Here is a 1153433-nt window from a genome sequence, read left to right as displayed (position 1 = left end):
TTTTAGTACAAACTCATAAACAGGAAAAAGGAAGAGAGGAAGGAAGAAAATAACTCAAATTATTATGCAGTCGATGTGCCTGTGAAAATCAAAGCGATATGAATAATAAAAAATGAAACTAGGTTGCTTTTCCATTTGTGTACAGTAGGTTAAATATTTTGAAATGAGAAAGGCTACATTCAATTATTATAGTGGAACTGATGCTTAGCCATCTCCTTCTCACAGTTATCTGATACACAGATTTGTAATATATTTCTGTCATTTAAGAGTATTATTATTAATTTTTATTATTATCATAACAAATGAGATACCACTGTAACTTGCAAATATTTCTATCTTTTATTTTTTTTTTTTTTTTGCTTTTTAGGGACAAATGTGGGGCATATGGAAGTTCCCAGGCTAGGGACTGAATCCGTACTGCAGCTGCTGGCCTACATACACCACAGCCACAGCAAAGTGGGATCCAAGCCACATCCGCAAGGTCTTACCACTTAGCCACAACAGGAACTCCCACAACTGATTTTTAATCGATTGCATTATGGTCAACATAGCTTGAGTTTTTTTTTTGTTTTAACCAGTATGCTGAAGGCTATTGTGGTGATGATCCCTCTAGCTATAGATAAGACATCAATTACAATAATATAAAATATCACTATTTCAGGGGAACACTGTATGTGTTTTTCATGAAGATATTTATGTTGCAAATAATTGGACATTTGCATGGAAATTGGAATAAGGTGGTTACAATGACTTATTAGACTACAATTGGCTGCTGGACCACAATGAAGAAAAAATCAATTAAAAAGGATACATATCCTGTTTAATTTTTACTGCACCATTAAAGTATTTTCCTAGCCTTAGCATTCATTACATTTTACTCATCTATTTTTTCTATAGAGAGTCTAAGTGAAATGAAAGGCTCCGAGTAGAGTTTATGCCATGCACAAAATATCTGTGCTTATTGCCACTATGTAGCTGATGGACCATAAAGCATGATGCTTTTGAAAGGCCAAATATAAAACTGAGCCGTTAAAATGTATCACATCATTTTACAGATTAGGAGAGTGCTAAAATGCTATTTCAAAGATGTCACAACAATTAAGCAAAATGACCCCACCAAACATTTGTGACGTTTAAAAATGCAGCCCCTCATAATTTAAATCACTCATTTGACATTTTCCACAAAACCAGCAAAACCCCTCATTTTTATGGGGTAAAGAAACATAACTGACTTGCACTTTCCTTTCTTACTTCAGAAAAATCTGAGGAAGGAAGAGGAGTATAGTCTTGAAGCTTCAACAAGCCTAGCCTTAAATTCCTGACTTCCCAGAACCGACTAGCTCTGACATTTTCAAGGTCAACCATTTCTTTGGACATGAGCAGGAGCTGGTACGTCAACACAAATAGCATTGATATCAGGCTTTAAGATGGGAACCAGTGAAATTATTTTTTCTTCAAGCTCTCAGGACAACAATATAGGAATTGGAAAATTTTAGCAGATGCAACTGAGGGTGGCAAAATGATACGCCACATGTGAAAATGTTGTTTTGTTTTGTTTTGCAATAATTATGACAATTATGGAATTCTTAGATGTTTGTTTTTAGGCGTCTAAAAGTGAAACCGAATGCATTCAGATATTTGTCATTAATTAATGAAGTAAAAGAAAATATTTAAAATACCATAGCCATTATTAATTAATAAAATATACTCATATTACATTTTTTCCAATAAAATATTTTCACTTGTTTATTTCATGGTTTATAAATCAACTGCACATATTGTGAGGGACATTTTGCCTTTGATACATTTCACATCAGCCCCACTTGCCTTGCTTTCTATTTTCCAGATCCTGTCTTCATTCTGGGAGAGACCTAACTCCACATGGATGATAGACTCAGTAACATTCTCCCGTATCTTTTATTTCCACATTTTTAATGATTTTTCACAACATTCCAATTCAATCTCTCTTCCCACAGTCACTGTGTTACTTTCTTGGGGCTAATGTAGCCAGTTACCACAACATGAATGACTTAAAGCAACAGAGTTTTCTCTCTCAGTTCAAAATCAAGGTGTGGCAGGTCCTCCCTCCCGCCAGAGTCTCCTGAGGAAAACCCTTCCTTGCCAGGCTCCGGTGGCTCAAGCATCCCTTGCCTGGTGGCTGCCTGACTCCAATCTCTGCCTCTGTGTTCACAGGATCTTAACTCCTCTCTTGTCTACCCCCTTAAAAGGATATGGGAGATTGGATTTAGGATCCACCTGGATTAAACCAGGATGATTTCATCTTGAAATCTTGGATTACATCTGCCAAGACCCTTTTCCAAATAACATGGCATTCACAGGCATTAGGATATGGGTTTATTTTGGAGGGGCCTGCATTCTAGGCACTATCTTGTCACCATCTCCGCTTTCTCATTCGGCCACAGCCTTTCTCACTTGCAGCTCTTCTGGAGTTTGCTCCCATCTTAGGAACCCCAGTCATTTTTTCCCTAGATTCCTACAAAACTCTAAGATCCTTCCTTGATTCATTTTCCTTCCTAGAAAGCTCAAACCCTGTGACTCATCACATAAACTGTTTTCTTATAAATGTTCCTCTCATCATGACATTGCCAATATTCTGTGAAGCCCTGATCTTGAAGCAGGTCCATCAAGACTCTGATCGGCACACAGGATTTTCAGAGCCGTTGAGTTTGTGTGCACATGTGCACCCCCACCCGCTGGCATTCTTATAAATGCATGATAGCTAAGAAATCTGGGCCATGAGTACTCCTTGGCAGCCTATTTTGACTTTTTTTTTTTTTTTTTTGTCTTTTTTGCTATTTCTTTGGGCCGCTTCCATGGCATATGGAGGTTCCCAGGCTAGGGGTCGAGTCGGAGCTGTAGCCACCGGCCTACGCCAGAGCCACAGCAACGCGGGATCCGAGCCGCGTCTGCAACCTACACCACAGCTCACGGCAACGCCGGATCGTTAACCCACTGAGCAAGGGCAGGGACCGAACCCACAACCTCATGGTTCCTAGTCAGATTCGTTAACCACTGCGCCAGGACGGGAACTCCCTATTTTGACTTTTCTAATTAGATTTCTTAATCTATACAGATCATCTTTAACCTACTTCATTTTTTTTCCAAATATGTTTTTCTAAAATTTCCTCATTCCCTTTCATCAGGTAGCTATCCAAAACACTCTCAGTTTTCCCTAGAAAATCTGTATCTGTTCACCAGTTCCAGCACAAGAGGCCTTCTTCACCTTTTACCACCATCCGTGCCTTCCATCCCATGGTGTATCTGGGGTCCCTAAGACCACCCCAAGTTGCCATGATTCCCTGGACAGGCTCACAAGACTCAGTGTACACTTTACTCAGGGTCAGATCTGTTACAGAGGAGAGAACACAGAGCAAAATAAGCAAAGGGAAAAGGTGAATGAGGCAAATACAGTCCAGAGAAAACTGGGCACAGGCTTCCAAGAATCCCCGCTCAGTGGAGCTACGTGGCACACCCCAACCTCTTCTAACGAGGACTGCAGACGTGTGTGAAATGTTGTCTAATAGGAGATCTCCTTAGACAACATTAGGGTCTCAGTACCATTTGTTGGGGGCTGGTCACTTAGGCTGGCACCCTCTGCCTTCCACACACCGAAATCCCAGACTCCAGAAGGCAGGCAGATGTTCAGCATAAGACATGTATGTTTGCGCAGAGAATTCAAGCACAGGGAGCCCCTCTTATCAGTACTGAGAATGGTGGGAAATCTCCTGAAATCCACATTCTCAGATGTCAACCATGGGCCAACCTTGAAAGACCTCCACAAGGATTGCAACTGCGTGTCTTCTCTTGTCTGCATTTGCGGACTTCTGCTTTCCCTTTCTCAGGACCCTTACCCTTCATGTAGCATTCCCTTTGTTTCCTATACTCAACCTTTTATACACCTTGGTCCTCCCTGTTTGCACATTCTTGTCATTCTTAAAACAATCTCATATCTTAAAAAAATAAAATAAAAATCCCCAACTCATGTTTTCCTTCGCATACCACATCACATAGCAGTATTTTCACCTTCACATGCAACAATCTTGAAACGATTCTCAGTCATACACCTTTCATTTCTTCAGTTAGTTCTCATTCATCTAACCACTAACTCTCTCCTTAAAACCCTTCGCTATAACTGCTTTAGTGTAAATAACCCACTGACACTCTGTTTGCTAGATAAACGCAGCGTTCTGATGATTTTAATCTGTCAGCAGCAGGTGAACAGTTTGTTGACTCTCCATTCCTTTGAGAATGGTTTTGTATCATGACTCCCGGATCACCTCTCAGGCTTCTTTCCCTTTGTCCATCCTCTAAATCTTAGTTAGTGCAGGGATTTGCCAAAACCTGCTCTCTGCCTTATATAAATGACTGACCATTCTTTGTTGGCCATGTATAAGCTTTTAACTTCCCATTTACATGTGGGTGGACAGAATCTGATTGATTTAAAAAATAATATAACTAAGCTAAAATTTCTCAAATGATAAAAAAATACTCAAAATCTATTTAAAACATGTGATAAAGGGGTATTACCCTGATAGTAACAAAAACTGTGTCATAAGGTCATACATTCCCCAGCCAGATCCATTAGGTAAGTGCCATAGCAACTGGTTCCTGTCCATTTCTGGGATCTCATCCAGCCAACCGATCAATCAAGCTCCATGTGCCAGACTTTGCATTAGCCACTGGTGGCAAACACATTTAATTGCTCACATAGTATTCCTTTCCCTGTCCTCCTCACTAACAGTAGGGATGCCTGAGTTATTACGCAATTTCTATACTGCACAATTCCAAGAAGCATCATGTGCAAAATGAGGACACTGGGACAGGATCTTTATTCTGTTTAAGGAAGCAATACACCTAGCTCAAGACTTAAATAAGTGAACCCAGGAATCAACATTTTTAAAGCTCTCCTGATGATTCTAATGACTTGACAGAGTTGAGAACCACCGTCAAAACTAGGCACAAAAATACTGTTCCCCATTTTTTCAGAGTTCAGTATATGGGTGCATGACCAATTTGGACCAAGTTCAGATATAGGCTGTCTGAGTGGTGTTCTAGCAATCAGGCTGCTTTCCTGATAAAAATGCAAGACAAACTACTAGATCAACCTCTCCATTCATCCCTCTGACTTATTCGAAAGCTGATAGGATGTCTGAAATTGCAACTATCATTTTCAACCCATCAGGCAACAAGCATCATGACTCCAACCAACACATTACAGATGGCAGAGCAGAAAGATGAGTGAAGGCTATGTTCATGGTAAGGCTCTTAAACCACTGACCTACCTATTAACTCGTTTTGTATAAAAAACAGCAACTCTTTTCTTTGACCACCATTAATAATGATTTGTACTATTTCACAGCCTTGAAGTACCATGATTTTGTTCTTACACCAGGTTTCTTTGTCAGGTAGGTTGGGGTAAAGTAGAGAAACCTTTCGTTGGTTGATACTCATTCCTTAACAGTGCTATAGTCAGAAAAGTAACCATCAGTTGTGATCAGGTCACACAAGCAAGGACATTCTGAAAACATACATGGCATTTGATTATCCTTAGCAGAAAATGAGGCAAGCTCCTAACTGGTAATCTACAAAATATCCAGGGACTCCCACAAACAGGAGATTTAATAATAATAATTGTAGCCAGTATTTAGAGAGCACTTACATGTATCAGCTATGTCCTAAATACTCCACAGGCATTAGTTGAATCTAATCCTGACAATAATCTCTTTTATTATTTACCCCATTACAGAGATGAAGGAAAAAAAGGCACATAAAGAACAGTATTAATTTGCCCACTGTTTGACAGCTATTAAATGATGTGATCAGAATTTGAACTCAGACAATCTTGACTCATAGGCTACTAAGAAATTCAGCATCCAAACTTTTTCTGTAAATTCCAGAATATACAGCCATGTACTAGACACTGCCAATGAAAATCTCATAGAAGACAAAAGTAACATATATATAACCTTAAATCTGAGCTTCCTCTTATTTCAAAAAAAGGGTTTTATCATCTATACAGATGTCTCAACAAGAACTCTTTCTCTCACTCTGTATTTCTGCTTATTGACCCATCATATACAATCAGTCATAAAGTCACATAGATTACTGATTTCTTTTTTAAAAACATGACCCTATAATAAGTCATAAAATTATTTGGATAATAATCAGTATTTTCAAAATAAAATAGAACACCATCAATAACCACAGACTAAAAATAAAACCAATTCCACCAAATGATCATTTGACAGACATATATTCATGACAAAAACTCAGTAAACTAGGAATAGAGGGAAACTTCCTCAACTTGACAAAAGAAAATCTACAAAAACCTACAGCTTACATCATACTTTTTGGTGAGAAATTCAAAGCTTTCTCACTAAGAACAGGTAAAAAGCAGTATGTCCTCTCTCACTATTCCTTTTCAGCATCTTACTGGAAGTTTTAGCTAATGCAATAAAGCAAGCGCAGTATAAAAGAAAAAAGATAAAACAATCTCAGGTGACAAAATTGTCTACGTAGAAAACATGAAAATCTACCAAAAAACTTCTGTAACAAACAAATGATAGCTAAGGTTGCAGAATACAAGGTTAATACACAAAAATCCATTTCTAACCTAAAAACCACTAATAAACAAGGGAAATTTGAAATTAAAAAGCCAATAACATGTACATGAGCACCCTCCAAAATAAAATGTATACATCTGACAGAGTATGTACAAGATTTACATCAAAAAAACCATAAAACTGATGACAGAAATAAGAGAAAAACTAAATAAATGGAGAGATGTTCAATGCTCATGGATAGGAAGACAGTATTTCGAGATGTCAGTTCTTTCCAACTGGATCCATACACGTAATGCAATCTCAATCAAAATCCTGGCAAGTTATTTTATGAATACTGACAAGCTGATAACCATAAAAGCCAACACATTATTGAAGACGAATGTAGATTCAGAGGATCAATACTATCCAACGTCAAGACCTACTACAGAGCTATAATAATCAAGAGAGTGATACTGACAAGAGACAAGCTGATTAAGAGAACAGAATAGAGAAACCAGAAACAGAACTCCATATAAAGGCAACTGATCTTTGACAAAGCAGAGCAATGAAGCAGACAGTGTTTCCAACAAATGGTGCTGGAAAATTTGTGCATCCACGTGCAAAAAGGAAAAAAAAAGGAATAAAGTAGGGTCTATATTTTACACCCTTAACAAAGATTAACCCTCAGCGAATAACAGACCTAAATATGAAACATAAAATTACACAACTCAAGGAGGACAACAAAGGAGAAAACCTAGGTAATCATGTACAAGGTGGTAACTTTTTAGACACAAAATTACACAACTCATGGAGGACAACAAAGGAGAAAACCTAGGTAATCATGTACAAGGTGGTAACTTTTTAGATACAACATAAGAGGCGTGATTCATAAGAGACGTAATTGCTACAATGTCAAGAGACTGGGAAAAATATTTGCCAAAGACATATGTGATAAAGGACCATTATCCAAAATACACAAAGAACTAGGAAAAATACAATCCATTAAAAATGGGGGAAAGACCTTGACAGATACCCTAAAAGAAGATACATACATTGCAAATCAAAATACAAAAAGATGCTGTACATCGCATGACATTAAAGAAAGACAAATTACAATAACGATGTATCATTACACACCTATCCAAAACACTGACACCGCCAAATGCTGGCAAGGACATGGCATAATAACAACTCTCATTCACTACTGCTGAGGAGCAAAATGGTACAGCCACTTTGGAAGGAAGCCTGGGGTGTCTTACAAAACAAAACATACTCTTGCCATACCATCCAGCTGTCGCATTTATTTATAGTCACCCAGAGGAATTGAAAATATATGTCCACACGAAAACCTGTACACTGATGTGTATAGCAGGTTTCTTCAGCTGTAGTTGCCAAAACTTAGAAGCAACCGCACTGTCCTCCAGTAGGTGAATAGGTAAGTCAATTGTGGTAAGTTCACACAATGGGATATTACCCAACACTTTGAAAAAAGAAATAAAACTGAGCAATAAAACCATGAAAAGACATGGAAGAACTTTAAATGCATATCTCTGAGTGAAGGAAGCCAATCTAAAAAGACTACAAACTCTCTGACTCCAACTACATGGCTTTCTAGAAAAGGCAAAGCAGTGGAATAAAAAGACCACAGTTGCCAGGAGTTGTGAGGTATGATGGAAGAGGGGATAAACAGGTGGACCCAGAGGGTTTTTAGGGCAGTGAAATCGCTCTGTAGGAAACCCTAATAACGGCGTGTGTCAATAGACATTTGTCCAAATCCAGAGCATTTACTACACCAAAAGTGAACCAGAATGTCAGTTATGGACATTGGATGATTTTGATGTGTCAACATAGCTTCATCTCCTATAACAAATGTACCAACGGGTGGGGGATGCTGAAAATAGGGGAGACTAGGCCTTGTGGGGCAGGGATATATGGGAACTATCTGCCCCTTCCCCTCCATTTTGCTGTGAACATGAAACTACTCTAAAACCCTAAAATCTTAACTAAAAAAAAATCCGGCCCCCCCCCCAAAAAAAAGTCATTAATAAATACAAGATATTGGGAGTTCCCTTTGTGGCTCAGTAGTTAACAAACCCTGATTAGGATCCGTGAGGAAGTGGGTTCGATCCTTGGCCTCGCTCAGTGGGTTAAGGATCCAGCCTTGTCATGAGCTGTGATGTAGGTCACAGATGCAGCTCGGATCCTGCGTTGCTGTGGCTGTGGTGCAGGCTGGCGACTGTAGCTCCAATTCCACCCCTAGCCTGGGAACTTCCATATGCCTAAAAAGCAAATACATACATGCATACATACATATAAGATACTGATATAGATATATACATCATATGAGGTATATATGTACAAATTTGCGTATACATATGTAATTGATATATTTGGTTATTTGATGTATCACACACACAGCCTTACAGGCAGTTGCTAAGTCTCTGGAATAGTCTCTGTTCTTTGATTACAACTCACACTTCATGTTCAGAGAATGCATTCTGTCTTTTTGTATGCTTTTCCTGTGTGTATTTTTATTTTTACTTGTATCCCTTCTGGGGTGTGATGGCCTCTAGTGCTCCTTCCAAGCTCATGTGATGTATGAGATTTTTTTGAAAAAAAAATAAAAAAGATGTCCCATTATGTATTCACATATGGGCACATGACTTGAGGACTGAACAGCATCCTTAGGCAGGGAAGATACTTTACAAATTCCTCCCTCTGCTTCCCTCTCTTTCCTTCCCTCCCCTCTCTTCTCCCTCTCCTTCAGACACACACACACACACACACACACACTCCTGATGGCAGGCGGTCTTGACATGGTTACTGCCATGACCTGTGACTGCTTGTTTCCTTGTCTGTCTGCCTGATTAGATGCCAAGACCCTTGAGAAGACAAGTTTCATTAACCCTGTCCATCATCATATCACCTCTGACAAGCACAGTACAATGTAGACACTCACTCCTTCATTCAACAAATCCTAAGTGAGCACCTTCTATGTGCCAGTCAGTGTTCTAGGCACTGGGGAGTGTAAGAAAGAAGAAAATAGTCAGTATGTCTACTTTTAGAGAACTTATCTCCTCATGGAAGCTGTCAAGAAAAATGATAGTTTATATTACTCAAAATAAGGCTGATGGCTTAACTGACCCAAGAGGCATCAAGAAGCAGGTGAAGATTGGGTAATTTCCTGAGTCAAAGCATGTCTGAAGTTTTCCTGGGCAAGAATGAGAGAGTATGTTTCACTGTGGTTTGAATCAGGTTGCAGGGTTCCTTGTCTATAAGGGCTGGAAGTGTTCAGATTGCTTTGTGCCCCGGGCCTGGGATTTTTGGGAGAATCCCAAAACATTTCCTTTGAGAGGTGTTTGTGAAAGCCTTGCCGTTTGTCTTTTTCTCAAGGTTCAGGGAGGCTTACAAGTAGCCCCCCCCCCAAAAAAAAGGCTTGGGTTGTGTGAAAAAGGAGTGGGGGGCACACCTGTATCAGCCTATTTTCATTCTTTTACAAAAGATCACAATTAACCTATTTCCAGAGCGCTCAACAAAACACCGTATTTTCATGCTGAATGTGTTATAATATCTGCTCATTTAAAACGACCCTGTGAGGAGGGTTACAGAGGAGCAGACTCATACAGAGGTTAAGGAACTTGCCCAGCATGATGCATCTACAAAGTCGCAAAGCAGGTTCTGAAAGAATCTAAGCTTCAACTGGCTATGATTACCTAACTGTTCCTCAGTAAATAACTTCCGAATAAATGAGCAGTGAGCGTGTTGTCCTTAGAAGACAGAAGCAAACTTTCCCCGCAAATCCACAACACTCATCAGGTATTTTACTGCCAACCCGGTTTTCAGATTCAGTGCTGTGCTGAATCTACTTGGTATTCATGATTTGAGAACCGAGCCCAATCTCCCCAGGATTCCTCTCTAAAAGACTGTCTGAGGAATACTAATATAAATGAGAATGATCTGATATCTTACAGTTTAAAATGGAAAGCATAATACTATATAAATAAAATATTATAGACAGTACTTTATTAAACATAAAAGCGATTGTTCTTTTTTATTATATCATTAATAGACATTTAAACTTCCTGCTTGAAGAGAAAATGTTAAATGAAGGAGTGACATTTGAGTTTAATTGCAATGCAAAATATGCTTCCACATCAGTAAAATGCAAATTAATGAGCCTAGCTCTTTCTTCCCTCCTCTTAGGTGTCTACCTCGCGATGTTGGGGGCTTCTTCTTGGGCTGATAAAGAGATTGCGGAGAGATCACAAGCCGTCGTCAGGATTTGGTGGCGACAGCGCACATCCCCAAACTTATACACTGTAGTAGAAGGTGAGGAAAAATAATAATCTGGAAACCCAAACTCTAGGTTTCCTTCTGCTCTTTGCTCAGTGTCACTTAGGCAAGACACTTTATCTGTCCTGCTAATAAGAATAACTACTCTGCCAGTAGCTCAGGATGTAAAAAATCTTCCATAAGATATAAAAGAGCCTATATACTCTAATAAGCTATATCACTGCACACAATAAAATTATACACATACATATAAAATTACAAAACTGCACTTAGCTTTACTATGGGTGCATGATTTCAAAAATGTCTCCTAATCTCTCAGTACCTAGTGTGCTCATTTATAAAATAAACGCATCATCTAGTTACCACTAGATGGTCATTGAGGTTCTAGTGAACTCTAACGTCTTAGGTATACAAATAAGAAGAGCATAGAACCAAGTCACAGTGTTGAGCAAGTGAGAGGCTTGGTTCACTGGGCTCCTACCAGCCTCCACCTGCTGGTCTCATTAGTTCCCATCATGTTCCACAGTAATTTATACATCACATTTCTCATCACAGCATCTCTTCTTACGAACGTTGCAGTCATGAAAAATGCTTATCTGATAATATTAGTTCTCAAGTTCTTTTACAACCAAATTTTCAACTTTTCTCTAAAGAAAAGCTCAACTTCTTCACGAAGGCATCAAAGCCCCCCCCCCATATTATATCTGTATTTTTAGTGTCTTCTCCTACAATTTTGTCATCTTAGTGTTTGGAGTGAAACTTTGTAAGGCTTTATGGATGGTAGTAAAAAAAAAAAAATCCATTCAATTATGAGAGATGGGGAACAACTGAGAGGTTTTATTTCGAGAAGTAAAATTATTCTCAGTGTAACTTTAATAATCCCTTTATGACAACTGGAATGTTGAAAAAAATGAAATAATAAAAATCATACCAATTTATAATTGAGAGTATGGAGTTTTTTAGTTTGCACTAAGATAGTGGAAGAATATATGGAGATTGGACAGATTTGGGATATATTTTGAATATGTGACTTTAGCTTGAATGTAGGGTAATAAGTAGAGAACCATCTTGAGCATCTGAAAAGATGGTAAGGCCACTGGCACAGAGTAGGAAGATTAAGCTACTTCTAGACTGGCCATGTGAAGTTTGATGTGCCTGTGAAATGCAGAACAGAACTTTTAAGTAGGCAGTTTGAGTTCAGCCTCACGATCCAATGAAAGGTTGAAGATGGAGTGTCATCAGCGTATGGAATGTATTAAAGGCATGAAACATGATGCAATCCCCTAAGAAGAGCATGCAGAGGGTGAATAGATGAGGACTCAAGACCAAGCCCTGGGGTGCCCCCAAATTTATTTTAGGATGAGGAGACAGCAGAACTGACAAAGAGAACCTAAAAAGATTGATCAATGTGATAAAAAAATTCAGATTATTGGACGCCATTGTAACTGTATTACTGTCCTATTGGCACTGTAACAAGTTACTACAAATTTAGTGGCATTTAGTCACTTAATCAATTCTTTTACATTTCTGGACATCAGAAGTCTAAAACGGGTTGGTAGGCTACATCCTAAGGAAAAATCTGTTCCTTTTCTAGCACCTAGAGACTTCCCAAAGTCATGGCCTCAAGTCCTCACATCACTCTCTGTTGTCACAGCCTCCCAACTGTCCACACCTCTTACCTCTTCTAAGGACACTTATGTTAGTCCTACTCAGGTAATCTAAGATAAATTTCCTATCTCAAGAGCCTTACCCTAATCTCATAGCAACGTCTTATTTACCATGTGGGTTCATATGCCCACAAATCCCAGGATTGGGAAGTTCTTATCTTTGCGTAGGGCTGTTACCCAGCTTATCAGAGAAGCAAAGAGATCCAGTGTTTCATCAAGAAACACTGTCACCAATGATATTCAATACCATAGCATCAACAAGGGAAGCAAAGACAGCAGACTCACTCTTGGATTTGACAGTTTACAGGTCATTCCTAACTTTGACCATGACTCTTTCAACAAGAGGTTTGAATGGGTTAAAAAGTCATGGGGAAAAGAGAAAGTGAAGACGGTGAGTGTGGAAAATCATTTTGAGATGTTTTGTTCGAAACGGGAATACAGAAATAACAGTTGGAAGAAAAAGTAGAGTTCAAGAAAAGACTGGCTTCAAGTTACTAAATGTGTATTTTACAAAAGTTACTAAATGTATTTTATGCAAATATACAGGGTCTAATGAAGGTCAAAAAAGGTTCGTGATGTGAAAGAATACTAAGTGCAAAATGACATCCATGAGGAAAGAGAAGAGGGTAGAACTGGAGATGTAAACAATTAACATTCCCAATGGCTAGACAATAGGTCCTACTGGAGAGCACAAGGAACCATATCCAGTCTCCGAGATGGGCCACGATGGAAAATAATATTCAAAATAGTGTGCATGTGTGTATATATGTATATATATGCAAATATATAATGCATGTTATATATGCACACATATGATTGAGTCACTTTGCTATACAGCAGAAATTGGCACAATATTTCAAATCAACTATACTTCAATAAAAGCTTTTTTTAAACTGAACAGAATAAAAAAGGGAATTATTCAGCTGAAAAGGAGGTTAGAGCCAAATTTAAAATGTCACTTTTTTTAAGTTAATTGGTAATATTATACTATTATCACACTTTTCTAGATTTGCAACACTTTAAAAATACATGACAATCTTCTCAACCAGCAGAGTTTTTGTCTCTGGTTTGTACATGAACAGTTTCTTTTTTTTGTCTTTTTTTTTTTTTTTTTTTTTTTTTTTTGTCTTATTAGGGCCACACCAGTGGCATATGGAGGTTAACAGGCTAGAGGTCCATTCAGAGCTGTAGCTGCTGGCCTACACCACAGCCATTGCAATGCCAGATCCAAGCCGAATCTGCGACCTACACCACAGCTCACAGCAACACCGGATCATTGACCCACCGATCGAGGCCAGGGATTGAACCCCCAACCTCATGGTTCCTATTAAGATTTGTTTCCGCTGCACCATGGGGGAGCTCCTGTATAGGAATAGTTTCTGAATCTAAGTACCGTATTAAACAGTATACAATGATACTTTTGAACCACAAAATATCTGAAAAAAAAAAAAAAGAACAGATGTTGCTTAAAATTTTCAAGAAAAAAACTGATTTCATACTTAAATTGAGAAGATTCACAAATATTTTCACTATAAATAATTCAAAAGCACAGTTTTAATAGAAAATGATAAACCTTAATTAAATATATTTATATTGCCAATATCTAATTACCTATATATGTATCTGTGGATATATGTATCTATCCATATCATACTTGCATGCATGTTCGGGTATGTATACATATGCACACATATAACTGTATATGCATGTATGTGTAATGAGCATATATTTAGAGGTATGCTTGGGTTATTTATTCTTAACTGTTTTATGATTCATTTTGAAAGAAGCCTTGATAGTGGAAAGATTTTTGTGAGTATTTATTCTTTGTGCTTCTAAACACATCCATTTATTCTAAGTAATAGACTGTTTCTGATTTCCTAAGGAGACCATCTTCCAGCTCCTTTTCAAGGGGCTACACTGTCACTTCACTTCACATTCGCAGGGCACGTGCGCAGCGTCTCACGGATTCTAAGCAACTGGGCAGAGTCAACAGCAATGCTCTCCAGCATTCTGAAGTTCCTACTCGGCTCATCAGTATGTTTCTAAAATTGTAAGACTTCAGGTCACATCACCAAACGTCTTTGAAGTAACAATGCTTAAATGAAATATGACCAAATGGCTGCCTAATTAAAAGGACATGCCTATCTCTTTTAAATATTTGTTTTAATCTTACTGCTTTATTTTTAATTAACAACTCACGTGACCTCAGTAATGTCTGGAAAAAAAGGTGTCATAGAATTTCTTTTTTTTTTTCCTCAGTGAGGTTTTGATGTTTGGTTTGGGTTTTGAATTGACGCCTCATGGTCAGTGTTCAAGAGAAGGTTGACTTCCTATCAGAACTTCGGAGTAGGTATGCTATTGAGGGGTTGAAGTCTGGTTAATATGTGATCAAGATAGCAAAAAGACACGGGAGAAAAGGGGTATGGAAAGAAGAAAAGGGAGGAAAGAGGGAAGGGAGGGAGGGAGGAGGGGAGGAAAGGAGAGAAGAAGGGGGAAGAAAGGAAAGGAATTAACAGGTACACATTTCTAGATTATAATTTACAAAGATGTTAATTGTGATTTCTGTATTTTAGTCTTTAATTCACTAGTTCCTTTCCAAAAACTGCCAGTTGTTAAAGAGGTGATCCCTGACTCAAACAGCACAGATCGCCTTGGGAAGGAAAAGAAATCCACCTTTATCCTTGATACCTCAAACGGAGAGACTCTTCCTAGCACCGGTTCCCCATTTTATCACTAATTTCTCACTGTACGACCCCAAGTTCTGTGTAAGAAATTACTCCAAAATTTTGCACCTGAGGACAACAAATGTTTCTCTCACCGTTTCTGAGGGTCAGGAAATGTGGAGTGGCTTAGCAGGGAGTTAGGGCTTAGGGTCCCTTTTGAGGTTGTGGTCAAGCTGCTGACCAGCCCTGAGGTCACCTGAGGCTCGTCCGGGCCTGGAGGACGTGCTTTCAGCCTCTCACCTGTGGTTTCAGATCTTCCCCACATACCTTTCCACAGCTGTTAACCCTTTCCTCCAAAGAACTCACCCCAACTCAAGATGAGTAAAATAAGATCCCAGAGTTCCCGCTGTGGCTCAGGGGGTTAAGAACCTGACTCTCCATGAGGATGTGGGTTTGATCCCTGGCCTCACTCAGTGGGTTAAGGTTTGGGCATTGCTTCGAGCTGTGATATAGGTCACAGATGTGGCTCAGATCTGGCCTTGCTGTGCCTGTAGTATAGGCTGGCTGCCACAGCCCTGATGGCATCCCTAGCCTGGGAGCTTCCATATACCACTGGTGTGGCCCTAAAAAGCAAAATAAGTAAATGAAGTTCTGATTGCAACCAATCATGGATATAGGCACCAAGAGCTATATTGGAAAGATCATGTGCTGAAACTGGGGGTAGTTAGGGGTACTGTCGGGGTCTCAAAGAATCCATGCACGGGGAACTCTTCAAATGTGGATTCTGAGAAGGGCTGAGTTTTTCTGAGGCTTGAACCCTTCTGGATACATTCCCCCATTGCCTGTCTTCTTCTTGGCGCTCTAATCTTATCTATTACCCAGCTTCCCTTTTCCAAATTGATTAATTAAAGAATAAAAGATGTCACACAGCTTTGATTCTTTCTTTAATCACTTTTAGAAGAAAGCAGTCAGGAAGTTATGGTTCTGCTAAATTGTGGTATGGGGAGGGGGTATGGGCAGGGGGTGTAGGCTCTGCTTGCAGAAATCGCCAAGACAATAATGAAAAAACTATTCAAATTACCAGTTCCCCCAGCATTATGGATAAAAAAAGCCTTGGCTATTTTATTTTGCAGAATTAAATTAGGCTCTTAACAATATACCATCACCTTTTTGTTTTCTCTTGTTTTTCTTGAAGATTATCCAGTTTCCCACTCTGTTCATTCCAAATTTGGGGTTTCCAGCCTTTATCTGCCCCTTCAGTAAATGTCTTTCTTTCAGATAGAAGACAGAGATAGAATCTCCCATCTCCCATATGGATATATACCGCAGAAAGAGAGCATATAGATAGATACATCTAAATAATACAAGTAATTACAATGTATCTACATATAACTTGTAGGGGCTATAATGGAATGAATTAATAAGGAAACTGGTGAAGCAGCTACAGAAGAAGGAAAACGTTAAGGTGGCGTATCCATCTCTAAGCTCATTCATGCTTTTCCTGTGTGACAGCAGAAAGGCAAGAGATACGCATTCTCTTCTAACATCAGTAACTGTCTAAAAAGGTGTTAAATACATCATTTAAAGGAACAAACGTAACTACCGGAAGAATTTAAACAAACTATATACTTTCAAAGTAACAGAAGAAGATGAAAAATAGGAATACAGCATGTCAATTAAAGGAAAAACGAAAGAAATAAGGTGAGAGAATAAAGTCAAATACACTGTCGAAAATGTCACTCTAAACAAAACCAGCAACAAAAATCTGGCTTCATGTTATGTAACACAAATATGTATATCAAAGTTACATAGTAAGCTTAAGGAAAATCACCGAACAAACTTCCTCAAAAATGTTTTTAAAAGGTAGTGCATTCATATTAGGCAAAAAAAAATCAAAGCTAATAATCATTAAAATTGATAAAACTGATAAAGATTTTAAAATGATAAATTATAAATAGGAGGCCTTTCTGTTAAAATCCATCAATTTATCTTACATCAATGTTTGTAAACTGAAGATATATTTAAGACGAATTTTCTAAAAGTAACTAATAAAAAGTGTAGAACATTTTGTGGCTTAGAATGTAAAGTACTTTTTAAGCAAGGATCTGAGACGAGAAAACCTCAGGATATATTTAACCTAATCATGAAAAAATATTTTAAGTAGATCCAACTTTTTCAAGGACAATTTGCCATATTTGCCTTAGCAGTTTGGCCTCCTGAAATCCGCCCTGCAGCTCTGCTCACCTATGGTGTGCTTAATTATGATCCCCAAATATCAATTTCCTAATCCTGGGGCCTGTGAAGTTAATGTATATGGGAAAAGGGACTTGGTCGATGTGACCGGATAAAAGGATCTTTTCCCTTAAAAAAAAAGACCAAAAAAAAAAAAAAAAAAAAAAGAAAAAAAGGGGAGTCCCCGTTGTGGCTCAGTGGTAACAAACCCAACTAACATCCATGCGGATGCAAGTTCGATCCCTGGCCTTACTCAGTGGGTTAAGGATCTGGCCTTGCCATGAGCTGTGGTGTAGATGGCACAAGTGGCTTGGGTCTGATGCTGCTGTGGCTGTGGTGTAGGCCAGCAGCTGCAGCTCTGATTCAACCCCTAGCCTGGAAACTTCCATATGCCAGGGGTGAGGCACTCAAAAAAAAAATCTTGAGATGGAAGGTTTTCCTGGATTATCTGAATGGGCCCTAAATTTAATCCAACTATTATTATATGAGGGAGGTAGAGGGACAGGTGGCCAAAGAAGAGAAGACAAAGTGACTATGGAGACAGAGCTGGTGTGATGTGACCACACATCCTAGAAGGCGAGCAGCCACCAAAAGCTACAAGCGCAAACCGCAAATTCTCCCCAGAAGGAGCAAGGCTCTGCTGACACCTCCATACCAGCCCCAAAAGATGCAGTTCAGACCTCCTGGTTCTAGAGCTGCAAGAGAATAAATGCTTGTTGTTTCAAGCTATTCAATTTGGGGTAATTTGCTATGACAGCAATAGATAATAATACATCTTCTCAAACCTTAAAGATGTGCATGTAAAATTCCTTTTCTTATTGAGCCTTTTTCTAAATGTTTTTTTAATCCTAAAACAAATACCAATTGAGAGAAAAATCAAAGTAAAAATCAATGCGATGGGCAACCAAAAAATACAGAAAATCAAGGCAGTAAAAAGCTGACTTATTTAGAAGATGAATAAAATTCATTAAATTCTAGCCAGAAGGAATAGGGGGAAAAAGGGTACAAAACACAAACTACCAAATATTACAAATGAGAGAGGTGGTTTAATATTTCTATAGAACATACTGATATTAATGAATAAAATATTATGAAAAAATTATCACAGTAAATATAATTTAAGTAAAATGGGCCAATTTCTTTGAAAATAAGTATCAGAGCTTACTCAAAAACAAACTGATTCCTTGAATAGCAATGCATCTATTGACGTGATTGAAATTCTAGTAAACAACAAAAACCTTCCATAAAAGAAAACTGAGCACAGGTTACAGATGGTCCCACTGGTGAATTTTTCCAAACACTTAAGGCAAGTATAACAGCAATTTTACACAAACTCCTCTAAAAAATAAAAAACCTTCTTGAGTATTGTATCTGACACCCCAGGTATTAAGGCATCCCTTCCCTTAGGCTAATGCAAATGCAATCTCTTCCAAGCTGTAAGTGAGCTTTGGGAATTATCTGCCCTGCTGGGTCTTGATGATTCCCTCCCTCCCCTGCGGAGAGTTTCCCACCACAGATGTGCTGCTGAGGCTTCAGGCAGAAGCTTGAAGGACCCTTCTGCCCATCTCCAAAGATCTCTGCTTTTGCAGCACCCTCTTCCCCAAGCCAACCCTCCGATCTCTATGACCTTCCATCTCTGTCTCCCTAACTCATCAGGACTTCTGGACTTCTGTGTGAATTTCTCCTCCCTGCACTGTAACCTGAAAATTACCTGCAGCCAGGATGCAAGGGCAATCTGAGAGCTAACCTAGCTTGTCTCCCCTTTCCCACAGATCACTGCCGTCCAGGGTCCATTATCCAGGATCTGAAAAAGGGTTAATTTATTTTCTCTACTTTTCCGGTTGTTCCCATCAGGAGTTCAACTCTCAGAGCAGTTCAACTCCTTCATGGCTTAAAGAAGAAACCATGTGATGTTTTAAATTTTTAAAACTATGATAAAAGATGCCTGACTTTTCCATTAGGTGAGTATAGCTTTAAGAGCATAATTTTGAATGAGTACCTAGTCTCAACATACTAGAGAATGAGCATCACTGGTGAAACGGAAAGACCCCAGTAAATGCTCTGCTAACAATTATCCAAATGTCTCTAGATTATATACGCTCTGAATTTATTATTAAAATTTATAGGTAGGAACTTGTTATTAAAGCAGGACAAATGAATCATGTCCCAAGAAAATACCTATTTGTATTATACTAATGTTTCCTGCTTGCAAATACTTTTCCTTTTAAAATTATATATTGAACGAAAGCTTGATCAAAAGAACCCACCCAACAGGTATTTTCAGATATTATCTTACAGCCGGAGGCTCCATACAGTTGATTTTCACTGGGTTACAACTACTCTAAAATGTAAAGGACAAATAAAAAGCTTTTTAAGAGTCGTGTCTTTTTTTTTAAGCATGTGGCATCTTTCACACTGATTAAATGCGTTGTACCATTTCATGATTCAAAGCTCATGCAAGTTATATTCGACTTATCTCCCTGAGAATATTCTCTGTGAGAAACGTCTTTTGCACATGGACCTAACTTAGAAACAGTAGTTATAAATACTACCAGTCTCAAGAAACAGGACGAGCCTTTGTTTCCACAAGAATATGCCATCGTGGGACCCCCTTGCTCTTAGAGAACACAATTTTATGACACTTGGAAAAGTTCAGCAACATGACTCATTCTCTTCTATCCACATATCCACCTATGCATGGATCTATGTAGGTATTTATCTAATTGATTATTGTATTTATATACATCATTTTCCACTAGTAGTTCAAAGCGTACCCTGTATATACCAACCCTTTTTACCTACAAAAAAAATTTAGTGTGCATTTCTAACAGACACTTTAAAACATACACATCACAGTACCATTTTCATACTTGCCCAACAATAATGCCTTCAGATAACCTGATAATATATTTTCCCTAATTTTTAATTAAATGACTTTCAGTCTTTAAGTTATGACCAAAAAAATCACCACTTAGGGCATTTGTTGATATTTTCTCAAAATTCTTCATCTCTAACAGCTTCCCCTTTTAAAGATGCTTCTTTTTCGAAGAGACAGCTCTAGAGAATTCCCTCCATTCTGGTATTCTGGCACCCTCAGGATGAACCGGTTCTTCTATTGACATTTCCCCTAAACTGCTACGCTCCTATCAAAAAGCTTGATCAGATTCAGATCAACAACATCTTAACAATGTAACGAGTTTTAAAAATTGCTTTCAGATCATGACTCTAAAAGACACTCAATATTTGCCATATGATGAAATTCTGAGCACTGTGGGAGAAAACTAATGCTTGGGTAATTGGCTCTCTGTGTAACCTGGCATGGGAGATGCTGCTCCCACCCACCAGTCCAATAAGCAAAACCTCCTTTATCACACACTCCTCAGTGGGTGATATAGCATTGTTTGAACATATTTAAGTGAAAACTGTAGACGAATTGTGTGTTTTAGCTAGTACTCAACATGAAATAAAATAGTCTCATTCCTATCTCTAGACTCACATAATAGTCTTTTTTTTTTTTTTGTCTGTTAGCATGATGCTTTGACCATAATAATCAATACAGTTAGTAAAGATACGATTTTCTAATTCATGCTATAAAAAGAATTCTCGGTGTTAGTTGGATGACCAGGCTAGAATGAAGGGTATTCTTGGGAGCATAGAAATTTTCCTAGGACATAATAAAGCGAATAAACAGAAAAGGAGGAGTAAAAGACACAGAAATTAACCTTAATGCGGTAGTTACGACAGCTCTGACGGGAGTACTACCTGAAAATTTTCTCTCCACACACTTGTATATTAGAGAGTAGTCTCACTTATGTATTTTCAAGAAAAAAATCTTAAAATATTAATCTAAGGTTTTTTTTTTTTTTGGTATTAGAGTGAAGAGAATTAGCTTTGCTAGAGCAGCGAATTTAATAAGAAACAAAAGTATTCTCCTTTAGACTTCAAAATAAGTTCTTGAATTACATAAAGAAAAATTGTGAAAGTCATCTTATTTTGAAGAAGCAAGATATGATTGAGAAAATAATTTTCTTTAAAGAAGGGCAGTGCATAAATGTTTAATAAATTCGTACTGAGATTACTGAAAATCCAAGCTGACCTATGCTCTCCAGACTCCAAATTTCATGTGAGCAGGAAGTGAAGAGAAGGGACAAGGTATGAATGCAAAAGCCAGCTGGAGACTAAGAGGAGAAACTGCAACAGGGAGATCCTACTGGACAAGACTGAAGGCAATGCATCGGGACAGTGGTGGCCAGCAGAACCTGTGCAATGACGAGCTGTGCTCGTGTATTCAAATCAGCATTCAGGTGGGGCTGGAACCACTGCACCCAAGACCAGGCACCTAAATGGGGGCCAGCCAGTGCTGCCAGGGTCACTGCTAACATTCAAGCGACCACCCCACATCACCTGTGTGAACATTCACCATTCTCATTATCGTCTGATGGGATTTTGCTGCACTGTGCTGAGTATGACCAATGGACTGTCCTGCAGACATGACCTCTCAAGGGTAGAAACTTAGCTAGGATTAAGTGAACTGTTCCAAGCGGAAATCCCCTTCTCAATGTCCCTACAGCCTCACAAACATGTTCCATGCATCTCCAAGCGGTCGTGGTTGTGGTTGTGTGAAGAAAGATCCCCAGCAGCCCTACACTAGGTAATGCTAGACAGTGGTGAGACTCACTCCAGCTGCAAAGGCAGGTCAGTCACACATCACACCAGCCAGTCACTCTCCACCAACCCCTATGGATCCCCACTCACCTCTCCTATTCCACAGTGTACAAATCAACCCATCTGTTCTCTTCAACCTTAGGTACAGAAAGCTACCACTTCTGATAAAATGGTCATCTGAGAAATACTAGCATCACCTCTGATGCTCAGAATCCCACCCGTTCTCCCTGACCACCCCTTTACAACCTGGCCATCACAGGCACAGTAAGAATTGATACAATTTATTACAGGTCTAGGCTATTAACTGGGAATTGATAGAAACAGATAATGACGTACTAATCACAGGTCCAAAATCAAACAGAAGTTGTAGTTAAAATTCTGACATTGTTAGTATCTCTGTCTAATTGTTATTGCATATGAGAAGGCTGATTGATAATATTGTTTCAGACTATAAATTAAGGTTCAAGCTTTTTATATAATTCAATTTCCCACTCTCGGTGAGGGCGCACCTGGTGAACTAGAGCAGTAAAGTACCACCATCAAGATGTTTTCATCCTGGGAGATGGTGTGCCACACAGAATATTAATTATAGCACCTAAGGAGGGAAAGGCACGTGTCCATCAAACTCTCAGACTGGGAATAATTACCAGGATTGGCAGGTGCGGTGTCATGAGGAAAGGGTCCTAGAAGAATCTATCTTTTTATTTTCCTCCTCTCAACATAGGAAGAAGCCAGAGGAAACCTATTATTGGTCCTGCTATTTGCTGTTGCACCTAGAATTTCTGTAACAGAAAACTCAGTGATTACAGGGCACTTATGTTAATATAATTTTGCAAAATATTTAGGAACCCAGAATGTGGGGTTGGATAAAGCAAAGTTGGAAGTGGCTCTGCCAGTCTCTAACGATAAGCCCTGGAATGGGGCTTCTGTTTGCCTGTTGAACACACATCCCTTTTTCCTCGGTAAGGGAACCTGAACTCTACCGACATAACTCGGTGCTATGTTAGCCCCCATCCTCTAGAGGCAGAGCTTGAGAAAAAGATGAAACTGTGACAATTGGACAGGGGCTAAATAGGGAGGCAAGTGTAAGGACAAGAGAAAGTTCCAAAGACCACGAGCTCTGTAAAATTGTGTGAGTGGCAACGGCTGCCTCACAGGAAGCTGTGAAGGAACTCAACAGGTTGTTGAGCAAGGGCTTTGATCCCATTTCACGTCTTTGGCAAGGAGAAATCTTCTCCCAGCAGGTCAATGAAGGCAGAAGGAGGATGTGTCCAATTCTCTAAGTCACTTCTCTCATGACTCACTGAGTAGAGTTTATCTGAAGGAGAGTTCCTTCTGCCATGTCTTTGCTTTTTTTCCTGGGGCCCCTCAAGGGCAGCTCTGGGAGCCAGACCCCATGCTTCCTCATAACGTGGAAGTGGAGGAATGACATTGAGCCAAAGCCCAGCAAATGACTCAGGGGTAAATTAGGGTTGGTGCAAGTCATTCTTCATGGCTCTCTTTCCATTTGCTAGTGACTGATTTAGGAGGGGGTGAGTCTTTTGAACTGGCCTCTTTCAGGATGTCCTAGAAAAGTATTTTTCCTTTCCAATTTAAACAGAGATACAGAGCCGGGTGAATCCACGTTTTTCAGTCCTTGTCTTGAATACCAGTATGTGACCAAATACGGAGTCATTGAGAAGGCAGAGCGGCATCGCTGTTAAGAAACGTGAGATCTGGACTTGGGGTTCAGATCCTGGCTTTGTCACGTATTATGGCTTTGGACATTTGCTAGACCTAACTGCACCTCATTGCATTCATGTGTAAAATAACAGCGACAATAACAACATAGTCATGAAGATTCAGTGAGTTAAGTATTTTAGAATGCAGCGAGCAAAAAGAATTAGCTTCGTTATTATACAAATACGCTCTCAGAAACCCACATGTTTACAGGTCCAATTCATTTACCTCCTCGAGTACTGTGTCAATCACATCAACTGCTCACTTTGGACAACCTCAGGGTGGCTCAGCGTATGTGGTCCTGTGAGTGACACGATCTCAAAGGCTTGGGAAGCACTCATTCACCTCTAAGATCAAGCAGTGTAAAACCTGTGTTTTGGAAAGAGCAGGACCGTGATAGATAAAGCCATTGGAATCCCTCAGCAGAAAGAGCCCTTATAAAACCCAGTTTTTGTTGTTTTTTTTTTTTTGTTCCCCCTACTTCTTTGGCTCAGTTATCGGCTGGTTTGAAGCTTTTTGAAAAGTCGTCTGCTCCTGTCTGAATGTACATTTCCTCAGTACAATTCCCATCCTAAGGAAACATAGTGCTAATAGTCCCTCTCTGAATCATCCCATCATCCCTAACGTTAGTGTCCTATGTATCCGTATCAGATATTTCAGTATTTCAGTTGATTTATGTCTTAGCTGAGGTTCTTAGGAAGCATGTTCTTTTATTCATGGATTTATTCTCCCTCCAGCCTTCTGCCTTTTGCTCTCTGATGCCTCAATGTTATCAAAAATACAGCTTATTCATCTTTCAGCGTTTTCATGTAAATGCTTACATTCAACTTCATTTCATATTATAAAAGTGCAATTTAATAGTTGCTACTACATGCTTTGTTCTTTAATAAAAAAAATTTCACCTGTCCTCTTTTAAGGGCACAGATAGATATCGGTCTTCTCATACTGTCTCCTTTCATTTTCTTTTAATCCTAGGTGAAATGGATTCTGATAGCAGCTATCACTGTCACCATTTTTTTTTAAGAACTCCCTATTCATCCTGAGAGGATTCTTTCTTAAAAGAATACCTTGAATATTGCTTATTACCAAGACAGTGTGAGAAGCCACATATTTCCTCATGGGTTTTCTATTCAGACAACTTTTTTTTTTTTTTTCCAAGAGGCCCCTTCAATCTTTGAAAGGAAAAACTTCATCTGCAGAGTCAAGGTGTTTAAGCTTGTAGTAACACAAACATGTTTTGTGATGCTCAAGGTGATTAATTCTATGATGGCACCTTTCCAGAAGAAAGTTGGGTCTTGAGAGTTCACTTGACATTTTGTTTCATCTTAATAAAGAACAATGATTGCTCAGATTTCAGGAGAAGATGTTCAAGATTTAGTTGATTGTCTTGGTCGTGAAATGACCAAGCATTTGCTTCTGTACAAGTATGACTGAGCTCTTGTGCCTCATTATGCGTCCTGAACAACTCAAGTGAATGCTGAAAGGACTTCAGGGAACTTATCAGGAGGTATTGCAAAGTGCATTAGTACATGCAAGTAATGAGCACAGGGGGTGAGGAAGGCTTAAGAGGAAGAACTTCTTAGTGCATAGCGTCTAGTTCTACCAATTTTGCAGTCGACTTTGAGGCTTTTCAGAACATTTTTGCCTGGTCTTGCAAACTTATTCTATTCATTTCAGCCAATTCCTCCAGTGCAATTAATTATTCTCCTTGATAATTAATCCTTCCCGTTGCTGTAGGTGTCCCACAAAAGCTGCATTTTGCCCCACAGATTTTTGCAAAAGCCTTTATTCTAGCAGGCATTCCACTGTTCTTTGTTTAAAAAGCTACATTTCCTAGTGCTCAAAAGCAATAACTCTTTATCGTTACAGCACTAATTGTTATATGTGATATTTTAGAAATGCTTCTGAAAACGGCAGAACACCAGAACAAAATTATTCAAATAGGAAAGGCACTTATTTTCCTAAATGAAAATTCTAGAGGTATGTCCAATTTAAGATAAAACTGAATGAAGGGTCAAATGATTTGATTAAGGCATTATTATTTTGTCCCCCACCTCACCTTCTTTCATTCTCAAGTAGAGATGACGCTCAGGCTGACAAGAATCCAGGTTTAGTCCTAACCTGTGCAGGCTAACTCAGAGGCAATGAAAATCTTGCCTCTCAGTTTTTCAAACAAAACTCTGAGAATTACAATTCATTGAGTCTCATGAGGTTAAAATTTTCTTTGGTCGCTGTGGCCATGGGCGTGAAATATATTGATTAGTTTTAGCACAGGTCCAATGCCCTCTCTCGGAACACCCAGTTCAGTCACTTTAGTTTGTCAGGGTTCTTATTTGTAGGCAAAATAAAATAACTCTTGCTGGGTTAAACAGGAAGACTTTTTTTTAATTAGTGAGAAGCTTAAAAATTTTGGCCAAATCTAGGCTAAGCTTACAGAAATGACTTCAAGGAACTACAGTTCAAAATTATCTGAGCAGAGTATTAACACTGCTGACCATACTGAAACAAAGTTTCCTTTGCCTCAGTGAAGAACTGCCACCACCAGCTCACACCCAGACCTGCACATCCTTGGCTGTTAGCTGCACTGGTACAGGTACAGTGGTTTCCAGGCACATCCTCAGCTCCCCACATATCGTATCAATCTCAAGCAGGTACTTCTGACTGATGGCACCCGAGTTATACATCTGCCCTTTAGCATGCATGAGTAATGATAAAAGTAGCTGTTTGCTTCTACATGAGGAAAGAAGAATAAACACTAGAAAAGGTATCAACATATTCAGAAGCTGTTAAGAGATACAGCACAATTGATATTTGTGCATATATACCCCCTTTCAAATATGTGGATTGATATGAAGGAATGATGATACTATATAGACAGTGATATATTTTTCCTTTTTTTGTAACCAGTTTATGAATGGTAAGAAAAACTGTAGGCAAAAGTAGTAACAGTAATAATAAAAATAAAGTTCATTATCTTGACAAGAAATTAATATACAAGTAGTATCTATTATTTGAATGAATGAATAAATAATTCTTAAAATAAATTGCTCCTAGTTTATATGTAAAACACTCCTAGACATTGCCCCATCTGGCTTTAGAACACAGAATAAAAAATGAAGGAATGGCATATTGATAAAAACTCTTACCAAAGTGGGTAAGGAAAGAGGGAACGTACCTTAACATAATAAAAGCCATTTACGACAAATCCACAGCAAATAAAATACTCAATGGAGAAAAGCTGAAAGCCTTCCCAGTAAAATCTGGAACAAGACAAGGATGCGCACTCTCACCACTTTTATTCAATGTACTATTGGAAGTCTTAGCCACATCAATCAGACAAACAAAAGAAATAAAAGGTATCCGAATTGGAAGAGAAGAGGCAAAATTGTCACTGTATACAGATGGCATGATACCATATATAGAAAACCCTAAGGACTCAACCCAAAAACTACTCCAACTGTTCAACAAATTCAGCAAAGTAGCAGGATATAAGATCAACATCCAGAAGTCGGTCATATTTCTGTATACTAACAATGAAATATTTGAAAAGGAATACAAAAATACCTTTTAAAATTGCACCCAAAAAAATCAAATACCTGGGAATAAAACTGACCAAGGAGGTGAAACAGTTATATGCTGAGAACTATAAAACATTAATCAAGGAAATTAAAGAGGATGCAAATAGAGACAAAGATATTTCATGCTCCTGGGTGAGAAAAATTAATATTGTAAAAATGACCACACTACCCAAAGCAATCTACAGATTCAATGCAATCCCTATCAAATTAACCATGACATTTTTCACAGAACTAGAACAAGCAATCCAAAAATTTATATGGAACCCACAAAAGACCCAGAATTGCCAAAGCAATCCTGAGGAATAAAAACCAAGCAGGAGGCATAACTTTCCCAGAGTTCAGGCAATATTACAAAGCCACAGTAACCAAGACAGTGTGGTATTGGTATTGAAAGAGACATATAGACCAATGGAACAGAATAGAGAACCCAGAAGTAAACCCAGACACCTTTGGTCAATTAATCTTCAACAAAGGAAGCAAGGATATAAAATGGGAAAAAGACAATCTTTTCAGCAAATATTGCTGGGAAAACTGGACAGCTGCATGTAAATCAATGAAAGTGGAACACAGCCTCATGCCATGCACAAAAATAAACTCAAAATGGCTTGAAGGCTTAAATGTAAGATGAGACACTATCAAACTCCTAGAAGAGAACGTAGGCAAAACAGTCTCTGATATCAACTTTACAAATATTTTCTCAGGTCAGTCTCCTAAAGCAACAGAAATAAAGGCAAAAATAAACCAATGGGACCTAATCAAACTGACAAGATTTTGTGCAGCAAAAGAAAACCGTAAAAACAACCAAAAAGACAACCTACAGATGGGAGAAAATAGTTTCAAATGATGCAACTGACAAGGGCTTAATCTCTAAAATATACACACAACTTACACAACTCAACAGCAAAAAAGCCAACCACCCAATGGAAAAAAGGTCAAAAGACCTGAACAGACGTTTCTCCAAAGAAGATACACAGATGGCCAACAAGTTCATGAAAAAACGCTCAACATCCCTGATTATTAGAGAAATTCAAATCAAAACTACTATGAGATACCACCTCACACTTGTCAGAATGGCCATCATTAACAAGTCCACAAATAGCAAATGCTGGAACAGGTGTGGATAAAAGGGGATCCTCCTACACCATTGGTGGGAATGTAAGTTGGTACAGCCACTATGGAAAACAGTATGGAGGTTCCTTAGAAACTAAATACAGAACTACCATATGACCCAGTAGTCCACTCTTGGGCATACATCCAGACAAAACTTTCCCTGAAAAAGACACATGCACCTGTATGTTCACTGCAGCACCATTCACAACAGCCAAGACATGGAAACAACCCAAATACCATCGACAGATGAACGGATTAGGAAGAAGTGGTACATATACACAGTGGAATACTACTCAGCCATAAAAAGGAACAAAATAATGTCATTTGCAGCAACATGGATGGAACTAGAGACTATCATACTAAGTGAAGTCAGTCAGAAAGAGACAAATACCATATGATATCACTTATATCTGGAATCTAATATATGGCACAAATGAACCTTTCTACAGAAAAGAAAATTATGGACATGGAGAACAGACTTGTGGTTGCCAAGGGGGAGGAAGCAGGATGGACTGGGAATTTGGGTTTAATAGATGCAAACTATTGCCTTTGGAATGGATAAGCAATGAGATCCTGCTGTATAGCACTGGGAACTATATCTAGTCACTTGTGATGGAGTATGATAATGTGAGAAATAAGAATGTATACATGTATGTGTGACTAGGTCATCTTGCTGTACAGTAGAAAGTTGACAGAATGCTACAAACCAGCTATAACGTAAAAAATAAAAATTATAAAAAAATACAAAAATAATGAAGAAATGGCATTATCAACTAAATTGTGACAATATTGACATAGCACAGTAATAACTATTTTAAGCTATTATCGCATATTTAAACATGAAGTTTATATAGCATATTCAAACCAATAGATGCTTGTCGTAATAATTCAAAAACAATACAATTTAATATGAAATTCTTCCCAAGTCATTCAGTTGAGACAATAGCATATTTAATATAGGCAACTGAAATTATAGACAAGATCTGTAATGATGTACAATCACTTATTAAAGATTTGCCCTCAAGTATGGAGCTCAAATTTTGGTCACATTCTGACTTCTTGTTCTCCAAAATTATAGCACATTTCAAGCTTTAGCCTTTGAATTTACCCCCAGGAAGGAGAGTAATAATACTAATGACAAAGTGACATCTTCAGAAAGCAACACGGTTTGATAAAAGCTGGTGCTTAGTTTTCATGTCGTGGGAACTATTTTTTTTTTTGTTTAGCTTTAGGTCTGAGTAGTAACATCATGGGGTCCATGGGAAAAAAGGTATTGATGAAGGAAGAAGAGAAATGGTAAGATATACCATGATTATGGATTGGAAAAATTAATATTGTTAAAATGTCTATACTACCCAAAATGATCTATAGATTCAATACAATCCTAATTAAAATCCTAATGTCCTTCTTTAAAGAAACAGAAAAATTACAAATACTAAAATTCATATGAAATTAAAAAGCAATCTTGAGCAAGGAGAACAAACATGGAGACATCACAGTCTATGTTTCAAAACTTACTGCAAAGTACAGTAATCACAACAGGATGATGCAGGAATTAAAAACAGACATATGGATGAATGGAACAGAATAGAGGGACTGAAATAAATCCATGCAATTAGACTTAATTGAGCTTCAACAAGGGTGCCAAGAACACAAACCGGGGAAAGGACAATCTCAATAAATGGTGATGGAGAAACTGGACAACCACTGCAGAAGAATGAAATTGAAAGCTTATCTCACACCAAAAGAAAATAAACTCAAAATGGATCAAAGACTTAAAAAGATCTCACGTCATAAAACTCCTACAAAAAAACCATAGGAGAAAAGCTACCTGATACAGGTCCGGACAATGTGGGGGTTTTTTGTTTGTTTTTGTTTTTTTTAAGATATGACACCAAAACACAAGCAACAAAAGCAGAAATGACAAATCCAGTTACATCAAACTATAAAGCTTCTACACAACACAAAGAGAACTATTTATCCAGTCTCTTGGGATAGACCATGATGGAAAATGATATAAGAAAATGTGGGGTGTGTGTGTATATATGAATGACTGGGCCACTTTACTGTTCAGCAGAAATTAGCAAAACACTTTAAATCAACCATATTTTAAAAAATTAAAAAGCTTCTATACAACAAATGAAACAATCGACAGAGTGAAAAGACAAACTTTGGAACACAATATTTACAAACTACACTTCTGATAAAGGGTCACTATTCAAAATATATACATGAGTCATACAATTCAATAGAAAAAAAAATTTGAAAATTGCAAAAGGATCTGAATAGACAGCTCTTAAAAGAAAGCACCACAGGAGCTCCTTGTGGTGCAGCAGGCTAAGGTTCCAGCAGTGTCACTGCAGCAGTTTGGTTTGCCACTATAGTGAAGATTTGATCCCTGGCCCAGGAATTTTCATCTGCCATGGGCACAGCCAAAAAAATAATACATACAAATAAATGGCACATAGCTGGAAAGCTGGTGTACAGTGCTATGACTGCAGTTGACGATATTCTATTGTGTACATGAAATTTGTTAAGAGAGTAGATCTTGGGTGTACACGCCAAAAGAAAAGGGGGGGGGTGGGGAGGAAGAAAGAGGGAAGAGAAAGAAAAATGGTTTAGATGTGACGTCATGAATACGTTGCTCGGAAGGTATACGGATATCCTGCTCTCTGGTCATCAGGTCGCAAATCTCAAACGTCCACTATGTTTGATCGTCAGTTATCTGACAATTAAAGCTGAGGGAAGACAGACGAATGAAGTATTTTGCTTACGTGTGAAACTGGGGGCATACGAGAGAACACTTTTTTCCTCCTAGGATCCCATGATAGAGCTGTTCGAGGGATGGTTCTCACCTTCACAGACCAAGCAGCATCTAGCAGGGTTATTACTCTGGCAGTGAATGGAGGTGAGAATGGTTCACCGATGACATTTTTACTTTAGATGTTCGGAGAAAAATGTAACAGACATTTCTTCTATTTTTTTCTTTTAAGCGTTATTCTCCATACAACAAACAAGATACATGTTTTGAAACTCTACACAACTGAAATAAGCGTATTTTTTTTTTTTTTCTTGAGGAAAAAAAACAAAGGTCGCAGTAGGTATTTGAATAAGTATTTAGGTTCTAATCCTGGAAGGAAGATTTGGATGAAGACTGTCTTAAAAATGCCTTAGAAGTTTCCTCCCCTAAAAAAATTTCTATTTTCCTCTGAGCAAGACATGTAAGTCATGAGATTAAATTAGAAAGAAAAGGGTACTTATTCATCTTGTAACTAACTGAAGAATCACTTTCATTTTACTTTGACTTAGTAAGTTTCCAAAACTTCTCAACGGAAGTTCTACATTAAGATCATAAAGTGGCCTGCAAATCAAGTGTCCCATGGTTTATAAAAATTGGAGAAAAAGCACATAACCCATCTGCACAGACACAACCAATTCTGCACCTTAACTTCTGTTTGAAGTCCTGACAATAACAATATTACGTTTAAACAAATTATGAGGCTGTATTTCTGTCACATAAAAGCCTGGGTAAATCACTTTTTGTTCATCTAGCTTTACAAAATTCTTTCATTTAACATAATGTATTATGAATCTACAATGGGAAAGCTCAGTGACATAGTTAATGATAAAAAGCTTAATGGTTTTGTATATGCATTACGCATGCTTAGAAAAACAGCCACCTAGAAGTAAAATGCACTAAAATCCTATTTCCTCCCTTATATTTAATCATTGCGTCTATATCTTGCTATTGATAGTTTTACTTGGGTAAAGCAAATACTTGATAAATTATGTTTTTCATCGAAAGCTACTAGTTGTGGGCAATTATTAGGATTCCGTAGTTTAAACCCCTCGATTCTCGCAACTCTTACTTTGTTTTCAGGATAGGAGAGTAGGCTTTGATGTCATCACACACAGTTATGGTCACTTTTTTTTTTTTTTTGAAAAAAAAAATTCAAAGTATTTCTACTTGACAAAATAAACTTATCAGAAAGAAACCAATTAATCAAAACATTTTTTTTACCCTTTAAAATTCATTAATGGTTTTTTTCCCCAATAAGAATATTTCTTTAAAATTAATTTTGATTGAGTGATTCAAATCAAAATAATAAACACTCTGGCGGATATAGAAGCAGTGATACTGTGTACTAGCATTTTTCAAATTTAAATATAAAATCATAATAAGATTTAAAGTTTTCGATGATGCATTTAATATAACTTTAATAAGATGCTGGCAGTGTTTAACAGATGTCAATGAAGTCCCCAGGTCATATTTTAATATATAATAATAGCTATGTTTAAGTATTAGTTAAATGCATGTGAAGCCTTTAATGACTGTTAAAAAATTAGAGTTTGCGTATTATAGTCAATGGGATGCAAAACAGCACAGGAAGGAGACAAAAGGTGACTGACTTATCTTTGCTTTGATTAGTTCAGATGCCATCTTATTCTGGAGGAAGAGTATCAAATCATTCAAATAACTCCCACATTTCTGAATTAAAAAAATATCCACATTGTCACGTTTAAAGACAAATAGTCAAAATAGATACAGATTTCTGCTGACCACAGAACTTTTGAAATCCATTTTCACCCCTCTCAAGGCACTCTCAAAACTCCCTTCCATTGCACACCTGAGGCACTCAAGATAGGGCTCCTCTCTCTTTTGATGGCCTGGCTGGGCTGGATATGTTTTGTAGCATCAAATGTGCTTCGTCTTTTAAAATGTGCTCCAACCATGCATATTGCAAAGTAAATTGGATTAGAGAGGCTCTGTGGCTCAATATTCAACATCATAAATAATTCAGTAATTTGGTTCCATTGGAAAATACGCTATATGCTAAATGACACAAGTTTCACATTTTTGTCTAATTGATATGTAACAGTTTCGGAGTTCCCGTTGAGACTCAGCAGAAGCAAATCCGTCTAGGAACCACTGAGGTTGCAGGTCCGATCCCCGGCCTCGCTCAGTGGGTTAAGGATCTGGCATTGCCGTGCGCTGTGGTGTAGGTCAGGTTGCAGACGTGGCTCGGATTCTGCCTTGCTGTGGCTCTGATTCAACCCTTAGCCTGAGAACTTCTAGATGTCACAGGAGCAGTCCTAAAAAGAAAAAAAATGTGACAGTTTCATTTTCAGGAAGCCCCATATGACCACAGGAAGCCCCAGATTGATTGGTGGGTTAGGTGTTAAGTACATAGAATTGACAATGCAGTAACATCCTGAAGGACTCACATGTGCGTAAAACACAAGGAAGCTGCACCCCATCCCTGCACACGGAGACATAATTTACCAAGACAGTAATGACGGAACAGGCCATTCTTGGAGGTCCAGGCCTACCAAGCTTCTTTCAGCTGCTCCAGAAAGAAACATTTTTCTACCTCGTGCTCCCTAAATATGCTATTTCTTCTATTAGCCACATTTTCTTCATCTTATGTTGCTCTAAAACGCCCCCAATATAGCAGTTTTCACCTAAGGTTTCAGGTTGCTTACCATTGCTTCCAGAAAGCCTAGGAGGTTTACAGAGTTTGGGCACTCCCTAACACAGCTGTCACTGCTTTACATTTTAACAGCCTGCTTTTTGCTGGGTGCCCTACCACCGTGTCCTGGATACGAGGCTGTAAGCCTTAGAAAAGTTGGAGTCTTGAGTGCTATGTTCAAGGTGTATCCACATCTACTTTCATGCCAAATGAATGAACTCATGAATGATCAAAAGTGAACAGACGAGAAAGTCTGGGACTGAAATAGCAGAAGTACAACGGTGAGTGAGACCAAGATCTGTCTAATGCTGGGAGCTAATGGGAGCGCTAAGACTTTTTATAAGATGTATAAAATATTTTTTAATTTAGTGTAATCCCAATACCTTGAAAATGCTCATTAACTTTTGCACACAAAGAGACTCTGGATTATTCACAGTTTATAAGGTAAGAAAAAGTCACCTATTAAGGAGTAATAAGTGCCAGTATATGCACTCATGATAATGAGAATTTATGTGTGCCATTTCCTCAGTAGGCCACAAAAAGGTCAAGTGTTTTACAAAAAGTGATTCTTCTTTGTTTTTGTCTTGTTTTTTTTTTTTTAATACGCTAAGAGGACTATAAATCAACTTACAACAAATGAAAATATAAGGATGTGTAGGTTAGTATGTAAGTGTGTGTGGGGGGGATATATATATATATATCTCTGGAAATATTATTTTAAATTACACGAAAATACAGCTAATGTTGAAAAAACTGATCGTAGGGGGTTGAAGATTTAATATAGACACTTTTAGCTCTTTTTGGTGTATACTGACCATTGCTCTACATATCATTTCATGGTTGAGTTTGCTCTATTCAACCCATTAATAAGTGTTTAAATCTGCTAATTCTTGGTGCTTTCCACCCCTCTCCATATTCCTAATCAGCTTAATTTTAATTAAGTTAAAGACCTGAAATAACCAAAGTAATATTGAGAAAAAGAACAAAGCTGGGGGTGTCATGCTACCTGACTTCAGACTATACCATAAAGCTACAGGCATCAAAACAGTATGTTATTGACACAAAAACAGACATGTAAATTATTGGAACAGAAGAGGAAGCCTAGAAATAAACCCATGCATTTATGGTAAAATAATCTATTACAAAAGAGACGAAAATGTACAGTGGGAAAACAGACTCTTTGATAATCGTGTTGAGAAAACTGGAAAGCTACATCTTAAAAAATGAAATTAGAACATTTTTTCACTACATATATAGAAATAAACCAAAATGGATTAAAGATCTAAATGTACGACTGGAAACTTTAAGACTCCTAGAAAACATAGGCAGTACACTCTTTGACAAAAGTCTTAGTGAATTTTTTTTTTTTTTTTGGACCTGCCTCCTCAGGCAAGGGAAACGAAAGCAAAAATAAAACACTTGGGACCTAATTAAACTTAAAAGATTTTGCAGAGGGAAGGAAACTATCAACAAAACAAAAGGGCAATCTACTGAATGGGAGAAGGTATTTGCAAATGTTCTATCTGATCAGGTGTTAATATCCAAAATATGCAAAGAGCTCATCCAATTGAATATTAAAAACAAATACCCAGTTAATAAATGGGCAGAAGACCTGAATAGGCATTTTTCCAAAGGCAACATATAGATGGCAAATAGACACAGGAAAAGCTGCCCAACATTACTCATCATCAGGGAAATCCAAACCAAAGCCACAGTGAGATATCACCTCACACCTGTCAGAATGGCTATCCATAGAAAGACAAGAAAAAGCAAATGCTGGTGGGGATGTGGAAAATATACCACTGATGGGAATGTGAACTGATACAGCCATTACAGAAAACAGTATGGAGGTGCCTCAAAAAGCTGCAAAATAGAACCACTGTATGATCTAGCCACACCACTGCTGGGTATTTACCTGAAGAAAACAAAAACACTCATCAGAAAAGATATATGACTCTTTAGGTAGTGATACATACATTTACTAATTCGTAAGAAAAAAATTAAGAATAATAGTCCAGAATATAGTAAAAACATCAAGATAAAATCCCATTTCAAATTTTTGCTAACCACTTTGAGTATTTTTTTTTTATTCTTCTAAGCACAAAACATTTAATTACAGAGTTCATTTGAAATGCTATGTAAGCCTTGTGATATCTCTGTTCTAGTATCTCATAGTTAAACCATTATCTGGTAACCTGGCCTTTCATATCTATTGCACCTCTGGAGCTTCCTAACTGCAGTCTCTATAGAGGCAGAAATTGTTCCCTGTATTACTTACTGTAAACTAATAATTGTAGAATGGGTCAAAGATTAAGAAAAAAATTACAGAAACATGAACTCTGAAATTCAAAGCAGCATTATTTACAATATATATACATACAATGGAATACTACTCAGCCACGTAAAAGAATGAAATTTTGCCACTTGCAACAACAAGGATGGACCAGGAGGATCTGACATGTAAGTGAAGTCAGACAAAGACACACTTCCTAATTTCACTTATATGTGGAATCTAGAAAATGAAATAAATGGGATATAGCAAAACAGAAACAGATTTATAGACACAGAAAACAAACAAGTGAGGAGAAAGGTGGAACAGGCAAGATAGCAGAAGGAAACTATGAGGTACAAACTACCAGGAACAAAATGAGATACAGAAGTGGAACATACAGCACAGGGCATATAAGCAGTATTTTGCAATAACTTTAAGTGGAGTATAATCTACCAAAACACTGAATGTCTACATTGTACGCCTGAACCTAATAACACTGTATATCAACTACACTTCAATATTAAAAAAAATCTAATTTAATACTACTTTTCAATTCTATCTCTTGTATTTTTCTTTTCTGTTGGCATGTTTTTCTTCATTCATACTGTAGATTTTGTTTTTTTCTACAACAAAGACTAAAAGTCCCTATGAACTGCTTTAAAAGAGCTCACTAAAACCTAAGGGAAACAACTGAGTGTTAGCGTCCCCACAGTTACCTGGGGGGGGTGTCCATTATGCAGGACATATATTTTACATACGTTGACAGTGCTAAGATAAGTTTTAGAAGTTAACTTCTGGGATAATTTAGATGCTCTGACACTATTTTTTACATTTCAAATGATGGCAAATAACTAAATTCTAGCCATAGAAATAGTTGCATTTAAAAAAACCACATGGAAGTTACAATGACGATGAATAACATGGTACTTTTTTTTTTTTTTTTTTTTTTTAAACGAGGGGCCGCACCTGCAGCATATGGAAGCTCCCAGGCCAGGGGTCGAGCCACAGCCACCGCAGAAGCAACGCCAAGAGTTAGGCTGTGAGCCACACGGGAAGTCCAACAGGGTGCTTCTAAAATCCCCCCTTCAAGTCTGTCTTAATTACACAAAAAATGCACACAGACATTTTAACACCAACGGCAACAGTAAAAAAATGTTGTAATTGTAAAGAATATGATTTTGATCAGATATCAGAAAAATGTTCCATGACAATCATTATCAGAAGAAATATTATCCAAAAATTTAAGCAAATGTAGCACCGTTAAAACTAGGCTCCCCATAGTACTCACTCTTCATGATGAAAACACACACACACGCACACACAGGATTTTTTAATCTACAAAATAAAATTTTTTCTAGCATACTTCATATGTTCACTCTTTCCTAATACTGATTTGATTTCCCTGGAGATTTAAAAATATAAAGGTCCACTTTGGTTCATCACTATAAATCCATTGTAAGCACTCTCTTAGGTCAATTAACCTGCTTTTCATCCTCTTCGTAATCTCAATCATGACTAGCTAAGCCAACTGGCTATGCACCATTTCGCCTAATATCGGACAGGAAAGCAAAAATATTGAATATACTTTTGTGGCACAGCTGACTTTGTTCCTTTTACGTTAACATGCTCTGATTTCAAATTTGTAACTTTAAGATATACATAGTAAATAAGAGATCATTTCAATTTAATACAATTGCACCTTAAGGAGGGTTGTTTGGTTTTCACTAAAAAAAAAAAAAAAAAAAATGTGGAGAATCACTGAAGAGAGCATGAAATATCTATAACATTTTCAGATTATAGATGTCCTCGAAGTTATACAGAATCCATTTTAAAACACGTGCTGGTAGAGCAGTTGAAAATAGCAAGCTTCCTAAAATTTCCTGAAGGATGTGAAATCTGCATACAGATTTCTCATTCCTTACTTTTTTCTACAGTAATTTCAAAACCAACAGGTAAAATATTCCTAACCACTCCAAAGAGATTTCTATTCTCCAGTATCCACTTAGAGTTTCATCAAAGTTAAAATTAAATTTTACCAGAGTTCCTGTTGTGGCTCAGCGGTTAACAAACCCAACTAGGATCCCTGGCCTCTCTCAGAAGGTTAGGGACCCGGTGTTGATGTGAGCTGTGCTGTAGGTTGCAGACATGGCTCAGATCCTGTGTTGCTGTGGCTGCGGTGTAGGCTGGCAACTGCAGTTCTCATTCAACCCCTAGCCTGGGACCTTCCATATGCCACAGGTGTGGCCCTAAAAAAAGAAAAAAAAATATTTTTACCTATTAAGATCACTCTAAAACTATAAAGAAACATAATAGTGCCATGCCCAAAGGCCTTCTGAAATAAAAGTGGACATAAATATTTTATTACAGAGACAAGTCCTTTGCAAATTATACCAGAAAGTAGAGCATTCTATTTCTCCAGGTACTCAAGGCTAAAATTTAAACATGACTGCCATTTTACAAGGCTCCAGCAATTATCTCCAAGCAATACAAAGAAAGTAGGTAACAACAACAACAAAAAAAACCAAACAAGAAAACCTCTACTTTCCTTCCAGGGCAACTAGCAAATTGTACGTAAAATTATTTTAAAAGATCATTATCTAATACCCCATCGAATAACAGTTTAGTATCTAATAATCCCAGGGATTGTGCCAAACACTCAGGAGTCAGAGGTGAACACGACATTCAAAAACTTTAACAAGAATCAGAAGGCAAGACTTTTTATAATTTGTGTTTATACATATACACTCATATGTGTATAACACACATAAAATAGAGGGACCAACACTGGTCTGCAAGCCAAGGGCACAGGAACCATGAATGACGCAAAAATCCTCAAGAAAAAAACTGGTTCTCTTCAGGAGCTGAAATATGGTGAGTGGAACTGAAATCCCTAAACAATGGAAAAGGCATAAAAGAAAGTTTCAGAATGACATAGCAGTCATATCATGTCACGTTTGCTCAAGTTTGGTGGGGGATTTTTGTCTGTTTCTTTATTCTAAAGGTAATGACAAATCACTGAAGTGCATTTACCAGTGCCTAAGATGGGAAGCTTTATCTGGAATCTCTGGCGCACTGTGGTTTGAGATTGGGCTAAGAGTAAATGATCAAAGGCCAGCTCCCACGCACTTAATTTACAGTAATTTAGGGAATTGATAATGCCGTCTTGAAAGAATGAAGTAGCAGTACAGTGTCAGGAAACACAGATGCAGAATTAGTCGGATTAGTGATTTGGATCAACTGGATACACACATGCCGCTGGGGGTTTTCAAGATGACTTGCAGGTTTCTGGCAAGGGTCATTAGGGGTAGTTACTAAAGCAGAGGAAAATCATGGCATGATGCAATGAACTTTCTGCTGACTTTTACTCACAACAAAGGCACTGCAGAGTCTTGCCGTCCCGTAAGCATGAGCGATGAGCCCAACCGTGAATCTATTACCCAAATTGACAAAACTGTCTTTGCTTATTATCTGTAGTTAAAATTATAAGATAGTCTCACTGTTTTAAAATGGAAATCTTTCAGGTCAATTTGGGTATCAGGAAAGAGAAAGAAAGTAGAATAAGATTTCAAGATTTTCATCTTAGAAGCCATAGTTGATTATTAAGGTACAAGAGGAGTATACTAATGACTATCAAAGACGAGCTTAGTTTCCTACATTTCAAACTGTACACGTCCCAGTAAGAGCCAAGTGAAAATGTTGAGGATCAGGTCTGACGCAGGTCCCGGAGCCTGCAGGGCAGTTTTTTATATCTGCTTACAAGGGATTTTCCAAGCATGGATATGGGTAAGAAAACTCCTAAGAAGGCAGTGTGAGCACCAAGGAGAAACTTGCAACAATCCTCCGAAATACAACTGAGGTGAGCGAATTAACAGAGGCCCCATGAAGGAGAAAAGCCCTAAAGTTCCAAAAAGTACAGGCAACTCTGTCACTGGTAGACTGCTTGCAAAAACCATTTACAAATATATTCCTTTTAACACCAGCAAAGCTCATTAACAACTCCCAGGAAATAAAAATAGCGTAGGTTCACTGGCTCAGGGGTGATGTGTTCAGAGGCCACACACCCGGCCCTTCAAACTGGATCTCCTGGTGGGAAATGCCTGGGCCAACACCTCAGCTGGGGCAGGGGCGGAGGTTGTGCAGATGCTGAGCATAAGACTCCATCCAAGACGGCGGCTGCAGGTGGGCAGGATGCCTGAGATGCTGCACCTACACTGTCATCCATAGTCCGAGCAAAATGCCTCTGCCCCCCACAGGATCCTATAAAGTAGCCCCACTCCTGGCCTGTAGGGCTGAGTGTGTGCTCTAGAGCCAAGCTTGCACCTCTCTACTCTCTGATCCAAGAATAAAGCTTTCCTTTGCTTCAGAACCCAATTCAGTCTCATTCCGTTGGCTCGAATTGAATCACCTCCAGCGAGAGACACAAAAAGGTAACAGCTTCTATATCTACGGCCTTTTTCAATATAATTTTTGCAGCTCTTCCCATCTAGAGTGGATGCTTTCCTCCACTCCTTGAACCCATACTAGGCCTGTGACTTTCTTTGACCAGTAGAATAAAGGGAACCATCGCCATGCAATTCTGTACCCCGCCCTCAAGAAGCCTTGCTTGCTTCATCCCTTCTCTTCTGCTCTCCCAACAGGAACAAGTCAAGCCAACAAAGCCCCTCAAATCTGAAAGAGCCCGGACTGGCGCAAATGCCTCTAAATGTATGTTTGCATTAACTGGGTCACATAAGTTTATGATAAATAAATGAGCTGCTCTACAATTTGGCAAGTGATACGATCAAGTATTTCACTGAGCTTGAACAAGATGAGAAAGAATACTGACCATTTAAATTGCAGTTATCATTTCTGAGTTGTTTTATTATGGTGTTATAAACAGACGTCAGGTAGAAAATGGAGGTTGGGGAAATGGATATAGGACAAAATCTGGGTTCCTGGAACATTTCTTAGAGAATAAAGCTCAATTGTTGGAGATTGGGGAAGGATTTCCCAGCCATAATGAATTGTTCTCCAAGCGATTTGCAGTGAGCGACTCTAGGATTGCCTCTATTAATGGAATGGAAATGACAAACATGGTTTTATTTGGCTGAAAATAAAAATGTAACCTACAAAGGCAAGATGCAAAGACGACGTAGTCTCAGATGGTGAATGGCAAGCACTGTGTGATTGCTCTTCCATGTAGAATCTAAGAAAACCAAACACATGAACAAGCGTAACAAAACAGAGTGACAGACACAGAGAACAAACAGGTAACTGAGACAGAGAAGAGGTGAGGGAGAGGAAAGAAATTTAAAAGTTACAGTCTTGCAGTTGCAAAGAAGAGTCGCAGGTTCTGAAGCACAGGGTGGGGAATATAGTCAATAAGCATGTATTATCTTTGGTGGGATCTGTGATTCTGGTGATTAGTTTGAAATGTATACAATGATCCAATCATTGTGGCGTCTAACAGGAACTGACTTTGTGGTGTAGGTCAGTTATACTTCAAAAACAGATGACCTCACACAAAAAATCAGATTAGTGGTCATCAGACGTCGGGGAGTCGGGGGTGGGGTGAATTAGAGGGAGGCAGTCAAAACATACAAACGTCCAGTAATAACCAGTAATAAGACGAACAAGTACTAGGATCTAAGATAAGATAAATAAGGTAAAATGTAATTAGCACCACTGTATGTCATATACGAATGTTGTTAAGAGATTAAACGGAGTTATCCTAAGAAAACATTTTGTTCCTATGCGTTCAAGTTTATATATATGTATATATATACACACACATACATATATACATATTTATATGAAAGATGGATGTTGACTAAATTTGGCTTGTGATAATCACTTCCTGATACATGAAAATTAAATCATTACGCTGCACGCCATAGCTGTACACAGGGATGTAGGTCAATTAAGTCGCAATAAAACTCGAAGAGGAAAAAAAAAGGCAAATGTGACTTGCCAAGGCAAGAAGAAAAGAGAACCTATTAACCAAGAATAGATGCAAAAAGCAAAACTTAGCCTAAAGAAGGAAGGAAATTAGGTGATTGAGAATATTAATATGGTTCACAGTAACTGAAGAACAAAATAATAGTCCGTAACACAATAAATAGCTCCCAGCATAAATCTGGTAACAAGTACTTGTGAAACTATTCTGAATCAAGTATCCATATGGGATTACACATCCTGAAGTTGCTGGACTCACAATTCGTTGGCAAGTTTGGAATTCTACCCTCACCCTCCTCCAAGAGCCATGTTAATATCAACGGAGACTGATGTTCACTAAATGTTTGCTAAAATGAAGGCAGTACAAGACTGAGTTCACCCATCAACATTCCTTCTCTAAACCTTTTTTTGTTCTATTTTAAGAAACATTTTTAAGTCCATCTTTGCCCTTTTTAAAAGGAGTAGGGATGAGTAACCTTAATGAAAATGTATCAAAGCTCCTGTTTGTTCTTAACAGCCATGATAGTTCCATGGAAATATGGTCATTAACATGCAATTGCAGCTCAAGGTGAACCTTTATTTCTTTGGTTGACGAGAGTTTCAACTCATCAAATCTGAGTCTATTAATATCGATAGTTTTCAAAACCACACATATTAAAATGCTTTTGTTTTCCCTCTCTTCATTAGAAATTCCAGCTCTCATTGTCTTGAGTAGAGAGAACTGCGCAATGCAGGAGACTCTCGTCTGGAGTAGACGTGAGGTGACACTGCTGACGAGGGCAGAGGGGATGCTGAAGTCCTCCCTCCATCTGCATTTGACTCAGAGAATCTCAGGAGAGAGAAAGACGACCCTGACCCGGGGAAGGGTTCAGACTGATTGAATGGTTAGAATTAGTTTGTTGAACACGTCCTCCAGAGACATGTGATGTCATGAACCTGATGCCCAGAGTGACAAAAGGTACCCACTGCGTGCTTCTAGCTTTCAAGCTTGATGGCTGTTAAGCTTAATAATGAGTCTCTGATTTGCTCAAAGGTCCAAGAGAGGCTGCATGGCAGGGAACATGATGTATCATCCACTCCTCAAATGCAACTCCAGGGGAAAATGGGTGTGAAATTTGTAAACCTGAATTTTGTAAAAGTGATTTCAGTGGAAATATTTAGAGCCAAAGGTAAACCAAGGACATGATGTATCATCCACTCCTCAAATGCAACTCCAGGGGAAAATGGGTGTGAAATTTGTAAACCTGAATTTTGTAAAAGTGATTTCAGTGGAAATATTTAGAGCCAAAGGTAAACCAAGGACATCTGAGAGCAAATGCAAGTATCAAATGGTTACACAAAAATATTCAAAGAGAAATTGAAGTGTATGTATCAGCAAGTCTTCACTCCGATTCTTTTTTTTTTTTTTTTTTTTTTTTTTTTTTTTGGCTACACTTGTGGCGTGTGGAAATTCTTGGGCCAGGGATCAAACTCACGCCTCAGCATCAACCCCAGCTGCTGCAGTGAAAATGCTGGGTCCTTAATGCACTGCACCACAAGAGAACTCCTTCACTCTAGTTCTAATTATTGTATTTTTCTACATATAAATCTTATGTAGTTATCATATAATGTACATTTTTTCCTTAAAAAATAAACCCCAAAACTGGGGTTTTAGATATTCCAGGAAGAACTCTCTTCTACTTCAACATACCTTCGAGCATGTGATGCTTCTCAAAATCAATAGTTCGTAATATTTTTTTATTGTGTGAAAGTATGTCTGATACTTTCATACTCTTGTTGCCATTTAACAAAATTTTGTCTCAGATTTAAATTCTTAAACCTCACCGATGCATATAATCAATTGACAGTAGAATACAGGCAGATTTTTACAATTTTGCAGGTCTTTTTTAGCAACTATTGGTGGATATTCTATGATAAATAACACAATGCGTATGTATGTTACACCTTTATCTGTGAGATATATAATGCATAACAGCTCTGAGAATCATTTCATTAAAGAAACATTTATTTAATTTGCTTCACCACTCTTTCTCACATTACCTAATCATGAAAAATTCCACCTTCATCTCCTCCTCCCGTCACAATTAACTTCTTGAAGGCTGTTTGTCAGTATATTATTGTGAGAAAACCTACAGTATTATCACCCCTAGAAATAGTAGCTTTAATTGGGCAGAATACTTCCAAATTCAGTAAACAGAGAACCAATTGATAGCAATTGAGCCCCTGCTACATTCCAGCTGTTAGAACGAGCACCTTTTATGCTATAAAAGAATGGCACTTTCGATATTTTGATTCTGGCTTGGAAATCTAGCATGCAGGAAAGGGTGCTGTTCATATATTGATAAGAAAAAACCTAGAAAAACTCAAAACAACTTTCTTAAACTCATCAGAGAGCTGAAGGTGCAGGCATTCACCCTGCAACTTCAAAATAGGCAGTGAGGTGTATTTCACCTACAAGCAGGACTAGGACAAGGGTATGTACTTACCTCGGAAAGAAAGACATCATGGAACACCATAAAAGCTGGTAAGAAATTGCCAACGGTCTTTTCTGGGCTAGGGTAGGAGAGTAAGGCATCAGGGGCTATAGGAGGGAAGCTTCACAGTCCCTGGCAGGATTTTCCTAGGAAAACTCTACCAGGTGCTCACAGGAAAAATGAGAGAGCTTTCTGAAAATGCTTTCTCATGGTGCTGGCTAGAGGAGAGGAACAGCAGCCACTGCCAAAATCCTCCCAGACCTATCTCCCTGATTCCCTCTATAGAACGAAAGCCTTAATCTGAAGGGGGAAGGACAATACAAACTATCCTGAGAGCTCCAGGAGAAACTCCCTGTCTCTGGTAGAGCAAAGAACTTCAGGGGCTCAATCACTACTGTCTAGAGCAGAATCCCTAACTGTGAGGGAAGAACCAAGGTCAGGAGTTTATCTGGAGGCGAGGCAGAACACTGCGAAGGACTGCCAGAGATCCCTGAAGATGAAGGTTTTATTAGACCATCAGAGAATCCCCCAAGCTCACCCCGGGACCACACAAAGAAGCATCGAGGAAGACAACAGCAGAATACCTCTGGGAGGGCTGTACAAAGCACACTCTCCTATGAAGCAGTGCAAAGAGAAGATCAAAAGCCAAGTGGGGAGATTCAAAGCCAACAGGGATTAGACCCTGCGACAAACCCTGAATCATCAGCCCATGCTGTACATTCAAGCTGTCACCAGGGGGAAGTTGACACTTCTCAGGCACTGACAATAGCCAGAGCTATGACTTCAAACCCAGAAAAACTTGTGACTAGATTAACACAAATCCCCACATAAAAGGCCTTCCAAAAGGAAAAGCACCAGTGAACTTGCAGATAGGTCTGCAGAAATGTGATGAAGAGGAAAGGCAAACAGAAAAGTGCAACATATACACACAGAGAGACACTATTCTTTATGTAGTACCCTTACCAACTTGATTTTCATACTGAAAAAACGATCAGATACATCTAGAACCTGAAGTATTCTACAGGAAAATTCACACAGACCCTCCAACTATGTCAAAATCACAAAGAAGACATAGAATGGTCAGGGAACCACTCTAGATGAACAGATTAAACCACCAAAAGAATAAATGAATCTCGATGAATAGATCCTGGTCGAAAGATGAGAGACAGAAAAAGGGAGAAAGACCAAGAAGAAGAAAGAGAAAGAGGGAAGAAGGAACAAGAGACCCCAGTACCAAGGTGAAATTAACCAAATGCCAAACATTGCATGGATGTTCATTATATTCCTCTTTCAGCTTTTCTGTAGGGTTAAACAAATTTTTTAAGATTAAGTGAAAAGATAAACACGATAGTGGTTTCTTTTGCCTAGGCTTCTTTATATATAACTTCTAGCACCGTGTCTGTTTCCTAGTCCAATAAATAATTTCTACATGAGTATGTGACCATGTCAATAAATACTATAAAATGCCATTTTCTTCTGAGCTCCCATGCTAAAGAAGGAAAAACGTTTTACTGGATCAGGCTTCTCTATGCTATTAAAAAAGTAAAATGATTTTTGAGAACATGTTTTCAACTCATGCACAAATCTCCCCATTTCAAAAACCAAGTCACCTCAAAGGACGCACAGAGTTTTAAATCCAGCTACCCTTATTACTTTCTACTTTGCTCGTCCAGCTTTAAGTAAGAATAAGCAGGTATTAGCTAATCATCATCATCAGGATATTTTCATACCACAAACCTATGGAATGTGAATCACTTGGAAGTGAAGCACTGAACAGTGGTTCAGTAAGGCCAGGTTGGACTTGAGGAAAAATTATTTCCAGCAAAATGTATACAGAGCCAACGTGTTTAGAGATAGCTATATAAATTCTTCCTCTGGAAATGTAAACTAGTACTTTAGGAGAACCTGGGTAGTTTTAGGTATTGTTTGGAAGACAGCACAAACCAGACGTCAAGAGGGAGGGAGGGCAAGTTTGACAGTGTTGAGTAAGAGGTGGAGGAGAGTGGGAGGAACCCGGGAATGAGGAGAAGCAGCAAGTACTGTGAGCAGAGGAAAAGAGATTTGCAGAGCTGAAACAGTCTTGTTGCAAGAAAACCTCTTTAACATAATTATTATTGCTAAGAGGGTTACTACTTTGCAGAAAGTTATAAGGGTTTTCCAAATGGTTAAGTAACTTCACTGTAACAGATGAAACAATTTCAAGAGACTTCGTTTGATGCTATTCATTACATAAAAATTGTGCAAAGGTCAGCTTCTCACATATGGTTTAATACAGAAGAGAAATGCTCCAGTACCTGTTATTCATTTTTAAGCATGACTTTTTATTCCTTTCTTTTTTTTTGTAGCACCTTCTCCAAATAAGAGAAGGTGCTACAAAAAAAAGAACGGATTTTTTTTTTTTTTTTTTTTTTTGGTTTTGGGATGTGGTTTTTTGGTTTATTTTTGCGTTGCTGGTTGTTTTGTCTGATGGCGTAATTCATTACCTCTCATGTGAATCAATTCTTTACGCACAACTGTCATTCTACACCGAGAAAAGTATTGGGATGTCGAGGCAATCAAACTTTTTCAATATACTGAAATGGAATGGCCTAGAATATAATTTGCGCATATACATATTCATTCTGAGGAATTATTGCAACTAATTACCACTCACTTTGAGCTGCTATTTTTAATAGTACCAGTACTGATGCAGTAAGCATGTTTATTTTACTGTTTTGTTTTCCATGTGGAAGCAATTGATTTCGAGTTATCCTTTGTGCCAACATTCTCATAACACTTTATAAATACATGTGCTCTACCTGCAGCTTTTAATGAGGACTGATTCTGTTCACAGCAGCTACCTCCGAACATCAGTCCAAGGGAGTTTGTTCGGCACACCAAGCTGTTAAGTTTTCCTATCATTTATGTGTGTTTTTTAAGCACTGCCCGTGGCTTTACTGTTGATTATTAAAAGGAAAGCACTCTCAGAATTTCAATTGGTTTCTTCCGCCTGAATACCAATTAAAACCTGTTTCATACAACAGTGGAAATGCAGTCTAATTCATCACTTGTTTGTAACAGAATGTCTTGGTTCTAAGAAGTCTGTTCTTATGAACTAAAATAGGTATTTGAATATCTCTCAATTCTGTATAATTATATCAGATTCGGAGAAACAAATAATCACGCTATATGAATTAGCTGTCTCAACAGCAAAGAAGGAAGCTGGCATTAAGTCTAGCTTTGTCTTATTTAGAACTGTGTGAGGTAGCAGTGAGTCATAAACATGAGTCTAAAGAGACTGAGAAAAGGCGTTCATGTGTGATTCTTGGTTGAATAAGGGAGATAACAGGAAAGGCCCTGAAAAAAGGATTCCACGAGAACACACAACAACTGGCAATTAAAAGACAAAATAATAAAATTGCGATGAAAGAAATTTCACAAAAATGCTATTTGTCTTTAAAGGGCACATGAAGATGATTTTAGGACAACTTAAAAAATTATGCCTGGCTTATAACAGTGTAACATGAAAAATTACTGAAAACTTTACAGGCTCATTAATGCAACAGGAAAAGAGAAACTTACCCATGTTCAATACATCAACAAGGGTGATATCCCTGATATTTATGAATGAGATAAACACAAGTTTTAAATGATGGAGGAGCTGAAAAAATAATTTCAAAGGTATCAAAAACAGTACTGCACAGGACTTCTTTTTTAAATTTTTCTGAACTCATAAAACCTAAAACATTGGTACATATCAAATTAAATTATCCAAAAAATGATTTTGTAATTCCCACACAAAAACATTTATTCAGCAAATATAATTGTTGGATTTTTACAGAAAAATAAATGTTGCAGATATGCATGTGTATGTGTGTGTGTGTGTGTGTGTGTGTGTGTGTGTGTGTGTAGCCTTAATTACCCAGGAAAAATCTTTTAACCCTGACGTATCTGTGTTTTCACTTGAGAAATAAATGTACTCTTTGCTGAGAACAGAACACCTGGAGCAGACACAGGATGAGGAGCTGTCTGGAGGGGCATGACTATTTGTTTCACCCACATGATATTTCGTTAAACACACAAGATGTTCAGTAGGCCAGTGGATAATATGTAGAGCCCTGGGGAGTGCACGGCATTGAAGATGGCCAGGTGGGACTTACCAATAGGTAGTTGGAACTGGAAGCTTTGAGACGGGACTCTGCAGAGTAACAGAAGGGATAGAAATGAGACAATGACAGCCAGGGACTCCTCTCAGGGCTCTTACATCCACTTGGTAGGAAGGAGAGGGAGAGTCAGCAAAGGAAAGAGAACCAAGTAGGAAAGAGGAGCCTAACAAAACAAAACAAAACATAAGGAGGCTTTGAGCCCTAAGAAAGGACTAAGTTTCCTAAATGCTGTTAAAACTTTATCCTAAGGACAAAATCATAGCACACTGGATTTGGCAAAATGAAGTGGTGCTGACTTGACAGGACTCGTCCCTGCAGAGTTATGGGTGCTGAAGCCAAATTGGAATGATACAAAGAGAGAATGACGAGTGAGAAAATGCAGACTGTGAACGCACAAAACTCATTTGAATCATTTGCTTTAAAGAGCAGTAGGGCGGAGAAAAGGACAAAAGCTGGAGGAGTAACATAAAATAAATGGAGGATTATGTAAGAGATGAGATACTGGGGTGGATTTCGGTGCTAACAAGAATGTCCCAAATCCACAGGGCACAAGTTTTGGACATAAGAGCGAAGAGGGAGTTCATGAACATGGAAACACAAACTGCTCATCAGCAAACATTCAGGGGAGCTCCCCTTGTGGCTCAGTGGTTAACGAATCCGACTACGGACCATGAGGTTTTGGGTTCAATCCCTGGCCTTGCTCAGTGGGTTAAGGATCCGGTGTTGCTGTGAGCTGTGGTGTAGGTCACAGAATCGGCTTGGATCCCGCGTTGCTGTGGCTCTGGCGTAGGCCGGTGGCTACAGCTCCAATTCAACTCCTAGCCTGGGAGCCTCCATATGTCACAGGTGTGGCCCTAGAAAAGGCAAAAAGAAAAAAAAAAAAATCTGAGCCACGTAAAGCAGGTGATACTTTATAAAGATGACTCTTAACAATGAGATATTCCTTTGATATAAACCTTGCAACTAGTCAGCGTTGTTTAAAAAAATAAACAGCTTTACTTGAAATGGCTTGAATTCAGACTATTAGGGCTCAGAACTAAATTTTGACAATAGCTGTGAATGGCTTCTAACTATCATATGGAAAGAAAATGATTGTCTTACATGGTCAAGATAGATGGCACTCCAGCTATTCCTGGCTAACAGTTTCATCAAAATCTTGGGGAGATATTGCAATAAACTATACTTTTTACACTGCAGTTAGTTAACTGTATGCAACTTAGTATTTGCATTAATTCCAAGGATGGGTTCAGAGTGGGTCTCAATATTTCTTCTTCTACTGCTTTTTTAAATAAATCAAAGTAAAATAATTTATAAGGAAAGAAAAATCACCAGTAGCCATAATCCTTTTTCTTTTTTTGGTCATTTGTTTGTTTTTCCTATTTCTCCTCATTTCTGGAGGCTGGAATATATTGATCACCTCATTACAAATTTTCTTTGCATGTATAGAGTTTCTCAGTTAAGACAGGATCACAATGCAAGCCTAGTCCTGGACTTCCCTTTAACAATATTGGGAGCATGCTCCTCCTGCAATCAGAAATGTGGCAGAAAAATGAGCCTGGACACTTCCACACTGATGCAGGCATCACTTCAGAAGCTCGCTCCATCTTTCACTCACCAATCCCTTTGGTTCCACAGCGTATGTCCTTTCCATCTCACCTTGTCCTTGCCTTCTCCTCCTCCACGTAGCAATATAAATCTAGACATCTTTCTTATGGCTAGCAGGTACTTCCTTAGGTCATTCAAAGGAGCTAATCTTGAGTGAACTAGCAGGGCAAAAAAAGAGGTAGTGCAATAAACAAATTTTATTCTTTTTCTTCATTTGATTTTGCTCTTTTGCCAGTTCTTGACATTTGGCAAAGTACCACGACTTTTCAAGTCACCCTCAAGTATGAATAAGCATTCTTCCTTTTTAGGTATTCAATATTCATGTCCAGCTTAATAAAAATTCAAGTCCTAAGGACAACAGCAACTCATCCATGGAAAAGATATGGAGCAACAGGAATGCTCATTCATTGCTGGCGAGAATGCAAAAGCATACAGCCACTTTGTAAGACACTGGCAGTTTCTTTCAAAACAACACATACTCTCCCCATATAATATGGCAGTTGTCTTCCTTGGTATTTACCCAGATGAAAAGGTATCATGTATCTACACGAAAACCTAAGTCCACATATTCATAGCAGCTTTAGTCATAGTTGCCCAGGCTTGGAAGCAGCTCTGACACTGTTCAGTAAATGGATGGATAAATAAACTGTGGTACATCCAGCCAGTGAAACATTACTCAGCAGTAAAAAGAAACATGCTATCAAGTTATTAAAATTTGTAGAGGAAACACCTATTATTAAGGGAAAGAAAGCAGTCTGAAAATTCAACTATATGACATTCTGAAGAAGGCAAAACTATGGAGACAATCAAAGGCTCAGGCCAGGGGTTCATGGGAGGGTGGGACGCACGGAGAGGACGCACAAGATCATTAGGGCAGCGAGATGTCTGCTGGAGCAGTAGATACACGTCGTGATGCATTTGTTCACATCCACAGGAGAGGTAATGCCGAGAGTGAACCCTCATGTGAACCAGGGACTCCGGGTGATGACGATCTCAATGTCGGTTTGCTGGTTCTAACAAAGAGCGGGAGATGGTGAAGGCAGGAAAGCCATGCACATGCGGAGAGAGGGGTATATACGAACTCTATTTTCCACTCACTTTTGCTATGAACCTTCAACTGCTATAAACCCAGTCTATTTAAATATACACATACATATACCAGAAAATAATTGAAAGGCATCATATCCTGGTTATACGAAAATCATTTTTGATCAAACTATTGAAATAATTGTAAATGCACATGCAAGTGTAAGAAATACGACAGCAAGATCCCGTGTCTCCTCTACCCAGTTTCTCCCAAGGTCACATCTTGGAAAACCAGGACACTGATGTTGCTACGATAAATTCACAGAGCCTTTTTCCATCACAAAGATCTCTCATAGACGGTGACACACTAAGACTTTTGCTCGTAGCTTAGATGTGATGAACATCTTAAGGTGCTGGGTGACCTTTTAGAGGAGTCACTCCCACTCCCATCACCTCTTAGACCCTGGCAACTACTCATCTGCCATTTCAAGAATGTTGAATTGGTGGAATCATAAATCTGCCACCATTTGAGATACCTTCTATTTCCTCTCATCCCTTGAAATTTATCCAAGCTTTCTGTGCATCCATTACCAGCTTCTTCTTAGTATTCCATGGGATGAAGAGTATCTCATGGGATGAGAAGTGTCCTATGGGATGAGGTGTATTCCAGGCTGTGAAGAGTATCCAGGGTATGAAAAGTATCCCATGAGGTATGGAGTATTCTGGAATATGAGGATTATACCATGGGATAAGGACTATTCCATGGTAGGAGGACTATTCCACAGTATGAGTATTCTAGGGGAAGAGGAGTATTTCCCGGTATGGCTACACCAATGTTTGTTTAGTTATTCACCTGCTGAAGCCGTCTAGGTTTTTCCAGTTTAAGGCTCGGAAGAATACGGCGTGTGTGTGTGTGTGTGTGTGTGTGTGTATTAAAAATCAAGACCTCGGAAGAATACGGCATGTGTGTGTGTGTGTGTGTGTGTGTGTGTGTGTGTGTGTATTAAAAATCAAGACCTCGGAAGAATACGGCGTGTGTGTGTGTGTGTGTGTGTGTGTATTAAAAATCAAGACCTCGGAAGAATACGGCGTGTGTGTGTGTGTGTGTGTATTAAAAATCAAGACCTAAAGACATCTGTCTCATAGCTCAGGAAACCTGCAGTCGGCGGGGTGTGTTGCCAATTTCTACTCACTTTCCAGCTTTACTTCCTCTCCCACATAGGAGCAGACTCCTGGGTGGGAGCAACTAGAGAGGAGGTGATAGAACATTTAAGACACACTCCTACAAGCCACTTACGCCTGTCACCTGGTTTTGTACACTGTGTGGCAGATGCGGGGCTTCTTTACTGTGGGGGACCCTTGGTGATCCTTTAGAAACATCCCTAAGTGGGGATCCTGAACTTGGATGCCTCGTTCTTGTTTCTGACAGCAGATCATCTTTCAGAGATCCAAGTTCCCAGGGCACGCTGGCTCCGTCGTAGTGACAGCTCAGGGTGATTCCAGCCCAAGCAAATGATCTGATACTTGCTGTGGAGTATAGGGAAAAGGAGTTTTTCCTTCAAGAAACGAGAAAATAAAGCTACCTATCCACATAGTAAACCTCTCTGGTAACAAAACCAACTGCAGCCAGTCTGACCCTTGGTGGGTGAGAGATGTCCAAACATCATGTGCACCACCAGCTCCAGGGCCACACAGCAATGCTCCAAGGGATTTTCTTCTTTTTTTGGTCTATTTAGGGCCACACCTGTGGCTTATGGAAGTTCCCAGGTTAGGGGTCAAATCAGAGCTGCAGCTACCAGCCTATACCACAGCCGCAGCAATGCCAGGTCTGAATCACCTCTCCAACTTAACGCCACAGCTCACGGCAAGGCCAGATCTTTAACCCACAAAGCAAGGCCAGGAGTCAAACCCGCGTCCTCATGGATACTAGTCGGGTTTGTTACTACTAAGCCACAGTGGGAACTCCTCCAAGCGAGTCTTTGAAAGTCCAGGATCATCACTCAGCCCAGCTGGGCAGAAGAATCCCTATGCTGGGGAAACAAAGGATTCTAAGGAACCCTTAGAAGCAATTCTCCCTCAAAGACTGATTCTTCTGCTCTCGTGCTTATCTCATACACAGATGATTTGAGCAATGGGTTGGTTTTAGCAGAAATTGTTTAGGGTAACCAGTTTACATGTCCTCAGTAGATCTTGCGGAAACTCAGTTTTGTAGAATGCAGTGGTTGGCGACTATTATCCCCTGCTTGGTGGTCTCAGCTAGAGGTTTCGGGAAGCAAAGTTCCATTTAACAACCTATTCCATTAACATGCTTGATTTTGCTCCTTCACCATATAAACTAAAGTTACAGACAAATGCCATTTTCTAGAATTAGCACCTTGTTCAGGAGAAAGAGCTATTAGACATTTGCTATCTAATATACTGCATTATTTACAGCTTATTCTATTTTTTAAAGAAGTTACTGACTTCCCTTGTATATAATTATTTAGTAAAACATCATTTTGTTCACTTTTCTCCTTGGTAAAGTCATATCTAAAGCAAATACTTGTATATTTTGTCATGCTTTGCAAAAAAAAAAAAAAAAGGATTTGTTATAAAATGACTCAATTACGATATACTAAAAGATGACATGGACACAACTAAGATTTATAAATTTGTCTATTTTGATATAGTTATCAAAGAACATGGTTGTGCATACATAAAGACTTGCATTCATTTTTTTTTAATTTTTGAAATAATTTGTTAGGATTGACAGCTCATTAAAAATTGTGTAATATGAACTTGGGTACTGCTTGTATTTTCTATCCTAACAGTTTAGCTATTCTCATTAAACTAGTAGGACTCACAATTGCCTGAAAAATTATTATATGATATGAAAATTGTGAAAAGAGTACGGAAATTTCACTAGATGAGACACCAAGTAATTTCCTAAGGAGAGAGATTTTCTGAAAGGAATGAGTTATCAAATGGAGCACAGTACTTTTTCTTCTGAGTTAGGGCCATACCACAGATAATTTTTGTGTGTGTGACAAAGTAAATAGAATTTGACTATCACCTCCAATGACATACACTGATATTAAGCTGATTAAAAATAAGGAGAAATTGTTCTGTTTAGCCTATTAAAAGTTGCTTTGGAAAATAAAATGTCTTTATTTTTGTAAATGTAGACTGACTTTTTCACATAATAAGCTCCAATTTTCGACAGTTTATTTAAGATTGCTTCCTGCAGTATGGTGCTATCATGTGCTGCTTATCAAATCATCTATGTTGATAGTGCTACAGAAATAACAGAGGTTGCAGGGCTCTAATTTTATTGTTCTCCTTTCTGGAGTTACTCATCTGTGGAAAAATCAACACCTCTTCTTCTATATTGTGTTTGTTCTTTTCTTGTAAAAATCTCATACTGACAGACACATGTCGTCCTTACATTTTTCACTTGATTTGAAAACCTCTTCATCCTGTCTAGTTTGTTTAATGGCTCAGCACTTGAAAACAGCGTTAGCCTGAAAAACCTCAAGTGCAGATGTTGCACAAATATTGTACAAGACGGTTTCACAATAGGCAAAAAGGCTGCTGAACCTGTAACCAGCAACTGTACTCCTGAAAGAATATGCTTTTTCTATTTAGCAATTAAATACCTCTATCTACCATTTCCATCATCAAATTTGTTTTTCCAGAAATATTTCAGGAAAATACAGTAGTCTTCTTGTATTCATAACTACATCTCACAAAATGTTTAGAACAATATATATATATCAATATATAGCTTTTCAATTCCTAATTAGGACATGCGATATAGCACAGGCCCCTATACTCAATGTTCTATAAACACCTACATGGGAAAAGAATCTGAAAAAGAATGAGTATACATATCTGAAAAAGAGTACGTGTATCTGTATCACTTTGCTGTACAACAGAAATTCGCACAACATTTTCAATCAACTATATGCCAATAAAAATTTTTTTAATGAAAAATAAATGAAAGCCCTAATTAGGAATACACAAATATGCAGACACACACACATGCTCTAAGTATGTGACATGTCCAGTGAGGCGTAGAAATACCTGTACTGGTTTAAATAATAAGTCCAATAGTGGATGAGTACTCAAAACCCACAAGTGTGTTATCATAAGTAAATACTACGCAGTCACATAGTTAATCTGCTTAAATTGTAAATTAATCATGAAAGCAAAATTAATTTATCTAGGTAATAGAATTTCCAAGCCAAGAATGAAGGCTTGAGATTAGAACAAAGAAAAAGCTTATTAGCAAAATAAAATGAGGGTCATTACAACATGATAAAAAGTCAAGCTGTCACCAAGATAGTGTTGGGGCCACAGGTAGGCCACCCTAAAATGTGCCTCCATGGCACAAGGATTACTTTGAAATCAAATTGCTAAGAAACAGCCAATGCAAGAGGGACCTGCTGACTCTCCTTTCTGCTTCCCTGAAAGCAGAATACATCTCTCAGGTGAAAGGTGCATGCTTGCATCCTCAGGTAGAAGGTCACCCTTATCTTATCACCAAAGAAAGGGAATTGAGGGTTGAGAAACCTATATGGAAAAACCTTGTCACTTCTTTAATTTACTACCCAGCACACACTCTGTTGATTCTTCACTAACTGAGCACCCCCAAACCGAAGTTTCTTTGTCCTGCCAATTCCTCACAAAGTCTAAAAAGCGTAAAAGCTGCCTGCTTTGGCCATTTCCTAGGTCCTATTTCTATGGGACCTCCATGTGCGTGAATCAAAATTTGTTTCTTATTCTTCTGTTAATTTGTCTTGTGTCTGATTTCCTTTTTAGACAAACCCACAAGAACTCAAGAGAGGTAGAGGGGGAGATTTCTCTTTCTCCAGTAATAGAAACACTAGAAATGTGTATCCACTTACAGATACAACCTCAAGCATATGACCATAAATGACAGAAAGTAAGGTGAAAAGGAGACGTGCAGCCCAAAGCTCACTGCAGGACTATTTGCAAAAGCCACGGCACAGAAACAACCTGAATCTTCATTGACAGATGAATGGATAAAAAAGATATGGTGTGAATATACAATGGAATACTGCTCAGCCATAAAAAAAAAAAAGAATTCCATTTGCAGCAACATGGGTAGACCTAGAGATTATCATACTATGTCAAGAAAGCCACACAGAGAAAGATAAATATCATATGAGATTACTTATAGCTGAAATCTTAAAAAAAAGACACAAATGAACTGATGTACAAAACACAAACAGATTGATAGATTCACAGACAGAGGAAACAAACTTATAGTTACAAAAGGGAAAGGGGGGATAAATAAGAACCCGGGGATTAATATATACACCCTACTGTATGTGAAATCAGTAGTACAAGGACCTACTGCATAGCACAGGAAACAATATTTAATATCATGTAATAACCTATATGGAAAATTTTTGAAAAAGTAGATATACATGTATTTATAATTGTATCACTTTGCTATACACCTGAAACTAAAAACATTGTAAATCAACTATATATCAATTAAGAAAAAATAGATAAGGAGTTCCCGTCATGGTTCAGCAGTTAACGAACTCGACTAGTATCCATGAGGATGCGGGTTCCATCCCTGGCCTCGCTCAGAGGGTTAAGGATCCAGCATTGTCATAAGCTGTGGTGTAGACCAGTGGCTGTAGCTCCAGTTCTCTAGTTTGACCCCTAGCCTGGGAAATTCTCTCTGCCATGAGTGTGGCCCTAAAAAGACAAATGATAAAATAAAGAAGTAAACATAGACACTTTAGCAATGTAATCAATAAGCTTTCCGCAGTTCATGTTTAGAAGACTGCATCGAAAGTTTCAAGGTACAGATCATTTCAAGTCCATATAGAAAGTTTATTATTTTATTCCTTTAGGCTTTTGGGGGGTTGAGGTTTTTTTCATTTTTTAAAGTTTCATGGAAGTATGGTTGATTTTCAATGTTGTGATAATTACTGCTGTGCAATAAAGTGATTCAGTCACACATCTACACACATCCATTCTCTTTCACTTTCCTTTCCCACAGAGATGATGACACAATATTGTGCTTCCTGTGCTATACAGCAGGTTCCTGTCAGCCAGCTGTTCCATATACCACAGTGTGCAAATGCCAACCCCAAAGCCCCTGTTTCTCCCTCCTCCTCACTCGTCCCCTTTAGTAACCATAAATTTGTTTTCAAAGTCTGTGAGTCTTTCTGTTCTGCAAACAAATGCATTTGCTTCCTTATAAATTGTTTTATTTTTTTAATGTTTTTTTCTATGGCCACACCTGCATCATATGGAAATTCCCAGGCTAGGGTCAAATCAGAGCTGCTGGCCTATGCCACAGCTTCAGCAATGCCAGATCCAAGTGGCATCTACAACCTACACAGCAATTTGTGCCAATGCCAGATATGTAACACACTGAACAAGGCCAGAGATTGAACCTGCATCCTCACAGGCACTATGAAATGTTCTGAGCCACAATGGAAACTTCTGTAACCTTTTATTAGATTCCAAGTGTAAGTGATTTCATATAATGTTTGTCTTTTAACTGTCTTATTTCACTAAGTATGATAATCTCTAGGCCTATCCATGTTTCTGTAAATGGAATTATTTCATTATTTTTATGCCATAACCTGCAGCAATATCTTTACAGGTCTACCTCCTAGAGTAATGAAAATAAAAATGGAAATAACCTTAATTAAACTTAAAATGTTTTTGCATAGTAAAGAAAACCACAAACAAAACAAAAAGACAACCCACAGAATGGGAGCAAATATTTGCAAATGAACTGACCAACAAAGGATGAATCTCCAAAATATACAAAAAACTCATGTAGCTAAGTATCCAAAAACCAACCCAATCAAAAAATAGGCAGAAGATCTAAAAAGACATTTCTCCAAAGACATACCAATGGCAAAAAAACACATGAAAAGAGGCTTGACATCATTAATTATTAGATAAATGAAAATCAAAACTATTATGAGGTACCACCTTATACCAGCCATCATCAAAAGTTCGGGAGAAGGTGGGCAGGGAGGGGAAGGAACCCTCCTACACTGTTAGTTAGAATGTAAATTGGCGCAACCACTATAAAGCAAAGTATAGAGCTTACTTAAAAAACTAAATATAGAACTAACATGATCTAACAATCCCACTCCTGGGCATACATCCAGAAAAAACTATAATTAAAAAATATATATGCACTCCAATGTTCATTGCAGGACTATTTACAATAGCCAAGACACGGAAGCAACCTAAACGTCCCTCAACAGAGGAATGGATAAAGAGGATGTGGTATATACACATACATTGGTATATTACTCAGCCATAAAAATATAAAGTTTAACATATATTTTAGGGCCACACCCATGGCGTATGGAGGTTCCCAGGGCAGGGGTCAAATCAGCCACTGGCTGATGCCACAGCCACAGCAACACCAGATCCAAGTCATGTCTGCAACTTACACCACAGCTCACGGCCATACCGGATCCTTAATCCACTGAGTGAAGCCAGGTATCAAACATGCATCCTCATAGATACTCATCAGATTTGTTTCCACTGAGCCGTAACAGGAACTCCAGAAAGCTTATTTTTAAATGAACTCTACAGTAAGACTTTTGTTATTTAATATAGTATATTTATACCTGGTAAATTGTAACAAACAGTACTCTCAATGCTAAATATTCTATGTAAGAAAAGGAATTAAATTTTTGAAGCTCCTAGCCAGCATAATAAAACAAATTATTAAATTAGCACTGAGAAAAAATATGGTTATAAATGTATAATAATTTTCTATGGTCTTCATAAAACCTATAAATAATTAAAAGAGATGAGCTTTCTAAAGCTGCTAATTGTCAGGCTACAAAATTAATACACAGAAATCAATTGCATTTCTATATACTGATAATGAAAGATCAGAAAAAGAAATCAGAGAAACCATCCCATTTACAATTGCATCAAAATGAATAACATACCTAGGAATAAACCTACCTAAAGAGACAAAAGACTTATGCCCTAGGAAAACCATAAAATGTTGAAAGACATCAAAGAAGACACAAACAGATGGGAAAGACATACCAAGCTCTTAGACTGAAGAATCAATACTGTCAAAATGACTATACCACCCAAGGCAACCTACAGATTCAATGAAATCCCTATCAAATTACCAAAGACAGACTTCACAGAACTAGAAAAGAATATTTTAAAATTTGCCTAGAAACACAAGAGACCCCAAATAACCAAAGTAATACTGAAAAAGAAAAATGAAAATGGAGGAATCAAGCTTCCTGACTTTAGACAATACTACAAAGCTACAGTCATGAAACAATACTGCACTGGAACAAAAACAGAAATATATATCAATGAAACAGGATAGAAAACCCCAATATAAACCCAAGTACCCATGGGCAACGAATCAATGACAAAGGAGGACAGAACATACTTTGGAAGAAAGATAGCCTCTTCAATAAATGGTGTTGGGAAAATTGGAAAGCTACATGTAAAAGAATTAAAGTAGAACACTATCTAATACCATATACAAAAAACAAACTGAAAATGGATTAAAGACCTAAATATAAGGCCAGACACTATAAAACTCCAATAGGAAAACATTGGCAGAACGCTCTTTGACATAAATCACAGTAACATCTTGTTTGATCCACCTTCCAGAATAATGATAATAAAGACACAAATAAACCAATGGGACCTAATCAAACTCAAAATCTTTTGCACAGCAAAGGAAACCACTAAAAAACTGAAAAGACAACCCACAGAATGGGAGAAAATCTTTGCCAATGATGCAACGGACAATGGCCTAATTTCCAAAATATATGAACAACACATGCAACTCAACGACAAAAAAACAAACAACCCAATTGAAAAATGGGCAGAAGACCTAAATAGACATTTCTCCAAAGATATATGGATGGCCAACAGGCATATGAAAAAATGCTCAATATCACTAATTATTAGAGAAATGCAAATCAAAACTATGATGGGGTACCACCTCACACCAGTCAGAAGGGCCATCATCAACAAGACAAACAAATAATAGATGCTGGAGAAGGTGTAGAGAAGAAGGTACCCTCCTCCACTATTGGTAGGGATGTAATTTGGTATAACCACTATGGAAAACCATATGGAGGTACCTCAGGAAACTAAACTTAGAGCTACCATACGATCCAGCAATTCCACTGCTAAGCTTATATACAGACAAAACTTTCACTGAAGAAAATACATGCACCCCTATGTTCATAGCAGCGCTATTCACAATAGTCAAGACATGGAAACAACCTAAATGTCCATCAACAGACGAATGGATTCCGAAGGTGTGGTACATTAAAAAAAAAAGACAAACTAATGCCATGAGCAGCAACATGGATAGAGTTTGAGACTCTCATGCTAAGTGAAGTAAGCCAGAAAGAGAAAGACAAAAACCCTATGATATCACTTATTTGTGGAATCTAAAATAGAGAACAGATGATCCTATCTGAAAATACCAAACGCACAAACAAAAACAAACAGAATGGCCAAGAAGAGCCGACTTAGGATTCTCAGGGGGGAAGGGGAGGAGTGGCAGGGATGGGTAATGTGGGGTTTGGTAGATATAAACTGTTTCATCTGGAATGGATGGGCAATGAGATTCTACTGTACGGCACAGGGAAATATGTGTGTTTGGGTCACTTTGTTGTACAACAACAGAACTTGAGGAAACATTGTAAATTAACTGTATTTAATGATAATAATTTAAAAAATAAAGCTGCTAATTGTAAAATCAATGTATAGAAACCGTATTAAATATAGCAACCACAAAGATTTTGAAATTAGAATTTTTAAATAGCGTTTATAATTCATCAAAAAATATTAAACACTTTTGACAAAATCCAACTGAAAAGAAGAAGTTTTCAAGGATATAAATGAACAAAACATGAAAGAAGAAATACACAGTGCTCATGGTTTGGAAGACTAAAACTTATAAATATGTAAATTTGCCTAACCGATCAAAAATTCTATGCGATGCCATTCCTATTTCCACCAAATCTCTTTTGCTTATTTTTGTATTTGGGAATTTGAAAAGGTTAAAAAACTGTATATAAAAGTATAAAAGTTCAAGTAAAGACCTGACACTCTTGACGACCAAGAAGGGAGAGGTGCCATCACATATCAAAAGACATCTTCAAAATTTAAAAATTTGACCTAGTGTAATACTGCCAACCAGATAACTAGAACAAGGGAACTGAATGGATATCCCGAAGCAGCCATGGATATTTCACATTAGATAAACGAGAACCCTTACAGTAGGCTACTGTTGAAAAAGTTAAGAATAGTAGGACAGCTGGTTTCTATGCTAAAAAAACATTTTTTTAAATACTTTTTGGGTTATTTTTCCATTTATAGCCTTATGACAGTACTCACCCCTTCTCTACTGCTTTCCCAGGAAAGCTGACTTTATGGACTGTATATGGGCTGCCTCTCTCTCTGGCTTCTGGTTGAGGGTAACCAGTGGCAGGTCAGAGGCCGTAGGAGAGAAAGACGAAGTATCTTTTTTCCTCCCCAGCATTACTGCCTCAACTACAGTCGTCTCTCTATGACCACAGCTCCTGTTGGATGGCCCATTTTTCATGTGCTGCAGCGAATTCCAGACTCCCTCAAACTTAGGGGTGGCAATGATGACACGAAAGGCTGAGAACTTGCAGGTCTAACCATTCATTATGTGTCTCTGACTCCGTTAGCACCTCTGGAACAAGGTTCTTAATCGCTTTGCCAAATGCAGATAGACTCTACTTTTCCTCCCTGGCTGGTTCCCTGGTTGATAAAGAATTATCCAAACGTGGTCTTGACTCTGTTGTTCCGTATTTGACTGCCGGCAGATTTTAATCGTCCCTTCTCCTTGAGTTCCTGGGAAAGCTGGTGAGAAGGCTGCCCCTTCTTTTTGTGCTGGCAGAAACTCCAAGCTGTACACCCTGTCCAAGTATAGGAATTCCTCGTCTAGCCAAATCCCCTAACCACAATAAAATCCCCATGATGGAAGATAATATAAAAGGAATGTATATACATATGTATGACTGAATCACTTTTCTGTTGAGCAGAAACAGGCACAACAATGTAAATCAAGTATAATCTAATAATTTTTTTTACTCCCTAAGCTAGTCTCCTTTCTCTACTTTCTCAAGACATTACAGACTGGCTTGAGAAGTACACCATGCTCTCCAGACAAACCTCAACCTCTAAACCAAGTTTTGAGTGGGATTCATCCTGATTCTGCAAGATAGTCCTAACAACTGGCTGATAAGCAAGAAAACTAAACACTCCAACCCATCCTGGGTCTTTGTTTTTTAGATTTGACTTGCTTACCAGCTCCACGGCTGGAAGGCATGTGTGCACTTGGGGTTATAGTCTGCTAGCTTGCTTGTCCTTTCAGCTGTACCCCTTGGGCTGCCTGGATAAGTCCTTCCGAGCCCCTGGTATTGAGGTAGCCAGCCTAAGTCAGAAAATTCTGTATTTGGCATTTATGGACAAGAGTATGTGATCAGAGCCCTCCTTAAAATGGCCCTGGGTCATGTGCCTCACCCAGGCCAACCTCTGTGTCTTGAAAACAAGTCTGTGACTGACAGTAGGCTCAGGAATAAAAGACTTGCCTGTGAGCCCTCAGGTTGTGTCTCATGCAGGTGTTGACCCTGACCTCTGTGTCCCACTGAGAGGAAGACCTTCCTGAGGGAGATACAGGTCCATCAAGTGGTCACTTATGCAAGAGAAGTCAGCAAAGAGGGAGGAGGGTGAGAGCGCCAAGAGGAAAACGTAGCAGTCGTTGTGTAACGTGCTAAGAACCACATTCCTCAGAGCAGATGGTGCACCAGGATCCACAAACATCTCCGCTGCTGTGGCTGCACCACCTCCTGCAACAGAGACCGTGAGCCTCTCTGTCAGGAGGAAAACAGCCATGGCACCCCTGTGCCACAGCAGAGGGAGGGACCGAAACTAGACACTGGGGTCACTGCATTCTATAAAATAACCATTTCCAGGGTTAAAAAAGAAAACTCAAGGCAATCTGAAGAGCTAATTGACTTTACTCAAAGATTTATGAATCAGGCAACAAGCCATCTAGCTACTACAAGGGCACAGCATGGTACAAAATGGGGAGTTTTTTCCATAGGCAGAAGGGTGGAACAGGAAGGATTTAGAGGGAAGAAGGGAGGAGTGTTTGAGGTCCAGCCCCATATTCTTTGGGGGAATGGGATCTGCAGGGGTCTTTATCATGCGGCTCTCCACACTCATGTGTCCAGATCACTAGTGCTGATCTGGACATTTCAAACTGTTTTAAAGTCACATTTCTAGAAAGAGTTAAAACTAGTTAAGACTTGGTTTAATGTCGTAGGGAGCAATTAACTCCATTTGGAGCCTGTCTTTCTTGAACACCATGGAGAAAATCTGTAACTAAGAGCATGACAGAGGTCCCTCCACCCAGAAATATACCCAGGGAACTTAATAAACAAAAATGTTAAATAGAAGAGAAAAAAAAAGAGAAAAAAAAGAGAAGGGAAGAGGAAATGAAGTTAGTACAGAAGGAAGGAAGAGAAATAATTAATGAATCTCAGATACAAGAGGGAAAACACAAGAAAAAAGCAAGAATGAAATAAAAGTCCACAGTATGATCCGACTGGCAATCTAGATTATTACAAGAATGTACAAAAAAAAAAAAAAAAAAAAACAGAAAAAGAATTTATCAGCTCTGAACTTCTCTACATAGGTTCTGATTTAACATCTACATCTGCCGAAGTATTATCAACTGGCAAACTTTATGGACTTAACACTGAGAATAGGATTACATATATATGGGGACCCCGCTACATTTTAACACGGTACTGCCTATCATCTTTGGGGACTTAACAACACGAAAAACAGAAGCAGCATAGGTATGCCTCATCTGAACGACTGTCTTGCCAAAATTCCCCAGGGTCATACACACATTACCCTTAAATATCCCGTAGTGGGTATGAACATGCTGACGCAATAAATAATAAAGTAAATTAAATTAAGTTTTTGCCTCTTCCAAACTGGCATGGCAGTACTGGAACCCAAGGACCACTCCTCCAATTAAAATAGTCAATATGGCCTAACAGGGCTTTCAAGATTGCACAAGAGATTTCAAGGATCTATTCTTAACGCACAAGGCTAGATAGAGAAGGAGTGGTTACCTCTCTGCTGCTTCTCCACTTAAACAGTGTAACTTGGCCTCTTCTTAAACTTGGAAATAATCAGTGGTGTGTCTCCCTCATGGTGAATTACCAAAATCTTAATGTCATGCTTCTATCTAGTAGGATCTCATAAACAATATTATTCAAATTACTGAATTATCCATTTGGCAACTGGTAAATATTTCTCTATTTTAAATTTGACCTACTTGTTTTATTGCATGTCTATTTCAACAGCCTCTCAGTCTCCGATTATTTGACCTTCAAAGGGGGCACAGTATCCTCTTACCTACGGCGAGCTTCGCCAGTCTTTCCACCGCACACAGTCTTTGCGAGCAAGACCTGAAGTGCATTCAGTTTTCTCCAGAAGCACAGATGCTGTACCACGTTAATGATGTCCTCCTCCAAGGACGTTCATTTGTCACACTGATTCTGGACAAACACATACAAAGGACCTCTAAAAAGAGGACGGGGTATTACCCCACACATATAGTCCAATGATTTCCATCCACCTTGGTTAAATTTCTGCAACTTATTTGGTGAACTGAGGGCTGCTCCATGCTGACAGTGTCAAGAAATAGCTATTATCCATTCAGCACCCATGATATTTAAACAGGCCCCCAAATTTTAGGTTTTTCTGGGGTCTAGAGGCAATAGGGTTCTCATTTAGACTATTATCTGAAAATTGGCCCACATTGAATGCCCACCCAACAATGGGGCTGAAGAACTTACTCAAAGTGCAATGTAACAAACCATCCTTCTAGTGCCTTTTAGAGACTCCTTCACTCCAGAGGCATAACAACTAGGGGGTCATGACTCTCAGACTCCGGATATCCACATTATGCTCCTAAGTTAGCCATGAATTTCTTATGCAAGAAACTTCCCTCATTAGCCCTGCATTATACCCCAATGGAATGGTAATATGGAAATAATGCCATTTGCAGAAGCATAGATGGACCTAGAAATTATCCTACTAAGTAAAGTTAGACAGTGAAAGTCAAACATCATATGCTCTCACTTATATGTGGAATGTAAAAAAATGATATGAATGAACTTATTAGCAGAACAGAAACAGACTCACAGACCCTGAATAACTTATGGTTACCAAGGGGGCCAGGTTGAGGACGACAGCAGGGACCTGAGGTTTGGGACTGATGTATGTACACTGAGGTATATGGAATGAGTTGCTGATGGGGACCTGGTATAGAGCATAGAGAACTCTCCTCCGTATTCTGTGATCATCTGTGTGGGAGAAGAATCTGAAAGAGAATGGATGTGTGTACATGTGTAACTCAGTCACTTTGTTGTACAGCAGAAATTACCACAACCTTATAGATCAATTACACTTAAATAAAACTTAAAAAGAAAAGCTGTTGGTCTCATATAGCAATGAGGTGGTAGAAGCACAGGCGCAAGTGGGAGTTCACTTGGTAGTTTAGCAGGTTAAGGGTCCTGCAATGTCACTGCTGCAGCACAGATTCACCCCTTGGCCTGGAACTTCTGCATTCCATGTGTGTGGCCAAAAAAAAGGAAAAAAAAAAGAAGAAACAGCAGCTCCAGTGCGTGCTGAACCTGATTCTTTTCATGAATGGATCACCATCATCCAGGACGCAATACACATTCCACATCCATCACCGTGGCACGGGGTACTACGTCTGCAAGACTCCATGAGGCTTGGAATTTAATGGACATTAAGAGTGGCCTAACTTACCACCAATGCCAGGGAGCAGCTCGTGGGATTTGTGTTTCCCATCCCTCTAACTCTGAACTCTGTAAATGCAGAGGACTTGGCGTGCAGAGGGCAAAACACTTGAATCTTCCCATGGACAGGATATAGAGACACTGTTGTATAAAGAGGGCAGGAGAGACTTAAGGAGGGTAAAGGGACCAGGGTATAGTTGTGTGGGTCCAGTCAGGAGACAGAAGCTACACAGTAGGTGAAACAGGTTAATATGTAGAAAAATTATGGATGACGAAAAAGTAAGAAACTTAAGGAAACATTATACAATATCCTAAGAGAAAGAGAACACGAGGAAAAAGATCAGAAAGGAGTTCTGGCCTCAAAGGAGAAGGCACGGTTCTATCCATCAGACTGCAGAATTACAGCTGGTTCAGCACGTTAGAGCTGGTCTGAGTCTTTGTGTAAGCAACAGCCTACTCTCCACAGGAGCAGACGGAGGAGGGGGGATTGGCCACATATAGAATCAATATTCAATGGAACTCCAGGCACTGGTGAGGCAGGAGACATTTCAAGCAAGCAGGCTACATGGGGGCTTGCAGAAGGTGTCTGGGTGTAGGCTTGGGTAGGAGGGCTTCAGAGCCTGTTAATAACACAGGGACTTTGTTTTCTGTGTCAAGAGAGCTGCAGGAGGTTTATCACCAGGCCAAGGCTGCAAGGTTGTCAAGGGACAATATTCTCGCTTATGACTAAGATGATATCTCTGTCTTCACTAAGCACTTACCAAGCACTATGGCTGTAACCCAGGTACTGGGATACCACACCAGTCTATCTGAAAATGAGATGGTTACTAGGTGATTAACAAGAAGGATAACTGGGCAAAGGAATGACTCATATCCTGGGCAGGACAGTGGATTAACAATAGACTTCATCGTTCTTTGTTACCGAATCTCCACTTAATATTTCTGGACTTTGGTTGACTTTGGGTAACAAAGCACAGAAAGAGACGCTAGGGTAAGGGGGACTGGTATACATACTGTGGAAGATCAAAATGGTGACTGTCAGAGTCATGAAACTGGCTAGTGTTGGGAGGTGACTATATTTTGTTCCATTAACTATATCCTTATAACCCCCACCAAGAACAGAGGGTCCCCCCAGAATCATGAAAAAGCTGTTCTCAAAAAATTACATGAGCCAAGGGGTGGACTGTAGCAGATGCTGTGGTGCTTAGCAAAATCCATCCCCTTCCCCTCATTGTCCCAGCTCGTGACAGTGGGATTGGCACCTCACACCTAAGATCGCCTCCATGGAGGAAAACCAGCTCATACAAGGTCATATCCCCTTCCCCGGTACAGCTCTCATCTGGTGACTGTTGATGAAAAGCTGAAAGTCCAGCCCAAATTTGGGTCAATGCTATTGGTCCATCCAGCTCCAAATTTCCCCAGTGGGTTGGCTGAGGCCTTTGTTTGAACTACACTGCAAGCTAACATCTCCCCCCACCTCATCTTGATTCTCTCCTTCAACACAAGTATATCTCCGCAACACAAGCCCTGTGTGCTAACCCACTTCAGAATCTTTCCTTACTGGAAATCAATTTAGGATAGCTGTTAAACCTCTCCAAATTAAAAACTGATCTATGTCAATTTCCTAAATGGAAAATGAAGAACTAAAAAATTGTTATACAACATGTTCTCCTAGATGTTATATAAAAAGAAAAAAGAAAAACACTATAGAAACTCCTTAAAAGTTTTTATTTGTTTGGCTTGGTTTTTCTGTTCGGGTTTGTTTCATTTTGTTTTGTTTTTTGTTTTGTTTGCTTTTTTAGGGCCACAACTGCAGCATAGGGATGTTCCCAGGATAGGGACCAAATCAGAGCTGCAGGTGCCAGCCTACACCACAGCCTCAGCAACACAGGATCCAACTGCATCTGCAACCTATGCCATAGCTCATGGCAACACCTGATCCTTAACCCACTGATCAAGACCAGGGATCAAACCTGCATCTTCATGGATATTAATCAGTTTTGTAACCTGCTGTGCCCAAACAGGAACTCTGAGAAACTTCTTAAAAGTTTTGACAACATGTATTAGAAATATGAAGTAGTATATATTTCAGGGTAAGAAGTCTGTATTCAATGAGATAATTCAAATGGACAGGCAGCCAAGAACTGGGGGGAAGAAACAAGCTTAACTTCCAGATGCCCCGCTCCCTGAAAAAAAGAATCTCCAAGTGCTAAATTACTATTACCTCTGCTGCTTCCCAAGTACTAGTAAAAGCGCTATTAAACCTTTATGCCTATGTTGTTGCTTTTTATCTCTCACATGCTCCCATGAATGAGATGTTTACGGAACCCTTTTGAAAACTGTAACATTTAATTGAAATATAATTTAGGTCACAAGGTGGCCATGTCTTTTCTGTACATGATCCACCACAGAGAGTGTTTTAGAATGCATTTTTTTTAAGTTTTTAGAATAGTCCATAAGACATCATTTAAACTATCAAAGTTCACCTGAGAAATGCACTTACTTAAAATCCACCAGAAAAAAATTGCAACCAAAACCTAAGCATTGCATGGTGAAAAAATCTAATACGCTGAGAAGCATGACTGTCACGTAAAAAGGCACGGTTTGATCTTCCTACCAACACCAAAGGAGGCAGTACCTGAGTTTTCTCCCCAGTTCTCCCAGATGAGGGACAGAAAGAAAAGGGGGAGAACTGGGGCTTCAAAGCTACCAGCAGTCCAATAGCAGCACTGGAATCATATTCTCATACTCCTCTCTATCAGCTAAGTGTCTTTATCAATCTTGCTTGAGTCTTTTCAGCATGTCCCCCTTTACCACGTTTACCAGCATAAAGTACTGCTGGTTTATATATGCTTTTCTTTTCTTTTCTTTTCTTTTTTTTTTTTTTTTTTTTTTTTTTTTTTTGGCTGTGCCTCAAGCATGTGGAAGTTCTAATCCACACCACAGCAGCAACCCAAGCCACTGCAACAATGCCAGATCCTTAACCCAATGTGCCACTAGGGGATTTTGCTGTTTTTCTTGTTCTTACTTTCTTTCTAACCTAAAACCAATCATTCCATCCAACAATATCAGACTTTCCTTCAACCTTGACTTTTCCTCCAATTCATTCTATCCTTTTCTAATGGAAAAACGTCCTGTGCTACATTTTCTTGAAAGCAACTTCATTAGTTCAAAAATAGGCACCTAACATTCACCTTCTGAGAAAAATTCTATAGGGCAATACATGCACCTATATTCCTAGGAAAATAACATCCTGATGAAAAAAAAAATTTATGGTTAGGAAAATGCAATTTGAAGAGGTACCCTAGACTCTAATAGTTCAGAATAAATAACCTCCAGATTTATCTGACTTCAATACATTCATGTGAGAGAATGTCAGGGAATATCAGATTCAAAGAAGGTATATGTTTTGTTACTGATAGACAACTATGAGTTTACCTTCAAGAGTAATTCTCTTCTGTGAATCTGTGCATAGATGGACCAAACCCAATTTAGAGTTCGATGCGCATACCATACAATTCCTTCTGAGCATCGAATTCCAAATAAGTTTTGAACTCCATACCTGTCAGTGCCCTTACTTGGGACTTTATGAGGTGCATTAGAATTTTACATCTGAAAAGCAATTCACAGAAGTGATTTTGAAGATGCTTTAATTGTAGGAAAAAATACTGAAAAAAATTTCCATCTTAGATTTTTTTTTATAATGTTTGGCTTAGGATAGTGATCAATTTATGTTTGTTTGCGGCTTTTGAATTACCCTTCCAATTAAATTAATCCTATATGACTCACAATAGTATCAGCAAAAACTTTACATGCATATATGCATGAATTAAAGACAGACTTCTAGCTATCATTTCCATAAGAAATACTACGTCTTTATAAAGTGAAATAATCCATTTCAATGCTAAGTTATGGATCCTAGTTAAGATTTATTTAAAAGAAGCCAAAGAAAGGCAATGTACACATGGCTATTACCTTCCTACGAGGATGTAAACTCCTTGAGGAAATTTTTTCTTGTTTGCCTGCTTCTCCTCGGCATCTAGATGGAGCACTGGCTTGACAACAGCTGGTATTCAATAAGCATTTACGGACTGATTAATGGAGAATGGATGTTGCAAAAATTAAATCATAATCCCCGTTACTAGAAACTGCAGAGGCATCCAGTCGCATCAAGTCTTGTGAAGTACGAGGTGAGGATACCTGCCATCCCTTCCTATTCAGAAATGAGCTATAGTTATGCTTTGGTTGCAAAGATATATCTGAAGCTATGTGTGGAAACGGGCTTGAACACCAAGTAAGGCTTAAAATTATTCCACTTAACATTTAAGAGTGGTGGAGTTCACATGTAGATGAAACCACCTGGGGTGGTACACAAATCGTGCGGTGCTAAGATGGTAGCAAGAGATCTGGGTCATTCAGTTTTTATGTCTATATGTCACACTATCATCTAATGTGTACGTACTGGGCATCTCCAGAATCTGTGACCTTGTACCGAAAGCTTCAGTACAGAAGCACACAGAAGTATGTAGTCTCACAACCACGGCCTTAACCATCTAGGCTAAGACATAAAATCTGTACAGAATTATAACACAAGGAAGAACAAAATTTCCACCTGTAGAGAGAAATCAGCATCCAAAATATAGATTTGTACTGAAGGAGTAAAATCGCAACAGTATTTTAAATGATGGAAAATGATTGTTTTAAGCTTTAATAACATGGTATGTTTTCCCTACATACCTTTGGAATTCATATTTGTACGAAAGAATGTTTTCCTATAACAGTATTTAATTTCTTAATTTAACTGACAAGTAGTTTAAATCTTTTCATTAATAAGGGAGGAAAAAAGTCTGTTTACTTGGACAGCGCAGAAGGATGTATTGTTCGTCATTTATAATGAATATACTCCACTTTTAACCACAAATACTGGATATTTACTCATCTAAAAATGAATGATATTAATGGAGTCTTCGATTTCTATGCTTAATATTGCCTACAGGAAAATAAACTAATTCCTTTTGAGAACTTTTAAGTCTCTATCCTTCCACCCTTAATGTTCCATGTCAATTTCCCATACCCTGCACGTATGCAACTCATCAAGGGAGTTCCCCAGTGGTCTACTGGTTAGGGCATGGTGCTTTCACTGCTGCAGCCTGTGCTCAATCCCTGGTTTGGGAACTGAAATTCCACACCAGGTTGCTGCAAGCCACTGTGGGGGAAAAAAAAAATCACTGTTATTAACTGCTAATCTCCAACATTTGATGTTTACACACTTGTGTATCCTTTTTGACATATGTTAGGCTCCACATAACCTGTAAACATCTTTATCCTTCTTAAAGCCTCATCAGATGCCCTGTAACCAAAGGAGCAAGTTCTAAGCCTTCCTTATAAAATCCGTCACTGTTCTTTTGACTTGTGTTATGTTAATGCTGCTAGACTAGGCCTGGGTGTCCTGGGTGATGGATGGTTTTATTATGTTTCTCCTTAAAAGCACAGATGGATTTTTATCCATATATGTAGCTCTAAATCGTTTCATTGAGCTCAATATATAATTGGTTTATTTAATTAATTTAAGTCACATGCACTTTTTAAAGGCAGCCATCCCTGTATCTAGTTGGTAAAGTAGCATGTCAGGAGGTCAGCCAGGCTGGCAGAGGGAGGTGCTCCTTGCTGTGCTCCTCGCGCTGGCAGGTGCTACAGGAGCTAGTTAAGACAATAAGGTAGAAATGAAAGAGTTAAGCATTTAATCCCTTACTGGGATGGTATACTAAGCACCAGTTTAAACTTCAGAAAACACCCATTCCCTCTGCTTCATTTTCCCTCATGGAATGTCGTGCCAAAGGCCAGGTGAACCAGGGAAGACGTGGGGTTCCCCTCCCTGTTGTGGGATCCCCAGACAGGTCTCTAACTTTTATCAACTATGAGGCTGGAGGAAGGGGTGAGGGGTTAGGGTTAGCACTGGAAAAGTCGTGGGCACTGATGATGAGTAGGAAAGAGGCTTCAGATTTCCTCTTCGTTCTCAACTCCAGTAAGGAGGCTGATCTTCCTCTGATGAAGACTTCTGTCCAAGGGCCTGGGTTAAAATCCCTAGAAATGAAGGCATCTGGGCTAGGAACCCAAGGTTGCTAAGAGCATGGACGGCCTGGGAGGGGCCTCTGAGACCTTGGACTGCAGACCCCGCAGGGCTCTAGCTGTGCACCAGTGCTCGTGTGGGAGGGTGACTTTCTCCCGTGGGCTTGCTTTCGTCATTGTCTGTGGTCGGGCCTCAAAAAAAAAAAAAATCGCAGAGGATTTTAACCAAGAGCCAGATTCCTTGCAACGCTATTAATAGTCTCTTAATACCATCCATGCTCACACCTGAAATTTTCAGTTTTCCTTATGTGATATGTCTCAATAAAAACTCAAAAAAAGTGTGTCATTATTAAGTGTGGATGAGGCGAACAGGAACAACAGGAACTTTCACACACTGCGGGTGGAACTATAAAGGTTCACTACCACTTTGGAAGACGTTTTGACACTGCTCACGAGAGCTGAAGAAATGCCTAGCTTGTAACATAGCAACTGTGCTCCCAAGTGTGTCACAGAATTATATGCACCTGCACATCAAAATATAAGCCCTCGGGGTTTATAATAGCATTATTAGAAAACAGCTCAAAACTGGAAACCCAGCCACTTATCGATCACAGGATACATAAATACATTATAGTACATTCATGCAACGGAATGTTTTAGGGCAACAACGATGAATGACCCACCATGGCATACAAAGTATGTCTGTAGACTAATTTCCAATAAAATAATGAGTCAAAAAAGACATAAGATAACATGTTATTACATTCCCGCGCATAAAAAGTTGTTAAAAGTACACTGTGATGCGTGCTGTTCAGCTTGGGGAAAGGGAGGAGAGTAGTTGAGAGAGGGCGTCAAGGTGGCTTCAGGTGCATTTATTGAGGGATGCTCCAACAGATGTGTTCACCCTTTGAGTATCCATTCAACAGTACGTTTATACACTAGATGCTTCTGTGTTTTTGAAAGAAAACAATGTTTTAAAGTACACAAATTGCCTTATGATTCTGCTCGTTTCTTATGTCCACTGTTCCAGCAAAAAGACTAAGCTGCCCGGTCAAGAGAAAAACCACACCGACATATTGACATAGTAAGAATACTCCTGTGAAAGCGATATTCTGTGAGAAGAAACAATGAGAAATATACAATAAATAAAAAAAGAAGAGAATCACAAGTGGCTACCGAAGAGGAAAACTCAGGGCAAGATTAGAAGCGGCCAGCACAGATAATGATTACCCTTGTTGGGAATGGGGACATGCTGATATAGAAAGCAACGGAGAAAGAATTTTACCACTGGCCATTTGCACCAATACAAAAATAGTACGTGGGGACTTGATGACTGTACAAGTATCTTTTTCAAAAAATAATTTACTTTTCCGTAATTACTTTAGAAACACAAAAATCACTCAACAGAAACAGCATTTTAAATTAATCGTTTAAACTATTGTTCAAAAAGAGTTGCTGCCACAGGCGCAGCCTCAGTCAATAAATAAATAAATGGTTGATATAATTCAGGCAAGTCGGTGGGAGAAAAATAAAAAACTTTCAAGAGTGTAGATGAGTAGTTGCTCAATATTAAAAAATTAAAACATTTTGGTTAAGATAGATGTATTTCAACATAGCATTTTCTGTGGTAATATTATTGAAATCATAGCTTATGCTTAACCTATTATTGGCTAAGTTGAGGTCGGTGTGAGGAAATGGAAAAGAAAGGGCCAAAAACTCATGTTCTTATACCCTTTGCCATGATGTCTCACCAGAGACTTTTCACAAATCCCAGCCCGAGAGGACAGCTTTTATTGAGAAAACTAAACGCACACTCCATGCTACGGAGCTGCGTGCTTCACTATAGCGTACGGTGATTGACAAACAGAAAATAAGGAGCAGAAAACCACTCAGTGAATGAACAGCTTAATGGCAGGTGCCCTCCTGAGCAAAGCCTTTTGGACAAAACGCTTTGACTCCAGAGGCCTCCTCCTGAACCCATACTTGGCTCATTTAGTCACTTCCAAGTGTGTCAACAGTACTCTCTTGCACAACCACTCCCTGTTTCAACGGAGAGCATAACTCACAAATCATTTAAGTAAGAGGCCAGAAAACAGCCGTAAAAGGGTCAAAAGTCTCTGACTCTTCCTGAAACATCTCATCCCACATCCTGTCATCAGCAATCAGACTGGTGAGGAAAGGCTATTAAATGGTCCAGTCTGGCTGTTTATTCTCGCAGGGAGGATCCAGCAGAGAAATCAAGCTGAAGTTGGGAAGTTCGTAACGTGCTGAGCAGAGCTCTGGGCGTAGTTAATCGTCACACATTTGTCGTGGAAGAGTTATTTCTTTAAGAATCACTTAGTTTATAATCGCAAACACGTTCAGCCACACGTGCGAGCCATCACTGGAAGGAAGTCGGCGCCACTGGAGGGGCAGTCAAGCCTCAGCATCGTGGCCACTTACCGCAGGAACAGTGGGAGTTCGCTACACAGGACCCTGGTGTTCTTAGAAAACCAGCGTGAGATGCACTGGGAGCAAACAACTGTCAGTCACCTCCTTTTACTAAAAAAAGGTCCATTTGTGAAATGTTGCTCTGAAGAAAGTCAATTTCATGAGACATGGCACAGTAATTGTCACCATTTTATGAGCCTATTTTCCTGGTTCTTACTCATCATTTTAGGGACACACTTTTCTATTTTTTTCTTTTTCTATTTACTTGATTCACATGAAAAATTACATGACATTTGAACAAAAATGGAAACCTGAAACCACGAAGTCTGCAGTCTCTATACTGATTAATGAACAGGTTGTCTGGAGTCTGTGATGCTCAAACACGCCACAGACGTACCCAAGCCCACACTCCTCCTGGAAGCCTGAGAGCGTGGGTTCTGCTCTCATTAAGCAGACAGAGCAGGCTTTCCAGTCCCCGCGCCTTCACTTTTCTTGCCTTTCCTCAGAAGAATCTCACCCTTCAGATCCTACCGTAGTCAACTGCAAACCACTGACGACAATAAGCATGAGGGCCTATAGGTTATCAACCTGCTGTCTGACTCTTGCCTCATTCTCACTTTTACATGTTGAACAGCTCTCTGCAGTTACTATTTTTCCATTCACCGTCTTTCTGGTAAGAATCTGAGCTGGTAACATTTTCATTATCCTACAGTCTTTTTTTTTTTTTTTTTTCTTAAAGCATACATTTTAAATTGTCTTATGTCTTAAAAGTATCTTGAGTTTTGTGTTTTTATCTTTAAAATTTTGGATTCTTTTTTTCACAATTGTATCTTCACTCTTGTATGTGTTTTACGTTTGGTCTTGGTTGAGATTAAATAGGAACAAAGTATCTGGTGACTTACCTTTCCTTCTATTTCTTACATATACTTTTGAGTAAGATTCATTTGCCTCATCTTAGAGTGTACTTAGTATCCTTTTCCCTTTTTAGAGACTTTGCTTATATTAACTGTCTTACTGTAACTATATTAATTTATTCCCCGTCTTTTTCTTTTCTTCTCAACCTATTTCTTTATCTTGTGCTTTAAGTACACATTTATTCAATACTAAATCTTTTTTTTTTTAATTTTACCTTTTGCTTATTCTAAAATATAGGCACTTAAGGACAAGTGATGATTCATTTCCTAGTCTAGGAAAAAAAGCGTTTTCTCCCTTTGATTCTTTACAGGATTTTCAGTGCTCTATTCCCACAGCACCAAAATCTTTATTTGAGATAATGAAATAAATTAATAAGATAGTATTCCTTTACAGATATTCTCCAGGGACGTTCATGTTCTAATTCTGGCATTTTTTTCCCCATAATAAATTAGTTTTTTGTACTCAAAAATCCATCATTACCGCCTTATTCAATTACGCAGTTAAATAAATCATGCAAATGGCATCTTATGTAAGAAGAGGGAGAATTGGCAGGAGGATATCTAGCAGAGGGAAGACCTCATTTCAACCCCCTATAGTTAATCTTAATGAAAAAGTAGGACATACAGGGAGTTCATGGTCAGCAAATCTGTCCCGAAAGAAAAATTTAAAAAAGTCCTTCAGAATTGTTATTGTGAATCAAGAAGACAACTGCTTATAACAACAGTGTATTGAATGATTATAGTGTATGGATAAATAAAATGAATGACTGAAATGTCCAAAGGGGAAGGAGGGAGCTGCTGAGAAAACTCTTTTAAGATACTTGTACTATACTTAAAGAAAAATAACTTATTTGAAGGAAAATTATTATCAGTTAATATATATATTTTATATATATTTATCATTAGTTAGTATTAGTTAACTATTATTATAGTAATAATATAATAAACTATATATACACATATATCTCAAATTGCAGGGAAAGTTCTAACAAATTTTCAAAGTATCAATGATATGATAAGAAAGAACCTAAAAGTGTTATTTTATGAAGTACCCAAAACAAAGAAGACAGAAAATGATAGAGGGGGAAAAAACAAATACAGATGAAATGCAAATAGCTCAAGACACAGTAGAAATTCTTCAACAAATGATGTAGGGAAATGTTTCCACATGCATAAGAATGAGGTTGGAACCTTACTTTATATGAGATACAGAAATTAACTCAAAATGGGGAGCTCCCATTGTGTTGCAGTGGAATTGAATCCAAGTTGTATCCATGAGGATGCAGGTTCAACCCCTGGCCTCAGTGTGTTGGGGATCCGGCCTTGCTGTGACCTCTGGTGTAGGTCATGGATGCAGCTCGGATCCTGGATCCTGCGTTGCCATGGCTGCGGTGTAGGCCAGCAGCTGTAGCTCCGATTCAACCTCTAGCTGGGGAACTTCCATATGCCATGGGTGCAGCACTTAAAAAAAATAAAAGATAACTCAAAATGGGTCTAAGATCTAAACATAATATGTAAAGCTTTAAAAGAAGACACAGGGAAAAAGCTTCCTGACATTTTATTTGGCAATAATTCCTTGGATATGACACTAAAGGCATAGGTAACAAAAAAATAGACTAATTGAACTTCAAAATTAAAACGTTTCATGCATCAAAGGGCACTATAAACCAAGTAAAATGGGAGTCCATAGAATGGGAAAAGTATTTTCAAATCATATATTGGATAAAGACACAGTATCTAGAATATATAGAGAAAACCTAAAATGCAGCAAAACACAACCCAGTTCAGAAACAGGCAAAGGATTTGAACAGACATGTCTCCAAAGAGATACACAAATGACCACCAAACATACTAATAGATGCTCAACATCACTAATCATAATGGAAATACTACTATCAACACTACAAATACCACCTCACACCCACTTGGATGGCTACTAACAAGGATTAGTGACTACGAGGAGAGTTTGGAACCCCTGTATGCAATTGGTGGGAATGTGAAATGGTGAAGCCACTGTGCAAAAGAGTAGGGCAATTTTTCAAAAAAATTACAAATGGAATTACCACATGATCCCAAAATTCCAGTTCTGCGCAAATATCCAAAAGAACTGAGAGCGGGGTCTCAGATATTTGTACATGCATAGTCATAGAAGCACTGTTCACAGTAGCCAAGACGTAGAAGGAACCCAAGAATCCTTTCATAGATGAATGAAAAAACAAAAATGGGGCATATACATACAGTGGAATGTTAATTAGCCTTTAAAAGGAAGGAAATTCTCGCAAATGCGGCAACATGGCTAACAGAGGAGATTATGCTAAGTGAAATAAATTCATCACGAGAAGATAAATACAGTATTTTTTCACTTATATGAGATATCTAGAGTCATCGAATCAATAGAAATACAAAGTAGAATGCTGGTTGCCAGGGTCTGGGTACAGTGGAGATGGACAGTATTGTTTGATGGATAGGAAGTTTCAGCTTTGGAAGATTAAGAAGTTCTAGAGAACTTTGCACAACAATGAGAATATATATAACACTACTAACCTATACACTTAAAAGGATTCAGATGTTCAAATTTTCTATAAGGTGCATTTTACTACAAGATTTTTTTTTTAAACATGCTAGCTATTAATCCAGCTTTATCAAAAATTACTTTAAATTAGAATGACCTACATAATACCCATTAAAAGACATTTCCAAAGTAGATTAAAAATATATAAAATACAAAACAAATACACAAGATAGAAATCAAATAAACAATACCCTGCTATATGTTCACAACAATAAATCCACTTTAAAGATTCAGGTTAACAGTAAAAAGATGGACAAAGATATACCATGTTGACAGTAACCCAAAGAAACTGGAGAAGTGATCTTAAATTCAGACAAAGCACACTCTAGATTAAAGAAAATATAGGAGACAAAAAATGATAGCTCTACAAGGAGAAATAGACAAATCCACCGTTCATGGTTGGCAATTTCATTATTTCTCTTATAGTAGTTGACAGATCAAACAGAAAATCAGTAGGATGCAATTGACCCGAATAGCACTACTAATCAACAAATACAATTGACGTTTATAGAATACTTTATCCAACAGCAGCACATTCCAATACATTCCTCTAAAAATCAGATGGAGTATTTACCAATTCAGTCCACACGAGGCCAAACACATTCAAACAAAATTTGAAGTGTAGAAATTACATAAAGTATCTCGTAAACCACAATAGAAATTAGTAATAAATTATATAAATAAATTATAAATAAATAAATTATAAAAATAAATAAATAAATAATAAATAAGAGAAAGATAGCTGAAAAGTCCCCAAATACTTGGAGATTAACTAGCTAGCTTACTCCTCAGTTACATATGGATCAAAAAATATTCTCCAAAATACATTAAAAATATATTAAATTAGTGAAAATGAAAATTCAATGTATGAAAATGTGTGGGGATACAGTAAGAACAGTCCTTAGAGGCAATTTATAACATTGAATGCATATCATAGAAAATAGTATCTAGAGGAGTCCCTGTTGCGGCTCAGCAGTAGCAAACGCAACTAGAATCCATGAAGATGCAGGCTCAATCCCTGGCCTTGCTCAGGGGGTTTAAGGATGCAAGGTTGCCATGAGCTGTGGTGTAGGTTGCAGACATGGCTCAGATCTGCTGTTCCTGGGGCTGTGGTGTAGACCAGCAGTTGCAACTCCACTTTGACCCCTAGCCTGTGAATTCTCATATGCCATGGTGCAGACCTAAACAAAAAGAAAAAAAAGAAAATAGGATCTAATTACTAATCTAAGCTAAAACTTCAAGAAACAAGAAATAAAAGAGCAATCAACACCCCAAGCAAATGAAGAAAAAAGTAAAGCAGAAATCAATTAATTGAAAACCAAAAAAAAGTAAGAAAACCAGAAGTCAGTTCCATAAAAAAGATTAATTGATAGAACTCTATCCAGACAAAACAGAGAGAGAGAGAAGATACAAATTATTGTCAGAAACAAAGAAGAAGTTACCACCCCTCACCCTACAAACATTAAAAGGATAGAAAATCAATACTGTGGTAATTCCATACCCACAAATTTGATAACAGATGGAATGGTCTAATTCCTTGACAGACAAACACTACAAAAATTCACTTAAGGAAAAAGAAGTAATATGAGTAAGACTTTTTATATTGAAGAAATTGAATCAACAATTACTAATCTTCCGAAGACAAGCACTAGGCCCATATGGTTACACTGGTGAATTCTACCAAACATTTAAAGAACAAATGATAACTATTTATGCCAATCTTTCAGAAAATAAAAGCAGAATGAGTGAGTTTCCATCGTGGATAAGTGTAAACAAATCTAATACCCATGAGGATGCAGGTTTGATCCTTGGCATTGCTCAGTGGGTTAAGGATCCATCATTGCCATGAGCTGTGGTCTAGATTGCAGATATGGCTCATATCTGGCATTCCTGTGGCTGTGGTGTAGGCTGACAGCTGCAGCTCTGATTTGACCCCTAGCCTGGGAACCTCCATATGCTTTGGGGCAGCCCTAGAAAGACAAAAACAATAACAATCCAGAAAGCAAAATGAATATATCCTCATTCTATGAGCCAGCATTACCTGCATTCCAAAACTAGCTTTAAGACTTGTAAAACACCAAAGACTAATACCTTCCCTGAACCTGCACGTAAAAATCCTCAAAAATTTATTTGCAAGTCAACTCCAAATGCATAAAAAATTATACACCACAACCAAATAAGATTAACTCCAAGAATATAAAGCTGATTCACTTATAAAGAAATTTTTTAAATTAATGTATTTTTACACATATTTACATCATCTAGTGTTCTACATTCCTTTTGTATTTGTAAATTTCCAACTGGTGTCATTTTCCTTTTATGCCTTAAAGAACTTCCTTTAATCATCATTGCAGCACATAAGTATCTGAAACTTGGGATCATGGGGTGGAAGAATCTTAGAAACTCAATGGCTATTATACTTTTTCTTGGAATAATCAGCATATCACATGAGACCAATTTCCAGTTTTACAAAATATTAATCTATATACCTTTGGACATTATATTTGATCTTCCGCCTATTATCAGCTAAGACTTACATAACCCCTCTTCTGAATGGTAATTGCCCATCATATATAGAATATTTTGAACTGTGTATTATTCTCTTGATATATAAAACTTTATTCCTTGGCCTGTTGTGCTATTCTTATTTAAATATTCTTTCTTTGGCAGTCATTTACTCAAAAATCTCTCATTAGAACTAGTTTCATCTTCCCACTCAAAGTACTCATCTATGCTTATCAGGTCAGCTCTGTAACATCTCTTTCTTGTCATAAGCTACATAGGCTGGCAAGGAAAGAACTGATAAACCTGGTTACAGTCTACTGCAAATATTTGCCCTCTCAATGTATTAGTTTTCATTTGCTCTGTGGTAAATTATCACCAACTCAGTGGCTTAAAGCAGCTTACATTTATTTTCTCATAATTTGATGGATCAGCTGTCTGAGTACGGCCTCACCGAGTCCTCTGCTAAGAGTCTCACAGGACTGCAACAAAGATGCTAGCCAGGACTGGGATCTCAACTGAAATTTAGAGTTCTCTTCCAAACTTACTTGGTTTGGATAGATTTATTCCCTTGAAATAATAAAATATATGATGGCTCATTTCTTCAAGGGTGAACTAAAAGATTTTTCTCAAACTCTAGGTTCTCTATTGAAGGGCTGACCTCATCTGTCAGGCCTACTTGGATCATCTTTTTTATTCCCTTAAGGTCAACTGATTACGGACCTTAATTACATCTGCAAAGAATTCATTTGTATCATATATACTAGTACACCAGTAGTTAGAACACAGGTACAGGTCCTACCCACACTCTTTGGGTGAGGATTTTAAAATTGTGTGGGTCAATGGGGGTTTTTCCTAGAATTCTTCCTAATGTATTCCAAAACAGAAACAAAAACCAAAAACCTGTATGAAACAGTTGGGTATTCAAGTTAATTTACAAAAGAGAACTGCATTAAATCATCATGTCAGAGACAGTCTATTTCAAGCCTAACTCTCAAAAAAAAAAAAAAGTTTCAGATAATCAAATCTTAACTGAAGGTTTAGAAACATTTTTCACAATAAATGTAACTGTCCTTTTTTCCTTCTTTAAAAAAAACAACACCCATCTGCAAAACTTCACCTTTTAAAAAATCTTGCTTCTGATATAATGTAGGTATCTTCACATTTTTTATTTTTCTCCAACTTTTCAGAATGACCCTCTCTGCATGGGTTAAGAATATAGCAATTAAAAATATAGGACTCTCAATTTATTAACAAATAAAAACGCCTTTCTATTTTCAAAAGACATGCAAAAATGATGACGTCAAAGCTATCCTCTTAGCAGACAAATAACATATTAGTTAACTGGACTTTAAACGCGTTGATGCAAAGAAATTGCAAGCAGTTAGGAAATGATAAGAAATGCACTCAGAATAAAATGGTAAGTAATACCATAAATACATTCAAGACATGAACCTGTAAGTTGGTACAAAACTTTTCTGATTTTGTTTGACTTTGAGATTCTTTCTAATACTCTTTACTTCATGGTGATGTGTGGTAGAACTAATGATTATTTACAGCATAAACTTAGAAAAAAGCAAGCAAGTTTACCAGTGTTTCTGATAAATACTTATAAATATTTATAATGATACTTGGTGGAATTAATTTTTGCGAAAATTTCTTGGCCAAAAACCTACTCTCACAAATCAAGTTGTCAATACTATCATACTGTGTGAATAAAATCTCTAAACTAAATAAACATTTATGTCAAATTAACATGACTAAATTAACATTTATGTCAAAAATAGTATTTGGAAATAAAATGGTATATAATTCAGTTGATTAAGAAAAACAAAATTCCTTTTTAAATTTTTTTTTTCTTCTAGGGCCACCACAGCATGTGGATATTCCCAGGCTAGGGAACCTGGGAACTGCAGCTGCAGTTCTACACCACAGCCACAGCAATGCAGGAGCCAAGCCACATCTGTGGCCTACACCATAGCTCATGGCAATGCCAGAGCCTCAACCCATTGGAGTGAGGTCAGGGATTGAACCTGCAACCTCATGGTTCCTAGTCGGATTCATTTCCACTGCACCACAACAGGAACTCCTTAAATAAGTTTTTTAAAGTAGAAAAGTAAAGACATGTTACAAAATTTATTAGCTAGAATATTTTCAAGAGTACCACATTAATAAGATTTGTAATACTAGTTGAAAAAGATTTAAATAGTAATTCAGAAAATGTAACTGCAGAGGAGTTTCCTCTGTGGCTCAGTAGGTTAAGAACTCAACTAGTGTCCATGAGGATGCAGGCTTGATCCTGGGCTCTGCTCATTATGTTAAGGATACAGCAGGCTGCAGTATAGGTTGCAGATGCAAACTGGATCTGGCATTGCTGTGGCTTTGGTGTAGGCCGGCAGCTGCAGCTCAGATTCTACCCCCAGCCTGGGAACTGCCATATGCTGCAGGTGTAGCCCTAAGGAGAAGGGGGAAAAAATTGACTATAACTACAGATATAATCACTGAAATTTTTTTTAATGGGAATTAAATGTTTTTTAAAAGTCAAGAAGAATGATAAAGGGATTATAATGATCTGATTTTTTCCCCATTTCTCATTTTAGTTTCAAAAAGGTCTAGAAATAATTAGAAGTCTGAAATACAGCATAAATAATAAAACCATCAGAACATTACTAGCTGCCTAAGGACAAGGGTTTCTATCTGTTTTGCTCACTGCTATTTCCCATGGGCTAGGGCTGTGATTTCAAAGATCTTTTTGTAGAAAGTAAAGCAGTCATCACGAATGCAGATTCATTCCTTAAAGTCATGAGATAAAAGTAAAGTAGAAGTTAACATAAGTCAATTATTTAAATTCATTAATTTCTTACTCAGTTTACAGTAATGAGTAATTTACATCTTTGGATTTTGGAAGCATTTGCACAAATCTCATAAATGTGGTATTAAGAACTCACCCAGTCAAGCCATTTATAGGGTGATTTAGTGCTGTTAACACCTAATAAGAGACTTCAGAAGCTGATGTACTCTTGCAGGACAAGATGTCAACATGGTCCAATCTGGACTGTCTCAACTACAGTGAAGGGTCCTTTCCAACCATGAGATTCATGAGGCCAAAGCCTCATACACCTCATTCTTTATTGTTCCCGGACACTGCATACTTAGGCATCCCCAGTGAGTCATTTTGTTTGTTCTATGGACACACCCATGGCATATGGAATCAAAACCAAGCTGCGGCCATGCCAGATCCTTTAACCCACTGCACCAGGCCAGGGATCAAACCTGTGCCTGCACAGCAATCTGAGCCACTGCCCTAACGTTCTTTATCCGCTGTGCCACAGCAGCAACTCCAAACAGTGAGTAGTGTTTTCAAATGAATAGTTTTACATTTGTTACTTTGAGAGGTAGTTGTGTTTCCACAGGACGGGCTGAAGCAGGATATACTTTTCCTTTCATGTATCCAACTCTTGATACATCCTCCTGAGATTCAACAGACACAGTAAAAGGATACCATAGGTTAATTATAGGAGCCTTTCATTCAGTGAATGTATTTATACAAAAACAGTTTATAACATTGTTGTGATGGAAGGGAAAAGAATGCTTATTTTTGAGAAAGAAATGTTTAGGCTTAACATTTAGGAGTGAAAACGATAAATCACTTAGTACTGAAATTGAAAATCTAGAATATAATCAATTATATCGAGACAGAAATTTTGTATTTGTTTAATATTCTTCAGTTTGTAGAAAAGTAATGACACACTCTAAAGTAGAAAGTGAATTAGGTATTTGGTTCAATATTAGAACTAAAATAAAGGAAGTGGAATCAGGCAGATATGAATTTAGATATCTATGATACAGAAAATCTTGGGTTATCTTTCTGAGTATCAGTAACTATCTCTCTGACCTTGGGCATGCCTTTTGCCACAGGTAATCTTCTGATCAATAACATTTTTGGCAGAGAGATAAGAAATATTTGTTTTTCCTCCACACAGATAATTGGATTTTTCTTAATGAGATTTCACAGCCCCTGAAATATCAGGTAAATAGGAAGCAGACAGGGATTTAACCTCTGAAAGGGATGTTTTGTTTATTAAATGAGGACAAAACTATTCACTGCTTCTGAAGCTTCCTCGTAATACTCAAAACTGGCTTGTAATAGCTCGATTACACTTGACTACTCTTAAAAATTCTAACATTAGTAGATGCAAACTATTGCCTTTGGAATGAATTAGCAATGAGATCCTTCTGTGTAGCACTGGGAACTATGTCTAGTCATTTACGATGGAGCATGATCATGTGAGAAAAAGGAATCTATGCATGTAGGTGGAACTGGGTCACCATGCTGTACAGTAGAAAATTGACAGAACACTGTAAACCAGCTATAATGGAAAAAAATAAAAGTCATTATATATATAAAAAATTCTAACCTTGCATGAACTATCTGGAAAACACATAAAGATGTTCACACACATGACCCAACTGCTGACTGAACATAAAGATTTCAGATGCTAGAAATTAGTTCATCTATTTGACTGAAAGGATCAAGCTGAAGTCAAACAATTGATGACCTCACCTATTTTCTAAAAGCTGAATATAAAGCAAGTGAAGTTATTACCCTGTGGCCATTTAATTCTATACTTAGAGACAAAGCACTTATATGCCAAATGACATATTAAAACATTTATTTTTAAGTGAAAACGAAGACATAAAGCAAAGAAGTATGCAGGAGTTAATGAACAATTTTGCTGAAGAGAAGGCAAGGCTGCCATAACCACAAAGAACGTGTGGCTTTGAATATATTGAATAATATTCAACCCACAGTATCAAGACATTTACTTTCCAACAATCCCTGAAGCCTATGATCTACATAGAGTAACTCTCGAATAGTTTCTAAAGTAGGAGGAAAAGGAAGAAGGTTAGGAATAAATCACCCCAGATCATCACCAGTCTCTATTAACATGAAATAATGTCAATTTCCTCTGCAAACACTGTTCTTTCAAGTCCAAACAGTGTGCAAAACTGTTTCCATTTTCTTTTTCAGGTTCATGGAAAACGTGGGATAATTTCTGCTTAATAAATGCAAGAAATCATACACTTTTAAACATGAGGTTAAAAAAATTACATTTGAATTCACATTTTCCAGCTATACACAAAAGACAAAACATAATCACAAAAAAATGCAACATCTATAGAGGTTACTACTTCAAGAAATTATTACTACTATGTGGAAAAAAAGACTGCTATTTGCGATTGGCTAGCAGAAAGTTGCAATAAAAATGTTGTCAAATTTGCCCCACATACTAGCCAACACTTAGAATTGCAGGTCTACTATAATTTTAGTCACTTCACTCAGTACTAGTAATAGCTTATTGTGAATCCAATTTGAATCTCCCTACTGAATTAAATTAGGAACATCCTTTCAGCTATTAGAGTTCTCTGTAGCTCACTTTGTGCCTTGTGTTCAAATATTTTGTTGATTTATGACTATGATGTTGGCCTATTACTGAATTATCAAAGTTTATCATATAATCAGACTCAAGTCCTTGGTCATGTATGTTTCAGATGTATGTGTTTTGCATTATTCTCTTATTGATGTCTCGAGAAATTTTAATTATGATGAATTCTAAGTTTTGTTTTTTAAGTTTCATGTTTTTGCATCTAATCTAAAAATCTCTGCCTCACCAAACGCCAAATTATTTTTCCATTCTATAATGTTTTGGATAAATTTTGTAGATTCTTTCCTATTTTCTAATGTAATAATTTGATGCTATATATTTCCTTCAAAATACTTATTTACCTACACTATCACATATTGATGTATTTTTGTATTCATTTTCATTGATTTATATTTTCTGATTTTTCTTACCTACCTTAAATTTTGTAATGTTTATAGATAGATGCCTGTTACTTGCTTTCAGTTTAATTCTGTTGTGCTAAAAGGAAATATTAAAAAAATTTTAATTGAAGTATAATTAATTTACAGTCGTTCAGGTGTACAAAGTGATTCACAAAGTGACTTTTTTTTTTCATTGTTCTATTGTAGGTTATTGTATCAAACATAGCTGCCTGTACTATAGGGTAGGTCTTCTTTATCTATTTCATACATGTTGGTAGGTGCCTATTAATCCCAAATACCACATTGATCCCCTTTCTCTTATCCCTTTAGTAACCATAATTTCTTTTTTTTTTTTTTTTTTTTTTTGTTGTTGTTGTTGCTATTTCTTGGGCCGCTCCCGCGGCATATGGAGGTTCCAAGGCTAGGGGTTGAATCGGAGCTGTAGCCACCGGCCTACGCCAGAGCCACAGCAACTCGGGATCCGAGCCGCGTCTGCAACCTACACCACAGCTCACGGCAACGCCGGATCGTTAACCCACTGAGCAAGGGCAGGGACCGAACCCGCAACCTCATGGTTCCTAGTCGGATTCGTTAACCACTGCGCCACGATGGGAACTCCACCATAATTTCTTTTCTACATCTCTGAGTTTATTTCTAAGTTCCTTTGTATTTTTTATAGTATTTTTTATAGTTTATTTCTAAGTTCCTATCCATTTTTTTATAGTCCACATATAAGTGATCGCAGATGGTATTTGTCTTAGTCTTTTTGGCTTCACTTAATATGATCATCTCTAGGTCCATCCATGTGGCTGCAAATGGCGTTATTTCATTCTTTTTTGCTGAGTAGGGTTGTACTGTGTATATATACCTGTATACACACACACAGGGATAGACATATACATAAACACACAACCACATCTTCTTATCTATCCATCTCTCAAAAGACATTTAGGTTGCCTGTAAGTCTTGGCTATTTTAAACGGTGCTGCAATGAACATTTGGGCGCATGTATCTTTTTGAATTCCCATTTTCTCCACATAGATGCCCAGGAGCGAGACTGCTGGATCATATGGCAACTCTACTTGTAGTTGTCTTAAGTAACCCCCCTCATGTTCTCCAAAGGAAATATTTTCACATTGAACTATTTTTCAGAGTACTCAGAATTTATACGATCTATTCGATAAGCCATATGGTCTGACAGATATTTCATGAGAACTTGTAAAGAATGAGTGTTCTTATGTTACCGATGAGTGGACTGTTAGGTGATGTTTTTGATAGTGTTGTTCAATCCTCAATCTTAATAAAGAGATAATATGTATATATTTACTTATTAAATTTTATGGTTGTACCCATGGCATATGGTATTTCCCAGGCCAAGGACTGAATCTGAGCCATGGCTGCCACCTATGCCACAGCTATGGCAACACTGGATCCTTTAATCCACTGCACTGGGCGGGGACCAAAGCTACAAATCTGGAGCAACTGGACCTGCTGCAGTTGGATTCTAAACCCAGGGCACCACAGCAGGAACTCCAAGAGAATATTTAAATTGCAACATTGATTTTAGATTTACCCATGTTTCTTGTCAAGTCTCAGATTTGACTTCATATAAGGCCGTCCATATTTAAGAAATATGAGATCTTTCTCTCTCTGACTTACTTCACTCAGGGTATACATGTATGAGCAACTGGGTCACCATGCTGTACAGTAGAAAAAATATATATAAATAATACAAAAAGAAATATGAGATCTGATAAAGATTCATGGCTTCTACCAATTTATTTCTGGGTCTATTAAATAGACATTGAGTTTCAAAAATAATGTTTAAAACATCTCACATTTTAAAAAGGTTTGTCTTTCATTATCTTCTTAGTCACTTTTTCACCTGATTTGTTTTTCTTGAATAATTTCCTCAGATAGTCCCTTTAATTCATAATTGATTTTCTTGATGCATTCAATCTGACATTTTACATGAAAATTTAATTCCCATGCTTAAGTATTTTTTTCTGTTCTAGTAAGTATTTTATTTTCAAAGCTGCTCATTGTGTTTAACTCTTGTATTTTTAGAGATTTAATATGTATTTGAACACTTTATCGGTTTATACATACTTATGTTTTATCCATTATCTAAATACACAAGAGTCTATTTCCAATGCTTTTAGTATCTGCTGTGTTTCACTCAATGTATTTTTCCAGTGTATTTTGCTATATATATTTTATTTTTTATTTTGACATCACCTCGAGGAGAGTTTTTCTGTGTGTTGGTGAACCCTGCGGCTTTCCATTCTCAAGTGTTCGCTCAAGGATTTGTTTTACATTGATTTGCCCATGGCAATTCAGAGCAGTTGCCACTTGAGACCAATTTTATGATAATTTATTGACAAGGTGGCTTCTGCTTTATACACTACAACACAAGTGGCATTTTGCATTGTGCCTTTTTTTTTCCCATCCAGAATTACAAAAGCTTCATCCTCTTCCCTTGGCTAGTGGCTGCATTTATCAGTCAATCTTACCCTGGAGTTACATTTTAAAAGTGCTCTGGATTTATGAAGGATTTTTACTGTTCACCTCCCCCCTTGTTTTGGCCTAAGGTCTCTGTCTGCTCTGGGATGACACCCAAGCTCCTGGCAGTTTTGCCAGCATTTCCAGGTGCTGCCATGAGGGAAGATTCTATGGCATGTGTCTCCCTTTTTGCTGAAGGAGAGTGATTATTCCCTTTTCCTCCCTTATTGGTTCATAAAGCTTTTAAAATGATTTTACTCCCGTTTATGTAACATTTCTCTTTCTCTGAAGTGGAGTCACTGCATAATAATAAAAACAAATACTCAAGAAGCTTGTCATTTAAATTTTCCTTCCTGGACATGGATACAGCACTGGAACAGACTGACATACTGAGGAAAATTTTATGAAGTAGACGGATGCAACCAGAGATTCTCATACTAAGTGAAGTAAATGAGAAGGACAGACACCCTCTGATATCACTTACATGTGGAATCTGAAATATGGAAAAAATGAACCTATCTATGAAACAGAAACAGACTCACAGGCACAGAGAACAGACTTGAGATGGCCAAGGGGCAGGGGAGGGAGTGGGATGGACTGGGAGTTTGGGGTTAGCAGATGCCAACTCTTACATTGAGAATGGATGAACAACAAGGTCCTATGATATAGCCAAGTACATCAAATCTCCTGGGAAAGACTACGATGGAAAAGAATGTAAAAAATAACACATATAATAGAATCACTTTGCTGTAGAGAAGAAATTGGCACAACATTGTAAATCAACTATACTTTAATTTTAAAATTTTATCAAGTAGAGATGAAGAGCATTTCAAATTTAGAGAATGAATTTAAAATATGTGTACAGTGAAGTATAATGTATTTTCACTACGTAGACATATTTGCTGCAGAACTGGTTACTTAAAAGACTTTGATGGTAGAATATAAAACTAGAAACTGAGATAAGCCAAATATGATCCAAAATGTTTTTCAACCAATAAGAATAAATTAAAATTTTGTTCATGCTATTATTTCATTGTGGTTGATAGTGGTTTTTTCAATAGAGGAATGGCATTTCTTAATTTGAAATTAAACCAAATCTATAAACAAGTCAACAAATCACTTTGTAGCCATGTACATGATGAGAGGGTCCCTGGGTGTCAGGGGGATGTGGAATCAAGCGAGGTTGGGTACTTTAAAACATTTTTTTACATTAGAGTATAGTTTATTTACCATGTCCTGCCTATTACTAGGTGGTTTCAAAGTTCTCAACACACCTGAAGGAAATAATTGCAACATTTGTACCAATCTTAGGATAATCTAATTTGGTTTTGCTTATTATTTTTTTTGTTTCAATATATGACATTGGACTTCACATGTTCACAACAAACATCTCCATTTCAGACTTGAATGCTTCCCAAAGTATTTAGAAACATCAACAACATAAACAATGCAGTTTTAAAAGTAAATGTATACTTAGTTAAGAGTGTAATTAAATAAGGGGAAAAAAAACACAAATCATTCTACTGTTCTTTTTATGATAAACCACATTAAAATCCCAGAAACATCTGGGGACCCTAATTCAAGCCGAAACTCAAAGGATAATTTCACTTTTATATAAGAATGTGGGTTTCTGATAGTCTAAAGGGATTCTCTGATATTTAGACAATTGGAATAAATTTTCTCTGGTGAATCTAAAGCTCAAACTTCGATTACCATGCTAAAATTGTCATGCAACTTTGTATCTTAAAATTGAGGGGAAAACACTTTCATGTTGTAAATTTCTTCCTCATGGAACATTCTAAGTTCAAATTTAGTTCATTCATACCAACTAATTAGGGGATTCAATCAGTTAAAATTAGTACCAAGTAATTAATCACCACATACCAAGAGCAATCTGGAGTCAGAATCCATTTGCCAAGGTGGGGTGAGACACATATTAGGAGACAAATAGGAATAAAACACTTGAATCAAGCTCAGGAGTCCACTAGATTTTGGGAACAGATTTTTCAACCAAAATCAAAATCAGGAACACATAAGCAACAACTTAACCATGACTCTGAGGACAGATCTAAGTACCTGTGGAGCGAGAAATGGCCGTTCAGATTTACAGAAGTGAATTAGCCACAAAGTTTATGAACAAAAATAAAAGACACAGAAGGACGAAAAAAGCCTGAAATTCCTATGTTAGGATTTGATCATTACTTTCTATCTTTTTTAATGAAAATTGTCCATGTGTCAATCCAATTAATCTCCTTTATAAATTCACTAAGCAAAACTTCTTGGTGCTTTGCAATGTGCTGGAAGGACCCAGAGCTGAGAATGAAGACCAGCACTCCTTTCTCACTCTGGCCTTCTTGACATTTCAACAGCATAGCTGCTTCACGTCTGCAAATTTCAAGACTTCTTAGGACTTTGATTTAAAAAAAAAAAAAAAAAAAAAAAAAGCTTTAATCAACTTGAAGTTCCTTTATCTCAGCTCACCATTGACATGAATCATGAACATGAAGCTCAGGTAAACTCTAGCAAATACAGATTTAAACACAAATAAAAATTATGTCATAAAGAAATACAGCTGATGTATGGGCAACTTTGGGATACACCCTTGGTATGCATCTTATTTAATTCAAAGATTAACTTTGGGTAACAAAATTTTGTCCAAGTTACCATTACTGCTGCTTGTGCAAGATGAGGGGCTGTCTGAATATACCATCTGCTCAGCTACTTTATCTCAGCTATGTATTTTCTATTATCTCACATTTACAGAGCCCCTAAGGAAGTCAAAGAAAGATAGGGATATTGCTTATATGTAGAATCTAAAGTAAGTCAAACCTGTAGAAGAAACAAACAAACCCCCAAAACAGTAAAGTGGTGGTTACCAGAGCATTGGAGGAAGAAGGGGATCACATTTGATGGTATTTAAGGGTATAAACCTCTTACAAGCAGTAAAAAAGCCAGAGCAATCTAATACACAGTATATAATGAATACAGAGAATGATATTGTGTTATACAGTAGCCCTCCCTTATCTGAAGCTTCACTTTGCCCAATTTCAGCTACCTGGAGTCAACTGCAGACTGAAAATGCTTAATGGAAAATTCCAGCAATAAACAATTCATGTGCTTTAAATTGCACACCACTCTGAGCAGTGTGATGAAATCTCATGCCAGCGTGCTCCATCTGCCTAGGATTCCCCCATCACCACCTTTATCTGCTCCTGATCTTTAACCATCAACATCACCATTGCTCAGTAATCCAGGATCACCCAAAGCAAATGATCCTCCTTCTGATGTATTATTAGGTGGATGGTAGCCTACTGCAATGTCATAGTACTTCCATCATTTACCTCACTTCATCTCACCACATTAGCATCTTATCAACTCCTATCATCTTGAGACAGGTGAGTACAGAACAGTAAGATATTTTGACAGAGAAACCACATTCATGTAACTTTTGCCACAGTGTATGGTTATAAATTTTCCATTATTAGTTATTATTAACTTTTCGTTGTGCCTAGTTTTTAAATTAAACATTATTATAGGTGTGTATGTAATAGGAAAAACAGTATGGGTAAGGTTCAGTATTACCCAGTTTCAGGCATCCACTCATTTCCTGTAACATATGGAAAAAGGGAGGTCTACTCTGATTTTGCAATGTGATAAATATTGCTACCATGACATCATATTACAATATATAAATGTATCAAAGTAAGATGTGTGTACTTTCAACGTTTACAATGTCACATGTCAAATTTATTCAATAAGAAAAAGAAATGGACAACACTAACCGTGCATGATAACACAATGCTTGCTGTGCATCAAACATGGTGCTAGAAACTTTAAATGCTTTAGCTCACTGAATTCTCATAATAAGCTCTATGGGAGATTGTTTTTCCAATTTTGCTAATGAAGATCCTGAGCCACAGAGAAATTAAACTCATTCAAAATGACCTGACTAGTAAGTGGCAAGCCTAAGAGTTGAGCCAGATGGCTTGGCCCCCAAATATGTCCACTTCCCCACTACAACCTACTCTGCTTACAGCAGTTTGGAATCTGGCCTGACACAGAAGCCTTATCTGATAGGAAACTATAATAAAAGCCTTACCAACAGCTACAGGAAATTAGTGTAACACACTCATTTATTCCTTTGTATCAGGACAAGTATTTTTATATCATATACCAGTTTGATTTATTATTTTGTAAATCCTTTTAAGCACCGTACTGGTCACACAGGCAACATTCCTTCAATAAACCTTTGCTGACTGTGTTGCCCCAAACATCTGAACGCATTATAGAGGCAGTATGGGGTGGCTCTGATCACAGACCCAGGATCTGCGGTGCCTGGCTTAAGTCCGGCTCTATCAGTTCTAAGCGCTGTGAACCTGGGCAAGGTACCCATCCTTTTGCTGCTTCAAATTATGACTAGTCTAATGGCGACAAAAATACTGGTCTCATGCCTTCATTGTTCTGAGTATTAAGTGGTAAATGCGTATGAAGTGTTGACGTCGATGGTTTTCATAGAGGGAAAGAGGGAACTGGATCAAACCTGAAAAAGGAAAAATGTGCTATAGACCATAAACCTCACCAATGCATATTTCACCATTCTTTAACATTTATTGTTGGTTTTTGAGTAGCCGTTTCTGCTGGAGTTTCTCAGGGAAGGTCCGTTCTTCCAGCACGGCGTTCTCATGCTCCACTGGTTCCTGACCTCTGTCCACTGTGCACCTTTTTTTATTCTTTATGCCTGTTATGTAACAGTGCTGTCCTTGCTCACAGTGGGACATGGTCTGTGAGTTACAGACTCAAGAAGGGGAAGAAAATTATCCTGTTCTTTAAGATCATTTCCTAGAAAATTACAAATCAACGCTCAAAGTCTTCAGATAACTCCGTTTGCCAGCTCTCTAGAAAACCCTTTTATACTAAGTGATAAGTCTAGCATCAGATATGCAACACAGAAAATACAAGAGGATCTGATTTTATGTAACTATTTAAAATGTTTTATTCTGATGGTAGCATTTAAAGTTATACACTACATATTTTCATGGTAAGTTCCATGATGTTAATGACATTAACTCAAGTGTTTCTGTTAGAACTGTACTTTTAATGTATTTTAAAATAATCTATCTTTCGAGCAGAAAGCTCACATGTTTCAAACATGTATAGACATGTTTCAATGGCACTTTCATAACTGCAGTATTGCTCTGTGAAAGTTTAACGGTTTTTTTTTTTTCTATTTACAAGGCCTTTAAAAACTTATTTTAGAAAACTTCAAGTATTGATACAGCAAAAAAAACTCATTTTCTTCAAAAAGAGATAATCTATATCTTTTTTATAAATCTCAATATCTAAGATATTTATACTTTATATACCTAAGCAAAATAAAGCTATCTAACAATTAATGTATTTAACTTGAACACAAGGAAAAAACTCTAACATAATAAACACAAACAATGTCCAGCTATTGCTTGCTCTTGAAGCAAAAGAAAAATGAGAACAGAGGGAAACAAGATACATTTTTCTCTGCATAATATATGCATTATCTATGTGCTAATGAGTAATAGTACATCCTTTATTTCTGGAAGCAGACCACATCTTTAGGATGGAAAACCATAAAATAATCCCATAGATTACGAAAAAATAATTGAGATTGCTAACCTGTTGGCCCTAAAATATGTAGCTTAGAAGTAGCAGAGAGCAACTCTTATTCCTAAACATTCTACAAGGCCAGTGTTTTCACTTAATTTATCTTAAAAAGGGACAACATACTGACCAATATTTTAAGATTAGATGATGTCATTTACTTTAAAATTCATAATTATTCCAATGACCATTTTCTCTTAGAAAAATACTGAATATATTTAAACAGAAAAGCAAATAAACAACTGACACCAAAAGAAATTCTAGAAAATATCTCCATTAAGTGTGACAGCATGCAAGAGACCAAGGGACATCCGGGGGTCTTACATCTCTTGTCCTGATAGGAAACTACTGGCATTCTACTCTGTTGTTTTTGCTACTGCAAAATTCTGTTAGAAAGAACTACAGCCCTTTAAGGGTGTGACATCCCTAATGAGGTCCTTCTAACGAACAGAGTATGGGAACGCATCCCAAAGTTTAACCTTGTGGTAGAGAAGTCTGGCGGACAGTATCTCAGCAAGGACCCCAAGCCCATCTCAATAGTCCTCAGTCATGCTGATTGTGCGCATCCCGTATGTGTGCTAAGGATGAAAACAGCACTTTGGCCATGGTCTTCCTCCCCACCTCCTGTTACTCCAACTATTACAAGAAAAACGGCAGATGCATCCCAGGGCAAGGACAGTGCAATGTCTGAAAAATATCCCTCCAAACGGTCAAGTTCATGGGCTACAAACAAAGTGTAGGAAACGGTCAGAGTCAGGAGGAACCCAAGGACCCCGACTGTAATGTGCTCACTGGATAGAACCCTGGAATAGAAAATAGAAGAAAGGAAGTAAGGTAAAACAGAGATATGAATAATAAAACTTCATGGAGTATAATGTACTGATATTGGTGCATTAAGTGTGACCAATGTACCACACTCGCGAAAGCTATTACTATGAGGGGAAACCAGATGTAGGATATATGGGATAACTCTACTCTTTTTGTCATTTTTCTGTAAATCCAGAACAGTTCTAAAAGCAAATGCTTATTAAAAGCAAAATGAAAAGGAACTCAAAAAAGCAGTGATTAAAATAAGGCTTTGCACATGCACACTACCATATAAAGGGGAGATAACTAACAGGGACTTACTGTATAGCAGAGGGATGTCCACTCAACATTCTGTAATAGGCCCCATGGGGAAAAAAGAATAGATATATGTATATACAACTGATTCACTTTGCTGTAAACCCAAAGCTAATGCAACATTACAAATCAACTACACCCCAATACAAAAGAAAAAAAAAAAATACAAAGTAACTTGTTCATATAGCTCTAAATGTTTCAGGAATCTAACAAACATGAATAAACCTCAAATTCCAATTTCCAAGACAGAGATCGTCAAAGTGACCTAAAGTAATCAAATAATATTCTGTCCTAAGATAAACACATAGAACAAAAATAAGCAATGTACAAATGACATAACAGAACAAGTAAATCTTATCAACTCTAAGCAAGACAGAGCTGGTTTGGCTGAATTAATAGCTGATAGATAAATGGATGTCACTGCAGTAAATATCTTTATGAATGAAGAAAATCATAACCAAGTGTTAACAGACTTATTTCACCATAGGAGTAAGAAATTGTGACTGCATATGCAACAAGAGTATGTGAATAAAAATTGAATGGTTTAGTATGAGAAAATGACAAATCACTATTGGTGTGATTTTAACATTGATTATTCAAACATCAAGCACAGTGTTAGACAAAAATGCAACCAAGGTAAGAGAAGATTTGAGTATCAAAAACCATTTAAGGGAGTTCCCATCGTGGCTCAGTGGTTCATGAATATGACTAGGAACCATGAGGTTGCGGGTTCGATCCCTGGCCTTGCTCAGTGGGTTAAGGATCTGGTGTTGTCGTGAGATGTGGTGTAGGTTGCAGATGCGGCTCGCATCCCGTGTTGCTGTGGCTGTGGTGTAGGCCAGTGGCAACAGCTGCGATTCAACCCCTAGCCTGGGAACCTCCATATGTCATGGGAGTGGCTCATGAAAAGGCAAAAGACAAAAAAAAAAAAAAAAAAAAAAAAGATTCAGTATCATAAAAGCGTGCTCAGTTAGAAATTCAGAAAACATACATATTATAAAGTTTAAAATATCTAAGTTAAATATTGGTCAAAGGAAAATCACGGATTTTTTTTTAAGACTTTTAAGTGCTGAACATTATAAAAAAACAAATGAAAACCACGTAGACAAGCTAGTACAGTGAAGCTTCTACGATGCTTCCCATAAAGTTATATACCTACGTAATTTGACGCGCAAGTAATACGAAAGGTTAAAAATGGTTAGCAAGAGTCAGAAAAGAGCAAAGGGAGAAAGGATATAATAAATCGAATCTTCAAATCGATGAAATAGCAAACAGAATTAGGAGCCAGTGTTTTATGCAATGATAGCCTTTAACAAGAAAGACCCTATTGGATTAATTCCCTGCAGAAAACAGGCATAAAACAGCTATGTAATACCAGAAAAAGCAAGCACAGGAAGCAAGGAACACGCGCAGGGAGGCTGGGGGATGTATGCCCAGAGAAGAACAGTAACTAGTTGTTGCTTTTGTTTTTATTTTCCTACCAGCTCTTAGCCTGGGGCTATATCCAGTTGGCAAATGCCAGATGGCAGCAGGGGAAAAACCAGTCTTTCTGACTAGAAAATGCCTAAATAATCCCATCATTTATTTTAAAAGAAAGAAAACAAATACATGCAAAGACTCTTAAATGTTTTTACAAAGATAGGGTTGACTAGCTCCAAGCAACACATCATCTCAATCTTATTAAACTCTTCTTAACACCAGGGTGAAAAATACTATTTCCAATGCAATAGAAAAATCCCTATCATTTCTTAATAAGTATTTTAAAATTCTAAACAAAGAATTAGCAAATAAAATGCAACTTGACCAAAGATACAAGATAAATGAGACTATGTATTTAGAATAAGATAAGAAAACACCTAATGGCAATTTATGACAAGAAAATGTTACAATACAAATTTAATTTGAGTCTCTCAATAGGCATTGAAACAAATGTATGGAACTCACTATGAATTTATCATAAATTAAGTACATTGGGAAAAGATAGCTACCTTATCCTGGCAAATTGTATCTATTAGAAAAGAGTCTACACAACATACTAGCTGTGTAAAAAACATTACTTTAAATCCCAAACAAGACAGGGTTATCGCTCTAAGTATTTTCCATTGTTGGAGCCACGCTGGTAAGAGAGAATAAGAAATTAAATACCTTCTAATTGAAAAACAGTTTTAAAAAAAACCACATTAATTTGCAAAGAAAAATTGCATTTTAGTAAAGCTACAAAGCATTAGAAAATATAGGAAGAAGATACAATAGGCAATAGCATAAAAAGGCAGTATCTAGAAATAAATCTTATACAAAACATGGAATTCTTTTACATGGAAAAGCTTAATTGTGAGTTTTTTTTTTAAATGAGTATCCAATACGATCGAGATGACAAAGTACACTTTTATGCCATGTTCCAAGTACAGAACATAAATTTCATAAGCCTAAAACCTGAAACAATTTTTCTCATTATTCCTTCTTTTTCTTGTTTGGGTGTGAAAAAAACCTGGCTTTTGGTTTACTGAGATGATAGAATGATGGTAAAACAAAGCTCACAGTCCTTGAAACACACTAATTATTATCTTAATTATTATAGTTAATCATTATCCTCATTATTCAATCCAACTCTTATACCATTACTGATATTAAAAAGAAATTATGAAGTTATGAAATAATATGCATATCTGTTATTCATGAAAAAAATGTAAGAAAATGGACTTTTTGGAAAGCTCAAAGCTGAGGGTCAAAACCATGTTTGAAAGTTTCTTGCTCAGTTATTTGCCTCGAGTTTCCAACTTAGTTATTTTTTGTCTTCTGTCCTTTTTAGGGCTGCACCCACAGCATATGGAGGTTCCCAGGCTAGGGGTCTAATCGGAGCTGTTGCTGCTGCTAGCCTACGCCACAGCCACGACAGATCCGAGCTGCATCTCATCACCACAGCTCATGGCAACCCAGATCCTTAACTGACTGAGCAAGGCCAGGGATGGAACCCACAACCTCATGGTTCCTAGTCAGATTTGTTTCTACTATGCCACAATGGAACTCCCTGAGTTTCTAATTTAAAAGGAAGATGTCTCTGCTGAATTTGGGGTTGTTTCAGGAACCAGGAGAGCCTACTGACCACAAGCATTTTTTAACGAAAGCCTATAGGTTTTTGTGAATGCCTAGACTTTGATGACAACACAGTGACAAGTGAGCTCCTCAGAGCCAGTGAGTCACTTCCTTGGTCAGTGTCACAGCAGCTGTGTGTCAGCATTTGGAACTATGAGAATGCAGGAAACTATGACATGCCACCTCCCTTCCTACTCAGTGCGGCCAGCTTACTCCCACTGTTTCCAAACTCTTGGCTAAAATATCAGTGACTTGATCTTATCCTATAGTGGGTGTGAATGTGTTTGATATCTCACTACAATATCTCCAATATTAAATGATACTAATGGACTATGAAATGATGCTTGGAAAATTACTGCAGGTCATACATGGTGTGGTAATTTTTAAAAACTTAAAATGTATGTGTTATCTTGGTGGTTTTATCAGGTAAGTCATTATGATACATAGTATTTAATTTAATTCAATTTTAATAGAATTAAGAAACGGTACACTTTTTTTTGAAAAAAAAAAAAAAAAAAAAAAAGACTGCTCCTTCAAAGACTCTTAAGAGTACATGAGGTAAATACTCTCAAAACAATAGAAGTGATTGCTGCAGTTTTATTTCTCACTGCTCTTTCCTGACAAGTTGAATAGCAAACTATCCCTCCTACAGTTGCTGATTTTCCTAGAAGAGCATGTGTCACGGCAGAGCTGTGGTTCTCTTCAAGGACTCTTGGAAAGAGCCAGGACACACAAGTGTCATTAACTGAGGAGGCCTGCTAAGTAACATTTTGGAGTAGATAATGCAAAACCACAGGAAGACGTTAAAGAAGAGAGTGATGTATATTTGTCTTCAAGAATAAGAATTTACCCTTTCAGGGATCTTTTGAAAACTCATACCCAAGAATTGTTCATTATCCAGTCTAGGGCATTTTTACTTTGTCAGTTATATTGGTGCCGGATGTAGAATCAAATGGTGATGCAGAGCAGCTCGTGATTCATCCTCTATCTCGGACCAGTTATCACGTCTCTCTGAGAGCAAGCACACAAAACTGTTCCCAGCCATCTTCACAGATGTTACATAAAGGGAGACTGCCTCGTTCGGGTCGGTTTTGCCGCAGCCATTTAAGGACACTAAGGAAATGAATGAAACGTCATTTAAAACTCCAGATGAGGTTTATGTATCAGAAGAGAACTTAAAAATGGCTCGGTGAAATGTTAGGCTATGCATAACGTCATTATCAAGATCTAAGCTAAAACTACCCTGATTCTATTGGAAGTGTGCACCCCTCTGCCCCAACCATTCCACAACATGTCGAAGTGATCCAGTGCTTATACGATTGCAACATGCCTTAGCAGTTTTTTGAAATAAGGGGAAAGACAACATCAACTTTTGATGGCATCCTTCAATGCATCTACAGCTCTAACAATAACACTAAATTTAAATATGTTCCACTCATACAGGGTATTCTTTTTTATAAGCTGGTTTTCATTATATTAGTCCATATAAAACGTCTTCAGTTCATTTCTCAAAATAAAATCATCAAGCTGTCAACAATGTATTTCCACATTAAGTTGATACAGTCTTTTAAAAATACCAGACTGAGGGCTGGATGGAGACGGTGGAATAGAAAGCTCCGTGGAACTCACCTCCTGCTACAAACACATCAAAAATACATCTATATGTAGAACAATCCCCTCAGAAGACATGCTGATTGATGGTCTAAGTTCTCATAGAAACAACTCATTACAAGAAAGATCACCAGTTAGGATTAGGATTAAAGAAAAAAGGGGAGACGGAGCTGAGACAGGACCTGTGCTGCTGGGAGGGGCTGTGAGAGAGGAAAGGTTCCCTCACCCTGGGAAGTCCCTTCATCAGTAGGGAAGCAGACTCTGCCCCAACAGGGCTGTGATAAGCAAAGAACAGAGACAAGGCCCCACTCAACACCCAACGCAAGCTCTGGTCACCATGGCAACCATCACATCCCTCTCAAGGGGATAATGACCAACACACACCGAAGGAAGATGTGGCAAGCATCCATACCAAAAACAGCCAAAAACACCATCAACATGCAAGCTACATAAGGATGTCCCCACATAAAATCAGCCCTTTAAGACCATAGTTTATAACGGTTTCTTCTAAACTCAGAGAGTCAGAGAAATCTAAGTCAAATGAAGATATGCAGGAGCCACTCCCAATTTAAGGATCAAGAGAATTCCTCTGCAAGAAGAAATAATGAAACAGACACCTGCAGTCTACCAGATCCCAAGTTCAAAAAGGACATAGTGTCAGTACCAATGAAATTAACAAAGGCTATTGACAGAAATGCAGATTACTGTAAATAGGAACCAGAAACTATGAAGAGGAGCCAATTAAAATTAGAAAACTCATTTGCCGAGACAAAACCTGAGCCAAAGCCAATCAAAAGTAAAAAGGATAATGCAGAAGAATGGATAAGTGATCTGGAAGATAAAATAATTGAAATCTCCCAATCAGAACAGGAGAAAGAAACAAAAAAATAAAAGCAATATACAAGAACCATAAAGCATGCCAATTTATGCCTAATGGAAATCTCAGCAAGATAAGAGGAGATCAAAAGTATTTGAAGAAATTATGGCTGAAAACTTCTCAGATCTTAAGAAGGAATAGATATCCAGGTACAGAAAGCACACAGGGTCCTACACAAGATGAACTCAAACAGACCTACAAGAAGACATATTTTAATTAAAATGGCAAAAGTTAACGAGGACTCTACAGGCAGCAAGAGTTAATTACAAGGGAACCCTCATAAGGCTGTCAGCTAATTTATCAACAGAAATGTTGCAGGCCAAAAGGGAGTGACAAGATATAGTCACAGTCCTAAAAGGGAAACGCCTTCCACCTAGGATACCCTACCCAGTAATATCATCATTTAGAATAGAAGTATAGGAATAATTTCTCAGACAAGCAAAAACTCAATGAATACAGCAATACTACACCTATCCTAAGAGAAATATTGATGGGTCTTCTCTAAATAGAAATGAATCAATAATCTGTAGAAAACAGAAAATCACAATGGGAAAATAAATCATGCCAGTACAGATTAAAAAAATAAATAAAAATTTTGTGAAAACAATGATAACTACAATGAACAGCAAAAATATACACATACAGATGTAAATGAGGACATCAAAATCGTAAAATGTAGTGGAGGAGAGTAATGAAATGAAGATTTTTTTTTCCAGAATGTGACTGTATGACTACTAGCCTAAAGCAAGGAGATAGAGGCATTGGTTAACAGACTTGAAAAACAAGTAACCACAAATTAAAAACACACAATAGATTCACACAAAAAAAGAAGAGAACACAAGCATAATGCAAAACAAAACCATTAACCCACAAAAGGAAAAACAAAAAGAGGAAGAAATACAAAATCATCGGAAAAACAAGGTTTATATGGCAATAAATAGATATGTATCAATAATTACCTAAATGATATTGGACTAAATGCTCCAATCAAAAGACGCAGAGTGGCAGATTGGGTTAAAAACAAACACAAAAAAGACATGAGCCTACAATATGCTGTCTGCAAGAGATTCACTTCAGGGTGAATGACCCACATTGATTGAAAATGAGAAAATGGAAAGTGCTATTTACTACAAATGGAAATGACAGGAAAGCAGAGGTAGTAATACTAATATCAGAAAAATAAAGGCCTTTAAAACAAGGGCCAGAGAGAAAGAAGTACACTATATAATGATAAAAGCATCAGTGCACGAAGAGGATATTACACTCATTAACATATACGCACCTAGTACAGGAGCATCTAAATACATAAAACGAATACCAACAGGCTCACGAAGAAGAGAGGGAACCCAAATAAACAAAACAAAAATGAAAGTGGAGAAATAGCAAATGATACACAGAAACTTAAAAAAACCCTAAAAGAATATTATGAACAGTTTACATGCCAACAAACTGCACAACCCAGAAGAATGGACAAGTTTCTAGAAACGTAAAGACCACCAAAACTGAATCAGTAAGAAAATAATTTGAATATACCAATTACTAGAAATAAGCTCCACTAAAAAAAAAATCCCTGCAAACATAAGTCCAGGACTAGATGATTTCATAAACTAATTCTACCAAACATACCAAGAAGGAACTTACACTGATTCTTCTCAAGCTCTTCCGAAAGAACAAAGAGGAGAAAACATTCCCAAAATAATTCTAGGAAGCCACCCTCACCCTAACAGCAAAACCAGACAAAGGCAATACCATAAAAGAAAACTGCAGGCCAATTTCTTTGATGAATACAGATGCAAAAAATCTTAAAAAGTATTAGCAATCCAAATTTAACAAATGAAAAATATCATAGTCCATAATCAAGTTAAATTCATCCCAGGGTCATAAGGATGCTTCAACATACACAAAATCAATGGAATACACCACACAAACAAAAGGCAAGGCAGAAACCACATCATCACCTCTATAGATGAAGAAAAAGCATTTGATAAAATTCAATATCCATTTGTGATAGAAATTCAAGAGGGTATTGAGGGAACATATATCGACATAATAACATACCCATACATACTGACAAACCCATAGCCAACGTCACACTCAACAGTGAAAACCTGAGCGCAATCCCACTGAAATCTGAAACAAGACAGGGATGCCCACTCTCACCACTTCTGTTCAATAGAGTATTGGTTTAAAAGGTAAAACTGCCATTATATGCAGATGAAATATTACTATATACAGAAAACCCTAAAAATTCCACACACACAAAGTGCTAGAATAGACACATTCAGCAAGGCAGCAGGATACAAATTAACATATGGAAATCTCTTGCATTTATTCTGAAAATGAAATATCAGAAAGGGAAAATAAAAACACATCCCCCCCCTTTATTTTGGCCATACCCCCGGCACATGGAAGTTCCCATGTTGGGGCACTTTTGATCTATGCCACAGCTGCACCAATGCCACATCCTTTACCTGCTGCCCCACATGAGAACTTCTAAAAAATAATCCTTTTTAAAATCACACCAAAAAAAAATAAATACTTAGGAATAAATGGACTAAGGAGATCCAAGAATTATATGCTTAAAACTATACAACACTGATTAAGGAAACTGAAGATGATTCAAAGACATGGAAAAAATCTTCTCATGCTCTTGGATTGGAAGAATTAATATTTTAAACCGTCCATACTACCCAAAGCAATCTACAGATTTAATGTGATCCCTATTAATTTACCTAGGACATTTTCCACAGAACTAGAACAAATAATCCCAACGTTTATATGAAACCATAGAAGACCCAGAATTGCCAAAGCAATTCTAAGGAAAAAATAAGTAAATAAAACTAGAGGCATAACTCTCCCAGACTTCAGACAATACTACAAATCTGGACTAATCAAAACAGCATGGTATTGGCACAAAATCAGACATCGGGATCAATGGAACAGAACAGAGCACTCAGAAATAAACCCACAGGCCTATGGTCAATTAATCTTTGACAAAGGAGTCAAGAATACACAGCGCAGAGAAGAGTCTCTTCAGCAAGCGGTCTTGGCAAAGTCGGACCCCCACGTGTAAATCACCCTGCACACAAAATTAAGACTTTAAGCCATTTTGGGTTTAGGTATGACATGATACCATAAAACTCCTAGAAGCGAACACAGACGAAATATTCTCTGACTTAAACTGCACCCATGTTTTCTTAGATAAGTCTCCCAAGGCAATAGAAATAGAAGTAAAATAAACAAAGGAGACCTCATCAAACTTAGAAGCTTTTGCACAGCCAAGAAAACCATGAACAAAATGAGAAGACAACCTATGGAATGAGAGAAAAGATTGGCCAACAGTAAGACCAAGCAGGACTTAATTTCCAAAATATACCAAAGCTCATAGAACTCAGTAACAAAAACAAACAACCCAATTCAAAATGGGCAGAAGACCTAAACAGATCTTTCTTCAAAAAAGACACAGTTGGCTAATAGGCACATGAAAAAATGCCCAACACTGTTCATTATTAGAAAAACGCAAATCAAAACTACAATGAGGTACTACCTCTCAATAGTCAGAATGGCCATCGTTAGAAAGACCACAAATAATAAATGCTGGAGAGGGTGTGGAGAAAAGGCAACCCTCTTACACTATGGGTAGGAATGTAAATTGATACAACCACTACGGAAAACAGTAAGGAGGCATTCCTTAAAAAAAAAAAAAAAAAAAAAAAAAAAGAGTTGCCATATGATACTGCAGTCCCACTCCTGGGCATCTATCTATCCAGAGAAAATGTGTGTGTGAGTGTGTGTGTGTGTGTGTGTGTGTATTAGGGCATTATAAGAAAAGTTGTCACTGACTGAAAAAGGAGGGTACAGACAGCTTCAGACAGGAAGATACAGCAGAGTCTCACAAGTTTCACTTCTTCGTACTTCTGCAACTCTAAAGTAAAAATATAAGAAATAGAAGGGAGAACTGAGAGTTAAATTGCATGCAGCAACCTCATCAGCGTTCGGTGTACCATAGGCAGAATTCGCTGTTTAAGACTTCCTTTTTCTAAGTAACAGCTTGACGTTCAAACATTCCTCAGCTCCGTTTTGTCTTGAACTGGAGACTTTCAAAAGAGAAAGTAACAGTAACGACAAGATAAGTAAAACACAGAAATGGTTATGCACATAAAAAGCATATGAGAATATTGAAAGAAATGTATTCTTACTGGAAGTCAGTTGATATTAGTGACCACAGTAGTTTTCAAAATAAATACCAATTGACTCCTGTCTTCAGCAAGTATTTCTTCATATGTACATGGACAGGGTGTGAGCAAAAATGGCACAGCCTATGCCTGTGGAGGTGTCCTTGGAGACAAGAGGGTCTTAGTGACACAAACACAGAGACATTAGTATCACCGGACAAGGGTCATGTACAAGAAATACAAGCTGCTATGAAAAAAACATAACATTTGGAGTTGTCGTCATGGCTCAGTGGAAACAAATCTGACTAGCATCCATGAGGATGCAGGTTCGATTCCTGGCCTCACTCAGTGGCTTAAGGATCCAGTGTTGCCATGAGCTGTGGTGAAGACGGCAGACGTGGCTCAGATCCCACAGTGCTGTGACTGTGGTGGAGGCCGGCAGCTATAGCTCTGATGCGACCCCTCGCCTGGGAACCTCCATAAGCCACGGATGTGGCCCTAGAAAAGACAAATAATACTAATATTAAACCCTGACTTAGATTGCAGAGAAGATTTCTTTGAGGACTTTTAGTCCTTAAACTGAAAATGAAAGGATAGTTAGGCAGAACATAAAGAAAATGGTAAAAGCCATTTGTGTCTCAAACTGGTAAAGAGCTATCACTGAGTATATACTCTTTAAAAAAAATACATTTCAGTGGAGATAAAGAATTTGCATTACTTTTATAAAAACCTTGTTTTGGGTCAATTTTATTTGCAACTCACTTGCTCAGTTCAACCCTCTCTTACATCGGCGCCTTCGAGAAGTTCTCCACTTGACAATCTGATAGATCTTTAATGGAAGACAACAGAAGGCGAACTATTAAATTCCTAAAGAGCCGAGAATGTTGCTAAACGCAAAGGAAATGATCCCTGAATTTACAGATTTCACACTTAGCGTGGGAGACAAGTGCAAATATGCAAGGGTGTGAAACACTGAAGGACCGATTACATATGGTCAGGAAAAAAGCTGTTGCAAGTGACGTTCTTGGTTAGCCAGGAAGTTCAGGGCTGAAGCTACACTTGAGAATGGCTGGTGCAGCTGGAAAAGGCCGGCAGCAGCGTTCCCCACGCCCCCCGCCCCCCAGTTCGCTGTATTAGGCAGAGACCAACTGTACAGCCCTTCCTAATCCCCTGGCCATGCTGAGGACGCCACCTCCTGGTGAAAACCCCATGTATCATCTCTTGGACTCAACTACAGATGATGAACACTTTTTCTGGCGAGCCTCATGGCAGGAAGCTGCGCTGCCCACCCCAGGCTGCATGCTCCGTTTCTGCGAAGGGGGCCGTCCAGGTCCAGGACCGAAGCCCCCTCAGCCAGTCCTCCTCTCACGGCCCCCTGCACGCCTCACCCCAGCATCTCCCTGCAGATGCCTCCTGATCAAGGGCCGAGGTCCTGCCCAGACCCCTCTGCTGAGACCTCCCCAGGGAAGGTAGGAGTGGGGGCTGCACCTCCGAGGTGCTTTGTGCTGCTCTCAGTGCCTCTCCTCGCCCCAAGGACCAGGGTCTGTAATAGGAGGCTTTTGGTGAGAGGTCCCTCAGCAGAGGCCGTCCCATCGGTGCAGAAGCAGCTCAGCCTCACCAGGTACATTCCGTGGGGCGAGGGAAGGATGAGTGGGAGAACGAGCGCTTTCTTCTTTGCTTCTGTCATCACAGGAAGTGATTCAAGGCTCCTGTGTTCCTTTTATTTTGGCTTGTGGTCTCAGCGGACAACCACCCCTACCCACTGCCTTCTCCCTCCAGGGAAGCTCAGCTGTTGATACATGGTATATATGCGTAATTAATCACTGTACTCCTTCGAGTGGGCTTTGGAAAAGGTCTCAAAACTCTAACCACTTCCTACTTTGGCAATGAGCTCTTTGAGGTGGGCACGCAATCAAAATTTATTCTGGATACGTGGAGTGAAAATGAGGTTAAGGGTAGGGTTCAAGAGCTTATTAATATTTAAATATTTTGGAACAGAACAATAGGCAGTGGGAAATGCCATCTTATTTCATGACTATGAACTTGCTGGCAAAGTAACTCCATGATCATTAGAAAACCTCAATTAATTAGTATCAATGCTAATGACTTTAAATATATGGAGGGGTTATTTCTTTTCTTTTTTTTTTTTTTTTTTTTTTTTTTTTTTGGTCTCTTTGCCTTTTCTAGGGCCGCTCCCGCAGCATATGGAGGTTCCCAGGCTAGGGGTCGAATCGGAGCTGTAGCCACTGGCCTACACCAGAGCCACAGCATCACGGGATCCGAGCCGCGTCTGAAACCTACACCACAGCTCACAGCAATGCTGGATCCCCCACCGCTGAGCGAGGCCAGGGATCGAACCCACAACCTCATGGTTCCCAGTCAGATTCGTCAATCACTGCAACACGACGGGAACTCCACAGATATACTTCTGAGATGCTAGAAGTTACCTTTTCTTTTTATTTTCATTTGTAAAATGAGGATAATAGCTTATTAACAGGACTATGTAAAAAATGAGCAATTACTTAAAACAGTGCATCCTTCATACATTTGTGGGTGTGTGTATATACATGTATATACGTGTGAGAGTGTATCAACTTATGTATCTGTAATACCTGCTATTTTCTTATGGTTGAAGAATACCATAGACTAAAGTTACACAAAATCATATGGCTGCATATTAATGGATGCCTTTGTGTTTTTAATTGAAGTTCCCAGGCTAGAGGTGGAATGAGAGCTGCAGCTGCCAGCCTGCACCACAGCAACGCAGGATCGGAGCCACGTCTGTGACCTACAGCACAGCTCACAGCAACACCAGACCCTTAACCCACTGAGGAAGGCCAGGGTTTGAACCTGCATTCTCATGAATGCCACTCTGGTTCGTTTCCGCTGAGCCACCATGGGAACTTCCTGTCTGCATAGTACAAGTAAGAAAGAGGTATTTAGTGAAAGGATTTGGCAGAGTTTCATAAACAAGGGCCTTTTGAGATAGCTTTGAAGGCAATGCTAATTCATACCTATCGACATCCTCAAAGAGCACAGCACTGACAGATGAGGGAACTCGAAGAGCAGAGGCAGAAATGCTTTTGGGAAGGTGGAATAACAGCATTGTTATTTGCTGCGTGCCTTGTTTTAAGGTGCTTTTTGGTTTTTAATTAAGTGATTTAAGTGCACTATTAAAATTGCCACATAATTCAATTCACATAAGTATCACATGTAACAATAACCTAGAATGACCTTACGTATCTATTCAATAAACTGGCGGAGGCAGCAACATGAAGACACATTGACGGTGTTACCAAAATAACGCCCATTATAGTATCTGTGAAAAACTTAACTTTAGCGCATGTATTTCTTTTAAAAGATGATTTTTGTAAATGAAAATTTGGAGGTGGGTGTTAGTATTATTTAAGGAATAAGGGATTGAACATTCATCATACAAATAATTATTAGACACCCATTTGTTTCCATGCTGTATCTGTTCCTTGCATGCTTGTTTTTTTATTATTTTTACTTTCTGTTACCAGGGGCGATTTATCATCTCATTATTCTAGGTCTTTAGTGACAAAATATTGAAATGAAATAGAAAAGTGTTTTTGTTTTTTTTTTTTTGGTTTTGGTTTGGTTTGGTTTCTAAATAAGAAACAGTTCTATTCATCCAGTTTGGGGAAAACCATAGTTACATGTAAACTATTGATTTGCTGCCCAATTGTTTATTTTTAAAACATCATTTCCTGCTGAGAAGTAATAGCTTTCATTAACATATACTTTACACTGCAACACACAATTTCAATATTCCAGGCAAATTGTATGTTAACAAAATATTTTCAAAATATATTCATATTGCTCAAACAAAATTGGCTGTTTGGAAAAAATGAACCATAGTATATTCCTTTAGAAAACAATCACCTTTCAGATAAGGCTCTGCCTTAAATGCATCGACAATACTCTCAGGGCACCATGTGTGGCACAGCACAGTTAAGCATGGTGTTTTAGGAAAAAAAACGAACGCCTGCATGCTGCATTTCCCAGATCTGTGTCATGTACACCTCAGAAGGGACCATCAGACAGAAGCAAAATGTTGGCTGATACACCACACAGTCAACACTTGCTTTTTACTCCCATCTTTAAGCAAGGTCACTCCTGGAGAGTGACGGGACCCATGGCCATCCTGAGATGGCCTCAAAAATCACCTCAAAAATCAAGTATCAATTCCCAGAGCGGGCTTAGAGACTACAGATAAAGCAGGAGCTCCATGGTGGCTCAGCAGGTTAAGGATCTGGCATTGTCACTGCACTGGCTCAGGTCACTGATGCAGCACAGGTTGGGCTGGGGAAGTTCTGCATGCTGTGGGTGTGGCAAAAAAAAAAAAGAGAAAAAGACAGAGGCTACAGATAAAACAAACAGGAGATGGGAAGCAAGGAGTTGATTATAGGATGGCACAAAGATAATTAAAGCGAAGATATTTTAAATTTTTTCCAGAGTTGTGTGTGCATTCTGTGTGTGTGTGTGTGTGTGTGTGTGTGTATGTAAAACTAAGTTAGACTCCTTCTCTGAATGAAGCCTTCCTCCTACCCCCGACTCTTCCCAGATGCTACTATTTGTTTCCATAGCACAGTGCCCTCTGGACCGCTTTCTCGTTTATCAGCTTAATTCGCCTATCTCTAGGAAAACCGCAAAGGGAGGGAAGAATTTTATTCCCTTCTTATTTCACCTCAGCCTCTACTGATTACTTTTCTAAGCAAGCTGCTGCCATGCTATCAGTGCAGGGGCAGTGCCCTTACACGTAGAAAACAAACAAGCATCGGCTTGGTAGGGTTTCCCAGGTCTGATGCCTTATTAGAACACCCAGCCTTCTCAGGATGTCAGATCAGCTCCACTCGCCTCCTCCGAGGCTCTTTTGCGTTGCCTTCTGGCTCCCTGCCACAAACCAGTTGCTTTTCATTCATCAAGCACTGCAGCCCAGTCCGCTAACTAGGCAACAGCTCCTCGTTCCTGCCCAAATCTCTTTATCATGGAATTGGGTTCCTTTCAAAAAGTTTATCATGTTGAAAAGGGCCTGCAATGCAAAAACAATGCCATTTATCAGCTTAGGCAAGGAGACTGTGAGAAAATGATGAATTTTCCATACATGGCTGTAGTTTATCACCAGTTTATTTTAACTTCTCCTTGCACTTGCTGGATACATCTCATGACAGGTAAACTTTAAGTGCCTCGTGCCCCTCTCTCCCCTGATGAATGTGCTTAATAATGCAGGTGTGCATTTATAAAGTTGTCTCCTACCAGCGAGCGTGCAGCAAAAGCCAACTGCAAGTAGTGTACAGTGTTTTAAAAATACAGGCTCTCAGGAACCGCTTCGTTCATGGCAGAACAAAAGGCAAAGAATAACATCCAAGGAGAAATGGCTTCCCCAAAATATTGTTTCATCACCAAATGAGCTGAAGTGGCAGAAGATGTTCAAAGTTCCTGGCATACACCAAGAACAGACAATATTTAGGGTCGTCAATGATCTGCTATTTGATTGCAAACAAGAGCCCCGCGCGCTCATAATGAGAAGGATTCCTTAGGAGATGTTGTGTGTAAGTTTCCAGGAACATGGGTGGAGCTGGAGAGGCAGGTTCTTCTATCAGATTCAGGTCCATTGCAGGGTGGTTCACCATGAGACATCACCAACACTCCCTCCAGGCACAGTCTCTCACTGTGACACTTCCGAGAACTACAGCTCCCCGAAAGTCTGGTGCCTCTGGGAGGGTTTCTGTGCGCTGCCTTCTTTATCCTGCATCATCAGCTTGTCTATTGAAGCTTTGGAGGGTCTACCTGGTACGTAAGACCTTGTCTAGCTGACTGGGCTGAGAGGCACTGAGGCTGCAGGGAGTTTCTAGATTCTATTTTGGGACACATGGATGCTCATGTGATAAAAAATTACTGCAACTAAATAGCTGGATTTAAAGGAAGCTTATGTGGGAGTTCCCATCGTAGAGCAGTGGTTAACAAATCCTATTAGGAACCATGAGGTTGCAGTTTGATCGCTGGCCTTGCTCAGTGGGTTAAGGATCTGGCGTTGCCGTGAGCTGTGGTGTAGGTTGCAGAGGCTGCTCAGATCCCGCATTGCTGTGGCTGTGGTATAGGCCGGTGGCTAGAGCTCCGATTCGATCCCTAGCCTGGGAAGCTCCGGAGCGGCCCTAGAAAAGGCAAGAAGACAAAAAATAAATAAAAAATAAAAATAAAATAAAGGAGGCTTGTGGTGCAACAACAGCAACAACATTAATGGTACTTCCTGGTTACAGTGTCCCAGGCACAAACCTTCATGTTCACCATTGTTTTCCTAATGACAACACTTCATCAAGACACCTAAACCATCCCATTTGTGTATTTCAGCTAAACCAGATCGTATCAGATTATCAAATAATAAATTCAATAGAAAAGGACCAGAATCCATTCCTCTTTGATGGCAACAGACACAACATCCTATGTTAAGAGATTTGTCCTAATGAGGCCCATTCCGAATGAAATACCATCTTAATCGAGCAGCCTGACTTACAAGGAGCTTGTACAATTCGGTTCAGAACTGATTCCTGACACTAAGTCAAAGTTCGATGCAAGCTCACCACCATTATTTATCTCCTAATAGAGTTCTCTTTGGAGTTGCTGCCTCTGACTGGGCTCTTAGAATTTTGCTTGATAACCTCTGCAATCTATCAAGCAATTAAATGGCATAAATTATTTTCCATAAAAGCTAGTGGGGGTCAATGTGTCTCAGAGGAAAATAAAGCTATTCTCTTTTCCAAACAAGACAAAAGGCACTTTGGGACTGTTGCAGAAAATGCTAGGACTCAGAAGAGTGCACATTTCAATTTGGGTTTTCACTAAAACCAAAACCTGAGGCAGCTTTATGTTTTGGGGCTTTTGCCAGGCCCTATGACTAAAGGGGCACCCTATTTGTTTACACTGTTAACTGAGATAAATTTAAGGCAAACCAAAGCCCTCCTGGGAATTTACATCTAGGGGAAGAGGTAGCAAACACAACATTAGTGTTGTACACTGTTGGATGCTGCCTGTGTTAGGGAGCTATTTCTAAGAACAAAAGGCTGTTAGAAAGCAGAAATGGAAGGGGATAGAAAGGCACTATAAATTTGGGTGCCTGATGGTTGCTAAAACCAGATTCTAGATTCAAAAGAGCCACAGAGGAGCCTGCAAAAGATACTGAGTGACAAAAATCCATTAAGAGGGTTTTTTCGGGGTTTCTATGTTGCTGTTCTTTCGTTTGGTCTATATGGCGGTACCCGCAGCATATGCCAGTTCCTGGGCCAGGGACTGAGTCTGAGCCAAAGCTGTAGCAATGGCAGACCCTCTAACCCACTGTGCCAGGCTGGGGAGGGAACCCATGCCACCCTAGGGACCCAAGCCGCTGCAGTCGGATTCTTAACCTACTGTATCACTGCAGGAACTCCCAGAAAGCCAGCAGGTGTTTTACACAAAAGTTCCTGACAAAACTTAAATTTTTTTTCCTACCTCAAGTTTTTTCATGTCCTAAGTATCATTGAGGGTGAGGGGGAAAAGATAAGGTGTGGGTATAACTGAGACGAAAGCAAGAGGAAAGAGAGGGCATGGCATGGCACAGTGAATAAACCCATCAGAAACTTGTCTGAAGAACCTTAGGATCTGTTAATATAACATGCAGCAACGATGAAAATTCACTAGATAAATAGCGTACTAACATTTTGTGGAAATTGTATTGCCAAATAAATTACAAAGCTGGATAGTAAATGATGTGCTAATAACACGGTTACTTCAAAATTAAAACCTCATCTCTTTTAAAAACACTGTTTAAAAAAAACGGGGGGGGGGTGGCAAGGAGTTGCCGTTGTGGCACAGCACAAATAGACCTGACTAGTATCCATGAGGATGCGGGGTTTGATCCCTGGCCTCACTGAGTGGATTGGGGATCCGGTGTTGCCGTGCATTGTGGTATAGGTGGCAGACGTGACTTGGCTCCCGTGCTGCTGTGACTGTGGCACAGACCAGCAGCTGCAGCTCCAATTCCACCCCTAGCCTAGGAAATTCCCTATGTCTCAGGGGTGACAAAGGAAGAAAGCAAAGAAAAGAAAAGAAAGGAAAGAAAAAGAAAGAAAGAAAAGTCACGCCACAGCTGGGAGGAAATATTTGTTATTCCTATCTGCTTCATATCTGATGGATGAATGATAGCCCTAATACAAAACTCACAACTTAGCAAAAATCAAGAATTCTACACCTCAATGGACAGGAGACTTGAACAAAAAGTTCAAAAAAGATGATAGCCACGTACACAGTAAGCATTCTAGATGTGCTCAAGGTCATTAGTTTCCAAGGCAAGTTTAAACCACACGAAGATACGTCTTACTAGAGTAGCTCCAATTGCAAAGCCTGACAAGACCAACTACTGCTGAGGTGAGCAGTAACTTGGAGCTTTTTCGGTTCTGGGGGAAATGGAGATGTCACATGGCATAGCCACTTCAGAAAACAACTTTATAGTTTTGTTCTTTCTTAAAGTGAAAAGTACCCTGAAGATCTGACCAAACACTTCCAGTCTTATGTATTTGTCAAAACAAAATTATACATTCAAACCAAGAGTTGTACACAAATACTCAAGGAGTTTTATTCCTTGCATTCAAAGAATGGAAGCAATCCTTATTTCCATCAACCACCCTTTGTCTATCCATCTTCTTCAGCAGTAAAAAAAGAAAAAAATCACTGATACAAGCTACTTCCATGGATGAAAGTAAAAAAACCTAACGATGCAAGAATGATGCCAGAGATGATTCAATTTACCGTAAATTCCAGAAATGATATTAATATTTAGTGACAAAAACTCTACCAGGGACTAACTCTCTGTGGAGTCAAGGGAGTTCTGGCTACAAAAATAGTCCAAGGAAATTCAGGGGGGTGAAGAGACAATTCTTTTTCTTGACTATGGTGTTGGCCACATAGGTATAAAAAAAAATAAAGTTCTTCTAACTACCATCAGATGGGTACATTTTACTGCATTTTTTGTTTTTTTTCCTTCTTCAGCTATACCGACACCATATGGAAGTTCCTGGGCCAGGGATTCAATCTGAGCCACAACCGCAACCTATACCACAGCTGCAGCAACATCAGATCCTTAAACCACTGTGCCCACCTGGGGATGGAACCCACAACACCAGAAATGAGCCGGATCATTCACCTACTGGGCTGCAGTGGGAACTCCTATTTTATTACATCTTTTAAAACTTATTACAAGTTTTCGAAAGTGTTGTATCCTCTGGATATTAAACCATCCTCAGGCCTCTCAACTTCGGCTGGAAGCATGCTGTGATTATTTACTATCCCTGAAAACGTCTAAGACAAATCTCCCAGAGAAATACAATCAGGGACGAAGAAGAAAAATAAAGCAATGCCCAGAGACCAGATTCAGGGCCTGTTTGAAGATTTTCTGCCCCATGAAGTAAGAGCCTTCACACTCTCTGCTCAGATTTCACAGTGACTTTGGATAAGTAAGTCTCTTTTTTCATCTAACATTCCTCCGTTTTTGACATGTTACACTCTCATGTACTGTGTTTGTGTGTGCGGAAAGTTAAGATCTGGTAAAGAGAACTTGTTACTAAGCTCATCAACGCAAGACCTGCCCCTGAGGTAGACAGAAGCACAGAGGCCAGAGCTCTCGGTCTTTGAGCAGAACGCGAGAACTGTATGGCTCTTTGGCTGCCGCCTTTGATGAGGGAAGAAGGTACATGACAAGAAGAGATGAACAGGTGAAAAGTTAATCTGTGGTAAAGAATAATGCCCACCCACCCCCACCCCCGCCTATGTCCTCTCTCTTTCATGGACACAAGGCTAAGGTATCCCTTATACCTTATGCACTGGGGCTTCAACACTGGGTTCTACTCAACAGAATGTTGGCAGAAGTCATATCCGCAAATTCCAGCTCTAATTTCAAAAACTCATTCAATGGTCTATGGATTGTCTTGACCCCTCTCTGCCCTATGTTGGCCCCAAGATGTCCTTGGGAGTCACTTATGCAAGAATGAAGAGACACAGGGCTGAAAAGTGAGTATCCCTGATTTATGTGCATGTTGTGGAAACCCTCAGGGGACAATGACATGGCAAAAAATCTTTTGTTAGGCTATGCAAGTTTTTCTTTGGTACAGCACTTAGCACTACTCATGCTGACAATGTCAGTGCTAAGTCACATGGAATCACACCAAAAAAGTTTATAAAAATTATAAAGTATTGCAGTATTTGAAACTTTCCATTCGAAATCCTTGAGAACCAAAAAAAAATTTTTTTTTTAACCTTTCAAATAAATTGCATTTCATAAGGGAATTTTCTGGAACTGCTCAAAAAGAACTTGAAGTACAATTAACCTTGGGTTGTAAAGCTGAGAAAGCTAAGTATCATTGAAAATCTGCATTATTGCAATGGCATTCACTAAATTCATGCCCTAAAAGGTTGGCCTAAGAATCTTTTCTCACTCTGGCTCTATTAGCCAAACCCAGGTCCTCATACTGAACAAAGGATTTAGTTTTACTTCCTTATTTTGAAGCAAAAACTATTTTAGATTAAGATTGAATAACATACCAATTGCCTCATTTATTTCTCATGCTCTTAGATTAGCATTTTCAGTGTTTGTTTTACTGCCTCAATAGATTTTTTTTTCAAATTTTTTTTTCTTTTTTTTTTTTTTTTAGGGCCACACCCTTGGCATATGGCAATTCCCAGTCTAGGGGTCAAATCTGTGCTGTAGCTGCTGGCCTACACACCCCAGCTCACAGCAAGGCTGGATCCTTAACCCACTGAGAGAGACCAAGGGTTGAATTCCTACTGCCTGAACATATTTCAATCCCAAGACCTTTTCGCATATCCAGACAGTAAGACAAGAGGGGGAGCTGGCTGAGGAGGGATCCCCACAGGGAACGCTAGTGCCGATTCACCTGACCTGAGCAGCCATGCAAGCTTCCCATCCTTTATACTCCACGCAAGTGCCTCCCCACTCATGTGCTCATTCAGGAAGTACCACCTTCCAGTAACGAGTGGGATGTCCTTCCGCCAAGCATACGTGATGGCATCATCCATGCCTCCCTTCTCCCTCAACAAGGATGTAAGTTGGCAGGTCCTTAAAAACAAGTGGAAATCCATGCTTATCCCAAACACAGTGCTCAGTCAACCTGATTTATGAGCTCCGTGTACACAGCTCATCACTTTCTTCTCTTGGGACTGTTTTCTTCCTTTGTCTCTGAGGACACTACTTCTGTTAAGAATTCTGTCTTTGTTCCCTCCTTCAACACCTCTTTTGCCGGGTTCCCTCCATACAGTTTTGACTGCTCCAAGGCTTCCCCTTGTACCTCTTCTTTTTCCCTATTTATCTTCACTTTCTAAACCAATTCGGTCTCATCCCATGAAATGCCTTGCATATGCTGATGAATTAAATTTGTATATTGAATCTAGAATCTGAAACTCAGACTCACTCATTTCAGTGTCTACTTCAACATACAGCTGGCATCTCAAGTTTACTATTGTCACAGGGGATGAGGGGAGATAAAAAAGACAAAAGCTTGTTGCTCTCAGAATCACCCTTATCTCCATGAATGGAATTTCTACTAATTGTTCAGAAGACAAACCGTGGGGGTCCTTGTTGCCTCTGATATTCCTTTCCTACCTGACACCCCATCTATCCAGTCCTTCTGTTGGTTCTATCTCCACACTGTATCCAAAGCCAGAGTAGTTCTCACTTCTTCCCTTGCCACCCCTCTGCGCCCAGTCGCCATCGTGTTCCACATGGGCTGTTACAACTGACTTTTGCTCTTACAACCATCTATCCTTTTTTCCAATCGGTTGGTAGAATTGTGAAGATAGAAGTTAGACCATGTCACTCCTCTACCTCCCAACTGTTCCCTGGCTTCTCATTTCATGAATAGTCAATTAAAAATTCTCAAGTTAGTACCAACGTCTTAACGGTTCTTTACTCTTTGTCCTTTTCACCCCATGGCCCATCTTGGACCTCATCTCCTTCTAAATAAACCACCTTCTCTCCAGTTGTAGCCATTCTGGCCTCCCTGCTCGTCCTCAAACTTGCCGAGCAAGCTCCTGCCCCAGGGGCGTGCCCCTTGGTTTTCCCTCTACCTGAAATACTCTCCTTTCATCTTACTCCCCCCACTTCTCTTACGTCTGTGCTCCAACATCCCTTCCTTATCAAGTCCTCCCAGGCTACTTTTTACAAGCTCGCTATCCCCACCTAAACTTGCTCACTTTTCTTCCCAACTTTTCCCCATAGCACACATCAACATTTAATGAAATGTTGATGTTTGCTCATTTATTTTATTCTGTCTCCAGCTATTAGAAGGTAATTTCCATTGGCCCAGGTATGCTTATCTTTTTTTCCATCTTGTTCAGTCACAGCAGCTGAAATATAAACTTGTCCTATGAGTGTGTAATCAATGTGTTTCTTGAAGGAAATCACAAGGTAACAATGGAAATAAAGAACCTCTTCTGTATCCTCTAGGATTTTCACACACACACATTCTCATAACATATCTATTGAACACATACACTCTAATAAATAGAGTTCATTGCACACAAGATGAAGAAGTACGGGAGCTGACAAAGCCCCTGCTCTATGTGGGTTTACCATCTACCAGGCAAAGGGACAACAAAAAACAAGAAAGTCAATTTTTACAGCATGTTTAAATGATAGTAATCCCTGTGGGAAAACAAAATGAAACATTAAATAGAATCCTGTGTTAGAGATGCCTGGGCTACCAGAAGCCATATTAGAAGCCTGTGAAGTGGCAGCCTCTTTGGTATTTGAAGAAATGATATTGAAACTGAGCCTTTAAGGATGTCAATGAGATAGCCCAGTAAAGGTATAACTGGAGTTCCCACCATGGTTCAACAGGATCGCTGATGTCTTGGCATCACCAGGATGCAGGGGGATCCAGGACCCTCCCTTGCCACAGCTGCTGCTTAGGTCACATCTGCAGCTCGGATCTGATCCCTGGCCCAGGAACTCCACATGTTTCAAGGCAGCCAAAAATGGGGGGGGGGGGAGATATCATTTTTGCAATGACTGCCAAACAAGGAACAAAAGAGCTCAGGACCCAAGAGAGCTCAGGGTGGAAGGACCTTGATGAGTGAGGGGAAAGCAATAACCAGGTTTAGGCAGGAAAGGGATCCAATTGATTAATATTGTCAAAGTTCATTCAGTGTGTTCCACAAAGAATGAATTATAGCGGAGCATAAATGGAAACTGGAAGGTGACAAGGAGACCACAATTCTATTCAAGGCTAAGGATGGATACTACTAGTCTGCATGATTAAGGCAGTGGTACTGCTGCTAACTAAGAAGGACAGAAATCTGAGACACATTTTGGAAGCAGAGTCTACAGTGCCTGCTGATGGATTTTTACAGGGATAAAGAAGGGACAGAAATAAATAAGTTCAATATTCAGGCTGGAGCAACTCTGAATTTTAGTTATTTCCTTCGGGGGAAAAAATCAAGAATTATATTCAGTATGCATTATGCTTGAAATATCTGTTAAACACCCTGGTGGAGATATAAGTGAGCAATTACAGGCACTTGGAAGTAAGATGAACATAGAATGATACCTGCTGGCAATGTTATTTGTTACTTTATCCCTACTGACTGGACCAGGGGCCTTGCACATCACTGAGGATCAAAAAATGTCTATTGAACCGAAGACTACTCCTCAATCCTCCAAATCTGCCTGGAGAAAATCTTATCTTTGTTTACAAAACAAAATGTTCCAAAGTATTTAGAGATTTCTAGCATTTCCAATGTTTTTCTTTGCTGTTAGCAATAAAGTGATTAAAATCTAAATCATTAGTTCTCAACTTTTTTTGTGAAATAACTGAAAATATTTTTCTAAAGTCATGATGAAATTATGCTATGTATGTCTCAACTAGTCTTTTCTCAAAGCAGACCATTTGCAAGCTTTAAAACTATGTTAATTAATGCATAGTTTCGATCTTTAAAAATCAGATCGCTCTTCTGAGACTTTTCTTTCCAGACAAATATTTGTGTTTTTCTCTCTTTTTATTGTTGTTGTTTTTATTTGGCTGGAGGTTTCACTCTTTTAAATATGATAAAAGTTTAGTATGAATGACAACACAGCACAAAACTTCTATTCTGCTTCGGGGTCTAAAATCCAATTATATTTTATTGTGAGAGTTGGAATAAAGTAATAGAAAAAAAAAAAGTAGGAAACACCAATACATCTTATAAGTAAAGGGAAGCAATTTCCCTAGAGACAAGAATAACATACATCACCCAACCTCATCCATCTCTGTATGCAGAGTGCTTTGTACTCAAGAGATTTTAAATAAAGCCAGTATGTTTATCTTTTTCTTCACAAATTATTAAAGCTTAATGGACTTCATTAAATATTCTCAAATGTATAAAATGAATTCCCACCCCGCCTTCAGATTAGATATGTATTTGAAATTGTCAAATAATTTCCCTTTCAAGGTACTATTTACTAGCTTTGGCTATGGTGGGCCATGTACTTTTAAATGTGCACATGTTTTGAGAAAGGCTTGTCTAACTGTCATAAGCATTCTCACACAGTGCCATGGTTAGATCATCAATGTGGAAAAAAAATAGACTGGTGAAGTAGAATCGATAAGATGAATGAAATGTACATACCTGTTTTGAGTGTGTTTTCTTCACTCTGTTATTGGAAATAATATACTGTTATTGTAAAATATTTTAAGGCTTCTAAGCATTGACGTTTTTAGAAATTTTAATAGGCTAGTGACAGAGGCAGCCTCCTATTGTATTATCCACTTTTACTACATTTTGATGAAATAAGCCAATCTGACAGGGTTTATTATATCATACATGCAAACCCCTATTTTAATTTACCATGAGACACAGGGAAGAGAATGTTCCTGGAATGTTACAAGAGCAAAACTATACAATTAGACAAAAATCATATGGTTGGATATAACAGAAAGCTGAATCAAAATTAAAAACATTCAATGGCCCAAGAAATTATTCAGTCATTCTAGTCTGTTTTGTCATATTTGAACGTAATCATGCGTTTGTGTCTGCAGTGAACATTGAAATACGTTGCAGAATCTTCTTAGATTCTTCTATTGCTTCTCTCTCTCACCTCCTCTTTCACCCCATTCCTAGTGAGCAGGAGCCCTGTTCTCCAAGAATAAGTATGCCTTTTCCTCTTCCTTTTCTATTTCAATCCTTCTGATCTGAGGGCGAGCAGAAATCCACTGGGGTCTGTCGTGCCTATTTCTTATTGACTCTCTTTTCAATCCGACGGCACACTATTTTCCTTATATCCTATTTTGCAAAAGAATCTTGGACTAAGCACAGACATAACGATTCCTGAACTCCTACCTTGACGGCTGCAGGCATTCATTGTCCTCCACAGACAGCATCGCTATACATGGATACCGTCAAGGGATCTGAGATTCAGATGGTTTATGAGGCATCCCACTAATTCAGCAATTTGAAGCCTTTCTCCCCCTTTGCCCTCAGTCAAACTCTACTTCCTAGAGCTAAACATTTATCGCTTCACTCTTCTATGAAGTCTTCGATAGAAGAAATACTGTATGATCCAACTTGAATTGTGCATGTGCTCAATGCGACAGAGAGGTCTTTGTCTACCTGTGTTTCAAAACATAGCTTCCTATCCTCTACCTGAGACGTCGGGTCATGTCCGATCAGCATACATAGGAACAGCTGTCTTTTCTTTTCTTTCTTCCTTCCTTCCTTTTGGCCGCGCCTGGGGCATATGAAAGTTTCCAGGCTAGGGGTCAAACCGGAGCTGCAGCTGCCAGCCTATGCCACAGCCATGTGGGAGCCAAGCCATGACTTCCACCTGCACCACCGGTCATGGCAGGACCAGATCCTTATCCCACTGAGCAAGTCCAGGAATCAAACCCGTCCTCACTGATACTAGTCTGGGTGGTACCAGCAACATATGTATTTCTTGCTTATGATGAACACTCTGCATCAACATAAAGGGCCAATAATTACATGAAACCTTTTGGCTGACCATCACACTGTCATTCAACTGTACTCAACTTTTAATCAGCTGAAATCGCAAAATATTCCTCATGTTTGGTGATACTTCACACTTAATCTCTTCATTCAATTACACAAGCACCTAACTCCATTGTCATCCTATCTTTATCCCAAAGAGATCAGTAGGGACTGTCAAACACTTTGCCCAAATCCAGACCAGTTGTATCCATGCAATTTTCTGGTTTACTAGGATAAGTACAATAGTCAGAAAGGTCTACAATATCCCTAAGAAATGTTCACTGCGTGACTGAATCAACGCCCTCCTCTTTTGGGGGTCTAGAGTTAATCCCTCAATTTCTTTGGTGACTGAGGGATTGATAGCATAATAGGACCAAATGCAGGAAGAAGCAGAGAATTTCACACATAACGTGCTTCTCTGTTCCTAGGTAACAGGCACCTTGACCTTAAGAGTTCATCACTGAAAAATCCCAATCTGGGATAGAGATTGTGTGGAGATTTTTCTCTCCTGGCCCAATGAAAAGTACTGCAAGGGGTATTTACAATACAAGATACCAATGCCTCGAGGTCTCCAAACGCATCTGAGATGTCCACGGACCTGTGAGTGGAGAATATCTCCTAGATGTACAACTAGATCCACTATTTTCTCAGGGATGCACTCCTGAGAGGCAGCAAGAAGGTGACATTCCTGGAGCTCATTTGTGGCGCAGTGGTAATGAACCAGCTTAGTATCCATGAGGATGCCATTTTCATTCCTGGCCCTGCCCAGTGGGTTAAGCATCTGGTGTTGCTGTGAGCTATGGTATATAGGTGACAGATGTGGCTAAGATCTGGCATTGCTGTGGATGTGCTGTAGGTCAGCTGCTGCAGCTCAGATTTGACCCCTAGCCTTGATACTTCCATATGCTATGGGTGCAACACAGAGAAAGAAAAGAGAGAGAGAGACCAAAAATACAAAGAAAGAAGGTTACATTACTTCAATACCCCGACAAGATGCAAAAATGAACATGGGAACAAAATCATGCTATGTTTTTTTTTCCCCCCACTATTTAATTCAAACACACATTTAATTATACACTTAAAAACCAAGCTCTCTTTTCAGATATCGCTGCTAAAATGAAAGATTAATGGTGAGGGTTGGAGGGTCATAGTATCCTCCTTTTTTATCTTCATAATGCTTTCACTTATGATCCAGTGATATTAGAGATCTGGTTCCCTACAAAGTTAAGTCCATTTATAGGATTTGATATGAGCATCTTAATTATCTCACTCTTTGTGACCTTACAAGAGAAATGATGTATTCTCCTTCAGAAAAAAAAAAAATTAAACACATGTAATTTATCACACTAGAACAGGTTCTCTACAGTTATTTTCTTAAGGCAGTTAGTTACTAAATATAATTTTCTAAGATTTTTTTTTCCATCTTAGAAAAGTGTGAAGTGCGAGACAGTGTTTGTTTTTTTTTTTTTTTTTTTTCCCCCAGGGAATCATATTTTAAAAGCCTCTATGTGGAAGGACTGGAGGGCAGAGCAAATGAAGAGCAGAACCATCATGAGTAGCAGACAACCAAAAAAATCCCTTTTAAAAATGGTCCCTCATAAAGGCAAGACTTTCTCCTCTCCAGTCATCAGACAAAGCGTGGTCCAAGGATGTGAAGGAACCGTATGCCTTAAGAAGTCCAGGGAGGCAGGAACCAGATCAACTCTTCTCTCTGAAGTGGACATTACCATGTATTATCCCAGCATACACATTTTTGTCCCATTAAGAACTGATATTCTCCGCGGATGATCATGCAAAGCCAGCACTCCTCCCTGCCTTCCAGTTTTTGACATTAAGCCACAGAGGAAGAGAGGCCAGTCTCCAAACAGAGGCAGAAACTCCCGTCGGAAGAGAGACCTTCTATCTCAAGTTTTGGAATTTCTATACTTTGGGGTGCACACTGGATTGAGTAAGGAGGAGTAAAGAAGAAAAAGACATAAAGAGATACTTAAAATGCCCATTTTTGTGTGCAAATTGAAGTCGGAGCTTCAGAAGTATTTAATTGCATCGTCTGCGAACTGCAAGGGCATATTAACTGCGTTTACCACAGTGATTATTGATTGTGTGCCTGTTTGTTTTAACTGCAATTTGAAGAAACCGAGGAAAAGATAAAGACAGGTAGTTCCCTTACTATCATTTTACATATATCCAAAGGATTCTTTTTTCTTTTGATAGCCACAACCGTGGTATATGGAAGTTCTTGGGCTAGGGGTCAAATTGGAGATGCAGCTGCCAGCCTACACCATAGGCACAGCAACACCGGATCCAAGCCATATCCGTGACCCATGCTGCTACTTGCAGCAACACCTTAAGGCACTGGGCAAGGCCAGGGATCAAACCTACATCCTTGAGGATATTATGTCGTGTTCTGCACCCACTGAGCCACAATCAGGACTCCCAGATGCTAATTTTTATATAGTTTTTAATCTTTTTCATAAGAAAAGTTATAAATGCTAAAATAGACAAATACAGAGAGAATGGATGAAATAAGTGCACAGAGGGGAGGAAGGAGCAAACTTTATAACCATGTTGGTCTTTTATTTATTGTGAAGAAAGTTTGTTTCTATCTGCAGTAACTGAAGTATTCTATGTAAAGAAAACAATTACGCAAACTCACAAAAAGGCAGCTCAGATAAAGCATGACTACTCTGGTTATCTGTGTTGCAGAGATCAATAAACAACAGGGCATTTAACTTTGCAAGTATTTAGAGATGTCGTGGTTTAAATGCCCTGTTTAAGGAAGCGAATTGGACCAAGGCAATACATGAAATGGCAAAAGCTGAGAAATGTTTTGAGAACTGCTGAATTCATACATTTGTGAAACTCAAATGATCCCTAACAGGGCAGAAAAACAAGAACCATAAAAACAGCATAAAGCTAAGGTTAAAACATCTAGTATTAAAACTGGCCTATACCAAAAGGAGAAAGAAAATCTTAAAACCAACTAGAGGAAAAACAAAGATAAAAAAATGAACTTCGGGAGTTCCCGTCGTGGCGCAGTGGTTAACGAATCCGACTAGGAACCATGAGGTTGCGGGTTCGGTCCCTGCCCTTGCTGTGAGCTGTGGTGTAGTTTGCAGACACGGCTCGGATCCCGCGTTGCTGTGGCTCTGGCGTAGGCCGGAGGCTACGGCTCCGATTCGACCCCTAGCCTGGGAACCTCCATATGCCGCGGGAGCGGCCCAAAGAAATAGCAAAAAGACCAAAAAAAAAAAAAAAATTAACTTCAAATTGGATCATCTTCCAAGGACTATCTTCAAAGGAGGGTCAATTAGTTTAACAACTGACCTATCTCAGGAGTTCCCGCTGTGGCTCCACAGTTAAAGAACCCAACTACTATCCATGAGGATGCGGGTTCAATCCCTAGCCTTGCTCAGTGAGTTAAGAATCTGGCATGGCCATGAGCTGTGGTGTAGGTCTCAGAGGCAGCTCGGATCTGGCATTGCTGTGGCTGAGGTATAGGCTGGCAGCTGCAGCTCTGATTCGACCCCTAGCCTGCGAACTTCTGTATGTTGCACATGCGGCCCTAAAAAGACAACAAAAAACAGAAAAAAGAAAAAAAAAATGACCTATCTCAACAATGAAAAGAAGAAAAAGGCACCAGGCCATTTTCAATATGCTGAAAGAAAGTAACTGTGAATCTAGAATTCTATTACCAGTGCAAATATATCTTAAGATACTTCTGTGCAAGAGAAAAACTCCAAGTGAGCAGCTTCATCACTAGACATACTTACATTAGAAGAAAATTATAAAGAATAGTCTAAGTAGAAAGGAATTCATCTTGTAGGGTAAACTAAGGTGAAAGATTAAAGATTTTAGAAGGTGGTAAATATGACCAAATATACTTTGATTCCATAGAGTAATAATGTCTATTGGTGTTAAACTGAGATAATTAAAATACATGGCAACAACAATACAATTTGAAACATAGTATATATTTTCAAAAGCCACCGCATAATCTTGAGAGGGTTATCAAGTATTAATTAGCTTTGGACAATAGTATCTGAAAAGTGTTCTACCTGTAATATTTTACAGTCACTTCCAAATGAAGAGAAACACAACAGGTCATTTATTGGTGGGTGTCATATCACCCCAGAAATCAACATTTCTGTTCAGACTAGTAGTTTCTTACTTCAGATCTCTGCCTGAGGCTTTTTCTGGCTAAAGAATCTGGCTCACTCAGTGACAAATGGAATAGTCAATAAACCAAACCTTATGCTTGCTGTTGGAAGACAAAACTCAAGTGCATTTTCTACAGTGTTTCGAAGAGGTTCCCACCGGGACTGAGCTCCAGTTGACCGTAGGAGTCTCGTGCTCGTAGTAACTCAGCCAAGTGAGCTTTCTCTGCTTCCTGGGCCACTTCTCTACTATCCACTGGTTTTCCCGTATTACCTCTACCATGAAATGCTAACACATCCGCCTCTTAAGGAAGGATTCTTAGAGAACCCAGCCTAGGACAACATTAGTCCTAATAGAGAGAATAATGGAATAAGAAATGCTCAAACACTGAAAGGTGGCAAGGTAAGAGAACAAAGTTCATAGACCTGCCTCGGGGTGGCAGCGGGGAGGGGAAGAAATAACGTGGCATGGTAGATGTCGCTCCAGTATATTGGTTAAACCTACCAGATGGAAACTGACTAAACCCCAGTCTACAGAAAATGTTACCAAAAACAGTAAGTAGATACACAGAAAATATAATGAACCCCATCAACCAATATTTGCTATTATACACTGGTTAATGCCTATAAAATACTGTACTCCAAAACAGATTTCAGGCCATATGCTGGGCTGTAAAATAAATGTCCTGAAAAATTTCAAGAGACTTAAATATTCTGGAGTATATTCTGTGACTCAAATATTATTAGAAATTAACAACAATGAGATCCTAGGAAAATCTCACTTATTTCAAATGAAACAACACATCTCTAAATAACCTAAAGGTCAAAGAAAAGGTAACAAAAGGAGTTAGAAAATATTTTGAACAGAATAACAGTGAAAATAAAGCACACTACTCTAGATGCTTACATGATAAAAGAAGATTTTCCAAGAATGATCAAACTATCTAATTGAAGATGGTAAAGAAAAAAGGGGAAATTAAACCCAAAATTGAAGGGAATAGTAAAAGTAAAAGGATCAGTGAAGTAACAAAAATAAATCCATGCAGAAATGGCACACAGCCAAAAGTTGATTAAAACCAGTAAACACTGAGCAGGAGAGTGAGAGAACACAAATCATACATACGAGGAATGTGTATTTCTATAGATTTTATAAACATTAAAATTATAATGAAGGAGTATTAGGAATGATTTCATGCTAATAATGTTGACACTTTGGATGAAAGAAGCAAACCTTTTATACAACTTATTTACTATCTATATATGACTTCAAAGTATTCAGGGTACATAAATAGCAGTGTGCTTAATAAATTCTCTCTCTCTCTCTTTTTTTTTTTTTTTTACCTTTTCTAGGGCTGCTCCCACAGCATATGGAGGTTCCCAGGCTAGGGGTCCAATCAGAGCTGTAGCCGCTGGCCTACACCAGAGCCACAGCAAGACGGGATCTGAGCCGCGTCTGCGACCTACACCACAGCTCACGGTAACGCCGGATCCTTAACCCACTGAGCAAGGCCAGGGATTGAACCCACAACCTCATGGTTCCCAGTCAGGTTCATTAATCACTGCACCATGATGGGAACTCCTCTATTAAATTCTTAATTAAAATCATTTCCAAAAGGAAAACTCAAAGTTCAGATGGCTTCACTAGTGAGTTCTGTCAATATTTAGGTAATTTAGGTATCAATAATACAAAAATTCCTGCTGAGGAATTCCTGTGAGGAGAAAACTTTCCAACTCATTTTAAGAGAACCATACAATATAGATACCAAAATCTAATAAAGACACTACCAAGAAAATTAAGTGATAAACCAATATAGCTCTTAAAACTAGAAATAAGAATCCTCCCATAATAGCAAAATAGATTGAACAATATATTACAAGTACAATATGCATGAACAAGTGGGGATAATCCAGAAACACAGTCAGTGTAAAATGCATCAACCAGTATAATTTAGCAATTAATGTAATTAAAGAGAACAAAGTATGATTATTTTAATAGAGTCAAAAAGTAGCAAAATTCTCTAACTATAAGCATTAATGTTAAAAATAAAAATAAATTATTACACTAGATACAAAAGGGAACTTTGCGAATCTGATCAATGACACCTATAAAGATCCAGAGTTACTATCACACTTTAGCGTGATACAGTAAATGTTAACTCCTTAAGATGAAAAGGCAAGGACATTCTCTTTCAGCATTTATATTTATCATACTGGAAATCTCAGCAAAGGTAATAAGACAGGAAAATAAAATCAAAAGAAATATATTAGAAAGAAAAATGCAAAGCTGTGATTTTTTTCATAGCAGATATTAACATCCATAAAGAAAATTCTAAAATAAGTCAATTTAGAAAGGGTTAGAGGATACAAGTTAATACACTGCATGGGTTCAGAACAGGGCTCTGTCCCCAAGATAAGCCACTTAGGCTGGTGGATTTTTTTGAGCAAAGGCATCTGAGTCCCTTGGGGGTCAAGAGAAACCACTGGCCCTAGCTTAACTATCTAGAATTTAAATTGGGAATTTTTCCCAGACAAAAAGTTACTATCAGAGCCAACTTATCTAAGAAGGACCAATATCTAATGACCCAACATGTGTTTTCTTCTTACTGTGCTGTGAATTACCTTCCTGTCCCTAAGAGCTCTCTATACTTCTTTTGACCTTTCTGTCTTTGAACCTCTCATGTATGTGAGATTCTTGTATATACAAAATAAAATTTCATTTTCCCCTGTTCAATCTGTCTCATGTCTATTTGATTACTAGACCAGCTAAAAGAACCTCAGCTAGTAGAGGAAAATTTTCTCCTACAACACAAATATCACGTACATTCTTTAGCACTTAAACACTTGAAAATAAGTTAAAAAAACTTTTTACAATAGAATCAACAATATGTAATAATTTAACCAAAGATGTTTAAGACTTATAAACTAATAATTATTATGGTTTGCTGTGAAAAGTATAACATGCACAAAGAATTTGAAAGATGTATTTTAATTCATGGATGAGAAAACTCAATATTGTTAAGACCTAAATTTGACCTATGATGGATCTATAGATTCTACTTTTTTAAAATCTCATTTTTTAATGTAAATTGGCAAGCTGATTTTGAAGTTCATACAGGTATTTTAAGCACATAGAATAGCCATTACCATCTTCAAAATGAACCAAATTGAAGGACTTCTATTTCTAAACTTATTCTAAAACTACAGTAATTATGACAGTGATTTGAAGGAAAAATGACCAAATTCTGTAGAACAGATTAGATTGTAGGATGGAGAAATTGTCAATTGCTTTTGACAAAGCTGCCGACTATTTACTCGCAGTTATAAAATGTTTGTTTTTTTCTAACTAACAGTGGTAATAAAACAGGACAAACATATGAGAAAAATATTCTTAGCCTCATACTAAACAACTCATTTAGGATAAATCATGGACCTAAACCTAAAAATATAATATATATATATATATATATATATATATACACACACATATATATACATATATTCTTTTCCATTTGAGTATGGAAAATTTCCTTTGAGAAGAAAAACATATTGAAAATTAGGTAATTTTTACTTCACCAAAATTAAATACTTCTGCTTACACAATACCATAAAGAAAAGGAGAACAAAATATAACCACAGACTGAAATATGTTTTTTCCATCTATCTCTATACTATCATGACAATACTTGTGTATAGAATACACGCTAATTCCCATACATCAATAACACCCTAAGTAAAAAATTAGGCAAAAGACTTAAAAACATTCTCAACAACAACAATAAAGACATACAAACTGCCAATGAACTCATTAGAAAATGCTAATAACATCATTAGTAATCAGGGAAATGTGAATCAAAGCAAAGCTTGGAAGCACGTAATGCTGATGTATGAATATAAAATGACTATCAATATTAAATATTGGTAAGCATGTAGGAATGTCCAAGAATACAACCATTTTGAAAAGTTTTTTTTTTTATTTTTCTCCTCAGAGTTAATATGGAACATCCCTAAGACTTGTCAATTTCACTCCCAGCAATTTACTTAAGAAAAATGAAACATTTATTCACAAAAGTAACTGTTCAATATTTGTACTGACATTTTTTCTAACATCACCAAAATGGAAACAAGTCAAATTGCTCAAAGGAAAATGTGTAAGTAAATTGTGGTATATCCATATAGCAGATTACAATTCAGCCAAAAATAAATAAATAAGCAACCATCAGATATGCAACAGTAAGAATGAACCTGAAAAATATTTGGAATGAAATAAGCCAGATGTAAAAAGTACACACTGCATGATTCTGTTACATGAAGTTAAATACAGGAACTCACCCATGGTTACAGAGATCAGAAAGTAGTTGCCTATGATATATGGATATTGCCTGGAAGGTGTTTTGTGTACTATGTGAGATGACAAAAATATGCTGCGGCTTGACTGGTGTGCTGATTTGTCAACTCTCACTGAATTGTATCTTGAGATTTTAGTGTTTTAACTGAGTCTCCACCTTAAAAATATTTTGTCAAGATTGAATCATAATTAACTTAGTCTTATTAGCTACTGAGGCATATAGAAATTTGGAATAAAGAATGTATTTCCCACACCCACAGTGACATGCCAGCATATGTGTGTGATAATTACCCCAGTTATATCACAGCCTTTAAGTAAATGTAAAACGTTTATCTTCTAATGAAGAAAAAAGTTGTTAAATGAAAGTGTATTTGTTGGTCTGTTCATACTTAGATTCGAGGAGCTACCCAATTTTCTCTCCAGCTTCTTAAGAAATACATCACAGTATTCATCGCAGTTTTTGGGACTACTAGGGATTCAGCAATAAATGTAAAGAATCAATGGCATTTTTCACAGAACTAGAACAAAAAGTTTCATTTGTATGGAAACACAGAATACCCTGAACAACCAAAGCAATCTTGAGAAAGAAAAACAGAACTGGAAGAATCAGGCTTTCAAAAAACAAACGACCCAATAAAAAAGTGGACAGAAGATGAAAACAGACCCTTTCTTAGAGAAAACATACAGCTGGCCCAGAGGCCATGAAAATATATTCAATTGTTAATTTTCAGAGAAATGCAAATCGAAATTACAATCAGGTACTACCTCCTACTAGTCAGAATAGCCATGAAAAGTCTACAAATACTAAATAATGGTGAGGATGTGGAGCAAAAGAAACCCGCTTACACAATTGGCAAGAATGTACATTGGTACAGTCACTATAGAAAACAGTATGGAGGTTTCTCATAAAACTGGATACAGAACTATTAATCCAGCAATCCCACTCCTAGGTATCTATTTGGAGCAAACTGTAATACTAAAAGATACATGCACCCCCCCCCCATTGTTCACCAGAGCACTATGAACAACAGCCAAGCCATAGAAGTAACCTAAATGTCCATCAACAGATGAATGGATAAAGAAGATGTATGTACACAATGGAATATTACTCAGCCATGAAGAATGAAAAATGCCATTTGCAGTAGCACAGATAGAGCTAGAGATTATCAAGTTAAGTAAGCTAGACAGAAAAAGACAATTATATGTTACTAATTATATGTGGAATCTAAAAAAAAATCCCACAAATAATACAAATGAACTAATGCAAAGAACAGAAATAGACCCACAGACACAGCAAAAAATTTAAGGTTTCCAAAGGGCAAAGGGAAGGATAAATCAGGAGTTTGGAATTAGCATATACACATAATTATATAAGGACCTACTGTATAGCACAAGGAATTCTGCTCAATGTCTTATAATAATCTATAAAAGAAAACTATCTGAAAAAGTATATGTTTGGGTGTGTGTGTATATGTATCAATCACTTTGCTATACATCTGAAAACCAAGACTTTGTAAATCAAGCATCTTTCAATAAAAATTTTAAAAAAAGACAAACAGCACAGCATTTTATACAATGTCCTGCCCTTGGACATGAAAAAAAAAAATCATTGACAAGTTCCACACTGTGGGGCAGTGTGTCAAGAATTTTTCTGCAGTGGCTTGGGTTGCTGCTGAGGGGAGGTGCAGGTTCGCTCCCCCACCCAGTCTAGGGGGTTAAAGGATGCCACGCTGCTGCAGCTGTGGCATGAATTCAATCCCCGACCTGAGGAATTCCATGGGAAATGGTGTGGGTGTGGCCAAAAAAAAAAGGAAAAAAGTAATTGGACTGTTACCACACCCAGAGCTTTGGTACTTTTTACATCATTAGAATTACTTCCAAATCTAAACACATTCCCATCCCAGTCACCATGAATTCTCCAAGATAAGTGAATGAGTTTTTGGTTTGAATTAAGTGCTGTGCCATGGTGGGTTGCATGCATGACTTCAATAATACTAATTTTTCTTTCCCTCTGAGGTCACATCTTTGTTTTGAAGAGATGTGGCAGTGGGCAAGAACAAGGGTAATATTAATAAATGCAAATGGGAACTCCATGAGTAATTAACATAAACCCCAAAAGTTTTAAGTTATTCTCTTCTCTTGCATTTATCATTGACATTTAAAAATTAGTTAGTAGGAGTTCCCATGTGGCACTGGGGAAACAAATCCAACCAGGAACCATGAGGTTGTAGGTTTGATCCCTGACCTCGATCAGTGGGTTAACAATCCAGCGCTGCTGTGGCTATGGTGTAGGTTGCAGACGAGGCTTGGATCTGGCATTACCGTGGCTCTGGTGTATGCCGGCAACTACAGCTCTAATTGGACCCCTACCCTGGGAACCTCCATATGCAGCAACTGCAGCCCTAAAAAGACAAAAAAAAAAAAAAATTACTTAGTAATTAGAAGTAAGGCAAAGTTAGGTAGCATATTCTGTCTTTTTAAATTTTCTCTGCGATGCTGTTTTCTTCCTGAACATTGCTCATGAAGCCTTTCCTCAATGCCTTCCAATTGGAACGTGCAATTTCATCATTTATGGCACCGCAGAAACCCAAGAGTATTTTTTGGTGTTTTTGTCTTTTTAGGGCCACACCTGTCGTGTATGTAAATTCCCAGGCTAGGGGTCCAATGGCAGCAGCAGCTGCCTGCTGGCCTACATCACAGCCACAGCAATGCGGGATCCGAGCTGCACCTGCGACCTGTATCACAGCTCATTGGAATGCTGGATCCTTAACCCACTGAGTGCAGCCAGGGATGGAACCCACAACCTCATGGATACTAGTCACGTTTTAATCTGTTGAGCTACAACAAGAACTCCCAAGAGTATTTTACGTATCCATGTAACTTTACTTAAGATGAACAACAGTGAAGTCAGATGGGTTAACATGCAGAGGAAGAGAATGGAGTCTACAAGTCTAGAAATATGGCAGATGACGGTTCATCTCGTCGTGTGGTTTCTCCTCCCCACTCTCTCAAACATCAGTAAGGTTAAACCCATTAAATACTTAAATCATTGGAGTTATCAAGCAACTTAGAGAATGTCTAAGTTCACAAAGGAAAAAGAACGAAACCACATTTACACTCAAGAATGTGGCTTCTGGGAGGCAGCATGTAGAACAGACTAACTTAAGGGAAACAAGAGTTTTTTTTTTTTTTTTTTTTTTTTTTTACTTTTCCTGGAAATGGTTATGAAACGTTGGCTCCAGGTGACATTTGGATTAAAAAGCGCAACACGCATGTTTGGGAAAAATCAAACAAATTACATATCAGTAACCCAATCTGAGAGTTCAGTATTAGTTTTACCAATTATTGGAGACACTTCAGGCCAAGTCTACAACTTGGGGGAGGTGGGATTCAGCCAACTGCTGTTGTGTTTCTCAACTCCATCTCCTCCCTTTCTCCTCCCCCTTGTCCTCATCTTGCTGCCTCACTCATTCAGAAGGAAGTACGTTTATCCCTTATCTGTGCCCTCGCAGGACGCTCTCTTCCTCCCCTCCCCACCTCCTTTTCTCTTCCTCTCAATGATGAATCCAATGCAGCCTCTTATTCTTAGAGTAAATGATAGGACCCTGGGAGAAGTTTAAGGTTTCTGTGCTGTAATCCTTTAGAAGATGATCTTGTATCCCCGGAGGGGAAGCGGGAAAGTGGTTGGGAATTCCCAGTGGCATTCACGTACAAGCTTCTCTCTGCCCTGCCACCAACGTCCTCCCCAGGCTCGCATTCTGTTCTAATTGTAAGCCCCCTGAAGGCAAGAACAGTGTTGTATTTATCGGGCTCTAGTTCTAGACAATGAGCTAGTTCTTACAACGGCTTAAAAACATTAATAATTAGGTTTCAGATGAACATGTGGGAACTGAGAGGAATTAAGTCCTTTTTTTTTTTTTTCTTTTTCTTAAATCATACTCTATGTTGGTGAGCTGGTGATTCCAGAGTTTGTGTATTCTTTATGCATCTTGCCCGAATTAGGGTCTTGAATGAAAAACATTCTCCATCCCAATAAATACCTTTTCCTTTTCTCTCAACGCATCCAAATCCTCCCCAAGTCTTCATTCCACAGCTCACTCTTCCAGCTCATGAGTCCCTCTCTTCCTGAGCTCCATGGGTCCTGCCTTTACACACAGTTGTGTCTTTTAGGGAGTTCTCAATTTTCTTCAGCCTCTGGTGATTCGCAAAGACACTGGTAAAACGTGTATCCAGTACTCAGAAAATGTTCTAATACCTACACATAAATACCCTGATATTCCAATACATTGATATTCCAATATATATTGTTGTATGGATCCTGTAGCATGTATCAGGATTGAGATACACAGGAATTACTAGATATTTCTGTAGTAAAATGTGACGAGCTGTCCAAAATTACTGCACATCATGATTTATCTGAGCAAATTATATGTGGTATAAAGTATGTAAATCTTCTGGTTCCAACTTCACATGCACAAACAATATTTAAAATTGGGCGTTCTGCCAACGTTTACTACTTGAGAATTTACTGTTGTAATAAATCTAAGAGCCAAACACTTTTTGGTTCCAAGAGCAAGCAGATCAACTTGTGCTATTTTTCTTTACTCCATCTATGTGCTTTGCTGCATAAGCAAAAAAAAAAAAAAAAAAAAAAAAAAAAGTCCCTATTTGGCTGTCAGAGAGAGAACATGAATAGAAAGCCATTAGCTATAGCTGCTCCAAACGTATAATAGGCTGGGATTATGAAACCAACCAAACATCTGTTTTTCCTGTGTGGCTCTGACAACGGAAACTCTAGTGGGGGTGGTCTGCCATTAGCTCCCATTAAAGCCTGAACTGACGACACATGCCATCTGTCATCATGAACTCATCATTTACTTCCATGCCCTTTCTAAATCATGCCCTTTCATGTTAACTTCACAACATTGTTCTAACACTTTAAAATACGGTGTATCCTCTATGCTTCTCACACAACAATAAGCTGTATTCGAGGGGAAATAAACGTAGCTTTTCTACCCACTCTCCTTTACCCTCTTGGCTTCTCCCACAGTCAACCCAAGATAGAACAATAGTCATCTGCTCTTAGCATCTCATCACAGTAATTGCTGACATGCTCATTTCTAACTGAAATGTTTGCCTCCTGACCTGCCCCGAGTCTAACCGTATCACGTCCACAGTAACTTCCTCTTTTCCTTCTTAAATACAGTCATATGTTTCATATCCCACTTCTCTTATGAAGTTGGAACATGACTCCTTTTACTGTAAATGTTTGTGAATTTTAAGTTTTATTCCTATATGGGTACAGAGACCACTGAAAGCCAGTGGCCAGCTTTCCCCCAAACGTACTGCCTTGTTCTAAGCATATGGTGAATAACAAAGGGTGATTTATAGAGAAAGTCAATTAAATCTAGGACACCATAATAGATTATAAAGTAATAAATGATTTGACTGAATACAGACATATGGAAATTGATAAGCCAATGTCAAGACTAACAGCATAGCAATCAACAAGATAAGATTTTCTGAAAAACATTTCACAGTGGAATGCTCCCTCTGCATTATTTTTCTAAGTCAACTCTACTCTGCTTAACAACATTGAGATACTAGATTTATTTTTATGATTCCTGAAAGTGCTCTAGAAAAGGCAAGAAAGCGAACAAATGACACAATAGATGTCAGCTGATTATTTTGATACGTGAACTTAATGACTTCACTGCTATAATGCTGGGTAGAACTGGTACCTCTATTTAAGTCACTGTTAACTTGCTCTCTTAAAAACAGTCGGAAGAAAACTTATGTTGTTTCCATAGCACAATGGATATCAATGCTTACAGCATCTTATTCATAAAATTACGTATCTGTCATAGAGAGAGGTTTGACCAAGAAAATGTGTGAAAGAATTGACAGTCCTGAGAGCAAGTTATTTGTTGTGATTCAGTGTATGTCACCTCCTGAGCTAAATAATGGCCTTCGAAGTTGAACTTCTTAGATGGAGAGTTTATATATAAACTCCTATCCCTCTAAGTAGAGCTTAAGTGGAGACGTTATATATACACACACACATATACACCATCCTCCTCTTTGTTATTAAAAAGCTATGTCAAGCTAATATTTTAAATAATTATACATTTTAACTGTTACTTGTTTTCTGTTAGAATAGTTTTCTGCCATTGCTTGTACTAAATAACTTTCTTTAACTGGTACTAAGTAACTTTAAGTGGTTAATCAATGAGGAAGGAATTGGACATTGATCCAAAGTATCAAAAATAATGCTTTGACAGAATTTTTAGATAAAAAAATTAGCACATATTTTCTCTTCCTACCATCTCTTGCCAATAAAATTAATATCATTAATTGTTCTGAAAACATCTACATCAAGAGTTATCATGACCTTCCATCTCTTACCACAACTGCTGAGCTCTCAACTAAAGAAGTCATTTGATGACATATTTCTGGAGGTTTAAAGAATTAATGGCATATTCTTATTAAATGGGAAGATAACTTACACAATTGCTGTCATTTTCCACAGTTTCTAAATGCAAACCTTAATCAAAACAATGCTCAATTTATTTAGCTTTCATACCCCTGGATGTCGCTCTCATTTTTCGAATTAAAAGTACATTCATAGAAGGCAGTAGATAAAAAGAACACAGGGAAGGGAGGTGGAGATTATCTCCCACTCACATTGGTCATTACTGATGAAAATGACCTCTGAGAACTCGGGATGAGATGAATTCTTCTTTCATCATTTACCAACTTCTTTACAACTCATCGTTCCTGCATGTGAGTTTGATTTATTTCTCACTCATTGTTATTCATTAATACATATTTAATTTCACTCTTACTTCCAGGCTAAGATACTTCTGTTCCTCCTTGACTTTTGGCTCTAAATCACAATAAAAGCAAACAATCTCTCTCTCTCACACACACACACACACACACACACACACACACACACAGCCAAAGCCCAGTACCAGCAGAAGATGACATTCTACAACAACTTTCAGAGTAGTGTATGCTGCTATTTCCAATGAAAGACACCCAGAAATTGGAGTTCCCGTTGTGGTGCAGCAGGAACGAATCCAACTAGGAACCATGGGGATTCAGGTTCGACCCCTGGCCTTGCTCAGTGCGTTAAGGATCTGACGTTTCCATGAGCCGTGGTGTAGGTCACAGACACAGCTAGGATCTGGCCTTGCTGTGGCAAAGACCGGCAGCTGTAGCTCCGATTTGACCCCTGGCCTGGGAACCTCCATATGCTGCAGGTGTGGCTCTAAAAAGTAAAAAGAAAAAGAAAAAAAGTAAAAAGACATCCGTAAATTGAGTCAGGTGTATTCTTTAAAAACATCTGCACTTTTGTATAGAGGTACTTAATTCCACAGTAAGAGAACTGCATAGTACATTGCCTTGTGATCATCAACTTAAGTAGATTTGGTTACTCAGTTTATGGAAAAAGAGTTAAATAAGACTCAGTAGCAGTAAAAACAACAACAACCCTATTAAAATGGATAATGTATTTGTCTAACTTGGCTGTGTCCATCGCTATGTTTCTAAGAGCAATTTCTAAAAGTTGACTTATTAAACCTTGATTCATTTATTTTTATTTCTGTTCTTTGAGATCCCACATTTCTTGTTATGAAAATATGTATTTGTGTATATGTACACATACACATGGGAATTTAACAAAAATTAAATACTTTGGATTATATACACCTAATTTGAGTTTTAAAAAAAGCCTTTATATAAAAGAGGAAAAATATTCAAAACAGGCCAATTATTTAAGTTTATTGCCAATTCTGGAAGATAAAAATTACATGTTATCTTTTGGCACTTAGGGATCTTGAGTTTATAGTTCATACATAGTTACAGTAACATGATGTATTAAAATTTCACAAAAGCCTTATAGATCACTGCCATTGTAGCATCTTCTGGTTTTACATGGTAAAACAATCTCAGAATCATACACTGGGTAATATTTGCCTAATACGTCTGTTGACCAAATTACATTAGACAGTGAATGTTGAAGAACACGATGAACTAAAGTCTTTAACGTTCATTCAATAAACTAAAAGAGAGATGGAACTAAAATTATTTGCTACAAGCCATGCAAAAAGTTTCGTTGTATAGTTTACTAACCCTAGTAAGTACATAGCCCTATAGATTTCCAAAATATTTGTTTCCATCTCTCCAATTTACAGAGAAAAATTAATGTAGAATTGCGCTCTCTTCCTTTTTTGCCATAATGCAACAAGTCCATACTGACCACTTTCTAAAACGTGTAAATACAGTGAGTCAGAGATCAGAAGTGATACAGAAGTCAGTCATTTCTTAGCTTCCTTCCTATATGCCATTTTTTTTTAATTTTTTTTTCCGTTTTTTGGCCACACCCACTGGCATATGGAAGTTCCTGGGCCAGAGATCCAATCTGAGCCACATCAAAGCTGCCCCAATACTGCCTCCTTTAACCCACTGCACGGGGCTGGGGATCAAACCAACACCAACACAGGGACACCTGATCATTAACCCACCGCACCACAGCGGGAACTCCTCTCTATGCGATTTGAGAATACATCCACATTCTCATTCGGTTCCCAAACGGTTTCACTGGGGAAAAATTAATTTCTATATAACAGGCTAAGATAAGAATAATTTTATAATCAAATTATTAAAAATAATTTTATAATCAAATTATTTTTTTTGAAACTCACTTTTATGCCATTAAATTACAACTGAGTTCAATTTTAGTTCAATACCCTAAATTTGGGGGAAAAATGGCTTAAATCTTACCTCATTAAGGAAATTTCATTTGTGACCCATTTAACGTCATACCTAAGCTATTGCTCCAATTTTCTGCTAATATTAAAAATTCATACCTCTGTTATTACTTTCATCCCAGTGATTGCTAGTACATTCTCCTAATACCAAAAGTAGAATTGACCCTACGGGCATGTGGGAAAATGCCCAATGACTACACTGGACTGTTACTTCATTGGAGATATTTTAGATGATCGAGCTCTAAATATATGTCTTATCATCGTTTCTATATTTCTCAATAACCTTCCTCATCAGCATGTTATTATTTCATTCCCCATGTGGTTTATTAGACAAATAAATTGTTCATTGGGCAATTCTACCCAAATTTGCTAACTTTTGAGAGTAACAATACATGTAAAAAGTTCAAATTAAAAAAATAGTCATTCTTGGTCAAAATACTATACTTTTCAAAATATTATCTAGCATAAATTATCCATGACAACAAAATTCTTAACTTGAGAAATATGCGCATCTTCAAGTCATTGTCAGATTTCAGTGACAGCCCTGTGTGGTCTTCCTTGCCCTTGTTTTGGCCAAGATCATCTGCTAAGTACGTAGGACAGGATGCTCAAGTTCAACATCAAGACTACTGTGCCGGTTTTCACGAGCCACATGGATTCCTCAGCTGGACGCATCTGGTGAGTGTGTGCTATTCCTTCCTGAGGCGTACACAATGAGGAGTTACAAGAGGAAGAAGCAAAGTGAACAATGAGCTAACATTTATCAAACATCTCCCGTTTGACATGCAATGTACAGGAGCATTCTGTGTCCCTCACCTCAATTATTCTGCCCAGTTAAGAATATGCCCTTTTTATTATTGTTGACATTATAACTTTTATAAATATAACAGATAATTAATAATAAGAATATGTATGAAACTGGCATTCCCATTCAGGAAGTTCTAGCTTGCTAGCACTGGGTAACAACATTATTACACACTGAGCATCCTGAAACAACATGTATTTATCATTTCACACTTGTGCTGATTTGGAGTAGGTGCCCAAAGTGGTAACCAAGGGGTTGACTGGTGCTGGGTTCTCATCTGAGGCTCCCCTGGGAAGCCATCTGCTTCCCAGCCTCATGTGGCCATGAGCAGCATTCAGTTCCTTGCGGGCTGCTTGGTGGGTGGCCTAAGTTTTGATGGACAGCCTCGGCTTCCTAGCAGCTGCCTCTGGGAGGCCTCTCATGGGCAGAGCAGCACTCCACTGGGCAACTGGCTTCCTCAAAGCCAGCGCATCTTCAAGAAAGAGAATTTCTTTGCAAGATGGGTTACAATCATGTAACCGAATTACAGACACATAATCACCATTGCCATAGTCTCTTGATGAGAAGGAAACCACAAGTCCTACTCACATTCAAAGGGCCGAGATCCCACCAAGCCCGTGAACCTAAGGAGGCGGAGGTCATGGCGGCCGGTCATGCTGTACCCCAAATCTTAAGTTATCCGCATGTTATAAAATATGTCACAACTGAGAGAATGCTATGCTCTAGTGGCGCAGAGGTCAAAGAGTGTCAGAGAGGAGCTGAAGTGACAGAAATAGTCCTCTTGGGGGGTATGTTTTATAAAACACAGATTTTTTTTTTTTTTTTTTTTTAGGGTCACACTGGTGGCATACGAAGTTTCCCAGGCTAGAGGTTGAATCGGATCTGTAGCCACTGGCCTATACCACAGCCACAACTAGATCTGAGCCGCATCTGCAACCTACACTACAGCACAGGGCAATACTGGACCCTTAACAAGGGCAGGGATGGAACCTGCTTCCTCATGGTTACTAGTCAAATTCGCCTCTGCTCAGTCATGACAGAATCTCCTATGCTTGTTTTCAATCAATGATAACATAAAATAGGCAAAACTCTAGCAAATAAATACACAGTAAAATATATAGAAGTTCAAAAGAGAAGAAACAGTTGAAGAAAATTCAGTGAAAGATGTATTTATTACAATATTTTTGGAAATGAATATTGCTTTAATGTTAGAAAATATCCAAACTCTCAGATAGAGACAGTCAATTTAGTTATTTACAAAAAGGGAGTCATGTAAAGTTAATTTTAATGGGAGTTAACAGAAAAGCTGAATTTTTTTTGAGGGTGGAAAGGAAATTTAGACTTACCAAAAAAAAGTGTGTCTACGCACATATATGTATGCAAATATATACATATATATGGTTCTGTAGCAGGAAAATAGCCTAATTGAAAGGTAACTTCCATCTCTTTGAGGGCAATGCGCTTTATCATATGAAAATGTGTATTTATTGTTTAAAAAAAAAAAAGACAAGAGGTAGAATACAACCAAGTTGTAATACCTGTAAAAGGTCACTATCATGTAAAGTAAGAACACCCAACTAATTTGGGGTTAAGTCCCCATTTTACTCTACCAGGAAGATAAAATCACTCAGGAGAACCAACTACAGAAGAAAAAGCAAAGAACTCAAAAATCATTCTCAAGAGAGAATTTGTTTTATTCAATTAGCTCTATGTAATCAAACTCCAAGCTCAAAACCAGGAATTTATCTTTGTCATTATGACATATTCAAACCCTATAAAACCATTATATATATCCAAAAGATATCTTTTGAATCTATATAGAGACTTGTCTCCTTCTAAGTGCTATGTTCTAGAATATTCTGGGAATGAGTAGACTTTACAGTTCACCTACCATTTAATCTCACAATTATAAGATTTGGTTAAGAGTTCCCACCATGGCACAGTGGGTTAAAATCTGACTGCAGCAGCTGGGGTCACTGCTAATGGTTCCATTCCAGCCAGGTGGGCAATGGGTTAGAGGGTCTGGCATTGGTACAGCTGTGGCATAGGTTGCAGCTGCAGCTCAGATTTGGATTTGATCCCTGGCCCAAGAATTCCTTATTGGTGTGGGTTTGGTCTTTATCCTTAAATACTTGTGCTTTCTAACAAAACAGATATAGATAAATGATTAATGTATATTAATATTAATCTATATTAATAAGCACATCTGAAAATTTGAATTTGCATTCTTCTTTCAAATTTGACATACATTTCTACTGCTTCTTTCCACTTTTTATTATTTCGATGCTTATTTCATTTTTTCTTTCTTTTAGGAGACTTTGCTTGCATGCAATGACATGGTTGAGCTGATTTTCAGAAAATACAAAACTGCTGTGGAAGCTAAAAAGGATTCTCAGCATGTTCTGCTGTGTTGTTTCTGCTGCTGTTGTTCCGTAGCTTTCATTTTTGGTAGTGATGTTCCTCAGTCTTTGAGTCAAATTCAAGATTATCAACAACTGCGCCCCATTTTCTCTGGACTCAACTAGAAAGGACCAGGTTTGTGAGGAGATCAGCTCTGCTCTAGACGACAAACTAAGGAGCTTTTCATGAAAAGAAGGATGTGGAAGACATCCATCAAGTCTTGAGAAGGCACTCCTAACTATTAATCCTCTTGGGTTAAAACGGAATGCTTCAGGATTTAAATAATGTTTGTGTTACTGGAATTTGGCAAATACTTATTCAGTGTTGCCGGAGCTTTTGTCATGCAGAACTGTTGAGTCTAGGAAAAAAAGCAAGCCTAGATCGCCCAGGGATCTGAAGGTAAGCTATGCATACAGCTATCTCCTAGTTAGAACTTCAGACAATATATAAACACACTGCATTAATTTTAATGTGCGCTTCAAAACCCTTTGATTGTATACACTTCGAGAATTTACTCCATGTTTTATGTTGGTACTAAGTCAGAAGCAACTTTAACAGCAAGAATTGGGCTCTAATCCAAGGATAAATCTCTGACAGTTATGATTAACTTTAGAATAATAATCCCAAAGTTCCTCAATCCAACAAACAACCTCTCTGGGGAAATCAAGATAAATCCAAGGATCAAAAAAAAAGGAGGACTAATTATACTTTAGTAAAGAATGTAAATGTATTATCAATGACAGAGTATGGCAGAATCATGAACATTCATGCATCCAGCTTGTAAGCTAACAGGTACAACCTTCATATTATGTCACATCGGACAATGTCCATTCATTTACTCCGATATCTGCTTTCTGTCCTGTGAGACAGAAGGCTGCCGCTATCCTGACTTTTCATGTTTATCTTTCGCCTTTGGAAAAAAGTCATTTGTTTCGTTCAAAATTGTACATTATTAAAATAGTTCCACAATGTGTGTAATTTAAGAAAACTTGTCTTTCACGTTGGGTATTCTGCTTCTGAGATTTGTTCGTGCCACATACAACTGATTACTTCATTTTTGCTGCTCTAAGAGAGTCTGTTTTGTGACTCTACAAAAACAGTCTTTTATTGATGGCTACCTATTGTTTTCAGTTAATTAACTATCACAAAAGATGCCGTTGGTGATACACTTGCAACATTTACAACAGGCAACGTTTTCTCTGTTATAAAGTGATCAAATCGTTTGGTAGTAGAATACTGACAGTTAAACAGATAATGCCAAATTGAGTGATATTAAAATCTTTGATTTCCATTTTCATTATATTTTCATGCCCTCTAATGAAATGATTTTCAAAATTTTTTCTTCAACTTTTTCTTTTATAGTGGTATTTTTTTGTCTTATTTAATAAATCCAAACCAATTCTAATGCATTTAGATATTCTCCTGTAGTAGCATCTAATACATTTAAAGAATTATTTCTTCTGGGAGTTCCCATTGTGGCTCAGCAAAAACAAACCCGACTAGTATCCATGAGGATGCAGGTTCCATCCCTGGCCCTGCTCAGTGGGTTAAGGATCTGGTGTTGTTCCAAGCTGTGGTGTAGGTCACAGATGCAGCTCAGATTGTGGTGGCTGTGGTGGAGGCTGGCAGCTGCAGGTGCGATTTGACCCCTCACCCTGGGAACTTCCATATGCCATGGGTGCAGCCCTAAAAAGACCAAAAAAAAAAAAAATGGAAGAAAGGTTTTATTTATTTAAGTATTTAATCATTAAGAATTGATTTTTGTATATGAAAATATTATCTGGGTATATTTTATACATGTAAGATGTGGTATTTTTTGAGGAAGTGTTTAACGAGTTTTTTTGGAGTAGCTGTTTTGTTTCCCAATACCTGTTAATGACAGTTCAGAGATGTGGGTCTGTTGTAGGATTTCTAGTTTGTTCCATTTATCAACCTACCTAGTGATACACCAATATTGCCAATTTCTGTAACTTCATAATAAGAATTTCTGGTAATTATTACCATTCCTCTTACTTCTAGTTTCTTTCAAGTTGACTTGGGTCTCTTTCTTTTCCTTCCACATTAAAGTTTGACAAAATATTGAAAAAGATTTTCAAGACAGGTACTCAGTTTTACTGAATTTTTTTTTTTTGTCTTTTGTCCTTTTAGGGCCACACCCATGGCATATGGAGGTTCCCAGGCCAGGGGTCTAATCAGAGCTGTAGCCACCGGCCTAAGCCACAGCCACAGCAATGCCAGATCTGAGCTGCTTCTGCAACCTACACCACAGCTCACGGCAACGCCAGATCCTTAACCCACTGAGCAAGGCCAGGGATCGAACCTGCATCTTAATGGTTCCTAATCAGATTCGTTTCTGCTGCGCCACAATGGGAACTCCAAAAAAAATTTTCTTTAGATTTAGAATAATTTAGGTGGTATTAATATATTCATGACATTGACTCTGACTTTTATGTTGTTTACTGTCATATAATGAAGTATCTAATGTTTTAAGTAACGCTTCGCAATACCTCTAACAAAACAGCTTAAACGTGTTTTTAGACGTGTGTACTTTGAAACATTTCTCTGGCTGTTGCTTACACCGAAACAACGAAATGTGCAAAGAACTGTCTTCAATCAATGGGCTGGGACTCGTGCAGAAGACTGAACTTCTAAAAAAAATTAGCTCAAGATGGTCAATGATCTAAACATCTATGCTAAGAGTGTCAAACTCAGAAATGGATGTAAATCATTATCTTTGGATTCGGCAATTGTTCTTTACTCCTGGTGCCGCAACAAAAGAAGATAAACAGAACATCGTCACAATTCAAACTCTTTTGCGTTAAAAGACACCATGAGCAAAGAGAAGGCACAGAATGGGAGAACGTCTCTCAGGTTTGCATCTGATAAGGGACTCTTATCTAGGATATGAAGGAGCACTCCAACTTCATAAAAAAACTAAAATTGTCCAAGTATCTAAATAGGCATTTAACCAGAGAAGGTATACAAATGATAATAAGCAAGTGAAAGGGTCAGTAACTGTGGCCAAGAGTAGGGGAATTTCTCAAATGAGTAACAGAGTTGGCCACGTGGTACTCCATTTCCACCCTACATTTATACCCAAGAGAAAACAAGAACATATTCACACAAAGGTTAGGATACAAACTCATTCACAGCCCCATTTTTCATTATAACCAAATTGTACCAGCAACCCAAGTGTCTATCAACTTATGAAGAGTGTAATAATACCTGACATAGCTAATTCATTATTATACAGCAGTAAAAAAAAAAGTACTGATATAAATTACAATGACACATTACAATGAAAGGTTAAATAATGCCAAGGAAAAAAAGCCATTAAGTCTTACACTTTAAAAGAGTGAATGGTATGAACTTTCAATTCTCTCTAAACAAAACTGTTTAAACTCTAGGTATACATATATACTTTATTGCATTGCTATTTTGAATGGCACTTCATTTTTAATTACATTCATGCTCGTTTAGAGAATGCACATATACTTCGCATACGGATTATATCCAGATTGTATCATGATTTGAATTATTATTGCAAGGATATACTTAGTCCTTCAATAGTGGAAGACACTACCTCTAGTACTTTAATAATGGAAGAAGAAATAGGTTTTACAGTAGGTAAGTATTTGTATCTCTTGTTTCACAATTTTGATACATCTGAAAAAAAAAAACAACAACTTTACATTCAAATTGCTTAGAGCAAAATTGCTACTTCACTGTGGACCAGTGAGAAAAGGAGATTCCCAAAGCACATCTCATAGTTGCCTATCATCCTGTAAATGGTGCTCATTTTGAAAGGCCACTAACTCTGGGGCTCTCCTTCCTCGTCAGCAGCCCACCCCCGTGGAGTCCCTACTCCTAGTTGTCTCTTTATCTCATTAGCTTCCAGGTCTATAGAATCCATCATGATCACCTATGAGCAAAACGTCATTAGGATCCCTCCTCTCAAGTCTCCCTTCGTGTTCCTGGTCCATCTCCAACGCCCATCTCCCTTCCATCTTTTCTGTTGGTTTTTCCCATAGCAGTGTATCCACAGATGGGGAGACACTCTCCCCCACTTACAGGAATTCTCAGACCCACCCTTCACCCCGTTCAAAGAGCTTCCAACTTTCATCTCCTGGGTCTCTGCCTCTGTAACACCGCTCACATCTTGATTTTTGACCACTGCGGTCTTCTCTGCATATCCTCATGGTACACTGACCTCTCAAGCTTTTGAAAACCATTCCTCTAATAAATGCTGTTTTTTCTCTCTGCCTCAGCCACTCATGCTTCCAGTTATCCCGAGTCTTACCATTATCATAAATGTGAGACTTCCCTTAATGCCACTGCAAGCATCACACGCTGAGCGCTGTGCCCACCCTTGCTGCCGACTCCCCTAGCGCTCCCGATCCATCAGCCTCTCTGCCTTGATGTCACTTCCCGCCAATTCACAACTGTCCCTCACCCTCCTGCCTTGACTTCCCGGGGGTCAACTGTCCTTCGGGTGTATCCCAGCTCCACGCCTTTGTCCTTTACCTTACACTTCCTTGACTGACCTGAACACAGTACACCTTACAGAAACGTTTGTTTTTAAAAAAAAAAAAAAAAAAAAAAAGAATCCCCTGAGAGTCATCAAGGATGTCCAGGTACCCAACGACTCCACAGCAGCATTAAAGATGTAGTTACCATCTCCCCCGTTTGCAACACTCTCATTTGGTTTTTTTGTTGTTGTTTCGTGAGTTTTGTTTGTTTGGTTTTGCTTTTTAGGGCCGCATCCACAGCACATGGAGGTTCCCAGGCTAGGGGTCTAATTGCAACTGTAGCTGCCTGCCTATACCACAGCAACACCAGTTCCGAGCTGCATCTGTGACCTACACCACAGGTCACCGCAACATTGGATCCTTAACCCACTGACCGAGGCCAGGGATCAAACCTGCAACCTCATGGTTCCTAGTTGGATTCATCTTTGCTGTGCCACGACGGGAACTCCAACACTCTCATTTGTTAAGTCAGTTTTTTACTCTGACCTTGACCTCAACAGCTCAGTTTTTAGCCCAAAGTCAAGTGAATCTCACAACGCCTAGATGTGCATTTATCCAAATCAGCGGCACTGACGACTTTCCTTTAACTAGGCCCTCTCATTTAGGTGCTAGAAATACAATGAACACAACCATTAAGTTTCAATGTCTTGAAGTCTAAATCCCAGGGCAAGGAGAAAATTTAAATCCAGTAGTAGAAGCTAGTTTAAAACGGTGATGAATACAACGAAGAAAAAAATCAAGGGGATGTAAATGAGAGAACTGGCTGGGAATTGTAATAGGCTCAAGAGTCAGGGACCACTTTTCTGGGCACTACAGATTTAAGCTGAAACTCCAAAGAAGTGAGGGAGCTCGACATACAGGCTACCTCTAAGTCCTGGGATTGGAGCAAAATTCACAGGCCGCAAAGACAAGCCTGACCACAGCAAGATGCAACCAGGGGAGAACGGCAGCAGTCATGAGGTTGTAGGTTGCTGCGGTTACTGTGTCAGTGAGATATAGTCAGAAAGATACACCTATGCATACAATTTTCTTCCGTTTCAAATGAGACTTGTCTTTCTATTCAAACCTGAGCTATAATTGTTCCCACTGAGCAAATAAATGAAATATCAGATTCCCCTCACTTTAAGCAATTTACCAAGCTCTTGGCCCGGTTTTCAAGTTCCCGTATGATCTTTTATTATCCTCCTGAGATTACCTATGGGTTATTCCCAGATATTGACAATATTCTTTCACATTATTTTCCTTTGATTAAAGTTTCTCTTTACACTTCTAATTGAGTTCTACCACTTCAAATATTGAATCTAACAAGCTTAATCTTTTATATTACTTTTTCCTAGGAAATAGCATGTCATTCCTCTTTTTTTCCATGACCCTTTATTTGGAAGCACTGGCTGAAGTATGATAGAAACTACCATTTCATTTGTCTTGTAAATCCAGGAATCTATCTTCCCCATATTTCTTGTTATTGAAAGCAATCTTGTCGCTTGTTTGGACAAGTGAGCTCTTATAGAAAGAAATGCAAGCAATGCAGAAACGTAACCAAGAAAGTCAACACCATACTCAATCACACTACGATGTGTTAACACAATGCCTGCTAGATATGTGTGTTTACATCGAAGAGAACGCGCTACACATGAAGTATGTTCACTCAACATGTGTTACAGGCGTATTTCCAAATCATTAGGTATAGAGTGCCACAACATTTTAACACCTATACACTGTAATTGTGGTAACTAAACTCCACATATAATCGGGCTGACGAAGCTCCATGTATATAATGTATCGTGTGTATCACCATGGTACGTTTCTACATGTTCTTTGACTGGTCAACATTAACTATTATACTGACGGTACACATTCACCCACAATGACCACTAGAATATTTCATTTGCACCTCAACGACAGCATGCTGAATGTAACTGAACTCTCTTCAAAATTTGGCTACTTAAACCTCTTTCATAGTTGTTTTCTTGCCAATTTCTAACATACAAACTATGTGTGAATTTTGTTCAGCATGCTTTTGATTACCAGTGAAGTTAAATGACTTTCCATGAATTGATCATATAGATTTTTTAATATCAATGTTTAATATCTTTGCCTGTTTTCAATTTCAATACTGGGAAAATTTTTATACATTCTTTCACATTGGGGTGTGCTTTATTCTCTTAATGTGATACAAATATTTTGCTAGTTTTTGTTGTGCCTTACAAAATTTTGTTTTATAATTTTAATATTAGCATTTAATAAAGTAGTTTTATCATGAATATACTTTTAAAGAATTTTGAAACTTACATGTATTACTTTGTCAACACTTTCTCTAATAAATTGCTTTATTTTTTGCATCCACATATTAAAATGAACTGAGACTTACTCTGACAGAAAAGGTGATCTTTGTCTCAAAAGCAGACCGAAGCATAAAAATTGCTTTCTATCAATCAAATTATTTCAATTATTGCGAGGAAATAAATTCACCCTTTTTAGAATCAAAATTCTAAGTCTCTTAGAATTTTTTAAAATATTGTGCTAACATCTAAAATAAAAGAGCTGTAATTCTCTTTAACTATGGTTCTATTTTTTCTATCTAATATAAAATTTCATCTTCAAAGCAAACCTCTGAGCTAAGTGGGTAGTTTTATTATCAATTTTGAAATCAAAAGCATCTCCTAAGGTCAAACCTGCAAAATGGTAGATAAAGACAGGAATCAGTATATTCTGTCTTCTTTCCCTGTATTCTGGTTCTGTTAAATTCTTTTATTTTAAAATATGTAATCTAAATAACCAAAAACAGCCCAGTTTTTACATGAAAGTCATTTCTTAATATCTAATTCTGACATTTCCTCCATGTTTTAGATAATCCATCCTTGAATTTAAATCAGCTAATTTATGATTTCAATCAAAGCTAAATCTTTGTAAATCCCACCTTGATTTCTCAGATGGGAATTATTAGTATTACTTTATCACTAAATGCTTATTAAGTGGTAGAGGTTTACCTTATTCAACCTACACAAAATTTTTTGAATAAAATCTAGTGCCATTTATAAAAGTGCCAAAAAAGGGTTCCAGTAAGAATGGCTTTTCAAACAACAATTATGTGAGTTTAAGCATCTATTGATCAGAGAGTTAAAATGTTCTCCCATCTGGCAGGTACTTGTGGAACATTTGTCAGATGGAACACCTGCTCAAATTGCCATTACAATGATACCACTTTCAATTCAGGATCTGAAACTGCCAGGTCAGTTTTTCCACCTTTAAATCCTGACCTTGAATGACCACTTTTCTTCAAGAAAAAAAAAAAAAAAATTACCTAGGTCCATTGAATGTGAGACAGCCTGTAAATGAGTTCGAGCTCCTCCATACAATTTTGATTTGATCTCACTTGTCGATTTTCCCCTCTTATCCTCCATCTAAAATCAGTATTCATCGTTTAAAGCCAATGTCTACCCTTCAGTCTTTGCTGTCGCCTTTTGAAATAGCCAATAGTTTATTCTCATTAGGAAAATAAAAGGTATCAATTTCTTGAGCACCTCCAACAAATATGGTTAATATAAAAAAGTCTGGGTCTGCTCCCTTTTTTCCGAAAACAGAAGTAATTTCCCTAGACTTAATATTAACATCCTAATATCCTATGATTAAAGTATTACAATTACCTGCACCGCTTATGAATTTGGATTTAACAGAGTATAAGCTAAAATAAACTAAATTTGCCCGCATTCATGAGCTATTTCTATAATGATCTCACTGAGCTGACAAATGACCATCTCTGAATAAGTGAAGTCTGATGTCTATGACCTCTGATTGCCTATAAACCTGGGGAAACGAGCTGCGAGGCGAGGCAATATATGCTCAACAGACATCCATGTCACTACTAGAAACTGCAGCGAGGCGCCTCTGGGACCAGAAAATCTTCAACAGAAAAGCTAAGGTGACAGTACAATAAAACCAAGTGTCATTTGGCTGCCAGCCACTAGACATGGAGCCAAACCCACTACGGAAGTAAGTGGTTGCCAAAGGGGAGAAGGAGGGAGTGGGATGGGCTGGCGGTTTGGGGTTAATAGATGCAAACTATTGCATTCAGAGCAGATAAGCCATGAGATCCCGCTGTATAGCGCAGGGAACTGTATCTAATCGCTGGTGATGGAACATGATGGAGGATCCTGTGAGCAAACGAATGGATATGTATGTCTAACTGGGTCACTGTGCTGTAGAGCAGACATTGACCCAACACTAAGTCAACCCTAACTCAAAAAATTAGAAAAAAAAAAAAAAAAAAAAAAGTGGATCATTCCTAAGTCAGCGGGCCCAACTGGTAACAACTCCAGCTCCATAGCTGTATGTTCTCTCAGGATTCCTTTCCGCTTCTCATCTCAGGGAGGCTGGTGTCCCCCAACTATGCTTCCCAAGCTTCCTCGCCTGCTGCCTTCTGGTTGTCAAAGGGAGGCACTGCTGTGAGTGGGAGCACAGAAGTGGCTCTTTTGCTGCTTCTGTCAGCTGATCCTCTAACTGGATGCAGACTTGGAAAACAGGATTCTCTGCCCATGTAGCATTATTCCAGCTCCTTGACCACGTCTCTGCCTCCTTCATTTCTATGACATCATCCGTTACTCTATCATTGTGCTACGCTGTGTCATGTGCCTATGTTCTTTGGCTACTTTTCAAGTTTTTGTTTGTTTTCAGCTGTTTGAAAACGATGTGTTCAGGTGTCATTTCTTTTGCCTTTATCCTGCTTCAGGTTCACTCAGCTTCTCGGATGACTCAGTTGCAGGTGTCCCAATGTTCAAAAATTCTCGGCCAGCGTCACTTTGGCTATTGTTTCCTACGTCACACATGGCCTCCTTTCCTTGTGGGACTGCAACTGCATGCCTATTAGACGAGCTGATATTGTCCTACAGATGCTATAAGGCCATTTCATTTCATTTCTTTCTTCTTTGCTATTTGTGATTCAGTTTGGATCATTTCTATGAACTGTCTATAAAATTCATTGATTCTTTGGTGTCTGCTTTCAGTGTATCTAAGGAATTTTTTTCTTTCTTACATTAAAGTGTCACTTTTAGCATTTGGTGTTCTTTTAAAAATATAATATCTATCTCTTCTAATGCAATTTCCTACATGCTAGTGTCCACCTGTTGGGTCTCTGCCTCAGACAAAAACAAAGAGAAATAGAATCTGGACTTTCTTGATCTTTTCTTTGTCTCCTGACACACTTTTATCATTTCCCATCCTTCCTTAGTGTCACATTTTCGTGATTTCCAGGATATCCTATAATTTTTTAAAGAAATCTTTATACCAGACATCATATTAAAAACTAGTATAGATCAGTGGTTGGAAAATTTCTGTAAATAATCAAATAATCAATACTTCTAGATTTTACAGGCCATAGAATTTCTATGAACTACTACTCAGATTTGCTATTTTCATGCAAAAGCAGCCAGAGGTAACATGCAAATGAGTGGTGACCTCCAAAAAAAAATCTTTACATAAAACTCAAATCTATGTCTATAAATTTCATCTCATAAGACGTTCTTTTTTTCTATTTTAAGTACGTAATGATGTAAAAATTCTTCTTAGCCAACAGGCAGTAACTAAAACTTTGCGCACAGGCATCCTTTATTGATCTCTAGCATACTTAAAAAATAGCCACACGGAGATGACATGTTCTTTCTTCCCTCAGGTTCCTCATGTGGGAACTGAATCGATTCAATGTTTGAACTGGATCTTGGCTTTGCTGCCTGTTTTGTACGCGTCCAAGAATACGACAGGTTTCCAACATTTTGAAGATGGTATCAGGATTTTTCCTTAAGCCATCTGGAATTCTACTACCAGTAAGACTTCAGAAACGCATTGTTTTTCAGCCTTGTTCTAACTATCCCATCTACAGGGTACTTTCTTTTCCTTATAGCACAGCCACAGGTCTTCGGGTTGTTGGGTGACTTCTCTACACTGTCCCTTTCTCTGTACCACAGTCGCCCTCCCAGGTTAGGGAGGGTCATCACAGTGCACCTGCTGAAGGCCCAGAATGCTGTGAGCAACGCCGTTTACTTTCCCCAGAGCCAACTCCAGCGTGAGGTTTTACCTCCCTCTTCATTTCAGTGGAGGCCTGCGATCAAGAGTGGATGAGCAAGTACCACAGACGGGGTGAGGTTGGAGGTGTTTGGGGCCCTAATGCATCATCGACAGCCATGTGCATTCATAAAAACTTGGTAACATGACTCAGTTTCCCCTTCATCCCTCATGTGTCTGTTCCTATTCTCCCCGTCAGCCCGGATGAAAGCCTTTACTGATCTCTTGTCCTTTGAGAAAGTTTGTTCATTACAAGAATGGTGTTAATTTAAGTCTCTAAATCTCTGATCTATTTTTTAAACTATGACTTTTCTCTTTCTTTTGTTCATTTATTCAGCTTCATTTCTAAAGGGGGCGTAATAATCTTTTGTAATTCTCTACATTGTAACAGTAAGTAGAAGTCCACATTTAATGGTTTTATAAGAATCAGACTTTCATTTTTCGTCAATACTGGTTAGAGTATAAACAAATAAGTAAGGAGGCACTGGATTTAACAGAGTCCAAAACTGTAGCAAAAGGGATGAGAAGAAATACATCACATATATATTCCTAATTATTCAGTTCCTATTAAACAATATACCATGTTTTTTTCAACAACAAAAATATTACAAAGCCTATTAAAAAGAAAAAAGTCTTATGAGACAAAGCAAGCATCAGAACCAGATTCACAAGCGACAGATTTTGCAATTATCATATGGGGAATTTTAAATATCTATAGTTAGTATTAAAGTCTCTACAATGAAAAAAATATGATATGCAAGAGTAGATATATAAGTGAAAAGATGGACACTCTAAGAAGTCAAAAGGAAATATTGGAAATCAAAAATACTAACATAAACGAAAAAAAAAAAAAAGAATGCCCTTGATTGCACTCATCTGTAGTAAACTGGACATGGTCAAGAAGAGAATTAGAGCTTAGAGACATGTCAAGAGAAACATCCAAAATTGCAAAAGGCAAAGGAATGACAAAGTTGAACAGGATATCGATAACTGTGCAACTATTACAGAAGTTGTAACATTCATAGGGCAAATATCAAAAGGAGAAAATAAAGAACTGAAGAAATATTGAAGTAGTAATGTCTAAGAATTTAAAGTATTTATGAAAATAAAAAAACACAGGCCTAGAAAGTTCAGCGAACGCGTAGCAGGATAAATGGCCAAAAAAAAAAAACTATAGGTAGGCATGTTTAAAGTGCACAAAACTCAAGACAAACACAATCTTGAAAGAAGCCTGAAGGATGAGGCGAGGCAGCCATGTCAATAGGAAAATCTTACTTTGTGGGGAACGAAAATAAGAATTATACTGGATGTATCAGAAGCCCAGTAAGCAAGAACAGACTGGGGTGAAACAGTTCAGGTATTGAATGAAAAAAATCTTAGCAACCACGAACTCTGTATCCAGTAAAGAAAGAAAAAGAATTTAGCAGACAAATACATCTTTGCATATGTGTCACCAGTAGCCCCACTTTATAAGAAATATTGAAATAAGTTTTTCAGAGAGAAGGAAAATGAGGCACTGGAGAAACTCAGATAATTAATTCCTCTGACATTCAGGAAAAGGCGGGTATTTTAGGGATAGAGAACAAATCAGTGGTTTCCAGTAGCTCAAGGCTAAGACACTAAGAAGGGATTGACCACAAAAAGGCCTTAAGGACACTTACAGGAGCTGGAAGTACTCTGTGTTGACTGCTGACATGGTTACATGACCACGTGCATTCTTCACCCTCTGTCTAGCGTGTAAAAGGCTGAACCGTGCATATCTCTAAGTATCTCAGTAAGCCTTACTCTAACGTCGGTTTTTGACTCTGATACTAAAATTTGAAGTGTTCCGGTTTTTCGAAAAAACCAATGATCTGGAATTCCCACAGTGGCTCAGGGTTAACAAACCTGATTACACTATCCACGAGGACACAAGTTCAATCCCTGGCCTCACTGAGTGGGTTAAGGATCTAGCATTGCCCTGAGCTGTGGTGTAGGTGGCTGATGCGGCTTGGATCCTGCATGGCTGTGGTTGGGTCATGGGACAGCAGCTGAAGCTCTGATTAGACCCCTATCCTGGGAACCTCCATATGCCTCAATATGCTCCATATGCAGCCCTAAAAAACAAAACAAAATTGATGATCTACCTATTAAGTAATAGAAAAGTCACTCCAAAATAAAAAGAAGGCCTTAAATGAGATCCAAATATATCAGTATTTATGGCTAACTCTTGTTTGTGGATAACACTTGTATTCTTCAAATATCCAATATAAGGAGTTAAAATGTCTTTCCGAAACCTAGGTGTTTTAACCATTAAGAATGAGATCCATTTTAACCAAGGCTTAAATTTATTTATTTACAAGACTGTTATTTTAAACCTATTTTTAGCTTGTTTAGAAATTTTTGCCATCAAATAGTTATGTCATACCACGTTTTCCTGTAAAAGTCACTAAATTTTAATCGTCTACCTCTTAATGCTTCACAAGTATTATTGAATTTTTTTCTGAATCATTAGGTTTAGCTTGAGTCCAGCTTGATCCTAACAAGTCCAACATCCTTACTCTTATGAATATTGATTAAACTGAAATGATTATTGCAGCAGAAGAAAAGGAATTTCTATCTCTTACTTCAACATATTACATATTTGGTCCAATATCTTCATCCGTTAATTCCAAATAGCTTGATAAATTGATGACAGTAAACACTAAAAAGACAAGTTAGTTTTTTTCCACCTAAAAACGAAGTGTTTACACTATGGATTATTGAAGATTTTGGTTAATTTAGTTTCCAAACATTTTCTACTTGATAGTCAACATTATAATTTAAAATTGTTTTATAGACAGTTTTGTTCACATTTGTTCAGAAAAAACCCCAAGGCAAGTAAGACTTATTACTCCATTTTATGGATTAGGAAATTTACCCAAGGCAGAAAAATGCCTCAAGTTCAATATTGATTCAGTGGCAGAATAAACTACTTAACTCGCGCCCTCAGGCACTGCTTCTTTCATTATGCAACAAAATCTCTATTTGCTTACATTTTGCACGGCGTAAATTTCGATAATGTATCCTGATATGTGTATATTAGTTTAAGGAAATATTGTTGGAATAAACCCTCATCACACTGTAATGTTTTAAAAATAAATAAATCAGTGTATTGAAATAGTTTATCAATAGGCAGATTGCTATAGGATTTGAGAAATTGTAGAGTTGCTCCCCGCACACTTTTTTTTTTTTAAGAGGGAGGGAAAACCTATTCCAAATTAAAACACCTGGGAACAGCAATGCCCAGAGTGAAATCCCACAGGAGTCTCTGACACAGCAGTTAACATAATTTTCTTTAATAATTACTACTTTGGATTAAGTAAACATTTAGTATTTAGAATTATAAGGAAAGATAGGTTATTATCTATACTGTTGTCATAAACCTTGTTAAAATGTTTTAAAATCCATTTTTAAGAAAATCCTTCGAAATGAATCAAGAACCAGGTAAGTTATATTAAAGAAACTCGGGTATCAGTTCTTAAAGCTCATCTTTGTCCATGTACTGTTATATGCCTCTAAAATTAAAGACAGACTGGGGCCAAAACCAAGTCTCTACCTGTGACTTGTGCAGGCTCGCAAGTTTCTTTAGAACCTGGGTACTTGTCCTTAGTCCCTTCTTTGTTGATTCTCCACAGTCTCTTTAAAACTTCATTTTCATCGATCCTCAAGGCAAACCCTCTCACCTCATCACACAGAGGACGGGAAGGTCCACCAGGATCTCTTTACCGTCCCAGGTTGGCAAACTCTATGTTAGCCATTGTAGCCTATGGTTCTATCTTGTTTTCTGCTCCAAAATGTGCATGCCCCAAATCCTTCCCCACTTAAGGCTTGGTTCTACCAATGCTTCCACAGGCTCCACTGTGTTGCCGTAGGGAGGAAAGTCTTCAGAATCTTCTGCTCTGGGCCAACACCATTTCCATGCATTAACTAAAAAACAATCAAAGGCAAGTGTCCCATCATTCTGCTGTCTCTGTATTTTCACCATCTCCTTCTTTCCCTTCAACTTCCTTTCTGATTTGTTTCAGAAAGCCTGTCTCTTGTTGTAAGCAACAGAGATGAATTCCAGTTCATTTCATGCAAAACTGAGAACTCTTAGCAAGAAACAGGGCCTTTCAGAATTGGGAAAACATGAAATCAATAGCAGAAATAATATGTCCAGAACACTAGCTCTGCTCCTCTCAGCCCTGGTTGAATGCTTCCTTCCTCTTGGTGAAAATGCATTTTCCAACACCGTGTCTTGGGTGTGATTTGCATTGGTTGCCTTGAATGGGGGCCGTGGTCATCCATGCCTTCACTGCCAGAAAAACACTCTCTCCTACCAGGCTCCAGCTGCTAGGAGCTGTATCATTACACTGAGTCTCCCTAACACTGCACATGCTGGGGATTCCTTCAGATATGAAGACAGGGCTTACCTGGCCTTTCATCAGCAAGTCTGCTTCCAGACTTCACACGTTCCTCACTCCTCAACACCGTGCCCCGTGGTTCTACCCTCCTAGCCTGCTCATGCTGTTCCCTTTGCTGTTGCCCATGACTTTGGAATTGCAAGATACCATGCACACCTCTCCGTTTGTACATCTGGCCTCTCTGCAGCCATTTGTTTGAAGTGACTGAAAGCCACCTGCTTCACACATCTTTCCTCTGGCTTCAATGATTTTCTTGATTTTTTCCCCCTCAACTTCTTCAACATTTCCTCAGAATTGAGGTTTTTCTCCACATACATCTTCCCTGCTCTGCTTCCTCAGTATTATGCCTTGGCTTTCTGTCCTCCTTTGTGTACTTTATATTCTTGGGTGGCTTTGTTCATTCTCAGAATTCCAGGAATATTGAATCACTTATCCAAACAATTCCCAGATGTATATGTATTACATCAATGATAAATATGTTATAGAAATGATATTCCCGAATTTTCTTTCTTCAATGGCATGAGCCTAATTCTTTAATTTCAGTCTTCAGCTTCAAGTTCATAACCTCAAAGAAACAGTTCCTTATGTCCTCATCTTAAGCTACTGAATTTCACATTTACTTCAATGCCTTTTTCACAATTTATTATGATACATAAATATTAATTAGATTCACTTATATTGTGTTCTAACACCATGTATGTGCTTATGAGAAATCTTTTATTTGAAAGAAAGAAAACCTGACCTGACAAATCATCTTTGAAGGAAACTGTGCCAATTTGTAACCAGAGCACTAAAAAGCTAGACAGTAAACAAAAGCAATAATAAAAGTAACAGATTTCAATCTCTGCTTGCATGCAGACTCAGCATTATACTTGATTCTTTGTAGCCTTAACCCTTGTGGCTCGAGTTTTTCTCCTTTGAGGCAGGCACTTGATGGCTTTTCTTCTCACTACACATCATTTTAATCAAATTAAAATCCAATTTAGGGTGGATCCAATTTAGGGTGACATCACTTTTTTTTTTAATACAGAAGAAAACAGTCTTAGAACTTCATCTGGGCTTCAGTGACAACTATACAAGCTACTGTTTACATTAAGGTAGGGAAGTTCTATGGGATTTTCAGTTGTTTTCTTCAGACTTCCTCTTAAGTTGTGAGACAGTACATCTGTGATCTCTTCCAACCATTAATAGAGGGGGAGGCTGAGTGTAAGAACCAACAATACTTTGCATTATATTAACATCATTCAACTGTATACCAATCTCACATGAGCTAAAGACACTAAAGGAACACCTTTCATACGGAGTAGCATATGCTGTTGTATCTCTCCCATTTGTCATCCCCACACAAGCAAGCAATTTATCTCCTTATTTCCCATTTTTTTTCGGTAGCTCATACAGTCCCTGGACCTCTGAGTAGCCTTTGCATTTAATATTAGGACATGAATTCAGTGCGTAAGTGAGCCTTGCACTCTGCTTCAGATAATGGTTTCTTTCTATTGGGCTCTACTTTGAACACACAAATGAATGTCAGAACTTGGAGCCCACAGTCCCATGGTAGCTTGGTCAGTAATCCCTTCGCTACCAGTTTAGTTCTTTTAAACCACATACCATATGATATCACATGTCTGGAATCTAACATATGGCACAAATGAACCTTTCCACAGCAGAGAAAATCATGGACTTGGAGAACAGATGTGTGGTTGTCGAGGGGGAGGGAGTGGGGTGGATGGGGAGCTTGAGGTTGATAGATGCAGACTATTGCCTTTGGAATGGATTAGCAATGAGATCCTGCTGTGTAGCACGGGGAACTATGTCTAGTCACTTATGATGGAGCATGAAAATGTGAGAAAAAAGAATGTATACATGTATGTGGAACTGGGTCGCCAGGCTGTACAGCAGAAAATTGACACAAGACTGTAAACTAGTTATAATGAAAAAAAAATAGAAACTTTAAAAAATAAAAAATAAATAAAACCACATTCCATTCAGCAGCCAGTGCTCCTTTAAAACCTCCAATCAGGTGGAGTTAAACTTGCTTAGAACTTCAAGGCCCCCTCTGTAGCTGCTGGGTGAAATAGGTATTTTCTGACTGCCGAGACACCCATCGCTGGGAGAGTGTCACTTCATGTCACTTCATGCTTCTCCGTGTTAGTTAATCCTCTGGCAAAAATTAAACGGAGCTTAGATTTGTGCATATACCCTGACAGTCTCCTCTCCTCTCCTAGACTTCATGAACTCCATTCCTACTCACTTTCAAGACCTTGACCAGGAAGCCTGCCCACACCATGCCTGTCCCAGCCAGAGCCCCTCAACTGTGTCAAAACATCCGGGCATACACCGGTCCTCATGATGTGTACCTCATACGATCGATAAGAGCATTTACCTAAGTGGGGTCTCCCATGATCAAACTATACCATATGCTATGTTTGTACTCTTATGTAAATGCATGACTCTCATACAGCCAGAGGACAGTGTTCAACAACAAACATGAATTAACGATACACGTTTTTAGAGTGTCCTGATGCTACATCTACAAGGTGCCCTTCTTTTACCCTCTCAAGTTCCAGATTCATATTCCCAATTGCTTCAAGGAATATCTACCAGTACCTCTCACTTCAAGGCCTGCGTTCTTACCGTCACTCATGCCATGTTTTTTCTCCCCTGCACACCCACAAAACTCCCTCCCTTCCTTCTCAACTCTGCTTACAATCATCTTCAGTATGATGGTCTTCCTTGCATCTCTACATAACACACCATTCTTCACCTCTCTCTATGCCTTTTAACTGGCTGTATTTTCTACGTAACAATCACTACCATTAATTATTTTTATTTATTATCTCTCTCTTCTCATTAGAATATAAGCTCCATGCAATTAAGAATTAATTTGGCTGGGAGAGGAATGGCATACACTAAAGTTTGTAAAAGCATAGCCTTAAATATTAAAAGAAAGGAGAAAGGGAACATACTTTCCTAGCCCTCTTTTACGCTAGACTTCGCATCAACTATCATCAGAATTTTGCAGGGAGATGTCGCCTATGTGCCCCATATGTAACACCCAATACTCAACAAAGGCATCCATCAGTGTGCCAAGGAGATCGCAAACTTAAGCAGGTCCAGAGTTTCATTAACTCCATTTTCTCCCCTCCTCACTTGCAAAGGAACCTCCCCTCTCATGCCATCCTTCTAATAAACATTCTTCTCCAAGGCACACACATGGAAACCGTGGAAAATGCCCATGGGAGTTGTTTCTCATCAGGATGGACATGTCATCTCTCAAGAAAACAATGGCACCCTGCACTTATCCATGGCTGAAAGATATTCATGATCCTTTTATCAAACAGGCTACTAGCTTTTTACAAGTGTGAGAAGAAGTGCTAGTCCTCCTACAAATAAATCACTTTAATTCTCTTTTAATGCATTGGGCTTAATCGTTCAACCTCAGGACAACCAATACATTGACCCTACTTCAGAAGAAGAGTCTGGCAGGGAATCCAAGTAGTCACTCTCTACCCCTTTTATAAGATGAACTTGATAATAACTACCACTATCCCTTTATCTTTTTCTTCTGGGAGTCGTGAGGAGCCCTCTTTTAGCTTTTCTAAGTATCTGAAATAGAACAGGCTATGAATGACCTTTAAAGCCACTATGCAACATCGACCCCAAAAGAAAGTCATCTTCTGTGCCAAATTATCTACCACACCTATCAAAATGTACACAGTGAGTCAAACTCAAATAGAAAGGCTGACCCAGATTTAAACACAAACCCTTTCCCATTATTCTATCCCCCAATGCACTATTTAAAAATCCAAAGAAATATTTGTTCCTTAAGTTCTTCTTCAGTTAACTCAAAGATAAATACTTCCCCATCCATTGCTCGGCAAAAGTGAAATTTTTTTCAGCAAACGAAGGGTAGAACGGTGGCCAGCACGTGGTAGATATTCAATCATTATTAGTCTACTACTAATCTATTGATGAATATGACATTTTACTTTTTCCAAGTTCTAAAACTCACTAGGGAACATAACAGAGTGCCATGATTGTATCAGTCAGAACAGAGAGAAGAGGTTAGATGGCAGTGATGAGTAAGCCTGGACCTCGGTGGCTGATACCAAGTATATCATATATTCATTACACATCCAACCTATGCGCCTCTGCTCCATGGTGTCTTCAGAACCTTTCCACAGGATGAAATATTCTAAGTCATAGTATCATCTCTCATAGCTCAAACTATGAAAATTAAATTCATACGTATTTTAAAAAGACAAAAGTGGAGCAAAGACACATCTTGATACAGACCAGCATCGGTGCTAAGTACTTGGTAGTTTCATCTTTAATCTTCACCTGTGGAGTAGCTAATATTCCTCTCCATCTTACACATGAGAAAACTGAACAGTTTATAGACAGTTTTATAATCTTACATATAGTACAAGATGTCTAAACAGAACCTCAGGGGATGAAATGCCACCAACTCACTCAATGCTGGTGCCATTGCAAACATGACTATAAAAGATGTGTAAATACAGATGCATATTTACCGTGTATTACCAATATCCTAAGATTCAATAACAACACTATTGAACTATTTCCATGAGGTGTTGTACATTTTTTTTCAAAAAATCAGATTATATACTCTTTCTCTCCTGTACTACTGCTTCCTCCTTTTGACTCTCTTTGTATCATGTCTGTTGAACTTCATCAGAAGATAAGCAGAAGCCAAGTTCTCTTTATCAAGGCTGAGAAGAGTAGAGAAGAGAGCCTGAGGTACCAGCAGGCAAGGAAGAGTCTAAGGTTTTAGGACACAGAGCTCCTCTGAGGACAGGGAGTTAAACTTTCAGGAATGGAAATCACAAAGTTTCAGCCATTCTGACACACAGATTTCAGCAAAATGGAATACTCATTGTCATTGGCCATGAGAGAAAGGCCCTCAGTGATCTCCTAAGAAAAAAATTAAATAGTAGTTCCTTCGTATGTTAGCTTTAAATTTTGGGTCATGGGATTTTCCAGCAAGGTATGCAAAAGCCTACCAAAAAACAGGAGGATTTGGGGGTTCCCACCATTTCAATGGAAATGAATCCAACTAGGAACCATCAGATCAGGGGTTCAATCCCTGGGCTCGGTCAGTGGCGTAAGGATCTGGCACTGCAGTGAGCTGTGGTGTAAGTTGCAGACGTGGTTCAGATCTGGCCTTGTTGTGGCTGTGGAATGGGTGGGTGGCTATAGCTTCAATTTGACCCCTAGCCTGGAAGCTTCCATATGCCATGGCTGTGGTTCCCAAAAGACAAAAGCAAACAAATGAACCAGGGGGATTTTGCCTTGTATTCTTTCAAATCTGACTTCCTGGTCTTCCAATGCTTTCCTTAGTACCCCGCCCCCATGATTCAATTTGTTCAAAAATATAGATATATATATGTATGTATTTTTCACAATGTATGTTTCACAATATGTTTCAAGTAAAATATTTTATTAGATTTTTATGCATTCTATGTACATTATCAAAGATTGCTAATGTTCATTGTGTAAATAAGCAAACTATCAAAGTCACAGTAATAGTGCTAGAAAAATGAAGGTCAATGTTGAGAGCTTAAATTTATGTGATGCCCAGTTCAGTTCCCTTTCCGATATAACCACTGAATCTTTTGAGTTGGTTCAAAATTAGAACAACCTAAATAGCTGATTATTACCTCAAATTAAAAGGTTTTCAGTTTTTACACAGTTTCTAAAAATTAACTATCAATTACAAAAAAGCTACATAACTATTTATTAAACGTCAATTAATTTCAAAGCTATCCACTGTCTTGACATTTCTGAACATATGCAATTTTATCATGTCATTTCTCATGATACTGTATATTTTGTTCTCAACGGTGTAAGTAAGCATACAGAATCATTCTTTTAATAGAATTTCAGTATCAGAGGACCAAAAAACTGTTGCTTGGCTGCTTGGTATTACACAAGTGTGTTTCTTTTTTCCATATTCCATTAAGGATTAGTTTTGATTTCCTTAAAAGAGCAACTTTTATGTCTGTGTTTGTTCTTGTTCCTTTTGTTGTTGCTTTTATACCAGAGTTTTTTTTTTTTTTTCTTTTTACCAGATTCCATGAAAGAATTACTTTCATTTCATAAAGAAATAGTTTTCTACTATAAACATGGCAGGGATGTTTTTGTTGTCGTCAATTCCATGGACTTTGAGTAGTACATCTGCTTTCATGCATAAATCCTAAGACTAAATCACAGTTTCCTCCCAAGTGAGATGAAATGGATTTGAATTGGACACTGGAAAAAAGAACCGCTGTGCTCTTTGGTACAGCTGGCCAACTTTGTTCAATTGAAGCAACAGGGAGGTGTAGAAAACCTGGCTGTTTCCACAAGGTCATTATCAAGCTTACGCGTGGAATTGCCAGTGGAAGATTTCAAAGGATTCTCCCATGGAGCATGGACGTTTCAGCACAACCACGGTAGCCATCATCTGTATAACCACAAGGAAGTATTGCCACCATTTGTTACCTGAAGGTGGTTTTCAGGATTTTGACCTAAGTTATGTTGGTTATAAATTTGAGATGGTTTTCTTTTAATTCTACTACTTATTGACAAAGCAATATGAAGGGAACTTTTTTTAATTATAAAGGAGCAAATCTGTCTGCAGATCGGTTTACTATCTGATAATCATTGGGAGGAAGCAAGGGAAGGCAGCAAGCATGAGTCAGTACAAAAAGTGAATGAGGTATTCAGAACTTCTTACTGCAAAGCTTTCATTATTGTGCCACCACAAAAGTTCACCTTTTCTCCATACTCACTGATATTTATTTTGTCCCCAAAACGAAAGTCATCGAAATGTCAGTTCACAATATAAACAAAGAATTTAGAAATTTCTAGGAAAATTACAGCCTGTTCATTTGGGTATGTCAACTCACATCCACTGTGTTCCATTGGAGAGATTTGACAGTCTCTTGACACTAACACTCCGTTAAGTGTCTTTATTATTGATTGTTTTGACCATATTCAAAGTTAGACACCACGTAGATCTAATACATGGTCCAAGGTCACATTTTTAAAAAATACAATCAAAAGGTCAATGTGTAAGAAATCAGTGGCTGTAATTAAATGAGCACGTTCATAAAGCCTCAACTCCAACATTCCAAGCAAAGCTTTATGGGCTGCGTCTACTTTATTGCTTTTTTGTAAATCCCTCCCAGCACATCTCTCTTTGCCTTTTTATTGCCTTTTAGGTCACTGTTTACAGTAACCAAGCAAGGAGGGAAAAATGGCATCTAGCACTGTGACCAGATGGCTCACACCGCAGCCTCATGTGACTCCTGCTAACAGACAAGTCTGCTCTGGACTACACGGTAAACAGCGTTTATCAGAGGTGGGATCATTAGCCCTTTAGCCCCTTTCATTAGCTCTTTGACCCCTACAGTTCAGCCCTAATGAAAGCGTAACTTCCCATTTCTGAGGCCTCTGTGCTATTCCAACAGCTCCCCAGTAATGGTGTGTGTGTTTACTGCAGCTCCATTACAGAGCCTTGTACTGCCTGCCCCTAGCATCGGCCCCACGCAGTTGTGGGTCTTTGACACACACACTGGTAAAGTTCTGCAATGAACTGTGCTTATTAAGCCCACTAGGAAGGCGAGCTTCCAAGTATAATTAGTTCCCCTGAGAACAATGGCTGCCTACACAGCTGGAAAAGCTAGAAGAAATGTATCCTCAAGTATGGGAAGCACTGAAAAGGCACCTGTAATTAAATTTCTCTTTATTTCTTCTTTTCACTTTCGTTTATATTTTACTTTTTTATTTTTATTTTTTGCTTTCACGCCCATCCTAAGTAGCCGAATGCAACTGCACAGCTTGTAAATACAACTACTATCTTGCAGAAGGTCATGACTTTAAGTGCTAGGACTTTAACTTCACTTCTTTCCTTTGGTGCAAGTTCAGCAGTTAAGTATTACATATACGCACACACATGTGACTTGTGAAAAAGCTCCATTGTTTAGACTCTTCACTATACAGACACAATTACCGAATGGCTTCTGCTTTTTATACACGGCAACTTCCTGCCATTTCCACTCAAGTATATAGCTTTGCTTTTGCTATGAGGTTGTTCTATTCTCCTTTCCCTCTGATATTTTCCTATCCCCCTCGCCTTTTTTTTTGCCTCTCCTCTCCGACTCCAGCCTTCCTGTTGATAGCTGACAGTCTGTTGACTTTTGTTATGAATATACCCATTATCATTTTAAGGGTTCTAACTTCTCCCCAGTGTTGGGGGAAGCGGTGTGAGCAACACATAGCAGGTGGCAACAACAGCGTATTAGTGCCAATGTGAATAACCCCAACCCAGTTGACCTGATGGCCTCAGACTACACCTCCCATTCATGTGGGGCAATGAACAGGGTCTTACACCCTTCACTCTAATGCGCGAGTATTTATCTTGTGTGCAGCCATCTCTTGATGCCCAACACTGGTTTATACATGGAACTGGGATTACAGTCAAGATCTAAGTAGCCCGAAGTTCATGCGTCCAGACGGGAGAAACATTTTTGAAGGTCGTTGGGGAACAGAAAGGTTAATAACTACGGTAATTAAGATTATCTTGCCGTTTCCAGAGTTCTTTTATCAACATCTTACTGAGTCGACTATTAAAACAAAAGAAGGCAGTCTGTTCAAACGGCTGACACTCTAGCCTCAGAATCTCTGAAGCTGGGATTTTTCTAAACATCTACAATAAAGTCAAGATTTTTTTTCTCTCATTTTCCTGCTCTGAGGCTCTATTTGCACAACACAATCAACCCTGCTGTTTCAATCAAGTCAGGGACGGGAAAAAAAGTCAGGAGAACCAGATGTTTGGCGTTTTGTATATGAAACAGCTGGTTGATGGTCTGAATTTTTCATTTTTGAACAATCTTGCTGTCACGATATAGAAACATCCTGAAAACTGATTTCTTTGCTTGTGAAATGCAAATAGCTTCCTTTAGAGGCATGCCATCAGTTTAGCTACCTTAGAATTAATGGGAGCTGGTTTAGATTGGCTAAGCTTGCAAGTATAGACAGTGACGAAGAGAACACAAATGTGTTCAAAGCGAACTAAGCTTCAATAGCACTGCTATAAATTTTATCTTCAGTTCTATTCAGCTGCAGTATCATTATTACAACAAACAATCAACGACTAACTGTTTTGGTTTTCAAAAGGAGGCTAAAATCATCTTTCCAGTTTTGGAGTTCATCATGATTCCAATTGCCAACTTTGACAATGAAATTTCAATTTAATTTTTAAGTCGCTATTCCTTTACTATTCTAATTCTTTATTAACACTGAATTCTTCATTTCCCAAGTAATTTTAGAGCATTGTACATTTAGCCCCTAACATAAAGCAATTCCACCACAAAGGAGGCCTTATTTTAGCAAATTACACACAAGTAAATATGTACATGAAAAAGACACATATAAGGTTAAGTAAATATTCTCACCAGTTTTTCCAACAGGCTTTTGTTAGTCTCTAAACACACAATGCATTTTTTTTTTTTTTGTCTTTTTAGGGATGCACCTGCAGCATATGGAGGTTCTCAGGCCAGGGGTCCAATGGGAGCTGTAGCTGCCGGCCTACACCACAGCCACAGCAACAACAGATCCGAGCCACATCTGCGAACTACACCGCAGCTCACAGCAACGGAGCAAGGCCAGGGGTCGAACCTCCCTCCTCATGGATACTAGTCCGACTCTTTTCTGCTGAGCCACGGTGGAACTCCTGCATTCTGACTCCTGAGTCTTTAATTATTACTTTTCTATTTGCCCTTCAGTATGTACCTGTGGCAAGTGACATAGTGAAATGAAACAATTCCCTGGCTATTTCATTGCAGAATTTTGCCTTCATCATTCAACGATTCGGCAATAAAATATTTCTTAAAAAATTCTTATACCCAGGTACTGTGCCAGTCACTTTTAGAATGCAAAGTGCAGTATCATCATGGCTGTTCAAGTAGCGATATGAGATATGACCTACAAAGTTAGCAATGCCAATGACAACACTGGTGATTTTTAGGGAACGATTACTCCATGTAGAGGCAAAAGGAAGATGTTTAGCTAATAAGCTAGGTTATTAAGAATGAGCAGAATTCTAAAAAGTGGTGATGAAGAGATGACATTCCATGTAAGCCCGAATGACAGGACCAAAGGCCCACTGAGCAGAGAGCACTGCAGAGGCGAGTGTCACATCGGTACCCAGCACCAGGAACACCAGTGACAGTCAGATATAGGATACAGGCTATTCACCACTCATTTCTGCACTCTAGAGTACATTTAGTAAGCAGATGCAATTTGGTGCAAAACAATTTTTGGTATAACCTACAGAAAAAATACAGTGAAATCAGAGTTCATCCTTGAAAAATTTGAGGGTTGGAGGTGTTAACTCCCCCACATCGAAAATCCTATCAAGTTGGCCCTCCCTATGCATCTTCCCTCAGACCCTATGTACATATTTACTGAACCAATTTGTGTGTAAGTGCACCCATGTTGTTCAAAGGTCAACTGTATACAGGAAGTTCTAATGTTTGTTTTGTCCCCTCACGGCCAATGGATCACCTTCAGGATGGATCCATCAAAAAATCTCCTCTCCAAAGAAGAAATACAGATGGCCAACAGGCACATGAAAAGATGCATTGCCAACATGCTTAATCATCACAGAAACACAGAACCACAAGGAGTTCTCATCCCACGCCCATCAGTGGCTATCATCAAAAAGAACCTAAGTAACACACACTGGTGAGAATCCAGAGCAAAGGGCATCTCACACACTGTCAGTGGGCATGTCAATTGGTGTAGCCGCTCTGGAAAACAGAATGGAGTTTTCTCAAATAAAGAAAAATAGGACTATCACATTACTCAACAATTCCACACCTAGGTATGTATCTGAAAAAAAAATGCAAACACTACTTTGAAAAGATACATGCATCTTCATGTTCACAGCAGCAGTATTTACAATGGCCAGTATATGGAAGCCACCTAAGTGTCTACTGACAGATGAATAAAGTTGTTACATACAAACAAAGGAATGCGATACTCAGCCATAAAAAAGAATGACATTTTGCCATCTGCAACAACATGAATGAAGTTGGAAAGCCTTATACAAAGTGAAAGAAGACAGAAAGACAAATACTGTATGATATCACTTATATGTGGCATCTGAAAAACATGTCAATAAAACAAAGAAATAGGGAGAACAAACTAGAGTTTACAAAGTAGAGAGAGGCAAGGGACAGAGGCAGGAGAGGGGGAGGGGATTAAGAAGTACCAACACTATGTATAAAATAAATAACCTACAAGGATACATTGTACAACACAAAGAACATAGCCAGTGATTTATATTAACTATATGAAATAACCTTCAAAAACCCAATCAGCATGCTGTATACCTGAAACTTATGCAATACTGTATATCAACTATATTCAAAGTTCAGCCAGGAACTGGCAAAATTTCAGTATTTTAAACTCTGTAGTTCACAATCCTATCGCCGTTACCTTTTGTTTGAATTTTTCAACCATCCATTGAAACATGTGTAGATCTTGAACTGGTTTGCAACAGGCTGGAAGCCAAGTTGGGGCTCTGGTTTACAGTAACTTCACAACCTCTGCCCTTGACTGTGACTACGTAGGGCTGGGGGAGATTCTGATTTTCCACATGGAACACCCCTAACACCCAGCATGGTGAAATTACTGCATAAGTAATACTGACGCATAGAACTCATAAATAAAAAGATACGCTTAGAAATGGCAACATTCCTTCTACTAAATCCAGGTATCGACGTCAACACGTTAGCAGGCATCTCTCATTTCAGAGCCCAACTCTAACATGAATCCTTAGAGAAAGATGGTCTAAGGTGGCCAAAATCACCTCGCATGGTCTCAATTGCCTTGCTTTAATTGTGCTCACCTCATTGGACCAGGCATTACTATTACAATGCAAGGATCTGGTTATGTCTTTGAAATGAGACCTGCATTACTTTTGCAGACAATAGTTCTTTAAGCTTCAGCTCCGATCATTTTACTACTTTCAATTAATGACGAGCTACATTAAAATCCACGCAAGAGTATGCTGCCAACGGGGTAATTTTTAATTTCAATGTTGGCCACAGGGGTGGCTTTCCTGTTTAAGACAGTGCTCAGTCTGCTTTTCCACACTGGTGTTGTGCTGTTAAGCAGTATTCCACCAGCAACTGGACGCCCATTTTACAATCAAGTTTTGGTTGTTTTTTTTGGTTTTGTTTTTTTTTTTTTTTTTTTTGCTTTTTGCTTTTTAGGGCCGCACCCCAGGGTAGGGTTCGAATCCAAGCTGCAACTGATGGGCTACGCCAGAGCCACCGCAATGCCAGATCCAAGCTGAGTCTGCGACCTACACCACAGCTCATGGCAACACCGGATCCTTAACCCACTGAGCGAAGCCAGGGATTGAACCTGTAGCTCACGGTTCCTAGTTGGATTTGTTTCCACTGCGCCGCAACGCGAACTCCTAAGTTATTTATTTTTGAAGAGTAGATTCTAGAAACGTTGAACTGTATATAACTTCATTACTGCAGAGAAGTATGAATAGTACCGCACTGTTTTTTTCAAAGAGGAAAGTGAATGTTGCTCCTTTGTTACGTGGGCAATGGAAGACATTTTTGTGCTACCTGAACAAGCAAACACTGCTTTTAAGGATATCAGAGGCTCATGACAGAACCACCTCCGTTCTCCTTTCACTCCATCTTCCCAGCTTCCTGCCAGAGACCGCTGTTGTTAGTATCTGTGTGATTTATAGGGGCCTGGGCGCTCTGTATTATGTGCTTGATATTCTTATTCGCTGTCACAACATCCTAGAATTTCAGACAGACTTTAGTAGCAAGGGGATTCATTTTTTGGCCAAGCATTATTTTAAATAAATGTCAAAAATCTGGTTGTGTGTATTTACAATGAAAATCACCGAGCTAGAGTTATGCACAGAATGGTTTGATATTCAGGCTGGACATCCATTTCCTTGGGTGCTACACCTCCTACTTGAAATTTCATCCAAATCAAGTTTTTTATTTACAAGAAATTATTGAAGGTGCATGGATACATGGATACTTACATCTATTTAATTGCCATACTTTTTTGAGCTTTTTACCTGCCATTATGTGTTCCCTATGTGGGACTCTCTACTGCAGTGGTTCCCAGACAGTGACCCCTGGAGCCAGAGCAGCGGCACCTGAGGACATGCTACCGATGCAGATTCTGGATCCTACCTCACCATCCACTGAGCTAGACATCTGGGGAGGGTCAATAATCTTTGCAATGCTAAGGCTTTTTTGTGATTCTGATGCATGCTCAAGTTTGAGGACTTCTGTCGCACAGGTGCCAAGGACATGACCTCTGAATTGCAGCTGCTACTGATTTCCCTCTCTGTGAACCTTGGCATTAAAACAAAAGCACTATCTACCGTCATGTCATCAACAACTTCTGTTTTGGAGGATCCCTCTGCACTGCACTCAAGATCCTGTAAGAGTGTTAGGGTACATTGTTCCCTTGCTATCATTTTCAAAAGTCTAAACATACAGTATTTAAAAAGCTTGTGGGAATGCAAGATACATTTTTCAGCCCCTGAATTATATGCCACAGTGGCTTGTTGGCTTAATGAGAAACAGGTGGTTCATTTTCCATTGCTACCATTTATTCCTTTGACATAAGCTTGCTTCCCTTCCTTTTCCATGACTCTTTAATTTGCTTGTTACAGTATTACTGTCTCTGAAGGTATAACTAGACATTTCCAGAATGGTTAGTGAGCTTTGCCTTGTTGTACATCTGTAACCAAATGTTCTCGATGCCACAGAAATGGAAATGGGCAGCTAAAATGGGACAATGAATTTCATATATATACACACCAAGGTAGAACTTGAGCAAAGGAAGCTGATGTATTTATTTTCATATGAAAAGTAGAAAAAGAATATGATTAGACTAACCCTAGTTCAATTTATCACAAATGGATATGAATGGCATTGTGCAGAAATGTTTATAAGCACGTCTGGGAAATTAAAATATAGAATGCCCATATCAAGATAAATTCAACTTTAATAATATTTACCTAACATAATTAATCACTAGCAATTTCAGGGTTGATTTTAATATACGGGCTGTGGCCATAAATCAACCATGAAGCCTTTCAAAAGAACAAGACAAATGAAGACAAATACAGCACCTTAACTGGACGAGATGTTCTCCTCATCATGATACTTTGGCATGCAAATTCAGACAAGGCCAGGGGCCACAGGAGAGGCAAACGTCATGCTTACAATCCAACCAAAGCCAGATTTTTAACAATTTTTATCAAGAAGCTGTTATGTTCCTAAAGAATAAGAGCAATATCTTACGTGTTTCTACAGTGCAATGCCTTTCACTACGTGGACAACTCTTTTACTGAACTTCCCCCCAACCCAGGTGCTGGGTAGAGAGACATAGAAGCCAACAGTGCTTGACTGCAAAGGCCTCACCTGGTTCACACAAGAAATAAATGATTTGTAAAGGACTTATTGTTTTGATGAATCAAATTAATTTCTTTGAAAAATGCATTACAAACAGGTTTTAGAGTACATTTCACCTACTGAGAAGAACTAAGTTGATGCTTACTGCAGATTTTCCATAATGGCTTCAGGAATAGATTTTAGCAGTGAAAACATCAACTTTGGAGCATGTTTTCCCTTATTTTTAATTCAAGTTTTTTTTTTTTCATCTGTCCTCCAAAAATAAGGGCAACCCCATCTGAAGGTTGTGGTAAAAAAGCCTTTCGATGACATCTAGGAGAACATCATCATGCTAGAGTTAGGTGTTATTTTTGATCTTAAGGGAAAAAAAAAAAAACCTAAGTCTAATAAAATCCACCTTTGGAAGAGGGGGAACCTTCAATTTCGCATAGGAAAAAAAACATGTAAGGCATTGAGTGAACAACTCTTCGACAGGCACACGATACCTTCTGTAACCTTGTAGATCAAGTTTTGTCTTTTGCACCTGTGCTGAAGCAGATCGCAAACTTGAGCATGCATCAGAATCACCAGAAAGCCTTAATGCAAAGATTGTTGACCCCCTCCCCAGATGTTTAGTTCAGAGCTATTAAGACTGCAATTGATGAGGAGTTCCCGTCATGGCTCAACGGTTAGTGAACCCGACTAGCGTCCCTGAGAATGCAGGTTTGATCCCTGGTTTCGCTCAGTGGGTTAAGGATCCCACATTGCTGTGGCTCGGGTGTAGGCCAGTGGCTACAGTTTCAATTGGACGCCTCACCTGAAAACCTCCATATGCCACAGGTGTGGCCCTAAAAAAGACCAAAAAACAAACAAGACTACAATTGATGGACCATAATTGCAACCATGTTCTCAGTGAACTAAGAAGAAGGGTGGTTAATTCAGAAGCTTGGGAAGAGGATTTTGATGATGGGTAGAGAGAGAAGGGAGGAGTCACCAGGCAGAATGGGAGGCTGGGAACAAACGTGGCATAGAGCTGACACCAGTGGTCGTTAAAGTGAGACCTGTGGGCATCTTCATGTATGTCTCCAGCAGGTGCAGGTGCCCAAGGCCATACACAGAGTAGACGGAGAGTTTCAGTGTTCAGTACTAACAGCGATAATTTAAGAGAGAAAGGGAGAGACCAAGAGTCGAGTGTCTGTCCTTGAGGTGCCTCTATGAAGGACCTTTGAATCAAACATGTATAAAGCATTTTTGAAGAGGGGTAAGAGCCACGTAGAAGCGATAGGGTTAGTGGATTATACCTGTTCAAGTGGATAGAAAACTAGGGAGTGCTTGTACTAACGGGGATGGCCCTGAAGGATGGGGGGCGATGTTAGGAAGGAAATACTTGGAACTGCACTGCGCTTAGGACGGATACAGCTATTACTGGAAATAAAAATGCCTATTCTATGACTTCCATACACTGCTGAGTTCAGATGAGTGAAGTAACACATCTAACTCCTCTTTCTCTGTGGAGAAATTATTTTAATTAAGGACCATAAAAACCAGAGAAGTAATGAAGAGGCAAAAATAATACAGTTTACGTATTTTTTTGATTCAACTTTCATGTACCATCACCAAATCTTTTAGAGCTGGTACAAGGGGTACTAAGGTGGGCACACACAATCCCCCATGACTGCCAACCACTAGGGACTTTCTCTTAAAAATCTATACATGTAGACAAGTCATCATGTGTGGGGGCCTGTGATGTACAGCTGGGGGCTCTCTTCATTAGGTCCCACATGGGTTAAAATGTTAAAGGAAACGAAAAAAAAAAGTGCTCATTTGAAGCAAAATGTAGGTTTTATTTTAGAATTCATTGGACTATGATTAGCATGTAGTCCATTAAAGATTTTTTTTTGACAGTCTATTAACACTGATGTTTAGAAATGCTGTCATATGGTGATAATTTCCTCAGTTTCAGTATTTTAAAAGCCTCCATGGATAATTCATCTCAATACCTGCGCCTGAGCTCAAAGCTCTCATCAAGCTTGTCTTACCAAAAAGCATTAACTCAAAAACGGGATTACTTGTTGGGGCAAATCACCGTGGGCAGGGTTTGAAATCCAGGATGGAGAGGACATTACTCAAGTGTCCCCAGAGATACTGTGACAAGCTCTACTGGGTGGTCTACCACCATGGCATGAGCTCCTAGACTGTGTGGGTTAAGGGAGAAAGGTGCCCTGTCTGGACATGGCAAGGATAGACTCTGGCTCCATCCTAAGGCCAGGTGGTTGGGACCAGAGAGTGACACAGGGAGGAGGTCACAGAGAAGGCAGTGACATCACAACAGAGCCAGGATCTGGCCTCCTTTCAGATGTACAGGATGGTGCTTGCCTGGATCCAGTTACCTAGGTTGTACAGAAAAGGCCTAATACAGCATGAAACAGGAGGTGAGTCTCTGATACCGGTCAACACTGTCACCTATAGCTCACCCCATAGGCGATTTTTAAAGACATCTCACCCAAAATAAGAGGTCAGTGTCTGGAACACTGGGAAGTATATCTACTCACTTATGATGGAGCATGACCATGTGAGAACAAGAATGTGTATGTGTATATATATATATATATATATATATATGACTAGTCACTTTGCTGTACGGTAGAAAGCTGACAGAACACCATAAACCAGCTATAATGGAAAAAATAAAAATCAAAAAAATAGAAGAAAAAAGATGTCTATGTGTACATATGTGGGGGGGGGGTTGATTACTAACATATGTATGGAAGCCATAGATGTAGGGACCTAAGAAGCAAAGTGATGGTTATTTGTTCTTTACTCAAGAAATACATTGCCCTTGTGCCTCTGTAGATGCAAAATACAACATCCAAAATCCTTAGTGTTATTTTCACAACTGGCAGTCTTAATCACATCCCAAGGCAGACAAAACTTGACTCTTCCTTTTTATAGATATGCAAGGACAGGTGATGAGTAAGATCTTCCTTGTAGAATATCACAATTAAGTTTTACTGGATTATGTCTCGGTCGTTTGACAGTGTATGACATTCAGGGTTCTGGGCTAAGTGCTTTGAATTGATGATCCGTGGTCCACCTTCCAACAACCCTTTGAGGATGATATATTATTAAGCCCCATTTGCAGACAAAAATCAACCTTGGGAACATCAAGTAAGTTGCCCAAGTTCTTAGGGCTGGCCAAGCGACAGAAGGGGTATTCAAATGTTTGCCATTTTACCTTAATAAGCAAAATCAAGGTAAAATTTCACACTAGTTTTCACTACTTCTCAACCATTAAATACTGAGTTCTACACCAGCAACATTTGCCAATTGTTCCATTCTGCACAGGAAAGCCCTCAGAGAAAGTGAATGGAGAGAAGAGTTACTATAAACCCCACTTTGATAAAACATCAACAAAAACCCAAAGATCAATTTAAAAAAACAAAAACAAAAACAAAAAAAGACAGGACTTCCCATTGTGGCTCAGCAGTAACGAATCCAGTGAGTACCCATGAGGATATGGCTTTGATCCCTGGCCTTTTCAGTGGGTTAAGGATCCACTGTTGCCGTGAGCTGTGGGGTCCATCACAGACGTGGCTTGGATCCTGCCATTGCTGTGGCTATGGGGTAGAAAGGAGGCTGCAGCTCTGACTTGATCCCTAGCCTGGGAAATTCCATATGCCACAAGTGTGTCCTAAACAGAAGAAAAAAAAAGACATACTCAGGATTCTTACTTAGATCTCCCATATTATCAAAATATTAAAGAATTTTTTTCTTACTAAGCATTCTATAACTCCAAGATATATCATTTACTATATTACGCAGAGAAAAAACTACTCATTTGCTCATTTCATACTTAAAACACTGTTTCTCCTACTTCATTCTCCCTCCCAAGACTGAGGTCTCAGAAAGTAAAGGCTCCAATGAAATCGTCTCCCTCCCTACTCTTTTTCAGCCAGCGATGGGTAACACCAAGTGATCTGTATTCAGATAAAACTCAACTGGATTCTAAAAAACAACGTTGGCGCTGAATTTAAAAATCTTTAGTCATCTCAGTGCAACAAAGTGATTCAAGAGGCTGAAACTCAGTTATCCTTTTGTCCAAGTTATTAAAACAACTTATAAATTTATAGACATACACTAGTTCATTGATCTCTGTGTGTGATGGGTGTGTGGGCCTCTATCTTCCATAGAATACTCTTGATGTTTAGGGTACAGACTCTCTAAAATCTATCATTTTATTCATATTTAAATGAAGACCTAGCAGAGTGCCTCATGAATAGTTGTTTAATATATAGTCACTTATTGAAATTTAAAAACTTTTGCCAAAAGCTAATTTGTGTTGTCATTCTATTGTAAACTCCATTTTACATGTGGTAGCATATGAAATAACAAAAGGGTACTACTAGTATATGTAGACACAGAATTAAAAATGGTACAATACACCCAGATAAAAAGTTGTATACAAATTTTCATAGTATTATTCATAACAGAAAAAAGGTGAAAACTCAAATGCCCGTCAAGCAATGAATGGATTAATAAAATGTAGCCTAGGCATACAATGAACTATCTCTTGACCATAACAATTTATAAAGTACTCAAATATGCTGCAACATGGATAAATCTTGAAAACACTATGCCAAGTCAAATAAGCCAGTCACAAAAGATGACATGTTACATGATTTCTTTTATATGAGATGGCCAGAAGAGGCAAACATACAGAGAAAGAAATAGATTAGTGGTTGCCTAAAATTAAGGGTGAGAATAGAGGCAATGGGTGAATGAACATGTCGTGAAGGCAAAGCTTTAGGTGACAGTGACTAAAACATCCTATCATTGTTTGGGATGATGGCCATCCAACTCTGAATGTAGTAAAGCCATTGAATTGTCCAATTTAGATGAATGAATTGTAGAATATATGAATTACATCTCAAAATTTTGCTACATGAAATTTCTTACATAAAAGGGTATCATCTCTTCCATCTACAGATTCCCTTCTTCTGTTGGCTTAGAGCAAGACACTTCTAGGATCAAGAGTTTCATCTATCAAACAGTGGACCTCCATCACCCATTTTACATTCTATGTAGCAAAAGTGCCAAGACAAAGCACAAATAGAGACAAAGGATAGAGGGAGCCTGGAAGCTAAGAAGAGGTTCCATTTTCATTCAGAAGTCATGGCAGACCACAGCCATGAGGGGAGGGGCCTCCAAGCTGAGGGTGTTACAACTACGGTTCATGTACACACCACAGCAGAACCACCCATGATGCAAAGAGGCTCAGTCAGACCCAAACTTTGACCCTTTTTCATAAAGAGTGAAGAATGGACAAATTAATTATAAAAATGACTATTTTTAAAGTTCAAAATGGTTTAAAGATCCAAATATAAGATCAGATACTGTAAAAATCTCAGAAGTCATCATAAAGAGAACATTCTCCAACATAAACCACAGCAGTGTCTTTTCAGATCCATGCCCTAGAGTAATGATGATAAAAACAATAAGTAGGACAAAATTAAACTTCAAAGTTTTTTGCACAGCAAAGTAAGCCATCAACAAAACAAGCCAACACAGAGAATGGGATAAAATCTTTGAAAATGAAGCAACTGACAAGGGATGAATCTCCTTAACATACCAACAACTCATACACCTCAGTATCAAAGACAACAAACAACCTGATTTAAAAATGGATGGGAAGGGAGCTGTTCAAAGATGGCAGAATAGAAGGACTGGAGCTCAACTTCTCTCCTAAAAACAACAAAATTCACAACTAAACACTGAACACTCTTCACCCAAACGGACTGGAAACCTTAAAAAAAGATATCCTACTCCAAAAGACAAAGAGGAGGACACAAAAAGAGGTAGGAGGGGGATGATTTCATGATATAAAAAACCCCATACCTCCCAGGTGGGAAGCTCCACAGACTGAAAACTAACTGGCTCACAGAGACTCACCTACAGGAGTTAGAGTTCGGAGCCCATATCAAACCCTCACGTGTGGGGATCTGGCACTGGGAGAAAGAACCCCTGGAGCATCTGGCATTGATGGCCAGTGAGGCTTGTGCACAGGAGCTCCATGGGACTGGGGGAAACCGAGACCCCATTCTTAAAAGGCGCACATGGATTTTCACATGCACTGGGTCCCAGGGCAGAGTGAGGGCTACACAGGAATCTGGGTCAAACCTGACCACAGTTCTTGGAGAACATCCTGAGAAAACAGGGGTGAACATGGCTTGTTGTGAGGGAAGGTCATTGGAAGCAAAGCTCTTAGGAATACTCAGCAGCCCTGCCTTTCTCTGGAGGTCGCCATTTTGGGAAAATCTGGCCCCACCCATCAGTCAGTGCTGAGAAGCCCCAGGGCAAACAACAATCCAGGTGGGATCACAGCCCCAACCCTCAGTAAATAGGCTCCCTAAAGACCCCTCAGGCACACAGCTGCCTCTAATCCCATCCAGAGACTAAGCCCCACCCACCAGAGGGATTAGAATCGGCTCCACCCACCAGTGGGCAGGCACCAGTCCCTCCCATCAGGAAGCCTACAGCAAGCCCCCATACTGACTTCAGCCACAAGGGGGGCAGACAGACACCAGAAGTAAGAGAGGCTACAACCCTATTATCTGTAAAAAAGGTCACCATACCATAAACTTATAAAAATGAAAAGACAGAACTATAACTCAGATAAGGGAGAAAGAAAAACCCCCAGAAAATCAGCCAAGTGATCAGGAGATTCTCAGCCTCCAGAAAAAAGACTTTAGACTGTTGATGCTGAAGATGATGCAAGACATTGGAAATAAACTGGAGGCAACGATGGATAACTTACAAGAAACACTGAGCAAAGAGATACTAGATATAAAACTTAAACAAGAAGAGATGCAAAATACAGTAAGTGAAATTAAAAATTCACTAGAAGCAGCTAACAGCAGAATACAGGAGGCAGAAGAACAAATAAGCAAGGTGGAGGACAGATTAGCATATATTATGAATGTGGAACAGAAAAGAGAAAAAAAGACTGAAAAGAAATGAAGAGAGTCTCAGAATTCTGGGACAACGTTAAACACACCAACATCCATATTATAGGGGTGCCAGAAGGAGAAGAGAGAATGGAGACAGAAAAAAAATTCCAAGAGATAATACCCAAAAACTTCCCTAACATGGGAAAGGAATCACTCACTCAAATCCAGGAAGGACAACGAGTACCATATAAAATAAACCAAGAAGCAACACCCTGAGACACCTATTAGTCAAACTGACTAAAATTAAAGACAAAGAGAAAATCTTGAAAGCAGCTAGGGAAAAGAAAAAATAACATACAAGGGGACCCCCAATAAGGTTACTGGAAGATTTTTCAACAGAAACTCTGCAGGCCAGAAGGGAGTGGCATGATATACTTAACGTGATGAAAGGGAAAAACCTCCAACCAAGATTACTCTACCCAGCAAGGCTCTCATTCAGATTTGAAGGGGAAATCAAAACCTTCACGGATAAGCAAAAGCTGAGAGAATTCAGCAACATTAAACCAGCCTTACAACAAATACTAAAGGAACTTCTATAGGTAGAAAAGAGGAGAAGCAGGAAAGAAAAAAGAGCAGCAAAAGCAAATCCAAGGCAGTTAATAAAATGGCAATAAGAACATACATATCAATAATTACCTTAAAGGTTAATGGAATAAACGCCCCAACCAAAAGACATAGACTGAATGGATACAAAAATAAGACCCGGAGTTCCTGTCATGGCACAGTGGGTAACGAATCCAACTAGGAACCATGAGGTTGCGGGTTCACTCCCTGCCCTTGCTCAGTGGGTTAACGATCTGGCGTTGCCGTGAACTGTGGTGTAGGTTGCAGACGTGGCTCGGATCCCATGTTGCTATGGCTCTGGCATAGGCCGGTGGCCACAGCTCCGATTGGGCCCCCTAGCCTGGGAACCTCCATATGCCACAGGAGCGGCCCAAGAAATAGTAAAAAGACAAAAAAAAAAAAAAAAACCCAAACAAGACCCATATATATGCTGTCTTCAAGAGACCCACTTCACTTCTAGGAACACATACAAATTAAAAGTGAGAGGATGGAAGAAAATATTTCACACAAACAGGGATCAAAAGAAAGCTGGAGTAGCAATACTCAGACAAAATAGACTTTAAAATGAAGAATATGTTAAGGGACAAGGAAGGACATTACATAATGATCAAAGGATCAATCCAAGAAGATGATATAACAATTTTAATTATCTACGCACCCAACTTAAGTTCACCACAGTATGTAAGACAATTGATAACAACCTTAAAAGGACAAATTGACAATAACACAATCATAGTGGGGGACTTTAACACCCCATTTACAGCAATGGACAGATCAACCAGACAGAAAATCAGTAAGGAAACACAGGCCCTGAAGGAAGCATTAAACCATTAAACATCCAAAAGCAACAGAATACACATTCTTCTCAAGTGCACATAGAACATTCTCTAAGATTGATCATATCCTGGGCTACAAATCCAACCTTGGTAACTTTAAGAAAGTTGAAATCATATCAAGCATCTTTTCCAACCACAACACTATATAACTGGAAACCAACAAAAAAAAACTGCAAACAAACACGTGGAAACTCAACAACATGCTACTAAACAACCAATGGATCACTGAAGAAATCAAAGAGGAAATTAAAAAATACCTACCAGCAAATGACAATGAAGATATAACACTCCAAAACCTATGGGATGCAGCAAAAGCTGTTCTAAGAGGAAAGTTTATAGCAATACAAGCCCACCTCAGGAAACAAGAAAAAGCTCAAATAAACAAGCTAATGTTACATTTAAAGCAGCTCGAGAGAGAAGAACAGACAAGACCTAAAGTTAGTAGAAGGAAGGAAATCATAAAGATCAGAGCAGAAATCAATGAAATAGAAACAAAGAAAACCATTGAAAAGATCAATGAAACGAAAAGCTGGTTCTTTGAAAAAGGTCAACAAAATTGATAAATCCCTAGCCAGACTTATCAAGCAAAAAAGAGAGAGGACTCAAATCAATAGAATTAGAAATGAAAAAGGAGAAGTAACAACAGACATAACAGAAATACAAAGGATCATAAGAGACTACTATATGCAACTATATGCCAATAAAATGGAAAACCTAGAAGAAATGGACAAATTCTTAGAAAAGTACAATCTTCCAAGACTAAACCAAGATGAAATAGAAAAGATGAACAGACCTATCACAAGAACTGAAATTGAAACTGTCATTAAAAAACTTCCAACAAACAAAAGTCCAGGGCCAGATGGCTTCACAGGCGAATTCTATCAAACATTTAAAGACCTAACACCTCTCCTTCTGAAACTATTCCAAAAAAACGTGGAGGAAGGGATACTCCCAAACTCATGCTATGAAGCCACAATCACCCTGATACCAAAACCAAAGATACCACAAATAAGAAAACTACAGTCCAATTTCACTGATGAACATCAATGCAAAAATCCTCAACAAAATACTAGCAAACCACATCCAGCAATACATTAAAAGGATTGTACATCATGATCAAATGGGATTTATCCCAGGGATGCAAGGGTTCTTCAATATCCACAAATCCATCAGTGTGATACACCACATTAACAAACTGAAGAATAAAAACCATATGATCGTCTCGATAGATGCAGAAAGCCTTTGACAAAATCCAACACCAATTTCTGATTAAAAAAACCCTTCAGAAAGTGGTCATAACGGGAACCTACCTCAACACGATAAAGACCATAGATGACAAACCCACAGCGAACATAATGCTCAACGGTGAAAAGCTAAAAGAATTCCTGCTGAGATCAGGAACAAGACAAGGATGTCCGCTCTTGCCACTACTCTTCAACACAGCTCTGGTAGTCCTAGCCAGGGCAATCAGAGAAGTAAAAGAAATAAAAGGAATCCAAATTGGAAAGGAAGAAGTAAAACTATCGCTATTTGCAGATGACATGATACTATACCTAGAGAATCGTAAAGACTCTGCCAGAAAACTGTTAGAGCTCATCCACGAATTTGGCAAAGTCGCAGGATACAAAATCAATATACAGAAATCGACGGTATTTCTATACACTAAATGAAAGAGCAGAAAAAGAAAGTAGGCAAGCAATCCCATTTACCATTGCATCCAAAAGAATAAAATACCTAGGAATAAACCTACCTAAAGAAACAAAAGATCTGTACTCTGAAAACTATTTGACACTGATGAAAGAAATCAAAGATGACACAAATAGATGGAAAGACATAACATGCTCATGGATTGGAAGAGTCAATATTGTCAAAATGACTATACTACCTAAAGCAATCTACAGATTCAATGCAATCCCTATCAAATTACCAAGGACATTTTTCACAGAACTTGAAAAAAATATTTTAAAGTTTGTTTGGAAGCACAAAAGACCCAGAATAGCCAAAGACATCCTGAAAAAGAAAAATGAAGCTGGACGAATCAGGCTCCCTGACTATACTACAAAGCAACCATCATCAAAACTGTATGGTACTGGCACAAAAACAGAAATATAGATCAGTGGAACAGGATAGAAAGCTCAGAATTAAACCCACACACCTACAGCCAACTCATCTATGACAAAGGAGGTGAAAATATACAATGGAGAAAGGACAGCTTGTTCAATAAGTGGTGCTGGGAAAACTGGACAGCCACATGGAAAAGAATGAAATTAGAACACTCCCTAACACCACTTACAAAGATAAACTCAAAATAGACTAAAGACCTAGATATAAGACCAGACACTATCAAACTCTAGAGGAAAACATAGGCCAAACACTCTCTGACATAAACGACAGCAACATCTTCTCAGATCCACCTATCAGAGCATTGACAATAAAAAGGAAAATAAACAAATGGAACCTAATCAAACGGAAAAGTTTCTGAACAGCAAAGCAAACTCTAAACAAAACGAAAAGACAACCCACAGAATGGGAGAAAATATTTGCAAATGAATCAACTGACAAGGGATTAATCTCCAAAATTTACAAACACCTTCTGCAGCTCCATACCAAAAAAAAAAAACCACCCCATCAAAAAATGGGCAGAAGATCTAAACAGACAATTCTCCAAAGAAGACATACAGATGGCCAAGAAACACATGAAAAGATGTTCAACATCACTCATTATTAGAGAAACACAAATCAAAACCACTCTGAGGTACTACCTTACACCAGCCAGAATGGCCATCATCTAAAAGTCTACAAACAGTAAGTGCTGGAGAGGGTGTGGAGAAAAAGGAACCCTAGTACACTGTTGGTGGGATTATAAATTGGTGCAACCACTGTGGAAAGCAGTATGGCGATTCCTCAGAAAACTAAAAATAGAACTACCATTTGATCCAGCAATCCCACCCCTGAGCATCTATGCAGAGAAAACCACAACTCGCAAAGACACATGTACTCCAATGTTCATTGCAGCACTATTTACAACAGCCAAGACATGGAAACAACCTAAATGTCCATCAACAGAAAAGTGGATCAAGAAGATGTGGTACATATACACAATGGAATATTACTCAGCCATTAAAAAGAACAAAATACCAGCATTCTTAGCAGCATGGATAGACCTAGAAACTATCATGCTAAATGAAGTCAGCCATACAATGAGACACCAACATCAAATGCTCTCACTGACATGTGAAATCTGAAAAAAGGACAGACTGAACTTTGCAGAACAGATGCTGACTCAAAGACATTGAAAAACATGATCTCAGGAGGAGACAGTTTGGGGGGTGGGGGGATGTGCTTGGGCTGTGTGATGGAAATCCTGTGAAATAAGATTGTTATGATCATTATACAACTACAGATGTGATAAATTCATTTGAGTAATTAAAAAAAGAAAAGAAAATGGACGGGAGGCATAAATAAGCATTATTCTAAAGAAGACAAAAACCCACAGATGAAAAGATGCTCAACATCGCTAATAGAGAAATCCAAATCACAACTACAATGAGGTATCACTCACACCAGTCAAATTAGCCATCAAAAATTTCACAAAAAATAAATCCTGGAAAGGATGTGGAGCAAAGGGAACCCTCCTACGTTGTTGGTGGCAGTGTCCATTGGTACAACCACTATGGAAAACAGTATAGAGATTACTTAAAACACCAAATATAGAACTGCCATATGATGTGGCAATCCCAGTCCTGGGCATCAATCTGGAGAAAACAATTTGAAAAGATACAGGCACCCCAATACTCATAGCAGCACTATTTACAATAGCCAAGTCATGGAAACAACCTAAATGTCTGTCCACAGATGAATGAATAAGTATCTGGTATGTATATACACAGATACATATATATACACATACATATACAATGGTGTATTACTCAGCCAGAAAAATGAATGAAAATCTGCCATTTGCAGCAAGACGGTGGACCTAGAAATCATACTACATCAAACAAGTCAGAGATAGACAAATACACAGTAGCACTTACATATACAATCTAAAATAAAGGATACAAATGAACTTATCTACAAAATATAAACAGACTTCACCTGGGGACAGGTGGAGGTGGGGAGTGATGGACTGGATGCTTGGGACTGGCATGTGCACGGTGTGGTACATGGAATGGGTGATCAATAGGGACCTGCTGTAGAGCACAGGAAACTCCACCCAGTATTCTGTGATAATCTGTGCGGGAAAAGAATCTGAAAGAAAATGGGTATGTGTGTATATATATATATAACTGTCACGTGATCGTACAGCAGAAATTATCACAACTTTGTAAATAAACTATACTTCAATAAACCTTTAAAAAATAAGTATTTTTTGAAATAAAAAATACTAATCACAATAAAAAAGAAATTTTAAAATAACTGATAAATAACAAGATCTATATAGATCCCAGGAAAGCCATAATGTTTTATTAATTGTCTGGCTCCTTTCCATATAAATTTTTCTGCATTTTTTGTGGCTTACTGTGGAAAACCTCAGGTGGTAATGATTCCCTCAAGAGTGAAAGGATTTTTATTGTTTTCTCTATATAACTTATCAAAAAAATCTTTTTTACTCTTCTATTAGAAAAGTCCCTTTTGGAGTTCCTGCTGTGGCTCAATAGCTTAAGAACCTGACACAGATGTGGCTCAGATTTGGCACTGCTGTGGCATAGGCCTGCAGCTGCAGCTCCAATTTGACCCCTAACCCAGGAACTTCCATATGCCACAGGTGCAACTGCAGAAAGGAAAGGGAAAAAAAAGTTTCATTTTTAAAGGAAGTACTATAGATATCATGCAAATATTTAGGATAATTGTCAAACTTGAAAACTTCTATAAAATTCTTTTTATATATGAGCTATAAAACCTCAGGGTATTTCCATTTTTCTTGTCATCGTAAAAATTCCTTGAACTGACAATAATTAGTTTGTCACAGATGTGGACTCACTTCAGTGCTGTGTTATCAGTTTTGTTATCTTCATTACCATCATTATTTTCATGTTAAATCAGCAGGAAATGAATTTTTTCCACATTCGATTCCAAACATTCTCTCCTTTTCATTAATTGCATTATCAAGCAACTTGATTCCATTCATTACTTCTTTTCAAAATATATCTTTTACAATGAAATACTGCTTTAGTGGGATATGATTTTCTTTTCCTTTTTGCTTCTTCCTGTCAAAATAATTTCAATTGATTTCATTACTCATTCCTATCACTTTCCTTTCCAAGACGAAATTTTTATCTTACATTTTTTATATAATGAATTTTTCAGCATGAGAGGGCTGTATGTACACTTCAAGATTCTGCAATTTCTCATTTGTCTTAATGAGATGTCACTACACATTTCACCTAAAGCTGATCAAGTTTTTTCAGTTTGTGTGTGCATTTGTAAAATATTACTCTTCCCATATTGCAAAAATGAACGTAACTGTCACCTTTTTTTTGGAATCTGGCTATAGGGAGGCTGAGTAGGTGTTACCTTGGTGTACATACATACATACTTTTTTCCACAGTTACCTCCGTGTATAGTCCAGGGATCTTAACTGTTTGGGTATAGGAATGGATTTCCAAGAACCTTCCTGCTGGATTGACACTGCTGGCCTCTTTAGTGATGGTAAAATAGTGTAAAGAAAAATGGTTTCCTACATATGTGTTCCGAGGCCTCACTATTGTCCCCTGGCAGGAGCAGGTATGTGAGAAGAATGGTGTGAAAAACCTGTGGTTAAAGTATCTTCCTTTTCATCAAATGGACATATTGTTAGGACCTGACCGAGGGCCTTACAAAGGGTTGCTCCCGTGAGAAGCCCTGATACTTCACTTTCATTCGCTGTGCGGTGAACCCAACACAGAACTGCAGGCCAGGGGAACTGGAGGCCACGGGAACTGGAGGCCAGGGGAACTGGAGGCCAGGGGAACTGGAGGCCAGGGGAACTGGAGGCCAGGGGAACTGGAGGCCAGGGGAACTGGAGGCCAGCGTCAGGACGTGCAGATTTGGAGGGAGATCCAGGAGAGGGGGAATCTTGTAAAACCTGACGAGAATTTTGGATTTGATACTCAGGTAGCCATTGGAGGATCCATAAAAGAGAAGTAACCTTATCTGGATTATTTATTAACAGAATTGCTTAGGCTTCATACTGGGGAGTAACCTGTTGGGGGTAAGGGGGAATTGTGGGGCCCAGTTAGGAAGCTCTTAATAGTTCAGGTGTGAGCTAAGGGTGGCTTAAACTAAGGTCTCAATAACAGTGCCAGAGGTTCAAAAAAAAAAAAAAAAAGCGCTTAAGATTGAGGCAACATAATGAAAGCAGCATTTGACGTTATTGATGGGTCACGTCAAAGAAATCAGGCATCCGTCAAGTCTGTCAACATCTTTGGTCTGAGAAAAGCGATGAGCCATTTCCAAAACTGCGAAGGATACCAAAGGTTTCAGGCATGTACATTTTGGAGTAACTGTGGCACATAGAAGTAGAGGAGAGTTTGAGCAGATAGCTATTTACATGAGTGAGGACATGGTGGAAAATTCAGGACTGGATCAAGAGATTTCGATGCCATCAGCTGTGTCAAAGCTTTGGAACTTGATGACATTCCCTAAAGAGGGGATACCGATAGAGAGGGTATGTGAGAACTGATCTGATCCCAGGACCCATCAATAAGTAGAAACGGGAAATGGGAGAAAGACGAGCTGGACAGGGAGTCCAGATGTTGTTCCAGAGGTCTCTTCAAATGTCCTCCATTTTTAAGTATTTTTGTTCAGCCTGGATGGCTTCCACTGCTATCTTCTGGTTCACCGATCCATTTCTCTGTATCATCTAGTGCACTGTGTGTAGTACAGTATAATATCGTATAGAGTGGAACAGTATCGTAATATATAGCGTCCTTTTACAGTATTTTGACATTTCATTTGTTGTATTCTTCAGCACTGTCGATATCTTCTTGTCTGTTGGCTGAACTTCTCACTAGACTCTGAGATGACAGACAATACAATGAACAGAAGCTTCCTCCTCCTCCTGCCAAGAACCCAGCCAACGAGAGACCATCACAGCTCAACGAATCAAAAGCCACTATGCTTCCAACTGTCACTTCCTCCCATGGACTCTTTTTTCACTATAGGCCTCAGCACTTGCTTTTCCTCCTCTATGCAAGAGTTCGCCTATCCACTTCTGTGGGAGAGTTACACTCATCTCTGCATAGCAGCAGCCCACAAGTAATGATTTGCTGTTGATTCCAAGTCAACTCTTTTGCTGGAGATGTGACTTGTCTATTTAAGATCACAAAACTGTCACTGAACCATATGAAGGTAAGTGGTGAAATTCATTGAAGAATGTAATTTTTGTTTTTTTTGTTGTTTTGGCTATTTGGGCCTCAAGTGGCATATGGAAGATTCCAGACTAGCCGTTGAATTGGAGCTGCAGCTGCTGGCTTACACCACAGCAACTTGGGATCCGAGCTGCTGTCTGCAACCTACACCACAGCTTACGGCAACACCAGATCCTCAACCCACTGAGCAAGGCCAGGGATAAAACCCACATCCTCATGGGTATTAGTCGGGTTTGTAACCTGCTGAGCCACAGTGGGAACTCAATTCAAGAATTTAAATTTTTAATGTTTTGATTGGAAAAGGCATTTAAATAGAAAACACACACTACAGAAGAGAAAATGTAAACGAAAAGATAAAATTTGTTATTTCAGTACCTTTAAAGTCACTTTTTTGCACAAAAAGCCCCCCATATTTTCATTTTTCAGAGCCTTCTACAACTTTTATGGCCAGCCCTAAAACGATGTCCAATGTTATTGACAGGTCCTTGTGAGATAGAAGTGAGAATTGAAAGATGTGTATTTATGTATTAGAGAAAGCTAGAGATATGCTTTGATATTGTTCACCTCTGTATTTCAAGCACCTCTAACAGTTCCAGCAAGAGAAGGTCTGTGATAAATTGGTGAGTGAATAAATCAGTGAATGCATCAATCAACGAAGTTTTGTTGAAATAAAACATGGGCTGTGACTCATAAAAAAGGAAAAAGCTCAATTAACAATTTTAATACTCACTGCATTAGATAGTGTCTTTTTTTAATTCTTGGAAAAGTTGCTTTTGAAACTTAAACTAGTAATAACACTTATTCTGACTGATAAAAGGCCTACATAGATAAAAATTCATGCTAACTTCTTTATGTGCTATCAGTTCCATGAGAGCAGGATGGGCAAAAAAATAGCAAACTTCTTTTACCATTTTTGTATTTTCCAGTTTAACATATGCAGATTTCCTGCTTTAGCTTTAACCAATAATTAGCTTAGAAGCCATCGCTCCTGTCAGTATAAAAAGCTGAACATACTAAAAATTAATGACTTCTCATGGATCCACTGGAGGACCCAGGTTCAGGACTAACTGCTACCCTGAGATGCAGAGACAGGTGAATCAGAGTCACAGCTGAGATGCACTCACTAGGAGCACAGCTTCGAACTAGCTACACCTTGTTTGTGCAAGTCTCCGTCTACTGATAGCAATGCTATTGTGCTCGAAATGCCTGAGGGCTCTTACCGCGGGTCCAGGTGAAATTCCCAGGGACATCTCTTTCCAAGCTCATGTTTACGACCAACCCCTGCGGTTCTTATTGTGACGCCAAGATCCCCTTCAGCAATTACCATGAGAAAACTGGGCCGAACAAGAATTCCAAGCTCCGGAATGTCCAAGGTATGGAGGGACATGGCAAGGTCCTGGGTAGATCCAGTCAACATGGGCCTGGGGTTCTGCTTTTACTGGAGCAGAAGCTCACTACTGAAGATTAAGAGGGAATGTGAAGCATGGGAAACGAGAAAAAAATGAAGCAAGCAGCCAGCTCCATAAGTGACTAGACATAGTTCCCAGTTCTACACAGCAGGATCTCACTGCTAATCCATTCCAAGGCAATAGCCCATATCTATTAACCCCAAGCTCCCAATCCACCCCCTCCCTCCTCTCCCCCTTGACAGCCTCAAGTCTATTCTCCAAGTCCATGATTTTCTTTTCTGTGGAAAGGTTCATTTGGGCCATCTATTAGGTTCCAGATATAAGTGTCATCATATGGTATTTGTCTTTGTATTTCTGATTTACTTCACTCAGTGTGAGAGTCTCTAGCTCCATCCATGTTGCTGCAAATGGCATTCTTTTGTTTTTTTTGTGGATGAGTAATATTCCATTGTGTATATATCCCCCACATCCTAATCTAATCATCTGTTGATGGACATATGTCTAGTCATTTATGATGAGGCATGATAATGTGAGAAAAAAGAATGTATACATGTATGTGTAACTGGGTCGCCATGCTGCACAGTAGAAAATTGACAGAACACTAAACCAGCTATAATGGAAAAAAATTTTCTGTTAAAAAAAAAGAAATAATCAGGCAGTAACTGAAATCCACCAGGATCCCTAAAACAAAGGCGTCTCAGGGTCTGAGGTTGGCAAGGTGTTCATTCTAGACAAGCTATATTGTGAGGCATCCACTTCAAGGCAGCTAAGCCAGAAACTTGCACTACCATAAAATAAAAAATAAAAAATAAAAGCCAATTATCTGGGCTCACACCACAGCACACTTAAACATAGAACTCATGGTCACACTCTATACTGTACTCTTACATTAAATGCGCCAAAGCATTGTGTATAAAAACAGAAGGTACATACCTTAATTTAAAAATACTTTATTGCTAAAAAAAAATGCTCACCATCACTCGAACCTTCAGTGAGTCATCTTTTTGTAACAGTAACATCAGAGATCACCGCGCATAGATCACCACAGCAAAAATAATGAAACATTTTGAAGTACTGTGTGAGTTACCCAAGGATGGCACAGAGTGAACCAATGCTGTTGGAAAAATGGTGCCGACAGACTTGCTCAACCCAGGGTGGACACAAGCCATCAGCTTATAAAAAACACTGAAGCACAATAAAGAGAAGCACAACAAACAAAGTATGCCTGTACTGTCTTAAGAAACCTACATGAAGCCCTATCTTATTAATTCAAATTGGACTTATTTTAATTAAAAATGTGTATTGGATGGAAACAACCTAATGTCCATCGACAAATGAATGGATTAAGAAAATGTGGTACACCTACACAATGGAATACTCACTCAGCCATAAGAAAGAACAAAATAATGTCATTTGCAGCAACATGGATCGAACTAGAGACTCTCATATGAAGTAAAGTCAGAAACAGAAAGACAAATACCATAGGATATCACTTATATCTGGAATCTAATATACGGCACAAATGAACCTTTCAACAGAAAACAAACACATAGACTTGGAGAACAGACTTGCGGTTGCCAAGGGAGAGAGGGAGGGAGCGGGATGGACTGGGAGTCTGGGGTCATTAGATGCAAACCACTGCATTTGAAGTGGATAAGCAATACGATCCTGCTGTAGAGCACAGGGAACTGTATCTAGTCATTTGTGAGGGAACAGGATGGAGGATAACGTTAGAAAAAGACTATGTTTGACTGGGTCCCTTTTCTGTACACTAGAAACTGCCCCAACACTGTAAATCAACTATCATGGAAAAAAATTAAAATCTCAAAGAAATATGTATTGGCAACTCAAGGGCAACTACTCAATGACCTTTTTAAAAGAAATGTAATTTATAGGCTAAAGGAGGAGATAATGTGGAGTTAAGTTTTGATTTTATATCAGACAAAGCAGAAAAACCAGGAAATCAATACAAATGCAGCTAATGTAACATAGTTAGAAATATGGTATATGTTAATCCAGTTGTATCACACATTCAATGTGTTAAAGTTACCAATGAAGACAGATGGTCAGCAGAACTAAAAAAGTGCCCAACTGTTTAAAGTGGGTTTCTTGTTGACAGCAAAGATTCTGCTATGATAGTTTTCTAAAAGGGGGAAAAGATGTTTTCCTAACCCTAATAGGGAAAAAAAAAAAAAGTTGGAATAACTTTTAATTAAGGTAAAATGGGCTTCAGAAAAAGGAACATTATGAAGAGGAAAGAGGGCCCAGCACATAATGGCAGAGTAAATTGTTCACGAAGACTCCACATTAAAAATGTTTTGACCTAAATGCAAGTATCTTTCAGATGCAGTGCAAACAGCGCTTAAAGGGAAACTTCTACCATGCAGTGTCTATGTTAGGAAAGAAGATCTACAGTAAATATTCTCAACTTGCATTTTAGGCCACACAGAAGGGAAGCAGTTTAAAACCAAAGCAAGTCGAAAAAAAAAAAAATAGAAAATCCAAACAGTAATAGAAAATTTATGACATCAGAAGCTGGGTCTTCAAAAACATGAGTAACATTTGGGAGGCCCTGCTGCAGTACAGCAGGTTAAGACTAACTGCCGTGGCTGAGGAGACATAGGTTTGATCCCCAGCCCAGAATAGATGGTTAAAGGATGTGGCATTGCTGCAGCCGTGACTCTGATTCAATTCCTGGCTGAGGAACTTCAATATGCCACGGGGTTGCGAGCGGAGGAGGGGATGAGGTGGCTATACAATTTCTTTTTAAGTAATAATTAAAAAATTTTAAGTCTCTGTCAGGACAAATTTTAAAGAGGCTGTTAAATAAAAATATGGTTTTTATTTTAACCATGATAAAGAAAAAGCCTTATTTTAAAAACACACTATTTTTTAACCAAAAGACTTGGTTAAGACTTTCTTTTGTGGCTGCACCCACAACATGTGGAAGGTCCTAGGGCAGGAACTGAACCTTCACTACAGCAGCAATCCGTACCGCTGCAGTGACAAGACCAGATCATCAACCTGCTGCACCCACAGAAGAACTCCACAAGTTTTTCTTGAACACTATTTTCTGAGGTTCATGAAACTATTTTTAAACACAAAAATCCACCTTGTTAGTCTATGTGCTTGGTATTTATTAAGCTATACATTGAAAGAGACCCATATATTTGGGAGAAGAGCTACTCAATTTACTTAATGAGCAAAGTAAAACTCAGTTTGTACCTTGAAATAGAGATGCTTAGAAAAGTCGGTTGCACAGTATCACTTGTGTGTTGATTAAAACACAATTTTTTTCCCATATAAACATTGTCCATGTTCAAATTAAAACTGAGTTGACAGAAATGATTAAATCCATAAATGGTTGAAATATTATTCATGGTTAAAATCTTTCACAATACTGTTTGATATGCATTCCAAGACAGTTTTTCAAAAAATATTTTTATGAATGCAACTACTCTAGAATTTTTTTAAAAAGCTTTACATAAGAGAACAACAGATAAAATTACTTGTGGAAATTCTAATCGCGTTTCTTGTGAATTTAAGGTTTTTAGCAATGAAAATTCTTACAGAACTGTCATTTCATCCTATCTAAATGGAATTTCAACACCCATGTCTTTTAAAAATGTCTTTTCCACATGCTTAGAAATATCCTCATACAACATAAGCCATATTTATTTCACACAGGAACTGAAAAGAGGGGCAAGAGTTTCCCAAAACATGTAACCATATACTGCAAGCACTGCACATGGCAGAGGAGCCTGGGAATCCTCTGAGCAATTACAGCTTGTAAAGAAAAGCCATTTAATCTAGCCAATTGTCCTAAGGACCACAGAAATGCTTAGGTTATCTTAGTAATTTCCCCAGAGAGCCTGTTAAGCATATCATATTGAAGACAGTGGACCCCTGGCTTATTTCTCCAAGATGACTTAAGGCAATGCTCATGTACACACAGATTCCAGAGGCAGATGAGCCTATATTTCAACTTGGGGTGGGGGGGGAAATAAGCAACAGCTCCCAAATCTGTTCTACTTTGATAGGCCAGTCAGGAGTCTGAGTTGCAAGCAACAGATTTCACTTTGAATTGTACAGGCAGAAAATAGTTTACTAACCAAGAGTAACTAGTTCTCATGTCTCAAAACTTTCGGACATGAGAACTAGCTAGATAGTATGTGCCTAGAACCCACATGCAACTGCATTTTGAGATGGATCTATTAAGGAAAAACATCCCCAGTATCAGGAAGATCTGGGACCTCCAGGGCCTCTGCTATTGCTGCTCTTCAAGAGCCTCCAACAAGCAGAGAGTTCTTCCACACTCAGCCCCCTAAACCAAGTTTCATGATGGTGCCATCTGCTTGGAGAAGCTGAGGACACAGTCCATGCCTGACGGCAAATGAGGATGGACTAAGGAAGACTTCCTTCTACCTTGGGAGGCACATCTCCAGGTGAAGCTGTAGTTGAAATCTGGAACAATGTTCAGACATGGCATGCAACCATTTATATGGTCCCTGTCTACCACACTTGGCTTGTTAGCTCCTTTCAGGTACACTCACTCACTTCACTTGCTAATGCTTTTATAAAATAACGTCTGGAAACCTCTCAACACCACAGCCACAATAGTCAATACCAAAAGTGTAAATATTGTCATTGGTCTACAACACTCCTCTACTTGTAGAAGCTTTAAATACTTATTATATCAAGTACAGCAAGTCCTGGTACCTGTCAATAAGACAATCACTGCTGAATGCTTAGCCTGATGCTAATAAACACTCAAATTACGTAACTGGTGTGTCTTATTCTAACTATATTACACATTCCCTGAGGCTTAGTAATTGAGATAAAAATCACCAAAGGACCCAACTAGCATGCTCAAATTCAAATGAGAGCTTTGTAACATAAAAATCTATTTTTGGCTTTGTAAGTTCTTTTCATTTCTGCACAGTCAGATATCCTGACTCTTGCATGGAGAGATCAAGCCCTCCTATCCACATACCAACACAGCTCTCAGGGCAGAAAAATGGCGATCTCAACTTGTGGTCAGTTTCGAGGGAAATTCTCGCTTTTTGAGACCCAGGGAAAAGGTGGTTTTCCTTACACAGATGCTTTTGTCCTAACTCATGGCATTTCTCATTAGCTCATGGCATCTTGTATCCTGAGACCACTCTAATCTCCAAGGGAATTTTACAAGTTGAAAATGGAAAGTAATGGAAACCAGGTTTTTCCCCCAATTATTATTCAAATTATTATTTGCGTTTCATCTCTAATGTACATTTCATAGGCTTAAAAGAAAATCTTTCAAACTGTCGGCGACTATTTAAAGTAAGTAGCTTCCTAAATAAATGCCTTGTCAGTTTGTATTAGAATTGCTTGCCTGATTAAAAAAGGCGACAGTAATTAAGTGTTGGCCTGTTAATCTGTTATTTACAAGTCATTAATGAAAATGGTTAATGGATTCAAGAGGCATTCCATATTTAAATTAATTCTGTTGCTATAAGCTGGACTAGATTTACACTATTTAAAATATTCTTGGGCGTGAAGTATTGAATTAGCACAGGCATCAAAGGCTGTATCTTTCAAAGTCATAGAGTTACTTTAAAGGAAAGCAAGCAAATCAAAACTATCTAACCATTACTGTTGGTTTGTTTTTGTTTAACAAATAAAATGAGATACTGTTGAAAGTATAAACAACATGAGAAAACGTTAACAACAGTCTTCCTTTTCCTGTTCTTGTCCTCAAGTTCACCTTTGAATTCTTTCACTGCAGTGAATTGCCCTTATGCTTTAGCTGAAGAATTTAACAATACTGCCATGAATGCTGTATTTTATCTAGAAAACCTAAGATCACTGAAGGTCGTTGAATGCCACAACTCTTAAACCAAGAGATTCTGGACATCAATAGTGCCAAAAATGCCCCTCCTTAATCTTTAGGAACCAGAAGATGTTTGAAAAAATACCAATATTTCATGGAATTAAAATCTAATCCATATGAGATGAAGAATTCAAGCAGTACAAGTTACTTCGATGCAACTCAGAGTAGCTTCTCCTGAGTTTCATCAATATTGATCCTTCCCTTGTTATCTCTAGGACCTAGTTTCATTCGCCTTGTATGTAATATGCAATTTTGTCGCTGGACAGTTTTTAGAAATACAAACACAACGTGTACATCTTCCCGTCCAGGCTAAATACTGCACAACTCTGGGACACATGTTTGTCCACAGGTCTAACATCGTCTTTAGTACCTGCTTCAGCGCTCGTCAATGCAAGTTTTGGTTGGCTGGCTGAACCTAACATTTCAAATTGATGGAAAATTGTAGTAAAAATTAGCATAGGTGGCAACTGCAACTCAGATCTGATCCCTGGCCCAGGAACTCCTTATGCCAAGTGTGGCACAAAAAGAACAAACGAAAAGGTTTTAATGTTCAACCAAGCCACAATGGCAGCCTGATCTCTAGATACTGCGATGGATAAAGAGATGTGGATGACAGATGGATTAAGACGAGGTGGTACTTACACACGACGGAATACTGCTCAGCCATGAAAAAGAAGAAAATAACGTCGTTTGCAGCAACATGGATGCAACCAGATTCTCTCACACTCAGTCAAGTCAGAAACACAAAGACAACATCTATCACTTATATTTGGAACCTAAATATGGCAAAAATGAACCTGTCTACAAGCCAGAAACTGACTCAAGGATATAGAAAACCGGCTTGTGGCTGCCGAGGGAGAAGGGGAGGCAGTGGAAATGGAAGGGAAGTTGGGAGTTTGCAGATGCAAACTATTGCATTTAAAATGGTTAAGCAGGAGTTCCCGTCGTGGCGCAGTGGTTAACGAATCCGACTAGGAACCATGAGGTTGCGGGTTCGATCCCTGCCCTTGCTCAGTGGGTTAACGATCCGGCGTTGCCGTGAGCTGTGGTGTAGGTTGCAGACGCGGCTCGGATCCCGCGTTGCTGTGGCTCTGGCGTAGGCCGGTGGCTACAGCTCCGATTCAACCCCTAGCCTGGGAACCTCCATATGCCGCGGGAGCGGCCCAAGAAATAGCAACAACAACAACAACAACAAAAGAAAAAAGACAAAAGACATAAAATGGTTAAGCAATAAGGTCCTACTGTACAGCACAGGGAACTACATCCAATATCATGGAGTAGAACATGATGGAAAATACTGTGAGAAAAACTATGTGTGTATATGTATGTATGTATGATAGGGTCACTATGCTGTACAGTAGAATTGGCACAACACTAAAATCAAATATACTTCAATTTAAAAGAATAAAAAATTTAAGTGACAAAAAAAAACAAGTAGAAAGAGCCTTGGAATAGAAGGCTGAACCTACATAAATCAGTAGGTCAAATGCAGGCTTGACAGGAAAAAAATAAAACATCAGACAAAATGACTCATGCTTAAAATTTGAGTAAGATGGTACAGTTTTATTTACTGGGATGATAGATATGAGATCCCCTCTAGACATGTTATTCCCAAATTTTATGTGAAATTATTGGATGTAAATACAGAGACAGCTGATCATATGGGATCTGAAAATTATCAAGGTTACCTGGAGTGATTAAGGTGCAAACAGACATTCTTTTGTTCGTTAAGTATTTGTAAAGCATTTATGTGCTAGGAGTACCATCCTGGCCATCCAAGTGCAGTGCTGACTGTGATACTATCATCTTGACTGAGACTCAAGTGGAGATGAAGAATCCACAGCTCAACCAAAGAGCAAGGCACTCAGACAGGTGCTGGTTAGCGCTATGACGGTAACACAGGCTATGCTGTTGAGAGTGACCTGCAGCAGCTGACTTCATATTTAGCGGTCATTTCACGTGAAGAAGCCCCTGGAGGAAGTATCTCACCCAGAAGGGACAGCACGGTGATTAAGGATGTGGATGCTTAAGTTCAAGACCCAGGTCCGTGTCTCAGCCACGCAACATGGTAACCGCGTGGATTTCCACGTCATTTAAACCTTCGTAACCTCACTTTCTTCAACTATAAAAAGGGGGTGATGATCAGAATGCTTCTTCATGGAGACGGGATGAAGTGAAATCATCCGAGTCATTAGCACAACTCCCATTTTGTAAGGAGGACACTCCTGAATACTGGGAATAAAAACCATAGCAATTACCTTATTAATTTACCCAGCTCGGCAGGCCAGGAGAACATTGTGGGTTCTCTTATCCACTGATTCCAAGTAGGCATTTTCCCACAGTGTTCCTACCTAGGCACTTCATCTGCAGAAGTACAAGGGTGGTAAAAAACTGGCTGAGAGCGATGCATCTAGAAATAGCAACCCGCAGGCTCACCTTTAAAGCACAAAGAGGGCATCAAGGATTGGGGACTTGCATCCTATTGTCTGTAAACTGGAACCCCCGTTACACATGAATCTACCCTTATTTTATTTTGTTGTTAAGTAAGCCTGAGTAAATATTTTGATGTGTTTTCTAATGACTTCGGTGGCAATTAGGCTTGTTATTCATTGCTTCTAAAGACCTTTGTGGTACTGGACAATGTGAACTGCTTCCTTATTCAGCAGGTTGATAATGACTTCATTTTCATTTTAAAAAATATTTACTGTTCTCTGCTTATAAACCAAGTATAAGCTTGGCTTTTATCCCAAGAGGGAGCACAAGGGCCTTTGATTGTCTAGGCATTGCTGCTTCAAATAGCAGGAAGAAAACGGAAGAAAGTATGTTTGAAGGAAAACATATTTAAGTCTAACATCTTACGGTAGTTGGGTGCATATGTGTATGTCTGTGAGCTATGTGTGTTTACACCCTGGTCAAAATACACATTTCTATTTTTGGCCCGTAAATATACAAACCCAAAAAATGTGAAGTCGTTCGAATGTCTTGCCACCTCAAGTAAAATCTCAGTTCATTGCAGTTGTGACGTAGGGAAAACTCAATTACGGCCACTGTATGTAGTTAATCCCACAGGAATCAAATCCATATCAAGTATGTATCCTTTTCAGTATAGGAATTTCTCTCATATTATCTCTATAGTATTTAGTCAATAGGCATGATTTAAACCGTTTCATAAAGGAAGCTTCAATTTTTCCTTAATATATGCAAGTACTGTCCTCCTAAGAAATAATGGAGTTCCCATCATGGCTCAGCAGAAACCCATCTGACCAGCATCCATGAGGACGCAAGTTTGATCCCTGGCCTTGCTCAGGGGTTCAGGATCCAGCATTGTCCCGAACTGTGGTGTAGGTCGCAGACGTGGCTCAGATCTGGTGTGGCTGTGGTTGTGGTGCAGGCCGGCAGCCGCAGCTCCAATTAGACCCCGAGTCTGGGAACCTCCGTATGTCAAAGGTGTGGCCCTTAAAAGCAAAAACAAAAAGACAAAAAAAGGAAGTACTTAGTATGTTGAAGTCCTGAGGGTCTCTTCTTGATCAAATTCATCTCTGACTCCAAGTGTAACAACTAGCCTGTTTCTAACTACTTGCATTTCTTTATAGCTTTAAGTAGGCATATTCATATACATATGTTTATATATTTAAGCGTATAGAGAAATGCAAAAGTTAAAATATGTTTATACGTTACATAAATTCTTTAGTTCTATACTTTTTATCATTTTTAAATCCATCATACTATTTATCTCACTTTTTGCTTAACTTTATGTCCTGTAGTTTATCCAGCTTCATTGGTGTATACTAATGATGCATCTGTGTAAATTCTACACAGATATAAAATATATGTAGGCATAAGCCATTATTTATCTTTACAAGTTGGTTCCAAGGTTTTCTTTTGCTTGCCGTTGCCAACAATGCTGGCAGGAACATTCTTATACTCGTCTCCAGCAAAGCTCTCTACGAGTGGATACTCTCGATCACAGGGTCTGTGCAGCATCGACTTGAATGAGTGACTTTTTGCTACTAGTTTTAACATCTCCACTCCCGTCATCAGGTTATTGTATTTCCCACTGGATCTCACTGTCATGTCTTAACACGGTTCCCCTGGTGTCCCTCTTGGAAAACCTTCTCTCTGAGAAGCATTTCCTTCTTTCCTCACAAGCTAACCATGCACTTTGTCATTATAAACATGTATGTTCACATATGCTAGCAGGGATATTTATTATAGATATATATCCTATATTCTACATACAGTGATACCTATAGTCCTACTACACTCATTTTATATAGAACAAAAAAACACAAAGGTCAATTAAGTGGGGTATTTTGTCTTGTATCTGCTCTGCCAGAATGTCCAAAGATGTACCAGATTTTCAACATGATATAGTTTTCCCCCAATTTTCAAGGAAACCTCTCTCCACTTTCTGTCACATTTCAGGTATTGCCTTTTATTTTCCTCTGTTTCATCAGCAAATTCATTAAAAGGAATCTCTCCAGTTTCACCTCCAAGCCTTCGCCATTCTCAAACTAGACCTAATTCACCATTAATCACTTCAAACAATTGCTCTGATGCCCATCAGGGTTCCTCCCTGTGACATTCAATAGCTATGCCAGCGTCTTTTCTTAACCCTGAGATGATATAATGACATGTACACACTGTGTTTATTCATACCTGTTTGAAATATACTTCTTCGTGTCTGTGAAACCATTTTCACATGTTTCTCCCCCCTACAAGGCTGAACACAACTTTTTATTTGCTGGCTTATCTTAACCAAGTAAGAAATACTAGTTTTCTTCAAGGCCAAGGTCAGAGTTCCTCTTCTGCCTTCATGCCCACTTGCCATTAATGCCATCCGTACATGCGGTTTGATTTCATAGCCATAAGCAGCTCATACATACATTTCTATGTTCAGACTTGCTTATCTTACATATCTCCTCAGAAGCGATTCCACGTACTCAGGAATAGTGTTTGAAATAAACCCACCTTCTTGTGTAAAAGATAAATCAATTTTTTTTTTTTTTTAGGGCTACACCTGTAGCATATGGAAGGTCCCAGGTTAGGAGTCCCATCAGAGCCACAGCTGCCCACCTAGCCCACCTACACCACAGCCTCAGACACGAATGACCTGAGCTACCTCTGCAACCTATACCACAGCTCATGGCAACAAGGGTGCTTAACCCGCTGAGCAAGTCTGGGAGGGGCCCACATACTCGTGGGTACTCGTCAGGTTCGTTACTGCTGAGCCACAATGGGAATTCCCTCAATTTTTTCCCCCCAACAAGCCTGTTACTCCCTGCTCTGTACCTCGGTATATGGCAGCAGTGCCATGCTGTCACCCACCAGCTCCGCAACGGTCTCTTTTGCTCCATCTCATACCAATCTCTCCTCTCCCACTGCTCCCACTTAAACAGCTCCGTGAGTCCCCTAACTTCCACGTGCATGCAGTCATTCCTTGCCTGTATTATCACAGTAAGGATGGAACCACCAATTTAAAACCCCCAATCCAAGTATGCTCCTCTATCCATACCTTGAATGATTTCCATGACTTCATATTGTTTGCAGAAAATAAACTTGCAAGGAGATGGTTAAGCTCTGCAGAGTCTGGACTCTACCAGTCTCATCTCATCACGCATTTGTGATGTGGCTCATTTTCCGTCCTCTAGTCTCAGTGACAGCCTTCAAACCCTCAGCACTCTTACCACCTCCAGGGCATTTAACATCTTCTCACCTGTGCATGGACACACCTGCTTCACATGTCACCTACCTAATGCCTGACTCTGCAGACTTTCGCTAAACTGCCTCATTTTCAGGGATACCGCCCTTGGTTTCCCCAACGTGCTATCAGCCCGTTTTATGCTCTAAGACAGCCAGCCATTCATATATACCATTGATAAGGCCTTTCCATTTTTTATTCAGTAATGCAGCTTCTAACTTCTCCAATATGCTAAGCTCACCATGCAGTCAGGGAGCTGGCATTATGCAGCCACAGTCCATGTCAGAGTAAATTCCCATCCCAGTGTGACCTGGTTTTTTCTTGCTCCCTCCTACCCCCACCTTCTCTCTTTATTCACTGTTTAGCCTTTCATCAATTAAGACTGGCCATCTCACTAAGGTTTTTTTTAGCAGTATCTCTTAATTCTATTCAGGTTTTTAACATCAATGAGATTAAAAGTCCATGTCTACAAAAATCAATTTGTCATACAGTAGGAATTTACAACAGCAATTTTTGTCTTCTGTTCTTCCTCCCAGAGCTTCTGTTTGTGTCTGAAGCAAACTGAATAGAAGATCATTAAAAATAAGTCATGCCACACCCATACATGCACTTGTATCATGACCTGGAAACTCACTGTCATTTGACCTGGTGTAAGAGAAATAATGGGCAGCAATTTCAAGCTGAGTCTATGAGCTACTGCCCAGCTCTACAGAACTAGACTATGGGACCTTTGTTTACTTATATTGCAATTTGTAACTGCAAGTGTCAGGACCTCATGTTCAATTTCTTTCTGGTGTTAAAAGCACTACCACGGTGCTCAAAGAGAAACCTAGGGTTCTGGCTCCAGAGTCTCTGTCATGACCCCTCACTGAGCTATGTGACCTGGAGCAAGGAACCTAGACTCTGCTTGCACCGTTTTATCTAACGGGAATGGAGTCATTGTGGCTCCTCAGATTTTAGTTTTAAGTTCTAAAACTAACACTTAAGAACAGTGAAGAGCACATACTAAGTAGCATGTAAGTTCGAGTTACAATGATTCAACTCTAGTTGGGCTGCCTTGTTTCTTCCGATTGAACAGTATTTATAAATTGCACCGTGTACAAAGTGATTTTATCACAGTGTTTCGAATTTCTTAAAGGTTTATTTTCCATACAGTAAGTCAGTCTTGAAAATTCAGTTCATTTGCGAGTCATTTGTTTTCATTTGGTTCTTTAACAAATGTTGACAAGTTTCTACATACTTTGTTAAATGAAGTTACAGTAATAATTTTTAGCTGTATTTTCCAATTTGGCATTTCCTTTCATGTTGAAAACGAACCTCAAGGAAGGGAATTTTTAATTTTCATCTCTTTGACTTCCATGTGAATTTGGGCCAGCAGGTAATTAAATTAGGAGCATGGTCTAGGCTATTTGAATTTTTTCTTCATTCCTTCTAAAACTAAAATCCAGGGTAGCTGCAAGAATTCTATCAAAAACCCACAGTGCCCTAATAATAGTTCGTGATTATAAAATATATTAAGTCATTGTATTGCCAACATTTTATTTCCCCATGTACTTGCCTTTCTGGTTCTTTAATAAAATCAGCCATTTTGATGCTATCTTTTAAGACTGAATTTCCTCCCCAAATGCAAGGATATCCATATTTCATGAATAATTTGACAAGAAACTTTGCATAATATTCTAGGTCAACCTGGCAGGATGAGTATGTATCGAGTAAATGTACTAGAGTGTGTTTTTAGCCTTTCTCTAAGTACCTCGCATCTCCCCCCAAGGAAGCTATTATATCTGCCATGTGCATAAGGCTACTTTATCCAGTCCCTGGATGTACTGCATCATGTCACTTACACTGACAATTGCATTCAAATGTTTTTTTCTTTTCTATCTGTGTGAAAGTTTATTTCAGGAAACAAATGCCAACATTTGTCTGTTGGATTCCATATTACATTTCCAATGTCCATGTTCGGTCTCTCTCACGATTGTAATAAAAATCAGTATTTTCAAGTCTCGTGGTCATTATGTGGTAAGTCATACACACTTAACCAAAGATTTGTTCACTTCTGTCTGGGAAAACCTGCTCTTTTTACTTAAGGTTTTGGAGGAAGACATGGGAAATGGTGAAGAAGTCCATGGCTGATGAGTTCAACTGAGCTTCAATTATCACGGCTATTTTCCACTTGTATCCGTTTTGTTATTTCACTTTGAATACAAAATGTGAAAACAATGATCTGAGGCATTCATTTTTATTGGCATAAAAGGATCTAGTAAAAACTTCCCCAATTTCCAAAGTGTTAAAATATTTTAACAATTTTGAATTGAACATATAACATTTCGTTTCATTCCAGAATATATTTTTTCTTTCTCTATTTTTATTCTTTACAGCCGCACGTGCAACATGTTTAACTTCCTGGGCTAAGGGTTGAATCAGAGCTGCAACTGCAGACCTACACCGCAGCCACAGCAACACAGGATCTGAGCCACATCTGCGACCTAAGCAGTAGTTGTGGCAACACCACATCCCTAACCCACTGATCAAGGCCAGGGATCAAAACCCACGTCTTCGTGGATGCTATATCTGGTTGTTAACTCAGCCGCAATAGGAACTCCCAAAAATAATTTTTAAGCTTTGAAACACTGGCAATTCCATTTAAACTACATCTGAAGAGTGTCAAGTTTGGGGCATAGTGTTCAATGTAAAATGGGAATGTGACCTCATTTAAGCTGCTGGAAATTATGCTTCCATTTCCCCTTTCTCAAAACCCACTATGCTAATATCCTGCTTACACGGAGCACTGTTAAAATAAAAAGGTTTTCAAATTAACTTTTCAGAGAACGATACTGCAATAGGCAAACATACTGACTCACATAGTAGCAGAATCTTCTGGAAAAGTGCCTTGATCAGCTTTCAGCCACTGAATAAGTTTATTTCACAAATTTAATTCAAGTTTTTAAAGTCTAATATACTTCAAATATGTGCTGGCTCCTAGAGAGGTCGAGCCCCTGCCTTCAGAGAGTACATTCAAATCCTGTCCTTCATAGGAAACTACTTGTTCCAATTGTAGAGCAGATCATTGCACACACCCGTTACTTGGGAATACTCCTGGAGTTTACGTTGTGGCTCAGCGGGTTAAGAACCCAACATCTCATCCCTAAGAATATGGGTTCAATCCCTGGCCTCCCTCGGTGGGTTCAGAACCTGGTGTCACCACTACCTGTGACTCAGATCTCATGTTGCTGTGATGTAGACCTGGGGCTGCAACTTCGACTTGACCCCTAGCCCAGGAACTTCTATGTGCCACAGGTGCGGCCATTAAAAAATTAATAAATAAATAAATTACTTCCTGAAGAGTCATCTCCCAAATGGAACTTAAGAGGAGCATTTACTAAGCAAAGCAGACCCTTGAGCAGAGCCATAGCCACCTTCTGTGTTATTTATATTCACGTCCATGAACTCTTCAAACAGAAAGATAGATGGAAGATAAGCCTGGGCTAAACCCATGTTCCTTAGAGTAGTTCAAGTTCATTTTTGTGTTTGTATTGTAAGGTTAGGGAAATGTGCAGAGAACATTTTGTGTGTGTTCAAAAATGAACAGGGTTTATTTTTTTAAGGAAAATAGGAGACATTAAGTCTTCAAATATGTCAAACTGCTCCTTTTGAGGTGTGGAGTCGATGGAGTCTGTTTTTCTTTACTCCCCTCCAAGCCAAGCTCTGGACTTAATGCTTGCGTTTATGCGGAAAGCAGTACCATACACATCTCCCCTCCAAGTGATGCAACCATGTCAAGACTGGGAGCCTGCAAAGGGCAGTGTTCTTATGGCCACACCTGGACAAAGTGCACTGCAACATGCACAGAGAAACTATCATTTGAGAAAATAAACTAATTAAGACAAAATTTTTTCTTTTGGCTGTACCCACAGCATGTGGAAGTTCCCTGGCCAGGGACTGAACACAAGCCACAGCAGGAACACCACTGGATCCTTAACCCACTACATCACCAGGGGACTCTGAATGTTTTTATGTATTTTTAAATTTGCATGTATGTATTTTATAACATGTGCTTTTATGCTTAACTGCTGTGGAAATTACAGTGAAATAAACAGCAAACGTTCCGTTGCTCTATTGGTAGAATTCGACTTTAGCTGCATGAAATACTGTCATGTCAAGTAGACAAGTGCAAAACAGTTGTCGCTCATTTCCCACCTACTGCATACGCAACAACTGAAATTCCATGCCTTTTACACAGCTTTATACTGCTCTTGTACAATCCTATTTAAACGAATGATAGGAAGCTTCAATTTATTTCTTACTGGCAGTATATTCTCCAGTATCAGATTGATAATGAAGGCGCTTAAAACAAACTGTCAAAAAAAAAAATCTGGACCCCTCCTCCCATCATGTCAGAAACACCCTGCTTACTTATAATCATCTGAGTGTAGCTATCGGACCAAGTACATCAGGACGACCTGGAGACATGCATTTCCTGAAGCCACGTCATGAAGCTACCGAGTCAGGTTATCTGATGAAGGTGTTCTGGACTCTCCATGGTATCAACATTTCCCTGATCTTTTTCGTCCATTCAGATTTGATTAGCCCTCACTTTTTATTTTGCATTCAAGTTTTCAAATTTCATGTGAAAACCCCAATACTCTAGCAAACACTCAAAGCATCATCATTACATCTGAAACCTTCATGAATGAATTTAGCCTTCTAAGTAGTCTTCCCAAGTTAGAGATCGAAGCCTGGAGCCATGAGAAAGTCATTACAAGTGGGGAAAAGAGACCGTATCAACCTTTAAAAAAAAAAAAAACTATTGGGGTAAACCTGATTTCTAATCCAGCTCTCAAAGTATCGGGCATCTAATTTACAACACCTCTCTTGACCAAAACTGCTCAACAAAGGCATTCACGTATGTCTGAAAAGGAGAAAACACAAGAAATAAGCCTTCTATGACAATGCTTTTCCCAGCTCAGGAACACAGCTTCTCCATTCATGCAGGATGAGCTCTCCTATTAGTCTGGTCTGAAAAGAGGAGCAACTGACATTAAGTGATGTCTATTTTACTCTTCAGAAAAAGCCTTAGAGCCCTTGGCATGGTACAGGGTAAAGCAGGGGTGCTCAAATTCACCTACATGACATCCATGGTGCAATCTGAGCTGCATTTACAAAGGAAAATTAGACAAGGCGGTGACGCTGACGTGCGAAGTCAATCACGGTTTTATTTGGTTTTCGTCGTGACAGTCCTGGTCCATGAGGCCAGGGTAGCCCACTCTCCATCTTTCAGGACTCGATTAGCATATTCGAACATTTGCATGCGGTGACTGGCTCGTACTCTTCCTTTATATATAATTAATTTTGTTTGTTCATCATTAAGTCTTTGAATTTTTCTTCCTTTAGAATTTACTTCCTATCCTCAATATTTTTGGCTTCAATTTTTAAATGCTCCCTATAAATACAAAACAGCAGCAACTTTTCACTTCCCGGTTTTAAATAGATAGTTCTGACAGCAGCATTTCATAGGAGTGGTTTCAAGAGCCGTAAGATATACTACGATTAGTTTTGCAGTAATTTCCAGGTTATTTCTATTCACTGATGGTTAACATCCAAGTTGAGATCCCAAGTTTAATTATCTGTAGAAGGACCTTTATTATTTGCAATTTTCTTTAACACTAGATGCCACATAAGTAAGAACAGAAGACCTTTTGTTTCCAGATTGTAACAAGCTCCAAGTCTGATGGAAGAAAGCCCAGACTCTGGCATCAGAGATCTTTCGCCCAGGTCTTCTCTCACTAGCTAAGAGGACACACCTGACCTGTAATATACCTCATCTCGGTTTCCCAATCTGTAAAATGGGCAAAGAGCTTTCATAGGGATAGCCAATAGCACCTACACCTCACAATGTTGTTATAAGATAAAACGTTACAATAATAAAATAGGAGTTCCACTGCGGCTCAGCAGTAACAAACCCAACTAGCATTTATGAGGATGCACATTCGATCTCTGGCCTCACACCGTGGGTTCAGGATCTGGCATTGCTGTGAATGTGGTGTAGGCTCATCAATGCAGCTTGGATTCTACCCCTAGCCTGGGAACTTCCATGTGCCACGGACGCAACTCTAAAGACAGTGACAGCGACAGTCATAAAGACTGTAGCCATCACAGACTATGCTGTGCACTTAGTGTTTGGTTAATGAAATAAAATTAGCCGCCCCCCAAAAGTAAGATTTGCCATCCACTATAGAAACACCTACAAGTACCTATATTAAGTAACACTGGTCCCCAAAGCACAATCCTAGCCTTGGCATCGTTTCATTTTGATGGTTAGTTAATTCACAGGAAGGATAACACTGCATTCATATTTCCATGGAATTAGACTCCATTTCTCTACTAAAGGTGGGAGGCAGTAGTACATGTTTCCTAAAAGAAGTCGTTTTTACACTGAAAATATCACGTTCACACGGAAAATGTAAGGGTGAAGTTAGCCAGGCACATACTGCAGAAGGAACAGCATGGGCCAACACTTGACACAAATATCCATGTGCATATTCACTTTTAAGTACCATGTATAGAGGTCAGTCTCAATATGGTGTGGAATTATTATAGGATGAATTCCCACACCTGTTTCAAGAATTGCAACCAGAGCATCACGAGTTGAAAGTCACTGAAGGCACATGTCAACCAGTATTTCTCAACTTTTTTCTAGCTTTAAAATATAATCGACATACTCCACTGCGCACGTTTAAAGTAGGCAAATTAATGATTTGACACATTCTAAAATTACCACAAAAAGCTTCATTAATACTCAGTATAATTAAAATGTGCGTGTGTGTGTTGGTAACTGCTAAGATCTTCTCTCTCAGCAACGTTTAGGATGTAATACAGCACTGACTATAGGCAGATATTAAGTCACCATCTAATCCATTGCTTGTCTTATGATGGGAATATTGTACCCTTTCAATATCTCTCCATTTCCCCAACATCAGGTCTCTGGCAACCACCCTTCTACTCTATTTCAATGATTACAGCTTTTTAAACATTCTAATTGAGACCTTCAAGTGCTCTTCTTTCCATATCTGACTTACTATACATTCTATAATGCCCACCAGATCCATTCACATTCACAGATGAAATAGTTCTTCATTTTGATGCTCAATAGTCATTAATTGTACATGCATACCTCATTTCCTTTTTGATGGACAAGGGTTGTTTCTGTTTGGGGCTTTTTTGGTCTATTTTAGGGCCCTACCCACGGCATACACAAGTTCCCAGGCTAAGGATCGCCACAGGAACTCACTGTTTTGAGGTCTGGCTATCATGAATAATGCCTCAATAAATCAGGAGTTCAGTGAGGTCCATGTATAATTGATAGGTTTTCATTTCTTTTGACTAACCCACAAGTGGAGTTGCTGGATCCCATGATAGTTCTTATTTCTAAATACCCAAGGACGCTCCATATGATTCTCTACAGTGGCTGAACCCCATCTGCATTCCAGGAACAGTGCATAAAGGTTCCCTTTCCTCCACATCCTCGCCAGCACTTGGTATGTCTTGTCCTATTGATACTCATCATTCATAACATGTATGTGGTGATAACTCACTGAGTTTGACTTGCACTGCCTGGATGGTTACTGAAGTCGAGCATTTTCGTACACCTGTTGATCACTGAGTCGTCTTTAGAAAACTGTCCATTCACTTCCTCTGCTCATTTTTGATTGAACTCTTTGTTGGTCTTTTCATTTTTTTGCTCTTGAGTTATATGAGTTCTTGTGTTTTTAAGTTATTAGCCTCTTATCAGATGTGGTTCCCAAACACCTTCTCTCATTCCAGATTGCCTCTGCATTCTGCTACGTGTTTCCTCTGCTGTGTAGAACCTTTTTTGTCTGACTGTAGTCTTATTTCTATTTTCGCCTGTACTTTGGTGTCCCATCTAAAAAACTGTTGCCAACACCAATATTGAGGAGCTTTTCCCCTGTGTTTCCTTCTAAGAGTTTTACAGTTTCAGGTCTCACATTAAAGACTAAGATGTATTTTGAGTTTACTTTTGTCAGCGCAAGATAAGGGGTTCAATTTCATTCTCTCACATATGAGTGTGTAGTTTTTGAAATGCCATTTATTGAGGAGACTATCCATTCCCACTGAGTATTCTTGGCTTCCTTGTCAAATACTATTTAGTCATACATGAATGAACTAATTTCCAGGCAATCAATTCTGTTGCATTAACCTATGTGTCTACTTTTATGCTAATGTATTACTGCGGTGTCAGTTGTAATGTCTCTTTTGCAACTTTTTTCAAGCACTCTCTGTATCTACTACAGAGTAGCTATTATGTATATTATATGTCCTCACATTGAACATGTAGCATTCTTACAAGCTTCTTGCCATGTATTTTAAGGATTTCTCAGTATCTACTGCAGAAGGTCTGTCACATCTATTCCCTGTAACCATGTTTCCTTTTTTTTGGGGGGGGGCAAATAGAGGACCTTTATTTTACATTTCTCAGGATACTAGAACAATGTATGCTCTCTTGACATAGAGTATGCTGTTTAGATATACCTTATAACCCTACAATTCCACTGCTGGGTATATACCAAAAAACAAAGCAACTCTTACGGACAAGGAAAGACTTGTACAAATATATTAAGTTTTAAACCTTTTCCCCCTCTTTTTCAGCTACACCCACGGCTTGTAGATGTTTCTGGGCCATGGATCAAATTCCAGCTGCAGCTGTGACCTACACCACAGCTGCAGCAATACCGGATCCTCACTCTCCTGCGCTGGGTCAATCAAACCCCAAACCCGCAGCACCGCAGAGAAAACACCAGCTCTTTTGCCTGCTGAGCCACAGTGGGAACTCCAGTTTTGAACTTAAATAGTATAGTAGAATGTGTACCGAAACTGTAGTACTATTTATCTGGGGGAATACTGCCTATCTGTAAGAGCCTAAGTCCACTGTTGAGTGCAACATGGATGAATCCCCCCAACATAATATTGAAGGCAAGTCACACACAAAGCAGAATCTACTATACAGCTCCATTTGCATGGAGACAGAAGACAACAGTCATAACTCATCTAGAGTGATAGTAGTCTGCAGAGTGGCACTACTTGGGAGTTACAGAAACATTTTCCATCTTAACCTGGTGACAGTGACATGAGCAACAGGTGTTAAGACTTGTGCAACAGGTAAGATTTATGCTCTTCACTGTCAGTTAAACCTAACTAAAAATAAAGATCAATGATTGTGAAGCAAAGTGTGTACACAGCAGGCAAGTCTAATTACCATTTTTCCAAGGCTGGTGTCTGAAATTAACCCTCGGCTGGCACCCTGGTACTTGCAAGTGTTATCATTCTCAGCAATGATGAGGGACTGAATGTGTTTCAACTGTTTTTACAAGCAGTACAGTTTATGCCAAACACCTGCTTTCCTTCTCGGAGTCTGGCATTTGTGTACATGCCAGATAGAGGCTGCCTATGGGACCAGCCCCCCATAAACACCCTGGGTGCTAAGTGGGTAATGGGCTTCTCTGGCATACATTATTCTTTTGTAATAAATCACTTCCAAAATTTTAACTGTGTTGAGTCCTAGGAGTCCTTCTAGTGGATTACAGAATCAGTGGTTGAAAACTCCACTGGCATAGGATGACAGCAAATTATTTAGCATAATTGGATTTTTTCTATTTCTCTTTCGCTTCCTATTTGGAATTTACTTCCCTTCCCTTGGAAAGTAAGAACCTGAGTTGGGAGAGAGGATGTCCCATATGTAAGGCCTTCCAGGAATGCATCTAGCAACCTGAATTGGGGGAGCAGGGCCCATGTAAGGCTCCAGAGATATTTTGTGGGATCCCCCCCTCAAATCCTTTTTCCATTTTCCATTATGTCAGACATCTTTTTTAAAATTTTATTTTAAGCATACTTTGCATATTGTAGTAATTAGGACATTGAAAGATGTGGACAGCAAATAATTTGTATCAACAAGAAAAGCACAAGAAGGTCTACTGCTGTTCGTTTTGAAACTCAACTGTCCAACTATACTCTTCCTTTGCTTGTATACCTTGACCACAAGCTATCAAAATGAAGAGTTTAAGTCTGATTTTGGTAAGTGATTTATTATAAAAATAAACCAAGAAATGGGAGGCACCCGCAGTTCTCAGTCTTGTTTCTAGGTCTGACTTCACCGATTTACCACAACTTGTTTTCCCCCTGAGCTTCGACTGAGCCTCAGAACCCTTGCTAACCCCAAGGTCCATGCAGTCCATGGTGAGCTGAGTTGGCATGTGTTGAAACCTCTAGGTCTCCACAGTGGAATGTCGCCGACCCCCGGACCTTACCAGGATGCAGTGATGCCCAGTAGGGTGGGATCCAAACGCTGTTGGGCTGTGCACCAGTTTCACCAGGCTGTGAGTGGGGGTGGAGCTCAGGGAGGCGGGGGTGCAAGGACCAAGCAATCGTTTTCAACTCAAGAAGTCAGAGGATGTTCAAGTGGGGGGCTGGCAGTGGCCCCCACCCCAGCTTGAGAAAGGTTCTCTACAGAGTGGGAGTTGGGGGAAGGATTGGTGTTCGTGCCCATGGGGAGAAGAGTGGTTCAACGTGGAGGTCTCATCCCAGCACTAGCATAGGAAGGATAAGGGGTTGTGGTTTTCTCACTATCAGATGTCAGTTACAGCTGTGGAGAGAATAGCTCAAAAGTTTTTACATGCACAAAATCTGTATTTGGTGATAGATGTTACTTTACTGTGGTTTACAGTATATACATGCTATCAAGCCATTACACTGTACACTTATCAATGTTATACAATTCTCATTTTTTCAAAACTTGCCAAGTATAAAAATGTAACATATACAAAAAGAACAAATGTACACCCTGTGTTACTGCATTACAACTGGGAGATGACAGTGTAACTTCATCATCTTCATTTCAGTTATGTACTATGAAAATAAGTGTAGCTACACACATCCCCTAAGTCTGTCTCCTGAATATCCAGAGACAAGTGACAGCTCAGTATCTTGTTGTCCCATTAATCCCTTTAGTTCCTTTATCTCCAACTTTCTGACCTGAATACCTTTGTCTGGAAAGGTTCTCTCTGTAATTCATCTATCTTCTACCTGTCCTTCTGTTCTCCCCCTCTTCCATTCCTCCCACCTTCTCCATATCCTCTGGCTTGGGCCCCTGGAATATATAAACATTTTCCACAACTGCAATTGACTCTACCTTCGTCATTGGTTTAGGAAATTCCAAAAATTTTGAGAACTTAACATGATTTATCTAATATTCCTCTTCATATTGCCTATTTCATGTCTTCTAATATGCCAGGTTACTTGATATAAAAGTGGCCAAATTAAGGCTTCCTATGCTGTGGTCATTATCCAAGAGCTAAATCCAAGTCAACAGAAGTTTTCAGAGCATCAACTTTTGACCATGCTCTTCAAATGAATACATACACATGTAGGTATATATGCACACAGTTGTTTATTATGTGTATATATGTTTAGTATGTCACACAGCATTTTTACTTTAATAGTAACCAAATATCTCAAAGAAAAATTGTAACTGCTTTATCAGAGACTTCCCAAGTGCCTAATCAGGTATGAGTAATTCACTTTGCTGACAGAGCAAAAAAGTTTTTTCTATTAAAAGATGGCAGATTGCAAATGGACAAGCTCTACCTGTAGTACAAGAAATGTTTGTTCCCTTTCCTAAATATACTGTGCACACAAAAAAATACACAAGTGGATTATGAAATAGGCTAAAAGAAATCTGAATAGAATGGAAATCATCTAACAAAGTAATTCCTGTACAAAGATTTTTATTTGCTTGAACAGCACTGCCATGCAATCACAAAATCATTTAAAAGAGGGTTTTTTAAAGACACTCGACTCTTTAAAATCAGAAAAGACTGCTCTAGGTATGTTAAAGAGATGTGTTATTAGCTTATTTTTTTATAAGCTACTTTTAAGGTAGCACAGCCCATCCTTCCTGGTCAACTCATCAACCTCTCCAAAAAAAAGAAAAGAAAAGAAAAAAACAGTCATTGATAATGCAATCTATCCAACTAAAATGGCTTAGAGCTTTACCACTGTCTTCTGAGGAGGGGGAAAAAAAAAGGCATTGCTTCAAGCAAGCATCAATCTCTCCCTTTGAACTTAGGTGGCAGGTTTATGAAGTAGGGTCTGAGACAACTTCCTGGGATTAATCTCCCTGAATGCCTCCATAATCACGTTTAACTCTTCGGAGGGTTCCTCTCTTCCCTAGAGCTCAGATAAAGTCATCATGACCTGCAAAGACCCACGGGAAGAAGTCCTCCAGCTCCACTGGCGTATCTTATCTATATAAAAAAAAGCTCCGCAGGAAAGACGGACTGTCACTGTGCTCAGAGGCACTTTCAAGTGGTGCGGATTGACACAGGGCTGTCAAAGTCATGGCCAAACAGCCGGATCCATCCTTCCTGAGGTGGACTTGGAAACTTCAGCTTTTGAGGAATTGCCATTGGTGCTGCACTTGGCTGGAAGGTCATATGCTAGCCCACTTATTTCTGCTTTCGCCAACTGTCCTGCTGTCCCCACTCACAGCAGGGTTATTTCAACTACATTAATAACCATCTTTTACTAGCAAAAACATGGTACATCTTACCTCCCACTTCTTCCACCAAAGAATGGTTTATCATTGTTATTTCTCATCACCTTCAAACTCGACTCCCAGTATGAACAGATTCTGGATTTCAGAATCCAGCAATGTGATTGACAGAATACACGCACAACTCCTGTCGTGAGTAATTTTTGGTCATCAAGTTTAAGTCAGTAATATGCTTTCAAGTTCTTAAGCCCTAAATTTAACACAAAAGTTTTGTTGCTTAGTTTTCTTAGAAGGATGGTGTAGGTACGAAAATAATTTAAATAACAGACATGGAAATCTGGCACTTAGACTTTGGAAGATGGTTCTAATGGCACTCCATTAACTTTGGGATGCAAAATTCTCAGCCAGTCACAATATAGACAGATAAACCCATGGAGATTTAGTCAACTGTCATCATCATTATTGATTTAAATCTAAGATAAAAAAATGTATCTATATATATAAGCTCCATTGAGTGGATTTAATGTGCATTAGGATAATACCTATTACAATATACATCCAACAATGGAATTTCAGTCTGTACCTTTCGATGGGTGTCTTCTACTAATATTTTGATACCAGGTGACCCAAGGGTATCTTGCATTTCCTAACTGGGAAAGTTTTTGAGGATAGGCTCTCTGGGAACTATTCTGAATCATATAAATATGACGGTACTTAATGTCTCTAAATGAAATTCAGGAGAAATTTATTGGGCCTTGCAAGAAAAGCTCTTAATTAAAAATTTAGAGCATCAGCCCCCTAGAGTTTAGCCACTCCAAAGGCTTGGATTGGATAAAACTTCATAAAGAACTAACTCATGCTCTCAGATAGTGAATCATTTGAAAATGTGAGCAATAAAGACATCATGCCAATTTGTAAAATTCATGTATCACTAAGCATAATTTTTGTGCATTGCTCATCAAATATCTGATTTAACCATTCGGCATGGGCACAATTTATTCAAAGGTCATTCCTCCAAGCAAATAACATACTGTCTTATTAAAAATTTACTCATTCTGGGTTTTTTTTTTCCCCATCATAATTCTGACAATTGCTTTGTCTTTTACAGTGGACCTACAGAATATGAGAGAGCTACAAACTTGCCCAGAGAAAGGTGTAAAAAGCAGTGGAGTTAATTAGAAATTTGCATGTTTGTTATGTTACTATTTTATAGCAACCAAAGGAGCAATTTTAAGTGCCAATACCCATCTACAGAAAAAATTCTCCTTTTTTGTCTTAAGACCCTCCTCCACTTCCTTAGGACACCTACCTGAAGAACAAATTTAATTCTTAGTTCTCTGTCTCTTTGAAATGTTTTTTTTTGTTTTTGTTTTTGTTTTTTTAAAAAAAATAAATAAATAATTAAAAAAAGCTACGTAAGCCTCTTGCCAGTGTGACAGAGCCAGGAGTATCTTTCTCAAGATCTGAAGTGCCAACCATCAAGGAAGATACTTCCCTAGCTCCCCAGTGTCTATAGGGGAGTAGCAAGGCTTGTTTTAAGTTACAAAACCACCACCTGCTTAACAATGATTTTTCTGTGGATAAAACCTTTTAGCAGACAGATGGTCCTCTCCACAACCAAGTGAACTGGGGATGGACTACATGTAACACATGGCCTCATCAAGGCTCCTTACTTAAGGACGAGGTCATTGTTGGCCTTGAGAAGGTGCATGTGATGGATTCTGTCTGCTTGACGATGTCCCAGTATGAGAGTTATTTCTGTCTCTTCCATCTCTGCTATCACATTCTTGTTTAATGCTTTTTCAATAATAAAACTCAAACTTTCCTCTGTCTAGCCTTGTAGAGAGGTTGTCCGAGTTGGGAGGCGATTGTTTTTCATTATACTTCCCCCAAACACTCTGCAAATAGCGTCCTGTCGTCATTAAAACTGTCAAGGTCATGAAAGTAAATGAAAGCTGACTAAATCAAAGACAAAAAGACAACAATTAAATGCTCATGAGAGTCTAGACTGGCTTCTTGTGAATGCAAACAAGTAATAGGCAGTGCTCAAACCTCAGCGGAGTTGAGGTATTAGATGGAAAATTAGCACCAATCCTTAATACTTGGAGTTCCCATTGTGGTTCAAACCCAACTAGTGTCCATGAGGATGCAGGTTCAATCCCTGGCCTCACCGAGTGGGTTAAGGATCTGGCGTTGCCCAGAGCTATGGTCTATATCGAACATACTGCTTGGATCCTGTGCTGCTGTGGTGTGGCGTAGGCCAGCTCCAATTCAACCCTTGGCCTGGGAACTTCTGCATGTCGCAGGTGCGGTTCTTTTAAACAAACAAACAAACAAAACACACAAACAAACACCAATACTAATTCTGATGGTTGCACTGAAGAATATGTTTGGATAAAATACTGACATAGTTATCATAGGATATAGTTTAAGAATTAAGTTCTTTGAACTGTACTTTTCTCTAAGTTTCAGATTTTCCAAAGTTGGTTGGGGGCAAGGAAAAAAAGACAGAAACAAACACCCACATACTCATCAAGAAAGATAAAATTTGTTACATTTCTCCTAGTTGTTTTTTTCTTTAAAACTTTTAAACTTCCATTCTGTGCTCCTTATTTTTCTTTTTCTAGACATAATTATTCTATAATGCATCTTTCCCACTCATGCTTATGTAATGTATGCTGTTGTTCTGTATTTTCAACTATGTAAGTGTTATCGTACATGCATATACTTTTATAACTTTTTTTAGCCTTGACTTTGAAACTTATACATTGTTTCTTACATCTTTTTACATCTTGCTAAGTTTTATTTTTAACAGTAGTGTTGTATAAGCCATATTCATCCATTCCCCTACTGAGAAATATGTTGCTTTTACTTTTCTTACTATTATAAATATTATTGTGGCATTATATACAGATTAAAACTATCTTTTTTCCAGGGAATAACTTGCATTTTTTTTCCTTAGTACTTGATGTTTGACTACAGGAGGTTTCAATTTTAATATTGGCATTATTTGTTGATTTTTTGTTGTTGTTGTCTTTTTAGGGCTGCACCAGCAGTATATGGAGGTTCCCAGGTTAGGAGTCAAATCAGAGCTCTAGCTGCTGGCCTGTACCACAGCCACTCCAACAGCAGATCTGAGTAGATTTTTTAATGGACACCACAGCTCATGGTAACGCTGGATCCTTAACCCAATTTTGAGTGACGCCAGACACCAAACTCACATCCTCATGGATACTAGTCAGGCTCAGTAACTACTGAGCCACAATGGAACGCCTGATTTTTGTTGTTGTTGTTGTTGTTATTTAAGATAAATTTTTTTGCGGGGTGGCACATGAAGTTCCAGGCCAGAGACTGAACCTATGCTAGAGCAACTATGCTGGCTCCTTCCCCTGCTGCACCACAAGTGGGCTCCTAGAGAAATTTACACTCATGCATTATAGCTATTTTTGTAAGTGCTTCAGAAAAGTGTAATGGATTTTTAGAAAAGCTTATCTTGAAAAATAAACAAGAATTTAACTCACTATGGGTTTGTATATTCGTGTATATATTCCTTTATCCAGATTGACAGGCCTAACTTCCAAAACCCCAGAATAACATTAAATGTTAAATAAGACGTTTGAAATTATTCATTTTCTAAGTTTGTGTTTGAGAAAACACTTAAGATAATCAAAGTTCTATTATTTGTCTTTAATGTTTGAGCATGTTATCTGAATCTACTTCTAAAAATCATCTATTTATTCATTAATTCATCCATGCCTTCATTTATTCAAACAGTTATTCTTCCACCCAATATCTACAGTCCAGTATTTACAAACAACACAACGTCTGTAGCCTTAGATTTTGCATTCTGGGGAGCCAAACAGGCAACTGACAAATGAATCAGTAGCTGCACCAAGATGGGTGGTCTAAGCGCTGCAGAGAACAAGAAAGCAACAGGGGTGGAGATAAGGAAGTAGCTGCTCTTGAAGATGAGACTTTTTAATGGACTGTTATTCTCTTTCATATGCACCAGTATTCATGACCAAGACACTTACTTTAATTTGCTAAACAGAGATGGAAAAAAAAAAACTGAAGTGTTGAATGCCAGGATGGCTGCCTATTCAAACTGTATCACTTGGCAAAACACTGAGGCTTATTATGAAATGAGACTTACCAACAGCATGTAGGAAGGAGATTTAGGATCTGAAAGGACTGGCTAGATGTAATAACAGGTCATCCAAGTCAGGGAAGGGTGTTTCTCAGTCTCTTCCCTTTATCTGTTGCTACTCCTACAAAAGACACCTTACAAGAGGAGAAAATGGTACCAAGAAAAAAAACTGAAAAGGTAGTTCCCTGTCCAGGAGCCCTTCTTAGCCATACTACCTGTCCATGTATCATATTCACTCAATGTCATTAAGGCTACTGATTACTGAACAGCAACACATTAACCAAATCAAGTGACTATTAAATATTCCACATTTACATGAAGGAATGGAATTTAGACATTTTCAAGTGTAGTCTCAGCAGAGACTGGTAAATCATCATTTAGACAGGTGCAGACTTAACCATCGAGGGCTAGGACAGGGGTTTTAGGGATCACAAAATGCAGTGGTTCTTTGTGTTGGCAACTACTCCCTCTGGCTTGAAACTTCTATGAGCAAATGTTCACATGTTAGTGTATTTGCTCTGGTGAGAAAAGTCAAGGCTTTGTCACATCTGTCTCAGCAGTTCCTCACCCACAAATGGAATCCTGTATGTTGTAGTAAGTGTGGTGGCAATACCAGTAACTTTAGTCTGTCGTAATGAGTATCAGCAAGAAACACCGAATGTAATGTCAGTGACACAGAAATAGCAGGTGCCATGGTGCGGATGCCGAGTGGCCCCATCCTGGATGTCTTAACTAACCTTGGTCTTGAGAAGCCAAGCAATAATAGAAGGAAATAACTAATCTGTCTAATTAAGTTGTTATTGAAATAAGAAGCCCCATGTATAGTAATTCCTATAGAAGAAGGTTCAAGTTTTGAAAGTGTTCTAAGATGAACCAGTTTGGACATGCAGATGCTGGGGGGGGGGGGGGGGCAGGATGCTATTAAAAATTCTAAATGTGGCTGAAGACATTTGGTGGCCAAGTAGCTTTTAGAGGATTTCCTGATTAGTATGGATATTATCACAGATTATATGCTGTCAACTAGGTCATGTTGCTTGTGCACTTTCCATGAACATACTGAGTTCACCTTGTTTTAATTGGCAATGATAAACAGAAACAGGCCTCCTTACATTAGGCATTAAGCAAAACTGAACTCCAGAAGCTAACAAGAGATCATTACACTGTTTAAGCAATTGGTTGACATGTAACTTTTGATTCCTACTTACTTGTAATAATCTGATTTCATTATTAAATAAAGAAAAATGTTCCCTAAAAGCCAACATACCTCAAAAACATTCTGGATTCTGGGTCCTTACTTTCTCAAGTTATTAGAGCCTCAAAGAACTTCTCTTTACATAGATAGTATTTATTGATATTAGAAATTACAACTAACTTTAAAATATTAATTCATTAAAACTAACTATTCTAAAATGTAGTGACATAAATGCCACTTTCCTTTTCGTGAGGGATGTCAGTAAGATGATAATTTAGGAAGACCTGCACATTTTTTCCCTCCACCAAACACCAATTCATCAACAAATCATCAACTAATCTATAATGGGGGTGGGCAAGTCACTACTCATTGTAGTATGAAAGTTAAAGACAGATATTAAAAATAATTTTAAATTATGATAAAAGTTACACAGTATGAATAGATCTACATTGTGACAACAGTAACATCGGGACAGGGGAAGAATTAAGTTTATAAAGACTGTACACTTATAAATTTACCATCACCTTACAATAGTGTCCTAATTGTCCATTACTATAAGCTCCAAGGTAACCCTAACAACTGGCAACAAAAATAGACCAAAATTCCACCAAGAGAAAGGAATCAAAGCCTCTCAAATTTCAAGCTAACACAAAAGACACCAAGAGGAAAAAAAGACTAAAGAACAGTCAAACTAACACTACTATGTATCAATAGGTGAAAGGACTTCTGTGTAGGACAAGGGAAATCTACTCAATACCGTGTAATAAATAATGTGACAAGAATCTGCTAAGGATGTATACATGTAACTGATTTCCTTCGCTGTGCACCAGAGACAGTACTAACAGCCAAGGTTATCGTGGTAAATGCTTCACTACAGGAGATCGTGGCATCCACTGCATTCCAGGCACACTTAAATGGTCTTTGTCCTCACGGTGGTATCAAGAGACGCACCCGTATTTAACAGAGGACATTAAAACCCATACACTTGTCACCCATCTTGACTCATGAGGCACAAGGGCAAGTGTCAGGGGTCAGAAATCAAATACGGGCCTCTCCAACATTTAAGCCCTAGGCTCCTTCCAACGCTGGAGCTGATGATAATGTTGATACTCATTTTAAAAGCTGATGTAAAAACTGGATCTCAGAGTTCTCATCATGGCTCAGCAGTTGACAAGCCTGACCAGCACCCATGAAGATGCAGGTTCAATCCCTGGCCTCACTCAGTGGGTTGAGAATCCAGTATTGGGGTGAGCTGTGGTATAAGTCACAGACACAGCTCGGATCTAGTGTTGCTGTGGCATAGGCTGGCAGCTGTAGCTCAGATCCAACTCCTAGCCTAGGAAGTTCCATGTGCCATAAGTGTGGGCCCAAAAAGCAATATATATATATATAAACATTTATATATAAACAAACATTTATTTATATATATATATATCAGAGTCTTTAACAGACACATAACTAGTATTGCAATTACATCAGTAATAAAAGATCCCCCAACAAAGAAAACCTCAGGTCCATGTGGTTTCATTGCTGCATTCCATGAAACATTTAAAGCATTAATATCCATACTTCTCCAGTTCTTCTGAAAATATAAGAAGGGAGAACCCCTTTTTTTGTTTTAGAGGGCCAGCATTACCTTAACAAAGCCAGTTAGAAACACAGACAAATAAAAAAAACAAGAAAAGTGAAAAGCAAGCAAAGGAAATAACAAGTATCATTGATGAAATACAAATAGCAAACCAGTATCACTGCTGAATATACCTTCAAAAATCCTCAAAAAAATGCTAGTAAACCAAACATCAACACATTTAAAAGAATCATACACCATGACTACATGGGATTTATCCCCAGGGATGCAAGAGTCAACATGCAATTCACCTAAATATGCAAATCAAGGTGATAGAGTACATTAACAGAAGGAAGGATACAAATTCATCATCTTAATAGATGTAAAAAAGGCATTTGACAAAATTCACCTTTTAATGATGAAAGCTCAGACCAGGAATATAAGGAAATTACCTGAACACAATAAAGGCCATGTAAGAAAATCCAATGACTAACACTCAACAACGAAAAAAATGGTAGCTTTTTCCTCTGCACTAAGTAACGGGGTAAGGATGCCATTGTCACCAGTTCTCCTCACCATCCAGCAAGTGCTAGCTCATTCAATTAGGCCAGAAAAAGTAAAAAGCCATTCAAGTCAAAAATGAAGACTGTCAAACTGTTCTTGTTTGAGGCTACTATGATCTTATATGTAGGAAACGACTATTCCAACTGAAAACTAGTAAACTTGCCTGCAAGATCATACAAAGTTTACAATATAGCCATCCGTTACATTTCTGAACATTATCAACTTTCTGAGATTGAAATTAGAAAAATAATTCTGTTTACAATTGCACCAAAAAGAATACTTCGGAAAAAACCTAATTAAGGAGATAAAAGACATGTACTGAGAACTATAAAACATTGATGAAAAATTAAACAAGACACAAAGGAAAGGACTTCCAAAGTTCATGAATTGACAGTTCTGTTGTTAAAATGTCCTCATTACTCAATGTCATCTACAGATTCAAAAATCAAAAAAACATTTTTAAATAGAGAATTTTAATTCATATGAAATCATAAATTGCCAAATCAACCGTGAGAAAGGAGAACAAAGCTGAAGCAGCACACTTTCTGACTTCCAAGTGTATTACAAAGCCACAGACATCAAAACAGTATGGAACTGGCACAACGACAGATCAACCAATGGAACAGAACACACAGAAATAAATCCATGCCTATGTGGTCAACTTATCTATCTTCCACAACAGTGCCAAAAACACATAGTGATGAAATAATACTCTCGCCAATGACTGGTATTAGGAAAACCGTGATTCCATAGTCAAAAGAATGCAACTGGATTCATACCATACACCAAAATCCAGTTTAAGTCATTAAGCCATTTTGAAAACTACCAAGAAAAGAAAATCAGGGACAACTTAATGTTGACCTTTGGCAAGGGTTTTACGAAATGACACCAAATTAAGATGCAACTGGGACTACAAACTAACCAAGTGAGATTCCATCTAACTAAAAGTCTGCACAGGATCAGATTAACTGGAAATAGAACCTAAAGAGTGGGAGGAAACATTTATAAACCATATACAATAAGGTGTTAATTTTTACTCTGCTGGGAACAATGTCAATGAGTATAGCCGCTATAAAAAACAGTATGTTGGCTACTCAAAGAATTAAAACTAGATCATATAATCTGGCAATCCCAGTAACAGGTATATGCCCAAAGGAAGTATTATCTCAAAACTATGTGCACTCCCATGTTTATTACAGCATTATCCACTAGAGCCGAGATGTGGCAACAACTTAAATGGCTGTCAACAGATGAATGACTACAGAAATGTGGAACATACGTATAAAAACCTTTAAAATAAAAGCCGCCTTCTGCAATATGGATGAGTCCTGAGGACATTATGGTAAGCAAGATACACCCATTACATATAGACCAATATGCTGCAGGATTTTGTTTCATAACTTAAATCAAATTCATAAAATCCAAGAGTAGAATGGAGGTTACCAGTGGCTAAGGGGAGGGTGGGGGAGGGGATGTTAACAGGCATCCAGTTTCAGATAAGGAAGCTAAGTACCGTCTGCAGACCTGCTGCCCAACATCATACCTGCTGTCAATATCCTGAACACCTGTTCATGAAGAGGATCATTCTCATGTTACCCGTTCTTTCCAAATAAGACCAAGAGTGTAGAGCCCTGAACCATTAAGAAAGCCTTGGAGCTATGATGTTTTGCACAACTTACCTAACAGCATGCACTCAATTTCTGTGGTTGAAATTCAAATATGGCAAGAGAACATAGGAAAAGGAAGCAACCTATGTAGTAAAAAATATGTTTTTAACTACTGCACTCGAGGCATAAGGTTCTCAGGCTAGGGGTTGAATCTGAGCTGCTACCGATGGTCTCCACCTCAGCCATAGCTGCGCTAGATCTGAGCCTTGTCTGGGACCTACACCACAGCTCATGGCAACACCAGATCCTTAACCCACTCAGAAGCCAGGGATCGAACCTGTGTCCTCTTGGATGCTAGTCAGATTCATTTTCCACTGAGCCACAACAGGAACTCTCAAAAATAATTCTTTTAAGAATAAAATGGTTGAGAATGGTGCCATTACTTTACCTGCCTACAACTATCCTTAATTTTTATCTTGAGAGAAAGAAGCTTAATTCTCATATCTGACGATACATTCAGTTTATTCTAGTGTGTTATTTCAGCTGAGACAGAATAAAATTCTGTCTCAAGAAATGTGTTATTGGAAAAGAAGAACCTTGATAATTTTTCAGGTAACTTCCTATTTTTTATTCTCAGCACAACCAACAAGGAGTAGCTTTCTAAAGATTACCTGAAATGCAGATTCTGAAACCACAGTGAATTTAGTCTTTGAACATCCATTTGCCTATCTTTTACTTTTAATGGATCTTTAGCCAGGAGTGACTTTTTTCATCCAAGTTGGTCGCCTGGCAATTAGTGGTTTACTCAGTTGTGCAGCTCTTCCATACGTTGCCACATTTTATTTTTATTAAATATCACACTTCAATACCCCTACTGGTATGTACAAGGCATACCTGAAGTGGGAAACAGTCTTTTCCCTGTTACAGCCCAACTGAAAACTATCAGTGGCATGTTAATGGATTTAGGTTAAAACTGTACCATCATGGGGCATCATCACCCTATCATTAGATGCCCAAGTTATCCATTATCCCATGGGTGATACTAGAAGGACATTCAACTGCAGAGTGGACAATACAGCAAACTTTACTTATAAATAGTAAGGAGTGTATATGACAATACACTGGACGAAAAATCCACAGAAGTCCACTGCCTATCTAAGCAAGCTGCTCTACTCCCCATGGAGACCATGAGAGCTTGCTTTCCACATGGATCACTCACTGTGCACATCCAAGCATTATACTCTCCCATCCCTCTGGTTCACTCATGCTCCATTCCTGCCATTCCCGACTGCTCCCCTACAGCACAAAGTCTGTGGGAAGCATTATGTTTCCCCCAGAGTGATTTCGACTTGGAGGTTTAGGGTACCAATTGGCCATCTCGTGCCACACTCAGTAGTTCAAGGTTGTGATAGTTTTCCAATACTGCAACTATTTCAGCCACATGTAATGGCAACAGGGTATGCTGTGGTTCAAAAAGCACTGATCTGCCTTGGTAAGCATATTGCAGTGTGAAAGCAGCTTGGGGCTATCATAACAAATATGCCTAGAGGCTTCTAATAATGAGGCAAAATTCTTATTGATCCAAAAAGGGACGGTAGAGGAAGCTATTTTCCAGTGACAAGCTGACACTGGAAACCAGCCAAAGGACAATACAATGCTAAATTAACAGAGAAATGAAATAATACGATAATACCACTAACAGAGAACCATCACCACCAGCACTGGTACAGCCAGGCTAGTACCCTCTCCCAGAAAGGGTTATTCGATATTCAGCATAAAACGAATGTGTAGGAAAACAAGGGTAACCTTATGCAATGACAGACGATCACGGGACAGAATGCCCTTTATTATGTCTTTTACTGACTCTAGTAGCATAGACTGGAAAAAAAATTCTTTCCTATGGTTCAAATGCTTAGAACCAAACAGAAAAAACCTGAGAAAAAACACAATGTCATCCTATGGATCAAAGAACTGAGATAGATGGGACGGAGAGCATTACAGAATGGCACCCATTAGAAGCCAATGTCTTAACTTACTATAAACTATGTATTACTATGTCCATAAGGCAGACGAAGTTCAGAGTTTACTGAAAAATGATCTCTCGTTAGCTCCTCAAGTCTCTGGGAGTATGAGGTATATAAGGAAATGTCACTTTTAATGGGACCCAAGAGGAAAGGACTGTAATTTCAAGCCAAGAAATGTTTCACCACACATGAGTATTTCTACCATTGTTACTTACTGTACCAAAACGATTATAGCTTCATTGACTTCACTAAATAAAACCAGGCTTATATAAATGATCATCTCGAAGAAGAGAATAATCTGGGAATTTAAGTTCCACATTGTTGGCATATGCAAACTCACTTGTACTTAAAAAGCAAACGGACTTTGGAAAAGTTTACTCAGTTAAAGGCCTTCAACAACACATACAGAATATTCAAGACTTGGAAACAAAATGGGAGTGCCCATCGTGGCTCAGTGGAAATGCAACTAATTAGCATCCATAAGGATTCGGGTTTGAGCCCTGGCCTCACTGAGTGGGTTAAGGATCAGTTGTTGCCCTCAGCCGTGGTGTAGGTCACAGGCTGTGGTGTAGGCGGGCAGCTACAGCTCTGATTCTACCCCTAGTCTGGAAACTTCCATTTGACCCCAGTGTGGCCATAAAAAGACAAAAAAAAAAAAAAAAAAAGCTACTTAGAGTACTTGAGCTGGTTAACAGACTTGCAAAGATCTACACCCGATTGAACCATGGTCATCAGTCTGATTGTCAGTAGGAAATGGTTTATGTAAACTTAATCTTGAAAACTATTACAATTAAGTGTCCACGTCAAAGGCAGCAACGAGCAAGCTGAAGACCACCGGGTGAAGGTACCATCACTTTAAAGGTATGCCAAGGTTATCTTCTCCGTCATTATCACAATCTCAACATTTTTAAAAGCTCAGTTCCATCAGTACTTTACTTTTTGACAATGAACAGGTTGCCGTAGGTATTTAATCACTTTATACCCAATGTCACGTGGAGGTCTTCAAATTTTATGGCATGTCACCTTACATAAAAACACCCACAATGAAGTCCTGCTATACAGGACCAGGAACTATAAGCAATCCCTTGTGATAAAACGTGATAGAAGCTAATGTGAGCCAAAGCCTGTGTATGAATTCCTGAGTCACTCTGCTGTATGGCAGAGATTGACCTAATGTTGCACAGTAATAAACTCTTAAAAAATCAGACTGACATACTGCAGATACAAGTATTTATAGATATTTTAAGCTTTTAACATGAACTTTAAAAAAATATCCGCAGTCTTTTATAGCCTCTTCATAACGTTAAAGCACTCAGTCTCTCTTGTCCATGTTCAACCTTGTCATTTTCGATGACAATATTGTCTTTTGCTAACAAAGCTACTTTGCTGCCAAGTGCTAGACCATCGAAAGTAATGAGCAAATTCAAGTAGAGACCAAAAAAGTTAATTAAAATGACCAAGTAGGAGTGCCTGTGGTAGCTCAGGGGTTAACGAACCTCACTAGCATCCATGAGGACCCCATTCCTGGCCTTCATCAGTGGGTTCGGGACCTGTCGGTGCCGTGAGCTGTGGTATGAGCTGCACACACGGCTCCGATTCTGTGTTGCTGTGCCTGTGGTGTAGGCCAGCAACTACAGCTACAATTCCAACCCTAGCCTGGGAACCTCCATATGCCATGGGTACGGCCCTAAGGAAAATCAAGTTACCAAGTAAATTTGACCATGTAGCTCTTCAACTATCTGTTGCATTGGTGACTAAGTCATTATAAACTAGCCATCTGTTGACAATAATTTAATAGAATGCTGCTGCTCCGAGAACAAAGACGCTGGGCTTCTGATGATAAATGTACATCATGTCCAATGGCAGGTGAATCTCACTCATATGATCTGTTTATATGAGACAAACTCAAGTTCATGTTTTCCTGGTAACTATATTCTCCATATAGATATTGTATTTTGCAAATTCTTATCTTTAAGCATATACTCAAGGTTTAAAATTAGGGAGACTTCATCGAGGCCTTTTTCCTTTGAAAAATTAAGTACATTCTATTACATACATAATGGTTTAAATGGTTATTCACTTCCTTAAACATTAACACTAATGAAAACATTATTAGAAAAGTACTTTTGAATAATTTTTGTATTGTCTTGAAGTAAAACATACTTAGAGCCCATCAATTGTTAATCGTATTGTTTAAAACAAATTCAATTTTCTAAGCATCCATTTCTTCCTGGTTAGAGTAAATAATTTGGTTTTGTTTTCCTATTAAGGGTTAAACATAGTATCCAACACCAAAAACATTCTAGGCATTCAATTATTTCTTGGCTATGGGCTTCTTTCTCAAGTTTACTATACTACATAAAATAATTAAATGAATTTGTCTGAGTGTGATTCTACACATTAAGTTTTTATTATAGTTGATTTACAATGTTCTGTCAATTTCTGCTGTACAGCAAAGTGACCCAGTCATACATAGATGTACATTCTTTTCCTCGCATTATCTTCCATCATGTTCTATCTCAAGGGATTGGCTATAGTTCCCTGTGCTGTACAGAACCTCATTGTTTATGCATTCTCAGTTTAACAATTTGCATCTACTAACTAGCTTTCCATCTCTTTATTACATCCAGAGATTGTAGGTGCCCAAATTGCGAGCATATTGTGTTCCACAAAAGAGGGAGATATGGCAGAAAAGGAGCTGAGTAAAGCTTCTATATGGGCACCGAATTGACAAGCTAACTCTCTTTACATCTCTTGGAAAGAAGTCATTTCCCAGAGATGTGATTCTGACCAGATTTATTGGTGGAAGTCAGCAATGAAGTGAAGCCGAACAGACATCCGGGAGCTTTAACTGAGACCAGTAGTTGCATCTAGAAATAGGTCCTCTGGTAAGATACTGGGAGCCAAGCTTCTCCATCTCCTCGGGGACAATGTTGAGATATCAGACAGACAACGCTCCATTTCCACTGGGTGATGATGGGGGCCCAGAGTGCGCTCATCAACTCCCCCATCAGAATTTTGTGCTCCATCTCAACTGAATGGCCATCAGCTACCAAAGATTTACTATTCTGCATCTCACTTAATAGCCTAACTGCCCAAGATACAATTTCAACAACACATGCATACCAAGAATCTGGACAACTTGAATGAGAAAAACAACAATGCCAATGAAATATCTCAGATGGAATTATCTGGTAGGGTGGAATTATCTGGTAGGGTGTTTAAAGCTAAAGAAGATATCAAAGAGAAACAAAGGAGACTTTTAGAACTGAAAAAATGAGACTAAATTTTAGTCATTTTCTTACTAGATAAGCTCAGAAGTAAGGTAGAAATGACAAGAGTCAACAATTCGTGAACTTGAGGACTGAACTTGAGGACTGATTTATAAAATTACCCAATCTGAACAAACCAGAAGAGTAACAAAGCAATCAGTTAAGGCATCTACGGTGTAGCAAGGAAAAAAACCCTAACATATGTATTCTCAGGGATTCAGAAGGAAAGGAGAAAGTGCACGAGTTCAACAACCTTTGAAGGAAGACGGGCTGCCAACTTTGACATCCTATTTTTATTCAAGATGTCACCATGGTAGGTTCAGTACATGGAGATTTGTCACTTCTGCCAACCCTGCTGTGTCTGTAATTACTACAGCAAGTACGTTTTAAACCACAGCAGTTATAGTATACACAAAGGTACAGAATGGATAGTAGACTTAGAAATAGCCCATCACTTTTTTATGTGTATTAAACATTTGTAAAGCATTTGTCAACAGGTAAGATGTATTTTTGGGGGGAAGTTTTTTTTTTTGCTTTTTAGGGCCGCACCTGAGGCATGTGGAGTTTCCCAGGCTAGGGGTCCAATCGGAGCTACAGTGGCCAGCCTACACCAAAGCCACAGCAATGCCAGATCTGAGCCACACGTGCAACCTACCCCACGCCAATCTTTAACCCACTGAGAGAGAGCAGCCAGAGATTGAACGCATTACCTTGTAGTTCCTAGTTAGATTCATTTCTGCTATGCCACTATGGGAACTCCAAGACTAAGTTCTTAATACCATGTTTCTCAAGTTGGTCACCTGTGACGGACAACGTTAGTAGTTTCGAAAGTGAGTATTCTGCTGCCTTCCCAAAGTACCATAGGTAACTGTCCAAAAAACTTGCAATGGTAATGGGTTCTTTGAGGACTACCTAGTAGCTTCTATAGCCAATGATGTCTCATAAACAGTTTTGTAAATGCTGCCTTAATACGTGAAAATTCAACAGAAATAACCATGATGTGAAAAATAGGCACATCTTATAAAGAGACAATATTTAGTACAACTTTCAAAATAGAGTTACTTGTCGATAAAGTATTGAATTAGAATGTTTTTAACTACATTGAAGTATTTTCATTTACCCAATTCTAAAAAAAAAAAAAAATTGAGTAAAATTTAGAACGAATAATTATAGTTCGTTTCATGATTTTAATGTTTAAAGTACAGAGCAAAAGCTACCATAGAGGAATTCCTGTCATGGTACAGCCGAAACGAATCTGACGAGGAACCATGAGGTTGCGGGTTCCATCCCTGGCCTCGCTCAGTGGGTAAGGATCCAGGGTTGCAGTGAGCTGTGGTGTGGGTCGCAGACACGGCTCAGATCTGGTGTTGCCGTTGCCGTAGGCTGGCAGCTACAGCTCCCATTAGACCCCCAGTCTGGGAACCTCCGTATGTGTGGGTGCGGCTCTAAAAGGACAAAGAAAAGGCAAATCTACGATAGAAAAGCAGTTTCACTTCAAAACACAACAATCAACAAGAATTATGGTGCAGCAGGAAAGATGATGCTAATCATGTCTCATTTGAATGAAACAGGAAATAACTGAAGAAGTTAGCGAATATCTGAACGAAGTCAGCTCTAATCTGGTTGGGAGTGCAGGAGGCAGGATCATCTGAATCAACTGATAAAAATATCAGGAGTTTACAGAACAGCCACTGCCCGTGAGTCTTAACTTCAGAGGGTAAACCAACCTCATTTGAAGTGGATGGACGTCCCAAAGTGTGTGCTGAGTCCCACGTCGCTAGGAGCTGCCAGTGCTGGCCTACACTGTGACTGACCCATACTGAAGATGGTTATGGTGACTGGTTAATACTGCGCTTTGAAGCTTCAAAGAATAGATTTTCACTGTTCTGCACACACACAAATTCCTTATGTGAAAGGGGTGTCCGCTAATTGTGGTTTAGTTCACAAGACATCAAATCTTCATCTTTTATATGCTAACTCACACGTCGTTTCAATTATACCTCAGCAAAATGGGGGGAATCAGTTCTAAAACAATCTTCAGCGAGAAACATGTGCCCAGAAATGTCTAAAATGGAAGATAGAAAGGTAGGCAAAGAAGAGTATTCAACATGTAGGTTGCACGAAACAAAAAATGTAATAGTAATAATGCTAACTTAAACACAACTAAAATACTGAATAATATAATTTTCTGACAAATGATGTGTTAAAATTATAACATGAGACAAACCTAAGTGTAATAAAAACTAAGGTTTTTGTCTAGAAAACTATACCAAGAATAAAAAATACTCTATTAAAAGACAGAATGAGCAAAAGATGACACAATTATTCATTGTGAGATTGCTGGGAGAAGTATTTCTCCAACATCCATCATAATGACCAAGTTTAAAAAACTCCACTTAAAAGACACAAAATTGAGAGTTCCCGTTGTGGCTCAGTGGAAAGGAACCTGAGTAACATCCATGACGACACAGGTTCTCTCCCTGGCCTTGCTCAGTGGGTTAAGGATCCTGCATTGTCATCACCTGTGGTATAGGCTGCACACCCGCCTCGGATCCCACATTGCTATAGTCGTGGTGTAGGCCAGCAGCTATAGCTCCGATTTGACCCCTAGCGTGGGAATTTCCATATGCTGTAGGTGTGGGTCTAAAAAAACAAAACAAAACGAGACAAAGTACTACTAGATGCATAGACAGAAAAGGGGAAAAATTTAAAAGGGAATAAAAAAAAAAAAAAAAGACTTAAATGAACTAAGAGTTGTTATTTCAAGTGAGAATAAGAGCATTTACCTTCAAATAGACTTCTCGGCCAAAAAAAAAAAAAAAAAGCTTTAAAACAGTCAAGAGAGCCAATACACATTGAAAAAGATAATCAGAAAACGAAGAATTCTAAATGGACTCACCTAATAATGAATATATACACCCCTGTTATGCCTGTGTATATATATACACGTTATGAAACATACATGTTATGCATGTGTACATATTTTATAACATATACAGCAAGTATTATACAGGACCAGGAAAAGAGATTCAGGAAAATTTAATGCATCCTTTAAGTGATAGCAGCATCGTGCATAACAAGGAGTAAAAGCAAAAATAGAAATAAAATAAACGATCTAATTGACCAAGGGATCAAGACAGAACACTGCATCCTGTAATTGAGTATTTTTGATGAACAGTGACAATGGCTATTCCGTAAAAATATACTTAACACTGAACTGTACATTTAAAATGGTTATAATTTTATTCCCTGTATATTTTACAATACAAAAATGAAAAAAGCTATCAAACCCTACGTCTACTCATTATTTGCTTCAATATCGGGGACTTTCCTCCATACACACACAAAATGTAGTTCAATTTAATCTACGAGATAGTTCAAGACATAATTCCAACACATGAAAAATTATTAGCAAGAAAGTGGGAAAAGGGATAGAGCACAACTCATTTTATGAGGTTAATATATCTTTAACTCCAAACTCTGACCAGCATCATTTAAGGAAAAAGTTCAGAGTCTGACCTCACATTAAAGCTGACCAAAATTTTTAGAATATTAATGAATTGAGTCCATCTATCTATATGAAAATATTTTCTCTGAATTCAATGATTCAATATTAGATAATCTAGACTCACCACATAAAAGCTGACAAAAAAAATACCAATTAGCTCAGTGGTAGGGAAAAAAATCATTTAGGCACATTGAAAACACTCATAATTGCGAGAGAAAATATTGTTTACATGGAAGAGGATGTCTACAGAAATTTCTTCAAATACTATTCCAGGTGGGGAGACATTTGGAAGCATTCCCTTTGCCAGCAATCTCAAGCCCTAAATCCCAAGTGCTATTCATGACCGAAGAACTTGCCAGAGAATTTCTCCCCCCAAAACAGAATGGAGCATTTAGTAATATAAAGGTAGAAACAAATTTAAGTGCTTTAAATGTAGAATTACGACTACAAAGACCAAATGATATAAGCTCAACATTAAAATTAGTTATGATTTGTATCAAGGTTGTTGATTACATATGATTAATTACCAATTCTATTTCTGGCTATTTGTGGAAGCCATTTAGGAAGAAATTTTCAAAGAATACTTTTCTAATAGCGATTACGTACTAAAATAAATCTAAGGCAAAAACAGAACCATGCATTTTCTGCTGGAATGAAGAAGAGTGAACACAAGAATCAAGAGATGATAGGCTCGTGGCAGAAATCAAGGACAAGCTTTTCTCATCTACCCCATTATTCCAAATAATCCATGTAATCCCCATGGGTAGGAGTTGGTGTAAATGTGCGCATGCGTGTAAATTCGGAATCTAATATTAATGCTACTTTTAAAAGTGATGAGCCAAAAACAAGAGCCAAGACAATTTTGAATTTACCATTAGGGCACTAGCCTGACCTGGACTCAAGGCTGTTCTAGATCGTACCCTTTCAGACAGTGGTGCAGGAATAAACAGACACCAGTTGCACAGAATACAGACCCAAGAAATCGTTCAGAGCACATTTGGGAATTTGGGGCATCTTTCCTGATAGCTAGATAAAAATCAGATACTCCGTAAATGAGGCAGAAACAATGAGGTTCATGGTTTATGTGGCTTTTCACATAAAAAAAAAAAAACAAGTTCAATCCATTCATCATAAAATATATAAAATTTACTCCAGGATTAAACATGGATGATTTAATACTTAAATTGCATATAAAGTGGGTTTTTTTGGTATGTGTGAAGAGACCTAGCTTTAAGACCTGTCTCAGCTCTCAGCACGCCTTCCTCAGTAAGATTCATCATTTTTATCTTCTGATTTCGAGGGAGACACATTTGGTTCTCATTACCTCAACACTTAACCACTGGAGGGTTCTTAGTTGGCCTAATTTCAACACCGTTTTGTCTCAAGCAACAGGGATGCACAAAGAGGGAGAGAGACAACTCCGAGCTATGAGTGAGGCAGTCACACAGAGCATTTATCTTTTAAGTTTCCTGTCTTATAGGGGCTTGAGTTGTGAGCCCCCCCCCCAAAACAATTACTATAGTAACATTCTAGATGACCACCTACTGTAACTAATGTAATAAAGAACAGGTTTTAAGTTTGCCAGCATTGAGCATCACCGAAATGTGACCTAGAGGACAGGAAGTGAGCAATTGCTGCTGGAAAAATGGCCCAGAGTTGCTCCACAGGGTTGCCACAAACCTTGTTGTAGAAATTTCAACACCCTGGAAGTAGTAAAGCCAAATGCAATACAACAAGGATGTCCATACATAAGCACGTGGCAAAACTACAAGAACCATGGTAAACAGACAGTATACTGTCCCTCAGGTCAACACTGGTGCTTTCCCTTCAGCAGTGTACCTCGTGTTTTCAGTGTTTTCTGTGTATGATTTTCTATTAATTTCCTATTGCTGTGTAGACACATTACCGCAAACTGGGCGCCTTAAGACAAAGCCACTTTCTTACAGCCCTGGAGGTTACAGTCCAAAATCAGCCAGGACTAACAAGTCCAAGGGTTAGCAGGGCTTCTCTCTTTTCCCAAGTTTCTAAGGGCGATTTTCCCTTTCTCAACTTTTTCAGCTTCCAGAGAGAGGCTGCCCACATGCCTGGGTTTATATGCCCTTCCTTCATCTTTAAAGCCTAAGCGGTGCCGTCTTTTCTTTGACCTCTGCTTCCACCCTTCCACCTGTTTTTGTGCTTCCTGGAAAGAGGAGTCCTATTGCTTGGTCTCTGCGACTCTCCTGCCCACCTCTTTCTAAGAGCCCTTGACATTTTATGAGACCCACCAGGATAATCCAGGCCATTTTTCCCATCACGAGACCCTTACTTACCACGTCAAGGTTAGGTCGTCACAGGTTCTGGGGAGTAGGATGCCGACGTCTCTGGGGGGGCCACTCATCAGCCAACCACAGGTACATCCCTTCAACTACACACGCAGTAAACACGGTTTCACGCTGTGCCACTTACAGTATAACAGCGTCCATTGGTCCACTTTCTCGGACGAAGCACAGGAGTCCAGGATCGCATATACTTTCTGGAGTTCAAGTTGGCAGTACCGTTTGAACCCTACGTGACCCGTATCCTTTGATCCAGTAATTCCGTTAGGAAGTGAGATAAATCCTTCTCCGGAACTTACATGTGATTTTAAGACCATGTTTTGTTTTTATTTCTTTTCCTCTGAACTTTTGCATTTTCTATTTTAATCATTTTATAATGAAAACCTTTATGAAAGGAGTATATGACAGAAGGCGATGTATAGCGGCCCCATCCTGCTGGCTTGGGTATCAAAAGCCATCCGGATGGAAGAGATGAAAGGAGGGGCTAAAATGTCATCAAAATTGAAACTTTCCCTTTAAACAAGGAGAAAAGTAGAACACCACATTAGAACTAGCCCAGAGATCAAGACGCAGTAACCTCTATTTCAAGTTGGAGCCAGAAAGAAACGTTACCAATTCCCTTCCCTAGAAACACATATCTTAGGCCAGCAGGGTGTTCCAGGGCACAGCTGGGCAGCAGGATCAAAGCAGCTGCACAGTAGAGGTGGGCAGAATGTGTCGAGTGCAGGTGGTTGCAGGACGTTTCTTGGCCTTACATCATCATATGGTCATGGGTTTTTTAATCTGATCTGTGGGATGTGATCCATGAACTTCGACTTAACCTCCACCTTCAGTATTTTGGGTTCCTAAGTGCTCTGGTGAAAGCCATTATTCTTAACACCACTTTTCATCACTTACATAGAGGATGGATTGTCCTTTAGGGGCCGTTTTGCCTCCCAAGAACTGGTGTGACCCAGGTGGAGATATCAGCAAGAAATAAAAAGATTTAGGAGATAGATTTAGCATTTATTTATTTAGGATTTATATACAGTTAAAGATAAAGAAGTTCTGCAGATTTTTTTCATTTCATTAACAGATATCAACCAATTGTTTTGCAATAGCACCCTTTGAGCCATCCTACCAGGGAGCCTGAGCCTCCCAAAATTCTTTGCTGATGGAGGAGGAATTCTGTTGATCCCTAGGAATTGCCAACTATTTAAGTTTTATTAATGAGTTTTCTTGTCCTACGTCCCCTTACTACATGCGCTCCTCCTGTGGCATATTTTTTCTTCAAATGTCAGCTGGAAAGAATTACAACTGAAATGTGCTTTGTTAATCATCTCTGTAGTGGTTTAAACACTCAAGATTGTTCGTGATAAAACACTCACCTTCCACCAGCTGAATATTTTGCCTGTTGCCTAGAGGGTAAGAGAGCTGGAGGCTGAAGCCACAGCTTTTTAGATGACTGATTCTCTCTCAGGCTGTTTTAAATGGTAGTTTTACACTATTTAGGAGAAAACCAGACAACTAATGTCAAACCCAACTCGGGTCACCGCACTGTCAACAAGTAATGGACGGCATTCATTTAGAAAACACTAACTACTGGCTACTTGAGTTCATTATATCGCTGCACAGATTTGCTATTATCAATACAGATTAAATCAAGGTAACCCAAAATGGAGTTTCACTTTAAAAGCTTTGTGATAGAAACAACTGCAGAAAACACGTGCCTTGTTAAGCCAATACCTCATGAATGCTACATGCATGTGCTACCGCCATGTATGTGTAGTGACATGCTTAGCAGTGATGCATTTATGTGGTTCTGATCATGTAGTTCCAGCCATTATGTAGTTCTGATTTTTTTCTGGGATTAGAAGGTACACACAGAAATACTCCTCTCCATCTTTCACCTTTTACTTCTCCCAAATATTCAAACAGAAAACCAAGGTTCAAAGTTGTTACACACAGAAGGATCAGGTTTCCGTGACATTTATGTTCACTATCCATCCACCATCATGTCCATACTCGCAAGAAGTGTGCGACTCCTGCCTGCCAAAGATTTGTATTTCCATCTTGCCAAAAATTATCAGGTGTGAAGATGCAATGTATTCATTTTTATGTAATGCAGCACTCATTCCCAAGGATAAAGTTTCTGGGTCAGGGTGAATATGTGACACGGAGGAACACAACATCTACCAATGATCCCTTATTAGGACAATTATACATAACCACCTTAAATAACATTGTATCAAACTAGCTGTTTTCCTTTCTTACTTAGTATTTAACATTATCTAGGCTCAACTTGCATTAAAAACATCAAGCATCACAGCAGTTTCTCTGAGGGTATACTCTTCGCTTCCATCTGCATTTTAAAATATACATATTGCTGTTTCCTAATGACGCTTTCATGAAAAAATGAAATCCGAAACCACACATATCCATTTAATTAACATTGAGATGTTTCCCAACCTACCCGGTATGAAAGCTGCTATCTTTTTGGCACATACAATTTGTTGCTTTTACATGTGAAAATTTAAAGGCTTGTTCACAATAAAATGTAGACCATTGCCATTGTAAACATTACCCTGAGCACGTTTTTTTTTTTTGGAATTATTTACATTGTTTCCACAAGCTGAATTTTCCCATTAGTGGTGTGTTGCGAGGTGTTTAAAACTGGCTCTGGCAGTGAGTGGGAGTTCAAACTCTGATTTGTACTAGTTTCCAATTTCCATGGGGTTAAGTACTCCCAAGGCAATTGGAAGTCAATGGTCTTGCAAATTTCCCGCAATTTTAACCGTAAGAACTTGGAACCAAAGGGAGCCAACCCCAGCACATCAATTGAAAAAAAAAAAAAAATACTCCCCATGTCCTTCTACCTGTAGGTTCAGTTCTTGGCCCCTCAGCACTTCAGCTGCTTCTCTAATCCGGGTCACTCCCGTCTCCATCTTTCCCTGCCTCCTTCGACTTAATGTCAATTCACTCACCATTATTGAAAACCTCTGAGTCCCCACCCAGGCTCGTTTTAACAAGAGCAATCTTCCTAATGTTGACATTGACAATATCCAACCTCATACTTAGCGTAGAACTCAAGTGAAAATTTTGTCCTAATGATTTACATCATTCAGTGCCAGGCCATTGCTAAATTTGAAGGTTCCCTTGTGGAGTTTTCCCCAGTTCATTTTATGAGACCAGGATGATCCTGACACCAAAACCCAAGACAGTATCCTAAATAGCAGAGGTACTAGGCAGGGTTGATTTAACTTTCGAAAAATCAAAGTCATTCATTGCAGCATGCAAAGAACCAAAAACATTTGAGAAAATACAATACTCATGATAAAAACTTTCAAAGTTAGAAAGGAATTACCTCAACTTAATAAAGATTAAAAAACAAAAAACAGAAAACAAAAAACAAACCAAAAAACCCCCAAGAACCGCTAAAAGCCAACATCTGGCTCAACAGCACAAGACTAAAAAGCTTTCTCTCTAAAACCAGAAACCAGGCAACAATGCATTCTCCTGACTCTCATTGAGTGTAATACTGGAAGTTCCAGCCACCATGACAGGCAAGAAAAAGCCATAGAAGAAACATAAATAGTGAAGAAAAAAGTAAGACTCTCTCTTTGCAAGATGTTTATGATTTTCTACGCAAGGCATCCCAAGAAACCAACAAACAAAACCCTCCCAAACCAGTAAGTGACCCCTGTGAGGTCAACCAGGAGGAGCACACAAAAAATCAATTTTTATCTCTACATATGAGCATCAAACAAGGAAAAAAAATAGAGTTCTCATATCTTAGCAATAGGTACTGATATATTCACAAATAAGATAAAAATTTCTGAAAGCCACTTCAAAAGGAGGACAGCTAAACATGTACACCCAGGAAGACTGGTCCTGAGTTGACCTTGAACTTGGCTGAAACACGGTTCTTGGCAAGCACTAACCTCTCTCATTCCGTGGTTCTCCCAGCGTGTGGGTCTCCTACCTGCAGGAGCGGCACTGACGCTCTCCCTCTCTCCGAACTTGCGAGACGATCCGAGGCTCCCCACCCCCCCAGCCTATTTATCCCCGCCCATTGCCCATTTACTCCAAATCAAAGGCCCTGCACCTGAGCTCCCTTTCCTCTCAGATTTAACAAGCCCTTCAGGTGATTCTGATCCACGCTAATGTTTCCAAACTGCCGCCTGTCAATCGCTCCCACCTGAAGACTGGTGGTTTTCGTTTTTAATCTTTTACCTCACCCAGAATACAATGGTGAAAAATAAGAAAACACCTATGCTGGGGTGTTTCACTGGCAAATTAGAATAACATTTGAAAACATGTAATTCTAATCTCAAACCCCTCCAGAGGACTCGAGGAGGGAATCTGTTCCCTAACTCAGTTTATGACACTAGGAAAAACTCTTAGCCCTGGAATTGAAAAAAATATATATATATATGAGAAAAGAAAGTATCAAAGCCAATCTCATTCATGAAACTAGATGCAATAATTGTCAGCAGGAATTAAGGAAACTGAATGCAGCAGTTTATACAAAAATAAACAGCAAAAAACCCTTCGGAAACTAAGTTGCATTCATCCTAGGAAAGCAAACTTGGTGAAACACTTGAAAAACAATAAACGGAAGGCAGCATGAAAGAGGTTTCTTTATTCCTAAAGCACTCTGTTTCTTGCTCCAAATGTTGGCCACCTGGGTATGCTTGATTTTAAAAATGCATTAAGGTATATGCTTATGATTGTTTCATTTTTCCAATTATGATAAACTTAAATGAAGGTTTTGAAAAAAAATCTTCAAAAACTTCACTGATTCTCAAAATTCTTGGCCATTATTATAATTGACAAAAATGGGAAACATAAGAAACTCTATTATCATCATACAATGAAAATGATAATAATTCTGCAACTTTTGATCCAGATAATCTTGAGATACTTTCATTTATTGAAACATGATTTTAAAAACCCCAAAACTTCAAGATTATTTTTTAATACTACAATAAGCAAATGTTTAACTGAGTAAATATAGCAATGATTAAAACCATTAGGCCTTTTAAACATCCTAACAAACTGGAAATTCTCATCCTCTCAGAATACAAAATCTTAACATAAATGATTTGATTTTTCCATGTAAACGCTGTTATAAATATAAGAGAATGAAATCACTTTTTGTTTGATGTTATAACACATCATTGGTTTGCAACTGCAGGAGTTTCCAGGGTGAGATCTGAAATGGCCCCGTGGCCGAGAAGCAGGGCAGAGAGAGACCAAAGAAAGAGGCAGTCACTCTAGACCGGCAGGTGCAGGTTTAATAAGCAGGGAACTTGCATTCGTGGCTTCGAGAGGAGAAGATCCCATGAGAATCTTAAAAGTTTAACTGGAATCTTAAATGGGGTTCAGTCCATCTACTGTCCAGATGGTCTCAGCAATACTTTGCTGTCTCAAGGCTGTGTCCTTGGAACAGGTCCTGGTGCGGGAACAGTGGGCAGAAGGTACATCGAATGACAGGGGAGGGGTGAGGAGCCTCCAACTGCCCCGTCCAGTTCAAGGGTCAACCTGCTGTCACATCTTCTCAATGACCTCCTCAAACAAGCACAATAAAAAAAAAAGTTCCTTCTATCATTTGACATACCTTTGGTCTCAAAGCTAAGAAAGATACAAAACGTCAATTAAAAAATAACTTAAAAATAATAATAAAAAATTGATTTAGCACCAAATTTTGATTTTCTTAAATTATCACACATCATCGCTACTGGAAAAAACTGAAGTTTGGCTTTATATGAGTAACAGTGCATGCATTTCATGCAATTGAATAAATTATATATAATTTAACAAAAGAGTAACCAAAAATGTGTGTTCAAAATAATATATTCATAATATGCCTGAGAATAATCAAATTATTTTTAATATCTATAGAGGATTAGATTACATATTGTCATGGAAAAATGTTGAAATGCCAAAAAAGTTTGCAAAATCCTGATATGTCGTCTACACTAGTGCCTCACTGTAAGAATCTTTGATATTCTTCAGAAATACAGAATACTTGTAATTGCTTGTGTCTTCATAAAAAGCATTTTTTTTTTTGTCTTTTTAGGGCCACACCTGTGGCATATGGAGGTTCCCAGGCTAGGGGTGGAATCGGAGCTGCAGCTGCCAGCCTACACCACAGCCACAGCAACGCCAGATCAGAGCCATGTCTTCGATCTGCACCACAGCTCATGGCAATGCCAGATCCCTAACCCACTGAGTGAGGCCAGGGATCACACCTGAGTCCTCATGCTGAGCCATGGTGGGAACGCCCACAAAAAGCATTTTTTAACCTGAATATATTCGAAGCATTTCTTTGATCACCCTCATTTTTATTAATATTTAAAAGAAGAGGAAAATAAATTAATCCAAGGAGATAATCAATATATACATATAACTTTCAGAGTGATTTCATCAGCATTACATACACACCTTTGATTCTATGTTGATGTTTGTGTGATGAAACAATTTCAAGACTGCAATGATCAAAAGAAATACAATAATGAGCAGGAACAGTATACACACCTCTTAGTGAAATGATTCATTATTTTTCCTTAACTAGACAAAATATAACCATTTTTAAAGGCTTTTGCATTCACTGTGTATGTAGGCTTTATCAAGGAAAATACATTTATTATCCAAACTCCTTAATTTCAACCTCTGACTTTTCATGCCAGCACTAATTGCATGTCTGCTGCTTCTATGTGTATATGTCTCATTATCACAGCTTTTACCGGGAGGCTTCTTAATACTAGTGACAATCCCACAAAGCATAATGGTGGTTGTTTATTAATTTGTCATCTAAAAATAATCATTCACTTAATTATAAAACACAGACTGTATGTGTTGTATGTTTCCCATTCAATTCTTATTTATATTCCTACAAAAATTACCCACGGTGAGTATATAATAGGTTTATAGAGACTGGCTCTGTAAAATTGCCATTTTTTGGTTTGCTTCCTTCATTTTCCTTTAAAACATCTGTGTGCAAGAGAAATAAATTGTCTAAAAGTTGGGTGACGCATATATATTGGTGAATGTGCTTATCAACACAAAGAGAACTTTTTCTATTTTTATGTCAATAGGAAATAAAGTTTAAGAATCCTTTATACATATATTAAATAAATGGACATGACAATATTTTCATAACCCACACTCTTTACACTCCTGAAACCTGCAGTCACTGGTCATTAAAATATTATCAACAAAGCAAGCATCCTTTAAAATGCTTTTATTTCTGAGATGGTAAAAATAATTTGGTTGCCTTTTGAAATGCAGACTGCAAAACTAGGAGTTGCCTCTTTTTAATCCTTAATACTTGCTGAATGTTTCAAGACTTTTTTTTCCCCAAAACTTACCCATGTTTTAGATAGGATTTTTTTCTCATCGTTTGTTGTAATAGAAAACCAGTTTAAATTAGAGCAATGGGAATTATTTAGATAATTCAAAAGAAAAAATTCCTAATTTATTAAAATTTTAATGTGTTAAGAAATCAAAATTTTAATCGGATTTAGGAAAACTTTGGAAAAAAATTATCTTTGATATAGGAGGGCCTGGCATTGCTGTATTCTTTGGGCTAGACGACTATACATTTCAAATGTTCTTAATTCAACTATTTATAAGAAATATGCAAAGAAATATCTTTTTCAAAGGACAACCTTTTTATTGTTTACAAAATGAACAGGTTTCCAGCGGCTTTTAAACTATATCATGTTATCCTCCACAGCTCGGTTCTCAGTCCTAAGCCTTAATTGCTGGTGACAAAGACCCCGTGCCACGCCTGGCTCAGGCAACAAGAACAAGGGACAGAATTTGGAAGGTAGTGACAATGCACATTCCAGACAAATCCTGAGATTCCTGAGGTTAATTTACAGCAATATTTCTTTGATTTAATGATTCAAGCCATTGGCTTATTTATTCATCCTTTAAAGAAGTAAAACCGAGCACCAACCATGTAACAGGAAGACGGCTTGGTGCCGGATGTGTAGGCAAATGAAGCTGAATGCCAGCCACCAGAAAACTTGAAATTCAGACAATGCACAAATACACATCATAAAATGTGAAAGGCTATGAAGGATGCAAACACAACTGCTGAGATGCAGAATAACAGGAGAGAGACGATTTGGTCAGGGGACGCGCCATGGAGAAAAGTATTTATGCTGATCTGATGGATGAGAAACCCTAGCCATGAGCAGTGCAGGGGGTGCCGGCTCACAGGTAGAGGAAATCATGTGTAAAGACCCTAAGTTAGTGAACGACCCGGGATATTCAGAATCTTAAAAAAGCTGAAAGGCAATGAGCCAAAGGGTGAATGGTACAAGATTGAATTGAAGTAATAGGGCCTGGCCATGCAGGACTGACCTGTCAGGAGTGTGGCAAAGATTGGTACAGTGAGAAGGCTTATAATGGCTTTTGCAATGGAGAAACATGATCTGAATTACTTTTTTTTTTTTTTTTAAGTCACTTTAGCTCCAGTGTGGAAAAAAAGATGGACAAGGAAGAAGCGGGGGATAAGAAAGTCATTGCTGTATTAGGGGAAAGGTGATAGGCTTGAAATACAGTTTAATGATGGAATCTACAAAATTCATGGAGTAAAGAGTGATCAAGCTCTAATCTAAAAAATTCATGGTGTAAAGAAGGAGAGGCAAGATTTGGGGTTTAAAAAGCTTCTTATGAACATATTAAAATAATCACAAACCAGACCATCGGCTCACATCTCTCTTAAGTGCATGTCATACTTTTCTCTTTCCTGCGTCATCTTTTTAAAATAATTCCATGTGCCCAGTGGCATGATTTTCTCATTTTTAATCATTAATTTCATACATGCCTGATGTTTCCCCATCTTTTACTAAAACTGACTTCTGTGTTGCTGGTAAGAGTGAGCGCCCTTATTGCCAGACTTGAAGAGAGTGTTTCCTGTCCTAATCAACCAGAAGCAGTTCTCAAAGACACTTGTTGCTCTGGAGCATTTTATTTTCAAGTTCTGATCATTTTTGGCTTTTTGGAAATATTCCCTCCTCGTCATGAAACTTTCCCCACTGTCCTAGTTTTCTGGCCCCCACGACTATTTATAAAATGTGGTCACTAAGACAATCATTTAGTGTATGCAGCTGGTCCCACCGCTGGACTGTGGCAGCCTGGGTTCCTCCTTTGCTCAGTACTCAAGAAGCCCCCTCATCAAAGTGTCATGAATTGAACCCATACCAGCCAATTTGTATACAAGTGACATCAGGAAAAGCGCCTAAAATTTCCTAATATGTAAAATGGGGACAATGAAAGAAAATGCCTCACAGAACTGTTCTGCTACTAGAATGCGATGAATGTCACGTTCAGACATAATTTACACTTTGTAAATGTTATTTTTTTCATGATTGTCATAGTTATCATTACAAGCATCCTGACATTGGTAATATGAGCAAATAAGCAGGGCCCTGGTATACTGTATATTATTTAATTAGTTCAAATGAAAAGTGAAAGAATATCACTGCAGTATAACACTCGTGGGCTGTGCCATGTTTAAATTTAACACTGTAAGGACTCCGTCATGTTTATGAACTATATGATGTAGTTAATTAATATACAGAATATTTATTAAGGCATAATATGGCTATGGGATGTGTAGTTAGTCGCTTAGTTGCCACTAAGCACATGTTTTTAAATAAATTATGGATCAACTGATGATGAATATTTTTTGGAGAGACAAGAGCAATAATGTTCATGGTCAAATGAAGTTTCTGTATAGATTCAGAAAGAATCCCACGAGATGGCACTTATCCTTATCAGTCACCCCTCCACCATAAAATAATGTTATAATTTCAGAAACAGTTTTATGTCATGTGATCTTTATGTATCATATAAATGCAAGTTCACCTTTGTTATATAATTACACATAAATTAGACTATTTAGAAAAGTCTTCATAGATGTACTTCTGGTTTTACTACCAATGTTAAAAAGAATCTCTTTAATAGCAAACCACCTTCACTGTCTATTAGACATCATATTAAACAGTAATTTTTTTCAGCGTCTACTTGAAAGTCAAATCATGGATAAAATTTTAATAACAAATTATTGTAACTATTTTTCTTATTGATTATTATACATACATATAATAGTAATATATACTAAATATAAATATGTATGCCTACCTTTGGTACCAACCCAACCCAGTAAACATGCATTTATTGATCATGATATATTCATAAATAAAATATACAGAGATCTCCTATTATATATGAAGTACTATTATCCATAACTATAGTATTTATTAAACATTAAGAGAAAAACGACACAGAATAGCTTTCACACACCAAGTAAAAGTGAATGCGGGATTGAGAAGCCATTTTCAAAGTTCACGGTTTTCCTCGTTAAAAGCAGCACCACGCCTCCGGTGGCCCCTTTAATGACATTCAACTAGAGCGCTGACTTCCAAACCAAGTTCAGGGTCAACAGATGCAAATTATTACCTTTAGAATCGACAGAGATCCTACCTATAGGATCTATCTTACTAAATAGGGTCTGTCCTACTATATAGGATACTCTATAGCACAGGGAAAAATATCCAATCTCCGGGATAAACCATAATGGAAAGAAACATAAAAAAGAAGGTATGTATGTATAGAAGAGTCACTTTGCTGCACTGCAGAAATTAATACTGTAAATAAACTGCACTTTAATAAAAAAAATAAAAAGAAAAAACTTCAAAAGCAAACAAAAAACCAAGAGTGACATAGTGTTACTTACAGTTTAGAAACGGAACAGTTGCCAAAATGTTGGATACTAGTTTAAATGAAAATGTGCGCCCTACGTAGGGAAAATGACAATAACACATTCATTTTAAGTTTAGCCCCTTTTTTGTTGAGGCTTTGATTGATAAGTTGCACCTTCAAGCCTGTAACAAAACTTAATGTGAACTTGGCAAAACCATAAACAGCAACATGAAAAGGAGGAAGAAATTTTGAAAATACTCATTCATCCATCCTCAAACAATTAATTTTCAGAGGACGTCATTAACATCAATCTCTTCAGCTAGACTCACCTGAGAATTAAATGCTAGTAATGCATATTTCATTATCTAGCGTTTGAGTTTTTCATCTTAGTCTAAAAAATCACCAAGAACATAAAAGCAATTAAAACATAGTTCTTGTTTAACAATTTCCTTTGCTAATTACCTTTACAAAGAATCAGTCTTTCCAACTGACATGCATTGTATATAAATTAATCTTAAAGGAACAAGAAAGTATACAGACCTAAAAAAGAAGTATTTTATGTTCTCAAAAAGAGTATCAATCACAAATTAAAGCATTAGCCTTAAGACTAACATTTTTCTCGGGTCCTATTTAGGAGTCAGAGGACATGGATTTATTTTGATGAAATATTAATCCTGCCATATTTTATAGACTTTTAGACAAATCACCCTTCCAGATGTAATTACCTCAATAAAGTTAATATTCCAAATGGTAACTTTTAGATGGTAGAAAGTTACATTTGAATCTTTAAAATCTACTTGAATATGTGTTTATTGTTATTTTTGCAATTTCTATCTTACCCGTTAAAATGTATTTTATCTTTATTATTGCTATTTGAGCTCACATGAACAATTTACCTAAACAGGAGCATATGCATAGGAGACAGACCTTTTAGTTACTAAGTTAATCATCAGTTATAGTAGGTAAAGTACTATAAGAAGCAAGCTATTGTAACAAATTCCAATTACAAAACTGTCCCCTCCCAGTAGAAGCCTCCTTTTCCACCTACAAGGGGCATGTTCCTGGTGAGGGGTTTTCTTTCCTCCAAACTGTTTCAGAAAGTCCAGTTTGGTTCAGTCTCATGACTTAGTCATTTAAATCTGTAACATTCACTTGTGTTCATTTTGAAATGAAGATGGATCCAGAAAATGTTAACTATTAACTAGCTGGAGTATAGATCCTTTAGCTGGTTTTCAATTAGCGGATTTCAGAGTGATGGGAAGTCAATTATTTATTTTGTTGACCAGGCTAAGGCATGGAATTGGAGAAGGCAGAAACAAACTAAACCTCTTCAGAGTGAGCTTTTCTATGAGCCGGAGTAACATAAAAATACCTCACCAGGAATACATGTGGCGTATGCGTGAAGACTATAATTCTACCACTGTCTCTTATCGCCTTTCTGTACCCCCCTTTTCTTTTCTCTTTGCGTTTTAGGGCTGCACCTGCAGCATATGGAAGCTCCCAGCCTAAGGGCTGAATCGGAGCTACAGCTGCTGCCCTACGCCACAGCCATAACAACACCAGAGTGAAGCCAGGGATCGAACCCACATCCTCATGGATGCTAGTGGGTTTGTTTCTGCTGAGCCCTGACGGGAACTCCCTGTCCTCTTTTAAGGGTGTACATTTAATAGATGATTTTGAAACCTCTTAGAGTACGTCAAACTGTAAGAGGAGATAAAACTCTAAAAATGATCATTTCCTTCCCTCAGAAATATCACAATTCAGTGGAAGCACACATTTTAAAAAACAATTATATGGACATATCTAAAACGCTACCGTCGAAGGATGCCTACAATTACAGGAGCCAGAAAGGGAAATAACAAAACCAGCCTGGGTAAAAGTTAAACGGTCTCCCCTAAAGAGTCAAGCTGTTTCAACATATACTCTACTCCAGTTCAACAAACATACCCTAAATCAATGCCCATCCTGAACCCTTTTTTACCGGTTCATAAAATGAATAAGACTCGGCCTGTGTTCTCAAGCGGCTCGCACTCTAGTGGAGAGGAAAGGCACAATGAGCAGACACATGAAACGTCTTTACAAGACGTGCATCTCAGGGTCTCTGAGTGACAGGAGACAAGCCTGAGGCTCAGCTGGGGTTGGTGACCAGCCCACAAAGCCAGGGCCCCTTAATCATCAATCAGACCGCCAATCATCCCCTGGGGAAGCTGTCATGACTACCTACCCCTACCAATACGAGATGAAGGGAATTCGGCATCCGCCTCTGGCTCTAGGAAAAACAGTAAAGGGAAGTAGGTCTCCTCTGAGAACCCTTTACACACTCATTCTAGTTTGGGACGGGAGCAGAAAACCAGCCTGCTCAATGGGCCCAAAACGTGCAAACCCAATGCTTTAGTTTAAAGTGATCTCAAGTTAGCTTCTCTTAGGCACCTGATGTGATCAAAGAAAATCCTCTTTGGAGCCAAGTCTCAACGACTTTTCAGTCTTTGAGGAAGACTTTTCAAGGAACATATTTCAAGGAACAGAGGTTAATAATTAAAAATTACAATCAATATTTTTTGATTGGTTGTAACCATTGGGAATTGGCTCTGGGGAAATGGCTATGGAAAATACGTAATTTTTGGTAAATAATCTTTTGAAAAATAAAAAATATGAATATCTTGGAAAATATTGTGAGCCAATAATCATTTTGGTAAACAAAAAAGAAGTGTAAGAGAATAACAGACAAAATTCACATACATGACGATCAAGTACCATCTAACAATGGATTTTCGGAGGGTAAAAATTGACAAAACAGAAGAGAAAGATATGTACAAAAGGAATGGCTGAGAATTTCCCAAAATAGATAGAAGGCACCAATCGGGGCAGGTGGGAAAGGGCTGCAATTCAGGGTGGCGCGTGCTCTCGGGTTCAGAGGACCCTTGGGGGTTGTGAAGAGAGGAAAGGGCCCCGGACCTTTGCCCTTCAACACTGAGTAGGCAACAGTCATGGGCTACCTACCCTTGCGAAAGGAGGGTGAGCCGGGTGAAGCAGCTCCCAAGGCCGAAGGCAGAGCCGCAGAGACAGAGGCCATCTGCAGCCAGCACCGTGGGTACACGAGGAAGGAGCGGCTCTGAAGGGGCAGTCGGGGCCTTGCCAGAGCATCCACCACAATTACACACACTCCCCCCACAGGAATGGCTCCACACAGGAAGTCGGGCTGAGTTACTGGTACGCTGCTCGTATGGCCGTTAGTGTCACTGACACCGCCCTGGGTCCAGACAGGTCCTCCTGTCCTCCTGCCGACCCAAGACTACACGGGGCGGGAAATCACTACTTTGTCATCAAGGGCTTTGTAGACAATAAACAGTGTTTAACAATCATTAGGACCAGGCGGCCTCCATACACTATTAGTCCCCAATGATGAAAACCTTTGCTGACATATTCCTGGCACGCAGTCCCAAACATGTCCCCACATGGCCAAGGTTACCTATAAATTTGTCCCAAGGGCCTCTTGTCGGTGCACAGTGCAGCTCTAAATGCTTCCAGATTGTTATCTGCCGGATCCCAGCCCGTGAGTAAGTCACCCTTTAACAAATGGGCCCCCTGATGACAGGAAGCTGCTTACTTTGTTTTTTGGCCTCGAGATACCGTGTCAGTCTGGTGGGCACTGTGCCTTCTCTGTCCCCCAACGCTGCTCCAAGTTAGAATAACACAATTGTTTTGATTCCCACACTTACTAGTGGGTAACAACTAAGACATTGTTTCCCATCCTGAAGTTTTAATAAGTGGGGTTGTAAAAATGTATGTGAAAAGGTAACACCTGCCATTCGCTTCCTTCTCCGCCTCCTTCCCTCTTGAATGGGCGTGACTCCTGCCGCCCACGGAGCATTAGGCCTGGTCCTTGGGAGGACGAAAGGGCTTACCATGCCTGTCTCAGTACTGGGGACAGCCAGCAAAACACGACCTTCATTTCTCCAGAGAGGAGACGGAGAGAGAACAAGGAGGAATCAGCTGGAGGGCGGTGGGACCTGGTTTGTAAGAATTTCATCATCAGGTGTGAGAGTTCCAGCTTCAGAGTCTCCTAAGTTGGCAACTCAGGGGAAGGACGTCGGGAAGGCCACGCGCAGGGGAGAAAAGCTCTAGTCTACACCTGGTCGTCAGGTTCAGAGACGTCGTACCCACATCCCTACTCCTCACCCACAGCCCTTTTTAATACACTTCCATCCCAAAGCCAGGAGAGCTCTTTGCACAGACCTATAAGACAGGTTTTCCTGTTCAACAACAGGGGAGGCAAAGAGAAAGCGGCTGGGTTACCTGAAGCCTGGATGGAAAGGCATGGAGAGCAGATAAGTTAACGTTTTAAAAATGATCATTAACGGGAGTTCCCACTGTGGCTCAGGAGTAGTGAATTTGACTAGGATCCACGAGGATGCGTGTTCAATCCCTGGAGCCTCACTCAGCGCGGTGGGGATGCGGCCTTGCCATGAGCTGTGGTGTAGGTCACAGGCATGGCTCGGATCTGGCGTTGTTGTGGCTGTGGCAAAGGCTGGCAGCTGTAGCACCCATTAGTCCCCTAGCCTGGGAACTTCCATATGCTGCGGGTGCAGCCCTAAAAAGCAAATTTATTTATATATATATAAAAAAACAAGTACCTCTCATAATCTTCTCCGATGGATCTGAGTTATGGACAAAGTGGTTGATTTTACCTTTGACGTTAAAATAACAGCTTTTGCTGGGTAACAAGTCATCCCAAACTCTGTAGCTTAAGGCGTCATTTTCTTTTTCCTCATGTTTTCATACTTGGTTGGGATTTTTGTCCGTTTCATCTGGGCTGACTTACGCTCTGCATTCAGTAAAGGCTCTGCTGGGCGAGCCGTTCTCCATGGCCGCAACTGCACGTCCTACCGCAGACACTGGCCATCGGGCTACCTCGACTCTCTTCGTGGGGGCTCTCCTGCTTCAGTCAACGCGTTCAGCCTCCTCATCGGGTGGATCCAATCCAGAACCTATAAGATCTCTTAAAACCCAGTTCCCACATTGGCTGTCATGTCTGCTGCATGGTGTGGACTAAACCCAGTCACAAAGCCAGGTTTAAGGAGACAGAAACAGGCTCCACTGCCTGATGGAAGGAGAGATGAAGCCACCTTGCAAAAGAACACAGGAGAAACTGATGCAGGTGTCTTGGAAACGGCTGATCAAAGCGGAAAGCCTAAGGAGGAGCTAAGAGATCCAGTGGGCTTTCATTGGTGCCCAGCATGAATTGAGCAAAGCCAGCAGCAGGGCAATGTCGTGTTGCAGTCCCAGTCTTGGGTGCTTACCAGCAAAAAAAGAGATGGAAGCATTTTGTAGAATGTGTATCTTCTCTTCAGCCATTGCTCTCTTTAAAATCTTTCAGGTTCCAAAGTCGGCCTGCACTAACGTCATTTCTCCTCGCATTCTGCATCAATGCCCTTAAGAGAGCTGAGTCTTTGGAGCCTAAATTGTTGTGACTAGGACAGTGTAAAGAGATACAGTTTCTAAGCACTTTCATACCTGGAGTTGGGGGGGGGAATGGAAAGGAATATATAAAAATCTCTGCTTCATTTTCTCAGTACAAATCTTTTCTTTTTCACGATTGTTAGGATTCTGAGGTTCTCAACTCTGAAATGTCAGTATTTGCAAAGACGATCAGCTTAGGATCAAAGGATAACCCAGATCTGACTCTTACTCCTGCCCCTGAGAGCTACCGTTCCATTTAAATTATTTTAGGCTGAGTTTGTGTTTCTTTCCAGAGAAACACCTTATAAGGCCTATCAATTGAATGATGGCTGTTAAATGCTAAGCATTTACTATAGATAATATAGAAGCTCTGCTCTGAAAGGGCCACTCCTGCAGATGAGGTTAACTGGCAAGTCCATAGATAGACAGATCTCACTATTACGTGCACAAAAGGAGCACCTGGTAGACTGGGACCACAACTGGTGAGCAGTTACTTCCACCTGGGGACACTGGGGGTGAAACAATCTTGAGAGACAGGAAACTAAATATGTGCCCATCTAGCGGTAAAGGAGAAAGAACCCCAGCAAAGGCGGAGGAGTATAAACCAGAATCTACTGCACATTTAGGAGACATCTGTGGTTGAACATGGGTTGAGGTTAGGGTGAAGGAAAAAACATGAGACTGACATGGGGGGCCGGGGGTGCTGAGTACCCTTAAAATGTTTCGAATGTATTCTCTGCGTTAAAGACACTACTAGCAGTGCTTATCAGAAGGAGTAAAATAATCAGATTTCAGTTTCGAAGCTGATTCTGGAGCAATGTGGGTGTGAGTTGTAGGAGAGATGAACTAGAGCTGGGAAATTAGTTACAAGACTCTTTCAGGAGAGACGTGAAAATGCTTACTATTCTCTTGAACTAAGAGAATAGTAGAGTAAATGATGCTACAGATGAAAAAGTGGTCGTGTATGATTACCTGCCTGGGGTATCAACTCACAAGTAACTTTTCATATCCAAACATTAAGCATTAATATTAAATGTTACTTAATGTTAAGTAATGTTAAATGACTTTCCAGAACCAGTGGCTCCTCGTGGTGTATTTTTGTTCCTAATATCTAAAGCTGGTTTTATGTTTTCCCCTAGTTAACAATGAAACATCTAGTACCCGGTCAAGAGAAAAACATTCCAAGTCTGATCTCATTTACACAGCATTTCACAGTTTCATAGAACTGAAGCATCCATGACAGCAAGAGATATGACTCTACACAATCCAAAACCTACAGAGACACTTGCTGACAAACAGTCACAACTTTCTCATTCTTTCGGAAACATGTAAAACCAAGCAGTGTGTATTACTGGAAAATGACAGGACTGCTTATTTTTACTGTCTAAACCTAAATGAATTATCTCAAACGGCCACCACGGTGTGAATAACTACTGCGTGGCTTCTCCATTTTGTCTTTTCTGAAGCTATTTTCCCACACAAGGGAATGAAAACTTGATATATCTAAAGCTCCAGATGGTGTCCAAAATGACCTGGTAGAGAATCAAAAATTTCGCAGACTTCTATCTTGCAATAAATTCTTTTCAAATAAGCAGAGTGCAAATTTACTTGTAATTGGATACAGACATCCACCCACACCCACACCCACAAAGACCTGTGAATACTTTTCAATGTTTTAGTTTACCTTAGGATGAAAATCAGGAAAAACCGATTCAAAGTTTACATAGCAATACAAGCAAATATCACAAAGAAGAATCTAACTAAATGTCAGAGATTTCAGAAGACAGACAGTCTGGTGACTTAGAATGATTACATTCTTTTAATTATACACATCATATATAATTATGATAATTATATTCTAATGTTATAATGATTTAACTAATTAGAATAAAATTTTTAAGAAAAGATAAAAATTGCTCTGTAAAAGCTATACAAGGAGGTCCCACCGTGGCTCAGCAGTAAAAAACCTGACTAGTATCCATGAGAATTTGATACGTGGCCTCGCTCAGTGGGTTAAGGGTCTGGCGCTGCCATGAACTGCAGTGAAGGCGACAGATGTGGCTTGGATCCTGTGTGGCTGTGGCGAAGGTGTAGGCTGGCAGCTGCAGCTCCCATTCAACCCCTAGCCTGGGAACTCCATCTGCCGCAGGTGGCAGGTGTGGCCATAAAAAAAAAAAAGCTCTACTGCAGCTGATTAAAGAAGAGAAGTGATAAATAATTCATGGCAGAAAGAACAGCTTCCGAAAAAGGACTTTAAGTAGGCTGGTGAAGGCAATGACGTGGATGGATAGAGAGGAAGAGAAGAAGTAAAGGGGACTTGGCTTGAGTATTAGGCTCCCCTGGCTGCTTCGGTAAGATTGACTGGTGGTCACTAGAGATCTGTCTACATGGGGATGCTTCATAACTCTTATGTCTCTTACGATGGGCAAAATGCAAGCGACATCCAAAGTACAGTATTTCTGTTTAGAAATTCTGTCTAAAACGTGACAGTGCTACAGATACACTGGTGCCATAAAGGACCGTTTGGTTACCAACAATAATGTAGGCATTGCTCTCAACAGACTGCAAAGCCCTCCTCAAGGACACTGACGCAGGTGTTTCTCACAGTAACTCTCTGAAGTGGGCAGGACTGTTTCACAGCCCTCATCATCAGAAAAGGAGAACCCATTTCTCAAGTTCACACAGTTCACAAGTTACACAGAACTCCTGCCCGGGCTTTCACAGAACAAACTTTCTGCCCCGTGTGAGGCCATGAATCTTAATAACTGACCAAAATTTAATAGAAAAATTGGAGAAATACAAATGAACATATTGGCTATTGAGGGATTAAGTGCTTTTCCATATACCAGTAATCAAAGTCCGTGGATACCTGTCGATGGCAGAAATCTCAGAAACTCGGGAGACAGGAAACCAAGTCAAGGTCGAGAACAAAAGTATTCAGATTTTCTGAATGGAGGAAATTTTAAAAATCTCTCAGCATTAAACACATATGAATAAATAAATCAGAAGTACATTAAAGCTAATATGTACTAACCTCTATTGTGCTTAATTTTCACAGTAAACATTTATTAGCCAGGTTACACTCTGCACTCAATGAGAAGTTACTGTGGTATATTATTTAACTACAGGGATAATTATGTAGCAGGTGTTTAATGTGATAAAACATATTTAATAGCACTTGATTAATAAAGTTTAAAATGATGTAACTAATATTCAGAAAATTTTAAATATTTGCCCCAAATCTCACAGTTGGGCTTTAAAATAACTCCGGCCTTGGAAGAGACTCAGAGCCAGGGAAGCCAGTAAAATCACATGCGGATTCCTGACCCACAGAAGCTGTGACTTAATAAAATGTCGTTTTAACTACCAAGTTTTGAAGTAATCTGCTACAAAGCAATGTATAACTAATACATAGGACAAAGCACAAGCTTCAATAACTTTTTACATCAGAAAGAATGTGTTCTAAGGTCAAAGTGGAAATAAAGCAGAAATTAGTAACAGAAAGAGAGCTAAAAGTCACCAAAAGTTTGGAAAACAAACACACAGCTAAATAATCCTCAAGTCAGAGTAGAAAAAACAATAAAGATTAGAAACACGTTAAAAAAATTAGGAGTTCCACTGTGGCTCAGCTGGCTCAGCGGTTAACGAACCCCACTAGCATCCATGTCCATGAGGACGTGGGTTTGATCCCTGATCCCGCTGAGTGGATTAAGGAGCCGGCATTGCCTGAGCTGTGGTGTAGGTTGCACACTGGGCTCGGACCCCAAGTTGCTGTGGCTGTGGTATAGGCCGCACCTTTGCTCTGATTCAACCCCTAGCCTGGGAACTTCCACATGCCCTGGGTACGGCCCTAAAAATAAGACCAAAAAAACCCACTGAAAACATTAAAGGCTTACATGGCATCAATGCATGAGACTTGGATGCCAAGCTTTGCCTGTATAAATGACAAAACTATACTGGTCTGTGCCTGCAAATACACACTAATAACACCTGGAATCTTGTGAAAAAAAAAAAAATCTGTTTTGAACTCTTGGAAGTGGGGCCGGGATCCAAGGGAAAGCATGTGTACACTCAGCCGGACCTCTCTTGTCCTCTTTTGAGGCAACCTAACTTTGATGTGGTGTGAATTTTATTGTCATGTACTGAATACTATCTCTTCTTTCTTTCCATTTACAAGGAGAAGCACAAGAATTAGGTACGTATAACTAAAAACAAGATTTAAAGACAGGTCACTACTACAGATACACAAAGATGTAAAAGCTATTGTTAGGATCCTATGCAAATTAAGCACTAGTTTAAAATGTTCCCACAAAGAAAACATCAGGCACAGATGGCTTTCAGGCTACGTCTACAAAACTTTCACAGAACAGATTGTTCCAATATTACAAACTCTTCCAATAAATAAGAAGAAAAGAAATATTCCCAAACTCATGTTGTGCTTAACTCAAGATCAGAACTAACAAAGACACCATAAGAATAAAAGTTAAAGGCTACTTAATATAGATATAAACATCTTTTAATAATCTGCAGACTAATAAGGTAAATAACGTGTGTCAGGGTATATGTGTATTTTATATATACGTATTTATGGATGAATGTAGTTCTAGTATTTTGCTTATACATGTATTTCCAACATCCTAGCTGGGGATACAAATTGAAAATATTTATTTCTAAATATCCACATTCGCCCATGTGCAGACTAAACATCTGTAGTCAAGTCATAACACACATACGTTTCTTGATATTAAGGAAGGTAGTTGGAGCCATTAAAAAGAAAAGAATAATACTGAGATTTATATTGTGCTACTGTGACTAGTGGTATAAATTCAAATTGTTTATAAATACATCTAAACATGCTTTAAATATACTTCATAAGACTTAAAAGCTATATTAAGACCAAAATTTTGAATAGAGTTTCAACATAATAATTACTAATGAAAAGCAGATATCATTAACAATGAAATCTATCAAACACTTAAGAAATCCAATATTTATTTTGCTCCATCTCTAGACTTTGTCTTTTTTTTTTTAGGGTTGCAGGTGTGGCATATGGAAGTTCCCAGGCTAGGGGTCCAGTCAGAGCTATAGCTGCCAGCCTACACCACAACCACAGCAACGTCGAATCTGAGCCACATCTGCGATCTATACCACAGCTCACGTAAACATCAGGTCCTTAACCAACCGATCGAGGCCAGGGATCGAACCCGCATCCTCATGGATGTCAGCCGGGTTTGTTTCTGCTGAGCCACAACGGAACTCCCTTGTCTCATTTATTTAATTGAGAACAGCTTTTGATAAGAATAATGGAATAACACTTTTCCAATACTACTAAAATGTCCATGTATGAGTTGAAAGTGCTTGCATAAAATCATGATAGTATTTTTTCTGAAATAATACTCCTATATTTCCAAAACAGAATATTAAAAGTCATCTTCGTATCATTGATATATATTGATAAATATTGATAAATAACATAATTACGATTAGAAAATAAGTATAATTGACAAATAATTTTTTGAAATTTTAATGAGTCAAAAATACGTACAGGCCTACCTTGGAGATATTGTAGGTTTAGTTCCAGACAGCAATAAAACAAATATTGCAATAAAGCAAGTCACATGAAAGTTTTGCCTTCCCAGGGCAGATACAAGCTATACTTACAGAAACTTAGTGTGCACAAGCATTGTGCCTTAAAAAAAGGACCTACTTTAAAGAATACTTTATTGCTATATAATGCCAAAAGAATTACAACAGTAACACCAACAATCACTGTTCACAAACAAAAAATACAAAAGTTTGAAATATTGCTAGAATGAACAAAATACAACACAGAGACACAAAGTGAGCAACTGCTGTTGGCAGCCCAATGCTGATAGACTTGCTCTATGCAGGATTGCCACAAACTTTAAATTTCTTAAGAAGGCAGTATCTGCAAAGCTCCAAGTGAGGCATGAATAAAGGAGGTTTGCCTGTCTGTGCTCATTCTCCTGCTGCAATTGCAGGGAGGAGGAGAGGCGTTCCTGCTCTACCGGGGAACAACGAGGGCCTGGCCTCTGTTCTTGAGGGCCTCCCAGTTTCACGGCGGTACCAGAGAGCACACAGCTCCGTCCCTCCACCGTCTCCCAGAAGGAAGGGAAGTTGACTTGGGCTTGGGAACATTTAAGGACTCGCGCTAGACCTTATTTTTAAAAGCCTCGTAGTTCTAAAAAGCCTACACAAGACAAATAAACCTCGCTTGCTCTTGGCTTCCTTCTGTTTGTCTTCCCCTTGATGTGATTTTTCTCAGACTTTCTTTTTTCCTCATTAGAATGGAGAGATACGGAGGACAGCACAGGAGTGAGAAATCGGAGAGCAGGCAGAAACGAACATGCTTGATCTGCTTTCGTTCTGGGCCTCGGGCCCATTTTCTAACCCTGAGCTAAAATGAAAACTGCCCTGGGTCACGAGTACTAACAGCTCCCTTCTCCCTTCCTGCAGCCTCGTCCTCGCACAGACACCCCTTTGGAGGGGCTCCCAAGTTTGCAGGCAGACAACACCTCAGGAGAGGATTCAAGGAGCAAGGGTTTTATGCCCAGAAACATCCCACTTCATCTCTTCATGCACTTCCATAGCAAAAGACAAATGTGGATGAGTAAAAACTGCCACGCAGAGGAAGAATGATATCCGAATAGACTACAAGATAAAGGGAGCCCAAGATGCTCTGCAGAATCCATCGGAAGCACCAAACGGAGCCACGAGACAGTAGCAGCCGACAAAACCCACCTGTAGGTAATGCATTTGGTCTACAGCCGAACAAAATACGACTTTACGGGATAATGTGGGGCTGGGGGGGGGGGGCAAAAGGAAGGCGGTAGAATTAGTGCGTGTGTGAGCGCATGCACACGTCAGTGTGTGTGTGCCTTTATGATGTTATTGAGTTAATTTGTCTCAATGCATTTTCTACAGTAAGACCTCATCTACCTGCTTCCGACATTATGAATGACTTTCATTGTCTCTCATACCGGATTCTGCTTCCCCCGTCCCCAGAACTCCTGCAAAGAGCTCAGGGAAAGCAGCTGTTTGCACTGCTACCCTTCCTGTCACCCCCTGAACCCGGCCAGCACCATCCCTCTCTCCCTAAAGCTTCTCCCACAAGAGCCATCAACAATGTCCATGCTGCCGAGTCTGATGGTAGGGTCTCAGTGTTCATTTCTCTCAATTCTTCAGCAGACTCTGACACAGTTGCTGGCTTCCTCTGGAAAAGGTATTCCCCACCCCCCCTTCCTATTTCTCCTCAATGCTGGGGCAACTCCCTCTCGGTCTCTTTTATCTCTGCAGTCATTCTGTTGATCTACCCACCCGAGTTGCAGGGCCTCAGACCCCACCTATACACTGACATTTCCCAAATTTAAGTTTTCCCCCGAGCTCTCTCCGAGGCCACTTTCATACTTGATATTTTTCATTGGATACTGAAATAGAAACCTGAGACAGGACACGTCAAAACTGCCCTCGATTTCTAGAACAGGACCTTCCGCAAGGAAACGCTGCTTGTCCAGTGTTCTTCACTTGGACAAAGAGCCCCACTGCTTACACACTGGCCAGGCCTAGAACCTTGACTTTCTTGACTGTTCTTCTTACCCGGATCCCTTATATATTCCCCATAAAACTCCACTGACTCCAGCTTCAAAATAGCTGAAAAACAGCCACCTCTTAGAAAGCCCACCACAGCCCTCTACTCAAAGCTTCGTTTCCTGGTTCACGGACCTCAAAACCCTCCAGAATGGTTTCCCTGTGTCTCTTCTTCCCATTCTACATACTTGCTCTCCGTGTTTGCTCTGGAGCTGATAAAAGTTACTGAAGAAAATGCATCTAGACAGAAACCTAACATCCTCCACAAAAAATAGGTCCAAGTACAATACAGGCCTAAATGGAGAAACAACACCGTATTTCACAATGAAATGCCTGTGCGGTAGGTTTGTGAACGACTCCTCTACTTTGCTATTTGATCCCTTTTCCTTAATTCCTTTTTCTTTCTGTTCCTTGAAAATGCATACATTTGATAGCTAATTTGGAAACTTCTTAGGGTGAGTAAAACTGGGAGCACGTGCTGTCTGATGCACTGGCACGAGTCTACGAAGAAGAGAAAGAGCAGTGAAGCAAAGAGTCCCTCGTGAATCCCTTCCTAGAGAAAGAGACAGTACATACCTACATTAACATGAAATACATATTATACATATAATACATTTTCGTCGTGAAAAAACCGTGGGGGATACGATGATATTGGACACTCCTTCAAACCAGGGAAACTCTATTGAGATGATCTGGGGTGGAGGCATGAAGGAAGGAAAGAGGAAACTCATGCAAACAGAAAGGCAACCGAATTCCAGGTAGAAAGAGCAGCAGAGGCAAGGGCCCCGAGGTGGGACAGGCTTGATGTGTTTCGAAAAGGCAGAGACTGGTGTAGCTCAAGAGGCACTGAAGCCAGAAGAGGTGGAAAAGGAGAGCTGAGCCTCGGGGTCCGACACAGCCGGGAGGGGGGGCACGCAGATTTTTCAGTGGGGCACCGACTGTGAGAGCTGTGAAACCAGAGAACATACCGGATCCATTACAGCAGGTGAGTATATGACTTCAACAGCCTTTTACCAAAATGAACAGGTTCTCCCTTGCAGAGCACTTCAGCTTTAGGGGAAAATCACCTGGAAGGTTCAGAGTTCCCGCCCCTTCTTACCACCTCGCATTAGCGTGGTACATTAGTTATAACTGATGAGTCAACACTGACAGATCAATATGAAGTTCAGAGTGCACTGGAGGATTCATTCTTGTGCTAAAAACTTTGTGGGCTTTGACAACGGACAAAGGCACATACCCGCCATTCTAATATCATACAAAATAGCTTCAGTGCCTCCACAGTCTTGGTCCCTCACCCCAAGTCCTGGTGGCCACCCATCACTTACCGTCTCCAATGTTCTGCCTTTGCCAGCAGGACGTGTCAGCATTATAGAGTGTGAAGCCTTTTTCGACTGGCTTCTTTCACTCATACTATGCATTTAAAGTTCCTCCATGGCTTTTTGTTGCTTTGTAGCTCATTTCTCCTTATCACTGAATAATGTCCCATTGTATAGCTGTATTATAATTTGCTAATCCATTCATATGCTATGGGACTATTCTGGCTGTTTCCAAGTTTGGGCAGCTATGAGTAAAGCTGCTCTTCATATCTGTGTGCAGACTTGTGGGTGGTCATAAGTGTTCAACTCACTTGAGTAAATATTAGGGAGTGAGATTCCTGCAACATATGAAAATAGCCAAACTATCCCCAGGTAGCTTTGCCAGGATCATCTCATTAGAGTCGCCTTGATTTAAAAGTGTCCAGGATAATTTTATTCCCCATCCATTTCATGTTTTCTTCGATGCTCATTTTAGGATCTTGCATTGCACATTCATCTGTGTATCCGTTGTCCATTTCACTAAGAAGGGATTTATGAAGAAAGACTGTTGTGTTCACTGCTCTAGCTCCACGTCATAGATTTGTGCCAGTCAGCCAGAGAGCAGGCCCTCCCTAAAATACTGGTAGAGGGAGTGATTAAAAGACCTGCAGGGAATCATTCTGAAATATTTTGAAAACTTCTATACATACACACAAGTTAAAAAGTACGACAAATCCCCATTTACCCACGACCAGGCTTGAAGAATTGTCCACATTTTGAAGAGAGTCATTAAATACAGGACATCTATTATTTTCATGACAGTTCATTTTATCAACTTCTTTTAATGTGAGCAAATGGTCTGTAGAAAAGACAAAAAAAAAAAAAATCATGTGGCAAAAAGGCATCCACTGCATCAATATAACAAACCCTATATAAACAGAATAACCTGAGTCATTATAAAGCCCCACATGGAAGGATATTAAAGCATTCTCACATTCTCCCGTGTCAACAACAAATAAAACAGCAGATTAGACACACAGTTCCAAAAAGTTCTCATGACTTGCTCTTCTTCATTTTACACATTTATTTATTCGACTTCCTTTAGGGCAGTGCTTTTATCTTCACCCTTTTCAATTTCTCATATCTCTGTGGTGTTCTGTTCAAAGGCTTCCTGCAACCTGAATCTTTGGCACTATTTCTGCCTAAACAGTTTGACCTTCGGTCCCAGCTTTTTTAGTTTATCTTATCAGCTAAGCTTGTGCCTCACTGAAACCCTTTCATAATTGGTCTAGAGACAATTTTCTACACTCGTGCCATCTCATGATTTAAAACATTACTGCAGCTTTAAAATATAATGCACAGAAAGAATATATAAATGGCACTCTTTCTACTTGTGTGGTCACGGAACTGTTTCAAGAATGAACTTAACCTTATTACCATGCCTTGCATTTGCTTACAAAATTACGTTGAAATCATGACTACAGACTTTAGTCAGACATCCCTACCCGTTCTTTCGGAATGATGTTTAACTCAGAGATCCTAATAATAACATGCTTTTGTCAACAAGCATTTACTGATTTTGTGTTTGTGCCAAGCATTCTTCTAAACAACAGACAGAGTAGCACAAGGTATGTGAGGTCCTTGCCTCATATCATCTTATATTCTAGTGGACTACTGTGAAGTTTCACCAAAGTTAAGTAATTAGTCTCAACAGCCTGCCCTCTTACCTAAAACACGAGCCATATAGTTCTTAAGATATTTTGTTTGGCCATTCAAGTGGGTGTGAATGAAAGAAACGGCAAGCTCATTCCTCTTTATCAAATTGCTACCATTTAGTGCAGGCTATAAAGGATTAATTTTAGGAAATCCACACCAAACTATTTGCTTTCATCTAAAACCCATTCAATTCGACTGGGGTTTAAGAACTTAAGTCTGCGTTAAAAAAAAAAAAAAAAAATTAAGTCATTGCAATAAGGCAAGCAAAAGAAACAAAAGCTATACAGGCTAGAAAGGAAAACTGAATGTTTCTATTTGCATATAAGATTGTGCTGATAGGAGTTCCCATTGTGGCTCAGCAGGTTACAAACCTGACTGGTATCCATGAGGATGCAGGTTTCATTCCTGGCTTTGCTCAGTGGGTTAAGGATCCAGCGTTACGGTGAGCTGTGGTGTCGGTCACAGACACAGCTTATTGCTGTGGCTGTGGTGTAGGCTGGCAGATACAGCTCTGATTCAACCCCTAGCCTAGGACATCCATATGCCACAGGTGTGGCCCTAGAAAGCAGGAAAAAAAAAAGATTGTGCTGATAAAGAGTCTTAAGGACCCCATAAAAAGTTATTAGAACTAATATGCAAATTTAAAGAGGTCAACAATTATAAAGTATACAAAAATCATGTCTATGTATTAATCAAAAACTGTTGACAATTAAAACGTAAAATGCCAAAAACATGAAATAATTACAAGTAGGTTTAACCAACTATATAGAGGCAAGACCCTAAAAAGCAGGAAAAAAAAAAAGAGTAGCCAAAACAACTCTTAAAAGAGCAGATTTTGAAAACTTTTACCACGTGATTCTAAAAGGACAGTAATCAAGCCAATACACTACCAGTGTAAAAAGAGGCATATGTATCACTGGCACAAAAGACAGCATCCAGATGTAGATCCAGTTGTTTTTTGGCAGGGATGCCAAGGCAATTCCATGGTAAAGAATTGGTCTCTTCCGTATTTTAAATGTTGCTGCAACAATAACATGAAAAAAACAACATGAAAAATAAACCTCAGCCCTCATCTTGACTTACACACAGATGTTATCCCCAAATAAATCATAGACCTAAATACAAAAGCTACAACTATAGAACTTCTAGAACAGGGGTTCTCATCTGGGGCCAGTTTTGCAAACACACACACACCCCCCACCCCTAGATATTTGACAGTGTCTAGAGAAAACCCCAACTTAGAATATCTGGCCCAAAATGTCGGTGAAGCTGAGAATCCCTGTTTGGAAAGAAAAATAATAGGAGAAAATACGTGTGAACTTAGGCATAGGAAATGACTGCTTAATATGACACACAGAACATGAATCATAATACAAAAAATAATGTATGAAATAATCAAAATCAAACACTCTGGTCTTTAACAGATACTGCTAAGAAAATGCAAAGATAAGTCAAACAAAATTCGAAGAAATCTTCATTCTAATATATCTATCAAAACTTATGTATCCTTAATATACAAATAACTTTTCGAGTCAATGGATATAAGATTTGAATAGGTATTTCAAAAACAAAACATATGAATGGTCAATGAGCATATTAAAGTGTGAAAGATAATATTAGCCATTAAAGAAATGTGAATGAAAATCATAATGCAGTATCACTAAACACACATCATAATATCTAAAATTTAAAAAAAAGACTGACCATATAAATTATTGGGAGGATATGTAGCAACCAGAAAACTCATACTTTGCTGATGGGATGCAAAATAATGCAGCCACTTTGTGAAACAGTGTATCATTAAAGTTTCTTATATATTTAAACAAACTTATTTTTACCACAAGACCCCCAGGTATTTATACAAGGCAAACAAAAACATATGCCCACACAAGCACCTGAACAGCAGCTTTATTCATAATAACTCAAAACTAGAAACAACCAAACTTGTCTATCAAAAGCAGAATGGATAAATAATTCTGGTATATGCTCCATATGATGACGCTATTCAGCAATAAAGGAAAAAAACTATTCATCAATGTATTAAAGGGGATGAATCTCAAAAACTCTCTGAGTAAATACACCAGTCTCAAAAGAGTGCACAGCATAGGAATGTGTTGACATAAAGTCCTAGGAAAAAAGGTAGGTCAGTACTTGCTTCGTGCAGGGTTTTGAAGGAGGTTACCCTTGGTAAGAGAAAACTTTTTTGGGGGTGATGGACATGGGTCCACAGTAGAAACAGATGTCACAGGCACTTATCAACATTTTTTGCATGTTAAATAGTTATGTTTTATTGTTTTTAAATAAGATTTCAGTAAAATTAATTTTGAGACTCCTAGACACTGAAGCTCAATCTTAGTTTTATGCATATTAGAACATTCTTTACTCTCACTCTTGAGGGAATCTACAAAATTGTCAGATAAAAAGATCTTGATCTGATGCATGATGCACAGTGGCTCTGCAGTAAATCTCAAATCATCTTTTCAAAAGGAGGAAATTATTTGCAAATCCCAAACCTAAAAAGTACCGTATTAAAAGAATACCACAAAAAGAATACAGAAGTGAGTGTAAATGGACAGCACCCTTACACGAGGCCTATTACTGCTTATTAGGAGATGCTTTCCGAGCTCTGCCTCATTGTCTGTAAACCGAAGAGCAGGGCACTAAATGCAACGCTATACTTGGGGCCAAAGTTACTGGCTTACTGATGTGATCCCTCAGCAGGAAGAACTCGGTATTCCAGACGCCTGTGGAAGCTCATGACTCTTGCTTTTACGGACTGTGAGTGGGGTACCTACTGCTTTTTCCTTAGAAACCATGGGGAAGGACCAACAGCAGGGCTGGTTTCAGGCAGACGCTCCCAAACAAAAGGAGAAAGTCAGTACTGACTGGAGTCAGGTCCTGGGCTTACAGGGACCTGGAAAACACCCGGTTTGGAAGGAACAAGTTAACTCCAGCGCAGGCGAAGGCAGACGTGGCGGAGGAATCCGAGTGAAGGGTCTGAGCCTTTGAGAAGGAAGTGCCTTCCCACACAAGCCTCCTGCCTTGGGGACAAACGGAGGGCAAATCCCTTTCAAACCTCACAGACAGACCGAACATAATCGCACAGTTGAGTTTTAAGTAGCTGTACTGAACTGAGGGTTACGATATGACTCTATAACGTGATGTACCTAATATCACAGATTTGTGATGTTAGGAAGACGGAGTCATAGGTGTTTACGATTTTATGGTCACAGAATCCTGAAAAATAATTCTGCTAGGATGAACTTAAGCATTATTCCTATTTAGATAAAAGATTTTAAGTATATTAGCGCATTCCTAAAAATCTGTATTGTTAATCTATAAGTATGCCTTGCTAGTTTTCAAATATCATCAGTTAAGTGTTGATTTTAATTGTATTCAAAATCTTTATAGAATTGCCTTATATAGCTCGTTTCTATTGCTCTTATTTTTATATTTTGTTAGCTATACAGTATAAATCGGTACTTTTCTCTAGCAATACGTCTAATCACAGCAGGAATGGAAGCAGCCTACTAAATATCATCAATCTCCATTAATGCAAATCATAAATACATTAGATATATGATGCTGCTTCCACAGCAAGCCAATTTTAGTATTTTTCAGAACTAGTTTATAAAATTGACCCATGTGTTTCATAATACACAGCATTACATATAGCTATCTGTCCATATGTACAGCAGGTCATTTAAAAATCACCTTACCTATAACCAATAATAGTCTTTATTTAGCAAGGCAATACCCTCTGGTCTTTATATTGATCACTTCACAAAAGAAGAGCAGAAAATGAAAATCAGATGGTAGAATTTCCAAGAATAAAACAGTATTGTTTTAGACTTGAATGCAAGCAGTATGTTAGACACAATTTAAACAGATAGACCGAGTGATTAAATAAGAGTTAGGGTTAGGGTCTATGGCTTTTAATTCCTAGTCCATTATTTCTCTATTAAATAAATTCCTATGGAATTTGTTTATGCATTCACTGATTTCTTCATCGTCCGTCCAGCAATTATTTTCTCAAGTTACATTTATTGAGTACCTTCTATTTTTTTTTTCCAGAAACTGTGTTGGGACCTTCATTAATCATCTATCAGAGGTGCCAAATAAGTACACAGTCAAGCACAACCGCTTCCACAAACAGGACTGTCGGGAACAGGCAGGGGACACCGCACCTACTCTGAGCGGTGCCCAGGATGGAGGTACTCTCCCTCTGGGGTGAGAGATGAAAACTGCCAGTGATGGCAAGGGAACAGCTTGCATCTGGGCATACAGAGAGGCAGGGCAAGTTGGGAAGCTTAGCACCCTGTAGGCAAAGATATATATTGCAATTTTAAAACCTACGCAGCTCACTATGGATGGAGTCTTGATGGACTTGAGGGATAAGGAAGGGTTATGTCTGAAAAATGTAAAAAGGAAAATAGATCAGGTGTTACTTAACTTTTATGTTTAGGTACATTGTAACATTTTGAAATGCGGAGTTCCCATCGTGGCTCAGTGATTAAAGAATCCGACTAGGAACTATGAGGTTTCGGGTTCGATCCCTGGCCTTGCTCAGTGGGATAAGGATCCGGCCTTGCCGTGAGCTGTCGTGTAGGTTGCGGATGCAGCTTGGATCCTGAGTTGCTGTGGCTCTGGCGTAGGCCGGAGGCTATAGCTCCGATTGGACCCGTAGTCTGGGAACCTCCGTGTGCCACAGGGGCAGCCCTAGAAAAGACAAAAAATAAAATGGATAAATAAATAAAAATAAATAATGCCAATCCATCTCACACATTTTTAAAAGGCTATCTAAAACTTTTCATCAAATTTTTAAAAATACAAAGCCAAACACTTCCAGAGTTTATATATGATGATATTTTGAAATAAAATGGTTACATATCAGTAGTACCTAATGTAATCTAAATACTAGGGAGAATCATCCATCATCATTTATTTAGAAAATACATGGACAAGCTCTATTTAATGGAAAGTTAGATTTCATTCTATTTTTCTCCTTAAAGTTATTTTTCAATTTTATACTTTGCAGATTTTCTGTTTAATATAATATTCTTCAAAGACATCTAATAATCATCTATCACATTTTTCTGAAATAAAAATGAAATCAATTAAGATTTTTTAAAATTATTTCTGTGATTATAATAAGACTACTATATGAAATACAGCTTTGGATTTATATAATTATCACACAATTTATGAAAATTATAATTATATTTAATTATATATCCAAATATAAATTATATTTATATTTAATTAAATATTAAATAAATATTACTTTCAAAAAATGACTAAAATTCTATTGAAATTATTTTCATGTGATGTTCAAATTTTTCCAATTCAACTTCTATAAATGAATTTTACTGAATACTAGAATAAGATGTAATAGCATCAATTTGACTAATCAATTAAGCTGGAAACAGGAGCATTTTGCATATTCTAACATTCAAAAATATGAAAGAATTAAGATTTTGTTAAATTTTAACACATATTCACCAATACAGTAATTGTTGATAAAATACCTTATCAGTTGCTTTAAGTGTAATTTTGTCAGCAACTTTGGAGTTGCATATTCAGTTCTTTCAACTTACATATAATGTCTGACATATAGATTAATTAGAAAAGCAGTCCCCCCGTAAATAAATGAGCCAAATAAGATTTCTGTCAGGAAAAACCTAACCTGGTTTTTAAATTCAAATACATGGCGCGTGTTCTCTGTAATATTCTAAAGTCAGTGAGAAGTAAACTATGAAACACCCTTTTAAGGATCTGCTGTAAAAATCAACCAAATCAAGGTTAAAGCAATATGAAGAAACATCAGTAATTCACTTTCTTTATAAGGAGCCATAATAATGTTTATTCTATATGCTACTTCCTTCTTTTGCCTTTTTTTTTCTTTTCTGGCCACCCTATGGGACACGGAGTTCCTGGGCCAGGGATTAGATCTGAGCTGCAGTTATGCCCTATGTCACAGCTGCAGGCATGCTGAATCCTTCATTCACTGTGCGGGGTTGGGGATCGAACCTGTGTCCCAGTGCTCCAGAGACAACACAAATGCTGTTCTGTCACAGCAGGAACTATTATGCTATTTCTTAGTGCTCATTTGCCCACAAAGCAGTGTAATATATAGCTAAAATCACGTTATTTAAAATGTGAGAAGTTTGACAAAAGGCATAGGATTCTTTCAGAAAAGTGTGAGTATACTGAATTCTATACATAATTTTAAAGAAAAATTAAATAAGAATCACATGATTCATAATTTTATTAATACTATTATCATGACTAAGCTTTTCTTGTATGCTTAATAGAACAGAAATGCATACACTCTTAAAAGCAACACATCCAACATCTAAAATATAATTTTAGTTTTGATAACAGGGGAAAGAAAACATTAACCAATTATTAAGGCTAACACAATGATGACTAGTACTAGAGCAAGAGTTCATGACATGCTGGATAAAACACGCTTTTGGTGACTACCAGTGAGGGTTCAATGAGAAAACTGAGGCTCTAGAAGTAATATCAGAAAGAGGAACTTACTGGAGGAATTAAACCTCACACAAGGAGTCCCCACTGTGGCTCCGTGGGCTAAGGCTCTGGCTCTGCTGCAGCATGGGTAAGCTGCGGCATGGGTTGCAGATGTGGCTTGGATCAGTTGTTGCCATAGCTGAGGCACAGGCCTGCAGCTGCAGCTACCATTCGATGCCTGGCCCAGGAACTTTCCTACACCACAGGTGTGGCTGTGAAAAAACAACAACAAAACCAAAACACCTTACATGAACATGGGCGTAGTTTGGAAAGTGAAGGTCCCTGAGAGTGGGATCAAGGTCAAGAAAACCGTCACTAGCCAGTCTTCCTGCGGCACTGAAGTAGGGAGACAGGTCCAAGCTTGCTTTTAAATCCAAGACCCCGAGACAGCTGATCGCCCCACTGATACGGTAAAGGGCAACCAATCGAAGCTTCCACAGAAGCTGCCAGGTCAAGAAGCTGTGGCCTCCGGGCAGTAGCTGCCTGTGGGCTGCCAGGTCCGGGCACCTTGGGGCCAGGCTGCTGGTGGTCAGCGGAGGCAGCAGTGGAGACGAAGAGCACAGGAGGACGAGGACGAGGTGAGGCTGCGGGCATCCCCGTGTCACCTTGTGGGACGGACAGTCCTCCAGGAGTGCACCTTAGGCGCTTCACTTCAGCCTTCAGAACGGTGTGTGGGTTCTTCTTTCGGCCACTCTTACCTTGAGACCCACTGTGAAGGGATTTGCTGAAAACGTGGTTCGCGGCATCGCCCAAGCAGGCGTTTCACAACTCGGCACACTGACCAGCTGTAAAATTCGCCGGGAGTCGGTAAGACACCACGTAACAATTTAGTCTGTAGATCTTCTCTGGTGTAACTTGAAATTTCTGGTAGCCCGTGAAAACATCTCAAGTTATTCTGAAATGTGTGTCAAAACAACGCACTTCTGGATCTGTTTGAAAGTGCCTTCCTTTCCAATTACAGCACGTCTTAGGGGCATGAATATATTCAAAATAAACTGCATCATATCATAGGTGGGAGAAAGGCAATTTTTTTCATTTAATCTTTCTGAAGCAAATACTCCTTTTTAACCTCTTCCCATAAGATCTCTGCCTTTCTGTAGAAAGTCAGTGGATGAAAGATGTGGGGACCCCTTAAAAAATAGGACCATCACCCTCCCTGCCCATAAGTACGCTAGTTCCAGAGTATCCACATACCTGCCAAAGCAGCTCATTTCTAAGCTCAGGCTGCATGAGTAACAAAAATGTTTGAGATACGACTGAAGCTTCTGATGGGAAAAAAAATCTTCCATTTTTAGGTGCCCTCAGGCATTTTATACAACCAAGGAGTACACATAATAAAATTTTAGATGAGTGAATTTTATGCTTTTTTTCTATAAAGTAGGGAAAGAGAAATCATGACAGGGTAGGTGAAAAAAAAAATTTATGTGAAGTTAGGAAAGAATACACATGGAATCTGAGGGTTAGGAAATTGATTCTTTCTATTAATGCCCACACACCTCTTGAAAATCACTTAAAAGACTCAGGAAGGAACTTCATTCTCCTACTAAAATCATTAAAGCACTAAAGGTTTTACTGGAAAGATCATTTGAAAAATTTTGGACTATGTCTTGGGACAATGGATTTGTACAGACCCATTAAACAAGGGATTGACAATTCTATTCCATGGTGGGGAGAATGAAGCAGAATGTTCAAATGCACGAGAATGGAGCGGGGGGATTTAATAAGACATTAATGAAATCCAAAATGAGAGATAACGGAGACGGGAAGTGGCAGAGGACAAAGAGTGGAGTGGGAACATGGCAGTGATGTGAAAACTCACAGAAGATCTGGTACTCGAGTTAATGTATAAATTAAGTGAAAGCATCATAGACAATTCCATGTTCCTGTTTTAGGCAACCGAACAAATAATGCCATCTACTCACACAGAAAAGAGAAAAATGAGCTAATGCCAACACAGAAACCACGGGGCTACGTGAAGGGGCACGTATTGGTTCCTGTCCTCCAGCCACATGACACTTCGAGGGGAAACACATGTTCCAGGCACAACACTGTAAAAATACGTTGAATAAAATGGTCGCCAAAGAAACGGTGAAACACAAGCATCATCGGAAACCCCAATGGGGTCTCTACGGATTTCTGTTGTCAGTAAGTTTGCCAGGGAAACCAGAAAACGCACCAGGGTATTTTCTAGGCACACCTTGGTGTGGACTCTACGGCACTGAGAGAACCATGCGAGCGAATTAAAGAGCTGGTACAGTTAAACCTTGCTTTCTGAGTCTTTGTTTTTTTAATGGGAATTCAGGGTGATCCAGCTTTGAGAAGACCTCTTAATATCGAGTGGAAATAAAGGCAGGGTTTTTTTCCAGCTCGGTCGTCCTGTCTCTCTTTGGATGGTCTGCGCTGAAATTCAAAGCATAATCCAGGTAGGCCAGCTTGGCCTGTTTTTTGGAAAGTGTTTCATTAAAAAGTCGTCGAGAGAATATTTATAAGGTCATAACCACACCACTACTTCACATTTACTACTTCAACATGAGTTTTGTTATAAATTGGTATACTTAACTGTCACTAAAGTTTAGGAAGGCTGCTGCTGTGATTCTTGTAAAAGATTATTGAGTCAAGTGCTATTGTGTCTTCTCTTACTGGCAAGGAGAGAAAAATCAGTGAAAACACATGTTCGGCCACACCCACCACAAGCGGAAGTTCCTGGGCCAAGGATCGAATCTGAGCTACAGCTGAGACCCACGCCACAGCTTCAGCAATACCAGGTCCTTTAACCCACTGCACTGGCCAGGGATTGGACCCGCACCGAGACAGAGGTAACGCCGGATCCTTAACCTGCAGCACCACAGTTGGAAGTGCTGCGCATTTTATGGTTAAGACCATAGATTATCTGGAAACTAGATTGAGGACTAGCGGAAAACAGCAAAAGCTAACCCATGGGGCCTTCTCGTGCTTAGACGATGCGATGGCCCAATGTTTCCAGCTCCGGCACAAAGAAAGTTCCCATGGCAGGCGATGTGGATCACTGCTCAAAGGAACGGGTAAATGCTTAGCTAATAAACACAACTGCATGGAATATGAAATCCTGGGATTACTGCAGACCGTGTCTGGGCTCCTCCAAAGTGCATGAGCTGAAAGCCGAACCCTGAAAGTAATGCTTGGCAGGTGATTATGTCCTGAGGATGGAGCCCTATAAACGGGACCCGTGCCCTCAGGGAAGAGACCCCAGAGACATCCCTTGCACCTTCTGCCAGGGGAGAACACAGTGAAAAGGTGAGAACACAGTGAAAAGGTGAGAACACAGTGAAAGGTCGCCATGTAGGAAGAGGGTCCTTCCCAGACACTCGTATCAGCACCTTGATCTCAGACTTCCCAGCCTCCAGAACTGGGAAAAATAAGTGCTGCTTGTAAGCCACCCAGTTTACATTTTTATTACAGCAGCTCATACAAACTAAGGCAGGCACCACAGGAGGAAGGAGCGGAGAAAGAGGGTCCAGAATGAAACTCTGAAGAGGATATACGCTTAAGACATGGGCAGGGGAGGTGTGCCCATGATATCCAGCTACGCGGGAGGAAGACGAGGAGAACATGATATTGAAAAAGGCCAACGAGAACGTTTTAATAAGGTTTGCCTAATTAAAAAAAAAAATCATCCATGTGTGATTGGACAGAGCAACAAAGCGTGATCTATGATCTATGGAGCATGTTCAGTGAAACGGGGAGGGTAAAACCAGACTTGAGGTTTTTGTTTTGTTTCGTTTGTTTTGAAGACGTAGAAAAGTAGAAGCAGGTAATGTGGACAACCCTGCAAAAATAGGTGCACCTTTACGCTAAGAAGGCATAGAGGCATACTTAACCTACAAATATATGGGCTGTGAGCGTTTGTTGAGGCAGCAGCATCGTCATTTGCTGCTACAGAAAGTAAGACTTGCGGTCTCTGAACACACGCTGGGGCAAAACAGCCGGTGAGGACAAAAGCACCGCACGGCCCGACGAGGAGGCGTGATGAATGGGTGCGTTTCCGAGGAGGAAAACAAATTTCGAGAGGATGTGATACTTGACCTGTCACGCGTGTGGCAGAGTGATGAGTTCTTCTCCGTGATCCCCTCTCCCTCTTTCTCTTCCCGAGTGTCTCCGCGGCTACCTTCCCCTTCTCCAGCCTGAAGCAGAAATAAACATCCAAAGTGCCACAGGCAAAAGGCTCTGGAGGCTGGCTTACGACGCGAGGGTTTTGTTTTTGTTTTTCCCGAGCTGCGACTTAGGATTGAGTCTGGAGGAAAGGAAAGGTAACCCAGACTTGAGAATATGTTTTATATGAGAATTTGGAGGCACTGAAGTGACTGAAAGGGAAAATAATAATAATCTTTGTTTCCCTTCTCACATTTCTGGGAAAGGAGTAGGAGAAATGTATTGCTTTTGAGTTGACATCCAACATGAAACAGGCTAAGCTGCCATCTGTGGGCCATCCACCACCCAACGTGCCTGGACACCTGGAAACTCACTGTCAGGGTCAGGGCAAGCTGTGGGAAAGCACAAGCAAGGACAAGTTCTGCCCTTGACCAAGAGGAAACTATTCAAAGTCAGGTGTGCTATGAGCTGTGGCAATGGTGAGACACACCATCACCCAAGAGGAGTGTCAAGCGAACAAGGTCCAGCCTGAGCGTGGAGAATGTGCTGGATCACAGAAGATGCCATAGGGCCCCGCAGAGTAGGGGCATGAGTATTTCTGACAGAATTGAATACTTCCAATAGGAACTAGAAGACTTTCTGCAGCACTGAGGGCCTCATCATGATTGAAGACCACGAAGATGCAAAGGACACGGAGAGTTGGCGGTGTATTAGTGGAGACAGGAAAGGCAGCGCGGGCCTGCTTCAGTGCAGTGATAACCACCCCTTGGCCTGACCCGAGTCAGCGCTGAGTAGACTAATTCAATCGCATGGCGCATTTTTCTGCTCAGAGGATGCATTCCTTAGAGGAGGTCAAAGACACAGGACGGTACGGAGGGGATGCAGAGAGCCTCTGGGCATCTGGGAAGGTTTCTTAATTTCTAAGGAGAGCCAAGAGAAACATGAGGCTTTTCTTCCTGCTGTCTTTCGCTGTGTCTGCAGGTGATCCCCAAAACCACGGCTGCTGTTTTGTGACTACAAGAATCTGCTGAGGGTGACAAAGAGAAAAGAAAAATGGGGCCCCGTCTTTGATGACATCAAGGAGCCACTAAATTAATCAACCCTTCAACCCCTCTGTCTTCTGCCAGAAGACTTGACTTGAGGTCATCAAGTCCTTAAGCCGCTGGGCTTTGCATTTTCTTGCAGAGGAAAACATCCCGGAGAAGTCGTTTTTCCAACATTTTAACAATTGTGGCTTCACAACCCTGTGACTAAAACACTACTATGTAAGGAGATGAAGAAACCATCTCCGTGGATGATTTAGGCACTCGATAGTTTTAGAGGACTTGACCGCGCATTTATTCGTGACTCTCCCCAACAGAGCTATGATAAGGTCAGCGTTTGTCGTCATTTTAACCTCAGGAGCCAAGAGGAAGAGCTAGAAGCGGGTGATGCCAAGCCGCTCAGCAAATGTGTGATGGCATTTCCTACCCCCAGGCAAGAAGGCTCAGAAGGAGCTGCGTCTCTTCTTCCTCCGCGGCTGCACCCCAGTGCTGCCGGCTGGGCCGCAGCCCGCGAGTCTCCTCCTTCGTACAGTTAGTAACTGGGGCTACAGTCAAAGAGGGGCTGAAATAACCTGTATAATTCAGTGTTGCTCCAGGCTGAACACGCCCGGGACTGAGCCGGCAGCACGGTTTTAGTGCGCTTCACGCCCCTACTGAACATTTATATAGGATTCTGATTCCTGGGGGAAAAAAAATACCACCACCAACCCTCAGGTCTGCTGACCATCGGACACGCGTTTAAGCAGTTCTGCGAGGGATCATTTCAGCTCCGATGAAACGACAAAGAATTCTGCTAATGGCAGAGGACTCCTCGCGTACTTTTAGCACTGTGTTCTCTTCATACGCTCAGGGCTTTCATTAACAAATAGAAATTCCCAAAGAGTAGTTACCACTGCATAAAAACAGGTTAAACAAGCCTAGCCTTAGATTATACTCGCAGGAGGTTAGGTTGTTTCTCTCTTTGTAGTTCCTCATATTTTGGTATTTATTTCCTTTGATGACATGGTCAATCCTAAGCGACTTTAAATGGATTCAGCTCATCTGAATACACAGCTTAAGTCCAAATTATAAAAATGCTATTAGACGTCCTGCTAGCTCATATTTATGTTCACCAATAAGCATTTAAAGGGAAAACAAATTATAAACATTTTAAAGTAAATTCCAGCAAAAAATTAAACATTATTTTTAACTAAGCAAATGGGACAGAGATGGTTCATTCTAAGAGCGACTGGGTTAAATATGTCAATTTAGTGCTGCAGAAACACAAATGCATCAAAAATATCTAAAAGGTAAGTGTACCAACTGACCTCTAAAGACTAAACTCGTTATCAGAAAAAAAACAGTGGAAGAGTTCATTGTTAATTTGAGCCCATATCTATATTTTAAAGAAAGCTGAACCCCAGCAACCCAGTAGACATTTTTTTCCTGAACTAATTCAGGTGATGATGATAAGATTCCACAAAATACCTGTGTCCTAGTTTCATTTCTTATCTTTATTTACTGGTAATAAAAATATCTCGAGCCAATCTGTAATTAATTATAATACACTATAACTATATATTATAAAATAAATCTATATTCATTAAATATACTAAATATGATGTTCTATATTATTTTAATATTATATTAAATATATATTATTAGAAAATAGTATTTTGATGAGTCATGTGCCTAAATCTCTAATTTCTTCTGTGATTTTAAATTTCAGTAGGATATTACTATATATTTTTATGATGTATTCTTCTGCAAATATTCTCTTTTTGAAAACAAGAGAATATAATCCCACAAGTATAGCTAAAACTGAATTTACAGATTGTTTTTTTAATAAGCATCACTGCACTATAATCATCATGTTTTCCTATAATCGTAAGTATAATTTGAGGACAGTTCTTGTAATGGTTTTTCTGCTTTTATAAACACAGACTCTAAGAGTTCCCGTCGTGGCTCAGTGGTTAAGGAATCCGACTAGGAACCATGAGATTGCGGGTCTGATCTCTGGACTCGATCAGTGGGTTAAGGATCCGGTGTTGCCATGGCTGTGGTGTAGGTCGCAGATGCAGCTGGGATCCTGCGTTGCTGTGGCTGTGGGGTAGGCCGGCAGCTGTAGCTCCGATTCGACCCCTAGCCTGGGAACCTCCATGTGCCGCGGGTGCAGCCCTAGAAAAGACAAAAAAACGAAAACAAAAAACACAGATTACAGTCCAATGTCTTCCACGAAGATGGTGCTTAATAAATGCGTATTGAATAAGTTCAACAATAATAATTACAGGGTTTTTTGATTAAATATGTGCACATCAGGAGGACTGGTTTTTGAACAGTAACACAGTGGACAGGGAGTGTGTTCTGAGTTGGGACGAGCCTTGGGAGGATCTTAGATCTGCCAGTTGTTACCTCCGTGGCCCCGGGCGAGGTCATGGCATCACCTCTGTGAACCCAGCGCCCTCGTGTATAAAATGGGGGTGCATAACTAACTCGTAGAGCTGTGAAAGCACTAAAGGCAGGCAGCGTACGGAAAAGCTTCCAACACGCGTCTAGAACACCTCATACGCTTGTTAAACGGTGTAGTTACTGCTTATTATGCGCACGTTTTAACTTTCTACAAACAGAGGATTTATGCTCTTCGAGGTTGATAGGGAACAAGGAAACGTCCATAGCAGGTGAAGTCAACTGTCAGCTCCTTGTCTCCTGCTTCACACCGTTTCTACCTCTCTCCGTTCCCCTGATGTGTGGCTACTCTAACCGGAAGGGGTTGTCCAGCCCCCACGCCAGAAGTTGTCCCACGAAGTCATATTCATGTTTCGTCTCCTCCCTCCTTTAAGATGGGTCCACATTCAAGAGGTGTTTGCATGTCTAAGGCATCACGAGGAAGCTGGGACATCTAATTCTTTGGTACATTTGAAACTCACAACAAATACAAGAACTCCCTTTACATTGCGTTCTGCTGCTGTAACCTAACTTTCCAAGAGTAATGGCCAGCAGGAGCCTGGCTGGGATGGACGTGTGTAGGTATGGAAAGAATCCTGAAAGAAAAGTTAGTAGTTCAAGTATATTAAACTCCCAAACATAAAAAGACACGGACTATTCCAACAGTAATGCTGATCTGTTGGTATTAGCTGAAGGAGCATTTTAGAAGGAAAAGGGGCTCCCACTGGTACAGGAACTAAAACCAGACTCGGATGCATCAGAGTCAAGTCAGGGAAGAACTCGGCAGTTTGAAGGGCTCGTCTATGCCACTGCTGCCTGCCAACCAAGGGCAACAATTAGGCCCCCACCATACCCGGACCAGGTGGCATCTGTCAGGTGAGGGACCGGTTTCCTCTAGCTCTGGAGCCAGAACAGGTCAGGAAAAAAAACAGAAGAAAAGCTCTTCCTGGAAACATAGTATATTACCTGGAAAAATGTGTCACTTTTTCTTGCTGGATTGCTCACCTATTACCTGCGGTGTTACAACCCAAAATTCAGCCGGGAAATTTGAAGATCTAATGGGCATCATTAAACGATTCTTGCATTAGAGAGCAGCCCGTCTAGCAAGGAGAAGGGCTCTGAGGGGCTATACAAAAACGGAAGGTGTTATAGGCAGAGGAGGGCGGGGCAAGAACGTATTAACAAAAGAAAAAGAGAGGGTGACTTCTTTTTTGGCAGGAAGGGACCCGCAAGGAGTTTATCAGGCGGATCGCCTCTTCCTTCTCTTGGGGGAATAAAGAGGCCCACATGCCGGATGAGATGACCTCACTGGTGTGGCCCAGAAAACTCCAGCCTGGTGATGCAAATTATATTTGTGGGAGTCCCCATTGCGGCTCAGCAGGTGAAGAACCTGACAGAGCATCTGTGAGGATGCGGCTTCGACCCCTGGCCCCGCTCAGTGAGTGAAGGATCCAACATTGCCGTGAGTGGTGCTGTAGGTCGCAGACCTGGATCCCGAGGGGCTCTGGCTGTGGTGTAGGCCAGCAGCTGTTGGCTCTGATTTGACCCCGAGCCTGGGAACTTCCACATGCCAAAGGTGTGGCCGTAAAAAAAAAGAAAAAAATTATATTTATGGAAGAGGTAGAAACTGCAATCAGATCAAGTATTAACTCTCGGTTCTACACCGTGGGCTTTAGCACACATGATGCCACTATGGGTCTGTGGTTTGCTTTTTGATAGTAGCTTGGTGAAGACCCACTGGCTGATGAGTGAATATTATGTACTTTGTTCTATTGGGGGTGCATATTACTGTTCAATCATACTTTTGCATGTGTGTTTTCTTAACAAAACTCTAAGAAAAAGTAATTCTAGAACCTCAAAAAGACACTCAAAGGCAAAAGTTAACACCAGAATTTAAGAAAATTATTTAATAAACCAACTACAAAGAAATTAGAACAGAATACTATATGTTTTTTACCCAGCTCTGATTTGTTTTTAAAAAAGGTGACAGACTGCCCTGTTGTAACATGAACCATGGATCATCAGCAAGCTTAGGAATCTAGACGGGAAAAAAAATGCAGAACCAGGAAGAAGAGTGGACATGATTTAGGACAGACAATGTAACAATAAAGCTAGCCTAAATTTCCCCAAAGAGTCTGATAAGAAGGAAGTATCTGAGTTCCATCAGAAGAGCAAACACAGACAAAGGGGTCTGAATACGAATCTATTACAGGAGCTATACCTGAAGCCATTGTGAGCGGGCACATCAATCTATGCAGGTTATTGTCTGTGGCTATGGCTCTAGGTCAGACAGACAGCAGTTAGGAAATTAAGTGGAAAGGCTGAGACTTGCAGGGACAAACCGGGTGCCCTGAGAAACCGACACAGACATGTTTATGTCTGTCTGTCACCACCTACCACCCTGATGCTACGGTGGCTGCAAGAGAGCAAGGCACCCTCGACCATGTCGGTGCTCTGTCCTTGGCCCGTAACTTAAGGAAACAGGAGACGTGGCGGGAGCGGAAGAAACTGAGGGTCCCCTGCTGTCCCCCTCCATCAAGGTGAGCCAGGAGGTCAGCAACGAGGTGAATGAGCTTCCACCATGTCTGGAGACGTACATCAATCTTCCCAGCTTAGGAGCTGCCTTCCAGATCTTACATAAAATAGCTTTCGGCCAATGCCTTACAGAGAAGGGAATTCTGGAAAATACCATTCCAGTTTGGGAGGGAGACAGAGGACAAAGTTACCACAGACAACTAACAGTAAAAAGTTACTTTAATTGTGAACTTGTGTAATTTATAAGTCATTTTGATTTACGTTTGTAAACGACGTGAAACTAGTTCATGTCATAATGTGCATAACAGCAGTGGCAGATGGTAGGAAAGCAAGGGATATGCCTAGGACGTGAGCAAAGTGGAGGGACCACAACTAATAATTCTGACCAAATCTGAAATAATTTGATATTTGTAAAAGTGGGACAAAATAAACATCTTGGAAGTTGCTATTGTTCTTTTATAGTTTGTTTTATGTTGAATTGTGTATCACTGGAATTGTGTATTACTAGCAGGTAAAGACACACCTCAATATTATCAGTTCTTAAGTTCTCCAAAAGGTTTGTGTGTGTGTGTGTGTGTGGTTTTTTTTTTTTTTTTTTTTTTTTTTTTGCTGCACCTGCAGCATGCAGAGGTCTCAGTAGAGTCCCTTCTCTAAGTGTGATGAATTCTATTTATCTAGTAGAACTAGTTATTTACTTTACGTCATCATTCAGGAACTAAACATATCAAGACCAACCTTCATATAGAAAATGCAAAGTCGGGAGTTCCCGTCGTGGCTCAGTGGAAATGAATCTAGCATCCAGGAAGACTGGGGTTTGATCCCTGGCCTTGCTCAGTGGGTTAAGGACCAGCGTTGCCATAAGCTGTGGTGCAGGTCACAGGCTTGGATCCTGCGTTGCTGTGGCTGTGGTGTAGGCCAGCAGCTGCAGCTCTGATTGCACCCATAGCCTGGAACCTCCATACGCCATGGATGCAGCCCTAAAAGGACAGACAGGAAGGAAGGAAGGAAGGAAGGAAGGAAGGAAGAAGGAAGAAGGAAGGAAGGAAGGAAGGAAGGAAGAAAGAAAGAAAGAAAGAAAGAAAGAAAGAAAGAGAAAGAAAAGAGGAAGTAAGTCAGTCCAAAGTCTACTGATATTTTTCAATTTATAAATAAACAAAACCAAGTGGTAAAGTGCACAACTGCATTCAGGCCCCATAAATTGATTTGTGAAAATTTAAACCGATTCCAAATCCCTTGTATAAATAAACTGAAAGCTCTGGGACTAAGGTTGTTAGACAAAATAAAGGACATCTAGCTCAATTTAAATTTCATATAACAACACTTTTTAGTATAAGCGTTGTAGGGACTTATTCATCCTAAAAAAAAATGTATATCTGCTCTCTGAAATTCAAATTGAACTGAGTGCCTTGTATTCTTTTACTTTTTTAGCAACTGTACCCCAAGCATATGGTAGCAAACTAGTATCAAAAATGTTCACCTGGGAGTTCCTGTCATAGCTCAGTGGTCAACAAATCCAACAAGGAACTATGAGGTTGCGGGTTCGATCCCTGGCCTTGCTCAGTGGGTTAAAAATCTGGTGTTGCTGTGAGCTGTGGTGTAGGTCGCAGATGCGGCTTGGATCCCGCGTTGCCGTGGCTGTGGTCTAGGCTGGTGGCTACAGCTCCAATTCGACCCCGAGCCTGGGAACCTCCATATGCCACGAGTGCAGCCCTAGAAAAGCAATAAAAAAAAAAAAAAAAAAAAAAAAATTCACCTGAATTGTATGAATGATTCCTATATGAGAATGTCAGAACAGCTATCAGAAGGCTAGAAAAATCTTCCTGGAGATCACACGCAAGGTGTCATGACGGGGAGGAGGTCTCCTGCCTCCTTCTCCCCACTTCCACTCCATCCCAGAGAAGAGGTTACCCTCCAGCCATTTTAGCCGGAGGGGCCTGCACCAGTCCCTGAAAATGAATTAGCTGGCGGTGTGTCTCCCCCAGTCCCCAAGGAAGTGTTTATCATCGTTGTCATCTTCCCCTTTCCTCTCAATGCTTCTTAGTAACAATCTCCGCTGCTAATGTCAAAAGGAACAAAAAAGATTCTGTTGTCAGAAAAGAGCCTCTAACATTGTTTATTACTCGCCATGGTGATATAACTAGCTTAAAAAGTAATCTTTCAAACCATCGCAAGAGGAAGGAAGGGCTGTTGAAACCCCAAAAAGACAAAAATAGAAAGAATGTTAAAACTACAACTGATACCATTCTGATGCTTGCAACAGCTTCTTTCCTCTTAAGAGTTCTGAGAGCTTAAGGTTTAAAGAAGTATCAGGGAGATGAATGGACAAAGGCTTACAAACAAAGAAAAGTCTAAACCTACAAAATGGATGAATAACAAGCAACAAACAAGCAACAAACAAGCAACAAACAAATGAGTTGCTTTTAAGCACTGTCCCCTCTCCAAGCCCCCCAAAATCATAAACTATTTAAAACAAAAGTAACCTGTCTTATTGCACAGGTTTGTTGTCAATGTTTTTTTTTTTTTAATGATTTTTTTCAACTAATTTGTGTTGACACCCCTAGTTTTATATAGCGAGATGATACTAGGAGATTTTAGGATAAAATAAGCACAGCGTAACTCTGGGGAGAGTAGCATTTATAATTAAGTAGCTTGAAATGAAACATGGATTCTGCTTCTTACTAGCTACAGGATGCTGATCAGATGAGCTATGTAGCCTTCTGAAGCCCTGGTTTGGTTTCCATCTGTAAACTGGTGTTATTAGCAGTACCTCTTTTCTAGGTGTCTGTTTAAGGATTAGGTAAGACAATGTTTGCAAAGTTCTTAGAAGAGGGTCCGCCAAATAATTCGCTCTAAAACAGGTGTTGCTCATGTTACAGCTCATTTTTCCTAATAATTTTATTGCATAAATTGTCAAAGAGAAGCATGCGAAGTTATATCCGAGTCTGGTGAGAAATCTTGAAAGAACACTGCTCTTAAGGGAAGGGAGCACAGCATTTATTCAGCAAAGTGGTACTGACAACAAAAGTATGTGTGGTACATGTTAAAATATTTCTGTATGTAATTCAACAAAATTATACTATGTACCAAGCACCATGGGCGATCAGGTTACAAAGCTGAATAAAGCATTCCCTGTCCTCAAAGACCACATAATCTAATAACGGAGGCAGCCAGGGCACAAGACACTTCAGTGTGTTCAGCTCAGTGATGCCAACAGCTCATAGGGTGGAAGGCACTTACCAACACCAAAGACCAACAGAGAGAGGCGGCATCCTTGAGCAAAAATGTCCTTGCTCGGTCTTGAAACATGTAGGTGAATGAGTCAGTTAAAGCAAGGAAGATAATTTAAAAGTGGATTTTATAACAGAACCATGGAGTGTAGTTTCCCTGTAAGCAGAGTACAGGATCTACAAGAGCTACAGGGAGCTACAAGATAATGTTTAAAATAGGACTGTCAGGATATTCATCTGGAGTGGAAGCCTCAGCCAGAGAGTAGAAGGTCCCACAGCGGAGAGTTAGGTGTTTAGATTTTATCATGAAAGCAAGGAGGGACCATGGGAGGATTTTAATCAAGGGAGAGATCTAATCAGACGTTTCCCATTTAAAACACGACTCTGAAGCCTGGGAAGATTATACTGGAGGGAGATGTGTACAGAAGCAAGGAGATCACATCTGCTGCAGTAAAATCAAGGTGAGATTTTGACTAAAACATGGAAATTGAAGCAGAGACAGAGATGAAGGAAAGGAATCCAGACACGTCGAGAAGAATGAGCAGGTCTGGAGTATGAGGAATGAGGGAGAGGACGAATCCCTGGTGATTCCCACACAGCTGCTTTAGGACACAGGTTAGAGTTAGGGGCTGCAAGAAGGACAAGGCCAAGCTTCTCGAGGTCAGTAAGTAACTGGCTACATCAGCCAAAGAACCTAATTGAAGGCACTGAACTGATATCAGAACCACACTATTTTAACATGTCGTCACCTGTTAGGCTTTTAATACTTTCCCCAAATCTAAAAGCAGTGTATTCAGATTTTAAAGTTCTTGGCAAATACAGGGCTTATATTCGACTGGCCCTTGTTCACTTCTAAGGAGAGTTTCGACTGCAAGTACATCCCTTCCTGTAGTAAAGAGCAGAAAATCAGGAGCAAGTGGTCAGGGGAAGGAGGCCCTTATTAAATTTTGCCTTTTGTGGACAGCAAGACCTATATCAAAAACCCATGCATATATGCATGGAGTTACTTGAAAGAAAGAAATACCTAGATATTTCTAAAGCATTTCACCTAAAAATGAAATGAAAGCAAGAATACCAGTAAAAGTTGATTTAAACATGAAATGGGGTCAAAACATACATGGGAAGAAAAAGCTGCATATGAAGAAGGTTAACAGTATACATCATAAAATATAAATGGAATCTAATGAATCTCCAAATGACTAGACCTAGGAGTCTTTTTCTCTGGGAAGTCTAACAGTTACCATATAAATGTTATAATAACATCAACATTACTTATTAGACTAAAGATTTTTATGAGACACTGGTAGAGTATATTGAAATGGCAGATTAATGCGAAGCCCCAATTTTCAGTTGCTTAGAACTTTGGCAGAACATTTCATTTCAAATGGAACTTGGCATGAGTTTACTCTGTCAGACTTTAGTCCTTGCCAAGCTTGACAAACATCCAGTTCAGCTGTTTTGGGGCTAATGCGAATGCCAAAGTAAAGACTTTTTTTTTTTTCTTCACACTCAATTCAACAACATTTTTCATTATAAAAAGCAAAAATGAGTAAATGAATGTTTATTGTCAGGCTCCTTAATTAATGTAAAACAATTCTCACACAAAGCAGAACTGCAAAGTGATTCAGTGAGCAAAGTAGTGGACTGGGGACTTCACAGGAGTAATTCCAGTTTTGCAGCGGATTCACTATATAAACTTGGAAAAGTAACTTCACCTCTGTGTCTCAGCTTATTCAACAGTAAAATTAGGAGATTAATACAAATCGGCACGGTCATAATGAAAATGACGGCAAAGCAGTTTTCAAGTTTAAACATATAATAACTCCTCTTTTCAATATGGCTTTATGATAGGGAATTTTATGGAGAAAAATAAATTTGTGCATGCAATGATGACCTATCTAAAGTTGTATAAAAAGCGAGTCTAGCAAAATATAAACTATACCCTGGGATTTAGTTAGGATCTTTGGGAAGCTATGTTTGGTCTTTTGAGTCACTGGATGTCATTTAGCAAATTAATGAGTTGGTTCACCATTTCGAAATTACTGCTTCATTACATAAAACAACACCCAGGTGGCTTGAAAAGGTTGGTGCGCTCTACTTCAAAACCATCTAGTTTTCCATTAAATTAAAGAGAGTTTGTGCAACAGACAAAAGACCCAACTCTCCTGATAGGTCCTTCCTATAGGTATTTTCTCGGCCACACTAAGGATCAGTACGTTCTTGAAAAGGGCACAGTCGGTTGACTGACAGCTTGAACTGCCTTTTAGGACCTCGCAAACAGGAGAGTAAGCCAATGATTTTGACGCCCCAGACATAGTAAAAGATCGTATCCAACAAATTTTCCACTCATTCACATTTGGTTTGCACAAGGCCACACAGTAAGGGAAAAAGGATATTTAATTATGTAACTATCCACAGCCGTCTAGGTATTCACTGCTGTGTAAGCATAAACTCAGAGACTGATGCCACCAAGATGGCAGAGGAGGTGCCCCCAGCCTCCATCACTGGCAAAGATCAACAATGAGCAATCAGATAGGCCACTGAGAACTATATCCAGTTACTTACGATGGAGCATGATAATGGGAGAAAAAAGAATGTATACATGTATGTGTAACTGGGTCACTATGCTGTACAGAGGGAAAAAAATTATGTTGAGGAAATAACAATAAAAGAAAAAAGAAATCAGACAGCTACCTACAAACTAAAACATCCCTGGGAGAACTGGAGTTAACATAAGAAACGTCAGCAATTCTGTGGAACAAAAACCGTGCAGATAAATCCACAAAAAGGGAAGGAAGAACAGCTTCGTTCTGCCTGCATCATCCCACCTCCCAAGACAACACTGCTCAGTGCTAACAGGGGACAACCCAGAAACAGGTCTCCTCGGAAAGAAAGGAAAAATGGGGTGAGTGACCAGCTGCCTCGGCCTCTTAGAGCAGGTCCTCCTTTGGTTTCACTCCTGCAAGAGATCAGCAAAACCGAGATATACACAAATGGCTGGAAGAAAAGCAAACAAAGCAATAAGAAAGGAGATTGTATCAATAATCAAAACCCTTCCAATAAAGGAAAGTTCAGGACCAGAGGGAATTTTACCAACCATTTAAAGAACTGATGCCAATTTTTCTCAAACTCGTCCAAAACACTGAAGAGGGTGGAACCCTTCCAAACTCCTTTTCTGAGCCTAGCGTTATCCTGATACAAAAAGTCAGTTTCGAGAGCACAAAAGGAAACTGTAACCCAATAATTCTGATAAATAAAGATGCAAAATTTCTCAACAAAATATGAGCAAACCTAATTTAACCATACATTAAAACGATCACTCCTCGTGACCACACAGAATTTATTCCTGGAATGCAAGGATGATTCAACATATGCAAATTAATACCTGATATACACCACATTAATAGAAAGAAAAACAAAATCATAAAGTCATCTCAGTGGATTCAGAAAAAAAAAATCATTTGACAAAATACAACATACTTTCATGGTAAAAACTCTCAACAAATTGGGTATAGAAGCAACATAAGTCAACACAGTAAATACTACATATGACAAATCCATAGCTAACATCTTGTACAATGGTGAAAAGTTGAAAACCTTCCTTCTAAGCAGAAACAAGAGAAAGATGTTCATTCTCATCAGTCTTATCCAATATAATATTGGAAGAAGGCCTAGCAAGAGCAATTAAGTCAGACAAAAACATACCAGGCATCCATGTCGGAAAGGAAGAAGTTTAAATGTCTCTGCTAGTGACATAATTTGGTTAAGCACAAAATTTAAAGGATTTCCCTCTAAAAATGATGGACCTAAAAGCAAATTCACTAAAGTTTCAAAATATGTGCATAAAAACAGACACAGAGACCAAAAGAATAGAATCAAAAGTCCAGAAATAAATCCACACATGCATGAACAATAAACATTTGATGAAAGGGCCAAAAATACTCAGTAGGGAAAGGCTATTGTCTACAATAACTGGTGCTAGGAAAACTGAACATTCACATGCCAAAAAATGAAACTGAAATTCTAACTTCCATCACTTAAAAAAAATTAACTCAAAATGGATTAAGGATTTAAACGGAAGACGAAACTGTAAAAAACTTACTGTAAAACTCTTAGAAGAAAACATAGTGAGGAGTTCCCCGGTGAACTAGCGGTTAAGTACTCAGCATGGTCACTGCTGTGGCTGGTGTACGATCCCTGGCCTGGAAACTCTGCACACCCTGGACACGGAAAGGAAAGGAGAGGGGTGGGGAGGGAGAGAAGGGAGGGAAGGGAAGAGGAGGGAGGGAAGAAAGAAAAGAAAGAGAAGAAGGAAGGAAGGAAGGAAGGAAGGAAAGAAAGAAAGAAAGGGAGAAAGAAAGAAAGAAAACATTGGAAAAAAATCTTTTATATACATCTTGACAATGATTTTTTTTGGATATGACACCAAAATCACAAGCAATAAAAAAAAATAATAATAATAAGTGGAACTAATTCAAACTAAAAAACTCCTGCACAGCAAAAGACACAATCAACAAAATAAATAGACAACCTACTAAACGGGAGAAAATATAGCCAAACCGTGTGTGTGTGTGTGTGTGTGTGTGTGCATAATATATACATATAAAATAAAGGGTTAAGATTTGACATATATAAGGAACTCATAAAACTCAATAGCAAAAATTAAACATTCAGACCTGTTAGAATGGTTATCATTAAAGAGAAAAGATAAATAGCTGGCTGGGATACAGAGAATTAGGATTAATGCAGTTCATCATGTGGTACAATGTAGGTATGAAAGAATATTAGCTTGATGCATTATTAACCTTCCCTGTTTCAAGGATATTTCTACATTGTCCAGTGGTGATTTGCAAAAGTAATCACACCCCAGTTTAGAGTAAAGAACACATTCGGGTGATAAGCATCTCATAATTTTGTTTTCCTTTTTTTCTAGTTTCTAGTATAGCTCCAACCTTACCTCAATTTTTCAGTAACCAATTTACTCCCATCGGCTACCACGCTTTTCTTTCTAGGGCCACAGCTGGAATACATGGAAGTTCCTGGGCTGGGGGTGGAATAAGAGATGCAACAGAGGCCTGCACCACAGCCACAGCCACATGATCCTTCCTCGCTGCGTCTGTGACCTACCCTGCAGCTTGCCGCGACTCTGGAGCTTTAACTCACTACATGAGGCCAGGGACTGAACCAGCATCCCATGAACACGAGTCAGGTTCTTAGTGCACTGAGCCACAACAGGAACTCCCCATCAGCTACCTCTTGAATAATTTTTGAGAATGGCAGAGACTCTCTCGGCATAAACATAGCATTTCTCAAGTTGCCTTTGTTGTTATTTTTATCGTATTCGTTTTATGTTGATTTTTCATCAAGTTCCATTACAGAAAATGGCTTTAACTCAGTTTACTCACAAAATCTGAAATTATATTTTGTTTTGAGCCAGTGGTTTTCTAATCACAGACTATGACGGTAAATGAAGTTTTTTGTACCTCTAAAGTCTCACTCTGCTTCGCCTGGAAACAGCATCTGAGGAAAGTTCACCTAAGCTATCTTGGAGGTGAGTAATACGATACCAACCATAGAAGACTGTCTGTGAAATCTCAATAGGTGTTTGAGGCATAAAAATGTTTCCTTTTTTATGTTATAAATGGTTTCCTGAAAGTGAAACTGATGCATAGGCAGGCAAATGCTTAGCACTGAAAGCAGAAATGAAAAAAGAAACAAAATTAATGATTGTGATGTTTACTGTTTCAACTTCAAATATCAGCCAGAGAGAAATTACTGGCCTTAAGGATAAATGTTAAATGGAGATGCATTTTCAAGCACCGCAGAGGTTGCAAATTGTCCCCTATAAAACATAACGAATTTGTAATATTTACATTATTAAGGGAAGGGAGGAAACTAAATCAGCAAAGCATAAATTAAGATATAAAATATAACCATATTAATAAAAAAATAAGTTAAACTCCTAGAGTTGGTAATCTAACAACAAAACATCTTGCCTAATTTTTATTTCTATCCCAAGAACAGAGTCAGCACCCTACAACAATTCAAAAGCCTTTAAACAAATCTTTTAGATTCTCAGCATTTAAATTTTGGACTCAACGTATTGCTACAAGGCTTTGCTGTTTATCTCTTAATCCTTTACTGTTTAATAATCTTTCTTCACAGATGGTGACACGTAAATTATATTTTCCCAATGTAAATAGCGCTGGGAACGCAGATTTAAACCTGAATAAATCAGATTTGTTTTAGGTGGCAATGACAATGAAGAGAAGGACACAGAGAGATGCCAAACAAACTTCTTGATTCATTCCACTCCTTATGGCCTTTTGGTTCCTAAGCAGATAGAAAATCATCCAAACAGATTGCATCTCAGTATTAACACAATCTTATCAACCGTTTACATTGAATTAGGAGTGGGTACTTGTCAAGTCACATAATTACTTGAAGATATCTATGCCTGCATTGCTGTGAGGGAAAGGAAAACTACCTGAGCTTTGCCGCAGTTAAATATGCTGTATTCAACAAAATCCTTCCTAATGAACCATCGGCTCCTTTCCTCTCCCAAGTGACGTAGGTAATTCTCTTCCCACCATAGTCTGGAATTCCTCCTCCTGAGTTATACATAATACTCTCATTTAATTCATGATCATATCCAAATTATGCACATAATATAAGGCTAGGATGCTAAGAATCTATTTAAAAAAGTAAGAAGTAAGAGGAGGGTTTGGCAAAGTCTTAGAACCAATGCTGCTACAAATATATATATATATATATATCACTCCTAAGAGCAGTTACTGTGTAAATATCCCAAACAGTATTAGAAAAGAACAGATTTGGCACTTCAGTCCACACTTCCACTCAACCGACTCTTTCAAATATGGTTTTGGCTTAATGAGCATTGGCAGGTAACTTTAAAGCTGATTTGGACACATGGTATGAGTTAGATGCCGAAAACTATCTCCCCTCAATTTCCCAAACATGTTTTCAGCATAATAACTGTGGTGCTTTTTCTCTACATTATTTTTGGTGTTCAAGAAACAAAGAGTAAATATAATTAGAGAAAGGTCTAGATAAAAGATTTGACGTCAGTTTTTGGGACAGTTTTACATTCAAAGACCTTGTTTTCTATAGAAACAGCAGGTGTCAAACCAGGAAAGCACCAGCAACATATCTTCAATAATTCCAGTTAGATGACCTAGGCAGGATAAGACCAGCAGGTATGAAGACTCAAAAATCAGTCATGGAGAAATAAGCAAAACCTGCTCAAGTGTGCAGGAGCTATAACGTAGTAATTGTCATGGAACTGGCAGAATGGCAGAAGTCAAAGAGAGAAAGGACAAATGCAGATCCACAGAACAGAGGAAAAAGATTTGACGTCAGATCAACATTCAAAGCCATGTTGCTAAAACCTCTCTTGGATTTCCTACATTTGGTTGTTTGAAAAGTACCAATTCTCTGACTTTGCCACTGTAGATTTTGATCGATTGTTTACAGCAGTATTGGGTTTGGTAATTTTTTTAAAAGCTCCCTGGGTGTTTTTAAATTGCAGCCCGGGCTAAGAAACATCTGTCTAAAAGAAGATACGTAACAAGAAAATCCGAATCAGAAAAACAGAACTGTTTACAGACTGGTTATGAGTTTAACATTAAAAGACACTGATGGATCCTTACTGAGAAATAGGGGATCTATTATGGCAATCTAGCTTGTTGGAATCGGTGATAATGTGATTTATCCTACATATCTGATCTTCATCCCCATTTCTGACAGAGAGCTCCTAAAACCCTGGGAATTTCCTTAGTGATGACAGAGAGAGAAAGATGCCTTTTGTTATTCATAACAAGCCCTTTCAACCACAGGAGGCCATAGGTGAAGTCTTGAAAGCCCCTAAAGGTGGAAGCTGGAAGCTGGCTGCCAGGGGAATAAACCCTGCAATACAATTTTCAGCCCCATTCTATTCCCACCAGATCGCTGGGAAAAAGAGGACTGAAGGATTAATGACTCATCAGTGGCTGATAACTTAATCAACCATGCCTATGCAATTGCACCTCCATAAAAACCCGAAGGAATGAGATTTGGGGTCTGGGGTCGGTGACCAGATCAGGCCCCAGGCTAAGGCTGTACTAGCACACCGCAACTTACAGTGGGGCTCTCCCAGAAAAGGGCGACTTCGGCCAACCGATCAGCACTTGCCTGCTCTGAACAAGTTACCTGACCCAGATCCAAGGCTTCCTTTTGCTCCATGTAAAAAAAGCAACCCTGCTTTCATCCAATCAGCAAATCCCGGCAAAGCTTCCTGCTCAGTTTGATCTACAAAAACCTCTTGCTCTGTAGCTTTCTGGAACTCCTTTCTCTCTGCTAGACTGGCTACTGGCCGGTTCATGAATTGCTGAATAAAAGCACACTAGATGAGTAAATGGTGGAGCTGGGAAGGAGAGGGCCTGGAGAGAGCACCAAGCTCTGTGCCCCTTCCCCTACCTCCCTATGCATTCCTTTCATCTGGCTGTTCCTGAGCTCCTTTTATAAGCCAGTAATCTAATGAGCAAACTGTTTTCCCGAGTTGTGCGAGCTGCCACAGCAAATTAATTATAAACACAAGGAGGGGGTTGTGGAACCTCCGATGTGTAGCCAGTCCAGACAACACCTGGGATTCTCGGTTGGCGTCTGAAGTGGTGGTGAGAGGGAGCAGGCTAGCGGCACTGAGCCTTGAACCTGCGGGGTCTGACACCACCTCCAAGTAGTGGATAATTCTAGGACACCCAGCTGGTGCCCAGAGAGTTGGATAATTTCTTGCCAAGGGAGAAAACTCACACACATCTGGTCAGAGGTATCAGACGTTAAGCTCCGAGAGTGGAGGTGGAACACAGCGTGTCTTTCCTTTACAAGGGTCTCTAAAATTACATCTCCCCCCCACCCCATTGCCACACCCCTCTTTCAGGGTCTCCCAGTGAGGCCCAGAAGAGGTAGGATGCACATAACCCAACCCAAAGTCCTCTTCAGGGGAGCTTTGGCCCGTCATTGCGGCTTGTGACTTCCTTAGGGACCCATTGAGCTTTTCTAGTATTTCAGCTGTATGAATTCGCTAAGGCTACCCCCCAGGGGACCTGATGTTTACTAATAAGACCGAATTTACATATGGTAAAAGTCGCAGGTGACTTTTTAATTCCACAGTTCAGAGAGATCTGAGGAAAGTACCAGAAATCACCAACACGATCCATATACAGACATTCCCATAATGTCAGATTTCATCACCTCCTTTCCTTCCATTAACCTGTTCCGCGGGCAACTCACTTCTTTCTGTTGCCACAGATTAGCTCTGCTTCTTCTTGCTGTCTGGATTCTTTCATTAACCTTCAGGTTTTTAAAAAATCGTCTTTATTGCTGTGTGTATCAGCAGTTCATTCAGGAACGAAGCAGTATTCCATTGAAGAAATACACCGCAATTTATTCCATTTTCTTTTGCATGGCCCTTGGACAAGTGTCTCATTTGGGGCTGTTATGAGTGACGTTACAAACATCAGTAAGTCATCCTGTGGACTTAAGTTGAAAATTCTCTTGGGTAAATGAAAAGTAATGAAATTAGTGTACACAGGTAGGTGAATATTTAACTAAATAAGACATTTCCCAAGAGTTTTCCAAGGGAATTGACCACTTTATACCCCAACAGTGGCAGAGAAGTGTCTCGGGTGCTCCAGCTCATCACCAACATTTGCTGTCAGTCTTTTCAATTTCAGCCACTTTAGTGGGTGAAAAGTTAGCTTTCCTTGATGACCAGTGATGAAGAGCAGAGCTTCTAGAAATGTAATTCCTGGATTAGCAGTATCATTATCACTAAGAAACTCATTAGAAAGGCAAAATTTATACTCCGCCCCCCACAGGCTTAATGAATCAAAAACTTTGAAGTTGGAGCTCAGAAATCTGTTTTAACAAAACCTCCAGCTGATTCTGATCTGTGATTAGATTCATTCACATGCTCAGGTGAGTCTGGGACTCAAATTCTACAACATAAAGTGTAGATAAAAGTTAAATATCCTAATTTTTTTTTTTTTTTTTTTTTTTTTTTTTTGCCGCCCTGCAGCCCATGGAGTTCCTGGAGCCGGCAATCAGATCCGAGATGCGATTATGACCTATGCCACCACTGTGCCAACGCAGGACCCTTTAACTCACTGTGCCCAGCCAGGTATAGAACTGTGTGTCCTAGTGCAACAGAGACACCACCAATGGGAACGCCTAACTTGTATTTAATAGGAAGGATTTTACACAATAGAAAACAGTTGTCCTTACATAAATAATCTCCTAGGTTACTCCTACAGAGCAAATTAGAACTCAACAATCTGAATCTCTTCAAAAATCTAATGCCTACACAGATTTCCTAAACATAAAGTTCAAATAATTCCTCTGAAGGATAAATGAAGGATGAGGATTTGCCTTGTGCTGCAGCAGGTTAAGGATCCAGCGTTGTCACTGCAGTGGCTCGAGTTGCTGTTATGAGGCGGGTTCCCTGGCTTGGGAACATCTGTGTGCCGTGACATAACCCGGGGGGGAAGGGGATGAAATTTTAAGAATATTACAGCATCTTAGACATCTAGGGCCCTGAAAATACTGTTACTCCTCCAATTTAATATCATTATCTTCAATTAAAACTCAATTGTTTTTATTAAACTATGATACACAATATGTATAAATTTTTCAATTAGCACCTACATTAACTTTCAAAGTGTCTGATATCTATGAGAATATGGCACAATCGTAGGCATATTACAATCTTGTCACTAATTTGAACCATAATAAATCAGTCATGTATCCATTTTCCCTTGTATTTTAAGATTTTAATAAAAGTTGGCAAAAGCCGTGTAATTCGTGTTTTGCAGAAAGCCAAATTTCTGCATGCTTTTCCCAAATTCATAAGGTTTTAGGGCCTTATTGTTTGAGGGTGTTCCATGTTATTTTATCACCTACTCTTGAATTAATTTCTGTTCCACGTCTCGTCCCTCCACTTAAACACAGGCCAATCTGTGCAGGGAATTCCATCACTGAACTCTGCTTTGCAGAAAACCACTGGCAGCTGGGACTTATACCTACGATAAGTTCCCGTGAAGGCCTGATCTCCCATCATGATAATGACTCCTCCTAGATAACAGACACTCTCATTCTGGAAAGTCGCACCCGTGCCAAAGCTGAAATTCCTTACCACCCATGATTCGCCACAATTCGCCAGTCTCCCATTTCATCGCAAGGCCTTTGCTTCCCTTTCTCATCTTTTCCAATAAACCTCCCACTCTAATTCTCTCATTTTCCTTCCCTGACTCTCCAACTTCTCATTATTCTTTACTATCATGATATTGCCATCTTTTTATTCCATTGTTCTGTCCAACGCATGCCTTTGAGGGTCGCCGATACCAACCCACGGAGCATATGAAAATATCAAACTACTTCATAAATCATCTTGAGAAGAAATCTTATACTGGCTATTAAAACTATATTTGTGGGAGTTCCCATTGGGGCTCAGCGGAAACAAATCTGACTGGTATCCATGAGGACACAAGTTTGATCCCTGGCCTCTAACTTAAGGATGAGGGCATTGCCGTGAGCTGTGGTGTAAGTCATAGACACGACTGGCATTGCTATGGCTGTGGTGTAGGACAGCACCTGCAGCTCTGATTTGACCCCTAGCCTGGGAATCTCCACATGCCACAGGTGTGGCCCTAAAAAGACAAAAAAAAAATTATATTTGTGTATCTACAGAATATATAATTTCCTCTACCATATATATATAAGTATGCGATGTGATACACCAGCAGCTTCTTTCTTGACAGAGAAGGAAACTAAGGATCAGAGTAGTAAAATGTAAAATAATGTGTCTTGGAGTTCCCATCATGGCACAGCGGAAACGAACCCGACTAGGAACCATGAGGTTGAGGGTTCGATCCCTGGCCTTGATCAGTGGGTTAACATCTGGTGTTGCCATGAGCTGTGATGTAGGTTGTAGATGCGGCTTGGATCTGGCGTGGCTGTGGTGTAGGCCAGCAGCAACAGCTCTGATTAGACCCCTAGCCTGAGGACCTCCATATGCTGTGGGTGTGGCCCGAAAAAGACGAAAAAGACAAAAAATAAAAAATAAAATAATGTGCCTAAATGATCATACAGGAAATAGCAAAGCCAGAATTTGTTTCTGAAATGTCCTATGCCGTCTCTATCATAGCAAAGTGTCCTGTAGATGATTGTGCTGAACAGCAAAACTAAAAACTGCCTCTCTGTCAACCACCAAACACACTCACCTGCAGGACAAGCTACATAACTTTCAAGGCTTAGTGCTAAACAAATGGAGGGCCCTTACCCGAAAATGCAGAATTACAAGGCAGCACCATCTGAGCCTCGAATGAAGTTCAAGGACCTTTTAAGCAAGTGGCCCTGCGCCCACATTATCTACTTGGGAATCCGCTCTTTTCCTCCTGTGGGATGTCACTCGGCCACGCACGCTTCACCTCCCCTCAGAGGTGTTCCGTGTCCTGATGTCAGTGTGTGGTGTGCACGAACTTTCTACATCTCCTCCTATTCGGTTCAGCACACAGCTCTGCTAACTGGATCTGGTTTCCTATCTTGTTTGCCTCAGGATTCCCCATACATTTTCCCTCTTTCTTCAAATAACCAAGTATCCGAGGGGCCCCCAGCACCTCAAGGAAGTAAATGCATCACCTTTGCTGTATTTTATGTAAGTGAACTAGGCCTGTCCAGCTCTGGGGCTGCTCTACAAGCTCTACTCTGTGCACATGGATCCACATACGACTGCATTAAAATGCAAACAGCGGTTTATCCCAAATTCCTGGTAATTCTATGGAGCATATCTTTCAATCACTTAACTCTAGATTTAATAATAGCTTTTGGGGGGAAGAAAACACTTTATTTTTTGGTTTCGGGAATGAGTAATTGTATACTTTTTAATCATATGATTATCTACTATTTTTACCTTTTACCATAACAGTAAAAGTTTAAAATTAAGACATTTTAACAGTTTAGAACCTAAGCATTCCAGTGACTCACCATGTGGCTCAGTGATTTTGCACTGCATAATTTGGCAAGCAGCTTTTCATTAAAGTGCACGCATGCTATTGGAATAGTTTAGCTGCTTTAGAATTGACTATGTAATTGTGAGGCATAAAAATACAAACAGGGTTTTTCCTACCTGGCTAAATTTATAGTCCCAGGCTTTTATTCTTCAATTAATTTACATTGCTGCAATTTATAAATCTATCAATAAATAGCATCATTTTCTCTGCCTGAGTTCTGACTCAAGATAACAGCAAAAAATTAATGCAACACAAAATAACCCCTTGGCCAGGCTGGAGCACGTGACATAGCATTCGGATAAAGTGACCCTCCCGAGTCCTAGATTCGTGCAGACGGCTGACACATCTCCGGGGGAGGCCCGTCATGGAGTGCCAGTTATCTAATGCTCTGTCAGAGTATTATCCCAAAACTTTGTAAAGTGAAACAATCAATTAGTATGGACACAGGAGACAGGTTTCGGTTCTTTTAATTCCATAGATCTATCCTATCCATCCAGGGTTGCAGCCTATACTCCCATCACCTGGGAAATGAGATTAACATCAGTTTCTTGCAAAGTCTTGTACCAACACTGTACCTAGTTCTCTAACGGCAATCACTTTTTCTTTGGGAATACTCGAGGGATTAATGATGGACAGATCAAATTTTCCACTGGAAGTCTCTGAAATAAGTCAGCATAGAGGTTTGTTTTTTTTGTTTTTTTTTTTTAAGAAAAGACAAAAATTGCAGCAACTCTATTTTATTACTTATCCACATTTTGATATTCCCTATAGTTAAATATAAGCTAGCATACATTTTGCAAAGAGATCAAATGGCAAGATAAAATTTCTTCAATAATAAAGAAGCGCTTGATAGAGATGGTCAGAATTTACATATAAGCCCTATACTACACAGCTACCATAATCAAAACAGTATGATACCGGCACAAAAACAGAAACAGATCAAGGAAACATGATAGAAGGCCCAGAAATAAGCCTACACACCTATGGTCAGTTAATCTGTGACAAGAGAGGCAAGACTATACAATGGAGAAAAGAGAGTCTCTTTTCAGTAAGCGACAGGGAAAATTAGACAGTTACATGTAAAAGGATGAAATTAGAATATTCTCTAACACCATACACAAAAATAAACTCAAAATGTACTAAAGACATACATAAAGATGGATACCATAAAACTCTTAGAGGAAAAATAGGCAGAACACTCTTTGACATAAATGGCAGCAGTATCTTTGGGGATCCACCTCCTAGAAAAATGAAAATAAAAACAAAAATAAACAAATGGGACCTAATTAAACTTAAAAGCTTTTTCACAGCAAAGGAAACCATTAATAAAATGAAAAGATGAGCTACAGAATGGGAGAAAATATTTGCATGTGATGTGACTGACAATGGATTAATATCCAAAATACACAAACAGCTCATATAGCTCAATGTCAGAATAAACAAACAACCCAACTTTAAAAAATGGGCAGAAAATCTAAATAGACATTTCTCCAAAAATAGACAGATGGCCAAAAAAGCACATGAAAAGATACTCAACATTACTAATTATCAGAGAGATGCAAACCAAAACTACAATGTGATATAATCTCAGACCAGCTAGAATGGTCATCATCAAAAAGTCTACAAATAATAAATGCTAGGAAGGGTGTGGTACAAAAGGAACTCTTCTGCACTGTTGTTGGGAATGTAATTTGGCACAGCCACTATGGAGAACAGTATGTGGATTACATAAAAACTGAATATAGGACTACCACTAGTATATATGTGACCCAGCAATCCCACTCCTGGGCATCTATCTGGAGAGAACCCTAACTCAAAAAGATACATGGACCCCAATGTTCACTGCACCACTATTCATAATAGTCAAGGCATGGAAGCAACTAAATGTCCATCAAGAAATGAAGGGATAAAGAAGATGCAGTACACATATGTGATGGAATATTACTCAGCCATAAAAAAGAATGAAATAACACCATTTGCAGCAACATGGATGGACCTAGAGCTTATCATACTAAGTGAAGTCAAGGACAAATGTACATCACTTAATATGTGAAATCTAATGAAACGATACAAATGAGTTATTTATAAAGTGGAAACAAATTCACAGACATAGAAAAACCAAAGTGGACAGGTCTGAGGGAGGGATAAATCAGGAATTTGGGAGTAACATATACACATTACTGTATATAAAATAAGCAAGGACCTGCTGAATAGCACAGGGAACTATACTCAGTATTTTATAACAACATACATGGGTAAAGAATCTGAAAAAGATCACACACACACACACATATGTATCAGTGAATCACTTTGCTGTATACCTAAAACTAACACAACATTGTCAATCAACTATACATCAATTTTAAAAAAGCTTTTTTATTAAAAAGTCTCCTATAAGCTTACTCCCATCATCGAATTCCCTTCTCTCTAACACTCACAACCTTGTCTGAGCCCTTACTCTCTCCTAGAGGCAGAGAAAGAAAAAGTCACAAATCAGACGTCTTTATATGGTGGAGGCTAAAATAATTAGCAACATCAAAATCTCTTTCACCCATGGGTTAAACGTCCAAGGAAATAAAAGCCAGAAATATCCTCTTCCATTTCACACTGGATTCTGTCTTAGCCAGAAGATTCTCAAATGTTTGTGTGGGCTCGTTAGGCTCTCACTGGAATAAGATTTATTATGAAAGTTTTATGGCCTCACAAATTGAATTAATTTCATGTCATGTTTCTGATGTACCTCACTTCTAAAGAACACTTAAAATGACAGCATTTGCAAAATTAATATAGAATTAGTCCCATATTCGACCAATTTAAAAGCGAGCCAACTCTTTTCCCAAAAGCAGTTCCTCAGGCTAAAACGCGATCCTATGACCGGGATCTAGTGCTGCCAAAGCCCAGGGGAGAAACGCGGCGGTTTCTGAGAGCAAGAGGCTTAGGAGCATCAGGCAGCAGCCCAGTCCGCGCGCCACGATGGTTTCCCACGACGATGCTCGCGAAGGCCAATGTGAGTGGGAGAAAGAGCCTAGCGGGATTTTAATTTTGCCAAAACGCAGTAACCATCTCTGGGAGGAAAACACCTAATGTGACATAATGTCTTCTAAGTGCCTCAGTGTTGCTGACTTCTTGCAAAGCTTAAAAATATAAAATAATAGCAGCCCTTGTCACCAGGTCTTATTAGATAAGTGAAAAACAAAAACAAAACAAAACAAAAAAATGCAGTTCCTGTGTCACTACACAACTTGAAAAGGTTTATACAGATGGACTCTAAGAGTGATTTTTAGGTGCTTAGTGTGGGAATCGCTATGTCACATGCAAGGGCTGCTGATTCACAGATGGAGAGCCAAGTTATGACCACAGGAGAGACTGTCTCCATGAACCGCCTACACACATACTTCCAGTAAATAATGTAATTGTTTATTTTCCTTGTTGTGTGTCTGTTCAGATTAGATTTATTGGCGCACATATATATTTTTGATTTGTTGAACAGAATCAAAATATTGAGTCTTGTATCTTATATGAATTGTCATTCAATTTTTTAAAAATAGTTTAATGTGTGTATTTTACAAAACTGTCCATCCAAGATGACTGTGTAGTTAAAGAAGAAAATAGGAACCAAAGCTAAACATTCGTTCACCAAAGCTAGTTTAGAAGCCCTGCCCAAGAGGCTGTGTGCGAATGAGCTGCCCTGAACCGAAAAAGCAACTCTGCTTCAGCTGTGCCTGTAAAGTTCCAGAGCAGCCGCGGCGCCTTGTCCTGTGAAGCTGTGTCCAAGTCGGACAGAAACTCTGCGTTCGCCCAGGCCTGCACCAGGCTGAGCACCTCCCGCCCTTGTGGTGAGCAGCCAGCTGAGACCCAGCCACTCCGGCCAAGGTCTGTCCCTGCCCTGCCCGACACCCTCCTGCCCTTCAAGCTTTAGCTGGAGCGGACGCACCCCAGGGGCGGTACTGAGAGTAAGGTCGCGTTTTCTGAGAAAGCTCTGTGTTCCTTGTCCTCGCATCTCCAAAGCCCACGCCCCACCCTATATGGGTGGTCCTACTTTGTTCTTTTTCTCTGACAAAAATGGGAGAAATCATGAAAGAATGTCTCCTTCCACCACGAATCCACAAACCCAATCTTATTTTTTCCTTTCCAGAAGGGATGGTCATTTTCCAAGGCCACTCTCGGTGCAGGTCCACAAATGGCATCCCTCTCCCGTCAGTCACATTTCATCAGACAGGGACGCCTTTTTCTCTTCCTCTTCAATTCCCCTCCTGCTACTGGAGGGATGACCGACTCGCTGTCAGGCTTCGCTCCTTCACGCAGCTCCTCTCTTCCTTGTTCTCCAGCTCGTGTCCCTTTCCCTGCTCTGCTTTCTCTAAAGCCAACTTAGACTCAGCTTTTCCCCCACCGTTCCAAAGCCTCTGCTTCTGTCAAGGTTACCAGTGGCCTTCCACCCAGTGCCCTGCTCTATCCTTGGCTCTCCTCGGACCTGCAAGACCACGCATTTCTTCTTTCTTGAAACACTTTCTTTTTTTGGAACTTGGGACGTGCCAGTGTCTCAGTGTGCATTCTACTCACTGACACCTCCTTTGTAAACTTCTTTGCCAGATTCTCTAGACTTCCTTCTAAATGCGGAACGGCCCAGAGTTCTGCCTTTGGCCCTGTTCTCTTCCCGAGCCGTGTACAATGCCCGCTGCACGCATCTGGTCCTGCACCTTTAAATATCCTCCACGTCTTGATGGCTCCTAAATTGAAATCGCCAGCACTGGCCTTCCTCCTAAAGTCCAGACCTGCGCATACTTAATTAACATCTCGACTTGAATGCTTTTAAGGATCTCACACTCGAGAGGCGTAAATTGAACACTTGGAACCCTACGCTCCCAAATCACTTGATCTCAGCCAGTGTGTCTCATTTAATTAAACGGTGCTGCAACTTGCCCAGCTTTTCTGGCCAACAATTTTGAAGTAACATTTGACGGACCTCTTTCTCTCACAACCTCGTCAAGTTTAGGCAGAAGCCACGAACAACATCTATAGATACGCCTGGATCATTCAGAGCAGCGAGAGGATTTTCCACACTCTCCCTACGGAGCCACGCTGCACTGAGGCCTTAGAGGGTCGCGGAGACAGCGGAAGGCGCCTGGATCTAAGACGCACCAACCTGAATGAAACGTCCCATGTGGATCACTCCATAAAACAAACATTAGGCTCTTGTGTGAGTGAAAAATGAACATGTGTTGGGTTAAACCAGTGAAATTTTGGAGTTGTCACAGCCATGGCCTGATCTTACTAACACAGAGGTTCCAACTTAGGATGGTATTACTTATCAACCAAACCAAAACTGATCTGGTGCTGCCCTTGGTTTGGTGGTTGGAGGCAGGAGGCAAGGGAACTTTAAAAAGCAAACTGGAAGGCTGGTGAGCCATGTTATTTTGTGAAGACACTTAGTAAAAAGTCACCTGCAATAACTTGAAATGAAGAACACATACTTACTGAGCCAATAATGTTAAGGAGCCTGGAAAGGAGTCAGGGTGACATCATCCACCAGCTGTCATGATTGGTTTTCGGAAGTCATTACAAGAATGGGAGATGCCCATCAAAGAAGCAGCTGACTTTCAGGGAAAACAGAGATTTCAAAGGGCCTGGACAAAGTCCACCAAATAAGGACATGATACATTTGGGAAAGCCAACGGCTAGGGATCGTAAGCAGTCAGAGATAAAACAAAAAGGAAAAGGAAAAAAAAAAAATAAAAGGGCCTTGAGATACAAAAGGTCAGGAAAGCTTTTAAATTAAACTAAGTGACTCTGTTTGGCAGGGAAAAAAATCAGATTAAGAATATTCCCAAGACTCTGAGTGTCTGTAGCCTCAAGGTAGCTGCAGTCCCACAGAAAGCATGTGGGTAGAGATAACAAAGGAGCAAGTCAAGCTTGGGAAATCGTTTTAGGTACAAATTTGTGTTTATTGCCACATGGAACTGTCTGGAAGCAAATAGATAAAAAGCTTCCTAAGTTTTTGAGGAAATTGTATTGCCAAAGAAACTGTAAGCCTAGTCTAAAAACAGTCTATGACTGCTTGTTGAGTCTTAAACCCTCTACTGAAACAACCCAGGGGTATTTGATGAGGCTCCGACAAGAGGCAGGTGCCACAGCGATGCTTCCCCAAAGAAGACATGCTCCCTCATCTGTGTTAGCTTTAGCCTCGGAGGAAAACCGACAAAAAAAGGACTCTCTAAAGAGCAGAGGAAGGGACCACGAAAACGTTGTTTAAGGGAGGGTTATTAGAGAACAAAATCAGTCTATAGGACCTTTTTCTCACAACCTCCCCCCGCCTCACCCCAGTGAGGAGGTTTTCATAATGCAGGCCCAGCAGATTCTCGTCACTGAAGCAGGGATTGCTCTGGATGCTCTATTCTGCCCTTTCTGGGCAACATTTATTGTAATCGTTGGGTCCTCGCTCTGTCATGATATAGTGAGTCCTGAGATGCATGTAACCTTTAATAATGTGTATTTTCAGTTCACACCACAAGCAACATCCAGACTGGAGAGAAATGAGTGCTTATTATCTGGAGACCAGGAGCAAGTGGCTCAACAGGGTTACTGGAGAGGACTTCTGAGTTACCTCGCTTAGGGAGGAGGTGATGGGTCCCATGCACGTAGGAGTGAAATGGGTACTTGCCGGCCAAACTGGCACAGAGTGTCAGAGACTGGCTAGATTGCAAATGCTTTGCCTCTTTCTCCCGGGCCCCTAACTTGACGGCACGCCACAGTTTTGCTGGCTGGAATAATGAGACTGTGGCCAATGGAACAGGGTGGAAGCAATGCACACACTCTCCGAGGCCATGAGACCCTCCTTTGTCTCTGTCCCTGGCAGGAGCTGCAAGCACAGGGTGCCGAGGTTCTCCGACAGAATCAAAAGATGAGGGAACTTAAAATACTACGTAACAAACAGAAACCAGAGAAGACAAGCTCTGTGTTCAGGAGACTGGCTTAGCCATAAACTGGGCTACCACTGGAATAAGAAATAGAATGTTATCACGCATCCCACCGAAATGCCGTCTTTGCGATATAGCAGCGCTCGTTCTCTGCTCATAGGGGAGGAGGTGTTGGTGTTATCACTATTTTATACGCCATTCATTGTATTTTTCAACCACCACACGACTCGCAGTTACTTGAGGGCAAGACGGAGGCTTAGTGCTTAGTCTGATGACTCATTAACCTTTCTTCCAAAACACATTCACGGGGACCTAACTCTTAAAGCAATAACATATTCTATTACACCAGAGTGGTAAGTTCAGAAGCATTAGAAGATTAAAGTCTGATATGAGAAAAGATTTATAGCTCTTCCTTATAGATTTTAGAATCAGGACTGCCTGTCCAATATTTGAGCAAAACTTGATAGCTTTTGATGTGACGGTGGGGAAAAAAAAAAAAATCTCAAGATCAAGGTGATGTCAGGTATAACAGAGATAAAGCCAATTTCAATTTATTTAATGGAAACGTCTAGCATAATTCTTACTCCGAGAAGCAACAAAAACATTAAATCCTACTGATAAATCCTGAACTTAGCTTTTAAGATTAATAATTAAGTTAAATTCTCCAATGATAGCTATTGCAGCAGCCCCTATTCTTCTTTGTGCTGCCACATGCAAGACAAATTCCTCTGGGTCAATTCATTCATAAGTATAATTCTAGTTAAATTACCTGATTCCTAGAAAAGCAGCCAATTGAAATTAACCTCTATGTTTAAAGAGCTTTCACATATTTTCTCAAACCTATTCCCCATTAAAATTTTGAATAATTTCTAAAATTATCTTCTATAAAAAATTTTTACACAATCTACATGTTTAGAATATGAGAAAAACGTGAATTTATTTCAAGTGATTTATCATTAATGACATATACTTTCATCTAAATGAGAAACCCGCCTAAAATATTTTATTGTAGTATAAATAAAGGCTTGAAAACAAATGAGAACTCCTGAGGCAATTATTATGAACTATACACTTTCTCTTTAATTGTGTTACAATTCCCCATTCAAATCAGAAGCATAGGATGAAATAACTTTCAAATGCTTTCATAACTTAAATTCCAAGAAGATGAGTTTTGGGGATACGGAATACAAGTGACCTGTGGTTTTAAGTTTTGTGTGAAAGAGACGTATCTAGAAATGCAGTGGGCAGATTCGGAAGGCAACAGAGATGCAGTCAGGTGGCCTCCGGAACCGTGAGTATTGTGAGTCCACCTGGGCCACGTGAGATCATGGCCCTCGGCCCACAGGTGACATCTAATTTTCACCCTGTTGGCTGGGACGTGCTAGCTTCATTCTAAGTGCACTTCCTTTAAGTCCCCTGAGCCCTTCTGAAAATCACCTTGGAAGTGGATAGAACCATTATTCTAAAAAGGAGAAAATGGCTGAAAACTATCAGTTTCAAGAAAGTCAAGTAGAATTATGGGCATAAACTTTCTCTTCAATGTTACTGAATCAATAAAGTCTGTAGCTACTCTGGAACCAGTGACTGGGAGGATTTTGTTCTTGCCACTGGTAGATAGCTTCATCCAAACCTGGTGTTAAAAACTACAAAAATAAAACATAAGTCAGATGTTGTTTAATCTAAGCAGGGACAGGGGGCGGGTCATCTCATCAGGACTGGATTCTGAGTGCAAAGACAGTCAGGGATCCAGGGGCTAATGCCAGACAACCAGAGGAGAAAACTAGGCTGGGATTTGTTCAGAGAACCAGGCACCCAGATGGGGGGAAGGAAGGGAGGGCCCGACAAGTCCTTTAGGTCAAAAGAGGACCTGGAACGGGACATGGCAATCAGCCCGGGGTGGAAACCGGGATGCTGAGAAAACATTAGCTGCAGATGATCAGAAGAAAAACAAGCCCAAACGCAACTCCTCGAGAGCAAGGCCCAGCGCTTCCTCATCTTTATGTATAAATTGCCAAGAGGCCTCTGAGGAATACGAAAAAGGACTGGCATCACAGAGGAAGGAGGCCAGAGAGGAGGATGCAGGGTGGGGCTTCTAGGGGCAACCTCACGCTGGCAGGAAGTCCACTGTGATCAGAAAATCTCTCCTGAGAGTGGAACTTCGGTTTCAACAGAGCAAACTCTGCATTTCATCCTCAGAAACCCAGTATTTCCTTACCACGCAGAAATGCACTTATCAAGGTCAAAAGAAATCCTCACCTTTCAAGGACAACTAAAGGAGGCCTGTAAGTTTTTGCACAAAGAGGAGACAAGGCTTGGGTAGTAACTACACAACAGATGCGCAGGATGAAGCAAAGCACTGGCTTTCGGTCCCTCTCTCCCTCTCGCAGCCTGTGCCTGTGTATGAACGTGTTTCTTTGTCGTTGCTGTTGTTGTACAAAGGGTGGGGGGAGAGAATAAAGCAAACTATTAGCTCAAGTGACAAAAAAAAGAGATGTGTTTGCTCAGGAGAACACAGCTGGAGTACTGTCTGGAGGTCAGTTTTCTTAAGAGAATCTACAAATAAATTACACTAACATTTTTGTTACACATGCATTTTTTTCTGGGGGGGGGACTAGGATTCTTGAAGGATATATAAGGATATATCAGGTAGAAAACAAGTAAGGGAGATAAATCAATTTTTAAAATCTTCATAATACATAAAAATTACATGATTTTATAATGTCTGATCTAGCATATTAAAGATAATACTAAATACATTTAAGTAAAATTGAAACTAATTTATAGACTCAAAATTACATCTACAAAAGCAAACGAAATACCTCCTATAATAAAATGTGTCCTTTGAAGAGTAAATTATGGGCATAGAATAGTAGCATATTACTACATGATATAAATTTTAAAAAGATTCATTAGTTGAACTTAAAGATTACTTAATTTACATTGGAATCAACCACGCAGAAAAGTGATAGACAGTAGAGTTTATCATTTAATTCATTATAAGGCCTACAGATAAAATAAATCCGTCTAATCTAACAATCATTACAAGGACTATTCTTTTTCCATATGCTCAATATTATTTAGGATCATCCTTTAAAAATATAATCCCAGAGCTCCCATCACGGATCAGAGGAAATGAATCTGATGAGCATCCGTAAGGATCTCGGTTCAATCCCTGGCCTCGTTCAGTGGGTTAAGAATCCAGTGTTGCCATGAGCTGTGGTGTAGGTCACAGACCCAGCTCGGATCTGGCATTGCTGTGGCTGTGGTGTAGACCAGCAGCCTGGGAACCTCCACATGCAGTGGGTGTGGCCCTAAAAAGACAAAAATGAAAAAATATACACATAATCCCTTACAAAAAAATCTGTGCCATTTTAATCATTTTTGAAATGAATGCTGCTGCCTAGCAGTCAAAGACTATGTAATGTATCACTTTCCAAAATCTTTTCAAACAAATGTCAAAGCAACTTCCTCAATTTCAATTAAAATTGAGAGAGTTTAAAGTTGCCTTTTATTTGTTCTTTGCTTAAGTTAAAGTAAAAAAAAAAATTAGCAGGTAAATTAAAGTTTATAAGAGTCACAAATAGTTGCTGAAGTATCACCTTACATTAGTAGCACTGAAAAATGCATGGACACGTCTAAGTTCAGAGCTAACAAATTAAATTGCTAAGTTTAACTTAACATTGCCCAATTCTTGCACATTTGCCTGGAGAAATACAATTCCCATCTTTTATTTGGAAACTTACAGTTTGCATAAGTGCAGACAAAACATCTGAATGAAGCGTAAAAAACACTATGCCCATCATCCATCTAGTCCAGTTGCATAAATCATAATACATATGGAAGTTCAGATATTTTTAAAGAAGCCAAGATAAATATAAGAATGTTCTAGATGTTTTAAGCTAGCTGCATGAAACATTTGCTTTTCAGATACCTAGATTTGTGGATTCCCAGGTGGAATTTCTCAGTTTTACCCAAATATTGAGATATTAGTCAAAACTTAATAATTCTGAAAAAGAGACAGCAAGGTAATATATAAAGTCAGAAAATTTTCCTCCCATTTGTTAGTGAAAGCTGCCTTACTCTGTAAAAGATACCTGTAATCCTTTATGTCTTTCAAAAAACATTCTAAATTTTTTAATTTGCTTGCTGTTTATTCAACAAATTCCCCTGGCTTCCATGATAGCATATTCTCTTTTCTCATCTACTGTTTCCCCTGTTCATTCTCAGGCATCTGCACTGCCTGTTTTTTCTCTGAATGCTTAACTTATTTTTTCAGCATTTTTCCCTTGGCCACATTGATTTGTCTCACTCTATGTCTTTCAGGCAGTTGTTCTCACTAAACATGGTACATTTTGTGAGTGTGTGTGTGTGTGTGTGTGTGTGTGTATGCTTTTTAGGGCCAAACCCATGGCATATGGAGCTTCCTAGGCTAAGCATCTAATCAGAGTTACAGCTGCCAGCCTACACCACAGCCACGGCAATGCCAGATCCAAGCTACATCTGTGACCTACACCACAGCTCATGGCAAGGCCGGACCCTTGAGCAAGGCCAGGGATCCAACCCGCAACCTCAGAGTTCCTAGTCGGAGTCTTTTCTGGTATGCCACGATGGGAACTCAACTCAACTCAAAATCTGTTGGGACATTATTTGTTGTCTCATAATGAGCAGCATGTTTATTGAGCAGCGACCAGGCGCGCTTGATGTCCTGCTGACCAAGGGAAGAAGGGCCTATGAAACAGGCCTGGAAAACTTTTAAAAAAAGCTTCACCAGACGTTCATGGTAGGACACTTGCTTAAATACCCTGCAGTGAGTATCTAACTTCAATCCACATAAAATCCAGCTGAGGTGTAGGCTAGGATACAACTGTAACTTCTTTTGCTGGGAATTTCAACAATCACCTAAAATACCTAAAGTCTCCTTCCTTTTCCTCTTTTGCTCCCTGCAATGCAATTCTGACACTAAACACATAGAGTTGGATCAAGCTTCACAGCAAAGAGCACAGCCCTCCATAAATCTGCCCTCACTGCAGACACCAGGGGGGGGTCCTAGGCTCCCGACCCTTCTGGCAAACTGGCAATAAACTTGGGGGTTCCCACTATCCTCGAGCTTCAGTAATTCACTGGAAAAACTGGCAGAATTCAGGAATGTGCTACACGTACAGGTTTTATTATAACAGAAAAGGATACAAACCAGGAGCCGCCAAAAACAGAGATGCTGAGGGTCAGGTCTGGGTGGGTCCCGAATGCTGACACCTGTCACAGGAGCTGTAACACTACACGCGGAGTGCTATGAACTGGAAGCTATCCAAGCCTCCACCTCTCAATTTTTCATTGGAATTTCATTACACAGGGACACGTGAAGGAATCAGTAGCCAGGTAGTTAACCAGGTCCTCCCCTGCCCTCACCCAGCCTTCTTCCCTGAAATCCGTCACACATCCAATGGTTCAAAGCCCTAACCACCCAAGGCTGGGTCTTTCTCCTGAGGCCAGCTCTTATCCAGAGTCATCTCATTAACATAAACGATGCCCCCGCCTCATTAGCATAAACTCCAGACCAGTCCTAAGGTTCTAGCAGGCAGAACAGGAGCACGCTGGTCATGCTTGAAATTCCAAGGATTTGGAAGCTCCCTCGCAGAAACCAGGGGCAAAGGCCAGACAATTCTTTGTTACACAATATTCTCTATTATCTTTCCTTACGTCAGTCTCTCCTCATCCTTCCAAAGTGTTGCATTTTCATCTACATTATGTTTCTACTTGCAGCGTGGTTGTGCTTCAGATCCGTGCGCTCCAATCCTGCCGGAGTCCTGAAGCTGAAGCGGTGAAACGCAACCCGGGTGACGTCAGTCCTCTGTGTAAAGTCCCTTAACAGCTCCCGGAAGTTAACAAGGAAACCCACGTTCCCTAGCGAAGCTACAGAGAGCATCACCGCTTAGATCTCGAGCCTTACGCACAGCTCCCATGCCTTATTTTTCCATTTAAAAAGCTTATCGAATTGTATATCCCTAAAAAGTAACTGACATTTCTCTCTCAGTGCCTTTGCTCATTCTACTTTCATTCTTAGAACCTTCCTCCCCCCCCTACTCCTAACTGAATGCGTAACTCACGACAAGACTCAGATAAGGTGAAATTAAATCTTTCTGGCTCCATTCACATGGGGTAAGTTTCCTTTTTTTGTGTGTTCTCCTGGCATTCTGTACATTTTTTGGCAAATCATTTATTTTCTATAAAAAATTATCTATGCAAAATGTCTAACCTGAGAAATTGCTCCTGTGGGTTTTTAGGAGAAACCCACATATTCAGGCAGCCATTATGGCTTCCAGCTCACATCATAAGTGGCCATGCCATGTGACTAAGTTCTGATCTAAGAGATATAAGAAGTGCTATATAAGACTTCCAAGAAGTGTCTTTAGGACCCATCCTGTCTACCTTCTTTTCTGCTTGCTAAAGTGAGAATATGCAGACTGGACCCAAATGGTACCAAAAGGTATTTATCATCTTTGGACTAACAACCCTGACATATATTTTCTCACAAGGGAGACACAAATGTCTCTCTCTTTTTTTTATCATTACTTTTTAGGGCTGCACCTGTGGCATATGGAGGTTCCCAGGCCAGGGGTAGAACTGGAGCTGCAGCTGCCGGATTACTCCATAGCCACAGCAATGCCGGATCTGAGACCTACACCACAGCTCATGGCAATGCCAGATCCTTAACCCACTGAGCGAGGCTAGGGATGGAACCCACATCCTCATGGATACTAGTCGGATTCATTCCCGCTGCATCACAATGGGAACTCCTAAACGTCTCTCTTTTAAAACAGCTATTATTTTGGTCACTCTGGCCAAGTCCAATACTGATTGCTATTCTTCTCACGAGTATAAGCTCTTATTATCTTCTTAATTTTCAGGAACAAGAACAGTAGCTAGAAGAGGATGTACTCTGTAACTAGTCACTGAGTTGAAATAAAATGTAGATAAAAACCAACTGACTTCTACTCATGAGGATATAATGAAGCATTGGTCCTAGAGTTTTTAATAGATTAAGTCCACTGAAATAGGTGTTTGGATAATGACAATTTTAGGATTCAAATATATATAAAGTAAGTACATGAAATTGGCCAAATGAGTAACTAGCTGTTAGATAAAAATCACATGTTTTAGAAAGCTGACCAAATACCCAAGTGGCAAGATGCATTGTAAAATTATACCATATTTGTATATTTAAGTGGTTTATTTACTTTCGTAATGGAAAGTTTAAGGTAAAAACAGCATCCATCAATATACAAACAAATGAAAAACATTTTGGTTTATTCTGTTGGCACTCAATGGGGTATGTCTTTGTCAAGATCAAATCTAATTTTTACTTCTTTTGGCTTCCGTTCTATCACTTCCTCCTTGTTTTCCTCCACTTCGCAGACCTTTTTCTCAGGCGCATTTGATGGTTCTGTTTCTGCTCAAACCCCAGGTGTCAGAGTACCCAAGGTCCTGTCTCCACTGCTGGGAGTCTCACGTGGGCACGTGGCTTTAGTTACCACCTACCTACATCTACCAAATCAGTATCTCCAACCCTGGACCTCTCCCTGAAACGTCGGATCTGTCTATCCAAACTTCCACTTTAAAAATCTCTATTTCCATACCCAGACTTACAATCTCAGACGTATCATGTTCAAAACAGAATTATGAAGTTCCCGCATAAACTAGCTCCCTCAAACAAACCTGCTTTTATACATCAGTCTCTTTTCAGATAGATACCTATTCCCTAGCTCATGCCAAAAACTATATCATGGTCTTGACTGTGCTTTATTCATCATATTCGTTTATACTTCATGCCAGATTTAACCCCCCAAAATATCTACATCTCTTGAATATGTCTGAGTCATTCCATCTAATCTACAACGACCCTAAACTGAGCCAACATCTCACTCACCGGGACCAACACAAGAGGCTCTTACATGGCCTCATCTTGCGACTCTTCTCTTGGGTTCCTGGTTCCCCTTACAAACCATTCTCCGTGTACCAGACAATATTATGGCTTGTAAGTGTATAAAGGAACGTGTCGTCTCTCTACTTAAAATCAGACATTTAACAAATATTCCAAAAGAATAAGTCGGGGTGGGAAAATAACTTCAGTGTACAAGATTGGATTGGGTCAGGTTTGGGCAAAATGCTATTTTGATATCACACAACCACACATTTTATGTCACAGAGCCACAGAAAAAGTTTATTATCGCTTTGAAATTTTGGTCTTTATTGGGTACACATGGTAGATATTCAATAAGTAATACTGAATAAATGTACCAACATCACACCTTCGAGAAAAAAACCATTCGCAGATCTCACAAAGTGTGAAAGATTAGCTTGGCTATAAAAATCAAATATATTATAATGTCTTACAGATAGAGTGATTATTCTAGTCTTGATAAAAGATGAGAAGAATTATAATACAGTTGTTTTAAAATATCAAAAATCCCTTATATATCATTCATATGTATTTATAACAGATTATTTCAACAGCAGCAGGAAAGTCATACAACTTTTAAATCAGTGGAGTGAGATGGTGAATGGCGGTACATTATGACACACAAAAGCAATCCATCAAATACAGGTTGTTATCAATAACAGGACAATAATACTCTCCAGCATATGGTAACAATGAATGAGACTGATGACTGGATTTCTTATTTATTGCTGCCTTATTAGTTTAACACAGTTCTCATTCAATTCTAGTACTAAAATTCACTACACTTGGATTTTTTTAATGAACTATTGCAATAAATATAAAGAATTTCTTAAATACAAAGCATTGGAAATTTTACTTTAATTTTGTTTCATACCAGGGATTGACTTCTCTAGAGGCAGTATGCTTCCTCTTCCCAAATTATCAGGTTATCCCTTGATTAATCAAAGAACATCAACAAAGAAAGTTACCTAGCCCTCTATTTCTATGTCAACTTATTATAGAAAATTCTTTTGTTTCCCACTATATTAGTGTCCATCTGCTACTATAGCACTTTTCCACAAATGTAAATGGCTTAGAACAACACAAATTTCTCATCTTAACATTCAGTAACTCAGACAATTAAAAAGGTCTTACTGAGCTAAAAACAAGGGGCCCACAGGGTGGCATTCCTTCTGGAAACAATAGGAGACGGTCTGTTTCCTTGCCGTTTCCTGCTCCACGGGCACCTGCTTCCCTTGGCTTCTGCCCTCTTTCTTCCATCATCACAGTCAGTGCCATCCGGCCAAATGCTTTTCATGCTGCCACCTCCCTGTTCTCTCTTCTGTCTCCATCTTTCACTTTTAAGGTCCTTTGTGATTATACTGACCCTGCCTTAGTCCATCTGGGCTACTCTAGCAAAACACCACAGACTGGGTGCTCATAATAACAGCAACTCATTTCTCACCATTCTGCACAGTGGGAAGTCCGAGATCAAGGCCCTGGCAGCTTGCCATCTTTCCACTGTTGCTTCACTTGGCAGAAAGGGCGAGGGGGTTCTCTTGGCCTCTTCGACAGGAGCACCAGTCCAAATTGTGAGGGCTCTGCCCTCATGCCCTAATCCCCTACCCAGAGCCCCCTTCAACACCTTCACAAGGAGCAATAAACCCAACATATGAATTTGGGGGAGAGGGGCACAAACGTTTGCTCCAACAGTTGAGCCAAGAGGATAAACCAAGATAATCTCCCTAATTTAAGGTCAGCTGAGTAGCAACCTTAACTCCATTGGCTACTAATTACCCTTTGCCACATAACCTAACATAGGCACAGAATATGAAATTGGGACTTGGTCATCTTTGAGGAGTCGTTACTCTACCTACCACAATCACCAACTAGTATACCACTCCCGTTGTGTAGTAGGGGGATGGGGAGGTATTTTTTAGAACGTAATTAATCTTAAAAAGTGTAAAAGGCATGTCAAAAACTAACTTTCCCATTCCCAGATGAAACCCATTTGTATTCATCTAACCAGTTAGTCACCAAAACATCTAGTAAGTACCTGCTGTACCCCAAACACTGAAGATTCCTTACAAAACAAGACAGATAGACGCTCACTTTGATGAAGTTCACAGTTCTTTGGAGGAAAAGGGATTCCAGAATTGGTGTGAATGCGACAGTTAGGCTCAACGTTATGGGATTGACTTGGAGTCCCCAAACAGCCGTGCAGTGGTGGGTTCATTAAAAGAGGTAGAAAATTATTTTAGCTAAAAGAATCATCTCCCCAAGGGTGAAATATTAGACAGAGACGAATGGAGATGTTATGTGGAACCTCCCAGTACAATTCAAATCCTATCATGTAAAAACTCAGTCTGGTCTTAGCACTTTTTGAGGGAAGACTCAGTGTCTTGAAAAATAACTGGAATGTTTGTTTTAACCATACCAGATAAACACTCAGATTGTTACACCAGTGATCAGGATGTTATAAGGCACAGGGAAGCCATGAAAAAAAAGAGTAATGGTGGTTTTTACTGCAAGAACAAAGCAGTATAGCGTAGAGCCAATCTAGAGAGCACATTAAGCTCTGTGGGAGCAGGGCTGGAGTATGAAGCCATTTTCTCTGTTACTATAGAAACAGCAAAATGTCAACTATTTTTAGAGCTTTGTTCCAAGATTCGGGCGGCCATGCTAGTTATCAGGATGTTGAAAGATGCCAGAAACATATGCCAAGTAATATAGCTAGAAATGTAAGTTTGTAAGGTAGTTTATTTCTTCTAGAACATTTTAATAATATTCACGGCCCTTACATTTAATGTTATTGATGCAATTAAATATCCATACTTTATGAGAAATTATATAAGCAAGCATTATTTTATAAACACATAGTTGATAAGTTACTTCTATGGATGGTTTTTTCAAGGGTGAGTATAACATTACACTGTTCGTAGCTATAAACACTATAATTAACTTGGTACACAGACACTCCATTAGTTGGCCTGTTATCACTCAGCTAATTTCTTTCACCTTCAACAAACAGCTACTGCAAGCCAGGCACCCCACTAGGTTCTAGAAATATAAGGATGACAAAAGTGCCATATTTTCCCCCAAGTACATATTTCTAAACGTGAGCTTGACCTTAAAACACACTACATTACAAAACCTGACAAAACTTTTAGGACAAACAAATGTTAATTAAAAAGACTGCCTCCAAAAATAAAACGCGGGTTCTTAATTTTTGCCAAGAAGCAAAAATGAAGAATGGATTCATATTTAGCTGCGTGATTTCCTTTGTGTTTGATGCTTAATGAAGCTCCTCTGGCAAACAGAAATCTAAAATCCATCTGTGCACTACACTTTACATGTCTGTATATAATGGAAAATTAGTAACTTTTATGATTTTATGGGCAAGATATAAACCATGCAATTAGCAAAAATGATGCAGTTACTGAAATTGTGCATTACCAGAAACGGTGTTCCGTCATTACCATGTATCTGTGTGAAATGTTTATTATTCACGACTTCCATCTCCTCCACGCACCTTTTGGGGTTTTACAGACAAATGTAATTACTGAAAGCAATTTGAGAAGAAAGTGATCTGGCAAAGTATTCTCACACACATTTACTTTCTTAGATTCCTACTGATGCTTCCTGAGCTCTATAGACAGAGACAACTAACTGAGAATAACACAGGCGGAAGACATTTTGCAAAAAAAAAAAAAAAATATACACTATCTTCTCATTTGGAGTGGCTTAGATACCACTGTTATAAAATCCTTACTGGCAAGTTAAAAGCCAAGTTATTAGGCAAATTTTTCTAATTTAAAATCAGTAAGTCAGCATGGACCACCAATGAACAACTTGGGGGGATTAATCCCCGTGTAATTTACAGTCAGTTCTCCCTATCCAGGGTTCCTCTGCATCTGCAGAGTCAACCAGCCAAGGATCGTGTGGTACTGTGGTGTTTATAACCGGAAAAATATCCATTTAGAATAGCGGACCTGTGCAGTTTGAATCCCCATTGTTCAAGGGTCAACTATATTTTGAAATCAGGATAACAAATCATTGTATTGATTAGTTCATTACAATTGATGTCCACTGGTAAAGAAGTGATAGGCAAGCCTTGACAACAACAACAACAACAACAACAAAAAAGTGTGTGTTGGACGGGGGCAGGAAGGAGTGGTAATGAAATGAGCTAAAGCTGCTATCTTTCTGAAATTGTAATACGCAAAAAAAAAAAAAAAAACATTTTATAGTATTTCGAACATACTCATACAGATACCTGTATATTTTAAAATGGCATGTGCTGGTACTTTAATGAGAGAGTCACATTACCTAACTGAAGTAAAAAGCTAATAGAATTATCCATATCATTGCACTTCAAATGACTTAGATATCTCCAGCAGAAAATAAACAAATAGGAGTTCCCGCCAGGGCTCAGCAGAAACGAATTCGACTAGTACCCATGAGCATGTGGGTTCGATCCCTGGCCTTGCTCAGTGGACGAAGGATCCATCATTGTCATGAGCTGTAGTGTAGGTCACAGATGTGGCTCGGATCTTGCGTGGCTGTGGCTGTGGCTGTGGCTGTGGCCAGCAGCTGTAGCCCCAATTTGACTCCTAGCCTGAGATCCTCCATATGCCACACGTGCAGCCCTAAAAGGACCAAGAAAAAAAAAAAAAGAAACAAATAAATGAATACATACATAAATAAATATAATTAAGTAAGTAAACGTTTTACTTTAATTTCCAATTCTTCTTTTCCCTTTGGGTTAGAAGATGTGTCTCTGTGTAGTCAGCTGATCCCTAAAGGTGAAAGCACAGAAGCACTACCCACTTCCCAGGCTGAGGGAACTATGGACTCTACCCGCTGGGGACCTGTCTCCTGTGGAAGGGAACCGGCCCGTCCCCAGCCACACGCACTCCTGGGGCAACGTGCTTCCAGTGATGCAGGATGTACAACACCTTAGTCCTCTCATCAATACCCTCCATTATTTCCCGTGGTACCTGATCGTGATTTACACGACCGTCCAGGGTCGAGGCTCCCTGAGGGGTCAACTGATGCCTCTGTTAAAATGAGCTGCTGTTCAGCCTCTCCCTCTGCTGAATCTCGGCCCCTCATGCCACTACAGGGGCTATCTTCTAGAACTCTCCCCCGTAAACTTTTACACGCAAATCTCCATCACGGCGTCTGTGTCCAGGGAACCGTAATAAATCCCTTCAAGCTGTTGGGAGGACTAGACATAAGCCATAGAGCAAAACAAGCAGAGGGCTGGAAAAAAGTAGGTTTTCCGCCCCTACCTGTTTACTCTCTTACTGTTGATTACCACCTGCAGGGCTCCCACACTGCCTGTCTTCCTTATTAAGGATCATCCACGAAGATGAGCGTGCTCTTTTGCACACTTGTTGCTATCAAAATAGGAAACGTGTAACCAACTTCATGCTCTTTAGAGCTTATTTTTCTGCACTGACCATCTACGCAGGTGACACCGTGGTACTGCCTTATTTATAGTGTTTCTTTTTTAAATTTATTTTTGTCATATTTGAAGTACACATAACAGAATTTGTACATTACGGAGCCAAGAATGTCCCTCAGGGAGTAATTCACATTTTTCCTTTAATAATCAAAAACCTGTCTATAAAATATGAGTTAAAGACGTACAAACTGTCCTTATTGTGCAACTGCTGTTATCCCCACTCTAAGAGACCATATGTTTCTACATCCTCCTACAGCTTCCCAGCACCTAGCACAAAGTACATTTAAAATACATGCCCTGATGGATAAAGGTTAGATGATTTTTACAATAACCGGCGAACAGGGTCCGTTAGTGTACACTAACATTTATGTATTACCTTCTCTGTGCTGTGTCTTACGGTAGAGAGTGGAGCAGGTTAGTGCCTAAGAAAGAATCTGACTGCAAGCTCAGATCAGGCTGAGTTCAAACCTCAACTTGGCTATTTACTGATGTGGCTTTGGCAAGGTATTGAGCCAGTTCGTTTATTTTCATCTTACTGGGCTTTTTGTCTTCATTTCTTTCTTATTCTCCTCCTTTCCGTCACCCCCTATTTCTTCTTTCCTTCCTTAACCAATGTTAAGTAAGATCCACGCACTGTATCAAACACCACGTGGGCACACAACCTAAGTTTTTATCATCGAATTTATCACTAATTGGACTAACAAACAAAAACAGAAAAGGGGGGTGTGATAGATTTTTCGCTCAATCTACACTTGTTTGGGGAAGACTTCCCAAGATAGACATTATCAAAGATAAGTTCAGAAATATGACGAATGGGTTATTTTGGCAAAATGTGGAGACAGAATCTGGAGCGGAAGGAGAGAAGTGTGCAGAGGTATGGAGGCAGGAGAACACAGCGTGATGGGAATGCTGTATATTTCAATTGTGGGAAGTACTTACTATGAGGAAAAGAAACTCAGGTCTAACAAAGAAAGAGAGATATGAAATCAATATCTAGGGGTGTCTAACAGAACCCAAGACAAGGAGGGCAGCCAGGCCCTATGAGGGACTAGAATCTACCACAGGCAAGCCGTCACGAGCTGCTTCTGTTTCTATTTTATCCCTGCTTCCTTCAGCATCTCTGTGTCAATCTTCCCTGCGATTTCTATTTGCTCTTTTCTCTTTTTTACATATTGTGGAACCACTGCTCTCCCAGCCCCACATCTACACCACTACTCACTTTAGAGACCAGCAGAATCTGACAAGAGGCCGTTTCCCCCAGTGCAGGTTACTGCCAGCGGAAACCCGCTGGGATCAGAGGCCCTTGTTAATCCAATCCTACTCGAAGCGAGATGGAAAGGGGTTATAGCTTGGACAGTGTGGCCAGACCTGAGAGCTTGTCTCTGCAGGAAGTGGTTATTCAGGGAGAATCACCTCTGTGACTAAAGCACAGAAAATGCCGGTGGGGTGGAGCAGGGAGTGGGATGGAGCAGGAGAAACAGAAAATATCCATTATCTTGTAAGTTTAGTAAGGACTTTGGACTTTATGTTATTGGTAAGGAAAAGAGTGATTTGAAAGGGACATGGTGAGAGTTTCATTTTTTTAGAATGTGTACCCTGCATGTCCAGCACAGTGTAGGGAGACCTGTGTGACCCAGGTGAAATACAACTCACATGTGGCAAAAGTTACATAGTTCATAGAGACTGGAAATAAAACCAGGTCGCAAAGAAAACTGCAAGGAGCCTAAAGGATTGACACTGTTCTCAGGGTTGCTATTAGGGTATTTATCAGAGTGGATCCAGGATTTGGGGACCCAAAGCACTGGTAATTTGGAGAGTCCCTTTAATGAAAAATACAGCATTATTTTTATATAAAAATAAAGAACTGCAGATATTTATTTAGATCAGAAAAGAGGTAAGAGTGAACTGAGATAAATGGCCAAATCAGCTTTCCCTTGGCCAGACCCATAAATGCTTGAGACAGGCCAGTGTCACCCAACAGGAGGGAAATCACGGCAGAGAAGTTCAAGTCAAAACACACGGGGGTCTCGCCTGAAGGCAGTAAAGACATTTGACCAGCACAACATTTAACCGACATATGACCATGTGAACGCATTGCTGCGGTCCCTTCTACAGGCAATGAAGGGTGAAGGATACTGAAGTTTAGGTTTCATTAAATTCACTGTGCATCCGGAGTTCCTGTCGTAGCGCAGTGGCTAACGAATCCAACTAAGAACCATGCAGTTGCGGGTTCGATCCCTGCCCTTGCTCAGTGGGTTAAGGATCCAGCGTTGTCCTGAGCTGTGCTGTAGGTCGTAGACGCAGCTCGGATCCTGCGTTGCTGTGGGTCTGGTGCAGGCCAGCAGCTACAGCTCCGATTAGATCCCTAGCCTGGGAACCTCCATATGCTGCAGGAGCGGCCCAAGAAATGGTAAAAAGACAAAAAAAAAAAAAAAAAAAAAAAAAATTCACTGTGCATCCATCTCCAATTACTAAACATCACAGATCACAATCTCCCAGGAAAGCTGAAAATGCCAATGTGCTTAGAAAAGCTAGAAATATGTTTGTTGGAATCAAGACAATCTATCAGGGAGTTCCCGACGTGGCTCAGTGGTTAACGAATCGAACTAAGAATCACGAGGTTGCAGGTTCGATCCCTGGCCTCGCTCAGTGGCTTGAGGATCTGGTGTTGCCGTGAGCTGTGATGTAGGTCACAGATGCAGCTCAGATCCCACATTGCTGTGACTCTGGCGTAGGCCAGTGGCTACAGCTCCGATTGGATCCCTAGCCTGGGAACCTCCATATGCCATGGGTGTGGCCCTAGAAAATACAAGAAAAAAAAAAGAAAGATAATCTATCAGGAAGAGAGCAATGTTACTCCACAAAAGCTTAGATGTAGCCTCAGAATTCATTTAAGGCTATACTCAATGACTTACTATTCTGTACGGAGCTAACAGAACTTTCTAAATGCCTAAATGTCTAGTGACCCATGCCCTGAAACTGGAGAAGGCATCGTCTCTCGGAACTATCCACTGTTTGAAAACCTTCAGGGCTCAGGTTTACTGAGAATAATCTATCTCGCTCTGAGGCACCTTTAACTTTTTTAATTTTTAATATCCTGAGTACACTTAGAGAATGAAATGCGCTCCTTCACTCACTGTAGTGGACTGAAAAGGAAGAGAGTCACATTCATTGGCTGCACGCATGCTCTCCAAAGGGGAAGAATCTACATTTAAGAATAACTATCCTAAGGCTTTTGCTGTCCTTTGAAAAGCACTGTTTAAGAGACACACCAGGAATTCTTATCTTACAAGAGTATTCAAAATAGGAAACTTTTGAAGACGAGTTCAAAGTTTATTTCCACTGAATGGATGACAAGGTCTTTGGGGTTAAATGAGGAAAAAAAGAGTCAAACGTCTTGAATTTTAAAATAGAGGCTGAAACAAACATTAGGACACAAGAACTTTAAAAATGGATAGACTGTATATCATCCCTGACTTTTTACCCATCCAGATATCGGAAAGTTTCCTGTTACACATTTCTGAGCAAAGTCATGTCATTACTTGGTATTTATAAAATACGTTCATGTAGAGCATATGTTTTTATTTTTTGTAATTTGGAGCATCGGATGCTTATGAAAAGTGTCAGACTGACATCCCTAGATACCAAAGTCCTCAATTTGTGCCCTAGATGAGGCTCGGGGAAGCACAGCCTTCTAAAAGATCCCAGCCAGCACAGTTACAATAGAGCAGTTTAAGCAACAACTGGAAGGCTCAGAGCTTGGCCTCTCTGCTGAATCTGTCAGCCAATGCACCAATTAACTCAACTACACTTTTTATGATGTGTACCAATTTCACTGAAAAGTGAATACAGGGCTATAGGTTTTGCAGTCGCCTCAAGAAACAAAGAACCTAAACTAATTGCAAAAGCTGTCACTACTGTCAATGAGCCACTGAGTTGAAAGGTTTACTGAGTGATCTTTTACGGTTTGCTTTGTACCTAAAATCATGATTTTACCTAAATTAGAGTATTTGCCTTGGAGCCACACATAAAACAAGGAGAAATTCATTAAATAATTATATAAATGCAGACCTTAAGTGTTTTATTTATAAGGCCATAAATTCTAGTGTAGCTGTTGAACAATTTCATTCTTCTCAGTTATAATGCTTAAGAAATTTACTGCTAAAACTCTTTCTTAAGCAACACTGTGACTTCGTAATGTAATTTTCATAATGTAGTTTTCAAAATGTATATGCATATTCTGTGTAAGATCTGTTTGGTAACTTTCTGATGATTCTTGAAAAGACTTCTTCATGGGCGACTGCCCTCTTTTGGTTATGAAAATCAGAGAGTCTGTTGGATCTGTGAAACTGATATAAAAATGAGAAACCTCTAAGAAAACAGAGCTGAGGCTGAGAGGCCATGTCCCTGCTCCTTCCTCACGTCCGTCCGGCCCTGGGTGGGTCATTGTCTACAAAACGGTCCCTGGAGTCAGAACAGCAACGGCCAATCAGATCAGGCTCGGATCAGAGACCCAACTGTCGACAATGAGAACTGATAAAACAGGCCTAGAAAGGCAACACGAAACTTGTCATACCTCATCCTCTCACAGGCTGGGCTGGAAGACTGTAACTTTGGAGTCAGAGATGTCTGGGAAAAACTACACCCAAGAAGACTGTAACTTTGGAGTCAGAGATGTCTGGGAAAAACTACACCCAAGAAGACTGTAACTTTGGAGTCAGAGATGTCTGGGAAAAAACTACACCCAAGAAGACTGTAACTTTGGAGTCAGAGATGTCTGGGAAAAAACTACACCCAAGAAGACTGTAACTTTGGAGTCAGAGATGTCTGGGAAAAAACTACACCCAAGAAGACTGTAACTTTGGAGTCAGAGATGTCTGGGAAAAACTACACCCAAGAAGACTGTAACTTTGGAGTCAGAGATGTCTGGGAAAAAACTACACCCAAGTATGAAGGCTGGAGACTATTTTGAAGGCAAGGTCACGTTCAATTGGTGGAAGAGGTCTCTTTGCCTTGAAGCTTTTTTTCTAAACTCTTCTCTTGCATTCCAGGAACAGCAACTAAAGCCAGACTTTTAGTCTCTCTCTCTCCTCCACAGCTATCTACGGGGAAATGGAGCTCATGGGTGGGGAAAAAAATAAGAAATTCAAGGAACAAAAATGCATATAAAACTGCAAACTGAATAGTTTACACTATATGAAACAGATTTTGGGTAACTGAAATACAAAAAAAAAAAAAAAAAAAGTAGGTCTAAAACACCCTGAAAGCATTAAAGGTAAATAATGGTAATAATAAGCAGAAACAGAACCATCTGTGGAATAGATGATATCTGAATTTAAGAAATTAGTAGCCTGGAGAAAGAGCCAAATATTCATAGTGGAAAATCTTAAGAAACTCCTCAAAAGAAAATAAAATGGATAAAAGTAACTGCCCATGCAAAAGAAAACGAAGACATGTGGACTTTAGTAGTAGGTTTATCAATATCCTTATATTTGAAGTTCTAGACACAGAAAAGTAGAGAAGGGAACAAAGTATTGAAAAAATAGTGACTGAGAAAATAGCCCAACAACACCATAACCTCAAAATCACTTTAAAATTAAAAAGTAAATGATTATATATAAAAAGTAAACTCTCAAAGCCTCCTAAGAAAGATATTATACATTCTGTAAACAAAAAACAGATAGACAAACAAAAAAACCCCATTAGAATGAAACTGACACTGAACCCCCTCAATACTACGTGAAAGAATCATATGAAAGTGTCAGTGGCGAGGTTCAAACTTAGTAGGTTTTTCCCAGCCCCAGTTCCACATAAACGGAATGGTGCAATGAATGGCCTGCTCTCCAGGGCTGCGCTGTCTATGGAGCTTTGCTCAATCATCACATGAGGATACTGGCTACCGTCTTGGAAAGAGCAGTCCTCTAACTTCTGTTCCACAAAAAAGACCATTTTCAAATTTATTCTCAGAAAAACAACTCAAGGAAGAAAATCACAAATCAAAGGGGATTCTCTGAGATATACCACAAGTATCAGTAATTTAGTAGTTTAATATAGCTTACTGACATAGAGAAAAATAAAAAACAACAACTGTAATGAGCATCTATCACAATCAGAACTAAATCACAGAGGAGTTCCCGAAGTGGCTCAGTGGTTAACGAACCCAACGAGCAATATGAGGATGCGGGTTCGATCCCTGGCCTCGCTCAGTGGGTTAAAGATCCAGTGTTGCCGTGAGCTGTGGTGTAGGTTGCAGACACGGCTCAGATCCTGAGTTGCCGTGGCCCTGGTGTGGGCTGGCAGCTACAGCTTCCATTGGAGCCCTAGTCTGGGAACCTCCATATGCCGTGGGTGCAGCACTAGGAAGACAAAAAAAAAAAAAAAAAAAAAAAAAAAAGAACTAAATCACAAATAACATCAACATAAATGGGTGAAGAAAGAAGAGAGTGAGGTATAAAGCGATAAGAGAGCACTGTATTCAGAGAAAAGACATAGGTATGTATGAGCTTATCAAATTAAAAAAGAGAAAGATAAAATATGTCTGCATATAAATGTAAAATGTAGAACTTTTAAAAAGCATAAAATGTTGATCCAGCGAATGTAAACCAAGAACAAGAGAAAAGGAAAAGAAAAAAAAAAGAAAAGATTTGCTTTACTTACACCTGAAAATAACACAACATTCTAAGTCATCTATTTGCCAATAAAATTTATTAAAAAAAAAAAGAAAAATGTGATACAAAGAAAATGTAAATTGCAAAAGTAAGTCCTAATATAACAGTACTGTCAAAGTAGTTGAATTGAACTCATAAATAAAAAACACAGGCTCTCAGATCACATTATAAAAAGCAATCCAACAATGTTTTATCTTGCGAGATAAATTAAGAGGACATGTGAGCGTTCAAAATTAGAAATAAAAAGAAAGGTTCAAAGAGAAGGAAATTAAATGATATTTGTTAAACAAAGAAAACGAGAGATGGCATCAAATAGGTACAAGAAACAACAAATGAAACAGATATAATAAACATAATAAAGAAATATAAAATAGTTGGACGGTAAGAAAAATAGTTATGTTAGTAAACTCTACTCTGAAATACGCATTTGAGAGACATATCAAACTGGCAGCAAAAATAACTAAAGGTACAGAAAACCTGAAGTCTATCACCAATTAACTTGAAATATGTGTGTATGCAGGTATACACATTTTTACATCTCAAAAAAATACATTCCTTTTGAGCATATTTGGAAAACAAACAAAACTGCGCCTCTATTATCCCAAAGGAAACTGCAACAAATTTGACAAAAATCAACAAACTTACAAGTTATGTCTGCTGATGAGATAAAAATGCAAATCACCAAATATAAGCATATATTTAAATTACACATAAATTACATAAAGGTAAAAGATAAATATATACTTATATGCTTATGTATATACTGTTATTAAATATGTATTGTTTCATAAATAATATTATAAAATGAGTCAAAAATACTTAGAACTAAATGAAAATGAAAACCCGACATTTTAAAAGCATAGGGTATAGATGATAAAGCAGGACTAAAAAGGAAATAATTTTATACATAAACTTAGGCAAAAGCAAGATAAGTTATAAAAGTTATTAAAATACTCAATTTAAAAAGTTGATGACAGATCACAAGAGCAAACCCAAGGGAGGCAGTGGGAAGAAAATAATAACTACAAGAGCTGAAGTCAGTAACAGAAACAACAATAACCAGGAGAAAAATCAATAGAAAAGATTAACCGAAAAGAGCAGTAACTCAGCCAAATCTCTGCAAGGAGTGATAAATAAAGGAGATCATGCAAATAAAATTCTGAATGTAAAAGAAATAAACTGACAACTCAACAGAAGATTTACTAGCTTAATGAAAGAACACAGTGAACAAATATACACTAATAAATTTGGAAACGTATGGAACTTAAGAGGAAACAAAGAGCCCCTTATAGTTTGATATTTTCTATTTTTCCACTTACTTTGACTTTATGTACCTCATGGTGCCTATTTTTAAGATTCACCTTAAAATCTTTATTTGAGAATTTGAGCATCTGGGATATCTTGCAGCTGACATCTTTTGGAAAATAACTTACATTTTCCTGGTTTTTCAACGGGGAGTGGTTTTGATTTTGACCTTGTACACACATCATACATATCCTGGGTTCAGGTATAAACTTCTGCAGGATATTGTGGGTTTTGTCTCAGAAAGTAATCAACACTGTTAGTCTTACCCTGGAAGTTCTGTGTTGCCTTTTATGTTGGCGAGAAGCAACTTCAGTTGAGTTCTCCAAGCCTTTGCCACACTGCTTTGAATCTGACCCGGGCACGTGGAGGTCAGAGGTTCGTCTGGAACTTGTGAGAGTTCATACACAGAACCGGGGATCTTCTTATGGGCTTCTTGCCGCTTTCATCATTTTTCAAGCTTTAGGGGCTCCCTTTCCTGGTTCCTACGGCCCAAAGGATGGCATGATTTTTGTGGGCACTGTACTCTGGTGGGGCATGGCTTCCTGACTGGGACCTATTTTTGACACACGCCCTTGGGAAAAACTAAAAAAAAAAAAAAAAAAAAAAAAAAAAAAGTGCTTTACACGTTCCTCCACAATCCACCTGCTTTTTGTTCTGTTCTCAAGCTCTCAGGCGTTGCTTTTGCAGTTTTGCAGAGTTGATCTTTGTAATCCGCAGAGGCTGGGCTGAAGGCCATCACTGGAGGAGACTGGGCTGGGTTTTACATTCAGATTTCTGGATATAAATAACTCAAAAGGATACTGGTCTCATCCCCACTTCAAATGCCTCTAAGTTTCTCAAGGGGAGGCCCCCAGGGGGCCCTTGGTGAGATGCAACTAGAATGAGGGCGATATGGGGGTCGTGCCATTACAGAGGCCCGTGGCACAAGGGGCATGTTGGAAATTATTTCTTTAGAGCACATGATTTCTCAGAGAAACCTCTTCGACTTAAGCGATTTGTTTACTTGATCTCAAGCGAGCTGGGAGGCAAATGCAGATAGAACGCGTTTATATAGGAGACATTAACACTGTGCGGCCCTGTCTGCTACCCACGTGGAAAAATACTGCTCTAGAAACTAAGAGGCACATGTGCAGACACCAGACGTGACTGACAAGGTTGATTTTATTTTGCGAAATCTCCAAAGAGAAGCTTTCATTCCTGCTCAAAAGGCATGTTTAAATCTCCAAGGATAACGACGATGAACAGAAGAGAAGATGGGAGAACCAGGAGCAATGATGAAGGAAGGGAACTCTGACTAAAACCCAATCTGAGAAACAAGTACCTGAACTGGATAAGCTTTAAGAAAGTAACATGTATGAAAAGTGCCTCGCAGAGAAACTCGCACCATAATGAGCTCCCACTCAAGCAACTGTAGTTTTATGAGTTTAAAACACAGCTACGGAGGCTATTCCTACAGTGTTCATTAGCATGTGAAAGACTGTTCTGAAACTAATGGTCTAGAAGCCAGAAAGCAAAGAGCTTTCCAAGGGAGACAGGAGTTACCCAGGTGTGCAGTTATCACCTGAGGATAACTTTCTTGTTCAACAAGTTCCCTCTTGCAAATAAAACACAATATTACCATTGGTGAAGTTGCACTTTCCCTACAAACGCAGGTGTGTATTTCCCTACAGATAGCCAGAATTTTCCCATGTAAGGGAGAAAAAACTGCCCACCCCAAAGTGTGTCTCTTCCGCAGGAGAATTTAGGCTGATAATGGTTAAGACAGAGAAGACTCGGGAAGTTTTTATTAACTCCCTCTCAGCTGCCTAAAAGAATTTCGATGGCAGGCCCTGTTCCTGGAAGAGAGCTAGTGCCGAAGATATCTGCAAAGAATACGGGCCAGCATGGCAGGGAAACTCAGAGGGGCTTGGGGATCAGAATCCACCCTGTGTCCTCTTGTCTCTGCAGGGCCCCGTCTGTTTACCAAGCATTTGCTTTTACGTCTCCGCATGAACTGTCTCCCTCCCCTTACAGTCCCAGACCACTATCCCTGGCAACCTGCTTTGTCCTCAGCTCAAGACAGTATCTTAAGGTGAAGGTTCTGGCCACTCTGGGTGTTATTCAGTTCCCCTGGTCTCCCCCATGTGCACATGATATTTTATTTTTCTGGGATCCCGTCGCGGCTCGGTGGTTAACGAATCTGATTGGTATCCATGAGGAGGCAGGTTTGATCCCTGGCCTCGCTCAGTGGGTTAAGGATCCAGAGTTACCATAAGCTGTGGTGTAGGCTGAGGACTTGGATCTGGCATGGCTGTGGCTGTGGCACAGGCCAGCAGCTACAGCTCCAAGTCAACCCCTAGCCTCAGAACTTCCATATGCCTCAAGTGCAGCCCTAAAAAGACATAAATAAATAAATAAAATTTTTTTTGATTGTATCCTTTTAATCGGTCTCATGCCAATATAATTTTTAAACCAGCCAGAAGAACACAGAAGGGCAGAGGAAAATTTCTTCCTCTACGACACCCATAACTTCCAGAAAACCAGCTCATGGATCAAAGCGAGACATATTTTCGCTATACTAACCCAAAGGTACTGCAGAAATTGCGCAGATGAAGAGAAGAGACACATTCTCACCTGTCAATATAACTGAATCTGTCTTCATCCTCTAACCCTTAATAATATAAATGCTGTGACTATTCAAGAGAATTCTGATCCAGTTGTTTTTATCACTGTGAGATGAAGAGTGGTTAAATGGAACTTCCTTTTATCTTGATTTCAATAAATGTACATTATACTTACAGTGATGAAATCCATAGGTATGTGAAAACAGCAATGGAGCATGAAAGTGCAGTTAAGCTGCTGAAGTCACTCTGTTACACACTCAGGTGTCTGCCAGTGAAGCACTGCCCTGCCACGAGGCATGCTAACGGACAGGCTGGCCAGAATGTTTCTATAATGGTGATATTTGCCGGCAAGTCTGTGCTAATGAAAAGCAAAACAAGCAAACGACAAATAACAGACCTTAACCCTGGTAATTACCAGCCTGCAACAATCTGAGCATGAACATATTTTAAGTCCCATGAATCAGATAGGAGTCCGGATTAGATGGCTCCTAGGGGTCCCTTCGACTCTAAGAAGCTATGATGCTGAAAGCTTTCCAATATTATGTACAAACTCCTCTCTGGCCCTTCAGAAAACTCTCATCCCCCAAATCCTGTCAAAATCTCACATTCAAGTTAAACAGAAATTGTTTTTCTCTCCAGATCTCATAAATGTGTACCCAATAAATCAGTTCCTTTATATTGACTGAGAACAAGGAAACTCTAATGAACGCTCCTTGAGGGGATCTTTGGATATTAACTCTCTACGATTATGACTTTTTAAAATTTCTTCAGCAGCCAACACAATATCTGACACATATTATCGATACTTGCACGTATTAATCATAGTACTAAATTACAACCAACGAAGACAAGCAAGCCCTGGCTGATTTACGCAAGAATGAAAAATACTGCGTGAGCTTTAAGTAGCTTACAGAATTTCTGGGAAAACTGGGAAGTTAGGGCACAAGAAAGGGAAGCTACGCAGCCAGAACCAGAGCCAGAATCATGCCAAAAGATATCAGACCTGGGTTGGCACGGCTGCCTGCTGCATCGCCACACACACAGGCACCTGAAGCAGGTGTCACTGACGCTGTTGGCACCAACTGCAGGATGCTTGCCCTGTGACTGCTGGCCCGGCCACCCACAGAGGTGGACACTGCTGCCTCTCTCATCATGTCCAGAAGCAATTCTTCACTGTATTTGTTTGAATTCAGTTCTTCAGATTCAAAATCTGAGGAGACACATCTAATCAGCCAGCCTCAGGTTAGGCAAACGTACCTCAGGTTCCAAGGTACAAAAGCCAAATGGGTGGCTTTCCTCCTGGCCAGGTAAGTTAAAGACTCTTCTCGGAAGTAGACAGCACGAGAATTACAAATGCCTACAATGAAACAGCCCCATGAACAGCTTCAGAAATGAACAGATGAATGAATGAGTAAACACAGCCAACTTGCACAAAAAAAAAAAAATACTTCAAATTAACAAAGATTTATGCTAGAGAGATGTGAGAAGTCTGTCATGAATAGTAAACTTTATTTTTTGTTAGTAAGAAGATACCTACAAGGAGCATCTTGCTCTACAATTTGAATAAAACCAGAGCAGCTAGTAGTGTGCTAAAGAGAAGGAAAGAGAAGAGAGACAAAGCTGCAGCATTACGAAAACTCCACTGCATCCACAGCCTCTTCTATTCCACTGCTTTAGAAGTTTAGACCAAGTAGAGACATAAAACTGCAATCACTGGCATTTACTAGCAAGGCTGGGTTAGGAGATGTCCCGCAGAGCAGGAGTCAAATGGACCTAATAACTCTTTACGGTCTCTGTGTAAGAAAGAAGAAAGAGAAGCAAATACCTCACGTAAAGGACATTTGCATAACTAAAACACAACTCACCTTACTTTTATAGAAAGGAGCAGGGAAAGAATATCACCTAAGGAAATCTCTTACAGAGTCAAGAAAAATTCATAAATAGGATTATCATTGATTAACCTTAAACTTTTACTATTAATACTAAGAATTAACCATGCCATCACTATTCCATATATGGGTTGAATTGTCTCCCCCCAAATTTAAATTCCTAACCCTTCAATATCTCAGAATAAGACCTTATTTGAAAATATGGCCATTGCAGATGTCATTAGTTAAGATGAAGTCATACTTGAAATAGGTTAGGCCCCTAAGTTAGTATGACAGATGTCCTTATAAAAAGGGGACATTGGGGGAGTTCCTGTTGTGGCGCAGTGGTTAACGAATCTGACTAGGAACCATGAGGCTGCAGGTTCGATCCCTGGCCTCGCTCAGTGGGTTGCCGTGAGCTGTGTTGTAGGTCGCAAATGCGGCTCGGATCCCGCGCTGCTGTGGCTCTGGCATAGGCCGGCGGCTACAGCTCCAATTAGACCCCTAGCCTGGGAAACTCCATGTGCCTCAGGAGAGGCCCTAGAAAAGACAGAAAGACAAAAACGGGGGCGGGGGGGACAATGGGATACAGGAGCACGCACAGAGAGAATGCCATGCAAAAAAGAAGGCAGAAATCTGGGTGATTCTTCTACACACCAAGGACAGCAAAGACAGCCAGCAGGCCACCAGAAGTCAGGGCACAGATGTGGAAAAGATTATTCCTCACAGCCCTCAAACAGAATCAGCCCTGCCAATACCCTGATCCCAGGCTTGCAGCTTCCAGAACTGCGTGAGAATAAACTTCTGCTGTTGGAGCCGCTTAGTTCGTGGTTCTCCATCATGGCAGACCTAGCAAGTTCACACACAGCTCTAGGGATACCAGCAAAGTCGGGACAGCCTGTCTCCACTGCCAATTACAACCACTGTGCCTTTGAAGGCTTAGCTTTGGTCCGAATGTCCTTCTTTCTACTTTCTATTTCACTCTTCAGGGCCAACCCCCTTCAAAGCGGGATATGCACTTACCGTCTCTACTCTTGTTTCGTACCGACGCCTCGAAATAGAGCCGTCTAAGCTGCCACTCACCTCTTCACCGAAACCGCCTCCCTGAAGGTCATGAGGGACTCCTAGCTTTAAAGTCATTACGGGATTTCAGAATGCTTTTTGAATGTTGCCTCTGGCGATTTTAGTGACTTCTAAAAATCTCGGTGGGCTCTTACGACAGGTTCTCCAGCAACCGCACTTGGCCTTTCTGGATGTGAAGACACAGCTTCCTTCTCCTTCCGGGAACCCACGCGGAGGTGAGCTGGCAGATCCCGCCTCCACCCCAACTGCATCAGCACCTACCTCTTCAACGGCGACAGCCCTTATGGGTTCCAGACACGAGCTTCCAAACTCTTGGTGAATCTCCCATCGACCTTCCTGGTCACATGCATCTCACTTAAGAATGAACTTACCACCTCAGCTGTTCCTCACAAACTCCTCCACAGATAATTCTGCCAGAATCTACCCCCAAGCCTAGGAGTCATCCTGACTCTTCCTTCCCATTCCACACCCAGCAAAGCCATCGAGGCGGGTAGACAATTTTTCTGCACAAATAAAATTTCAAACACTTTCATTATCAAACACATGATAGGCTTCAGCACATACAGCAACGTCTGACCCTCTCTTAAACATTCCGGGCTCGAGCAAACATATTCTTCAACCGATTCAAACTGAGCAAGCTTTCTTCGTCTGACTCATTTCACGTGTGTGTGTGTGTGCTTCCTGGATGTTCCTGTAGTAAGTATTCCGCCACAGACAGTAGTGAATTTTAAACTCTCTGTTCATTTTTCTATATGGTCCCTCGGTTGTGAGCTCCTCCAGAGTAAAACGTCTTAAATCTACGGCTCAACAAAGGAGCCAGTGACTGCAAGGTTGACCGACTACATCTGCGAAATAACTGAAAGCCACGAAAGCGTTTGGAAGCACCTGTTACTTCCAATGATGTCAGAGCCCTAAAGAGGAAGGGGGAGAGAGAGAGAGAGACCTTTCACATCAATGGACTGCACTTGAACTCTTCGGACTGTCAGAATTTCCCAGTGAGAAAAATATCACTGACAGAGGTAGAAAGTGTTCTAATTTATCCCTGGGCTTTGAGACATGAAGCAGCAATAACCTGGATGGTAGCATCTCTCTCTTTTATAAAGAACCCTATTCTGGAGTTCTCCTTCTCCATCTGTGTACATTACTGGAAACAAGGCAAGTTAAGTCCCCAAAAGGAAAGCTGAGTGTTGCTTAGGGCATATAGGTGATTTTAGCTTAGCAAAAAAAAAAAGCAAACAGAAATCCACCACATTCCTTCCATCTCACGAATTTGGCTTTTTACGAACAATTCCATTTTAACAAAGGTTTCTTTACACACACACACACACACACACACCACAGCCAGAGTAGGCAAATGCAAACTGTCATCAAAACCAAATTCCTGTGCAAGATGCACCATGAGGCCAAACAAACCAAGAGGGTGGAGTTTGGAGGAGAGAAAGGTTTGGTTTTGGTTTTGTTGTTTGTTTGTTTAGGAGACGGGGGGCCTTGCCTGAAGCAGGCAGAGGTTCCGGGCCAGGGATCAAACCAGCCCCACAGCCCTGGCAACACCACATCTTTAACCTGCTGACCCACAAGGAAACTTGCTAGAGAGAAAGGTTAGTGCAAGGGCCAAGCGAGGAGGACGAGTGGCTTGTGCTCAAAAGACTTAACGCCCTGATGGTTTTCATGGGTGAAATTTGGAGTGAAGGCTGCAGAGGGAGTGACTTTCTTCGGGCTGATGGGTGATGAGCTGACCGGGCGGTGCTTAGAATCCCGTGCTCAGCCTGAGGTTACCACCCTCCACCTGGGTGGGGCCTTAGTGCCTGCAGAAGAACTCAAAAGGTATTTCTTACCCGGGACCCTGTCCCATTGCTGCCCCAGGGTTTTGTGACTGCCTTTCCTTTGTTTCTGCATTCCCTCACTCCTCTAACTAGGAATTTTGGACTCTGACTTTTGGAACTCAAGGAAGGTCTAGGAGGCTGAAGTCTTTTTCCTGCAAACAAGACACTGGGACATGGAAGAAGGGCTTTTGTACCTGGAAGGGCCCCACAGGGTCCTGCTTGATTTCAAAATGATGAATGCAATATGTGGATGAAGAAATTCAGAATGCTGGTGAGGTCTGCACGACTCTGGCGAGGAAGGTGATGTGGCCAGTATAAAAAAATCACTCCTCAAAGTCCAACAAAAGATGTACAATTCTTCCTTGACAGGAAACTATAAGCTACCGAAATGGTAAACTGCTAAAACTGAAGTAACAACTAAAGTCACAAAGTGCAAAACATCAGATTACTGATGGTGCTAGTTCAGATTCCAGCTCCTTCTTGAACATCCTTAGAAAACACAGGCGTACAACGGAAACCAAGCAGGCCCCTGCTGCGTCCTCCCAGTGCCCTTTTCTTGTTTGTAGGAAAACGGCTTCAGCCTCCTAGACCTTCCTAAATACCTAAACACTTAAGGGAAGATTCAAGCAGTTTCCAATCAGGGACAGGAGGGAATGCAGAAGCAAAGGAGCGATCATGGAGCCAGAGTGCAGGTACCGGGTGGGGGCCTAGTTCTTCCCTGAAGAATATCAAAACCATATCCCTGAGCTCTTCCGCAGGAACCAAGGCCCCATCCAGGTGGAGCACACCAATTCCAGCCCCAGCGAAAGATTCCCGCAACACCGCCCTGCTGCCTCAGCACCAGCCCACCAGAAGAAAGGCCCACACCCCGCAGCCCTCACCCCAAATTTCACCTATAAAAACTTCTCCCGGAAAACCATCAAGTGTTTGGGGGGGGTTGAGTGTCAGCCACCCATTCTCCTTGCCGTGCCCTGCAATGAGCCTTTCTCTGCTCCAAACGCCGACGTTTTGGTTTGGGTGGCCTCACTGTGTGCTGGGTACACAAACGTGTTCAGTAACACAACGCCCGCTCTCCTGTCAAAAACCCACCTTCCTAAAAACCTCAGTGCTCTAATTGTGCTGAAACAGGAGACCCAAGACACCCCCGACTTTTGTAACAAAAAGATTAAAGGAAATATCAGAGTTTGGAGACACGTTTTGTCAGATGAGCACTGCTGGGGAGGAAGCAATTTTCCCTGTGCCTTGCGAAGTTCTTCCGGCGGACCTAAGAAATACCCTGATATGAGTCAGATGAACAGGAGAAAATCACACTGAAGTTTAATGACACGCATACATGAGAGGAAGTCACCCAAACCTCACTTTCACAACCATCCTCGGCTCAAGACAAAGGAGGGTGTTGTGGGTAGTCATTTGGGACCACAAAGGAGAGGAAGGCAGTTCACATGCGGCAAAGTTGGGAAAACAAATGCTGGCTGGGGCCCTGCAGACACAGGGGGCCAAAGAGCACTCTGCCCTCCAGGCTCTGCTGCCTTCCCCCAACATTCCCAGCCCATATTCCTTGCAAATGCCTCTGATGTCGACGCTGTTTCGGAAACAGGTCGTTTTAGGCAGCTAAGGGGAAGGAGACAAAAAAAAGAAAAGGGAAAAATAAAGGCTTCCTACATCTTCTGTTTTGTGAAAAATAATCAGCCTAAACAATCCTCCTACCAAAGAGACATATTTTGAGCTCCCCTACAGCCCCACAGCAGTGAAATCAGATGCTTTTAAGGAACATAATAAAAATGAATAAAAATGGGAAAGCATCAGTACTAGAAGTGACAGCCATTGGTAATTTCTACCAAAAAAAAAAAGGCTGATGAAAGATGTCAGGTTTTCTGAAATGATTTTTTAAGAGAAGCAATAAAAATACCTTCGATGTAAAATCTTCAATATTTAAATATTGATCCATTCTTTTATAACAGTGCAAGCAAAAACAAGTCTGCAGCTCTGCCTGCAGGCAGCCAGTTTGCCACCTCTGGTTTACAAAAGTCCTTGCTACTCTCCTTGATAACAAGAGAAACAATTTATGTTGGCTTTTTTTACACAGGGATTTTAATTCATTAAATAGCTTAGCTTTTCACATTATTTTGTAATGTTTTGTGGTCCCTCATGCGTGGGTCACTTCTCTCCAACTGCTGCCTCCTTGAGGGTAGAGATAAGCTTATATTTCTTTGTTTTCTCTCTCAGAAATAAATGCACAGTAGGTATTCAGTACCTCCTTGCTGGTGGGATAATATAATAAGCATCCTGAGAAGCCCAGTTTAGCCTGGCTCTTCTAAGCCCTTTGAACACATAACACGACTAGCAAAAATATTTCAAAAAATATCCTGCTGGATGCATGACTCAGCCTATCATCTGGCTTTTATATCAAAAGCAAAAATGGTAAACAAATCCCTCTCCAGCTCTACCTCTGTGTTTCATATTGAAAAGCTTAAACTGTGTTAAATGCAGGCTTAACCTGTTGATTAAATTCAATTTCACTGATTCACTGACTTGAATTGAATGTACTGAGTTCCTACTAAGTGTCAGACAAGTGCTGCAGATGAAGCATTTGATAAAGCAAAGCTCCTGCTTTTAAGTCAAGTACATTTTTCCAAGGGGTTGTGCAAATAATATGCTTTCAAGATCCCTTTTCACTGGTCTTTATTTTAATCTTAGAAAATAAAAGGATAAAATTTTTTGATTTATGCTCTCTTCTTAAATGAATAAAAGAAGTCCTCTTACAAACTTTTAAGTAATTATACTCAATAATTAAACGATCAAGAAAGATCCATCCTATTTTGTTTAAATGATTCAAAGGGAATTGAAAGTAATGGGCTATCTGGCAGAGTTGAGTGTAATTATTTTCCATTAATATTTGCAACAGACCAGAACTTAAGCTTGGAAATACACAGTGCTGTGGGGGATATTACAGAAGCGTCTAGAAACTAAGGAGGCTTGTATAATGTCGTTCTAAGTAGCATTTTATTGTTGCTATATAAAATAACATATTGCTGCTGCCATTAGTGCAGCTAGCCTGCAGATTCAGACCCTGGGGAATCAACCCTGATGGGGTGATCACTGACTGGGGTTAACATTCTGCTCTCAGCAACACATGCTTGCAAACAAAACAGCATATATTTGCTGTGACCTTGGGGAAACATCAGTTTCCTAAAGATAAACTGACCCACACATATCACAGGCACGGACTCCCAAACTAATCAAACATAAAACAGCTTAAATAACTGGCATTCGCGAAATGAGCCTAATAAAAAGGAGTGACGAATCATATCCTTATCTTGAATGCCTTTCACGAAAGTTGCAAATGTTGGAGGGATGGCTATTGCTTGCACAAGACCTTCAGTAGTTTATTCTTTATTTTTTTCCCTCAAGTTGTTCCAAGGCTCCAGGCCTCGCATGAAGCATCAAGTTCTACTGCCACTTCTTCTGATGCTGCCCTTCCATGCCTGTCTCCGGGTGAATGTGGGAAAGAAGGTCTATGGTGGAGCCAGGGCTTCTTGGGAAGCCTGATAAATGAACAGCAATTAGCAGAGTTTCCTGCAAGGCAAGACTCAAGCAGCAGTGGGTGACTTTTTGATCTCTAGCTCAGCGCGTGCTTCTCCCCACTGTAGCTCACCCACGGGCATAATCCTCCTGCTCCTAAAAGTGCCTTCCTGCTTTCCAGATCATCAACACCTTTGCAAACATGGTAGCCGTCGGTCAAACTTAATAAAACACCTTTGGATAATTTTTTTCCTTAATATTGATAAATTCATACAATTGGTAGATGTACTTTATCTTATATAGAGTGAGATAGGTCTTGAAAAGGAAAGGGCACAGCATGGGAAATAGATTTGTTTAAGATGTGACTTTTGGCTCTTTCATCTCCAAAATTACGATGAAGAATAATGCATATGTTGAGAAATTTGGTGATTAGTTCTGGGTCTGGCACTTAACAATCATCTCAAGAAATAAGTTCCCCCTTAGGCTCTGAGAACAGATTTTGTGTTTCACAGGCATTAATGGGGGAGACTGTCAAACAGAAATTGTTACAGGCTTCAAGTCCCCTTCAAGGAGATGAAACCCCAAAGCCTCTGGCCAGGTCTCATTGTAATGCCCCTTCCCCCACCTTGCCCAGCCCGGGCTGCTCACTCCCTGCAGGAGAAGGAATGTCCCCCATTCCTCACCTGGCCACCATGTAACCTGTTCCCCCTGCAAATAAGGTCTCCTGCCCAAGGCCAATCAGAAGATCAAACTGTGTCTCCACTCAGGTCCTTTTGTGGGATATAAGGACTACAGCAGAGTGAGTGGGGCCCCGCTTTTTAACCTGCAAGCACGTGAGTCCTCTCTCCCGCTCTGAAAATGTCCCCACGGCATAGGAAGATTCCCAGGCTAGGGGTCCAGTCAGAGCTGTAGCCACCATCCTACACCAGAGCCACAGCAACGCAGGATCTGAGCCCTGTCTGCGACCGACCCCATAGCTCACAGCAATGCTGGATCCTTAACCCACTGAGCGAGGTCATGGATGCTAGTCGGGTTCGCTAACCACTGAGCCATGATGGGAAATAATACCGAGAAAGCCTTGGAAGCCACCTATGCCAACCTGCTTAAATTTCCGAGAGAGAGAGAGAGAGAGAGAGAGAGAGAGAGAGAGAGAGAGGATCTTTTAGCCTTTCTGTGAAAACTAACTGTGAGATGCTCATTACTATAGTACTGCATAGTGCAGTCAGCTTTATTCAGCACAAAGTTCTGTGCAAAACCTGCATTTTGCAAATCCACCCATTGGTTAGAGTTCTGCCTGTGCCCTTTATTTATTCTTGGCTGTGCCTGTGGCATGAGGAAGTTTCGGGGCCAGGGACTGAACCTGTGCTACAGCAGCAACCCAAGCCACAACAGTGACACCACCGGATCCTTGGCCTACTGGGCCAGCAGAGAACTCCAGAGTTCCGCCCTCTAGAGTCATGAGGAGAAGCAGATTATGTCTCTATACGTAGATAAATTAACACACATTCCACATAGGGACTGTTTAGGGAATATGTAGTAAAAATTGAATGGGAAATTCATATGTGGGGACCTTAAGCTTGGAAGTACTGCAGGAGAAGTTCAGTCACGCAATGACATTTATTAAGCTCTGCACTACCCTGGGCACTGGAAAAACGTGTTAAACTGCATGAACAGCTTCTGAAGTACGCATTTGGCCGAAGCCCACACAATTCTTTCAAAGTTCACGCAGTTTTTACAAATGGTACATGCCAACTTGTATTTCTTTATAGTTTGTAATTGTATGACTGACGTCAAGAGCCCTCAACCTTCTCGAACCACACTTCCAGACCTACCTCCAGCTACTATCACCCACGCACTATTTGCTCCAGGGGACCTGAGCTGCTCACCCTTTTCCTAACCTTCATTTTGGTTCGACACATCTATGGTTCTAATTTCTTCCTCCTAACAGCTTCTTCTATCCTTTGGAGAGACCTGTTACAATTCTACTGCCATAACTCCTGGTGAAGCTGTCTCTTGACTATAGTCAGAGAAGAAACTTCATCGCAAATTTATAAACAAGTGACTTTCCATACTGCATCTTAAGTGCATCCCTAACAAATGCCATTTCTAAATAATGCTATCTTCTCATGGGGAACATATACACTGGGTGTATCCGGGTTATGCCTGGAGAAATGAGTGCATCTCATTCTAAAGGTCCTCCTAAAAGAAGCCCTGAGCTCAGCAGACCTATTGCTTGACAAAGGAGACACATGAAGAAAAGGGTCAAAATATATGCCACAAAAGAGGAGGCTGGAATGAAAACGGTGAGAGAGAAAAACATTTCAGAATGATAGAATGTATAAATAAGTCTTATCTCTGGTTAAAGCTCTTAACTTAGAAATATGTCAGGAAATTTTAGGTCAGGACTCAAGACTGGAATAGTGACAAAAACACTGGAATTTTTGTAACTATCACATGTATATCTTTTTATAAAATCTTTTAAAATTAAAAAAAGCAACTTTTTTAGTTAAGCAAGGCCTGTCGGTCAACAAGCGTCTATCACGCTCAGTTCTCACTCTCCTTCCCTTTCATTCCTCCTGACGCTCATCAAAAATGTTCTACTAATGAAGGATTTTGATTGAATTTGATCAATGGAAAAATCCCACTCTGGTTTTAGCCCTGATGACTGTCTCAGAATCTCATTCAATTGGCGACTCAGGACCCCTTGCCAAGTATGCACGTCAGAGAAGGTCGCGTGGCGAAGTTAACGGGGAGGGGTGGGCGTGTGGACGGGGGAGGCAGGGGCCTGGACTGCGTCGGAGAAACCCAAGGTCCGTGTACAGAGAAGGGAGGGGAGAGGCCTGCAAACACGCATAGCCTACGGAGTAAAAGGCAGACTCTCTAACTGGATGCCAAAGCTCATAGCTTCCCAATACCATAAGCTGCACCGAGTCAATACTGCTGCACGACTACAACAAACGCCTTGCTAGAAAGAGTTAAATAATTGATTTTGTTTTTAAACATTTAACTAAGATGACAAAAAAAAAAAAAAAAAAAAAAAAGGAAAAGGAATAGCCGTAGGGGTTTTGCGGGATTTAGTGCATCAAAAAAAGAAAACTATGACCACCAGGGGCAGTTACCACCCACGGTGTTGACTCGGTGGCGCACGGACAGGGCTGAACGAGCAGCAAGGCCTCACAGCATGAGACGGTCCAGAATGTAACAGTGAGAACCAGCACCCACAGGGTGAGGGCAAGGGGGTTCCCAAGAGAGTGGGGTCAGAGAGGAGGCTGGCAAGTCTAGGCCGTGTCACTGCAGCACAGCTGGGCGTCTCGGGGTCAGACTGCTCCAGAAGGGCAGCAGCAGAGGCCTGGGGTCTCCGTGCCCTGGGGCTGACTTACCTATTATTATAGCAGATGGCCAGTGAGATGCTGCAGGGTATGCAAAGCAGGCAGGCCCTCAGTGGCTAAAAATCTGCTTATCTGGGCTCTTTTTAAATAATTGGATTATAAACATCTGTGTTTGGCACTAGCAGTCTTTTGAGATCACAGGTCTCAGCCTGCAGTGAAGAAACAAACAACGTAGGGCCCAACACACAGGAGCCACCTTTGGCTTATTTATATGACAAGAGGAAATAGGGTAGCCTGCACCTCATTTCTGGAGACCATTTTAATAGGACACAGACACAGCATGAGATCCAGGAATGTGTAATATAAGACAAGAATGAAGAATAGAGGGATTGGGGGATCTGAGAAGCTAGCTGAAGGCTTAGAGTGGAAAAGCCTTAAAGTTTCCAATAAAACCCTGGAGTCAGCAGCACCCAACAGGAGCCAGTGACTCTCACCGAAGGGTAAATCCCCTGTGCTTTCCGAAGCCTTCTCCATTTCTTCTTACTCCAATCTCACAGGGAGAGTTCTTTTACAACAAAAGTAAATCAATCTCTTATCAGGTGAAAGCACTGTAATTTGTCTTCTTTACGATGTTTTAAGCACTTCTGCAGATGTCAACCTTTGTAACCGCTGACACGATGCTGCACGAGAGTTTAAGCATCATATTCTACCTAAAACAAAGTCTATGTTATTTTGTTCCTTAGATCCTAACTTTTAAAAGCATTTATTTAAAGTGCCTTGTGTTTCAGTTATGAACCAACCTTGGGAGCAAGGCTTGAGATCAAAGGTCCCATTTCTGGCCTCACAGAGCTTGTGTTCACGGGTCAGCTAGGACTCAGGTATGTCGCTAGACTATTTATACGCAGCTTGAGCAGATGAAATAATGCAGCACCGATGCATTCTGGGAGTGTTTTAGGGAAGTCCGCAATAAGTTAGTTCCTGTAGCAACTCCTATTGTCCAATGGCAATAATCTTTCTCTTACACACTTTGGGTGTCTTTGAGGGTTCCCCATGTCTGGAAGGAACGCAGTCTGGTCCAGGTTACTTCTATACGGGTAAGGTGACCACAAGAAAGAGGAAACTAAGTGTTGAGTGATGCTCTGCAAGGGGAGAATCTGGCCGAGCTCCTGGCTCCTACGGAGTCCATATGTGCCAAAGCAGTCTCTCCTTATGTTAGGAAATCACAGGGGGAAGTTAGCCACTGCCCAACGGAACCTTTCTGGAAGGTTTCACATTTAATTAGGATCTCTGAGTTAAAGATCTTGCAAATTTCCGTTGTGTCCTAAGGGTGTCGTTGAAGAGATTCAGGCTGTATGTTATCAGGGCCATTGATGCCTAATGACTGTTTCTTAAGCGTGGGGAGCCTCAGAAAAGGGGAAAGCGCTGTGGCTTCTTCCTAGGCCAGCAGGGGCTGCCTCCATGAATGACATCTTAGCAAAGTATTAGGTCTGTGCCCAGGAGGGTATGACTTTGCTAGGTCCACCATAAAAGCACCATGGACTGGGTATCGGCAAAAGAAATGTATTATTTCATGATTCTGAAGGATAAAAGTTCACGATCAAGGTAGGGCTGGCTTCTCCTGAGGCCTCCCCTCGATTTGTGGGTGACCTTTTTCTCTCCTCAGCTGTTACTTGGTCTTCTCTGTGTACGTCTGTGTCCTAAACTCTTTTTTCTTTTTCTTTTTCTCCTGTTACAGCTGTGCCTGCAGCATGTGGAAGTCACCAGCCTAGGGGTCGAACTGGAGCTGCAACTGCCAGCCTACGCCACAGCCACAGCAATGCCAGAAGATCCCAGCTACATCTGTGACCTACACCACAGCTTGTGGCAACACCAGATCCTTCACCCGCTGAGTGAGGCCAGGGATCGAGCCTCAAGGAAACCATCTCGGGTTAAGGACCAGAGGAGCCACAAGGGGAACTCCCAGAATGCTTTGTTTAAAGAGTCCAGTCATGTCGGATTAGGGCCCACCACTATACCCTCATTTAACCTCATGTTCAGGTGCTCGGGATGAGGAATTCAGCACATGAATTTAGAGGGGAAATAATTCAGTCCGTAACAAGGGTGGTAACGGAATCCTTCAATCCACTGATGCCACATTTGCTTAGTAAGAACACTGTGGATAACGTGCCTGAATCAAACTCAATACAGAAATCTCTTCATCTTGAATTCAATCACTGGTTTCAGTGTATTATTTATATCCAACCACTACATGAGAGACAAGAAAGCCTCAACAGCACTGAGTCATTGTTAGTTGGGGTGTCTGCTCTTTTACAAAATCATCAACCCTACTTTGAGTCACAACAATCTATTCTAAAGTAAATGGCACCCCTTCCTCTGGAGTCAGGGACGCTATCTTCTCTAAAGCCAAAGGGTACAAGTCTCCAAAAACTGATCTCCCAGAATCGTAAAGTGCTCTTCTGTGGCTGCTTATTCTACGCTATAATTACCAATGTCTCTCATTAAAGGAGAGAAAGTCACATACTTAACATCCGTCGGGGCCAACCCCCTGTATGCACACAATTCATATGCAGCTGAAGACAGGGGTAGGTACAGTCTATGCAGAGGACAGCAGCTACAAGAGGACAAGCAAAGAGAGGAGGCGGCTGACAAGAGACGACAGCATTCAGTATGAACGCAGGTTAGGGAAGGCGTGTCTGGTGGCAGAAGGTGAGATGGCAAGAAAGGGAAGGAAATTACAGTGGATACATGGGACATAAAGGCTAAGGAATTTCAAGTTTATTCTGAAAGCTTTTCCACTGTTCTTTTTTTTTTTAAAGAAAAATTTAGTTTTGTTCTTTCATAAATGATCCATTACTCACAGTATCTGCCTCTTTTGGAGTTACATGGAACAAGAGAAGTCACAGGTACTCACAGTCACTGTAATATACTTCAAGCTTTAAGTTTATGAAAATATATTATGTAGGTACTCTCAATGTGTGATGGATTACAATGCATTGAAAATTATTCAGCAATGTAACATATGCACTAGAGGGATTTGAGTTAAATGATTAAATTTTCATAAACAAGAAGACACTGAAAACAGAAATGATACTTAAAGCGTTATATAATTCTTAGCTTTAAAGGTCAAGTGAAGGTATAATTAATTGAGGGAAATTCTTACATGCTTTATTAAATTTATTTTAAATGAAAATTGCCTCTGAATCCATCTGGAAGACAGTATTGTCTATTTGGAAGATGTTTATCATACTGATAAATGAAAAACTCAAATTCAGACACCGAATCAAACTATGGGTGCTAACATCTATGCCTTTATAGAGTATTTATGGCACCACTTTATTCCTCATGAGTGACATGCTGCCAGTTGAGCTTTTACTCTTGGATTTAACTATGAGTTCTGGAGACAAGGCATATTCCGTAACAGGCCTGAGAACTCCTGGGGCTTGCTTTTTTACATCCTCACCCATGGCTTCATCCTCACTCCAATTATTTCAACACAATGCTGACATTTGTCTACTATTATTTTCGGGTTACCCCTCCCAGGCTTTTGCCCTTTTATCCTCCAGGCTGAAATGTCCTTTCCGTAAGTTGTCCTGTGTCATACGGAAAGTCTCTCTTCAGTGAAACACTCTTCTCCCCATAGTTTCTCCATATGGGCAGTTCTGAAACATGAGAGCGTCCTATCTGTCAACTTATCAACTTACTTCATCATCTGTCTTCTCTATTTTAATGAGAAAGTATTATATGATGCAAATAGTTGCATAAAATACTAAAGAAAATTTTTTTTCTGACACGTTAAAATGGTAAAGAACATTTCATTCAGAACTATTGCAACAGGTGTCAGTAAAGCAGAGGAGAGAGATGGAGCTCAATTCCAAATACAAGAAGTGGGGACTTACAGCCAATGAACAGAAGAAAGAGGATCAACGAAGGGAAAACCAGTAAGAGGAGATGCCAAGTGCAGGGGAATTCTTGCTAAACCCACTAAACGGGATCCTTGTCGAAGGCCAGCCAGAGTGATCAAGGCTGCGAAACGAAGAATCGGATCAGAAATCAAGGGCAATCAGATATCAAAGGTGAGGTCACTAAACTGACCAGGATTCTTGCTAAAATGGGGATAAGCAGGCTGAACAGAGGCCCAAAGACAAGGGCTAGTTGACCAGGCTCAGAGGAGACTGACCAAAGTTTGGTCAAGGAGAGAGTCTTTGTCAGCAACCTATAGCTAGTCTTCCTTTTTAGAGGAAATATGAGTTATCTCACCTTCTCCTCTTTCTCCCCCGCCCCCAGTCCACAGGCTCATCAAAGGGATATGTCAGCTAAATAATCAATGCCTTCTCTGGAAACTCTTCTTCAACTGCTGCAAAATAAAGTTAGGAACAGTAAACGTATGACATCTTACCCTGGATTCTGGTGAAAATTTCCCAACCCAATCTTTGCATATTCATCTTGAAGCATTTGTTTTCCACTTAAAAAATATAATATTCTTTTCCAAAATGTGTGTAAAAGGTTTTGTGACTCAAAACACTCATCTTACTCCTTCCATGCTGTCAAATTTTAATTCTTCTCCCATTTCACTATTCTTTTTGAACTCTTTCCAGGTTCTCTGACACATACATACATATCTGAACTACTCAGATGTGTCTGAGATTCACTGCTGACCCTTTTTTTATCTTCACTATTACCACAGACACATGTTATGTCTTTGAGAGGAGAGGCTTTTGGCACGAAATCCCGTAAAGAATTACACTGACGTCCCATCTTTATTTATCACGATATTTTAAGTTCTTTCCTCATTCCCCTTCCTAAACCTGTGACTAGTACTTTAAGCATAATATATTTGCCTTTTCCCTAGCAGTTTATTTTTCGAAACGTCTACTTTTGCATAATTAGAAGAAAAAAATCTTGACTCGCTTGACCAACAGTACATTCCTTCTGCAAAATCAGAAAAATTATCCTAAACTTCCTTCATATTTTTACTTATTTCTCCAAAGTTCAACACATAGCCTGCCATTTTCTGGCTTGTTGTGAAATATACCATTGCTTGACCTCTGACATTCTTGTCAACCTGTGTAGTCGTGCTTTTGTAAAAATTTCCTAAATCAATTCTGAATAATGTCAGAGGCTGCGTCCGGATGGCCTCCCGCTCCTCCTGCAAATGCCACAGTTAACACGCTGTGTATTTTGTGTCACTGTGCTGGTCATTTCATCCTCTCATACATCCCTAAATTAGCAGGGAAATTTTTTTTTCCCAAAAAGTCCTAAAAGTCTTTGTTCACAAGCAAGGTCATTAGATGAAGATGCATTTACTCCCTAAGAGCTTGAGTTAACCTTCAATTCTTCTCTGTCTACTAAAAAAAGATATTTCTTGTGTGTGTGTGTGTGTGTGTGTGTGTGTGTGTGTGTGTGTGTGTGTGTCTTTTGCCTCTTTAGGGCCGTACCCACAGCACATGGAGGTTCCCAGGCGAGGGGCTGAATCAAAGCTACAGCTGCCGGCCTAAACCATAGTCAGAGCAACACCCAATCCGAGCCGCGTCTGTGACCTACACCACAGCTCAAGGCAAGGCCGGATCCTTAACCCACTGAGCGAGACCAGGGATCAAACCCGCAACCTCACGGTTCCTAGTCGGATGCATTTCGGCTGAGCCAGGACAGCAACTCCCCGAAAAGGTGCTTCTTTATTTCTCGCAGCTTAACAGTCACCCACATAATTCCTCCTTCGTCTAACCTTCCTTCGCAGGCAACCATCCTGAAAAAGTAGTTGTTTTCTGTCCCATGTCCATTACTACAGTTGGCTGTGCACCGCGCAAATCATCCCAATGGAAACAACAAAACATATGAAGTAAAATTTTAAATTCTTGGAGTTCCTGCCATGGCATAGGGGGTTAGGAATCCACTCAGGTCACTGCGGAGGTGCAAGTTCAATCCCCAGCCTGGCGCAGTGAGCTAAAGGGGCTGGCATTGCCTCGACTCGGGCTCAGATTCAGTCCTTGGCCTAGGAACGTCCCTATACCCCAGGTGTGGCCATTAAATTAAAAAAAAAACTAAATTCTTATCATATGTGAGATCTGGGTGAAGCTCTCACATGATCTTCCATGAAGACAGGGACACAGAGAGATAAGCAAAGTGTTAACGTCAGCTTTCACCTTAAGAAAATTCAGTATGCACGAATCCCCCTGCTTGCTGAGTAACTTCTACAAGTATCTGCAGAGTTGCTCTTGATCAGGGCTGGATATTTGGTTGTAATCCGGACCTTCTCTGATCACAATCACAAGCCTTCCCATGGCCTCTGGTCCTGAAACCCCACGTGTGCAGCTTTCTATTCCAACAGCAGGTTTTCCATTGCATTTACTGCTTTAGGACTTTTGAATAATTCCCAGCTGCTTTCGCCACACCATCTACGAGAGGCATAGGAATCTGCGAAGTTGGGTCTAGTCTCCTTTCCCAACAGTTACTACTCTACCAATCCCACGGCGTTTGAACTTGGTACAACGCTAAACATGAGAATTTTCTGAGACGCTTCCAGGAGGAAGGAAGGCATGGAGGGAGGGAGGGAGGAAAATGAAAGGAGAGATTGCTCACGGTTTTAGATTGTCCCAAACCTATCTGGAGCCTCGGAGCCATGCTGTACCTCAGGTTTAGATTCCACGAGAGGAATACGAGAACTGCATCTTAAAAATTCTCTTCCTTGTTCTCTCCCTTCTGATGTTGTCCATCTCGTCCTCATCTTCGCGTTCTCTTCTGCACACCTCGCCGTGTGTTTAAACTGAACACTGAGTTTCTTTCTGCTGTGAGTGTCTCTGAAACATTCCCTGTTCAGACTGGAAGTAGCCAATCCTACAAGTCAACATTCACTCATTTATCAAATATATGTTAAGCATCTACCATCAGGCTTCAGACTATTCTAGAACCTTAGAACTGAGAAATAAATGAAATAGACAAGATCATTCCCCTAACACAGCTTACTTGCTAGACAGTGAAGACAGATAATACACAATTTTAAAACAATATAAATTAGAAAACAGCACGGATTTTAAGTGCTCTGCACATATTTAAACCAAGGTGGGGCGTTTCCATTGTAGCGCAGCGGAAATGAATCTGACTAGGAACCACAAGGTTGTGCGTTCGATTCCTGTCCTCACTCAATGAGTTAAGGATCCCGAGTTGCCGTGAGCTGTGGTGTAGGTCACAGACGCAGCTCAGATCCTGCGTTGCTGGTGTAGGCTGGCAGCTACAGCTCCGATTAGACCCCTAGCCTGAGAACCTCCATACGCCGCAGGTGTGGCCCTAAAAAAAAAAAAAAAGATAAAAGCCAAAAAATAAAAAATAAAGAAAAATAAAATAAACAAGGGTGGAAGAATAGAATAACAGAGTGGTAAATAAATTCATAGTAAATAAATATATAGTGGTAAATAAATATATAGTAATTACACCGTATTGAGGCATCAGGGAAGACTTCTTATAATGGTGCTATTAATCTGAGGCTTTAAACCTAAGAGGGAGCTAACCACATAAAGATAATGAAGACGAACAATCTAGGCAGAAAGAGAAAACTAAGGTGGTTGAGGTTTAATCAGCAAAGAGGAAAGTTTATTAAAATTTTGCAGCAGTCAGAACATACGCGGCTGTTCAGGGAAACACGTCTAATTCGTGGTGGAATGAAATCACGGGGAGACTGACATCTTAAAACACCGGCTTGGCTTGTGCCTAGAGGAGGGCTCCTTAAACACTCTGGTCTCAATTCTCCTTTAAACTGATACAAAGTTTTAAGGACCTCAAAGAGCTTTTGTTTACAAAGTGTGTATCCATTACTATTTACGGTAACAGCAGTTAAAATTCAGAAATACGGCAACATTTTTATTAATTCACTTAAAAATAACAAGCTCATTACATGTCAACAGAAATAAGATTTCTATTGAAAGTAACTATTTTTCGAAACCTAGAAAGAGAATGTTGCCAATGCTTTATAGTATTGAAAATAACTCTACTATGTCTTCATACAAGAGAGCTATCTATAATCTTATACCTGCTTCTGCATTAAAGCTATTGCAATATGCTTTGAGGTTAAATGTACGAAAAAACTGGGCCGCCCACAGATACATGCCTGGAAAAGGAGGGTGTGTTGTGATACTCGCAGATAACTGGGGATGTCCTATGAGACCCCACCAGAACTTCAGGAGTGAAGGTTTCTCACAAGTTAGTTGCAATGTGGAATCTGCAACTATTAGTGACCTTCCTATACTTGGTTATTGTATATCTTACTGATTCTCACATTTAGTAATAGACACACCCATACATGATTCGGTAAAGCAAATGTCATACGTTACTAAAAAGGGACATGATGGAGGATAATGTGAGAAAAAGCATGTGTATATATGTAAAACTGGATCACTCTGCCATACATCAGAAATTTACAGAACACTGTAAATCAACTATAATAGAAAAATTAAAAAAGAAAAACATCAGTTGCATGAGCTACTCATCTCTTCCTCATATGAACAGACTTCACTAAACAATTTTTTTTAAACCCCATTTGTTATGCTTATCACTCATCTCACCAGACAGGTGTTTAAATGTTGGAAACTTGTCAATCTCATAGTCGTAGATCCAGTGTTCTAAACTTCTCATTTTTCTCTCGTTAGCTCCATTTTTATCACTGGCAGGAAATACTGCCAGTTGTTCTCTTTGAAGTGACAATCCTGCTTCATTAACTTTTGAGAATGTCTGAATACCTTCCTATATCTGAATAACTTCAGGTTTCTGTCTATAATTCTTTCAAGTAAAAATGGTGTGCCATGAATAAGAAGCTGCTGGTGCATCTTCCAGCACACACAACGGCACAGGTGTTTTGCCTACAGAACCGTCTTGTCTCTGCACGGAGCAGTGCTTCGTGTGCACTTCTCATTTGGTCACACATACTTAAAAGTCATACGTTTATTAGTTGGTATGACACATTTAATTTTTTTCACTTTATCAAGGACAATTAGAAATTAAATTGACTTCTTTCCAGCTATGAGGGTGTGGTAGCGACAAATACAATAACTAGTGGTGGTTTTGTGTCACTGCTTCATTTGTACTAAGGCACCAGGTGTTTGCTATCACTTTTTTGCATCATCTGTGCAAGTGTTGACACAGTGAAAAATGCAAGTGGTATATTAGTGTTATTATAAGAACAGTTCTGACCTGAAGGACTCCCTGAGTCTAACCATCTCAGGGACCTCCTGGGGTCCGTAGACTTAACTTCAAGAACCACTAGGCTAACAAACAACTAGGGAAGACGGGAAAAACGGAAATAGCCAGGGAGTTCTTTGCAGTTTTCGAAGAGACAAACATGGAGCTTACGTTCAACGCGGAAGTAATGACACTATAAATAAGTGAATAAATTTAGGGTATGTTTTGGTGATAGAATCAACAGAGTGTGCTCCTGGATGTGCTGTGAAGATCGAAGTGAGCAAAGGCAGATCACGGGAAGATTCTGCTCCCAGGAAACAGAGACTCTCCAGAGACACTTACTATGATGACGAAGATGGGGGGGGGAGATTCAGAGTGAGAAGCTTACGAGTTTCGCTGCGGGAGTTCCAAGGAACCCTCTCCCACATCCTTGAAAACGTGGCTTTTTCTTTCTCCATCTAAAAGGCCTAGTGTCCAGTTAAAACCTGAACCTGAACAGTCCTTGTTTCAGGCATTTTCTTCCACCCTCACCCCCTTTCCCGTACGCTTAGTTGTCATGTCTAAATGACCAAGTAAATAAAACACCCCTCATTTCCTGATTCCCCTCCCAAAAAGAAAACTTTAATTTTTCCTACCTTTGTAGTACAACGTTAGGAAACAGTCCTCTAATCACCCTCGCTTCTGACATCCGTTGCAAGTTCAGGGGCTTCCAAGACCACGCTCACTTCTGAGACCAACTGCAGATTCAATAGGTCCCAATGCCACGCTTAGGGTTTTGTTTTTGTTTTTTTCTTTTTTTTTCTTTTTAGGGCCACACCTGCAGCATACGAAACCTCCTCGGCCAGGGGTCAAATCTGAGCTGAAGTTGCCAGCCTACACCCATAGCCACGGCAACACCAGATCTGAGCCTCATCTGCAGCAACATCAGATCCTTAACTCACGGAGCGAGGCCAGGGATCAAACTCGCATCCTCACAGAGACAAGGTGGGGTCCTTACCTGCTGAGCCACAATGAGAACTCCCCATGCTTACATTTGACACCAGTTGCAAGTTTCGGGGTCCTTCAGACTGTTCTCAGGTTTGACAACCCATTAGAAAGACTCAAAGAACTCACTGAAAGCTGTTATGTGCATGTGGACAGTTACAATTTACTACAGTAAAGGGAGAGAGATTAAAATCCACCCAGGGACGAAACACAGGGGACAGAGTGCAGGAAAGTGCCAAGCGTGGAGTTTCCAGTTGTCCTCTCCCAGGGGAACTGAAACAGAGCAGGGCCCTGTGGGGCTCCCGGGCAGAAAAGCCTTTGTGTGTCCCTCATTTCTTGTTTTTAGGAAATAGGCCTCATTCACCCTCCGTGACCTTCCCTGAGTTCCAAAGGGCAGGTTCAAACAATGGCTTGTTGGGGAAGGGAGAGGATGCTGAGAAGAGAGAGAGGAACAGTCAAGGAACAATAGCACAGCTTTGGGGAAGGGTCCCGGTTCCCCCTCAAGGAAGACACATAACAACATTTTTGAGTTCTTCTGCAGATCTACCCTCCCCCACCCCAAATGTAACATGTTAACTAGCTGATGAAGCTTTCTTCATACCAAAAAGAAGGAGTCCGGGGGCCACTAAACACTAACTCTGGGGACCTCCATAGGCCGCAGGTTCAGCCCAAAAAAGACACACAAAAAAAGAAAAAAGATTTTGCTACAGTCCTTGGCTAACATTTTGAGAATTTGCTCTGTGCTAGGTATTACAATTTTTTTGGCAGAGGCGGGGAGGCTGCACCTGTGGCACATGAAAGTTCCCAGGCCAGGGATCAAACCCTTGGGTCACCATGCAGTGACCCAAGCCACTGCAGTGACAACACTCCATCTTTAACCCTAGGTACTGCAATCTTAAGTTTCACAGTCTTATAAGCAGTATTCATATTCTAATTTTATAGATTAGGAAACTGAGGCTCAGAGATGTTAAGCCATTTGACACGTCACATCTAGGGAGTACGAGGCAGAGCCAACGCACAAATCCAAGGGTGACTCTTCTACTAGGTTGTAATCTCAAAAAAATGGGCGGTATGTGTCTGTCTTACAAGCATAATTATTTATAATCATGCTCAGTCCCTTCTCCTACACGCCTAAATTTATATAATGTCTCCTTCATCTAGACACAATTCACTTCTGAAGATTTTTATTCTATTTAATTCTGAGCACTTGACTTTCTTAGCAGTGCCTTCCATATTGTACGGCACTGTCTGTGACAATTTGCAGAGCTGAGAGAAGTTGCCATCACAAAAATTCAAGGTTACATAGCACTACCCCTCCTCTAAGTGTAAAAACCTCAGATACGCTTAATTTTTGCTCTCCTTGGCTACTACAGTCTACTGACTGCGTGTTACACTCTGGACGTGGAGACCTCCGTGACACACCCTTAGCTCTTTCCTCTATCACCCATCCTTTCTCTTTCTCTGCAAAAAGCACCTTGCAGGTGGTTCCCCCATCTCCCCTTGGCACAGCTGATGCCACCACATTTCCCCATCTAACTATGCCTTTCCCTGTACGACTTTCACTGAAATCACAGAATAACCACAGGACTCGGCGAAGCACTTCTATTACCAGGTCCCTCGCCCCACAGTTCAGTTTCAATGAGAATCATTATTAGCATCAATGTTCAGAGACAAAACCCCAGGAAAGACCTTGAAAAACATGTTGCCCTCGCCTTTCTATTTCTACCGTCTCCAAAACAAAGCCATCCTTGCAGCACATCTTGAGGGCGAACAGGCTTCCTTATTTCCGGTCATTTCACACCCAATACATCATCATCGGCTCTCCACGAAAGGAACTAAAAAGGTCTCCAAAATTATTTATCTCGGTACCTTCCCTACCTTCCTGTTCAGCTGTGCTCTCTTCCTTGCCTCTTCCCTGTTTGGTATTTTCCTTTATCAGGCCCTTCTGTCATCCCCACCTTCATTCTCTTATTACAGCCAGGATAACACTGGGGGGCCGGGGGGGGTGGCTTTTACTGTTTTCCACTATCCCTCCACTTAGAGTTTCCAAATGTATCTGAGAAGAGACGTTCTTGCTGTTCGTATCTGGAGCTGTAGATATGGTCAGAGTTGAGAACACGTCTCCCAATTTTGATACATCTGCTTCTGTTGCACTCACTTTACAGTGATTTCTTCACCGAGTTCTCTATCACTTGTAAACGCACTCGTTCGTTTGTTTTCTCTGGTGACAAATAAGACGATGCTATGTTGGTTCTGCATCACGATCATATCCTAACTCTACTTCTCTGGACTAACGTAACACCTAGTGTAACTGGTTCTTCTCTTTCTTTTTTTAAGCAAATGCTATTTGCACACCTAGGTAAAATTTGCTTTAATTTATAACACTAAGTTATCCCTTTGACAAAGGTTTAAAGAAGAAAAAGAAGTCAACTTCTCAAGGTCACGGAGTCAGAAAATGAAAGGCAAGCCTTGCAAATAAAGTTCTTTACTTAGAGAATTACATTACTTCTAAGTTCCAATATAATGCTATTATTTATGAAGATAGCATTAATATAACATTATAATGTTAATTATAACAAAGTCAATATATTGTATCAATATGGTATATTACACATTAATACACCATATTAATACAATACAGTATATTATAATAGTCTATTATACATTAATATACTATATTAGTGATATACTAAATGTTAGTTTTAAATCACAGCATAGTTATTTAAAAATCAAATCACCAAAACATGATTTTTATAAGGATTTAACCAAGGAAGATGCTATTTTTGCAAAATGCTTTATTGCAACTCAGCTATCATGATCTTTCCTTTTATATAAACTTTCCAAAAATTATTTTTGCCTTGGAACTTTTTGATGAGACAAACATAGGTTTTCTCTGGTGACAAATAAAATGATGCTATGTTGGTCCTTCATCACAATCATATCATCATAAAAGTGTTGGCACAATTAAGGTTTTCAGCGGAAGTCAATTTATAATGAATATTCATGTGATTTTTGATAAATTGCTGAAACACTTCCTATGAGTAGTAGATTTAATTCATAGGTAAATTCATTCAAAGCATGTAATTTTAACTTTCAGGACTTCGACTTACATTGCAGTTAAAATGGAATATTTAAGCCAATCTTTCTTAACATTATAAATAGAATCACTTACATCAACAAGCAGTTCCTATGTTAATTCTAGCACTACCAACTTCCGCTTCATTTAAATATATTTAAGAAGTATTTCACTGTAGAACTTTTAATAAGATGATAACGATAATTTCTTGTGAAAGCGAATTTAAAATTAAATATGAAAATTCCATTCTGAATTTTGAAGGATCTTAACTTATGGGTAGATCCCCTGATATTTTTCCCCACAAGATGTATCTGAAGATGTAACTGAGGCTTCCTTTTTGCATCATTCAGGAGGTTAAGTTACGGTAACAAGTAACTCCCAAATCTCAGTGACTGCAGCCTAACATGGTTTGTTTTTCAGCTTTACTATGTTCATTGAGGGGCACAATATGGGACTCAGCTCATTGTAATCACCCTAGGTCTCATCTCACCACGACTGGCCCCAGTATCTGAAAATACTGCCTGACCAACATTCACCTATCCTTCCCAACCTCCAAGAGAATTCAAATTTTTTTTTGAATCATTTTATTTTCTTTATTCTTTCTCATTCTTAATCTCATAGTTCCGTCAACTCCCAACTTAGAATTCGTTGATTTATTTGTGATCTCTCCTTTTTGAAGTTTCCAAATGCTGTTGATAATAGAGGCACACCATAACTTTGTCTGAAACTGGGAGGATACAGAAACTTCTGAAATGTGCTGAAACACCTATGCTGACTCCTAGAATGGCATATGTCACTTCTGCCCATAGCTCATTGGCTATAACTAGTTATTTGACTGTACCCAACATCAGTGAGCTAGGAAATACAATACTACTTTACGCCTGGAATGCAGAGAGACAGAAATAGTTAGTGAATGGAATTTATACCAGACAGTCTACTTTCTGCCCAACTACTTGGTTATTTTCACTTCCATGTCAACAGACATCTTCCCCGCTCCCAAAAGGAAGTAAATCCTAAGTCCCATAGAGTCAAGCCCTCAACTTCAAAGTCTAGGATCTCTTAGTGAAGAGTTCCGAAGAGATGAGTTCTCTAAGAAACTACAGCAAGTCTAATAGGACCCTCCCCTTATTCACAGATAGATCAGAAAATTGTGTGCTCCACCTCCAAAAAAAACCCGTAAGAACTGAACAAAAACCGTCAAAATTAGCATTCCCATGCACAAATGGCAAGAAAGGAAAGTGCACAGATATCACTGGTCCACAGCAATTCTGAAATCTCATGGGCGTTGCAGCTGTAAGTGCTTGTGGCAAATGTATCTCAATCAGGCCCAGATTCATGCTCAGGAAGTGTTAGTCTTTGGCCTCTTTGATCCTTGGCTCTGCCTCCTAACCTCCTCTCTTCCGTGTCTCCTGTGACCCTGGGACATCTGAAGGAGACAGGAAGCCTCTCGTGTCCTCAGGGGTTCATCAAATCTTTCAACCTGCTTCTTCTGTGTAGGAAGTTGAAGAACCAAGAGTTAAATTTCAAATCATCACAGGTGTTTGTAGCCCAGGTTCATGGTTCCTTTTGCAGTGTAACTCTCTCAGGAAGCTAGCTTCAAATCTATCTGACTCCAGCCAGTTCCAGGTGCCCTGAGCTACATTCTGTGTTTATTTTGAAATATGCCTCTCTCTTGACTCAGCTATATATGTACCTTGTTCCTCTTAGGCTTCATGGGAGAGTCATACCTGGAATTCTTCTCCCTGAGCCATTCTGTCCAGTCAAATGGATATGCATCCTATCACCTAAATCCATCAAGAGGTTTTACAATGCATGTAGCAGCCAAACCCCTGATTGCATTCTTGCTGCATGGCTGAGTTTTTAATCAACCTTTGTTGTTCAGAAAACTTCTCAATATTATCTTCTATTGGTCAGCATTAAGAAGCAACTGTTTTTTCCAACTGTACAATTTCTCACATTTTTAGACTCTCTAGGCTCTTTCATTTCTGCTGACAAGTTGGCCAATTATTTCTGAAACTATCTCTTCATCTTTGCATTTCCCAAATGCAGCCAACAGTAACCAACATTCTATTTTCCAAACACTTCCCCTAAAGTTACAGGGTCAGAAGATACATTATCTGCATTGTGAATAATCACATTTGACAGATTTATCATGTGTCTCTCCACTGTATAACACAGGTGAACCGCCTTCTATAGTCTCTAGTAAGTTTCCTCGCCACCTAAACAAACTTCTTAAAACAGCGTAAAATACATTGTTTGGTTATTATGGCATTTGGCTTCCAGTGCCAAGTTTGTATCAGTTAGGAAAGGCTACTTTAGGCAGTGGGTAAAGAAAGAGAAGAGAAAGGGAGGGTGGGAATGCATCAAGCCAGAATATGGAAGAGGAGGAAACTCCACCTCCCCGAGGTTAAAGAACTTGCCTTCGACCATACGAGGTGCTGGTAATACTGCCAGCATGTAACCTAGTTTGGCAGTGCTCCGTCCGCTGCATCAAGCTCTCTTCTGCGTATGCAGACTGCGCAGAATTGCCAGAGTGCTGGAAATCTGAAGTTGAATTTTTTTATGCTTGTTGAGTAATCATCATCTAGTTTTGTTTATTTATTTACTTATCAAATAGTTATTGTGTCACCTACCACATTTCCGTCATCAGCTTTGAAGTGAAAACTATACGAAGACACAAACCAGTATTTTTTTCATTAAGCCTATAGATAAATGTGAAGACTCTGCTGAAGTTTCATACTAAATAATAAAGACAATGACACAAGGACTTATTATCTCCCCAACACTGTGCTCTCCTTTCTTCTTAGTAAGTGAGCGCCTCTGTTCTGCAGCGACACGACTCTGTTGTGCCTGTGAGATGCAAGTGGAAGCCTTGCCATCTCTTGTTTAACAGTCAGACGTGACTCTAACTCATCTCTCTTCTGATGCCCCATCAGCACCGTCACAGAAAACAACGCCTGTGAAGATGATCTGCCCAATATCCTTGCCTCACAATCTCTTTCTTGGACTTATCAGCCCCTAAGATCTGTGTTTTCTACCTGCCCTCACCTTGTCACCCACATCCCTGGCTTGATTCATAGCCTGAGTTTATTTCTTAAGCTTTTTTCCCCACTTACTGTCCAAATGTGACACTCCTTCTTCCCTGTACCTTTCTCTCGCTAACGACTTGCCATGCTCACTGGGCCTTCCTGCTCCTGTCCTCTCTGCCTGGCTGCTCTTCTCCAGGCATGTGCATGGCTGGTTTCTTCTCAGTTTAAATACCCCTTTTTAAGAAAGGCAAGTGCCCTATCTCCCTGATTAAATCTCTAAACAATTTTCATTATATAAAATCATTTATGTGTTTACTCCCCATTTCTCTCTTTTTTTTTGGGGGGGGGGCTCTGTCATCTTTTTTTCTATTGATATATGCCAAGGACGGAGAATGGTGTCTTATAAGTATAAATGTAATAAATACTTATCAAACATACATTATTCTATGGTTTCATAATGTATCTATAGAAAAAAGCCCTGCCAGAAAGTTGTTAATTAAAGAACTAGTAATGGGCCAAAGAGGTGAGAAAGAGGGAGGCATTCCTTTTTGATATATTATAGCATAATTTCATAAAAATTTAAACATAAGTTTTAATAATGTTAAAAAGTTTGAAAGCATTACAGGGAAGGTATTTATTAAAAAACAATGTCTTTACTAACATAACTTTTTACTTATTACCTAACGATTTGTATTTTCATTAAATTTGAGAGAGTATTTTGTACTGCATAATTTATGTCACATATACAAATTCATTCTTTTTTTCTTTTTTTCTTTTTAGGGCCACACCTGCAGCACACATGGAAATTCCCAGGCCAGGGGTTGAATTAGAGCTGTAACTGAGACCTACGCCACAGCCACAGTAACACTGGATTCAAGCCACATCTGCGACCTATGCTGCATCTTGTGGCAACACTGGATCCTTACCCCACTGAGCAAGGCCAGGGATCAAACCTGCCTACCCATGGACACTTCGTCCAGGTTCTTAATCCGCTGAGCCCCAACGGGAACTCTACATATATAAATTCATTTTGCATAGACTTGAGTAGGCAATTATCTGTCATGTAAAATTAACACTGAGGTTGGATTTTTCATCAAATAACGAGGGCATTTGGGGTGGAACACCATGAAACATAAACCACACAGCACACATACATGTCATGACGGGTTCTGGAGGGCAATGCAGAGAGAGGAGCCAGAGCAGCTGCCTTGGAGACTCAAAGAGAGACTTTTGTAATTGCCGATTGGGACAGATGGACTGGACAAGCTCAGAAGCTGTGGACAAAAAAATGAACAGTGGTTTCGAGTAGAAGCTCCCAATCTGAAAGCAGGGGGCAAGTTCTTCTCACAGCAGGCGGGGCTGTTAACTGAACTCGACTCTGCGGACAGTCTGCAGAGGTGACCACAGGGAGAGAAGCAGCAGGCATGCATGGAACGATGCCCCTGCCGGCCCAGAGGATCACACAGTAGACAAAACGAAATAAAAAATGACTATTTAGATTTTTCATACAAATACGACTATGTGCAGCACTGCAACCCCTTAGGGAACAAGAGCCCCTCATAAAGTCAGTGTACAGCAGGTTGAAACCTGCCCACAAGGCCAGTGAAGGGGAACAGCGGTCTGGGCAGGACCGAGGCATCACTGAGGGAACCGTCCCAAGAACCGAGAGGGCGAAATGGCACTATGTCCATACAGAAAAGGAAGTTAAAAAATGATGCGACCGGGGAGTTCCCACTGTGGCTCCGCAGCTTAGGAACCCAGACAGAGTGTCACCAGGATGCAGGTGTGAACCTCTGCCTCGCTCAGGCGGGTGAGGATCTGGAGTTGCCACGAGCTGTGGCAGAGACCGCAGACGTGGCTTGGAGCCAGTGTTGCTGCAGCTGTGGTGCAGGCCTCCGCTGCAGCTCCCATTTGACCCCTAGTCTGGGAACGTCCATGTGGTGCAAGTGAGGCCCTAAAAAAAAAAGAGAAGGAAAAAAAAGCCAAGAAAACCCCTAAACAATGCAATGACTTTCTTACAAACTAAATGATGGTTGAAAAGGCCACAGTGTAGAAAGACTGAGAAAAAAGTTTTGGAAAAGGACCACAATCCCTACTCTCCAGCAAGAGAGGTGAGCTCTGTGACTTCCGCTAAGATTATACGACACACTGTAATACAAACATTAAAAATGATATAAAATTATATTTATTTACCTAGAAAGAGGTCTCTGGTAGAGCGCTAAGAGAAAACATTTATAGAAATGTATATAGTATACTCTTTCCTTAAAAGAGGGGGGGAAAAGGGAGCATATTCCAATATTAAAACCTGGTAACATGAAGTGAAAAAAATATGGGCGTTTTATTCACTTTTCATGTCGGAAACTTCTATTTTGCTTCAGACTAAATATATTAATTACATAATAAGTAATCACATACTCAGGACCACTGGTGTGGAATAAATCATTCAAATGATCTATTCATATGATTACTGAATATAAAATATACATTGAGACGCCCCAGATGAGAGGGATAGGTCAAGACAAAGCGTAAGGACCCCACTGAGGGTGTCAGTGTATCTGATAAAAAAGAACATCCACGGGGACCACCCTGAGCCATAAGGAAACGGCATTTTCATTTTGTACAGACTCCCAGAAAGATTCACGAGTACAACGACAAAACAGACGTTTTCCTAAAAGCATTCGGTAGTCATTTTTTTTCATGAAAGCAGAACATAGGTCTGATAGATCATAGTGTTTTAGCTTTTTATACCACCAGTTGTGAGAGAGAGTCTGCTTACTGTGAGGTATGTTTCATAGATGCCCTCAAAATCCAAAAAAAATTATACTAACATCCTGTTTTTACCTACTTAATCTTTACTTATATGCAGAAACAGTATATCCATCACTTTTTTCAACATGATTATTTACAGGCTACCTGGAATCTAGACTCTTACCGGGAAAGAGCATGGGAACAAGACAAGTGGATGAAATGTTACAGCCGGAATTGCTGACCTGGGCATGTCACTTGTGTAGTCACACAAGGTCCAGTGTTGGAAGTGTCCCGGCACTTGGTTTAATGCCCTCATGTTGCCATCTTGAAATTCTTCGTCAATTTTGACCAAAAAAAATTTTATTTTTCATTAGTCGCCACTAATTTTGGAGCTGGTCCTGCTTAGGTTATAGCCTGTGATCTTTAATTGTCTTGGGATGAGAAGGGAAAAGTCACACCATCAAACACAAAAGACTGAGTCACTGGATGTCAAATATACCTGTGTCACAAAACAGAGCCAAATGTCCATCTGGGTATTGCGTACAGGAAGTATTGGTTTGAAAGATACTGGGAAGCTTAGTTTTAAAAGGATTGTAAGTTAGGGTGTCTGGGCAAGTATTATCGCTTAAGATCTGTACACAGTCAAGCGGAAGAGCCATACCTATGTGTGCGGAGAACTGCTCTGAAAGTCGCTTTAATTAGTTCCTGATATAAACGAACTCTCTTGTGAAGGATGTAAATAACAAAATCAGGAAAGAAAGGAGAATTTCGTGAACTGGAAAGGTCAACGGAGCCTGACCTTGCCTAAGTCGGGATGTGTGGCCCTCAGGAGAGGACACTGGATGCTGTGAGCGTGCCAAGAAGCAGCTGAACAAGTTCACACTCATTCACTACAAAAAGGATTTTCCCTAGTTTGTTCTTGCTTTCTTCGGCATTTTGTACAAAAGGTTTGTAAAGGCAGGACATACGCCGGCAACGGCAGCTTTAAGGGAGAGGCTTTTTCTTGTTGTTGTTTGAAATGTGAAAAGAAGGTCCGAGGGAATAGATTCTGTTTTCCTAAAACAGCACAGCTTGGTGAATATGATACCTTCTCACAAACCCATAAAGAACTGAAAGTTTATGTGACTTTAAAGTACCTCAAGAGATGTTCGTGAATATCTTTTAATTCCAAGTCATTTAACTTGCATTTAAACATGCTAGTCTAGCAAAATCATATTGGTAATTTCATTGGTACAAATGAAATAGATCTGAATGGAGTGGGATTTGGGGGAAAGGAAGAAAATTAAAATGACTGCCTTTAGGAAAATAACACTTTTATAACATAGGAAAATTTTAATAACTTTATCTACCCAAAAAATATTTCTAAGAGTTTGATTTCAAGCAATTAGCTGAACTGGAGAGACTAGTGCGGGAATTCTCATTCCTTTGCTGAGAAGCCCACACAGGGCATGTTACGTAATCTCTCAGGACACTGCTCGTCTGAAAACCGGGGCGGATTGCAGCTTTTTTCTTTCACATTTGTTTGAAGATTAAATGTGGAAATACGTGCAAAGTGACGGGCATATTGTTGCTGCACAACGGATGCCACATCTCCCTCTTGCTCCCTATTTTTACTTAATAAAATCATACACACATACGCCGCATGTATAAGTGTTTGCCTAGTAGGTTTTTTTCATCTGTCTTTTCACGTGACATAAGAGAGAGGCCAGGATACCTCCCCCCACCCCGCACGCTGTCCGCCTCTCTGCCTCTCTCTCTCCTCCACTTTCCTCAGGATACCCCACGTCTCTTAACTCAGGACCCTTCCCGGGACCTCACCTGTTCTGCTTCTCAGCCTCTGGCCTAGGTCAGTTAGTCCCATGAGGTTCTGGAAGACACAGAGAGCTTCAAAGATTCCAGGTAAAAGAGGAAAGAGCAAAGACCACCTCTTCCCTGTGCAACTCCGAAATGTAACAGCCGCAGAGGAAACCCCCCCATAGGCGCAACCCAGACGGTCCCTTGCGGAGTGTTAACTCGGGTGTGCGACTGTGCTAAGAGGAGTCTTGTTTTCCTTGTCCAGCCATCCTTGAGGCTCCCTTCGGGGAGCCCCCTCACTGCTCCTCCCAGGTGGACGGGGCTATGGTTAGAAGCTGGAACAGGGTGGGGCCGGTTCGGAGGAAGAGATTAATCGTGGAGGTCAGGAGTTGCAGAAAAACAAGTGTAGAGAAGAAGGCGTCCATGTAAATATAGAGTATATTTCATGCCATCAGTCAGTTGACAGTTGAGACACACCCTGAACATTTAGGGATAAAAGGACTTAGCGGAAACGTCTGGATGGCTTGACCGCAGGAAGATGAATGAAGCAAAGCAAGCTTCAGAAGCACTGATCTGAGGGCAAGAGACACAGACACCACACAAGGGAAATCTCCATAGGCCCCCACCTCCCACTAAAAGGACAAATTACCTACACTGGAATATCAGACAAAACCCAGCAGGAAAATCTCATAAAAAGAACTGAGGCAGCCTGAACGACGCGGAAAAAGTGGAGTAGAAAAGAGTCGCTGGTGGTGCAGTAGTTCCCTCTTTTAATCGAAGCATGTAAACAGGAAGAAATATATTGGAGAAAAACTCTGCTCCCTCTGAAGTTTTAATTTGTCCAACATGAAAAAAAAAATGCAAGCAGTTGTACTGTGCTAAAAAAATTACTTGAACAGTTTAAAGAAGGTCAAGATGCTTTTGTCCTCAGGACAGTACAGCTCAGATCACGCATCAATGACACGCCTGGGAAACACTACGGCTCAGGGAGGTTCCTTTTCTTAAGGTCATGCCGGGCACAGCCATCGCAATCTGCACTTCTGTCTGTGTGCTGTTCACATTATTTTATATGTACTTCATATTTTAAAAAAACTATACTTGAACTGAGTCTATGTGGTGAATTGTCCTGAGATTCCTGAAAGACAAGTCTCTGTAAGGAAGCTCCTTCTCCCTCTTGTACATCTGGGATGGCGCTAAGCTACCTGGGCCTCGACAAGCTGGCAGCCCTCCATTCTCCATCTGAGCAACACCGGGTGTGTCTCTGAGTTCGCAGACTCAGACAGTAGCTTCCGCCGCACATCATGGGAATACAGAACATGTATGTCTTTCCTGGTCAAAGCCTGATGGTTAGTGAGCGCTCAGCACTTAATTGAGATAATAAAAAATAATATCTACTTAGAATCTCTTAAAACTGGGAGAAATGGCCAAAAAGTGCAGTATCTTCCGAAGTCCTAAGTGTGTACCTCTCTCGTAGACACACCCATTGACAAATACTCCAAAACCCTGTGTAAACGCACCGCAGATGCACAGTTAAGTGGACTAACATCTTTGTCCAGGAAGTTTACAGCAGCTACTTTAGATGTTAAATAGAACCGATCTGATCCAGCTAAACAGACTTCAGCTAACATGTTCAGCCTCATTCTAATTGATGTAGGTACGAATTCCCCATTAAATTATCTCCACCCCAGGAAATTACTCCATGTGGTTAACGCGCATGTTAAAAAATGCAGACGGGAAATACAGAGACAGTGACTGCCATCAAAAGAATTTGCATTTAAGATCACAAAGCAATAAACTGAACCTTCGTGAAACAGTTACAATGTAACAATGTTAAAGGGATTGTCTACAGACATTGGAAACACTGAGTTAAAGCGACTTGGTCCTATTCTTTCCAAATTATTCCTTTGTTTAAAAATCACTTTCAAGTCAATTACTCATTCATTAATTCTACAAAATTGCTGGCCTGTATCAATATTAAATTCTGTAATGGATGCTATACTGTCTAGAAATAAGGAATGTGTATGTTCTATCACTCATCTCCCTGGAGTGTATTCCCTGAGTGGGGCCAAACAGGATCACACTTAGAATGAACATCGTGGAACTGTCTAATTCTAGAATCTAAATCTAGAAGAGCACACTGTTACGATCCAGTAATTCCACCTCTGTGTACAGAGCCAAAGAAAATGAAATCAGTATCTTGAAGAGACAGCTGCACTCCTATGGTCACTGAAGCATTACTCACGGTAGCAAAGATACAGAAACAGCCACAGTGTCTGTCAGCGGACAAATGGAGAAGGAAGCTGTGGCATATACACACCATGGAATATTCGGCCCCGAGAAAGAAGGAGATCCTGCTCCTTGAAACAGTACGAACGGATCCTGAAGCCATGACACTAAGTGAGCTGAGTCACACAGAAAAGGACGGGCACTGTATGACATCGCTTACAGGTGGCATCTAAAAAAAGCTAAACTCATAGAAAGAGAGTAGAATAGCGGTTACGAGGGGACGGGGAGGAGAGGAAATGGAGAGATGCTGGTCAAATGACACAAACTTGGAGTTAGAAGATCAATAAGTCGTGGGCATCTAACAACAGCGTGGTGATTACAGTTAATACAGCTGTAGTGTATATGTGAAAGAGAGTAGATTTTACACGTTCTCAGCACGGAAAAGAAATGGTCGTTTTAAGACTGGATGGAGGTGCTGGTTAACGCCGTGGTGGTACTTGTTTCCCAACATACAGGCGTATTGAGTCAACACGCTGAACACCTTACGCCATGTTGTGTGTCAACTATACTTCAGTCGAGTTGGAACATAAATAAAATAGCACACGGTCATGACGAAATTTAAAAGGCAGACTGCGTTTGTTAGTTATTACGCTTAAGATTCCTTAATGCAGTGGTGCATCTTTACATTCTTAGCCAGTAGGTGACATCACGCTTGATAGAGACTGAGAAAATTCTGTAAATATGTTAAAATACGTACATTTCAGTCTACACTATAAAAACACTGTGATATACTTAGTCTTTCGCCAAGTTAAAATACGTTCAAAAGTAAGTTCAGTATGAATTAAATGACAATACAGAAACGAATGCATCTTTCTTTTGCTAAGTCCCAGATCTCTATGTGTGGGGCTGAGACCCATTCTTAAACCAGGTTCACAAAGCAGCTAAATTTTTGCTATTTTCCAGTTTAGGATAATGTTTACAATCTAAGACAATGGTCCAAAATGCAAATTGAAGGAGTTTACATTCTAAGAAAACCACTTTAAAGGACTTCCTTTAGAATAATAAAAGATAAACTGCCAGCATACCTGGTCAGTGAGATGTTCAAAGATTCCCCCTCTCCCTGTTTCTCCACCCCTCTCTCAAGTCTCCAGGCAGCCCCTGCCTCATTCTTCTCACCAGGGGCCACAGAATCAAATCTTCAGAGGCTGACAGCTCACCGGAATGTGTGCCGTCGGTGGGCCCCTCCTGCCCAGCTCCAAGTCTCCCCCGAACCCCCTGCAGCTGCAGAAGACAGTTTAGAGAATGCTGACAGCATCCCACTCAAACTGCATCTCTGCACGAGAGCTCATTCTAGCTCCACAAGAGCTTGCTGACGAAAGGCAGGAGCAGCTGAGGATCAGGGGAGCGACTGCTTGGAGGTGAAACCTTCCACCAGTGGGGTGTGTGAAGGGGTGGAAAGGGGTGAATAAACACCCAGGCTCCCCAGCCTCCCCTGGAACGCTTCAGAAGTACGCTCCACGTGTTTCTGAGGACGGCCAGTGGACTGAGCTCCAGTTGCCCAAAGAGAAACCCGCTTATTAACACACACCTCATTTGCTTTTCTGTCTGTCTCTTTTTCAGCACTTTTTCACCTGTGCGTCCCAGGATCATTTCTCAAGTAAAGGACCTGTTCCCAAGTCCCTGTTCCCAGGTCTGCTGAACCTAAAAGGAACGGTGTGCCCTGTGCTGATCTGCAGACTCCATGACCAACAGAAAAACATTTGATTTCTTTTGATTGGACCAAGGCAGGAGGAGAGGACACCAGAGGTGTAGCCCCAGATGAAGCTTTCTGACTCGGAATCACTCCAGGTTCCCTGCAGACATCATGGTCGCTCATCCTTCGGCGTCTGCTTCACGCTAGGTTTCTGAATGAAACGCCCTTGCCCAGCTTCTTCACGTGGACAACGTCTGATCTTCAATGAGCAGCTCAGATATTCCATTTGCGAAACCCACAAGCAAACTTCTGCCATCGCAACCAGCATGGCTTTCACCTCTAACCCCGAACACATCACATGCAGGTGATCTGCACACATCACTGCCGTGCAGGCTCTTTAAGAACAGGGCTCACAACTTACTCCTCTCTGAGGCTCCTGCAACAGTACCTGGGATGCTCGGCACTTCAAATAATAAGCGAATACTTTTTTTTTTTTTCCAGAAAGCTCTTAGAAGATGTCAGGCAATGTTTTAAGCCATTGAAGTAATGGCTTAGCTGTATTAACCCATTTAATCCTCAAGAAAACCTCTTCATGTCTGCACCATTATTACCATCATTTATAAATGAGCACATGGCAGCAGAGTGAGGCGAAGTGACCTGCAGGTGACACAGCTGGCAATGCGTGAGCTCAGGACAGATTTGGACTAGGATCTGTGTTCATCACAGCTACCCATCACTGTTTTAAAATGAATCCTCAAACTGTAACATCTAACCAAGAGAACATGATTTGCTATCACATTGCTGGAGACCTCAATATCTAATCCAGGCTAACCCCTGTTCTTGCCTCTGCCTAGTTTTCAAAGAAAGAAGCTAAAAGTCTCTCTCAGTTCAAAAAACATCATGTGAAAGAGTCAAATAAATTTCCATCACATGGAGCATGATCATGTGAGAAAAAAGAATGTGTATGTGTATGTGTGACTGGGTGACCTTGTTGTGCAGTAGAAAATTGACAGAACACTGCAAATCAGCTATAATGGAAAAAAAAATAAAAAATCATTATAAAAAAAGTTCCATTACAGCATTCCTAAATATCATATGATTTCTCACTTACAATGTAGATTTCCCTGTGTACTAGAAATATACTTTAAAAATGTATTTAACACCCCATGGAAAGTAATATGCTCTGCCTAAGTATTGCCAGTTCTCAGAGATTAATTAATATTAATATTCTTGTGAGAAAAGGTTCATGATTATTTACACGAAGTGAATGAGAAAGGATCCATTCTTAATACAGTGTTTAGCTATGTAAATAAAACACCACCACACTGTTTAGGCTCCTACTTACACAGGCTGTTAATGGCAGTGGCCCTGGTAAACCTCAGAGAACAAGCCTCAAGTGACTCTGCAGGTCATGTCTCACACTGTGTGCATCCTGTTTCCTGTCCACAGTGGCTATAATGGGCACATAAACTAAAATTCACGCCCTATTTAATCTGTAAACGCCCTGTATCCTTAGCCCGTAGCAATGGAAACATGCCAGGATCTTTTTCTTATATACTCTCTCTTCTCCATCGGATCTGAGGAAAATCCGAGGAAAATTTAACTATCGCAGAATCATAAATGGTTAATGTCATTTCTGCATGGCTAGGCTCTTGATAATCTTAAATCCAGATCAAGAGTTGTTTCAAAGTAAATTCATACCACAGTCATCCAAACAGAAAAGGCTGAAGGAAACATGCACAATATATCGGATTAAATGCAACTTCAGACACCTCATCCTAGTAAACCTGGGAGACGACTTAAAAATTTAGGAGTCCTTGGCCAAATCTTCACTGAGATAAAATTTCTAAAATAGTATCTAGTAAAATGAATAGGACAGGTGAAGAGATTTATTCTGTTAGCCAAACCATGTAATTAAATACTGACCTTTTCGATTTACTAATTTAAATTTCCCGGTCTCATTTAAGCCATCACTTTAGGTGTGTAATTCAGTCTGCAATGACTGTTTTAATAATTCTCAGTAAGGGAATTTTTCACAACATAATGACTGTTTACAATTTTAAATTCACTTATTTTTTCTAATATATATTCTAGTAAATGGCAGCCAGACCAAAAGCACAGAGCAGAAGAAAACAGAAAATTAAACGCAAAGCTAAGACAATCATGGTGCATTATTTGCCTGTTGGAACTGAGCTTTAGGTACCTCATCGCATGTCTTCTTTGTATTTTTGTAAAAGTTATTTTCCAATTACGTTTTCATAAAGCACAGTAACCTCTCCAGCATAGACAACTACTCAATGAAACAGCTTCTGGTTTTAGGTAGAGAATTTAATATTATTATAAATGCCTACAAAATAGTCTTCACTTGTACGGAACTCCAGTTTATCATAAACAGGCACTATATTTCTTCAAGGCTTAATTTAGAAGTAAATTTAAATATGTATGTGGTGCAAGAGCTTTTAGAATTTTTTCTAAGAGGCTGTGGGTTACATTATCAAGTCATATTTAAAGAGCCTATCTTAATTCTGTAAACTGAATGAGTAGAGACGGGGATGCAACATCAATTCACCTGCACATTTCTGTTTCAGAATTTTCAAACTTTCCCTTGCAGATCTAGGTCCGTGGGGTTTTTTTAACTGTCAAAAGCGAGACAACTGTATTTTACAGCGCCCTGAAATATCGGAACAAAACACTGTGCTGGTGATGGAGACCGAGGAGATGGATTTGAGAAGTTTCTGACTTTTAGGAAAGAGTTGCAATCTGGGTTTACCACAGATGTCTGAAGTGCAGACTTACTCCAAGGAGCCTGTGCACCTGAAGGGGGGAACAAGTGGTTTCCAGAAACTGTAAAAAGCAGAATATGGATTTACCTTTAGAGCTCCAGAAGGAACACAGCCCTGTTGATGCTGACTTTAGCCCATGGAGACACATCTTGAAATTCTGACCTCCAGAACTGTAAGAGAATAAATTTGTGTCATCTTAAGCTGTTAAGTTTGTGGTAATTTGGTACAGCAGCAATTGGAAACCGCTAAGAGTTTGCTAAGGTGTATGCTTTAATGAATACGTATATTTTCATGAACCTAGAAAGAACTCAGGTGAACTAGCAATGAATTAAGGTAGCCCTTTCCCAGCATAACTGCAGCATAATGACTCATGTCGTGAAGGTAAACATGGGAAGAGAGTCTTGCTTTTCCTCAGACAAGAGGATGGTGCGTGAGCAAAGGACTGTACCAAGAGGGTACAATCGAGGCCATTAGAGGTTCACCTGCACTCTGACTTGCTCATCGTGGCGCTGATTCATAGGGCAGATCAACCAATGAGATGACATGACCCATGGGCAACTGTGAGCAAACCCCAAAAAGAGCTGGGGACTTTGTGGGAGAAGAAATCCCTGCGGGATGGCATTAAGTTAGAAAGGAAATGAAGAATTTATTCTGGGAATGGCAGCAGAAACATCAGTAACTGTAATTTTGTTATTAAAACAATTACACACGAAGTTAAGAAAGGGCTAGTCACTTGCTCTGCATCTGAATGCATATCTCTGACCGTTTAAATCGAGAGGAAAAAAAAACCCACAAAAGAAACTTGGCGTTTTGGAAAAAAGAGAGCTCAGAGGGAGGTTGGCTGGTGACTGACAGAGCCTCTCAAGGTGACAGGCTAACTTCAGGCCATGACTGACACCTATTTTTCTCAGGAGACCAACTTTGACAGCAAAGTCCCAGGGGTGAGGCCCTAGAAGATGGACTTCCACAAGCTGCAAAAAGATAATAAACCAGGAATCTAGTTATGTGTTTAAAACCAGGGCACTTCCTCCCTGTGTGGAGCACTAGTTATGTGTTTAAAACCAAGAGCACTTCTAGCTCAGTGTCAAGGCAACTCAGGTGCTTAAGTGACCAAATTTGATGACGGGCACAGAAAAAGAGCAAAAAATGAGAGGGCCTGAAAGAAGATGGTATCCAGTCATTAAAAAAGCCAGAAGAACCATCTTGCTCAAAAACCTAGCTTTCCACTGAGTCCAACACTAATGTCACTTAAATACCATTTCTCTTAGTTTCTTGGACTTGGACAAAGCTGGAAGGAAAACGTCGAATTTTGGTCTTTTACTCATTTTTATAAACTTCCCATGAGCCATTTTTAAATACCTTACAAACAAGTGGTTTAAAAATACAAAATATAGGAGTTCCTGTCATGGCTCAGTGGTTGCCGTATCCGACTAGGAACCATGATGTTGCGGGTTCGGTCCCTGCCCTTGCTCAGTGGGTTAAGGATCTGGCATTGCCGTGAGCTGTGGTGTAGGTTGCAGACCAGCTCGGATCCCGCTTGCTGTGGCTCTGGCATAGGCTGGCGCTACAGCTCCGATTTGACCCCTAGCCTGGGAACCTCCATGTGCCATGGGGGTGGCCCTAGAAAAGGCAAAAAGACAAAAAAAAAAAAAAAAATACATAATTTATGTCTTGTATATTATTTTAGCTTTATTTCTGTTGTAGGATAAATTCTGGTCACCTAGAATTTGAGGGTCTCCTGCCTTCATTAGGAGTCCAGGGAGTTCCCATCCTGGCTCAGTGGTTAACGAATCCGTCTAGGAACCATGAGGTTGCAGGTTCCATCCCTGGCCTTGCTCAGTGGGTTAAGGATCCGGCGTTGCTAGGTTGCAGACGTGGTTCGGATCTTGTGTTGCTGTGGTTCTGGAGTAGGCTGGCAGCTACAGCTCCGATTCCACCCCTAGCCTGGGAACCTCCATAAGCCGCACAAGCGGCCCAAGAAAATGGCAAAAAGACCAAAAATAAAAATAAAAAGGAATCCAGTAAGCAATATCTTAGGCTGTATTTCTGATGACAAGTCTCTCTCTATCTCTCGCTCTAGACACACAAGCACTGTGTTCATCATTAGCTTCCTTCTCCATTTGACACCTGCTCTACATCCTAAGTACCCCTCATTGCAGCCGCCTATATTCTAGCATAGCAAACCAGCCAAGCGTTTTCGACCAACGCCCAGGGAACACGGGGTCGCAAGGTGCCAGGTGCAAACAGCAGGGTCAAACCAAAGGTTTCGCTACGCCTGCGTCTCAGAGGCGCCCTCCGCAGACTCGTTAAGGACGAGCTACGCCTCGCAGAAGGAAGCCTGGAGGCGGGGAGTCACGGGCTTTCAGCTGGTTCCGCGGAAAACCACGGACATGGGAACGCGCCACCCACACTGCCGCCGTCTTCACCTTTCCAAGGAGCAGCGCCGGGCGCAGGCAGGAAGCCGCGCGGGCCGAGACGCCGGGCTGCGCGCTCCCGCTCGCCCTCCCTCCGCCGCGGCGCGGGGCCCGGCGACCCCGACGTCGACCCCGACGCCTCCGCCGACCCCGACGTCGACCCCGACGTCGACCCGCCCTCGCCCGGGCGCCAGGTGTCCCGGCGGGACGCCCGGGCTGCAGGAGGGGCCCGGGGGCTGCAGGTGTCTCGGGAGGGCGCACGGGCTTCCCGACTCTGGACACGGAGAAGCTGCTGCCGGCTGCGCGGCCCGACTCCGGACGGAGGAGCCCCACGAGTTCTCGCTCCCGGAGCCCGCGGGACGGCGGCAGCGCTTCCGAGAGAGACCGGCGGGGCGCTGATGGAGCCTGCAGCGCGGCCCGGGGAGGACGGCGGGACAGCGGGGGAGACCCGGGGAGCGGCTCGGAGAAAAACTCGGGCTGGGTCCGAGACTGGACCACCCTCTCCCCGCAGAGGTCCTCTTGAGCCGCCCGAACCCCACCGCAGAACCCCACCGCAGCCCGAGCAACGGGAATGGTGGGAAGGAAGGGCGTGCTTTCTCTGCAGAATGCCTAAAGGGGTCTTGGTCTTTGTTTGGTTGGGCTTTTGTTTTTTCTCCTCTTCTGCTCTCTCATCTGCTGGCCGTGGGGTTGAGGGTCTCTCTCTCTCAAGGCGCCAGACATCCTCCACCAGCTCCTTTTGAGGAAGACTTGGAATCGGCTTCTTCATTGAGTGCGACTGACATGGGGTTTGCAGCACAGCTTCCCGAAGAAGCTGCCATCCTGGTCCTTGGGTGCCTGTGCCACTTCTGTCATTTCTTCTGTAAATGCCAGCGTTCCTAATTCAGTAAAGTAAAAATAAAACATTAAAAAAAAACACACACACAAAATGGTGTGAGTGAATATGGAGCATGTGGAGTTGAGAGGGAATTTCATTACAAAAACACTCCAGGACTCTGTGTGAAATGTTCAGGAAATTAAAAATAACAAAATTATGGGGACATTTCCAACAGAGATGCCTACAACTATAACATATACTTAATCATTACTGGCCTCCACTGATGGAGCCCCTCATTATAGTAAGTGGGAACCATGCGAGCCGGAAGAAACCGCAACATTTATAAGTGGATATTTTCAATGAAATAATAAAGATTTTAAGCCTCTGGGTTTCTCGTCATTCCTTTATATATTCCATTCACGTGAAAACATGCTTGTCTTGTTTACCCATGTCTTCACTCAAAACACCTTGCTGACAACCTATTCAGTTCATTCCCAGAGTAAAACACGCCAGGATGATACGGCCGTGGTCTCCCTGAAAGCTTTATTCTATAGAAGAGAGCGTCACACGCAGTTTCTCCTACAAAGAGACAATGGGAGATCCTAATTCAAGCTTCTCAGTGTCCTTGATTTGATCTCTTCTCTTGCCTTTGGGCTTTGTGAAGTATCCTTTCTCATAGATTCTGTAATTTATGGTTCTTCCGCTTTTATTGTACCTCAGCTCTGTTGGTGTGGTGGTGAGGCGGAGGGAAGAACATTCTGTGATCTTCCTGATTAAATCTCATTCATTGATAGTCCTCTCTTTTTGGAGGTATGACCTTCAAAAGTTTTTCTCCAGCCTTGTTGCTTCCGCCCCCTATTTTTTTGGCTGCAGGATTCCTAATGATTTCCTTGAAGCCCTGATCCTAAATGCTGGCTTCCCTTTAAGCCAGATAGGAAGGCTGAAGTGGGTGCCCTTCCTTAACCTGAATAAAGTTTTAGAGCTGGGGTCTGGCAAAGTCCTTACAACAGCAAAGGCGGCCTCTGTTACAGAGCCCTGCCTGTGTAATGCAGCCCTGCTTGTGTGATGAAGCCTTCATAAAAATCCCAAAGGAGAAGGTTATTTGGAGGGAGTGAACACCTGGAGAGGCATGGAAGTGGTACCCCATTCCCATACCTTATCTTAAGCATCTCTTCCCATCTGGCTAGTCCTGACTGATGTCCTTTTATAATAAACTAGAGATCTAATCTGTAAAATGTTTCTCGGAGTTCTGTGAGCTGCTCTAGCAACTTAAATCTGAGGAGAGTGTCATGGAACCTGTGATTTACAGCTCGTAGATCAAAAGGGCAAGTGACTGAAGTCCACGGCGGAGGTGATTGGACCCTCCAATCTACAGCTGGCCCATCAGAAGCCCATGGGCTTGTGATTGGCATCAGAAGGGGTCGGGGCAGTGTTGTAGGATTAAGCCCTCAACCTGTGGAATCTGATGCTGTCTCTGGGTAGATAGCATTAAATTAAGTTGAACTGTAGAACAACCAGCTGGAGTCCCAAGAACTGCTTGTTGGTGCGTGTAGGGGTCCTACCCCCTCCACACAGGCACATGCTGGAATTGGGTTCAGCAACACAAAAACCACGTCTAGCTACAAAATACGCTGGTACAGAAATTGAATGACATGAGCACAGGACTATTGACTGCAGCTTTATTTATGTTGGCAAGTGATTGGAAACCACCCAAAGGAACACTATGAGATTTTTATGCAAAATAATGGAAAAATAGATGAGGGAAATCTGCATGGAACAAATAAAGACCCACACATTTATAATGATACTGTAAAAGAGAGAGCAAGTAAGTACACACAAAATAGCCTAAGTGCTGTGGGAACACGGCATTACTGCTGAACAACTCATATTGTGGTAATTATAGGGGCCAAAATAAGCATTGCCCAGGTCCTTCAAATGAACTGTAGTTTGGAATAATCCAAAAGATCCTGGCAATAAGAAGTTCTTCTGTACAGAAAATCCCGGAAATTAAGTGGAAGGATTAGAATAGAAAATAGCATTTTGTAGTGATCCTTATTAAATGATCGATTTGAACACTGATCACCAATATATCCCGTAGACATTTGGTGAAGAGCTGATGAGAGACTCAATGTTTACCAGATGTCCATGTACCCCAAGCTCATCACAATGATACAATGTAGGACATGTTTTGCTACCACCTGAACCCACTGAATTATCTTAGCATCTCCATTCAGTCATCAAAGTTTTCTTGATGTGCTGCACTAAGACAGGAACCCCTCCATCAATGAGGTATTCGAACCAAAAAAATTGAAACTAAACACCATCAAGTCTTTAGTTCTAATTTTCAATTAAAAAAAAATACAACCAAGAGACACAAATCCATATGTGACCCATCTATTTCAACTGGCAAGTAAATGAAAAATTGATGGGGCGAGACAAGATATGTTCTACACCAGAAGTGGCTTAAGAGGTATAACTAACAATTGCAACGTGTGGACATATTTTTGGATGCTGATTAAAACAAACTATAGGAAGATATGTGTGAGCAATAAAAGAAATTTGAATATAGACTGGGTTTAGCGAAGATATCCAGGCATTTTTTACAGATGGTAATGCTGTTGTGGTTATCTAGAAAATATTCTTTGGGAGTTCCTGTTGCAGCTCAGCGGGTTACAAACCTGCCTAGTATCCAGGAGATGCAAATTCCAGCCCCAGCCTCGCTCAGAGGGTTAAGGATCCAGTGTTGCCATGAGCCTTGGTGTTAAGTTGCTGAAATGGCTGGGATCTGGTGTGGCTGTGGTGTAGGCTGGCAGCTGCTGCTCCCATTCAAGCCCTAGCCTGGGAACTTCCACATGGCATGGGTGTGGTCCTAAAAAAAATTTAATATTCTTTAGAAATATACTGAAATATTTAAAGCGACACTTTAGCATCTGGGATTTTTGTCTTCAAACACATAATCAGATTTCAAAAATTAATATGAAAAGGATAATAAAGTATGCCAAAACATTACTAATTTTAAAACTGAGTGTTAAAGTATAAAAGGATTACGATATTCTATCGACCTTCAAACTACAGTGAAAAGTGTATGATATTTTCCAAAGGTTTTTTTAATTGGCAAAAATCCACCACAGAAATTTAAGTTTTTTTGTCCTTGGGATTTGTTGATACCTAACAATGGTTTTTTTGCTTCCCACAGTGATAGTTGAGAAATTAAGTGCCTTTGACCTCTTAAAAGGCTTGTAGCAAGGAGCTAATTTGAAGTTGGAACAATTGAATAACAAAATAAATACTGCCATGACAGATTGTAACTCAAAAGATAAACATACTGACAACATAAATTATTGGATAAATAGAAGAAAAGAAAGAAAAAAATCTTCCTTACAAAAGGATTAAAAATAAATTGTGGTCATTACCGTTGTGGCTCAGTGGAAATGGATCTGACTAGTATCCATGAGCACGCAGGTTTGATCCCTGGCTTCACTCAGTGCGTTAAGGATCCCGTGTTGCTGCGGCTGTGGGGTAGGCCGGTGGCTGCAGCTCTGATTCGACCCCTGGCCTGAGAAGCTCCATGTGCCACAGGTGCAGCCCTAAAAAGACAAAATGATAATAATAATTTGTGTAGAGGCAAATTACAAAGTCCAGCCCACCCTGCAGAGCGAGGAGGGGAATCTAATCTTGCCCTCCTCACTCTTAAGTGTGGGCTGAACTTTGTGAGGTGCTTCCCAAGGATGGTGCATAAAAAGACCAGGAGGGGATCTCTGCAGTGGAGAACCTGGCCAACTTCACCTCTGCCAGGAGACAGGTCCGCGGTGCAGTGAGCTCCCGCTGATGTGATGTGATGAAGGAGTGCACCTCTTTGGTGTCTTCTCCCCAGTCCGTAACCTCCCTCAAAGTCATGATAAAAAATCCGACAAACCCAAATTGAGAAATCTTCTGTAAAATCCCTGACCAGTACTTCTTAGAACTGCCAAGGTCACAAACCACAGGGAAAGACGGAGACAGTGTCATGGACAGAGGCAACCAATGAGACATGAATAATAGATGCCATTCAGAATCCTCCACTAGAACCTGAGACAGAAAAGGGGCGTTAGTGGAAAACAATGAAATGCAAATAAAGTCCATTTAGCTCAGGGTAGGAAACCAGTGTTACCCTCTTGGTTTTGACAAAGGCACCAGGATTACATAAGATGTTAACAAGGATAAAAGCTATAGGCAAGAGTATCTGGCAACCGCTGGATTATCTCTGTTCACGTTTCTGTAAGTCTATAATCCTTCCAAAGTAAAAAGGTTTATTACAAATAAAATAAATTTCTGACCAAGTTTAAAAATTTACAATATAAGTATTATTTGAGTCCTAGCAAAAATAGCAAGTAAGCCTTAGAAAAGAAGCCTTTACAGGACCACAGGTGGGAAAGAACACCCCTGAAACGCATAATCATAGAACAGAGAGGGTGGGAAAAGCATCCAGGACCAGAGCTGGAGGACAGGCAGGCTGATGGTAGCTTTTGTCCACTTGCAGGATGAAGTCCCTGTGGGAGAGGAAAAGGAAACTCGTGGGAATCGGGTCACAACCAAAGAGATGGGTGCTCTACGTGGTGCATGAGCAGAGCATTTTCCCAGCCCGGAGCTTTTGGCCACTTGTAGATGAGCTTAGGGAAGGCCTGGAAGTTATAAAAACCAAATGCCAGTTTCAACTCTGCCATTAACATGCTGTAATTTTTTCATTCTGGATTCTCTCAACTATTGGTTGACATTCATCCACAGCTCTGATTCTATGAATTTATAAAGGCAAGTTTTTTAAATCCCTTGGGATATGTTGAAGGAAGTTTTATATTTGACAATGACATAAAAATTAAAATACATTGAATTATGAAAGGGAAATAAAAATAATTTCGGTCGAGATGTAAAGCTTGAAATTCTCATTTTGGCAAGGCATTGGATGTGCTAAAACTTTGTCATACAATTACAATGTACATAGGTTTGACACAGACAGTTATGCCTATAATTCCTGAAGTATTCATCACACCTGCTATAATGTTACCTGTAAGTATCATTCAGAGGCAAAGGAACATGTTGCACTGCACTGTGAATGTACGAAGGTCTAGAGGATGGGAAAAACTATTGTTTTTCAATAAATCGTAAGGAAAGAAAAGGATTGAGGAGGAACCTTTTGAAAGAGATTTAAAAGCCATATTGATTTTAAAAAGGGAAAGGGGAAATACAATATCAAATCATGAATATCTGGCTTAAAAAACTAAACACAAAGTGATCATTATGAAATTCAGGATAAGGGTTATCCATGAGGAAACAGAGGATTTGTAATTTTGGTGGACACAGGATGGGGCCTCTAGGTGATGTGCAAAGTATTACTTTCTAAGTGTGTTAGCATTTTAATAATTCTTTATGGCATGTGTTTGTTTCGTAGTTTTCACCATTTTTTTTTTTTTGGTATTACCCTATGTAATAAAAGTTCCCTGTGTTCCTGGCAGAATGCTGTGTGCTACATTTACAAAAGTGAAAGCGTTCTCTTGTGGTGCAGTGGGTTAAGGATCTGGCATTGTCACTGCAGTAGCTCAGGTCACTGATGTGGTGCAGATTCAATCCACATGCTATGGGCACGGTCAAAAAAAAAAAGAAACAAACAAACAAAGAAAAAAGAAAAAAGATTCCTAGAGTCAGAGGCTAAAATCAAGTAGAAAAAAAAAAAACAAAACAGGTGACCAAATGAACAACAGAATCTTGCCATTCTTATTATGAAATCATATGTTGCATACAGTGAACTACAGTGGATAAGGGTATATTCAGTTTTACCTAGTTAAGTTATAAACAGTTTTGAAGGCAAAACAATGCCATGCTTAAGCTTAATATTTAAAGGTTAATCACGGTTTCAAGTGGACAACAGGATAGAGCTATCTAGAAAGGAGGGGCCAACTATTTTGTTAAAAGGCATTTTTTAACATTTTATTGGCATATAGTTGATGTACAATGTTGTGTTAATTTCAGGCTTACAGCCAAAGAAATCAGTTATACCTACACACATATCCATTCCTTTTCAGATTCTTTCTCATGTAAGTTACTGAGTAAACGTCCCTGTACTAAACAGTAGATCTCTGTTACCTGTCTATTCTATGTACTGCAGGGTATCTCAGATATCTTAAATCATGACTCACCCAAATACAAAATAAATGCATGTCTAAGATTTTAACTGACTAGTTAATGAGAGAGTTAGTGCGATGGTATAGTTGGTTCAAAAAAGAATTCCACACACACACATATCGGCCATCGGGAAGGCTAAAATGACTTTACAAACAGATACAGCATTCATCCATACTCAGAGGGCAGTGGTCAAGTGCGTCTCCACTGAGTTCATCTGCGTTTGTGTGAACAAGAAGCATGGGCGTTACTATCAGCGTTCAGCAATTCACAGAACTGTAAAATACCTCCAGGACCATGAGAAGGGACGAGAACTCCAAAGGGCGATCTGGGCAGGACCCTCAGTAACCTTTTCCCCATTTCAAGGTCTCTAAATATTTCCCCTGACATGATGAAGACGAGGTGCGGGAAAATAGCCTGACCCATTGTATGACTGGATGGAATGCTGGGGTTGAAAGGGCAGAAGGGATGGGGTGAGAAAAGAGGCTGACAGGGTGGGCTTGAGGCATGTCACGAAGCTGAGTGAGGCCTTGTATCTTGCATGGCACTAGGGAATACGCAGAGAAAATTCTGGATGGCCCCAGTGGTCACTTCCTCTTCTTCTGTAGCTTAGGAATGATTCAGCATGGCAGTGGTGGGATAACTAGTGGAAGAGTAGTCAATTCTGGAGGTTCTCCCCTTCCAATAAGAGCACTGCCTCAACAAAGACACGTCCGCTGATACACAGATGCTATACTTCCTCCTTCCCTTATAACTATTCTGAGGGGCTGAGGGGAAACTGCGTTCTCCCCAGAAGTGTCCAGGGCACCTCTGCCCTGGAACAGTGCAGGTGTGGAAGACTGTGTGCTCTTGGCTGCTTTTCTGCTCGTGAGTTTCCTTAATAAACCGGATGTACTATTTTCATTGTGGAAACATTAAGAATGTGAGTCTCGGAGTTCCCGTCGTGGCGCAGTGGTTAACGAATCCGACTAGGAACCATGAGGTTGCAGGTTCGATCCCTGCCCTTGCTCAGTGGGTTAACGATCCGGCGCTGCCGTGAGCTGTGGTGTAGGCTGCAGACGTGGCTCGGATCCCGCGTTGCTGTGGCTCTGGCGTAGGCCGGTGGCTACAGCTCTGATTCGACCCCTAGCCTGGGAACCTCCATATGCCGCGGGAGCGGCGCGGGAGCGGCCCAAGAAATAGCAACAACAACAACAAAAAGACAAGAAGACAAAAAAAATTTAAAAAAATTAAAAAAAAAAAGAATATGTTAAGAATGTGAGTCTCTTTCCCCATCTTGCATTTGCGGTAGTTAACGAATTTATTTTCTGTTTAATTTTGTTTTATTATTATTACAAGTAATAGCAGTCATATTTTTATTTTCAAATTAGCATCCTCAGAATTTTGGAGCAACTATTGTGAGCCACTATTCACACTGCATTGCTATGTGGAAAAATAACCAAATTGCTCTGATTGGGAGTAGTCTGGAGAGGGAGACTTGGTGAGTTTTCTGGAATGTAAGTTCTTTTAGAGTTCCCTTTCCTCCTGTGGTTTATCTTCAAAATGACTAGTAAAATAGGACGTGATTTTGACTACTTGATTGGTAGTAGAACATGGCTTTTTCCTAGATAACATCAAACACTCAGACTTTAAGGTAGAACTAATTAGATGATTAGTCCTTTATTTGAGAAGATCTATTTGTCTTTATAGAGTTTTATTTTTCATTCAATGCACAGAGACAGCTCCATTCCCCTTTATTTCAATCTCCTTTTCCCTTCAATTTGGCAGCTGAAGAACCAGGCTCTAATTTCCCCCCGAGTCTGGATCTCACTTCTTGCACCGTCACGATGCAGTTTGATGTGTTTCTCTGTCCTCTGTCCTCTTTCATTCCTGCAGGGCCCCAGGCAGCTGGGTCCAGAGACTGGATCAAACTCAGATTTGATCTCTTTGGAAAACCATACATAGCATATGGCAAGGCTATAGGAAACATATAACGTCCGTCTGTCTCTCTTTTTATTCTCATAGCTGCCATAGAAGCTTAACGTCTGTATCTAATCACGTGTTGTTGGTTAAAAAGCTTGAGTTTTTGATGCTTTATTTCACTTTTATTTGTTTAGTAGAATACTTCAATAAAGACATATGTCCTCTCATCCACTGTATGGTTAATCCATGGCAGAGTTAGAAGAATGGCAGGATAAGTGTTTAATTTTTCCCTTTATTCAGCAGTCTTCATTTTATTGGGTTAAAATCTTCTTTTGTTGTTGTTTGTTTGTCTGGTGTTTGGTTGCAACAGTGGCATGCGGAAGTTCCCTGGCTAGGGATCAAACCCATGCCATAGCAGTGACCCGGGCTACATCAGTAACAAAGCTGGATCCCTAGCCCATTGAGCTACCAAGGAACTCCTAATGGGTTAATTTCTATAATCCTCTGAAGGTAGACAATTATTTTCAAATATCACTATGCACCCATAGATGTAACTAAATTTGACCTATTCAATCCATTCTAATTATTAAAATTATTGAAATTCAAGTGGCTCATTTTGGTTAGTGGAAGACTAGCAGAGTTGGCCTTTGAATAATTTTGAATTGACTCCAACAGCCTTTGATAGTGTACTTTCTAATTGATATGACAAGACTTGCCAGGCTCAGCTTGTGTATTTCCTGTCTCAGATCTCAGCAATGTCACCACTAAACCTAGGCTTCCTTTAGTGAGAACTGACATTTCAAGACCACAATCTGGATCTAATTACTAAAGCATTAGTCACTGCATATAAGACTTTACTGTGGAAAGAGGAAGGGAAAAAATATATCCTCGTTTTATCGAACACGAAAGATTAAAACAATAACCAACTCAGTAACAACTTCCTAAATGTATACCGATACAACCACACTTCAAGACTAAGGAGATTTTAATTAAACTCTTCCTATTGCATCCATATATCCCTTATTTCACACTAAAAATTCTGCTTCTCAAGGACACAGGGAATGATAAGAACATCCACTAATTATTCATTTTAAAAATTGTTCTTACACAATAATGCTGATATTACCACCAGTGTATTTACTGAAATTAAATAAAGTTAGGAAAGTTTTCTTGAATCCTGGCTCATTCTAAAAAATACAAGACAATTGATTTCTCATGAAAATTAACAGCAGAAATCTATCAAGTTCAAATTCCGTACAAAGTTATAAGAAGAAGAGACTTAGGAATATAATCACACAAATACACAGCATTCACAAAAGATAAGTCTAAAACTGAAACAGAGCCTCATTTTAGTGCTCTTAATTTTTCTTAATGCCAAGGAAAAGAAGACAAAGACTCCAACGATCAACTTTTTGTATTGAAATTATAAAACAGTATTAGGCTACAAAATAAATGAGAGTATAACAATTGGGAAAAGGTTGTTAAAACTAACAATATTTACAAAGATAATAAATAACAATATTTATAAAAAAATCTGTTGAGACACTTAGAAAAATTGAAAAACTCTGAGTAATTCTATGAGCAATAATAGCAACAATAGCATTCAATAAGATAATAGGATATATACATATGATAGGTATATTGTATGTGTGTGTGTGTGTGTGTGTAAAAGATGGGTTAACTTATACAACACAATTCTTGCCATAAACAACTTGAAAACTGGAAAAATATATAATACAACTTTTTTCAGACCCTGAAAATGGGCAACCTAGATCCGTGATTTATTTATTTATTTATTTATTTATTTATTTATTTGCTTTTTTTTAGAGTCGTACCCACGGAATATGGAGGTTCCCAGGCTAGGGGTCAAATCGAGACCTGTGATTCTTAACAGAAGAGTGACAGACAAAACGAGCCATACAACGTCCACCGCCTTCTTCAAAGACTTTAGTGCAGGAAGAAAATCTAAGTCTTATTCAGAGACTGAGATGTCTACGGAGGTACTCAAATAGAGCAAAAAGTACTCTTTGAAGTTGAGGAAAGTGATCTGCATTCAGTGAGAGCACGAGGGCTGAAGTCTGCAAGACAAACTACGAGGGAGAGAGAGAAAGAGAGAGAGAGCTCAAGAAATTCACATGAGGGTAGCTTTGAGTCTGGCTGAAGGCCAAGCAGCTGACACACAGGATGAAACTCCAGGAGTACAGACAAAGGCTGCCAGGCACGAGCTATGCATTAATTTTCAGACCCACACGGGGCTAAGGGACGTTCGAGTACTTAACACCCACAATAGAAAAGCTTTAATGAACGCCCTGAGAATTCCTGAGACTTTAGGAGTCTCTGCATCTTGGTAATTAAGGCTGTTCTCCGTCCCCATAACGAAGTTACATAACAGGCTTTAAAGACAAACCTGATACTCAAATAACTGCCGGCGAAGACCAACTCCATCCACCTTCATTAAAGGAAGACTTCCAAAGCCCCGAGACCTCACATCACAAAATTCAAAATGTTCAGTATCAATACATCATTAGCAGACATCTGAAAGAGGAGGAAGACGTGCCAACAGGAGAAAAATCAGTAAAAAAGCAGACCCCAAACCACGGAGATTAATTTTCAGAAAAGAACTTCAATCCAGGTTCTTTAAATATGTTCATATACTTAAAAAAAAATTGTGAAGAGAATAATGTCAAGGATAAAAAATGGAATTACTGTTTAAGAAAATTTCACAATAAGCCTGACAAAAATTAGACACTGAGGAAGAAAAAAAATCACTGAAAATTTCTATAAAGACAGAGCAATGTCAAATATCGAGGAAATGAGAGAAACGAGGCTGAAAAAATGGAATAGTTCCTAAAAGGGACCAGTGAGATAATGTCAAGGGTCAAATATACTTGGAATCAGAGTCTCTGAAAACGGAAAAAAAAAAAATGGTGACTCAAAATGTCAAAAAGTTTCCACCTCTGATGAAAACTACAAAACCGCATATCCAAGAAGCTCAATAAATCCCACGTAGGGTAAGTGCATATCTCTCACAGCTTAATGAAATTTTTAAAAATAAGAAACTTAAAAAACTGAAAAGTAACCACAGAAAAAAGACACATTAGAACATAAGAAATTTCATACAAATTACCGCTGATTTCTCATCAGGAATCATGGAGGTCAGGCGACCAAAATGCAAGGTCTAAATGTGCGGAAAGAAAAAGAAGCAACTGTCAACCTAGATTTCTATCCTATGAAAATACCCTTCAACCTAAAGGATCACTGAGTCCAAAAGGATGGACTGTTTGCTCTGAGTACCCTTGTAAACACGCTGACGTCGTCATGCAATGTCCACTCTGTTTTTCCCTCTCCTGCTGCCAACTGTCTGTGCACAAAGTCCGTGGGTAGTCCACTTCTCTTCCAGACTTTGGTACAGGCCTTGAATGCAATTTATTCATGTCTGTGTTTTCACAGTCTCTCTCTCCACAGTTCTCTCTGCCTGTGAATAGCACGTCTTGCACACGATTTCAGCAGATCTTATGAAAAATAGTAAATTCCTGTCTGTCGCTCCTCTGGATACAGTAATTCAAATATAGGCTTAGGGACTAGAAGACATCCTTGCTCCTGTTCTTGTGCTCATTTATCTTTACGCAATTAAACCTTATATATAAATAGTGAGGGCCAGCAAACACTAGAGGACTTTATGGCAGAAGCATAATCTGCATTATCAACATGTGTCTAGCCAGACGTGCCATAAAATGCCTTCATGCGTAATATTTTTAATAGTCAATTTTCAGCCAAGGAGTTCCTGTCATGGTGCAGTGGAAACAAATTCGACTAGGAACCATGAGGTTGTGGGTTCGATCTCTGACCTCACTCTGTGGGTTAAAGATCTGGCATTGCTATGAGCTGAGGTGTAGGTTGCAGACACGGCTCCGATCTGGCATTGCTATGGCTCTGGCATAGGGTGGCAGCTACAGCTCCGATTAGACCCCTAGCCTGGGAACCTCCATATGCCGCGGGTGTGGCTCTAAAAGGACAAAAGACAAAAAAAAAAATTCAGCCAAGGTGAACTTAAAAGAAGTATGTTCAAAGTAAAAGTTATAAAGTCAGGGCATGTATACATATATATATACACATAAGCACACACACATTTACACATATATATGTAATACATAGTCTTTAAATTCTCTAATATAGTCTTTAATTTGAATTCTGCACATATTGTGAGCTCCTAACTTGTATCCCTAAGAGGGATCCTTGTAAATCCCTAAGAATAACTGTTTTCTTAAAATCAATCATTCAAAAAGATTGAAAATAAATTTTCTTTTAGATTTTTTAACTTGTTTTTAATATAGACAATTTTAGAGGAATTAATGCATTCACTGCTAGAGATCAAAGACTTGAAAAGAGTCAATAATGCACTATGCTACTGGTGATCAAAGGCTCTGAGAATTCCAGATATTCTATCCTAGTGACCTCTGAGACTTTCTAAGAACAAATCACTCAATATCTCTCATCTCTGGCTTGGTTCTGGCACCGAGGTCAGCATGTCTTAGCTATTTGGGCTTCATGAAATTGTAAAAGTGGAGGCTCAACAGCTTGGAGTTGCCAATTCTTTTTTAATAAGAACATAAAATAAACATAGAAACTGCCACCTCTAATTAAAATATTTCATTAAAAACATTTTAACAATAAAAAAGGCAAAAGGGCAAATTCAAAATGTCAGTCCTCATAGTAAAAAAAAGTGTAAGAAAAAACATATTTTCCTTTTTCCCCATTTTGGACTGGTAAACATTTTATAAATGTCTAAAATCACTTATAACCTGTACTTCACTATTACTATTATTATTATTATTATTATTGCTTTTTAGGGCCACACCGGTGGCATCTGGAAGTTCCCAGGCCGGGGGTCAAATCCGAGCTGCAGCTGCTGGGCCTACACCACAGAATAGGCATAGCGTCCAAGCTACCTCTGTGACCTACACCACAGCTCAAGGCAATGCCGGATTCTTAACCCAGTGAGTGAGGCCAGGGATTGAACCCGCATCCTCATGGGTGCTAGTCAGGTTCATAACCTGCTGAGCCACAATGGGAGCTCCCCACTTGAAAATTACTGAATTAAATGCTTCTCACTCTCCCTATGGATGATGAGACTCTATGATCTCTCTCATTTGGACACAATAGGCAAATGTGATCAACATTACATAGCGTTATGTCCATTAAATGTAATTTACCTAATTCAAGGTAGTTTAATAAGTAAAAACACTTTTTTAAGAACAAGGCAAATTACCTCCTAATGATTACTGTAGCACTGTGCCGCAGCGCATTTTAACACACGCTACGCACGTTAAAGACCTTTTTCAAAAAGTTCCTGTGGGAAATGACAGTGTCATTTGGGTCTATTAAAGCATCATTCTAGTTGCACAAACTAGAAAGAGAAGTTGCACTGTGGTCATGCTGTCTTTATCTCAGAGACCAAGAGTCGTTTTGCAAATTTGTAGTATCATTTCCCTAAGCAACTCAGGACTGAACTATACTTTAGTTCCTCAGTTCTCTGTTTTTGCGGAGACAGAAACACAGCTCTGGTTTTTTTTGTTTTTTTTTTTTTTAAGTATTACTGACAGAGTTAAGAAACCTTTTTACCTCCACCATGTATAATCATGGAGTAGCATTAACAAGTGGAAGATGTAATAAATTAGACAACTCTTCACTTTAGAGAGAGAAGATGGATACACCCCTGCTTTTCTTTTCTCAATTAAATATGTGCGAACCAAAAGAAAAAACTTTTTTCAAGTTAATTCATGGTTCAGGAAAAGAAGAAACAAGCAAAGAAGCCAGAATCAGGTAAAAAATCATACTTTTTAAAATCAGCCTTATACCTTTAAAAACATGATGGATATTGTTGCACTTGTTTTTCAGATATCTGGCTGAAAACAGATGAGTGTACTGTCATAACTGAAAAAAAGTCTGTTTGTTAGGAGTGTAAATCTAAAGTGCTTTTTTTTTTAAGTGCAAGGATTTTAGCCACACAGAAGAACTAGGGGTAAAATTTATTGAAATATAATCTAAAATACTGTATAGTCACTAAGGAAAAAATAATATTTCACATATGCTATCTTAAGTCCCCCACAAACATAGTATTTAAATGAAATTCTTAAGAAAACCACTGTGAGTGTGTTAGGATGGCGGGGAGGGGTGGAGGGTACAGCTGAGAAAGGATGAGCAGGTGACAGCCAATCCCAAACCTGTTTGACTGTCAGAAGCCAGATCTAATTGTCATACAAACTGTCCTGAAGAGAATGCCTTTTCCTTACAGAGATAAGGAAAAAAGAAACAGGCTAAGTCTTCTCCTGCAGAAACCTGAGTTTCACGATGATACTCCCTCCAGTAGTTCTGAACACCTGGCCAAAAAAACAAGGTGAATACATTTTAATTATTCGGGGGGAGATTTTTGCTGATTCTATCATTAAGGGTTTAAAAAAGAGGAAATTACGGATTTCTGTTTTATTGGAAATTACACAGTAATATAAGGAAGGTTAAAGATCTCGTTTCAAAAAAAAAAAAAACTAGAAATATTCCATAAAATTAAACCACTTTAATAGCTTGAATTAAATAATCTCATAAAAATTTAAAGATGTACTTTTAAAGTTATATACCTGTCAATTTTAAATGATATATTTTCCTCCTTATAAACTGATGAAATACTCATTAATTTAAGAGTTTTCAAATATTGTCATTGAGAAGTGCTATTCATGTCTTTTCTTCAGTAGTTTGGAAAAAAATGCCCTATGTATAATATCAAGTAAAGCACTCACATACATACACAAAAAAACGGATGTTTTGTAATTTTTAGCCTCTGCTTTAGTTCAAACAGAAAATGGAATAAGCTTATATACTAGTAAAATACAAATTCTTCCAAATGTGAAATATGACCAATAAAAAGATCCACGACCAACATATTCAACGCTCTAAATTGTCAACATTTCTATAATAGCTGTTTTATTTAAAATGTTTTATCTTTCTTACCCTTTTAAAACTTCATTAGTCAAACTTCCTGCAGCTGTTAAAAAAAAAAAATTGCTGCATATTGTGGTAAGAGTTTCAAGGAAATTGCAGTTAAAAGAAGTTTGGCTGAAAGATAGTTTAGATTCTTCTACCTGCTGAATTAAGAAAGATAACTGACCTAATTTCTTTAGCCTAACACAGGATTACTTTTTTTCTTAAAAAATAAAGTAATGCATATACTCATGAGAAAACATTTAATGTAATCTTAACACATTGTTTGAGAGGTAAACTCCAAAAGAAAGTTGACCAATGTTTTTGTAATTTCCAATGTAAATATAATTTCCATCATATAATAATCAGAGGAGAAATCCTGTGAAATCTGACTGAACAGAGCAGTATCATAGCATACGTTAGAGCAGACTCATAATCAAACTTTTTGCACACTCCATTATAAAATATTTTGTTTCTTGAACAGAATCTCCCCTGAAGAAGCAATGATATGGGGTGAATCATTTGACAAACTGCTTTCCCAGAAAGGTTAGTGTGACTTTGCCCAAACATATTATTCCTTACTCGAAAATTATATGAAATATGTATGTAAATACACACAACAAGGGCTATCATGACATCTTAGTCTGGCTAATAGTTTCCAGCAACCTGAGCTTCTTTCTGATCTAGAGAAATAACCACACAATCGCCAACCGACGAAACGTACTTTTTCGTGTTCATATTTTACTACGGATTACTTACTGTGGATGGACTATTTCTTTGTGCTGGGTTCACAGTTTCAAATTTTCAGGGTTTATAATTTGTAAATGAGACCCTTGGCTGTGTGAAATCCCATATCATCCATGTTATTTTTATTGTCAAGGGACCAAACATCTAAAGCCGTCTTTTTGATGGCCCTTTAGGAAATCCTCATGGGCATATATAGTTTTAATTTTATAAATGCTTCACTCTTCATCTCAACCATCTGAATTTTACAGAGGCGTTGAGAGTCAGGTGGGCGCATAAGGTGGTGTCTGTCAGTGAGACGGGAGGTGAGGATAAATACTGAGTTCCTGTTCGTCTAACACGTTAGTTAAGCATGGGTTAGAGGGCAGGCTGCCTGGACTGCTACTCTTTAGAGTCAGCTTTTCGAAAGGCAGCAGCTGAGTAAGTTTGGGTTGTTTTGGTTTGTTTTGTTTTGTTTTCATTCTTTAATTCAGTCCATGATTTCTTCCAGAGAACAAAACCGACAGGGCGAACTGAGTGGGCCAGGGGGCTAAGCAACCCCAGGTTCACTGTCCACACTAAACCAGGCAGGGTCTGCTTAAGAAGCAAGACTTGATCCCTACCAAACAGCCACATGCTTCCTCTAGTCCACAGCTCTTATCCGCGTCTCCCTGTTTTGCTGTTCCTTTGCGCTGGCCCTTGGCGACTACCATTTACAGCATTGCTAGTGGTTCCTCGTCCTGGAAGCAGGGGCACCAGTTGCTGCTGGGCCAGCTGGGAGTGCAGTACTTGTAATTCAGTCTCAAGTACTGTGCATCTTCGGATGCAACCAACTTTTCTTATGTCTAAACGTCCTGTCTCTTCTTCCCAACTGTCCATCCCTCTAGAAGGTTTTGGTGACCAAGTCAGGTTCCCCTGACGTTACTGACAGAAGAATCCTATTTCGGCAGACTGTCTCTGAAGATGCTCCCTCTCCCATTGAAAAATAGAGTCTGCCTCTGAATTGTAATACTGACTCAGAGAAAGAAAAATAGAGTAATCAAGGCTTAAACGTAGTCAAGGATGCAATCAACGAACATGGAGGGTATAGTAAGAAAGGAAGTTTATACTGAAAAGAATGTAATATTATTCCATCCTCATGTTGTCTTCATACCCGCGTTCTCCCTGTTTTTGGAGAAGAATATAAACAGCTTCCTCAACTATTCACTTTCCTTCATTTCCAAGAGCCAGTTATCTCTTGACTTTTGTTAAAATTCTTGCCAAATGTATGTCACACCTGCCCCCATTCTCATTCTCGCCACCGCCACTGTCTTGGGTCAGGAATTTAATTACAACCACCTGTGTAAAATTTTCCTCCATAATTCATGCCCCCCATCAAATTCCTTCTGTTTTAATCTCCTCTTATTGCCAGCCTTTGGGCACAACTCAGGACTTTAGTCTCTTCACTGTTCAGAGCAAGGGGGAAAGACAGTGAAATTCATTTTTTTTTCCAATTTGACTGTTTATTATAAGGAAAGGAAATATGTCATCAAATCTGTGGATTCCCAAACCCGGCATATCACATGGCAACCATCAAATGCTGGAATAACATAACCAAATTCCTTGCTAGGAAAAAGTTAGTCCTGCGTCCCTTTGGACATTTGAGTTCTGGTTCTTTTCTGCAACACAATGGTTATATAATCTTATAGTTAGGCTTCCTAATCACTTTCACATAGAACTTCCTCAGCTGTAAATGGAGAGAGCCATGTCTTGAGTTCCAAGAGAAATGAATTTCTGTCAGGCTTAAATGAGATAATGAATAAGAAACTAATAACTGTTAGATTGAACACAAATGTGCATAGTTTCTGCTATAGGAAAAACAATTATCAACAATCAATTTAATACTCCTTTTCTGTTTTCCAGCCTACTCCCAGCTGTACAAACATTGCTTACAGGGTTAAAATACCATAGAAGTAAATATGTATGCTGGATGTTTTTCTTTAACCTAATCAATTGGTGTACAATAATTTCATCAGATGCTCATGTCTCATTCAGAGAGGACAAAGATTTAGCAAGATTAATTAGTCCTACAAAAAATCCTCCCTTGGCCATCTAAAACCATGTTGCTTTAAAAGTAGTCAAAACCAAATAAATGGGAAAAAGCAGAATCTGCTGCTCTCTTTGCTCTCTACTGGTGGCCAGATTAAAGATCTGTGACGCAGCCGCAATTTGAACCAAGAGGGGATGATGTGAACAACGAAAACCAGCACTGACCCACTTGGATATTATTGTCATCGCTCATGATCGAATGCTACTTAAATTATGCCGGAGTCACAAAAATTGTGTTGATCGCATTCTTTTAATCAATCCCCAAGGCCGATTATTCTAAAGTTTACATCTTACTGTAATATTAAATTACGAAGCTTAAAATAATCACCTAAAAGTATCTCAGGGCTGCAATGGTTAAATGTAGCTGATTTCTATTGACTTGACTCTAGAACAAAAAGAAAAAAAAAAAAGGGAACGGTCTTATTCTCACCTCGTGCACGCACACACAGTTCAAGACCTTGGTCTATCAGATTTTATAGAATTTTCTTTTCGTTACATGTGTAAGTTTCTCTGTGTGCCCTCTCTATATAAAGGAAGTTAAAACTGTATGAAATTTAGTCAAACGGGCAATTAAATGATAAGCCCAACAAAATCCCACAGAAATTTGAGTATTTGCCACAAATGGCTGATACTAAAACCACCGTAGAATAATTACCAGCATCTTTAGGAATGGAGCCTTAGAGTAGACGGTTCTTACGCTAGATTTGAGGGGATTAATAAAAATTCACTGGCGGGACAGAGAGAAAGAAATCGTCCAAGCAGAAAGCCAACATAGGCATGGGCATTAAGCACTGCGATTTCTTTAGTGAACTAAAGAGAAAGCAATTCTTCATTGAAAAACATAATTTGCAAAAGAAAGGGTGGCTTAGAGTGACAGATAACAGACAGATGAGACAAACAAAAAGAACAAGGTTTTTTCTGTGTTCCACTGAAACCAAAGAATCCAGGCAGTGTTTCGTTAACTCCACTATCACATTAACTTTTCATTCCTAAAATGTAGCTTCACTCTTTTAAAGTGAAAAAAAAAAAAAAGCACAGAAGATAAAAGCCAAGGAAATATAATCAAAGTAGGGACTGTAGTTAGTGATAATGTATCAGTATTCATTTATTAATTATAACATATGTACCTCCCCACTGTAAGATGTGATTATAGGAGGGCCCTGGAGGTGGGACTGGTGGAAGCTCTGTACTATCTTTATAGCATTTCTGTCTATCTAAACCTATTCTAAAATTGAATATTTTTAAAAATGAACTCAAACATGTTATGTGGTAAATTTAGCCGTGCAGTCCACCAATAATTATAATTCCCGTTGCTCATCTGTTTCTATGCAGCTATTAGGACACTTGTTTCTTGCCTTCCCTGTTTGTTGACAAATTTGTCTGAAATTGCAAAATGAATCAAAATCTATACTTTAAAACTGTGTGTGTATATATATATATATCAATAATATCTAAATGTTGTTTAATCAAAACAAAAAGAATAAATCAAAAACCAGGGGAGTTCCCATTAATGGTGCAGTGGAAACGAATCCAACTAGTCTCCATGACGATGCAGGTTCTATCCCTGGCCTCACTCAGTGGGTCAAGGACCCGGCACTGCCACAAGCTGTGATGTAGGTCACAGACGTGGCTGGTCCTGAGTTGCTGTGGCTGTGGTGTAGGCTGGCCGCTGCATCGCCGATTCAACCCCTAGCCTGGGAACGTCCATATGCCTTGGGTGCGGCCCTAAAAAGCAAAAAGCAAAAAAAACAAAAAACCAAAAAATAAACAAAAAAGGTACAAGGAGTTCTCTTGTGGTGTAGCAGGTTAAGGATCCGCTGTAGTCACTGCAGTGGCTGTGGTGCAGCTTCATTCCCAGGCCTGGGAATTTCCATGCCTTGGGTGTGGCAACAAAACAAAACAAAACAAAACCAGTAGCAGACTATATTTGTCACTTGTAATCATCAATTTCAAAGTTAGTCATCAGTCCTCCTAGTGACTGACTCTACAAAAATAAAGGTCAGCAGTGTGAACTTAGCAAATCAATTCATTCCAATCAAATACTGTATGTATATTATACTCACACACGTGTTTGTATACATATATGTATATGGTTCCGTGTAAGACAGCTTTGGAAGTAAAACAGTGCTGCGGAATAATACAGACTCTAGAAACCAGTTGACCAAGTAGTTTAAAAAAATGCCTATAGACCTTGCAATGTGTCACGTAGGCTTTAGAAAATAATTAAATGAGATTATGTAGATGTGTGCAAAATTCCACCAGTCAGAGGCAAAGGCTATTCCTGAGTCGGAAAAAAGGCAGGAAAAGTGCTAGAGAAATAAGCCATTTGGGGGTAACTTAGGAAAACAAGGAGGCCCCTTTCACCGACGCAAAGAGAAGTGAAGAGACACACTGGAAAATTAAGATAGGGACAGACTTGGAAGCGTGTGTTGGAAAGCTAACTCTGACGGATGGAAAGGCAGAATTCTCTGCACAGAGTGGGGACGACCTACAAAGCTGTTACAAATATAAAAGCTACCCTCCAGGGAAGGGCCAATTTGGAAAGAAAATGAATGGACGTGGTGACGGACTGAATGTGGATCTAAGTTTTACAGTGAGGCGATGAAAAAAATAGGAGATGAAGAAGAAGGATAAGGCAAAGATCCTTAGATGTTATTCCATATGCACAGGACGATAATGATGCCTTTTATAGATCAGAAAGGGAGGTGGAAGTTAAAGATGCGGAGAAAATAGAGGGTTAGAATTTGAACGCATGCAGTTGCTGGTAAACTTTATTCGAAGTTTTGCAGGGTGTAAGAGGCACACACCTAGAAGACGGAAGAGCGACTGATTATAGAAAGAGATTTCCTGGAGTTCCCACGGTGGCGCAGTGGTAAAGAACCCGATTTGTATCCATGAGGATGTGGGTTCCTACCCTGGCCTCGCTCAGTGAGTTAAGGATCTGGCATTGCCATGAGCTGTGACCCAAGTCACAGACACGTTGCTGTAGCTGGGGTGTAGGCTGGCAGCTTCAGCTCTGATTCAACCCCTAACCTGGGAACTTCCATATGCCAAGGGTGCGGCCCAAAAAAGACAAAAAAAGAAATGAAGAAAGTTTTTGTAACCATCTCAGAGTTGGTAACTGAAGGATTGAGAGAGAATGTTATTTCCCCAGAAGGGAGCCTCTGTCAATAAGAAGGTCGGCCAATGCCTGCACAACTCTGAATTTTCCTCTGCATCCTTTTTCTGCAGTCATCACAAACAATGCCAATAGTTTTAGCCCTTTTATTAACGACGATCTGTTTGGACTTTATGCACCCTAAGTTGTAGTTATACCAAGCTCAATTTTGAGAATAATTCATAATAGGTAAGATAAAGCCATCTATTTAAGCCATCTCACCCCCTTGATTTAACAATATGAACTGATCATACCTAGGAAGATACTTCTTACTGACTTTGAGTAAAGGCTGCCAGGAAACACGTACTTCTTTTTTGGGGAAGGAAATGAGCACTTCTCCTTAAACTTTTCACCTTGTGGCTTTTCAAGTTGCCCTTCCCAATTTTCAGTTACTAATTTTCTGCCAGATAAGGGCTCTAGGGTTCTGCCAAGCTAAATATCTGAACCTAGCTGACCCTCAACAAACACCCTATCACTTGATTTATTACAAGAATAAAAATAAGTAAAAATCCAGTCCAAATTATACATGGACCCCACAAATAAATCATGATTGCCAAAGGAACCGCCACATCCTGTGTCAGGTCAGACGTCAAACATCAAAGGAGAAGCCATGCAAGCGAGTCCTTAGGATATTACACTGTACTCGGCTTTCCAACTTCAGAGTTTCTTGACTTTTTGTTTCATTTCGTTTCTTGGCATCGGAAAAATACTCCAACAGATGCCAGAGTTTCAATTTAGAAACATGCAATTACAAGCATTTCATATTTGTATGACACACAGAGCCAGCTTCTTCCAGTGTGAATTCTAATCCCAGGTTCCATCAAGCGCTTTGGCAGCTGCTTTCACCACTGTTTCCTGCTAAAGGACTGTTGAGTAAGTTGCTGCCTCTGCGTGAGAAATGGCTCCACGGTGACCCGACTTAAGGCAGCTGCCCCCAGGAAGAGAAACAGGAGGTCACTAAAGGGCTGGGATAATCCTGCACAGCACGGCATATCATTTTTTAAAGAATCATTTACCTAAACTTTTAAATAAATGATGTACCTTCTCATTCATCATTGTTTCTTGAATCAGTGTCTCATTCCTTTTTTATTCCCATTATGCCAACAAACTCCATTCACTTGGATGAACTCGCCACGAGCGCTTGCAGCACATAGCGCTTCTCCTGACATTAAAGCTGTGACTTCCTTTCGAATGGCTGTATTAGGCTCACAACGAAGCATAGTGACAAAGGGCTTTTTGTGTGATATTCCAAAGCACGATGGCTGGTACAGAGTCAACACTCACTCATGTTTTCGGCTTTGTGAGTTAGCCAAGGATGGGAAGCAGCCTTTGATGTTATTTTCTGGAAGACTCGCATGGGAATCTTGAGCTGATTTTTCTGTGCTGCTCCAAACGGAATTAGTCACCCCTGCACCTGTCCCTCCTATGTCCTTTGTATCTGCATACATGTCAGTCTTGCCCATTGCTCTCTGTATTCAAGAGTAAAGATGGTTGTTTTACAGCAGCTTAGTGGTAAAGGTTCTATAATTGTAAAAAAAATAACCTGGACTCAAACCCCTGTGCTATCTTTTACCACGTGTAAGAGTCAGGGCAGCTTAACTCTCTGAATCTCAGCTTCTTCATCTGTATAAATGGTAGAATAGGACTTATTCCTTAAAATTCATGTGAAAATTAAATGAAACAGCCACCCAAAAGGCATCTGGCCATGTGTCAAGACCTTAACAAACACTCAAAATGTCTAACTATTGTATCGCATTTTCAGCATATGATATAGTCCTCAGGTTCATACTAGGTGTTTTGTTTGTTTGTTTGTTTGTTTGGTCTTTTGTCTTTTTGTTGTTGTTGTTGCTATTTCTTGGGCCGCTTCCGCGGCATATGGAGGTTCCCAGGCTAGGGGTCGAATCGGAACTGTAGCCACCAGCCTACGCCAGAGCCACAGCAACGCGGGATCCGAGCCGCGTCTGCAGCCTACACCACAGCTCACGGCAACGCCGGATCGTTAACCCACTGAGCAAGGGCAGGGACCGAACCCGCAACCTCATGGTTCCTAGTCGGATTCGTTAACCACTGCACCATGACGGGAACTCCCATACTAGGTGTTTTAATAGCTAAAAGACAAAGGAAATATTTTTTAATTTATTTATTTATTTTTGTCTTTTTGCCTTTTCTAGGGCCACCCCCACAGCACATGGAGGTTCCCAGGCTAGGGGTCTCTCAGAGCCATAGCCTCTAACCTACGCCGGAGCCACAGCAGCTCGGGATCTGAGCTGTGTCTGCGACCTACACCACAGCTCACAGCAACGCCGGATCCTTAACCCATTGAGCAAGGCCAGGGATGGAACCTGCCACCTCATGGTTCCTAGTTGGATTCGCTGACCACTGAGCCACGATGGGAAGTCCCAAGAAATTATTTTTAATGCATAACAATTTCAGTTGCCTGGCATGTGATGATCCTCTTTAGGTGTCAATTCAAAGACGCTTATTATAATTAAGATTTATTTACAAGATAAGTCATGGTCATATCCTCCTAGAAATTGTCATAACAATTTATCAACTTGCTTTAGGAATAATTTGGTCAAAAAAACGGGCCAGTCCATGTTTATATATGACATATGGAGAGAATAAAATGAAATGGAAAAAGCATTTCCCTTCACTGGGGTCAAAGGAACTTAATTCACAAACCCAACAAAACATATTCTTCTTTGCCTCTTTCCAGTTTAGACCTGACCTGGAACAGACTGTTCTGTTGTGAGAAAGCAGGCATTTCCTCTGCTGGCTCTGCTTTAATTTCCATCTAAATAGTAACAGAGGAACAAGTAAGAACAAGCTAAACATCTCTCATTGTGGGAGGGGAAGAGGCAAGACCTACGTCATGAACCCAGAGCTCTTCCATCCAGGGACGGGCTTTTTAATATCAGCAGAGAGCCCGTTTCCATGTGACTACTTTTGGTTTTTAATTAAACTTACCTGAAAATGGTCTCACAGTCATTCTGCTGTCTCTCTTCCAGTGGCTTCCTACTGTCTAGTTAAAGAATGGTCCTCAGAAATCTACTTCAGAGCAGCTCCCAAACCCATAAGCAATTTCAGAATTCTATTAAAAAATACCCCCAAAAATCTATCCGTTCTGAAGACAGTTATTAGGTGATAAGTGAAGAGCATGCATGTACCTATTTAGAATTCAGTCCAGTAAAAAGTGGATGATGTGTGGTAGCAACAAGGGTGAATATTTTAGAAGTTTGAAAGAGGAAGGAAACATGGGTGCTAAGCAGTGGTTTTCTATTTACACTAAAAATGCACCAGAGGGGGATTCTCAGTATTTTTTTTTTAAAGTTCTTGACAGAGCCTGGGGCATGACTACGTAACTGCCTCAAGTTTGGGTCAAGCTAACTGGCCAACAGATGGTTGTTTTGTTGTGGTTTTGCTTTTAGGCACCTAAACATAGCCCCCTTTTCAAATTCTACTTCAATTTCGAATTAGGGACGGAAAGGCCTCTTTTGCCTTAGTCTTCTTTTTCCTTCCAGGATCATTACAGAAGGAGAAGGAGGAGGAAAGAAAGAAAGAAAAAAAAGAAAAAGACAAAAAGTAAAACCAGAATTTATGCAAAAAAAAAATCATTATTCTAGTCGCATTAATAGAAAGGGACGAGGTTTTCAAGCTGTGGTCAGTCAGTAGCTAAATGATGCTGATTCAGCCTAGTTTCTAATGTCATCAGCCTGGGGCTCCGATTTTTCTGAAGTCTGGAGAGGATGCTGCTGGAATATCGTTTTCAAAAACGAAAGGATTGTAGGGTTCCCATTGTGTCTCAGCAGGTTAAGAACCTGAGGATGCAGGTTCAATCTGGGGCCTCACTCAGTGGGTTAAGGATCTGATGTTGCCACAAGCTCCAGTGTAGGTCTCAGATGTGGCTCAGATCCAGCATGGCTGTGGCTGTGGCTGTGGTGCAGGCCAGCGGCTGCAGCTCCTATGCGACCCCTATCCCGGGAACTTCCACATGTCACAGGTGCGGCTGTAAAAAGAAAAAAATAAAATAAAATAAAGGAATGCAATCTAGGTCAATAGTAATGACTCAAACTGCTCTTTTACAACTTCAGGTGCTGAGCCACATGGAGAGAAAGGAGAGTTAGGAGGGAAAATCAAATCAGAACCCACTAAGGAACAGCAATCCCCATGAGTGCTGGCGGGTTAACAAGCCAGGCGCCCCCCACACGGGTCTGACTCCCTGTTGTTCACTGTGGGAGCTATTTTGGCTTAAAATTAATAAAAACCGAGACAGATCATTAACTTCACTGAAATTTATCCGTTTTTAGGTATTTGGGGCAAATCTTCCATCTATCAAAATGCTTCAAAGAATCATTACCCATTTATATTTCCCTGTTGCATTCTGAGCAAAGCACCATACTCAGCATGAGAAGTAAATCTTGAAAATCAAACACTCACTGTGCTGGAGCAATAAGAAAAAGAGTGGTTCAATATCACCCACATTGATCATTCTTCCTTCCTCTCAGCAGCTACAATTTGTTGACTTATTCAGGAAGCACTTAGCATGAAGCCCTCCTTAGGACAGCTGTGTTTGACCAGGCGTTATCTTACCAGCACCTAAGCACTCTGGACAAGCTCTGGGTTGCACGTCAGTCCAACAACGCCTTCTTCAATTCTTGTTGAGACTGATCTCTACTTGCCGTCCTCATTTCTTCACTAAGATTTAGTCACCACCCTCCGGTGCTCAGGATCAATGACCCGAGGAAAAGAAATGGCAGAATCTCCCTTCACCCCAGGGAAAACCCCAAGGGAAGGAGCAGTGGGATAGAAGAGGCCCACGTGGCTCTTCCATCAAGGAAGTGGTTGGAGAGATTCCATATTCTGGCACTTAGGGAATGTCTCTAGGTTATGTCATTTTTGGCTACTGATTTCTTACGTTAAGTTCCTGGATCTCTAATAGAGTCAAAAAGTTGCTTTCAACATTAAAAAAAAAAAAAAACCAAGATGCTTCATGACAAAGAAGACAAGTTCTAGATACATAAGAAATAAAGGGTGGTATGTAAATCACATAATTTGGGATTGTATTAGTTTCCTCTTGCTGCTGTAACAAATTATGAAAACTTTAAGCACTTAAAATAACCCAGATATATTATCTTACAGTTCTGTAGATCAGAAGTGTAGTATGGATCTCAATAGAAAAAAATCAGGGCGTTAGAAGGCTGTCACCTTTTTTGGGAGGTCTAGGGCAGAATCCCTTTCCTACTCATTTGGGTTTTTTTTGCAGATTTCAGTCCTTTGAGTTTTGGATCAAGGTCTCCCTTCTCTTGCTGGCTCTAAATTAAGGCCAATCTCACCTTCTGGAAACCATGACATTCTTTGGCTCGTGACCATCTTCAAGGTCATGACATTTTCAAGGTCGCCAAGCGTCCTCCTCACCCTCATCTCCTGGACCCCCTCCTCTGCTTTCCTCTTCTGCTTTTAAGGACTATGATTAAAATTGGATCTTCCTGGATAATCCAGGATAATTTCCTTAATCAACGAAGCTTTTTCTCCATGTGAGGTGACATATTCACAGGTGCATGGACAACTGTGGAGGGCTGTTAGGGTGTGACAGAAAGAGCTGCCTTCATTTCTTAGTTTCCTCCCAGGGCCAGGGATTAAATCCCAGAGCAGTGACAATGCTGAATCCTTGATAACTAGGCCACCAGGGAACTCAACGTGCTACCTTCTTGGGAAAGAGTTACCTCTTCATTTCATTGTTTGTTTGAAAAGTGAAATCTGGGATGACTGTACTTATCTGCACCTCAGTTTCCTCATCTAGAAAAATGAATATAGGACACATTCCAGAAATCTGCTGTAAATACTAAATGTAGTAATGCATACACATAGCACTTAGCCCTCAAAACCTCTAAATATGTTATAAATGCAAAACCTCTCAGTTATTGCTATAATTCTACTAATAGAGACCCATTTTCCTTGCTTCATTCTACATGGACCTTATTATATTAGGGATCACAAACCATGAGGTATTGTTCTGTTTGCATGCATTTCAGTCCTATATGTGCCGTCAAGAAAAAAGCAAGAGCAAACCTAGGGCCCACTTTGTATGTTTCTCTTCTCACGTTGTTTCCAGATCTTGCTGCCAACTGCACTCTGTGAAAACTACTGTCTTGATATTTTTGTCCAACTTTATAGTTCTGTGTGGTCAGAGGGCAAATGCGGTTCTTGTTACTCTACCCTGGCCCTCCTCTTCTTTATAGTTTCGTTTTAATATTTCCATTTAAGATGGGACTCTGTAGATTAAACAGCAAATCAAGGACTTCCATGTACTGCTGGAATACCCAGGACATAGATCAGTGTCGGGGATCTAGTTAGTAACTATCTTTTAGGAAATGAATGAGTGGGGAATTCAGGATGAAAACAAACTTATTAATATAATAGCTGACCAAAGAATTAGGAGTATGCTTGAATAACCCATAGTGATATGCAAAAGGGAGCGGTGTCACGTCAGGAAAACTTGTCAGCTCATCTGAAGCCACATAGGCTGGCATTTCCCACAGACTCTAACCTGGCAGGTTGTGAAAATGCATGTCATCTTGTTAGCGGGCCTTAGGAGAAGGCTTACATTGGCGAAACTCAAGAGGCTGCTTTCCAACTTAATAATATAGATTCCAAAATAACACTGTCACGGGTGGCCAGCTCTCTCTTTTTGCATGCTCAAAGAAGCCAAATCACAATAAAATTTTTGCTTGACAAGCTTGAAATTAGAACATTTATTAAATGTTTAATGGCATCAGGCTAAGATAAGGATTTTGACTTCTTAAATGGACTACCGTATTATTAATTTCATTGGTGTCCGTATTTATAGCAGGCTAAGATTTTTTTTGCGTGCTTTTTTGTTTATTTATGGCCTCTTTATGCTTATAGGCTCTGACAATTTCTTTTTCAAATATTATAAAACTGATACTTCTTCAAATACACAAAACATTTCCTAGAGCTTCTGAATTTTGAATGAAATTTTATATTTTTTCTCATGTATTCAATTATTGGTCATTTCTTTGAGCAAGTAAGTACTGAGTGATTCCTTCATGTTGGGGATTTGGGGGGCAAGTTAGACAAGGGTCTCATCTCATGAATCTCAGTGTAGCCTGAGAAACAAAAGTGAGCAAGCCACTGCTGCAGAGTATTTTAAGTGTTACCCGGGGTACTAGGAAGTCATATGGGAGGGACGCCCAACCTATCCTTGAGAGATTGGTGAAGTCTTCATGATAAAATGATCTCTTGGAAATTCCCATTGTAACTCTGCCAGTGGTAATGAGCCTGACTAGTATCCATGAGGATGCAGGTTCGATCCCTGGCCTCGCTTAGTGGGTTAAGGATCTGGCATTGCCGTGAACTGTGGTGTGGGTTGTAGATGCAGCTCGGATCCCACGTTGCGATGGCTGGGGTGTAGTCAGCAGCTGTAGCTCCAATTAGACCCCTAGCCTCGGATCCATATGCCGCAAGTGTGGCCCTAAACTCAGCTTCAGAGGGAAGACGGCTGCCCTGCTCACATTCCCGGTTAGGCTTCAACAGCAAGGAGCGTGTTTCCTCAGTATCAACACTGTGTAGTCAAGATGTATCACCTCTTTTCTTGGTAGATGGACTGGAGACTTTTACCCGATTTCTTAAGACCGAATTCAGTGATGAGAACATTGCATTTTGGATAGCCTGTGAAGATTACAAGAAAAGCAAGGACCCTCAACAAATAATTCGGAAAGCGAAAGCAATATATGAGACGTTTATACAGACCGATGCTCCACAAGAGGTAAAGACGAATGGAACCCTTTACGTCTGTGTGAAAGTTTCTGAGGGGCATGTCTCCATCAAACTGGTACTGCCATACGTTCCACCACAAAGGTCAGAGGTGTGCTGAAGCCAAAAGGGGGGATGGTTTACAAGCAGACCTCGTTTTACTGCCTTCACTTTACTGCACGTCACAGATGTTATGTCTTTTTACAAACTGAAGGTTTGCGACAGCCTTGTCTTGACCAAGTCTATTGGTGCCGTTTTTTTTCAGCAGCATTGGTTCCCTTCTGTTTCTGTGACACCTTTTGGTAATTCTTGCAGTATTTCTCCCCTTTTCATTATTATTGTATCTGTTGTGATGTTCTGTGATTAGTAATCCTTGATGTCACTACCTCGGAAGGCTCAGACGATGGTTAGTATTTTTTAATTAAGGGATATCTATTGGTTTTAGTCATCATGATATTGCACACTTCATAGGCGATTGTGAAAACACAGCTTTTTTTTACTATTTTTTTAAAGCCACACCAGCGACACATGGAAGTTCCCAGGCTGAGAGTCGAATCTGAGCTGCAGCTGCAGGCCCACGCCACAGCCACAGTCACGCAGGATCCGAGCCACATCTGTGACCTATGCTGCAGCTTGCAGCCACACCAGATCCTTCACCAACTGGGCGAGGCCACATTCTCACAGAGACAACATCAAGTTCTTAGCCCACTGAGACACAATGGGAACTTCTAAAAATAACTTAAATGTGCTGGGAAACAAAAAAACCATTTTTGTGTGTGTATGTGTGACTCATTTTATTGTGACATCCATTTTCTGCGGTGGTCTGGAAAGGAACATGCAGTATCTCTGAGGCGGGAGGCCTGAATACAGACTTCGAAACACAGATAGCATATGCATCCTAAGATACTGCCATGAAAGGAAAGGTATAACTGAAGTCACTTCTCAGGGTATTTTTAGCCTAGACTAAGAGCAGATACAACTCACTGCAACATTTAGATTCATTCATTTATCATCTTAATCACCTTAGCATAAGCCATCTCTTATAGAACCGAAAACTGTTTACATGTGATGAAGGGAAACCAAGAAACCTGTAGTACAGACCATCTTAATGTTAGTTCACCTGCCTGTGCAAAGTTCTGTTTGCCCTGGAATCATTACCCCTGCCCCTTAAGACAGACTAAAAGAAAATTTCACAATAGAAAGATGAGATGAACCTAATCGAGCAATGGTTCAAGTGAAAAAATAATTATTTTCTTCGACTGCACGTTGAGTATGAAGTAATTTTGTGAAATAATTGGTCAAATGGCGATAAAACTAGCAAATTTTCTTGACTATCTTTGAACATGAATGAAAGAGAGTTCTATATTTTTATGATGTGTTCCATAAATAGTCTTTTCATTGAAGTATAGAACTGGTAGTATGCCACTGTTAAGAGTTCTGTTTGACTATAAACTGCTGTTGTCTACGAGGTCCTATTATCTCTATAAATATCTTTCCATATGAAATGACAGTTATTTTCCTTATTTCAGTATGTTTCAATCTGTTTTGTATTTGAAGGTATCATTTTGTCCTCCCCAAGGCTTGCCTTGCACATGGGTAAACAAAGGCAGCTGGGTATGTGGTATTTCCATTAGGGCAAAGGAAGAATTTACCTGAAAACAGAAAACTTACCACTATCAAAACCAAATATATCATCAGTGCTTTGATAAAAGCATGAAAGGATTTTAGGCATTCCCTGGTGGCTCAGTGGGTTAAGGATCTGGCATCACACTGTGTCTCAGGTCACTGGTGTGGCGAAGATTTGATCCCTGGTCACGGAACTTCCGCAGGAGTGGCAAAAAACAAAGAATGACAACAGCAACAACGCAAAAAAAAAAACAGATAAACCAAAGCCTTACATTGAAATCCCAAAGATGTCCCAAGCACACTGTTGCCCTCACACAATATAATTTAACTTCTACCAGGTTTAGTTTCCCTTTGAAAATGAGTTGACTCTAATGAACTCTAGGGTACTTAGCATCCCTCACCTTATTCTAATTAGCAGAGCATGAGTAAGATCAGGAGCATTTTGAGAGAAGAGCCAGATGCCATGCCGAGCCTGGAGTAAATCACTGGATTCCATGCCGGGAAAAGCACCAAACACGCCCCCTCCAACACGGAGCCGGTCCAGTACTTTTCTTTCTCCAAGGTGTTTCCTTAAGTCGATTGACCATAATCACGGTGTTCTTATTTTCTGTTGTCATTACTCAGGTTAACCTTGATTTTCACACCAAAGAAATCCTCGCCAAGAGCATCACGCAGCCTACCCTCCACAGCTTTGATGCTGCGCAGAGCAGAGTGTATCAGCTCATGGAACAAGACAGTTACACACGTTTTCTGAAATCCGACATCTATTTAGACTTGATAGAAGGAAGACCTCGGAGACGAACAAATCTGAGAAGGCGATCACGTTCCTTTACTTACAATGAATTCCAGGATGTAAAGTCAGATGTTGCCATTTGGTTATAAAGAGAATTAGGTCTGCGTGTTTTGCTGGGCAAGCCTGCACATCTGCTCCTAAGATACAGCGTGTTTATGTTAATAAATAGGGACGGGACAGCTTTTAAAGTACGTCATTTGAGATGATTTTAAAAATGTAAACCAAAATGTGTGTTCTAATAAGATACACTGTATCTGCTAATAGAGTCTGTAAAAGCTTCCGTCTGATTTCATTTCATTCATAGTCAGAAAAACACACTGCTTAATGGAAAGGCAGGAAAGAAGTTAATAACAATGTTGTATAAAATTGTAAAGTTAAAAGTTAAGATTTTGCAAAATTGTCAACAGTTTGGTCAAACCGCGAGTTTGGGGTTTTTTTGTTTTTTTTTCTAGATGTAAGCCATAGAATGCTCAGATATATGTATATTCGGACATTTTCTATAAGGCTGACGCTTCTTTCTGGCTCAGTTATAGAGCATGTGGAAGTGACCAGTTCCTACAATGGGAGGGGACAGGCACTGGTTCTTGGATTGCTAACCTGGGCTCGAGAAGAGTAAGCTCTCACTTCTAGGGATACAGCTAGCCAAAGGAGCATTTGGGATACGTTCAGCTCGACAGAACTTCCAGCCCAGGCAGAACCTGGGTTGATGACAGAATGGGCTCCACATTTGGGCTCCTTCCGAAGTGACCATGGACTTACCCAGCTCCAGGGAGCCTCCTCTGCCGGTCACAGAGACATAACCAGATGATGCATTGGCTCCAGGTTGGGAGACTGACTGGAGCATCTTCCCATCTGGGGGGAGAACTTGCAGCTAAACGAGTGGGCAGTCAGTCATTTGAACGATGACCAGAGGAGGTTTATTCCCGGAGTAACGAGCCTTCTTGTTAGGAATGAGAGGAAATAAAGAAGCAGTGCCCTGGAGACTCAGGCACCTGCCCCATCGGCTCAAATTCAGAAAGTTGCTCCTCCACTGATCTCACTGGATCACTTAATACTATGTTATTCAAATAAGATACATGTCTCTACTAACAAGTATATATCTCTGCTTTTAGGGAACTCTTTATTATTAGATGTATGTTGCATGGCTGGTAAATGTCTGTATTGAAAGATGCCATACATTTGGCTTCAGCAAATGTTACTTTAGTTGAAATGTAAAACATAAAACTGTAGATCCCCTATCGTAATAAATATTTTTAATTTCTTCATTTGTACAGTTAATGTTTACTTGGTCACTAAATGCTCTCACTGATTTTTATTTATTTATTTATTTATTTATTTATTTATTTATTTTTGGTCTCTTTAGGGCTGCATGTGTGGCATATGGAAGTTCCCAGGCTAGCGATCGAATTGGAGCTGGAGCTGCAGCCTATACCATGGCAATAGCAGCGCCAGATCCAAGCCGAATCTGTGAACTTATGCCATGCTCACAGCAACGCTGGATCCTTAACCCACTGGGCAAGGTCGGGGATTGAAACAGTATCCTCATGGATACTAGTTGGGCTTAATCCACTGAGCTGCAACGGGAACTACTCTCACTGACTACTGATTATTCTTCCTGTCATTAAAATAGACAAATAGTTTTTTTTTTCTTGTTAGTTTTCATTTTTAATATGATTTTTATTTTTTATATTTTAGCTGGTGTCCAGTGTTATGTCAATTTTCTCCTGTATAGCAAGGTGACCCAGTTACACATACATGTATACATTCTTTTTCTCCCATCATCAGGTTCCATCGTAAGTGACCAGACATGGTTCCCAGTGGTACACAGCAGGATCTCATTGCTAATCCATTCCAAAGGCAAGAGTTTGCATCTATTAACCACAAGCTCCCCATCCATCCCACTCCCTTCCCCTCCCCCTTGGCAACCACAAGTCTATTCTCCAAGTCCATGATTTTCGTTTCTGTGGAAAGGTTCATTTGTGCCATATATTAGATTCCAGATAAAAGTGATATCCTATGGTATTTGTCTTTCTTTTTTAGAATGATACTGGAGTAGAAAATATGAATTGAGGTATTTTGTCACGATCTTCTTGCTAAATCAGTTCCTGATATTGTTGTGAATATGAAAACAAGGTGTCACGCATTTCAAAGATCAACTAAGAAAGTGATTTTTTTTTTCCTTTGGCTGATCTGTATTTTCTTTTTTTGCAGCAGTCTCTTTTCAAATAGTTTGATTGCTTTATACACAGTTAAGACTTTATACAGGCTTTCTGATCTCATCAGAAAAAATCACGAGCTGATTTTAATAGCATTGTCCTAGGACCACAAAGAGCCAGTATGTAACGTTTTCATTTGTAATACTCTTCCGAAGGCATCCAATACCTTGTTTAAATTATAAAGTATTCAATGAGACCCTTTAAAAACATATCAGGACTTGTTGAGAAAGTTAATTTCTGACTTCAAGGAGTTTGGGTCTACAGGGGAGGTAAGTAGCCAAATACAGAAAACGAAAGAAGAAAAGAAACCAAATAAAAATCTGCAGACAGTCCCGAACACTGGCTGAAGAAATTAGAGGAATATAACGAAAGCCTAAAAGCCTCAATGCCTGGACTCCCTAATCAGATGTTTGATCCTTAGAAATTCATTTAATATTTAAGCATCCTTACTCCTCACATTTTTTTCAAGATTAGGGACTCAGGATTTCTGATTTCTAACTTTATTGTCCTCAAATTTATGGATTTTATTGATTTATTGACCTGACATTCTCCAAAGCACCTCCTGGTTGATGCCCAAACAAGAAAAGGAGGCAGATATGGAGTTCCCTGGTGGCACAGCAGGTTAAGAATGTGGTGTGGACATGGCTATGGCTTGGGTCACAGCTGTGGTGCAGGTTCAATCCATGGCCTGGGAGCTGCCTCATATTGCAGGCACAATCAAAAAAAGAAGAAGAAGGAGAAGAGAAAAAAAGAGGCAATTAGTTATGATTAATGAAGGAAACTCACATTAAAGGTTAACATGGGATATTGGCCTAAGAATAAGGAACAATTTTACGGCTTAGAAGTACATAAAAGGGAAACAAAATCCTAGGAAATAGAGCTTACATTTTTTTTTTTTTTGACCAGTCACATGTATAAAAACAGAATGTCTTTAAAAAGAAACTCAGGTTGAATTAGATAATTTGATGTTATGAAGCCCACAGACAAAAGTCAATACTCAGACTGTCATATTCTGTACAGAATAGAAGCTCAATAAATGACCCTGCAATCAAATAGCAGCACCAATAAGCACTATGAGGAAGGCAGTACAGCATCTTAGGAAAAAGTAAATGTGGCATATTTTTATTTGAATCCTGGCTCTGCCACTTATCAAGTGCAATATGTTGGCAAAGTTACTCAATATTATGAACTTCAATTTTTCATTCGTAATACTGGAATAAAACATTTACAGTATTCTTAAGTGATCAAATTTGAAAATATTTGTAAAGTACCAAGTATAGACTAATTGACTTTAGTGCATGGATGGATTATGAAAAGTATTCCCTGTATTGAAGTATCACATTTTAATTATAACATACATTTTCTAGTAATGTCTAGATTATAAACCAATATATCCTTTGAGAATAATGAGATTTCCTAAACAAAATATGGGGGCAGCTAATGCTCTCACCCAATCTTATAATTTTGCCCTGAAAACAAAAGTAAATAATGACATTTAGCTAAATGAAAAAAAAAGGAACATTAAAAACGTAATATTTTGTCTAAAGGCAAATCTGAAAAAGCTTCCCTTTTTTGTTATGTGCAGTGTAGCCCTTCTTTAGAAGAAAAAAACAGGACAAAGAATATTAAAGATCTAGAACCCCTGAAATGCTCACAGACTAAACTATAGCATTAACGGGATTCAAACAAATTATTTTCACTGTGTTATTATATTAACTGGCCTTATATTTAACTGCCATGCTCTTTAATTATCCTCTGTTCAATCATCAACCAAAACCAAACCCCTGATCATTTGACAAGCTTGTTCATCTCCATCACTGAAGCTTTTTCAACAAAGAAAGTAAGAGGTAAGATAATATACCCAGACCTGTTTTCTGTAACAGGTTCACTGAGCACCGTGTATCTCATTTATACTCTTAGCTGCTGGACATTCAGATGTGAGTCAAACAGGAGAGAAAGGGAGAGGAGAAGAGGGTAAACATTCTTCCTGGGATGTTCTCTGATGCAGTGTGCATTCTCCAACACGCAGCTGAAAGGCGTGTTTTAAATAAGACAATTCTTCATTCTTATCCCAAGTCTCAAATTCTTTTATGACTGGTGATGCCATCACCACCTATCTTTTGAAGCCAGCAGTTTGAAAATTTATTTAAAAGAAAATCAAGAGACCCACTAACTTGCACAATCCTTGCACATATTTAATGAAAGCAAAGCAAACTAAAAGCGTACACCCATAAACGTATCTTAATCAAGGTTACTATTATTTTTTTAATTAAGGGTTTTTGTTTGTTTGCTTTTTGGCTGCCCTATAGCCTATGGAGCTCCCAGGCCAGGTATCAGATCTGAGCCATAGCCGCCTAAGCCACAGCTATGGCAACACCAGAACCTTAACCCACTGGGCCGGGCCAGGGATTGAACCTATGTCTCAACATTCCCAAGACATCATCGATCCTATTGTGCCACAGTGGGAACTCCTAAGAAGGCTTTAAAAATTTATTTCGTATTCAGTCATTGATTTCTTGGCCTCACCCACAGCCTGTGGAAATTCCCAGGCCAGGGATCCAACCCAAGCCACAGCAGTGACCCAAGCTGCTCCAGTGACAAGACTGAGTCATTAACCCACTGCACCACAAGGGAACTCCTTCATTATTTTTTTGGTGTTAATTCCATTGTATTGTTTTTGCCTTATAAACAAACCAACTATAGAAAGGTCTTTCAAATGGTTAAACAACAACAATAAAACATAATTATGAGCAAAATTTTGTCACATCACTTGAGAATAGAGAACAATTTACAGCATAATGGTCAATTGTGCCATTTCGTAAAATAGCCAGTATCAACTGTAATTTTTAAATACAATATTATTTTACCGAAAATCCACACGTTTATGTGGAACTTAGTGTTCTAATTAAATTTTCTATAGTAGAAACACAACTCGTAGAAGTCATAACTAAAGAAAGTAATTTAAATATTATAGATTCAGTTAAAAAAATAACAACTTTCAGATAGTCTGTTTGCAGTCCCATCTCTGATAGTTTTGCCTATACACAGAAAATAAATCATAATTATGGGAAAAAGAAGACTAAAACGTTGTTATACTTGGAGCTACTAAAACTATCCAAATTACGTTTAACAGACTCTACTTACTAAAGCAAGGAAGTGAATAAAAAGCATTTGGGGAGTTCCCACTGTGGCTCAGCAGGTTAGGAATCCAACAGAATGGCTGTAAGGATGAAGGCTGGATCCCTGGCTTCCTTCAGTGGGTTAAGGATGTGGTGTCGCCGCAAGCGGCAGGGTAGGTCACAGATGAGGTTCGTGTCTGGTGTTGCTGTGGCTGTGGAGCAGTTCGGCAGCTGCAGTCTCATTCAGCCCCTCGCCTGGGAACCTCCACATGCCCCGATGTGGCTGTCAAAAGAAAAACATATATATCTTTTTGGAGAGATTGCCATCACTATGTGAAGCCCTCCAATCATTTTTCTGAACATCACCGTCACATGCAAAGAAACGAGGATATTTAAACATGAACTCAAGTGACGTCAACTCAGTATGAATGATATCAGTAATGCATGAGCTTAATTACCCATAGCTTGGAATACCTCATGCCTAATTATCCTTATTTAATCATACAGAGCCCCTGCAGTTCAGGAAACATTTGCTGTAGCTGCACCTCAGCTCCAGTCGCCCCATTGGATGGGAGGCCTGCAAAGATGAATAGCATAGTATAAAGTCTATCATTGAAGCTATCACACCCCACGGCCTTCCTATGGAGGCAAACACATAAAAGCAGCCGTTTCGATATAACATGCAAATCGTTCACATACATCCTGCCTCACCGAAGCAGGACAGTTTCACACAGGGTAGCAAAATACCAGAGTCACACCTTTGTGTCTTTGCAATATGTCTCCGTATATTTTATAGAATGACGTTAGGTACTGCCTTGCTATCTATCCTTTGAAATCTACTCTCAATGCCAAACTCTCCAAACCTGAACCAAGGTCGTGGAAGAGACAACAGATGTCATTCACATTATAACAGGATTCATTACAGACGCGAAGTAGGAGCTCCCGGAAATGCATTTAGGCCTTATTCACAGAAATCGACTTAACAAAGAGTCTTTGAAAGTCAATTGTTTGTAGAAAAGTGAAAAGCAGAGTGGTAAAGACACAGACAAATGAACATCAGCCAGGACGCCAGACACAAGACACATGAAATTACGAAATAAATTCACTGAAAAATCATGATTCGATCCATTGATTTTTTGTTGATCTCTATATGCACAAGCCTTTCTGTTGCGAAATATAACAGACATAGTCTCTAAAGAAAATCCCATGATCTTTAAACAGTAGCAATACCTGATGAGTCGACCAAATACACCATCCTGTTAAAAAGTCATCTTGTTTGTTCTACTGGAAATTAAACCTTAATCAAAACTGAACATGAAACTAGAGTCTTTGCTTCAAATTTATTTTTGTGGATATTAGAAATACCTGAACTAGTGACTATTCACACACACAGTCGTAGTTATTCAGAGAAATGCGAACTATGTTAAAGTCAATTACTTTAACTTTCCTTATAAAGTGCTAAAGATAGCACAATTTTAACTGAATGGTAATTTTCAAAGCAATGAAAAGTTGGCGAATTTTACTTTATGGAAGAAATGAAGTAAATTAATTCTGTTTATTGGCATAATATCTGAATTTGTTAGTCATAATTTTTAACTATATTAAAATTTTAGTCATTTTCTGACTTCCTGGCTTTGGGAAATACTGAGACACTTCATAATATTTCTCATATTAAAACTGTATATTTAATCTAATAACTACTCAACTGTAAAATACTAAGTTTAGGTACTTCTCTCTTTGACTTGAATACTTTGGATGTGTGTCACATATTAAATAAGCTAATCTCCTAAATTCACTTTTAAATAGAAGTACCTTAATTTTTAGATATTTGGTTGAACAGTTTTTATAAGTCCTAATTGGAACTGCTGATTTATCCTTGTGCTTTGTTTCAAAGACCTGATGATCTGTGGTTTCTTTTTACCATTTTACATATACTACACAGATTTCCTTCCAAGATTCCAATACGTCTACAGAACAAATCCTGGATAATATAAAAAGTGAAAGTTTAAATTGTAAACTTTGATCTCAGAGACTGGGTTTTTGCTTCCATGTTATGCTGAGTCTTCAGCAAAGACACACGATCAGGGGTCTGCTCAAGTCTCTACAAAGGATGATTCACACTGTTTAATTCATTCAAAGTAATGAGAAAAATAGACGTTTCAGACACCAAATGTAAAATCAAAATCATATATTTGAAAGTTTTCTATGAAAATAACCTTTTAAAAACCTCTAATCATGCTGCATAAAGTACAGGAACATTTCATAGTATAGCAATGAATCACGCAGAAGGAACAGTAAGCTTGGACAGAAATGGGAGGGTGGGGTTAGAAGTTCTGGGAGAAGCAGAGTTAATCTCTACGAAAACATCCTCAAATGAGAAAGATTTTGGACATCTATTAATTCATGATGTGTAACGAAATGATAAACTTTCTTAAACAATTATTCAATCAACTTACATACTTTGTTTCACAACCCCTGAAGTCAATAGCCTAACAGTCTTTCTACTTTATTATTATCTTTCTTCTACTTTTTAAAATTAAACTCTCTGAAAAATCAGTTGGGCCCCATGGGGTTTTATAGATTGGTTATTTTATTTCTTAGGCTTCCTCTTCCTAAACTAACTGTTGAGATCATTCGGAAATCTATAAACTCTCTTTATAGGCATGTTCCCTTTAAACCTGGCTTAAAAACCAAACTGTTCCTGGGTGCAAAAATAAACACCAATCCTTCTATTTTTGATTCCATGCATGATATTACATTCAAAAACACTTTAATATGAAAATTGAATCAGGATGTTTAGATAAAGGAAGTAAAGTCCATGCAATGTAATTTCAGAGTTTTCAAAAGAAGACGCAATGTGAATTTAAAATAAACGGTGCATGGGAAGCCCAAAGGTTTTTCTCCTGCTTCTTTAGTTTATAAGACATCAGTGCCACTAGGCATCCTAAGGTTACATTTGCGAATTTTAAGAGGCAGCTGAGATTTTGTGAACAGAAAATACACAACCTGCCGTTCTGTTTTCCTCAGAAATCATCAGAGATTAAAAAAACTACTCTACAACTATACTCCAATATAAAATAAAAATTAAATTTTCAAAAACTACTCTAAAAGTATTCTCAGATAAAACAGAAAATAGTCTATTATTTGTAACTACTACATGCAAAAACATATCTTATGTTTCTAGGTATTTAAGGTATTTTCTGCCTCTTAATATGTGGATGTATTTTGGAAGTACAAAATGAAGATTTTCAGATGCTTACAGAATCAAAATGTCTTTGTCAAAAGTCTTTGTATCAGGGATATCAAGGAGCCTGAGAAAAAAGGCAAATACACCAGAATATGGTATGAAAAGCACCCTCAAATCTTGAAAATACTAAGAGTTAATTATTGCAGACCCTTTTCTCTTTTCTGCTATATTCTAATATTTTAAACATTGACACATCATTTTATCCTGAGAAAAAATATTTGAATTTTTTACCAACTGTCTGGATTTTTATTTCATTATATAACAGGATTGATGACTTGGCATGCTGAAGGCTTTTCTGAAATTTCAACAACGTAGGGGAAGAAATATTTTCTGAAAGTGATTTTCCTAAGCAGATTCATTTTACAATTTAATTTCCTTCAACGAGGTAAAGGTCAGTGGGAGGCTATAAGAAAGTTAATTTGCATGAAGTATGCACGTGGAATATGAAAATAATATAATATGAAATATTCATAATTCTGGCTCTTAGACCAACCTCAGGGCTCAAAGAGTAATTACAATAGGAAATAGCTCAACAATTACAACAAACTTTTTTTGATGATGTCAACTAATACACTCTCCTCCTGAGATGCAGAATCCAGTACGCAGAATAACAATTTCTTGGAATTATCAGTCCTTTGTGTCGCCTTCTTTATGTGTTTGTTGGCTTTAGAAAATGCTTATCAATATGGGGCTGATTAACTCTTTGCACAATTCTCCACACAGTCCTACTAATCAAGCAATTTTAAGTCAGCTTTATGTTTATGCTGATTATCTCTTTGCATCTCATTGAACTCAACCCTGGTCTATTTTTAAAGTTTTATTGAAGCATAGCTTATTTACCATGTTGTGATAATTTCTTCTGTACAACAAAGTGATTCAGTTATAGATATACACACATTCATTCTTTTCCAGATTCTTTTCCCACATAGTTTATCACAGAATACTGGGTACAGTTTCCTGCTCTATACAGCAGGTCTCCATGGCCAGTCATTGAATATAGCACAGGGGGCCTATGCCAGTCCCAAACACCCAGCGCTTCCCATCCCCCAATCTGTCTCCTTTGGTAACCAGAAGTTTATTTTCAAAGTCTATGAGTCTGTTTCTATTCTACAAATAAGTTCATTTGTATCCTTTTTGTAGATTCCACATATAAGTGATACCACAAGATATTTGCCTTTCACTGTCTAACTTGACTTAGTATGCTAATCTCTAGGTTCATCCATGTTGATGCAAATGGCATAACTTCATTCTTTTTCATGGCTAAATAGCATTCCATTGTATATATGTACCACATCTTCTTTATCCACTCCTCCATCAATGGACAATTAGGTTGCTTCCATGTCTGTTGTAAATAGTGCTGCCATTTTTGCACATCAAAGGAAACCATAAACAAAATGAAAAGACAACCTATAGAATGGGAGAAAATATTTGCAAATGAAGCAACTGACAAGGAATTAATTCCTAAAATATACAAACAACTGATGCAGCTCAACATCAAGGACAACAACCCAGTCAAAAAACAGGAAGATCTAAATAGACACTAGTATTTTTTTTTTAACTATGGCAACCAACTCATGTTTCTTCAGTGGCTATGTCCTGTGTTTGTCTATTTCAACAGGATTCTTATTCATATTGCATTCTTTTGTTTTTTTGCTCTTTTTTTGAGGGGGGTGTTGGCCACCCCATGACATATGGGATTCCCAGGCCAGGGGTCAGACCAGAGCCACAGTTCCCACTCATGCCATAGCTGCAGCAATGCCAGATCCTTAAGCCACTGTGTCAGGCCAGGAATTGAGCCTGTAACCCAGGGCTCCAGGGACGCTGCCAATCCTGTTGTGCTACAGCAGGAACTCCTCAGACTGCATTCCTATTCTCACTAGTGTGGCCAACATCTGTTGATCTATTGCCCCTTTATCTTAAAATCAAACTATTTTAGTAAGAGTATCATAGCATTCCAATCGCTGTCAGGGTCACTCAACTGATTCCCACTCTGTTCCCTTCAAATCAAAATAATTACTTACTCTCTAGCATGCTTGATAAAGAAATATGATTTTCTTGAGCACGTAAGAGACATTTTTGACATTTTGTGAAGGATCCTACAAAATATTAATTTGGAGACATGCTCCTATGTCTCATGATTCTCTGCTGATCGGAGTGCTGTAATGCCTTAGAAAGGCATGTGGCCTGGCACAGCCAGCTCTCAGATTTCTTCCTGTAGCTTTGGGATGTGAAACCTCCTATAAGGTCTCTATGCCTCCTGCAGCTTCTTCTCTCCTTCCACAGCCATCGCCACCCGCAAGAGCATCCCTGCCATGCAGTCTGCATTGCTAGTGGTTTGTTGGAAGGAAAAATAAGTACTTGGGGGCAGAGGTCCTGGTGAAAAGAGAAGGAACGAAGACTCAGTAGTGTGGCTACCTAACAAGAGACCCTGGGGAACTGGGGAGGACACTGCCTGGATTTCCATCGGAAGAGCCAAGATTGAGCTTAGAGAGAAGCACAGCATCTTCTTGTATGATCTTAGTTAGCTTCTGTTCCATGCATCCGAGTCAGGATATGCCATTAAATGAAATCTGGGGTGCATGGTTTTCATCCACTGTCTTCTTTCTCAAATATAATGGAGATTTCACCCAGTGGTAGTTTATTTCTGCTTTGATTTTTACGGTCATTTTTAAGATCTTGTCTTTTTCCCCCTGAGTTTTCTTGGTCAATATAAGGAGAAGTTTTGGCAGCACTACAACAAATACGGTTCAACAGAAGTTACTTTGAATGAGAACTTCTTTCCCAATTTGCTTTTATACCCTCTGGGATGGGTACTATTCCAGCAGAGTTCTAACATAAAACAGTAACAACACTCGCTAAGCAAATGGATGTATTTCTGTTCCTTTGGTTTTTCTATGCCATTTTCTTTTCTAACGGTCCGAAATAATAATCGAATTAATAACTACATTTATGGAGGGTGCAACGGGTGTTAAGCACAATATTCTATCATTGCCCCTTACCAGTGCTTTGACTCTGACAAACAGCCTCATCTCTCTGTGACTGTCTTCCAACTCTAAAGGAGGCAATAATGATGTTACCTCCTCACAGTTTCCAGAGGACGAAATGAGTTAATGTGTCTAAAGGATTTAGACACATGTGTGACGTGGGATGGGCACTTGAAGCGTGGTAGCTCTTATTCCATGAAATGGGTCAGTTTCTAAATAGCGGAACTACAGGTGGAAAAGAACTGCCAATCCTCCTTCTTCATCCCCCTTCCTTAAAGGAAATAATATTAAAGAAACAGTAACAGTATTTAAAAGAGGATTTTCCTTGATCTTGCCTCTTGCCTCCATGGTACGTGCGTGTGCGTGTGTGCGTGTGTGTGCACCCTTGTGCATTGTGGAAGGCAGAATTCTAAGACGACCTGCAAGTTTCTCAAGATTCCGGGGTGCTCAGGAATGGGAGTGTCGCCTGTGCACATGATGGGAGAGTCACCCCTGTAGTTACATAACATGAGCCAATACCTCGATTTCAGCCATCGGACCGAGAGCTGAGGACTCCAGTGAGCGCTGCCCAGAGTCCTGACCCACTGCTAAACCTGCGGTGGTTTGTTAACACGACGACAAAAACATGAATCAATTTCTTTAGACCTCTAAACCCTTTATGAGCACACCTTCTATGGCATTTATATAGTCATCATCTTATTTTAGGTCAGGTATTAAATATGTATTGAACAACTATAATATATCATCAACATATAAGGAGTGCTGGGGATACGTAATATATAAACCAATAAATTAGACATGATCGACCACCTAATTTAAAGACGTTACACCCCCAATTGACCAAATACATCAGGTGATTCCACACCAGTGCAAAGTTCAATGGGACATCGATCTGACAGTAGACTTTGAGGCTGCCGAAGGAAGCAATAGATTTTTGGGGGCTATTTATTCAATGTTAGGTCATTTATTCCCACAGAGAAAATTCTTTTTGCAGTGACATTTTTAGAGAGGAGATCTGTTTCATTTTTCAGAGTTACTGTGAAACAGTACAAAGATATTAAAAAAGCACTTTAAGCCTCTTGAAGGAAGCATAACTTGCAAATGCTAAAGGAGGTTGCTATTAACAAAAGGCATTTGATTGACCTTATTTATAGACTCATCTGTAGCCAAATATATCTCTATGGTGTCCTATTTAAGAACAGACTTAAATTTTAGTTACTTCATCAGTTCAAATATCTTCCTCCATCTTTTAAAATATGTTAAGCAATGATTGTTGCTAGACATGAATATTAAATGACATTTAATAAGCATCTTATTAATCTTAATTTCAACAGGCATCAGGCTCACAGCTGATTATGGTTTCATAATTTCAAGTAGTATAGTTAATTACGTTACCATCTTAGTTTTGACGCTAACTTAAACATTCACATGTAGAATTCCCAAGACAGATGTCAGTTTGGAGTGATACCTAATCCCACCACTTTTTCACTGCTTTCCCACCTAGTCCTATAAGCCTCCAAAAGAGACAATGGGTGTACTTACAGATGTGATCAATTCATTTGAGTAATAAAAAAAAGTAAAAAAAAATAAAAAATAAAAATAAATAAATGATGATGTTAAGGAAAAAAGAGAGACAACAGGTATACTGAAATTCTAAATTCCAATTGCCCACTGTCACACTTAACTTCTCCGGGATGCACGGAATGAAGATGCAATTCGAGACAGAAGGAAACCACAACACATAAAAAAACAGACACACACCTTTTCCAAAAGTCCAAGGGCACCTGCCTATGATGTGATTTGAAAAAAGAACACTGGGGAAACACTTACTTTTCAGATCACACATATACACCCCATCTGTCTTTAGTTTGAAGCAGAAAAGTAAAATGTCAATTGGAAGCAGCTATTGGTGCTACAGAGTGAATCTAAACCAGAAAGCAGCTGACATTTCTAGAATCTACTGTAACTGTCATTTGGAGATTAACACATTCTAAAGACTGTTTTATAAGCAGCTTTCATGACACTAAGTATTTGAACTTCTGAACAAATCCTTAGTGTACACTAGAATCATTAACTTTGAAAATGATTCTATGACTTCTGAAAACAAATGTGCAAAAACAAAACAAAAACAAAAACAAAAAACCCAAAAACCAACCCAAGCAAACGTGAAGTTAGATAGGAAATATCTTTCCTGTAAAGGCCTTTTTTTTTTGTTTTTTTTTTTGGCCTTTTGGAACACTGCCTATCTTTATTCTGGGATCAGAATTTTGTCTCATTCTTTATCAGACACACACTCTAGGCGCATGAGAAGGGGGTGGAAAGGTGGGAGAAGAGCAAAAGAATTTTGCTAAGAACTAAGGTTAGTTCTTCAGAACACAGGAGCTTGCGAGAAAGAATAATACCTGGGGAAAAAGGGCTTATGAAACACTGCTCATAGTAATTACAGTAGTGATATCCTAGCCACCATCACTCTAGCTGTTTACTTGCCTGTTTCTCCATGAAACTCGAGTTTCTTAACGACGAACAGTTGGGCAAAATAGAAAAACAGAACTAGTATTGGAGTCGCTCATACCCATGCTTTGACCTAGGCTTTCACTTTCTACCTAATTAGATTATTTGTCAAAAATGAACAGTGGCTTCATTTTTTTTTCCTTTTTTTTTTATTTTATAGCTGTACCCATGACAAATGTAAGTTCCCAGGCCAAAGGTCAAATCTGAGCTGCAGCTGATGCCTATGCCACAGTCACAGCAATGCCAGATCCAAGCAGCATCCGTGACCTACGCTGCAGCTCACAGCAACACTGGATCCTTAACCCAATGATCAAGGTCAGGGATGAAATCTGCAGCCTCACAGAGCAATGTCAGATCCTTAACCCATTGAGCCACAAGGGGAACTCCCCAACTTGATTTTTTTGTTTTATGGTCTTGCCAAGGCTTGCAAAAGTTCCTGGGGTAGGGACTGAACCCCTGCCACTGCAGTAACCACGCTGGGTCCTTAACCACTAGGTAACCAAGGAACTCCCATTTTTCTGTCTTTATAAGTAAGCTAGGCTTGCTTTATAGTTTTGGTTTATTTACTTCTTTTTTAAAAAATTCTATTGACGTATAGTTGATTTGCAAGGTGGTGACAATTTCAGCTGTATAACAAAGTGATCCAGTTATACATACACACATATCCACTCTCGTTCAGATTCTTCTCCCACACAGATTATCACAGAATATTGGGTAGAGTTCCCTGTGCTGTACAGCAGGTCCCCACTGCCTTTGTTTCCATGGTTGCCACGGGCTACAGCAGCGGTAGACGGATGTCCACCCGCCCACCTGAAAGAGAATAAGGACGAAGGGAAGAGTGCAAAGGGCTTCCCCCCAGTGGACCACCCACCACCTCCTTTCCGGAAAGGCTCCCCGGCAAAGGACTTCTGTCTAATCACATCCGCTGTGTTCCCTGGTCACAGCAATACTGCAATTTCAAGTTGATGCTTTTCAAGTGAATGACATTTACATGATACATAGGAAAAGCCTGACGAAGTGCCTGTCCAATACTGACACCAAGTGAATATCAATTACATGAATGAATATATAGAATCTATTTATTGAGAAATTTGAAAATGTTCACTGAAGTGTGGAGGTTCCTTCCACATGGTCAAGGTGGGGGTGGCAGGATTGGATAGGTTGGTTTGTATTTCAGGATTTCATGTATATGCTGAGGGTTTAGACCGAAAAGAGATTTTCCCAGTCATACACTTTCCTGAGTAGCCTATTTAACACCAAAAAAAAAAAAAATGCATACTACTATTTAGCATAAAATATACTCGGACTACGTCAGCAGAATAATGTATGTGTTGTACTGAGTGATTGGTAACTGAGTCAAAACAAACCACATCCGGATTAGGACAGGGGTGTCTCGGGAGGTATGTATATTGAGATGCTTGTACATTCATTTATGAGAATATCTCATTCTTATACCATCTTTATAGATGGTATATACATATGTGCTTATATGTATTTAACCGTTTAAGTAGCAGTATATGTTTTTTTTTAACTTAAAATGTGGAGTCCATTCATCTCAGTTTATCCTTTTACTTTCTTTTGAAAACCAGGAGTCAGGATAAATGAATACGTTGATGATCTAACAGATCATCTAAGGAGAGACTGAACAGACCCATCAAGGAGAACTCTTGGCAGAATAAAGCCAATCATGAGTTAGCATTTTATTGCTATACAAGTTATTTCACTTCATGAAGACAGTCTGAAATTTGGGGGTATCAACGAAGACTTTGAATTACCTCCCTAGCTTCCTGTCCCTACCCCAGAGTTTAAGCATCAGGTGCCGTGGCACCCTTCGATCAGTGGGGTATCAAGTCTGCATCGAATCATTCTTATGGTAGATCCCAGGCTACTTAGATACCTTATTTCCCTCAATTGGGTTCTCCCCATTCTAGTTCTGCAGAGACTTGTATAGCTGTGAGCTTGTAAGTATGAGGGCATTTAAATGCCCTTCCTGGAATACACCGGCTATGAGCATAGAAACTGGAGTATTATGAAGCTGACTGTATTTCTTTTTCTTTTTCTTTTTCCTTTTTTTTTTTTTTTTTTGCTTTTTTAGGGCTGCACCCACAGCATAGGGAAGTTCCCAGACCAGGAGTCGAATCGGAGCTACAGCGGCTGGGCCTACGCCACACCCACAGCCATGCAGGATCTGAGCCACATCTGCAACCTACACCGCAGCTCACAGCAATGCCAGATCCTTAACCCGCTGAGCGAGGCCGGAGATCCAAGCCACATCCTCAAGGATCCTAGTGGGGTTCGTTAACTGCTGAGCCACGAAGGGAGCTCCAGGAAGCTGAATTTAAATCTCTGCTCCAAAACACACTCTCCTGTGGATTTGCCCAAGTTGCTAAATGCTGTTTACTCATAATTTTTCTCATCAGTAAAATGAAAATAATTATTCTACTTTATTTATTTTTAGACTTTTAATGATAATCGATTTACAATATTCTGTTAGTTTCAGGTGTAATATAGTGATTATTTTTATAAATTATACTCCACTTAAGGTTATTATAAAATGTTGGCCTTATTCTCTGTGCTTCACAGTATATCCCTGTATCTTATTTCATTTTATTATTATTATTTGTCTTTTTAGGGCCACACCCATGGCATAGGGAGGTTCCCAGGCTAGGGGTCAAATCAGAGCTGCAGCTGTGGGCCTGCACCACAGCCACAGCAGTGCTGGATCCGAGCCGTATCTGTGACCTCCGCCACAGGTCACAGCGACGCCGGATCGCCGGCCCACTGATCGAGGCCAGGAATCAAACCCACATCCTCAGCCACACAAGGAACTCCTTATTTTTTGTTTGGTTGGTTTTTGTTTGTTTGTTTGTTTGTCATCATCTTCTCTTATTTTTACTTATTCATTTTAGGAAATCCTTACTTATTTTATACGTAATAGTTTGTACCTGTTAATCTCCTACCCCAGTATTGATCTTCCCCCTTCCGCATCCCCACTGATAACTACGAGTTTGTTCTCTATATTTGCGGGTTTGTTTCTGTTTTGTCATTTACATTTTTGTGTGTTGTTTTTTAGATTTCGCATATGAGTGATAAGATGAAGCATCTGCCTTTCTCTGACTTATTTCACTAAGCATGAAATTATTCCAGCCCATCCATGTTGTTGCAAATGACAACTCATCATTCTTTTTTAAGGGCTAATATTCCATTATAGGTATATGCATGTGTGTGTGTGTGTGTGTGTGTATACACCTGTTCTTATCCATTCTTCTGTTGATGGGACACTTAGGTTACTTTCATATCTTAGCTACTGTAAATAATGCTCTTATGAACACTGAAGTGCATTATGTTTTTGAGTTTTGGGTTTTTTTGCCTTTTTAGGGTACATGCTGTATGGCAAAACCCATACATATTGGAGTTTGGGGACTAGGGGTCCAGTTGGAGCTACAGCTGTCAGCCTACACCATAACCACAACAAAGTTAGATCCGAGCCACCCCTGTGACCTACACCACAGCTCACGGCAACACTGGATCCTTAACCCACTGATCAGGGCCAGGGATTGAACCCACATCTTCATGGATACCAGTTGGATTTGTTACTGCTAAGCCTCAATGGGAACTCCTGAAGGTATGTTTTTCAATCAGTGTTTTTGTTTTCTTCTGCTATATACTCAGGAATAGAGTTGCTGGATCATATGGTAGTTCTGTTTTCAGTTTTTTTGAGGAAGATTCTTAATTCATTTAATTGCTTGGGGAACTAAGTGAGATAAGATATTTACTCAATTAACATTTGCTCAATACCCACTATGTTCAAGGTTCATAGTACTTAGAACAGAGAGGTTCTTTTATTTTATTGTTAAGAAAGCTTTTTCGCCTGGTCTCCTCAACATGTCTTGATTTTTATCTTTCTGTCTATTCATAGGACTCCTATTTGTTTCCAGACTTATCTCAACATGGCTCTCTACTAAATACTCCCTGATTCTGAACTGAAAATAGTGTAGCCCTCTGCACACACTCACTACTCTTAATTCTCCAAAGATGTGCTCACCTCATTCTCAGAGACTCCTCATATCCTTTCTTTGGTAGAAATATTAGACATTTATCAAGATAAACACAGGATCTCCCCTTCCCACATTTCCAGTCCCAACTGCTGGAAATGCTCTAAATGCTAAAAACCCAGAGATCACATCCTGATGCAACTATCCTCTCTATGGATTTATGATTATTTATATTACATTCTATTATCCTCCCAATATAGAAGTCTCGTTGAAGATTCTAACTGTGGCTTATTTATCTTTGTATCCAACATAGCATCTCGTGAGAGTAGAAACTAAAAAAGTTTCAATGAATGAATGAATGCATTCATAAGCAGAAAAGCAGAAATTGACTTTTTTAAGATTTTACAATAAAAATTGTTTTAAATATCCACTTCTGTCCTAACAACTAGAAGGTGAGAGGGGTTGAAATGGGATGAGACACCAGATGCAAACTCAGAGATTTTCCAATTACAAGATACCCTTCTCATTACTTTTCTAATCAAAACGACAAATGAGAAGTACAAAGATGGAAACACTGAGGAAACAATGATACCACCGAGGAAAGCGCTTACTTAGGTAAAATTTAAAGTGTTCATTTTATCTAAAACATTTTTAGTCTTCCATTAAATTAAGACTACCGAAGAAATATAAGCAGAACTTAAAACGAAAAAAAAAAAAAAAAAGGCAGAAAGAACAAAAACAGTAACAGGTAATTTCACATGCATGGTCATATATCAGACCCAACATATTTTGTTTTTGAAACTTTTATAACGTGGAGGTGTCTGGTATTCTCATTCGTATTCTGCCCAAACAGCTGCCATTCACCACCTGCTGTGCAAACCCACTCATACTTTTAAAAGCCTCTAGAATTATGTAAAAGAAACCTTGCTCCAAATCAGTGACGCAGTACTTCAAATGTCACCCACACCTTTGCTTGGCAGTCAAAAAAAAAAGTATCACAGTGAGAAAGTAAATAACACTAAGATTTACTTCTTACTCCCCTCCAAACCCACAAAATCCTTCACATGCTAGCACAATATATTTGGAATCCTGCTGAAGAGTTAGTGAGTGAAATGGGCACAGGAGAAAAACGTGGGCAAGAAGTTATCTGTATGTTTATGGCCATGTCTACCCCACACCAAGTTGTTCACCCATAGAAGACATTAAAAGAACCATAATTTGGGGACTGATGCCAGTTCTGAGGAGGAGACCCTGGTGCTGGCAGCTTCGCGATGCTTGCACGATCGGAGCCAAGCTTATACTCACGTTCACATTTAAGCTGAACTTGGCGATATCGTGGGTTCAGGTACAGACCATTGCCGTAAAGTGAATATTGCAATAAAGCGTGTCACGAGTTTTGGTTGTTTTCCAGTCATATAAAAGTTATATTTACACTATATTCTCGTCTATTAAGTGTGCAATAGCATTATGTCTAAAAAAACAGTGTACATACCTTAATTAAAATATGATGCTGCTGGGGAAACGGTGCTGGTAGGCTTGCTCAAGGCAGGGTTGCCACAAACCTTTCATTTGCAAAAAACAGCAACAACAAAAACAAACCACAATATCTGTGATGCCCAATAAAGCAAAAAAGCATGACAAAATGACTGCCTGTAAGTGCCTGGACACTTCTGAAAGGTCGGCTCCTCCAGGACAAGTCAGATAGCTTCCAACAACTATCTCAAAGCTGGTAGGAACGGGTTGTGCAGGCTCTGGGTTCAGCTTGGCTACTGTACTCTCCCCACAGGAATAGTGCATGTCTTTAGGAACCTAAAGCGACTCTTTCCTCGCTCATAGTTACGACACTGGCACCTCTTCGAGGGACAACAAAGACAAAAGGTGGTCCCGTCTAGAAGGGTCCGTGTGGAAGACACAGCGGCAATTTATCTGAACAACCACACGTCCACAGAGTTTGACATTTGTATTAAAACAAACTTTAAACCCACTGTTTCCCAGGGGGCAAGTGGCAGTGGGGGAGGAGCAAGATGGCACAACACACAGTGGCTGCCCTGAGCCAGTGTCACCACAAACCCATCAATTCTGTTCAGAGTTCCCACTGTGGCTCAGCAGGTTAAGGACCCAACATTGTCTCCGGGCGTATGCATGTTCCATCCCTGGCCTCACTCAATGGGTTGAGCATCTGGTGTTGCCACAAGCCATAGGTTGCAGATGCGGCTCAGAGCTGGCATTGCTGTGGCTGTGCCATGGGCCTGCAGCCAGCCTGAGAACTTCCTTATGCTGCAGGTGCAGCCCTGAAAAGGAAAAGGAAAAAGAAAAAGAATACTGTTCTGTCACTCTCTCTATGCACATGGCATCTCCTTTGCAATTTAGCGAGCTAATAGAAATACCCTTCCTGTCACACTGCACAATAAAATTGTAGCACTATATGAATAAGAAAGATAATGGAAGAAGATTTTTCCTGGAATTTCAATTTTCTGAACTTCATCTGTAATTTCTAAAGTTCTACTTGTGCAAACTTGACTCATCCCACCATGGAATTTTCATACAGTTGCCAAAGGTACTGGGAAGCACATTAAATCACTTAAATCCTGCCAGAGGGAAAAATAATAACCAGGAAGAGAGTTAATTCTGAAAAGTAATTTCTGAGCAAATAATCGAATTACCTTCTACAACAGCAAAAGAAGGAACACACTGTTTTCTTTCATTTCACATATGCTAATAGGTACAAACTACTGAAAAATAGAGATTTAATACTCTTTCAATCAAGGAAGATTTATTTTTAATCTAAGAGAAAGTTATTTTAGCCGTAAAATATGATAAGAATGACTAAATAAAGAATGCATAAAACACAGGGCCTGGGCATTTAGGAGGTTATTGTTCTAACAAAATTCAAGACGCACCCTCAACATATTGGGTCGCGTACATAACAAAGGTTGGGCCACATGAGCCTTGAGGACTTAGGAGGTGGCAATTTCTGCTTTGTTTCCGTCTTCTTTCATCCATGGACTATTTTCCATCAGTCTCTATTCTTACTGTTTACTATGTGCTTGGAGAGCAATTATATTCTATTTCCGCCATAAAAGGTTCAATATTTCAAAGCGAGGTGAAAGTGGAAAATCATTATAAGTTAAAACTACCAAAAGGCTAATATCATGCACAACAGAGGAGAGACAAGGAAAACTGATGAAAACAGGCAACTATGTTCAGTTTTCAGATAATCATTCCAGATATAAGGCTTTGGGGTTTTTTTTGTTGGTTTTTTTTGTTGTTTTTTTGTTGTTTTTTTTGTTGTTGTCTTTTTGCCATTTCTTGGGCTGCTCCCATGGCATAAGGAGGTTTCCAGGCTAGGGGTCCAATTGGAGCTGTAGCTGCCGGCCTACACCACAGCCACAGCAACACTGGATCCGAGCAGTGTCTGCAACCTACACCACAGCTCACGGCAACACCGGATCCTTCACCCACTGAGCGAGGCCAGGGATCGAACCCACAACCTCATGGTTCCTAGTCAGATTCATTAACCACTGAGCCACGACGGGAACTCCTAGATATAAGGCTTTGTGACAACAACGAAAAATAAAGGCGCAAGTTACTGTTGGGCAGAGGTAGGTTGTCGTTAAGTTGTCTGCCTTCCTTATTCTAGGTTTGCAATATCTGCCCTTGGAGTCTCTCTTTACTCTGGTAATCACAACTAATCCCTTGACACAGTAACATGAAAATCCTCTACAAGACAGTTGGACAAAGTGATATTTTAAAGATTATCTTGAACAGCCTCTAGATACTACGGTACAGCCATCAACGCATCATGGCTTGAATACCAAAAGTCAAGGAAACTTTCTTTCCAGACTGTTTCAAACGCAAGGCGACACTAAGACACATGTTCTCGAATGAGCACAATACATAGAGGAGAGAGATGGAGAGGGGCATTGCAGAGATGTGAGGAACGGATGGCTAAAGTCCAGATGTAGGAAAGTGCTTGTCCCATCCTGAAAGTGCCCAGTACTTCGGATCAAAGTGGTGCATGAAGCAAGAGATGGAGATGGGAATTGGCGAGCGGAGCTTTGTAGACGGTGTGGCTGGAAAGAGACTTAGGGGCAGATTGTAAATGGATGTGTTGTGGAAAGACCAGAACAACAGCCACCTGGTGAATGAATGGATCACCAGTGACATCTCACGCACAAAGGCCTAGCAGGTCCTCCGATGGGGCCAGAGCATTCATTACGTGGTACCAGAGCTTATCCAAGAATGTATTGAAAAGGATAATTTATATGGCTCTGAGAGTGAAGAGAAGAGACGGCTGGGGATATCCTGGCCCCTCAACCATAGAAATTCTACAACTTCCTTTTTTTTTTTTTTTTTTTTTTGCTTTTTGTTTTTTAGGGCTGCATCTATGGCATATGGAAGTTTCCACGCTAGGGGTTGAATCAGAGCTACAGCTGCTGGCCTACACCACAGCCACAGCAATGCGGGATCCAAGCTTCATCTGTGACCTATATCACAGCTCAAAGCAATGCAGGATCCCCAATCCACTGGGATCGAACCTGCATCCTTACGGATACTAGTCAGATGCTCTTCCACTGCACCACACTGGGAAATCCTACAGCATGGAATTCTGGACTTCCCTTTTGGGAATTTGAAACAACCTTGGTGTTCATGGCTGAGCGAAGAAACTGGGATCCACTTTTAACAAACCCACGCTTAAAGATTCAGGCATTTCTGCTGTGGTGCAGTGGGTTAAGAATTTGACAGCGAGAGTTCATGCTGCGGCTCAGTGGGTTAAGAACCCACCACGGTGTCTGTGAGGATGCAGGCTCAATCCTTGGCCTCAGGGGGCCAAGGATCCGGCATTGCCACAAGCTGCAGAGAGGGTCGCAAATGTGGCTCAGATCCAGTGTTGCCATGGCTGTGGTATAGACAGGCAGCTGCAGCTTCAATTTGATCCCTGTCTCAAGGAACTTCCATATGCCACAGATGCAGCCATTAAAAAAAAAAGAAAAGAAAAGAAAAGAAAAAAAACCCCAACCCCCCCCAAATACAAAAACAAAAAAAGTAAAAGAAAAAAAAAAAAAAGAATTTGACTCCAGTGGCTTGGGTCACTGTGGAGGTGTGGGTTTGATCCTCAGCCCAGCACAGTGGGTTAAAGGATCTGGTATTGCCATAACTGTGGCAAAGCTTGCAGCAGTGCAGCAATGGCTCAGATTTAATCCCTGGCAGAAGAACTTCCATGTGCTATGGGTGTGGCCATAAAATTTAAAAAAAAAAAAAAAGATGCTCAGATTCAACAGCAAAAAAAAGTCTTAGTGCTTCACAGTGGCTACAATGTGACTAGAATGACAGATGATCAGACTATTAATTATAATAAATTTGATCAATATATGATGCCAAGCCCACTGGCAATATATAGGCAGCTAATATTTAAGAATGTCAGGGACAAATTCCTGAGGAAGTAACATTTAAACTAAGAGTTGATGGATGAATCACAGTCCTGCAGAAAAAAGAGAATAAGGCTAGTATAAAAAGAGGTATATTCCAGGAATAAAAAAAGAAATTATTGCAAAAACAAAGAATAATTATTTTCTTCTTCTACTGTACACATACATGTATGCATTCTTTTTTGTCACATTATCATGCTCCATCATAGTTCCCAGTGCTATGTATTGGGGAAATAAAAATTATTTTAATTAATTAATTTTAAAAAGAATCATTATTGATGGGGATGAGGAGAAACTGAAACACTCCTGCACTGCTGAGGGAAACGTAAAATGATGAGTGGCCTTGGAAAAGTGCCTCAGCAGTTTTTTAAAAGATGAAATGTAGTTACCATGTGACGCGGCAATTCTACTAAAAATTATACATTCAAGAGAACAGAAAATATATGTCCCCACAAAAATATGCGCACAAATGTTCACAGCAGCACTGCTCATAATAGCTAAGAAGTAGAAACAAACCTAAGGCCATCAACTGATAAAGAGATAAACTGAAGTATTGCAATATCCATACAATGGAATGTTATTTGGCAGCAAAAAGAAATGAAGTATTTATTCAGGCCACACCATAGATGAATATTGAAACTATTATGTTAAGTGAAAGTACAGAGACACAAATCATGACTGTATGATTCCACGGAAGACACAGAAAGTAGATTAGTGGTTGCCTAGGGCTATGGAGGGTGGCCTGGACCAGAATGAGACAGACAATGACTGCTGATGGGTATGGGTCTTTTTTTTTAAGAGGGATGAAAATGTTCTAAAACTGGTTGCGTTGATGACTGCACAATTCTGTGGATACACGGACAGCCGCTGGATTGTACAATTTAAATGGGTGAAATGTATGGCATGTAAATTATATCTCAAAAAAAAAGTGCTGAAACTATGGCAGAGCCTAGGGCATAGGCAAAAGCATCAGTCCTTCAAGAAACAGGAGAATCCAGTAGAGTTAAAACTGGAGCATGCAGAGGAGACATCAACGAGGATTGGATATTTCTGGATTCACAAGCCGGGTTAAGAACTTTGGACTTTATGTTAACAGTGAAAGAAAACAATTAAGCGTTATGAACTAGGAGAAGGATACGACCATTTTTCTGTTTCCAAGAGAGGTCATTAAAGCATGAAAGAAAATAAATTAGAGAAAAATAAGAGGCTAAGCGATCATTAACAAGCTATGGGAGTAACACAGGAAAAATGATGGCGCATTGGTCTAATGTGCCGGCAATGGAGAAGGAAAGAAATGGATTAGCTGGAGAACAACTGAGAGTCAGATACAATGAGACTTGGTGATTCCTTAGAAGACAAAACAGATACAGACTATGCTTTGGTTGCTGGCTTGGCTAGTTGGGTATATATTGCTATAAATATATATATTTATACATCAAAAACACAGGCCAGCCAATTAAAAAATGGTCAGAAGATCTGCACAGACATTTCTCCAAAGACAGCCAGATGGCCAAAAAGCACATGAAGAGATGCTCAACATCACTAATCATTAGAGAAATGCAAATCGAAACTACAATGAAGTACCATCTCACCCCAGGCAGAATGGCCATCATCAAAAAGTCTAAAAATAATAAATGCTGGAGAGGGTGTGGAGAAAAGGGAACCCTCCTACACTGTCAGGAGGAATATAAGCTGGTGGAACCACTGTGTAGAACAGTATGTAGGGTCCTTAAAAAACTAAATATCAAACTACCACATGAACCAGCAATCCCACTCCTGAGCATATATCTGCAGAAAACCGTAATTTGAAAGGATACATGCACCCCAATGTTCACTGCAGCACTATTTGCAATAGCCAAGACATGGAAGCAACCAAAATATCCATCAACAGAGGAACGGCTAAAGACGATGTGGCACATATGTGCAATGGAATATTACTCAGCCCTTAAAAAGAACGAAAACCTGCCATTTGCAGCAACACAGATGGACCTAGAAATTATCATACTAGGTGAAATAATTTAGACAAAGAAAGACAAATATCATATGAGATCCCTAATATGTAGATTCTAATAGAAATGACACACTAGAACTTACAGAATAGAAACAGACTGAAACCAAACTTAGGTTTACCAAAGGGGAGACATGGCAGGGGGGTGGGATAAATTACAGAGTTGGGACTGATGTAAACATATATTATATACAGAATAGCTGGGTAATGGGGACCTGCTGCATTGGAAAGGGAAGTTTACTAAGAAGTACAGTGTGGTAGCTTATTTGGGAAAAGAATGTGAAAAAAGAATGGATATATGTACATGTACAACCGATTTACTTTGCTGTACACCTGAGATTAACACAACTTTGTGAGTCAACTATAATCCAAAAAAATTTTTAAAAAAGGAAATATACTGTAAGTACAATTTTTAAAATTATTTTTGTTGGGTAAACAATACTCTGTAAATCACATCTCAAGTTAACATCAACCTTCACCAACTAAGCAGAAGTAAACAGTCAATATTTGATATCCATGCACATCGTTAATACTGTCTGTTTTTCTATAAATCTGACATCTATCAAGATTCTTAGTAATATTAAATAATAGGAAAACCTTGTTTATTTCCACTTATTCAAGTAAAATATTAGGTGTAGAATCTGGCTGAGGTATATTGATAAAATTCTGACACATTAAGATCCCAGCCAACTATAAATAATGAAATAATAGTGGAAATTTTTTGCTAAGTTTAGATTTAAATTGTAAGGTATACTTGCTCTCTGAGCCGCTGCATCTGATATTCAAGTATTGGTTCTACTCTCCTGGTAGGTCCGGATAATCACTATGTAACATAGTATTTTAGAAAAGGAAGAGTCTGTGAATAAAACGAAGCTTTAAGAATGAGGGTTTTCTAGATACATCTACTCCAGTGTTCACTGTAGCTAGATACAATAGCCAAGACATGGGAGCAGCCTAAATGTCCACTGACAGAGGAGTGGATAAAGAAGATGGGGTACATACACACAATGGAATATTACTCAGCCATGAAAACAAATAATGCCACTTGCAGCAATATGGATGGACCTAGAAATTACCATGCTAAATGAAGTTAGGCTGTGAGACACCAATGTCATAATGCTATCACTTGTATGTATAGTCTAAAAAAATGGATACAATGGACTTTGCAGAATAGATACGGACCCACAGACTGAAAAATGTATGGTTTTCAAAAGGAGATGGGTTGGGGGTTGGGAGGATGGGCTGGGATTTGGGGATGGAAATGCTGGAAAATTGGGTTCTGATGATTATAAATGTCAGAAAATTCATTGAGTTAAAAAAAAGAATGAAGCTTTTCTATTAGATGACGGGCATTCAAATAAAAATGTAAAATGGATTATATTTTAAAAACAAAATTGATTGTATTAGATGATAGAAATTTGCTAAAATTAAGACAATATAAGTTTCAGTGCCAAATAAGTAGTAGAGGAGTTCCCGCTGCAGCTCAGCAGTAACAAACACGAGCATCCATGAGGCTGCAGGTTCGATCACTGACCTTGCTCATCGGGGTGAGAGTCCGGCGTTGCTGCGAGCTGGGGTGCAGGTCACAGATGTAGCTTGGATCAGTGTGGCTGTGGCTGTGGCGTAGGCTGGCGGCTGCAGCTCCGATTTGAACCCCAGCCTGGGAACTTCTACATGCTGTCAGTGCGGCCCTAAGAAGCAAAAAACAAACAAAACTAAATACGTAGTAGAAATTATAGAAATGACGGAGCCTCTGTTATATATCAGGAATTAAAGTAGATCATTTATGCATCTCTTACTGATCCTTGCAAGAACGCTGGAAGAAATGCACATTTTATGGCTGAGGAAAATGAGTTGGGGAAGAAGAGCCGAAGCATCAGGAGGAATGCACTTGAATCAAACAGCAACATTTACTCACTCCCTCTGCTTACTGAATTCCAGAAGATCGAGTCCTCCTCTACTGCAGGAAGATATTTCCAGGAAATCATGGAGCGTATTTCTTCCACGTAATTCAAGAGAGCGACTGTGGTTATAGCTCCACTGTTGAATATATGTTCTATGAACTTGAAATCATGGACTTTCTTCCATTCAAAGTCTTTGAGAATTTTCAATTATTATAATTTTACTGTCTTCGGTGGTGCTTAATATTCACATTTGAAGTGCCAACTTTTACCAAGCCCAATGTAAACTTTCCCGTCTTTCAATTATTAAAACTTCTTGTGTTTGTTTTGGGTAGGTGTGTGCATAAGTACCAGGGCAAAGATAGCTCTCTACTCAAAACTATCTCGAGACTCTATTTCATAATAGCGAAATAGTAAAATATTTTATCTTAAACTTGTTTACTGTTTGGATCACTCATATTTTCAATTCTTTCTTTTTCTTTTTTTTGGTCTGTAAGGGCCTTCTGTAACATGGAACTTAATGTTTCTATGCAAACATAAGCTGAGAAGCAGATAGAGTTCTCATTTTTCAAAAGTGTCTTTTAAAGTTGTTAAAAGGTTTTTATTTTAAAATGGCATAAGCATACTTACATACATATCTATCTATCTATCTATCTATCTATCTATCTATCTATCTATCATCTATCTATCATCTATCTTTTTAGGGCTGCACCTGCGGCACATGGAGGTTCCCAGGCTAGGCGTCTCATTGGAGATACAGCTGCTGGCTTACACCACAGCCAGAATATTGCAGCATCCGAGCCGTGTCTGCCACCTACACCACAGCTTATGGCGATGCCGGATCCTTAACCCACTGAGCGAGGCCAGGGATCAAACCTGCAACCACATGGTTTCTAGTCCATTCGTTTCCGCTGCAGCACGATGGGAACTCCCATTTATTTAATCTTATATTTAATTCTGAGGAGATGTTCCTTCTTTACCTGGTGGATTGCAAACATTTGAAAGAGAAACCAATACCAATTTTATTTTGATTTTCTGAATTTTCTTTTTTTTTTTTTTTACTTTGAGTTTTTTCATTCTTAGAAAGAAAAATATGTCCATTATAGAATAATAGTTGAGTAGGTAATTGAGAAAACCTCTGAAATCACTTAGAAAAGATAGAAATAGTACAAAAATCATGTATCTGAAGTCACAGAAAGACCTGACAAGGCAGTGAAATACGTGACTAAGATACATGAAAAAAAATTAATCTAGTGAGAGAGGCTTGATATTGGGGAGCTTTTCCTATGTGAATCCCAAGCCTGGTGTGATGCTCAAATACTAAGCAGCATTTTCCATAACTTTAAAGAGCTGTAGAGTCAATGGAATCTAGGACACTAAGGGCAAGAAATTCTTAATAAACAAACCAGTCTCACAATTTCTACCCTGCAGGCACATATGTAATAGTATGGGTGATCTAGAAATAAAGTGAATCCTAGCTTCTAGATGCCCCAGTCACAGAAACTGAATTAAGAACATCTGAGATGACTAGCCCTTTGGCCTTAGGCTAGAAGAAAATTCCTCTCTAGGGGCAGAAAACTTCCTCTTAATTCTTAAATTATCTTGACTATTTTGATATAAACTTCCATAACTCCATTAAAAATAACTGGACACCTGAAAAGTTGATACAATAACAGGATCAAGAGACAGCAGAAAAAAGTCAATAGACATAAACTAACCAATGACACAGAAAATTAAGATACTGGACACAAACTTCAATAATTATTTTCAAAATGCTCCAAAAGATAAAAAATTATAAGGGCAGAAAATTGAAAATTACAAATAGCAAATGGAAATTCTAGGGCTGAAAAAAAATAAATGGAAAAAAGTGAATATGCATGGGTAGATTTAACAGCAGATTAAACATGGAGGAAAACAAAATTATTAACCTGAAAGGTGAATCAGAGGAAAATATCAGATTGAAAGTTGAAGAGATGAAAGTAACGGAAATTTCAGCGACAACAAAAAAGTTGAGAGTACAGATTATGGTAACATGTTCTAATACTTTTTTTTTTTTTTTTTTGTCTTTTGTTGTTGTTGTTGCTATTTCTTGGGCCGCTCCTGCAGCATATGGAGGTTCCCAGGCTAGGGGTCCAATTGGAGCTGAAGCCACTGGCCTACACCAGAGCCACAGCAACGCGGGATCCGAGCCGCGTCTGCAACCTACACCACAGCTCACGGCCACGCCGGATCGTTAACCCACTGAGCAAGGGCAGGGGCCGAACCCGCAACCTCATGGTTCCTAGTCGGATTCGTTAACCACTGCGCCACGACGGGAACTCCTCTAATGCTTATTTTAATTGAATTACCAAAAGAAGGGGACAGAGGAAATCGGAGAGGAAAAATATATGAAGAGGTAACTGAGAATTTTCCAAAGCTAATGAAAAGTTGATCGACCTATATATCTCAACCAGAATCATTAAAAAAAAAAAATCAGCCTAATCTTGTCCTAGCAGAACTGTTGAAAGTCAAAGACAAAGAAAAAAATATAAAAAGGGTTGAAGTTTAAAAAAAAAGCGCCCGCATTTCCTTTAATAAAGCATCAGACCGACCATGAACTACTGAACAGAAATAAGGGAAGTAAGAAGTTAAAGAGGAGCAATATTCTCAAAGTCTTGAAGTAAAATAATTGCTCATGGAAAGCTATAGTCAGCAAAAAGAGTCATCAAGAATAAAAATGAGATACAAAGAGTTCCCTTGCGGCGCAGGGGGTGAAAGATCCAGTGTTCTCACTGCTGAGGCTCTGGTCACTGCTGTGTGGCAGGTTTGATCCCTGGTCTGGGAACTTCCACGTGTTGCAGGTATGGAAAAAAAAAAAAATGAAATACAAACATATTTGGGCAAAGAAAAACTGAGACAAACCAACAACGGCAAATCCATTGTAATACAAAAACTAATAAATATTCTTCAGAGAGATGAAGAGTGATCTCAAATACACCTTTCACAAAAAAGTATAGTTTTCTTTTTTTTGGTAGTATCTTTGTGTGGTTTTGAACAAAAAAGTAACTCAAAATGGATCACGGAACTAAATGTCAGATGCAAAACTATTAAATCCTAAAACACAAGGAAAAGTCTAGATGATCTTAAGATTGGCTGTGACTTTCAGACAGAACCCTAAAAGCATAATCCATGAAACAAATAATTGCCATAAATCATTCAAATTTAAAACTTTCACTCTGCAGGACACTGTCAAAGAAATGAAAAGACAAGGCACTGACCGAGAAGAAATGATTGCAAAAGACATTATCTGAGAAAGGGTTGTGACTCCAAACATGCAAATAAGTCATAAAACTCACCAGTAAAAAATGAATAATCCAGTTTATAAATGAGCACAAGTTCTCAACAGACAACTCACCAAATGTATATACTGACAAAGAAGCACAGAGAGAGATGTTAACATCACATTATCAAGGAATTACAAAGTAAAACAATGAGATACTACTGCACACTTATTAGAAAGGCTAAAGTCCAAGAAAAAAAAAAAATGCTGGTGAGAATGTGAAGCAAGAGAAAACATCATTCATTGTTGGTGGGAATGAAAAACGGTCTGCCACTTTGGAAGGCAAAATTTGTCAAGATCTTACAAAACAAAGCATACTCTTACCTACTATTCAGCAATGACACTCCTTGGTATTTATCCAAAGGAGAGGAATACTTACGTCCACACAAAAACCTATACACAGATGCTTATAGGATAGTAGGTAAATGAATAAATAAACTACGCTCTGTCCAGACAATGGAATTTTATTTAGTCCTAAAAAGCAATGAACTACAAAAGGACGTGGAGGAATCTTAAATTTGTACTGCCAAGTGGAAGAAGCCGATCTGAAAAGGCTACAATACATATATCATTCCAACGATACGATCTTCTGGAAAGGACAAAACTATACAGACTGGTGCTAAGGGCACCTTGGCTCCAGAAAGCAAATGCTGCCTATTCCTCACTGTCTGCCTTGCGCCCTCTGCTGACCAAGCTTAACATCACGTCAGCCTGCAAAGCCACATTTAAAAAAATCTGTCTCCCAGACCACGGAACAGGAAAAGTTACGTGCATTTGGAGCCAAGTGGCAAGGAATTGATAACCGGAAGCATCAACAATATTTGTAGGGAGGAAAGCAAAGAAAATGATAAATAAGTGAGTAACTATAAATCAATACTGACTATACAAATTATAATAATTATTAATTTTGAACTTCAAAAAGAACAAGAATAAAATAATGTGACTACAGTAGTATATGTGCTGCTAGGTCGGAAATATGATCCCAGAAGTCTGCTCACTAAGATATTAAGATGGTAAAGAAATATTTAATAACTATGACAATGAAAGTATAAAATAAAATTGTTAAAAAATATATTTCAAAGAAAAACACACAACAGGCAACACAAATTGAAAGTAAATAGCTTGGAGTTCCCACTGTGGCACAGCAGAAGGAAATTCGACTAGGCACCATGAGGTTGCGGGTTCGATCCCTGGCCTCACTCAGTGGGTTAAGGATCTGGCATTGCTGTGAGTTGTGGTGTAGGTCGCAGATGTGGCTCGGATCCGGAGTTACTGTGGCTCTGGTGTAGGCTGGCGGCTGTAGCTCTGATTAGACCCCTAGCCTGGGAACCACCATATGCCACGGGCGTGGCCCTAAAAGGACAAAAGACAATAAAATAAAATAAAATAAAACCATTCTCTAAAAAGAAGAAAGAAAGTAAATAGCTACATGGTAAATTTAAAACTAAATATATCAATAATTATGTTAAAGGTAAGTAAATGAGAAAAAGCTAAATATCGCGATGAAAAATGCTAGATTGTAATTTTTTGAAAAATTAAATAAATGCTGCTATTGAGAACACACCTTAAATATAAAGCAGAGAGGGTGAGGTGTAAAAGGATGGAAAACAAAAACCTGACAGAAGCAAACCAAAAGAAAGATACAGTAGCCATATTACTATTTCATAAAACAAGACTGCAAAGAAAAAACAGAACACAGAAAGATATTTTATAGGGTGAGAATTTTAATTCACCAGTACATTATAAAAATTGCAACATCTTATGCTATTAATAACAAAGCCTCAGAAAATATAAAAGAACAATGACTAAATAAAAGGGCTACAGAAAAAACACAATCAGTGAAATACTGTAATCTACCTCCCAAATAAGGATGAGTTATTATCTCTAAGAGTATGTAGGAATTTTTCTTTTTCTTTTCTTTTCATGGCTGCACCTGTGGCATATGGACGTCCCTGGGTCAGGGACTGAACCTGAGTCATGCTGCGGTAATGCCAGATCCTTTAATCTACTGCATGGGGCCAGGAATTGAACCCATGCATCTGTAGTGACCTGGGCACTGCAGTCAGATTCTTAGTCCACTGTACCACAGCGGGAACTCCCAAGGAATATTTCTGATACAACTTCAATACACAAAAATAAGTTTTTCTATATAGTAGAACCAATTGTTAGGAACGTAAAAATGTCGAAGTTGCAATTTAATAGCACATCCAAATGTCGAATATCTAGATATAAATCACTTGAAAAAAGTTCAGGACTTATATACTGAACTATAAAACACTGAGGGGAGAAACGGAAAAATCCTAGATAGAGCTGCATCATGTTTATGGATTACAAAATTGACTACTCTGAAAATATAATTTCTCCCCAAATTAGTTCAAAGGTTAAAAAACTCTCACAAGTGGAGTTCCCATGATGGTGTGACAGGATCAGCAGTGTCTCTGGAAACCTGGGACCCAAGTCCCATCCCTCGCCTGGCACAGTGGGTTAAAGATCTGGCGTGGCCATAGCTGCAAATGCAGCTCAGATGTGATCCCTGACCTGGGAATTCCATATGCCATGGGGTGGACAAAAAAGATTAAAAAAAAAAAAAAAGCACTCACAATTGAAGCCTCAGAAAAATATATTAATGATACAAGAGAGCTTCTAAACTTTGTATGGAAATACAATGAGCCAACAGCCAAAACACCCCTAAAGAAAACAAGTTAGATAGACAGCGTCTACTAGACACTAACTTCTTAAGGAGCTATAAGTAAATGATCAGGATATTAACAAGAGACAAGTAGTCCAATGTTACAGATGGAAAAGCCCAAAAAGGCCTTATTATTGAATATTCTTTTTTTTTAAAGTTAAGTCAAACATTCCACTATAAACAAAATTCATTCCAGGTTCACTATAGACTTGAAAGTGACAGATAAAACCATAAAGCTTCTAGACATAATACAGGAGAATATTTTCATGGGCTATTCCTTAGGATAAGGAAATATATTTAAGCATGACAGAAGCAGGATTAAAATCAAAGTAAATATTGATATATTGGTGAACATTAAAATTAAGATTCTGTTCATCATAAGAACCTATAAGAGCGTGAAAACAAAACAAAACAAAACAAAATATAGGGAAGAGCCTTTTGATACATAAAGGCTAACACTCTAACATCCAGAATATACCTTTTCCTTTTTTAAAGGAAAAGAATTCTATAAATCAGTACCACTAAAAATAAAATACAAAAAAAAAAAAAAATAGTAAGCATCACGAACATACCAACACGGTAGATGGTACCCAAATGACCAGGAGACATATTTTAAAAGTTCAGTCATTTGTCATCAGTAAAAGGGACATTCACATACAACGGCACATGCACCTACAATCTCAGATGCATGGATGCGTAGCTATGTGTGTGCGCGCATGCGTACCACCTAGGCATGCAGGCAGCCACCTGAAATACAGCTAAAAATAAAGGCGCAATAATGTAGGTAAAGAGCAATGGAAACTTTCACGTAAGTCCTGGTAAAAGTATACACGTGTAGCCTTTTAACAGACACTGAAATGAGAGGTGCCAAATGGACAAAGAAGCCCCATTTCAGAGAGAAATTTCCATCGATGAGCATGAGAAGTCGATCCGGCTTGTGAAATGCTGCTTAGTGCCGCATTCATTTCAGACAGGCCAGACCCCCAAGGAATGGGAGTAAAGCTCCCTGGAGGGTGTTTTATTTCCGATCGGCGGAGCATATAATGACCAGCAGCCACGGTCCGCAGAGCATCTGAGGACCACCAGCCGTGTTCCTACCACGATGCCAAAGGGTCTGATACAGGAAGAGCTGGCCCTGGTTTCTGTCTCGCAGATATTTCCTATTCTTTGATTGCAGTGTATTTGAATGTCTTCCTTCTTCTTTCCAGTTTATTTTCTTTCATTTAATTAGGTAATGAATTTTTGGATGGGAAAGGAATTTATTGGTGGAAATGAGGGGACAGCGCCCAGGCTCTCCTGTGTGTAGGGTGGGCCATTTGTCCAAACGGCCACCATTGGGGATGTATTTGATCCCACAACCATCCCAGAGGAGGCATTTTTCTGCTGCTATGTTTTGAAATCCATCTGCCTTAGACGTAGTAAACCCCCACCTCTTGGAAAGGTGGATTTTCTGACGGTCTGGGAGCTTGAACTTGGCCTGGGTAGGACCTGAATCACCTGCTCCTTATTCTGCACTTGGGGCGGATGGACATGATGACTTGGCCACTGTGCCCTGGGGCTTTCCAAGAGCACCACGCCTATCTGTCTGGAGCCTGGACTGGGGGCAGCACGCCAGACACGAATGTCCACTGGAAAGGGCTGCTCCAAGGTTCCCTAGAGCAATGCGTACAGGCAACAGGCTGCACACGTCACTGAGGACACTGCTGTTTGGGACCAAAGTACACTGACCCCTGCGGGGAGACGAGCATGGTCAGCTTGATTGGCTGCCAACGTTTAGAACTTTAAATCTTTGTGTGCACCATATACTCTTTAGAAAAAGTCATCAGATTGTCTTAATTTGTTAATAACTCAAAACTTAATAATGTAGAACATAAATTGTGTAAATACTTTTCAAAAAGGTGCATTTGATTATGTTTAATAATCCCCAGAACCTCATGAAAACAGTAATTGGACATTTCTAATTTCCTCCAGTAGTGAAAGCTACAAACTCTTCAAGTATCACCCATATTACTTTTCCTAATTATTAAGAAATTGATTAGATTTTTTTTGAGAAAAGCTCTGACCCCTTCAAAATGATGGCTTTGCACCCTAGTAATTCTATGAGAAAAGTATAGTTAGCTAGTTATAGTTCATTCTAGATTATTTCTTTTTAGCTTGAGAATTTGACAGTGCTAACAGAAGATGTTTCTTTTCACAGGTTAAAATAATTATTCCTTTGGGAACATTCTGTTAACTTCATTTATAGATATCTAGATGCCATCTAAGCAAAAGGGAAAAAATGTGATACATAAAAAACTCAAGTGGAAAAACAAGTACGTAGATGACTCTGCATCAAGTGGAAATAGACTGAAAAATCAAACGCCATCCCATAACTGTATTGACCGTCCCACTTTGTAGGCTGTGTGTGGAACTCAACTCGGTTGTCAGATGAAGGTGAACAGAATATGAGGTAAAGAAATACTGGAGTCTTTGCCTGGTACTCAAGGGACTGAAGCAAAGCAGAGAAAAATGTTCACAGTGTCAAACACTGCAAATACAGTGAGTAGCACTGAATACATAGAATAGAGTCAGGGTGTGTTTGGAGAATGCGAACAGCAGTGCTAGGGCATAAAACATGTGGCATGAAAACAAGGCTAAACTGCTTGTAGGATCTTTTCCACTGGTTCCCAAAACTCTTCTAACCACCTGGGGTGAATAAAAATTTATGTTCTCTCATTCAGATATCCTTACATATTTTTTCTTTTTATTACGGTATACTCGTTTTTAATCTAATTTAGAGTTATATAAATCATCTCTTGTGGTGTAATTTTTTCTTCTCAAGAAAATTTCTCAGGTATAGCTATTAATTTCTCCCTAGTGGAAAGTTATATGTCAGTTCTCTGGTAGACTGAGTGCTCCTTTTTCAATTTCAAAAACAGTGATCATATTTACAGATGTAAAGGGGGAATTTGCTGGAAGCAAACTGTCATTCCTAAAGATGATGTGGGGAAAGAAATGCTAAATTCAAGTATGGTAGTAATTCAAATTGTTCTCACATTTTATTTGCATCAAGAAAGTAGAAAAAGCAAAGCTTACCTGTTATTCTCTTATTTTGTTCAATAAAAATAATTTCATTTATGTATCTACTTGTTACTGTTACCAAAAAAAGATATCAGTAATATACAAAAGTACACTAGGGAGTTTCTGCTGTGGCTCAGTGGAAACGAATCTAACTAGTATCCATGAGGATGTGGGTTTGATCTCTGACCCTACTCAGTGGGTGAAGGATCTAGCGTTGCTGTGAGGTGCGGTGTAGGTCACAGATGTGGCTCAGATATGGTGGTGCCGCGGTTGTGGTGTAAGCCAGCAGCTGTAGCTCCGATTAGACCTCTAGCCTGGGGACTTCCATATGCTGCACCTGCGGCCCTTTAAAAAAAAAAAAGTACAATAAATTGTGAAGTTATTTTTATGAGAGTTGTGTGATTAAGTAAAGCAGATGGCATTGTGATTTTAAAAAAAAATTATAGATTCCCTTCATTCAAGGGGCCAGAAAAGTATCCACTGTTCTATCCTAGGAAACAACTTTTAAACAGATTTCTTGAGAGCAAGGCCTCTAGGTTTCTGGGTGTACTTGACAAGTTGCATGAAGATATTAGACACCATTTCATAAGCTTATCATCCTGAAAATAGGATTTAACAAGTAAAGTAGAATAATGAGGATGTCAACTTTTTTTTGAAACTTCACCCCTTTCCTTCCCTCTTTTAGTTATCAGCAATTCTCCTTTCTTTATTTTTCTTTTTCTTTCTTTCTTTCTCTTTCTTTCTTTCTTTCTTTCTTTCTTTCTTTCTTTCTTTCTTTCTTCCTTCCTTCCTTCCTTCCTTCCTTCCTTCCTTTCTTTCCTTCTTTCTTTCTCTTTTTGGGGGGGATTATATGACATCTTATTTTAGTCTTGGTTGCCCTAGAGACATAGGAGGTGAATGAGAAAACAATGAACATCCAATAACTTGGCAAAATATTTATAAACACGACTTCTGGTTTCCACTTCCATTCTCATAACAATAAAACCTGAGCAAACTGAAAATCAACAACTTGTCTTAGATCCATCCAAGGTGAGGTCACAGGGCAACCTGCTGCCCTGAAAACTAGACAGATGGACATAGACAGTCATAGCTTACCAGGAGGGGAAGGCCAGAAGCAGCAGCCCACAGCTGGAGCCAATATCAGTAAGCACATGTTAAACTGCAATTGACTGATGGCTGTAGGCCCAGTGCAGACTAACCTGAGAGTCGAAATCTCCAAGGGGGCCCAGGCTTAGTGGAGCTACACTTTACAAGGATCTTACTGTGAGATCACAGAGTCATTCCCTAGTGCTTCCCGCAGAAAGTGGGAAATGTAACCACTGTGAAATATGCCCAGAGCTTTCTGTTATCCTTTACAAGGTCTGTTGTAAAGGAAAGTATTCTACCAGAGCCTAGCCCACTGGCCTGGGGGTAGGAAAACACCCAATTCCAGCCCCCTCTAGCCTTCCACATGGAGGAAGAGAAACACCCAATTCATGCTTACTATATGACACAGACCTAATCATAGGACTATAAGGTGCTTTTCCTCTTCCCTCGCCATACCACCACACCAATAGAATTCCTAAAAAACTGCCAGCCTCGGATCTGACTTCAGAAGTCCCAAGGGACATCCCAAAGCAACAGGAGAAACACGAACAAAAATACAAGAGAAAATTTTAGCCTCTGGCACCAAGACTCCAACAAACCATAAAAACAGCCAAACTCCTAGTCAGGGAAAAATGAAAACTTCACACTCAGAGTCTGTCTTCATCAGTTACTTTCACCTGATACTGTTGCCAAAACTGAGCCTCTGTGCACCAAGACAGAATTGATTCTTGAAGACAGAGTTTTGGGTAAAGAAGAAAAGAATATCTTTATTGCTTTGCCTGGAACAGGAGAACATAGCAGGCTTATGCCTTCAAAAATTGTGTTTGAAGAGTTCCCACTGTGGCACTGTGGGTTAAGAATTTGACTACATCAGCTTAGGTGGCTTCAGAGGCATGGGTTCAATCCCCAGCCCAGCACAGTGTGTTAAGGGGTCCATTGTTGCAGTAGCTGCAGTATAAGTCACAGCTGTGGCTCAGATTCAATCCATGGCCCGGGAATTTCCATATGCCATGGGTGCGGCCATTAAAAAAAAAAAAATGTGTGTCCCAACTCAGGAGGATTTGATGAGAAGTTTTTTGTTTTTTGTTTTGTTTTGTTTTATTTTTTGTCTTTTTAGGGCCACACCCATGGTATATGGTGGTTTCCACGCTAGGGGTCCAGTCGGAGCTGTAACTGCCAGCCTACACCAAAGCAACAACAATGCCAGATCTGAGCTGTATCTGTGACCTACACCACAGCTCATGGCAATGCCAGATCCTTGACCCACAGATCGAAGCCAGGGATAGAACCTGTGTCCTCATTGTTACTAGTCAGATTCATTTCCACTGAGCCATGATGGGAACTCCATTTTGTGTGTGTGTGTGAAAAGTTTTATAGCAATGCTTCAAGGATGGGGTTGCTGATAAGGATCAGGCTATGTGTGTATTCCTTTAGTCAGACCTGATAGGGTCCTCCGATGAGCTTCTGTGGTTGTTGAGGTTATAAAACTGTGACCTTCTCTCTGGGATGAAGAAGACTTCTTCAGGAAGTTAACATCTCCCACTTGTTGGGGTTTAGTTCTGCAGAAGAACTTAGATACCATTCTGTGTATCACTTAAGGGGGAACCAGGACTCTGTCCCCAGGCTGTACTGTTGTTTCTTGACTGTTCCTCGCTTGTTTCTGTATCCTTTCCCTTCCCCGATTAGCAAATGTTTGAACCTGCCCTCAGAGAAGGTCACGGAGGCCAAAGTGTATTCCCTACAAGCAAGAAACAGGGGACACAAGAAGGCTTTCATGCCCAGGAGCCCCACAGGGTTCTGCTATGTTTCAATACATCATGCGTGGTTTCAACAAAATGTTACAAAGCATGCTAAAAGGCAAAACAAACAAACAAACAAAAGATCCCCACATAATCTGATGTTCATATATGAGTAAATTTCTAAATGTTTAGATGGAGAAATATGAATGTTCATAAATGGCAGAGAATTTAGAATTATCAGACTAGAAATTTAAAATAACTATGATTAACATGTTAAGGGCCGTAAAGGAGAGTAGACAACATGCAAAACCAGAAAGGTACTAGAACAATGGAAGCTCCAAGAATCAAAAGGAAATGTTAGAAATCAAAGACACTGTAACAGAAACGAAAAACAGAGCCAATGAGCTCATCTGGACACAGCCAAGGAAAGCATCAACGAGTATGCTACTGAAGGTGCATCAGTAGAAACTTCCAAACTTGAAAGGTAAATAGGAAGAAGAATGAAAAAGATGGAAGAGAATATCCAAAACCTGGAACAGTAAAACCAGGAGAAGAAAATAAAAAGGGAATAGACGTAACAGTTGGAGAAATAATAACTGAGAATTTTTCAGAATTAATGACAGCCACTAAACCACCGATCCAGGAGGCACAGAGAACCCAGGCGTAATAAATACTAAAAAACCTACACACAGGCATACCATAGTCTCACTGTAAGAAATCCAGACCAAGAGAAAATCTTGATGTAGAACAGCTGTGCCTCTGAGTCTTCTCAGATATTAACTATCTCGGACAAGGCCCTGGAAAGAATGATTCAATACCAAATATAAAGTATCTGACATATGGACTACGAAGAGGTTATCAAGGTATAACATGGTTGGGACCCAAGAGGAAAAAAAATAAATAAAAAAGCACATTAGGAGAACATAGACTCAGAGAAATGGAGTATATAGCCATGGTCTAACAAACTGGGTGAGCTATGCTGGTTCCTCTGGAGGAGGCATAGGATTTAGTTATGAGCTGGTCAGACAGGGATTTTCTAGGAGGGAGGACTCCCTTTGAATCTGCCAATCAACAAGTATGTATTTTGTTTCTGTGGTTTGCAAGGTACGTGGCAAAGTGGAGCGGATCATAAAAATGCCTCAGACATACGGAGTCCTCGCTGTGGCACAGTGGGTTAAGAATCCAGCCGCAGTGGCTTGGTTCACTGGGGCACATGGGTTTGATCCCTGGCCTGGTGCAGTGGGTTAAAGGATCCAGTGTTGTCACAACTACAGCTGTGGCATAAGATCAGATTCAATCCCTGGCCTGGGAATTCTACATGCCATGGGTAGGGCCATAAAAAAAAAAACAAAAAAATAGCATCAGACATGGGCCCATTTTTTAGTAACTTGAAATCTATTGGGAAAGAACCAGTAGCCATCATACAGAGAACAGTAAAGTCAGAGTCAGAGCTCTGGGAATCTCTTCAACTCTCTGAAATGAGTCAGTTTTATGGACTGGGGTAACTATTTCTTGTAATAATGAAAAGTTTATTCCCTTGAAAGATAATCAAACATTCCTTGTGTGTATTCTGCGAGGATTAAATGAAGTATATGTGAAACTACCTGGTTTCTATTAGCAGTTTAATGCACACACACTGAATATCTTGACCGGGGCATCCAATAATGCAAGACTTTAAGAGTAAGACAAGGCAGCCATAGAGTCAATGTCTGAGGAGCATGTCCAAATGCTCTGAGTTCAGCCAAAGATCATATACAAAAAGTCGTCAAAGTTCTTAGAACCATCCCCGTTATCAATGACGGTAACTCAGATACAATACTGCGTTATGGGTGGAGGTATAAATATTGGTCTTAGAAGTAGTAGGAGTTTTGATTTCCGTTTCTCTAATACTTAGGGATGACGAACATCTTTTCATGTGCCTACTGGCCATCCACATGCTGGTTTTGGAGGAATGTCTATTTCAATCTTCTTGCATATTTTGATTGGGTTGGTTTTGTTGTTGGTTTTTGCTGTTGTAGTTGTTTACTATTCACAATAGCCAAGGCATGGAAGCAACCTAAATTTTCTTCAACAGAGGAATGGATTAAGATGTTGTGTAGGGTTAAGGTTGTGCATATGTGTACATATACACAATGGAATACTACTCAGTCATTAAAAAAAAATAATGCCATTGCAGCAACATGGATGGAACTAGAAATTCTCATACTAAGTGAAATAAGTCAGAAAGAGAAAGACAAGCAGCACGTGATATCATTTATATGTGGAATCTAAAATATGGCACAAACGAATATTCTATTCTAGCTACAGAATAGAAACAGACTCATAGACATAGAGAACAGACTTGTGGTTGCTGGGGGTGGGGAAGGAAGGGAGTGGGATAGACTGGGAGCCTGGGGTTAGTAGATGCAAACCACCACATTTGAAATGGATAAGCAATGAGATTCTACTGTATAGCACAGGGAACTATATCCAATCTCCTAGGATAGAACATGATGGAAGATCACATGAGAAAAATAATGTGTATGCAGATACATCCATGACTGGGTCACTTTGCTGCACACAAGAAATTGGCACAAAACTGTGCATCAACTATACTTTAATTTTAAAAGTTTAGGAACCTACAGAACATAATAATTTTAAAAAAGGTAATAGACATGATGTGCCCACCATATCTCCATATATCACATCAATATGATTTTCAAAAAATGGATCATTGGGATGGTAATACGTTGCCATTAATGTAAGCAAACAGTAAACCAGCTGCAGCTGTCATGCCATATATGGTATATGGAGGCATCGCGTGCCAGAGATCAACGCTGCTTCCGGCACTTATTATGCAGTTTTGGACTAGAGCTGGAGTCAGCAATCTTTTTTTTTAAAGGGCCACTTAGTAAATATTGCAGACTGGCAGGCCACATAGTCTATGTCTCAATTACGCCTCTCTCACTGCAGCACAGAAGCAGGCATAGACGATACGTAAATAAATGGATGTGACTGTGTTCCAATAAAACTTCACAAAAATGGGTGATGGGGAGTTCCCACTGTGGCTCAGTGGGAATGAACCCAGCTAGTGTCCACGAGGACGTGAGTCTGATTCCCCAAAGCACCTGAGGTGTCCGACAGGGATGTGTGAGGGATGGACACGTACTCAGAGCAATCTTGGGCCCAAGGTGGGCGTCTGTACATAAATGCCCTAGGTCCCCATTGCCTGGTAAGGCAGTGCAGAGGCTGGTGTCTCAGGCATAGCCCCAGTAGGCTCGAGTCCCAGGAGACCAGTGATAAACCACTAATAAATGCACATTCACGTGGCTTTTCTCTTGCCCCTATTTCTGCTTCCCTCTTTCTTCCAGACTTCCTGTGGTCACCTCCTAAATGAAGGATCTGCATTCAAACCTTTGTTTCTAGGTCTGCTTTGGGGAAAATCCAATATAAATCATATGGCAACTCAAAATATAAAAAAAATATGAGTTAAATATATGTAATAAAATGAATGTATAAATATCCATTTTAGGAATTCCCTTTGTGGCTCAGCAGTTAACAAACCTGACTAGGATCCATGAAGATACGGGTTCGAGCCCTGGCCTCACTCAGTGGGTTAAGGATCTGGCGTTGCCATGAGCTGTGGTGTAAGTCGCAGATGTGCTTGGATCCTGACCTACTGTGACTGTGGCAGAGGCTGGGAGCTGTAGCTCCGATTTGACCCCTAGCCTGGAAACTTCCATATGCCACAGGTGCAGCCCTAAAAAAAAGCAAAAAATATATATATATTTTATGCTTTATATATAAATTATATTTATGCACACAGATTATATTAATTATAATAAATATAAATCATATTAATTATAATTAAATATAAATTATAGTTAAATATTTAATAAAATTATATTCAATTATAATTACATATAAATTATAGTTAAAATATTAAATAGAAATTTATATTTAAATAGAAATTTATGGAGTTCCTGTCGTGGCACAGTGGCTAACGAATCCAACTAGGAACCATGAGGTTGTGGGTTCGGTCCCTGGCCTTGCTCAGTGGGTTAAGGATCTGGCGTTGCCGTGAGCTGTGGTGTAGGTCACAGACACAGCTTGGATCTGGCATTGCTGTGGCTCTGGCGTAGGCCGGTGGCTATAGCTCTGATTAGACTCCTAGCCTGGGAACCTCCATATGCCACAGGAGCAGCCCTAGAAAAGGCAAAAAGACAAAAAAAAAAAAAAAGAAGAAAAAAAGAAAAAAAAAGGAATTTAATTTACACATATATATAAAACAAAACCAGTTACATCACTTTATGTGGATACTGAATACATCACTCCTCAGAGGCAGGTCTTGCCCAGCAGTCATGTGGGTTGAAGGAATATGTGAGTCATGCTGTGATCCTAGCAATAGGAAAGAGCACCAAAACCTTTCCAACCCATAATGCACACGGGCATAATATAATTAGATCAGCAAATCAAGCAGAGAGTTTAAAGTCTAAATGGAAGACAATTAAAATGATCCCTATTATTCACGCTGAGAAACCGATCCTGGGCAGCGCATGCATTGCAAGAATTGTTATGAGATAAAAGAGCACATAGTCTGCACAGTCTGACCAGTATCACATTCCCTGACCTGTTCTTGGAAGAGCTCTTAAGAAAGAAAAATTGAACCTACAGAATTAAGCAGTGGAAAATTGGTTCCTTCTGCTAAAGCGAAAAGAGCATTTGTTTATAAAATGTAAAGCCTCTGTAGAGAGAGTCTATTAGGCATCAGGAATAATCTAGATGCCTTTAAACATGCGTATGAACTGAAATAATGTGTTAAAGGCTAAGCGTTTCCACACTATGTGGCAATACAAGAGATCATCATTTTAAATTTCCATTTCCTATCCATAGATACATCAAGGGTCACGGTCAAAGCCTGAAATTTCTTCAGTATCAAACTCTCAACATTTAAAATTATAAATAATTCTCAATAAATCGAATGCTGAAAAATGCATTCTGTGTTAAAAATGAGATTTTTTAAATAACTGAAGACAAACATGAAGAGTTTAGCAAAGTCAAATAAAAGGATTTAAATATGTGATAGTTTCAAGATGTTTTAGCCCAATTTAATTTCTAATTTTCTTAACTGTCTTGTTTGACTTGATTTTTCTCATTCCAGAATTTTTCTCTTTCAGTGAAATTTGCTACAACCATGATATTCAGTAAATAATCTAGTGTATGAAAAGAGTATTTATGTTTCTTTTAAAATTATTGTTGTCACTTGGCCCTAAGAAATTTCATTTAGCGGCAGGTATTGAGTGGGTGAAGGCAGGAATGGAAAGGGGTTTAGATGATTTTACTGGGGTACAAAACCCATAATAAAAAAGACAAAAGGAGGAAAATGAAAGAAATATTAAGAACTGTACTTATTCTGACCTACTCTTCAATTTAATACAGATTTTATAAGAATTTAGAAAATCACACTAAATTATGTATAGTAAAAATACAAACTTGCAATCATTTATACTTGTAATTTCCTGATAATTTAAAGTGAAATGCATATTTTTATTAAAACTCAATAGTTTGAACTAAGTAAATAAATTTCATAGAAAAATTTACCATCCTTGTTACTTGTAGAATAAGAAATTAGGAGTTCCCGTCGTGGCGCAGTGGTTAAGCAATCGACTAGGAACCATGAGGTTGCGGGTTTGGTCCCTGCCCTTGCTCAGTGGGTTAACGATCCGGCGTTGCCGTGAGCTGTGGTGTAGGTTGCAGACACGGCTCGGATCCAGCGTTGCTGTGGCTCTGGTGTAGGCCGATGGCTACAGCTCCGGCTGGACCGGAGCCTGGGAACCTCCATATGCCGCGGGAGCGGCCCAAGAAATAGCAAAAAGACAAAAAAAAAAAAAAAATTAAAAAAAATATTGTCTAGATTTAATTTTGAGCTACTTTCCAGAGTTAAATTTTTAGCTAATACCCATCTCCATAAATATATTCTGTAATTCCTAGTGTTTTATGTTTCATATTGGAGAGGGATTAGACAAGCTCAGAAGTATAGAATTGTTGTTTAATATTAAATTTTATAAAGATTTGAAAATTTTTTTTTTTTGTCTTTTTTTTTTTTTTTTTTGCTATTTCTTGGGTTGCTCCCACGGCATATGGAGGTTCCCAGGCTAGGGGTTGAATCGGAGCTGTAGCCACCGGCCTACGCCAGAGCCACAACAACGCGGGATCCAAGCCGCGTCTGCGACCTACACCACAGCTCACGGCAACGCTGGATCCTTAACCCACTGAGCAAGGGCAGGGACCGAACCCGCAACCTCATGGTTCCTAGTTGGATTCGTTAACCACTGCGCCACGACGGGAACTCCTTGAAACTTTTTACTATGACTAAAAAGCCAAACGCGTATAAATGAAACAATTCTTAGTCATAAGAACCACGATGTCATAAGCGGAGTCCCCCAGAGAGGGCCGGGCCAATCCTTGTTTTGGAAATGAAGAAATCTGCATTTAGGGACATTTAATAATAATCCTAAGAGTTAGAAAAACTGAATATTAGATAAAATATCTCCTGCCGTCTTTTCACATATTGCCTTAAATGTAAAAAATGCCTTAGACAGCAAACATTTCTGGCCCCAGAGAGTGGGGAAGCCATACTGATGAAACGGAAAATAGCATTTTTACGGTATGGGAGCTAGCCTCCTATTTTTTAGTAAAGTGATTCAAAATTCCAGACCTACCCGAACTTGAGAAACAACCATAAAGCATTTTGTTGTTGCTGTCCTCGACGTGATTTTTCAAAAATCCTAAGACTAATGTGTGAAGAAAAAATTAAAGATGATGAAAGTGAATCATGAAGCTATGAAGCAACAGTACCCAGTTTATACGCCCTTCCCCTTAAGAATGTAGGAGCCAAAAGGTACGAATCCGTAGTTACAGAAGAAAAAGTGCCATATATCTGTATTAGGCACTGTTCATCACCCTGTCGATACGATTCTTTGGGGCTTCAAACCTTCAACTACTTTATCTTAAGGTCTTTCACTTTTTGCTTCTCGCCAAAGGTGGTATTTAATTGAGAACCCTAACCTGGCTCTATATATAATATGACCTAGAAAAAGCAGGGCGACCAGCGTCAAGGGTGACACAAAACTGCTCTTAGCAGCAAACCCTAAATTTCTCAAAAGAATAAGAGATTTTCTTTAAGAGTCTCATTCTGAATCTCAACTTAATTTTTTATTTTTATTTATTTATTTATTTATTTTATGACTGCACCTGCAGCATATGGAAGCTCCTAGGCTAGGGGTTAAATCGGAGCTGGAGCTGCAGGCCTACGCCACACAAACTTCAGTAATTTTGTAAAGGAACAAATTGGTTTCCCAAACTCCCATCTATCTTTTCTCTTGGTTCCAATAAAGATGACACCAAAGGAAGGTTACTTAAACAGCGTCTTCTCTCAGAGCTGCTAGGAACCTTCTCGTCACTGCAAGCCTTTCCTTCTTTCACCGCCTGGCAGATGCTGCTTTCTTCACGCTGCCTCTAAGGTGGTTGGCAGAGAAGACAACCCCACACTCTCTTCTTCCAACAATTCACATATCTCCTTAACGTGAAATAGCAGGTAAGCCAAAACGGAAAATAAACTTTACTTGCCACTGAGCAGGGGGAGGAAATGGAGTTTTTTTGTTTTGTTTTCTTTTTTTAAAGCACAACTAGAAATAAGCGAGGAAAGGCCGTCCGTTCATCATGGAAGATGACATTTGCCTCTACTCTTCCAGGTGCTTCTGGCTGGTCTTAGAAGTAAGGTGATAAGAGGCAGATGAACAGGAGAAAATCAAACAAAAGCACAGTAATATGAGAGTTCCCGTCGTGGTGCAGTGGTTAACGAATCCGACTAGGAACCATGAGGTTGCAGGTTCGATCCCTGGTCTTGCTCAGTGGGTTAGGGATCCGGTGTTGCCGTAAACTGTGGTGTGGGTTGCAGACGCAGCTCGGATCCCGCGTTGCTGTGGCTCTGGCGTGGGCCGGTGGCTAGATCTCTGATTAGACCCCTAGCCTGGGAACCTCCATATGCTGCGGGAGCGGCCCTAGAAATGGCAAAAAGACAAAAACAAACCAACAAACAAAAGCAGCAAAGTAACATGTACACAGGAGAGAGCGCCAGGAAAAGTGGCAGAATCACTCACCTTCAATACCATCTTCAGCTAAAGACAGAGGAGGATGTCGGGGGAGGGGCTTGGGGCTTTGAGAGGGACAAAGGCAATTCACATGCAGGTGGAAAAGCAAATATTTGGTAAATAAATGTTTGCGGGCCTTGAAGAGACACGGGGACACGGAGGGGAGTCTGATCTCTCACGGATTCCCCCCAGGCTGGCCCAGGTCCCATGCAGATGCTTCTGGGGATGCTCTGTCCTACAAGCCCTTGCATGTAAATTCTCGTGTTGGGCTTCAAGTCCCCTTCGAGGAGATGCAACTGAAAGCTTCTGGCCACAACAAGCATCACCTGCGAGACCCTTCTCATCGCCCCACAGGTCTCGTGGTACTGCCCCTTCCCCTCCCTACCAGGAAGGGTACGTGACCCACTCCTCACTCCGTCTCTGCAGGGGGATATGGGAGAACATCCCTGTAACCTGTCTCCCATGCAAATAAGTGATGCTGCCCAAGACCCATCAGAAGATCAAACACACCCCACACAGAGACCAGTCAGCCCTTAGGCACCCGCAGTGGGTCAGGGCGGGAAGAATCCGTGGGCTGGGGAGGGAGAAATCAGCCCCCACTCAGGTCCACAGCACGGGCATACAAGGAAAACCCAAGTGTAACGTGGGGCCAGTCCCTCCGCAGGGGCAGCCTGCTCTCGCTCTGAGAGTGCACTTTTGCTTTAGTGAACTTTCTGGAACATGCCCGCGATGCAAGTCTGCTGCAGCGGTGGGAACCAAGGAACCAATGTACTTTTAGGCAGTGAGATCAAAGGTCAGAGTTTCTCCCTGCGTCTTTGGGGCTGTGACTGTTTTCAGCTTGAGATAACCCACACACCAAAGAGACATTTGGGGGTGGCAAATTTTGTTCCCCTAAGCATTTTTCCTTTTCATGTCTCAGGAAAAAAAAAAAAAAAGACATAGCTGGTGACAGAGTAGAACCAAGGGAGCATTGATTAAGAAAGAGCGAAGAATCAAAAAAGTGGCCATATATATTTGTTTGTGTGTATACATAGGTATACATGTGTATATTTGTATATGTGTGTGTGTGTGTGAATTTATATCTACAGTATTCAAGTGGGAAGAAACTTTTTTTTAAGGGCCGCACCTGTAGCATATGGAAGTTCCCAGGCCAGTGGCTGAATTGTTGCTGCAGCTCCTGGCCTACACCACAGCCACAGCAACGCGGGATCTGAGCCTAGTCTGTAACCCACAGCTCACGGCAACACCGGATCCTTAACCCACTGAGCAAGGCCAGGGATCAAACCTGCAACCTCATGGTTCCTAGTGGGTTTCGTTAACCCCTGAGCCATGATGGGAACTCCTGTAAGAAACTCCAAAAAGAGAAAACATTTTCCCCATTTCATCATAGTAACTAATGCCAAGCCACGCTGAATTTAATTTAAATATACCTAAACATAGACGATGAATATAAAAATTTTCAAACTCTTCTGAAGGCAAACATGGAAGCATATAAAATGCTGTTTTCATTATTAGGTATAGCACTATTTCAATGGCTTATGTGGAGCTGAGATTGCAAAGCTAGAGCAGTGTCTTAGACATCACAGAGCAAATTTTAAAAAACAATTGCAATGAAAGATATAAAATGATCTTTCTTAAAAGCTTCTCAAATTTGTTTATGGCCCATTTAAGAAGAAAAAGGTTAGTAACAATATCAAGTCAACTGGGCTCTTGATTTTTTAGGAATTTGTGCTGTTTCCTGGGAACCTTTCTCAAAACCACAATACACATTTTAGCAAACGGTGGCAATGAAATGACTTGATGATACGAAGGACTGACAAACAGAAAAATTAAGAATATTCATGGCTTAAATTAAATATCCAGTGGCAGAGCTCCCACGGTGACACAACAGAATCCACAGTGTCTTGGGAGCACTGGGACCCAGGTTCAATCCCTGGACTCACACAGTGGGTTAAGGATCTGGCATTGCTGCAGCTGCAGCTTAGGTCACAACTGCAGCTGGGATCTGATCCTTGGCCCCGGAAGTCCATATACCGTGGGGTGGCTGAAATATATACACATGTATATTATAAATTTACAGTATAGAGATATACGCTCTCTCTCTCTCTATATATATATATATACATAGAGGGATACTGATTTAAGAATAAAAACCAAAAACCAGTAATTAGCTTTACAATCTTGTAAGTCTATGTATTTTTCATTCAAAGCTACAAATTTTAGCAAGATCATGGGACCTAGGCCTCTACCTAAAACATCATAGGCCTTAACCATTTTTGCTTTTAAAAGATTTAGCATCGCGTTTAATGTAACACTTGGAATTTCTTTTTGGCCATACCCATGGCATGCAGAAGTTCCTGGCCAGGGATTAAACCCCACCACAGATGTGACCTGAGCCACAGCATTGACAACTTGCATCCTTAACCCTCTGAGCCACCAGGGAACTCCTGGTCGTGTGTGTGTGTGTGTGTGTGTCTTTTTAGGGCCGTACCCACAGCATATGGAGGTTCTCCGGCTAGGGGTCGATTTGGACCTGAAGCTGCCAGCCTATGTCACAGTCACAGCAAAGTCAGACCCAAGCTGCCCGGCAACCTGCACCACAGCTCCCAGCAACACCAGATCCTTAACCCACTGAGCAAGGCCAGGGATCGAACCTGCATCCTCATGGATAAGAGTCAGAGTCGTTTCCTCTGAGCCCAGTGGGACCTCCCTGGTCATTTTTTATAAAGCTACATCCGCATGCTATTTGTGAAATGCTTTAGAAGTTTGAATATCCTGACCAAAGTGGCACACAGCAGAGCACAGCACCGTCATGACCTGCTTGCAGAGAGTGTGGTCCCCGGATCCGGCTGGGCCTGGAGGAGGAAGATGGCTCACAATGCCTGTCATTCGTGTGCTGGCCAGAAACATCGGCCCCACGCTAGAAACTCCCACACGGAAGTGACGGTAGCAGACGAAGGGACGGGACTCGTGGCGAGGTCCATCGACTGCCACTCAGTTTCCTGAAATGGTCCACTTAGAATATGCGTATCTAGACATGACAAGCCTCCCTTTCTCGAGTGTGAAGCCTGCGCTGACACGAGCTGACATAAGGTGTAGGACTATGTTCCCTGACGCTGCATCTTCCAGAAAAAGGCCCGAGTATCCACCTAGAATTAAAGCGGCAGCCCCCTCGGGCGGGACCCGGTGACACCCAGCAGCGCCCAGGAGATTCACTCGGACCTTTATCCCGAGGACAGAAGAGGGGCAGGGGCCACGGGAGAGTCTCAAAGCCCGAGTGTCCGCTCCTTCGTGCGGGCAGCCGGCCGATCACGAGTCAGAAGCCTGGCTAAAGGAATTACATTCCTCCCGGAACATTTTCAAAGCAGCCCCATTCATGTCTTCCAACAAACATCTTTTTTAAAAACAATGTCTGTCTGTGTGAGTCATCTGGAAAATTAAATGATAGAGCTTGACGTTCTTAACAAAATGAGACCTCTTTTGTCTCTGGGAATGTTTTTGAAAACTGGGAGGATTAAAATCCCCCGCGTGTGAAAGCAGTGAGCTGAGGGATACGATTTTCTCCTTCTGCAGCGTCATCTTCCCGGCTGGGAGGAGCTTTTTTCTTAGCAGTTCAGAGGCTAATGATGCTAAAGGCTTGTGTGGAGAAGAGAAACAGCATTGGAAGCGGCAGGGATCCTGTGTCCTCTCCTCCAAAGTCCAGGTGGACCGTAAATAAATGCTAGCTACCAAGTTTCCACCACCCCTTGGTTGTGGAGCAAAATTAGAAGAACCTAAGTGTGTAAAATACGCTTTCAATTTTTGTCTCATATAATTGCCATGCTTCCTGTGTTATGAATACAGGAAACCCTCTATGGTGTCTCTTGGTTACTAACTCTTCGACCAGGATTGGCTTACTTTGGTTTCGGGTAACAGGCATGTACCTCGGGCCCCTACCCCCAAAGAGGTCACGTATTCGAGTAGAATTCAGATCCCAGCTGCAGTTACTCGGGCCTCCGGGTTTTAAATGGCTTGGTTCTGAGTACGCTCCCCGGAATTCTGGGGGCCTCACACCAGCCTCACCCACACGTGAAATTCCCAGGACTTACACCAGCTCCGTCACCTTGTTCCCGTTTAATTCTGAATTTAAAGTTCTCTCTCTCTTCTCCGTGGCCACACAGATGTTTGGCTTCACCCCTTTAATTTTCTCAAACCAAACAAAACCAAACCCTTATACAAGGCGTTTTGCTGTAGGACGGACCCGAGGGAAGGTTTCGGTTCTACTAGGGATGAGCTCCCAGTAGCACTAACAGTTATGAATACTAGAGGCGCCCCTCTCTCTCTCTCTCTCTCTCTCTCTCACACACACACACACACACACACACACACACGAGGTGCAGCTCCTCTCCCTTTAAACTTTCTCACCTTTGTATTTCCTTTCCTAAGCAGAATAACTGAGCTCAGCACCTTCCACTCAGCTCTGAGCTGACCGTTGTACGAATGCGCCCTGAGAAGGCACATCCATCTCTTAATTTCCTTCCCCCTCAGTTGCTTTTCTTTTCTTTTTGCTTTTGGCTATTTTTAGGGCCACACCCACAACATACAGAAGTTCCCAGACTAGGAGTCGAATTGGAACTGCAGCTGCCAGCCTACGCCCCAGCCCCAGCCACGTGGGATTCGAGCTGCCTCTGTGACCTACACCACCGCTCATGGCAACACCAGAGCCCTGACCTACTGAGCGAGGCCATGGATCAAACCCACATCCTCCTGGATGCGAGTTGGATTTGCTTCCACTGCACCACACCAGGAACTCCGCCCCGCAGTTACTGGAAAGGAGCCAGTGCCAATCCCCTTCTCGCCCTCCGCAGTCCTCACTCTAGTCCTTGATGCTCTTCTCAAAATGCCTCTGACTGTTCTCCCTGCCAGGCATGCGGTAGGGCTGTGCTTCCCGGCCCCTCGTGATGCACGAAGCTATGGGACACGTCCCAAACAATGAGTTATGGGTGGCGAATGTCACTTGTTCTTTACTTGAATGGCCGCACTCATGGCGTATGGACGTTTCAGGGCCAGGGATGGAATCTGGGGGGGGCACGCCACTTCTGCCTCCCTTCTGACCGTCCTCAAAGACAGCTCTGCTCTTTAGGGCTGATGTGGTGGAACGTCTGAGCATCTGTGAACACGGTTGTAGGATGAAGCGCATAGTATGACAACACACACACAGAATTATCCTAATATACGAATCATATAATAATACTTCTGAGGCCAAAGAAAACGAGCCAATTGCTTTTGCTAAATAACATACGTGAGGATTTCATGGAAACCAGGAGCAGAGACTACGACTAGGAAGGGAACCCCAAAAGAAGGGAACCCCAATGGCAAAACCATAAGCAATCCCATGTTTCTTTCTCTCTGACTCTCATATTGGTCCCATATCTCCGTGTCTCTATAAATACAGCATTTTAATTTTACTTTGCTTTCTCTCCGCAAACTTGACCTTGAGTCTTCGTCGTACATGCTGTTGTACGAAGCTCCTTCCCCAAATGAACTTAACCCCCAGCTGATGTTAATGAAAGTCGAATAATCCAGACTGAGTCGAATTTTAGAACCACAGCTTCAAATTCCAGGAAGGGAATTCTCCCTGACCTTGCTTGGGTCTGTGTGGATATGAAAACATCAATGCCTCCAGGAATATAAGGTCATTGAGCATGATTGTGCCTGATGTAATTCAATCTTACAAATAAGGAGAAAACTCTTTTTTTTTTTTTCCTTTTTACGGCCTCACCCATGGCCTATGGATGTTCCCAGGCTAGGGGTCAAATCGAAGCTGCAGCTGCAGGCCTACGCCACAGCCATGGCAACACCAGTCCAAGCCATATCTGCAACCTATGCTGTAGCTTGCAGCAATACCGGATCCTTGACCCACTGAGCAAGGCCGGGGATTGAACCCGCACCCTCAGGGAGACTACGTCGGTTCTTCACCACAATGGCACTGGGAAAAACTCTTCAGTTAAGAAATGTACCACCACAAGACCTATCTGGAGACAAAGAATCCCCACCCACCCCAAAGGTAAAATCCTTGCAGCAGCCACCTGCTGAATGCCTTTGTTCCCCTCCTAAGTGCAAAGACGCCTGAATCAAGTGGCTCAGGTGTGAAGACACTGTATTAGGGTGTCACTTCCCAAACGTTAGGGAGAAATGACCTGGAAAACTGCTGAGCAGGTAGCACAAGGCAATCATGATCAATTAAAGTCACTGCTCACGACGGAGACACCAGAGGGATCTGGCTTAGCGGGCCGTTGTGTTTCTTCTCCCCATTCCATCCTGGGCATGATTCGTCACCCCCAGTGGGACAAAGGTCCTTTAAGCTGCCAAAGGAAAAATAACCTACAGGCCTCTAGTTACTGACCAAGAAACTTTCTGGATGATCTGTCAAAACGTACGCATCCTCTCCCTAACTTTAACTAGTTGATGAGAACTGATTTATTCGTGGAATTGTTCCATTTTTCACACTACTCCGTTTCATTTTGTTTGTTATTTTTCATCGCTTTCATTTCTATGTCAGATAAAAATAATTGGGGAAAGAAAAACATTTTCAGCTCCGATTATGTGTCTGCTATTTTAACCAAAGTTAAATGGATATCTACTAAGTGGCAGGCCATTTTTCTGGGCCCTGAAGGTACTGTCATAAACAAATCAGAAAGCATCTTTCCTTTGTGAAACTTGCAGTCTGGAAAGAGAAAAATGGTCAGCCAAAAACAGCAATTAATTTTAGAGAGCTCTAAAATTAAGTGAGAGGAAAATAAAAGGAGTGATATACCCACTAATGACTAGGTGGCGGGTGATCTTTCAGTTTGTATGTCCCCAAAGGCCTCTATGAGGCGCGTTTGACAGGAAAAGAAGGAAGAGAGGAATCTTCGGGTGGCAATCAGAAGAGAGGAACATGCCAACCAGTAAAAATACCAGAAAGGAGAAATACAAGTGGTGTGTTCCAGGAACCCTCAAAGGCCAGAATTACTAGGGTGTAGATAAAAAGCAAACTATCATTGTAAAATAGTTGCCAGGGGAGAACTGGATAGAAAGAGGAGGGAATGAAGGAGGGAGAGAGACAGGGAGGGAGGGAGGGGAAGGAGGACGAGAGAAGAAAGAAGAAGAAAAAGAGAAGGATGAGAGAGAGACGTGATAAATGAGGGAGCTTTAGAAGGAGGCTACCCAGCTTGAGTAGGAGAAAATGCTGCATTGCTGAGTGTCGAGAAGGGACTATCACATGCCCTTGGAAAATGGGGAAGAAAAAAATCCATTTGAATACGCAACATGAGATACTCAATTGTGTGGTCAAGGAAGCGAATACATATAAGAGCCTAGAAGATGTAAAAGCGATTTGAATTTCTTATTTTCTCCCTTGCACTATGTCTCAATTGCATAAAGTCTGTAATTTCTTTTCTTCTCTGTTCTCTATATACATTTGTAACTCTAGCTATATTGAGTGGCAGTACTTAGAGTTCCTTAACAAATGTTGTCTCTCCTTCCTTTATCTTTCTAGTTGCTGTTCTTTCTGCGTCTAAGGACGTCTCCATCTGTCTTCAATTGTTAGCTCCAATATATCTTTTAAGAATTAGCCTAAACATCACTTCTTTTATCAGTTAACTTGCACTGCATTCCAGTCACAGAGAGCCCTACTTAACGGGCTTAAGGAGTGACAAAATTTATTAGCTCATATAGCTAGAAATGCAGAGGAAGGAGATATTTCTAAATGCGTCTAACCCAATGGTTCCAGCTCAATCAATTTCTCCTTATTTTCCCCCACCATAAACATCTCTGTGCTACTTTAATCCTCCGTCTGCATAGATACAAAATGGCTAGAGGGTTTCCTGGATGCTGTTCAAGGAAGAGACCAGAATTCAATATCTGAAATGAAAGCTTATTAATTAAGTAAGCAAGGGAGAAGAGCCTTTCCAGGCAGACTCTGTGGGAGGAACGTCAATCCTATATAAGATTTTTGGACACATAGACTTCAGAGGTTGGTGGGCTTTTAGAGGTGGGACCATTTAGGCATCAACCAAGTGTGACTAATGCCAAAGTTCTGATGGCCAGGGGTGGACTGCCACTCATTTGGAGAGCCTTCGGAAGTATGGCCAGTGAGGAGCATTGTCTTTGTTTAATTCAGTGCATGAAAACCGATGCTGGTGGATGTGTGTTACAATGGCTGCAGAACAATGAGCCTTTCCTAAGAGTATGGGAACTGAAAATTTTTCATTTCATACCTGCAAGCTTCAATGCCCAAAGAGAACAGAGGCACTTCTGGAAACTCTCTCATGAGATCATAGAACCATCTTTCCTAGAGGTCCCTACCTAGCCTGTCTTTACATACCATTGGGCAAAGTCAATGCATGCTTATTCTTGAAGAAATCTCCGTAGACTCCACAATCATGTATCCTAATGAGCTTAGAACTGCTTAGTTCAGAGAAAATCAACAGGGGGAGGGGAGTAGCATCACTGGATTGGCTTAGACAAATCCTGCCCTCCCCCGCAGTTGGGATGAGTCCCACAAACTGCAGCGTGGAGATGGAGATCCAGAGAGAGATCGCTGGATGCTGAGAGAAGACGGTGTTGTCTTTGCACCCCTCTGGAAGTATTCCCTGAAGCATCCCTTGTCATTCCCACAGGACATTTGCTGTCTTGGCTGCCCCTCTCAATGTTTCTGGCAAATGGCTCCCTACCTTTCTGACCAGTAAGACAAGATAACAGATAACATTCCCCCAAATGTCTTGGAATATGCATTCTGAGATAGAAGAAAGCAAAGCTCAGCTCCTCAGCAGGGTTGTCTACGGTTAGTCCTGAAGCATTACATGCTAATGTTTAATCCAATTTTTTATATCAAAGTAATGCATGAACATGAAGACGATCTAAGCGGAGGGAGAAATAAGCAGGGATTCTCAGGCAAGATCACACTTGCAGTGAGTCTTTATGGACGAGGAAGTCTGAGCCAAGTGCGAAGGGTGGTCTAACTCCCTACATAACCTTGTAGGTGGAGGCTGACAGTCCTACCTGCGATGCTACAGAGAAGAGCTAAAACTGTGGGGCTTTTTTCAGGTGAACACTCAGACCCACTCCTTTGCCTCTATCTTTATTCATGAAATCCCTTATATAATGGTCTTAATGGGCACAGATGTCTCTAGAAGACTAAAAGAAGAAGAAGGAAGCAAGAAAGAGGAAATGAGCGACAGAAATAGAGACTGAAGTGAGCCCAAAACTGGTTTCATGTCCCTCACATTCTCCCAGTGGTACCATGTGATGGCTGCTGCAATTTGCTGCCTACATGCCCTTCAAAGACTGAAGGACTTTCTGTTCCCCAGCCACGGGAACACTGCCAAAGGGCACCTTCGACTCGCAGCTACCCTCGTGTACCACCAGGAAAAAAAACTGAGTTTCCTAAGGTCACACTTCTTTCCAAAGCAGGCTGCCATCAATAAGTGGTGAGGCTGAGGGGGAAATCCAGCCCCTCATCCAATCTGGGGTGATTCTGCAGACCTGTCTCAGCTGCAGAGCTCTTCGTGTGATAGACAGAGACCTCTGCTGATCTGCATTGCGTTCCACTTCCCTTTCAGCCTGGTCTGTCTTCTTTCCTCTTCCTTCCACAGATACTTATCCTAAACACTACCTAATAAAAATACGATATGCCAATCTTCACCTCAGAAGCTGATTCCCAGGGAACCCAACCTGCATCCGTTATTACCAGGACCAGGAGTGGTCCATAAAAACCAACACTGAGATGGGAACTTGAAGTGGATTGCTTTCGATTAGGCAATGAGGATCAAGCCTAGGACTTATTGTAAGGGTAGCTGAGATACAAAGGTGCAACTCCCAAAAGGAAGCAGGTCTGCCACACCAAGTCCAGAACCCTGGGTGGGAAAGGATAGGAATCTCTGGTCTAGCCTTCTACCCCCAGTGTTTTAATTCCCAGATTCTTCAGAGCCATGTGAACACAAAGAATGAGCCTATTCGTCCAGGCTAAGAGCTAGGATGCCCATTTTTTAAATGAACATTTTGCACAAAACAAGGGCTTCCCTTGTGAACAACTTCTTCGACTCATAGCTCTCAGGCCGATGACTGGTCGTGAGGCCAAGTGAAACATGGATTTTTTTTCCTATGGAAGTGAATGGATTATACCATGAAGGAATGGCAAAAGACCTAGAAAATGTGTATGGGTAGAATCTGAGCGAGTCCATTCCAAGGTCATGGACTAAGGGGAATAGGTAACACACAAATTTGGATAAAAGGAAGATGATAGGTACAGGAGCACTCTCCTGGGTATAAGCGTTCACACTTTGGCAAGGAACCTGAGAAACATGGCTAGGATGGCTATTATAAAAGGAGTAAGTGATGGCTCAGCTTAAGTGAAGTGGAAAGGCCAGAATTTCTGTAAAAGATTGCGGAAGAAGTTTAAGACGCAGGGAAGTGAGCATTTGAAAGCAGACGTAAGAATTAAAACCCACCAGAGAACTATGTTCTACAGAGAAGCCAGTAGGAAACCGATTACCAACACAAATACGAAGGTGCTGGTGCACCTGCCACCAGCACCACTAACAAAGCCGGCCGTGGTTCTCTGCCAGCGAGGACAGAGGGCAGTAGATAAGGCAACTGGATGAGGCTCCCTCAAAGAGAGGGGGTGATAAGATGCCAAAGTTTTAAACACCAGCTGGCAGCACCTAAGGGTCAGAAGCCACCTTGGTGCAATTATCATAATGAGCAGAAGAGTCATGGTGGCAAGAGTTCTGCTCAAAGTGAACACTCAAGACAAACGGATGATGAATCTTTAGGAGAGTGAAAGCAGTTTCCCCAATAGGGAGTTAAGATCGTTTACCCACTTTTCTAAGGCTCAGACAGTTTTCAAACCCAAATTCATTTACTGAAGCAAAGGCCAAGTCCTCAGGAGAAAGATGCCTGCCCTCCACAGCCAGTGCATATGCTACATAAGGACAATCACACCAATCTTTCCTTAAAGGGACTTAGGGCCATCTCCCTGTGTTATACATTGAGGTGGGCAGAACACACAGGCACTATGCAGTCTGAGTTGATACTCTGACACCCCAAGTGTCATTATGATGGCCCACATTTGAATGTGAGCGTATAGAGACCACGATACGGAGTCTTCACTTGGTCTTGGCTCAAAGAAGATCCTCTGGATCCACAAACGTACCTGGGGCCATTTCCCTGGTCTCTAAGGATGAGGGGACCTAGAACAGAAGTTTATACACCCGGTAGTTGGACACACCAATGTGTCATTGACCTGAGAGTCTCAGAGTAGGGGACCTAGAACAGAAGTTTATACACCCGGTAGTTGGACACACCAATGTGTCATTGACCTGAGAGTCTCAGAGTAGGGGACCTAGAACAGAAGTTTATACACCCGGTAGTTGGACACACCAACGTGTGTCATTGACCTGAGAGTCTCAGAGTAGGGGACCTAGAACAGAAGTTTATACACCCGGTAGTTGGACACACCAATGTGTCATTGACCTGAGAGTCTCAGAGTAGGAAAGCCACGTGAAACCGCCCCATGCCCAGCCAAGATAGTACATCAGACATACAGCTGCACCCTGTGGGGGAACGTAAAAATATCGCTACCTTTGACCTGAAAGACCAGGTGTGAGGGGCCCCATCACATCGTCCTTTACTTCACTAGCCTGGCCTCTGCCAAACCAGATGCAACCCAGAGGGAGACAGCAGAGTGCTTGCAGATTCCACTGCATAGTGTCCCTAATGTAAGCCTATGGGCCAGAGATAGCATCTGTGCTGGAACAAACTATCGCGTATGCAGACACAGAGAAGGTGACCGTTAGTCCAGCAGAGACATTCCTTTCTGCCTTAATGGTGCCCAGTGACTATTTTAACTCTCCTACCCTCTGTCATAACATAGACCTGGACCATCTGAACATCCGCCAGGGCATCACACTGGTCCACTGGATTGATGACCGCATGACGGCTGAGCTGGATAAGCAAAATTCCGTGAAAACTGAAAGGACCAGCCAAAGAAGTAAAATTTTTAGACTTCCATTTGCTGAAAGCATGCCAGGATATTTCTTCTATGAATTATATGTATTTTATAATGTATAAAGAAATATATTTATATGTAAATATAAAATATACATGTATCGAGAGAATATAAAAATTTCATACACATGTATACACATACACACAAACACACACACACACGTATAAAATATTGCACGTTTTGCAATTCCCACCACAAGGAAACAAAGAATAGGTATCTTTAGTCTTTAAATTCTGGAAAGCAGTACATTTCATACGTGGGAATATTGCTAAAAGCCACTGCTGTAGACAGAATTGTTTGTCCCCCAAATTCATGTGTTGCACCCCAAACCCCCCATATGACTGCATTTGGAGGAGGGGCCTATGTGGAGGTAATTAAGGTGGAATGAGATCATAAGCGTAGGGCCCTGATCTTATAGTGTCTTTATAAGAAGAGACAACAGGGAGCTCACTTTTTCTTTGTCTCCCTGTGTGCTCCCAAAGCAGAGGTCCCTTGAGCACATGGCAAGGCCTCACAGTGACGTCTGCCTTGCTGGCACCTTGACCTTGGACCGCGAGCCTCCGTCACTGTGAGGCAATATATTTCTGATGCTTAAACAACCCAGCCTATGGTATTATGTTAGGACAGCCCAAGCAGCCCAATACACCTACAAACCAGGTAATATAAAAAGCTCTAAGCTATGTATAAAGTCCATTAAAACCCTCTGCAGTAGATCCAAACTGTGGTACATGCTGGCCTGTGGCTGAAGCCAGATGACCTATCAGAACCTAAAGTTTTAGAGGTATCATCCATGATGAGGAAAATGCTGAGTAGGGTTTGTGCAAAGCCAGCTGGAGAATCTTTAGTTTAAAATTTTTTATGGCCAAACCTGCGGCACATGGAGGTTCCCAGGGTAGGGGTCGAACTGGAGCTGTAACTGCCGGCCTACACCACAGCCACAGCAAGGTCAGATCCAAGCTGCATCTGGGACCTACACTACAGCTCACGGCAATGCCAGATCCTTAATCCACTGAGCGAGGCCAGGGATTGAACCTGCATCCTCATGGATGCTAGGCAGATTTATTTCCAGCTGGAGAATCATAATGCAGATCCCTAGTGTCCAGGAGCCATTCTCTAACTGAAACGGAGAATCACGCACCTTTTAAAAATCAGTTCCCGTGTTGCTGGCTCCTGGTAGAGACAGAGTGTCTGAGCATGGAACACTCATGATGCCAGAATGGCCAATCATGAGGTGAGTTCTATCAGACTCCCCAAGTCAAAAATTTGGGCAGGCCCAGCCAGGACCCACCGTGACACGATGGAAGCATTACATCTGGGATTGAGCATGAACAGAACTGAGGACACTGCAAGAGCCCTCATCCCAGACTCTGGGTCGTCTCCTACTGGTGCACACCCCCCAGTCAGCTCCTGTTACAGCCACATCAAGGGAATCCTGCATAACCAGCTGTCAGAGAGGAAAATTCTCGAGTTGGGTTTACTGGGGGATAAGCTTGGTATGTGGGTGAAAGCCAAAGATGGATTACTGTTGGACTATGAGCCAACTCAGAGTTGGCTACCAAAACAATGGTAAGGAGACGGAGTGCCCGTTGAGGTGCAGCAGAAACGAATCCGACGAGGAACCAGGAGGTTGCGGGTTCGATCCCTGGCCTTGCTCAGTGGATGGGTTAAGGATCCGGCGTTGCCATGAGCTGTGGTGTAGGCCGGTGGCTGCAGCTCCCATTAGACCCCTAGCCTGGGAACCTCCATGTGCCGAGAGTGCGGCCCTAAAAGGACAGAAGACATTAAAAAATTAAAGAAAAAAAAAAAAGAGAGACAATGGTAAGGAGATATTTGTGTGAAGACTTCTAGGCATTAATGAAAAGTTTGCCTTCGGTCAAAGGCTGCAGTAGGAATTTAGGAAGATCAGGGACCAGGCTTCTGAGGGAGACATGGATGCACTGAGAGTTGGACACACTGTGAGGACCTTCAGTCACATGGTCATGTTCACCGGAGATCATGGCCACGGAAAAGGCACTAAACCACCCAGGGAGATGAAACAACTTGGCCGGCTGATGTCAGTGGGCCTCTAGCATCAGTCACCCCATCATTGGTCCATGAACCGAGTAGCCATGGTAACAGAGGTGGGAGCCATCCATGAGCCCAATGGCCTGGGCTCCCATGTACTGAGGCTGATCTAGCATCCACTACTGCTAAACATAGCAACTGATAACAACAGGGCCCCCAGTTCACCCCATTTGGTGGCAAATGGATGACACTGGACCTCTTTCAGTGAAGGGGTAGCTGTTTATTTTAACAGAAATACATACATAGTCCAGGCACAGGTTGAACTTTCCTTCCCGCAGTCTCACCAAAAACCACTATCTGAGGGCTTAGAGAGTGCTTGACTCATTGGCATGATACTGCATCAGACCAGAAAGGACTTGCTTTATGTAGCAAAGGAGATGGAGAGGTGAGAGTGAGTCTGCTCATACTACAAACCATGGCACCCAGAAGCTGTCAGCCAGGTAAAGCACCGGAATGGCCCATTAAAGGGACAGCTGAAGCACCAGCTCAGAGCTAATACTTTACAAGGATGGCATACCATCCTCCAGGCACAATGTATAGTTTATTTTTTTTTTTTTTTTTTTTTTTTTTTTTTTTTTTTTTTTTTTTTTTTTTTTTTTTTTTTTTTTTTTTTTTTTTTTTACAAGGATGGTTTCATACCCCATCCTCCAGGCACAATGTATAGTTTATTTATGTTTTAAACTTTATTTTACTGGAGTATCGTTGACTTACAATGACTGACAATGTTGTATGCTTACAGCAAAGTGAATCGGTCATACATACACATATATCCTTTCTTTTTCCCACATAGGCTATTACAAACTATTGAGTAGATTTCCCTGTGCTATACGGTAGGTTCTTGTTAATCATCTCCTTTACATACTGGTGTGTATAACGCATGCACAATGCATATTATAAATAAAAGATCTTTATATGCTGTTATGTCCCCAGTAGGTGGAACACATGAGCCAGGGACCCAAGCAGGGGACACGGGACTGGGCCCGTTACCGTCAATCCCAGGGAATCATTTGGAGAATCTGTGTTCTCTGTACCCACAGCCCTGGAGGCTTCAAATGCACCCCATCTGCCTTCCTGGGAAACCCCACACTGCACCCCCTCAGGCTCTGTCCCTGCCCCCAGCATCCTCATGGTGTTCAAGAGAGGAGAATAATTCCTGCTGCGGGGGCCTGGGGCTCTTCTTCAGGGGAAAGACTTGAGGAACAGGGAGGGATGGTCTCCTGGGAAAAACTGGAGACACTTTGCAAATGCTGGGAGGAGCTACTGGTCCCGAGGACACGCTGTGGCCTTGGCCCTTGGCAGACATCTGACTGGGGCTACGGGGGTCTATGCCATAAGCTCGCATTGCTACCCAGGACACTGGCATACCAGAAGGCCGTGGATCTGTGGCCCTTGCAGGTGTCGTTCAACACCCCCCACACCTCTTCTGGCCTTGGGAGGTCTCACCCCTCCCCAGTTGTGGTATTATCCCCCTGCACCTGGCCAGGTCCCTGGGCAGAGGCATCACTGCCCTGTGACTCTGAGTTGGGAGTAAGGCTGGGGGGGTGAAGCATCCACAAGGACCGATAACCTACTTGGTAGGTGATGTGAACCAGACTTTTCAGGGGAAAATCTGGGAAGAGGGGCCTCCCGCACCAGCCATCCAGATCTTTCTCATCTCAGAATCCCTCTTCCTGCTCAACACGACTGGTGAGATCCTGAAAGACTGGGCTTCCTCTGCGAAGAGTGGGATCTGCAGTGTTCCTCGGGCCTGGTTTCACGTTCTCTGAGCTCCCCAGATGCGCAGCGCACCCCAGCCCACCCTCTCCCTGCTCCTCCAGCAGGACCCTATGAGTTTAAAGGGTTCATAAAAGGATGAACTCCTTCCCCGGTGGACACCATGCACATTCCATGGAACTGGATCCCATGGCTGACACTTGGATCTTTTGGGGTCTTGATGCCAAGGGTCCCAGCAAGGGGGTCAATATCTTGGCGGGTGTAATTGATCCTGTCACCAGGAGGTGGGAGAGCTTTGCATACACCAAGGAGAGTAGGGAAGAATATTTCCGCACCCAAGGGTTGACTTTGGATTATTATGATGGAAGATGGACTAGAAGAGACATCTCCAAGTGAGAAGAAAAGAGAGACCAGGGTCACAGACCCCTTGAGGTTGAGAGTCTGTATCATGACAAACAAGGAAACCCCTGGGCCCAGCAGGGGCCTTCTTTGCTAAAGCTCAGGAGGGCCTGGCTTGGATACTGGAGAAGGGGTCATTACAGGGATGGGGCTGCAATATATCGTCTCCAGCTTCTTTTGCTAATTCTCCCCAGGAAGAGACACCCACCAGGATTTTGACAGAGCTGCTGCCAGAAGAGAGTCTGTAAGGAAAATTGTACTAGAGAAGAGAATATACCTCTTGGTCTTTCTTCAAAACAATGGAAACACACACCTCTTTGCTGGGAGGGTATCAAAAAAACAGCTCTCCGTGTCTAATCTCCTTGGGGATTGCCTCGGATGCAAACCCGTGAGGCTCCAAGGCCCCTGCACCCAGAGGCACTCTGAATTCAATGGCTGTCAACGTGAGAATTAAAGGCCTGGATTCTCTCCCTAGCTGGAGACAAGAGTGAGTCCCAAGTCCACGGTCCCTGTGGGGGTCCGCGGAGGCCTTTATAAGGATGACTTCACGGCTGAGTGTCTGCCACTTCCTGCTTCCTTTTGTCCCCCCCACCGGGTGGATCTGCAAAGCACTCCTTGGCAAACACCCCACGCCTTCATCCCCATCTCAGAATTTGTTTCCCAGGGAAGCCAACCTATACCAGGTCCATGGTCTGTTAAAGTGGTTTTGCCAGCTCCACTGGCTACTGTGTCATCCAAGGCTAATGTCATACCCAGTTGGATCTCTGCAGAGTCGAAGCGAGATTTAAGTTTTGCGTGGAACTGCATTTCAGTAATAGAAGAACCACTATTTAAGTGCTTATTATCTGTGAAATTAACTTTTAAAAGAGTCTGATAATTTTAAACTTCAAACAATGTTACTATGGCACAGAAGGCTTTTTTCATTCCTTTGAGTCACTACTGGAAGCAAATTGATTAATAAATATATTTTGATCTGCAAACAGTTGGCATTAATGATAATTTGAACAACTGCAACCACAGTCCTAAAAAGGACGGTTTTCCTTGAAAGCTCGACAGAGAAAACGACAAATATTCATCCAAGATTGTTTTCCTTTGATGAAATCTTCACTCTTCTTAGCAACTGGCACTAAAAAAGGCAAAACTCATATATTTCCTTCTATCACTAATGAAAGTTTTTTAAAAGGTCTTTGGAAATACTGTGTCCTTTTAGAGACTCAGACTCAGGGTAAACCTTTAAATAACAATCAATCAATAATGTTTCTTATACGTAATTGATACGCTTTCAATACACTAACCACAAAATATGAAAGCTTCTGCAGACGTTGATTTTGTTAGTGACGTTACCTTGCACACTTACCTCTGAAAGGTATCTGCATGCCAAATTCAGTTCGATTTGCATATTCCACCGAAGATTAACTAGCCTGTCACAGATCTGAAAAGCAGAAGAGAGAACAGATCATTAATATCATTAGCTTAATACATTGTTTATGAAAACCCCAAAGAAGAGAAACATTAAAAAAAAAAAACTGGAAAGCTCAGCACAGAAATTAGAAAGAAGTGTTTGTTTTTGAATAGAAGAAAATTTGTTTAATAGTTTGCTAGTCAAAGCAACAGAGGGAAACAACCAAGGTAATTTAAAGAGCAAGCAGACATTATTTGGGAAAACACAGAATATTAAAAGAAATGAGTCTTGATGGCCACATCACCCCTGCTCTTCCTAAATGGTACTGTATCCTCATGTATTTTATATACTTGTTGGAAAAGACGTTTAAACATTAATTTGTGCTGTAGTAAAATTACATTATGTAAAGTGCTTTAAATGCTAAAGCTTAGCCTGGTTAAGCGATGCTGAAACTATTGTGATGCTGCAGAAAACGAGCAAACTTATCTTCAAGAAAAGGAACCAAGAGCTTCAATTATCTGCCCACAGACTGTAATTTGAGTTTGTGTCTGTAGGCTTATAAAAAGAATTTTAAAAAGAAGATAAGTCCCGTGCATTTGTTTAGGAATTTTCAGCAGTATTCATGACCACTTAATTTCCATCTCAGTTTCCCAGGACTTACAGTAAATTATGTACAATCTCAGTTATCCTCTATTTAAAAAAGGGACCGATCCTTTAGATCTTTATTTACTCTCTGCTTTAGAGATTTGAGACTCTTAAGGAGGAAAGAGCTAAATTCACCATCTAGTCGTTCAAATCAGTAATTCTCATTTCGCTCGAGGAATGTGTTCCTTCGTCCTTTTTGCATACCCAGCTCTCACCTATTTTTCAAAACCCAGTTCTCTCCCTCTTGCCAGAAGTGTTTTAACCTGTCCTTAACAAAAATTTCTTCTTAAAATTTTCATGACATTAATATCTGTACCACACATGTTAGCTTTTAGTAGCCTGTTTAGCATCATCTGACTCTCCCATTTGCATTGAATCCATCACTTGTAAACGGTGTAAATCATTTTCAGACAAATGTCATGTCATCTATCTTTGTCCCTCTGTTGCACACCACGCACAGAGAAAGTGACCAAAATAGGTACTCATGCATCGGGCCAGCAAAGATTTTTCTTTCATTTATGTTAAATTTAGGACTTCTTGAAATGAGATAATGAGCTGAGAACCTTTACACCTAAGCACCCATTTGTGACCTCTTTGTAAGAGCTCTCCTTGTTCTTAGGAATTCCAACGTTAAGCTCAGAGATTATTTTTAAAAACAATGCAAAATTTCTTAGAGGCACATCCAACCACATGAAGAAAGGAGAGGTATCCTTCATGCTTCGTGTCAAAAAGGTATATGCTTGGTAAGGTTTGACTGTATTTATTTGGTACCTTGGAAAGATGTGTTATGTCATTTTTGATGACTATAACATCTCTTGAGAACTCTCACGTCCCATTACTTATACCAACAACAATAATTCTGTCTCCATATCCTCAGGCTATCCTAACAGGGCTCAGCTAGAGCAGCTGTGGAAGAAACGTTTCTCAGAAGCTGTTGGAATGTGGGGGCTTCCTTTACATGAACTTCTCCCCAGCAGGTGACATTAGGGTGTCTACAGGGGCAACGGTGTTGAGAGGGAATGGTACAAGATTTTGGAGAGGGAAGGAAGGCAGGTGCCATTACCGCCGTTAGACCATCACGGTTGGATCGATGACATGACAAACAGCCGCAGGGCGGCTGCCCATCTTCCCACCTGTCCTCACGCAGCCCTGACCGTGGACCACCGGCCCTGCTGACTGAGAGCAGCAAAGCCCAAGTGCCGGGTGGCATAACAACCATCACAGCAGCTTCCCAGAGACTATCCCAAATCAGCACGCACACACGCTCGGCTTCTCAGCCAGATGAGTCAAGGGCAACCCGGATCATCCACTTCTCACTTCGGAACGTCGTTGTCTGACTTCTTTCCACACCTCTAGAGGTTTTCATTCCTCTGCTCTACCCCTGCAGCAGGCTCTGTTTTCCAAAGATGACTCCCCTTCTATGTGGTCACACCGTGGCTCTGATCCAGACGCTCCTCACACCCAGTGCAGGGCTGTACTCTTCACTCTCACAACTCGAATCTGGGGAGACACTCGTGACAACCTCAGGTGACAGAAGGGGGTGGTGGCGCTGCTGTATTCTTTCTCGCTCTCTTTTTTTGGCCATGCCTGCGCCATGCAGAAGTTCCCAGGCAGTGGATCGGACCTAAGCCACAGCAGGGACCTGAGCCACAGCAGGGATGCCAGGTCCTTAACCTGCTGAGTCATCAGGGAACTCTGACGTTGTACTGTTTCTGAGGCAGACCATCGTGGCATCATTCCAAGTGCCACACTTTCACTCTGCTTTCTTGCAATACTCACTCTTAGAAAGCATCTACCTCGCTGTGAGTCTCACACAGCCCACCTCCCTCAGTGGCTGTTGAAGAATTTATGTCTCTCCAACATGTTATCTTTTTCAAACTCTAAAATATTTCTTTTCTCCCCCCTTTTTAGGGCCACACCTGCGGTATATGGGAGTTCCCAGAGCAGGGGTCTAATTGGAGCTACAGCTTTAGGCCCGTACCACAGCGTCAGCAACACCAGATCCTTAACCCACTGAGTGAGGCCAGGAATCAAACACACATCCTCACTGGATACCAGTTGGGTTCTTAACCCACTGGGCCACAAGGAGAACTCCTAAAATACTTCTTGAACATATCTCTTTATAAGAAAGTGAATTTTATCATCACAAAGCCCTTATTAAGTGTATCTAACCTCAAAGGGCCTTATAAATATTCCACTGTCAGCACAATTCCTGTACCACTAGAACAAGGAGCTCAGCTCTGCATCCCTCAAAGAGCATTCATTCATTTTCTATATGTAACACCTTCAATGCACGGATGATCATTCAGAGTAGCTGTGAAAAGAAATTTTTAAATGCAAAGTTCTCAGGTTTATGAGCTAAAATTTTTGAAATATCTTTCATTCGCAGGATCCAGAGCACAACCTAGTAGGTTTTTTCCCTGGGAAAAAATATGTATAGAAATAAACTTTACTATAAATAATCTTAATTAATACTGAACTGTAATATGTAGAAACTCTTTGAATAAGTAAATCATCCTTATAAACATTTGATAGATAAGAAGGCATGACTTATCTGGCAAAGTTTTTTTAAAGTGTGTATTTTTTAAAGTGTTGCTTTTCAATCTCATAATCTTGGAGTCAGGTTTTTTTTTTTCACATTTACTATGCAATGATTCATAAATTCCTATAACCACCATTGAACATGCCTTGGCTTTCAGAATTCTTAATGCATTAGTAAAGAATTTTCTGCCCTGAGATGTATTTGATCTTGGGCTGATCTAATAAAAGTCAAATTTCATGATGAGGAAGATACTTTATAGCCAAATGTATTAGTATTAGGTTTCTTCAGAGATATGGAACTAACAGTATATTGGGGGAGAGAGAAGGAAGGAGAGAGGGAGGGAGAGAAAATATTAATTTTCATAAATTGGCCCGTGTAGTCATGGGGCTGGCAAATCCAAAACCTGCAGGGAAGGCTGGTGGGCTGGAAGTTTCTGGAACAGTTCGTGTCACAGTCTGGAGTCTACAGGCAACATGGAGGCAGAATTCCTTCCCCTTCCAGAGACCCCAGCCTTTTCTCATAAGGCTTTTGGCTGATGGTGTGAAGCTCTCCCACACTATGGAAGGTAATCTGCTTTAGGCCAAGTCTACTGATTTCAGCGTCCATCACACTGAACAAATGTCTTCCCAGCAACACCTAGACTGGCGTTTGTCCAAACAACTGGGCACTGCAGCCCGGCCAAGCGGACTAGCAGAATCAACCATCCCACCAAGGCAAGCTGATCCTGTAAACTTTTATTTTATCTCATTTTAGAATGACTTTAGCTGCATAAAAATAATAGAAGCACATTACAGGCATACATCAAAGTCAAAATTAACACCAAAAATATAAGAAAATATGCATTATTTGAATGGGTTCTATTAAACTTGCAATTATAATACAAACTATGAATTTTTATGCTTATGTTTACCATATACAATGGAAGTAAACGGAGTTGTTTTATAGCAAAATCTCTTTTAATCAAACATTATTCAAAAATATCACTTCTTTAAACTTCCTTTGTGGAAAAATAAGAAGTACATGACAAAGGTGAAATTGTATTCCCATATCTGCATTTCAATTTTAGCCAGAATTGAGTATCTCCTTGCTATTAAGAATCTCCCGTAGGGCTGGGTCACATATGTGTTCTTTTTCCTAGACAACTCTTGACTAGGTATCTACTTGATTGACTCTTTTTCAATCTCCAGTTTTTATCACAATTCTCACAGAGGTTTCATGTATCCCCTAACACTACTTATATTTTTTAAAAAGTTATTTTTTATATACTCTTGAATTTGTCTTCAACACAATTAAAGCTATCTGAAATATTTACTCAGTTAATTTTACATTATTGGGCATTTTCATTGTGGCTCAGCGGTAACAAACCCAACTAGTACCCCTGAGGACTCAGGTTTGATCCCTGGCCTTGCTCAGTGGGTTAAGGATCAGGCATTACTGCGGCTGTGGTGTAGGCCAGCTGCTGCAGCTCCAATTCAACCCCTGGCCTGGGAACTTCCATAGGACATGGGTGTGGCCCTAAAAGACAAAACGAAGAAAAAACTATATTATTGCCTCATTCCCCCTGGAAAGCAGTAAGACCTCTAATAATACAAATTTTAAAAATAAGTAAATAAATGATTGAATGAATGAATAAATCATGTTTGTTATTTGGAAGTAAGGTTTTACAGACTGTATGCTGAAGAATGTTGTTTTCCAAAAGGCGTATTAACTAGACAAACACTACCTTATAAGATATAATTGGCTGAACATCGCAGAAATGTATTTTTTGTTCACACTAATTACTGAACGAGTGGTCCTGATCAGTTCGGACCTACGTGTTGATTCCTATCTTAGAACCCCTCTATCTCATCGTTCGGCCAGTCTCCACCATGACTTGCAAAATGATCAAGCTTGTCTGTATCAGAACAGTGGCCTGGGAAAGAAGAAGTAGAGAGCCTGGACCTCTGCCTTGATGTTAACAGACTTCATTGCAAGAACCACTCACGGGCTAAGACCTAGACACAAGGGAAGACACAGCCCCTTTCCAGCCACAACTGTGTACTGTGGAACGCTCAGGATTAAGTTCTGGAAATCTCTCTGCCATTGCATTTTTGGAAAAGTGACTGCATATTTTTTCAGTTATATCTTATTACATTTTCTCTGTCGGGCCTGCAAATGAAGCTGGTATATGGAGAATCCGACCCCTCATCTTGCGTGAGGAGCGCACTCAGAGCCTCCTTCACAGACAGCGTCTGGCAAGGCCTCAACAGCATGATCCATTGTGTTAACCGCATTACTTTCTTTACACCGTTTTTATTCACATGAGTTCCCATTTCGGGTTTCTCAAATGATTAAATAAGTTCCATGCAGAAGTCCCAGGGTCTTCAGGCGCCAAAACAATCGGGTGTGACATAACTAGAATATCCTTGTTCTGGTCTTTTATTTCTGCTTATGTTCACTGCTCATTTTAAACTGTATGGTTAAAGATACAGGATTAAAGATGTTTTCCTGCCCTTATGTACCATCCAAAGAAATTATTTTTTCAGGGCCTCACTCACGGCATATGGAGGTTCCAAGGCTAGGGGTTGAATGGGAGCTGTAGCTCCTGGCTGACACCACAGCCACAGCAACGCCAGATCTGAGCCACATCTGCGACCTTCACTGCAGTTCACAGCGATGCCAGATCCTTAACCCACTAAGCAGGGCCAGGGATCAAACCTGTATCTTCATGGATGCTAGTCAGATTTGTTTCCACTGAGCCATGACAGGAACTCCCCCAAAAATTCTTTCGTTGCTTACGAGTTTGGAATATGGCATCTTGGGTCCATAAACAAGTAACAAATTTTGTTTTTCTCCATTTTCTCATCTCCGAAGGGGAAAAATATATTATTATAGCATCTACTTCACAGGGTTAGTTTAATAGATAAATTGGTAGCCTATGTAAAACGATTAGCCGAGTGCTTAGTACTTTGTACAGTCCAATATTAAAAATTACACACAAACGTATCTATGAAACAAAAACAGTCTCACAGACAGAGAGGTTGTGGTTGCTGGGGGCGGGGAGTGGGGGGCGGCGGTGGGAGAGGGAAGGATTGGGAGATTGGGATCAGCAGAGGAAAACTACCACATACAGGATGGAGGATGGATAAACAACGAGGTCCCACCGTAGAGCACAGGGAACTATATTCAATATCCTGTGATAAACCATAGTGGAAAAGAATATGAAAAAAGAACAGATAGATAACTATCACTTTGCTGTACAGCAGAAATTAACACGTCATTATAAATCAACTACACCGCAATGAAATTTTAAAAATTAAAAAATGAAAGTACAGAGTTTGATGTGCTTTTTTTTTTTTTTTTTGCTTTTTAGAGCCCCACCTGTGGCATATGGAAATTCCCAGGGGAGGGTTGAATTGGAGCTGCAGCTGCCAGTCGATGCCACAGCCACTCAGGATCCAAGCCACATCTTCTACAACCTACAAAACAGCTCACAGCAACACCGGGTGCTTAACCCACCGAGTGAGGCCAGGGAACAAACCCCACATCCTCATGGTTACTAGTCGGGTTTGTGACCCGCTGAGCCACAGCGGGAACTCCTGATGGGCCTCTTTAATTATGGAAGTATTATATTCCTCTTTCGTGGGTGGTTCTCTCACATTTGGATTTACTGAGTAATCCAACTTTGATTTCATAACCATCTACAGAAGAGAACACTGTGGCACCTTGGTTTCATGTAAATTAATTTTTTCCTGTGCCCTAACTTAGCAATACGAGGAGTAATGAAGCATGTTACTTGGTGTTGTTGTTCAGTAGAAAACTGGCCAAAATGACATTATTCCACCATGGTATTGAAGAGGCTAGGTTTTTGTGTTTCTTATAATTATGAACAGGTTAAAGGGCAATTTTTTTCTCCTCCAAATCTATGCTCTACCTAACTCCAGAAAGCTCTACGTTCTTGAACTTTGGATTCAAATAATTCTTTGTCTACCCAGAGCTGGCCAAAATGCAAAGATTCAGGGCAGAGTACTGAGACTGTTGTCACTTCTGACACCAAGTGCAAGTTTGGGGGTTTCTCATAAGCATGCTCACATTCAATAATTCACTAAAAGGACTTACAGAACCCACTCAAAGCAGTTACACTCATGGCGCAGTTTATTGCAGGGAAAGTTCAATAACTTTGTTCTCACCCAAACAAAGGCACTTGGCTTGTGTATGACACAGGTCATCTCTTAGAAGCCAAGGGCAAAGGGAAGACATTTCTTTGGACAAAGCCAAAATCTCTACGATAGTGTAACCAGTAAGAAATGGCTTATTGCCTCTGAATGCCAACTTCTGCCCCGAAAAAACCTGATTCTGTGTTTTACATTCAAAATTCCCAAGAGAGGACTGATTGTTTGGTTGGTCACTATCATGGAGTGAATTTTGTGTAGAAATTTCACCTAAACCACTTCTCCAAAGACTTATAGTTTATAATAAACACTAACCACTATGGTTTTATTAAAACAATCATTGCATAATATAGATGGAAGATACATTCATTTATGTCCTCACTTTACACACAATGGAAAGAAAATATTGATATGTAAAACAAGCAAAAGAAGAAAAAGTCATTTAGAGTTTGGCCATCAATTTTGCTCCATTATCTATATTCTTAACTTTCTGTTCCAAATCATGGTTTGCCCATATTTAATGATTTTTAGTGAATGGAAAAATACAGCTTTCATCAATAATCCACTTTCATGTCTAACTTCTCTTTGAACCAGAAAGACTTTTCTTATGCTTGATCCAAATTACTCTTGCTCAAATTTAAATGAATTTTCTTTGTTCTGTTTTTAGCAGTCAGATCAAGCACTGCCTTGGAGAAAGGCAGTAACACAAAGCATTACTACTAACCATTTCCTAAATATGTCAAAGCCACTTTAAATTCTAATTCCTTTTCCCCAGATTTTAGCCATTCCTCTCACCATGAGGTCATCACAAATCTAATAAGAAATGCAGAATGCAAAAAAAAAAAAAACCCTCTCAAAACTATTCTAAAATATGCTCTTTAACAAAACTACATAAAAATGAGTTGTGTGTACTGTATTTTTTAAAGTTACTCATTGCACATAATAGAAAAACTGTCTCCATGGCTCACAACAGGACATGGAACCAACTATAGGGTTGAATCTTTTGCATCCTCAGTTTCTAAATTTTAGAAATGTTATGATTATGTTGCTAAGCAATGTGCAAATCAATGGCTTCTTAGGATCTTGTATCCTTTGGAAGAAGCTATATTTAACAGTTTGTTTATAATGTTTTTTCCTAAATGCAAAATATCTATAGCCCTGCTAGAACACCTGGCTTTAGGGTTATCTAATTAAACTTATTGGAAATACATATTAGGGATTTTCTCATTATATTATGTAAAATATAATGCAAATGTCCATATATATAGGCTGTGCTATTATTACTTGTACATTTATACTAGAGGTCAAATTTCTGATTTTTCTAGATGTCAAATTCCAAGCGACTCATAGGAAGAACTGCTAATACTTGTTAACCAATGTAAGAGTTCCACTCAGCCATTTCCATAATAGCCATAGAATGCGTCCATCAGCTCTTTGCTAAAGTCTTTGCTAAAGACTCTCTTCTACATAGTCATGGCAACTTATCAATCCTGGCAGTCTAATCTAGGTGTATCAACCTCTCAACATGAACTAAAATTTCAGAGGTGCTCAAGAATCAAAATAACTCCTGTTAAATCCCAGAACTGAATCTTATAGAAATTTATAATTAAGGATCATTAAAATATTTTACCAGCTTATGCTTTTATGCACTCATGGATACTAGCCAGGTTCTTCACCCTCTGAACCACAGGGGGAATTCCCCTGGACCCTTATCTTCGATGACAAATGACAACCCCAAGTGAGGTACGTGTCCCTTCTGGACTAGAGCATGTACTTATTCATCAACATGAACACCTCTCATGTTTATTCTTTTCTCGGGCGCATGAATGGTAACGCCCCCAAAGCCAGTACTCCTGAAAGCTAAGATGGTTGGAGCAACTTGCAGACCTGCCATGATCTGTAGCAGGAACGAGAAATACACTTCTGCTGTTCTAAGCCACGGCAGTTTTTGGCTTGTTTATTACTCCAGCATCAGAGAGCCCGCTCTGACTGATTCAAAAGCCTTTGGTGCAAAAACAGACAACTGGACCGATACACCAAAATGGAGAGCTCACAGAATAGGGTGCCCCACAAATCAACAAGAAAAGGAAGGACTGTCGGGTGTGGGAAAATGGGCTGACCATACGGATGAATATAAAACTAGACCCTACCTAAGACCATTCAAAAATGAGAAATCCAGACGGATTAGAGACCTAAAGTTCAAATAAATGTTCAGTAAAAGAAATGCTGGAAAATTATTACGTCCAAGGAAAGAAAAAGAATTTCTAAAGCAAAACTTTCCAAGTATTACCTAAGAAGCAAAAAATAGACAACTAAATCTCACAATCAACCCAAAACAGAACCAAAAGCCCCTGCAATCCCAAGACCCTTTCCAGCAGAGAAAACCAAATAAAGTGACAAAAAGAAGATGAGGTGCTCAAAATCATAGTTGTCAGGGAAATGCAAATTAAAGGCATCAATGAACTTATCACTTTACTCCCACTGGAAAGCTGTTTCATGCCAAGTCTTCGGCACACAAGCCCTCATTCTCCGCTGTAGAAAGGTCAACTGCTGAGACCACACTGGAGAGTGGTCCTGAATGGCTTAGTTAAATAAAATATACACAATCTGCTCCTGATTACACTTCCAGAGAAACTTTCACAAGACAGTTTAGAGGGCAGTGGAAATCGAGGTTCATTGCAGGGTCATTTACAGAGATGGACAATGAGTGCCCACCATGGTGGGCGCGCCCCATGGAATATTGTGAGGCAAGCCATGTATTAGAGATAATCTAAGAAATGAATCTTTTTTTTTTTTTTTTGGTCTTTTTTGCCATTTTCTTGGGCCGCTCCTGCGGCATATGGAGATTCCCAGGTGAGGGGTGGAACTGGAGCTGTAGCCGCCGGTCTACACCAGCGCCACAGCGATGCAGGATCCGAGCCATGTCTGCAACCTACACCACAGCTCATGGCAACGCCGGATCCTTAACCCACGGAGCAAGGCCAGGGATCGAACCCACAACCTCATGGTTCCTAGTCGGATTCGTTAACCACTGAGCCATGACGGGAACTCCCTCTAGGAAATGAATAATTTTAATGTATTGATTAATCTTAAGAAGAAAACTAACTCATGACATATAATCCTATGATGCACTTTCAATCTGGAGACCAAATAGTCTTGAGAAAAAGAACACAATGTAACAAACACAATAACAATAATAATCCAATATTAATAAGCACACGAACGTGACTGCCTACCTTAGCGGGGATTATAGAATGCGCCTCAGGTATAAGGATAAAAAGAATAAGTAAGTAAATAGAAAGGATGAAGAAAAGAATGGAAAATAGTTGTACATGTCAACTGGTGACCCTCTGCAGACTGAGAACTATGCATCCTATCAGAAGCAATAAGAAATGCCCTTCCTTTGAGTTAACATTTTGAGACTAGTTTTGATGATCTATATAAATCATCCAGGATGGAAAAATAAAAAAATATTGTGATAATTTGGAACATGCTGATTACTGACCAGCATTCATGACCAGATATGACAGTGTTGCAACTGTTACGGGCAAACCAGTTTGATTCAAGTGCTAAAAGACTAATTTATATGAAGAGATTCCAAAATGCTTCTAGGATTCAGTATATACTTTCACAAGACATCTCAAACTCATCTGTGCACGTAAAGCTGCTTTTTTTTCACATTTAAAATACTTTGCTATGCCTACTCTCAAATTTTTCTTAATTCCTCCTTTTTCCACTACTACCTGCCTTTTCTGCCCATCTCTCAAACTTTGGGCCACCCGTTCTAAGCGACAGTCAATCCCTATGTTTGTTGTTAAGGCTGACATATATTTGCCACAAGCATGTGAAGAACTAAAAAAAACATAAGCTATGGCCCTGCAGTGCTACTGTTGTAAAGCAAAGAGACAGATGTGAACATCTTACCATTTACTAATAACTCCAGAAAAAAGGATAGGAAGAACTGACTTACATGAACCTCTAGGATACAGCAGTGCAGGCTGCTGGATAAAAGGGGGTTTGTTTGTGGTGATGTGTGAGTGTGGTAACATGTGTTTGTGTGTGTATTCATGCTCCATTACTCTAGGGAACAGAGCGTTAGATTAAGTCTAGATTAAGTTAGATTAAGATATGCTGAACCGGAAGTTCCCAGCATGGCTCAGTGGAAATGAGTCTGACTGATACCCATGAGGACGTGGATTCAATCCCTGGCCTCACGCCGTGGGATGAGGAGCCAGCACTGCCGTGAGCTGTGGTATAGGTCGCAGATGCAGCTGGGATGCTGCGTTGCTGTGGCCGTGGCTTAGACTGGGAGCCGTAGCTCACATTGCATGCCTAGCCTGGGAATTTCCATATGCTGTGAGTGTGGCCCTAAAAAGCGGAAAAAAAAAAAAAAAAAAGACATGCCAAGTCAACGGCATTCAGAGAAACGTGAACTGAATGGACGTCCGGAAGACACAGAGGTGATGTGGGACAGATTCAGGCTTCCTGTGAGCCACACCTGTGAGACGAGTGGACTTGACATATCACCTGTTCTGGAGAGAAAGTATGACCTTTCCTAATGCAGGATGTCTAGAAAAAAATGAATGTCAGCTGCTGCGATTCAGAATTGCCATTTGGATAACTGTTCCTGGAGTGACTGTATTTCACAGGACACTGGTAGCCAATGTTGTGCGGTAGAAGAAAAACTGAAGAGCACAGTTAAGAGAAAACAAAGTTTCATATGCAACAGGATACACTTTAGATCCAAACAAAATTATAATATTCACCGCCAGGAATAAGAGAAAGAGCAACGAGTAGTACAAATGAAAAGTTTAACACTTGGGAAACAGAAGGGCACTGAACTGCTGTCGCAGACATTTTTAATTGCTCTGAAGACACGAAACAGATCCTATACCTAAAATACCACGGATAATGCAGAAATCTGACTTGAAACAAACTCTGCAATTATCATTTCACGTCTTGAATCGCTTGTTGCGACACTTACTAACACGGCAGTCGTCGGCTTTTCTCTAACTTGTCACTTATTTCTTTCCTAGAAGCAAGGCTCCTGACAAAACATCATATGCATTCATCTCTTCGTACAAAAGCACTTCCTTCTGTGTGTCTTGTTCAACATCCCACTTACACACACACAGAGTTTAACTGAGTGTCAGAATTCTGGAGGCACGATCCCACCAATCTGATCTACTCCTGTGTGATGCCAGGTCTTCGTCGTCATGTTAATCAATACTTTTTTCATCTCATGTCTAAATGTTACCCCAAGGTGTTTGTATGTGATCATCAAACATTTTTCCTGTATTTACCTCTCCTGAAGGGGAATTGATCTGTAACACCAATAACAGTCAACAACAAAATAACTAAATTAGACACTTGAGCATAAAAGTGTTTTCTAGCGGATTAAAAAAACCCTTGGCTCAGAATATTCTGAATACACTCATACCAACAGCAGTTTTCCATTTTTTTTTCTTGCATGGAAGACTAAGAATAGAATTATTAAAAATTAGAGGACTTCCATAATTCTGCACAAAAATAAAACATTGATAATTCTATTGTATGAAGTATATAGCCCCCAATTATCCTAATCTGAAGTAGACGCCTGGAGATTTTCCCTATGTAACAACAGCGAGTTCTCACTACAACCCTAACCACAGGGGTGGACTTTGGTAAGAGAAATGCATTTTGCATTGAAAGAGTTTACTTCTGCATGTGTACTTAAACATAATTGCTAAACGTAGCTGTGAACATGACAATTTAATGCGATGGGAAGAACACTGACCCAATGGCAAGACAAAACCAAGGCAGGACGTAGAACATTCTGCAATAAGCAAGGGCGATGTCATTTTTTGGCAAGTAGCTGCTACTTACAGAGAAACATTTCCCTCTTTCAAATGAAAGCAGATGCTTCTGCTGTAGAATTAAACAGATTTTTGAGTCTTTCATCTCGTCTAAGTTTTAGTACCGACATTCATATTAGCGTATGTGTCTGGTAAAACACCTAAAATGGTTGAGCTTTATATCTTCCAGGAACACAAATTAAAAATGAATAAAACACAATAAAGTCATTCCTCAGAAACAACACACCGAAGTCCAGTAAAAATCTACATTGCACAATGCATATATTTAAAAAACATAAAGTTGTACAATTAAAAATAAAAAGATGGAGTTCCCGTCGTGGCGCAGTGGAAGCGAATGCGACTAGGAACCATGAGGTTGTGGGTTCAACCCCTGGCCTTGCTTAGTGGGTTAAGGATCTGGTGTTGCCGTGAGCTGTGGTGCAGGTTGCAGACACAGCTCGGATCTTGCACTGCTGTGGCCCGGGTGTAGTCTGGCAGCTGTAGCTCCGATTGGACCCCTAACCTGGGCCCTCAGAAAAAGCCAAAAAATAAAATAACCCAAAAAACCCAAGACTGATGAGAAGAAAAATCTCATATTTGAGGTCTTAGAAGATGTATAGAATTTAACCTAAGTTCCCAGGAAAATATTTGGATCAAGAAAGTAATTTTCTGAAAGTTCTATCTCTTGCTCCAAGGCTGTTTTCACGGTGTTCATGACCTAATTTCAAAGAAAGTGACAAAACGCAAGTAAAGAAACCACCATAAAGTGTGTTCTGTGTCTACGTGTCATTGATGCAGATGGTGAGTTAACCAAGCTGCTGCATGTTGATCTCATAGGAGGAAGTGCATAATTATATCTCGCCATAAATGGATTGTCCTCTTTACCGTTTTACACCTAAAAACGTGGCCTTTTGTTTTCGTATCCTTCTGTAGAAAGAGTTTTCTTTTTTAAATACAATCTGTCATTGAAAGCTCAGTAGTTATGAAAGTCCTGTAGGCAGACTTCTTTTAATCCACCCAGCCACTTGCTAGACTGGTCTTGAGAAAAAAACCCTTCTGTGTTCCAGTTTCTTTCTCTCTAAAAAGGGACTAATAATGGTATTTACCTTGTAGGCATCTTTTAAAGATTAAATGAACTAAGATTAAATGAACAAAGTTTGATACATGTAATTATTAAAGTTGTTCAATCTAGACTGAGAAAGAGACAAGCAAAGATCTCATTAAAATAATAGGAAAAATAAAAATATGTGATGTGACCAACTTACTAGCAATACGTCATGGTGCCTTTCTGCATTTCATTCTTCGTGGAGAAGTGGCCTCCAGAACTGATGAGAGACCACATCAGTTGAGCAGTGAACCATGTTAAAGTTTCCAAAAGAGAGATAAAAGGCAAGAGGCTTAGAGAACGGAATAAAAAGGCATGGAGTCACAAAAGTGCATGAGAGATGCAGAAGACATCACGCAGTCTTGGGCAACTGGCAAGTTAAAATAAACATCTTTACTTAAGGGATGGATACTTTTTCATGGCAAAGGAATGAAAACACATGAGGCAGTGACTGCAAATCATCATGCCTCCCTTTCCTTGGCTCAGTGTTCCTATTTTTGCCTGGTCAAAATCCCACCCTTAGTGAGAAAGTAACAACCTCTCTCAGTCAAGCAGACACAACCAAAACTCCGGCCACATCACAGCGACTAGCTTGCTACTTAAGAGTTCCTGAAACACCACGTTTCTGAAGGATGTGCTGACCTCACCTGAGCCTCAGCCCCCATTAGGAAGCCTGACGGAAGCTCTCTTGGCTGAACGAGGCTTCACCAACCGGGATAATCATTTCAGTGCCGCTATGTGAAGTATCCTCGGTCGACTGTGACCTAGTTCCTTGCTCTTCGGGAGCTGTGTCAGTGAGCGCGCATCCGTTAGGCTGCAGCTGGAGAACCCAAAGTAAAAAGCTCATGAATCAGGACAGGCTGCGGAGCTTCCTTAGGAAAACATCCTGCAGTCTTGATCCGCTAAGTCCCTTGGGACGGCTGGGTCTTATGCTGTGACGTTAGGGCTCCGGTGTTCTCGCTCCCCGATAACCACCCGACTTCTTCTCCTGCCTCAAGGCTGGGGTAGACCCTTAAAAACAGTCTTGGTGCTGAGCTGGGACTGGGTCAGCACCTTCCACACACCTGCAGTCCTGGCAGAGGTCTGGGTGGCTCTCGAGAACATCACTTGGGCTCTTCCTCCTGTTTTGCTCTGGTGCCCACAAGTCTGGGTCGGCTTCACCATCAACAGCTACCCCAGGAATAACCCTGTTTGCGTATGAAACACGATTCTAGATACCTCTGTTCTCAGATCACAGCCACATGGGCATTCTCTGCCCCAGTCTGGCCCTTGTACCAGTCAACATGTCTGACTCTCCTTACCGTTCACAGCTCAGCACAGGTCTCCCAGATTGATGCTGACACGTTCTGGGGTTGGGAATAGGAGTTTATTCTCTGTTCTCTGTCATTTCCTCTATCCCTGTATATCACCTCTAATTTCCTATAGTTTTTCTTCTCTAGTCCGTGAACTCTGGGAGGTGAAGGATCTTCTTTAACTTATCTTGTAAAGATAATCCCCAAATCAAAAAATGTCTGGCATGAAATACATGTTCAATAAATGTTTCTTGAATTAATGAATGAATGACCTGTTTTCTCCAAAATAATTTGGGTACTCAAAATGCTAATATTAAGATTCATTTATTTTTAAATAAACATTATCATTTAAATGTAATATTTTAAAACGATTTTTTTTGAAAATAGCACAAGAAATCTTTAATGTATAACTAAGAATCTCTTTCTTTTTTCTTTCTTTCTTTCTTTTTTTTTTGACCATACCCACAGCATGTAGAATTTCCCGGGGCCAGGGATTAAATCCACACCAGAGAAGTGACCCAACCACTAGCATCCTTAACCACTAGGCTACCAGGGAACTCCTTGTAAATTTTTTTCTAAGTAACTAGGACAATGAAGAAAGATGAAGAATGAATTAAAAACTAGACGGGACCCTGAGGACAAACATTTTCTACTCCCAATTTCTTCAAATATACAAGTACCCTCGGATTTAAGGCACAGGCGTCTCCAACCATGCCAGCTAGCACTGGATGCTGCTAATACTGCAGAGCCAACCGAAGCTTCAAGCTACTTAGGGTCTGAGATAGTTGATATGGGTTTCATTAGAAATGTTTACATGCACCTAAGTGTTTTACACAGTGAAGGGTAAGTGACCACTAAATGGGAAAGACTGCATATGTTACTTTAATACATACACCAACACAATGCATCTGCTACAAAGCATAACCCATTAGGTTAACAATCTATGCTGAGGTGGCAAAAACATGAGGGAGGTGATTCACTGATTCCCTCACCCTTTCCTGGATCAGCTGCCCCCGGAATCCTAACTAGGAGGCAGAGCCAGAGAGCGCAAACCCTGGGCCTGGCTGACTCTAGGCCACAAGCTCCTTATAGCTTTCCCTTCTGCCTCTTGTTCCTTTATGTCCTCTTCTCAGCAGGATCAGTATCCACCACGTAGGTGAACCCTTATTTCTGGAATCTTTCCTGCCTCCACTTCTGCCATGCTACAGTTTTCCTTCTCTCATCCCCTGACCACTGTTTCCGAATCTTCTCCTCATGCCTTTTTCTCTCGACCCTTAAATTCAGAAATCCTTCACATCCTAAGACTCCTCCTGCTCCTCCTCTTTTCTCACGGTCCTCAGCGCCCACAATACCAACTATTTCCTCGGAAGGCTGGATTCCCACACCTTTCTTCCAGAGCTGTGCTTCTCACTGTCAGTACACGCACGGCGATACACTGGATGCATATGTTGAAGCCCTAATACTTGAAGGGATGGTACCAGGAGCTGGGGCCTTTGGGAGGTAATTAGCTCATGAAAAGGGCATTTTCATGATGGAACAGGTGCCCTGAAAGGGAGGAAGAGACCACAGCTCTTCATGTGAGGGTCCAGCGAGGAGGCCGCCCCCTGAAAACCAGGGAGATGGTTTACAGAACCAAGAAGCCCACCCTGCTGGCACCCTGATCTCGGACCTCCAGCATCCTTAACTGTAGGACACAAATGTTAGTGGTTTAACCCACCCGGTTTATGGTATTTGAGCTAGAAAACTGAACTATCTAAGACATCCTCCACATCAATTTTTTTTTTCTTTTTTTTGCTTTTTAGGGCCGCACTTGCAGCATATGGAAGTTCCCAGGCTAGGGGTTGAATTGGAACTACAACCGCCAGCATATACCACAGCCATAGCAATAGCAACACAGGATTCGCGTTTTATGTCTGCCACCTACACCACAGCTCACAGCAATGCCAGATCCTTAACCCACTGAGCAGAGCCAGGGATCGAACCCATATCCTCACGGAGGCTAGCTGGGTTTATTACTGCTGAGCCACAGTGGGAACTCCCCACCTTAATATTTCTAAAAGAAAAAGTCCAAAATTCAACTTATCTCGTCCCCAAACCAATATAACCAATATGAAATATAATAATTCTTCAAATCCTCCAAGTTCAAAATGGCAAGCCATCCGGAAATCACTTCTTCTAAGCTCCTCCAGGGTAAGTTAATGATCGAGTTAATTTTAACTCACAAAGACCTCTAGAGTCACATCTACTTCCTGAACAAAAATCTGTCAGTTGCATGGAAAATAAACTTCCTGCTACCATTCGAGGTCTCTTTAATGTATATTTATTTCCTAGTTGTACTTGACCTTCCACGATAATTGGACTGCCTCTTTCCCAGCTGGGTCACTGATTACAGCGCTCATTTTGCTTGGGTTTTCCTGCCCTGGTTGTATTAAGTCCTACCTCAACTATGCGAACATTTCCATAATCCACTGACCTTCATTTGACAACCAATAGCACTTTCCAGTATCTCGATTATAGTGCACACATTTTTTTATTTTATTATACTTTCGGGATATATTTTTTTATTACTCAAATGAATTGATCCCATCTGTAGTTGCATAATGACCATAACTATACTTTCAACAAATATTTGAATGTCCACTATGTTATGGCACCTTTGCTCAATGAAGGAGATTGGAAGAAGAAGAACACTGTTTTAGAAACTGAGACCTAAAATTTAGTTGGCAAAAGTAGAACAAAGTAGGCAAATTACAACAGAGTCAGTTTCATTACCCTGGACCAGTTGTAGCAAACTCTACCATTACAAGCCTCAACTGATTATGTATGATGCCCAGTTTACTCATAGGGAAATAGAAATCCTGAGTGCTAAACAAGTTATCACAGCTATTAAATCCTAGAGTTGGTAAGGAAGCCAAAGTAATTTAACGTTAGAATCTAAGTTCTTAATTAATGTACTATACTGGATAAATTGCTATGAAACACAGATCCTTTAATAATGAAGCCTTCATAGAAATCAGGAATGATATATGAGAAATAGTTCTCCAGATGCCCACTGCCCCCTGCCAAAAAAAACCCAAAACAATAAAAACAAAAAACAAATAGGAAATAGAGACAGAGATGATAGATAGAGACATTTACTTGAGGAAATGGGTCAATGAAAGCTGAAAAGTCCCACAATATGTAATCTCCAAGCTGGACACCCAAGAAATCTGATGGTGTAACTCAGCCCCTGTGCAAAGATCTGAGGACCAGGGGATCAGGTGGCGTACGTCTCACTGCGAGAGCAAAGAAGACTGACCTCTCAGTAGAGTTGGGCAGAAAAAAACGGGGGTGAACCCTCCCTTCCATCCTTGGTTCTATTCAGGGCTCCGTGGACTGTATGACTCCCACACACCCGGGGGATGGCGACTGGCTTTACTGAGCTCACCGATTCGAAGGCTAGTCTCATCCAGGAACATCCTCGCAGCCACACCTGGGAATGATGTCTAGCCAAATGTCTGCTCCCCACCACTCCAGTTAAGTCAACACATGACATTAACCATTACAGAGGACTTAGCTGATGGAAAGAAATCTAAGTCAAGTATAGATAATCTTTAGTCAAAGAGTTGGGGGTATGATTCTAGGTAATGAAAAAAATCTGAAGCTTCAAGTAGAGTGAGGGCTAGGAGAAAGCACAGTGAGCAGAGGGAGTGCAAAGAATGCGACTAGAAAAATTAGACTAAAATCAGATTGGGACCATATTTTAAAGTCTCTCTGCTACGTGAAAGAGGATGCATTTTCTCATGGAGTCAATGAGACACGAACCAGGATTTTTAAGGAAAAGGAGGGGGGTGTACCTAGTTCCTGGAACAGCCTAGTGATGGGGAAACCAGTTAGGAAACTGGTTGATAATCCAAAGGAGACACCGTGAATAATGAGGCTAAAGTAAATGGAAATGTAGGAGAGACACTAAAGAAGAGAAATGTGTTAGAGTTTGCCTGGAAAGAGAAGGGGAGAGAAAAAAGTCTAGAATATTCTAGGGTTTTGGCTAGCACTAAATATACTCTGCTGTCATGGACCAGGAGCAAAAGCATTGTGAAAGAAGAAGGAAACATATGGCTTTTCATATAATAGGCACTCAAATATCTGAAGAACTGAATGAGAAAAAAATATGCTAATGCTAAATCAATCAGTGTTTTTTCCTCTGAGTCTTTTTCAGTATATATGTCTTTTTTTTTTCCTCTGCCATATGTTCAGCCTAAGTAAATGGACGTCCTATCAGTACATTCTAAGTGAATGTACGGGATATGTGAGAAAGACGAGGCTGGGAGTTTGGGTTGTACAACTTAAAAAAAAAATCCTCATTCTAAGGTTTAATTTTGAAAGCGACTTTTAGCACCTCAACATTATGAGACAACTTGAAACATTTTGATAAATATCAGTGGTCAACCCATATTTCCAGGGTGTGATCCACTGAGTATTAGAATTACAGTTCTGGAAAAGACCCCATGAATCATTCAGTTCAATCATCAAAAGACTGTCCAGTTACATTCTTTAGTAGTGTTTTGTAAGGAAAAAAATGACACTATAAACCAGTAGGCTTCCCAAATTCTGTTATAAATCCATAAAGAAGAGAAAGAAGGTGAGATAAGGCATAACCTGTAGCACAATTATAATTGATGACATCAAGAAGGAATTTGGAGCGAAAAAATAAGGTTGAGAACCTGGATATACGTTATGCCAGAACTTTCTCCATCCAGCTCAAGAGCATATCAGTTGATCTATTCCAAAGCACTGGTTGTCCTATTCTGATTACACACACTGCTATAATTAATAGAAAGTTCTTTCTGATACAAAAATAAACTCTGCTTCCCTATAAAATTAACTGTGACCCCAGAGGATGCAAAATGTCACATGCCTTGTTATTTTAATAACAATATTATACAATAAGGAAAATATACACAGAGTTTATAAGAAATTATAATTTCATTAAATTCAATGCCTAGTACCAACCCAATCCTAGAAATATACTTTTTTTGTTCCAAGAATGTGGTATGCATTGGAATTTAAACCTGAACAAGACAGATATGGGTTTATCTTTATAAAAATGAAAGTCCATAGGGAGAAAAATAAAGAAAAAATGTCATCTAGTGTGATACAGGCAGTGGTAGAACATACATTTCAGAACCTTTGGCAGATGCCCAAAGTATTCTTCAGAGGCAAGACTGGAGAAATTGCCCCAGATACAAGGAGTTGTCATGGCAGAATACTCAAGGCAGAAAGAAAGTCCTGGTTAACATTTTAAAGAAATTTAGTGTGGCTAGACTCTGCGGTACAAGTGGTATTGGAAAAGGCATGAAAAAGGAAGATCAGAACCAACTCAAAGACAGCACTGGTTACCATGTTACAGAATATTACTTTAGTCTATGTTAAATTATAGTTATGGGCTAAATTTGAAGCAGAAGTGTAATGTGATATTTCCATTGGAGAAACAGCTTCCAGGGGAAAAATGAATTGGAAAGGGCAATTCTGGATACAGGAAGACAACTTAGAAATGTGTTCAATAACCCAACTGAGAGAGAGCTGTACGTCTGGGGCTGGGGCAATTGATAAACGGGTGACAGCATGTGGACACGTTTCAAAGACATTTATGGACCAGGACTGATGAGGGTTAGTAACTGATAATGTTTCTCAGGTTGTAGGAAGAGAAACCATAGACGATGTCCAAGTTTCTGTCTTCACCTGCGTAGATATTAGCACCATTGCATCGTGTTTAAGGACAAACGGAGGAGAGCAGGTTGGAGGAAGGGGATAAAGAGATTAGCTCTAGTTCTGAATACTGAGTGGAGGGTGTTATGAACAATCCAATTGGAAATATCCAGTATGGTGCTACATATATGCCTCTGATGTTACGGAAATATATGTGATAGCCACGGCTTTAAGACACACACTTAGGAGCCATCAGCTTCTTGATGGAAACTGAAGGCTTGGAGATGCTTTGCATTGTCAGGTAGGAACATACTGCTGCTTAGATGCACTTCTTATGTTCCATGCACTCAGTTAAGCACATTTAGTTCAGTCTCAGGACAGCAAATGATCTGGGGCACGTGAGAACAGTATGAAGTATGTCAGTGCATGCTCCCGTTCTACAGAAGCTTCGAGGCTCACTCTCTACCCGAAACACACACCTAGGCTGGTGAACCACGTCGAAATAATTCCGGTGTCTTTGCTCTTAACCACTTAGCTACCCTTCATGTCACTGCACCAAACACATAGAATAAGAACTCTGGGCAATTCCAATATTTAATGGGAACAGAAAGTACAGTTAAGGAGTTCACACTTCAGCAAAATGGGTATCTGACTACAGCAGCTCAGGTCACTGCGGAGGTACGAGTCAATCCCTGGCCCAGCGCTGTGGGTTAAAGGATATGGCATTGCCACAGATGCGGCATGATTTGCAGCTGCCGCTCAGATTCCGTCCCTTGCCTGGGAACTGCCATATGCCATAGGTATGGCCATTAAAAGAAAGAAAGTTCAGCTAATAAATGAGACAAAGAAAAGGCCAGGAGGGGTATGAAGAACATTAAGAGATGAGCATCAGAACAGGCAGGGAATGAGAGCTTTGCAAAAAGGCAGCAGTGATCCAGAGCAACCCCAACTCTTGGAAATCTGGGCAATGTCAGGACTGAAAAGTGTCCTTAGCGCATAAGCAACTTTGGCAAGATGATTATCAGTGGCGTTTGGTCTCTGTCTTTCGTTCCCTCTTTAATCAAGAGAGCAGCCTTTTAAAACATTAAATCAAGATCTTAGAATGGCTCCTCGTTTTCCTTTGCAGCAAAGCCAAGCCCTCTGAACGGTGGACACGTCTCTGTGTGACCTGGCCTCTGTCATATCTCCCTGTCTCAGTCCTACTACACTTCCCTCCTTCATTCAACTCCAGTCCTGCTGGCTTTCCTGTGCTTCAAGCACCCCAGGCACACTTGCACCTGCTTCCATACGAGGACCCACGCCTGACTATTCCTGTGCTTATGCTCAACACTGTGTTTCAGCACCGCTTCAACCATTGCGTAAACTATCATCTACGCCATGAGAACTACCTTGGGTATTTTTTTTTGATCTTAGATTTTTTATTAATGTATAGTTGATTCACAATGTCATCTCAATTTCTGTTGTAGAGCAAAGTGACCCAGTCATATATATAGATTTTTTTTCTCGTATTAGCTTCCATGATGTTCCATTCCAAGAGACTGGGTGTAGTTTTCTGTGCTGTACAGCAGGACCTCATTGCCCATCATTCTAAAAGTAATAGATTGTATCCACTGACCCCAAACTCCCAGGCCATCCCCCTCCTTCCTCTTCCTCCTTGGCAAGCACAAGTCTATTCTCTATGTCTGTGAATGTGCTTCTGTTCTGTAGAGAGGTTCATCTGTGCCATATTTTAGATTCCACATGTAAGTAGTATCATATGGTATTTGTCTTTTTCTTTATGACTGACTCCACTTAGTATGAGAATCTATAGTTGCAAATGGCATTATTTTGTTCCCTTTTACGGCTGAATAGTATTCCATTGTGTATATGTACCACATCTTCTTAATCCCTTCATCTTTCAGTGGACATTTAGGTTGTTTCCATGTTTTGGCTATTGTGACTTGTGCTGCTATGAACATACAATAACCGTCTTGGATAGTGCAACCCACTGCTGTTACTCCGCCCTAGCGGTCCTGGTTCCATTCACTCAAGCAGTGCTTGACACAGAGACGGCACTTAATATTTGGTGAATGAATACTTAACTAAATGAGTAGTAAGAGTTATAAAGGAAACATTTACTCAGACACCGCTTTGTGCCAGACGTTGGTGTCAGAATTTAGCATTTGCTGTATCATTAAATATTCACAGCAATACCATGAGAGCTATACTAAGATCAGCACCATGCACTAGAAAATGCACAGAAAGTTTAAGCGATTTGTTCAAGGACACACAACTATTAAGTACACAAACCTAGACAAACTTTAGAATTGAAGATTTTATTTTTCTCTTTCTGGCCACACCTGTGGCATATGGGAAGTTCCCTGGTCATCATAGGGGTGGTTTATTCTGCAACAATAAATAATTGCTACCTTCCCTATTCAATTAAAATTCCCTCAATGGCAGGAATCATGTCTTATTCAGCCTTGTACATATGACAATTCTTCATTTATTGCCTTTTAGGTAAGAACTACTCAAGGGCTTACTGTTACGTTATTAGGAATAAATATAACAGTAAGATTCTCTGGATAAATGTGTGTATAAAAGATCATCATAATTCATATAATTCTCACATTTAATACTTGTGATGTATACAGTATCAGTTTCATCTTACAGATGAACAAAATGAAGCTCAGAAAGAGTTTTAGTCTTAGGAATATATCTGGAAAAAGAAGGAAAACTCCAATTTGAAAAGACACAGGCACCCCAATCTTCATGGCAGCACTATTTACAATAGCCAATACATGGAAGCAACCTAAATGCCCACTGACAGATAAATGGATAAGGGTGTGGTATATATACACAATGGAATATTACTTGACCATAAAAAAGAATGAAGTAATGCCCATTTGCAGCAACGTGGATGGATCTAGAGATTATCTTACTAAGTAAAGTAACTCATACAAAGACAAATAGCACATAATATAACCTATATGTGGAATCCAAGAAAGTGATACAAAGAATCACAAATAGACTCATAGACATAGAAAACACAGAAAACAAACTTATGGTTACCAAAGGGGACAAGGGGTGGGAGGGATAAATTAGGAGTTTGGTATTAAGAGATAAACACTACTGAATATGAAGTCGGTAAATGCCAAGGATCTGCTGTAGAGCACAGAGATATTCAGTATCTTGTAATAACCTATCATGGAAAAAAATCTGAAAAAAGAATATATATATGTGTGTGTGAGTGTGTGTGTGGTGTGTGTGTAATGGAATCACGTGGATATACACCTGAAACCAACACAATACTGTAAATCAATTTCATTTCAATGAAAAATATTTTTAAAAGTAAAGCATTTTAGTTGTAGAGATATGAAGACCAAGACAAGTGTGTGTGTGTGTCTGTGTGTTTATACTTGAGGCAGGCATAATGTGTTGAGGAAACAGATGAACAGTTTCAACAGAATGTGATATGCACAAGGAGGATTAGAAAATGGCTAAAAATGGCATTCCTTAAGTTAAGTAACATACAGTCTTGAAGAGTAATGTCAGTCCTGCTACTACATGCAGTTATTACACAACCAGCTGAGGTCCTTAAGAGTCAATCATGTGCTGGAAGATGATTAACGTATCACATAACGTACTTGTAGAGGAAGACGCGTTGTGATGACTCAGACAATACAAGTTGCCGGGTGATGGTTCAAGGAAGAAGAACTACACAGTTCAGTGGAAGAGAAATCCAATACGATTTATTCAGGGCAAAGCTGGCAAGGGGGTAACCAAGAAATTATGAGGTCCTAGATTCCTCATGGACCCATAATTCTGGGAGAATAGAAATTATCTTTATAGAGTACTAAAAGTAAGCTGTACTTTTGGTGTTCATATTTTTAGACAGTGTCTCTTTCCATCCCTCTAGATAAAACATGCACAAAATCTGAAATATCTAAAAAGCAAAGATTTTTCTGAAAATAAGTGTATTGTAAGCTATCCTGTTTGAGTATATAAATATGCCAATATACTTCTTGCCTCAAATTTTTCCTGCTCAGTTCTTACTTAGTATATTGAGGTTAATTCAGAGGGAATTCCATAGAGGATAAATGAATAAAAATATTTATATAATTAAATTTATATATCAATTTCTTATCAGTATTAAAGCTTAAAATAAATTTGTCATGTTTCTATACAAAACATGACTCATTTTTGCATTTTTGGGTGGCTTTTCCATTTCTGAAAGAATTTACAAGAGGCAATATTTTAAAACGAGGAGAAAAAGCAGAGCTAACACTGAATATTTTACAATGACTACATTTAGGAAAAATACTTTAAAATTTCGTTATTTTACCATGAAATTAAAGCAACTCACTCAGCAAAAAAAAAAAAAGTGTTTGTCCTCTGATATTGGAAACTTGAGTATTATACCAGTTTGATATGTTACATATGTTTAGAAAATATACTAATTCATTTGTTTCAGTTAAAATCTGGACACAAAACTCAAAGTGTATTTGAAACATAAAATGCTCTTTAATTTACTTCAGCTTGTTTAACATGACGATGGTGTTTGAAATCTTGTCATTACCATCATTTTGCATCAAGTTCCAAACCTACACAAAATAGACAGTATAAACTCCTCAGACTGTGGGAAGAAAAGCCGTGTAATCCGTTACAGTGACATACTTACTTGAGAGCTAAGTATTTAAAGAGTGGCTTTGTAATTTCCTGAGATAACTGCCATTGGTATTCACTTACAAAAAAGAAAAAGTTTAAAAAAGAACAGAAATGAAAAAAAAAACTATAAATGATTGTCTCATGATTTAAAATTCCTTTCACGCTAAAATATTTTCAGTCCTAGAAATCTATAGTTTGAAACTCCATCAAGTCAAACTTTGTCTTTTTTGGGGGGGCAGGGGGCACGCTATACCTGTGGCATGTGGCAAACCAGGGACTGAACCTGCACCACAGCAACGACCTAGGCTGCTGCAGTGACAATGCCAGATCCTTAAGCCACCACACCCCAAGGGAACTTCAAACTTTATCTTTTTTTAATTTTAGAAATATATCATGAATTGTGTATTTCACCCTGTCCTTGACACTAAAAATGAATCCATCCAATGAACATTTATCACCATGGGTCATACTCAAGGCAATATGCTTTACAAGTCAAAACTACAGGTTTTCTTACTGAACCTGCACATGCCACTTTTCTATTTCCCTTTCTCACACTTTAGATGCTAGCTGTCAATGAAATTAACTGATAGTGTTTTTCCTGTATATTATTCAACATTTAATAAATACTATGCATGCACAAACATAAGGCAACTCACCCTTAAAAATTATTTTATCAAATTCCCAGCTAGAAGAGCCTTTTTAAAAAAACAAACTTGAATGTACTGACTTGTGGAAATTTGTTTAAATTTTTTATTTATTTATTTTTTGCTTTTTGGGCATGCCCATGGCATATGGGAGGTTCCCAGGCTAGGGGTCCAATCAGAGCTACAGCTGCTGGCCTACACCACAGCCATGCTGGATCCAAGCCACATCTGCAACCTACACCACAGTTCATGGCAACACAGCTCATGGCAACGCCGGATCCCCAACCCACTGGGTAAGGGCAGGGGTTGAACCCGCATCCTCATGGATACTAGTCAGATTGGTTTTTGCTGTGCCACAATGGGAATTCTGACTTGTAGTGATTTGTGCAGAGGCTGCTCGTCTGGCCCCTGAGGTGTGCACTCCCCTTCCTAAAGATGCACAGCTGGACTGAGTTTCCCAGCTCCGTTGGCTATTACTCGCTTCCGTGGAACAAAGGACAAGCGTGAGCACTGCTCCCAGATCTTCCACCCCCTTCCATGGGCAAAACCCACAATGACCTTGGAGGTGACAGAGCCACCACTAACTAGCTCAGACTCCTGAACGAGCGTGGGCGACAGTGCTTCTGCTCCCTGGGGACAACTGCTCTGGACTCTTAGATAATAACGAAGTAAATTTCATACAGTCCACGAAATGTTGGAGGTTCACTGTCAGAGCAGTTCAATTCAGGAGGCTGAGAAAATTCTCAAGTGCTTTCTACATTAGTTTCTGATCTTTAGGAATATCTTACATAGATCCACGTAAACATCCTTGGGGTATTAAGATGCTGGTTTCGAAATAAAATTTTCTCATTCAGCACTTGTGACATAATTTTCTGAAAAGTTCATGTCTTTGACATCTTGCCGCTCAAGCTAAAGTGTTTTAGACAAAGTCTTTTTGCTACCTCTTTTTTTTTTTTTTTTTTTTTTTGGCTGCGGGGGGCACACCCATGGCATATGGAAGTTCCCAGGCTAGGGGTCAATTGGAGCTGTAGCTACTGGCCTCCACCACGGCCACAACAACACCAGATCTGAACCACATCTGCGACCTACACCACAGCTCACGGCAATGCCAGATCTTTAACCCACTGAGCAAGGCCAGGGACTAATCATCTTCGTCACCTCTGAGTCACACCAGGAACTGCCGGAGACAAAGTCTTTCTGAACTCTTGTTATCTGTTCACAAGTTTCTTTCCCCCTCTCCCCGTTACCATGGCATGCAGCTCCATGGGAGGATAAGACTCCACTGGTCCACTAGCTCCAGGCTCTGGACATAACTTCCATCCATCAGTGGGAGGTTGGTGGGCCTGAAATGAGGGGCATGGCCTTCTCCCCGCAGGGATGCTGGTCCATGGAGATCCAGCAGATCTGAACTCAACCTGAAGTCTGAAGCAGATCCACCCAGCCACAGACATTTTTTAAAATTTAACTTTTTAAAAGTTATTTTTTATTTATTTTATCATAGTTGATTCACAATGATCTGTCAATTTCTGCTGCACAGCAGGTGACCCAGCTACACATCCGCATACATTCTTTTTTTTCCCATCATCCTCCATCATGTTCCATCACAAGTGATCAGATACTGTTCCCTGCGCTATGCAGCTATACAGCAGGATCTCATTGCTTCTCCATTTTAAGTGAGAAAAAGAAACAGTCGGTGACAGCTGCCGTTGAGGCATTGATTTTTATGCAACATTATCTCACCACCAGCTGATTGATATCTTATCTGTAATGCTCACTGAAAATGTGATCACAAGTACCAATTTTTTGAACACTAGTTTTTTTTTTTAATTTTCCCTGTTTTATTAGCATTAGGAACGCTGGACTCTAACAAAAGAAATTGTTTTTTAATGGCCTTTAAACAGGGGCATTGCAATGACATTTTACACTTGCAATCCTGAAATCATACACCTGGATATAATAATCTGCTCAATTTACTTACTTCCTTTTCTAGTTTTTCTGTCAGACAAACTCTCTATGCATCCCATACTAGCATTGATTGGAGTGGTTTCACTCTAATATTTTTTCATAAATAAAGAGTTTTATTTTAATAAAGGCAGTGCAAGAGCTTTGTAAGGATTTCATGAAGGGTGAACTTTTTAAAAGAGTTTTTTAATGGTGGACCTTAATTTATCTTTTGACAAATATTATTAATTCAGCAAAACTGTTCTAGATTCTGCACTAGGGCTAGAATGGAAATATGATTTTAAAAAATATGTCCTGCTCTCAAAGACAGCTACAAGCGTGGCAGGCAAATCTCTTGGGAGTATTCTGGGATATCAGCCTGTTGGGTTCATGTTTCTTCTTTTTCCTTCTCTTAACACTCCCTGCTATAAAGGGAAATGTGTCAACGCTATAAAGAGATCATCTTGGCTGGAAGCCGGGGGAAGACCACTTCTTTCTTTTCAATCCCACACGTCTCTCCTCTTCCACTCCTGCCTTAGGGCAAAGAAAAACACAGGCAGGGCAGGAGGTCTTGAAAGCAGAAGACTAAAACCTTACTGGCAGGGAGCAGGCCAGGGCAGCACAAAGAGCCCAGCACGAGATGACTGAGCCACGGGGCAGGTGACTGCATGGGCATCCTGACCCAACCTCCAGACCCTTAAAGGACCAGAGAGCCTCCGGGCTTGAAAGGCAGATGGTACCTCCCAATAGGTATCAGAGGGGTAACCTGAGGGGACAAATGACCAATGACCAGAGGAGCTGCAACCCCTCATACTGTGTCTGAAGGATCCAAGACAACTCACAGCAAGAAAGCAGCTTTACAAAGGGTCTCATGTTTCCCGCATCCTTAATCTATGTTTCAGCAACATGACTCCCATCTCAGCTCCTAAAACATCTCCTAAACGTTATGATACAGATTCACAGGCGTGAAAGGGAGATTCAGAAGAAGGGAGCCTTTCCCAGGTAGGGGGAATAAGAATATACTCCAGCACTGAAGTCACAGAACCATCAACCAAGTAATCCGGCTTGATAGCTGTGCCCGCCCCTCTCTGTCATAAGCCCAAGAAGATGCTTTCTTTGTAAATTCCCAGGACAAACATGAAGCTGTGTGGACCTACACGTTATCTGGAAGGAGAGGCTCTACAAATATCCCTTTACTCACGTAGGTATTTCTTTAGCAAGGCCAGGGAATATACTATTAACCTTAGGTTGGGCAACCAATATTTCCTAGGCAATTTGCAAGCTACTCTGTATGAATTATCTCATTTAAACCTATCCGATGCGTTGTGAGAGAGAATTCCCAACTTCCATTTTACAGATAGAGATGCCATCGCCCTGAGGGTTTAAATTTCTTGCCCAAGATGACAAGGAAACACTCAAAAAATAACACGATGAATACTAGTCCACATAAAATGAGATTTATCTTCATACAGCTGTCAAAGATACAAAGCAATGACTTTGGGCTCAGGGTTTTTTTAAATGTTTTAATATGTTTTATCTCTACAAGTCAATTACCATTTCCATTCACTCTACTTGGTTACAATTCAGGTAGATACACTAGTATTTGAGTTCAAAGGCTTTAGGTTCAGCAGGAGTGTTTGATAACTGGCAGTTATTCGTTTTTTTAAAACAACACGAGAGTGCACCAAAGGAATTCTTGAAGGTATCTCGCCGTAACATCCATACAACACTCGTCTCTTATTTCAAGTCGGCCTCTGCCCACATGCACATACATTTTCAAAAATTGGCCCACAATCTTAGTCTTGAACGTGGCTTGCTGTACAAATGTGCCACATTTTAATTTAGCATTTATAACTATAAATACCTGATGGCCTGTTAAAATAATGCAGCATAACTTATCACCCCTTCTCATTTCTCATATCCAAATACCAGCAGGCACTCCACATGCTGTCTCCTGAACAGCTCTAGACTCTGGCCTCTCCTCTCGGCTCCTCCTTCCTCATTCTTGCCCTCATAACCATTCCCCTACTCTCTAACTGTGTTTCACTGAGCTGTCCTGTTTCTGGCATCATCCACAAATAAGCCAGCTTCGACAGCGCTGGCAAACTTGTCATCCTTGAAAAATATCCAATACGTAGTGAAACCTAAAACACGGCACTTAACATATTAGGTACCTGTACTGGAGCTTTATGTGGCTCAAGGTCATCTAAGGCCCTTCATTGCTAACCTCACCACCTCCCTCCCTACCCACCGTGAGTTATATCTGCCTGCTTTATTTGCATTTTATCAAGTACATTGTCCAATGAGATCCTGTGACGTGACAGGGAAAAAGAAATTGAATCTTTGCCTCTATTTCAAAAATACTACTGTTATTTACAAAATATGGATTGCGCGGTGTTATTTTTCCGTAGGGAAATTGAAACGAAAGGTAAAGGTCAGTTGAAATAAAGTCCAAGTAGCATCTGCAACTGAAAACTATAAAGCAGAATAATCACATTGATCAATTAGATAGAAAGGGAAAATCCAGAGGAACCCAGCAGAAGTTGAGTGATTTGAACCTTTAGACATATTCCCACAGTGGAGATGACATCCTTGTAAAAACCAACAAGTTTCACAGAGCAAGGAGAGATGGAAGGCCATTATCTTGCTAAGAAGTACCCACATTCCTAATACTGTTTATGGAACACTGAAATCAGAAAACACTCCACAAATAGGTGCCCAGCCGTAACAAAAGCTTCCACTGGGGAGACTGGCTTCCAGCAGGCTCCATGGCACCTCTTCACATCAAAAGCCCTTCCCTAACTTTATCTCAATATATCCCCACCCATCCTCTTATATTTTTGAGGGATTCTCCCACTTTCAATAATAACAGCAGTTTCCAGTCATCTGACCCTTTCTGCAGAACTTCAACCAACCTGAATTCAGATACTATTTACTTGAATTTTAAAAGTAGCCAATTTTTGGTCCAAAGAATAAAATCCTGGTTAACTGATTCAAATTGGAATCATAATTTTCTTAAGCAGAAAAGAAAAGAATGCATTATACTTGACAATCCAAACCGAGACTGACTGTATTTATTGAGCAGGAGATTTCTCTATCCTTAAAAAAAAATAATAATAATAGGGCCACACCTGTAGCATATGGACATTCCCAGGCTAAGGGTCGAATCAGCTACAGCCGCCAGCCTACACCACAGCCACAGCAATGCCAGTTCCGAGCCACGTCTGCGACCTACACCACAGCTCATGGCGTCGCCAGATCCTTAATCCACTGAGCGGGGCCAGGGATCGAACCCCCATCCTCATGGATACTAGTCATGTTCGCTACTGCTGAGCCACAAAAAGAACTCCAGAATTCTACTCTCTAGACAGAGAAACTTTATCTAACACTTGCCTAAAGATAGAGACAGGTGGAAAGTTTGTGCTAACGCAAGCAATGCCAAAACTCCCAGGTCTCAGTATTTCTTACATCTCCCTCTGCCTCATCAAGACTCCCGAGCCCTTAAAATGCCAACGTCATATTACAAATGCGTGCATACAAGTTTATTCAATAAATGCTTAGTTGAATGATAAATATAACAGGTGGGGGGGATTCTAGGTCTGGGCCATACGTGAGTGACCAGACTTCTTAGTTCTATGCTTCCTCTCCCAACAGTCCTGGAGTTTGCTTGTGATTGTTCCTAGAATTTAACTGTACAATTGAGTTGTTTCTTTGGGACCTAGTTATTCTCCTCAAAAATCTTCCTTATCTCAGTTGAGTTCCTTCTCTTGTTTAATCAGAGACAGTTCTTTAAAGGAAAATGATTCCTTAGGGAAAAAAAAATTTAGGCTAGAATCTTAAAGGAAATAAATAGCCACATATCTACATGCATCCTTGCTTCCTTCCTAGCCTGCATTTCTTGTCCGCTAAGAATGGAGAAGTGCTAGTCCTGGACCTTTGTTTTAAACAGTTAGACCACAACTGAGGAAGAAATGATTTTATATTTGCATTCACTTAATTTTTTATTAAGTGAATGCAAATATAAAAGATGATGGTGAGAAAATAAAATTCTGGTTCACTCTTCTGTCTCTACGTGGACTAGTGCATGGATTTGAACTAATTTAACTTCAATTCTGAGCTGCGCTAGTAAGGAAAAAACTTTCTAGTTTATGTGGAAAACGTCATAGGAAAAATATCATGATCTTTTTCCTCAAATGGTTAAACTGGCATTAAAAGACATTTAAAACGAAGCTATAATTTTCACACTGCACTTGCTCATATCCATAGTTGTTTTTTTATGTGGCACCTTTTTTTGAAGCAGTACCACATGTTTTAGAGACTGTAAGTTACTAATCAAAAGGGTAACTATGCTTTAAATTTGAATAGATTTCACTTATCTTAAAGGTAAGTGCTATTTTTAATTTTCTGCACTTTCAGATTTTTTTCCACCTCTAAAAAGTAAGTCGAGCATCCTTCTGGATATAATAAACTGCCAACAACCTAAACATATTTCTAAAGTTAGGAGCTGGATGGAAAAGACAGGAGGAGGAAGATGCTTTATGAGATCAGAACTTTGGTTTTTCTGTCTCAAAGTCTGACCTCTGGAAAAAATCTTACCTCTGGCAGTGGCCATTATCCGATGACTTACATGCTGAATGGAACATACTTTTGATTTTTGAATTTTCATGACTTTGCAGTATTCTATAGGGAAATACATTTTGCAAGAAATGTTTGCAGAAATATGTGATGAGAAAACCATGTGAGCACAACAGTTATCGATCATATTCATACAAAAACATTCCATGAAAACATGGATTTAAAAAAACGGAGTTTCCGTTGTGGCTGAGCAGTAATGAACCTGGCTAGCTGTATCCATGAGGATTCGGATTTGATCTCTGGCCCCACCCAGTGGGTTAAGGATCCAGCATTGCCATGAGCTGTGGCGCAGGTCGCAGACGTGGCTCGGATCTTAGCCTTGATGTGGCTGTAGCAGCAACTACAGCTCTGATTTCACCCCTAGCCTGGGAACTTCCATATGCCACGCATGTGGCCCGAAAAATAAATAAATAAATAAATAACAAAACTGAGTTGGGTACCCTAGGAATAAAGAAGCCAAATGATTACCTGAATTTTCACTTTCAACCAGCTTTTCAGTAGATGCACGTCAAAGACCAGCCACCCCTTGAAAAGGATTGCATGTGTGGGAAAACCTCTGAAAGGCAGCCCCTGTGAAGAAAGACGTCGGCAGCACTCATCACATCGTCTTTGCACACGGGTCCCTTCTTTTCTCCCAGGACTCGAGCCGTGTTGTCCTTCTCCTCATGTCGGGCTCCTTTATGCCACTGCTGGAGCCTTTCCCTGATGGAGTCCCTGCCCTTCCGGGGCTCATCCACCAGCGAGGCTGGGGACCCCACTGATAAGCCTTGGATTGATTTATAGGCAGAAGCTGCCCTCCAACGCCTTGGACCTCTGTTTTTCATTTCCGCTGAAGAGCTGTCACCCGCTGAGGATGAAAAGACCAAGGAGGCTTTTCTTTCTTCTCTACGACTTCTTTTTCAAAAATCATGCCCGTGAGAGGATGTGTGTCTGGGTGTGTTTGAGTGAAGGTATTAAACTTACATTAAAAGTGCTGTAAGTCGGGTTAACAACCCGACTAGGAACCATGAGGTTGCAGGTTCGGTCCCTGCCTTTGCTCAGTGGGTTAACGATCCGGCGTTGCCGTGAGCTGTGGTGTAGGTTGCAGACGCGGCTCGGATCCCGCATTGCTGTGGCTCTGGCGGAGGCCGGTGGCTACAGCTCCGATTGGACCCCTAGCCTGGGAAACTCCATATGCCACGGGAGCAGCCCTAGAAAAACAAAAAAAAAAAAAATGCTTTATTTATGGAAGTAGAGTTGATTCACAATGTTGTGTTAGTTTCTGTTATACAGCAAAGTGATGCCACTATATCCCCACACACGTACACTCTTTTAAAACTTTTCCATCAGGGTTTATCACCGTATATGGAACACAGCTCCCTGTGCTATACAGTGGGACCTTGTTATTTATCCAGTCCATATTTAGAATATTGAATGCTGCTCCTAAACTCATTTTTTTAAAAAATAAATCCTACAGCTGCCCTGGGGCATATGGAAGTTCCCAGGCCAGGGATTGAACCTGAGCAGCAACTGCAGCAATGGCGGATCCTCCAACCCACTGCACTGGGCCAGGGATTGAACCCAGGCTTCCCCAGCCACCTGAGCCACTGCAGTCCGATTCTCAACCCATTGTGTCACAGCAGGAACTCCCCGAACTCACTTTTCACTCTTTAGCTTTAATTCATACGTCTTCTATATGAATACTTCAAACCAGAAATAAAACAGCAAAATGTAAAGACCAAATTTCTTCGTGAAATCTCTTTGCAACACTTGTTTTAAAAATACACGTCTTGGGAGTCAAATTGCAAACACCTCTGAAAGTAAGAAAGAGCAGAGAATGAGAGGTGTTGATGTATTCCTAGTATCTCTGAGTAACTGCTGCCACGACCTAAGGGGATGGGGTCGGATACACCCGTGTGGATTATTTTTACTTCCTAAGGCAGAGATTACCTGACGAGGGGGAGAAAATCAGTTGGAGGGTTTAAGAGCAGCCTTCACGGAAGGCAAATAGGGGAGAAGAGCTCCAACGGACCCTCCTGGGAGTGGATCCCGAGGGGACCTGTCCCAGTGACCCGCAGGTATGTGCTAGGCCTGTCTCACTGCCTGAGGGATTTGCCAGTTGCACGCTTCCTGACTATGAGCTGGTCTCCACCTAGAGACGATGCAAGCACGTAAAAACATTCTTCAAACTTAAGTGATAACGAGCCGTTCCTGAAAAGGATGGAAGGGATAATCCAGTGAGGAAAAGTCAAAAGGAAAGAAAACTATGATTTTTAAAGACCAGAGGAGAATAAAACCAGAGACCGAAGGTTGATAAGTTATAGAAACTATGGCAGTAAAGGAAAAAGAAATGAAATTTGCACTCTCAGAGCTGTATACTTAGGAATCTTTTGGAGTTCCCATTGTGGCGCAGTGCGTTAAGGACCCAATGTTGTCTCAGTGAGGATGTGAGTTTGACCCCCGGCTTCACTCAGTGGGTTAAGGATCTGGCGTTGCTGCAAGCTGCAGCACGGTTCCCAGCTGTGGCTCAGACTGGTGTTGCTGTGGCTGTGGTGCAGACCTGCAGCTGCAGCTCCAATTCACCCCCTGGCCTGGGAACTTCCTTATTCCTCAGGTGCAGACATGAAAGAAAAAAAACCTTTTTTTTTTTTTTTTGAGGTTGTTTCCAGTCATCTAAACTCATTTCTATCAGGAAAAGGAAATAAATAAACTGAACATGCGCCCTGAGTATATGTAGAATTATTTCTTTAAAATTTTATCTACAGACTAACGTGCTAACATGTTACATACATTAAAAATATACATAAAATCGATTCTTAAAAAAATGAGACAAATACTTTAATAAATCACTTATTGGCTAAGTGTACAAAAACTTTCTTAATGTAAATACTTCAATTTTTTTTTTTTTTTGGAGCATCCAAATTTCCCTTCCATGTAAAGTGCATTTTGGTAATTGGGTTTAAAGCTAAAATTAACATTTTTAGCAAAATAAAATACCTTGAAAACACTTAAATACAAATGGAAGGAATGTATCAGCAGCTATATCAATAATAATGACACACATTTTTCAATCCCTGTGTAAATAGGCTAAATTTTTAAAAATTAAGTTCCACGTTAAATTTCTGTACTGAGTCAGTTGTTCTTAAGAACGGGTTAGAAAATGGTTTCTAGACCTTTTTTATAATAAGAACAATGAGAGTTTTTATAGGTGACATATTTGCAAAAAACATTTCCAAATACCTATCTGCAGAATGTGCTCCTTGGCATGAGTTTCTTTCTCACTGTGGGGAAAAAAAAAAAAGTGCCCGTTTACCAAATGGCACATTTATTTCCTAATAAAATGTGATTCCTTTAAAAAAGAAATCTCAGGTGGCTTGGAATTGTATGATTAGATTACAGTCCCTAACTCTCCTCACCCACTGATCTATGCCTGACAAGAAGCTGAGGGAAGAACTCCAACCCTTATCTTCAAAACGAAGTTTCTTCCCAGGCATCCTTCCAAGCAACTGCTCCACTTTGTGAAAGTTTTGTCGAAATGAAATATGTAAACAATAAATCAGATAATTTAAATTTTGACTGAAGACACACTGAGGCTACCAGCATCAATCCATATTATTTATGTAATAAACATTTGGTGCATGTCTTTGGTGTTTAATCAAAATAGCTGTAAAGGGAAATGCTGATATCTCCTTCCCGGGGTCCAGCGGATTATCGTTAGCACTCTTTCGTCTGCATGCGTGCTATGTTGAAGACCTCTGGTCCAGGAAATGATGAATTACTTTAACATGTCCTAGCAGGTTGCAAACCATCAGGTTAGAGGTGGCGGGAGGCAGGTGCAAGCAGGAGAGAGAAAGGAGCGGTTTACGTAGTAGGCATTTCACTGACAACCAGTGAGGTAGCCGTTTCACTGATGAGAGACCCGAACTGCAAAGGTGTGAAGGAACTTTCTGAGTGCCACACAGTTACAAAAACCTTCAGGCCTGTGCTTTTAGGAAGTGCCATCTCATTACAGACTTTCTGTTCAAAGCAGATGGAGCTTTCTGAATGCAAAATGGCCATGAATAACGAAACGTCTTTGTTGAGGCACTAGAGAACACATTTAATAGCCACAACGGAAAGTTCCTAAACCTTAAACTCCTGATTGGATTCCTTGGATCAGAGAGAACAATGCTGCCACCTTTAAAGCTTTAACAAGCAAAGCAGCATCCCCTTCTATTGATGACTTTAAGAGTTACAGTGAAACTATGTACTACAGGTACAAGCTATGTGCCAGACATGATAATTAAGGATTCATTCAGTCTGTATATCTCTGTCTATATATATATTTATTTTTTTTTCTTTTTGCCTCGCCTGTGGCATATGAAAAGTCCCAGGCCAGGGGACTGAACCCACGCCACAGCAATAATCAGAGCCACAGCACTAATCAAAGCCACAGCGAGACAATACCCGCTGAGCCGTCAGGGAACACCAATAAATTTTTATGTGAAACATTTCCAGGTGTCAGGCCCTAAAAATAAAATGGAGTAAGAATAGATACATTGATATCACCTTTTGAGAGATACAGTCATTAAGTACTAAAACCAAAGGGTTCAAGGGCAAACAAGGAGTACTCATTATGAAGAAAAGGGACGTGGCATTATGTGGGTTAAAAAAAGGAGAACTGTCCAAAGCCATCGGTCATGAGAGGCTTCCCTAAGATCTGCAGGACGGTGTGGTGTGATGGGGCGGAGAGATGGGGAGACGGTGCCAGGCACAGGAGCCATCTGTCAGGGCCTGTGAACGCAGGGAACATAGCATGATCTGGGAAGGAACAGAAGGCAAATGTGCCAGGAGGTCAAGAGGTGACAGGAGGAGCAGAATTCTGTGCGTCATGTGATGGAGGCGCGGGCAGAGTCCACCGTGGAGGACCTTTGGCGCATCAGCCTAGTGATGCTTCTTTACTATGTGAACAGTGAGAAGCTGTTCGAGAATTTTAAGGAGAGAAGGACATGATCAAAATTCACTGGGAAGGTAACCTGGTGGCAGAAGGGTGTAGGACTAGCGGAGGCCAGGTGGAGCTGAGAAGGGCGACGGAAGTAAAAATGAGAGTCTAATACGGAGGCAGAACACCCAGTTGTGGGGAGGAGGTTGAACATGCCACAAAGAGACGCTACCTACATAGTTATGTAGCAGAATGAGAAAGAAAAATCGCAAATTTCCTGAGAAACTAAGGGAGAGGGGTATGGTGAAGAGCCAGGGATGAACTACGGAAATATAAAGAAATAATTAGGATTTTAAATCTGAAGCACTAACCAAGATGACAATATCCCCAAATCAACTGCATTTCCCTATGCTAGCAATAAACATACCAAAAATAAAATTAATAATTCTATCAAAAATAGCATAATATATAATATATGTAAGAATAAAATACTTGGGTAAAAAGTTGACAAAGTAGCATAGATACTTGTACACTTTAAACAATAAACATGGTTGAAATGAACTGAGACATAAAGGGAAAGATAGCCCAAGTTTATGGATCTGTGGAGATCTTCCTGCAAAAAGAGCAGCAATCCTTAAATTGATCTATAGGTTCAATGCAACTCCTATCAAAATGTCAGCTGGATATTTTTAGGAATGCCAAGCTGATTCTAAAATGTATATGGAAATGGGAAGAATCTGAATAGCCAGAACAGGAGTTCCTGTCGTGGCTCGGTAGTTAACAAACCCGACTAGTATCCATGAGGACTTGGGTTTAATCCCTGGCCTCGTTAGTGGGTTAAGGATCCGGTATTGCTGTGAGCTGTGCTATAGGTCGCCGATGCGGCTAAGATCTGGCATTGCCGTGGCTGTGGTGTAGGCCAGCAGCTGTCGCTCCGATGTGATCCCTAGCCTGGGAACCTCCATATGCTGCAGGTGCAACTCTAAAAAAAAGATAAAAAAAAAAAAAAGAGTAGCCAGAACATTCTTGGAAAAAAGGACTCATTTGGAGGACTCCCAATTCCTGATTCTGAAACTTACTACAAAAATAGAGTAAGACATTGAAACATTTGCATAAGGACAGACGTAGAGGTCAAAGGAATAGAACTGAGAGTTCAGAAATAAATCTTTCCATTTGTGGTTAAATGACTTTTGACAAGGATACCAAGATAATTTGGTAGGGAAAAACAGTCTCTTCAACAAATGGTGCTAAGAACATGTAGCTATCTACATGTAAAATAATGAAATTGGACCTGGCTCACAGCATACACAAAAATCACCTCAAAATAGATCATAGACATAAGTCTAACAGTTAAAACTATAAAACTCTTAGAAGGAAACATAGGAGAAATATTTGTGAATTGTAGTAGTGGTTTCTTAGATATGTCACCCAAACCTAAGGGACAGAATTAAAAAATGAATAAATTTGACTCCAATGAAATTAACCCACAGGTTGGGAAGAAATCTTTGCAAATCATACATCCCATAATGGACTTTTACCCAGAATATGCATATTAAAAAAAACCCTCTCTCAACTCTGTAATAAAATGATAAATACTCAATTTTTAAAAGTGCAAAGGATCTGAACATAGATCCTTCTCTGAAAAAAGATATACCAATGGCCAATAAGAACATGAAAAGCTAGTATTTCATTAACTATCACAGAAATACAAGTCAAAACTATAACCGGATACGATTCTACATCCACTAGGAGGGCTAGACTACAAAAGACAATCTCAAGTGTTAGCAAGGCTATAGGAGAGAGAAATGCCCACAAACAACGTTACTTTCTTTGCGGGGGGCGGGGCATGCCCATGGTATATGGCGGGTCCCCAGGGCAGGGATCAAACCCTTGCCACAACAGTGGCCCAAACTGCTACAGTGACAATGCCAGGTCCTTAATCTGCTGTGCCACAAGAGGACTCTCGCCTAAACTTCTAACGTAAGACGGTCCCATTGCTTTAGAAAAAATGTTTGAGAGTTCCTCAAATGTGAAACCTAGAGTCGTCTTATAATCTAGCATTCCCACCTTTTCATACACAACCAAGAGAAATAAAAACATACATCCCATAAAAACCTTGTACATGAATACTCATGGTTGCCACATTCCCAATAGCTCCAAGTGGAAATAGCTGAAATGACCATTAACTAATAAATGGATAGATAAAATGCGGTGTATTCATGCCACGAAATATTTTTGGCAGTAAAAAAGGATGAAGTAATATACTTCGATATGGGTGTACTTTGAAAATATGCTAGGTGAAAATCACAAAACGCCATATATTGTATGATTCCATTTATTAAAAAAAAAAAAACAGAAACAAACAAAAAACCCTTCCAGAATAGACAAAAATAAGATGGAAATAGACTAGTGGCTGCCTAGGACTGGTGGGGGGTGGGGTGAGCTAACAGTGTTTCTTTTGCTGGGGGACAAAAATGTTCTAGAATTGTATTTTGACGATGGCTACATAACTCTGTGAGTATGCTAAGAAACACGGAATTGTACAGGTTAAATGGGTGAATTATATGGTATGTGAATTATATAATAAATAAAACTGTCTTAAAAATCTTAGCTTTTGAAAATGATTTGTAATAGGAAGTGTATGGTAAGAGAGGGGAGAGATCAATGATGATAAATTAACATTTTTTCTGTTAGAGTAGATGGATTTTAGTGCCAGTCACTGAAATGGTTTGGAAAGAGTTTTGAATAGGTTGAGTCTGAAAACAAGAGGGAACGCGTGTGATCCAGAATGTGGAGGAGAGGGAACCCTCGTGCACTGTGGATGGGAATGCAAATTGGTGCAGCCCCTACGGAAAACAGTATGGAGGTTCTTCTAAAAATTAAACTACCATACAATCCTGCGATTCCTCTTCTGGGTATACATCCAAAAGAAACAAAATCATCATATCAAGGAGGTGTCTGTACCCCTTGTTCATTGCAGCATTATTTACAATAGCCAAGACCTGGAAACAACATAAATGTCCATCAACAGATGAATGGATAAGGAAGTGTAATATGTACATACAAAGGAACATCACTCAGCCATTAAAACAAAGATGGACATCCTGCCATTTGCAACAACACGAAGGAAACGTGAGGGCATTATTACAGATACCATGTGATCTTGGTCACATGTGAAATCTAGGAAGACCAAATTCACTGAAACAGAGAACGGATTGTTGGTTGGCAGGGGTAGGAGGTTGGGAGAAATGTTTGAAGGTTAGTCAAAGGGCGCAACCTTTCAGTTATAAGATGGATAACTTCTATAGGTGCAATGATAGCATGGCAACCACAGCTAAGGATACTGAATTATACACTTGAAAGTTGCTAAGGGAGTAAATCTCTTATTTTGCGGGGTGACAATCGCATGAACTAATATTACTGTGGCAAGCATTCTGCAATAGATATGCATACGCATTGATCACACTGCACACCTTAAATGGACCCAATGTGATACATTAATTATAGCTCAATAAAGCTAGGGGGCAGAGAGGATTCTAAGCTTACTGGCTGGATAGGGATCATTACTGCAAGTGGGAAGCAAAGTGCTCTGCACATCTTTTTGAAAAAGGAAAAAAATTCAATTGATGGAATTTACAGAAGTGACTAATCAGGAATTTTTTTTTTACAAATTTAAGAAATCTGAAAAACAGAATGATTTGCCTTACATTCAATTGTAGTTGGTGGATAACTTTTAATCACACGGCAATTTTAAAGAAAGCAAACTATACTATGAAATACGAAATACTTTAGATTCAGTTTTCCTCTTTTTGTTTACCACCCAACCTCATCAATTAAGACTTATATTTGAGAAGTGTCTGATTAAGAAGATGACAAATGGGATGAAGATCTATAATCCAGCCACAGACACCTGGGAAACAAACCAATTTCAGCTATGATCTCTTTATAATTGTACTTTAAACAGCTCGTGCTGCTTATATGACTTGTCTGCCATCTAGAAGTGAGTGCTACTGCTTATAAAGCTAGAGACAGGTCAGTCCGTGGCCATAATGCCACTGACCAATCATCCACTAGCCATTACATGGCATCAACTTGAATTTACTTTTTGATGGGCTATAGAATGTCAAAGCCAAGGAAAAGGACATTTTAAAGGTTAGTGTTAGACCCTGCCACATGAGACACTGGGGGCCTTTTTTTTGGAAAAATATAACCTGAGGTTATGGCAATGCTCATGTTTCTTTTCTCATTTATTCCACTTTGTTATTTGATCTGATTAGAAAAAGAGAAAGAAGGAAGTAGGTCATGTCTATTGTCAGTTTGCTCTACAGATACGTCCGTGTGGGGAAAAAAATTAGATGTAGCATAACCGCATAGCTGCCTAGATCAGGAAATATTCCTGTAATTCCTACATTTTCTTGATAAATCTTGTGAGTAAAATGTTGGTATAATTCAGCAAGCAAAGCCACATTGAAGTGAAAGGTTCCAGGCCAGGGACTGAATCTGAGCACCACTGCACATGCCAGGGATTAAACCCATACCTCTTTAGCAACCCGAGCCACTGCAGTCAGATTCTTAACCTCCTGTGCCACCGCAGGAACTCCAGAGTTTGGGATTTTTATCATTCAGTTATATCTTCAGTAGCCACCAGGAAATGAGCTAGACTTTGGGACACTGAACGTACTGAAAGTCTGACAAGGAAAACCATGCTGGAGTATTTATGTAAAACTATATTCTGAGTGTACTAAGCACAAACCATGCTGTGTGGCACTCTATGGTCACAAGTTAGACTCACTGTTTTCGTCTGTATTATAGAACAACTTGAGAATGCAAGTCGTGCAGGTATATTATGCCTGTTTTACTCATAAAGAAACTGGCATGAAGCGTCCCAAATGTCCTCTGAGAGACACACTGTGTTGCATTCTCTGCAAAATGTGATTGAACATTTTCATTAGATGTGTATGATGCCAAATTTACACATTTAGTGAGTTCAGTGGGTTCACATTTTTTTTAATCCAAGCAGAACCGCCTACCATTTGGTAAACTAGAAGCTACATAATCGAAAGGTGAGATGATCTAAAACCCACCACCCCAACCCTCCTGTCTCTGTAGTTCATCGGTTCTAAAACCACCGTCAGGTCATCCCTACAATGAATTAACAATCAAGACCAAAGTAAAGCATTAAAATGTCTCTGGCTGGTCAAACTATTACACACAGGATGGAAAAACGATAAAGTTCTACTGAAGAGCATAGGGAACTACATTCAATATCTCGTCATAAACCATAATGGCAAATAATATGAAAAAGAATATATATATATATACATTATATGTATAACTGAGACGCTTCGCTGTACAGCAGAAATTAACATAACATTGTAAACCAACAACACTTCAATAAAATTTTAAAAATAAAAGTAAGTTTATAAATAACCAATTTCTGGCTAAATGAAATCTTCCGTGAATGAGGAAAGCAAGCCCCGCTTCCATCTGCTACAAGCAATCCCAAGAGCCAATCCCAGTTGGCTCTTGTGATCTAATCTCACCAGGAAACATGGAGACAGAGACCCCGAGGAGCTGAGGTTTCCGTGACCAGAGCTTCAGTGGCGTTGGAATAGAGAACAGAGGACGCACAAAACCGCAAGGGCAACCTCTCGAGGCCTGGCCAGGATGAACTCTCGATTAACCACCTGGTCCAGGGGAAGCAGGACGAGGTTGCAAGACACGAAAATAAATAAATAAAGGCACCCTCTGCTGATTTTGCAGTCGTGTCAAAGACTAATGCTATTCTCCTAATTCGACCTGCCAAGACAGTTTTCTATATTGACTTACATACTCTTTTATTTCCTTCTAAAGTCTTTCTCAGTCTAAAAATGCACTTATCCTTCGTTTGTGTCCTCAAGAAAGACACACTGCAATTCCCTTTTTAAAATGTAATGCTTCATAATCTGTACTGGATTAAATTTTATCTTGGAGAATTGTGTTCTTTATATTCTTCTATAAATTACATATTTTTCCCAGCCATAAATATTTGAACCATTAGACTCTGCCTCTCTTGTCTGTTTTTTTCTTTGGCTGCACCCACGGCTTATGGAAGGTCCTGGGGATCAAACCTTTACCACAGCTGAGACACAGGACACAGCTGTGACAACACTGGATCCTTCACCTGCCAGGGAACTCCTGTGCCTCTTTTTCTTGCCCACAAATAATATGCTAAGCTCTCTGCCTTATGTCTCTGTATCTCCTCATTACCTTATTCCCTAACTCACTATCTTAATTTGAATTCCCTCATAGGCAAATTTACTTGCCTTTCGCCCTGTCTCATCCCTGATTTATTTTATACAGCTGCCACATTTTCTTTCTAAAACACAATTTTACTCAGGTCATAACTCCATGCAAACACCTTGACCCATCTTTCACTGCCCCACCCTCAAGTGTCTAATTGCAGGCTTGCATCTGAAGAGCTTTACAAATGGACAGCCTTCCTTTCCCATCTCGTTTCCCACTGTTCTCCCATCCACTCTGCACAGGCTAAAGAAAATGATTTTTCTAAATTTTTTAAACCTCATGCAGTTGCCGACAGGATTCAGTACTCCTGGGACGTCTCTTGTGACCTTCTTCTCCTATTTAATAACGCCTCGTGTTCTAAGACCCATATCAAGTGTCATCTGAAAATGATGCTTTCCCTGATACCACGGTCCTCTGAACTCCCACAGAGTCTTGTTTATACAATACATCACTTTCTACTTTATATTACAGTCATTTATACGCATCTATTCCCCACACATGAGAAAATTCTTAAAGCGATTTTACTGATTTAACTTTCAAATCCTCCACAATGTCCCCAATGAAATGATGCATTACAGAGAAATCAAATAGAGCTTGGTTAAATTTTTAAAATAATCACTTGCAACATCAATAATATTATCGAAACGATTTCCTTACAAATCCTCATGACAACAAATGACATATATGTTTTCTTCCTTCATTCACTTGCTAATTCTACATGTTTTGAGGGTGGAGAAATGAACAATACAGATGCTGGCCTTAATAAAGGAAGACAGAAGAAAAGTCAGCAAGAAGGAAAATCAGCCCAATAAGCTGCAATTTATATTACGATACTGAAAGAAATGACATCCAATTCTGTCAGAAAGCAAAGCATCTACCTCCTCGCACTGCTCACAAATATGAAATACTGTCTCATCTATGATGTGTTGTAAATCAGGACCCACACAATATCTCCTCTTTGAAATAGAAGGAATCATAATATTCTAATTCAGAGAATATTACCTAAACAGAGACACTGTTCTTTCTCATCTTTGTCACTCTCTGTGAGATTAACATATTAACACATTACTAACCTTTTCAAAATGTATGCAAAATACTATGTCATTTTTCTGCATGTATTTTCTTTGATTATTTCTATTGTTTCTACACTAAGGAGATTCAATAATCCCTTGGGCACATATCAAGACGTTTTGGTATGTAGATTGTCTGAGAATGCTTACGTGGCTTGGTTCATGGTTTAATTTGCTGAAATCCTGTTTTTTTTTCCTTCCAAAAAGATGCTCAATATGTCTTGCAACACATATTAAAGTGGTGTATGTATCCTGAGTTATCTTTCAGCGAGTTGCTCAACTAATTTAGAAGGAGGCTGAAAAAGTAAAGATTAATCTAAAGATAGAAAACTATCAAGAAGGTGGGTACCTGTGGCACTTTACACATCTAGGGCAATATGCAAAAAAATGTTCAGTTTTATATAACTCATGGCTCAGGTGAAAGAACTATGCTAACAAAGATATACCAAAACTTGATGGCTCAGTCAATTGAGAAGTTCCCTTATTTCCCACATACCAATCCAGAGATAGGCAGCCAGTCCAGAATCCCGTTCCAGAGGTCTTAATAGCTATGAGCTTGTTCCTTGATCTTAGCATATCAACAATCCAGTAAGAAGAGAAACTGGAGGACAAGCTAGGTTCTCATAAAATTACAATGTAGCCCTCAAAGCCACTTCTTCCAGCTGAATACCTGCAAACAATTCCTAGTCACATGGCTGCACCCAGCTGCAAAGAGACCTGGGCAACAGCGGGAGCTAAACTCAGGGATTCCATTAATTAAAGGCAGAAAGGAACAGTGGGTGCTGGGAGGCCACTGAATTTGCAGACTCTGCCACAAAACTTGACATTAAAAAAATAAACACTGAGTTACAGGAAGACAGAGCAAAGCTCTTTAGATGGTAAATATAAATACATTGGGAATTTGAGAGAAAAACAATCCAAATAATGGTTATATGATGATGGACTCCAAAGCTATTGATTCTCACTGGGGAAAAAGAAGTAGTAGTCACTACTGCATGCTCTCTGAATGTATCAAAGAAGTAGGGTCCTCTGGATAAAAAGATTTATACCACCATGAGCAATGAGGAGTAGAATTTAATTTTACCCTTAAAGGATAACATCTTACACCGAAGAACTGAAGTCCCAGAAACAGTGATACACTTTAAAATATTAAAAGAGGGGATAAATAGAGAAGATAAAATAAGTCCTTTACATGAAGGAGAAAAATGGATGGTACCTATTATTCCAAAACTCAAAAAAAAATTAGATTTGGCAATAATCTTTATAATGGATGATATGCTTGTAACAGATTCAGTTAAAGGGCAATTAAGATATTTGGGAGAACTAGAGCATTTTGAGACTGTCGTGGGTGACTTCCTCAGAAAGCATACTCCCTTCACCATTATTCTCTTGGTATCAGAGTCAGAGACAAACACTGTGTTTAAGGAACCAGAAATCTGACTTTTTAAAACAGACGTTGCCAAAGATTTTAAGTGTAAAAATCACAGGGCCCTTAGGTAATCACTAGTGTCGTCAATACTGTTACAGGGTTTTGCAGACAAAATGGGTATAAGCTAAAGAATGCAATTAGACATTCGAATCTTATGTTTTCTGCTTTTTCTTCATATAATTTACTAAATTTTAAGTGTTCTGTTAGAAACATATTACCTCTATTTAATGATATTAAGGCCATCAAATTAATAGAACCTAGAAAGGTCTAAAAGTCCATCCTTAAATGGAAAGGAAAAATGTAGACAAATATTAATCTTCACATGTTTTGATTGAAATAATAAAGTTCTCTAGTAAAGTTTAAGAGCAAAAGTTTTGTATCCTGATGTCATATATACATATATATATACACATATTTGTCTTTTTAGGACCACACTCATGGCACATGGAGGGTCCCAGGCTAGGGGTCAAATTGGAGCTGTAGCCACTAGCCTATGCCACAGCCACAGCAACACCCACATCTGAGCTGTGTCTGCAAACTACACCACAGCTCGTGGCAATGCCGGATCCTTAACCCCCTGAGCGAGGCCAAGGATCGAACTTGCTTCCTCATGGATACAGGTCAGATTCATTTTCTCTGAGCCATGAAGGGAACTCCTCCTTGACATCATATTTTTATTGCCGTTGTTAACAGAGGCTCAGCCGCCCTAAAACAAAACATAGGGTCATCACCCTTTTGAAACAATATTAATTCATTTTGCTCCCTGTCCAACTCTGATTTCTCCAGGAGTTAAGAGGCTTCCTCTGAAATGTTCTTAAATACATCTCCCCTTTAGAAGCGTGGCATGCCTTTCCAACAGCATGAGAACCTGGGATCAAAGCCCACGCCTGTGCAAGAGTTTTCTTTCAACAAAGCTGAGAACGTTCTAATGATTGCCCTCATCTCGCAACGGCCCTGTGTGATTACCTTTGATCTCTTCATTATCCTCTTCTAATAAACTAAGCATATCCTGTTCAAAATGATAAGGTTGGATAAGGCAGGGAACCAGCCATTTTGAGCACTTGCAAAGTACAGATAGGATCCTAAAGGCTTTGCATATGTTACAGATTTGCCTTTAATTTCACTAAATCTTGCCAAGATAGAGAGAGGAGTGCTCTTGAACCGCTGAGAGAACCAAAGCGCAGCTTGCCTGAGTTTCCACAGGAATTAATTGGCAGAGCTGTAATGCTCCATATAAGTCCATGCAAGTGAAAGAAAAGCTGGAAAACAAACATGGACATTCAAGCTTTAATGCTGACTTCCCTTCTCGCTGGATTTCTTACCTTTTGCCTCTCCAGACTATGAGCCCTTCACGAGCACACCAGAGCATTTTTGTGAGTTGTTGTTGCTCTGTTTTCATGCAGCGACAACAACAACACTCAATAGAACAAAGAAGACGTGTTCGTTTATTTGAAATTGGTGCTCTCTGCATGTGTTGGAATGTAGAGCTTTACTGTCAGACTCTTGTGTGCTAATTCCCAGCTTTTCCCGTGCGTAAACTGACATCCACAAATGACTGTCCTTCCTCTTCAATGCTGTTCAGCCAGAAGCAGCAGAACCAGGATTTGAACTTATGCCCTCTAAGTCAGCTAAACGCCTGCTCCACTGTTTTCCGACAGCAAGTAGACGCCATAAAAGCAGGCGTTTTGAAACTGCATGTTGTTTCATAGTTTCTGCCTTCACTGGCTTTAATAGAGCACCTCTTCTATTTGGTGTCTGGACTGCCTTTTGCCAGAGATAAGCTCACCAACTCAAATCTCAGAGCACTCCAGAAAGAACCTGCTTCCACGGCAGGGTCTTGACCACCAAATTACCTTCGCTTTTCTTCTGACAAAATTCAAGTTTACTAAGTTTCATGGTGTTGCCCAAGGACCATGGCTAAATATAAGAGAAAGATTTATGCTCATAAAGTTATTTTTTCCTCTACTGTGTAAGCAAGCTCAAGGAAAACATCATGGAAGCCTAGAGAAGAAGAAAATGAAAATTTAAAATAAAGTATGGGTTTTCCTAATAATCTTCCTTACTTCTATTTTTATATATATTATACATAGAGTTTATACATAAATGTAAATTCTACACATATATTTAAATAAAATATATATAAAACATATATATATATATATATATATATATATATATATATACATGTCCCCCTTTCTTGCATTTATGTTATCATACATCTTTATGAACAAAACCTAACACTTATGGATTGATTGATTGATTTTCGGCCATGCCTGAAGCGTGCACAAATTCCCAGGCCAGGGATCAAACCCGCGCCACAGCAGTAACACCACCAGATCCTTAACTGCTAGGCCACCAGGGAACTTCCCAAAACCTAGCACTTTATAATTGTGCATTCAGCTTTTAGGTGGAGAGAGCTGAAGAAATGGATGTAAGTTCAGGCTCTCTGGTTCCAACCACAACAACCAACATAGTCTGCAAAGGTTTTTAATATTCATCTTTCTTCTATGTATTTACCAACTCAGAATGCTCCTTCGAATAATGCTTTCGGACCATAATACTGAAAAATTTGAGAGGGACACCTATTAAGCCATTCAGTCTCTGCTGTACATAAATTACACACAGACTCAGCCATGGAATTACCAACAATGATGGGAAAGCTTTAGTCAGCAAAGACAAAGGTCCTTATGGGTGACCCTAGCTGGGGAGGACAGCCTGAAACTCCATTCCTTAAGCCTCTCAACTACAGGTGAAAAATAATTTACATTCGATTTTGAAAAGCAAACGAATGAAAAAGAGATGTGATTTTTGGCGAAGCCTCAATCCCATAGTAATTTTCTTCCCATCACTTATTTTCTTCCACTTATACTGAGATATAATGATCTACAGCACTGTCTAAGGTTAAGGTGCACAGCATAATGATTTGACTCACCTGCGTCATGAAATGATTATTGCGAAAAGTCTAGTAAACATCCATCACTGCGTACAGTTGCAAAATGAAAGAAAAGATGTAAAAACCCTTCCTTGTGTTGAGGATCCAAGATTCACTCTCTTAGCAACATCCATGGTACATCACATCCCCAGTACTTATCTATCTTAAAACCGGAACTTTGCACCCTGTCACCACCTTCCTCCAATTCCCCTCCCCCCAACCCTCTCTCTGGGGACCACAAAGCTGATCTTTTATTCTATGAATATTTGTTTCTGATGTAAAATCGACCTGCAATACCGTGTTAGTTCCCGGTACACAACACAGTGATCCGATATTTCTATACATTCAAAATGGTCACCATGATATCTAGTTACTACGCCACCGAAGATATTACGTAATAATTACCTACATTCCCTACACTGTATATCTAATACCTACCACTGATTAATTTTGTAACTACAAGTCTGTACCTCTTCATCTCCCTCGCCCTTTCCTCTCCTCCCCGCTGGCAACCACCTGTTTGTTCCCTGCATCCATGACTGCTTCTGCTTTGTTATGTGTGTCCATTTGATTTCTAGATTCCAGATATAGGTGATGTCATATGGTATGTGTCTTTCTGTGTCTGACTTATTTCACTTATTTCCTCCCATTATTTTAAAAGTAGAACTTAAGAAAATGATACATTAAAAAAACGAAACTGATGGATGAACTGACCCTAAGTGGTGTGCGTGATACTGAGTAAATGTCAGGCTAAGGCAACATGAGCATAAGAAAAAGGACTCAGAACCTCGCTCTAACACATTTTCCTTGGATGGAACTAGAGACTCTCATACTGAGTGAAGGAAGTCAGAAAGAGAAAGACAAGTACCATACGACATCACTGATATCTGGAACCTAATATAAGGCACACACGAACCTTTTCACACAAAAGAAAATCATGGACATGGAGAACAGACGTGTGGGATGTTTTGGGAATTTGGGGATAATAGATGCAAACGATTGCCTTTGGGATGATAAGCAGAGAGATCCTATTGTATAGCACTGGGAACTCTATCTAGTCATTGAGCATGATAATATGAGAAAAAGGAATGTATACATGTATGTGTAACTGGGTCACCATGCTGCACAGTAGAAAAGGGACAGAACACTGGAAACCAGCTATAATGGAAAACATAAAAATCATTATAAAAATTTTAAAAGTGTTTTTCTTATAGGAAAGACTTTTTTTTTTTTTTTTGGGCTGTTGAGGGCCACACCCCGCAGCATACAGAAGCTCCCAGGCTATGGATCAAATCCGAGCTGCAGCCGACCTACACCACAGCCACACCAACGTGGGATCCAAGCTGAGTCCTACCTACACCACGGCTCATGGCAGTGGCAGATCCTTAACCCCTCGAGTGAAGCCAGGGATCAAACCCACGTTCTCATGGATACTAGTCAGGTTTGTTACCACTAAGCCACAACAGGAACTCCCATTATTATTTTATGCATCCATTACACAAAATATAAGCAATCTCGAAGGGCTTGTGGAATGAATACCTCCGTCTGAAATACCTGAAAAGAAAGGAAGGGAGTGACGTCTTTCCCAGAATCCTTAAGCGAACGTTCCTCTCCAGTGAGTCAGCCCATGTCAGTTGTTTCATCACAAACTTGGAGTATCCACAGGAAATTCAATGCAAACTGTTATTGCCAGGAAGTGTTAAATAAATCAGCACAATAAGTCCCAATTTGAATATGTCTGGTTGTATATGTCTCAGGCACAAAACAGCCATAAATCACAGGCATTATGTTGTTTAATGACCCTTTTATTTAAAAAAATAAAAAACACCTACACCATGACTTTCTCAACACTGAAAGCCAGCAAAACCAAAAAAACCCAACTTCGTTTCTTCCGACAGTCTTTACTATGTCAGTAAAAATAAAGCAAGATAAAACAAACAAGAAAAGCTGTGTTCTGTTGTGTTTCTCTTTTGATGGTATCTTCAGGTAATTTCAGAACTACCTTGTGTGCCTTAAGTGACTGCACCTGGAGCAGGAGCTCCATTTCCTTGTTTCACTTCTCCCTTTTTATCACCGGAGTCTGGTCCTTTCATCTACACTTTATGGTAAAATGAAAATGACTCAAATGAGAAAAGCCATGTATAGACCTTGTGAAGCATCTCAAAAAACCCTTCATCTGGAATAAAGAGTCTTTATGGAGTGATAGACAATACATTGGAATTACTCTGCTTATAATTATGACACATCATCAAGTTCCATTTTCCAGTATTTGCTGGGGCACAGCGTGTGGACAGAAAAGCAGAGGAATCAGGAACAATTACCTCACCAAGTGCACATTGCTCTGTAAACCACCCAGCTCTCTCTGGAAGCTTCCATCATGATCCCTTTTAGTCATTTCCCTCCCAAAGGCATTGTTTTTCTACCTCTATTAATTATCAATGACTAGTATTAACTGCTCTTGAACTAATTCATGGAAATGGGATAAACTGTCCCCTTGTTGTGACCAGTTTCTTTCACTCAACATGGCTGTGGGCTGCATCCACGTTGCTGCAGGTAGTGATAGTTCATTCTTTTTCACTGCTGTAGAATGTTCCTTGCATGCAAATTCCACCATTAACTTTCTTTTATAAGCAGGCATGTGGGTTATTTCTAGTGTGGGGTTTTTACGTTACTAATGACACTCTAATGCATATCTTTTTATTTATTTATTTAGTTTTTTTTAGGGCCGCACCTACAGCATATGTAAGTTCCCAGGCTAGGGGTCGAATCAAGAACTGCAGCTGCCAGCCTACGCCAGAGCCACAGCCGCATCAGATCCAAGCCGTATCTGTGAACTACACTGCAGCTCATGGCAACTCCGGATCCTTAACCCACTGAGCAAGGCCAAGGATTGAACCTGCATCCTCATGGATACTAGTTCAGTTTGTTATCACTGAGCCACCACGGGAACTCCTGATGTGTATCTCTGAAGCCTGTGCCACTCTCTAGGAATTAGCAGGTCATGTTTGTGGCACATGGTCAGCTTTCAATGATAACTTCCAAACAATATTCTGAAATACCTGTAACAACCTACACTCCCATCAGAGCTGTGTGAGGGACCCCACTGCTCTACAGCCTTGCCTTAAATTGGTATCACAATCTCTTTTTAAAATTTTAGGCATTGTGTTGGGTATTTAATAATTTATTTCTCTGATGACTTAAATTAGTGGGGCATCTTTTCATTAGTTTATTAGCTGTTAAAATAGTCTCTGTTAGGAAGTGTGCTAGCTTAACCATTTTGCCTGTTTTGTTGTTGTTGTTGTTTTTCTGCCTTTTTTTTTTTTTTTTTTTTTTTTTTTTGACCCTGCCTACAGCATGTGAGTTCCTGGACCAGGGATTGAACCAGAGCCATAGCAGCAACCCAGGCCGCTGCAGTGACAATGCCAGATCCTTAACCCACTGTGCCATAAGAGAACTCCTCGCCTGCTTTTTGTTTGCTTGTTTTTTAGTCATACTGCATCTCTTTTTCTTGATTTATTTATGAATTGTTTATATATTCTGCACTCACGTCTTTGGTCAGATTAAACATTTTGCCCATACTGTCTCCTGCTCTGCTGCTATATTTTCTTTTACTCAAAGAGTATTTAAAACTATACTCGACATTTTGTAAGAACCTGTAAAAGAAACAATCTGAAAACAATATGTATGTATCACTGAATCACTCTGCTATGCACCTGAAACTAACACAACATATTAACTTTATACTTCAATTAAACACACGCATACAACCATCTTATCCACAGAAAAGGAAAGCAAAACTCTTCCGTACAGGCTGTCTGATAACCAAAATCATGTTAAACCTGCATAGAGTAGGAGCTCAATAAATATGTGTTGCATTAATTAATAAATGATGGCCTACATTTCAATTCTGTCCAATAAAATCCTTATCAAAATATCACTTCAATATCCAAGTCAATGTAGTAATGGCAGTTTTCCAGGGGAAAAAAACATGAATAAGAAAAATTTTGAAATATCTCGAAGGTCTGTTCATGTCTCACGGGCCAAAGAAGAGAAGCATGGCTGACTCTTCGTGACTATTCTGAAGGACTGTACTAATTTTACGAAATTCTTAATCCAGCTAAACCTGCCATACAGCATTTTATTCTAACAGTACATCTAACTCCAAATGACATATTAAAGGAAAGAAACACAGAGAGGATAAAAAGCATGAAAGAGCCAAAAAGGAAATAGACAAACAAATGCATCGCTGGAAGACTTGAAAATGAGACCATTTCATGTGAATGGGACATTCACAATCACGTTCAACAGACAAAACGTGTTGGCTGCTCAACCACCATAAACCACTTTCAGGAGTTCCTGTTGTGGCTCAGCGGGTTAGGAACCTGACTAGTATCCACGAGGGGGCGGGTTCAATCCTTAGCCACCCTCCATGGGTTAAGGCTCCGGCATTTCCACTAAGCTGCAGTGTAGGTCTCAGATGTGGCTCAGATCTGGTGTTGCAGTGGCTGTGGTGTAGGCCAGCAGCTGCAGCTCCAATTCGACTCCTAGCCCAAGAACTTCCATATGCTGCAGGTATGGCCCTAAAAAGAAAAAAAGAAAAAAACAAAAAACAAAACCTTACTTATTAAAAAAAAAAAAGAAAGAAAAAGAAAAAAAAAAAAGCTTTGTCAACTGCCTTGGATACTGTTCCTGGTTTTGTTTTAAATAAGTTGCATGGAACCCCAGTAAAAAGCTCCATGGTGGACATGGATGCGAATAAAACCCTGGACCTGTGAACAGCTGCTCTTGTACTGGGAAAACGGTTTGGTTGGAGGAATACACGTAAATCTATATAAACAAAGTGAGCATTTTATAACGCATCTTAATTTTGTGAATACTTCCTATAGCTCGTACATATTTCAACAGTTGCAATCAATTAGGGAATCTATTACACTTTCTATTGTCAGTCCTATCATGTCATAAATATATATTACTTCTCAAGGTGAAATAATAAAAAGGACCATTTAAAGAATGAAACATTCCCTTAAAGTCAAGTCTTTTAACAGTGGCATAAAATAAGCACATCTGCAATCATTTCAGTAAAATGGTCAACCACTGACATCTATTGGCAAAAATAAGCAGACAAGTCTTGGTTAACTTATAAACTGGACAGAATTTTTCTTCAACGCTTTAGTTCGCATGTTATAAGTTTACTTAGAAATTAATGTTTAGCTATAGTTTTGGTTAAGTTATGTAAGGTCATGACGCTTTAAATATACAGCTCCAGGAGTTCCTGTCATGGCTCAGTGGAAATGAAACTGATAGCATCCATGAGACACAGGTTTGATCCCTGGCCTCGCTCAGTGGGTTAAGGATCCAGCGTTGCCATGAGCGGTGGTGTAGGTTGCAGACATGGCTGGGATCTGGGCATTGCCATGGCTGTGGTGTAAGCTGGGGGCTATCACTCTTATTAGACCCCTAGCCTGGGAACTTCCATATGCCACAGGTGCAGCCCTAATATTTAAAAAAAAAAAAGATAAATACACAGCCCACATACTAAAGTTGTGTTAGAAGTGGCCTAAATAATTGTTTTTTTCCCCTCATAAGATCACAAATCATAAAGAATGCCAATTTTGTTTTTATAAAAAAGATGAAATGTGTGGTTTGAGAACAAGTTTCATGTTTGGCAAACTCAATTTTCTCATTTGCCAAAGGATTAGTTTAAGCTCATCAAATACACGGTATTCTTAACTTTTATAAAAAGAGAAGAAGATACATCTCCTTAAATCATCAAGCAAGTCTGATCATAGCTCCATTTCCCCTATGAATTTCTGGGCTTCTCATCATCTGTGTTCCGTGTTTGCTCTCATCTCCCTCTCCCACCAAATCCCCCTTCCTGGACCATCATCCAGTGACCTCTCCCAGCATTTGTAACTTCAAGACGATGATGTCTTCTCAGGTACCATCACACCAGCAAGCCTCTGGGTGTAACCTTCATTTACACATTAAACACCTACTGTCCACAATTTCAGCTGGTGTGATTCCAAAGTAGATGAGATGGACACATGTGCCAGGTTACCGGAGTTTTCCATTCAAGTAATCAGAGAAAAAAGCAAAATTAGTAGCATAGGATTCCGGACAGGATAAGGGCTATTGATGGGGGTATAACAATTAGGGAGAAGACAGGTTGCTGTATGTTAGACAGATAAATGTAGCGGCGAGTAAGGCCTCACTGGACACTTGAACAAATGAGGGGAGGTCATAAGTCACCAAAGGCTAGAGAAGGACTGTCCAGAACGAAGGCAACACTGCTGAGGAAGAAGGAGGCTTGGAGAAATAGAAAAAGTGGCAACGAGACCAATGTTGCTGCGGGGAGTGAGCCAAAGATCACATAACAGGAGACAACGTCAGAGAGGAGACAGGGCCAAATTCGGTGATGAGCTGCAGCTCGCTCCAGTGCACTGGCTGTACCACTCAGGGGCGTGAGAAGCCATGGACAGGCGAAGTGGAGAAGCCTGTGATCTCACTTATTGGCAGATATTTTAGCGAATATTTTATATAAAAAGGAAAGAAACAGGGGAGACTAATGTGACTCCATCTGACAAACTTTTCCCTGCAATGAGCTTCATGCAGAGAACGTAGTGAGAGATGACATATTTCAGAAATATGTGTGTTTTAGGGTTAACGTTATAAAGAACTCTAAGTCAGAGAAAGAGCATATGAAATATAAAAAAGTAAAAATTCTTTTTTTCAGTAAAAAAAAAAAATACCATGTCCTTTAAGAAGCCTAGTTTCAGCTGTTTATACGAACATTCTATCAGTAAAACTAGGGAATGAATTGAATTCACTATCTGCTACAACAAACCAAAAAACTCCTTGTTTTAGTCATAGACGTTTTTCAGTAAAATTTCACCACACGTCAGAGTATTCCCCCAGTTTGATCACTTCTCACTACCTCCGTTGTTGTCACCTCTTTTTAAGCCACCATCATTTGTCACCTGAATTATTTCAGGAGATTTTTAGTAGCCTGCATACTCCTGCTGAGGCTTTTCATTCTCTGTTTAATAGCGATCGGGATCCTATTAAAGAGCTTTGACTTTGTCCCCTCTGTGTCTTCCCACCTTCCCAGAGAAATGGCAGAAAAAAATTAGGAGTTCCCATTGTCATCCTGCTGTTATGAAACCAACTAGTATCCATGAGGATGCGGGTTCCATCCCTGGCCTCGCTCCGTGGGTTAAGGATCCAGCATTGCCATGAGCTGTGGTGTGGGTCACAGACATGGCTCAGATCCTGTGTTGCTGTGGCTGTTATAGGCCGGCAGCTGCAACTCCGATTCAGCTCCTAGCCTGGGGACTTCGATATGCCGCAGGTGCAGCTCTAAAAAGAAAAAACAGAAAAGGATCCCCCAAGTTGCCAGATGGAGAATAGACCACAGGGGTGAAGGACGCAGAGATAACAGCCATCATTCAGGGAAGAGTTATCGCTTAATTCGTGTGGGGTTATGAAGGTGAATGAGTAAAAATCGGGGGGGGGGATATGTCTTCAAAGTCCAATTAAAAGGCTTTGGTAACTAAATGTAAGAGTGTGAAAGAAAAAAAAAAGAGTCAAAGGAAAAGTCTATAAACAAAGTCAAAAGGACTTCGTCTGCAATTCCCAGAAAAAAAGACTTCTCATGAATAGCTAGAGATTATTCTTGCCTTATTTGCACTTAAATCTGTGCTAGATGGGTATACTAAAACTATCTGATAACATTCAGAAATTCAAGAACATTATGCTATCACTTATATCTGGTACCTAATATACAGCACAAAGGAACCTTTCCACAGAAAAGAAAATCAGGACTTGGAGAATAGACTTGTGGTTGCCAAGGGGGAGGGGGAGGGAGTGGGGTAGATGGTGAGCTTGGGGTTAATGAATGCAAACTATTGCTTTTGGAATGAATTAGCAATGAGGTCCTGCTGTGTAGCACTGAGAACCCTGTCTAGTTACTTACGACAGAGCATGCTAATGGGAGGAAAAAAAGTATGTATACATGTATGTGTAACTGGGTTCCCATACTGTATGGTGGGAAAAAAAAATTATTTGGGGAAATAACAATAAAAAAAGAAAAAAATCAAGAACATCGAATTACTCTTTCATAAGATTTACAGCAATTGCAAATGAAAAAATTCTAGTATTTTCTTTCCAAGTGTATATCAGACACAAAATATGTGATTTCACTTTATGGTAATATTACAGTATTAATTTTCTGTGAGCATTTCTAAATCTGTTTTCCAAAGAAATACCCCTTCCTCAAGTCATAAGACATTGGCCATCAGAACCCCAGGTACATTCAACTATAAAATTCCAATTAATAATACATTCCAGTAAAAACATACTAGGGTTGCCTAATTAAAGCAACAATATTCTACCCAGATTTAGGCATGAAAGGAGTGGACACGTTTCCTGGGAACTCGCTGCAATTCAGTAGTGTTTGTAATTGGGACACTTGATTTGTTTCAAAGGCACTGTGTGGGCCAAGTTACCTGAGAACCACCTCTACACCAATTACAACATCCGGATATGCGGTCGGCAGCTCAACGTGAACCTCTGGGTGGGTTCCCATTTCCGGTATTTCCTCCAACGCACTCGGGATACCTAAAAGTAGCCAAAATCCTCACGCCAGCTTTTCCTCCCGGCACCACCACATGAAGACTTTTATAGGGAAGTTCTTAAAATTTTTTTTTCATCCTTCAGTATATCCCTGAAGTTTTCGGCCAAAAATAATTATTAAAATACTGTTTCTGCTGTACTTTTTCTTTTCAAACATTGCTTCCCTCAACATTTGTCCCAAGTTCACTCTGCTCTTTTGATCACAGAATTCATTTTAACTTCATGCACTTCAAGTATTCACTTCTGAGTGCAGTTATCTTGGTGATTAAAAATCCTTTAAAATACAATCATTCTTGCACAGCAAAACTCGAAATGAAGATACTTCTGTTTAAAGTGTGCTTTGTTGTGCATGAGTGTGTATGCGTGTGAGTGTGTTCTTAGAAGGCTTTAAAATGTTCTCCTTTTCTTGAATCTAACCTTCCATTTTCCATACCCTTTGCTTCTCACTGGATTGTGAATGTGCCCTTTCGTAAGTCTGAAAATCTTTCAACCTTCACCCATTCATTCTGAGAATCAGCAATATGTTATGTTTTTATAGAACCTTTCTTCCAGGGAACAGAGAGTGTTTCATATATATTACCACATTCATCCTTTAAATTTCTCTCGCAACACCCATAGCCCTGGCTAAACTATGCCTCAGTTGAAATCTCAATCTGTATCTTTAGTTCTTTCTTTCTTGACTGCCTTTCCCATAAACTCCGTAAATCACAGTGCAGAATCCTGCGTCTGTAGAAAATAAGCATAATTCCATCACTCAAGTGACTTTTCTTTCTATCCTTGTTCTCAGGATTCACTATCTTTATTTCAAAACTTTACCACTGTGGACCTGGCAGGCCTTCAGTTACTCAAGTCTTGCTACTTCCTCCTGGAACTTCTCCCTCATGAGTGAAATAATTTTAAACGGAGCAGAACCCTGCAGGACTCCCCTCCAAATACAAAACTGAGCAGTTAATGATGAGGGCAACACAGTCGCAGACTCACTGTCTGATGCCCATTCCTGAGTTGGTTTATAGGTACTAGAACTGCCACCAGAGGATGAAAAAAGATACCTGCGTGATGACCAGACTGCAGCCATGACAGAAACTGCTCTATCTTGAGTAGCACTAAGACTATAGCCTGCACAGTTCCAAAAACTGGCCTCAAGAGAATGGGATTCACATGATGGCTCATAATAATCAATATGGGGAGTTCCCATCATGGCTCAGTGGTCAACAAATCCAACTAAGAACCATGAGGTGGCAGGTTCGATCCTTGGCCTTGCTCAGTGGGTTAAGGATCCAGCGTTGCTGTGAGCTGTGGTGTAGGTTGCAGACAAGGCTCGGATCCCGCGTTGCTATGGCTTTGGCGTAGGCCGGCGGCTACAGCTCCGATTCGACCCCTAGCCTGGGAACCTCCATATGCCACGGGAGCGGCCCTAGAAAAGGCAAAAAAAGACAAAACAAAACAAAACAACATAATTATCAATAATCAATATCAGGCATCAAAATAACTGTAGCTTGCTCCGCCCATATATGTAAGCAGGCAACTAAAACTGTCAGCAAACATGCAAGAGACCCACGTTGGCATCTTCCACTCTGAGCACACGGTGCCCTGTGTCGGGATGAGGAGGCTGCACAAGACAGATGATTGGCCTAATGCCATAGAAATGGTGTGATGTTTGCCAGTGGGGAAGGGAAGGCAGCTCTCTGTCCCTTTGCTGTTCCCCTTAAAGAACCTGATTACAGGAATGAGATCACCAGGCGATTTCGCACACCATGAATGCACGCCGTGCCTTGTCTAACCTGTTGATTCTTTTCCTAGCTATCAAGAAGAAGGAAGATTTAAGCAGTTAAAAAATGACTAGCTCTCTCCACCCAACAATCCTGCAGGCAGACCACACAGGCAAAAGAATACCTGAAGCATCAGCCCGTCTGCACGCCACTGAGAAGGATGCAGAACCCAACCTCCTGCTTCCACGAGGCACCGAGATTCTCCCCAGCCCATTTTAGCCTGTAGAAGCTGTCATGGCTGAGCAGAATCCTTGGAATGGATCTCTGGACACGAGTCCACCTTTTCCCCAGACTGCTGGTTCTTCTGATTAAAAAGCACCTTTCCTTCCTACTCACACTTGACTCCCAAATTAGTGGCTTATGAGCAGCAGGAGGCCAAACCTGGGTTTGGTTACAATTTGACTGGATAACCTGCTTTTTTTTCAACCATGTCACTGATCTTTGCTCTAAGTCAGAGTTGTGCTCCTTTTTAATTTATTTTTTCTACTCATAATTAAAAATCACATTCTAGGAGTTCCTGCTGTGGCACAATGGGATTGGCAGCATCTTGGGCGTGCTGGGATGCAGGTTCGATCCCCGGCCTGGCACGGTGGCTTAAGGTTCTGGCACGCCACAGCTGCAGCGTAGGTCACAACTGTGGCTCAGATCCAATCCCTGGCCCTGGAACTCCACCTGCTATGGGGCAGCCCAAAAAAAAAAAAATTAAAATAAAAAAATAAATAAAAATCACATTCTAAGTTTTACATGATTTTATGTTATATAAAAATGTGTATCCCTGGTACTAATACAGAGGATCTGTTAATTTTTACCATGAAGAAGTCACTTTGATAAATGTTCTAGTCAATTGCCTCATTTAATCCTGACTATAGGCATAGAAGCTCAGGCCTATTTTATAGACATCAGAGATGGAAACACCCAAGATTTTCAAAGGTTAAATAACTTTCTCAAGGATGAGCAGAGTAAGTAGTTGAACATGGACTCAGACTGAAGGAGCCAAAACATATCACTATTTGTCACCCTACATTATCTCTGCACAATTATCTAAGATGGGCTTTTTTAAAGCAGTATTACTTTTCCTCAGAACTCATCAATTATCTGTGAAACACTGTATTTCACAGCTCAGTTCTGGGCTCAGACTAGTTCAGAAAATCAGTCTAAAATCTGACCATTTACTTAGAGAAGCTTAGCAGACTATTCAAGAGTAAAAGTTTTGCAGGCTTAAAATAAGCTATTATCTTTCATCAGTCTTTAAAAAATAATTACCTTCAATATGTATTTTAAAATAAAATAAAACCATGAGAAAGAACATTAAAGGAAGAGATATACTGTAAAGAATACATTTCTGATTTCTGTGTCCTAAGCTGTCCAGTTCTTTGCTTTGTTTTGCTTAATGAAATGCCTACTTATCTCCGTTGAAGCTATTCTGATCCAGATGGCCTACTTTATATAGCATTGACTTTTCCCTTTGACTTCTTAATTCTAAGGGCTTGCTCAGCATTTCTTTGCGAACTGGTTTCTTCTCACAAACCTCATTTCTCTTCGATCACTTCAGGTAGGACCCGAGAGACAAGGGCTCAGTCCCAGACACTGAGACAAAAGCAAAATTTAACAATCTAGTTTTAAGGATTGTCTGGGTAAACTGAACGACAGTGCTAAATGTTTGCCTTTACAGACTTATCGCATTTCACAAAGGACACTCATAAGTATAGTTAACAAAGCAAAATGCCAAGCAAATTACCAAATAAAGGAATATGAAGGTATTTCCTCCATAATGTAATACTGAAATAACACTACTAAATTTGAGGGCACGGAAGGGAGGGAAGAAGAGTTAATTATTTGAACTAAAACCCCAAAAGTTCAAGTGTAAAAATGTGACAAACTAATCTACTCAGCTTTTTCTATAATGTGGGTATTGCAGCACAAGAGATAATCCATATTCCATAAGTTAATCTTCAGTGCTTTAAGTCTTTAAGTAGGACGAGGAGCATGAACAATGATGCAGTAGGAGTTCCCACTGTGGTGCAGTGGGTTAAGGGTCTGGTGTTGGTGTAGGTAACAGCTGCGGCTCGGATTCGATCCCTCGCCCAGGAACTTCCACAGGCTGTGGGTGTGGCCCAAAGCATGTTATTAATGAAAAAAAATTTAAAAAGAATTAAAAAGAAAAGAAAAACTACCCAACAGCCACAACACTGCAGCAGCTGCTATTTCACAAGTACAAGAAAGAGTCAAAGATCTGGGCAGACACACTGGTTATTTCTTCCTTTTCCGCCACTTCGAGAATGTCTCCTCTGGTTTCGACTGATTCCTTTAAAAACTACAATGGCAGTTCCCCTTTGAGTCTCTTTAACCCAAGATTGTGTTTATGGATTCAAAATTATTTCCTGATTAGCTGAAATCATAAAAATAGGTATGCAGCTTTTAAGCATTTTATACGTCCTTCAGATAAGCTTTGCGTCATTGAAACTAAAGGATACCAGCCACGCAGATGTAAAAGGAAAATTTCCTAGGCAAACATTTATACCATATAAAAGCCATGCAAATGCTGGCTTTCAGAGGGAAAAAAAAAAAAAAAAAAAAAAGGCTTGTTCTTTTTTTTCTCAAATGAAGGCCTTTCCTCAGAGCACAGTTGCAAAGTTGAGATTTACATATTTTTTGACTGAAAAAATAATTTTCATATCACAAGGTAAGTGACTTCACAGTGTGAAGAGTTCAGGACACTGGCGCCGCAGGTAACAGGCCATTAAAGAAAGAGGCCTCAGGGAGTCAAGTTCACGGTTGAACTTGATTATTTCTGTTTAGTGGAAACGCCACCCAAGTCCTTCAAGTTAAAGATAAAATCTAAACATCCTGAGTATGGAATGGATTCAGTGGTGTTTAGATATTAAACTTGACCTCAAAAGTAATGCAGTTAGATGAAGACTGTGGAGGGAAAAAAAAAATAGGTGATAGGGACCATGTCAATATAGAAAAGTTTCCGCCTGGAAAAATATTCAGCGGCAGCAGCACAGATTCTTCCATCCATCCTGTCAACGAAGAAGACATCAAGAGAGCAAGAAGGAAAACGGTTTCCCCTGCACGGCGTTTGTGTGAGTATAGAGATTTAACGTTTGTGATATAAAGGAACTTGCGACAGAGATTAAAATGATGACATTTAACGATAAAATACTAAATATTAGATCCTATTCATCAAACTCAGCAAGTTTAGAATCATAAGATGCAAAACTCTTACTAGCTATTCATTTGGTAATGTTGGCAAAAAATAATATATTGTCACAGACTGTCAGAGAACTGACATTCTGCCAAGTAGTCTTTGATTCAAATTTGTAAAAGAGTGTGATGAGCAAAGGAGATCAGACTACAAGGAGGAAAAAAGAGACAAGACACAAAGACACAGGGGCATAGAACCCAAAGAATTTGGGAACTAGAAGAATGGGTAAAAACTATCTCATTCTTTTCCTCTATCTTTTTGGAAAAGCAACTAGAACAAGTAGCAATAGGACCTTTACTCAAGGGCACAATCAGTAGGTGGCTGATTACCATACTTCAAGTAATATACTATAGAAATAAAGAAAACGTGATGCCCTATCCAGCAAACAAAAGCATATTAAATGTAAAATTACTCCTCCTATATATGTATTTCTATATAGTTAATAACTTGGGCAGAACTCAAAAGGGTAAAAGCACTACTTTTACAATCTTTAAAGTTTTGAAGATCTATTTAGAGTTTTCACGCTTCAGCTTTTTCAAAAATCATTTTGAAAAACACATCCTCATACCATCCCAAATAAAAGCGTAGGTCCGGAGTTCCCGTCGTGCCGCAGTGGTTAACGAATCCGACTAGGAACCATGAGGTTGCGGGTTCGGTCCCTGCCCTTGCTCAGTGGGTCAAGGTTCTGGCGTTGCCGTGAGCTGTGGTGTAGGTCGCAGACGCGGCTCAGATCCTGCGTTGTTGTGGCCCTGGTGTAGGCTGGTGGCTACAGCTCCGATCGACCCCTAGCCTGGGAACCTCCATATGCCACAGGAGCGGCCCAAGAAATGGCAAAAAAAAAAAAAAAAAAAAAAAAAAAAAAGCGTAGGTCCTTTAAAAGAGTGCATTCTTTAAAAATCATTTATAGACTTTTAATTTGCAATTGAGTAAGATTTTGCTATTGTGTACATGTTCCAAACTCAAGAAGTGGTGTCGCCTTATTTGAACATTTACTGTTGCATGTGCCATCCTAGTACCGACGTGCATCCAGTTACATACTGGAGATGTGGAGCATGCTCTAAAATTTACAACATCAGATGCGAACAGCTCTTATTTCTAATATGTATAATACGCAGTACTCACATATGATTTTCTTCAGCATATATCGATATTTTAAAAAAGCAGTGCCTCACTATTTCCAGACACTGTCAAAATATCGCATTACTGAAAAAACATCATCACTAAACTTAGAAATGTCAAGTATGCCTTCGGGTTTGTTAAGGGGATACTACGATTTTCCATTTGATTTGAAAATAAATCAGGCATCTACCATATCCTCAAAGTAACACTATTAATTACTTCTGCTAATTACCTTGGAGCCGAGTGAACCCTTGGTGGGGAAGAAGCAGAGTGAGCGCCTCTGTGGACTGATCTGAGGACATCGCAGGCTCTTTCTTACCCCGTCAGCCTGCCTCTAACTTCTCCCCTCCCTGAGTCTGGACTCTGACCTTCCTCCTTACATGGTGCTGAGCTCAACTCTCTGTTCCGGCCTTTCTGCTACACTGTCCTCTCCCAGAAGTGGTCTTCCAGCAGAAATACGGAGAGAAAGGTGTTCCTAATGGAAGAGCCAAACTTAATCTCCCTCCCAATTTTGGCTACCTCCTCTTTCTCTGTATCGATGATATTTATCATTAGGGAGATAGTCTGATTCTTAAACCTATACTGACTCATCCTTGCACGCATCACTGCTCAGGCTTAGTAGGGAAAAACCATCTATGGAAAGAAGAAGAAGGTTTGTTCAACCCTTTTCAGGAATTTTCAAAATGTTCCTTCAAAGAACAAATATGTACTGTTAATGACTCCCTGTCATTATTGCCCTAAAGACCTGGGTTTAATCCCAGGGGATGTTTATTTAGAGGAAAATGGTAGAGAAAGAATGTTCTAACAGGGTCTGGGTGTCCACCTGGACACCAGTGAACACAGGAAGGTGAGGTTCGAATAATCTTACGCATGTAACAGGCTTCGTAATATGAGGTCCCATTTCTTTTTTTATTATTATTATAGTTGACTTACAATGTTTCTTCAATCTCTGCTGTATGAGGTCCCATTTCTAACTTTTGTTTTAAATCAATTTAGTTGTGAAGTGTTTTGTTTTCTAGGAAAATGAATCTCTAGCTCATTTCTGAAACTAGAAATGAACAGTTTCCAGTGTATTTCTGAAACTGGAAATGCATTTTCTATTGTTGCTGCCTCCTACAGGTTATTTAAAAGAAAACAGGCAAGCATATAGAATTTGGCGTTTGGAAAGAATTTCACACAAAACTTTGCCAAGAATGCTGATACCTGCAAACTGCCAAAATGAGATAAACACCTGGGTCATCAAGAAAACTTGCCCCATATTCTTACTTTTGTTTTTTTTTTTTTTTTTTTTTTTTTTTAAAGAATACATTCGCTAAAATGAGACCTTATGGTTCAGTTAAAAAAAAAAAAAAATTAGCTTTGAGAGCCAACCAATATTGACTGAATTTCTGACTCTGCTGACAATCAGTGGTGAGAATTCAGGCTGCTTTTCTGATCTGTTAGTAGAGAGCCATTTTCGCTACTTCGCAGGACAACTAAGTAGATAAAGTTAATTACTGAACATAAAGTTTCTGCTATAATTTCTGACAGATAGAAGACATTTGCTAACTGGAGGTTACCTATCCAGTTTTGATTAGACCTATATAAAGTAGTATTTTTAGGGAGTTCCCATAGTGGCACAGCAGAAACAAATCTGACTAGTATCCATGAGGATGTGGGTTCAAGCCCTGGCCTCACTCAGTGGGTCAGGGATCCATCGTTGCCCTGAGCTATGGTGTAGGTCACAGATGCGGCTCAGATCTGGCATTGCTGTGGCTGTGGTGTATGCTGGCAGCTGCAGCTCTGATTTGACCCCTAGCCTGGGAACGTCCATATGCCACGGGGGTGTCCTTAAAAAGACAAAAATATAAAACAGTGTTTTTGCTCTTCACTACATACTATGTACCTTATTATAATGCTGATAGCATTGAGATTCATGGATTACTCATGAATTATTCTGCTTGACATAATTACAAAGGTCAAGGCTGACCCAGCACAGTCCTTCTAGAGACCACGTGATATATAATGTGCAAGATGGCTACTGATCTGAGCTTTGTGCTGGCGGAGCTGGGCATGCTGGTGGCATCTGGGTGGGGAGTTCTGATCCCAGCCATGCAATCCTGCTGAGATTACCAACTCCTCAGGCCTCAGCTTCCTTACAGAGAAAATGGGGATGGAGAGACGTCAAAAGAGGATGTTCAACTGAGTCAGACCTGTGGTTTCTGGGAGGTGGAAGCATCAGGGGAGAGGGCAGTGGAGGGGCCAAACAGAGCGTGAAAGCCAAGGGCACAGAGCAACATGGTTGCATCTTTGAAAAAAGCATAATGCAGATGAGAGACATTAAGAGGCAGCAGGAGATACACAACATTGTATCATTTAGTTAATTCAAGTGCATGCAGATACAGAGCAATACACAGAGTGCATGCACATTGCAGTGGTTGCAGGAGAGGCTGTGCATCAGAGGACAACACACAGCAGAAACCCAGAAAGGGCTAGTTCTGTAGCTCGGAACATTCAAAATGTAAAGGAAAGACTACCTGAAGATGCGTTTTAATTATTTCTTCAAGCTTTGCTGGTTAGAAAAATATTCGTTACCTAAAACAGGGCTACAAACAATGGACTTTTAAAATTTCGTCAGAACATGCTATTTATGATTTACTGTACTGCTGGTTTAATTTCCTACTGCTATATTAGCATTTTCAGGAAAAAAATGAGAATAGGAATAGCATGAAGAAATAAAAAAAATTTAGAACTAGCTAATTGACTAAAAATATTGAAAAATTCTTTCTTAGTTTGGTTGATCCTAAATTAATCATGTATATACTTTCAAATCTGGCTAGCCAAAAAAAAAGAAAAAGAAAGAAAAGAAAAATCGTAAAGGCTAATTACAATGCTTACGGATTTACCAAGATTTTAATCTCCAGGTCTTTTGTAAAGCCTGCAATTAGCATAATATCAAAGAATAGACTGTACAACAGGTAATATCATGACTTTGTCTTTATCCAATTAAACATCTATCTTAAAACTGAAGTCTCATATAATGAAAAATTCTAATATTTAAATTCTAAGCTAAAGCACTTCATCTTTAAGCATATTAAAGTTTATTAACAAAATCAAGTCAATATTCAAAATATTATTTTATTCTGTTAAATTTAGATTGCTATTAAACCCATTTTTCTGCTAAGCACTTACTTAGAAGAAGAAAGAACAATACATCTTGATTTTGCAAAAGAAATAAACTCTCTTAAACTGTCCATCAGCTAATGCAACTACCAATTTAATTACTTTTCCCATTCTCAAGAATATAAAATGATCTAATTTATAATTAGAGTTGTTATGACAAGTGCCTAATAAACTTATAATGATTTGACATTACGGCTGAATTTTCATTGGAACTAGTGGTAAGTTTTATGACTTGAGTTTCTAATCCCTAGGCATATTGATAAAATCCAACTAATAAAAAATCATCCTGATCCTTGCCGTTTTCTAATTATAAATTTAGGTACTAAACATTAAAAATATAAATCAATAAGAAAGTTAATGACACCTTACAGAAAGGAGTAAATTCTTATTGATTTTTTTAATGCCTTATTACTGCATTTACAAATTGTTTACATATTCATATATAATATAAACATGGAGATCAATTAAAATAGGTTCTATATGGCTGTACAATTAGTATAAATCAAAATACTTCTTCATTAATACTACCTGCATACACTGACATAATAAGAAGCCCTGATCTGAGAATAAGGTGCTTTTTGGCCGGTTTTTCAAATTCAGTACTCGAACAAAATCCTTCATTGTCCGTGCTACCTCACATTAGAATGCAAAATTTGACTGCTCCATAAAACAACCAAAACACAAGCCTGCACCAACCCTTCCCCCACACATGTAAATTACTGCATGCGAATCTTTTGTAGAGTCTCATTTTTAAAAAGAAATTTAATACAGATTTTTCATATGATGTCCTTGGAACCACACAATATGTTCCCAGGAAATTAAAAGGGAAACAGTTAATCCAATATCCTGCCCCTTGCAGGGGCCACAGCTGATGCTTTCAGGAAGGCCAACAACCACCAGGCCTTCCCCTCAGCTTCCTCGGTAGATGAGTCCGCCAGAAGTTAAAAGTGTCCCTTTAGCACCTGAGACAACTCGTTTGAATCAGGAAACATGGCCCTCAAATACTTAAGGTCAATCACCATTTTTGTAGCAGCTGAAGAAAAGCCTATCATGACAGGCAGAAATCAAACTAGTTGACGCAGAGTGTCTGCCCCCTGCCTCCCCAAACCAGAACTTCCTTCAAAGGCCACACACAGGGCCTCTTAAGAAGGAATCTATACATTTGCAGTTCTAGTCAATGGCATATAGACTCTTTTCATTTTTTTCTTCAAATATTTTCCCATCCCGTGTTTGGCCTTATAACGGTCACCATTAGCTATGTAGTTAATAAATATTATTCTCAAACTAGGAATATAAAGGCTTCCTTGCAGTAATTCACTTTACTTCTTTATTCACTACCCCCTCTGCTTTGCACTCCCTAAATCAAATGTCCTCACAGTGTTTCCTGGTTTCCCAGGCTCCCCCACACACCACGCATACCCATCCTGGCCCAGCCTCTGCGCTAAAGCAGACACTCCAACTCCCCAGCACACCCTCTCCCACCTCTGCTACCCACAGCCCACTGTCCCTTCATTTCTTCAGAGTGTGAAGCATGATTGGCTCATTCATCTGATCAACTGTCTGAAATTTCATTTTCAATAGCTCCAGTGAACTTTCTCTTTATTAAAATAAGTGCTGGCTAGGAGTTCCTGTTGTAGCTCAGCAGGTTAAGAACCTGACTAGTATCCATGAGGATGCAGGTTAGATCCCTGGTCTCAGATGCTCAGTGGGTTAAGGATCTGGCATTGCTGTGAGATGTGGTGTGGGTTACAGATGCGGCTGGGATCTGGCGTTGCTGTGGCTGTGGCATAGACCAGCAGCTGCAGCTCTGATTTGACCCCTAGCCAAGGAACTTCCATAGGCCCTGGTCAAAGCCCTAAAAATATAAATGAAATAAGTAAATAAATTAGTGCTGGCTACAGGCACTGTGGCTTTCCAGAAGAGGTCTTGGAACAAAGGAAGGAAATGAGAGGGAAACCAGATGAAATCTGAATAAACGCTGGAGTGCAGTTAACGGTAATATGCCAATGCTGGATTCTTAGTTTGGATCTACATACATAATAATAATGTAGTATATTAGGGAGGAGCAGGTGGAATCAATGAGGAACTCTGTGTTATCTTTGCAACTTCTCTATAAAACTAAAATTAGTGCAAAATAAATGGCTTTTTTTTAAAAAAAATATTGCCTTTTAAAACAAGACTTTGATTTATTAACACAAAGAAGGAAATTTCAGCTACCATGATGGTTCTGCAAAGAAAGAAGTTTGAGATGAGGAAATTCTCCCCTTTACCCCACAGAGGCAGCTGCCTCTCTCTGCCTTTTGCATAAAGGTTGGCTGTGAAGGAAACTGCCTTCATTTGCATGGCATCTGGTTGGGCATGGCCATCAGCTCAGATTTACTTTGCAGGAAGATAAATCGCAGTGGGTCAAGGAATGTGGCCTTTAGGATGGCATGAGAGGCCACCAGGTGAACAGCATAGGACTATCAAACGAGACTAACACAAGCCAAGGGAACGTGAAATGATGAATCAAGAGACAGTCAGAAACGACCCAGGACAAGGTAGAGAGAAGAGACAAGAGACTCCCAGGTTGCTTTCACTCAGGTTACTGAGTACATGACAGAAAAACTGACTGAAAAAAAAAATTATAAATGAAAGAACCATTTAGATAGAGAGCCAAGATAATAAGCATCTACATGCCCCTAAGTTTGTGGAGATTTTAAGTAGAGATGAAAGGATAAGACGCTCCAGGGAAAGATCTGATCTGCAGATGAAGATTTGCAAATTATCAGCCATCAAATGGTATGGATGGGAGTTCTCCTCGTGGCTCAGTGGGTTCAGAATCTGACTAGTATCCATGAGAATGAAGGTTCGATCCCTGCCGCGCTCAGTGGGTTAAAGGATCCTGTGTTGCCATGAGCTGTGGTACGGGTCGCAGATGTAGCTCAGATCCTGTGTTGCTATGGCTGTGCTGTAGGCTAGCAGTTGCAACTCCCATTTGACTCCTAGCCTGGAACCTCCATGTGCCATAGGTGTGTCCCTAAAAAGCAAAAAAAAAACCCACCAAAAAACAGTATGGATGAAGTCACTCAAGAGTATTCAAATAGTTATTGGGATGCTGCAAAAAGAATGGATATTTAGGCTAGAAAGAAGCCAGGTGCTAAACCTTAGATATGCACAGCCCTGTGATCATTTACCAAGTTATTTACTAGAGAGGTTCATAGCCTTATGCTACAGAATTTATACCCCCAAAAAGTAGCTTCTACGGAAAAACTGATTGTTAAAAACCAATTTTGCCTTATGTAAATGTGTGTATCACATTTCATTATCCATTCCTAAGAAATACTACAAGTGATAAAAAAGCAAATATGTAACCAAATACAGATAGAAAGGATACACATGCAACAATTATTGTTTCCACAGATACATGTATATTTCTCTGCAGTCCATAATGTCAAAAACATGAGACTTCTCTTTAATATTAAAAGATCAATGAGTCTCGTAAATATTTAGTTAATTTTGGTTAAAATGCAGTTGACAAAGCACTAGGGTGAGGACAAATTGTACAAGAAAAATTTTACAATTATTCTCCTTACATAATTTTCTCCCTAGGAGAGTTTTTGCTTCAGCTTATTGGTCTCCATTTGGTATAATTCTCCCCTTGTTTGAGTTTCTTTGTGAAAGAGATCTATTTCACAGAAGGATAAGGTATTAACACTTGCACTTACCTGTGATTTCATGTCGCACTGGTTGTGGAATTGAACTAAATGTCAAAAACATGATGTGCTGTTCCCTTTAGAATCGTATTTCACCTCAACGTGAATTTGCCATTGGGAAATGGAAATAATGATTAGGTTAGACTGGGAAATCTGCACATAAAAACCCAGAAGTATTCACAGACAGATATATATTTATAAAATTTTAACTTTCAAGAATCTCCGCCTACAGAAAACATATGTTGGCTGCCTCTATATTTATTAAAAACCACTTATCCCTTTTAACTTTAATGTTGAAAATAAGTGATATCAAACTTCATGAAAGGTAAGCTGACAAAATCTATTCCATGCCAACTAATGTCTTGGTCACAAGGTAGTCAATCAGAAGCTGTACTGAAGTCACAGGAAACTGATGTTTCTAAGAACAGACTAGGAAAATGACATCTTTTAAGCTATGAAAAATCATTTCCCAAGAGAATAAGATAAAGTCACAAACAGAGAGAAACTATTTGCAAGGACACATCTGATTATCACAACACTGTAAATCAACCATACTTCAAGAAAACGTGAAAAGAAAACAGAAGAACCTGGCCAGAGATCTTAACAGACACCTCACCAAAGAAGATATACATCTGGCAAATAAGCATATGAAAAGATGTGCCACATTCTGTGTCATCAGGAAAATGCAAATTAAAGCAACAAGGTACCACCTCACACTTCTTAGAAGGGCCAAAATTCAGACACTGACAGCAAATGCTGTCGAGGAAGTGGAGCGGCAAGAACCTTGTTCATTATCCATAGGAATTCAAAATGGCACAGCCACTTTGGAAGAAAGTTTGGTGGTTTCTTAGAAAACTGAACGTAATTTTATCATACAGTCCAGCACTTAGGCTCTTTAGTATTTACCCAAAGGAGTTAAAAACCTCACCCACAGAAAACCATACCCAGCACAAACACCTGCTCATCAATGTTTGCATCAGCTTTCTTCATAAGTGCCCAAACTCGGTAGCAGCCATGGTGCCCTTCAGCAGGTGAATCGAGAAATCAATTGTGATACGTTCGAACAATGAAGTTTTATTCAGTGTGAAAGAGAAATAGCTATAAAGTCATGAGAAGACGTGGTAAATGCATGGTACCAAGTGAAAGGTGATCACTTGAAACGACTACCTACTGTGTGATTCCAAGTATAAAACATTCTGCAAAAGGTAAAACTATGGAGGAAGATCCCCTTGTGGCTCAGTGGTAACAAACCTGACTCGCATCCGTGAGGACGTGAGTTCGATCCCTGGCCTTGCTCAGCGGGTTAAGGATTTGGCACTGCCATGAGCTGTGGTGTAGGTGCATGTGCACCTCGGATCCCACGTTGCTGTGGCGTAGGCTGGCGGCTACAGCTCTGATTGGACTCCTAGCCTAGGAACCTCCGTATGCCGTGACTACGGCCCTAAAAGACCAAAAAAAAAAAAAAAAAAAGCCTCTCTATAGCTAACAGTTAATACTGAAAGGTAACTATCCTGTATAATATATAACCCATATAATTTATACGCTATATTCTATAATACTATACCTATTACATCCTTATTACAAAGAATATAGAATGACCATTGTCTCCATAGACTGACAAATCTGGTGAGGCTTTGTGGGACTGGATTAAAAAAATACTAGACGTGATTTTGAAATAATGATATTCCTTTTCATGTTGTACTGCTTGATGAAACAAAAGTTATTTTAAAGCACACAGTTATGACATAAACAATGACTTATAGCCAGGATTACTGGGCTAGAGAGGGAAAGAAAGAAGCCAAATTAGACTCCTCTAAGATTTTGGACATACCTGGGTTCCAAATTTAACTCTATAGCTTGTTAATTTATGAACTGAGTCAATTTCCACACTCAAAAAAAAAAAAATACAGCTACTTATCACAGCACTAACTCTGAGATGATTAATAGAAATAATTCTATAAGAACTAAATATATGCGTATGTTTATTATTTTTAAGTTGTACTGGCTCATCAAAACAAAATCTACCAAGAAAGTTGTCGTTACTTTGAAGAGTAAAATCGAAGTAACTGGCAATGTGAATATCCTATATCAAAAAAATTAAATAAATTTTTTCAGTTTTAGGGAAAAATATACACAGTGATACAGTTCTGTTGAAATCAACACTGATTTTATAAGCAGGATGTACTAAATAACTCGGTTTATCTTTATAATATGCAAAACAACTGCTTTTTTAAATACAGTGTTTCTCCTAAACGTGAAAAGCAGCATCTGGATGTGACTCTCTATTATTTCAGACAAGAAGTACATCAACTGTACCAGCCACTTGCTCATAGCAGACAAATGACACCAATACGCTGGTGTACAATCTGCATAATTCCAACATGAATTATGACGCTGAAGTCCAAACCTTTCCAGAAAGTTCAACCAGACATATAAGTCTGCAGTCCCCCTTGGCCTGTTTTAGAGCATTGTCAAGAATGGTAGAAGAAACAAAATTTGCTTTGTGTTCTGATGAAATGGTTTTACAGTGACTTTTTGTCCAGAAAAGTCAACCATTTCCTTCAAACATAATAAGGGAAACTCTGGAAACATGTAAACTTTTTCAGTATGCGTTCAAGTAACATAGTGTTAAGCTTTTAACACGGATATTTTCAGTATCCATTAAAGTAATATAGTGTTAAGGTTTTAAAAGAATCCTCAGAAGCTAAGAGTCCATCCAATACCCTGAATAAGGAGATGGATGAGGGGGTTACCAAGCAGTAAAGGCACAGTGTGAAAAGAAACAAACAAAAAAAGAGCAGAGCCAGGAAAATGACAGCTCTCTAGCCACAAGCAGATTATACCATGTACAGATCATGTAAATGCTAGAAAGCACCAATTAAAAAATAAATATGAATGCTGAATCTCAAAAAGTATGAAATAAAAATACAGTATCTTTAAAGGAAAAGTGAAAGCATCCTAAGGGTTCTGCTTACTGGGAATCAAATTCTTATTAAATAATTAACTGAGCATTTAATGGAAAATCAGTTATAACCTCAAAATGATGAAAGGAGGAAAAGTTACTACAGCAATAAATTGAGACTCTGACTCCAACACCTGTAGCAATTGAGTATTGACAGTTCTTTATGAGATGCCTATTATTTTTAAGTCATATTGCCTAACCAAGTGAAAACCAAGAAGGCTTTTTACTTTGATGAATAAAATCCAAGTAATTGGAATATGACTATATCCCATATACAAAATAAAATACAAATTCTCAATTAAAAAAATGAATGTATAATGATACAGACCTATTGCAATTAACACTAATTTTACATTGTGTATTATATACATAGCATATAATTTCCTATTAAGAACTCAGTTTATCAGATTGGAGGTAAAAGAATTGGAGAGAAAAGTTAAACACAGATGGTTATCATTTACCTGAAATTAGTTGTGTCACTTGTGTTTAGTAAGTTTCATTAATAATTTGTCTCTATTTTTTAATCAAACATGTGACAAGTTGCATATGAAATTTTTAACAAAAAAAAATGTCATAACATAGGTAATTGCCTGTTACCACTTTCTTCAATCAGAATGGCAAAGATTTAAAAAATACTAACAAAAGCTCATTGGAGAAAATATTTGGATAAATGCTATTTGTATAAGTGCAAATTGGTTAAAAGTTTCTAATGGGCAGCGGGACAATGAAAATACAAATTGTGCATAAAATTTGATGTGGAAATCTAGGCTTTAGGAATTCACACCGATGCAACAATATGTGGGTAAAAATGTGTGCAGATAAGAATGATCATCAGAGTATTATCCTCAATAGTGTAAAATGGGGAACAACCCAAACTTTAATAGAAAACTGATTAAATTGTGAAATAATTTGCAAACACTAGCTACTACGCTCAAGAAATACACTGATTGATGTCAACAGATTGTCTGATATCACATTATAAATGATTAATTTATCAAGAATTATACAATTTTAGATGTTTTCAAACAGCTCAATTCTTACAATTCCATAAGCGTTTTTATCTCTCTTTCAATAAAAAAGAAATAACAGAAGTTAATCTCAGAGTAATGCCTGTGAAAGTTATCCTAGCAACAAATCCCAAGTTTAACAAATATTTTTCATGAACATTTCATGGCTTAATAGCATCAGGTCTAACTGGCAATAAATGCAGCACCTCATTAAATCAGAGAAAAAAGCATATATCGGACATCTAAATATGCAGGACTGATCCCATTAATATGAGCACAAAATTCAATGACCTATTCTTTTCCCTTTGGATGTATGTCAGCCTCAGGACGGACATAAACTGTCAAGCATTCCGCTGTTACTTTGACTCCTCAAGGCCGTTACCCTGAGATGAACTAGTAGGTCTTCTGTCTACCTCAGCCACGTTTTGACCATTTCTGATTCTGCAGTGTCCATTTCTGAAAAGGGTGAAATGTGGAAATGTCTTTTAATTTATCTGCTGGCTCCTACTAAGGGAAAAAAGGTATCTATGCAAACTGCAGCTTAACGTAAGAAAAATAAAACTGCAGAGCCACCTGTTAGTCTGACTTGAGGAAAACATTTCTGAGGAATTAAAATACTGAGGCCACTTGATGGACTTTATAAAGCAGAAGGCTGTTTCTCAAAGGATGTGTGTTATGCAATTAATGTAAAACTGTAGCCAAATCACTGTGCTACAATCTTGCTGCCTGAGGCCATCATACAAACGAGGAAGGAAGGTCAGCAGAGACAGCAAACAGCACTACAACTGACTCTTCCCCCAAGCCCCCCAAATCTACACAAAGCCCCCAGACCTTCCACATTACGCACAGGACTAGGCATAGGAGCTTGTTTATTTAAACAGAGCTTTTCTAACTCAGTGATAAAGCCCACCTTGCAGATTCATTCACAGCATGTTAAAGCCATGTTGCATGAAAGTCTCCCAAGCTTTTGAGGGAGGAATAAAAATATATTTGGTTTTTTTGTTTTGTTTTGTTTTTTGTCTTTTTGCAATTTCTTGGGCCACACCCACAGCATATGGAGGTTCCCAGGCTAGGGGTTGAATCGGAGCTGTAGCCACCGGCCTACGTCAGAGCCACAGCACTGCAGGATCCGAGCTGCGTCTGTGACCTACACCACAGCTCACGCAATGCCGGTTCCTTAACCCACTGAGCAAGGCCAGGGATCAAACCCACAACAACCTCATGGTTCCTAGTCGGATTTGTTAACCACTGTGCCACGGTGGGAACTCCCCAAATGTTCATTATTTTTTTCTACTCTACTGAAATAAATTTTTACATCTAACATTTTTAATATTACACGCCAGCCAGTTTTGTTGTGATGCATCAAGTAGTGTGCTCCTTACGGAGAAGACTTTCAAAACCGAATAAAAACCAAATACATTTAATCTCAAAATGTTCATAGTCTACTTGGTAAACTGAAGCCCCAGAAAAAGAAAATAAATTTTTAAAGCAGAAATTATCGGGAAATAATGAAAGAAAAATTTCCAGATCCAAAGAAGAGAAAGCCCCATATAGAAATAATCAATCATATGTCCAGCTCATTCAGTGAATGAAATAGAACCACACTAAGCAACAGTATCAAACAATTTCATGATACAAAAATAAAAATATAAAGAAATGAGAATTATGTCAGATCAGTCATCAGCAACACTGAATGGAAGCAGACTATGGAGTAATACTATCAGAATTGTAGGGGAAAGGATTTTCAACCTAAATTTCTATCCCAGCCAAATTATCAATAATACAGCCATAAGCAAAACAACAACAACAACAACAAAAAAACAAAACAAAAAAGAACATACAGCTAAACTTCCACCTTCCATAAACGTTAACTCTAAATAGATTATAGGATTAAACATAAAACATAAAAACTTAAACTGTATAGACTGTAACAGGAGAAAATGTTTGAAATTTAGGACTGGGGGAAAACTCTTAGAAACAACACCAAAGGCACATCCATAAGCAAAAAAGCAATGTTAATAAATTGGAGCCCACTAAAATCACAACCTTTTGCTCTGTGAAAGACCCTGGCAAGAGGATCTAATAGTACTAGGAAACAATATCTTCAAGCTACATATATTTGACAAAGGACTCATATCTGATATACACAATTTCCAAATTTCAACAGTTTAAAAAAATAACCAGTAGCCCAATTAGAAAAGGGGAAAAAACTTCACCAAAGAGGATACAGAGATTGCAAAGAAGCACGTGAAAAGATGTTCAAAATCACTAGCTATTAGAGAATTAAAATTAAGACCATGATGAGTTATCACTACACCTCTTAGAACAGATAAAATTTAAAAAGTGACAAATCTAAGCTAAAGAGATTGCAAACATAATGGATATTTCATACATTGCAGGTGGAAAATAAAATGGTAGCCTTTATGATAATATTTCAACTGTTTCTTTAAAAAAAGTGTGGATGTATGTGTATACATATATATGTAAATGTGTATATCTGTACATATATAAACATACATTTACCATATGAGCCAGCAAGTGCAATTCTCAGCATTTATTCCAAATACATGAAAATGTATGTCCACACAAAAACTTGCACCCACAGTTTCGTAACTCCCCAATTTATAACAGACCAACAACTCTAAACAAAGGGTATGTCCCTCAATAGGTGAAGGATTAAGTGAAGAGTGGCCCATCCATACTATGGAAAACTACTCAGCAATCAAAAAGGAACACATACACGACGACGACTTGGGTGGATCTCAAGGACATTTTGCTAAATGAAAACAGCCAGTCTCCACAGTTGCACACTGTACGATTTCATTCATGTAACATTATCAAAAGATATAAAAGACAAAGGAAAACAGATTGTTGATACCCAGAGGTCAGAGACGATGCAAAGGGGTAACTATAGAGGGAAAGCAAGAGGGAGATCAATGCGCTTCTGTATCTTTTTATTTATTTGTTTTATTAATGAATACATAGTCAATCCACAAAGTTGTGCCAGTTTCTGCTGTCAGCAAAGTGACCCAGTCATATTCTCTCATGTTATCTTCCATCATGGTCTATCCCAAGAGATTAGATATAGTTCCCTGTGCTGTACAGCAGGACCTCATTCCTTCCCCAATCTCAATGAAATAGTTTGCATCTACCAACCACAAACTCTCATCCAACCCACTCCCTTCCCTAGAGTTTCTGTATCTTGATTGCAGTGGTGGTTACATGAATCTACACATGCGATAAATGACAGAACTAAACACACATGTGCTAATGTCAATTTGCCAGTTCTGACACTGTGCCATATTTTCATAAGACGCAAGCACTGCGGAAGACTCGAGTGAAGGGTTATATGGGACCTCTCTGTCCTATCTTTATAATTTCCTGTGCATCTATAACTGGGTCAAGATTAAAAACTTTTTAAAAGTAAAACAAAACATATTGTATGAATTTAAATAGAACTCAAAATTTTATCATTAATCCTGTGGAAAGAGTGAACTACTTTAACATATGGCTCCCTAAGCACATTGTAGTTATAAAAAGATGGACTTCCTGTATATATACCACTGTTTTGGAGTCTGCATGTCCTTTGCTAATCTAGGCTTTATTTTAAAACAGAGAACTTCTCATCAGGAGTATAGTAGAAAACATACTTAGATTGAGAGACACCTAAGCTTCAATCCACAATTCAACAGTTAATCATTTAAGTTGACTTACTGTAAAGTTAGTCAGCAAAAGAGAAATATTATGAGATCACTAATATGTGGAATCTGACAAAAAGGGATACAAAAAAGCTTACAAAACAGAAATAGACTCAAATGATTTTGAAACCAAATTTATGATTACAAAAGGGGAATGTGGGATGGAAGGATAATTTAAGGGGTTGGAATTGACATATACACACTGCTATACATAAAATAGGTAACTAACAAGGACCTACTGTGTAGCACAGGGTAATCTACTCAATATTGTGTAATAACCTCCAAGGGAAAAGAATCTTAAAAGGAATGGATATAAGTACATGTATAACATTTGCTTTGCTGTACACCTGAAACTAATACAACTTTCTAAGCCAACTATACTCAGAAAATGTTCATTTAAAAAAATATTTTAAAAAAAAGAAGTTTACTTACTGCAGGCATAGGTTAAAAAAAATCCTAATCCATTTTCTGAGCTTCAGTTTACAAACTTCAAAGTACACATAATGAACAGTGATTGTTTAGTTTTGTGATCCAGATAAAACACAAATTATGAAGATGCTTCCATTTTAGTTTGAGTAGACTTTGTCTATTTTTTTTAGTTTTATTTTATTTTTTATTTTATCATTTATTTAATTTTATCATATATTTTTTCTACTGTAAGCATGGTGACCCAGTTACACGTACATGTATACACTCTTTTTTGTCACATTACGTGTTCCATCATAAGTGACTAGACAGAGTTCCCGGTGCCACACAACAGGATCCCATTGCTAATCCATCCCGAAGGCAACATTCTGCCTCTATTTACCCCAAGCTCCCTGTGTTTTAGAGAAATGGGTTTACCTACCACCATGCTAAGGACAGTAGACTTACTGGATAAGCAATGGGAAACCAATGCTCGGAAAGTATATTCGCCACGGTAGCACCTTGGTTAACACCACAACCCTCTGTGCAAAGCATACTGTCTAAAAATCAATTGATTGAAAATTAATGTACAAATGACATTTCTGAATTTCCTGTAGCCAGTCTATAAGTCAAGCCTAAGCACCAGTGATCAGAAGATTAAAAGGCTCAAGTAGTCAGTCAAAGAATGACAAGTCCCATAGAAGACATTGCTCCTGTCCGATTCCCAGCAGTGCACATATTTGATGACTTCCTGCCTACTTCATAATATTGAGAAGAGAGTTCTTCCAGCAATAATATGCAAATTAAGAGAAGCCCATTCAGCCTGTCAAAAAATTAAATGGTTGAGTGTCTCTAAGTATCTAGCCAGATATTTCACTAATCCTTTCTACAAAGAGTGAAGAGTTTTTCATTGCCTTTGTCTTTCATTCCAGGCAAGTAAACGTCATAAGTCTAGAAGTTAAAATATATACATATATGTATATATGCACATGTACTATACACTATATATGATATAAAAGCAAATTATTACACAGGAGGAAATATGTGGCTATGAAAAAAAGAAATAAAAATAATCTTGTCATATGTTGAGGAAGAAAGTGACTGCATGAGAATTTTACTTGCCTTTTTCCTTTCCCTCCCCTGCCCTTTTTCCTTTTTTATTGTGGATAACTGATAAGTAGGGTGGGCCACGTTTTCCCCAGCAGGAATTTGAATCTGCCTTTAATAACAGAATTAAGTAAAATTTATTTACATCATGGCTTAGGTAACTGATTTTAATAATATATAATAAAAGAAATGGAACCATTACCTTATAAAAGAGTACAGGATAATGCATGCATGCTTGAAATGTATTTGGATGTAACAGAGTTTCTTTTTGGACAACATAGCCTGAATTCGTGTTTCATCCCTTCTTCTTAGGTATTAGTGCTCTCTAATGTAAGGAGTACTTTGGTATCTTCTTTCTACTGTGTGTTTTTTAAATTAAAATGTACATAGAGTTCCCTGGTGGTCTAGTGGTTATGATTTCAGTGCTTTCACTCCTGTGGCCTGGGTTCAACCACTGGTCTGGGAACTGAGACCCCATATCAAGCTGCTGCATACTGTGGCAAAAAATAAAAAAATAATAACAATAAATAATGATTAAAATAAAAGGTACAGGGACTCATTCTTTTCATTGTGTCAAAATTCCACTACTCAGACTATGAACTCCTTACTAAAATGTCTTGAATATTTTGGCGGGGCCACAAAAATTGAACAAAATATTTTTAGCCAAAGATGTACACAGACTTTAGTTGAAATATTCTTTTAAAAATTATACTTAGTGAACTGAGAGTTTAGGATTAGTAGACACAAACTATTCCATTTAGAATCGATCAGCAATAAGGTCCTGCTGTACAGCACAGGGAACTCTATCCAGTCTCTTGGGACAAAACATGATGGACGAAACCATGAGAAAAAGAATGTGTACTTAGGAATGACTGGGCTCACTTGTTATACAGCAGAAATTGGCACAACATTGCAAATCAACTATACTTTAAAAAAAATCAACAAACAAAAAACCATGTATGTGCATATTCAAAGTAGTATTAGAATGCCAGATTAAAAAATAGATTTAATTTCTTAAAAAAATTCTACTTAATTTTTCTTAAAAAAATTATTGTCTCCCATAACTGCTGTCCCACCTTATTATTTTTGCATAGAACACTGAACTCTATCACATGGTAAGAAAAGAGAAGTTTAGCTCAGGGGCAAAGTCAAATGCTGTGCGTACAAGACAGCAACCCAGAAACGGGCACATCAGGGGACAACTGAATTTAATGGTTATTGTTCTCTGTTGTTAAAATACTGAGAGTAAAGCAAAACCACAGGCCGTCAATTAAGAACAGATATTACGAGACTGTGAAATAATGATATGGCATTGAATAGTCCTTACCAAGGGAAAAAGAGAAGTTGATCTTTTGATTTGCACAATTCATTGAGCTTTACTTATTTCTATCATATACTCAAATGTAATTCTCATTAATTAATTTAGGTATATGAATCTATTAAAATGTAAAATGGTATTTCATTTGGAAAACATAAAAGGCATTTTTTGCTTGCTTCAGAAGCGTGGTAACCTTTGAAACATTTCACTTTAGCAAGGCAGATGTTTCTTTGTACCAGCGACTTGGCATTCGAAGATAACAAAGTACACGGAGGACATATACAATCAGGAGATGTGACTCGCAAGTAATGTGATCGATTTATCCACCAGCATCCTAAGAACTAACCATCCAAATGAGCACCCCATTTCTAAGCTGCCACTCCGGGAGATCAGACACGTTTCAGCGGTGCTGCCTGTCCTGAACACATTGCAAACGTCTCCCACAGAATACTCTCAGAAATAATTTATGAATCATACCAAACTCAGGCTCATTGCTTTATAAATTGCACCTCATGGTGCAGCAACTTGAGGCAGAGCAGAAGTGAAATAGATACTTTTCTCTTCTCTCCTGTTTACCAAAAGGAACACATGTTAAATTATTTAGTCTCCAAATAAACTGTTTTTATAAGCCTATTATTTAAATCTAGAAAGGCCATTGTAAAAATAATCATAAAAAACATCATTATCATCGTCATTCTGCCTTTCCCCTTATAATTTTAATAGGAGCAGAATATGGACCAATAATCAGTGCAACTTTGATGTAAGCGACCTCACTCATCTAAGCCAATTTTTTTTTTTTTGTCTTTTTAGAGCCACACTCATGGCATATGGAGGTTCCCTGACATTCTTGATCACCTTTGTTTTCTCCTGAAAAAGGCAGTGTTTTGAAGGAAAGTGCACACCACTCCACGTCCTTAGTCTTTCTCTCACTACTGGGCTAGCTCTTCTTCCCCAGTTTGTATTAACTGTTGCTCTACGCAGTTACTACATTATGTAAATATTCCTTGAATAAATAAATAGTGAAGCCCTTGGATCTCTGATCTGCTTTTCTATGCTACTTTCCTTGTTAAGCTAAATTTTACAGGTTTAGCTCTCAGCACTACTCAGTTATCAAGTCCCATTATTCAACCTTGCTCCATCTGTATCTCTCTCTAGTTTTGCAACCTTGATCAAGTCATTTCACCTCTCTGAGCCTCAGATTCTTCCTGTATAAAATAAGGATAAAAACATTGTCTCATAGAGGAGGGACCAGGGAAATAAGGCGTAGCATGTTTCTGATACATGTAAATGTTCAATTATTTTAGCTATTATTGTTTTTCCCCAAATACTTCATGGTATCCTCACTTGAATGTTATAGGATCAATGCAGCATAATTTTTTAAAAATATAAGCATTACCTAGAATTTCCACCAAGATAACACATTACAACTTCACTTAGATTAAGTAATGCAAGTGCCAGATTTCAGTGATTTTTTTTTCTCTCCTACCTTTAGTAGTGAAGGGTAGGCAGCAGTAGTTTTCTGAAGTTAATAGAGAGGCTTCATGCAGATGGAAAAGCTCTGTATCATCTTGAGATATGCTGCCAAAATGTTGTGACTTCCGACTGATGGGAAAGTTAATCAAAACTGTGTCAACAGACTGTGTATCTCTAAACTTCCTTATACCTCCTACATTCCCGAGCCTGCTTTTCTTTTGTTATTGCTGACTTCTCTCGTGGGAACACCATTCTTTGAGGCTATCAGATCTGAAAGCTCTTCCTTTTACCCTCACTGGCCCATCCCTTCCACACAAGCACTGCACTACAGAGCCTTTTCACCCTTCTGTGATCCCCCTTTGTCCCAACCCTTGTCCTCTCACAGGTGGACCCCAACGCCATACTTCTAACTCACCCACGTTTATCCTCCTGGTCATCCAACTCATTCCAAACACAACCTCATCTTGCTAATTTTCCAAAATCATCAATTTCACACGGCCTGCTTTAAGGGTTGCATTCCTCTCATGTACGTGCTTTTGTGCACCTATCCTAATTAATTATATAAAGTCAACACTCAAAAATTCTTATGCCCCAAAGAGTTTCATGTTTCATCTTAGCTATGGGACTGTCAATGTCAAGCAAAGGAAAAGGATGCAAAACAAACATACGCAAATATCTTGTGTAGGATGCTCTGGCTTGGTCTGTTTCCATTTAGTCTCACACAATAACCGGTGACAAAGGCACTGTCGCCATTTCAGCAGCCAGCAGCTCAGAGAGGTCAGGGTTACTGTGCAGCAGAAAGGAGCCTCACTTGTATACAAACCCACTGCTCTGCCCTCATTCCGTTCCCATCGTCTTTTAGGCGGCATTTTACTTTATTTCATTTCTGTCTTTTTGCCTTTTCTAGGGCTGCTCCCATGGCATGTGGAGATTCCCAGGCTAAGGGTCTAATCGGAGCTACAGCTGCTGGCCTGCACCACAGCCCCAGCAAGGCCAGTTCCAAGCCACGTCTGCGACCTGCACCACAGTTCACGGCAACACTGGATCCTTAACCCACAGAGCAAGACCAGGGATCAAACCCGCAACCTCATGGCTCCTAGTTGGATTCATTACCCACTATGCCACAATGGGAACTCCATAGGGGGCATTTTAAAGACTAAAAGTCCCTTGGATGCATTGGTTTCCTATTGCTGCTGCAAGAAACTACCACAAATCTAGTGGTTTAGTACAATACAAATTTATCTTAGAATCCAGGAGGTCAGAAATACAAAATCAGTTTTACTGCACTAAAATCAAAGTGTTGGCAGGTAAAAATGTATATATATGGACATATACATATATATCTATGACATATACACATATATCTGTATATATACATATATACGCATGCATATCCACATATATACATACATGTACACATGTATGTAATATACATGCAACACTGTATCACTTTGCTGTACAGCAGAAATTAAAACAGGATACATCAACCATACTTCAACTTAAAAAAACTGTTAACGTGTTTCTGATACATGTAAACATTCCATTATTTTAACAATTGTTTTTCCCAACTACTTCATGATATTCTCACTGGAATGTCATACAATCAATTCATCCTATTTTTTAAATATAAACATTACCTAGAATTTGCACCAAGATCACGTTACAACTTCACTCAGATGAAGGTATGCAAGTGCCAGATTTCAGTTACTGGTGGGTCTGGTTCCTGCTGGAGACTCTCAGAGGAAAACTGACGTCTCTGCCTCTTTCGGCTTTTAGGGGCTCCGGAACTAGTTGGATCCTGCCCTCCACACACCTCTCCATCCTCAGCTTCTGTCCTCACATATGTGTCTGCAGGCTTTTATGCTCCAGTCCCTCTCTTGTAAGGTCCCTTGTAATTACACTGGGTCCATCTGGCTCATCGAGAATCCTCGACCTCCCTTTTCCCTGTAGGATAACATATAGGTTCCAGGTGTTAACGCCTGGGCATCTCTGGGGGCTCTCAGCCTATTACACTGGGCATGAGCTCTGATAGAGAGTCTGAATCTCCTGAAACTCAGAGCTGGTGATAATTAGATGGCCTAACAATACCTACACATGGCAATCTTGTGTCAAGATGTATTGAACATATAATCATTTAGACTAAGGTGACAGTTTATTTACTCATCTGCTCATGTATTATGAACTTTGAGAGTTTGGTAAACAAAATAAGTTCTGTTCTTCCTAAACACTTAAAAGAAGCTTGAAAGGAATGGGAAGCACACATCAAACTAATAACATTTGAGCATGTGGAAGGAGTTATGAGAAAGAGTATACTTGGTGTAACTGCACTGAATTCCAAATAGAAATTTCAATTTTTGAAACATTTTTATTAGAGTATAGTTGATTGCCAGTGTTGTGTCAATTTCTGCTCTACAGATAGTGACCCAACCATGTATACATATATATATATATATATATATATATATATATATATATATACACACACACTATTTTTCTAATTATCTTCCATCATGGTCTATCCCAAGAGACTAGATATGGTTCGCTCTGCTATACAGTAAGACCTCAGTGCTTATCCATTCTAAATGTAATTTCAAATTTTAAAATTTTAATGTAAAATTAGTCTACTCTTGGCGCATATTTCTTACAGACTTAGCATGGTTTGTGACTGTGAGGGACTTTAGATTTAGAAAGTTCATTTTTCCAAAATGTTCCAAGTTCAAGCATCGATAATAAAGTTAGTACTTCATTATCTCCCCCCTCAGCAAAACAAGTCGAAATATGTTTAATGATTCTGTTTTTGCATATCATAAGGACACTACCTAATGATGCTTGAATTAAACAAATGAATTGAGCTCACTGATGACATCCCTTCTTAATGATGCACTGACTTTTTAGGGCATCTCTCCTCCTTCCATCAGTCTCATTAGCCCAGCGCCACCTGCACAGGAAGTGCCCTCTGGCATTGCTGTAGATGAAGGAAATGGGGATGCTTCAAGGCCACCTCAGGGACAAGCAGCTTTTGTGCTGTCTTCTGATTCCTTTATTTCTTCCACCCTGAAAATCATCAGTCTTTCAGGAGTGTTTGTGTTGAGGACATAAACAGATACTGGTAGAATTTTACTACCAAATCACTCTGTCATATCGACATAAAAGCTTGATAAAGCATGGGGTAACAGTCTACAAACAGAAAGGCCAGGAGTTCCCGGTATGGCACAGTGAGTTAAGAATCGAATCTGACTGCAGTGGCCTGGGTCGAGGCAGAGGCATGGATCCAATGCCAGGCCCAGCTCAGTGGGGTAAGGAAAGGACGTGGCAATGCCGCAGCTGCAGCACAGGTCAGAGCTTCGGCTTGGATTCAATCTCTGGCCCAGGAATTTCCATATGCCCGGGGTACGGCCATAAATATGTATGTATTATATATGTATATATAGTCTTTGTCTTAATAAGTATATTCAAGTATTCTTGTCTCTAACATCAGCATTGCATAAAAAACAACGGCACAAACTGTCTTGAGTTTCATGGTTAAAATAAATCAAGAAATGCATGCTATTAAACTATAAACAAGTGCACCATTTTTTAACAAGTATGATACCCTGGGTTAGAGGATTTTAGTCCATGAATAAAACTGTAAAAATTCGTAAACACATAGAGTTAAGAGTATTAAAAAGAGGGGTTTCCTCAGACTTTGCGAAAATCAAGGAACAAAGGAACACAAAAGGATCTTGGAGACAGATTAGAGACCTAAAGGTGAATACGGAATAATATCGATGATTTTCTGACTTGATTTAACCACAGGTGAACAACGGTTGTCTTGTAAACAGATTTATATGAACTTTAGAAACCAAATTTTCAAGTGGAATTCATCTCAGTTATGCCATGGACTTGAGAAAATATCACACTTATTCAAAGAGTTATTGGCTACTTAGAAGTTTCAGGGTCCTGGCCAGGGAAAAATTAACAATAAAATGAAAAAAAAAAAAAAGGCCGAGAATAGCATGATTTAAAGAATGCCAATTTGTAACTCAGGAGATAGGTATTTGCATACTAATTGTCATGTTCCTGCTGTCACATTCCCTTCAGCCTGAAGATCAGTCAGAAAGAGAAATTCAGCATCATCTGTGACAGTCAGACAGTGGAACGAAAAAATGCCAGTGAAGTGAGTTGCTGTTTAAAGCTATTTTTATCTCAGAAGCTGTATCAATGAGACACTTGAGTCTTCATTAGTCTGGATGTTTTGTTTCCTTCATTTATGATAAATATGCTAATTGTTGTCTTTCTTCCCGATTTTTTCTTCTCCTTTCTCCATAGATTTCTTCCTCTTTGCTAAAATATGTCAACAATGCCTAGCTCGCTTTTGCAGTTAATTCTTTCTACTTGATAAGATAAAGAAAGGTTACAAAGTGGAGAAAAACCACTGAGCTCTCTCTAAATGAAGTTTTCCCAAACTGTTAAATGTTCAAAAGACTTCAGATGTATACGATCTTTGCAAAAATGATTTGTTCTTGCAACGGTGACTGAAAAATCTGAACCTAGAGATGAAATGCTGGATAAGGCAGCAGCTGTCACTTGCAGGAGCACCCAGGCTCCTTGCATGAATCTCCGCTCCCCAGCACAAGGCTAATTGAGTGTGGAGAGCACAGTTGTAGGCGCCCACTCTTTTAATGCACTGCAACTGGTTCCGGCTGGCACAATTAGCAAGATAACTGGGAGCTTTCACGCAGTTCCCATCTGTCCTGGCTCTTCTCCGGACACAGAGCATGGGGACTGCTGGCCTTGACGGCACCCGCTTAATGAAGGAAACAGGAAGGAAATCAGCCAAAACCCCATGAAATACCAAGTGCAATTTTGTCTCCAGCTACACAGTGAATTTTCATAGCACGTCATCCTCAGACCCACACACTGTTTTACAGGAAATATACACCTACACACAAAGAAAAGCTAGACAAAAGCTTTGAAAAGTTAGGACTAAAATGCAAATAAAAGGGGGAAAAAAAGGCGAGGGAAAGAGGGAGGGAGTGGTATTTCGTCCATTTATTTAAGGTTAACATTTAAGGGTCCTGTCACTGTATTTTTCAGTCAGCCACCCTCTGCACCCTCGACTTTAATTCCACAGAGTCTGTTCTTAGCATTGATTCAATTGCAGTTTTAAAACTTTAGGGAGTTCCCGTCGTGGCTCAGCAGTTAATAAACCCAACTAGTATCCAGGAGGATGCAGGTTCAATCCCTGGCCTCGCTCAGTGGGTTAAGGATCCAGCATTGACGTGAGCTGTGGTGTAGGTCGCAGATGCGGCTTGGATCCTCTGTTGCTGTGGCTGTGGTGTAGGCCGGCAGCTACAGCTCCGATTCGACCCCTAGCCTGGGAACCTCCATATGCCGAGGGTGTGGCCCTAAAAAGACAAAAAAAAAAAAAGAAAAAAAAAGATTACATTAAAAAAAGAAAGAAATCTTTTAAACATATGTGTCAGTCACATTTAACCTAAGAAATGTCCTATTTTTGTTTGATAATATGCAAAATTTAAGAATCACTGTGTTCTGAAAACTTTCTACTTGCTAGAAATTCCTACAATTTAACTGTTCTTTAGAAAAAATACGTGACATGGGACCAACCATTAGAGAAAAAGCCTTCTAGAACTTATTTGAAACATTTCCTACAGACGTCCTAAAACATCAGCAGAATATAAGCCCATGTGCATGGACTCTGCCATTCCAGGAAAATTTGTAGAAAGACTTCAAGTTCCAAGCAGATTATGCTGTGTTTGAATTTTAACTGCTCATTGTTCCGTGTGATATTAGATCAGTTACTAGCATCCACTCTCTTTCCTCACTGGTAACACGGGATTAAAATAGACTGTCATTTTCCAGATTGAATGAGGTTAAGTCTAGGATATATTTAACACAACTATAAGCACTCGGTACATTGTTTTGCACTTTAGTGCCATTATATAAGTTATCTTCCAAGTTTCTCCATACACAGCAATAAATTACTCTTCCACAGAATTATGTACAATCGACCCCACATTATAAAATTTCAACAGCAAATTAACAGTGTTTCTTAAAATAGTTGCATTTTGCCTAACTTCTGGAAGTCAATACTGCTTTACCACCAAGAATTCCATCATTTTAGGATGGTCAAAATTGTGTCTTTCAAGCCAAAATTGCCAACTGCTGGCCAACAGTGAGCTGAGGTCAATCTAGGCACTGTCACACACCAGCAGAGGTATTTCTTCAGAGGGTTGAAGGACCACATTTTCCTTTATATCAATGTCAGCATCTGGTGGACCTTAAATGATGCCACGATATCCTAGTATCTCTAATTCTGTTACCACTAACATTCTCTGTATACAATACGTCCATGTACCTTTCTAATTCAAAACATTCAGAATTCTCTTTTGCCCTTGGTTCCACAGCATCTCCCAGCCTTTGCTTTTGTTTTTCTGTTCACTTACATTAATGACGATAATAAGAATAGCTACCACTCATTTCAATACTTCCATCCCCAAAAGACTCCTCTACGTCCATTCCCTTCAGGGAAGATCCCTTTGCTTTCGGCTTAAGCACACACTGGCTCTCCTCCAAGGACACAGCCTGCCTTGATGCCTTCGGGGTGGACGTTGTCCATTTCCTCCAGCTCCAGAGGCTCAGGTTGAGAGTGAGGTCCGTGGCCCATCACTGCCCAGCCACGCTTTCACATCACGTCTCCCCTGTCTCACCCACAACACACTCTGAAGCGACTATGACTCAGCTATACCTTTAATAACGTCTTAGCACTGTCATCTACCCCGCATCTTGAAAGCCACTGCACCACTTCCACTGATGGCTTTACTGCCTGCCCTCTTTGGGGTTTGGCCATTCATGACGGATCTATATGTTCAGCAAATATTTCTTGAACCAGACATCCTGTTCTTGGTGTTAAAAAATAACTTCTTCCTGACATCAAAGAACATATATACTAATAGGGGATAATATATTCATCCTTGAATGATTTTGCCTAGATTTTATTTCTCAGGTTTTTATCTGATGGCTATTCCTTATTCCTAATAGGTGTACTATGTGGCAGGCTGGGCATCAGAGCTCCTCTTTTCCCTATTATTCATTAACAAACATTCCAAAGGTACCAAGGAGCAATTTGAATACCCTGCTAACGCCACATTTCAATTTATAAGTAGAGACAATATTTTACACACGGACATTTTGGGGTTCCCATTGTGGCACAGTGGTAACAAACTCAATTAGTAACCATGAGGATGCAGGTTCAATCCCGGGTCTTGCTTAGTGGGTTAAGCATCCGGTGTTGGCAGTGCCATGAACTATGGTCTAGGTCCCAAGCATTGCTGTGCCTGTGGTGCAGGCTGGCAGCTGCAGCTCCAATTCGATCCCTAGCCTGGGAATTTCCATATGCTGCAGGAGTGGTCATGGAAAGCAAAAAAAAAAAAAAACTCTAATTAAAAAAAAAAAAGGGTATTTTAAGTGGTCCTATGATCATTGTAGCACTATTTGATAGAATTCCTAATATCTCACAGAAGACCTCATATTTGAGTCCTAGATGAAGTACAACGCAAGCATGGTAGAGTAACAGGTTCTAGAGTGTACACAAGATCTTCAACATAAAATTAAATCTTACATTGGTTCCCACTCTACATTTATGAAAGACAGAAACAAGCCAAACCATTTAAAATGTCCAACCGGGGGAGTTCCCGTTGTGGCTCAGTGGTTAACGAATTTGACTAGGAACCATGAGGTTGCGGGTTCAATCCCTGGCCTTGCTCAGTGGGTTAAGGATCTTGCGTTGCCATGAGCTGTGGTGCAGATCGCAGACGTGGCTCAGACTGGCCTTGCTGGGGCTGTGGTGCAGGCCAGCAGCTGTAGCTCCCATTAGACCCCCAGCCTGGGAACCTCCATATGCCATGGGAGCAGCCCTAGAAAAGGCAAAAAGACAAAAAAAAAAAAAAAACAAAAAAAGTCCAACTGAATGAAAAACCACTGCTTCAAAATGCCTTCATAGGAAACCTGAGTCCCCAAGATTTAGGAGAACAAGAGAGTAAGGAAAATTAGCTGCCTGCCATTGGGGAAGAAAATAAAAGAAAGGAGAGACCGGAAATTAAAGGGATGGGAAATAGCAAAGTGAGTTCCCGGTCACGTGCCCTGCCCGTGTCCCCACCCCCCACCCCTCCCCGCGCAGCCTCTACAAAGTCAGGCTTCACTCTCTGAAAATACACCTGCGACAGCAGAGGGAGCACAGTCCGTACTAACACAATGAAAACTGCAGCAAACCACAGCAAGTACCAGAATATAAAAGCCTAGAGATCACTTCACCCTAACACAGTTAGGTTCCTCACCTTGATCTGCCAATGTAAAATTCTAGAAGAATGCCTGGATATCAGACGATGCTATTACCCCTCATTATAAAGCAACCTGCAGTTACACCTTTTCCTTCCATAACTAAGTCGCTTGCACATCACAGCGGCATAATCTGCGATTTTTTTTTTTTTCTGGGCAGCAGATGCTTTCTATGGATGGAGGCTTATTTCATCCCAATCTTTGTTTATTAAGGGGAATAATGCATGATATATTTACCTCTCGGAAAGTTTGTATCTTAAATTTATCATCTCTACATCACATCCCCAAAAGTATACCTTCTTCAGAAGACTTAAATCAATAAATTTTTGGGCTGCTTTGGAAAAGATATTTCTCTGTCCTGACAGATTCCTAGATTTAAATAAATCAGCTAGAAGCACACCAGTCTGGAGAGAAATAAAGGCTGTCTCAGGGTGGCATGAAGATTCCACAAAACACTATAAATAAACATTTTCAATATCACCACATGGTAGAAATCCTTAAAACTTTTTAAAAAAAAACTTTAAGATGCATAATTACGAAGTGGACAATTTTGTATACCACGAACACTTAGAAAACAGTCTGTTCATCCCTACTGAACCCATCATAACTTTTTAGGAAGAGACACATGAGTGCCCCGTCAATTAACCACGAATATAATTGAGAAGAAATTCACAGCTCCAGAGAACAATGAGCCCTCTCTCTTGTGTCTTTACCAGATTTCAAGAATTTGCAAATATTGTTAACACTGTTGGCTAGATTAATAAATAATTTGCTGGTGCCAAATGGCATTCCGCTTTGCTTGGCTCTGGCTGCCCACTGTGGAAAAACATTCTCTAATTTGTGTTGACCTTTCCCAGCTTAGGGATGCAAAGCCCACTGAAAGGATAGAATTCCACAAATCACATACTCAACGATCACCGTAGGTTATAGAAGAAAAAGATTACGATGCTATTGTCAAGGGTAGATGCTGTTTCCACAGGTCACCGCCTACAGAGACAATGGCCTGGTCTGAGAACATGGACACCCTTCTAAGCAACCAAGGTAAGAGCTGACTGATAACAGGTTCAAAAACAGTGATGAGGAAAAGCTGTAGACATGTTACTAAGCAGGAGTTTCATCAGTATTTGAAGCCTAAGATTGCCAAAGGCATACCCAAGTATACACGCCCGAAGTTTAAATGGAATTAGGCTGGGTTAAAACAAGATTACAGAAACTCCAAACATGAACAAGAAAACCCCAAAGAGGCAATGATAAAGCTGTCAATTCCTCAGACTCATTATCATTTCATGTGTATCATGACCACTTTTGTTACAAGTTGAAAAGTTGAAAGGTTAAATAAATCACTTGTTTTCCATAAGGTTTTAAGTACTGATTTCAATTGGGTTGCTCTTATTTCAGGGAATAGAAAAATATAGAGGGGGTATGTGTATGTATTAATATATACACTTTACATGTTACGCATATCAACTATAAATGTCTATATATATACATTTATGATTGATATGATGGCTTAATAAGGTAATTTTGGTCAATTACAAATATCCCAGCATTTAATACCAAAAGAGTCATTTTCAACATTATCTAGAACTTCTGTTTCTGTTGTACATTACCCTGCTTTGCAGCATTTCTGTCTCCTATGGGATAGAAATGACACTGTAGCAGTATACACAGAAAGTGTTTAAAATGCAGTATTATTGGCTCCAATCAAATAGCATTTCCACTGTATAAAGTAGGAGTTCCTGTCCTGGTGCGGCAGAAACGAATCTGACTAGGAACCACGAGGTTGCGGGTTCGGTCCCTGGCCTTGCTCAGTGGGTTAAGGATCCGGCGTTGCCATTGCCGTGAGCTCAATGTATAGAAGAGCAGTTCAACAACAGTGCATCCTTGCAGAGATAACTAGCAATGGTGGGAGCTATTTCCTGGGCTCCCTTGTGTCCTCAACAGAGCCGTGGGAGGAGAAGAGCAGGTCCCTGCCGCCCTTCATTAAAACGGCAGGATGGGAGAACACACAGCTTCTTCTGTATACAGATACACAGTTCACCTCTGGGATGCCTTTAGATAATCTGAATTGGGAACAGCTTCACATGCCCTAAGGACACACATGTAAAATGACGCCAGACGAGAATCTACACTATGCCTTCGGTACTGGCGAAGTATATACTTTTCCTTCTCTATAAAATAGATTTTAGTCGAAATTCAGCTTCGACCTCTTAAATTCATCATGGGCTGGACCACACTCACGGCACATTTTAACTGTGATCCTAAGACACATTTTTTAGAACCCAACTTGTGTCACAGAAGCTTCTCGGATGTGTTTTTAAAGTGCAAGAGATGTGCAATTAACTGAATTTTTTTAGAGGGCTCACGTATTAATGACATCCACCCTCCCCCACACTTCTACCAAGAATTTTAATTGGCACCTGCTAACCTTCTGCGAGGACCTGTTATTTCAACTCTACTTGCAATAATTTTTTAAAAATTGTCTATTTTCAATCCCATGTTTTTTTAGCCTTCTTCCATGAAGCTCTCGTCTGTATTCTCTCCCTGACCCCAACAATACTTTCCACCTGCGGCAACCTACGAGCCACTCAGGCCCCCTTTCCCTACACTTTTCTCTGATAGCTTCTTTTTCTCATCAGTTCTTCCTTGCCCCCACTTCTCTGTAAGTTTATTTTTCCCTACTTCGCAACATGAAGAGTCAGCCTCCAGCACAGCGTCAGGGGGATGCTGCTGGGAGCCCAGGCAGAGCGGCCCTCAGGGCAGGGCGAGGAGAAAGCCACCAGCATGCAGGGGGGCCAATCCCTCTGAGTGACCAATGTGCCAACAGGTGTCTCCTCCTCAGAGACACAGTCTCAGTTCTGCACAGACACGTGCTGGCAGAAGGGACCAACTGAAACGGAGGAACCTCAACGCCAAGTACTGGCGTAGTTCTGCCAACTGCAGGAACTTGATCATGACTTTTCTCCCTTTCCCCTCAGTGGAGGCAGCTTTTGTCATCCTCAGCCCTAAAGGATTTAGAATTACGGTCTCCAAGGAGCTCCAGGTGTTCCCAAGAAAGACGCTTTCAGAGCACATCTTGATGAGGAAAGAGGGGCAGGGGAGAGACAACGCAGGGGGTCACACACTTAAGGGTTAGGACAGCAAAAGAAATAGCAAAAAGTGTGAAGCTGGCTGAAAATAAGATCGTGGAAAGAGCCAGGACCTATGAGAATCCCAAGCTTCACCCAATACCTGTGGTTACTCAATTTAAAACATGCTCAGTGTTTAAATACACCTACAAGTATTTTGCTCATGACGGCTGGTTCGAAATAAGGTTTTCTAAAGTTCAGAATACATCTATAGGAGTTCCCGTCGTGGCGCAGTGGTTAACGAATCCTACTAGGAACCATGAGGTTGCGGGTTCGGTCCCTGCCCTTGCTCAGTGGGTTAACGATCCGGCGTTGCCGTGAGCTGTGGTGTAGGTTGCAGACGCGGCTCGGATCCTGCGCTGCAGTGGCTCTGGCGTAGGCCGGTGGCTACAGCTCCGATTCAACCCCTAGCCTGGGAACCTCCATATGCCGCCAGAGCGGCCCAGGAAATAGCAACAACAACAAAAGACAAAAAGACAAAAAAAGACAGAATACATCTATAAATGTTAGATGCAGACAAATGCAAAGTATTTGGCACTGAATCCTCAAATGCTCACCCTGTGCGGTGTACTCACTTGGGTCGTGTTTCAGGAGTTTTTCTCATGTATCTTCCAGCTGGCCTAGATGCTTTTCGAACATTCCTCAAATCGGAGTTTAGTGAAGAAAATGTGGAGTTCTGGCTCGCCTGCGAAGACTTTAAGAAAACAGAAAGTGCAGAAAAACTTGTCTCCAAAGCCAAGGTGATTTATTCGGAATTCATCGAAGCGGATGCCCCTAAAGAGGTAAGTGAAATATGCCATGGTCCCGAACGTTCGGCCGCTAACAAATCTGCTCCCGACTGAAAGACGCTGAGTCCGTCACCAGGGAAATGAAATGGTCACGAGGGAGTCAAACAGAAAATATCCATCGACTCCAACAGAACCTCCTTAGAGTGATCCTCTAGCCTGACTCAGCAAATATGTTTAAGCAGCTTCTAAATGCTTCCACGGTTCTGTTTCCTGAACACAGCATGCAGGCTCTTAAAAAATCCTGTCCAGTATCACAGATGAACCAGCTCTACGGCTCACCCTATAGAAATCCTACCTGCATGTGCTGCTGGATTTCAAATTCTCTTTCGCTTTTCCTCTGTCAACCACATGAGTCAATTTGGAATAGAACTCTTGAATTAAGTTTTAAAATTAAAAAGAAGTATATGGGACCAGCTACTACCAACATAATACTACTGCTAACAGCGTAAATTCTTTAAGTTGACTATTTCGAAGGCCCACATTCTAGCAGATAACACGTCTTACCTTCTCAAAGAGGCGTTTGCTTACCTTTATTTCTTTGGTGGTTGTTGGGCGGGAGCCTGCCGGCCTCCAAGCCCCCGTGCTCGCCCAACTTCAAGACCAAAGAAAGGGCCCAGCATCAGCGACAGAGACCTCAATGGTTTAATGGATGGGGGTGCGTCCTGGCTGAGGCAAAGTTCTAGAGCGACACCCCACCTGGGGGGCAGCCGATGGGGCAGAACAGGGCCGGCAGCCTTTGCTCCGTGGGAGAACGGACTTCAGATTGGCTCATTGGTCACCAGGGAAACCAGAAGCACAACAGCCCTCATGAGCCCTTGGGCCCCGACCCTTTGTTAAACTATCAAAGGGGAGCCACTGTGATCAAAAGAAGGCAACAAACACCAGCTGGGTGGCAGCCAGTACGTGGGTGTTTCCTGATTGGGCTCCCCCTCCCCCATTTAGGAGGAAGGTCAACACGTGAGGAGGATGTAGGTGAAGCAGGGACCGGTCAAGCCGGAGAGTAGCTATCTTGGGTGGCCGGACCACACAAGGGGGAAAATGAGCCAAAGGTGTGAGGCCTGGTCTCCAGTGGTCAGGACCCACCTGGGCTGCTTAAAGATCTGGTAAATAGAAAAGGCCTTAGAGAGAAACCTGGAATGACTCCCAGAATAGCTCCCAGAAGTGTTTTGTGTGTGTGATGTCTCATTCATATTGGACTTCGTTTCCAGGACCAAACCAGGAGCAGGTCCACATATTCCTTTCATGGTTACAGTTTAATCTATTTAAGCTACTTACACTTGAAAACTGCTTTGAGGATTTCCTACTGTGGCTCAGCGGTAACAAACCCGACCAGTATCCTTGAGGAGGCCGGTTCAATCCCTGGCCTTGCTCAGTGGGTTAAGGATCCGGCGTTGCCCTGAGCTGTGGTGTAGGTTGCAGACATGACTCAGATAATTTCCATAGGTCGCAGGTGCAGCCCTCACAAGCAATAAATACATAAATAAATAAATACTTTAAAAAATTTAAAAAAAAAAAACCTGTCTTAGTCCTCACTGAACATAATGCATAAGCAAAGAGTTTTCATGCACAAACAGCACCCAGGAAGCTACATTAAGCACTAGCCCCAAGCCTAACCTACCAGCATAAGTCATCATCTTTCCTTACAGAGTTGAAATACTTATATTCTCCTAAGTGACAGCTACTATGTTTTCTAATCCAAAATTAAAATTCATGTATGAGAAGTTACTGTACTTACGAGGACAGAGGACAGAAGAGATGAAATGCACGCATTTCTGAAACTCTAGGACAGAAGGGTGCTGAATCAATAGCTCAAGTTGAGATGGACATTAATTACTGCAGTGTCTACTGGCACAGCAGAACGTGGCAGGCATAGGAACCGGTGAAGCTTAGTCTGGAATTCAAGGGGAAAGAGAAAGGGACTGAACTCCTGCGGAGCTATTCTAACATTCATTTCCCAGTCACTATCCAAGAATCAATAAATAATTCCGGAAAATTGAAAATGTAGTATACAAGACTGTCAGGTTGACCAATGTGTCAGTCCCTCAAAGGATTCGAAACCAACGCTAAGGCTATCCTACTTATTGTGATATTGGCTTGAAAGCCAGATTTTTTTTCCTTCTTTTATGAATCTATCCACTTAATGATTCTTTTAGGAAAATGTCCTCAAATATTATGTGTGAAAAGTCATCTAATAAGAAATGAGGAGTTCCCCGTGTGGCACAATGCATTCAGAAGCCGACTGTAGCGGTTTGGGTGGCTGAAGAGGTGTGAGTTCAATCCCCAGCCTGGTGCAGTGGGTTAAAGGAGCTGGCATTGCTGCAGTTGCAGCACAGGTCACAGCTGTGGCTCGGATTCAAACTTTGGCCTGGGAATTTCCATATGCAGTGATTGCAGCCATAAAAAAAAAAAAAAAAAAGGAATCTTTTAATTATAGCTGAATTCAAAGTTACAGTATATGAAAATTATCAATTTTAACAAAATAGTTTTAATTACCTTCCTAACTTCTTCCAAAATAAATTTATATAGCAATAATTTTTTACAGTAGTACAGTTACTATTCTAGGATATAAAACATTTAGTTCTTCAATAAGTTGTCCATCTAATAAATTTTTATGATATAAAATATAATTAAATGTATAGCTTCTTTCCAAATAATAATCATATCACCTCCTTGAAGTGTCTATAAGTATTATAGAATATGACAAAATTCTCATTGAAAACAAAGAAGTGTACATATACATTTGAAAGAGTTATTATCTTTCTTATTATTTGCCATTAATAATTTCCAATTTAAATTACTAACGGCGAGTTCTCGTCCTGGCTCAGCAGAAATGACTCTGACTGGTATCCCTGAGGACACAGGTTCGATCCTTGGCCTCACTCAGTGGATTAAGGATCCGGCGCTGCCGTGAGCTGTGGTGTAGGTTGCAGATGCAGCTTGGTCCCGCATTGCTATGGCTGTGGTATAGGCCAGCAGCTGCAGTTCCGATTCGACCCCTAGCCTGGAAACATCCATATGCCTCGGGTACAGCCCTAGAAAGAAAAAAACAAATTACTAATGGGCATTGGTCTCTTGCAGAGCGGCTGCTGTCTTCAAGGTGCCCCCTGTAGTCCACCATTTCTACGTTAAATATAATGCTACTGTTAGTATGTGGACTCACTAAATGGATTTTTTGAGTGCCTCTTCCCACCATGAAGCCACACAGGGGAGACGGACATGTGATAAAACCAGTCAAATACACAATGAGCAACACGGTAATTTACATGATTTAAAGTCTGTTATTAGCAGAGTGGGAAAGAGCGACTAAGTCTATCTGGAGAGTTAGGCGATGGACTTGCAGAGTGTTCACGCGGGAAAAAGTCCTGTTAGGAAAGAAATAAGTAACATTTACCAAGACCGCAAATGAGGAAAGGCTCTTTAGGACTAAGGGCGCAGTGTGTCGCAAGGATGTACGAAGCTCCCAGGTGTTTCCCAGAAACCGCAAGCATTTTGCTATTGCTAGTGAGGAGCAGGGGATAAGGCTGGACAGGCAGCAGCAGAGGTAAAGGGAAGAATTCCAGATTTCTCTAGTAGGCAGACATAACGAGACAAGGTGGCATGTTTGACGTGGAGGTTAGAATATATGATTTCCATAGGTGGAAAATTAATTCAAGGATGAGATGCATATGAAAGTATCCTCCCGTTTTCTATATTTAACTATAGTTGTATAACTGACTCTCGTCAAGAATCAAAATTACAACCAATTTCCTTAGCGGAAAACCCTGAAACAGAGAATACTAACAAGGTCACATCATCCAGACGTCAGAGGCCGTTCACTTTCTTTCCAACTTGTTTTCTTTTTTTGTCTTTTTAAGGGCCACACCTGTGGCATATGGAGGTTCCCAGGCTAGGGGTCGAATTGGAGCTGCAGCCACCGGCCTACACCACAGCCACAGCAATGCAGGATCCAAGGATCCAAGCCGCGTCTGCGACCTACACCACAGGTCATGGCAGCACCGAACCCTTAACCCGCTGAGCGAGGCCGGGGAATGAACCTGCACAACAATCATTTTTAATTGATGCAATTAGACAATTGACAATGAGACTATACTAAAGGTATGAAAATGATCCCTGTCTATAAACAGGTCACGAGGGCTTCTCAGCTTCCTGCTCTAATAGGCAAAGCTGCACATGCAAACTGAACTTTCAGGTCTCAGCGAGAGGTGGGAGTAATCGCTTGATGCCCTCTGTCAGTGGTACCATCTCTCTAGTCTCTACTCTCGTAGCGAGAGTTAGTGTGATGTTTAGAACATGTACGGACTAGAGATATGAATTCACATCCTGTCATCGTGTGGTGACCCGTTTTACCCCCTGAGCCTCCGTTTCCTTACCTATGACAAAGCATATATCAGCCACACAGGGCAGAGGAGCATGATGAGCCAGATCACATTTCTAGGGTTTACATCCTGCCCAACAATTGCGAAGAAATTTTCAGCCCTTCCTTTCTTTATACAAGTCAATCCAAATGCCCCCGAACCAGTTTGAAAGCAACCACTGCAGAACGCCTAAGAACAAACGACTTTAAAAGGCTGGGTAAGAACTTCCCTGGTGGTTCAGTAGGTTAGGGACCCCGTGTTGTCGCTGCCCGTGCTCCGGTTGCTGTCACGGCTCCGGTTCTATCCCTGGCCCAGGAATTTCTGCCTGGCGCAGTCACCAGCATCCCCCCCCAAAAAAAAACAAAAGACTTGATAAACGTATGTATATGAACACACATTAGAAAAACATATTAGCAAATCACTAGTCTCAGATAGAGCTGCTCATTGAATGGATTGTACCTAGATATTTTCAGAAGAAGATGCTGCAGGAAAAAAAGAAGTGTGAGCCAGGTATTTTGACTAAGCGATTTGAAAAAAGAGAACATTGTTAGATAAGAATTGTGTATTTCAGGAGTTCCCGTCGTGGCGCAGTGGTTAACGAATCCGACTAGGAACCATGAGGTTGCGGGTTCGGTCCCTGCCCTTACTCAGTGGGTTAACGATTCGGCATTGCCGTGAGCTGTGGTGTAGGTTGCAGACGCAGCTCGGATCCCGCGTTGCTGTGGCTCTGGCGTAGGCCAGTGGCTACAGCTCCGATTCGACCCCTAGCCTGGGAACCTCCATATGCCATGGGAGCGGCCCAAGAAATAGCTAAAAAGAAAAAAAAAAAAAAAAAAGAATTGTGTATTTCAAAGCATCCCTCCTTTGCAAGCACTAAGAACCTGTGGGTGACAAAGGGAAAAAATTCTTAACTCTTACTTATTTTTCCTTCGACTTAGACCAGTTGTTTTAGAATATTTGGAAATTTTCAAGAAAACATAGCTTGATTTCAAAAGAGTATATACATCTTCAAAAAATTAAAATAGTATTTTCATATTCAGCCAAGATCCTGACATGTCTATTATCTTTATATCATTTATATACATTATATTTGTATCGTCATCCCTTATATTGCAAAGAGAAGTGGTCAGGATGGAAAATACGTGATTAAAGAGTACTGCCATTCTGTGATTGCCATTCTGTGAGATTAGAAAATGATCCAAATCACGCGTGTTGTAGTATCTTAAACGTCAGGTAAATTCAAATTCATAACATGACTAATCCAGGAACAAGCACACTGGCCATTTTTCAAGTCAAAAATACCAGTAGAAAATATTTAATTCTTAAATGGTTTTATTAAATGTGAGGATATCATAACTCTTTAAACAGAAGAAACTATAGGAGTTCCCCTCGTGGCGCAGTGGTTAACGAATCTGGCTAGGAACCATGAGGTTTCGGGTTCAATCCCTGACCTTGCTCAGCAGGTTAAGGATCCAGCGTTGCTGTGACCTGTGGTGTAGGTCACAGATGCCGCTTGGATCTGGAGTTGCTGTGGCTGTGGTGGAGGCCGGCAGCTACAGCTCCAATTAGACCCCTAGCCTGGGAACCTCCATATGCCACGGATGTGGCCCTAGAAGAACACAAAAAAAAAAAAAAAGAAAAAAAAAACAAACAGAGGAAACTATAGTCATAAAGGGAAAGGTATCTTAATGGGTCTGTGCAGGACACTTTTTAAATATCTGTGTCTGGATTTTTTGCTTTTATTTTTAATGCAGTACGATGTTATTTATTGACTTGTATTTTATTTCACATCAGTAAATGCTTGTTTTGCACCAATTATTACTCACCTTCATAAGATAAATTCCCTTCAAGGAAGGGAAGCTCGGTCTAAGCAAGAGAAAAGGGAATGAACACATAAATATAATTTTAATGTGCTGTGTGAACAAGGCAGCTCAATAAGGAAACACAAGGGAAAAAATAGATTGAAATGATGGTTTGGCTCAAAAAAACCTTTCACTCTAAATGGATTAAAAAATGAAATTCATAAGGAGTTCCCTGATGGTCTAGTGGTTAGGGCCAGAGCTTTCACCCTTGTAGCCCAGGTTCAATCCCTGGTCTGGGAATGAGGTCCCACATCAAGCCCCTACAGGCAGGACCCCTCCCCCCAAAAAAATATATACATATACATAGAATAGGAAAAAATATCAAAGCAACAAATGACTAAGTGCAAATTAAAAAAAAAAAAAGCAGATTAAATTGCTTGCATTGTACCTGAAAGGATAAGATTCAACAGTATGCAGGCAGAATATTGAGATAAAGCCTTTGTTTTAAATGAGGTTCGTTTTAACAGAATCTTGAGGGAGGAAACAGACACGCGGATTATTGGTGGAGAGAAGCCCCGGGGCAGGGGTTTCATGATGTGATGACACTGCCAATTCTGTATTCTCCATTTTATATTCCTATTTTCTTTGCATTTTAAGTGCCACTTCCCCCAGGTGCTGATGTTATTTTGAACCCCGGTCCTGCCCTACACGTTGCCAGCAGTGGCCTCCGCCACTATAGAATCACCTCCAGATATAATGTTTGCTTACTTAGTCATTTCCTAAGTGTTTGTACACTGATCAAAAGTTAGGTGTCTATTACAGACCAAGCACCATTCTGGTGCAGTTAAGAAAAAAGAGAGTCTCTGAATACATGAAGCCAGCCATCCTGGTAGGAAGACTCTAGATAAAAAAATAAACCAATAATTACAGGAGTTCACTGTGGTGCTGGGCGTTAAGTCTCCAGTATTGGGCTGCGGCCACTCAGGTCACTGCTGAGGTGAGAGTTCAATCCTTGACCTGGGAACTTCTGTATCCCACAGGTGCAGCCCAAAACAAACAAACAAAAACAAAACACTAATTGCAATAAACTTTCCCGAGGGTCGTGAGAAGGGAATACAGGTGATGTGGCGGCATGCTCAGGACATCCAAGTCTAAGGGGACAGGAAATGTATCTCAGAGGAAGTAATTAGTAAGCTTTGATCAGAAATTTGAGTGTAGAAGGAAACAAGACAGGATGGGAGGAGGGAAGGACAACAGGCGAGCAAGAGAAAGAAGCGTTAAGCAAAGGACCAGCCAGTGCTGCAAAGGCTGGTCCAGGAGTGCAGGAAGCCTGGCACTGTGTGCCTTGCGGTGGAAGGTGCGGCAACAGCACCTCCTGGACCCCCGAGATTTCTGCATCCTTACTTATTTCATCTTAAACTCTGAAGACAGCAGGTGGAGGCGGGGAGGTGGAAGAAGAGGAGGAGGAAGAGGGGAGAAGAAGGGAGGGAAGGGAGGAGGAAGAAGTGGGAAGAAAAGCAGAGCTAAAGAAACTCTAAGCCACACAGGCCCAGATGCTTTGACATGGACTTTCTGATGTGACCACCGCATGTGCTGTCTTAGGGAGGCATGCGGGTCCTCCCCCTTGTACGGGTAAAAGATGAAGCGAGCCTTAAAGGTAAAATGATGAGTCCTGCAGTCATTAAGACACACAGACTGTGGGGAGGCAGGGCTTCGGCCCCTGCTTTTCCATTTCAGGTTCCTTCTCTAAATCTACTGCTTGTTTCCCATGTTCATGACCCAGCCCGGGAGCCCGGGTGTTTATGCGAAAGGCGAAAGCATACAATCATCTTCCCGTGCAGGGTCTGTCTTCCTTCCCATTAAACGCTGCATTTCTCTTGTCATAGGCTCTCTAATTTGTATAACTTCAACAAAAAAAAAGCAAAAAAAAAAAAATGGCAGGAATATGTCCTCTCATACTTTGCAGCATCATTTTGGCCCTTTGCAAAAATGATTGCTGCCTTTCAACTAAAACTCAAAACGCTCAGGTGTGTTTTGAATTTTTACACCCCTCCGTGCCACTGAAATTAATCTTGCGCTAGCCCGTTAGGGTTGGTGAAGGAAACCAGTGGGTTGGACTCCCTTTTAGCTGCTCTGGAAAGCACAGGCTATGTACATCTATTTTTAGCAACCCGCATCCATTATGCTTTTATATATTTTGATCACGACGTTTGATTCTTTTTTGTACATGCCCCATTTAGGGTGTGAGTACTGCTTCCCAGCCCGTGTCATTTATTTCTGTCTTTAAAACCCATGATGACAAAAGGATCCAGTCCTGTGCAGGGTGGATGCCTTCTGATGTTACAAACGCGGCTGGTCTCAACGTTAAGAGCCCCCCTTTCCCGGTACATTTCAGGGTATTCCTGTGCCTTTAATGATGCCAAAAATGAAGTCATACCAGAGGTGTTCGTGGTGATTAAATAGAATTATGTAACCCCAAACACGATTATAGGCGGCTTTAATTTGAATCGTAATTTTCCAGCTCTGTTGTGAATGAGGTCTAGGGAGCTGCCTGCCCGCCCCATTTGAGTAAAGCATTTTGCATATGCATGCACACACTTTTTGCATAATGACGTTCTCTGGCTCCACTATACATTCTAAATGAGGGAAAGGCTACCTAATTTGAATGTGAGAGCTCGATTGAAAACTTCTCATTCAAATTATGTAAAAATATATAAAGCACAGTTGAGGGTCACAGGAAAGCCAAAAGGTACAGCCAAAAATGTCTTCTTCCAGCGAAAATAACTTGTTGGAAGCCAAAAGAATTTAAAACGGCTGGTGTAGAAAAGAGGCATTGGCTTGCATAACTTGCTGTGATCAAAATCACCTGAGTATTAAAAACCCCCTGCCTCATTATAATAAAATCGTTTTTAAACAGCTACCACAAACGTCAGTCAGAGGGCAGTCATTTTAATGCAATGGATTGCTGTCGGTGGCAGCTGTGTCAAGGCTTTTTCAAAATTGACAGCATTTAAAAGCCGCTAAACAGTCGCGGTGACATCTCAGCTGTCATTCTGTAAGAATCGCAATCCTAAGTCTTGTTTTCTGAGATTGGCAGTGCAGCGGTCTCAGGTACTTGAGATAACGTGCGACCTTTTGAAAAAAAAGCAAAGTAAATGTATTTCTCAGCGTCCTTGAAACGTGGGTGTCTCCATAAAATACACGGCAGTAAATACTGTAAAATACTATAAAATACACGTCAGTAATTAATACAGATATAACTGTTGATGTCATCAGTTGATACACCATTCAACCAAGCTCTGGACCAACTAGTTTGGAGATAGTCAGCCAAGTTTAAGTTTCCCTGCACCTCCCAGGAGCTCAGGAGGGGCTCAGGGCCATAGAGTTGGAAGGTCTTTCGTCTCTGAATTACCTCCTTTCCGGGGTGCCACCTTCCGTCTGCTCCAAGATCAACATCTCTTTCTCCTGTTTTTGAGAGAGAGATTTCTCTGTGAATCTTCCAGTAGAGCCCAGCCAAAAATCAAATTTGAGATGAGAGTCAAGTTGGGAGAATGGTCTGCGGACACGTCCCCCAAAGGGATGACATGAAAGGAATGGATGTGTCAAAATATACAGTAGGCTTAATACTTTCACTGTTGTCTGACCCTGAAGTTTTGGGGGCGTCAAGGAGGACAGACAGGGCGCTTTGGGTAGCCTAGCCTCAATGTCACCTGGGCTGACTGCTCATGAGCATAGACAGCACTGACCAGCCTCTCGTAGCTGAGGGACTACCCTCAATCGGCTGCTAGGGCTCACATGGCCTCCTGGCTCACGGATTGCTCTTCACATCCTTGCTCTTCCTACTCAGGAGTCAGCACACCCTCCAAGAGGAGGAATGGGCCTCATCTGTTTCCTGCTTACGCTTACTCTCCTTGGTGATCTTCCAGTCCTCTGGCTTTTTGTTTGCTTTCTGATTGTGTGTGTGTGTGTGTGTGCTTTTAGGGTTATACCTGCCGCATATGGAAATTCCTACACTAGAGGCTGAATCAGCGCTGCAGCTGCTGGCCACAGGCACGCCAGATCGGAGCATCTATGAGCTACATTGCAGTCACAGCAACGCCGGATCCTGACCCCACTGAGCAAGTCAGGGATCAAACCCACATCTTCATGGACACTAGTTGGGGTTGGTAACCTGCTGAGCCACAGTGAGAACTCCTCGTCTTCTGGCTTTAAAGGGGCATCCTGTGTGGCCTCTGACCACCGGTGCTGAACAGAAATGTTTTGACCAAGCTCTGGGTGGACCGAGGCCAAGTTTCTGGCCACTTTCTTCTGAGTCTCTCCATCTCAGTTAATGGCCACTCCGTTCTTTTTGCTCCAGCCAAGTAACTGATAGTCATGGCCCTTGTTCTCTTCTGCTCATCTGCCATATTCCATCCGTGAACACTCAGTCACTTCAGAAGATTTCTTAAATTCATTCTTAAAGATTTCAGTCCTTCTTAAAGATTGTGTTCCTCATCCTACCTCATAAATATTCAGGCACAAGCTCCCTCCATTCTGCTCTCGAAATATCTTTGAAATCCATGCATTTCCCTCCATTCTCTTGACACAACCCAGCCTGATCCACCATCATTGCCCCCTGAATTTCTGCTACGACTTCCTAATTTTTCATCCCTTTATCCACACCAAGCTATTACATCACAGAGCAACCAGTGATAGGTTTTTTCCAAGCGTGTTTATATCAGCCCCTTACTTAAAATCCCCTCATGGCTCTCAGGATACGTAAAAATTATTTGATAGACCTCTGCCGTCTACGTGACTGGACCTTCATGCTTCTCCTGGTAGTTAGTTCCTCTTCCTCCCCTGAAAATCCCCACTGGGCTTCTTTTAATTTTTCCTCCCATGTACAAGTCCCTTCCTTAATCTTCCAGACTCATAATGATACTTTGACGAGCAGCTTAAAATCTCATTTCTTTCAGAAAAGCTTTTTTTCAGAAGATATTTTTCCCCCTTTGGATGACTTTCTCAAAATCTGTCTTCTTGGTTGACTTTCAACTTCATCATATGTAATCTTCAGATTTGAGCACACTTCCTAAGCACCCATTCCATGAAATACTTTCCATGGATGAATTATAATAATGACTCCCAAAAAGCAATACTTTTTCAGATGAGCTTTTTTTTTTTTCCTCAGAAAAAAACGGGGATAATAATCCTACCCATCTGATAGCTGGATGGACGAGAGAAAGTAGCCATGTGAACACTTAGCACATGTGGTGATATTTGATAAATGTCAACGTATTATTTTCCGTTGAAATAATCATCTTTAAATATCTTTATGTTTTTTTAGAGATAAGGCCAATTGCTCAAACATTTTGAAATGGGAGCAAAGTCACCAAGGGAAAAAAAATCCAGATGTGGGGACAGATCTTAGATAATGCATATCTGTCCTGCTCATATTTTGAGGGACATGCAGAGAAAAAAGAATTGGTAAAATAGTCGGGAAGAGATGGCAGATAAAAGGTGAAGTGCCTGCCGCAGATGACTGGATTGCCTTTGTAGTGACCAGTCTTCTTTCCCTGATGATCAGACTGAAGGCTTAACACTACCAAAGTTACTGTAGCCGAATCTGCTTAAGCAAGAAATCAATTTTTTTTTAAGATTTCTAAGTCCAAATGATGAATGATAATAAGGAAGTGATAGTGGCTTTCCTTCTGGGATCAGGGGAGGCTTCTTGGAGGATATTCAACTTAGCTAAATCATAAGGGATTGAAGATAATCTGTACAGAATAAATTGTGGCGGCAAGAGGGATTTTCGATGGCGAAGCAGCATAAACAAGGACTTTAGATGAAAGATTCATTTTGGGAAGAGAAAGTATGGATATCACCAAAGATAAATAGATGATTTCAAAACAACGCACTGAACTCCAGGCATGAGGAAGCGCAAATGCTGGGGTAGGATGTTTACATGTTATGTTCTAGAAAGTAATGCGTTGTCAGCTGAATAGTTATATAATGAAACTGACATTTTGGTGAAATTGATGTAGTAAGCTGTCCAGAGTGTTTAGAAGGGAAAGACGTTATAAGAAGAAGTATCAGGTAAGGGGTAAATTCTATGATTTAAGGAAGAGATTAGGCTATAGAAGGTTAAACTGAGAGAGAGGCGTGAGAATGAAAAAGAGCCCTGCGGGTGTTCTCATGGTGGCTCAGGGGTTAATGACCCCGACTAGTATCCATGAGAATGTGGCTTCAATCCCTGGCCTCGCTCAGTGGGTTAAGGATCTGGCGTTGCCTCAAGTTGCAGCATAGATCTCAGGTGCGGCTCTGTGGGTGTGGTGTAGGCTTCAACTGCAGCTCCAATTCAACCCCTAGCCCAGGAAATTCCAATGCTTCAGGTGCAGCCATTAAAAAAAAAAAAAAAAAAAAGGGAAATGAAATAAAAGGTGAATAAGCAAAGCATCATACACACACACACACACACACACAGAGTGTATAAAAGAGAGACATCAGAAGGAAAAAGAAGTGTCAGAGGGGAGTCTTAAGTTTCAAGCTTGAACACCTTGGAGAAAAATAATGACACTGATACAAACATGTGGGTGTGATATTTTGTCTCTGACATTAAACCGAATTGCCAAGACACGTCTTCACGAGACCAGTGATTCCAGGCATTATCTCCTGGGAACGGTGTCCCTGCTTGTCACGTAGCGATCAGTAGCTGAGATGGGGCAGCCTCTGGGTAGGAATGCAGGCAAATCAGAAAAGTGAGAGGGATCAGTCAGAAGTACCAGCTTGGCATTTTTGAACAAATAATATTATCGGTTTTAAACTGAAATGGAATAGTTCTGCTTAAAATGAAACTGGTGGGTTTTTTTTTTTGTTTTGTTTTTGGTTTTTTTGGGTCTTTTTGCCTTTTCTAGGGCAGTACCCGCAGTATATGGAGGTTCCCAGGGTAGGGGTCTAATCAGAGCTGAGCCGCCGGCCTACACCAGAGCCACAGCAACTCGGGATCCAAGCCGCGTCTGCGACCTACACCACAACTCATGGCAACGCCAGATCCCCAACTCACTAAGCAAGGCCAGGGACCGAACCCGAAACCCCATGGTTCCTAGTTGGATTCGTTAACCACTGTGCCACGACAGGAACTCCTAAATGTAACATGACTTTTAACAAATGTGGAAACCTCTTTACATATTTATTGAACCCTTATGCTGTGCAAGGCATGGGGAGGGACAGATGAAATGTAAGTATCTCCTTTTGGGGGTCAGAAAAGGGGAAAAATCCACGAATTAACTTCACAAGGTAGATGTTATTTGGGGTTTTTTTTGGGGGGGGGCGTGGTTTTTTGGCACTGCCCACAGCATGTGGATGTTGCTAGGCCAGGGACTGAACCCACACCACAGAAGTGGTCCAAGCTGCAGTGACAATGCTGGATCCTTAACCTGCTGCACTACAAGGGAACTCCTTTTTTTGTTCTTTTTTTTTCTTTTTATGGCTGCACCTACGCTATACAGAGGTTCCCAGGCTAGGGGTCGAATTGGAGCTGCAGCTGGTGGCCTACACCATAGCCGTAGCAATGCAGGATCTGAGCTGCATCTGTGACCTACACCACGGCTCATGGGAATGCCAGATCCTTAATCCACGGCACAAGACCAGGGATCGAACCCACATCCTCAAGGATACTAGTCAAACCCTCTGAGTCAGAACAGGAACTCCAAGGTAGATGTTATTTGAATGTAGGCTTAAGAACATAAAAGATAGGAGTTCCCGTCGTGGCGCAGTGGTTAACAAATCTGACTAGGAACCATGAGGTTTCGGGTTCCATCCCTGGCCTTGCTCTGAGGGTTAAGGATCCGGCGTTGCCGTGAGCTGTGGTGTAGGCCGGCGGCTGCAGCTCTGATCAGACCCCTAGCCTGGGAACCTCCATATGCCATGAGAAGCAGCCCTAAAAAGGCAAAAAGAGAAGGAAAAAAAAAAAAAAAACCACATAGAAGACGGAAAGATTTGGGTGAGAAGGAGTGATTTTCAGCTAGACCAGGATGGCATGGGAAAATGTGCATCAGTAACAAAATACAAGGAATTGAGGGGAAGGGTCCAGTTGGGTGGGGATTCAGGGCACGCAGAGGAGGGAAATGTTTGAGCATTATTATAAAGGCCACGAATGCCACGATCAGGGCTTTGGGCTTTTTGAGTGGGGAATGAGGCGCGACTGTAGGGGTTCAGCTGCGATTAAGAACCTCAAAGTAAGAAGCCAGCACCCTGCACCAGGCCCTGCGCTGGCACACTGGCCCTGGCGTCAGTGAACACGCACCCAGTGAATGAAGGTCTAAAGGCGCTAACTTGCTCCCTTTACCACTACAGGGGATATACGGTTAAACAAACTGCAGATGATGCATTAAAGAATTAACGGCATAGTTAAAGGAGGACACAGGCCACATAGAGTCTCACGTCCTCACCACACAAGACAGGATTTATGAAACCAGATTTTCAGAAACCACTACAAGCTCTCACTCATAACCACCACTCACTAATTCTCACTGGGAGGCGGGTGCTATACCAGGTTCGTGACGTGTTATTACACCTCTTTCCTGCTCAGAACTCATCATCAGTGTCTTCCCAGAGCTTCTAGTAGAAAAATAAGAACCCCCAACTCTGGAGATAAGCCCCCCAAGACTTGACCTGCAACACCTCTCCCACCCTGATAGCAGGAACGTTCCTTCTCGCTCACAGCACCCGCCCCGCAACCAGGCACCATGGCTCTTCAGAACATAGTCAATTCTTCCTTGCTTCAGGGACTCTGCATGTGCTGCTTATCCTGCCAGAAACGTTCTTCCCCAGATTCTTCAAGAACTGGCTTCTTCTCATCTTTCAAATACAAATCTAAACTACTACTATGTATTTAGATGCTAGTGGCCTTTCTCCAACCATAGAAAGGAGCTGGACTATAACAATCATAATATTTATGGGGTCAATGATTGCTTAGATGATCTCACTTTAATTCTTCTAACAACTCAGTCCAGAACTGCCTCACTTGAAGACAAAAAAGCAGGGCTTGGGAATATGAAAGTGACTCACCCCAGGTCACTGAGCTCATAACTGTTAGAACACAGATTTGAAAACTATCCTAAAATCTTTCCACTACCCAATGCCATCTTCCTATATAAAGAAGCAGAGATTGATTCCAGATTTTGAGGCCTTCAAAGATAGTGCAGCATTTCATCTGGAAGTTTGATGGAGGACCTAAGAGGATGGTCAAAGAAATAAAAGAGCAGGTGTATCCTGGGATCCCTGAAAACCTGAAATCTCTACAGAAAGAACAAAATAATCAGCGAGCAAATAGTGGCCTTGGGTAATTCTTTTCAAAATATTTTTTTTCTTCTTTGTACAATAGTGCTATTAAAGTAGTTTGATACCACTTAACTCATTTTGTCCTTAAACCTTAAAATTACACCATGGTGATTGAAAAGTGAAGGAAATTATAGAACTTGTTTCACACATATGAATAGAAAGTAGCTACGGAGAGATCTGATAGAAGGTCTGTCTGCCTCTCTTTAATTTCAACTCAAAAAGCATAAATGGTCATTGAGAGTCTTTTACCAGAACCCCTCCCCCCAAATTCTGGCATTTTCTCACAATCACTCCCATTTTGTCAACAGATATTTTAATTCTATTCAATCAGTATTTATTGAATGTCCATTATGTGGTGGCTATTCTTCTAAGTACCAAAAAATAAAATGTTGAATAAGACAGATATAGCACCTGCCTTTGGTGAGCTTTGAATTTTAAGATTCAAGTTTTTTCTGCACTTCAGGGATATTTTCAGTTTACATGGAATAACCTGGATGTAACATTTTCTGCCTCTCAGAATATGGATGGAAATGGACAAGTACCCCTACAAGTTTTAGGGCATTTTACAAATTTGCAGGTGAACGGTGTGTCCTAATATCATAGATTTCTATTAGACCTTGCTTAAAATTTTATGTGCAGTTGTCTAAGGGGAAAAAGATATATCTGCACAAACATGTGCATGCATATATACATACATTCTGTGGGAGGCATGGAAGCCTGTGTCATAAACTTAGGGGGTGTTCTTTAGTACATTTGGAAACAGAAAGAAATGCAAATTAATATAGAACTACCATATGACCCAGCAATCCCACTCTTGGGCATATATCTGAACAAAACTTTCCTTGAAAAAGGCACATGCATCCGTATGGTCATTGCAGCACTATTCACAATAGCCAAGACATGGCAACAACCTAAATGTCCATTGACAGATGAATGGATGAAGAAGATGTGGTATATATACACAATGGAATACTACTCAGCCATAAAAAGAACAAAATAATGCCATTTGCAGCAACATGGGTGGAACTAGAGACCCTCATACTAAGTGAAGTAAGTCAGAAAGAGAAAGACAAATACCACATGATATCACTTATATCTGGAATCTAATATATGGCATAAATGAACCTTTCTATAGAAAATAAACTCATGGACTTGGAGAACAGACTTGTGGTTGCCAAGGAGGAGGGGGAGGGAGTGGGATGGACTGGGAGTCTGGGGTTAATATATGCAAACTATTGCCTTTGGAGTGGATAAGCAATGAGATCCTGCTGTATAGCACTGGGAACTATATCTAGTCACTTGTGATGCAGCAGGATGGAGGATAATGTGAGAAAAAGAATGTAGATATGTGTGTATGACTGGACCACGTTGCTGTATAGTAGAAAATTGCCAGGACACTGTAAACTAGCTATAATAGAAAAAATAAAAATCATTTGAAAAAATAAAATTAAAAAAAAGAAATACAAATTAGAATGAAAAGCAATATATGAGAAACAACCCAGGAAGGATGGAGAGTGGAAACGGGTAGGTGAAAGGCAGCCTGGTACAATGTAATTGTTGTTCTTCCTCTGAGAAGGGCATTCTAGGTATTAAGGTCAAAGCACTAGAAAGAAATAAAGGGCAGGTAAGAAAAGAAATTTAAAATCATCACATGTCTTGGTTGCCTTTTCATAGGCCATCTTTCATAATCTCAGACTAAGGCCTGACCTCTGTTCTCTGTCAGTCCTAACCCGCTCCACCTAACCCTCTCAACCTAGGAAGAGCAATTAAACCAAGCATGGGTTCTGCATTTCGGAAAATGAATGTACGGCCTTTCTGTCCTTCTGTGTCAGGTTAACTTCGCATTGAGAAAAAAATGCAAACGCGGTGTATCTGGCATCTGTACACACCGTGCATTCTTTGATTGCACTAACGCAGTGCGATGCAATTTCCTCCCACAGATTAACATCGACTTCAGTACCAGGGACCTCATCTCAAAGAACATCGCGGAACCGACTCGCAAATGTTTTGACGAGGCTCAGAAGCTAATCTACAGTCTCATGGCTAAGGATTCCTTTCCTCGATTTCTCAAGTCAGAGATTTATAAGGAACTGGTACATAGCAGACAGGTTGGAAATCATAAAAAATGGCTCCCTTTCTTGTAGAGAAGGCAAATGACAAACTAACAATCCGGTTATAAATGGGGAAAAAACAACCGATAGGACAGATCAACTCTTATCACTCCAAGGCTAGAATGGTTTAAGTATTTCAATGCAATATATGGCTCTTTAGGGTTTAGAAGACATGTTTTACTCCAATAGGGAAATCATTTTACGTACGAAACCTGAATGTCTAAGTCACTTGTTTAGAATGCGTTTATTTTATCAGGTACTTAAATCTCGCCTCTACTGGGAGAGTACAAAGGACGTTTAAGAAGACACAGCACACTCTTAAAACCTAAGTGGATGTTCTTATGACATTATACATTCCAGAAACTATATATCTTCATGTTGCTGCGTGGGAGACTGTTTAGCATTATGTACATGATTTTAAATACCATTTGCATTATTCAAAACCTCATTTCTATAAAAGAGAGAAATTCCGACCCGGAACATAACATGTCCTTTAGAATATTCAGCTATTTCTTTTCGACCAGGGTCTACTACATAATGTGGTGGTTATCTAAACTGCCATGGCCCTCAGATTAATTAAAAGGAAAAATGCCTATATATTTATATGTATGTGTGTGTGTACACACACACACACATATATATGCCATTGATCAAACTGTCAAAATATATCACTTGGTTTAATTCAATGGCATCACACATGCATATTTAAAAAGGGCCTCGAGGGTGGGAAGGATTGATTTTTTTAGCTCAATAAAAATACAAAGGGAAGAGGAGGACGAAGGGGCACGGATCAGTCCTTCTACAACGAACTGCGAACTGCGTAGCAGTGACTATCTCATGAAATAAAAGATTATTGCAACATCGTCTATTCAAATAAGAGTGAGGTTAAGTGCCTGTTCTCTCCTTCAGCACTGGACCTTGATAAAATTCAAAGAAATGTTTTAAATGCATTTATTTTGAGATGTTCCTAAAACTGCTTCTTTGTACCTATAAATGTCCCACGATACGTATGAATAATTTCATGTCAACATGAGAGGCTCTGAAGAGTCAACAGATCTTGCATGTTTCCATTTTGTTTTCACAGATTAATTCAGCTTTGCTGAAATCTCCATTTTGCAGATTATTTGAACATTAGAAAATAGATGAAAAATAGCATGATTTATTTTATGTTTCTACAAACCATTCATTTGATAGACAAAGTTTGGTCTCCCCTGTTCTCTTGAAAAACAAACATTTAAACACATGCAGATGGAACATCCCCAGGACACCTGCAAATTCTTTAAAAGAAGACATAATGCAAACTGGTGGTGAAGTATTCAGCGCGCCTGTAGGTGCACTTAAGGGAAAAGAACTACACCCTTTTCGACATTTATTCTGGCGCTTCAAACCTGAATTGAGTCTCTGTTTAAATTCGGAATTTAAAAATTATTCCGAGATGAAAAAGACTTTAAAAGGTAAAAGGGACTTTAGTCATTAAAGTCACATTCCTTCTTTTAGACATTAAAAAAAAAAAAAAAAAAAAAAGTGCTCTTGGTTATTTTCCTAAGGTGCTCTGCTGGTGAGAAGGACCAGTGCTTTTCCCACGAGGCCACAACCAGCACCTTGTTCCCAGGGCAGCAGAGGAACCTCCCCATTAGAACTGCGCTGAGACCTGGAGCTCTAATATCCTCGAATATCCAGGCACTGTTCCTGTCGTTGTATATTCAGATTGTCCTTTACAATCAGTTTGCAAACTCCTTCTTGTTACTGTAGAGCAAGACTCCAGGGTCACTGACTGCCTCCCCCCTTTTTTCTAAGAATGCACAAGAAGTCACAGATCAAGCACAGAAGGAGACGATGGGTAAAGCGTAAAAATACAGTGGGTGTCAAAATGATCTGTTCAAAAACTGGATGTTGAATGACCTCTAATAGATCCCAACCAAAGACGCTCAGCGGTGATCCTTCCCTCCCACCTCGTCCACTCACCCCCCACATCCCAACCTATAGATGTTCTGACTTAATAGAACAGAAAGAATAGAATACGTCAGGAGGTCCTGTCCTAGTATCCGTGAGGACGCAGGTTCGATCCCTGGCCTCAACCAGTGGGTTAAGGATCCAGCGTTGCCAACAGCTGTGGTGTAGGTCGCAGACGAGGCTCGGATCCCACATTGCTGTGGCTGTGGCGTAGGCCAGCAGCTGTAGCTCCGATTCAACCCCTAGCCTAGGAACTCCATATGCCTCGGGTGCGGCCCTAAAAAAAAAAGAATATTTCAAAAACAACTGCGGGTTTTTGAAATAAAAACAACTTCAGGCTTTTGGAATACTTGGTAGTGAGGATTTGCTGTGAAATATCAGATGTACACCCTTCGTATGTTGTTCTATATCCTCTTTCACTCTATATGTTACTTATTTCATCAATTATCATTGATGAGTGATTTTATGGATGGAATTTTAAAATAAAAGATGAACTTGCAAAAAAAAAGAATAACAATATTAACATTCCTAGTAACATACTTAAATATTCACTATGTGTAATGCCGTGTTCTGAAAATATTTACATTGGCTTTAAGAAATGAAGTAATAATATTAAAACGTAAGCTAAGCAGGAAAGCAGGAAGAAAATTACAAGATAGTGACATAGATATGATCTTCAACTTTTAAGAAGCGTTTTCCCAAGCAGTGTTTTCCATTTTCTGGCATTTCCTACAAAATATATTTTAAAACAATTTGTGTTTGCCCTCCATTAGATGAGAGCTAAAGAAATCAAATGATACACATATTTCAAAATGAATTTTAGCTTCTTTAACAATCCTATGTGGCACTACGATCCATGAACATCTAAAATCCTTTTGAATTTATTTGAATATCAGTATCAAAAGTGATAATTCATCAATAATGAGTGCTGATTTCCTATAAGCTTTGCAAATAGTGTCTTACACTTGCATAGGAAGGCTCTATTTCAGCCTCAAAATACAATCAACAGATTTTTTTTTTACTAACACTATATTGTAAAAATCTAAAACCCTTAGGGCATTATAAACATGAGCTAGTGTCAAACCTTTTCTCCAAACATTTTTTTTTTAAGTTTGTGTTTATTTAGAAGTCACTCTAATCACCTATATTGTTTTACTTTTTTCTAGAGTTTTTCCAATTGCGCGTGATATAGTAACTATATGTATCCACAATATTCCTGGTGAGAGTCTATGTTGATGTAATAAAAGCAAAGAATGTTTTGTGTTCTTTGTGTTTGTTTCCTTTCCAATATCCTTTCTAACAAGCTTAGTATCAGCTTGGCTTTTAAACAGTAGGAGCATTCTGGCCCATACCTTTGGAGAATTGTCTGGATTTATGTTCTGGAATTTCAAGGAAAGTTCAAACCCATTCTCCAGAACTTCAAGTTTAAGTTATATAGACCTGGTTTCCTTTAAATGGAAGCCAGTCAGCTAATCTTCCCAATCATTTAGGGCATGTTCTAACATAACGAGTCACTACGAATCACTGTTAGATAACTTAAGAGATCCATGAAGGAAAGACAGACAGACAGACAGAAAGGGAGTAAGAAAGAAAAGAAGAAAAAAGGCAAGAAAGAAAAAAGAAAGATTTCTTTAAAAACAAAAACAGGCAATTTGGTCTCAGTGTCACTAACCTCCACACATTTATTGCCTCTGCAAAAATTCCATCCCTAGCTTTCACCCATACAATACCTATATTTCACTCCAATTATATCAATTGTGGGCTAGATTTGCTTTCGAACTACATAGTCAGGTAATTTTTTTTTCATGGTGATGCCAATTAATTCGAAGGAACTCTTTTCACAACTATGTGAAAAAGATGGGAGGTTATCACAGCAGTAATCAATTATTACAGGAATAAAGAGCCATTGTTCTATGTTCCCTTTATTGTTTTGTCATTTGCCATCGCATTTTAATTGGAAAGCACAGAGAATGAGTATTAAGAGATAACTATTCACTTCAGCTATACCATTTCAGAAGAGTTGTATATGTTTTATTATAACTACTATTTATAGTGGGCATTTGAATGTAAAATACATGTGCGTAATTAATTATAATAATGAACAGATATTGGTTGTTTCCATTTATAACAAACAGAGGGTGGGAAAATAACATTTTTTAAATGACCTCATTTCTTTAAGAAATCACATCATTTTTCTTTCATTTCATTTAAGATTCAAAAATAGGACTGGATGTCTAGTAGAGGGGAAAAAAAAAAAACACCCCATGAAGTTTAATTGGGTTATTGTTCAGCCATTGGATATTTAGGTCTTGTCTTACATCCAGAGTCAATTCAGAGATGGGTATTTCTAAAGAAAGAAAGAAAACTATCTTATCAAATTCACATTTTTTTCTTGGATGATTGTTTTAACTAACATTCCTGGATATCTCACATAAAATTAATTTTGTGTATGATGATGACTTAGACATAAAATACAATAAATACCTGGCTCTTTTTAAAAACTGGTAAGAACACAAATGTTTCATAATGTAACTATATTAAATATTATTGCATATGTTTCATATATATTTTAATTAAAATGTCTTATGGTATCAGTTTTAGGTCTTTAAAAAGTAAATATTTTGTGAGATATGCCTTTGAATTATTGCTTTTGTTCTACTTTCCAAATATGCCATGTTTACCACAAAGACATAATCATGAATCAAAATCACATGACTGGTTTTCCTTACTTCTTATAAACAGAAAAGACACAGGAAATTCCTATTATGTATTAGAAAAAGTAGATTTTAAAACTAATCATTCACAGCACTGTTTGTTTAATGTCTGGATATGAACCTTTTATGGGATATACCAAAATCTATTATTAAAAACCAACAGCACCTTCAAGGGACATTTGAATGTTGAACTTATGATTGAGCAACTAAGAATCTGCTTTTAAAGCATTGTTTATTGTCAAAAAATTTTACAGATTCTTTTATAGGCTTTTCTTTTTTTGTTAGATGCAGTCTTTCAAAATGAGTAAATAAGCCCCAACACTAGAAGGTCAAAGATTGATTGGAGACTTCAAACCATGAGCCCTCAATGCGATTTAAGCCTGATAAAAGCCATTTTCCCAAATGTAGTTTTCATATTAAGTGGTAAAAGCCAGTGAAGAGTAAAAAGCATCATTATGTGATGGCTTGAAGTAAATTTAGAACTTCATTGAGAAATCTAAGGTTACATGTATATATGAACATATACATACACACACATACATATATATATCCACTTAAGAAACTGTTTCTTTTTAAGCTTCTGTCTTTTGAAAGCATAAATTACTTAGTTCAGTTGATTATTTTTAAGTCTATATAAAGTGGGTTTCAGAATACCATTTCTAGCAAGTGTAAAGCCTCAGAAAAAAAAAAAAGTGAAAACAAGTGTTACTTAAAAGATCTATTTTCTAAACCAATATCTTTGGGGGAAAGGGCTAAATATAAGCAAAATACATATTTTCTCCTTCTGTAATTAAAAGTAAAATTTAATCATTAGCCCTGAAACGTGAAGGAATATTTCTTAAGTCAATGTTGAAAGACTCCAACAGCATATTTCTAAGCATTTAATAACTACTGTCTGATCAGTTGAGTTTTAAGAATTTCTCATCGAATTAACAATGCTGAGGCAATTAGTGCGGAAAACGCAAAAGGTTTTCTAAAGCCTTCCAAGAGTGTACCATAAACTGGAAAGACAGCAGCATTTGTACAATAGCTTCTAGTTTAAAGTTATTTTCACAGAGAAAAGTTTTTTCTTTGTACGAAATGTACAATTAAAAGAACTCCAGCGTAAATGTTACCTGCAGGACTACGAACATGTGGAATATATGTTTAAAATATATAAACATATAAATATAAAGACATGGAATTAGCTGAGACGAAGGAAAGAGAAATTGCGAAATAATGGATGAAACCACCGCAGGTGCACCTACGTAAGTACGAGCGTGGAAGGTCGGGGAGCAGGAGGAGCAGAGAAGGCGCAGGCGCAGTGAAGAGAAAGGGCGGGGGAAAGGCTCAGGTCCCCTGCGGTTGGCTCAACACTGGGGACCAGGCGGGGGTTCAAGAGTTGGGCCTTGGAAGAATGGAGGAGCAATGCTTAGCCGAACAGAAGTGTCTTGCAGAGAAGCAGAAGAACCGAAGGGAGACCAAGACGTAGGCTTAGGTTAAAGGGCTTCCACTGAACAAATCAGGTGGGAGCGCTGCCCACGTCTCGTGGTTTTGAAGGATGTCAGGAAGCGCAGGCCTCTCTCTGGTTTCCGTGAGCAGCTGCAAAGGCGCACGTCTTCGCCTTTGTCCTGAGACAGCTGCCTCTCACTGTTTGTCCCTCTGCTCTCTTTCCACCATAATGTATACCCTTCACTTGTAAGCGTCGGGAAAATGCGACCCGCACTTCTGTCCTTCACTTCCTCATCCTCAGTTCGTGTGGGGCTTTTGTCATTGTCCCTCATGTGTCCCTGAACCTGCCAAGGCTGTTTGCGATGAAATCTTGTGTCCAATTCCCAGCCCTCTCCTGATGGCTTTCTGTGAACCTAAACAGGGTTAACGGCTTCCTCCTGAAAACTCAACTCACGAGGTCTCGGTGACGTCTTTTTCCAATAGTGCCTTTGTTCCCTAGCTGCTGCTGTTTCGTCTGCTTCCAGGGCTCCTCCTTCTCTGCCTGCTGCTCAGTTGCCCAAAGGCAGGTTTCCATTCCCCTTCTCCTTCCCTGTGGTCAGAACACGCTCTGGGGCACCTGCGACCCCCAGTCTCCATCACTATGACTATTCTGACTCCCCGGGGACTCAGGTCTTCTGAGGTCTGAAGCTCCTATCATTTGGAGCACCCTCTTTAAGAAAAGGAATACAGACGTCTGAACACAAAATTAGTTTAAAAAATGAATACAGACTTAGGACAAAAAAAAAAATCTGCTTTTTTAAAAGGATGACAAATACCACAGTATCATAGAAACCAAAAGAGTAACACATTTTCATTAATTAACTGTCTGACACAGTTCTATGCTTTGCTCCCCTTTCATTGATTATTTTGTACTATTGTGGAGAGATGAGAAAGATAAATCAGTCTTTCATCTGGTGTGGTTAGTCGGACGTGGTTTCTTACTACTGATATTTTGAATGCAAAAAAAAAAGTGAGCACAGATGAACTTACCATGTGTAACCTTCTTATAGGTTTGTGTCCAATGAACATAGGAATTCAGATAAAGTTCATTTCTTAAATTCCCTTCAAAATAAAAAAATATGGTGCATTTATAATTATGTGCTTCATCATCAAATATTGTGAAAGAAAATGAACTTCTGTTTCGATCAAGCATTAGTAGAAGCCGTTGATTCAGTTTATTTCCATATCCCCTATTGCTGCTGTATGTCAGAGCCCCAGAATTTCCTCTGCCTTTGCAACAGCCACTGAACAGGCACCCTCTTTGCCAGTCTTGCCTCACCATGACTCCCTTGTGTATTTCTGAGAGCTTTTTGATCAGAAAATCATATAATCACCCTCTTACCTAAACTGTTAATGGACACTCATTATGCTCAAGATAGTTTCCAAACTTCTTAGTCTGGCAATCAAAACCCATTCATAACATCATTCCTGCTTCTTATTTGAACCTCACCTCTCATGGAATATCCACCCCTCATCTCGACACCATCCTACATTCCAATGAGACCAAAATATTAGAATTGGCTATGCCATGGTCAAATATGTATACCCACTGCTCTTTCTGCCAGAAGTATCACCACATAAAAACTTGTTTAAACCCCTCTGGTCTTTTAAACTCCTCTCCAAAATGCCTTTTCTGTCCACTGACACCACTCTTTATCCCTCTAACCTAAATCACGACTCACCAGATGAACCTATTCTGTATCTTTACCAGGGTATGAATCATGCATTATAATTGATATTCATATTTTTAAAAATCCATTAATTTGGTAGGCAAGGCTCTGATACTTGGAGGGAACTGTGATATTGATATCTTGTGAAATGTTCCGTGAGCATTGATAATAATCCAAAATTCCCAGAAAGCCAGAAGCTATATAATTTTCATAAACTCAAGACTTTCTAATCTCAGATCATCAAAATATCTGCTCAAATACCTTTATGTTTTTTAAGCCCCTTAGGTGACTGCAGGTCATCTTGTTCAATAAGATGAGGACTGGTTAAAGTGGGGAATCATAAAAATAAATACATAAATAAATAAGGAAGCATTACCTAAAATATTTTTTCTGTGAGTATGAATCAGTGATTTGGGTTTCAGTTTGTCATCCTTATCTTTTGACTTTAGACCCATCATAAGAATTCTTCACATTACAGTTCCAGTTTCCTTAAAGTGAAGGAGAACTTAAAGAAATAGGCTGAATGGAGTTCCTGTCATGGCTCAGTGGTTAACGAATCTGACTAGGAACCATGAGGTTTCGGGTTCGACTCCTGGCCTTGCTCAGTGGGTTAAGGATCCGGCGTTGCCATGAGCTGTGGTGTAGGTAGCAGATGTGGCTCAGACCTGGCATTGCTGTGGCTGTGGTGTAGGCTGGCAGCTACAGCTCTGATTAGACCCCTAGCCTGGGAACCTCCATACGCCATGGTAGCAGCCCTAGAAAAGGCAAAAAGACAAAAAAAAAAGAGAGAGAGACAGAAAAGAAAAGAAATAGGCTGAGTGCAGGAATTCTTCCAGATTTGTATTTTCCAAGGGTGGGAGCCCAGTCTAGGCATGGGGTCCGCACTTAGAATATTTATGGTAATTCCCTATGGTTTCTTAACGGGTAGGAAAGCTCAATAGGCACTGCTTTCCCATGGCTCTCAGATGCCTTACAGGTGCATTCTGGATTCCGGGCCATAGGTTAAGAGAGAGGAGCCTCCTTGTGATGGGGCGTTTCACCCCAGTTAACTCCTCTTAGCTCCAATGGCAACCTAAGAAGATGTTATTACATCTGTATGAGCTCCGTATGACCCATAAAGCATACGATGGCCACAGTGAACAGAGGGGCCTTACAAGGAGCACAGGTGTTTCAAAACCGGGCATTTCCAAGCAGAGGCCTGGTCACAGTCAAGCTTGCCAACCTCTGGCTTCGGCTTCACCCAGATGTAACTGCAGGGCGATTATTTAGCAATTCATCTTTGTTTTTCGTAGCCTTTAGCATAGTTCATTGACTCCACTCTCTCTTCCTGCACTGATTTTATTTGCTTGTGTATTATTGAATCAAATTGCATATGAACAATAAGTAAAACTTCATAAAGAGAAAAGAAAAAAAAAACACGCTCTCTTAATAAACATACAACTCTTAGGTATTAAGAGATGAGCATTAGAGACAAAGACTCAACACTGCAGATATCAGACCATATGTTAAAAAAGAGAAAGTAGAGTAACTCAGAGAGGCCTCTGATTAGAGTTCTGGTGTGAGAACACCCAGACTTGTTTTTAAGATAAGCAATATAGGCAAATCCACGGTGATCCCACATCATGTGGTAGTAAAACCCCAAAAGAACTGAGAGCTAAATAGGAAAGATGGAGGTGGCTCATGGACTGTCAAAGCTTAAATTTCTAAGAGTGTAAAATTCATTCAAATGCAAATGTAAAATAAACACATATTGACAAAATCATTTTCCTTCTTAAGAAGGGAACCAGCAGGGTAGTACATGTTTCCAAAGAGAATGAGAGACTGAACTATTCCTCCTCAGTTGAAGATGCTAAAATACAATTGCAAGGTGATATAGGAAACTAATTAATGTCCTGGCGAGCACTGCGGCCATGTTCTTTCTCTTTCTTTCTTTCTTTTTTTTTTTTTTTTTTTTTTTGCTATTTCTTTGGGCCGCTCCCGCGGCATATGGAGGTTCCCAGGCTAGGGGTCTAATCGGAGCTATAGCTGCTGGCCTACGCCAGAGCCACAGCAACGCGGGATCCGAGCCGCATCTGCCACCTACACCACAGCTCACGGCAACGCCGGATCGTTAACCCACTGAGCAAGGGCAGGGACCGAACCCACAACCTCATGGTTCCTAGTCGGATTCGTTAACCACTGCGCCACGACGGGAACTCCTCTTTCTCTTTCTTACCAGACACAAATCCCTTGCTTTCCAATGGACAAAGTTCATTTGCAACTCGTCAGTCTGTAAGCTATCATCTACTTTCATGGAAGCTAAACCCTGATCAACAGTAAGGAGTTACGTCAAACAATGATTCACTCCTCCACAGCAGGGCTGGGGGTTGGCAAACATTCTCTATCGAGTGCCTGATAGGAAATATTTTAGTATTTGTGTGCTAAAAAAAAAAAAAAACCAAAAAACAACAACAACAACAAAAAAAACCTTTATCACATATTAGTCTCAGTTTATTTCCACTTTAAAAAAAAAATTATTTTTGGCCACCCCCATGGCATGTGAAAGTTCCTAGGTCAGGGATTGAACCTGTGCCACAGAAGCGACTTGAGCCACAGCAGTGACAATACCAGATCCTTAAGCCACTACACCACCAGGGAACTCCCTTTTTTTTTTCTTTTTAAAAATGTAAAGTCCACACTTATCTTAAGGGCTGAACACACAGGCCTTGGGCTGGATCTCATCCATGAGCCATAATTTGCCAAACCTTTGCCCTAGACAATAAAATAATCCTTGTATGAACCTGTCACACAATGCTTCAGTGTGACACTGAGAAAACTTGCCATCTTCCCCTGCTTCTTCCAAGATTAGGGTAATCTGCTAACCATGAAATGAGGCAGGAGAGACAGTAAGAGGTAATTAGCGCAAAGCTCTAAAGCCAGATGAATGGCTGGGACTGGAGTTTGACTTCAATGCCCTGCCCTCCTTTCATCTCTCTTAATCATGTATCTGCATACAACACACACACACACACACACACACACACACACAACACACACACACACACACACACACACAATGACAGTTTTGATGAACTATTTTTTTTTTTTTTACTTTTTAGGGCTACACCCATGGCACATGGAAGTTCCCAGGCTAGGGGTCAAATCAGAGCTGCACCTGCCAGTCTACACCACAGCCACAGCAACACAGGATCTGAGCCATGTCTGTGACCTACACCACAGCTCACAGCAGCACTAGATCCCTGACCCAGTGAGGGGGGCCAGGGATTGAACCTACATCGTCATAGATGCTAGTGGGATTCATTTCCACTGTGCCACAATGGGAACTCCCTGAGGAACTATTTTTTAAAAGACCTTATTTTATTTATGTTATAATATGATACATAAGATGTTTACCAAGAAATTCCGTTGGCATTTTTTTCCATACTGCAAAATTGGGTAGCTGTCATCATAGGCTATGCTATCTGCAAAAAAGTCAATGCCAGTTGAGGGGGTCAAAAGCTAAAAGAGATGAGAGAAGAACCTAGAGGAAAGGCTAAAAGGAAATGAAACCCTGACTAGAAGAGAAATAAAATGTTTTATCCCTTCAAGAGAGTTTTCAGGGTCCAGTAGGAAAAACAGAAGCCATTCTGGGTAAGATAAAAAGAAGAAGGAGTTTTCCTGTGGTTCAGTGGGTTAAGAATCGACTGCAGCAATTTGGGTTCTGCAGAGGTGCAGGTTCGATCCCTGGCCCCGGGGCAGTGGGTTAAAAGAACTGCAGCATTGCTGCAGCTGCTGTGTACGTAGCAGCTGTGGCTTGGATTCAGTCTTAGACCCAGGAATTTCCATATGCTGCAAGGACAGCCATCAAAAAAAAAGAGGAAATTTAATACACAGCACTAGTTATAAAAGAGATGGGTGAGGGAGTTCCCTAGTGGTCTAGTGGTTAGGGGTCAGCACTTCCACCACTGTGGCCTGGATTCAGTCATTGGTCTGGGAACTGAGATTGCACATCAAGAATGCCACGTCCAAAAAAAAAAAAAAAAAAAAAAAACAAAGGGAAAAAGTGATGGGTGAGCAGAAAAGCTAGGCAGAGGCCAGTGGTGAAACACTGAGACTGACATTAGCAGGACGCACTATTGCTTTAGGGCTAGAGGCACACAAGAGGAGGGGGTATAAACAGACCCTGAAAGTGGGAAATGTCTGTTGGGGCTGGAAGGCCATGTGAGCAGCCTGGCACGAGTTGGAACCACAGAAAGAAAGTCATGTTTGGATGGATGGAAAACACAGTCCCTGATGGGAGACACCATCTAACACCCAAGACAGACAGGGAAACACTCTGGAGTCTTCCTTCCCCTCCACCCGCCAAGCCCTGCCTGTGACTCCCTTGGGCCAGCCCTCTAAGGGTGTAAAAAACAAACAAAAAAAAAGGGAAGAAGAAAGCAAGGTAATCATGGAAACAGAAGCAGGGAAGAAATAAGCACCAAAGAAGAACTAAGAGAAAAGAAAGTACAGTGCGCATGAAAGCATGCTGATTCTTGCGAGTCAGCTGTCATTTCTGCACAACGGAAGTTGCCAGCCCCTAATAAACTACCCGAGTTGGTCTATGAAATATAGGGTGTTGAAAAAGGAAAAAAAAAACCATAAAATATACATAACTCACTCATCTCAAACACATTTATTACTATTAAATTATAATTATCAGACAATATTTTTAAAAATCTGCTAAATTTGCATAATGAAAAAGAACATTATTATATCTCCCTGAATTTGCATTTTCAGGCAATTCTAAACCCTAAGTATAATAACAAAATTATTATGCTGAATTACCTTTATTAAATCTATAGTATGAAATAAAGACGTATTTAAATCAAAGTAAAGTGCTAATGAAAATTTTTTTATGAAATGCATCTATTATGAAACTGTATTTGAATTATTTAAAACTGTTGTTTAAATTAGGCTTCTTAAATATTTTAAGAGAATGCTACCAAACTTATAAACAATTATAATGTTCCATGAATTTAAGAAATTATTTAGTAGTAATTAAACTATACAAGTTTTAAAATATAACCATATTTGAATGTGAACAGAGAGAGTTTTATTAAGCATGAGTGCCTCAGAATCATGCCTTAGGAGAAGTATAATTTCTTGGGGACATGCAATGTGAGAAAATAAACGAGGAACCGTAAAGGTAGAAAGGACCTGGGAATTTTTAACAACTGTTTTTACTTAAGTTTACTCTTCTCTCAAGATTAAAATGCTAAGCTTAGACGAGTAGCAACTTTTCAACAAAGCACGCAATGTACTGGCTGTGAAGAGCTATGCTATACATTATGCAAACTGAGTTTTACCCTCCCTCTAACACCGAATATACGCACATACAGAAACCAAATGAAACATTTCTTCTTCGTACTATTCTAAACTTAACACACAACGCAGCCATCAGTAAAGTGTTATTCAATATATACGTGTTTGTTAAAACCAAAGTTTTAATTTAAAAAAACCCAAAGCTTTAATTAATTAATTCCATATCACAATGCTTAAGATAATATATCTTATCTCACCATCCTCACTCACTGGAAGAATACGGGATGTTATCCTATTTTTAAGCTAACAATTAGCCAACTACAATCCCATAGATGCTAGGAGAGGACACGAGACTCCTAAATCTGAAACAAAAGATGTTATTACTCCAAGCAAAAGCACTAGCCAAAGTATCAGGACACTGGAGTCCCACGGCCACAAAGTAAGGTGCAGAGGCAGGGTAACAGCTGCATATTCAACGGTTTGTGTTACATACTCAAGGGTCTGCATTACAAGACTTACAAGACAGAAAGCCTGAACTCAAGGAACCCGAATCTTTATAATGGGCAGTAAACACACTTAGCCTTTGCTCTGGAGAGAGAGACACTATTTTCCAAGGCAGTTTACAAAAGCCATCAGTGCCTCTGCTTGCAAGATGGGCAGAAATATGAGATGCCCGTGGAGAACGGTCTCCCAACGACTACCCAAAGACTGGAAAAGAACAAGTCTTATTACAGGGAACACTGGGAGAATGCTCAGACACCTCTGCCCTGTGGACTGTGAGTGCAGATCTGCATGTGAACTTGCGGAAGCCCTTCCCTGAGAGCAGGAGGCATTTATCCGCAGTCATCCTTCATTAGAAGAGACACTTGCCATGAAAACGAGTCAAAGTATATTACATCGAATGAGATGGGATTTTTCTCTTTGGAAGCACTTCAACAAGCTGCCTACACACGGATAAGAGAAATGCCCTCGAAAAAAGGGCCTATGTTTTCCAAAGTCGGTAATACTTGGAGTTAAACAGATTGCATTTAAAGTAAGTGTCACAAGTGAGATGACTCAACTGAAACTTTGCTGCTCCCAGCTCTGCTGTTTGCTGTCTTCTAAAAAGAAGTCATCATTTCAGATCTTAAATGTACCATAAAATAGTTTCAGTTGTGTCATACCCCTTGTGGCTCCATATTTCAGTTATGCAATATTGCAGTGGGACAATGCTGCTCACTTGAAAGTCAGCTTCATTTACTGTGTTGCCGGAGTTCTGAAAGCACTCTGAGTAGACATCAAAGCAATCATTCCATTTCTGTGTGTCACATCAAAGCAATCGTCACACATTTCTGAGTGTCTGTTGGAAGTAATACTAAATTCTCGTGCTATACAAATTTTAAAAATAATTAAACATACTTTCCACTAGATGTGGCACCAAACACCTCCTTATGAATCCACTAATTCCTCAAGCACACAGATATAATTTATGCACCCATTAGGCAAATTATATAATAAGAACCATAATCAAAACAATGCATTAAAATCACTGATTTTTCTTTTCTTTTTTCTTTTTTGGCCTCATTTAAAAAATTTTTGCGGTTCCCGTCGTGGCGCAGTGGTTAACAAATCCAACTAGGAACCATGAGGTTGCGGGTTCAATCCCCGGCCTTGCTCAGTGGGTTAAGGATCCAGCGTTGCCATGAACTGTGGTGTAGGTTGAAGACACGGCTCGGATCCCATGTTGCTGTGGCTGTGGTGTAGGCCGGCAGCCACAGCTCTGATTATCTGATTAGACCCCTAGCCTGGGAACCTCCATATGCCCCAGAGTGGCCCTAGAAAAAAAGGCAAAAAGACAAAAAAAAAAAAAAAAAAAAAATTTGTGTTATCTCTACTCCAACCCTAACAAAAATCTGCACAAAATAGGGAGATATCTTATCTTGATACAGTATTGTACAATATAAATGTTTAAGAAGGTGCACCAGACTACTTGAAATAAGAATAGTTTACTTGGCTTATTATTTTGTTATTAATTCCTTCCAGCATTGTTTTTACTCTCATCTACAATCCAAATCGACACGTTAAGGTAAAAAAGCAATTACGGCTGCAATTCATCCATCCCTTCATCCGTCCACTCATTTATCCAGTCATCTATATAATCCTTTCAACCCTTAATGAATCCAGCAAATAATCGCTTCATAATTGTGGCTGATTAAAAAAAGTGAGTGGGAAAAAAAAAAAAAAAGCAAGTGAGCAGGGGCTTCTCTCAGTGGGTTAAATAATATGCTACTTTCACTGATCCCATAACAGGGAAATCATTACAGGAATACAGTGATAGAAGGGCCTGTATTGTGAGTCAGCTGGGATGGAGCAGAGTTTCAGTGAAAAAGAGTTGGGGGGGGGCGGTGAGATTGCCTGTGTCTCTATCTATTTGGAACAGGAAGAGTCTCAGAAGAAATCTAAAGGATAAGTTAGGCTTAAATCTATCTTTAAAACCTACCAGATAGGGCGATAGCACATGAAAGGGTGTTGGGGAAAAAAGAGAGAGCACTGAGGTTTAGGAAACCTGAATGCCCAGCCAGCTCTAAGCCTGCATGAAAGATTTGCAGTCTTGTCCGGGTTCTATTCACATTCACTGGTCCCCTCGTTTCTGTAGCTGAATCTGAGCGTGCAGACACACGGCAGCCCTGGAAATTCTACCCTCCTCTCCCCAACCGACACCTAAAAAGCCAAGATTGTAGGTGTCCACCAAGAGAGGAGTAGAACTTCTCCTTCTGGCTTTGCCTTGTTGCCTGCCGATGTGCCACGAGTTAGAGGCATTAATATTCACACATTCCAGAAATGCTTACTGAACAACTGTTGTGAGGCATGCAATGCACCAACCAGTTTCTCGGGATATGACAATGAACAGGGCGGAGAGAGCACCTGCCTCTTTGAAAAGTACAGCTTAGCAATGGAGAGAAAACTAGACAAGCCTAATAATATGGCCTATTAAAGAAAAGTTCATAGAGGGCACCCCAGAGTCTTTGACAGGGAGCAGAGCTCAAAGGATGAGATCATGGGAGCAGAGTCAGGAGAAACCCAGCATGGGGTTTAAGCAACAAAGTAACACAATTAAAGTTTTCTTTTAGAGAGATGTTTCAAGTGTTGAAATGCCTTGGAAATGAACCACTTTTCCACCTGGAGATGTTAAATGTTTATGTATAATCTCCAGAGTGGAGGCATGTTCACCCCCATAGTCTATATTTTCTATCTTCCTTTCCACATACAAGTTACAAGCATCTTTAGGGCGAGAAACTTTTTCACTAAGCGGTAGAAACGCATTTTAAATACTCTTGCCATGTCTAATCCAAACCCAGACAATACAACAGAAGCTGGCAGTGCTGGTTTGCTTTCTGCAAATGAGAAATAAGCTGGTCATAAACCCTAAAAGTGGTCAGAAATATGGTTGACGTAATTATAAACACCTTGATTTTCTTTTTCTTTTTGCCTTTTCTGGGTCTGCTCCTGCGGCATATGGGGGTTCCCAGGCTAGGGGTCTAATTAGAGCTGTAGCCACCAGCCTACGCCAGAGCCACAGCAACGCGGGATCCGAGCCTCGTCTGCAACCTACACCACAGCTCACAGCAATGTCGGATCCTTAACCTGCTGAGTGAGGCCAGGGATCGAACCTGCAACCTCATGGTTCCTAGTCGGATTTGTTAACCATTGAGCCATGACTGGAACTCCATAAACACCTTGATTTTTCAAGCCTCTCATGTTCCATAGACCATGGAATTAAAAAATTATGTCAAAGTTTGACTCTGTAACCAGGTTCTTAAAAATATCAATTAGCCTCCCACTACTTATTTCTCTGGTCTACACCCTCGGAGGATGGATTCACGGATGGGAAGAACGACTCACGCTTTTCTCAGTCAACTCTTACAGGATCCTCTTCAGATAATCGTCAGAAGGGACCCCCAGTTGGGACACCCATTGGTATTTTACAATGACAGCAACTTCTGCCTGGTGATGCCACATCAAACTTCATACCATTAGAGGGGAAAATTCACCTCTAAACTTCCACCCAGGTAAAAGTCGAAAAATGGGAAGAAATGAAAGAGAACCTGGTGGAAAAATGAAGGCTTTCTGCTAATTAGGCGTCTCCACAATACCCCGGAAGGTGGGTAGCCAATTAAGCTTAATTGCTGAGCACCAGGCCTTGGGGTCCGGTCCCTGCAGAACTCACAGCTGTGGCTACAGGGACTTCTTTGCCCAGAGCAGGGTTTCAACCCCACACTAATCTCAGTGATGCTTTACCCTAAAGCACTCAAGCTAAGAGAGGGCAGATCCACCTTTAGAAGGCTACCCTATTGTTTAGGATTGATTTTCAATTAGGTTTTTTTGAATTTTACCCTATTCCCTAGACGTTGCTCTTTACCTAGGCTATGACGAACAAGAGATGTGCTGGAGAAAAACACACCTGTGGGAAAAGGGGACTGCAAATTATTATAAAACTCAAAAATGCACAAGTAAATAAAATCCAGAACTTGCTCCAGATATATTTTTTAAATTTCACACCTTGCCCCTAATTTAGAAAATATTCCCCAAAATTTTCAGTTGTAGAAATCTCAAATAACCTAAAGATCAGTTTATGTTATATCCCCACCTTCGTAAAGGTAGGGTTTTCTTACTATTCCTTCTCTAAAGCTTATTTTTTAGGGTCCCAATAGCAAAGACTTTTCGGGCTATCTCCATCTAACGTTGACAGGAGTGAAGTTGCAAACCTGCGCCTGACTCCCTCTCTTTTCAGATTTATTTTTATAAGTGAGTTGCTATGCCTCCTTGTCACCATGACAGCTTTCTGCAGCGCTGAAAACACTCCCTTTCCCTCTGACACTCTTGTCCCATTCGGATTCCACAATTTGCATTGAAAATGAACGTATCCTGAATGATATTCTTATTCCAGGCCTTCTGCAAATGGGTTCGTATCCAGGTTGCTGCTGGAGTGTGAATAATTTCCATTCTGCATTCATTAGTCATAGAAACAGGCAAAGATGATTTATAGGAAATGATGGGATCTGGAGGCTAACTTTTTTTCTCTCTGATGGTATTATTGATTTGTTGATTTCTTTTCTTTTTTCTTTAGTTCTAGGGACACAAAGCATAGGCAAGAAATTTCCTAAAACATAATTAAACAATTATATTATTTTCTTCAAGGGAAAAAAAAAAAAAACTATATGTGAACTGGGACAGGAAGAGTATATGCATGTGAGATAAGTATAGAAAAAAGACAGGCAGTGATGCCCCAACAGGTAGGAAGAATGAAAAAAGGAGGCCGGAAAAGAACAAGGCGATGATGTCAGTACTATCGCAACGGTGGCTCGAAAGAATGTCATGGATTTTGCTCTGCGTTCCTTTGACACCTGTGTCCTCACGATCTGGTTACACGTTGCATTCATGCACACTGTGTCCTGGCAGTTTTCTCTATGAGGATCAACAGGTCCCAAGGTTCCTGATTCTCCAAAATTGTGTGAATGTGTCAAAAGAGAAAGGTAACCGGAAAAGGAAGTGACATCATGGAAACTATTTTAAATCCTATCTTCTTAAGCTGTAGTTTAATTAATTAAACAACATTACAAGTAAATTCATGGGACAATTAGGAAAAGAACTTTAAAAACAGACTTATATATATACATTTCTACTAAGCAATGACTCCTGCGAGAAAGCTTCGAGAATCCTGAGCATATTTAGAGGAGAAGAAAGCTGTATATTTTTCAGAACTTCAATCAAGGGTTGCTAGTGTTGTCACAGCCAAGAGTCACACTGGAATATGGTGTATTAACAGGTCTGCAGGCTATAAGTCTGAAATCAAGATGTGGCAGTTTTCTGAGGGGCAAGAGGTAACACCTGTTCTGTGTCTGCTGCCAGCTTATAGACGCCGTCTTCATGTTCGCATGGCATTCTTCCTATAGACATGCCTGTGTCCAAATACCCCCCTTTTTCAACTCCACTCTCTATTCCATTATGACCTTATCTTAATTAATTATATCTGCAACAATCCTATTTCCAAATAAGGACCCATTCTGAGGTACTGCGGTTTATGACTTCAACCTATAAAATTTGGGCAGCACACAGTTCTACCCATAACAGTTACGAAATTCTTTTAAAGGGAAAAATATTTTGGCAGATAGCCAACATTAATTATTTTATTTGAATGTTACCTGAATGAGTAACAAAAGAAACATATTTTTATAATTCACATAATGCTAAGCAGACAAAGACAAAATTTAAAATTATACACATATAAATTTAAATTAACAATACTGGGAGTTCCTGTTGTGGCACAGTGGAAACAAATCCACCTAGTATGCATGAGAATGTGTGTTCGACTCCTGGCCTCGCTCAGTGGGTTAAGGATCCAGCGTTGCCCTGGGCTGTGGTGTAGGTTGCAGATGTAGCTTGGATCCTGAGTTGCTGTGGCTGTGGCATAAGCTGAAAGCTACACCTCCGCTTTGACCTTCAACCCCTAGCCTCGGAAGTTCCATATGTCACTGATGCGGCTCTAAAAAGCAAAAACAAACAAACAAAAAAACACAAACTTATCATAACAGAAATGTCATAATGTCACTTGGCTGGAGCTGAATTACATGTCGAATGTGAATGTGCTTTTAGTAGCAACAGTATTCATTCTTTGGATTTCAGTATGGGCCATGGATGATTCCATTTTTCCATCACCTTTCTCTATTTGAACTTCTAAAAGCCACTATGGTCTCAGCAGTTCACTTAGGAATTGGGTATAATTGAGTTAAGAAACAAGATCATCTCTTGCCCTGAACCTCTCTTGAGAGAATTAATGTAACAGTGGATTCCTCTGCTTAAATAACTCATGTATACATTCCTTTACCGTCAACTACTTCTCCCCCCTTCTCTCCATCTATCCCCAAACTCTTCTGCCTGTGGGAAGGACATTAGGCTCAGCCACTGGTCCAGCAGGTATCCCCTCAGTCCACTCCCCTTCAGACAGGGGGAGGCCACCTGGGTGCAGAACCAGTGGTTCTCTAGACCAGTAGGCAGTCCAGCTGCATTCACTGCTGGGCCCAGTTTTGCTAGATGGGCAAAGGCACAACCCACCCTTCCAGGCCCTCAGGAATTTGGATGCAAAGGTTTAAAGATCTAGTTACAGTTTCTAGCTTAGGAATCATCTCTTTCCAGCAGTTGTATTTGCAGCCTTGTGACCACTGCATCAGGTAATAAAAAGAAAGTTGAGGTGATTTGCAGAAGAAGGAAAGGAAAGGAAGGGATAGTCATACCTCCTCCACCCTTCTTCTCTGGACCCACCAGAAAAACAGGGGAATCTCTCCAGTGGGGACCCGCCTCCAGCCCCTCTCATGTACTCAATACACATGTGAAGATGCAACGCAGTCCCTCATCTTAATCTCTTCCCATTTTTGGCAACCAGAGTTTCAGCTACCAGTTCCAATTCTCTATCACATATTTTTAGGGCCACACCTGGTGGCATATGGAAGTTCCCGGGCTAGGAGTCAAATCAGAGCCACTGCTGCCAGCCTACACCACTGCCACTGCAACATGGGATCCAAGACTTATCTGCAACCTACACTGCCGCTTAGAGCAATGCTGGATCCTTAACCCCCTGAGTGAGGCCAGGGATCAAATCTATATCCTCATGGATACTATTCAGGTTCGTTTCCACTGAGCCACAACAGGAACCTCTCTATCATACTATTATTCCAAGAAGAATATCTGTCTATTGGTGGACACTGTGGGTTATAAAGCATCTTCCTTGTTCTAAAGAAATGATGATTGACTGTCCGAACTGTGCAATTTCTTCATTCTGGTTCTTTTCCAGCATTATGAGCCCTGGTTTTGCTTGCTTCCACACTGACTGCCCTCTTGGTGGCCAAGGTCTTGGAGCTACTTGCTGTTGACCCCTTTGTGGGTGGCTCTGACGCTAGTGGTCAAAGCTCAAACTGATGAAATTCTGAGGTCGGTCCATCATCAAGGACCAACTCAGCACTTTCTTTTACTCTCATTGTAGCTCTTGTGGATTAAAATAGCCAAGAGATCATATACTGAGCTTTTTTATTATTGGTTTGCGTTTCCTTAAGTATCCAGTGAGCCAAGTCCCTGGAGTTCGGTCCAACTCTAAATTCCGTTAGTGACTTTTAGTAACTAAAGGCACAGCTACTTTCCTACCATGAGTGACCACGTGGCCACCCAGGAACCAGGGTTCCTCATCCCCCACCCTTTCATCCTTTCTCTTCCCAAACCACACGCTTCCACAAGCCAGGGCTGTTCTAGCAAATCCTACTCCTATGACTCCAGTTAAAAGAGAAATACTTGATCCTATACTCACACAGCCACACTTCACTTCTAACACCAAGTGTGGGGGTGTTTTCTCACACCAACCAATTCTCCAACTCTCCAGATACCAATTGGGTGTCCTATCATTCAATTCTGACACTAGGTAGCTGGATTTAGGGCAGACCTGCAAGTTAGGGGCTCAGTTCCACAGGAGCCCCCCTGCTTCAAAACCAATCCCAGGTTGTAGAGTTCCCAGTTATCCACACTTCTATCTCATTTGGCTGACAAAGCAGGAGTTCCCATGACTTTTTCCTCAGGCTCAGATAACTTGCTAAAATGACCCACGGAATTCAGGAAAACACTCACATTTACCTGCTTATTATGAAAGATGTGACAAAGGATGCAAATGAATAAGCAGATGAAGAGATGCTTAGGGCTCGGTCCGGAAGGATCTCCAACGCAGGAGCTTCTGTCTCTGCGAAGTTGGGGTGCGCCAGCCTCCTGTCGCATTGATGTGTTCGCCAGTCCCAAAGTTCTCCAAACCCCATGGATTTATATGGTGGCTTCATCACAAAGGCATGCTTATCCACTCAATCTCCAGCCTTTCTCCCCTCCTCGGAGGATCAGGAGTGGAGATGAAAGTTCCAAACTTCTAATCATGGCTTGGTCTTTGAGTGACTAGCATCCCCCCAATTCAGGAGATATCTAGAGATCGCTATCCACCCGCTGTGTCATTAGCTTATAAAAAGCTGTTCTCATTGACTCAGAGTTTCCAAGGATCTTAAAGATCTTGATGTCAGAAACCAGAGTTAAAACCCAAATATTGGGGTGGGGGGTGGGAGAGATGCTCTTAATACCTGTATGGCTTAGAGAGACATGAGGCTTTGTACCTGGGGCTGGGAGCAGAGACCAAATATGTGATTCTTGTTATGTCATAGAACTCTCTTAGTCCGAGAGCCTACCATATCAGCCTGGGTCCAATCGAGGCAGAGAAACTACTCAATTAAGACTGAGAATGTTTAATATAAGGAATTATTAACTATTGCAAGGGATGAGAGTAACAAAAGATTGGCTAGTAAGTAAAGAGAACTTAAAGAACCCAAAATTATCAGGTAAAACAAACAACCTCTATCTCTACAGTTAAGACAGAGCACTCAAGGAAGAGACACTGCAGGGCTGAGATCCAGAACCTGCAGCTGTGCCTCGTTTTATGGCAAAATGCGCTTGCTAGGAATACCTCCTTTAGGATACCAGGTAAAGCCACTCACTGGGAGACGTCTCAGCAGATTCTCCCTCCTACAAAACCTCTCAAGATGGCACCAAGGGGAAGCTGTTGGCTGCCATGCACTGCAGGAGCCAGCAGCTCCTGCACTCCCTCCATTGGAAAGAGAAATTATTTAAAGAGACGATGTCCATTTTCACTGACTAGACAAAATGTGTGAATTTATAGCTAAGAGGCGATGCATCAAGAAGCTACACTACCATCACTGAGTGTACCAGTCACTTCTACGTCCGGGTCATTCTATTCTTTTCTTATTTGGCAATAAGAACAAAGTACTACTGCTGTGCAACTCCTCATCCTCCCTGTATACTCTTGAAAATGATTTGAAAGTGATTTTCATAATGTATTAATGGTAAAACCTGAGCTGATCTAGCAGGGGAATGTTTATAGTCTTTACCTCTCACTTGCTTGGATAGACACATCCATCAGTGTGTTGGTTTCAGGGTTCTGCCCCCCCCAACCTCGAAGTTATATACATGTAGTGTGCACACACCATATACCTTTCTCAGATCTAGAATTATAAAAGACTTCCATTCCCAAGGGTTTTGGATAAGGGGTTGTAGACCATACTACTTGGAACCAATTTGATCTTTTTTTTTTTTTTTTTGTCTTTTTGTCTTTTTAGGGCTGCACCCGGGGCATTGGAAGTTCCCAGGCTAGGGTCCAACTGGAGCTGTAGCCGACAGCCTACGGCACAGCCACATCAACATCAGATCTGAGCTGTGTCTGCAACCTACACCACAGCTCATGTCAACGCCAGATCCTTAACCCACTGAACGAGGTCAGGGATCAAACCCGCAACCTTATGGTTCCTAGTCATTAACCACTGCACCACGACGGGAACTCCCCAATTTGATCTTAAATACAAAAACAGATATGAGGAGGTTACATTTAGCAAAATGGCAGAACGGGAAACCAGCCCTCATTTCCCAACAGACACATCAATTTAACAACAAACAATATGCCATCCAAGAAGTCTTTCTGAGAATTCCAGAAACCAGTTAGGAAGTTTCAGTGCCCTATACAAGGTCAAGGCCAAGGCCAATCCCATAGAAATGGGCAGGAAAAGCCATTTCATTTCAGCTACATTGGTGCCTCCCCTAAGCTGGCACTGCTCACCACCAGGAGCAAAAAGCCCACCTCCCCGTGGGAGGGGAGAAGAGCAGATTGTTTACCCAAAGCTCCAGCTCTTCAGTCTGCCTGAGGGACTGGTTTCTGTCTTGCCTGGTTGGATAGCTGATGGGGAACCAGCATACTTTGGATGCCTGAGGCTGCTGAGAAAAAAAAAAAAAAAAAAAAAAAAAAAAAGAACTCAAAGGCTTATGTCAACATCAGGAAATTGCAGCACTATAGACAGAAGGCTATAGCTGTCATGATCAGGAGAAAGCGCTTAGCTCAAGACTTCAGCCTTTTTGGGGGGTGGGTTGGGGGGTGGGCAGCCTGCCCTAAGGACTGGTTTCTGCCTTGCCTAACTCAGGATACTGATAAAACCGGCACACTGGGTATCTGGGGTCTGTGGAGGAGAGACCTAAACCTGCAGTACCACAGAGAAACACCAGAGGGGGTAAGATAACACAACCTCCTAAAAAAGAAACCACTAAATTTTTTTTTGTTAGGGCCACACTTGAGACATATGGAAGTTCTCAGCTAGAGGTCAATTGAATCGGAGCTGCATCCAAGCCTACGTGACAGCCACAGCAACACCGGACCCAAGCCGCATCTGCTACCCTCGCTGCAGGCTGAGATAATGCTGGATCCTTAACTCACGGAGCGAGGCCAGGGATCAAACCTGCATCCTCAAGAATGCTATGTCTAGTTTTAAGCCGCTGAGCCACAGTGGGAACTCCCTGTTTGTTTTTCAAACTTCCAGCCGGGAAATGGTATACTCAAGCCCAGAGAAGACCCCTGCTGATAAAAGGTTTGGAAGGCCCCCAGAGTCTCTACCCAAACTGACTGGTAAGGGTCTTCTCCTGTATGAGAGCATCTGTGTAATGACTGTGAGAAGTGCCTGCTTTTGTCAAATGCAAAAATCATGACAAACAAACAAATGAAAAAAAACCCAAGTCATATGAAGAAACAGGGAAACGGGAATTATGGCCTAATCAAAGGAACAAACTAAATCTCCAGAAACAACACTAAAGAAATGGAAATCTGGATATCGCTTGTGGTGAAGTGGGTTAAGGATCTGACATTGTCACTACAGCAGCTTGGGTCACTGCTGTGGCATGAGTTCAATCCCTGGCCTGGGAACTTCTACATGCCTTGGGCGCAGCCAAAAGAAAAAAGAAAAAAGTAAAGAAAAAGAGGAGTTCCCATTGTGGCTCAGCAGGATATGAACCCAACGAGTATCCAAGAGGACACCAGTTTGACCCCTGGCCTCACTCAGAGGGTTAAAGATCTGGAATTGCCGAAAGCTGTGGCATAGGTTGCAGATGTAGCCAACAGCTCCAAATCGACCCCTAACCTGGGAACTTCCATATTCCACAGGTGCAGCTCTAAAAAGGAAAGAAAGAAAGAAAGAAAGAAAGAAAGAAAGAAAGAAAGAAAGAAAGAAAGAAAGAAAGAAAGAAAGAAAGAAAAGAAAGAAAGAAAGAAAGAAAGAAAAGAAAAGAAAGGAAAGAGAGAGAAAGAAAGATGAATTAACTGAGAATTAAAAGTAATCATCTTAAGGAAACGAGTACTATACGACAGCATAGATAGATAATCAAATGAAATCAGGAAAACTATGAATGTACAAAATAAGAAGACAGACACTATAAAAAAAAGAACTACACAGACATTCTGGAGCTTAGAAGTACAGTAACTGAATTGAAAAATGCACTAAAAAGAATCAACAGCAGAGTTAATCGAGCAGAAGAATCCGTGAACTTGAAGGCAAGTCAACCACCTGTATGAAGCTTGAGGAGATGGAAGAATCTAAAACAGTCAATTGCTCAGAGATAGGAAGTAGAATGGTGGCTGCCAGGAGCTGGAAGGAGGAGGAAATATTTTATATCATATTTTTTATAATAATGGTAATTATAATGATAATCAAACAGACAGGAGCCCTCAAATGGCTCACCTGTACTCAGTTACAACGTGGTTATCAGGTGATTCTGAATATGCTTCCACTGTTTTTAAGGTAAATGAAATTTAAAAAAACCAGATTTTCCTTATAAGGATCCAGAGTCCCCCCTAGGATATTTCTAGAATGTGGGGAGTTGGATGGGAGGCGTGTGGAGGAGGTAGAGGGGCCCTTCCATCCCCAGTTTTGAGGAAAGCAGGGTAGACAATTAACTCAGACCTCATATATGACAGAGCAAAGCTTCAGACACTGCTTAATTGTCCTTTCAAATGCCAGACTGCTGGGACGAAGCAAAATACAGGCTGCCGACACCCACAGTCAACCCTATCCCTGACTGTAACCTTGGCTTCAGTGAATTCTTGTTTTCGATAAACAATAGGAAACTTTAAATGAATCTTGTTGTAAGTGGGAGCTGTGATGAATAAAGTGGTTTCTAATCACAAGACATCGGACTGGTCTTAGATTAAATCTCCACCATGATCTAACATTTCTAAACATTAAGCAATCTGGTCATAGCTTCTGAGTTGTTTCTTTGGTTGCCATTCATTATTTTGAACTATACTAAGTGTCAGTACACGTGCTTCGTAAGTTCCATCGTCTGGATCTTTACACTCTCAACGTTCTTTTTAATTGAAATTAAAAGTGTGAAGCCATCGGTTTTCTTTTTTTAAAAAACAAACAAACGTTGTCTCATAAGGTTGTTGTAAGTTTGAGCACCACCATGTCCCCCCCACACAGCGCAGAGCAGACATGATTCACTTCCTTCACGTAGCTCTTATCAAGTCCATGCTTCCATCCTTTACTGTAACTGCCGTGACAGAATATGTTACCAGGTGTCACCTCTTGGGCTGAGGCGACCTGAAGGATCCATTCAACCCAATGCAGAAATCATTCAAATGAGGCCAGACATTCATCAAATATTAGACATGCAACAGGGCACCTCATAACAGTCATGCAATCATTTAATTAAAACAACCGTATGAAATAAAATAGTGGCCACAGATTTAGCAATAATTAAGCATTAAGGGACATACTGAATAGCCAACGAAAAGATGAGCTTCCTTATTGCACATTTGGCAGGTAAATGAAGACAATAACATCCCCAGCTACTGCTCGAATATAAGCATTATTAGCACTTTGATATTTGCAAAGATGGCTCAGATAATGGCCATAAACCCCTGGGAGTACACGCTGTCAAGCATTCCTGTACCCGACCCTACGCACTTGGAAAAATGTTCTCTCGGAAAATGTAACTGGCTCAGAGCGTGGCCGTCTGAAACGAAAGTACAGGTGCGCTATTTGAAAATTAAAATACAGGTCCATGCACTGTTATAGATGGATATTGTTAATCCTTTCATGAGAAAGTTTAAAATAATGGGCACCTCAAATAATTTTAAGCTTCAGTGAATGATGGGAAAAATGGCAAAGCTGGCCGGTCAACGAGCGGCAGGCGACCTTTGAACAGCATGGGTCTGACCTGCCCTGGTCCACAGAGAGGTGGATTTTTTAAAATAAATATATAAAATAAGCACATAGTCGGCCTACTATATAACCAGGTTTGGCATCCATGAGGCAAAATTTCCATCCGTGGTTTGTTGAATCCACAGATACGAAATCCTTGGATATGCAGGGTCAGCCACAGGAACTTAGCATCTGAGAATCTTGGGTATATGGAAGCTCCTGGAACCAATCCCTCTCAGATACTGAGGGACAAGGCATGAGGTCTGCTTAGGCCCAGGCTTCCCTCAGAGATGGAAAGAAATACTTCTAAACTTTTACACTATCTTATGATTCAAGCTGCTGCTTATACACACAGGAACTTCCACAGGTGATTATGTTCATGCTATTATTTTTAACCTAAAAGAACATCCATCTTTAAAAAAATTCTAATAATATTATGCAAGCATTCATCAAGTGGCAACTACGGTGCTTAAAATCATAACTTTGGGAGGGAATTTTTTTTTTTTTTTTAATGGCTGCATCTGTGGCATATGGAAGTTCCCAGGCTAGGGGTTGAGCTAGAGCTGCAGCAGAAGCCTGTGTCACAGCCATGGCAACACCAGATCCTTAACCCACTGAGCAAGGCCAGGGACTGAACCCATATCCTCACAGAGACAATGTCGGGTCCTTAACCTTCTGAGTCACAATGGAAACTCTGGATTTTTTAATATCAAAAAAAAAAAAAGACACTAGGAAGGCATGCAAAGAACCAGCACGATTCCCTGTACTGTTAGTCTATTGTTTAAGAGCCTCCTCGAGCTACCTGGGTATGATCTGAAATAATCCCTGTCTCCCCTCCCCACGACCCAGAGGGCAGTGAGAGAAGAAAGAGGCAGATCACTCCAGACTGGTAGGTTTATTTTTTTTTGTTTTTTATTTTATTTGTCTTCTTGCCATTTCTTGGGCCGCTCCCACAGCATACGGAGGTTCCCAGGCTAGGGACTGAATCAGAGCTGTAGCTTCCAAGCCTACACCAGAGCCACAACAACACCAGATCCGAGCCGCGTCTGAAACCTACACCACAGCTCACAGCAACGCCGGATCCTTAACCCACTGAGCAAGGCCAGGGATCGAACCCGCAACCTCATGGTTCCTAGTCGGATTCGTTAACCACTGAGCCACGACAGGAACTTCAAATGGTAGGTTTAATAAAGGAACTTGAAGGAGGCTTGTCTTGAGCAGCTGCAAGACGAATGGATCCCTCCATCCACCTGCCAGAATCTTAAAAGTTTATGAAGAGACCTTAAAAGCGGTCAGTGACGTATTCATCCCGGAGACCTTCCGCAGCACATTCCGACTTCAAGGCTGTGTGCCTGGAGCAGCTTCTGGGCGCTGGGAAGCAAGCAGCATGCAATACCCCAGGACGGGAGTTGAGGGTGGGGAACCTCCAATGGCTGGAGGCCAGCTTGTGGGTCAGCTGGAGGCCATGTGTTTTCCATGGCCTCCTCCAACAGCCCTGTGACATGTCAGAAGTAATGCTGAGAATGTAAAGGTACCATGAAGCCAGGCACACCCTTAAACTAGCTCAAAGCATAACACCCCAGGCAAGAAAACAGAGCAAATGCAAGAGGAAGCTCTCCTTGGAAAGTGCCCCTGCCTTTAGTCCTAGGAGAAATTAAAAGCTATTTGGGATCTATCAACCCCAACCCCATAATTTATGCCCTCCCCCCGCCACACACACATTTCCCCTTTGGTTGAACATAAACTTGGTTTGGAAATCTTTGAGCCTGTTTCTGTTTTGTTACGGGGACCTACTGTAGAGCACAGGGAAATTTACTCAGTACTGTTTGCTAGCTTGCCTGGGAAAAGAATCTGAAAAGGCATGGATATATGTATACATATAACTGATTACTTCGCTGTACGCCTGAGATTAACACAACTTTGTGAGTCAACTGTATTTCAATAAAATTAAAAAACAAACAAACAAACAAAAAAAACCTATCTGGTGACCTAGTAGGCGCTAACTCTCCCCTCAGCTTGACTAAATTTTAGACTCCAGGCCCCTGACATCCTAGTTCTTAGAGCATTTTCTTGAGAAAACTTGTGATAGTAAATCCATTCTCTGCCTCTGTGAGAAGTTAAGTCCTTAATCCACTGAGCCAGGATGGGAACTCCAATATGTTCTTAATTTATTCCTTGTCAGCTAGAATCTCCTGCTGCCTGCCTTCTACACTGACTCTGAGTGGGGAAACTTAAACTGGGTTTCTGGACAAATAAAGGTAAATTGAGCCAGAGGAAGGCGAATGAGGTGGAGAAACAAAATACAGAGGAGGAAGAAAAGAGAAGCAGCAGGAGAAGGAGAAGGAAGAAAAGGAGTGGTGGTTGGCATTCAACTCTCAGTTGGGAGGAAGAAGTCCTCAGAATATCCTGAAGAAATCTGAGACGCCTCAATCTAAACAGCAAGAGATTATTTTTTTTGCTTTGCTTTAAAAAATTTTTAACCATGGAGTTCCCGTTGTGGCTCAGTGGTTAACGAATCCGACTAGGAACCATGAGGTTGCGGGTTCGGTCCCTGCCCTTGCTCACTGGGTTAAGGACTCAGCGTTGCCGTGAGCTGTGGTGTGGGTTGCAGACTCGGCTTGGATCTGGTGTTGTTGTGGCTCTGGTGTAGGCCAGTGGCTACAGCTCTGATTCGACCCCTAGCCTGGGAACCTCCATATGCCACGGGAGCAGCCCAAGTAATGGCAAAAAGACAAAAAAAAAATAAATTAATTAATCCATGCAACATTATATGTTACAGCATACCATAGAGTGATTTGCAAATTTTAAAGGTTATCCTCCATTTATGGTTATTATAAAATATTGGCTCTATTCCTCGTTTTGTACAGTACACCCTTGTAGCTTATTTATTTTATATACAACCGTCTGTGTCTCTTCCTTCCCTTTTATATTACCCCCCCTCCCCTCTTCCCACTGGTAACCACTAGGTTGTTCTCTACATTTGCAAGTCTGCTTTTTTGTTTTCTTCACCAGTTTGCTGTATTTTTTAGATTCCATAATGAGCGATGTCATAAAATATTTGTTCTTTCTCTGTTTGGCTTATTTCACTTATCATAACACCCTCCATGTCCACCTATGTTATTGCAAATGGCCACGTTTTGTTCTTTTTTATGGCTGAGCAATATTCCATTGCATATATGCACCACATCTTTTTTATCCATTCCCCTGTCCATTGGCACTTTGGCTCCTCCCATTTCTTGGCAACTGTAAATAATGCTATTATGCATATCTCTTTTTGAATCTGTTTTATTTTTCTGAAAATATACTCAGAGTGGAATGAAGTCATACAATAGTTCTATCCTTATAAACAGTGAAAAAGATTAAGGCCAGCACAGAGGAGGAAGACTTTCCCACACTTAGATATAGCCAGTCTAAACGGCAAATTTATTCACCCAACAAATATTTCCTGAGTGCCTGGTATGTTACAGGCACACCACAGAGTGACTCACAAATTTTAAAGGTTATACGTACAGCACCAGAGTAGACAGAGGAGGTAGAGAGACAGGCAGAGGAGAGAAGATCAACCAAGCTGTGTCTCAGGCAGCTTATACTCTTGTGGGGGAAGAAAACAAACAAACAATAATACAAATAAGAAAACAGGAGATAATAACACTTGCCAGAGGAAAACGAAAGTAGGATGATTTGATAAAGCCATTTTTATAATTTTATTATTCGACTGGATGCTCAGGAAAGGCTAACAAAGGTGGAGATGTTTAACCCAAGAACCCAAAAAGAGGCCACCCATTTGAAGGTCAAGAGGGCAGCTAATCTAAAAACCCTGAAGCAAAGGACCTGGCTGTAGGAGGGACACAGAGGTGGGCTAACACACCAGGGAGGCGGTAGGGGGCAGAATAAGATGGGGTGGGAGGGGACCCCGGGAGGGCTTTGAAGAAGGTAGGAGCCACGAGTCAAGGGATCTTTACTGAGGAGCTGGTCTGGACAGCCAGCCCCTGGGGTGTTGGGTTCTAGGGAGACCCGGCTATGTAATGATAACAACAGCCATTAATTGGTCAAGTAATCTTTGTGCCATAGAATCCAAACCTGCAAGTACCCAATAATCTACACTTCATTCCATTTTACAGCTTGAAAACTAAACCTTAAGGAAGGGAGGGGACTCAATAAGGCCCCTGCAGCATCACTGGTAGAATTTGCAGTAGTTTCCGAATCTCCTGGGTTTGACTCCTTGGTGAAAGTATGTGGAGGTGTGAGCTGGGCTGAGGGGACACTTCCTGCTTCCTTACCTCTTTTTGTGTCTTCTCGCCACTGGGCCCTGGGCTCCCTCCTGCCCTCCCTGACTCAGGTCGGTCTTTGGCCGGAAAAAATGTTCACCGTTGTGAATTATTAGAGAAATGCAAATCAAAACTACAATGAGCTACCACTTGCCACTGTCATGAGATGGCCATCATCATCAAGTCAACAAATTATCACAAACTCTGGAGAGGGTGTGGAGACAAGGGAGCCTTCCTTCACTTTGGGGGGGGGGAGCGGAAATTTGGTACAACCACTATGGGAAACAGGATGGAGATTGCTCAGAAAACTAACTATAGAACCACCATATGATCTAGCAATCCCACTCCTGGGCATATATCCCAACAAAACTTTCATTCAAAAAGACACATGCACCCCAATGTTCACTGCAGCACTATTCACATATATCCAAGGCATGGAAACAACCTAAATATCCATCAACGGATGAAGGGTAGAGGTGAAACTCAAGGGGAGGCGTCTGCTCCACCAAAAAATTGTTAGAGCAGATTCTGTGCCAGAAAAGTCATCTTCCAAGGGGCCCCCTTTACGAATTTATCCTTTGAAAGGTGCTCCCTAATCATTAATTCACACCTATCAAAAGGAGTAGCAGCTTGGAATACAAGTGCATTTTTAGTGTAATCTAAATGTAGATCATTTAAGATTTCTTGCAGAGACCGGCTCAGCAGGTTGGGGCTGAAGAACAGGTGCTGTGAAACTTAAGGAACAAAGTTAACATAAAACAAGACACAGAGACATTTATCTTAAGCAAAGGTGGGAACCGGGGGACTCAAGGTCTCAGGGACCAAGAGCCCCGCCTCAAGAAACCACATTGCTTTTATTGTGCTCTTGAGGATGGTGTCAAGTGAGGAGGGGCTATAGGTGCAGGATATAGTGGGTTTTTTTATTATTTTATAAGTTCTTTTATTATTTTAAAAGTCACTTAGCTGGTAGATGGTTAAGCTTTTACTGGGACCTTTAGGCATTTAACAATCATTAGCATTGAGGAAGCTTGGCCTTAGCTATCTAGGCAGAGCATCTAGAGAATCCTCACTGTGCTTCTGCAAACTGCATGCCTATCTGTGGCAACCTGGTGTGCCTAGGTTTGCACCTTGGTTCTCCTGGCTAATGCATATTCTGCTAAGGACCGCTCATAAACCACCTGGGGCCTTGAGGTTCCTCTTTCTCTTATTCTTAAGAGCGTGCTGATCTGCACAGGTCCGGTGTGCCTAGGCCAAAGCATTACGTCCTCATTCAGCTGACCCTATGAATAACTTAGGCCTTTAGGTCTTTGTTCTTAAGCTTAAGCCATTTACCAGCACTGCACCTGTTTTCTAAGCAGGAAGATGGGGTAAAGCAAAGCAGGACAAGATGGGGATTTCAGCAAAGAGGCTAAGAAAATAGTGTAGAAACATGTCTCGTGACAATTTCTAATACACATATGGTTAAAAAAAAATTAACCAGGATAGGAGTTCCCGTCATGGCACAGTGGTTAACAAATCCAACTAGGAACCATGAGGTTGCGGGTTCGATCCCTGGCCTTGCTCAGTGGTTTAGGGATCTGGCATTGCCGTGAGCTGTGGGGTAGGTCGAGGACGCGGCTCAGATCCTGAGTTGCTGTGGCTGTGGTGTAGGCCAGTGGCTACAGCTCCAATTGGACCCCAGCCCCTCCATACGCCACGGGTGTGGCCCTAGAAACGGCAAAACAAAACCAAAACAACAACAACAATTAACCAGGATATTTAACTAATTAGAACATTCCCACCCCCCAGCCTCTGGGTAGCATAAACGTATTCTGCCCATCGTTCCCTTACCCAGGCCACTACTGCTTTTCCTATTAAACACGGAACATGCAGCTTAAAACATGCTACAGGACGCAATAAGGGCAAGACGGTAACCGCACATTTGAGTCCGAGAACATTGCAAAGTAACTTTGAAATGGCAGGAGTTCCTTTAAAAACCGAAGAAGCAAGTTTATTAAATTCCCACTTGTGATGAGTGTTTATAAGAAAAAAAAAATAAATTGCTCTACTTTCCTCCTGAAAAGGAAAAACTCATTTCATATAAGGAACATTCCACGGATTTTTATTTCACCCCACGCCTCTGACGGCGTGTGTCTGAAGCCCTTCCGCACCTCTCAGTCTGTCATCCTTCTGCACTTATTTAGAATTCAGTGAAACATCACAGAGCATAACACCCTCACTTGATAACCATTTGGGTGTCACATTTATTTCTATAGGTGTTCAATTGTAATTCAACATTCCTGGAAACTCAGGAAAAGCCTTAGCCTTAATGTCTAGAGCTGCCCGCTGTCAGAAGCCATCCTTTGCATCTAAAGCAGCCTATTTGCATGTACAATGTATTCTTAATCTGAGCTTTATATTTTAAAGAATCTCTTTTTCCTGATTATCACGGTTCGATGCAAATTTTTGATACACTGCTAGTCTGCACAGTCGTGAAGAAATCTTATGAAGCAAGAGATTCCTTAGGTTAGGCAGAGCCGCAAAAGCGATGGGCACGTGGGCTATTTTCTCATCCCAAAAAAGTCCGCGGTGCCAAAATAACTGAAGCAAAACTGCCACTTTTTCCGCTGGCAAAACCCAAGCAGGGCTGTGTTAAAATATAACTCTCCCACGGGAAGTTGCCTTACATTTTTTGGGTTTTGAGGAAGGCGATCCCTTACATGTGACCTCTTTATGTGGGAGCGAGGGAGCCGAATACAAACACAGGGGTTCAGAACACAGTTTTGGAAGTGAGTGGATGCTTCTGAGGTTTAAGGGCCAGCACGAGACTTGAAAAGTGGGAGTGAGAAGAACGTGGATGGACATGTTCCAGCTCCGATGACAGATATAACAAGAGAGATGTTAAATCAGAATTTTAATTCTAATCTGCTAAACTAAGTCTACGGGGTCACAGTAAAATGTAAATATGTGTGTATGTGATAAAGAACTTTCCATTGTGCATCAGGTAGCAATATGAACCAAACCATGATAATTACAGCTCCCTGAAAACTACAACTTACATGAGCTGCACTCAAAAGTATAATAAATATATGTAAGTACACATGTATTTTATACAGCTAGAATGGTTTACTATTGGCTAGGCAGCATATTATTCTTCATTATAAACAAGATCGAAAATACATTAAAAATAAAATTTCCAATTTATTGGAAAGATGGAAGAAGGTGAAACCCCATTTTACAGAAACAAGCAGAAGCAGAAGTAAATTTCTGAATTTGTAATTCGGTTAACTCATCATGAACTTAAAAACAGGGCTGAATTTCCTCCCATATTTTTCTATGGGTTTTAAATACGTTCAGTTGTCTTCAATTCTCAAAGCCAATATATTCTCTATTGAGAAAATCAGCTGAGAAGCCATAAATCATTTGCGAATTTTTTTTTCTTCTTATGGCCACACCTGCAACATAAGGAAATTCCCAGGCCAGGAGCTGAATCACAGCTGCAGCTGCCAGCCTATGCCACAGCCACAGCCACACCAGATCCAAACCACATCTGTGACCTACTCTGCAGCTTGTGGCCACACCGGATCCTTAACCCACTGAGCGAGGCCAGAGACTGAACCAGCATCCTCACAGAGACAGCATCAGGTCCCTAACCTGCTGAGCCACAACAGGAACTCCCAAACGAATTGATTCTTATTTCTCATTGGCCTTGGAAAAGCTAAATCACAGATGAATGAATGAACTGTAAACAGACTGATGAATAAGTAATTACCCAGCTCTACTTTTGAGATTCTGTGGAATCATCCACCCACACAGAGAAGCACGCAGTGTCCTGCGCCACCACCTGGCTATTCCCTGGGAGGTGACACCACCTTCTCCGAAGTGGCTCCCATCTTCAGACTGTGAAGCTCTCCTTGCTAAGAACTCTAAAAAGGAAGGAGTGCCTGTTGCGGCTCAGCAGGGGCCAACAGAGTCTCTATGAGGGTGCGGGTTTGATCCCTGGCCTCACTCAGTGGGTTGAGGATCCAGCTTTGCTGTGGCTATGGTGTAGGCCTGCAGCTACAGCTCCAATTCAGCCCCTGGCTTGGGAATTTCCATATGCCACAGGAGGGGCCCTAAAAAGAAAAAAAAGTCTTAACCAAAAAGTAACTGAAATGGCACAGCGGCCCTTTTAAACAGCATGTCAGTCATGCAATAGAGGAAAAAAATGTGCGATCATTTAGCATGTATAATTATACCAGCTGAGATAAAATATTTTTAAAAAGAAAATTTTATTTAAGAGAGATGTAAGAGGAGACTTTGAAAGAATCATGGATTCTTTTTTCCAACTACTATTCCTAGCCCAAATGTCTCTGCTTTACCATATGTTTGCAGATCTTATTTTTAATTTTTTTTAGACTGTAAATTCTCCAAATGGTATGCGGTTATCACGAGTTCACATCATTTAATACATGAAAGAAAATTTTCATTTAAAAAGATCGTTTTCTATTTCAAATTTTTCAATTAGGGATATTCAAGATTCCCCAAGGCAGTCTTTAGTGAGGAATTTTTCTTGACAAACACAATCAATCAAAATTCCCAAGGAATGGAAGATAAAAGATGTTTCAAGGAATTTTTATGCCATGAAAAAAAAAAGCTAGAATTTGTTATGACATCTAAGTGTCTCTGAATAACTAAATAGTAAGCGAACTGCATGAAATAAGACATCTGTTCTTGTCTTTCAAGGATGAATTCTTTGTTTGACCTTGAGATGGTGGTCATACCACATTACACTTTCTAACTTTATCACATGGAATGCTGTTGGCCTTAGATGCTATTTAAAAACCACTCAAACTTGTCTCCAAGGGGTAGGGGAGACAGCCTTTCCAGCAAGCAGATTATTAACCCCTTGCCTAATGAGATGAGTTTGTTTCCCCTGTGGGTTGAGATATTCTATCCAGAATGATTTCTTTTCAGAGGGTATCTGCTTGATCAGAGATGGCAGATAAACATTTAATCACTCCTGTCTCTCCTCCTTTTTCCTGACCTGTTTCCTAAGCGGAAGGGCTGGTTGCCAAGCAACAGAGGACTCTGAAGAGCCCACCTCCTTTAACTCAGTAAGAGGCAGGCAGAACTGAGGCTTGGCCAAGAGGAAGGGGCTTTGGCTGGGTCACCTTTCCCGGCTAGGACAGCACTAAAGTCAACCGTAGAGTCTGGTAGCCATAGACTTGCATAGTCGCAAAATATGAAATGCTTTTGTAATAAGTTGCTAAACTAGACTTGATCTTAGCCAAAAGGCTGAGAAGTGATATGTTACTAAATTAGAGTGAACTAAATGTTTAAGAAGTACTAAAATAATTAACCTAAGTCTCAGGGTACATAATAAATCCAAAATGTACTGTTTAGTTTCCAGACAATAACTTTTGTGTTCTCACATGGGTTAGACTAGAAAGCAGAATGATATTTTATGCATATATTTAATTGCTTTACTTATCAATCTACCGATGTATCTGTGCATTTATTCACTTATGTTGGAGGGAACACTTTGGTTTATTAATAAACACATAACAAATTTCATCTGAAGGCTGTTCATTAGATTTTCGCTGACTTCAATTACACTGTCCTGCGATTTACATAGTTGATTTTTAAATGAAAATTCACTTAATGTCCCAGGAATAAAGACCTTTTTGGTTGCATTCTGTTAATGAAAGAATAGCCATGTCTATAGAACCTCTAAATTGTTTGAAATTTCAGCATTTCTTGTCATCAGAAGTGAATTCCTAACTCTTAATTCTTTGGTAAAATTGCTGCTCTGCCCAAAGTTTTAAACAAATCAACAAGATTCAATAAACTTGTCTGTGCTCTATTTCAGAACGTATATGAGCCGTGATTTCATGAGAGTACATTTAGTCTCTTTATTAAAAGAGAATCTTGCAAAAGTGCTCTATGTTTTTCTCATTAGTGTGCACACACATACATACACACTAACACGCAATGGAATAATACTCAGCTATAAAAAAGAATGAAATAATACTGTTTGTAGCAACATGGATGGACCAAGAGATTATCATACTAAGTGAAATAAGTCTGACAGCGAAAGACGAATATCATATATGGCTTATTACATGAAATCTTAAAAAAAGGGATACAAATGAACTTATTTACAAAAAAAGAACTATACTCAGAGACAGAAAACAACATATGGTTACCAAAGGGGAAGGGGATTAACGGATACACACCACTATGTATAAAATAATCAACAAGGACCTACTGTCTCTCCCAGGGAACCATACTCAATAGCTTGTAATAACCTAAAATGGAAAAGAATCTGAAATATACATGTACAGGAGTTCCCGTCATGGCACAGAGGTTAACGAATCCGACTAGGAACCATGAGGTTGCAGGTTCGATCCCTGGCCTCGCTCAGTGGGTTAAGGATCCGGCGTTGCCATGAGCTATGGTGTAGGTCACAGACGCGGCTCGGATCCCACGTTGCTGGGGCTCTGGTGTAGGCCGGTGGCTGCAGCTCCGATTCGACTCCTAGCCTGGGAACCTCCAATGCCGTGGGAAGCGGCCCTAGAAAAGGACAAAAAGACAAAAAAAAAAAAGTATATATGTACAACTGAATTACTTTTCTGTACACCTGAAACTAACACACTGTGCATCAATGATATTTAATGAAAAAAAAGTTTAAAAATTCCCCCCAAAACCAAAACAGAAGTGCTAAAGTAACTAAGAATGAATTTTTTCCACCCGGATTTTACTGACACACACTCTGAATCGCTGGACTCCACCCCAGTAGAAACAGCTATAGTCTTGCCTTCATGGAGTAGACAGTCTAGTAACCTGACGGACTTTGTTTTTTAAAAAATTACCGTGTGCCTGTTATGTCCCTGCCTGTCTGGGCGCTGAGGATGCAGCAGTAAACAAAGCAGACAGATGACATCTTAGCTCTCGGGAGCTCACAACTGCAGCTGGGAGAGGCAAACAAGATACAAAGTCGCTCCTGTGTCAGACTGTGAGCCGTTCCATGAAAATCAATAGGGTAGGAAGGAAGAAAGCGGTGGCAGACAGAGGACAGAGCAGGCAGAGGAGAGGGCCATTTCCCCAGGACTGGCTGACAAAGGTAATTTTCACTCGTGATACAGAGTTGGACTCTGTGTTTGATGATTGACTGCGGACAGCTTTCAGACATCCTGTCTCCCACTTTTCCTCTTTGGCCACATCTGTGCAACCAACACGTAAACCCTGGGTTCTTCTTTCCCTAGCACAGGGCAGAGTTCAAACCATGTCAGTCCCCACCCCGCCTGGGAACCTTCACCTCACCTGCCCTCTGACCCCAAGAAAAACTGAAGCCAAGTGCCTCCCCCATGTCTCAAGCCATTTGCAAACCATCTTGACAGCCTGCTCCCCACTCCCCGGGAACCCTCTTTCTGCGAGGAATACAGGTCTTCACACCCTCCCCCACAGCGTCTGCGCAGGGTCCCCAGTCCTGACACAGAGCAGGTGAACCCTGCCCTCCCTGGGGCGATGACACAACAGCTACTTAGAGTTTTCAGGGAGCTCCAGCAATGTGAACCTTGAGAGAAGTGCTCTGATCTGTACATGTGATGATCTAGTTACTGACTGTTTCATAGTTAACTAGTTACACTTTTTAGTAGTTACCAAAATATCACCATTCAGCAAAAAAGACACAGAAAGGTCAAGAATCTCACTGAGACTAGACCGAGGGTCAGAAACTCTACATGTTTTCACATGTGTTGTAGGAATTTCTTGTAAAAGCCCCTTGAAGTTTTCCTCAAGTAAAAGTCAGTAAATAAGTATAAATACACTGGCGTCTTCAAACAAAACATTCACACGGAATATACCTGCCCCAGCGACAGGAGATGCCTGAGAAGAAAAAATGAAATTACAAACATTTATTCCAGATGCAAAACATTTTAGATGTTTCCACTGGTCCCTTTTTTTTTAATCTTTTTAGGGCCCACTCACAGCATTTGGAGGTTCCCAGGCTAGGGGTCAAATCAGAGCTGTAGCTGCTGGCCTACACCACAGCCACTGCAACTCGGGATCTGAGCCACATCTGCAACCTACGGGACAGCTCACGGCAGCGCCGGATCCTTAACCCACTGAGTGAGGCCAGGGATTGAACCTGCATCCTTGTGGATACTAGTCAGAGTCACGTCCGCTGCGCCACAACGGGAACCCCTGGTCCCGGGTTTTTTGTATTTGTTTTCTCTAACGTAGGTGCTAATCTACCTTTAGGTTTGCTCTATAACGTGTGTGACTCTGTATCACCAAGAGGCCCGCTGCCCCTTCCACTAAAGTCGAGATAGTGTTCGGGAACCGCAGACTGACACTTCAGGAAGAAGAGGGGAAACGGGGCCGGGAGGGAAGGCGAACCCGGGACCCAGTCTCAGTCTGTGGCTCCGGGAATAGGTAGGGGTTCAATCCCTGGGGCAGTCTTAGGGAAAGCACAAGTCTTTGAAAGCTCAGGTCCTGACTCTAAACATCAAGGGTATTTCCTGAATCATATCACATTATGAAAAACAAACTGACGTCTCTATCTAGAGAAGGTGCAAGCTGCAGCTATTTCACGGGAAGACACTGGAGGCGAGAGAGTTGGCCCTGAGGCAGGCACTTCGTGCATTTTGCTCAAGTGAAATCAAAGACCTAAATCGAGAAAGATACTAGGAGAGACGTGCAGCAGAGCCACCGGGGATTTGCCCTGATCCCCCACATAACTGAACCCCACGGCCTATCAGCTGTCCTACCGTGACCGTCTTGGCACCTTTCAAAACACAATGAGCATTCCCATTATCACTTCACCTTTTTTTTCTGCCAGTTTATTCTGATTCAACAGGTTGTTTTCGAGTTGTTGTCAGGCATCTTACCTGTACCCAGAGTTTTCTCAACTTCAAAATAAACTCTAAGCCTTGTGGTGTTCTAAAGAGTTTGACTACTGAAATGAATTCTGTCCCAAATCATCATTAGTGAATGTAAGATGACGGCAAAAAGAGGAATTTAGTAGGAAAAAAAAACATGTTTTCCTGCTCGGCGTCACAAGATAAGGGTGAATTTATTTGCTCCCCCCCAAACTCATGAGCAAAAAGGAACCCCCCAATTATATCCATTCCAAAGTGGTCTTAAAAAACCTAGAGATAACACATCTTTGGATGTCCGCTTTACTGTGTCACCTGAAAGTAAGAAAAAATTTCAGGTTATGAACTCAGCATTTCTCATTTGAACCAAGATACACTCCTACGCCACTTCAAACTCCATTCAGTTTGTCTTTTTTTTGGTCCAAATAAGAAAAAAAGTAGCATAGTAAAAACAATTACTTTAATATATGAGTCACATCAAGGAAAAAGCCACAAATCCCCCTCTCTCCTTTATCAGACTCGTTCACATAACTGGAAGTCCACGGCAATTAAAATCTAAACTGTGGAGTTCCCGTCTCGGCTCAGTGGTGAACAATCCGACTAGGAACCATGAGGTTGCGGGTTTGATCCCTGCCTTGCTCAGTGGGTTAAGGATCCGGCATTGCCGTGAGCTGTGGTGTAGGTTGCAGACGCGGCTCGGATCCAGTGTTGCTGTGGCTGTGGCTCTGGTGTAGGCCGGGGACTACTGCTCCAATTAAACCCCTAGCCTGGGAACCTCCATATGCCAGGTGTGGCCCTAGAAAAGGCAAAAAAGACAAAAAGAAAACAAAAATCTAAGCTGCGATGCTGACATTTGGGAAATTATCCCCTCCGCAGTGAAGGTGCTGGATGCTTTGTCTTCCTGTTTCCTTTTTAAACTGAGAATCCTGTTGTCGGCTCCTATTTCTCACAATACCTTTTTCACTGAGTGTTACTGTGTCTTTCAAAGAAATCATGAGAAGTTTGCATTAAAACTTTAATACTGCCTTGTTAATCTGACCTTAAGGAGTAGTCTAAATTTCTTCTGGCTTTCTTTGTTTCAAATAAATATTATTCTCAACATTGAGTAGTCTATTCCTAGATTATATAATTGCTCAAGAAACAGGGGAGGAAATGTTGAATGTTGGAGACATAAGAAATATGAATGAGAACATGAAAGAGGGCACGTACGTGCAGAGCTAAGCGTAGAAATTAACCTGACAGTAGTTTTCATGACTCACTCACCTTTTGGATTTCATCTCAGCTGAGCACCTGAGTCCCCCATAAACATGGAATACGTTATCATGCCGTTAGTCATATCTTTGAAATGAGACATACAAATGTTTCTATAAAACTATGAATATAAATATAAATATGGGATATGTTAATCATTACTCCAACTTCTACGATTATAGACCCTATCAGTTGTCTAAACACATCAAATGAGCTTTGAGGAGCAAATACCACTCCCAGCAGAGTCCTTCCAGCAGAAAGCTCCCGTAGTATTTATGCAACACAAACACACGTGGACTGAGGGTCCCTGTTTGGTGTTTAGTAATTATCTCAGGCAATTCTTATGCACATTACATTGCGACAACTGCATAGAAGGTGATCGCAAAGAAGACACACAAAAGGAAGGTGTAGCATAAAAGGACATTAATAGTCGGGCTACTAACTCTCTCGAAGGATTAATTGCTGAGAAGACTCCTCAATTAACAAAGTATCAAAGACTCAGCCAGTAGGCGTTTAGGCCAATAAGGCTTCAAGGACGAGCACCTGCTCCCTGTTGCCCCTCATTGTGCTGAATTCCCAGAAATTCCCTTGATTCAGGTTTCCTTGGACTGAATGCGGAGAACAAAGCGAGATCATCAGCTACACCTGGGAGGCTTGTTAAATTAATGTTTTGAGACACTGTTGTTCTCCACCAGTTGGGGTGCTGCTCCTGCGTGGATGATTGTGTAAGACCCTGCACTGTGTGGCCGTGAACGCTAAGAATGTGAAGAGCCACAGGAGTTTCCTACAAGGCCAGAAATCTCTCAAGCGGAAATTCAGAACAATATTTTAAAATTCCTTCTCTTCTTCCATAAGCTAAAGAATCATAACCACCACCACAACAAATCTGGATTCAGAAAGAAATGAATTCTTCACTAGCAGTTTATTCATGCACGACCTGGCCCCAGTGTGCAGGCACAGAACATCCGTGATCAAAAGTTCTGCTGTCTTGCACAGCTGGTAACGGGAGCATCAAAAGATGCTCCCTGTTGCTCATCATCAGGGAAATGCCAAATCCAAACCACAAGGAGATACCTCCTCACACTCAGAATGGCCATCATCAAAAGAACACAAATAACAAATGTTGATGCGGACGCGGAGAAAAGGGAACAGGCAGGAGTGTAAATGGGGCAGCTGCTGCGGACACCAGTATGGAGGTGTCTCAAAAAACGAAAAACATGACGGCCATATAACCCAGCATTTCCCCTTCTGGGTATATCGCTTAAAAAACAACCAAAACAAAAAAGCCCAAAATGAGAAGACAAACACGAAAGATGTACACACCTCAGTGTTCACAGCAGCATCAGTTACAAACGCCGAGAAACGGGAACAACCTAAATGCCTACCGACAGCTGAACGGATAAAGAAGATGTATATTTACACGACGGAATCCTACTCCGTTATAAAAATAATGAAATGCTGTCCTTCGCAGCAAACAGGAATGGACTTGGAGGGCATTGCGCCTCAGTGAAATAAGTCAGACAAAGACAAACACTGTAGGATATCACTTACACGTGGAATCTGAAATATACAAGAAACTAGTGAGTAAAAAAAAAAGACGCAGACCAATGGATATAGAGGACAACTAGTGGGAACCAGTGGGGAGAAGGGCAATACAGGTGGGGGAAAAGGGTTATTATGGGACTACATGAAACCATGCCTGTGAAACTTTGGAACACTGTAAAGCACTAGACTTAAAGAATCATTCAGTTAAAAAACGTTAAAAGATACACCAAGAAAGGAGTTGTCTTTCAAGCAAGATCACTTTCAGCATTCAGCATATATTAAACTATTATTTAAAACTAATTTTGGAAATTAGAATATAACATCCCAACTATCGTATCTGTCATTCCAATATCTATTGCATTTTGAAAAGACTATGCTATATTCTCTGTTAGCATTTCAGAGTTTGAGCTGCATATGACAGAAAAATGTGCCATCAAGAGTGTATTCTACTCTAAGGACCATCCCCACTCACCTCCAGACACACCAGAACTTTTCATACCTGCATTTACAACAAAGAAATGTCTCTAATAGGGTATCCACCCACTCTGAAGTTAGTTATTTTTCACTCTGCCCTCCAAACACACACACACACCACACACACACACACACAGACACCACATAAATACACAATTACGATGTCAGAGAAAAGCAACATTTTTAAATGTGAAAAGTTGACTTCGTTGTTAAACCAAAACCATTTTCCCAGACTTTTTAGAATTCCCTCAGGACAATTTTGACAGCAATTTAATCTTAATGACATAAACAAAGTCGTTGCTCAATAATTCATTTCCTAAAACCAGAGAAAGATGGAGCAAATGCAGGACACTAAATCACTCTTTGGATCTTAAGAATGCCTCACAGTCACCAGCCCAGTTATTCTTTTTTTTTTTTTTTTTTTTTTTTTTTGGTCTTTTTGCCTTTTCTAGGCCGCTCCTGCGGCATATGGAGGTTCCCAGGCTAGGGGTCGAATCGGAGCTGTAGCCACTGGCCTACACCACAGCCATAGCAACGCAGGATCCAAGCCGCATCTGCGGCCTACACCACAGCTCATGGAACACCGGATCCTTAACCCACTGAGCAAGACCAGGGACCGTACCCACACCTCGTGGTTCCTAGTCAGATTCGTTAACCACTGCGCCACGACGGGGAACTCCCCAGCCCAGCTATTCTTAATGAGCGTGTAGTTTCCTGGGAGAGGTACTACTTTTAATTTTACTACCAGGCTACTTTTCTTTATAAATCTGCAGCTTTCTCAGGAAGATACAGAGTTTAATTGTAGATATATGGAGAAAAAAAAATGTGCATATTGCTTCAGATTCCTAAGGATTGTAAAACCTTTTATAGCATAGGCTCTGTTAATTCGAAATGTATGGTAATGTGCATAGAGAAAATTTACTGAAATTCATCCTTTATATAGGAAGAAAGAAATGTTGAATAAGTGGCTAGATAAGGGAGTTTCCACTGTGGCACAGTAAGTTAAGAACCTGACTGCAGTGGCTCAGGCCACTGGGAGGTGCAAGTTCAATCCCTGGCCCAGTGCAGCGGGTTAAAGGAGCTGGTGTTGCCATAGCTGTGGTGTAGGTTGCAGCTGCAGCTTGGATTCAGGAAGTTCCCTGGCCTGGGAACTTCCATATGCCGTGGGCATGGCCATAAAATAATTGTTGAATAAACGAAAGTTCAACCAATTGAAGGAGTCAAATTTTGTTTTCACAAATTTTTACATTCACATTCAACACATTTCATATGATAGTAGTAGTAATATCAATTAATCTGGGAATACCAGACATAGGGATAATAGTTGTCTTAATGAATCCAGTTCAGGGTGTGAGCTTTAGTTATGAAACACACATGAAATAATATTCCTCTGTCATTATTTACAGCATGCATTTCACAAATGATCACATAACTATGGCATCTTTTTAAATTTCTAACACAATTTTTATTATTTTTCAACTTTTTATTTGCTTGTTATTTCTTGAGCCTGGTACTAATTTATATATATAAATATGTATAACATATATATATATTCTACAACACCTACCTGAATAATGTTCATTGCTTAAAATTTTTTCTTTAAATTTTATTAATATGTCATTATGTAATAAGTATAATTTTTTTAGAATTACTATTTAAATCTAGTTACACTATTAAATTGGTATATATCTGGAGTAATTCCTGTTTTTTTTTTTTTCTACATATACCAAATATACATGGTTTATCTATATGAACAACATCTTACCAGAGTAGAGTTTTGGGATCCCTTTTCTTATAAAAATCCTAAGAGGGAGTTCCTGTCGTCACTCAGTGGTTAACGAATCCGACTAGGAAACCATGAGGTTGCGGGATCAATTCCTGAACTTGCTCAGTGGATTAAGGATCCGGCGTTGCCGTGAGCTGTGGTGCAGATTGCAGACAGGGCTCGGATCCTGGGATCCTGCGTTGCTGTGGCTCTGGCGTAGGCCGATGGCTACAGCTCCGATTCGACCCCTAGCCTGGGAACCTCCATACGCCGCGGGAGCAGCTCAAGAAACAGCAAAAAAAAAAAAAAAAAAAAAAAAAAAAAAAATCCTAATACTTAACTGTGTAATTTGTACATAGAAAGTACATGATGACTCCATGGACTGTCGCTGCAGGCTAAATGGACTGTCATTGCTAACTGGGCTCTAGTTCAAATAGGAAGGACAGTGCCTGTTAAGCTGGGAAGAGCCCAGAGCCAGTAAATTCAGAGGCAAAGATCCCTCCTTCCATTGACGACACTTCTGCAAACATGCTGGTTGTTCTTCAGCTCAACAACCAGTGTATCATCATTTCTGTTGTATACACCTTCCTCCCGAAGGATCAACAATGGAACATTTTGAAGTCACTTGCAGTGATGTCATATATAAATAAAAACAACCTGTTCTTCATTTTTCAGACAAGCACTTAATTATTTCCTTCTGGTTTTCTACAGTTCAACATGTATAGCAAAATACAACTTAACATCGATAAGTAATGGCACTCCCCTCAAATTCCTATCCCTGGTGATGGGCCCTAAAAAGCAGGCAATTTCTGTTCGGTTTGAGCAAAGTATCTACTAGGTTTGTTTCATGAAAAAGGACCGAAGTCAACAACTACATTCGGGTTCTATCTAAGAAAAAAACAGGTAGAATTTGAGGTTCATCTAAAATTAGGTTCAATCCATGGCACAGCAAAATTAACAAGAAATAGTTTTGATTAAATAATTACAAATTTTCTAAATACAAGGAAATTTAACAATGACAGATTGTCTATTATGCAGGTGTTATGGAGTATTTAGGGTGCTATTAAACTTACTGCTTGAACTCAAGAAAAATTAAATAATCAATTTAAAAATTGACAGAAGTGCTTGCTATAAATAAAAATTTTAAAAGAGATGTCATAGAATGGCATATGATTCATGCAAAGGTAGTATAAGCAATGAGCCAGGAATTCTGTTGCAGCTCAGCAGAAATGAACCTGACTAGCATCCATGAGGACGCAGGTTCAATCCCTGGCCTCGTCAGTGGGTTAAGGATCTGGCATTGCCGTGAGCTGTGGTGTAGGTCATAGATGCGGCTCAGATTTCGTGTTGCTGTGGCTGTGGTATAGGCCGATTTGATCCCTAGCCTGGGAGCCTCCATATGCTGTGGGTGCGGCACTTTAAAAAAAAAAGAGAGTCAGTAGGGATATTCTTTCATGTATACTCCATAATCAAACCTCAGAATGACTTCATTGTTAGCCAAGAATGATTAATAATCAAGTCAGGTGTTCACATATGAATAGATCCTGCAACAAAGTTTGAAGTTTTCTGAAAACCTAAACATCTATTTCTACATAACTATATGCATCAATAGTAAACAAATATTACACCATATTGTCCACTTTTATACATAACATTAATATGAATAAATAAGATGAACAGCTTTTAATATTCGATGATGGGTTTATTGAACTTACTGTGAACACAGGTACAATAAATTATATGTGGATTTTTGATAAAAGAAGAAATCTGTAATCCTTTCTATTAACTTGTATTCTCTGTACCTGTTAACCTTTAAGAGTCCCTAAGTCGTATTAGCTATTGTATCAAGTAAAATTTCCTTATTTTTATTCATTGCTAAGATTTGAAATATCTTATCCTACCATTTTGAGATTTTTTTTGTAGGAAAAAACTGTTTACCTCATCTGTGTCATTCATGATTCTATATGTTTAGAATTGATTTCTATTTAGTTTATTTTTTAGGCTTTTAAGCCTAAAAGTTTATACCCACTTCTGTCTATTTTACAGCTTTAGATTTTGGAAAGAATTCTTCTGAGTAAATGTCTGTTTGTTTCTTTTCATTAATTGCGCCAGCTCTTTCGGTTGCTGCATTACCATACGTGAACACCTTAGGATACCACGTCTGAAACTAAGACGGTTCCTGCTACCAGCGTCGATAGCTATTAAACATTTAACTGCTTAAAAAAAATTCCGTCGTTTTGCTTTTTACCAAACATAAAACTAACCTGATAACTTTCTACCAATGCAAAGGGTGACATGTCTCTTTAGCCCAGAATAGCTTGTACCCTTGCCTTCTATTCTCTGGCTCTAAGCCACTTTCTCAGGGGAAAAAACTATTTATGTTACACGGATATAGCATATTTAACCCTAATTCTTTGTGGAGCCTCCAAGTGACTCTTTAAAAATTGAATAGATTGTATAAACTGGGTCCTTTTTTATTTATATAACCTAAATTAGCATGATTTGCCATGGATGAGTGAAAAAAATCACAACCTATTTTTTCTAATTTGTCGTTTAGTTAGATGTTCAAAGTTTTGTTTTTTCTTCTCCTGTTTATAAACATCTATAGTTTATCCACTAGGGAGGTGAGGCTAAATAAATCCTTAAGATGAATTAAATTGATAATCGAATTTGAAATAGGGCCATTAAGATTTTCATATATGAATTATAGATTTTGCCTCATAAAGCCTGTTTTCAGATTCCTTTAAATCTCTCAGATATATTCCATGCCAATGTGTTGATTCATCTGTATTGATTTTGTTGGACTGGCTTAAAAACTTCTCGTGAACTGGCTACACCAATCCAATTCAAGAAATAATTTTAGGAGAAACTACTTGCTTTGCACGGCAAATACAGATGTATTCCAAGTAATTGTCGATACAGGCCTATTCTTTCTCTCAGGATGTTAACTATTCTCATTTCTAAATCTAGCTTTCCGTCAGTTATTATCATAATGAAGATTCATTTTGTAATCTGAAGATTTCTGAAGAAAAGTGTAATGAAACCAGGTTTAAGTATAATTCTTGCACAAAATGACTGATTCAAAGTCTATAATAACACAACGCCTGGGATGACTTTAAACTAGAATACAATCATCTCCCAATCGTGTTTCATTTAAAATTCCACTGCCTTTTAAAATGAAAATCTTCCTTCCAATCTCCTTAAGAGCTTCGGATTTTTTCTTCTAAGCATTTCAGGTTCTGCCAACATATTGTTCTGTAATTAGTGGCTTAAGGCCAATAAATTCATCCTGCACATCAGTCTTTCCGTTTCTGCTAACTTCGGGCCATGACGTGAAAAGCAAATCACTGCAATGGCTTCTCAGACTTGCAAGTGAACTTGACAAACACTCTCTGGGAGTTTTGTAGACGAGGAACGTGAACCACAGACAGCAGTGACACCTGTGACAAAGGCCATGGTCTAACTGCACGGCAGATCTTCAGCTCCTGCTGCCTGCAGGAAAGTCCTGAGCAGGTAAGAAGATACACAAGTGAATGCCTAACACATTTCTTGTGGCATACAGAAAATGTCACATTTCCACTGAATCTGGGAGTTCCAGGTTCCACGGGATGACACTTTTTTTGGTCTGCTATTTAAATAATGTCCATTTTGGCATATTATTCCAAATAGATCTCAGGTCCAACCACATTGCCCTAAGAATGTAGTCTCAAAAGCGTAGTTATGAAAGACAAAAACTATCATCCATTAACGATGAGTGCTGGGCAAGTCAGAAGTCAAGCCAGCAGAAGATGATGAAGCAATTTCAGAAAATGTTAGAACAACGAAGGAAATCAGAGATCTTTTAACACGATGTCTTAACCTAAGAGAAAACACAGGCTCAGAAAAGAAAATGAGAGACCAGGGTCAAAAGTCAGTTAGTGACAGAACCGGGAATAAAAATCAAGTCTTGTTTTCATTCTGATGTTTTTGTATCAGTGAATTTCCAGCAGAAAAAAAACCTATAGTCTCAACTTTTATCATTTCCAACTTTTTTCTACTATAAATCCAAAGATACTCAAATCTAGGGATGCGTCTCCAGATCATTATTTTATCAACCACAAGTTCCTTTTTACAGTGACAAATTCCAAATAATTTGCATGTTAATGTGGGTTTCGAAACCCAATTTATTTTGAAAAATTAACCTGACTCATGTATTTATCACCTAAGTAAATGTTACTGCAATGATCATTTTAAAAGTTCTATTTAGAATATCTTTAACTTTCTCTCGTTCCTTCAGAGCCTCTTTTAAAATTCAAAGAACATCAGGCAGAAATGTGCTTTGTGTTGGCTTAACTTGTAGTTGAATGATAAACTCAGCCGTGTTCTCCTCCAGCTTTCCTCCACCTCAAGGGCTGTATCCAAAAAAGACAAACGGCAGGGTAGCTTTTGGTCTCTAATTAGTGCTCTGGCTATTGTTCCAGCATTCAAGCACAAACAAGTTGTGAACCTCAGTGGACTCCTTTGGAAAATGAAGACACTGGTTGACTTTTGATTGGTGCTTCAAAAAAATATCCTGAGGAAATATTTCGTCTTTTATACCTGCACATTCCTGATGTCATAAGAGAACAAGTGCTCCCAACAGCTTGCAGGTGTTACGTATTACCTTAAAAGTAGAAGCTCTTGAAAATGGCACGCAGGTTCATAGTATCAGTATTCCACTGATATCATGAAATGAAAACGAATAAATCAATGAATAATGAGAAATCACAAATGTGCTTGCTTTGTCCTCTCATATAAATTATGATGGGACAAGAAAAGTCCCACAGTGAATTCAAAGAATTAAAACATCGGTGTTAAAAAAAAGATGGATGCTAGAGACTGTCACCAAGCAGGACCCTATGGGGCCTTCCTAGGACAGAACGCCGCCCCCCCCACCCCTTTTCCTCTGCCTGCCTTTTGTCTGCAAAAAAAACCTTAATCCCCGAGGCCTTGCCCAAGTTCCAAAGAGTAAATTTAATCAGAGGAGGGAGAAAATGCAGAAAAAAGAAAAACAATCAAGCAAGACAAAATAATAATAGTTTAGCTATTAGACAAAGTCAAGGACGTTTAGTTTCTCCCAAGGGCTATGGATAATATTCTGAGCCAAATCCCTTGAGCTGTTGTGCAGATACTGAAGCCCCCACCAGGTGGAAGAAGTGAACTGTACGCTGCCCACAGCACGTAGAACCCAGACCGGCTGGAACCAGGTTGGTGAGGTCGACTCCTGATTATCTCACCACCAACCAACCAGAAGAATGTTCACGTGCCGGTCACACCCCCACCATCCTGCTCCCTCACCTTGTCTTTAACAATCTTTCCCGGAAGGCCTTTGGAAAGTTCAGGCCTTTTAAGCATCAGCTACCTGGACGTCTTGCTCGGTACCTGCAATAAACGCTGGACCGTCCTCCACCACCACTTGGTGTCAACAGATTGGCTTTACTGTGTTTGGGCAAGCGGACCCCAGTTTGGCTCAGTAACAAGAGGACTACGTCTAGAAATGCACAGTGCAGACCCGCAGCGGTCAGGATGTGCTGATGGACTACCCTGGGACCACACCAGTACAAAAGGACTTTGTGGTAACCGATACATTTTTCACTGACGCACAACTATGGCTTCCTGTTTTAATACCAGCTGAAAATTTGGTTGCTACAGGCAATGTGTGGGCCCCAGAAGCAGAAGAGCAAAAGTGGTGAATTCAAATCTCGAAGGGTCAGTGAAGAGTTGTCTTAGTGTAGAAGCATAAGCTAAATAATTTACAGAATGATAAGGAAGAGTATTGCATCAATTCCATGACTTTAGGGGATGCTTTGCCAAACACTTACTGGAAATCTACCAATAGATGCACCAGGTTGCATGCTGGGGGCTTCATTTATATCTCATTTACCCTTCACAACAGCTACGGGACTAAGCCTACTTACACCTACCTGACAAAGAAACTGAGAGTCCATGAGCTTAAACAGCATGATCAAGGTGACGCAACCAGTAAGAGCAGAGGTGTTTTTTTAAACAATTTCCCGCTGTTATTCTTCAGCAAAAGTAATAGAGCATGTTGACATGTTTAATATTTCAAAAAACTAATAGAGCATGTTGACATGCTTAATATTTCAAAAAATATAATATTTAGTGTTTTATAAATGGCTGGAATTTGGCGTGCGTGTTTTCTTACCAGAAGAATTTATCTTGCCAATTTAAGGGAATACGGTCCCTTTCCAACCTAAAATTAAATCAGACCAAGTCCTCTTCCTCTTCCTGCTCTCCACCCCCTTCTTGCTCCTTCTCTCCCTTCCCTGAGCTTATGCTAATTCCAGCTGGCCTCGTACGTTTTCCTAGAACTGAAGGAAGGGCATCTTGCCCGTGTAATGGCACACGCCGTCACTGGCCTCCCCTGAACCCAGCTCATCCTCCCTTGTCTGGGTACCATCTTCTATCTCTACTGCATCTGCTGCTCAAGCCTTGGATCCTCCAGGACATCCAGTTGACAGGTTCGCCCTCCATATATCCCTTTTTCCAAAGGTGAGGCTCACACATCTATTTCCACACCTTTCTCGGAAACAGTCAATTGATAAATCTTCCCTCAACATGCCTGGCCTGGGGATGTGCGCAACTCCACTGCATTGCTAGGACTCAGGCTGGTCCACCAGGTACCTCACTCAACCACCGACAACCTGCAGTTCTGATGTGCCAAGACACTTGCCATCTGGCTTAGCTGTGCCCCGAGACTCACTCAGTCGTGGTATATTCAGTTCGGAGATACCTCTACTTATCTGGGGTCTCCAGAGACATGCCTTCTCCCCAGGCTCAGCTGAAAGGAGTATAGCAAAGACTGAAGCTCTTTCCAAAGACTCAGCAACCGTTACACTAAATGGGTTTTCCTCCAATCTCTTTCCCGCCCTGTGGTTGAATCCATCTTCTTCAAGAAGAGTTCCTGGGAAGAAAAGCATTAAGGAGGATGTCTGCAATCCACAGTCCCCTTTGCGGCAGGAGGAGGGAGATGGGGGAGACGCCCGGGACACAAAGAAGCTAATCTAGCCAAGCCTCCTTGCAAACATGCCGATGATAGTTTCCCGGTGCACATGCTAATAGCGCTCTCTCTCAAGAGAGTCCTCATCTAGGAAAATATTTTAGCAGCACATACTTGCTTTGTCTGTGACTGTCTGTACTAAACAAACCTGGGATCTACAAATTTATTGCATACAGCTTCTTGGAAAATGTCACCTAAGCTATCCAGCCTCCTGGAAATGAAATGATAATGTGTCACGGCAAAACGGCCCTCTTTTGTGTCATTTACACAGACACAAATATCACACAGGGCCCATGTAATAACCTGAGCCAGAGCACGTCTTGACGGCCAAGAAGTAACCCGAGACCTGCAGAGAAGGTCTGGATTGCTCCGTTTCACCTTAGCTCATGAGTACACGTCTTCTTGAAATTATTAGCAAAGCTTGTTACTGGGTAAGATTTCTCACGTGACTGAGTGGGATCTGACAATCCAGCCCGTTGTATTTCTCAACTCATCATCAATTCTCTCTCACTGATTTCAACCCTATGCTCCAAGTCATCCAAATGTGAGCTATTGATATTTTAAAATGAGACTATGAAATCCACTAAAGGCGTTTCTCTTTAAAGCACTTGGTTCTTTTGTTTTTCATTTTTTACAATTTTATTGTAGAGTTGATCTACAATGTTAATTTCTGTTGTGCAGCAAAGTGATTCAGTTATACATATTCACTTTATCCATCTTTTTCAGATTCCTGTCCCAGACAGGTCATCCCAGAATACCGAGTTCCCTGTGCTGTATGATAAGCCCTTGTGGACCATCCACTCCAGAGACCACAGTGTGCATAGGCCAGTCCCAAACTCCCCATCCCGCCCTCCCTCCCACCTCTCCCCCTGGTAATCATACGCTTGTTTCTGAAATCTGTGAAGCACTCGACTCTTAAACTAAAAGTAGGGGTATTTCTGACTCCTGTATGCTTGACACAGTGAACATAAGACTATGACTGATGCGTGAATAGTGAGCGGCAGAGTAAGAATAACAAGAATATTAAAAACTCATAATCTGATACTAAAATACGACATTGGAAAAAGAGTAATAATACTTCTTCCAGATGGTTACATGACAGTGTCACGACATCATCTTTAGAATATATTAGAGTGCTACTTTTTTACCCTATCTCCGTGAAATTTTAACCCAATGAAAATTTAACTATTTTAGCTAGATGCTAGTTATCAATATAATTTTTAAATTTATGATATTGTGAATAGATTGATAACCTCCTATGTCATCATATATTTTCAAATATTGTTTAAATCAAACATGAACGGCTGGAGTTCCCGTCATGGCTCAGTGGTTAACGAATCAGACTAGGAACCATGAAGATGCGCAGATGTGGCTCGGATCCCGCGTTGCTGTGGCTCTGGTGTAGGCCGGTGGCTACAGCTCCGATTCGACCCCTAGCCTGGGAACCTCCATATGCCACAGGAGTGGCCCAAGAAATGGCAAAAAGAGAAAAAACAAACAAACAAACATGAATTGCTTCCATGTCTTGGCTACTGAAAACAGTGCTGCAATGAACACTGAGGTGCATATATATTTTCAAATTATTTTTTTTTTTCTTCAGATAGATGCCTAGAACTGGGATTGTAGGATGATATGGCAGCTCTATTTTTAGTTTTTTTAAGGAACTTAATACTGTTCACCAAAGTGTCTGCACCAATATACATTCCCACCAACCATATAGGAGGGTTCCCTTTTCTCCACAGCCTCTCCAGCATTTGTTATTTGTAGACTTTTTGATGATGGCCGTTCTGACTGGTGTGAGGTGATACCACTGCAGTTTTGATTAGCATTTCTCTGATAATTCGTGATGTTGAGCATTTTTCCATGTGCCTATTAGCCGTCTATATGAATTCTTCAGAGAAATATCTACTTTGATCTTTGGCTCATTTTTTAATTGGGTATTTTTTTTGATATTCAGCTATACAAGCTGTTTGTATATTTTGGAGATTAATCCCTTGTCAGTTGCATCATTTGTAATTATTTTCTCCCATTCCTGGTTGCGTTTTCATTTTGCTTATGGTTCCCTTTGCTGTGGAAAAAAGCTTTTTAGTTAAATTAGGTCCCATTTGTTTACTTTTGTTTTTATTTCCATTACCCTAGGAGATGGATCCATAAAAATATTGTTGTGATTTATGTCAAAGAGTGTCCTGCTTGTGTTCCCCTCTAGGATTTTTATAGTAACCAGTCTTACATCTAGGCATTTAATCCATTTTGAGTTTATTTTTATGTATGGTGTTAGAGAATGTTCTAATTTCATTCTTTCACTTGTAGCTGTTCAGTTTCCCAGCACCACTTATTGAAGAGACCGTCTTTTCTCCATTGTATATTCCTGCTTCCTTTGTCGTAGATTAACTGACCGTAGTGTATGGGTTTATTCTGGGCTTTCTATTCTGTTCCATCAATCTATATTTCTGTTTTTGTGCCAATACCATAGTGATTTGACTAAATGTCCATCCACAGAGGAATGAACAAAGGAGATATGGCATATATATATATATATATACACACATACACAGTGGAATATTGTAAATCAACTATAACTGAATAAAAAACAAACATAGGCTATTAACAATTTCATGCACAGAAAGATTGAGTGAAATATTCAATTACAACAATCAAACTGTAAGAATTAGATTTGTTGGGTTTTTTTCTCTTTTTGCTTTTCGGGGCTACACTTATGATATATTGAAGTTCCCAGGCTAGGGCTGAATCTGAGCTACACCTGCTGGCCACGGCCACAGCCACGCAGGATCTGAGCCACATCTGCAACCCACACTATAGCTCATGGCAACACCAGATCCTTAACCCACTGAGCGAGGCCAGGGATCATACCTGAGTTCTCATGCATGCTAGTCAGGTTCAGTCCTGCTGCACCACAATGGGAACTCCTATTGAATTCTTATAAAGAGGTTTCTATGAAAGTTTATCAGACATGATTTGAGTACTAGAAAAGTCACATACACAGATATCTTGTTAAATTGACATAAAATGATTAACCATTTCATAAACAAAGTATCATATTCAGTGACCAAAACACAACAAATTAAAGAGCCTAAAGCTGACATAAGACAAAATGTAATATAGAACCCCCAAAGCAATCTATACAAATTAGCTATTTTCCTGTTGATATGAATAATATTTTCAACTTTAACTGAAACTAACTATAAGTGAATAAAAAAACATATCATTAGGGAAGAATAAAGAAGCATTCTGGGTTTTCCAAATGAATCTACCATTATGGACCAAACTGTATGATAAATACTTGAGAATTTAATTATTTCACATTAAAGTTAAGTATATTTCAACTGGTAACTACAAAGTAGTCTATTTTTCATGTTTATGTTTGGCATTTTTTCTTGTCGTTGATGTAAAAGAGCTAACAAAATTTTATGAATGTAGGAAGGGAAAAAAAGGACAAGGACCTTGAAAAAGAAAGTTTGAAACCTTACTTTTAGGCCATTTCTTTTAAGTAAGAATGAATGAAAACAGTTCTAATCATATTTCCTAGTATCACAAAATTTTCCAACTTAAAAATTACAATTCCATTGAGGTTCTGCAAATGTATCACTGCTTATGAGAAACTGGCACTGTTTCGCTACTAGAAGAAAATAATCAGAATATAAAATTTTAAAATCCAGGTATTTCTACAGGATCTTGAGGAGATGTATCATGATGGTGTTTCTTAAGGCAATACATTTTAATAAACCTAGGGGACAACGGAGCTCTAGAGCAAATCTATACATTTAACTTAAAAGAGCAGAGATGCTGTTTGCATGCAAAACATCTTCTGTACCAATGACAGAGTAACAGAGGGAGCCAAGCACACCTTTGATGATATATGTCTACATAGCTTTGAACTAAATGTGACAAAACAGGACCAGCACCTGTTTAAATTCACATTCTTTCATACACATTATTAAAGAACAAGAAGTTTTTCAAGCAACGTTTGCATAAGATACTTCACTGGATGGGACCTGTTCTATTTTTACATCAGCGCTGCCTAAGCAGAAGTAACCTTCCCAAGTGAAATAACAAAGCAAAAGTGTGTGTTGCTGGAATGGCATTCTGCGGAAGGATATCACTTAGCATAGTCTAAAATCTAGAATAAATGTAGTCTATCGGTAGCCATCACAATATGGTATATATTAGACTATGGGCTCTTTCATACATAACTTTTTTTTTTTTACCCTGAGTCTTTTACATAGTATGTAGGACTATAAATAACTCAGAAAATTTCTATTCTGATACACTTGGATATAGAGTATCCTCAGGCTGAAGAACAGAAAACTTACCTTATAGCTATCAAGAGAGAAAGAGGAAGGAAGGAAAGGAAGAAGGAAGGAAGGAAAAACACTGGTGGAAATTAAAAACAAAAGGGCTTTCTGGACAAAACAGTATCAGTCCCAAAGAACAACCTATTCTTTGGCCTGCGGGTACCTTTGGATGGAAGAGTGTATCTGTCAGCAAAGAAGACTCACACACTGACTAACCTTTGCCAACTCAGAGTAGAAAGTCAAAATACACCATGCCTAATAGTTTATAACATTTCTCATACACAATGAATATTGCTTTACAAATGCCTGTTTGGCTAATTTTAATTATTTCTCGAAATTCAAGTTCAGAGTGGCAAGCTTATGAGTTTAGATCAAAGTTTTTTAATCCAGGACCCTGGACTCCAGGGTTCACACCAAAACGGATTCCAAAATGACAAGGCCAATGCTAATGATGTTACCAATAAGAAAAGGCACTCAGTGTGTGCCTACTATATTACAAAAATTTCCATATATGGTACATGTATTAAATACTTAATCCTTTAACAGGCTATGAGCTTCATATGTTTCATTCTACAGGTGAGGAGACGATGAATGTACAGAAACGTGAGGAATTTTTCCCCAGGTCATTCAGTTACCAGCTGAGTTAAGATTTGAATCCAAGCCACCTCGATATTTCAATCGCTGATGCATAGCATCTTTCGAGAGAGCCATGGGAAGTCTGTGAGCTATTTGCAATCCCAAATTGTCTTAGAAACATGCACATTTATCTATTTTGGGTGAAATAAATAAAACACTGTTTCTCTGACTTTGGTCAAAATTATGTCAATTCACAGTGGTAACACTGAGTGAAAATTATGCTCTGAAGTCTGTAGACATCTTGGGACGCGAGGCAGATCATGGCTTATCCATCGTCTGACGTGGGTAGTAAAGTTAAAACAAGAAAACCCAGCCCGGCCCATCTGTTCCTGAACCTCCATCTACCTTCCTTTAACATAACAGGACATCAGAATCTCCTTCACACAACGTTTCATGGTTTTCACTGCACTTTCTAACCTTAGCACATTTGAAACATCCGGAGCTAATGCTTTAAAGATGTGCAAACTTTTAAAGAGGCTTCTATACTCCAAAAAAAAAAAAAAAAAAAAAAAAAAGAAAGAAAGAAACAAGGGAAAACCTACTTTTCCTCCAGTCAGCACATCCTCTGGTAACATTCTGTTTCTTCCATCTAATTTTAAGGTGCCTGGTTGCAGTGGTGTATAACAACCCAATAAGGTTTCATTGCAAAATTCAGTCACAGGGTAGGTCAGTCTGGAAAAAAAAAAATAATAATGTTCACATAAATCCGACCTGGATCAAAATTTTTATTGCAGACATGAAAGGCAGCTAGGGTTGGGGCAGAAATGAAAGCGCTATAGAAATGTAGCACACTTACAATCTTTCATTTCTGCCCTGGAGAGGCTTGAAATGTGGAAGCCAGGAAATAGAATGTGATCAAACAGCCCTGCTTGGATGTGACTAAATTGATAAAAGCCAGGAAAACCTAAATCTAAATTATAAAGCACATTTATGAAGTCCTATCAAACTGAATTGTTATCTTTAGGTGTTTTAAACAGAAATTCTGGACACTGAATAATGGACCAATAAATGCTTAATGAAGGAATGAATATATGGTACTATCAACCCACACTTTATCAGCTGAGAGAGTTTCTTTCCCATCTCTAAAATCCACATGAAGCCGAGACTTACAACCTATCCCAAGTGATTTGTGGAAGAAGGAGAAGGTGCTGCATTACTCAGAGCAGAAATCTTACGCATTTTGAATATGGAGAAGTTATTTTAAAATGTGAATAGAAACAGAATCTGTCCTAAGACTACTTGTTTGCTGTAGTGAATTGTCACGGGATCCCACAAATTATCTGCTAATCACAATCGCTAAAACAAAAAATGTAGAAGTGACAGATATGACATGTGGGCCATTTCGTTAATTTTAAACTGTCATGGGGTAGGTTTAAAAAAAAATGAAGACTAATTCAAAGCTGAATGGCCAATGTGTATAACCATTTTAAGCTTAAGTGTTTAATCTGAGAAAAACATCCAATCATTCAGATTGGAGAAGTGGGAAATTCTATCGCATATGAATAAGGACAGAAGAAAGAAAGACTATAACCTCATAATTTCACACATTTAAAATTGCATGTCCTGTATGGTTTGAAGACTGGACATGCTGGAAATACATCTACCATAACAGTGTTAAGCTGTAGGTGTTGGCTTGCTAGGTCACGCAAATATTATACATCCATTCCTCAAGACTCCCCTAAATTACCTAGAAAAGGAAGGGAAACACTTTGACAGGTACTTATAACATTTAAAAAAATTTTAATAGTTATTTCCCCAACACAATTGTTTTTCTACTGTACAGCATGGTGCCCCAGTTACACATGCATGCACACATTCTATTTTTGCATATGACCACGCTCCATCATAAGTGACTAGACATAGTTCCCAGGGCTATACAGTAGGACCTCATTGCTAATCCATTCCAAACGCAATAGTTTGTATCTATTAACCCCAAGCTCCCCAACCACCCCACTCCCTCCCCCTCTTATCATAACATCTTAACTCCATGTTTTTTACGTGAATAAATTGTTACACGTGCATACATTTTCTCCAAGTGTCCTTTCCATGACTACTACTTGACATAAAAAGTTAAAATTACTATAGATACAGTAGAATGCTCCTCAGCCTTAAAAAGAATGAGACAATGCCATTTTCAGCAACATAGCTGGACCTAGAGATTATTACACTAAATGAAGTAACTCAGAAAGAGAAAGACAGGTGTCACATGGCGTCACATATATGTGCCATCTAAATATGATAAAAATGAACTCATCTATGAAACAGAAACAGAATCACAGACACAGAGAACAATCTTATGGCTGCCAAGGGGCAGGAGGGGTGGCAGAGGGAGGAATGGGAGTTTGGGATTAGCAGATGGAAACTATTTTATATACAGGATAAACAATAAGGTCCTAATGTATAGCACAGGAAACCACATTCGGTACCCTGTAATAAACCATAGCGGAAAGAATGTGAAAAAGAACATATATATACATATATAACCGAATCACTGTGCTGTAAACCAGGAACACACCATTGTAAACCAACTATACTTTGATAAAATAATTTTTTTTAAAGTTTAAATTAATCATACCCACTAGGGAGTTCCCATCATGGCACAGTGGAAACAAATCTGACTAGGAACCATGAGGTTGCAAGTTCGATCCCTGGCCTCGCTCAGTGGGTTGAGGATCCGGCGTTGTCACGAGCTGTGGTGCAGGCTGCAGATGCCGCTCGGATCTGGTGTTGCTGTGGCTCTGGGATTGGCCAGGAGCTGCAGCTCCGATTCGACCCCTAGCCTGGGAACCTACATATGCCAGGGGCGCAGTCCTAAAAAGACAACATAAAAGAAAAAAGAAAACTAATAATAATTATACCCACTAAATATGTCCTTTAATAAGCAGTCTACTGAAATGATCACAACCTGGTGAATCAGCTTCCATAAAACTTACAAAAATGAAAAAAAGCATTCAACAAGCGTTTTTGTCCTTAAAGACAAAACAACATGAATATTTCCTGAATCATGGAAATAAACCATCAGTGCTAAGGCGCTAACTCTTCCACAGCTGCTAGAGAAGTAAGTAATCTTTCATACAGCTCTTATTTCCTTTGCTTTTACTCTGAGCTGTGTTTCCAACAATAACAACAAAATAAGGAATAGAAAAAATATCCTCTATGTAGGAAATAAAAGATGTAATCTAATCATCAATCGCAAAGTTTTCTGGGCCTGGTATATAGGAAAATAGGCTTGGGCAGTGCCCCTTGCACTGCCCTCCTTGGACCAGGGCCAGACAAAAAAACTGATCCCCGTGGGCGGTGAGATAGGAGCTTGAAACGGAATTTGTCAACCATCGTCACCAACCAATATTTACTTCCAGTCCTATATTTTTCTCTTCTTCTTTTTTTTTTTTTTTTTGTCTTTTTGCCATTTCTAGGGCCACTTCCCGCAGCATATGGAGGTTCCCAGGCTAGGGGTCTAATCAGAGTTGTAGCCACCGGCCTACGCCAGAGCCACAGCAACGTGAGATCCGAGCCACGTCTGCAACCTACACCACAGCTCACAGCAATGCTGGATCATTAACCCACTGAGCAAGGGCAGGGACCGAACCCGCAACCTCATGGTTCCTAGTCGGATTCGTTAACCACTGAGCCATGACAGGAACTCCAGTCCTATATTTTTCATCAAAAGCCTGCCTTGATGAGGAAAGCGCCGTGTAGACGTACCTTCTGACAGAAGTTCTTTACCCCATTCCTAGACTGGTAACGACAATGAGTAACACTGAACAAGAACAGGGCTCGGCAAATTAAGGCCTGTGAGCCAAATCTCACCCATGATCTTTTTTTTTTTTTGTAAATAAAGGTTTTTTCAAACAGTCATACCCTTTTTTTTTTAACTCTCTCTGTCTGCCCTCCCTCTACAAAGACAGAGTTGAATACTTGCAGCAGAGATCATCTGCTTCACAAAGCCTAAAATTTTTACCATCTGGCTCTTTATTTATTTTGCTGTTTTGTTTGTTTTAGGGCCGCACCCACGGTATACGGAGGTTCCCAGGCCAGGGGTCTAATCGGAGCTACAGCTGCTGGGCTATGCCACTACCACAGCAATGCCAGATCTGAGCCACATCTGCAACCTACATCACATCTCATGGCAATGCCAGATCCTTAACCCACTGAGCAAAGCCAGGGATCGAACCTGCAACCTCATGGTTCCTAGTCAGATTCATTTCCCCTGCACCACAACAGGAACTCCCATCTGACTCTTTAAAGAAAATGTTTGCTGACTCCTGAGTTGGAGAACAAAGACTATCTTGAAAGCTTTTGAAAAGGAAAGCTGAGTATCGAAAACAATAATCAAATGAGAGACATGAATAACAAATATCTCTAAATGTGCATGTTAGGACACACGTATTTATTGTCTGCTACTCTGTAGGAAATGGCATGGCCTTCAGGAATATAAGCCAATTACAGTTTGAGAAGAACCATATAATCTAACCAGATGTTCTGACTTGGATGTCAAGAGTAATTAAATATTTCTAGGGAAATCATGAGGATTATTCAGGTTTTAGCCTGAACAGCAGTCAACCTGGAATATGGTCTACAGCAGAGAATTTCTACTCCCTATTCTGAGAGTGATGAATGACTCCCACATGACAAGATATTTTTACTCCTTTATAGAAAGGCCGAACATTTTTCAACAATAACCGTGAGGGATCTTTAAAAAAATTAAAAAAAATAAATAAGGTCATGCCCTACATATACAAAACTATATCTGAGAAAAGGTAAATTTAGAAAGACATAAATGGGAGTTCCCATCATGGCTCAGAGGAAACGAATCTGACTAGTATCCATCAGGACGCAGGTTCGATACCTGGCCTTGCTCAGTGGGTTAAGGATAAGGAATTGCCGTGAGCTGTGGTATAGGTCACAAATGCGGCTGAGATCTGGTGTTGCTGTGGCTGTGGTATAGGCCAGCTGTTACAGCTCCAGTTCAACCCCTAGCCTGGGAACCTCCATGGGCCACAGGTCCAGCCCTAAAAGGACAAAAAAAAAAAAAAAAGGACATAAATGAAAATAAGCCCAATAAACCTCTTCTCCATTAATTTGAAATGTTTCCTTTAAATTATGATATATTTTTACTTCTCTCAAGCCATATTCGAATATGTTATTCTTTCTCTCTATGCTTTAACTAAAAGGAAGAGGATACTATGAAAGAAGTTTATTTAAAATTGTATTTAATTGAGGAAATAGAAGTTTCCTGGTGGTCTAACTTATAGTTAAGAATTCAGCACTGTCACTACTGGGGCTCAGGTTTGATACCAGGCTCAAGAACTCCCACGTGCCACAGGTGGTGGCAAAGAGAAAGAAAGACTCAATTGAAGAAACAATTATTTACATACATGAATATATATCTATTTGTGGATCTACACATATACACATATATACAAGAAAATGGGAAACCAAAATATTATCTAATCTTGATTAGTCAGGATAAATGGAAATGAAAATTTGATATGATGTATCACATATAAAATAGTTGAATATGTTAAATAAGCACAAGTTTACATATAACATCTGATTGTTTAAATAATCTAAACAATTTGTCTATACATGTAGATGAGACACTTACAATGTGTAGGCCAAAGTGATATGGCAAAGTGGCAGGATAGACCAAAGCCAACTGCTTTCTTAGAGAAGAGAAATGAAAAATTAAAAATTAAATTCAAAATTTAAAGCATGATACAATTTTTATTAGCATCATAAATTTGAATACTTATGTATATATCTAACAAAATATGTGCAAGATCTATACGAGGAAAACTCCAAAACTCTGACTGAAAAAATAAAAAAACGAAAGGAAAAGTTATTCCATGTTCATAGACAGAAAGACTCAAAAATCTCAGGATGTCAGTTCTCAGCTTTATTTATAGTTTCAACACAACCCCAATCAAAATCCCTGCAACTTATTTTGTGGAGATTGATAACTCGAGTCTAAAGTTAATAAAGGCAAAAGGCACCAGAGAGTCAACACAATACTGAAGGAGCACCAAGCTGGAAGACTGACAGACACCAGCCGGCTTCAAGAGCTACTGCAGAGCTACAGTAATCAAGACAGTGTGGTGGTGATGAAAGAATAGACAAATACATCAACAGGACAGAAGGGAAAGCCCAGAAATAGATCCAGACATAGAGTCAAGTGATGTGTGACAAAGGAGCAAAGGCAATACAGTGGAGCAAAGTCAGTCTTTTCAACACATGGTGCTGGAAAAACTAGATGTCCACTTGCAAGAGAAACAAATCTAGACACAGATGTGACACCCTTCACAAAAATAAACTCAAACTGGATCACACAGACTTAAGTGTAAAATGCAAAATTATAAAATCCTAGGAGAAAACATAGGAATAAATCTGGATGCTACTGTGTTTGGCAATGACTTTTAGACACACCACCAACAGCACAATCCATGACGGAAATAATTGATACGTTTAACTTCATTAAAATAAAATTCTGTTCTGCATGAGATCTTGTCAAAAGAATTAGAAGAGAAGCCATAGACTGGGAGAAAATATGTGCAAAAGACATAATTGATAGAGAATTATTCCAAAATATACCCAGAAAGCTAGTAAAACTTAACGGTAAGAAAATGAACCACCCACTTACAAATGGGCCATAGACTTTTAACAGATACTGCTCAAAAGAAGACACACAAATGGCAAATACGTGTAGGAAAAAATGCTCCACATCACCTGTCATCACGAAGATGTAAATTAAAACAAGATACCGCCACACACCCATTAAAACAGCCCAGATCCAGAAGATGGGCAGCAAGCAACGCCAACGAGGAGTATCAGGAACGCGCATGCTCTTCCGGCGAGGATGCAGAATGGTACAGACACTCTGCAAGGCAGTTCATCATCTTCTCACAAGACGAAACATATTTTTGCCACAGGATCCAGCAACAGCATTCCTTGGTGTTTACCCAAAGGAGTTCAACACGTATGTCCACACAAACACCTGCCCATAGGTGTTTATGACATCTTGGCTCAAAACTTCTCAAAACTTGGAAGCAACCAAGAGGTCCTTCGGTAGGTGAATGGATAAAGTGTGATACATCCAGCAAAGGTAATAATGTTTAGCATGAAAAAAGAAACGAGTTCTTGAAAGACAAGGAACTATACACGCATATTGCTAAGGGAAAGAAGTATAATTTCAGCGTAATGACATTCTGGGAAAGGCAGAACTCTGAAGACCTTGTCAGCACATGGAGGGAGAGACAGACTAATAGATGGAGCACAGAGGATTTTAGAGCATGGAGCCACTCTGTATGATTCCAGAACACTGTATCCATACCACTACACATTCATTCAAAGCCACAGAATGTACAGCACGGAGAGTGAACCCTAGGTAAGCCATGGACTTCGGGTGATGATAATGTGTCACTTCAAGTCCACAGGTTCAGCAAACGCACCAGGGAAGGGCATGTGAGAACCCAGCAGGTACAGGAAAAAAAATCTCCACACCTTCTTAATGCTGCTGTAAACCTAAGACTGCACTAAAATAATAGTCTATTAAAGATACGCTGGCCACTAGAAATCCCTAGTTAATGCTGAAGTGAAAATGCACCGACAGGCTAAAGACCTTTCCTTCCAAATCCCCAGAGGAGTGTCCAGAGGAGGGAATGACTCAGTAATCAAGAATTAAAAGGAAAAATATTCTAGGAGTTCCCGTTGTGGCTCATTAGCTAATGAATCCGACTAGGAACCATGAGGTTGCGGGTTCGATCCCTGGCTTTGCTCAGTGGGTTAAGGATCCGGCGTTGCCGTGAGCTGTGGTGTAGGTCGCAGACGTGGCTCGGCTTGGATCCCGCATTGCTGTGGCTCTGGTATAGACTGGTGGCTACAGCTCCCATTCGACCCCTAGCCTAGGAACCTCCATATACCGCGGGTGCGGCCCTAGAAAAGGCAAAAAGGACAAAAATAAATAAATAAATAAATTTTAAAAAAAGGAAAAATATTCTACTTTGTTTTACAGCTCACTCTCAAATATTAAGGGTGCTCCGTCTGTGGCTGGGAAAGATCATTTTGCACTCATACGAGGTGGGGATCAAAGGACAAGAAGCCTGCCCCCCACCCCCGACCCTGCCGCGGAGCCGCAAGGCAATGCACAGACCCACGCGCACGGCCTCACCTCTGACCGCAGGCGTTCCTAGACGGTCGGACAAATAAGTAGGATGAGGATCAGCAAGGCCAGTCTTGCCGAGGAAGCTGCGCAAGAGTCAGCTTATACCAGAGAAATTTGGGAAACGGAAGCTATGCCATTAACATGGAAGGAATCCCTGACGTAGTCTGGAGAGAAAGTGGTAATTTGCAGAACAGTGGGATAGTGTGGAGAAATTTTACACCCACTTATTCTCTTACCTCTGGAAAGATAGAACCCAAAATGTGAACAGTTAATATTCACATTTTTAAAAAGTTAGGATCGGAGTTCCTGTCGTGGCTCAGTGGTTAACGAATCCAACTAGGGGACCACGAGGTTGCAGGTTCGATCCCTGGCCTTGCTCAGTGGGTTAAGGATCTGGTGTTTCCGTGAGCTGTGGTGTGGGTCGCAGACGCGGCTCAGATCCCACGTTGCTATGGCTGTGGTGTAGGCTGGTGGCTACAGCTCCGATTCGACCCCTAGCCTGGGAACCTCCATATGCCACAGGTGTGGCCCTAGAAAAGGCAAAAAGACAAAAAATGAAATAAATAAAATAAAAATTTTAAAAGTCAGGATCAATGGTGACTTCCATTGTCTGTTTCATGTTTTCAGTTTGCTTGGAAACATATATATACATATATTTTACAAAGACTACCTTTGCAATTTCACAGCAAGCTAAAACATACGAAGAAGGCTGAGAATCATATGTAACCACTAAGGAAAAAAAGAGAGGCCTGTTCACGAGTTTTTAAAACGCCCTGATCTTTAAGACCTGGCCATAACCTCTGACAATTTCTTCAATCTAATTGCCAGGCAGAACATTAGGACGGGAAAGATGGAAAAGATGCTGGTTTAAATACAACAGGAATTAATTCACGCCTTCATCTTGGTTTCACTGAGCATGTTTTCTTATGAAGATGGATAATCTTGGAGCTGTCGTCGTGGCTCAGCAGAAAGGAATCTGCCTAGTATCCATGAGGATGTGGGATCGACCCCTGGCCTCGCTCAGTAAATTAAGGAGCTGGCATTGCCGTGAGCTGGGGTGTAGGTCGCAGAGGCAGCTCGGATCTGGCAATGCTGTGGCTGTGGCAGAGGCCAGCGGCTATAGTTCCAATTCAACCCCTAGCCTGGGAACTTCCATATGCTGCACATGCAGCCCTAAAAAGACAAAAAAAAAGAGAGAGAGAGAGAGAGAGAGAAAATAATCTTTGGTAGCATGGCTCTAAGGGGGAATTAATGATACTTTGTATGTCAAGAATTTGTAAGAGAATGAAGAAAATCAGTGTTTAAAATATTTGTGCAAATGTACACATATCTTCACTTTGATTGGGGGGTGCATGGGTGTTTTAGAGATTCCTCTGTAAACTAGGTTGCTGGTTCTCATGTGAAAACAGAAAGAGATACTAGGACATCAAAGCACAGCCCTGGCCGACCTGTGGCCAAAAAAGCCTCTGGCACTCGGAGGGGGAACGGATTGGAACTTCAGCCTCCTGGAGGTGACAGAGCATGTCTAAAATCTCTGCCGAGTCCCTCACATGGATGACTGATAATCAGCTGAGACTGAGAAAACGGGCGCCCTATGCCACCTGTAAACTAGTTTGTGGAAATGCTGGTGGAGCCAGGCGCCCAGGGGCCTGGGGACCAAGCGTACACAGACCCCCCAGGTGGGGAAGGCAGTGTATGGCCCAGGCCAGTGAGGTGTGAACCCACACATAACCCTCAAAGGAACTGGGCTTGGACAGACTCAGACAGGCGTTTCTTTATCCAAATATGACTTGCTTTCCCCATGGGATGCAATGGGTATGCAATCGCATCCTTCATCTTTGCTCACTAACTGAACATAACTGAGACAATAAGAAGTGGTGGGAATTTAAAAAAATAAAATTCCATGAAGAGAAGTTCCTAACTTCAAGGAGCTTATGCTCTATTACAGAATCTATGAGAACAAAAAAATAATATTTAAAATGTACGTTGGAAGTGAATAAGCACCAAAGGCTAGACCAGCCCAGGCAGAGCATTGCAGGGATTCAGCAGAAAGGAGAGGTAGCCACAGTACATCTGTCTGTGCACTAGACGTGAGCTAGAAAATTCTGCATTACAGCTTAAAAAGCAGTATGCTTTTAGCCCAATCAGTTAAACACGCTCATCTGCAAAGAACATATTACCACCTGTTTCAAAGGATCATTTTAGGAATTAAAGAATATAATAAAGCATTTGTGAATTATTTTTTGAAAACCTATAAATAGACAAGCATTAATCAAAGACTACAAAATGCAAGAAATACTGAGTTAGAAAAGAGAGCATTTGAGCTCCATGAAAGGGTAGGGGCAGGAAGAGGCTAGCTGCCATGGGAGGGAAAACACACCACCAGGGAGGCTTGGAGAACAGATCTTCTCATTAATTCTCTAATAAAACAGGGGAGGCAGACAGCTCCATGGGAGGCTGGAAGGTTAAGAAAATCCAGAAGCAGAAGTTCCCATCGTGGCTCCGTGGTTAACGAATCCGACTAGGAACCATGAGGTTTTGGGTTCGGTCCCTGGCCTTGCTCAGTGGGTTAAGGATCCGGCGTTGCCATGAGCTGTGGTGTAGGTCACAGATGTGGCTCGGATCCCGCGTTGCTGTGGCTCTGGCGTAGGCTGGTGGCTACAGCTCTGATTAGACCCCTAGCCTGGGAACCTCGCGGGTACGGCCCTAGAAAAAGCAAAAAGACAAGAAAGAAAATCCAGAAGCAGCCCAGAATGCCAGAATAAGGAGCTGATAATTTATTTCTTAGACTTTAAGGAAACACTGGCATTTCAAAGGTTGCTTATTGCACGATCAGAGACATGTTAGGGAAACACTCAAAGTTTGTGGGACTGAGGAGCGAGAGAGACCTGGAGAGACACGGGCTCCTCATAAATTACGGACACAGCTCGCGTAAGAAAAACTAGCGGACATCTAAGGCAAACCACTTTTATTCTCGCGATTGCATTTCTAGGATGTAGCGTACGCGAGTCCAGGTGTATCCACATGAAAGTGTGTGTACAGAAGAAAGTGCATGACTACGGAAGAACAGCGACCTTGTTTAAAAATGGAGCTCCCTGAATGCTATCAAGGGGACAGGAAATAAATGCCAGTGCATCCAGACTATGCGATGCCATCCCAAAAAGAGACTTAAACTGATGGGAACTGCCATGGAAATATTTCTTTTTTTTTTTTTTTTTGCCTTTTCTAGGCCCGCTCCCGCAGCATATGGAGGTTCCAAGGCTAGGGGTCCAATCAGAGCTGTAGCCACCGGCCCACGTCAGAGCCACAGCAACGCCAGATCCGAGCCGCGTCTGCAACCTACACCACAGCTCACGGCAACGCCGGATCCTTAACCCACGGAGCAAGGCCAGGGATCAAACCCTCAACTTCGTGGTTCCTATTTGGATTCGTTAACCACCGCGCCACGACAGGAACTCCAATATTTCTGAAACATGTGAACTAGAAATAGCAAGTCAAAGACAAGACATAAAGTGAAATCACATTCAAGGGTTTCCATGTCCGTATTGCACCTGTATACACGTGAACACAAGTGCAACTGGAAGGTCATAACCGAAGCAGACTCCGGGGAGAAGAAGGACCGAGAGGGCTAGGAAGGAGAAGCTCCACGTGTCTGTCCACACTTGCTCCTGTCTCTCGACACTGCTCTACATGCTGGGAACAAAACTCTAAAAAGACAGCAAGTCACCGTCTCCAGGTCGCTTCCATTCTGGTGACGTGTAGATAACAGCTGATGTGTAGGTAGCAACGTACCGTATGGACCGAGGCTGGACCCAGACGTTAGGCAGAGAATCAAAACAGAGGTGGGTAGAGGGGAGAACAGAGGGCAGACTCTAGACTGCATGATTGTTTTGATTTTCTGTTGCTACAAATGTAGTGACTTAAGGTAACACCCACCTATTATCTTAGCTTCCATGGGGCAGATTTTCTGGATCCTCTGCCCACATTTAGGTGGTGGCCAAGCTGCCTTCATTCTAGAGCCCAGGGCCCTCCTCCAAGCTCACCTGATGGCTGGCAGAGCTCGTTTCCTCTGGGCCATCTGATTGGGAGACCTGCTTCTTCCTGGCTGGAAGCAGCCCCAGGTCCTAGAGGTGACTGCCTTCTGTGCCCTGGGGCACATCACAGCAAGGCCTGTGACAGCCCCTCTCAGACTGCTCTGCCGAGATGAAATCTTGTGTAACATGACGTGACCACAGGGCCGGCATCCCACCATCGCTGCCCTGTTCTGTCTGGGAGAAGCAAGCCATGGATTCCACCCTCGCTCCGGGGAGAGGATGACACATGAATGACTCTTTGGGCGACAAAAACCAAACAACCCAATCAAAAAATGGGCAGATGACCCAAACAAACATTTCCCCAAAGAAGAGAGACAGATGGTCAGTAGGCACATAAAAAGATGCTCCACATCCTTAATTTTAGAGAAAAACACATCAAAACTATAGTGAAGTAACACCTCGCACCCGTGAGAACGGGCGTCATTAACAAGCCTACGAACAGCAAATGCTGGAGAGGACGTGGAGAAGAGGGAACCTCCCACACTGTGGGAGGGAATGTAACTTAGTACCACCACTGTGGAGAACAGCGTGAGGGTTCCTCAAGAAACTAAAAACAGAGCTGCCATAGGATCCAGCAGTCCCACTCCCAGGCATCTGCCCAGAGAAAACCATAATTCGAAAAGATACACGCACCCAGGGCTCATAGCAGCACCATTCCGAATAGCCAAGACACGGAAGCAACCTAAATGTCCACTGACAGATGAATGGATTAAGATTCGGTATATACAATGGAATACTACTCAGCCATTAAAAAGAATGAAATAATGCTATTCACAGCAACAAGGATAGAACTTACTTCATACTAAGGGACGTAAGTCAGAAAGAGAAGGACAAATACCATCTATCACTCATACGTGGACTCTAGATTATGGCACGAATGAACCTATCTACAAAACAGACCCACAGACATAAAGAACAGACTTGTGGTTGCCAAGGAGGAGGGGGGAGAGAATGGGATGGATGGGGAGTTTGGGGTTAGTAGATACAAACTACTACATTTAGAATGGATAAAGAGGAGTTCCTGTTGTGGCGCAGTGGTTAACGAATCCGACTAGGAACCATGAGGTTGCGGGTTCGATCTCTGGCCTCGCTCGGTGGGTTAAGGATCCAGCATTGCCATGAGCTGTGGTGTAGGTCGCAGATGCTGCTCCAATCTGGCTCGGATCCTCCATTGCTGTGGCTCCGGTGTAGGCTGGCGGCTACAGTTCCGATTAGACCCCTAGCCTGGGAACCCCCATATGCTGCAGGAAGTGGCCCTAGAAAAGGTAAAAAGACAAAAAAAAAATGGATAAACAGTAAGAGCTATATATTTTTTTAAAACGTGTATACATGTATAACTAAGTCACTTTGCTGTTCAACAGACATTGGCACATAGTAAATCAACTACACTTTAATTTTTTTTTAAAGGAATGGCTCTTTGGGGATTGGGAAAGCCCTTCTGAATAGGTGGCACTTAGGCTGAGATCTGAATAGTGAGGAATGGACAGTTAGGGTGGACCCTGTGATGGACCAGCCACAAGTCCCTAAGGACTGACGGATAGTCCCCCAGCAGCTACAAGTGCTGCTGCCTGGAAGTGCCTGATTGCATTAAATTAATTAAACAAGGAGGCCATGAGGCAGAGATGGCTCTCCTGTGCGGCAGCCTATAAATGTCTCAAGATTACAAAAATAAAACCTACGAACAACCAACCACCAACAGGCAACTAGGATTTAAGCTACAGCCAATCAGTAATTTCCTTACTTTGTTAGGGCCTTTTCTCTATAAAAGTCTCCTGCAAGATCCCATCTGTGGAGCACTTCAGGTTTGGCCCTGCCAAGTTCAAATTCATCTCTGCTCAGGTACAGGGAAAATGTCTCAGTTTACCTTGCAGCAGTGCATAGCCCTCTCTGGAGAGGGCAGCCTTGCCCAGGATCACACCAGTTCCAACAGCGGTTCTCCGTCACTCCCTGTTCAGGGTGGTCCCTCAACCCACTCCGGACACGTCTGAGGGGCCAGCCCAGCCTCAAAGCTCCCCTTGGGGTCACCTAGGCCTCTACCGAGGCTGGAACGCGGCCCGCCTTCCATTCCCGCACATGCACGTGCTGATCCCACGGCATTCGCTCATAAACCCCACGGCATCCTAATTTCCACGTCAGAGCCTGTTCCCCCCGGAAGCTGAGCCTGCAGCCCTAGCCTGATCACAGGGTGAGCATGATGCACTTTCCAGGAAGAAGGGCTCCTGGGGCTGAGGCTTCTCAAGAAGGAAGGAAAGGAAAAAAAACGGGGGTGGGATTGAGGTTAGAGTTATCTGTTCAAAAGAAGGGCTCGACTTGAGGTCTGAGGATTAAGCCAGGATTAGATCATGAAGGGCTATGCAAGCCAGGAAGCAGAAGTTCGACTTTTGAGTGCAATGGAAAACCATTTATACTCTACTTATATGTTAAAATTTAAAAAAATCAATAAAAAGCAATTCAATGTCAAGATGAAAATAGGCAAACAGTAAGAGGATAAGTGAGTAGATACATTGGGTAACAGGCAAAATAAAGGATGAGAAAGCCTGGAAAGGGAAAAGATGCAAGTCTCTCTTACTAATGCAACAGACAAGTAAGTTATGTACTCTCAGTTGTTCATATCTAACTTAGTTTTAATAAAAACACCACTGAGTCCACGATGGTGACAAACCTATATTTGAAAAATTCTCATTGATGTTGCCATACACTTTTAAATTCCGCTTTTTTTTGCAGCAACATGGATGGAACTAGAGACTCACATGCTGAGTGAAGTAAGTCAGAAAGAGAAAGACAGATACCATATGACATCACTCATATGTGGAATCTAACATACGGCACACATGATCCAGCTACAAAACAGAAGAGATCATAGACGTGGAGGACCGGCTTGTGGTTGCCAAGAGGGAGGAGGAGGAGGTGGGATGGACTGGGAGTCTGGGGTTAGTGGATCCAAACCGTTGCGTGTGGAGTGGATGGGCAATGGGGTCCTGCCGTAGAGCACAGGCAGCTATATCTAGTCACTTGCGATGGAACAGAATGGAGGATAATGTGGGAAAAAGGATATATGCATATATATGTGTATAACTGGGTCACTCTGCTGTCCAGCAGAAATTGGCAGAACATTGTAAATCAATTATAATAAAAACACATAAACAAATCAATCAAGCAAGCAGCTCTTCAAAATTCAAAATTGACATATCCTCTGCAAACAATACCAAACCAGTTGACCTGCTAAGTCACGGCATCCTAACAGGAAACAATACTTGCATAGAACCTAAAATCTATAATGTTCAATCCTCTCAAGCTGTGCAATGGAGTCCTGCAAAGAGTCAGACTTTTCTCCGCCAAGTACAGGACGAGGAGCGCTTGGCAAGGCAGGGCCCGTGTGGCTCCATCGACAATGGGTTCTGTTCAAAAGCAGAGGAATCTGACCAAAAAGATGTTTGAGAAGTAGGATTTGAAGAATTTCCTAAATCCCTCTCTTTCTTTCCAATTAAGGACAATTCAAATCGCTTGCTTCTCCCCCAGAAGACAAGATGGTATTAAGCTTTTACCCTTGACAGAGAGGAAAACTGCAGTATCGTTGTGTAGGAGGCTGCCTGCTGAGCGCCACTAGAAACTTAAAATTCCTTCTCGAGTGGAAAGATGAACATTCTTGGCAAATTTCATCGGGGAGAGTCAAACATTAGATCTCTAGGACTTAAAGGTAGAATTGTGTTAAGATTTCAATCAATTCTCTACTTGCGCTGCGAATACTAAGAGCTCAGTCATTCAAGGGGTGCAAAAAGGTAACTCGAATGGCTACTAATTGCTTTCGACCCAAGTACCTAATGAACCACAGGGTCCAAGCAGATGAAAACGACTTTCCCTTATTTATGCATCAACTCCGCTTTAGAGCTTTGGTCACAGGAGTGAACGGAAGACACAGTTGGTCTTGATCTTATTCAAGATGACAGTGGAAAAACTACCCCCCTAAGTAGGGCTGTTTGTTTATATAGGGTGCTGTCACAGGCATTCCCTTCCCTGTTATCAGAGCCCTACGGGGCAATAACAGGAAAATAAATATATCCCCCACTTTACACAAGAGAAAACAAGTTCAGGGACCTCTAACAGTTTGTCCAATCCACACGGCCACTAAAGGGCAAAGACCGAGACACACTCACTCTTCCCGTTCGACACAACTCGGGCGGTACAATCGCTGGGTAAGCTGCCGCCTAAGCACCACCGCAGGTGCCTTCGAATGCTGTCTCCGAGAGCTAAAGGCACCTGTTAGATTTCATCAGAAGAAGACTTCCGACACGGCTATAGCCCTGTGAGAACATTAAAAAGTGTACGTAGTCACTGTGCTGTCTGATTTCAGCCTCTTGGTTAATACCAGTTTATTTTCTCAATATCGCCTCTTTACGAGCTAAAACGTTTCGACAACAGAGGGTACCTGTAACGGTCTGTGAAGGATGTAATGCACATGCCCAAATGTACAGTTTGCTGAGTGGACATGGGAACTACAAACAGGCAGGAGGGACTCTCGGGGAGACATGGACATGTTGCAAAACTGGGTTTTGATGAAGGTGGAGCAACACCATAAATTTACGCGAATCCCTGGACTGCACACTCCCAATGTGACGGTCACGGTTCATACGTTATACCTGCATAAGGCTGTTTTTAAAAGGGTAAGAAAGAAGGGGGGCTGCACATGCCTGTTAAATAGGAATCTGTGGATATAAACTAATTGATACCAGATTTGAAGGAAAGCACAATACAGCGTCACCGAGGGCCTGGATTTCAGGCCCTGAGCACTTAGGGCCTAAAGAGGGAACAGGGGAGGGAAGTGACGGCAACACGGAGCCTTCTGCGGTGCATCCCCACTGCACTGCCCAGAGGCAAGAGGACTGACCGACGGGGTGTCACCGAGCCTCCATTTATACGCCCCGGAGGAGAAGGAAGTGTGGAGAGGGAGGGGGCCTCCACCAAGATGAGAGAACAAGTCTCGGCACTGCGTTTCCTACTTGGCCCCCAGAACGTAACCTTGCACCCCAAAGAAGCTGGATTTGTCCAGAGTATTTCCGTTATTTCTAATACTCATCTATTCAATAAACTTCTGTTGAGCAACTCGTACATGCCAGACACAATCCATCAGCTAATCCTCCTGTCTAATCCCATGAGGCAGAATCGTCACGTCACTGTGATTTTAATGGCATGTGTGTCTCCTGAGTCATGACCAACCCAGGAGGACACATGTGGTCATATGAGCAACACCAACCCCTGTTCTCCTGGCTCTGGCTACACGTCCCTCACAGGATCCCAAAGACTTGCAAAGGCCGCCACTTTAAAATATTTCTGAGCATCCCAAGGATTGTGCTCTAGGAGAAGCTCTGAGATACCGCTCTGCACATCTCTGGACTCTGTAGAGGCCGGGCAGAAACAAGAAGTGTCTCTGACAAAGGGCTCAATGCCTCTCATCTTCTCTGGAACACAGACCCCCAGGGCAAGGTTGCCTGCACATCCAATATTTTAAAATACCTTTAGTACAAATGCTCACTCTTCTAGTTCCAAGCAGAAGCCATCAGTCTGTGATGAAGTCATGCACCAGCCACCACTCTGAACTCACAGCCACTGCTGCCCTAAGACCATCAGGGCGTTGCTGCTGAGTGCATCCCAGCAGGTCTGGCTTCATCTCTGCTTTTTCTGTGCCATCTCCCAGGAGAGTTCACCTTACTTGCTCAGGGAGATCCCTAGGGATCCCTTCAGCCCCTTCACTTTCCCGCACACATTATACAATCTGAATCCAGATTAGACAGCGCTGGGATCCTACACTTTTAGGGATTTGGTGATGAGCCTGTCATTTGCCTGGAGGACACACTCCCATATGGGGCATAATCCCTCCTGAGTTAGGAACTCTTTGTCCTGCATTCATCCTATTAAATACCTCGAAGAAATCTTTCTAATATCACACAAAATTAATATATTACATACGTGCAAATGGATTCTATAATGCAAATTTTGTGATTATAAATAAACCAGTCCCTAGATGTTGATTCAATTCTCAATATTCCTAATTTCTTAATCAATCATGCTAACAACTCAAATTTAAACTAGCCTTTTCAAATAGCATATCACAAAACTGACGGTGGAATTAAAAGTTAAGGGAAAGTGATAACGTGGAATAAATGCCTTTTAAATACAGCAAAACAGCTCACCATTAAACTAAAACATATGGGTTTGGGCTTTTTTTTTTTTTTTCCTATTTTCTCTGGCTGTGAAGAGAAATCTGCAGAGATAAAGTAAGTCATTTGCAGGAGAGCTCAGTAAACAACAGTAATATTTACACAGTTCTTCACATAAGCCTTGAAAAAACTGAGCACATGGCCAGATTCCCATCTAAGTTTTATGATGCACATAATTCACAATCGTTGCTAGTCCAGGTTTAGAAGATTGTTAAATTATACTCTTGATCTCATGTGTATGCAAGAAGAATCAATTTACACTTGGCTATGTAGTCTTGCATGAAACATAATTTTAAGATCAGAACATTTATAATTTGAGAGTATTGGCTAAAACTTTGACCTGACTGGTTCTGCATTTAGCTTACAGCTGAAATTTCTACATTTTCCTGTATTTGTTGGAAAAAACATGCAAAATAGTATTTTAAAAGTTCATGGTAATAGCTCCCAAAAGGATACATAGAGGGGTTTTATTTTTATTTTTTATTTTTATTTATTTATTTATTTTGGTCTTCTTAGGACCATGGAGGCTCCCAGGATAGGGGTCTAATCAGAGCTGTAGCCACCTGCCTACACTACAGCCACAGAAATGCCAGATCCAAGCCGTGTCTGTGACCTACACCACAGCTCATGGCAATGCTGGATCCTTAAGTCACTGAGCGAGGCAAGGGATCCAATCCATAACCTCATGGTTCCTAGTCAGATTTGTTTCCACTGCACCACAATGGGAACTCCTATTTTTAACAATAATATATTTAAAATGAAGATACAAACCGAGCCAGATTCTCCTAGGATCTAAAATGACTCCTAATATAGGTTATTTGATTAGGGCAGTGCATCAGAAAAGGACCTGTAGCCTGATGGTGGCTCTTAGGGAAGAAAAATAACCCATAAAATCCAACTGATAAAGAAATACACATTGAATGTTTCTGATGAGTATAACTTTTCTGGCCACGCCCATGGCATGGAGAAGGTCCCAGGCCAGGAATCAAACCCATGCCACAAAAATGGCAAAGCTGGATACTCAACCCATTAGGCTACCAACAAACTCCCCAGTGGGTATAAGTTTTGATAAATATCTGATGGATGGAAAATTAGTTTATTTCATTTGAATATAAACATATTATAATATTTTATACATTGTCATATTGATTCAATGAATATTTCCTGATGTTTAGGCAAGGCACTCTGATACGAACTAGGATTAAATATGGTAAACAAATCAGACAAAAATCTGGGGTTCCTGGTTGCTCAGCGGGTTAAGGACCCAATGTTGTCACTGCTGTGCCTTGCGCGACTGCTGTGGCTTGGGCTTGATCCCTGCCCTGTGGGGCGTGGCCAAAAAAAGTAAACAAATCAGACAAAAATCCTTGCCTTCACAGAACTTGCTTTCCAGTGAAAGAACAGTAAACAAAATAAGGGAATAAATGATACATCAGATGGTAGAAAGGTTACGGTAGGAAAAATAAAGCAGAGCAGGATGCTGGGGACAGATGGAATGGTTATGATGTAAACAGGACAGCCTGAAGACCTCAGTGAAAAGGTGACATTTGCACAGGGTCCTGGAGAGGAGAGCGCCGGTCCCCTGGCTTTCTAGAAGACAAGAAACCCAGGACACAGGATGACTGCAAAGGCCCGGATGGAGGCATGCTTGGTAGGAGGACGGGATAGGTTTGGGGAAGACAACAGGGGAGAAAACTAGAAAGGATAGATGTTAGTGTGGGGGCTTTTAGGCCATTATGAGAACTTGGATTTTTGTCCAAGTAAAATGGGAAGATACTGAGTAAGATAACAAGGTTTTGAACAAAAAAGTAGCATGAACTAGTTTATATTTTTTAAAAAATTATTCTGACTGCCTTGTTGAAAACAGACTAGAAAAAGGCAAATGCATAAGCACTGAGGCCAGAGATGAGGCTATGAACACATAATGCAGGAGCAGGGATGGTGGATGCACCAGGGTCACAGCCTTGAACGTGAGAAAAGGTGACAATATGAAAACACAGACAAAAGAAATACCTTCCACACTGAAAGCAATGATGCGAGAAAGAGAGGAGACAACAGGCAGCAGATGATTTTGATCCAAGCAAATGAAAGCACAGGGCAGACTGAAGGGGCAGGGGGTTTCTACGGGGGAGGGCAGATCAGAAGGTACTAGGATGTCAGCAATTCCATTTTGAACATGTTAAGCTTGAGATGCTATGAGACAACCAAGTGGAGAGGTAGAATAGGGGGCCTGAGCCAGAAATTATGTGTATGTGAAAGCTGAGATAGAGAGATGAGATAGATGATAGATAGATAGATAGATAGATAGATAGATAGATAGATAGATAGATGATAGATAGATAGAAATAGATGATAGATTGAGATAGATGATAGACATAGACAGATGATAGATAGATAATAGTTAGATGATAGATATAGATAGATACAGATGATAGATAATAGATGATAGATGATAGAAAGATATAGATAGATGACAGATAGATATAGATAGATGACAGATAGATAGATAAATACAGATAGAGATAGATGATAGAGATAGATGATAGATAGATAGATAGATATAGATTGATGATAGATAATAGTTAGATGATAGATAGATAGATAGATAGATAGATAGATAGATAGATAGGTGATAGATAGATGACAGATAGATAGATGGGTGGTTTTTAAGGCCATGGAACCGGATGAGGTCGCTAAGTCAGGGAGTCGGCAGTGCAGAACAAAACAGGTGCAAGGACGGCATCCTGAGGCACTTATGAGGTTGGAAGCTGAGAAAAGGAAGAACCATTCAAAGACACCAAAACGGATTTGCCATCCACGTATAATGAGTTGTCTCCACAAAGACATTCCGTCCTTTCAGATCCAAGAGGCTGAAGCACCTGCATAGTGTTGCCCCGTGGAGAAAGGTCGGACCGTTCACTGTCACACAGAATCACGAATCTACAGTGGCCAAAGTTCTTGTAGCTCATTTCAGGAAAAGGAATCAAGTACTACTGAGACCAAGAACCCCAAGGTGTGATCAGGAGGCAGAACCAGCTCAGTCACCACATCATTTACCTTCATTCCACTGAGAAAGACTGAGAGCCAACTATGTGAGCCACTGTCCCAGGTGCTGAAATCCGAGTGCAAGTAAATTCAGAGCCCACTGCTAATCCTACACATGCAGAAAGATGCATGGATATATGTTGTAATGACTTATCCCCTTTACAACGAATGGGAAAAAATAGGTTTGGGTTCAGTTAGTCTGGCCAAGCACTATGCAAAGAGAGTGCATTAAACAAGGATGACAATAGTATTTCCTACCTTTGGGCTCTCCTGCCCAAAATGTCCATGCCTGGGTAGCACCTAATTCCCCTTCACTTGGGACCTAGGCTGGACATAGTGACCAGCGTGTAACCAAAAAACATAGAGCAAGCGACTCTCTGTGACACCTGGAGGCCAGGTCAGAAAAGTTACTCATCTTCTAACTGCTCGCCTTGACATGCATGCTTTCCAGACACCACTCCGAGGCCAGGTCCTCTTGGAACCCAGCCCCCACCGTGTCAGAAGCACAAACAAGACAGAGAGGCCAACATAGGAGCTGCAGCGGACAACTCCAGAGGAGCCTGCTCCTCAAGTCAGCACCGATCAGGCATTGATTAAGAGCTCTCCATACAACAGCACCCCGTCATTGCTGCCCTGCTTCTCCGTCTTCTGAGCTGAGGCCCCGCAATGCCATGACGCCTATCTGAAATTTTGAGCATAACACCATAGGACTTAGGGGTTTTTTTTGGGGGGGGTTGTTGTTGTTTTTATCTTTTTAGGGCCGCATCTGTGGCATATGGAGGTTCCAAGGCTAGGGGTCGAATCAGAGCTACAGCTGCTGGCCTGCGCCACAGCCACAGCAACTCGGGATTCAAGCCACATCTGAGACCTATACCACAGCTCATGCAATGCTGGATCCTAAACCCACTGAGTGAGGCCAAGGATCAAATCTATATCCTCGTGGATGCTGTTCAGATTCGTTTCCACGGAACCACAACAGGAACTCCTCGGGGTGGTTTATTAAGCAGCAACAGATGACAGGAATAATTACATTCATGCCATTTAATTCATTTAATCTGCAAAAGAAATCTGTTAGTGGGGTAGCATTGCTCACTGCATTCTGCAATGGGAACTGAGTCTTAAGAATGGTTAATGCAACTGATAAACCATAGAACCAAGATTCAAACACAGTTACAGCACTAGAAATGACAAAGAACGTCATAGGTACACAGAATGGTGGGAAACTCTGCCAGGTACTGAGTAAATATGAAACATGTAGAGGGATAACCCCTGTCTTTGATACTTCTGAAGCCAAATAAGGAGTCAAGACATGCATGTGTGGCACTGGCTCTCAAAGTCTTTAACTCAACAGCCTGGGGAATGGTCATTCATTCATCACCCATTATCCAAAATGGCCATTGGGTGCTGGACCTTGTATTAATCAGAAAACCAGCTAACCAGAGAGGCAGAAGGAGCAAAAAGTAGTGAAACGAAAGAGAGTGTGCCTTTATCAATCAACCATTTGTGCCCTAAGATTTCTAAAACACCTTGCTGATAAAAGAAAAACCAGTCGGATTGAAGGATGAGAAAATGGTTCATCAAAGTGATCCATGACTCACACAGAGAGAAACCGATTCTAAAAGATTACATAAAGCACGGAAGCAATGACTAAAATAGGTACGTATGTTCCCGGTGGGAGAGGAAACAGGGAGGAGGGAGCCAGCGTGGGGCTGTTTCTGGGAAGAAGAAACTGAATCTGGTGCGGCATATGCAGCATGCAGAAGTGTTCATGTTTAAGGGCAGGATGTATGTGCACAGATTTAGATCAGGATGCATATTTTTCAGATTTTATTTACAAATTCCACATAACACGTTCGGAGGAATAAAAAAAGGGGGTTTCGTCCACACTGCCAGGGAAAACAAGAATGGCTCCTTACAAAAGAGAGTATGTTTCTTTCTCTTCTGGATTTCCTAGGTCAAGTAGCGCATGTATATATATTTTTAATCTGAGAAAATTTAAGAAAAATCTAAGAAGATGGCAGGACCAGAGCACTAGGACTGCAGATTTGGCACCATCTCTCAGTTCGCCCAGTCAGGGTCATGGGAGACTTGTGTTTGGCCAGGATGCATTAGCGTCACCTGTTTGTAATTTCACGTCACTAAGGATCTTAATGAGAGAAGACAGAGACGTGTGTGTGCGCGTGCGCGTGTGTGGTTTCTTTAGTGTATTGGTTTTTAGCAGAAATGAGATCTAGGTCAACTCCATTTAGTACCTTTAACATGGAAATTAATTAAAATATTGGGATGTATTGGGTGTAAGACAGCCTACGAGAATGTTTTGCACAGCACGGCAACTATAGCCAATATTTCATAATAACTGTAAATGGAGTACAACCTTTAAACATTCCATAAAAACTTAAAATTAAAAAAACACACAAGGAAATACTGTGTTTGTTAAAATATGACCACAGAAAATACCATTCCAATTTTACATAAAGCAAACTTAGTTATTTTAAACACTTTTCTTCAAAGAAACTAAACTACTCACAAAGGTATTCATTAGTCCACATGGCTCCAAGATACTGTGTCTTTATTTAGCTGAGCATTTGGTTCTTGAAGTCTCATTGGCCCAGGATTTGAGCATTGGTGCATTATTTGAAAATAAGCAGAAGGTGTGTAAACAGGGGGTTTAAAAAATTAGAGATCTAAACTCAAGGCTGATGAAGGAATGCCAACTAGCATATGGAAGGCTCAATGCTGAGCCTCGTTTTAACTGATGGGGTTTACCGCTGCAGTGACTGGGGAGGTGGGAGAAGTTCACAGTCCAGGTTATGTGCAAAGTGGTGAAGATAACGGTTACCAAGCTAATCCTGCTGTCTATTAATATTAGTTGCTTCCACCCCACACCCCAAGACAGAGGAAGAAGAGTAAACATTTAACAACAATTTTCATATTAATAATATCAGCAAATTTCTCTTTCTGATCTTTCATTGTTAGTGTACAGGGATGCAAGAAATTTCTGTGTATTAATTTGGGGCTTTGCAACCTTACCAAGTTCCTTTGATGAGCTCTAGTAGTTTTCTGGCAGCACCTTTGGATTTCTATGCATAGCATCATGTCATCTACATATAATGTCATCTACACATCTTCTTTTTCTATTTGGATTCTGTTTCATTTCTTTTTCCCCTCTGATTGCCACGGCTGGGACCTCCAATGCTATGTTGCTTAACCGTGAGGAGTGGACATCCTTGTCTTGTTCCTGACCTTAGTGGTAATGCTTTCAGCCTTTCGCCATTGAGAATGGTATTTGCTGTAGGTTTGTTATATACGGTCTTTACTGTGTCGAGGTAGGTTCCCTCTCTGCTCCCTCTCTGGAGAGTTTTTATCAGAAACTGGTGTCAAAAGCCTTTTCGGTATCTATTGACATGATCCTACGGTTTTTATTTTTTAGTTTGTTGGTATGCTGTATCACATTGATTGATTTGCATATACTGAGGAATCCTTGCATTCCAGGGATAAATCCCACTTGTTCATGGTGTATGCTTTTAATGCATTGTTGGATTTTGTTTTCCAGTAACTTGTTGAGGATTCACCTATATTCATCAAGGATATTTTCTCTTTTTTTGTGGTGTCTTTGTCTGGTTCTGGTACCAGAGGGATGGTGGCCTCATAAAATGAGCTTGGGAGTGCTGCTTTCTCTGAAATTATTTTGGAAGAATTTCAGAAGGATGGATGTTAATTCTTCTCTAAATGTTTGATGGGATTCACCTGTGAAGCCACCTGGTCCTAGATTTTGGATTTTGGAGGTTTTTAAATCACAGTTTCAATTTCAGAACTTGTGATTTATCTATTCATATTTTCTATTTCTTCCTGGTTCAGTTCTGAAGGTTATACCTTTATAAGAATTGGTTCATTTCTTCTAAGTTGTCTATTTTATTGGCGTATAGTTGCTTGTGGTAGTATTTTATGAGCCTTTGTATTTCTGTATTGTGAGTTGTAATTTCTCCTTCCCATTTGCTATCACATCAAAGAGAATAAAACACCCAGGAATAAACACACCCAAAAGACAAAAGACCTGTATTATGAAACCTATAAGACACTGATGAAGGAAATCAAAGGTGACACAAAGAGATGGAAAGAAATACCAAGCTCTTGGATTGCAAGAATCAACTCTGTCAAAATGAGTATATGCGCCGAGGAAATCTACTGAGTCAATGCAATTCCTATCAAATTACCCATGGCATTTTTCTCAGAACTAGAACAAAAAATTTTTAAATTTCTATGGAACTACAAAAGACCCAGAATAACTGAAGCTATCTTGAGAAAGAAAAATGGAACTAGAAGAATCAGGCTCCGCAATGTCAGACTATACTATACAACTATATTCATTAAAACAGTAGACACAGAAATATAGATTAGTAGAACAGGAGAGAAGAACAGAAATAAACCTGCACTCTATGGTCAAGTAATCTGTGACAAAGGAGGCAAGAATATACAATGGAGAAAATGTAGTCTTTTCAATATGGTGCTGGGAAAACTGGACAGCCACATGGAAAAGAATGAAATGAGAACCTTCTCTCATACCCACCCATTCCATGCACAAAAATCAACTCAAAATAAAGACCTAAATCTAAGGCAGGAAACTATAAAACTCATAGAGGAAAATGTAGGCAGAGACTCTTTGATATAAATTGCAGAAATATCCTGTTTGATGCACATCCCAGTAAGGAAAATAAAAACAAAAACCAACAAATGGGACCTAATTATACTTACGGGCATTTGTGCAGCAAAGGAAACCATTAAAAAACTGAAAAGATATCCCATAGAATGGGAGCATATCCTTGCAAATGAAGTGACTGACAAGGGATTAATATCCAAAATATATAAACATCTCATACAGCTTTATATCAAAAAACAAACACACAGCCCAATCAAAAAAAAAAAGGGTTCTTTTTCTGAATATGTGAATATTAAGAAAATTTAAATAGACCTTTCTCCAAATAAGACATACAAATGGTCAAAAAATACATGAAAAGATGCTCAATATCACTAATTATTAGAGAAATGCAAATCAAAGCCACCATGAGGTACCTACCACCTTATATCAGCCAGAATGGACATCATCAAAAGGTCTACAAACAATAAGTGCTGGAAGGATGTGGAGAAAAGAAAACCCTCCTACACTCCTGGTGGGAATGCAGGTTGATGAAGCCATTATGGAGATCCATGTGGAGGTTCTTTATAAAACTAAAAATGGAAATACCATAGAATCCAGCAATCCCACTCCTGTGTATCTATCTAGAGAAAACCATAATTTGAAAAGATACATGCACCCCAACGGTCACTTCAGCACTATTTACAATAGCCAAGACATGGAGGCAAACTAAATGTTCATTGACAGAGGAGTGGATAAAGAAGATGTGGTACATATATGCAATGGAATATTACTCGGCCATAAAAAAGAATGAAATAATACCATGGATGGGTCTAGAAATTATCATACTAAGTGAAGTAAATCAGACAAATATATGAGATCACTAACATATGGAATGTAATAAAAATGATACAAAAGAACTTATTCACAAAAGAGAAACAGACTCAGATTTCAAAACCATACTTACCAAAGGAGAAACACTGCAGGGAGCAACAGACTGGGAGGTTGGTACTGGCATGTGTATATATATATATATATATAATATACAAAATGAGTCTGTAGCAAGGACTCACTATACAGCTCAGGAAAATCTATTCAGCACCCTGTGATAGTCTATATGGGGAAAGAGTCTGAAAAAGAATGGATGTATATGTATGTGTGGCTGATTCACTTTGCTGTACACCCGAAACACAACAGGGTAAGTCACCTCTACTCCAGTAAAATTTATTTTACATATGATAATATTAGCAAAAAGCATGACAAATCCATAAATTTTTGATCAGCACTATTGATTAAATGCGATTAATGTCAACATGAGCCAGAAAATGCTGACATTTTGGACCGTAATTTATGTATATTCTCTGTTTTGTGCACTTTCTTCCCCATAGTCTTCTGTCAGCATGGAATGCCTGACGTTCATTCACAAAGCTTTTCTTAGGCGCCTCAAATGTGCCAGGCTCTGGGAGTCAAAACCAAATAAGATACAGTTCCTTTTCCAAAGGACTCACAGTTAAAGAAAAAATGGCAGGTAAGGAAGTAAATTAATGCACTTAGAAGGCATAGATACTGAGAGAAAGTTGCATAAGGAAACCATGGGACACAGACAAAAAAGCAAGTAATAATTTTTTTTTAACCCAGGAGAGGTATCAGGTTTCCTAGTGGAGTCTAGTTAGGAACATGGGGCAGAGGCAATTCCAGAAAAGGCATGAAGGCACAAAACAGCCCAGCTTGCTTCCTTTCAAGAAAATATTCTGCTCTGAGAGATAGATAGATGAAAAAGGATAGATAGGAATAGAAAAAAATTATAGAATAGACATATTCCATTATATACATGATATAGGCATTATATAAAATACGTATATGTAATACATGACTATATGTAATATAGGAATGTGCAGTATGTGAATACACAGGGGTGAACATAGACATATCTATAGATACACACACACATGTTCGTACGTATGCATCCTGCATTCTTTCAAGCAGAGTAGACATCTTCCCCAGCCGATGGGATGCTCTTTGCTACACATCACTTCTTTGGCCCTTTATTTCTGACTTGATCCAGAGTTTGGCTTTTTAACATGCGTCCTCGGTGAGCTTTCACATTGAGAGCAAAACAGCACCCAGAAACTATATGAAATTTAAAATTTCAATCCTGTTTTTATTAGGTCACTTACATATAAATCTAAAATGTTTTTAACAGAACACCGTGCCCTCATTGTTTGGGAATCAGCAGCGCTAAATGCACTTACTTCAAGTACTCTGGTGCCCCCTTGTGGTTTATTTCCATGTGACACCCACTGATAAATGGACCGCTTTTATTTTCTTGTAGAAAACTTTAAAAATGCTAGCGTCATGCTCAACAACTGTTTATTAAGCATTATGTTGGATCAGAAATAGTCTTAGTCATTTAGGTTCACAAAAGTAAATAATAAATGGATATTTTCTCAAGGGATGTAATTTCTTTTTCGTGTGTGTGTGTGTATTTTCAGGGCCTCATGTGCCGCATATGGAGGTTCCCAGGCTAGGGGTCGAATCGGAGCTGCAGCTGCCAGCCTACACCACAGCCACAGCAATGCCAGGATCTGAGCCACATCTGCGACCTAGACCACAGCTCACGGCAACACTGGATCCTTTAACCCACTGAGCAAGGCCAGGGATCGAACCCACATCCTCATGGATACCAGCTGGCTTTGTTACCCCTGAGCCACATGGGAACTCCAAGGGATGTAATTTCTGACATGTGTGTTGAGGGAGGGACTGGAGATGAGACATAAAGATCAGACACCATTAGGGCATCTGTAACAGACCTGGAAATCACGGCCGTATCTTCACCATCATTTGCGTCCCAGTAAAAAAGTCCCTGGGCCGCATTCCATCAGCTTGGGAAAGTTCGAAAGTTATGTCTACGTCTCCTCAGGAGACTGAAAATCTAAAGAAGTAGTTGGTCATTTGAAAGTCTGTCAAACTGTGGAATTTACCTTTTTCGGGGAAGAAAGAGCATCCTGGTCTCACCTAGTAAGTAACGGCAGCAACAGCAGGCCTCAGTTCACCTGGAACTCCCTCGGCTACTCAAACCTCCTTGCACTTTCTCCTCTCTTGCCCCAGGGTCCCCGCAAACTACCTCAAACCCAGTTCTGCTCCTGAAGCAGGGCTAGACCACACCTGCTGTCCCCTGAGAAACCCTGACCCGCTTCAACAGCAGGAGGTCTCCTGGGCTGCAGAGCTTAAGGAGCCTCTCTGGCGTCGTCACAGCAGCGGCTCAGGCTGGGGCTGTGGTCCCTGGCCCAGGAGCTTCCACATGCTGCAGGCATGGCTTTGGTCCCCGGCTCAAAAACGCAGGCACCCAGGTCAGACAAAAAGGGAAGACGTGCCCTTAAAAGTCCTCCACCACCTCCCGCCACCCCACGGCCATCACCCATCTGGTGACGGTCCTTCACTTTCAGTGATAGGGACTGAGAAGCGCCACGATTATAACTATTCTTATACTATTATTCTTTCTCAAGAAATACTGACATTTTGGAGTCCCTGTCGTGGCGCAGTGGTTAACAAATCCTACTGGGAACCATGACATTGTGGGTTCGATCCCTGGCCTTGCTCAGTGGGTTAAGGATCCGGTGTTGCCGTGAGCTGTGGTGTAGGTCGCAGAGGTGGCTCAGGTCTGGCGTTGCTGTGGCTCTGGTGTAGGCCGGTGGCTACAGCTTTGATTAGACCCCTAGCCTGGGAACCTCCATATGCCGAAGGAGTGGCCCTAGAAATAGCAAAAAGACAAAAAAAAAAAAAGAAAAAGAAAAAGAAAAGAAAGACTGAGAGCTTTCTATAACTCAACATTGAGAGAAGTGCTTTATATAAAAATTTCTCATTTAGTCTTCATTAAGCTTCAGCAGTGGATGAAAAAACAGAGACTTAGAGACTAAGTAATTTGGCCACATAATTTTCACCTGTAGTAAGTGACAGAGAGAACTTGATACATGAAGTTGTTTCTGATGTTTTGTTTTTCTTTTGAGGGTCACACCTGCCGCATGTGGACCTTCAGGGTTAGAGGTGGAAGTGGAGCTGTAGCCACAGCAACACCGGCTTGAGGCGCATTTGTGCCCACACAGCAGCCTGCAGCCATGCCAGATCCTTTACCCACTGAGTGAGGCCAGGGATCGAACCCATATCCTCACGGACACTATGCTGGATTCTTAATCTGCAAGCTGCAATGGGAACTCCATTTCTGATTCCTTTTTTTTTTTTTTTTTTTGTCTTTTTGCCATTTCTTGGGCCGCTCCTGCGGCATATGGAGGTTCCCAGGCTAGGGGTCCAATCGGAGCTATAGCCACCGGCCTACACCAGAGCCACAGCAACGTGGGATCCGAGCCACATCTGTGACCTACACCACAGCTCACGGCAACACCGGATTCTTAACCCACTGAGCAAGGGCAGGGACCGAACCCGCAACCTCGTGGTTCCTAGTTGGATTCGTTAACCACTGCGCCACGACGGGAACTCCATTTCTGATTCTTAATGCCAGGCTTGCTTCTGATTTTCTTCTTTCTCTCCCTCCCACTCCCTCCCTCCCTCTCCATCTTTCTCTCTCTCTATATTCACTCCTCCCTATTCTCTGAAACAAATTTTCATATATCACCTAAAATGCCTCCATTTTTTTTTCCATCAGAATCCAGCCCATGTGTCAAATCCTACCCAGAGCCTGCATCCTCCGTACAGGCATCCCCATCAGCTTAGGTCAAAGTCACCTCTCCCTCCTGCCAAACCAGGGGTTCCCACCGTTGGCTGGATATCGGAATCACCTGCGCAGACCTGCTGTAACTGGTTGGGGGAGACACCTCGGCATCCCAATGCTCAGTCTCTCAGGGGATGCTGATGTACAGCCAAGGTTGAAAAGGGGCTCTCCGCGCTTCATGCTTTTTCGGACACTGGAATCACAGACGAGCATGACTTGGGGATGGATGGGGAGATCAGCTATTTTATCCATAAACGCTGAAGAGCACCAGTAATGTTCAAAAACACCTGGCAAAATACTCTGACGTTATTTGGAGACACATCCAAAATACGGTTGTTTTAAAAGAAGAAAGGTGAACTCCTTGTACAGAAATGGGAAAAGGAAAAGTCAGAATCCATGAACGTGCGTCCCTCCCTCATTACGGCCCTGGGCTCTCCAAGGGAACTGCATGATCAAACCCTGGATATCCTGAGTTAATCAGTCCCTTCCCTCTGCAAGAGCTGGACAGCCCAATGTGGCATCGTGGCCACATGGAAGCCCAAGGAGCGCTCTAGGGGTCATCTCTATCAGACTACTTCTCCCTGACCACATGTCACTTAGCTAACAGTTTCTGTTTCTTAGGGAATGATATTTATCTAATAAACAATAGGCATATTTTCAAATGACCTAGAAATGGCACCGTGTACCAAACAGCCGGTATTAAATATTTCAAACTCACCGCCTCCTCTGAGAGCAAATACTAGTAGAACCCTTTCTCCAGGGAGGAAACTGAAGGTTGAGTGACTCACCTCCCAGTGGGGTACAGTTTAGGGCCAAACTCCCCACTCCTAATCCAATTTATTCCATTTTTAATAAATATTTGATGTAGCAGGTTCTCCACCTGCCATCCTGGGCTTAACCACAGTTCCCCTGAGGAGTCGCACAGAGCTACTGGGAACCAAAGTTCAGCTAGAATTTGGTCTAACAGACAATTCGCATTTCTGGAGATGAGGGAGCAGGTGGGAAACCACAATACAGTTTTGCATTCACGTACCATAAAATGTAGTGGAGACATTTTTCTTTCCACGACAAATACAAAGTAAGATTCTTTGCAACAACAACAACAAAAAGTGGCATATTGAGCTTGAATTCCACAACTCTCAAGGAAAGATGAGAGAAGAAATAAATCAATGGCGAAAACCTGTTATTTCAAAACAGATCAAATGGTAACAAAAGGAAGACCATTTTTACAATCTTCTGGCATGGACATCTCAGCTTTCTGAGAAAGCTCTGCTCGCCGCAGCTCATTTTTATTCCCATCTTAGCTTCTTCTCTTTTCCCATCGGATCATTTTCCTTCCTAAATGGGGATCAGTGCAGAGGTCTGCCATGTGATGCTGTCACGAGAATACAAGAGAGAAAAGACTCTGGAGAGGGAGGGAGGCTTGGGTGAATGGTCCATCAGGAAGTGCCACCACTAAGTCAAGGTAATAACACAGTCAGGAGGAGGCCCATCCGTCCACAGGACTGAGTCCTTTCACTTTAGTATCTCTTACTCCTTGTGCCGACAGTCTTTAAAGTGTGAAAGGCACAGCATATACCCTATAAATTACAGAGTGATTGCTCTTTTTATTAACAGCCAAATAAAAAGAACCCAGTATCAAGAGAACGGAATAACTGAAGGCTTATTTAAAAGAACTGACTTCAATACTAAACCTGCCGTTCTTCCATTAAAGACACATCTGCTCTCAATTCTTAAAACTCCTTAAGAAAAGACCTGTAAGGATGTGGAAGCTGGTCAGGTGTGTTTAACGGCATACACATTGAATAATATGTGTTCTAATCTAATACTTAGCTAACACTTTTACCTTAATTACGTGTTGAGAAAACACTGCTTTTTCATTTTAAATAAGAAATCCATTGGCTGACATCTGGCTTAACTGAGAAACGATTTTAGGCGGACGGCACTGACATGGTTTAGGGGGAATAGATGGAGGTGTGATCTGGACATAATGTGTCGAAAGCCTTCAGCTCTCTTCAGGGGACTGAGCCAGGAATTTCATAAGCATGGGCTGTCGTGCTGGGCACAGCTGTTTGGAGACCTGAAGGCAGCCATCCACAAGTGACTGTCACAGGATTCCATCCCTAAGAAATGCACTTATAACAAATGATGACAACACAACCAAAATAAATCCTCTGGCTTGTGGAGTCTGAATGGGAAGCTTGCAAAGACAATCAGCAGCAGCAGGCGTAAAGGCAGGTGAGAGAGAGACAGACTGGGGCATAAAATTGCCAAGCTCCCTAGGAAAGAAGATGGACCGATGTTTCTGGTGGCATCAGAGAACCAGGTTCCAACCAGAGCCATGCTGAACGCTAAGCCAAGGTCCCCTTCTCCCCAAGGCACGACGGCAGAACTGCGCTTGTATTCTGAAGTAGGACCTAGAGATGCAGCTTTTCTGGCTACTTCCTGCCCATCATTCATCAGAAGCCCTATTACATATGTAACCAAACACATCTCTGTTCCTTGCAGCCTCGAAAATCCATATGCCTTACAGATGTCTGCCTTAGATGCCTTTAACTGAATATGGTATGGTTTAAAAAAAAAAAAAAAGGAGTTCCCCTTGTGGCTCAGGGGAAATGAACCTGACTCGCATCCATGAGGACGCAGGTTTAATCTCTGGCCTCGGTAAGTGGGTTAAGGATCCGGCATTGCCGTGAGCTGTGGTGCAGGTCTCAGATGCAGCTCGGATCCTGTGTTGCTGTGGCTGTGGTGTAGGCCGATGCAACAGCTCCCATTCAACCCCTAGCCTGGGAACGTCCGTATGGCATAGGTGCAGCTCTAAAAAGACAAAAAATAAAAAAATAAAATAAAATAAAATAAAATAAAAGGAGGACTGGATTTCAGGGCTCACTGCTCTTTTTCCTTTTGACCTGAGTATTTTTTCAAAATTTCCTCGACCTTACCCCATAGCCGACCAGCAACACTAAGTAATTGTAAACCGTATTATAAATGCTGCAGCGGTGGTAGAACACAGAGAGGAAGGGCAGGGCTCCGGGCACTGGTTCAGGCTACCCGAGAGCTCTGCGACCTTGGGCGTGTGTCTGAACGTCTCTGGATCTCGGTCTCCTCCTCTGTACAGCAGAGACACTAATGCTCTCTCCCTCATACATTTTTGTGAAAATGAAGTAGGTGAAGCACTTAGAAGGTCGGCTGACAACAAGCGCTGTATGAGAACATTTAAATGAGAAAATAAACACTAGAAGATTGCGTTTCGATTTTAAAACAGCATCATCTGCTTTAAAAGGGTGATTCATCTTAGCGGAAATGGGTGGCATGCTTTTGTCCCCTGAGGGCAGCCATGGGTATTATTCCACTAAAATACAAAGGTGAAGGAGTTCCCGCTGTGGCTCAGCAGTAACAATCCAACTCATATCCATGAGGAAGAGGGTTTGGTCCCTGGCTTCCTTCGGTGGGTTAAACGATCTGGCATTGCTGTGGCTGTGGCTTAGGCCAGTAGCCTCTGCAATTCGACCCCTAGCCTGGGAACTTCCATATGCTGCAGGTGCAGCCCTAAAAAGACAAAAAAATTAAAACAAAATCAAAAGGTGACAATGAAAGCAACTCTCAAGAGACACCAAGCAGACACATCGTTTCATTACACTTAACTTCAGATACAAGATCTGGCAAGAGAAATATGCTTAACCAAATTATGCTGAATTCTTCTATGACCCAGACAAGAACCCTAAGCTCTTTAGAAAAAGTCCAGGCCCCAGGATATTCACTGGGGCTGCTCATCAAAGAATTCACACAGCTGATAAAGAGTTGACCGAAACAAAAAGAACTGAATGCCTCCCTAAGGAGCCAGAGTGAGTCTCTGGCAAAAACAAGAAGCTATTGTGTCTTATCCCATTTACTTGGTCTGGTGATTCGAAGAACACTCCTCCACCCACTGTCGTCATTTCCCTTTCTAAGGTCCTTCTATTCATTAGGAAATGTCCTCAGCGACCCTAAAGCGTTCACATTTATGACCCGCATTAGATTGAACAAACTGGACACGGCCTAGCCGAGTGATAACACAGCAGCAGCCAGCAGATGCTGACATGAGTGCCCGAACGTGGCTTTCAGGGGTCCTCTTCCTGGCCAGTCCCTCCCCACCGGAGTCCACCCTCACTTGGTTCCCTCTGCACCCCTCTCCCCCCAACTTCCTTTCCTGTTTGCACTCAGGGCTGGAGAGTTTTTATAAGCAAGAGGATTAATGGGCCCGGAAGCAGATGCTTTTTTACAGTAAGTGCTCTTGCCATCTCACCTGTGCCTTCGTGGGCGTGATGCCAATCCCTCCCCAAGGAGACAGCCTTAAATCTCTATTTTAAGATCCCACATTGTGGTCATTTTGTTAAGTGAGAAATTAAACACTTGCCAGCTAAAGTGCATCAGTGCCTACAGACAAAACGGTGCTTGGAGCCCCTTGCAAACCATGTCTTCTCCGCAGTGTTCAACGAAACCCGCGTCCAGCTAAATCCAGGGCCAAACGAGTGAACACCCGGGATGCGCCTCTCCCGCCGGCCACAGAAAAGCCCGGTCCCAGGGCTGCCAAAGGTCTGAGAAAGGCGCGGGACGCCAGCATCACAGCGCAGACCCCTCACTTGCATCTGCGGAGCTCTTCCGCAGTTTTCACGATAAGCATGCTGGATTTTTCTCTGGCCCTTCCAACAGAAAAAGTATAATCCCAGGGTTTCCTCTGAGTGGCATGAGAGGCGGGAAGCAGTCAATGTAGAAAGCATGTCCCAGGGCTGACTCGTTCTAGCCTTGACTTAATTCTAAAGTGATAGGTGTGCCCTGGGTGAGCGGGAGGGAGACACAAATGCAATTAATTATGGAGGCTTCGTTCATTCGTTGTCAATACTGATTACCCATTTACTGATGATCATTTTGGTAAATGCAAACCAAGAAGGAAAATCAAGAAAATGAACGACGAAGAAAGGTGACATCATACAGAGTCTTAACATGGTTCTCTCGTGTGCTTTGACCTGACGGACTGCAAACCGTCTCTGCATCTCTTTCCCCAAGCAGTTTATCACCTAGTGACCTCTGCGTAAACATAGTATGAGCTATGTTTCCCTACAAGAAAAATGTTTGGTGCATCAAGCATTTTTCTTTTTGTAAAGCCTTTCATTATTTTATTAATTTTTTTGGTCTTTTGTCTTTTTAGGACCGCACCTGAGGCATATAGTGGTTCCCAGGCTAGGGGTCGAATGGGAGCTGTACCTGCTGGCCTACACCACAGCCACAGCCACACGGGATCCAAGCTGCATCTGTGACCTACACCCCAGCTCCCGGCAATGCCAGATCCTTAACCCACTGAGCGAGGCCAGGGATCGAATCTGCGTCCTCATGGATGCGAGTCAGATTCGTTTCCCCTGAGCCGCTTTGCAAAGCCCTCATTGTCCTTTTTTTTTTTTAATTTTTTTTAATTTTTTCAACTATTTTAGCCTGTGCCACTTTCATGCACGGCGCCGTGATGGGAAAGGCATCTCTCTTTTCCTCCAGTTATTCTAAAGAGAAGGAGAAAGGACCTGTGGCCTTGAGGGGTGGACCATGGGATTAGCAGAGCGTGGGGACGGGACAACACCTGCAACCACATCACCGAAAGGCAGGTCACTCACTCGAGGCATCTGATGGGTATGGATCAGGCGCTGTGGCAGTCCGGTCCTTTGTCTCTACTGGCAGCCTCAATACTGCGTCCCGGGAAGAAAGCTTTCCTTGACCTTGAGGTTGCCGAAGATTGATATGACGGGAAGGTCTTAATAATTAAGGTCCAGTCCCAGGAATAAAAGCAGGGAGAGCTCGCTGTTTGTGGTGACATAGACCTATCAACCTGAGCGCCTTTTTTATTGTAGTCATCAGGGCCCTTTGTGACTGGCATATTTTCAGAAAGGAAGCAGAGACCACGCCTGAAGGAATGCTAACACATTTTACTGCTCGCAGGGTATCTTCTGGGTCCCAGGAGTCAGACGATATAATTTAACTCAGAGAGCACAGATTTCATAGGATCTGATGAGCTAAAACAGTATTCTCTTCTCCAGGATGCTTCTAGATGGCAGCCCTTCCCATTTCACGACAAAGTAAGAGGAAGGAGAGGGTTTGGCATCTTATCTAAGAAATGATTGCCTCATTCAAAGCTCTAAGATTTATAACACTTTCCATATATTCGGAACAGAACACCCCAAGTCTCCTTTTAATGAGGTTAGTTCCATTCAGAATACAGGGAATTGCAAGAACGTTATTTGTGAATTGAAAGAGAGAGAGAGAGAGGATGGAAGGAAGGAAGGAAGGAAGGAAGGAAGGAAGGAAGGAAGGAAAGGAAAGCCTTTACACAAATGCCTGGCCTCTCACCATTACTACCCCGGGAGAAATGAAGTCTGACTTAACAGACAGAAAATGGGAAAACAATTCAGCAAGTTCGAAAGGGCACTGACCACTTAATTCCTCTTAAATTCTATTCTACATAAGGCTGAAGATCAGACCTCTCTCGCCTCAAATCTCTATTTCCTTAACTGTTTAAATACATCTTACAATTTGTAACAGAGCTTCAGGATAACATATGCCGGGCCGTAATCAAGATAATGATTTTAAAACAGAGCTAAGACTTTCCACTTCTCTTGTTATTTTTCCTTAAGCTTTATCTGCTTCCCTTTATCCAGTTAAGAGATGGTTAACGAATGCCTATGCACAGAACTGAAGATACGATAGTAAATGTGGCCAATACAGGCTTCTTGCCCTGAGGGAGTTTGTGGTGTGTGGGAGACACAGAGAGGCAAGGAGGCAATTCCAGCGTGACATGTGCCTTGACAGGGAGGAGCAGTTTGCTGAAGGATGCTATTTTATTTTATTTTTTTGGCTTTTTTTTTTTTTTTTTTTTTTCTTTTTAGGGCCGCACCCTCAGCACATGGAGGTTCCCAGGCTAGGGGTCGAATCAGAGCTGTAGCTGCCAGTCTATACCACAGCCACAGCAACGCCAGATCCGAGCCTCGTCTGCAACCTACACCACAGCTCACAGCTACGCCAGATCCTTAACCCACTGAGGGAGGCCAGGGATCGAACCCGTAACCTTGTAACTGCATGGTTCCTAGTCAGGTTCGTTAACTGCTAAGCCATGACAGGCGCTCCAAGGATGGCATTTTAAAAAGGCACCTAGAAGTTCCCTCCGTGGCTCAGCAGAAACGAATCTGACTAGTATCCATGAGGATGCAGATTCAAACCCTGGCCTCGCTCAGTGGGTTAAGGACATGGAGTTGCTGTGAGCTGTGGTGTAGGTCACAGATGCGCTGGGATCTGCCGTTACCGTGGCTGTGGCGTAGGCAGTGGCTACCAATTCGACCCCTAGCCTGAGAACCTCCACATGCCTCAGGTGTGGCCCTAAAAAAGACAAAAATATAAAAAATAAAAAAATTAATAAAAAGGCCTCTAGACGCAGACTGGACTGCAGGATTCTGGACTGATTTCTAGACGAAGCGACATCGAAGCTGCCTCTTGAGTGATGAGCCTTTAGCCAGATGCAGGAGGATGATGGTTTGAAGAAAAGGAGCCCAATACGGCAGCGGGGAGAGAGAAGCCAACAGCTTTACTTGAAAATATCCGAGCCGCCTGTCTAGGTCCAAAGGTGGATGGGAGGGACCCAGTGGGGAGGACGAAGGTGAGGCTGGAGAAGAGCGTGGAGGCAGCTGAAAGAACCAGGGCCTGGTGGGGGCCCAGCCCAGCCGAGGAACGGGTCTGGGAAGGACCGAGACACGGCAGTGGACGGAAGAGACACAGAAGAACACGAGCAAATGTAACCGTCCAGTGGCAGGAAACTGAGAAGATTCCCACAGTGGAGTTTTGATTTTTTTTTTTTTTTGGAGAAAATGGCTAAAATGCTACTTTATGGATAACATTTTGTTAGTACTACATCTCTCTTTGTGTTACTACTCAGTGAACTGATCACATCTGTAGTTGCATAATGATCATCAATCCAATGTCACAGGACTTCCACCCCACAGCCCTGCACGTGCCCCCGCCCCCCGGGGTTTTGATTCTTAACAGGAATTCAGTAATCCACGTTGATCGATTGTTTTATATCTCAATCAGAGTGGTCAGCGTTCATCTAACACTGAGAACTTTCTGCGACTTTGACAATATCTTCCTAACTCACAGATGAAAAAAGAAAAAATCCCTCAGAGAAGATAGAGTTTGCCCAGGACCACAGAATGTGTCAAACACAGGAGCTCAGATTCTCCGCACTACGTGTTTCTTTCCAGTCCCTCCAACAAGAAGAAACCGTTCTCTGCCGTGAGCCTGAGAGGGAAATGGAGACAGAAGACTAAAAAGAAGAGAGAGGAAAGGATGAAGATGCCCACCCATGTCTCCCGAGCCAGTGCGGAGGGCTCCACGCCCCACTCCCTGTCGATGGCACGGCAGGGAATGGATGGGGTCACCAACCATTTGGAAAACACAAGATCTTCTCAGCAGCTCAAACAAGCGTGGACAGGGAAACAGTAGGAAGCTGGACTGAGCCAGGAGAGGGATTATTCAGGTAGACGGTGTCTTAGCTCAGGCAGCCCTAACAAAATGCTATAGACCAAGCAGCTTAAACAATAGGATATAAATATTTCTCAGCATTCTGGAGGCTCGCCTATTTAATTCTGTCGTGAGGACTCTCTTCTTAGATGGCAGACAGCTACCTTCTCTCTGTGTCCTCAGAGAGAGAGAGAGGGAGGGAGAGAGGAGGGCTCAGGGGTCGCTCTTCCTCCTCTGAGGACACTAATCGCATCCCCCATTCCGGGGACTTACGTTTATGGCCTCATCTAAACCTCACCGTCTCCCAAAGCACCCCCTCTCCAAACACCATCGCAAGGGGCGTTACAGCATCAACACATGAATGTGAGGGCAACACCATTCAGTAGGAGGTAGACCAAAAAAAAAAAAAAAGAAAGAAAGAAAGATAACTGAATATGCAACTCAAAATGTTTAAGGGGGTGGACCATGAAAAGCCACCATGAAGGGGAAAGGCAGTGAGGGCCAGAGGGCTCTCGGGGAGGGTGCAGGTGCTGGCGCCCTGCTGAGAATGTGGTACAGGGAGCCACTCAGCTCCAAGAAAACCGATGGAAGAAGAGGGGACGGAATTGACTTTTCAATCTTTAATAGCTCCCATATTCATTTTTTAGTTAATATCTAAAAACACAAAAGGGTCTGATATTCTACAGGCAGAAAGAACCCATTTGTTTGGAGTGTGCCGTGCAAACATACCTGAGGTCAGAAAGAGGCTGGCAGATTTGGAGAAGGAACGGCTCTTGAAGTTTCCAGGAGAGAAGAAAGGGAGACAAAGGCAGCTGAAAGAGACCCCCGCAGGCACCCCAGTAAAATCCCGCCCTGTGGCTGGTCAAAGGGAAACACAGGTGACCATGTGGACAAAAGGCAGTTCCTACTGGATGTCAGCTACACTCACTGCATGAGGTTTAATCATTTCAGTGCTTGACTGATTGAAGGACATTTTCAAAAAGAGTAAGAGTCAGTACTCATTGAAGAAAATGTGATAAATATTAAGCTATAATTTCAAAAGCAGGTTAAATTAACAGAACTTTTTTGATCCCATCAACTTTCACCCACCCAGACCACAGAGACACTGTCACCTTCCCTCTGCTGCGTCATCAATGACAGACTCCAAGGAAGAGGGCTAGCAAAGAAGGGAAAATAGTCAACCAATTTAATCCCCAGGAGACATTTTTAATCATCAAAATATAATGTTATCCAATCAACAACTTATTTAAGTAAGATTAAGAAAACAAAAATGAGAAGTTCCCATTGTGGCTCAGTGGTAATAAACCCAACTCATATCCATGAGGATGTGGGTTCGATCCCTGGCCTCACTGAATTAAGTTGCCAGGATCTATGGTGTGGGTCACAGAGGTGGCTCGGATCCTGCATTGCTGTGGCTGTGGTGTAGGCCGGCAGCTGCAGCTCTGTTCTACCCCTAGCCCAGGAAATTCCATAAGCCATGGGTATGGCTCTAAAGTGTAAAAAAAAAAAAATTCATTTTCAAGGAGTTCAAAAAGAGAAAGGACCACTAAAGTCTACTGAAGTCACACTAAGTGATACTGAAACACATCACTGAATAATCTAGTACAGCAGGTCTCAAAGCGTCATCTTCAGACCCCCAGGGTCCCCTCAATCCCCTCAGGAGGCCAGCAAGGTCGGAGCCACTTTAACAATGAGACTCAAAGTGTCGCGTTTTCACTGTGCTGACACTTGCACTTTACGTGCAAAACGATGGTGGATTAAGCAGCTGGCGCTTTAGAATGAACGGAGGCAGTGGCCCCAAACTGTGCTCCTCATTGTCTTCACATTCACCCACACCTGTTTCCACTTAAGGATGTCACTGATAAGGCAGCAAAACTCTCAATATTACTAGATCTGGACCCTGGAGTACGTGTCTTTTTTTTTTTAATTTATTTATTTTTTTTGTCTTTTTGCCATTTCTTGGGCTGCTCCCGTGGCACATGGAGGTTCCCAAGCTAGGGGTCAATCGGAGCTGTAGCTGCCAGCCTACGCCAGAGCCACAGCAACGTGGGATCCGAGCTGTCTGCAACCTACACCACAGCTCAAGGCAACGCCGATCCTTAACCCACTGAGCAAGGGCAGGGATTGAACCTGCAAGCTCATGGTTCCTAGTCGGATTCGTTAACCACTGCACCATGACGGGAACTCCGTACGTGTCTTTTGAACATGCTATGTGACAACACGGAAAGCCACATAAGGCATGTATGTCGCATGTCAAGGTAAGGTGGCTGTCATAAGAAAGGCATCTGGAAATTGTTTACGTTGTGAACCGAACCTTCCACTGTTTCCATGAAATAGCATGGTTACTAAAAAGAACAAGTGGCAGACAAATACCGTTATTCAGACTTGAATATGCGTCAGACACGTTCTCAAAAATGAGCAAAATGAGCAACGTGAGCGTGTCGCTTAAGGAAAACAACTGACAGTATTATTGCCGATAACACAACTGAAGCTTCAAATTAGCTTGACAGCTTTCCAAAACTTCCAGACTTTTTTGGTAAAATTGGTAGCGACATTAATGAAAATCGTTGGTATTGTATAATGAAATTCAACAACACTTGGAAGAGCTGCAGAACTCAACATAATAAGCTTTTCCAAATATTCAATGCGTCATATGACAGAAGCATGCATCGTTAAAAATGACACTCAAATAGCACGACAGACCAATCAATGGATTTTAATGTAATGCAAAATTTACTGGTAGGGTTTGAGATTTTACGTTACAATTAGCCTTTAAGAAGCTACCATTTACTGCACTGGGATGTAATACTAAAGAAGAAGGTTCTTCACAACCACGTATAAAAGCGATTAAATGCTCCTCTCTTTTCCAACTACATATATGTGTGCAACCTGGATTTTCGTTACTGACTTCAACCTATCACCAAAGACTGAATGGGAGAGAGGCAGATATGTTAAGCTGGGAATCCACTTTTTGGCAGATATTGAAGAGATTTGCAGAAATGTAAAACACTGCCACGCCTCTGGCTGATTTTTCTAAAACCTAGTTATTTCATTAAAATATGTTACTTACATTAACATGTGATGAGATTATTACTGCTTTTCAGATGAATCAATAGAAACAGGTAAACTTTTATTTGAATGTCTACTCTTACAAACATCAATATACAAACCAGATTTCTTATATGTCTTACAGTGTTTCCGTGTGTCAAGGGCTCCAAAACCAACAGTTTTGAGAATTCTTACTTTCGTGAAGCCAAATTCACCAGCAATTGTGATTTCCAGCACATTCAACATTAAGTTACTAAATTTTAAATGTTATAGTCCCCTAAATTCTCAAGATATACGCGTCTAAGAAAAAATATCTAGGACTCAGGTTTGACTTTACGAGATTCCAAATATACCTGACGCTATGAAAATTGTCAATCCATTTACTCTTCTCCTTTCCCACTTCTTTATTTCTTAATTATTTTTTTCAGATTCTATAAGTCGGTTCTTGCCAAAGTCGGACTAAGGGCTTTGGCAATGACACTGACCCTGCACTGGCAACCCACCACATTCAACATACAGCAATTTTGATTCCCGCTCCCTGAGCTGGAAAACTCTTCCTCCTCAGGGAGCTTTCTGGCGTCCAAGCCAAGTGGCTTGGATAAGTTTTCTGCTTTCCTCCTGCTTTGGGGAAACTCAGTCCTACAGAGAGCTGAGCACAGACTCTGAAGCTGCTCCATGGTTTCCCAAGACAGTCCAAGGAAGCCGGACACAGGACATAGACAATGGAGAACTGGCTTTGGGTCCATAGGTCAAGGTTGGCATAACTAGCCAAGGTCTTGACAAATGACCCTGAATTCATACATGTATTTGTTGAATAGAAAGAGACAGAGATGATGTTTGTTAGAAAACCCTTTTTTTTCTTTTTTGCTTTTTAGGGCCACACCGGCAGCATATGGAAGTTCGCAGGCTAGGGGCTGAATCAGAGCTGCAGCTGCACCACAGCCACAGTGACACAGGATCTGAGCTTCGTCTGCAACCCACACCACAGCTCATGGCAAGGCCTGATCCCTAACCCACTGAGCAAGGCCAGGGATTTAACCCGAGTCCTCATGGATCCTAGTCGGGTTAGTTACTGCTGAGCCACAACAGGAACACTTAGAAATACTTTTACAAGATACCTAACTCACTATGTTTACCAATCCAAGGAAAACAGAGGTATGAATGAGTGAGGTGGGTAAGGGGAGAGCCAGTGAGTGAAGCCAGATCAGAGCTGCCCCAACCTGCCAAGCAGGTGAAGGCACCTCCTGCACTAGAATTCACCTGTCTGCCCTGTGGGTGTGGGTCTTTCCTACTGAGGTCAAATAGAATATTCAAGAAGGATGGCTTGAGGCACCCTGCCTGCTGTAGCAATTCTGCGTCTCCTCCAGTAAGGTCCTGAGCAAACCTGAGAGCAGGATAGAGGGGGTGTTTCTTTTCTGAGTCAGCCCATGATGCAGCCTCTGCTGCTCCTTGCCCCCCCAACCCCACCCCACCCAGTTGCGGTCCCCTGCTGACTGGCTGATCCCTCCTGCTGGATTTCATCTTTCCTCGGCCAGAACACCAGTGCTGGTCTCCTGCCAAGCCCACAGGGTCACCTTGTCTCTCAGACTTGTTGCCTGGGTCGGGGGAGGGAGGGGGAGAGGGAGTAGGATGGACGGGGAGTCTGGGGTTTGGGATGGAAACTGTTACATTTGGAATGGATGGGCGATGGGGCCCTACTGTACAGCACAGGGAACTGGGTGTGACTGGGTCGCTCTGCTGTACGACAGATGCCGAAGAAACACTGTAAGTCAACGCTACTTTAATAAAAAAAAAAAAAAAAAGAAGAAAGAAAGAAAGAAGAAGAACCCTAATTTTCGGCTAGATGACTTGCCGTCAGCTCAAAGCCCAGCCTGCTGTGTCTCTGAGTACCAGGGAGTAAGCTGTGCAGGCGGTTCTGCCTAAATGCAGGTGGTCTGTGCATCTTCCATGGGGAAGCCTCACGGCAAAAGAGGAAACATGCCCCCCTTCCTCCTCCCTCCCCCTCCCCCCCCCATGCAGGTATGCTGCCTGCTGTAGTGACCACAGGGGACTGCTGGGGTGAGAGCCTCGGGGTGGCTGAATGGAGACCAGGAGGGGTCCCTGGTGGTGCGAAGACGGGCACCGCCACCCTGGATGGCCCTCCCCTGGAATTTTTTTGTAATTATAGTATAATTGATTTACAATGTTGTGCCAATTTCTGCCGTACAGCGAAGTGCCCCAGTCATACGTACAGAAATCTTTACATGAGAAAGAAACTTCCCGTCCTGTTTAAAGCACGTTCTTTCCAGTTTCCTGCCACACGGAGCCCTGTCCAGTCCTAACCAAAACTCTTCCTTTCTTTCCCCAAATTATAGATAACACGAGGCTATTGTGAACCAACAACAACAACACTTTCAGCGGGAGCTTGATGGTGACCATATACAAGTATGAACTGGAAAGAAACGAGTGCAGATTCAGTGGAGCACATCTGGTTTCCAGAGCCTTGCTCCCACTTCTCTGCCGCAGGAACCCTCACCCACGTGCACACTGACCCCAAGTCCCCTGCCGTGCATCGCGTTCCTAAGGCTCTCTGTCCTTCCGAACCTGTCCCTTAAATGATCTCAAAGCCCCTCTCACTTTAACTTGTCGGACAGTCCCTGCCTGTCTTCCGCCCACTCGCGGCGTCCCAACCAGCTCCCAGCACCTCATCCCTCAAGCAAAACTGCCATCAGAGCCCATCCCAGTGTTCTCATCAACAAAGCAACCATCTACCCCGAGGATCATTTCAGCAACTCTGCTAGAAAGCAGCAGCAGCTACCATCCGTCTTTTAAGAGTATTTTCTTTCTACTCCATTCTTTAAGAAGCAGGGAAAATACAACTGTGAAAATTTAATGAAATGAGAAATTCCTGCAGAGATTTTTAGCAGAGTTTCTGTGTATCGTGAAAAAGGACCTAGCAAGGCACAAGCCCAGACACTGATGCAGCTCATGTGACTTATGTGAAGACGAGAAGCCATCTCTCCCAATAGAGGTCCACCTCGGGCATCTGCTGTCCCCCCAAGTCCATCCCCACCCCCGACTCCAGCAGTTTGGCTGAGACACGCAGACGCTGCTCCCCAAGCCTGCCCTTCAGGACTTTTTTGGTTAAACCATCATGAGATGCAGCTTCTCGCATTTAAGATGCAGCATAAAATGTTTGCTCTCTTACTCTCTCTTCCAGAGCTTCCAACTAATGCATATTCTCTGAGAACTCTGCAGTGGATCCACGGCCATCTCTTCAACCCCAATTACTGCCATTTTCCTTCCATTTTCACATGGATGATTGAATCAAGACAGCAGCTTGAAGGTTCTTGCCTCATCTCCTCTTCTCCACTCAACTTCAGACACTCCTGCATAGTTGAACACGCCACCATCTAACACTTCACCCCTTAAACTTCTTAAAAAATCTGTTTTATTAAAGTATACTTGATTTACAAAGTTGTTTAATTTCCACTGGACAGCAAAGTGATTCAGGTACATATACGCCTGTGTATGTGAATATATGATAATTCTTGTTCATATCTTTCCACCGTGGTTATTAAAGGGTATTGAATAGGTCCCTGTGCTCTTCAGTAGGACCTTGTTCTTCATCCATCTTTTGTGGATCTTTTACATCTTAAATCCTAATTTTCCATTACCAACAATTTTGAGCCTTCTGTCTTTTGCTTCTTCACTCTGTTTCAATTATTTTCAAGCCTCTTGAGAGAATTTTGGGAAAAGAAGGCACAGCAAAAGATTCCCATCCTTCTCTTTCTTAGAAATGACTCAAAAATAAGAGAAAAACAGAAAAGACCCCTCATCTTCCAGGATAGCTCTGGATGAAAATTCATAAACATAAGAGCTTCAAAGGGCAATGGAAATGAGACCGGGGCATTGCCATTTTGGCCGCGACCTTGGCAGAAGCCGGGCAGGGTGTCCAGTACACTTTCCCCATAGCTACATCCCACCTTGGGGGCAAACGTGGTCCCAGGTCAGCAGAGCAAGGTACCTATGGGGAAGGGACAGCAGGAGCCTTGAGATGCCTTTGTGTTGCTAAGAGGTGGCCAGGAAGGCGGAAGTGAAAGAGGAAATATATAAAAAAAGCTGTCTGCAGAGGAAGTGACAGCACAGAGAAGAAAATGTGGTAGAAAGCAGCACTGCAGGTGCCAGTCTGGACACCTGGAGAAGGAAAAAAGATCCTAGCTTGGCGGTGTGTACACAAGTGGACAAACGTGCTCGTGACGCAGGTGTACATGCACCCCCACCTCTTAGCAAATCAGAAACATACTAGACCTCACAGAGCCTCCCCGGCCCCAGGAACCTCCTTATGCTGTGGGTACAGCACTAAAAAGACAAAAAGACCAAAACGCTGCAAGCCCACCCTTTTCTCTGATACCTCATGCAATTCTTTAGAACTGCTCACTTTTTCAAGATGAATGATATTAAGAATAATAAGAAAACATTAAGGAGAATGCAGACAAGAATACACCACACAAGTGGCAGACGAAAGACATCTGTCAAAAAAATAAATAAAGACAACAAAGGAGGTGATATTACTTGCACACATGACCCTCTGCCCCAGACTGTGGACCAGTGCTCCCAGCACCTGGCAGTGTGACTTGTACAGACTAAACATTTCATCAAGATTTGATGAGTAAGGGAGTTCCCGTTGCGGCTCAGCAGAAATGAATCCGATTAGTATCCATGAGGGTGCAGGTTCCATCGCTGGTCTCGCTTGGGGGTCGGGGATCTGGCATTGCCATGAGCTGTGGTGAAGGTTACAGATACGGCTCAGATCCCATGTTGCTGTGGCTATGGCTGTGGCTGGCAGCTGTAGCTCTGATGATTAGACCCTAGACTGGGAACTTCCATATGCCACAGGCGTAGCCCTAAAAAGCAAAAAAAAAAAAAAAAAAAAAGAGAGAGAGAGAAAAACATGAAAAAGAATATGCATGTTTTATATATATATCTAAAATACATATATTATATATATCGATAACTGATCACTTTGCTGTATCGGAAACTAACACAAGTCAAAAGCTGAACAGACTGTAAAACCAACAGCTCTTCTAGAACCCATGAGAGACATGAGGACACAGGGCAAACTATGCCCCAAGATTGGAGAGACAGTCAAACACAGGGAGTCACGGGTTCCTAGAGGAGCAGTTCATGAGCAGCAACAGCTCTGGGAACCCTGCACTGTGCAGACAACGCCGAGAGTTAACAACTCCAGGTAAACAGTCACAGCTCCCACCCCAGCCAGTCTGATGACACTTACCTCCAGGACCCCTGAAACCCCATCCTTTATTTCTGCAACCCCAGACCCTACTGCGTTTCCCTGTATCTCACCTCAGACTCACCTTTGATGGCTTCACTGCATCTACCTGATCTCAGGAAGCTAGACCTCCCCAGGTTCAAGTCAGCTTCTTTGTGTTAGTTTTTCTAACCTCTTAGATAGAGCTAATTTCATAATTAGATAGAGCTAATTTCATTCATTTCCACGGCTTTCAATAATGCACATGGTTAGATCAGGAGGGCCACATGGAGAGCCCAATTCCCAATTCTGCTCTGAGCTCTAAATTCCTAGAGTGTGTCCATTGACACATGAGCATACAGCCACCACCGGCATCTCAAAGCCAAGAAGCCCAGCAAGCGCTTTCCCACCTCACATGCCCACTTCCGCTTCTCTGCCATCACAATAAACTGCGCCACCCTCTCCCAGTGCCTGAAGACCAATATTTCAGGGCTGGTTAAGCCTCTCACCCAGGTCATCGACAAGACCCGCCTTCGAATACTTCTCTGGAACCCGTGCATGTCTCTACACCTGCAACTCTACCACCAGCATCTCCTGTCGCCTGGCCTGTGGCCAGCATTCCCCACGGACCTCAGTTTCTCCTCCGGCCTGTCCAACCTCTCGTCCCTGACCCGTCTGACCCGCCCACATCCCGCTTGCTAACAACCTCCAGGGGCTTCCCACGGAGCTTCCAGTAAAGTGCGGGCGGAGAGGGCTGGTTCCCGCTGCCTCCTCTTGATCCCCTGGCCATGGTCCTCACTGGCCATCAGCTTGTCTCCCCTTCGCCTGTAAACCTGCTCGGCTCGTCCCCTCCTGCTCTCGCGCTCTCGCTCTCGCTCTCTCTCTCTGTCTCTCTCGCTCTCTCGACCTGATGATTCTTCCCCTATGCTCCGTGCAGCTGACTGTTGTCCTTCCATATCTTGCCTCTGCAGGCACTCAGCCCATCCCTGACAATCCTGCCAAAGACGCCAGCACACCCACAAGACGCTGTCACACCTGCACGTTTGTGGCCCCCACCCCCAGCCCACCCGGAGCAGCCAGGTGATCTGCATTGACTCTTGATCATGAAGGGGTGATGCTGGGCTGGGCGGCATGGGGGTCTGGTTTGTCGTCTCTCCACACACACCGCACACACATCCCTGCAGGCGAGAGCTTGTCTAGCTGACCACTGTAATCCCCACGGCCAGAGCGATGCTGGCACAAAATAGCTCCTAAGTTAACATTTGTTGGACAAATCAATGCATCATCCTCATGATAAGCAGATAAAGACTAGTACAAAAAGATGTGATTATTTTTCAGAAGCTATCATCCTTGTGCATGCCCATGGGAAGTGAGTCTGAGGAAGCCAGTCCGGGTTACAAGGCAACATGACCTAAAATAAGGACCTTCTAAGGGGACAGACATCCCTAGGGGCCCTGAGGTCTGCGGATGGAGATAATTCAGCACCAATTTTTGCAGGCAATTTCAGATAAAAGACACAGCTCATGGCATCCACACCTGCTTTTCAGACTGCAGCTCCTAATACCGTGAAGTAAAAATCCTGGACTCCCAGGGTTCTTTCCTCCCTATTCCTCTTGTTCACAGAAATGCTATTTTCACTAAAATGTAGTTTAGACTTTGGCCACTTGAGGGCACTTGAGCTCTTTTATAGAGACTCCCTTTGAAAAAATGCCAGGCACCTTTCAAAAAGGCAAGAATTAATTTGCCTGCAAGTATCACATCCTTGATGCCGACACTTTTAAATCTCCAGCTCTGAAAATTCAAACTCGCTTTTTCTATCTAATCCAGAAAACTGACATCAGGAACTCACGACTTATTCTACGTGACATTACAACCCCGGAGCCTTCTCTCTCGAGTTTCGCCAGAAGAGCACAGCACTATCCATTTTAGCTAATGACCCACACGAGAGGAGCTTAGACTCAGGCCAGGGAATTTTTAAAACGTGCCCTTCTAATCCCACTCCGTCCGTGCGCATGCATTAAATTACAACCACCAGGGGGTAGCATTAGTTTACAAGTGCTTCTAATACCCTCCATGAAGACAAAGCCAACATTTTCAACCAGCCTTGAAAAAATACGTGTACACCCACACACGAACAACTGCGCCTCCGAAGAGATGAGACGCGGACCCCAGCCCCATCCCAGACCCATCCACAGGGATCATGAGCGTTTCCCTAAAGCCTGTCAAGATGTGACTGTCTCCAAAGTCGGCATAAAACGTTTCGTTGTACCTTCAGTCCCTCTGGGCCTAGAGCTGTGCAGTCAGGCTGGCCTGATGTGCACCACGTCCACCTCGAAGCTGAGCACATGTCCGGTGAGCAGGGGAGGGGAGGCGAGGCTGGTGAGCCTGGCTGGACAGTTGGGAGCAGCACCTAGCGCTCTGCCATCTTCCTCGCCTCCATCCGCAGCCTCTGCCCTGAGCAGATGCCCGCTCCACTCCCGACATCCGCCACCTGCTCGCCCTTCCGCGCCTGCGAGGCCTCGGGCGCCCTCTGCTGGGCAAACTCACACGTGTCACTCTCACTTTCGCTTGTCCGGCAAGAACATGAGCGCAACGGAGGCTTGCATTTTGATTTTACATATTAAAAAAAAAAAAGGTGGAGTTCCCGTCATGGGGCAGTGGTTAATGAATCCGACTAGAAACCATGGGGTTGCGGTTCGATCCCTGGCCTCGCTCAGTGGGTTAAGGATCCGGCGACGTGGCTCAGATCCCACGTTGCTGTGGCTGTGGCTTAGGCCGGCGGCTACAGCTTGGATTGGACCCCTAGCCTGGGAACCTCCATATGCCTCAGGTGCTGCCCTGAAAAAAAAAAAAAAAAATGTAACTTTACTGGAGTGTAGTTAACTTACACTACATGTATGAGTTTCAAGTGCACAGCACCCTGGATCAGTCATACATATAAATATATCCATTCTTTCTTCCCCTATAGGTTATTACAAACTATTGAGTAGATTTTCCTGTGCTATATGGTAGGTTCTGTTGCTCATCTACTGTATATAGTCGAGTGTATGTGTTATTTCTACCCTCCCAATTCTTCCTCCCCAATGGGTTCACCTACGGAAACCGTAAGTTCCATTTTGAAATCGAAGTTTGTTTCTGGTTTTATTTGTTTTTGTCTTTCTAGGGCTGAACCAACAGCACATGGAGGTTCCCAGGCTAGGGGCTGAAACCAAGCTGCAGCCACCGGCCTACACCACAGTCACAGCAACACCAGATCCCATCTGTGTCTGCGACCTACACCACAGCTCATGGCAACACTGGATTCTTAACCCACTGAGCGAGGCCAGGAATCGAACCTGCGTCCTGGTGGATACTAGTCTTATTTGTTTCCTCTGAGCCATGACAGGAATGCCTGTCTCTGTTTTTCACTAAGTTCTCGTATATCATTTTCAATAGATTCCACATATAAGCCATATCATATGGTATTTGTCTTCTCTTCTGACTTCACTCCATATGATAATCTCTAGGTCCATCCATGTTGCTGCAAATGACATTTTTTCATTTTTGTGGCTGAGTAATTTCCAGTGCATATATGAACTGCATCTTCTTATCCATCGCTCTGTCAATGGACATTTAGGTTGCTGCCATGTCTTGACTATTACTGTACATGGTGCTGCAATGAACACGGGGTGCATGTATCATTTTGGATTAGAGTTTTCTCTGAATTTAACTTTCTTTCTATCCACAGCCTAGGAAGCCAGCTCACTCAGGAGACAATGGGAGAGCACCTTCAACTCACTTCTCTCTGGATGTGGGTCTCATCCTGACAAAAGCATGAAGAGAAACGTATTTGCAGGCGGCAGTGTTTCCACATCATTCTAACAGTGAGTTAACACTGACCTGGTGTGAGTCTCTGCACAGGGGATGTCTGGGCTTTGGAATGAAAGGGCAAGTGCCCCTTTCTGAGTCTCCAGTGTGTTGTTTCAGTGGCTGGTGCCTCTACTCCTCTTCTACAAAAGGGAGAAACAAAACCATGCCCCTCTGGGTGGGGGTGGGGGTGGGAGAGGACGGAAAGCAGGTCGTGTGTGACGACGCAGCCCCCTGCCCCACAGCCACCCCCTGCCTGTGCTTCTTCCGGTCCACTGTGGCCAGAGGCTCCATCGCCCCAACTCCCAGCAGCAAAGGGCTCTGGGTGGGAATCGTGTTTCGTCCTCAGCTTGGCTGCCGCTGGCAAGCAAGGTGGCAGAACCAGGAGGTTTCCTGCAGCAGAGATGGAGTCCACTTTCCGGAATTTTCAGTCTTGGGAGACTGGTGGCATCGTGTCAGGGACGGCCTCAGTGGTGGGGGCGCCCATGGGTCAGTTCTGCATTGCTAGGTGGTCATCCCGGAGGTGGGGGGGCCGTTGACTCGAGAACCTACTTCTCTGGCCCTTCCAGAGCTGTAAGGACCCACCCTCGCCCTCTCCCACTCGAAGTCTCTGGAGCGGCTTCTATTTCCTACCCTCCACTCTGCCTGATACAGACATACGAAGTGCTTAGTGGAGTTTCTGACGCTTAAAATTGCTATTAACATGTTAGCTATTATTACTTATATTTGTCCTTTTTATTACAATATAGTTGAACATTATAAACTACTGGTGTTCAACACAGCGAGTCACAATTTTTAAAAGTTATACTCCATTTATAGTTATTACAAAATATCGGCTAGATTCCCTGTGTTGTACAGTCTATCCTTGCACTTATTTTCCGCATAGCAGTTTTTGTACGTTTTCACCCCCTCCCCCCGCCCCTCCCCACTGGTAACCAGTAGTTTCTTCTCTACACCAGCGAGTTTGTTTCCTTTTTGTTATCTTCCCTAGTGTGTTGTATTTTTTTAGATTCTACACATCAGTGACATCATATATTTGACCTTAATGAGCTGCTTAACCACATGAAGCCTGAGTTTTCCTCTCCGTAAAAGGGTGACCTGCTTCTGGAGCAAAAGTATAGATAAAATCAGATCATGTATGGACGGTGCTTCGTACAATGAGTAAGGGCTCAAACATGCTCATCTATAATGATTATTTTGATTTTTTTTCATTTCTTTATTATTTTATCAACATATAAAATATTTTGTTATTGGTCTTTTTAGGATGGAGCTGGAAATTTTGTGCAATGGACAACACTATGTCTAACAGCACTGAACAGGTTTATGCCAATGTCTGGCCACTGACATGTGCAGGTTTCCCAATGTAGTAAGACATGACCCACAGAGGTAGGCTAAACTAAAAAAAAAAATAATAACCATGTCTCAAAAATTCATCATCTGATTCTAATCTGTGGAATGTTTCTTTGGACTTTGCTCTACAACCACTAGAGGGCAGACAAGTACAGTGAAAAGCAGCACATCCAGACAAAGATTAGGTTCTCTGCGTGTTCAACGGAGCTGGGGTGTGAAACCATGTTTTCAGCTTCTCCTGCTGCAGCAGCCAACAGAGAACATCAAATAAAGATGCTTAATGTGAAGGACACAGATTTCAGTTAAAATATTTGGTACTGGTTTTCACTTAATAGTTTCATAAATTAATAAGCATAATGTTCTACCAACAGACCTACATACATTTTAAAGCAATACCTCTCAACAACTGTTCATAGATTTCTTTTTAATTTAGAGGAGAATTAAGCAGTCCATTAGTCATTAGAGAAGAGGCAGAAGCAGCACCCCGTGCAATCACAGTGAGAACACGATGCTCCCAGGCACAGGCAGACCTAGGAATACATAAATGGCCCATCAGACACGCTAGATGCCACAGGCACAGAGCTTGGGGCTTACAAATTGTATAAGGTACTATAAAAATAAGTGAGAATTGTAGAAAAATTCACTCCCAACTTTGAAATAAAAACTGCTTTTTCATTTCTCTCTGTCTCTCTCACACACACACACACACACACAGGTTAACCAAACCCCCAAAGAACAAACAACTGCTGGGATTTTGATTGAACAGCATGAATCAGTTTTCTTAAAATCACCATCTTATAAGACTGAGTCTTAACATTCCATGAATTCAATAGTATTTAGGTCTTATTTAACCCCTCATAGGATATTTTACAATTTTCCACATAGAGGTCTTACACATAGAATTAGGTATCTAGATTTTTTTTTTTTTTTATGACCACATCCATAGTATATGGAAGTTCCCCACCCAGGGATCAAACTTGAGCCTCTGCAGCAACCTAAGCTGCTGCAGTTGGATCCTTAACCGACTGTGCCACAGTGGGAACTCCAGGTATTTGGATTTTTTATACTGCCTTAATTAGCATTTGATTCTTAAAATTTAATTCCTAACTATGTTATTTACATATGCAAATGCAATGATTTCTGTACACTGGCTGTAGTCAGCAAACTTGCTAAATTCTCTTACTAATCGATACTATTAGTAAGAGATACTAGTCATGCATACAATCTCAGGTTTTCTGTATATATCATTATTTCTTCTGCAAACCATGCCAATTTCCCATGTTTCTAATATTAAAGTGTCTTAATTTTCTTACTGCATCGCTTGGGCCTCCAGTATGCTCGGAAATAAAGTTGTGGCAGCAGCATCCTAGCTTGTTCCTGACGTCAGTGGAGGCTTCCAGTCTTTCCCCACCGCAGACAATATTTGCTAAGGGTTCAGCGGTTTTACTCATCCTTTGCATTTAGCAAGTCTGACTTTATTAATTCCTTTTATTGTGAGCTTCCTCTGTTGCATTCATCTTTTATGCTACTGTATCATTCTCTTCCTTTCATGTCTTTGGAATTAATTTGCTGTTCTTTCTCTAATATCTAGCAGTGAAATGGAGACTTAACTCCATTTTACAGTATACGATTTAATGTTGTTGTAAGTCTTGGAGTCAAGGAATACATTGAGTGACGGTTTTTTCTCATCCCACTCTCCCGAGAAACGTATGAACCCTCTCTGAGTTCATCCACACGAATTCCAGAATCACTTCATTGGAGTCTAAGACATTGCTCGTCCCTGCCCCTGTCCTGGGGAAAAAAATCATAATAAAACTAACTCAAACCTATAAATTAATTTTGGGGGAAAAAATGACATCTTTATAATATTGAGTGTTCTCAACCAGGAACATAGCGTAAGTTATCTATTCAAGTCTTCATTTATTTCTGCCAAATGACTGCTGCTATCATTTTCTCCATGTACTCCTGTATACTTTTTATTCAAGTTCATAGTTTGTGTTTTTTAAAACAATGGATGGAGACTTAGTTGATTTTTAGCATTTCTTTTAAAATATATGCATATGAGACATTCATGATACATTTCCAATAATTATGGAAAGTGAGTTGGGAATAATCAGTTTTACAGACTCAACCTGAAGTTCCCAGTATCCTCATTCAGAAATTACTTTATAAAGAATGAAATTAGAATACTCTCTAATGCCACACAGAAAAATAAACTCAAAATGGATTAAAGACCTACATATATGACTGGATACTATAAAACTTTTAGAGGAAAACAAAGGCAGAACACACTTGGACATAAACTGCAGCAGTATCTTTTTTAATCCACCTTTTAATCCACCTCTGAGAGTAATAAAAATAAAAACAAAATAAATAAATGGGAGCTAATTAAACTGAAAAGATTTTGCACAGCAAAGGAAACCATAAACAAAATGGAAAGACAACCCAGAGAATGGGAGAAAGTGTTTGCAAATGAAGTGACTGGTAAGTGGTTCCTTAATCGCCGTAGTATCCAAACAACTCATGCAGGTCAATATCAAAAAAAAAAAAAAAATCAAAAGATAGGCAGAAGATGTAAACAGATACTTCACCAACGAAGACAGACAGCCAAAAGGCACATGAAAAAGTGCTCAACATTGCTAATTATTAGAGAAATGCAAATCAAAACCACGATAAGGTACCACCTTACAGCAGCCAGAAGGACCATCATCCAAAAGTTTACAAGGGCACAGGGCGGGAGAGGGTGCATGAGTCAGCGCACACCCACAGACTCCTCTAGAAAACACAGCCACGGCCGTTGGGGACGGTGTTATGAATCACCTCAGCAGATGGAAAGCCCATTAGGAACGACTTCTTCCAGATGCCAGCAAGCGACCAGCTTATCCAAGAACTGCTATGGCCCAAGCTCTTTGGATTGAATGATGCAAGAGGAAGGTGCTTAGCACAACTCTAAATAAGGAGAGTCATCCATACCTGGCAGTTTCGGGAGGCCGTAATTTCTGGAGAACAGCCCAAACCTTTGACCTCGAGGCAATTCATCCAACTGTCATGTCTCCAAATCTCACGTCTCAGAGAATCACACCACCTTCACATCACTACTGAGGGAGAGGAAAGCCATCACCGGCCACTGCCTGACACTTCCCGGGGTCAAATGGCCAGGCAGAGATTGGGATTTGTGTATGTTCCCTGAAGGCAAGAAGTTCACTTGGCCAAGGTATAGGCATACAACATCTGTATAATAAATATGCATTGAATTATTGATTTCATAATGAATCAATCATACTATTTCATGAACACTTTTTAAAAAATGAGATGCTTACGAAAAGATGTTTGATAATGGCGGTAAACATTGGGACCATTTTAAAAGACTATGTTATACGAGGCCATGCTCAAGAAAAAAAATGGCACGTGGTTATTCAGTCATTTTCAGGACTGCAATGCAATCACACATTAGAAGTGTGTTAATGCTAATCCTTAAGCAAGTATCTCCACCGAAGTAATCACCCTAAACCTAGGGGCACAGCCATGAGGTCGTTCACTAACCGATGTACAATGGGTACCAGGTAAAAGTTACAAAGAAAAATTATGCTACAAATGTTTCCAGAAAATTTATTTTCCTTCTTTTTATTTTGAAATTTTAAAATCTACAGAAATGTTGCACAAGTAGGAAGAGAAACACCTACATGCCCTTTGTCTGGTTTCCTCAGTATTAATCTTTTGCTGGACTTGTCTCTCTCTCTGTGTGTGTGCATGCACGCGCGTGTGTGCCTGTGTGTGTGGGGAGGGGGGGTGTTGGACCATTTGAGAATTACTTGGAGATAGTGTAACACCTCATTCCTATATGCCAATCTCCTAAGAACAAAGGCATTCTCCTATATAATACAATTATCTTACTCAGGAAGTATAACATTAATGCAATGTCCTTATCTAATACACCAACCACTTCCAAATTTCCCCAATTATACCAACACTGTCCTTTGTTTTTCTAATTTACTCTTCCTCCCAAGGGCCTCAGATCACACAGGTCACACATTACAATTATTGGTCATGTCTCTCCAATCTCCTTTACTCTGGGACCCAGCCTTGTTTCTCACTCATGATGTTGACATTTTTCAAAAGTCCAGGCCAGTGGTTTTCCAGAATGTGCTACAATTTGGACTGTCCAGATGATAAGACTCAGTTTAAACATTCTGAGCACAAATACTACGCAGGTGAAATGCATCTTTCTTGGTGCATCAGCAATGATATCCGTTTCTCCCGTGGAACTTGCCCTCCTGGCGCCCTACATGCAAACGCTGCTGCTCCTCACCTGCTGAATCAATCAGGGGGTCTCCTTCTCCTGCCTCTGCTAGCACAGCCCACCTGCATGGACCGTTCTCTCTCTCCTGCTACCCAAGGGTTTCTTTTGTTCACGGCTCAACTCACACATTACCACTTAGCACACAACTTTCCACACTACACTCCTCCAGAGGTACACACCTTTCTCCAAAATTTCTAGAGTTGTCCAAAATCCGCCCAGTGCTTCATCACGACGAATGACTTTACAGCCCCCTTGTACTAATGCTCATCTGTGAACCTCATCATCCCACTACAGCGCCAGCCACTGACGGCAGCAACCATGGCCCTTGAGTTCTCTCTGTTTGCACTGTATTTCCCAGAAATGACCAGGATCCAGAGCACTTAATAAACAGCCATGCTGTGGTCCCTGATGAACACGAGAGATGAACATTTCCTTAGGAAAAAAATCCATCCTGTGAGATCCATCCCCCTACCATAGTTAAGGTCGCATCCAAAAAAAAAAAAAAAAAACAAAAACACTCCGTGTTTTCAGTTTAGCCCCCAGAGGGTCATACAGACCCCACCCACCCCCGAACTTTTTTTCTGCCTCTATAAGTAACTGCATTTTTAAAAAACTTTTATTTTAAAAAACTTAAATTCTCAAAGGAAATTTTTCATCAATTAAGAATGGATAAAATGAGCCAATTGAAAAAGTGCTTCCTCTTTTTTCCAACAACAGCATTCCCTCTATTCTTCAATGAGATGACCTGAAATAATCATAATAAAACAAAAAAAATTGAGACGATAAAGCATATCCTGCTCTCTCAAGTTACTACAGTATTCATTCTTTATTATTTTGCACATCACTTTCCTGGAAACTCAAGGCTGTACAGCTCCACATGTTATGCTCTGTTGGTAGCTACACGTACTTCTGTTTTCGTGTAGAATATATTTTCCAGGGCTAAATTCTTCTTCTTTATATCGTACACTCATTAACCTCCGGCGTCAACTTACCTCATCCCAGATGAGCAAATGCAGACGGCTCTCGGTTGGGGCCCTGCTCTGTCATGGTTTCCCGTTGCTAGGAACACACAGAAGCACTGCCAGCTGCAGCTTCTCCTGTTGGTCTGTTACCTAAATATGGGTGAATTTTTCTATGAGGAAAACACCACGCGCATTTTTATTTTTTCCATTAGAGCCTGATTATGAAATAAGCAAAGAATTGACTGAATCAAATAACAACACAACTGATCTTCAACATGGGGCTTCTGACACATCCCAGAGGTCCATCGAAACCAGGTATAATCCTCAAACATGGCTCGGGTCAGGAAAATCCCTGCTGACTGAGGCTGCGGGGAACGGCATTCACACACACTTTTAGCAAAAATAACAAGTCTTACGTTCTGACACCTTTTCAGGTTTAGTCTGGAGTGGGGAGGGGGGCAAAAGAGTACATTCCATGATCTTGCAAACCCAGGAAGCAGTACAAGTGCAACATCACACAGACCTCAAAAGAGACAGAAATGCTCAGACTTGACTTAATATTATTTTGTACTCTGAAGCTTCACAAAGGGAATAGAGGGTTTCCCCCTGCTAAAACATACAGAGTAGCTTATGGCAATTACAGAAGACATGGCTTAAGACACACGAGTTCCATACGTATTTGCTTGTCACCTGCCAGGCCGTGCACTGTAGTAGAGCATGGGAGGCAGAGGGCCTGAATTCTTCTCCTGCCTTGGTCAGTAATTCCCTGAACAGTGACGGCCAAGGCCTTGGACGCAGCATTTCTGTTCCTAGGCCTCAGTTTCTGATTTATAAAATGGAGGTAACATCATAAGACGATAGCGAAAAATCAAGTTAATAAATTCATAGGGAAACTGCTGTATAAACTGAAAAGCACGGTATGGATGAGTTCATATTCTATTTTTATAATAATTTTCCAATATGTTTCCTTGACGATTCATAAGACCTGCTTTTTCTAATTAGAAGCCCTACTCTCCGAGTGTCTATAGCTACAAAATGAGGCAAACTTCTGATAAAGCTGTCTAACTACGGGATCAGATTATGCGACGACAGGACCGTGGGTGAAAGGGCTTCTAATTTTCAAGTTTTAAAAAAATGCTTTCAAATAGGGAATAAAAATATAAACGTACTCATGTTTTGAAGTAAGATAAACCAAAAGCTATTTAAAAATGGCTACTATGGGGCAAGAAACAGAAATATGAACTGGACGTCTCTCTATGTATATTTGAGAATCCTGTAAAAACCTTCTGTAAACAGAAAATACAACTATTTCATCAATGAAGACGAAGAAATTCCTAAACGTGATGAAAAGAATCTAACTCCATAACAAATTGTTGACATAAACATACAGAGAATTATTTCAAGTGACTTTAAAATGCAAAATATGTTTGACTGTCCACCACTAGTGAGATATAACCTCAGGATAAAACTACCACAAATAAATCACAGGCTGTCTTCAGTAGCTTTATTTTTAATGACGCTGGTATTGTTATTGTGAAATCACTGTGACAAATTAAAGAAGTAATGAAATGCACGTTATGTTCGCAAGATTTTCAGTGTAAGAAAATATGAGAAGAAAAGTATAAAACTAAATAGATGTCCTGTGAAATCAGATTATTATGATCATTATACAACTACAGATGTGATAAATTCATTTGAGTAATAAAAAAATGGAAAAAAAATTAAAAAAAAACTAAACAGATGCACACACGGTCATCACACATTTATTTGAAAGAGAAATATCATTCTGGATCCAAACATTTTTTTCTTAAGAAAATACACATTCTGATTGTTATGGACTGAATGTTTCCTTCCCCTCAAAATTCTCATGTGGAAGCCCTAATTCCCAGTGTGATGTGTGGGAAGAGGGAGCTTTGGGGCCGTAATTAGGTTATAAGAGGGGCCTTTATACAAGAGGCTGGAGAAATCGTTCCCCTCACGTGCGGATACAGCGGGATGGTGACGGCCTATGAGCCAGGAGACGGCCCTCGCACCAGACACTAAATGCCCTGGCATCTTGACCTGGACTCCCCAGCCTTTAGAATTATGAAAAATAAATGTTGTTTGGGCCGTGCCATCTGTGCTATTTGTTACAGCAGCCTGAACTGACAAAGACACCTGCATCTATTTATCTTTTTGTAAAAATACACATTATATAAATACCTGTCCGCTGAGGAGTCCCAGGAGCAGTGACAAGTCAGTAGCGGTGACCCCCTCGGGGATTTTGAGTCTGGTCTCAGAACTTTATTTTCCTCCTTGAGAAAATGGCATCTGATGGATTCCAGGTCTGGGTGGAAAATATGCTGAGGAGATCTATGGCCCCTTGTGCTGAAAAGCAAAAGCTGTCAAAAATTACAGCGGTCATGGCCAAGAGACAGAGGAAACAGAGCAGGTGCCACTGGCTAATTTTCAGAACCGTCTGAGCATCAATAGCAATGGCTGGAAAGGCCTGAAATAGATCTTGTACATTTAAACTCTGTTGATAGTTTTGAAAATTATTGCTTTAATCTAGAGAAGAGACTATTAATAGATTGTTCAGAATTTAACCTGCCAGTTTCAGACAGATTTTTTCAACTTTCAGCATTTCAAAGAGCATAAAAATATAGTCAAAAATTAACCACAATTATAAAACAAAAATATTAAATAAAAAATTCAAAAGATGGATAAACTGCAATAAAATACTTAAAATGTTGCAAAATTACCCATTGTGCGCCAAAATCATTGACATTGCAACATAATTTTAGACCTCCACCATTTCTGCTTAATTGTCGTATTCTATTTTCTTTAGGCCATTACTTTTAGCTAAATTTTTATTAACTGTTTTCTACTGATCATATGTCAATTATTTTATTTTTAAGATCTGATTTTAAATAGACAGCTAGAAAATGTCTCTGATCATGTGTTTCTTTGCTTGAATTGAGTAAATAATGAGTTACTTCTAATGGGAAAACTGTGGCCTCTAGAAATGTTGTTTTGTCTGCAGTGACAAATTCTGGAAATGGGTTGATTGGTTCATACACATAATGTGGTCTCTGTCTCTCAGTCTCTACTTCCTGTCTCTGTCTCTCCGCACCCACTCCATCACTGACACTCAGCACCAGAATAGCCAAGACTCATCTGGTCCTTTTCCTCCTAGAGGAGGTTCTCATCAGGATATTTCAAAGTCACCAACCCTAGGAGGCAACACTGGATATCACACTTTCCTGCAGGAATCTTGAAGTCATGTTGTCACATTCATGATTTAAAAAATTCCCAATGCTATGTTGATACATGTAACTCATGTTTATAAATACGTGTATAAACGGACAGATATTTTCAGACACTCCTAACTTTGTTTTGTCGACGTCTACATTCTTTCATCTCTAGGGCCCCAGAAAATCAGCGCTTTACACAAATCTCTGTTTCACGCTTGACTGTAAACTATCCATGTTTGTAACATACAGCTCTTGTAACATCAGAAACAGTATGGCTTTTCTTTCAGTTGAATAGAAACATCCCAAGCTGTCTGAGTTTAATTAACATGATACACTCCCTCACAAATCTGTCCTTCCCATCAATATATGAAAAAGTATGCAGGGTAAAATTCCATAATTATTTTAAAAATAATTCATATTCAAATTTTATTTTTAATTTTGCTTAACAGACCATACTTAGGGATGACTTCTGGAAAAAATATTTGATTAGGAAAATGCATGATAGAATGGTATGTGTCCATATGTGTCTAGTAAAATACATAAGGTTGCATAATCCCTAATGTGATTTCTCTTTCATTTTTAAAAATCTAAATAGTTCTGTATATAGACATTTAAACATATGGAACTACGCATCCAAAAAGTTCACAGGGATCACCTTTAACGAGTAAAATTAAAGAAATACTAACTTCCTATTTTACTTATTTCTATACATGTTGATTTTTTATAATGAGTATGTATTAAGGTTAAAGGAGATAAAGGATAAATATGTCTGTTTAAAGAATTTAATGTATATGTATATTTAAGTGTCTACATATACATATTATATATGTTTTAATATAGCTCTTTATTTAAATGAGATTAATTCTTAAGAAAAAAACACCCCCGTTGCTTTTACAAGTTTTTGTAATCTGTTCCTATTGTCTTTATTCTCTGACTCTATCAAAACAAATTTTTAATTCTGTGCTAGGCTCTGAATTTTTCAAAGAAATGTCCCTTGACCTTAAAGAACTTTGTGAAATGAACCTTCATCTTTTGCGGATTTGTTTAAAACATGCTTGACCTTCATTCCACTCAAGATAAGAGCATCTATCAAATTAGGTTGTAATGGACATTACATTGAACTGGGCCTTGTGCTGTAAGGACACATGTAAAAAGACACAGGAGACCAGCCCTGATGAGATTACGTTAGCCACAAAAAAAAAAAAAAAAAAAAAAAAAAAAAAAAAAAAGTTAAGACTAATCAGAGAGTTGAGGATGAAAAGAAACCTACAGGAACAAAGTCCAAAGAGAGGTGAGCCTTCCCAGGAGAGAAGGGAGCCAAACTGCTTTCCTCCAGCAGGGAGGTGTCGAAAGAATGGGAAACTACCACAGAGAGAGTAAGGGGAAATGACCCAAACTCTTTTCTCCTTTTTTTTTTTTTTTTCTTTTGGTCTTTTGTCCTTTTTAGGGCCGCACCCACAGCATATGGAGGTTCCCAGGCTAGGGGTCTAATCAGAGCTGTAACCACCAGCCTACCGCACAGCCACAGCAATGCCAGATCCAAGCTGCATCTGTGACCTACACCACAGCTGATGGCAACGCCAGATTCTGAACCCACTGAGGAAGGCCAGGGATCGAGCCCACAACCTCATGGTTCCTAGTCGGATTCGTTTCTGCTGTGCCACGATAGGAACTCCACAACACAAACTCTTAATGACCTCTCCAGGACCACATTAGGGCTTGCTGATGAGCCAGAACCCCCAGGAGCCCTGACCTCAGAGCCTGTCTCCTCCCACCCACCATCTGCTCCCTGCCCTTCCCGAATATGGACTGAGCGCTGGGACAGGACCAGCATGCAGTCTCCCTCAGAGAAGCTGTCCCCTGAACACTGGGGACAGGGCAAGACAAATCCAGAGTCACCTGAGGCTCTCAATGGAGGCAGGCGATGGCCACTCGAGGTTGGCGGTGAGGCAGAGAGAGGAAGAGAGAGGAGACTGAGAGTGAGAATGGTAACAAAGCGTGTTCAGAGCCATTGAAAAAGCCAGCAGCCAGGGCACCCCAAAGAACCTGGCTGTAAAGCCTAACAAGAACCTTGAGATCTTGACAGAGCTCAGATCCAAGTCCTACCGAAGGGAAAGTCCTGATCCAAACCTTCAAAACGTGTGAGACCTGTGATGATCCAAATCTTACTAAAGCTGTAGCAGAGCAGAGACAGCGGAAAGTCATCAGACTGGGCGGACTGAGGCACCCATGCTAGAGGCTTAAAAGAGAAAAAGAAGCTTGATTTGGGAGCATGGGGGCAGTTAGTAATACTACTTTATTCTGGACTATTCTTTTATTCACAATCCCCATCATAAAATCAAGAAATCTGAGACATCCAAAGTGAGAAGTGAGCTGCTCAAAAGAATAAATAGTCAATAGAAACAAGCCCAGAGATGACAGGTTGGAATTATGACAGGGAACTTTTTCTTTCTTTTTGTCTTTTTTTAGGGCCACATCCACAGCACATAGAGGTTCCTAGGCTAGGGGTCGAATAGGAGATGTAGCCACCAGACTATGCCACAGCCACAGCAATGTGGGATCCGACACACATCTGTGTCCTACACCACAGCTCACGGCAATGCCGTTAACTCACCGAGCAAGGTCAGGGATTGAACCCACAGCTGCATAGATAGCAGTCAGATTTGTCTCTGCTGAGCCACAATGGAACTCCTATCACAGGGACTTTAAAAGATTACAATAAATATTATAAAGACTCTAGTGGAGATGGTATTCAACACAGGAAAACAGAAGAATTGCAGCAAAAATGGAAACTATTAAAAAAGAGACAGATGTAAATGTTAGAAATATAAAATGCAGTATCAGAAATAAAAAGTTTATTAAATGGCTAACCAGAAAACTGGACACAGGAGTTCTTGTCATGGCACAGCAGAAATGAATCCAACTAGGAACCATGAGGTATATATAATATAATCTCTACAATGTTTGGCCCATATATATTCTATACAACACAAATTTATGGGGCATTTAAAGAAATTCTGGGTGATAACCTACTCCCCACAGTCACATGAACCACTTCTTTAAAATAAAGCTTTTTAGGGAGTTCCCATTGTGGCACAGTGGAAATGAACTCGACTAGGAACCATGAGGTTGCCAGTTCGATCCCTGGCCTCACTCAGTGGGTTAAGGATCCGGTGTTGCTGTGAGCAGTGGTGTAGGTCAAAGACGTGGCTCAGATCCTGCATTGCTGTGGCTCTGGCATAGGCCGGCAGCTGTAGCTCCTATTCGACCCTTAGCCTGAGAACCTCCATATGCTGTGGGTGTGGCCCTAAAAAGAAAAAATAAAATAGCAATAAAAAAATAAGAAATAAAGCTCTTTAACTATACACCGATTCTCTTCTCTGGAGAACACTGAGACATAAGTAAGACATAACTAAGACATAAGTAAGTAGCTCCGTCTACTTACTTATGTCTGTGACTAACACAGCCATGCAATGGAAAACTGCTCAGTCATGAAGAGGAACAAAATACTTCTACGTTCAAATACGCGCAAATTGTATTGAGTGAAAAAAGCCAGACACAAAATCATGCATACTCTGCCACTTCACATATATGAAGTCCAAGAACAGATAAAACCAACCTGTGATGATAGAAATGAGAAAAAGGTTGCATAGGATCGGGAGGTGTGGATGTGACGTGGCTGGAAATAGACAGGAGACATCTTTCTGGAGTGATGAAAAAACCGTGCCATATCTTGTTTTGGGTTGTGTTACCTGGCTGTGTACCTTTGTCAAAACTCTGAGAACTGAATGGCCAAGGGCTATGCATTTCATTCTACGTAAGTTATACCTTGAAAAACAGCATATGAAAAATCACATATTATGTCACATTTCAATTCTGTCAGCATGCATACATTTATTTCAATCTATTTCAAATATGAATTTTCAAAAACAAGTCACTGAATATTTGTCACGAAATACGTTCATGATGGACTTGGCACCAGCTGGACTATCCAAACCCGGGTCTGCATTCTTTTTCGGACCAGAGTTGAAACCCTGAGCCCCAAGCTCCAGGACCAGTTCTGTCCCAGAGGGTCTCTTTGAACAAGGTAAAGGTCACGGGCAGCCTTCCTGGAGCTGCGCAGGTGAAGCTCCTCCATTTCCTAAGTCCTGTCCTTTCGGACCGGACTCATTCCCCCCCTCACACCAAACACGCACGCAGGCATACGCACGCACACATGCACACATACATACGCACGCACACACAAACACGCACGCAGGCATACGCACGCACGCACACACACCCCTCTTGGACCGTCCTTCCTTAACTCCCAAGTGAGGTCTGTTAGAGCAGATCTTGCTGGACATTGAGTTTTACCATCAAAAGGAACTCCTTGTTCTGTACCTACAAGTAACCCGTTTTGCTCAGGGCTGTTGTCGTCACAGCTCATTGACTCTTCGGCTCTGAGGTAAGAGGGCCAATTTCAAGGCTGCTCTGGAGGAAGCACAAGAGTGACTGCAGAGCGACACCACATTTTTCAGAAAGAGAAAGGCGAAAAGGGATGAGTGACTGGAGGTGAAGGGTGAAAAAGACAATCCACGTCCCTTCCTTAGATTCCAAAACTTGTCCGTGTGGTTACACATCCATGAGCGATTTGGGGCAAGGTAGAAACTTCTGTTGAGTTGCCATAACCTCCTGTGATGGGGTGAGATGTGAGCATGCTAGTATTTCCATTAAAACTGTGCAGTCTAACAAGGCGAAGCCTGAAGGCTGGGGCCCTGATGTGAAAAACGGAACTTAAGGAAACAGTGGACAGAGGCAGATGGCAGCATATCCGTTCCTTGGCAACCCCGAAACCTCGTCACACATGCATTTGCTTCTCCTACCAACTGGAAACTCACAGCTGCTTGTCCACAGGGATATAGGGACCTGACTCCCTTCCAATCCTTTGAGACGTTCCTGCTCAATTTAGAATAAGACTCGCCCATATCTGTCCCTGAATCAACACTCAGTCTACCTGTAGACAGAAGCTCAAAGGAGCATGAGGGACACAGGCCCTGCTAGTTATAAAACTTTTAAAAGTCACTGTTCTAGGGCCATGGAGGAGAGGGGAGGAGTCAGATCAGCACGGGGTCGGAGGAGTTGCTCCTTCTGTCCTTAAGAAGCCTCGCTTGAGCACCAGGAAAGCACCTCAGCACTAGCAGGACCCCGAAGGCCAGGCAGGCAGGGCGAGACTGTGCTTAGACAACCACCCTCCCGTGGGGATCAGTGCAGCCTGATGAGGTCCATGAAAATCGATGCTTAGATCAAACAGGGAACCGCCATTTGAGTGAAAGTTTAATGGATCTCCTTACTTTACTGTTTTATTTTTTCATTCTTTTGTCTTTTTAGGGCATCGCATGAAGCATATGGAAGTTCCCAGGCTAGGGGTTGAACTGAAGCTACAGCTCTGCGCCTACACAGACACAGCAACACAGGATCTAGGCCGCATCTGAGACCTACACCACAGCTCACAACAACGCTAGATCCTTAACCCACTGAGCAAGGCCAGGAATCGAACTTGCAACCTCATGGTTCCTAGTTCCTAGGTGGATTCGTTGCCACTGCACCACAATGGGAACTCTGATCTCATTTTTTTAATACCAAATAATAAAGTTGAACACGTCAGTTATATCCATGTTATTAATTCCTTATAGGCTAAGATCGTGTTTTACATTTTTCTCTCTCTCCCAAAAGACTTAAGACAGCCTGAATATATATGTTTGGGAATTGTATTGATAAATACATCAGCTGTTTGTTTTGGTTTTGTCCAGGGAAAAAGCTTCCCCTACCCACCCAAAGTTATCCCCCCCTATACCATGGAAGAGATCCATCAGTTTGAGCGCAGCCCTCTAGAGGCATTTAATCCACTGTGGTTTTTTCCCCCTAGGGAGAGAATGCATTTCATTTTGAAAAGTAAAATAAAATATGGAATCTATGGAACAGGAGGAAGACAGAGAGATGGTAAAGGCAGAGGAAGATGACAAAAATGAAGGGAAAAAAGCAGAGGAGGAGTACAAGGAGGAAGAAAAAATGTAGAAATGGCAAGGACACAAAATCAGGAGTTAAAACAAAACTCAGCTTCAGCCTCTAAATTCTTAGGCATAAACATTTACCTCTCTGAATGACTTTAAAAATCAGGATACATCTTGATGCAATACAGTACTGATTCTCTATGTTAATAATTATTCCTAGTTGAGATTTCTGCCTCGAGTTTCAAGACAGAGACACAAATGACAATTTTTTAAAGTATTGTTTCACTCTCAACCCAACAGAGGTCATTCCATACATTCCATATACTGAGTAAATTCCAATAACACAAATATGTATAACATTCCTGCATACACTTGAAAACCAAAAAAAAAAAAATAATAATATCAACATGCATAAAAGATTTAAGCGCCCAATATTTATATGGGAAATGAAAACCAGCCAGATGAGGACACACATATAGAAGTTAAAAAACTCAGTGTAAATTTATACACAAAGAAATGCTAAAGTCACAGTGAGTATCTGTAGATTTCTAGTCGTGTTTATTAATGTAAGATTTTTTCTTAACTATTATATAAACATATATTATATGGTAATTGATTGCCATATCTGTTCTAGCCGTAAACTATTCTATGGGGACAGACAATGAAGAGAATATATAAAAATATATAATACGCTATATGTTGAAAAATACTAAGGAGAAGCATCAGGCTGGGGAAGTAGCTAGAAATTATGAGTAGGGCGTCATTACTTTAAGTTAGGTGGCCAAGGAGAGCTTCCCTGAAAAGGTGGTGTGTGAGCAAAGCCTTGAGAGGCCAGAAGAAGCCATGTCAACATTTGCAGGAACAGCATCCTTGGGCTGGGGAACAGCAGGAGCAGCGCTCTGCGTAGGGAGCCGCCTAGTGGGTTTGAGAAACTGCGCTCTGAGCGGGATGCTCTCCTCGGGACAGGAGAGCTTCAGCAGCCAACTGCCCAGAGGACAGGAGGGCACAGGTGCAGGGGTCTTGCGAAACCATTGGACAGTTGTCTTTCCCTCCGTGAGGTGAGAAGCCACTGGAGCGCTGCGCCCAGAGAAATAAAATGATCTGTTTACCGGGAAGGGGGATGGGGACTGGGGGGGGCCAGGGTCAGCCGTGGAGAAGCCGTACCTATAGGAACTGCGAGAGGACAGTGGCGTGGACCGGGCGTGGGAGGGGACGCAGGGGGAGCGCTTGGATTCCGGACCCGCTCATCAAATTATTCACAGGTCCCTCAAGAGAAAAAATCTGGAAAACATTTAATATATTTTCTTAAAAAGAAGAAAATAATCATTAGGGGCGAAATGCTATCAGTGAAGTTATCACATTAAGAATTTGGAAAAAAGCACATTAGGCGAGGTGAGCTATATATGAATGATCAATAATGTCTGGATAAAGTAATAACTGCTGAGGAGTTCCCGTCATGGTGCAGTGGTTAACAAACCCGACTAGGAACCATGAGGTTGCAGGTTCGATCCCCGCCCTGGCCCAGTGGGTTAAGGATCCGGCGTTGCTGTGAGCTGTGGTGTAGGTCAAAGACATGGCTCAGATCCTGCATTGCTGTGGCTGTGGCGTAGGCTGGCGACTACAGCTCCGATGAGACCCCTAGCCTGGGAACCTCCACATGCCGTGGGAAGCGGCCCTAGAAAAGGCAAAGAGACAAAAAAAAAAAAAAAAAAAAAAAAAAAAGTAATAACTGCTGACATTCACTGTGTCCATCACCTGCCAGGACCAGGTCAGGTCCTTTGCGGGCATCATCTCTGCCCCTCTAACCTCCACCACTGACCTCTGAGTAACTGGCCACTAGGCCCTGTTTCCTACACGAAGAAGCCAAAGGAAGCGTGAAAAAGTTAAGGAAGCTGTCCAAGGCCCGTAGCTAGGATGTTGTCATGATCTGTCTTTTATTAAAGCCCACGCTCTAAGCCAGCCCCATTCTGACTCCCTATATAACGGAGGGGTGGGAAGGACCTTCTAAACTGGGGAATCGTGTGAGTCAGGGTTAGGAATTCACAGCGTTTGATGTGGGGGGTGAGAAGACGCCGCTGGAGTCACGGTGCGTGCTGGGAAACAGTAAGAGTGACGGTGGAGACGGCAGAAGCCCTTTAGAGCTGGGCAGAAAAGCTGCAGTTACCTTCAGGACACAAGGAGGATCTAACATGAACGTGGGAGGGAAAAAAAAAGTAAGTTACTGGGTGTCGGGTGAGGCGGAGGCCAGCAGCATAGCAAGAAACAAATGTGATAATTCAGCGGCAGTAATGAGCGTTGGTAAAAAGCAGGGAGGGAAGGAGAAGATACAGCTCAGCACTATTTCTCAGAAAGGACTTTTTTTTTAATTCCAATTCCAGCGCAGCATCTGGTTCTGCGTTGTGTACAAAAAATACAGAGTTTAGAATGCAAGCCGTCTTCACGATTAGTTAATGGGAACTTGGATGAGTTACTTTGCTGGACCACGTCTCCATCCAGGAAGGTGTTGGAGCGGATGATCTCTTCTTTGCCTTCTCGCTCTAGGGCACCAGGACGAGCTGCTTCTCTGTTTTAAGCTCCAGTTCAGAGCAATGCAAGAGATGTCAGCATCTATTTCTTTAAAGGCATTAAGATTAAACTTCATCCCCAGTGCATGGTACCACGTTTGCAACAGAGAAAATGCACAAAATGATTTCCTAAATTGAATTGAATTGAATCAAGAAATCATCAAAGAAAAAGAATGAATTCTAGGCTCATATCCAGAGCTGACGCAGCCTGAATGCCGAGGAGAAAATGTTCAGAACCTGCCCCTGTTTCCTACTGTCCTGCTCACTTCCTCAGCCAGGCCTGTTCCAAGTGCAGTCCTGGACCAGAGTGTCAGCACCCGTGAGGGCTTGTTGCCCATGAAAATCTCAGATGCCACTGCAGAGCCCGAACCAGAAAGGCAGAGGTGACCCCCACGGGTTTGGGTTTTACCAGCCCCACAGGTGATGCTGAGGAACACTGAAATTTGAGAGCTGTTCCTCTTCTTCTTCTTCGTTTTTTTTTTTTTTTTTTTTTTTGCTTTTTAGGGCTGCACCCTAAGCATATGGAAGTTCCCAGGCTAGGGGTTGAATCGGAGCTACAGCCGCCAGCCTACACCACAGCCACAGCAACACCAGATCCGAGCCACGTCTGCAACCTATACCATAGCTCATGGCAATGCTGCATCCCTAACCCACTGAGCAAGGCTGGGGATAGAACCCGCATCTTCATGGATCCTAGTCAGGTTCATTAACCAATAAGCTATAAGGGGAACTCCCAGAGAGCTGTTCTAAAATACCCTCAGGATCTATAGTAATTAATTATGGCTCAGAATGGGATCCTAGACTTAGAACCAGAGTTTCTGATTAAGACAGTTTAAAATCCAAAGGTGACTAAATAACTTACACGTAATACAATCACGTGACATATATAGACATATCTGTATGCGTATGTATATATATAGTCACTCTAGGCTTTCTTTCAAACTGGAAGTCACCTCACGGCCCTAGGCAGCAAAGCTATACCTGTGAATATTCTAGAACCTTCCAAATCTTCCCAGGCGCCCTGTACCCTCTCCAAGAAGCAAAAGACAGAACAGCCTTATCAGGAAGGCGTTGCTCGTGATCTTTCTAAGCAAAGCCATTGTATGAGGTACAACAACATAAAGGAGATCTGAGTGGTTGCTCGCTTGATTTTTTATTTTTTTTATTTTATTTTTTGCCTTTTTGCCATTTCTTGGGCTGCTCCCACAGTATATGGAGGTTCCCAGGCTAGGGGTCGAATCGGAACTGTAGCCACTGGCCTGCACCACAGCCACAGCAATGTGGGATCCGAGCCCGCGTCTGCGACCTACACCACAGCCCACGGCAACGCCAGATCCTTAACCCACTGAGCGAGGCCAGGATCAAACCCGCAACCTCATGGTTCCTAGTTGGATTCGTTAACCACTGCGCCACAACGGGAACGCCTTGCTTAATTTCTTTAACCAGGAGAGATGCTCGTGTGTAAAGGCTTTGCTTTGCAGCTCTCTCTACACCCTGCTTCCAGCGCAGTGAGGCAGAAGAGTGTCAGCTCTGCGAGCTGACAGACACGGGTCCCAAACCATGGTTCGGTCTCTCCTGGCTGCACAACCTCAGGCAGATTCCTGAATCTCTCGGAGCCCGGGTCCTCCTTTGAAAATTACATAAGACACCGTGGTCGTCGCAGAGTGTCTGACACAAGGTCCGAACCATATGTGCAGTTCCTTCTTCCGTCTTCAATTTGTCAACAGTTTTTGCTTCGAGACCCCTTTCCCAAGCCCTAGAACCGACACAGAAAGTAGGCCCCCTCCTCCCCGACCACGGTGTGAAGCGGAGGAAATACCCATTTGGGGAAGTGAGTGTCCAAGTGTGTCTAAGGCTGATTCCCAGATGCTCCCGCCCCACATCCACCCACAGGGAAAAGGAAGAGAAACCTCTTCCCACAGCAGCGCTTTCTTCATTTGCCGCAGAAAAAGGATCGTGGTTCCCGGAGCAAGTGCAACCCAGCCGAGCTGGGAGGCTCTCGGCCACCAAGAGAGCACTTCCGGCGCTTCAACAGGCCAGGCCTCGGCCTTCCTCCTTACTGCTTGTCTGCAACCTACTATTTTGCGTTAAGTAAAATCTTCTCTTTTTCACTCTACAGCCTACACTGCAGCTCACAGCAACACCCGATCCTTACTCCACTGAGCAAGGCCAGGGATCGAACCCACATCCTCATGGATACTAGTCAGGTTCATAACCCGCTGAGCCACAACGGGAACTTTCAGATCTGTAGTTACCGCATATTTTTCCAAAAAGAGATGGGGTGGGGGGTGGGATAGGGGTGAGTGGGGTGGGATGATTTTGCATTGACTATGAGCCCTCCATGGGCTAAAAATAGCTGGTTTCATTTCATTTTCACGCTAGATATAATACAAAAATAAACCCCACGTGTATTTCTCCGCAGGCACTACAGGCGCGTAGGTAAAGCATTATCAAATTAGATGCTCTCTAACTGTAACTTATTTAAAGTTACAGAAAATTCAAACTCTTGATGTTTATCCCTCCTAAATCTTAAGAATTCTTCCTGCATTTTAGGACCAAAAATCAAAAAAAGAAAAGAAACAGGCAATGAAAATGAAAGGCCTCTTGATTTTGAATTTGAATGTATTCTGCCCAGGTTGCGCGTGGGGTGAGGCCCACAGCACCCCACGTGTCCCACAAGGAGGCTGGTCTCTATCACGGCCAGGCCTTCCTGGCAGCCTGCCTACCCGCAGGGACAGGGAGCTGGCTCCCGGGCCACCGCGCACCCTTCTCAGCGGGTAAGCGGGACCCACACTGGCATCAAACCAAGGAAAGCCACCTTCTCTACGCAGCTGTGCCTTTTCCTTTCCTCTCACAACCTGCCATCCATCCAAGTTGATGCATTATCATTCAACAGGAGGTCTTTCTTGTTTCTGAGGATTTCTCTTAATCACTAATCATTAATCCCGTTTGGCTACAAGCTTACCAGGGCAAAGCAAAATAGATGTTCTGTCATCACCAAAACAGGGAAGATGGTAGGGTTGTGGCTGCTGTTATTTGAGTTTATTCTATTTGGCAACTGTTTGGGCTTGATCAGCTTACAGAGATCTTTTTTTTTTTTCCTTCTCCAGGATTCCCAAAGACATTCCTAGTTTCCCAAAACAGAACCACTTATTATTTCAGTCTGCGTTAGTACCTTGGAAACCAGAGACATTTGTTACATCGCCCTTTACAAGCGCACTGAGCAACCGCTACGCCAGGACTGATGTTGGATTCTCTTTGTGATGGTGAGTCCTGCTGACACACATAATGGGTTAGGTTGATTCCGGTCAATGACTGTGAAATAGCAACTGTAACACTTGACTTAAGCCCTGCCACGAGCTCAATTCTTAAACCTCTAAGGGATACATGTCCTTAGACAGATAAACATGTGGACGCTTGTGGATACATACACGTATAGATACACAGGTATTGCCTTTATAATGGAAAGAACTGTTGTTACTAACTCTTTCAGTCATTACGTATGTAAGGTTGTGAATTCACCCACTCAAATACGCAAATGTAATGACTTTTTAAATTAAGGCAGTCAAAATGGAAAGGATTTGTATTTATTAAGCATCTATTATGGACGTGGTTTCATGCCAAGGGTTTCAGAATTATTTCATCAATTAAAATTTCACAGCATTCTTTTTTTTTTTTTTTTTTTTTTGGTCTTTTTAGGGCCACACACACAGCAATATGAAGTTCCCAGGCTAGGGGTGAAATCGGAGCTGTAGCTGCCAGCCACACCACAGCCATGCCAGATTCGAGCTGTGTCTGCAAACTACACCACAGCTCACGCAATGCCAGATCCTTAACCCACTGATAGAGGCCAAGGATTGAATCCGCATCCTCATGGATGCTAGTCGGGTTGCTACCACTAGCCACAACGGGAACTCCCTACATTTCACTGCATTCCAAATCTCACCCTGGAATTCAGAGTTGAGGGACCACCGATCCAATTTTCGTGGAAGGAAAGGCACTCAAATCAACAGGGATGATGGGAAGCATCTTAGGTTTAGGATGAAGAGATCAGGACACACATTCTGCCTTGGTGATGTGTTCTTGAACTGCGAATCCTTGTTTTTTTATTAATAACTGGGGATAATAAAACCAGCTCTTGATGTGTTCACGAAGATGAAAGGAGATGAGGCAAAAGAGCAGCTGGAAAGTAAGGGCCTCAGTGTCACTTCACTTCTCTCATTCACTTTCCCCCTCCTTCCTCTCTCCCTCTAGGCTTCTCTCCTGTCTCTTACTCCACTTCTGTTGGGCTGTTCACTAAAATCAGGAAATGGTAAAACTGAAAGCAGCCCTAGTGACCATCAAATGACCTTCTTTAACAAATAGAAAGAATAAGGTCCAAAGTGTCTGGAGACAGAAACACAGTGAAGTGGTGGCAAATTTAGTAAAACAAAAAATAAAACAAAACCAAAAAAGCACCCCAGTTTCACACTCTTTCTGTCATACTTAGCTAAGGTACACAGCTAAATTAAAAGCAGTTAATTGCCACTCACCTTCCCTTCCCCCTCTCATTCTAAACTTAATGAAGAATCCTCAAACACTCGTGTGTCATGCACACTGTGACTGTACAGTCCCATGTGCCTCAAAATGCACACAGTGACAGCCTGCCAACATTATCCGCGTGCCCTATTTCACAGCTGCAGCTGATGTTCGGATAATCACTGCTATGCAGAAATGCTGACCCACCGCCGTTGCTGGATATTTTTCAAGAATAGATGGACATCTGAATACGGATACAAAATTTTTCTATTTTGTTTAAACATTACGAGGGCCAAACACACCATCAGTTTGTGCATTCTAGTACAATGGGTTCGGGGAGGAAACAAGCAATACCACGCTCCAGGACCGTGCATCCAGGGTCTGCACACGCAGGCAAGGAATGAGGGGAGAAGAACAGACAATTCTTTTCCTCCTCCTTTCTCTTTCCACTTGCTTTCACTGAAACCGGGTAAAAAAGCTCCTTTGGGAGCTTGTCCCATCCTCTTGCCGCTGCACTCTCTGAAGTCCATGACTCACAAGAAGGTCTGAACCAAGTGTTACCCCCTGATTCGCTGGTTGTGGGACTGGGGCCCATGCGCTTTACCTCCCATACACTTGTCCTTGATTGCTTTATTCTATCTCCAAATATCTATCCAATAAACATTCACTGAGCCCCTGCAACCTTGCAGGCCCTGTGCTGGGGACGATGAAGAAATAAATAAGAAAATGGTTCCTACCTTCCCAGAACTCCAAGTCTAAAAGAGGACAGGGGTAGGTAGTAAGGAACTCTTTTTGGCCGTATGTGACAGCTGTACTGGGGGTGACTCCCTGTAAAGTGGTGTTTGCTTTGCTGACTTCCCACCACCTTTCACATGTCACATTGTCAAGAGCCTCAGCACTTAAAAAAAAAAAAAAAAAAAAAAAAAAGTGCAGCTGTCAGTAGTGATTAACGCAACGGCGAGACACGGGGTATGAGAACGGATATAGGTGGTTTTATAAGGACCATGTGGTTACGTGGGACACGCATGCTGAACAGAGAGTGCAGACACTTGGCCCCAAACTTCCTTTTGCACCCTGCGGATGTAAATGAGCCTTGCGTGGAAGTCTTTGCTTCCGGAATAGGAAAATCGACTAACCCGTGAAGCTCTTTATTACTCATTTCAGCAATCATCTGCTTTTCTCGATGCAACATACAAAACTGGTACAAGACACGGCAAAGGAATTTAGCTGGGTCACCCACATTAATTTAGGGCACATTTCTGTCAACTCTATGTGTTAAAATTTATGACAAAGTCAAAAGAGGCTGGGCTTAAACAAACAGCATCTCTGAGAATCGCAGATCAAAACTTATATGAGAGTTCGAGGGAAGATGATTCAGCAATTTTAATTTCAGTTAAACTACCCAAGACTATTCTAGATGAAATTATGTTCTGAATACCTTCTATCTGCTTAGTACTCTTACAGATGCTGTAGAGAGAAGATATATAAAATACATACGCCTCTGTTCCTCAAGGAAGTTGCAATCCACTTGGGGGGAGGAAGTTTTAGGCATGTGAAAAAAAGAAGTAGCAAAACCAGGCGCAGGCAATACATTGCCAAATGACTGAGGCTGATAATCAGAGAGACGTATACAGTGAGCCACAATTATGAGTGAGGGCAATAAAGCTAGAAAAAAAATCATACTCAGTGTGAGCTTTGGCAAAGAGGACCACTTGGATCAAACAGAAGAAGAGAAACAGGGATAAGACTAGAGAAGGACAGTGGACCAAAGGAGCGGGGGAGTGGGGCAGCATCAGGAAGTTTGCAAAAGTGGGATTGGACTTACATGGCTGGAGCAGAGGAATCCAGGGGAAGAGTAAGAACTAGGGCTGAGACTCAGCTGGAAGTCAGACGAGCCAGAACATGAGTGCAAAGCAAGGCGTTCAGACCTCCTTCCGCAGGTCATGCTGAGCCCCAAGTCCTTTCCGTCAGCCGAGTGATGCGAGGAACGTGGGGAGGGAGGGCAGGAGAAGAGCAGGAGTCAGAGTGAGGACAGGTATGTGGGGCAGAGGCAGAAGGCCCATGAGGCGAATCACAAGGCATCTCTTCAAATGAATGTATTCTTTAAATAGCTTTTTAGGAGCTGCTTAGTAAGGTGTGCAGGAGCTTCTGCAAGTGTAGATTACATGCCACTTTATATTAAAAACAGAGGCATTATGATCACGGACTCTAGCGTCGGCACTTTTGGAACTTGCTGGTGTTCAAGTTGGAAATTGTTTCCCACTTTTCAGAAGTCATGTTTTCCCTCGTTTCCCCCCATGAGTCCTTAGAACATTCAAATTCTTGGCATGGGGTTAAAAATGTAGATTTGAAGCCCATTGTTCACCCCAGTAAATAGTGCTCTCTGGTGCATTACTCATTTTCAGAATTTCAGGGCCCTCAGACTGGTTTCAGGGTTGATGGTGGGGTCTTTGGGGCACCATCTAACTTCCTACGCACCTGTCATCAAAATACCAAGCCCAGATGGGTCAGGGTCAGCGAGGGGAGTGTGTTCAGTGTTCACCCTGGGGCACTGCCTCTTTTGGTACATCTTGCCAGCGATGAAAAGTGACCTGGCCCTTCATTCTGATGTACCATAGAGACATCTACTATCACACAGTCAGGCAACCCGGAGAGCTGCCTGGCTGGCCCCCCTCTTCACCGGAACACGATGAGAACAATCAAGCTTTCCCTCTTAACTAGTCCGTTTAAAAAAAAAAAGGCAGTTTGATGGCTCTAGACCGGGTGCCACCCACTGAGTCAGAATCCAGGTGGGGACATGCACTGAGGTTCAGATTTGCATGATCCAGATCATAGATCACCCAGGGGTAAGGTTAAATCTAAGTGTCGCCTTGTCTGATCTGGTCCTGAACGTGACTGAACGTTTGGCTCTGGGGTTACCTGTTCTTACTCATATCTGCTAAAAAAGCAGGTAGGCACTGCAGAAGACTTTCCTGGATTCAATATTAAATCACATGACTTTATCTACGATATAACTTTATCGGACGGTAAAATGTTTAACATGGAACCATCTGAAGAGAAATGAGCTCCATGAGTAATAAGGCATCATAATTTGTAGGACTGATTTGCAGTCTTTTTAAAGGCAGACTTTAGCAGACCAAAGACCCTAAAGACCCCTCTCCATTTCCTCATGGCCGTGCCAGACAAAATATACCCCCCTGTGCAAAAAAAGAAAAAAAAAAAAGTTGAGAAAACAAAACCTTAAAAGCAGAACTATTCATATAGACTTTGATGGCAATGTTTTATTAAATACGTCATCAAGCATTCTTAATTGAGGCCAAAAAATACACAGAAATCACCACACTTAGAAACCTCATCTCTCTAAGAGATCATCATAAATGATCCACAAAACTACCCAAGTTTCTCCCGATCACACTGGCTGAGTAGAACAGTGTGACCGACAAGCCGAGAGATGTTCACACTTCGGAGCGAGCTTCTGTCATTGGTGGAGAATGAATTGGTGGTTTTGCTCAAACACACCAAAGGTGAATAGAAGAAAACCCACACCACCACTGAAAGGATAGACCTCGTCAAGAGTCCTGGGCTGGGGAGGGGGCGGGCAGTGTTGTCAAGGAGAAGTCCTTTCTGGAGCCGACAAGCCAGCAGAAACGTGAGCTCTCTGCACAGGTCCTCTCATTCTGCCACACTTTTCAATCTCATGCTTAACCTCTGTCCACATATTCCTGAATATATGGGAGAAGGGACACCATTTCTCCCTAAAAAGAACCTTCTGCAACAGCAGCTCTGCAGGGTCAACAGAGCACTGTGCTGTGAAGCCCATCAGCAGAACCTTAAATACAGGCTGAGAGAAACAACAAGAAGCTACCACACACCTTAGGAACTTTTCAAGACAGTTCCAGAAATGTGGAGTCTGTGAGTTACGAATCATGAGATGCTTTCCTTACTTCTAAAGATATGTACGGACTTCCCGTGTGGCTCCAACAGGACTGCTCAGCGTTGCTTCTACAGTGGATGTGGCCTGACCCCTGGCTTGGGAACTTCCATATGCCGCAGGTGCGGCACTTGTTAAAATAAATAAATAAAGACAGTCCTGCCTTAGCAGATGGATTACATTATATAGACAGTGTCCTATAGAAGGACAGACACTAGACGCAGGTGAAAAGCTGGGCACACACTGCCACTAAGTATCTACAGCATCTTGAAACAGTTCTCTAGACCTCGGCTTTTTCATTGCCCATTAAGGGTGATTTGTGTGTGTGTTCATAAAAAATTGAGGACTGGAACAGGTGCTGCAACAGAAGGAGGGCTGAGTGGGGAAAAGTTCTATTTAAAGTACTTGAAGTTAGGGAGAGTCTCTGAGGAAGGGACATTTAAGGCTCAACCGTGCAAGACAGGAAAGAGTGCATCCAGCAAGGGGAGGGGTGTGTTTGCTGCACATGGGTGACTCTGCATGAAGGAACGTTTTCAACTTACCACCAAAGAAGCAGTGCTCAACAGCACGCCAACCCGCAGAGCCAGGAGGTATGACAGCAAACAACACTGAGTCCGAGCTCCTTCTCTTGGCTTTTTCCTCAACTTATTCCCTGTGCATCGCTACCTGCTCCTGGGGTATGTTCTGAGCTCTGACTCTACTGACTCAAGTGTTTTTCAAATTATCATGATCCCCAGAGATAACTGGTTTTTTAGAAAGGTATGTTCTGGAGCTCCCACCCTAGGATTTTAATTTTTATTATTTTTTATTTATTTATATTTTTTTGCCTTTTTGCCTTTTCTAGGGCCGCTCCCACGGCCTATGGAGGTTCCCAGGCTAGGGGTCCAATCGGAGCTGTAGCCACCAGCCTACACCACAGCCACAGCAATGCGGGATCTCAGCCGCATCTGCAACCTACAGCTCATGGCAACGCCGGATCCTTAACCCACGGAGCAAGGCCAGGGATCGAACCTGCAACCTCATGGTTCTTAGTCGGATTCGTTAACCACTGAGCCACGACGGGAACTCCACACGCTGGAATTTTTAAATCGCAGTACCTGGGGGGAGGGGCCTTGGCATATGCATTGATAACGAACGCCTCAGATGACTTTGGTGGCCAAGAGAATGTGGAAACTGCTGGACTGGGCACTAAACCAGGTGCCACATTCAAATACAAACAGACCCTTGTGTTCCCTGGGCGCAAAGACTTCACCATATAGACGAGGTAATACGATACGTATACGTGAATATATCATTAACACAACATCTTAGGATACAAGGTGTAACCTATTAACGGCTGAAGATGGAGCTCAGGAGTTGGAGATGGAGGGAAATAGCAGCTTCTCAGCTGGAGTCACAAATGCCTTTCCATGAGTCACCCTGCAAAGTGGAGGTGAAGCTCAACTGCTATGAATTACATGGGCTTCATGAAGGTGCAGGAGCCAGGAACTTAGCTCAGAGCCCCAGGGACATTAGAGATGTCCTCATCAGCATTTGGGGAACACGTGTACAGGACAGACTTACCCAAATCTTCAACAACAGACCACCTGTAAGACAGAGAGGAGAGGAGAGAAAAACACAAGTGAACAGAGCCGGAGGTGCCAGGAATGCACCTGAAACACCGCTGGAAAAACTGACCCAGGAAAAATGATCTTGGTCACTACAAACTCAGTGTCTAGGAATTCAGTCCATCTCTTCAAGCCTTGTTCTCACATCCATCCAAACATACACAAGCCTTCATTTATAAAATCAGAACTGTCCACCACTGAGGTAGCTCTAGCCTTGGAAAGAAGAAATGCTACAAGCTGCACCAGAAAGGCTTTGGCTCAGGATTGAACCACACGCTACGTAACCATGGCTACCCATTCCTGTTTCCCAAACTGATGCCCAGATTGAGGTACTTTACTAAGAAGATTTTCTACCTGGATGCTTGCTTCATCCTTCTTTATTATCTTAATCTCCAAGGTCAGTTTGAATTTTGCTTGGACTGGATTTTCTAATCACTAGACCTGTAATGTCTTTTACTCTTTCCTACATTAATCCATCCTGCTGAACCTGACCTCAGACTTCAAGTAATACCACCTTTCTGATGTTATATCATAATGGCAATCAGTACTGGCAAAAGACATATGATCCAGCAATCCCACTCCTGGGCATATAGCTGGACAAAAACATAATTCAAAAAGATACAAGCACCTATATGTTTATAGCACACTAGTCACAATAGCCAAGACATGGAAACAACCTAAATGTCAACTGGCAGAGAATGAATTAAGAAGATATGATACATATACACAATGGAGTATTACTTAGCCATGAAAAGAAAAAATAATGCCATTGGCAGCAACATAGATGGAACTAGAGATCATCACACTAAGTAAGTCAACAGAGAAAGACAAATATCATGATATCAATTATATGTGGAATCTAAAATATGACACAAATGAACTTTTATTAAACAGAAACAGAGTCACAGACTTAGATAACAGATTTGTGGTTGCCAAGGGGAGCAGGTGGTGAGAGAGGAATGAAGAGGGAGCTTGGGGTTAGTAGATGCAAACTATTATATTCAAGTGGATAAACAACAAGTCCTACTGTCAGCAGAGAGAACTCTATTGAACATTCTGTGATAAGCCATAATGGAAAGGGATATTTACAAAAGAATGTGCTTGTTTACACAAAAACTACTTGATCTGATAAAAGAATTCAGCAAAGTAGCAGGATGTAAGATTAACATTCAGAAATTGGTTGCATTTCTGTAAACTAACAATGAAATATTAGAAAAGGATGTACAAAAAATACCTTTTAAAATCACACCAAAGGGAGTTCCTGCTGTGGTGCAGTGGGTTAAAGGATCCGGTTATTGCCACAGCTGTGGCATAGGCAGTAGCTGCAGCTCAGATTCAATCCCTGGCCCGGGAACTTCCATATGCCATGGGTACAACCATAAACGAAATTGCACCAATAAAATAAAGTAAAATAACTAGGAATAAACCTGACCAAGGAAGTGAAAGGCTTATTTGCTGAGAACTAAAAAGCATTAATCAAGGCAATTAAAGAAGATTCAAAGAAATGGGAAGACAGCTCATGCTCCGGGATTGGAATTAATATTGTTAAAATGGCCATACATCCCAAAGCAACCCATAGATTTAATGCAATCCCTATCAAAGTATCCACAGCATTTTTCACAGAACTAGAACAAACAATCCAAAAATGTATATGGAACCACAGAAGACCCAGAATTGCCAAAGCAATCCCGAGGGGAAAAAACCAAGCAGGAATCATAACACTCCCAGGCTTCAGACAGTATTACAAAGCTATAGTCAACAAGACAGGGTGGGCTGGTACAGAAACAGACGTATGGACAAGCGCCACAGAATAGAGGGCCCAGAAATAAACCCAGACACTTCAGGTCAACTCATCATTCTCCGTATCTCCACTCTCCATCCTCTAAGTAACTCAGTGGCCCGGGATGTGGAGGAGCTTTCCTAGGGTCCATCGCCGCCTGTCCCTGTGTGAATTGTTCAAGTGAGCATCTGGCTGTGGATACCGCTAGCAGCTGCCATCCCTACAGCACATATCCCCTTCCAGAGTGTATGGATGAATACGTGATACAGAGGGACTTCCCATCCCAGCTGGGAAAGATTCTCAGCAACAACTGGCTTACTATTCATGGAGGCGTACTGCACACAAGCCCAAAAGTCAGCACTCTCCTGATCTTCTGTCTCTGCTTATGAGTCCCCCAAAGTCAGCAATGCCGTGATCCACTGTGAAGGCTCCACAGGAAACCTACTCTGTGGCCTTTTCAGAAGACCATGACCTGCTTTGGCCATGGGTTCAGAACAGGGTGCTCAGAACTGCATTGATGAGACTGCCCACAGCTCAGCTGTGCATGCATCCATCTGGCTCTTGGGCCATCTGCATGTTAGACATGGGCTCTGGACTCAAAGTTGGGGGTCCCTCATTTATTTCCTGTGTGCATTTTTTTTTTTTTTTTTTTTTTAGGGCCACACCAATAGCATGTGGACATTACCAGGCTAGGGGCCAAACAGGAGCTGCAGTTGCATCTATGCTACGGCCACAGCAACACCAGATCCGAGCCACATGTGCAAACTACACCACAGCCCATGGTAACACTGGATCCTTAACCCACTGAATGAGGCCAGGAATCAAACCCTCGTTCTCAGGGATACTGGTTGGGTTTGTTACCGCTGAGCCACAATGGAACTCCCTGTGTGTTTTTAATAAAACTACCTACCCATGCTTGGTGCTGGAATTTTCCTCTATATAATGTTTCCTATATTTTATGGAGTTTCCATCGTGGCTCAGTGGTTAACGAGTCTGAGTAGGAACCATGAGGCTGCGGGTTCGATCCCTGGCCTCACTCAGTGGGTTAAGGATCCAGCGTTACCTTGAGCTGTGGTGTACGTTACAGATGCGGCTTGGATCTGGTGTTGCTGTGGCTCTGGCGTAGGCCTGTGGCTGCAGCTCCGATTCGACCCCTAGCCTGGAAACCTCCATATGCTGCAGGAGCAGCCCAAGAAATAGCAAAAAAAAGAAAAAAAAAAGTTTCTTCTATTTTGAATGTATTAGTAAATAGATATCAATAAAATCTAATTTAATGGATTAGATAAAATAATTTGTCTAATTTATTAGATAAAATAAAATGTAATGGGATGGTTGGGAAAATTAAGAAAGCTGATAAAGAGGGTCCCGCCTGATGCTGGGGACAGATGAAGTGTTCAGATGTCAGCTGAACTGCTGACATGAGACTGACCAATATGCTCAGGCCACCGCAGAGGCTTTTTTTTTTCTTTTTAATCATACACTGAAAAGGTTTTTCATTTCTCAAAAATTCCTGCCAAGGAAACAGGAATTGTTCTGTCTTTACTCCCCGGAAAGTTCCCAGGCAAAAATTCAACATGTGAGATAAACCTCCAAATCCCCCAAGTTCGACCCACCTCCACTAACTAAAATGCAGCATTTTCCCGTTTCCTCCTCTTTCCGTGTTCCAGGCAGTTAATGAGAAGGTGCGGGTTAAGAGTAGTGGTTTCCCCTAAAATACATTCCTTGACCTTCTGCCCTTTCTAAAGGTGTTTCCCTCTGCAACATTTGAAGAACTGTAAAGTTTCACTTTTCCCACGAGATAGCCAGTGACCACGTAAGCGAGCTGCTAACCGAAAGGCTGGACAAGAAGAAGCGGGAAAAAGAATGTTCCCAGGGAGATACGACTTACCGCACCCATTTGCCTGGAAGCCTTGTGACACGGTAAGGACGAATCTTTCCCTCCTGGAGAGATCGGCCCTCCTGAAACACGAAGATACCAAGGAATCAACACACCGTGGGATCAACATTGGCAAGTGGGCATAACAGGAAATTCAAAAGAATACACTGTCCCGCTGTGTCCTCTTCTTTAAGGGGCTAAGAATTCAGCATCGCCGCAGCCGGGGCTCGTGGCTCAGATTCAGTCCCTGGGAACGTCCATATGTTGCTCCTGTGGCCATTTAACAAAGCAGCAGCAGCAGCAGCACACTATTTAGATATTAGTGGGGAAAGCTAAATGGAACTTGGTTTTCAAAAGTTACCTTACGGTTTCTAACGCGGAGACCCCAGAGAGTGGCAGGAAATAGGTGTGAAACGCTGACCATAGATACAGAGTCCACAGTCTTTATTGTAAGCAACGGCCTAAGAGCGAGAGGCCCTCACATTTAGTTATGAAAGGAAAAAAAGAAAAGAAAAGCTTTCTCCAAAGAATTAATCGTGGCTACTGAGGTGACTACAGGATTCTGACTATGAGAAAGACAGGAAAGTATTAGCAGACAACGGAGACCTGGGATGAGAAAAGAAAGGGCTCTTTGAGAAACTTAAAAACATCCCCCATCTTGTTAATGACTGCCCAAGAATCTTCCTCTTTCACACTCCAGGGGTGAATGATCATTCTTTCTCTCTCTCTCTTTTTTTTTTTTTTTTTTTGTCTTTTTGCCATTTCTTGGGCCGCTCCCATGGCATATGGAAGTTCCCAGGCTAGGGGTCCAATGGGAGCCTACACCACAGCCACAGCAACGCGGGATCCGAGCCGCGTCTGCAACCTACACCACAGCTCACGGCAACGCCGGATCCTTAACCCACTGAGCAAGGCAGGGATTGAACCTGCAACCTCATGGTTCCCTGTCGGATTCATTAACCACTGCGCCACCACGGGAACGCTGATCATTCTTCCTCTTGATCCATCAGCAGCATCTGACACACCCAGACTTCCTCCTTTAAAATAATACTTTCTCTCTTCGCGGCCTTCAGGAGCTGATGATCCCCCTGGAGCCCGTCTCCCCACGCCCACTCCCTGCGTCGTCACTGGAACACCCCCTTCTTCCTGCCTCTCCTCACTTCCTCAGAGTTGACGCCCTTCTCTTCTCTGGCGGTGCTTACTCCTCAGGTGCCCCCCAAATCCCATCCCTGTGCTGGGGCACCTCCAGCCTCCCCTCTCTCTAAAAGCCAGACTCCTGCATCCAGCAGTGCGTGGTGTCTCCTCACGGGCTTTGCAAAGGTAACGCAATCAAAGGGAACTCTTCATTCTCACCCAGGCATCCAATCCATTCCTTCCCCGCAAAGCCTCCCCTGGGCCACGAGGGACCCTTCTGAGGCACCCTCTGCTCGGCCCCAAACCTGAGTGTTTCCCTGACTCCTCTCTCTCCCCGACATCCCACATCCACTCCTTCGGCGCATCCCAGCCACTCTTCGTCTAGATTTTACTGTGAATCGGGACGGGCGCTTTACCTCTGCTGTGTTCGATGCCCCAGCCCCAGACCAGGCACCATCAGCTTCCCCTGGCCTCCCCCCGAGGCTCCCATCCCATCTCCCTGCTTCTGTTTTTCCTCTCTTGCTAAGTCTATGCTCTAGAGCAAACACGGATTCTTTTTAACGGGAAGGAGTTCCTGTTGTGGTACAGCAGAAATGAATCTGACTAGTATCCATGAGGATGCGGGTTCGATCCCTGGCCTTGCTCCGTGGTTTGGGGATCTGGCCTTGCCGTGAGCTGTGGCAGAGGTCGCTGACACGGCTTGGATCCCACATTGCTGTGGCTATGGTGTAGGCCAGCAGCTGTGGCTCGGATTCAACCCCTAGCCTGGGAACGTCCATATGCCACAGGTGCAGCCCTCAAAAGCAATTTTAAAAAAGGGAGTAAAATCCTATCATTGTCTTCCTTGGGAAATCGTGTGACTTCCCATATCGCTAAGAACACAACCCAGCCTCCTCAGGTTAGTCCACAAAGGCCTCCGTTATCCAAAAAGGCTTCAAGCACTGCTCCATCCACCATCTCATCATCTCCTACCGGAGGAGATGCTGTTCTTTCTGGACAGGTGCACGCCCTGCGATGCAGCACTCTCCCAGCACCTGTTCCTTACTCTCTCCCATTATCGTCTACTCTTCTCCTCTCGTGGCTCACACGTCCCTGCCACGCGTTACATCCCTTATTCACCCATTTGCTTGCTGTCCGCACCACCACTGCCACTGGCACGGAAGTTCCAGGAGGGCAGGAATCTGTTTTGCTCTCTGCTCTGCTTTCAGTGTTCAGAACAATTCCCCAAGCAGAGTGGGAAGTAATAAATGGTTTTTAAATAAAATTCATTACTAATGGAATATATTTATTTATTTAGTAAGCTACACGTCGCTTATCATATGGGTGTGGTCCAGCTCAGTGAGCTCTCTCGGTTTTATAAAGTCCGCAGTTGAATCCCTATGGGCCTGGCTGGTGGTAACAGACAAGCTTCGGCATCAGTTTCTGCGTGGATGAGCGTCACATCCCTTACACACAAACACCAAGTGTGACTTTCACCCACAGTAACTAAACCTGGACACTAACCAGTTTCTATTGAACTAAAGGTAGTAAACTGTTATCAGTACATCTGAAGGCACAGAGTCAAAGTGCTCAAGACACCAAAAAAAGCAAACAAACAAAAAGGCACACACAAGGCAAAGGCCAATGATTAATATTCACACATGTGGTGACTGACCTGAGATTACACAACCATAGGAGACGATCAAAGCCAAATCATTTGATTCATGATCAACCACATAGCAACCTACACAGTTTCCATGGAAAACAGAGAAGCTTCTAGGGCCATCTGTCTTTCCTCTAGAATCTTCAGAAGATGGTATGAGGTCTGCCCATGAGTCTTTCTGTAAGTCGCTCCAAGCAGAAACACCTGGGGGCCTCACTGACTGACCGCCCAGTGGACCCAGGCTTCCTTCCGCACACACCTGAAATGCAGGATGGGGGCTTGAGGGAAGCGCCCTGTGAAGGTCAAGTTAAGCCTCCTTGGAGATTCCAGGAACTAAATGACTTTCACCATTAGTCACTTTCACAAGGGCCCCTTGCCATTTACTCTGGCCAAGGATCAGGAAAGTCATGAGGGAAACCAGATGCCTGGCTTTCATGACAAAATCCCGGGGATTTCTCAAGGACGGTCCCTTTCTCTTGAGCAGATTCAAATGCAGCCACAAATGGGGCACAGGCACAGACACACAGATACAAGCTACCTTGGCTCTATCACAAGAGATGACAGGAGACACAGCAATCATGCATGCACTCCTTCCGGGTTTTTTTCCGATCTATAATTTTCGTGTTTCAGAGAGGATCGTGAGACTAATACATCTGAGAATCAGGGTGTGTGCACACTGGGGAGATTCAACCATGGAAAGGCAGATTGTTAAGAAATGTCACGTGTTTTCCATCGTTGTTACTTTAAAGTTTTATTGACCTATAGTTGATTCACAACGTTGTGATAATTTCGTTGCACAACAAAGTGATTCGGTTATGTCCTACTCTCTCCTCGTCTCTCCTTCACAGAACACATCCTGGGGGAGAACAGGGTCAGCTCGGCCCCCTCTTCAGGGTGGCCGGGGAAGTGGCTGGTATCAAAGGGCTGCTACTCGCCCACATGCCACATCGCGAGCTGAAAACAGGGATTATAAAATAGCCATTAAAGATGCCACTTGATGTGGTTATGGAACAGTTTCTAACCCCGAAGAGAACCTAAGGAAAGACAAGAATGGGGTTAGATAGGAAAGCAGGAGGAAAATGCCAGGCAGGACTGAAGGAGCGGTTGACTTCCATTCCCAAAGAGTCTCTCCTTAAAAAAATTACTGAAAGTAGCTCTGTCTCACTTTGTTTTCATCTAAGCGTCTCTCCTGGATCACGTGGCCTAAAATAGACCTTAAACTTCTCCCCTTCGCTCATCAAATTCTGTAAATGCTAATAATCAAATATACATGTCTATAATCAATGGACACCAAGTGTATTCATGCACTTATTAAACAGATATTTAATGAGCATCTACTCTGTGACAAGCACTGCTCAGACACCAGGGCCACATGATGGACAAAAAGATAAACATACTTCCTCTTATGGGAATTAGATTCTAGTGTAAGGAGAAAGAAGATAAAAAGGTGTAAATACATAGAATGCTAGATGATAATAATTGCTGTGGATGAAGCTCCATCAATGAGGATGAAAAAGTGTTTTGAAGGGCTCAGTGTAAATATGGTAGTCCGGGAAGACTTCACTGGGAAGCAAAGCCTGGCATTTTCAACCCAGCAATACCACTCCCGGGCATATATCCAGACAAAATTTTCATTGAAAAAGACACATGCACCCGTATGTTCATCGCAGCACTATTCACAATAGCCAAGACATGGAAACAACCTAAATACCCATCGACAGATGAATGGATTAGGAAGATGTGGCACAGATATACAATGGAATACTACTGAGCCATAAAAAAGGACACAACAATGCCATTTACAGCAACATGGATGGAACTAGAGACTCTCATACTGAGTGAAGTAAGTCAGAAAAAGAAAGACAGACACCGTATGATATCATGTATATGTGGAGTCTAAAATATGGCACACATGATCCATCTACAAAACAGAACAGATCATAGACGTGGAGGACAGAGGGGAGAGGGAGGGAGTGGGATGGACTGGGAGTCTGGGGTTAGTGGATGAAAACTGTTGCATTTGGAGTGGATGGGCAATGGGGTCCTGCTGTAGAGCACAGGGAACTAATCACTTGAGATAAGGAGCAGGATGGAGGATCATGTGAGAAAAAGAATGTGTGTGTCAGTGTATAGGTGTGTGTGTGTGTGTGTGTGTGTAAACTGGGTCACTGTGTGCTACAGCAGAAATTAACAGGACATTGTGAATCAATTATGATAGAACATTCTTAAAAATAAATGACATTAATACATTCCTTCCCGAAGAAGAAGAAGAAAAGGGGGAGCACGTCCTCCAAGTACTCAAGTGGACGTGACAATGGGTGCAGAGGGAATGCGCCGGGCATGGCCAGGAAGACGTGGGGGTGGAGGGAAGCGCTCTGGAAGAAGATGAAGTTAGATTAGAAAAGGTCAGATGGCTGACAGCCTGGTAGTGACTTTGGCTTTTACTCTGAGTAACACGGAAAGTCGACAGAGGGTTTCGCGCAGAGGAGTGAATAATCAACTTTTCTTTTTTTTTTTTTTTTAATGGCTGCTATTTTGAGACTAGACGAAAGGTGAGAGATGCAGTGAAGATAGTAAGAGAAGACTAGACAAGAGGTTGCTGCGATGATCTAAGCAGAGGATAACGACGTCTCAGACCAGGTGAGAAGCCGTGGCAGCGATAAGAAGGAGTCAGAGGCTGACTATTTTGACAACAAAGCTAACAGGATGTACTACAGACACGAAGCGAGAGGCATGGTGATTGACTCCCAAGAGGAGGGCCTGGGCACCTAGAAGAACGGAGTTTCTGTAGGTCCCTGGATCCCAGGAGGAATGCAGCAAGAGTGAGTTGAGAGGGAAGGGAAACACAGACGTCCCCACCTAGAGAGCACAATCTGCACGTTCCAGCTGCGATACTTCAATGTCGTGTGAAAAGGGGAGATCCAGGGAGAAAATAAATGCAGGGTTTTTCAGCATACGGCGGGCCTTCAGACCCTTAAGGAATTCGGCAAGAAGGGAAGAGGGATGGAGGACTGAGCCTCAGGCCACTTCAAAATGAAGACGTCAAGCCATGAAGAAGAATCGCAGTGGAAAATGAAGGAGCCCGTGAAGTGAAAGGAAAACCAGCTGTATTCTGGAAGACGGGCAAAAAAAAAAATCAAGAAGGAAGCGATAATCAAGCCTATCTGATTCTTACTCATGGTTCAGGTAAGCGGGGCTTGAGCACAGATCTTGGTTTTAGTGACACAAGATTTTAGTGATGAAGACAAGGGCCGTCTCTGGGAAATACTGAAAGCAAAACAGGACACTGAAGACAGCAGGACAGATGACTCTTCTATGGACATTTACCATTTTAAAAAAGAGGAAAAATGGGGCAGTGGCTGAAGAGGCGTCCTGAGACCAAGCAATCTGGGGTTTTGCATGGGAAACAGAGAGAGGACTCAGTCCTAGTTACCTGCTGGAGGAAACAAGCTCGCGAGCTAAAAGGGGGGCTCCCAAGGGAAGAAGTGCTGGAGCCGCCTCCTTCTGGAAGGGCCGGCACTGGCTCGGACTCCAGCGTGGACAAGGCCTCCGCGTCAATGGACAGAAACGAGATTTGTGGGCGCAGAGGCCAGGAGTCGGGGTGGGGGGGTGAGGGCACGAGCCTGTGCCTCTCCTTCTAACTGCCTCTCCTTCCTCAGTGAAATGGGAAACAAGATCATCACCCGAGAGGCGAAGCTCGAAGAATAAAACTCACAGCCTAACTGGAGGGGAAACACCCAGGCACACGCTTGTGCCCTCATGCACCCGACTCCGGTCTCTGCGCCCCCCATTCTCGTTTCTGTCCAGAGAGGAAGGGCTGGCACCTGCGGGTCCCCTGCCGTCTCGCTCCAGATAAACATCGCGACAGGTGCCCAGGACAGAACACGATGTGCTGTACAGATGCAGGCTGACCCCGAGCCCACGCCTGCAGGGCGAGCAGAGCTGCGCACAGAGACAGACTTAAAGGAAGTAAAACGAAGGCAGGCAGGCCCAGCGGTCGCCTCTGCCTCCAGTTCTGTCCAGACTCCTCCACCACCACCAACGGGTTTCGGTTTGACACACCAGGAAGTTCTTTATGTACTTAAACTCGGTTATTTCTGGCGGGGAGGGGATGTAAGGAATGGAGCTGTATGTATTTTGTTGTTTGTTTTCAATTGGGAAAAACCCCAATCAACTAGGTTTTTATATGTGTCTTGCAAGGTCACCCATGCCCCTCTCCACCAAATATTTTCGATTTCAAAACGGGCCTAACGTTGTCTACTTTTATACAGACTGGAATCTCTCACATGCCTCTGGAGTCTTGGATATGTTATTTTTTAAAATTAGAATGAAACAAGTCGCATAAGGACACAACACAGAGATTTGCTGTGAATGACATGACTCACCTAATTCCGTGAAAACCGTATGTTATTATTCCCTGTTACACACAGTGAACCATGGAGGGTGTTGCTGGGACTCTGTTATCAATCTCCAATGATTATTAATTCATTCAACAAACACTTTCTAAGTCTCTAGCAGGGGTCAGGCCCATGGCATACCGCAGGAAAGAACAGATAGAGACCTTTGCCTTCATGAAGCTTTATATTCAAAAGGGAGAAATAAAGATAATGGGCAGTTAACATATTAAGAGGAAATTAATATATAAGAAAGGCCTAAGGACAAGGAGAGAAAAATATGGCGGGCAGTAGAGGAGGAAGCCAGTTTGCAGTGTATAAATGGTGTGGCCAGTATAGTTCGAGGGGCCCAGTAACATAAAAACATGGGGCCCTTTTTCAAAATTATGAAGAATTTCAAGACAGCTCCAGCAGATCCTTCACCCACACACCAGGACCCAAAAGCGCAGGTGACAGGCTCATAAAGGCAGCTTTGGCAGGAGACGAAGTCGGTAAGCGGGTGAGGGAACATACCTGAGGGCCTCCCAGGCCCTCGCAAGAACACTGCCTCATACCCTGAGCGAAACGGCACATGATGGGAGGGTTTTAATCTGGGCGACAGCATCTGTGTTGAAACATGCGACCCCGAGTCAAAACTGGAGATGAGACCAAGGATTGTCGTAACCACCACGGTGAGAGACGGGGGTGGTTTGGTCCAAAGATGGTACCCACAGGGGCGGTCAGAAGCTGAGAGACGGTGGCTAGGTCCAAAGGTGATAGCTGCAGGGGTAGCTCCAGACTCTGACACATCTAGAAGATGAAACGCACCAGATGAGGGATGGGTTTTCGGCAGGGAGAAAGGGAAGTTTCAAAAAGAGTGAAGAATGACCCCAAGGGTTTTGGCTTGAGGAACAGAAAAATGGGAGTTGCCCTGAGTCTAAACAAGGATGTCTAGACAGCTGCAGAGGTGGTGGAGGGGGTCTAGGGGGAGTTGCTCCCCCCCGGACGTCAAGATGCCACTTAGACCGTCAGGTAGTGGCGACAGTGAGCCGGCAGCTGGATTCTCAAGGGCTGTGCTGCTCCGGAGAGTGGCTGGGCTGGAGTATACACGCGGAAGTAATCAGAAAAGCCCTGATGCTGCAGAACGGCTAGAAGGAAAGGGTGCCGACAGATACAGGGTCTCCAAAAGTTCTAGACTAATCGAAATGCTTCTGTGCCACAGTCCTCTTGACCGATGCCATCTATACTGCGGTATTTACTTTTTACTCCAAAGAACTGAGATTCGAGTCTTTTGTTTGTTTCTTCTCTCAGTGTGCAGCATGTCTTGGTGAAACCGAACACCAAGGAGTTTGAAACGTGACTGAGAAGAAGTTGGGAAAACTGTTTCTAAAGATCACCATGTGTTTTCTGCAAGAGGCGTCCTATTTGATTTTGGAAGAGACTGTTTTTTTTTTTAGGGCTGCACCCGCAGCCTATAGAAGTTCCCACGCTAGGAGGCGAATTGGAGCGGCCGCCTACGCCACAGCCACAGCAACACAGGGTCCGCGCTGCATCTGCGACCTACACCACAGCTCACGACAAGGCCAGATCCTTAACCCACTGGGTGAGGCCAGGGGTCGAACCGCATCCTCATGGATCCTAGTCGGGTTTGTTACCGCTGAGCCACAGTGGGAACTCCTAGACCATTTATTTTGTAGTCTTCGGAATAACCCTTCTGTTGCATTAAATGTAAAGAAAGACAACTAGCACATTTGTGTTGTCATAATGAACCCAAATTTAGATAATAAATATTCTGGAATAAATGTAATAAATAGTTGGGAAAGTTAACTAGGAGGTTGCCCAGAGGCTGCGTGTTATTTACGTTTGGCAGTGGAAAGAAGGAGCTGTCCAGAGACGGGAGAGACCAGCAAGGGACTGGGTATGGGCTGTGGCTTGTACCTCGTGAAAGGGTTGCTTGTGGCAGACATGGCACAGAGGGGCCCCTTTACCCAGCTCTTACGACTGTCTATGTTCAAGCAATGCTGTGGGAAGGCCTCAAAAGGAGGCCCGAGAGTGGAGGGCTGTTTTCCCCAGGTCTATTCGGAACCAAATCCACGAGGCCGGCCCGCCTCCCAGGACGACAGGGAGCAGCTGCTCCTCCCGGAGCATCTGGAGACAGCTTCCCTGGCAGGCCCCCGTCACCTCCTGAGAGGCGTCCTCAAGAGAGCGAGGATGCGGGGGGCTGGGGGGGTGAAGACAGGAAACACCGGCAGGTGGAGGAGACAGACGGCAGGAGGTGAGGGCCACGGGGCCACTTCTGAGGCACCCCTTTCAAGGAGCTCAGGTATTTGAAGATGTCTTACAGAAAAGGAGTGATACTCAGACATGACAGCAAAAGACCCATCGGGGTCACTGTAGTTTAGCGCACTGTTTGTTTGTCTGTTTTTAGGGCCACACCTGGGGCATAAGGAAGTTCCCAAGCTAGGGGTCACATGGGAGCTGCAGCTGCCAGCGGATGCCACAGCCACAGCCACACAGGATCCGAGCCGCATCTGTGGCTTATGCCACAGCTCGCGGCAATGCCAGATCCTCGACCCACTGAGCAAGGCCAGGGATTGAACACGGTGCCGTGTGAGCAACTGGGGAGAGATGATTTTGGAGAGAGGCAATGTCAGGTTCTTAACCTGCTGAGCCATGATGGGAAACTCCTAGCTCACTGTTTATTGATATGATCCCCCCCCACCCCCAGTTGGTGAAAAAGATGGGCTCGCACCTGCAGGTGTTCTAGCTCCACCGAGGGCCTGAGGGACTGTGTATTTCTCAGCGGATTTCTTTGCAATGGGTTTTTCTTCGACGCGGCCCGCTGGCCACGGGGAAGTAACACAGGACCCCTTCGTCTCTCTAAGCCTAGTGAGGGGCAGTCACTTTCTTTCCAGTCTTCCTCTGATCGCCTTTCTCGAACCCGTGTCACAGTCGGAGAGATGAGCGGGAAGAGAATGCTCGAGACTAGAACCCGAAATGCGTACAGATTCACGCTGCCTGTGGCAATTGGAAACGCAGAGGCCCAAGCCTGGGAACTGTGTCTGGTCACGTATGATGGAGCATGAGAATGTGAGAAAATAGAATGCGTACGTGTGTGTGACTGGGGCACCATGCTGTACAGCAGGAAAAAAAAAAACTGTACTGGGGAAATAATTAAAAATATATATATATATGTATATATATATAAAGAGATGCAGAGACCCTTGCTGAGCAAGGGTATTACACGCCCACCGCCTCTCACAGGTCAACGGGATGAGCAAACCCTAGAGGTGATGCTATTCAGCAACTCGGGGTGCTATGGGTTCCAGTGCTGCTTCCAGTGCTGTTTTCAAGGCCAGTGTCAAGTAGAGCTCTTCCGCCTTCCAACGTGCATTCAGTTTATCCTCGGAAGCAAAGACAGCTTCCATCTGGGGGTGTATGAATGGGCCAGAAGAGGTGAATTGGCCCTAATACATGAAGAGAAGAGGGAATATGTCTCCTTTTCATGTTTTTTTTTTTTTTTTTTTTTTTTTTTTTTTGTCTTTTTGCTATTTCTTGGGCCGCTCCCGCGGCATATGGAGGTTCCCAGGCTAGGGGTCTAATCGAAGCTGTAGCCACTGGCCTACGCCAGAGCCACAGCAACGCGGGATCCGAGCCGCATCTGCAACCTACACCACAGCTCACGGCAATGCCGGATCGTTAACCCACTGAGCAAGGGCAGGGACCGAACCTGCAACCTCATGGTTCCTAGTCAGATTTGTTAACCACTGCGCCAACACGGGAACTCCATGTTTTTTTTTTTTTAACTTTTTTTTTTTTTTTGGCTCTGTCCATGGCATGTGAAAGTTCCCGGGCCAGGGGTTGAACCTCCGCCACAGCTGTGACAACACTGGATCCTTAACCCACGGCAACACTGGGGAACTCCTCCTTTTCATGTTTTAAAAAATATAACTATCTCCTGCAGTTTCAAACGGGATAAAACATGCCTAACTGTTAAACTTTAAGTTTTGTAATCTGAAAATAACAAAAAAGCTTTAGGATTATATCATGTATGTCAGGTAACTTTTTCATTCTGAGACGTCACATAAAATAGAGTTTCTGAGAGTTCCCGTTGTGGCTCAGCGGTAAGGAATCCAACTAGGATCCATGCGGATGAAGGTTCGATTCCTGGCCTTGTTCAGTGGGTTAAGGATATGGCACTGCCATGAGCAGTGGTGTAGGTCGCAGATGCAGCTCAGATCCCACACTGCTGTGGCTGTGCTGGAGGCCGGCACCCAGAGCTCTGATTCGACCCCTAGTCTGGGAACTTCCATAGGCTGCTGGTGTGGCCCTAAAAAGAAAAAAAAAATCATTAAAAAATAAGTAAAATGAGGAGCATTTAAAAAAAAAATAGGGTTTCTCAGCCCAGGCATGACAGACAGGTGGGCTGGATGGTTTTCACTGAAGGAGGGCACCCTGTGCCCACAGCACATGGACCACCACCCCAGTCTCTAACCTGCCTCAGAGTTTTCTTTTTTCTTTTTTCTTTTTCTTTTTTTTTTGTCTTTTGTCTTTTTAGGGCCACATCCGTGGCATATGGAGGTTCCCAGGCTAGGGGTCTAATCAGAGCTGTAGCCGCCGGCCTACGCCACAGCCACAGCAACAGAGGATCTGAGCCGAATCTGCGACCTACACCACAGCTCACGGCAACCACTCCAAGTGTCTCCTGAAGCTGCTGTTCCCTGGGTGGCAAAAGCACCCCTGCCAGAGAACCACCGACACAGGATCTATCACTTTACCATTATAATAGAGATGGAAAGTTCTTTTTCAGGCTATATTTTGTTATTCTTTCATGGTGGACAACCATTTTGAGGTCACTGACCAAGGGAAGATGGCACAGCGTTGCCAAAAGGATGATATAAAACATCCCTCCTCCCCAAATCATCACACCATGTACCCTGTCACTTGAAGAAGCACACAGTGATCCTTTATCTCTGTAGCACAGCCTACTGCTCCCTGATGACACAGCTGACTAACCTACTTCCTTCTTCAGAAATGCAACGGCCTAGAAACAGCAAGTCTCAGGCAATTTCTGTCCACTCAGTAGGATCTATGTCACTAAGCCGGGCAACCGGCAGGAAGACCACAAAACTCCGCTGGAGGAGCCTGTCAGTTTGTCATTTGTTTACTGATAACGGCTTAACTTTGAGCACACGGTACCACGGGTATCTTTTAGAAACAACTGCTTTTCACGTCTGACATTTAAGAGGCTCTTTGATAATTACTTAGATTTCCATTCCACGGGAGAAAGGAAATGGGTAGAAACTTGGAAATGACTGGACTCAATAAATAAGTCCAGGCTCTTTTTTTTTTTTTTTTTTTCTTGTGTAACCCGTGACAGTCTTGTTTGCCCTTGGATGAAAAGCTCATATGCCAGAGTCCCTGCAGCTACACCACTTCTTCCCAGGAGTATAAGGAGGATCTTTGGGGTGGAGCGTATTTTCAAGACTAGATGAACAAGCCACTGATTTCAAGTAATATTTGGTGTAAAATGAAACCAGCAAAGTCACTGAATCTGGCTAGTTTCTATACTATATGATGTTCACTCTTGATGGCAGTTGAACTGCTGATCCTGTTTGGCTGACTTTCTTCCATTAGGTATCAAAGGTCTGGAGACGAAGAAACAAAACTTGGCACAGGTGGATGTTTGGAAATAATGCGGACACAATGTTGCATTCAACCCCTATTTTTAAACTTCCTCTACTTAAACTTTTTTCAGAGCTCTCCCCCTTTCAAAGGAGTTCTCCAGACCAGAACATTCAGGTGGTGCCATGTCTGAAAAAAAAAAAAAAAAAAAAAAAAAAAAAAAAAAGGATGTAAAGAGGAAAAACCTGTTTCAATTATTCCCAGGCTGTTTTAATGAGGAACCAGCAAGAAAGGAGGGAACAGGATCTTCCTCTGCTCTCAGACCAGAAAACAGAGCAGCAGAGTCAGGTGGATACTTTCTACTGTGAGCGAAACTTAGCCAGATAATAACATGCAGACGTCTGAATAAAACTTCATTCTTTGGAAAGTCTTCAGATGTTTTTCGGTGAATTTCTTGCTGCACATAAAACGATTTTTGAGAAATGTTTTTCCCTCTCTAATTAAAAAATAATAATAATATTCAATAGCAACTGTCAAGACGGGGAGAAAAAAAGGAAAGAAAACAAGCCAAGCCGCAAAGCCCCATCTTCGCCGAGTTCCTGTTCGCTCAGGGCAGCTTGTGACGTAGGCTCGCTCTATTTTGAATTGACAGATTAGACACATTCATTCAGAGAGGAAACTGGCTTTGGCACAGTCTGCAGAAGAAAATAGCATTCACAGAACTGTTATTCAAGAAGAAGCCCACAGCGCTGTATTTCTTGTTTAAATGAACCTTAGCTTAGCTCACACAAGAGGGAAAACAGGTGTATTTTACAGTGGGTGACTTCTGATTTAAAATGTGAACAAAGCCTTGTCAACAATTATTGGAATCTGACAAAGAACCATACCTCATAACCTAGGGGGTGGCGGGTTTGGGGTCCCGCTGCTGGAACCCCAGCAGCATTGGAAGAGGGAGACCTGCTTTGCTCCGGGTGCCTTACAGAGCCTGGAGCGGTGCTGCCTTGTTTACCCGCAACCACCTCGGGGCTGAGATGGGAAACAGCTGTGCTTGTGACATCAGCAGCAGAGCTGAGATGCTCAGGCTACCAAGTTCTTTGCCCAGGCCTGCCCGGCCTTGTCTGTAACCCTCACCTGGCACTGAAGCTTCTTGGAACTCTGAGATGTCACATCTCCGCCTAGGATCGAATTTAATGCAATAAAGAATAATTCTCTTACGGAAGAGACCTGGTCCACCCTTTTGAACAAGAAGCGTGCGTGCCTGAAATGTGAAGATGATTTCTGGCTGCCATAATTTCATGGCCTTGGACCACTGTGCGCCATAGACTACCGCTCTGCTCTAAACATTTAGGCAATTCCATAGCAACGCACATAAATCACGGCCCCTAGAGGTCTGCATTCCTCCACCTCTGTGTCAAGGACCAGAGAAACTCCTGAGGAGAGGAGCCAGGCTGCGGAGCACTGCGTCTGAACTGCTCCCTTGTGGTAGCGATCGCGGGAACTTGGAACAGAAACGCATCCCAGGATTTTACATTCCGTTCTTGACATGCCTCCCCCACCCCAATCCTTGCAGTTCTCTGGTTTGATCTAAACGGCATCAAGTAATCCTCTTATTCAATTCTTTGAAGGGCTAATAAAAGGTGACTACTTTATAGCTCATCTTCTTTTTCTTTCCAAAGTGGAAAACTAGATTATCACCTTTCTATTACCTAACGTGTTTTGTATAAAAGTATTACTGGAGAGGACAGAGGTGCACATGTGTCTTTCTAAGGTCTCCTTCTCCTTCTGTGGCTCTTGACTTGTGGAAGTACATTCCTCATTGCGGCTTGCCTTTGACCCAGACAACAAAAATTCTACTTTATCATAATAGCCATTGGCATTCAAATCGGGTTTCTACAGTGTCCAGCACAGAGGTTTTGTTTTTTGTTTTTTTGGGGTTTTTTGTCTTTTTGTCATTTTAGGGCCACACCTGCCAGCATATGGACGTTCCCAGGCTAGAGGTCCAATCGGAGCTGTAGCCACAGGCCTACAGGGATCCAAGCTGCATGTGTTACCTGCACCACAGCTCACAGCAACGCCGGATCCTTAACCCCTGCGGGAGGCCAGGAATCAAACCCATGTCCTCATGGATCCTAGTCGGGTTCGTTAACCACTGAGCCATGACAGCAACTGCCCAGCACAGAGGTTTTGTTTTTTTTTTTTTTTTTTTTTATTTTCATTTTAGCAGCTTAAACAACAAACATTTCTCTTCTCAGACTTTCTCCAGAAGCAGACTAGCTGGGCGGTTCTGGTGTAAGATCTCTCGTTCATGAGACTGTGGTCAAGCTGTCCGCAGGGTCCACAGCCATCCGTTTTCATATTCTTGGCTTTGTTATATAACGTTCAACAGATTCTCTCTTTTCCTTTTTGGGTTTAAATTTGCCATTAAGGGATTTGTCCTTTGTCATTAAGGGATCATCAGCCTCCCTCTGGCTGAAGCATCTCGTCTTCACGTGACGTCCTCGGAAAGCAGGACCATTGGTTGAAATAATCCCCCTACTGCATCGGTGGGGAGGAGCCCTGAAGCAGGTCCAGTCAGGGGGACCACTCCAAGTCCCCGGGGCTCCGTCCGCTGGTCAGAGGTGCACATAAATCACCGGACCTCCTGTGAGATGCAGATTCCGCTTCCTGAGCCTGCGATCCGGCATCAAACGCAGAGATTTTCAAACAATGTGCGCGGTACCCCCTCTGCCGCATCCTCCCTCTATCAACCTTACGAGGCAAGTAACTACCCTCCCCACATTCTGTTCAAACATCTTCCGAGACGTTACTCTCCAGCTGCAAAGGCCCTACTTACGTCCCGGTGATGTCTCCTCACACGGGTCTAAACTTACTGCCTGTTACTTGGCTTCTTTTCAACTGTGTCCTGTAGTCATTTGCAGAATCGCTTCTACAGCCGTCACACCTGACCCTCAAACCACCTGTGTGGCAGGCAAGGCCAACAATATCCCAGCTTTGTGAACAAGGAAATAGGCACAGAAGGGGCACGTTCTCAAGGTCACGAAGCTAAGCTGCGGCACTGAAACTCCAGCTCTACATACCAGTTCCCCAAACTTAATTCTTTTTTTTTTTTTTTTTTTTTTTTGCCTTTTTTAGGGCCGCACCTGTGGCATAAGGAGGTCCCCAGGCTTGGGGTCGAATTGGAGCCACAGCCACCGGCCTACGCCTCAGCCATGCCAGATCCAAGCTGAATCTGTGACCTACACCACAGCTCAAGGCAACACTGGATCTTTAACCCACTGAGTGAGGCCAGGGATGGAACCTGCATCCTCATGGATACCAATCAGATTCGTTTCCGCCGAGCCACGATGGGAACGCCCCCAAACTTAATTCTGCCTCCCCAAGGCCAAATAACAATAGTACCACAATCAAACCTGCGAAAGATTTCAGCCCATCTTAAAGACCTGCAGCAACTGAGAACTGGAAATGGCCTTACAGGTTATGAAATGTAATGGGCCCCCCTTTATACACTGTGGCTCTGGGACTCCAGGACTATGTGACACTGCAGAGCTACTCGGCCGTACCATGACCTACTGACCTCCAGAGACGGCATCTTCTGCTACACTTGACGATCTCACTCCCTTAAAAGCCCCCTGGCTTTTTTTTTTTTTTTTTTTTTGCTTTTTAGGACCACACCCATGGAGTATGGAAGTTCCCAGGCTAGGGGTTGAATGGGAGCTACAGCTGCCAGCCTACACCTCACGGCAGTGATGGATCTGTAACCCCCTGATCGGGGCCAGGGATTGAACCCACATCCTCATGGATACTAGTCAGTTTGTTACTGCTGAGCCACAATGGGGACTCCCCCACTTAGCATTTTTACCTTTCCAAGAGAAGTGCCAGTCACCTCTCTGTGGTTCGAGACTGCTAGTCTGAGAGATGTGCCTCCGCCAAAGAGATGTCCCGCCTCCCACAGCTGGACCACACTCACGTCACCTCTGGACAGTAGATCCCGCGGCCCACTGAGCCCAGAGCACTGGCCCTGTACTGTTATTCAAGCTGTAATCAGAGTCCCCCCTCCACCAAGTCCTGGCTGCCCTCCCGGACGGCAGGAAACCTCTCCTCCCTAGGAGCTCAGAGCACCTGCAGCTTCATCTCACCATCTCCCAGAGACCCTGCCCACCGTCTCACTTCTCACGGCCCCATCCCGCCCCCACGGCGCCCTTTCCCCAGGAGTCCAGGACTGTGGCTACATAGCCAGCTATTTCTTCTTCCTAGAACCCTCTTCTAACCCCACATATTAAACCATCTAGAAAATTCCTGCTTAGCCTTAACATCTCAGTAAAAAGACCGCTTCTTCCCTGAAGTCCCTACTGATGTCCCCAGGTGACACAGGAGGGCCCCTTGGGTCCCCAGCTCATGCTGTACGATGCTCCCGCAGATCAGCGCTCTGACGAGACTGCTGGTGTCCTCAGGTCTGGTTCTTCTCTGAAAGTTCACGTTAGGGACACAACCATCTGCTTCTCTGCGCTGAGGACAGGGCCCCGCACACAGCCAGAGCTTCGTCGGTGTTCAGGGAATCACAAAGTGAAAGGCGAGTGCCCACACAGTGAAGACATCCTGTGCTCTGAGCTTGAGAAGCAGAGTTAGACGCTTGGAGGAGAAGCGGTCAGCAGGGAGCCGGTCGTGGGCATCACAGGCCTGGCTAATTCCTCCAGCAATTGTAGGGCGAGGCTGGAGAAAGACACAGCGGCCCCTTGTTGAGTATCATTGTTCTTTCAGGAGCCGGAGCATCGTGCCTGCAGGTGAGGTCTCGTCTCCAACCGCACGTCTCCAGAGCTAGCACCCTGGCTGTACTGACCTCTACCCCTCCACTCAGCAGACTTTCGGAAACCTACCTTCTTCGGTTATTTGTCCCGTTTCAGCAGATGCTCCAGCTCCTCCCCACGGGACAACCTTGTAATCAGCCTTCCCTGGACAGCATTAAGGCGGCCTGGGGACAACTGCTCCGATTCCTTCTGGAGCTCACCTCTTCTATGTTCCCAAACTCTCCATCCACAACGAGTCAAGCCTCTAACCCGCGGGCCCGAGACGGTGCGTCTGTCTTCCTGCCAGACCGTGAACTACATAGAAGCATGGGACTCACCTATATCATGTGTGGTTTTCAAAGCTCATCAAGGGTTAGCACTTTTCATGGAACAAGAATGTACTAATACACGTAAAAGATACGAGAGGGAAGAAAAGCAGGAGGAAAGCAGAAAGACACAAAGACCCCTGGGTGGCTAGTTTTCCTTCCGGATGCAAAGTAGTTTCTGTCGATTAAAAGATTTGGAAGTATGGCAAAGTCATAGCGATTTCTTTCTTCCGCTCGGGAGCAAGGGTGCAGACGCAGGAGGCGGTCTGGAGCCAACTTCCAGGCCCTGCTCTAGAGCTTCTTGGATGTCAGGAGTCAGTACCCAGCCCTCAGCCATGGGAACCCACTTGCTGGTGTCCCAGTGTTGGAAGATGGTCACAATGGCGGCAGCGACAGCTTCTTTTTCTTGTTTTCGTCTTTTTGACTTTTAGGGCCACACCCACGGCATATGGAAGTTCCCAGGCTAGGGGTCCAATCGGAGCCAGAGCAACATGGGATGTGAGCCATGTCTGCAACCTACACCACAGCTCATGGCAACGCCGGATCCCTAACTCACTGAGCAAGGCCAGGGATTGAACCTACATCCTCATGGATGCTAGTCGGGTTCATTAACCGCTGAACCACGACAGGAACTCCTTTTTTTCTTTTTTCTTTTCTTTCTTTCTTTTTTTTTTGATGCCAACACCGGCAGCATATGGAAGTTCTCAGGCCAAGGGTTGAATTAGAGCTGCAGTTGCCGGCTTACACCACAGTCATGGCAATACCCGGTCTGAGTCCCATCTGCGACCTACACCGCCGCTGGTGGCAACTAGATCCTTAATCCCCTGAGCAGGGCCAGGGATCAAACCCGTATCTTCACAGACACTATGTCGGGTTCTTAACCTGCTGGGCCACGACGGGAACTCCAGCAATAGTTTCTTAATGCCCAGATGCTAACACCTGCATTACAGCTCCAGGAACTGCTATAGATCTTAGAGCTCTAGCAAAGACCTCAAGGTCGCAGCTTCCTAGTGGGGCCAATCCGGGGTCAGGCCTGAGGCCCAGCCGAGACTCATCTCTTGTCACTTCTAATATTTGTGAAAGCACATAATTTCCTGTATTAAAACCATTATTGCTAAAACATCTAGAGTGATAGTTTCTGTTTCTTATCATTGATCTTGTCAGGTACAGTAACAGGGACCAAGAGGATGGGGGACGTGCGGGTGGGAAGAGGGGGTGTTCCTGTCTGGAAAAGCTCAGAGCTGTCAAAAGCATCGACCTTTGTTCCAGGCAACACCTGCTGACAGCCGCTGACCTCGCTTCTTTTTTTTTTTTTGTCTTTTTGCCATTTCTTGGGCTGCTTCCGAGGCATGTGGAGGTTCCCAGGCTAGGGGTCGAATTGGAGCTGTAGCCACCAGCCACAGCCACAGCCACAGCAGCGTGGGATCCGAGCCGCCTCTGGGACCTACACCACAGCTCCCAGCAACACCGGATCTTTAACCCACTGAGCGAGGCCAGGGCTCAAATCCGCAACCTCTTGGTTCCTAGTCGTATACGTTAACCACTGCGCCAAGACGGGAACTCCTGACCTCCCTTCTTTAGAGCACGGGAGGAAAAGGATCTACGTCGGGGAGTCCTTCCTGGTCCCTTCTGAGATGTGCCTGCATCTCCTGCAACTCAGGTGGGCCTTTCTCCAGGACCCCAAAGCCCCTCGTCTGAAATGGAACCATCAGGAAGGACAGGGCCTCTGACTTCCAGTCTCTGCTCGAGAACAGAGTCCTGACGTCCCCAGCCGCCAGCTGGCAGACACCTGGCCTCATCTTCTGCCCACACCAACCCTTTACAGTTTTCACTTCCCCGACCTGCCTTGAGCCCCGCCCTCCACCCCCCACTCCTTGCCGGGGCCCCTCCAAGCGCATCTGAATGGAGCTCAGTGATTTTGCCCGCTGTCAGTAGATACTGAAGAAAGTCTGATTTCACCCCTTTAATGGGCAGCTTTGCTTGTCTTTGAGAAGAGAAAGCTCTACCCTTTCTTTTTCTTCTACTCTTGTTAGTGCTATTTGCTGTCCAATGAAATCAAAATAATATAAATATTTTTTCTTTTTAGGACCACACCTAAAACCATGTGGAGGTTCCCAGGCTAGGGGTCGAATCCGAGGTGCAGCGGCCTGCCTACACCACAGCCACAGCAACACCAGATCCGAGCCGCATCTGCAAACTACACCACGGCTCCCCACAACGCCAGATCCTTCACTCACTGAGCGAGGCCAGGGATGGTTCTGTATCGTCCTCAAGATACTAGTGGGGTTCATAACCTGCTGAGCCACAACGGGAACTCCTAATTTTTCCATAAAGCTTCGTATTGCTTTATTTTAAACCCCAAAGATTATGAAATGTCATAATGATTTGCTTTGGGTGGCTATGAAAGCACATTTTCTGTACCTCTTTTAATGGGGGAGATGTTTTCCAGAATTCCAGATGAAACCCAGAGATTCCCTCCAGAATTTCCTGTGATTTTTACCCAGATCTGATAGACTAGTCAGTATTACACTTAGTATTACAAACCAATCAATGAATGTTACAAATTTCTAGTCTCCTTAGAGTGTCAGGCTAAATATTAATCATCAGTGTCCCTTCAAATTTCATCTGCACAACTTGGATTTAGTGTAGGAACTATAAACTATGAAATAAGCTCACACCAAGAGTCATTTTTGCCAACAGGCTGCAAAGAAATTCCTGTTGCTGGTTCAGAAGGGACATTTTCTGGAATAGAGACAGAGGTTCACTCTTTCCCTGGCCTTTGATTAAACAGAAGTCCTTCAAAGGAGCGTGAATTCTCTGAAATTTATAGAAACGTGTGTATTATAAGACGCAGCTCGCTACCCTCTTCGTTTCATAAAACTGCTAGGTTTTGCATTTGCAGGAAATGAGTAATTAGTCAAACAGGCAGAGTCCCACTATTTTCAGGTCTCTTGAGCGGATGAAAACGGTTGCTCAAGAGGGACTTTATAGGTACATAGCATTTGAGGCTATACTTGTTCAATGCTTCTGACCTGGCAGACAGACACGCTGACAGATGCGGTTCTGGGTTAAGCTTTAAGAACGTTTGCAAAATCCCCCTGTTGACTAAGTCTCAGTTCACTGTCGTCCCAGGGAGGTGGCCTCTGGACATCCCCTTTGAACTTTTTTTTTTTTTCCTTTGAAGGGCTCATGCAAGGAACTGTGATTCACTGAATATTCTTTCCTAAAAAGAAAAGCACCTCCATGGACACCTTGAAAATTTCCAGTAAGAAGAGCCCACCGCCAATTTTTCTCATTTTTCCTGGTCACTTCTAATGAGGCACCCGTGAAAAAAGTGAACACCCTCCAAGCTACAGCCTGAACATCCGTAGGTCTCCGTGAGGCCCCACCTCACCAGCTCCCAGGGAAATCTGGAACGTTTCTCCATTTTTAAAAGAAATATCCCTCTTTTCCGCTTCTGACCTCCTGAGACTAGCACACAGATGGAAGAAGAGAGAACCTGCCCCAAGCTATGTGAAGTCTTTAGGAGAGATTAGTATCTGTGGCTACAATACAGGGATTATAATGGTAATTATTGGGGATAACATGATGAAAACAATCATTTATACTTTTCCTAACGGAGGGAGGAAGGCAGCCTTTTGGAGCTCTAAGTATGATTTCCAATTGTGCAAACTTTCTTCACATGAATGGTCTCCCATTTCTATGTGATACCAAGTTAGGACCAACAAAACCGCAAACAAACAGGGCTTGGCTGTCATGAGAGCAGTAAGAACAGATGTCACTCGGGAGGTACTGCGAGAGGAGAAAGGGGATTTCAGCGCAGATCTGGGCTCAGTGCTGAGGATGGCACTGGGCATGTGGGAATTTACAGCCAAGGAGCAGGGCGGGCGGCGGTGGGTGGAAAGTATGAAAAGGAACCACAGGGGGAGGGAGCATCCTGGCCCAAGTGACCTAATGGGATTCCCTCTGAAGACAGGCCAGGGGAGCAGACACCTCCCGTGGTTGGCGAAGGATGAGGAAACCAGTCGCATCCTGAGGGGGACGGGACACAGAGGAGGGAGGTGCTTGCTAATACGCGGACTCAGCAGGAGTCTGGCTGAAACTGGACTTTTCAAGAAGGTGCACAAGTGGGCCTACGAGAAGGTTCCGATGCCTGATGACAGTTGGGTCGAGCAAAGCATCTTTGGCATGAGCATCTCTGGCACTGAGGAAATTTCCGTGCCAAGAAATTCATCAAAAATGACAGACGGCGTGTCCCCACGGTGTACGACTCTTCCACTGAGAATACGCACTTGATCGCAGCCCACTGCATTCTTGTTATAAATGAGGAGCAATTGAACTACACAGGCGGGTACAAAAATTATGACATGAGAGTCAAAAAGAGGAAGGCACAGAAGACGAGGTGCCCTGAAGTGGGTGCTATTCTGGTTGCAATTCTGGCTGAAAACTGTACCTGAGGTTTCATCAAAACCCGACCCCAACCTCTTAGACGACAGACCTGCTAAAGAAGCCAAAGTAAGGTTTTATATAATTGGAAGACATGTCCCTCAGCTTAGAAGATGAAAAGGAAATCCAAATTTAACACATTTTTTTCTGGTTACTTCAGATTTAGTTCCATCATGCTGTTGAAAGCAAAATTATTTATCTACTTCAATTGTTTTACATAAGTTAATATATAAACAGGAAAGTATTTTTTAGTCATTGGATTATTTAAAGTACCCATTAAAATAGTATATCATACTGAAAAAAACCCAAAAAACCCGACCCCAGACGGTAGCCAAGGCAGAGCTGTGTGTGCACGGAGGCCAGCGGAGGAAAGACCTGTGTCCAAGGCGGCCCGAGGGCCCAGAGCTCCTGGGCAATGACGGCCCTTAGAGGAACTTTGAACCCCCGTCCCAGGAATACTGCAGGGCGGCTCGGGACAGACCCAGCCGGTCCCAGCTGCTGGCCTCCATGGAGCGGAGGTCGCAGAAACGCCCATTAACGTCTGAAAGGCCAGGAGACCCAGAGTCCCTCTGTGGACTTTCCTGACACACCGACTCCCTTGCAAAGGAGCTGCTGCTGCGTCTTTGTACATTCGAGTACCTGTCTGTCATGCGATCCACCCTACAGGCCCCACTGTGGGCAGAAAATGTGCACGAGTGCCTTATGCAAGTGCATGTCCATCGCTGATTTTTTCTTTTTTTTCTTTTTGTCTTTTCTAGGGCCGCACCCATGGCATATGGAAGTTCCCAGGCTAGGGGTCTGATGGGCACTGCAGCTGCCCGCCTATGCCACAGCCACAGCCACCAAGGATCCAAGCCGCATCTGTGACCTACACCACAGCTCACGGTAAGGCTGGATCCTTAACCCACTGAGCGAGACCAGGGATCAAACCCACAACCTCTTGGTTCCTAGTCAGATTCGTTAACCACTGCGCCACGACGGGAACTCCCCAAAATAACTCCATTTTTAAATAAACATGAACTCTTTTTAAGCTTATGGCTGTTGAAAGGGTCTGGATGCAACATCAAAAATACAAAATAAATGAATGATAGCATGCTTATGCTATCGGATAAGTGAAACAAAACAAAAAACAAAAAAACCCTTCTATAAAAGCATTCATACAATTATCATCCTGGGCAGGAGGGCTGAGCTTCTATTTTCTGGCCATGCTTTACATACGGCTAACTTTCCATGGTCCACGATTCCCAACGACTCCACTTATGTGAGCTTTTGCAGCTCCTTTTGCCTCACAATCATGATAGAGGCTGAAGCAGGCGCAAATGGCTGGTGCACAAAGATACCAGCTGGAGAAAAGCTTCATGTGCTTCTCCTACTGCTACCCAAACCGGAGGAATTCGGCTGTCTCCAGCTGCTGTGGTTGTGTCCTTACTTCCAAAAAGAGGCAGGAAAAGGAGAGATGTGTTATCACTCCTTGCTTTTCAGATTGAACCCTGTGTTGAAACGATTCGCGGTCTATTAGGTAGATCATGACACAAGCTGGAAATATAAATGGAAAGATCACAGAGTCCACCTCGTTTTCATGCAGCAATTCACAAGAGCAGTCCATTAAGACATGAAAAATCTGGGACAAATGTGGACATGAACATAAACATGAAGCATAAACCAGAGCTGGTTTAAGTAAACCAATAATGGGTGAGGAAAAAATATCAGAGAATTAATACGGCATAAAATCACACAATTAATATTCTAATTTTACTGTTTTTCTTTCTACGACTTTATCTTTTTTTCAGGGCTGTTTTAGAGTCACAGCAACACGGAGGGGAAGGTGCAGGGATTTCCCACATGGCCCCGGCCCCGTACCTGCAGAGCCTCCCCCGTTAGCAACATCCGCACCTGATGGTACACCGGTGACAATGGATGGACCTGAACTGGCATAGCTGGCATTCGGGTTCTTTCTCAGTGTTATACACCCATGGCTTGGACAAATGTGCACGACACGAACCCCCCTTATAGCCTCATACAGGGCAGGCTCGCTGCCCTAAAAATGCTCCGTGCTCCGACAATTTCTGCCTCGCTTCCCAGGAACCTGCCCACCACTCGCCTTTTCACTGTCTCCATGTCTAGGTTTTTCCAGAAGGTGATGCTGTATGTTCTGGCTTCTTTTCTTTTCTTCTCTTTTGCTTTTTAGGGCCGCACTTGTGGCATGGGGAGGTTCCGAGGCTAGGGGTCGAATGGGAGCTGTAGGAGCTGAAGCCACCGGCCTACACCACAGCCACAGCAACACGGGATCCAAGTCTCGTCTGCAACCTCCACCACAGCTCACGGCAATGCCAGATCCTGAATCCAATGAGCCAGGCCAGGGACTGAACCTGCGTCCTCATGAATCCTGGGGGGTTTGTTAACCACTGAGCCATGAAGGGAACTCCTCTTTTTTATATATTTTCTTCTTTTCTGGTCACTCCAAGACATATGGCGTTCCCAGGCCAGGGATCAGCTCCAAGCCACAGTTGTGACCTAAGCTGCAGCTGGGGCAGTGTCACATCTTTAACCCACTGTGCCAGGCCGGGGGCTGAGCCTGAGTCCCAGTGCTCCCAAGACACCGCTGATTCTGTTCTACCAAAGTGGGAACTCCTGGCTTCCATCTTTTTGGGTTGACTTCTTTCACTGGGTAATATGCTTGTAAGGTTTCCCCGTGTCTTTTCATGACTTGATAGTTCACTTCTTTTTAGCATCAAATAGTATTCTGTGTCTGGATGGACCACAGTTCGGTTTTACTTTTTACAATACTTTATCTTAAAAAATATTAAGATATTTCAAATGTATAGAAAACTTTGAATTACAACAAACAGCCATATATTTGCCAGGCCAACTTAACTGGTGGGGTTTTTTCTCATTTATATGAGAAAATTTTTAAAGAAAACAATATTTGGATACAAAATATTTACTTTCCTCCATCTCAGAAATGCCACACTATAGCTGCCATGTGCTCTAACAGTTAGCTGTTGCCATGAAGAATACGGTCTAATAAATGGCTCAAAAACTCCTTGGCTTGGAGTTCCCGTCGTGGCTCAGCGGTTAGCAAACCACGAGACTGTGGGTTCGCTCCCTGGCCTTGCTCCATGGGTTAAGGATCCGGCGTTGCCGTGAGCTGTGGTGTAGGTCGCAGACGCGGCTCGGATCCCCTGTTGCTGTGGCTCTGGCGTAGGCCGGTGGCTACAGCTCCGATTCAACCCCTAGCCTGGGAACCTCCATATGCCGAGGGAGCAGCCCAAGAAATGGCAAAAAGACAAACAAACAAAAAAAACCTCCTTGGCTTAAAACTACAGCTTTTATGTTCAGGGAACCGAGGAAGAGCTGAGGTTTCGGCTGGTCTAGGCTGGGCTCCAGGGGTGGCTCTGCAGCTCTCCAGGGAGGCCATTCACCTGCAGGAGGGCTGGCTGGGGAGCCCCTGCGGAAGTCTGGACCTCGCTGGGCCCTCCGGCTCTCGCGAGTGTGCCTGCCCTCAGGCCTGGCCACTAGCCTCGAGTGCTCTTCCGTGAGCCGCGCAGGGGCACAGGGAGCAAGCAGAAATGCCATGTCTCTGGGCTTAGGCTTGGAACTCACAAACCATCACTCCCATCCTGTCCTCTGGCCAACGCAGGACACGTGGGCACATCCAAGGTGAAGCGGGGGCTCACGCATCAGGAGAGGGCCCTGTGCGTTACAGGCCGTGTGGACTGTGCGTCCTGAGCCGTGAAAAATGGAGCCAGAATGCTCTCCCTCTCAGCTCCCATCCCTAGTTTCATACATCATCACTTATCTAGTTGTTTAATAATACATCTTTTTATTTGTTCTTTTTTACTTTTCTATTTTTTAAAATTGTTGCCTATTTTTAGGGCTACACTGCGGCATATGGAGGTTCCCAGGCTAGGGGTTGAACTGTAGCTACAGCTGCCGGCCTACGCCACAGACATGGCAACCAAGGATCCAAGCCGCGTCTGCGACCCGCCCCACAGCTCACGGCAATGCCAGATCCTTAACCCACTGAGCAAGGCCAAGGATGGAACCTGTGTCCTCATGGATACCAGTTAGATTCGTTTCCACTGCACCACGATGGGAAGTCCACACTTCATTTCTATCCATGAACAATGAACTACTGGTTTGAGAACTTTTATTTATTTATTTACTTTCTTTTTTGCAGAAGTTCCTGGGCCAGGAACCACAGAAGTTCCTGGGCCAGAGCCACAGCAATAACAAGGTCAAATCCTTAACTTCTAGGTTACCAGGGAACTCCTTTAATTTTTAAAATTTACATTAAAGTGACATAACATTTTACCTAATCTTGTACAATTTCCCACTTTTAGCCATTGTGTTTGTGATATTATCTATGCTAATCAGTAAATGTAGATTATTTTTTACAGGTGCATTGTTTCCATTATAGAAATATATTGTAATTTATGCATTCTTCTATTGATAAACATGCAAATTGTTTATAATTTCATGTTATTACAAAAAATAATGCAATAAAAGTCTTGCATATGTCTCTTCATGCAAAAGTATGAAGACTTCTTAGAATGTATCTAAAATATCTGAGGGTTTTTTTTTTGGTTTTTGGTTTTTTTGTCTTTTGTCCTCTTAGGGCCGCACCCGCAGCATATGGAGGTTCCCAGGCTAAGGGTCTAATAGGAGCTGTAGCAGCCAGCCTATGCCACAGGCACAGCAATGCCAGATCCGAGCCACATCTGCAGCCTACACCACAGCTCACAGCATGGCCAGATCCTTAACCCACTGAGCGAGGCCAGGGATCGAACCTGCAACCTCATGGTTCCTAGTCGGATTTGTTTCCGCTACACCACAATGGGAACTCCCTAAAATATCTGAGTTTCATGTAAATACTTCATTTACATTCAAGATCAGTGTGTCTAATAGAAATATATATTTTTAAAGATTTTTATTTTTTCTATTACAGTTGATTTACAATGTTCTGTCAAATTCTGCTATAAGAAATAGAAGGTGATCACGATAGGTTATTTTAAATGTTCTAGTTCCCATGTTAATCAATATTGGAGTTCCCACTGTGGCACAGTGGATTAAGACTTTGACTGTAGCAGCTCAGGAAGCTTCGGAGCTGTAGGTTTGATCCCCAGCCCAGCACAGTAGGTTAAAGGATCTGGCGTTGCTGCAGCTGTGGCACAGGTTGCGGCTGCAGCTTGAATTCAGTCCCTGGCCTGGGAACTTCCATAGGCTGTGGGTGCAGGCGTTTAAAAAGTGCACTTCTTACTGATCTACTTGCTCAAGTATTGGTACTAAAATATGAGAGTTCCAATTATTGTGTATCCTTATCAACAGTTGTGAAGGTTAAGTAGAAAAAGGATATTGGTGAAAAAATGGGGAAATCTGTTTAGAAGGCTATGGTTTAGTTAACAGTTTTGCGCCAGTGTTAGTGTCCTAGTTTATTAGTTGTAAAGAAGTTACATAAGATGTTAATATTTATACGTGAACTCTATACTTCGTTTCTAAGCCTTCCGTCAAAAATGGTATCAATAGGAAGTTTTTAAAAAGCACCTCTGAACTGAATTTGAATTTCATCTTTTTCCTACAGATCACCAGGTATATACCACTTCATCAGGCCTCCCGAAGTTTCAGGTACGTTCCCCGCAGCTGTTTTTGATTTAGCTACAATAGGAGCGGCAAGTTGCCGACCCCGCTCCCCGTGCACTCCATCTGCAGTGAGGACTGGCCGGCCCATCTGGTCAGTGGACACCAGGACCAGGTGAGGGAGGAAGGGAGGAACCCGGCCTCTCCTGTGAGTCCTGCACCTTTTCAATCTCGTGCTGCCTCTCCGAAGGTCTCTAATGACCCTGATTTTATTCTGCCACGTATTCGACACAACTGCACAAGCTGCACCAGCGCTTTCTCTACTGGGTTAAAAAAAAAAAAAAAAAAAAAAAACACTGAATTCCTTTGAAATCCCTTCAAATAGAGTGCAGTGCACACTGATGAAACGTCTTCGCTTGAGTAGCTGATGACAGTAACATCCAACCCTGACAAGACGTTAAAAGGCCACACGCTCCTTTCACTGGAATGTGGCTTTAACCATAAATGCTGCCTTTCCCCCAAAGCATTCCTCAGAAGTCTTCAAAATTGCCATCTACTAACTCAAAGTTTTAACCAAAAAGAAAAAAATAAAATAACAAGTAAACAGCTGTGGCCAGCAACTGCCCTACTTAAAGTTACTCTGAAGCTGTGAGCCTCCAAGGAGGATGGCCGGGGCTTTGGTGAGGAAGTCGTGGTTTTTCGTGAACTCTGGGTGTGGGTCCCGAGGCGGTGCCACTTGCAAACCCGGGAGTCCCCTCCAGGGGCAGAGGGCTGCTCTCCCCGTGCTGTGCCAGCCTCCAGCCAGCCTGGAACCTGCCCCTACAGTCCCTGGGAAGAAGGTGGCCTCTGCTTCACAAACGCTCAGTTAGAACTCACTTCCATAATGAACAGCCAAGCACGTCTCCTTTTCAGATGACCTTGGAAGGTCCAAAAACTGGGGCCTCTTCAGACTCAGCATCATGGGGGCTAATGTAACTTGCAAAGGACAACCCTGAGCTAAAGAACCTTCCCTTTAATCGCCACAAGAACGGATGACAACATATGGGGAACAGATGTTTTCAAGGACACCCCATGAAGAGTGATGCAGGAGATGGCAGGGCATCCAGCCCCAATTCCACATCACTCAGGAGTGTGACTTCAGCGGGAGTTTTTGTTTTTTGTTTTTTTGCTCTTTAGGGCTGAACCTGTGGCACATGGAGGTTCCCAGGCTAGGGGTCAAATCAGAGCTGTAGCCACCAGCCTATGCCACAGCCACAGCAACTGAGGATCCAAGCCTCATCTGTGACCTACGCCACAGCTCACAGCAATGCTGGATCCTTAATCCACTGAGGAAAGTCAGGGATCGAACCTGCATCCTCACGGATGCTAGTCAGATTCAGTAACCACTGAGCCATGATGGGAACTCCTACCTGGAGTTTTTTGCCCCCATCTTCAAGGATAAGGTTTTCAGTTGCATTTTCTCCCGAGCATCACTCCCCCGAGGGCATCCGTCTGCAGCTTCATCTCCTTTCTTGGGAGCTGTGTGTGGCCGGCCAGGGCTCCCAGCCTGAGCCCCACTCAGCAAGGGACTTTCCAGTGGAGGTAAAGGACTGAAGCCCCATCCTGGCCCATGCAGCCTATGGCCAACTGTGGCCACCAGCTTTCATGCTGGCATTTTCCAAACATCGGAGCCATTTATTTTGAAAGAAAGAGAGTACCCCAGGCTGCCACCATCCTGAACAACTGTCAGCAGGAACACTTCCCTCTCAGCACATGTCATGGGGGAAGTTCAAGAGTGAGAGTGAAACTGAGAAGGGGAGTGGACCTGTGAGGGGACCCCAAGGACACAGCCATGGGTTCTGCACAGCCATGTTCTACGTGCAGCTCTGAAGCCGAAGGGCAGGGGCAGTACCCCAGGGTGACGTGGCACCACTTCTCTCAAAGGGCTTTCCTGGCTGAATCAAAGTCGAGGCTTTGCAAAGGACACAGGGAACATGTCTCAAATATTCTGAGAAGTGCCTTGGGGAGATTTGATTATGATGATGTTTTATCCACACTTATGACCGCAGTGGCAACTGGTCATGGTCCAGGGTCCTTTGCAGATAAGGGGCTCTTGGGGATATTGACCCCTGAGCTGCTGAAGCATCCATCCTGTCAGGCTTAGCCAAGGGCATCTTGGGGCAGATATGTCTACAGTTGTACTTGCATGTGCAATACATTATGTAAAAAAGAATTCCTGTTGTGGGGAACCATCTATTTGTTGAGACTTCCACGCCAGTTAAATTCCTGCACTTATACAACTGACCGCTCTCAGAGTGGACGCTCCATGGGCAATGGAGTCAGAGGTCCTGGGTGTGGGTCCCTCCTCTGTCCAATGGGCCAGGGAAAGGAAATACAGTGGAGGGGACAGCCACTGGGCAGCAAATCAGGCACCCGACACTGAGAACCCCAGCCTACATGGTGCTGACGTTGTTAACTCAGATCCCTAACTAACCTCTCAGAGCTATGGTCACCTCATCTGTCCCACAGAGACAACGCTGTCCTTTCTTCTGGGGTCCTGTGAGGACCGACAAATATACAGCAAACAGCCCATACTGAGTTCTCAATGTATGTACTTCTTATTCCAGTTGTGATCTGAAGCAGGTGTAAAAAGAAAAAACCTCTGAGCCTGGATTTTCCGCTGTACAACATAAGAACAGCAATAGCTGTCTCGCAGTGTTGCTGTGAAGACAAACTGATATATGTGGCAAAGAGGGTGCTTCTGCTCTAAAAGTCTGAGTCAGTCATGTCAGTCGTTCCCTTTTTAAACCACCATGTCCTTCTAGTAAAGGGTTGTTTTTTTTTTTTCTTTTTCTTTTTAGGGCTGCACCTGCAGCATATGGAAGTTCCCAAGCAAGGGGTCAAATTGGAGCTGCAGCTGCCAGCCTACACCACAGCCACAGCACTCACAGCAACACAGGGTCCGAGATCCATCTGTGACCTATCCTGCAGCTTGCAGCAATGCCGGATCCCTCATCCACTGAGTGAGGCTAGGGATTGAACCTGCATCCACATGGACGCTATGTCAGGTTCTTAACCCGTGGAGTCACAAGGGAAACTCGTAGCAAGGATCCTTAGAGATTCTTTAGGAGAAGTGTAATATGTCAGAATTATCCTAAAATGTCTCTTGAATGATCCATGGATATAGAAACATGAGAAAGCATACATAACATTCAGACGCATGTGTCCACATGCCAGAGTTTGTGGTGGGCATCAGAACACACGATGGCACGAACGAAGATGCTTGGGAATTGGAGTGTGGATGTCCTCCCATCGCTGTATTTTAAGTATATCACGTGAGAAATAATCAACCACTGATTCCCGGAAACGGCTGCATTAGTGTGAACTAGTGTGCGGGGCATCCTGCATCGCTATTGTATATCTTTCTCATCTTTTTTGAAGCTATTTCCTGAACTGCAAAGAAACTGACACAGGATGCTTGTGAAACGAGATTTAATTTCAGTCCAGTTCAGTTACCGCCGAACATCAGAAAGCCCCTAGATTTCACAGAACTAAATTTTAATGTTTTTCTAATGGAAAGCCCCATGGTGTGCAGGGTTCTCATAAAGCCCTTGGAATCATAGTGTTACAGTCGGCCTCATACTTCTTTCTGAGCTTACTGCCATCAAAGAAAAATCTGTCATATTTGCTGCAAGAGCTTCTCTTCCTGAGTGATCTTAAAGCATTGCCTTGAAGATCAACACAGTCTGGGAAGAGACCTCCCCACACTGCAGTTTTCAAAGCACACTCAAAGTCATCGTGCAACAGAGGAATGTGAAACCCCAAATGAGAGGGATGCTGGATTGGGGATGCTCAGTGAGACATGCAACTCTCGAGCCCTGTCCTAAGAGTGATGGCACCTCATTCTTAGTCTAGTCTTGGACTGAAAGAGTTAGAGCTTCTAAATCACCCTTGACAATTAGGCAGAGGTCCGAACACGCTGTTAAAAACCAGTCTTCATATACGGAGGAGACTTTCTGCAAGAAGAACTGCGTGGGACAAGACAGCCCCTGACGACGTTGAGGGGATACCTTTCAGCTATGGAAGAGAAGTTTCCAGGGAAGAGCTTCCTCTATGAGCTGTGCCCACACACGGTTGTTCACCCCCAAACCAAAAGCCAACCTGGGAAAGACGCCAATCCAAAACAGAAACTACAGGAGAGGAGTTCCCTCTGTAGCTCAGTCGTAATGAACCCGACTAGTATCCATGAGGACGTGGGTTCGACCCCTGGCCTCGCTCAGGGGGTTAAGGATATGGTGTTGCCGTGAGCTGCAGTGTAGGTCGCAGACGCAGTTCGGATCCTGCATTGCTGTGGCTGTGATGTAGTCTGGCAGCTGCAGCTCCAGTTAGACCCCTAGCCTGGGAACTTCCATATGCCATGGTGCGCCCTTAAAAAAAGAAGAAGCTACACAAGAGGCCTCAGGACCACCCGAGGGAGGGAAAATCTTGGTCTGGATGGGAAAGATTTTCCCCCGTGGTGCTAAGAAAGTCCCCAGGGGAAACGCTTTGACACCCAGGGCAGTGGCACCATGGAGCACTGTCACCTTGAGCCACACAAAGCAGCGATTTGGAGAATCGGCTTAAAACTCTGGAACGAGCACCACCTCCAACGTCACACTTCAGTTCTATTCCAAGTTTCAGCACATTCGGTGAGAAAAGGAGACTCCATGGAACTCGGTTGTCTAACCTGTTACATGGGGATGATGCCATTTGTCTCAAGGGATAAGTTACTAAAGCTCAGACCAAGTGATCCAGAATGTCCGAGATGACCTTATATCTGTCGTCTTACTTGATCACTGGCTGTGGCTCTTACTTTTACGAGCGGGGTGAAATGACTTCCATACTGAATCTGAAGCGGGGAGACAGGCAGGTGTGGTCTAGAGTAATATTTCTTTGGAATCACCGTCTATAGAACAAAAGCGCATTGACCCAGAACTGCGCCGGTGAGAGCAGAAGTCCCCTGACAGCCAGCCCCCCCCCCCCCAGAACACTTTACTTCCCTGAGTTTATCCCTTCCCAGATCACAACACTGAAGGATCCACCAGGTGACACCCGTTTTGAAGGGGATTTTCATTTTCAGATGCAGGTACTGTGGCAAGGCTTTCTTTACAGGTGAAACTGTTGGAAATACACTGTGTTATTGCCTGCAGTGATAGGGTAGAGTGATGTATGCTCGTCCAGGAATGAATTTCTAGACCGGCCTGTGACACGTCCAAACATGAGAGTCACAGGAGGTCCCCTTGTGGCTCAAGGGGTTAAGAACCCAACTAGTATCCATGAGGATGTGGGCTCGATCCCCGGCCTTACTCAGTGGGTGAAGGATCTGGCATTGCCACGACCTGCAGTGCAGGTCCCAGATATGGTTCGGATCCTGCATTGCTCTGACTGTGGCATAGACTGACAGCTGCAGCTCTGACTGGACCCCTAGCCTGGGAACTTTCATATGCCACAGGGGCGGCCCTAAAAAGAAAAAAAAAAAATACAAACTTGAGCGTCACCATGTGACATACACACCCTCGTGAAACGAGCAGTGCCTCCTTTATCACAAGCAGGGTTTGAACGATGGACAGTGTGGGCTGGAGGTCAGGACAAGTGCTTGGAAGTCATGTTCCCAAGAGGCGTCCCCATCTCTGACAGTGATCGGTGGCTGACCCCGGGGGGTCATTTGACCAGTGAGAGCCCATCTGTCCATTTACACTACTTCTTTCCAACCTCAAATGCCATCACGCCAGAGACAGAGTCTAACACTCCAGCTTAAAAAACGGCAAATCCAGGTCACTTGCTAAGAACTACAATCATTATATTACATTATGTCTAATGTATAAACATAATACGTTATAGTAGGTTCATCAGTGAGCATCATAAGGTCAGTAGGGCAGTGCTCGGAAGGTCGCAGTTGTAATCAAGTCACTGTCTGAATGAAGAATAACATTTTGACAGGAATGGGCTGTCAACGTGGAATGCCACAGCAAGGAGTTAGGACCCGGTCATGCTTATATCCACGTAAAAGTGACATGATACCATGGCCAGTGGATCTGAGGATGTCGCTAAGCTGGGGATCTCTTTATTCGAAGACTCCCTGTGTTAGGGCTCAAAACATCAGGCCTAATGTGAGGACCTGATGAGCCAGGACCCTAGGGAGCCAGGAGATGCTTTCAGCGGGAAGCCTGGAGCCCAGCAGGGCACCAGAGCCTTCCTGAGAAAGAGGCAATGCTGGGGTTGAGAGGGACCAGAGCAGCTAGCGTCAGCAGGAAAAAAAAAAAAAATGGAAAAGAATGAGCCACACGGAGAAATGACTGTCCAGCTTGCAGAGGGCCCACATCACATCAGGTGAGCACTGATAAGCGCGTGTCTGGGATGAAACCGCCTGAGGCCAAGGAGAGAACCACGGAAAAGGAAAAGGATACACGGGAACAATACTCAGGGATCCCATGGAGACAGAATTAGTCCCCAAACCAGAGCACAAGACCTAAAATTCAAAGGATCCTGGGTAAAGTACCACAAACAGCCTTGTCTCCAAAGCAGGAAAGAAAGCAGCCTGCGACCAAACACTGCTTTGATCCCAGCTAAGAAATCCCAACCTAGAAAAATCAAAATGCTGTCAAGTCACTGTGTCGAAGAAAATTCATAAGCACGAAAATTATCTGGCACCCCCAAAGGTAAAATCCTAACTTCTGGCATCCAATGAAAAAATGACCAGGCATGCAAAAAAAACGACAATCCACACTAATGATGGAAATCAGTCAGCTGCAGCTTCTCCCGAAATGATACCAGTAATACAACCAGCATGCCAGCACATCGGAAGGGTCACTATAACTGCACCCCGCATGTTCAAGAAATGAGAAGACTGAAGATGTTAGCAGAAGATACGGAAGATATAAAAAGATACAAATTAAACTTCTTGAGAGGGAAACTACCATTTCCAAAATGAAAACTGCACTGGATGGAATAAAGTCCTATTACACAACCAAGACTAAACCTCCAGGGAGAACATAAGAGTGTGTGTGTGTGTGTGTGTGTGTGTGTGTCCCATTCATTGCAGTTCCTGAAAAGGAAGTTATAGGCAGCGCCTCAAGATATAAAAACTTAAACCCTTTTATTGATTAACAGAGAAAACTTCAATGGTATGTAAAAATGTCCTATCACTGGGGAAAAAAAAAGAGAGAGAGAGGTCACTTTTTTATTTTTATTTTTACTTTTATTTTTTTGGCTGCACCCACAGCATATAGAAGTTTCTGGGCCAGGGATTAAACCCGGGCCACAGCTGTCACCAGAACCACAGCAGTGACAATACAGAATCCTTAACCCACTGGGCCAGGAGGGAACTTCCACACACACAAAAAAACCCACTTTAGATGGGAGATTTTTACTTCCTTTTTTAGGGGCATTAATTGTGTGTGTGTTCCTTTTCCTTCGAGAGGGGGAGGGACAGAAACGACGGCAGAGCCAAGGGGAGGAGGTGTTCCCTGCCGGGCCCCAGAGATCCAGGAATGAAGGGAGAGCCACGAGCAGACACCGCAAGGGACCAGCCTCTAAGAGAAGTGAGACGGTTCCTCAGGAGGGAGCTGGTCCTTGGCCCGGAGAACAGAGCAGGCAGGGCCCGAGGGCCGGGGAGGAGGGTTCTTCCTCTCGGTTCACCACGGGGATGGGCTGTGATGGTGGGTGTGCTACGTCATCAATCCCCTCGGCCTCCCTTTCCTTATCTAAGTGGAAGTAGTTATATTGACCTCATGAACTGTTGGAAAGATTCAATGGTATCATTTCATAATCAGGCTGCTCAACAGGAGCTCCTTGCTCAGGAGTGCGGGCGGGGGCGGGGGCGGGATGGTGGGAGGTGGAGAGTCAGTTGTGAACTGTGATGACCAGACACCCAGACCTGGGTCCTCAGCAGGCGACAGAACAGGAAGCTGGCCTGAGGCTCGGCTGACCTTGCCATCACCTTCACCGCCTCCTTTCAGCACATGTGTCCAAGTTAAGCTTGACAAGCTATTCTTTTCCCATCTTTATTTTATTAGTAGTAGCATTATTTTGCTTTTTAGGGCCATACCCGCGCATATGAGAGTTTCCTGGCTAAGGGTCAAACCAGAGCTCGTGGCAACGACGGATCCTTAACCCACTGAGAAAAGCCAGGGACCAAACCCACATCTTCATGGATACTAGTTGGATGCATTTCCAATGAGCCACAAAGGGAACCCCCTCTTTCCCCATTTTTAAAGGCACTCAGAGCGGTATGATAGAGCGAGCAGCGCCTCTTTCAAAATAACCTAAGAGGAATGAGGTCAAAGCTGCAAACAGCTGTGCCCACACTCGAGGCTCAAGAGAGTGAAAGACAAACATGCTATCACTAATGTGTGGAATCTTAAAAAACAGGATACAAATGAACTTATTTGCAGAACAGAAACAGACTCACAGACTTTGAAAAACTTACGGTTCCCAAAGGGGACAGGTTGTGGGGGGTGGACTGGGTCTGGGCGTTGGCGTGTGCACACTGAGTATACGGAATGGCTGGCCAGTGGGGACCTGCTGTAGAGCACAGAGAATTCTACCCAGAGTCCTGGGATTCGTCTGTGTAGGAAAGGAATCGGAGAGAGAATGGATGTGTGTCCTTGCATACAACGGAGTCACCTTGTTGGACAACCTGTCAATCAACTCCATGCCAGTAAAACGTTAAAACATGAACAGAGAGAGAGAAGCCCCCCAGTGTGGAGTCCCCATGTATATCCAGGAGCCACTGAGTCTCTGAACAGAGTTCCGAGCTCTGTTTCTAAGCAGAGTTTAAACAGGGAGTGTTCGGACACAGCTCCTGATGCAACAACGAGGAAAATAAAAACAGAAAAATAGCCACAACATCATCGTCTTCCCTGGTACTTCTTAAAAGTGTTCCTACTTACAGGTTTAATTTCTCCCCACCCTGAAATATAACTGACATGGGACACTGAGCTAGTGGCAGGTGTGCAACACCGTGATTCAACACGTGCACAGGCTGAAATGAGCACGATGAGTTTAGTCAACATCCGTCACCTCCCAACACTCTTTTCTGGTGGCGAGAACGTCCATGATCTGCTTACTCTCTCGGCAACTTTCAAACGTACAGGACGGTGCTGTTACCCCGGGTCAGCAGGCTGCACGTCCAGGACGACGTTGTCTCATACCGGAGTTTGTGCGTTTGACCTCCTTCCCTCACTTCCTGCACACCCCGCCCCTCACCTCTGGCAACCCCTGATCTGGGTTCCATATCTACGAGTTGCGTTGCTTCTTTCTACACATCAATTGGAGTGTAGCTGATGTGCAGTGTTGGGTTCGTTTCAGGTGTACAGCAAAGTGAATCAGCCAGACATGTACATGTGTATCCATTCTTTTTCAGATTCTCGCCCCACGTGGGCTATTACAGAGTATTGACTAGGTTTCCCCAAGCTATGCAGTAAGTCCTTGATGCGGATCAGTTGGGAACAGAGGGGGGTGTATGCCCATCCCAACCTCTCAATCCATCCCTCCCCCCAAGTGTTTCCCCTTTGGTAACCACGAGTCTGGTTTTGAAATCTTGGAGTCTATTTCTGTTTTGTGAATAAGGTATGAGTTGTTTGGGGGTTTTTTTATTCCATTTTATAAGTGAGATCATACAGTGTTTGCCTCTGTCTGACTTATTTCACTTAGCCTAATGTCCTCAAGTTTTATGCAATTTGTCCCCAATAGCAATTTGTCTTCCTTTTTATGGCTGAGTGATACTTCATTATCTATAATAGAAGGTAGATAGATAGATAGATAGATAGATAATATTATAGTCATCCATCAATGGACACTTAGGTTGTAACCATGTCTTGGCTACTGTAAGTAATGCTACTATGGTGCTCATTTTTGGCAGCACATATACTAAAATTGGAATGACACAGGAGTTCCCATCGTGGTTCAGTGGTTAATGAATCTGACTAGGAACCATGAGGTTGTAGGTTCGATCCCTGGCCTTGCTCAATGGGTTAAGGATCCGGCATTGCCATGAGCTGTGGTGTAGGTTGCAGACGCGCTCGGATCCTGAGTTACTGTGGCTCTGGCGTAGGCCAGTGGCTGCGGCTCCGATTAGACCCCTAGCCTGGGAATCTCCATATGCCACATGAAGCAGCCCTAGAAACAGCAAAAAGACAAAAAAATAAAAAATTTAAAAAAAATAAAAATGGAATGATACAAAGAAGATTAGAATGGCCCCTGCGCAAGGATGACACGCAAATTCCGGAAGCGTTCCATATTTTTGCCTTCGGAATGGATAACAATGAGCTCCTGCTGTATAGCACTGGGAACTGTATCTAGTCACTTATGATGGAGCAGGATGGAGGATAATGTGAGAAAAAGCATGTATGTGTGTGTGTGTGTGTGTGTGTGTGTGTGTGTGTGTGTGTGTGTGTGTTATTGGGTCACTTTGCTATACAGTAGAAAACTGACAGAACACTGGAAACAAACTATGATGGAAAAAATAAAAATCATTAAAAAATAATAACACTACTATGAACACTGGGGTGCGGGTGATATCTTTTCAAGACAGTAATTTCAAAGAATGTCACATTTTTTGAGATAACAGATTGTTATAGAAGCAAAGAAAACTCGAATTAAGACTCAGAGAGGGCAGAGCCCTTTGTTGGTGGGCAGAGAACACCATTCCTTCGCCACAGGCAGGCAGAGGCGGAGGGAGGACTTCGGACGAGGCAGAGAGGACGCCACAGTGGAGAAGACAGGAGCAGAGCTCTCCGTGGCCGCATGGGCTGCCCGAATGGGTCAGAATCTAGAGTCCCGAGCACACGCTCCGTTTTCCACACAGCTCGCCTGCTTTGTGCTTTTGCTGCATAGGGGGCTGAGCTTCTGTCTTAGACAGCGAATGAAATCTCTGGCCCTCTGCTGCATTCAGCTGTCCCTATGGCTTTGGGAAAGAAGCCTTTGGTGCACAACTGCTGATGAAAGCAACTAGAAAAAGGCGGAGGAGGCTTCTCTTTGCCTGGTCTCTCTCTGGAGCATGAACTCCTTCCAGAAAGGCTGGAGCCCACATCCCCTCACCATCTTCATGCCCCAATCACCCAGGGGCGGATGCTCCAATGAACAAAAGTTGGAGAGGGCGGGCAGGGCAGAGGTCACTGGGGATATCCTGAGGTTCCCGTCTTACATTTGCTGGGGGTCAAGTGAGAACGCAAAGCCGAGCCGAGTTAATAGTATTTGAAAGTATTGAGACAAGCTAAGAAAATATCAGATGCCAACAATGTATTGCGGAGGGAAAGGAGAGAAGCAGGGAAAGTAAGGTATACTATCAGGATGATAATTCATAGCAAGAGACACCACTGAAAGCAGTAAAGGCTAAAGCATACAACCATAAAGTCATCGTTACAAAGATAACCGCAGGGGCCAAAAAGCAAACCTTCGCATTAATCAGGAGGAATACAAATACCAACTAAGACAACAGCGGAAAAGAAATCACCCAGCCTATGTGTGTTACAGCAGTAAGAACAGAAAGTGTAGCATAATGTCGGTGAGATGACTGAGTCTGTGCGTTTTCTTTTTCTCTGGTCCAAGAGACCCGGCGGGCTGCTGACCAGGCTCATGCTGTGGCTCTGGAATTGCATCGGAGCCCCAGGTCCTCTTTGGTTCTGCTCAGCCATCCTTGGCTTCCGGCTTTTGCCCTTGGAAAGCTCGTGGTGGCAAAGTGGCAGCTGGCTGAGTGCAGAAAGCAAAAGGGCAAAGGACGGAAGCACCTGCCCGTTGAGCGTGGCCGCTCTCAGAGGGCCTGGAACAGTAACTGGCACAGAGTAAGTACTATGTGTTGAGTGAATTTATGTTTCATCACCCTGCTGATACGGGCTTAGGTGCCAGTTTACCTCCTTCCCCCACAAAATACCCTGTGCTTAACCCTACGCACTACACGTAACATAGGTTCTGTAATTTCCCACTTATATGTCACTCTCCAGGATAAGATTCATCTCTAGAACCCTAATACTTAGCAGAGCAGTTGCTATGCAATAAGCACTCAATAAATATTTGTTGGAGAGCTAAAGGCATTAGTGTAAGCCTCAGCCCTTCACCTCTTCTTCAATAAGCTTTGGCATAGGTTGCAGCTACAGCTTGGATCTGATCTCAGGAATTCCACATGCTGTGAGGCGGCAAAAAAAAAAAAAAAAGAATAGGAAGACAAAGATGAAGAAGAAATCTGCTTTGCTTGTAGATTTTGACTGAAAGGCTATAGATTCTACTGGAGCGGAGGGAGGCAGAGCCCTCAGAGGCAGTAAGCTTTCCACTAACCAGTAGCTTTCTCTGTGCCTCTAATTACACAAAGAAAGACTTAATGAAGCTGAGGGTTTCACAGTGAAATCAGGTAGCCATGGTCTGTCCACACAGTCAGAAGCTAACGAAGTCAGGGAAGAAAAAAAGGCGGGGACGGGGGCAAAGAAGAGTGTTTGGGTGCAAACATGCAAGGGTTTTAGCCAAAAAAGCAAATCAGAGGAGGAGGAAAGGGGGCTGTTCCGTGCTTCTGAGAAAAAAAATTTGGATAATGACCTGTTTACTTCCTATGTAATAGGAATATGGAGCTTCCCAGGCTAGGGCTTGAATCAGAGCTGTAGCCGCTGGCCTACACCACAGCCACAGCCACAGCCACAGCCACGCAGGACCCGAGCCTCATTTGCAACCCACACCACAGCTCATGGCAACACCGGATCCTTAACCCACTGAGTAGGGCCAGGGATCAAACCTGCATCTTCATAGATACTAGTCAGATTCCTTTCTGCTGAGCCATGACGGGAACTCCTTACTGTGTAATATTTGGTACAGTTTAATCATTGGTTAAAACCAACTATTGCCAATGAGGTATGAGGCTGTGGCTATTAAAACAGACTTTAATTTGCTGTGATCACGGGCCCTTTATGGTCTGTGAGATCAGACACCTGGTCAGCATTCTCACCTTTCGGCAGCTCTGCCGTCAGACGCCCCTCTGCTTTTAGGGACATTCACAGCTGCTCAGACCCTCCTCCTGTGAACTGACCGATGCCCGATTTGACGGTTGGGTGTGGTTTCGGCCAGGAGGAAAAAAAAAAAAATCCAACCCCAACATTTCAAAGCTCTTTGATCCTGAGTTCTGGCGTGATATACTGTGCCAAGCACCTTTGCTGCTAAAAGGAGAACTGAGATGGAAAGCTTCTCCCCGGTATTCCCGGGACCACTCCACTATCTTGCAAAGTGTCCCCAGTCAGGGGACTTCTGTAGAAAGGGGGAGGAATCTCATTTTGAGGTTCCTTGTCTGCGCAAGGTGAACAATGGATCCCTGAATGATGTAAAGGATGAATCATAAAAGGTAGCCATCCACCAGAGACGGGTTTGAAAGAATGTGACTTCCAGAACGGGAGAGAATCTTGTGATTCACGAGGCCCCTACTCCCTACACAGGTCACCGTTTTCTCAGGAACCAGCTGCTGCTGAAGGGTGAACAGTGAAGGCAGGTGAGGGTCGGGTCAGAGAGCACAACACGGCAGCCCCGTGACACTGGCAGTCCTTCCCCTGCTCTGACCAGCTTCCCTCCTTTCTTGCCCACGGCCCCCCTCCTGCTGTGATTCAGTGCACACTTCACCACGCATCTCCCTTTGCACTGCCTGCTCACTTGCGCATGTGGGGGAGGCACACAGCCTCAATTCTGCATCAACAAGATGTGAGAAAAGAAACCCCAGGCTGGAAGAATGGAACAAACTCCCACGCAAACCAGGCTGCTTTTAATAGTTCGAGGCACTGTCTTTGGTGTGGTCAGATCTCACCGGCTCACACTGGGGGCCTGGGCAAAACAGAATCACAAAGGGAAAAAGGCAGAGGGGAGATAAACAAGACACCAAATCAAGATGAGCTAGAATTTAAAACCTCACAAAGATAAGAAATAAAAGACAAAATTTTCTCAAGGTAAAAATTACCTGATTTTCACAAAGAATATAACAGAAGGCCAGAGCAGCTTGTAGTTTAGATATCCTGCTCTTCTGTATCATCAAATAAACTTATCATAAAGTAAGACTATGATCTTGGGTGTTCCCGGGATGATGCCTGTGGTAATGAACTAGACGAGTATCCATGACATTGCAGGTTCGATCCCTGGCCTCGCTCGGTGGGTCAAGGATCTGGCATTGCCATGAGCTGTGGTGCAGGTTGCAGATACAGCTCAGATCTGGTGTTGCCGTGACTGTGGTGTTGGCAGGCAGATGTAGCTCCTATTTGACCCCTGGCCTGGGAACCTCTCTATGCTGCAGGTGTGACCCTAAAAAGACAAAAAAAAAAAAGAGAGAGAGAGCTTGTTCTAACTTTGAATTCCCACCATACTGCCCTAATCTCCTGCTTCTACAAATATAACCAAACACATAAGAGAAGAAAACAGAAGAAGAAGAGACTAGAAGAAGGGCTCCTTGTACTCTGGGATTCAGCTACCTTTGGAATTGTCAGAAAAGCCTTCCCAGGTGGTGGCAGCCGTGTTTTCTCAATTTGTAGATATCCCTGATCTAATCCAAACTGAATTGACTCGGACCATCACGGACTGGCTCAGAAACTGGAGCTGGATAAGGCCTGGAGCTGGGAATGTTGGCTCCTTCCAGCTGTGGGTATCTGCAAAAAGCAGATGGCGAGATAATCAGATGGGGGTTGGCTGAGACAGTCTGTGATGTTTCCACATCATTAACATCTGAACATACATTTGTCCTAACATATTAGTCTACAAAAATACACCAGCTAGGAGCAAAGGAGAGCTATGAGAAATACACATCGCCAGAAAAAGGAACAGTCTGGAAGATGAGCCCTGTGGATGCAGCATTGCATGGCAAGAGCACTGCCTCTGGAGCAGCTGGGTTGCCAAATTCTAGGAGTTTTAGGAAGGAGGAATCTAGGCAAAGGGCTCTAACCTACAAATAAAACTAGAAAACCTACTACCTAGAACAAATTCCATCTAAGTCCCATTTTTTCTGGGTCTAGTCTTGGTAACTGCAGAAGCTCAAAAGGAGCAAAAATCTCCCTCCAGCCCTGCCACAGCGACAAGCTGCTGAAGGGTCACCTGTGACTTCTGCACAGAGGAAGCCAGCAAGAAGTTGGCTGATAACGATCAAACACACGAGTCAGGCCAAACGTACAGCCTGGCACTGAACCCCCACCACGGCCCTCTGACATGCGGCGACATTAGCAAGACAAAGATGCAGTGGGTTCAAACCCTTTTGCTCAATCAAAAAAGAAAAAGAAAAAAAAAGGAAAAGGGGGATAGTGAACCAAGCCTCCTTGGAAAGGACAGAGCAGACACAGGAAACAGGAGAACCACAGACCACTGGTGCCCACAAGAGAAGCAGAACCACGCTGCAGTGGTCAGTGCTGACAGAGGTGTCCACCTGAGAAGGAGAGGGTGACATTTGCAGAGGGTCTGACATCAGTACTTGGTTTAAAAAAAAAAACAAAAAACGTAAGTAAACACAAAAGCAAATCTTGAGAAAGAGGAAATGCAGTCCGGATGTGTCAAGAAACAGGCGGCATGGCTTTGGGAAGGACAGAGCATGTCAGGCAACCTCGATAGACGCTTTCAGGAAAAATCACACAGTGGAGAAAAACAAAGGCTCTAAGTCACTACCGTGAACCGTTTTAGTGTGTGGGAGAAGCAAAGGCAAACCGTTGGAATCCTGATATTAGAAATTGGAAAAATGAAGCACAGTCGCTTATGGAAGTTGTTCTCTGATAACCAGATAGATGCTCCTTTCCAAACGGCCTCTCCAGGCTGCCTCTGTGCATCTCTGCTCTGGCATTTAAGTCCTGTGTCATGTAAGAGAATGTTCCAGTCCAACCGCAAATAAGGTGTCCGTGTTCTTGCAGCAACATTTCCGTTTATTTGAACTTGGAAATAAGACACCAGCTTTGGTCCTTGCTCAACTTCATTTGCAAAACCTAACCAAATAGAGTCTGACATGACCACTCGCTTTGGTGGAAATGATTAGAAGTCAGAGGTTGACAATAAATGAAAATGAATCCAATGTGCAGAAAGTGTATGTTCATCAAGAATGACTTGAAAGAAGGGCCTCCTGATGAAAATGTTACTGATAAGATGAGATCCAAGTTGAGGGAGGTTTATAGAATCACATGTGCCCAGTTCACTTAGGGTCCCACATTCGATTTTCTTATAATCTCTTAAATTATAGAAAGGAGGTATTTGGTGTTTACTATAAGTAGATTAGAACAGGGTGAGAAAAAGAAACTAGATTCTTATCTTGTTCAGCTTGCATTTACTGAGGTCACTGAATTTCCCCAACTTGCAAGATCTTCTCTTAATAAAACCTATCAGTTGATTTCTTTTCTTTTTTGTCTTTTTAGGGCTGCACCCACAGCATAGGGAGGTTCTCAGGCTAGGGGTCCAATTGGAGCTGTAGCCACTGGCCTGCACCACAGCCACAGCCATGCGGGATCTGAGCGGTGTCTGTGACCTACACCACAGCTCACGGCAATGCCGAATCCTTAACCTACTGAGAGAGGCCAGGGGTCACAGCTGTGTCCTCATGGATGCTAGTTGGGTTCACTAACTGCTAAGCCACAACGGGAACTCCCTGAGTCATGACAGGAACACCAGTTGATTTCTTCATTTAGAAAATAAAATCATGAACAAGTCTAAAATATTTAATCCTTTTATTCATAAACGATGTAAGTATCAACGTCCCCACCAATGCTCTACATGGACACAGAGGAAAATCCTTCCAGATTCACCTTGGTTGAAGCTTTTCAAATAAACTCTGAAATGAAGCTGAAACACTGTCAGGAGCCCTACCCACAAGCCGGGGGGTGAAGGAACCGTGACAGAGCCAGGGAGGGACACTTTGTCCTAATTCCCTAATCACAGAGTGGTTATGCTAATTCGACAAAGTCTTGCAGAGCCTCTTCTAAAGTGGGCAAAGCTTTGTGTCTTCACGGCCACTCTGCCGTGGTCTCCATGTGGGTCAGAGGTGTCTACTCGCCGAAGACCCGTTTCTCCAATGCAGTGTTTTGTACTTTCCAAGGGGCGTAGATCTCAGTGCAGGAAGAGGCAGGATAGTCCGTGTTGATTTTGTAGTAAATGGCAAGGGCACGTTTTTTTATTGGAGTGCGGTTGATTTCCAGTATGGTGTTAGTTTCAGTGTCCAGCAAAGTGATTCAGCTATATTCCCATTCTTTTCCCTTATAGATTATTACAGACACCGACTAGAGCTCCCTGTGCTCTCCGGCAGACCCTTGTTGGTTATCTACCGTGCACACGGCAGTGGGTGTCTGCTCATCCCACTCTCCTAATTTATCCCTCTGGCCCTTTCCCTTTTGGTAGCCATCAGCTGGTTTTCCATGTTTGAGTCTGTTTCCGTCTTATAAATAAATTCGTTTCTACTATTTTTTCTTAGATTCCACATGTAAGTGCAAGGTTTTGTCTTTGTCTGATTTACTTCCCTTAGTGTGATAATCTCCAGGTCCATCCATCTTACTGTGAATGGTAATATTCACTCTTTTTCATGACTAATATTCCAATGTGTGTGTGTGTGTACATATACCACACGCACACAATATCATGCCTTCTTTACCCATTCATCTGTCAATGGACATTCAGGATCCTTCCATGTTGGAAATCATGCTGCAATGAACATTAGGGTGCGTAATTTTTTTTAAAGTACGGTTTTCTCTGGATATATGCCCAGGAATGGGATTGCTGGATCATAGGGCAACTCTATTTTCAGTTTTTAAGGAACCTCCCTACTGTTCTCCATGGTGGCTGCACCAATTGACAGTCCCACCAACAGTTTAGGAGGGTTCCCTTTTCTCCACACCTCTGCAGTATTTATCATTGATAGACATTTTAGTGATGGCCAGTATGAGGTGGTACCTCCTTGTACTTTCGATTTGCATTTCTCTGAAAATTAACAATGTTGAACATCTTTTCATGTGCCTGTTGGCCGTTTATGTATCATCTTTGGGAAAATATCTATTTAGGTCTTCTACCCATTTTCTAATTGAGTTTTATATATATATATATATATATAGAGAGAGAGAGAGAGTTGTATGAGCTGTTTGTATATTTTGGAAATTAAGCCTTTGTCAGTCACACGATTTGCAAATATTTCCTCCCAATCTGTAGAATGTCTTTTCGTTTTGTTTATGCTTTCCTTTGCTGTGCAAAAGCTTTTAAGTTTGATTCGTTTTCATTTGTTTACTTTTGATTTTATTAATTTTCCCCTGGGAGATGGATCGAAGAAACACTGCTATGATTTATGACAGAGACGATTTTGCTAATATTCTCTGCTAGGAGTTTCATGGTGTCATGTCTTCTATTTAAGTATTTAAGTCATTTTGAGTCTATTTATTTATTTTTACTTTTATTTTCTTGGCCTCGCACATGGCGTGCAGAAGTTCTCAGGTCAGGGACAGAACCCGCACCACAGCAGTGACAACGCAGGAGCCGTAACGCGCTGAGCCACCAGGGAACACTGGGTTTATTTTTGCACATGGTGCGAGGGTGTGTTCCAACTTCTCTCATTTACATGTGGCAGTCCAGCTTTCCCAACACCATTTGCTGGAGAGACTCTCTTTTTTCCTTTGTATACTCTTGCCTCCTTTGTTGAAGATTAATTGACCGTAGGTGTGTGAGGTTATTTCTGGGCTCTCTAATAACAGCATTTTTCCTCTGTCCCATCATTTCGGAGTTAATCCCTGCTCAGAGCAGTCCTCTCTGATGGCACTTTTCACTTTGATCACTTGCTTGAGTATCTGTCTGTCCAACTGAACTGTGAGCCCCTCTGGACAGAGATTCATTCATCTTTCTATCTCTAGTACCAGATCTGATACATAGTAGGACTATAATTTAAAGTTTGTTAAGTCAAGATATTTTGTTTCACTGGATCAAAATTTTGCTCATGTCACTGAGTCTTAACACATAAATATATTTCTATTTTCAAAATACAATCTTGGAGTTCCCGCATAGCTCAGAGGTTAACGAACCTGACTAGTATCCATGAGGAGGCAGGTTTAATCCTTGGCCTTGCTCAGTGGGTTAAGGATCCAGTGTTGCCATCAGCTGTGGTGCAGGTCACAGATGTGGCTCGGATCCAGCGTTGCTGTGGCTGTGGTGTAGGCCAGAAGCTACAGCTCCGATTCTACCCTTACCCTGGGAACCTCCATATGCCACGGGTATGGCCCTAAAAAGACAAAAAAAAAAAAAAAAAAAAAAAACTAATCTCATACTCCTACTTGTCCTTTTCCCATATCGCCTAATGTCCAGAATACAGTTTCAGCAGTATTATAAGGGCTCAAATAGTTTTCTGTTTTTTTTGTCTTTTTGTCCTTTTTAGGGCCACACCCTAGGTATATGGAGGTTCCCAGGCTAGGGGTCTAATTGGAGCTATAGCTGCCAAGCCCACGCCAGAGCCACAGCAACACAGGATCCAAGCCAAGTCTGCAACCTACACCACAGCTCACGGCAACACCGGATCCTTAACCCGGCGGGTGAGGCCAGGGATCGAACCCGCAACCTCATGGTTCCTAGTCAGATTCGTTTCCGCTGCACCACGACGAGAACCCCCTCAACATCAGTTTACTCAATATAAAGACTGAAAAAGTCGTTCGGTAAAGCACTCCTCACAAGGATTCAGGCAGTAGGAATGAGTGGCAATTAAAGGTAAACTCAACTGTGCCAGGATTAAAATGTACCCTGTTGAAACTGATAGCCGTAATCTGAAATGTTTTACTGAACCAATCTCTTAGACATTTTAAAATATAACACTGGAATTTTTAAGGCAGAAGTACCATTCTTATGACGATATAACAGTAGAAATACATCATTATGCATCTGTCAAAACCCAAGGAACAGAATGAGTGAAACTGAAGGGCAATGTAAACGGGGGACTTGGGTCGATGACGATGCGTCCGTGCAGGTTCCTCACTGACTGTGGGACAAACAGACCACACGGGTGCGAGATGGTGGTGGTGACGGCGAAGGCTACAGGGGCGGGGGGTGGAAGGGGTTCGTGGAAACGCTGTACTTTCAGCTCGATTTTGCTATAAAGCTAAAACTGCTCTAAAAATACAGCGTTAATTTTTAAAAAAAATATATACCATTAAGACTACATGCAGTATTCCTTGTCTTAGGACCCCAGTCTGGTTACTTAAGCACAGTCTCACACAGGAAAGAGACAAACAAGATATATCTATGGGAGAGCCACTGTTTATTCTATTGGCTTTTGTCAACTCCTCTACAACTTCAATTAAAGTCAGTAAAGATACTATTTAATATTTAATGATTTGTGGTTTCTGGTGTTTGTTTGTTTGTTTGTTTGTTTGTTTGTTTAGGGCCTAACCTGCAGCACACAGAGGCTCCCAGGCTAGGGGTCGAATGAGAGCTACAGCTGCTGGCCTACACCACAGCCACAGCAACGCCAGATCCAAGTCATGTCTGCGACTTACACCACAGCTACGGCAACAATGGATCCTTAACCCACTGAGCGAGGCCAAAGATGGAACCCACAACCTCATGGTGCCTAGTCGGATTCATTTCCACTGCGCCACAACGGGAACTCCCATTTGTGGTTTCTTAATGAATTTCATAAAGAGGGACCAGGCAGTAATGCTGTGTGTGACTGCTAGGAAACTATGATGCCAGCCATGCAGCTTCACAGACGTGCCAGCTCTGGGCCATAGAGATTTTCTGTGAGTTTCCAAGCAGCCTTTGAAATGGCAGCTACATTACTGGGCCATTGAGGTGGCTTCAACAGCCAATGGTGATGTAGGAATTTCAGATGGACCCCCTCTATCAGGAGTTTGGGCTTGGAAGCACACCATTGTAGTTGCTTGCAAATGCTGGAGCTTGAAAGTCTATACTGAGGTAGCCAAAGGTTGGAGGTGTATCGAGTATTAATATGTAAGATATGCATTTCTCTCTCAGACCAAAGCTTCCTAAGGTGGTGTCAAGAGAACAGTATTTCTGCAAACTGTTTTCCCTACGTACTGAGAATTCAGCTCTCAAAAATGTTAGGACACTGCTGCATGTTCTACCCTTTTAAAGAATGACCCATGTGCATTAACATATTAAAGGTTCTCAGAAGATCTTCAGTGATCAATTTAAAAAACTTACTCGGAGTTCCCATTGTGGTTCGGGGGGTTGAGAAACCAGCTAGTATCCATGAGGATGCAGGTTGGATCCCTGGCCTCACTCAGTGGGTTAAAGGATCTGGCATTGTCCTGAGCTGCTGTGTGGGTCGCAGATGCAGCTTGGATCCCGTGTTGCTGTGTCTGTGGTATGGGCCAGCAGCTGCAGCTCTGATTCGACCCCTAACCTGGAAACGTCTATATGCTGTATGCTACAGGTGTGGTCCCCCAAAAGAAAACAAACAAACAAACAAACGGAAAACGTATTCAACTCTAAGCCAGCATTTCCCAAATGAAGGTGGCCTCTGAACCTCTGCAGCTGCTGTCATAGTCTTTACATTTGCTTATTAACATCCAAAGGAACTAACCATTGTTATAGAAACATGCCTCGGAAATTACCAGCGTGTTTGGATAGTAATAACAGTGGCCATTAAAAATAAACTTTAAGTCATTTTTCTCTAATGTAACTTACAATTATCTAGAGGATGGAGAGGTTACTAAATAAACAAATATGAGCAATGCTGACGATTTTAACAGAAAGGCTAAGTATGGACTGAACCACAAGAAATAGCCAAGCAAATGCCTTTCTGTCATCAGTCTCGGAACTCTATCATTTTGTTTGGGTTCCTTCCAAAGTGGCCGGCTTATCTCACTAGGTCTCTTCCTTCATGCATCACTTTATCGTTCAAACATCAAATGATGCTTGCTAGGTAGTAAGTAGATTTAATGTAAATAGGATTCCTTCAAATATTTTTTATCCTGATGATAGAACTAAGACAGGAAAAGGAATGCTCAATTCCCTTTTGTCAGCTTTATCTAATACCTTCAGAAACTCTCTAAGTAAAATTTGTTTTGTCTTTCCAGAGGTAAAAGCCAAAGAAGGTTTAAATTAACCTGGACACCCCAGAAATGAGCCACATTCTACATAAGACTCTGTTACAGCTTATAGTGCACCAAGCCCCTCTTCTCTGATGAGCCCTGAGGAGTGATTAGTCATCTAATTCCTTGGAGTTTTATTTTAATCCTTAATCTTAATGAAAGCTGTATCACTCCAGAGATGCTGCTGAAATCTGGAAGATTGTCACCTAAGAGGTATACTATTGGTCTGTCCAAATATGCTTTTTTTTTTTTTTTCTTTTTTCTATTTCTGCTTTGTAGGGCCACACCCGTGGCATATGGAAGTTCCCAGGCAAGAAGTCAAATCAGAGCTGCAGCCGGCCTACCCCTCAGCCACAGCAACTCCACATCGGAGCCATGCCTGCGACCTGCACCACAGTTCATGGCAGCGCCAAATTCCTACCCGCTGAGTGGGGCCAGGAATTGCACCTGCATGCCCACGGATCCTAGTCGGGTTTGCTACCTCTGAGCCACGATGGGAACTCTCCAAATATGCTCTCATTTTTACCGTAAGTAGTTTTTCTCCTGATAACTGTGCAATTCTTTTGTATCAGCATTTTTACATATTATATCATATTTTTGTGTTAACTATACTTTTATTCGTTTACAGCTCTGTTTTTACTTTTACCTTATTCTTATCCTAAGCAGTAATATGCAAAAAAATCCCAGTTTGATGCATTAGTTATATTCCTAATAAATATCGAAATCCCTGCACCCCTTAAAATCATCTTGGATGTCACAGGTAGAAGGTCCAGGACACCCTGAAAAACAATAACATGGAAATCTCTTGCCATGGAAATAAGGGATGAGCTTTGGAGCAGGAAAGTTAAAATAACTTCTCATGACTCTCTTCCTACCAGACATATGCACGCATAAACGAAAAAGCATTTGCTTACATTGCTTCTGAAAAGACAAAATAAAACTCTCTTTAAGATACTGTGATCAGCTGAGTGTTATAGTCAAGGACTATCCCACATGGAAGGGTCCATCTCTATAATCGATGGGATACAAACAAAGACACCAGTGAAACAGTTCACTGAAATCAATGCAACTGTTATGAAGACACAAACATCCTCTAGAACCAAACTGATCTTGCCAAGGCTTTAGACATGTGTGTGTGTGCGCGCGTGTGTGTGTGTCCACATGTGTGCGCGGCTCTGCAGGTTTAATTTTCTTTCTTTCTGTCTTCATCAAGTGACCTAGTCTCATTTGGTTAAGTTTCAACCACAAAACATCACTGTGTGCTTTTTTTTTAAGATACACGTCACAACACAGCAAGAAAGGGGGAACTTCCAGTGTCTGTGGTAACATCACTTGATAAACAGACTCTTTTGAGCAGCCAGGGCCTGTGAGCCGTCACTATATAAAGCAGCAGAGCCGCGGACCAGCAGGCACTTGCCTTCCGAGGACGATGCGAGCAGCAGCTATCTCCTCGCCGGGGCTGGACAAGATGCCAGGCATGTTTCTCTCGGCTCATCCAAAGGAACTCAGGGGAACTGACCATTCACTGCTAGACAACAAAGCGCAAAAACGGAGGCCAAAGACTTTGTAAGTCCCCTCAGGGTCTCACTCTGAGTTTTGACTCCGTCAGTCTTTAACGGCAGAAGGATGGAGAATGCAGGGAAGCAAAGATGAGCCTTTGGCTTGGCCAGAGCAGCGCAGTTAGCTCTTGTGACTTCTAAGTGTCTTCGGGTGTGTCTAAGAATGAATCTTGATAGGGCATTAAATGAGGTGGGAATGTTTCCAGACTTTTGGCTCATAAAAAATCAGCTCAATCTTAACATAGCAATATGTTGTAGCAACTATTTTTATCATGGACTTATTCCTTGGGGAAGTTTACATCAAGCTGTCCTCTTTCTACAAAGAAAATGCGTTCTACTGAAGAGATAGGAATATTTACCTTTTTTGTCTTTTGTAGTGGAATGGACGTGAAAGCGTACCTGAGATCAATGATCCCACATCTGGAATCTGGAATGAAGCCTGCCAAGTCCAAAGACATGTATGTACACTCATAACCTGAGCTATCGTTATAAAGGGGCCTGTATATTAGTTCCATATTCTAGCAAGACAGGAATATACTACACATAATGGACTTCACTTCTTTTAAGTAACAAACCTGAGAAGATTTAGGTACCTTAGTATCAATGTAAATTAAATGCAAGGGTGTGTGCATACCTTTGCTATTTATTACACTGTTGCGGTGTGTTTGGTGGGTTTTTTTTACATTTTATTGGCAAATGTTTTCATAACTATAGTAATTCTAAGGAAATTTTTCTTTCCTTATACATACATTTTAATAACACTTATTGGAATGGGAGTCTTAGTTTGTGACATTATTAAAATGCACCATCCATTCTGATTTCACTTGTGCTGACACCAAAAAAAACACTAATTGGTGGAAATCTTGCCTCCTGCAGACTCTCTGCGGATGAAGTCATGCAGTGGTCTCAGTCTCTGGAAAAACTTCTTGCCAACCAAAGTAAGTAGAGAGTAACTACTGAATGTGCCTGGGTTTATCGCAATATGTTCACAGGCTGAGTGGCTTCATTAGAACGTAGGATTCTGGATGGGAGGGTGTGTGAAAAGTTGTATCCTGGCTGTTCTGCAGCTTCAGCATACGCCACGCTGCGGTGTAGGCATGACTCAGCACTCACTTCTATCACTGCCCTTTAGACAGACTTGCCAAGGCACCTCAGTGTTGCCAGGCATCATTACAGGAGCAAAATTTACAATTACGCTGGAGTTCTGAAGTTTCACATTATTGTAAAAATAAACCACACCTCTCCAGCTACGAGCTGCTATCCTGAAAGCTACGTATGGGATGTATTTTTGCACCGCTGGATGTAGGACTCACTCGGTCAGTCATGTCCTGTTCCACATACATTAAGTCACTCACTCAGCCCACCTTTATGGGCAAGTGCAGGTGTTTTAGAAGCACCAAGGATTCAAAAGCGAAGACACGGTGCTTCCTGCCTTGAAGGTGGTTGAGATACAGGGCACACAATTGCACCAGATACAATGTGACACATGTGATAACACAGATATGAGAAAACGACTTTTAAACACAGTCTTGCGGGGAGTTTCTGACGAGAGAAGGTGAAAGACAGAGATGTGCCTGCCTTAACCTGCAGCTCGGGCGGTGCAACTCCACTGGGTTCAGTGCCTTGGGCAGGGGGGGGGTGGGCAGCTGGGCCCCATCCGAGCTGATCCTCTTCTGCCCCAACCGCTCGACAGAGCCTCACACGGGGATGAAGTAGTTCAGCAGGTTTCACCTACGTCTTATCTTAGTGTATGATTCCACGTAACAAACGATGCTCTAGAAATGGCCCATGGAAAGTCTCAGTGACGCCAGCAAACACAACCCGCACCTCACACACAAGCCTCACATCTCCTGACCAACACAAGTTGGTTGGAGAAATTGCATTTGTTAAGGGTTAACATGATGTGAGTGCCTTTTGTCAATATTTGATTCCTAAAATGCTGTGCACCCCGGCTAAGGGTTGGTATTAGAAGAGGAGAGATGGTTGTGTAATCCACAGGGCAGCATTTTTTTATCTTGTTACTTTTTAAATGAGTTTTATTTTTTCCATTATAGTTGGTAACAGAGCAGAATTTTAATTGAATTAGTAGATGGAAATAAAGCATGGTTTCCTAGCTATGCTAAGCGGCTATGCGACTGTGACAAGTTAGTCTGACCCCAGATAAACTACAAGTGAAAGAATCCCTAAAGCCCTCCTTCCTATCTCGCAAATGATGACACAGCTATTTCAGCAGCAACCATTGTTCATTTCTGTGCACAGAGGATGCAGTGGTAATTTCCTTCCAAATGTCTTCGAGGTATCCATTTATTGGCTCCATTAACTTATCTCACCCTCACCCTTTCTTTTTAGCTGGTCAAGATGTCTTCGGAAATTTCCTAAAGTCTGAGTTCAGTGAGGAGAATATTGAGTTCTGGCTGGCTTGTGAAGACTATAAAAAAACAGAGTCCGATCTTTTGCATCGCAAGGCAGAACAAATTTATAAAGCATTTGTGCAGTCGGACGCTGCCAAACAAGTGAGTGTGAAGGTCCTTACCACCGGGTCATATGTAAAGGGACTTAGCTGCAGAGTAGCATTTAACAGCAAGATGAGATCCCTTTTGAGCACCATAATTTCACTGCTATCTACACATGTTGCTGTATCATATAGGTCAGTGCAATGATAGTTTAATTTGCCATATGTGTGAAAAGACTGGATAAAAGATGGGATTTGTAGAATGGACTCAAGTGATTGGGTGGGATACCAGCCAGAGTCACATGTCAGGGGCTCCTTAACAAGCCAGCTCATCTTGGTTGAGAATAAAATGCAGATTAGTGCAATCCATGGAGCAGTGCCCACCGTCCAGTTCCCTGTTCCTGGTTAGGGCAGCAAATAGTTGCACAGAATGTCCTCTCCTGCTGTCAATCTTACATGTGCCCTCGCTTTTTTGGTGCACGCATCATCTTGTATAAATATTTAAATTCTTTATGTCTGCCTCTTTTGCGTTTCCCAGATACACTATGAGCTCACGTGGAACAAAGATATTCTTGCTGTCTTGTGGCATATGCCTTTTTAACTCCTCCACACCTAGGATAAGGCACTCGAGAAACACAATAAAAGAGCAGGCCTTCGAGAGAGATTTGAGCTGATTTAAATGAGGGCTTAAAGTCACTGCCTTGAAGGGCTTCCAAAAGCACAGGCACATCACAAAATATGCAGCTGAGGCGGAAGTATGCCTAAACTAATGAGGATTTCTTTTCAGATCAATATTGACTTTCACACTCGGGAAGCTACAGCCAGGAAGATCAAAGCAGCAACACCCACGTGTTTTGATGAAGCCCAGAAAATCATATACACTCTTATGGAGAAGGACTCCTACCCCAGGTTCCTCAAATCAAATATATACTTAAATCTTCTGAATGACCTTCAGGCCAATAGTCTAAAGTGACCGGTTCCCGGCTGTGAGATACTCAAGACGGTATCAAGTCCAGAAAGAATGTACCAGCCGGCCTCCCTGGGGGAACACTCTGGCCTTTGGGGATGAGTCACAGGCCCAGAAGAAGAAGCAATGACTCAGAATGGACTAACGTGGCAGTTATCCAGGCTCAGGGCTAGAGAAGCATGAGATGAAAACCGAGAGTGGGTAGAAGGAAGGAGACGCACGGCACTGTCATAAAACTCAGGGGACCTAGGGAGCAGAACATCCCTCAGAACAGAGAAGGCCGGGTCATTCGAGCTCCACAAAAACTGTGAATAAAGGTTGTGAAACTGGTTAAACTGTGCTATAAGCTTCAAGGTCAACTGACACTTATGCTGCATGTCGTTGTATACATACGGCGCTGAGCTGCAGAAGTCTCTTTTATTTAGAGGACTGTTGGGAAAGTACCATTGCTGTTATTGACACAAAGTGTTTCGTGTTGTTTGTCTGATTGTTTGGGGCTTGAAAGAGATGAAGAAGCAAACAATGTATTTAACTTATGCTATTGCCTTAAAGTTGGGAAAGTCAGAACATATTTGTAAATTAAGTTATAGCGTCAACAATAAATATGAGTTTTGTATTAAACACACAGAAGCAATTTCTATTTACATATCTTTGTCATCTTTCAAGGCTGGCATTTACTTTTCAGGTTTAACAAAAATTAAGCAAGGGTCTTCTATTTTCTATTACTTCTTTACTATCTAAAACTATTATCCAATTAACCTGATATTTTACATATTATGTACATGTGTTAGACAGAATCCACTAGTTTTCTATCACAATGTATAAAGACCAAACACATATACTCTCAGGTAGTCAAGCTTCAAACAGATAAGGAATGGAAGAAGTCTTTTAAAAAGGGCTGGAAAATTTATTTCAAGAAGTAATCTAATTAACCACTAAAATTTATTGTGCTTTAAAGCTCATAAAAGCAGGTATATTTTCTCATTGAATGTTCATGGCAATCCAGTGAAAACTGAGATTAGGAAGATTAAATTACTTCCCAAATTTAGCTATCAAAATTGCCTAGAATGCTAAAAAACAAACACCAATTTCAGGGCCCTATCCCAGACAGAATGACTCAGAATCCCCAAGGGATAGCTATAAGAACCCAGATTTGCAAAGGAACTTCCAGGCGACTCTGAAGATGCTCTGGTAATCCAGGGATGGGAACCCTGGGGTTAAGAGACAGTCATGCAGTCAAAAATCCTCTGACCATACAATTTGTGCTCCTTCCCCTGTGCAACACTGCCCCCCACTGACCAGAAGATGTTTCCTAAATCATTCAGGTCTTCAACAGTCCTGGGTGTGACCTAAGTAGGAAAGTCAGCTCTGTGGGAGAACCTACAGTAAGACGGCCAGGATGATGCCCATTCCAGCACAGCCCGTGTGCTGCACCTTCCCAAGCACCCTGTTGCATATATTTTATTTATGTATTTATATCTTTTTGCCTTTTCTAGGGCCGCTCCCGCAGCACATGGAGGTTCCCAGACTGGGGGTCTAACTGGAGCTCTAGCTACCAGCCTACACCACAGCCACAGCAATGAGGGATGGATCCGAGCCATGTCTGCAACCTACACCACAGCTCATGGCAATGCCAGATCCTTAACCCACTGAGCAAGGCCAGGGATTGAACCTGCAACCTCATGGTTCCTAGTCGGATTTGTTAGCCACTGAGCCACGATGGGAACTCCTTCCTGTTGCATATATTATTGAATCACTAGCCATCCCCACACCACAGTGAAACACTGAATATTCATGGTACAGGCTTGTCCAGCCATCAGGCATGCAGCAATTGCATGGGGCAATGTATAGATGGGCTTAAAATTATTCTCCTTGAATTTCCATGGGACAAAGTTCACATGGCTCTACTTTAAGCTTAATTCCATGAGTTAGCAGGTTAAATATATTAAAGGAGGTGTAGGAAGGGGAGTCTGGTTTCATCACCGCCACTATCATTGTCATCAGGTATTTCTCCCCCTTACTCACTCTCTCCCTTACTCTCTTACACGCCAAATTCCCTCCATCCTCCCTCTGGAATCAGTGTCTGCAGTTGGCACGTTGCCTGCCCATTTTCAGCCACCCCTGCCCTAGCATAGGCTCTCCTTGCTTGCTAATTCATGTGACTGGTTTTCTTTCTTTCCAGCCCTTATTTTCAGTTCATCCTCTGAATAGCCACAAACGCCACCTTCTGAAACGCAGATTTGGCCAGGTCATGCCTGCGATATACAACATGCCTTTCAAACTTCCCTTTATGGATTCAAAACACTCCCGGCGAGACCTTCAGAGTGTCATTTCCATCACTCCTCTAGGTGCACTTTCTACCTTGATACAGCGCTGGATTAACTGCCTTTTTCTTGATGGCGCTCTCGTCCTCACCATCCTGTGGTTAATCTTCTCCCTCTCGAAAATGTTTTTTCCTACCTCTTCTCAGCTTTCAAAGTCCCACCAGGTCTTCAAGGTCCAGGTAGAATTTACTCTTCCATAAAGGCTCTCCAAGACCTTACAGCACTGTGTCGTTACTTTCAATGTCTGATGGAGCTGACCTGAGTCCATATAAACACAAGCCGCTCTGCTCCTATTTTGAGTATTACTGTCACATTAAAAAGTCCAGGCCCTTCGAACTGAGAGGCATGAGAATCGTAACTGTCCAACACACACACCGATCATAAAAGGGATGCTTCTGGTCTTTGTCTTGATAAGATGCCATGTTAGAGAGCCATCCAATTTTGGACAGATGGCTAAAACAAACATCTAAGACACCTCTTCATTTTCAAAAAGGAAACAAAAAGTCACCATGGCTGTCCAGATTCAAGATGTTATAAGATACCTGAAAAGACAACTTCTTTTTCATTGGAATTGTTTGTAGGGCTTAGCAGTTCTATTACATCAATCACAGAAATGTGATTAGCTCTACGGTTTATAGAGAAATCGGATCCATCCGAGATTCTCTGCCGATCTCCTGCCTTCTATCGTGACCCTAAGCAGGGGCAGTCAACAAAATGTACCATTTAAAACCAATTCATTTAAAAAGTAAAAACAAATTGACTTTTCTCAGACACAATTTTACATTCTTTCTCACACATATAATATAGAAGAGTGGGAATCTATGAAGATAGAAATTTGAGTCCCCAGTGTTCTATAAAAAGGACCTATGTACCTATTTAGCTCATGTGGGATAAAGTTCAAGTTGCTTTCTTTCTGTGTGCAAACACGGGCTGGAGTAGAGTAATAGGAATCTTTGATGATTTATGCTTGAAAAGAAGGAATTCTGAAATACATGAAGGGAAAAATAGAGTAAATGGTGATTTAAACTATCATAGATATAAATAATTGCTATTATACATAGAATTGTAGATTTTCCTCAGACTGGTGTGAAACCTAATCTATAGGACAAAAAAAATACTGATCAACAGCAGAAATACTACCATCCATTTTGTTAAGATCAGTATTTTAAAAGCGTTAACGACCCAAACTTGGATCCACTTGCCCAATGCACAACAAAGGCACCCTGCTGACACCAGGCTGTGGGGAAGGAAGGTACATGCAGCATTTTGCAAGGCCCCCCACGTTGGGACCAAGCAAGGAGAACAGGCAGCTCAGACTCAAAAGACCTGACCTCCCCAAAGGCAGTTTTCAGGGAAGGGTTTTGAAAGTCAGTGTTGGGGGGAGGGTTGTAGGGGTCTGATCAGCTTGTGGATGCTCTTCTGGCGGGTTGGTGGTAAAAGGGAGACATTTGGGGAATCAGCATCACCACCTTCTCGTTCCAACCAGTCTGCAGTCTATGGGCTTGCAGTCTGCATTCAGTCAACTTTTCCCACCTGGCGGGGGTTTTAGTGTCTGCAAAACAACTAGAGGATATGCTCAGGATATCATCTATAGCTTTTGGGAGGAACTTGAGGCTCCTGACTCTGTTCTGCAGCTAAACTACTATTATTTTATCTTGCTTGACTTTTTTTTTTTTTTCTGTATTTCCTCTCTTCCCTGATTAAATTTGCTTTTTGGACCTTGGGGAAGCCCTAGGAGGCTGAAGCTTTTCTATAGACAAGAGGCTGGGGACACATGGGGGGGAGGAAAGATCTGCCTCCAGAAGGCCCTTCAAAGTTGCTTAGTTTCAAAAGCTAAAAATGTATTATTCTAACGGCAAAATCTTGCACCTTAGTCTCTGCCTAACCAAAACGAAACTTCTCCACAAATACGTCATTGGCAAAATACAGAATACGGATACTTCTATATAGTCAATATTTGACTAGGTATTTTCTCTCAGGTACCCTTTCACTTGAATTTGAAAAAAAGAAAAAGAAAAAAAGACAGAAGGAAAATGAAGGGGAGGGATGGAGGGAGAAGGGGAGAAAGAGAAAGAGAACTGGCTGCACATCTTAAATGTTCATATTACCTTACATCTCGTTTGAAAATCTGAGGACCCTGAAATGCCACACTCACATTTTATCTTCTCAAAGTGAACTTTTAAGCTTAAAGGAATCGTGCTACAGTTTAGAGTTGACCATGTTACTTTGACATTCACAATAACTGACAGGAAATTAGGTAGGGATTTGAACTCAACCCCAAAAGAGCCACATTTATAAAGCCATGGGGACCTTGCCCTAATTTGGAATGTTGTCATTTGGGGAAGATGTGGCCTTAGGTTTGAGGGCTGAAAAAGAAGTCACGCTCATGGGATTAGGGAGCTGACTGGCTTCTGTAAGAAGAAAAGGTCTGTCATAAGCACGTGATTCAGATTTAGAAAGCTGCCCGTTACACTTGAGAATTAGATGATCACACCCTCCTCCCTCTCTCTCCGGTCAAACCCCAAGCAGAATCAGATGTCTAGGATCCACGGAGCTGAGTATCAATAGTCAAAGGGTTTAGGGACAGTCTGATCAGACACTCTCTTATGTCACCCAAGAAATAAACCAACCTCCACATCTCAAGTGAAAAATGTAAGCCTTTTAAAAGGTCTCGGAGTTCCCGTAGTGCATCAGTGGTTAACGAACCCGACTAGGAACCATGAGGTTGCAAGTTCGATCCCTGGCCCTGCTCGGTGGGTCAAGGATCCGGCGTTGCCATGAGCTGTGGTGTAGGTTGCAGACACAGCTTGGATCCCACGTTGCTGTTGCTGTGGTGCAGGTGGCAGCTGTAGCTCCAATTGAACCCCTAGTGTGGGACCCTCCCTATGCCGAGGGTGCGGCCCTAAAAGACAAAAAGACCAAAAAAAAAAAAAAAAGTCTCTAACTCCAAGTGTTCTCAGCAAAAAAAAGTATTCATTCAAATCATAATGAATTATAACAGACATTAGATGTGTTCATCCAGAAAAGGCACTGGCTTTTGTTCTATAGTTAACATGGATTTTTACTTGTTCTATTATCAGTTGGCTGATGTTCTCCCATTTTTCTTTCCCACAGGAAAGAGATAACTGGGGTGGATCTTGAAGAGTAAATAAAACCCAACCAGAGAAGAAAGAAAGAAAGAACATTTTGGGTGCAGGGAAAAGTCTGTGGAAGCTGGGAAGTCAGGCAATGGTGATGTATTTCGAGTGGCTGCAACATGCGGGGGAAGCGAGAGGCGAAGAGGGAAGGCTGAAAGGGGGGCTTAGGGCAGATTCTGAGACGAGACACAGTCCCGCCCAGAGGTCAGCGCTGTCTTTTATATGAGAGGGAACCTCTGCAGTTTTAAGCAAATGACAGAAGTGCTCATGCGAGATCCACGAGCCCTCGTTTCGTCCACGCCAGCGCTCTTGGACATAAGTACCCCTCACCTTTTTCTTTTTCTATCTTTTTAAATTTTTATTAAAGTATAGTTGATTTACAATGTTGGGCCAATGCCTGCTGCACAGCAGAGTGACCCGGTCATACCTATACCTATATATACACTCCTTTTCTCAGATTATCTTCCACCGCAGTCGACCCCAAGAGACTGGATAGAGTTCCCTGTGCTGTACCACAGGACCTCACTGCTTAGCCATTCTAAATGTCATAGTTTGCATCTGCTAACCCCAAGCTCCCCCTCCATCCCACTTCCTCCCCCTACCCCCTTGGCAACCACAAGTCTGTTCTCAGGGTCTGAGATCTATTTCTGTTTTCTTTCAAAAAGATACATGCAACTCTATGTTCATGCAGCACTATTCACAATTGCCTCATTTTCTTGATCAACAAATGCAGAACCAAAAAGGTGAACAAATTTATCTACGGACACATGACTGGTGAGTGGCAGACCCAGGGTTTGAACGCAGGTATCTGTCTCCAAAGTGGATCCGTGATCTTGTGCTTCCTCCTGCGAGTTACATGATGACTTTGTGTGTTAAACTGTTCGTTCTGGATTGAGTGTGGAAGACTGCTACGACGGGGCAAACTGAGGAAGCAAAGCCACACACCGGAAGCCCGTTCTGCAGCCCAGCAGGAGAGAATCAAGCTGGAACTAGGGCAAAACCAAGGCCAGGGAAGAAAGGGCACAAGACAGTACCTGGTGAGCGGTGTGCTCTGGGGAATAATTAAGCGAGAGATACAGGTGCCTCTGGGGTGTTGAGCCTGCACCCTCACAATGGCAGCAAAGTCCTTTCGGCTCAATTTTAAATATCATCGTTGAGGTCTACAGTTACAAATGTCCAGAAGAGGACACTGGAGGAAGAGTAAGGCATGTGCATTTAAGAGGCTCCACATGCAAAAGAGCTTATATAGCGCTCTCAGCAGATTAGCCTTATTCACAATGAGCCTGGAGATGAAGCATTCCACATGTTTTTCCTCAAAGCTTGCTTTCCTCTTAGACAAAAGCAGCGGCTTGCATGTCATCATCCAGGCTGCAAACAAAAACCAAGGACCGGTGGATGTGCAGCAAGAAACTGCTCTACAGTTGAGAGCAGACTTTTAAAGAGAGCAGACAAAACTGAGTCTAGGATTCGGCGTGGAGACTATGGGCAAAGCAGTTGCCAGACAGAAACAGAAACTGCCAGAAGGTGAAGGGCACTAGCCAGCACGAAGGAGTGTGATGAAATTAGCTCTGGAGCAGGAATTCTGCCTCCTTATATGGCAGGCCTGGCCTTTAGCTTGACAGTTGGGTCTGTGTCACCAGTGGAATGTTCTGGTGTCCACTTCTTGTCACAAGAGTGACAAAAAAGAGGACAGGAAACTTGAAGGTGGCCAGCCACTCTCTTGGCACATTTTTTCATTCAATCATTCTTACTTTAACTCTTCAAAACAGGTGACGTGACTTTTATCCTTTATTTCTGGGTAGACAGGGAAAAAAAATAAAGACAAGAATCTTGCGGATTTCAGATATTTTCCTAGCCTCCCACCAAACTGTCTGTTGCTATTGTGGTCAAACTTAGAATGTGAACATTCAGTGGGTTTGGTTTAAATCAACTGAATGTTTATTTGGCAGACTTTTGACTAGAATGATGATCTATGGGGGTGATGAGAAGTGCCAAAACTGAGGGGGGAAAAAGCACTAAATATTCCTCACTCAGAGGTTTCTATATTCATCTTCAGAATTCTAGGCTCCACGAGACATTTCTAGAACAGTCTAGATGATGGCTTCCTGGAGAGACTCACCAGTTAGTGACACCGGCTGTGTGCCAAAGGCTCTGCTCGTTGCCAGGGAAACAGAGATGAGTAAGACACAGGTCTCAACTAGGGAGAGGCTCTAGGGCTCCTGGGAAGGAAAAAGCCCAGAGAACTCCAGGCCCACAGGTCAGCGTCTCGGAGAGGGAATATCAGGTAAGCTGAGAAACCACCTCCAGGGCTCCTCTCTCCAGGTACCTGCTGAAATGCCAGATGGACGGTGGCCCCTCCTCCTTGCAGTAGGAAAGAGTGGACACTGCCTACTTGTCAAAAGGTCTGCTGGTGCTGTCAGCTCCATACGCAACGTCCTTGGGCATCAAGTCGTATCAAGTGTGTCTCCTTCAGCAAGTGCCCCTCTGCCATCACAGACTCAGCTGCGTGGTCCGTGCTCCTCTGCAGAGAGTGTATGAAGGTGGGAGCGGTGAAAAGGCAAGCGCCACCTCCCCTTCGTGGGATGTGGGGGCCTGTGGACCAAGGCCTCCTGCCCTTCTGTGCCCGTGGCCTTCCGGGGCCCAAGCCAGCCTCCTCTTGGGAGACAGGAACAATGCGCCCTGTGAACTCAGAGGAGGGACAGTCATTCTTCCTGGAGGAAGGGGATGGCTTCAGAGAAGTGACAGATGCATAAGAAAACGTGGATTAAATGCGAAGTAACCCAAGTTCCTTTTTGAACTATTATACTACCGGATTAACTGCAACCTCTGAAACTCACAAATAAATGTAACTTCTGCATTTCCGGGCTGCAGAAGGGCTGGAATAAGTCTGTCCTACTACTTAGTAATATGATTTTTCCCACATCACTGTCTTTTTGCTTTAGCCATGACTGTTGTCCCCAAATAATTATTTTTCTTCCTCTTTCCTTTTAGGAAGTATGATGAGCCTGCCTAGATGCTGCCAGTCTTAGGCCCTATCCCTGGACATGAGAAAAACCACATTTTCCAGCCCCTTCAAACGAACAGCAAATGTAGCACCTTCTACAAACGTTCCTATACAGTCAGTATCTGGGTATATACTTCTCAGTAGCTCTTTCATTCAAATTTGGTCTGGTTTCTTACACTGTAATTTGATATTTTACCTTGAATTATTAGGGCCACAAAACTGAGTTCTGTGTGGTGAGCAGAAGGGATGGGTAAAGTTGCGAGGCTGCCAAGAAGACACCCAGACTGTCTCTCTCTTCTCCATGTACAGTCTAGAAGCAAAGCACTCCGACACTGCAAAGCCACGTGGAGACACTGGCCCACCCAGAAGAGTCATTCAACCTGCACTGGCATTTGTGTGAGTGAAAACTGAAAGCCTCATAAGATCTGAGGATGAGCTGTTAACTAGAGAGTTTTCTCCTGATAAATATAAAGACACGGACATATATTTGTTTCACTCAAAAAGAAACAATTCCGTTTTCATTCACAAAGATAACGTGAAGCCATCATGGAAAAAACCAGGGCAACAGCTCCACCACAGTGCAGCCTTATTTAGTTCCCCATTAGGCAAAGGCTATCTCTCTGACCTCCTGATGGTCTCCAAGATAGAGCTGCCTGGAAGAGAGGATGTGAGCTATGGATGAGAACAATCTGTGAAACGCTTGTTTCAGATGTGGCCGAAAATAGAAAATGCCAAAAACAACACAAAAAAGGGAGGTGAGGAACAAGAAGCAGGAAAAGAATAAGTGATGGAAAATTTTGCAATTGATGAAAACATTATGTGAAAATGAGTTAACCAGACCGCATGTATTTTTCATTCACCGGCAATGACTCCATTTAGGGCCACAGAGGATAGATATGGAGGTAAATACTCTGAGGTTTAAACTGGCCCCTCACCCAGGAGAAGTCGGGATTCCAGGCGAATGTACGGTGGGGCTCTGGCAAGCAGACCTGTGGTTAAGCTGGGAAGTGTGAATTCAGTGCACAGTGGGAAAACTACAGGGGGAACTCAAGGGCCAATTTCCTGAGACACCAAAGAACCACCAATGAAACAATTCATCCCCAAAGAAGGGAGTTTCATGGTGCACAACGCGGCCTAGACACAGCGGGACAGAGCTGGAGGAGACCGCTGCTTGAACGAGCGCAGGTGCCTGACACTCACGCTGCCCGGCATCTGAGGACAGCAGAGAGCCATGAAAGAGGGACGAACACCCAGAGGCCCAGCTCCCTGGACACTCCGCACACCGGTGAGCACACCCGCGGAACCGGAACCCCCGCCTGAGCTGGGACCGCAGCGCTGCGAGCCGGCGGGCAGGTCCCGGCTCCACACCCGGAAGCGGGAGAACCCGAAGGGGCGGAGCTTCAGGAGAGGCCACCTCCCCCTCAGCGGGCGCGTCGTGGTCCCCCAGGGGCTCCTGAAGGGCCATGAGGTCCTTCTTCCCGACCCAGGCTCTGGGACTCTGAGAAGTAGAAGAGTAAGGGGAAGGTGGGGGCCAGGGTGTGAACATGAAACAGGGAGGCCAGAGAACGGAGCCCTGGGAGAGGGTCGAACCAGTGCCGGATGATGCAACCCCAGAATTAGATCAACCTGCCGCCCCGCTGCAGGTAGCCAGGCTGCGGTAGGGACTGCATACAATGGACGGCCAGAGTGGGCAGCCAACACCCAGGTGTTCCATCTCAGGACGAATGTGAGCAATCGGTCCAGCTCAGAGCGCCCGGCATACGCCTGGGCCTCACTGAGATCGAGTGTCTTTTCACGAGCTGAGTTCCATCAGACCACCAGGCCATAAGGTCAGGTGGGCCCAGCAGCAATCCACGGAGAGATGGAAGTGGTAAACTCGGGGGTGAACAAGAGCAGGGCTTCCATGTGCCCTGGGGCAGCGCGGGACTCCCTACCACTAATGATGGAGGAAGAAAATCATTAAGTTTGTGCTGGGACAGTAGGTAGGTGCAAGCTGAAGACGGACTGATTCTGCAATGCGTTTCTGCTAAGAGAGCAGTGAGGGAAAAGCCTCCCTAGGGCAGGACCTGGAGCAATGCACCTGCTCAGCTACTTCATGTGGAAAGACATGCGAGCTGAGGTTAGATTACATATGGCTCGTGGGCAGTGGAGAATGGCTTGGGGAGTGAATAGGGCCTGAGAGGAGAATAGTTCGAACATTGGGAATAAGAAGGGCTCTGGAGATGCATGTGGATGGACCCATGAGAATATATTCAAAAGTATGAACGTCTCTGTACCACATGGTAACGCCCAGCAGAGATCACCCACCACACAAACTACATAAAGCACCGAGTAGCCAAAATAACTGTGCCAGCTGACCTCAGCCAGCCTCCAGCGTCAGCCGCCTGTCAGGGTTTAGGAACAACATGGCCGTGGTGGCAAAGATACGTATGCATTGGTCCCACAGAGTGAACGTCCACCCATGAAAGCCAGCCTAGCTTCTGCCCTTGCCAAATTCCAACCATCACGAAAAAGAGACCGATGCTGAGAAAATGAAACCTCTGAGAGAACAACCGACCATCTCATGGCAAATTGATTACACGGGACTTCTTCCACCTTGAAGGAGGCACTGAGCATCTTGACTCGAATCAACATATATCTGGGCCATAGGTTTGCCTTTCCTGCCAGAAGGGCCTTAGCCAGCGTCGCTATAAGATGGCTTGCAGATTGGACCCACCAGTTCGGGATCTCATACGATATCACATCAGACCAAAGGGCCCTACTTCACAGCAAAGGTGGTGTGGCAGTGGCCACATGGCCCATGGGTCCTATCACGTGCCATAAGACCCAGGTGCTGCCAGCCTGATGGAGCGATGGCATGGTCTTATGAGGGCACCGTCTTGAGATGATACCCTTCCAGGAAGCTGTGTCATCCTTAGAATAAAGGATTAATAGCCATCACAGGTGGTTATTCATGGTAATAACCATTACACGTGCCCCCAGTGTGTGGAATACATACATGGGTCTGGGAACCAAAGGGTCAGAATAGGAGTGTCCCCGTTTGCTATCATTCCCAGGGACCTTCTTCCCAGAAGATGAATTCTTTCAGCAAGGGACAAAACCAGAGTCATTTTAATTTTTAAATTGCAGGCACCTATGGCTTACTTTGAGTCCCCTGGACCAAGAGACCAGCAGGCAAAGAAAGGAGGCATCATCCCGGCAGAGGTAACTGATCTTGATTATTAAGAAAAAGTGGAGCTGCTGTTACAGGTGGGGGTAAGGGAAAATATTTCGGACACTCAGATGATTCCACGGTGCATCTCCTGACACGTGAACAGACAGGGACGAGGGTAGCAGCCAGGCCCTGGGTCACTTTACCACACAAGCCACCAACACCAGCAGGAGCACGGAGCCAGGCTGAGAGGAATCTAGAACGGGTCATAGAAAAGAAAGGACCGACCGTGGTCCCTAGACAAGGACAGCGATGGGGCTGGCGGAGTACTCCATCCCTCTGATTGGCCTCTGAAAGTTCCCCCCAGGCCAAGAGTCCTTCAGGAATCAGCAGCAGCTGTCTTTGGATGCAGGTGAATACACTACAGGACACAACTTTCATGGGCGGTGCAAGGGGCAGATGGTAGTGGATACTGGGGCGGGGGGGACGCTCCCCCTCAGACCCAAGGGGCCCACTCTCTCTCTCTGTCCCTCTCTCTCTCTCTCCCAGCAGCTGCTGGTTCAAGCTGCCGACGGCTCACGAACACAGGAACCACCCTTGTCCCAAGGAAGCTGCCTCGGGAGGTTTGCACCCCCTCTTTGGAAGTAGATTGTAGTCAATGACGGGTCAGCGCAGAGTCTCAATATCTGCCCCCCCGCCCCCGCTTCTACTGGGTCACATATGAAGGACTATTCCACCTCCAAGACGCCTGCAAGGGTCACCTCCGATGCAACTACGTTATACATGTTTCAGACTCAGAATCCGTCTCCTTCAAAAAAGGAACTGTTGGTGTTCCCGTTGTGGCTCAGTGGTAACAAACCCGACTAGAAACCATGAGGATACAGATTCGACGCCTGGCCTCACTCAGTGGGTGAAGGATCTGGCTTTGCCAAGAGCTGTGGTGTCGGTCGCAGATGTGGCTCGGATCCCGCACTGCTGTGGCTGTGGTGCAGGCCAGCCGCTGCAGCTCTGAGTTGACCCCTAGCCTGGGAACCTCCATATGCCACAGGTGTGGCCCTAAAAAGCAAAAAAATAAATAAGTAAATAAAAAACAAACCATCTTAGGTTATCCAATTAGCATATTATATAACAGAATAAATTACAATGAAATAAGGCAAAACTATCGAAAGGGAATATCTGTCCACTGTTCACAATAAACATTAAATAAGGCTACTCTGTAAATAAGGTCCTGGGGCAGGTGCTCTGAGCAACCAGGCACATCCTGTGCCATCGGTATGGGCACAATTTAATCTAGAAGATGGCATTTGCATGAACAAGTACAAGGAGGAATGTAGGACCCTCTCACAGTATTCACGACTCCAGCATATATCGTTTCCTTGATTCTAGAACAGCGCCATGAGCCAGAGAGGGCTGTTACTATTCCTGTTTTATGGATATTAAACCAGGGTTCATTATTCACTTATTTATTTATTTATTTATTGCCTTTTTGCCTTTTCTTGGGCCGTTGCCGCAGCATGGGGAGATTCCCAGGCTAGGGGGTGAATCGGAGCTGCAGTCACCAGCCTACGCCAGAGCCACAGCAACGCGGGATCTGAGCCTCATCTGCAGCCTACACCACAGCTCATGGCAACGCCAGATCCTTGACCCACTGAGCAAGGCCAGGGATCGAACCCGCAACCTCATGGTTCCTAGTCGGATTCGTTAACCACTGAGCCAGGATGGGAACTCCCAAACCAAGGTTCTTTCAAGTGACTTACCCAACTAGTGACAGAATTAACTTTGGCTTTAAATCCAACTGTTCTTTCACATTAGGATAAATGTTTGTTTGGATGAAGGTATTACCCAAAAAGAGTATACGCTTGCTGAGACATTATCAAAAAGCTTCAGAAAGACATGTGTTTACATCATTTAACCATTTTGAGAATTTACGTCACCTTGCTTCATAGCCTGCGTTATTTTTCCGTATGTAGAAAACACTCCATGTCTCTGGGTGCTGCTGGGGACTATCTGCAGAATGCATCTTGCAAGCTTCCTGAGATTAGAGTGACAACTTGGCTATTCGCTGACTCACAGCCTAGGTATTTCCACTGTTGTGAAACTGCTGCTTCACAGAAGGACGTTTGTTTAACGGTAATAGAAACCATCAAAGAAAATAAAGACAGAATTCGATTTTCCAAAGATTAGGTTCGAAGGTCAGGCTTTCAACAAAGAAGCCTGTGGGAGCAGATGACTCATCAGATGGGAAAGGCTTACTTGACGGGAGGATACCCAATGGAAAGAGAAGGACAGAGGGGACACAGAGGCATGGCTTATCCTGGACAGAGGCTGGGCTGAGGTAAGGGAGGGTCACCAGAAGAGCTGCCCAGAGGGTCCTTGTTGACCGGGAGACGAGGCCCGAGGTGCCCTCTGCCCTTGAAGGACTGAGGGCCCTTGCTTGGGAAATAGACTAAGGCTCAGGACAGACACTGCAAAGAGGCAAAAAAAATAGACAACGGATGTTAGAACAAGTGCTGAACACTTGTTCTAACAAGTGACAGAGAACGGGGCAGGAGCTTGAGCAACTCGAGAAAGGGGACCTGGGGTGAGTTTTACCCCCTGCAGCCTCTCACCGGGGAGCCGTCCTGAGATGGAGAGCTGCTTCGGTGTAACCTGCTGGTCAGAGCTTGTGGCGGGTCCGTCAGATTCTCAACCCGCCTCATCTCAGGGGGGAAAGTCTGGTTCTGATCTAGCAGCAAGCGAAGGGGATGGGGAGGGAGCTGGAGCAGAGAGCGAGACAGAACCACCCCTGTGGAGCAAAGAGCACACAGACGAGGCTTTCCTTTCTCTCCTTGCTTCGATTTCTCTGAGTGCCTATACCCCCAGACTCATAAACCACTCTAGGGTGGGTGTGTGTTTAAAATAACTTCATCTTGGAGTTCCCATTGTGGCGCAGTGGTTAACGAATCCGACTAGGAACCATGAGGTTGCGGGTTCGATCCCTGCCCTTGCTCAGTGGGTTAATGATCCGGCGTTGCCGTGAGCTGTGGTGTAGCTTGCAGACGCGGCTCGGATCCCGCGTTGCTGTGGCTCTGGCGTAGGCCGGTGGCTACAGCTCCGATTCAACCCCTAGCCTGGGAACCTCCATATGCTGCGGAAGCGGCCTAAGAAATAGCAAAAAAAAAAAAAAGACAAAAAAATAAATTAATTAATTAAATTAAATAAAATAACTTCATCTTGGTGGTTATCTGCATTTGTGAATCAACTGAATATACTTGTATTTATCACTCAAAAAAAAATCTTGTTCTAGCTGAAATAATAAGAAAAACTCAAATGGCTTTTTGACATTTTCTTTTGAAGATCTCAAGGCATACAGTCTAATCTTCATACAAGAATTTAACTGTGCATCATAAGCAAAGTAACTGACTAAGCATCTTGAAAGACAATCAGAGAACCAATGTTTCTGGACTCAAAAGTATCTTTCGGTAAAGTAAATTCTGCCTGCGTGAATGGGGGAAAAGACAAAATCTCAGGGGTTCAACATTGTAGACATTTATTTCCCAACGGTGCAAAGTCCGTTTTTTGTTGGTTTAAGGTGGAGCCTAGAAGCGGTATGAGAGTTTCAAGTCCAGATTCTATTGACCTGGCCTCCGAAGTCCTCAAGGGAGACCAGGAGATGCAGTCTAGCTGGAGAGCCACTTCCCTGTCATAAATGTTCCCTGCAGAAGTGAAACATGAAGACACGGCAGACAGCCAGCCGAGCCTGCCTCCAGCTGCTTAGTAGGAGAAGCGAGTGACCCACAAACGTTGTTCTAAGGCTGGGTTACAAGGATGGTGGTGGAGAGTGTGGGCGCTCAGCAGCATCTGCTCCATCCCTCCCTGGGCAGGCAGGTGTGGCCGGAGTCCTCTGAGGTGGGCTGTCACTCAGGTGACATGTCCCGCGGATGCCCAGGCCTCGAGGCAGTGGCCCTGTCCTCCACCTTGGTCCATGTGCTGCCAGCTGGAACCCAGGCTGCCCCACCCAGCATTCGGTCTGTAGGAGGTGACAGTGACCCAGAGGCGGGCAAGCCTGCCCTTGAGCCTGGGTCCCTGGTTGACATGGGGGGCCGTGGGAGGGGTCCACCTGCCCTAATTCTTGAGGGGGTGCCCTGGGAGTTTCTTTGTTATAACCGTTCTCCTAGCGAACACACCAGAACATTTACTACCCGCTGTATCTAAATTTCAGGTCAACAAGGATACTTAACTCCCTGGTCCTCGGGGGTGGTCAGGTTGGGCCTGGTGGTGGCCCACGTGCCAGAGCTGGCCGATCACACTGACAACGGGTGTCTTCAAGTGCTCGCCACAGCGACACACACACGCGTTGTGTCATTGTCTAAAGGCGCGCCTTGATGCGAAAAGAGCAGGCAGGTGTTCATTGAGAGTTTTCTAAACATTCTTAAGTTTCTTCTGTAAATGACTCTGTCCATTTTTAAAATTTTTATTTATTTATTTATTTACTTCGGGCTGTCCCCGAGCCACACGGAAGTTCCCGGGGGCCAGGAATCAAATCCAAGCTGCAGCGGTGAACCATGGCCCAGCTGTGGGGACAGCGGATCCTTAACCCACTGTGCCAGGCTGGGGATTGAACCCGAGCCGCCGCAGGGACCTGAGCCGCGGCAGAGACAACACTGGATCCTTGACCTGCTGCGCCGCAGCAGGAACGCCGTTCTTTCTATGTTTTTCCCACTTCATAGCAGGACATCGCCCGCCGTCCTCAGTGACGCCGTGCAGGTGGCCTCACGCCAGACGCTGCACGTTCAAACAGACAAACAAAACACTCGCCGACAGCTACCTCCTCCTTCGCAAGGGCCTCCTCATCCTTTCTTTCATTTTTCCCTCATCTTGGCAGGAGCCAGAGGCCTCAGGATAGATTTTCCGTTGGACTCAAATTGGAAACGGAAAGGCCCTCCACCAGCCACTTCCCCCCCAGACAGACTCCTCGGCGACCACAAAGGGAGTGTCGGTGACTCTCCTGTGGTCAGAGGACAGGCCCTTCCTTTCACATTCTGCTCTCCGCTTAGGCTTTGGAGCCTTTTTCTGTCACCCGTGGTTTCTGTTTCTCTCTCTGGGTGTTTGCTCATCGAGTTTCTGAGGTGGGATGGTGGTGTGTTTCCCCGAGATTCTCTTTGAAACATGCAGCTCCCTGGCCTGGACTGCTTTACTTTTCATTGGTCAAAATGAACTCATGTCCCCACCTCGGCAACATAATGACAAGAAAAAAGTTTCCAGCGTGTCCCCTGTGGCTGAGTGGGTTAAGAGCTTGACTAGCATCCATGAGGATATGGGGTCATCAGTGGGCGGCCTGGCCTCCCTCGGTGCAGCAAGGATCTGGCGTTGCCACAGCTGCAGTGTAGGTCACAGCTGTGGCTCGGAGCCCGCGTCGCTGTGACTATGGCTGTGGCGTAGGCCAGCAGCTACAGCTCTGATTTGACCCCCAGCCTGGGAATTTCCATATGCCGTAGGTGTGGCTTCCCCCCCAAAAAGAAAAAAAAAATTCCAATTATAAATGAAACTTCAAGTAAATTCCAGAAAAATACCTGACTAAAACAACTTTCCTCATGGGCATCAACAAAAGAAACATCACTGATAAATGGGGCATCTTCCCCTGAAGCCCAAATCCGGAGAATATTTGCAAAACTCTGAGGGCTCCTGACCATCCTGAAAGAGCACCTCTCCGACAAACAAGGACCCTTACATCTGTCCCCCTCCATCGCGTCTGGGAGGAAATCAGTCGTGAGATGGGAAAGCCAAGAGGGCCTTCTCTGTAGCCAAGGGCTTTCTCGTCTACCCCGTGGGAGGGAAGCAGAAGCCCGCACAATTCTACGCCACTGTCTGGAATCAGAGGACGTCAGAGGTAGTGCTGCCTAATGTCCTCTCCCTGTTTGTAGATTACAAACCCCAGTAAAAAGATTAAGCGGTGTATCCACGGCCACCCCAGCCATCGAGTCCCAAAGCCGAGCGTCCACAAGCAGATCACGCACTGGACCTCGTGTCTGACGGGCCACCACAGCTGGTGCACACGACTGCAACGGGGTCATATTTCAGCACGACGTCAGTGAAACCGGGCCCCGTAATTCTTCAGGCCTACACCGCTGCAGGCTGCTCTCTGTTTTCTGTAAAGGCACTAGAATAAAGCAGTTTGCCACGTATCCAGGTATACACCAGTAGCAAGTCTATGGCTTACAAAGCTTCTCAAGGTGGACATGTCAATAATAGTATTGGAATATCTTGTTAAACAGTCACTATGGAGTCTCTATGGTGTGTCCAGCCAGTGACTCTTCCGCACGCCAGCATCAGGAGACTGACCCTATCCTGACTCCCCATCACAACCGCAAAGAGCCAGTGTGCTGACCCACGGCTTACACACTCCTCATCATCTCACACTCTGTCGGAGAAGATTTGGCAAGCCATTATCCTCAAAGCTGGGAAACAGCAAAATTCCACTAAATACTGTCATAAAATTGCTGCTGGTAATTTGGCTGCGTGGCTGTAGGCTGAATAAATTGCAAACTCTTCCTCTTGCCTTTTGCTTTCCCTTTATCGTCACCCCACCTTTGCATCACTTCTCAGCTTTCTCTACACCTGCCCTTCCTTTACCCAACACCCAGCTTGAATCATTAGAAAAGCACTTTCCATTTCCCCAGGGTTCACTACCTACCTTCAGAGCATTTAATAGTTACTTTTCAAGATGACGTGTGTCAGCCACACCCAAACCGTGTCAAGAAAAGTCATCCAGCCCTTCTTCGATGGCCCCGATCCACCCCAAACACAGGCTTATCATAGCACGGACCACAGGTCTCGGTGTAATTCATTTAAATGCTAATCACTGGATTGCGATATCTTGGAAGTCAAATGCCTTATTTATCTTTGCACCTCCATTCCTATTTACGCCTGAGAAACATGCATGTTTGCATAATGAATGACACGTCAGTCAATCTCTCAGCAAGTTCCCGCAGTGCTCACCATGATACATCGTGTACGGAAGCGTAGAAACACTGCTTCGAATGCTTTCAGAAGAAAAACACTAAACATTCCTCTGGGGCTGCCGAAAGAGCAGAGGAAGGCAAAGAACTTCCCCTGTGGTTTGAGAGCAGCTTTCCATAGAACAGGAAATAATCCGGGAATGATTCTTTACCTGGATATTATGTTTTCCTGGGTAAAAGTATTACTTTAGGTTCCATTATTTTCATCACTTGCAACAAATATTAGGCAGTTTTTCATTGCCTTTTTATTAGGCAGTTTTTGCACTTAATGTCTCATTGTTCCCTAATGTTAATTACAGTATGTCTGATAAACAGTCGGTATTTTTCTTAGAATAAATTAGACTCTAAGGACATGGCACCAGAAGGAATATGAGATGATCCAGCTCTCCTACACCTGGGTATTTATTCAAAAAATATGAAAACACTGCTTTGAGATGATAGCTGCACCCTGTGTTCATTGCAGCATCATAAATCCAAGTGCCCTTCAATGGATGGATAGATGAAGAAGGTGTGTTTACACACGCACACACGCACACACACACGCACACACGCACATGCACACACTGGAATACTACTCAGCCATAAAAAGATCAAACTGTGACAACAGTTCATCTGCCAGTTGTAGCAACATGGAGAGACCTTGAGGGTGTTACGCTAAGTGAAATAAGTCAGAGGAGAAATACAAGCATCATATGATTTCATTCATATGTGGAATATAAAAAATAAACAAGCAATGAAAATAACTGAACAAACCAAACAAACATATACATCTGGAGGACAGATCAGTAGTTACCAGAGGGGAAGAGGAAGGAGGCTGAAATGGGTGAAGGGGATTTTGACTATAGGGTGAGGAGAGGAAACTAGGTTTTTGGTGGCGAGCAGGCTGTAGGGCCCGCTGAAGCGCAAATATGATGCTAGAGCCATGAGACTTGTATCCTGTTATAAGCCAATGTCATGCCAATTAAAAAAATCTAACATATGAGAAAAAATTTATAAAAAGAATGAATAGGGAAGAGGAAAGATGTTCCATAAGCTTCCTACTCGCAAAGCTGTTCTAACAGCTCTTCGAAGGAAGTGATAGGTATAAATACAGAAGACAGAAACAGGAGAGAGGAGAGCAGGGCCGGAAGAATCCAGAGCAGGGAGAAGGCGGTGAAGCCACGCGGCAAATGCTGGATACCTGTTGTGTCATTTGAGGCTGTTTGAAGTGTTATGATGCGACTCTTTTCATTTCATCCAACTTCCCAGATACATATACACACAGGTGTTTTTTTAACATTTTCCTCCATCGTAACACCTATTTAATTGCCTAATAAATGCTTCGTGTGAGTGGAGAAAATATTTCACCATTGTTGCTAATGAAGCACAAAGTCTGAGCTTGTCTGCGTTGAGGTGCTAAATCAAAAGCAAAGCCTACAAAGAAATACCGAAAAGAAACTCCAGAAGCGGTGGAAACCATGGCTACAAACCCTCTAACTCCTCCTCGTCCCCAGCTCTCTGCTACCTCAGAGTTCACGGAACATGCCGTGTGGTTTTTGGATCATGCAGGCGATGAGACTGAAGTTTCAGGGACATTTTTACCAAGGACACAGAGGGAGAAAGAAAGCCCCATAAGAGGTATGATTTGCACATGGTTTCTGAGAATGAACTCTCTAATGTGAACTACAATAAAATGATTAAAAGAGGGCTTCAGAGACATATATAGATGGATGGATTTCAATTTTATTAAACTAGACTCGGTGCTTGTCTTGACTTTGAACCTGTATTCATCCTCACGTTGAAAGGCAATGAGAAAATGTATCTAAGAAAAGTGGAAGTCTCAGCTTGCTTTACAGGATGCTGTTTCAACGATGAGCTACAGAGGCCAGACATTATCTGCTACAAGATGTTTTTGCTTCAATGAGTGAGTGTGAAGTGGTAGCAAGAAATGAAAAGGAAATCTTAACAAAAGTGGCATATTTCGCAATTATGTATTATGAAGTATAAATGTCTTACAAGTATCGGCCATAACGCTACCTGAAAGGATACAATTTTAAAACTTTTTTGTTGTTGGAATCAAAACAGTACTTTTGATCTTTCAGAATTCTATGGTTCCCTGAAGATCTCAGCCCGCAAAATTTAATCTGGAGATTTAATGTAACAATTCATGAAAGGAGTCCTTTGTACTTGGCAAAAAAAGGAAAAAGAAAGCAAGGAAAACTGCTAATCCTATCATTTGGGCGATTTTCTTCACCCCACAAAGTTGAGTGTGATGATTAGCTTTCTGTTCCAATGAGGCTGGGCTAGAGCATCCAGTTGTTCATACAGCACTAACCTAGGTGCTGCTACAAAGAGTAGTTTATAGATGCGGTCCACAGTCACAATCGCTGACTCCAAGTGTAGGAAGTCATCCTTGATCATGTGAGAGGGCCTCATCCAATCAGTCGAAAGGCCTGATGAGCAAAATCAAGGGTTCCTGGGGAGAGATGAAATTCTGCCTCAAAACTGCAGATACGAGTCCCCGCCCAACAGTTCCCAGCCAGTCAGAAAAAGAGATTATCCGATGGAGGTCAAACTGAAACTGACAGTATTAACGGCCTGAGCCCAACCAGAATACAGATGGGGACTTGAACCCAAGGTTTTAAATTAGAATCCCTCACCCTGTGTCTGGACGCTCTGAGGTTCAGGCTCTTCGTGTCTCCGCGCAGAAGGAATTCAGCGAGAGACAAAGTGATAGGTAAGAAATAGATTCATTAGGATAGGATGCTTGTGAGAGATGCAAGTGGGCAGGCAAGGAAGCTCTGCCCTGATCCGTGGGCTACAGTTTTCTCCTGCCAGGCAAGGGGGTGGGAAGAGACTGCCTCTTCCTTTCTGGGAGTAGTAGCTCCTCCTTAGTATCCGGTAAGGGGTGTATTCAAATCCGCAGAAGGGTGGTCCTCAAACTCTAGCCCTCGGTCCGAATGTGAATGCAGGCCCCATGCCATCCCCCACCCAATGACCCGAGGCCATTTTCAAGGCTCCACTAAGGAAGCAAGCCTGCCTTGTACTTATGGTTTGCTTGGGCAACTTATTAACTTAGAGTGATGCCCCAATGTCCCCTAAGTTTCCCTCTTTAAAAATGGTCCTTTCTCAGGACTTCTACAACAACCTGTGCCTACTCCATCCCTATCAAAACCAGGTAACAGCTCTTTCCCAGGATGCTTCGCTTGGCTTCTCAACCATTATACATTCAAAGCATTTCATAGAGACAAGCTGGAAGTCAGGGGCAAGGGCAGAGTGTCAGACCGATGTAAGCCTATATTCCAGCATCACCACCACCTTTGTGACTTTGGACAAGGTACTTAACCTCTCTGAGCCTCAGAGCTCCCAACTACAACCTGAGAACAGTACCTCAGTGACAGGATGTGCGTGTGTATCTGTGTGTGTATCTGTGTGTGTCTGTGTGCATGCAGGAGAAAATACTGTTGGTAAAGCTGGCAGTTCAGTGTCTATGGAAAATTAGTAAACGGTGGCTGGATGTGATGTACTTGATATTTGAAAGCTATGCAATCTCTGAGGTGACAAGTTCCTCAAGCAAAGTGACCAGCATGCTAAATACTTCCTCATAGTTATAAGAGCACAGGGACCTCTCTCAAGCTAGGGGAGGCTCCCTTCTTTCAGGATGACTTTAAACCATTAGTCTATTCAAAGGAAAATCCCCAGCTTGTGATGGTGACACTACAAAAAGAAATTTCCAGGGAAAAAATAGAGACACAGGTTGATGTTCACCTAATTATATGTATGTAATTTATAAGTATATTTGTCTTTTTTTTTAATGAGAGTTGCAACTTTTATTTCAGGTTCTCTCTTTTGTTGTTGGTTTTGGGGTTGGCTTTGTTTTTAGTTTTTTTCTTTTTTGCCACACAGGCAACAGGCGGAAGTTCCCCGGCCAGGGACTGAACCTGCACCACACAGCAGCAACCAGAGCCACAGCAGTGAGCATGCAGGAGCCTTAACCTGCTAGGCCGTCAGAGACCTCCCTGTAGTTTATACCTATAAATAGCAGGTATATAGAGACTCTTGAGCATCAGAGGTATTACATCTGGAGGAAGTGCTAGATCTCCTTGTACAAAAGTTTAGGAAAGCAGAATAACTCTTCCAAGGGCGCCAATTCATTAGTGACCAAGTGAGGACAACTCGTCAGTTCAGAGATATCTTCCTATTCCTCAATGTATCTCCATTCGTTAGCATTATGCAAACGCTGTTCCCCAAACAAATCCTAATACTTACACACTTTTTGTAAAACTACAAAGCACTTTCCCAACATAACTCAGGCTTCTTAATAAAAGTCCCCGGTCATGGCATGAGAGGCACCAGGGAGAGGTAGCAGGATGGCTGCCTGGCTCTTCCCGTGTGCCAGGCAACCCTTGAAGGTACGAGCTTTTATTTTCAGCATCATCCAGATGGGGTAACTCGGCTCAGAGAGGTTAAATTTGTACAAATTCCCACTGCTACAGTGGGAAGGCAAGACTTCAAGCTATTCAGGCTGACTCCAGAGGCCAGCGATGGGGACTAAAAAAAAAAAATACAATTTGAAAGTTGAGAGTTCAGTTTTATTTGGGGTGAAATTAGGACGTAAGCCCGGGAGACAGCAGCTCAGGTAGCCCTGAGAAACCGCTCTGAGGAGGCAAGAGGGGAGCTAGGCTATTTGAGTTTTTGCAGCAAAGGGGAGGTGTCAGAGACAAAGATTTACAGATCAGATTTACTGAAGATTTACAGGAAATCGGTCCTATGGGACGATGCAAAGCTCTGGGCTTCCTGGAATCACTCCTTCGACGTGCTGTCCTGAGTTCCCTCAGGGCTCCCTGGCCCTCCCTTGGGAGTGGCTCTTCTCACAGACGACTGTGACATCTTTTGTTTTGCCCACTAACTCAAGAGGAGAGGGGGCCTATCAAGATGTAAGTTGCAAAGGTGAGGGGAGGTGCAGGCAGCCGCACACCCAGGTTACGGGCATTTCTGCTGGCCTCTGAAGGTCACTGTCACACAAACATCGGTCATCATGGACGGATTTTAGTCTTTTCTTAAAAGACTGCTTTTAGTGTTTCTATAGATATGTTTTACAGATATGAGGAGATGCAAGAACTGGGCCCATAAAATCTCCTAAAAATATCCATCTGAAGACCTGTTCTTCCAGTTTCCCCAGAGCACAGAGGGCTTCATCCTGGTCTCCACCCTGAGCAGCACTCAGGGGGGCGGCAGGTCGGCCGCTGCAGTGGCTCATGTTTGACTCCATGGAGAGGCTGATGGCAAGGGCCAGACTTGAGTTGGCAGGACTCTGGGTTGTAAATCCTTCCTTTTAATCTTACTTTCCAGGGTCCAGCCTTCCCCATGGAATCCATGACACACGCCTGAAGGCTTCACCCGATTCTCTAGCTGGATAACTGGAGTCAGTTTTCTGACCAGCCCCGGGGGTTCGTGCTGTGTGGCTCAGGAGCGGGGCGGGGGCGGGGGTGGGGGTGGGTCAGCCTGGCCTTTGGTGAATGATGTGACACAGGAGGGCAGCTCTGGGGGTACAAGCAGGACCACCTAACACCAGGGCCCTGTGGACCTGAAGAGAATCAAAACTTTCTTCCCAGAGGCTTCTCAAGTGACTGAGGAAATGGCATCACCCAAGCATCTTTGAAAGGCCCCTGCCTTAAGCAATTCTCTTTGCTAATCTATGCTAAATTCAAACAGAAAATGGGTACAGGGTGATAAGCAGTGTTTGCTTCTTCAGGTCACACCAACATCCCCCAGAGAAGCTGAAGAAGAGAATCAGGCAGCGTCTCTACTTGCATACAAGTAACCCAACGCCAGGAATAAATAACACTTTTTTTTTTTTTTTTTTTTTTTTTTTTTTTTTTTTTTTTTTTTTTGCTTTTTAGGCCCACACCCACGGCACATGGAAGATCCCAGGCTAGAGATCAAATCATAGCTGTAGCTGCCGGCCTACACCACAGGCACAGCCACGCCAGATCCCCACCGTGTCTATGACCTACACCACAGCTCACGGCAACACCAGATCCTTAACCCACTGAGCAAGGCCAGGGATCAAACTTGTGTCCTCGTGGATTCTAGTCAGGGTCATTACTGCTGAGCTGTAACGGGAGCTCCAATACCACGTTTATAGAGCTGGTCATTTGACAAAGAGTATGGAAATTGCATCAGACTGAAATTGTAAACATGGGTCTAACTCACATCAGCCATAGAGCCTTGGCTCGTCAGCAAAACCCTGGATGAACCTCAGTACCTTTTCTATAGCGGAACTGGTTTAATTTACTTTACACCGTGTGTTTATTACGGCCATCAAATTGAGGCAGGAGACAGATGGGCTCCAGGATGGGCTTCTCGAGGCAGGAGACAGGTCCAACTAGCCTCCTCCCGATTATACTTCCTAAGGCAGGAGACAGGTGGGCTCTGGGAGAGACATTTATAACCAGCCATCTATCGATACTTCAACGTAAAAATGACCGCAGGCACAAGGCACATAACTGGCACTTGTCTTCCGCGATCTTGTTGAACAATGGTAACGACAGGATCCGAGACAGACTGAGCCCTGCTTTGGACCAAAGACCAAGAAGCCACTACTCGCCATCCGCAGGGCCAGGGAGACCCCAACTACGCATGCGCAGAGAGATCCCTCTGGGTCAGAAAGGGAGAGGGCGCCAGACCACAGTAGGTCCTGCTACCTTCCCATGAGGCTTTGCTTAGGAATCCAGCGGGCCAAAAGATGCGCACACACAGATGAGGAGGGCCCTGGGTCGGCTGGGTGGGGTGGGAAAGATACAACGAGGTCAGTGGCAAAGGAAAACAAGACCTGGAAGAACTGGTGCCTGGAAGTGGTTTAAATCTGGTGCGCTCCTCACTGACGGGGACGCCTGCACCGGCGCTCCTGCTTTGGGTGCGTCTTACTGCCTTGCCTCTGCCTTAAATAGACAGACTGCAGTGTGCTCTCCCACATGTGGCACTGTGGTTTTTTGTTTGTTTGTTTTTTTGTTTGTTTGTTTTGTCTTTTTGCCATTTCTTGGGCCACTCTCATGGCATATGGAGGTTTCCAGGCTAGGAGTCTAATCGGAGCTGTAGCCACCGGCCCACGTCAGAGCCACAGCAGTGTGGGATCCGAGCCTTGTCTGCGACCTACACCACAGCTCACAGCAATGCCGGATCCTTAACCCACTGAGCAAGGGCGGGGACCGAACCCGCAACCTCATGGATCCCAGTCGGATTCGTTAACCACTGCGCCATGACGGGAACTCCTGTACTGTGCTTCTAACAATAAATTTTATACCTGGTTTCACAATCTGTGCCTCCTTGAACCATTCTTGCTTTCAAAAGGGAGCAAGAATCAGGGCAATTCTGCTCTCAGCCTTTTGCTTGTCTAGTGGCTAGGATGCCTAGTTTTCATCCAGGCTGACCAGGTCCAATTCCAGAGCAGAGAATTAAGATCTTGCTTCAAGGCAGTATGCACTGCTGTCTCTCCAAAATCAAAATGAGACTGTTTTGGACACGGATGTGAAAAACATAAAATACCATGCAAATCTCTGATACTGTTGCTAGTAATTAATAATATTTGAAAAGGCTTTGGGAGGTTCGTTATGAAATGTTCGTTGAGGATGTTTACTGAGGTGGGGCTGTATCAACGATACAAACCACCCACCGAGGACACTGCTGTCACATTGTTAAAGGGAAGCCCTCCTGTCCACGAGAGGCCACAGACTCCGAAGAGCAGGGCTGGCAGGGATTTTAGAGCTGACCACCCAGAACCCCTGACCACACACCTGGGGAACCAGAGGACTGTGGTTTGCCCTCACCTACACAGCTCACCAGAACAAAAGGGGACTAGAAGTCAGCTCTCCGGGATTTCAGGGAGGGGCTCTTTCAATGCTGTTTTACTCTCTTCTGCATTTTGATTATTAAAATCTAACTTTACGTGAAAATAATCCAATAGGAGGAATTTTCATGATTAAGCTCATGGCCTCTAGTGGCCAGAGAGCATCTTCTGAAAGCCTCACAGGACAATCCAGACTCCGGAGAAGAGACTTAGAGCAGGGCCACCAGGAGACAAGAGCTAGCAAATCGTCACTAAAGATGACAAGCGTCTTTCTGGTGACGAGCTAAATGACATAGCCACACACGCTGTGTGACTCTTCGCCTTCTCACTGTGGTTATCCAAGAAGTAAGAAAGCACCAGCCCTTGGGGAACTTCAGGGAAGAGAAAAAAAAAGAGAGACTAGATGAGACACATTTTCTCCTCAGGTTTATTTAAAACCCAGAGGTGGAGATCAGCTGCTGCAGGATATTAACCACGCTCTTTCCTCCTCAAACACCCCTGTACTTCCACCCACTCAACGCCTTTTATAAATAAGACCACTCGGCCCCGGCAGAAAGGGAAACAACAGAGACTGGGGGATGCGTACTTACCTCTTGGGTTAACAAGGTTTAAGGGACTTCGGTAGACACCCACATGTGCAGTGGAAGATTTAGAACTGCCTAAATTGTTGGAGTTGGAAACACACCAAGCGCTTCTCTCATCAGTCTCGCCTGAACCCGAGGAGATGCCCCCGTGAGGTCGTGCGTAGAGAGCCACCTGGCGGCTCCCAGAACTGAGCTAGAAACAAGCACTCCTCAGGGAAGGATGGAAGCCAGACGAGGGGAAGTCCACTTCATTTATGCATAATCATCATAATTATTCAAATAGCTAACTCCCCACAGCGTCTACCTGCACCTCCCTCCTGCACTCACCTCAGTTCCCTTTCAGTGTTACAACCTCTCGCTTTTTCCATGCAGTGCCTGTGTGCCTGTCTTTGCTTTTTCTTTTTCTTCTCCTTCTTCTTCCTCCTCCTCTCTCTCTCTCTTTTTTTTTTTTTTTTTTTTTTTTTTTGCCTTTTCTAGGGCCACACCCGCGGCATATGGAGGTTCCCAGGCTAGGGGTCTAATCAGAGCTGTAGCCGCCGGCCTATGCCAGAGCCACAGCAACGTGGGATCCGAGCCACATCTGCCACCTACACCACAGCTCACGGCAATGCCGGATCCTTCACCCACTGAGCAAGGCCAGGGACCGAACCTGCAACCTCATGATTTCTAGTAGGATTCGTTAACCACTGCGCCACGACGGGAACTCCCCTCCTCCTCCTCTTCTTATCATTATTATTATTAAGGTGTAATTGATTTACAGCATTGTGCCAATTTCTGCTGCACAGCAAAGTGTCCCAGTCACAGACGTGTGTGTGTGTGTGTGTGTGTGTGTGTGTGTGTGTGTGAGTGTATAAAAGCATATTCTTTTTCTCACACTACCTTCCATCATGTTCCATCCCAGGAAACGGGATCTAGTTCCCTGTGCTGCACAGCAGGACATCGGTTCTTATCGAAACGTAATAGTTGGCATCTACAAACCTCAACCTCCCCATCCATCCCCTTCCCTTCCCCTTCCCCTTCCCCTTCCCCTTGGCAACCACAAGTCTGTTCTATGTCTGTGAGTCTGTTTCTGCTTTGTAGAGAGGTTCACTGGTGCCGTATTTTAGATTCCACATACTAAGTGATTTCATAGGGTACCTGTCTTTCTCTGTCTGACTTACTTCCCTTAGTATGAGAACCTCTAGTTGCATCCACGTTGCTGCAAATCGCAATATAATTCTCCCCATTCCCCAGCATCCCGCAATAGATGCCCAATAAATGCTTCATGATTTCATGCTTAATGGTTTTGGTATATTCCCTAGAGATGTGCAGAACAAATCGAGTTGGTTTTTTCACATGACATCCCTGACGTGGTTTTCAATATCTAACAGATCTCCTCTTCTCCAGAATTAACAAGCCTATATCCTGTGGCAGCTCCTGACCCGACGGGTCCAAGAACCTGCTCCACTGGAGTCACTGTCCGCGGAATGTGCCTGGTTAGTTAAAATCCCCTAGAAAGTCTGCCAAAGACTGAAAGCAGAGGATTCCAGCAGAGCACAACCAAACTGTTACCTCCCTGGAGCCCCTTCGCCTCCGTCAGCACAGTCTGTGTTCGTATCCCTGCCTTATTTAATCCCATAACTTTTTTTTTTTTGTCTTTTTGTCTTTTTGTCTTTTCTAGGGCCACTCCCATGGCATATGGAGGTTCCCAGGCTAGGGGTCGAATCGGAGCTGTAGCCACTGGCCTACGCCAGAGCCACAGCAACACGGGATCCGAACCACATCTACGACCTACACCACAGCTCACGGCAACGCCAGATCCTTAACCCACTGAGCAAGGCCAGGGATTGAACCCGCAACCTCATGGTTCCTGGTCGGATTTGTTAACCACTGCACCACGACAGGAACTCCAATCCCATAACATTTTTGAACCATATTACATTAAGTTCCTACTCATTGTCAGTGACTTTTTTTGAAGGAAGCACTTCCTATTGTTTGAACCTAAAGACAAGATTTAAATTTATTTCTGCTAACTTTTTTCAGTTCATATTCTACGTTACTAAGAACATTGTTTACTCTTTGTTTAACAGGAGAAAATCAAAGTTTAACATGTAAACTCATACAAGAGGAATAGAAGAGGCATCGCCTGAGTGCCAAAAAGTTGAAGCTTTTTATACTTGACAGCCAATTAGAGGGTTTTCAAATCTAAGCTAATCAATTTTCGTAAGTCTGCGTTACTTTTCCATGCCCACCTGTATTCCCGATGAGAACCGAGACTTAGCTTTCACCATTCCCTGTGCTCACTCCTGGGCCTGTATCCAATTTGCTACTCAACCCTAGCACGTCCTCCTTCAAAGGGTCAGTAAGACTTTTCTTTTTCTTCATTTTCTAGGCTCAGTTTATTTAATTTACTTAGGAAACACTGATGAACTTGCTGCCCTATGTGAGAATGTGCCAAGAGCCATACTTAAAAGTATTATAAGTATAATTAATTTATATCCCCATCTAATTCCAGGAAGTAATATACATGATTATAAGTTTACAAAGGAAAGAAGGAAGGAGGGAGGAAAAGAGAACATTGAAAACAGGAGCAAATGGGAGAAAATTAAGACAAAGGCCATAAAATGGAGCCAGGGATTAAGCTTGAAAATCCATAGATCTATACAGGTCCTACGGGTGGATCAGAGCTAACTTGAATTTTTTCCAGTCAAGCGAAATGGAAAAACCTGATCAACTTCACCATCAGAAGCGTCTGTAAATAAAAAACACGAATTGCCCACAAGTACCATCCTTCTTGGTCCTGAAGGCAGAGAAGTGTTTTAACTCGGGCGTCCACAGAGAAATGGTCAGTTGACTTCTTTCTTTGAAAATCAAAGCGATACCCCGAGTTCCTCTCCAACTGCTTTCCTTTTCATTTTTCCTCTCGCCCAGGCCTTCTCTCGACTCACTTCCTGTTCACTTTCCACCCACGGCCCTGAAACTTCCACCCTCATAACGTCTTTGCAACCGCCTGACACATGAGGTGAAGGCCCCACGACTCGCCCTTCCCTCTGCCCACCTCCCTTTTCCCACCACCTCCAGGGCCCCGGCCAGAGGAGGCTGGGTGAGCAGCTACCCTGAGGGGGGTGCCCCCCCGAAGAACCTCCTGCAGATCAGCCACATCCAACCCGGTCTGTTCTCCCCGTTTCTAAGGTATTTATTCCCGGGACTCACACGCGAGCTCTCGGATCCACCTGAGGAGAACGGCGCCTTTGGCTCCCAACCCCTGGATCCCTCCTACCTCTGAAGCCTCAGGACCCCTACACACAGGTTCAGCGCCACCTCTAGGCTCTGGAAAATCCTACGCATAAAACGAGGGAATTTGGGAGTCCAGCTAGGAAGGCCTTTCTGGTGGCGGGTGGCCTGCCCTTGCTGCTCACGTCCACGCTGGCAGGAGGAACCTCCGCCCTTTCTTCTCCGCAGCAGCACCTCGCACTGACCTAACTGACTTTGGAGGAGCCCCCAGGCACGCGCTGCTGCCAGACCTCCCCGGAGGCACCTCCTCCGGCTGCCCACCTCCCGGCCCTCCGGGTGTCGGCTGCTCTCTCACCCTCTGCTGACGGCGAGCCCCGCTCCCGGCTGACTCGTCCTTGTTGTGGACCCTCCACGAGAGTTGCCCACGTGGCCTCCTCTCAGCAAAGGTCCCGGTTGCACAGACGGACCAACAGATCCACTTCTCACATGACCTTGACCTCACCTTCCAGAGAGGGCCTCGGTTTGAGTCCCTTGAGCCTCACTCCTAAAGCGCCGCAGGCGGGCCCATCCGACCAGCAAACTCTGCCCTTGCCTTACAGGATCCACACAATACTCATTCCACTCCCATGTGTTTGTCCCCCCCGCCCCGACTTTTATCGAAGTGTAAGTGAAAAACGAAAATTCTGTGATTTTAAGAGACACCGTGTCTTCTTGTTGCAGTTGCTGTTGCTGAGCTTTTGCTTTTTAGGGCCGCACCTGAGGCATGTGGAAGTGCCCAGGCTAGGGGTCACATCAGAGCTGCAGCTGCCAGCCTATACCACAGCCACAGTAACACGGGATCCGAGCCGCATCTGCAACCTACAGCACAGTTCAGGGCAACGCCGGATCCTGAACCCACCAAGCGAGGCCAGGGATGGAACCTGCATCCTCAAGGAGACTAGCCAGGTTCACAAGCCACCGAGCCACAAAGGGAACACCTGATGTTTGGATATACACATACATTGTGAAGTAATTACCACGACTGAGCATCCATTTCACATGGTTCTCTTTCCTATTTGATTGACTGATTGATTTGGTGAGAACAATTATGGGCGACTCTCTTAGCAAATCTTAAGTTTACAAGGGAGTATTACTACGTATAGCCACCCAATGTACATTAGCTCTCCAGACCGCCTCTCTTCTGCAAAGCGGAAACTCTGAAACTTGGGAGCAGCTCCTCCCCACTTGCGCCAGCCCTCAGCCCCTGGTGACCACGCGCTACTCTCTGCTTCTATGAGTCCCATTTATTTTTGCTGCTCCCATTTGTAGGATGTGATACCTTTCTTCTGCAAAGCTAAATCTATCCTTCAAAGCCCCCTTCAAATGCTACTTCATCAAAAATACTCGAGTTTTTCACTAACCTCTCCTCTCTGAACGTGGAAGTCGTTAGAATCCGTACTACATAAAAAGTCGAATCCTCCTCTGTTCCCCCAGGAGTAAAACCTCACTGCTGCGAAGAGCACGCAGCTACATAACAGATATTTGATTCCACACGACCTGCATGTCCATGATCAGCATATTTCAAAACAGGAGAGTTGTGTGGAATTGTTATAAAATGAATTATAAAGTGTTAGATTATACGTTTAACCAAAATACAGATATGGAACGATAGTTAGATCATTTACATGACGTCGAAGCTAAGGAAAAATGTTATCCTCAAGCTTTCAATTATCTTCCAATATAAATTCTACTGCGCTGTTGGTCTTTATCTAAAGAATGTGTATCATAAGGACACTAAAAACAAACTGGGGAGCTCCCATCACGGCGCAGTGGAAACGAATCTGACTAGAACCATGAGGTTGCGGGTTCGATCCCTGCCCTTGCTCAGTGGGTTAAGGATCTGGCGTTGCCGTGAGCTGTGGTGTAGGTCGAAGACACAGCTCAGATCCCAAGCTGCTGTGGCTGTGGTGTAGGCTGGCAGCTGTCGCTCCATTTGGACCCCTAGCCTAGGAACCTCCAATAAGACGTGGGTGCAGCCCTAAAAAGCGAAAGGCGGGGAAAAAAAAGAAAAAGAAAAAAACACTACTGGGAAGAGTAAAACATAAACCATATAACGTAAACAGATTTAAGTTATATCCTCTCTTGAGAGGTTATGGTAATTGTTCCAATATATGAAGTTGGGACTTCTTTGTACATTAAAACAAAGTATTTAGCATCATGTGATCCAACTTGCCACACACTATATTTATTTGTGGGTTTTTTTGTATTTTTTGACAAACATGGACAGATAAAATTTGGTTTTGATGGATTAACAGAAAGGAAATGTTACACCACCAAGTGAAATGAGACGACCAGTAGATCTCTAGGATCTATCGAGTCTTAGAATTCCGGGATTGGATGAAATACTAGGTGATCTGCTACCAACAGATTCTTGAGATAACGTTCACTCAAAAACATGCAGACCGTATGCACAGAAATGGACCTGGACGATGGTTTTAAGGTGTCCAGCTATCTTCCAAGACGACGGTCTTGTGACCAGAGACTAGCTTGGGTCTGGGCTCCACCGTAAACAGACATACACCCGGGACGAGTCTTTTAACTTCTCTCACCTTATTCCCTCATTCGCACCGTAAGGATAATAAGATCAATGACCCTGTCTTTCTCGAGGTAACATTATGAAAACCGTATGACACAAATGCTAGCGAATAATGTTTTATATAAAATTCGCTTATTGCCTTAACATAACCCTCTAGAAATGATGTCTTTTGAGCTTACAGTCATTCAACTTGAAAAGCTAAAATTTTGCATTTGTATCAGCTGCTTCTTTCCCCTTTTGTGACTGGGGAACGGCTAAGCTTGTTGCTGTAAATAAATGGGCACCAGGATGTTTCTAAAAAATACACATGGCTCAACATTAGACTCCTTCCGCTTTGTGGTCTCACATGTCTGACCACAGGGACTATTTTTAATCCTGGCCTCTGCTTTTTAGCGGCATCTAACTCCACACAGAAGAGTCATCACCCTTATCAAGACGCAGAGATGTGTGACGTGTTTGCTTACCTTGTACTTCTTTGTTTTTTTTAAATTAATCCTTGTGACTTGTGTTTCTACCCTGGGAATTTTGAAAACAATCTGATCACCTTGCTTCACTGAGGTAGGCAGAGACCACTCCTTTTTTTTTTTTTTTTCCTATCTCTTTTCTTTTCCCCTTTTTTCTTTTTTTTAATTTTAATTTTATTTTTTTTACTTATTTCCAACCACTACTTTCTTAAGTCTATAAAGTTCTGACATGAGAATGGGCTAGCTAACTGTCCCGGACTCCATTTAATGAATAAAAATGTTGCCAAAGAAAGTTTATAAGATGACAACGAATTGCCATTATTTTCAACTCCAGCTGAACCAAAAGAGTATTAGATGCTGAACAACTGTATTGTAATAACCACCTGGAATCCCAGCTTAGGCTGTGTCTCTAATGCTAGTGCGTAGTGGTGCACGCTCCCTGTCTCTTTAGCTGGTCAGCCTTGATGGAGAAAATGGGCAAAAACTCATGAGTACGTAGTCCGTGGGATGAGCTAAAACAGCATCCATATATGGGATTATGAGTTTTGTGCAGTGTTCCGGAATGAACAAAGAGCTTATGCATGCAGTGCGTTGTCCTGGACTGAGCAACAATTGGGAAGTTTAAATCCCAACCATCCTGTCTCCTAGCCCTGTGAACTCAGGCAATACAGTTATTTGTATTATCTGTGAAGCAGATATCATAACATTTCTCAGGAAATTGTTTTGAAGAGTCAATGCAAAGTTAAGATACTTATAGCAGTACCTGATATATTAATAAAAGACTACTGGCGTTCCCGTCGTGGCGCAGTGGTTAACGAATCCGACTAGGAACCATGAGGTTGTGGGTTCGATCCCTGGCCTTGCTCAGTGGGTTAAGGATCGGGCATTGCCGTGAGCTGTGGTGTAGGTTGCAGACGCGGCTCGGATCCCGCATTGCTGTGGCTCTGGCGTAGGCTGGTGGCTACAGCTCCCATTCGCCCCCTAGCCTGGGAACCTCCATATGCCGCGGGAGCGGCCCTAGAAAAGGCAAAAAAAGACTACCTTCTCTTTCTTCCTATTATCTGTAAAAATTATAAGCTTAAAAAGGCAGGCATTCTCATTATTCTTGTTTAGGGTAAGACTCAAAGTTTAATGACTTACTCAATGTCACAATATTTGCAAATAACATACATGGCGAAAGACCCCCAGTCCCAGGCCAAGTCCAGTGCTCTCTACCGTACATCAGGGGCTGACCTATTTCTCCGAAAAGGGTTTTGTCATCTGACATCATTTAGCCTCATCACTGACCCCTAAAAACTACCCGTTGCACACAGCATGTGCAAGTCACTGTAAAATCTACACACGAGCAGTGAGTCGAAATTATGGGTGAGCCAATGCCCAACATTTCCACGTACCGATATAGATACGATGTAAATGGTTGTGTTCTGGATTTTAATAACGCAATGCAATTCTATTTCTGCATCTATTATATTTTACTTCTAACAGTTGCGACAGAAACTGTGTCTCTATCTTAGTGCTGTTGTATACGACCATGTGAGAAAATGACACCCATCAGAAATAAACACATCACCTGGAGTTCCTGTCCTGGCTCAGTGGTTAACGAATCTGACTAGGAATGATGAGGCTGCGGGTTCAATCCCTGGCCTTGCTCAGTGGGTTAAGGATCTGGCATTGCCACGAGCTGTGGTGTAGGTCACAGATGTGGCTTGGATCCCACGTTGCTGTGGCTGTGGCATAGGTTGGCGACTACAGCTCCGATGGAACCCCTAGCCTGGGAACCTCCATATGCCAGAGAGGTTCTTTTTTTTTTTTCCTTTCTTTCTTTTTTTTTCCTGGCCATGCCCCAGCATGTGGATGTTCCTGGGCCAGGGATCGAACCCATGCCACAGCAATGACCTGAGTCACTGCAGTGATAACACCAGATCCTTAACCCACTATACAACACAAGGGAACTCCTTAAGAGTTTTTACAATGTGCATAAACAATCATTACTGTAATTTCATTCCTAAGAGCCCGATTAAACAGGTAAAGTATCTGTGAAGATGTGCTACAAGAGCAAATTTCGCACCCACTGAATCATGCGGATTTTTCTAAATCCGTAGATTATTACAGAGAAGACAGTTTTGACACATCCGTCTCCGGGAAGTCAGGAGGAATCTATGACCCAAATAAATGTCCGACACTCTGAGTCCAGTCTCCTGGTCAGAGTGTCATCAACTTCTCTCTTCACGTGTGCATGCAGAAAGGACAAGTCCCGGAATACAGGAGGGCTGGGAGAAGTCAGCATCCTCAAGTGACTGCAGGCCACAGGTGAGCACGAAGAAGACACGGGAAATGGGGAGCCAGCGGCCCATCCCACAGGACGGGATAAGCCGCGCGGGGCATTTCAGCCCTGGAGATGGGACGGGGGATGGCACAGGCTGGGATGGGGGACGATCAGCACAAAGATGTCAGCCGCTGACTGTGTCTCCACACCGTCCTCTCAACCACTGCAACCTATCACGGTGTTCCTTCCAAATGCTTCTAACATGGCGCATTTCCACAGATGGGTAAAAATCCGTCTGACCCCATACATGTGTGTACCGTCTCCAGAGAGAATACATGTGGAGTTCCCACTGTGGCTCAGTGGGATAAGGGTCTGGTGTTGCCACAGCACTGGGGGCAACAAATGCAGCTCGGGTTTGACTCTTGGCCCAGAAACTTCCATATGGCTGAAAAAGGGAAAAAAAAGAGAGAGAAAAAAATAGCTGCATTTTCAAAGGACCAAAGAGAATATTGGAGAAGCTGATCACAAAGAAAGTCCTCAGTGAAGTCCCAAAAGAAGAAATTACGCAGGCCACCATGCAATAAAAATGTGATATTAAAAGCACGCATTTAAACTAAAAATAGTTTTGTGGTTATAGCATTCTACAAAAACCTCAAGTCAAAGGAAAACATAAAGGACTATATGTAAAATAAAATACAGAACTATTTGGGCAACAAAATTGAGATCTCTACACAGTAAATCACAACTTCATAGCTTCTTTTTTAAAAAAGAAAACAGATGTATTAAATATTCATCACAAAAAGAATGAAGAAATAGTCACAAGAGAAAGCAGTCAGTCAATGAACAACGAAGGTAATTAGCGAAGACAATATTGGGTTAAAAGCTAAAATCAATAAATTATAAATTGAGGCATCTAGGAAAAGTTAATTGGGAGAAAATGAAAGAATTAGATAGAAAAAGCTCTGTTCACTCTGTTGGAAGAAAATTAAATTGTATTCCAAAGGAAATATAATAATAAGGAGAAGGTGCCTTATCTATTCATTCGTGGGTTTGTTCTTTCAGAAGGTCAGTGGTCCATGAAGTGCCAAGGGCTGGGATACGACAAAGAAGGACATGGAAAGGGCCTCACCTTGTTGGGCCAATTTTCCAGTGGGAGAGACTGATGACAACAGAGAGGAAGAGGGAGGAAGGAAAAGTGTGGACGCAAAGACAGGAAGGAAGAAAGAAGAAACCTAAGAACATAAGCAACCAAGGGAGACAACCGCAGCAGGTGCTCAAATGGGGAAATGACGGGATTAAAGGCAAAGCGAGAACGGGGGCAGAGAGGGTGGCTCGGGGCAAGTCCCTGCGATGCGAGAGCCTGGTACCGGAGGAGCGTGCCGAGCTGTGTGCTTATGGGAGGACATTTCTGGGAGAACCAGCAGCAAGGGCCTGGGCCCACCCTGTCAAGAGGTTCCAACGGCAGGCAGCGGGGAGGAATATCACCGACTCTCCGTGGTACGGGATCCAGGTGCGGAGGAAGGTGCTGGGTTGATTCTGAGAAAGCAGCACATGGGCCGGGGACTCCCCACACCCGACAGACACAAAAGCCGCAGAGAAGAGCACCCGGGGTCTCCAGGCAGCAGGGCTCCAGAAGCTCCAGCCCCACCCTGAGTCGCGGGGAACTCGGGAAGAGCTGCAGAGTTGGACGGGAAAGACCTTGCAGCCAGAGATGAGGAGAACTCAGCAGGCACCTGCTTGCAACACCTGGGGACCAGCCAGGAGTGGGGATGCTAGGCCATCGGCGTGGCTGGCCCACCGAGGCCCAGAGGGCAGTGTGAGGGATGCCAGGATGGACAGAGGACAGAACTTAGGACCAGGTGGTCCCTTCTGCTAAAAACAAGAGAACAGGACCCAATGGAGTCGCTTAGGCTAAGCCCCACGTCACCACACGGAGACTCCATTCGCTTTGGCTCTCCCAGAAATGGAATCTTAACCCAGGCCATCAGGATCCACCTGATCAGCCCCAGGAATAGCCCCCACCATCACTTAAAGGAAAGTGACGGTGCCATCACCAGTCCCCGCCTTTTTGCAAAGATACTTCCCCTGTTCCTGCTCCCTCTGCCTCAACGTCTTTCCCCGGGGTCCAGCTCGTTGCAGCGCCTCTCTACCTTCTAGATCAGATGCTGCCCAATCCGAGTCAGCACGGGCTCAAATAAACTCTTAAAATTTGTAGTATGTCTCAGTTTATTTTGTTAACGGTCCCTACCCTCATGCGACAGTTCAATGAACTTCCAGAACAGCCAGAGATTCTGACATCACATCAGAGGCCATGAGAAATTTCATGTCTTGAATACATGAGCTAAGGGATTGAAATCCACATTGATTCAACTGTGGAGCGTCGTGAGAATGCAAATGTATATATTTCTAGACAGATACGAAATACACCCTGGGCATGGAATACATGGACTGGTGACAAGACATTTTTTTTTTCTTGCTCTATTTTCTCTGGGATTAATATTATCTAAGCTTTGCAGAGTTCATCCGTCTTTTGCAGACCAGGTCCTGCATGTGCTAGGTAAATAATATTCTACTGTAATTAAGAAAATAAGTCACAGGCAAGAAAGTGCTATGAAGAAGTGTGGTATCGTGAGAGCAGAGAGCAGGGGAATCTGATGGAAGATTGAAGATCAAGATAGGGAATGGCTTCTCTAAGCAAGTGGGTTTTAACCCAGTTTCCCGAGTGAGGGAGGCTCACCACAAGCCTGGTTAGGAGTTTTTCTCACACCCACCGGGCAGGGGAGGAAAAGGGTGACAGTGTTTTCCTGCGGGAGGCAGGCACCAGGGCGCAGAAGGGGTGTCACGGAGCTTTATCTAACTTCATCTGTAATTGTTTACTCTTCACGGGGAGAAGAGTTTTGTGTATTACTTGTGTGATTAAACATCCGTTTTTACATAAGTTTAAGTAAATCACACCTGAGATCACCTGGCAAAAAAACTGCCAATGCTGGAATTTCAGCTCGGGTTTGTCGGATCCCAAAGTTCACAGTCACTAAGCTCTGGAAAACATCCAAGCGCCCAGTAAGAAGCATCGGGTACGGAACGAACGGCAAAAAGATACAGAATGAGACATTTTAACTGGGGGTCTGAGGCGAGGTGCCGTGGATGTGTAGACAAGGTCTACAACAGATCCGCCAGCACTGGGGAGTTTTTTTTTTTTTTTCTTTTTAGGGTGGCACCCAGGGCATATGGAAGTTCCCAGGCTAGGGATCAAATAGGAGCTGCAGCTGCCAGCCTACCCCACAGCCACAGCAACGCCGCATCTGAGCCACATCTGCGACCTATACCACAGCTCCCAGCAACACTAGATCCTTAACCCAACTGAGTGGGGCCAGCGATCAAACCTCCATCCTCATGGATACTAATCAGGTTCATTACTGCTGAGCCACAGTGGGAACTCCACAGGGACTTTAATAACTGCTCCAGGGCAAGGAGCCCACACCTTTCCTCCTATATAGCTACATTCTGTTTCTATCCTTTTTTTTTTTTTTTTTTTTTTTTTGTCTTTTTGCCTTTTCTAGGGCCGCTCCCATAGCATATGGAGGCTCTGAGGCTAGGGGTCGAATTGGAGCTGTAGCCACCGGCCTACACCACAGTCACAGCAATGGGGGATCCGAGCCACATCTGCAACCTACACCACAGCTCACGGCAACGCCGGATCCTTAACCCACTGAGCAAGGCCAGGGATCGAACCCGCAACCCCATGGTTCCTAGTCGGATTCCTTAACCACTGAGCCATGATGGAAACTCCTGTTTTTCTCCATTTATGGCTGTGATATTCCTCTAGCTACAGGTACTATAACGTGTATGTGGTGTTCTGAAACATGAAGGGAAGATTCAGAATTCAAACAAATAAATAAATAAATACCAAGGCCAGGACCTGGCTCCTTGGCCTCTGCTGGCAGACATCTCTCCTGGTTGTGAACACACACACACACACACACACACACACACACACACGCAGGACACACACCATGCCCACCACCACTATTTTATCCAGCTTATTACTGGCAGCTAAGAGGAAACCCATGACAATCTGGTAAGAAAGGCTGATAGGTCTTATTTTATCACGATATAAGCATCAACATTTCAGTGCATTGGAAACTGGAAATATGTGAGTCAGCATGCTTTGTTGTAAGCAAAAATAAGACAAAACGAAAAGCTGAGGAAGCACAAAAGGAATTTATGCATTGCTGGGCTATTGGGCAGCTCTTAGATTCGCCACAAGGCTCACAGGTTGGAAACTCACTGTAACTCCTGCTGCAAAACCGTCCCACACGAGGGCCATCGGCAGCACAGCCCCGGGAAGAGGCACTCAGTGCCAACACTCCAAACCCGGATCGCCCCGAGGGAAGAGTTTTCACTAGAGACACAACCCCCCAGCTGAAGAGGCAGCTGTGTGCCCATCAGCAGCTTTGCTAGCCCCATACCACCCTTGTAAGCTTGTAGCAAGGATGTGCCTTATGTCCTCGCTAGCAGCCCTGCCAACCTGGCTCCAAGCATATTGTGTATCCGCTTCACTTTTGTCCTCTTGGTGGCTCAGCTTCCTAGGCGGGAACTCTGCTCAGGGAAGGGGGAGGCCCAGGACTATGTACTGGGAAAAGCTTAAGACCTGCAGGTCTGTGTTGTATAAAAGCTATGTGAACAAAGACCTGGTGCTCAGACTCTGGAGACACCGCCTCTGAGCCGCACCGGTGCTGAATAAACCTGGCTCTTCCACGGCTCCGAAGGCTGCTCGTCTCTTTCCGCCGCCACGGTTTTCTGCAGCAGCCCTAAGCGGCTTCCAGACGGCTCAGCACTGTTGCCCCTGGAAACGGATGGCAGCCGCTCCCCACCACTGTCACCGGAAGGACCTGCAGTTCCCCTTTTCCGCGTGACAACTCCTGACTCACACTGGTGGGTGTGCCGAGGGATCTGCCTGGCAGGAGCCCTGGCACGAGCCCCTGACCCCACTGCAAGGGAGCCTGACACAGTCTCAGTTTTCATTCACAAAGTGGGGGGTGGGCTCCATCTTATAAAGCAGGGGGTCTTCAAGGGGTTCCGATGATGAGAAATCCAACAGAGCGACACCTACCCACCAGGGAGGGCCACGCAGAAATGAAGGGAACCCCAAATGTCGTCTTCGATCTTTGTTTTCTTTTCTGAAACAAGGGATTGAAACGCCAAAGTCCATGACAGATGAGATAGCCTCATTCTGAAAACTCCTTCACAGCTTCATTTCAGCCCAAAGTGGGTATTTTACCTGAAGAGCCTTCATACAGGCACACGTGTGATGCTGCAAATTGGTGCAGGAGAAAGTAGAGGCCCATCTGGTTTCCGGTCAGCCGGGCCCAGTCAAGTGCCCTTGAGGCAGCCAAGCTGCGGCTCCTGCAGAACCACCACAGGTGATGCCCCTCCTTGCACCCCTGCACCCCGTCTCTCGTGTGACACGTGCATGCGGAGTGGACTCTCAAGCCAAGATGAACACTGTCGTTATTTAACACGGCTGAGACGCGCGGTTTTGGTCACTAAAATCCTCTCGGCACTCTATTTCATGGACGATGAAAACCTCTATGTGAAATCTATTCCTAACTAATTTTTCTGCTTAGGGCTTAGATAAGGGATACCAGTGCTGGTGGGGGGGGGGGGGATAAAAAAAGAGAGCGAGAGAGAGGTGCTGCGTCCTGCTTCAGGAAAAATGCTGCTATTGACATCCCCCCCCACCCCACCCCCCCAAAAAAATCATTCGGCTCAGCTTTTAATTACAGTGGGCTATGGTGACACCTAGTGGCGAATAGGCATATTTTGAAATTCCCAATTTGACCAGTTTAATCCGTTTTCCATATTTTTTTCCATAAATGCAGACATAAGGTTTCCACTTACAGATTCCAGCACATTTAAAGAAGAAAGGAAATATAGGAATTTCCCCTTCCCTATTACAAAGACAGAAACGCTCAAAAGAGCTCTCTCTAATTAAGAAAGGCCACCTTTTAAAAATTCTACTCAGGAGTTTCCGTTGTGGCACAGCAGAAACGAATCCAACTAGGAACCATGAGGATGCAGGTTCAATCCCTTGCCTTGCTCAGTGGGTTAAGGATCCAGCGTGGCCATGAGCGGTGGTGTAGGTTGCAGATGTGGCTTGGATCTGGCATTGCTGTGGCTATGGTGTAGGCTGGCAGCTGTAGCTCTGATTGAACCCCTAGCCTGAGAGCCTCCATATGCCTCAGATGCGGCCCTAAAAAGCAAAATAAAATAAAATAAAATAAATAAAAATCCTACTTCAATCTCCTGATATCAGCTATTAATCATAAAGAGTTAAAGAAGTGCAGAAAATAAAAATACGCAAGTTCAGAGCAAATTATGCATTTTAATCAGTTAACCCCCCAAAGTATGGGAATATCAGGCAGAACTGGTTAGCATCAAATTGCTGGGGTAGAAGTCACAGGTCTGACAGCCATGAATTATTGTAACCTTGAGCAAACTATGTGACTTCTCTGGGCCACAATTCCATAACCGGTAATATGAGAAGGCTGGGATTTAGATGGTTTTTGAGAGACCGCCAATGTGAGACTATAAATTACTGTCACGTGGCATTTCTCACCGTGACCACCGGCAGAACATCGGGGTGCTCTGTCCTGACTCAGGGTCCACACGGCTCAGCGCGTGGGGCACATGAATTTTCTTCTAGGTCATACAGTTTAGGTGCCTAAAGTTTAATTCATGTGTAGTCTCAACCTTGAGTCAACGGTTCCTAATTTCTTTAGTTACTGAATGAAGTGATGCCTGCTTTGAATGCTTCCTCCATCCCATGAAGACGAACAAGGAGGCAGTAGCATCTTTGGCTTCGTATTTAATAATCTGCTCCATGAGATTTTCTTTCTTTCTTTTGTTTTCTTTTTAGGACCGCAAGTGCGGCGCGTGGATGTTCCGAGGCCAGGGGTCGCATCAGAGCTGTAGCTGCCGGTCTCCGCCACAGCCCCAGCGATGCGGGATCCAAGGACTTTTATCTATTGGTGGGCTGAAATATGCTAATAAATTTCTTAATGGTGAAAATTTCCTTGCATTCTGAAACAAACCCATTTATCCTAATGTATGTTTTTACTCAACATTAGACTGAATTTGTCAATATCTTAGGATTTTTTTAAAAAGGTTCATTTTATTTATTTATTTAATCTCTCTTTCTCTCGTTCTTTCTTTCTTTCTCTATTGATTTACTTATTTTTGGTTGTGGCCTGCAGCAGTTTGATGTGCGATCTCAGCTCTCCGACCAGGAATCGAATGCGGGCCACAGAAGTGAAAGCAGCAAAGCCTCACCACGAGACCAGCAGGGAACTCCCAATAGCTTAGGAATTTTTCTTATAAATTCACAGGAAAGATGAGCCTATAATTTTCCCTCCTTATGTTGTCTTTCTTTGGTTTTGACAGAGGTTTTACGAGTCTCATAGAATGTGTTTACAAGGGTACTGGTTCTCTACTCGTTGGAAAAGCTTATGTCCTGGGATTATCTGTTGATGACATTTGGTAAAAAGCATCTGTAAAATTACCTGGGGGTGGATGGGCATGTTTGTGAGTGTGAGTGAAGGGGAGAGGGGAGAATTGTGTGCCAGAGATTTTCAATCTTTCCATCCAATTCCCTTGATAGAGATTTATAAAAAAATTTTACTCGTTTTTCAGTCAGCTCAGATAGGTTATATTTTTGTAGAAATCTGGTCCTTTCTCTCCTGCACTCATAGCACTCGCCTGTGACTTTGCCAAGAGCGTGCTGGATCTGTAGATCTGCATCCTGGCCTTTATCCACCCTTAATACTGTCACAGACCAGATCTCTTTTTCACTCATCACTGTTGCCAGACATACTTCCTTATTAACTCCACTTAGAAACAGACAAATATCTTTCTTTTTTTTTTTTTTTTTACTTTTTACTTTTAGGGCCACACCTACAGCATATGGAGGTTCCCAGGCTAAGGGTCTAATCGGAGCAACACCTGCAGGGCTCAGTCACAGCCCCAGCAACATGTGATTCGAGCTGTGTCTGCAACCTACACCACAGCTCATAGCAACACCAGATCCTTAACCCAGTGAGCGAAGCCAGGGATCGAACCCACAGACCCATGGATCCTAGTCAGATCCGTTAACTGCTGAGCCATGAAGGGAACGCCAACAAATTTATTTCTTAATTATATGTTCCCTTTCTATTCTATCAGAATTACACATTTTTATTTTATTAATCTTCACTACAGGCCAATATCCCAGTGAACACAGATGTAAAAATTCACGGTAAAATACTAGTGAACCAAAGTCAGCAGGACACTAAAAGCATCATGCACTGTGATGAAATGGGATTTATCCCTGGGATGCATATGGCCTGACATATGCAAATCAATCACTGTGATACATCACATTAACACACAAAAGAAAATAATCATATGATTATCTACTCGATAGACACAGAAAAGTCATTTGACAAAATTCAACATCCATTTATGACAAAACGTCTTAACAAATTCAGCAGAGAAAAAACACACCTCAACATAAGAAAGCTCCCATAAGACATGCCTATGCTAACATCATTCTCAATAGTGAAAGGTTGAAAGATTTTCCTCTAAGATCAGGAATAAGACAAAGGTGCCCAATCTCACACTGCTAGTCAACATATTATTAGATATCCTAGTGAGAGCAATCAGGCAAAAAAATAAATAAATAAAAGGTATCAGAATTGGAAAAGGAGAAGTAACACTGTCTCTATTTGCAGATGATATGATTTTATACATAAAATCAACCAAAAGATGGTTAATCAGTGAAATTAGTAAAGCGACAGGATAAAAATGAACATGCAAAAATAACAATGGATTTTCTGAAAAAGAAATAAAGCAATCCCATTTACAATACCATCAAAACCAATAAAACACTTGGGTAAAAGATCTCTACTCTGAAAACTACAAGACACTGATGAAAGAAATTAAAGACACAAGTACATGGAAAGGTATGTCATGATGATGAATTGGAAGAATTAATATTGTAAAATGTCAATACCACCAAAAGCCATCTATAGATTCAACGCAATCCCTATCAATATCAATATCAATGGCATTTTTTATAGAAGTAGAAAAAACACTTCTAAGATTTATATGGAGACTACAAAAGACCCAAACAGCCAAAGCAATCCTGAGAGAGCAGATCAAAGCAACAGGAATCACACTTCTGTTTCAAGCTGTCCTATAAAACTACAGTCATCAAAATAGTATGGTACTGGCATTAAGACAGAAAAAGAGACCAATGAAACAGAACTGAGAGCACAGAAATAAACCCAATATGCAGTCAACTAATATTTGACAATGGAGTCAAGAATACTCTATGAAGAAAAGATAGTTTCTTCAATAAATGGTACTCAATAATTGGATACTACACATAAAAACTTAAACCTCTCACAAAAATTAACTCAAAATGGATTAAAATCTTAAATGTAAGACCTAAAACCTTGAAACTCCCAGAAGAAACATAGGAAATAATAAAACACTTTCATATGGGTTCTGATCATAACTTCTCCTGTTTTCTTTTTCTTTCTGTGTGTCACGTCTATTTGAGAAGGTAGATGTTAACGGAAACTATGGTGGTAATTACTTCACGATATATGTAAATCAAATCATCATGCTACACATCTTAAAGCTATTCAGTGAGGCATGTCAGTAGTATCTCAATAAAACTGGAAACATGGGTGTGAACATCTATATGTACTGGATCAGCAGCATTATGGAAAACAGTAATAATTAAGTCAAAATATTCGTAACATTTCCAGTCATTCAGAACTTGAGATGTGTCATTATTTCTAACCCTTGTAATAATTCCCGGCTTCCCTCAGGACACCAGCATCTGTAATGTTAAGAAGCAGCTCATCATCTTGCAGCTGATTGGAGGACTCAATGGGGAAAGCAGATCCACCTTTTTCTGAAGCCAAGTTGGCAACCTCTCCACACAGGAACTTCCACATGTCACTCATGGATCATAACCATGGAGCCCTAGTGCTTATTTTCGGTGTTTATTTGTGAATGCTTAAACTCGCGCTTACCCAAGTAGAACTCATGTGCCTCTTCTCGTTGTTCCCTACAGTCTCCTCCATCAGCTCACACATCCAGAGCTGACATTTCTATCTGTAAACGGATGTAAGGTGTCACAAATAGATTCAAGTCACAAAGGATATGCAAATGGAGTCAAGGCAGGAGACTGTGTATTATTCACCTGCGTCATCCCAGAACCTCATGTAGCGCCTGATTTTGCTCAAGTCCGTGGGCGCTGCAATTTTTTACCTCGCAGAGTGCTTCATAAAGTACCTTACCGTTCATAAATAAAATATATTATAAATATCATCCTTTCTAGAAATGACTGAAACCTCAGCCGTTAGCAACGTCTCTCGAAAAACCTTTTATATAGTGTAAAAAATCAAGAGAGAAACTGAATTTAAGACCTAAAAATTCAAAATCATAATTCTCTCATTAGCTATTCTGTCAGTCAACAAAGCCAAGTGCACAAAAAACTTCATTTTTTTAGAGTGAACTTCCGGTCCATCGATAAGTTTAGACTTGCCGTGAATGAAACCCATGAGGCTGATTACCATCGTGTGACTTAGAGCATGTGGCTTCAGGGAACGGTGGCATCTTGCTCTTTTCCGCGGCACTGGCAAAACCACAGAGACATTTCCGTCATCCTTTCCCGTCCATCCCTTCCACGATCAGCCCCTGCTGGGTAGCTAACTCTCCTCTCCTCAGAACAGAAGGTCCTGCTGCTACTCAGGCTGTCCTTTCCTTCTGTGGCACTGGGAGTCTTTATTTAACTTGGGGACAGAGACAGCAGAATTTCTACTTGTCCTTCCTTAAAATCTGTATTTTATATTCTTTTTTTGTTTTTTCTCTTTATAGCTGCACCTGTGGCATATGGAAGTTTCTGGGCTAGGGGCCCCATAAGAGCTGCAGCTGAGGCCACGCCACAGCCACAGCAACGCTGGATCCTTAACCCACTGAGCAAGGCCAGGGATCAAACCCACATCCTCACAGAGACTATGTCGGGTCCTTAACATGCTGAGCCACAGCAGGAACTCCTATTTATTTATTCATTTATTTATTTGGTCTTCTGTCCTTTTAGGGCCACACCCATGGCATGTGGAGGTTCCCAGGCTAAGGGTCAAATTGGAGCTGTGGCCACCGGCCTACGCCAGAGCCACAGCAACACCAGATCTGAGCCGCATCTGTGACCTACACCACAGCTCACAGCAATGCCGGATCCTTAATCCACTGAGCAATGCCAGGGGCAAACCCAAAACCTCATGGTTCCTAGTCAGATTTGTTTCCACTGCACCACAATGGGAACTCCAGGAACTCCTATATTTTATATTCTGATTTAAGAACTGGAATTGTACTTCCTTGTTGCTGTTCTTCCTGCATTTTACATATCATTCTTCCCTGAAGCAAGACCTGAGTAACTGCCCATATGTTTGAACAGGTTAGGGTTGCAGAGCATGGAAGTAAAGAAATTTCCAAAGAAATGAGGTAATGTCTCTTTCATCTGCAAAGAGACAGGTCTTGGAAGCCAACAAGAGTTGGCTTTAAACATAAGTAAAGATACTAGCTTGAATCATATATATAAATATTTTGCTTTTTAGGGCTGAGCCCGTGGCATATGGAGGTTCCCAGGCTAGGGGTCGAATTGGAGCTACAGCTACCAGCCTACACCACAGCCACAGCTTTCGGGATCTGAGCCACAACAGCAACCTACACCACAGCTCACAGCAACACATTTTCCTTAACCCAGTAATTGAGGCCAGGGATCAAACCTGTATCCTCACGGATACTAGCTAGATTTGTTTCCACTGAGCCATAGCAGGAACCCCAAATCATATAAAATTATTAATAAATTACCACCTTTACCTTATAAAAAGGCAATTTCATGTGGCTTAACCTAACATAAGCATGTACATGTTTTGAGTCAGTTCATCAGCTTAACATATTTTCTCTTTAAGAGGAAAATCAAGGATGATTCTGAATCTATATAACCTACATTCCTCTATAGAGGAGGGTGGTAATTCCTTTCATAGTGCCCTCTGAAGGGGTGAGGATTATAAACTCTCCACCACCTATGAAATTTTATAGTATAAAAGCTATCTGGGCAGATCATGAACCCCTAGAAAGTGGCAGCATGGACTGTGGCATATAAGAGAATATATGTAGGAGCCAGACAGTTTGGGTTCTAACCCAAGCGTCATCATTTGCAAGCTATATGATCTTCCTGTGTTTAAGGGTTTTTTTTTTGTTTGTTTTTGTTTTTGTTTGTCTTTTTGCTATTTCTTGGGCCGCTCCCGCAGCATATGGAGGTTCCCAGGCTAGGGGTCGAATTGGAGCTGGAGCCACAGGCCTACACCAGAGCCACAGCTCACGGCATCCAGATCGTTAACCCACTGAGCAAGGGCAGGGACGAACCCGCAACCTCATGGTTCCTAGTCGGATTCGTCAACCACTGCGCCACGACGGGAACTCCCTGTGCTTCAGTTTTTTAACCTATAGAGAAGGGATAATAATAGAAACCATGTCCTAGGGTTTTATGGGGATTAAATGAGTTAATGTTTGCAAGCGCTTGGCAGAACAGAGTGGCATATTCTGTGCCATGTGCTTGTTGTTGATGGTCATTATAGATATTACATCTTGAATTCTGTCCACCAAAGTTTCATAGGTTGAAATCCTAACCCTCCAGGAGCACAGAAGGTGATTTTATTTGAAAATAGGCTTGTTGCAGATGCAGTCAGTTCAGATAAAATCAGACTGGAGTAAGGTGGGACAAAAAAAAAAAGGGCAATGGACACAGAGAGGCATGCACGGGGGACACACTGGGAGGATCAAGGCAGAGACTGGGGTGATGCTTCTATGAGCCAAAGAATAGCAGACATTTCTAGCAAACCACTGGAAGCTGTGAGAGAATCATGGGACAGGTTCTCCCCCAAAACCCTGAGAAGGAACCAGCACCCCTGACACCTTGATCTTGGACTTCCAGCCTCCAGACTGTGAGACAATAAATCCCTGTTGTTTGAGCCACTCAGTTTGCAGCTGTCTGTTACAGTGGCTCTGGCAAACAAATGCACTGGACAAAGCACTTCCATATAGAAACATGACCAAGACGTCTAATGGCAATGAAACACAGTTCAGTCTGACAAAGGAGAGCCTCCATAAGCACTGACCACAGAGGGCACTGGTCCCACTCTGCCTGAATAACCCACGTGCAGAGTCCAATGTGACTCTGGCAGCCTTGAATTCCAGGTACATGCCCAGCAAGCTCTCTGCACTCACACCTGAGGCCAGGACAGAAGTCAGTGCAATGGGCATGATGTGTTCTTCCAACTCAGGAAAATACCTCTGCCAACACAGCCGACATTTATGAGAAAAAGAATGTGTATACATATGTACATATGTATAACTGGGTCACTACGTTGTTTAGCAGAAATTGACTCAACACTGTAAATCAACTATACTTTAATGCGAACATTTTTTAAGTAAAATAAAATCAAGATCAACTACACTCAGGACAAACTTAAAATTATCCTAATAAATATTTTTTTCCTCGCTGAAAAACAAAAAGGGATTATCACATTATTCAATCGAAGTGAACTAGAAATTTCAGGTGAATGTCTTGGTGTCTAATTCATTTGTTTCATGTCTTCAACTCTATATGAACCGCTTGTGTCCTTTTTTATTTAGTTCAGTATCTGGCCTCTCTACAGGATGAAACCTTGAATTTTACGATTCACTTACAAAAGAATGTTAATCTCAACTTCCTGAGTTACCATATTTTTAAAATACAGGAAACATGCTTTACTTCAAACAAACAAACAAACAAAAAACTAGGGCATTCCCGTTGGGGCTCAGCGGAAACGTGAATCTAACTAGCATCTATGAGGACGCAGGTTGGATCCCTGGCCTCACTCAGTGGGTTACGGATCCGGCGTTGCCATGAGTGGTAGCGTAGGTCACAGATGTGGCTCAGATCTCTCGTTGCTGTGGCTGTGGTGTAGGCTGGCAGCTACAGCTCCGATTCAACCCCTAGCCTGGGAACTTCCATATGCCATGGATGCAGCCCTAAAAAGACCAAAAAAAAAGAAAAAAAGATAAACCTATAGAGACTGAAAGTAGACCCGTGGTTGCCAGGGGCTGGGAAGAGAGAGCAATGCACACATGATCTTTTGGGAGTCATGGATATGTTATTGGTTTCGTAACTCTACATATTTACTAAAAATCACTGATTTTTACGATTGAAATGAATGATTTGTATAGCATATAAATTAGTTCTCAATAAAGCTGTTGAAAATAATAAAAACATGTTGGTCATCTTTAATAAACTATGTCTCTATGTGATTTTTATTTTCCTAGCCAGCAACGCAGAGCTATAGACCTGGGGGATGAATGGAGAAGCTTAGGGCTGGAAAAGAAAACTGTTGCCATGGGACACTTAACTAACATCTTTACCATCCATGCCATGTCCTTCTATTAGCAACACACACACACACACACACACACACACACACACACACACACACACACACGGCGGATCTGTGGCCATCCACGCCATGGAAACATTTTACTGTTTCTAACCTAATAGTTTTGCAATCTTCATCTAAGGAAAAGCTAGCTGATCCCACACTGGGGCTGACCAATATTTAGACAGCACCCACTATATTTTACGTTCAAGATACTGTCATTTGAGAAAGGGCTATTTACCATAACAAATCTTAAATGGAAAATGAAACATAATTTTAACTCAAAAAATGTTCCTGGGCGAGAGCATACGAGCATTGCGAGAGGGAAATCAAACTTCCCTTTAAAGTGGTTTTAATTATTCAGAGTCTCTGACGTGATTTCAATATAATTCAAGCCACATGTTTCTGGATTCTTCTCTGCCAGGTCTGACGAGAAGTGTGCTGCTGACATCCTGGAGTCCATACCAGCATTCTCAGTGCCCGTGAGGACTGAGTCACTGAGCTGGAGCGCACGTTAACCGAGCTTCCTAGCTGGCTCTAAAATGCCCTCTGCATCCTTTTTCAGAACAATTTTTAAAATTTTTATTGGCATATAGTTGATTTACAATGCTGTATAGAAACAACTTTTGCTTTTGGGTTTTTGTTTTGTTCTGTTTTTTGGGCTTTTTTTTTTTTTTTGTCTTTTGTATTTTTAGGGCCACACCTGAGGCATATAGAGGTTCCCAGGTTAGAGGTCGAATCAGAGCTGTAGCTTCCAGCCTACACCACAGCCACAGCAACGCGGGATCCAAGCCACATCTGCAAACTATAGCACAGCTCATGGCAACACCAGTTCCTTAACCCTCTGAGCAAGGCCAGGGAGTGAAACTGCATCCTCACAGATACTAGCTGGGTTCATTAACCACTGAGCCATGACAGGAACTCTGGAACAAACTTTTAAGAGTCAGATCTATACAATCTAAATCCCAGGCTCCTGGGCTGCCAGCCACCCACACTGGAAGTTTTTTACTGTTTCCCCTAGAAAGGCACAACGTCCCACACTACCGTTTCCGCACCATCTTGCATAACGATTTCTTTTTTAAAATGGAGCATAGTCGACTTCCAAGGGGCCATTCGTGGCAGGTGCACAACACAGTGACTGATGTTTTTATTTTTTTTATTTTTTATTTTTATTTTTTTGTCTTTTTTGCTATTTCTTGGGCCGCTTCCGCGGCATATGGAGGTTCCCAGGCTAGGGGTTGAATCGGAGCTGTAGCCACCGGCCTACGCCAGAGCCACAGCAACGCGGGATCCAAGCCGAGTCTGCAACCTACACCACAGCTCACGGCAACGCCAGGTCCTTAAGCCACTGAGCAAGGGCAGGGACCGAACCCGCAACCTCATGGTTCCTAGTCGGATTCGTTAACCACTGCGCCATGACGGGAACTCCTGATTGATGTTTTTAATGCATTACAATCGATCACCACTATCGACCTGGTAACCACCGGTCACCACACACAAAGTCGTTGCGATCTTACTGAGTACATTCCCTGTTCTGCCTCTTACGTCCCTGGGACTTCCTTCTTTCATAACCGGCAGCCTGTTCCTCTTGATCCCCGTCAACGATTTCTCTCATCCCATCACCACCCTCTCCTGTGGCCACCACAAGTTTGTTCTCTGTATCGGTGAGTCTGTTTCTGCTTTATGTTTGTTCATTCGTTTTGAATTGTAGATGCTACACAGAAGTGAAATCATGTAGTTATTTGTCTTTATCCGACTTAGTTCACTTGGCATAAAACCCTCCAGGTCCATCCATGTTGTCATAGACGGTAAGAGTTCAGTCTTTCTCCGGCCGTGCGGTAGTCCACTGTCTGCGGGCCTATATTCCATGTTTTGTTTACCCATGGACACTTAGGTTGCTTCCATATTTCAGCTAATAATGCTGCATCAGAAACGGATTTCTCCAGTCCATGGTACTCTAGCCAACTGACGTTCACTCGATACTCAACTCTGCCAAGGAGTCTGGGCCGTTCCTAAAGGCAGAGACCATGTCAGCACCCATCGTCAAGTGCCACCCATTTTTCAAGAATTGTCCCAAGACCACTCCTCCCATTATATTTCTATCACCAATCAGACAATTTCTTACTCCTATACTCTCTCTATACTGTACCTCTTCTATCACATGTATTATGTTCTCTTTTATTATACAGTAACTTGATTATTTTTCTTCCTGTCCGTTATACTCTAAGCTCGGGAAAATAAGAGGTCCTTTGTGCAGCCTTTTGTGCTTCATTTTGCTCCCAGACCTCCATGTGAGGCAGCATCATTCCCAGGATTAGAAAATGCTCCACAACATCAGTTAGATCCAACGGTCATCACTATGCCACCCTTACCTCTAAGCCCAGTATACATGTATATCCATTCGAATGGCAGAAACAGGGGGCAAAGATACCTCATTGAGTTTCTTTGTCTAAGGAGCAAAAAATATTTCTACTCGATGAAAATAACTCCTCTGTGAAAATTTCGAAGGGATTACATCTCCTTACCAGGGTCCTTTTGCCCATCAACGTATCTACAAACCTCCCGCCTCTCAGGCTTTGCACGTCTCCATCAGCATCCGGACTGACTCTGAGATCACTCTACCTCCTGACACCCAAAGCAGTGAGGTGAGCAGAGAAGCAGGTGCTCTGCAGCCACACAGACCCAGTTCCAGGTGGAGGAGCTCAGCTGCGAGGCCTGGGCAGGCTGCTTGCTCTGAGCTCCAGATTCCTTGTCTGTAAGACGAAGATCCAAATAACAACCCACATGGTTATTGAGGGGATTATATGGGCAAGCGTGCTTCGGACACATTTTGCAATGAGTGGCCTATGAAAGGCACCAACTCAATTAAGCAAATATTTACTGAGTGCCCACTGAAGGCCATGCATTAATTTGCTCCAAGGACCCAATAATGAAAGAGCTCAAGAGTTCCCATCGTGGCTCAGTGGAAACAAATGACTAGCATCCATGAAGACGAAGGTTCAGTCCCTGGTCTTGCTCAGGGAGTTAAGGATCCAGCATTGCCACGAGCTGGGGTGTAGGTCACAAATGTGGCTTGGATCCTGCGTTGCTGTGGCTGTGGTGTCGGCCAGCAAATACAGCTCTGATTTGACCCCTAGACTGGGAACCTCCATATGCCTTGGGTATGGCCCTAAAAACTCAGAAGAAAAAAAAAAAAGAAAAAAAGAAGAAAAAGAAAAAAGAAAGAGCTAGAGTCTATTGAAAGAGCCAGAAGTCTGAACATGCAAAGCAGTACCTGCAACAGGCCTAGTAATGCAGAAATAAGCAGGTGCTTGTAGGGCACAAATGAGGGGCCCTTATGGCATCAGAACAGAGTTTTTCGCTCTTCTGATATTTTCAGTTGCTGTGAAAACTCAATACCTGCCAAACACAGTCATTACTAACGTTCGCTCTACTTCATGGTCCAGGGCTGGGGGCAGTGCCCGGCGAACAGCAGAGACTCACCACTCCTCTACAGGCATGCCCAGTCACCAGGAGGAACAGGAATCAGATCGACACACATCCACCCTTCAGAAGATACAAAAGCGCCTCAAGATGAAAGCATAACCAACGCACGTCTTGCATTTGCATATTTTCCTATTGGGGGTCATTAGTTAAAACTCAACGTGAAGACACAGGGATGGACGAGCAGTTTCCGTAAAGCAGATGCCCCTGTTGAGCTTCTGAAGCCTGCTGTCTTCATTGTCTAAAATAGCATGCTATTTAAAAGGCAAAATAACAAAAGACACACAGGGTGGTGAGTGGAAAAGTTTCAAAGCACAAGAGGCCAATTTCTCATGACAAGTGGCCCCTGGGGAGAGATGAGAAACTTGCACTCCACTTGCCAAACAGGAACCTGGGGGCTAGTTTACACTTCACTGTGCTCGGAGCAGCCCTCGCCGGCCGCCAAGGTTACGGGGGAAACAACACGCGTTTAGGTAAAGGAAGTCTGGTACCTTCACTGATTGGCACAGGTGACACGTCTAGGGGCCGCATCCTGGACAGGTCTGGCAAGGGCGCTGTGGGAGCGAAGGCCACCACGTCCACGAGCCCCTCCCCAGACTGGCAGCACCACACTCCTCTTACTAGGCTTGGCACCCCCTGCGCCTGGCGACTATGCACCCTCTGACTGGCAGCCTACATCCTGAGCATCCTGGGCAAGCACAGCCCAGAAAGGCCTCCCATTTCTAGTCAGGTCTGCTTAGATTGACTTCAAATTGTGTCCTTTCTTGTCATCAAAATACTCTGCTTGACTCTGTCTTCCAGACAACTGACAACTATGCACAGGGCAGCCTCATGTGCCCACCAAGCAGCCCCCTGGGAGCTGTTATTCAGGCCTGGACTGTTACCTCTCTCACCTGGACTGAATCTTCTGCGTCCTCAACAGGAAAAAGGAATGAAACTACATACCTCGAACAAAGGCTGATGACGGAGACCTGGGTGCGGCAAGACAATAGCGAGTGCTCTAGGGCTTGCTGGGCAGCGAAGGATGGAACGGGAGCGCCCGCACCACCTGCCCTGCAGCCTGTGCAAGAGCCACGGCTGCTAAAATCTGCCTGAGGCCGATCTGACGAAGAGCAGGGGATATTCAGCCCCAATTTCCTCTTCTGGAAAGTGAAAATCCTAAGATCTGCCTCTGAAGGCGCTTGAAAGGATCGGGTGAGGTCCTGAGCCGACTGTGCCCATCACGGCCCCGGTATAAATGGTCCTTATTAATAGCAGTATTACTCTGACTAATAAGCGCCCCACAGCAATCGTGGGACATGTGTAAATACAGAATGCAATTGAACACCTCAAATACTCCGATTATAGACCTGACTGCCCAGAAGACGTGGGATTTCAGGGAACCAAAAGTAAAACATATGGTCACTAGATAGGGCTCGGGACAGCGAGCTGTACAACTTGGGCCATGGGCCACCCACTGCCTTCCTCTCTTCTGGTTTCTTTTTTTCTTCTTTTGCTTTTTTAGGGCTGCACCTGAGGTATTTGGAAGTTCCCAGGCTAGGGGTCGAATCGGAGCTGCTGCAGCTGCCGGCCTACCCCACAGCCACAGCAATGCGGGATCCGAGCTGTGTCTGCAACCTGCACCGTAGCTCAGGGCAACGCCAGATCCTTAACCCACTGAGTGAGGCCAGGGATCAAACCTGTGACCTCATGGATACTAGTCGGGTTCGTTACTGCTGAGCCATGACAGGAACTCCTCTCTTCCAGTTTCATCCCTGGAGAACTAGGAGTTGAACTCATGGTAACATCGCTGAGAATCCACAGACTATTATTTTTAAGAATCCTCCGGCTTAAGCAGGGCCCTGCGACCACATCCAAGAAACCCAATCTAACCCCATACTTAACGCTGCGAGAATATATAAGTAGGTAACAAACAGGACCTTGGGGGCAGAAGGGTGGCTACTGCAGAAAAGGTATCTCCCGGAAGAACAGCCAAGCAGTGAAGCTGGACTCCTCAACCTCTTTAAACCACATCCTCCTGGGCAACTCTGCTGGACCCCAAATGCATTTTCTGTTGAAGGGGACAGGCTGCTGCACTGACTGATAAAACGCCTGTCTCCCAGGGCTTAGAGCCCTGGACAGACGCTATCACCCTCAAACTGTCAGTTGCTAGAGCGAAGCGAGGATAAGACATCACTCCACTGATAAGGAATCTGAAACATTAAACTTGAATTGACTTTCTTGGGCACCAAGCAAGTCAAAGGCCACAGAACTCTCCAGATCCTCTTGGCGCCGCAGGCTTTCTCTTCAGGTCAGCTGCAAACTGCCCAGGGTGGTCGCTGCTGTGGGTCTCTCCCCAGGCGGCCCCGGCTGTGCCTGCTCCTCTGAGACCCCAGGCCTGGCTCCCCCGACCCACCCCACTGCTCCCGTCCTGTGAACCTGATGCTGCCCTTCACTCCACCACGTCCCCTCCACTGTCACCGCCCTCCCCTCTGAGCAAGCCCACGGTCAACGCCCTCGGGACCTCTGCTCCAATCGGAATATGCCTTCTTTCTAACCCCCATGAGAGAGAACGTTCAGCCCCCAGAGCAATTTAAACAACATGTACCCTCCGATACTATCTCCTGACCTTTTATCTCCCTTTCCAGCTAAAGAATGTGTGGGGCCCAGTGCAAAATGAAAGCAAATAGCCTCTGTCCCCTAAAAATGAAGACTTTTAAGATCATGACAACAGAGCCATAAACCACCTAGGCCTGGGCCCCGTGTCCCTGTAGACGAGTCACCTGCACATGACTGGGCGCTGCCTCCCAGGGTCTCCTCTTGATCTCTGAACACCTTGGAAGATGTGTGCTCTGTCTTCATCCACCCTGGACCACATCCCGTCTCGCCACGGCCACCTCCGGGGATGGGCCACGAACCCTTCATCTGTGCCCTGCTGCTGCTGTCACAGCCCCTGAGAGACCATGCTGCCCGCTAGTTAACACGCTCGATAGAGGAAGTGGGCCAGGGGTGCCCTGGAAAGCCCCCCACCCTCTCACCCCCAGGTCGAGTTCAACCTCCAGGAGCCCGGCTGCGTCCTTCTGAGGAACTCGTCCCCCATGGGCCAGGGGAACCCTGTGTGTGGGGACAGGGTGACTCCCAGCATCTCTCACGTCGCCTTGCGTGTGGCCCACTTAGAAACGGGTTTAAGCCCAGAGACAGTCTCCTGGGGGTGGGGGGTAACCGGTTCCCCTTCTCTAGGCTGACAGACCAAACGTCTCATTTCTCATTCTCTGCAACCAAATACACGTGTGTCAGCCAAGAGCCGCTGCGCCAATGAGCGGAGGCTGCAGCCTGAATCAATAAACGGCCGCCTAAAAATAAAGCCACACGGCCCCTTTGGAGCCCTGCTTGGCTTGAAACAGCCCTAAGTGGAATATTCCTTAATTACCACTGTTTCATAATACTTTTTTTGACCCTCTTTTCTCAGGCATGTTCGCCTCTCCAGGGTATTTCTAGGCTTTGCAATTCAGCAATTTTAAATCTGTTTCCCATCTCCAGATAGTATCATTCATCCTACAACACAACCCGGGCCTCGCAGAGGGTAAAAACAAAATACGAAGAAGTGCATTTCATTCCTCCGTCAATGGACGTCTAGGTTGCTTCCACGTCCTGGCCGTTGTGCATGGTGCTGCTGTGAACATGGGGGTGCCCCATCTCTCTGCATTTCCGTTTTGTCCTGTTAGATGCCCAGGAGCGGGGGTGCTGGATCATATGGCAGTTCCATATTTAGTTTTCTGAAGAACCTCATATTAGTCTCCATAATGAGAGTAACAATTTACATTCCCACCAACAGTGCAGGAGGGTTGCCTTTTTTCTCCACTCCCTCTCCAGCATTTGATACTTATAGACGTGTTAATGAAGGCCATTCCCTATGACCCGGCCGCTGGGCTGTGCAGCAGAAACGGACACATTGTAAATCAACTATGCTTCCATAAAAACAATTAAGACGGAACTGTAGGGTGACATTTTGGGGGAAAAAACGACATATATTATTTAGTATATTATTGTTCGCATCATCAGCTATAACTAGCATTCTGAACGGCTAATGTTATTTGGAAAAGTCTGGGTGTTTTTCATGTGTCATCAAATCCAAGTACATTTTTCTTTTTCTTTTTCTTTTTTTTTTTTTCGGTCTTTTTGTCTTTTTAGGGCCTTGCCCACGGCATATGGAGGTTCGGAGGTTCCCAGGCTAGGGGTCTAATTGGAGCTGTAGCCGCCAGCCTACGCCAGAGCCACAGCAACGCGGGATCCGAGCCGCGTCTGCGACCCACACCACAGCTCACAGCAACACCGGATCCTTAACCCACTGAGCAAGGCCAGGGGTCGAACCCGCAACCTCATGGCTCCTAGTCGGATTCGTTAACCACTGCGCCACGACGGGAAGTCCCAAGTACATTTCGCTTTATGGTATGTTCCTGAACTACGGAGCCTCAACTGAGTTTCGGAAATGTAAACGGGACGAACTCACTCTGGGAGTCTTTATGGAATTCTATTGTAAAATAAATCTCTATTTTCAGTACGAATAAGCATCCCTTCATCTATATTTTCCATCAGGTATCCTACATGTTCCAGTTGTAGGCAGCATATATTGCATTTCTTCAAAGGAACGATGGCCTAAGCGCATCATCGGACACAGAGAAATCGGATTCAGAGGCATTACATTCTAGTTAGTCAACTCATGAAACCCCCAGGGGAGAGTCCAAGTTCTTCACATGAAATGAATTCACGACTGCGACGAGAAGGCAGCAAGAACGAGGCAGAATTCGTGTCATCACAGCCGTGGGTTCCACATGTCTTCCTGGTACAGAAAAGGAAGGCAGAGGGTGTAGACCGCACGTGGCTCAACGCTCTTTATGACATCAATTCAAATGAGATTGTCTAAAATATGCCTCGTTTGTTGCTTTTCAATCAGAAGTAAATCAGAGAAGGCATGTAAGAGTTTACAGTAAAAAAAAAAAAAAAAAAAGCAAAAACTCTTGGATCAGGAGGCCTGGGTTTTAGCATGATTTGGAACAATGCAGAAGAAATCAGTTCCTTTTTCAACAACATGAAAGCTTTGACCTAGATTCTTTCCAAAGTCCCTTTAACTCTTGATTTCTGAGGCAGACCTTCTGCTTTAAGATGGGGCTGGGGAAGCAGCTCTGATGGGAGCTCTTCAACCCCGTACGTAGACAAGCGAGGTTTCAATATAGAAATATCACCTTTATTGTAAAAGTCTCTTTCCCAAAACTGTTCAACAGAGGAGTTAAGAAAGCAACCAATTAATACAAGTCACATTTTTATCTGCCCTCTGCCTACTCACTTAAAAAGCAATAGGATGGGATCAATGTCCACTAACCTGAAAAAAATACCATGTTCCTATATTCTTATGTTGAAGACTTTTCAATAAAGTTAAACGAGTTTCATGTTTTATTAAATATTATTTTCTGTATGATTTGAAAGCATGTTTGAGAAAAAACGGATATTTGTGATTACAGCTCAGAAATTCTACACCACAGCCACAGCAACGCCAGACCTGAGCCACATCTGCGCCCGACACCACAGCTCATGGCAGTGCTGGATCCCGAACCCACTGAGCGAGGCCAGGGATCGAACCCACATCCTCATGGATACTAGCCAGGTTTGCTACCACTGAGACACGACGGGAACTCCAGAAATTCTTCTTTTTTAAACTAAGTCCTGCTTCTTGTGGGTCAGCCCCCACTTTTCTAATTCCCATTTCGCCCCTTCCCTGGCTTCATCTATAAAAAGCATTCAATCATCTCCACTGCTCTGATGGCCCACATTCAGAATGTGCTACATGATTCACAGCCCCCAGGGTTCTACCTTTTATAATGGCAAGTACTTCTCCTTTTCCTTTGGATACGAATGTCTCTGGGCTAAATTACTTTTCCTTCACGTACAAATGATTTAAGCATAGATTTTCTATGTCTTAAAAACTCGTTTATCTGATGGACTCCTTTTCCAATTGTTAAAGCAACTCCCGAATAGCCAAACTCAAGGGAGGAAAAACATATGTATATATATTTTTTGGAGGATAGCATATGCAAGTAGGTTTCTAATGCTCTAGGACTGCAATGTTTTAAATTCCTTGCCTTTCCTAAAAATTAAACATGTTTTAACTCATCTTAGTGGCATATCGTGTCCTTCCAAAGGTTTTAAGGTATAGTTTCATTTCATTACTTTTCAGATCTGAAAGACAAACGTTTGTTTTGTGTTTTATTTGAGTTCCTTATTTGATAGACTCATAAGGACGCCATTGTTTGAATTTGCATGCTTCATAAAAATACGTATTTAAGCAAATGACACTTACAGAGCTCAGCCTTGGCAGCTGCATCTCAAGAATGACCACACTAACGACAGGTTATGAAAAGGTTACAGTGGAGACAGAGAACTGCCTCTCAGGAAAGTCTGTGATGGGAAAAACTTGTGCAACATAACCCTGTTTCCCAAACTCCACACTTTTTGCTTAAATGAAAGTTTACAAGATCATTAAGCATAGTTTTTATTTTTGGATGAATCTTGTTTGAAAGGGAACGTATGCATTGACTGGTCAAATATTCACGGAGCAGCAACCCCACCCGTCTCAGCACTACAGGTGCAGCGGATGCTGACTGCAAGAGGCACGAGATTCCCTTGGTAAAGGAGGCGGACCCGTGCAGCCTGACCTTGAGCTCGCTACCCTTTTAAGCACCGCCTGCTGCCCACCGGAGGACCTGTTTCTCACCAAACTGCCCTTACCTCCGAGTCAATACCTAGCCATCTGCTTCCCTGAGTGCCCAGACACCCCCTGGACCTCCATGAAAGGGACAGAGCAATTCATCACCATTCACCCCTACCCTGGGGACAGATGGGTTTGGTGTCCAGATGGTCAAATTTTGAAACATCCATCTGCACAAGAGCCATTTTAATCTCTGTGATAAACAAACAAACAAACAAACAAAATTTAACCAAATCCCAGGAAATGGGGCCCGGGTGTGCCTTTCCTGCCTGTCTATAGCAGAAAATACGTCAACCTTGCAGAAAGTGACGGGCTGACCTAAAGAATAAGAGCAGCAAAGTGAAAAATGGAGGCGGTGAAAAACCAGACCGGCCTCGGCTCTGCAGCCACTTCCAGCAGACCTGGCATGTCTAAGGCGCTTCTCACTTAAAGAAGCAAATAATGATGCTTTTTCTGTCTGTGAAAACGAGGACATCCTGCCGTTCCAGCTTCCTTGATGTGGCATTTGATTTTGTTTAAAAAATGAATGTACCACATTATTTCGTATAAAAGAAAATAAGGATGATGGTAGGCAAGACATATTTAGAAAGATGTTCTCACTACCAGACACCTAGAAATTTTATAAAAAAATACATAACAACTACCCCCATTTAGAGGCACAGTTGAGCTCATAAAAAGTAAGGGAAATCCTTAGGGGAAAACAGAGGGGCTCCTACACCAGAGGAAAAGCATTACATGTAGGGCCGAGCTCAGCACGGGCTAACCTCGGATACCCAGAGGCTGGCTTGGGGAGTCCTCTGCAAGCCAGGAAGAGCCATCCCAGGCTGTACCAGGTAGAAAGAGAAGCCAGGGACTCTCAGAGTGCTTCTTGCTCAGGGAAGGAGTAGACAGGAAAAACCAGTTATCCGCAAAGACTGAGGACCACATGAAGCAGGCATGCTGGATTCAGCATAATAGCAGGTGCGTGCTTTCCTGGATTTATCATTAAATTCACCCTACCTGTGTGGTCCAGGAACCTCCCGACAACCCCCCTCCCAAGCCGAAAAAGAAAAAGAAAGTAGCCCTGAGTTGGAAGGGCCTGGGCCTCTGGCGGAGCCAATGCAAATCTTCAAAGGGATTTGCAGAGGGTTCCACAGATAAACAGCCTGAATATACAAAACGGCTCACAGACGCAGCCGGGTCCAAATGAAACAAAGGTGCATTGTCTTTTTTTCCAGGAAATGACCTGCTTTGCCAGCTGGGTTAATGTTGCCTTAAATACAGAGGGGAAAGAAAATTCTAAACAATCCCCTGGAACCTAAGTGGTAAGGATGGAGTAAGACCACTGAGTGCTCAGGAGAGAATGGAGACCAGGCAGGGCTGCTGCTGCTTTGCAATTAGGATCCAGAGATGGGAAGCCTGAGAGCATTACTGACGTCCTGGGGAAGCTGCAAGAATGTCCAGCAGCTGCTCTGTGGAAACTGTAAAGATTGGGAGGCAGTGGCTGACCTAACGGCAGAACCACGCCTATCATAAAGGCACCTTTACAGCAAGTCATTTGAATAAGTGCAGACAAAACTGGCAGCTACTTTTAATTGCTATTTAAGTGCATTTTGTCCTAGCCACAGTGTCTGGTGCTCAGGAGGCTGTTTCAAGCTGATGCTGTTACTATGTTTCTAGCTCATAGAGGGGGAGTGGCCAGCGTTAGACGGTGTCTAGTTGGTAGCCAGCCAGAGCAGACAAGCCCAGGTCTTGGCGGCAGAACCGAGGGCCACCCTCGAGGACACAGCCCTCGAGTCCAGGATGACAGACCCCTGCCCTGCAAGCACGGGACGCAGGAAGAAAACGCCGGCAGAAAGGGCCAAGCGCAGAGGCGAGGGGGGATGAAAGCAGGCGCAGATGCCTCTCACCCCAAGCCATGGGCACAGGTGGACGAGGGGCAATCCACCCAGACACGAAGAGGGGTGTCGGGGGGTCTGGGAAAGGCAGCAGGGCGCTCACAAAATGCAGGTCGGAATATCTGCTTGCTCCAGAAAAAGGGCCTCATCTCTTACTTAGTGATACACTGAGGATTCTGGTGAAGAAACTAGTAGTTTGGGCAGCTTCTTAGAGCAAGTCACTATACATGACACAGAACTCAATGTTTTCCAATCGTTTAGTAAAAATTCTGCATCTTTGTAAATAAGAACTTGAATAAATCTAAAAAACACTTTAATGAAAGAATGCGGCGCTAAAAAAGTTTTCTTTTCTTTTTTTTTTTTTTTTTTTGTCTTTTTAGGGCCACACTCGAAGCATATGGAAGTTCCCAGGGTAGAGGTGGAATCAGAGCTGCAGCTGCTGGCCTATGTCACAGCCACAGCCACACCAGATCTGGGTCTGCGACCTACACCACAGTTCACAGCAATGCCAGATCCTTAACCCTCTGAGGCAAGGCCAGGGATTGAACTTGCAACTTCCTGGATACCAAGGCCTCGTTACTGCTGAGCCACAATGGGAACTTCTGAAACAACTGCTTTATTTAAAAAGTTTCTGTTAAAGCCTAGAGGCAATGACTGACATATTCACATCATCCAAAGTCGTCTTTGACAGACTGTTCTGATGTATCTTTCTCTTGTTCATCTTTTTCAATTAGCAAATGAGAATTAGCATTTTTATACAGCACTTAAGCATCACTGTAAAATTTTTAACTATTATCTAATCACTTAATTTTCAGTTTAAAGGAAATGAAACCATATTCTAAATGAGTTTCCTAAGTATCAGATGAACACAGCTAGAGCAAGCTGCCAAATATGATTATAAAATCTGGTTTGAAAAGAAATATACTTCTGTAGGCAGGTAAACAGAAAACGCTGGGAGTTCCCATCGTGGCACAGCGGAAACGAATCCGACTAGAAACCATGAGGTTGCAGGTTCGATCCCTGGCCTTGCTCGGTGGGTTAAGGATCTGGCATTGCTGTGAGCTGTGCTATAGGTCGCAGATGTGGCTCAGATCCGGCGTTGCTGCAGCCATGGTGTAGGCTGGCAGCTGTAACTCCGATTCGACCCCTAGCCCAGGAACTTCCCTATGCCAAGGGTGCGGCACTAAAAAAAGACCACAAAAAAAAAAAAAAAAAAAAAAAAAACCAAAAAACCTCTGGATAGCAGCAAGTGTACAGGGTCTCAAAACAGGTGGAAAATATTTGCAGCCACGTAGGAAAATCTCTCCTATAGGGAGTGAAAACATTGCCACAAACTGTCAACTGCTGGGTACATTTCACTGAAGAACTCAGCAGTGCCTACCCGTCAATTCACCCGGGGCTTCTTTTTCTTCTAGAATATATTAAAAACCAAAACCCTATGAATGAATGGCAACTACTATTTAAGGAGGATGCACTGCAAATAGTAGGCTTATTTCTTAAACTACCACCACAGTCGCCAGTTTCCAACATTTCATTATTCTGGTTGTACGAAGTTCACATTGGATTTTAACCACACGACAGATATTAAACATCCACTGATTTTGCATATTTGAATTTGTGTGTCTTTGGACTTAGTTTGGCCAAAAGAGAAGCAAAGTGCTTCGGCAGAGAACGAAGACGGAAGTTAGAGAGAAATAGCCGTTCAAAGGCAGGGGCATTCCCCAACTGCACTAGCAGAAGCACGGTGATCCTGGTACCCGTCCTGACACCTCTGAATCAGCTGGACCCACTTGGGCACCAAGGGCTGCACTGCTCTGACCCCATTTATTGTGCTGACAAACCCTTTTCCAGAGACACCACAGGGGCTCCGACACCTGCCACATCTACCCCTTGTATGGGCATTCTTCCAGGGCCACTTTCTGCCCACCCTTCATGCTCTACTCTTCGCCCCATGCCTTTCTGGTACCCAGCCTGCCAATAGCCAGTCCCTCCACCGGAAGATGCTCCACTTTGTTCTGACAGGCAGGCTCCGAAACGGCCACTGTACAGCGTGTTACCTTCAGAAACTTCCTGCCTGCTCTCTGCACTCAGACCCCGAGAGAGAGAGGACTCGTTCCCCAATGCCACGCTCACTGCCTGGGGAAATCCCAAATGCCCTGAGGTGAGGAAGGAACTGGACAACTGGAAACCAACGAAAACAGCCTGGGAGTTCCCATCATGGCGCAGCGGTTAACGAATCCGACTACAAGCCATGAGGTTTCGGGTTCAATCCCTGGCCTTGCTCAGTGGGTTAAGGATCCGGCATTGCTGTGAGCTGTGGGGTAGGTCAAAGGCGCGGCTCGGATCCCGAGTTGCTGTGGCTCTGGCGTAGGCCGGTGGCTACAGCTCCGATTTGATCCCTAGCCTGGGAACCTCCATATGCCGTGGAGTGGCCCTAGAAAATACAAAAAGACATTAAAAAAAAAAAAAAGAAAGAAAACAGCCTGGATCCTTCCCAACTCATCCAAACCTCACACTTGACTTCCTGCATCCCTGCCGCAACTCCTCGGCGACCAACTTTCTGAAGTCTGTCTGCCTTTTCTAGTCCCAAATGTATCCTTTAGGCCTGACAAATTCAATGTCTCTGGGTTTAAACTGCAAAATCATAAAATACAAGCAAAGGTAATCTGCTCCATCAGGCTTCCAAATACTTTCAGGAGCGCTCCCTCAGCACAGCCTGGTCTTCTTTTCCTGCTGTTTACTCAGCATCCGCCACCCCCGCCACACTGCTTCTTCCCCACCCCCCCCCAAACACACAATCCCATGAGACACGGGACAAGAGCATTAACCACGTGACCATTCTCTGTGTCCCCCATCCTTGTCTGGTGTTCAGTTCTGGTTTAACAGGTATGTTGCCAAAACCGAGAAGGATGAAAAGTCCAGAAGCTGCCCTAGGAGGACTAATGGAAAGAATGAGAGCGATTTAACTAGAAAAGACACCTCTTTAGGTCTTTCCATTGCTACCAGTCCTTAATTCATATTGACAAACTATTCTAAACAGATTGATTTGAATGGTTCTTGATAATTCGAGAGCAAGCGTTTGTGTGGTAGTCAACTTACTGGGGTTCAGTTCTCTGTCTTTTTTTTAAAGGGAGATTTTATTTTAAGCCATGCATTTTTTAAAACGAGAAAAGCGAATTATTTGGGGAAAAAAAGGTTTGACCTTGGAGTTCCCGTCATGGCGCAGTGGAAACAAATCTACTAGGAACCATGAGGTTGCGGGTTTGATCCCTGGCCTCGCTCAGTGGGTTAAGGATCTGGCATTGCCCGTGAGCTGTGGTGTAGGTCGCAGATGCGGCTCGGATCCTGCATGGCTGTGGCTGTGGTGTAGGCCGGTGGCTGTTGCTGTGATTTGACCCCTAGCCAGGAAACCTCCATATGCTGCGGGTGCAGCCCTAAAAAGCAAAAATTAAAAAAAAAAAAAAAAAAAAAAAGGTTTGACCTTGAAGAGTTATGGGGCTACTGCTCTGACCATCTGATCACTGCAGACGGGCTGATGAAGTTAGATAAATGTTCTTTATCAGCAAGGCACTGGCTCCCACAGCACTAATTTCCATATTCAACAAAACCTCTCTTTGCATAGATACGTATGTAAAAACAGAACATTTGGTGCAGAGGCCAGCCTGCTATTGGAGGTAATTACAGAGACAGTAAAGTTCTTTTACGCCAGGAAAAAAAATGCTGGGTGTCTCAGAAAATTTCGGAACCTGATTTCAAAAGATCACACCGGGAGGAAATAAAATTTAGCATGGTGGACCCCTCTATAGCATACACTTGTAAGTATGAGACGCTTATTATAAAACGGTTGACGAATGCAATAAGGCTAGCTTGATATAAATGAATAGTGGGTGTTTATTTCAACAGCAGAAATATTAGCAGATTCTTCTAAGGAAAACAAAAAACAAACTAGCAAACTCCTATGGCTGCGTGGCCTAGGCTTTCCAATCTCAAAATAAAAAACTGACAGTCACTCGTGTATAAATGAAGCTTCTAAAATGAGCAGCAGAGGAAATATTACAGTTTTAAAGTAAAATGAGGTCTTTGGTTTAATGTGTTTCATGTGGACGCATGTGCGCATATGTTTAGATAAGGAGATGGTAAAAAAGCAGGTATTTTAGAATTGTTTCCAAAAATCATGCATTACTAAATGATGAGTTCCCTCATTTACTCGACTTACAGTCTGTGTTGTTAGAAGATTTCTATGAAGCACTAACTTGATTTTACAAAATGTCTTCATTCTTTAATGTTATGCCTAAATACGACTACACACAAATTACTTGTACTTTAAAGGGCAAGAATTTTGTGTGCTATGGCAAACAAAAGCTCACTAAACTAAAAAACTGTTCCAGGTTTTCCTAAATCTTATGTGACATACTTCTTTATAAAATAAACACATTTAAATGCAGGCATTATATATGAATATTATCCTGCTCGATGGTCTATCAGGATACTAAAAATGTTTCAATATGACATTAAAAGGCTCAATTTAAGAAAATTTATTTTCATATCACTTTGAGGAAGATTTCATTTAAATGATAAAGGAAACTTGATTTTATTCCGGGCATGATATACATATAACTCAATTAATAACTAATGCATTTATAACCGCTCTAAGAATTAGAGTCCATACATAAAATGTATTCTTTCTTTAAAATGATTAGGAAATACAAATCAACTATATTTCAATAAAAATAAAATAATGAGGAAAAAACATTGGTGGCAAAATTATACGGAAACCTGATATTGTTCTAAATATTGTTCTAAATATTCTATGCTTAGATATTAAAAGTGCATGTTTGTTTTACCAAGAGGATATTGAAAAATTAAAAAGAGAGGTAAATTAATGCATAACATTAAATAAGGTAAAATATCTTCTAAAAGCAAAGGAAAATGCAAATAAAAGGCATAGGGATTTTTATAATATCAATGCATGGGAATTACAAAATTCTTATTAAATAAGGAGTTAATGAAAATGGGGATAACTATATTCTAACACTTAACAAAGTGAAAAAAATATTTACTTAAAATGTAAGGCAAAGTTTTTACCGGGATCTTTCCCAAATGTGCATTCTCCAGGAAGCACACAATATTTTTTGTTGTTCTTGTTTGCCTTTGCCATTATTTTATTTTTAGGTCAACGGAATTTTCCCACATCTCATACCACCAACATGAGAAAAAAATGATTATCGTTGATGGGACGCTTGGTGAGTTTCTCCAATTTAAGTTAATTCCACAGCCTCTCAGTTCAAGTCATCCTGTCACAGGGAACTCTTTCTGCCAAAAGAGACTTGCAGTTCTATGTAATTGCTGAGGTTCATTCTTATTCTTACCAGTAAATGACCATGTGTGCTTTAAATTGAAAGGTATAATTTAGCTGCAAACGTTCTTAAGTGGATTTAACTATAGGTTTATCAATAAGATAGTTTAATCAAATTCTTGTGAAGACCTACACCTTACATTTTTTTTGGTTTTAGAATTTACTCCTTTTGGAATCACCAAAAGTATTTCCTAAGAGTCCGCGACTATAAATAGGAAAGCATTTCACCCTGCCGCTCTGCCTTGGTTTATCAGGCCGTAGATGTGGATGCAGCGCTGCGTGATAGACACTGTTGCACGCAGGACTGCAGAGACTTCTTTTTAAACCACGGGTGATTTGGGACGTCCTCTGCCCTCGCACTCCGAATGGTATTTTCTTCACGTTGTCAGAGGAAATTCCACAGACTACCTTTTCTCAGGGTAGAGGTATGAGAATTTTTATTTCTATCCCTTTGTCTGCTTTCCATCTTCCAGAATTCATTTGAAATTGCCTTCTGTCTCCTTGTTAAGCCTTACACATGCCTTACACATGCCTTTAGCATCATCTGAGCAGGGTCAGCTGGAAGAAGTAATACACGCAGGGGCCACTCTGTTTGGTCTCTGGGCAGAGGCTGGGTTAAACACGAGTGCGTTTCTCTCTTGGGTTCAACGTAGAAGGCATCAGTGGTTCCAAGTGATGGGGCACAGGGATAACGTATCCCTAAGGAGGCGAAGGAGGGAGTGCATGCGCGCAAGCACACCCGCAGCCCCAGGAATCTTCTAAGACGGGCACTGGGACTGCATCCAGCAAGTTCCATTTCTTAATGCACTAGGAAACCAGAAAACTTCGTACACTCCTGTTCCATGATCTTGTTTTTCTAGAGAGAATACATCTTGTACATAACTTGGTCACTAAGTATTCTCTTTAATGGTGGATGCTTTTATTTATTTATTTATTTTTTTGCCTTTTGTCTTTTAGAGCCACACCCATTGCACGTGGAGGTTCCCAGGCTAGGGGTCTAATTGGAGCTATAGCCACCGGCCCATGCCAGAGCCACAGCAATGTGGGATCCAAGCCCCATCTTCGACCTACACCACAGGTCACGGCAACACCGGATCCTTAACCCGCTGAGCAAGGCCAGGGATCGAACCTGCAAACTCATGGTTCCTAGTCGGATTCGTTAACCCCTGAGCCACGATGGGAACTTGTGGTTGATGCTTTTTATGTCATTATATTCTGTCAGCATTCCGTAACTTAGTACATTTGTGAGTGTCTGACAGCACACTGGAGGACATATAAACAACTACTGATACATAATTACCAAGTCACGTCTGAATGTAACACTTCAGTGTATGTATGTAGTAGAAGTAGTTCAGGCAGAGATATAAAGAACATGTTGATATACTTGCGTATATTTTATATAGAGTACAATTTATATTGTACATTATATATCATTATACTATATATACATTTATAATTATATTCCACTCCTTTCCATTGTCATCTAGCTAATGAGCCACTGAGGCCAGAGAACTTCCCTCTAAATCCATCCGAGGGCTGAGCACAGGGCTGCTACTGGCTTTTGCTGGAATTTAAAAAAGCAGCCTTTCCACCACACGGATGAAACCCCACCCACGGGCCACAGCCTGGAAAGGGAAGTGTGGGTGGGTCTCAGTCCTTCTCCTCCAGACCAGGCACCTGTCTCCGGAGCGACTGCACAAACTTGTGGGCAGAAGCTCTGGCCGGGCTGTCCTCGGGTCCCCTCGCCTCTGGCACGCGAGCTTGCCCCAGCTCTTCTGGCCGAACAAATCCTTCTTAGCAGCCTCACCCCTTCAACAGGACACACATGCCAAACGTGTCTAAACCTCTGCAGCCGACCCAGCTAAGGACAAAGCTGGGACCTAAGCTACTGACACAGTAGGTGAACAAGAGAAAAATAGGAACACAAGCACACACACACATGAAGGCAGGAGGAGCTGCAGGGAGCCTGCTGACGCAGTGAAGGATGGATAAGATCAGCTGGAACGGCTTACGGGGTCAGCGCAAATTTAAAAAGAGGAAGGAATGCAGTCAGACAGAATGTGCGTTTCCTGTACATACAGAAGAGCTTAGGAAATAGTTCCTGAATGACTGAGGGCGAGACGTTGAAGGAAGATCAGATTAACGGGAAGAGAAAGGTCTCGCCTACATGCATTTTCTAATATTTGCAGGTCCATTTTAGAGAAAAGGAAATTAGGAAAGTGAGATGCAGACTCGTAGCCACGTGAACTGCAGGGTCCGGGTGCACGTGGGACCAGTTCGGGCGAGTCAGTCACTCTAACAGTTTTCTCAGCCTCCGGGATTTCCGTGCTGATCACCTCCAGCAGCTCTACCCTTCTAGAAAAAGACTTCTTTTCATCGCACTGCTATTGACAGAACGTGCCCCTCGCCTGACGGCGCAGCCGCACCTCCGTCCGGCGCTGCATTGCCTCTGCTTCGCCTCCGTCTGGTTTCCGCTCCGCCCTCCACTGAAGCCACCCGGCAGGGTTACTGACGACCTTCCCTTCACAAACCCGACGGATCTTTGCAGCCCTTTGCTCTCCCAATCGCTTCCCAGCTTCTAACGCTCCCTTGGCCACTCTTCCTGGATCACTCCGCCCTGGGCTTCTGCGATACCTTCTTCCGGTTTTCCGCCTGCGGCTCCTCTTTCTCAGTCTCTCGCTTAAACACGTGCGCACTCGGCTCCCGCGGCGGGAGCCACCCGCTTTCCTCTGGCTCTGCGGTCTCCTGGACCAGCTTTGCTTTTGGCGTCTCTCGTATGTATTATGAACACTGCACGTGTTTGAGGCTGTCTCCCCTGAACTTGTTTCCTTCTGCCACCGTCACCCAACGCCTACACACGATCGGATGGCTCCTCCTCCAAAATAGCTAAAGATCGAGATACCCTTCCCACCATTTCGGCTGCCACCCTGCTCAGCTAAGCCCGTCACGCCCTCCCCAGGGCTCCTGCAGTCACCTCCTAGCTGGTCCCCTTAACTCCACTCTGACACCCTAGAGGCCGTTTTACTACGAAGTCACGTCCACATGCGAACACGTCTGTTCTGCATTTCAAAACCAGCGAAGGCCTTTTCAGCTTCTTACCATGAAACCGACGGTGTGGAAGGCCTAGGGCGCCCGGCTTCTGCCTGCTCTTCCAACGTCATCGCCACCTCGCTCTTGCTGCAAGGAGCACTCTGGCGCCTCTTCCTCTGAGCTCCCTCCTCGCCACCGTCTGGATTCATGTAGGGGCCACGCACCTTTCACCTCCTCCGCTAGGACTTGACTGCTGCCTCCTGCCTTGGCCCCGCAGCTTCCCTCCTGCACGCGGCACGTTCCTGCACATCCTGGAGCTTCCAGCTCAGCTACTGCTTTTCTGGGATGCCCTCTCTCACCACCCCAGGTGTGGTGAAGTGGTCCTCGTGTGCCCTCGTGGGCCCTGGTACTTCCTGCCTCAAAGTCCCCACCGCGTGAACGTTCACAGCTGGTGAGCGAGGGTGGGGAGAGGAAAGCCGGGATCTATGGAGACCCCTGGTGGCCAGAGCGTGGCACGCAACACGCCTTCAGCAGAGGTTTCTAGCGCATCTATCAAGACTGATACAAAAGCTCACTGTTTACCCTTAATACCTCCTTGTGGATAAGTGACGAAATCCTTGGCAAAACATATTTCCGGATCTCATCATAAAGTGTGGATGTAATTATTTTTAACACATGTTTGCCTTGTTTTCTCAAAGGGCAAAGTGAAAAATCCTCTATGACCTACATTGCTGGCGAAAGCCTGGAGCTAACCAAACTCCATCTGAATGCTCAAGTCCAAGGTAAACCCTCCAGAACGGGGACAGCCAGGTAAGGCGCCCTCCATTCGGAATTCACCCTTAAAAAAGGCTTATTTTTTGTTTGGCTACTTAGACTACGTTATTTGGCTAATTACAGAGAGGCCACATTCTTGTTCAGTATATGGAGAGATCTTTCTAAAAATAAGTTATCCCAAAACGGAGGGCGCAGAGGTTGGCACATTTCTTGTCAGGAGGCCCTACGTGGAAAGATCTATTTCAGAGAGCTGTGTATTGTAGAGCCATTACTAGACTAGGTAGGCCGCAGGGGTTCTCAAGTCACAACTCAAAGCATCTATGCGCCTATAAATATTCATGAGATGAGTCCCTTCATTCTCTTCCCTCCCCCCATCCCCACCCGTGGTTTCGTATTTCATTAACTTCAAGAATTCACCTTTATTTTTTTTTTATGACTCATACCTCTCTGTGTTCTTTGGAAATTGACTCTATCATATAATCATTTTAAATGACTGAATTATACTCAATATATGCTGCATTTCTTTAGAAAAAATGAACAGGCGGAATTGTTGGATTTGTAAGATGTGCAGAGCTGTATCTAAGAGGCCCCCTTCCAAGTAAGTAGCACTGACATTCTATTTCCATTCTAATGCATCTTTATCAGTGATAAATAGGTGTACGCTTATTCCATTGCTGCCTCGAGGTATTTTGCTCAGAAAGAAAAGTAGGCATTTACCCACGAGGAATTCCACCAGAAGGGCAATCGCCAACTAGGCTAAGGTTCCAGTCTCATCATCCATGGTTTACACCTGAGAATTCAGCAAGTTTCATGTTTTTAGAGTCTGGTGTGAACAAATATTCTTAGATTTTTTTAAAGTATTCTACTGTTAAAACTTTATGTATTAAAGTGAGACTCTTCAATCCACAATCTGTACATGGTTCAAACCCTCCAGCGGCAAAGTGCCAGGCCCCTCGGCCCAGGCAGGAAAAGGTGAGACTGTGGGGGAACCACGTGCTCCTCAAGCTCCCAGGTCGTCCCTTAACGCAACACGAAGCCTTTAGCTGGTACCTGTGATTATATTAAAATGCCAAGTGTCATCCGCGGGGAGGGTGAGAAGCCATCTGAGGGTTTTGTCCCCCTCAAAGAACTCCCAGGTAGAGGATCCCTGTTCGCTTAACCAGAGAGCCTGACCTCCTCTGCCTGGAGACCTCGGTTCTGGTCACCTGCTCCTCTGCCGTCGGAGCTCCTGGGGAGCACGCTCCGGTCCTCGAGCAAAAACATGTCCAAAGATGCTTACCAGCTGCCGTGTGTGGGGAGGACGGGAGCTCCCGGAGGGGGGAGACAGGAAGACCCAAAGCTGGGCATTTGGACGGATCAGTGAGGCTGCGGAAAGGCACAGGCGCCTGTGAAGAAGAGACGAAACTGGCTAGACTGGGAAACGCTTCCTTCTCTTGCGCTGATCACCCCCAAAGGGCACCACTGTCGACACCTGCCTTCCTCTCTCCCCGGCCTATAGACCCACCGTCGGGGAGGGCGAAGGCCATGGAGAGAGATTCACATTCTGGGCAAACCAGGAGATAACACAGTCCTTTGATAAGTGACTGGTATTCGTGATGTAACTACATTTTCAAAATCACATGGTGAGGTAGCTATTATTATCCCCCTTTTATGAATTGTAAAACCGAAGCTTAGAGTTTGTTTTTTTTTTGTTTGTTTGTTTGTTTTTTTTTTGTCTTTTTGCCTTTTCTAGGGCCGCTCCCATGGCATATGGAGGTTCCCAGGCTAGGGGTGTAATTGGACCTGTAGCCGCTGGCCTACACCACAGCCACAGCAACTCGGGATCCTAGCTGTGTCTGTGACCTACACCACAGCTCATGGCAATGCTGGATCCTTAACCCACTGAGCAAGGCCAGGGATTGAACCTGCAACCTCATGGTTCCTAGTTGGATTCATTAACCACTGAGCCACGACAGGAACTCCCCGAAGCTTAGAGATTTTTAAGTAAGACAAAAAGCGATTAAGCCCAGTACTAGAAGTAGAGCCCAGGACTGTCACACCTCAAACACTCCTGGGTCCTCTCTCTGCAACGTGGCGACGTCTCAGGAAGCGCCCACCTGTTTGGTATCTGCTCTGTGTCCAGAAGAATGGCGGGGATGCAGAAGTGGAGACTGTTTGGAGAAAAGCCAGTGGATGAGGGGACAGAGGTGTTTAGAATGATGTTGATAAGGGAAAATGGTAGCTGTGGGACAGCCTGCAATTGGTAAAATACTCAAAAAAATTACAAGCAAAAATGGGATTAAATGGGATTAAACCAAAACTAAATTTTACTTCACGTCTTTACCTCCAACCATAACTACCCCAATCGTGCTATATCTCCACAAATCTCATGAATCGTAGACGTAAAGGAATTCCTTTGCCAAAGTGACCAGCACCAAACTTTGAGCTAAGCCAAGGCAGTGATGGGATCTCCATTCATATACTGTTGAATTTTACTCTTTCCTCCGTGACGGTGGCTGGTGGGACAGTTAGGTCTGCAGTCCCCTTTGCCAAGTGCTTCTCATCTCCCTGAACTGAAAAGGCTATTTTAGGTTTCTGTTTCTAAAGTTCTAATAAGAGAAAGGACAGTGAGTCAGACAACATTTCATGGAAATGTTTGTTGAAAGCAATCTCAACGGCAGGACACTGTTAAGCCTCAGTGCTGATGCAAAGAGTCCATCTAAAACCAGCAAGAGCCATCTGAATTTGAGAAAACAAAGGATGTTTGACCTTTTTAGGACTCCCAATATGTTTCCATGTCCCAGGTTATTTTTTAACCTCTTTAACTAATCTTCTGTCATTGTGTTAAGTACCTGCTAATGCTGATGGCTGTTCCCTCAACACTGAGTACTGAACCCACTATACCAGGTACTAGCCAGTGGGCAGTGTTTGCTTGTATCTAGAGCTGCCTTTGATTAGATGGAGTTATGGAAACCAGGAAAATTAAGAGTGTATCATAAAATGAATGGCAATGAATGCACTGAGTGCATTTTTTTTTTTTTTTGGTCTTTTTAGGGCCACACCCACAGCATATGGAAGTTCCCAGGCTAGGGGTTGAATTGGAGCTAGAGCCATGGCCTATGCCACAGCCACAGAAACGTGGGATCCAAATTGTGTCTGTGACCCACACCACAGTTCATGGCAACACCAGATCCTTAACCCACTGAGCAAGGCCAGGGATGGAACCCAGAACCCACGTCCTCATGGATGCTAGTCAGGTTCGTTAACCCATGAGCCATGACAGAACTCCTGCACTGAGCATTTTAAAGAAGGGAAATAAAATGATCCTGCGTACGAACAGTCACTTAACCCATTCACCTCAACAAGTCCAACAAAATGGGCAGAAATAAAATCTTGAAGCCAGGATATTTCACAGAGATTTTTCAGTGAATAGCTTTCTTCATATCGTTTAGGTCAAATGCAACTTGACTCATTATTCACAGGCATAAAAACGAAAACCCTCCATGTAAAAATAACAGAGCGAATAACTGACCAAGAATATATTTATTCACAACAGTTACTAACTTTATTATAGGAACGCATGCCAGTAGGCTTTGTGGATAAACTCTAAGATTCCAACAGGTAAATGGGCAAACACATTGCCAGTGGCAACAGCAAGCAATGTATAACCCTTTTAAAAAGCACCCACTCTGCTTCTGTTATGGTCCTAAGAATTGCCCTCACTGTGGGCATGGCAAGCCTCAATCACGACCAGGCTATGTCTGGTTTTAATGGTGAAAAATTTGGACATGATCAAGTCACTCAGTGAAAATAACTATATAAACCGTGGAACTTCCCTTTGTAGAAGACTCCATAGTCACTTTAAATGATGGTGACTATGATTACAAATTTACAGTTAATCATTTATAGTGTTAGAGGTCATTAGACAACTGTGAAGATGACAAAAGGCTTATTACAAGGGCAAGTATATGTGTGTACGAATGTATATATTAAACTCCGTATGTATACACCCCCCCCCCCACACACAGAATGATTACTTTCTGGTTAAAGGCGTACAAATATGCACACAACCAAAACACTAAAATGATGCACATCAAAATAATAACAATGCCAATTTGGGATTATAAAGATTGCAGGATTATCTTTCTAAATTTATTTTATCATATTTTCAGATTGTTCTACCTTCATTATTTTTTAATAATTTTAACTAGGCAGAAAGTAAAAATAAAACATTAAAAGATCCCTGGGAGACAAATTTCCATCCCAACCTATGCACAGAGAGGGTATAACTATGTTTGGGCATTAGTTTCAAAATAGCGTATTTCTATTTCATTTGGCAAAACCTTGAGACTGTATCAGTGCCATGAGCATGCTTTGTTTCTTTTCACAGCCTTACCTTGGAGGAAGTACTGCAGTGGGCCCAGTCTTTTGAAAAGTTGATGGCTACAAAATGTGAGTATGGCACCCACGTCATTCCTTACTAGCGCGTCAGTTTTACTCTTTGAGGAGAAGGCGGGCACCCGCTGAGGAAGGCGGCTGCTTTGCCCACACCCTCCAAGTGGCAGCTGCCGCAATCAAAACAGAAACCCGAAAACGCTTTGTTGTGTCAACCAGTATTATTTCCTTCGGTATTAATGAAAACAGGATTAGTCACTGTGAATATTTATTCTTCGCAAGTATATACCTAAAATCCCTTGGAAAATATGCTTACATAGTAACACATAATGAAATACCCTGCCTCACTGTAGCTTGCTACAGTTACAACTAAAAAAAACAAAATAAAATAACCATTTGCTGTTGTTAGTGCCTGGAGAAGTAAGAATAAATTGACTTTTTTTTTTTTTTTGACTTTTTGCAATTTCTTGGGCTGCTCCCGCGGGCATACAGAGGTTCCCAGGCTCGGGGTCGAATCAGAGCTGTAGCCACCGGCCTACGCCAGAGCCACAGCAATGTAGGATCCGAGCCGCGTCTGCAATCTGCACCACAGGTCACGGCAACGCCGGATCCTTAACCCACTGAGCAAGGCCAGGGATCGATCCTGCAACCTCATGGTTCCTAGTCAGATTCGTTAACCACTGCTCCACGACAGGAGCTCCAGAATGAATTGACGTTTGATATTCTAAAACTCCTCCCAGCTTGCCTCTAGCTTGACCAGTGTCTGATTTAAGGGGGCCTTACATGTCCATGTTTAGCTATACATAAGTGGCAGCACTGCGATGGTGTAAACGAAAGACAGTAGTGATGGGTGTGCGGACGCCTGAGTCCAAGGCTCGGTGGAAGAAACATGAAGGAGTCAGCCGTGTTTGGGGAAGGACATGGGCAGGTGGCCGAAAATACACATATCAGAGGCCAGGTACAGAACAAAACTAAGGGCACCCAAAGAAAATCTCTCTGTTTGCTGAACACGGTACTTTCTTAAAGAATGGCGTTTGTTCCCATGTGCCTGCTAATTATGTGCCTCTTTTTATTTGAGATGCTCCTCAGCCTCTCCATGAAGGTTTCATCTGTTTCCTCCTACTGACCATGGAAGGGGCACTGGCTGAGGGGCTCAGGGTGGGAATTAGTGGGGTGCCAGGGGTTACTGTGGACAGGGCTCCTCCTGTCCCCCTGGGCTGGCCATGTTCCTGGGCACTCTCTCTCTCTTCCTGACCCCAAGCCTGGGCAGCAACAGCAGGGGTAGGTCCCCAGCTATGCCTCCTGACACATCTTCACCAGCCACTCTGGCTTGTCCTCCCTGCCCCTCTCGAGCTGGATCCACCTCCAGCTCGGGTCACCACCTGCACTCCCACCTCAGGCAAGAGTCAATTTATTCTTACTTCTCAAGGCACCAACAACTCCCTTTCTGATGAGCATTTAAGGCCTCACTTGCTTTCTTTGATGCAACCGCCCTGGCCTCTTACTTTTTGGGTGGACCTCAAAGTTTGTGATCCAGTTTGCCAGACTGATTTCACATTTTTTTAAATGTATCTTTTTGGTCAACATTAGGACATGGCATAGGAGGAAGAGACAAAAGGGTACGTTCAGTCAGCTGTGTTGACTGATCCAGGTGTCCATCCCAACCCCCCAGTTATCCATACTTTGCAGCATTGCCAGATTATTCTCCCTCTTGGAGTTTCAGAGTCTTCATTTGCAAAATGGGGTAATACCATCTATCCTTTCAGCATTATTGTGCAGGTTAGATACGAGCCGCCTAGCTCGATGCCTCATCTAGGTCAGGTGCACAATAACTAAGCGTTGTTTTCCTTCGTAATACAGGGCTTGTCGTGAATATCATTCCTTTTTCTCTGCTGCCTACCAGAAAGTCCAAGATCTCTAACTTGGGTTTCAGGACTCTCGTCCCTAACCCAACAGACCTTCCACCACGTATTTCCATCTCTGACCCTTCACATGACATTCTCTTCTGCCGACGTGTCTACTGCTCCATCCTCGACAGCCAGGACTCCACTGGTCCAGGCTTTTGCACAGAGTCCTCTCCGTCTCCTCTGCCTACTCTTGTCCATCCTTAAAAGTAAAACTCAAGTTCCACCTTTTCCTCTTGGAAACCTCTTGGAAATATTTTTTTCTCTCTCTTTTGTTTATCACTATCATCATTTATTCTGCTTCTAATTATAGCTATTTCGTGTACTGGGCTTTTTCCACAGCCACTTTGTCACTAGGTTGCAAATCCCTAAGAGCACAGATGATTGCTCATTCACCTCTCATCTCCCCTCCCGGACGCGGAAGACGTGCTTTGCACCTAATGGGCATGCGGTAAATGTTCAGGGAATAGATACAAGACAAATATTAGTAAGAAAAGGTCAAAACACCAAGCCGTGTTATGTAAGAGTTTCTGTACCAGTTCTGGAAGCCTCATAAACAAAGTGAATAGAGCTAAGTCCTCGGAAAAAATTGTCAAGTGGGCTCTTGGCTAGAAGTAGCAACTCAGAGGTCTAGCGTCATGAGAATAAGGAAATCCCACAGAAAAGACGAGGACAGGAAAAAAGCATACGGCTCTTTATTAAAAAAAAAAACAACAGGGTAAGACTCTTACCAGAAATTGGACTACGGTGAAATTCATGTAAAAATTCAACAGTCACATAATAAAAAGGTGATAAAATAAATCACTCTCTGGGACATGCAATCAGAAAGACAAAACTAAGAATACAACATTATGCCAGCAAATAGAGCGTGTTTACATTAGCCAAGTTCAGGGGTCTAATGCCTCCTGCAGCTAAGATATACAGATGCCTCCACACAGAGAAAAAGACTGTTCCTGGGAACATGGACTTCAGAACCTTCCAGGGGAAAGAGTCTCACAAGGGGCAAATTTTGAGCTGGGACTCAAATCACTCAGACCGTTGTAAAATGATAAAGAGGTCTGACTACATATTTTAAAGATAGAAAATGGTTTTAGAAGAAGTTAAGTACAGTAAAGATAAATGGATGGGTTTTTTCCAAAGAAGACATGGAGTGTGAAGGACTCCTCAGAACTTGATGTGCAAGGTGTTCTTATTAAAAACTCTCCACGGTGAATTCCACAGAGAGGATCTGGCAGAAGTTCCAAGTCCACAGATGATCAAAAGTCCGTCACACTTTCCAAACATCCAAGTGTTTAGGGGAAAAAAAATAAATTATTTTCAAATGGACGTAAAAGTAGTAATAATCTCTTAGACGGATCAAGAAAAGTTTGAGCTATCAGAGTCACCTCCCCCCAAAAATACCTGAGTCTTAGCGAAGATATTTCCTTGAATGAAATTGACCTAAAATATCATTCATTGCACCCAACAATGTCATTAACGTGTGAGGCATCACCAAGATGAAAAATGGAAAGAAAATCCTGTGGGCACTGCTGATGGCTAAATCGAGTGGAGATCAAAGAGATTCAGAAATGTGCACTTGATGGAGTTCCCGTTGTGGCTCAGAGGAAATGAATCTGACTCATAAGCATGAGGATACAGGTTTGATCCCTGGCCTCACTCAGTGGGTTAAGGATCCGGCATTGCCATGAGCTGTGGTGTGGGTTGCAGACGCGGCTCGGATCTGGCGTTGCTGTGGCCGTGGTGTAGGCCAGTGACTACAGCTCCAATTGGACTCCTAGCCTGGGAAGCTCCATATGCTGCGGGTGAGGCCCTAAAAAGACAAAAGGAAGAAAGAAATGTGCATTTGAAATGACCAGGGAACCAACAATCACCTAAAACCTGAGGGCTTTTCAAACTGAAAAAGTCAAGACTAAAAAAGATTAAAATCAAAACTGTGTAATCAACGTTTTTTTTTTAAATTTTATTTTAATTAAAATGTCAGAAAATAATGCCCCGGGGGGGGGGGGCGCTGCAGAAGGCTCAGACATCTATTTATTGGCCAAATCTCAAAAGATGAGGATGGAGTTTGCCCACTAATATTTGAGTAAAGTATCTTTAATATAAATACAAATAAGTTTAAAGTGGCAACGAATGCCCTTGGAGGAGTCATCAGGCCTCCCCTATGCCTGACCCACCTTCCCAGCCAGGCCAGCGCAGCAAGAGGGGCCTAGAGGGTCCCTGTGCTCAGCTCACGTGCTCCCTCTAGAGGGACGAGAGAGACAAACAGGCAAGCTAACGAAGGGGTAAATTTATTCCAGAAAGTCTTAAGTGCTTTGAAAGAAAACAAAGCCAGGCCATTGGACAAAGAAAGGCTGCAGCAGGAGGGCCATTCAATGGGATGACTGGAGACAAACTGTCAGGAGGTGTAAATTTTTAGCGAAGACCTGAATGACAAGAGTGTAGCTAGTAGCATTGAGGTCTGAGGGCAGAGTGGCCTGAACAAGAGGAAAACTGTGTTCAAAAGGGCCTGAGGCATGAGAGGTGACTGTCCCCAAATAACCGAAAGAAATTCAGCATGACAGGAGCACAGGCCCTTACAGGTCAAGTGGATGATCTTAAACTGTGGAGCAACCAGCATTCATGCGCTTTTAAAAATACCCTCTGGTGTGTGCGGGGGTGGACAAAAGAAAGGAGGGGATTAATAGGTACAAACCACGAGGTAATAAAATAAGTAAGATACAAAGATGCAATGTCAGGCACAGGGAACGTAGCCTATATTTTATAATAATGAAATAATTATAATAATTATAATAACTCTATACAGAGGATAATCTGTAGAAATACCGAATTACTATGTTGTACCCCTGAAACTACTATAATAGTCTAAGCCACCTATACGTCAGTAAAAAATAAAGAAAAGCCCCCTCTGAAGAAAAGAAGCAGTGAGTCCAGCCAGAAGGCTGTTGCGATAAACCAGGTGGGACTGGAGCTCAGGAGGGAAGATGAAACCAGAAGTAATTAGCCGAAGGATGGCCAAGCAAAGCCACAGGGCGACGAGATCCCTGAGAGGGAGAGTTCAGAGAGGCCGGCAGAGATCCAGACATGAGTCTAAGGGCACACAAATATTTCCAAGTCCATGGAAGAGGAGGAGTCGGTGAAGGAGCTGGAAAAAGGGCATCAGGTGAGCGAAGCGTGACCAGAGCGCACAGCCTCATGGAAGACAAAGAAGAGAGCGTTTCAGGAAGGGGGCTGTGCCCCTGTCTAAGGCTGCTGAGAGGTCAGGCAAGGTGTGGAAGGAACAGTGCCCCTGGTTGTGGCAACATGGAAGCCAATGGTGCCTTGACGAGGGGAGCCTGGGGGTGTGGGGGAGATGCATCGGAGAAGAGGGAGCAAGACAGGTCAGAGAAGCATTAGTCACACAGGCATTGCTGTGACACTGAGCAGAGAAAAGCACAGAGCCGGGAAGCAGGCGTCGACGAGGTCCATGCTGGCATAAAGAGTCCGCAGGTGTCACTGGTTTGGGGGAAAGAAAGCAGCATGTTTGCACAGGACGGAAGCCACGAGAGAGGAAGAGAGAATGATGCAGAACAGAGTGGGGACCATTCGAAGAGCAGAGGAGAAATGCAAAGCGACAGAGAAAGCAAAATGAGGTGGGAGCTGCAAAATAATTGTCTGGCCAACCCCAAAGGAACTGGGACCCTTCCCTCTCAGCCGGGCTTGGGAAGGGCAGGCGCCAGTGGAGGGGAGGTAGACTGGTGCAGGGAAGAGGAGGGGCTCCCCCCCGGATTAACTCTGTGCTCTAAATTTGAGGCAAGGTCGTCAGCAGCGAGCTGAGGAGCTGATGAGTGGCACCGTAAAAGGAGAGAGACAGGAAGCCGTTTCTGGAGAACTGGAGAGCCATGCCGTGGGGAAGAATGGTAGGATGGCGGGGTAGTGATGGGTACCCACTTAGAATCTGCAGCAACGGTGTTCCTGCTGTGGCTCAGCAGCAAGGAACCTGACTAGAATCCATGAGGATGCAGGTTCAATCCCCGGCACTGCTCAGTGGGTTACAGATCTGGCATTGCCCTGATATGTGGTATAGGTCAAAGATGCTGCTCAGATCCAGTGTTGCTGTGGCTGTGGTACAGACCAGCGGCTGCAGCTCCAATTCAACACCTAGCCTGGGAACTTCCATATGCTGAGAGTGTGGCCCTAAAAAGACCAAAAAAAAAAAAAAAACTCATTGGTGATGAGTCCAAGTGAGAAAGTACAGTTGCCCACTTTCACTGCCTGTTCTGTTCTCTCCACACAAACACAAGAACGGACACAGGGTTGAGCCCTTCTGGATGGGCATGTGTTCTGAAGCCCCGAGTCTGCGTCCAACTTAATTGTGGCTGAAATGGTCTTTACCTCGCTGAATGCTGCCCTCCCTCTCCCAATGACCGCCATCACTGCAGACAGCCGTGGACATGCCAGGCTTAACATCCTGGTGCTGGAGGCCGGGAGGCGGTCCCACGCTCACGAAGTCGAAGCTGCACGGTGCAGAGCCGACACTGAACGTGGGCCGGAGGGATGGTGCTCCCCCCACCCCGTGAGTCCGGGTTCCCGAAGCGGCGCCCTTCCCTCCGGGCTCCACCTGCGAGATTCTGGACTGCTCACTGCGGATTGGCGGCTTCTGCCCATCCTTCCTCCTCAGCGCGGCGACACCGCTGTCGCCATGGTTCCCTCGCCGGCCCGCGGATTCCTGATGCTGCGGCGCCTCGGCCCCTCCGCCTGGCACTTTTGTTTTACCTTCCTCTGCACATCCTCACCGTGCAGGGAAGACAAGAAAACCCCAACACCTGGCCTTTCCTAGACCTCACGGTTCAGTTAGTATGTTTTCTGTCTCCCTCTCAAGACACCAAAAAGGAACAATGTGCCAGGTATACTCCTCGGGTCCTCGGTGCTCCCTGGCTGCTGAATTATTAGAGCCTCTGCCTCTTCGATCGTTAGAAACTAGGCAGAGTCGCTTTAAAATGGAGAAGCATGAGGATCCAAAAGCCTGGACTGACAAACATTTCTCACTGGAACGTGCTGCGTGTCAGGCAGAGTGCAGCACAGAGCAGAGGAAGAGGAAGGAACTGCCATCCCTTGTCAAAGGGCTCGCGGGCGCATGCAGGAGAAAGAGAAGTACACCAAGAAACACAACAGCCTGCAACACAGAGTGAGATAGAGTGATAACGACCCTAAGTACAGACTTGACTGACGGGAAGCACTTACCTAACCTGCTGGGGGGGGGGGGGATTCAGAGAGATGTTTTTTAGAAACTGGGATACCAAAGCTGAGTCTTAGGTCAGAGCAGAGAGCCCGCGCCACAGAAGAAACTGCATATCCAGTGGCAGAGGGGGAACACGCTACTCGGCCAGGAGCAGCAAGGCTCAAATCAGGACAGAGCTCAGGGGTGACAGAGGATGAGCCTGCCAAAGTAGAGGCTGTATCCTCATGCGTCCTGCAGCCACTGCTAAGAGGGCAGGCTTTGACCAGCGGGAAAGGTTGAAAAGGTAGAAAAGTTATACATAAAGGGTCATGGCCAGGTTTTTGTTTTAGAGACTTTTCTCGAATAAAAGTACAGGAAAGACCGAAAGCAGATCAGATAGATGAATGCAGGCTTTTTCAGACTGGATGGTTTACGAATATCCCCAAAGTTATAAACAAAAATAACATGTCAAAGGAAAAGATAATGCTATAGTGTCTTTAATATATAAAGAGACCTGGAAAATCAAGAAAACACTAACAATGCAAAAGAAAAATGGACAAAGATTTGAAAGTCACAGAAAGAAAAGAAATGATCTGGAAGAAAGAGAAAACACTTGGGCACAAATATGTTGACAATAACAATTTAAACAATTACGAGTCACTGCTTTTATCCAATCAGACTGGAAAGAATGGAGTAAGTGGACACTTCAATGCTGCTGTTACTAACGAAAAATAATGACATCTTTCTGAAAGCAATGTTACAATAGGTATGAAGAGTCTCCAAAAAATTGCAGAAAACCATCCTGGAATAGATGGACTGCTGTTCTGACTCGACAAGAGGACTGTCCCTTTCCTTTCTGCATTGAGATACCAGCCTGTGTCACCTTGTGTGTCATAGAAATACCTATTTCATTGATTAGCTTAAAAGAACATGCCAGGGAGTCCCAAAGGCACCCCTTGCATTCTTCAAGGAAAAAGCCTACACTGTGTAGGACAGAAACCCGCTCCTTCCATCTTCTCCCCTAAGGAGCAATGCTGTTTGTCTGCGTCACTCTGCCCGAGCAGAATCATGGTCTCTTGAGCGTAGTGCTCAGGCAGGAGCATCATTTAAAACTTAAGAATGAGCCGCACTGGGCTGCATCGCCTGATGTGGAAAAGGCTTTCCCACCTTGTCATCCCCTTGTTGTATGAGTCAATAGAAATTCGAAACTGAGCAGTTCAGTTCTAACTTTATAATTGCTCAGATTCCTGGAACACTTATGTACAAATGTATTTTCAGCTCCTTACTTGGGTAACATAAAAATGGGCCTCTGAGGTCCTACAGCACAGCACAAGGAACTATATCTAATCTCTTGGGATGGAACATGATGGAAGACAGTATGAGAAAAGGATTGTGTGTGTGTGTATGTGTGTGTGTGTGTGTGTATGACTGGGCCACTATGCTGTACAGCAGAAATTGGCACAACACTGTAAATCAACTATAGTTTAATTTTTAAAAAAAGCTTATAAAAAACAAAATTTGGAGTTCCTATCGTGGCTTAGCAGTTAGCGAACCCGACTAGCATCCATGAGAATGCAGGTTTGATCCCTGGCCTCACTCAGTGGGTTAAGGGCCCAGTGTTGCCATGAGCTGTGGTGTAGGTTGCAGATGAGGCTCTGATCCCGCATTGCTGTGGCTGTGGCATAGGCCAGTAGCTACAGCTCCAATTCAACCCCTAGCCTGGGAACCTCCATATGCCACAGGTGCGGCCCTAAAAAAAAATTAAAAATGTAACATACCAAGCAAAAAAAAAGAATAACCCAAAGAAGACAAAATTTTGGGAAACACACCAATCATGTGAAATCTACTTGTTCTACACACCTGAGTCATATCAGAAATAACAGACAGGTTCAAGTGGTCCAGGTCGGCTATCAGTAGAGTTATGACACAGTAACACAAGGCCTTAGAGTCTCGCTAATTTACACGAAGAAAGGGACAGTCCTTGTCCATGCTACACAATGACTGGGGTCAGCTGTAGCTCTGCCCTAGGCATTCATTCTGGCCTTCAGGCTAAAGGAGCAGTTCTTCCGGAATGCATCCTTTCCATGGTGGGGGAAGGAGCAGTGGCAGGACCACCTGCCTGTGCATGAATTTCACATGGCTCTTTCCATGAATTTCATTGGCTGACAAAGGCCAATGAGCAAGGCTGATGTGAGTGGGACATGAAAGTCTAGTCCTCCTAAAAGAAGAGCGGGAATAAGTGAGCATAACACCACCACCTACCACACTAAGGACTTGCATAAAAGCATATGTCACAGTGCATGGATGGCTTCATCAGCAGAGGACTTGGGTTATGTTGGGAACTGTTGAGCCATTGGCCCCCAGAGGATCTCTCCTCCACCCAGTCAAGAGGGAAGCTAAAGAAGGCAGATACTGATGCAGGCAGATTCTAGAATAAGAACCCCTAAACATTTTGCTATATAGTTAAGCTAAGCGTAAACATCAACACAAATTCAAAATACTGTAACACGGCATCTAATGCTGCTTTCCACATCCTCTCCCTCATGCCGCCCACCCATCCGCTGAGCCTGTCCACGCAACCTGGTACCTAACTCTCATTCCAGGATCTGCAGATTGTATCCGGTACCTCATTTTTCTTCCTGTTTCATAACTCGGTTCTTTATTTTCGGATCTTTATTTCCTGTTCCTAACGAAGCAGTCAGAATGCCTCTAAATACGAAGTATTTCGAATTGCTTTTTATTTTCTTAAATAGAACTCTTTCTATCAATACACACTGCAAACTATTGGCTTCCAATTTTACTTATTAAGCCAGAAAGGGCTTTTTGTTTTGATTTGTTTTGCTTTTTGCCGTGCCTACCCACTCAGCTCTTTCTCTAGCAGGAACCAAAAACGGCTACATCTGTAGTCTGTGACCTCAGATTTCTGTGCCTGTGACAAGGCGAGGCACATCTTAAAGCTAACTGCTTGTTTTAGGTTTACGGTAAAATGTATTCCCCCGTTGGGTAGAAATATCTAACCCACAGCCTTTCCTACGTTTCCTCTGTATACATGCCCTTCCCCCATCTCATGTGTCCTCTCAATTCAGCTGATGTTTCTTTTGAACCACCTCTAATCAAGGTCATGAAGGCTGCAACTTGCCAGTAAGATAATAACGGACCAAGCTCTAATTCTGTGTCTTCCTCGGGTGGCATGTTCCTTGCAGACTGCCAGCCTTCCCTAACCCTAATGCCTCCTTAGGTGGGGTCTTCTTCTCTTTGAGTTTTTCTTTTGAATACAAAATACTTTAATTGCCGTCTTTATTTTTGTGGCCCTGCTGACAGAGCCATTGGACGCCAAGGAGTCAAGGAGCCTGGTTTTCTAGGGCTGGGAAACTCCATCCCACCTGAAATGTGAAGATCTAGGAAGATTTTATTCATCATTGCCATTCCCTCTGATCACCTTCATTTCCTGTGACAGTGAATGAGGCGAAGAAGATACTGTGAATTGAAATCCTTTGGTTACACAGTCAATGTGCCTACATACACTTTTTAAATTACTCAATGAATTTATTACATGTATAGTTGTACAATGATCATCACAATCCAGTTTCATAGGATTTCCATCCCACAGTACACATTTCTATCAATGGAAAATGATGTCGTCATTTTATAGCTTCGTAATTCAATTTCTCGGAGGTACCAAGAGACTTTCCAGTCACCTTAAGAAGTTTAAGGTTTTTATCAGACTGTTCATCCTGCATCTATCTTTTTTTTTTTTTTTTTTAACTCTCAAGAATACTTGATCCCTCCAAAGATTCTTATTAGTGTGTTAGATTTGTGAAAGCTCGGCTTCTGCAAACACTAGTTCCTACAAGAGAGCGGCTCAGTGGAGCAGTTCCTCCCCCACCTCCGCCCTCATCTACGCACTTCAGAACGCCGCCCGCCCGAAGACCAGAGCCGAGGGGGACCACGTCCAGCATCGCTTCACACTTGTCCTGCACACACCCACTGTCCTGCTCTAGATGTGGAGGCAGTTTCTGATACCCCGTCCACGTTCTATTCTTTGCCTGGTCTTTCACTTCCGATGTGAACCATAGCCAAGAGCAGGAGGTCGAATTCTTCATTTTCCATGTTCTCCCGTTCCGGTGGGACCCTGAGAAACAGCCTGGGCTGAACAACAGGAGGCATCCCTTCTACATGGTTTGCATCATTTTCTTTCGACCCTGACCTGCCTGTTTAGATTCTAAACCTCGCCCTTACCCTCCAGTTTCTTTGCGGTCTTAGATTTGTCAGGTCAGTTTCGTGATCGTCCTGCTGCTGGCTCCTTGTGACCTACCCTCACCTAGACCCCCCACCCGAGTGGGCATTTTGCTCTGGGTATCTCAGAATAAAGGAATGAAAGGATAACCCCACCCCTGAGTGGTGTTGTCAAGACACATGCTTCAGATGTATAGATCCAGGGACAGTGTTCCGAGTGTGTGTGTGTGATGATGTGATATTCACTTGCTAATAATACGGTCTTAGGATAGCACATGTTGGAAGAGAGCATGAGAAAAACAATGTATACATGCGTATGACTGGGTCTATGCTGGACAGCAGAGATTGACTCGACACTGTAAACCAACTATACCCTAATAAAAGATAAATTTTAAAAAAAGAACAGGACAAAAAATAATTTGGAAGATTTGATTCAGGCTTTCATTTTAAACTGTACTAAAGTGTGTTCGGGGAGTTCCCGTTGCAGCTCAGCAGTGACGAAACTGACTAGTATCCATGAGGAAGCGGGTTCGATCCCTGGCCTTGCTCAGGGGGTTAAAGGATCCAGCAATGCTGTGAGCTGTGGTGCAGATTGCAGACGTGGCTCAGATCCCACATTGCTGTGTCTGTGACTATGGCCGGCTACTATAGCTCTGATTCAACCCCTGTCCTGGGAACTTCCAAATGCTGCAGGTGCAGCCCTAAAAAAAAAAAAAAAAAAAAAAGTATTCAGACTTTTAGTGATTTTGACCCATTAAAAATAAATGCATTTTTCTTTTGCCTTTAGATGGCCCAGTAGTCTATGCAGCATACTTAAAAATGGAGCACAGCGATGAGAATATTAAATTCTGGATGGCATGTGAAACCTACAAGAAGATTGCCTCGCGCTGGAGCAGAACGTCTAGGGCAAAGAAGCTGTATAAGATTTACATCCAGCCGGAGTCCCCTAGAGAGGTAACAGCCTCACAGGGATGGGAACGGAAAGCAATACCACCCGAGTGGGTGTTAGGCTCTGTCAGCCACACACACGCACCGGCACTTCCATCCGGTATCTCCACTAACGCTCTGGAGTCGGTGTTGCTGACTGCATTGGCAGATGAGACACCCGGGACTCTGAGAAGTCACTTTAACGTCTTTAGTGTCACACAGCAGTGACGTGGGACAGCTAGGCCTGTCTGGCTCCAAAGGCTCTCCTCATTAAAGTATCTTAATTCCCAGGAAAGTTAAACAGTAGAGGTCCTTGTAAGAAGAACGGACGTGGCTGCAAGGACCTGCAGGCACCACAGGTGTGCTGGCTTCCCCAGCGGCCCTGGGCTAGGTCGGTGCCATCGCCACAGTGCCCTGCTCACCTTAGTGTCAACCAGCAAACCCAGCAAACATGCACGCTGATATCACTGCCCATCACCTACAACCGCAGAAAGAAAATAAAGGGTCCTGCACGAGGCAGACATCCTGAGCCTCCTCCAGGTGGAGAGAGGACGGCCAAGAAAGTTGTCAGGAGGTAGCGGATGGTTTAGGAGAGTCCTGGCCCTCTGGAGAGCCCCAGCGTATCGATTTGTTCCTCAAACTCTTGTCTGGAAAATACCTGGTTTCCTGAAATAACCACTTCTCTCCTCTGTTTTTCCACTTCTCTTCACTTCCTTCCCATTTCAGGGCACATTAGGTTAAATCAACATTCAGGACTGTGCAGGAAGATAAGCTTTAAAATAGCACCAACTTCCCTTTGCTTTAAAAGAGGTTTCCATCTCATAAGCTCATGGCTCCACCCACAGACTGCTCGCATCCACCTAAGTAAGCAGTGGTTTCTGCGATGTCTCTGGTCTTGGGCCTCGTGTTTTGTGTCTGTTTCTTAGTCTGGGACGTGGAGTTGGATGTTCTTTTTTTTTTTAAAGCAAGCAGTTTATCTCTTATATGACGTTTAAGATACCAAGGTAACTGCAAACCAAATTACCCTACTCTACTGAAAAGGAGAGGGGAGAATAAATTAGACCTTTCCTTTCTCTTTTCCTCTCCACCTAATGCCTCCTGACGCTCGACCTGTGATTTCACTTTTCAGATTAACATCGACAGCTCAACAAGGGAAACCATCATCAAGAATATTCGAGAACCCACTCCCACGTGTTTTGAGGAGGCCCAAAAAATAGTGTATATGCACATGGAAAGGGATTCCTATCCCAGGTTTCTGAAGTCGGAAATGTACCAGAAACTTCTGAAGACTATTCAGCCCAACCACAATTCTTGACGACCACTCACTAGTTTGAACTGAAGATGGTATACTGAAAGTACTGACCTTGTCCTTTTAATATTTAACCCCCCCCCGTCAAATCAGACATAGAGTAGGAATGGAATAGAAGAAATCAAACTACAAAGTGATTTCTAGTTCTCAAAGAGAAACAGATCCCCAAAGGGGTGGCCCTAGAGTTCTTACCACATAAATAACTCAATGATGGCAGACCTACATAGCTTGCTTAGTATATAAGGAAAAGCATCTCCCTTCATGACAGCAATATTACGAAGCATTTACTGGAGAAATCAACTAATGGTATTTTCTTACTAATGAAATTTTGCTGTCCTAATGCCTAGATCAGTTCTTTAAAAACTGTTGCTGTATGAGTTGTATCTCTAGCGCAAATGTCTTTTTTAGACTGCTCGTAAAAACTTTAATGAGTAGACAAACTTGGCAAAGTATAATCAATTGAATTATATCTTGAACAACATTAAAAGCTGTGCTCTTGGAGAATATCTTACCTGTAAAATTTTCCTACTATTATGTTCACACCTGAAGTTCTATATTGCATATATCTACTACGCAGGAAAAACTCTGAATGAGTCTCAGCTATTCATGTGCATGAATTTCTTCATTTATTTCTATACCTATATTGCTAGAGGATAGAAATTTTGGTTCCTACATTGTAAGATTTTTTTTCTTACAATGTGAGTCCACCATGGCCCAAATAATCAATAAATCCAAATATAAACCAAAACCTTTATACATATGTGATTTTTTCAAAGACATGATGAAGTTATTTTTCTAGTAAAAGACGTTTTTTAACTGTCCTGTCATAGAAGCTTCTTAGAATTGGTTAGAAGATTCCAGAGAAAAGAACTCCCATCTGTTTGTTTTGTTTGCTTTGTCTGGCACATAGCACAGGATAAATGTTGCACTAGAATGGATGGCCTGTGCTTGACAAAGAATAAGATACCTAAACTATTTAATATTAATTTTTCCAAAGAATTAGCTGTAAGAAATTTTTGTTCAAGATTTTTAGTTTTCGTACGAAGACTGTTTCTCAGGCCTCAGATTTGACTGAAAGAGCATGACTATTTCTGTTTTATAGAAAGCTAAGCTGTATCACATGAAAATAAATATTAACTGGCATTGTTCTCATTAAACACAGATTTATTGTCAACAGTATTAACAGTTATGGATTCATTTCTGAGAAAGGGAATTGGCTGTGCAAGAGAGTATTTTTTGTTTAGAAGCATAGAGTTGAGAAGTTCCCATCGTGGCACAGTGAAAACGAATCTGTCTAGGAACCTGTCTAGGCCAGGTTCGATCCCTGGCCTTGCTCAGTGGGTTAAGGATCTGATATTGCTGTGAGCTGTGGTGTAGGTTGTAGATTCAGCTCAGTTCCCAAGTTGCTGTGGCTGTGGCACAGGCCAGCAGCTACAGCTCCAACTAGACCCCTAGCCTGGGAATCCCCACATGCTGTGAGTACAGCCCTAAAAAAAAAAAAGAAACATATAGTTGATTACTTGGAATTCTAGTTACTTGTCCCAGGTGTTGTACCACAGTAGTCCAATTTAATCTAACCTACTGAATTTAATTTCTTTCTTTTCAAAATACCAACATAAGGATAGCAGTATAAGGAAACTTGATAATGATCCCCAGGCACAATAAGCCAGAAAAAAAAAGAAAAACTGCTTCTTCATGTTTCAAATAGCCTCCTTATCTCAGTCCATCAGCAAATGCGAATATTTCAGCAAGTCAAAAAGGTCATTCCTACATAGTGTTGATGCACCTGTTTCAACTCTCCTGAGCCCTTCTCACTCAAACTGTACTAAGTCCGCCAAACACTGATGTAACTAATAAACAGAATAATCAGCATCTTTGCTACTAATGCTTCCCTTTGTCCTCCAATACAGGATAAGCCCAGAATTCCACTTTTGCTGATGTGCTGACTTTATCTTGCACACTCGGTCCCTCTGACCAGCTCCCGTCCGCATGGTAGGGAAACAGGAAACAACACTCTTTGGACTGAGACACAAAGCAACTGCATCAGCGCCTCGCCGCTCGCCTGATGTCTTGGTACCTCGAGTGCCCACAAGCCTCAGTCTCCTCATCCGTGAAAGAAAGAAAGGGGACTGGCTGATGGAGGGAGGGAGCCCTGCCCAGCGTGTTTCATCACATCCATCACTCTCGGCTTCCTCACTTTTTTTGTTTGTTTGTTTGTTTGTTTGCCATTTCTTGGGCTGCTCCCACAGCACATGGAGGTTCCCAGGCTTGGGGTCGAATCGGAGCTGCAGCCACCGGCCTACACCAGAGCCACAGCAACATGGGATCTGAGCCACATCTGCAACCTACACCACAGCTCACAGCAATGCTGGATCGTCAACCCACTGAGCAAGGGCAAGGACCGAACCCACAACCTCATGGTTCCTAGTCAGATTCGTTAACCACTGAGCCACGACGGGAACTCCCTTCCTCACGTTCTTTAAGCCTGGGCTCATTCTGAAAAGCAATGCCTCCGAAAAGTTTTTTTTTTTTAATTTTGTTGTTGTTGTTGTTGTTGTTGTTGTTGTAGTTGTTGCTATTTCTTGGGCCGCTCCCGCGGCATATGGAGGTTCCCAGGCCAGGGGTCGAATTGGAGCTGTAGCCACCGGCCTACGCCAGAGCCACAGCAACTCGGGATCCAAGCCGAGTCTGCAACCTACACCACAGCTCACGGCAACGCCGGATCATTAACCCACTGAGCAGGGGCAGGGACCGAACCCGCAACCTCATGGTTCCTAGCCGGATTCGTTAACCACGGCGCCACGACGGGAACTCCCAAAAATTGTTTTCATGGGAAGTGGATAAGGAACTATTTTTTTCATGTTTAACCATGGCAGAGTTCCAAAATTTTTTCCTTAGAACCGAGAATTTACACCTTTTCAAGAATTCTACACAGACGTATGTGTTTCCTGCAACTGACAGTTAAAATAGTTTTCGGATCATTTTCACTTAGTATTTTAAATCCTGTTCGCTTTTCTTAGGGTTGTTTAAAAACAGTGATATACCTCATTTTCTCACAACAAAGGAGTGATGATATGTACCCAGTAGCTACAAGAATATGTTCATATTAACACATTTCACATGACAGCTGTTTTAGCCCGCGTAGTTCCACATTAATACATCAGGAACTTACTGTTAGATTTCTGAGAGCAGAACCTGGATATATTTGTACGTTCTTCCCTTCTTAGATACACATTTTCAAATTCTGGAGATGTACAAGATAAGCCTGCCTTCATTGTTGCCTCATAAAAAATAAAGCCCTATCTTCTCCAAAAGAAGATACCCCCAGAGATTTACACAGTTCAGATTCAAGCATCTTGGCGGAGATGAACACTTTCCTATTTATAATTTATCAGTCGCACCACAGCTTCATCAACCGCGAAGGGCTTTCTACCCATTTGGGAAGGATGATGACAGAAAAGAGGTGTATGATGCTTTCTTCAAAGACAGAATAGGGTGTCATCTGAAGAAAATCACAAGATCCCACTGCCTCAAAATATCCTTCCCTATCTAGGACCTGAAATTCCCATCATGGTCATAGGAGATGAAAAAGGCATCTGAATCCAAGCTTTAGGTACAGAGTGAAGCACTGGTGCTGACACTTTACCTGCTGCCTAGCAAGGAGCAAAACTTGGGAAAAAAAGATGACGGGCATACAGAGTGGCACAGAAAAATCGGCTGAGAGAGCCAAGATGTGAGGGTACACAGAGGTCACCACATTCCAAACAGGAGTGGGAACTGGGGCGGGAGAAACAACGGAAAGGGATTTCTTAGTAAAATCTCCCTACGCTGCTAACAGAAAACCAAAAGGAGATGGTGGGTTTAGCTTAAAAATCAAGTGTTAAGAGGTGCAAACTACTACGCATAAAATAAATAATAAGGATACGGTGTACAACACAGGGAATGCAGCCAGTGCTCTGTGATCACGGAGATGGTGCCATGCACCTGAAACTAACAAAACATTGTCGGAGTTCCCGTCGTGGCGCCGTGGTTAACGAATCCGACTAGGAACCATGAGGTTGCGGGTTCTATCCCTGGCCTTGCTCAGTGGGTCGAGGATCCAGCGTTGCCGTGAGCTGTGGTGTACGTTTCAGACGCGGCTCGGATCCCGCGTTGCTGTGGCTCTGGTGTAGGCCAGCGGCTACAGCTCCGATTTGACCCCTAGCCTGGGAACCTCCATATGCCGCGGGAGCGGCCCAAAGAAATAGGAAAAAGACAAAAACATAAATAAATAAATAAATAAAACAGTTCTTATAAAAAAATAAATAAATAAAACATTGTCAATCAACTCTACCTCAATTTAAAAAATAAGAATAAAATTAAGTATACAGGAAAAAGTCACTGTGCCTGTTCAGGCTACTTTGAATTGCGATTTCCCGCTGAATCAACAGCAGTCGAATGACTTTGTTAAAGCAGCTAGTCCCAAGTGCTAACTATAAATTTTAGCAGGAAAAAAATAAGTAGCATTCCTATAAAAATAAAAAGCAAGTATTAAGTTCCTCCCACACAATATTTTAGAAGCACTTCTTTAATAAAAACCTGTCCAGCTTCGATTCAATACAGATACTGTCCATATGATCGTTAATTAGATGAGGTTTCTGCCCCAAAGGATGTGTGACCTGATAACTAAAATACAAAGTAATAATGGCCAAGGTTGACATGTGTGCAGAGGGTGGTGGAATCCCAGCAGAAGCATCTATGTCCACCCAGCAGAATCTGGGAAGAGCAGAGGAGATGGGGCGCAAGACAATTCTTATTTTATTTTATTTTTTTGTCTTTTTAGGGCTGCGCCCATGGCATATGAAGGTTCCCAGGCTAGGGGTCTAATCAGAGTTGTAGCCACCAGCCTACGCCAGAGCCATAGCAACGCGGGATCCGAGCCTCGTCTGTGACCTACAGCACAGCTCACGGCAACGCTGGATCCTTAACCCACTGAGCGAGGCCAGGGATAGAACCCGCAACCTCATGGTTCCTAGTCGGATTCGTTAACCACTGCGCCACGACAGGAACTCCCACTAGATGATTCTTAAAGGGTAATTAAGAGATCGTTCAGAGGAAAGAGGAAGGTGGTGTGGACGGAGACGAGGGCTCGAGAAGGGAAACCCTGTGACAATTAGGAAGATTTCAAAGAAGGCGGAGCCCCTGGCATCAGATCTCAGTCCAAACCCGGCTCCCACAGTCAGCAGCTTTGGGAGTTCAAGAAACTGCTAAACCTCTCTGCGCCTTGTTTTTCCTTCCTCTGTAAAAGGATCATGACACTATCATTAATGACATCTACCTAGCTTTTGGAGATTTAAATGCATATCAAGCCCCGAGGCTGTGTTCAATAAAATTTAACCACATTATTCGTTGCCATGAAAGTCCAAATGAGCTGGGCAAGGGAGGACCAAAAAAATATTTCGGAGGGAGAATCTGTGAACTGGTCGGATAAGGGAAGTGATAGAGCGATTGAGGCGAATCCAAAGCTTCTCACCAGAGCATCAGGGTGAGAACAGCCACCCTTAGAGGAGAAAGCAGCTTGGAAGGTGAGCAGGACAGGAGGCCTGGGAGTGTGCATGTGCACAAGCCATGACGGGGCTTCAGACAGGCAGGAAGGGAGACCTGGGACCTGTGTGCAGGGCTGTCACTGACCAGAGACGGTCGTTTAGGGAAAACTGCAGAACGGACCCAAAGCACCCAATCAAACTTGAGAAAAAAAAATCATACTAATGACTCTTAAATTCTCCTATAGAGGATTGGATAAAGAAGATGCGGTCCATATATACCAGGGAATATCACTCAGCCATAAAAAAGAAGGAAATAACGCCATGTGCAGCAACATGGTTGGACCTAGAGATTATCATACTCACTGAAGCTAAGCCAGACAGAGAAAGGCAAATATGATATGAGATCACTAACGCGTGGCATCCAATAAAAACAATGCAAAAGAACTTGCAAAACAGAAACAAACCCAAAGACTTTGAAACCAAATTTACGGCTACCAAATATGTGGGGGAGGATAAATCTGGAGGATGGGATTGACGTACACACGGTTCCCTCTGTGGGAAAAGAATCTGAAAAGGAATGAATATAAGTATACGCACACCTGAGTGACTTTTCTGGACACCTGAAACCAACCCAACATGTTCAGCCAACTACACTCCAAGGACATTTTAAAAATTCTCACTGTAGCCTCATCACGATGTTTACAGTGATGGTGATGATCGTTTACTGGGTGTTACATGTTGCAGACATTGTGCGAAGTGCTTGGATAGTCATTCAACAAACAGTGATGGTGCCCCTGCCAAATGTCAGCCTGGTTCTCAGAGACGGGGCGTCACCATGGAGCCTGGCAGGAAAAAGCTTGTGTAGCCCTGGTGTAATAAAACACTAACCAAATAAAGACAATCACACCGGATTATGCCAAGTGCTATAAAGAAAGGAAACCAAAACAGTTCGATGGAGAGCAGCAGGACGGGGTGTTGAGACTGGAGAAAGGGGTCAGGGCATCCGCTCTGCAAGCCCCCCCCCCCCATAACCCGTCCAAAGCTGGGGCATCCAGGCTTTGAGGAGTTAAGTAACTTTCTCAGTGCCTCTTGGCAAGAACCAAGGTTTTTCTAACTCAAATGCCTTAACCATGATACGTGTGCCCCCCTCCCCACCAAGCTAGACGGAAAGTAAATGCACGACAATCTACTGTATTAAAATACGCACTCGAATGTCAAGTGCCATAACCTATGGAGCCTGTTTGCATCTGGAAGGCCACTATCATAGCTGTCACTCGCTCCTCCTGCTAAAAAACCCATACGAGACTGGTTTAAAACATCGTTGAGGCGTTCCCATCGTGGCTCCGTAGTAACAACCCCGACGAGTAGCCATGAGGACGCGGGTTCCATCCCTAGCCTCCCTCGAGTGGGTTAAGGATCTGGTGTTGCCGTGAGCTACAGTGTAGGTCACAGACACAGCCTGGATCCTGCGCTGCTGTGGCTGTGGTGTAGGCTGGCAGCTACAGCTCCAATTCCACCCCTAGCCTGGGAACGTCCATATGGCACAGGTGCGGCTCTAAAAAGACAAAAAAAAAAAAAAAATCATTGATGCTGAGATCTCTGATAGGAAGAATTACCAGGCAAGTGATACCCAAATGCTAATAATAAGATAAAACCTCCTCTCTCTAGTCAGCAAGTATATTGTTCGAGCCAGGAGCGGAAACACACACACTGGGTACTCAGTGTATATTTCTGAAAGTGAGGGGTGGGGAGGGGAAGAGGGCAAGTCCCGAGCCTGTCAGGAGGCCGGGGGTCCCGGTACTCACCGTGCTGCCCCCACGCTCTCACCGCTGCCCCGGATGCACAATGAGCGGGAGGTCCAGGCTTAGGACCATGGTCAAGGTCAGTCAGTACTAACTGGCGCATCTTCAGTTTTGGGTCCTGGAGGGACAGATGTGGGCAAATAGCGGAAAATGTCATTAGCAACACGAAAAGCCAACAAGAGAAAGTGCTCGAAGAACCTCGACTCTGTGGCCAACAAATTGAGAGAAAATGAAGGAAATCATGAGGGAATTTCATTTTGTTTAACAAGCAGCGTCTGTCTCACTTGAGGTCTTCTTAAAAGATCTCTCAGCCGTACATGCAGCAGCGCTGGCCACCTTCTGAAGACAGCACCCAACATCTGGCACCAAAACTGTCCCCTTGTCCCGCAGTTCTGCTTAAAATTAGGAACCAGTCACACAGGGCTTAGGTTTTTAACCTACATAAAAAGTATGTTTATATAAAGGTTTGACCAGTGGCATTTTCAAATGCTAGCAGTTAATGGGCAGAACGCCTTAGAAAGAACAGCTCATTTTCAAAAACCAATAGTCTTCAACGTTCAGGAAAAGTGTGGATGGCTATCACATTAACGTGAGCCTCAAAACCACCCTGCCAGGATGCAGGTTCGTCCCTGATGCGCAGAGGAAGAGAGTGGGGGCCCCAGGCACGTGGCCCGGGGAGGGTGAGTGCTGAGGTCCCCAAGAATCCAGCGGCAGGTGGCCGCAGGACCTGTCCTAGGGAGGCGCAGCACGAGGTCCGTGAGGTGATGGACTGAGATGTCCAGACCGCTGTACCTGGCAGACCACTGCAAGCCTCAAGACAGCTCTCGAGACAGAGCTTGGAATTTTAGAGAGTCGTGGTGCATGAGAATCAGACGGGGGAAGGCTGTAGGCAGGATAGGAGAGGAAACTCAAACGCAGCACCTGAGCGGAAACAGAAGGAGCCGTGTTGTCAGCGGAGGGGAGCAGGGCCTCCGAGGCCAATCGCTGGAAGGGACAAGGGAGAAAGGGAGAAACGCGCTGCGTGCAGAGACCCTGAGAGTAAACAAGCAGTGCTTCTCTGTAATGATCAACACCCTTCATTAGCGAGCTTCCACTCTTAATAAGGAAAGGAAACTTTTCCATACGAGAAAGGAACTGGCCAGATCTATAAACACCCTTCGTTTCAAACTTATCCTTTAAAAGGCATGGTTTACAGCCGGAGGTGGGAAAACCCGCTGGCTAATTTGACATCTTGACAGGATTCCAGCTCATCTTGCTGCTTCTAATTAATAGCGCAGGGAGCTATATTGCTAGACACTTTGAGGTGCGTTTCTGGCAGCATTAGTCAGTGAGTTCTTTCTCAGGGGCCCCTGCTGGTGAGAAGAAGAAGAAATGACAGATAAGGTAAACAGAGTCTGCTGTCAGGCTCCAAGGCTGTTTTTAGGCTCTGAGAGCACCCCCACCCCGACCCTGCCTTTCGGTGATTCACCTATAAGTTACCTCCCAAGCAACTCAACCTAAAATTGGACCCTAAGTGCCGGCTCAGTGGTTATGCCTCAGCTTGGCAGTTTGTTTCCAAAACTGCCACAAATGAATGTTATTATTAGCCTAAAGGTTTGGTGAAAAGTGTCCTCGAGGCTTATTCTTTGAGAAGAGGAAAAAGAAAAAAAGATACTGAGGTCCTGTTTCCAGGAAAATCGTTGGAAGCTGCTAGGCGTCAGGCACTGTGATGGTCATGCTGCATTTACCTCACTTAGGTCTCAGGCTAAATGTGCAAAGCCGTTGTTAACTCCACTTGAACCTTGAGCTTCGGAGCTTCGGAGAGTTTAAAAACTTGTCCAAGCTCACCCAAGGAACCAAGAAACCCAGCCAGGACTAACACTAAGAACATTCTGACCCTGAAATCCCTCCTCTTCCCATAAATCAAAAGAGATGTTGCTGATTAAAGACCAAAATTGCAACTTCTTTCCATCACTTGCCTACAAATCAGCCTCATTTTTAGAGGAGGCGCTTGTGGCACTGAGAAATGACTGATTTCCTGGATAAATAAATCCCTGAGGAGCTACTGTCATCAAACTACACCATGAGGAGGGGTGCAGCCACCATCCGAAAGACTTACAAGGTAGGAAGTTCTTTCCATGCAAAATGCAACAGTTACCGATGTGTGCTCGGATGCGTATTTTAAGACAAAAATAAATGTAATTTTAAAAGATACTGCTTTCTTGGAGCTCTCCTGTGGTTCAGCAGGTTAAGGACCCCGAGCTGTCACTGCAGGGGCTCAGGTCGCTGTTGTGGCACAGGTTTGATCCCTGGCCCAGGAACTTCTGCATGCCACGGATGGGGCCAAAATATATATATATTACTTTCTTCAGTAACTCCATGTCTTCCCAAAGGCAGGGGAATTATTCAGATAAACTGAACTGAATAATCTGAATATTCTGAACTGATAATTGCTTAGAAAACAGGAAGACATTCAGAGGCCATTCCTTGCTTGCTAGACCTGTCTGGGGTAGCCTCTGACCAGCCAATCATCTACACGCCCAGCCCGGATCTCTGTCCTGCACTCCAGACCTACCCTGGGCAAAGCCACCACATTTCAGGGCCACCATGCACAGTGTGCCTTTCTTGTCAGTTATTGTGCTAAAGATACATTATCATCACTCAGCCTCAGTACCTCTGAAAAGTGGAAGATCTGAATCCCACTTTTCAGATGATGAAACTGTTACCTACCTGAAGTCACAAAACCGAACAACCGAGAGAGAGCTAAGCAGTAATCCAAGGCCAGGTCTTGCTGGTTCCAAGGCTGATCCTTGTGGCTCCTGCCCTGACGGGCTCGCCATACGATCCCCCATCCCCACCTGTGGTGCCAGAGCTTTCCTCGTCCTTCTGTGTCAAGAACTGAGTGCACGTGTTCTCCTTAGGCTTCACCTCTGCTCTTTTTCTCCCAGATTCTTTATCAGCATGAGTGGCATCACTTATCCACTGAGACACATGTCTGTGCTCGCCTGTCTATCTCCTCCTCTGAATTCCCAGGTACCTGTGTGTGCCTTCAACCTCTCAGAGGGTCTGACACACCTAATATACAAACAATTGCTTAGTAAATGATGCTCTCCAGTCCTTCAAGACTCACTCCTCTCCTTTGCTCCCTAAGACCGAGAGTTACCAAGTAGAGTCAGTCATATTGTAATTATTCTGCGTGATGAGAGATGGTTACCAGAGCTATCATCGTGATCCATTTCTAACATGTATAAAGGTAGAACCACCATGTCGTTCACCTGCCATTAATACAGTACTGTATGTCAGCTATATTTCAATAAAAACATTTAAAACAAAATAGAGTGAGTCTTCAAAAGTGATCCTTCGTACAGAATTTCTAATCATAAAATAGCTCATTTCACATGTTCAAAATATGGAAATGTATTTCTTGTATTAAATACCACCCAGTACTTTATCTCATCTTCTTATTTATATATCTCAGTTGGTCTCACCTTCATTACCATGTAGTATTTGTAGAAGGAAAAAAAATGAGATATTAACCAAAAAATGTTACTTGGGGGGTGGGGGATGGGTGAATTAGGTGAAGGGGTCAAAAGCTATAAACTTCCAGTTATAGAAAAAGCCATGGGGGTGTGATGTCCAAATGGTGACTATAGTTAACGGTACTATGTGACATGTTGAAAGTCACTGAGAGAGTAAATCTTACCAGGTCTCATCAAAAGAAAAACATTTTGTAACTGCATGTGGTGACCGATGATAACTGACTCGCGGTGGTAACTGTTTCTCAACATATGCAAATATCAACTCACGATGTTGTACACTTGAAACGAATGTTATATGTCAGTTATAGCTCAATTTTTAAAAATGGATTTTTAGTTGCATTTCTACGGCCCTCCTTCATTTTGTCAGCAGCAAAGAGCAGCTCAAGGAAACATGTAAAGAGAGCACAGAAAGCAAATGGTCAAAAGCTTGGCTTTAGAGCTGCGACATAAGACCTGAAACTCGTAGTGACAATGACCTTAAAATATCGTTATGGACAAGCACAGACATTTCATACTTCGAGATGGTCTTCTCGAAAACCCAAGCATCGTGCTGACGCCATTGGAAAAACAAGAAGGTCTCTAATAAGGAATAGTTAGAATCACTCTTTAACGAAATTTTCTAAACGTTTTGTCCTTAGCATGGAAAATATTATTTCAAGTTTATTTTTTATAGTTTTATATATATACACGTATTCACCTTCTAGTCTTTATACTTTACCAGTAGAACTCTAGAAAACAATTCATGAGAAATTCTGCTTTGATAAAGATCAGAACATTCTTATAAACACTGTTTCCATAAATGCACTTGCTTCCTCTGGGTTCGGCACTTTTCCCTGTTAGATTTCACCGGCCTGAAATTTCTGCCCCCTTCCTCTTGGCTCCAAACAAATCCTGTGCCTCCTTCGATACCCGGTTCACATCCCACTGTGTCTTCCCGAAGTCCTCATGACCATCCCAGGCCAGGGAGCATCTCTCTGTCACCTCTGGACACCCACAGCAACCCTTGCAAATGAAATCCACGGGCCATAAATCTTCTACGCTTCTGTCATCGTGTTTACCCTTCTGCAACTATTTGAACCACTTTTTAATATTGTTATTATCATATTATTTTCAAGAATACAACTCTTATTTCTGCCACTAGAGTATAAACTTTTGGAGGGAAGTTACTAAGTTTTCCATCTTTATATCCAACAGAGACCACATAAGTGGTTTGCAGGGGGTAAAGGCTAAAAGTACATTTGATGCACTATTTTATCATTTAGTGATTATTATAACAACTTATAATGCCATCAAGTTAATAATTATATAATAGTATATTAGTAATTATTGATATATAATACTAATAACTGTTATATATTGATTACATATTATTATTTATTAGGCATTTGCCATGTGCCAGGTAGCATGCCAATCATTTCATATGGACCATTGCCTTCAACTCTCACAAAAACTTATAAATTTGGTTCCATCATTACCTTTAATGTTTAGCACATAAAAGAGACTTTAGAGTCTTTAGAGGTAAATAATTTATTCTAAGCTACACAGCTAGAAATGGAAAACCAGAACTTAACTTTATCTCCAATGCTAAATTCCTCCTTGCAGGAATCCGCATGTAGGAATCCCTCAGGAAGAGAAAGTTTTATTATCTGTTTTACTGATGTCATTGTTTTAGGTGCTTTTTTGTTTTGTTTTTTGTTTTTGTTTTTTAGGGCCCCACCCATGGACATGGAGATTCCCAGCTTAAGGGCCCAACTGGAGCTGCACCTGCTGGTCTATACCACAGCCAGAGCAATGCATGATTCGAGCCATGTCTGCGACCTATACCACAGTTTGGGGCAACGCTGGATCCTTAACCCACGGAGTGAGGCCAGGGATCGAACCCATGTCCTCGTGGATACTGGCTGGGTTTGTTTCCGCTGAGCCACAACGGGAACTCCTAGGTATTTTTTTTTAATGTTTATTTTTATTTTATTTTTATACAATTTTTAAAGGTTAATACTCCATATATGATTATTACAAAATATTGGCTCTATTCCCCATGCTGTACAATAATACATCCTTGGAGCCTCTAGTTCATACCTCTGATTCCCTGACTGCTACACTGGGCGAGTATTCCTTTCTAATAACCAATCTGCATCCGAGTATCTAGATCACCAGAAAGCAACGGGAAGGCGCCCTGAAACAGTCTCCCGAAGTAAGAAGTGGACGCGTTGCTTTAACGAAGTAAAATAAATTTTCAGAGGAAAAAAAACCACTAAATCGCATTAATAGAAAACATAATGAACCAGAACTCAGCCATAAATAATGACAAATATTACACAGAGAGGTCTAACTATGACAGTCGGTACTAATTCTGAAAAACAACTCGGCAGTTAAAAAGTACAACGGGGAATAAAACAATTATTGTCAACTAAATCACTGTGAGAGAGAAAAGTGTTTTTTTAAAACCTCCTGATAAGATCTGGAATTGGTGAAATCATCTACTTGTGAATCACAACGAAAGATAAAGAGGCTATAAAGTACTTTGAGTACAATACTATCTGTTCTTGGTTTATTGCGTCTAACAGACAAAGAACTAATACACATAAAAGGAGTTGGAAATATGCAAGGACCTCTAGAGAGTTAGGGTGTCTAAAAAGACATTTCAAAACTAATATGTCCAAAAAGGAATTCTTGACCTTCCTCCAATACCTACCCCTTTCCAATTTTCCTCATCTCGGCAACCACCACTGCCCCTTCTCAGTTCTGCTGAGTTTTTCCTGTTAAATTTCAACAGCCTGAAATGTCTGCCTCCCTCTCTTGGCTTCAAGCAAGTCCTGTTCCTCCCTCAATATCCAGTTCAAATCCTACCATGTTTTCCCAAAGCCCTCGGGATCACCCCAGGCTAGGAAGCCACCTCTCCGTCACCTCTGAATGCCCACAACAACCATAATCAATGCTGCTCATAGGCCATGAAAACTTGGGTCCCAACCTTGGGAATCTCCCTGAACTCTGCTCAGTCACAGCCCACACGCAATGCATCAGTCAATCCCGTCACCTCTTCCTTTGAAATAGACCCTGAATCCTATTAAGCCACTACTTTGACCAAGCCGCTCTCGTGGTGTGCCTGGACTAGTGCAGAGACCTCTGGTTAGCCTTCCAGCGTCTCCCTCTTCACTCTAGTCATTTTCCCCAACACACACACGCTCGTGCACGTACACGAGCCAAAGGATTCTTTTGAGATAGTGTCAGATGACATCACTCTTCAAAAATCCTCCAGTGATTTTAACAGCATTCAAGGGAAAAAGCCCCTAATCCTTGCCGTGTTCTAGCAGGCCCACAGATATCCCATCATCAAGCCCATCTAATTCTCTTCCTACCATTCTCTACTGCTCTACCTCCACCAGCGAAATCTCACCGCCATTCCCGCTACTCCAGACACTCTTCTGTGAACTCACCATTCTCTCCTCCCCTACACCAAGGCATGTGCACATGCTAATCCCTGGGTCTGGAGTGTTCTCCGTTCAGTTCTCTGCTCGGATGCCTTCGGGAGACTTTCTCTGATCACCCTCCGTAAAGCAGCGTTGTTATCATTACCACCTCTTTCCGTCCCCCCAATCTTACTACTCTTCACAAACACTCGTCAAACCCTAACATTATTTTAATACATGTATATATTTAAAAATAAGCTTGTGGGAGGGTCTATCTAATAGGTGTCTGCCATAAATAAACAGATAACGTATATGAACACCAGTTTTTCATATATCCTTAGTTGGTTATGTTGCAAACTTCTCAACAATGCAATTGTCCAAAAATGCAACTGCAGGATACAAAGAGGTCGGGCTGATGAGCAAGGTGAGATGCAGTGCAGCATCAGTGAAAACATGTCCACACAAAAACCTGCACTTTAGTGTAGCAGCTTTAATCATAATTGCTAAAACTTGGAAGCAACCAAGACGTCCTTCAGTAGGTGAGCGGATGACCCATGACAAGGGGATGTTATTCGGGGCTAAAGAGAAAGGAGCCATCGCGCCCTGAGAAGAAATGGAGGAGCCTTAAGTGCACATGACTCAGTGAAAGAAGCTCATCTGGAAAGGCTACATATTACATGAAGCCGGCTGTGTGATATTTTGGAAAAGATAAAACCATGGAGGCAGTAAAAAGATAAGTGGTTGCCGGACGTTGTGGGAAGGGGGACGGACAAATAAGGCAGAGCTCAGAGGACTTTTCGGACAATGTAGGATATGCGATAATGCCATATGCCATTACACACGCGTCCAAATGCACAGAATGAAAACACCAACAGTGACCGTCCATGGACGGTCAACCATGGACTCTGGGTGACTATGGCGTGTCGGCGTAGGCTCATCCACTCTAATGAATGTGGGTGGGGGAGGATCTGCGAGTGGGGGGGCAGGGGATACACGGGAAATCTGTGTCTCTTCCTCTCAATTTTGCTGTGAACCTAAAACTGCTCTAAAAAATAATAAAGCAGTATTAGTGGATAAAACTTACTTCAGAGTTGCCATGAAGATTTCATTATTCTCAATAGCATAGGTAAAGTATCTAATAAATTGGCAAGCTCATCATCACAAGCCTTCAGTAAATGTTCACTTGGAGGTCCTGTCGTGGCGCAGTGGTTAACGAATCCGACTAGGAACCATGAGGTTGTGGGTTCGATCCCTGGTCTTGCTCAGTGGGTTAAGGATCCAGCGTTGCCGTGAGCTGTGGTGTAGGTTGCAGACACGGCTCGGATCCCTTGTTGCTGTGGCTCTGGCGTAGGCCGGCGGCTACAGCTCAGATTCAACCCCTAGCCTGGGAACCTCCATATGCCGAGAGGGGCTCAAAGAAATAGCAAAAAAGACAAAAAAAAAAATGTTCACAAACCCATATTTTTCCCCCTATTACGCCCATTTTCTTTTCCATAAATAGGAAAGCCCAGCTGTCTAGAGAGTATGATCATTCAATACAGTCCCTGACGTAGGTAACACAATAATTGCAAATTGAAGAGTGACAAGTGTAGCCTATCAGTCTGCATTGTTTACCATAACCATCAACATGTAGGATTGTATAAGAAGCAAAATAACATCATAAAAGCCTATTCCATTATGGGCTACGTCTTCTCTCTGATATCACATCTACACAATGTCAAGGACCTGTGGGGTTTTTTTAATTACTCAATGAATTTCTTGCATTTATAGGTGTACAATGATCATCACAATCCAATTTCACAGGATTTCCATCCCACACCTCCAGCGCATCCCCCAATCCCCCAAACTGTCTCCTTTGGAAACCACAAGTTTTTCAAAGTCTGTGAGTCAGTATCTGGTCTGCAAAGAAGTCCATTCTGTCCTTTTTTCAGATTCCACATGTCAGTGAAAGCATTTGACGTTGGTGTCTCATTGACTGACTGACTTCACTTAGCATGCTAATTTCTAGGTCCATCCATGCTGCTAAAAATGCTGGTATTTCATTCCTTTTAATGGCTGAGTAATATTCCATTGTGTATATGGACCACACCTTCTTGATCCACTCCTCTGTCGATGGACATTTAGGTTGTTTCCATGTCTTGGCTATTGAAAATAGTGCTGCAGTGAACATCAGAGTACATGTGTCTTTGCAAGTCGTGGTTTTCTCTGGGTAGATGCCCAGGAGTGGGATTGCTGGATCAAATGGTAGTTCTATGTTTAGTTTTCTGAGGAATCCCCATACTGTTTCCCACAGTGGCTGCACCAATTTACAATCCCACCAACAGTGTATTAGGGTTCCTTTTTCTCCACACCCTCTCCAACACTTCTTGTTTGTAGACTTTTGGATGATGGCCATTCTGGCTGGTGTAAGGTAGTACCTCATTGTGGTTTTGATTTGCATTTCTCTAATAATGAGTGATGTTGAACATCTCTTCATGTGGTTGTTGGCCATCTGTATGTCCTTTTTGGAGAATTGTCTATTTAGGCCTTCTGCCCATTTTTCGATGGGGTTGTTTGTTTTTTTTGGTATGGAGCTGCAGAAGGTGTTTATAAATTTTGGAGATTAATCCCTTGTCAGTTGATGCACTTGCAAAGATATTCTCCCATTCTGTGGGTTGTCTTTTCGTTTTGTTTAGGGTTTCCTTTGCTGTGCAGAAACTTGTAAGTTTGATTAGGTCCCATTTGTTTATGTTTGTTTTTATTGTCAATACTCTGATAGGTGGATCTGAGAAGATGTTGCTGTCATTTACGTCTATGTTTGGCCTATGTTTTTCCTCTGGGAGTTTGATAGTGTCTGGTCTTCTATCTAGGTCTTTAATCCATTTGGAGTTTATTTTTGTGGATGGTGTTAGGGAGTGTTCTCATTTCATTCTTTTCCATGTGGCTGTCCAGTTTTCCCAACACCACTTATTGAACAGGCTGTCTTTTCTCCATTGTATATTCTTGCCTCCTTTGTCATAGATTAGTTGGCTGTAGGTGCATGGGTTTAATTCTGAAGGACCTGTGTTTGAAGAACCAATTTTCATGATAATTTTACATAAATATGCTTATGTAACTAGCACCTATTTTATTACCCAATATGTCCTGGAAACTCTGATTATTAGAGAGAAATGAGGCGATCCTGTGTCCATAAGTTCAGGCTAGTATCTTCTGCCATCTAATGTTTTAAGAATCTTTGAACATTTTCGGATTATAGTTCAAATTAAACAAAAACAGTCAAGTAGCACGCACAGACCCCACTCTCAACTCTCTGCCAGCTGAGAGGATGAATAATACAACGAGACGTGTTAATTATTTGCTTTCCAGCAGCTGGGATTGATTAGTTTTGACTGCTACATCTCGCTAAGGTGATCGAGGACAGTAAATACTGGGGCTTCGATTTTTTCCAGGGCAAGGAAACCATGGTTTCTAATGACTTGCTTCATCTGTAGCTTTCCATGCAATTTGCCAGAGTGATACTAGACGCCAGTTAATCTCTTTACTCAGTGAATTCCATGTTGGGAGACCCATCACCAAGCCTGGTGTCTCTGCTAAGGTTTCAGAGCCCTCTGTCTCAGGTGCATTAATAACAAGCAGAAACCAAACCTAGGGAGCTCCTAAGACCCCAGCTACCATATGCACTTTTCTGTCTTTCTACTTAAGAACATCTTTTTAAAACATGTTGTGTTTGTTTTTTTTTTTTTCTTTTTTAAATGTCAAACACCTTTTATGAGCCTGTGAGCGGTCACACCAGACAGGGTATTAGATTTGAAATCTTTGAACTGAACGTCACACGTTTTGAATCACAGCCATTTAGCAGAAACTGCCGCTAGAGGTGGGTCTCTCGATGTTTTGTTCATCCTCCCTAAAGAGCCTTTTTTATATGTTTTCCCTACACGTCTCCTCCTCATGAAATTTTAAAACCTCAGATACACTACAGCTGGTGGTGTACGACAGCCCCTTCTGGGGCCACAAGCACTGTCACATCTAAGCTTTTCCTGATCCCCCAGGAACCCGCTTTCATCTCCTGGAGGCAGTAACACCCCTGCTGAGCATGTGCTCTTGGGACGCTTCCCTCTGCCCCCTCTTCATCATCATCTAAATCACATACTCTCCCTGGACATGTGAGCTCGTGTTTCCCATACAAACTGGTGAAGCAGGCACACCCCAGTCTAGCTCTGACCCTCAAAGGAAGGAGCAAGACAACACGCATGGTTTCACCCTCTCTCTCTGCCTCCCCAGGAACAGGGGCTGAAGCAGATTCAAATAACTTCAAGGTAGTTTTTAATTTCCTTTTTGATTTCCTCATTGACCCATTGGTTTTTTAGTAGCATGTTGTTTAGTCTCCATGTAGTAGGTTTTTTCTCTTTCTTTTTCCCATGGTTGATTTCTAATTTCATGGCATTGTGGTCAGAGAAGATACTTGAGATAATTTCTACGCTCCTAAATTTATTGAGATTCACTTTGTGTCCCAATATGTGGTCGATTCTTGAGAATGTTCCATGAGCATTTGAGAAGAATGTGTATGCTGATTTTTTTGGATGTAGTGTCCTGAAGATATCAATTAAGTCTAACTTTTCTATTGAGATCCCGCTGAATAGCATTGAGAACTATGTCTAGATACTCATGTTGCAACAGAACAAAGGGTGGGGGAAAATGTAATTGTAACGTATACATGTAAGGATAACCTGACCCCCATGCTGTACAGTGGGAAAATTAAAAAAAAAAAAAGTATTTCTAAAGTCAAAAAAAAAACAACAACAAATAACTTCAAGGCAACCTTGAAGGCAGAAACTTCCCAAGAGCCATGCGCAGATAGGGACTGCCGAAAGACGGGACACGTTAGACTCCACAGTCTACCTACTTTAATGAAGCGCTTCGCTTTTCTGAGCTTTAGCATCCACACCTATTAAGCAGAAATAGCAATGGTTATCTTTGCCCATTTATGAACTTAATAGATATGTGTTGGTTCGGTATAAAAAAAAAAATGCCAATGAAGACAACCAAAAAGACATACTGATCAAAAGAAGCTAAGTTTCCTAAATTGACTGCAAAAGTAAGAAGAGCATTTGAACAGTCTTCGACTCTCCAAAGGGAGAAAATTAAGGAAGGCTATTTAGAGGATTATAGGGCCTATGCTGAAAGGTGTTAAGGTGTTTTTGAAAAGCAAAGAACCAGAGTTCCCGTTGTGGCACAGCAGAAACGCGTCTGAGTAGGAACCATGAGGTTGAGGGTTCAATCCCCGGCCTCACTCAGTGGGTTAAGGATCTGGCATTGCTGTGGCTGTGGTGTAGGCTGGCAGCTGTAGCTCTGATTAAACTCCTAGCCTAGGAAGCTCCAGATGCCATAGGTACGGCCCTAAAAAAAAGGAAAAAAAAAAAGAAAAGTAAGGAACAAATTAATGACACAATAACTTGGGACTGGTGGCCACAGAAGTGAGGTTTTTTGTTTGTTTGTTTTGTTTTTTTTTCCCCCACTGTACGGCATGGGGACCAAGTTACACATACATGTATACATACTATTTCCTCCCATTGTTGTGTTGCGATGTAAGTGTCTAGACATAGTTCTCAACGCTACACAGCAGGATCTCACTGTAAATCTATTCCAAGAGCAATAGTTTGCATCCGTTAACCCCAAGCTACTGGTCCCTCCCATTCCGTCCCTCTCCCCCTGGGCAGCCACCAGTCTACTCTCCATAAGGCTTAAGGTGAGCCTTGGTAAATAAGCCTTCTCAGCGAAGTCCTGAGGAGCTAGCTACTTGCTTGCGTATGTTATTTTAGTTGGGTTGTGGTCTTAGCTTCCTAGAATGCAACAAACACGATACGTTTTGCTTGGTCCTAGCATCATTCAGCACAGAGACTGGAATTTGTTTCAATCCCAGCTCCTGCAAATATATCAGATGTTTATTTAGGCACCAAAGGGAGAGCTAGGAACAAGGCAAGTTCCCTATCCCCATAGAAGCTTCGATTCCAGCAAGAAAAATAAGCTTCAACAATACATTGCTTGGCTCAACTCTTTTCAAGAAGTGTAGGCTGCTAGGGTAGTGAGCAGCAGAGGAGATCATTAATGAGGAAAATGAAGTGTTTTTTTGTAAAATGCCTAGCAAGGTCTCCAAGACCCGACAAGAAGGAAAATAACTACTGGCTTGTCAGGGCTCTGGCCTAAAGGTGGAAGGTGGAGTGGAGTGGTTTTCCCCGTTTTTCCAGTTTTCATTTGGAGGGATCTACCGATTAAATGATTTAATCTATAACTGTATACGGATTACAGATTAATCTGCAGCCATCTTTCATAAAATCCTAAGGAAGACAGACTCCCCCACCTTGGTGTGTGACGTCAAGTATAAAATTAAGGAATAGGGAGTTTCCGTCGTGGCGCAGTGGTTAACGAATCTGACTAGGAACCATGAGGTTGCAGGTTCGATCCCTATCCTTGCTCAGTGGGTTAAGGATCTGGCATTGCCGTGAGCTGTGCTGTAGGTCACAGACGAGGCTCAGATCCCACATTGCTGTGGCTCTGGCATAGGCTGGTGGTTACAGCTCTGATTAGACCCCTAGCCTGGGAACCTCCATAGGCCGCGGGAAGCAGCCCTAGAAAAGGCAAAAAGACAAAAAAAAAAAAAAAGGAGCCACCAGACTCCAAGAGAAAAAAAAAAAAAATAAGGAATAGGAGCTACCAAGGCGATAATCTAAAAACTAAGAGTTTTAGTTAACCCAATTTGTCTGGGACTGCAATCAGGAGAAGTATGTGCCCTGGTTTTAGTAAACTGCATCTCAATAGGTCTGAAGATCATAATGCATGTCTACGAATCATGACTAAATGTTTCCTTGATCCACGTCTTGGAGTCCAAAGGGTCTAACTCCTAAACCCAAACTCATCAGCAGGTGCAAACCAGAGTTCCTGAAACCGTGAAAGTTAAATCTCCTCAAGAAGCCCAAGCAGAGCCCGGAGCACAGGACACCTACACGTCGTGGACTTTGGCTCTGTCCATTCGGGCTCAGCTCCGACGGATCCTCCAGCAGAGCCTTCACCAGCCAAGAGCTCCTGCCACACGACAACTCCATCTCCACCCTGCTTCTCAGATCCGGCCCGGCCCAGGGGCGCCCTTCTCCCTGTCTGCGAAAACTGGCTCCGTCTCCAACATACCCATGCCGGGCGAACCTGCGCTAGTCCGTCCCATACGTCCTAGTGTTGAAACACGAAGGAAGTCACACTCTCGTGCTTGACTTTTCTCCCCTAAAAACAGGGGTAATGATAAAGACTAATGTCTAGCTTTTAGAGCTGTTCCGAGGTTGAAGGAAAAGAAGGCATGAAAATGGTAAGGCACACAATTTAAAAACAGAGAAGTAAACATTTAGCTATTGTTACTATTCACACCTTCCAAGTGTCCTTTTGTTTTTGTTTTTGTTTTTTGCTTTTCAAGGCCACACCTGCAGCATATGGAAGTTCCTAGGCAAGGGGTCGTCAAGTCAGAGCTACTGTTACCAGCCTACGCCACAGGCACAGCAATGCAGGATCCGAGCCATGTCTGCAACCTACACCATAGCCCACGACAACACCAGATCCTTAACCCCCTGAATGAGGCCAGGGATCGAACCTGCAGCCTCATGGATACTAGTCAGATTCATAGCTCACTAAGCCACAGAGGGAACTCCCTGATGCCGTCTCTTTTTAATTGTTGCTGATTCCAACAGAATCTTAACTGTCATCGCCTCACGTCTGAGTATTTAAGAGCTTTCCCACGGGTTTCTTCACCGTCAAGTCCCCCCTTCGTGAGCTGAGGCGTTAGTTGTTAGTTATTCCCCACTTTGGCCTCCCCATGGCATCCAGCTCCAGGCCTGAACACACAAGTGCCTCACCCTCCCCCACTGGACCAGGGTAAACCCCTGGCTGACTCACAGCTCACTCTCCGGGGCAGTTTCCAGGAACCACCAGGAGCCAGCGGGAGATGCGTTACACCCCCTCTCTCCACAGGCGTGGCCCTCGCAGTGACCCCAAGATGCAAGCAAGACGGAAGCTGCCTCTGCCAGCTGGGCAAAAATATCTGACCCCCACACCACCAGACCAGCTGTTCTGAAAGCCTGACGGGGGTCTCTGTCTCTGTCCCTTCTGGTGTCCCCACAGCGTCCCGAAAGGAAAAGGGACCTGAAGCAGATTCTGCGCCTTCTGTTCCCAGCTCTACTGAGAGAGAAGGGACACACAACGGCAGGTACGTCAGGTGTACCACACGCTGATCTGAGAACTGACACGTCGCAGAACGATCGCCACCCCGTGTGAGCGAAGCTCCTTCACGTCACATCCTCCCCACTCCTTTTGGGGGCGAGGACGTTTAAGACCGAGGCTCTCAGCGACGCCCAAGTGCATGACGTGGTGTGATTAACTACAGTCACTCAGCGGAACTTAAGTCCTCAACGTGTTTGTCTTAAAACTGGGAGTCCGCACCCTTTAACCAGCATCTCCCCGCTTCCCCCACCCTCTACCCTGTGCTAAGGGCAGGATTCAAGTCACCTGGTCCGAGTTCATCGGCAGGATTCTCTGCTGAACTGAGCCCAGGTCAAGTGCAGAAGCCTGAGCCCGGGGAGCCTTTCCGAAGCGCGTGGCCTTTGGGATCGCCCTGGTCAGGCACCAGCTCCAGGCCTGCAGGGCATTTCTCGACGCATCAGGGCTCATGTCATGGGCTAACACATAATACCTAACATCTGCTATACAAACAAGAAGGCAAGTGATATGAATTGGAAGAAGCACACTGAAGCTCTCGCCCTGCCCGGGCCTCTGGACCTGGGGCTTCTGGTTAGTTTTTCATACGCCGACGAACCATCTCCACAGTGCACATGCCTGACTAAGGTACCTAAAATGTTAACTACCTGCCCTTAGAGTGTCGATTAGGTTAACCAGCGCTTTCTATGATGAAGCGCTGAATAGCAAAGCGGAAGACCTCACCGCTAACTTAGCGCCCCCTGTTCCCGCCACACACATTCACCCACCGTGGCACCACGGCCGTTTGACGAGAAATCCTCTTACGGGGGTGGGCTGTGCGTTCCAGGACGCTTCGTGCACCAGCGCTGTTTCCCCTCACGATGCCGGCGGCCCTCCGTCGGGAGGGACAGCCACGCGTCTGCAGACACCAGACACCGCGGGACCGTCCCCGGAGGAAAGCTGGCCGCGCCAGGGAACTGCTGCCCCGACCCAGGCTCACTCAGGGCTACCCCCACCCACCAAGCTACGATTCTTTCCTAATCTGGCTTACAGGTGGCCCCAATCTGACCTTCTCTTACTCACAGGGGACCCTCCTTGAAGACAAGGTAGCTACAAGCACCTCCAAAGCCGGGAGATGCTCTCAGGAGGGATGTAGGGTGCCCCCGAATGCAGTGTCCAGACCCCACAGTCCCCACAGCTCCGGCTGCCCTGGAGGGTCCCCCTCTGTCTGCTTATTCCATCTATGTCACCTGCTGGGTCCTCTAAGAATATACTTAGAAAGTTACACCCTAATATTTATTTATTTATTTATTTTTGTCTTTTTGCCGTTTCTAGGGCCGCTTCCCGCAGCACATGGAGGTTCCCAGGCTAAGGGTCGAATTGGAGCTGTAGCCGCCTGGCCTAGGCCAGAGCCACAGCAACGCAGGATCCAAGCCACGTCTGCCACCTAACCACAGCTCACGGTAACGCCGGATCCTTAACCCCCTGAGCAAGGCCAGGGATCAAACCTGCAACCTCATGGTTCCTAGTCAGATGTGTTAACCACTGCTCCACGACGGGAACTCCAACACCCTAATATTAAGCATAAGTCATCCTTCCATAAAATTTCCCACTATGTCCATACGAATCTGACTTCTCCCTTCTCTGGAAAAGTTTGACACTGTACAGAGGGAGGGGGTAGCGGGGAGAGATGGAGGGAGGAAAGAGGGAAGGGAGGAAGAAGGAAAGAAAAAAAGAAAGAAAAGAAAAAAAATTCGACACACTTCCTGTACTAAAATTTCCTGCAGCTTAAATGGCTCCTGGTAACAGAAGCAAACTATGAAACCACAGCATACAAAATTCATGTATTGTGTAAAATAGTCACAGATTTATACAAGCAGTTAGGCTGGCTAAGATATTGTTTGTGAGGGTTAATACAGATTATGAGCTATCCTGCCAGCCTCAAAAGATCCACGCCCAGAGAAGACAGAGTTCTTCATAAAAATTCATGTGGGGACGTCCATTTACGTGGCAATTGGTGAAACTGTCTGTACTAGGCCAAGGGTACAAGGGATGATTTTTTGTGTGAACTACAGCCCCAGTTTTTTTAAACACTGTCTTGGGCTTCTAAAAATAAGCCCTATCATATTACATCAAAAACATCATAAAAGCAAATGTTGGCAAAATACAAAGTTAGGCGAGCAGTGGCTGTTCTCAGCAAGGCTTAATAAACATAAAAGGAGGCCTAACAAATAAATGATGATTACAAACACTGTGAAAATGCAGTGCTACATCTGCGCCTCAATTATAAATGTAGGTTAAGACCCTTGAACGTACTTCTACCTGAATCCAGTTTGTAATACGTAAGGAAGATTTTACAATTTTCACTAAAATACAAATGAGGTAAGAACTTGCCAATCTCTTACTAAAATACACTCTTGCCTCCTTATTTTTATGGTAAAAGCCTTCAGCAGTGCAGAAAATATTTCCCAGACTGAAATACTTTTCTGTTTTCTTTTTAGGGCCTCACCCGAGGCATGTGGAAGTTCCCCGGCCAGGGGCTGAGTCACAGCTGCAGCTGCCGGTCTACGCCACGGCCACAGCAACACCAGATCCAAGCCGCATCCTCAACCTCCACCACAGCTCACGGCAACGCTGGGTCCTTTACCCACTGAGTGAGGTCGGAGACAATGTCAGCTTCTTAAGCCACTGAGCCACAACGGAGAACTCCGAAGCAAATACATTTACCAGGAGAACAGCACGCGTGTCTGGGAACTCTCCACTTTTGTAAAGGAACACACGTTACATCACGGATTCTCTCACTCCTTTCCTTTTCAGTTTTGCTGTTCTTATCAAACACTCCACAGTGGCCCCAGCACGGCCAGACACCCCCCCCAAAAAAAAGCCTCTTTTTAGATAATAGGGCATTTTCTAGTCCTCACAGCTACTCCTGGGGCAGTTATATTCAGCTTATAGACAAGAAAATGAAATCTCAGAGAAGTTAAGACGACCGCCTAACCTCCCAAGTGGAGAACGCAGAACCCAAACCCCAGTATAACGGGCTCCAGTCTGTGATCCTTAAGCTACGCAAGCTGCTCGTCAGCGTGCTCCCTCTGAGCTATGGGATCCTGACTGAACTGGTCAGTAGGATCTAGTTAGTTCCATTATCTCCGTGTAACCATTTCAAAAGGTTCTTCTGAAAAAAAAAAAAAAAAATTGGCACCGGGTAAGATAACCAAAACCTTATTTGAGAATGCAGTGAATAACCCCTAGCACGAGTAAGACGTGGATGGCTATACAGAGACATGGCTATGCATGAGAATGCGTTAGCAAATTAGTAGTATCCATGCAAAGCATTGATGATAAGCATCCAATGTAGAAAAATGAGGCTGTGAATAAACGTTCGTGGCTTTCTCACAATGGAACCAGGAAAACTCGTAACCGGTATGGCTAAGAGAACAGGTTCCATTCTGGTCTGGGATTCTCTCTTTTTTTTTTTTTTCTTTAGCATCTTCTTTTTCTTTAACAAATACTTCACTATTTTTGGCCATCCTCGTCCATTACGGAACATTGGTTTATTGAACATCAGGGATCTTTATTTTCAGTGCCTCGTTTGCCACATGCTGCCAGTTCAAGGATGAGATTTCGCACTACGTTCTCGTAATATCCACTCGTCACCACTACTCAGTATTTGCTAATTCCTTGGTGAAATCGATGACACTTATCATCGCCTGCCCTCTTTAAAGAACACTTCGAGGCAGACAATTTCTCCTCCACGGTGTAGCTGAGGACCCTGAGGCTTACGGGTCCTGTGTGAGCGGAACTCAGAGGCAGAGGTGTCGGATTCCCAGCTGCACACGCAGCCCCTGGGCGGCCCGGCTCAGGGCGGGATGCTTCTCTAACCGGCTTTGCAGGTCAGCGGCATATGCTCTCCCCGCCAACCCGGACGGGTTCTCTTCCTCTGTGGACATGGCCTCTGAGCTCTGGGTGAGGCAGCTACTCTCTGTGCCAAAGGCAAGAAGGGACCTTGACTCAGTTCCCCGTGAAGAGAAGAGGACTGACGGCTTCCATGGAAAAAGGATGGCTTCCAGGGCGACGACTGAGCTGAAAATGGAGCATCCACTGGGCAAACATGCCCCACAGGGCGGCATTAAATATTCTCCAGTGACGTGCTCAGGGGATGTTGGCAGTTAATTCTCTCTAAAAGGAGATTACACTTTTATATCAATTTAACCAACTTATACACTCGATACAATTTATATATTTAATTAAGTTCGACAACTTAGCTATTGTCGTTTAAATGAATAATGGAACATAATTGTAGCTATCACAGAACTTAATTCAACCTTAAGTCCAACTTTTCCTAGATGCCGGGATATTAAAGAGTCTGAAGAAAATGTTTCAAGTGGAAATTTAAACTATTACTTTTTGGGGGTTTTTTTGGCTTTTTGAGGCTGCTTCCCCAGCCTCATATGGCATATGGAAGTTCCCAGGTGAGGGGTCGAATCAGAGCTACAGCTGCTGGCCTACACCACAGCCACAGCAGTGCCAGATCCGAGCCATGTCTGCAACCTACACCACAGCTCACAGCAATGCCAGATCCTTCATTCACTGACCGAGGCCGGGGATCAAACCCGAGTCCTCATGGAAACTAGTCAGATTCATTTCCATTGTGCCATAACAGGAACTCCCAGAAATTTAAAATTCTAATGGAAAATGCTATAATCACATGCTTAAAAATACCCTGTTATGTGCAAAGGGGAAATCTGTGACTTTTTTCAGTGTGTGATGTTATGTTTCCCAAGAAAGAGCATCAGGAAGAACTTTGCTAATCTGTCTCCATTTCTTACCTGGTTCCTGCAGAAAGCAATGAGGCACCTGTAAAAATGTCTCTCTGGGAGTTCCCGTCGTGGCTCAGTGGTTAACGAATCCGACTAGGAACCATGAGGTTTCGGGTTCGGTCCCTGCCCTTGCTCAGTGGGTTAACGATCCGGCGTTGCCGTGAGCTGTGGTGTAGGTTGCAGACGCGGCTCGGATCCCGCGTTGCTGTGGCTCTGGCGTAGGCCGGCGGCTACAGCTCCGATTCAACCCCTGGCCTGGGAACCTCCATATGCCGCGGGAGCGGCCCAAGAAATAGCAACAACAACAACAACAGATCAAAAAGACAAAAAAAAAAAAAAATGTCTCTCTGTAGTGTTATAAAGCTAACGGGGCCACTTGAGCTACACTCCCAATCTCCATTTTCTGAACCCCATGCTAAAACCGACTGAACTCTTCGGTCTTCTAGGTAACAAAGGTTTACTCCGCCAGGCTAAAGGTCTAGAGGAATTACTATGTAGTAATTTTGGAGAGTTTTTTCGTTAACCCTAATTAAATGCAGCTTTAAAGTTTATTCTGAGAAATTTATTTTACAGCAGAAATTTACCCCCTGGTGGGAGTTCCCGTTGTAGCACAGCAGAAACAAATCCAACTAGGAACCATGAGGTTGCGGGTTCAGTCCCTGGCCTCGCTCAGTGGGTCAAGGATCTGGCATTGCTGTGAGCTGTGGTGTAGGTTGCAGACACGGCTCGGATCCGGCGCGTTGCCGTGGCTGTGGTATAGGCCCGCGGCAACAGCTCCTATTAGACCCTTAGCCTGGGAACCTCCATATGCTGTGGGTGCAGCTCTAAAAAGGCAAAAAAAAGAAGAAAGAAAGAAGGAAAGAAGGCAGACAGGCAGGCAGGCAGGCAGGCAGAAGGAAAGAAAGAAAGAAAGAAAGAAAGAGAGAGAGAGAGAAAGAAAGAGAGAGAGAGAGAGAGAGAGAGAGAAAGAAAGAAAGAAAGAAAGAAAGAAAGATAGAAAGAAAAAAGAAAAGAAAGAGAGAAAGAAAGAAAGAAAAAGAAATTTACCCCCTGGGTATTTAAGTCAAGTTTTTGTCCCCTAAATACTTCACAAAGCAGTATGCTAGAAGGCGCACATCTGGTTTCTGCCATAACACAACTTTTAATAGACATACAAGTGCATTTTAGCCAAAATCCACAGGCTTGGCTAGGGATGAATACAGCTACTATTTACAGTTAAATATTTCCTCTACCTGGAGAGAGTTCTATCCTGGAAGGATCTGAGAACATGAAGTGCTAATATCTTATTTTGAAAATAAAGTGAGTAACAGTCTTTTACCACCCTTACCCAGAAGAAAAGAAATGCTAAAAATAGATTGTGAAACTCTGCCTTGGAGAGATTGAATCATACTTGTATAAACCTGTGAAGTCATGGCAACTTTCCATCACAAACCAGCTAATTGTTACATTTTCAAAACTCTATACTTCCTTATACTTTTATAGGTGCTTTTGTAATCACTGGATCCTTTTTAACCACTCCCCACATCTTTTTACATGAAAGCCCAGAAAGACTGATGCGCTAGCTTAAAAAGGTAATCACAGAGGAACACACAAAACAGGATTTGAACGCCCCCCCAGAAACCCAGAAATACAGCAAGTATCCACACTTCGTTCAAAACAGCAATTGGGAGTTCCTGTCATGGCGCAGTGGAAGCGAATCCAACTAGGAACCATGAGGATGCGGGTTTGATCCCTGGCTTTGCTCCGTGGGTTAAGGATCCCGCATTGCTGTGAGCTGTGGTGTAGGTCGCAGACGAGGCTTGGATCCCACGTTGCTGTGGCTCTGGCGTAGGCTGGTGGCTACAGCTCCGATTAGACCCCTAGCCTGGGAACCCCCATATGCTGTAGAGTGGCCTAAGAAAAGGCAAAAAGACAAAAAATAAATAAATAAATAAATAAAATTAAATTAAAAGAAAAAAAAAAAACAGTAATTGAATTCAAGTACCACACAGCAGTCATTCTAATGGGGTTTCCCTGTAACACGAGGTCGTCTTTCTTATGCACGAACATATGTGATGCTTGCAGCCATTGCTTGACGAGACTATGGTTATCAAAATCCTCGCTGTATAAATAAGAAAACAGTAAGTCAGAAAACGGAGGTGTCTCCTAGGTCTCAGACGAGCTCCTCCGCGTTTTCTAAGGCAGGTCCCGAACTAGCAAGGTAAATCTTCATCAGCGAGGACGACCAGGGAGGACACAGGTCGAACTGCACTTGAGGAAACCCACCTGCTGCACCGGCTACAGCCGCTCTTCCGTGGGTCTCGAAAACGAGACCAGTTCCACAATCGTGCGTGTGCCCAGGGTGATAGCGGCAAAAAGCTTACCTGTCTGGTTATAACGAAAACCTACGTCACATAACACACGCCTCACAGCTTTCTGTCTCCGTAGTAAAGATGTTGCCCTCGCACGGGGTGGTTTCTAGTTGCGGAGGAATCGTCATTGCCCAGGGAAGAGGTAAAAAGAGACGAACTTGAGTTTCTCAGCAGAAGCGCCGTCTGCATGTGCAGCGTCTCTGAGCATGTCCACGACTCTACTCCCCCATCTCCAGGCAATAACATAACTCAAGTCTGAAGCCGTACATAAAGTCAGGACAGGATTCTACCTACACTTTGATTCTATGATTCTGACATAATGGAACTTACGCCTTACCCAGAGACTTCTAGAGCCCCCGGGACTCAAAAGTTTAGCTTTCAATTAATACTAACGCGGTCCAGTTGCACCAGAACGCAGCAGGACTCGCGACTTCGTGTACTTTGGAGATGGAGCAGCTGCATCCACTGTCTTTCACCCCACACACTAGGGGCTTGACTGAATCACACGTGGGTACTTTGAAAGTGTATACTGCTTGCTCCTTAACCTTTTCTGTATTCATTATCCCATGTTTATTACTACACACTTATTTGCACGCACACAGACGCAGTTTAATTCCCTACCTCTTTTTCAATCTTTTTAAAGCTTAGTGCTTTTCTCTTTAACTTTCTGAACAATTTCATCTGCAATTATTCATCTGCACAGTCAGCCTCTACACTCTGTGCTCTCCCTAACCCCAGATCCACAGGTCCGGTTTTCCGGCAGACCTCTGGAATGTGAGTGTTCCCAGAAGCAGCTCAGACGCCTCGTGACTCCAACCCCCGCCCGTTCCCATGTCTGAGCCTCAGACTTGCAAATCACCCGCTTTCTTCCTCGACTCTCCTTCTCTAACCTGTGCATCCTCTCGTGGACCTACGGTCATCCGAAGCCGTGCTTCCACTCCCCTCTCACTCAGCCCTCGCATCCATTTTCGCACCATTTCCCCTGTCACGTCCCTCGTTTATCCCTCCCTTCAGGTTTCCTCCTCTTCAACCTGCCAGGAGCTTCGACCTCTTGCCACCCCTTTATCCCTCATGAAGGTACAGTGAACGGGAACTCAGATTACAAATTAAGATCTGGCCATGGTATGGCTCCCCAAATTTGCAATGGCTCCCGATAGCCAAAGAACAGGATTCAGCTCTCTGGATCTAGTATTCGAGAGCTTTCTCTAGTGGATCCAACCCAACTTCAAGTGTTTCTCCTGGTCTATTGCTGTTCCCTTGGTCTCTACTGTGAATTAATCATGATTCCAGTTACACACTTTCTATGACCTAAGACTACTTCCTTTACCTTTCAGGGAATGGCTTTTGTTCTCTCCCGCCCTTCCTTGCATTTTGAAACACTGCAATTCCCTATAACTCTGGACTTTCTCAGTTCCCTGAGTCAGAATGACTGTTTCCCCTTCTTTTCTTCATTATCCTTTGTTTGCATCTTTGCCATGATCCCACTATACCACTGTAAATCATACCAGGCTTAGTTCAATCCAGTAAACATTTACGGAGGGTCTTCTTTGCACGGGGCCAGTGCTAAGGAAGACAAAATGAGTCAGACAGAGTCTCCCCTCAAAAACGTACAATCCAAACAATCCATTATAGCAGGCAGATTTTAGATCGCAAAAACATACAAACGAGGTCTTGGGAAGGCTTAAGTGAAGGAAATCTTTACGTGTCTTCCTTTCCCAGAAAAGAGAAGGAACCATTTTTTCTTTTCCTTTCTCTTCCCTTCTCTCTCTCTCTCATAAACAAACACACGTACACACAGAGTAACACACAACAAACATGCCACTGTGAGGGTCACGTAGTAAATACTGAATGGAATTCTTTAACTCAGTAAGTTATCAAGGTAGATGTAATGCATATTATGGGCTGCATATGTTGAAGTCCTAGCCCCTAGGACCTCAGAATGGGAATGAATTTGCAGCTGGGATCTCTAAAGAGATGATTAAGTTAAATGAGATTTAAGTGATTACGTCAAAGTGGCCTTAATCCAATCTAACCGATATCCCTATACAAGAGAAACTGTGGACACACTAAGAGATACCAGGGAAGTGCAGTCACAGAGGAAGGACCGTGGAAGGACACTGTGGCCATTTGCAAGCCAAGGAAAGAGGCCTCAGAAGAAGCCAAGCTTAATCTTAGACCTCAAGCCTCTAGAACTATGAGAATTAAACTTCTCGGTTGTTTAAAGCCAATCAGAACTTTGTCATGGCAGCCCCGGCAAACTAACACACTGCATATCCAAATGGGCGAAAATGATACCCTAAAAACTAAGTAGAAAACAAGCACATAATTGAAAAATAAGCTGTGTCATTTGTATAGGTCTACATAATGCAAAAGCAAAAATAATAGTCTGACTGAAGGAGGTTTATGTAACCAAAGAGGAGAGCTATGGTGCTGTGTGCTCTGCAACAGGGGCTTGACTGGGGCTCCCAGTTATTTCGCTCTAAGGCACGCTCTTATTATTTGTCCCCTCCGTTGCACCCCAAGTATTTGCTGCTAATTGTGTTTTCTTGTTCACTGAATCCGTCAAATAAATCATGTATTATTTTCCTATATATTAAAGAAAATGTGTGTGTGTCCCTGGGTGTATTTTTCATTAAGGTGAGAATAGCCTGACATTTCAGTTATCTATACAATCATACTGCAGGTAAACACACAATGCTGGCAGACTTTTAGAAATACTGGAAGCAGCTTGAATAGCATCCTCCCTGGCAACTTTCCGGGGTCATTGAGCGTCTGGATCTCTATGGCCAATGTGATATAATCAGACCACTAAATCCATACTCTTCCATGTTTGGCAGAGTTGTTTTTTTTTTTTAAACTAATGTCGACACAAATTTGAACATTCATTGAGAGTACATTCCCAAGACATCTTCTCAAAGTTATTTACACAATAGAAATAGACCCACAGACAGAAAGCAAACTTGTGGCTATCAAAAGGGAAAGGGATGGAGAGAGAGAAATTGGGGATTGGGGATTGACATATACAACCACTATATGTAAAAGAGATAAACATCAATGACCTACTATATAGCACAGGAAACTATACTCAATATCTGGCAATAACTTATCATGAAAAGAATCTAGAAAAATATGTGAAAAAAAGTGTGATAAAACTGAATCACTTTGCTGTACACCTGAAACTAACATATCAATCAACTACATTTCAATATAAAAAAATAAACAGAGGTATCAAAAATAGAAATTACAGCCACTATGGAGAACAGTGTATAGGTACCTTAGAAATCTATACATAGAACTACCATATTACACAGCAGTCCCACTCTTGGGCATAAATCGGACAAAACTTGCCTTAAAAAAGACACATGCACCCGCATGTTCATCGCAGCACTATTCACAATAGCCAAGACATGGAAACAACCCAAATATCCATCAACAGACGATTGGATGTGGTATATATACACAACGGAATACTACTCAGCCATAAAAAAAGAACAGCATAATGCCATTTGCAGCAACGTGGATGGAACTAGAGACTCTCATACTGAGTGAAAGAAGTCAGAAAGAGAAAGACAAGTACCATATGATATCATTTATAACTGGAATCTAATACACAGCATAAACAAACGTTTAAACAGAAAAGAAAATCATAGACTTGGAGAACAGACTTGTGGCTGCCCAGGGGGAAAGGGAGGGAGTGGGAGGGATTGGGACCTTGGGTTTAACAGATGCAAACTATTAATGGATTTACAACGAGATCCTGCTGTATAGCGTTGAGAACTATGTCTAGATACTTACATCGCAACACAACAATGGGAGGAAAAAGTATGTATACATGCATGTGTAACTTGGTCCCCATGCTGTATGGCGGAAAAATAAATAAATAAATAAATAAATAAATAAATCTTCCTAAGTGACTGAATGATAAAATTGTATTTTAAACATTTTTTACTACTATGACCTTATATACATGACTTTCTGGCTTCAGGCCAACATTAAACAAATAAATACAAACCCACTGGTTCACAGCTCGACTTATGTTCCATACACGCCACAGAAAGAATGTGGAGCAATGCTATTTATCTACAAAGTCTTGTGCAACAAATTAGTTGTAAGTAAAACTAAACATAACTTAGTGATACTGAATTGCCACAGAGGATTTCTCTGGCAAACTGACTAGAGCAAGAACTTACTGCCATGACTATTGAAAACAACGAAGAGCATCCCTCCACACCAAGGTCAAGTAAGAGGCTGAAACTTCACTAGCATCATGTTCTAGTCACTGAGGATGGATGTTGATGAGAAAAGCTCCACCAGCGTCAAAATCCTCAGCTGACGTTGTGTAATTCATTAGTCGACAGGACAAATCATTAAAGGAAAAACAGCAAAACTAGACTGAGACGCGGACACTTTTAGTTCACTTTCTTGATTATAATAGTTGTATATAACGCAACTGATTATCACGTCATTCATGTATCTTGGAAATTAAAACACGGCAAATAAAATCTCATCAACAGGGCGTTCCCACTTGACACAGTGGAAACAAACCCGACTAGTACCCATGAGGACATGGGTTCGATCCCTGGCCTCACTCAGTGGATTGGGGATCTGGCATTGCCATGAGCTGCGGTGCAGGTCAGAGACGAGGCTTGGATCCTGAGTTGCTGTGGCTGTGGTGTAGGCCAGCAGCTGCATCTCTGATTTGACTCCTAGTCTGGGAACTTCCACACGTTGTGGGTGTGGCCCTAAAAAAAAATCACATTAACAGTTAAAGCAGCGTGTTCAGATCAAGATGTCAAGATGATCCTTCTGTTGAAGCAGTCAACTAATAGTGAGGACGTTTAAGGGGCCCGAATTTCTCCATTTCTAAATGCAGCTGGTCAGGGCCACTCCAGAGGGTTCTACAGGTTGTCTCTGCACAAAGCCAAGGAAGTGAGTGGGGGCTGAAAGCCAGCCTGAGCCCACTCCCCAAGCCACGTGAACGTAGATTTTCAGAGCCCAGAGGAGGTGGCTTTAACTCACACAAAGGCACCCTTTGTGCCCTAGAGGCCCTGAGGCTGTCACTATTTTCTTCAACTAAATGACGCTAAAAATCCCACATATTCTTAGAATCCACTCTAACAAATATCCAAATAGACTGTGACTCATGAGTCAAGTAAACCATAGAATTCTTTAGAACATAATTTGAGCTTAAACAATTGTAAATAGTTTTAAATTTCTGAATGGCTATACTTTGGCAAAAGATAAATATTACATTCTAACTATTTTCTAAACATTACACTGCCAACATTGGATTCAGCAACTTAATAGAACGGGAAGGTGATTTGGTGACTGGTAAGATATTATCTCAATGAAAATAGCATTAGGAAATGCACGTCAACATTATTCAAATCAAGGATCAAGAAGTAACCGAAGTAGGCTCTGCCCCACATTTCCTAACATTTTCCAGCATCATAATCTCAACATTTTCGGCAAGTAAAGCAATGCACTGTGAAATCATGGAATCCTCCCTTTCTCCTGTCTTGGTTCTCTACGACAAGAAGCCAACTATGAGCAAAATGTTTCAGATCCCAAGAGTAAGCCATGTACCAAATGAATAGTAAGGCAATTATGAAGGGAGCCCCATGAAATAAGTACACAGAAATATTTCTTTTCCAGTAATTTCTTATCTCGAAATTCTTTTTTAAAAATATCAACCAGGTTAGCAACCTAAACAAAGTTAGCACCTGCTTCTTGGATAGTGACGACACCTGCGAGGGGAGAGAAGCAAAAGTTGGCGGCTGGTATCTGAGTGCTTACCTTTCACTAATCCAAGAGGCGGGTATTTTCTGAGCATGTTCTGTATGCTCTGGGGCACGTAAGGCTGGCATGGGTGCCCTCAGCCCTTCAGAAGCATTCTTAGACTCTGAGAGACTGAAATTCTTATCATGGACACAAATGTTTACAAGAGCAGAGTAGCATTTTGTTTCTTTTCATTCATCGGATTCACTGAATTTTGCTGCCAAGTGGGGTCTTTGAGTTATTTTTGCTCAGAGAGTATATTTTCAGGATGTATGTGCTGCTTACTATCCTTTTGTTCTTCTTTTCCCTGCTGCATCCTTAATTTTTTTTGTTTGTTTGTTTGTTGTTTGTCTTTTTGTCCATTCAGGGCCACACCCGTGGCATATGGAGGTTCCCCGGCTAGGGGTTGGATTGGAGCTGAAGCTGTCAGCCTACACCACAGCCACAGCAACGCCAGATCCAACCTGTGTCTGCGATGCACACCACAGCTCACAGCAACGCCAGATCTTTAACCCACTGACTGAGGCCAGGGATCGAACTCGAATTCTCATGGTTACTAGTCAGGTTCGTTTACCACTGAGCTATGACAGGAATTCCCATACCTAGTTTTATTTATTTTCTTTTTTTTTTTTTTTTTTTTTGTCTTTTTGCCTTTTCTAGGGCCGCTTCCTGCAGCCTATGGCGGTTCCCAGGCCAGGGGTCGAATCGGAGCTGTAGCCGCCGGCCTACACCACAGCAACGCGGGATCCGAGCTGCGTCTGCAACCTATACCACAGCTCACGGCAACGCTGGATCCTTAACCCACTGAGCAAGGGCAGGGACTGAACCCACAACCTCAAGGTTCCTAGTCGGATTCGTTAACCACTGCGCCACGAGGGGAACTCCTGCCCATACTTAATTTAAAATTTTTATTACTAACCTTAAGAAGAGGTCTAAGGGGGCCCTTTTCTTTTCTTCAAAAGATCACTTAAGACTTTTCTCGGGGACTGGAGTCACGAGTATGTACAACAACTATTTCACTGTCTGTGGGAGAAACAGCGCTGTGTTTATCAACCCACATTTCCTTTGCTTCCTGGACAAGTGCAAAGACTGCATCCTCCCCTATCGCCATTTGCAGTGTCCAGGTGACTAACTTCTGGTCAATGCAATGCAGTGTAAAGGACCTAGACCACTTCTCGGCCCGGCTCCTCCACACGAGCCCCTGTTTATCCACTTGAGCCGCCCCCCTCCCCTGTTACTCACCCAGGACAGCAGACGAGCGGAGGCTCCCGGTGCAGAGTCACGGCAGCAGCGCTCAGCAAAAGGCATCGGTCCCCGAGAGAACACGTGGGTGGCACACAGTCTCCCTTCAGCCTGACGGGCGTGTGCAGGGAACGGGAAGGACACTTACACGCCTTTGAGAGGCCGGGGTGTTGATTGTGACGATTAGCCTCGTAGGCTGCGCTTTTGACTCACTGATAATTTCCAAGCCTCCTGAGACAAGGAGAACCTGTTTGTTAACAGCACAGGTCGTGCTTTAGAGTCAATGCAGCGCTTTCAGATGCCTTCTCGTTGTTAAGCCTATGCTGAATGACACCTTCCCCGAACTCTTTTTGGTTTTTATGATGCTATAGATACATGCTAGATCGACGGGAGGTAGGTAGGTTGGTAGGTGGATGGAAGGAAAGGAAAGGGGAAGAAAGAAGGAGAGGAAGGAAGGGAGGAAGGAAGGAGGGAAGGAGGGAGGGAGGAAATTGGTCAGAGCCTCGAGAGAAACAGAATCAACAAGTGTAAGATGCAGACAGAGGGACAGAAATTTATTTTAAGGGATTGGCTCAAGTGATGGGGGGAGATGGCAAGTCCAAAATCAGATGGGCAGGCGGGCAGGCTGGAGAGCCAGAGAGGAGTTCTGAGATCAAGGCGCAAGGCGGTCTGCTGGCAGAATCCTCTTCCCCTGCCGATGCCCATTTTTCATCTCTCAAGGTCTTCAAATGATTGTACGAGGCCTGTCCACGCCATGAGAGTGATCTGCTGTACTCAAATCTACTGATTTAAACGTTAATGTCATCTAAATAATACCGTCCCAGAAACAAATATTTGCCCACATAGCTAGGTACCGTGGTGAGTCAAGTTGACACCTAAAATGCTCACAGATGTGCAGCTGACCCGCGCATATCCTCACGGATAGACAGATGTTATTATCACTACCCTTTTGCCTTTGTCTCCCCTCAGCTCTCAGGTGGTGCTTCTACACGAAAAGCACCGTACCTGCCTCTGCACCTCTTTCCCTCTGCTTTGATTTCCCGTTTCTCATCCGAGAGGTGGATAAAGAGAAGCACAGATCTGAGTGTAAAATGGAAAAAAGCGAAGGCCTGTCAGTGACGGCCAGGGTGCTTGCCCGTCAGTGAGAGGCCTTCAGGGAGGGGTAGCCATGCGGATTTGGTGGTTCTGAGCCTGGTACCCCAAATTCTTTCTCATTCAGTTTTACACGTCCATTTATCCTGGGGCCTGAGCTTGCCAAGCATATGTGAGGGAAGAACTTCAATGAGACTTTCCTAAGAAGTGATTATGCTTTCTTTCTTTGTCTTTTTGCCTTTTCTAGGGCCGCTCCCGTGGCATATGGAGGTTCCCAGGCTAGGGGTCTAATCGGAGCTGTAGCCACCAGCCTACACCACAGCCACGGCAACATGAGATCCGAGCAGCATCTGCAACCTACACCACAGCTCAGGGCAACACCAGATCCTTAACCCACTGAGCAAGGCCAGGGACCGAACCTGCAACCTCATGGTTCCTCATTGAGTTCGTTAACCACTGGGCCACGACGGGAACCTCTATTTACCCATTTTTAACACAGAAAAGTGTATGGCAAACTTACTGCAATTATTTGATGTGTGAATATAATGATCAATTTTCTTGACTTTATGGAGAATAAAATCGGCACTTTATGAATTCTTCCTCATATTTATGAATAAGAATCTACATGCCCTTCTACCCTTTGCAGAGCATGACTTATCTCTCACCTGATTCAAGAAAGAATCTAGGGACTCTGACAGAGTAAATCAAGTATCAGGAAGTTACATCAATTTTAATGTATTACAATAGCCATCAGAAAAAAAGCTAAATAGTTGAGTCTCTCTTTTTTTTTTTTTTTTTTGTCTTTTGTCTTTTTAGGGCTGCACGCACAGCATATGGAGGTTCCCAGGCTAGGGGTCTAATTGGAGTTGTAGCCGCCAGCCTACGCCAGAGCCACAGCAATGCAGGATCCGAGCCGCGTCTGCGACCTACACCACAGCTCATGGCAACGCCGGATCCTTAACCCACTGAGCAAGGCCAGGGATCGAACCCACAACCTCATGGTTCCTAGTCAGATTCGTTTCCACTGCGCCACGATGGGGACTCCTAGTTGAGTATCTTTTTAAAGTCTAATGATAATGCCCCTTTCAGAAAAGTGCATATGCTATCTTGTTGAGGCAGACTTGTCCTGTTTTAAGAATTTAAAGGAACACTTGATGGAGAGTACATCATTTCATGAAGCTACATCATAGTTCAATTTTCTTACACATTTTCATTAATCTTATAAAATCCGATAATTCAAAAATAACAAGACTGTCTTAACTAATGGACACCATGAATAGTTGACATGACTGCCAATCAAATATTTAAAGAGGGTTAATGTTTTTATTTATCCTCTTTCATAAAACTAACTTCTCAAGTTTCTACCTCAACACTACAGACTGTAATGGAGATGGAAACCAGTCATCACTTCAGCTTCCTGGAATTTATGACAATTAATCTTTAACTATATTAAGCCAAAATGTTTGAGGCCTCTAACTGGGAAAGCGACATAACAATGAAGTTATTGAATCCATAGCATCACTACTTCCAAATTAACAATGGAAACATAATACCAATGGTCTATAAATAAAGTCACTTGCAATTAATACTGGGTTTCTCGTCTCCGCTCTGTTATGCCTGTGAGGGAACAGGCAAGAAGCCAGACACAGCCTTCCTCGAATCTTTGCTATGAAGAAAGCTCTTTGTTATGGGCTAAACGTGCTATATCCATCTTTGGTGCTTGTCTGCCCTTAAACTGTCTTATTTATCACCTACTATAAGTAGTTTAGCCCCAGCTACGAAGGCTTCACTCACTGTTAAGTATGCCACTCACTGCTAGAGCGTGACTCAAGAACACACGTCCTTACCATCAGGTTGTTTCCAGTTTCCGAGTCAGAAAGTACCGAGTAAGGGAATGGAAAGTCCTAGCAGGGAGTTCCCATTGGGGCGCAGCGGAAATGAATCTGACTAGGAACCGAGGAGGGTGCAGATTCGACCCTGGCCTTGCTCAGTGGGTTAAGGATCCAGCGTTGCCGTGAGCTGTGGTGGAGGTTGCAAAGGTGGCTTGAATCCTGCCTTGCTGTGGCTCTGGTGTAGGCCGGCAGCCGTAGCTCTGATTTGACCCCTTGCTTGGGAACCTCCACATGCCCCAGGTGCAGCCCTAAAAAAAAAAGTCCTAACCACAGGAGAATGCTTGCCAAAATCAGTGACTGTGACTTCCTAAGGCACTCTAGATTCGAAAAGAGGCTGGATGTTATTTCTTTTAAGGGGAAATAAAACAATCATGACTCTTAAAAAGATGTCTCAAATAAGGCATCTTTCCTCAGGAAATAAGTAACAGAGCACTATCTAAAGACATGTCCCAGTGCCCAGCCAGGCAGCATTGCCAACACTCAAAACTGGAGTTTCTGCCTCAGACATTGTAGGGACCAGAAAGAGAGAGGACTCTTAGGAGGGGACACCCAGAGCTCACACACCGCTCCTGTTGTTCTCTCCGCACGGCTGACGGCACCAGAAACATGCACACACATTAGGTCGGCTTGTGACAACAGGCATTGCCTCATAGACACAGTGTGGAGTTAATTCCCGCAGGCTAACTTTTCTAACTTGATCTGATGTTGAGAGAGCCGAACGGTGCTTTGAGCTTCACGTCTGTGTTGGGATTCAAGTATCTTTCAGGATAAGCTTTGATGTTTGCCGGCACTGGTTTTGGATCCTTCCTTGCAAACACCCACCTGCGGGGGGCCTGCCACTTGGGGCCCACCCTGCCAAAGGAAGCGCACTGCTCTGACCACAAGCAGGTCAAAGCGCATTCAGGCTGGGATGCACTGACATCACGGCCCTTTCACAGAGATGTAAAACAGAGGTGCAGCCAGAGTTCTCACGGGAAAAAAGAAAAAGTCGTCAATTTCTCTCCCTAAGGTTGATAATTTAATTCTCCACAGGAAACGATATAGAGAGTAAGCCCCAGCAAAATTACCAAGCCTGGAAAGTGCCCCCAGAATCCGTGTCCAGGCTATGGCCCAACACCTCCTGTCTATCCACACCCCTTGAAAGAATCTAGAAAGGGCAGAGCTGAAGGTCCCAGGCTCACCCAGGCTCGCGTGGGAGGCCAGCGCTGAGGGCTCTGCGCGCCACCTCCAGGGTCAGGCCGCCTGGGCCCATCCCGGCTCCAACAGTCACCTGCTCCAGTGGACGTCACTTAAAGCCTCCGTACCTTGGTCCCTCCAGATGTACGGAGAAATGAAGATTCCAGTAACAAGACTGTTCTGACTAGTTAATGCGACGGCCCCCCTGACGTCACGAGTAAAATGACTACAATGGCGAGATGCTTCTTTGTAAAACGGTCTACTAGCCGCCCAGAGAGAAACAGGAAATGACCTGCGGACGTCACTCGGGTCTGAGGGAAGGAATGTGGCTTCTTCTCCTGTGACTTAGATGGGGATGGGTCACACCGCATCATTCTGCCACCACCCCGGGTACCTCCTTGCATTTCCTCGAGCTCCTCAGACGCAATCCTTGCACGCCCTGTTCCTTCTGCATGGAATGCTGTGCCCCAGGTAGGTGGCCACCGTGTCCCTTTCTCCAGGGTTCTGCTCAAGCGCTGCCCCTGCAGAGCGGATGCGCCTGACCACTGCATTCAAAATGACAGCCAGCATGGTTCTCTGTTCTCTTAAAGCCTTTGCTTTCCTTCACAGCATTAGGGCCATTCTGATGGTTCCTTATGTGTTGACTTTCTTAGCGTCTGTCTCACCACCTGTGAAGGTGAGACTCGTTCACTGTGCTCCCTGACCCCTGGAACAGTGACCAGCACAGTATAGGTACGCAACAATTTAGTAAATGAGAGTTGTAACTGCACGAGTCCTAACCTATCAGGTTATACGGGGGGACAGGGGTGCCCGGTGTGTGTGAGACAGCACGCTGGGTCTGTCTCCCTGGAGCCCAGCCTCCCTGCCAGGGTGGCCCCATGTTGCATCCACGCTAAGACCCTAGAGAGAAAACGAGGATTTCTCTTCACTCTTTGACCTTAGGTTGTTTCAGTTTATTTCCGAAAAGATAAATGTTTGCTTCAAGATTTTTCACGGTGGTCACAGAAAAGAGACTGAAATTCACACGTGTTCTCCTACCATCATCTGTACTCTACAACCACCCAGGTCTGAGACAGTGGTGGCGCCCAGCTGACAGCCAGGTGTTTGTGTTCCTTGATGAGGGGCATGGATCTTTTTCATTTCTAGTCCACAGATCTTGCCATAAAACGTGTGTAAGATCAGATTCAGGTTATGTTCCAGGTGGCTGAGCTTGCACACTGGAGGAGGTCAAATCCATGCCACCCTGTGGGCTCACAGATGGTCTGGTTGTTTAAATAAGCCAACACCTACGTGTCCCCTGCATGGGAAAGGGGGGGACAAAAGCAATCACGTGGCTGTCTGTGTGCTGGACCTAATAGATGCTTCATGAGGCTCCATCATCCTGGTAGACCGAGTGCCCTCCAAAATGCTTTTCCCAAAGATTCAGTAGCTCTATGGTAAGTGGTACCCTGAGTCTAGGTCTGCGAGACATTTTTTTCTCACGCAGTAAGCACAACTGGGTGCTTATTCAGGGTGATGTTTGTGGAACTCCTCTCCGGAAACTTTTCTAACTTCATTTTCATTTGAAGAGCAGTCTAGGCACTACTCAGGAAATTCCTCTAAGAGAAGTAAAGGGCCTACGGAGAAAACCCATCTCACAAAGGAGGAAGTGGGGGTTACCCTTGGCGCAGGTTCTGTTTGAAAAGTCAGATCAGAAGACTGGGTCAGAGCCTAAATGAATGCTCTAAAAAAAGGAATGATTTCCTTCCTAGCATGTTTTTCACACTTAGCAATCAATGCCAGGGTCATGTTTTCATTTTTACAATTTCCCTTTAGCTTTGTGCCAGCACCAATGGCTATTAGTCACTAGCCTTGAAAAGGGATCAAGACATTGAGAGGTGGCATGTGGATTTTTTTAGAATGGGATATGACTCTTTTACCGCAGTGCATTAGTTTTAAGTATACAACATAGTTATTTGATATATATATATATATATATGTATATATATATATATAGAAATGAATACCTGAATAAATCTAGTTAACATCCATCACCACACAGAGTTAGCAACTTTCAAATACATACAATAGTATTGTTAACTAGTCTCCATGCTGTAAATTACAGGATTTATTTCTCTTATAACTGGAGGTTGGCACCTTTTGTCCACTCTAAGCCCATTTTGCCCAACCCTCCACCCTCCACCTCCAGCAACTACCAATCTCTGTGAGTTCAGACTTTTGGGTTGTTTTTAGATTCCACATGTAAGTGAGATCTTCTGGTATTTGCCCTTTTCTGTTTGACTTATTTCATTTAGCCTCGTGTGCACAAGGCTAAACATTCACATTGTCGCAGGTGGCAGGATTTTCTTCTTTTTTATGGCAAAATAATTTTCTGTTATTTTCTTTATTCATTCACCCTTCAGTGGACAATTAAGTCGTTTCCATGTGTCAGCTATTACAAACAATGTTGCAGTGAACACAGAGGTACAATTGTGTTTTCAAGGTGACGTCTGGCTTCCTTTGGATAAATACCTGCAAGTGGAATGGCAGAATCACAAGGCACCTCCGTGTTTAGTTTTCTGAGAAAACTCCATCCTGTTCTCCATAATGACTACACCCATTTACATTCCCACCAACAGCGCCCAAGGGTCCCTCCCCGTTTTTCCAACCCTTTGTCAACATCTCCTATTTCTTGTCTTTTTGACAATAGCCATTCTAACAGGTGAGAAGATAACTAGGGATGGTGAGCTCTTTTTCAGGTACCTGTTCACCATCTGCAGGTCTTCTTTATTTTATTTTATTTTTTGTCTTTTTTAGGGCCACACCTGCAGTGGCCTATCGAAGGTCCCAGGCCAGGGGTTGAATCAGAGCTGTAGCTGCCGGCTGCACCACAGCCATAGCAACACATGCAGCCTACACCACAGCTCACAGTAATGCCAGATCCTTAACCCACTGAGCGAGGCCAGGGATTGAACTCACATCCTCATGGATACAAGTCAGGTTTGTTTCTGCTGCACCACAGTGGGAACTCCCACTACTGGGATCTTGGTAATGATTCCATTGAATCCGTAGATTACTTTTGGCAGTAGGGACACTTTACCAATATCAATTCTTCCAATCCATGAGCACAGAGTATTTTCATTTATGTGTGTCTTCTTCAATTTCTTTCACTGGTATCTTGGGTTATCAGCATACAAGTCTTTCACTCTTTGGTTAACTCTCTATCTAGGTATTTTATTTTTTTAGATACAACTGTAAATGGAATTGGTTCTTTATTAGAGTGTAGAAATGCAACTAATTTTTATAAATAGATTTTGTATCTTCCAACTTTACTGAATGTGTTTATTAGTTCCAACAGGTTTGTGTGCGTGTGTGCGTGCGTGTGTGTGTGTGTGTGTGTGTGTGTGTGTGTGTGAAGTCTTTAGGATTTTTCTATCTATAATATTATGGCATCTACAAAGAGAGACAGTTTTACTTCTTTCTTTCCAATTTGGATGACTTTATTTCTTTTTCTTGCCTGTTTGTTATGGATAAGACTTCCAATGTTATGCTGAATAAAAGTGGAAGAGTGGGCATCCTTGTCTTGTTCTTGGCCTTAGGGGAACTGCTTTCAGCTTTTCAATGTTGGATACGACATCACCTACACACATGGTCTTTATTATCCTAAGGTGCATTACCTCCATGCCTACTTTGTTGAGATTTTTGTCGTCATGAATGGATGCTGAATTTTATCAAATGCTTTTTTTTTTTTTTGTATTTACTGGGATGATCATATAATTTGTATCCTTCGTTTTGTTCATGTGGTATATCCCACTGATGTGCAGATGTGGAACTACGCTTGTGTCCCTGGAATGAATCCGATCTGGTCGTGGTGTATGATCCCTTTAATGTACTGTTGAATTCGTTTTACTGATATTTTGTTGAGGATTTTTGCATCAATGTTCGTCAGGATGTTGGCCTATAATTTTATTTCCATGTAGTATCTAGTTTTGGTGTCAGGGTAATGCTGGCCTTCCTTGTGAAATGAGTTTGGAAATATTCCCTTCTATTTTTTGGAAGAGTTTGAGAAGGATTGGTATTGGTTCTTTTTTAGATGTTTGGTAGAATTAATCAGCGAAGCAATCTGGTCTTGAGCTTTTGTTTGTTGGGTGCAATGTGTTTTTTTAATAAATCAGTTTCAAAGGACACAGTGTGTCTTAATAAACAGACAACATGAGAGGAGTGCTTACTGAGACAATTATTTCCTCAGAGAACATTAACTTCAACATCATAATTATCGGGGCACTAATTCAATAAAAGCTCTTTCTCCTTTGCATAAGTTACAGTACTTAAATCTTAGCGAAGTGGCACAATCATAAAATTAAGAAAAACACTGCATACTGGAAACCTACGACAAATACGCCGAACTATCAATAACCTGCCTAATTTTTAATGGCCCATTGATCAGAAAATGCCACGTTACTGCTCCAACAGATCCCCGAGTGCCTGTAGCTTCATGACTGAGAACTGGGACCAGGCCAAACTCTCCATAAGGCATAGTCATGCCTGACTTCTTCCCAAAATTTTCACATGCACAAAACATGAACTTAAGTGAGAATCACAGCACTCCTCTTCTTCAAGATTAAAACAAGCTCCTGTTGTGTCTGGTGCCACAGTTGCCGAATCTGGGGTCCCCACGGCCTCCGCCACAGCTGGGGTACAACTCCGAATGGCCTCCTTAGACAGCACAACTCCTGAAAGTTGGACAAATGCACTTCCTTAGGCTTGGCGCGGAGGCGCTCCGTGACAAAACGGGCTTGAGCGTCAAAGGGGCAAGGTCTTTGACTCGGCAACACAGACACTGCTCACTGCTCTGGGTGAGTGCTCTGACTAGACCTGTGCGCTGCCAGCTGCATCGCAGTCTCACAAGCAGTACTTCTGAACCTCCAGCCCCGAGACAGCGCCTCATCCTGGAGACACACCTGTTCCAGTGGGACGAATGCCTTCAGGAGCATCGCTGCTCTTCCCCACAAGCAAGCTAAAGTGACGGCCGCCCGAAGTAATTAAAAATGTTTGACAACTTTGGATTCCAAAGCAAGGTGTCCGTGTGGGCCCCTTTCCTCAGAGGAAACGGCCCGACTTTATGTCAGTTTATGGCTACAGATGGATTCACCGTTTCTCCCTCTGTCCCTCAGGTAACAACTAAACGCCAACAGATATAAGAGGAGCAGAGTAAAATCCATTCCCTACATCCTGAGCAGGTACCCTGGCACAGCTGAAGTATCTGTTTCAAAGACTATACATATAATCATAATCCCTGCACATGATGACTGTTTATCAAGGAAAGGTCCTTTGCAGGGCCACTGAAGGGCAGTGGTGGTTCTTAGAAATGTGATCACAGTGTACAGATTCTGCCAACTAGATACAGGAATCAGCCTAGGGAACGGCAACCAGCCTTTACTGCCACCTTCCTAGTCATGCACATATTCACTGAAAAAGGAGAGCTCCCGTCAGTACAGCACAGACGTTCTTAAGAGCCCACATTCTTTGCATTTTTCTCCACCTCTAAATTTTACATTTGCAAGTAAATGACCATAGCATGCTGACTAACAACCTAAAATGTTAACATGATAACAGTCTGTGTTTTCACCAGTAAGTAGAATTGGCCCGGCTTTGGAAAAGAAAGAAAAAAAAAGGCAAAACTCATAGAAGTAGGATAAAGTGGAATCAGTTGTACGTATACCTTCACCAGCTTACACACAAGTAAAGAACACACACTGCTTTTAATCCTAGCATCTAGAGACCAGTCTCCTCCTTTTCATTTGTCCGAAGAGACTGAGGAGGGAATGGGATGGGCTTCATCGGCAGGCATCTCTGCCTGGCATCAGCACCCCAGGCTCTGGTGCACCCAGCTGACAATGGGACACACACTCTCTGAACATACACTAACAACGGCTTAGACTTATACAGAACTTACTGTGCATCAGAGACCGCTCTGCGTACTCATGCATCATAGAATCGCCACAATCCCCCTGGGAGAAAGCTGCTATCATTATGCTCACTTTAAAGATGGGAGAATTGAGGCCTAAGTTCACATAGCTCGAAAGTGGCAGAGGTGGCATTTAAACTCAGGCCACCTGAACTCTGGAGTCTGTGTTTTCAGCCACCACGCTCTACTGCCCAGAGTAGAACCATCTCCCCGAAGTGCCACCACAGAAAGTGCTACTCTTCCTGGGAACAGGAGTGCCGCTGTCTCTTATTTTTATCTGGTGATCCTGGGACCCCGGGATTTTTCAGACTTGGAGTGTCTGCAGCTCACACTAGCAGAGCTCCTGGGTCACTGGGGGAAGTCGAACAGGTCACTTAATTAGTCAACTGTACAGTAGGACTTCTTGTTCCCTGAGAAGCACTGCACTGAGCACTGAGAACTTACAGAGTGAAGGGACAATGGCCCTGCTGAAGATGCCCACCCTAACGGGCGTACTCCAGATGGCCTCTGGGAGGTAATGAGGTTTAGGTGAGGTCATGAGGGTGCGGCCCTCATAATGGGATTAGTGCCCGTATAGGAAAGGAGGCCATGCAGCTTGCTCTGCTCATTCTCTGCCTTATTAGGATGCTGAGAAGGTGGCAGTCTGTCAACCCAGGGAGGAAGCCCTCGCTAGAAACCAATCACGTTTGCACCCCAATCTCTGACATCCGTCTCTAGAACTATGAGCAAGTAAATGCCTATTCTTCAAGCCACCAGTCTCTGATATCTGGCATGGCAGCCCACGCTAAGATAGACACAGCGTTTAATGACAAAGACAGGACAGACCCTGAAATCTGTGTTCATGGAAGAGATTCAGATAGGAGGGAGAAACCATATTTAGAGGATCACTGGCAGAAATACGTGTGCATTTTTTGGAGTTCCGTTGTGGCTCAGCAGTCACGAACCCGACTACGATCCATGAGGATGCGGGTTTGATCCCTGGCCTTGCTCGGGGAGTGAAGGATCTGGCGTTGCCGTGAGCTGCAGTGTAGGTCACGGGCGCGGCTCAGATGCTGAGTTGCTGTGGCTGTGGTGTAGACTGGCAGCCGCAGCTCCAACTCAACCCCTACCTTGGGAACTTCCATATGCCACACATTTGACCCTAAAAAACCCCAAAAGAATAGAAATATGTATGCATTTTAGAAGAGAAGGTAAACAGGGAAGGCTGGGTGTTTATCGTGGAGGCAGATAATTATTATCATCATGACTCTTGCTGTTTCTGAATATTTAACAAAGTACTTTCTCATTTGATCCTCAGAACAACTCTACTCAAAACTAAAATTTAGAGGGACTAGGTCGTTTCCCCAGAGCCCACAACAGTAACCGACAGGACAAGACCGGGTCCTGGCTCTGACTCCAAAGCCCGCCTCTCTGGCTTGTGTGATAGAGAAGGTGGCAGAACAGGTCTGTGTTTGCCTGGCGAAGCTTCCCGCGTAGCTGAAATCCAGGCAGGTGGAAACCCAGCACACACTGCCTAGACTCAGGGTTTTCAAAAAGAGCAACAAGGTAGCGCTTTTTAAGCTCCTGCCAAGATGAAGGAAAACAGCAGCTTATCGGTAACCCGAGCCTCCCTTTGAAACGCATCCCAGGTGAAGAGCCCAGGTTTCACACAAAGACGGCCCTCGATCTCAAAAGAATCTAAAAGGGCCGTGGATGTGGATACTCACACCTGTCTCGTTCAGTCTCAGATCGCATTCCCTTTCGGGCGAGCGTGAAATCTGGGAAGACTGGCTATTTAAAATTTGGTCACAATCCAGTATATCAAGAGCCGGGATTTAAAATCTCAAGCACTCGGCCGCCCGCTTCACCCAGAAAACCTGCGTGTGCTCCACAGTGAATCGGCTCAGGACCGAAAAGTTTCAAAACACCTACCAGGTCTCTGCAGTATGGCTACATTTCTGGTTTGAAGCTCTCTGCTCACGTGAGCATGCTGTTCTCGGGAACAGCCGAGCACTTAGGAAAAACTGTCCCACAAATCAGTTAAGGCATTCTTTGTCGACCATCTGGCAGGCTATTAAATGCATAATTTTTTTCTTTTTTTCCCAGCCAAGTGATTTCAGCACAATCGACTACCAGATGTCTTCTGTTTCTGAACAAATGATGACAGAAAGCAATTTCTGTCTATCCACAAAGGTATAAATAGTGAATAATCTTGGCCCCATTTAAAAATGTAATAGGACAAACCGTGGAGCCCTGAACTCTGAGACATGCTATGCAATTTTCTCTCCATTTTCTTAGGGATATTTTCTATCTCCCAAAACTATTCTGAAGAATGAGCAGAATGATGCATTCGGAGAGAAACAGATGATAAATGGTGGCTCTGTGTGTTTTGTTTTAAGAATACAATTTGCCTCAGGAATGACAAAGTATTTATATATGTGAGCAGAATTCAAGAGAATTAAATAAAAGCCTTAAGAGAACTTTCTATTGACTAGCATTTTAAAATATTCATGATGGTTGCTCTGCATGTTAAGCACACTCAAAATTATTTCAATAAACGTAATGTTTAAATACAAAAATCACTTTTATGTGTCAAACGACTTAGACCCCTCCTTTTCCCAAAAGAATTTAAAATAGCTTACAAAAAAAAAAAACTATGAAAAGTAGAACCCTCATACTAAGATCTAATACATGGTAGACAGACAGACAGATAGATAGATAGACAGACAGACAGGAAGAATAATCAATTGTGTGGCTACCATTATACCATTACAGGGAAAAACATGCCAACTCTTTAAAGAAAAAGAATCTTCCCTGGCACTAAATTCGAACAAAGAGTTTACAGGTTGAGAGAGAGAACGGGTGGATTAAAAAGAAATACATTCTCAACGCCCCTCTGGATAATCTTCAGAACAGAAACCAGAAAGTCTCTATGGCGACGGGCCATGCTGACAACATTCCAGGCGTTCCAAGAGGACAGGATCAGCCCCGCAAAGATGCTGAAACAAAGCCAGCAGGGATCCTCTTCTTCCCAGGACTAGAGTAGATGAAGATGACAGACTCGGGTGATTTCAGGGTCCAGGCAGTTCTGAGAGGCTGTGGCTCAGCAGGTCCAACACCACGGGGGCCTGGGGTCTGGTGGGGTCTGTGGCACAGAGAAGGCAGGCCCCCAGCAGAGTAAGGACCCAGCCCTAGGAGAAACATGACGTCAAAAACACATTCTTTGCAAGCAAGTTCAACCCACAGGCCACGTGACTGTGTTCTCAGTTTCGAGCAAACAAAAATCATGTGTGAAATACTTCACATCAGAGGCTCAGCAACAGGACTTCCATTCCAGGAAAGATGTGGTAGGTCAGGCAGGCAACTCTTGCAACCATTAGAAAAAGCCGAATAAATTACCCAAAAAAATCATACCTTTAAAGACACTAAGAGCTATGGGAACAATGAGGACTACATGTGCTGAAACCACAGGAAGGGCAGGTTCCGTCCCAGGCGGCCAGCTAATCAGAGAGGCGGATGCAAGGCAAAAGGGCCACGCTCAGAGCTTCCAAAAGGGGAAACCGAATCCCCTACTCTTTTAGGGCAGAGGAGACAGACCAACTGGAAAAGCCTACAAGGTCACACCTGAAGAACCCAGATAAACTCGTCCTGGCAAATACTCAGAGAGCATGTAACTCAGGGTTGTAGCTCTGAAAACATTACCTTCTTTGATAAAAACCCCACGAGCCGGCAGCTCAGCCCAAACCTCACTACTTTCCGTTATAAGCCCGTAGGGCCCTTCCCTCTAAGGATGATTTCTCTAAATCCTCAGCACACTCATTTGTGTTTTCAGCCTGCGCTGGCCTGGCCACTGTATAAAATTAGTTAGATCAGCTTATTCTCCACTAGATGAAGACATGTATATCATCATTCCAGATTCTCTCTCCTTTCTTGTATATTTTGGGATTTCGTAAAAATTACTTATAATTCCTTTTATTAACTAATCCATTTATAATAGAATTTGAATATGCTTGCTTCTGAGTTTTCCATTTCTAGGCTGCAAGGCACTAAAATATTTAGTCTGTTACTCACAATATCCTTTTTACTTGCAACGTTGTAAAACTTATTTTTAAATACACAGTAAACACATGAAGACATTCTCTGTGTTGCAACATTTCTGAATGCAGATTTTGCGACCCCCATCCAATTCCCCCTCTTCCTCAGAAGTAACCAATTCCATGTAAATCCTTTCAGTCCTTTAAAAAATATATTTATAGTCATATAAGTGCACATGGAAGTATATTTAGGTTTTTATATCAAATATTTATGCAAGTATTACATAATACATTTCAACTTGGTTTATTCAAGTAAAAGAAACAAGCTCCCTAGAAATTGGCGCAACCTTGTAAATCAACTATATTTTAATTTTTTTAAAAAAAATTCTCCTCCTAGGTACAGACACCCCTGCACATGGTATTTAGCAACAAGGATGCTTGCGTAGAAAGTGATCTTTGTCGGGAGAACAACTGTCCAGCCTGCTGAATCCTGGTGTAGAAAGAAGTTCGTGACTCTTTCATTAAAAAAGAAACGTTTCCAAGTGTCTCTCTCCCTGTTGTTCTCGGTGGTCCGTATTTTCACTCAAAGTCTCATCCACACACGTTCCATTCTTTTTGCTTCTGTGCCTGGCCGCCTGCCTCTTTTGGCGCAAGGCCCTTCCCCACAGCGACAGGTGCTCAAGCCGGGCCAGCCTTCAAGGTGGCCCGCTGACCTCGCCTCCAAAATCACCTGCTTCCTTTACTTTTCAATCAACAGCTGTGCTCCCTGGGACGAGCCGCTAAAAGCTTTAACTCTATCTCCCCAGAGAATGAAAGGACCTCTCATTTCCCCCCAGGACTCATGGGCCATGGTTCTAAGAATCCCGCTGGAGGGAGGAGCCCCCATTGCATTTATCACACGTTCTTCGCTGGGGCTACTGAAGGTCTTCCTTGTGTGATGCGGCCGGATCACCTCGCAGGCTGGGCGCGGAGGGAAGCCGCGTGGACAGGGCTCACCGGCGAGCGTTGTATTCACCGTGACTGGGTCCTTACTATTTTTCGTCTTTAACAGCTTTATGGAGGTTCAGCTGACACACAATAAGCTGTGTGCAGCTGTAAAGTAAAATTTACACTTAGGTGTGTTTGTGTGTTTTGACACATTTATGCAACCAAGAATCCAACAGCTCAGTCGAGATCGTGAACGCACACACGCCCCCAAAGGCTTCCTTGACCCTGTCTGCACTCTGCTTATTCAAAAATGCTTTCTTCAATTAGGCGTCTAGATAATTACAGATTCTTTCATACAAATGATATTTAACTCAGGCTTCCCCTCTGAATGCCTTAATTAAATTTCAGCAAGGGCCTTACCATCCAGTTTTGATTAGGAATCATTGATTCCCTAAACAACTGCTTTTCAACCTTTTTGCTAAGGCAACCAATCCTATGAGTGACTCCTCTCATTATGGGGAGACTCTCATATAACTTTACGGTAAAAATTCTTAGTCTTGTATGACTGGCACAAGGGGCTCAACAGATGTCTCCGCAGTCTTTAAAAATCAAAAGCAACTCTTTAGAAAATACGCATGCATAAGAAATCACTATACTCTGATCATGACGTTTTAGAACAAGAAGGCACTAATAGTTTGACAAGCGTTTCAAGAAACAGAAGTTCCCAGGAAAATCAGGCCCCTTACACAATAGGTCATAAAGTAATTCACTCAACAAGTACTAACCTTAGTATCACCTCCACCTCTCACACACACGCCCTCTCAAGATCACTTCCAAAGGAAACCTGCTCAGCCACCGCATCCTCAGTGACAACATGAAGATAAGAAATCCTACCTGGAGCCTCAACACTTGAGTATTCAAGGAACAGAACTGTTTGAAACCAGTCTTTCATGATCATATATTTTTAAAATGACCTTATGATTAGCACAGGGAACATCATATAGTAATGATGAAATTCATCAGACCACCAAAGGCCTGGCCACAAGATGCAGACAATATCACACAGATTTTACTGGAAGACGGCAGTGACATCGCAGCAAATCTCCGATGATGCATGGCTTGTGACAATCTGTGACAATTCCTAGTTGTCGATGGGGGGGGTGAATAACCGTGTGTGTGTGGGGGCTTTTCGAGAGGCTAAGATATCTGCAAATAATTGGGGAAATGTCTTCATCTAGAACAGACCCATCCCAGACACTCTGAGAACATTATCTTCCACTAAAGTTTATTTCCGAGGTGATGAGCTGACCTTAAAATCTGGGGATACTCACCCTTGGCACTGCTTCCAGAGTCCGTTCTTGTGCCAGATTTACCTTCTGCCTCCCGGATTGAACAGTCTGATCCAAATGTTGTTGGGTGAGGAAGGACAGAGTTCATAAATGTAGAGGAGAGAAGCCAGGTGGTGGTCACAGACCTGAACTGACGAAAGGGGCAACTGCTTCTAGAACAGGCACTTTTGTTCCATCTGCTCACTTCGCAATTGTGCAATGACATCGCAGTCACCAGGGGACAGAGGGATGGTGGCAAAGGAAAGAGGCACAGCAGTCAGAGGCAGAGAGCGCCGTGTTGCAGCATCACGGCGCCAGTACCTACATAGAAACTGGGACGGCTTCTTTCATCTCGCTGCCCCTCGGGTGCAAAGTGGAGGCAATACCGCGGGATCGTCACCGGATCATCTGAGGATGGAATGAGTTAATATAAACAAAGTTCAAAGAACAGTGAGTGCCGGGCATGTGATAAGCCCAAGTCATCGCCGTGACCACCCCAATATTTATTTGATGCTAATTTCACACCCAAATAATAGGGGAGAACTGGGTGAACATAAAATACTTTGGATCCTCGGTTATAAGGGATAGAAACCCAGATCAGATTGGGCTTTTCAAGGAGAGAACCTGAGGAAGGTGTGTGTCGCATGGGACAGTGGGGCAGGGCGGTGTAAGACGGCGCTTCGGCCAACAGCAGAACCAGAGGGAACTCCACCACCACCAGCCTGCCCTCCCCCACGCTCTTCTCCACGATGGCCTCCCTGTTTTGTCTTTTTCTCTGCAGACTGCCTCCCCCCTCTCTGAAATCATGCCAGGAAACACCGGGCTGACACACTGTAAGCCCTACACCCCACATTTTAGGAACATCTTGCTCCAACCCTGCATCGGCTTTCCCCAGTTCCACTTTTAAGAACCTGCCAAGGGATGGCCTCCTATGACCCGTTCTCCAGGCAGCCCCAAGGGTCCAGATGGAGGAGCTGCCGGGAGTGAGGCCGCGGGGCACTGCTAATCGTTCTGGAACATCTTCTGAAAGGAATTTTCATGAACAGAAGATGACATAAGGGCAAAAATAGAGTTCCTCCTCTGAATCAGTGCCCACTGTCTTCTCTGCCAGGTTTCCTCAATTGGCTTTTCATCTCAAGCTCAGTAAGACTCCAAGAGCAAATCTCCCGACTTCCTGATCCTTTGCCACACTTGGAACAGGACTGCGTCTGTACGATGCTCATTTCTGAATGGGTCTTGCTTGTGGTACGCTATTTGTCTGGGCTAAGTTTCGAGTCTAGATGCCTAAGTGAGCTGGAGGACTCTCATTCTTGGTCCTAACCGCAGGTTTCTGTTTTTAGGCTGCAGCTTGGAAAATCATGCCATTTGATTCATGTCATGGAAATGTTGCGGCTATGTATCATAAACTCTGAAAGAGAGTTTTGGTAAATGAAAACCACTTTATAGTCTGTTTGAAAGTTTGCTGCAATCTGTTTGGCACACAGGTATGGCTGTGCATGTGTGCGTGTGTTTGGAATGATGTTTTCAGAACTTGTATTTTCATTAAGAAAACAATATGCTGTCTTCTAAATAATTCCTGATCTCCCATAAGGAAGACACTGTTCGCCTCTTACACGTGCAGCTTTAAGGGCAGCGCCTTGCACACAAAAGTGGCTCAAGAAGAAATTCTTTAAAATCTGAATGAGTGGGAGGGATGGCCAAGGCGTCTGAGGAGGAAGACGCTGAGCTCCTGCCACGCCACACCCAAACCACAGCTCTTACAGAACAAGTATCTATGAGAATGACCTCAAGACCCACAGCAAAGATCTTCCACCCCCAAGAACATGAAGAAGGAACTCCAACGAGGTGACTAGGAGGAGCAGAGAGACACAATACGGCAGGAGCAATACCCCCTGGGGTCCGTGACCCACACATGGGACCAACATCCCATTCAAAGACCTCTCCAGGGAGCAAGGGGCCCGCCCACGCTGGGCTCCTCAGCCCAGGGGTCCTGCACCAGGAGGACGAGCCCCCAGAACATCTCACTGGAAGCCAATGAGACTTAGGTCCGGGAGAGCCAGGGGCTATGGGAAACAGACACTTCATCCCTAAGAGCATGTACAAAATCTCAAATGTCTGGAGTCCCAGTGGAGAGGCAGCAGGTGGAAAGGAGCTTGGGTCAGATGCCCGTGCTGATCTTGATCTTGACCCCAGAGAGACAGGAGCCGCCTGGGACTCCCCCTGGGGGACGCAGATGCTGGCCGAGCCATTTAAAGAGCTTATTCTACCCTGGTAACACCGGGCTAGCAAGCGCCACTTTGGATCCTCCTGCTTGTCTATGAGCATTGGGGGTGTCTCTGCCCATGGGCTGGCCAGCGCAAGGCCCTGGGGCCACACAGACAACTGCTCAGGGAACCAGCTCCACCCACAAGGAGCTGGCAGCAACCCATTTCCGAGCACGCAGCCAACCACACAGAAAGCTTACCTCGCTTCTCGGTCGGCCCACCATCCCCACATGAGAGAGGGCCTTGCATCCAACTGGACTGGGGGCAGTCAAACCTACCTGTGCAATCACAGGAGTCGGCCTCCCCACCACAACAGAAGGGCACAAGCAGCCCACATAGGGGCAACTCGAGAGCACACAGACCTGGAGACCAGAGGGAGTGAGCTGCTGGATTCGCCAGGATGACCCTACATAGTCCAGTTCCCCGAGACTGGGGAGTGTAACTGACCCAACACAGAGAATGAACACAGAAAACAGAAAGAGGAGACAAGGGAGTATCTTCCAATAAAGAAATAAGATAGGAGTTCCCGTCGTGGCGCAGTGGTTAACGAATCCGACTAGGAACCATGAGGTTGCGGGTTCGGTCCCTGCCCTTGCTCAGTGGGTTAACGATCCGGCATTGCCATGAACTGTGGTGTAGGTTGCAGATGCGGCTCGGATCCCAAGTTGCTGTGGCTCTGGCGTAGGCCGGTGGCTACAGCTCTGATTCGACCCCTAGCCTGGGAACCTCCATATGCTTCGGGAGCGGCCCAAGAAATCTCAAAAAAAAAAAGACAAAAAAAAAAAAAAAAAAAAAAAAGAAATAAGATAGAATCTCAGAAAAAGAACAAAACATGGAGTTCCCACTGTGGTGCAGTGGTTAAGGAACCTGACTAGGAACCATGAGGTTGCAGGTTCGATCCCTGGCCTTGCTCATTGGGTTAAGGATCCAATGTTGCTGTGAGCTGTGGTGTAGGTCACAGACAAGGCTCAGATCTAGTGTTGCTGTGGCTGTGGCATAAGTCAGCAGCTACAGCTCCGATTTGACCCCTAGCCTGGGAACCTCCATATGCCACTGGTGGAGCCCTAAAAAGACAAAAAATAAATAAAAATAAAAAATAAAACCTTGTCATTTGTGACAACATAAGTCAGACAAGGAAAGAAAAATACCATACGATATCACTTAAACGTGGAATCTAAATAAAAAAACAAATGAGCAAATATTACAAATCAAACAGACTCAAAGATACAGAGGACAAACTGGTGGTTGCCACTGTCAGAGGAAACGGCCCTGGGGGTGGGGGTGAAACAGGTGAAGAGGATTGAGAAGCACAACTTCCACTTATAAAATAACTAAGCCGCAGGGTTATAAGACACATGATCAGTAATATCGTAATAACTTTTATGGGGACAGATGGTTATTAAAACGATGTGGTGCTCATTTCATAGCATATGAAGGATCAAATCACCAGGTAGTATACATGAACATAATACTCATAATTTGTATGTCAATAAAATAAATAACAGCTTTTAAAAGTGAATGGATGAATACACGATTGGAAAACGGGAAAGGAGATGAAATATCTCCAGTCCTGTTAGTTACAGTTCGAAAGCTGCCACGCAGAGAAGAAACAGGGCCACTTTGTCAGGGGAGCAGTGATCCAGACTAAAATCAACTTCAGAACCAAATGCGAGGAGTGGCACTTAACTGGACTTTGGTTTTGGGAGACAAAAGCAGCTGCATAAAACAACATGGTATAACCAGGGAAACGGCTGACGATCCAATTACATTAATTTATAATGGCACCATGATTATGTAAGAAATCATCCTTCCTTTGATAGGGACAGGGACGTACTTGAAATAAATAGGATATTCATTGTATCTTTTTTTTTTTTTTTCCTTTCTACAGCCTCACCTGTGGCATAGGAAGTTCCTGGGCCACGGTTTGAATCGGACCTGCAGCTGCAGCCTACATGACAGCTATGGTCATACTGGATCTGAGCTGCATATGTGACACTGGATCCTTAACCCACTGAGTGAGGCCAGGGATCGAACCCGCATCCTCATGGACACTATGTCGGGGTCTCAACCTGCTGAGCCACACAGGAAGTTCCTATTTTAAAATATCTTAACAACAACAAAAAAATGAGAGGAAAGACAGCCAAAGGTTCTGATATATGTATATATGGTGTTAAGAAACAAAACTCAACCTAGGAAATTTAAAGATCTAATTGGCTTTGTCAGCTGATTCATGAATTGGGCAGGCTCCCATCTAGCACCTAGAAAGGCCCTCCAGGGAGTGGTACAAATGGGAGGTTTGCAGAAAGGAAGGTGCAGCAAGGACGTCATTAGCCGCAGAAGAGAAAGGGTTATTTTGAGCCAGGCCATCATCTTTTTGGGGGGGGAGGGAATGGCAAGGCTTTTATCATGCAAACTGCCTCTTCTGTCTCTGGGGGCGGTGGCGGGGTGGGAAGTGGAGAGGAGAGGACCCCTGCGACAGCTGACCTCACTGGTGCATGGCAGAAAACTCCAGACAGGCGGATGAATACTGCATTTCTGGGGAAGGCTGAAGTTGTAATTAGTGTGGGCGTTACACCTAGGGTTGCTATCATGGGCTTGAGCACAATGATGCCTTTCGGGGCCTGTGGTTTTTCTCTGTAACAATGGGAAAGAAGCCTCTGCCTACAACGGTGCCTTACGTAGTTTTAAAACTATTCTATGATCTTGGAGGTTTACGGTCCGCAGGTGTAATACACATGCCTTTTTCCTCTATGGAGAAATCCAAGGACACCTTTTAAATGACACCAACCTTATTTTCCAGTATTTTTTTCAAACCTTTATCTTTCTAATTCACCGTACCTGAGACAAATCAGCCTACGCACTCTTGCAGGCTGTTCACATCCCTCTCTCCACTTGGAGTAGCCTTTACTCTGTGACAACCTGAAGGTGCAGGTGAAGCTTATCTAGATGAGGAAGCAGGCTCAGCAGGAAGTAATCGTGCTGTTCTATCATGCTACCGACTTGGTGTCAAGACACTGGTGAGTACCGGGCACCATCGTGGATGTTTTTAAACCCGCACGACTCCAAATTCATACCTCAAGACATTGGGATGAACAGGTAGCAGTAGGAGTCAAGAAATCTGTATGTTCAGTAAGTTTCCAGGTAATTCTGATGCAAGTGTGCTAAGGACTTCACGCTGAAACAAATATTTGTCTACACATACCTTTGAACCTTCCTCATGGTTTGGAATACATGTTTTTTTTCCAGCATAGATGTAATAAACCTTAAAAACAAAAATCACAACTTACGGTTTTCATACCCCCCCAAGAGTTTGGCACAGTATACTGTCCCATATAAAGCAATATTAAATATATATACATACTAATATTATTATAAATATATAATATTAAATATTTGTTACAAAAAAGTGAGTTAGTAAGAAATCCTAATTTTTCACAAATATTTATATTTCTTGAAATAGTGTCCCATTGATTTTTTTTTTTAATATTTAAAGCTGCTGTACTAGTACCCCTAGTTTTTTGGGGGTTTTTTGTCTTTTTGTCCTTTTTAGGGCCACACCCATGGCATATGGAGGAGGTTCCCAGGCTAGGGATCTTAATTGGAGCTGCAGCCACTGGCCTATGCCACAGCCATAGCAATGCCAGATCTGAGCCACGTCTGTGACCCACACCACAGCTCATGGCAACGCCAGATCCTTAACCCACTGAGTGAGGCCAGGGATCGAACCCGAAACCTCATGGTTCGTAGTGGGATTTATTTCCGCTGCGCCACGATGGGAACTCCACCCCTAGATTTAACATTAACTTTGTAATACAAATAACTTTATAACACAGACTTTATGTCATTTTGTACTTAGGTGCTTTTTATACAAAATCATATAATACATATTGTTCATAATCATAAAATATATTATACAAAATCATATAATTTTTTTTTTACTTTTCAGAACCTTTAATATGCTGATATAAAGTGTGAATCAAAAAAGATCATTTATGCTGGGCATTTCTCATACTTTACTTTTTTTTTCCTTTTTTATTACTTAATGAATTGTATTACATTTACAGTGTATAACAATCATCACAACCAAATTTTACAGCATGTCCATCCCAAATCCTCAGTACCTCCCCCCACCTCCCAACCTGTCTCATTTGGAAACCATAAGTTTTTCAAAGTCTGTGAGTCAGATCTGTTCTGCAAAGAAGTCATTGTGTCCTTTTTTTAGGTTCCACATGAAGTGAAAGCATTTGATGTTGGTGTCTCATTGTCTGGCTGACTTCACTTAGCATGATCATTTCTAGGTCCATCCATGCTGCCCCAAATGTCCTTATTTCTTTCCTTTTAATGGCTGAGTAATATTCCACTGTGTATATGTACCACATCTTCTTGATCCACTCCTCTGTCGATGGACATTTAGGTTGTTTCCATGTCTTGGCTATTGCAAATAGTGCTGCAGTGAACATCAGAGTACATGTGTCTTTGCAAGTCGTGGTTTTCTCTGGATAGATGGCCAGGAGTGGGATTGCTGGATCAAATGGTAGTTCTATGTTTAGTTTTCTGAGGCGTCTCCATACCATTTCCCACAGTGGCTGCACCAATTTACAATCCCACCAACAGTGTACTAGGGTTCCTTTCTCTCCACACCATACTTATTTTACTTATTTCATACTTAATCCCCTTTTCACAGAATATAGTTAAGGATATACAAGTGTATCTATACATATGAACAAACTTAAAGAGAATAGTTTTAGAGGAATTCAAACCAAATAAGATGTGATTTTAAAATATTATCAACGCTAATCCACAGAATGGGAGAAAATCTTTACACATGGTATGTATGATAAGGGAGTTGTATTTGAAAAATATGTAAAAAACTACCACAAATTAGTAATGAAAAGACAAATAAAAATGAACGGAGGATCTTAAAAACAGTATCTCCAATGAAGTTACACAAATGACCAATAAGCACATGAAGTGATACTTGACATAATTAGCTATCAAAGGAATGCAAATCAAAGTCACAATGAGATACCATTTCACACCTACCCAAATGACTACAATCAGAAAGCCAGGTAATAACGAGTGTTATTGAAAGTGTGGAGTAATGGAAAAACACATACGCTGCTGGTCAGAATGTAAAATGATGCAATTGCCTTAGAAAACGGCTTGGCAGTTCCTCAAAAGGTTAAATAGAGTGTTATCAAATGACCCAGCAATTCCAGTCCTTAATGATTATACCGAAGAGAAATAAAAACCATAAGTGCATACTACAACTTGGACATAAATGTTCATAGCAATATTATTCGTAATAACCAAAAAGCGAAACACCCCCAAATGCCTGTCAGCTAACAAATGACTACATAAAATTCCATACACCCGTATAATGGAATATTATTCAGCAAGAGAAAGAAATATGGACTCATGCTACAACATGAACTTTGAAATACATCAAGTGAAAGAAGCCACTCCCAAAGGACCGCATATTACAGGACCCATCTGCATGAAATACTCAGGACAGGCAAGTTAGAGAGAGGCAGGAGATTGCTGGTTGCTCAAGGTCAGGGAGAAGGTTATGAGTGGATGGCAGTGAGAGTTACTGCGAGCCTCTTTATTTCAAGCCACTTCCATCTCTCCTTGAGGAGTCTTCCTCTTTATTACTGAGTTTCGTAGTCAGTCCTACAGAACGTAAGCTTTTCTTCTTTCATGTGAAAACAATGTATGATTTTTAATGTTCACATTTATAATTTATTCCAGAAATATACTGTTCTACCAAAACCATATAATTATAAACAATGAGCAATCCACCTTTCACAGATTTTAGTTTATTTTTTTATTTTTATTTTTTGTCTTTTTTTTTTAGGGCCGCACCCGCGGCATACGGAGGTTCCCAGGCGAGGGGTAGAATCGGAGCTGTAGCCACCGGCCTACACCACAGCCAAGGCAACGTGGGATTCGAGCCAAGTCTTCAAGTTACACCACACACAGCTCACAGCAACGCCAGATCCTTAACCCACTGAGCGAGGCCAGGGATCGAACCCACAACCTCATGGTTCCTCGTCGGATTCGTTTCCGCTGCGCCGTGATGGGAACTCTGATTTTAGTTTCTACTAAAAGCACCAAGTTTTCTTTTTTAAAAGAGTTATATTTTCAGGAAACTTTAGAAAATAGGGTGATTTCTTAAATTACAGAGGAAAGGATATAAACATTATACAAGCACATTTATATTAAATATATACACATTTCCTCCACAATTTAGGAAATCATCACAATTCCTACACACACGACACTATACAAACACGCACCTACACAGACACACAGATACACCCATTTATGCAGACAGGTACAGAGAGAGCAAGAAGAGCCAACTTTAGCTAATGAATATAAGACGTAAAGGAGCAATGAATTCGAAGTGATTCGCCTCTGGCATTCCCCACACTAAACGTTGTTAGGTAATTCACAAGCAAGTGTCGGTCAGCGTGGACACGAGCGAGCCAGGGCAGGGCATGGAGGCAAACACAGATCTCTCCTCGGCCTGCCATGTTTCCCCACGTACCCTCCATCCTTCTTTTAAATTTATTTTCCGGAAGGAGAGCTGATTTATGACGTGTTCGTTTCCACTGTGCAGCAAAGTGATTCAGTTACACAAACATATGCGTGCTTGTTCATATTCTTTTCCATCACGACTGACCACAGGATATCGAATACAGTGCCCTGAGCTCTACAGCAGGACCTTGGTTTGTTTTGTTTTGTTTTGTTTTGTTTTTTTGGTCTTTTTTGCCATTTCTTAGGCCGCTACCGCAGCATCTGGAGATTCCCAGACTAGGGGTCTAATCGGAGCTGTAGCCGCCGGCCTACGCCAGAGCCACAGCAACACTGGGTCCGAACGGCGTCTGCAACCACACCACAGCTCACAGCAACGCCAGATCCTTAACCCACTGAGCAAGGCCAAGGATCGAACCCGCAACCTCATGGTTCCTAGTCGGATTCCCTAACCACTGAGCCACACGGGAACTCCAGCAGGACCTTGTTTTGATCCATCCTACACAGAACTGTTTGCATCAGGTACCCTCTAAGTACAAAGATCCTTGAGTTTGCCCATTATTTGATTCATGAAATGAAGGTACCCTCCATTCTCAATGCTCCTGTTATCTCCTGTGCCCTGTGACTCTGATGTGCTCAGGAGTAAAAGTCTCTGCGTTTATCTTTGGGTTTGTTGGGTTTTTTGAACAGTAAATCAATGTTTTCATTAAACTGGGGAGGTCTGGGCCATTATTCCCTCCATTTTTCTTTCTTTCTAGCTCAGCAGTCAACCATGGAGTTGGACAACTTAGGCTCCGAAGTTGTGACCCTCTCCGGAGGGCCTGGTGCTGGGAGGGTTTCTCTTCAACTTGCAGCTGCTTTCCCAGTCCCGTCTCCAATCCTGGCGTCATCAGCGGTGAGGCTGCCCTGTTTCCACCGCAGTCTCCCACAGTCACACCCGTGGGAGCTGAGTACCATCCTTGGACCAAAAGCTGCAAACCCACAATTCCTAGCCATTCCAGCTACAGGTTTTCAAAACCCCTTACAGACGCATGTTTTAATGTACTTTTTAATGGCTTGCAATATCTTTCTATAGATTTGTAACCCAATATTTGACAGTTGCCATCGGTAACTATTTTACTCTGTCCTTAACTCTATTCTTTTTCGAGCTACCGTTTATCATGGCTAATACATGTCGAAATATGCACTAAAAAGTTACATGAGATAAGCTTACCTAGTATAACAATCCTTTTAGATTTACGTTAAAACCAAGATCAAACAGGTCAACTAACTCATCCAAGGTCACTTAACTACTAAGTTTAGGATTAGGAATTAAACCCAGATTTCTAAGACTCTAGCATTATTTGGGGATCCATTGTTTATAATTAAATAATGATGATTGTTTAATGCCCTCTTACTGTGTATCTGGTACGATATCAAGATTCACTAATTAATACATTCATTCCTCACCATAAGCCTATGAAACTGGTATTACTGCCAGCCCATTTTACAGATGAGAAAATTCAGCCACGGTTTAGGTTGTCTGAAGTGACACTGGTATCACATCAACAGTAATATGAACAGTTCTGATTTAAATGTAGGTCAACTTGCTCTAGACTCAGGAACAAATTAAACTTTCTAGAATTGAAACAAGATAAAGTGTACATACCTATAAAGATAATTGGCTATAACTTCCTAAACTGTGAACTGTCATAAAAATGACATCTTGGGGGAAAAAACTGTAACTGCAATGTATACATCTAAGGATGACCTGACCCCCTTGCTGTACAGTGGGAAAATAATAATAAAAAAAAAAAAAAAAAGAAATAAATCACAGCGACCCCCCCCCAAAAAAAAAAAAAATGACATCTGCCCTGCCTCATTCAGCAGCTGGAATTAAAACAGAGAGTCTTATAAAATAATAGAATGTCTAGACTTATTCATATACTGACATTAATGTCAATTAATAGGATTTTCAAAACAATAATTCTTTCATTCAAATAAATAGACCTAAAAACATTCGCTAAACAAAGACTTGGGTTTAAAAATCTGTAACAGGTGAAACTTAAAAAAAAAAAACCTTTTAAGTCCAAATGATATATATTTATAAAACTGAACACTTTTTTCTTAAGTATATACCAAAACAAATGAGTTATTTAAATACTGCTTCTGTGCATAGTTTTTCCAAACACAAGCACCACCATAATCATTATCATGACAAGTACAGCCTTCTTTTTAAAACTTGTTTTTTATCCGGAATTTTGCATATTGACTTTTCAGTTGGACATTTAACTTCCACTGTTAATTAGGAGTCACTTTATAAGTAATGATAAATCACAACCAAATTATTGTCATGTGACTTACTTTTATTTAAAAAAAAAAACTGTAGTCACTTTTGAGAAAGTGAATTTTAGGCAGCAAAGCTACATAAGATCAACTATTTATGTAAATCAAGATCTAGAGAAATGACAATGGTCTTAAGGTGACTGCTAAATTTTTATTCTCCTAGAAGAGATTCTTCAGGTAACTTTAGAAACCCCCCTCGGTGAGTTACCTGTCTCAGGTGACTGTTTTCCTAGTGTTCACATAGCAACAGTTTTCTTCTTGGGATTTCCCAAAATGAAACAGTCACTGTTTCCTCTGCTCTACCCAAGCCCGCAAGGCAGATTGCGATGAGATAAATTATTTCTGTGACTGCCAAATGCTTTTGATTTCCAATAAGGAAGTGGCGGATGGAATTAGTAAAATGAGTACAAAGCATGATAACACATTGGGAAAGTATTAGCTACGCTTCTTGGCCCAGTGCCCTCCAATACAAAGTCAAAGCAGGCAACCCTCTGAAGAAATCAACTCCACTCATTTCTTCCTGTAAGAAAACCCAAATCATATCAATCAGGGCACTTACTCCACGTGAAGTAGCTCTGATGGTCCATTTTGTGACATGACATTTAAAAGGCAATGCAATGGGTAAGACTTCCTTAAGTTGGGAGTTAGCTGAAGTTACTTTGACTCTTCCATCTCATTTTCTGCCACATATCATTCTTGCAAAAGTACCTGCTAGCAACACGTTAAAAAAAACCAAAAAACATCTTGTACTTCAAGATGTCTTCCCAGCCACTGAAAAAAAACTATGAAAATAGTCCTTCAAGCCAATTACTTTCATTTTCCTAGAATGTCTTACTCTCAAAAAGTTGGCAACTCATCTCCAACAACAACCAAACAAATTACAAATTACTCCTTCTAGGAGTAATTTCATTTCAAAAATGGCCTCTTGAATTTGAAGGTCCTTCTAGATTCAACGAATAGATCTCATGTCTGGGATGTGGACAGAGGAACAGAACAACGAGGGACGCGTCCTTTCTGAGCAGAGGGTATTTCTCGGTAACCTCTCCAATCGCACAGCGCGAGTGTGGGACTCTGAGTTCTCAGCTCACTCCCCGCGCTGACACAGGACCTACGGGGGAAGACTGGTTTTGCTTTGGACCTCTTCGCCACTTTATTCGGATTCAAGGGGGTAAAGCTTGAGGGTTTTGACTATTTCTGAAACATAACTTAAAAGGAGACAGAACGGAGGAACCCAGAAACAGCGGGTGGTCAACAGGAGATACCGGACCACACTGCAAAACAAAACAAACTGCTCAACTGGAACCAGCACATCCCACAGAGGAAACCTCCATCCGTGCTCCAGTAAACAAAGGCCGCGTGTCTCACTGTGTCATCAGCTTGTCAGGGATTCTTAGTTTTGTGTTTGTTTTTTAACTTTACGGCTGCACCCACAGCATACAGACATCCCCAGGCCAGGGACTGAACCCGAGGCACAGCTGCCATCTATTCCACAACTGAAGTGATGCCAGATCCTTTCGCCCACCATGCCAGGCTGGAGACTGAACCTGCACCGCCTCAGTGACCTGAGCCACTGCAGTCGGATGCTTAACCTACTGTGCCACAGCAGGAACGTCACCAGAGTCTCAGTTGGTTTTTTTTTGTTTTGTTTTTAATTTTTTTTTATTGTTATTTCCCCAATACAACTGTTTTTCTACTGTACAGCATGGTGACCCAGGTACACACGCATGTACACATTCTCTTTTTGCACATGATCATGTTCCGTCTTAAGTGACCAGACATAGTTCCCAGGGCTACACAGCAGGATCTCATTGCTGATCCAGTCCAAAGGCAAGAGTTTGCATCTATTAACCCCGAGCTCAGGGGAGGGGGAGGGAGTGGGATAGATTGAGTCTCAGTTTTTTTGTTTTTTTATTTTTAATTTATTTTTATTTATTTAATTTTTTTTGGCAGTGCCTGAGGCATGTGGGAGTTCCCAGGCCAGGGATCAAACCCAAGCCACAGCAGGGACAATGCCACTGAGCTAGTAGGGAACTCCTATTACCCCCCATTTTTGTTTTGTTTTTTGTTTTTTGTTTTTTGTCTTTTTGTCTTTTCTAGGGCCACACCTGCGGCATATGGAGGTTCCCAGGCTAGGAGTCCAATCAGAGCTGTAGCTGCCAGCCTACACCAGGACCACAGCAACGCGGGATCCGAGCCTCGTCTGTGACCCACACCACAGCTCACGGCAACGCTGGATCCCTAACCCACTGAGCAAGGCCAGGGATCGAACCTGCAACCTCACGGTTCCTAGTCGGATTCGTTAACCACTGCGCCACAGAGGGAACTCCGAGTCTCAGTTTTTATCTCATCATATTTCAAGGGAAAACAGAAGTCGGTAGGGAAATCCTTTTAGTGTGCTTCATAGAAATATATTTTACAGTCAATTCTGCTGTAATAAATCTGCTCTACAAAATCATGGAGATATTTCTCTACCACATACCATATACTTTCATTACTATTCTCACACACTCTATCCCATTTTCATGTTTCTCAAAGGCCACATCAACTGAAACACACTGGTCTAAGGTTTTGTTTCTGGAACTCACAGGAAAATAACTGTCTTTCCTGCTGCTTCCTTGGGTCACATGGCTTCCGTCAGCTTTTAAATGAGCTGGACAGCACCTGACCTCACACCTGGGCTAGAGGAGGAGACGTGTGCCCAGCTTCAGCTGCGTTCCACCGGAAGGACAGCTTCATGCTCAGGAGAAGGCAGTTTGGATGGGTTTTTAAGCTTTCCCTTCGTTTTGTGAATCAAATGGTGGGCAAACTGAAGGTTCTTTTTACTTCCTGCGACCTGCACCGCAGCTCAAGGCAACACCGGATCCCCGACCCACTGATTGAGGCCAGGGATCCAAGCCGCATCCTCATGGATACTGGTCCGATTCGCTTCCCCGGCACCACAGTGGGAACTCCTGTTAAAGCCGCTTTAAGTGTTTGGTAGATTTCACCTGTGAAGCTATCATGTCCTGGATTTTTTTTGTTGTTGGGAGTTTTTAAATTACTGGTTACATTTCAGTAAATTGGTCTGTTCATATTTCCTTCCTGATCCAGTCCATTTCTAGAAATGTATCCATTTCATCTAAGTTGGATATTTTATTGGAATATAACTGTTGATAGCAGTCCCTTATGCTCCTTTGTCGTTCTGTGTTGTTGATTATAAGGGTTCCTGTTTCACGTCTCGTTTTATTTATTCAGACCCCCTTTCTTTCTTCCTTTGAGACTGGCTAAAGGTTTATCAATGTTATTAAGGTTCTTTTCCTATGAAGCGTTTTTCGAAGTCATTGATCTTTTGTAGTCTCTATTTTGTTGTGCTTTGGTCCTGATTAGCTCTTTCCTTCCACTAACTTTAGGTTCTGTTTTATTTATTTTTTAGTTCTCTTAGATTAAATAATTATTTATTTGTAATCTCCACTACTCTGTCTTCTGGTTCACTTAGGTGTTCCTCTTTATCAGTTTCCTGCCTATTTCTTGGAGTATATTTTTAATATCAGGTATTCTTCAACTTTGGTTCTTCTTGTTTTCTGCTCTTTGTTAAACTTTTCACTGTGTCCATTCTGAGTTTTTTGAGCTTCTTGATCATTACACTGAACTCTTTATTGGGTAGATTGTTTATCACAACTTAGTTCTTTTGGGGTTATGTCTTGTTCCCTTATTTGGAACCTATTCCTCTGTTTCCTCATTTTGTCTGATTCTTTGTGTTGATTTCTCTGTGTTAGGTAAGTCAGGTACGTTTCATTTCCTAGACTTGGAGAGGTGACCTGATGTAGGATATGTCCTCTAGGGCCCAGTGGCACACCTGCCTCTTGTCACCCGAGCTGTGTGCTCTCAGGGTGCCACCTGTGTGGACTGCTTGGGCCTTTCTGCTGCGGAGGGGCCGACCGTTTGGGACATGCTGCTGGGCGAGGCTGGCCCCCAGTCTGGTGGACGGCTAAGCCCTGCCTTGTGCAGTGGCTGCAGGCTCAGGTGTGGGCAGGGTTGGGTCCCTCCAGCTTGCTGTGCAGCCCGGAGGGGTCTCAGGGTTGGTGCTGGCCCATTAGTGTGTGTGTGTGGGGGGGTGCCAGGTCCCACCCCACCCTTTGTTTTTGAAATGCCTTCCCAGGATAATTCCACAAATGTCTGCAGCTGCTAAAGGATGTGGTGGGTAGGTACCGTCTTACATTTTAGCTTTGTTACGAGTGACTTTGCTGTATTTAGTAAGAAGGAAGTAAAAAGAACCTTCAGTTTGCCCACCATCTGATTCACAAAACGAAGGGAAAGCTTAAAAACCCATCCAAACTGCCTTCTCCTGAGCATGAAGCTGTCCTTCCGGTGGAACGCAGCTGAAGCTGGGAACACGGCTCCTCCTCTAGCCCAGGTGTGAGGTCAGGTGCTGTCCAGCTCATTTAAAAGCTGACGGAAGCCATGTGACCCAAGGAAGCAGCAGGAAAGACAGTTATTTTCCTGTGAGTTCCAGAAACAAAACCTTAGACCAGTGTGTTTCAGTTGATGTGGCCTTTGAGAAACATGAAAATGGGATAGAGTGTGTGAGAGGTACAGACCTCAGGTTATCAAATAAGCATGGGATGTAAGGTACAGCACAGGAAATACACTCGATAATAGTGTAATAACTTGGTGACATGTTCACTAAACGTACCACAATGATCACTTTGTAAGGTATAAAAATACTGCATCAGCAAGCTGTACACCTGAAACTAATATACTACTGTAAGGCACTTACACTTCCATTAAAAATCCTCAAATCAAGTTAAAAAAACAGACAAGGAGCCAGCAAACTTCAACTGTGGCAAACATGTTTAGTAAAATCCCTTGGAATATTAGTCCAAAACAAGAGTAATGACCAAATTATGAGTTTAATTCTTATAAAAGTGACTCAAGTTTAGTTTAAAGACTGAAAATACATATAGTGATAATTGAAAAGGTTTTCTTTTACATGAATTAAGAAATAGCTAGTATTTTTAAATATTTAAAAGAGGAGAGCGTTTGAATAAAAATACATATCAGATTTAATTTAATTTGTTCTTCTTTTTATGGCCACACCTGCAGCATGTGGAAGTTCCCAGGACAGGGGTTGAATCAGTGCTGCAGCTGTAACCTACACCACAGCCACAGCAACTCCAGAAACGAGCTATATCTGCGATCTACCCCACAGCTCATGGCAACTCAAGGTCCTTAACCCACTGAACAGGGCCAGGGATCAAACACGCATCCTCGCAGAAACAACATCTGGTCCTTAACCCACTGAGCTGCAACAAGAACTCCTGTATCAGATTTAATTTTATTCATGAATTCTGAATTTCTGCTTTATCGTGATATCTTTCCAAGGGAAGTCAGGTGGCATTCTCATAATTAGGACGGATTCCCTCTAGTGCCCCCAGTGAGGAAGCTTCTATCATCCCAGCAGGAAGCTTAACAAACAAGATTTTCTATTTGGTGGTGAAAATGCAGAGGGTTAAGAAAGGAACCAGAGGTGAAGTTCTGAGCTTGACCCTCCCAGTGAACACGAATGAGACCCTCCATTTGGGTTCTGAGAGCATCTCCTTTCCTTCACCACCACGGGTTTCTCCGTTTAACTCCTGTCTCGCCAGATGTACACTAGTTTTCACTTCTAAAATCAACAATGACGTGTATGCTCTAGAAGTAATACAACAAGAATCTCTGGCATTTGCATAGTTAATAATCCATGAATTAATGTGAGTTATGTGTGAAATAATGATGTATCAGCAAATAATGCATTACTTGGCAGAAAGCATTTTCTTTCTTTTTTTTTTTTTTTTTTTGCTTTGTAGGGCCACACCCACAGCATACAGACATTCCCAGGTTAAGGGTCAAATCAGAGCTACAGCTGCACACCCACACTACAGCCACAGTGACGCTAGATCCGAGCCACATCTGCAACCTACACCACAGCTCAGGGCACCACCAGATCCTTAACCCACTGAGCAAGGCCAGGGATTGAACCCGTAACCTCATGGTTCCTAGTTGGATTCACTTCTGCTAAACCACGACAGGAACTCCAGAAAGCATTTTCAACACAAACTGTTCTATAAGAATCTTTAAGAGTCTTTTTTAATTTTTCTTTTCTTTTTTTTCCTGTTTTTTTTTTTTTTTTTTTTTTTTTTGGTCTTTTGTTGTTGTTGTTGTTGTTGTTGTTGTTGCTATTTCTTGGGCCGCTCCCGCGGTACATGGAGGTTCCCAGGCTAGGGGTCGAATCGGAGCTGTAGCCACCGGCCTACGCCAGAGCCACAGCAACGCGGGATCCGAGCCGCGTCTGCAGCCTACACCACAGCTCACGGCAACACCGGATCGTTAACCCACTGAGCAAGGGCAGGGACCGAACCCGCGACCTCATGGTTCCTAGTCGGATTCATTAACCACTGCGCCACGACGGGAACTCCTTTTTTCCTGTTTTTTATTTATTTACTTTCTTTAAGGGCCACCTGCAGCATAACAGCAATGCCTGATCCTTAACCCACTGAGGGAGTTCCGGGATTGAACCCGAATCCTCACAGATACTATGCTGGGTTCTTAACCCACTAAGCCACAACAGGAACTCCAAGAGTCTTTAATGTTTTACCTCTGGAGCCGAAATTAAGAAATTATGCATGTTTGTGTATGCATGAATGCTCGTGCCAGCTTTTAGAAACGGATTCTCCGCCTCCCGTCTCCTGGCCCCTCTAAAGAGCCTAACACCTTGATTCGATTTGGAAATGTATCTCGGCAAAAAGTTCTCCTCACCCGCCCAAGTGAGAACCAAGTCCCCACAGGAAATGGTTAGAAATCAGACCCGCGAGGGGAGATTATTCCATCTACCGAGGCAGTGCTGGTGCTACTGCTGACACCGTTTTGTTGACAGTTACCCTGGAATGTGAGAACCCACGCTGGCCGCTGGGGAAACAAGACAAGCCTAGTTCTACGTGATGATCGGCTGACGTGTTCTTGCAGAACGGCAGTGACAGCACAGCTAGAACCCATTTCATTTTCAGACGAAAACAAAGTTTTGTTCCTGCAGTAGTGAGGAATAACAACAGGCTTCCAGCGGGTGAGGCGAGGGTGGTATCAAGGTTTTATTTAGCAACGAGCACTAAAAATAGTCCCCCGAGACGTGAGCCCATGGGTAACAGCTTTGACAGAAAGGCCCTGGGGTAGTTCTAGGTCTTACTCATTGATTCATGTTCTTCTTGAGAAAAAAACAAAAACTTTTTAACAAAAAAACACAGCGACCTTGGAGTGTGCAGACACCGTCAAGGTGCATCTTCTCTTCCTCTTCGCTGCCGCGAGCTTTGCCCCCGCACCGACCCCCTTCCTGTCTTAGCAGCAAACTGATCAAATTGTGACTGCGGGACCTGAGAACAAAACTCCAGGTCCTGAGGACTCCATGGAAGGTTCGCCCCCTGTGCTGATTCCCAGTTCTTCTCCATGGAAACGGCTGCATTTTTTCCCCAACGAATAGTCACTGGCAGGTGACACTGTAAACGGAATAAACTTTTGCCTAAGGTTTGTTGTACACATTCAAAGTCCTCCAAGTGACCTCATCAACATGTCCCAGAGCTGAGAACACCTCAAGGTTTCCAGGGTTAAAAATTTGCTAACATTTCTAAGGCACTCATAGTGAATATGGCACATCACGGATGTATCTTAAGTCATCTTTTATTACAGAGAAAAGCATACTTTTGCAAAAAGGAAAGGAAACAAGTCACAAATCCACGGTAAAAGTATACTGATAGGGGGAGTTCCCTTGTGGCACAGTGGGTTAAAGATCTGGCCTTGTCACTGCAGCAGCCTGAGTCGCAGCCATGGGGTGGGTTTGATTCCGGCCTGGGAATTTCCACACACTGTGGGCACAGCCCGCACACAAAACAGTACATGGATAGGTATTTTTCTTTTTTTAACAAACAAATACTGATTGAGATTCAATGGATCCACATGCAGGGGAGGGGCAGCTGCAGAGCGTCTGAAAATATATGCTGCAGCCAGCTAACATTCCACAAGAATTTACAGTCTGGGGTGGAGGAGATTCAAATGGATGAAAGGTTAATTCTACTGTAAGGTAACATCATTTAGGAGACAAGACTATGTATTTGAATCCAAGTCACACGAATTTTAGCTGGTGGCCTTCATTTAAATTCTTTGAGAGGTTTCCTCATCCCTAAGGTGAGGACAGGAATAGTGCCTTTCTCATGGGGTTTGAGGAGGAAGGAGGAAAACGCTCATTAGCACAAGGCCTGGCACGTGGTGAGCACTCAGGAAAGGCTGTCTCTGGCACATGGTGCAAAGTATGTACTGCAGACAGGTCATGAGAGCCTGGAACCGGAGAGGAGGCACAATGAAAGACAACAAGGGACCGTCACACCCGAGAGAGACCACTTCGACAGGCGCTTGGAAGAGTCTTAGGACAAGGATGGGCAGAGGGCCGTCCTATTACAGGCTGTTGGGATGGAGCAGAGGAAGGACAGACATGTCATGTCTGCTGGACCAGCCTGACTAGAGCAGAAGGTGTGCAATGAAGGGTCCTAGGACATAAGATTGGAAAAGGAAGTGGAGGCCAAATGCTGAGGAACTCTGAACAAAAAGCAACATCACCTTGACTTTGTTGGTAGCGGGGAGTGATGAGAGGTTGCTGCCATTGCATGTTTACCAAAAACAGCGACATGAACTTATCAAATGTATCCTTTGACAACAAACCCTGGAGAATAAGATCCAGGATGGTGATGAGAGAAACGGACCTGTTCAGAGGGGTGTATAGAATTCCTAAGCCAAGCATCACAGGCATATCCCTGCTCTGGTCTCGGTCTGTTTTCAGATAGATGTACTTTCAGTGGAAAAGGTGATAGTTGCTCTGCTTTTACCTAAGAAGCAAACATGTCTGGCCCACTGAGGTCTCTAAGCAGGACAGAATAACACAGTGGTAAACAGAACTAGTGCATCAACCACGTGCCTGGCCTTCAAAAAATGTCTGCAGATGACATCGCTGTGACTACAAGCCTGCTGTCGTCAGATCTCTTAGTTAGGTGAGCACACCAAATTACACCTCATAATACTTAACGCAGAGGGATTGGAGGGCATACCGAAGATTCCTATACAGTTCATGCCCTCCGGAATATTAAAAACAGAAGTAGACTAATAGAAGTTTTCATTTTAAAGTTCCAGAACTCTTAAAAACTTCAAAACCTAATGCAGGCTTCCATGTACACCGTTTTAGATTTTAAAATACACTGTTGGCTTTTTTCTGTGACTAAATATTACAGAACAGCAAGCACAGCCTATACGCCCTTCTTCAGACATCGTACGGAGATAAGTGAGTCATTTTAGTCTTGGTAGAAATTTCTCTATTACCCTAGAATAAAGTTAGTAGTGGACATGGAGAATTATGGATCCTCTCTCACCTGCATTTATTCCTCTCTTTTCCTTCAGTGTAGATATGGCTCAGGACCAAATCTAAAAAAAATTACGTGAAGCATATATAAATATAGATATAGGAAAGCATTTATCATCTTTTACCAAGAATAGCTTTCAACTCCAAAGGCCAGTGTTTTGCAGCTGGGAATTATAACAGCAAAGGTTAGAAGTGGCCAGAGACAAAGCTGTGGAGGAAGCTGTGTGGGGTGTTTTCAGCCCCTCGGATCCCACGCGGCAGCCTCCTCAAAGAACAGGGCTGCATTTTACAGCACCCAGCTCCTCACTGCAAAGAGCCTTGTGCTCAGAAAACAGGTTTCTGCCTTTCTTTCCATCAGCCCCAGTGAAGCCAAGTCTCTGTAGTCCGTCTGATGAATTACGAATGCGCCTGAGAATCAAAAGAATGATGACGATATGAGTCACACCTTCAGGGGCCTGGGGACCGAGGGGTCCATGTGATGAGACACTTTCAGGGAGAGCATTTAACGGCTGCCTCTACCGACAGAAGGGACTGGGGAGACACGCTTCCCCACCGAATCCCTGAGTCAGGTCATTCAGACAACCAGTCAGCCCACCAGGGAGGTCGCCCTGCCTGAGGATAAGGGGTGCCTGTCCCCAGGGGCCGGTCCAGCACTGTGGAAAGGAGTATCGCTGATTCCTCAACTCCGGGCCCAGAGTGCTACGCAGAGCACTGTGTGAGCTAATTCCGGGCTGCAGTTCTCCCCTGGCTGCCTGGTGCCACGGTGACCCTCGGCTACCAAGCCTGGGAAAGCGTTGCTGTGACGAATGCAAGGGCAGGGTCAGCTCGGAATCTTATTTCAGTTCCCTTCCACCTGGACGGCCAACACCTCGGCCCATCCCTGGCAGGGCTGGTGTGTGTCGTGCTATGCGACAAAGGCTGAGCTCCACTGATGCAGGATAAGAAGTGACCCTTACTCTCCTGACCCACAGCAACTCCCACCCCCGAGGGCCCCCCACCCGCCCACAGGTGTGCTCCGAGCCCCAGCAGCACAGGAACCCCGGAAGAGGCGGTGCAGGAGAGCCGTCACCTGGCAGAGGTCACTTCAACAGCCCTAATCTTAAAATAAAATAAAATGTTACTAGCCTGAAAACTTCTTGAGTGCAAGGATTATGTTTTATAATCCGTTGTAACATTCAGCATAAGCCCTATAGCTAATGTTTATTGAGCAAATAAGTGAAAAATTAAAAAGACTGGGAAAGGAATGCTGCTGAGAGCAGTTAGACCTACTGAACTGTGATTTTTAAACTGGTTTAGCATCAGGATCTTTGATGCCACTGAAAGCTTCTGTTGGTCAAAGGGTAAAACGGAGAAAGAGCAACTGACTGAAGCTTTTGGGAAAAGGAGGAGCCAGGCACTGCCGGCGCTTCTCCCCCACCCCGCCCCCCTTTACCGGCTGCCAGAGCCACCGCCCTGAGAGCACGGGGCTTTCTCAGCGCACAGGGTAAACACAAGCACATGCGACATTCAATGCCGCAACTGCAAGGATAAAATTTACCAGGTTTATTATTGCAATTCTCACACAGACCATAGGTTCTGGCACATGGTAGGTGCTCAGTAAACATGAATAAATGAGTAGAGGATTGTCGCATTTAAATAAACCGCTCAAGGAAATGAGGTAAGGTTTAAAAAGACTCAACAGTGACAACACCACGTTTGGGGGGCAGGGGTCCTGCCTGCGGCATGTGGAAGTTCCTGGGCCAGATGTGGTACCCACGCCACAGCTGTGACACCAACCCCTGAAGTGACAATGCCAGATCCTTAACCCAGGGCTCCACAAGAGAACAGCTAAAAAGGCTCAGTAGTGATCAACTTACTCATCCTAGCATCCATATAAAATCACCTTTATGGAATTCCCGTCGTGGCTCAGTGGTTAACGAATCCGACCAGGAACCATGAGGTTGTGGGTTCGATCCCTGGTCTCGCTCAGTGGGTTAAGGATCTGGTGTTGCTGTGACCTGTGGTGTAGGTTGCAGACACGGCTTGGATCTGGTATTGCTGTAGCTCTGGTGCAGGCCTGCAGCTACAGCTCCGATTGGACCCCTAGCCTGGGAACCTCCATATGCCGTGGGTGCAGCCCTAAAGGGACAAAAGACAAAAGACCAAAAAAAAAAATTGCCTTCAAAAAATGTTAAGGTCTAGACAAAAAAAATTTCTCAAAATGTATTTGGAGAAATTTTATTTTACAGCAGGAAATACAGCATTCATGGTGTGAGTCTTCAAGTACAGAAAATTAATTTTCATTAATCTATTTCCAAAGAGCTATTCCATTGTGCTTGAATAGAGTGAACAACAATTTACCTTCAAACTCAAAGCTCGTCATTACCCTGAAAGTGAGGTGTGCATTATTTATTCATCTTTCATAGAATTTTTCTTCTCCTGGTCACCAGCTGCAGATGCTGAAATGAGTGATTCTTTCCTGAGGCTCCTGATCTGGCTTTGTTCCAGTTTCACACCTTGTGCTACTCAATGTTTATTATCAAGTCACAGCTTACAGAACGTTCTCCCCAATCCAGAGCAAGAGACTCATGTTTCACTCAGAATCATGGGTACACTTGTTTGAAGGTTGCTCAAATGCAGATCCTCCTAGAAGTTTATCAGGGACATTTTTTTTTCCTTTTTTTTTTGGTCTTTTGTCTTTTTAGGGCTGCACCCATGGCATATGGAGGTTCCTAGGCTAGGGGCTGAATCAAAGCTGTAGCCGCCGGCCTACACCAGAGCCACAGCAACACTGGATCCAAGCCGGATCTGTGACTTACACCACAGCTCACAGCACTGCTGGATCCTTAACATACTGAGCAAGGCCAGGGATCGAACTCGAGTCCTCATGGTTGCTAACAAACTTGTCGGGCTCATTAACCACTGAGCCTCGACGGGAACCCCAAGGGGCATTTCTTAATTAGACCAGCATACACCGGTTGCTAAAGACAAGGAACTATAGAAAGTTGGTTGACTTACACTATATGAATTTATAAAGCAAATTTACCAAAACAAACCACACAGTTCTTCCCTACAGTCAAATGAATATTTTCTACAGCAAGCTATATATTCAACAGTCTTTTGACAGGAGAGCCTTTTATACATATTCATTTCCTGGAAATTATGCAAAAGCAGTTCCAAAAGTTTAATTAAGTTTATGCACACAAAAGTACACAGTTATAAGACCAACACTGTTCATAGTTTATATTGATCAAATTTAATGAAAGTATTAATGGACTAAAGTATTTTGAGAGCTGGAAGCAGATTGTGGACGTAGAAAAAAAAAAAAGAGTGATTGATTAGAAAATACGACTTTTTTTTTTTTTTTTTGGCTTTTTAGGGCCACATCCTCAGCACATGGAAGTTTCCAGGCTAGGGGTTGAATCAGAGGAACTGGAGCTACAGCTGCCAGCCTACACCACAGCCACAGCAACACCAGATCCAAGCCACGTCTGCAACCGACAGCACGGCTCAAGGCAATGTCAGATCTTGAACCCACTGAGCCAGGCCAGGATTCAAACCCGAGTCCTCACAGATTCTAGTCGGGTTCGTTACCGCTGAGTCGTGATGGTGTCATTTCTAACTCCGGGTTGACATCCGTCATTATTAGCATTCGCCTGATTTTAGAAATTCCGTGAAAGAGAGGACCTAAGCCGCTGGACTCAAGTCTACACTTTCACCAGATGTTCCAAATCATAAGGATATTCTAAGGTTGATACTCATTTCAAAATTTTAACTTCTAGGAATTCAAAGACGCACTTTCCTCTCTGAAAGATGGGTACTTGTTAATTCAGACAACTCCTAAGGTTGGTTCAAAAACTTGACGATAATGGATACTCAAACCCTATGACTCATCTTGAAAACGGTGGCTTTGTTTCCACCGGAAAGCTCTGAAATCCTCCAAAACTCATCATTCCATTTGAGTCGGAACATTCAAGCAACAGAGGAAAACTCAGGTTTTTTTCAGCACGTGGTCTATCCACACATCCTTTTTCAGCCAAAATACTTGTATTTCCCTGTACCAATTAGCACTAATTGATTTTTCTGTGCACCAAATTGATTTTCTCAAAATCTTTTAAATGACAAAAAAAAAAAAAAAAAACTTGATCTAAAATAAAGCAGCTCCAGGAACATCTTCAATAACTTTCACTCCCTGTCCATCTAACACCACTTCCTACTTCAACTTCTTCCAAATGCGCCGTGAACTATTTAAGGGCTAAGGGGCAGAGAACAGAAGAGAGTTTCAAACTTGCTCACTGTCCCCCTCTGTACTATTGACTTGGTTTGCAAAGTTTATTGTTAAATTCTGTTAGTGTATAATACAACGGAAGCTGTGCAAAGAAATAGTAAAGACAATTATTAAATAAATGACTTTCTCCTTTTCCTTGAAAATGCCTTGTGGCAAATGAACTCAGTTTTTATTGCTTTTAAGGTGATGGACATTCTCTACCTCTTGATCTTGGTTGTAGCTGCAATATTCAAAAGTTATATTTGTGACATGTTACAAGGTATACACTTAAGATTTGAATTTTTTTACCATATGTTAATAATACCACTATAAGAATATGTTCACATCTTAAAGCAGCTAGATCTTTGCAAAGGTGACCTGGGTTCTCAGTTGTCGTAGATATAAAAGAGTGATGGCAATGCTGTCTCCTCCTCATGGTTGTGGGATTTACGTAACCACATGAAGAGCTATTTCCTGCCCAATAAAAATTTCCTATATAAAACAGGTGGCACTGATGTTGAGAAACAAAGGTTAAGCCCATTGTGATTACTTTGAAGGGTTTGGGAATCTGGGCAAGGCTATGGCTCCCTCCCTGCTTCCCTGCTCCTGGCTGTGGTGTGAGTACTGCTCCAACCCGATCCACTACCTACGCCGCCAAGAAGAGCTGGCCTGACCCTGACGCGCCCAGGGGTGTGAGGGTACTCTGTGGCAGTGCTGAGACCGACCTCTGAACACTGGCCAGGGCGCCAGGAACCCGCTGTTGGCCTTTCCGGAAAGCAGCCACCGGCTTCCTGAGCCTACTCTTAATTACAGTGTGGACCTTCAACGGAAAACCCCTTTATCCCCAGGTTTGTGTCTGGATGGTTCTCTGGGCCTTTCCCCTTGTATTCCCACTCCTTTGTCCCAAAGATAAAGGGACTGCAACCTAAGAAGAAGCTATCCAGGTGACAAAGCGTCTCCCCTTCATTTTGAGACCAGGAACGGGGACTGGGCAAGCAACTGTGTGCTGAACACTAGATTATGTTTCAGGCTTTAATACAGACATTTGCCATCACAGTCTGATGAGTAATATTAGCGATTTTTTTTTTTTTTTGCTTTTTTTTAGGGCCACATCCATGGCATATGGAAGTTCCCAGGCTAGGGGTGGAATCGGAGCTGCAGCTGCCAGCCTACGCCACAGCCACAGCAGCATGGGATCCAAGTTGCATCTATGACCTACACCACAGCTCACAGCAATGCCAGATCCTTAACTCACTGAGCGAGGCCAGGGATTGAACCTGCGTCCTCATGCTCCCTGAACCACCACGGGGACTCCCTTTTTTTTTTCTTAAGAAAACAAGTCCTAATTCCTCTGGCAAAGCTTAAACTAAGACTTACATATAACAGAACATGAGATAAGGAGACGCATGCAGGTATTTCTTCATAGAGAGAAGAAATTTTAAGTCATGTTAGCTTACAGGCTAAGCTGCTGGGACGCCCTCTCCTTTGAGCAAGAAAAGCCTTTAGAGAACAACTTGACACGGGGCCCTTTGGCGGTGTCTCCAACACGGTTTCCCTAATCATGGGTTTAATGTCCTTAACTGGCCATCTGCGGCACACCGCCTGACCCCGCTACAAGTTTCAGCAAATGACACTCAACTACTTTTGGAGCTGAAGCCAGACAGCCAGTAATCTTTCGAGATGAAGATACCATTCTTATCAAAGAGTTACTTTTACCATCATTTACAGCAGTTTATTTCCTAAACATATGGCGTGTACAAAGTATCACTAAAATCTATTTAAATTCTTTTTTATCGTTACTATTGCTTCTGTGTTTAGGAAGTGGTGTAGGTATGAATTAATATTAGGTATGAATTAATATTAGGTAATATTTACCGAATCTGTAGTATGCCAGACACTATGCTAAATTAGCTCACCCAATCCTCAGAAAAGCGCTACAGAAATATATTAGTATTAGCCCTGTTCTACAAATGAAAAAAATGAGCTCAGAGAGGGTAAGTAACTTGCCCAAAGTTGCATAACCAGTCATTTTCATTGAGGCAGCATGGCTCCAGAGCACAGGTGCCTAACTCCACAAAACGTGGCACAGCTAGATCACCTACCACTTACACACAACTCAGCAAGATCGCGTCTTGACAGACAAATAGCAAACTTAAACGGCAGGAAAACATCCATGTTCTGGCTTTTTTTTTTTTTTTAATCAGCACTTCACACCATTTCCTGGGTGACACCCCTGTGCCTGGCACCAGCTGCGCACACAGGGAATGTGACAGACACAATTCCTGCCCTCAAGGAGGTTACTTCTAGTTGGACCAGGAAGAGACAGAGAACAAAACTGTAAACAAAGGGAGTTCCTGTTGTGGCTCAGTGGAAACGAACCCAACTTGTATCCAGGAGGATTTGGGTTCAATTCCTAGCCTCGCTCAGTGGGTTAAGGATCAGGTGTTGCCATGAGCTGTGGTGTAGGTCACAGATGCGGCTCGGATCTTAAGTCACTGTGGCTGTGGTGGAGGCCAGCAGCTGTAGCTCTGATTCCACCCCTAGCCTGGGAACTTCCATATGCCGCACATGCAGCCCTAAAAAGCCAAAACAAAAAACAAACAAACAAACAAAAAACACCTGTAAACAAGACCGACTCAGAGGCTGTGAAGGAAAACCGAATACTCTGATGACAAGTGCCTCTGACACAAGAAGATGGTTCTTTAGGCAGAATGGTCAGGAACGGCCTCTCTGAGGAGATGGCATGAGAGCTTTAAAAAGTCTTGAGAAGGCAATTAGCAGAAACCCGCTTTCCTGAATTGTGAGATTAGGATTCAGGCAGAGGAAATAACAAATCACAAAGGCCTTAAGACAGAAAAGCCCTCCCTTTGCGCAAAGCACTGAAAAGAAAGAAAAGGTGACCCAGACGACGAAAGCCTAGGGAGCCAGGTTAGCAGGGGAACATGCTCGAGTCAGGCAGAGAAGCAGCAAAGCTCGGACACGGCCCGGCAGGCCGTGGCGCTTTTGTCCCCAGCACAATGGGAAAGAAACCGCTGGAGGGTTTCCACCAGGGTGAGCGGACCACACCGGGTTACGTGCGGACTTGGCAGAGACGGGAGCAGATGCGGGAGCGGCGTCGGCAGGCCTCCGTCTCTGAAGTGAGAGGGGGTGGCCTGAGCCAGCAGTGTGCCTGGAGGAGAAGGGGGCTCCCGGCTTCCGAGAATATCTGGGACGCACCCGGATAAGACTGGCCGAGGGCTGCCCTGCTGAGATGAGGAGGTGCGGGAAGGGCAGGGCGGGGAGAACAGACTCCAGATCCCGTCTGGGGTGCACTGTGTTTGAAGCGTTCGATTCATATCCAAATAGAGATCATTTATGTCAATTTAAATTCTTCAGCCTTTGATTTGGACAAGACAGGGCTGCGATGCGGCAGTTCCATACACATTTCTGGGCAGAGCCCAGATAAACCTGCAGGGCTGGCTCACCCCACTGGTAGTGACGGGATGGAAATTTAGTCTCAGGAGAATGTCGCTGTTTCAAGGCGTAATGCCTTCCCTACCTGAAACCCTTTCAGACAGTGGGGAAGGCAGCGGATGTTTATAGCACAGAGAAGAACCCTAACCCTAACCGCGGGGAGGGGGCCTCCAGAGCTGTTCCCCCAGGACACGGTAACTGTAGCCCCTCCTCTCCCAGACGACTCGCCCAGGATGCTTCCTCTCTCCCCACGCTTCTCAGCCAAGGACCTTGCTTCCATGACTGTGCTTCTCACTTCCAGAACAACCCACCTGTGTCTGCGCCCACATGGCCTTCCTTCCCGCCAGTTAGCCACCTGGAAATGCCCTGCAGAGGGGACACGAAGGCCCGGCGGCTGGGGGACGGGCCCCTCTCCTCCCCGAGCAAGCCTTCCTTTCATGCGGATCTCGGGTCCTTCGCATCACAGGCCAACGCACATTTTTCACTAAGAAAAACAGTATCTGGATCCCCACTTTTCCTGCCAGCTACGGTCCTGTTCCCGCTCCTCTCTGCAGCGAGCTCCCGAAAACTGTCTCTATTCACCATCTCAATCTCTCTCCTCCACCCCGCATTCTGTCTTAAAGCCACGGCAAACTTTCTCCCCACCCCTCCTCTAAAAACTGCTCTCCTCAACCTTGCCAATAATTCGGGGGTTGGAGCCCCTTGGCATCTTGTGTGGCTTTGCTTGAGTGCAGGGTGTAACACAGCAATTACTCACTCCTCCCGGGAATGGCTTGTTGCTTCCTGGGCTTCAGCTCTCTTGACTTCCTCCCACTTCACAGCCCGAGGTGCTCAGGCTCCCGGGGCAGCCCTCTCCTTCTCTCTACCCCTCAGCCCCGAACGTCTCCTTAGCTCCATCACTCCTTTGGCACCCTCTGCATACGATCACATGCTGTCAGCTCCCAAATGACAACCTCCCTCCCAACCCTCTCTCTGACATTTGCAACCAACTTCCCACTCAAGAGCTGCCCCTCGATATCTAAAAGGCGTCCTGTACCCAATGGGGCCAACACCCAGCACCACCTCCAAACCCTCATCCCAATAGATGGTGACTCCACCCTTCCAAGCACTCAGGCCAAAAGTACAGCATCATTCTTTTTTTTTTTTTCTTTTTGTCTTTTTGCCTTTTCTAGGGCTGCATCCACGGCATATAGAGGTTCCCAGGCTAGGGGTCCAATCGGAGCTCTAGCCGCTGGCCCATGCCAGAGCCACAGCAACGTGGAATCCGAGCTGCGTCTGCAACCTACACCACAGCTCAGGGCAACGCCGGATCCTTAACCCACTGAGCAAGGCCAGGAATCGAACCCACAACCTCATGGTTCCTAGTCGGATTCATTAACCACTGAGCCACGATGGGAACTCCAAAGAATCATTCTTGATGCCTGTTTCTCTCTCATACTCCACACCTAATCCACCGTTATCTTTGTCTGACAGCTAAGAGAGACTAAGTGATTGGCCCAAGATTCCTCAGCTGGGATTCAGATCCAGCTCTCTCCAGCACTAGAGGGAGACGGTGCCAAACAGGGAAGAGTGCAGCCTTAAACATTCGCCTGAAAATGAGTCATCAAACCAACCACTGGAATAGGAAAGGAATATATATGGTGTATGCAAATATTCCCAGGATTCTCTGTGGTGGCTGGGTGGTAATGCTAAACCAAGATATTGTCTACAATACCTTACACTTTCACAGTGGGCAAAAGAAACGTACCAGCTGTGTGGTGCAGTTTGGTGGGCACGCTGACTAAAGACAAGTTATTGAAGATGTAGTAGGGTTTTCTTCTGCTCTGCCCTTAAACAAAACCACGAGGCACAAAACCCCCCTTTTACCACATTTGCCTAGAATTCAGATGAGCAGATTTTCCAATGTTCTTACCAGAAGTGACAGTCAAAGACATTCTCGGATCTTCCTCACTCTGCCTCTGCGCTTTTTATGTGGCTGGCTGAGTTTGGCAACTGTCAACAGACTTACAAAGCTATGGGAAGTTGCCTATGACCCCATTTCATTCTTGCTACCCTCTGTAATTCTGGAACACAGCCATGATCAGATTGGCTCGAAGATGTTATCTGTCTCAACTGTTTGGATTCCTTGCCCCCAGTGTTTTTGTTCCCCATACGCTACATGATGTCAGGACCTGTGGTTTCCAGAGAAGGGCTGGGAGAAGCCGCTTCGCTCACTGAGCATAAACACTGTTTACAAGCACCGTGATGGGTCAGTTCCTTTCACTGGGGCAGCTTCACTGGTGGCCTCTCTAAAGTTTTGCAGCGCTGGTTTTAAATCCCAATATTTAGCTTCCTAATCCTTCAGGCTTTCAGGAGGCCGTGGCCACCATCTGTTAGGGAGGACAATGAGGTACGGAGGGAGTAAGTTTAAAGAACAGTCATTTTCATGATTCTGAAGTCTTTCCTCCATATGGACTGCAAATAGTGACTATTTTTTGTTATGGTTTGTAAATAATCTAACAATTTCTCCATCCCCTTCTCAAAGAAACTGTCATCTCTACCTTTTCCTTACGACGTTTTCGACTTGCTCATTCCCCCCGGGACAATGCTCCTCTGTCACAACCACAGGGGTCTGGCTGCTAATGTTTTATTTTTTCCCGTGAGTGTAACGAGTCAAATTCAACAATTCCTTAAAGCTGTTGCTGAAAGAAAGTCAACCAGAAAAAACTCAGCCTGCACCCTCTCTTCTCCAAGTCTCCATCGTTACTTGCATTGAACAGTATCTATTGCCAAGGCCACTGTCAGTTACAGACAGCATCTAAAATACAGGATACGCTCTTACCAAAATCTTGGATTAAGAACGTGAACCAGCCCAAAGAGTTCAGGGTACGTTTACCAATGAACATTAGGTGTGCAGGCAGTCAGAACCATCAACCAACCTGTGACTGTCCGACCAATGCGCCTACACCACTGCCTTTATCCAGCGACAGGACCGCATTCAAAACTGCAGAGTGTTGCTTCATGTTTCCAGCCTACGACCTTCCTCGCCGAGGTCCTCCCTGGAGGCACGTCATTCAGTCCTCGCTCTGGGCTTTGCTTTCATAGGCTGTTCCCACAAAAGCTCAGAAGCTCAGAGCCGGGCGAAGAACCTCCTCTGATCACTCCGGGTCAAGTGCCATCGACATGTGAGCCTGGGAGCAGCTGCAAGCTACACCACGCCATCAGCCACCTCTCATCTTCCTTGTTCGGTGTCTTTAAAGGCTTGGCCGTCTTATTCAAGAGGAGGCAGCCTTTCTCCCCACCGCGGTCTCCTTTCTATTTTTCCTTACGTCGCCTTTCTGAGACAGCCCTCGAGAATGCCCCTTCCATACATTTCTAGTTCAGTCCATTACGTACTAAGAGGTTTCTGTTTGCGTTTTAAATTGTAAGCATGATGTTTAAGGGTAATGACGAACATGGAAGAAAGTTTCGGGTAATCTACAGTCTAGTGACCATGGAGATTCCAATTGTATAAAATAGAGCCAAATAAAGAGAATTCCTCAAGAAACGCAATTAAGAAAAGAGAATGAAGCGAACAGAGAGTCTAAATTGACATGGTGGCCGGGGGAGGGAGGAGGGCGTGGGGCGGCTGGCAGTTTGGGGCAGTAGATGCAAACTGCTGCATTTAGAGTGGATGAGCCACGAGGTCCTGCCGTACGGCACAGGGACCTCTGTCCAGTCTCCTGGGTTAGAACATGACAGAAGACAGTACAAAAAATGGACACATACGTAAGACTGGGTCATTTCGCTGTGCCACAGAAATGGAAGGAACACTGCAAGGCAACCATACTTTAATAAAAGTTTTTTAAACATTAATATGGTTGGGTAACAGGTCAAGTTTAAAGCATGACTGAAGTCACACAGCAGCACATCCCTTAAAATCTGGGACTCAGAGTCGACCAGAGAAAGGTCAGTTCAAATTTGCACAGAGCGAGCTAAAGATCCCAACCGCCTTTTCTTTTGATGTTCAGCATTATCAGAACATCTCTCATCACTGAGGTACTCCTAACGAAGAGCTCAGGTGTTTAAACTTGTGACCAAGGCTCAATGGAAGACCTGGATTCCCTTGGGGAAAGCCGGCGGCAGGCTCTACCCGTACCTGACTCAGCTCCTATAGCTTGAGGACGTGGGGCTGCTGACCGAGACTGTAACAGTAAAACAGGAGGCAGTAACACGGCGAGGCCAGGGCCAAGGGGACTTGGGGCAAACAAAGCTGAGCCCCGCCCTGGGCAGAGAGTTGGCTTTGCCTCACACTCTGAGAAGCGACTGTCTGATCCGAAGAGATACCACTGTTGCAGTAAACAAGACAGTATCTCATCTACTGTTTTCACAGCAACACCAAATGGCAGGGACTGCACGTTCTCCAAGAAGAGAAACTCACAAGAACACTGCGTCTGTATCGAGCCATTATAAGCCACTGAAATCCCCAGTCAAACCATGCTTCCATAACAGCAGTGTAAAGCTCCAATTCCAGGAAGACAAGGCAATAATTCCCCTTATAAGAACAAAGAAACCTCCACAGAAAAAGACAATAGCTATTGTTTAAAATTTCTTCTTATAGAAGGAACTATTTACACTCAATAGTAGAAGGATAAAATTTCCTAAATTCAAAGTCAAATGGAAGGATAATTGTCATCTTATCTACAAATAATAATTTTTGGACCTGATGTCATGATCATATGCTAATTTGTAGATAATGAATAAATATCAAGTCATAAATCAACTTCTTTAGGTGGGAAAAAAAAGGAGAAAGAGTAGTGATTTTTTTTTTTCCAGGATTTTCTCACTGGGTAGAAGGATAGGACAAATTCTAAGGCATTGCTAATCTTAAAAGCTTACTCATTTGTATGTGTCATGCATTCGTTTTTTAGAAGTCTCTCCCCAGCTGGAAGGCCTCCCCTTACTCAGAGACAGGTGCGCTCCCTGCTTTGCCCGCAGGTTACAAGAACCCTCAGAACACCACGCATCACCACCAGGCCCAGTACTAGCTACAGGAAATGTCACAGAATTTTCTAATTGCGGCGACCGAAATGCTCAGTTATGAATACGCAGTAGCTGTTTGCTACATGGGACAGTACTTGGCCTGGGGGCCCAGGTCTCAATGTTCAGACTCAGTAGCATCGCTGTAACTTGCAAATGCGAGTTGCCTTCTGCTTTCCCTTCTCCCTGCTCTGCACCCACTTTCTAGTTTGAGTCCCTCATACGGACACCAGTTCACACAGACTGTGCCAAAAGGGTCACCTTCTACTTCCTGTAAAAGAACATTGAAGTGACACATGAACATCAGCTGACACATACAGGAACACGTATACAGGAGGGGACAGGAGCACGCTTGGGATCATGAAGATTTACGGCCACAGATGTTTCCCATTAGAGCTGAATGTAGAACATCAACCAAACATAAAGGGGGGGGGGGCCTTGGCCCTACTTTAATACACATTATGGTTAGTATTTATAGTGTACTTACAGTCACATAGATATGGAAAATATAGTCATACACATATACACACACATATATAAACTATGGTCATATAGATATAATACGGAAAAGGCACACCCATGAAGTCTGACGGATGCAACCTTAACCAAATAATCAACGTTACAATCACCAGATTGAAGCCCCTGGTGTGCAATGAGAAGAACACCTCGCCTCGAGTGTTCTTTGCAAAAAATCCATAATCCCAGTGCATCAGAGGAAAACATCAGACCGACTCAAAATGAGGGGCCCTTTACAAAATGCCAAACCATAGGTAGCTCTTTAAAGTTTAGTCTCAAGGTCATGAGCGGCAAGGAAAGACTGGGTAACTTTCCAGAGTAGAGAGGTCTTTGGACAGAGCAGTTAACACAGGATGCTAGCCTGGGGTGGATACTGAGCAAAGGGACATGAGCAGAAAAACTGGTGAAAGGCAAATAAAGTCTGTAGTTTCGTTAATACCATGGTACCAGTGTTAGCTGTTTCTCGGTTTTGACAGAACACACCGTGGATCACACAGGATGTTAACAGGGGTGATCCCGGATGAGGAACACACAGGAACTCTCTTCTGTCTCTGCAACCTTCCTGTAAATCTAAAATTTTTCCCCAAAAAAGTTACTTAAAAAATACTATTAACATATTGTGAAATATGACCAAATGCCAGCTACAGAGACCAAGGAATAGGACTGAGTTAACCTCCTGAGATTCACGCAAGAAAATGTGGTACCTACAATTTAAGATTCCCCTCTCCTTCCTTACAGACACCTGGATGTAACTAATGCCACGACCAGCATTCCAGCGACACATCTTTACACTCCACTACCTTGGAGCACATGAAACATATTCTGAAGAGAATAAAATGAAAAATTTTGAAAATTTCCAAATTTCTTCAAATCACAATTGACTGCCTGGCTTCTTAACCTTTCCATGTATTTTTAAAAAGAAAGAAAGGGCTACTTCTACTTTTTTATTTTCTCCTTTTGCTGAGCTAATAAAACCAACCTTTCCTTTACATTGCCTTACATTGATTTTAACGGGGCATCAAATGTGACAAGACGCATACTTCACTTCCAAGAACTACGTACCCAGCTTACAAATTGAACGGGCACGACACCATTTCTGTTAAAAGGGTTGGTGTGTGAGTCTGGGGATGGCAGTGTGGAAAGACACGCATCGGCCGTGACAAGACAGAGACAGCAAGCTGACCTCCAAGGACCCAGGCTCTCCTTCCTGAGGGTAACGGTGCTGCTGGAAAAGTGATTCTCTCATTCCCAAGCCCCCTTCCTTCTAAGGGAAGCTATGTTACTAGTTTGGATCCATTTACTGTGACTGTGTATCAATTCCACGTCCAACGCTTTCCACTCTGTTCCCTCCACACTCTCCTTGCTTTGCCCGACAACCCTGTAGGCAAACTGCACGGAACTATCCTGCTTCGAAAGCAAAGCTATGAAACAGTAAGAAAAGTAACACATGATTAACTTTATACTAAATTTCACTCACCTTATGTCTATGTAAGGAGAGGCTACCCATGTCAACACAAGTCTTATATACAATGTTATACACATATATTTTCATATATTTACTGGAAAAAAATCCACGTATAAACAGATCTATGCTATTCAAACCCATGTTGTTCAAAGGAGAACTACAGATGCTGCGTGGGGAAGAGAAGAACAAGTTCTTTCATCTTTCAGTCTCAACCACCTTCCTCCTCTTGTAATTTGAAAGAAGGTACCTCTTCCTACTAGATTAAAAAATATTTTTCTCTTTAGGATAAAATCACCTGCAAATGTGAACAAGTATCCTCTGTTTTCGATCCAGGATCACAAATGCAGTATTGCAGTGCAGGTGTGCACATCACTCTGAAAATACAGGTCACCTAGAGGCATGACCACCAGAAGTCAAAAGGATGTGAAGATTCCACCAGGTGTCAGAACTCAGAAACATGGAAAGCCATAGACACAACCCACACCTCCAAACGGGGACGGGGGAGGGGATCACTATTTGTTTACATGTCCATGGCAATACTTCTTTTAAAAAAATCATATATTAAAAGCAAAACCAACAAACTAAGACTATGCTTTCGACCTCACAAAAATTTCAGTATCTACTCCTTTCTCTCAGTCTCATGATATAACCACCGTGGTACAGACAGGCAATTCTCGCCATCCACACAATCCTGGTCCTAGAGACAAGATGCTCCAGGACCAGCTCTGAGAAGTCACAGCTAGTTGTGAGAAGTGATGTGTGTGGCTGCCGGCAGTGACAAATCCCAGAGGGATCCTGCCCAGATTTCATCCTCTGCCTCCGTGAAAGGAAAACTAGGGTTGAGATGATAGAGTCAAGATGGAGTCCTGAATCATTGCTTAAAGGAAGCTGTCTTGGCGACCTGGCAGGCACAGCAAGGGCTTTTATTTAGAAACACACTGATATTCTGAGCTGGCCTGTTAGGGCAGCATAGCCCAGCCTCCCCAACTACTACAGCACCTTCCAACTTTCTCTCTCCTTTGAATGCCATGCCTTTCAATCCATTAACGACAAAGGTATTTACCTCGATGTACGCTTTGGGCACTTTTAAACAAAGCCTTTGCTTAATCTAACTCAAAGTCTTCAGGTTAGACAAGCATATTCTCGAGACCTCTCATTCACTGCCTTATGGAAAGCATGGTATGAAATAATGAATCTTAAAAAAAAAAATAACGGCACATCCCAGACCACTGTCTAAATTCATGAACACAAGAGACATCAACAACATGCATGGATAGGGAACACAACTAACCAACGTATCTATTTTCTCTCTGTCGGCCACAACGAAGAGAGCTAAATGCCATTTGCTCATTTAGGGGAAGGACCAGAGATCAGTTTGTTCACATTAAAAAATATACATGCGATAAGTAAAAATATCTCAGCTTTGCACAATAAAGTCAACAGCAACCCACCATCCAGAAGGACTGCAGATAAGGCAGAATGTTGTCCATTATAATCAACAGAACAGGCGGAAATGCTGGCATAACTCCAGCTGGCATCTAAAGCCACCGGGGTAGGCCTCTAAACACAAACCTGTATGTTAATGACAAAATGACTCAGCTCAACACGGCGGCCTTACCTGCGGCATCCCAGTGGCCGTGGCCACGCTGCAGCCACACGCACTCTCCCAGCACAGCCAGAACAGTGCTCACCCGCTCCCCTGATGGATTCCTCATGAAATATAAACCCGATTTTTTTTTTTTAATAATTGGAAAGTTTTATTCAAGCCAAATGGGAGGATTCTAACCCGGGGAAAGCATCTCAGAAGGCTCTGAGAACTGGCCTCCCCGTGAGAAGTCAAGGCAGAGTTCGAGAAGTTTTTTGAGACAGAGCACTGCACATCAGACGCGTTACTGCCAGTTCACATAACCCAGATCTGAGGGCCATGACGGTGGGTCTGGGGACCCGTTACGAGATCAAGAAGGAATGCTATCTCTTTTTTTTTACATTTTCTTATTACGGTATAGTTGATTTACAGTGTTGTGTCAATTCCTGCTGTACGGCAGAGTGAGTGAGCCCGTCATACATATATATACACATTCTTTTTTTCATGCTATCTTCCACCATGGTCTATCCCAAGAGACTGGGCAGAGGTCCCTGTGCTGTACAGGAGGACCTCATGGCTTATCCACTCTAAATGTAAGAGTTTGCACCTACCAACCCCAACCCCCCAGTCCATCCCCTCCCTCCCCGCTCCCTCTTGGCAACCACAAGTCTGTTCTGTTTGTGAGTCTGTTTCTGTTATAAACCCTTTTTAAAACAGCACTGTTATAAACCTTATTTTAAAAAGGTTTAAAAAATAGGTAAACCCTATTAAAACAGGGCCAGCAAAAACCTGTGACACATACATTCAGGTGTACATAACACTACATTTTCCAGCTCAGCACCATCTCGCAACATAAATTCCTCGGGATTTACTTTTTTTTTAATGATTTTTATTTTTTCCACTATAGTTGGTTTACAGTGTTCTGTCAGTTTTCTACTGTACAGCAAAGTGACCCAGTCACACACACACACACAAATATATATATATATATATATATATATATACACACACATTCTTTTGCTCACATTATCATGCTCCATCACAAGTGACTAGATATAGTTCCCAGTGCTATACAACAGGATCTCATTGCTAATCCATTCCAAAGGCAATAGTCTGCATCTATTAAGCCCAGATTCTCAGTCTATCCCACTCCCTCCCCCTCCTCCTTGGCAACCACAAGTCTGTTCTCCAAGTCCATGAGTTTCTTTTCTGTAGAAAGGTTCATTTGTGCCGTATACTAGATTCCAGATATAAGTGATATCATATGGTATTTGTCTTTCTCTTCTGACTTACTTCACTTAGTATGAGAGTCTCTAGTTCCATCCATGTTGCTGCAAATGGCATTATTTTGTTCTTTTTATGGCTTAGTAGTATTCCGTCATGTATGTATACCACATCTTCCTAATCCATTCATCTGTCGATGGACATTTGGGTTGTTTCCATGTCTTGGCTATTGTGAATAGAGCTACAATGAACATGCAGGTGCATGTGCCTTTTTCAAGGAAAGTTTTGTCCAGATATGTACCCAAGAGTGGGATTGCTGGGTCACATGGTAGTTCTATATTTAGTTTTCTGAGGTACCTCCATACTGTTTTCCACAGTGATTGTACAAATTTACATTCCCACCAACAGTGTGGGAGGGTTCCCTTTTCTCCACACCCCCTCCAGCATTTGGTATTTGTGGACTTGTTAACGATGGCCATTCTGAGGTGTGAGGTGGTATCTCATAGCAGTTTTGATTTGCATTTCTCTAATAATCAGTGATGTTGAGCATTTTTTCATGTGCTTGTTGGCTGTCTGCATGTCTTTAGAGAAACATCTATTCAGGTCTTTTGCCCATTTTTCCATTGGGTTGTTGGCAAATTCCGAAAGATTTAATGAGATGCCATTTTCAGCACAGAAGGCTTGTGCTTAACTTTGCACATTAGAAGAGTGATTTTTAGGATGGAGCAGGAGTGAGGTAGGAGAAGGTGAGGGAGGCATATTAAAATCAAACCAGCTGGTATCCCACTGCCCCTCACCTTGGGCATCTGGGGAGCCCTTTGAGTCTCAGGCCTTGAGGGTTTGGGGATCAGAGGTACAGGCTTCAGGGGCCTCAGCGATCCTGCTCTATCCCCACACCTTCCCCTGTTTAAAGCTCCTGGAATGAAAAAATACATGTTTCTTCTTTGTAAGATTTTTTTAAAGCTGGACTCCGGAGAGAACAAATACAAGCCAAACATCCAGCAGAACAGCCGTGGTGTTCCTGAATGAGACTGAACCTAACGTCTCCTGAGCAAGCTCCTTCACGCTCTCGTTAGCCCTAAGGGAAACAGCGTGTTCCAGCTTTCTCACTCACGCTCACATTCTAGGAAACAGAATGTCTCACACACTGGATAGAACTGAAGGGACTGTGCTGAAAATCTCTTGCAGATGGCTTCTCAGAGTTTTCATCAAATGTAAATGTTATGGTCTGGTCCAAAGATAATGCTCTGTGCCCTCCCAAAATTTCTTCACCAAATTTTACTCTTTCATTGAAACAACACATACCTATGGCATGCTATGCAGTAGCATCTGTCAGCAATACTCAACCAATTCTACTTGATTCACTTGTATAAACTTACTCTTAGGCTTCAGATCCTTCTGACTTAACCTCAAAATATATCAGGAGTTCCCTGGGGACCTAACAGTAAAGGATTCGGTGCTGTCACTGCTGTGGCTCAGGTCACTGCTGTGGGTTTGATCCCTGGCCCAGGAATTTCTGTGTGCCATGAGTGTGGCAAAAAAAAAAAAAAGAAAGAAAGAAAGAAAGAAAGCTTTAATTATACTTCTCCTTTAACTCTACTCCTAGAGCAGTAAACTCAATTCATCACCTTTCTCAGGAAAGCATCATCTTCAGACGACTTACCCATCAGGCTACGTCGTAAAATGCCTTGACCTCCAGTCCAAATCGGCGTCATGCTCGATGAAAACCTGCTGTTGCTTACGCACAGCCTTAAGGACAAAGACTAAGCTTCTTTGCCAAAGACCTTCTGCAAGAGCTTCAGACTCAATCCATGCAGCTCCCCACTGCGTTCCGTATTCTCAGGTCTCACTATACTCGTTAGATTTTTAAAAATTACTCCTGAATACAACAAGACTTTTCGTTGACTTCACATGTGCCAGCTACTAGGCTTAGAATGGCTTCCCCCACTTCTTCACTAAAAAGAATAAATAAAATTTCCTGTTGGGCCTTCCAGAACCAACTCTCATTACACTCTGTCTTCAGAGTGTCTTGATTAGCTGATGCTGTGTTGTAAGTTCCTCTAAAACATAGCCACTTTCAAGACAAGAAACATTTATCTCACATTTGAGGTCAGAAACGTGGATGGAGCTTAGCTGGTGGTTCCAGCCACCATCCTCTCGTGCTGTCGGACACTGACTGGCGCCATCGTGACCGGACACCTTGACAGGCCTGGAGAATCCCCTTCCAAGCCGGCTCGCTCGCGTGGCTTGGACGGAAGTTCCCCGTCGGCTGCTGGCAGGAAGCCTCAGTTCCCCTGGACCTGAGCCTGGACCTCTCCACAGCGCCGATTAGTGATCTAATGACAAGGCAGCTGCCCTGGATGAGAACCCTGAGGGGGGAGGATGAAACTAGCACCTTGTATCTGTTCTGACCCATTCTATTCCGTCCTGATGACGCTCAAGGAAAGCAAAGCCTTCACCTTTGCAGGGAGGACTGCCAAAGAAATTAGACGTATTTTAAAACCATTACAAAAGGCTTCCAAAATTTCCCCAGGAAACCAGTTATTCTTTCCTCCGTATCCCCATACTATTTCTTCATACCTGTATTGCAAAACTTAACGTATTGTGTAATAAATTCATATGAGGAGAATGGGCTTTAACATGTAAATAGAAAATTTCTATTTTGCCATTTCCATATGTTTAATTCCCAAGAGGGAGTTCCCCTCGTGGCGCAGTGGTTAACGAATCCGACTAGAACATGAGGTGCGGGTTCGGTCCTGCCTTGCTCAGTGGGTTAAGGATCGGCGTTGCGTGAGCTGTGGTGTAGGTTGCAGATGCGGCTCGGATCCGCGTTGCTGTGGCTCTGGGTAGGCGGTGGCTACAGCTCGATTCGACCCTAGCTGGAACTCCATATGCGCGGAGCCCAAAAAATAGCAAAAAAAAAACAAACAAACAAACAAAAAAATAAATCCCAAGAGCCCCAAAATTTGGTTATGCAATAAATGACACAGGGATAACTGCCTAGCCATTTGACAGGAGAAAGCTATAACTCTATTTCGCTCCTTTATTTAAAGAAATTCCAAGTGAGAGAAAGATCTTTAATTTTTAAATAAAATGATAACTGTACCCTGGAAAAATATGAACAAACATTTTTACCATCTTGGAGTAAAAAAGGTCTTTGTGAGAATGACATAAAAGCTCAAATTCATAAGGAGGAAAAAACTAATAAAAATGAAATGGTAAATCAGGTGTATATAAGAAAAAAAGGATTTAAACAAAAAGAAAACATGAGAAAGACAAACATGGAAATATTAGCAGCATGGTAAACAAAAAACTGATTTTCTTAATATAGAGAGATCTTACAAGAAAATGTGTTGCATGAGCAAAGGGACTTCCATTTCAAGAAAGCAGAACACAGGCTACAATCTCTGCATCCTACAGAAAATCCTGAAATGTTATAAAATAATTTTCAAATGCTTAGTTGCCCTTGAAAACACAAAGAAATTGCTCCATGTACTGTAACTATGGAAAATCCCCTGTTTAGGAGTTAAAATTAGATTTGTAGATAACAGTGACCCAAAATAAAAGCAGCATAAGTGAGATTATATGCATCTTATTATATGTGTGTATCTTACGTAATCCCACCTGTATGTGCCAGATCACACACATACAAGCAAAGACTCACAGATATTTTTCTGGCACATGAAAGCCCCCAGGCAGAGCACAGACCAGCACAGCAGCTCTACCTCAGGGTTCATTGAACCAGGGTATCTAAGGGTCCCCATTCTGCCATCCTTGCTGTGTGGCTGTAATTCTTATGGTCTAAGATGTCAGCTAGATCTCCAGTCTCTACATCTCCATTCCAGGAAGCATCTAAAAAGAGGCCATTGTTTGAAGTAAGCTCTAAAACCATCACATGCATTTCTGCTCACATCTCATTGACTAGAACTCAGTCATAAGACCACAGCTAAGCCAAAGAGGTTTGGGAATATGGCCTTCATTTTGCATGTTCGGATACCCCGCTGAAAAGCAGGGATTCTATTATGAGAGAGAAGGGGAAGAATAGGTATTTGGAAACATGAGCATCCTCTAAATGCATCAAAAGTCAAGGATAAGATAGAAAGAGATTTAAGAGAAACCCCTAAAATATTTCTGAAACTTAGCATTCAAAGACGTGTGGCCTGAGATCATTAGAGCCACTCCATAGAAAATGCCCGTGAGCTCTGGGTACTAAGCCTTGGAGCGGCTCCAGATCTTTATATTTCCACGACTTGGTTAATCATGTTCTCTTTAGATGGTAAGATGCACCCCAGTTTCAAACCAATGGATGATGATAACTTGCCTCTCTCTCTCTCAAATTAGCCGGAATCGGTTTCTGCTGTTTACAACAAGAAATAATCTCAACCAATATGTTTTCAGACATTTATTCCAAAAATCTTCAAACAGTCAAGTGTACCTGCATACACACACACACACCGTACATGTCTCTTCAGAAATAAAGGCTGTGCTGTGTAGCTCACAAGCAATGATCTACGTCAGCAGGAAGGGGTGGACGTGGAGGTCTCTTTTGGGGCACCGGGCCAAGCCTCGGGCGTTGTCACTGCTGTGGCTCAGTCTGATCCCTGGCCTGGGAACTTTCACACGCCGAGTGCGCAGTCAAGGGGTGGGGGGGCAGATTTATGTCCACCTCACTCCACCCTTCTGAATATCACCTCAGAGCTTCAACAGAGGTTCCAAAATATCTAAGGGTAATTCACTGTGAACTTCCTGTTTTAAATGCAGATATAATTATATTATTTCCTTACTTAAAACTCCAAGATTAATCTCTATCATTTTTCAGAAAGAAGTTCAAACTCCTTATCATGACACAGCAATTTCTTCATAAGCTGGCCTCTTGCATTAATCCGCACCCTTTTCTGTGTTATCTGCGCCATCTCTTAGTCAACACAATTGTTTACTGACAATAACTGTGTGCCAGTCCCTGTTCTAGAAGCTAGATAAACACTCAGGAATGATATCTAAGATATATGGCAACTTGCATAATATTACATAGACTAATTATAGTGGATACCCAACCAGTAGACACCAGCTATAAACAACAGACAAAGTTGAACCAGTGTGTGTTATCAGAATACCAGTGTAAATACAATAATAAATACAACAGAACCCCTACCTGCAAAGAGCTACACTTTTTTTTTTCTTTTTACGGCTGTTCCCGCAGCATATGGAGGTTCCCAGGCTAGAGGTCGAATCAGAGCTGTAGCCACTGGCCTACACCACAGCCACAGCAACATCAGATCCGAGCCGTGTCTGCGACCTATACCACGGCTCACAGAAATGCCGGATCCTTAACCTGCTGAGCAAGGCACAGGGATCGAACCTGCATCCTCATGGATGCCAGTCAGATTCATTTCCACCGAGCCACAACGGGAACTCCAGGTACATTTTTTAAATGGAAAGGGAGACAATATATAAAATATCAACCAAATTATTATGAAAATTTCAAGTACAAGAGTATAAAGAAGGTAGAGAAAGTGTCATCTGAAAAGGGGACATTTGAGTTGAGAAGATGTAATGAGGTGAAATGTGCCCCCACCAAGACTGTGTCCAGGTCCCGATCCTCAGAACCTGCAAGTGGTGACTATATTTAGAAAGGGCAGGACTACAGGTGTGAGTAAGTTAGGACCCTGAGGTAAGGAAGCCATCCTGGACCATGCAGGTGGACACAACGACCCCTGTCCTTAGAAGAGAAAGGCAGGTGGAGATGTGAGAAAGAAAGGAGAAGACAAAGACACAGAGCCGAGTAAGCGATGGAGACAGAGGCAGCACCTGGAGTGGTGCTCACAAGGCAAGGGTGCCCACAGGCACCAGAAGTCGGAAGAGACAGAGAAGGGATGCTCCCGTCCTGGGGGTGGGGCTTCAGCAGGAGACACTCCCTCCTCAGAGTTCGGGAGGCTGGGAAAGCCAAGGCCAAGATGCTGGCTGGGTCAGGTCCCCAGGGAGGGCTCTCTTCTTGGATCAAGATGGCCACTTTCTGTTGTTTTAATTCACATTGCATAGGAATTTGTTACAGCAACCCTAAGAATCTAGCACAGAAGGCAATTACGGAGAATCCGACGGAAGTACATTCTAATCAGAATGAACAGCAAGTGAAAACTTCCAAGGCGAACTATAGAGAAGACACCATGTACCAAAGGTCATGAAAGAAGATGTGAGGTAAACATACCCCGTTCATAAAGATGCCGTTTTTCTCCAAGGCAGTTGAAAAATCCAGTGCTCTCCCAATCAGTTCTCACACAAATTTACAAAGTGATTTTAAAACTTATCTGGAAGATCACAGTCAAAACAATTCTGAAAAATACAAGAACAACAGGTGTAATATTTTCTTAACATATATTGTCTTATTATAAAGTTATAGTAATTAGGAGAATGTGATATTGCTATAAAGATAAACAAATCAATAGAGTTAAATTTCAAAACCTAGAAAGAGACCTCTATTTAAAATATATATATAAACAACAATAAAATATATATATATATATATACACACTTGAAAAGTCAACAAAGCTGGCATGTAGATGAGCGGAACAAAGAAAATTTAATAAATGATGCAGGCACACCACAGATCCCTCTTGTATCACATATAAAAGTAAATTCTTGATAGATTTTTAAAGTATATAGAAAAAAAATCAAACTTTACAAGTTTTAAAAGAATATATTGAGAAATACCTTTGTGACCTCAGAATTTAAAAGGTTTTCTTAAGTAAGACCCCAAAATCCAGAACTGTAGAGTATTTCCAGAAGTCAACGACTTAAAATAGTTAAGGACCATATTCAAAGAGGGAAAGGAAAAGGCTCAGAGGATCATTCATTTAGAATTTACATAAATGACAAGACTGAGTGTCCAGAATACATAAAGATGATGTCCAAAGCCAGTAAGAAAAAGACGAACAACTAAATTGTAAAAAATGAGGAAAGGATGAGATCATTCATAGAAGCAAGAACCAAAATTGCTAAGAGATGTATAGGAAGATGTGTGACCTTGCCCAAAATCATGGAAATGAAAATTAAAACCACAATGAGCTATCGTCTAAAATGCCTAAGTTTGCTTGGAAAGGGAGAAGTAAAACTATCCCTATTTGCAGATGACATGATACTATACCTAGAGAATCCTAAAGACTCTACCAGAAAACTGTTAGAGCCCATCCACGAATTTGGCAAAGTCGCAGGATACAAAATTAATACACAGAAATCGATGGCGTTTCTATACACTAACAATGAAAGAGCAGAAAGAGAAATTAGGGAAGCAATCCCGTTTACCATCACATCCAAATGAATAAAATACTTAGGAGTAAACCTACCTAAAGAGACAAAAGACCTGTACTCTGAAAACTATAAGACACTGATGAAAGAAATCAAAGAGGACACAAATAGATGGAAAGATATACCATGCTCGTGGATTGGAAGAGTTAATATTATCAAAATGACTATACTACCTAAGGCAATCTACAGATTCAATGCTATCCCTATCAAATTACCAAGGACATTTTTCACAGAACTCAAACAAAATACTTTACAGTTTGTATGGAAGCACAAAAGACCCAGAATAGCCAAAGACATCCTGAAAAAGAAAAATGGAGCTGGAGGAATCAGGCTCCTGGACTTCAGACTATACCACAAAGCAACAATCATCAAAACAGTATGGTACTGGCACAAAGACAGAAATATAGATCAGTAGAACAGGATAGAAAGCCCAGAATTAAACCCACACACCCACAGCCAACTAATCTAAGACAAAGGAGGCGAGAATATACAATGGAGAAAAGACAGCCTGTTCAATATGTGGTGTTGGGAAAACTGGTCAGCCACGTGGAAAAGAATGAAATGAGAACACTCCCTAACACCATCCACAAAAATAAACTCCAAATGGATTAAAGACCTAGATAGAAGACCAGACACTATTAAACTCCTAGAGGAAAACATAGGCCAAACACTCTCTGACATAAACGACAGCAATGTCTTCTCAGATCCATCTCTTAGAGTATTGACAATAAGAACAAAAATAAACAAATGGGACCTAATCAAACTTACAAGTTTCTGCACAGCAAAGGAAACCCTAAGCAAAATGAAAAGACAACCCACAGAATGGGAGAAAATCTTTGCAAGTGAATCGACAGACAAGGGATTCATCTCCAAAATTTATAAACACCTGCAGCTTAATACCAAAAAAACAAACAACCCCACCCAAAAATGGGCAGAAGCTCTAAACAGACAATTCTCCAAAGAAGACATAAAGATGGCCAACAACCACATGAAGAGATGTTCAGCATCACTCATGATTAGAGAAATGCAAATCAAAACCACAATGAGGTACCACCTTACACCAGCCAGAATGGCCATCATCCAAAAGTCTACAAACAAGAAGTGCTGGCTGGAGAGGGTGTGGAGAAAAAGGAACCCTATTACACTGTTGGTGGGATTGTAAATTGGTGCAGCCACTGTGGGAAACAGTATGGAGATTCCTCAGAAAACTAAACATAGAACTACCATTTGATCCAGCAATCCCACTCCTGGGCATCTATTCAGGGAAAAACCATGACTCGCAAAGACACATGTACTCTGATGTTCACTGCAGCACTATTTGCAATAGCCAAGACATGGAAACAACCTAAATGTCTATCGACAGAGGAGTGGATCAAGAAGAGGTGGTACATATACACAATGGAATATTACTCAGCCATTAAAAGGAACGAAATACCGGCATTTTTAGCAGCATGGATGGACCTAGAAATTATCATGCTAAGTGAAGTCAGCCATAAAATGAAACACCAACATCAAACGCTATCACTGACATGTGGAATCTGAAAAAAGGACAGACTGAGCTTCTTTGCAGAACAGATGCTGACTCACAGACATTGAAAAACTTATGGTCTCCGGAGGAGACAGTTTGGGGTTGGGGGAATGTGCTTGGGGTGTGGGATGGAAATCCTGTGAAATCAGATTGTTATGATCATTATACAACTACAGATGTGATAAATTCATTTGAGTAATAAAAAAAAAGAAAACAATTGATTAAGCTTGAAAAAAAAAAAAACAATGGTTTAAGCTTGGAAAAAAATAAGTAAATAAAATGCCTAAGTTTGGGGACTATGTGAAAGACCAGTGACCCAAGTGTCCAGCAAGCATAGAGAAGGAGGGCTCTGATGAACCAGGGACGAGAGCTCACGATGCTGAAACAAGCACTTTGGAAAACAGTTTGGAAATGTGTGAAAGGTGCATTTTCCAGACCACCACAAACCTCCACGGAGGGCAGTGGTCCTAGGAGCTATGGTTCCTGGAGGCTCCCTGAGATGCTTCTTTCAGGGAGTCTCAAGATCAAAACTATTTTCCTCATACGACTAAGACCCCGTTTGCTTTTCCACATTCATGGGCACAGGGGAACTTTGCAGACGCTGCACAATGTACAAACCTCCTAAATGCCTCCATCAGGGGAATGGTCCCTCCTCGGGGAGGAGGCAAGAGTGGGGTCAGAGAGGGAGAGACAACAACCACGCATGCACCATTTCCTGCTTGACCTTTTTTTTTAATCACTTATTTATATATATATTTCTTTTTCTACTATACAGCACGGTGACCCAGTTACACATACATATATACATTCTTTTTTGACCTTTTATTTCTAGTCACATGGTGTTCGGTTATTTTTGATACAAGTTTCTTATCAATGACCCCACAATAAATAAAAACCCAACACCATTAGCAAGCAGAGAGGAAATAAAAAGGACCACAAGGAACTGATCCATTATCTTCCCCATAACCTTGAACAGATGCAAAATGCTCATTATCTACTTTTCGCAATTCTCCTTCCTGGATCACATATTTAAAGAGTTCACGTCTCCTGATCTGTAATTACATCCACAAACGGTATTTGCCAGTTTAACATTATTATGTTTAAGCAACAATTCTTATAGTGATTATAAGTTCTTGTACTACAGCCTCTAGCTCTTTGGAAGCAGAAAAATGACAGGATTTAAAGAGAATAGGTAGCTCAGTAGAGGAAAAGACACAAAAGCCTTGGATGAGAAGAGCCTAGATTTGGCACTCAGGCGTGCCTGTTGCACACGTGACGCCACATTCGTGACCCTCCTGCCTCTGTTCCTATGAACTCTTCTTAAGTGGCAATGTATGTCCGGGAGGTGCCTGGTGAAAAGAGGATTCAAAACCTCTTTAAGCCAGAAATGACCTCGTGGGGTGGAGATTTGTTTTTCTCTTTGGATTCCACGGTTACTCAACACAACCCCTGTCTCCTTCCTTTGCAAACATCCTTAACTCCCTTGCAGTTCAGAAAAGATTCACAGTAGGAGTCACCCTTCCCAGGGGCAAGCAAGAAGGGGTGCTGTGCCTAGAGAGAATTAAGAAATGACGATGAGGCCAACTGAAAGCCTGCCTGCTGTTTACTGCTACCATGTGCTGGCAGCTCCAGATCAGGCCAGGGCTAACACACTCCTCCTCGCAAGGCAGACCACGCCCTCTGCCCGCCCCCTGGGCGCGCCGCTCTAGGACTCCTTGCTCTCCGTGTAGGACATGCAATTTAAATTCCAGCCCTGTCCCAGTACAGCAGTCTGCCCGCTCTGAATCCGACTCTGAAGCAGCTGAATGTGGCTGAAGAAAAACACGACCAAGCAAACAATTCCAGTTCTGCCTTCATGACCTCAGATCTCAAATGGGCACTCACTACTGGAATGTTACTCTCCTTTCTGGGATTATTTGTCTTCCCCTGGTTTAAGATGACCGTACCACCCCTTTCTTTCCCTTCTCAAATCACAACACCTCGGCGCTGCCATTCCTCTTGTGATCAGCTGATGACCTGACTCGGGCTTCACGGAGCAAGTAGAAGGACTGAGATGAGAATCCCCTCCGCTTTCTACCTGTGAAGGCTACCTTTCCGCCTCCTCTCCCAATAGGTGAGGTGTTCCTACCTGCTTCTCTTCAGACCACATCCCTATGGCCATTTCAAAGACTTGAGGCATACAACCACCTCCTCTCTCTCAACTGATAACTTTAAGTGAGGAAAGGATGGAGAGGGTGGATGGTGGAAGGCTGGATGAGCTGCCCCAGACTGTGAAACAGAGCCTTAGAGTCATACTCATCCTCTAGCAAGGAGCAGGAGTATTTTTTGGACTCTACTGTAGGTCATTTCACTCTATCCGATACTCACTCTATTCAAAACTCCTAACAATAAATCCGAACACACTCACCACTTGCAAGGTAACTCCTACAAAGCCCTTGACGCCTAGTACACGCTGGGTAGACGGTAGCTGATATCACCAATTACCTAAGGGGCACCCGAGCTACGTTACGCAAGGCTCCCAGAAATTTCCAAGAAGTTACAGGCCCTGATTGACATACCCTTAGAGTTTACATTCTCTTTGGGTTATAACGGGAATACATATGAATTTGAACGGCAACAAAATTCAAAAGAAAGTGAGCCCAAAGTTAGTATTCCAAAAATACGTGCTGCAGAAGTTCCATGAAAGGACATTGTGTTGTACGTTTAATATAAAAATTACTGAGTTCAGGATATCAACGGGCGATACAAATCCTGCCACCCCAGAAGGTCTCCTCGGCATGCAGATTATACTGAAATGAAAGTATCAAGGCTCCAGAGACTCAAGAAGAAATGCTGACCTTCCCCATAACTGCCTGAAACAAATCTAGATGGAGGGTCTGTTGCTGGAAGGGCGCTCTCCCCACAGATCACGCAGTAGGAACAGGTGTACGCACAGGGAGGGCTGGCAAAGCCTGCTGTTAAAATTCCTCTCTCTGTCCCACTGTCTCTTCAGGCCCCAGCAAATAATTATGTACCAAACATTTGCTGTTCTGTCTCCACGTGAATCGCCTTCCTCCCCTACGAAGCCCCAGAGCCGCCCCGACATCCCCTGCGTCTTTATCTGAAGACAGTACTGAAGGTGCCAGTCTCAGCCATGCCGGGACGTGCTCGTGTGTCCGGGCTTCTCCCATGGACACATGCTATTAAACTCGTGTTTGATTTCTCTCCTGCTAATCTCACATTAATTTAATGCCTAGACCAGCCAGGAGAACCCAGAAGGGTAGAGAAAAAGTTCTTCCTCCCAACACAAATACGTCTGATTATTCTTTCTCTGATTTCATAAAAACCTTAGTTAATAGCAACCATAACTTCTACAGCATATGCCTCAATTGGGGATACAGCAAATACCATTTTTAACTAAAATATTTTAAAATACTATACAGGTTTAAGGATAAACATTCTCAACGATTTTGATTAAACTTGGTTAAATATAAAATTTTGATGGTCTTAAAACATTAAATAATAATGTGCAAGAGTGACCCCCCCAAAAAAAACAACATGCAGCCAGAAATTCTATTTAGTCATCTGTTGGGGTGACTCGGCTACATAAAGTTAAATATGTCAAACATACAACCAAAGCATCATAAATATTTCTTTATAAAATAACCACGTATAAGATGTTAGTATACTTGAGCCATGTTTAGTGCTGTTCGGGGGAATGGAATGTTTTTTCTGCATGTGTTTTTCTTGACAAAACGGGAATGTTATTCCCACAGAAACCCTCGGAGGCTGATGGTCTCCCTCCCTGCTTGTTGATCAGGCCCCAGAAAATCACAGATATTTTTCTGTTTTAAAGCCAGACATGATATTTTGGCAGCTTTTTATTCCACCTTAGAACTAGACACAACCGACTTCAGAGCCGGTCCTTCCTTCTGAATCATTCCTTCACTTGTGCTCCGAGGGCCGGTGAAGAAACCCACAAAGTTCAACGTGCCGAGAGTCACCGAAACGCTGTTCCGATAAGCATGCCGAGCAAGGACATGTCTAAAAAAGGCGTTGATTTATTTCGAGAGCTTACTCAACGAGGCCCCTAAGCTGAATTTTTCGGCCCGTAAATTTGGTTTAAATACGAAGGAAGTCCTAGGATAACATCGGTCCACCCTTCAGGACTTTTCCACTTCGAGAAACTGCCTACAACAAAACCACAGGTCTCGCCGTTCTCACCTGCAGCCAAGCTTTCTGCAGAAGCCACTCTTGCCTAAATACTTAAAGGATAATGAAGGGCAACAGTCAGAAGTGAAGAGACTCCCAGAACAGAGCTCCACCCCCAGAAAGACCCCTGAGCCTGAACCGCGACTGCAAGTGAAGGGCATCCCTGACTTGAGCGGAAGAAACCACTCGCAGACCATCCGCTGCCATCGCCCAAGACTAAGTTTCTCCGGGGGGAGCTGCCTTGTTTTAACTTTTTTTTAAGTAAATGCTTAGGGCCCGTAGTACTTTTCACAAAGAGAAAAGCACAAAAACTATACTGACCTGTGTGATTTATCATGGTTAACAAACCCTATTTTTAAAAAGAAAAAAAAAACTGCAATAAAGCACATTGTTGAACAAGATGAGAGAATCAGGTAAGCATTTAAAAACTCCCCTGGGAAAAAGAGGCTGCCGCGTCTGCGTAGTTCCACGTGGGTTAATTATTTCAGTGCCCACCAGACTGTGGACACAGGATTGTGCTCTTTGCTGACTGATTCTCCCAGTCTGATTTTCTATCGTTTCTTCCTTTTCGAAATAAAGAGGACAGTGCTCCTGCCCCTTGGTCTCCCTCTTTATTTGGGGGAGTAGGGACAGCACGGAACCAGGACTCAGGGAAATTGTTCTGGGACCGGAGTGTCACTAACGACGTCGGGCCAACCTCAGGAGCCTCATCTTGAAAACACAGACGGATGCTGTGTCCTTTTCAACTTCATGTCGTTTTGTAACCGTGAAACGAGATGAGGCACGTGAAAAACAATCTCAAGTTGTAATATCCTCCATTAAAGGAAGATGCTGTGAGCAGGAGTTTAAGGTGAAAGCTCAAGACACTGTTGGGGACCTACCAATAATTGGTCACAGCCTCCGTCATGTGTAGATCTTAGAAGACCCTCGGTCTTTCAAGACCCCAAGTGTTCATGTTTCCTGAAGCCCAGGACTGCCTACCAGTCAAAAATCCCTGGCATGATGTTCCAGAAGCCTAGTTCTTACTCCGTGAAAGCCTGACAGACCTGAAAAGGATAAAAATCTGGCTTATGTTAATGCCTGCACTCATTATGTAAGAGTGCACATACCAAAGACTTCCAGAAGCTATTTCGGAACAGCAGAACAGCAGAACCAGGTCTCAAGTGCAAAATGAACACAGGCCTTGTCCAGTTCCTCTTCTCTGTTAACTGGCCACACTCTGAGACCGTCGTTGACCCGAGTCTTGCTTGGTAACCTCACCTTCATGACATTCTGCGTAAACTTTGCTGTTAGGCGCTGCTTTCCATTTGAGTTGCATATTAGTGATGGTTAAGCACCCGAGACTATATTAGGTGGGAGGGAGTTTGAGGGATACCTTCTCCAACCTTCATGGGGGGAAAAAACCACACCACCTAGTTTCGTGGTGATGCGTCAAGGGCACGTAGCACTGCACAATATCCCCAGCATCTTGCTTCACATTCACAAGAGGAGAGCACACACGCAAACTCTGGGAACGGAATCGAAGGATTTTTCATTGTTAATGAGCTCCCTAGATGACAGCCAGTCCTTTGATCTCACACCTTTTCACCCACGAAATGAAAGCAAATTCCCATTTCACCTTCCTAGGAACCTGGGCACATCCTCTGAACTGAAGTTGTGGGGGTGTAAAAACTCTTGGATCACACACACATAAACAGTCTCTTGCTTCATTACAGAAATCACTCTCAGCATTCATGGGCTTTCCACTAATTAACTAATTCATTATTTCATTCACCAATTACACTGCGCCTATAATTACTGTGTACCAAGCCATGTATTCAAGTTTCCCGAGCCCAACTTTCACCACCAGCCTCCTCCAGACCGTAATTCCACAGCCGGGCTATCCTCCAGGAAGGAGACGCCTGCCGACCTAAACGGAACCTCGCAGGGAAACGCCCGCTCTACACTGGGACGACTGCGGGCCTGGGATTCAAACCCTGGCTCTGCCAGACGCGCTTGCTGTTGATTTGAGGCAGTCTCTTCGCATCTCCAAGCATCTAGAAAAAGGGCCTAGAAGCCTCGGGAAGTGTCAGGCTATGAGATGAGGACACCGTGTGTGAAGTGCCTGGTCAGTGGGTGGCACATGCAATACGCGTTCAATGAACAAAACTCACTGCCATCGTTATTAAAGGGGCAGAGCCAGCCTTTTCCTTTTCCTTTTCCTTTCTTTTAAACGGCCACACCCGCGGCATATGGAGGTTCCCAGGCGAGGGGTCAAATCAGAGCTGCAGCTGACGGCCTCCACCACAGCCACAGCCACAGCCTTGCCAGATCCGAGCCACGTCTGCAACCTACACCGCAGCTCACGGCAACGCCGGATCCTTTACCCACTGAGCGAGGCCAGGCATCAAACCCACAACCTCATAGATATTAGTCAGGCTCCTTTCCACTGAGCCACAAGGGGAATGCCCAGTCTTTCTTCTAAGGAAGATTCATGAAAAAGTCCATTATCACGTCCTACTAATATTCTCATTTTGTTTCAAATGGAAAAGAAAGGTAAACTTTAAAACTTAAGCTCAGGGAGGTGAAACCGTTCACTGATGTAACAGGCAGCGTCACACTGCCTGTGGGCCGGACCAGGCTGGTCTCTGCAGACACAGGGATGAAGAGGTCAGAGTCCCTGGCCTCAGGCACCCCCTGTTCTCAGTGGGGACACAGGCGAGGGCGAGGGCCCAGAGCGGGGAGCTGCGGGCGGGGACGGCACACCGGGTGAGCTCCTTCGGGGTTCGGGCAGCCCCCTGCGGGCTGTCCTGGCTGGTCACAAGGGGAGAACGTGAGAAACGCAATGAACCGCCAGCAGCCTGGCATGAATGACACGGAATCCTTGGCCCCAGGACCTGCCAGTGCACCACTGCCCCCTGATTGGATCCGGCAAGCGGGTACTTTCTCAGCACTCACTTGATGGAAAAGCCTGTCCTAGGTGGGAACAAAGGTGAACAGTGGTGGTCTCAGCTCACGAAAGTAAGGGGACCTGAGGCAGACGGACAGACAACCATCTCGACGAACACCGATCGTCAGTCTGATGTTTAAAGTCAAGGGCTGGACCTCCTGCTTGAGCTCTCGCCTCGTTCCCAGGCTTTCCCTGCGGTAGCAGCCGCTTCATCTGCAAACTGCAATATCAATTCTGTATTATCTGCTTCACACACATGAAAAGGAGCTTCTTTTTGTCACGTGTAGCTGCCACAAATTCTCTGCTGCACTGTGCACCGTTTCTCCTTCCTTTAAACTGTTTACAGGGGAACCTACTTAAACTATTTTTCTTAAGGGATCTGCCTCTTCCTAGTTGAATTCTTTCTTGAGTTTTGAGGGCTTCCTTCATCAGATGTGGGGAATCAGAATTCTGTTTATCTCAAAAGTATTACTGAAGAAGCTTCTTGTCTCTCTGGGCATTGGAGCAATACAGGAATTGCCTGACCCCTGGCAGTTTTATTCAGCTCCTAAAAAAATCCAGGCCTCACTAAGAGCCCTGCTCCCTGCTCAGGACAGGCTCACCTCCAGACTCCCGAACCTGGCACTCTACAGGGCCGGTAAGGGACACACGTGAACGCTTTAATTTATTCTCTCTCTTTCTTCTGTTACATGTGGAATCTAGAAAATAAAACAAGGGAACGAATATAACAAAACAGAAACAGACTTGCAGACATAGAGAACAAACTCCTGGTTACAGTGGGGAGGGAAAGGGGGGGTTAGGGAGGTGAAGGGGATTCAGAGGCATGAACTGGTAGGTATGAAATAAATAAGACAGGAGTTCCCATCGTGGCGCAGTGGTTAACGAATCCGACTAGGAACCATGAGGTTGCGGGTTCGGTCCCTGCCCTTGCTCAGTGGGTTAAGGATCCGGCGTTGCCGTGAGCTGTGGTGTAGGTTGCAGACGTGGCTCGGATCCCGCATTGCTGTGGCTCTGGCGTAGGCCGGTGGCTACAGCTCCGATTCAACCCCTGGCCTGGGAACCTCCATATGCCACAGGAGCGGCCCAAGAAATAGCAACAACAACAAAAAGACAAAACACAAAAAAAATATAAATTAAAAAATAAATAAATAAATAAATAAGACACAAGGAGGTAACACACCACAGAGGACACAGAGCCACTGATTTATAATAACTTCATATGAGTATAATCTATAAAATACTGAATCACTATTCTGGACACCTGAAACTAATGCAAGAGTTGACTGTAAATTAAATATACTTCAATGAAAAAAAGAAAAAAAAGATCGAGACAAGTTATTTTCTGGGTATGGCTTTGCCCACATCCCACACATTTTCACAGCTGGCTCTCCCATTTTAACAATTTCTAAACAGCTTTTGACTTTTATTTTTATTTCCTCCTTAGCCTACAAGTTTGTTTTTTTGTTTGTTTGTTTTGGTTTTTTTTTGTTTTTTTTTTTTTTGCCTTTTCTGGGGCCGCTCCCGCGGCATATGGAGGTTCCCAGGCTAGGGGTCCAATCGGAGCTGCAGCTACCGGCCTACACCACGGCCACAGCCACGCGGAATCCGAGCCACGTCTGCAACCTACACCACAGCTCACGGCAACACCGGATCCTTAACCCACTGAGCAAGGCCAGGGATCGAACCCCACAACCTCATGGTTCTAGTCGGATTCGTTAACCACTGAGCCATGATGGGAACTCCTACAGGTTCTTCATTTAGTACCCTGCCCATATGAAGCAAAACCCAGGGGAAATTACGATGTGAGTCACTGTACAGCCTCTAAAATTACGTGATTTCGCCCTCACCCATGCCCCTTTGTTCAAACCTCTGTTGCTCCAAAAAGGAAACTGTCTTGGGTGACACTGAGGAAAGCATCCCCTTACCTCTCCTGAGCCGCCGACACACCTGCCTGTCAAATCTGACGGGTTTTGCTTCTATTGGGCGCTTTCTGTCTCACATACTCCCCAAGTTCCTTATTCCTTGTGTGTCAGCGGTACCTTTTCCTCCGTTCTAGCAGTCCTACGAAGTTTTCCTGTTTTCTTCTCTTTCTTTTAAATAAGTTTCCATTTTTAGCTCTTTCAGTGGATTGAGGGGAATGGGGCGGGGGGAGTGCACAGGCTCAAGACAAGATCTTAAAGCAGAGATCCAGAAATTTTTTTAACTCTTCCAAGGGCTACCCAATTGACCACACTCTCAGTTAGGCTTTCCTATTTGTTTTCCTCTTCTGGAACCTAAGAAAATCATCTAAACTGACAACTATCCGCTTTGTCCTTGATGTGTTATAACGTTACAATAACTTTGACCATTACAATCCAAATAACGCAATGGTGATTATATGCGAATAGAAATTCGGAGCTTAAAAGCAAAGTATAAAGTGAAACTATTTTCTTTCATTATGAAAGTTTTAAAACCATTAGGTAACGTTCCATCCTCTAAAAGGCATTAGGCCTCAGTTCATTTGCCTAAAAGAAGCAAAAAGAGGCAACCTATGACATAATGGTCCAAAACGAAAATTTGTAAAAAGTCTCAGAAACAAGCTACTTTCACACTAGATGTTTAAACTGTCTAGTGAAGCTATGCATGTATATACACACATACGCACACACACATATATGTAGATGGCTTCCTTCAAATACATATTATAACAGACAGTGAAATGAGGACAAATGATGAAACCACGGGACCTTTTTAATCCTGTGGGGGTCGGTTAAAACATTTTCATTAGAGGCAATGTGAGACGTCCACATGTTCATGATGTTTTAACTGAAAAACCCGCGTGTATCGCTGCCTTGTCAAGTTGCCTTCTGATGTGGAAGCAGTTTTATAAACAAAGTTTATTCTAGCTATTTACAATAGGTAAAAGTCAATTTTTTAACCAGCAAATAGATTATTTCATAAATCGCAAAGAGAAAGAATAGAAAACTTACCTATAAACACTGCCAAGCTCAGCGTTAACAAGGAAACTTTGCATGGTTACCACAGAAATTAATTCTAGGTAACAGGACCCCATGAGCCTCTGGCGCAAGTTACAACGATCACAGACGTCAGGCTCCCTGGAAAAGCAGCCACGCCTCCAGCCACACTCCACCCAGCCCTGCCTTCGGCAAAGATTTACCGGGGACCCGCTATGTCCCAGAAGACGATCGTTTTTTAAGAGAAGGTAGGAGGAGAAGGAGGGAGGGAGAGGAGACAGAGAAGACACTGTCTAGGGAGGAACAGCGACAAGAAGCAGGCCACTGCAGTCCGTCGGGGTAAGGAGATTCACAGGTGCTCTGAGAGTCTTTAAGGGCAGCACCTGATCCGGATTTGCTGGTGGGGGAGGAAAAGTGTGGAGGTGGCATGTGCAGGATATCCACTTAAGCGATGCCTGAAAAAGTAGGAATAACGTAGAAGACAGACAAACAGTGGGGAGAATGGAAAAAGTCTAAGGAGGGGGAGCGAGAAAACGGCTAAAGGGAAGAGCAAGCATGGCAGGTGGAAGGAGTTAGAAAATATAGCGCAGGATAAGGGCACAGGGCAAGGCAGTGGCGATGAGGAAGGCTGGAGAGGCTTTCAGGCGCCAGATAAAAGGGATCCTGTAAGGCACCTGAAGGAATCTGGAACGTATCTTAAGGGCAATGGAAAGCCATTAGTGGTTTCAATCAGAAAAGCGACAATGATAAGTGTTTCGGTAAAACTGTGCTGGCTGGAAACAGTAAATTCATTGGAGAGAATCAGTTAGAAAGTAGAAAGTCAATGAGAATTCTGGCTTGGGGTCCATACAAGAGATGAAGAGAGAAACGGGAGTGAAGAGAAGAGTATCGTCTCAAGATACGTTTAAGGAGCAGAACGCAGAGGCAGGAAGAAGCTGACCTGGCACCAGGAGTGGCTGGAACTCAAAGGAGCCCACTGCCTCCACTCTCAGGCTTCGTCCCAGGAAACCGAGTCAGTGACGGCACACTCACTGAGATGGAGAACAAGGGCACGGGGGTCGAGTGAATCAAGCTCACGCACAGTTAGCTACAGGGGTCGGAGATGAGGAGCGACCAGCAGGGAGATTCATCAGCACCCAGACCACACCCACACGGATGGGCGTGAATGCAGAGTGTGAAAATGCAGGGCAGAGAGCAGAGACACCTAAAGAATGCATTTAAGGAACAAACGAGCAGATGCTGCAAAGGAGGTGGAGAGGAGAACCCTTCCCAGACAGAAAGTCCGCGTGATGGCTCCATAAAAATTCTCTGCTTAGATCTGGGGGAGTCTGGAGAGCGTCCCCTGGACCACCTGGGAGGTGCCTCTTCGCGAGGCTTTCTAACATCTCCCTGCCACCCTCACCCGCCTCCGCCCTCCGTGACACACACCCGCTCACACACTTCTGCCTTTTCATCAAGTTCGTAAGCACTTCTCTCTTTAAAATCAAAAAGCAGGGTCTGTTAAGAAGGTCTGTTTATATAGTATATGGGGAAAAAAAAAAAAAAACCTTTAATATTTAAAAGCACAGAAGATGCTCCATGCTGGTGGTGGCCCCACAAAGCCAAGACAACCTCCTCCAAAAGCCCCTCGGTCACCCACCGGCCCAAGAGATCACACTGTTCCCCAGGGGGCAGGACAGCCGGGGTCGCCCAGAGGTGGAAAAGAAGTGAGAAAGAACAAAATGTCAGGTTCGCTGAAATTCTGCCGCTCTTAATTGCAACTGGGTGTTTCGGGACAAGAATTAAAGGCTTATCCCCTTTGGGAAAGACAGGAGGGATGATTCAGAGCATTATTCCTGCACCCTGACATTCGTGTTGGTTGATTCGTTCAAGAAACCCTACAGTAGTTTTTTAAAAATTAGCACTTTTAGAGAAAAATTATCTCAGCCCTGCCGAAGATGAACTTTTCACATCAGCTTGAGCTCCACCAGATTCAGACTGTGGATGTTATTCACATATTTCCTGCTCTTCAGAGAGGGAATTGGAGGCCTGCAAGAATATGAAGCGGCTTCCCTGGAGTCCTGCAGTGACTCAGCCTTTGGTCCTGCTGCATCACCGCCTTGGACGGACACCCAAGCTGTCATCCCCCCATTGGACAGAGTGCCATGAGGCGCTTCCCGCACCTGGCCAGCAGGGGGCAGTGCTCTGGGGACTCTCATTCAGCCATCTCCACCAATTAAGGCGTCCCGACTTCTCAGTGACCCATGAACCAACCACAGAGAGAGAGAGGCAGTGGGTTACTACATCAACTCCCACTCCACTTCCCAATCCCAGAAAACCTACCGCCTTCCTCGGGATCATAACTCCGAGAAGAGAAAAGGCCACCAAGTGAGATGCTGGCATCTCACAGTGAGGACGAGTTTTTTAAAGCCCATACTGGATAACTGCTCTCCAACGGTTGTCTTAGGCTCTGCCATTGCCACGGGAAGGAGACCAGGCTTCACCACAGATTACAAGACAAGGGTGAGAGATACGACGGGCAGAGCCGAGCATTGACCCCCTACATCAGCTGACCCCCAGGTGAGCTCAAGACACATGAGAAACCCAGCCAGGACACTTCCAGAGCCACCCTGCCCCGCCCTGGCCAGCCCTACCCATGTGCAGCTCACTCCAAGGCATCCGAGTGAGCCCAGACACCTCGGGCAAGACGCTCAGCCCAACCAAAGCCAGGGAGCTCCCAGCCAACCTGCGGACTTATCATCCAAAAGACGGAAGAGTTAAATAAGCCAGACAAAGTGGAGGTCCCCCGGGTGTAAGGGCTCAGCCGATTCAGGCTTGGCTAGGCCAGTGACCATGCTGACCTTAGCTGGATTTATTTTTATTTTACTTTTTTATTTATTATTACTGTTATTATTATTTTGTCTCTTTAGGGCCGAACCCACGGCATACGGAGGTTCCTAGGCGAGGGGTCAAATCGGATCTGTAGCCACTGGCCTACAGCACAGCCACAGCAACGCCAGATCTGAGCCGAGTCTTCGACCTACACCACAGCTTGCGGCAACGCCAGATCCTTAACCCACTCAGTGAGGCCAGGGATCGAACCTGCAACCTCACAGTTCCTAGTCGGATTCGTTAACCACTGAGCCACGATGGGAATTCCATGGGTTTATTTTTAAATGTGCTTAAAAACCAAAGGTATATTGAATTAACTCAAAGAGATGAAACAACAGAAGCACTGAAAGACTCTAAGTCTCCAAGTAAGACAGCTTCGCAGTGATAGAGAGGGGTGGGGCCGTACTTAGGACCAGGCAGAGGTCACTTTACATCCTTCCTATGCAGCAGTGAGAAAAAGAAAGAAATTTTCACCAAATACCCAATGTCAAGAGAATTTGTACTGAGAAGATAGGGGAGAATTCTGTCAAAACCGATGGAAATAGAAGCATGTGAAGAGCTAGACATGTCGAAACATTTTTTTCCTTTGCTTTTTTTTTTTTTTTTAGGGCCTCGCCTGTGGCACACAGAAGTTCCCAGGCTAGGCGTGGAATTGGAGCTGCGGCTGCTGGCTGCACCACAGCCACAGCAATGCCAGATCCATGCAACATGCATCTGTGACCTACATCTGTAACCACCACAGCTCACAGCCATGCCAGATCCTTAACCCATGGAGCGAGGCCAGGGATCGAACCTGCATCCTCATGGATACTACTTGGATTTTCAGCCTGCCGAGCCACAACAGGAACTCCCCAAAACATTTTTGAGGAAGAACTTAAACATTTCAAGAAGTAACGGTACATCACGGATGTTCCTGATGGAGCATCAGAAGAGCATAAGCGGCCACTAGGGGGCGCAATGGATGAACAGACCCCCAGAGAGCAGGCGGGTCAGGAGTGATGGCACAGGATCCTGGGCCAGGACCACAGACAAAAGGGCCCTCCGTTAGGCTAGAACCATCCTTATCACAGTGAGTCCTCTGCTGAAGCAAGACAGGGCTTGTCCTGATGCTCCGCAGCCTTGCAGACACTCAGAGCCTTCTTCTGAGTCAACCCTTCCACCTGAATGGGAGACCTGCCCCCCTTGGAGCAGGAGCCAAGAGTGGCTGCTGAGGAAGCAACAAGAAAACAGGAAAATGAGTCTCCTGGAAGAAAACAGTTCTACCACATGGTTTTGCTGAACACCAGACCTGTGCACTGTGAGCTGTCAGCAACCACGCCCCACAATGTTTTAACTCCTGCAAAGGAAGGTGCTCTAATTCCTCCACCCTGAGGATACGGAGCCCGGGCTCAAGAAGGCTGAGCAATTTGCCTGGGGTCATAACTAAAGCAAAGCAAACAAGACCAAAGGCCAGGATCCCAAGACGGCAAACTCCCCAACCATTCTGCTCTCCTAGGGATAAGCTGTGGAAACGGGAAGGCAATGTTGTCCGTCTTTTGAAGTTGAGGCTGTTTGGCTCAGCCTTTAAGACTTGACTCTTTCTAACACGATGGTTGTTGGGTCAGGGCCTACTGGTGTCTCCTTGAGAGCATCGTTATTTTTCCAATTAATTTGGTTAAGATTTAGGAAATTTTGTTTGTTTAAAAAAAAAAAAGTTTGGGAGAGAAAATCCACAAGGTTTTAGGTTCTTGTGAAGGAGTCCACGGATCAAACATCTTTGAAAACCAATGTCTACAACGAATTTAGGGAAGAAATTCTTAACTTTACCTCTGCAGAATACAGACAATATGCCATCCACGTAGCCTATTTCACAAGGAAGTGCTTCTAACGGCCTCCTCGCCCCAGAGAGTCCACGTAGGCCACTGTCACAGAAAAGAGCAGCAATGGGCATCCCGTGGAAACAATCTCCCACCCTCCATCTCACACCACCTGTTCTAACTACACACACCTGCTGGATGCATTTCAATTCAACATACCTCAGTGTTTTTATTGGGGAAAGAAAAAAAATTGCTGTGCTCCTGTTGCCGGTTTCCAAAGAAAGCCCAGATGCCTGACTTCGTAAGGGGGGAATTAGTCAATGTTAAGTGGGACATGCTTCCCACGGTGGGTGGATTTAAGGCTGAACCACGGACCTGCTTGTATTGGAATTACCAATGCAAGGACTGGTGGAAGTATTAACTCCTTTATAATATATGTCAGTGTTTGGTTGAAACTCTGATTCGTTCCTGACTAAAACTCTAACTTTCTCTCTCATCAGCTTCTGAGGATGCAGATTACATTCTCAGAAGGACAGCAATTACGATTTTTAAATCTCAGCTCATACTGCGAGTACAGCGTTTGGAATCCTATGAGGTTATATGTTCGTTCCGTTAAAAGAATATTCCACCAATTGAAGTTAAATGAGAATGAGACCAAAAAAGAAAAAAGACAACGAGACAGGTGTCACACTTCCTCAAATAAGCTCAACAATTAGGATACTAAAGTTTTCATTATTTCCAGTTACTCATACATCCTTTGCCACATAGTACCTAATTTCCTAAATTTTTTCCCCTTTTTTTAACTTCCCCCCGGTGTGGGAGTTCATGAGGTAAGCAGCAGGTCTGCAGCTTTTACTAATTCAGGAACTGACTGAAAAAGAAAGGCGGACTTACGCACAGAATGATCCTTGTATGTTTTTGAAAGTATATATCCTGTATTCTAAATTGCTAAAGCTTCGGTATGAAATTTTTTATGTCCAAACATGTATATATTTGTCTTTTTAGGCCCGCACCTGCAGCACATGGAGATTCCCAGGCCAGCGATCCACGTGGAGCTACAGCAGCCGGCCTGCGCCAGGGCCACAGCAACGCCAGGTCGGGCCATGTCTGCAACCTACGCCACAGCTCCCAGCAACACCGGATCCTTAACCCACGGAGCGAGGCCAGGGATCAAACCTGCGTCCTCATGGATACTCGTCAGATGCGTTTCCCCTGAGCCACGACAGGAACTGCCGTGTCTGAATGTTTTTAGACAGTAATACTTAATGTGTTTCGTAATAACAGCATACAGTGGGAGGAGAAGAGAGAAATGGCAGGGGACACGTTTGCTTTTCAGAGTGTCCCTTTGGTGTTACTAGAAACTTGTCTTTTTTGTGTGCCTTCTTCTGTCACTGAGACTTTCTGCCACACAAAAAGTTCAAGAGCTACCCCGCAAGCTTGCGCCACTAACATGCACCTCAGGCAGCCTCTCCAGCAGAGGGCACGGTAGCCTCCCGCTGCAAAATGGATGTGTGGCTGACGGAGCCCCTCCAGCTGCGGTGCTGCTGTGCGGCGTTCACAGCCTACTGCACTGTTTCCTCCTCCGCCACAGAATGGAAAATATGTGTCATCTTAATATTGAGCAATTCCGCGGACCTAAAAGCCAGTTACAAAATACAAAAATCAAAAAAAAAAAAACAAAGGGAAGTCATCAAACACTGCAGCTTTTGCTTTAAACGTACCTCTGCCTGTCTTAACATCAGTCGTCAGAAAGGAAATGGTCTGTGAAAAAAAGCAAATAACTACACAAAACACCAAAAAGTCTACAATAGTCTAGCTTTAAACCAGCTACTTGCATGATGACACATACATTCACTTTTGTATCGAGATCATTACACCTTTGGGGCTTGAAGACCTCTGTAAAGCTGAAATATCCGTTGCTCATTTTCTTATTTTTTGTTACCAGGAGAATATTTATTAACTATCTGTGATGAAGTTTGTTACTCTACAAAGCTATATGGCCTTATTTTGATATTTTAATAGTACCTACACATTTATAATCGAATTAAGTGTGAGTTAATCCTTTAATGATTTTTAATGATTTTTCTATCTTCAGTCGCCTATGCCTCCAGAGATTCTTTCATCCATGTGCAAATTAAGAAAAACAACAAACTTTTGTATAGTACTTTAAAATGCACAAAGCACTTTGAAGAAAGAGTCACAAACTATCCAATGAGGTTGGCAAGAAAGACACTTTTAACAGAGGCGAGAAACTCGGGCTCAGGAAAGTGGGATGGGGCTGCCCCAGAACATATTTAGCATTTACTGGCTAATAAACACTCTTGAGACTACAGCCAGGTATCCTGACACAAGTCCAGCTCTCTCATTGCTGCCTCTTGGTCAGAACTCCTGCTTTTCCCACTAGGAGTGAATTCTACCATCAAATGTTCTAAGTGAAAAAATATGTCGAGGTTTGTATTAGCCAGGAGCAGCAAGTGCCTGCATATTACACATATTTAGTAAAATAAGTACTGAATCATCAGAAAGTGAAAAGAGATGTAGGAAATAAACAAAACCTTTGAGAGATGAAGCGCACATCCTTGAGATAAATTATATTCTTGCATCTCACAACCATGCTTTCAAGTATTTACTACTGAAATCTAAACGATCTTCCTCTCCATAGCTGAGTACATGGCTGTTCTCTTTAGTAATAGAAACGTTTTGCTCTCCAAGTCAATCCTGGAGCTCCAGCTACTGGCAGCTCCTCATCAGAATATGGTAAACCAGTTCCAATTTTCTTTTAACAGTTCTAATGCAAAGGAGAGAGAATTCTGCAGCCTAATACCTTGTGGTTCATCTCCCTGCTACTTCGATGCTTGGCAGGAAAACCCCTTGAACATTCCACTGCACAGATCTAATAAAATTGTTCGCTATCCGATCACACCGGGGTTGAGGTCACCTACTCGTCCTTACCAATCAAACCGTTTAAATCGTGCTACAGCAGGACAATTTCTGAAGAATTTAGCAAATTAAGCTCCTTCAAGCAAACTGTTAACCTAGCCTTCCCTCCACCCCCACCTCTCCTTTTTGCCAAGTAAATGTTCTGGTAAATTCTAGGCCGACTAAGAATGACTCATGAGGAAATCCTGCATCTTTGCATTCTTACACTAAAATGACAGCTGCGAGGTCCTGGTGTTTCCCTCTACGTCCTGAGAAGGAGATCTGTGACTTCCCCGTGTGTTCCCTAAGGACAAGCAGCCAAGTACTCCAGAGGAGGAGCACGCAACCCCAAGGACCGACCCAGCCTCGTGTGTGTTGGTGACTAAAACTGCACACCCAGGTAAAGCACTTCTTCTCCTGTTCCTTCCCCTGACCGACGACGTCCCTCCCAAACGTTCTCCAAGTTGTCCAGGGAAGCTGCAGAGCAGGTCACACCGCCCGCCCCTGCGCCGCCCCCCCTTCTCCCTTTCCTTCCGCCAATGAATCGGTGACGAAAAGAGGAGCAGGTGAGCATCTCCCCGCGGCCTCAGTTTACAGACCAAGAAAGGAGGCGCGGGGAGAGGGTGTGCGCTCCAAAAAAAGAGGGAACACATCCGAATTCAAAACCGAGTAACTGCACTCAGGTTCCCAGCAAGTAACCTTGACCTGCTGGGGACTCCCCCCTCCCTTTGGGGTCCGGAGCAAGTGCGCGTGGGGGAGGGGACGGAGGCGAGGAGGGGGAGGGGCGGGCGAGCGCCCCGCGGGGCCTGCAGCCAACCCGCCCCACGCCTCCCAAGCTCTGCCACCCCGCCGGCCGCCCCAAGCCGGCAGAGGCCTCCGGCGGCTGCCCGAAGGGAAACTCCTCGGCCCCCACCAGCAGCCCCAGCGCCTCGCCGCGGGGGGCTCGCCTGCGCACGACGCTGCGGCCGCAAACGTCAGCGGCGCCCTCCCTTCCAGACCCTTCGGCGGTGCCCGGGACTGCGCAGACTCCGCCCCAGGCCCGGAGCCAGCCGGCCAATCGGCACCCGCTGAAGGCGGGCCCAGCGTCGTGAGGCGCCGCCCACGAGCCTCCGACTCTTATAAATACCGCGGCGCGCTCCTGGCAGCAGAGAGCGGGCACCCGGGAGCGTAGACGATAATGCAAAGTGCTATGTTCCTGACTGTCCATCACGACTGCGGACCCATGGACAAGAGCGCAGGCACCGGCCCCAAAAGCGAGGAGAAGCGGGAGAAGATGAAGCGGACCCTGTAAGTACGGCTTTCTTCTCTCCCCTGCCAGCCCCGCGGACCTAGCTGTCCCGGGCGGCTGCAAACGCGGTACATCCGCGCTTGGCTTCCACCCTGGAGCGGTGCCTCCATCTCTGCAGGGGAAAACATTGTGTAAAAGATACACTTGCTAGGTAGGGTTAAATCTATGTGGTGGGTCCTTTGTGATGTAACCGAAGGACTCGAGGGTAGAGTCGAGGAACTGCGGCAAATTCGTGATGCAGAGGCGGTGGTAGATGAGCTGAGGAATCGCAGGTTGGGTTTTTATCTCCCCGCATCGAAAATGACACCAGAGAATCCTGCAGCCCAGGCGCGTCCCCAGCATTCGTACGTTGCATTGTAAATTCTCATCAACTTACACAGCTGCTGGGATGGAAATATTTTTGCTAGCTCTGAATATATTATTTTAAAATCTTTTTTTTTTCCAGTTTAACAACAGATCTCACCCACCCAGCACTAAGGAACAAATAATTGTTCTGCATCATCTGGTTAAAATGGGTGTTGTAGTTGCGATCACACACGCGCGCACACACGCACACGCACCTCACCTCATTGTTCACAGCTTCTAGAGTGGTCCAGATCCTCCTGCTCTAAGGGTGGAAGGGAAATACCCATGGCTGGCTCCGGGCAGTTCCACTGTCCGTTTCATCAAGTGTGAAATGTCTCAGAATTGTAATTAACATTGCAGAACTGCTGCTGCCTTTTGTGGGCCAGAAATAGCATCTGCCTTTTGAACTATGCCAGCTAAATTCATTAAATACCCTATAATTGTAGGTTATCCTACGCGTAGTTATAAAACTAGCAGTTATGTTCAGATGAGTAGATGAAACTGTTCCAGGCATAGGTGCTGGGTTTATATTTTAAAGGGGTAAGACTGACTTGAAGGAGGACTGTTTTGTCTTACTTCGTTGTCTGTAGCTACTGGGAGTGACTTTATTTGGTTTAAAAAAAAAAAAAAAAAAAACCTTTAGCTGCAGTGGTGTGGCCATTTCAAGTGTTGGCACTTAGTAAAAGTCTTTTTTTTTTTTTTTTTTTTTTTCTTCTTTAAGATTAAAAGATTGGAAGACCCGTTTGAGCTACTTCTTGCAAAACTCCTCCTCTCCTGGGAAGCCCAAAACCGGCAAGAAAAGCAAACCGCAAACCTTCATCAAGTAAGTTGAAAATCTCAGTCCTTGCAAAGCTAGGCCACCAGCTGCTGAACAGAAGGGGGAAACAGACAGGTGTGAGCTGACATGTGACCGTCTCTTGCAGGCCTTCTCCTGAGGAAGCACAGCTGTGGGCAGAAGCATTTGATGAGCTGCTAGCCAGCAAATGTGAGTTAACCCCTTGAATTTGGTCCTTTTCAAGGAGCCCAAGCGTCTAGAAAGGAGGAGCATCCGGCCCCAGGGAGTTTGACTTTACTGTCTCCAGCATCTGAGGCCTGTTTCTTCCCCCGCCGTTTCCCGGGGATTATCCCTGGAAACGCAGGGCTTATTCACTCCAGGTGGGACGCAAAATCAGCGCCAAACTGGAATGGCCCTTGGTGTAAGCTTGAGCCAGCTTTTCCATTGCATACAGTGTTCTCAAGAGGCTTAGTTCACACAGAGAACCAAAGCTCCCCCGTAAACGGCTGGGTCAACAGCAAAGCTGAGCACAGCAGGGCGCCACCTTAAGCATTTTGCAGACTGGCATCTTCGTCTCTGAAGAGCTCAGTTCTAAAGCGGGAGTGAAATCTAGAAATCTTGCTTTCATCTAGAGATAAGAAAATTAGGGGGCCAGGGCCAGGGAGGCCTAGGAGAAAAGTGAAGGGATTATGAGGTCCCTCAGTTCACGTTCTTCATGCTTCCTCTCCTCTGCCCCCCAGATGGTCTTGCTGCATTCAGAGCTTTTTTGAAATCTGAATTCTGTGAAGAAAATATTGAATTCTGGCTGGCCTGTGAAGACTTCAAAAAAACAAAGTCACCCCAAAAGCTGTCCTCCAAAGCCAGGAAAATATACACTGACTTCATAGAAAAAGAAGCTCCAAAAGAGGTAAGGAGGAAAAAAAAATGTCCTTGTTTCCGTATCTGTTGAACATTCTTAGCACCAGAGTGAAACGAAAGAATAGAAGAGTCCTCAAGCTAAAAGGAGGGGTAAATATTTTCCCCTCTGGCTTTCAGCGAGATGAATGACCTTTCTACGGGGGCGGCTGGGGCACCTCTTCCGCCCCTCATGGTTTTGGAGGTCTTTTGCTTGTTCATTTGCTTTCATGTATCGCATAGACGTCAGTCTCCACCTCTGAATATGCAGTAAACCGCTATTTTTGTTTCATTTCAGATAAACATAGACTTTCAAACCAAAACTCTCATTGCCCAAAACATACAAGAGGCTACAAGTGGCTGCTTTACAACTGCCCAGAAAAGGGTGTACAGCTTGATGGAGAACAACTCTTATCCCCGTTTCTTGGAGTCTGAATTCTACCAAGACTTGTGTAGGAAGCCGCCGCAGATCACCACAGAGCCCCATGCCACATGAGATGGAAACGGGAGCCCCGCAACGAGGACATTGCTTTTTTTCTTTTTGTTTCCTAAGGGGAAAGGCTGTCACCTGCCGAAAAGACTGACCTTGAATTCAGCCTGGGTGTTGAGGAAACATCACTCAGAACTATTGATTCGGAGTTAGTGAGTCAGGAAGCCAGGAGCAGTCTAGGAGAAGCCGGCACTGGGACAGCTTCCAGAACTGATGGAGCACAGGGAGGCAGTGGCCAGGATGTGGCGTGTCTCACGCTGGGAAAGCAGGCACGCGAGACTGAAGGGTGACAGTGTAACGCTATGGTCCAAGAGCACTGAAAATCAATAGGTCTGGGATTATGTGGCCTTAGCTAGCTGGCTGTACATACTTCCCTAACTCAGTCCTTGTCACCCCAGAGTGGTTTAGTGGTAGCTTTTTAGTCCTAGGTGCCATGTTTACTCTGTACAGGGGTCTCGACGTTCTTACGACTACAGGTCCTCAGTACTGGCCCGCGTGACTCTAAACCTGAAACGGTCTGTGTTTAAATGGTCAGTTGCTGTGTGTCACAGGATGAGTGCTGTGGTGTAGAAAGCGACAATGTCCGTGAGGAGTGCCAAAAACTGTCCTGATGGCAGCTACACTTTGACATGGTCTTTGAAGACTTTTAATAAATTTATTTTGATAAATACCATTATTGAATATTTGGTCCAGATGTGGATTGGGGTTTGGGTTTGTTCGGGTTTTTTGGTTGTTTTTTTTTTTTTTTGTAATTTAAATATGGCACATACAAGTTAAAGTGTCTATTCTGTGGCAAAGAAAAGGTTTCCGTTGATGGGCCTGTTGAGTGAGAATCAACAGTCCTGGGAACTGAGAAATGAGAGTTTCAGGGAAGACATACTCCCATCTCTACAGGGCTTTTGCAGGTCTAAGGCGGTCCAATCACATCCTCGGAACCACCCTGGCATCAGGCGCTCTCATGCCGTCTTGTAAAAATCAAGCGTGTTACCCAAAGAACAATGGCTTTAAGGCATTTCATGAGTATCTGTTAAGGATCAGCTAAAAATGAGAAAATGATGTAAGAGACAAAACACCAATTTGTTGTTGTTGTTGTCTGCTGTCTTTTGAGGGCCACACCCGCAGCATCTGGAGGTTCCCAGGCTAGGGGTCAAATCGGAGCTGTAGCCACCGGCCTACGCCAGAGCCACGGCAACATGAGATCCAAGCCACGTCTGCAACCTACACCACAGCTCACGGCAACGCCAGATCCTTAACCCACTAAGCAAGGCCAGGGATCAAACCTGCAACCTTATGGTTCCTAGTTGGGTTTGTTTCCACTGCGCCACGACGGGAACTTCCCAAATCACCGAAATTATTCATGTAACTAAGTTGCTCAAACAAAGAAAACAGCCAAGGGAAAGTAGGCCTGCCTTTGGGTTTCCAAGTTCCCCTGCAAGGCACTGGCCTGCGATTCCAAGATCTGTCCCTGAAATCGTGGACGTCCATGGTGGATCCATCAAAAGCAGAACCTCCCTAGTTCATTTGGCCTGGAACGAATCTGGTCATGTTACTGCAGCTGATGATGAAGGCGAGAAGCCCACTTTGGTGGCTTGGACCTAATCTAGCAGTGTGCTCTTCCCCTAGCTGAGAGAGACCTTGAATCTATTTCCCAAACTGGCTCTTTAGAAAAGGAATACCCTTCTCCAGCAGGCGGCATTTTCAACCTCCTTGACGACAGTTCTCATGTGGCAGAGGAGGGGTGAACCTCCTCTTGGAAACCCTGAGCCCACACAATGATTTCTCACAGCTCTGTGGCCCTGGGAGAACCATCTTCCCCGGCTCCTCAGTTCACACCTGCGTCCCCCTGGTTCCCGGGAGGGAGTAAGGGGCTTCAGAAAGTGTAAAGCATTGGTGGGGGGCACCCCCGAAGCACATGGAAGTTCCTGGGCCAGGGATCAAATGGGTGCTAGAGCTGCAGCAACACTGGATCCTCAACCCACTGTGCCCGGCTGGGGGCCAAGCCTGCTCCACCACAGACAATGTTGGATCCTTAACCTGCTGCACCACTGCGTGAACGCCCGTCAAGCATTTTTTTAAATGCATTTATTCTGATGTGTCAGGGGAAAAATTGACCTCCCACAGCTTAAATACAATTTTCATTGTGCTCGCACTAATTTTCACCTTTAGCCGACTTTCTGAAACCAAGAGGCACAAACTCCATGAGAGGAGATTTTCATTTGTTAACTCCTAGGTCACCAGCAGCCAAAACACATACCGGATGTGCCATACACAGCAACAGAATAAAATTCCAAAGGGTCAGTAAAAGAGAGATTTCTCTGGAAAATAAATGGGTTGGTTCTGCAGATGCCTTCCTTTGGAAACAGTTTGGGCCGACAGAGAAACCCAGGAGTCAGGCCATGTATCCAATTTGTCAAAAGTCCTATTTCTTTGACTTCAAGTCTCTCTCCTGCCTGCTTTCTGTCACCCCCCAATCAAAGATGCCACATCTGCTCGGGCAACTGCCACGGCCTCCACCCACCTGCATGCATTCGCTTTCGCCACTACGGTGTGTCCCCTGCTTTTTAACTCCAGCAATCCTCTCAACACAGAAACCTGATCTTGCCTCCTGTTGCTTATAAACCCATGACAGGTTTCCCAAACAATCCGGACAAAGGCACGATCCCTCCTAGGGTCTAACACCTGCATGTCTGACCCCTTCTTCCATTCACCCTTGTCTCCGCCACTGGGCTCTCTGCAGGCTCACCAGGCTACTTCCATTCCCCTGGTCCCACAGGCACATTACAGTCCCCTGCGCCGAATGAAGCTTTAGCTCCTATGCATCATTCAGAGGTCAGCGCAATTGTCACGTCCTCAGGGAAGCCTTCCAAGCCTTCCCTGACCTCCTCGCCCGGGTCAGATCCCCTTTCGACATTCTCATAGCACCAGCTTCTCTAATTTAGCATGCGTGGTGGAATTCTCATTGATTTGTAAGATAATTCGTAATTCTCTCTTCTCCCCCTGGACTGTGTCTTCACAGGACTTCATGTCTTTTTCGGCTCCCTGCTGAACTCCAGCACCCTGCCTGGCACACACACCCTGCCTGGCACATCATGCCAGCTGCATAAGTCACTGCCGAATGAATGAATGAATATTTAAAAACGCTTAAAGTTTGATCAAGCAGAAAGTATCCGGCAAGGCACAAGGAACGAAGGACAAGGTTTTAAAAGCCCCATTTCCTCCCACATCTGAAAATATGCGCAGAGATTTTTTTCTTAGCAAAAAGAAATATCTCTTTCTCAGCATGATCTTTCCAACTTTTGACATTTACTGAAAGGAGACGCCAGGCTACAGTCACTAAAAGCAGGAGTTCTGACTTTTGCAGGGCTGCTCAGTCAGGTGGTATCTCCCAATGTTCTTCGTGGAGAACAAGCTGAAACAGATCTACGATTAGAAACCACACACGCCTCCACAAAGAAACAAGACTGACTGTTCCCGTCCCTCGGAGTTCGTCCACTTAGGATCCACAGTCCATTCATTGTGGGGACATGTCATTTGCCATATATTTCATCTGAGGAATTTTTTTTTAAGGACAGAAATGAATTTATTTGCAGACAAGAAACAGGCTCACAGACTTCGAAAAGCATGGTTACCAAAGGGACAGGGGGAGAGGGAGGGGCTGGGGGGCTGGGATTGGCAAATGCACACGGAGGCCTGTGGCACGACTGGCCGACGGGGCCCTGCTGCAGTGCACCGGGAGCCGTATCCCGCAGTCTGCGGTGACCCGTGCGGGCAAAGGGTCTGAACGGGAACGGATGTTTCCATGCGAATGACTGACTCACTCTGCAGAAATGACGACGACCCCTAAACCGGCCACATCGCCATCAAAGGACTTTCTTAAAAGAAATGGTCGCCTGTCGAGAAGGAAAGAAAGGGAAAGGCGGGAAGGTGCAAAATCACAGTCAAACCTCGCTTGATTTTTCTCAAAAACAGATTTCAGTAAGATCAGCCAGCCCAGTCCTCAAGCTCGTCACTGTCACGGTCCCCTCGACTGGACCTTCATAGGTCAGATCCCGTGTCCTGCTTCTCATCTGTGCCCAAGACTCTCTTTGGCCATATTTGGACATGCAGAAGTTCCTGGGCCAGGGATCAAACCCGCACCACAGCAGGGACCTGAGCCGCAGCAGCTGACAATGCCGGATTCACATACAGTATGTGAACTCTCTGCAGTCTCCCAAATCAAGATAAACCCTGTCTAAGGCTAAAACTTCTCCAGCATGTGGCCTTTCTCTGCCCAGCCAAACTTATTTCTCACCACTGACTCCAAACATGCAATGCTGAATTTTCTTTTCATTTCTTTGTTTCTCTTGACTTTTTAGGGCCACACTCAAGGCGTTATAGAAGTTCCCAGGCTAGGGGTTGAATCAGCCCTGCGGCTGCCAGCCTACACCACAGCCACAGCCACGCAGGATCTGAGCCTCATCTGTGACCTACACCATAGCTCAAGAGGCACAAACTCCATGAGAGGAGATTTTCATTTGTTAACTCCTAGGTCACCAGCAGCCAAAACAACACATACCGGGTGTGCCATACACAGCAACAGAATAAAATTCCAAAGGGTCAGTAAAAGAGAGATTTCTCTGGAAAATAAATGGGTCCAGATCCTTAACCCACGGAACGAGGCCGCAGATCGAACCTGAGTCCTCCTGGATCCGAGTCCAGTTCCTGACCACTAAGCCACAAGGAGCTCCAACGGCAGATTTTCTCACTGTTTTCCTGAGAGATGTTATTTTTCTCCTGTTATTAGATCAAATTGTCCCCCTTGCTTAGAATCGCCCTTTCTTCCCTTCGATTTTCAAGGCTCAGATCAAGAGTCACTTTTATAAAATACTGCCAAGGCAATGTCAGTCTTCTCTTCCAACTAAATGGCGAATAACTGGACCATTTTGGTTTATGCTACCTACTCTTTGGATTAACTAGTAAAGTTCCAGACATGGAAGACATGCAGTGCCCCTGGCTCATGGATTAATTACTTAGCTCACTGACTGATTGATCAAACTCCTCAGTTAAAAAAAAAAAAAAATGCATGCAGAGATATAAAGGATTTCAGGCACATTTGCTAAACTCATTTGCAAAACAATCTTTTTTCAGGAGTCAACATAGCCTTTTTATATTTGCCTTTACATTTTTTCCTTGCAAATTTAAAAGAAGAACAAAAAACAACTAGCAACTATGTGGATCTTGGATAAGATCCTAACATTAGGTTTTCTCAAATCCCACATTCATCAGATATTTATACAGTTTAAAAAGCACACTGACCTATATGGAAACTCCCCGTAAGTGAGGCTGCATGTTTGTTTAGCTGTTGTATATCTTAGACATGCACAGACGTCACACCAAGTCAAAATAAAGAAAAAGAGAAGTGGGCCAAAAAGGAGCGTAAGAAGAAACTATGTGCTGCTGGCTGCTTTGGGATAAGAAGGGAACTGATTTTTTTTTTTTTTAATGCATTTGCAACTTTCAGTCTCATAGACTTACCCCCACTTCCAGCCCAAGCTCTCCGTCTTTAGCTTCAGAATGCAACTACAGCTAATCTACGCTGGGTACATTTTTCAACTACAATATTGAAAGAACTAAAAAAACCATGCAGTTTATGTGAGCCATGGTGCAGTCTGAGGAAGACCAGACATAAAGCTTTGGTTTGAAAAGCAGGTGGTACTTAGTAGACCATTGCCCTGTTTATAATACAAAAACGGGGAAGTTTACAGTATTAAATCCCCATTTGGCACAAAGCTGTGCCTTTGCACAGAGAGTGCTTTCTTCCAGAAGTGGCCCCTGAGCACGGCAACCCAGATGTCAGGACTTTTAAGTTCTACCTCTCCCTAATTTCTTCTACTTCTGTTTTCAGATTCCAGAATTCTCCAAAGCCTTCTACAAAAGTGCTAGTAAAGATGACTAGCATTTTAGGAGTGGCTGTGAACACCAATTTCACTTGGTCTTAGCCAAAAGGCTGAGAAGCGACTGCTAACACTCATTTCAGAGGGAAAAAAAATGTAATAACCCATCTGCTATGGAAAGTGCTACTATTAGTAAAGTATCTCTGAGATAGTTTTTAATCCAGAAAAATGTAGAGAGAACCTACAAACAGCACTGAACACAAAATCCCTAAAGTAGTGCTGTCCAATAAAAAGATAATATAATACCCACTACATGTCATTTTAAGTCTTATAACCAAATGAAAATATGTAGACAAATAAAATTAACTTATTTATCCTACATTACCCAGAATATTCAGAATATTATCATTTCAGCATGTGATCCAGATAGCTCATTATAAAAGAGAGATTTTATATCCTTTTTTCTTATTAAGTCCTCAAAATCTGGTGTCAGTTTTACGCGTATAGCACATCCAAATCACAGCAGCCACATTCCAAGGGCTTACAGCCACATGTGGCCAGTGGCTTCTCACTGGCAAACGTAACTGTCAGGGCCGAGTCTGAGGTGAGAGATTACAAACCAGAGTCAATTTACCCCTTGTCTCATTTCTTCCCGATCCCCAGAATACGCTGCATAGCCAGCGGCCCTCAAAATTCTTTACCACCTTTGCTGCTTTTCATTAGGAAAACCGCCTTCTGTTTGCTGCATAAAAGCAGTCAAGCTAGATGGCCTGAGGTGAAACCCCACCTCCATCTCTTACTGGTTGTATGACAACTGTGGACAGAGCATGAAAACTCTTCATCTCTCTTGCTGTCGCTCATCTACAAAACAACACATGAATAGATCCCCTTACAGGCTTCTTGGCTCTTTTAAATCTTTTTCAAAAAAAAAAATGGGTTGATACCTGTCAAACGCTTATGAGAGGGCTAGCGAATGATGTTTAATAGCAACATTATTTCTTTAAGAGTTAGCTGTTAACACTACTTTGCATGGTTTTTCAGACATGATGGAGATGAGTAAATATCACCGGCTGGAAGACCCCTAGGAAAATCCTGACTTGGAAGAAGCAGCTTCTCAAGGGAACTGACCCCTCTGCGCATCCGAATTAGAATGAGGACTCAGATTAGAACGCAGCTTTCCCTCATTCAGCAGTACTTAGCCAGGTGCTCAACTGAGCATCGCACAAGATGCTGTCTCTGCTGCAGTGCATTTCCACTCTCTTTTCCTTGCATACATCCGTCCTTAGGGTGACGTTTGTCTGCAAGCAGCCGAACACGCCCATCGTTTTGGCTTTTGCAAAAATACAGACGTTCAAAGACAGGGTTACAACCCCAGTCATCGTGCAATCCGAACTCCCCCTGGGATCCGGCAGTGTTCCTCTCAGCCTTCCTCTAGCTTCAGTTCTGTCCGCAGACTGGCTTCTGCCAGGGTCACAGAATGACTGCCACTAGTGAGGGGAGTGATGGAGACAAAAAGGCAGCTCCGCCAGCTGCAGGGAAAACGGTGTCTACTGGGGGCAACCCGTAGTGGTGCAGAGCAGAAACCGCGCACTGATCGGCTTAAGGCTGGGTTTTCTAAGCATCTTTAGCAAAGGAGTGGAATCATCACCCAGATCCAACACCACTCTCTGGTCCAGGAGGGAGCGTGTGGAGGGCTGAGGTGGGTGGCTGAAGGAGAGGAGGGTGGTGTCTGTCTGTTTGATTTGGCTTTTTAGGTCCGCACTCACAGCACATGGAGGTTCCCAGGCTAGGGGTCACATCGGAGCTGCAGCTGCCCGCCTACACCACAGCCACAGCAATGCCAGATCCAAGCCACATCGGCGACCTACACCACTGCTCGCTGCAACGCCAAATCCTTAACCTGCTGAGCAAGGCCAGGGATCGAACCTTCATCCTCATGGATGCTAGTCAGATTCGTTAACCACAGAGCCATGACAGGAACTCCAAAATTAGGTTTTGTTAGTTAGTAAGGAGGAACTGAAACTGTGTGGCTAGTCAACAGTGTCTATCACACACTGCTAAAAAGGAATTTAGATTCCTGCGATTGTCCTAAAGTCACTGAAGACTCAAAAGGTAGCTGGGGAGAAATGAAATTTAGGACATGTATGATTTTTGTCCTAACTGCATGGTCTGCTGTGTTTTTCAGTTCAGCCTTGTCTGAAAAGTGTTAAATGAACAAATACATTTAAGACAAGGAATAGATTTAGAAATATGATTGCAGCTCTACTTCTTACAACATAATTTCCTAGTCTATTGCCTGTTCTCTTGGAATTAGTTTTTCCTTTCCAACTCGCCCTTACATATGGAAGTCAGATTATTTTTCATGAACGCCAACTTGCCCATATACCATCTTTCATTCAAACAATTTCAGTGCTTTCCCATGTCCAAAGGAGCATAGAAAGAGCACTGGAGGAGTTCTCTTGTGACAGAGAGGGTTAAGGATCCAGTGTTGTCACTGCAGTGACAGAGGTTCTGTCCCTGGCCTGGGAACATCCATATGCTGTAGGTGAGACCCAAAAAAAAAAAGCCTAGATCGGAGTTCCCACCGTGGCTCAGTAGAAACGGATCTGACTAGTATCCATCAAGTCGCAGATTCAATCCCTGGCCTCCCTCAGTGGGTTAAGGATCCAGCGTTACTGTGGCTGTGGTGTAGGTTGCAGACGCAGCTCCAGTTCAACGCCTAGCATGGGATCCTCCATGTGCTGCAAGTATGGCCCTAAAAAGACAAATAATTAAAAAAAAAAAAAACTATTAAAACAAGTACTAATTCAGAAAGACTTATGTAAGTCATTTTAAAAAAACCTAAGAAAAAGAAAGAGCACTAAATAGGAAGTCAACAGAATAAGATTTCTAGTCATTTAGCTACCTAGTTTCCCCATCACCAGAAAATAAATAAATAAATAAACGAGGAGTTCCCGCTGTGGCACAACAGGATTGGCAGCATCTACGTAGTGCCAGAATATAGGTTCGATCCCTAGCCTAAACAGTGGTTTAAGAATCCATCATTGCCACAGCTGAGGCCAAGGTCACAACTGCGGTTTGGATCTGTCCCTGGCCCGGGCACTCCATATGCCATGGGAGTGGAGGAATGAATGAACAGTTAACCCTTCACCTCTGGACACCTCTGCCACTTCATCTTTAAGGGAGCCGACGGGATCTCAAAAATCTCTCCCAGCTCCAAAGTCCTGCTTGGCTTTGGACATTTCCTGCACTTTTCCCCTCCTGCAACCACTTTAACCTTCCCTCCCAACAACCTGACATCGAATCACTGCCTTAATCCCTCTGCTCTCCTCCTTATCCCCATGAACAAAGCCACCATCATCTCACTCGTACCCACCTGTCGGAGGAGGCTCCCTCCTCCACGTACGCTATGCCCATGCCATAGATGCTTCAAGACCTAGCCCACATCCCTTGGCACACAGTTTATTCATCTCTGCATCTAATTTCTCATCCAGCCAATATGCACTGAGAACCCACTCTGTGCCAAGCACCACAGACACCACGTTGAAGAAGACAGAGAGGTTTCCTGCCCCTGGATCTTACATTCCCCTGGGGTCAACATACAATGAACAAGTAAACAAGATAATTCCAGATTATGACAAATGCTTACCAAAAAATAATGATGGAAGTGGTGAGACAGGGAAGAGCCTGGGTGGTGTGGGAAGATGCATTTTAGCTGTGCAGTGTTGTCAGATGCTCTCTGACTGTGTAATGACCAACAGATTAACTGAATGAAAGCCTCGTTCGACTTTGCAATTACAAATCCTCTTTGAATAAAACGGACCTAGAACTTATGGTAGCTAAGCTTTCTATTAATTCCAAATGTTTACGCATAAGAAAAAGAATCTTTTCATCAACATGTTACATTCGGTTTTTTTAAAGATCTAAAAAATAAAACCCCCTTGACATATTTCTCAAATCACTAAAGATACCAGGTTTCTTCAAATTTTTTGCTACTGTTACTTTGATACCCCAGGCAAATGTTTCTAGAGAGTTTTGACCTTTTGGCGATTTTTTTTATAGTTCACTTCTGCAGGTAGCACCCTGCTTCTTTTCCTGGTACCCAGACTTTATCACTCACTTTATTCACTGAGGAAAAAACCCACCACTATATACACTTTTTGGGGGCAGGGGGGAGCTGCACACATGGCATGTAGAGGTTCCTAGGCTAGGGGTCAAATCCAAGCTGCAGCTGCAGGCCTACGCCATAGCCACAGCAACTTGGGATCCGAGCCACATCTGCAACCTACATCACAGCTCATGGCATATGCTGGATATTTAATCCACAGAGCGAGGCCAGGGATCGAACCTGCATCGTCATGCATACTAGTCAGAATCGTTTCCACTGAGCCACAATGGGAACGCCTATATACACTTCTTATGAAAGTCGGAAACCTCAGCCATTCACATTACTGAGTTACTAAATGCCAGAGATTCTCCTCACAGCTCTACTCCTTAAATTTACAACCTGAAGACATCAATAAAACTGGAAAATAAAATGAAATAGGAGAGAAAAAAAAATGCACCTGAAAACAACCAACAACAAAAGTATTCTAAGTAGTTCCAAGGGAGTACTGTGTCTCAAATTTTTTTTTAATCTGGAGAAAGCCATAATTGAAAAAGATACATGCACCCCACTGTTCACTGCAGCTCTATTTACAACATTCAAGATATGGAAGCTACCTAAATGTCCATCAGCAGAGGAATGGCTAAAGATGTGGTATAGACAATGGAATATTACTCAGCCATAAATTACTGGCCAATGGGGATCTGCTATACAGCACAGGAGAGTCTACCCAGTATTTTGTGATGATCTGTATGGGAAAAGAATATGAAAAAGAACAGATGTGTGCATATGTATAACTAAATTACTTTGTTGTACAGAAGAAATGATCACACCACTGTGAAACAACTATACATCAATAAAACTTTAAAAAATGGGGGAAAATACATGGTGCTTACATGCAACGGAGTACTACTCAGCCATAAAAAAGAACAAAATAATGCCATTTGCCGCAATATGGATAGACCTAGAGATGATCATACTAAGTGAAGTAAGTCAGAGAAAGGCAAATATCCTATGAGATCATTAATAAGTGGAATCTAATAAAAATGATATAAAAGAACTTATTCACGAAACAGAAACAGACTCAAAGATTTCAAAAGCAAACTGATAATGACCAAAGGGGAAACACTGGGGGGAGGGCTAAATTAGGAGGATGGGATTCACCTATATGAACTATTATGTATATAAAATAGATAGATAACAAGAAGCTACTTACAGAACAGGGAAATCCACTCAATACTGTATAACAATCTATATGGGGAAGGAATCGGAAAAGGAATGGGTATGCATACATATGGATAATTGATTCACTTTGCTATACACCTGAAACTAACACAACATCGTAAGTCAACTGAATGCCATAAAATTTAAAAAAAATTTTTTTACACAAAAACAGTGTACCTTGGGGCAGGTCCTCACCCTCTCTCCCCTGGATTCTTGACTACAGCTTTTCCTGGAAGTTCTCCCATCTCCTGACTGGACACTCTGAGTTCATACTAAGAATGGAGTGGAAAGAGGGTGGAGAAGAACGAACCATTAGACTCTAGCTGTTATCTGGATTCCACCATTGGAAGGGCTCAGGCTCTGCCCTGGTACTCCCCCCCTCAGACTGGTCTCCTGCTTGCACTTTGTATCAAGCTCATCCATGGTTTTGAGAAGTCTGAGAAACACGGCATGCACTGTACCTACCCACTGGGCTGGCCCTGGTAGGCCTTCGCGTTTGTCGACACCCCTTCCCTCCTAAAACTCAAGCCAGATCACTTCACCTCTCCACCCAGGAAAGCCTGTTCACACCCCATGTTGCTTATACATTCAGCTCCCCATCTTGTAGCAGGCTCTTCTCATCCTGGCTCCATTACTTCTCCAGCTTGCTTTCAGTTTCCTAAAGGATTCTCCTCACTGCCTCCAGGGCACCTGGGCCCCGTACCAATCGGATATCTCAACCTTCCCAGAGAGCTTGAGCTTCTCCTGGGCTCCAGGCCCAGGCCTGGCATGTACTGTTTCCTTGCCTGAAATGCCCTTCTTTCCTCCTCTGATTGAGATTTCCTTACTCCCTCTCCAAATCCCTGATAAAACTTCAGTTTCTTTAAAATCTCACTGACACACTCCAGGCAGGGCGAACTCTTCCTTCTCTGATCTCCCACGTTACTTTGTTCTCACCTCCATACCGAATTTTTACTGAGATAATATCTATCCCCAAACATTATTGTTTTCTCCTCTGTCCTCACTGGTAGGGACACTCACTTCCCTGTCAATCAGAAGCATTCACACTGCTTGGCAAGACGTAGGATTGTTCCCCCGGAAGAAAGAGTATCCTCTTTACCACTTATGTTTTGAGGTGGTTTTTTGGTAAGCCTGCCTTACTTTCTCTTGCTTTCATGAGGCAAAAACTAAAAGTAAGTCTAAGGGTGAAAAGTGGTCTTGGTTTTCCTTCATCAGAGACTGTCTCGATTTCCACTTCATTCATTCCTGAAGGACATTTGCACTGGGTATAGAATTTGAGGTTGAAAGTTCTTTTCTTTAAGAACTTGGAAAATGATATCCCTTTTAGCCTGCATAGTTTCTTATAAATCTGCCATCATTCAAACTGTTTTCCCCCTATAGATAAGGTCATTTCTCTTGGTACTCAGCAAGATTTTTTTTGCTTTTCTTTTTAGGGCCGCACCTGCAGCATACGGAAGTTCCCAGGCTAGGGGTCAAATCAGAGCTGCTGCTGCCAGCCACAGTCATGGCCGCAGCAACACAGGATCCTTAACCCACTGAGCGAGGTCAGAGATCAAATCCGCATCCTCATGGATACTAGTCAGATTTGTAACGCAATGAGCCACAATGGGAACTTCCCTTTCCGCCCCTTTTTTATTGCATTATATTAATTGCAATATTACTTTAGTTTCAGGTATACCACATAGGATAGTTTTACACACTATCAAATAATACCACGATAAGACCAATTACCATCTGTCACTAAACAAAGTTGTTAGAATATTATTGACCATACTCTCCATGTGTGCATTACATCTCCATGACTTATTTTATGAATGGAAGTTTGGGAGCTCCCGTCATGGTGCAGAGGAAATGAATCTGCCTAGGAACCATGAGGTTGCAGATTCCATCCCTGGCCTCGCTCACTGGGTTAAGGATCTGGCATTGCCTGAGCCGTGGCTCTGGTGTAGGCCAAAAGCTACAGCTTCAATTCGACCCCTAGCCTGGGAACCTCCATATGCCACAGGTGTAGCCCTAAAAAGGACAAAAGAATTAAAAAAAAAATGAAAGTTTGCACCTTTTAATGCCCTTCACCTATCTCATCTGTCCCTTCCCACCCCTACCTGGCAACCAACCACCAGCTTGTTCTCTATGAGTCTGTTTCTGTTTTTATTCCTTTGTTTTTTAGTTTCCACATATAAGTGAAATACAGTACTTCTCTTTCTCTGACTTATTTCATTTAGCATAAAGTCCATTCATGTTATGGCAAATGGCAAGGTTTCATTTTTAATGGCTAAATAATATTCCATTCTACGTATACAGACTTCATCTTCTTTATCCATTCATCTATCAATGGACACTTAGGTTGTTTCCACATCTTGGCTATTAATAATGTTGCAGTGAACATTGGCGTGCATGTATCTTCTTGAACTGTTTTCTTTTTCTTTGGATAAATACCACAAAGTGAAATAGCTGGATCACATGGTAGTTCTATTTTTACTTTTTTCAAGAAATCCCCATTTAGTTTTAGAAATTTGGCTTTGATTTTTTTTACTTTTTTTTTTTTTTGTCTTATTTCTGTGGCTAGAAATTCCAGTACTATGTTGAGTACAAGCAGTAATAGGGGGCGTCCTTTTCTTGGTCCAGATTTTAGCGGGAAGGCTTTCAGCTTTTCTCCATGGAATATTATATTGTCTGTGGGTTTGTCACAGTGGCACCTGACACTTTGTTAAGAGTTTTTATCATGCATGAATATTGGATTTTGTTAAATGCTTTTTCTGCATCCATTGAGATGATCATGTGGTTTTGGTCTTTCCTTTTGTTAACAGGGTGCATCACATTCACTGACTTGCTGTGTTGAACTATCCTTGTAAACTTGGGATGAATCCCACTTGATCATGGTGTGTGATCTTTTTGATGTGGGTCTTTTGGATTTGATTTGCTAAAATTTTGTTGAGAATTTTTGCATCTATACTCAGACTTTGATATATTTTGAGGTGGATTTCTATAGATTAACCCATGTGTATATGTGTGTGGTCCACTCAGCCTCTTGAAAATGTAGGTTTAGCTCTCTTGCCAAATTAGGAAATTTTCAACCATTTCCTTTCAGTCACCTTTTCTCCTTTCAAGGCTCTGATGACACAGATGTTGACTTTCTTGTTATAATCTCACAAATACCTGTTGCTCTGTTCACTTTTAAAAAAATTTGTTCTTTATTGATCTGTAGTTGATTACAATGTTGTGTTAGTTTCAGGTGTAGGGCACATTTTTTTTTCCCTCAGCCTCTTTTCTCTCTTTTTTTTCAGATTGGGTAATTCCTATCTTTTTTTTTTTTTTTTTTTTTTTTTTTTTGGCTACCCTCCAGCATATGGAAGTTCCTGGGCCAGGGATCAGATCTGAGCCACAGTTGCAACTTACACATAGCTGTTACAACACCAAATCCTTAACCCACTATGCTGGGCCAAGGATCGAACCTGCGTCCTGGCACTGCAGGGATGCCCTCAATCCCATCGCACCACAGGGGAACCCCAGGTAATCTTATCTTCAAGTTCAATGCATTGTCTCCTCTGTCTTATCCATTTTGTTCTTGGGCTCATCCTTTGAGTGTTTTTATTTAGTTTCTTATATTTTACAGTTCTAATTTTTCCATTTGGTTCTTTTTTTATATCCTCTATTCGTTTGCTGAAAATTTTTATTTATCAAGTGTTTTAAGTATGCTCTTAAGTGTTTACTCAAGTGTTTTTAGAAAGGCTGCTTCAGAATCTTTGTCGGCTCATTTTGACATCTCTGTCTTCTCATTGTTGGCATCTACTGATAGTCTTCTCTCACTCATGTCGAGAGTTTCCTGGTTCTTGGCAAGACAAATAATTTTGTATTAAAATATGGACATTCTGAGTATTTTGAAATCAGACTCTGGGTCTTATTTAAACCTTCTCTGTTAGTTAGCTTCATATCTCGCTGCTCCGATAGGAGAAAGTAGATACTGCCTTATTATTTGCAGGTAGATTAGAAGTCCAAGTTTCCCACTTGGCCTCTGTTGACACCTGAGGGAGAGAGATGCTCATTCTTACTATGGGACATGGGGTGGGGTTTAAGCCCTCCACTGGATCTCCAATGATACTTCGCTGACTCAGGGCCTGACAAAGGTGGAGGACTACACTTACCATTCAGCTTTTGCTAACATGGGCATGAGTATAGCCATAGGGGGGAAAATTTTTTTTTTTTTTTGTAGTGTTTGGCCAAACTAAGTACTTATTGTTGAAAAATTTTCTGTCTTGCTAGGCTGCCCCTTTTTTGGTCCTTTGACTAAAGAAATAAGGCTTTTGTTGAGATTTTTCTGTCTGCACACCTTGACATTTCTGGGTTACCAGCTTTTTTAGCTCCAGATCCGGGAGAGGAGGCAAAGAGACAACCTAGGAAAGTCATCATCATATTATTCCTTGGGCCCTTTAGTATCCAGCAGGTCTTCTTACTTCTTTCCACTTTTCAGAGTATTTTTATGTATGTTTCATATATAATATGTAGGGATTTTAATCGTATTGAATGGGAGGAATAGGGGAAAGAACAGCTATTTCATCTTCCAAGAAGTGGAAGTCTCCTCTATTATTTTTTTAAAACATTTTGATGACTATGTTTCAATATAATTGGTTTCCTCTGCAATCCCATATGTTTTATTTGTTCCTTTATAAACAATCTTCCAAGAATCACCAGGCAACCACAGAGGTCTACAGCACAGAACCACCACTTCAGAGAAAAAATTAAAAAAAAAAAAGACTTGAAGGAAGCAGCACAGAATTAATTCCAAGATGATGCAACTGGCCCAGCTCCCTTCTTTAAAGCACACACTGGCTCTTCTAACTTCTATGCATCCTCTCCAACGCCACCCTGGGTTACACGGAGAAGGGGAACTACAGCTAGTACTAGGACAATTTCACGGAGAGGAGCAGGGAGCTATTCATCACCAAGCAAGGGTGTGGCTTAGCAGGTGACCTAAGCCTGCGGACCTTTCTTAAAACTCTAAAGAACACTGCCTGTCATTCTGGGAAAAGTGATCATAGCCCTTCTTCCCATCACTTTGGGTGGGGGTTTTCCATTCGCTGAGATAGTCCGTTTTTAATTGTGCCACATGGGAAATCCCGTTTTCAATGACCTCGTGTACTTACAGGCATGTCTCCCACCTGGAAAGGGATGACCGTCGTGGTCACTCTGACGGCAGACAGAGAAGTAGAAGAAAGACTACACACAAGACTTGAGAGGACAGGTCAACCACTATCACACGCTATGCAATGTGTATCTACCCTTTCCTTAGACTGTGAACTCCTCAAAAGAAATTATATATATAACACACACGTATGTAACATATTACATATTATATTTTATATATTTACAAGTTTAATTACCAGTGCTTATCACAGGTGGAGTGGAGGGATAGGACAGATACCTACTCGGTGTGGCTAAATGAACATATAAGCAAATCTGTCTCACAGAGAAATGGCATGTATTAGAATTTACCAAAAGACCTCGGGCTGTATGTTTTTGTCTTAGTTGGAAAAACATTCTTGGACTATTTAAGACAAATATTAGTCATGTCTTGGGTTTCACTCCTAATTTCTTATCCATCCACCATAACTCACTCAAATGTGGACAATAAAATATATGCATCCAAATTGACAGAACATTGTAAAAATCAACTATGATAGAAGAAATAAAAATCTTCTAAAAAAGTCAAAAAATGTAGGCCTGCTGCATCCATTTCACAGACCATCCGGCACGGATGTCGTGCATGCTGCTACCTCATAAATATGCCAACAAATGGCTCAAGGTTTCACGGTCCAGTCACAGCAATGCCATTCCCCTCCTCCACCTCCCCACCCTGACCCCAAGGGGCAAGGTGAACACATCCTGCGGTGACATTCTGAACTGTACTGCCCTAGAAACAAGTTTGATTCAGATAAACTCAAGTGACCTGCCAATGACTGATGGAAGTACCTTTAGTTAACTAGAGTCTGGAAGCACAAAAAGATAAATATTGAGTGTGGGCAGTATCATAAATCTTCACCCCAGGGAGCACTCCTCAACAGCAAACTTTTCTTGAAAGCTAATGACAATACAGAGAAAACATTTGCATGTCTCCATGTTAAACAGCTACACAACCAAGTCCAAGAAATGAATATTATTACCCAGGAGTTGAAAGGAAATGACTAAGTAAGAGTTGGGAAATGGCTCACAGCATCAGAATGACAGTTGTAAACTAGGTGACATTCCTGCCTTCCTCTCTGGGCAGGACAAACAGGACAGCCTATGACCTGCCATGAAAGACAGACTCAGGTTGGTCTTACTAAGGCCCATGACAAAGGAATCTTGGCAGCGAATGTGACAGCTAATACTGTGAGGGGGGCCACTGACGACAATAATTAGTGAATAATCCTCCTGGAACTCTTCATCAGTGCAGTGGAACCACTGGGGAATGAACAGCTCCAGATCTCAGAAAGAACCCCTTCTTCCTAAGCCAGACAGATAAAGAAATTAAAAGAGTGTCTTTTTAAAGGCAGATCTATTGATCCTTACCTTAAGTAGAAAAGACGTGTTGTTTGAATTAAGACAAATATCTGACGTAAATAAAAAGTTTTGATGAAATAAATAAAAGACATTTTAGATGTACTACAAGTATAGCGCTTACAAAATATGGCTATTTATTTTGGAATTTGGTGATGTTTTCAAACTGTCCCGCCTTATTATTATAAAATCAGCATTATGGAGGTATAACTTTCATAAAACCACCCAGACCTCACATCAAATAAGTTGTCTACACTGGTGAGACTTCCAAATGGATTAACTTCTTCTTCACACAGACTGAGTTTCTGTGTGTGTCCATGCGTGTGTTCATCCTGAGTCAGACGAAGCTGTGGGGGCAGTGGGGGGACAGCTACTAAAATCTCCTCTACAATCATCGCCTAGAAGAATAAGATGAAAACTTGAGTTGACCATTAGACTGGTGACTAGATGGAACAGAAAATAGGAACAGAGAAGTTACATAAACCTACAAGGGCCAGAATCTCTCTTCTCCTATAAGACTCTGGAGAATTCTGAGTCACACAGTAACTGACCTCTTTACTGTATCACAAGATTTCTACACGATACAGTTCCCTTTATCCCTGATTCGATTTTTATACTTTCCCATTTCAAGTACTCCTCCTGGTTATGCTCAGCTTACAGTGGATAATCTTGTTAATCACTCATTTAATGCAGAAAAGGCTTAATGACACCTGTTAAGAGGCGACGTGCTAGAAATAAGTGGGAAAAAAATGATGTCACCTGTATGTGTAGTGTTTTCTACAATAAACAGTTTAGGGGTATACCATAAGTAATTATGCTACGCTAAAGTATTGTGGACAATAAATACTAGCAATTATGCTGATGCCGAATAGCAATTCAGTAATTCTGTTTTTAATTGAAAAATTGCTTTTGACTCCTTATCTTTCCTCTAGCCAGAGTTTCTAGTATACTTGCCAAAAGGAGAAAGTACCAAACATGCTACAAAAGGGTGAAAAGTTTACTCCTTTGGAAACCATCAACCCAGGAAAGGAGACAGCCTTGTCATGAAAAATAAAAACATACATACATATATAAGTAAGCTCCAACTTCAAAACAGGTCTAGAACTTGCATACATTTTGACTTTTAGGTGTTTGGGGTTTTTTGTTTCTTTTTTTTAGGGCTGCACCTGTGACATATGGAAGGTCCCAGGCTAGGGGTCAAATCGGTGCTGTAGCTGCCAGCCTTCTGAGCTGCACTTGCAAACTACACCACAGCTTGTGACAATGCTGGATCCTTAACCTGCTGAGTGAGCCCAGGGAACGTACCCGCATCCTCACAGATGCCATGTCAGGTTCTTCACCTGCTGAGCCCCAACAGGAACTCCTAACTATTTTAATTAAACATTTATATTTGGGAGGGAAAATGGCTCATGAACTCAGATGTTTCTTTTTTTAAATTTCTTTATATATATATATATATATTTTTTTCTACTGCACAGCAAGGGTCTTTATAGACCCTAAAAGAACCCAAAAGCCAAGCAGTTCTTGACAAAGAAGCCCCTCGTCTTGGGCTATTTATACTGCTAATAAGGCTTTAGAACTGTACGATACCTCACGGTTTACAAAGCCCTTCCCCAGTCATGTGATGCTTACAATAAGACAGTGGTATATAAACCAGGGCTTTTAATAGACAGAGGAACTAATCCAATCCCCTTATTTCATAAGAAAGGAAGAAGCGGGGAGGTGAAATGACTTGCCACTGTCACTCTGCTCGTTTGGAATAGAACTAAGATGAGACTTCAGAGGCAAGTCATTTCCCTCTACACCGGCTGCCTCAGCTAGATTAGCCCATATTTTCAGGACTCCAAGCTGAGGCCTTAGGAGTTTAGGTGACTTTTCATTTATTTTATTTCATTTTATTGTCTTTTTAGGGCCGCACCCTTGACATATAGAAGTTTCCAGGCTAGGGGTCAAATCAGAGCTGCAGCTGCCAGCCCACACCACAGCTGCAGCAACACAGGATCTGAGCCATGTCTGGGACTCACACCAGCGCTCACAGCAACATCGGATCCTTAATCCACTGAGCAAGGCCAGCGATTGAGCCTGCGTCCTCATGGCTGCTAGTCAGATCTGTTTCCCCTGAGCCACAACGGGACTCCCTAGGTGACTTTTTAAAGGTTAAACGGCAAATCAGGGCCAGAGTCAAAAGCAAACTCACTTGCCAAGTCTGTCTCTTTTCCTCAGCCGTTGCGGAAGTTTGATTTACAATGGAAGACGGAGGACATAACATTTACAAAAAGAAGGATGGATTTTTCTTTAAACTTAATCATGAAACTACTTTCAACCATCCGAGAAGTCATTTTCATGGAGGATGTAGACACATGTTTTTTGTTTCCTCCAGGCAATTGAAAATGCACATTTGGAACCAGATGGACAAGTCAGCACCGAAGACCAGGACCTTGGCGTCCTCATTGTGTCCCTACAAGGTAATGCATGAGATCAAGTTAGGTCCCACAAGAAGGTAACAGACAAGGCCATGCATCTGTTAGAAGCTATCGGCATCAGAGAGACGTAGAGACCCATCTGAGAGGCATTAAACAGAGACAGCAGCCTAGACGAGAGAGAATGCTAGTCTATAAGCTAAGGGAAAAAAGGTTTGAAAAAGAAGTTTGGGGAGCTCAGCAGAAGGGAACACAACTAGTATCCATGAGGATGCTGGTTCGATCCCTGACCTCGCTCATGGTGTTAAGGATCCAGCACGGCCATGAGCTGTGGTATAAGTCACAGAAGCGGCTGGGGATCCCAAGCTGCTGTGGCTGTGGTGTAGGCCAGCAGCTACAGCTCCGATTCGACCCCTAGAATGGCAACTTCCATATGCCAAGGATGCAGCCCTGAAAAGACAAAAAAAAGAAAAAAAGAAAAAGAAAAAATACGTTTAGGTCAAACAGTTCAAAATCCTAAGGGAACACTGGATAAGACTTAAGAGGCCACTGGATCTCGGTTATTTATCTAGTTAAATATTTTGTTTTCTTCTGTTTTTATTGAAGTATAATTGATTTACAATGTTGTGCCAATTTCTGCTGTACAGCAAAGGGACCCAGTCATACATACATATATATACACATTCTTTTTCTCATATTATTTTCTATCATGTTCTATCCCCCAAAATTGGACATAGTTCCCTGTGCTGTACAGTAGGATGTCATTTGCTTATCCATTCTAAATGTAATAATTTGCATCTACCAACCCCAAACTCCCAGTCCCTCCCACTCCGCCAGCCCTCTTTCTTGGCAAACAGAAGTCTGTTCTCTATGTCCCTGAGTCTACCTCTGCTCTGTAGATAGGTTCACTTGTGGCTAAACATTCTGTAATAAGCCATAAGTGGAAAGTAACCTTTAAAAATTACATAAAATTTTGGAGTTCCCGTTGTGGCTCAGTGGTTAATGAATGCGACTAGGAACCATGAGGGTGCAGGTTCCATCCCTGGCCTTGCTCAGTGGGTTAAGGATCCGGTGTTGCCGTGAGCTGTGGTGTAGGTCGCAGACGCGGCTCAGACCCCACGTTGCTGTGGCTCTGGTGTAGGCTGGTGGCTACAGCTCCGATTAGACTCTAGCCTGGGAACCTCCACATGCCACAGGAGCGGCCCTAGAAAAGGCAAAAAACAAAAACAAAAAAAATAAATAAATAAGTAAAAATTATATAAAATTTTAAAAATTAATAAAAATTATAAATATATTTTTTGAATGTAAAACCACATCACTCTCCTCACGAATATCTTTTAGTCTTGGAAAATATATTAACTTTACACAAAATATTAGTTTAATGTGTAATGGGCTTATTAATATTTTTAATGAATTAATAAAGATTCTAAACACTAAAAAAAATCGGGCTAAAGATATTACACATTATGGTTAAAGAAATCTTTAAGGTTAAGGAGTCTTTTTCAAACCATTTTTGTGCAAAAGAGTAACAAAACGAGAATTGTCCTCAACAAGTCTGGCCTGGCCAGGTCATGGAGGGTAGATTAAGACGGGAAGAAATTGCAAGAAAGAAAGATCACAGTTTTTCAAACATATAAAAAGAAACACAAATTGAGGCCAGGAGGTTAGCTGTAGGCACAGAAATCTGAGCGACAAGACAATCACTATTTAGAAGCAATAAAAGCAAACGATCTCTATAGATTACACCTTGAACCTCAGAGTAATGTACTCAAGGGGAAATAAAATCTTAAGCAATGAAAATACTGGTTGATGTTAAAAGTCCAGGATCCACGTGTGAAAGAGGAACACCTACGACACAGTCGGTGACGACATCCCGAAAACCTTGACGAAGAAGTGTGGGTACCAGCCGGTCTCTCAAGATACATTCCATTCATATCGAAGCCTGGTAGCAATTTTTTAGAGTTGAAGAGAAAGTGATGATTTAAAGCTACGTATTAACTGCTGATAAGGAGATGGGTAATTAAGCCAGAGTGGAGAGAATCCTTTAAACAGGCATCTGGTCAACCCGTAATGACGCCTTCCCTTCCTTGCTGAAGAGGAAAGTGACTGTAGACAGCTCTATAGACGTCCTTCTCTAAATACTGGGACCCAGAGGCCAGTGTTAACAACAGTTTGCCAGCGTTCTCTAAGGCAGGATCTCACAATGTCCCCTGAGTCGCCTGTGACGACATCAAGAGAAAAATGTAAAACACAAAACCTACGACAGGCACCCTGAGAGCCGGACTCTAAAGGAAATTGCGCTACCCCCACACGCCCTGCAGCTGATTTAGGAATCGCAGTCTTTGAGAGCATATGGTTCACAATCTGAAAAAGAACAGAACTGTCTGCCTGAGACTAAGGAGGGAGGTTTCGACCCTTCCCCCGGTGCCTGCCTTCAGGCACTGAAACCGTGAGGCCACCGGGGAACTGCGGCGCCCCCACCCCCAGTGCTCCCATCAGACGCCTCCCTCCATCGACACAGGCAGAGACTGCAGCCCCATCTAGTCGCAGCCTTTTCACTTTGGGAGGGAAAAAAAAAAAGGAGGGGAGCCAGAAAAAACGTGAGGGGCCGGTAGAGGGGCATTGCGTGCTGGGAGGGGAGCGCCAACCAGGAGTGGGCAGGGGAGGGGCGGGGGAGCCCTGGAAGCCTGTGCAGGAGGGTTGCAGCATCCCTGCATTTCACTGCTTCGGAGAGAGACGGGGCCTGTCCCAGCTCAAGCATCACTATGGCTCTGGATGCCATGCAAAGAACATGTCCTCCTGGGGTTCCCCCCAAAGGCCCCTTCTTTTCCCGGCCTCCCACCTCTTGGACCATCTCATGTCTGTTGGCACATCTGGTTGGTTATGAAGAGAGTGTCTGATACAAAGGCAGCTGGTTCAGGGAGGAGAGGAATTTGCTCAGGGCTGGAGTCCTGGTTAGCGCAGGTGCAGAGCTGGCCTTGTGGGAGGGAGGGGTGCCAGGCAGCTTTCTCATTATTTGGCCCAGAAGGAATGTCCTTTTCTAACAGGCAGCCCTGCCTCTCGTCCACTCCCCGAGCTCCAACTATCATGTGTGTTTTGATATCTGACTTCAAACCAGATCTACAACCGAGTGCTACTTGGACAGGAGAATGTTGGTGGAAGCTTCTGAGAAAGAAAGAGGAGGAAGAGTTCCCACTGAGGCTCAGCAGATTAAGAACCCGACTAGTATCCATGAGGATGTGCATTCAATCCCTGGCCTCACCCAGTGGTTAAGGATCAGGTGTTGCCTTGAGCTGCAGCATAGGCTGCACATGCAGCTCAGATCCAGCATTGCTGTGGCTGTGGCATAGGCCTCAGCTGCAGCTCTGATCTGACCACTAGCCTGGGAACCTCATACGCTACAGGTGTGGCCCTAAAAAGAAAAGAAAGAAGAAATAGGAGGAAACGCTTCTCTCTTTCTGGTAGATGGGGATAAGAAAGTGGGTGATCCTGATTACAAGCAGCAGCTTTCTTGTTACCACAGGGAGAAGCAACTCCTGCATGAAGCTGATGCTTTGGGCTGCCGTGCAGAGGAGGAAAAAAAAAAAAAAAAACCTATAATCTTGTTAGCATCCCTTAGCTGCTGAATCAACCAACCTGGAAGACCACTCTCTGTCTGAATCTCCTTTTGCGTCAGAGAACAAGTGTCTTACTTGTTCAAGCCAGTTTGAATTGGATTTTCAGTAACAGAGTCAAAAACATCACGTACCCGGTACTCCATTTTGGATTGATTATGGCAAGAGCTTCCCACTGAACTTTCCACATTTACCAAACGGGCCACTAAAGGGGCAAGCCCACCAGTTAGTCTCATTAAAAAGGTACCCTGACTAGAGACAGAAGACCAGTAGGGATCTTTCGTCCGATTCATCTTAGACATGACAAACACCCTTCAGTGCCTCCGAGGACCCAAGTTTGAGCAGCCAGTAGCTGCGTGACCTTGAGAAAGTCACTTGGATTCTCTGGGCGCAATTCCTCCTCCTACAAATGGAGACATCCTGTCTTAGAAGGTTACTGTCAGGATCCAGTGAAATGATACATGTGTAATAATTGGGACTGTTTCAGCTATGGATAGCATTTTAAAAATAACTGGCTTGGGAGTTCCCACTGTGGCACAAAGGGACCAGCAGCATCTCTGCAGCACCAGGATGCAGGATCCATGCTCATCCAGGCATAGAGGGTTAAAGCATCCGTCGATGCCACAGTTACAGTGTAAGTTGCACCTGCAGCTCGGATCTGAGCCCTGGCCAGGAATTCCATATGCCATGGGGCAGCCAAAAGAGAAAAGAAAGAAAGAAAAAAAACTGGCTTCTAAGACAAGCATGGCCTTTTATAATATCAGAGACTCAGAATGCATGTACCAGGTGGCCTCAGCCTCAAGCTTCTTTCATGGTACATGATTCAGTCCCCATTCCATGCAAGGAGGACAGAAACAGCAGAGAAGGTTCTTACTTTTTAATGTTTTACCACTTCCATACTTATTAGAAAATGTTGTCTTTATACCCTAGGCTGAACAATATGTCCCTGCAGCTTATTTATTTACATAAAATAGTTTGTACCTCTGACTCCCTTCCCCCTATCTGGCCCCTTCCCCCTTCCCTCTCCCCACTGGTCACCACTAGTTTGTTCTCTGTATCTTTGAGTCTGCTTCTTTTTTTGTTACCTTCACTAGTTTCTTGTGTTTTTTAGGCTCCACATATAAGTGATATCAAAGTATGTGTCTTTCTCTGTCTGACATTTCACTAAGCATAATACCCTCCAATTCCATCCATGTTGCTCCAAATGGCAAATTTTTCATTCTTTTTTATGGCTTAGTAGTACGCCATTCTCTGTGCGTGTGTTTCACTCCTTTATCCCTTCATCTGTTGATGGACACTCAGGTTGCATCTGTATCTTGGCAATTATAAATAAGGCTGCTCTGAACATTGGGGTGCAAGTATCTTTAACGTGTAGGGTTTTCCTTTTCTTCAGATAGATATGTGGGAGGGGAACCGCACATCTATGCAGGATGGGTCACACAGGAGTTCTACTTTTAGTTTTTTGAGGAACCTCCAAACGTTTCCCGCAGTGGCTGTAGCAATTTCCATTCCCATCCACAGTGCACGGGGGTTCCCTTCCCTTCCCATCCTCGCCAACATGTGTCACGTGCAGTCTGTTTTCTGATGGCCGTTCTGACAGGTGGGAGGCTTCCGCTCTTCAGGACGTTTGCTGGAAGTAGCTCATGCCGCATCAGCAGGTGTGTCAGCTGAAGGTCCAAGGGTGTGCTGTGGGCAAAGGGGAGAAGACATCCAACGTCTCCCACACCCTGGGAGCTGTGGATGCGGCAGTTACTCCTATGAGCCATCTCCGCTGCTTGAGGTCCTACCCTGGCAAACGACGTGGATGAACCTGGAGGACGCCGTGCTACTACGTAAAGCCAGCCAGACGCAGGACGGATGTCCCACGGTCCCACTTCGATGAGCAGTCAAAACCAGACTCGTGGGAGCAGAAGGGAGAACGGCGGAGTTCCCTTTCTGGCTCAGTGGAATGAAGCCGAAGAGGATCCATGAGGATGTGGGTTCGATTCCTGGCCTTGCTCAGTGGATTAAGGATCCAGCATTGCCATGAGCTGTGGTGTAGGTCGCACAAGTGGCTCAGATCCCGCGTTGCTGTGGCGGTGGTGTAAGCTAGCAGCTACAGCTCTGATTCAAGCCCTAGCCTGGGAACCTCCATATGCCACAGGTGTGGACCTAAAAAAAAAAAAAAAAAAAAGCAGAAGGTAGCATGGTGCTTGCCAGAGGTGGGAGAGGGGCAATGAGGAGTCAGTCTCTAAAGGGTCTCCAGTTTCAGTTACACAAGCTGAGTAAGTCCTAGAGATCTGATATACAACATACACTTAAAAATGTAAGAGGGTGGACCGCATATTAAGTGTTTTACCCCAAAATAAACCTCCACTTCTCTTCATCCCAAGAGCAGGCCCTCCCGCAAGCCTCCCACCCCCAGCTTCACTTCCATCAAAATCTCACCCTATCTCTCAGGTCCAATGGCAGTCTCTCTACACTAAGAGTTACCGAGATACCAACCACACTGTGTAGGCACAAGGCATTCAGAAATAAAGACACAAGTCAAGACACAAGATAACCTCAAGAAGCTCACTGTGAAGTGAAAGCTACTGTTAAGTCGCTCCTGCGAAGCTGAGCCTGGTTTCCAGCAAGTGCTCAGAGGGTCTTTTCAGTGCTGATTCTTGCGGCTCGGGGCCTCCAGGCTGGGGTCAGCAGGGTTGAGTTTGAATTCCTGCTCTGCCACTTACTTCTGTGTGGCCTTGGACAAGCCACTAAACTTCTCTGTGCAGCTGCCCTGTCTTCACTCTGACAGCTGCATGCGGCATTTCCTGTGCTACAGGGAAGAACACTGCATCTTGAAATTCTTTGCTAGCCTCAAGTGTTGCTGATCCAGCCCTCCAAGAATGGCCTGTCCAGAATGCGGCGTTCCAAACATCACTACATGAGAAAGGAGCGTGATGACTCTTCTCTAAATTCCCTCGTGGTATCTGACCAAGTGGTTCTAAACCGGTTCCTTTAACCAGTAATACTAACATGTCAAGTGTTTGAGGTTCCAAGATACCAAATCCTATGACAGAGGAACAAACAGTCTAGAAAAACACATAAGACACCTTTGTTCAAATGTACTCATTTTTCCAGAGGAAGCTAGCACATGTAATCCTGTACCTTGCAATTCTAAAAATAGCTTTTTCAGGAAAGGCCAGATCTCCAAAATGCGAATTAGAGACGCTGATAAACAGAGCATTTAGGCTTGTTTTATCCACAAGCTTTCGGGGAATAGAAGTTAAGCATGAATAAAGATTTGGCTGAAAAAAATTAATTAAAAAAACAAATGAAAAGAAATAAAAAGAGTTCCCACTGTGGCTCAGCAGGTTAAGAACCCAGCTAGTATCCGTGAGGGTGTGGGTTAGCTCCCTGGCCCCGCTCAGTGGGTTAAGGATCCGGCCTTGCCATGAGCTGTGGTACAGAGGTCACAGATGTGACTCACATCTGGCGTGGCTGTGGCTGTGGTGTAGGCTGGCAGCTGCAGCTCGGATTCGACCTCTAGCCTGGAAACTTCCACATGCTGCAGGTGCAGCCCTCAAAAGCAAAAAAAAAAAAAAAAAAAAAAAAAAAGGATCTGGATGGGTACGTGTGCAGCCAATGTATTGGTTTTATCATGAGAAGTTTAAAAATAGATGCTTCTCGTAAAAACACTCCCTGGATTCACTAGAATAAGAAAGGAAGGAAAGTGGGGAGAGAAGAAGAAGTAAAAGGAGGAAGGGAATATTAATGTGTCTATATTCACTGGGGATGAGTGTTCCAGGCACCACAGCAGAGGAACGGCCATCCGATGCTTGGTGTTGGCAAAAGAAAAATCCAATTCCCTCTCTCCGAGGCAGCCTCCCTGGGCAGGAAGACAGCTCAGCCAGAGAGTACCTGGTCATTTTCTAGAGGGACAGTCTGCCTTGAAGTTACCTAAAATGTTTCTCATCCTTTGTGCAAACAATGACGCACTAAGTCAAAGACTGTCATTTAACCATTTACGGAGCAGGTGGCCGGCTTCCAGAAGTGCAGTTTTGTCCACAACATGCCTTGCCAGGAAGTTTTCCCATCCTCAGTCAAAGCCTAGAAACCCAAAACTATGAGTCAAATGTAGGCATGAAAAAAAAAAAAAATGTGTCCTGAAACCAAAGATTCCTCTAATTTTTTCTTTTTTCTTTTTACGGCTGCACCTGCGGCACATGGAAGTTCCCCGGCTAGGGGTGGAACTGGAGCTGCTGCTTCCAGCCTACACCACAGCCACAGCAACGTGGGATCTGAGCCACATCTGCAACCTACACCACAGCTCGAAGCAACACAGGATCCTTAACCCACTGAGCAGGGCCAGGGACTGAACCCGCATCTTCACGGAGACAACATTGGGTCCTTAACCTGCAGAGCCACAATGGGAACTCTGATTTCTCTAAACCTGAAGTCCGTAACATTGTATCGGGAGATCCCTGATCAAAGGAGCTCAGCTCATGTTCTCTTGTTCATCTCTCACATGTTATTCCTCCATCCTTAGTGTGTCCTGTCCAGATGGAAACTCACTGTGACATCAAGAGCAATGCTCTCAGATCAACACTTCCCCGCAACTGCCCAGAGACAACGGAGGTTGGGGGGAGACCTGTGGGAAATATTCTGAATGCCTCGCTGTTGATAATCATGCTTTGGTGTTGAAGAAGCAAACCTGACTCAAATGATGCCAACAAAACTGAAGAAAGAGAGAAAAGTCAACGTGCAGATGCAGTGCTCAGTTCAGTCTGGACGCGGCCGGAAGGACACCATGCATTGGCTTCTCCGTGTTCTCTCAGCTCTGCCCTCCTCCTGGTTTAGGCTCTGTCCTCTGGCTGCCTTCCTTCACGATGCAAAGATCTGCAGGAGTTTCAGACTTCACGCTCTCCTGCCACAGCATCCAGGAGAAGGGGGAACGTGCCATCACTTTCCCGAATGCAAGTGGGAGCGCTCCCCCCAGAGCCTCCTCACCACTCCTTCAGTGGTGCTGGGCAGAGGTGGTATTCACAGCGCCCTCGAAACCAACCACTGAAACGGAAGCCAGGGCTTAGCCGACTGGCAACAGGGGCCCTTCCCTGAAGCCAGCCCCACCTCCTTCATCTGCCGTGATAATGGGGAACATGAAAATAAACCTCCCCCAAAGAAATATCCAGATGCTGGGAGAAAAGGGGAAGGCAGGTGGACAGGAGTCGAGGCAGAATTCTAAGGAAGAACATAATAGATGTTCGCTACAATTATTTAGGATTCTTCCTTTTTAATGGCAGAAACCAATTCTAACTGGCCTAAGCAGAAACATGGAACTCTATAATAAAAGCCCTCGGAAATCAGAAACCTCGTAGGCTAAGCATTGGAATAAACAGTGTGTTTGCAGAGCTAGCTGACAAATTGTAGAAAAGGTTAAACATTATATACCTTGTTTCTCACCACATGACCTGTGGGTCAATGAAAAAACGTTCAAAATGTACTTAAATGAAAAAAACAACATATGCTCTCTGAATAAGTGCCTTCCTAGTCTGTCTCCAAGTATTTAACTGATGAAATTAACATCATCTAAGGTTGTCATTTGTTAGGAAACTTTATGAAAAGGAGCCCAAGACCATGTATTTAGAATACTGGAGTAGGATTCAGTAAGTGTTTGTTTGTGAAAGAATGTTGACTCTGATTATATCTTACAAAAGGCTTCCTCACATGTTTCGCATCACGGCCTCTCTAAAAAATTGGTCAAGACCAGCGAGTGTGCTCCACGAGGCCACTCCAGGTCCCAGGTGATCAGGAGTGTGGGGCTGAGAATCCCGGGGGGACTGCAGGGATGCATCCCTCATAGGACAGCCCAGAGGAAGACATGATGTGTGGTCTGAATTTTTCATCCTAGGTGGCGCAGCGGAAACGAATCTGACTAGGAACCATGCGGTTGCCTGTTCCATCCCGGGCCTCGCTCACTGGCGTTGCCGTGAGCTTCAGTGTAGGTCACAGACACAGCTCAGATCCCGTGTTGCTGTGGCTGTGGCCTAGGCTGGTAGCTGTAGCTCTGATTCGACCCCTAGCCTGGGAACTTCCAGATGCCACAGGTGTGGCCCTAAAAAGCAACAAAAATTAAAATCTGCTGAATTTTTCATGCTAGATGACTCAACCCCTCTTGGGCTGAGTGGGCCTTGCAGAGGCCTTTCTGTTTGAAAGTCATCTTTCAGGCAAGTCATTTTTAGCATTCCTGCCCACAACACTCTCTGTTACACAAGGATCGTGATTCCAGGCAGAACCGTGGGGAACACTGATTCGGAGTGACGTGTCCTAGTATCTCAGCGCCTGAAACACCAGCTACCAGAGACCTGGGTTTCTGCTGGAGGAAATAACACGGGCCCTTCTTCTCTCCATCTCCTTTTCTCCTGTTGAGGAGTTAGCCCAGCTGCAACATCTGGGATTGTGGACGGAGGTTTCCCGGCAGGCACAGAGGACACACAAAACCACTGCAGGACACTTGCAAACACCAGGACCATAGATTCTCCTGCCCATACAACTTGTCTTTCAGGAGGAGTCACGGACACCCCAAACACAGCTCATTCCCAGCCTGTCTTCTTAGACACATCAGCTCTCTCCTCCCTGAGGTCCCCCGTTTTCCTCCTCCTCTTTGCTCCTCTTGCATCTCCACTTACAGTCACCCAGGCCAGGGCCTTGCCGTCACCGCGAGTCTCTCCTCCCACCCCCACCTCCCTTAGCGAACCAGCCACTACCGCCCACTTCACCACACACACCGTCTCGCCTGTGCCATCTCCCTCCACCCTCGTCTTCACTTCCCAGAGTCCTTTTCAAACCCACCCCCCCGCCCCCCACCCCGCCTTCATTCCCACCTACTTTAATCCATTCCCACTACTCCCGCCAGAGTGATGTCCTTAAACACGGAAATGCACAGCCATCCCTCTACGCAAAAATAGCCAGTGGGTTCCTTTTCCCCTAAGAGACTGGTTAGAGCAGCGCCCCTCTCAGCGCAGCCCCTCAGACTTAAAGAGCCTCAGACAGCCTTCCATTTTCAAGGATCCCCGTTCCCTCACATTTCTCGGCCTGTGCGCTAGTGCTCTTTCTTCCCAGAGGAGATGTACTGTGTTCCACCGCATCTGCCTCAGGGAAATCTTTTGTCTTCGGGAGTGGACTCGAGCGCCACTTTCCGGAGTTCCTGTGGTGGCTCAGTGGGTTAAGAACCCAACGTAACATCTGGGAGGAGGCGGGTTCCACCCCTGGTTTCACTCAGTGGGTTAAGGATCTGGTGTTGCCGTGAGCTGCGGTGGAGTTTGCAGATGCGGCTTGGGTCTGGCGTGGCTGTGGCTGTGGTGTAGGCCAGCAGATGTAGCTCCAATTCGACCCCTAGCCTGGGAACCTCCACATGCTGCAGGTGCAGCTGTAAAAAAGAATGCCTTCTGTGGTGGGACTTGCCCTGAGCCCCCCAGATGCCCAGTCCCGCGTCTCCTCGGTCCTTCGCACTTCAGGGTGCTCGGCTCTGCTTTCCAGCTGCCTGTACCCGCCTTTCTCTGCTTGTGCCGCAAGCCCGGACCAGCTTGGATGAATAAGTGTGAATACAATTGGAAGACATAAAAGAATTTTATTATAAGAAATAAAATATGTTTAGATGTCCAGGAAAACTGTCGGCAGCCAGTCGCAGGAAACAGGACAGGAAGGCAGGTCCAGGTCAGACCCTAAGAGGCTTTCAACGCACAAGGGAGGGCCCGGCCTTCTCTGGAGGACCCCATCTTCCATTTGTATAAGGCTTCCTTTTCCCCACGCATCACCTTTCTGCAGAGTCCCCCAAAACTTGAAGGCAGGTGGACGGCCTCGCTTACCCCCACTTTAATGCAGATAAGGAACCTGAGTCTGAGTGACTTGCCAGCCAGCAAATACCAGAGTCCGACGAGAAACTGGACCCCACTGCCAGGCTTTCGGCACAGGCCCGTGGGAGCCGCAGAAGAGCCTTGGTTACACAGGCCCTTGCAAGTGGAAGCCAGCGCAGTCGACGCTGGAATGCTTGCCTTGATTTGTTTGCGGGACAGAAGAATTAAATAAACAGAATGGAAATCTCAAGGCTGGCAGCAGTCCATGAGGATGAACTGGAGAAAAGGGATGCGAAGATCAGGCCTGGAGAAGCACCAAGAGGAGGAAACCCGGGAAAACGTATTTGCAAAGCTGTGCATTTAAGTTCAAAAACAGGTACCTCATCAGCTCAGGCTGCACAAGAACTGAAGGAGCAGTTCGTAGGGAAGAGACCTATGGCTGCTAATTAACCACAAGAGTAACGCCAGCTTGGTGTCAGGTAGCCGTTAAAAATAAATGTCCTGGAGTTCCCGTCGTGGCTCAGCGGTTAACCCACCCGACTAGCATCCATGAGGATGTGGGTTCGGTCCCCGGCCTCATTCCGTGGGTTAAGCATCCGGCACTGCCGTGAGCTGTGGTGTAGGTCGCAGACGCGGCTCAGAACCCCACTTTGCTGTGGCTGTGGTGTAGGCCAGTGGCTACAGCTCCGACTGAGCCCTAGCCTGGGAATTGCCATATGCCCTGAGTGCAGCCCTAAAAAGCAAAAAAAAACACAAAAAACAAAAAACAAAAAACCACAGAATGTCCTGTTTGGCTGTGTTATCAGAAAATTAATGTCCAGAAGAAGAAAGATAAGACAGTACATGCTGTTTATACCACCCTCTAGAAGCATATCCAGTTCCAGGCATTAAACTCTAAAAAGTACACTCTTTGTAAACTGAAGTGGCCTAAAACAAAACAGCTAGGATGATGGTTCAGGACCTGGAAAAACCATGGGAGTCTTACAGGAAAATGTGACCTCTAACAGGAGAAAAGGGAGACACATTCGCAAGAGCCAAAGCCACAAGGGAGAAAGAGGGCCCATGGTGGGGCTGCACAGTTTGACCAAATGCAGGATATTCTCCCCCTGTGAAAAGTCATCGGTGAAACCCGAAGCCTGATGTCCTAAATACACAAGCAATAGCCGGGGGTGAAGAGCTGGAGGCTAAGCGCATTGGGACTAATTGCCAGTGTGCATAGAAGGTTTTGAGATCTCTAAAAAAAAAAAAAAAACTTTATAATGTCATTGTTATTTTGTTCATATTTTTTAAAGATCTTTTTTTTCTATTATAGTTGATTTACCTTGTTCTGTCGATTTCTGCTGGAAAGCAAAGTGATCCAGTTGTATGCGTGTGTGTATGTATTATCACATCATCCTCCGTGTCACATCACAAGTGACTAGATAGAGCTCCCTGCGCTATACAGCGGGATCTCAGTGCTTATCCACACATAATGGTTATTATAAACTTTCAGCAGAGTTCCCACTGTGGCTCAGCACGAACGAATAAGACTAGCAGCCATGAGGATGTGGGTTCCATCCCTGGCCTCGCTCAGTGGGTTAAGGATCTGGCACTGCCATGAGCTGTGGTGTAGATGGCAGATTCAATTCCAATCTGGCATTGCTATGGCTATGGTGTAGGCTGGCAGCTGGAGTTCCGATTCAACCCCTAGCCTGGGAACTCCCATATGCTGCAGGTGCAGCCCTAAAAAGACGACAAAGACAGACAGACAGACAGACAGATAGATAAAGTACATACATTCAGGGAGCTCTGCTGTGGCACAGAGGGTTAAGAATCTGACTCCAGTGGCTCAGGTGCTGCAGAGGTGTGAGTTTGACCCCCAGACTCATCTGTGATGCAGGTCCCAGTTGTGGTGTGGATTCAGTGTCTGGCCTGGGACCTTCCGTATGCCATGGATGCGGCCGTTAAAAAAAATTTTTTTTTTCTTCAGAAAATTCAGAAGAAAAGGAAGATAAAAAATTATGGCATTTAAGAATAGAGAAACTTTATTATAGTTCATGCAATCCCAATACACTGTATTATATTTCTTCTTTTTCTGTCCATCAGTAGAGAATCACATGACACTATTTCTATTCTACGACTATGAGGAATGATGGCCATATGTGCTGATAGGAATTTATGAATCACCATTTTCATTATTTGTAAATCTGTAAAATAATTTACAAAATGGTGATTTTTGAGTTACTCTGTATTTCTTTGGGGGGCCTTATAAAGACAGTTGCTACTTTCTAAATGACTTACCAATATTAATTATTAAATTCCAGGAATATAATATCAAACATTCGTCATTCAAAGCTTCTTGCTTCTCATAATTTATATGTGCTTTAAGGAAGACACGACTACGCAACTATGCACATATATTCACAGTTTTCTAACTTGTTTTCTACATGCTTGTCTAATTTAATGTCTGTGATTTCCCACATGTTGAACTGGGAACAATCTGACTATATAGCAAATGCCTTTGTAGTTTATGCACATGATAAAACCAAGCCTATCATTTACTATGCTGTTAATGAGAGCCTTTTTCTAGCTGCTAATTCTGCATTTGGAAATAAAGTGACGTCACTCTGAAGCATCTAGATTAGTCCCTTGGCTATCCACTGAAACATATTCAAATTAGATATAAAGTGTACCTAGTCATCTTCTTATTCTCTGTAAATTACTATTCCAAGTAGTACATAAATCACATTTTTAACCACAAATCTCCCTTCTCAATCAAAAAATCCAAAACCCATTTATCAAGCACAGAACCCAAATTTCTTTTCTACGCATAAGAGAAATACAAAAAGTAAAATTTGTGGGACGCTTTCAGTGAGCTTATGAGCTGTTCAATGAAATTAGGTATTTGTGAAGATATAATTAGAAGTACTACAAATCTTTTACAAAGAGAGCTACCTGAGTAATGATAACTACTATCAACATTATTGTGACAAAATCATCTCATTTTTTCAATTCTCCTTGTATCACTGATTCCTCCTTTTGGTTAAATGAACTCAAAAGAGAACAACAGGTAAACCATAGGATCTATATGTTTGACCAGCTAATATTATTGCATCATTTCTAGGAAGTGTCTCTTGATTTATGACCAGCACGAGTTTCCCTATGATTTCACTGTTTATAACACTTTACATACAATACAGTGAGAATCCTGCAGAAACTCGAGAAGGAATCCTTCAGTTGGCTTTAAACAATTGTGGTCGGTTGTTCTTTTTTTTTTTTTTCTTTTTTTTTTTTTTAAATGGGCACATTCTGTTCTAGTCTTATTTATATTTCAGGGGATTTTTCTTTTACTGCATCTCCTCAAAGATTAATTTTATTTATTTTGTTTCATTTGCCAATGACGCATCATTTAGGGGAGGGTCAGACGCAGCTATTCTAAACCAGGGATCATTTCTCTCATCTGACAAGGTCCCCTGGAAACAAAGCAGTTAATATTTACGTACCAAATCTTGACATCTGAGGGATTTTCAAAACATTGTCCTCCTGCCTAGGGATGTCTTTAAGGTGATAAATACTGTTGCTAGAGAAAGAAATCAATTGATTATTGAGCATCACTAAAATGACCAATACCGTTCAACACCGGTATTGAAGAGTTGTTCCCATGCCTCGGCTTCTCAGCTATTTTTATCTATCGTTAGAGCTGCATGTCAGGACGTGTCTCTTATTATCACCCACTATGAGATATAACTTGGCTTTTTTTTTTTTTTTTTTTTTTTTTTTTAAAGAGCATGCTATAATTCAAATGCCCTAAGAGCTATTTAGAAGCAAAGATACAAAACCAGGTTATTCTCTTTTAAAAGTCGTAAGTGCACTTCTTGGAGAATGTGATGTTGCATAGTGATAAATATGTACAATCATTTTTAGAATACATTCTCTCTAGTCAACAGCTTGTAATAAAGGTAAATTATACACCAGCAATTAGAGAAGGGTCATAAAAAATCCTAAACCCGCAGAGGATTAGTTAGTCTCCTGAAGACCAGCCCAGAAGGAATTCACTCCACACTGTGGTTAGTCATGAGCCAACCACCCCAAAAGTAATCAATCAAGAGAGATACTATCACAGACAGAGAGCACAGACTTGTGGTTTCCAAGGGGGCGTGGGGAGGGAGTGGGGTGGAGGGGGAGTTTGGGGCGAGGAGATGCAAACTACGACATTTAGAATGGATAAGTAGTGAGGTCTGGCTATACAGCACAGGAAACTCTATCCAGTCTCTTGGGGCGGACCATGCTGGAAGACAGTATGAGAAAAAGAATGTGTGTGTATATGTATGCCTGGGGCACTATGCTGTACAGCCGAAAATGGACACAACACACTCTAATAAAAATAAAATTTTTTAAAAATGAACTTAGGAGTTCCCGTGTGGCTCAGCATTAACAAACCCTACTAGCATTCATGAGGATGCGGGCTTGATCCCTGGCCTTGCTCAGTGGGTTAAGGATCTGGCGTTGCCATGAGCTGTGGTATAGGTCACAGCTCAGATTCCAGGTTGCTGTGGCTGTGGTGTAGGCGGGCAGCTACAGCTCTGATTTGACCCCTGGGAACTTCCATAGTTTTAGGGCGGGTGCTGCCTCCCCCAAAAAACAAAAAAACACAGACCTTGGAACAGACTATGACAGTACATTAAAATGAGAGAGTGACATGACAGTCAGTGCAAACTCAAAGTAGTGATCACGAAAGCATTTTAGGAACATGAGAGTTGAAAAACATAAATGAATCAGCCCTGGTTTAAGATCCCGTGTGATTATTCCAGGCCAATCAGAGAAGAAAAACTCTTCAGGGCATCCCCATTTGATAAAAAGATGTCTTTACAATATTCAATTTCCTTTGCTTATTCTCTAGTCACCAAATTCTTAAACACTATCTTTTTTTCCTGAGTGGAAATTTCCAGGAAGAGAACATCTCGGGCAGAACCTGCTCTCATGCATTAATAAAACTGGTGAACTTGTTTAGCACAAGTCAGTTAAGAGCTTCTGAGGCCTCAGATCCAGACTGGGAGCAAAGAGGTACCAATTTGTGAGACGTGAGCCAGACCGCCAATCCCTCCTTTGTGCTCCTGCTGCCAGTTCATTGCTAAATACGGATCATGTATAAACATTTATAAACCTCACAAACAGTGTCCACATAAGTAGAATCTCATAAGACTGCAACGTGATACCCCTATCAGCAGACCTAAAGACTTTTTGTTTTTAATATTAAAGGCCCAGCTACACAGACAGTTGAAAGAACTTAAAATTTTATTCCACTAACGAAAAAAATATATGTAAGACTGAACTCTGAGATCAGAATAAGTCAAACAGTATTCACTTCCTATGTGGGAGGCATATAAAAATAAACACGACACAGGTCCTGTCCTCAGAGCAGTCACAGTCAATTCGGGAAGATAATATCCACGGAGGGAAAAAAAAGAAAAAAAGGTTGACTCACAGAGCCAGACACTAAAGTGAAGGGAAAAACACCCGTGTAGGTGAGGAAGCAGGGAACGCTAAGGAAATGGCACGACTTGAGCAGGCCGGATTGGCACAAAGAGGGGAACTAGGTAAGGAAAAAATCGAGGCTCGGGAGGGATCCAGGACGCACAAAGCACACCCGCGAGAAGATGCCCGCCACGCGCAGGACGTGAGCAGGGAGTTCACGCAAGAGTCGGCGGAAGACAAGTTAGGAAACACAGGAGCATCAGATTTTAAAAGCCACTGAAAGTAAAGACGGATTAGGCTTTAAGACGGTATTCAAGGAAAGGAAATGCATCTTATCTACTTTGGTAGTTTCCTGTGAGCCTAGCCCACTGCTTCTTACACTGTAGGTACAGAGTGTGTGTGTGTGTGACTGAGTTGGCTTCTATGGAAACATAAAACAATTAAAGTCTTGTACTAGTGACAGGACATGAAAAGCAATGCCTCACAAAGCTTTCCACAGCTAAGCCAGATGCCTACCCAGGGGAAAGGTTGGCGTGCGGGAGATCACTTATGATTTAGAGAAGTTTAACCTCCTCTCTATTTGTTGTAGCAGACGTCAAGCAGCTCTTACAGGTTTACTTTTAAAGGCAAGATGATAAAGCCAGCATGACAAAGATGCCCACAGAGTAATTAACCCGTCACGTGACGCTGTGACTACAAGCTGTACCAAACAGACGTTACAATTACGATGTGTGCCATTACTATCAGTGGCAGCATCTAAGTGGCAGCCAGACATTTCTCCCAGATTTAGAAAGTGGTGGGGCATATACCAACTCCACATAAAAAGATTTTCCTAGGGTGCTTCCATCATGGCTCAGTGGTAAACGAACCCAACTAGCATCCATGAGGACACGGGTTCGATCCCTGGCCTCCATCCATGCCGTCAGCTGCACTGTAGGTCGCACACACAGCTCGGATTCCGAGTTGCTGTGGCTGTGCTGTAGGCCAGCAGCCATATCTCTGATTTGACCCCTAGCCTGGGAACCTCCATATGCCACGGGGGCAGCCCTAAAAGACAAAAAAAAAAAAAAAAAGATTTTCGTGGAAGAAGACAGGAAAAATACATACTTTCATGTTTTCTACACAAAGTAGCTTTGAAATTTTCATTTATTATAATTGATACACCATAAAAAGCTGGAGCAATGTTAAACAGGATTTTGATGGGAATTTCAGCTTAATCCCACAGGCAAGGTATGTGGAAAACTGAGGCCAATATGTCAGTGTGGCTCTAGATATCTGGTTCATAAAAAAGAAGACGTAGAGGAAAAAGAGGAAGCTACTTGAAGCAACTTGAAGCTTCAGCGGGTTTTATTGTTGTCTTTTAAAAATCACCCACGGTACAAGTAAGTTTCGTACACAGGCTTGGATTGAGAATCAGGTCACTTGGGAGGTTTTACACTTTACGGTTCTCTGTTCCTAGGAGGGAGACGGTGGTCCCTCACAGGTGACCTAGTCATCACGTCATGCACACACCTAAGCTTCACCCGGAAAGCAAATTGCACTCGGCCTCCAACAGGAGGAGGGCGAACCACCGCCACTGTGCTCCTGGGAAAACAAGAAGCCAAAGGCACATTCACGCCTCTGAATCACGGGAGGCCCCAAAACAAGATGCTCCTCCTTTTAGGGCCACATTCGAAACAGTAGGGATGGGAGGCGCTAAGATGGGAGTGACAGGAGCCAGGTGACCCATGCGCACCCCACAGTGCTCTGTGTGCCTCGCGATGTGCAGGATAATTTACAGCTGCACAAAAGCCCTGCAAAAATAAAGCTGGATTCAGTGCAATCCTCATCAAAATACCAATGGCGCTTCTCACAGAACGAGAACAAATAATTTCACAACATGTAAGAAAACACAGAAGACCCCTAATAACCAAAACAATCTTGAGAAAGAACAGAGCGGGAGGAATCATGCTTCCTCATTTCAGACTATACTACAAACAAAATAGCATGATACTACCACAAAAACAGATATGGATCAATGGAACAGGAGCTCAGAAATAAACCCACACACTTATGGTCAGCTGAACTGTGACAAAAGAGGCACGAATATACAACAGACAAAAGAGAGTCTCTTCGCTTCGTGGTACTCAGAAAACTGAACAGCTACAGGTAAAAAAATACAAGTATATCACCCTCTAACACCATAAAGAAAAATACATTCAAAACGGATTAAAGACCTACATATAAGATTGAATACTATTAAAATCCTAGAGGAAAACATAAGCAGAACACTTTTTGACATAAATCTTTTCTTTCTTTTTTTTTTTTTTTTTTTTTTGTTTGTCTTTTTGTCTTTTCTAGAGCCACTCCCATGGCATATGGAGGTTACCAGGCTAGGGGTATAATTGGAGCTGTAGCTGCCAGCCTATGCCAGAGCCACAGCAATGCCAGATCCCAGCCTCGTCTGTGACCTACACCACAGCTCACAGCAACACCAGATCCCCAACCCATTGAGCAAGGCCAGGGATCAAACTCGCAACCTCATGGTTCCTAGTCGGATTTGTTAACCACTGAGCCACGACGGGAACTCTGAATCTTAACAATATTTTTGGATCCATCTCCTAAAGCAAAGGAAATAAAAGCAAAAATAAATAAATGGGATCCAATTAAACTTAAAGGTTTTGCATAGCAAAGAAAACATCAACTAAAAAAAAAACATACTGAATTAGAGAAAATATTTGTAAATGATGATTGATAAGAGATTACTATCCAACATTTAAGAACAGCTCATACAACTCAACATAAAAAAAAAAAGTATTTTAAAATGGGCAGAAGAACTGAATAAACATTTTTCCAAAGAGGAAATGCAGAGGCCAAAAGGCACACGAAAACATGCTGGACATCACCGATCATCCGAGAAATGAAAATCAAAGCAACAATGAGAGGTCACCTCACACCTGTCAGAATGGCTATCATCAAAAAGCACACACAGCAACGAATGTTGGCTAGGACGTGGGACAAGGCAATCCTCACACATTCTTGGTGGGACCATCAATTGGTGCAGCCTCTGTGGGAAACAGTACAGAGGTTCCTCAAAAAAACTACAAACAGAACGACCACATGACCTAACATTGCCACTCCAAGGTACACACTGGAAAAAACCAAAAACACTCACTCAAACAGGTACATGCACCTCCTGTTCGGAGCAGCATTATCCACAGGAGCCAAGATATGAGAGCAACCTAAGTGCCCACTGACAGAGGAATGGGTAAAGAAGACGTAGGTAACCTAAACCTACAAATAGCGGAACACCACTCCGCCACCCAAAGAGAAGGAAAAGCCTGGAGGGCCCTGTGCTACGTGAGAAAAGTCAGGCAGAGGAAGACATCACTCATACGTGCAATCGAAAAACGCAACGAACTAAGGAACATAACAGAAAAGCAGCAGACCCACAGACCGAGAGAACAAACTGGCCGTTCCCAGTGGGGTGAGAGAAGAGGTACAAACCACTATGTCTAAAGCGACAAGGATACACTGCCCAACATTTTACAATAACATAAATGGAGTATAACCGTTTACATTGGGAATCTATATGCTATACACTTTTTTTTTTTGTCTTTTGTCCTTTTTAGGGCCAAACCCCGGCATATGGAGGTTCCCAGGGTAGGGGTCCAATAGGAGCTGCAGCCGCCAGCCTATGCCACAGCCATGGCAATGCCAGATCTGAGCTGCGTCTGTGACCTACACCACAGCTCACCGCAACGCAACGCTGGATCCTTAACCTGCTGAGCGAGGCCGGAGACTGAACCTCGTGGTTCCTGGTCGGATCCGTTTCCATTGTGCCATGACGGGAACTCCTGTACACTTGTGACTTATGTATGTTTGTACATAAACCATACTCCAAGGCAAATTTTTTAATAAAGTTAAATTTTGACAAGAGATGGAGCAGCTGTACACACAGAAGAAGAGAACAGTCATGCGTTTCCTGCCCTTGAGAGACACCAACAAATCCAACAAACTGGCCTCTCCCATAAATCACTCCAGCAAACTGAGCCATTATCATTTCCTCAGGTGACCATTAAGAAGCAAAATTTCCACGTGGCTAGAACAACGGGAGTCATTACACCCCTCATGCATTTATTAATCCACGGAGTGCCTTGTCAGACACTGGTGATGCCGACCCTTCTAGGTTCGGGGAGCAAAGAGGATGATAAAGTCGCTCCTCTCATGGACTTTAGTGAGGAGAGAGACAGCAGCCAAGTGTGTCGAATGCCAGCGGGTGATGGGCATCAATGAAAAAACATCATGAAGAGGGGAGGGGTGGAGTGCCCACCGTGGAAAAGGAAGAATGGAAAAAAGTGGGCTCGTGAAGCAGAGGCATCCACAAGAATGGAAGGGTCCGAGGCCAAGAGAAGATGGTGCTTCAAAGAGGGAAGAAGCGACTGTGAGAATGGATGAGCACGGAGGCCCTGCTGAGCTGCACAGGGGCCTCTCGCCAGGCTCTTGGGAGAAACCACGAGGGAAGATAGTATAAGAAAGGGACTGTGTGTGAGTGTGTGTGTGTGTGAGTGTGTGTGCGTGCATGACTGGGTCACTTTGCTGCACAGCAGAAGTGGGCACAACACTATAAACAAACTAGACTTTAATAAAAACAGATAATAGGAGTTCCCATCCTGGCACAGCAGAAATGAATCTGACCAGTATCCATGAGGATGCAGGTTCAGTCCCTGTCCTTGCTCAGTGGGTCGGGGATCCGGCGTTGCCATGAGCTGGGGTGTAAGCCAGCAACTCTAGCTCTGCTTCGACGCCTGGCCTGGGAACCTCCATACGCTATAGGTGCGGCCTAAAAAGCAAAAACAAAAACAAAAATAAAAGCCAAAACCAAAGAAAGAAAGCAAGCTGTGGGTATGGATGAGATCACCTAGGAGGGCGGAAGGGAAGGGAAGAGGCTCCAAGAAGAGCCCTCAAGTACTTGGACCTGCTGCATCGGGATGAGGAACAAGACGCTGGCAAAAAAAAAAAAAAAAAAAAAAAAAAAAGCAGCAGCAGCAGCTGGGGAGGGCTGGGAAAATGGTCCCTTTGGGTCAGACGGATGTGGTACCAAGACAGCCAGGAAAGGGGTCCATCAAGGAACCTTCCCATTGGGCCAAAGGCCGGCGAGAAGTGAGGAAAACAAGGACAGAGAAGCATGGGTTCAATGTGGAGACGCGGCACCTGCCACCAACAGGCGCCAGTTCTTTGAGGAGGGAGAGTAGACTCTGCACGGGCCTGGGGGGTTGAGGAGCCCGGGAGAGGGGAGGAGAGGGAGGGAGGGAGTGATGACCACGACAGGGGCCGAGAATCGGGGAGACGTGGGGGCACCGCGGGCTTTTCCACGCGGGGATGTGCCGGGACGTGAAAGGGATGGTCGAGAATGTTGGGTTATTTGCACACACGATGGATTCGAGTCGCACGGCCCCAAGCGGAAGTGGGTACGAGCCCTCCCCGGACGGGAGCCGAGAGACCCCCGCACAGAGGAGCTCAGAGCAAAGCAAGGACGTAGCGCGAGGGGCTTGAGCGTGGCCTTGGCCGTGTCTGGCAAGTTCTGTGTGGGTGGCTGCTTGCGACGGACTGTCCCTCAGGGGCTGGTCTCTTACTGGCTTTGATTGGGGTTTCGCCTGCGGAGGCCGCGAAGCTCTTAGAGCCACCTCCGTCGACGGCCTCTGCGACTGACTGAACAGGAGATGGGGCAGGCTGCCCGTAGGATGGCAGAAATGACCCGGTCGAGAGGCGGTAACACGGAAAGGAGAGGAGTTCCCTGGCGGCCTAGTGGTTAGGGATGCGTCATTGTCACTGCTGTGGTGTGGGTTCCATCCCTGGCCCAGGAACTTCCCCATGTTACAGGCATCACTGAAAGACAGACAGACAGACAGAAAGGCGAATATTGTGTGAATTCCTAAGGAAATTGAGGGGGAAGGGGGTCCATGGCCCAAGTGGAGACAACAGCCATTAACGTAAGAGAGACACTACTTCTTCCTTATTATAAGGGGAAAAATAGAAAACAGATGCCAACATAGACTGGTTTGTCAAATTGACAACAGGAAGGAAGAGAAAGGAATTTGCTAATTAAAAACAAAGCCAGAGTCTGAACTCAGACCTGTCCACATCGAGGCAGCCTGGCCAGGGATGCGTAGCCTTTAAAAACCAGCTTCCAGTTGTGAGTGGGGTCTCCCCAGCCTGTACCTGCCTCCTCATGGCATCATGGCTCAGAGATTTAAGCCAAGGACTGAAGGGAGAGAGCTCTCCTTATTCCGGAGAAAAGGCCCAGCAGGGGGCTTCTGCCCCACACGTGAGGGCACAGAACCCAATTCACCGGGTCTCGTTCTCTTGACCCTTTCACAGGATTAACTCAAAATCTAACTACTGAGCCTTTCTGGGTTTCCAACTTCACAACAGTGACTGTGGCGCATATCAAAGTTGGAAACCGAGAGGCCAGTTTTCCCAAAACACCAGCTAGGAAAGGGCTCCTTTCCCCTCCTTTCTGGGCCACTGTGCTGCCTGGTCCTGGAGATTCCTGCCAAGGCAACGTCACAGCCCTTCTCCTCTACCTGTTCTACTCCTTGTCTTTGCCACCCTCGTCGTCTACTCAGTGTCTCACCCAGAGGGCGTGTTCTTCCCGTGGCGATTCTCAGGTTAGCGTCCTGTGTTCTACACCAAACACCGCATGCGATTATGTCTACGTGGCATCGAAAATATGACATAAATGAACTCCCTTGCAAAACAGAAACAGACTCACAGACCCAGAGAGAACAGACCTCTGGTGGCCAAGGGGGATGGAGGCGGGGGAGGGGTGGGCTGGGAGCGCGGGGTCAGCAGATGCAAACCGCTCTGTACATCCCGGATCAACAAGGTCCTTCTGTACCGCACAGGGGACTGTATTCGGTATCCTGAGATAAACCATAATGGAAAAGGATACAAAGAAGAGAGTGTGTGTGTGTGTGTGTGTGTGTGTGTGTGTGTGTAATTGAATCACTTTGCTACACAGCAGAAATGGACACAACACTGCAAACCACCTACACTTCAAGTAAAAATATTTTAAAATCCCCATGTCCTTCAAGATGGCACTTAGCAGAGGCCACATTCTGCCTTCCAGAATGGTTTCTGGCAAAGTCACAGAACAGCCCTGAATTAAAGAATCCAAGCGGCTCCACGTACTGGTGTTGGAAAAGCCACACCAGCCCGATGGCTCTCCCGCGCAGCAATTTCAGGACTGCATTTTCTCCCCAAGATCTTCCCCCACCCCTACTCTCGGCGTTCCTGGCTGCTCCTCGGCTATTATCTCTCCCCTCATTCCGCTCAGTCAGTTCCTCCCACTCCTCATCACGCTCCTCGGTAATCTTGTCAAAAAATCAATTTGCTCCTTCCTCTGCTGTTAAGCAAAGTGGCTCAGCCCGCAGCTCTTCCCTTTTATGGAAGAGAAATAACGATGGCAACGAGCTTTCCTTGGTTGGTCCCCAAAGCAGGCATGACTGGGTTTCTAACACAGGTTCTGTGTCATTGCAGATAATTTACAGAGCCCGGGCACGTTAATCAAACCCACTGCATGGAAATATGCGTTGCAATCCAGGAGTGCTTGCTGAATTGTACCTTATTTGTTCACTGGAAGCACTGACTTTTAGGGTAATGGATGATGATCAAGGCTCCTGGCTTTTCCATGTGCCTAGAACTAGACCAGGGACAAAGAGATCACGAAATAAATAATAATAATAATAATAAAATAAAAAGAGTTCAGATCTGTAGGGAATTCTGGATCTTAGATGCTAAGCAGCCTCATTAGGGGCTGGGGCAGCCTTGTGTTTGGTCCACCTGGGGGAAGGGAGGGTAAAGATACTGCAGGATTTGGAAACTAAAGCCCCAAACTTGCAGGGAGGGATTGTCCTCTGAAAAGCTTAAACTGCGTAGTTAACACAGGTGGATGTTTCACTATACCCACCCCGGTCTCTGCCCGTCGGTGATTCTTTTCCTGCGTTACTTGCTTGCAAGGGGCAGACACCAGGCCCCTATTCAGCAGCCCCCAGCGGAGTCGTCTGCTGCCATGACATCCAACCAAGACATCACAGTTTCATCCTCTGCCAGGACGGGGACCTTTAAACAGACCATCTGAAATTTCCTCAGCCCTAGTGAGGTGATCTGCATAACACGGTCCCTACCGTTCCCCCCCAAAGAAGACGGCCTGTCCCCAAACAATTCTTTCCCTTTGCCAAGAACTTCTTTGCCCAGCCCTCCTTGTGCCCATAAAAACGTCCGGTTATGGTACCTCTGCTCCCACCCTCTTCCAGTCACCAACCAGATGCTGCTCGATTCATGAATCACTTAACCAAGCCGATCAGATCTTCAGACTTACGCAGTTAAATTTCGCTTTCCAGAGTTCCCGTCGTGGCTCAGCAGTAAGGAACCTGACTAGTATCCATGAGGACGTGGGTTTGATCCCCGGCCTCACTCAGTGTATTAACCATACGGCATCATCTCAAGCTACGGTGTAGGTCAAAGAATTTCCATATGCCGCGGGTTCGGCTCTAAAAAAAACAAATACATACATACATACATATGTATATGTGTGTGTGTGTGTGTGTGTGTGTGTGTAAATTTTGTGTTCCAACACCCCTTTACCCGTATATACTTCAGTGTGTATTTCTTAACTGGCCACGGTACAAGTGTCAAAATGAGGACACTAACTTGACACTCTCACGTCTTCCGTGCACCTTATCTGGATTTCACCGGTTACCCCAGTAACGTCCTTTGTGACACCACCACAAATTGATCATCAAACATTGATCTGTCTTCATGTCAGCTTCTTACCTGGAACTCTTCCTCCATCCGTTTTTTTGCTTGTTTCTTTTTAGGGCCGCACTCACGACATAGGGAAGTTCCCAGGCCAGGGCTCGAACTGGAGCTGCCAATGCCAGCCTACGCTGCAGCCACAGCAACACAGGACCGAGCCGTGTCTGCAACCTACACCACAGGTCACGGCAACTTGGATCCTGAACCCAGTGAGCAAGGCCAGGGTACAAACCCACGTCCTCCAGGATACTCCTCGGGTTCTTAACCCGCTGAGCCACAACGGCAGCTCCCCTGTCCTTCCTGACAGTGACAATGGAACAGTATATGCCACCTATGTCATAGACTGGCTCTCAGTTTGGGTTTTTCTGATGCTTGAATACGATTTGGCCACTGATGCCTTTTTGGCAGGAATGTCACCTAGTGATGCTCTCTCCTCAGTGCTTAGAGATTGTATCAAGAGGCTCTGATGTCACTTTGCCCTAGCACAGTGAAGCTTAATCCCTGCGTTAAGGTATTTTCTGCCAGGCTTCTCCACTGCAGGGGATTCTTTTCCCATTTATTTGGTGCAGCGCCCACCCCACCCCCAATAGCAAAGGTGTTACCACTAAGCTCCTTCCCCATGGACCACACCAAGCATCGCAGCATCAAGCTGCCACAGCTTCCAACTGCGTCTGTGAGCATCTGGAGTTTATCTTCCTTTATTTTGTGCTTCCTTAGCGAGACTTCTTAGCTTTATGCCCTCTCAGATTAGGCAAGGTTTGGAATTAAGCTCCTTCAGAGGGAGGAGGGTTTAAAGGTCAGGTCTCCCCACCCACAGAGCCCACAATTTCCACCTGCTGCTACCAAGTCTTTGTACAACGTTTCTGCCATAACTGCCAAGGAGGCAAAGGACCTGGGTGTCCCCCTTCTCCAAACCCCTGCCCCCCTCACCTCTCCCTGCCCTGGCAGTCCAAAGAGGCACAGACCAAGAGACAAGGTAGATTCACCTGCTGCTCCTTAAAAATAGCTGAGACCCATTAACCAAGACGCCATGTGCAGGAGACAGCGTGGCTGTCTTTAAAAGGGGCAGGTGAGCCTTGACTCTGAACCCAGCCTCCTGTGTTGTACACCTTGTCCTCTCCCTGTTTCTCTTCTTTCTTGACCCCAAACCAAAAAAAAAAAAAAAAAACAAGCAAGAGAAAAGTGTCACCCTTCTTCCCACGGTGCTGAAGGCATTAAATAAGATCCTATAGGGCGTGCGCTTCAGTCGTAAACAGTGCTCCATCAAGGGTGCCGATGGCGAGTTATTTTGACTATTTCAATCTCTGGTAAGTGGCATAAACATATTGGGGGGAAGAGGAAAGGAAGGGTGATACCATCCCAACCCTCAAAGATACGCCTGTTCCAAGAGTTCTGATTCCAATTCATCTGCCCTCAGAGGGCAGGCTACAGATGTTTTCCCTCTCTGTCTCTCAGCACAGGTCAGGCATATAACTGCTGAATTTGTTATTTTGAAAACTATTGATCTAATGAAAAAAATAGCCTAAGGTGAAATTAATGCCCCAGACATAGGTGTCACTGTGACATTTGAGTAAGTTATTTAACTCCATCTTGTCTTAGTTTGTCTGCTGGTTGGAATGAAGCATGCTTGTCTAACCACTTACCCAAGAGCTGTGAGACAACTGAGACACAAGCACACCTGCCATGGTACAAACGCCAACTAAGACATTCAGATAATACGGCGTTGCCGTGAGCTGTGCTGTAGGTCACAGGTGCGGCTCGGATCTGGTGTTGCTGTGACTCTGGCGTGGGCTGGCAGCTACAGCTCTGATTAGACCCCTAGCTTGGGAACCTCCATATGTCGTGGGTTCAGCTGAAAAAAGACAAAAAAAAGACCCCAAAAAATCCAAACAGATAATAATGCTTTTTATTTTCTTTCTAAAGGATATTTTTAAGCAAAAGAGGTATGTATAACATTACCTATGTTTCACGTGGCTATTCTGAGAATTAGAAGTGATGCTCTAAGACTCAGAGACATAGAGAACAGACTTGTTGCCAAAGGGGAGAAGGGAAGGAGAGGGATGAATGGAGAGGGATGGATGGGGCATGTGGGGTTGGTAGATGCAAGCTAATCCATTTGGAGTGGATCGGCAATGACGTCCTACTGTAAGCACAGGGAACTCTATCCAGCCTCTTGGGATAGACCATGATGGAAGACAATATATCAAAGGGAATGTGTGTGTGTGTGTGTGTGTGTGTGACTGGGTCACTTTGCAGTACAGCAGAAATTGGCACAACGCTGCAAATCGACAATTCTTTAATAACAATATTTTTTAAAAGATGCATGTAAAACCCTTGCAGTGAGTGACGTACAAGAGGAGACCAAAAAATTAATAGCCACTCTTTGCATCATTAGTATTCATTCCCGAGGGTCTTTAAAATCATTTCCGCCTTCAGACTGTGACAGAACAGCCGTGCAGACGAGCACCAGGTCCTTGGGATTAATAGAAAATGTTCACGCCCCAGCGTTCAGGGGTCCACTGCGTTCTCGTCTGCTAAACGAGGACGCCATGAGCAATGAAGAGGAGTCCGTTCCGTCCAGCCTTCCTGGACGTAAAATTTGGCACAATGTCCATGAGCTCTTTACATGCGCACTGGTGAGTCTCGACAGACTCAAACTGCAACGTAAAGAGGGTGTTTACCACCACACCCTGAAAGTCACCCAGAGTCTCAGCCTGTCCCTGAGACACTCCCAAAGCAAAGAACAAGAATACCTCTGTCCAGACTTAGCATTTAGTCCGGCTCAATGTATGGCCAGACTCTCGGATGACCATGCAGAATGTTCCCTAGCTTTGCCACCCACAGGAAGTCTATTACACTTGCCCAGCAGGTTTTCATGCTTCTTTGCTCAGCTGATCCTCCTTCCGCCCCTTCACGAGAGGTGCCACTCATTATCACGATCTCTACTCGACGCACGTTAAAACTGAGAGGCCAGGAGGTGACGTGGCTTCGGCAGGGTCCTCAGTGAAGACAGAACAATAATCCAGGTTTCTGGGTCTAGCTTCTTTCCACGGCACTTTGCTACTTTCACCTATCTCCAGGGCTCCAGGGAAAGAAAAAGCCTCTAAGCAATTCACCCAGGTTTTTTTTAATAATCGCAAACCATCTATCGAGACAATTAGAATGCTAATTATTCTAGGGAGCACATCCAGTCTTGCTATTAGAAATGCGTGAGACGAAAATAGTATCCAGAAGAGACACGTCCATAGTTGCTAAAGATAAGAACTGATCTCTGTTGGAAAACTGATCCCATCTAAATGGGCAGGCAAAGGGAAGAGCTTCAGGTCAGAAGGCTGAGTTCCTGGTCAGTTCTGGCTCTGAGCAGCTACGTTCCCTGGATCAGTTCCTTATCTCTCTGGGGTTCCATCTTATCATCTATATAATCGGCGAGTTGGACGGAATGTAGCTGCAGAATGTTGACAGTTTCCTATCCACCCATCACACTGACTACCTCCGTGGAGGCACTCCTTACTTTAGCATCGACACAGATAAGATGAAGATCAGAGGCTCATAAAGTTTACAGCAGTGTTCTGTACAATAAAATACCTGAGTGACTCTCATGGACCAGCTGCCGTAAAACATATGGTTGCACCAACAAACACACCGGAGCCTTATCAACGTCAGAATGAATGATCGCAGCATCCCCACTTAGGGCTTCCTGAAATGTCCTTGTCACTGCAATGTTCTAATTTTAGGAGAAACAGATTTTCAGAGTTCTGTTGTGGCTCAGCGAGTCAAGGACCTCGTGTTGCCTCTGTGAAGATGCAGGTTGAATCCTGATCTCCCTCGGTGGGTTAAGGAACTGGTGTTGCCACAGGCTGCGGTATGGGTCACAGATGCACTAAAAAGAGAGAAAGAAAAAAAGAACAACAGCTCTTCCCAGCTTTGTGCTCAGCTCCCCTGCGGGTGCCGGGGAGGTAGGAGAAGCAGCCTTCCCGAGAACTGCTTGAAGAGGTCTCGTCTGTCCCGGAAAAGCCAGCCGATCCGACCACTCACAGCAAGAGGACCGTCTCTGCAGGGGAGAGGGACCGGCTTTCTCATCTTCCACACAGTCCTCTAAACGGTTCTTGTTTTGGTTTGTTTTTTCAGGGCCACGCCCGTGGCACATGGAAGTTCCCAAGCTAGGGGTCTACTCAGAGCTGCAGCTGCCAACCTGTACCAAAGCCGCAGCACTGCGGGATCCAAGCCACATCTTTGGCCTATGCCGAAGCTCTCAGCAAAGCTGGATCCTTAAACCACCGAGCGAGGCCAGGGATCATACCCTTGGACTCATGGATACTAGTTGGATTCGCTTCTGCTGCGCCGCAAGGGGAACTCTCAAGGTGTATTTTTTATGCTTACGTTTCCCTCTTAAAGACTCCTGAAATGAATGTGAACCCGGTTTTACCTGACCCCTGTCCCAGAGAGCAATCCTGTTTCCTTATTGCAATTGCCCTTTAATCAAAAACTCCTTAGGAAAACAACTTCAGCTCTCTTTGGCTTCATAAACATGAAGCAAGTACGTCTGTCTCTCTTGCATGCTGCTGAAAGTCCCTTTGAACACTTGCCCTCATCTGGAGAGAAGGGGATTATCACAGTTCTCAGACGCTCCTCGAGAGAGACCATTAATGAATAATGACAGATCCTTCCCGGATCCCTGGAGAAAGAGAGAGAATTTCAGATGGCTGAAAACTAACGCTTCCTCTTCTGTTAGGAATTGGAAACAATTCGTTATTTTACCACCATATATGCTTTAGTACATAACCCCCAAAAGAGCAGCACAAACCTTTGGCATTCTAAGAAAGGCTTCTTCCCTTCAGAATTGCTCAAAGTGTGGCTTATTCCATCATAGAGCATGTATATGATCTAGGTTTGCTAAACCCATCCTAATGTCTTTTCTTTTATGGCTGCACCCACGGCACATGGACGTCCCCAGGCCAGGGGTCGAATCGAAGCTGCAGCTACTGGCCTACGCCACAGCCACGCCAGATCCGGGCCGCGTCTGCAACCCACACCACAGCTCACAGCGATGTCAGATCCTTCATCCACTGAGCGAGGCCAGGGATTGAATCTGTGTCCTCATGGACACCAGTCAGATTCGTTTCCCCTGCACCACTTCGGGAACTCCGGCTGCAATAATGTTGATCATTCATTGACGGTGAGGTGGGGATGAGACTAAGCTTAAAGAGTCAGTCGTCTTTGGGAGGGAAAACAATCGTTTTCGCCTCTTTTTATTCTATTTATTTCTTTAGAACAAGAGAACGACTAGCTGTGTGAGGTTGATGAACTTGGGCAATTCAATTAATTTAGGCCTCAGGTTATTATTTGGTAAAACAAGGAGACAATTAAATGAGCACTAAAATTTCTTTTAGCTTTAACATTTTATGGGTTTAGGGTTTATCTGTGTATATATGTAAAACATTCACGACTGCACTAAGAAATTCATTATAGGAGTGTCTGTTGGGGCTCAGCAGGCTAAGAGCCCGAAAAAGTATCTGCGAGGATCCAGGTTCAATCCCTGGCCTCACACAGTAGGTTAAGGAGCCAGTGTTGCCGTGAGCTGTGGTGCAGCTCACAGATAAGGCTTGGATTGACACTGCTGTGGCTGTGGTGCAGGCTGGCAGCTGCAGCTCCGAATCAGCCTCTGGCCCAGGAAACGTCCACATGCTGCAGGTGGGCCATTAAATAAAAGACCAAAAAAAAAAGGTAATAATAAAATTTTTAAAAGAAATCCATTATAAATATACTTTAGGGTAGAGAGAGGGGCATTGAGTAAAAGCGGTGATGCTATCAGCTCCAGAAGGAAAAGGTGGCCTTGGATTTGGCCGCAGAATCCTCTCCCCAGGAGAGAAAGCCCTGCAACGTTCTAGGTTAAATCACCCACTTTTGTCTCTGGGCCCCTCCCATTTTCTGGCTGGGATTTGCTACCCGCTGTATCTGAAAACACTTCCGTGGAGCAGGTTCGGCACCATGAATCTCCAGGGCACACAATTAAGATCAGACGCTGGGTCTCCAGGACAAGACAGCAAAGACTTCGCACCTCATCCTCTTCAGGCCTTGAAGACAGCAGATAGGCGTGGGGCAACAAATGAAAATATTTGGAAAAGCAATTAAAGGAACTACAAAATAAGTCTGGTCACCGAGAGCTTTGTTTGCTTATTTTTCAAGAGTCTTGTGACACCGTCTCTGGGTTATGCTTGTTAAAACCAGTGGTTAGTTACACAGAGTCTCTGCTCTGGTACCGCGAGGGGAATTCGGTTAAAATCTGATCAGCGCTGGGAGGAGGCACACCAGGGCTGGTCTGGTAGATATAACATCCCTACTCGTAAGAATCCCATTTTTAAACATCGCTTTTTTAAAAGGGGAAAGACTGATCAGAAGTTGTTGGAGCAGTGCTTGCTTTGTTCTAAAACACATATTTTATTTATTGATTTTGGCTGCTCTGGGGCATATGGAGTTCCTAGGCCAGGGATAAGAGCTGAGTCCCAGTTGCCATCCACGCCGCAGCTGCGGCAACGCTGGATCCTTTCACCGCTGTGCTGGGCCAGGGATCAAACCCGAGTCCTGGCGCTGCGTAGACGCCGCTGATTCTGTTGTGTCCCAGTGGGAACCCCTGGAATGGGGTTTTTCAATGTGTGGCTTGAGGTCCACCTGCATATGAATTATTTTTGTTTTGTTTTTTGTCTTTTTAGGGCCGCACCCACGGCATGTGGAGGTTCCCAGACTAGAGGTCAAACCAGAGTTGTATCCGCTGGCCTGCACCACAGCCACAGCAAGGCCAGATCCAAGCTGCGTCTGTGACCTACAGCACAGCTCATAGCAATGCTGGATCCTTAACCCACTGAGTGAGGCCAGGGACAGAACCTGCGTCCTCGTGGATGCGAGTCAGATTCGTTTCCGCGGAGCCACGATGGGAGTTCCGGCATATGAGTTATTTGAGGAACTCGGCAAACAAGCAGATTCCTGAACCCCATTCCAGATCGCAGAATCAGAATGCCTCGGTGGAGCACGGAAATTCTGGTTTGTATCAACAACCCCAGATGATCCTAAGGAACGGTGCTGAACAGCTCCTAAACATACGCAGCGATTCTAAAGGAACTTAGGTGGTAAAAAGACAAATCTATGGTTTGTGTGTACGTGTGTGCAATAAATTGGATGCCCAATGCTGACAAGAACCAACTAAAATAACTGCTCATCTGTCCTCTGATTCAAGTGCTCATGGTGAGTCTTTGGCCTTGACCTGGCCATGCTGCCATAGGATAGTTCACAACCATCAGTAAAGAGAAACATTAAAGACAGAACGGGCACCACTTACTGGATAAAATGTTCTCATTCCCATGGTTTGTGTCCATTGGCCTTTTTCACCCCCGGGAAGTGCCATCCCTAATACTCTTACGACAGTCTGTCACGATCAACATAAGGAAACCATACTGCACACTTTTTTATTATTGAAGTGTAGTTGACTTACCATGTTTGTTCATTTTTTTTGCTGTACAGTAAAGTGATTCGGTTATACCTGTATATATACGTTCTTTTTTAACATAGCCTTTTCCGTTGTGGTTTATCATGGGATATTGGACATAGTGCCCTGCGCTCTACTGTAGGGCCTCGCACTTCATCCCTCCCTGTAAAACAGCTTGCATTTACGAATGACCCCGCTCTGCCCCTCCTCCTCCAGCCCCAAACCCCTTGGCAACATGTCTGTTCTCTATGTCTGTGCGTCTGTTTCTGCTTCATAGACAGGAAACCGTACCACAGACTATTTCATGACACTGCATCCAAAATTCGCATGATGAACAAGCACGCTGTAAGAGAAACACCCCGATTTTATCCAGTGTCAATCAAAAGACCACCAAATATCTGAATGTAGCAATACACATAATTCGTATATTTCTAGATATCTATCGGATATGTCTGACATTACACAAACAAGTGAGAATGTCTGGGTTTTTGCTGAAAAATGTCCACTTTCCTTAATCATGTATGTAAGGCCTCCTACTGTCAAAAATTATTTCTAGAAAAATCTTTTTTTTTTTTTTTTTTTGTCTTTTTGCTATTTCTTTGGGCTGCTCCCATGGCATATGGAGGTTCCCAGGCTAGGGGTCGAATCGGAGCTGTAGCCACTGGCCTACGCCAGAGCCACAGCAACGCGGGATCCGAGCCACGTCTGCCACCTACACCACAGCTCACAGCAACGCCGGATCATTAACCCACGGAGCAAGGGCAGGGACCGAACCCACAACCTCATGGTTCCTAGTCGGATTCGTTAACCACTGTGCCACGACGGGAACTCCCTAGGAAAATCTTCTACCTCGTGAACACTCCATTGAGCTGTACAGATGATAATAAAATTAAAGAATTTTGCCTATTCTGCTATTAAAAATAAAACTAATCTATTAGGAAACAATTTGAGAAAGTTGGACCTAAAAGGGAACAGGGAACCATTCTGGCTTGAAACATCCAGAAAATGGGTCTTTTTTGGACGTAATGTATCCTAAAGCTTCTTTGGATAAAAACTTGGCAATAGTGTATTTTTCTCTTCATTGAATGATGTTAGGTAAGCTTAAGTGATCCACCATGCCCTTTGAAAAGAAATTAAAACAATCCCACATTTAAGAGTTTGCAAAGAGAGAGAGAGAATCAGAATGAGCATCCTTTCTCTTTGCTAAATTACTTTATTTTATTTATTTATTTTTTTTTTTTAGTCTTTTTGCCTTTTCTTGGGCCGCTCCCGCGGCATACGGAGGTTCCCAGGCTAGGGGTCGAATCGGAGCTGTAGCTGCCGGCCTACGCCAGAGCCACAGCAACGCGGGATCTGAGCCGCGTCTGCGACCTACACCACAGCTCACGGCAACGCCGGATCCTTAACCCACCGAGCAAGGCAGCGATCGAACCTGCAACCTCATGGTTCTAGTCAGATTCGTTCCCACTGTGCCACGACAGGAACTCCCATAATTTTCTTTTCGTCAATAGCTGGTGAGCACTTTCTCAGTGGCGCCTATGCCCCGAGGGAGGGAGGAGACAGAGAGAAGTCCCCGTTGTTAAGCGGTTTGTACTCTCAGTAGAGGTCACAGGCGGTACAGGTGGCTGCTCTGAACTAAGAGAACACACAAGGAAGGAGGTCACCTCCACACGGAGAAGAGGGAGAGGAAGCCGGAGACAGAAGAGCGGGAGGAGAGGAGACCTCAGTGACTGACCTACAATCTCAGCGACCGTCCAGGCTCTTCCAGGACCCCAGGAGCGACCTCGGCCCCTCTGGGCCCCCCGGGGAAGGCGCCCCACTTCGGCAGTTCACCAACTCCAGAACGTTCCTCACCCTGACACACCATCACAACGGTTACTCACTGTGTGTTCCAGGACCCGGGGAACTGGCGTTTTTAATCATGAATTTTAATGAATTCGCGCATACCTCGAGTCACTTAAGTGTTACACCGTCCAGATGATATGTATGTTTCAGTAGCACTTTTCCACCTCATGCATTTATGTTATTGAAGTGTCTTCATTCCGGTTCTCTCAGAAGCTGATCCAGAATAAAAATTCACTACAAATAGTTATTTGGGACGTCTGGTCCAGGAGACAGTGGGGGAGGGAGGAAGCGAGGGGTAGTTGGAGCAAATACAGAGGGAGTTACCAGGCAGCTTAGCCCACTGGGGAAACACCCTCTGGGGGACCTGGGCACCACTGCACCCCCCTCCCAGTGGAGAGGGAACGAGGGATTTCCACACCAACTACCAACTTCGGGCTGCTCCCCAAGGGACGTGAACTTTTTGGTGCTTTCAGCCACCTGATGGAATTGAGTCAGGCGGCCAGAGAAAGCCCTCAAATACTGAAATCAGATACAGGGGCTGGCAGCTGCCCATTGAGCCAGTGTCCCTAAAGTAGACGCACAGAGAGAGAGAGAAAGATGGTGGCCTTGGCAGTATTTGCTCCAGGGAGGAAGAATCTTTTGAAAACATTTTGAAAGAAATAATTAGTTTAGGCATTCCCATGGTGGCTCAGCGGTAATGAAACAGACTGGGATGCCTGAGGACACGACGTGGGTTTGATCCCTGGCTTTGCTCAGTGGGTTAACGATCTGGTGTTGCCGTGAGCTGTGGTGTAGGTCGCAGAAGAGTCTCAGATCCTGTGTTGCTATGGCCGTGGTACTGGCAGAGGGCTGTAGCTCTGATTCGACCCCTAGCCTGGGAACCTCCATGTGCTGCGGAAGCGGCCCCAGAAAAGGCAGAAAGACCAAAAAAAAAAAAAAAAAAAAAAAAAAAAACGCAATAACCTTCAAGCCTGTTTAAGATATTTAGACTTTCTGTTTCTAGAGCCTCTTAACCAATATTTTTATGAAATGAGTGATGAGGTTTTCTCTCTACTCATCCAACCTCCAAGTTAAAAGAAAAGTGCTTGACAAGAGAAAGAAAAGAGCCTCCTAAACCCTTTATCAATAGCTTTTACACAACTACTAGCTGTTTGGGATGAATTACTTTTTAAAATGATACAAGTCAGATACAAATTTTTCATCCATATAAGAACAAGAATTTGAATCTATATCCACCAAGTAAACCTGTTAAAAAGTTATAACTAAGTCAAATACAGAAAAAAATACTAAATTTGCATATACACTTCCTCCCTTCACAGAATTCAAGACAATACTTGATTTAGTCATATCCCAGACATTAAAGAAATTAAATTAATAATCCTGATTCACACAATTCCTGGCTTTTACACTCAGTACTGTTGTTTCTTTTCCTGTTTTCAATTTTTCTTGATTAGCTGCATGTTTGCAGTCATTGCTACAGACAAAATTGCTTCAGACTCTTTCCTAAATGAAATTATGCAATGTCTCTCACTCCTTTGATTAAAAAAAAAATCATTATTTCTTTTCCAAGTAGAGTAAGAAAAATGCACCGTGGAAAATCCCTCCTAGAGATTTACCCGGTGTAGCTTCTCTCTAGGGATGAAATTCAAATTATCTTTTGGGCCACCTGGTCCCCACTGAAGCAATTTCTTTTTTTTTTTTTTTTTTTTTTTTTTTTGTCTTTTGTCTTTTTTGTTGTTGTTTTGTTGTTGTTGTTGTTGTTGCTATTTCTTGGGCCGCTCCTGCGGCATATGGAGGTTCCCAGGCTAGGGGTCCAATCGGAGCTGTAGCCACCGGCCTACACCAGAGCCACAGCAACGCGGGATCCGAGCCGCGTCTGCAACCTACACCACAGCTCATGGCAACGCCGAATCGTTAACCCACTGAGCAAGGGCAGGGACCGAACCCGCAACCTCATGGTTCCTAGTCGGATTCGTTAACCACTGCGCCATGACGGGAACTCCTGAAGCAATTTCTTAATTGAAGTATTGTGGATTTACAATGTTGTGTCAGCTTCTCCTATACACCACAGCAACCCAGCCATACATATTTTTTTTCTCATATTATCTTCCATCATATTCCATCCCAAGGGATTGGACAGAGGTCCCTGTGCTGTACAGTAGGACCTCATTGCTTATCCACTCTAAATGTAACACTTTGCATCTACTGACCCAAAACTCCGGGTCCACCCCCCCGCCCGGCAACCCGAAGTCTGTTCACCATGTCTGTGAGTCTGGCGAGGTTTTGTATCCCACTATTCAAGGCACTGGGGATACACAAATATCTGAGAAAAACCCACTCAGCAAGCGCAAGTCCCCTGCCGACAGTGGAGGAAACATAAGCGTGAACCAGATCTTTCAATACAGTGACAGGTAGATGCACAGTCCGCAGGAAGGAATGGAAAGCCAACTGACTTTCAGGAGTTTTTTTCTTTTCCCCAAAAATGTGAAGCTTTGGTAAACACCTCTCAGAAAGGCTAAGTTCCCTTCTTACTGTACCTGGAAGGTCTTTTTACTTTCTCTCATCAAACATTATGGGTCCTAGTCCAACGATAATATATGAAGTGACTGGGAAATGCACACTAAGCTTCCCCAGGAGGCTGCAGCTGACTTAGGAAAGATTTGCAAGCCCCATGTCGATGAAAGTACAGCTATATCGGGCGTATGTCAGAAGCAAGCAGATGAGACGATCTAACCCAACCACTGCAATGCAGTTAGACGCGGGAACACCTGGGTCCCTCACTTACTTACAGGCAAGGAGATGGAGGTTGGAGAGATCCAGTGCCTCATCCAGGGCCACACAGCTAGTGGCTAAGAAGCCTCAAAGCTCAGTCCCCCAACTTTCACTCCTTTCCTCCTTCATCCCTTTCATGGGCTTTACAGAGCATCTATAGCACAGAACTTGGGCAGAGCCCTACAAGGAATTCAGAATGCCTGCATCAGGCTCTCTCCTCCTCCTCCTTCAATTTAACGCTGAATGTCAGTGGCGTCTTATGACCGAGATAAAGAGTTAAACTGGAGAGACTGCTGACCTGAAGAGATGAGGTGAACACAATTTAAAAGCCTGAATTAATATGAAGTATCCAAGGTGACATGAGTCCTCGGGTAAGACAATTAATGAGCCATCGCGTCTTGGTAGAAACTAATGGATGTTCCCCTCTCATCAGAACAGAGCTCACTGGGCAAGGATACATGACCTGAACTGTGCCTTTGATCTTCATCTTAGGGACAGAGAAGAGAGAGGAGTAGCAGCGGGGAACTAGCTTTCTAAACCAAGGATTAAGTTAAAGACTAAGATAGGAAACTGGCTCCTGTTCGTTGACCAAAAAAAGGGGTGGGAGCTTCACCTTGGGGGCCCACTATTTGCAAGCCTTAGCTCTGCAGAACCAGACTACAGTGGAAGGCTATTAGAATTCCTATTGAAATCCCTTTAAGGTTTAAAAAAAAAAAAATGATCTCTGTGAGTTCTTTTTTTTTTGTCTTTTTGCCATTTCTTGGGCCGCTCCCGTGGCATATGGAGATTCCCAGGCTAGGGGTTGAATCGGAGCTGTGGCCGCTGGCCTACACCAGAGCCACAGCAATGCAGGATCTGAGCCGCGTCTGTGACCTACACCACAGCTCACGGCAACACTGGATCCTTAACCCACTGAGCGAGGCCAGGGATCAGACCCGCAACCTCGTGGTTCCCAGTCATATTCATTAACCACTGTGCCGCGACGGGAACTCCTGATCTCTGTGAGTTCTTCATTGCGGTGTTTCCTGAACTGTTCCCAGATGTGACTCAGTGGGCTCAGCTGTTAGACGGGGCTGGCTGCACGCCCATCAGCAATCCAGACTGAGGATATGTTCATGGCTCCTTGCGTCTCTGGCTACTGGAATCTCTGCAAGAACCTTCTGCCAGTTGTTGTCCTTTTGGACACAGGGGCTCGTACATCCCAGACTGCCTGCTGTTCCAAGGATTTGCTCAGACCTCAGAGAAGATAAGTGTGGATTTCTCATCCTTTCTCTACCTACATCTTCTTTGGACTGCTACACAGTGTCTGATTTCATTATGATGCAATACAATTATGATTATGTTATAATACCAAGAACCGACAGGAGTTCCCATCCCGGCTCAGTGGTTAACAAGCCCAACTAGGATCCATGAGGACTTGTGTTCGATCCCTGGCCTTGCTCAGTGGGTTAGGGATCCAGCGTTGCCATGAGCTGTGGTGTAGGTCTCAGCTGTGGCTCAGATCCTGTGTTGCTGTGGTGTAAGCCAGAGCTGATTCAACTCCTAGCCTGGGAACCTCCTTATCGTGCGGGTGTGACCCTAAAAAGACAAAAAACAAACAAACAAACAAAAAAAACCAAAAACCAACAGCCTGGTCAGAGTCTTGGTGAATAACATTGAAATGTATCCCTTTAGCAGGGGAAGAACATGGACTCTGGATTCAGAATCATCTGGATTTAGACCCTAAACATGTCACTTAGTAGGGTTTCATCTTAGAGCCTAAGTTTCACCTGTCAAATGAGATTCTAATACTAAATAATTGCAACTGTAGTTTATATAACAATGTATCAAAATGCTTGATACCTAGCACAAACATAAAAAATAAACAAATGTTATCCTTTTAAACATCAAGTTAACATCTTTCCTATATCCTGTCACAGGAGAAAACAGCCTCAAAGAGAAGCAAGGACCACAGGGTGCCTGATCTTGTGTGAATTCCTCCTTTTCCGGTCACTGCCAGGCAGAACATAAACATACCTATCTGCTTTTCTAAGGAAACTTGTACTCGAAGTGGGGAAATAAACAAGATTTGGCTTCACAGAAATACTGGGGTCATCCTTTCACAATGCAAATGGGGAAAGATTGGCAATATGAGTCCCATTTTTTAAAAAATGCCTTCTGATTAATGCCTTCCTTTTCTCAATGCACCACACAAGAGAAAGTGGGGTGGCTGGTTACAGGCCTTTAGGGGAGGGGGGAAATGTGTGCCTGGAATAAAGCATATCAGGCTTCCAAGTTGCAATTAAAGTCATCCGCAGGTGTAGGGACCTTTTGAAAAAGTTCATGTCCAGAAACAGGTTTTCAGAAATGGGGTGGAGAGTTCCAGCACTACCTAGAAGTGGTGAGTGCACCGAATTTGATGAAGATATTTAGGCAGTAAATCCTACAGAAGACGGTCATGGTACTATCGGCATTTTATCTTCACCCAAATCTTTGATGAAAACAAGACCAAGACAAGCGTACATTCCTTGTTTGTTTGCTTTTGAGGGTTTGAAGGAATTTTTTCGTTATTTTATTTCTTGTTTCAACTGGTGCTTGGGGGGAACCTCTTATGAGTTCCTCTATCGGTCCAGCTTTGGGCTGAAACGAGCTGCCCTGGCCCTCTTGCCTAACACGTGTACTTCCGCAGATTGGATACATTCTGTGCATGTAAAACCTGCAATCATGAAGCAAGGGCACTTGCGGTTGACCACAAAGCAGATTGGGTAAATGACCCTAATGCAAGATTATCAGGCAGCGTCTGCAGAGGTGACTGACCCCTGTTTGCTCCAGCATCTGGTCCTTCTCTTGACCTTGTGAAAAGAGTACCATTCAAAACATGGGCTGCAACAGGAGCAGTCAGGCAAACCCCACTGCCTGCTTTTCTATTCCATTTTTTTTTTTTTTTTAGGGCTGCACCTGCAGCATATGGAAGTTCCCAGGCTAGGGGTTGACAGAGCTGCAGCTGCCAGCCTACACCAGAGCCACAGCCATGCCAGATCCAAGCCACATCAGCAACCTACACCAGAGCCACAGCATCACTGTATCCTTAACCCACTGAGCGAGGCCAGGGATCAAGCCTGCATCGTCGTGCACACTAGCTGGGTTCTCCCTGTTTCCTATTCTACAGAGTCCCAGGGCATGGATGGGACAGGAGCATCCCCATCATCCCCCCACCACGGGCCCTGAGCTTTCTTCAACCGTCTGTAGTAAAACTACATGAAACACTTCTTGTGTCAACTTCATTTTCGGAGGTTTTTTTTTTTTTTTTTTGGTCAACTTCATTTTCAAATTCAGCTTGGCCTGTGCGATTTCTGTAACGCAGTGACGTCAGACAGACCGGATTTAAATTCTGCATTCCACCCGCCACGTGGGATCAGCCGTGTACCTTGAGCAGTGGACTCGGACTCAGAGCGTGCATGGTCCCATCAGCGGGGCAGCTCAGCAGGTCTCTAGGAAATACCGCAGACCATGCTGGGCACAGGGGAGAGAAGGGATAGAGCAGGCAGACCAGCCCTGGAAGCTGGGGAACAATGCAGTGGCTGTGGAAAGAGGCTGCAGAACGGCCAGAGCCTAGTGCCCACTGGAGTGGAGGCCACCTGGTTACCACGAAGCTGGGGCCCAGGAGAGTTCTGCTGCCAGCACCCATTCTGGGACACGAAGCAGGGGGACTCATGTGGCCTTTTTCCAGCCCTGCAGAGAGGCGGCTGGTTCTCCAGCTGTGGCTGTCCCCCAGCGGCTCATGGAACGAAACCACGCAGCCCAGGAAGAGCCCTGCCAGGAGCTCTCGCCAAGTTCGGAAAAACTCAGCCCTGGATCTTCCTCCAAAACCACAACACTTTTCTCTTTGGAGTAGAAGGAAGGAGATGGGGAGCCCGAGGGAGAGGGAATCTGGCAAGTAAACAGAGGGCACCCTTAGGCCGATCCTCCCTTCCAGAGGCTGAGGCAGGAGGCACGGCAAAGCCTCCCGAGATGAAGGCAAGTGGGGGAGAAGGCTGCAGGCCTGCTCTGAACAAAGAGCCACTGTCTCCTAATCTGTCCAAGTGCAAGGTTAGGCCATACTTTTTTTTTTTTTTTTTTTGGTCGCACCCACAGCATGCAGAAATTCCCAGGCCAGGGATCAAACCCACGCCACAGCACAGCAGTAACCCAAGCCAGAGCGGTGACAGTGCCAGATCCTTAACCCCTGGGCCATCAAGGAACTCCTAGGCCAGACTATTGTTCAGATTCTTCAACACCTTGTCATGCCCCAAGTGATGCCTAAGATAGCACCGGGACATGGGAGGTGCCCATTAAACACCTGGTGAATCCATGAACAAAGGATCGACACAGAAAGGACCCCACTCCCCTGAGCTTCCCATTCCAGTGGGAACCCGGTCCTGGGCTGCAGCCCGGAGAGCAGGCCAGGGCTGGGGTACACAGGGAGGAAGCCAACCCAGGTCTGGGAAGGCAGAGCAGGGTCCCAGGAGGAAATAGCCCATCAAGCATGACCTGCACAATGAGAAGTTAGACAAAGAAAAAACAAACAAACCAGGGTTGCAATGAAATGAAATCAGTAAGAAGAAGAAGAAAGAACCTTTGAAGGCCAAGGAATGACTCAAGAAGATGGCAAACCGGCAGAAAACAAGCTAGATTTCAGCCACAGAGAGTTTGCATTTGGCCAGAGAGTTGGCTTGGGCTTAAACATGAGAATTTACAGGAAATACCAGGGATTATGCTCTCTTTAAAAACCTATAGTTGGAGTTCCAGTCATGGCGCAGAGGAAACAAATCCGACTAGCTGCCATGAGGACACGGGTTCAATCCCTGGCCTCACTCAGTGGGTTAAGGATCCAGTGTTTCCATGAACTGTGGTGTAGGTCACAGATGGGGCTCGGATCTCACGCTGCTGTGGCTGTGGTGTAGGCTGGCAGTTACAGCAATTAGACCCCTAGCTGGGAACCTCCATATGCCATGAGTGCAGCCCTAAAAAGACAAAAACAAAAAATAAAAAAAACCCCATAGAAAGGCTGATCACTGAAAGAGACGGTGGGGCCTTAATCTAAGGTATTGAAAATGGGCTGTGGCCATGAAGTGATGTGCCACCCAGAGAGGGACGATGCCATCATGTCCAGGTTTTGAAGGCCTTTGAAGGCCACTTTAAGGAATTTGAACTTGATCGTGAGAGCAGCAAAGAGCCCTTGAAGCTCTCTGAGTGAGTGAGTGACACGCTCCCGTTTGTGTTCCAGGAAGATGGCTGGACTGAAGTGCACAGAGTGGACGGAGCTGCACAAGACTGGAGGTTAAGTGACCAGTGAGAAGACCAGGGCAGGCGCCCAGGCCAGACAGGACACCGGCTGAGAGCAGGAGGGGGGCAAAGAACAGGGCCCTTCCAGAGGCAGCCACGCTCCCTTTTACCGTTATTAACGTCAGCCCCCTTCGTGTAGGGTGGCTCTGTGCCAGTCAGACACCTCCCCAGATTGCTCTGCGGAGCCCTGGCGATTTCCTAGAACAGCTGCACCAGCCCTGGGCAGTCTTCCTGCAGGTTGTGTGTTGAGCAAGGAAAATAAGTCTATTTCTTATCACCATGCATTCAATACAATGCATCTATCAGGAGAGAGCCCTGACAGAACGGAGCAGACAAAGGATGGATACGTGTTTTATCAAGATGTAAGGATTCAGAATGTAGAGTAACGAACACGATCCAAAATAGCGGCAGGCAAGACCCTTTATTTTACAATATTCCCTCTCTCTGGCCCTGATGAGGAGTAAGCATACTTGGGCCAGCAACGGAAGATTCTGGTCCCCTTCCTTTCGACTTAGGAAATAGCACGTGAACGGCATATCACACATTATATATGCCAAGCATTTGATACTGATCCATAGGATTTTTTTTTTTTTTTATGGCCACAACTGAGGCATATGGGATTTCCCAGGCCAGGGACTGAATCTGAGCCACAGCTTCACCCTTCACTGCAGCTGTAGCAATGCCGGGTCTTTAACCCACTGTGCCAGGCTGGTGATCACACCCATCCCCCCTCAGTAAGCTGACCTGCTGCAGTCAGATTCTTTTTTTTTTTTTTTTTTTTTTTTTTGTCTTTTTTGCTATTTCTTTGGGCCGCTCCTGCAGCATATGGAGGTACCCAGGCTAGGGGTCGAATCAGAGCTGTAGCCACCAGCCTACGCCAGAGCCACAGCAACGCGGGATCCAAGCCGCGTCTGCAACTTACCCACAGCTCAAGGCAACGCCGGATCGTTAACCCACTGAGCAAGGGCAGGGACCGAACCCGCAACCTCATGGTTCCTAGTCGGATTCGCTAACCACTGCGCCACGACAGGAACTCCTGCTGCAGTCAGATTCTTAACCCACTGTACCACAGCGGGAAGTCCCACTAGGAATTTTAATAAATGTCTAAATATGACTTAGACATACAGAAAGTAATGTTTAGAGCAAGTGTCTTCAGATACAAGAAAAATCCCAAATGGAGGATTCAGACTGATGGTAGTAAGTTTGATCAGTTTTGACATAGTTACAGCAAAAGCAGAAATGGTCTTTATTTTCGAAGATTTTATTCTCATTAGATAATCTTTGGATTAGAGCTGATCGTGGAAAAGAGTATCAGATGCAGAAAGCAAACATAAAAAGACCACTGAGAGATAGCAAAGCAAGCAACAAACTACATACAGTTCCCTCTCTTTCAATGCAGGTATTTTATGTAAAGGATAGAGATTATTTAGGTACATGTGTCTTGATCTTCTTCATGTCTGCTGAGAACGAAGTGAATTTAAAGCAAAAATCAACTAAAACGTAACAACAAATACCATCTCAACTCTATTGGGAAAAAAATTATCCATCGCTGTGCAGAGTAAGGAAAGCCACACAAGAGGACCAGAAGGAAGCATAGTACGAAATGCCCAAATATAATCACAAAAGGCAGAGTGGTGTGGGATTCGCTATAGTTCTAAATTTTCCATGATGGCATGTATTCCTTTTATAGTCCGGAAAAAAAGATTTTTATTAAAAAGTGCTGAGCATTCCCAGTGTGGTTCAGCGGGTTAAGATTCTGACTACTGGAGTTCCCGTCGTGGCGCAGTGGTTAGCGAATCCGACTAGGAACCATGAGGTTGAGGGTTCGGTCCCTGCCCTTGCTCAGTGGGTTAACGATCCGGCGTTGCCGTGAGCTGTGGTGTAGGTTGCAGACGCGGCTCGGATCTCGCGTTGCTGTGGCTCTGGGGTAGGCCGGAGACTACAGCTCCAATTGGACCCCTAGCCTGGGAACCTCCATATGCTGCAGGAGCGGCCCAAGAAATAGCAAAAAAAAAAAGAAGATTCTGACTACTATCCATGAGGATGTGGGTTCGACCCCTGGCCTTGCTCAGTGGGTTAAGGATCCAGTGTTGCTGTGAACTGCAGCATAGGTTGCGGATGCAACTCAGATCTGGCATGGCTATGGTTGTGGCTGTGGTGTAGGTTGGCAGCTGCAGCTCTGATTCAACCCCTAGCCTGGGAATTTCCATAGGCTGCCCTTCAGCCATTTAAAAAAAAAAAAAAAAAAAGTGTTTTCCATAGCATTCCTTTGACAGAGTTGTTTATGGGTCTTCAACCTAGCAAGTCTCTAGAGGGCCTTTAGTCTTTGTTGGTGATTTTTATCCCCTCTTCACAGGAGTCTGAAGAAGGGGAAAAATATGGAGTATGGATAAGAACCACGGACAGAAGCACCCAACAATATTAACTTTGAAAATTCATATTACTCAACTGATAAGCGCTTTGAGTTTGAACTTGGAAAATTATTTCGAGGCATTCCCACCATGGCACAGTGGACTAAGGGTCTGACTGCAGCAGTTCATGTTGCTGCAGAGAAGCAGGTCGATCCCCGGCCTGGCCCAGTGGGACGTAGGTTGCAGCTGTGGCTCGGATTCAATCCCTGGCCTGGGAACCTCCATATGCCACAGGTGTGGCCATTGGAAAAAAAAATTACTTTGATATCACAAATTCATTGCACACAATAAAACAGGACTGCAATGGAAACAGGTGTGATGATCACAGGGTCTGTGCTTTGTCTTGTCACCTAACAGTGTACGAGTGCTCTTTGGTAGCTGCAGAAATCTAGCCAACTACAAACAAAAGGAGTTCCCATCATGACGCAGTGGTTAACGTATCCGACTAGGAACCATGAGGTTGCAGGTTCGACCCCTGGCCTTGCTCAGTGGGTTAAGGATCCAGCGTTGCCGTGAGCTGTGGGTAGGTTGCAGATGCGGCTCGGACCCTGCATTGCTGTGGCTCTGGCCTAGGCCGGCAGCTACAGCTCCGATTCCACCCCTAGCCTGGGAACCTCCGTATGCCGTGGGAGCAGCCCAAGAAATGGCAAAAAGACAAAAAACAAAAACAAAAACAAAACTACAAACGAAGGGCACAATGATGCCCTCAAACCAAAGCTCATTCAAGTCTCCTCAGAAAAGAAAATCATGGACTTGGAGAAGAGACTTGTGGCTGCCTGATGGGAGGGGGAGGGAGTGGGAGGGATCGGGAGCTTGGGCTTATCAGACACAACCTAGAATAGATTTACAAGGAGATCCTGCTGAATAGCATTGAGAACTATGTCTAGATACTCATGTTGCAACAGAAGAAAGGGTGGGGGAAAAATTGTAATTGCAATGTATACATGTAAGGATAACCTGACCCCCTTGCTGTACAGTGGGAAAATAAAAAAAATAATAATAATAATAATAAATAAAAAATAAATAAAATAGGTAAAAAAAAAAAAAAAAAAGAAAGAGCAGAGTCCCTTCCTATGAAATATGACCCTTTGCTGTGAACTTATTTGCCAGAGAAAGGTACTTGAACGGAAAGGAAAAAAAAACGAATTGGCTTCTAAAAAGAAAAAGGATCTTCCAAGCGTATCTGGTATTTGTGGGGAGCGGGACCATGTCTCTGGGCACAGAGATTTGACAATTTAACATTTCCAAAGCAGAAATCAATAATATTAACTGATGAGCCAGGTATTAGGTTAAAGAAATAGAGCTAACTGAATTTTCTCTCCTTACGTAATACAATAAGAATAAAAGAAAGGACATTGGGTTAAGGACCCTGAGGGAAAAAGCAAATTAAGTTGGCTGATTGGACTGACATTTCTCAGAAGTTTGCTTTTGACATCTCAAAAACAAAACAAAACAAAAAAGCCGGGGGTGAGGGGGGACTTGCTAGGGAAGTAAGCTAAGAAAGAGAATGGTTACATGCCTGGCAGTGGCATGGTGCCCTTGCAGTGTGGGAAGTAAGGGCATCTGAAGGTCAGGCCGGTGCACGAGGGCTATAAAATAAGCAGAGCTGCAACAAAAAGCAGGCTGACGAAGTGCAAGGAGAATGAGAAAGAAGCACAATGTCCTAAGAGGCAGTGGAAAGTCAGACACCCTCAAACTTGACCGAAAGGAGATTTTTAAAAAGCCAATAGTGATGACAAGTGACAAACTGTAGTGTCTGAACAGAAATGAGGAAGAGAGAAGTCACATGTCCTCAAGTTTACAGATAGGGGGAGTCCAGGCAGGACTGTGGGGTCTCTGAGTCCCCCGTTCCCCCCCCCTCCCCGGCAAAAGGCAGGGACAGTGGTCTCCCACTGTGACTGGACTTCCTCTTGTGCAGCAGCGTGGCAGGCTGTGTATCTGCAGGAGAGGGAAGGACATTTAAGGTTAAAAAAACAGAAATGTAAGTGGAAGGTTCCAGCACTCTTGCCTGCCACTACTGCAATTTCCTGAACCCCACGGCAAAGCACAGCACGTCCACAGACGGATGCTTTGAACATCAGATTGTTGGCAGACCCTCTTATCTGATGAAGGCTTTTTTGAAGCAGAGCTGATCTTACTTTGTTTGGGTTCACACCAAGGAATTTTCACGGAACATGACTCAACTCTTACCAACATGGTTTTCATGATTTTGTTTCCACCCCAACTGGCACATTGCAGTTAATTTCTACTAGCCACCCCACAAATCAAGGGCTTAGTCCTCCACAAGACTGACCCCGCTTCAGATGCCAGCCACACGTTTAGGGTCCCAGGCCGCTCGTACATCCAATCGACTAGCAACAAATGTGGGGGTTCCCATGACCCTCGCAGGTTCGATAATTCACTAGAGGGACTCACAAACCTCAGGGAAATTCAGGAGAAGAGGACCCGCCACACGAAGAGACGCAGAGAGCCAGATCTAGGAGGCACCAGAGGGCAGAGCTTCTGGACCTTCTGACTATCAAATTGGGCTGCATCACCCTCTCAGCACATCACTGTGGCCTCCAGCTCAGAAGCCCCACTAAGCTCTGTGCCCAGGGTTTCCCCTCTAGGCCTGATCAATGAAAGTGCTGACCATGCGACTGAACTTAATCTCCAGCCTCACTGCCCGCCCCAGATGTCAGGATGGCTCCGAGTGCCAACTCTCTAAGTGGGTGGCTGGTCTCTGGTGACCACCTCCATCCTGAAGCCATCTAGGGCATGCCTGAGAGGGACCTCCTTAGCATAAACTCAGGTGGGATCCAGGGGGCTCGTGAATAACAAAAACTCTTCCATCACTTAGGAAATTCCAAGGGGGTTAGAGGCTTCCTGCCAGGAACTGGGAACAAAGACCAGACAAATTCTTTTCATGCAACAGATGTCTTAAACCAAGAACTGCAAAATAACGCAAAAACAACAGATATGTGCAAGAAGAACAGAAAAGTCTGTGTTTCTGATTACCGTACACATCTACAGAACGAGAAGGACAAGTTGTGCGTGAATAACACAGTTTTTGCCAACTCGAATATATACCGAAGTAAGAAAACATCAAGCACCAAGACCACGGCCACTGCAGACCGCCCTTCATCCTGGGACACGGGGAGCAGCCGGAATGCATGGCTTCCCTCACGCCCCCACGCACCAGGTTCTTGGGGAACCTGGTGCTAAACCATTCGCAGACAACCTGCTTCGGGGTCGGGGTCTCTTACAAAGCAGAGCAGCTCTTCACTGTGATCTAGTGAAAGTCAGCCCTCAACAGGGGGGTTTGGAAAAAGAAAGGACAGGAAAAAAATTCTCAGGAAAGAAATTAAACTAAAAAAAGAAGAAAAACAGAAATTTAAAAATTTTAAATAAATAAAAGGATTTTTTTAAATTTTTTAAAAGAAAGAAAACATCAATTCTATCCCAAGGAAGGTTGGCTTGGGGCAAAAGACAAAGAGGAAATTGCTTTCTTTTCAATACACTGTTTTGTTCATTTTTACTTATTTATTATTTGCTTTTTAGGGCCACACCTGCAGCATATGAAAGTTCCTGGGCTAGGGCTCAAATCAGAGCTGCAGCTGCCAGCCACAGGCACAACCACAGCAGCTTGGGATCTGAACCATGTTTGAGGCCAACACCACATCTCACAGCAACTCGGGATCTTTAACCCACTGAGCGAGGCCAGGGATCGAACCCGCCTCCTCAGGGATACTACTTGGGTTCTTCACCCACGGAGCCACAACGGAACTCCTCAACACACTTTTTATTTCGATGCCCCACTGCCCTAAGTGTCAGGCTTGCTCACAGGTCTCTGTTGATTACATCTCCCAGTGTTAACTTTAATAAACATTTATTCAGCAGCTCCAATATACAGAGCGCTGTCGCAACTAGTCCTCACAAACCTGCCAGTCTAAAGGGAGGGACATGAGGTTAAAAATTAAACAGCATGACAAAGGCCGAAACAAAGGACTCTGGGAGTGTTTGAAGCCTGAGCCCTTAGTGGGAGAGATAGATCCTGGAGGCGGCCTGGAGGAGGCAGTCCTGCCAGAGGGTGTTGAAGAGGGAGCAGGATTTCACACAAGATGGAAAGGCAAGAACTTTCCCAGCTGAGTGAAGGGACAGGAAAATCCAGAAGCTTTAAAACCTGCGTAGTGAACCCATGTGGCTGCAATAAAATGCACGTGGCTGAGTGTTTTAGGAGAAGACAGAGAAGAGGTGGTTGAGGCCACATCCGGGGGGGGGGGGGCGGGGGGGGGGGCTCTAAATTCTGGGCTGACTTGAATGTTATTCTGCAGGCAATGGAAAGCCACCCAAGACTGTGGAACGAGATGCTTCACGGTGCCTTGAGCTCCTCTTCCACTAAGTCCTTCAGAAGCTCAGAGACAAAAATTGAACCAATTTCGAATGCACTGAAATAGTCCAGACAATGAATGGCCAGGCACCATGATGCTGAACAAGGCAGGAAACCAGAAAAAAGAACCAAGAGAATCAAGTCGTGGGTGGTGGGGGCAGAAACAGGAGGAACTGAAGACGATTTCAGAGGGTCCAGCCTGCCTGCCTGGGATGCGGTGTCACCGAAAGAAGAGAAGGACGGTCCCAGCCAGCACGGGCCGCTGCAGTAAAATGCCATCCACTGGGTGCCTTTGGCAACAGACATTTGTCACAAATGGAAGCTGGGAAGTCCACGATTTGGGGGCCAGCCAATTCAGTTCCTGGGAGGGCCCTCTTTCCTGCTCGCCAACAGCTACCTTCTTATTGCACCCTCACAAGGCAGAGAAAGAAGAAGCAAGCTCTCTGGTTCAGGAACAAATCTCGCCTTTCACTCTAATTCTACAACTCACGTTGCACTCACCCCAAGCATCCTCACCGTGACCCCCAAGGTCCCCCTGACCTGGCTCCTGCCTCCTTCTTCAGCATCATTTATTATCACTTTATTTCACTCTGGTCACTCAACAGTGTTGAGAGCCATGTAATTCATGGGTGTGTCACAATGTTTTAAGGTTCCCTCTCCGACCTCATGCTGTTCCCTGTCTGCTATATGCTCTTTCACATCCAAGTCTTTATTTTCTTAATGACACCTGTCTTTCAAGTTCCACCAGGGCATCTTCTTTTTGTAACACTTTCTGAGACTTGTCCCGCAAGCTGAACTGAGCTGCCTTTTCCATTGGATGGTTAGTCCTTAAGAGCAGGGATTTCTTCAATATGCTTTTTATTGAAGCCTCGTTGACTAACAATATTGTGCCAATTTCTGCTGTACAGCAAAGTGACCCAGTCATGCACACACACACACACGCACATTCCTTTTCTTATATTATCTTCTATCATGGACTATCCCAAGAGGCTGGATATAGTTCCCAGAACAGGGATTATTTTATTCTGCTTTTCTACTTCCAACATGTAATAGTACATGGCCGATGACTGCATGTAAAATTAAAAAAAAAAAAAAAAAACCCTAAAGTGTATCCAATGAGTTACTGAATGGACTTGTCAATATGCAGACATTCATGGGGCTAAACATACAAAACAACACCTCTTTTCCTTGTGCCACACTCAATATTTAAGAGTCTATGCTTGGGGTCAGCAGATGCGAACTGCTATCTACAGGATGGATAAACAGCAAGGTCCTACTGTGCAGCACAGGCAATTACAGTCAATATCCTGTGATAAACCACGATGGGAAAGCATATGAAAAAGTATCTATAAAAGTATATACTTATAGCTGAATCATTTTGTTGTACAGCAGAAATACAACACCGTAAATCAACTATCCTTCAATAAAAGTTTTCAAAAAATTACAAAAAAATTTTTCAAAAAATGCTTACGTCTATTTAAAGGGTCCATGTTTAGACTGGCCAAAGAAGGTGAGAACAAAACACTGTAAATGCAAATTTCCCTTAAGAAATATAATCAGTTTTAAAACCTGCCCCCCATGGACCATCCCCAGGAGAGCAGAGTAGACTAGAGCATCTTCTCACGAGTCAACTCACTAAACCATTCGCTGTGAAGAACAGGGAAGAGGGTTTATTTGAAATGAAAACCCTGAAGATGAGAAACAGAGAAGAATTATGTGGACATGGAAAAACCAGCCAAAGATGCTAAAGAGTAAAAAGGGAAATTGAGACTGACACACAAACACAGAGAAACCATTTTTCTGGAAGAAAATAGATGGGACCAAAGATGTTACGAGAAAAGATGATTTGTGCAGAGAAGTCTAGACGACATTAAATCATAAATCCCATTTGTTCAGACCACAGAGTATTTTCTTTGAGAATGCAAGCTCCTAACCCCAGGACCATTTTAACTGAACTCCCACAGCATTGAGGCTTGGTTCAGCTGAGTCTAACAAAACATCAGTGTAAATCATTCAGCCAGCATGGTCAAAGGATCACTACAGCAATAATGAATCAGGCTTCAAGTTCATTCTCCTTTCCAAGGGGTTAAAAAGTTGGAACTATTATGTCTGATAAAGTAAAATCTGCCATACATCTGCTGGGTCCAGAAAAATCCATTATAAAACAAAAACATGCCCCAAACAAAAACTATTTGGCCACTTACATTATTTTCCGAAGCATTTTTAAACACATCCATTCTAAAATTAGATTTTTAAAACAAGTCGTTATCAATGTGAAAAAGAACACAGAGTTAATTACTTTATAATCTTGAGCAGAAATAAATGGTCCATTAATTGCATAAACTTTACTTTAGCAAAATCTCATCATGGCATCCTGGTCAATAGTCTGTAAGCCAAAAAATACTCAATACCTGTAACAACAGCAGGACGGGCAGCTTCTAAAAGAGCTGATATATCAACAACCAATAGCAAACCTCCAAAAATGAAAGACTTGGGCCTAAGGGAAATACTGAAAAATGGGCCTAATGGAAAGACTGATTAATAAAATCTTGTAAAAGAGCTATGAAACTGAGTTCTGAGAATTAAAAGAATGCTTATGATTTCTAGTTTGCTTGAGGATAGGTAACAAGCCAAGAAAATCTGATACATTTGAATATATTTTTTGGCCACACCTGAGGCATGCAGAAGTTCCCAGGCCAGGGATTGAACCTGTGCCACAGGAGTGACAACACCAAATACTTAACCCCAAGGGACTCCAACATTTTAACATTTTTGAGAATTAATTGTTTTTGTATGTGATTCAGGGTCTAATTCTTTAATCTGAAACAATATTTTTGGAGCACCTACTATATACCAGGAATTAGATGAATTAAAACAAAATGCCTGTTCTCAAGGAACCCACACACTAGTTGCAGAAACTGCCATGAAATTAATTATGACACTAAAGATCCATCTCAATGATAAATGTATCAGCCGAGAGAGGGATTATCTTGCGAGTTTGGTCTCCTAGAGGCACTGACAGTTGAAAGATCAGCCATCTGAGAAGGGGAAGAAATGCTTTACCTCACAAACTAGAGGATAATTCACTGAAGGCAGAGGCTTCTCTTCCTTCTTGGTATAATTCGCCAAGTTAATAGTAAATTTCACATAGTGAATTTTCAATAATGTATGCTGGGTAATTGCCAAAGACGGTTCTGCTTGCTAAGCCCAGGTGATTTGGAATTTGAAGAACTAGAGGCATCAGATGAAAGAGTCAATGGAACAATAAGGAGAAAAACCTTCACCAAAGCTAAAAAGAATAGTCTTTATTATATCCTAATAAGAAAAAATTAGTCAGAGGTGGCCCCAGGGTTGACATAATTCTGAAGACAGGTATTCTGCTTCCAGGCTTACTGGCTCATGTGGCTTATAACTCAGTCACTGACAACCACCAGCACACTCAAAGTCACGGTTTTGGGGACCTAGGATATGGGATTTCTGGCTGTGAATACCAAGGGGCTCTGAGTTGTCCTTGGAAAAAAATATAATAGGGTTGAAATCATTCTAATTCTGAGTACGACCAAGAGATTTGAGGCTTTTTCATTTGAGACAAGAATGGGAAAGAAAAATGAAAAAAGGCAGGAGAAATATGAGTAAGGGGAATAGGAGTTCCCATTGTGGCTCAGTGGGTTAAGAACCTGACACAGTGCCCATGAGGATTCAGGTTCAGTCCCTGGCCTCGCTCAGTGGGTCAAGGATCCGATGTTGCCACGAGCTGCACCACAGATCTATGTTGATAGTTCCGGTGTTGCTATGGCTGTGGTGTAGGCCTGCAGCAACAGCTCTGATTTGGCCCCTAGCCTGAGACCTTCCAGATGCTGTAGGTATGGACCTAAAAAGAAGGGAATAAAAAGAGGGAAGGAGGAAAAAGGAAAGAATATTGTGGGGAAAACCAGAGCCAGCGAGATACTATCCCTGAGATCCAAACTCCTTGCCAAGTTCCACAGCAGGAAAATCTGTGCGATCGCATCACTAATCCTGCAAGATTTGGGCAACAACTGCATGTGTCAAAAAGCACAGACATTCCTACAAGCCACACCTTAGTCTCTGGAAACTGGAACTGTTCTCTTCTGCTATTTATGATTTGAGAGGCAAGTTTGCTCAGACTTCCTGTTAAGTATGTGCCTCCTTGAGCGTATTCTCAAGGGTCTCTTCAAATCAACTGTTAACCCCACCCCCGCCCCTTGGAACTCATCGTGACGCGTCAGGCCAGCCAATGCTGTTGTCCCAGATGCAGGAGGGGAGCCAGAGGTGGAGTTTCTGGTTCCCTGGGAAGCCAAGGAAACACTTTCTTCTTGACATTGTTGGCCAGAGCCCGTCATCTGGGGACTCTGGTGTCATTCACTGCGCAATCATACCTGCCAGATGAGGCACAGCTGTCAGCATTCTGCAGTTTACAAGGGTAATAGGTTTTTAGGGCGGCTCCGTGAGGGACACGTCTTTGGTCTATGAAGTGTTGTGTGACCAGCAGGCACACACATTGGAGGGCGCAGGCAATGCCATTCAAGAGCCAACCCACTCGTCTCACCCCTTTGTTGCTTTCATTGCGTTTTCACCACTGAGGATACTCTGGCTCTTAAGTGGAGATTGCCCATTTCTTGTTCTTTAATTGCGTTGGAGAGCGAGCAAGCCTTTGTACTACTTACTGAAGTCACTATTATCATAAAACTTGACTCTTTCCTCTAGATACATTTTCATTTTGATTTACAAGCTCTGGTGCAAGTTCAGGGAATGATTTCATTCCTCTTCGTTGTTCTGAGCTAAATAAAAGACTAGGAGAGGGGTCTCTGTGTGTGTCCGTCTATCAGAGGAGAGTCTGTAAGGTGAAAAAGGTGTGATGGAACATGACAGAGGACAGTGTGAGAAAAAGAATGTACATTAGGTATGGCTGGGTCACTTTGTTGTCGGGCAGAAATTGACAGAACACTGAAAATCAATCATAATTTTAAAAATTTAATAGATAAATAAACTGATAGCTTATTTTTCCTCTGGGGGAAAAAAGATGAAAAGGGAAAGACAAGGATATCACTCTGATTTTTTTTTTTTTTCTGCTTTCTTATGAGAAGAATTAGGTTTCTCTAAAGACAGAGCTTACGGATGTAGAAGGCATTTATGTAGAACGTATCACTTTCACTAAGTCCTCCAGACAATCAGAGTCAAAAAGAAAAAAAAAAAAAGCGATGTAGCTATAGTCCCTTAAATACGCTCCACAGGTGACCTTACCAAAACCAAGTGTCTTTGTAGATGGGGTCTCCTTGCCTGAGATGTTCAGACGTGCAGCGCTTCACGAGGCACCTTCGTCACCTCACGCTCATCCGAGAGCCATAAGTAGATATTGAAATAGCTTTTTTTAAAAACCTAGTGTCTTGTCTTCTCATGTGAAAGACAGAAAACTATGACTCAAAAGTCGAAAATCGCGTTATCTATAATCACAAGGACAGTAAGAGACACACACGCCTCCAATCTCCTGACAAACCTCCAGGGAGCTCCTTCAATATTGATCCCAAAGAACGACCCAGATATCATTACAGCTGCTAAGGGGAGACTGAAGCTGGTTCCTCTGCTGATACCCCGCCTAGAGCCCCGTATTCCAAGCCTGCATTTCTCTGTGGAAGGTGTCTGGTAATAGGCACCTCTTTGTCTGCAACCAAAGTCACACATTAAATATCAGGCGTGACGCAACAGAACTCTTGTCTTCTGCTAGCAGTGCAGGCTTCAGGGTAGAGGCTGAAAACTGACACCCATGGACTGGATTCTGCCCTAGATGTATTTGTTTGGCAAACAGTGATTTTTTAATTAAGAGTTTGACCTTGAGACATTTTAACCATTACTCAAAAATTTTCCCCATTAAAGAAAAACCATCCTGTCAACACTGGTACCACACTTGCATTCAGCAACAGTCTAGTTAAAGCTAAGCTGCTGCTCTGCCTTGAGACGGGAGTTCTCTGCATTGGCGACAGCCCAACCTCTTCTCACGGTCTCTTTCTGGCTGGCTCCTCTCCTTTGTGCTACCTGCCTGCTCCCTGTGACATCTGAATGGGCCACATTTTAGAGCCTTAGTTGACAGTCATCGGTCCATGCTTTAAATGACAGAATAAAAAAAGATTCAAAGGCATTCGAAGGATGAAATGTTGGAAGGAAAGCAGAGCATTCAAGGCACACCAGAAATGTGGACTCAGTCTGGGATTTGACAAGTGTGGGACTGACGTATGTGGCCTCCGTGACATGTGCAAGACCTAGGTCAAGGATATAAATGGGAGGACCTTGGCCACAGCCAATCTCCTTTCTCTTTCCAGCCCTGGTTCCGGCCCACGTTGCCAGGGGCCTCTTGCACACACATGTGAACAGCCTGGCTTTGTGTCCAAGGAGTGCTGACAACATACACTTTATGAACAAACAGCCAGGTCTTGGCCATGCGCACCGTGGACGTGGGCTAAGGGTGCTTCGGGGAGGGAATTCCAGGATTCCAGCACAGGAGGGAGAATCTGGCTGGGCGAACCCCTGAGCCCAGGCACTTCTCACCCCACTGAAGGACGTATATTACCTTGTCCTTCAACTTCTGGGTCTTTGCCAATCTAATGATGGAGAAACCTAGCCTCCAGAGAGTCCTAACGGATGTGTCTCTTCCTATGAATGACAATGAGCATACTTCATCCTCAATGTAAACCATTCGCAAGCCCAGGACTCCTACTGCCCATACAGATTACCTGGGATTTTAGGAGTCCTCGCTGTGGCCCGGTGGGTTAAGAACCCACCTGTAGCAGATCAGGCCACTGCAGAGGCGTGGGTTCGATCCCTGACCCAGTCAGGTGGGATACAGGATCTGGCATTGCTGCAATAGCATCGTAGGTCACAGTTGTAGGTGGGATTCACCCTGACCCAGGAACTTCCAAAGGCCGTGGGTACGTGTCATTACAACAAACAAACAAACAGGAGCCACAGGTTAGGAGAAAATATCGGCAAAATAAGTATCTGATAAAATACATAAAGAAATCTCAAAAAATATGAACAAATTTTTTAAGTGAGAAAATATTTGCTCGAACATACACGAAGGAAGATGGAAAATAAGATGCACTCTTAGTTATTAGGGAAAAGCAAAATAAAACCGTAATGCAAGGAGCTCCCCTTGTGGCTCAGCGGTAACCAACCTGACTAGTATTCATGAGGATGTGGGTTCGATCCCTGGCCTCACTCAGTGGGTTAAGGGTCCAGCATTGCCGTGAGCTGTGGTGTAGGTTGCAGAGCAGCTTGGATCCGGTGTTGCTGTGGCTGCGGTGTTGGCTGGCAGGTGCAGCTCTGATGGGACCCTTAGCCTGGGAACTTCCACATGCTGTGGTGTGGCCCTAAAAAAGAAAATAAGTAACCACAATGTATTATCACTACACACCTATAAAAAGGTGGTTAAAACAAAAATTAATAAAATAACAGTCTCAAGTGCTGGTAAGGATGTGGAGAAAGTGGACTATACACACATGGCTAATTGCACTAGAGAAGTCACTTTGGAAAATGGGTTGGCATTTCCACTTCAAGTTAGACATACACTTACCACGTGACCCAGTATTCCTCTTCTTAGGTGTTTATTTTCCAGGTGAAATTAAAACTTCTGTCCATTCAAAAGCCTATACCTATGTTTACGGTGGTTTTATTCCCGATCACCAAAAACTGCTCCAGCGCTCTTCAGCTGGTGAGCAGGTGAACTGTGGTACCCCGTACAATAGACACACGGCACTCCAATAACCAGGCACTGATCTGCAAAGAACGGGCGACCTGCCACACTCTAACCAAGGGGACTCAGACTCAATCCCTCAGACTGTGACTCACACGTATGATTCGATTTACATAACACTCTGTAAAAGGCAGAATTACACAAATGGACCAGTGATTGACAGGAGGTAGTGGTGGAGGAAAGCGTTGACACTAAGGAGACAGGAGAAAATCAGGAAGTGACAGGACTGTTCTGTATCTTTTCTTTTTGGGGGGGGGGCGCCGCAGGGGGCTGCACCCGAGGCACATGGAAGTTCCCAGGCGAGGGGCTGAATCAGAGCTGCAGCTGCTGGCCTCCACCACAGCTCACGCAACACCAGATCCTTAACCCACTGAGCAAGGCCAGGGACTGAACCCGAGTCCTCATGGATACTAGCCAGGTCCTTAACCTTATGAGCCACAGTGGGAACTCCCCATTCTGAGTCTTACTGTGGTGACTACACACCTGCATCCATTTGTTGGAACTCACAGAGAGGTGCACTAGAAGGGGTAAACTTGACTTCAGTCAGTTACACTCCAATTTAAAAAACAAAACAAAACTAAACATGGAAAACACCTCCCCTTGGCAGGTCCAGCCCTTGGCGATCTCCTCTGAGGGCCTGTTTCACACCATCCCTGCACCTGAGCTCAGTTTCTCAATCACAGCAAGTTTAGGGGCTTGTCCTTCAATGCTGCTCCTGCCTTTAACCCCCCCCCCCCCAACTCCCCTCTGTCAACTTTGCATGGCTCTGTCCTTCTAGTATTTGGGATCTCGGTTTAAATGCCAGCTCCTTTGAAAGGCCTTTGCTAGCCAGTGCAAAACTGCCAACCAGCGACTCCTATTATTTATGTTCCTGCTTTAATTTTTCGGTATCGTACTTACCATGTCCCAATGTTTGTTTCTGACTTTTTAGGGCTGCACCAGTAGCATGTGGAGGTTCCCAGGCTAGGGGTGGGATCAGAGTTGCAGCCGCAGCCCACACCACAGCCACAGCCACCCCAGTTCCACGTGGCATCTCCAACCTACACCACAGCTCAGGGCAACACTGGATGCTTTAACCCACTGAGCAAGGCCAGGCATCGAACCCGCGTCCTCATGGATACTAGTCGGGTTCGTTACCACTGAACCACAACTGGAACTCCCCCTGTGTTTTTTAATCATTCATTTACTAGTATATTTCCCATCTTTCCCTTCTTCTAGAATAAGCTCTATTCAAGCTCCATATTTTTCCACGTAGAGCTTCTAGATTTAATATGGAAAAAAAAAAGGGAATTTGATTACAGTTGGTTAAACATTTCAATTAAGAGAGCAAGGACGCTGCCCACGGACCCGCAGCGTGGACAGTCTGTGTCGGACACTGGGAACACACCGGCTTGACTCGGAAGAAACGGGCAATGTTTCATTTCATGCCGTTTCCCCTTGGCCCTGGTTATAGGTCCGAAGCCAAGAAGTCCTTCGTGCCCCAACGGGGTCCAAACGGCCTGTCATTTCAGATCTCTCTGCAACGCTCTGGCGAGTCCCTGAGTTCTGATGTGGCTTTTATCCCCATGGCACGCTGCCTCCCACTCTGGCAGCAGTCTCCCAGTGACGAAAGCAAGCTGTGCAAATGAACAGCTGATCCCAAGGCTGTGCCAGGGGTATTCCCCGGCAGGTGCCAAGTCTAAACACAAGCTACACAGGGAAGGCTCTCCTGCTCGTGTGAAGGGGAATCCCAGGCCCCTGTGTAGCATCGGCTCCCAAGTGACGGGGGGCCGAGTGACTCTTTAGAGACATCTATGTTTATGCCACCAAGGCACAGCCGAAAGGGTTTCTCGTTCTCAGGTCCTTGCTTCTGCTTCTCATAATTGTAGAGGGTAAAGAAATTTCTAGATGCTCCATGCAAACTGTATACAACTATTCTATTCCTCTGCCTCTATTGCCTTTAGAGTACCCCAAATATCTTCTTTCAACCCCAACTCCCATAACTGATACATGGCTTCTTTTTTTCCCCAATTTTCTAATTTCCTTGTCTTGCTAAGAGCCCATGAAAGTTCTTTCATCTGTTTATAACACTTCCACAAATCGGCCCTTCTCTAAAGGAGCAGCTGTTGGCAAAACCTACTGCCCACATGGCTGGGTGAAAGGCTTAGGAAATTTAAAGGAAAACTTGAAGATGTTTCTCAGTCTGATATTAATTTGAAAATTAATTCAAGTTAATCATGCAAAGTCCAGTTCAGCAACCTCAGATGGTCTGGAGGAATCACAGGATCCTAAGAAGTGCCCAGGAAACAGCTTCGAGTGGCCTAAGTAATGCATTCATTTTCCTCAGAAGGCATTGTCTTTCTCAGCCTCAGTATCAGAGATTGAAGAATAGCAGAAGTGCATGAAATTGGCATTTATGTGGTGTCTGGCAGTTCAAAACACATAGAGTCTTGTTAGTGACTTAGGATAAGTGACTTACTCTAAGATGAAGTGGAAAAAACAGGATACAAAATGGTGTATGTACTTTTTGCTTAAAAAAAATGTTAGCAGGAGTTCCCGTCGTGGCGCAGTGGTTAACGAATCCGACTAGGAACCATGAGGTTGCGGGTTCGGTCCCTGCTCTTACTCAGTGGGTCAAGGTTCCGGCGTTGCCATGAGCTGTGGTGTAGGTCGCAGACGCGGCTCGGATCCTGTGTTGCTGTGGCTCTGGCGTAGGCTGGCAGCTACAGCTCCGATTCGACCCCTAGCCTGGGAACCTCCATATGCTGCAGGAGCGGCCTAAGAAATGGCAAAAAGACAAAAAAAAAAAAAAAAAAAAAAAAAAAAAAGTTAGCAGTAAGCTCCAGCTAGTAGAATAACGCATTGCTTTATTATTCACTGTTTTAGCTTAAAACTTTTCTACAGTCAATACATAGTATTTTATAATTTAAAAAACTATGTGACGGGGTTCCCTGGTGGCTCAGCAGGTTAAGGACCTAGTATTGTCACTGCTGTGGTATGGGTTCGATCCCTGGCCTGGGAACTTCTGCATGCTGCAGGCATGGCCAAAAAATTAAAAAAAAAAAACAACTCTTTGAAAATGCCTCAACATATTTCAGTACATACTCACATATTCTGTAAATGTGAATCTCCTGATTCAACTGGTGGAAAATTGCTCGGATAGTAGAGATAGCAACTTGCTCCAAAGTTTGAATATTCCTTTTTTTTTTTTTTTTTTTTTTTTTGTCTTTTTAGGGCCATACCCGTGGCATATGGTCATTCCCAGGCTAGGGGTCCATCGGAACTGCAGTTGCCGGCCTGCACCACAGCCACAGCAACACAGGATCTGAGCCGTGTCTGCGACCTACGCCACCACTCCCGGCAACGCCAGATCCTTACCCCACTGAGCGACACCACGTCCCCATGGATTTTAGTTGGGTTTGTTACCCCACTGAGTGACACCACGTCCCCATGGATCTGAGCCACGATGGGAACTCCTGAATATTCTTTATAGTTGCTGACTTTTCACAGAATCCTCCTGCCAGAGAGAGGAAGTGGGGCTGTGAGTAGATTAAAGGAAGAAGAGAAGGTGGGGGGAATATATGTTTTCTTCATGGCGCTGACCTATCACAACTGCGTCCATGCTAAGTGCCCATCGCAGCCCTTTTGAGGTCAGTGTGTGAGGCATGCACTGTTCCAGGGATCGGAAAGCTCCCAGTAGGCTGGTTTTGGTGATAAAACCTCCAGCCACTTGCTCTAACATTAAAGGAAAGCAAAAGGAACATACGTCACCAGCTGCTAACTTACCGACAGCAGTCGGCTGTGATTCATTATTTTGGCAAACGTATCAGAGATACTAATGTTTTATTTAGAAGTTTTGCACAGTTTAGCAATGTGCAGAGGTCACGTTTCTCAGGGCTTTGCGAGGGGTACGTCACGGAGGTTTTGCAGATGCATCGAAATCAATAATGCACGGCTCCCTTAATTTAAGCACATAATAAAAAATAATCAACTTTCTTATTATTTTCTGATATTGTATTTAATCCTGGGGCTATAAACGGGAACATCATAAACCTCAGCATCTCTGCTAAACTGATTCACCTGTTTATCACCATGAATTGCAAGGCATTTCCAACTACTAACGTCAGTCCTTGGAGGAAATTATGAATTCTTTCCTACCACACTCCTCATGGATGGGGGAACAAGACGAAAGAGCTACTGGTTTGAAGAAAAATAGTCCTTTTTTTTCCCATTCTCCTTTCTTCTTTCTCGCTGAAAAAGATAGAGCCCTACGAAGAGGAAATAATGACATCCAAGCTTTGATCCCTGCACGGTCTGGCAGGGGGACCACCCTGTTCTGACTGGCATTTCCTGCAGTGAATTTTTATAAACGTGGGGAGGGGCGGGGGTTTGACGCCCTGTTAGGTCAATTTCACATGCGTCTTACTTTGTTTTTTCACATTACTGACCACTGAAGAAAATACCAATATGAAAAAAAACTTAAGTATCAGACTTTGTAGGTCAATTGCCAAGGATTACAAATTTTCTTCCGGCAGGAATTCGATTACGAGGCCCTACATAATCAGTACGGGAGTAATTCAAGGTACCTGATTAAGGTTTATAAGTGCTTTTTCTTCTTAGAAAAATAAGCCACCCTCATAAAAAATTCGAACGAGGTGCAATATGAAGTAGAAAATTAAAGTCCCGCTCTGCAATTTACTCTTGCCGTTGACAGTATTGTGCTCATTTAAAACAACACATCTTTTTGAGAGCACAGAGTCGACCTCCGTTAAATCTGGCTTTCTTACGGCTGCCTCCACGACTCAGTGGGTAACCTTGAATATGTTAAGAACGGGTCATTTGTCTGCCAGAGGAAGCAAGGAGTTCATTGTTTAATTTGTTCAACAAATATTTGTTTCTTTATATTTATTATATTACATGTATTTATTCCTAGGACCCTGTGAAGAGTACTAGGACTCTCTCAAACTGTCTATATTGCTGCAGTTTTTTCCTTAGAAATTCACGAGAGCATATAAGTCATTTTCCTCTCCAAAAATTAATAACAACATTTACTTGATAGACGCCATGGACCCAGCACTAAAATCTTTTGCCTGTGGTGTTTTATTTAACGGTCACATTAACCCCATGGATTAGGGACTTTTATTTCCCTGTCATAGCTGAGGACGGAGGGTGAAGCCACCTGCTCAAACCCAGGCCTCTGGCTCCCAGCCTGTCCTCCCAACCACAGCACCCTGTTGCCCCACCCTGCACGCTTTGCGGGGAGAGAAGGAAGCCTCTGGATCCCGAGCATTTTCATAGAGGGGGTGTTCATGGTGGGAGGGGGTGCAGGAGACAGGGCGAAGTGGTCGGCTGGAGAAACAGGATGGCTCTGGCATCTTAGGGGAAGGAAGCCCGGAGAGGAGAAAAACAGTGAGAGATGACTCAAAAATATTCCCCTAACGCGCGACTTTATCTAAGGGCAAAGCTGAACAAGTCACTGGCATCTATGCTCAGTTCTCCTCATCTGAACACCATTCTGCGGGCCGCACACTGTTCTTCCTACTCCAGGCAGAGTCACAAACGGACTGCTGAGTGGTCAAGCCACTTCGGACTCTCAGTCCAACCAAATATTAGTAGGTGAGTCCGCGACAATCTCATCCACCACATTTCCTTCCTTACCTTTTCAACCAAAAAGTCAAGTGTAGTGGTGACCAATAATTTGGGGAGTTCCCTTCGTGGCTTAGCAGTTAGCGAGCCCAACTGGGATCCTTGAGGTTGCCGATTCAATCCCTGGCCTTGCTGTCAGCTGTGGTGCAGGTTACAGATGCAGCTCAGATCCTGTGTCGCTGTGGCTGTGAGGCAGGCCTACAGCTGTAGCTCCGATTTGATCCCTAGCCTGAGAACTTCCATTCGCCACAGGTGCGGCCCTCAAAAGCAAAAAATAACAATAACAAGAATAATAATTTTGGAATATGGTTTTTTGGTAGACACCAGTAATACATGTGGTCACAAGTACACAGGCTAGATTATATAGATACCTGAAGAAAAAAAAATAAAACAGAGACAAAGGTAGAAAATGTTTCTGTTTTCAAAGTCTAGATCTAATCTGTCCAATGAGGTAGTCAGGTGGGATTATTTAAATTTCAATAAATGAAATCAAGCATCTAAAAATGGGGGGATAAAAGTATATCAAGGAAAATTTCAGTTCCTCAATCACATGAGCTGCATTTTAGTGCTCCCTACCCATCTGTGACCGGCAGCTACCGACGGGCCGGCCCAGACAGAACCTGCCATCACCGCAGAAACTTCTGTTAGACACAGCGCTGGTCTGGATGCACACCCCAGAGTCAGAGGCCATTATTGGTCATACAGTTAATGAACGTCATGAAAGAAGAAAAAAATAAAAGGAGGCAATTTAAGAAGAGTCGCTTAACGACATATATTTGATGAAAAAAGAATAAGAAATACTAAGGAGGAGTTCCCATTGTGGCGCAGTGGTTAACGAATCCGACTAGGAACCATGAGGTTGCGGGTTCAATCCCTGCCCTTGCTCGGTGGGTTGACGATCCGGCGTTGCCGTGAGCTGTGGTGTAGGCTGCAGATGCGGCTCGGATCCTGCGTTGTTGTGGCTCTGGCGTAGGCCGGTGGCTGCAGTTCCGATTTGACCCCTAGCCTGGGAACCTCCATGTGCCGTGGGAGCGGCCCAAGAAATAGCAACAACAACAACAACAACAACAAAAGACAAAAAAAAAAAAAAAAAAAAAAGAAAGAAATACTAAGGAGACATCAAGAGTCACTCACATTAATTGCTGTCAAGATAAATCAAGATAAAAACAATCTGTACTTTTGAATCTAATGCTCGTTATATCTGTCATGCTCACTAGAGTTGAAAATGAGATGACATCAGTAATATGAACAGAATTTTTTTTGTTTGGTTTTTTTTTTTTTTTTGTCTTTTCACAGCTGAACCCACAGCATATGGAAGCTCCCAGGCTAGGGGTCAAATCAGAGCTATAGCTGCCGGCCTACACCACAGCCACAGCATCTCGGGATCCAAACCACGTCTGTGACCTACACCACAGCTCCTGGTAACGCCGGGTCCTTACCCCACTGAGCAAGGCCAGGGATCGAACCTGCATCCTCACGGATGCTAGTCAGATTCGTTTCCACTGTGCCATCCTGGGAACTCTGAACAGAAAAAAAATTTTTACAAGCTTCAAAAATTCTGCTGTGGGTTAAGGAGACAAAGACGACCAAGCTGACTGTTAAAAGGTGAGAACCACAGGCTGAGAATCTGAAGAGAAAAACTCCCATGAGGGCTAAGACTGGTTAAATCACCACACCAATGTGATGACAACACAGAGAAATGAAAGAAGAAAATTTGCTGCAAGGAAGTTGTGGAAATGAATGAGATTACATTTGGCAACTGGGCTCCCAGTTCAGCATGTCTCTGGTTGCTTGTTATGTGTGTGCTGTGTTGTGACTATTGCAAATGTGTTTTGAAAATAAAAAAATAAAAAATAAATAAGGGAGTTCCCGTCGTGGCTCAGCAGAAGTGAACCTGACTGGCATCCACGAGGACACGGGCTCGACCCCTGGCCTTGCTCAGTGGGTTAAGGATCCAGCACTGCCGTGAGCTGTGGTGTGGGTCACAGACGCATCTCGGGTCTGGCGTTGCTGTGGTTGCGGTGCAGGCTGGCAGCTGTAGCTCAGATTCGACCTCTAGCCTGGGACCCTCCATATGTTGCAGGTGCAGTCCTAAAAAGACAAAAGCAAAAAGAAAGTGGCAGAGGGTAAAATGTGTCTCATGCCCTTTGGCACAACTCCCATCAGGACATTTCTGAGATGAAGAAAACACTGCTTCCACCACCTCTAGAGAAAGACATGTCACCACAAAGGCTCTTGTGTCCTGGACGCCTCTTTTTGTCGGCATGAGGCTGTGTCCTTCACAGCAAAATGTCATCCTCACACTCTCCCTCCCTGATCGGCTCCGAAACCCCCGGACGCGCCGTATGTCACGTCCCTGGAGGCTGTTCTCAGTCCATTTATGCAGCGGCACAAAATGAGCCTATTGGGGTATAACCGGCGTCTTACGGGAGTTACTTCAATTATTACCCAGTTTTGTAAACGTTCTAGGTGCTCAGAGGTGGACCTAGTGCCAGCAAAGGCACCGGGTGGAACAAGGCTTGTGGTACCTGGGAGAGTCCGTCCATGAAGAGCATGTAAATACAGAAACGTCTGCAGTGTTAGTGCCCAGGAGAATGTTGCCGCTCAGAGAGTTTCCGCTGCCTAAGGTCAGGCCACAAGCTCGTGGCCGAGCCAGGGGGAGGCCCTGGGTTTCTGCGTCTGCAAAATCCAGTCCCATCTGGGCCCTGTGCATGCACCCTCCCACCGACTGTATCATGGGACAGGATGAGCAGAGGTGGCACGACTTTCTGGCAGGAAGAGCAGGCGTCTTGACACCTGTTTTAAGCTGGGCTCCCCCAGAAGCAGCCCCTGAGGAAAGGGTGTGTCGGGGGTCATCCGGACAGAGACCCCGGGAAGCACGGCCGGTGCCGTGGGGAAGCAGGCTAGGGTAGGCAGGACGTCCATACGAGGTGTGCAGATGAAAGGATGCATCCTGCTCGTAAAAGGGGCTATGAGTTCCCTCTGGGGACCTCTGAGAAATGGTGGAGACCACTCCCCAAAGTTGTTCACCCAGAAGAGGAAGCGGAGACATTCCTTCTTCCAACTTTCTCCTTTACTGGCTGAGGGCTACTCCCAGGGCCAGGCACTCTCCAACCCCTCTGGACTGCCCCAGGCATGAACCCCCGCGCCCCAAACAGCCGCCAGGCAGAAGGCCTCCGGTGCCTGGAGTCAGAAGGGCTGAGAGGTGGGAACGGTTTGTGCCAAGAGGAGCCGGGATGGGCTCGGGCAGCTGCTCTACGACCCCAGACAGACGAAGACAAGTTCTGATGAGGACTCTGCCGCCACGGGTTTAAGACTTTGGGCAAATAAGGATCTCACGGAAGAGGAAACACTGCACTCGGTTGTTTTAAATCTGCTAGATCTCCGTCTAGAATGGGTCTTCTTCTTCCTTATTTTTTTCCTGTATAAAACTGTTGGCTGGAATCAGACCAGTTGTCTTAGACGAGGTCTCATTCATGCCTTCGCTGGTTTCCTGACCTAATATTCTCCCATGGTCCTCTATTTGCCGTGTCCCCTACAAACTGGCTGTCAGAGCTAAAGACATTAGATTTCAGCTCAACATTATGGCAAAAAGCTCCTTCGTGGAGGTGAGCTGTCGCTTGCAATGCGACCATCAGGAGGCTCGCCACACCTGCTGCTTCCCTCATCAGTTAAGCTGAGTTTATCACTGGACAGGTAGTGACGGCCAGGTCGCTCTGCCGCTCAGATCCTTTACTGGTCACAGGGAGTCCAGACAGCCATGTTGCTGGAGCCCGGGAGAATTCAAGGATACAGTCAATGGCCCTGGCACAATCCGTAAATCTAGCAGGGGCTCCGTTAATGACAAGTATAATACGTCTGGAGAGTTCCCACTGCGGTACAGTGGAAACGAATCTGACTAGGATCCATGACAATTCGAGTTCCAACCCTGGCCTCGCTCAGTGGGTTAAGGATCTGGCATTGCTATGAGCTGTGGTGTGAGTCAGAGACTCAACGCAGATCTCGTGATGCTGCAGCTGTGGTGTAGGCCAGCAGCTGCAGCTCCAATTCGACCGCTAGCCTAGGAACCTCCATATGCTTCAAGTGAGGCCCTAAAAAGCAAAAAAAAAAAAAAAAAAAAAGCATCTGGAATAAGTACATCGGGGAAGAGAAGGAACTACCAGGAATGTACCCTTGACAGCTTCAGAAGGACATAATTTTAAACTGACTTTTCAGAAGGCATGAGGGAGAACTGCCTCCCAGTGTGAGTTACAAAGGAGAACAGAAACACAGAGTGCGTGGTACGAAGAGCAGCATGGACTGGGAAGGAGATGAAAGTCAAAGCAGGAAAGCTGTGATGAGCAGTGGTTTGGGAGGATTTAGGTATCATGTTAAGCACACTGGATTTTATTCTGTGTACAAGAGGAAGCCATCCAAGATGAGACTTTGATTTAAGCAAGATCTTTTTGGATCCACCTCCTAGACTAATGAAAATAAAAACAAAAACAAATGGAACCTAATTAAACTTAAAAGCGTTTGCACAACAAAGGAAACCATAAAAGAGAGAGAGAGAGAAAAGACAACCCAGAGAATGGGAGAAAATCTTTGCAAATGATGCAACCAACGAGGGATTAATCTCCAAAATATGGAAACAACTCATTCAGCTCAATATCAAAACAACAAAAACCCAATCAAAAAATGGACAGAAGATCTAAATATACATTTCTCCGAAGAAGACAGACAGGTGGCCAAAAAAGCACATGAAAAGATGTTCAATATCACTAGTTGTTAGAGAAATGCAAATTGAAACTTCCATGTCACTTCACACCAGGTAGAATGGCCATCATCAAAAAGTCTACAAACAATGCTGGACAGGGTGTGGAGAAGAGGGAACCCACCTACACTGTTGGTGGGAATATAAATTGGTCCAGCCACTATAGAGAGCAGTATGGAGAGTCTTCAAAAAACTAAATATATCATACCATATGATCCAGCAATCCCACTCTTGGACATATATCCAGAGAAAATTCTAGTTCAAAAAGATACATGCGCCCAGTGTTCATTGCAACACTATTTACAACATCCAAGACATGGAAACAACCTAAATGCCCATCAACAGAGGACTGGATAAAGAAGATGTAGTACATATGTATACAGTGGAGTATTACTCAACCATGAAAAAGAATGGACTGTCAGTGGCAGCAACATGGATGAACCTAGAGATTACCATACTAAGTGAAGTAAGCCAGAGAGAGAAAAACATCATGTGATATTATTATATATATATATATAAAAACAAATGCTACAAATGAACTTATTTACAAAACAGACACAGACTCGAAGACTTTAAAAACAGACTTATTCTCACCAGAGGGGACAGGCGGGAGGGAGGGATAGACTGGGGGTTTGAGACTGGCACGTGCACACTTCTGTATTTGGATGGAACGGACCGAAAATGAGGCCCTGCTGTACAGCACAGAGCACTCCACCCAATATTCTGTGATAACCTACATGGGAGAAGAATCTGAAGAGGAGTGGATGTGCGTGTGTATATAACTGAGTCACTCTGCTGCACAGCAGAGATCATCACCACACTGTCCATCAACTACACTTCAATAAAACTTCCAAAAAACTGAAAAAAAAAAGAGAATCATTTGACGTGAGTTTCCTAGAGGTTCAAGAGTATAGTGATACCCAAGATCTTCTGTTGGTCCTTTGAGACCTTCTCTCACCTTCCTCGACCTAATTCTCTGTCCCCAAAGGCCACACCGGCTGGACCCCATCAGTGTCCTCTGTTGGTTTGGGGGTTCTGAGGAGTTTGGCCTAGGGAGGAGCCCCCGCAGTCCAGGCAGAGAGGGAAGTGAGGTTCGAGGTCACCGCGGGAAAGCCTTCTGCCCGAGGAGACAGTTCCACGGGAGGCGTGTGCTCCACAGCAGCCCCCACTCCAGGTTACAGGGAAGACTGCAGTGAGGGGTGCAGGCTCACCATCCCCCACCGGCACCATGTACACCGGCCCTGTATACAGCTGTCTTTGGATCCTGTTATGTGTACTGCCATTTGTTTCCTGCTGCATATATTAATACAGGCATCCTCTCCGTTTGGAAACTTTGCTTCATACCCCTCTGCTTTTACAAAAGACCTACCTCAGTGTCTGCTTTTGCTACTGGAAAGAAATCCAGAGAGGATCTTCACTTAAAAATATATATGTGTGTGTGTGTGTGTGTGTGTGTGTGTGTTTCGATGCATATATCGAAACATGAAAAGAGCGTTCAGCATTTGTTTTGCAGTGAGCGAGGCGGCACCACCCAGCTCCATCCCCGGAACCACACTCAGCATCTCAGCACCAAGCCGCCACAGCTCTGAACTGTGTCTGAGCATCTGGGCTTTAGCTCCACTTATCTGTGCCTTCCTTAGCAAGATGCATTCTAACCTAATTGCTTCTTCTTCATCTTATGCCCTATTTGACTTTATAGAAACAGTCTGCTTTCCAACAGCAAGGGAAACCCATAGTACAAAAAAAAAAAAACCGATCCAAGTAACAGACCCTCAAAATAAGTTTCTGGGTTGATTTGCTTATCTATTTAAGGATCCTAGAAGAATAAAGTTTGGATATCCCACCAGGAAAGAACTGTCCAGTCACAGCCCCGGCAGAGGAAAAGCGGACACAGAGACAGACTGTGCGACGGAGGAAAAGGAACTCTGACGGCCAAACTCTGCTGTGTCGAGCTACAGGTGTGGGGACAGCATCAGCTACTGTTTGTGCCCCTTGGTTACTTTTTTTTTTCTCTTCCCCTCTGCTTCCTTACAGGAAAACCCCCACGATCACTAATGTTTTTGTTCTAGACCCGGGCGTGCCTGAAGGAACATCACCAGGTGACGATTCAGCAGCTGCTAGGAACTCGTGTGTCCCCTGGGAAAGGGACACAAACTTTTTTCACAAACACGAGTAGATGCTAACGGCCCCAAGGAAGGTGGGACCAGAGAGCTTGTCTGTCACTCTAGATCCAGACGTTTGGCTGTTAAGGGATACCCGTTGTCTCCCTCACGGTTCCTGCACAGTCCCAGCAGATCTGATGAAAGCAGGAGGTGAAGGTGCTTACGCCTCTGCTCCCATCCTGGCGGCTGTCTCTGCCTGGCTGCTCCTGGGACTGGAGGACACAGGTCCTGTCGTGGGGAGTGTTAGGAGTCACCCCCCAATCCGTATGCGGACACTCTAACCTTGAATGCCACTGCATTTGGAATAAGGAAGAAATTCAAGTTAAACAAGATCATGGGGTGGGGCTCGTGTTCATCCAGAAGAGACACCAAATGGCTTATTCTCTCTCCACACTGTGAGGACACGGCCAGAAGGCAGCCAGCTGCAAGCCAGGAAGAGAGCTTTCAGCAGAGACCCCATCAGCTGGCACCTTGAACTCAGGCTTCCCGGCCTCTAAACTGTGAGATATGAACTTCGGGAGTTCCCACTGTGGTTCAGCGGAAACAAACCCGATTCATATCCATGAGGACACGGGTTCAACCCCCGGCCTCGCTCAATGGGTCAAGGACCCAGAGTTGCTGTGGCTGTGGTGTAGGCCGGCAGCGACAGCTCCAATTCGACCCCTAGCCTGGGAACCTCCATATGCCCCAGAAAATGAACTTGGCTTATTTAAGCCACATTGCCTATGGTAATGCAGCAAAGACAGTGAGTCTCTCCCTGGGACCCTCTTTTGTCAGGCATTTGCCACAGCCCCTGACTTGCCTCTTCAGCCCTCTGGACAGTAAGCATTCCTCTCTTCCTTCTCAATCCTCTCACAGCCCCTCTATGAACCCCCTCTTTACTCTCTTCTAAGCATTTTTCCCGTTGGGCCTTGACTGATGATGGAAATAATTCTGGACTTCCTGTGACCGTTGAAATGCAGAATGTGGGAAAATCGAGGCAGGGCAATGCTTCTGGATCCTTTCTCTTTAACAAGGATGCACTAAGCCCCGGCTTTGTGCTGGGCAGTAAAGAAGAGAGAAAAGGAAACCTGCCCTCAAGAACATTCCAGTGTGGGAGACACATGAAAAATAAGTGAGCAGAGAGCAAGGAGATAATTTCAGGCTGTGCCCTGAGCAATGAGGGAAACACACAGCATGCAGAGATGGAGAAGAGATGGGTTGAGAGGTGATCTAAAAAGGCCTTAGAGGATATGGAGAAAAGGGAATCCTCCTACACTGCTGGTGGGAATGTAAGTTGGCATAACCAACTATAGTACGGAGGTTCCTCAGAAAACTAAGCATAGAGTTAACTTACGATATAGCAATCTCACTCCTGGGCACATATCCTTCTAAAGCTATAATTCAAAAAGCTACAGTCGCCCTATGTTCATAACACAATTCACAACAGCCAAGACATGGAAACAACCTAAATATCCAGCAACAGATGAATGAATATAAAAGATGTGGTACATACATACGATGGAATACTACTCAGCCATAAAAAAGAACACAAGAATGCCCTTTGCAGCAGTATGGATGGACCCTGAGATTATCATACTAAGTCAGACAGAGAAATGCAAATACCATACGACATCACTCATATGTGGAATCTCAAATAGGACACAAATGAACCTGTCTATGAAACAAACAGATTCGTGGACATAGAGAACAGACTTGTGGTTGCCAAGGGGGAGGGACTTGGGAGAGGGATGGGGTGGGAGGTTGAGGTTAGCAGATGATGCGTGGAGGGGATAAACCACGAGGTCCTACTGTGCAGCACAGAGAGCTATGTTCAATGTCCTATGAAAAACCACAATGAAAAAGAATGTTTTAAAAAAGCATGCATATATGTGTATGACAGAATCACTTTGCTGTACAGCAGAAATTAACACAACACTATAAATCACCCACACTTCATTTTTACAAAACGGCCTTGGAGAAGATGACAGAAAAACTACTGAGAAGGGAGAATCGATAATACCAATTAGGAGTTCCTGTCGTGGCTCAGCAGTAATGAACCCAACTTGTATCTGTGAGGATGCAAGTTTGATTCCTGGCCTCGCTCAGTGGGTTAAGGATCCAGTGTTGCTGTGAGCGGTGGTGTAGGCTGCAGATGCAGTTCAGATCTGGTGTAGCCATGGCTGTGATGTAGGCCAGCAGCTACAGCTCCGATTCCAATCCTAGTCTGGGAACTTCCATTTGCCACAGGTGCAGGCCTAAAAAGACAAAAAAATAATAATACTGATAAATGATTAAATGTGGAAAATAAAGGAGGAAAAAGAATCAAAAATAATCCCAAGATTTCCATCTGAGTAACTAGGAGAACATAGAACCTACCTAGCATTGGAGTTCCCATCGTGGTGCAGTGGTTAACGAATCTGACTAGGAACCATGGGGTTTCGGGTTCGATCCCTGGCCTTGCTCAGTGGGTTAAGGATCCTGCGTTGCCGTGAGCCGTGGTGTGGGTTGCAGACGTGGCTCGGATCCTGCATTGCTGTGGCTCTGGCATAGGCCGGCAGCTGCAGCTCCAATTAGACCCCTAGCCTGGGAACCTCCATATGCCGTGGGAGCGGCACAAGAAATGGCAAAAAGACAAAAAAAAAAAAAAAAAATCTAACAGATATAAAATAGATCTACATTTTTCCAGCAGAGGTAGGCAAACTACAAATTCATCCTGCCCCTCATTTTTGTAAATTAAATGTTGTTGCAAAAAAAACACATTCATTTATTGCCTATGGTTGCTCTCAGCCTACAACCATACAGTAGAGTTGCATCATTTCAACAGAGACTGTATAGCCTGCAAAGCTGAAAATACTGATTAACTAGCTCTTCGCAGGAAAAGTTTGCTGATTCCTTCTCTTTGGCATGTTACCATCGCATCATGACACAGGGAACTGAGGAAGGGGTTCGGTTTCCTCTAGGAAGTGTTTGGCAGCAGGTAGGATCCTCTTTGCCATTCCTGAGAAGACTGGAGGAAAATTCACACTCAAGCTTAAGCAGTACTCGGGATGTGGGGCAATGCTCCTTTCCCATCCCTTAAATAAACACGTCCAGGAACCGTCAGAAATGCCCTTGTCAGTGATGAGGAAACAAGCAGAAAAGAAAGCTCCACCCCCTGACCTTGGTCCGACCACGGAGCGCATTTCTGCCTGAGCCGGCAACTTCTGCACAGTTCTCCCGTCCCCACCCCTTCTTCCTATGTTGTCCTGCGGACTCTGGCTGCTAATAACACCTCATCACCCCACAGCATCGACGTCAGAGAAAACGAGGGGATCAAAGGCTCCCCCCGCCCCCACCACCGCCTCCCCCCCTGCAGCCTTGGAGCAGGGCTGTGCCGCTGTCTGCACGTTCAGACTGGCTGGAAGCCTTACCTCCCAGAGAAGGCGCAAGTGTTACCCTCCCGAGAGTCAGGGCGGCAGCGTGTCCTCGACAAAGCAACCCGCTGCGAAGCTGAATGGGCATTAGCTCCAAGGCCATCTCATGATTGAAATAAGAGAAAATCCTTTCTTTCAAAGCAAGACTCTGTGCACAGATGATCCCTGTCGCGATTTGCAAATCTGAATCCAATGAACAGCACAGGCTGGCCCACATCCCCCGCTCAGCTTGACACCCCCCCCCCAGCTCCGTGTTACCACTTGTTTGTATCCATTTTTCTGGGTTACTATTTTTGGCCATGCTTTTAGCCAGAGGATTAAGTCTGAGAACAGGCAGATATGGACTCAAGAAAGATAGATGGTGGTTTTAATTTATTCTCCCAGAATGAGGAGCTGAATGACCTTTTGTTCAGAGAGCCCTCAAAGCTGGCTAGCTGACTGCCAATTTCAAGCAACCTCCCAAAACATGACAAATTTATAGGATTCTTGTCATCATGTCCACTAGTAAGAGAAACTCCCATATGGATGATCATAAATTCATACACTTTAGAGCAAAATAGCTGTGAGATTGGTGAGGATGTGACAGCACCCTGGACTTGGGTGTGAAACGACCTGGGCATGACCTTGGGCTGTGGCCCTTACTCTTTGTCCCCCCAGAAACATCTAGCCTGCAGGGTACTCTCTGGAAAAAGAAAGGACTGCATCACAGAGTACTAGGAAAATGAATAAAGGAAAGCCTCATTCCAAAGGGAGTCAGGACGCCCTGAAGGGGGAGCGACTCTTTCCAGGTGACTTACATAACCCAGCAGGAAGATGAAAGATTCTCTCCTCAGGCAGCAATGACCCGGCCAATGAGAAATTGCTACAACTCAGCCAATGAGAAACCTACACAACCCCAGTTCTCTTGCAAGCACCATCCCCAACTTCCTCCTTTCCTCTATAAATGAAGAGTGAAAAAATGAAAACAAAAGGGTAATTGTGCTAAGAAAAAAAAAAATGCTCCCCTCCTTTGCCCATGATTCTGCATCGTTCATGTGTCACAACTGCAGTTCCTGTGCTACTCGCCAGTAACCTGGATGTGGCTACGTGAACTGTTTCTCTTTTTCTTTGAAAGGCTGACTACCTTCCAGCGTGAAAACTCTGTTCATCACCACCTCTTCTAGGGGAAGCCCTTCCATGAAAGATCAAAACCTGACACACACAAAGGAGAAATCCAAGGTGGTTTGTTACTGCAAGAGTTTGGAATCAGAGCCTTTCATATTTTGTTTTAGATTAACTGTGTGTGGGGGTGGGGGGTGGGGGGGTGTTCTGAGAAGCTTAGAATCCTAAGATTATCCCTGGCTCTGGACCTAACTCCGTGAGAATTTCTGCATCTTTCTGTTCTTAAGGTAAAAGGACCACAGAGAATGTGCAGTGGCCCCATACTCAGCTTATAGGCAGGAACTGACAAGACACCCCAGCCTGGAACACCAGATCTGGAGCATTCTCCACCTGCACCCTAGAACATCTGAGGACCTGAAGAAAGCTGTGGCTTATTTTGACTTTCGAACTAAGTGGTATTTCCCAATTTTTCTTAGTAGTGAATGACGTACCAAAAAAGCTAATGATTAAATGTCATTTGTTGAGTTCTTTCCTAATTAAAAATCATTTTCTAGGAGTCACCAACTGATTAGTATAAGGACTTTATTGTGGCATGATTTTAATTTTACTCTAGAAAAAAGGATTATACCAATTACCTTGACCTCAGAAGTCTTGGAATGGAAAATTCTGCTTGTGAAAGTACATATTTGTTGGATAATTTTAAAATAAAATTGTGCCTCCAGATAGCACAGTCTCCATCACATGAGGCATTTCATCAAGAATATAATCATTTAGGAGTTCCTGTTGTGGCTCAGTGGTTAACGAACCTGACGAGCATCCATGAGGACTTGGGTTCCATCCCTGGCCTCGTTCAGTGGGTTAAGGATCTGGTGTTGCTGTGAGCTGCGGTGTAGGTTGCAGACATGTCTTGGATCCCAAGTTGCTGGGGCTGTGGTGTAGGCTGGTGGCTAAAGCTCCGATTCAACCCCTAGCCTGGGAACCTCCATATGTCAAGGGTGCGGCCCTAAAATGACCAAAAAAAAAAGAAAAGAATATAATCATTTAGTAATTTGTTGCTCTGAAATGCAGATGTACTTTTACAAACTTTATTCAATACAAAGGAAACCCTCTGCCCAAACAATATGAACCCAGTCCATTTACTGATGCTACTGCTTTGACACTGTGCATAATTAAATCAATCAAAAACATCACCGCCCTGGTGATGTCTGATAGGAGATTAATTAAACACAGTATGACACATTCATAAAACGGAAGGCCATCCATTTCAAGAGCAGTTTTAGAAAAATATATCTATTTGCATAACTTAAAATATTCATTATTAAAAACAGCTCACAAATGATCTGTACCCTATCATCCCCAAGTCTGTGTGTATAAAATTCTGAAAATGAATTGTATCAGAAATTTCAAGTCGGTTTTGAGTATACTGTTTGAAAAATGAACTAATGTTTTGAAAAACGAAAAATGAGACTTTTTCTTTAACTGGAAAAATTCACCCCCATCACACTCCTTCCCCATTTCACTTCCACCCACTCAGCAAAAGCCACCATTTCCTCATCAGAATTGATATGTATTTAAAAATCATTCCATGTCTTTTTTACACTTTAGAAAGCTTCAAGGTTCAATGACAGTAAGAAAATCTAGGAGACTAAAATAGATTTGTCTTTGGTTTGTTTTTCCACTTAATGAGGAAATATGCTGTTCTGATACTATAAAAAATGATTCAATATGAATCAATTCTCAAAATGCCATAAATCATAGATATTGCAACTTCAAAGCCAAAGTTACTTGCTTGTGTAACTGGAACAGAGGAAACCTACACATACTCTTTCCCAACTCCTGCCCCACAGTGCAGGGGTTGTTTTGTACTGAAGGGCCTACTGGCCTGGCCTGGTTTACAGAGAATGGCCTGAGACATATCCTGCCACCCCTGGGACAGCCATCAGCCTATGGCTAGGAGAAGAAACACGTCAAAGCTTTGGTCTCTTCTCTGTGTTCCCACCAAGAGAAGGCTTTGTCGTGGGCCCTGATTTCTTGTGGAGGTCAGCGTGGGGCCCAATCTGGGCCAGAGAGGCAAATCGGGTGAAAAGTGACCTTGAACTATATACTAATAATAAATCCCTGTCTTGATACTGCTGTAGACGCCGTGGTTGGTGTGCCTAGTTCTGCCCAGATCTACTTTCTGTACCTGTTACCCAGCTGCCAGCAGTACTGGCGGTGAACAGCTCATACCCACACCGCTCCTCCAAGCAAGCCCCCTGCTGACCGGAGCCAAGGCTAGGATGGAGCCTCTCCTTTCCTCCCACCAGAGCCCGCAGCCCCCATCTGACACGGGCTCCACGAGCATGGCCCCGGACCTCAAGGAAGGACCACTCTGCAGAGCCCAGCCCCAGCCCCACCCCCACCCCCTGGAAGGGGCCAGGGCCAGACTCCCCCTCATGTCACATCCTTCTCAGCCCCATCTCTCCCTCTGCCCTCTTCCCTTGGTCCCTGCAAGCTTTCTCCTGAAGAGCTGACCTTCAACGGATTATAGGAAGCCCTGTCCCCGCCTCACACTCTGCCTCCTGGGAGCCTGTCCTAAGACAGGGAGAGGGCTTGAGGAGGAAAGATTTTTATTTCCTGATTAAGTTCCCGGATTCCTGTAGTAGGTGATCCGTGGGGACTCAGCACGACCATGATGGGGGTTCCAACGGACCCCCAGGCTGGCCGGCACCCTATCTGGATCGCACTCCATCTGGGAACGACAGTGTATCTTTGCGTCTGTGTGTCTGAGTGTCTCTGTGTCTGGGGAGGGCTGGGGGTGGCCCACTAGTTTCGTGCTGATGGTGCAGACAAATCATCCTTCTGCCTTGCACACTTGGAGGCACCTGGCCTTGGAAAACCCAAGGCCAAATCCCCATCACGTAGAGGCAAAAATGGGTCACGCCGAACCCTGGGTCCCCAGCGATCACCTACAGCAGGAATGGCTCTCAGGGTAAGATCACCCCTGGGAGGGGCTGGGGTTCTTTCTTTCTGTCTTTCTCTCTCTCTCCCTCTTTCTTTCTTGCTACAGTTGCGGCATATGGAAGTTCCCAGGCTAGGAGTCAAATGGGAGCTGCAGCTGCCAGCCTACACCAAAGCTCACAGAAACGCCAGAGCCTTTAACCCACTGCGGGAGGCCAGAGATCGAACCCGCATCCTCATGAATACTAGTCAGGTTTGTTTCTGCTGGGCCATGATGGGACCTCTGTGGCTGGAAGTTCTTCAAAGAAAAGATGGATAAAGGTTCTGTGTGTTGCAGAATACTCTTCAAACACAACAGACGGTCTGAACTCCCTCTGGTGTTTAGTTATTTTCCTCTCTGAAGAGCACTTTCTCCAAACCGTATGTACCCTCAAGGCTCTACTGTGTGCAGGGACCTCCCAGCCCCGCATCTGCCCCAACACTCCGTGTCGCCAGACTCTCTCCTCTCCCACTTTCCACGACTCCTGCTGCCTAGACCACTCTTTGAGCAGCTCCTACACATGATCATGCACTGCACTGCCCCGCTAGCTTCGGATTTATGTGTCTTCTCCCCACCTGATTTGAAAAGCTCTCGAGGAGAGGAACCTACCTGCAACTCTCCGTAAACAGAACTCCCACCGCAGCCACCAAGTAGATGTTTATGAATGACGGTGACGCGTACACTCACTGCCGAGCTTGCAAAATGCTACGGCTATTTGTGGATGATGGGATTTTGTGAGGGCTGCTAGTCAAGGTCTTTTCCCGCCCAGGGAGGTGAGGAAATGACGGCAGGGATGGAAGAGGGGTTGGTGCTCTGCTGGAAGCAGAGAGATTAAACTTAAGTCCAAAGAGGGCTGCACTCTTACACGTAGCCCCTCCTCGGCAAGGGAGGACGATCCGGGCTGTCTGGAGATGGAGGGAGAAATACGGTGTTTGCAGAGCACAGGCCAGCCTCTCCGACAGACAGCCTTTTTTGAACTGCTTTCTGTCTCAAAAACTTGAGGTCTAAGTTCAAGAGGAGAGACGTGCTTCTGAAGTTTTCATGTAACTGAGAGATGGTGACAGTGGCACTTTGTTGCCCAGCTGGATGTTCTCTGAGCCAACAGAATGGCCAACTGGCCCCAATGCCAGTAGAGCTCAGGGCAGAACGAGCGAGGCAGAGAAGGGCCAGGAACTCCCCGGACACACGAGATGGTACCTGCCTGAGCCTGAGGCTCCAGGGTCGGGACCACAGGGGAGGGACTGGGGCCAAGGTGGGTGCAACAGAGTCCTGCCTACTTCAGATGGATGCTGCATGAGACTGCCAACTAGAGGTCAGCCAGGGTGGCAGCCAGGTCCCAGGAGAGAGGGCCACTACTTAGAAAAGCTCCCTGGGCTTGAGTCCCTTATCACCAGGATCGTGGAGGAGGGCTCCATCTGCAAGCCCCAAGTCTGTAGACAAGCTGCCAGAGGAACTACAAGGAATGACAGAAAGCAAAGAGCATCCCCTTCATCCCCAGCATGTCCCCAGAGCCAACCTGCCCCTTCTCCACCCTAACTAGAGTTGCCGGAGGGTCGAGCAGGGGAGAGAAGGTGGGGGCGCACTCAGTTGAACACAAGATTAGGGACTGCAAAGGGATAAGAGGATTAAAACGCAGCAACCAGAGTTCCCATCGTGGCTTAGCGGGGTAAGGACCCAACATTGTCTCTGTGAGGCTGTGGCTGTGATCCCTGGCCTTGCTCAGGGGGTTAAGGATCAGGCACTGCCATGGCTGTGACACAAGCCTGCCCGCAGCTTCCATCTGGCTTTGGCCTAGGAATTCCATATGCTGCAGGTGCGGCCACAAAAAGAGAAAAATATACATATATAACAACCCGGGCTGGTGACATAATTTTTAAGGTCCAATGCCAAATGAAAATATGAGGCTCCCTGTTTAAAAAGCAAGAAAAATCACCCATAAGGGTACTAAAATATAAAGCTTTCCCCTTTCATCCAGGGTCTGTCAACCTGTCATGGAGGTTTTTTTATTCGTATTTAACATCACTCTTCTTCAAGCACAGGGACCCTCACAGGCTCCAGGGGCCCAAACAGGGTGCAGGCTGCACTGGGGCTTGAGGCTGGGGGGGTCCCCTTCCCGAGGCTGCTGGACCCCTCAAGGGTGTTGCAACCTCAGCACTGGATCTGAGTTGGGAGGCCAGGCGAGGCTCACTCCGCCTGCGTCCCCTCACCCCAGGGCCCTGTACCCTGCGTGGAAACCCTGGGCTCGGCGACTCCTCCAGACCCCTGGGGACAGATGACAGCAGCCATCACTGGGCAGCAGCAGGGAGGGGAGCATTTCACGAGGCCTGAGGCCTGGCAGAGCACCTCCCACGTGGGGCTGAAGCTCCAAGCCTCGGGCACCCTGTCGCATCAGATTCCAAGCACAAATTCAAAGACGTCATCCCTGAGAACATCAAGGTGGCGACTGTAGAGCCTGAACCTCAAGCCCAGGGCCCTGCTGAGAGCGGGATCACTGCGGCCGCACTGGCCCTGCCCACCGCCCCCAGGAGCTTCCCCGAGAGCCACTGAAATAGGACCGTGAATACAGAAAATGATGGAAAAGGCACTGACTGGGCCTGCAACGTCATTAAAGGAAGCTGTCGGAGTTCCCGTCGTGGCTCAGCAGCAAACAAATACGACTAGGAACCATGAGGTTGCGGGTTCGATCCCTGGCCTTGCTCAGTGGGTTGAGGGTCCTGCGTTGCCGTGAGCTGTGGTGTAGGTCACAGACGCGGCTCGGATCCCGCATGGTTGTGGCTGTGGCGCAGGCCGGCGGCTACAGCTCCGATTAGACCCCTAGCCTGGGAGCCTCCATATGCCATGGGAAAAAGACAAAAAAAAAAAAAAAGGAAGCTGTCATCCAGCCAGAAAGGCTGGCTGAAGGAGTACCACTGGAAATAGCCTTGGGGCAGAGGGAATAAAATGTACTATTTACACATCAAGGAGGTGAGACCCTAAGCCAAATCCATAACATACCCATTTCCCCACAGCAGGTTGTGGGGGTTTTTTTGGGGGGGGGGTATTGGGGGATTTTTTGATTTTTTGCTTTTCAGGGCCACACCCGAGGCATATGGACGTTCCCAGGCTAGGCATCAAACTGAAGCTGCAGCTGCCGGCCTGCACCACAGCCACAGCAAGACCAGATCCAAGCCGCGTCTGCAACCTACACCACAGCTCACAGCAACGCAGGACCCTCGACCCACTGAGCGGGGCCAGGGATGGAACCCACATCCTCCCCGATCCTAGCCAGGTTCGTTTCCGCTGAAGCACAGCAGGAAGTCTAAAACACAGCAGGGTTCAAGTGCAGTGACTTGATCCTCTCCTTCCCCATCTCCTTCCGCACTTGGCTCTCAGGTTCTCTCTGTGGTTCTTCCTGCCTCCCACCCAACCCCGTTCCCTCCCTGCACATGCTGGATTAGACCAGCCTTGAACGGGCCACCAGGCACCCCAACCCCACCCCCGGCCAGCCCACACTCCACGGCCCACAGACCTGGGCTCCAGCAGTGACCCAGCTCCTGCCAGCCCTTTGCTAGACGCCGCATCTTACTTAGCCCTGTGTGGGCTCAGGACCTTCACGGCCCACGGCCATCCGAGGATTGACCGACACGACCCTCCTCCCCACCTAACGAAGCCGGCCAGCCTCTTCTCTGCCAGGTTACAAGGGCTGGGTTGTTCTCTAACTTAGCATCGTGCACGGATTTTCCTCAAGCACAGCCTGCCTGGACCTAATGGACGGTTTCTTCAGCAGTGCTGCCTACAAAGATTCTATCTCATCCCTCTTATATGGGAATATAATGTTTACCCATCACGGAGACTTTGGGCCTGGGCCCAGAAGTGCTGTAACTGGCCAGAGAAGGACCTTAAAAGGGCAAGAATGGAGAAGCCCGGGACATAGATACCATCAGAGTGGCAACCAATGAAACACTCTAATAATGTCCAGGGACACATGCAATGAGGCACTTTTTTATTTTGGAGAAATACATGTGATGCACCTTGCAATCTAAAAAAGTCTGGGTGCGGTACACAGGCGTGCTTCTAAGAGGGGTTTTCTCTTTTTGCTGCCTAGGGTTATTCAATAGAAGACTCTATTTAAAAGCTGTTCTTGCTTGTTAGAGACTTTTTCCCCTCACCTCCTGGCTCTGAATCCACATGGCAGAAGACGGGTGGCTGCAAATTAAGATTTTGCAATATTAAGGCTAAGAGCGCTTCCCATCCACTCTTCCCCTGGAATACCTGCTTTCCCTAAAATCGGCACCGAGATTTGCTTCGCTTCTCCTCACTCGGTACATAATTCACTGCCCCCAGGTTCCAGTGCAGACAACGGTACCCATTTCCCCAAAGCTTTCTTGCACTAGTATTTCTGGCTATCTCGCCTACTTTTGTACACATCCTTAATTCTTAATTGGTTCACCTGTAAATATAGTTTTGTATGATGGTATCTTTGTGGGAGGGAGAGAGGCAAGCTGAGCTGGGGTCCAGATTTATATATTACAATTCCAGGGTTCTGCCACTCTGGAGCATGACCAGATATACAAACCTACGTGTTAAGGTGGGAAAAAAAAAAAAAGACGTTCTTAATATATCCAAGCATTTACACTGGAAACACTCAATAAATGTGCATTTTTCAAAGGTGTTTGGAGTCACAGAACGGGATGAACAAAAAATCAGAATGCAGGAAATCCATGCTTGTTCATGAGTGGGAAGGATCCTTACAAAGTCGTTCAAGGCTGTTACTCTAAGGAGGTGGCATGTAGGGGGAGTGAGGAAAATTCACTTACCCAAACTAGGTGATGACAGAACCCACTACAACCAAGTCTGCCGCCTGGAAAACAGTGGGTGTCCATGACCCCCAAGGGTCAGTCCCTGCAGACAAGGATTTGGCGGACAATGGCTGAACACACACTTAAATCTCATCTATGTCTCTCAGAGCTGCGACTGTGTTAGGGGTGATATACAGTCTCCGAGTGTTTCCTTTCATGTCGTTTTGGCATCACCTGCATCGACTGCAAAGACACACACATTTTCTATCCCCGTGTCTTAAGACTGTATGCACATGCCTATCATACGTAGCACAGACGTGTCCGTCCATGAAGGGCACAAGCATTCATTTGCTTCTTCTCCTGCAGTGCCTGGAGCGCACCTGCCACGTATGACATAGACGACAAATTTAAGGAACTGGCATTGGAGTGGAAATCCTCTTTGACAGATGAGTCGCTTAAAGGAACACCAACGAGGTAGCAGAGGGCTCTCCCTCCCTGCACAGGCTGTGCCCCCTCTGTCCGCTCTGACAAAGACGTGGAACCCCAGGGAGCCTGCAGGGTTCGGCCAAGGGCACACACAGCACCTTAGCAGTGGGACTGGAGCTGGAAAACTGGCCTCCTCAGGGGAGACACAGTTTATCATGCGGAACATTTTACTCCTGGTGATCTATGCTTCAGAAGGCAGTCTCTCCCCACCCCATACACACACCGTAATCTCACCGAGGGCAGATGCAAAGTCTCCTCTTTTGTACAGACGCTCCCCGCGTCCAGCGTCCAACATACGTACAATAACCCACCCGTGCTCTTAACTAACAAGAAGATGAGGAGGAAGCCTGGTGAGCATGTGGTTTTACACCTTTCAGGCAAAGACGGAGTGCAATTCTCCCTCTGACCCCAGGCAGCCCTGGTGACTTGCTTCTAATTATATGATGCTGTAGGAGTTCCCAACGTGGTGCAGTGCTTAATGAATCCGACTAGGAACCATGAGGTTGCGCGTTCGATCCCTGGCCTTGCTCAGTGGGTTAAGGACCCAGCGTTGCCATGAGCTGTGGTGTAGGTCGCAGACACAGCTTGGATCCTGCGTTGCTGTGGCTCTGGCGTAGGCTGGTGGCTACGGTTCCGATTAGACCCCTAGCCTGGGAACCTCCACATGCTGCAGGAAGTGGCCCCAGAAAAGGCAAAAAGATACACACACAAAAAAAATATGATGGGTCCCTCCTGTGGCTGGGCTGCAAAGAGGACCTATCTCTCAGGACACGGCCTTAGGAAGCGTTTGCCAATGTGTGGGAAGTCTGGTTACCCGAAGCCACCATCCTGGAAAGACCACAGTGAGAAGCCACCTGGAGATACACAGACACACCAGGAGCCCCACTGCCCAGGCCCCAGCTGTGTGAGTCTTCGGAGCATCACCCACAAGACAGGTGTGGTGATTCTGGCCTTGGTCTTTGAAACACAGCTGCTGCAGGTGAGCGGAACAGAGATGAGTCTTCTCCTAGGCGCCCGGCCTGAGACCCTGACGACAGAAGTGAGGCGTGGAACAGAGGGTTGCTTGAAGCTACTAGCTTTTCCCAGGTATTTTGTTATGCAGCATTAGATAACCAAAACAGATGGTTAAATGACGCTGGTAACAAACAACACTTTTGATAATCCCATTGCATCCTACCACGTTTCTGGGTAATCCACAAAACTAGATTTTTTTTCCGTTTTTTTGAAGTTTCACTGAAGTGTGGCTGATCTACAATGTTGTGCCATTTTCTCCTGCACAGCAAAGTGAGCTAGTCACACACGTACACACCCCTTCCCTTTCTTATGTCAGCTTCCATCTCGATCTATCCCAAGAGACTAGATATCGTTTCCTGTTCCTGTACCAGCACCTCATTGCTTATCCCATTGGAAATGCAATAGTTGGCATCTACCAACCTCAAACTCCCAGTCCCTTCCCCCTTTTAATTACAACTAATATTCGTCTTTTATGAGAAGTATTAGTTAAGTCTTGGAAGGCAGTGCAGAATACAAAGCCTAAAGCATTAGCTCCTGCTTTAATTTTATCATTAACTATCTTTTTAATAAACACTTGCTCTGAGCCAGCCTTTGTGCTAAGCACGTTACATCTAGTATCTCAGGACACATGTCCTACACGTAGCTGTGATACGCACGAAAGCCACGAATCTCCTTTCAAGGTGGGCAGCACCTCTAGGAGGTGAGTGTTAGCAAGACCCCACGTCCACAAATGAGGAAACTTGGGCGAAGAGGTGTTGATGGCCCTAAGATCCCGCGTCTGAACCAGGAATTGAATCCAGTTATGAATGACCTTCCATCAGATACAGGCTCCCTCTAATTTTGATCTCAGGCCATCGGTTAAGTTCTCTGAAGCTCAGGTTGGTCACTGGTAAAGTGAGGTGATTGTAAATACTCTGCCTGCCTCATAGAAGTCTCATAAGGACCATATAAGAAAATAAGCAAAGTTGAACATTGTAGTCAAATCTATAAAAAGCACTCAAAATCAACTAAATTTAGATTTCTACTTTTCCAAAAGGCTTCCCAATGAATAAATATTTAATCTGTTATTGTTTCTGACCTATGTGTTGCAAAGTCCATAAAAACAAATTAATTTCAAAGACCAAGGGTGCTTTGTTTCAATGAGTTTAGAGGAAAATGCTATTTCTTGAAGCATGATTTAAAAGCATCCTTAGTTTCCGATGAAGCCATTAATTACTCAAACCCTCTGGAAACAAATAATTCAGAGCAGTGGTTTTCAATTTTTTATCTTTGGGGGCCTAGGCGGTCCCCCCTCAGAGTTGTTTTCTTTGAATCTATTTTTTTTTTTTTTTGTCTTTTTTGCTATTTCTTGGGCCGCTCCCACGGCATATGGAGGTTCCCAGGCTAGGGTCCAATCGGAGCAGTAGCCACCGGCCTACGCCAGAGCCACAGCAACACGGAATCCGAGCCATGTCTGCAACCTACACCACAGCTCATGGCAACGCCGATAGTTAACCCACTGAGCAAGGGCAGGGACCGAACCCGCAACCTCATGGTTCCTGGTCGGATTCGTTAACCACTGCGCCATGACAGGAACTCCTGAATCTATTTTTAATAGCTAGTACAGGAGGAAATAGTGTCACATGTGCTTTTGTTTCTGGGGAGAGAAGTGACACCTATTATTAGATTCGAGGAAGAACGCAAGACTCGGGAGAGGTCAAAAGCCACTATCCGAGAACGTAAAGAGAAAACAGAGATGTGAGGTGTCATCTCCTCTGATCATCCTGAAAGTGAAACCTGTCCGGCCTGTGCTAGAGCCTTCCAAAACAGTTGCCTACAATTCCGTCTCTGGGGGAATTCAGACATTTGGAAAGAAATCATTTTCCTGCAATTTCATGTCCCCGCTGGTCTGAATTCCAGTATCTACCACACTTGGTCTAAATGTTACCCCTTGGTGTTTAGAACAAGGCTAAACTCTTACCCTTATTCTCACCCTTAAAATATCTGAAGGCAAGTAGCATGCTCTCCCCTCTTCCCAATTCCTCTGACTGTCCCCAAAGACAGTTTCCTAAGGGTTCAACACACCCTGTGTGTGACCAAGACTACATTACAATAGAAGAGTGTCACCAACCTCCTTATGGGCCCCAGGGGTGTATAAAAACAGCCTAAAGTTTAACGACTCCTTGGCTATGCACCTGGCATCCTAGCATTCCAGGTATTAAAGCCTGGCGCTGCCCCCCAACTCCTCACCACCTAGATCCCTAGATGAATGAATGAATGGACACAAATTAAAAGGGCTTGAGCATTTGGGATCAGCAAAGAGGGTTCTAGATAAAGAAGGAAATGGCTATTTTATTGTCACATCCCTCAAGTCAAAAAACTGGAACAGATAATACAGAGGATCCAATTCGGGTTGGAAAAAGGAAGTGAGTATTCGCACAGGACCAAATCAGAAAAAACTTCCCGTGATTCAGGGAGACATTTAGGCTTTTTTTTTTTTTTTTGTCTTTTGTCTTTTGGCCATTTCTTGGGCCGCTCCCACGGCATAGGGAGGTTTCCCAGCTAGGGGTCGAATCAGAGCTGTAGCCACCGGCCTACACCAGAGCCACAGCAACGCGGGATCCGAGCCGCGTCTGCAACCTACACCACAGTTCACAGCAACACTGGATCCTTAACCCACTGAGCAAGGCCAGGGATCGAACCCGCAACCTCATGGTTCCTAGTCAGATTTGTTAACCACTGAGCCACAACGGGAACTCCCATGAATTTTTTAAAAAGGAATCAAAACCTGTACTGTACCCATGTCCCCCTATACACACCCCCATCCCCCTACACACACACACGCACCTCAACACCCCCACCAGAATCCAACACAATACCAAGGAGCTGAAATGCAGCCCTTTTTGTGAATTAACATGTGTTTTCACTTGGAAATAAAGAACAAAAGACCGACACAGTTTATGAGCAACACATAATAGCAATATTGTGCCTTTGCAAATCTCTGAAATAAAATTTCAGAGTTCTATCTCCTTTTTAATTAAAAAGGCAATATGAATTCCGTCTCCTTTTTAATTAAAAATTAATATACTCTCAAGGTTCCTTTCAGTTGGATCTTCGTCAAGCTAGTTTACCTTCTTTTCCCTTCTAAGGTGGATTCTTCCTTCCTCCCTTCCCATTTCTCTGGTATTACAACAATTAGAGTAGGTCAAGTTCATGACCACTTCTTACTTCATGCAATTCTGCCTTCTCATGTGTTCCTTTTCCCACAGGCAAAAAAAAAGGAATTCATGAACAGTTTCCCCTTGACATTGTTTTACTAACAGAATTAAATTGTTTAGTTGGTCCTGTTGCCAGAAGTGTGTTCTACACCAGAAATCTCAGTGCCATTGCGCAGGGACCAAGCCACCCAGTGACTCCAGCAAACAGGCTGATGGCCTTGGATACTTGGCAACTGCAGGTGGCCACCACTTCTGCCGTAACCCAGCCAACCAATTCCTATATCAGATCATGTGTATTTATTTATTTTTTCTCTTTATGGCCATATCTTTTTATGGCATATGGAAGTACCCAGGCTAGGGGTCGAATCTGAGCTGCAACTGTGGCCTACACCTCAGCCACAGCAAGGCCAGTTCCGAGCCACATCTGCAGCCTACATCACAGATCACAGCAACACCAGATCCTTAACCCACTGAGCGGTGCCAGGGATCGAACCAGCATCCTCATAGACACTATGTCAGGTTCTGAACCTGCTGTGCCACAGTGGGAATTCCAGTACTAGGAGGTCGAATCGGAGCTGCAACTGCTGGCCTATGCAACAGCCACAGCCACAGCAACATGGGATCCAAGCTGAGTCTACAACCTACACCACAGCTCTCAGCAACGCTGGATCCTTTAATCCACGGAGTGAGGCAGGGATCAAACCCACATCCTCATAGATACTAGCTGGGCTCTCGTACTGCTGAGCCACAACAGGAACGCCTGGCTTGTGTGCTTTTAATTTCATTTACTTTGAATAGGTAATATCTTTGAAAGGCAAAAGAAGAAAAGTCCAAAGACACGAAAGGACTTGAATCTTGTCCCCGGCCACTGAGATTCTCTAGGGAGCAACTACACAAGCAAAAACGTAATTTTCCACAAATCCTCACACTGCACACATTCTCTTGCGCCTCGCCTTCCTACCTTTAACTGTGGGCTATCATCCATACCGTGAAACAGGGAGAGCCATCCACGGAGGTATCCTGGAAACCACAGAAAGGGTTTCAAGAAGGAGGTTGTGGTACATCCACCACGAAAACAGTGTCGACGGACCTCAGAAAACTATACATAGAACTACCCTATGACCCAGCAATCCCACTCTTGGGCCTGTATCCAGACAAACCTTCATTCATTTCATATGCACCTCAAATGTTCATTGCAGTACTATTCACAATAGCTGGACATGGAAACAACCTCAATGTCCATCAAAAGATGAATGGATTCAGGAGATGTGGTATATATACACAATGGAATACTACTCAGCTATAAAAAAGAACAAAATAATGCCATTTGCAGCAACATGGATGGAACCAGTCAGAAAGAGAAAGACAAATACCATATGATATCACTTATATCTGGAATCTAATATACGGCACAAATGAATCTTTCTACAAAAAATAAACTCATGGACTTGGAGAACAGACATATGGTTGCTGAGGGGGAGGGGGAAGGGAGGGAGTGGGATGGACGGGGAGTCTCAGGTTAACAGATGAAAACTGTTGCACTTGGAATGGATAAGCAATGAGATCCTGGGAAGGGGCACTGGGAACTATATCTAGTCACTTGTGATATATGTGTGACAGGGTCTCTTTGCTGTGCAGTAGAAAATTAACACTGTAAACCAACTATAATGGAAAAAATAGAAATCATTTTAAAAAAATTTTTTTAAAAAAGAGGTTGTGCTCAGGGGTGCAAAATGCTTCAGTGAGATGAGGACTGATCACCGGATGTGACAAAAAAGAGGCCAGTTATGCCTGCGGCAAGGGCTGTTCCTAGGGGGTGGGGGGCGCATATCTGATTGCAGTGGATTCTAGGGAGAAAGGAGGGAAGGGCGCCTGTGGACAGCTGTGTCAGGCAGATGCACACAGACGATTCCTACGGGCCGGTGCTGAGAAGGGCAAGCGCTCACTGGCTGTGGCTGGGGTCTGAGAGGCAGCAATCAGGAGTGAGCCTTTAGAGCTGGAAGGCTGGCCGCAGAGCGTAAGGGGGAGGCAGCTGCAGGGGCACCGTCCCCAAGCGGGGGAGGGAAGGGGCCCAGGGCACATGCGGAGGATTGGCCCGGCTTCCCACGGACCAGCGCCTCCCAAAGGACGGGCAGAGGCAGGTATGCGGCCGCAGACGCGGGCAGCGCAGGTGGATGACGGGGTGAGGGCGCAGATCTAAGGCATCTGGCTCTGGCTTCTAAAGTCTCCCTTTCAAAAGCGGTCGGGGAGGCGGGGAGGAGAATTTGGGCGGGTGGGGAGTCTGCGTCCAGAGGAGGAAGCGATCAGGCAGGTGCGAGAGCTGGACATGCCGAAGGGGGTCACATGGGCCAAGCGGGTGGTGGAATTTGTGGTTAAGCCCGCAAAGCGGGATCAGGGAGGATGTGGGTGAGGTTTTCTCACCCACGTGAGAATACGCGTTCAGCAAAAAGGTGTTAACTGGGAAGTGGTGTTTCGGAGGATGTGGTCAATAGCGTGATGGATGGACAAAGGGCAGATCTGGGTCCCCGGTATGGGAGGAGCCTGCGGAGGTGGTGACCCCTCCCAGTTACACCATGTTACGTGGCAACGATGGAGAGAAGGTCTAAGTCCCTCATCAGGTACTTAGAGCGCAGCGCGGGCCATTGTCCTGGGAGGGCCAAGCTCGTCCAGCAGGCCCTCCAAGAAGGGCAGGCTCGTGGGCTCCGAGAGGCTCTGCCACCGGCTTTTGGGCAGCAAAGCGCCCCGAGCCCTGCAGCTTCGGGAGACGGGCTCTGTGCACAATGGGAAGAGCCCTGGACACGAAGGCAGCCCCAACCTTGATCATGGCTGGTTGCAGGGTCCTGAGACCCCAGGAAAGGATGTGGCTGAGGGGTGACTGGCCTCCCGCCCCTTGGAAACTGTGTGATACCAATTAAGTGTGGTTCTGACCCCCGAAGTCTATGATGCTTCATTACTGCAGCACAGAAAACTAACATGAGGGAGCAAGAAGCAGCAGAGGGAAGACCAGTTGTGAGGAAGGATTAGGGGAACTGAGCTGAGGGGGGTGGGAACTGCGAGGCACCTTCAGAGAGAGCAAGGGAGCAGCCTGCCTTTACCTCTGAAAGGTGTGCTGGGTGCCTCACCAGGTGGGGGCTCCAGGGAGAGAGGGGATGCTACCTGGCAGAAGAAGAGCTGGTGAAACAGGATTTGGAGGCAGCTCTCACTGGCTGGAAGCACAGGCCCCAGGCGGCTGTGGGGATGTCCTGCCACCCAGTGTCATTTGGAACCACAAACGATGGGGCTGGGTGGTTTCCCCAGGGACGCAGGTCCTGCACCATGGCACCAGCCAGGACGTTAGCATGTTTGCTGGCCCTCCCAAAGGGCCCTCCGCTCAGGTCCCAGAGCCAAAGAAAAACACAGCTACCTGAGCAGGTGCTCCACCTGAGGACAACTTGTGTAAGCTTCCCGGAAAGGATGCAGCAAAGGCCCCGAAGCGGGGGACTGGAGAGCTGGAATGCAGACTCAGGGAGAGGGAGGCGACAGACAGAACTAGAAAGAGAACCTATAAATCTGAAAGCAAAGCAGGCTTCTTTTCTTCCTAGGTGCTGACAGGTTGAGCAGAGGACTCTGAAACCCTTAATTAAGAGATGAGGCTTCAAAGTGATTTAAAATGACCCCCAATCCTAAGAAGGGCTCATGGGTTGAAATTAAGTGCACCACAGCGGGGCTGGTGATTCTTTTCCCTTTGAGCCCAGCTACTCCCATCTGCAGCTGGACAACCTTGCAGCCATCTCCCGTCATCCCAACAGGCGTCAGAATTCTCAAAACAAAATTAGATTTAATCCGGAGAGTTACTTTATCCCCTCAGGAGAAAGGGTAGAGAAGGACAGATTTTTTTAAAAAATCAAACAGAGGCTGTTCTAACACCAAAAAGGGTTATTAGGTTTAGGGTTAGGAAAAGCCTGGAAATCATTTGCACAAACCTTTAGTTAATAAATGCAAGATGCAGTTGCCACCTCCCCACTGTGCAATTTTTATGTGCTGCTGGGCGGCACTTTATCGGCACTCCTGGCAACAGAAAGGATGCAAAGCAGGCAGGGTCCTTCAGCAAACAGCGCTTTCCTTAGCTGTACCAAAGCATCCTCTTTTGTTTAACTCCTCCTGTTGTCTTTCCAGAGCCAGTCCTGAAAAGACAGCACATGGACGGGAAAGAGTCCCTTCAGGGCTTGTTTTCTGCCTTTGATGCATCTTCCCTACCTATTGAACTCATGACTACAAGGGAAACCAGCCAGAACAAAACAGGCAAAAGAAGGAGAACGGGGCGGCTGCAACACTGGTCCGCTCGAAGGCACTGTTTCTGAGCAAGCGAGAGAGCTCAGTATTAATTCGTCCCTATCGAGGACAACGATCTTTTCTATGAGCTCTAACCCTTGTGTTTGCGTGTGATCTCTGAGCAGTACAAGAAGATCAGAGGAAGGCTTTTTGACAAAGGCAACCCCAGCCTCTTTTTTTTTAAATTGAATTAAATTTAAATAATGTAGTTCTTGACAATCTTTGAAAGTTCCACGCGTTTTCTGTCACCCACGCTAATCCTTTCTGCCTCTACCTGAACACGGCCTCCCGCACTCAGTGGGAACCACTAGCTTGTTCTCCGTCTCCGTGCGTCTGCTGCTTTTTTGTTTTATTCACGGGTTGGTTTGGGATTCCGCATATAAGTGAGGTCATACGGTATTCGTCTTTCTCTGACTTATTTCACTTCACACCATTCTCTCCAGGTCCACCATCCACGTGGCTTCGAATGGCAAATTTTCATTCTTTTTTTTTAATACCAGCCTCCTTCTCGAGGCCCTTCTTCATCTGGGTGCCACAACACCCCTGCGGAGGGTTTCTCCCAGCCCCCTGGGCTCTCCTCAGTCTCCTTGGCCAGTCCCTCCTTGTCACCAGGACCCCCGACTCTCTACGTGCACTCTGCCACCTTCCCGCCCACTCCCCACCCTTGGCCTGCAGCCGTCCCGAGACCCCAGGGAGGAAATCGCAGCGTTGTACCAATGACGGCAGCCTGGGTGTTCTCTGCTCAGTGTTTCCTCCCCATCGAGGTATTTTTCCAGTACGCAACATGCCAGCCCTGCCTCTCCAGAAGCTTATGTGTGGAGCCTGTTCTAGACGTGCAAGTGATACTCGCTGATCAAAACCAGCACCAGGTCTGCGGAGGGGACGTTCTCTCAGGACTCTACGGGAAAGCGTAACAATACTCATTACACCTGCCATTTCCGAAGGCTCCTATTCCCTGGATACATCCACACGGTCGTTACCTCATTTAGTTTTTATTCCAACCCCCAGTAAGCTACTACCATTTTGGTTGATAAAGAAATGGACACTGATACATGTGGAGTAAATCAGCCTAGAGTGCTCAGTGAAGACAAAGGATGCTAAGGCTGACCCGTCTGCCTCCAAAGCCCATACGCTCTCCTATGAACCCAAATACCTTCCAGAGCAGAGAGAGATTTCCTGCGGAACTCGTTCCGACCAGTAATGAGAGCAGAAAGCCGATATGGAGGGCACCGGTCAATCACTCTCTGGAATTTTTTTCTTGGGGACTTCCTCCTCTCTCTCTCTCTCCTGCTCTATCTTTCCCTCCCTCCCTCTCTCTCTCTCTGTTTCCATTTTAAAGGCCACACCTGCAGAATACGGAGGTTCCCAGGCTGGGGGGCGAATCAGAACTGCAGCTGCCGGCCTACACCACAGCCACAGCAACAGCAACACCAGATCCAAGCCACATCTTCGACCTATGCCACAGCTTGCAGCAACCCCAGATCCTTAACCCACTGAGCAAGGCCAGGGATGGAACCCACATCCTCATAGGGACAATGTTGGGCCCTTAACCTGCTGAGCTACAATGGGAACTCCCTCTTGGGCAGTTCAAAGGCAAAACGATGCCTTGTGCAGATTTTACAAATCATAGAATCCTTTACCCCTCGTGTGGGGTAGCCTAATATCCGGGACATTATAGATACCCAGGAAATATTTGGTGAAGGTTAGTGAATAAATTTACATGCAAATTCGCAACCCTTTCAGAGGACAAGATACTGTTCCTTTCTTCTATGGGATCACACAGGATTTAGCTGGGGGGAGAGCAGATAAGCCCAGGTAGGTATCACACTCATAGTGGGATTCCTCAAAGGAGCAGCGAAGGGATGCCCATCACACACGCTCCACACCCCCGACCGAGGGCAATGATGGGTTTTAAAGACTCCGTTGTAGGGTGGTGACCACCAATGCTCATATCTATCATGTGAAGCCTCAGAAGCCTTTGACCCTTGCAGCCTGGTTCCCTGAGCCTCTGCTCCACCACTCTCCCTCCTTTTATGCACGCCTCTAACGAACAGACAGTGACCCCTACAGAGACACAGGCTCTGTTCCTAATTCCAGGGATATGAAATGAGGGAGACTCAGTCCCTGCCCTAATGGGGGCAGAAGCGGTAATAGGAGCGAGATATAGAAAATAAAGGCACTGAAGAATTAGAGGAGCTATGCACATCTGCCGTGTACAGTGAGGAGCAGCTCAGAAACAGAAGCGGAAATTCTACCTAAGGACAGGGAAAAGGGGGATCAGGAAAGGCTTCAGCGAAAGGAGCTTCCAGGGACTGCTTAGGAGCCCCCAGCTGGGGAGGAAAAGGTGTAAGATAGGCAGAGAAAAAAAAGGTTCCCAGGAGTTCCTGTCATGGCGCAGTGGAAGCGAATCCGACTAGGAACCATGAGGATGCGGGTTCGATCCATGGCTTTGCTCCATGGGTTAAGGATCCGGTGTTGCCGTGAGCTGTGGTGTAGGTCACAGATGCGGCTTGGATCCCGAGTTGCTGTGGCTCTGGCGTAGGCCGGTGGCTACAGCTCTGATTCGACCCCTAGCCTGGGAACCTCCATATGCCACGGGTGTGGCCCTAAAGAGAGACAAAAAGAGACAAAAAAAAAAAAAAAACTGTTCCCAGATAGAAGAAATGCACCAAGCAGAAGTGCAGAGCTCTTGAACCACTGTGTCTTACAAAGACTTCCAGCAGGTCAGTTTAGTGGCTACTTTTCACTGTGAAGAAATGGCCATCTCTCAAAAACATAATTCGACTGAACACAAGAGACGTGTCCTGGTGCCTTCCTCTTCTGCAGGTGGCACGAGCCTTTTTTTTTTTTTTTTTTTTTTTTGGTCTCTCCTAGGGCTGCATCCACAGCAGATAGAGGTTCCCAGGCTAGGGTTCCAATCCGAGCTGTAGCCACAGGCCTACACCAGGGCCACAACAATGTTGGATCCAAGCCTCATCTGTGACCTACACCACAGCTCACGGCAACACTGGATCCTTAACCCACTGAACAAGGCCAGGGATCGAACCCACAACCTCATGATTCCTAGTCAGATTCGTTAATCACTGAGCCACGATGGGAACTCCGAGGGCTCTTTTTTTTTTTTTTTTTTTAATGCAGAAATTCCCAGGTCAAGGATCGAACCTGCATCATAGCAGTGACTCCAGCCGCAGCAGCAACAACAATGCCAGATCCTTAACCACTAGGCCACCAGGGAATTCCAGGTGGCCTTTGCTTGCCGCTGCGGGTCTCCCCAGGCTGTGCTGCTTCTGGACAAGTGCACAGCAGGGTTTCTGCTTCAGCAGCTTCAGATGAAGCTTCCCCACTCCTGCCCTTTTACCCTGGGACAGCAGCCTTCGTCTTCTCCCTCCAGCTGTCTTCTCCACATCCCACCACCATCTCCTCTCTTGGGTGGAACCGTCCAAGCAGCTCATGTGTACCTAGCTGCCACCTCTTATGTGAGCCAACAGACCTCACTGAGGTCGCAGTGGAAAAACAAGCAGAGATGTGATGCATCATTAAGCTGAAGCAAAACAGCGTCTCCGGGAGTTTCATACGTGTGTCTTTCCCGTGTTCCTGAACCTTCAAAACGAGAATTTGAGGTAAATGAGCAAGGGAGGATTTTGAGTCCTTGAACTCTGTATACTTCCCCCCGTTCTGTATTTATTTTGTACCCATCACTTAATCTACACGAAGCAAAGTCTGCAGGCAGGAAAGTCTCTCTGAAAGATCATGTGAGCGAATGATTAAGATTTCGACGTGTACTTCTGCATCTGTGCTGCAAGCTTATCCCGGGAGAAGTATCTTGGAAAGACAGTATTTCCGAGTCTAAATGTCAAATCGGGTTCAAAAATAGCCCACTAGAGTGTTTCCCCTCAAGCAAAGCAAATCCCCCTCCAAGACCAACATGTTAGGCGTGTGCAAAGTTTAAAACAAGGGCGGATAACGCTACAATAAAACACCAAACACTGGCAGCCAGTGGAAATTTATGACCAGCCACGGACTAGGGGATTCTATTTTCAGCACATTCTTCCCAAACAAGGGGACTTTCTGCATGTGCAAAGAGCCAGCCTGAAGAGTCATCAAAAAGTAAATATCACATGAAAAGATATCCAAAAATAGAAGTTCGGCTTGAAAAATGCTAATGTTTTTTTAAAAAAAAAAACTCAACATAATCATATTTCACCACCGCCCACACTCATGGTTTCTCTTTTATCTCCTTTTCAAAGCTCCAACGTCTATGTACCTCTAAGAACCACGGTTGCACTTCACTTTCACCTTCGGCACGGTCCCCTAGAGTCAGCAAGGATCTTAAGCATCGCTTCATCCAATGCTCTCATTTCACCCATGACCAATCTGGCCATTTCTATGGAGCATCTGCTACCTAGGAAGCAATGGACCAGGGTTGGAGGAGAAATTCTACTATGAAACCTACATGACTGCATGAATCATTCATCATCATCCATTTCACTTCTGCTTTCAAGAAGTTCCACATTTATTTTAGGAGCCTGATAAGGTATCCACACAGAGTAAAACAGACAAGGATATCTGTAAAAAGACTAATTCAAACCAAGGGCAACGCATAGATGAAGTTATTTTAACAGGTGGCATGTTACAGGATCTGGCGTAGATCTGAGGAACGGATGTATTTTCACGAGACCTAAGTTATCTTCCACAGATGGAAGTGTTGGTATACGTTCATAAAGAATCAAGAGTCAGTATGTCTCAGAAGCTCTGAGACTTGATGTGGGAGCCTCAATGGAAGAAGTGTCTGAGGTTGGAAAGGCATAGGATCTGGAGTTCCCGTCGTGGCGCAGCGGAAATGAGTCCAACTAGGAATCATGAGGTTGCGGGTTCGATCCCTGACCTCACTCAGTGCGTTAAGGATCCGGCGTTGCCGTGAGCTGTGATATAGGCTGGCGGCTACAGCTCCAATTGGACCCCTAGCTCCATGTGGCTCGGGTGAGGCCCTAGAATAGACAAAAAAAAAAAAGACAACAACAACAAAAAAATTAAAAGAAAGGCATAGGAGTTCCTGTCGTGGTGCAGTGGTTAACGAATCCGACTAGGAACCATGAGGTTGCGGGTTCGGTCCCTGCCCTTGCTCAGTGGGTTAACGATCCGGCGTTGCCGTGAGCTGTGGTGTAGGTTGCAGACGCGGCTCCGATCCCGCGTTGCTGTGGCCCTGGCGTAGGCCGGTGGCTACAGCTCCGATTCAACCCCTAGCCTGGGAACCTCCATATGCGACAGGAGCGGCCCAAGAAATAGCAAAAAAAGACAAAAAATAAAAATAAAAAAAATTAAAAGAAAGGCATAGAATCTAACCAGGAGGAGAAGTCTTATTTTTTCACCATTTTTTTAACAGCACTTTGGTGTAAGTGGAAATTATGACGGGAGAAAGTAAAGAGAAGAGAGATTATGTAATGAAAGCATTTCATCCAGAATTGCTTCAGAGGAGGGCCTCCCAACACTGAGCGTTGCACAGTAAGGATGCTCCTGATTGCAAATGGACCCCTCAACTTCCACAAGTCCGTCACCTTATTATCTCACGTGAAGAAAGAGGCCCAGAGACAGGTACTCCCAGGATGCTAATTCAGTGGCTTATCAAATCCATCATGGAGTCTTTTCCCCTCGTTTTTTCCTATTCTGCCATCCTCAGCACCTTGAGTGGAAACTCTCTTCACGCCACAAGGGAGCTTCTGCCGTTCTTGGTCTCACACCACGTACCACAGCTCCCAAATAAGAAAAGAGACTATTTACTCCCTGGGTTTTCTTTTTCTTTCTTTCTTTCTGTCTTTTCTAGGGCTGCTTCCTGAGGCATATGGAGGTTCCCAGGCTAGGGGTCGAATCGGAGCTGTAGCCGCCAGCCTACACCACAGCCACGGCTACGCAGGATCTAAGCCACGTCTGCGACCTACACCACAGCTCCCCAGCAACACCAGATCCTTAACCCACTGAGCAAGGCCAGGGATTGGACCCCCTCCTCATGGATGCTAGTCGGGTTCGCCAACCATTGAGCCACGATGGGAACTCCCTCTCTGGGTTCTAAGAATGAAGCTCCTTCCCAGAAGCCCTGCAGCTGACTCTTCATGAGCTACAGCTTGATCGTGTTCTCAGCCCCGAATCAATCGCTGACAACGGAATAGGGTCACTAAAGCTAATCAGGATTTCATCACTGAGTCACGGGTGGAGAAGTGAACACCCAAGTTGTGTCTGTCTGGCAAAGATAAAAGGAGACTGACTTCCCAGCAGGCATCCATGCTGTTAGGTGATCAGAGCTATTCCCAACACCCTTTTCTGGGAGAAGGTCAAGTCAAGGCTTCTCTGTTTTCAGAATAATGGCTGGTCCACAAAGGCTGGAAAAGATGAAGGCTACGATGCCCTCTAGGCAGCAACAGGCCTGGTTTAATAGACCAAGGTCTGGGATTGGTAGTTGTGCATTTAGTTTGGGGTTTCTGGTAAGGAACCCCTGCACTGTTCTCCACAGAGGTTTCACCAGCTTACATTCCCACCAACAGTATAAGAGGGCTCCCTTCTCTCCACACCCTCTCCAGCATTTACTGTTGGTAGCCTTTTTGATGTTGGCCATTCTAACTTGTATGAGGTAATACCTCACGGTGGTTTTGATTTGCAATTTCGCCAATAATTAGTGATGTCGAGTATCTTTTCATGTGCTTTTTGGCCACGTGTCTGTCTTTGGATAAATGTCTGTTTAGATCTTCTGACCATTTTTGAATTGGGTTGTTTGTTTTTTGATATAAAGCTATATGAGATGCTGGCCTATTTTTGAGATTAATCCCTTGTCAGTTGCTTTGTTTGCCAAGATTTTTTTCCCATATGCAGCAATCCCAATCCTGGGCGTCTATCTGAAGAAAACCATGAATTCAAAAAGTATATAGGCCCCTCAATGTTCACCGAAACACTGTTTACAACAGCTGTCACATGGAAGCCACCTAAATGTCCATCAGCAGAGGACTGGATAAAGAAAATGTGGTACATATCTACAGTGGAATATTACTCAGCCATTAAAAAGAATGAAATAATGCTATTGGCGGCAACATGGATGGACTTAGAAATTATACTAAGTCAGAGAAGACAAACATCATAAGATGACTGATGTGAAACCTAACAAAAATGATACAATAGAACTTACAAAATAGAAACAGAATCAAAGATTTCAAAATGAAACTTATGTTTACCAAAGGGGAAATGTGGGGGCGGGGGATAAGTTGGAGGTTGGGCTTGACAGATGCACCCTACTACATATAAAATAGACAGATAACAAGGACCAACTGTATAGCACGGGAAAAATGTACCCAAGACTGTGTAATAACCTATATGGGAAAAGAATCTGAAAAGGAACGGGTATATATATATGTATAACTGATTTACTTTGCTGTACACCTGAAATAAACAAAGTGTGTAAATCAACTACATCACGATAAAAGTTTGAGAAAAGCTTTTGGACTGGGACCTCAGTTTCTTCCCATCCTGCTCTGTCTGCCTTGTGTTGGCAGGAACCCCAACACCTCATGAACCACTCTTGGGCCCTAGGAAGGCAGGTCTTTCCCAAGGCACGCCTCCCACCTGTCACATAATGCCCAGAACATAGACGAGAGAACGTCTCCAATCCATTTATTATTTTCTCAGTCACTGGATTCCATAACATGACATCAGAACTCTTACTCCCTCAGGGAAGGTATGTTTTGGGGAAGGCCACCGTTCCATCCTGCGTCAAGGGGGTATCATCTGCGGCCCAAATCAATTTCCATAATCATATGTTGCTATGTTGTTGTTTTAGGAAGAAAATGATGATGATGTTTTGTGAAACCACACCTTTTTTTTTTTAGCCCCTGTTTTTTACTTTATGATAAGAGGGAATTAGACACAAAAACAGAATGAGTCATGCCATTGCCACCACTTCCCTTTCATTTTCCTTCCTGTTTTCTCATTGGAGGCTGCAGAGAAGGTCACTGCTGGGCTCACTAGATTCTCAAATCGGGCTTAGATACAAGGGCTGAGGAGACCTTCTGTCCTTCACTCAGCAAATATTTATTCCAGATACTGTGCTAGAGGAAAAAAAAAAAAAAAAGAAAATCCAAAGCCATGGGGTCTCACGAAGCAGCTGTTAAAAAATGGTAAAATAAATACAGTGATGGACATGGAAAGATGGCCAAAAGAAATGCAAATCTTTATCTCGAAGCACTGCTTACACTAGTGTGTGCCTGTATCCATCCAGATATGCTTTTATTCATTACTCAAATATACACACAGACACATCTTGGGGTGGGGAGTGCTATTTTAAGCGAACAAAAACACCTGACTGCAGTCATCTGTCTTCGAAGGGCTGGGAGGAGCAGGAGGGAGCAGGGGGGATGGTGGGCAGAAGGGCAGGATTCACGCCCGGGGTGAATAAGTGTCTACACAAACAGAGACCAGGGCTAACTGGTCACAAGGTTTTCATCACGTCGCATGACAGACCATCTTTTCAGAACCTGGGTTACTTGTCCTACTAGATTTGAGCTTTCCTGCCACGCACCTCATCTGCACATGAAAAACCTAAAAGGATATAGTTCGCATCTTCAAGGAGCGCTTATAGAAAAGAACATGTAAATAAGATATTGCCCTGCTATAGGGGATAAAAGGGATGTGTGTGTGTGTACAGAGTGGGTATGTGCATACACGCATGAAAGCAGAAGGGGAAAAGCCACGAGCCCTACCGGGAGGTGCCCACAAAGGCTTCCCCTAGGATTTGGCCTTGGAATTGGGTAAAGAGAGGACACTGTATGCTCAAGCACAAAGGAGCCTGACAGTCCAGCAGGACTGGATCCTGGATGGTTGCACATAGAGACCCAGGCAAGGGGAAGCTTACTAAGTGGTGGGAAGAAGAGGCTGTCACAGGAGATAGGGACCAGACAACCAAAATCCAAGTCATCTTCAAAAGTGGAGACTTCATCTCAAACATGATCAAAACTCAGTGGAGACAGTATTTTTCCTTTAACAAAAAAGTAAACACTATCTCGGGTTTTTTTTTTTTTTTTCCATGTAAATTTCTTCGTAATTCTAGAACAAAGGAAATAGAGAACAAACCCTTTTCATAACCTGAAGCTTTAGGTCCTTTAGACTAATTCCTTCCGATTGGAACAGGATGTCCAAAATGAGTCCCCAGATCGCGGTCAGTCAGTAATAAATGTTTCACGGGTCTAAGCAGCAACATGAGAAATACGTATGGGGTAGTGAATTTTATATAAAACTGAATCTACTCAATTTTTTAATTTGTTTCTGGCATTTGTCATTAGCACAACAAAAAATAATCTTATGTGGGTGGCCCCTAATTTTTTTTAGCTTCTTGTCCATGAAAGAAAGTTTAAATACAGGGAATCACTGGATGAGAGTTGTCCAGTTTTATGAGATGCTGAAAATAGACGGAAAAAGGAAAATAAGCAGAGCAAAAGCACGGAAAAAAAAAGAGAGAGAGAGAAATCAGAGTTAGAGGAAATTCCAATCATTTAGGAGAAAGTGTGGAGGTGAAAAAGGAACTAAATTTAATAACAAAGCATTTGTTCTCTGCAAGACTAGAATTAATCTTTTATTTTAAGAGAGACACAGTACATCCTTCTTTTAAATGTTTCATGCCAAATACTTAGTTTCCATGTTAGTATTTTTAGGAGAATAATTTGGAGCCTGAAATGCAAGGTGCATGTACAAATTTCTTTTCCTGGAAGTTCCTTTGAGGCATAGCAGGTTAAGGATCTTGCATGGGTTCAATCCCTGGCCCAGGAACTTCCACATGCCATGGTTGGGTTGCAGCCAAAAAAAAAATGCTTTGCTTTATGAGATATATGTCTTCACAGAGTTGAAAGATATGTCTTTCTTTTTATGGCTGCACCTGTGCCATATGAAAGTTCCTGGGCTAGGGGTCGAATTGGAGCTACAGCTGAGGGCTACGCCACAGCCACGGCAACACCAGATTCAACCTACATCTGTGACCTATGCTGCAGCTTGCAGCAACACTGGATCCCTAACCCACTGAGCAAGGCCAGGAATGGAACCTGCATCCTCATGGACAGTATACTGGGTTCTTAATCCACTGAGCCATAGTGAGACTCCCCATTATTTTTGCTACTGCAACAAATAAGACTTCAGTAGATCATGCTGACAATTTTAGCAAGGAAGCTATTAGGATCATGTTCTGGCTTGTGCAATGCAAAGAAATTGTGGGATCCTTGCTGGGAGTTTCACCTTATAATTCATTCTCCTTTGCATGATCTTTTCCCCAGGTTGTTCTTTGTCCTCTAGTCTGTTCATGCACACACAGTTGTGTGTCTTGAATAGTTGTGTTCTATGAACTAGAGGTTTACAAACTCCTTGAGTTGTTACCCTGGCTTCTGTGCCCACAGGGCACCGAGGCCTATAGACTCACTGAAGTTTGTTTACCCACTTTTCCTTTCTACAAAGAGCAATAAAGAAAATGACCTTGTGGTCCATAATTCTCAACCCTTATTTACAAACTCAGGCATCCCATTAGGGGTTTTAATTTCAATCCTATCAATCAATCATGTTTTGGCAGGTTATCTCCAAGTTAAACATCATAAAGCTAGATTTAAGGTTAACTTATTGCTGTATAAATGGAAAAATCCTTTTCATATTTCACTTTCCATTTGTGTTGGATCATAATAAAATTAAATCCATCTGTCTCGAGCACATGCACAGTATGTTCAGTTAGAGACAAGAATAGAAATTAGAAGGACAGCTTGGAAGACAGGTTTAAAAATGACAGACAGAGATATTCAAATAAGACTTTGCTTTCTAAAGAGCAAACATGTATTTCACAAAATCCACCAAACGTATGTTTTCTTATAAATACCAAGAGGAGAATAAATTTTAAAGCCGTGCATACGCATTTTAGAAATGTTCATTTTTTTGCCAGGTAAGAAAACGTTTTGAGTGTACACTGCTATTTTCTTCTTCTCCATAATTACCTTTTGCATACAAATAACTTATAAATACATTTTCACTATAAGTGGTTTAAATTTTCCATACCTGTTTTTGGTAAAATATATACATCTCTCCTTAATCTCATTCTGCTTTTTCCACTCCCCTACCTAAAAATAACTACCATATGAGTTGTGTGTATTCTTCCTCTTTGGAGTCTATTTTAAGCAGGCAATAGTGAATCCCATTTCTCAATAACTCAGAGCATGTATCAAAAAGATATATTCATGAAACACAGAGGCTCCCACTGAAGAAAATTTGCCACTATCACCACTTTTTTTTATGGCCACACCCACAGCCATAAAAATTCTGCAGCTATGAAAGTTCCCAGGCTGGAGAGTGAATCTGAGCCGCAGCTGTGACCTGTGCCACAGCTGTGGCAATGCCGGACCCTTCAACCCATTGTGCTGGCCCAGAGATCAAACTCATGCCTCCATAAGCAACTCGAGCTGCTGCAGTCAGATTCTTAACCCACTGCACGGCAGCACAACTCCTATCATCACTTTGGAAGTTAGATTCGTATTAGCATCCAGAGTACTTAACATGTAACTAAAAAGTTGATACACACACATACACACACACACAAACGCATATACATCTACATTTATACATACATAAATGCAGGCCTATTAATTTTATTTATTCTTTTTTAATGACACAGGAGCTGCTTATAACTATTAACAACAACAATATTAATAGCAAGCACTTCAACAACACATACTTCAAAGACTTTTCTTTATCTTATTAGGGCCGCACCTTCAGCAAATGGAAGTTCCCAGGCTAGGGGTCCAGTTGGCTAGGGGTTGAATCGGAGCTGCACCTGAGGCTTACACCACAGTCAGAGGACTACCAGATGCAAGCCACATCTGCGACCTCCACCAGATCCTTTAACCCAGTGAGTGAGGCCAGACACCAAACCCACATCCTCATGGATATTGGTCAGGTTCTTAACCCACCAAGCCACAACAGGAACTCCAAGTACTTTTATAAAAGTTTTTATTGAAATACAGTTGATTTACAATGCTGCGTTATTTTCGGGTGTATAACAAAGTGATTCATTTATACATACAACTGTATCTATTATTTTTCAGACTCTTTTCCCTTACAGGTTATTGCAAAATATTGAGTATAGTTCCCCATGCTACACAGTAAGTACTCATACTAGAACATTCTCTAACACTACACACAAAAATAAACTCGAATGGATTGAAGACCTGAATGTTAAGACTGGATACTATAAAACTCTAGAGAAAAACCCTGGCAGAATACCCCTCAACATAAATTGTAGCAGGATCTTTTTGGATCCACCTCCTAGAGTAATGGAAATAAAAACAAACAAACAAACAAAACAAATGGAACCTAATTAAACTTAAAAGCTTTTGCACAGAAAAGAAAACCATAAACAACATGAAAAGACAACCTACAGGACGGGAGAAAACACTTGCAAATGATGCAACCAATAATGGATTCATCTCCAAAATACACAAACAGCTCATACAGCTCTCTATCAAAAAAGAAACCCTATCAAAAGACAGGCAGAATATCTAAACAGACATTTCTCTAAAGAAGACATACACACGGTTAACTGGCACATGTTCCACGTCACTAATTATCAGAGAAATGAAAATCAAAACTACAACCAAGTTATCACCTCACATGGGTCAGAACGGCCATCATCAAAGAGTCTACAAACAATAAGTGCTGGAAAGGGTGTGGAGAAAAGGGAACCCTCCCACACTGTTGGTGGGGATGTAAATTGGTACAACCACTATAGAGAACGGCATGAATATTTCCTTAAAAAAACTAAAAATACAATTACCATATGATCCTGCAATCCCAATCCTGGGCATATATCCAGAGAAAACTCTAACTGGAAAAGACTCATGCACCGCAATGTTCCTGAAACACTATTTACAATAGCTGAAATACGGAAGCTACCTCTATGTCCATCAACAGAGGAATGGATAAAGAAGATGTGATATATTTATACACTGGAATATTCCTCAGCCATAAAAAGAACTGAATAATGCCATTTGCAGCAGGATGGATGGATCTAGAGATTATCATACTAAATGAAGTCAGAGAAAGTCCAATATCCTGTGATACCACTTACATGTGGAATCTCCAAAAAATGATGCAAATGAACAAACACGAAACAGAAATAAATCCATAGACATGGGAAACAAACTCATGGTTACCACAGGGGAGACATGGCAGGGATGGATAAATCAGAAGCTTGGGATAAACATGTACACACCACTATACACAAGACGGTGGGTAAATCTAGTACCAACAAGGACTTTTTAAGCCTTATATATGGTTAACTCATCTAATTCACACAGCAAATCTAGGAGGTAGTTACTGTTGCTCTCTCTGTTTTACAGATGAGGAAACTGAGGCATGAAGAGGTTAGGACACCTGTCCTGGGTCCCGCAAGGAGTAAGGGGCCAAATTAGACTTTGAGCCTAACCAGTCTTGTTCCATCATCTGGAGCCTAAGAAACAGATGAATGAATGAACCAGAATGATATCTGTCAACATCAATCAAATTGCCCCACTGCCTTCGGGGATGCCACACTGCATGCGGGATAAAAATGATAACGTCTCAGGCCAGCCTGTAAGGTCTTGCATGATCTCCGACTTTGGTGCAGCATTTTTCTTTTTCTTTTTTTCTAATTCAGGCCCTTCGCACATGCTGTTTCTTCTCTCTGGAAGGTCATTGCTATGGTCTTAACTGGTTAATTCCTACTCATCCTGTGAGACGCCGTCTAAGTGCACCTACTTATGAGCTTCCGACAGGCCCATATAACCCAGACACCCACTCTAGTTATAGAGCCCAATAACAACACAATTTCATCCTGGGCTTGCCAGTCTGTGTGGATTTGATTGCCTTTCTCTTTCCTTCCCCTTAAATGTGAGGAGAGCACAGACTATGACGCGTTCTTCCTAAATAGGATCTGCACTAGGTCCTTGATAAAGGTTTCTGAAAGTAATGAGTGAAAAAACAATTCCATCAAGAGCATTATTCACGAGGCATTCTCAGCGTACTGGAGGCACATGTGAATGATTGAACGGGGCCAAGTGTTTCTGCCAGCCTTGCCTTAAAAAGCAGTATACACTGATTTCTTGGCAATGTGCTGTCAATGAATGCTCAAATTCCTATCTACATTAGTAAAAAAAAAAAAAACAAAAACAAAAACCACTATGCCAACCATGGAAGAGCATGGATTCAGTGGTGTGGTCTATCACACTGGATACAGAGATCCAAACTCTTAAGGACCCCGGAAGGTTGCCAAAGATTTTTAAATAGGTTATGCCGTCTTCATCTTAGGAAAGAATAAATCTGACTCCAAACTGGCTGTTTCTTTTACTTTAACCTTTGTACGCTGTTGCTTTTGCTACAAGTTAATCACTAAAGGGTGTTGCCTAGAGCTTCAAGTATACATAATAGCCCATCTCCAGGAACCCTGCCTCCCATGCCTGAGCCTTAAGCTGAAACACCTTGGTCGAAGCTCACAGGCAACACCCTGACCAGCCTCACCTGTGAATGGCTGCAGTCAAGAAATTAACACATCCCCTCCAGGAGCCTGGCCAAGAGCAGGAAATATTTGCAACATATGGCTTGTTAATTTTACCTCCTCACCTCCCTCCCGCTATCAGTTCTATTAAAAAAAAAAAAACTAGCATCCAAACCCAGGCAAGGTGATTCACTGGAGAGTCCCGCTCGTCTCCTTCTGCTGGCTTTCTGAGTGAAGCCGCTCTCCTTGCCCCAATACCTGGTACCTCATCCCTCCATGTGCTGGCCTGTCATGCAGCAAAGCAGGACAAGCATGGCCTCCGTAACACAGGAGGTTATCACGTCAAGGATGCAATGAAAACCAAGGCAGAGCTACCTCCCCTTTTCTTCCTCTCGGTCTGAAAAATGGTAACTGCAGTTTTATCTGCTGAACCTGCAGTGAGGGCACAACCCCTCTTCTAGGAGAAAGTGCCCCCCCATCTCAGGGCACTGGCCCAGTGTGAACACAGGACCACGCCAGGTCTCGGGACCTCTAGCAGCAGATTCATTCAGAGAAGGAGCCCAAGAGCCCTCGCCCTGACTGCCATGCGATTTCAAGGCAGGGGCATTTCTTCTCTGCCTTTGGAGTGGCGGTTGTGGGAGGAGTTAAATGTGAGGCTGCTTCCTGGCCATCTTCCCAAGACACACAAAAGAAACCTCTTACACTACAAGACAAAGAGGCCAGGGTGCCAACACAGACGGAAACAGAGGTAAGAAACAGAGAAACCTCGGAGTTCCCGTTGTGGCTCGGCAGTAACAAACCTGACTAGCATCCATGAGGATGCAGGTTCGATTCTTGGCTTCACTCAGTGGGTTAAGGATCCGGCGTTGCTGTGGCTGTGGCACACAGCTGGCAGCTACAGCTCCAAATTGACCCCTAGCCTAGGAACTTCCATATGCTGCAGGTGTGGCTCTAGAAAGACAAGGGGGAAAACAAAATAGACAGAAACCAAGAGAAACCTGTAGTATCAGGTAAACCCTCACTCCCAACGGTACGCAAAGTCAGCTGTATCCAGATTTCCCAGGATGTGAGCCAATGTTGGTGACATAGCTAATTTGAGACCACCTTTCTGTCACCGCAGCCACTTGCCTGATCCATCCATCTTCCCAAGCAACTGACATGTCTGGCACTTGAAAGCACAAGGCCTTGAAGAGAGAGGCCGGTTTCAAGATCCCCAGATCGCGAAGAGGCTGCTGGTTTGACTCAGGTCTGCGGTGCGCGTACACAGAGGAGAGAGAAACAGCAAATCCTGTCCCGTCGTAAAATCACGCAGAGCCGAGCCAAAGAAGGGAAAGTGGAACATCCCCAAGGAAGGAAGAGGAAAGGAAGACACTTACCCCGTCCTGGGCAGCTCCTGACCTCACCCACCGAGGGCCGCTGCAGCTCCCTGTGCGGATGCGGGGAAACACGCCCCGGGCTGATGAGCATCCAGCAGATCCAGCTGCAGGGCTTCTTGGAGACCCGTGGGCCTACGGGGGCTGCTGTTTGCTTTCACCTAAGTCTCGGTGATCACGAAACTTCGAGAACAGATCATCCTACTATCCTCTTGCAACAGGTGTCGCTTCACAGGTCTGAGTGGCGGCGTTACCGTGAGTTACAGGGAAAGGTGTTTATCTTCACTGCTCCATGGAGCTCCTCGGTGCCGCAGAAGCTGAGAGCGAAACTGCATTGAGGACAAAGAAGTTAAATGAGCTTCTAAAGAGATTTTTTTTTCCTTCTAATAGAGGGAAAATGGGTTTCTCTGGGTGAATCCCAATTAACCTACCTTGAGGAACCAGTGTACCTACCTGGAGGTTTTTTGACAAGGATTTAACAAGTGTCTAGCTGTCAAAGTGACTTGGATTGTAAATTGGAAATATCCTTCTGTTAAATTCACAAAAATGATCAGTGACAAGCTGAGTATGTTTGTGATGTTTCTTTGAAGCGTGTACTTCATGAAATGTATCAAAGAAAATTACCGAAGTTGCTTTATAAATTACAACTAGATGTAAATATTCAAATAACTGGATTTGAGCAACTGTAAACTATCAATAAAATCCAAAATCTCAGAGTTCCTGTTGTGGCTCAGCAGAAATGAAACTGACTAGCATCCATGAGGACACAGGTTCAATCCCTGGCCTTGATCAGTGGGTTAAGGAGCCAGCGTTGCCATGAGCTGTGGTGTAGGTCCCAGACGCAGCTTAGATCTGCCATGGCTGTGGCTGTGGTGCAGGCCAGCAGCTGTAGCTCTGATTAGACCCCTGGCCTGGGAATCTCGATATGCCTCGGGTACAGCCCTAAAAAGATGAAAAAAAAATCCAAAATCTCTAAAAAAAAAAAAAGACTTTTTTTTTGTCTTTTTAGGGCCACACCCATAGCATATGGAGATTCCCGAGCTAGGGGTCTAACCAGAGCTGCACCTGCTGGCCTATACCATAGCTCACGGCAACGCCAGATCCTTAACCCACTGAGCGAGGCCAGGGATCGAACCCCCAACCTCAGGGTTCTCAGTCGGATTCATTTCTGCTGCACCACGACAGGAGCTCTGTTTTTTGGTGGGGTTTTGTTTTAACTCAAAGCATAAGCAACAGTCTGAAGGCTAAGTGTGGGCTCAGCTACCAGTGTGGTCTTGTGGACACTGAATTCTGTCCACGTGTTTTAGTATTTTTTTAATTCCAAGAGCTTGGTTTTCCAAAGAGAGAAGGACTCAGGGGCACGTTAACTGTTACCCTTTAGAAGAGCATTTATTAGAAGGCAGGTGCTGTGGCTTCTCATTTAACAGGGTTCAGCCTTTTGAATGGTCTTATTGTCTTTATTGTGCTAAACAGAAATTACAAAGAGGGTGGATTATTTGTTCAAATTCCTCTAATATTTCCTGTGTACCTATCTTTGCCAGAACCTCAGGCCTGCCCACCACACTTGGGTATCTCCAGTCAGCTCTTTCTGCCTTTTGGCAGTGCAGCAATTATACCTCTGTATTACCCTACATTTGGCAATTCTGTTCTACTTTCCAAGAGAGTCCTCAGCTTTATCTCCCATTTTTTTGCTAGCCTTTCCTGAAATGTCGATAAACATTAAAGATGAAATTTTAATAAACAATTCCCAAAAGCTCTCTTTCATCTGACGAATTCCCTTTGCCACTCATTCCTCCTTAAAGGATGTGTATTAGAATGGATGCGTGGAGTTCCCATCGTGGTGCAGTGGGAACGAATCCGACTAAGAACCATGAGGTTGCAGGTTTGATCCCTGGCCTCGCTCAGTGGGTTAAGGATCCGGTGTTGCTGTGAGCTGTGGTGGAGGTCGCAGACGAGGCTCGGATCCTGTATGGCTGTGGCTGTGGTGTAGGCCTGCAGCTGTAGCTCTGGAAACCACATGCTGCAGGTGCAGCCCCCAAAAAAAGCACAGAAAAAAAATTTAAAAAAAAAGAAAGGCTGCATGTTTCTCTTTTGTTCCTTGCCCTATATCCATGCCCCCAGGGGCATTCTGTTTCTTTTCTGCTGGGGTTGGAGAGGCACAAATTCTTTGTTCCTATCTGAACATAAGTGGAGCAGGAGGCAAAAGGGGAACATGATATGCTGATGGTTGTGAAACCATACACAAGCCCCTGAGCCCTTGTGTTTGAAGGAAAAGGCTTTCCTTGAGCCTCCCAGGCCTCCTCTCCATGTCAAAAGGTGGACCCAAGCGCGTGAGGAGGAAACACTGTCATAGCCAACAACTAGTTACAACAGTCGCCACTGTGTCACGCCCTGCCGTGGCCCGCTAACTTTCTCTAACCAGCTTTTCCCAAATGTTTCTCGCTTGCATAGTCGCTTTCTTTTACTACCAGTTGCTTCCTAGGCAGAGTTAGAGTGGACCTGGGGTTCTCTTCCCCTTAAAACACACTCCCTAGGACCCCCTTCCTCTCCTCAACTGTCTCCACTGCAGAGGAGGGCAAGGTGGGATAATCCCGAAGGTCACCAGAACCTGGGGCCCACCCGACTCCAGCCTTAAGGACCTTGAAAAGGGGGGGAGGAGAACACAGGCACCCAAATCCTCATCAAAAGACCTGTTTCGGTCTGTATCTCTGTCTCCCCCTCCATCTTTCACTCTATGAATCTGTATGACTCCCGTTCTCATTCTTGTCGCTTTCTTCATCTCTCTTTCTCCATAAAAAAAAAAAAAAAAAGACCTGTGTTTTTCAAGCAAACCTGTCAGACCCCTTTCCACCCCCTCTCAAGGGAGGTCACAGTTTGGAGGGCATTAGGCTGCGGTGGCCTCCTTTGCCGGGCGAAGCAATAAACCTGTTCTTTCCAGTTCATTCGAACCTCTGGGGCTTAACGGGTGCCGGTGTGCAGAGGGCGAGTTACAGTTACCGCTGCTGGGTGGACCCCGACAACGGTGTCCTTTGACCCTCACATGCCAGCAGAGGAGGACTTTTTTTAGGACCGCACGCAGGCCCATGGAAGTTCCCAGGGTAGGGGTGGAATGGGAGCTGCAGCTGCCAGCTTATGCCACAGCCGCAGCGATGCCAGATCCGGGCCGTGTCTGCGGTCTACGCCACAGCTCCCGCGGCATGTTGCAACCCACCGAGCAGGACCAGGGATCGAACCCGCGTCCTCATGACAACCAGTCGGGTTCGTCCGCGCTGCGCCGCACTTCGAACTCCGGGAGGACCTTCAAAGAGCTGCCGTGACGGTGAGAGAGCTACACAGGGACGGGCTCGTGCGGCTGCTCCCCAGGCACCGTGCTCGGGGCGGAGCCGTCTGGGTGAGAGCGCGATTCTGGGCTCCGAGGTCTTCGTGCGCCGAGACCTGCGCCGTCAGGACGCTGACCCAGCCTCATCTTTCTTCCAGACCCTCCCCAGGGGGATCTCCGAGTCTTCACCCGGGAGTGACCGCCTAACGCACCGCGTGCCTCGCGCCGCGACCGGCGAGTTCCTCACCTGCGCTCTCGGGAGGCCCTGCCTTCCGGCGGCAGGATCAGCCTTCTTCTTCTTCCTTCTGACAGTGGGAAAGGTTTTAAAGGTTTTCTGGCCAAAAGAGGCTGTTTCTGCCTGAAGTCCGAAACCACAATATATCTGACCCTTGCGTACTGCCCTTAAAAGCCCTCCGCCCATGAATGGGGTGGAAGCCGCCTGGCGCTGCCTCCCTCAGGACTGCGCCTGTCTCGACGCCTCGCCCGCTGCAGACAGTGTCCTCTGCGCATGCCCCTCAGCTGAGCCTGGCTTCCCCGCCGCATGAGGTGTTGTCTGCGCATGCCCCTCAGCTGAGCCTTGCTTCCCCGCCGTATGAGGTGCTGTCTGCGCATGCCCCTCAGCTGAGCCTTGCTTCCCCGGCCATATGAGGTGTCCTCTGCGCATGCCCCTCAGCTGAGCCTTGTTTCCCCACCGCGTGAGGTGTCCTCTGCGCATGCCCCTCAGCTGAGCCTTGCTTCCCCGGCCGTGTGAGGGGTTGTTTGCGCATGCCCCAAAACCCACAGCCTTCCTAGGCATCGCCCCAGCTGCGGGGCTGCCTTGACCAAGTGTCTGTCCTCTCCCCACCCAATCGACCTGCATCCAATGACCTATCAATGTGGGTGTACAAAGGCCTGGCCCCCCATCTTAATTTGAGAGAACTCTGAAGGCCAGCCCAGCTCCAGAACTCCTGTAAGATGGGCTGAGGTTTCAGCGGCAATCACGTCCTGGGTCAGCTTCTGCCTCTGCCTCATCCTGCCTTCCTCCCTTTCTTGGAAACATTCTGCATGAAGCCATCCATCTGAGTCTGTTCCAGGGAACCCAATCTAATGACTAAGGTCATTAAAGCTTAATAATCTCTTCATTTCCAGTATTTCATGGGTTACATTAAATCTATTCAAGTGTGGAAACAGAAATGAATCATTGATTCTGCTATCAAAAGGCAGTTGTCTAGGAGTTACCAATGTGGCGTAAGAATCCAGCTGGGGTTCAGAATGTTGTGGAGGCCTGGGTTCAAGCCCCACCCAGGCAGTTAAAGGATCCTGCGTTGCCACAGCTGCAGCCTAGGTCACAGGAGCCCCTCAGATTCAACCCCTGGCCCTGGAACTTCCATATGCCGAGAGTGCAGCCATAAATTAAAAAGAGAGGATTGTCTAATTCACAATAATTTAAATTTTCCTCCAAAGTATTGGCCATTATACATTTAGTAATTTGTATTTATTGATGCATGGGAGAAATATGAATCAGATGAAAAAAGCACACTACCTGATTCAAGTTTTATTTAGTTCTATTTATTTCATTTGTTCTTATTTTAGGACAAAGCATTTCTAGATCATTTGAAACATCCTATCCATAACTCGCCTTTGTTTTTAGTTTCAAGACTTTAGGTTCATGGTGAAATGTACGAGCTTCAAGTACACCCAGGTTTTGTCTGCCCCGCTTTCCTTCCTTTGGGGAAACTCCCCATCCCTGCAGCATCTGATTCTGATGGGCTTTCAGTCATGATGCTGCTCGGTCCCCAAACATAGGCAGTGGTCCAGACTGGCCGGTAAGCATGCTCCAGCTCCTTGGCACAGGGGTTGGGCCAGAGGTGAGTTTATAGCCCAAATAAAGCTAATGAGATTCTTCCCTGCTATTTACATACACGTGCTGGGGGATTAAAAGGATATAACTTTGGAGCTTCCTGGAGCTACCTTTTCTTCTGCTTGCCCAGATCTAATGATCAGAATGAAGCCAACACTAAGAAAGAAGCAAAACTGCAAAGTAGTGTGAGTCCCTGGTTACAGTCAGGGGATCCAACTGCCTTTTGGAGTTCCCACTCACATAAGCCAGTAATTCCATTTCCTTGACTCATGTGACTCATGTTTTCCGTCACTTAAAAAGATACCTAACGCACACGTTTGCATCACTCTCTTTACACTCAAAACTCATCCCTCTGTGGCCATGCAGAGGCACAAACCTCCAGTTGCAAAATGAATGAGTCATGGTACAAAATGCACAGTGTGAGGGAAATGGGCGATAATTATGTAATATCTTTGTGACAGATGGTAACTGGCCTTATCTTGATGATCCGTTTGTAATGTATAGAAACGAATTACCATGTGGCCTAACAGGAAATAACAGAGTGTCGGGCAATTTTACTTCAAAAACAAAGTCCAAGGAAGAAAGATCAGATTGGTGGTTACCAGAGATGAGGGATGGGTCAACGAAGAATTGAATGAAGGTGGGAGTTCCCGTCGTGGCGCAGTGGTTAATGAATCCGACTAGGAACCATGAGGTTGTGGGTTAAGTCCCTGGCCTTGCTCAGTGGGTTAAGGATCGGGCATTGCCATGAGCTGTGGTGTGAGTCAGAGACACGGCTCGGATCTGGTGTTGTGGCTGTGGTGTAGGCCGGCTACAGCTACAGCCCCGATTGGACCCCTGATCTGGGAACCTCCATATGCCGTGGGAGCGACCTCAGAAAAGGCAAAAAGACAAAAAAAAAAAAAAAAAAAAAAAAAAAAAGAATTGGATGAAGGTGGTCCAAAGGTACAACCTTCCAGTCATGAGCCAAGAAATTACCAGGGGTGCAAAGTATGAAAGGATAAGCCGAGCCACACTGTCTGCCTTGTGTTCCCGACAGTTGTTAAGAGGGTAAACTCTAAAAGGTCTCATTACCAGGAGAAATTTTTTTCGGTTTTTCTTTAATTTTTGTATCTATATGACATGATGGATGTTCGCTAAATGTTTGGTATCATTTCGTGACATAAGTCACATCATCATACTGTACGCCTTAACCCTATATAGTCTCATAAGTCAATTATATCTCTGTAAACCTGGAATAGAAAAAATTTTCTAGTTAAAAAAAAAATCATCCCTCTGGGGAATCAACGTGCAGCATCTTCTTTCAAAGGCCACTCTAGTCCACACACAGCTAGACTTTCTGCAATCATGTCCCCATCCTCCTCTACCTATTGTCCTAATTTGGCCGTAGCCCCTGATATTTTTAGCCAGCCACGGCTTATATTTATTCATACAGCACTACTTTATAGTTGGCAGCAAATGTATCCCACTTTCCGACACAGGCCGGTTTCCAAGTGAGGGACCCACGTCCTGGTGGTGATACATTTTTTCACAGTGATTTGTCTGGGTAAAGATGAGTTCTAGGACTGTGAAACTGCAACCGAGGCACAATGGTTTCCCTGCTGGCAATTTTCTCAAATTGCTGACATATTGCTTACAAGAAAATAGCCTCTAGGGCTACGTGGGCAAACCGAAAACTGTGGAGGCAGCAAATATCACATGCTTCATGAAAATAGTGAAGTCGGTCATGGGACAACCAATTGGGAAACCTGCCGTTTCAAGTGCTTAATAAAGCATCCAGGAGACTCCTCAGAGCTGGCTTCTTCTGCCGTCTTTAATACGTCCCAAGAATCCCGGTGATAAGATTAGCTCAGCAACCAATGATTTCTGCAGCTCTAGAGTGAAGCTGTTCTGCAAACAAAAAGCCCAGGACTTGGGTGATGAAGCAAGTTTAAGCTGATGTTCAACCCATCTGTTCTCTGTGGACATTTTCACAGGTGCGCAGGAGGCATGAGTGTGGAGGCTAAAATAGAAGCCCAAGCAGAACACACACAGTTGGTGCCTCTTTGGTCACTAAGGAAGCTTTACAGCTCATATAAAGCACGGTGTGTACCCTATTTGCATAAGCAGTTCTCCACTGCAGAATCACAGGATGTTAGAATCAAGAAGCACATCACAGATCATCTGGCGTAATTCCTTGAAATGGAAGCTCTGGGCGATAAAGTGATTCACCTAAGGTTTCACAGCTGGTGGTTGGCACAGCTGGGAACAGAACGCCATTTCCTTGCCATCGGTCTGGAACCACCTCACTATTTTGCGCCAGTAAACTCTTCCTTCACCAGAACCCACAGGTTTGCTCCAAACACTAGCTGCGCTTTAGTGGCAACAGAGCCAAACCTAGGGTTAGAGGACCCAGATTTAAGTCCTGGCCTTGACACTTTCTGGATTTGTGATCTTGGTCAAATCACATGAGCTTTCCGGTCTCCATTTTCTGCATCTTTATCTCTTCTCTCGGGGCTGTCATTAGAGTTAAAGGAAGTGACACATAAAGCCCTTTGTAAACTACACATCCTTTTGCAGACACCAAGTATAATCATTATAACCACCTTGTGATAGTGGTTAAAAGAAAAATGGTCACAGTGAGCCTAGGAACTAGTCAGTACTTTCTCAGCAAAGCATTCAGCTAATTTCTCGACAGGGATTTTTGTTCCTGTAGAGAGAGTCTGTATCTAGAAGTGGTTTACGTTCCAAAGGACAACAAAAGAACAAATGGATTTCTGGAGCTTACAAACCTAAGAGTATTTTGCCTATTGAACAAAGATGCAGTGAACTTGGGAGACAGTAACTTTGAATGCCTTGAACTGTGAGCACCAAGAAGCCATGACTCACCATGTTGGAACAACAGAAGTCAAGCAGCTCCAGCTGTGACTTGTTAGGGTCCCAGTTCAGTGTCTCTGCACTTCCCTTGGCTCTGCCCTTCTCCACACACTGGCTTCTTCCCCACGTGGGTGCAGCATTTCCAGGCATCACATCCAGACAGGGTCAAGTTAGAGGTTAAAAAGCACGGCTTGGAGTTCCCGTCGTGGCGCAGTGGTTAACGAATCCGACTAGGAACCATGAGGTTGCGGGTTTGGTCCCTGCCCTTGCTCAGTGGGTTAACGATCCGGCGTTGCCGTGAGCTGTGGTGTAGGTTGCAGACTTGGCTCGGATCCCGCGTTGCTTTGGCTCTGGCGTAGGCCGGTGGCTACAGCTCCGATTCAACCCCTAGCCTGGGAACCTCCATATGCCGCAGGAGCGGCCCAAGAAATAGCAACAACAACAACAAAGACAAAAAAAAAAAAAAAAAAAAAAAAAAACACGGCTTCTTCAGAAACAAACTCATAGACTTTGAAGACAAACTCATGGTTCCCAAAGGGGACAGGTGTGGCAGGGGGGAGGGATGGACTAGGGGTTTGGGAATGGCATATGCATACTGAGGTATATGGAATGAGAGGCCACCTGGGACTTGCTGGAAAGCACAGGGAACTCTACCCAGCATCTGTGAGAATCTACATGGGAAACGAATCTGTGGGAGAATGGATGTGTCCATATGTACAACTGAATCACTTTGTTGTACAGCAGAAATTATCACAACAGATTGCGGGAATCTAGAAGGAAGAGCAGCATCGGTTTGGAAGACTGAGGAGAATAATGATGTGAGATAAGAGGCATCAGATGGACCCCCACTTGACACAGGAAATGGGGCTGAACACATGAGGAAGGCTGAGCAAACATATGGGAAACCCAAGAGCAAGGGTGGCAGAATGGTCCAACTGGAGAATGAAACATAACCACATTCACAACGAGTTTAAAGAAACACTTAGAGCCAGATGTGGCCCTCGGGCTGCCAGTCTATGACTATTAACCACTCTGTGGAGGTGGGAAGTTCCCGTGTGGCGCAGGAGATTAAGAATCCGGCATTGCTGCAACTGAGGAATGAGTTCAGTCCCTGGCCAGGGAATTGCCACATGCTGTAGGTGTGGTCAAAAAACAAAAAAGCTAACCCTAAACAAAATGAAAAGACAACCCATAGGATGGGAGAAAATCTTTGCAAAGGAGTCAACTGACAAGGGATTTATCCCCAAAATGTATAAACACCTTCTGCAGCTCCATACCAAAAAACAAACAACCCCATCCAAAAATGGGCAGAAGATCTAAACAGACGATTCTCCAAAGAAGACATACAGATGGCCAAAAAGCACATGAAAAGATGTTCAACATCACTCATTATTAGAGAAATGCAAATCAAAACCACTGTGAGGTACCACCTTACACCCGCCAGAATGGGCATCATCAAAAAGTCTATAAACTATAAGTGCTAGAGAGAGTGTGGAGAAAAAGGAACCCTAGTATACTGTTGGTGGGATTGTAAATTGGTGCAACCACTGTGGAAAGCAGTATGGGGATTCCTCAGAAAACTAAACATAGAACTATCATTTGATCCAGCAATCCCACTCCTGGGCATCTATCCAGAGAAAACCACGACTCTCAAAGACACATGTACTCCGATGTTCATTGCAGCACTATTTGCAATAGCCAAGACATGGAAACAACCTAAATGTCCATCGACAGAGGAGTGGATCAAGAAGAGGTGGTACATATACACCATGGAATATTACTCAGCCATTAAAAGGAATGAAATACAAGCATTTTTAGCAACATGGATGGACCTAGAAATTACCATGCTAACTGAAGTCAGCCATACAATGAGACACCAACATCAAATGCTTTCACTGACATGTGGAATCTGAAAAAAGGACACAATGACCTTCTTCGCAGACCAGATGCTGACTCACAGACATTGAAAAACTAATGGTCTCCGGAGGAGACAGTTTGGGGGGGTGGGGGGGATGCACTGGGGTTGTGGGATGGAAATCCTGTAAAATTGGGTTGTGATGATCATGGTACAACTATAAACATAATAAATTCATTGAGTAAAAAAATAAAAAATAAATAAAATACATATAAGCCATTTTAAAAAAAGCTAAAAAGAGAGAAGTTGAGGAGAATCAGTAGAGGATATATGACTTCCTGTAGCCAAATGGAGTCATTTGCAGAAGTCTAAAGTTTATCTGTTTTTTTTTTCTAAAAAAAAAGTCTTATCCTTTATTTTAAAAAGAAAATAAAATTTTCTATCTATTCAACATGAGTTCTATTTGGCTCTATTTCACTGACATGGATCATTTCACCTATACTATCAAATATAAAAACTTCCCTAAATTGTTATCCCCCAAAGTTGTATGTTTTCAAAGCTGATTCCCAACGTTAACTAAAACAGCTCCTGTTCCTCGGTACTAAGACCCTTGCATGCCCAGGAAATTCAATCCCAGTGTTTATTTCTACTCAGGTGGCATCGGATGCAGCACAAGTTGAATATTCTCTTCTTTCCAGCTGCGTATCAGCGATGGCTGCTTTCCTTCCCTCCTTTAAGTGCTCTGACCTCTGTGTGCTGCCCACATTCAGACAAAGAGGGGTGATTTCCTTTGCCACTTTGTAGACTGTTTCACTTTACAGCCACAGTGCACATGGCCACCCTGCAGTTTGGCTTTGCGCTCTTATGCCTTCTTACCCCCAACTCGAATTACCATAAAAGACAAATGCAGTCACCTTCTCAACCACGTCAGGAGACCAGAGCGATGACTGTACAAATGTCAAAATACTTCAGTGTCCATTAGCGCATGGAACGGGACAGACATACCTGAATCTATTTTTGGCTGCTGAAAACTCTTACCATCTTTGGCGGTGTGAACAGTCACGCGCGGGCAGTCTCAGCTCAGTGCAAACACCGGCAGTAGCTTTGATTTGTTTCTATGGTTTCAAAGCATTGCAGACGACACGGTGATGCAGCTGACAGCAATGCTTGCGGCTAGAACTTTGGTTGTAACGCCATCCTTGTCCAGTTCCCTTTAAGAAATACTATCACAAAAGCAGCAATTCTGAGTTCCTGGGTTTTCTGGCATCACCACTTTCAAAAGAAAACCTCTCAAAGTGTTGATGTTTCTTTAATGATGGTCTAGAGAGAAAAAGAGTTCGAGTTGGGTTGATCGCATATCTATGTGCCCAAGACGAGAAAAGTCAGTTTTGAGTTTGGAGAATTATGCTCCTGACTCAACACATATCATCACTGATATTTAATGAAACCTCAGTGAGCCTGCACCAATCTTTTGTCTGGATGGTATTTTGCTAGGTAATCATTCGCTTTGGTCAGTTTAAAATATTTCGGATTTCCCGCTGGGCTCAGAGGGTTAAGAACCCAGCATGGTCTCCGTGAGGATGTGGGTTCGATCCCTGGCTCCACTTAGTGGGTTAAAGATTGGGTGCTGCTGCAAGCTGCAGTGTAGGTCGCAGATGTGGCTTGGATCCAGGGTTGCTATGTCTGTGGTGTAAACCAGGAGCTGCAGCTCCAATTTGGCCCCTAGCCGAGGAACTTCCAAATGCTGCAGGTTAGGCCTCAAAAAAAAAAAGAAAGAAAAAAAGAAAAAAGAAATTAAATGGAACACTAGATATGTTAAATAAACGAGGCTGCACTTAAGAAATTTCAGGAGCAGGGAGTTCCCGTCGTAGTGCAGTGGTTAACGAATCCGACTAGGAACCATGAGGTTGCGGGTTCCGGTCCCTGCACTTGCTCAGTGGGTTAAGGATCTGGCGTTGCCGTGAGCTGTGGTGTAGGTTGCAGACGTGGCTCGGATCCCGCATTGCTGTGGCTCTGGCGTAGGCCGGTGGCTACAGCTCCGATTCAACCCCTAGCCTGGGAACCTCCATATGCCGCGGAAGCGGCCCAAGAAATAGCAAAAAGACAAAAAAAAAAAAGAAAAAAAAAGAAATTTCAGGAGCAATAATCAAAGTTAGATGTGTCCGCATGGTAAGGGTGGCAAGAACACAAAAGGATTTCTGAGTTGTAGACCCACCACTTCCCGACACAGCAAATTGGTAAGAGACATTTGCAGAGTGGATACATTGCAAAAATAGACACTGTATCCATAGGGATTTGACTAGAAACTCCTTATGGCACTCCCACTTTTATGTGGTGGGCTGAAAAATGTCCCTGCCTAGTGCAAGTCCCCCCAGAGCCTACAGCAGCGGCGATAAAGAGAAGTAGATGGACGGTATGATGTGAGGGACGTGATTTCCAGAAGGACAGGGTCACAAGGGAGAGAGACAAACCGAGTCTCACTCCCTACCTCCGGTTTGGGATCCTGTGTTCATGGTGGTACCACTGACTGAAACGAGAAACGATGGGACGTAAAGGGAAGGATGAGAGAGATGAGATGGTTTACGTTCAAGATTCGTGCAGTATCGCAATCAGGACTGCATTCAGCTGAACTGAAGAAACCCTATGGGCAGTGGCCAATTCTCGTTTCCTCACACAGACAAAAACCTGGGAGTGGACAGGACAGGCTGCATTCTGTGTCCAAACAATGCCATTGAGACCTGTTTCCTTCAGGCTTCCTGTTCTCTACCCTCACTGCGTGGTTTTCATTCCCTGTGATCCCAAATGTGCCTCCAGAGGTCTAGGCAGGAGAAAGGAGTAAGGAGAAGACGCGGCACCAGGCGTGACATTTGTAGGACTTTTAACACAGCCACCCTTAACTATAAAGGAGGCTTGAAAGCGGAGCTTTAAATCTCTTACCATCACCATGGAAGAAACAGGAATGAATGTGAAATGGACCATCTGCAGTATGTGACACCCTGAGACTGGAACATCTTGCAACATCCCTTCGGAGATCAAGAGTTGGAAGAGAGGAATACAAAGATGGCAAGCCAGCCCTGCAGGGTGAATGAGACTGATCACTCATGAAAAGCGGGTCTAGAGAAGACCAGGGCAGGACTGTGGAGAAAGGCACACCCTGCACACGAGAAAAAGAGGACAGCGTGAAAGACGCCAAGGGAGAGAAGATAAAGGTTAGGGAAAACAGAAAATCTGATGCCAAGGAAAATAAACAGGCAGCGATCCACATGGCACTACACAGGGGAATGAAAATGGTTCGGCATTGCTGGAATGTAAATAAGAAGAAGGTCTGATGGGTCTGGAATGCTGTCAAGAGAGATGCGGCAGATCATGAAAAGCCTCATCATGACGTGCTTTCCAACTTCTTGAACTTCCTATAATGAGGCTCCATGAAAGGTTCTTAAAGGAGGAAAAAGGAGGCAACACACAGGCACCTGGACCGTTTTACTCAGCAGGCTGAGGCTCTAATCCCAGTGACGACTACTGCTTTGTGTTGTTTTGAGGAAGTTTCTCAATGTCTTTGAACCTGTTTTCCAATGTAATACAGAAGTTTTAAGCAAAATGATATCTTGAGGTCTTGGAGGGTGTGCATACAAGTCAATGTTATCCCCAGGTGGGGGGAAGTGCTTGGGTTTTGTGGGATGGAAATCCTGTGAAATTTGATTGTGACGATCATTATACAACTACAGATGTGATACATTCATTGAGTAATAAAAAAAAATAGGTAGAAAAAAAAGAAAATGGATAGGAATACAGAGAAAAATTTATAGTAATATATATCACATTCTAAATCACATCAAATTAAAGAATTAACTATTCAGGAGTTCCCGTCGTGGCGCAGTGGTTAACGAATCCGACTAGGAACCATGAGGTCGCGGGTTCGGTCCCTGCCCTTGCTCAGTGGGTTAACGATCCGGCGTTGCCGTGAGCTGTGGTGTAGGTTGCAGACGTGGCTCGGATCCCGCATTGCTGTGGCTCTGGCGTAGGCCGGTGGCTGCAGCTCCGATTCAACCCCTAGCCTGGGAACCTCCATATGCCGCGGAAGCGGCCCAAGAGATAGCAACAACAACAAACAACAATAACAAAAGACAAAAGACAAAAAAAAAAAAAAAAAAAAAAAAGAATTAACTATTCAAAACCATCTATGAACAAAGCTAAAAGAAAATAGAATCCTAAATCTTACATTTGTTGTGGAAAGGAGATAATTTCTTGATAATTAAACTAATAAAAATATCTATGGTTTAAAAAAAAAATGTTATCCCCAATAATCGTGTATTCCTAACCAGGCTTTGTTTCTGTTCCTTGAATCCTGAGTTAATAAAATATCTCAGAAAAATAAGTTTTAATTTAAAAAAGGGGGAGATTAAGCAACATGTGCCTGAACAACAAATGGCTCAAAGAAATCAAAAGTTAAATTAAAAAACTTGAGACAAATGAAAATGGAAATATAATCAAAACTTTTGAAATGCAGCATAAGCAGTCCTAAGAGGACAATTCAGAGTGACAAGTGCCTACATTAAAAATTAAGGGAGTTCCCATCGTGGCACAGTGGTTAATGAATCCAATTAGGAACCATGAGGTTGTAGGATCTATCCCTGGCCTTGCTCAGTGGATTAAGGATCCGGCGTTGCCGTGAGCTGTGGTGTGGGTCGCAGACGCGGCTCGGATCCCGAGTTGCTGTGGCTCTGGCATAGCCTGGCAGCTACAGCTCCGATTCGTCCCCTAGCCTGGGAACCTCCATATGCCGCGGAAGCAGCCCAAGAAATAGCAAAAAGACCAAAAAACAAATATATATATAAAACGACCATGTGACCTAGAAATTCCACTTCTGGCTATTTATCCAAAGGAAACAAAATCACAATTTCAAAGATTTTTGCACCTCCATGCTCACTGCAGCAGTATTGGAAATAGCAAAGACATGGAAATAACCTAAATGTCCACAGACAAATGAATGGATAAAGAAAACGTAGGATCTACGCAATGAATATTAGTCAGCAGCAGAAAAGAAGGAAATTTGGCTGACTGCCATGTTCATGGGTCTTAAGGGCATTCTGCCAAGTGAAATAAGTCAGACAGAGAAAGATAAACATCACATATATGATTTCACTTATATGTGGACTCTAAAAAACCCCTAGGAGTTCCCATCATAGCTCAGCGGAAGTGAATCTGACTAGCATCCATGAGGACACAGGTTCGATCCTTGGCCTCGCTCAGCAGGTTAAGGATTTGGCATTGCTGTGAGCCGTGGTGGAGCTGCAGATGTGGCTCAGATTTGGCATTGCTGTGACTGTGGCATAGGCCAGCAGCTGCAGCTCCAATTAGACCCCTACACTGGGAAACTCCATATGCCACGAGTGTAGCCCTAAAAAATAAAATAAAATAAAATAAAAAACTTAAAAACCCTGAACTTACAGATACAGAAAACAGACTGGTGTTGCAGGGAGTGGGGGATGGGCAAAATGGGTCAATGTGACCGAAAGGTACAAACTTCCAATTATAGGACAAATCATGCAGTCGCTATAGAGAATGGTATGGAGATTCCTTAAGCAACTCAAATAGACTGACCATATGATCTTGCAATCCCATTCCTGGGCATCTATCTGCCAAAAACTCTAATGTGAAAAGACTCATGCAGCCAGATGTTCATAGCGGCGTTATTTACAATAGCCAAGACATGGAAGCAATCTAAGTGTCCATCAGCAGATGAATGGACAGAAGATGTTTAGACAGACAGATAGACAGATGGATACACACATACACACACGATAGAACATTAATGAGCCAGAAAAAAAGATTGAGATAACGCCATTTGCAGCAACATGGATGGACCTAGAGATTGACATATCAAATGAAGTCAGACGGAGAAAGACAAATAACATACGATATCACTTACATGTAGGATCTAAGAAAAAGATACAAATGAACTTATTTACAAAACAGAAATAGACTCGCAGACATGGAAGACAAAGTTATGGTTACCAAAGGTTCCCCTGGTGGGGGGAGGGGGAGAGATAAATTAAGAGTTGGGGATTAGCATATAAACAGTACCACACGCAAAAGAGCTCATTCACCGAGGGCCTACTGTGTAGCAGGGACACATACTCGGTATCTTGTAATAATAACCTATAATGGGGAGTTCCCGTCGTGGCGCAGTGGTTAACGAATCCGACTAGGAACCATGAGGTTGTGGGTTCGGTCCCTGCCCTTGCTCAGTGGGTTAACGATCCGGCGTTGCCGTGAGCTGTGGTGTAGGTTGCAGACGCGGCTCGGATCCTGCATTGCTGGGGCTCTGGTGTAGGCCAGGGGCTACAGCTCCGATTCGACCCCTAGCCTGGGAACCTCCATATGCCGAGGGAGCGGCCCAAGAAATGGCAAAAAGACAAAAAATAAAAAATAACCTATAATGGAAAATAATCGGAAAAAGAACGTACGTATGTGTGTGTGTGTATATGTATAACTGAATCACTTTGTTGTACACCTGAAACTCACACAACACTGTAAATAACTACACTTCAAGCTAGAACATGGTTAACAAGAAGCCCAGTCGTGAGGCTCCCATGCACCGCATGGGGATGAGAGTTAACAATGTTTTATATCCGAAAGTTGCTGTGAGAGTGGATCTTAAAAATTCTCATCACAAGAAAACAATTTGTAGCTATGTCTGTGATGAATGTTCACTAAATTTATTGTGGTGATCCGTTCATGATAAATGCACCGGGCAAATTGTTAAGGAGAACACTTACAACCAACACAAGGTTCTATGTCAGTCACATCTCAGTTTCTTGGAAGTAGGGAAAAAGTAAAAATGAGTGAATTTAGAGATCATTCCGTTAAAAATCTACTGTATAGGAGTTCCCGTCGTGGCGCAGTGGTTAACGAATCCGACTAGGAACCAGGAGGTTGCGGGTTCGGTCCCTGCCCTTGCTCAGTGGGTTAACGATCCGGCGTTGCCGAGAGCTGTGGTGTAGGTTGCAGACGTGGCTCGGATCCCGCGTTGCTGTGGCTCTGGCGTAGGCCGGTGGCTACAGCTCCAATTCAACCCCTAGCCTGGGAACCTCCATATGCCGCGGGAGTGGCCCAAGAAATAGCAACAACAACAACAACAACAACAACAATAACAACAACAACAACAACAACAAAAAAAAGACAAAAAAAAAAAAATCTACTGTATAGATGGGGACTCCAAGTCCCAAAGGATGAAAGCAGTTGTCCAGTTCTACACGGCTGGTTGGTGACGGAGTCAGAAGCAGACACCCAGACCTGGGTAAGCTTCACTTCATGGCTCTTTCCATCAAATCACATTGTATGTTTCTAGATGTCCCTGTTCTAAAGGAGCACGTCTGAAAGGCAGACCCAGATAAAATGCACAGACCTTAAATAATCAGAGAACAAGTCTAAGGTTATATAATTAAATCAAAGGCACAGATCACCCTTGGACTAGTTCATTGGTACTTGAGTAGGTAGTTGAATCATTCAGTTCTGATGATAGCAGTTAGTGACTCCTTCAATGTGATTGAATAATTAATTAAAATAATGGTGAGTCTCGTTGTTACAGATTATGCTACAAATTATCCTCAATTTGTTTCTAAATTATGTCACCCTGAAACTGCATCTCCCTAGTGGTAGCTAAGCTAAATCAAAGGTTGAAATATACTTTTGAGTCAGTAAAAATCTGAACCTGGCCTGTGATGTGATGTTTGTTCTGCTCAACCCCAGTGACTTAAATATCTTAAGGCTTGTTTATATTACATTAATCAAATAAATGGGGGAAAAACCAAGATAGATTATTTAGCCTTAGTCCAAAAAGAAAAAGCTAGCTATCAAATTAACGGAAAAATGAAGGTTTTTTCTAAATATTATTTTTTAATTTAAATATTATTTTAAAGCATCGTTTTCAAGATTTCTCTAAGTGCAAGTGCCATACTCCTCCATTTCAAAAATGTTTAAAGTTACATTATTGGAGAAGCAGCAATAAATTAAGTCTGTGGCTTAAAAATCTCTCAGACTTATAAACAGGATTGCAAACTCTTTCTTTTTTCTTTCCTTCTTTCTTTCTTTTTTTTTTTTTATCACCATACCTTCCGCATATGGAATTTCCTGGGTCAGGGATTGAATCTGAACTGCAGCTATGCCCTAACTGCGGCAACGCCAGATGCTTGAATCCACTGTGCAGGGTCAGGGATCAACCCACTTTCCACAGTGACCCATGCCACTGCAGTCAGATTCTTAACCCACGGCACCACAGCAGGAACGCCTCCAAACGCTTTCTAAATAATTAGAGTCAATTGGATTCATGACATTTAATTCACTTTTACCAACACCATGCAAAACCTGGGACGGCACACATATGAATTAGACCTGGGCTCCACCCTCATGGTTTACTCAGGAAACTAAATATTATTTAAAATGAAATAACATTTATTTAGATTCTTCTGTGTACCGTTCATGCACTGCCGTATAATTCCATGATATTCCTTCTACATATTTGACAGAGGAAGGAAAAGGAAACCCAGGGAGGTGGGTGTGACTCTGCCCAAACACAGAGGCAACAGCAGCTGAGCTGAAATTTGAAAATTGTTTTCTTTTCTTCAGGTTCATTTACTTTTTTTTTTTTTTTTTTAAGGATGGCAGGTGCAACATACAGAAGTTCCCAGGCTAGGGGTTGAATTGGAGCCGAAGCTGGCAGCCTATGCCACAGCCACAGCCATGCCAGATCTGAGCTGCATTTTTGACCTACGCCACAGCTTGTGGCAATGCCAGATCCTTTACCCACTGAGTGAGGCCAGGGATCAAACCCGAATCCTCAGGGATACTAATCGGCTTCATTTCACCTGAGCCACATTGGGAACTCCCAGTTACTCTTTACAACACCACACTTACCTTCAAGGAAGCATAAGACAGAGAGAGGAAGAGAGAGAGAAAAAGAGAGAGACAGTCAGCTTTGGAGACTGAGAGAAGGAAGCATTTTATTCTCAGTTCCAGAGAATAAAATGTTAACGGGAAATCCTATCTGGCAAAGCTCCTGTGGGAAACAAACAGAAGGAGCAGCACCTGCCAGCCCAGCTCAGCCAGAAATCCAGGCGGGGAAGGGAGGGGAGGCTGGGATAGAATTCCCAGCCAACCCTGAGAATCCAGGGTGGGACCTCAAGGGGGTGGGGTGGGGAGGGTGAGATGGGATTTACAGAGAACCTGCCTGGGAATGAGACTCTGAGGAACAGGATAATTGGGTAAGTGGAGAAGGGAAGAAAAGGAATTGGAGATGGATCCCAGGAACAGACGCTTTTCAACAGCCCTCCCCAGTAATTCTAGCTCACGTTAAAATCTGAGACCCACATCTTTAGATAGTTGGCAAATATGTCACTGTAATAAATCGCTACATCTAATTTGCCAGGGAAAGATCATCAAAAGGAAAGAGATCATTCCTGCTCCAAGGCCAAATACTGAACATTTCCGAGGAAGAGTACATTTTAGCTAGGACTGAAGTTTCTTTTGTTGTTGGCTTTGTTTGTTTGTTTCACTTTGTTTCTTTTTAGGGCGGAACCCATGGCATATGGAAGTTCCCAGGCTAGGCGTGGAATCAGAGCTGCAGCTGCTGTCCTGTGCCACCAGCGCTCAGGCCAATGCCAGATCCCAACCCCCTGAGCAAGGCCAGGGATCAAACCCTCTTCTTGGATACTAGTCAGATTCGTTTCTGCTGCACCACAATGGGAACTCCCAGGACTGAAGTTTTTGTATAAGTACTTTCCAGTTGCATGTTCCAACTGAAATTTATTTATTGAATACCTAATCCCAAAAGGACTGTGTTAAAAGATTGACAAGGATAAATTAGGTATTTTCTCTGTTATTAAATATGTCACAGTCTATTAAGAGAGAATGAAACATAAGCAACAGTTGGCTCAAAGAGTGATAAGTGCTATGGATGTGATTCATGCGCAGTGTGGGGCAATGGAACTAGAACCAGGGCTGCAGAGTTCATGGTGGGAAAGGCACAGGATGCAAGAAGGATTTCTGGAGTTCCCATCGTGGCTCAGCAGAAACGAATCTGATGAATATCCATGAGGATGCAGGTTCAATCCCTGGCCTCGCTCAGTGGGTTAAGGATCGGGCGTTGCTGTGAGCTGCAGTGTAGGTCACAGACGTGGCTCGGATCTGGCATTGCTGTGGCTGTGGCGTAGGCCAGCAGTTACAGCTCAGATTCGACCCCTAGCCTGAGAACCTCCATATGCTGCAGGTGGAGCCCTAAAAAGAAAAAAAAAAAAAAAAAAGAGAGAGAGAGAGAAAGCGAGAAAGCGAGAAAGAAAAAGAAAGCAAGAAAGCAAGAAAGCAAGAAAGCAAGAAAGAAAGAAAGAAAGAAAGAAAGAAAAGAAGGAAGGAAGGAAGGAGGGAGGGAGGGAGGGAGAAGGAAGGTTTTCTTGGAAAACAGATTTGAGCTGTGCTCAAACAACCAGAACGCATTTACCAAACAAATAAAGGTGGGAGTTTATAACTTCAAAAACCAACAGAGTGATAAAATAGAATGATTAAAAAAAATCCAAAACCAACTTAAATCCAAAGAAGCCCAGAAAAGAAAGACAAAGAAATTTCAAAGAGATGGGAAAACTGGAAGCCATCCAGCAAAACGGCAGATTTAAAATCAAACATAGCAGCAATTACACTAAATGCGGTAAACGCTCAAGGAGACATCAGGTATTGAGAACTTAGGTGTAACTTTGCTCTGTGTTGTTGACAAAAGACTCCCCAAACATAAGTACGCAGAGGATTGAACATTTAAAAGTGGGAGGTCCCATCGTGGCTCAGCGGGTTAAGAACCCAACATATTGTCTGTGAGGATGGAGGTTCCATCCCTGGCCTCACTCAGTGGGTTAAGGATCCAGCAGTGCCACAAGCTTCAGTGTAGGTCAGAGATGCGGCTCGGATCCTGCACTGCTGTGGCTGTGGTATAGGCTGTAGCCGCAGCTCTGATGTCGACCCTAGCCTGGGAACTTCAGTATGCCACAGGTGTGGCTGTAAAAAGAATAAAAAAGAAAGAAAGAAATTAAAAAGTGGGAAAGATACTCACATACTAAAACAATGTAATAATTATATCAGATGCAAGATCAATACAGTACTGAAGGTAAAGAGAATATCCCCACTGTGATAAAACAATTGACTGCACTGAAGATTACAATTCTAAATGTATATGTGCTTAAGAACATGCTTCCAAAGAATAAACACAGTATGATTCTATCTCCAAAGAGTTAAAACAGCAAACCGTGCATCAGGTTCTTTAGAGAGGCGAACACAATTTGCAAAACTCTGTTAAACAGAGATCACAAGTAGTACAACTACAGTTACTTCCAGAAGAGAGGAAGGGGGTACAGCTAACCAGGACGATCCAGGAGTCTCCAGCCGGGCTTGGAAAATTCTGTCTTTTTACCGGATATGTTTCCAGAGGTGTTTGCTTTTTAATTTTTCACTACACTGCCTATTTATGATTTGCGCACTTTTCTGGCATATTATATGTCTCATTTTTTTAAATTAAAAAAAGACATTTTAAAAGACTGGAAATGGTCCCAGAGGTAGTTAATATACAGATGAGAGCTTCAGAGGGGAAGCCTGGGCTGGAGAAGCCAAGATGGAAGCTGTCCTCTGAAGCCAGCTGCAGAAGCCGGGATGCACAGAGAGGGGAAGTGAGCTCTCCAGTCAGGCTTAGGGAGCACAGACATTTAAAGCAAGATGGCCTTTAAAAAGAAGTATATGGGGAGTTCCCATCGTGGCTCAGTGGAAACAAGCCCCACTAGTTTCCATGAAGATGTGAGTTCGATCCCTGGCCCTGCTCAGTGGGTTAAGGATCTGGCATTGCTATGAGCCGTGGTGTAGGTTGCAGACTCGGCTCAGATCTGCCATTGCTGTGGCTGTGGCCAGCAGCTGTGGCTCTGATTCAACCCCTAGCCTGGGATCCTCCCTAGGCCACACCTGCAGCCCTACAAAATTTTTAAAAATTAAAAAAATACAAAGAAGTGTAAGGAATGATTGGCCAATGGGTCCAGCTGTATAGCACAGAGGACTCTACCCAATATTCTGTGATAATCTGTGTGGGAAGAGAAAGAGAATGGATGTGTGTACACATACAGCTGAAAATCACTTTGCTGTACAGAAGAAATTATCACAACCTCGAAATATACTTCAGTAAAACTTTTAGAAAACGGAAAAAAAAAAAAAAAACAGGAGCAGTTGCTAGGAAAGAGCCATCGCAGAGGCTGCAGAAGAACAAAGAGAAAGTTCATGATTCAGAAACAGAAGGAGTGGGCTGCCTTCCTTTCCTAAGAAGGAAACAGTTAACACGGACCAATCCCCCACCCAGGCGAGTGAGTTAAGAAGCGACGAGTCATGCGGACAAGCAATTCCAAGGTAATTCACTTAGGAAGCGTGGTTTTCATTTCTATCAAAACCGTAACGTGGAAATCAACTTACAGGAATCATGGGTAAACTCTACCTGTCCTAAAGACTCACAGGCTTTACTTTATCACATGAGTCATTTTCTCTCGAATCTAAAACAGCTGGGAACACTGATTCATTGTTTGAAAAACCCAGCCCTTAATTTTTGAAACAGGAGTAATGCAGTGTCCGTTCTCCGGCAGTTTAATCACACACAGTGACAGACATTGCCCACGTCCCCTCCCTAGCCATTCTGCCTTCCTTTTAGAATCCAAGTTCTCCTGTTCTTCAGGGGTTTGTTGGCCGTCCAGCCCAAGGACTGCATGTCCCCGTCCCCACTGTGGCGAGGAGGCCGATGACCAAGTTCTGGCCACTGACCTCGGCGTGGAGATGGCCAACGAGAGCCCAGGACCCACTCCCCTCTTTGCCTTGGGTCCTAGAAACATCTCGGCCATTTGAGGCTCCGACACTATTACGCTGTGTGGCCATCAGTCCGTGGGGAGGGGACAGTCAGCTTCCCCAAGAGGACGCCCTGGTCTCACAGCTGCCACTTCTTGTTGGCTGAGAAATGACCACGTGCAAGAACGGGGGCAGCCTTGTAACCCTCGCGTTGAGGGCGGCAGAGCCATCTCCCAAGCCTGGGTGCCCTGGATGACTTTGTGGCACAGAGCCACCTACCTGGCACTGCCCTTTGCCCTCTTTTATGACGCAGCTTAATGGGATGATCTAAATAAACGAGCTGTGCCGCACTTCCTGGGGCGCCTTGAAAGCAGGGGGCACCGTCTCCCTGGACCCCACGCGGTTGTTGGGAGGGACCTCCAACAGCCCAGGAGGCACTCCCAGCGAGGTGACCTTGGGAGGGGGGCCATGTTTAGCAAAACAAGGTAGAAACGACCTTGGTCCCTGATTCCAAGGACCTGCTGAGGCCTAAGGACATCTGCAGTTGTTCTCCTTTTTTATTTTTGCTTTTTTTTAGGGCCGCACCCTCGGCCTATGGAGGTTCCCAGGCGAGGGGTCGAATCAGAGCTACAGCTGCCGGCCTACACCACAGCTCATGGCAACACTGGATCCTTCACCCACTGAGCGAGGCCGGGGATCGAACCTGCAACCTCATGGTTCCTGGTCCGATGTGTGTCCTCTGTGCCACGTCGGAACTCCCAGACGGTCTCCTTTTAAGCCATTGCTCTTTTTTTATTCTTTTTTTCCTTTTAGGGCCATACCCACGGCATATGGAGGTTTCCAGGCTAGGGGTCAAATCAGAGCCGTCGCTGCCGGCCTACGCCACAGCCACAACGCCAGATCTGAGACATGTCTGCAACCTGCACCACAGCTCACGGCAACGCCAGATCCTTCACCCACTGAGCAAGGCCAGGAATTGAACCCGCACCTCATGGATATCAGTCACTGAGCCACAACGCGACTCCTAAGCCATTACTCTTGACGTCCGTTACTCTCTGTCTAATGAAATCACAGCCGATCTACAGAGAGCGAGCCTAGTCCTCAGTGGTCCCACAGCCCAGACTCACAGCACAGCAAGAGCCATGATCCACTCCGAAGGGAGGTGGGACATAAGAACCAGCATTTGTGACGAGTTTATCATTTTTGTTGTTGTTGTTGTTGCTATTTCTTGGGCCGCTCCCTCGGCATATGGAGGTTCCCAGGCTAGGGGTCGAATCGGAGCAGTAGCCACCGGCCTACGCCAGAGCCACAGCAACGCTGGATCCGAGCCGCGTCTGCAACCTACACCACAGCTCACGGCAACGCCGGATCGTTAACCCACTGAGCAAGGGCAGGGACCGAACCCGCAACCTCATGGTTCCTAGTCGGATTCGTTAACCACTGCGCCACGACGGGAACTCCCGAGTTTATCATTTAAACAGAGACTGCCATCTTCACTGTAACTCTGTCAGATAAGGAACAGCAGGGCTGGAAGAAGTTGAGACCTAGAGAGAGAGGAAGTGGCTTGGTTATCATCCAGGGTGCAAATAAAGGATTTGAACTTGAACACGGTTCTCATGAACAAAGTCCATACACCATCGTATACCTTCTTTTGTTTCCACAAAAGACGAAGCAGAAGACAGATTCACTAGAAGAAAAACTGCTTGTGCACAAATATGAGTAATTTCCTCGGTCAGAACAAAAAAATGTTCTGACTCGCCCTAGATTCAAGGCAGGTTACCATACGTTGAAGAAACAAATTATTCTGCAAACTTATTAGAACAGAATTGTCTCGTTCCCGTAAGAGTTTCTTAGAGTTTGTTTCCCTGAATCAAAGGGCAGAAAGACCCTCTTGTATCTAACACGTTGCTTCTTATTTTCATTCTGGAATAAAAGAGACTTTTCAAACTCTAAGGGTAAGAGTTGGGATCGACCACATGGGCCATTAAAATAGCTCCTAATGTTATTTTCTCTGTTATTTCATATTTTACTTGGAATTTCTATTTTTTGAGTATTCTTGGAAAGCTCTACCTGTAACCTGCTTTTGTTACTTAAGAAAGAAAAAGGGAGTTCCCACTGTGGCTGAATGGTAATGAACCTGACTAGCATCCATGAGGACACAGGTTCCATCCCTGGCCTCACTCATGGGGTTAAAGATCCAGCATAGCTGTGAGCTGTGAGTAGGTCACAGACGTGCTTGATTAGGTGTTGCTATGGCATAGGCCAGCAGCTACAGCTCGGATTTGACCCCTAGCTTGGGAAAAAGAAAGACAGAAGAGAGGACGGAAGGAGGGAAGGGAGGAAGGAAGGGAGAGACTTGGGAGTGGTCTCTACAAGGTCCATACCTTGTCTGACTCTTGTAACAGAGCAAATACACTTAATCATGGTAAAAAGTGCCTCCCAGGCTTTGCAAATTAGCATGTGACTATTAACTTTTATAATAAAATCAAGCTGAAAAGATTCAGATATACATATACCTGATTATAAACTCACACGCATGCGTGGTTGGTATCATTCATACAGTATGTATAGAGAATACATGTATTATATCCTTTTTGCAGCTTATTTCTTCTAAGATTTCAGTATTTCATCTGTTACCTATGTAAACCAAATTCATTCAAGTTTCTACATAGTATGAGACTGTATAATATGATAATGTGTAATATATCATATGTAATAACCACAACTTATATACTTGCTTCCTTATAGACAGATTTCTACATTTTCCTTCTTAACAGCACTAGAGCAAACATTTACAAGATTTTGTTTGGGGCAGGGTTTTTTCTTTTACGGCCGCACCCGCTGCACATGGAAGTTCCTGGGCCAGGGATTGAATCCAAGCCTTAGTTACAACCGAGGCCGCAGCTTTAGCCATGCTGGATCTTTAAGCCACTGCGCGGGGCTGGGGATGGAACCCACACTTACACAAGGGCAGAAGGATTCTTAACCTACCACACCACAGCTGGAGCTCCCGGCAGGATTTTTAGTTTGCTTTTCTTTCTTTGGTCAGACTTACTGAGAATTTACAAACGCTAAATTCATCCTCTTTATGTATGCAGTTCAGTGAGATTTGACAAATGTGTGCAGTCATGTAACTATCATTCACATCAAAATATAGAGTATTTCCTTTATCCCAAAAGTTTTCCTCATGCTTCTGTGCAGAATCCCCTCACCAACCCCAAGCCCCGGAAACCACGAGTCTGATTATTTCTCTAGTTTTTTTTTTTTTCTTCCCAGAATGTTATATAAATGGAATCCTATAGTGTGTAAGCTTTTGGATCTACTCCTTTCACTTAAAATGGCCTTTGAGATTCATCTGTATTGTTGCTGGTCTCGGTAATTCATTTCTTTTATCCCTGAGTAATATTCCGTTGGAGGCACATGTAACCCCGTTTGTCTGTTGACCAGTTAATGAACATCTGAGTTGTTTCCAGTTGGGGGCCATCATAAACAAAGCTTCTGTAAATGCTCATGGACAGGTTTTTGTGTTGACATATGCTTTCATACCTCTCGGGTAAATACCTATTAACTTTGTGCCAAACAATTTTCCAAGGTGACCACACAATTTTGAATTTTCCTCAACAGCAGATGAGAGTTTCAGTTGCCTTCATCTTTGCTGGCACATGGCATGGTCAGCCTTTGCATTATTTTTCTTTTCGTTTTTGGCCTCACCTGCGGCATGCAGAAGTTCCTGGGCCAGGGACTGAACCCACAGCACAGATGCAACCCAAGCTGTTGCAATGACAATGCTGAATCCTTATCCCTCTGAGCCACAAGTGAACTCTCATGGTCAGCCCTTTTAATTTTTGACTGTCTAGGAGGCATGTAGTACTATCTATTTTTATGGTGTGCATCTTTTTACGCACTTATTTGCCATCCCTTTATCTCCTTTGTTTAAAAATCCAGGCCTGATGGCCAACAGGCACATGAAAAAATGCTCAACATCACTAATTATTAGAGAAATGCAAATCAAAACTACCATGAGGTACCACCTCACACTGGTCAGAACGGCCATCGTTAACAAGTGTACGAACAACAAATGCTGGAGAGGGTACGGAGAAAAGGGAACCCTCCCACACTGTCGGTGGGAATGTAAACTGGTACAACCACTACGGAAAACAGTATGGAGGGACCTCAGTAAACTGATCCAGAAACCCCATGCCTGGGCATATATCCGGATGAAACTTTCATTCAAAAAGATACATGCACCCATATGTTAACTTGATTGCAGCACTATTCATAATAGCCCAGGCATGGAAACAACTTAAATGTCCATCAAAAGAGGAATGGATTAAGAAGATGTGGTATATATACACAACGGAATACTACTCAGCCATAAAAAAGAACAAACTAATGTCATTTGCAGCAACATGGATGGAACTAGAGACTCTCATACTAAGTGAAGTTAGAAAGAGAAAGACAAATACCATATGATATCACTTATATCTGGAATCTAGTACACGGCACAAATGAACCTTTCTGCAGAAAAGAAACAAGCAAATGGACTTGGAGAACAGACTTGTGGTTGCCAGGGGGGAGGCGGAGGGAGTGGGATGGACTGGCAGTTTGGGGTTAGTAGGTGAAAACTATTGCCTTTGGAGCAGATAAGCAATGAGATCGTGCTGTAGAGCACAGGCAACTCTATCTAATCATTTGTGACGGAAGATGATGGAGGATAATGTGAGAAAAAGAATATATATACACCCACACATATATGTGTATGACTGGGTCACTTTTCTGTACAGCAGAATTTGACAGAACATTGTAAATCAACCATGATAGAAAAAATAAAAATCTTAGAAAAATAAAATAAAAATCCAGTCCTTTGCCCAATTTCTTAATGGGTTATTCATCGTCTTATAACTGAGCTATAAGCGTTCAGGCACATTTTGTATTTTTTTGTCTTTTTGCCTTTTCTGGGGCCGCTCCCGCGGCATATGGAGGTTCCCAGGGTAGGGGTCTAATCGGAGCTGTAGCTGCCAGCCTAAGTCACAGCCACAGCAACTCAGGATCCGAGCCATGTCTGCGACCTACAGCTCACGGCAATGCTGGATCTGTAACCCACTGAGCAAGGCCAGGGATCGAACCCGCAACCTCATGGTTCCTAGTCGGATTCGTTAACCACTGAGCCATGATGGGAACTCCCAGCACATTTTTTTAAACATACAAAACATATTATATATTATTTTTAACACACATGTATGTAGTAAAAGCCCAAAGCATGCATGTGTGGATTGACTGATCTGGCGTTTCTGTGGAGCTGTGGGTTCAATCCCCAGCCCAGCGTGGTGGGTTACAGATCCGGCAATGCTGCAGCTGTGGCATAGATCATGCAGCTCATGCATGCATGGACTGAGTTGGATACAGAGTAATTTCAGGATAGTGGTTACTCAGAGATGAATGTGGAGTTAGAGATGGTAAGGCTTTGACGATGTCTGCAGAAAGTGTTTGAAAACAAATACTGTACAATAGTAACACTTATTAAAGTATTAACAGTCGGTCCGCAGGTACTCGTCGTATCCTTCTCTACACTTTTCTGTATACGTAAAATATTTCCTTTTAAATATGAATAACCTTTTTTTTTTTTTTTCCCTATGCCCCACTACATAATGGCATTTCCCAGCCTGGATCCTGAGCGGGAGCTGAGACTTCTGCCACAGCTGCAGCAATGCTGGATCCAAAGCCCATGACTCTGGGCTGGGGACCGAACTTGCACCTCCACAGAGATGCCAAATCACTAACCCCACAGACCACATCAGGAACGGCACATCTTTTTCCAATGACTATGGGCCACGCCCGGTACTCTGCATTAGAAATACAGAAATAAACTGGAAGAGGCCTGTTCTCATTCAGCTACAAGCATTTCTCAGGCCGTCCTCCTCAGAACAGCAGTTCTAGGAATGCTGAGAGCTGTGGTGGGAAGAAAGGATTTTTTAGTCAAATACGATTGGTAAACTCTAGGACCTAGGGTCGTGGGTAAACTGAAGTCAATAGCTGTCATTATTCCAGATCTTCTGAGAAATTTTAATGACTTATTTTGCTTTATGACTCCAAGAGCAAGTATTTCCCAAACGTATTCCACCATGGAAGTGGGTTTGGTTTGGCTTTGTTTTGCAGAGAAAACAAAACATCTGTCATGTTCCACAGATGTCTTTGGGATTAAGCCAGTCTAGCACCCTGACTTCTGACCCAGCAGTCACCAAATCCACCATTTGATGGGTCTGGAGCACCCAATGGCCATTGTTTTTGGACTGAATACATAACAGGTCACATGCAGCTACTGCTGTTTTCAAATGTATCTACTGTATTGAATTTAAAAATACACTTTTCTTTCAAAGCATTAATAAATTCAAAGTGGAGCTCCTGTGGCAGCTCAGTGGTAATGTACCGCAACTAGTAACTGCGAGGACGTGGGTTTGATACCTGGCTCTGCTCAATGGGTGAACGATCCCGAATTGCCGTGAGCTGTGGTGTAGGTCGCAGACGTGGCTCAGGTCTGGCATGGCTGTGGCTGTGGAGTAGGCCGGCCACTGCAGCTCTGATTTGATACCTAGCCTGGGAACTTCCACATGCTGCACCTGCGGCCCTAAAAAAGCAATAAAATAAAATAAAAATTAAATAAATTCAAAGCAACTTTGTCATTGTGCATTTCCTTAATCATTGTATATCAAAGTATAATTACTATAATATTCGAATCTGAGCTTTTTTAACTTTATTAATATTGAAAAGACAGAGAACTGTTGTCTAGAGCAGAAATGGGTTGTTTCAGAACCACCCGAGTTGCTAGTTCCCAGCCTCCACTCCTGACCCTATGAATCAGAATCTAACAGAAGCAATTATAACGACAGCTACCTTCTGTTGAGCAGTTAACTTGTTCCAGGCACCGTGCTAACAGCTTTACACAATATAATCCATTTCATCCCCAGGACAACAAACTAGTGAGTCAGGTGCAATTATCACTCCTATGTTTCAGATAAGAAAATTAACTCCTCTTGATTCCAGATTAAGGCACTTGCCCAAGGTTGTACAGTTTGTAATAAATTCTTGTTTGGATGCATCTGTCTCTGCTTTTCCATAATAATTAGTAGCAAAATATTTACATGGACACAAGTCTTTGGGAGGAGCTGGGGAAACTACTTTTTAATCTGTAAGAAACCACTTCCTAATTCATAAGAGGAACTCCGCCCATCGTGGCTCAGCGGTTAACAAACCCGATTAGCGTCCATGAGGACGAGGGTCAATCCCTGGCCTCGCTCAGGGGGTCAAGGATCCGGCATTGCCAGGAGCTGTGGTGTAAGTCGCAGATGCAGCTTGGATTCCATATGCCGAGGGTGCAGTCCTGAAAAAATAAATCCATCAATAAATAGAAACTCCAACAGTTTTGAGAGTGGAAGGGTTCACTGTTTTGTTTTCTGCAGTAGCAAGTGGAAGTTACTGACGCCACTGACAACTTAAAATCCAAAAATATTTAAGAAATACATAGAAAGGGAGTTCCCGTTGTAGCTCAGTGGGTTAGGAACCCAACATAGTGTTTGTGAGGATGTGGGTTCAATCCCTGGCCTGTGGGTTAAGGATTTGGCATTGCCGCAAGCTGCAGCGTAGCTCACAGATGCGGCTGGGACCTGGTGTTGCCACGGCTGTGGCGTAGGCCTGCAGCTACAGCTCCAACTCGACCCCTAACCTGGGAATATCCATGTGCCATGGATGCAGCCCTAAAAAAGACACAAGATTAAAATATAAAAAGAAACAGGGAGTTCTCTTGTGGTACTGTGGGTTAAGGATCCAGCATTGTCACTGCAGCAGCTTGGGTCACTGCTACGGTGCAGGTTCAATTCCTGGCCTGGGAACTTCTGTACCCCTTGGGCAGAGTTGTTCCTATCCCACCCAAAAAAAGAAAAAAAAAAAAGAAGCCCACAGACAAGTAAAAAACACAGAGAGTAAAAGAAGAGAAAAATGTATTATAGGACAGATGAAAAAACACTCTCCACTTAACTTTTTTGGTTAAAACAAACAAACAAAAAAAGGACGAAAAAGAAAGTGAAAAAGGAAACCCAAGAATAGGGTGTGGGCTGCTTAGGAAAATGCTAATTAATCTCACCGGCACCTAATCTGCTGGGTACAAGCAGAACCTCTCCTGGGGGAGCCAGTCAGTGTTTTTGTAAGTGTGAAGGAAGCAGCGCCCCTTCATCTGAAATTCAACAGCCTGTGGGAAGGGAAGACTTCGGTTAGTAGAATTCACAGCAGATGGGAGGAGAGGAAAGCCCAAGTCAGAGCTCTGTGGGTCAACTTTAGAAAGAGTTAGCAGCCAGCTTCATCTGTATGCCAGTCCATGTCTAGGACACCTTTGGTTTTGTGGGTTTTTCCTTTTTCTTGTCTTAAAGTTAGTTGATTTACAGTGCTTCTTCAAGTTCTGTTGTCCAGCAAAGTGACCAAGCACACACAGTCCCCTGTGCTGCACAGCAGGGCCCCAGTGCCCATCCATTCCAAACACAACAGTTTGCATCCCTAAAACCCCCCAGATCCCCATGCATCCCAGTCCCTCCCTCTCCCCGCTGGAAACCCCAAGTCTGCGCTCCCTGGCCATGGTCTGCTTTCTGTGTTTTTAGACAGGATCATCCGCTCCACATGTTAGATTCCACACATAAGTCACATCGTATGGTATTTGTCTTTCTCTTTCTGACTCACTTCACTTAGTATGAGAATCTGTGATTGCATCCATGTTGCTGAAAATGGCATGAGTCTGTCTTTTTTAATGGTTGAGGGGAATGTGATCCCTGGCCTGGGAACTTCCATATGCCATGGGTGCAGTCCTAAAAAGCAAAAAGATAAAAATAAAGGGTAGATGACGGAGGAATGAATAAAGAAGACGTAGCACATATATACAATGGAATACGACTCAGCCATAAAAAAGAATGAAATAATGCCATTTGCAGCAATAAGGATGGACCTAGAGATTATTGTACTAAGTGATGTCAAGCCAGACAAATATCATTATATGTGGAATCCAATATCGATATGTGGGTTAAGACTCTGACTTCAGTGGCTTGGGTCACTGCAGCAGCATGGCTTTGAGAATCTGGCCTACACTTTTGGAAAAAAAAAAAAAACCAGTCATCTATACACTTTGATATAGTGGAAGATTTACTCACTGCCACAAGAGAGACCTCAAGTATTCTATGGGATCCGAGGAGAACCTAGGCGCCCCCAATTCTGCTTGCTTGTTATTGAAGGGAATGGTTGGATGAAGAGAAAATATTTGACATGGACTCCGAAAAATAACCAGAATTTCTCTATGAAAGATGGGAGGGAAGTTGAGAAAGGAGTTTAGTCGGAGGGAGTCGGCATAAGGCAGGCAGAAAGGAAGGGTCACAAAGGAACATTTAGGGCACAGGAAGTCCAACCCGACTGCCATGTGAGGCAGAGGGAGGGAAAAATGGCTTAAAAGATGGGCTCTGGCCAAACTGCGCTGAAGCCGCGTACTTACACAAACAGCCTGCATGGTTTGTTCATTGGGTAGGTGAGAGAGCGCATGTCAATCATCCCGAGACGAAAAAGAGTTATGACTGGGGAAGATTAATTCAGAAGAGAATAAAGCAAATCCAAGTGAGATACAGGCAGTCAGGTAATTAAAAAGCACAATATGTGTATTCATCTGGGTAAGGCTGAACTCTCTTCACTGACAATAAACTTAGGGCAACCATAAAACTGAGATATCAGGAAAACAAAAAGGGAGTTCCCTGGTGACCTGGTGGTTAAGGATCCAGCATGGTCACTGCGGTGGCTTCGGTCACTGCTGGTGGGATGGGTTCCGTCCTGGCCCAGGAATTTCTGCATGCCACAGGTGTGGCCAAAAAAACTCCCCAAAGTTCAGTGTGAGTGAATATACATAGAATTTTGCATTCATAAATTCTAGCAAGTGATTTTTTTAAATGTAAACTTCCTGTGTTAGGGTTTGGTAGAGCTTTACATGGGCGGGAGGGCCGGGGAGGAAGGCAACAGTGCTTTAAGGATGGCCTGGCCAGTGTCAGTCGGGGTGCCAGCACCGACACGCCAAGTGGTGATGACAGGTCATGACACAGACGAACGCCCTGCACAAGACAGTCAACCGAGGAGGAGAAGGTCAAGGCGATTCGGAGATGACGACAGCCTTTCACTTTTGCTGTCCGGTTACCAGCAAGGGAACAGGTAAGTCAGGAAGACGTGGGTGTATTTTCGGCCCCGAGAGAGCTTTGCGATGACAGAAGACAGATGGAGACGTGTGGCAGGAGGCTGGACAGGCACTTGGGAGAGAAACAAGACCCTGGGAGTCATAAGCGTGACATCTGTCTTTTTTTTTTTTTCTTCTTTTTTTGCCATTTCTTGGGCTGCTCCCGCGGCATATGGAGGTTCCCAGGCTAGGGGTCGAATCAGAGCTGTAGCCGCCGGCCTACACCACAGCCACAGCAACACAGGATCCGAGCCGCATCTGCAACCTACCCACAGCTCACAGCAACGCTGGATCCTTAACCCGCTGAACAAGGGCAGGGATCGAACCTGCAACCTCATGATTCCTAGTCGGATTCATTAACCGCTGAGCCACGATGGGAATTCCAAGAGCGTGACATGTGCCCTGAACCTGTGAGAATGGAGGCATCTAAGCAAGAGAGCAGTGTGAGAGGCGAAGCACTGTGGTTTTCCTTGAAAGTCCCATTACATCCGAAGAGAATGAAAGCCTTGGAGTTCCTGTTGTGGCTTAGCGACTGGTGTCCATGGGGCAGTGGATTCGATCCCTGGCCTCGATCTGTGGGTTAGGGATCCGGTGCTGCTGTGAGCGGTGGTGTCGGTCGCAGCCGCAGCTCAGATCCAGCAGGGCTGTGGCTGTGGTGTAGGCCGCCAGCTGCAGCTCCGATTCCAACTCTAGCCTGGGAATGTGCGTGGGCCCCAGGGGCGGCCCTAAGAAGCCAACACGAGCCAAAGCCAAGAAAGAATGGAAGCCTTAGACATTGGCAGGACGCAGTAAATCGACTATCATGGGAAGAATAAACATCATTTGAAAAGGAGAAAGCAAGCCTTGCTCCCTGCTTGTGCTGGGTGTGGGCGGGACCTGACTCAGAGGCTCATGCGGCGAGGGTGGGAAGGGGAGCGGGGAAGACAGGGCGCCAGGGTGGCAGACGCTGCATCCGTCCTCTGCCCAGCGGCTTGTGCAGGAACCTGGATGCTTCCCGGAGGCACCTCCGGGCTCCTGCGGCTGATGGGAAGTGAGCGGTCAGACTCCGCGGGAATGGGGTGGCCTCTGAGGATGGCTCAGCCTTGTGGGGGCAGCGTGTGAGAGGACCACAGACAGGTGCTGAGGACACCGTGGGAAGAACCCGGACGCTGAGAAAAGCCCCGAGTCCGAAGGCACATAGGCCATACAGAACTCGACCGGCAGGGAGGTGTCACCCACAAGACAGAGGCGGCGCAAGGGGACCAGGGTCCCCTCCAGCTGGGGGAGGAGCCACCATGATGGCCGTGTCACTCCGCCGATGAAGCCCCTTGAACGACTTGTATTCGTCTTAAAGGCCAAACTCAGAGCAACTCATAAAATTCTGCACAGTCACGACTGCTGGCTCTCCAGACGGAACACGTGGCACCTCAGGCACATGACACCCTCTACTCCTTGCTGGCTCCCAGCTTTGTGCTGCCTTCTGCCTAGGATGCTTCCCGCCCCACACACCTCCCAGCTCTGGTCTACCTACCCCCCGCCCCCGCCCCGTCCTTCGGATTTTAGTTCAAACGCCCCCCAAGATGATGGGGTCTCCCAGGATCTATGACGACCTCACCGAAAGCTTCCTTCCGGAGCACACAGACTGCTTCCTAACTACGAATTCGAGCCGATGGGTGCAGGTTCCTCAACCTCCCTGGAGCGTAAACCGCAGGAAGACAAAGGGCACGTCTGCTGTCTTTACACAACATGCCCAGAACCTCCTTAAATACCTGACGCTCAGTATGGGCGATAAATACTTAATAAACCGCTTGATCCAGAAGACACTGTCTCCAGCACAAGGAGACAGATGTCATTCGCCTCAAGCCATACAATATCCTGCCTTTTTTATGGATAGAGGGAACCTGACGGCAGAGCAGCCTCAGGAGGACAACGTCAGCTTTCCTCAGAACCCAGTATTTCTTAGTATCTACAAAGCTATTAAAAAAAATCAGTATTTTTTAGTATCTCAAAAGCTATGACAAATTAATGACATTAATTTAAAAAACATTAATACAGCAATAGGAAAAAATGGGCTAAATACATGACAAGTACTTCACTAGCAAAAAAAAAAAAAAACAAATGGCCATTAAACACACACAAAAAAGATGAACTCCACAGTAATCAGAGAACATGGAAATACCAAGTATGCCTCTAGTGCAGGGGTAAGACCTACATATACTTTCAATGAAATTAGTTTCAATTTTTAAAAATAATTAAGAGGTACTAGTTGGAATCTAAAAAACAAAATAAGGGGACTCCCTTGTGGCACTGTGGGTTAAGGATCCAGCCTTGTCACTGCAGCAGCTTGGGTTTGGTCCCAGGCCCAGGGACTCCGCATGCTGCAGATGCAGCCAGAAAAAAAAATTCAAAAATAAAAATAAAAACAGCAAACAAAACAGAAACAGACTCATGGAGACAGAGAACAAGCTGAACAAAACAGGCGAATGGATTAAGAGGGAAAAACTTTCAGTTATAAAATACTGAAGTCACAGGAATATCATGCATAAAAAAGGTAAAACGGTCAATAATATTAAAATAACTAAATGGTAACAGATGATAAGTCTTACTGTGGTGACCATCTCGTAAAGTACACAAATGTGGATTCACTATACTGGACACCTGAACACACAGCATGACATTAAATGGTGTGTGTCAATTATATTGCAGTTTAAGAAAGAACTCTGTTAGGAAACCCTGACAGCTTTTACATGGAGCAAGTAACAGAGGATGAAGCTCACTGTCTAGGGACTCCGTCCCGGGAGTGGACCCAATCTCCTGCTTACGACAACGGTAAACAAAAAACAATGGATGAAAAGATCCAAGTACCAACACGGTAAACAGGAATTACCAGGCCAAAGAAACAAGAACAACGCAAGAGAGAAAAGAGCCCAGGAAAGATGTTTTTGCTTGTCAGACATCTGCTAAACTCCGAAAAATTTACCTTTCATTTTTACAGCCTCCCAGGCCAACAGGAATAGTAATCAAAGCCCCATTTGCCATAAAAATTGTTCAGTCGGAAACCCATCCCGCTAAAAACCATTCAAACTCCAAAGGATTACACACCGTGATCAGGAAGAACCATACTTAAATCAGCCCTTGCAGAGCCTCAGGTTCGCACTACGGGGGAAGCTCAGGAAACCTCCGCGCTCAAGAGTTTAGGGTTTTTCCAAACGGACTGAGCCTTGGGTACCTGGTAGAAGCCTGTAAGCCTACTCCCAAGGAAATCTACAGCCCAGCCTTCAAAATATGCCTAAGAATAACTTTTCAAGAACAATGAGATAAGGAACACACATCTGAGTGTGTGCACAAGTACACACACACACGCGCAAGGCAACTTGAGCAAAAACTAACAGAAATCGCTACATCAAAAACAGCCACCACTGGAGTTCCCACTGCGGCACAGTGGATTAAGAATCTGATTGGAGCAGGTCAGGTTGCTGTGGAGGTGCAGGTTCAATCCCTGGCCCAGCGGGTTAAAGGATCCAGTGTGGAATAGGTTGCAGCTGCAGCTCAGATTCAGTCCCTGGCCCAGGGACTCCATGTGCCATGGATGTGGCCATGAAAAAACAAAAAAATACAAAAAAAAAAAAAACCACACAAAAAAACAGAGGCACCAGGACTTCAGATATTGGAAATTATCAGAGTCATTGCGTGGAAGCATAATCTTACCATCAAAATTCAAGTAATATAGTATGACAAAGGAAAAGTGAAGACCAATACAGGCACAGATATAGAGCCAAAATCCCAAACAAAATGTTAGCAAAGAGAATCTCGTAACACATAATGACACAACAATCCCCAAATACATAGCAATACATCAATCTCAAACAAAATTACTATGTAGCGCACAGTAGGACAAAAATCCCCAACAAAATGCTAGCAAACGGAATGGAGCAATACATAAAAGCACCTATTACAGAGGGATCAAATGAGGTTTCTCCAAGGAATTCAAGGTGCGTTTCACACTGGAAATATCTAAGTGTTATGATCAGAGGTACCCAGGCACGTAGCGGGAGAGACACTTCCTTTGGACGGACTTCGAGAGATTCTCCGACTCGGTAATAGCCGCACGTTTATCGCTGGCCATTCCCTTTTGACTAACTCCTCTGGTTTTAGCTACGTTTACACAATATGAATATATTCAGTCATCTCAGAGCAGAGGCTATGGAGACTTTGGGTCAAATTCAGCCCACAGACAGATGTGTTTTTTTGTTTTTGGTTTTTTTTCAAATTTTCATAATCTTTACTATTTATAAGTGATTTTTATTTTTTCCATTCTAGTTGGCTTACAATGTTCTGTCAATTTTCTACTGTACAGCAAAGTGACCCAATCTCTCACACACACGCACACGCACACACACATTCTTTTTTTTACACTATCCTCCATCGTGCTCTGTCCTAAGTGACTAGATATAATTCCCAGTGGCCTGCAGTGGTGTAAAGCCAACACTTAGCAATTGAGAAATTTCAATAAATCCTGGTTTGTGGGTGGTTTTTTGGGGGGAGCTTCTTTCAAAACATGAGGTTATCTGGCGACAAGGGCCCCTGATTTTCCCCTGGCAACAGTCAGCCGCAGCTGCGGAACAGCTCCTCCCCTTTGGAAACCGTGTGTGTTCTGCTCACGGGTGTCTGCTGTGCTGGCCAAGTGTCACTTGCCATTGATCCGCATGTGTGCTCCCCACTCCCCCCTTGAGAGGAAAATAAAATACGTGTTGTTCTATCTCACGGATGAGAGAAAAGGCAACTGAACAGAGGGGCCTCTTTGTCACCAAAAAAGAAAAAGAAAACAAGAAAGAAAAGCACACGTTTGTGGAAGTGGTTATTACGCGAGTACCGGGTCAGCTTCGCTCCTTTCTGTGACCTGTCCGCCTCTGCTGGCGTCACCTTTGTGACCTCTGGGCTATAGTCACGTCCAAACGTCCTGGGAGAAGTCTGCTTTATGCTGAGGACTTGCGACTTTCATACCCCTGTTGACCTCATCATTAAACTTCCAGAATGCGATCTTGTTTTCCCTGATTCCCAAGTTTCTGAAAAGCCCTCTCCAGCACCCAAATGCTGAGAGAACCTAGAAGTCGCCGTCGTTCTCATGCATCTCGAACCTCAACTGCAGACCAGCTAACCCTTCGGTTCTCTTTCCTCCCCCGGTGCCACCCCGCCAAAGAAGCTGTTACTGACTCTGGAAAAAAAGAAAAACGCTGCTAGCAGGAATGTTTACACTGTGACCACAACACGGCACAGTCGGCGGGCAGCCCAAGTGGAAGCTGAGTCTCATAAACATTTGCTCCAACGGCATAAATATTATTCCTGCATGTGAGGCAACTGGACTCCTTTTCGACTGTTTTGTCTAATGGACGGGGAATCGTTACTTATCAAGTGGTCCCTGCTCTTTGGGGAAGTCACGGCCGGGGACTATTTCAACCTCACCAGGTGAAGACGCAGCCTGAGTCGACAGGGCGAGACCGCGTCGCTTCATCCACATGTTCCCAACCCAGCAGCCACCCTCGGGCTGAAGGAGCCAGGGAGCGGCAAGCAGATGTGCAAGCCTATCTCCGACCTGGCCTCTCCTGTTGTAATAGCATCACGTGGCACTTACAATAGGGCTTCTGCCCTGCCGTCTTCCTGTGTTAAAATACATAATTCAAATTTTTTACATGTCAATTCTATTCCAAGGCCCCAAGAATGGTCTACCTTTACTTAAAGACGTATCCAGAAGACAGCTGATTTTTCTTTGTGAACACACTGGCAAAGAAGCTATAAAGATGATATATACAAAGGAGGCGAAGTCGCATCGGAGATGCTGTGTCAGAATAGAGTTGCTTATATTCCTAAGCCTGATTTCTTGTGTTTAGACTCAGCCATGAGAGAGCGATCAAGAGAGTGCCAGAGTGTGTGTGTCTAATACAAGGAAGCTTTAATAGAGCAATATTTGTTTTAAGGGTTAGTCGTATAAACAGATGTGAAAGCCATCTGTTTGCTCTGTAAGTGCTACTTGAAAATTATAACAGGGAACTATATCTAGTCACTTGCGATGGAGCGTGATGGAGGATAATGTAAGAAAAAAGAACATTTACATGTATGTGCAACTGGGTCACCTCGCCGTACAGTAGAAATTTGACAGAACCCTGTAAGCCAGCTATAGTGGAAAAAATAAAAATCATTGCATATTGACATAAGAAAATTATAACAAAGAACAACATACCATTTCAGCAGATAACAGAATGTGGTCAGGATCACACAGTAGTTCACAATATACAGCAAGACTAGAATCCCAGGTCTCCCAAGTCCAAGTTCAGTAGCCTGCACACCAACATTCTGCACCATGGGGTTACAACAGCATTTGCAGAAAGGCTAGTGTTTTAACTGTGAAGGTGAATTTACCAGCTTTAGGAAAGTCAGAAGACCCAGTTCTTAGAATGGCAGTAGAGGCTAGACAGACAAGTGACTCACAAGACATGAAGAGGTAACTTTAGCAAACACAGCCGTGTTTGGACTGTAAATGTTTTTTTAAAGTACTCGATGTGCACCTTCCAACCGAGCCCCCCCCCCCTTCCCCACCCCGCATGTACAGAGATTGCCAACGAGTAACGAGCCAGACACTATTTCAGGGATGGGGTGCTAAGAAGGGTCACGCCGGCAACATTAGAATAAAACGCTGGGGGTTCCCATCATGGCTCAGTGGTAACGAACTCAACCAGTATCCATGAGGATGCAGGTTCGACCCCTGGCCTCGCTCCCTGGGTGAAGCATCTGGCGTTGCCACGAGTTGTATAGGTCGCAGACGAGGCTGGGATCCCACGTTTGTGGCTGTGATGTAGGCTGGCAGCTGCAGCTCCGATTGGACCTCTAGCTGGGAACTTCCATATGCCGTGCAGGTGCGGCTGTAAAAAAGCCAAAAAAAAAAAAAAAAAAAAAAGAAACACTGATTCCTCACACATAGGTGTTACATGGGTTGTAGGAAATCGTCCCTTTATCTGGAGACAGTTTGAAAACTTAGAGCCCCTCCAGATGTCAGTAAAAAGCCAGATTAGAATAAAAGGATAATTAAAAAACTTAAATTACGACATATTTGAACACCTTTGTGACATGAGAGGGGCGGTAGGAAAACGTCAACCAGGAAAGTGACCATCACGGAGTTTCCATTGTTGGCACTGAGTCCCCAGGAATGTGCAGGAAAACACTGGAGTAGCACTTCTCCAAGGCGTGTAGGAACCAGGCAGGTCTGGCTGATGTCAGGTATGGCAAACACGTCAAGGCTCCCCAGCCAGGGTCTCTAAGAAACAAGTCATTTCCTCTGGACCCGCTCTAGGGTCAACCAACCTTCTGGTCGTAATGTGGTTTCCTTGGTGAGTTTATCTACGAGGGAGAGAGCGGTTGAGAGGCCAGTAGGAATGTCTGGCCCGCCTGGCAGTTGTAATTGCCAAGTAAATTAATAAAGGGTCTTTCACGTGTACCTTAGTCTCCAGCAGGTTTTATTGAGTTGTCTCAACTAGCCAATGTCCTTATCACCTTCAATGAGCACCCCCTCGAATCCTAAGCGGAAAGGGCAGGTCCTGGACTTTGGTCACCTCACTGGGAGACGCAGCCTGGGAGGCCCAACCGGGTAGCTTGTTGGTCTCTCATCAAGAGCACTATCAGGACCAGGCCACAGAGAGCCCCTGGGTCCCGGGCTCCGGGTTACCCCTTGCGGTGGCTTCCCTTAATAACTCAGCAAAGGTCACCGACGTCTCCTGCAGAGCTTCTAATGAAGCCGGAGACAGCTTCCTCACGGGAGGGCTTCCACTCCACGGCTCTGTCCACCATGCAACCTGCAGCTGTAAAGATGGAGGGCCGGGAGGAAGGAAGAGAGGGAAGGAAGGAGAGAGGGGAGGGTGGCTGGGAGAAGGGCGGGAAGAAGGAAGGGGGGAAGCAGGGGCAAGGGAGGGAAGAGGGAGAAAGGAAAACAGGACTAGAAAGAGGGAGAAGGAGAGGGAGAGGGAGAGGCAAGAAGGATGATTTAGGAGCCCGAGTGCTCCTTACTGGAACCCGAGCAAGGTACTATCTTAGTGCTTTAGTGTCCTCAAGTGAAAACGGGCTAACAGGGTCTACTTCCTATCTTGTGAGGATTAGACTTAACATGTAAAATACTTGGGACAGTGCCTGGCACATGGTGAATGGTTTTCTATTTTATTCCTAATTGAGGTTTTGACTGATTGCACTTCTGCATTTTGCTATGGAAACTGTAAAGATCGTAAAACCAATTTCCTTTTTTTTTTTTTCCATTTCCCTCCTGTTTTATTTTTAAAGATATTTTATAATAGTTTATTTATAATGCTGTTAAAGTAAAACCAATTTATCTTTTTTAATGATTTTTATTTTTTCCATTATAGTCGGTTTACAGTGTTCTGCCAATTTTCTACTGCACAAAGTGACCCCGTCACACGTACGTACATACATACATGCTCTTTCTCCCATTATCCTCCATCCTGTTCCATCACAAGGGACTAGACAGAGCTCCCTGTGCTCTACAGCAGGATCTCATTGCTTATCCGCTCCAAAGGCAGTAGTTTGCATCTATGAACCCTCGACTCCCAGTCCATCCCACTCCCTCCCCCTGCCCCTTGGCAACCACAAGTCTGTTCTCCAAGTCCAGGAGTAAAACCAATTTAAGTGCAGCAAATAAAGCACAGTGCCCACTAATTATGAAAACAACATTTATTCTATAACAAATGAGGCTGTGCTTATAAAGTAGTTCTTAGAATGAAATTGTTCTCAAAACTCCATATGCACCATTGAATTTTGAGAACTTCCCAACTGCTTTTCAAAACAGCTTCTACCGCTGGCCAGGGAGCTTGCCTGTTTATGTCCACACTGTAAAAATGGACATTAGCAATTACTTAGCTTCTCCGTGATCTGACAGGGAAAAGGCATCCTTTCATTATTTTACCTTTCATTTTCTTAATCACTAGTGGGATTTACTATCTTTTATATTGTCACAAGCCGTTTTAATTTCTTCTGTGAATTGCCAGTTCATACCACTTGCCAATTTTTCTCATATATCATCTTTTCCCTTTGTTTTGTAAGACAAATCTGTATACTACACATTTTTACTATACATATTTTTATGGCTTAACTTGGTTTGTCTCTTAAAATTGTATGGTGTATGTTACTGTATAGAAATGTTTATAGAGTCAAGCATTTCATTTCTGGATTATCATTATTATTATTTTTAATGTTTCATTTCCCAGACTTCCTGCAGAAAAGCCTAACCTTAGGTTTGGAAGTGAAAAGACAGGCAGAAGCCATCTCCATGGCATGTGCAGCCATGGAGAGGTTGCCTTCTTCTGCTTTCCCATGTTTTGTCACTCGGTGCCAGCAGACAGGTGTGGCAGCCTCCCACTCCCAGAACACAACCACCGCAGCATGTTCTAGTGTGAGACACCCCAGGGCCAGGAGTTCCCAAAGTGGCTCAGCGGTAAGGAACCCAAAGAGCATCCATGAGGACATGGGTTCGATCCCCGGCCTCATGCAGTGGGTTAAGGATCGGCATTGCCGAGAGCTGTGGCACAGGTCACAGACGCAGCTCGGATCTGGTGTTGCTGCGGCTGTGGCTGTGGCGTAGGCCAACAGCTGCAGCTCCAATTCAACCCCTAGCCTGGGAATTTTCATATGCTGCACCTATGGCCCTAAAAAGAAAGAAAGAAAAAGAAATCTAGTGCTGAAGCCCTTGACTGTTACAGCAGTAGCAATCCCCCTGGTGCGCCAGTAACATGTTCTGCTGGAAGGCACTTTGGAGAGCAGAACTCGAGGCCACTCCTCTGTATCTTCCAATGACTTTGAAAGGAACTAAGTAGTTTCAAAATTCCCACTGTTAATTCCCATTCCTCTTAAAAGAGCAAGAGTGGTTTGCTACCTGCAAGTAAGTTGTCAATGATACAAAAGAGACGCGTTGCGTAGCATCAACATTAAAAACAATGTGCACAACATAAATCTACTTCAGAACGTGGAGAGGGCATGGAAGACGAACCCCCGAGAACACCCGGGGGGTGGGGTGGGGGTGGGGGGCGGAGGATCACTGCAATGTTAATGTCATCTCTGGCGGTGGAACTGTGGGGAAGTGAAATTATTATTTTTGCTTATTTTTAAAAAATTTTTCTCCTTTTTTGTCTTTTTAGGACCACACCCTAAAAAGTGGCATCTGGAGGTTCCCAGGCTAGGGGTGAAATTGGAGCTGCAGCCACCGGCCCATGCCACAGCCACAGCAGATCTAAGAAGCATCCATGACCTACACGGAAGCCCCTTTACCCACGGAGCAAGGCCAGGATCAAACCTGAACCGCGTCCTCATGGATTCTAGTCCTGTTCACTGCCGCTGAGCCACAACAGGAACGCCCTCCTTTTTTTTTTTTTTTTTTTAAGAGAAAAACTTAAAAGCCATGTTATTTCTCAAATGAAAGAAAAAGTCCTCTTGCAGGAAGAATAATTTCTGTATGTGTCCTGACATGTTTTAGGCAACTACAATTAATAACTCAAGGTATTAATCTGCAGGTAACACCCTAAGACACAGGCATATGTGTCAGGGTCTAAGTGGGGGAGCACATCCCCATGGCTCATGATCCCAGAATAAATGTTTGTCTATTCTCGTGACACAGTCAAGCTGACTGCTCTCCGCTAGAAAAAGGGCAGCTATCTTGGGAACTAAACATATGAAGTGAGACTAGCCAGTACTGCAGCTGTTGGCAAGCTTTCCTTGTTTATAAGAGCAGAAGTATATCCCTTAGAATTGGCAAGCTATTTCAAGGCATAAAACAGAATGGAAGTGCCTTCACCTACCCAACCATTAAATGAGGTTTTAGAAAAGAAAGGGCAAAACGAGCAAAGGAGACTTTCTTTTAAACGCATCTTTTAAAAAAAATTCTCCTTAACAGCAAAAAAACCAAATAATCCAATTGAAAAATGGGCAGAAGAGTAAACAGACATGTCTCCAAAGAAGACATACAGATGCCCAGCAGGCACATACAAAAATGCTCCACATAACAAAT

General features: G+C 42.5%; 6 protein-coding genes and 1 long non-coding RNA gene across 16 annotated transcripts; 5 read left to right on the top strand and 2 right to left on the bottom strand.

Annotated features, from left to right (window-relative positions):
• On the bottom strand, window positions 254763–366027 carry LOC102158399 (translation initiation factor IF-2-like). The gene is made up of 5 exons (XM_021065088.1): window positions 365980–366027; window positions 365274–365926; window positions 362935–363017; window positions 260764–260894; window positions 254763–259016 (listed from the first exon to the last, which is right to left on the bottom strand). The coding sequence occupies exons 1-5, from the start codon at window positions 366025–366027 to the stop codon at window positions 258999–259001; spliced, it is 933 nt and encodes a 310-aa protein (XP_020920747.1). The 3' UTR covers window positions 254763–258998.
• On the bottom strand, window positions 366035–747159 carry LOC102166310. Of its 2 annotated transcripts, XR_002336117.1 has the most exons (12): window positions 745735–747159; window positions 716431–716501; window positions 693119–693283; window positions 690947–691066; window positions 688628–688885; window positions 633296–633425; window positions 582570–582641; window positions 559592–559747; window positions 557644–557762; window positions 545617–545732; window positions 462265–462339; window positions 366035–366136 (listed from the first exon to the last, which is right to left on the bottom strand). It is a non-coding gene; the product is annotated as an uncharacterized LOC102166310 (long non-coding RNA). The 2 variants fall into 2 exon arrangements; XR_002336116.1 differs by lacking the exons at window positions 716431–716501; window positions 745735–747159 and having other exon boundaries at window positions 693119–695332.
• Window positions 379616–398526, top strand: RGS18 (regulator of G protein signaling 18). Its single transcript, NM_001243893.1, is given in 5 exon segments — window positions 379616–379953; window positions 380426–380527; window positions 381590–381651; window positions 394693–394859; window positions 397097–398526. Coding segments are annotated over 5 exon segments (708 nt in total). The 5' UTR covers window positions 379616–379834; the 3' UTR covers window positions 397355–398526.
• On the top strand, window positions 523201–577571 carry RGS21 (regulator of G protein signaling 21). Of its 2 annotated transcripts, XM_021064096.1 has the most exons (4): window positions 523201–525535; window positions 554920–554981; window positions 557684–557850; window positions 575272–577571. In XM_021064096.1, the coding sequence occupies exons 2-4, from the start codon at window positions 554939–554941 to the stop codon at window positions 575473–575475; spliced, it is 414 nt and encodes a 137-aa protein (XP_020919755.1). In that variant the 5' UTR covers window positions 523201–525535; window positions 554920–554938; the 3' UTR covers window positions 575476–577571. The 2 variants fall into 2 exon arrangements, with proteins under 2 accessions (XP_020919755.1, XP_020919756.1); XM_021064097.1 differs by lacking the exon at window positions 523201–525535 and having other exon boundaries at window positions 553502–554981.
• On the top strand, window positions 767659–771953 carry RGS1 (regulator of G protein signaling 1). Of its 2 annotated transcripts, none has more exons than XM_003357617.4 (5): window positions 767659–767907; window positions 768278–768358; window positions 768777–768838; window positions 770250–770413; window positions 771140–771953. In XM_003357617.4, exons 1-5 carry the CDS (start codon window positions 767771–767773, stop codon window positions 771323–771325), a joined length of 630 nt encoding a protein of 209 aa, XP_003357665.1. In that variant the 5' UTR covers window positions 767659–767770; the 3' UTR covers window positions 771326–771953. The 2 variants fall into 2 exon arrangements, with proteins under 2 accessions (XP_003357665.1, XP_005667970.1); XM_005667913.3 differs by having other exon boundaries at window positions 767698–767907; window positions 770891–771282.
• RGS13 (regulator of G protein signaling 13) lies at window positions 836998–862472 on the top strand. Of its 7 annotated transcripts, none has more exons than XM_021064090.1 (8): window positions 836998–837308; window positions 838666–838736; window positions 839104–839274; window positions 842578–842661; window positions 843182–843251; window positions 847023–847084; window positions 859152–859318; window positions 860421–862472. In XM_021064090.1, the coding sequence occupies exons 4-8, from the start codon at window positions 842598–842600 to the stop codon at window positions 860604–860606; spliced, it is 549 nt and encodes a 182-aa protein (XP_020919749.1). In that variant the 5' UTR covers window positions 836998–837308; window positions 838666–838736; window positions 839104–839274; window positions 842578–842597; the 3' UTR covers window positions 860607–862472. The 7 variants fall into 7 exon arrangements, with proteins under 7 accessions (XP_020919749.1, XP_020919750.1, XP_020919751.1 ...); XM_021064091.1 differs by having other exon boundaries at window positions 839007–839274; XM_021064093.1 differs by having other exon boundaries at window positions 837001–837308; window positions 839007–839274; window positions 842578–842689.
• On the top strand, window positions 979309–982556 carry RGS2 (regulator of G protein signaling 2). The gene is given in 5 exon segments (NM_001044600.1): window positions 979309–979434; window positions 980502–980603; window positions 980704–980765; window positions 981296–981462; window positions 981748–982556. Coding segments are annotated over 5 exon segments (639 nt in total). The 5' UTR covers window positions 979309–979324; the 3' UTR covers window positions 981946–982556.

Source organism: Sus scrofa, chromosome 10, assembly GCF_000003025.6.
Source record: "Sus scrofa isolate TJ Tabasco breed Duroc chromosome 10, Sscrofa11.1, whole genome shotgun sequence".
Classification (NCBI taxonomy): domain Eukaryota; kingdom Metazoa; phylum Chordata; class Mammalia; order Artiodactyla; family Suidae; genus Sus; species Sus scrofa.
Note: the sequence above shows the minus strand (reverse complement) of the source record. Positions and strands in the feature narration are given on the sequence as shown.

Coding starts and splice junctions, on each gene's coding strand:
- LOC102158399 (XM_021065088.1), bottom strand. CDS start 366,027: ATGAAGAAGCCGATTCCAAGTCTTCCTCAAAAGGAGCTGGTGGAGGAT. Junction 365,927..365,979: donor AAAAGGAGCTGGTGGAGGAT/GTCTGGCGCCTT, acceptor AGCAGATGAGAG/AGCAGAAGAGGAGAAAAAAC. Junction 260,895..362,934: donor TTCCTTCTGGAGCTCTAAAG/GTAAATCCATAT, acceptor TTATTGTTGCAG/CAACATTTAAAATACGGAAG.
- RGS21 (XM_021064096.1), top strand. CDS start 554,939: ATGGCCTGGTCTGAGAACATGGACACCCTTCTAAGCAACCAAG. Junction 554,982..557,683: donor CACCCTTCTAAGCAACCAAG/GTAAGAGCTGAC, acceptor TGTATCTTCCAG/CTGGCCTAGATGCTTTTCGA. Junction 557,851..575,271: donor AAGCGGATGCCCCTAAAGAG/GTAAGTGAAATA, acceptor TTCCTCCCACAG/ATTAACATCGACTTCAGTAC.
- RGS1 (XM_003357617.4), top strand. CDS start 767,771: ATGCGAGCAGCAGCTATCTCCTCGCCGGGGCTGGACAAGATGCCAGGC. Junction 768,839..770,249: donor AAAACTTCTTGCCAACCAAA/GTAAGTAGAGAG, acceptor CTTTCTTTTTAG/CTGGTCAAGATGTCTTCGGA. Junction 770,414..771,139: donor AGTCGGACGCTGCCAAACAA/GTGAGTGTGAAG, acceptor ATTTCTTTTCAG/ATCAATATTGACTTTCACAC.
- RGS13 (XM_021064089.1), top strand. CDS start 838,712: ATGATTATCGTTGATGGGACGCTTG. Junction 842,662..843,181: donor TCTGAATGCTCAAGTCCAAG/GTAAACCCTCCA, acceptor GCATTTCTTTAG/AAAAAATGAACAGGCGGAAT. Junction 859,319..860,420: donor AGCCGGAGTCCCCTAGAGAG/GTAACAGCCTCA, acceptor TTCACTTTTCAG/ATTAACATCGACAGCTCAAC.